Here is an 822,909-nt window from a genome sequence, read left to right as displayed (position 1 = left end):
CAAACTTCTAAAACTAAGCAGAGGGACGGAGAAACTGATGATTCACACAAGGAAGGGAAGGTTAACAATTTTGCCCTTTGTTTCTAGAACTTTCTACTGTAGCCATTCTGCAGCAACCCACAGAGGTGTGTGATCTCTAGGGTTGTGCTACTTACTCCAGGGGATATGGAGAAATTCCCCCCCCAAAACAGCTCGATTGCAATCCTACTTCCTAGCATGGTGCCTCACACAAAGTGAGTGATCAAGAAATGTTTAAGTCAATGGAAGCCAAGTTCAACTTGATTTCTTTCATATAAGTACTATAAATATTTCACACAAAATATTTTCATGTAAACACTAAATGTTAGTACTAAAAATACTTTCACGTTATTACTATATTTGTTAAATATTAGGGTTGTGGGGATTCACTCTCCTCAAACTCCTCATCTACTCAGAAACGTGAGACTCACATTTCTGTGACTCATATGGCATGAGTCCAAGGCTGTCCCACAAATGACCAAGCAGCGACAGACCCACTGGCCCAACTCTCAGTCCAGGGCTGGGGACCCTGGCTCTTTGAAGAGAAGGTAGGTAGCCACAAATCCCCAAAGGAAACCAATACCGAATGTCAACTCCAGAAAAATCTGGGGTCACTGTCCTCATCAAACCAGCAGCCAGCCCACATCCTTTCCTGCCACTTGAGTGTGTGGACACTCCTCTCCTACCCTTCCACCCAGAAATCCCCCTGGTGAAACTTCATCCTCCCAACCTGGCCAATGCCTTGAATAAAGCAGCAGGTGCCTTCGGACAGGACCATTGGGAAGCTGGTACGATGCCTATTTTTTCACCCCCTTTAAAAATAACCCCGCAGATTTTAAACTTCCTGCTTGGTAGGAAAAAATAGAATTTGTACTCAGCAATCACGTTGCACATTAGTTCCCATTACTGATGAGGCAGTGGGATAACAAGTGCCCTATGAAAGGACGTGCCTCCAAGTTTAGCTCCGAATATGAAAAGACAATCTGTCTGCGTGAATAGGCAATTAAAAGAGATGCCCTGATGCCGTTGATGCGGTCTTTGGATGTTGCTGTTCAGAGTTAACCTCAGATGAGTTCTGAATTTTAATGCCACCTCGAACCTCTGGGATGAAGAATTGCCGGGGGAGAGGGGGGTGGTGGTATGAAGGGGCTCTGCACTGGGCAGCGGATACTGCCCTTGGTCCTGTTGCTGCCGTTGGCTACTTGGTGACCTCGGACAGACCTCTTCTCCACTCTGCACCTGTCTCTTCAACTCTAAATGAAAGTCTTTCTGAGCTGATGTTCTGTGAGCCTAGACTGGACATGTCACACTTTTCTTGCTACGCTCACGTATCAGAACCTTGTGGTAACACCATTTAGGGTGATAAAACATTCCAGATGGCATCCAGGAGGACTTAGGAAAAGGGAGCTAGTGTACAATGTCTTTGGGGAAAAAAAAAAAAAAAAGCAAGAAACCCAGTAAAAGCCTTACGACAAGGCTCCAAGGATGTTTTATTACGAGGATGCATCTCACCAAATCATAGCCCCATGACCACCGTCTCCTTTTTGTTTTGTTCTTTTCACTTTTTGTTTTTAAATAATGACAGATTCACAGGAAGTTGCAAAGATAGTACAGAGAAGTCCTTGTACCCTTCACCCACTCCCTGTCAATGATTGTATCTTAAGGATCTCTAGTACAATATCAAAACCAGGAGCTTGACATTGGCAGCAATGCATGTGTCCAGTTCGATGCCATTCTATCACATGTATAAATCCATTTTACCACCACCACAATCACTCTTCTACCACAAAGGTGTCCCTGTGCTACCCCTTCCTAGTCACACCCACCCCCTTCCTGCTCTCATACAACCCAGCCCCTGGCAGCCACACAGATCTGAGCTCCACCTCTATAGTTCTGTCAATTTGAGAATGTCCTATAAATGGAACTGTAGAGTAAGTGGCTTTCTTCACTCAGCACAATGCCCTTGAGATCCGTGCAAGGATGCTGGTGCGTGTATCACGGGTCTGTTCCTTTTTATTGCTGAGTAGTATTCCCCAGTGTCTCCTCTCCTTTTAATGAAATGCATGTGCATGTCAGGAAGTATGGCAGTGAGACAGCTTGGCTCTGGCAGCTGATTCTCCATCCATAGCTCCCAGAAAACAGTGACGTCTCCTGAGAGCTGGACAGGACTTTCTCATCCTGCAGCATCCGGGTGCGACCGTTCTGTGCTGTTAGTCCAGCACTTCGGTGTCAGTGATAGATCATGGAGGACCACTGCTCTCACTTGGTCTAAATGGTCTTTCAGCTGTGCAGTGAGGTCCTTCTACCATTGACTGACTTTTCCAAACATCTCATGGATGGTGTAGGGAAGTGCTTCTCAGACTCACTCTATATGCGCATCATTGGGGATCTGGTTGAAATGCAGGTTCTGATTAAGTAGGGCTGGGTCAGGCTTGTGCTTCCACATTCCCAATAAGCATCTAGGCAGTGCTAATGATGCCCATCCAGGGACCACCCTTCCCACAGCAAAGGTGTCAAGGATGGAAGTCACAGATTCATCTCCAATCCTTTCTGCTGCCAGAATTCACCTGTGGCTCTCATCTTGTCACTTGCCTCTTTGGAATCTCAACCTTGTGGGTTGTTATGAGCCTTTCCTTTCATCCCAGACCATGAAGACATTTTAGGAATACATCTGGGGGGAGGGCACCTGGGTGACTCAGTCAGTTGAGCATCCGACTTCAGCTCAGGTCATGATCTCACAGTTCATGGATTCGAGCCCCCCATCAGGCTCTGTACTGACTGACGGCTTGGAGCCTGGAGCCTGCTTCGGATTCTGTCTCCCTCTCTGCCCCTCCCCTGCTCATGCTTGCTCTCTCTCGCTCTCTTTCTCAAAAATAAACATGAAAAAACTTTTAAAATAAATAAGGAATACATCTAGGGAAATCATTTCAAGTTATATTTTCCTAGGTGGAGTGTTTATTATTCACACAAGCCTAAGGAATTATTCACACACTCCACCTTCACTTTTCCTGGTCTGCTTTTAGTCCAGATCAAATGTATTTATTTCACGGGTGTTTACTGATGGCCTAGCATACATGTGGACCCGCCTCCCTGCTATGACTTAAAGCACCCAACCTCTCCCGCTTTGGTTTTCATTTTCCCTACTGTGTTGGCCAGAGAAGCAAAGAAGAAAACTCTTGTTTATTGTAAGACTGTTTTTACAAGACTTCTTTCTGCATTCCCAAAGGCCTCCTGAGAGTGGCAGGGACACACAGGAGGATCAAGAAGGGACAATCAAAGACAGCTGTCTCTTCCACCTTCACGAAAATTACCTTGATGGTGGAATGGGCTGAGTGAAGCATCTGGTTCGAAATGGCTGCTGGGTGACCTTGAGACTTGTCTGTCGTTTGCTGTGGGGAATGAGTGGGTGGCAAGAAGAAAGAGGGGCAGATTTTATCCATAATTACTCTTTCCTTGTCAAGGGAATGACTGCATTTCCAGTACTTCAAAGGAGTCACCCTCACACATTAAATATTGTTGGGGGACGTTCAGACATTGTTTTCTGTTGAACAAATAATAAGAAAATAATAAGAAAGTACATAAAGTCTTTTTTTTCTAGAAATTCCTTAGACCAGGGAATGAATCTGTCTGTACTCCTGACATGTGAGGGTTTCAACTGACCAGGGAGTTTAATGAAAATCGGCTATGTGATATCATTGCTTACAAGAGCTCATTTAGCTATAGACTACATTAATAGGAGCATGATCACTAGAATAAGGAGGTGATGGTGCTCCTCTCTGCACTGCAGAGATCCCTCCTGGAGTGGTACATTCAGTTTAGGGCCTGTATGAGTCAGGGTTCCCAGCAGCAAGCAACTCTGGCTAATTTAAGAAGAAAGGGGATTTATTCAAAGATATTAGACAACTCATACAATTGTTGACGGGCTAGAGAAATCATGTTAAAGGCAGAGCTTTAGCTGGTTAAGCATCTGACTCTTGATTTCTGCTCAGGTCATGATCTCATGGTTCGTGAGATGGGGTCCTGATCAGGCTCCACGCTAACAGTGTGGAGCTTGCCTGGGATTCTCTCTCTCCCTCTCTTTCTGCCCCTCCCCCGCTCACGATCTCTTGATCTCTCTCTCTCAAAATAAAGAAACTTAGAAGAAAAAAAAAAAACTCAAATAAAGGCAGGGCTTTTAGGAGTAACTTACAAGCCATGACACAGGAAAGGCCTGATAAAGTCACTGCTGCCACCAAATGCTACGAAAGCAGAAATCCATGATGGCAGCTCCACAGTGACCAGGAACTTGATTCCCGTGACTGCTCCTGCCACAAGCACCAACACCATTCCTGCCTCAGGAATTCAACCTGCCACAAAGAGCGATGCCTCCACCTCCACTTGCACCACGAAGTGGAAGCTTCCATTCCTTCACCGTGCCCGCTTCTCAGTCAGAGTTTCTTCATTCCAGTACATCCGATTGGCAGAACCTCAGTCACGTGACTGTGCTTAGCTATGGGCGTGGCTGGGGGCTTCGGTTCTTATTGTTGCATTAGGGAGACAGGACAAATACCACAGCATTCCTATGGAGAAAGAGGAGGGGTAGCCATGAACTTGATAGATGTCCCCTACACTTGATGAAGGTCACTGACTCATCAGAAGAAAATAACCAGAGAGGTTTTGTAGATAAGAATTAGCCTCACTCAGTATGGCTGCAGGGATTAGAGCTGTTCTAATGATGCACTCTTCAACGATTCAGATTTCATCAAAGCATAAATAAGAATGTTTAAAAGTCAGAGCAAAGCCTTCCAAAGATGAAATGAGATGACACAGGGGTAGTGAGTTCTCCACCACAGGAAGCATTCAATAAAAACACTGGCCAACCACTTCAAGCAATAAATGCGGGGGTGGGGGGTAGAATTTAAAGGTCCTTACAACTCAGATATTGTCATTATCAGTTCTCTCCCTCTGATATTAATCCATCTATTTGGCCTCAGGAAACCAATCAATCTTGATATAGAATTTGTGATGACCTCCTTACGTAGAATTTGTGATGACCTCCCTGCCTTCATTTTTTGCCAGTGCTGCATTTTATTAAAGCCTGCCACCCCATTTATCCTCATCATGTTAGTGAGGCAGCTGATCAATTCACTACTCTTACTTATCGAATACAGGAGGAAGAGAAATGGTCTACAAAACCTCACCAGCTGGGGGAGAGAAAAAGTAGCTAGGAGCAATTCAGTTACTGAAAAATGGGACTTCTTTTTATAAAGGCAAAAAAAAAATGGATTTCAGTAAAGCAATCAAGTTAGGGAAGGGCCATTTCTGACAGTAGAATGAAACCCAGGTATGTGAAATTGCACATGTCAACCCTGCATCCGTTGTGCATTTTTTAAACCAGACTCGACAGAGAAAAACCATGAGTCGTGCACTAGTTTGGCCACAGGTGCCTGGTGAGTGAGCCCCTCCCTTCCAGCCTCCGTCTTCCCTCCTATAGAATGGGGATGTCACTGCGTTGCCACAGCAGGTGGGAGAGAGGAGGCGTGGTTGAAGCCATGTGAGAGGGAGGGCTGTGTCAAAACGCAGCTCACCTTGTTCACCAGGCAGGGAAAAGCAGGAGGGAAGCTGGGTTTGCTCCTGCCCTGGGGCGACTGCCACCAGTCTCAAGGCTGATTGGCTTACCCCACCTCAGCCTTACCGGCAGCCTCAGGTCCCCGGAGGCCAGCAGAGGTTCTGTCAGCATCCTGCCCAAGGCAGCCTAACAGCTCCCCTTCTACCACACTAGGGTCCAGTTTAATTCATGACACTCCCTTGACAGCCTCACTCCCTGAAGCCCCCAGGGACCCCAGCCCCTTTGTTCATCTCCTGCTCTGAGCTCTCCAGTAGGGAATTCTACTAGGCGACTGTCAGCCGGCTGCCACATCTCATCCCAGAGGCCATGGAAACAGTGCCGAGCATCACACCTCTGTGTGCTGCTTCGAGATGCTTCTCTGACTGAAATGTCATTTCCAGTCCCTCTTTTACATCGATGAGTGCAGAAATTGGCAGGGAAGGACAGGGTCGGCTTTAGAGAATGATATCTTGACAGATGAAGGCCCGCCACAGCTCAATCCTGTACATTCCTGCTGTGGAAAGACACCCTGCAGTGTATACAAATAGGAAAACAAGTAAAATCCAACATTGCTCTGACTCGGACATCACAGTGAGAACTAACGTTTATTGAGCATCTATCATGTGGTAGCCACTGTACCCAGCGCTTTGTATGCATTATTATCTCCATCCTCTTCTATGATAGGGATTTGTATTCCCATTTTACAGATAGGGAAGCTGAGGTGCAGACAGCAAGGCAAAAAGTAAATGCAGTGCTGGGATTGAGTGCAGACTGTGTTAGCTTGACTAATGAGCAAGCTCTAATCCTTCACCATCCTCTTTGTTTAAAATGTCTCCTTTTGGACTCCTGGTTTCGTCCAAGGAGCATGTGAATCCTGATCTCGGGGTTGTGGGTTCGAATCCCACATTGGGTGTAGAGATTGCTTAAAAATAAAATCTGAAAAAGGAAGACAAGAATTTTAATTAAAAAAACAAATAAGATGCTTCCTTTCCAGGGAGGTGGGGGAATGAAATGCTTTTCTCCTCTCTGCTGCTTTAAAAAAAAAAAAATGACCATTCAGACACATATTCAGAAGAGGAAGAAAAAGCTTTCCGGGCTCGGGGGAAGGTTAATCGTGCGCATCCGTGGTGAGCTGTTATGCCAAGGTCAGCTTCCTCCACATGCAGTTTTGTGTGTGCGTGAGTTTTGTTTGGGCGAGACAGGGGTGTTGAGTGGTATAAAAGTTCAGTTCAGATGGGCCAATATGTAATGGGTCTTGACTGTCACTGGGGACAGAGGTAACTGGGTCCCTCAAGGTGCTCCCTGACACACAGACACAGCCTGGGGACAGACTTGCTGCCAGGCCGACTCCTGGTGTGAAGTGACCACCACCCCTACCACCACCCCCACACCTCTTTGGCATATGGGCCCTGATTGTCAAGGTCATGCTCAGTGAGGCCATGAGTCAGACAGGAGACACGTTTGGTCCATCGCGCCTCTAAGTCCACATGTTTCCTGTCTCAGGCTTTTCGCTTTTATGGGGCCAAGTTCCCACCAGCCTGGGTCCCTCAGTTTTGCTGATAAGTAGAGACAGCATCAGGGGGAAGTTTCCTAATGGCTGAGTTCGCCCGCAAACAGCAGCTCAGTGATGGGCATCACTGAACCAGGGACACACACACCTAGGGGGCATCTCCTGGCCTCCCAGATCTGTGCTCTGTTAACCCGGGATGCAGGGAGCAGCATTAACACAACCACAGGGAATAATCTGAATGTGGGAGGTTTGGGTTTTAGTCCCTTGTTAGAGCTGAGAAGGACCTCAAACACTCAACTACTTCATAGAGCATTTTTTTAAATTTATTTATTTTGAGAGAGCACGCACATGCTCACATGCATGTGAGCAGGGGAGGGGCAGAGAGAGGGAGAGAGAATCCCAAGCAAGCTCTGCCCTATCAGCACAGAGCCCTGCGCGGGGCTCGAACTCATGGACCATGAGATCATGACCTGAGCTGAAACCAAGAGTCGGATGTTTAACCAACTGAGCCACCCAGGCGCCCCCATCTAGCTTTTTAAATTTTTTTTTTTCAACGTTTATTTATTTTTGGGACAGAGAGAGACAGAGCATGAACGGGGGAGGGGCAGAGAGAGAGGGAGACACAGAATCGGAAACAGGCTCCAGGCTCTGAGCCATCAGCCCAGAGCCTGACGCGGGGCTCGAACTCGGGGACCGCGAGATCGTGACCTGGCTGAAGTCGGACGCTTAACCAACTGCGCCACCCAGGCGCCCTCCCATCTAGCTTTTTAAAAGAGGAAAGGCCCCCAGAGCCTGCAAAGCGAGGCCTCCCTCGTTCGCTCCTGAGGGGGAAGAAGGTGAACCCCGTGGCCTCTGCCTGCAGCGCATGGACCCGGCTTCTTCTAGCGGCCTCCCCACAGAGGACAAGATGTTCGTTTGCTTTCTCCTGCCACGGTGCTAGAGAAACAAATTTCACTTTCAGCTGCAACCTTCCAGAAGCACAAAAATAAGCCACCAGAAAGTCCTCAAGCTCAGGACCCTCAGTTTTTCCAGGGTTGTTGGGTTGTGTTTTCTTTAATGAGCCAGTTTGAGCTGCAACCCGGTTCTGTTTGCTCCCGTCTCAGACTATACACACAGCATCTTCACCTTCCGTGGGTATGTTCAAGGGAGCAGAGCATAGGAGCGGACTGAGAAAGCCCGGGACAGACCTGGGTTGTGTTTTGTTTTGTGTTCGTAAAACCAGGAGATAGGTAGCTAGCTCTGGTGTCGTCGAGGCAGCGGGAAGTCGGGACATTGAACAACATACGGTCTGGGCCGTGGATTTGGAGGGTCGGCCGTGTGGCTTTCGGGAGCGCCAGACTTGAGGAAGACTGTCTGGCCTTGTTTAGAATCTGTCGTGTGGGGGTCACTTCCCTGCACCGATGTCACATACGCACGTGTTAAAGCCGAGTAGTAGGCAGCCGGTAGGTCAGATGGGACACGAACTGAGTTCTCCGATTGGGTAAAGTCCTTTAAACTGTCCAGCGAAGAGGCTACAGCCCAGCTGCTGCTCCTTCTGGGGCCTCTTCTATTTCAAAGAAGAGAAACAGCCCAGCAGAGACTTGAACCCTGGCTCAGGAACCAAGCGCCAGCCCCACGTCTCAGGGGCCCTCGCTGTTGTTGGCACCTGGGGGCAAGGCAGGCACTTTCTCTGCTCCACCGCCACTCCTCCATCCATGTAACATCCGTGGCCTTTCGTAAGAGACGTGCTCTGCTCCCTTGCTCCTCAAAGTGGGGATCACAGACAGCAGCATCGACCTCCTTGGGAGTTTGTTGGAAAGGGAGAATCTCATCCCCTCCCCCAGACCTCCTGCCCTGGAATCTGCATTTTAACCGGAGGCCCAGACGACTGCTGAGCACACGGAGGGTCTGAGAAAGGCTGTGACTGCCATAGGCCCTTCTGTCTCCTAAGGACACTGAAAACATGACTGAAAAGAGGATCGGGACCCGGGGAGAAGCGGGGTGGGCTGTGGGGGAAGATCCTTAGGCTGTTTTGTGCATTAGGCCATAATGAGTCATTTGAAGACTGCCATGTTCTCTGAGAGTTTCAGAGACTCAATTGTGCATTCTTCTCCAGAATGCAATTTCTCCCCTGACTAGACGTGGGAGGTGTTTCTCCAGCTGCCGGTGAATGTCTGGTGAATTACCTTACCCTCTGCCGCTTCTTTCCTGCTGTCTCTCACCAGGGGGGACGTTGTGTCAAAAGCTTTGGAACAGTGTGCAGGCAATCACTATTTCCAGCCACCTGTTTCTGCTGACAACTTTAGGAATTAGCTTCTTTATCAAGCACTAGATAAAAATCATTCCACTCTTTGTCAAGCATTAAAGTCATTCCACTCTGGGGGAAAATGTTAACAGAAAGTTAACAGAAAGTTAAGGGCTGTTTGTAAAACCACATACACTCGGGTCCGGTGTGCCAAAAGCAGCTTGCGTCCCAAGTGGGACAGACAGGCCACGATGGGCAGGAATAGAGAAGAGGGTAGACAGCAAGAATTGTGAAGGCTTGAAAAACGATGTTTGAATGGTACACGGAGGGGACATGTGGCAATCTGAAATGGCTTTCTCAGAAATGTCTTTGAGAGCATGAAGGTTATAAGAAAAAACTGTGATTTTTACAGAGTGCCCCAAACTCCTAGGACTGCTGGCCTTAGGTTCTGTCTCTACATCCCTATTAATGAAACGTGACCTTTTCATCCCAAGGAGACCAAGGCTTTGCCTACAATGCAGCATAGAGGAGGAGAATTGATCAATTATCTAGATAATTCAAGGCCAACCTCCCACCTCAGCTACCTCTCTGTACACAAACCATCATCATGGCCTTCACCAAAAATATCTGACCAGGGGCACTAACCACATGACTGGGACTTGGTTTAGCAAGCCACCCGCCTTGTGCAGGGGGAGGGGGAAGGATTTTGCCCCCAGAGCCATTTAGCAGCGTCTGGAGACATTTGTAGTTGTCACAACCGAGGGAGAGAGATGCTACTGGCATCTAGTGGGCAGAGGCCGGGAAGCTGTTCAACATCCTACAATGCATAGGAGAAGCTCTGGCTCACAGAGTTACCCTGTCCCGAGTGTCAGCAGGGCCAGGGCTGAGAAGCTCTGTTCTGGGGAGATGGGTTTGGGTCTCCAGTCACTGCTCAGCACGGTGGTTTGGAAGGAATTTGGGTCAGCATTTCTTCCCCGTAGTTTCCTGGATCACAGGAAAGTCAACACAGTCTCTAGCGATGAGCTCAGATTCTCCTCCTCCCGGAGCCAAGTCCAGCCGCATCCAGCTGGGTCATCATGGGCCTCCTCAGACAGCAGAGCCCGCTTTATATTTTCATCTTCCAGGGGATTTCCGAGATTTACTCTTTTGCCAGCCTTCCTACTTTGGCATAGAGCACGGCCTCTGGGAGGTCAAGAGAAACCCACCAAGGTCACATCTATTTTGGAAGCTCCAGGTATAAAAATGAAGAAAGGCAAGAATAAGATTATAAAAATTTCAATTTGTTTTAAATATTTGCAAATGAGAAATTAATACTTCCACCCCCAAATAATGGAATCAATATATTTCTACAATACAACTGCAGTACCTATAAATTTCATATATTAATTCATAGTGCCCTACAGGCAGGGTGGTCCTGTAATGGGATTCAACCCGGAAAGGGCACAGTGAAAGCTTTCCTTTTTTCAGTCCCACCAGTGTGTCCCTGTGACTATGAACAGGGCTTACTTGGAATAATATTAAAGACCTAAACGTACAGCTATCTGAGCCTATGTCAGAAGGAGCAGCGAAAGTCCAAAGGCAAGGCATAGTAGTTAAAACACAGAAATACTTATATATTTTTATATATGTGTAACTATGTACTTATAGTTAAAACATACAAATACTTATTAGATGTTCTTGTCCTGGGTAGTATTCTGAGCGTGTGTGTGTGTGTGTGTGTGTGTGTGTATGATATAATATATATAATCTAAATATACATATACAGGGCACCTGGGTGGCTCAGTCAGTTGAGCGTCCGACTTTGGCTCAGGTCATGATCTCACAGTTCATGGGTTCGAGCCCTGCATCGGGCTCTGTGCTGACAGCTAGGAGCCTGGAGCCTGCTTCGGATTCTGTGTCTCCCTCTCTCTCTCTGCTCCTCCCCCACTCATGCTCTGTCTCTCTCTCAAAAAAAATAAATAAATAAACATTAAAAAAAAATTTTTAATATACATATACATACACACACGTATACGTGATCTCAATACTTTGTTGTTGTTAATCCCATGGGACAGATGGGAAAACCCAAATGGAGAGAAATGAAGCCATGCCCAAGGTCACATATCTTATAACTAGATATGTGAGTGGAATCGGTCATGTAAGTAAACTTAGGCAGTTGGACTCCAGAGACCACACCTGTAACTCTGTGGATATACAGCCTCTCAAAAAGAGAGACACAGGTTCAAGAAGATGTGTACGTAGCACCATAAAAGGGCTTTAGAAAGCATCTAGAGGAGATGCAGTGCCAACAGGACAGGTGTTAGAGTCATATGGCTCTGAATTCAAATTCTGGTTTGGACCCTTCACTGTGAGTCCTGGGCTCCTTAATTTAAAGCCACTTTCCTCAGCTGCAGTGTGGTGTCCCCATATGTCCAATGAGACTGTGGTGGGATCTGTGCATTATCCCAGGAGCACAAGAGGCACACAGTGGTGTGATGATAAAACCGAAGCTCAGAGAGAGCAAGTGTGTTGCCCAAGGCCACACAGCAAAGTACTGACGGGCCTCTGAATACCTGGCCTAGTGTTCCTTACACATCAGCTGCTCTAAGCGACTTCATCTATCTGGCCCCCTCCATCCCCTAAGTGTCTTTCTCAAATCGCCCATTTCAGAGCTCCAGATAGGCTCCTCTCACCTGCAGGGCTATGCTGTCATACTTGGTGATCTGTGCCAAACTGGATGAATGGGAGTAAGTAATCATAGAAGCTACACAGTTCAAAAAACGTGGGGAAAGGGTCGCCTGGGTGGTTCAGTTGGTTAAGCTCCCGACTATCGATTTCGGCTCAAGTCATGATCACCTGTTTTGTGAGATCAAGCCCCAAGTCAAGCTCTATGCTGACAGCATGGAGCCTGCTTGGGATGCTCTCTCTCCCTGTCTCTCTGCCCACGCGCCCCCCCCCCCCCACACACACACCGTGATTGCTCTCTCTCTCTCTCTCTCAAAATAAATAAATAAGCATTAAAAAAAAAAAGTGGGGAAAAATGTTTAAATTCCAAACATAATCCACTAGGTGGAGCCACACTGCTGCATTCAAGGAGGCCCAAACTTCTAGATAAGCGTGAATTTGGCACTTAAGTGAGGGACTGAGGTTTCACTCATTCACTCAGTCATTCATTCAGTAAATATCTACTAAGCACCAACTCTGTGTTACACACGATGATACAACAGAAACACTGTAGCTATGGACAGTGTAATTAGAACCTGACAATTTCTCTGCTTCTGTAATGAATCTCATAGCCAGGCAACAACTTGATCCTTCCATTCACTCCATTGTGATCAGGGGACCAGTGATGTCATTCTCCCACTTCTTCCTAAAGTATTTATTTGGCATGGATTCTCCACCAGGCTCTGGGAACCGTAAGGGAGATCAGACACAGTCTAATGGAAGAGGCAGGCATGTGGCTACTGTGTGGTCAGCATGGCCTGTAGGATGACTGATACTTGCAAAGGCTGGCTGGAGGAGCCCAGAACTCATCTTCAACGTCCTTTAAAATAAACTCATGTCCTTTCTCCTTGGGCATCCTGAAGGGGGAGATCAAAACCTTTGATCCTTTCTCTGCTTCTTGTCAATAATTGGCTCCAATTTGCTGTCCCCCTCCCTTCAGAAATCTCTGTTAGTGCCACCCAAGTGAGGCTTGAAATGGCAAGAATGAAACTGATTTCGTTACAGGTGGATTACACGAAAGCGTGCACTCTTCCCTGGGCACACATTTCTGCCTCCCCTTCCAAGAGAGTCTGCATGGGTGTAGATGGAACCACATAGACCAATATTGAGAGGCCCGGGCTCTGAGCCCAACATGACGTGTGGTCATGAATCAGTCACATCCTTTTTCTGGCCTCAGTCTTCTCATCTGTGGTAGCCTAAATATGGGCACCAGTTAATTACAGACCTTCCCAGCAGGAGATGGTGTCTTTCCCCACTTGCCTCGATCCCAGAGTCAGCCATCCTCCAATCCACACCACATCATCTCCCCTGGATTAGCCATAAGGAGCCTGCCAGTGGTTCTGCCGCAGTCACTCTGCCCCCAATATATGTGCATTTCACGCAGGAGATCAAATGACACGAAAACATAAGTCCTTCATCTGCCACATACCCCTAATCAGCTTCCTTCCCACGAACTGCAAGATTGGGCACCGTCTGGCTCCCCGCCACCTCTCTGCTTGTCTTACCCTTGTTCACACTGTGCCAGCCTCAAGTCTGGGACTGTGACCCGAGGACCACACAGCTCGTCATCTCTAGAGAAACTGGAGCTGAAAATCAAGACAGAACCTGAGCCAGAAATCTTAGGAAGTTTCACTTCAAGATGAACACTGAAGTGGTACCCAGGAGCTAGGAGAGACAGGAAACTACTCTTGGAACCTGGCGGAGAAAAGTTTTTCTAAGAGGAGGAGATGGGGGTGGCATGAAGGAGCAGAGAACTGCAGAAACGCTGTTTCTGGTGGAAGCTAAATGGTCAGAAACCTCAGCTGTTGCCCCGTAGCTAGATGGTGAACAGGTGAGTGAGTCCCCAGTCAGGTTGGTGTGACCACATTTGCTTGCACATCTTATTTGGTTTTCCCTGAACTTTCAGGTCTGATCCTCTGTGAGAGTCTAAACTCCCATGACACGTTCTCCTTCGTAGCTCCCTGTCTTCCTGAACAGAACTCTGCACAAAGATGGCAGGGACAACGTTTGCTGAGTGTTGTGAGCCACAATCCTTCTCGCCAGCCACGCCTGGTAGCAGCACCCCAATTTTCTCCTAGGGCGTGCTCCCTTCCCCACCTTCACCCCTGTGCTCCACATAAGGGCTGATTCCCTCTCTGGCTCCAGAGCTGGACACATGGCTCAGAGCTAGCCAGGCTAGCCAGGCTAGCTAGCCAGGCTTCTCCTGACCACACTTACTGGTTCAGGAATGGGCAAGTGACCATTCCAGAACCGAGGAGACAAAGGAGACAGAGGTGGGGATAAAGACAAGTGCTCTTCTGCTAAGGCTGCAAGACATAAGGACGCTGCAGGTTTTAAGGTGCTGAAGGCCTAGAATCAGCCAACACAGTGGAAGACGGAGACAGAAGATGAGAGAGATCAAGTCCTGCTGACATGGTTTAAGCCCCTGGATCCAGCTGAGTCAGAAGCCATTTGTGTCACTGGATTCTTGAATTATATGAGCATATAATTTCCATTTCTTGCCTAAGACAATTAGAATTACTTGTCACTTGCATCCAAAACAGTCCTTACGAATGAATGAATGAATGAATGAGTGAATGAATCTACCAGAAAACTTTGGCACAGAGGAAAGATTCTGCGCTGGGAGCCAAGACAGTGTCTTGCCATTTACTGTGTGATGCTGGGAAAGTTGCCTGATGACCCTGGACTTCAGCTTAGAACTCTGAAACCATTAATTTATCCAACAAATATTCACTGGCATTAATTGTGCCAGACACCATGCTAGGTGTTGACTCTTCTGTGGTAAGTTTCCTGTTCTCATGAAAATGGAAATGAAGTTCACTCCTAGAAAAGAAAATTTACTTTTGCATACCTGACTTTGTAAAAATCTGTTTGTGGCACAAGTCTCTAGCACTTGGTAACTGGCAAGGGTTATTATTCTTTCCACTCCTCATCAGCTACTATCGTGGGGTGAGCTGGAGGAGGGGCGAGAAACAGGGCCTAGTACAATGGGGAGGAGGGTACCCAGACTTAACTTCCCTCCCAGAACTCACAGCCAATCGGATATAATGTTTATGAGCCTAATTACACATGACACCGAGCTAGAGAGTGTACAAGAGCCTCGGTTGGGCCTGGGTCCGATCCTTTGGGACTTTTAGTTCTAAGAATAGTCAACATGCATTTTTTCTAGCCTCTGGCAAAGAGACTTTTTTGAGTCAAATATGCTCATCAGTGTTCCCAAGAATCAGGCTTAGAAACAGAGCTACTTAAGCTCCATTGCTTTCATTTCTTGTTACAAAGAATTAATGACAGGGCGCCTAGGTGGCTCAGTTGGTTAAGCATCCAACTCTTGATTTTGGCTCAGGTCACGAACATGAGATCAAGCCCCAAGATGGGCTCTGTGCTGACAGTATGGAGCCTGCTTGGGACTCTCTCTCTCTCTCTCTCTCTCTCTGCCCCTCCCCGACTTGCTCACACACAAGTGCGTTCCCTCTCTCTCTCTCTCTCTCTCTCAAAATAAATAAATAAACTTAAAAAAAACCCCAAAGAATTAATAATGCCAACCACAGTTGGATTATTTTTGAAGGGAATTCACAACTTGGGTTGAAGTGGCAGAATGTCAGGCTTAAATAAGCCCAGTATATGAGTGTAAGCTTAGCAGGCCAAAAATAACCCGAGACCTAGTCCACCTTCTGTGACTTAATTTGCTCATTCGCTTAACAAATATTTACCAAGTGCCCACTCGGCACCAAACACCATCATACAGCAGCAGCTGGCTCCTAAGAGGGCAGCCCCCAGAGGGAATAGATCCAGAAGCAAATATTCAAACATAAACCCATTCCTTGTATTCCCATGCACACACCTGACTGAGCCCAACCAAGTGTTAATAAATCAGCCTCTACTAATAAATCAGTGCAAGTGCCCTATCCTAAATATAGCACAGGTTCTTGCCTGTTCGTTATTATTGCTGCATTTAAAAAACCTCAAAATTTAGTGGTTTGGTACTTGATGCCATGGAATAGTACACTTAAAAAAGGTTAAAATGGTATTTTACCATAATAAAAAACCTAGGGAAGGATAAAAAAAAAAACACAACACTTTGAAACAACTATTTAAGCTCATGGATTCTGGGGGTCAGAACTTTGGGTGGAGCCCAGTGGGGCCAGCTGATTTCTGCTCCGTGGTGTCTGGGTCTCAGCTAGGAAAACTTGAAGGCTGTGGGTGAATCAGTGGCTGGGTGCTGGCATCATCTGAAGGCTCTCACATTTACATGTCTGGGTTGACTCAAAAACTAGGGACTGTCTATTGGAGCACCCAAATATGGCCTCTTCATCTGTGGCTTTCTCACAGCATAGTGGCCTCAGGGTACTGAAACTTTTTATAGGATAGCTCAGAGCACCTAACATGAGTATTTCCAAAAAAGGGAGGAAGGAAAGGCAAAACCTGTATCCCATTTATGGCCTAACCTTGGACATGTCACTACCGTCATACTCTATTGCTCAAAGCAACCATAAAACTACCCAGATTCAAGGTTAGGAGGTGGGTAAGAATTAGACTCCGTGTTTTGTTGGGGGACTATCCAAATTACGTTGTAGGAAAACACGTGTGAAGGAAGATATTGTTGCATCCATTTCTGGAAAAATACAATCTGCCAAATCACCTTTTTAAATGGGTCAAAAGCAAAGAAATCACAGAAGAATCAGTTTAGAGAAATAGCAGTGGAAGAGGCCTTAATGAATACATAGTCTGAGAAATGAAGTCCTGAGAGGATCTCTCCTCAGGCTGATAGAGCACCCAGGGCATTAGGCTGAGTGGAGAGAGATGGTCCTGTCTAGTTGCAATTCTATCAATTCTATCAATTGCCAACTGTGTGTAATCTCAGGCTAGTAAGGCTTTTCACCCCCGAGAACTCTAACTTCCTCATCTTTAAAATGGAGGTAATTCTTGATCATGTTTCATCAGTGTTGTTGTGAGAACTGAGTAAAATATTTTATGTGAAGACAAGTAGGTTGCAAAAATGCCCACAAATTGACCCCCAGGTGGACAGCCCACTTTAGCAATGCAACAGGTGAAGGCCATGTATTTCCCGTTTATCTTTGCCACCTCTCTCTCCAATTGCAGCCCCTCTCCTGGTTTTGCTTGCCCATCTCAGAGATAGGAGCTGTAGATGGAAGCTCACAGAGGGCAAATGACCTAAACAGAGTCACACAGCCCACAAAAGTCAAAACCCAGATTGTTCTGGGATGCGAAGACTTGCCATCCTACAGTGCCCCAGCCCCTGACATTTTCTACAACAGGTGACTCTGACTTTAGCTGAGAAACATGACACAGATTACAGCAAGTTTCTAGAGTCACACAGTTACAGGAGGGTGGGACAAAATGCTGGTCCTCGTCTCATGGAGCCGAAGAATGAATCTCCCGGACAACAGAGTGAGCAAAGCGATGAGTTTATTGAGGGAAAGTATGAAGCTCTAGAGTGAGAGCCCAAGTAGGGTCCCAAGTAGGTAGCCACAGAGGATTTCTGTTCCTGACTCTATGGGGACCTTATCAGAAAGTTTGTGAGACTCCATGCATGATGGGTCTGGAATACTTTTACCCTTTTTTTTCCCCCCAAACCCCGCTTCTTCTTCAGCCTCCTGCTTGCAGCTGCAGCCTGCCTCCCTGAAGATCCCTGATATCGCCCAGCCTAGTGTTAACCCTTTCCCCACTCAACACTGCCTGGGTTTATACTCTAACTACATCAGCTATGTGACCTTAGGAAAGATCATTAATTCTCCCCCAGGGGTAAAGTGGGAATAAGACTTCCCACATGGGGCTAAGTAAGCAAATTAACAGAAGGCTTTTAAAAAGTGCCTTGCACATAACAAGCGTTTTATGTTTGCCGTTGCTACAACCACTACTGTGTACTTCAGTATATAATAAGTGCTAAATGTTTTAAGCTGAGGAAGTAACACCCAAGAATGTGGTGAGATGTAATGGCGGAAGTATCTCCTTGAAATGACAAATCCGTTTTGGAGAAAGATTTAAAAGAAAACCACAAACTACTACCATTTGTCAGCTTTAAGACTATGGAACTTCAGGCAAAATAAAGAGCTATGAAAATCCGCCTCTGACCCCTACAGTTCCAGTTTTATTTATTGCCTCCATGAAGCCTGCAGAGACCGTCCCACGCGGAACAGTCCTAAAATGCCCATTCAGGTCACACAGCGCGACCCACCCACATGGAGTCCCCTCCCGGCTGCTTCCGCTTCCACCCCTTTCCCCGCCCCTTTCCCATTCGGCGCCCTGGAATGACGTCAGAAGTGGGCGCGGACTCGCGGAAACCAGAGCCCGCGCGTGCGCCGTGCGCAGGCAGCGCACCCAGGCTTGGGCGCTGAGCGTGCGGGCTGGGAGTCGGCGGGAGGCCCAGTGCTGCTGGGGGCGAGTCTGTAGCGTGAGGTGCCCTTGAGCTGAAGACCATGAACCGCAGCCGCCAGGTGACGTGCGTGGCCTGGGTCCGCTGCGGCGTGGCCAAAGAGACTCCGGACAAGGTGAGGCCTGGTCGCTGGAAGGTAGGGGGAGCGGCCTCTTCGCAGCATCCTCGGTCAGCCCCGCCTGGAGAACCGGGACCCTCTGCATGCGGACTTGGCGTGGCTGCTGTGACTGGACGGGGTGAGGCCGGCTTTGGCCTGATTGTCGTGAGGAGGCCTGAGGCTCCCCAGGCCTGGGAGTTGGGGGCCGCGCCCCCTCACGGTCCCCTCCCCCGAGTCCAGCCCCACCCCCGAATTGGTCGGCACGTGGACCTCCTCGGTGGGAGGAGGGCGGGTGTTCCTCAGAGTGGGAAATCTCCCCAAAGCCTTCTTGACAGCACCCTGGCTTCGCGCACACCCCAGTGCGTTTTCAGGCATAACGGGAAGAGGGAGCACGTGTGTGAAACCACTTTCCACTCCTGCGTTCGGAGGAGTGAGCGGGGATGAGAGGTGTAGGTTAGGAAAACTGGTGTGGAGACCATGATGCCGTGAGGCCCGGAGTTGAATGAGGAATTTTCTGCAGCGATCCAAGTGAGATGTTGATGGCGGCAGTGGGGGATGAGAGGTAAACGTGACACATTATGAAGGAAAGACCTACAGAAGTTACAGAATGAGTCTGTAGTGGAGGTATGACGTAAGTTGTTCAACTGATACTGACAAGTGCTTTCTGCGTTTTGGGCATTGTTCAGGGTCTGGAGATAGGCATAACAAAACAGAAAGATTCCCGTCCTTTATGGAGTTGACAAGTGCATGTATGTCAGTGGGAGTAAAGGAAGGGGCGGGGCGTTGGATTGAATGTAATTGGGCCGGTGATGACCAGAGATGAGAAGTGAAAGGAATGTAAGTGGCTGGGACGTCCAATTAACAGGAATGAGGGATTGGAATAGTCCCCGGGAGGTGTAAATTCCACTAAGGCACAGACTTGCTTTTTTATTCATCAGTGTTTGGCTCCAGTGCATATTTATAACGGGGCCAGAAAATGATCTCATTAGAAGTTATTGAAGGAGGTAATAGTTGTTAGTAAAAAGGGATATATAGGCTTTTAAAGGCTATACGAGTTCCAAACATGTCAACATACTGGAACCACTTGGGGGCGCTTCAAAAAATACTGATGCCTAAGATGTCTGGCTGGCTCAATTGGTGGAGCATGCGACTCTTGATCTCAGGGTCATGAGTTCAAGCGCCCCCCACCGCCTATTGGGCATAGAGCTTACTTAAAAAATACCGATGCCTGTGCCCCACTCCCAAATACGTGATGTAATTGGTTTGGAGTGTTCAAAGATTTCCCCCATGTGATTCTAATTGCCAACATGTTTGGGAACTGCTTGAAGAGGTTATAGGTAGAAGAGGTGAGTTTATGCTACAAAATCCCAGAGAAACCCAGATCAATGAGAATAATTAGAAAAATAAGTATCTTAAAAGGGGGGGGGGGGCGGTGCCTGGCTGTCTCAGTCCGTTAAGAGTCCGACTTCAGCTCAGGTCATGCTTTCGCAGTCCATGAGTTTTTGAGCCCCTCGTCGGACTCTGTGCTGACAGCTCAGAGCCTGGAGCCTGCTTCAGATTCTGCGTCTCCTCTCTCTCTGCCTCTCCCCCACTAACACTCTGTCTCTCAAAAATAAATAATCGTTAAAAAAAAAAGAAAGAAAGAAAAAGAATTATCTTTTAGTTAAACTTAAAAACCCTTGGTTTCTGGAACAATGGAATGTCACCCCTCAAGGATTTCCATATTACTAGAGGTGGTTTAGTGCAAACTGAGTGAGTGACTGATTCATACAAGGATCCCTACCATAAGCTGAGCATTGAACTATATGCATAAACACACAATGACAAGTTGGTTTCTGTCTTCAGGGAGTTTACAGTTTAGCACTGATGGGGTATTTTAAAAGGTACTGAAGCACTGATTAGGCGAAAAACTGCAGTTTTGAAGAGAATGATTCCAATTTTGTACAGGATCTCCCAAGTGGAGAGGGTCTTAAAGGCAGCTAGAAAGATGGAACTGGAGTGTGGGGCTAGAGGGGAGAGTTTGGGGTAATCAGTTTGTAAGTGGTAGTTTTAGTATTCAGAATGAATGAGCTTCACAAGAAAGCAACAGCATGATGAGTGAATCGTTGGCAGTGAGAACCAGAAAATGAGCAGGAGAGCAAGGCAAGGATGGTTTGTTTAGGAATACCCACAGGGAAAATGAGAAGTAACCAAGAAGAAAACAGAATAATTAAAAGAAATGAGATGGGCTATCATAGAAGTCAGTTTATGCAAGTCAGTCTTTTTTGGAAAGTCTGGGAAGAGGTAGACTGAGCATAATTTTTTTTAACAGTTTGAGGTAGGAAAGGATTTAATTAAAGACATGTGAAAACTCCCATTTACAGTGAATTTAGAGAGTCTAGATTGAAGTTTAATTCTTGATGTCTTTTGAAGTTATATTTTACATTAGTTTGTAAACTTCTTTGTAATTCAGAGATTTAGAATGATTTCCTTCGCCATGTCTCAATGAAATGTTTGCTCTCTTACAGGTAGAGCTTAGTAAAGAAGAAGTAAAACGTCTCATTGCTGAAGCAAAGGAAAAATTACAGTAAGTTTAAATTGTTGATAATCTGGGGCGCCTGGGTGGCTCAGTCGGTTAAGCGTCTGACTTCGGCTCAGGTCATGATCTCACAGTTTGTGAGTTCAAGCCCCGCATTGCGCTCTGTGCTGACAGCTCGGAGCCTGGAGCCTGCTTCGGATTCTGTGTCTCCTTCTCTCTCTGCCCCTCCTCAACTTGTGCTCTGTCTCTCTATGTCTCTCAAAAAATAAAAAAATAAAAAGATTGTTGATAATCTACTTTAGGTAGACTTTAAAGTCTAGGTGAAGTGGAAGTCTTAAACAGTGATGACAGGTGGTCTTGTTATTAAATGGTACCATTTGGGTGATTTCTTTATCTTTTTGTTCCCTTGGCATAGAGAAGAAGGTGGCAGTGATGAAGAGGAGACAGGCGATCCTTCGGAAGATGGCATGCAGAGTGCACGTACCCAGGCACGACCAAGGGAACCCCTGGAAGATGGTGACCCAGAGGACGACAGGACGTTGGATGATGATGAACTGGCCGAGTATGACCTAGATAAATATGATGAGGAAGGTGACCCAGGTTAGAATTCACTCACTTCTTCTGGTTTTTAATCACAAGCTTCGTGTATTAGATCATGCTTCTAGTGTTGCAGACTTTCACTGTGAGATTTCGTTGTCCTTTATGCCAGTTAAATAATCTGGCTCAAGGCTCGGGAAGATCGTGTCTTTCCTAAACTAGTTTAGAAAATAAGTTAACCCACTAATTTAAAGTGTAAAAAAAAACACAGTATCATATATTTTATTGTAAGTAGTGAATATAACCCGTAACTTGGGTTGGGGGATGGGCAAAATGGGTGAAGGGGAGTGGGAGATACAGGCTTCTAGTTATGGAATGAATAAGTCATGGGGAGGGGGATGAAAGTTACAGCATAGGGAATATAGTCGCAGGTACTATAATAGCATTGTATGCTGACCGTCAGTAGCTACACTTGTGAGCATGGCATGATGTATAAGAGATGGGAAATCCCTGTGTTGTACACCTGAACCTAATGTAATACTGTGTTTCCACTATACCTGAATGAGTCTCTTTGTGTTAATGAGAGAGGAGTTATTACCCCCATTTTACAGAGAAAACTGAGGCTTACACAGATGAAGTAACATTACCAATGTGACACAGCTGCTGAATAGTGGAGCTGAGGGTTGAACATTCTCTTGCTCTAAAGCCTTTATTCTCTCCGTGTACTTCATTAGATGCAGAGAATAGTGTTTTCCTTCGGACTCGGGGTTGTGGGCCCCTAACCTTGCTCCCATCCTGCTAGGACAGAGTGCCATGGGAATACAAAGAAAGGAAGAGCTAACCCAACCTGCAGAAATGGCATTCAGAAACTGCTTCCTCATTATCCCCACACTATGTGGACTGTTGGCTCTTTCTCATCCAGTTGAAATTCCCATGTCTGTTGCCGGTCAAATGTTCAAGACTGAATCGTCCTCTTCCTTAAAGTAGCTTCCCCCAGCAATTAGAGTATCTTTCTTCTCCTGAGTTTTCCATTATTTGGGGTGTACTCTGTGTCACCCTTGCAGATAATGCCATAAGAGAATGCCAGTTGGAAGTACGTTTAGTGGAAAAGGCACAGTAGTGGTTCTTTCAGAGTCATATGGCAAATTAGCATATCAGCAGTTCTCAGAAATCTTGCAATAAAGAAGCCCATTTAACTTTGTGAAACTCATCATTTTTAAAATTTGATTTGGCCAGGCCACCCTTATTTGTATCAATTCTAGTGTTTTAGGGTAATTTTATCTCCACATTTTCAAGGCCACCTCTCTGTAGCACTTTTTAATAATGACTACAAGGAGCAAGTTAGAGAATCTGAGCAGAGTTGTAATATTTTCTAAGAGAGAGCTTCACAGTTTAATTCTTTTATTGGAACATTGTGAATACCAAGACTATCAGATACGCAGTCCAAGATCACATATAAATGGCTTTTAAATTCCTGTTGATTACTCAGTATTTCCTCTCCTGACTAGGGATGATCCAGTTATGAAATAGACAGTTGGAGTTTAGTCTAAATATTGGATACTGTAGGAGAATGCTTTCGTCAAAATGACTTACTGGTTTCAATTTATGAATTTTTACAGATACTGAAACTCTTGGTGAGTCTCTTTTGGGTCTTACAGTCTATGGAAGTAATGATCAAGATCCTTATGTTACTCTGAAGGATACGGTAAATACTTACATGGCTTTTCTAATTATGCTTCTTAGTAAGTCTTTGGGAACCTTACCAAATATATGCTTCTAGTTAATGACTTTTTCTTCCCACTTAGGAACAATATGAACGTGAAGATTTCTTGATCAAGCCCAGTGACAATCTCATAGTCTGTGGCAGAGCTGAACAAGACCAGTGCAATTTAGAGGTGCATGGTAAGTGGGGGACATCGCTTGCAGAAAGGTCCTCTAAGATTAAAATAATCACTATAATAGTTACTATTATGAGTTTTTAGGTGCCAGGTCCTGCTAGATTTCGTTTCAGTTACGTGGTTAATTACATATAGTCTACAGAAATTCTGGTCATTGTGCCTGGGCGTGTGTGGTCTGGTCTGTCACTTTGGTATCTGGCTTTATTTATGGAAATAGGTCTCCTGGAAGGTGCTAATGGGGTTTTTAAATCTTTTATCTTAACATTTTTGCCAGTTTTTCACTCCCCTCCTCCCATCCTCCCCCCACCCCCCACTAGAGAAAACCTAGAAGTAAAACAGAATGAAAATGCAGGAAACAATTATAGTCTCATTACCCTATGGTAACTTGTTGCCCTGGTTTTTTACTGCATTCTCTTTTTTGGGTATTTTCTCTCTATGTGGTAAAGATTACCTTCAAAAGACAGGTTTTTATCCTACTTTCCACAGTCAATTCAAATATTTCCCTTTTTGCAAAACATTTTATTTCTTCACAATAATTCAGTGCTAAGGTCTCCATTCCTCTGGTCACCTTTCCCAGTTCAAGGAATGTTTGTACCACTGCCAGAGGTGAATGCTTTGAATCTGAAGTAGGCACTGACTTGAATTTTTCATTTTCATTTGGATTTTTGTATCAGATGTATTTAATGTTGATATTTATTCAACAAACATTAAATAACTGTTTTCTAAAAAAAAGACCTTCAGGATGTCTACAATATTCTGCCTTTAGATTTTCCCTTTTGCTTTTCTTGCCCCTTTTCCCGTGCACACATCCTCAGACATGTCTGTCCTTCTCCAACAGTCTTCTATTCATCTGTCTTTAAAATTCGAAGCTCTACAGATACTGTTAGGCGAAGGCCTTTTATTATAGGAAACATAGCTGCATAGCTCAAAAATTAAAATCTTTAGGGCACCTGGGTGGCTCAGTTGGTTAAGCATCCAACTCTTGGTTTCAGCTCAGGTCATGATCTCATGGTTCCTGAGTTCAAGGCCCACCTCAGGGTCTGCACTGACAGTACAGAGCTGGCTTGGAATTCTCTCTCTCTCTCTCTCTGCCCTTCCATCTCTCTCTCTCTCTCTCAATAAATAAATACACACACACACACACACACACACACAAACTAACTTAAAAAAAAATTAGGGGGTTGCCTGAGTGGCTCAGTCAGTTATGTATCTGACTTGGTTTCGGCTCGGGCCATGGTCTTACAGTTTGTGAGTCCAAGCCCCACATTGGGTTCTGTGCTGATGGCGCAGAGCCTGCTTGGGATTCTCTCTCCTCTCTCTTTGACCCTCCCCCACTTGAACGCACATGCTCTCCCTCACTCTCTCTGTCTCTCAAAAGTAAACATTTTAAAATATATGTATTTTTTAAAAATTAAGATCTTTATGTTTAATGTTTTTTGGCATCTTCTAGGTTACTTTGTCACTTATTCGATTTCGTAGCTTGGATTTCTGGAACTCTTTAAGGCTGCCTGCAGGAAGCCTGTAGATTAAGCCATTTTAATCCCATAGCCCATTGTGGATCTATTTATAAAATGAAAAGGCTTTAAATAGCAGGTACCTCAGTGTGAAGTTATTCTTCTAATGATCTTTGATCTTTATGTATTTCAAATGAAAACCATGTTGGTGAAATTTTTAAAAGACCATTTTTTTTTTTTAAATGTTGGCTCTGTGCAGCTATATCTCGCCATCTCTCTCTCTCTCTTTTTAAGACCAATTCTAATTTCAGAAAATTGAAACTGTTCGCATTTGCCATCGATTTTTATACATTCTGTGTGAGCTTACTGGAGTCATTCCTTTGAATTTAGTATCAGGAGTTAAGTTAAATAAAGCAGTTGCATTCCCTCTTCCTTCTAAGCTAGGTCAATAAGGATATATTTTATTTGGATTTGGTTGGATCTCCAAATTATTCAGCATATCTCTAATCAAGAATGAGTTCAAGGGGTGCCTGAGTGGCTCAGTCGGTTAAGTGTCCAGCTTTGGCTTAGGTCAAGATCTCGTGGTTCGTGAGTTGGAGCCCCACAGTGGGCTCTCTGCCATCAGTGCAGAGCCTGCTTCAGATCCTCTCTGTCCCCTTCTCTCTCCGCACCTCCCCTGCTCATGCACATGTGCTCTCTTTCTCTCAAAAATAAACATTAAAAAAAAAAAAATTCAAAATTGCACTCTAAAGCTGATCTGAATGTTGATTTGACATGGTTAAAAGAAGATTGTTTTGAAGCAGCCTTATCCTTTTTATCTAAAATGTAAGCTGAGGGGCGCCTGGGTGGCGCAGTCGGTTAAGCGTCCGACTTCAGCCAGGTCACGATCTCGCGGTCCGTGAGTTCGAGCCCCGTGTCGGGCTCTGGGCTGATGGCTCAGAGCCTGGAGCCTGTTTCTGATTCTGTGTCTCCCTCTCTCTCTGCCCCTCCCCCGTTCATGCTCTGTCTCTCTCTGTCCCAAAAAAATAAATAAACATTAAAAAAAAAAAAAATTTTTAAAAAATGTAAGCTGAGTACATTGACCATAGTTGAGATTCTTGCAGGATCACAAGCTTATCATTTTGAACATATATCTCAATGTGAAGTCATATGGAAGTCACATGACATGGAATCTGCCAATCCCAGGATCTATCCCAGATGCAGAAGTTTGAGGACTTTTTTCTTTTTTAATTTAAATTCCAGTTAATATATGTATAATATTAGTTTCAGGTATACAATATAGTGATTCAACGCTTCCATATAATACCTGGTGCTCATCACCACAAGTGAACTCTTTAATCCCCATCACCTATTTTACCCTTTCTCCCCACCCCCCCTCCCCTCTGCTAACCATCACTTTGTTCTCTGTAGTTAAGAGTCTTGGTTTGTCTCTCTTTTTTCTCTGTTGCTCATTTATTTTCTTTCTTAAATTCCATGTATGGGTGAAGTCATACAGTATTTGTCTTTCTCCATCTGACATATTTCATTTAGCATGATGCTGTCTAGCTCCATCCATGTCACTGCAAATGGCAAGATTTCATTCTTTTTTGTGGTGGGGTAATGTTCTATTGTGTGTCACACTCTACATCTTTTGGGTTTTTTAAGTTTATTTTGAGCGAGGGAGGGGCAGAGAGAGGGAGAGAGAGAATCCCAAGCAGGCTCCGCGCTATCGACACAGAGCCCTCTGTGGGGACTCATTCTCACAAAACGTGAGATCATGAGTTGAAATCAAGAGTCAGACTCTCAACCGACTGAGCCACTCAGGTGCTCCTATACCATATCTTTTTTATCCATTCATCAGTCAGTGGACACTTGAGCCGTTTACATAATTTGGCTATCGTAGATAATGCTGCTATAAACAAGAGGTGTTATAAATAATAAGAATTCACCATAGCTGCACTTTCAGTTTCATGGAGGAAGACTTTATTAATTATAAGGAAAAGGAAGTATAAGTAAACAAGAGGGAGAGAATTACAGTAAACAAAGAGGGAGAGGTATAGAGAACAGAGAAGGCTTAATACATCAAGTCGGGTACTTATAATAGCCAACCTTCCGGCTGGGGAAGCCCAGCGGTGAACAGCCTGGTTGGAGTCCCAATTGAGGTTCCTGGGCAGAGTGTCCCCCAGGTGAGATTTCCAACTAGCTGCTCCCTAGGGGCAATATATACACACACACACACACACACACACACACACACACACACATATACATACATACACCACTCAGGTGTGATTTATGTTTAGTCATTAAGTTTGCCTAAGTGCAGTCCCAAGTAAGCTGTTTCTTCCTGTTTCTCTTATGGTATCAACAATCTTAGGAGCCCGGGTGTCTGCATATTCCTCTTCCCTCCCTGATCCACTCCAGGGGGACAGGCTGGTCTGGCTCAGGGAAGAATGTGAGGCACGTTAATCCCTCTCAGTGTCAGGAACAGAAGGGCCAGTTTTGATCCTGAGGCCAGATACAGAGTGTAAGCCAACTAAGCCCCCATGACTGTGTATGTGCGGCTCCAGGCGGAAATGCATAAGTCACACAACATCTGTACAGAACACCAGGGTGCATGTATGTATCACTTTGTATTAGTATTTTTGTTTTCTTTGGGTAAATACCTAGTAGTGCGATTGCTGGATCATAGTAGGGTAACTCTATTTTTAACTTTTTGAGGAACCTCCACACTGTTTTCCAGAGTGGCTGCACCAGTTTGCATTCCCACCAACAGTGCAAGAGGTTCTCCTTTCTCCACATCCTCGCCAGTACCTGTTGTTTCTTACATCATTGTTTAGCCATTCTTACAGGTGTGAGGTGATATCTCATTGTAGTTTTGATTTGCATTTCCCTGATGATCAGTGATGTTGAGCATCGTTCCATGGGTCTGTTGGTCATCTGGATGTCTTTGGAAAAACATGTGTTCATCTCTTCTCCCCATTTTTAATTCGGATTATTTGCTTTTTGGTGTTGAGTTTTATAAGTTCTTTATATATTTTGGATACTAACCCTTTATCTGATACGTCATTTGCAAATACCTTCTCTCATTCTGTAGGTTGCTTTGTAGTTTGTTTTTTTTGTTGTTTGTTTTTTAGAGAGGGCAAGAGCGGGGAGAGGGTAAGAGAGAGAGAATCTTAAGCAGCCTCCACTCTTAGTGCAGAGTCCAACACGGGGCTCAATCCCACAATCCTGGGATTATGACCTGAGCCAGAATCAAGAGTTGGACGCTCAACCAACTGAGCCACCCAGGTGCCCCTGCTTTTTAGTTTTGTTGATTATTTCCTTTGTTGTGCAGAAGCTTTTTATTTTGATGTAGTCCCAGTAGTTTATTTTTGGTTTTGTTTCCCTTGCCTCTGGAGACATACCTAGAAAGTGGTCTGAGGAATCTTTTTAAAAAATCCTTGGCCTCTCTCAATAATGCTTCTTTCTAATAAAAAGCATATTTGGAGGAATTTCTGATTGGGTTCTATTTTATCAGTGTTTCATTATATAATTTTTGAAAGACTTTTTAGTCACTGATTTTAACAGTATTTTTTGCTCCTTAACAGTATAACTGCGAATGATAAGGAGCTGATTCTTTTAGTTGTCCGATTCCAATAGTAGTCTCAAGAGCTTTATTTACATTGTTGGTCTCTAAATATTAAAGAAGCAATTTAAAAAATAGAAGTAAGTAATTTTCGACAAGCTTTGAGATTTCTAAGTACGAGTTCTTTCTCTCCAGTATTATTTTCTGTTTCTTCTTATAAGCAGATAGACCTCTAAAAGATCGTAATGAAGTACTCCCTACGGAGCCCTTATGAGTGTTTTCTGTAGCGGGCAGACCGGAAGGTAGGACCGTGTGAACAGTGCGCATGCAGAGTGCTCAGGCAGATGTCCATTCTCTGTCCTTGCTCCTGGCTCCTTGGAGCGCACCAGATGACAGGAATATATGAGATTTGCACAAGTTTTGCTGAGCAGTAACAATTTTGGAGGCTCCTTTTAATGCCATCAAATGTGTCTCACTTTAAGCCCATGGCTCCGGTAGGTTTAATAGGGAGAGTCTGTTCTTTTCAGTGGGATGTGATTTCTTATTGTCATGCAATAAAGTCTTATCCCAGTATTTTCAGTTTATAATCAGGAAGAAGATTCTTTTTATGTGCATCATGATATACTGCTGTCTGCATACCCTCTAAGCGTGGAATGGCTGAATTTTGATCCTAGCCCAGATGATTCTACAGGTAACTAGAACAACTCAGATGGCTCAGTGTTTCCTGGTCCTGTATGTGATTCCATAGCATAAGTCATGTGTCCTGTGTGAATGTTTTCACAGTTGATGATTTCTTATGAAGTTAATGTTACTTTATGAAGTTACATAGTTCTTAAAACACAATCACTTAGTTGTTTTGAGTCTGCATGTGTCTGGACATCAGATAAAAAAGAGGTGGCTGCTCCACTGAGGGCAGAAGAACAGGGCCTGACAGCATTAGCCTCTGTAGAACTGGGTGAAGTTTAAAAAAAAAAAAAGCCCAGCATAAAATAGCATGAAGTGTCCAGGAGTTTAATGGCGTGACTGTTTTCAGAAAACATCAAGTAAAACCAAAATGAAGAGAGAATTAGGTTCTCATGTTGGTGTTTTTGGCCACAGCTGCACATTACTAGTTGCACCCCCTTCTCCCTAAGAAAGGTGAAATCTGGTAATACTCCTGCCTTACATCTTGTTGGCCAAGCTTATTCACATTCGTGATCTGATTAGATCTTCCTCCTCACAACACGGGTGGAGGTGGCAGAGGGTTTTTGTTCTACTGACTTAAGTGAGGACCCTGGGCCAAGAGACTGAGCCCTCGTTATTCAAATTATTGTCTAAGGACCAGCAGCACAGTATTGACATCACCTGGGAACTGGTCAGAAATGCAGACCTAGGGCCCCCCGCTCAAGAATTTCTGAAACAGAATATGGATTTTAACAATATTCAGGTGGTAACACATGCATATGGAAGTCTGAGAGAAACCACTCTGAGCCGTTAGTCTGCAGTACAGTATTTTTAATTATTTAAATCAAACACCTCGTTTCCTCCTGTAGGAAATTACATTGCTGTGGGAAATATGACTCCTGTTATTGAAGTGTGGGACCTTGATATAGTGGACTCTTTAGAGCCAGTCTTCACACTTGGAAGTAAACTGTCAAAAAAGAAGAAAAAGAAAGGAAAGAAGGTAAACAAGTTAATTACTTAAAACTCCAATGACAGAGATAAATTTACTGGTTGGGGGGACAAAGAGAGCATACACTTTTTCAGTTAGACACTTTGGTGGAACAGGACAGATAGTTATGTAGTTACTGTAGTTTCTGGTTTCAAAAAGCCCGTCCAAGGAAAAACTGATCTCTGATTCCACAAAACTTCCATTGGTACATTATACATCCTTACACAAAACAGTTTACTTACTCTTTGGTTACGATCCTTTTTGATAGGTGGTAACTATTCGTGCCAATATGCTGGTTTTGAACTTTTGAAAAATTTCTATTTAGCCTTTAGTATATTGAATTCCAAATACCCATGGTATTAATTCCTGTAGCTTTGAAAACTTGACTTTGGGGGTGGGGGGTGATATTTATAGAACTGTACCACCTAGATTAAGAACGACTACAGTTTCTCTTCTGTAAGGAGTATTTATCATGGGTCTCTAATAAGAAGACAAGGTATTTCTTTATCTAGGTCTTCAAGCAAGTTTGCTTAAGATGGAACAATAACCTTAAGATTGAAAGAATCTTTCAAATTAACCCATCAATTACAGGGGGCACTTTAATACAAAAAGTAACTAAACAATTATTACAGAGTTCCTCAGCAGAGGGGCATACCGATGCTGTCCTGGACCTTTCTTGGAATAAGCTGATCAGGTAAAAAGCAATAACATTTGGAGGATTGTTAGAGACTGTAACCACTGTCCTCTCACCTCATGCCTACACCTGTCTCTGTGTTGTGTGTTGGGGGTCTCTGTGTCCATGTCTTCTTTCCCTTTCCTGCAGTATGTCCACTTGAAGGCAAGAGCTCTGTTGTCTGTATCCTTGCGGCCCCCACACCACCTGCCAGCTCTACGCTTGGTGGGCATTCGGTTTCGCTACATACGTGGCGAGCAGGTGCCCTCTCCAACACCACTGGAAAAATTGTGTGTGTTGCGGCACCCACGGTGCCAAACTGTATCTCTTCCTGGGAGACGTTGCCCTCACTTCATTTAGTTTTCACAAAATCTCACCCACATTTGTTAAAATTTATGTAATTGTGGTAAAATATACATAATATTTACCATTTTTAACTATGTTTTAAGTGTATGGTTTATTGTTATGCAGCCATCATCACCATCCAACTCCAGAACTTTTTTCGTCTTCCGAAACAGAAGCTATGTGCCCTTGAAACCAGCTCTCCATTCTGGCCACCCCCAAGCCCTACGACCCATCACTCTACTGTGTGTCTCTGAATTGACTCCTCCAATTACCTCATACGGGTGGAATCCCGGTACCTGCCCTTTTGTGACTGGCTTCTTTCACTTAGCGTGAGGTCATCCATGTTGTAGCATGTGGCCAGCTTTCCCTCCTCTTTAAGGCTGAATGATACTCCATTGTACATATAGCCCACATTTTGTTTGTCCATAAATCTGTCCATGGACACTTGGGTTGCTTCTACCTCCTGGCTGTTGTGAATAATGCTGCTGTTTTGCACATTGGTGTAAATAACATGGGTGTACCAATATGTGTTTTCAGTCCCAGATTTCAATTCTTTTGAGTATATACCCAAAAGTGAAATTGCTGGATCATGTGGCAATTCTGTTTACCTTTTTGAGGACCACTCTTCAAGTGCTTATTGGCCACTTGTATATCTTTGGAGAGATGCTGACTCAAGTCCTTTGCCCCATTTTTGAATTGAGTTGTTAGGGTTTTTTTTTTATTGAGTTGTAATTCTTTATTCTGGATAGAATCCCTCATCAGATTTACGATTTGCAAATATTTCCCCCATCTGGTGGATTGCCTTTAACTCCTTTGATAGTGTTCTTTGATGCACAGAAGTTTTTAATTTTGATGTAGTCCATTTATTTTTACTTTTGTTGCCTGTGCATTTAGTGTTCTATCCAAGAAGTCTTTGCCAAATCCTTGTCATGAAGCTTTTCCCTTAAAAGTTTTACAGTCTTGGGCACCTGGGTGGCTCAGTCCATTAAGCATCTGACTTCGGCTCAGGTCATGATCTCACAGTTCACGAGTTCGAGCCCTGGGTCAGGCCCTTTGCTGACAGCTCAGAGCCTGGAGCCTGTTTTGGATTCTGTGTCTCCCTCTCTTTCTGCCCCTCCCCCACTCATTCATTTCTCTCTCTCTCTCTCTCTCTCAAAAATAAATAAAAACGTTAAAAATTTAAAAAAAAGGTTTTACAGTCTTAGCTCTTGGGTTTAGGTGTCTGACCCATTTTGAGTTAATTGTTACATATGGTTTAAGGTAAGAGTTCCACTTCTTTTGCATGTTTCATCTGCATATCCTTTATATTCATCCTTAACAGTTACCCCAAAAGACCATTTTCCTAATAGCATAGTCGGCTTGAGGGGCTACTAAGGCAAAGAAGGTAAGCATTAGGTTGAGAGGTAAAAACAAACTGGGTTGTCTGAGGCACATTTTCTTAGCATTTCTATTACACAGGATACTTTGGAATTGTGAGCATTCTGGGGAGGATCCCAGCGTGCTAGCTTACCAAGGGACATCTGCATCTCGTTTGTGTTCGGACCTCTTTAGAGTTAGAACCTTTTGGTGAAATGGACCCAAGAAAGTTATGTAGGTTAGTATCTCCCAAACTTAACCTGCCAGTCAGAATCTTCTGGGTGACCCTTTAAGGTACCGGTTTCTAGGCTCTCATCCTCTCAAGATTGAGTCAGATCTGGAGCAAGGGACCAAAAATCTGTTGTGCTTTGTTTTATTTTGTTTCTGAAAGCTTCTCCAGGCTTTGTCTAAATTGGGCCTGTTCCTGATAAATGGGCAGGTAAATAAGAGATCGAATATGAGTGTACCGTGCTTTGAGGAACCTGCTCATTTACAGATCTGAGCTGTCACAGTAATTACAAAAACTAAATTTTTATTATATAGCAGCTGTTACTTTGGGTAACTGGAAGTTTGTTCTGATGGAACAGCCCCTCATCATCAAGCTGATTCCACAGTCCCTGTCCCCAGCCACGGTGGCTCCCTCTTCCCGCTCACATTCTGCCAGCCCCCCTGCTCCTGTCCCGCCCCGTCTGCGCTCACGTCTCCCTCACTGCAGTGCCTCATGTGTCTTCATCCCGAAACTCTTCTGCTTTCTCCATCTTATTTTAGACCTGGGTCTTCCTTTACCCTTTCTTTACCAAAAAGGTGCAGAATGCTTTTAAATACTTTCCATCTCCTGGTGCATAGGGTTTGGGATCATGGTGAAGAACAACATGCTGATGTTGTCTTTGCTGGGGACCTTGGTTTCTCCTAAAATGCTCCCAGTGACCAAATGCATGTTCTCTGCTCGTACTCTTATTGAAGAGTGCTCTTCTTGGGAATGGGTAGCAATTGGGAGTTTTGTGGGGGTGTTTATTTTTAAGCCTCATACAAGAAGAATTTTAATGTGGAAGGAATCTCAGATGTTTGAGAAAGGACTGGGATGAGAAACAAATGTACCGTAAAATTCTTAACTTTCTGCTGTTGGCAGTCATTGAATATAAATAAAATATTGGGAATTTAACATTTAGTCTGTGACATGCCAAGGACTTAAAACATTAATGGCTTGTTTATGGGACTTAATGTTAGAAGGTTTGAAATTCATTGAGCAGGGGAAAAAGCTAACATGATCTGAATACACATGATCATCTTAAAGAGAACCCTACCCGTGTCACTTAAATGGGAGTAATAAAACTGAAAGCAGTTTGTATAATGGAAATACTTCTTGAGGAAATAATATCCAAAAATGAACCCATTGACATTTTAACAGCATACTAGTTTTCTGAACAAATACTACTATCACTAATGACTTGATTCTGTATCAAGCCATGTCAAACTAGATATTGAAGAATGAGCTTTCAATTTCAGGAATATCTATATTTTTACAAGGAGAAAAGGCAGGCAACTAACATCAGGGGCCTACTGTATTCTGGTCATTCAGCCATGTGCTTGAATAGTAATAACTTTAAATTGATTGTAGCATTCTCATTGGTAGGCAAGGGGGTGTGACTGACTTTTAAGTCTTTAGCTAAGTCTTATAGCTAATAAATGGCAGCACCAGAAATCCGTCTCAGGTTTCCTGGGCTCCAAGCTTGTGTTCACTTGTAGAACTACATTATTAGTGCTTGATCCCTAAGAGATAGGCAAATTGGTTTTTCTATTAATAGCATTTAATGCTTTTTTTGTAAAAAAAAAAAAAAAAGTTGAGGTATAAATTTACATGTCCTAAAATTCACTCTTTAAAGTGTGCAATTCAGTGATTTGGAGTATATTCCCAAAGTTGTACAATGATCACCACTGTCTAATTCCCTAACATTTTTATCCAAAAAGCAATCCAAACCATTAACAGTCATTCCTCATTCTCTTGTCCTTCCAGCCCCTGGCAACCACTGATCTTTCTGTCTCTATGGATTTGACTGTTCTGGACATTCCTAGAAATGGAATCATACCATATGTGGCCTTCTGGGTCTGGATTCTGTTACTTTGTATAATCTGTTCAAGGTCCATCCTATTGTAGCATTTATCAGTACATCATTCCTTTTTATTGCTGAATAATATTCTCTTGTGTGGATATACCATATTTTGTGTATCCATTCACCAGTTAATAGACATTGGTTTGTATTTGCCCTTTGCCTATTATGAATAATGCTACTGTAAACATTCATGAACAGATTTTTGCACAGACCTGTGTTTTCATTTTCTAGGATATATACCTAATTGCTAGGACATATGGTAATGTGTGTACCGTTTACATTCCCACCAGCAAGGTAGCGAATTTTTCTGTTTTGCTGGCACTTTTTGTTTGTCTTTCTCGTTATAGTCATCCTGTGAGTATGATGGTATCCCATGTTTTCATTTCCCTAGTGAACAACTTTTCACATGCTCACCGGCTATATAGATCTTTCGAGAAATGTCTGTTCATATTCTTTGCCCATATTCTAATTGTGTTATTTGTCTTCTGTTTAGTTGAGATTCTTTATATTTTCTAGAATCGAGTCCTTTATTATCAGATATATGATTTACAAATATTTTCTCCCATTCTGTGGATTGTCTTTTCAATTTCTTGATGGTATCATTTGCAATACAAAAGTTTTTCATGTTGATGTTTCATTTATTTATACCTTTTGTTGCTTAGGCTTTTTGTGTCATATCTGAGAAACCATTGCCTAACCCAGGGTGCAAAGATTTATACCTCTTTTCTTCTGAGAGTTCTATAGTTTTAGCTCTTACATTGGCAGGTCCATGATCTCTTCTGAGTACAGTGTGAGATAGGGGTCTAACTTCATTCTTTTGTGTGGGGATATCCAGTTGTCCCTGAACTATTTGTTGAAAATACTGTTCTTTTCCCCACTGACCAGTGAATGATACGAACCTTCTTGTCAGAAACAAATGACCATAAGTTTGAGGGTTCATTCTTCATTCTATTCTGTTCACCTGTGTGTCTGTCCTTAAGCCAGTAGCACATTGTTAGGATTATTGTGGCTTTTCAGTCTATTTTGAAATCCAAACTGTGAGCTTATCAATTTTGCTCTTCTTTTCCAAGATCATTTTGGCTATTCTGAGTCCCTTGCATTTTCATATGAATTGAAAAACCAGCTTGTTCATTTTCTGCCAAAAAAAAAAAAAAAAAAGTTTGCAGGGATTTTGAAAGGGATTAATTGAACCTAGATCAGTGTGTAGATGGCAGAATTTCTGTCTTAGCAACATTGTCTCCCAATCCATGAACATGGGATATCTTTCCATTCATCTAGATACTCTTTCTTTCAGTAATCTTTTTTAAATTTGAATTCTTTTTAAAATGTATTCTTAAGTGTTTCATTCCCTTTGTCGTTATTGAAAATGGGATTCTTACATTTAGTGCTCTTGACTTTAAAAAAAGATTACCTGATTTTTCTCCTCCCTTTCTCAGAAACGTGTTGGCAAGTGCATCAGCTGACAACACTGTAATTCTGTGGGATATGTCCTTGGGGAAACCAGCAGCTAGCCTTGCCGTACACACAGACAAGGTATGGTGATTGAGTGGATAAAATGGATTCTAAAAAAATCTGGGACACATATTGGCTACAAATAATCCCAAACATTTATGTATGGCTTTTTGTGAATTACAGAATGCTTTGACATACTGTCTTAGTGGATCCTCACAGAGCCCCGTATGATATAATTAATTACCCACCTTAGAGATGCAGACATGAAGACAAAAAGATGAAGTGACTGGAAACACTAGTACATTATAGCATGTTTACCGAGACCCTAAAAAGAGACGGGGGTGTCAGTCACCAGATGAGGTTAAAGAATGTGACAGATGTGTTACTGCAGAACTCGGGGATCTAATGTGCTGGTGTACATTGTGGGGCTTCCGGAGTGTGTGGAGTTGTCCAGGTAAGCTTGGCCACTCCCTGTTTTGTTCTGCACATATTTAGCATTTGAGGGACATGTGCATTCTGTGAAACACAACTTGAGAAATGCTGCATTATGTCTTTTAAGTGACTGCTTTTATTTGAAAATATGTTTTGTCCTTTTGACTATGTAGTACGTTTGTTTCTTTAAATAGTACTACGTTTCAAAGGAAAAATTTATGGAAACATTGCCAAATTGATTTCTTGAGTATTAAGCAGTTTTACCAAAACCAAACAAACATAGATCTGTTTTTATGTTTCCTTCTTTTAGGTCCAGACTCTGCAGTTTCATCCATTTGAAGCACAGACTCTGATTTCTGGATCCTATGATAAGTAAGAAAACACTGCAGGAGTTATCCCTGTTGTTTATATCCTCTTGATATGATTTAAAAAGTATCACTTGATGCTCAGAATATATTACTGAGTGTTTAAACTTTTATTAATACTTAGTTTTCCCTTTCAACTTTGGTTCTTTCAGTCTGCATGGGAATGTGTTTTTGTCATAATAATGTAGTTCCTAACTAGCAGCTACTTTGATTTTTAGAGGGTGTATGAGTTAGCCATTGCTATGAAACAAGCTATCCCAAAATTCAGTGACTTAAAATAATAAACATTTATTTCCTATACCACTGCAACATTGAGCTAATCTAGGCTAGATTCAATCGGAGGTCTGCTAATCTTGGCTTGTTTTGGTAGGGCCATGAAGATTCATCTCTCCTTGTGTTTCACATCCTCGTGGGACCAGTGGGCTAGCCCACACATGTTCTCAGGCTGAGGTCAGAAGCTTAAGCAGGGATACCAGGCCTCTCGAGACCTAGGCTCAGAACTAGTATACTTCTGTCTTGCTTTCTTGGCCGAATGAGATCACATGGAGCAGGAAATGAACTCTGCCTTTATGGAAGGATTCCAACATTATTGACCGAGGGCATGGATTTAGGGAGAGGTGAAGAGTTAGACCCATTACAGTCCATCACAGAGGGTTTCTAATCATGTGTCTGCATCTTTTTATGGATTGGGTCTGAAGGTAGAGATAGCTAATAGAAGCAAAAACCAATTAGCAGTCTTTGATTCCTCCTTCTTTTTTTTTTTTTTAATCTGTTTTGAGAGAGAGCGAGTGAGCCCAAGCAAGTGTACTTGGGGAAGGAGCAGAGAGAGAGGCAGAGAGATAATCCCAAGCAGGTTCCACACTATCAGCGTGAAGCCCGACGTGGGGCTCATACCCACAAACCAAGAGATCATGACCTGAGTCAAAGTCAGATGCTTAACTGACTAAGCCACCCAGGAGCCCCAGGGTCCTTATTTTTTTGAAAAGTGATAGGTTTATATTTTTTGGTTGGGATTCATTCAGAATCACAAAGGTGTATCCATTAGCTTCCCCCAGCACAGAAACCTACTTGTAGAGAGTAAATGTAGCTCAAACATGGGTTATCTGGCTCTGAGCACTGCTGGGAAAGGGGAAATTAAGAAGTTGTCCTGTCTTTTGCAGATAGGATTCATCTTGTAAGTGGAGGGTTTAGCCTGGAGACAGTTAAGGCTACTGTGATATCCAGAGCCACCAATGCCTTCAAGTGATAGAACCAGAGTCTGCCAGTTAGTGAAAATCAGTTCTTTTCTGCTTTTAGAACCTTAAAACTGTCTGTAAATAATTGGATCTCGAGTTCGCAGGGTTGTTTTATTACCATTTCATTATAAATAAACATACAACATATAGAAGAATTGAACTCTTAAAACCCTGACTTTGCTTGTCTGTGTTCAGGTCAGTGGCTTTGTATGACTGCCGAAGTCCAGATGAAAGCCATCGGATGTGGCGTTTCAGTGGGCAGATTGAGAGAGTGACTTGGAATCACTTTTCACCTTGTCATTTTTTGGTAAGACTACATACTACTGTTTTGCTTATCTAGGTTGCTAATGGCTTATTTTTTTAAGTTTATTAGAGAGAGAGAGACTATGGGGGGAGGGGCAGAAAGAGAGAGAGGGAGGGAGGGAGAATCCCAAGCAGGCTCCACACTGCCAGCACAGAGCCTAATGCATTGCAGGGCTTGAACTCAAGAACCTTGAGATTATGACCTAAGTGGAAACCAAGAGTCGGACGCTCAACTGACTGAGCCATGTAGGCTAGGCGCCCTAGTAACGACTCATTTTAATTCCACTGTAGAGAGAATTTCTGAAAAGCTTTTTCTGTTGTTTTGTTTTCTTGAGTAGGCTCCATGTCCAACATGGGGCTTGACCTCATAACCCTGAGATCAAGAGTTGGCATGCTCTGCCCGCTCAGCCTGCCCTGTTTTTCTGTATTAATCTTGTGAAGTATTTAGATCTAAAGATAAAAATAATATTCCACTGACATTTCAATCCATGGAGAAATAACATCCCAGCTTTCATCCAGAAGATTAAAGAAAGTGTGGCACATCCATATAGTTCCTAACTTTCGTAAAGTACATATCTAGTGCTTTATAAATGAGAGAAAAACCACTTTCTTAAACATGTGGACAGTTTTAATAAGGTTCCTGAAACAGTGATTCTGAGAACATTTAATCTCAAAGGTGCTCAGAGGTGCAGTGTCGCTCCCAGCTGTTACCTGAAGCCAGACTCCACTTAACTGTGATCGGGAGTGAGGTCCCAGTTGTATTTGAATGCCGTATTGTACATTGGCTCTCGACACTCCAGCACACATTTCCTGAGGTTATTTGCTGACAAGTTGTCATTGGTACTAAAATCACAAATATTTAGGAAGATGGGAAGGGATTACAATAAAATGGTGTAACCACCTTCCCACGCCTCCCAAGGATGAGACTTCTGTCCTCTTCTGTTTTTGTCCCCTTCCGCAGCCCTGGCTTCAAGACTGAGTCACTTGTCCTTTTTTTCTCCTTTTCCTCTAATGGCTCTTTTGCCCTCAGCCCATATATAGGCTCAAGTCTCTCCCATCCTTGACTAGGTCTGTCTCTACCTAGTCTGTCCCTTTCTTGGAAGTGTAACAACCCCCTGCTGTCTTCCAGTCCTTAGCAGATTAAACCTTTCCACCAAAATGTTGACACCATTCATCACTTTTCTTCAGAAACACAATTTCCTTGGCTCCTCTGACCTTTGTTATGCCCTCCTCCCTCTGATTCTTCTGTGAGTTCCTCCTCAACATGTACCTTAAATGACTGTGCCCCCCACCCCACCCCAGGCCTCTGTTCTCTTGGATCTCACCTCTACTTCCACATCTCTAACTGTAGTCCATACCATGACCAGCACTTTGTCCTCATACCCAACTGCAGAGTTGTCTAAGAGGTGGATTAATTCACGTAGGAACAAATTCAGCTTGTCCACAAGTAAATTTTGTAATAAGCTCCTCAGGTAATAGCTGGGTTTCATTGTAACTTACATTGTTTACCCATTGCTAAGTTTTATTGCCATGTGTCATGATCTTGCCCATCTTCTACTCTTTCCAGGCCAGCACAGATGACGGCTTTGTGTATAATTTGGATGCACGTTCAGATAAGCCAGTTTTTACACTCAATGCACACAATGATGAAATCTCCGGTAAGCAAGAATAGTGTTTCATTTCTTGTAACTTAATGGTAAAGTAAATCTTTATGTCAGAGTCTGAACTGATCTTTTATCTTCCTTCAGGTCTTGATCTAAGTAGTCAAATCAAGGGCTGTCTTGTGACAGCATCAGCAGACAAATATGTGAAAATCTGGGACATATTAGGAGACAGGCCAAGTCTGGTTCACTCTAGAGACATGAAAATGGTAAGACTCTCTCTGGGCATTTTTTCTGCTTTTGACCTGTATTGTCATCTTTCCCTAGGAATCACTGCATTAAAGAATGTGGATTTGTTGGGAAGTTAATTTTGAGCTTAGTTCAATTTGGTGCCAGGTTTATGACTTAATCTTTGATTTCCCCTATCTGGCTCCTGTCCCACCTGACATGATTAACAGTTGCTTGGTAAGAAGAGTGGAAAGAGGCTTGTCTGGGACTCAAGTGGAATGGCCACGGTTTTTTTTTTTAATTCTAAATTGAGGACCATCCCAGGAAAGCTTGGACTGTTAGGGCATTGCAGCTATTAGGGTCAGCTTATTTAAGCACTGCCTCTTTGCATAACTAGTTTTGACTACACTGAAATTGATTAGCATGTAGTAGGAAAAATTCAGAAATAACCGAATTCATTTAGCAAATATTTAAATGCCAGGCACTGAGTTATATAATTGCATATGTAGATGTTTACAAACATGAGAAGGTAGGTTACAGACACAATTACATGGTACTATCCTATGCTTATATTTGAATGCTTAAGTCCTTACGAGACCTTGTCCCAAAACATGATGGTGATTATCTTAGTGATTTTTATACTTTTTCGTGTTTGTATTTTCCATAATGTATATGCATTACCTAGTAATAAAGGTAAAAAAATTAGAAGTTTAAAAAATGATTCAGTGGTGACCCATAGTAACATCGTTGCTTAAAAGGGAAAATAAAGTTTCTGGGAATACTGAGCAGATTAGAGACCTGAGTGCACATATCCTCACAGAACAGCCGTATCATGCCCAACTTGTCTGGCTTCATTTTGTAATATTCCTTCCACCTTGACTCTGAACTACTTCATAGGCTTAAAAGAGATACCGGTGAATTGGTTCTCTGTTACCATTCAGATAGGTTCATATAGATAGGAACAGGGCTTTACATTGGGGTTTTTTGGAAAGACTGAAATCATTAACCTTCTGTTTTCTTCTTCCCAGGGAGTTCTCTTCTGTTCTTCCTGTTGCCCCGATTTGCCATTTATTTATGCTTTTGGAGGTCAGAAGGAAGGACTTCGGGTCTGGGATATAAGCACAGTCTCATCAGGTAAGAATCTTAATTTCCTTTTTCTGAACGAGTTCTCTGTGGGCTAACACAGAGTGTGTGGCTCGAGTATATTCGGTAGATCCAGTGTTCATCCTGTAATATAGTCTGCTTGGGAAATAGACGAGATCACATTTAATTTGGAGATGTTCATATTCACAAATCTGTCTTCATAATTTAAATGTAAACTGCTTTAAAAATATTTTATGACAAAATTTGAATTTCTAGAAAAGCTGGAAGGAAATGTAACATGGTCTCAAAGAACAGCCCTCCCCTTCCCAGTGTGAATCATCTGCCTTTTCTCAACTACTTTGTACAAAGTCCTGCCTTCCTCAAGAGACCATTCACCTCCCTTCAGGGGAACCTGGCCGCTTATTTATTATTTGGAGTTAATCTGCATAGAAGACATAGCTCCACTGATTCCTGAATCTTCCATGTAGAGAAAAGGTCCTAAATCCATAAAAAGTTCTCTGCTGGTTATGATACAGAGAAAGATGAAAGAAGAGACACTTTATCAAGGTGGATTACATAATCCAGGACAAGACAAAACACAGAATAAATGGTAGACCAATCTAAAACACTATTAACATCATTCAGAATGTTACCTTGGACTTCTTGGTAATTTCATTTCCCATTTATAAAGCATTAAATATATTTTCATAAACTAATTTCCACACTAGGGCAGAGAATCATACTGTTCATCTCTACATCTCTATTTTATATTATAGGTTCTTAATTTTCTGATCTGGTAATTTCTTAACTATTTGTGTTTTAGTAAATGAAGCATTTGGAAGACGAGAGAGGCTTGTTCTCGGCAATACAAGAAGTTCATCTATTAGTGGCCCTTTTGGGAGCAGGAGTTCAGACACACCAATGGAGTCTTAATGAGGATCGTAAACTTTTTACTACTTTAACTCCGTTTTTTAAAAAGCTAGCCTAAAAACATCCATGTATGGCTACGGCCATGTAGTGACTGAAACAAATTTCATCTCCTACTGCCAGACATTCTCCTGCAGCTATGGGGGCAGCACAAACAGGGTTGATCTTTGTGCTTGCCTTTTAAATGTGGTGTTTAGGGCTCCCACTGCATTTCTTAAAGAGGGTAATAAAAACAAAAAAAGTCTTTAAAAAATAATTCCTTAAATATGCCATCTGTCATAGGTAACCTAGGTTTGTAAAATAGTCATTTATGGAATTTTAGAAGAACAGTGATTTGGCCAAGATTTCACACTAGCCATGAACACCCAGGAATTATTCTTCCTGAGTTGATTGTTCTCCAGTTGATGTTCATGATTTTAGAAGTGTTCTCTATGCTACTTGTAAAGTTTAATCACTAAATTAAAAGTGGCCTGCCTTCCCCCCCCCCCCCCACCCCCAGCATGGTATTCATTGTTATCAAAGACAGGGGGCACAACATTATGATGGTATCAGTCCAACAAGAGGCTAGAACATCCCTAAATATCACAACCTAAATATATAAAGCAAATATTAACAGACCTAAAGGGAGAAATAGTAATACAACAATAGTAGGGGACTTTGGCCTTAACAGACATGTACAGAACATTCCCTCCAGAAGTAACAGAATATACATTCTTCCCAGGCACACATATCACATGTACCACAGAAAGCTTTAATAAAAAATAATTTCCACACTAGGGCAGAGAATAAATTGCAGAAAATTGAAATACCAAGTATCTTTTCTGACAATAGTATGAAACTAGAAAATTACATGAAGCAAACTGGAAATTTTTCAAATATGTGGAAATTAGATAACAGGCTACTGAACAGCCAATAGATCAAAGAAGAAATTAAAACATACCTTGGGACAAATGGAAATATAATATACCCAAACTTCAGGGATACAGCAAGAGCAGCTCTAAGAGAAGTTCACAGCAATAAATGCCTATATCAAAAAAACAAGCTCTCAACCTAATTTTACAACTCCAGGAACTACCAAAAAAAAAAAAAAAAAAAACGAAGCCCAAAGTTAGTAGAAAGGAAGGGAATAAAGATCAGGGAGGAAACATGTGAAACAAAAACAGGAAAAGATCAATGAAACCATGAGCTGGTTTTTTGAAAAGATTGACAAACCTTTAGCTGGACTAAGGTAAGGAAAAAGGATGCAAACTCAGACACGAGAAGGAAGTTAACTGATACGCCACCAAAATGCAAAGGGTCATAAGCGACTTCTGTGAATATAGTACAACAAATCAGACAACCTAGAGGAAATGGAAAATTTCTCAAAATATACTACCTACCAAGTCTGAATCATTAAGAAACAAAATCTAAAGGGACCAAATTACTAGTTAGATCAACTCAGTCATCAAAAACCTCCCAGTAAACAAAAATCAAGGACCAGACAGCACCACCACGCGTGAATTCCACCAAACATTTGAATAAGCATACTTAATCTTCTCAGACTCTTCCAGAAAATTGAAGGGGAGGGAATACTTCAAACTCATTTGATAAAACCAGCATTACCCTGGGACTAGACTAGAAAAGGATATCACAAGAAAATTATAGGCCAATATCATGAACATAGGTACAAAAGTCCTCAAAACACTAACAAAATTCAACATTAGACGGATCAGACATCATAATCAAGTGGGATTTACTCCAGGAATGCAAGGGTGCAATACCTACAAATTAATCATACACCTCATTACGAAGGATAAAAACAGGGTCATCTTAATAGATGCAGAAATGATATCTGACAAAATTGAATAGCCATTATAAAAATTCAGCAAAGTGGGTTAGCAGGAATATACCTCAACTAATAAAGGCCATATATCACAAGTGTGATATGTTCAGTGAAAAGCTCAAAGATTTTCCTCTAAGATCAGAAACCAGACAAAGATGCCCACTCTCCTCACTTTTATTCAACATAGTATTGAAAGCCCTTACCAGAGCAATTAGACTGGAAAAAGTAAAACAACCAGGTCAGACCACCAAAAAACCTGAAACTAATAAAGTTCAGTAAGGTTCCAGTGTACAATAATCAATACACAGAATAGAATATAGTTGTATTTCTATACACTAACAATGAGCTAGCAGAGAAGTTTCTTCATCCCATTTACATTTGCATCAAAAAGAACAAAATAGGAATTTAACCAAACGGGAAGACCTATACACCGAAAACTATAACAACGTCCACACTACCCAAGGTAACCTACAGCAGTACAATCCCTTTCTAAATTTCGGTGGCATTTTTCACAGAATCCTAAAATCTGTGTGGAACCACAAAAGACCCCAAATAGCCCAAGCAATCTTTTTAAGATTTTATTTTCAAGTAATCTCTACACCCCACATGGGGTTCAAACCCACAACCCCAAGATCAAGAGTAGCACACTCCACTGACTGAGCCATCTAGGAGCCACCAACCAAAGCAATCTTGAGAACAAGAGCTGGAGGCATCATGCTTTCTGATTTCAAACTATATTACAAAGCTACAGTAATCAAAATATGGTATGAGCACAAAAGCAGGTATACAGATCAGTGAAACAGAATAGAAAAATTAGAAACAGAAAAGAACATACAATGGGGAAAAGAGTCTCTTCAATAATTGGTGTTGGTTAAACTGGGTATCTACATGCAAAAAAAGAAAAACTGGGCCACTATCTTCTACCACATATAAAAACCAACTCAGTGGATTGAGACTTGACCATAAGCCCTAAAGCTATAAAACTAGAACATAGGTGGTAATCTTGGCATTGGTCTTGGCAATGATTTTCTAGATCTGACACCAAAAACAAAGGCAACAACAATAAAATAGGATAACATCAAATTCAGCTTCTGCACAGTAAAGGAAACCAACAAAATGAAGACACAACCTACACAATGGGAAAAAAATACTTGCAAATCATCTGGTAAGGCATTAATGTCCAAAATACATAAAGAATTCACACAACTCAATAGCAAGAAAACTTTAAAAATGGGTAGAGGGGCGACTGAGTGGCTCCGTCAGTTGAGCGTCCGACTTCAGCTCAGGTCATGATCTCACGGTTCGTGAGTTCGAGCCCCGCATCAGGCTCTGTGCTGACAGCTTGGAGCCTGGAGCCTGTTTTGGATTCTGTGTCTCCCTCTCTCTCTCTGACCCTCCCCCACTCCTGCTCTCTCTCTGTCTCTCAAAAATAAATAAATGTTGAAAAGAACTTTTTAAAAATGGGTAGAGCACTTGAACACTTTTCAAAAAGATACACAGGTGGCCACAAGTACATGAAAAGGTACTCACCATCACTAATCAAGGAAATGTAAATCAAAACCACAGTGAGACAGTATCTTACATTCATTAGAATGGCTGTTGTCAAAAAGAAATAAGGGTTACAAGAGTGGGGAAAAGGGAATCTTTCTTTGTGCACTGTAGATGAGAATGTAACTTGGTGCAGCCACTATAGAAAACAGTACATTAGAGGATCCTCAAAAAATAAAAAATAGGACTACCACATGATCCAGCAGTTTTGCTTCTGAGTATTTATGCAAAGGAAACAAAAACACTAACTCAAGAGGATATCTACACTACCATGTTCATAACAGCTTTATAACATACACACACACTGGAATATTATTCAGCCATAAAAAAAAAAAAAAGAAAATCTTGACATTTGCAACAACATGGATGGACCTTGAGGGCATAAATTATGCTAAGTGAAGTAAGTCAGAGAAAGACAATACCATACGATTTCTCTTGTATGTGGCATCTAATTTTTCTTTTAAATCTGAGCTCAGATACGGAGACCAGATTGGTGGTTGTTACAGGTGGGGGTTGGGTGAAATGAGTGAAGGCGGTCAAAAGGTACAAACTTCCAGTTATAAAGTATGGAGATGTAATGTGCAGCATGGTAACTATAGTTAATAATACTGTATTGTATATTTGAAAGTTGCTAAGAGTAGATTGTGAAAGTTCTCATCACAAGAACATTTGTAAGTATGTATGTGAATTGATATTCGCTAGAATTGTGAACATTGCACACAATATGTACAAAAATCTAATCTCAATGTCCTATAACTGAAACCAGTATAATGTTATATGTCAATTATATCTCAGTTTTAAAAAGTGAATGTGAAACGAAGTAAAGATTGCTCTCTGAAGCAAAAGACAGTATATCTTAACTGCTTCTGTCAAGGTCAAACTATATTACTTCTCTCAAATGAACTACTTCTTCCAACACTAACTTCCTCTCCCCCCAAATGAGTTAAATATAACCAAAAAAGAAATTGTATATGATGACTATATTAAAAGCAAATGAAACAGACGGGAACTCTACAGTAGATTGGGAAGTATTCTAAAACAAAACCTGTAAGGAAGTAAGAAAAGCAGAACTGGGCAGAGGGAAGAGCTGAACCATTATGAAGTTTCAACAGATGTCCCTTGCAGATCTCTAGTTCCAAAGCTGAAATGACCCTTCACAGAAGTCCTAATTGAGTCACTGTGGCTGAGACATACTCCCATCTCAACTAATCGTTTAGTTCAGGCTATCTTCCCAGGCGAGGCAGCTGCCATAAGCTGAGCCATTTCCAGAGAAAAACTCAGCTGCGAGCAGTCACCAGCCAGTGTATGTGGTACCTCTGGAAAGAGCTCATTCATGAAAGGATTCTAGGTGGTACATCCCAGCATCCATTACACAGTTCAACATCTATTTCCGCAGATGCTGGATGGAAATACAGGTCATAGAAAGCCCAGAGGTACTGAGGAAAGAAGTCATTGAGAAAATAATGCACCAATAGTCAGGAGAAAACATAAAACCCAGAAAAGAACCTGGCATTGGGGACAATTTATTCCTTAAGAATATTGTGGATTCCAGAAAGTGGCGAAGGGCCTGAGAAATATAGATTTTTTTTTTTTTTTTTAACCATGCAGTGCTAGCGGGAAACAAAACCGGTATTGAGAAGGATCAAGTAGGTGGTGCTTGAATACCCACCCCCCACAAGGCTTTGAGTTGGCTTAGAGCTAATGACTAACTAGAAACTGTTCCTCCGACAAACAGAAGTCCAGCTTTAAATCTTCTGAATTATAATTCATTACTGTAATCCAGGATTACTATTACCTTTAGCTGCCTACCAAAAATGTAAATCTTCTCTGGAGGAAGAAAATGTCATATTGGGCCACACACTTTTATTATAATTTTTGATATGTACTAATCAGGGCATGAAAATAACCATGTACATAAGGAAATAAAACACAACTGTAAACTGAAAAATATAGACACTAGGAACATACAAGAGATCTAAATAAAGGCCCTACCAGAAACATATTTTGCAATATGGTCAAGCAAATTTAAAAATTGAGAATTTTGACCAAAAACTAGAAATTGAATTTTAAAATGGAAAATCTGGAACTGAAAGGTATAATATGAGAAATGGAAAACTCAGTAAGTGGCATTAACAACAAATTAGGTAAAACTGAAAAGAAAAGCAAAAGGCCATGTAATTTCTCTGAGAAGGAAAAGCTAATAGTACAGAAGAGATATGTGTAAAAATACTGGCTAAAAAGTTTCCAGAACTAATGACATCAAACCAGATTTGGAAGAACCACTAACCCCAAACAGAACAGACCAAAGAAAACCACATCTAGACGTACTGTGGTAAACTAAAAGCTAAAGCAAAGGTAAGGCACAGCCATGTGAGGCATGAAGGAATGTATTATCTTGAAAGGAGCAACAATTCAACTCCTGGATGACTTCTTAACAAAACTATGGAAGTTGGGAGATAATGTATAGATTCAAAGTGCTATAAAAAATAGCAGCCAGGGAGAGAGAGGGAAGATGGCGGCGTAGGAGGACGCTGGGCTCACCGCGCGTCCTGCCGATCACTTAGATTCCACCTACACCTGCCTAAATAACCCAGAAAACCACCAGAGGATTAGCAGAACGGAGTCGCCGGAGCCAAGCGCAGACGAGAGGCCCACGGAAGAGGGTAGGAAGGGCGGCGAGGCGGTGCGCGCTCCACGGACTGGCGGGAGGGAGCCGGGGCGGAGGGGCGGCTCGCCGGCCAAGCAGAGCCCCCGAGTCTGGCTTGCAAAAAGCGGAGGGGCCTGACGGACTGTGTTCCGACAGCAAGCGCGACTTAGCGTCTGGGAGGTCATAAGTTAACAGCTCTGCTCAGAAAGCGGGAAGGCTGGAGGACAAAGGGAAGGAGAGCTGCTGAGCCCCCGGACGACAGAGCTCAGTTTGGTGGGGAACAAAGGCGCTCGCCAGCGCCATCTCCCCCGCCCATCCCCCAGCCAAAATCCCAAAGAGAACCAGTTCCTGCCAGGGAACTTGCTCGCTCCGTGCGAAAACACCCAACTCTGCGCTTCTGCGGAGCCAAACCTCCGGCAGCGGATCTGACTCCCTCCTGCTGCCACAGGGCCCCTCCTGAAGAGGATCACCTAAGGAGAAGCAAGCTAAGCCTGCCCCTCTTGCCCCTGTGCACCTTGCCTACCCACCCCAGCTAAGACGCCAGATCCCCAGCATCACAAGCCTGGCAGTCTGCAAGTAGCCCAGACAGGCCACCCCACCCCACAGTGAATCCCGCCCATAGGAGAGGGGAAGAGAAGGCACGCACCAGTCTGACTGTGGACACAGCGGTGGGCTGGGGGCAGACATCAGGTCTGACTGCGGCTCCGCCCACGAACTCCAGTTATACACCACAGCACAAGGGAAGTGCCCTGCAGGTCCTCACCACGCCAGGGACTATCCAAAATGACCAAGCGGAAGAATTCCCCTCAGAAGAATCTCCAGGAAATAACAACAGCTAATGAGCTGATCAAAAAGGATTTAAATAATATAACAGAAAGTGAATTTAGAATAATAGTCATAAAATTAATCGCTGGGCTTGAAAACAGTATAGCGGACAGCAGAGAATCTCTTGCTACAGAGATCAAGGGACTAAGGAACAGTCACGAGGAGCTGAAAAACGCTTTAAACGAAATGCATAACAAAATGGAAACCACCACAGCTCGGATTGAAGAGGCAGAGGAGAGAATAGGTGAACTAGAAGATAAAGTTATGGAAAAAGAGGAAGCTGAGAAAAAGAGAGATAAAAAAATCCAGGAGTATGAGGGGAAAATTAGAGAACTAAGTGATACACTAAAAAGAAATAATATACGCATTATTGGTATCCCAGAGGAGGAAGAGAGAGGGAAAGGTGCTGAAGGGGTACTTGAAGAAATCATAGCTGAGAACTTCCCTGAACTGGGGAAGGAAAAAGGCATTGAAATCCAAGAGGCACAGAGAACTCCCTTCAGACGTAACTTGAATCGATCTTCTGCACGACATATCATAGTGAAACTGGCAAAATACAAGGATAAAGAGAAAATTCTGAAAGCAGCAAGGGGTAAACGTGCCCTCACATATAAAGGGAGACCTATAAGACTCGTGACTGATCTCTCTTTTGAAACTTGGCAGGCCAGAAAGAATTGGCACGAGATTTTCAGGGTGCTAGACAGAAAAAATATGCAGCCGAGAATCCTTTATCCAGCAAGTCTGTCATTTAGAATCGAAGGAGAGATAAAGGTCTTCCCAAACAAACAAAAACTGAAGGAATTTGTCACCACTAAACCAGCCCTCCAAGAGATCCTAAGGGGGACCCTGTGAGACAAAGTACCAGAGACTTCACTACAAGCATAAAACATACAGACATCACAATGACTCTAAACCCATACCTTTCTATAATAACACTGAATGTAAATGGATTAAATGCGCCAACCAAAAGACTTAGGGTATCAGAATGGATAAAAAAACAAGACCCATCTATTTGCTGTCTACAAGAGACTCATTTTAGACCTGAGGACACCTTTAGATTGAGAGTGAGGGGATGGAGATCTATTTATCATGCTACTGGAAGCCAAAAGAAAGCTGGAGTAGCCATCCTTATATCAGACAAACTAGACTTTAAATTAAAGGCTGTAACAAGAGATGAAGAAGGACATTATATAATAGTGACAGGGTCTATCCATCAGGAAGAGCTAACAATTATAAATGTCTATGCACCGAATACCGGAGCGCCCAAATATATAAAACAATTACTCATAAACATAAGCAACCTTATTGATAAGAATGTGGTAATTGCAGGGGACTTTAACACCCCACTTACAGAAATGGATAGATCAACTAGACACACGGTCAATAAAGAAACAAGGGCCCTGAATGAGACATTGGATCAGATGGACTTGACAGATATATTTAGAACTCTGCATCCCAAAGCAACAGAATATACTTTCTTCTCGAGTGCACATGGAACATTCTCCAAGATAGATCATATACTGGGTCACAAAACAGCCCTTCATAAGTTTACAAGAATTGAAATCATACCATGCATACTTTCAGACCACAATGCTATGAAGCTTGAAATCAACCACAGAAAAAAGTCTGGAAAACCTCCAAAAGCATGGAGGTTAAAGAACACCCTACTAACGAATGAGTGGGTCAACCAGGCAATTAGAGAAGAAATTAAAAAATATATGGAAACAAACGAAAATGAAAATACAACAATCCAAACGCTTTGGGACGCAGCGAAGGCAGTCCTGAGAGGAAAATACATTGCAATCCAGGCCTATCTCAAGAAACAAGAAAAATCCCAAATACAAAATCTAACAGCACACCTAAAGGAACTAGAAGCAGAACAGCAAAGGCAGCCTAAACCCAGCAGAAGAAGAGAAATAATAAAGATCAGAGCAGAAATAAACAATATAGAATCTAAAAAAACTGTAGAGCAGATCAATGAAACCAAGAGTTGGTTTTTTGAAAAAATAAACAAAATTGACAAACCTCTAGCCAGGCTTCTCAAAAAGAAAAGGGAGATGACCCAAATAAATAAAATCATGAATGAAAATGGAATTATTACAACCAATCCCTCAGAGATACAAACAATTATCAGGGAATACTATGAAAAATTATATGCCAACAAATTGGACAACCTGGAAGAAATGGACAAATTCCTGAACACCCACACTCTTCCAAAACTCAACCAGGAGGAAATAGAAAGCTTGAACAGACCCATCACCAGCGAAGAAATTGAATCGGTTATCAAAAATCTCCCAACAAATAAGAGTCCAGGACCAGATGGCTTCCCAGGGGAGTTCTACCAGACGTTTAAAGCAGAGATAATACCTATCCTTCTCAAGCTATTCCAAGAAATAGAAAGGGAAGGAAAACTTCCAGACTCATTCTATGAAGCCAGTATTACTTTGATTCCTAAACCAGACAGAGACCCAGTAAAAAAAGAGAACTACAGGCCAATATCCCTGATGAATATGGATGCAAAAATTCTCAATAAGATACTAGCAAATCGAATTCAACGGCATATAAAAAGAATTATTCACCATGATCAAGTGGGATTCATTCCTGGGATGCAGGGCTGGTTCAACATTCGCAAATCAATCAACGTGATACATCACATTAACAAAAAAAAGGAGAAAAACCATATGATCCTGTCAATCGATGCAGAAAAGGCCTTCGACAAAATCCAGCACCCTTTCTTAATAAAAACTCTTGAGAAAGTCGGGATAGAAGGAACATACTTAAAGATCATAAAAGCCATTTATGAAAAGCCCACAGCTAACATCATCCTCAACGGGGAAAAACTGAGAGCTTTTTCCCTGAGATCAGGAACACGACAGGGATGCCCACTCTCACCGCTGTTATTTAACATAGTGCTGGAAGTTCTAGCAACAGCAATCAGACAACAAAAGGAAATCAAAGGCGTCAAAATTGGCAAAGATGAAGTCAAGCTTTCGCTCTTTGCAGATGACATGATATTATACATGGAAAATCCGATAGACTCCACCAAAAGTCTGCTAGAACTGATACATGAATTCAGCAAAGTTGCAGGATACAAAATCAATGTACAGAAATCAGTTGCATTCTTATACACTAACAATGAAGCAACAGAAAGACAAATAAAGAAACTGATCCCATTCACAATTGCACCAAGAAGCATAAAATACCTAGGAATAAATCTAACCAAAGATGTAAAGGATCTGTATGCTGAAAACTATAGAAAGCTTATGAAGGTAATTGAAGAAGATTTAAAGAAATGGAAAGACATTCCCTGCTCATGGATTGGAAGAATAAATATTGTCAAAATGTCAATACTACCCAAAGCTATCTACACATTCAATGCAATCCCAATCAAAATTGCACCAGCATTCTTCTCGAAACTAGAACAAGCAATCCTAAAATTCATATGGAACCACAAAAGGCCCCGAATAGCCAAAGTAATTTTGAAGAAGAAGACCAAAGCAGGAGGCATCACAATCCCAGACTTTAGCCTCTACTACAAAGCTGTCATCATCAAGACAGCATGGTATTGGCACAAAAACAGACACATAGACCAATGGAATAGAATAGAAACCCCAGAACTAGACCCACAAACGTATGGCCAACTCATCTTTGACAAAGCAGGAAAGAACATCCAATGGAAAAAAGACAGTCTCTTTAACAAATGGTGCTGGGAGAACTGGACAGCAACATGCAGAAGGTTGAAACTAGACCACTTTCTCACACCATTCACAAAAATAAACTCAAAATGGATAAAGGACCTGAATGTGAGACAGGAAACCATCAAAACCTTAGAGGAGAAAGCAGGAAAAGACCTCTCTGACCTCAGCCGTAGCAATCTCTTACTCGACACATCCCCAAAGGCAAGGGAATTAAAAGCAAAAGTGAATTGCTGGGACCTTATGAAGATAAAAAGCTTCTGCACAGCAAAGGAAACAACCAACAAAACTAAAAGGCAACCAACGGAATGGGAAAAGATATTTGCAAATGACATATCGGACAAAGGGCTAGTATCCAAAATCTATAAAGAGCTCACCAAACTCCACACCCGAAAAGCAAATAACCCAGTGAAGAAATGGGCAGAAAACATGAATAGACACTTCTCTAAAGAAGACATCCGGATGGCCAACAGGCACATGAAAAGATGTTCAGCGTCACTCCTTATCAGGGAAATACAAATCAAAACCACACTCAGATATCACCTCACGCCAGTCAGAGTGGCCAAAATGAACAAATCAGGAGACTATAGATGCTGGAGAGGATGTGGAGAAACGGGAACCCTCTTGCACTGTTGGTGGGAATGCAAATTGGTGCAGCCGCTCTGGAAAGCAGTGTGGAGGTTCCTCAGAAAATTAAAAATAGACCTACCCTATGACCCAGCAATAGCACTGCTAGGAATTTATCCAAGGGACACAGGAGTACTGATGCATAGGGGCACTTGTACCCCAATGTTCATAGCAGCACTCTCAACAATAGCCAAATTATGGAAAGAGCCTAAATGTCCATCAACTGATGAATGGATAAAGAAATTGTGGTTTATATACACAATGGAGTACTACGTGGCAATGAGAAAAAATGAAATATGGCCTTTTGTAGCAACGTGGATGGAACTGGAGAGTGTGATGCTAAGTGAAATAAGCCATACAGAGAAAGACAGATACCATATGGTTTCACTCTTATGTGGATCCTGAGAAACTTAAGAGAAACCCATGGGGGAGGGGAACAAAAAAAAAAAAAAAAGAGGTTAGAGTGGGAGAGAGCCAAAGCATAAGAGACTGTTGAGAACTGAGAACAAACTAAGGGTTGATGGGGGGTGGGAGGGAGGAGAGGGTGGGTGATGGGTACTGAGGAGGGCACCTTTTGGGATGAGCACTGGGTGTTGTATGGAAACCAATTTGACAATAAATTTCATAAAAAAAAAAAAAAAAAAAAAAAAAAAAAAAATAGCAGCCAAATTTTAATACTAAGTGAAAGTATGCTTTATGAAAACAAGTGAAAGTTTTTTCAGATAAATAAAATGAGAGTACTTCCTATCAGAAGACCCACATCAGAGTAAGTGGAACAGGCAAATATTAAAATATACGAAAGAAAAATAATTCTACAATAAAGAGAAACGTTAAACCAAAGAATGAAAATGCCCAGAAGTATACTTAGCCATAAGGTGTTTCCTGATTACTCTGACCTAAAACAAGGGTTGGCAAAGTTCCAAAAATTTTCCAAAAAGTAGACATTCCTTTTAGCTGTCTAGTTGCATCTGTCACTACACTTAACTCTGCTGTGGCACAAAAATCGCCACAAACAATCCGTAAATGGAAACCTTAAAAAACAGACTGTACATTCATTCTCAAACACCGAATGCCTATCCTGTGCCTAGTGCCATACAGAGCATGGGAGATTCAGTGTGAATAAGAAAAGTCTTTGCTCTCTAGCTAAGGGACAAAAGTTCTCTTAGGGGACCCGATCCTAACTTAGTCGGATAAAAGAGCTATCAGTCCATGAACCATTAATATTTCCTGTGTGATTCAGGAATATGACATCAAGCAACACCCCGTCTCCTGACCCAGGCCTTTTGCATGGCCTCAGTGATGGCAGCAGTGGTGGCAGCAAGTTGTATTTCACAAGCAGGCCAATATACTCCTTTAAAACAGGCCCGACGCAGCCAGCGACCAAACACTGCCCACAACAGGCAAAGAGAGCCACAGAAGACAACTGGGCTGAAAGAAAAAGAGGCAGGACTCAACAGCAGGGCACACGCAACACACACGGGAGACACTCCCTGAACTGCCGGGTACTGGGGAACAGGAGACACTGCATGGCAAGGCACTACCGGACCTCGTCTTCATAAGGCCACTACTTTCAAGAGCAAAAGATCTCCATCTTTTGATTTCCTAACACACAGAAGCGGAGAAGTAGACAACATGAGGTGACAGAGGAGTATGTCCCAAATGAAAGAACAGGACCAAATCACACAAAAGACCTAAGCAAAACAGATATAAGTAACGTGCCTGATGGAGAATTTAAAGTAATAATCGTAAAGATACTCACTGGACTTGGGAAAAGAGTAGAGAACATGAGTGATATCCTTAAAGAGATAAAAAAGAACCAATCAGAGATGAACACCATAAATGAAATTAAAAATACACTTGATGGAATAAATAGCAGGCTACAGGAAGCAGAGGAATAAATTAAAGACCTGGGAGACAATAATGGAAAGTAAACTGAGCAAATGAGAGAGAGAAAGAAAATTATGCAAACTGAGAACGGTCTTAAGGAGCTCAGTGACTCCATTAAACGTAATAGCATTCGCATTATAGGAAGGAGAGAGAGAAAAGGAGGCAGAAAATTTATTTGAAGAAATAATAGCTGAAAACTTCCCTAATCTGGAATGATATTCATATCCAGGTGGCACAGAGATTACCCTAAAAACCCAAGGAGGTCCACAATAAGACACATAGTAATTAAAATGGCAAAAAGCAGTAACAAAGAAAAAAATTTAAGTAGCAGGAGACCGTTACATACAAGGGAAATCCCATATGGCTCTCAGTGGATTTTTTTCAGCAGAAAATTTGCAGGCCAGAAGGCAATGATAGAATATGTTCACAGTGCTGAAAGGGAAAAATCTGCAGCCAAGAATACCCTATCCAGCAAGGCTATCATTCAGATTAGAAGGAGAGATAGTTTCTCAAACAAAAATTAAATAAGTTCATGACCACTAAACCAGCTCTACAAGAAATATTAAAGGTGACTCTTTGAATGGAAAGACCATAAGTGAGAGTATGAAAAGTAAAAAAACACAAAAGCAGTAATAATAAACATTTCTGTAAAAATCAGTCAAGAGATTCATAAAATAAAAGGATGTAAAATATGATGCCATCTACCTAAAATGTGGGCATAGGGGAGAGGAGTAAAGAATGGGTTCAAACTTAAGCAACCATCAACTTCATATAGACTGCTATATGCAGATGTATGCAAATCTAATACTAACTACAAATCAAAAAGCAGTAATAGATATGCAAAGAATAAAGAGAAAGCAGTCCAAATATATCACTAAAGAATGCCCATAAACCATGAAAGAGAGCAAGGATCAGGAAAAAAAAAAAAAAAAAAAAAAAAAAAACTACAAAAACCACCACAAACAAGTAACAAAATGGCAATAAATACACATCTATCAATTTCTTTGAGGTGCCTGGCTGGCTCAGTTGGTAGAACGTGAGACTACTAATCTCAGGGTCAGAGTTCGAGCCCCATGTTGGGTGTGTAGCTTACTTTTTAAAAAAATTAAATAGTGGAAAAAAATACTTTGAATGTAAATGGACTGAACACTCCAAAGGACATAAGGTGACAAAATATATTTAAAAAAAAAAAAAAGACCAACTATATGCTGTCTACAAGATACTCATTTCAGACCTAAAGACACCTGCAGATTGACAGTAAGGAAATGAAGGAACATTTATCATGCAAATGGATGTCAAAAGAAAACCAGGGTAGCAATGCTTCTTTCAGACAAAATACTTATTTTAAGGTTTTATTTTTAAGTAATCTCTACACCCAGTGTGTGTGGGGCTTGAACTCACAACCCTGAAATCAAGAGTCCCATGTTCTACCAATTGAGCCAGACAGGCACCCCCAAACAAAATAGACTTTAAGGGGCAACTGGGTGGTTCACTCAGTTAAGCATCCGACTTCAGCTCAGGTCATGATCTCGCGGTTTGTGAGTTCGAGCCCCACATCAGGCTCTGTGCTGACAGCTCAGAGCCTGGAGCCTGCCTCAGATTCTGTGTCTCCCTCTGTCTCTCTGCCCCTCCCCTGCTCTCTCTCTCTCTCTCAAAAATAAATAAATGTAAAAAAAAATTTTTTAAAGAAAACAGTCCCATTTACAATTATGCCAAAAACAATAAAATATATAGGAATAAACTTAAGCAATTAGAAGTGAAAGACTTGTACTCGGAAAACTATAAAACACTGATGAAAGAAATTGAAGATGGGGTACCTGGGTGGCTCGGTCAGTTAAGTATCTTACTTTGGCTTAGGTCATGCTCTCACAGTTTGTGGGTTTGAGCCCCACATCAGACTCTGCTGACAGCATAGAGCCTGCTTCAGATCCTCTGTCTCCTTCTCTCTCTTCCCCTCCCTCGCTCGTACTCTCTCTCAAAAATAAACAAACATAAAAAAAAGAAAGAAATTGAAGACAACGTACACACAAAAAAGTGGAAAGACATTCCATGCTCATGGATTGAAAGAATATTGTTAAACTGACATACTACCCAAAGCGATCTACAGGTTTAATGCAATCCCTATCAAAATACCAACAGCATTTTTCACAGAATTAGAATAAACAATCCTAAAATTTGTATGGAACCACCAAAGACCCAAAATATCCAAAGAAATCTTGAAAAAGAAAAAAGAAGCCAGATATTACAAAGCTGTAGTAATCAAAACTGTGGTACTGGCATAAAAATAAACACATAGATCAACAGAACAGACAAGAAAACACAGAATTATATGGTCAATTAATCTTTGACAAAGGAGGAAAGAATATACAATGAGAAAAGGACAGCCTCTTCAACAAATGGGGGTGGAAAACTGGACAGCTACATGCAAAAGAATGAAAATGGACCACTTTTTTACACCATACACAAAAATAAAACTCTAAATGGATTAAAGACTTAAATGTGAGACCTGAAGCCATAAAAATCCTAGAAAAGGGCATTGGCAATAATTTCTCTGACATTGGCTATAGCAACATTTTTCTAGGTATGTCTCTGAGGCAACGGAAGTAAAAGCAAAAATAAACTATTGGGACTACATCAAAATAAAAAGCTTCTGCACAGCAAAGGAAACAATCAATGAAACAAAAAAGACAACCTACTAAATGGAAGAAGATATTGGCAAATGACACATCTGATAAGGGGTTAGTATTCAAAATATATAACCAACTTATACAACTTAACACCCAAAAAACACATAATCCAATTTGAAAATGAGTAGAAAACATGAACAGACATTTCTCCAAAGGTGGCATCCAGATGGCCAAGAAACACATGAAAAGATGCTCAATGTCACTCATCATCACAGAAATGCAAATCAAAGCTACAATGAGATACCACCTCAGACCTGTCAGAATGGCTAAAATCAAAATCGTAAGAAACAGTAAGTGTTGGCAAGACTGTGGAGAACAAGGAACCCTTATGTACTGTAGGGAATGCCACTGTGGAAAACAGTGGAGGTTCCTCAAAAAGTTAACAATTACCCTGCAACTCAGTAATCACACTACTGGGCATTTATCAAAACACAAAACAAAACAACAACAAAAATCACTAACTCAAAAGGATATATGGGGGTTTCTGGGTGGCTCAGTCGGTTGAGCATCTGACTTTGGCTCAGGCAGGTCATGATCTCATGGTTCATGGGTTCGAGCCCCACGTCGGGCTCTGTGCTGACAGCTCAGAGCCTAGAGCCTGCTTGGGATACTGTCTCCCTTTCTCTCTGCTCCTCCCCTGCTCACCTCTGTCTCTGTCTCTCAAAAATGAATAAATATTTTAAAAAGAATTTTTAAAGGATATATGCACTCTTGTTTATTGCAGCATTATTTACAATAGCCAGATTATGGAAGCAGCCCAAGTGTCTGTTGATAGATGAATGGATAAGGAAGATATGGTATACATATATACAATGGAATATTCTACCACACAATGGAATAAAATCTTTGCTTTTGCAACAACATGGATGGTGCTAGAGAGTATAATGCTAGGCAAATAAGTCAGAGAAAGACAAATACCATACAATTTCACTCATATGTAGAATTTCAGAAACAAAAACAAAATAAAAACATGATAACTCAAAAAACACACTCTTAACTATAGAGAACTGATGGTTACCAGAGGGGAGATGGGTGGGGGGATGGGTGAAATAGGTAATGAGTATTAAAGACTACACTTATCATTATGAGCACCGAGTAATTGTATAAATGTTGAATCACTATATTGTACATCTGAAACTAACACAACACTGTATATTAACTATACTGGAATTAAAATTAAAAACTTAAGAAAGAGTAGAGGAATATATATTATGCAAGTACCAAAATTAATGTGGTATGGCTATTTTGCTATCAAAATAGACTTTAAGGAAAGACACATCATAAAGACAGCATCCTTTTTATTTTTTTATGTTTATTTATTTTGAGAGAGACAGAGTGAGAGTGGGGGAGGGACAGAGAGAGAGAATCCAAAGCAGGCTCCAGGCTCTGAGCTGTCAGCACAGAACCCAACACGGGGCTCAAACTCATGAGCTGTGAGATCATGACCCGAGCCAAAGTCAGACACTCAACCAACTGAGCCACCCTGGCACCCCAAGACAGCATCCTTCTTATAACAATAAAAAGATTGGTCCCACAAGATACATTTCTAGATTTTTAAACATTCAGGAACACAGTTTTAAAGTATGTAAAGCAAAAATGACAGAACTAAAAGGAGAAATAGACAAATGTACAATCAGAGTGGGAGAACTTAATATATACCTTTCTTGGTAACTGATTTAACAAGGAAACAAAAAAGTAAGTTGATTATCAAGTTAACTATCAAGTTGACTTAACAGCTATTCATAGAACAATGTACCCCAAAATAACAGAACACACATTCTTTTCAAGTATGAAAGGAACATTTCCCAAAATAGTCCCAATACAGGGCCATTAAGCAAATATAAACAAATTTTAAAGAACTGAAATTATTCAGAGTATGTTTTCTGATCATGGCATTAACCTAGAAATCAATTTGAAAAGAAACTATAAAACTCCTGAAAATTTGGAAATTCAGGAATTCATGTATAAATAATCTAAGTAGACTGTCTAAGGAGAAAGCACAGCAGAAATTAGAAAACATTTTTAACTGAATGACAATGAACGTAAGGCTCGTAACATCTTGTAGAATGTAACTACAACTGTATCAAAGAGATGACTTTCAGCCTCAAATGCCTATTAGAAAAGTCAGTTTTCAGTAGTCCTCATAAGATGAAAAAGAACAGCAATTTAAATCCAAAAATGTAGAGAGAAGGAAATAATAAAGAGAAGAAAATCATGTCATAGAAAACAAACATACACTACAGAAAATCACCAAAGCAAAAAATAGATACTTTAGAATGCTAAGAAAATTGATAAACCTATGAGCTGTAGTGATCATAAAAAAACACACGTTATCAACATCAGGAGCAAAAAAAAAGGGACCTTACAGGTCCTATAGACATTGATAAGATATAGAACAACTGCATGTAACTAAATCTGAACATGTTTAGAAAATGGGCAAGTTCCTAGAAAAGCATAGTTTACTAGAACTGATACAAGAAAAAATGGAAAACCTTAATATTGAGGCAAACTTCATATTCCTATCCAACTGCCTAATAGACATATACGCTAGGTCAGAGAACCAGGAATTATCCATGACTGTCCCGATTAGCATCTTCCCTCTGGTAGCCATAAGGCTGATATGGTGATAAACCAGAAGCAGAGTCTGAGCCAGTTACTGATTTACAGCACAGGTTGGACTCACAGTTTCAACAGATTTCTTAAATGAAAATTATTATATTTCAGTGGGAAAAGTACAATCCTGAAACAGGGAATGGTGATACTTGAGAGAATTCCAATACTGTAACTCCAAGTACCCCCAACAGAAGCTCCTCCTCCTCCCCTATCTAATGAGAATGGTTGACTTTCTTGAATACCCTCTAATGACCACACCAAAATAAAATTCCAATTCTCGTTTACCATTCATACACCTCTTACTGCCTCTGACCTCTGACTAAGCCAAACCCTGGAAAAGAAGGCTGACATATTAAAAGAGTTGCAACAACTTTCTAGCTCTTGAGGAATACATGTCAAAAAAATTCTGAGGATACTAAGCCAGGGGAAGAAAAACATAGTTTAGATCAAGCTGAATTGATTGAGTACATTTCATAGCAAGTGATCAAAGGTGAAGGTCTAACACCATTCCAGCACAATTCTGTGTCCCATCTTCTAACAGTAGCTGGGTTCTCGCTGCCTTGAAACGCACCCAGGTCATATAACTAAAACTAAGATCACATTTCCTTGAGGATACGTTTCCTGCAATATTTCTGATACCAATTACTTAATCAATATTTGTATTTTCAAACAACAGAATCTCCTCAATCTAGTTTAAGCAGTATCGTAAACTCACAGTATCATTGAAAACGTTTGATAGGATTCTAGGCTGAATTCTAGGAATGACTCCCAATCCCATAACTGTAGAAGTAAACTCACCAGGCGCAACAGCTGCTTTTATAACCAAGGAGCTACCTGCCACGTCAGAAAACCTCCATCCATCACAGCCACTAGCTCCCAGATCACATCACCCTTGGTAAGAGCCAAGCCTGCATAATAAACAGATGCCTCAGGCCTTGCTTCTCTCCCCACATAACTCAGTTCTGAATCAAAATCTCATACAAGTCATCTGATCAGAGGAACTTTGGTTTTGTTTGGCATCTTAGCTCTGGAGGAGTCTGGGAAGCAGGTTTTAGCTTTAGCATAGCACAGGAAAGTATAAAACAGGACTGACAATCTATAGTATATTCTTTATACAATTCAGGGTTTTTTAAGTATTGGATAGATAGATAGATAGATAGATAGATAGATAGATAGATAATAGAAGGTTAGACAGCATACTTTTTCACTTAATCTATTTTGGAGATAATTCTATGTTAACATATGGATTACCTCATCCTTTTAGATAGCAGCACTGTATTGCTTCATATGGATGTGCCATAACTTACTCAACATCACCTTTCTGGAGGATACTTAGGTTTCTTCCATCTTTACTGTTTAAAACAATGATGTAGTTCTTCATCCTAACCACACACCTGTAACAAAGGCCTAGGGTGCTTTCCATATGTTTTTTTTGTTTTGTTTTTCCTTCCTTTTTAGAAGCTTGAAATTGGGTTTCCTGGTCAGAGCCGTTGTTTTTACTTACACATGCACCTCTCCCCTTGCCACCCTTAAGGTCTAACATGTTCCTTTCCCAAAGAGTATATATGCTGACACGCTTACTTGCATTTGGGGAATTTCAGATACAAAATAGCCTGGTTTACTTTCTTTTTGCTGCAGCATATCTGAGTCAGTCATCTTGAAAAAGTCCCTAATAGAGCACTGTGTCCTCTCCCACGCTTTTGAATAATTCATCTTTCGCAGAGTGCCAGTTCTCTAAGCCAATTAAGAACAGTGGCTCACAAAGGCATTCTCTGTTCATAAAAATGCATTTCACAACCCCAGGGTAAACATACAACTACTACAGGGAGAGTGTGATGCCCGCTGAAATGAGCAGTCACATCATCAGATTAACATGAAAAGCTAGAAGAGAAATAGACACATTTTAAGAAGTGCTCCCAGGTAGCAAATCATTGAATATGAAATGCAGAAAATCGTAATTTTTCTGAACTTCATTTTCACCATTTATAAAATGGGGTAAAACCCACTTTCATAATGCTTCTTAAGGACTACACAAACATTAAACTAAAATAGCCTACTACTACCGGGGTGCCCGGGTGGCTCAGTCGGTTAAGCATCTGACTTCAGCTCAGGTCATGAGCTCACAGTTCGTGAGTTTGAGCCCCGTGTCGGGCTCTGTGCTGATAGCTTGGAGCTCAGAGCCTGGAGCTTGGAGCCTGAAGCCTGCTTCAGATTCTGTGTCTCCCTCTCTCTCTGCCCTTCCCCACTTGCTCGCTCTCTCTCTCTCCCTCTCCCTATCAGAAATAAACATTGAAGAAAAACCTAATAAAATACACTAGTACTATTACATACTAGATGTACAAGTAAATGTATCAAAATGCCCTAGGACCATGTTAGCTAAGAAGGGCTGTAAGTTGTCTATTGACCAACTTTTCCTAACATTAGTGCCTTTCTCCTTAAGTGATTTTCTCTTATTCTGGCTATAAACTGATTATATGTTTGTCCTACCCCAAAGCCCATCTCCAGCCTGTGCCTCAGCAGGTGCGCAGCCAGGACAAAAGGGCAGGGGGAGGTGCTCCAGCAGAGACCAGAGACCAAAGCATGCTTTTCATGAGCTCCCTAATTCGTGTATACACATATGCTTTGTGTAGTGGAATAGTTTAGATTTTGTGATTTCCTTGCAAGACTTGTAACCTGGATATATGCCATGGTGAGATCCCAACTTTCACCGAGCCACTGCTGAAGCACCAACAAGGCACACACTACCGCTTACTAGCCGTGGAACCGTGTGCCACATAATTCTGCACCTCAGCCTCTTACGTAAAAATAATCACAGGTCACCGTGCAGAGTAAATGTTATTTCTAACGCATTTAGAACAATGCCTGCCACAAGGAAACAGTATCACTGTAATCAAAAATAAAATAATCAAAAAGCAGCTATTGATTTGGTAAGCTAGGTATTCTCTAAGATTTTTAGTCCTGGATCTCAAATGCATTGCCCCATCTTCATTTATTACACCTAGACCCAGTTCTCCCCCATTTTACTAGGCTTCTCTTACGACTTTTTCACTCTTGCTCTTAGATTTTAATAATACTTATACCTGTAACACTCACCATGGTATGGCTTGCATCAGGTACAGACGTCTACAACTGTATCTTCTGTGGTCTCCAATAGAAGACTCCTGCGGACGGGTTCAGGATCACCTGGGGAGTCCAGGAAACTCATCAGTAGGTCTGGGGCTGACCCAGACATTCAACATTGTTTAGCTCCTTAGGTGAGCCAACTGTGCAATCAGGTCTCTAAGATTTTGAGTTCCAGGGGGCAAGGGCAGAGTCCTGGCTGTTCTGTTGTCCTCTACAAAGCCTTACACTGTGCTGGCGCTTAATAAATGTTTTGTTTTAAAAGATTTTTTATTTTTTTACTTTTGTAAAGTTTGAGAGAGAGAGAGAGGGCAAGCATGAGCAGGGCAAGGGCAGAGAGAGGGAGAGAGGGAATCCCAAGCGGGCTCCATGCCGTCAGCACAGAGCCCCATATGTGGGCTCAATCTCATGAACCGTGGGATCATGACCTGAGCCGAAATCAAGAGTCGGATGCTTAACCAGCTGAGCCGCCCAGGCGCCCCAATAAATGGTTTTGGAAAAGTTGTCCTTGTGTGAGGACTACACAGGCCTGGGGGCCTCCAGGACTCTCAAGTGTGTATATGCGAGAAAAATGAAGGAACAAAAACATAGCTGAGAAGTGATGCTATCCCTTTCAGAAGTACAGAAACCTGCCAGCGGCAATACATTCCACTACAAACTGTCGAACTGTCGCTGCCATTCACGTTGCGAGTGATAAACTGTAAAGCTAAGGTTACAGTTACAATCACTATACTGAAAGCTGTTCATTCAGCATCCATCATAAAGGTGATACCTTCAGGTGGACAGTGTCTAGCTCGCCAGGGCTGCCACAATAAGTACCACAGACTGGAGGACCGAAACAACAGAAATTAATTTTCTCACAATTCTGGAGGCCAAAGGTCCGAGATCAAAGGATCAGCATTGTTTCCTCTAAGGCCTCTTTTCTTGTCTTACAGACGAGTGGTTTCCTTCCCGTGTCTTCACACGGTCTCCCTGTATCCAGATTTCCTCAATTGGATCAGTCATACCAGATGAAGGAACTCACTTTTAACTGAATCACTTCTTTGAAGACTTTATTGCCGAATATGCTCATGTTCTGAGGTATTACAGGTTAGAATTTCAATATATGAAATTTTGGAGTAACACAATTCAACCCATAATAGTAATCACTTGTATACCTGAAGACTCATTGAGTATTTGACTCTACGGGGTAGCATTGGTGATCAGATACCGTAAGTTTACAAACCTGACGAGAGGCTGACCACTTCTGGTACGCTGAAGACACAAAGGAGGGTTTACTAGGAAGCGTGTATGGGGCACCTGGGTGGCTCAGTCGGTGGAGCATAGGACTCTTGATTTCGGCTCAGGTCACGATGTCACAGTGAGTTTGAGCCCCGTTATCAGGCTCCACATGGACAATGTAGAGCCTGCTTGGGATTCTCTCTCCCCCTCTCTGCCCGTCCCCCTGCTGTCTCTCTCTCTCTCTCTCTCTCAAAAACAAACTTCAAAAACAAAACAAAAAAAGAGGAAGTGTATATATAGGCCAACAAGCTGAAGAGGTTGAAGGAAACAAATTCTTGTCACCTCTTTGCCCTTTGATGTGCTAAGGACCTGAGTTCACACACACAAGGTTATAAGCAGCTCACCTTTTAAAGAAGGAAACACCAAGTACTATATACACTCACGTACAAGAAAACTAAACCAGCTTCTAGGCTTGGCCTTGAAGACTCCAATCATGCCAGTTTTACTTGTTTCACTAAAACCTGGAGCATCTTGAGTCAACGACAGACTTTAAGGCTAGAAATCTATGTGTGGCTAATTTAAAACTGAAAGATTATTAGCTAACACTGCTTTCTGTATGTGGGGCACGATAATAGCCCTTTACATTAAATAACTAGTAATTAGTATCAAATAACTTTAACATCGAACAGTATTATAAAATGGGAACTCTTATTATTCTCTATTTACAGTTAAGTAAACAGACATAAAGTGGTTGCAAAACTAGGCTAAGGATACGAACCATCATGCAGCAAGGCCCACGCTGCAGACATTCAGCAGGGCTCCAGAGCCCACACTCCTATCCTGTCTCTCACTGTGACTATCTTCCAACAACAGACTGACCCCAGCAGCAGCAACAGATGAGGCCACCTTTAATAGGTAGAGAAGGCAGAGTAAACTCTTGTCAAAAGGGCAGTTACCAGGCGGTTCATTTTCTGGGAACAACTTAGAACGTGCCATTGAGGTCGAAGAGGTAAAAAAGGAGAGGCGGAGCGCCTGGGTGGCTCAGTTGGTTAAGCATCTTGATTTCCGCTCAGGTCAAGATCTCACGGTTCATGGGTTCGAGCCCCCACACTGGGCTCTACGCTCACATGGCAGAGCCTGCTTGGGATTCTCTCCTCCTCCCTCTCTCTCCGCCCTTCTCCCACTCATGCTCTCTCTCAAAAGAAACTGAAAAGATTAAAAAAAAAAATAAGGTAAAAAATGGAAGAGACAGTTGTAAATAAGCAACAGCTACATTCTCAAACTATTTTCCAGGCTTCCTGTTTTCATACCAGGCTTAACTATCTGTGATGGCATTTCAACCAGTGCTGGGAAATGAAGGAATTTAACCCAGCCTGAGCTCCGGAGACAGAAGGAGCAAGGGGGCCTGTAGTTCCAGCACCAGCAGTTTCCTGAGAACAGAGGTGGCCGGCCACCAGGATGCCTTCAGCAAAAGGCTGAGTTTGGAGCTGCCCCAGTCCCACCAGTGCTGCCTGCCAGAGGCTTCATGAGCCAGTATCAGCAGCCAGCCCTCACCCCATCCCTCAACCGTAGACCTGCCACAGTTCTCCAAGGAGGCAGCATAGTAAGGGACCCTCAGGGAGGAAAGAAGCAGGAGAGGAGAGTGGGAAACACAGGAAAAAGAGTTTGATCAAGCCCTGTTATGCACAAATACATTATCTCAAAGTTACACTACTTAGGAAATACTTTCTCCACTTCTAACCTTAGGGGGAAAAATTATACCTGATTTTTCCCTAAATGACTCATTCTTCTTCCTCCACAAAATGAGATTACAAGCAGAATCCTGTATTTTAAAAAAGGCTTTTATTTTAATCCTTCCTAGAGGAATACAGATTTGAATGAAATACATTCATTCCATAAATACATTAGCAGCAAAACCTTCCTACCACAGTCCTCTCTGCTCCAGCCCCAAGGCTGCACCTTAGAGCAGGCGCACGTTCTAGCAACCGTCAGCTCAGGGATGTGTCTGCCTCTTGCTGTGTAAACAGGGTACGCATGTGAGACCAAGTGAAGGACCGGAGGGATGAACTAACTAAGCTGGGACCCTGAAACACACCATGTGGTGACCATTAAGCCTTCCACACCTTCAAAATCCTTTGGCACCTGCCATGCTTAACAGAGGAGATCCTTCACCACGGACAGCTGAGGTCTAACCTTGCAAATGCCCCAATGTGTTTGGAATCATTTGTCATTCCGTGCTGGCAACATTTTCATGGTGTCTTGTTCTTTTTCATAGGATAAATCAGATATAAAGGATCTTTCCCTCATTCCTTCCACGGTCCAAGATACCACTTTGCCAGCTGAGTCCACATGTGCTTGTTGTCAGGAGATTATCCAGCAGGCATTACTTGGCTCACTACACCTCCGGGTCCCCTTTGTCTAGAGGCTGGAGGCTTTACTGGAGACAGACACATGTCTGAACCTACAAGGATCTCTAAGCAATAATAACCAGGTGGCTCAACCTGGCTTCCGCCAAAGCTAGTTTTCTGGACAGTGGCCCAAGTGTCTCTCCTTTTCTTTTCTCCACCATTGCCTGCTGCCTGGCTAGTCCTTTTTAATCTGCCCTCTCTAGGCATCTGCTGAAATTTTGGGAAGCAAGGTCTACCCTAAATTCCCAAGAAGCCAAGAGAGATTAAGGCAGGTGTTGCTTTAACGTTGTCAGCTGCAAAGTAACAAGCTTACACTGCCGTGTTCCAATCCACTCTGGGATGACTTAAGTCACGATAGTCTACATAAAACGAAACACCGGAACCACAATCAGCAATCAGGACGGCTGTGAGGCAGGGACCAAGTCATGGGGCTGGGAGGAAAATGAACAATGGAAGAATCTAAAATAAATCTGATTGGTCTGGGCAGAGGACAGCTCTGACTCAGGTATAAATGCACCACCTAGTTTCCCATGTAAATAAAGAACAGACTTCAAAAGCTGACGCTTTCCTCCCCACACATCACTTAAAAATAGGTTACCTGCTCTCTTTTCCCAATCTGTTCTAAAGTGTTTTCATTAGGATACTCTTCTCTAAGTGCTTTATCCTTTCCCAGTCTGCTTTGACTGTCGGCTGGAAAAAAAATCAGAAACCATTTTATACAAAAACCACTGTAGTGGATAGCTAGTTGTACGTTTTTCCCTTTTGCATTTTCCATCCAAAAGAGTTGGCTTTTATTTATGTGCCGAGAGAGACTCATCTGCTGAATACACAGCACTGTTAATTCGACAGTCTTCTGTCCCCACAGAGTCTGCTAGCTCTTCCTCCTCGGAGTCATCCTCTTCTTCCTCCTCTTGTGCTGATGAACTGGAGGTGGGACCTTTGCAGGTTTTCAGGTGGCGGGTGAGATGATATTTGGTAAGATAAGCCTTTGTACACTTTTCACAGACATAATCGCGTTTTCCTTCGTGAGAATTGAGATGTTTCTTTAAATGATTTGTTCTCAAGAACAGCTTATCGCACTTAGGACACTTGATCTGGCGCTCTCTAAGAGGAACACAAGGAAAAACCTTTGACTTGGGGTTACACACGACAACCGAGGCACACAATTATTCTGCACAACCTCACGTCTTTGTTAGAGAAGCTCTACTCTTCTGGAAATCAGGCTTTTTTTCATAGCAAACAGCAGAGTCATAAAACATTTGTATAGTTTAAACAGCAGAGATGGATTCTGCCTACCTGTATGTATCTCCTTTGTGTTTAATGTTCATGAAATGCATGCAAGTTGCTGTGAGAACGAGTACTTTGCTCCCTTCCACTGCTGTGCGCTGCTTACAAATATACCACAACTTCTCTGTGGTACTGGATTTGTCTACTGTTTATGGATGTTTGGGTGCTTTCCAATTATTATCACAGGCAGCAGTACTATGAATATTTTTATACTTGCATGTTGTTCTGCATATGCACGAGTTTCTCTAGGGCATGTACTCAGGGCGCTAGAGTTAGATGAAGGGATATGTACATCCTTAGCTTTACTGAATAATGCTAAACTCTTCTCCATTGTGATGGGTTGTTTTTTTTTTTTTAAGATTTTATTTTTAGGGGCATCTGGATGGCTCAGTTGGTTAAGCATCCAACTCTTCATTTCAGCTCAGATCATGATCTCACGATGCTCATGAGATCAAGCCCCACATCGCACTAGGCACTGGGAGAGGAGCCTGTTTAAGGTTCTCTGTCTCCCCCCTGCCTATTCCCTGTTCAAGTGTGTGTGCGCAAACTCTCACAAGCTCTCCCTCAAAAAAAGAAAAAAAAAAGTAATAATTTATTTTTAAATAATCTCTACACCCAACATGGGGCTTGAACTTACAACTCTTGCTGTTGTAGAGCAAGAGTTGCATGCTCTACCGACGGAGCCAGCCTGGTGCCCCTCCAATGTGGTAGTACGAATATACATGTCCATCAACAGCCACTTTAGAGCTCCTGTTGCCCCACATTCTCAACAGCTGGAAGATTCAAATTTGAACATTTGTGCCACCTGGCCAATAGATAATGGGATCTCACTGTGGTGTTAATTGTATCCCATACAACAAAAATTACCCAGCTCAAACTGTCAGGTGTATCAAGGTTTGAATAATCCTGGCTTAGACATTTGAGAGAGAAAAAACAGAGATCATGAAAACCTGGAATTTTTAAAATCTAGTTGAACAAGCCTTAACAAAGGCTCAGTATACAAAACAGGTAAAAGAAGGTTAAGATCCTCGAAGAGGTAGGGTGCAGTGAGAAGTTCTGAAGCCTGAGCCCGTTAGCATTTCTACCACCTTCTCCCAGCAGGAGAGGGCACAGAGGGATTCTGTGTAGCTACAGGATATGGAAAACGAAGTCCCTGCCTTCAAGGAGTTTATGTTCTTTTTTTTCTTTTCTTTAAAAATTTTTGAAGTTTATTTATTTATTTTGAGAGACAGAGAGAACTAGTGGAGGACGGGCAGAGAGACAGGGGGACAGAGGACCCAAAGCAGTCTCTGTGCTGACAGCAGAGAGCTCAATGTGGGGCTCAAATTCACGAACCATGAGCTCATGACCTGAGCTGAATACTAACACTTAACTGATTGAGCCAGGCACCCCTCAAGGAGTTTATGTTCTAATAGAGGAGTTATACCATAAACAAAAATAAGAAACATGATACCAAACAGTAAAAAGTACTATGAAAAATGTACTATGAAATGTACTATGAAAAAATGAAACCAGGTAAGAGCAATGGAGTTCTATTTTAGATAAGATAGTCAAGAAAGGCTATTCTGAGATGACAACATTTTTGAGCAAAACCTGAAATGAGACAGAAAGACAGGGAGATGTCTAGGGTGGGGGGATGTCTAGGCACAAACAGTTCAGTGCAAAGGCCCCGAGACTGAAGTGTGTTTAGTATGCTGAAGTATCTTCAAAGGGAAGGCAATGTGGCTACTGCAGAATATGAGGAGAAAAGTAATGAAGATGAAGTGGAAGACACGGCACTACCACACCATGAAGGACTTCCAGACTATGGTAAAAACCTTCTAAACCAAGTATGATGGGAATGACGGAGAATTATGAGCAAAGAACGTTAACAGTCTGACTTGTGTTTTAAATGGATCATTCCAAGGGTGCCTGGGGGGCTCAGTCTTGGTTAAGCATCCGACTTCAAACTAACTTTGTGGGTTTGAAACCCGCATCAGGCTCTGTGCTGGCAACGAGGAGTCTGCTTGGGATAGTCTCTACCCTCCCCCCACCCCCCCCCCCCCGCCAACTCACACTTTCTCTCTCTCAAAATAAATAAACTTAAAAAAAATAAAAATAAGCTAAATAAATGGATCACTGTGGCTGCTATGACAGAATACAGTGTTTTTATGTGTGTGTGTGCCTGGGTAACTGTGTTAGGGAATGCATGAGGAGAGAGCAGGAGCAGAAAGGGTGGCTGGAAGACTACTGAAATGGTCCATACAAAAGAGGCTGGTGGTCTGGACTGGGTAAAGCTGAATGAAGAATGGAAGACTGAGTTAAAGATGGCTCCAAGGTGTCGGACTTGAGCCACTAGGATGAATGGTGGTACCATGTACCGAGCTGGTGAACACTGGGGGAAAATCAAGTTTGTGGAGGTAGTATTAAGAGCTGAGTTTTGAACACACCAGCTTTGAGTTGCTTTGGTGGACATCCAAAATTCAGAGATGGTGACTGGTTAGATACAGAAGGTTGGAGATATAAATCTTAAAGCTGATATCTAAAAAACAATGGGACTAAGAAGATGGCCTAGGGAGTAAGTGTCCCTGCTCCTGTTCTCAAGTTCCTCTTTCTGAAAGGACAGGCAAAGTCAGTCTCTGCTATGTGCCTCACACTCTCCTCACACTGTGGGAGGGAACTCCTCCTGCATTTGGCTTTAGGGCTGTAGCTGGGTTTTTTTCTAAGAAGATAAAATGCATTCTAATAGTACTATATCCATTTTGAAATGTCTAAAGGTAAAAATACAAACATCTGAAAATTTTACCAATGACCTCCATAGGAAAGGAGCTGTGCTGACAGCTCAGAACCTGCAGTCCGCTTTGGAATCTGTGACTCCCTCTCTTTCTGCCCCTTCCCCACTCATACTCTGTCTCTGAAAAAATAAATGTTTAAAAAAAATTATAAATAAACATAAAAAAATACTTTACATATTGCATTATGCTGTGAAATGGCTACAGAAAAAGCAAGTGCAAATTCAGACATCACGTGAAAGAAGAGAAGGTCAAGGTCAATGAAGAAAATAACTCCACTTGATTAATGTTCATTTCTGTGTACCAAATTTGAAACCAGGTGATGAGGGAAAGTTGCAGAAATTAGAGGCATGAAGGCTGATGAAAAGAGGGCTTAAAGGGAACATGACAGCAATCCCAAGTATGAAAGTCTGTGAATTAAAAGACGTATTAAATTTACGGGTATCATTCCAGAAGACAGATGTAGCATGAATGGAGGCTGACATAAGTTGATTCAAGCAAAACTTTCCCTCAAAGTATATCAGTTGTATGGTATTCAAGAAGAAACTATTTAACCACTTGTCAGAAACACTGTGGAAACAAGTGGAGCATTTGGATGAACTCAGTAGCTCTCAACCCTGGCTGGACATCAGAGTCACTTGGGGAGCTTTTAAAAAATAAAGTCCAGGGGCGCCTGGGTGGCGCAGTCGGTTAAGCGTCCGACTTCAGCCAGGTCACGATCTCGCGGTCCGGGAGTTCGAGCCCCGCGTCAGGCCCTGGGCTGATGGCTCAGAGCCTGGAGCCTGTTTCTGATTCTGTGTTTCCCTCTCTCTCTGCCCCTCCCCCGTTCATGCTCTGTCTCTCTCTGTCCTAAAAATAAATAAACGTTGGAAAAAAAAATTTAAAAAAAAAAATAAATAAATAAAGTCCAGGCCTCTCCCCCTAACCAACTAAATTAGAATGCCTGGAGGTAGGGTCCTGGCACCAACTGGTTTTCACATTTTCTAAGTGATTATTATGAACAGTGTTACAGGTTGAATGTCTGTGTGCCCCACCCCCCAAGAAATTCATGTTATAGACATAAACCACAATGTTATGGTATTTGGAGATGAGGCTTATGAGAGGCAATTAGATTTAGATGAGGTCACGAGGATGGGACCCCCATGATGGATAAGTGTCACATGAAAAGGCAAACAGACCAGAGCTCGCTTGCTCTCTCCCCAATGTGAGGACAGAGCAGGAAGTTAGCTATCTGCAAGCTAGGAAAAAGGCTCTCATCAGAACCCAACCATGCTGGCACCCTGATCTTGGGTTTCCAGTCTCCAGAAGGTATTCTGTTATGGCAGCTCAAGCTGACTAACATAAGCAGCTGGATTAAATGACGCCAGAGATCTCTTTCAGTGCTAATATGTATATTCTATACAGTATTTGATAATTAGTGTGTCTAATTTCCAAAATTCACACTAATAATGAAACTATTTCATGAAGACTTTGTTTTAAAAAGTCATTTTGAGCATTATAAATGTAGACATAGACTCCTTGTTTTAGTGTGTCAGGCTGCATTTGATTAGGAATCAGACAAAAGAGCTAATATCTTTACTGAGCCTTATCAGAATATCAAGTTTCCATTGAACATAACTTTCTAAATAGTACCTCCCATAATATAAGCTAATATCTTCTCCTTCTTCTGACACTTACTAAAAGCTCAGGACCACAAAATCTGTTCTCTTCTCTTTACCAATACTGTAACTAACAAAGCCCAGACATTTAATTACACTTGGATTCATGTAATTTAAAAAAAAAATTTTTAAGTTTATTTATTTTGAGAGAGCAAGTGAGTGGGAGCAAGGGAGGGGCAGAGGGAGAGAGAGAATCCCAAGCAGGCTCCATGCTATCAGCACAGAGCCTGATATGGGGCTCAATCTCACAACTGTGAGATCATGACCTGAGCTGAAACCAAGACTTGGACGATTAACCAACTGAGCCACCCAGGAGCCTCTCATACAATAAATTCTTTTTGTTTGTTTGTTTGTTTGTTTTTTTTTCTATTTTTTTCTTTTTTTTTTTTTTAATTTTTTTTTTTTTTCCAACGTTTATTTATTTTTGGGACAGAGAGAGACAGAGCATGAACGGGGGAGGGGCAGAGAGAGAGGGAGACACAGAATCGGAAACAGGCTCCAGGCTCCGAGCCATCAGCCCAGAGCCTGACGCGGGGCTCGAACTCACGGACCGCGAGATCGTGACCTGGCTGAAGTCGGACGCTTAACCGACTGCGCCACCCAGGCGCCCCTGTTTGTTTATTTTTGAGAGAGAGAGAGACACAGCGCATGCGTGCGCACATAAGGAGTGGAGGGGCAGTGAGGGGGGTGGCTGGGGAGACACACACAGAATCTGAAGCAGGCTCCAGGCTCTGCACTGTCAGCACAGAGCCAGACATGGGGCTTGAACCCATGAACCGTGAGATCATGACCTGAGCCAAGGTTGGATGCTTAACCAACTGAGCCACCAAGGTGCCCCTCATGCAATAAATTCTTAATGAGTCTCCTAACATTTGACCTTCTCCTTCAATCCTTTATAAAATGGAATATCTCACCTTGACATTTTTCCTCAAAGTCCTTCAACACTTGTATAAGAGTGTGAATACACTTAACATTACTGAACTGTACACTTAAAAGTGGTTAAGACAGTAAATTTTATGTGTTTTTACCATAATTAAAACACACACATGGCACAGAACGGTGCCTGCGACATGGGGAGGTAAAATCCTTCAGTGGCTCCCCATTACCTCCAGAATGAAATTTAATTTTCCTAGTTGGATAAAAGGCTCCTGACTTTACTGCCGCCTCTCTCTCCATTGTTCTCACATGCACACTGTGCTCTAACTGTAAAGAACCACTTGCATTCCACAGTCCTTCTCGTACATGCATTTCTAAATATGCCTTTCCTCTGTCTAGAATACTATTCCCATCCTTTATCCTTCTCTGCCTCCCTAAATAATTCTAGCTTAATCTTCTTTAATACTTAGCTCAGACTACCAGGAGGCTCTCCCAGACACCCTGGCCGGGTTGGTGACCCTCTTCCACAGCCTCTCAGGATCTGATGCTTACTCTGACTGCAGCATGGTATGGTAGTGCTGTACTGTTCTGCTTCTCTTACCGGACTTCGAGCTCTTTAAAGACAAGCTCTGTGTCTTTTATCTCTGTATATTCACCAGTTGGCATAATGCTGGACATCAAGGAGATACTTAAATATTTGTTAAATCAAATCAGACTATGTGTTGGAAAAAAGCAAATACAGAGAAGAGAAAAATAAGAAAAATAAAGCAAACAAGTAAAACCTTCCAGGATAAAACCAAAAACATAGGTTTCCAACCTTTGCTTGGCTGTGTGGACACAAGCAGTGGCTACCAGGGTGCCAAGCCAGGAGGCACACAACGGGTCAGTGCGAGCGAGCACTCGAGTTCACCACCCCAGGGGCGTGTTGGCTGTTGGAGGACTTACTGTGTGTGGATGAGTACGTGTTGCTTGAGGTCCTGCCTCCGCATGAACAACTTGTCGCAGTAATCACACTTGAGATTCTTCTCGCCCGTGTGGATAACCATGTGGGACTCAAGGTGAGCCTTTTGGGTGAAAGACTTGTCACACAAAGTACATCTGTAGTTCTTCTGACCTGCACATGAACCCAAATTGCCACACTGTGACTAACACAATCATTAGCACTCCCAAGATGAACAGGCACATGTATGGGCATGTGGCAGAGGCAGAAATGAAAGAACTGACTGGTAACTGGAACATCACTTTCTAGGGCTGTCTACCAAGAACCAGTCAGAGAATATGAACTTATATTCTGTGACTAAAGCCAGGGAAGCTAATAAATCTGACCTTCTAGGACCACTTACCTGGATGTATATAAATAATTTTTTACTGTTTATAGCTGACATGGGATATAAAATCTGAAAAAAAAAAACTACTTATAAGCCTAGAGACCAACCTAACTCAACTATGTTTAAAAAACCTCATGGGGGGGCGCCTGGGTGGCGCAGTCGGTAAAGCGTCCGACTTCAGCCAGGTCACGATCTCACGGTCCGTGAGTTCGAGCCCTGCATCAGGCTCTGGGCTGATGGCTCAGGGCCTGGAGCCTGTTTCCGATTCTGTGTCTCCCTCTCTCTCTGCCCCTCCCCCGTTCATGCTCTGTCTCTCTCTGTCCGAAAAATAAATTAAAAAAAACAAAAAACAAAACAAAAAAAAAACCTCATAGGGGCGCCTGGGTGGCGCAGTCGGTTAAGCGTCTGACTTCAGCCAGGTCACGATCTCGCGGTCCGTGAGTTCGAGCCCTGCGTCAGGCTCTGGGCTGATGGCTCAGAGCCTGGAGCCTGTTTCCGATTCTGTGTCTCCCTCTCTCTCTGCCCCTCCCCCGTTCATGCTCTGTCTCTCTCTGTCCCAAAAATAAATAAACGTTGAAAAAAAAAAAAAAAGAAAGAATTTTACTTTCAAAGATTTGGAGAACCAATGACTCAGACAAGAAAACTAAAACTTCACCAGATATTTTGTAGTATGTATTTTAAAAAGTGTTAAAACAAAGGGGTTGGTTTACATGGAATTTAGAAAACAGAACCTCAAAAAATAGAATTTGGCAGTGTTTACTGAGCAATATTCACAGGAGAGAAACTGGTTCTGGCTGGTGTCTAGGAGTGAGCTCTCATGAAGGCTCAGAGTGTTTCCTTAGAATTCCCTTTGCTTTAACGTCCAAACGCAGGGGCACCTGGGTGACTCAGTCGGTTAAGTGACTTCGGCTTAGGTCATGATCTCATAGTTGGTGAGTTTGAGCCCTGCGTTGAGCTCTGTGCTAACAGCTTGGAGCCTGGAGCCTGCTTTGGATTCTGGGTCTCCCCTCTCTCTCTGTGCTTCCCTGCTTGTGCACGGGTATGCTCTTTCTCTCTCAAAAATAAATAAACTTAAAAAAAAGTCCAGGGGCGCCTGGGTGGCTCAGTCGGTTAAGTGTCCGACTTCGGCTCAGGACATGATCTCACACTCCGTGAGTTCGAGCCCCGCGTCGGGCTCTGTGCTGACAGCTCAGAACCTGGAGCCTGCTTCAGATTCTGTGTCTCCCCCTCTCTCTGACCCTCCCCCGTTCATGCTCTGTCTCTCTCTGTCTCAAAAATAAACAAACATTAAAAAAAAATTAAAAAAAAAAAAAAAGATAGCAAAAAAAAAAAAAAAAAAGTCCAAACATGGATCACCTTTCTAATTCAGTACATTTTCCCAGTCACCTTCACACTATGGGGTGGGGAGGGGGGACCTGGAATGGGGAACCCTGTAATAACTGGAGGTAACACTCTCTGAGGAAGCACAATTATTCCACCCAGATTTATCACCCAATGAAGTCCTGCTGACAGCCAGCTGGATTCATTCTCTAATATCTCAATTCTATATCCGCAAGACTATCTTGTTGCAATTTCTTTACTACCGCAATTTCTAATTGTCGTGAAATTCCATTTTGATGGTCCAATATAACGTACCTGTATGTATCTTGAGGTGGGTCCGCAGGTTGCTAGGGTCACTAAAAGCCTTGCTACAGAAATCACACTTGTGGGGCTTCATACCCATGTGACCCATAAAGTGGACGTGAAGTTTGGAAGGAGAGATAAAAGCCTGGGGGCACATGGAGCACTTCCACTTCCTCTCCTTGCTGTGGCTTGGTCCATGGCTGCTGCTGTGGCCCTGGCTATGAAGATGGTTATGGATGTGGCTGGTAAGGTGAGCTTTGAACTCTGTATAGGAATTGCACTCCTTGCCACAGTTACAGAGGTGCACATCTGGGTGTTCAGGAACACCTTCAAAAAAAAAAAAAAATTACTCAATGTCTTCTCGTAGTTAAATCTTAAAACTCGTTCTGGGTATTAATAATGTTGCTTGCATTCTCCGTTCTACCAAAACTTCCACCTTGCCCATTACCTGTAAAACTAAAATGTCTTGTTCAATACTCCCAGCATCTCACAGAGCATGCCAGACACAAAGGAAGCACTTGGTAACACTGGATTATAATACATCTTTCCCAGGCAAAAAATTTTTTTTTGTTAAAAAAATTTTTTTAGTGGGGCGTCTGGGTGGCTCAGTGTGTTAAGCATCTGACTTCGGCTCAGGTCATGATCTCGCAGCTCGTGAGTTCAAGCCCCATGTCGTGCTCTGTGCTGACAGCTCAGAGCCTGGAGCCTTCAGATTCTGTGTCTCCCTCTCTCTTGTCCTCTCCCCCAATCGTACTCTGTCTCTCTCAAAAATAAACAAACATTAAAAAAATTTTTTTGGTAGTACAAACTTTTAAAGTTGTCATCATGACACAGGGCAAAGGAAAAGACTGTGAAGATTAAATCCATTAAAGGAGATTGTCTGTTTTTTATGAATTTAAATTACAATGATACCGGCTCAAAAAGCAGCCTCAGGAACTTCAAATACCCCAAATCAAAATCCTAACGCAAAAGTTCCTTTCATATGAATACTGCTTAATCAATAACATTCAGTTTATGAAGAACCTCACAGATTTTAACACTTCTAACATAGGGTAATATCCTACTTTTGTATATACAAACGTATGTAATTTGGTTCACCTAACATGTAAACCATTACCAAAACTACTTCTGGTCCTTGGTGTTTTTACCATGCTAGATTCAGGAGAAATAAGTCTTATCGTAACTTACCAATCTGCTGAGCATAATCCCGGCTGTAATAAAAAAGCAGTTCATTTTCAGGAGGGATATCTTGTGAAGTGCAGAAATAGATTTTTCCATCATGGGGATAAGCCACCAAATTCTGTTCTTCCCGGTTCCTAAGTTATCACATTTAATAGACCAAGCATATCAATTTTGAAATATATGCTAAACACATCACATCCCTAGAACAAAACTCTACATGAATACTTAGACATAACTATTTTCTTTAGGTTATTTTTCCAATTCCCTACCCTAGTGATTAGGAGGGACTCATATAGAAGTTCATATAGAAGTACACAAAATTCATACTTGTGTACATCAGCTGATTGCCCTTTATAGTCAGAAACACTAGAGAGTCTTTCACCAGAAGAAAAGTTAATAAAATGAAATATTAAGAGCATATGACAAAGACACAGAGATAGAGAACTGAACAAGAACTACAACAGCCTGAGGGTTGATTAATAGTGGATATAAAGAGAAGGTACCCACTTGCAAATTCAATGATAACTGTATCATTCCTTATTGTTTAAATAAACTAGTTTAAAAAAGGATAGTTTCTTGTGTTTTGACTTACAATTGCCATTAATCAGCAACTACTGGAGGAAAGAAGGTAAAAAGCCTTAGGTCTTAACATATGTTCAGACAGCAGTATAATCTGGACTGACTCTTCCCTATTTTATGCAAAGCTTCCTACTGAAAAACATTCAAATCGTAACTATTTCTTCATCCAGACTACTCTTACCTGGCTTTGCGCACAAACATCATCCAATTACATTCATTTTCATCAGTTGTAATGATGCAGAATTCTAGGACACCATTGTGGTATATCTGTCAACAGAAGGTAAACATACATATCAAATGAACTAACAGACAATACAAAGCGCTATTAAACTTAGGCTAGCAACAATCGCATTTACTCTGCAGATCTCAGCTTTCATAGTCAGTGTGGAAATCCATGGTTGCCTTCTCACACGTTTGTCATTCCACTAGTCCCCCGTTTGCAGCAACGTCATAAATACCATCAGAGACTGACAGTGCTCAAGGTACAGAATGACCTTGCTCTTGATTATTCACATTTTGGCTTGACTGGAAAACACAGAAACAGTCTACTTGTCTTCATCACCTACCATATGGTGGAGGTGGATCACTGAATGGACAAAAAGGTCAGAGAACCATCTCTTCTCATTCTTTTTCCACTGGACCTAGCGTTCTTCTGTGTTCTTTCTGGAAACCAAAATTCAAGTCCCCAGTGCCAGCAACACCATACCTTTCCACTGATCACACTTCCTCTCACTCCAATTCTACAGGCATCATTCCCAATCTATTGACTACAAGTGAATCTCTACAAACATGTTACAGGAATAGCTATTTATGTCAAAACCCTGCATTTCCAGCCCCTCCCATTAGAAAACTAGAGAAACGGTCTCAGCTTCCAATCCCAGAACTGTTTCTCAAGCTATTTGAGAAATGTTTTCGTTGATTACAAAATAAGACTTTCATCATATAAACAAAGTCCATGGCCTCAGCTGCCACAAGTAATTAGAATGAAGAATTACTGGATTATCTAACAAAAGAAAGACTAAAAACAGTTTATCTTCTAAACTCAATAGCTGGTATTTTGCTAAATATTATAATTTGGTTATAAAGAACAAAAAGGACATAATATTAAACAAATGACTGACAGGTGAATGGCACCGTATGAGTTTTGCCCAATTTTGACTTTTACTACGTCACTTCTACTGCTTTTACACTTTTAACTACATCACTGTAATAAAAACATCCAAAAGTCACAGAAGAACTTCATGAACGCTGACCTTCCATATATGGTTAACCGCCTTGTCTGTCCATTCTGCTACTTCCATGGAGTGACTCTGCTGGCCAATGAGAGGCCCAAAGCAAGTCCGCACAGGAATGGTTTCTCCAGTCCATACACCTAGCAGGGGAAAGACACCAACTACCCAGTCAATGATTTAAACATCTAATAGGATATACAAGAGAAAGTAGCTTAGCTCATGTAAAGAATCTTATCCTCAGTGAACCAGAACTAACTGATACTCCAGCACTCCTGTGAGGTAGCTAAGTTTTATGGGTTCTATCCTATAAATATGGAAAATGTAATCAACAGATTAAAGGGAACTCAGAAGAAATATGCAGAGTAAGAACCACTATCAGAAATTCCTAAACCCAGTTTTATACACAAGGAACCAAAACAAGTCCTTCCCAAATGACTAGAGAACATTACTTGATGATAAAAACATAGACCAATTACTGTAAGTCAAACTTATGAAATCATCTGTGCTTAAAGCACTGCTCTATATTATCTAAGCTTTTTAATGCTTTCAACTGACTCATACCCAAACTACAGCTGAAAAATAATGAACCTAGTTCGGTATTTTCAAACAAAAGGCACAGTAATTTAGAAACCATTTAAAATTTTTTTTTTTCAACGTTTTTATTTATTTTTGGGACAGAGAGAGACAGAGCATGAAGGGGGGAGGGGCAGAGAGAGAGGGAGACACAGAATCGGAAACAGGCTCCAGGCTCTGAGCCATCAGCCCAGAGCCTGACGCGGGGCTCGAACTCATGGACCGCGAGATCGTGACCTGGCTGAAGTCGGACACTTAACCGACTGCGCCACCCAGGCGCCCCAAAACCATTTTAAATTCAAATATGGGTAACCAAACTCTGGCAGTCTACACTTCTTATTCCTTTCTCCTAAGGAGTATTAGGAAATTTAAAAACACTGGATCTTTTTTTTGTGACAAAAGGTTATCAGTGGTGAATTTTCCATGTCTTAGAGAAGAAACTTAAGTTTTGAGGAGTGTTTTGTCATAATTGTTAGAGGATGATACAGTCAAGAATCAAAGTCTTCAGACTCAGGCCAAGACTTTCTCCTTTATTCAATTTTGATTCTAAGAAAGGGGAATTTTCTCAATAAAGTTTCAACTTGATTTATTGCTATTACTACACAAATGTTCCTAAAAGAATAATGCTTAAGCCATAAATTAACTTTTGATCAACCAAATAATGATGAAATTACACCTATCCACTTTTACAACTCTACACTACAGAGAAAGAAGAGAACTGATGGGCTTTGAGAGTTCCAAGGTTCTTACCAACTTCTGCTCCCACAACTGACTGGCGAAGAACAAGCTGCTTTGGGAGAGAAAGCCTCGCCCTGCTCTCTATTGGAGTGTCAGGAACAAAAGTCACTGGTCCGTGATCAGGGCAGTCTGAGGGATAAGCTCGGTCACAGAGCGTGCACCCTATGGATGGAAAATTTGAGAGACACAAACGGGGTTAGTTCAAGCAGCCTAAATTGCCATCTGCTTTTTAATTTAAATGCTAATTACTAAAACATAACCAATAAGAAGCAAAGTTCTAATAAAAATATTCTGATCAATCACTTTCTTACACTAAAATACATATCCCAGTCTTAGATCTCTCTCTGACAGGATCTGAATTTTTTTTTTTAATCCCACAGGACAATTTTACTATTCAGTCCATAAGAGACTGATTGAAAAGTAGATTACTTTTTACACTAGTAAAAGTAGATTACACTAGATTACTTCAAAAATGAATTACATTATTCCTTACATTAGGTAGATACCTTTACATATGATATCTAAAGTCCCAAGATTCCAACTCTACCCAACTATATGAGGACAGTGAGTTGAAATGCTGTCATGCAAGGCCAAAACAGAGAGGACAATACAGGTCAACAGAGTCAGAGACAGCGGCACCACTGTTCACTTTTCTTTCACTATCAACAAATTGGTCAACCAGATTTTTATAACAGATTCTTTTTTAAAAAAGGCGGGGGGCAAAAAATGCTCTTTGGGACGATAGGTAGAATCAGATTCTTGCAGACATGTTTGCTTAAAATTCTTAATTTCTTACTGTTCATACTGTCTTTCTTTTTGCATTGTCAGAAAGGGTGCTGCCTTTATATACTGATCTCTATGCTTACTGTAACTTCACTTCTACAAGTGTCATTCTCTGTAAATCTTCTTTTTTATTTCTGTTAAGGAAGAGCATACATGACCCCTTTTTGTCAATGATTATGTTCAAACTTTCCGTATTCATCCACAAATAGTTGGAATACATAAACCTTAGAACCATAGCCATCAAAGTGTCTTTCTCCTAAGCAATCATTACACATTTCCACTTATATGACATAAAATATCAAAGTTTTCATATTTAGGCAAAGCAGAGATAATATCTTACTTCAACTTGACTAAAAATTCCTTGAATATTAAAGATCCCCCACAGTTGGTGAGAACTGATTCTCCAATGCACTGAAGAATCCATGTTAAATCTCCAAATGAGATCAGATTTCATACCAGAAAAATGCTTAAAGGCTTCTCCGAAAATACACAAATGGCAAATAAGAACAGACAGAGGTTCAACATTGTTGTCACTGGGGAAATGCAAATCTAATCCACAATGACATGCCACCTCATAGCCACTAAGATGGCTATAACAGAAAGTGTTTAAAAGATGTGGAGAAATTAGAACACTCATACACTGATGTTGAGAACTGAAAATGGTGCAACTACTTCAGAAAACAGTCTGGCAATTTCTCAGAAAGTTAAACATAAAGCAATTCTACTCTTTTTTTTTTTTAATGTTTATTTATTTTTGAGAGACAGAGAGAGACAGAGTGTTGGGGGGGGAGGGGCCGAAAGAGAGAAAGACACAGAATCTGAAGAGGCTCCAGGCTCTGAGCTGTCAGCACAGAGCCTGATGAGGGGCTCGAACTCACAAGCCATGAGATCATGACCTGAGCCAAAGTCGGACGCTTAACTGACTGAGCCACCCAGGCATCCCAAAGCAATTCTACTCTTAAACATATATCTAAGAGACTTAAAAACATGTTCTTACAAAAACTTGCATATGAATATTCATAGCAGCATTATTCTTAATAGTCAAAAGTAGAAACTAAATGTTCGAGAATGAAAGGTAGATAAACAAAATGTGGTTATCACCACACAGTGGAGTAGTACTCAACCATAAAGAGGAATGGGGTACTGATCCATGCTACATGGACGAGCCAGGACATTATGCTAAGGGAAAGAAGCAAGACAAGGAAAGCCACAGGTTGTATGCTACCACTATATGAAGTGTCCAGAATAGGTGAATCTATAGAAAGATTAATGGATGCCTGAGAATGATGGCAGGGAAAGGAGGAGGGGTTAGAAGGGAAGGAATGATGAGTGACTGCTAGTGGGGTATCTGGGGTGATAAAATTGTTTTGGAATAAGATAGTGGTGCTGGTTCCACAACCTTGTCAATATACTAAAAGCCACTAAATTGTACAATTTAAAATGTATATGTGAATTAAAAAAAAACACATAGGAGCAAGAGGTTCTGCATACCCATATAAAAAAGGATCAATAGGCTTATTTAGGCTACCTCTTAACTTCTGCTAAGTTAATGAGCCTACATTCCTAAATTATTTCAAAATTATAAATTTCAGACTTTAAAAGGTTAACATAAAAGTCCTCCTCACTGCTTGGCTTCTGAGGCACCAGAAGCTCTGTCCTACTTTTCTGACCCTCCTGTTCAATCTACTTTGGAAGCTCTTCCTCTGCCATCGCATCTTAAAATCCCTAACCCTCTTATATGCCATACTCGCACTAGGAGCTAATTTCACTCCACTTCCATGGCTGTGATTAATGTCCTAATGCTGAGGATCCCTAAATATCTGCAGACAGATCTCTGTGTTCCAGATTAAAATTCTCACTAAACACCTCTACTGGGTATCTTATAGACACTAAAATCAACAGGTCTGAAACCAGACTCACCATCACTCCTCAAAAAAACAAACAAAAAATAGAAAACTACAATAAAAAACAACAGTCCTCCTCTGCCATTCATTATCCTAAGGAGTGGTACCACTACCCCCTAGTCTCCTGCCAGAAACCAGGGGTATCTCCTTAACCCTTCTCTCCCAACTTCTGTAAATATACCCCACTTTTCCTCACCATCATTCCTTCTATTTTAGGTTAGAAAATCACCTTTCACTTAAATTATGGCATCATCTCCTTTACCTGCTACTTGCCTCTAACAAACTAGCCCTCACCTTGCAGCAGAACCCCCATCCCAAACCTCACTCCTTCAGATCCTTGACTGGTCTTAGAAAACCCTTTGTGTTCTGGCTCCTACTTCTTTCTCATCACCCCCATTTTATGCTTCAGCAATTCTGAACCATGTAACATTCTCTTAGTTCTAGGCACTTATGGGTGGCAACTCCTGTCTGGGATGCTGTTCTTCCTGATCCTCTGCTGCCAACACCTTTGATGTCCTTTGAGTCTGTGCTAACACATACACAGTGTCCCCTGATAAGTCTTCCCTATTGCTTCCATGGCGTTGTTAGATGCCCACCTCAGGCTCCTTTAGACCTGGCACTTAACCCCACCTTCCCACTTATCATACCATATCTCGACAGCCCCTTTACTTGCCCACGCTTCCCATCAGATTATAAGCTCGTTAAAGGCAGCTGTCCTCTGCTGCAGACTGCTTTCTACCCCGTGTCTGGCACAGAGGCCGGCATATACTAAGCACTCAACATGTTTCCTGCATGAATGACGCATGTAATGACACCAACAAACCAACAGTTTTTCTATTGCTTTTTGTTATTCTTGACCCATAAAAAGAACTTTTACATGCCCAACTACAGTAATTTATACGCAATCTGAGCAAAAATAAAATTTGCATTTGTATCTACCTACTATTTCCATAGGGATAAAGAAGTACATGTGATCTAATAAATCTTATGTTGAAAAAGCACACAACCTGACACACAGAATACCTCAGAGAACACCTCACTACAGTTCTATAATTAACTCTATTTTTGAAACACAGGGATAGATCTTGATTACGGGGCTGAGTATCTGTAAAATACAGAAGGAAATGACTATGGTTTCATTACTTCAGGATACTGTAAGAACCAACAAAATGACTGTATGTCATCTGACTTACTTAAGAAAAAACCATTAACATAACGGACAATGCACAAAGAAAAATTCCAAAGTCTATTACTTTCTATACTCCCTTAATCAACACCTGACTTTGTGATTAAATCTGTTAGAGATGATAGCCCTTTCTACCAATATTTCCAAAAGAAAAAGGCTAAGCACACTCACAAATTGTAAACAAGGTTGCCATATTTTCCTTGTTTGAATTGGAGTCTTCCATTTGCAGTGAAGGTGGTACAAAAGAAAGACTGTCTGAAGATACATCTACATGACCTGTCCCCATAGCAACCTCCTGGGTGATGGAGGAGACAGCCACAGGTTCTAGGCTTAGGCCAACTTCATGGAGGGAAACAGATTCTAAGGAGGCGAGGTTGTGTGAGGTAGAGAGTGCCACGCTTACAGAGTTGGTGCTCATGGCCACGGTGTGGATGGAGTCACTGAGGGCACTGTCAGACATCCCGTTGACCCGACTTGCAATGTGGTCTGTCTCCATGACCACAGGGAGCTCCAGGCCATTCCCATGAATGGGTATCACACCACCATGTCCTACAGTGTCTGCTGCAAGGTTGTTGCTCACAGAATCTACAGACAGAGGTTCATGACTTCTGGAGCCATTTGGGATTTGGGCATGCTCGCCTGCAACTCCGTCCATTGTAAGTTCTTCTGCCATTCCATCTGTAGAGATTGGGCTGGTAACCCTAGAGACGTTCTCCATAGTGATTGTTGTGTCCAAGGCCACCTCATGGCCATCACTGGGATGAAGACTTTGGGCACCATGTGTGTTCACAGAGCGAGAGTCTATTGAAACAATGCCTGGTTCTAATCCAACATTTCCATTGGACTGATAGGGATCTAGAGCTGAAGCGTTATTGGCGATAGATAATGCTGTATTACCATCAACATTTATAGAGTTAGGGTGGATATACTGAGGTGGTGGTCTGTCAGCTAAATAAGATAAAATGCCTGAAAAAAGAAGAAGATGAGATTTTAGAGACTTTTTAGTACATTGTTAAATATAAGGAATTCCAAATCTTAGAAGCTACTTTCCTTAAAAATGTAACTAGGGGCGCCTGGGTGGCGCAGTCGGTTAAGCGTCCGGCTTCAGCCAGGTCACGATCTCGCGGTCCGTGAGTTCGAGCCCCGCGTCAGGCTCTGGGCTGATGGCTCAGAGCCTGGAGCCTGTTTCCAATTCTGTGTCTCCCTCTCTCTCTGCCCCTCCCCCGTTCATGCTCTGTCTCTCTCTATCCCAAAAATAAAATAAACGTTGAAAAAAAAAAATTTTAAAAAAAAAATGTAACTAAATCAATCTCTTATCTACTTCTTTGGTTTAATTAACATATATGCTTTATAAAAATAGCAACATAGGAGTGCCTGAATGGCTTAGTTGGTTAAGCATCTGACTCCTGATTTCAGCTCAGGTCATGATCTCATGGTTCATGAGTTCCAGCCCTGTGTTGGGGCTCTACACTGAAGAGCAGGGCCTGCTTGGGATTCTCTCTGTCTCCCTCTTTCTCTCTGCCCCTCCCCAACTCATGCTTGCTCTGGCTCTCAAAATAAATAAAAACTTAAAAAAAAAAAAAACAAAAAACTTTAAAAATAGCAACATAAATAGGCCATAAAATAATCTCCTACCTATTTGGTTTAACTGATAAATACCTTATAAATAGCAACATTCATATACCATAATTCAGTTTTCCCTGTGAAACTCAGAAATCGTAAAAAAAAAAAAAAAAAAAAATTAACTATGTTCCTTTGAAGTCACTGGAAATTGAGCATTTAAATGACACCTTTAGGGGCGCCTGGGTGGCGCAGTCGGTTAAGTGTCCGACTTCAGCCAGGTCACGATCTCGCGGTCCGTGAGTTCGAGCCCCGCGTCGGGCTCTGGGCTGATGGCTCAGAGCCTGGAGCCTGCTTCCGATTCTGTGTCTCCCTCTCTCTCTGCCCCTCCCCCGTTCATGCTCTGTCTCTCTCTGTCCCAAAAATAAATAAACGTTGAAAAAAAAAAAAAAAAAAAAAAAAAAAAAAAAAAAAAAATAAATGACACCTTTAATATATATATATATAGTTGGAATTCCTGAAATTTAAGATACTGAAATTTCCTCTATTATAGTTAAAAGGTAAAAGGATTTAAAAGCAGATCTTCCACATGAAAATGTTAATTAATTTAATAAAATTTAATTAAATACAACTAAGTTTTAAGTTATTAAACTATCATAACACATTACGGTCTATTCAAAATAAGTCACAATTGTATCTGCTTTATTAAAACCGAAAGAAACATTTAAACACTCATGCTTGTAAGGATGTGGTCAAATGGTACTTGCTGCACTGCCAGTGGGAATGTAAATTACTAAAACCTCTTTGGAAAGTATATTTATCTTAATATATAAAAGTATACATATACTTTTAGATATATACATAAAATTAAATATATACAAGTACATACATACTTAATACATCTACTCATGTGCAAGAGCATATGAACTCCAAAAACACTTTCATAGGCTCTTGCACAAGAAATTCCACTTAATGGTAATCTTCACTAAATTCATTTCATAAATATTGTACACAAAGACATTCCTATAATAGTAATAAGAACCTGGAAAAAAACCAAACTGTCCAACAATAAAGATTAATATAATAACAAACGATGGAATATCCATTCAGTAGATTGTAATGCAGCATTAAAAAGAATAATTACAAAAACCATGCAGAAGTTAGGAAAAATAACTATGTAAAAACACAGGAAAATATTAAGTGGAAAAAAGGACACACAACCATATAGAAAGTACAGTCTTAGTTATGAAAAACAGTAAAAATCTATACACCAAAATAAAAGACAGGAAGAAAGTACACCAAGAAGATGGATGATAGGACTATTGGTGGTTCTTCTCCCCATTTGCTAAATTTTCTGAAACAAACACTGAGAATAAGAAGTCAATAAACTTAAAACCAATAAACCTTAATTTATAATAGATAGTGACACTAGCAGGACGTGTGGTTGACAGGAATTACAACTGCAAAATTATGAAAATTAAATCAAGGAAACACTGGAGGAGAAAGGAAAAAAACTGTTCATCTGTCATTAAGAAATTATGCTTAGTCTGGGGCGCCTGGGTGGTTCAGTTGGCTAAGCGTCCAACTCCGGCTCAGGTCATGATTTTGCGGCTTATGGATTCGAGCCCCGCGTCGGGCTCTGTGCCAACAGCTCGGAGCCTGGAGGCTGTTTCGGATTCTGTGTCTCCCTCTCTCTCTGACCCTCCCCCATTCATACTCTTCCTCTGTCTCAAAAAATAAATAAACGTTAAGAAAAAAATTAAAAAAAAAAAGAAATTATGCTTAGTCAAACTGCCATATTAATAATGTGTGATCTGTATACGCTAAAAGGAAAAGTACAAAAACATATAAAGATTTTTTTTCCCCACCTAGAGATTAATATCTAATACTGACAAACAGAAAATCGGGTTATTCAAGTCTTCAAGAAGTGAAGTTAATAGGAGGCTCTATTCTTTCTTCAAATTTCCCAAATAACTATAATACTTACCAGGTAGAATGGTTCTGAAGTAACTGCTCTCCAGGTGGGGGTAAGGTGGTGGAGGTAGGGTGTAGTTTCTTTCGGGTAACCCACACATCACCCCTCGATCCCCAATACCCATTGGGAGCATCAGAGACAAAGCAGAAGGCAGAGAGCTCAGGGAGGGACCCAGGTTTGGAATTGCCACTGGCAGGCCTACAAAAAAGTTTTTTTTCTCAATTAAAAGAAAGTTAAGTACTTAAAAATTCTCTCAATAATCACTAGCTAAACTCAAGAAAGTTTCTGCAAATGGGGAAAAATCTCACCTAAAAGCCCTTTATATCCCCAGACAGGAAGTATTGTGCAAATATCCACAAACAGGCCCTAAAGTTAGTTCTCAAGTTAGTTTTAAAATGGCCAAGTTGATCCTCCAGTTGTCTGTATTGCTTTTAAGTACTAAAACATTTAATTACAATTAAAAACCTAGTTTAAATAAAATTTAAAAGAACAAATCATAGAGATAAAAATGGGAAAAAATACCAAAGCTCACAGGAGTAGTCTTTGAGTAATGATATTACAGATTTTTAATTTTTAATGTTTTTATTTATTTTTGAGAGAGAGACAGAGCATGAGCAGGGGAGGGGCAGCGAGAGAGGGAGACACAGAATGCAAAGCAGGCTCCAGGCTCTGAGCTGTCAGCACAGAGCCCAACATGGGGCTCAAACTCACGGAGTGTGAAATCATGACCTGAGCTGAAGCCGGACACTTAACCAACTGAGCCACCCAGGCACCCCTACAGATTTTTTTTAACCTCATTATTTATATTTACCATTTTATATGATGAGAATGTTTTACTGTTTAAAAATTCTTAGCCGGGGCGCCTGGGTGGCTCAGTTCGTTAAGCGTCTGACTAGGCTCAGATCATGATCTCACAGTTCATGAGTTCGAGCCCCAAGTCAGGCTCTGTGCTGATAGCTAAGAGCCTGGAACCTACTTCGGATTCTGTGTCTCCCTCTCTACCCCTTGCCTGCTCACATTATGTCTCTCTCTCTCTCAAAAATAAATACACATTAAAAAAATTAAAAAGGAAATTCTTAGAGGGGTGCCTGGGTGGCTCAGTCAGTTAAGCATCCAACTCTTAATTTTGGCTCAGGTCATGATCTCACAGGTTGTGAGATCGAGCCCCACATCAGGCTCTGCACTGACAGCATGGAGCCTGCTTGGCATTCTCTCTCTCCCTCTCTCTCTCTCTCTCTGTCCCTCCCCCACTTGTGTGTGCATACGTGCTCTCTTTCAAAATAAATAGACTTAAAAAAAACTTTAAATAAAATTTCTTAGATATGCTTCTACTTGGAAGTGCAAAACTGTACAAATATAGTCTTTTGTATATATGCTGTATTTCATGATTAAAAAAAATTCAAACTTTAGATTGTATCTACCTTGGATTATATCTGCAAGGTGTGGAAACGACTCTTACTGTACCTAAGTATAATAATGAATACTGACCAACTTGAGCAGTGATTTATGTTTGCCCATGGCAATATTTTTTAATAGGCTTTTCCTCCTTAACGAGAGTGTTCACTAAAAGGAATGCCTAAGAGATAATCAAATGAACTCACTAATAAATTGTTTAATTTCTTTTGTGGACACTGAAAGGAATGGTGGAGACCCTAGTTCAGATGAATTTATTTAACTGCTGCACAGTAGTAATTAAGCAGGTAATTCCCTACAGAGAACTATTTAAACAACTTATAGATTTAAAATATCCTTAGGGGTGCCTGGGTGGATCAATGGATTAAGCATCCATCTTCAGCTCAGGTCATGATCTCACGGTTTGTGAGTTCGAGCCCCATGTCAGGCTCTGTGCTAATAGCTCAGAGCCTGAAACCTGCTTCCGATTCTGTGTCTTCTTCTCTGTCTCTGCCCCTTCCCCACTTGCATTGTTTCTCTCTAAAATAAATTTTAAAAACATTAAATAAATTCTAGGGAAAAAAATACCCTAAACATTAATTCTTATTTCGGTAAAGTCCATTATGATGTCACAAATCTCTAACGACCACTAGCTTACCACTGTAAGAACGAACAGCTTATCTCTTTTCTATTTCAGTAGAAAAAAGAAAATAAAGCAGATAAAAAGGTTTTAAGTGTACAGTGATAGAGAAAATGGGAGCTTTTTCTGTACAACTCCTCTCTGGATACTGAGGCTCCCGGGGAGCCCTACCTGGGAGCTCCGTCTCTGACATCTCCTCTTATAATTCTCAGCCTCATGCATTTGCGGTTGTTCCCGGTTTTGGATGTAATAGAAAATAAAGCTCAATTCCTCCTCTTTACTGAGAATACTTAATAGAGTAACTTTCATCCTCTTCTATTGACCCAGGGACAGAGCGCCAAGGGAGTGAACCAGATGAATGGGTAATCCTAGAAAAAATGCCAAGCAAATTACAGCTCTAGGTAACAGGCCACCCACCCCACAAGGGGACTAATCAGAAAAAGCTGCCACTCCTGTCCACTAGAACTCCAGGACTCCACAAAAACATTCCTTCCATTATGCCGCCACTCGTGGAACTGCTGTTCACACCTGCCTGGCTTCCCCTTCACACTCATAAAGGGGCTTTGACCCCCTGCAGGCTCCATTTAGAACTGATAATACAATTAAGTGTTCAAATCCAGTCGCTCTCCCTTCCCACTCACCTGGGGCAGGGATGGCATTGTGAGTGGGTGAGGCAGCCAACCCAAGGTGACTCCCTGAGCCTGGCAAGGCATTGCTCACAGAGGATGAAGTCAGCTGCTCCATCCCCACTGGGCTCAGGTTCATTTCATTCATCCTAGGAAAGAGCACACACGAGTTAGGCAAAATCTTACCTCAGTGATTCCGTTTTAAGGTACTGCACAACCTGAGGCAATCAGGATAGGGAAATGAGAGCGGACCAACTACTAATTCATTTTTATGCTCACAGCTCTCAGACAGCGAATGTCATATTCTTTCTAATCGTAAAAACTCTGGGATTCAGAGACGCTAACTCAGTCAACGTCACAAAGCAAAAATATGATTTAACTCAGGTGTGCTTTGTTTCAAACCCTACGCCCACTACCTGAAGCAAAGCACAATCCTTATCGAGCACATGGCAGTAAGAGTTTGTTTTTGTTTTTTTAAATACCCAAGCTTTTTCTTTCACAGTATTTTCTCCAAATGGCCTATTACTTCAAACCAGACTTTTGTAGATGGTTTGGTTTAATTCACTCAAGAGAATTTTTACTAATTCTTTTTACAGGAGTTATAGTGATACTGGGTCTAAATTAAATTATTAATAATGAGGGGCACCTGGGTGGCTCAGTCGGTTAAGCGTCCGACTTCAGCTCAGGTCATGATCTCGTGGTTTGAGAGTGCGAGCCCCGCATCAGGCTCTGTGCTGACAGCTCAGAGCCTGGAGCCTGCTTCAGATTCCGGGTCTCTTCCTCTGTGTGTCCCTCCCTTGCTCATGCTCTGTCTCTGTCTCTCAATAATAAATAAATGTAAAAAAAAAAAAATTTTTTTGAAATATGTGATCTGGATGAAGCAATGCATCTTCATCCTTACTGGAAAGGCAACTAGAAGCATAGGATAAATGAGGTGCATGAAGGACAACACATCAATAACAGTACAAGTATTTAATTATGCTATAAAAGAATGCAAAAAAAATCCTATAGCCTAAAGAAACAACAGCTACCTATAATTCTGAAAGTTTCTAGGTGAGTTTGTTTAAAATGGACTTTTCCTGTAATTTCTTACAGCTATAAATGTAATTAAAACTCTACAACCACCAGAGCAATAACCTATAACAAATGGCTACAATATTTTTTTTAAGTAAGCTAAAAGTCTATAGCTTCAAATCTCAGTCTAAAAATTCCTGAATTTAATCTGTGTACCTAATCTCCAGATAAAAATCAAAATGGTGTTTCTGGGTTGACTCCTAGGCCTTCTTCTCAAACCAGTTCAAACCAGAGTTTAGCGTGAGGCTCAGCAGATTTCTGCTTTGTCGTGAGTCACTGAAATGTGATGACCTCAGCAGCCATAAACCAAAGGTAACAAATATCCCACGGAAAGCAAGCAGATGAAGGGAATTTACAATAAGATCCAAAGACTCTCATTCTAAAGTGCAATTCTATTCTACCTACCTTTCTCATACGGGTTTCTAGGAAGCAAGCTTGGAAGAAGAGCTAAAAATCAAGATACCAAGCTCCCTCTTCTTCCCTACTCACTCCTGGTAAAATCATTTCCTTCACACTTCTGCAGTTTGTATGTGTGTGTTTCTGACTTACAGAACAAACCACATTTGCCACTTGCTAATCTTACAACTTTTTCTTAGAATGACATATAAAAAGCTAACTGAAATGCACCCACTTTGCAAAAGGCATGGACAGGTTCAGCAGCTTCAGTGAATTCGTCTTCCTCATCCTAAACATACAGCCTATGAAAAGGTCCCAAAACAACAGCCAAATGTAACTCTATCTGGCACCGATCTGTACTGCCATGGTATCATCAAGTACCTGAAATATTTGCATGAAACCTGCAAAACTAAGAACTTAATTCCCCCACATTACCATCTGAGCCACAGGGTAACCAGCAAAATTCAAGGTGAAGCATGGTGTTAAGCTAAAAATACGCTCTGGAATCCAGATCAAGATATTAAACGCTCAAATAACTCAAAGGCACAGGGAAAAGGGGTGAATGAGCGAAAAATCAACGTGTGGCTATCTAGAACGATTCGCATTTGGAGTAAATTTGGTTGCATGAGGCTGGATTCAACCCAACTCTGGTTTCTGGATTTCTGGTCTCCTTTGGGACATAAATCCATTTGCAAATCGCACCTGTAACCTCCCTCGTGGCACCAAAACCAAAGAAAGGCACTCTGAACTCTGATTTGCCAAACGCTTCCCAAAGATGTCACCAGCACAGGGCCCATCACTCACCTGTGATGCATCTGCTTGGGGCCAAGTGTCAGAGAAAAGAACACACGCGCGGCGGGGAACCGGCATCAGGGTTTGCGTTCCAGGGTCACGTGCTACCGCATCTTGCTTACAACCGCTGCACAAACGCGGCCCCTCGGCCCCGCGGCCGTCCGGGGCCGCCCAACTTCTCCCGAGGGCCGGCGGCCGCGCACCCCGCCGCGAGATGGGGCATGCCGGGGGACACCCGGGGCTTTTCCTCCAGAAGCTTCGGGAGGGGGGCTGCCCAACCTGGGGGGTGGGAGGGAGGAGAGGACAAGGGCGGTCACCAAAACGGAGTGGATGCAGTCCCCGTCCCCTCGCCACCGGCGCGCCCGGGCGCTTCGGACACCGCCTCCCAGGGGCGGCCGACTGACTCGCCCGCCCGCCGGCTTGAGGCCCGCAGGCCTAGCCGCCCTCGCCCATGCCCGGCCGGGCCCGCGCGCAGCCCACCTGCCGGCCGCGCGGGGGGCGCGCGCGCCTGCCCCACCGCTTTGTTCCTCATCCGGGCAGAGCTTGCCTCGGGCCCTCCCCGCCCGCTCGACCCCCGCGCCCCGGGGGCCGCTGGCCTAACGTTTCCCGCCCGGCCCGGCCCAGCCCGCCGACTCCTCAGGGCCGCACCCTCCGAGGCGCGTTTCCGGCTCCTCAGCCACTCGGGGCGCCTGCCGCTCCGCCCCTCGTGCGTGCGCCCCTCCCCGCCGTGGCCCGCTAGCGGCGACTGCGTTCCGGCGCCCCTCCCCCAGCCGAGCCCCTTCCGCGCGTGCGCACCGAGAGGACCCAGGCCCGAGGGGTGCGGGGCCCGGAGAGGCTCCGGAGGGAGCGTCGCGTCTCAGGCCGGCTGGATTGCGTCGAGCGCCGAGCTATCGACCCACATTCGCTAGGCATCCAGCGCTGCAGAGCATGTGTTGAGCGGGTTCTGAGTCCCCTAAATCCTCAGACTCGGTTTCAGTGTTCGTAGCGTTCTCCTGCTAGGGAAGCGTGGGTCCACGCAAGCCCAAAAGATTCGAAGTAAGGGACTTAGCCCAAAGATGTTGGCGCTGTTGCCCAGGAGGAACTGGGACTCTATCCTGAACAGTTTTCACCTTATGTTACACCTGAAGGTTGCCCAGTTTCCCTGCTTTAAGTCATAAATAGGGGTGTGTGGGATTTTGTACAAATTTTCTTCCCCTTGTCTCTTTGCCCTTCTTCTCTCCTGCATGCCAAGCATTGTGCTAAGCTCCGGGAATACTGAGGCGGGACAGTTTTTCTCTAAAGCCAAGTTCATGAGCACTGACATTAGAACTACAAACAAGCGGCCTGGTAGCTTCCACACCAGCAGAGCAGCAGAGACCCAGGAATTCCTCCTTTCATTCAGGAAACATTTACTGAATGTTTCATCTCAAACATAGTAATACAAAATAAGACCTAGGTCTTAACCTTGAACAGCTTGTAGTCTAGTGGAGACTGGTGGGTTTTGAAAATATAATCCCAGGTAAAGGGCAAAGGCATGCACAATGTTTTGGATGAGAGGTGGGAGTGGTCTCAACTCAATATAATGTTTCCTTTACCTTCTCATAAAAAGAAAACACATTCCAAATGAGGAAACTAAGCACTTAACATTGACAGGTCATACTGGTTTTGCTCTCTTGGTAACAACAAATAGAAGTCTAAATCAGGAAAGTTATCATATCACAAGTGTATGAGACACAGTATCCCGTAAAATGCCATTTCAAACCTGGGACCTAGAGAATGATGGTGTGTCTTATAAAAGGCTGAATAATTTCACTCTGGTTTTCCATGCCTATTCTTTTATTTTTTTTTAAGTTTATTTATTTATTTTTGAGGGAGGGAGGGGCAGAGAGAGAGGGAGAGAGAGAATCCCAAGCAGCTCCTCACTGACAGTGTGATGCCCAATGCAGGGCTCAAATTCACAAACCAGGAGATCATGACCTGAGCCAAAATTGAGACTAAGACACTTAACCGACTGAGCCACCCAGGCACCCCTTGAACAGTTTTATTAATTTCAGAGATGTAAAATTCATGTAAAAAGTCATGATTACATATAATACATGATCACATATAACCTAAAACTATAATAGTTACAGAAGGAAATATACAAGAAAATCTTTGTAACTTTGATAAGACACCAAAATCAAGAACCACTAAAAAATTGACAAATTGAACTTCATCAAAATTAAAGCTTTTTGTCTTGAAAAGATGTGATTAACAAAATAAAAAGTCACACCAGAAATGTGTATAAAATATTTGCAAAACAAATATCTGACAACTGACTCTTATCTGGAATATATAAAGAGCCCTTTAAAGTCAATAATAAGAAGGCAAGCAACCCAAATTTTTTAGGTGGGCAAAACATTTGAATAGCCACTTTGCCAAAGAAGATATGTGGATGGCAATTAGGCACACAAAAGGATGACCAACATAATTAGTTATTAGGGAAATGCAAATCAAAACACAATAAGGTAAAATGGGCAAAGTTTAAAAGTCTATAACAACTGTTGGTGAAGATACAGTATAATTGGAATTCTCAAACTTTGCTAGCAAAATGCTACAGCCATATCAGAAAACAACTTAGCAATTCTGTATACCATATGATTCAGTAATCACATACGTAGGTATTTACCCAAGAGAAAATAAAAGCAGATTCACAAAGACTTGTACACAAATGCTTGTAGAAACTTTGATAGTATAATAGTCCCAAACTGTAGACAGCCAAAATGTCTATTAACTGGTGAATGAATAAACAAATTGGAGTATATCTCCATAGTGGAACACTACTTGGCAATAAAAAGGGGCACGCTATTGATATGTGGATGAATTTCATCCTTCATACACAAAAGACTACCTATTCTGTGTTTCCATTTATGTAAAATTCTAGAAAAAGAAAAACTATTGTAATAGAAAACACGTAAGTGATTGTCAGGATTTGGGGATGAGTGGGAAGGATGAGACTGCCTATAAAGAGGCATGAGGAAAATTTTAGGGGCGATGGAAATTATCTTGATTGTGGAAGTGGTTACACAACTGTGTCCACTCATAACAATTTGTCAAACCGCACACTTAAAATTGGTGAGTTTCACTGTATGTAAAAATACCTCAAAAAGTCAACTTTTAAAAAATGATGTCATGGGGCGCCTGGGGGGCTCAGTTGGTTAAGTGTCCAACATCGTCTCAGGTCATGAAATCATGGCTCATGGGCTCAAGCTCCGTGGAGGGCTCGGTGCTGACAGCTCAGAGCCTGGAGCCCACTTCGGATTCTGTGTGTCTCTCTCTGCCCCTCCCCCACTTGCACTGTGCCTCTCTCTCTCTCTCTCTCTCAAAAATAAATAAACATACATACATACATACATAAAGTAAGTAAGTAAGTAAGTAAGTAAGTAGGTAAGTAAGTAAGTCATGGTCACCAAAAATTGAAGGATCCTAACCCTATTCCCTAGACTAGATTAGGTCCACTGTGTGCTCTCTCATCATTCTTATCTTGATTGTAATTACTTGTTTCATTTTCTGTCTTGCCAAGTAGATTTTAAGTTTTGGGAACAAGATCCATATCTATCTGATTTAATGCTATATGAGATAATACAATACCTGACATATACTAGGTGCTCAGTAAATATTTGATTAATAAATGAAAGTCAAACTGGCACAATCCTAAACTATGCTTATTAACTTGCATATCGCCTTCCTTGGGACGATGCCCAAGGCAATGAATGCCCAAAGGTTGCCTAAAGAGATGATTTAGGGTGACTTGTCACTTTAAGGAGATAGCAAGGACCCAGTAAAGCAATAAAAACAATGAGAGAATTACTGACCTATCAGATCAATAGAAATGAAGAGTGTAGCTGTGGAACAAAAAATGTAGGTTTGCAACCACAGAGTGAACCCTAGAGATAAGTGTATATAAGACAAACAAGATGGGGCCCCTGGGTGGCTCGGTCGATTAAGCGTCTGACCGGCTCAGGTTGTGATCTTGCAGTTTGTGGGTTCAGGTCCCACATGGAGCTCTATGCTAACAGCTCAGAGCCTGCTTTGGATTCTGTGTCTCCCTCTCTTTCTACTCCTCTCACACTCATGCTCTTTCTCTCATTCTCTCTAAATAAAGAAATAAGCATTAAAATTTTAAAAAGAAGGGACAAGATAACAACCATTCACATTTCTGCTGGATGGAAAAGGCAGAGGCAGAAAGCAAATTAACTTCAAACATTATCTTCTGTCACTAAAGATATGGACAAGAATGGGTAAATTGGGGCCTGGATTGGGCTGCTCAGAATATCTCTTTTTTCACTTAACTCTAATTAAGGTATAAAGCCCTGCTACTGACCTCCCATGTTAGGGAGAGTCTGGAAATATGACTTTTTATGTGGATACACCTGTTCTTTGGCATTTTTTGAGATTCTCCCTATATGCCTGAAACAATTATAATTTATTGTATTGGATTCTAACTGACTCATTTCCTTATTTAATATTTGCAGAAAGGCATGGGAAAGCTAGAATTTATTCAAAAAACATTTGCTGAGTACCTACTATATGCGAGGTATTACTCTAGGCACTGGGGATACAGCAGTGAATTAAACAGGGAAAAAAATGCCTCTCTCTAAAGAGCTAACCAACAAGTAACTAATTAAAACATGTAACATTCTAGATGGCAATAAATACCGTGACAAAAGTATGGTAGGGAAGAAAGTGCTTGCAGATAGGGGCTGCAATTTAAAATAACATAGAGAGAGAAATCATCATTGAAAAGGTCAAATTTGAACCAAAGGAGGTGAGAGAATGATCCATATGCACATCTAGAAGAAGAGAGTTTCAGTCAGAGGTAAGGGAAAATGCAAAGACCCTGAGGCAAGAGAATGTCCGGCAGGTTTGAGGAATTGCAAGAATGCCAATGACACTAGAATTGTACCTCCTACATGGCAGCCATTAGCCACATGTGGTTATTAAGCCCCTAAAATGTACCTAGTTCAAATTGTGTAATTATTTTAGGGCAAGAGAGTAAAATAGAGTCACTGTGTTAATGGCTCCAGTTTTGTACTCCTCCTTGAGACCACGCCCTTTGCAAGGTGACTTTACAGCTCATCTCAGTATCAAGTAGAATCCTTTGTTTCTGCCCCTTGATTCTGATTGGCCATACTAGACATTTACTAGAACTCAGCCTAAATCATTGCCCTTCAGGCTCAAGAACTAAATAAATACTCCTTGTCTTAAGCTACTGAGCCTTGGGATAGTAAACTTGGTGGCCACTCTGAAGGAGGCTGGCTTCCTTTCCTTGGATGCCACTGATTTTCTGCCACGATCTTTGGAAACTGTTACACGGGTATGAAAGATTCAGCTCTAGTATTTGGAACATTATTTCTCTTGGGTTAATGTCCAAGCACAGGCATACTTCATTTTATTGCACTTTGCTGATACCGTGTTTCTTACAAATTGAAGGTTTGTGGCAACCCTGTATCAGTCAGTCAATTGGTGCCATTTTTCTGACAGTATTTGCTCACTTTGTGTCTCTGTCACACTTTGGTAATACTCCCAATATTGCAAAAGTTTTCATTATGGTTATATTTGTTATGGTGCTCTGTGATCAGTGATGTTTGATGCTCCTATTGTAGTTGTTTTGGGGGCCAAAACCTCACCCATATAAGATGGTAAACTTAATTGATAAATGTTATATGTTCTGACTGCTCCTCCAACCAGCTCTTCCCCCTCCTCTCCCCCTCTCCTTGGGCCTCCTATTCCGAAACATAACAATATTGAAGTTAGGCCAATAAATCATCCTACAAAGGCCTCTAAGTTTTCAAGTGAAAAGAAGAATTGCACGTCTCTGCCTTTAAGTCAAAAGCTAGGATTGATTAAGCTTCGTGGAGAAGGGATGCTGAAAGCTGAGACAGGCCAAAAGCTAGGGCCCTCGAACCACTTAGCCAAGTTGTGAATGCAAAGGAAAAGATTTTGAAGGAAATTAAAAAACGCTATTCCAGTGAACATACAAATGGTAAGAAAGTGGATGTGGAGAAAGTTTTCACTGATATGGAGAAAGTACGAGTGGTCTGGACTGAAGATCAAACCAGCCACAACATTCCCTTAAGCTAAAGCCTAACCCAGAGCAGGGCCCTAAGTCTCCAATTCTGTGAAGGCTGAGAGAGATGAGGAAGCTCTGGAAGAAAATTTTGAAGCTATCAGAGGTTGGTTCACGAAGTTTAAGGAAATAAGCTGTCTCTATAACATAAAGGTACAAGGTGAGGAGGCAAGTGCTGATGTAGAAGCTACAGCAAGTTCTCCGGAAGATCTAGCCAAGATCATTAATGAAGGTGACGCCAGTAAACAACAGATTTCAATGTAGACAAAACAGCCTTATGTTGGAAGGAAGAAGATGCCATTTAAGACTTTCATAGCCAGAGAGGAGAAGTCAAAGCCTGCTTTCAAAGCCTCAAAGGACAGGCTGATTCTCTTGTCAGGAGATAATGCAGCTGGTGACTTTAAGTTGAAGCCAATGCTCATTTGCCATTCCAAAAATCCCGGGGCCCTGAAGAATTGTTCCAGATCTACTCTGCTTGGGCTCAATAAGTGGAGAAACAAAGCCCGATGACAGCACATCTGTTTACAGCATGGTTTACTGAATATGTTGAGCCGCTATTGAAAACTGCTCAGAAGAAAATATTCCTTTCAAAATATTCCTGCTCATTGACAATGCTCCTGGTCACCCAAGCGCTCCAATGGAGATGGGCAACCAGGTTAATTTTATTTTCATGCCTGTTTAATGCAACATCCCTTCTGCAGCCCATGGGCCAAGTTTTGATTTCAACTTTCAATTCTTATTATTTAGGAAATACATTCTGTAAGGTGATAGCTACTATAAACAATCATTCCTCTGATGGACCAGGGAAAAGTCCATTGAGAACCTTCTGGAAAGGATTCACCATTCTAGACGCCATTAAGAGAACATTCATGATTAACTGGAAGAGGTCAAAACATCAATATGAACAGGAGTTTGAAGAAGTTGATTCCAGCTCTCATGGAGGACTGTGAGCTTCAAGACATCAGGGAGGGGAGTAACCCCAGATGTGGTGGAAATAGCAAGAGAGCCAGGATTAGAAGTGGAGCCTGGACATGTGACTTCATTGCTGCCATCTCATGATAAAACTTGAATGGAGGAGGAGTTGTTTCTTATGGATTAGCAAAGAAAGTGGTTTACTGAGACGAATCTACTCCTGATGAAGATGCCATGTAGATTGCTGACATGACAACAAAGGATTTAGAATATTCCATCAAATGAGTCGACAAAGCAGCAGCAGGGTTTGAGAGGACTCATTCCAATCTTTTTTTTTATTAAAACAATTTTTTAAATGTTTTTTAAATTTATTTTTGAGAGAGACAGAGCGTGAGTGGGGGAGGGGCAGAGAGAGGAGATACAGAATCCCAAGCAGGCTCCAGACTCTGAGCTGTCAGTGCAGAGCCCGACATGGGGCTCAGACTTGTGAATCACGAGATCCAGATCGTGACCTGAACTGAAGTCGGCCGCTTAACCGACTGAGCCACCCAGCTGCCCCACAACTGATTCCAATCTTGAAAGAAGTTCTACAATCCTATCAAACAGCATCACATGCTACAGAGAAACCTGTTCATGAAAAGAAGAGTCAGTCAACATGGCAAATCTCACGGTTGTCTTATTTTTTTTTTTTTTTTCAACGTTTATTTATTTTTGGGACAGAGAGAGACAGAGCCTGAACGGGGGAGGGGCAGAGAGAGAGGGAGACACAGAATGTGAAACAGGCTCCAGGCTCTGAGCCATCAGCCCAGAGCCCGACGCGGGGCTCGAACTCACGGACCGCGAGATCGTGACCTGGCTGAAGTCGGACGCTTAACCGACTGCGCCACCCAGGCGCCCCACAGTTGTCTTATTTTAAGAAATTGCCACAGGGGCGCCTGGGTGGCGCAGTCGGTTAAGCGTCCGACTTCAGCCAGGTCACGATCTCGCGGTCCGTGAGTTCGAGCCCCGCGTCGGGCTCTGGGCTGATGGCTCAGAGCCTGGAGCCTGTTTCACATTCTGTGTCTCCCTCTCTCTCTGCCCCTCCCCCGTTCAGGCTCTGTCTCTCTCTGTCCCAAAAATAAATAAACGTTGAAAAAAAAATTTAAAAAAAAAAAAAAAAAAAAAAAAAAAAGAAATTGCCACAGCCACCCCAGCCTTCAGCGACCATTGCCCCAACCAGTCAGCAGCCATCAACATTGAGGCGAGACCCTCCACCAGCAAAAAGACTGTAACTCACTAAAAGCTCAGATGACGGTTAGCATTTTTTAGCAATAACATATTTTTTAACTAAGGTATGTACATTGGTTTTTTTAGACACAATACTGTTTATTGCAAACTTACTAGCCTGCAGTGTAAACATAACGTTTATAAGCACTGGGAAAAATTCATCTGCCTTGTTTTATTGTGATGTTCATTTTGTTGCGGTGGTCTGGAACTGAACCCGCAGGATCTTGGAGGTACTCTATAATGTGCAGAATGGCTTATTTTCCAAAGGTAGCAGATGCAGGACTGGAGCTGACATAATCCTATGTGTTCTGTTAACTCCTGAGACCTCAGAAGCAGAACACATGTGGCACTGAACGAATTCAATTTCTCAGATCTGAAAGAACTCTACTAGTTTCAGTGCAGGAACATCTAGGCTGTGCCTGATGAAGGAACCCTGACTCTGCCCAGGCTTTGGTGGAAGACCCTTCTAGGTGAGCCTGAGAAGAAGAAGAAACTGGGGGGAATGATCTGTGGAGTTTAACCTAAGAAATTTTGATGTTACCTTCAAATTTTAACCTATAAGCGTAAGGCTAAGGTTATTTAAACTTTGGGTTTTCATTTATCCCTAGCAATTTGATAATGGGAGATGTCTTTTTAAATTTGCAGTATTCTCTCTTACTGATGATTTATTTGATTATATAACCTCCAGCAAGCTATAGTGGAATGGTCTCCATTAGAGAAAGGAAAAGATTCAGGAATGAGTTAACCCTAGCACACCAGGCTTTGGGGTTCATTTAACTAATGTATTGTTCTGATCTATTTTAGAGATTTTTTTTTTAAGTTTATCTGTTTATTTTGAGAGACAGAGAGAGGGCAGGGGAGGGGCAGAGATTGAAGGAGAGAGAATCCCAAGCAGGCCCCGCACTGTCAACGCAGACTCCTACACAGGGCTCGAACACATGAACCATGAGACATGACCTGAGCCAAAATCAAGAGTCAGAAGCCCAACTCACTGAGCCACCCAGGTACCCCTATTTCATGGATTTTTAAGGGGCAAAAACTAGACTGTGATTCTAGGGTGATACACAAAAGAGTCATAGTTGCCATTGAAGGAGGGTGGAAACTGGGGAGGAATAGATAAGAACATTACTAATGACCTCCCAAAATTCCAACAGTAATGATAAAATAAAATTTTAAAGTACCTGAAAATTTAGCTCTAAAGAAGTTCCGTGCGTTTTTTGTTTGTTTGTTTTTTGGCTTGGGGGGGGTTGTTTTGTTTTGTTTTAGAGAGAGAGAGTGTGAGAGCAGGGGAGAAGGAAAGAGGGAGAGAGAGAGAGAGAGAGAGAGAGAGAGAGAGAGAGAATCTTTAGCAAGGGCTCAATCTCATGACCCTGGGATCATGACCTGAGCTGAAACAAAGAGTTGGATGCTCAACTGACTGAGCCACCCAGGCTTAATTCCACCATGTGGTTTTTTAATATGGGTTTTACCAAATCTTCAAGGAATAATTTCCAACATTTACCAATGGTTCCAGAGCCTAGAAATAGATGGACAGCTACTCAACTTATTAAGAGTTTGATGGGGCGCGTGGGTGCCTCAGTCGGTTAATCATCTGACTTCAGCTTAGGTCATGATCTCACAGTTTGTGGTCGAGCCCCGTGTCAGCCTCTGTGTGGACAGCTCAGAACCTGGAGCCTGCTTCAGATTCTGTGTCTCCCTCTCTCTCTCTGCCCCTTCCCCCCTCATTCTCTCTCTCTCTCTCTCTCTCTCTCTCTCTCTCAAAAATAAATAAACATTCAAAAAAAATTTTTAAGAGTTTGAAATAATCCTGGAAAATCCTAAAAAATCCCAGAAAAGGAGAACATAAGAAGATAAAACTGTGAGCCAATATGACTTGGGACTGTAGAAAAAATTTTTCTAGTGAAATATTAACAAATTGAATCCAGCAGTATACTAAAAGAATTATGACCCCATAAGGTTTAATCCTAGGAATGCAAGACAGCTCAACCATAGCAAATCTGTTGTCATAATTCATGGCAACAATAAAGAAGAAAATATACATGATTATCTTTGTAGATGCATGTGATGAAATTTAATAGGCATTAAATACTGATAATACTCTTAGCAAATTAAGAATAGAAGAAAATGTCCTTAATTTGATAAAGAGTATCTCCTATACAGTGGAACATTAGAAGCTTTCCCATAAAAAATACAAGGATGTTAACTATTACTACTATGATTAGCATTGGACTGGGTCTCTCAGGAGGTGAAATTTAATAAGAAAAATAAATGGTGGGGTGGGTGGGTGCCCGGATGGCTCAGTCAGTTAAGCATCTGACTTCAACTCAGGTCATGATGTCATGGATCATGAGTTCGAGCCCTGCATCGGGCTTCTCACCGACAGTGCAGAGCCTGCTTGGGATTCTCTCTCTATCCCTGCCCTCACCTCCCAATAAATAAAATAAACTTAAAAGAAAAAAGAAAAGGAAAATAAGTGAATTACATTAAAAAGAGGAAACAAAACTATCATTGTTAGTAGACAATATGATTATAGTTTAAGAAATCCTAGAAAATCATTTTTTAAAATTAACCATTAGAATTATCTTAAGTGGGATGTTATTTCACAAGTGAACACATTTATCAACACTCATTGAATTATATATTTAATATATGTACATTTAACTGTATTTAGATTTTGTCTCAACCGAAAACCAGTAGAAATAATAAGAGGTCAGTGAACTGACTGGATTAAAGATGAACATTCAGGGGCGCCTGGGTGGTTCAGACAGTTAAGTGTAGGACTCTTGATTTCCATTCAGGTCGTGATCTCATAGCTCGTGGGTTCCAGCCCTGCCAGGTTCCATGCACTGGTGACATGAAGCCTGCTTGAGATTGTCTGTCCCTTCTTCTCTCTCTGCCCCTCCCTGTCCCCCACTCACACATGCTCTCTCTCTCTCTCTCAAAATAGGTAAATAAACTAAAAAAAAAAAAAAAAAAAAGATTAACATGCAATAAATCAATAGCTTTGAAAACCAGAAAAGAAAGTTCTATTCACAATAGCAACCAGACCTATCAAATGTCTTGAGATAAATGTAATAAGAAACACATAAGATCTGCACTAAGGGGCTGCCTGGGTGGCTCAGTTGGTTAAGTCGCCAGCTCTTGATTTTGGCTCAGGTCATGATCTCCAGGTTTATGGGATCAAGCCCTTCCTCAGGCTCTGCACTGACAGCACAGAGCCTGCTTGGGATTCTCTGTCTCCCTCTCTCTGCCCCTCCACCTGGTCTCTCTCTCACACACAAAATAAATAAATAAACATTAAAAAATACATAGAAAAAGAGATCTACACTAAGAAATCTGTGGAACTTTATTAAAGGACAAAAAAAGAAGACCTGAATGAATGGAATTGTACTATGTTCATACAGAGGTCAATGTTTCAGAAAGTCAGTTCTCTCCAAAATTATTCATATATTTAACACAATCCCAATTAGAATCCCAAATTTTATTTCTGTGTCTCCTTACAGATGTCAAAATTGCATGTTACCTTCTCTGTTCTTCTTTCCAGATTTAGACCTCCTGTTCAACAATTGTTCCTCCAAACGAATTGGGCGGTCAGCCATCTATTCACCAAGTCTTGTGCTTGTCCCCTTTCTCTAATTCACACCAAGCTGCCAGACGTAGACAAGGAAAAGGCTTTGCAAAACTTGGGGCAGGAGAAGGTAGCCTTAAAGAAGAGAAAAAAGATAAAAGCCATAAGGAAAGGATGAATGTATTTGACTACAGCAAAATATTACATTGTTGCATGACCAAAGAGTGCATAGACAAGGTTAACATGCAAATAGTATTTGAGAAGGACAGAAAAGCTGGGAATAAATTGTACCTAAATATTTGCATTTCTTTAAATCTTGCTGTAAGTTATCTTTTTTTAAATGTTTATTTTTTGACACACACACACACACACACACACACACACACACACACACACAGAGTGCAAGTGGAGGAGGGGCAGAGAGTGAGGGAGACACAGAATCCGGAGCAGGCTCCAGACTCTGAGCTGTCAGCACAGAGCCCAACGCAGGGCTCTAACCCACGAACCATGAGATCATGACCTGAGCCGAATGTGGAGGCTTAACCGACTAAACCACCCAGGTGCTCCTCTTGCTATAAATTATCTTTAAAATAGAATGGAATGGTGTGGGTAAAGGATACATGAAAATTTTACCCTTTTGGACGACAATTTGACCTTCAGTTATCTTTGTTTTCTGGCCCTATGAAACATGATAACGAGAGAATGTCAGCTATGTCATTAAGCAACCTTAACTTACATTAAAGCAATCACCTGATTGGTAGATTGCATCTGGACTGGCACAACTATAAATACCGGATGGGGGAGTATAGCTCTGGGCTTCGGAATGTGAAGCCTCTTCCACTGGCCCCTATGAGAGGTCCCTGGAAGCTACACCTGTGGGGTCGTTACAAGAAATACTGGCTCCTGAGGGGTGTGCGACTTCTAAGTCAGGACAGCTGGCCACATGGGTCTGATGTGAGTCTTCTTTCCTTGCATCTGAGCTGTTACTTGGCTCCAGGGGGTTTGGGAGGAGCACCTGTGTGGATTGCTGCACAGATTATCGCGAGGACTCCTGGGGAGGTAGAATGCCTAATTCTGCTCTGCTCCAAGCGCTGTTCCTGATCTATATCCTTCCAAGAAAATCTGATGTCAAATGTGGCCCCCGTAGTCTTAATGAGTCTCAGTGTTTAGTTGTATCTAAGAATACCCCTCGAGGATGTTGCACATGAGAATACAGATAGCTTATACCTGAGCTATGTAGAACAGGACCGACGGAATAGAATCGGATTCCGTGATCAGTTTGATCATGGTTATCTGCACCTGTTTCTATCATGAGGTCATAACATATGTTTCTCTGTGTCCCCTTATGGTAGCTGATGCAGACTGCAGGTATGGGGACAGACAGGTATGTAATACCTCTGTGCCACCAGCCTAGGAAAACAGAATCTATAATGTGATATCAAACATTTCAGAAGAAGAGCCGATCTAAGTCTTCATCTCACGTGTTTCAAGCAGGTGGCGAGAGCCCGCCTAAATTTTAGGGGTGGAAGTCTACCTTGGCCTTAGAGATACCTTTGTATCTGCTGAGCCTGATCTTCAGTGAATCTCCATTTCCCCTTTTACAGGCAGATCCGAGTAGGACAACCAAACATAGTTTCAATTGTCCTTGGAGGTTTAGTGTTTAGTCCCTTGATCTAGACATAACTATAACATACCTAGACTTGATCTAGATGGGAGACATCTTTAAAGTTGGAGAGAACAGGGGCGCCTGGGTGGCTCAGTCGGTTGAGCGTCTGACTTCGGCTCAGGTCATGATCTCACGGTCCGTGAGTTCGAGCCCCGCGTCGGGCTCTGTGCTGACAGCTCAGAGCCTGGAGCCTGCTTCAGATTCTGTGTCTCCCTCTCTCTCTCTGACCCTTCCCCGTTCATGCTCTGTCTCTCTGTCTCAAAAATAAACATTAAAAAAATTTAAAATAAAATAAAGTTGGAGAGAACATTTGTCTGGGTCAAAACTGACCAGAGAGATGGGGAGTCAGAACCTCCTCTTTTGATCTCTTATGTAACAAGAATGCAGCCCCTCCCCACTTCACATTGTGAAACAAAACAACGTTTTTCTCACTGAAGAAGCTACCTATTTCAAATGCACTTGCACCTTCAAAAAGCCTAAGGAAGACTGAGCATTCTTCATGACCACGTCCATACCTCATAACAGTATTCGGACCCTATTAAGGATGAGCAGAGAACCAGGATTTGACTTTTTCTGATGACATTTCAGTAAGAAAAGAAAAAAAAAAAAAGTCTTGTAAGTATTTATTCCTCAGAGACAGGATTTATAAGGAGCCAGAAAACCTGGCCCAAGACCGTTACATTATAATGATAAATACAAAAGTAATATGTGCTTTTGGTAACGAATTAAACAGTAGAAAGATTCATAAAGAAATATGCATAACACCCCTTCTCCCCAAAGCCACCTTTCTTTGGCAACGGACGACAGAAATTTACTGTGAATCTTTCCACTTCTGTGTGCATATAAACACATATAAAGACATACATATCATGTAGAACAGTTTGTTTTAAATTCACACCGCATATATTATCCTTAATTTGCTTTTTTTTCACTTAACACATTATGTATAGCTCTGCAAGTTCTTATATATAGCTCTAGCTCATTATTTTTAATAATAGCATAATATTCTTAAATTATTAGCCCTGTATTTTTTTTTGTTTTTAAATTTTTTAAATGTTTACTTATTTTTGACAGAGAGAGAGAGACACACACACACACATAAAGTGTGAGTGGGGGAGGGGCAGAGAGAGGGGGAGACACAGAACCTGAAGCAGGCTCCAGGCTCTGAACTGTCAGCACAGAGCCCAATGCGGGGCTCGAATGTGTGAACCATGAGATCATGACCTTTTGCTGAAGTCGGAGGCTTAACCGACTGAGCCACCCAGGTGCCTTGTCCTCCCACTATTTTTAAAAAATGTTTATTTATTTTGAGAGACAGGTCAGGGAGGGGGGTGCAGAGAGAGAGGAGAGAATCCCAAGCAGGCTCCACAATATTAGTGCAGAGCCTGGCATGGGGTTTGATCTGTGAGATCTGAGCCAAAATCAAGAGTCAGACGCTCAACCAACTGAGCCACCCAGGCACACCCAGCCCTCTCTCTATTGGTGGGCATTCAGGCTATTCCTTTTTTTTTTCCTTTTAAGAATCACTACAAACAATGCTGCAATAGATATTATTGTGCAGGTAAATTCACACCAGTGCATTTATTTCTGTAGTATCTTTTGGTCAAAGGACATGTGATGTATGCTATTAATTTTAATAGTTATTTTCCCAAAAGCTTGTAGCAATTACGCTTCTGCCCCTTCCCCAAATTCTTGCCTGCCCTGGATGTTAACAATCTTTTTACATTTTCCAATCTGAGGATGAAAAATGGTATTGCTTACCTGTTTTCTCTTGTCCTCATTTCTAGTCTATTCTCCATTTTGCAAATAGAGTAATTAACACATTTTTAAAAAATGTTTATTTATTTTTGAGAGAGAGCGAGAGAGAGCAGGGTAGGGGCAGAGAGAGGGAGACACAGAATCTGAAGCAGGCTCCAGGCTCTGAGCTGTCAGCACAGAGCCCAATGTGGAGATTGAACTCACAAGTGATGAGATCACCACCTGAGTTGAAGTTGGATGCTCAACTTACCGGGCCACCCAGACACCCCTAGAGTAATGTTTTTTTAAATCAAAATCTTACCATGTCACCTTTCTGCTTAAAATACATCATTTATGTCCCTTCACTCTTTTTTTTAATTTTTTTTTTAACGTTTATTTATTTTTGAGACAGAGAGAGACAGAGCATGAACGGGGAAGGGTCAGAGAGAGAGAGGGAGACACAGAATCTGAAACAGGCTCCAGGCTCTGAGCTGTCAGCACAGAGCCCGACGTGGGACTTGAACTCACGAACTGCGAGATCATGACCTGAACCGAAGTCGGACGCTTAACCGACTGAGCCACCCAGGCGCCCCTATGTCCCTTCACTCTTAGAACAAAGGGCAAAATCCTTAACATGGCCCAAAGCATCTTGTGGTCTAATAGTCTTTCTGTCTCTATGGTGGGCTTGTCTCCCAACAGGAAGGACTTTTCTATGGATTGTTCTCAACTCTACTGAGAAATCAAGGTGACACATTAGGTTGTTTCCTGGTACAAGCCTCCCAGGGAGTTTTTAAAATGTGACTAACTAATGCCTAAAAGGAATCATTATTTCTATTTTATTTGCCTTGATGGAGGTGTTTTTGCAGTTGCTTGGGGCAGATCATTTAGGGTAAACAGGTAAGCACAGCACTTGTCAAAAAAACATGTTAGGGCGACACCCCGGCTCCTGAAGAACAGGCAGAAAGTCTGATCGTAAACGTAGGGGGTTTTTGCTTCTCTTGTTTTTAAGTTGGACTTTTAAAAGTAGAGGCTGCCTTTAATGTGTTGGTTTGCGGAACAAGAGATCTGATTTTCAGCGTGATAACGCATTTTTTGACATTAACCACTGTTGGATTTTTAATGACACTTTTATCTTCAAAGCCCTTCACCAACACGGATGGATTAATTATTCTCTCTCTCTTTTTTTTTTTTTTTTGGTTGTGTGTTAAAAAGACAAGTCTTCAAAGCCATCATCCTTGATCCTTGGAGTTGGGGATCTCCACCTTTCAAATGTTGCTTTCCTGCCCCCAAGGGAGAAAATAAATTGCATCTTTGTTTCTTAAGACAAAAAGAAGAACACAATAGAAATACATTCTTTGCACTATGGAAAAATGTTCTTCTATCCTGGGTGGGATTAGAAGAGGTCGGGAAGCAGTGTTTAACCTGTGTTTACAGTAAGCACTGTGAGAAATAACTGGCTGAAAGTGTTTGTTACTGTTCAACCTTTTGATGTGCTCTTAAAAAGTAGCACAAATCCATAAAACGCCTCGCGATCAACATAAGCGGGAACACAACATTGGAATCCATCTACTCGTTGCTAAGGTATAGTCCTTTCCTCTTCTCTTCAAAACATGTCTAACTGGGCTTTTAAAAGATTTGGTTTTGGAGAAGAAAACCCTCAAGCCTGCCCGGAGGTCCTCCTTTGCTGGACACATCTTACAACCACAAGGGAGCAGTCTTTCCTTTGATGAGGTCTTCCCTCCACCTCCACAGAAATGGCAGAACAAGCGTAAGTTTGCACACCGTCTGAAAGAGATTTCCATTAGCCCTGGACGCCGGAAACCGCAAAGGACAGTCAAGTTTTGATTTTCAAGGGGAAAGCCTTCGCTAAACTTTCGCTCAGCCGCCAGACCTGTTGGTTCCTGGGAGGGGCTCTTTGGAAACCTCGAAGATTCCTACACTCTCGAAGACCCAGAGCGGTGGATTACGGTAATTGAAAAGCTTGGGTGGTTTTGAAAGATTACTCTGTGTGGTGTGCGCTCACATTTCCAGGCTAAGGGGACCGAGCAGAGGAACCCCTTTTGTCACCTTTTGAAATAAGATCAGAGGGGAAGACAGGATCTGAAGTATGGATTAGGAGGTCCTAAATCTTTGCTTATCCCCTCCGCCTGGATCATTATAAATGATCGAGTAGTGCAACGAATTTAGGAAATCATGCAAAGTTTCCTTGCAGTCTGTCCTGGAACCAGAAATTAAAAGCCCGGCTGTGCCAGGCTGTCTGAATGGACCAGCACCTACGCTTTGAAGATCTGAAGTCTCGTCTTGCAAGAGATCGGTCTCTGGGGTGATTTGTTTGCTTCCCGGCGAGGGATGGAGAAACGTAAGCCGGCCGGACTGCTGCCCCTGCGGTCGTGCCACCTCCGCGGCGAGCCCCTGGACCTGCCGGGGTCCCTGCCCCGCCTCCCCCTCGGGGACCCCTTCAGGGTCTCGTGGCGTCTCGACGCCGCGTGCTGGGAGCGGGCGCCCCGGGACTGCGCCGCGAGGCGGTCGTGCCCGCCGCTGCCGCTGGACCGCGCCTTCGAGCCCGCCTTCCTCCGCAGGCGCAACGAGCGCGAGCGGCAGCGGGTACGCTGCGTGAACGAGGGGTACGCGCGCCTGCGAGACCACCTGCCCCGCGAGCTGGCCGACCGGCGGCTCAGCAAGGTGGAGACGCTCCGCGCCGCCATCGGCTACATCAAGCACCTCCAGGAGCTGCTGGAGCGCCACGCCCGGGGGCAGGAGGGCCCCGCCGGCACCCGTCCCCCGCGCGCCGCCGAGTGCAACAGCGACGGCGAGTCCAAGGCCTCGTCGGCGCCCTCGCCCTGCAGCGAGCCCGAGGAGGCGGGCAGCTAGCGCGCGCCCGGGCCCTCCGCGCCCGCTGCAGCCTTGGAGCCCCTGCAAGGGTGGTTTGCATTTTTTGAGCTGGTTTTTTAATCCAGGGCTAAATTTTAGGAAAAAGAAATGCGAGTCTTCCGGCGGGGAACGTGTCTTCTGACCTTTCTGGCTGCCCCCCCCCCCCCCCCCGACCCAGGCCCCAACTGGGTATGTGCCTGCAGACTTAAAGGTGCTTATTAAGGAAACTCTCCAACGGTACTTCTCAAATGCACACTGTACCGGATCCTGAGCACCTCACTCTAAAAACTCAGGAGGGCGATTGGAATTTCCCAGTCAGCGCCGTGGGTACGTTATGCACATAAATATTGACTTCAAGCCAACCTTCACCGAAGAACTTCCCAAAAATGAATAAATAAAAGACAGCCCTTAAGACGAAAGGAACGTTTTTCCTGCATTCCTTCCTTGGGGAGTTGTATTTGAGATTTAATTGACACGGTCACTTTGGGTGAAGGGGACGCCAAGCCGGCACTTGAGCACCCACACAGAGCCCGCTGCTAGCCCAGCGCAGGCTGCGGAGCGAGTTCTTGCCTGGCGGTGGTGCGGTCCACGTGCTGAATTTGATACTTCCGGTTTTATCAGAAAGTGGCCATCTGGGGGGCGCCTGGATGGCTCGGTCGGTTGAGCGTCCGACTTCCGCTCGGGTCATGATCTCACGGTTCGTGGGTTCGAGCCCAGCGTCCCGCTCTGTGCTGACAGCTCAGAGCCTGGAGCCTGTTTCTGATTCTGTGTCTCCCTCTCTCTCTGTCCCTACCCTGCTTGTGCTCTGTCTCTCTCTGTCTCAAAAGTAAATAAACATTAAAAAAAAAGTTTCTTTTTAAAGTGGCCGTTTGGAAACTTCGTAGTATTTAGGCAATAGTAACATATGTTAGTGCGCTAGAACTCAGATTTGTATAAAAACTTATTTTCCTCTCCGTTGTTTTTGTCCACTGGTTTTTCATTTTCCTTTTTCCCCTCCCCACTTCTCACTCCACCTAACCTTTGGTTAAATTAAAGTGACATCCCTGGCTTTATTAAAGAAAAAAAAGAAATGCATAGGTGGTGGAACAGGATGGACTGAAGTTGGTATGTTCTCAGACTTTCATCCCCATGAGGGCTTCTAGATGTACTGGAATTACCCAGCGACTTTGGCTTTGTTCTCAAAAGTCTTTGAAGAACATTTAATTCTGGTCATTTTTGTCTTAGAAACTATTATGATTTAAGTAGATATGTCAAGTGCTTGTTCACCTACGAAGATAAACTTCCTCTCTCTAAAGCTGTTTTTTTTTAAGTTTATTTATTTATTTTGAGAGAGAGAGAGAGAGAGAGAACGAGCAGGGGAGGGGCAGAGACAGAGAGAGAGGCGGACAGAGGATTGGAAGCGGGCTCTGTGCTGACAGCTCATAAACTGATGCAAGACTCGAACTCATAAACTGATGCAAGGCTCGAATTCACGAACTGGTAGATCATGACCTGCCCTGAAACCAAGAGTTGGACGCTTAACCAACTGAGCCACCTAGGTGCCCCTCTAAAGCTCTTTTCTAATAACTTGGATTGACCTTTCCACAGAGGCAGTCCTGTATGGTGGTGGGGAGTGGCGCCAGGACACAGGAAGGAGAGAAAACTCTCCTATGATTTCATCCCCCACACTGGCTCATGAGGTAGGCCAGATGTATCAACTTTTTACAGATGTATCAACTGAGAGAAGTTAATGTTCAATGAGTATCTTTTATGTGCCAGGAATTTTTGTGTGTGTGCTTTTTACATGTTGTTCTTTTAAATTCTTATAAATCTGGGGGTGGATGTTACACATATTTTGTGGTTAAAAATAATGAGGGGCGCCTGGGTAGCTCAGTCTGTTAAGCGTCGGACTCTTGATTTTGCCTCAAGGGCATGATCTCACAGGTCCTGAGATTTGAGTCCCAGGTTGAGCTCTGTGCTGACAGCATGGAGCCTGCCTGGGATTCTCTCTCTTCCTCTCTCTCTTTCCTTCTCTGCCCCTTCTCTCTCTCAAAATATATAATAAAGGTTTTTGTTGTTGTTTGTTTGTTTGTTTTTAATGAGGCCTTGTCCAGGTTTGTGTTGCCATGGTTAGTTGAGCTGTGACTCAATGCTGAGTTTGTCTGACCCTAAAGCCCAGGCTTGCTGTGTCCCTTTCTATACCCTCCCTTGCTCCCTCCTTTGCTAGCTGAGTGACAGAGCAAACATTTCTTAACCTGTGAGCAACTCAGTTTCCTCTTCTGTATTGTTTCACAGGAGAAGGTATAGAATACCTTGGTAGTCTGCAAGGTACTAATCAATGGTAAGTTAGTAGTGTATCATCTTTTGGAGAAAACACTATTACTCAGTTCTATGGAGAGTAAAGCCTGACCAAAAATGATCTCTAGGTGGGGGCTCCCGGGTGGCTCAGTTAAGTGTCCAACTTCGGCTCAGGTCATGATCTCACGGTTCATGAGTTCAAGCCCTGTGTCTGGCTGTGTGCTGACAGCTCAGAGCCTGGAGCCTGCTTCAGATTCTGTGTCTCCTTCTCTCTCTGCTCATGCTCTGTCCATCTGTCTGTCTGTCTGTCTCTCTCTCTTAAAAATTAACATTTAAAAAATTAAAAAAAAATTTTTTTTAACGTTTATTCATTTCTGAGAGACAGAGACAGAGCATGAGCAGGGAAGGGAGAGGGAGACACAGAATCTAAAGCAGGCTCCAGGCTCGGAGCTGTCAGCACAGAGCCCGACGCGGGGCTCAAACTCATGAACTGCGAGATCATGACCCAAGGTGAAGTTGGACGCTCAACCAACTGAGCCACCCAGGCGCCCCTAAAAAAATTTTTTTTTCAATGATCTCTAGGTGGAATTAGTGTGGTTTCTTCAGTGTGTCAGAAAGAGGACAGAGTAACCACATTGTATTAGGATTTTACCTTCTATTGCAAGGTTCCAGGGGACAAGACTTGACCTGTGGAAACTGAATCCATGTTAAAACATGTAATTACTAGTATTTGTAACAATGGGTTATAGTGGTGTCTGTGTTTCTGGCTGCACAGATAAATGCTATGCAGTGATTCACAACAAATCTTTACTTTTTCTTTAAAAAATTTTTTTCAATGTTTATCTTCGAGAGATAGAGAGAGAGACAAAGTACAAGTGGGGGAGGGAGAGAGAGGGAGGGAGACACAGAATCTGAAGCAGGCTCCAGGCTCCGAGCTGTCAGCACAGAGCCCGATGTGGGGCTCAAACTCATGAACTGTGAGATCATGACCCGAGCTGAAGTCGGATGCTCAATGGACTGAGCCATCCAGGTGCCCCACTTTACTTTTTCTTAAGAACCACATGGAGTCTTTTAGTTTGAAGGATCAAGATGTAACCCTGCTCTTACCCATTACTTAGTTACAGCCTCTCAACACCTGTAATATATCCATTTTGGTCTCCAGGCAGGTTCTTATTCTATATAAAGGTTTCAGTGAAGCAAGACCAAATGAGATATATTTACTACTGGGAGGGGGGAGGGAGTTGGAAAACTTCCTGGCTTAATTGGGGGAACAGCTATTTAACCAAGTTGTTCATAACCTTGAGAAACTTCTTAGGGGTCTTCGATGAGCAGTAATAACACTCTCCATTCCTTTATTCTGCTCTAGCCACGATCAGCATCTTGACATTCTCTTTTCTACAGTAGGAATAATAACAATAAAAGAGTATGTTTTGTTTAATCTGGATACTGTGGTTGCTTTTAAATGTGGGAAAATGAAATAAAGATTTTTCTTCATTCACATCTCTAAAATAAATGTGTAAAATGTGTGAATAAATATAATATACCTTGCTGAGATGAGCGGTTTATAAAGAAAAGGACAAAGGCAGTTTTAAAGGAGAACTTTATTGTGGATAAAAATGCCTCGAGAGATTTTTAATGTGGTTTTGTTCAAAGCCCTACTGAGAATAAGGCAATGACTTTGAGAAGCCTTTTGGGGGGAAAAAAAAAGCAATAAAATTCCATCAAAATCATAAAACTTTTTTTAGAGCAAAAAAATCAGGCCATTTTTCTGGAACCTTCCTGATGACTTATAGGAGGAGCACTAATACAGGAATGAGACCTTTAATTTTTTTTGAATGTTTATTTATTTTTGAATGTTTATTTATTTTGAAGGCTCCAGCTTGGAGCCTGGAGCCTGCTTCTGATTCTGTGTCTCTCTCTCTCTCTTTGCCCCTGCTCCCCCCCCCCCCCCCCCCGCCCCTGCTCTGTGTCTCTCTCTCTCTCTAAAAGAAAAACCAGGGGTGCCTGGGTGGCTCAGCCAGTTAAGTGTCTTCAGGTCATGATCTCACAGTTTGTGGGTTCGAGCCCCATGTCAGGCTCTGTGCTGACAGCTCAGAGCCTGGAGCCTGCTTCAGATTCTGTGTCTCCCTCTCTCTCTGCCTCTCCCCTGCTCGCACTCTGTCTCTCTCAAAAGTAAATAAAACGTTAAAAAAAAATTGAAGGAGAGAGAGAGAGAGCATGAGCAGGGAGGAGCAGAGAGAAAGGGAGGCACAGAATCCAAAGTGGGCTCCAGGCTCTGAGCTGTCAGCACAGAACCCGATGTGGGGCTTGAACTCACAAACCGTGAGATCATAACCTGAGCCAAAGTCAACGCTTAACTGACTGAGCCACCCAGGTGCCCCAGGAATGAGACCTTTAATATGTTCGATCTTCCCTTTTCCTGTGGATGAATGCTTAATTAACCATTAGACAATTTGAGTCTTAACAAGGACAAAATAGATTACAAAAAAGTTAAGTAGAAACAATGTGGTAAGCAGAGTTTTATGGAAACAGTGCATCCACAAAAGAAGAAACATTTACATGTCCTTTAAGATCTTTCCTGTTTTTTTGTTTTTTTTTTTTTTTGCCACTCAGCCCAGACATACCCATTGATTATACTGTATTTCTTCTAGAATATTCCCTGTGGTTTGTAACTCTGACTAGTCGAATCTCTGCGACACCCCACAGCATACCACCCTGAGGGTGCAAAGGAGGAGGCTGCGGGTTGTGGCACAGTGTGCCTGGCCTGTGGCGTGGTTCAGCACTGCCATCACCAGCCCGGTGACCTCGGGCAAGCCCCTGACTTCCGTGGTCTCAGTTCTCTATGCTAGGACACGTGAAGTTTAGATTGCATGATCTTTTAGGCTCTTCCAGCTCCAGGATGCCATTCAGCTAACATGTGCCGGGTCTGGACTTGAGGAAACAAGTGTCGGCAAGACATGCCTGCTTCCTGCTGCATAGTGCGGGGACAGTTTCTGTATCATCTTTTCCCGCTAGAAAAATCCAGGTCCAGAGCAGCAGTGACTCTTTTCTGAGTCCTTGTGGCTGTTACAATGCCCCAAAACAAAACAAAACAAAACAAAACTAAAACTACATAATTTTTTGTTGAACGGAATTTGAAGAACCTTGCAATCTGGAGGGAAAAGTGGTATGAAAAAAGGTATACATGGTACATCTGATGTCCAAAATGAGAAATGGCATCTGGGTGCAAGAGTGCCTGGGTGGCTCTGTCAGTTACATGTACGATTCTTTTTACTCTTAAAAAAATTTTTTTTTTTTACATTTTATTTATTTTTGAGAGACAGAGAACAATGGGGGAGGGGCAGAGAGAGAGGGAGACACAGAATCTGAAACAGGCTCCGGGCTCTGAGCCGTCAGCACAAGAGCCCGATGCAGGACTTGAACTCATGAACCAAGAGATCATGATCTGAGCCAAAGTCGGACACTCAACCAACTGAGCCACCCAGGTGCCCCAAGCATCTGACTCTTGATCTCAGTTTAGGTCTTGATCTCAGGATCATGAGTTCAAGATTTGCACTGGGCCCTGTGCTGGGCATGGAGACTACTTGGAAAAAAAAAAAAAATGTTATCAGGATACAGAGAAGAGAGGGAGTTATTTCAGCTTCAAGTGAGTAGAAAACTAGGAGGAAATGCTTTTGGGGGTGCAGCACTTGATAGGTGAAACGGAATGAGGATTATAGGCAGAAGATCCAAGGGTGAGGAAACAGGTGCCTTGGAGGCAGGAACTATGTTTGGAGAATAGAAGCTGAGTAACAGGAGACTAGGAAGATTCTAGGAGGCATTGAAATCCAGGCTGAACTTTAATTTTTAGACAATGGGGAACTATTGAATTTTTTTTTTCTTGGAGAGAGGGTGAACTGTTCAGTACTGTGGCTGGGGATCAGTCTGGTGGCAGGAATCAGCAGACCAACAGGATATTACAGTAATGAAAAGAGAGGGAGGGAGGGTCTCTGCCAACACAGTGGCCCTGGAAATGGGGAGGAGGGATGGGCTGGGAGGGGATGTGGTGTGGCCCCTTGGAGGCTGGGGGTGGGGGAAGGGAAGAGGGAGAAGTTAGAGATAACTCCTGTGAGCTGCCATCAACTGAAACAAGGAACACAGAAAGAGGAGCAGATTTATTCTTTTTTTTTTTTTTACATTTTTTTAACGTTTATTTATTTTTGAGACAGAGAGAGACAGAGCATGAATGGGGGAGGGGCAGAGAGAGAGGGAGACCCAGAATCCGAAGCAGGCTCCAGGCTCCGAGCTGTCAGCACAGAGCCCTAAGTTGGGCTCAAACTCACGGACCGTGAGATCATGACTTGAGCCAAAGTCGGATGCTTAACCACCAACTGAGCCACCCAGGCGCCCCAAGAGGAGCAGATTTAAAAGGTAAAAGTTGTCTGTTGGAGATGTTGGATTACAAACACCGACAGGCTACTTCTGTCCACAAGCAGCTGGAAATGCCAGTGGCGAGGTCGGGAGGGAAGACCAAGACAGCTGTGGATTTGGGAGTCGTTCACCTTTGGGCAGTAAGAGGAGTGGCTTCGAGCTCCCAGGCTGAGACTGAGGGGAACATTAGGGGAAAGCTGAGGCAGGTCTCACCGAAGGACGGGCAGAAGAAGAAATGGCTTTGAAGAGGACTAAGAGGTTGGACGGAGAACCAAGCTAGTGTGAGATCACGGCAATTACAAGCAGGTGTCATTTTTGTTTTTTTTTTTTTTTACAAGCAGGCATCATTTTATAAGAAGGAAGAAGTGGCTGACAGCATCTTATAAATCAGAGGAGTCAGGGAGTTTAGGTGTGAGGGGCACTGATTGGATTCGGCCACTAGAAGATGGCTAGAAACCTTTGTAAGGGCATAACAGGGGCTGGAAGAGAAAGCAGAGGTGAGGTTGAAGCCCGCCCTTTCAAGATGCTTCTCACTGCATGAAAAAGACAGCTGGAATGATGTAAAGGGGAAGCCAAGGGAGGAAAAGATGGTGTATCAAAGGCAGCTCTGAGCCTGGGGTCTGACAGGTGAAAGAGTTCTAGTCGATTCAGAGGCTCATAGGTGACAAGGCTTCAAGGAGTCTCAAGTAAGGGGAGGGTCCTAGGAATTGGAAGAAGATTGACGAACTGGAAGGGCAGGGGGTTGGAAGGTAACAAGTTAAGACTAAGGTAGGTGTTTACGTCTCTCAAAAGATGGAATAGGTGTAGGCAATGGCAAATAAAATGAAAAAAAGGTTGTGTGGAAGTAGGACACTGGGTTTAGTATTGATCCTTAGGTACTGCCTGGCTTTAAAAGCATTGAGATAATGGTGTTTAACGACTTGGTTAAAAAGTTGCACAAAACCCTCTGTGATGACATAACACTTTAAATGATATTTGTGGGACGCCTGGGTGGCTCCGTTGGTTAAGCATCCAACTTCAGCTCAGGTCATGATCTCACAGTTTGTGAATTAGAGCCTGGCGTCGGGCTCTGTGCTGACAGCTCAGAGCCTGGAGCCTGCTTCAGATTCTGGGTCTCCCTCTCTCTGCTCCTCCCCTGCTTATGCTCTCTCTCTCTCTCTCTCTCTCTCTCTCTCTCAAAAATAAACAAACATTAAAAAAAAAAAAAGTCAGCGATGGTGCTCCTGGGTGGCTCGCTTGGTTAAGTGTCCAACTTGGGCTCAGGTCATGATCTCGCAGTTTGTGAGTTCAAGCCCCATGTCAGGCTCTGTGCTGACAGCTCAGGGCCCAGAATCTGCTTCAGATTCTGTGTCTCCCTTGCTCTCTGCCCCTCCCCCACTCATGCTTTCTGTCTCTCTCTCTCTCTCTTAAAAATAAAATAAAACATTTAAAAACATTAAAAAAGAAAAAATAGCCTAGGGAAAAAGAACAGAGTCTGGAGAGTAGAATTGGGATGCCGTTCAGTTACCCAGATGCGTAGAGATAGTGTCTGCTCTTTTGGCCAACAGTCTTTGATCTGTGGGGAATATAAAGTCAACCTTGGCGACCTGAACCTACCTCTCATTGTCTTGACTCCAGGGGTTATTCCGCTCTTAGTGGAATTTGAGAGCAAAGTCCCACGAGGCCAAGGACAGCATTTCATGGGATGAGTCAGCGTTACCCAGCTACAACCAAGCCAAACAAGGTTTCAGATGGTGCCTTTCAAAAGCTTTTGAGCTGTTTCTGTCTAGACAAAGGTTTTCTTCAGAGCTTCCAAAGTTATCATTGTCATCTCCAAAACTGGGTGGCAATGAGACTTCTGATGGAGATGTGGACTGGTGGAGTCCTTCTCTGCAGAGCGATCGCTAGAAAGGCAGACTCTTTCCCTAGGCGAGCTCTCTGGACCCTTCTCTGTCAGCCACTGCCAACCCCGCCATCTGCTCGTCAGGCACACAGGCTGCTGGGAGACAGCAGAGGTGCCTAAAAGGGCTTTGTGTTTTCCTTATTGGCCCGTGAAACCATAGAACCATTTCTAGCTCTGTGATTATTATCGCTGTGTTGTGTATGAGCTTCACTGGCAGGCTCCCTGGGTGGTGAGATGGGTTTTTAATCCTTCCGTAGTTATTTAGCTGTGTCCTCTGGTGAAAGCCTGTCAGCAGCCTTTTCATGTTGGGTTACTCATTGTCATTAACCATGGCCAAAGTGAAACCACAGCTGCTGCAGAAGGAAGTGCGTCCAGACGATAAAAACTCTCCAAACTGGTTTTTGCCTCCAGAGCAAGCCTTGAGGGGGGCCACTCCTGAAGACATTTCTCATTTCCCTGACAGTGGGGGAAAAACCTCTCTGAAGGAGGAATCCTATCTCCCGGGTCATGGGACTAGAAAGAGCCTTGGAAAATGTCCTGATGCAGCTCCGGGGGTTTTAGTGAAATGAAGGATTAAACAGTGCAGGGTCAAAACGTATCTCTTCTCTCCTAAAAGACCTCTAATTGACAGAAATTCTCCACCAGCTAACATTTCCTGGGGGCCTTCCTAGATGGCAGGCTAGCCCTTTATATGTAGTATTCTCACCTGATCACAATCATCCTACGAGGTATGTATTGTATATCACTCCCATTTTATTTTATGTTTTTAAAGTTTATTTACTTATTTTGGTGGAGGGGGGGCAGGGGCAGAGAGAGAGAGAGGGAGAAAGAGAATCCCAAGCAGTTTCCATGCTGTCACCTCGGAGCCCAACACGGGGCTTGAACTCACAAACCATGAGATCCTGACTTGAGCCCAAGTTTGATGCTTACCCAACTGAGCCACCCAGGGGCCCCAGTTCCTCATCTTTAAAATGGAAGTGACATGGGGCGCCTGGGTGGCTCAGTCGGTTAAACATCCGACTTCTGCTCAGGTCATGATCTTGCAGTTTGTGAGTTCGAGCCCCACATCGGGCTCTGTGCTGATCGCTGGGAGCCTGGAGCCTGCTTTGGATTCTGTGTCTCCCTCTCTCTCTCTGCCCTTCCCCCACTTTCGTTCTGTCTCCCTCAAAAATAAACATTTTTTTAAAAAAAGGCAAGGAACTGAAGCTCAGAGGTTAAATAACGTACACAAAAAGTGGTAGCAAAGTGAAATAAGTCATACAGAGAAAGACAGATACCATATGTTTTCACTCTTATGTGGATCCTGAGAAACTTAACAGAAGACCATGGGGGAGGGGAAGGGGAAAAAAGAGGTTAATAAGAGACTCTTAAAAACTGAGAACAAACTGAGGGTTGATGGGGGGTGGGAGGGAGGGGAGGGTGGGTGATGGGTATTGAGGAGGGCACCTGTTGGGATGAGCACTGGGTGTTGTATGGAAACCAATTTGACAATAAATTTCATATATAAATAAAAAAAAAAAGTGGTAGCAAACCATCTTCATCCATCCATTCATCAATTAGCAAACATCAATTATCTACATGAAGGAAGAGAGTCAACAAACAAACATGAATATATGTTTCAGGTGGTGATAATGACTAAGAAAAATAGAGCAAAGATTTTTGTAATTCAATTACTTTCCATCCTTATGTTCAGGAAACACATCTTCACAGTCCTGAAGCAGGGCCGTGCAGACGTAAACGACTGGATAACTTTGAATCATAACAGCAAATCTGAAGACTGACATTAAGTAAACTCTTCTTGTTTAAGACCCATGGTTACCATACAGCTGAATATCTATGTAAAAAAAAAGAATAATAATGAGGGGCAAGAGAGTAAAGTGTATTTGGGATCCTGCCTGACCAGGGGATCCCAATCAGCCGCCATTCACATTCCCAGCCACTAAGCTTGATGCGGGGCTGTAGAACATTTCCCTATATTTTCGTTTGAGCTCTGAAGGGAGAGCAAAATGTTCTCTACAGAAGGCCCATGACTTCACCTTGACAGAGTAGAAAGAACATGGATTCCAGTCCTAACTTCAGTGCTTACTGACTGTGTTTCCTTGGGCAAGAGACGTTACCTCTCTGGACTTCTTTCCTCATCTGTAAAATTAAGGATGAGAACCTATTCCATCTCATAGGGCTGTGGTAAAGGGGAAATGAGTCTACATAAGTGAAAGGTTCCTATAAACTAGAAAGTGCTGTCATCACTAGCCATATGCAAGTCCGTTCTCTGGACGATAGGGATAGCTTCGCAGAGAAGTACAGCTACTCTATCCACTCTGAGGAAAATTCTTTTCAACATAAAGTCGGTTGATGAGATTCTGAAGTAGAATGATGGAAATGGTGACATACTAGGTTTTCTAACATTGTATAACGAGCTATTCTTAGACTTAACGATGGCAGCAACTTGCTATATCTCACCATTGAGGCTGTGGGATTGACTGGGAGGTTCATCTGCTGGTCTCCCTGAGGCTCACGGTTGCTGTCAGAATGCAGCCCGACTTGCCGATGGCCCCGCACAGCCTCTCTCCGTGTGGTCCTTCATTCTCGAGGAAGTCTGGGCTTCTTTCTATGATCATCTCAGAGCAGCAACAGGAGAATGGAGGCTGTCAGGCATTGGAGGCCAAGGCTCAGGAGTCACACAGTGTCTGCATTCTTTTGGCCAAAGCCGGTCAGAAAGCCAGTGCAGATTGGAGAGACTGCAGAGAGGTGTCCAGGGTAGGAGAAATTTTCATGGCCATGTTGGTAATTGACCTACCACACATACCTTTTAAAAAAATGTTTATTATTTATGTATTTTTTTGGAGGCAGGGGGAGAGAGTGTGCACGAGCGGGGTCGGGGCAGAGAGAGAGGGAGTGAGAAAATCCCAAGCAAGATCTGAGCTGACAGCACAGAGCCTGATGCAGGGCTCTATCTCACCAACCATGAGATCATGACCTGAGCTGAAATCAAGAGTCAGACGCTCAACCAACTGAGCCCCCCAGACATCCCTACCACCAATACTTTTATATGTCATTACAGTCTATTTTTAAATTATTTCAGACTTACATTAATACTGCCAGAACAGTACAGAGAACTCCCATACCTCCATTCACCCACATTCCCCAATTGTTCATATTTTACTGCATTTGTTCTTTCGCCCACTCTGATTATGTGCTAATAATCTTTAGTCATTTTTGGAATCTTCAAACATGATGTCCCAGCACCCTTCAGCACTCCAGTACATATTTTTCCCAAATGAGATCTCACGTGTGTTTTCTCCAACACCACCAAGCAATTCTCCAATTCTCAATGGACAGTAGCGTGTGTCCTACAATTTAACTCAATTCTGATACTAACTACTTGGAGATAGCCTCAGTCCCACAAGACTGCCCTCAATTCAGATATCAACTGTGAGTCCAGGTTGTTGCCTGTGATTCTGACTCACTGGCTGTATATCAGAGGTTCCTCTGACTCCTCTCTTCAGAGGGGGACCCTCCTCTTCTCATCAATCAATTTGCTAGAGTGGCTCACGGAACTTGGGAAACCAGTTTACTGACTAGATCACTGATTTATTACAAAGAATATTAAAGGATATGAATGAACAGCCACATGAAAACATCCATAGAGAGGTCTGGAAGGGTCCTAAACAGAGAAGCTTCTGTTGCTTTGGAGTTTGGGATGGTCCGCCCTCCTGACATATGGCTGCATTCTGGCTCACCAACCTGGAAGCTCTCTGAACTCTGTCCTTTTGGGTTTTTATGGAGGCTTCATAACATAGACATGATTAATTAAATCATCAGTCATTAGTGATTGAAGTCAATCTCTAGCCGTTCTCCCCTCCCTAAGATCAGAGGTGGGGCTGAAAGTTACAACCCTCTGATCATCTGGATGGTTCCTCTGGCAACCACCCCTGTCCTTTGGGGCTTTCCAAAGTCCCCTCATAAACCTAGGTGTGATTGAAAGGGGCTTGTTATGAATAACAGACCCCTTTATCACAATTGTCTTAGGAAATTCCAAAGGTTTTAGGAGCTCTGTGCCAGAAACCAGGATGGAGACCAAATATGTATTTCTTATTATAAATCACAACCCCACACAAGGATACTAACATGCATAAACACCAGATCAAGAAGTCAATATTTATATATCACTACTGACCAATTTATAGATTCTGCTCAAATTTCATCACTGTCTCAAGGATGTCAGTTTTTCCTTTTTGGTCCAGGATCCTATCCAGGAATATATATTGTCATGTTGTTCAGACTTCTTCGGTCTGAAGAACAGCCTCTCCCTGTCTTTCATTTCCTTGACAGTTTTGAGGGTACATACCTTCATTCTGTAGGAGGACCCTCAGCCTGGGTCCATCTAATATTTGCTCACGACCAGACTCGGGCCATGCGCTGCAGAGAACATCTCAGAGACGTTACTGTGCCCTTCCCAGTGCCTCATGCCAGGAGATATGACTAGTCCTATCGTTGGCCATGTTAACCATGACCACCTATTTATGTTGGTGTCTGCTCTGGTTTCTCTACCTCAAATTCACCTTCTTCTTCTTTGTAGTTGAATAGTATTTGGGTAGAGCGAGGTAGCCCAATATTATGCCAATATCTTGTTCCTCACCAGACTCCCATCAATTAATTAGCCTTGGTGTTCATTGATAACTCCCATTTGCCCCAGTCATCCCCACAGTGGCTGCCAAATGATGATTCTCCATTTCCATTAGTCCTTCCATACTTATTAGCTGACATTTTTCTATAAAGAAGGGCTTTCCCTACTCTGTTATTAATTTACTCATTTATTTTTATCAGTTTGGACCCATTCCAGAGGGCTGTAACATATTAATCTTATTATTTTTGACAAATATTGTTTCTAGTTATTGAACTTGTTTCTAATTTGACTGGGGAAGGAGGAGCCCCTTTCAAACTGGTTCCTTTTGACATGTCCTGTCATTAATTGAGCATTTGATTATTTTCTGGTACAAGATGACTCTCATCTCTCTCTCTCTCACACACACGTGCGTGTGAGCATGCACGTGCACACACACACACACACACACACACACACAAACCTAACAAGGATTAAAACCCACAAATGACATGCAAACGTTTGTGTGAGTGTACATTTTTCTGGGGAGAGAGTCGAGCCTGGCTTTCATCAGATTCTCAGAGAAGGTCCCCAACCTCTGAAAATTTAAAAACCATCACTAATACCTCAAGGAATTCCTAGCGATGTTTTCAGATCAGCCATTTTTCAGGTTTCTTATCATCAGGTAGCTTGGAGGGGCTTTAGCCCTCTTGCTACCTTAATTACTTCCATCCGAAAACAGTCTCCAGCTTATGGGAAATGCTCAGTGAATGTTAGTTGTTAAGACTGTGAGGATCTTCTGCTGGCAGTGGGGGGCTAGACCATTCAGAGTCTGAGTCCTGAGTATCTTAGTGGAATTTCCAGTCCAACTGGTTGTAGAACTTAGTGAAGTAAAGATAATGGAAAAAAAAAAATGTTGCCACTTGGACCTCGAGGAGGCGAGTGTTACTTCCCACTGTGCCCCAAATAGAAGTTTCTCCAGTCTTATGAACTCAGCAACACAGCACCGGGATAGCCCTGGCATGCGAAGATGTCCCGTGGAATTATCCAGATGGTCCTGACTGCTTCAGTGTCCTCCCTCCCAGTCCCCTAGGCTGTCAGTGGTTAGTTTCTTTCAGTTAAGATGGGAAAATACGTGTTCTTCCACACATCCCACACCCGAGACGATTTTGCTCTCTCTTTCCTGAAAGGCCAGAGCATGTGAGGTTTTATCTTCAATGAGTTGTGAATTGTTTGGTGGGGTTCGTTTCACTTTATCACACTTCACAGAATATTTACTGGAAGCTTCCTACAGGCAGGATTAGGCATTCTGTTGCTGTCAAATGTAAGACAATGTGAGGTGTAGGAAAAGCTCTCAACCAAAAACGAGAGCCCTTCACTCTGGCCCCAGCCCCTCAGCAACTTGCTGTGCGAAGCTGGACAAATTAGTTGAGGTCTCTGAGCTTGTTTCCTCATGTGTCACAGGCAGCTGGATTATGGGCTGTCACAGTCAGTATTATGTAACTCTACCTTATTTAGTTCCTGCAATAGTTGACTTTGCAAATGTTTATCTTGTTCCCATGTGTAAATGAAGAACACCATTTAAACTTGTTTCCTCTTTGAGAGAAGGGACCTCGTCTGCCTTTGTCTTCCGCTGGGTCCCCAGGACCCAGGACAGTACTCATACAGCGCAGACACAGTGAACCAGGGGGGCACCATCCTGCTTACATGGTGTTCACATTCTTCTGGGGAAGACAAAACAGAAGTACAAACTTCCAGTTATAAAATAAATAAGTCATGGGAGTAAGTACAGCATGGGGAATATAGTCAATAATACCGTAAGAACTTTTATGGTAACAGATGGTGACTACACTTACCGTGGTGAGCACTGCATGATGTATATGATTGTCAAACCAGCCACTATGTTGTATACCTGAAACATACTGTATGGTAAAAATACATATTAATAATTTTGTAAGGTGACAGATGCCAACTAGACTTATCAGGATCATTTTGTAACGTATAAAAATTTGAATCATTGATGTACACCTGATACTAACAGTTTCGTTCTTTCTTTTCCTTCCTTCCTTCCTTCCTTCCTTCCTTCCTTCCTTCCTTCCTTCCTTCCTTCCTTCTTTAAATTTACATCCAAGTTAGTTAGCACATAGTGCAATAATGATTTCAGGAGTAGAATCCAGTGATTCATTCTCTACATATAACACCCAGTGCTCATCCGAACACGTCCTTAATGCCCCTTGCCCATTTAGCCCATCCCCCCACCCCAACCCCTCCAGCAGCCCTGTTTTCTCTCTATATTTTTATACTGTTTTTGCTTCCCTGCCCTTACGTTCATCTGTTTAGTATCTTAAATTCCACATATGAGAGAAGTCATGATATTTTTGTCTTTCCCTAATTTTGTTTAGCCTAATACACTCTAGTCCCACCCATGTTGTTGCAAATGGCCAGATTTCATTCTTTTGGATTGCCTAGTAATACTCCATTGTGTGTATATATGTATACACACACACACACACACATATATATATATATATATATACATATATACACACACACATACACACACACACACACATATGCTGTATATATGCCACATCTTCTTTATCCATTTATCTGTCAATGGACATTTGGGCTCTTTCCATACTTAGACTACTGTCAATAATGCTGCTATAAACATTGGGGTGCATGTGCCCCTTCAAAATAGCACACCTGTATCCTTTGGATAAATTCCTAGTAGTGCTATTGCTGGGTCGTAGGGTAGTTCTATTTTTAATTTTTTGAGGAAACTCCATACTGTTTTCCAGAGTGGCTATGCCAGTTTGCATTCCCACCAACAGTGCAAGAGGGTTCCTCTTTCTCCACATCTTCACCAACATCTGTCGTTGTCTGAGTTGTTAATTTTAGCCATTCTGACAGGTGTGAGGTGGTATCTCATTGTAGTTTTGATTTGTACTAATAGGTTTTGTATGTCAATTATACCTCAATTAAAGAAATAGAGGCATAAAGTAGTCAAAGAACATTCTTTATGTTTATTTATTTTGAGAGACAGAATGTGATCAGGGGAGGGAGACAGAAAGAGAGAGAGGGAGAGAGAGAATTCCAGGCAGGCCCCATGCTGTCAGCACAGAGCCTGATGTGGGGTTTGATCTCACAAACCATGAGATCATGACCTGAGTGGAAATCAAGAGTTGGGTACTTAACTGACTGAGGCACCCATGAGTCACCAAAAAGTATTCTTTAGTTGAACCTACATTGAGCAAGTTAAGCTTCCTGGGGATTTTCAGTAGGTTTGTACTGACATGAAATCTTTGTTAAGGGCATAAGTCATGTGAGAATCACATAAGCATTACTTTGAGGATCTTTACAGCACACACTCTTCCAAGTTTGGTAGGAGAATATTTACTTTCTTAGGGCAAATGGGAATAAAATGAGAATAGTATGAAAAATGGGAATAATAGTATCTATTTCATAGAGTTGTTCTCAGGTGAAAGGGAGTAACTACATGTAAAAGTCTGTCACCAGTGCCTGGGACACAGCAAATGTTATGAAATGGTAGCTGTTGTTTTGCTATCAAAATAGTCACTTGCCCAAATATCCTATTGAAACTTGTTAGTGATTTGCTGGTCACTAAGTCCAACGACTCTCAGATTTTCGTTTCTCTGCAGCACCAAACAAGGTTAATTGAGAAACTTGCTCCCATTTCTGTGGCCACGCTGTTTTATAATAGTCTATAGATCTGTTCCTGCTCAGTCCCTGCAGACTGAGCCTTGAGGGTAAGAACCAGGTCACCAGCCCCAGCAATCAGGACAGAGGCTGGCTCATTGTGGTTCTCAGGAATTGCCGAAGGACTGAGAGCACCACCAAGGCAGAGACAGTTCTGCTAGTCTTGTGTCCTGGCCTTGACTTCTCGTTCTCCTCTCCTCAGTAAGCAGAGCTGTACCCTAAGACTCACCTGCAGCCCTCTCATCTCCAACCTGGTTCTCCTGCAAACCTCGTTTTCTCTGAAATCCAATGATCTGTTTAGAGTCTCTCTTCTGAGCTCCTGTAATACAACTTCAGCTGTCGCCTTGATGTCCTGTAGCATCTTAAATTCAACAGGTCTAACTCCAAACTCACAGCCCTTAGGAAATCAATTTTTCCCAGCACTTCCTGGTTTCTGAGAGGGGGACCACCTGTGTTCAGTACCCCGGGCACAAAATCCTGGATTCACTGTCAACTTGTCTTTCTACACTTCCGTCGTCTTATTGCTGTATGAGCTAGGAATCTTTTGGTTGCAAGAAATTTCAACTCAAACTGGCTTAGGCTCTTACATAACTGGGAAATCCAAGGATATCCTGCTTCCAGACACAGATGAGTCCAGGAGTTCCAGTCCAAAGTTACAGGGGCTCCTGCTTTTCTACCTCTCAGCTCTGCTTTCCTTTATGTGGGTCCCATTCTCAGGCAAATTTGCTCCATGTGGCACGATGGCTGTCAGCAAGTCTGGGCTTCCATCACATCCTCCTAGCAACACCAGGGGAAAGAGAGCACCCTGTTGTCAGGTAATACAGAAACCCCACCCCGGATTAGCTTTTATTCTAACTGGATCATGTGCAAATTCCTCAGTTTCTGGGGCTGGGGGCTTGAGGTGGAGGAAGCGATGCTGAGTATCCAGGTCCGGGCCTAGCGGTGGAGTCGATTCATCCAAACCACATGAACAGAGACTGGGGGTGGAGTAGTTGTCTAAGAAACATATGGGTCTGTCACCAGGAACAAAGAGGACTTACGTGGGGGAGGATACCAGCTAAGGAGACACCTGCCACAGTCTGAGAGATGGCAGATGAGGATGAACAGGTAAGTGATGTGGGCACAGAAAACGAAGAGAAGCATCTTAAAGATATCCAGGAGTTAGAACTGACAAACTTGTATGAGGGTGAGAGAGGGGCAGGAATCCAAGATGACACTAATTTCTGGCTTAGGTGATCAGTAGGTGGTAACGTCTTTCCCCAGACCTGGAACATATTTTAAAGGAGGAAAAGTGATGACTGAGTTTACATGTTCAGTTTGAGGTTTATGAATCCTTAGGTAGAGATGTCCAGCAGATGTGGGCTGGAGATGAACGTGGGGTCACCAGCCATAGGTGATGGTAAGTCATGGAAATGGGTGAAAATGAGCCATGATGAATGTAATGTCCACAGTGACAAGATGGCAAAGACCTAGCCCAGTGAAAACATTTTAAGGAGTGTGCCAAGAGTGGTAAACAGCCTCGAATACTACAGAAGGTATATAAAAACTAAATTGGTCCATCTAATTAGCAACTACAAAATAACTGGTGACTTTGGTGAGTAGTTGCATTGGAATGGTAATGGCACAAGCCAGGATTAAGCAGAATCAAGGATGGGATGGGAGCCGAGGAAGCACAGGCTTAGGGCAAAGGTATTTCTCTGAAGGAGCTTGGCTGTGATGGAAGATGGGCCAGAATATAATGTCTTTCCCCTAAAGCACGCGTTCTTTGTGGTTATCAATCAACACTTAAATTGCTTTTAGTTTTTATTTTAAGCATATGCACATCTGTTCTACATTCTCAACTAGACCAAGTTCTTTTTCTTTTTTTTTCTTCCTTCCTTCCTCCCTCCCACTTTCTTTATCTTTCTTTCTTTCTTTCTCTTTCTTTCCCTTCCTTCCTTCCTTTTCCTTCCTTCCTTCCTCTTTCTTTCCTCTCCGAGAGCAAGCACACATGCAAGTGGGGGGACAGAGGGAGAGAGAGAAAATCTTAAGCAGGCTCCATTCTCAGTGCGGAGCCCAACATGGGGCTTGATCTTGTGATGACTGTGAGATCATGACCTGAGCCAAAATCAAGAGTCAAATGCTCAACCCACTGAACCACCCAGGCTCCTCTAGACTGTATGAACTTCATTAGGACCAAGAATGGTACTCTGCACAGTAAAAATACAATGCTTGTCAATTTATAAAACACGAATTTTGAACAACCTGTCTTGGTGCCAGACTACCCGTTTTTTCTTCCACTCTGGGAAAGAAACGTGCAGCAATTGAGGTGAGGCAAGTCCAGAAGACCTTCTAAAGCTGACACTCTAAAAGTGGGAACATGGTTCCACGGTGCTGGAGTCCCTGGAGGTGCTTGGTATTTTGAGGCTCCCTGTATTTTACGGACATGTGGACTATAAAACAAGGCAAAAGGAGAGGCCTGTTTCACACATTCATCCAGCAGAATAAAGCCTTTATAGTTCATCACAGAATCCTTAATGGTGGTCAGAATCTCTGACCTGCCTCAGCAAGGCCGAGCAATCCCATTTAAGAGATGTTTGTGAGTACTCCACATTAAAAGTTCCAGACTGGACTTGGCTGGTTCCAGGATTGAATAGGAAAAGCAGCACAAAATGGTTCCAGGAGCTAGTGTGACGTCAGGAAAACAGCATAAACGTGATAGTCACAAGACCTTGTTCTCTATGCCTCTGTCATTAGTTGGGTGCCCTTGGGCTAGCTGCTAGACCTTTCTGAGGCCATATTCTAATTTGTTATTAGGGGATAATACCTACATTGCCAACCTCATTAAACTCCAGTGAATGGCTCACATAATCATCCTTTCTTTCCTCAGTAAGAACTAAACTTTATATAAAAGCATTGGGTTAACTACAGAGCAGGAATGGTGATTTTTAACCTGTTAAGTACCTACTATATGCTTGGCACTTGGCTTATGCACTGTGTCTCTGTGAGGTACAACTGAAATCACCACTCACTTCTCTGGACATGACCCTCTCCCATAACATTCTCCTCTCCTTGGATCACTGGTGTTTCACATAGCAGATACCAGTTTTAGAACAACAGCTTTTAAAGATCCAGATCTATTAAAACCACTTGGTAGTATTCCCGATGTGCCTGATTGGTGATTAACAGCATCTTCATAATCAGCAAATCCAGATGGCCACGGATCATGTTCTCTGGATCTAAAAATCCCACATAGTCGAGCACTGGAGCAGATGCAAAAAGAATGATGGAAGTTAAGACGTAAGTACAGATGTGTGAGTTGTGTGCTGGAGTTATAGGCACAGGGAGCGGCATGTGTCTCAGCAACACAGGTGAGGTCTGCGAGGAGCTTTCAGAAATAGGAGAGAGGAAAACTTTATCATGAACATGGGGAAAAAATACGCAGTCTCAAGCAGGAAAAACAGGAAAAGCTAAAAGAAAAAAAACCCACTGTGCTTCGGTGCTTTTTGAAGGTTATATGAAGTATAATTTGGAGATCAAAGTGGGATTTGCAAGATGAATTCAGTATTTAAACCTTCGTCTCTTTGCTGCCCCAGGAAAGTTGTAACATTAGAAAATTACGATTGTTCCTATTTTGCTAACATCCATGGTTTTCCCAACCATATACTGACGACAGGGATGTACCAATATACATCACAACCAATGTGAGGTTTTGAGAATATTAGTTATAAACAGACTGACTTTCAGAGGTCCTCAGTGAGGGACCAAGATGTGCAGTGCTAATGACTCCTCTCCATGCCTGAAGGAGCCACACGGTGCCTTATCAAAGGGTGTTCTGGCTGTGCGTGAGCACGGGACAGGCCTAGGGTATTTTTACTCAGGGTGAAACAGCTGGTAATGTCCGCTTCATTTGAACATTTATTTTTAAGTGGCTTTCTGCCTCAAATGGGAAAAACATCTTTAGAACAAGGAAAACAGTATCTGTGTCTTTCTTTATGAACTCAAAATATTAACCGTTACCCCCTATGGCCATTAACAGAGCTAAGCTCACTGCAAATATGGCAGACAAGAAAAGCTTATACAGCAGAAATGCCACCGCATAAAGGATTCTCTGTAGTTCTCCTACCTGTTCCTCCTCTTACTTCTCTGAAGAGTAACTTTCAAAGCATCTAATAAAACTCAACATCTGTATTTAAGATGATGCACAGCATTTCTTGCAATGACATCAGTTTTGGGAGGTGATCTTGCTTTGAATTAGTTTCAAATGACATGTCACCAAGCAAGGCCTGGTTAGAGGGAGGGAGTCTACACTCCAACACTGTCTCACCTCTAGAGTCTAGCGCCTGCCGGAGGCCTGTTCCTCACGTTGAAGTGCCCTCCAGTGCTCACCAGTAACCCACATCCTTGTCATCTGTGCACAACAGTGGCTAGGCCAGACTGAAGGCGTTAGTAACCTAGAATTACTGCATTAAGATTCCTAACTGCTTTATTTTCAAACTCTACCATCAAAATATTTAGATTACTGAGTGCTCAGAGTAAAGACATGCCGTGCTATTTCAGAACATCCATTTTTCAGAGGATGTCTACCTTCTCCAGCCTTCCAAATGGCAGCATGTACAAGATACTCTAGTGAGGGTTTTTTATTACAAGTTGAAGGATAAGTTTTAGGATACGATATTTTGGAGTGAGTTGCTGAAAGTAACCTGTGAGAAAAATGAGGGAACAGCAACGCTAACCCAAGTGAATCAAGCAAAAATACTACTTGTCCTAGGCTATAAACTACTAAGCACAAAATATAAACAACATATTGTAACTTTATTAGATTTTTCTATTTTACTGGCTGTTTGGACTCAACAAAGAAAGGCCTTAGTAACCTGTAACTTTAACACCTCAGGTGTCACAGTACAGAACACAAAATCTGATTGGGTGGCACAAGACCAGTCAACCTGTCACACGGCACCCACTGACATCGCAGCTGTGGTCATGTCATGTTTTTATAATAATTCAATCACAAACGTAAGACATTCGGTATTATGTGAGGGTTCTCTGCTGCTGCTGTGCAAGGCATCACCCAACAACAGTTTACTAGACAGGCCTAATTAATGACAGATACCAGCAGGTGCCACTGTGCAGGGAAGTCAAAACTCTGCCTCATATTTAGAATGAGAAAAGTAGCAAGTCTATGAAAAACTATGACCTCTTTTGGGCTCCTATTCCTACACCTCCATACACACTCCCTGCTCAATGTGTCCCATTATCCATTCATCTAATATCCAGGTAGGACTCCGTGGGTACTTTCCAAGTGAGAGCGGTGTTCAGGGTTTTGCTGGGTTCAGGGGAAGGGGGCAGATGTGTGGATAAATGGACAAACTGACAACAGGAGGAGGGCAAGGAAAACATTTCAAAACTCTTAGTTAATAGGATGCTCTTCACAACACCTCTCAGAATGTAAACAGAACTTGGTGTAAACAGGTTCATTCTGATGAATAAAGACTTACAGGATTGAGTCAGGCAGTATCTTGGCCTATCTGCACCCCTCAAAAGATTTTCCTAAAACCTGGGGGACAATCAGGGAGGAAGTACATCCACCCTTTCCAAAGGAGGGCAGTGGGACTCCTCCCAGAAGGTAATGTTACAACACTGGCTCCTGAAAGCAGCAGCCGCCCGCCAGCTACTTTGCAACAGGCAGTTATAGCTGCACAATTTGGAACCCGTCAGGTCTCGAGTCTGGCGTCTGAGGAGCATTTCAGTCCACCTCCATTACGTGAGAGGCAGTGGCGTTCGGCAGCTTCGGTCAGTGCTCTATCCTTTGATCACAGCAATTGGTCTCAGTTTAATGGCCTTCTTGCTGATCCCAGCATCATGGCAGGTGTTCACCACGTCAGTCACATTCTTGTAGGACTCAGGAGCCTGCAAGGGAGGAGTTACACATCATCAAAGTCTATTAAAATGGAATCATTGAAAGCATTAAACTTCATGTGGGATTAAAGAAATGCACATTAAAGTAATACTGAGTATTCTTTTGTCTGTCAAATAAGGATTAAAATGATGAACGAGCTCAGTGTTGGTAAGGGTGATGGTAAGATAAACACTTCCATCCTGTTTTATATTTTTTCTGTAGTTCTCATAATTTCCCCATAGAACATATATTACTTGTATTACTAGGAAAAGCAGTAGTTGAATAAAACATATACACCAATACCCGACAGAGAAGACACACACCAAACAATCCTGTTAGTGGTAATTATCTATGGATGGTAGTTACTGGCCATTTTGATTTTCTTTCTTTATATATTTCTGCAGTTGTCAAAATTTCTGGAACGCACATATACTACCTTCACAATAAGGGAAAGTTCTGTTCAATGCATGTATATTACTGTCAGTGTATGTGCACACATTCATGGGTACACATGTACACACACACTGTTATCTCTGACTTTCCAGCAAAACCACCACCCACCCCTCCCACCTGGTCACTGTCCTGCCACCATGAGAACCAGTTTCCTTACACATACCCTTTCTTCCTGGTCATGTCAGCACAGACGCTCAGGCCTCCTGCTGACTCCCACAGGGCTCTGCACATAGCCCTTTCTAGCTCATGTCCCATTCCCTGCCAACTTCTAACTTCCCCACCACAACCTCTGGAACTCCCTCCAGGGAGTCATGTGCAGAATCCTTTCCCTCTTCCCCTCTTCTCTGAACATTCCCTTTACCTTCCCATTCTTGCTGAAACACAGATCTCCCCTAGGGATATTACTTCCACCTCCAACTTTCTGAAGTAGTAGCTGTTTTCCCTCCTAAATGGGGTCCTATCATTAGGCTGAGACTTGTTGTTCTTGATTCTTTCCAGACCATTCGTGCTCCTTCCTCCCTAAGTACTCTCAGCTTTGAGTCTCACAGTCATAACATTTTTCTACCCTTTCTGGATGTAGTTCCCAGCTAGACTCTGAATCACTCCCTAGCATTACCTGAAGATTTCTTGATCCTGGCTCAGTGTCCCTCTCTCCTGCTAATAATTCCAAAGGATTTCAGTATCTAGGAAGAGGATCCTTTCAGTATCTTGGCCTCTTAGTTCCCTGAGCTTTGCTCCTTCAAGTTTATTTTTAGAGAGAGAAAGAGAGAGAGCGAGCGAGCACGCACAAGCAGGGAAGAGGCAGAGAGAGAGGGGGAGAGACAATCCTGCACTGTTAGCACGGAGCCCAACGTGGGGACTCAATCTCAGGAACCGTGAGATCATGACCTGAGCCAAAATCAAGAGTCAGATGCTTAACCAACTGAGCAACCCAGGCGCTCCGAGTTTTGCTCCCTCAGTGCTTACCTTGGCCATTCACTCCCACCCAGGGCCATACCCCAGAACTTATCATTACCAGTGATCACAACTCCTCCATAATCTCAATTTCAAGCATGTCATGCTGGTGACGACAGCTAGGTTTCCAGCTCACTCCCCTCCTGTGCTTCATCTCCAACAAGACCTATAATCCTTTTGCAACACCTGTAATAACCTTGCTTCTCTCCCACTGCACCGTACTTGCAAACCTGGTTAAAGTTAGTTCAACATCTATTTCATGCCTGCACCTGCACGGCTGAATGTAGTTGAAAAACGCCCCATCACTGAATTTAGCTCAAGTAGGCGCCTGCTGCTGTCCTGGCAACCACCCAAAATTTCCCCAGGCTGATTACTATTTCTCTTAAATGGTCATCTCCTACCTTCTCCTGCAGTCTTACTCCTAGTTGCTGGTACTACTTTCTATACACTGAAAACAAGAGAAGCAGCCAGAATAGAATCTCCACAAACTCTCACCATATCCTCCCTGACTACCTGCATCCTACCTTCTGTCCTTCCATTAATAATTCATTATCTGAGCTCTTAACCAAACCAAGCCCAACCACCTGCACATCCGATTCCATCTCCTCTCTTCTACCCAAGGACACTGCTCCAGTAATTCCCCGCTTTCCTGCATTATCAATTTCTCTTCTAGAATATTCTCATCAGGGTGCCAGATCCTGTTACTCTTCTGCTCAAAATTCTCCCATGTCTTCCCATCATCTCACTCAGATTAAGAAGGGCAAAAGTCCTTCTGTAAAGGAAAAGGCAAGGACCCACATGATCTGGTGCCCCTGCCTCTCTGACCTCATTTCCCTCGCGGTGGCCTCCTTGCTATGTCTCGAACACCCAAGCATAACCTCGCCTTAGGGTTTCTGCACATGGCTGTTCTCTGTGCCTGGAAAGCTTGCCCCTAGATCCCCACATATACCCACACGGCCCACCCCCTCAATGCCTTCAGGTCTTCACTCAAGTATCACCCTCTACACCCTACTTAAAACTGCACCCACTTCTGATTTTTCCCTATCCCCATCCCATTTGTACTTTATAGCACTTACTGTCATCCAACACACTACATCTTTTACTGTGTGCTGAGTTTCACAAGAAAGGGATTTGTTGGTTTTGTTCTCTGCAGCACCTAGAGAAGCACCTAACTATAACAGATGTTTAATTAAGTGTTTCCCGAGTCAATGAAAAAATCATATGCAAAACATGCAACTAAGGAAAATACCAACTGTTAATAGAGGTTATCTCTGGCTGGTGGAATTTTACATGGCTTGTTTTCTTCTTTGCATTTTCCAAAATCTCTTAATTAAACAGGTGTTCTTCTTAAAATCAGAAAAAATTAATAGTTGTTAAAAAATAAGGCTTTGTAATACTCTGTGACTCAGCCTACTTTTAGGACTTCATTCTAATTATTAAAACAGCTGGAAAAAAACTTCATGCATGAAAACACACATTACAACTTAATTTATAATAGCAAAATCTGGAAGTCAGTTAAATGTCAAATATGGGCAGAAACTCATGGTACTTAACTGGGAGACTATTTGGCAACCATTAATTAAATTATTTTAACGATTAAATTATTAATTTGATCATTAAAATAATTTAATTAATGATTTGGCAATCATTAATAATTGTTTTATCTTTACAAGCAATACTACAGTAATGTGCTAAATTTAAAAAAGGACTACAAAATGTTTGTAAACTATGATTATAATTAGTTTTTAAAAAAGCATTTAGGGAAAAAAATGGCAGTCAGCATCCTAAAAAAAGGAGGTTAACAGTTGTGTTAGGGCACTGAGTTTCTGGATGACTACCTTTCTTTTAAACTTCAAAAAAAAAAGTTATGGGGTGCCTGGGTGGCTCAGTCAGTTGAGCATCTGACTTCAGCTCAGGTCATGATCTCGCAGTTTGTGAGTTCGAGCCCCATGTTGGGCTCTGTACTGACAGCTCAGAGCCTGGAGCCTGCTTCAGATTCTGTGTCTCCCCCTTTCTCTGCCCCTCCCATGTTCATGCTCTGTCTCTCAATAATAAATAAAAAAAGTTGGGGCGCCTGGGTGGCTCAGATGGTTGAGCGTCCGGCCTTGGCTCAGATCATGATCTCACAGTCTGTGAGTTCAAGCCCCGTGTTGGACTCTGTGCTGACAGCTCAGGGCCCGGAGCCTGCTTCGGATTCTGTGTCTCCCTCTCTCTCTGCCCCTCCCCTGCTCATGCTTTGTCTCTCTCTGTCTCAAAAATAAATAAGAACATTAAAAAAATAAAAAATAAAGTTAAAAAATGTGAATGTTTAAAAAAAGTTATGTTGTTTCTATTTCCAATATGTGCATATCTGTACATAACATACATATAACTTAAACAAAATCTTGGCTCCCTTTTGAATCAAAACTATTTCCCTAAACATCTTACCCTTCCCTTTCCAAATGTGCTTTCAAATTTATTTTATTTATGTATTGTATGTATTTAGAGAGTGTGCACAAACATGGGAAGGGGGGAGGGAGGGAGGGAGAGAGACGGGGGGGGGGGGAGAGAGGGAGAGGGAGAGGGGGAGAGAGAGAGAGAACATTTTAAACAGGAGCCACGCCCAGCGCGGAGCCCAATGTGGGGCTTGATCTCATGACTGTGAGATCATGACCTGAGCCAAAGTCAAGAGTTGTATGCTTAACCGACTGAGCCACACAGGTGCCCAGCTTTCAAATTTAAGTATACAGCTGTGCAAAAGAAAAGTTAAAATGAGTCAGCTCAAACAATTTTTAAAGTTTAATATGTAGAAAGGTAAGAATCATTCTTATGTATTTGGCTTATAATTAATCTCCACACAAAAGACAAAGATACACTTTAACTGAGGTTATTTAATAACAAACGTAATACAGCAATACTAAAAATTGTTCTGTGTAGTGGCATAAATCAGAGACAGTTTTATGCTGAATATTTATCAAAATTCACTTACCTCTTCCATAACCAGTTTGGGCGAGGCAACGCGGATTGCGATTCCCATATCTGCCAGTTTGTCCAAGACATCCTGGAAATCTAAATTACGTCGAGATTTTGCTCGGGATAATGCACGGCCCTGGATTGGGGACAGAATGAACTTCACTTTATAAATTCTGAGCTACAATTTATGTTCAATTCCAGCAATTATTTAAGCCCTTGGGATTATATGCCTTTTCCTTGACTTCTTTTTAAATTAAAAAAAAAAAAAAAAGTAAAAAAACAATCTTTTTCTGTATTCTCAACCTTATTAGGTGTCTTTTGTTACAAGTCTCATCATATCCTTCTGGAAAACAAATTTCCACCTATACAAAACATTCAGTATTTAAAGATTCAGTTTTGTGTTTCTAACTACTATTATCAATTCAATATAAATACATTGATTTTAATATAAACAGTATGTCTATTATCACAAAAACTTTATGCTTTGTGATTTAAAACAGTTTCTCAACATCAGCACTACTGACATTTTATTAAATGTTTATTTATTTTTGAGAAAGAGACTGAACATGAGCAGGGGGAGGGGCAGAGAGAGAGGGAGGCACAGAATCTGAAGCAGGCTCCATCTAGGCTCTAAGCTGTCAGCACAGAGCCCAAAGCAGGGCTTGAACCATGAGATCATGACCTGAGCTGAAGGTGAATGGTTAACCGACGGAGCCACCGAGGTACCCCAACACTACTGACATTTTGGACCAGATACTTCTTTGTGTAGAATGTTCAGCAGCATCCTTGGCCTGTACTAGAACGCCAGCAGCAAAGCTACTCTCCCTCACTGTGACAATTAAAAAAGTGCTTCCAGGTGCTGCTAATGTATGGTGTGAGATGTGCTGGTTTTGATCACTGGGTTAAAATTAGGAATTGGGAGGCAGCTGGACGTGAGAAAGGATCAGAGAAAAAGGAGGATTTAAATATTATTTGTGAAGGTCTGTCCTACAAAAGATACTTTAGTTTCCATTTTCTACTCCATCACGAGCTAAGCATTCTCATGGCTTAGAACAGGGGCTGGCAAACTGGTTTGTGGGCCAAATCTGGTCTACCACCCGTTTTTGTAAATAAAGTTTTATTGGAACACAGCAATTCCCATTTGTTTATGTATTGTCTACAGCTGCTTTTTCATTACAATGGCACAAGGGAATAGTTACTACAGAGACCCCATGGCCCAAAAGTCTAAAATACTTACCACCTGATGCTTTACAAAGTTTACCGACACCTGACTTAGAATGAAAGAGGCGATATGGTAAATAGGTGTGTATGCAGTCTATGCCTGGGCTGTGATTTGCAAATCCCCCAAATCTTGAGTGGACCTACCTAGTAAGGAGCAAATTATGCAAATGACTAGGTCCAGTGAATCACTGAGATAAGCTTTGATGTAAACTTGCATCAGTTAAAGTTATATCCGTTGTGCTGGTCTGACAATTTCTCAGTCTGGATTTTATAGCCCTGCAGAGATGAGGAACAGTCCCTGGCGCTACAACGACTTCACTAAAGTAGAGACACTAGGTGACTTTAGTCAGTTCATTAGACAGTGTATACTGTGGGAATAAATTCAGGTAGAAAACAAGACAGACCCAAACTTCAACTTTGTTAATGCTCAAATACATTTACCTATCGAAATGCAAAAAGACGATTAAATGGAAGAGAGCATTTCTACCTAAGTTTCTGTTTTCCTTACCGCTCCGTGACAAGTTGTTCCGAAGGTCTCAGTCATGCCCTGTTCAGTGCCAGTAAGAACGTAACTACAGGTGCCCATGGTGCCACCAATGAGCACTGGTTGTCCAGTGAGCTGAGGATACACAAATCAAATATAATTTAGAAAAGCATGAGCTTTTTATGCCTGAGATTTACACTTCCTCTCACATTGTAGGACTGTGGGAAAAACCTGGGCCTCTAAATACATTGTTTTCACAACTGTATTATGAAATTATTTTAACTCTTTGATAATCAAGAGAAGTGGAAGGGAGTGAAAATGTGAGGGCCAGGAAGGCAGCAGAAGACACACAATGTAAGAGCAAAGCCAAATCCAAACATTTGGGGAAGTGTTATTAGGAAGAACCATCCCAGGGAATGCACTTGCCCTTTTCAAGCTCTGGTTTTCTCATCTGTACAATGGGAGCAGACTAAGGGCCCTTCTACCTCTATCACAGCCAGACAGCAAGAGAAGAAGAAAAAAAAAGTTTTTTTTCTTTTAATTTTAATCTTGCTTTCCAATCATTCAAAGGCCTTGAAAAGATCACCTTTATGGAGTAAAATAATGTCCATGCAGGACGTTTTAGACAGTCCACTGCAAGCAGATGATAGGGGGAGTCACTGCTTCAGAGAAGACTGAAAATCACTGTTCTCATGGATGACAGATTTTCTTTTCACAACTGCTGCCTTTCTCCTTATTATTTTTTTTAAGTTTATTTATTTATTTAGAGAGAGAGAGGGAGGGGGAGAGAGAGAGAGAGAGAGAGAGAGAGAGAGAGAGAGAGAGAGAGAGAATCCCAAGCAGGCTCCACACTGTCAGCACAGAGCCCGATGTAGGACTTGATCTCACAAACTGTGAGATTATGACCTGAGCCGAAGTTGGATGCCCAACTGACTGAGCACCCAGGCACCCCAGCCTTTCTGTTTAAATTCACTCATGTTTAAAGCTACCTAAATCATGCCCCCATGGCTTGAAACCACAAATGGCTTAGTACATACTTGGTAATCAACAGCAATAAGGGGATGGTGAGGAGGAAAAGCTCGGGTGGATCCCTTCCTGTGCACCAACAGTGTCCGTTCCTTTCCATCCACCACGTGCTGTTCGACTTTGGCAATATTGTGAGAAACATCATAGATCACATGTAGGTCCAAGTCATCAGGAGTTGTGTTGAAGACCTTGGCAAAAGCCTAAGGGGAAAAGCTTGAGTTAAAAGCAGCCAGAACCAGCTTTTTAGAACTCACCTGATTTCAGCTCATCTGTTTCTGAAGGGAGTGAGGGGTTTAAGAGCTCAAATACAGCAGTATTATTAATCTTCACATAAAAGACAAAAACCATGTTTTACACCACATCGCAAATTCCACTCTGTAAATTCCAATGCTGGTTGAAAAGCTGCTGGGCTACTCTTGATCCCACCCTCAGAACTTCTTCCTCAGCCTTCTAGTCTTCGTGGATGGCACTTCTATCCTCTCTGCTGCTCAAGGCAAACTCTAGGAACGATTCTGGCTCTCTTCTTCCCTCATTCCCCATGCCTGATTCCCTGCTGATTTGGTTTCAGGAGACACCAAGAGCCTGGACATTCCCAATATTTCCAATATTTGTTACGTTTTGAAAACCAAATTCTGTAAGCTCTGTTTTACACTCACCGTGAGTAACAGAAGAGCAACATCAACTGTACCTGACGGGTTAAGAAGGTCATGGAAGAGCGGTTGACCCAGGCATAGTTCCCAGCAGCTGCCATTCCCTTCAGGTAGTCCTGACCCTCTGGGGAAGCGATCCGAGCACAAGCCAATTGCCGGTCGTTGACTATGATCTTGTCTCTCTTCATGGCTTTTTCCATAGCAACCAGTGCATCTGGACAAGAGAGAAGCAAGTCTGAACCAGCCAGTTTTCCCTTTGTAATTCAGATTGCAGAAAAGCAGGCTATACTCAAGCCCATTCTTTGAAAAGCAAAATGCAACTTTCCCTTTGAAGTGTTTCTAACTTCATCTTGGTCAAGACATACTTATTAGGCATCTTCTGTCAGAGCTGTGTGACAGAAGCTACGTGGGCTGCGAAGACAACACCTTCCCTCCAGGAACTTTTTAAGGGGAATGAGATGTGCACTCAAACAGCAACAATATGATCTTAGTTTTTCCTTTCTTGGCATGAGAATGTATGAATAGAAGCAGTAAAGTGCACTTTATTACCATAATGGTTTTTAAAAATAATCTTTCAATGACTTAAGAGAAAAGAGTTGGAGACAGGTTGCTAGAACTGCAGAAAAACCAAATTCATGACGAAGTGCTCAGAATACTCAGTAGAAAGTTCAGTATTACTAGTCAATGCTCCATATATTTGCTAGATTAAAGATTCTAATGGGTCAGTCTGGCCCAAATTATTAAATTCCCATAGGATGAAATGTGCATAGAAGGATGAACTATATAACATGCAACTTAAGGTTAGTTATAATTTCCATGTGTCTACATACCTTTCCACATATTCATAAATCCTTTCACACACACTATCATCAGAGACTTTGCTGCTATTCCCCTGCCTCCTCTTTTGTCCGTGTTGTCTTTTGGCCATGAATGTCCTTTGTGCGTGATTGTCCAAACTGCAATAGTATGTGTTCACGCCACTCCCAAAATCTTTTTCCTACAGACTCTAGATCGACTCTTCTATAGCATTTTATCAACTACTATCTTTTCATTTTAATCAACGTGACATCTCTTTCTTGAGATAATTTGAGGGCAGGTCCTTGCCCATTTCCTCAGTGAATCCACCGTGATACTTAATCTTGCACTATAGGTATGTTAAGACATATTTGTATATGTCATAAATGTATAAACACTTTACATATACTATTGCATTTAATCTTCAACATGACGTGAAATAGTAAAACCTACACAGTATGGTTTGAGAGCTTTCTCTCTTAAATCTCTATTTCCATAAACACATGTTTGAGCACTAAGTCAAAACTCAGGTCCAGAATATACCTGTGGCTACTTGGTGGCCCAAGCCTCTGCTTCCGCTGTGGATCATCACACACACCTGTCCCTTATGGTCAATGCCCATTTTCTTAGCAGCGTACTCATTGAAAATCTCATCCACAACCTGGATTTCTGCATAGTGGTTTCCTGCTCCCAGGGTCCCCAACTGCAAAAGTAAGAATGATAAAAATAGCTTCAATTCTGCTTTAAAAAAAAAATCCATTTAAAAAGCAAATAGGTAAAAACAACCAGTAACAAAAAATAATCACAATGTTTTATATAACAAAGACATTTCTGAGCCTTAGAAATGCTTCATGCATTTAAAGCAATACACAGTAAAAAATATGGTACAGTAGTTCTTGGAAGTTTACTGTATCATTATCTGCTTGAGGTATGCACATATAAAAAGCTTCATAAACCAAAACTCACACCATTAAAGGGCTTATAGGACACTTTAAACATCGTGGAGAGAAAGGTCAAATTTTGGGATGAACTCTGGTGAATGTGGACTCCTACACAAGGTCCAAATTCAAATGTTTTTTTGAAACATCAGTGAGTTCACTGACACCTACCACTATCCACCAATGAAAGAATATGTTCCATAACTGGAATTAATAGATGTAGGGACCATGGAATAGAAGTGCTGGAAGGGTCTTTAGAGGGTGTCTAGTTTTAACTATTCCAATTTTCAGATAAGAAAACAGACCCAGAGAAGCAAAAGAGACTTGCCCACAGTCACAGCGAATTAGTGGCAAGCCATCCCAATTAGCTGTAGATTTCAAACATGTGGTATATTCTGATCTCATGAACACCATAAATTGACAACGTATGTCTTCTCACTTTAGGCTCCAGAAAATTCAGCCAAATCTGCAGATTGTCAAAGTATGTTCATACGCAATTTGGGCATACATTTTAAGCCTTATAATCATATCCCACTTTTCTCACATTCATTTCTAATTCAGCATACTTTGTTTTATCTTATGAACATCTGCGAGATCCTAATACCTTTCCAAAAGAGTAACAACAAAACATAAACAAGTTTGTGTTCTTTTTGATATACTGTAAAAAAACCCCTGGGGATTATATTTGCCACATAGAAGACAACTTTTGCCCTCAACAAAAATATATGGTAAAAATGAGCATGTTGCTCTTCCGAAGTGTTACCTGAGGAAGGCCTCTTTTCTTAGCCCTTGCGGAGACCTTATTGGGATCGGCCTGCAACATCCTTCCGTACTCCTCACAGTGCTCCTTGTCTTCAGCCCAGGCGTAGCCTTCCCTCAGGGACCAGTCCACACCCATCTCCAAGGCCTCCTCCAAGTCTCTGAGCGAGTAATAAGGTCTGGTCATTTCACAGCCAAGGCAGAGCAAAAGCTACGATGACCACATCTCAACAGGGTAGAGGGAAGCAGTCCCATTCACTATCTGTCACCTGCGTACCAGACACTGTGCTGGATGCAAAGTTTATGCTCTCAGCAATTCCAGTATTTTGAGGAAAGCACTTACATGAATAATTGCAACATAAAATGTAAGTGTCGGGGCGCCTGGGTGGCTCAGTTGGTTGAGCATCCCACTTGGCTCAGGTCATGATCTCACAGTTTGTGAGTTTGAGCCCCGTGTCGGGCTCTGTGCTGACAGCTCAGAGCCTGGGGCCTGCTTCTACTTCTGTGTCTCCCTCTCTCTCTGCCCCTAACCCACCTGCATTCTGTCTCTCTCTCAAAAATAAATAAACATTAAAAAAAAAAAAAATAGTAAATGCCATACAAGAGATATTATAGTTTTATTATTTTTTAAAATTTTTAAGTTATTTCTTGTTTGCTTGTTTTGCTTTTTGTTTAGAGAGTGAGAGTGTGTGCCAGCAGGATAGAGAGCTTGGGATTCTCTCTCTCCCTTTCTCTCTCAAGATAAATACACTCTAAAAAAATTATTTATTTAAGAATGCTCACCCAACATGGGGCTCAAACTCATGACCCTGACTAAGCCAGCCAGGCACCCTTACTATGATCTCTTTAAACCTCAGTTTCCTTTCGTGTAAATTGGGAACAATACCAGGTTTACTATCTAGATGAAACGACAGGATATACATACACTACAGCACAGCGCCTTCCATGTGGGAAGTGCTCAATAACTGTCAGTTGGTATTATTCTATTATAAATTCTGTACGTCAAAAGCTGTTCTAATGAACATCTGTTGACTAATGTCTCTAATATATGGGCAGGACCTCATGCTTAAAAGAACAATGCATTACCACTTCCTAAAAAGTGACTGAATAATCCCCATTTCCTCAGCATCCTACATTAGATATGAATTCGAGGGTCATTGTGGTTATTTTCTTTCTCACTCTATTTATTGGAAAGTTGTCTTCTTACTTGGCATTCATGGGGATGACACCTTTTGATCCCACCCCAACAGGAATGTGGTCAAACATAGCCTGGGCAAGCTGCTCCTTCACTGGCTGGACATCGCTTTCATCTAAATTGGTTCTGAGCAAGCGGACACCGCAGTTGATGTCAAATCCGACACCGCCTATAAAATAGAGAAAAGTTAGTCAAAGATCAGCAAAACCAGGTAGTTGAACAATGTTACCTGTGGTTTCTCACCATTAATACAGGGTGTGAAAGACAGCTATTCTTTCAAAGGTTAACTTAAAACATTTTTTTTTTTAGTCTTTATTTTTGAGAGAGACAGAGTGCGAACAGAGGACCAGAGAGAGAGGGAGACACAGAATCCAAAGCAGGATCCAGGCTCTGAGCGGTCAGCACAGAGCCTGACGCGGGGCTCAAACTCACAAACGCGAGATCATGACCTGAGCTGAAGTCAGATGCTTAATTCACTGAGTCATCCAGGCGCCCCAAGGTTAACTATTTTTTTAAGGAACCCACAAAGTAGGTAAAGTCTGATGGCATCAAGATGTTTAAAATGATGTACATACTACAGGTACTTGGTGGGCCAGGAAAGTGGTAATGAACAATGAGCGTCATCTAGGCTAGAGATTAAAATGGGAATTATGTGCTTCTCTTTTTCTGTGCATCATTCTTGTTGGGGGTTTATGAATTCTATTAGCTTTTTCAAAGGGCCAATATTTGGCCTTGTTCATCCTTTCTACTATATATCATTTCATTAATTTTGTTAATTATTGCCATCTTTCTATCTTTTCTGGGTTTGTTTTTCTTTAGTTTTTTGAGATGGATGCTTAGATTACTGATATTTCAGCCTTTCTTCTAATTTGTACATTTAGGACCATGTGTTTCTATCTACATTTGGCATTAATAATAACCCAGTTTTTAGACAGTATTTTTTATTAACATCGGTTACAATTATTTTGTAGTTCCCATTACGATCTTTTTTTGAACACATGGGTTATTTATTTATATTTTATTATATATTTTAGAAGTTTATTTATTTTGAGAGAGAGTGGAGGAGGAGCAGAGAGAAAGGGAGAGAACCCTAGGCAGGCTCTGTGCTGTCAGCACGGAGCCCGACGTAGGGTTCGAACTCACGAACTGTGAGATCATGACCTGAGCCAATACCAAGAGTTGGGCGCTTAACTGACTGAGCCGCCCAAGGTCCCCTATTTATTTATATTTTAGAGAGAGAGAGAGAGAGAGACAGACAGACAATGCATGCCCATGAGGGGTGGGCAAAGGAGAGAATCTTAAACAGGTTCCACACTCAGCTCAGAGCCTGACACCCGGGCTTGATCCCACAACTCTGGGATCACGACCTGAGCCAAAATCAAGAGTCAGACACTCAACCAACTGAGCCAGCCAGGCGCCCCTGACCTGTGGGTTATTTAAACACACATGCTTACTTCGTAAATATATGAGATTTCCCCCTAGTTTTTGTTGTTAATGACTTCTAACTTAATTCCACTGTAATAGGTAATACCTTCGGTACCAGGAGTACTTAAGCCACTTCTGTGGTCCAGGAAAGCTTTAAGGTCTGTAAGAGTAACTATAATAATGCTGGGGCATCTAGGCGGCTCAGTTGGTTAAGCATCCAATTCATGATCTCAGCTCAGGTCTTGATCTCGCGTTCATGAGTTCAAGCCCCATACTGGGCTCCATGCTGGGCATAAAGCCTACCTACTTAAAAAAAATTAATGCTATGGGGCCCCTGGGTGGCTTGGTCAGTTAAGCGTCCGACTCTTGATTTAGGCTCAGGTCAGGATCTCATGGTTCGTGAGTTTGAGCCTTTCATCAGGCTCCATGCTGACAGTACGGAGCCTGCTTGGGATCCTCTCTCCCTCTCTCTCTGCCCCTCCCCCACTCGCGCTGTCTCTCTCAAAATAAACTTAAAAAAATAATGCTAACATATTATTTACATTTTAAACTTTTCTCTTCTGTGCAGTTTTCCAAAGGCTACGTGACAGATGATGGATAATGAAACACATACTTGTGTGTTACTGTTTTAAACATTTCTCAGTTTTAATTTCTGGTAAGGTAAATACTGATAAAAGCCTTTGAGAACAGCCCTCAATCATTTTTCAGAGGATAAAGGGGTCGAGTCCAAAAAGTTTGAGAACTGTTTGTTGTTAATTTCAATGCTTTAAAATTTGAGACCCGATTACGGCTCAGCAGTGTGGGCAATTTTGTGAACATTCTGTGTGCACTTGGAAAAATGTGTATTCCACAGTTCTTGGATGCACTGTGACATGTGTGCACACACACCACACGTACATATTAGAGGTCAAGGCGTCAAGTTTGCTAACTGGACTGTTCAAATCTATATCTTTACTGACTGAAATCTGCCATTACCTCAGGAGAAAAAGAGAGCTAAATGCAGCGCTCATGTATCTGCACTTTTTCTCTGGCCTTTGCCTCACAAATTCCTATTGTTTCAAAAGCTTTCCTACGCTTCCAATCAGATGTGTTTTTCTCTCTTATTTTGTTTTAAAAATTTTATTCAGCCTTTCTTGTTATTCTTGGCAGAGGATTGCTCTGAAACAAGCTTATCCACCATCGCAAAAGGCAGAACTCTCCAGATATAATTTAAACTTTCATTTCTTTTTCAGACTCTGAAAGCAAAGACATTATCTGGTGTGAAATATTTTCAGTGAAAGCACCCCACACCAGAAAAGATATATACAACTAGACATCAATCATAATGATGACGATGAGGGCAAACACGTCCCAAACACTTCCTACGTACTTGGTACTGTGCTAAGTATCTTACACAGCTTAACTCATTCAATCCTCACGGTGACGCTACGTGGAAGTAACACTGGCTCCAATTTTCCCAAGAGTTAACTGGGACACAAAGAAGACACATAATTTGCCAGTGAAGTGTTTCAGTTCGTTCTGTAGCCAATGTCTAAAAAGTGCCTGGCACAGAGGAGGAGCCCAAATAATTTTCAATAAATGTACGCTTTACTTGATGTTTTAATAGCTTCTGAGTGCTCACAATTAATTCCCTCAGTAAATGAGAAAACAAGAAAGGACAGAACATGATGAGACTGAGAGATGTCCATACTGTTCCAGAAGGGCTACGCTTCACACCTGATGGCAGACGTGCAGTGTGGCCTTACCTGGGGATACCACTGCTTCAGGGTCATTCATATCGAAGGCTGCCATGTTCCCAATAGCAAACCCATAACCTGAGTGGACATCAGGAAGCCCGATAGATCGCTGAAAGAGAATTAGAAAATGAAATCCAGCTTTCTCAACCTGGCTCTCTGGTTGCCTGACAAGTCATATTAATTCTCAAATAGTATGTATAGGCCAAAGTCTTCCCAAATCAAGATTTTGTTTTCAGGAAATCTTCTCTATTGGTGGAAAGAAGTGTAAAGTCTCCTAATCATAAAGCTAGCTATAGCAAAAAAACTCTTTTTAATAAACTCTGACCATTAACTGAGGTAACAGAAAGCAGAAAAGCCTCAATGTAACATGATATAGGATGGCCACATACTAACTTTAAGGTAGTATTATGTTTTTTTTTTTTTTAAAGTTTATTTTGAAAGAGTGCGCAGGAGGGGCGGGGTAGGGGATGGAAAGAGAATCCCAAGCAGGCTGTGCACCATCAGCACAGAGCCTGATGTAGGGCTTGAACTCATGAAGCGTGAGATCATGACCTGAACTGAAATCAAGAGTTGGACACTCAACCGACTGAGCCACCCAGGTGCCCCTAAGGTAGTGTTACATTTTAAAGATAATCTTTAGACATGGACAAATTGTGGTCATGTCAGGCTAAATGAAGGGACATAATCTGATTTATACAGATCCTTAGTGCTTAAGCAATCACAGGAAAATATAACCCATCTGATGGTAGGCATACTGTATACTGTCTATATCTGGGGCCTGGAAATGGCCCTGATCCAGGAAGAATGCAGGTCAAACATGGTCAGGACATATGGAGACACCTAGACACTTAAAAAACGCACAAGCCAAGTGCCAGCACAGTAAATGGTATAAAGACCTCAAAAAAAGTCTGTTGTAAGGATTTAATATCTTCTTCTGATAGTAGAACCTGAATGTCACACTGTGGAGGGGGCCCCACTTGGAGCTCCACCGGGCCTCCCTGTTACCACCACCACCCTCCTTTTCCAGTCATGTCTACAACAGCTACATTGTCCTTTTTTCTGCTCCACAGTCCTAACCCTTAAACTTCCGTCCATTCTTTCTCCAGTCATCCTCTCGGATGGGGCCAGAGTGAAACTTTCAATGTTGGTACACTGATCCAGGAATAATGATGGACTGTGACAAAGAAACAAGAAAACAACACTACTTCAAAGGTTTTTGAATGCTTACAGATTCTAGCAAAAGGGAACCGAAACTGAGATGTTACCCAGACTCAATTACTTAAGTCCCATGGTTATTTCTACGTGTTTGAAAGTCACTGTCTAAATGACACCACTATCAGTTATATGTGGCCAGTCATCCACTCAGCAAGTTTTTAGACAAAGAGAAATATAAATGATTAAAACTCTGAACATGGACTCACATGAACAATCCCAGGCAGGGCTGCCACATTGCCAATTTGTTTCATGGCTGGCAGGAAGCCACCAACACCTGAAGACAAAAATTCAATATTAGAAAAGGAGACACGGTTGATTTTTAGCATTCAGGATATTCATGTTTCTAGCTTGCATGAAATGAAGGGTAGTGGTTAGGACTACCAGAACAACACAACATGAAAGGATGTTTGAGATGAAGGGGGAAGGCAGCACACACGAAGGAAGGTAGTGAGGTCAATCACAGGGATTAGAAACATGGCGTCAGTGTTCTGTGCATACCACGAGAAGGGTACTTGCAAACACTGTACTGGGAAATGTAAAACAACTATTAAATTTTATGTTGCCCATGTAAAAAAAATGTATTCTTTCAACAGTTTATATTATTTACCAAAAAAAAAAAAAAATCAACACTGGATTTACTGTAAGAGACAAAGAAGGGCAATGTGGACAAGCTGGGAAAACACTGGATTGAGAGGCAGGGGATAGGGGGCTCTAGGCCCAGCTCTGTCACTTGGTTGCTGTGTCACTATAGGCAAGTCAGGATGTCCTGGTGGGGAGAGGAGTGGGATTTAGTTTGTCGAGCTGAAAATAAAAGGGTTAAAACTAGGTTCCATTTTTGTATCATCACCATTAGAGCGTTATATTAGAGCTTTATACATTTATCTGTAAAGATGACTGCAGTTCTGCAAGATAAATGTAATAAAATTCTCTTTTATAGATGAGATTAGCTGAAGTTCAGTGAGGCTACTCAGTGTACTTGGTTAAGAATATGGACTTTGGAATCAGATACTCCTGGCTTTGAGTTCTGGCTCTGTTACCAAGAAGCTCTGCAATCCTGGACAAATTGAAACTACTTAATGTCACTGAGCCTTGACTTACGCATGTGTAAAATGGAGATAACATCTTCCTCTTAAAGTGACTCTAAGAATTACATGAGATCATCTATGTACACTGCCTGGCACACAGTAAGTGCACAATAAATGGTAGCTTTTATTGCCCAAGGTTAGCTGCGAAACCAACCAGGTCCACCCAGCTCCAAATAGTTTCTAGAAAGCCAGGTGGCTAACAATGTAATGTGATCACAAATAAGTAACAGGTTTTGGTCTCATTTAAGTCTTGATCATCAGCTACAATACTTTTGTATTTTAAATTATCACTGAGTTACTATTTTCAGACCACAGAGAAGACACTGTTTATGTGGCCACACGTAAAACTCTAATGTACTTACCACCACCTCGACAGGCATTTCTTAATTCCTCAAACATTAATTTTTCCAGAGCATCATTCACATAGAAAACTCCTTCAACCTGGTACCAAAGAAAAGGAAAAACTATGTCTGAGCACATGCCCAGTGTCTAGGCAATGGATAGAATATAAATACTGTATATAATACTTACTTTGCTTTATTCTTTATAAAACACTTCCTCATTACCTTAAGCAAGCAGAAAACTTCCAAAGATTACAAGATGTTCCTATCTTTAAATATATTTTAATGTTGCAATGTTCACAAATTATTTTTTCTCCTACTCTCAAAGCCATATTTTAGAATTCAACAGGTAGGGGCACCTGGGTGGTTGAGTTGGCTGAATTCCTCTCAGGTCATGATTTCATAGTTCGTGAGGGGCACAGGGTACGTGAGTTTGAGCCCTGCATCGGGCTCTCTGCTGTCAGCACAGAGCACGTTTCAGATCCTCCCTCTCTCGCTGCCCCTCTCCTGCTCACTCTCTCTCAAAAATAAATGTTAAAAAAAAATTCAACAGGTAAAATATTTTTTGCATGTGTGATAAAGCACAGTCTTCCAACTATGCTCTAAGGTCAAAAGTCCTACTGCTCTTGTGCTTCTAAAAATCAGTGGGTCTTGATAAATAGATGAATAATAAAAAAAAAAAAACAACCAAAAGGTTCTAAACATAAAAATGCAGTTATCTGACCTTAGTGTACTTTGCTCGTGCTTAAGACAATAGCACATTACACTTTATTGTGTCCTATGCTGATCTACAGATCTATACTTAGGTAAACAGCAAAAATTTAACATGTAGCTATGCATCTGTGTGTTTAGTTCTATAATCTATATAGTTAGTTTTAATAGGATAAAAAAGCTTGATAATAGAACATAAAAAGGCAATGGGGGACATAATTATGTAATACCAAAGGCCAGAACATTTTTATCAAAGATCAAATATTATGAAGGAACTGCCCACTAATGGATAATGGATAAAGACTTAACACTTAATCATCTGGACAAATCTCTTTCTTTTATAAGAGGATTTCTCCATGAATAACACTACTAGTTGAAGGAAATGTCTCCAGTACAGTTTTCTAAGTGCCACATTTATTTTTATACACATATATCTTAATGGCTATTTATTTTTGAGAGACAGAGTGTGTGTGTGCATGTGCATAAGCCGGAGAGGGTCAGAGAGATCACAATCCTCTGCTGTCAGCGCAGAGCCCGATGTAGGGCTCGAACTCATGAACTGTGAGCTCATGACCTGTGATGAAATTAAGAGTCAGACTCTTGGGGCGCCTGGGTGGCTCAGTCGGTTGAGCGTCCGACTTCGGCTCAGGTCATGATCTCACTGTCTGTGAGTTCGAGCCCCATCGGGCTCTGTGCTGACCGCTCAGAGCCTGGAGCCTGTTTCAGATTCTGTGTCTCCCTCTCTCTCTGCCCCTCCCCCGTTCATGTTCTGTCTCTCTCTGTCTCAAAAATAAATAAATGGTAAAAAAAAAAAAAAAAAAAAAAGAGTCGGACTCTTAACTGACTGAGCCACCCAGGTGCCCCAAAAGGGCCACATTTATTAATTCACCAAACATTTACCGAGGACTCATGCTTCAGGCACTGTACTGGGCCACTAGGGGAGAAACAAAGAATATGAAAGATCCCATTTTTGAGGAATTTCCAGTCCAGGATGCAGCCCAGACTAGAAAATTAAGAGTACCACGAGGCAACTGCCATGACAGGTGCGTCCCATGGGAGAAACTGATGCAGAAGTGGTTCAGCAGCCTAGCGAGCCCGTGGAGGTTTCACGGGTGTTCACTGTTTGAACTAGCGTTCAAAGAACAGGGACATGACCTGAGCTTAGGAGACACTTAGGAGACAAAGGAGGCACAAAGATGACAAAGGTGGGAGGGGGGTGTTTTAGGGAAGAGGAATTTTCAGTGCAGCCCAGGGGTCTTAAGGGAGGAACGGAGATTAAGTAGGATGGGGCAATCTCTGTGAAGTCACTAATCTCAATGAGAATGGGAATACAATTCAGGGTTAGCAGAATCTGTATCTTCTTAGGAGCAGTATATGGAGATTTCAACTCACTTAGGCGGGAAGTGGTGGTGAAGTGTTTGTTGTACAAACAGTTAAACCACAAGTGCCTAGCAAAATGAGACTTGCTCCTGGGCAGAATCAGCAGCCGCGTGTGTATCACAGGTCAAGCCGGAATCACTACCAGACACGGACAGTGGGTTACCATGATCATGCCATGGTTAGTTCCTATTCCCTCTTTCAGGGAACCAGATTCCATCAACAGGAACTGGCTAAATGGAAAACAGCCAAAAAGAATCTTAGGCCCGGAGCTTTTTCTCTCTCCTCTCCGCGTCTAGCTAGGTGCTTTGCTCAATGGAGGACACTCAGGAAGTTTTGATGTTGAGTAAAAGAGTGAAATGGCTGTCAGGAACTTTTACCAAATCACAAACCTTCAATACACTTACAAGGCACCTTAAGTGATTTCAGAAGCTATTTAATAACATATGCACCAAAACCTTACAAATGCCTCTTTTCCTTCACTTTAATGGAAGATAATAGACACAAATGGCAATGAAGCCCGAGAAATACAGTTGAGCCCGGGCTTTCAAACTCCCTGGGACTGGGTCCCCAAGTCTCCATCGGGAATACATCACTCCGCCAGAGGAAAGCGAAGTAAAATGGGTATCGAGTCCTGGCTGGGCTTCTTGCTGGGGGGTGGGGTGGGGGTGGGTAGAGGAAGCCGTGTCACCACCCGATCCTTAGCGAGGTGATTATTAAAAACAGGCTACCCTGACCTGTGAACTTAAACTGTTGTGAGACACAAAAACGTCTCATTAAAAACCCACACAGAACAGTGAAGGCTAACAACTTGCTTCAGCGTTCTGTAAACGTCACCCAGATGACCAGCATGACTCAGGAACGGAGTTCGTGTCCCAGCAACTCCACCCCGGACCGGCTGTGCCACCGGGTAAAAAAAAAAACAAAAAAAAAAACCTACTAACATCTCTGAAGCTCGGGAGTGTAACATCTTACGGGGCGTTTTTGAGACTTCTGTGTCAAAGCGCTTCGCAAGCGCCGATTTCGTGTTCACGTACATTTCCCAGACACGCTCCGCTCTGCTGGTCCTCGTGGCCTAGGGACCGTTCCGGCCGGGACGTGGGGCTGGCCGGAGGGTGGGGGTGGGGGCGGTCGGAACACTGCCGGGGGGCAGGGGCGGCCCGGGCGCTAACTAGGGGTAGGGAGAGCGACGGGGAGGCCGGGCCGGGTGGGCAGGGAGGCGCCGCGGGCCCCCAGGCGAGAAGGCCCCGCCACCCCACCGGCTCCTGCTTCTCCGCCTCACCTGCATGTTGGGCACGAAGCCCTTCTTGATTCTCCAGCAGTTTTTATTGATCTTTTCCAAGAACTGCAGCTCATCATTATAGCTGCGACTCATGGCGGCGGCAACGGTGGCGAAAACTCCCGGCTCCGCTTTGAAGAGCTACTGCCGCGCTGTCCCGCAGCCTCAAGTACCACCTTCGCGCAGTCAACGCGCAGGCGCGGCCGGCTCCGCCGCAGGACCGGCAACGGCAAGCGCCGAGGCTCGAAACTCGTGGGAACAATCGCTTTCCTCGCGTAAAATTAGACTGCCCTCTAGTGCTTACCTTTTCGGATATTTACTTGTCCTTCTCTTCCAGGTTTAAAGCTCATGTAAATGAAGTCGTTTTAAGTGAGATCTAGTCATCCTTCGTTTTGGAAGTGCTTGTCTGGATCGGGCCCACCTGCTGTAGTGAATATCTGCCTGGGGTTTACATTCCCAGCAGAGAGGGGAAGAAGATATCTAGACATGAGAAACATGTCTTGGGGCTCCTGGGTGGCTCAGTTGGTTAAGTGTCCGACTTCAGCTCAAGTCATGATCTCACGGTTCGTGAGTTTGAGCCCCGCGTCGGGCTCTGTGCTGACAGCTCAGAGCCTGGAGCCTGCTTCAGATTCTGTGTCTCCCCTCTCTCTGCTCCTCCCCTGCTCACACTCTGTCTCTCTCTCACATACATAAATGAACATTTAAAAAAATTAAAAAAAAAAAGAAACATGTTTCTCTATATCTAGAGACTTGTAATGTTTCAATGAATTTATGGATGCAAATGAAGTAACTTTTCTGTCGGAAACGCACATTCCAAAGAAAGAAAGTGACAGTTTATCATTTATTCCACCAAACACTGATGAGGGTGGTAACTGTGGCCGATGTGCTCGACAAAGATGAGTAAATCCAAGCCCCTGTGGACAGCCAGGCTTCCCTTCTGGGACCACTAGGGACCCTATGCTCATGCTCTTTTATACGCGTGTCACTTGCAGTAGTAAGTGATCTTTACAAGATTATGGCTTCTAGTCCTACCTCACGTAAATAGCAGTGGCTTTGGAATCAGTAAGACTTGGATTCAATTTCTACCTCTGCCACTTACCAGCCTTGTGTGATTCATTTCTCTTCACCTTTGTTTCCTCATCTGTAAAATGGGACCACAATTCTTGAGAGTGTCTGTGAAATGAGTGACACTCGTGGAGTAACCAGCACGGGGCGTGGTAGGCATTCCAGGAAAGGGCTCTCTTCCACACCTCGGCTGGACTGTCAGAGCCACAAAGGCGAAGTTTGCGGCTTCTGTTCATTTCTTAAGTTATCCATATGGGTTTTCCTTTCCTCCTTTTCTGCCTCAGTTTCACCCGATGATTAGGTCTCTAACAATTTAATATCATCAACTACCAACGATCTAAGTTTGGTACTCTGCACTGTCATTTCATTCAATGTGGCAGGAAAAACAGCCTAAAACTTAAACTTCCAGAGTCTCCTATGACCACTGTTTCTCACCAGAAACATCTAAGAGGCAAAGTATTCCCTTTTATTTATTTTTATTAAATTTTTTTTAGGTTTATTAATTTTGAGAGAGAGAAAAAAAGCAAGTGTGCGCGGGCAGAGAGAGAGGGAGAGAAAATCCTGAGCAGGCTCTGCATAATCAGCACAGAGCCTGACAAGGGGCTTGAACTCACAAACTGTAAGATCATGACCTGAGCTGAAATTGAGTCAGATGCTTAGTGGACTGAACCCCCCAGGCCCCCTAAAGTATTCCCTTTTCAAACCTTGAAATCTGCACAATCTCACTTTTCATCAACTTAAGGATGCTAATTCTCTCATCTTTGTCTTATTTTATTTAAAAAAAAAAAATCCAAGGCAGGGAATTTTTCCAAAAAAAAGACAAGGTTGACATTGATAGAAAACAAGTTTAATTAAAAACAGAGGACAGTAGCAGTAAATATAAAACATAAAATCCAATATGCGGGGAAGTGTGGGAAACCCTGGGTTGCTGAAAGAGCTCAAGGGAGCTGTCATGCAAATCAGAGTTTCTCAGGCACCTCCTCAGAAGCACAGGCCTAGCTCTTGGCCCCAGCACCTTATTAACACAGGAGCACACAAATGTGCATTCAAACACGAGCACACATCCAAATACCCACCCCTGCATACACGTGGAGACACACACCCTGATTTAGCTCTTTAACCCAGTTTGCCTCCCTCTTCCCTGAGGGTTTGAGAAAGAAAACTGTCAGCCTAAGCATTTCACTAGGGCTTACAACCCAGTGTGTACTGTCTGCCCCTTCCGGGTTTACAGTAGCTGTGGGATTAAGGGCCATCTACTTCCTGGAGTGGACTCCCAACAGACAATCAAGCAGCTGGCTTCCCCCTCCACTGTCCATTTATGAAGTTCAGACCTTCCCAACCATGGAAACTTGGCTGCTGCTTTAAGGACGTTTCATACTTCAGGTCGGTGGAAATCAAAAGGAAACCCTGAAAAGGATGCAAGGGTGAAGACAACGTCACACTCTGTGGACCCGCAGCCATGGGCTATCTGAGTTTGCTGAGGAGTGAGGGAGAGATGGTTTCTTTATTGGGTTCTTCTGGGTCAAACCCACCCTGCCCCCATCCCCTTGTGAGTGCCTCAGACATAGGAGCAGGCCACTTGGGATAACTGTCACCTTATGAGACTTAAGCGACTATAGAAGGAGAGGTGGGGAGGGAAGGGGGTGGGCAATAGTGTACAGGATTGGAAAATTCCATCAGAATCTTACTTCCACCCCCGTCCCCCCCACCAGAAGTGTCAAAATGGAAGAAAAAAGTGTTCTGAAGCTTGTTTATCACGATTAATGAAGAAATAGCTCACAACAGATCCTGAACCTAGAGGAGGGTCTTTGGTTCAGGCAAAAGTTCAATGAGAGAATAAATGAAACAGACACACCACAGTGTAGCGTCTCGTACTGTGGTGTGAATAGGTCTGGCTGTGAAAGGAAATCAGACTTGGGTTGATTTTTCAACTCAAGTTTAAATGCTTTTCATAGTTGACTGCAAACTTTAAGAGCTAAATGTTTTGTCTGTAAAATGTGGGCTGGAAACACACGAAGCAGAACAAAATAGCGTAAAACAGAGGAAGCAAATTAGGAAGAGGCTTATTCTAGTATGGAAGAAATTGGGCAGTTAGGAGAATATTCACATTCTTACCTCAAAAACTTCAATATCTGAATTGACAAAGGAGATCTTGTGTGGGTTGGGCAGGGGAAATCCTTGCTGCAATTTTGCTAAAATATAGAACAAGGTGTAAGATAACTAGGCACAGACACAGCAGTTTTAGCAAACTTTTTAGTAAAGGACAAATAAGCAGCTTTTAAATAATATATCTTTTGCTTCTTCCTGATTTCTGTGTTTTCATTCTTTGTCCCTAGCATTTTCCTAGATGAATGCTTACTTAATTAACAAAGTGCTTAATAAAAATGCACATGCAATTATGTACATTTGGATGGCAGAAAAATGCTGGCAACTTGTCCAGTTTATATTTTGAAAATTCCATAATTTGTAGGTCTGAGAACATTTTGGTCTCTGATACAAAGTGTATTTTATTTAAAAAAAATTTTTTTTTAACATTTATTTATTTTTGAGACAGAGACAGATCATGAACGGGGGAGGGTCACAGAGAGAGGGAGACACAGAATCTGAAACAGGCTCCAGGCTCTGAGCAGTCAGCACAGAGCCCGACGCAGGGCTTGAACCCACGGACCGTGAGATCATGACCTGAGCCGAAGTCAGACGCTTAACCAACCGAGCCACCCAGGCGCCCCTACAAAGTGTATTTTAACCAAGACAAACTCAAGATGTTGCAGTTTGTGAATGGTTGCATACAGGGAGAGGGACTAGGATTGTCCTTCATTAAAACTGTCTATCCAGATGGTGGCCTGTGTATAAAACCACAGAGATGCCCTCTAGGGAGAATAGTCTCATTTCTGCCTGACCTGAAGGAGATTCTTTACTGCCTCAGGAGGGCAGTTTCAATCTCTTTAACTCAACCAGAGTTTGACTGTTCTTGCTGAGTTCTGCAGGTAGTGTTGTTAACAAGGCTTGGACTGGAATAACTAATTTTGCAATCACATCATTGATGGTACAAACTGTAAATTCTGGCATTGGCCTGGATTTACAAAATAACGTGCTACAAGTACAGGCCTTGGGGTGGAAAGTCCCAAACAATCCCCAATGTTTGATTACCTCAAAGTCACATGTTCCCCAGAATGTCTTACCGTTGGCCAGTGGGAGGATACCAAAGTGGAGAATGGAGGAGAGAATATTCTCAAACCTCAAGACCTAAAATGAAAGGGGATACTAAATCAGTTGCCAAATCCTGGCATTTTGAAAGTACCATGCCTGGTCTGGATGTGCACTTCCCCAGACCTTATCACGACAGAGGGCGATAGTTACAATCTCCCCATAGAGACAGTCTCGCTTTCCAGACACTGAACACTATTTTGCAGGAAAGCATATTAAACAGTTTCCCAATCTTTTTTCCTCCTTGAGGATGGACATTTCTGCTCTTTGGGTATGCTAGATCATGGTGACAACAAATGTAGAGGTACCACACGGTGGCAGCGAACATGGCAATTAAGATATTTACCAAGTAAAACCATCTAAACAATTGATAAATATCCCAATTAGTAAGTAGTCTGCCCTAATTGAGTTGCATTATGTTATGTTCTATATTTAACAGTCTCACCAGAACATCCAGTTTATCTTGAGTAAACTATGGTAGTAAATCTTAGCAGAGTGTCAGCTCCTGGGAAGGTTCAGGTATTAAAAATAAATGGACATGATGAACATCGATTCACTCAATGAATATATTTTGAACATCCTACATGCTTAAGCAAGCTATGCAGCCTAGCAAGGAGGGCTCTGAGGCTGCCTTCCTAGGTTTACCTCTTGTTTTTGCCACTTAGGTCATGTTGGGAAAGTCTTTAACCTCTTTATGTCTTGGTTTCCTCAAGTGTAAAATAAAGATAAACAGCATGAATGTCACAGGGTTGGTCTCATGTTTAAACAAGTTAATATTATGTAAAATGTCCCGTATTAACCACTGTCATTTGTTTCAGAAATGTCATTGTTAGCATTCTCTGTTGTTGATCCTAAGCAGTTTTTTGGGGGGTCTTCCTAGAAGACTTGGGACTCATTTGCCTTCTCTAGGCTCAGAAAATATTTATGAGAAAGTCAGCTATACTTTCTCACGGACTATAGTTTGTCTTCTACCAAAGAGCTATGCTACGGAGGTGCTAACCCACAGTGCGTGAGACAATCTTGGTATTTTAAATTTCAGTGTCTGGCATGAAAGATGTTATTTCCAGCACTGTTGCCACTGGCTCCTATGTTCCCAACCTGAAAATCAGGATGCTCCTATAAAATTAAACAAACAAACAAACAAACAAACAAACATCTTGTTTGGTCTCCTGGATAAATTCTCTGGTTTCTTCGCTATTTTCCGCAGTTCTATTTCTCTCTTAGTGGCTGCTTCTGGTGAACATGGTAATAAATTCAGTACTTACTGTGTCCCAGGACTGCCCTGTGGGGGCTTAAGTGACCTGGCCAAGGCCACAGAGCCAATAAGTGGGAGTTCACTCTAGCAGTTTGGTCTCAGAGTCTGTATGGGTAACCGTTATGCTATACTGCCCCTTGACACAGAGGTGGTAATAGCTGAAATGAATTTTTGTAAAAACAATGGCCATCATTTATTTAATGCCTGCCATGTGTTCAACGTGCTAACTAAATTTCGTATATAATCCCAGCTAATTGTCCCAACAACCCCAAAGCTGTAATCACCACCTCCATGTTTCCTTGCACTACTGATTCTCTTGCCCTGACTTGTCTTTCTCTATAACATTTTTCAGCACATACAATATAAATTTGCTTGTCGTCTCACCCTACCCCTGTCTCACTTACACATACACACGCATACTCACGCACTCACTCACTCACTCACACACGTACATTCTAGAATAGGACTGCCCATCATTGGCAGTATTGACACTTTGGGAAGGATTATTCTCTGCTGTGGCGGTTGTCCTGTGCACTGTGGGATGTTAAGCAGCATCCTTGGCCTCTACTCACTAAGTGCTTATAACAACCCCCAGATTGTGACAACCAAAAAATGGCTTCAGACATTGCCAAATGTCCCCAGGGCGGGGGAGGCGAAACTGGACTTAGGTGAGAACCACTGCTCTGGATTATGTGTACCATGAGCACAGGGACATCAATTAGTGATTTGGATGATCTCCCGTTAGTTTGGGGAGGGGCTTGTTTCCATGAGATAATACTCTTCCAATCAGGAGGTCACCAGGCTGGGGCCCCCAAAAAGGTATCTGCACGACCAGCCTTGATACGATTTTGGGAGATGGCTAGTAAGGCTTCAAAGAGCAAACTTAATCATGGCCTAAGAATTTACAGATAGCCTCATCTTTGGGAGTTTGGATCTTATATTTAATTCTTAAAGATTCTTTATCCAAACAATGAAATACCCCTGAAAATGCCTGTTTCTTTTTCTCCCAACATTACATAGGTCTTACTTTTAAAAAAGTTATTTTAAGTCTTTCTGAATTGATAAAAGTGAATTGGAGAGTTCCTGTCCTGTTTAAAAGTTAATGGGGTTGGTAGACAAGTAGCTACACGAGGAATTTTAAAGTTAAAATCTATGTTCAAGGGGAAACTAAGGACTCAGGGGCTTAGAAAACAGTCATCCAGCTACAATATAGGAAAATTCTCAGTTTTCCCTTGACAGAGAACCCTGAGAGCTTTGACTCCTACCTCAATGTTGCTGCGATTGGACTCTGGTAAAGAGAGGCGGAATCTGAAACAAAACAAAACAAACAGGAAAATTTTAAAGGATGGAAGATTTAAAAATGACCATCTCAGTAGAAAGGCACAAAAAGGAAAGGGCATTCTTTTTTAAGGTCCCTAAGCCACTACTTAAAAAAAAAAATGCACAGACTTGTAAGGATATAATGTTCTATTACATCTTTATCCCTGTATTTGCTACTTAGGAAGCAGAGCAGGAGTAGCAGAAGGCTTAGGTTTGTAACCAGGATGGATTTCTCAAGTGCATTTGCTATGTGGGACTTACTGATGGCAACTCTAATGCAGCACAATCTTAAGAAACAGTTTTCAGTCTCCAGCCATACCACCCTGAATGTGCCCGGTGTCATCTGATCTCTGAAGCTAAGCAAGGTGGGGCTTGGTCAGTACTTGGTGGGGAGAAATAGTGTGCACAATTTCTTGGTCTGAACTCCCAGAGTACACATTTGATTTTTCTGTGCATAGTAATAGTAATATGAAGCAGTAGTCAACAGGGAGGATCCCATCATTTCAAAGATGGGGAAACTGAGGCCCACAGAGGGGAAATATTAATGGCAGATTTAGGACCAGAACTCAGATCTCTGGATGGTCATCCCAAACCTCCCTTCCATTGTAGGATATTGTCTTACATTGCTTTTCCCCTTAGCTTTCCATGGCTCACTTTTGCCCAGGTATAGAGCTTTACTTCTGCATCAGCCTTCTAATGCCTCTCCCTGTCTCCAGTCTGATCTCCAATCTGTCTTCCACACCATGCCCAGAGTCAGCTATATGAGAGGGATGTCTGATGAGGACACGCTCCTGTTCAAAATTCTTTAATGGCTTGTGATAGGGTTCAACTCACTTATATGGCACACAAGCTTTTCTGTTTTCTGGTGTCCAGTTACCTCTCTGCTCTCACTTCTGTTCATTCTCCACCTTGAACTTTATATTCAAGAACTCTGAACTGCTTAGTGCTATGCTGTTTTATTAATCAGGCACCATATATCCGAGGTTAAAAAAATATATTGGCTTTAGAACACATAACAAAAAATCGTGAATAACTAAAATTAACACACGCCCACAACCAGTAACATTATGGCCACTCAGCACTTTAACTCAACTCCACTCATGGGTAAATTTAGATGACATTAAATGTGGAATAATGCACTTGAATATATGCAACATATTTTGGGCTGGATTCTCCAAAATTAGAGTAGATAAGGTCATAAATATCTTAAAACAACTGTAAAGTATTTCCTTGCATATTCCATGTTTCTGGCCTCCATGCTTTTCGCTCATGCTGTTCCCTCTTTCTGAAGTTGGCCCTCCCCTTTTCTTTGACTGGTTAACTCCTTTTAATTGCTTAAGATTTAACTCCAGTGTTACTTTTTCCAGGCATCTTTATGTTATTACATTTAAGGAGCGGATAGATATTAATAGAAGAGGTAAGCTTGCTTGTTATCGGCCAATATCCTGTTATTACGAATTAAGTTTTGAGATTGCTGCAAAGTGACAGGCAAGAGTAAAAACCAAAAAAGACGGTTAGATCTGACAGGGATCAGAGATGGCATCAGTGGCACCGTGGCTCAAGTGGATCTCAGTGGGAAGTCAAGACCAGAATCCTTAGGGCATCTTTAGTAAAAGGCCAAAGATTTATGTGATCTGAAGAGAAACCAGAGTACAGGGCATCTTTAAAGGAGGAAGGTGAGCAGTTGAACAAACACTTGAAGGCATTGCCGGAGAAATGTGAGGGGGGAGTGTCTCCTCTTGGCCAAACTGCCATTTATGATGGGCAACCTAGGCCAGGTTTTAGAAAGTCATCTGACTGAGAGGTGGAACACTGTAAATTTCTTTCTTTCTTTTCTTTCTTTCTTTCTTTCTTTCTTTCTTTCTTTCTTTCTTTCTTTCTTTCTTTCTTTCTTTCTTTTCTTAAATACTTTATTTTTGAGTAATCTCTTAAGTTATCTCTATACCCAACACGGGACTTGAACTTACAACCCTGAGATCAAGAGTTGCATGATCTGACTGAGCCAGCCAGGAGCCCCACGCTTGGAATTTCTGTCATCACAACTTCAAGCCACGACTGGCTGTCTCAGGATCACCTGCTGTGAGTAGAGCTTGTCTGGAGTTTCCCATGAACTGATTACCCTTTCCTCCTAAGGCCATCTTTCTTCTATCTGCTTCCTAGTTCTCTAGGCATACTTACCAGGTTAGTTTGCTAATGGACACGTCTTACTAGCTGCAGAGAAACAGGTGGAGGAGCAAAGAACAAAAACGCTGGGCCCTCGTTCTGAAAAACACGCAAGCGCAACTACGGCCACTAGGTGGCGACCGAGTTCAGAGTTTTGACCTTTCATTCTGTAGGGAGCCCCTAACCTGTTGCTTAAAGCACAACTACTAGCAACTAATTTTTTTTTTTAATTTTTAAAATGTTTATTTATTTTTGAGAGAGAGGCAGAGACAGAGCGTGAGCGGGGGAGGGGCAGAGAGAGAGGCAGACACAGAATCCGAAGCAGGCTCCAGGCTCTGAGCTGTCAGCACAGAGCCCAACGCCTGGCTCCAACTCACAAACCGTGAGATCATGACCTGAGAGGAAGTCAGTCACTTAACTGAATGAGCCACCCAGGTGCCCCTACTAGAAACTCGTTCGATTACAGAACCACAGAATTGGGGAGAAAGGGAGCTCAAATAGCCCTACCTTGCAGACATATAAGAGTAGAGCCTATTTAAAAAGTTTTGGAGAAGGTTTACTGCCCTGATTGAAAACCAGAGCAAAAGTGCAAACTCTTAAGCATGTCAGATGATGGTGGGGTCGTGATCTGGGTCGATATAGCAAATAGGACAGAATGAAGTTCAAGTGGACCAAAGTACGGGCACTCACAATGCCAGTCCTCCAACGCTGTGGCCACAGCCGACATTGAAAATCGATCTTTGCGTTCAAAATCTTATAACAATGGTTAACTGAGTTACCCAGGCACCCCCCCACCCCCATTTTTTTCCTTTTAATCTGAGTGTTTCTCTTACCAGGCTATGGACATGGAAGGTAGAAACAATTGCCTTTTTCTCTACTCCCTGTATCAAGAACAGTGTAGAGCACATAATAGGTGCTCAATAAATTCTTATTGACTTGACTAGATAAATGAGCAGATAAAGGATGGGTGGGAATTGTTTGTTGGAATTGGGGTCACTCTGAGGATGAGCCAGTCTAAAGCAGAATGTTCATTTTAAGGAGCTGTGAGAGGTAAGATTGGCTGGCTTAGAAGGTAGTTGAAGAGCTTGACAACCCCAGGCTGTGGATTTAACCCAACAATGAAAGATTTTAAGGTGAGGAATGTATTGAGCCCATTCCAGTATTGTAGAATGCTCTTGATGAGGAAGAGTTCCCTGATGTTTTATCTTTATTGCCTTCTGCAGACTGGAAATTGCCCCAACAAGTCTGGGAGAAGGGGAAGGAGTCGTTTGGGGTTTCCTCTTCTGATAGGGCATCCCCCTATGGCGCTCTTGTGCCCAGGCTTCCCCACGATCTCAGAGGAAGGGTGGAGATGGCGGTCAGTCCAGGTGCCAAGCCCCAGCTCTGATGGACTGTTGAAAGCACTGTTCCAACAGAAACTGAATCCATCCTTCCAGATCTGTTTTCTTTTCTGGGTTTCTCTCCAGAGAGCTCACATTGGGAAATGTTTATCTGCCCCAGATGTGAGGGGTAGGACTGGGTGGTGACTCTATCTGCTTGTGGCCAGCTATATTTGCATTCTCTGATGGTGTTGGCTGGGAGGGGTTGTGGGGTGTGTGTGTGTGTGTGTGTGTGTGTGTGTGTGTTTTGATATTACTGGTGTGAGGTGCAGTTTGGGAGAGTCCGATGCCTCAGTCGTGTCAATGTCAAAATTTTTCCAACGTTCTAAATGGTTCAACAATAATGTATACCTGATTGCCTTGAGCTTTGCATGTGATTAAGAAAAAGGGTTAGAATTAAGTCACCTGTATGGGGACCAAAAAAAAAAAAAAAGTGTTGAAATAGAACTGTGTTTGGAATAAAAGCCTCAGTTGTAGATGGACCAGTACAAATCTGGTTTATGATTGTGAAGGCCAATTCTATAGCTTTTAAGGCTCTCCTGACTTGTCATGTCTCTTGGGATCAATTTCTCCCTCTTCTTTGGTCAAAATGTGATCTTAGAAGGTGGAAAGAGAATAGAATACCACCACTAGTAGTAACGAATATTTCTTGAGTCCCAATTATGTGCAGAACATCGTGTTTTTCCCATTGAATGGGTTCTCATCTACCCATACAATAGCTCTGTGGATAGGTGCTCTGTTTTGCTGATGAGGAAACTGAAACAGAGAGGTTAATTAACTTGCTCAGGGTCACACAGCTAGCAAATGAGTGAGGTGGAATTCACAATCAGATATGCCTGACCACGGGGCTGTGCTCTTAATTAGACATACCCATAGAGGTCAAGTTGATTACTTAGTACTCCCTGCTTTCTTTATTTTTTCCTTCACTCCATTTCTCAATGCAGTGAGAAAAGGGCGGTGTGCTTTTTCCATCACAGGTCACCCACTGCCAGCGGCTTCTCTGTTATCAATTCTTAACTTTGAGAAAGGACACACTGCCTGCTTCAATTTTGTGTGACTCCACATGCATGGGTTCCTTTTCTGGACAAGGGTATTTGCTGTCTAAATCTTCTAAGTCTTGGCTATGCACCACATCAAAGGCAGTATAATGTCTTAAGTTGAACACTCATGGGTGTGAAAACCGCTCACCCAGGTTCAAGTTCTGGCTCTGCTCTTTAATAGCTCTGTGACCTGTGAAACTCTACAAACTGTAAAACAGGGTGATAAGCTACCTCCAGGTCTATTCATTCAGTCTCAGACATGAATTGAACACTGTGCCAGCTCCTAGAGATACAGGGTTGTGAGGTTTAAATGAAGTAATACAGGTGAAGTTGTTGGCCTGGGACCAGTAGATGGCAAAGCCTCAATAATAAAGTAGCCATAGGGGCGCCAAGGTGGCTCAGTCAGTTGAGCATCTGACTTCAGCTCAGGTCATGATCTCACAGTTTGTGGGTTCAAGCCCCATGTCAGGCTCTGTGCTGACAGCTTGGAGCCTGGACCTGCTTTGGATTCTGTGTCTCCTTTGTCTCTGCCCCTTCCCCACTTGTGCTCTGTGTGTGTCTCTCTCTCAAAAAGAAATAAAAATTAAAAAAAAAAAATAAAAAAAGTAGCCATGAATAGTAAAATAAAAGACAATTTCTCCAATTGCCATCAGTGGTCAGGAGACAGGGCAATGAGGTCTTTCCTGACTCTTAAATGATTTTTCATAATTGAGCACCTCCTTCCCCTGGCTGAGGCCAGCCCCAAATTTTAAATAATAGCCATAGCCAACCTTCTTGAACACTTCACACGCACTTTACATGTATTAACTCATGTATTCCTTACAATAACTCCCTGAAGTGGTTTGCATTATATCCTAATTTTATAGAGAAGAAAATGGAGGCCCAGAGAGGTTAAGTAACTTGCCTGAGATCCCACAGCTAATGAATGGCAGGGTGGGGATCTGAACTAGCTAGTCTGACTCCAAAGCCCGTGATCTCACTGCCTATTTTATTTTATTTTATTTTTTAAAATTTAATGCATATTTATCTTTGAGAGAGAGAGAGAGAGAGACAGAGACACAGACACAGACAGAGACACAGACAGAGACAGAGAGTGAGCAGGGGAGGAGCAGAGAGAGAGAGGGAGACACAGAATCCGAAGCAGGCTCCAGGCTCCGAGCTGTCAGCACAGACCCTGATGCGGGGCTCAAACCCACGAACTGTGAGATCATGACCTGAGCCCAAGATGGATGCTCACCCTACTGAGCCACACAGGCACCCCTCTCACTGCCTCTTTAAACTCACCACACTGGATTCGCCTCAATTTCTGTGTCTCCTGTCTACATAGCCAGCAGTGAGCAGCTCTAGAAGGAGACACATTCAGGCAGGGGATGTTTAGAAAGATGTTTTGGGGGTTGGTGTTCTGGGAGCCTGTTTTGGAGACCCTGTTTCTCAGGTTCTTATCAGGGATGCTTCACTGATCTCTACCTCCTTTATACCTCTTGGTGCTGTGTCTCTCTGAAATCACCTAAGACCAAATCAGGCCTTCCATCTGGAAAAGCAGTGCTTGTGGAACCAGGAGAGGAGGCGCTGGCTGGGGCAGTCATGGGGGAGGTCGGGCTGCCATTCTCGTAGCCAAAGGCCAGGGCACTCCTTCAGCACAGACTCTGCTCCTCTGCAAAGCTTTGTATCAGCTGCCTTGGGACTGAGTGATGCCTGGCCCATCTGCCTTGCCCACTGTCTTCTGACCACCCCAGGTTTGCCATGGCACCCCCTGCAGGAGCCACCTGCAGACTCAATGCTGGTGACCTGTGCAGTGGGACAGTGCCTCACTCAGAAGGACCCACACTTGGTTTAATGCCTTGCTGTCTCCATCTGGACATTCTTCATAAGTTTTTGGAAGGGGGCTCCACATTTTCATTTTGTGTGGGGCTTTGCGAATTATGTATCCAGTCCTGCTCAGACCCCACTAAGGCCTCAGGAAGCCTAAGGTGCAAGAAGCCTCCCCAGCAGGAAAATCTAATAGGGATAGCAGGGGAATGGGGTGGTCGTCGGGGGTGGGGGGTAGGTGGGGAGGAAGGTGAGACTCCAGGAAGGCAGGAGTCTTGATTTCAGCTGTGCTTGCCAGGTCAAAGCTCGCTTGTGGGCTGTAGGAAGCTGGAGAATGGATCCACATGTTTCTTTGGATGATGTGAACTTAGCAGTTTGTAATCCATTTTTGCAGTTATTCCCCATAAATAAACCTAATGTCCTCCGAACGTGCAGTTTCTTACCAGTAGGAACACTGGAGATGAGAGTCAGCACGATTTAAGCAGAGAAGTGAACCTAGTCTCTCTGCTCCTTAAGGTCTGTCCTACCTCTTGCCACAAGCCTGAGGCCCCATCCTTACTAAACCCTTCCTCCAAATCCTGTCAGTAAACCAAAGTCCTGCTCAAGTGCAAACGGGGTTTCTCCCTTCTCAAGAGCTTGCTGCCTCAATTAGTGGCCTTGCCCCCATTCTTCCCCATTCCCCCAGATTTCCAGGCCCCCTTTCCTAGCAGCCCTGTCCTCAGGCTGCAGACGGAGGGCTCCCCAGTACTTGTGGCAGTGCTGCACAGGCAAACTGAAGTGCGAATTCTCTGCTTTTTCTCCTGGCCTAGCTCCTACCCCTCAGCTGCCACCCTCCCCCTCCTCCTCTCCTGCTCTCTGGCTTCCAGCCCCTCAGCTATTAAAAGATGCCATTTCAAAGATGACCCATCAAGGTTTAGAGTTTCATCAGCCTTGACCTTGTGGAGACAGGACCAAGTTATGACTTCGGGGCCCTCAGGCACTTTTGCCTCCAGGAGCCCTTCCTCCATAAAAAATTTTTAAAAATCATATTTGAAGACCATGTTGTTATAAAGTATAATCCAACCTGGACTGTATTCATTTTCTAATTCTTTCAAAATATATCAAAACATTTTCATGGGTCTCTAAGGCATCCATGGGCTCTAGGATCTGTGCCTTTTGAGACTAATGCAGAAAATCAGTCCTGCATTGCAGAGCTAGGTAAAACGTAATAAAGCCTTTTTGAACTCTTTTCTCTCTGGGAAACCATACTACCTTTTTTGTTGTTGTTCCTTTTATTGCAAAAACAATATAGTTACAGAGAAAATTTTAAGGAGAAAAACCCACTCAATCTCATATCCTAACATAACTCTATATCTGTGATTCACTTTCTTGTCCGGATGGAAAGTTATTTTACACAGCTGACTGCTGTGTTTATGCAGTTTTGTATTCTGTTTGTTCCATTTAGTGTCATTTTATTGAAAGCATCTACTATGTTTCTGCAATAGTCTTCATAACCATCCAGTTGACTGATGGTGATTGACTTACTTTTCCCCTCTGCCGGTTTCCTGTTCTTCCCAGACTCTGCTTTCTCTGGCCTTTTTATAGCTTTTCTTCTTCCTTCCATGGATTTAGTCTGGGCCCTCCGATCATTCCGAATATCATGTCCCCTCCCCCCAGGAAGTTTGATTCATGGCTTCAACTATCTGCCTCACAGGGCAGAGGAAAATGGGCTTTGCAGACGGTTCTTCCAAATGGGAATTACTGTCCAATGGTCTATGTATATGACCTGCCGAATCCCTTTCACACTGCATGGCATTCACTTGAGAGCCAGCTAGGCTACGGGGCATGGTTTTGTTAAACTCTACATTCTAGTAATGGCGTTGGAGTTTCAGAGACTGAAACTACCTCGGCAATGCCCCAGTCCAACGTCAGTATTTTACAGACAAGGAGACTGAGTCTCAAAGCAGTTAACAGACTTGATCATGGTGACGGAACAAATGACCAGATATTTGACACTTTGTTCCTTGACCTCAAAGTTTCATGCTCTTTCCTCAACAGCATACTTTCTGAAATGGTTGAAGAGGAACATTAATTTATACTGGTGTACCATTAGAATGTGAATTTATATTATGGATTTATATTTACAATTATATGGCCCCCTATTTTATCTGAATATTATCTAATGGGAAGGAAAAAGAAAAAATCCACAGCAGTTTTTAGTGAAGCCCATACTTTGAAATTATCTGGGTCATTACAGGAGAAGTGCCTGTGTGATTCATGTTCTAGCCAATGGTAACTTCACTTGCTCTGTTAATGTTCACTTTGTCTCTATGGTCTGCTGACTCACTTATTACTAAGGTTTTCAACACTCAAATCAATTAAACTTACCTGTTCAGAGACAATGAGCAGACCAGTCTTTGTCCCAAAATAACCAGGCCAACACTGGTACTGGCAACCTGGAGATAACAAAAGCATTCATCACTAAGAGAACTGAGTCTGTTTTGGCCACAAATATAATTTCTTATTTGGAAACAAGAAACGGAAATATTGTAAGCTCTACTTTCCCTTTCATTCCTAGAGGTACTAGAAAAAAAATAGCTCTGAAAATGCTGTCTTGCAGGTAGGGAAACTAATTATAAAGACTTTTTAGGGACCTCTCTTAAATTATTTTTCTATTTTCCCCCAATCTCTCTTCTCCATGTACTGTGTGTTTGTGTGTGCATGCGTGTGTTTGTGTGTATATGTGTGTGTGTGTGTGTGTGTGTGTGTGTGTGTGACATTTCACTTGGATTCAGTGTATTAGTCCCTTTCCATTGGGTTGCATTTGGCCTTCATCTACTTAAATAACCTTCATTTCCACCCTTACTTATTTTGGGGAAAAAAGAAAGTCAGCTATCAATGTAGCTGAAGTGAGAGAATGGCACACAGGAAGCTGAGGAAGGGAAGAGGTATTTTACCACATAGGGGGTATGAGCACTGGCCTCCCACACTTCCCCCACCCCAGTCTCACTCCTGTCCTCACCACTAACTGACGCATCAGATCTCATGCCCCCAAACAATGAGTATAACACTGCTGGTCAGTGGCCCACTGTAGGAACATGATTTGTGTCCACAGTCTGCCCTCCTGCCCCCACAGGCTTACAAAGTCCATGGAAACGATGGCTTCAGCAGTTGAGTTCTTGGACTGGGTGAGGATCATGATGGAGGCAGGGATGTCCAGGGTGAAATTACCCGGTAGTAAACTGATCACAGGAGGCTCCGTTGCCATGACTCGTACCAAGAAGGGCTGGGACAAGATGTAGATCTCTGCGATCTGCCCATGTCCAGGGAAAGAAGTGGAGAAGGGGGTTGAGTTGATGAGGGAAAATCACCAGTTCAGGGTGGCATGGGGGTGATTAAATCTTACATCATGCAGTTAGGAACAAATCTCTTCAATAATTATAACAATACCACACAAAAAAACAAAGAATACCAGCAGCTGACACTCACTGAACATATCGGAATTATCTGGTTTAATCTTCACAAAGTCCCTGTGGGCAGGTTCTATCAGAATCCCTGTTTCATAGCTGAAGACAGTGAGTCTTCTTTGGTTAAATAATTTCCTTAACTTCCAAGTGAAGAACTGGGATTCAAGTCTAGGACTGTCTGACTCAAGATCCTTGCCCTAAAGCCAGGATGCTTTATGAACATCTCTCTGTCCTCAGAGAAAACCTGAACCTCTCAGTACACTATGTCCAAATGCAGGTGCTACAAAGGCATGAGATTAATAGTTGCTTCACTAAAGGTACAAACATGGGCACTATTCCCTCATTTCCCATTTAAGCCAATTATTTCAGATGTGTGGTGGAACCTTATGGAAGGGAGAGTTGATTTATTTTGTAAACTTATAATGCCTTTAATATTAACTTGTTTCATAAATATTTGTGGATATTTTATTAAAAGAAAAGAAAACTTCTTCAGAATGGAAAGATGGATTCAGGTTTGGACCAGAAAGGAATAGAAAGAACCCACGAACCTTCCAGTACTATCTAGGAGTTGAACCCTCAGCACTCACCCTGGAGAGCACATTGCCAACACCTTGAGAGTTTTGAACCAAATGGTTGGAAATCTGGAAAATCAAGACCATCATGTCACTGTAAGATTTTTACCTGGGTTCTCTTTTCAGGGAAAACCTAGATTTCCTTATATTTTTAGGAATCATGAAGTTGTTATACCAACAAATGATTAGTGTTTAAAGGTAGCTTATCATTTTATAGCCCAACCACAGGAAACCTGAGGCCCAGAGAAATAAAGTAACTTGTCCAAGGTCACACAAGAAGTACGTTCCTTTGGAGTAATTACTTTCCTTTTGAGTAAGTGCCTTTTAACTTTGGCAACACTGTGTATGTCATACATGTATGATCCATGTGTAAACATTCTACAGTGGTTAACAATAAGTCTTGTATTATTGCCCACCTTTTCAGAGATTACCGAGACAAAGGATGCTTAAGTAATTTATCTTCACAGATGAATGGTTTTCAAATCTGAAGCTAAACCTTTCTAATTCTTGGCACTCTATGGTAGCTGGTGTGGCCACACCTACTGTTTTGAACACAAGTTTTATAACCACTTGTATAATTAGGACCCATGGAATAAAAAGATTAGTAAGGGATGCTTGATAAAAGTTGTTGGTTGACTAGAGAGAGTATTCTCATCATAAAAGGGAGGGACACGGCAAAGAGAATTCATGAGTATGTGTACTATTACCGGTCATTATAGACAAATTGGTTGCAATTACCAACAATTTCTCCTCTTTGTGTAGGCATACACAAGCCATAATAACAATAAAGATAATAAGCAGCACTTATAGAACACTTACTCTGTGCTAGGCATTGCTCTGAATGCTTTACGTATATTTAAACCTCCCTAATGTCCACAGTAACTTTAGGAGAATGGAATTATTATTATCCCCATTTTCCAAATGATGACACTCTGGCACAGAGAAGTTAAATAAATTGAAAGTGCCCGAAGTCACAGGTCATAAGTGGTGAGGAGACTCCTGGCCTTATTTAAGATCATTCTAGAACAGTGGCCTGGTATCACACAAAACTGAAAATAGCAGAACTGGAAACCCAACAACTTCCAGTTAATAAAAACATTAAATTAACAATTACTTCATTCATGTGCTGGTAGGATTGAGGGTCTAAAAAGGCCCAGGAAATAGAAATTATGACTTAAAATTCCTGTAATGGGCTACTTATAATAAGACTAAATGCTGGCGCTGATTGTCACCATCCATTAACTCTCCTCACCTCTTTCGTGGAGAGAGTGACGTTGAAGGCTCCAGCTGTAAAGTAAGCAAAGGATGCAGATTTAAAGAAAAACTCAGAGATTCCAACATACAACATAGAGTCACCGCGTTCCGGCAGCACAAAAGGAACTGGCGAGAAGGGAGGGTCAGTGAGGTCTTCCAGTGGGTAGACGACGCCCTGTGGGAAAACAGAGAGAAAGATCAGTGTATCAGGTGAAGACTCAGACATACAGCACTAAAGAAAGTGGGTCCACTCATGTCAGAATCAGGAAAATACCAGAAACTCTCTGGGGATTAAAAGACGACAAGGCCTTCTGACTCCCTGACCAGCGACTTCGGTTTCGCAGCTCTGCTAACTTCTTGAGCAGATATGGACATGTCTGTCCACCCTGGGATGTGACCTTCTCCCAGAGAAAGGAAGGCAGGTGCATTTAACTGGATATACAGCTCTGCATAGTTCCTGAGGTGCCACGTAGAGATACCAAACCCTCCACCTTCAAACTCTATGACTAGCAAGCATCTGGGGTGTCACAGAGAGACTCAGAAGGACCCAGGACTCTCAATGGGTTAAAGCATCTTTGTGGCATTCCTAATGCTGCCCTCATTAGCTATGTGGTGTTATCACAAAATGTGCCTTGAGTAACATTTAACTGATTTGAACGACTCTCAGTAATTGAAATAAAAGTCAATATGCGCTTAAGAAAACAATGATATTAACTTTGGGGCAAAACTAAACATAAAGACAATTAATCTCTTTTCCAGAATCAGCAAACACCATTTTCATCTGTGAATGGGCCTGACCAAGGTCAACATCCCTCAGTTAAATCGACTAACTGGTCAGGAATAGGAGTATCGATACATATGATCTACTGATGTATTAAGTTCTGATACACATAGAACCACTCTACCTCCTGCCCCTTAGCATCGGACCTGTTCTCAGAGACAAAGGCATCATGATACTTTCCATGATACCCAACACTAGACGCGTGTTGGGTAATACAATCAAGAAAATGTTGAATAGTCTTTTGAAAGAGCATAAGCATGAGGGAATTGCTTGAAGGGAAATTAAATTATATGAAAGATACGTAGTTATATTTCCTTTTGCACATAATATTTGTTCTTTGAATATTGGCAGTTGAGAGCCAGGATGAGAATTCTGACGATGATAAAGTTACCTTCAAATTCAGGTCGATGTAATTCTCAGTAATTTCTGGAGAACTGATTAGGGAATAATCCAGGAGAGTATAGTTGTCTATCTTGGTTAAAACTAAATAACAAACAAATACAAAAGAAAATTTATATTAAAAGCATAGCATAGCAAATGATTATTATCCATCCAGAACAACATAATTTAAATTCTCTGTTATTCAAAATAATGATTATCCTTATTTATAAGTGATACATGCTCACTTTTCAAAACACAGGATAAGTAGGTGAGTCAAAAGAAGAAAGTAAAAACCTTTCTTTTTTTTTTTTTTTTCAACGTTTATTTATTTTTGGGACAGAGAGAGACAGAGCATGAATGGGGGAGGGGCAGAGAGAGAGGGAGACACAGAATTGGAAACAGGCTCCAGGCTCTGAGCCATCAGCCCAGAGCCCGATGCGGGGCTCGAACTCCCGGACCGCGAGATCGTGACCTGGCTGAAGTCGGACGCTTAACCGACTGCGCCACCCAGGCGCCCCAGTAAAAACCTTTCTTAATCACATTACACTGAAGGAAACATTAGTAAAATGTTGTTGGATAGCCTTTTTTTTTTTAAGTTTATTTATTTATTTTGAGAGACAGAGAGTGAGCAGTAGCAGGGGAGGGGCAGAGAGAGAGAGAGAGGGAAAGAGAATCCCAAGCAGGTTCTGCACTGTCAGTGCAGAGCCCCGACATGGTGAGGTCATGACCTGAGCCAATGTCAAGAGTTAGACACTCAACCGACTGAGCCACCCAGGCACCCCAAGTATAGCCTTTTATATACACACATACACACACACACGAACACAATGCATATATACTTCTTTAAAAAAAATTTTTTTTTCAACGTTTTTTATTTATTTTTGGGACACAGAGAGACAGAGCATGAACGGGGGAGGGGCAGAGAGAGAGGGAGACACAGAATCAGAAACAGGCTCCAGGCTCTGAGCCATCAGCCCAGAGCCTGACGCGGGGCTTGAACTCACGGACCGCGAGATGGTGACCTGGCTGAAGTCGGACGCTTAACCGACTGCGCCACCCAGGCGCCCCTGTACTTCTTTTTAAAAGAGAAAATTAGACAGGGGTGCCTGGGCAGCTCAGTTGGTTAAGTGTCTGACTCCTGATTTCGGCTCAGGTCATGATCTCGTGGTTTGTGAGTTCAAGCCCTGCATCAGGCTCTGCACTGACAGAGTGGAGCCTGCTTGGGATTCTCTCTCTCCCCCTTTCTCTGCCTCTCCCCTGCTCGCTCACTCTCTCTCTCTCAAAATAAATAAAATTAAAAAAAACATTAAAAAAAGAAAATGAGACAAATAAAATTCACTTATTAATATTAAACTGCATATATTAGGCTGGTATAAAGAGAGGCTTTCAAGTTCTATATTATAGCCTTCTATATAGTTAGAACTTTAAGTTTTTACAATGAATATGTATTATTATTATAATTAGAAATAATCTTTTTTTTTTGTTTTTGTTTTTTTTTTTTAATTTATTTTTGGGACAGAGAGAGACAGAGCATGAACGCGGGAGGGGCAGAGAGAGAGGGAGACACAGAATCGGAAACAGGCTCCAGGCTCCGAGCCATCAGCCCAGAGCCTGACGCGGGGCTCGAACTCACGGACCACGAGATCGTGACCTGGCTGAAGTCGGACGCTTAACCGACTGCGCCACCCAGGCGCCCCAGAAATAATCTTTAGAAAGAAATATTGAGAGAGACAGATAGACAGAGAGAGACAGATAGACAGGAATAAAATTCCCTAAGTTAAAGAGGCCAAGAAAATTTTCATGCAGAATCTATTAATTCAATTCATGTTTTGTATTATAATTTTCAGAGCACAGCAGAAGGCCAGGGGACCAGGGGACAGTAGGTGGGGTTCGCAGGAAGCATGATCTCAGAGTCTGAGGCAGGTTGTACACACAGGGGTGTGGCGTTCGGGGTTCCGGCCTGGCCTGGGAGAGCTGCTCTCCTGACCACCACCTTGTGTTCTGTGATACAAAGACCCCCTCCCTGTTCCAGAGGAAGGCATCTGAGAACCACATCTTCTCCTCTTGCATGCCATGCTTGGTTTATTCCATGGGTGGTGATAAGAAACAAGCAGAGATGAAGGGACTTGCAAGGTGAGGGCCTAATGCTGCCCTATGTCACTACAGTTTCTAAAATGCTTTTAAATTCACAGTCTGAACAGATCCCATCACCATGCTAGGAGGGGAGCAGGACCATGCCCATTTTACAGGTGAGACAGTGAGGTTCCCACGAATAGAGAAACTTGCCCATGGGAAGCTAGAACATGAGTCCTTGACCACTTCTTTCCTTACTACATCTTTCTCTTTTCTGACCTCCCCAATCTTCATCCATCTGCACCCACTCTGATCCACTTGTTCAACCACCATGCATCCTTTCATGGGCCTCATATTCATTCACCGAGTGCAGGTTAGGCACTCTTCCTAGTGCTGGGGACATCGTCAGAGAGTGCCTGTGCTTGTGGACCTCATCGTCTGAGGGAAGAGTCACACATATGAACAGGAAATTACAATACAGTGAGAGCAGGTCTAAAACCGAGCTCCTCTACAGACTTATGCTTACAGTCTACCCCACCTTGGTAAATGGCCATTCCACTCTTCCAATTTTCTAGTTGCTCAGGTGAAAACCTGGGGTTGTCCTTGACTCCCTTCATGATGCACATTCAGGGTGTCAGCAAATACCACTGTCCCTACCTTCAAAGAACATCCAGAACCTGAATGTGTCCTATATCTTCATTACTCCATCCAGGCCAACTGCCATCATTACTCACATAGGTCGTTGCAGGAGCCTCTTAAGTGGTCTCCCTGCTTCCACCCTTGCCCCCTTTCTGTCTGTTGTTAATAGATGGAAGCCAGAGTGAGCTTCTTACAATATAAGTCGGATCATGCAAGCCTTGCTCCGAACTCTCCCAAAGATCTTCATCTCAGACTAAGAGCCAGCCTTTATACTGACCTGCAGAGCTTGGAAGATCTGACCATTGCCTTCTCCCTTTCTGACCTCATCTCTGGCTGCCTTCCCCCCCCCACACCCTCTACTCCCAGTATGGCCTCCTCGTAGTTCCCCCGACATACTTGGCATGGTCCCACATGGGCCTCTGTGCTTGCGGTTTCCTCTACCTGGAGTGTTCTCCGTCCAGATCTGGGAGTGGCACGCTCCCTACTCCATTCAAATTCTTACTGTGATGTCGCATGCTCAGTGATGTCTTTCCTGGCCATGCTCTTTTAACAGAAATGCCTTTGCAGCTCCTTCTCTGCTTTATCTTTCTTCTTATCACTTATTGTATCAGTATCATAGATTTTACTTGTTATCTTGCTTGCTGTCTGTCTCCTCTGACTAGTCCCCATCTTGCTGTCTGTCTCCGCTGACTAGTCCAAAGAGGGCAGGGATTTCTGTCTCCTGGGCTTACTGCTGCATTCCCAGCACCAAGAACAGCATCCGGCCTGTAACAGGTTCTCAGGACACCTTTGGTGAATGAACAAATAGAGTGCAAAGAGAGAGATACACCCAAAGTATCATGTGAGCATAGAGGAGGCAAAACCTTGGGGTACAGGCTATCAGGTAAGACCTGCTGAAGGAGACTATGTCTGAGCTGAGCCTTAAAAGATAACAAGGAGTGGACAGGATAAGGGATGGCTCAGGAGCAGCAAGTAGAAGGGACCGGACCCCTCAGGGCTTAGCTCAGTGCTAGCAAAGAAATGGGTGTTCAATAAATATCTATTAAATGAATAAATGGGTGGAGGGGAGGGGAAGGCGGAGGGGGGTAGTGTGAGCCAAGCAAGGGCCTCAGGGACAGTAGAAGCAGTTTGATTGCTGGAGCAGAGAAAGGTGCAAGATGAGGCTGAGACAGGTAACTTTAGCCAGAGCATGGTGGGCAGGTCTTGTAGACCATGTTAGAGCATTTGGACTTGATCTGGAGGCAGAAAGGAGCCACTGAAGGGGTTAGAACGGGGTCAGGGGTGTATTACTCAGTCGAGATTGGCATTAATCATCCTGAAGAGGATGGATTTAATGCCAGAGCTGGGATTGAAGCCTGAGACAGTTTAATTCTCTGACCCACACCTAGTCGCCAGCAGCCCCCTGCCTCCTGCTCTGAAGTTGGTTAGCAGCAGAAAAGAGCAGGCCTGGGGCACCTGGGTGGCTCAGTTGGTTGAGCGTCAGACTTTGGCTCAGGATATGATCTCATGGTTCATGAATTTGAGCCCTGCGTCGGGCTCTGTGCGGATAGCTCAGAGCCTGGAGCCTGCTTCAGATTCTGTGTCTCCCCTCTCTCTGCCCTTCCCCTGCTCACACTCTGTCTCTATGTCTCAAAAATAAATAAAACTTTTTAAAAACTACATATAAAAAAAGAAAAGAGCAGGCCCTATACACAGGCTTCCCGTGGTTCAAATTTGTAGAGCGTAAAGCGGGCAGGAGAGCTGGGGGATCTCACATTGAAATGCAAACCTGGAGAGCATCAGAGTGTGAAGGTGGGAAGAGACCCATCCCAAAGAGGCAGTTCTAGGACTCACCCTCTATCGTGCTGAGGTTGGCATTCAGGGCTTCCACCTCATTCATGATAATGGGACACAGCTGGCCACAATAGGAATAAAAAAATTGCAGGTTATCATATTGCACTTGAAACCTCTCTTTATGGCTTAGGCCCTGCAAACAAAGGCCTTCTGGTTAGGAGACATTCTCCCTTTGGTCACCAGGACTTTTCCTGAAATTAGTCGATGCCCCTGGGCCTCACGTTACGTACGTATGGCTGGCATGTCAGTGAATGCTGGCTAAACTTCAGAGCAGCCAGGACGACACCCAGTTAGCCCCATAAAAGAATGAGGCCTTGGCTTTTCTCTCTGAGGCATGATGGGACATGTGCCTGGTACCTGCTAGTGCGGTCACACCTGAGAAACCTGCTGCTGGAACAGCTGCCTTCCTGCTGTGCCGTGCTCTGCTGGGAGAGGCTACAGCCAGGGCCTCCACTTTCCTACTTGGCTGGCTTGAGATCCCTCTGGTTGGCAAATCAATCCTGAATCAGACTCAAGCTCATCTTTACGAAGCCACCGTGTGCCAGGCGTGTGCCAAGCTCTCAGCATGGTGGTTACGAGCAGAGGCTCAGGAGCCTGACCATCTGGGGTTGGCACCCTTGGCAAAGTTGTTTGTACTCTGTCCACAGTTTCCCCATCTGAAAGATGGGGATGATAATTGTATCCACTCAATAATGTTGCTGTGAGTAGAAATTGAGGTGATCCATGTAAAATTGCCCAGCACATGGCAAGTATTCAGTAAATGTCAGCTGTTGTGTTTCAACCCCATTGCCTCACAATGGTGCAGAGAGATGGGTGCCACTGTTGCCTATTCACAGATGGGAAAGCCAAAGCTTAGAGAGCCTCCGGGAGTTGCCAGGAGTTACATTACTAGGATTGGAAATCTAGATAGTTGTGGCATGAGCATTCTTTTCTATATTCCCATGGCACAGAGGGAATACTAGAAGCAAAGCATCCGTGGTCTCTAAATCATACATAAACTCCAGGCCAGCTTAACTAGTGGCTTCCGTCAGAGGCCAAAGAACCATGTCTTGTTTCGAATGGAGGAACCATGGGGAGTGTGGGGCCTGTGAACGGGACAGCACTTTCCCAGTCACTCTCTAACACACATGTGCGCTGGCACTCAGCACCAGTCAAGTGAGGATGGAGAAAGACCGTGACACTTCGGAGTCCCTCGACCAGCTGGGTAATTCCCTTGGACGAGCTGCTGAATGTGTTTGCATGTTGATTTCCTCACTGACATTCATTAAGCACCTCCTTGCCACTTATACTGTTTCTGGAAATAACCATTCTTCTCCCCCACTCCTTACCTATCGAAATCATACGTGTACCTCAAGGCCCAGTTCAAGTCCTCAGTCCTCTAAAGAATACCCCTGCCCCCCCAACCCCCCAGGAAACTTTCAGGTCCTTTTGATGTAATCTTTCCATTTCTCTGAGCCTCTTCAGTTCAATCTACTGATCATGTAATTATGTATTAAATTCAAATACTCATTCAGTTATTTTTCCACAAGACTGAGTTGGGTTTTCCTAAAAACCTTTCTTACATTCCCAACAGCCTGTAGCCTAGTGCTGGGCATGCAGTAGGTACACAGTAAATAAACTCTTGCTGATTGTTGCCCCATCCTGTGGTGAGCGCTTGAAGGCAGGAATGCTGTTTTATTTATCTCTGCATCCCCAGCACTTACCACAGCGCATGGTAGGCATTTGCGAAACTTAAATCGCAGAGGATGTGTGTGAAAGTGCCTTGGATGATGCCTAGCATACAGTAGGTGCTCAATAAAGGTTTATTGAGTAAGAAGTAAGTAAAGAATGGCAGAACTGCTGCTGAGCATTTTACTGTGGCCATGTCACCTCTAAAGACTTACCATTTCATTCAAGTTCTTTAAAATGGGTTTCTCCATGGGCTCAGCGAAGGAGTTGTACAGGACACTGGGGAAGAAAGAAAATATGGGCTTATTCAGGAACTTTATCTGCCGGTTATAAACCTCTTCCTGCGCTGCTGGAGAATCCAGCCCCAGACTAGTGACCGCCTACCACGGTGCTATCACTCACCTGAGTTCTCCGGAAAATGAGACGTGGGCATGGTTCACTTGGGCATAGCAGTCTTGGAGCTTCAGGATTGGGTGACCAAAGTCATTTCGGGCAAGAACAATGATACCGGTGAAGTAGACCCCAGAGAGAAACAGATCAGCTCCTCCTGTGTCTTGGCTGTTGAGAGAAAAAGTGCAAGGTTACCCAGGCCTTGGCAGGGGAGAGAGGGATCATTTCTCTGACTACTCACAGCCTCTAAGCTCCTGGAGGGCTTTGTCACCTCTGGATTCCTGGCACCAATAATGGGTCAGAGCAGAGTAGGTGCTGAATGGATTTACTAAACAAATGAAGCAATGAATATGTCAGTGGTGACAGTGTTAGTTTAGCTTTTTTATTCTGAGTGCTTTCTGGTGCCCACAGTGGCTGAGCACCTATCAAGCACTATGTGTATACAATGCTTGGAGAGAGAGAACACTGAATAGCCTTATTTAGGACAGGCACTGATGGGGATGTGACAGACGTAGTCTATGAACTCTCTGAGGGACTGGAGTGTGTATTATTCATTCCCTTGTCTCCAGGATAAGCACACAGAATAAGCACTTAATAGGTGGCTGATGAGTCAGTGAAGAAATGAATGAACCCTGAATCTATATTACTTATGGCAGAATATATCATTCCTCTACAGTCTACAGGACTGGAGTTCTTGAGATGGGGATAAATGGTACTTGGTAGGCACTCAATAAATGGTTGTTGAATGACCAAGTGGATGAGTGAATGTGCCATTCTGGGGTGCCAACCAAGGCAGACCTAAGCATTACACCCAAGACATGTAGTAGGTGGTCTGCAAGCGTACCTTGAATGTGATACCTGCTTTCTCTAGGAGGGTGCAATTGGGCTCCAGCTGACTATTATCCTCTTACCTCCTTGTGAGGTAGGAAGGTCTCATCTCTTAATCAGTTGCCCCTGTGGATGGGGAAGTATGTGGAATCACCTGAGATCCTACAGACTCACTGAAGGTCTGAAATCTTGAGTACGTGTTCATTCCTTCTAGCTCTTAGGAAATCTTAAATGACATTTTGCTCTGCCTTCAGGGGATGGATGCTTTTCAGTCCTCCCACAACCTCCCCCCCCCCACCGCCAGCCCCCAACAGAGATATTCTGATTTAAATCTCTCTTGGAAAAAAAAAAATGCTCTTGAGAAAGACTGCTAATGGCTAAGGGAAATAAGCCTAATGTCAAAAACATCACCAAATTTATGTCCTTCCAGTTTTTGTTCCATTTCTTCCCAGAATAGCGGCAGACTTTTTTCAGTGGGACACTCACAAGAGTGAAGACTTGATCTCCCAGTCGGTGCTGATGTTGGCGGTGCCGTGGTTAGTCAGTGCCTTGATTCCCACCCCAGGCACAAAGGCTAATGAAGTATTTGGAAATGAAAAGGCATTGATTTTTATGCTGTAGAACAAGAAACAGAGAGGTCAGTGCATATCTTCTAACACTTCTCTAAGTGAGGCAAAAATCAGAAAGGAGGTTTGTGGAACCCCTAATTCCTGTAGAGGAAGGAACCTCAGGTCTGCGGTGCCTCTGGGCATTGCCTTCTAATTCCCCTTTGGTCCTTGCCAGGAAGCCCCTTGTTTCTAATTGAGGGGGAAGTGAGTAAGTTTAGAAACAAATGTGAAAATAATACATTTCTTTAGTTTCATTAAAGACAATACAATACGAGTACAACATTGCCATCATTATTTTTTTCTTTCAGCTGTTCCAGTGCTTCTCAACAGGGTGGGGAAATTAGTATTTTGGGTGGGACAATTAGTTTTGGAGAGGACTTTATATACATTTTAGGGTACCTGGCATATGTACCAACTACACGCCAGTAGTGCCCTTCCCCCATCACTGGACAATCGCAAGGGTGCCTTTCTCCTATTCCCAGATGCCCTCTATATGGACAGAATTTTCCCTAGTTGAGAAAGTTAGAGTCTTCCCTAGTTAGAGCAGAATCTTCCCTAGAGTATTAACTTCCCCTAGGATTCTCTGAGCATAAGAGGCAATGGGCTACAAGTAATCTACATAGGTAGATAGCTCATGTGTTGAGTGATTACTCCATGCCAGGCACCATGGTAAGCACTTTACGTGCATTAGCTCATTTTAGTCCTCATGATAATCCCATGAAGCTGTTGCTGGTTTTGCAATTTGCAATTCAGAGATGAGAGGATAAGGAAGTCATGAGCACTTGGTTGAAGTCATATGTAAGTGGTAGAACCAGACCTGGAGCCCTCCTCAATCTGTTTTCAGACTGTGTGCTTAACACCGGGCTATGCCACTTCATGTATTCCGCAAGGGGCACTCAACTTGGAGATGAGTTTTGTGCTAGCCATGCAAACTTAGGTAAAGCACTTAACCTCTTTCAGGCAATCACTCAGAGGAAGGTTTACTCATGGGTAGGCTGAGAAGACAAAATGAGATCATCTATGCATAACTGTGGCACAGGAGAAAGACATTGTTCTGAACCAAGGTTAGGAAAAATGTAAAAGGTAAATGTGATAGCTGATAACAAATGCCTATCTACTGTTTCTTGTATTTTGCATCCTTTCCTACCTGTTCTTTGTCACACACCCTGAGTCCCACTGTGGGAAGAGGATGGCAGAGATTCATTTAACAGATCTTAGAAATATTTTCAGTTTGGTACCTATAGGCCTAGCCCATTCTTTATATTCAAGCTATGGATGTATCATGGAAGAGATAATTTCTTTGTTGGTGGACACCTACGTTATTTCCAGTATTTCTGTGTTATAAACAATGACACACAGAACATTCTTACATGCTGTTTACATGTGTGTCTTTCTAGTGATGATGCTGAGAAGTGGGATTAGTAGGTCAAAGGGCATGCATTAAAAAAAAGGTCCTTGTAAATTACCTTTTAAAATAGCACTGCCCAACAGAAATAGAATGTGAGCCACATATGTAATTTAAAAATTTCTAGTAGTCACATTTTAAAAAGGGAAAAGAAATGGGTAAGAGTGATTTTATTAGTATTTTTTTTTTTTTTTACTTAACCCAACATAATCTAAAATGGTATCATTTCAACACATAGGCAATATAAAAATGATTAATGGGATATTTTGTTTTCCTTTTTTCAAAATAACTTCAAAATATGGTCTGTATTTTCACACTCATAATATGACTCAAGGTGGACACTGAATTATCGGTGTTATCAGAAACACTTGTTATCAGAATTATCAAGTGTTATCAGAAACACTTGACCTATATATGATTGGATAAAATATTCAACTGATAAACTTACATACGCAAATTGTCCCACACATACTTAAAAGCTTTTCAATAACTGAACTGAGTTCCGAGTTTTAAATTAAAATTGATTGAAATTAAATACGTAAAATTTCAGTGCCTTCATTGCACTAGTCATATTTCTTTTTTTTTTAATTAATTTATTTTTTTTTTCAACGTTTTATTTATTTTTGGGACAGAGAGAGACAGAGCATGAACGGGGGAGGGGCAGAGAGAGAGGGAGACACAGCATCGGAAACAGGCCCCAGGCTCTGAGCCATCAGCCCAGAGCCTGACGCGGGGCTCGAACTCACGGACCGCGAGATCGTGACCTGGCTGAAGTCGGACGCTTAACCGACTGCGCCACCCAGGCGCCCCACACTAGTCATATTTCAAGTGCTCAGTAGCCACACGTGGCTAGTGGCTCCTGTGTGGGGAGCACAGATCTGAAAGTACTGTACCAGTTCACCTGCTCCCACTAGCAACGCATGAGGATACCTGTTTTTCCTCATCTTCACCACACTTCATAATATATGATTCACCCTGGATTTTTCTGCTGTGGGATTATCATCACTGTAATTAAATCATTCATTCTGTAAATATATCATGTCCATCTCTCTTACTGGACATTAAGGGCAGGAGATATATCTGTGTCATTCACTGTAATATCCCCAATCAGTAAAACAAAGCCTTGGTATCTAGCAGTAGGTCCTCAATAAACACTTGTTGAATGGCTTCCTTTATTAACAACTAGAGCATTTGCCAGGAGCTTTACCTAGATTACCATCCTTTTCCCTACCCCATGCCCCAAAAAACTCATGATTTTATAGAATATTATCCTTGATAGCAGGGAAATTATTACTCCAAAGGGTTGGAGCCAGCAGGGAATTATCAGTGGATTGATAAAGCCTTGGGGCAAATTGTGAATCACAGATAATTCCTTATAAAATCTTGACTCTCTGCTTTATCTTTAAGATTGACCTCCAGATGGACAAAGACATCTTCTCTGTACACCGTCTTTGGGGCTTTTGTTGGCAACTGCGGCAGAGGTTGCCGGTTGTTGTCTGAACAGCCATTTCCCCTTCTTTCCTAACCGTCCCTGAATTTGTTCAGGATGTCAAAGGTGTCTGGTTAGAAAATGAATATTCCAGTCCCTCTTGCTAATAAGTATGGCCATAAGACTAAGTTCTATTATTGTATAGGCAGAGTATTATTAGAGCAGGGCTTCAGAAAAAAACTCAGTGAAGAGACTAACCCAGCTTACAAGAACCCTTTCACCCTTGCCTGTTGTTCCCTCTCAGGCTTGACAAACGGATTTGATGGCTGAGCTGCAGTGGCCATACTGGACCATGAGACAACTTTGAGGACAGAAGCCAGAAGTAAGGATGGTGGGGCAGAGAAATACAAAAAGCCTGGGTTCTGATGAAATCATGGGACTTCCAAAGGATTTCTCTAGTCTTACTTTTGAGCTTCTTATGTGTGGCCTATTTCTACGACCTCTGAAACCTTAACCAAACTTTACTAAAGTAAGGAAAGCCTTGATGAGAGTAGATTTGTTTTTGAGACTGTGGTTGAATCCTACATCTAGGTTTAGGGTGTGGGGTCAGCAATAGGATGGACAAGAATTTCACTTAGAAATTCAAGGGGCAAAGAGTTCTCATTTTAGGAAAGAGGCAAGGACATGGGACTCTGACCATATTCATCAGACACAACACACAAAACTAGTGTGCAGCAGGGATATGACTTAGACCCAGGTGTTCTGACCCAAATGCCACAATCTTTGTCAGCTTCATGACCCCTCTTTCTTGGGTCATTCATCTGATAAGCCTCTTACCAAATTTGGTTTACCTTCTACTGTGCAGGTCCTGCTGTCACACCAGAAGACGTGGTGGCATATCCACAACCCTAAGGTTTTAAAGATTAATTTCATGGTTAAAAATGTTCTTTTTTACTTACTTTGAAAAATTGTAGTTCACATAATCAACCTTCAGAAATTCCAGAGATTCAGAACCCTTTAAGTCTGGGATGTTTTTTTCCTTAAGCATTTGCTCAATCATCTCCATCCCAGCTTGAACACCTATGAAGGAACCAAAGAAAGCATTTATTGATCATGCCAGAGATGATAATGGCATAGCGCCATTAAACATACGCATGAAATTTACAGAGTACGTGCTCTTAGAAACTTAGAAAACAGCGACCCTACAAAGTGGATGTTATTGTCCCTGTTTTACAGGTGAAAGCACTGGTCCTCAGAGAGGCTAGTGAAGACCCCAGGACCCCAGAACTAACTGTATGAGAAATTCTCATTATGTAATCAAGACTAAAGGCCTGTTACTACAGGCAGTGTGAGGGGGAAAGTACAAAATTATTATCATTATTATCCCCATTTTAAAGATGAACAAACTGAACCTAAAAGGCGTGAATTCGCACCTAATTCACACAGCCAAGAACTGGGAGCCCAAGAGTGAAATCTGGGTGGTTTGGTTCCAGACTCCATGCCTTATTAGGTAGTTATTCCACATTCTCCCTTTTCCCCTAGATTCTTTAAGCTCAGCAACAGCATGGGCTGTTGGGAGCTCGTAACCCTCCTGAAATTCCAGTAAAATACCATGAATAGGTTGTGTGTGTATGTGTCCATTTGTATCTCATATTTCAGGGGAGAGGGTCCATGTTTGCTTCAGACTCTCAAAAGATCCCGGGACCCCAAAAATGTCCTCAGTAAGCCCTGCTTTTGTGCAATTCAGGGATAAACCTGTCCCAGGTTTACATGGTAGTATCCCAGGACACATTTTTCTGAGTTCACGGAGAGAAAGAGCCCTTTTCTACATAAAGAGCTTGAGGAAAGTAACTTACATAGTAAATGAAGAACAGGATTTTCATTTTAACCTTCTTTTTAAAATTTTATTTTTATTAAAAAAATTTTTTTTTAACGTTTATTTATTATTGAGAGACAGAGAGAGACAGAGCATGAGCATGGGAGGGGCAGAGAGAGGAGGAGACACAGAATCTGAAGGAGGCTCCAGGCTCTCAGCTGTCAGCACAGAGCCTGACGCGGGGCTCAAACTCAGGAACAGTGAGATCATGGCTTGAGCCAAAGTCAGACCCTTAACTGACTGAGCCACCCAAGTACCCCTTCATTTTAACCTTCTTAAGGAGGAAGCTTTGCCCTTATGCCTTATTTTGCAGCTTAAGCTCATTTCCACTTAGGCTGTCCTTGTGGAGACGGAGAAGAGCAGATTTTATCTTCTGTAATACCATGAATAATACTGTAATATAGGGATGTAGGGGTAGAGTGTAAAGGATACAAAGATGGAACCAAAGGCACTATCAGACAGCTTAGTTTAGAATCCTAACATTGTAACTAGCATTGCAGGACTCTGCAATTTACAAAATCTTGCTGCCCCTTGCTTTCCTCATCTGTAACATGGGAACATTACTAACTGTGGAAGCTTCTGTTCACACATGTGAAAATAACAGTAATTGATATTTGTTGGGCATTTGCTATTGCCAGACCCTCTTCCAAAATTTATGTCAATTCATGTGTTTTCCACAATAGCCCCATGCGTAGGAACTATTATTATCACCACCATTTTAAGAAATACCTTGAAGGTACTACTGATAATAGGGACATAACATTTTTCTGGAAAAATGTGGCAACATAAATATTTGATGAATTTTAATAAGAATAGCTAGTTTGTGTGCTTATATGTGCCAGGACTGTCCATACTCTACACATATTCTCTCCTTTGATCCTTATGGCAACCCAGTGACATAGGTATCATTATCCCTATTTCACATAGGAGGCAGTTGAGGCTCAGAGAGGTTCACCAGCTTGCCCAAGAGCTCACAGGTACTTAGTGTCATTATTGACAGTTTGGAGGAATAGGGAGCAGAGAACAAAGTGTAGGTTTTGAAATCGGCAGAGCAAACCTGAGATCTGATCTTGCCTTGCCCCCTTACTGGTGTGTGACTTGGGGAATTTAATTCAGCCCCTCTGAGGCTCAGATTCCTCCTCTGTAAAATGACTATCCCTTCTTTGTAGGGTCGTTGTTGGGATTAAATCAACCCAGAGCCCATAACACACATATCGAAGAGCCTAGCTATGATAGAGGCTCAAGAAATGGTTCTGATAGAAATCATAGCCAAGAAATGGTTCTGACTTTAAAGACTGTCCTTCTTGATTCTATGCCATATTTCCACAGATGACCCCACATGATCCTCATGTTATTACACAGGGGCACCATTGTTGTCATCCCCCCATCCTGTTTTCCAGAGGAGAAAACCCACTGGCCCAACACTATGTATTGAGGAAAGGGGCAGAACTGAATGAGATTCATACCCATGTGGACTGACTAGTTCTGTTCTTTTAATTGCTCTGATCTTGAGGGTGGAATAAGCTGTTTTCACAATTTTAATACAGTTTCAAGATATCTATTTCTGTGCATATTAGTATATTAATAGAGTAACAAGATACACATATATGTACATATATACATGTGGATACACACGGGAATACCTGGTATGTAATTCTCATTATAGCCAGCTCCTATAACAATCATACAAGATGGATAATTTAAGATTCCCTGTGCCACATGAGGTACTGGGGGAAGGAAGGACAAGGATTTGCCACAAACTCAGTCTTTCCTTCCTTCATCACTCCCTTCCTTTCTTCCATCATTTGTATTTTTTTTTTTTTTAAAGTGTGCTCCATGCCCAGCATGGAGCCCAGTGTGGGCCTTGAACTCACAACTCTGAGAACAAGACCTAAGCTAAGATCAGTAGTCAGACGCTCAACCAACTGAGCCACCCAGGCACCCACATCCTTCTTGTACTTCTTTTCTGGTGTAGCAGGTGAGGAGTTTCCTGGTTACACTTTGCTATTTCTGAGTGAGACTAGCAGTGCTTTAGTTAAGAAGGGATGGAGTTTTCTGTTGCCCCTATTCGGCTAACCTCAGGCCAAAATTTATAGGAGAAAACTCGGCCTACACATTTTGATTTTGCAGTCCCTCTGCTGTACACAATCTGCCTTCGCCCCCGCTCTGCCCAACATTTATAAACACCTCTGAAGGGGTTTTTCTTCATCTTTCAGCATCTCAGGCCCCTTTTTGCATCTAATGAATGCAAGGAGCTTCTCTCAAGAAAAATACATGATCATCATCCACATTAAATTTGGCACAGTTTTAGGGGACTCTAAGTTCTTTTTGGGATCAAGACCTTTCTGAAGCTCTAAGCTACTTCTTTCACTCTCACATCTCCTCCCCTCTGTCCTATGATGTATCCTCCTTTAGAGCAGAGATGTTCATTGTATGTGCATGGGGGGTAGACGTGGGGGAGGGGAGAGAATGAATATCTGTGGCTGTGTTTGGATAGGTCTACCATCAAGGTGATTGTTTTCTGTCTTATTTTATTTTTTTTAATGTGTATTTATTTTTTAAGAGAGAGAGAGAGAGAGAGAGAGAGAGTGTGCACAAAGTGGGGAGGGGCAAGAGAGGGGGACAGAGGATCCAAAGTGGCTCCTTGCTGATAGCAGAAAGCCCAATGCGGGAGGGACCTGAACTCACAAACTGCGAGATCATAACCTGAGCCGAAGTTGAATGCTTTACCAACTGAGCCACCCAGGTGTCCTTTTATTTTATTTTTATAAAATGTTTATTTATTTATTTTGAGAGAGAGAGAGAGCAAGCATGCATACACGTGAGCAGGGGAGAGGCAGGGAGAGAGGGAGAGAGAGAATCCCAAGTAGGCTCTGCCCTGTCAGTGCAAAGACTGAGGTGGGACTCGAATGCACGATCCATGAGATCCATGAGCTGAGATGAAGAGTCGGATGCTTTAACCGATTGAGCCATTCGGGCCCCCCAATATGACTGTTTTTTAGACACCACTTCCTTCCCAGCCATCTTAGCAGCCTCTGTATTAGGGGCTGGATCACCTGCAGTAAAGCTTGCCTTAGTCATGAGACAGTCTAGTATGAGCTTTCAGGTTTGGAGGGCTGAGAGCACCCCACTCACCATAGTCCAGAGCCCGCTGAGTAGCCCTAGCCTTGATGCCAGGGTAAATGGTCTGGGCGGATGAAGTGTAGAGATTCCACAGGAAGAAACATCCCCAGAGGACTCCGACTATCTTTGTATGCATCTGCAATCAACCAACATTTATGGTTCCTTTATTATTCTTGACTTTTTTGTTAGTTCCATCCAACTTTTCTATGATTTCTTGTTTCATTGCTTACTTCCAAAACTCACTCTACCCACCCATCTGTCCATATATCCATCCATCCATCCATCCATCCACCCATCCACCCATCCAGTAGTCATTTATTGAACACACCAGAACATGTGCTAGGTGCTGAGGATGCAGAGATGACCTATGTGTGCTCTCAACCTCTGCTTCCCACAGACTAGTGGGTGAGTCACACACATACACACAGATGATTATAACTCAACACAACATAATGCAATGCAACACAAGAGCCTTGCCGTAAATGTAACAACTGTGATATGCCTTGGAAAGGATAATGGGGTGGAGATTCGGGACTCTTGACAGTTTTAGAACAAGAGTCAGTAGTTTAGAAAGGTGGCTTCAGTGGGTGTGAAACAATCACTCATCTGCTTGAAGACCCTTAATGACTCCCCGTTGCCCACAGGACGGGGTTTAAGCTCGCAGGCCAGCCGCAAGGCCCTGCCCTTCTCTACACCTCTACTTCCTCATTGACTTCCTTTCTTAACACACATGCTTGGCTTACCCCAGAGTCTAGTACAATGCTTGGCACATAGAAAATACACACAAAAAAATCTTAAATCAACATCTCCAAGGAGAGGGACCACATGTTTTCACTGCTATATTGCTATTGCTTGGCATATATTAAATATACAATGTATACTTATTTAATTAATGGACTCAATTAATTAATGCCAGCCCATTTTCCTGATGAATGAAGCACAGGTTACCAACAGCAACAGTGACATGGGTTATTTTAATGACAGCGGAGTGAGTAATACATTCATAAGTTTTGTTTCTAGTTCTGGGAGTTTACAATCTGGCTGAGCGACTATTGCTGCATTCATATGTGCCAAAGACCCACAGGTGACAGATACCCACTGAGTTAGCATACAAATGTGAAACAAACCAGGGAAGCATTTGTGGGGGTGTCAAGGAAGAGGAAGGTGTGGGAGTCATGCAAAAGGAGGGGTCAGGACAGGTGAGCAGGGAAGGATTTAAAGAAGGGCTAGAATTCAGGAGCAATCTGCATGAAGGAAAAGATCATTGAGAGGGGTGTGTGGGAGGTGCTTGGCCAAGACAAGCAAGAGGTTTGATAAAGGGGATTGTGTGGGCCTTATGGAGAAGGCCATAGAGGTGGGAATAGAATGATGTAGACAAAGGGGGTATTCCAGAGAATTTACTTGAGAGGAACAGAGCAGTCTGACCAGGGAAAGGAGTGTCCAAGCAAGGCTGTTGCTAGCCTTCCTTGGTCTTTTGTTTGGAATGGGAAAAGGTGCCCTTTGGAGATATACCAGCCTTCTGGCACAAAGGGGCCAGCAGAAAATGTTTTAGGAAAATCCCACACCAGTGTGCCCAGCTTGGTGGGGAGAGCAGGAGCTGCCCCCCCTCCCGTCCCTTAGGCTGGCATTTTGTCTAGTGCACAAGCTGCCCAACCTACACAGAGGACCTATGTTCAGATTAGTGAATGGTCATGTGGGTATTTTGCTGGAGGGCCATGAGGTTGAGAACTGGGATCTTGACCTCTCTGTTCTGTGGTGCGTAAGTCCACCTTTAGGTGTGAGAAGAGCCTGGCTCAGTCAACATGTTTACATTTCTCACCCAATCTCCCAGGAGCCCTCTCCATGTACCCCACTGTCCAGACAAACTGGACTCCTGGTTCCTAAACACCCACCATGCTTCATGCCTAATGCCCACGCTTATACTGTTCTTCACTTAGGCCGGCAGAGACCCTGTGCATCCTTAAGGTCCATTTTATATTTTTTTATTTTTAAAAAAATTTTTAATGTTTATTCATTTTTGAGAGAGAGAGAGAGAGAGACAGAGAGAGAGAGAGAGAGACAGAGAGTGAGTGGGGGAGGGACAGAGAAAGAGAGGGAAACACAGAATCCAAAGCAGGCTCCAGGCTCTGAGCTGTCAACACAGAACCCGATGTGGGGCACAAACTCACAAACTGCGAGATCATGACCCAAGCCACCTGAGCCGAAGTCGGACCGACTGAGCCACCCAGGCGCCCTTCCTTAAGGTCCATTTTAAACACAGCCTTCTTCCTGAAGCATTTCTGACTTCCCTAAATTAATTAATCTCATTTCCTTCTGAATGAGAAGGAATCTTTGGTCAATATATATATTTATTCATGTGTGTACATTTATTTTCTCACATATTGTCTGTCTCTCCTACCAAAATGTAAGTGCCATGAGGGCAGAGACCTCATCTGGTTTGGAGGTCCTAGAGCCAGCTTAATGTCTCAGATACAGAGTGATTGGTAAACATTGGTAGAATGAATCAATGAATTCTAAATGAAGGAAGAGTCCTTACCTCGCTCTGAATTATAATACAGTTCTTTGCAGAGGCGATTAACAAAGCATTTGTACACTAGTGAAGCATATGCACCCATTAAAACAGATGTTGGCCAGAGTCTGGGGGCAGGGTTGGGAGGGTAGGTACTGGATCATGGGGACAGGAGAAGTCTTGGATGGACTGGCCAGTGTGGTTGGGGTACTGGGGATAGGGTGAGGGACTCACAGTGACTATTTACTATTAGAAACTGAGGCATTTCAATATCTTAACACTGCTATGGCCTTATGCACTCCGTGTGATGTTTCGGCCCTATAGAGTTGATTTGGTTGTACAGGACAATGTACAGAAAGGGGCAGCAGTGCTGGGGGCAGGGCTACAGAGGGGTGGCTTGGGGATAGTCAGGGTGCAGAAGACACCAAGGGAAGCACAGAGCAATGACAGTAAGAGCCAAGAGGGAGGGACTCGAGTAGGGGGCTGATCTCTGGTCAGAGAGTTGGAGGAAATGTGGGGAGTAGGACAAGCAAGTGGGAGCATGGTGATATCAGCATCTTATACTCAGTTAGAATGGACTCAGGGGTTAGGTCCTATTGCTATCTGTACTAGGCCCTCTTTGATCCTTGTTGTCCAGGGGTCTCAGAGAGCGGGACAGGCAGAGATGGATGAAGCTATGGGGGTGAGGGGAACACTCCTGGGGCTGAGGTTAATGACTATTCACCAACTAGTATGAAAGTATTTCCACATTTTAACAAATGGTGAAGCCATGCTGATGTGCAGGCACACTGACATGGCTGTGGGCAAATAATTGTAAATGGATATGCCATATACCTAGGAAGGCACGAGAGGGATTTTTTAAAAAGAGGGAAACATTTTCAAAGCAGTGGAAAGCAAAAGGAAAAAAAAAAATGTTAGACCAAAAATTCTATACACACTCCACTGTATCCAGATTAAGGTTGAAATGATCTCTCTGCCTGGCACATAATAGGACCTCAATAAATATTTTCTAACTGACCAACTGACTGGCTTACAAGATTTTGGTTAACTAAGAAAGGTTCTAGAAAAGTGTGAAAAAAAATGAGAAAACCAAACCATCATCTAAATAGTTCTTCATTACTACAGTAAAAAAGCACAATAAGCCAAAGCAGAGTTGTTACTTATTAATGGAGTAACAACTAAAATAATAAATTTGTATTTTTTTTTTTTTACCATTTACAAAACTCACAACAATTCTTGGAGGTAGATGTTACTATTATCCTACCTCCATCTTAGGCATATGGACACAGAGACTTAGACAGTCTGGTGACCTATCTGAGACCATGTAGTAAATCAGGCACCTGGCAATCACAACTTGCTCTTCTGGCTCCAGATGTTAGTGTTTATGAATTTAATTACTTGATAAGTGCTAGATTTTTCATTTTTATCTGAGAACTTAATTTTTTTTGACATCTATTTATTTTTGAGAGAGAGAGAGAGACATACACAGAGTGTGAGTTGGGGAGGGGCAGAGAGAGAGAGAGAGAGGGAGATACAGAATCCAAAGCAGGGTCCAGGCTCTGAGCTGTCAGAACAGAGCCCAACATGAGGCTTGAACCCACGGACTGCGAGATCATGACCTGAGCCAAAGTTGGTTGCTTAACTGACTGAGCCACCCAGGTGACCCTTCATCTGGGAACTTTAAATATGAGTTATGTGATGCCATTTTCTATGTAGAAAAAAAATCATTAAGCATCTGGAAATTTTCAAGCACCAAAGTGCAAATGCTTTTGTATTTTCTCGGGCACAAATGGAATTTTAAATTCCCTTCCAGCAGCAAAAATCTATTTATCTTCTTGGTTAAAGGACGTTTCTGAAATGGTCTACTTCGATGGAGATCCAGGAACTCAAAACTGCACATAGAAAAACATTTTTCCTCTAGAAATTTTATGAGTGAATGAAATTACTGGGCTATAAAAGGATAGACTGTATGTAACTTTCAGTTGAATTGTTTGTTAGGATGATAATTTATGGACAGGGGAGGGAAGGAACCTTGTCAAGCAAGGAGATGAGTCCTAAAAGGTTAAGTAATTTGGCTGACAAGTAAGGGCAGGCTAAATTGCCCTAAAAGAAGGAATCCAAGATGACTTATATACCCTGCCAACAAGTTACCTATTTTTTTGGTTCTAAGGATTTGTTTCTTTCCAAGATTCAAAACCTCATTAAATTTCTATACCAATGAACAGACAGAATAACACTTCTAAATTAGATGGCCCTACCATAGCAACATTTTTCTAGATATGTCCCCTGAGGCAGGGAAATAAAAGCAAAAATAAACTATTGGGACTACTACAAAATAAAAAGGTTTTACACTGTTGAGGAAACAATCAACAAAACTAAAGGCAACTTATAGAATAGGAGAAGGTATTTGCAAGTGATATATGTGATAAAGGGTTAATATCCAAAATACATAGAGAACATATACAACTCAACACCCCAAAACCTTACAAGAATCTAATTAAAAAATGGGCAGAAGACATGAATAGACATTTCTCCAAAGAAGACATCCAGATGCCCAACCAGACACATGAAAAGATGCTCATTACTGATCATCAGGGAAATGCAAATCAAAACCACAATGAGGGGCGCCTGGGTGGCTCAGCCAGTTGAATGACTGACTTCGGCTCAGGTCATGATCTCACTGTTTGTGAGTTCGAGCCCCACGTCGGGCTCTGTGCTGACAGCTCAGAGCCCGGAGCCTGCTTTGAATTCTGTGTTCTCCCTCTCTCTCTGCCCCTCCCCCACTCATGCTCTGTCTCTTTCTGTCTCAGAAATAAATAAACATTAAAAAAATTAAAAAAAACCCACCACAGTGAGATATCACCCCACACCTGTCAGTATGGCTAAAATCAACAACACAAGAAACAACAAGTGTTGGCAAAGGATATGGAGAAAAAGGATCACTTGTGCACTGCTGGTAGGGATGCAAACTGGTACAGCCACTGTGGAAAAACAGTATGGAAGATCCTCAGAAAGTTAAAAATAGAATTACCATATGATCTAGTAATTGCACTACTAGATATTTACCCAAAAAATACAAAAACACTAATGCAAAGAGATACACGCACTCCTATGTTTATAACAGCATTACTTATAACAGCTAAATTATGGAACCAGCCAAGTATCCACTGATAGATGAATGGATAAAGAAGGTGTGGTGTATACACACACACACACACACACACACACACACACACACACACTCTTACAATGGAATATCATTCAGCCATAAAAAAGAATGAAATCTTGCCAGTTACAACAACATGAATGGAGCTAGAGAGTATAATGCTAAGGGAAATAAGTCAGTCAGAGAAAGATGAATACCAGATGATTTCAGTCATATGTGGAATTTAAGAAACAAAACAAATGAGCAAAGGAAAAAAGATTATATATATTATATAATATATATGTCATATGTACATGACAAACTAAGAAAAAGACTCTTGGCTAAAGAGAACAGATTGTTACCAGAAGGGAAGTGGGTGGGGGGATGGGTGAAATAGGTGATAGGGATTAAGGAGTACACTTGTTGTGATGAGCACTGGGTGACGTGTAGAATTGTTGAATCACTACTTATACACCTCAAACTAATATAACACTGTATGCCAACTAACTGGAATTACAGTTAAAACTTAATAAATAAAAACACAAATATATTAGATGACCTTTGCCTAAGCCATTCTGATGACCAGAAATAAGAAAACTCCAGGACAACTTAGAAAATTCCTGAGACAGGTTGACTTACCATAAGTATTCACAGAGGGGACCTTTGACAGACTTTGGAAAAATCAGTTAAATGAATGATAAATGAATTAAATGTAGCCTTTAAAACAAGGGAAAGGTTGAAAACAAGCCAATTGGTTTAAAGAAGCCTAGGCTGTCAGAATATTCCAACTTAATGGTTAAGACAAAATGAATGTAAGGAGTCTAAACCAACAGGTATTGAATATGGGCAGAACTGGGGACTAATTTCAAGGGATTCAGTCAACACATCTGATTTTACCAAGATCTCTAATGACAAGGCCTTGAAAATTTACTTAGTCTTCCCCAAACTCTATACTTAACACAAACAGGTTAAACAATTCGGGCAAGTGGGAGTGTCCTTTGCTCTGGCAAGATGTAGGTCACTGATGTGGTTTAAGACCTGGCCCCAAAGCACAGAGATCACAGCAATTCCTTACTCCTACATCCGCGCTAGTTCAGAGATAAGCTAGAATTTTCTGCCACTGAGCTGGGTTCCTCACTGAAATGAAGGCATAAGTAAGTCCAGACGATTGAGCGACCGTCTTAATACAACATTGCTGAATGATGCAAAACTAAGTTTATCCTCCAAACAAGCTCTCTTTTCTTTCTTAGGCCTATTCATAATCTTCTGGGGGAGGCATGAGTGACAGAAAAAACAAACACAAAACAGAAAAACCTAGGCAGACAGTAAGGACTCAGGCTATGTGACAGCTGACTGTCCAAGGTGTTCTACCAGATCCGGGGCATCTCAGTAAGAGGGTAATCCCTGTTGGGAGATGTTGTGCTGGCAGAGAAGTTTGTTCATGATTCTTACCTCAAGTGGAGGAAGCGTCCAACGCTGGGGAGCACCTTCGATTCCTTCTGCCTTTGAAGCTATGTGTTCTCCACTTGAGCCTTGAACTCAGCTGCTGAAAAGACAAGATAATTAAGTCTGAATCATCTAGTGGTGGATTTTTTTAAATGCCTCTTTCAAAATGTAATGTATAATTGCTACACTTCAATTGCCCAATAACATGAATGAACACTACAGCCTCTACCTAGATGAGTAGACAATGCCACCCATGCAATGATTACCCCCTGCCAACACACACACACACACACACACACACACACACACACACACACACACGAAATTATTACGACTACATTACCAGAATGATTAAGTTGAGACTTCCAGGATACTGGAAAAGGTGTCAAATTGTTTTGAATTGGAAAAGGAAGAATTTTCCTCTCTGGGAAAATAAGCCAGTTTTTCCTGGTCAGGGTCCCTGTAGTGGGTGGCCCCCCACTGCTCACAATACCTTTTGGACTTTTGGTGGATCAGATTCAGTCTGAGAGCATGAGGCTTGGTAACCGGGCTGATCTAGTTACCACCTTTATCTTGCAGGGTAGGAGCACAGATGATATCTCTAAGTGTCTGTTCCTTTTCAGGTTGTTAGTGCCTTCCGCTCCCAGCATTCCTTTGAGGTACGTTGGGTGGGTGCAGCCACTACCATGTGACTTCACATCTGTAGGTTCTAAACCTCGTCTGTACTCCCATCCCCCACATTTTACTCATTACATTTTACATGGCCAGGGAATCTGCTTGTATAAAGTGTCTAACATCTTACTTACAGTTTTCAGGGTAAGATACAGTGACCAAACTGCTGTGGTTCCCCAGGATGCAGGGTTTTCCATACTAAAACCAGGGCAGTCCTGGGAAAACCGAGGAGATTGGGAACCCTAATAGGAACAGGCACGTTTCCAGGTTTCTCATCTAGTGTGCCTCCAGTTACATTTGCCTTTTTAACTTGCGTTTCCTTAGGGACAAAATGGGAGTAAGAATAGTATCTACCTTGATAGGTTCTGGTGAAAAAAAGTGCTGTCAACCATCAGTTTGGGCTGCTACAGTGTATGAACAGAAATGTATTGCTCACAGTTCTGGAGGCTGGGAAGTCCAAGATTAAGGAGCCAGCACGATCACATCTTCCTGGTTCACAGCCAGCACCTTCTGCCAATGTCCTCACGCAGTGGAAGGAGGTGGGGATCTCTCTGGAGCCTCTTTTATGAGGCATTAATCCCATTCATCAGGGTTCCACCTTCATGACTTGAGCACCTCACAAAATCTCCACCTACAGATACTATCACCTTCGGGGAGTAGCATTTCAACATATGAACTTTGGAGGGACACAAACCCTAGCAATAAGCCATAGCAATAAGCCGTAAGAATTTGCTCTTAAAATGGTAAAGTGCTGTAAAATTTTATTTATTAGTATGTGGCCTTATCAATGGTGATACAAGCCTGAAGACATTTTCCTCATAGAATCTTTTATTGTCTGTCATCACAGATTCCATGCATTAAATTCACAAATATTGGGCACCTATGGTGTGCAAAGACCTCTTCAGTAAAAAAGACAGAATCTCTGTCCATGTGGAGTTTATTAGATGAAGACACAAAATAAATAAGTAAACAAAATAAATAAAAATGTATACATTGTGACATGTGCTATGAAGGAAATAGGGAATGTGGTTGTCTTGTAACTGGTAGGGTGATGTCACTGGTGGAGGCATGTTTACTTTGCAAGATGGTCCAGGAGGGCTTCTCTGAGGAGGTATATTTGAGCTGAGATCTAAGCACAAGAAGCCAGGTGGGCAAAGCACAGAAGGGAATGGGTGGAGGGAACAGCAAAGGTGGGCTGTGCGTCTGTGATGTAGGAAGGGCAGAAATACTGGACATCTGAACAGCGGTGTCACGTGGGGAGTTGGAGTTCGGGGAAAGGTCTGCTGGAAATAATGAATTTCTAAGTCATCATCCTAGAGGCGAAGTGAAAGCCACAGAAGTGGACAGGTGCATGTGAGAGGCGGTTTCCCATGGTGCACGTGCTACTGGAGGGATGTGGGATCATCTCAGGAGCTGGAAACTTAAACACTTGAAATTTTATTGTGATTGTTTTTAGCACATGAGGAAAAAGAATGCAAAAGTAGACATGGGAGAAGAGGAGTGACATCACACATCACATGGAAAACGATTCCTATTTCTTTCCTTTCCTCAGAATCTTCCCTGGGTGTCAGTGCCTGTTTCTCCTCTTTCTCTCTCTCTTCCCTCACGGTCCCAGGTTTCCTCCCATCTCTCCTGCCCAGAGCGGCTGCCTGCCTTCACCTTCATCCCCTGCTGCCCCATTCTTTTTCTGTCACAAAGATCCCCAATCCACTCAGCCTCCTATGTGCCTCTCCTGTCCATTAACCAGCTGCACAGGATCTGCTAGACTTACAGGAAAGCTGAACGTTGTAAAACGGCAGTACTTTTCCTGATGCAAGTATTAATTTTTCCTTTTGTCCTAGAAGATCTGAAAGTCTTGGTGGAAACCTGAGTCACTGTTGTGTATTCTGGGGCATCTGGTGCAGGATTTGAGGAGAGTTTTCTGGAAGGGTGGCCTGGAGAAGGTGAACCAGGGGTCTCTGTCCTGCAGTGCTCCAGGGCTCTCGCCTCACAGGGACCTGCCCTGCCCACCCCACCCGGCACCCCGGACAATTTACTCCACTTGTCTGGGTCTCCACCATCCTCTGTACAAGTGGAGACCATGCTTACTTTTAGAGTCGCTGAGGCAATTAAGCTGAACGAGCTAGCACATAGTTTTTCATACAGTGTTAATAAGATGCGTTACTACTATATTTTCTCTTTTTATTTTAAGTTAATAATTTAAAAGATATTTTAAACACATTTTGAGAAACATATAAAGTTGGGGTGCCTAGCTGCCTCAGTCAATAGAACGTGAGACTCTTGATCTTGGGGTTGTGAGTTCAAACCTCACATTAGGTGTGGAGCCTACTTTAAAAAAAAATACAAAGTTTAGTTTCTATGGTATTTATTTTTTACATTTACTCTCTATTTGGAAATGAGTATGTTTTCCCTTTATATAGCTTCCCCTTTTAAACAAATGTACATATAGTTTAAGAAGTGGGTTGATTTATAGGGGAAATGAAATAATGGTGCAACTCAGGTGGGACATGGAATAATGCTAGAAAAGGAGGCTCTAATAATTCGAGTTTAGGAAACAAAGATGGAAGAAGAGAGTGCAGCTAGTGTGTTTTATTTCATTTGGAAGGGACCTGGGAAGTCAGCTCAGTTAACCTCCTTTCTGCTAAAGGAGTTGCTTTAGGGCAAATTTGCTGAATTTGTCATCATGACAAAGCCAGTAGCACTGTGCCCAGTTTCATTATTTATTTTAGTTTTCCAGATTTAACTGAAAATTTGCTGGGAAATCCTGATTATCCAGCCTACCCACGATGGCAATCTAGAAGGCAAGATTAATTATTTCACTTACTAATGGCTGACTGCGTCTTAGTCTCTACAGATCAAGGGACGCTTTTAATTAAAACTCCAAAGAAACATCATAATTAACTAGGTAGAATAATTGTTCATTAAAGAAAGATGTCAAGATGTTAGTGTTCCTTAACAGTGTTAAGGAACTGAGCATCCTGCTTCTTAGAATGTCCAGGCTATTCCCATATAGAAAAAAGCTGTCTGAATACCAGACTTCATTTGAGCTTGGAAGACAAATCGTATTATTCTTTGCAGGAGAGAAAAGTGAGAGGGATAGGGATCATCTGTATATGGGGCTGGGGGGGGGGGGGGAATGTGCCAACATTTTGTATTGGTGAAATCTGGTTAAAAGGACACCCTGAAGAAGGAATAGAAGGTAGGAAAAAATAAGAGCTAACATCTATTTTTTGTTATGCTCTGGGCACCAACCATATATTACCTCATTAAATCCCCACCAAGACTGCATGAGGTACTAATATTATCTAAATTTTATAGATGAGGAAACTAAGAGGTTAAGTATATGCCTAAGCTTAGGTGTCACAGTTAAGGCTGTAGAGCCAGGACTCAGGACCCAGGTGTCCTACCTCCCGGAGTCTGTTCTCTTAACCACTATGCCAAACTGCTTCTTCAGGAAGTGGTTAAAGGGCAGCCCACAGCCCAGGGGATGTGGAAGGTGAGGAGAGAGAAGGATGCTGTTGCTAGGTAATACATCTGCTTTTCCAAGTTGCTAACTGAATCTGTGACAGTGACACAGATACATGTGTTTGTTTGAAGTTGCTAGCCTATTCCTGACCAGAGGAAGGAATTTGTGTGGCTCTCAAGAGAGATCAGTGACCCTACAGTTCACCCTGGAAGGGCTGAGGAGACATCTGGCAGAATCATCTTATCACTTGGAAACATCTCCCCCTCTCTTCCCAGATCTGTCCCAGGCCACCCTCTCCTGATGCCTGTGGTGACTGATCTAGACTATGGCCCTCCCACCAGTCACATCCTGGAATGGTTTATGGCACTATCTCCCTCCTGGTTTTGAAAAATAAACAAATCCACTTACCCACTTACCTCTACTTATTATCAGTTGTGTGAAAGGGAACTACATTTTATTATTTGCAGTTCAAAGTGAATTTAAATTCATGTTAAATTTGAAATGTACATACATGACCCTTGTAAGACATGAGGGATATTGTGCAACCAAGCACTCATGATAGTGTAATACAACTTTGAAATGTCTGAGAACCATCAGTGTGAGCCCACATCACACAGACAAGGGTTTCTCCACCTTAGTGCTATTGACATTTTGGGCCATACAATTCTTTCATGTGGGGGCTGTCCTGTGCGCTGTGGGACATATAACAGCATCCCTGGCCTCTGCCCTGATGTTAGTAGCACCATTTTCTCCTACCCTAGTTGTGACCAAAATATCTCCAGTCTATATCTGTCTAATGTCCTTGGACAGCCTTGGTTGAGAATCAAGAAAATAAAGTATATTCAAGTATTCTATCTAGCCCTTGCTATAGAACATGGCTCCTCTTGAGGGCCAGATTCTAATATTCCTAATAATATTTTTCTTAATTATACAATACATATTTGAAAACATTCTCTTGGTGACAGAGGTGACAGATTCAAACAAGACTGAAGTTTACATAGCAAATGGTGAAAATCCTTGGTGCTCCTCCCATCCCTTATCCCTGTCTTCTGTATGCTTCCTTCTAGTTTGCTTTCCAAGAATATTTTTATATTTTTATCTTGTTTCTTTCAACAGATTCCATATATCTTAATTTGGTCCTTGGATAGGGTTTTAATCATTTTAACAGCTTCTGAAGATGCTTTTTCTAGCTTGCATGGTCCGAATTTCATCTCACAACACTTATTTAAGGTCCATTTCAATTTCTTACCAAGCACACCTACCTCAAAGTGCTTTGTACTATTAAGACAACCAAAAACAACCACAGCAAGATCACATGGTCCAGACCAGTGGTTCCCAAAGTGTAGTTTCACAGCAGCACCACCTGGAAATCATTAGAAATGCAAACTCTCAAGCCCTTCTCCAGACCTTCTAAATTAGAAACTGTGCAAATTAAAGCTCAAGATTCTGGAAAATGTATTGGATTTGTAAGTAAACACTCAAACTAAGCCCAATCTGGCATTCTCAGGTAGAGACAGAATGAAGATCATACTTTCCAAACAGATATATCAAGAACTCAGAGATAAGCATGAATATCTTTATACCATTTTAAATTTTGCTTAACTGGGCCTAACAGTGGAGGTGGGGACTGGATGTTGTTGAAGATGGATAAAACCTGCCTTGTCCCCTTAAGAAACTCATAACCCAAGACTAGAGAAAGTCTGATATGCAAATAATTGCACTGTGATATGATGGATAACATTCAAAAGTATGTTCCAAGTGCTCTTGGAGCAAAAGGAAGGAGCAACACACTTTTCTTTGAAGAAGGTATTCCAGGTAGAAGGATCAGCATGTGCAAAATCACAGAGGCACACAAAGTTACTTGTGGGAGAGGATGTAAATGGGGGGCCAGGGGGGATGTATTTTGGATTAGTGCAGTGTGAATCGGGGTCATTGGGAAGATTGAAGAAAGTGGTTTCCAGCTGGAATATGAAGGGTTTTTAACATGCAAAGAAATTTGATTTATATTTGGGAAACTAAAGGAAACTCAACAATAAGAAAAATATAATTAAAAATTGGACAAGACATATACGAAAAGCCCACAGCTGATACCATGCTAAATGGGGAAAAACTGAGAGCTTTCCCCCTGAAATCAGGAATATGACAGGGATGTCCACTCTCACCAGTGTTGTTTAACATAGTGTTGGAAGTCCTAGCCTCAGCAATCGGACAACAAAATGAAATAAAAGGCATCCAGATTGGCAAAGAAGTCAAACTTTAACTTTTTGCAGATGACAAGATACTCTACACAGAAAACCTTAAAGACTTTACCAAAAAGCTGCTAGAACTGACACATAAATTCAGCAAAGTTGCAGGATACAAAATCAATGTACAGAAATTGGTTGCATTTCTATACATCAATAATGAAGCAACAGAAAGAGAAATCAAGGAATCGATCCCATTTACAATTGCACCAAGAACCATAAAATACCTAGGAATAAACCTAACCAAAGATGTAAAAGATCTATATGCTGAAAACTATAGAAAACTTGTGAAAATAAATTGAAGAAGACACAAAGAAATAGAAAAACATTCCATGCTCATGGATTAGAAGAACAAATATTGTTAAAATGTCAATACTACCCAAAACAATCTACATATTCAATGCAATCCCAATCAAAATTGCACCAGCATTCTTCTCAAAGCTAGAACAAACAATCCTAAAATTTGTATGGAACCACAAAAGACCCTGAACAGCCAAAGTAATATTGAAAAAGAAAACCAAAGTGGGAGGCATCACAATCCCGGACTTTAGCCTCTACTACAAAGCTGTAATCATCAAGACGGTATGGTATTAGCACAAAAAGAAACACAGACTAATGGAATAAAATAGAGAACCCATAAGTGGACCCACGAATGTATGGCTAACTAATATTTGACAAAGCAGGGAAGCATATCCAATGGAAAAAAGACAGTCTCTTTAGCAAATGGTGTTGGGAGAACTGGACAGCAACTTGCAGAAAAATGAACCTGGACCACTTTCTTACACCATACACAAAAATAAACTCAAAATGGATGAAAGACCTAAATGTGAGACAGGAAACCATCAAAATCCTAGAGGAGAAAGCAGGCAAAAACTTCTTTGATCTCGGCCACAGCAATTTCTTGCTTAACATATCTCCAAAGGCAAGAGAAATAAAAGCAAAAATGAACTATTGAAACCTTGTCAAGATAGAAAGCTTCTGCACTGCAAAGGAAACAATCAACAAAACTAAAAGGCAACCGATGGAATGGGAGAAGATATTTGCAAATGACATATTGGGTAAAGGGTTAGTATCCAAAATCTATAAAGAACTTACCAAACTTAACACCTGAAAAACAAATAATCCAGTGAAGAAATGGGCAGAAGACATGAATAGACACTTTTCCAAAGAAGACATCCAGACAGCCAACAGACACATGAAAAGATGTTCAGTATCACTTATCATAAGGGAAATACAAATCAAAACCACATTGAGATACCACCTCACACCAGTCAGAGTGGCTAAAGTTAACAACTCAGAAAACAACAAATGCTGGTGAGGATGTGGAGAAATGGGAACACTCTTGCACTGCTAGTGGGAGTGCAAACTCGTGCACCTGCTCTAGAAAATAGTGTGGGGGTTCCTCAAAAAATTAAAAATAGAACTACCCTATGATCCAGCAATAGCACTACTAGGAATTTATCCAAAGGATACAGGAGTGCTGATTCATAGGGGCACATGTACCCCAATGTTTATAGCAGTGCTTTCAACAATAGCCAAATTATGGAAAGAGTCCAGATGTCCATCAACTAATGAATGGATAAAGAAGATGTGGTTTATATATACAATGGAATGAGAAAGAATGAGAAAGAATGAAATCCTACTATTTGCAACAATGTGGATGGAACTGGAGGGTATTATGCTAAGTGAAATAAGTCAGAGAAAGACAGGTATCATATGTTTTCACTCATATGTGGAAATTGAGAAACTTAACAGAAGACCATGGGGGAAGGCAAGGGGAAAAAACAGTTTCAAACAGAGGGAGGCAAACCATAAGAGACTCTTAAATACAGAGAACAAACTGAGGGTTGATGGAGGGGGGCAGGGGAGAGGGGAAAATGGGTGATGGGCATTGATGAGGGCACTTGTTGGGATGAGCACTGGGTATTGTATGTAAGAGATGAATCATGGGAATCTACCCCCAAAACCAAGAGCACACTGTATACACTGTATGTTAGCCAACTTGACAATAAATTACATTAAAAAAAGTGGGCAAGAGAGCTGAAAACACCTCACTGAAGATGTATTGATGGCAAATAAACATACAGAAAGATGCTCAGCATTATCAGGAATTGCAAATTCAAGCAACAAGATACCATCTGTTAAAATGGCTAAAATGAAAAACAACCTGACAATACAAATTAACGCAAGTCTCATTCACTGCTGATGGGAATACAAAGTGGTACAGCCACTTTGGAAAACAGTTTGGCACTTTCCTGCAAAATTAAACCTAGTCTTGCCATATGATCCAGCAGTGGTGTTCCTGGGTGTTTATCCAACTGATTTGAAAATTTAGGTCCACATAAAAGCCTGCACAAACACAAATATTTATAGCAGTTTTGTTCACAATTGCTCCAAACTAGAAGCAACCATTTTATCAATAGGTGAATGGATAAAGTATAATACAACCATACAGTGGAATGTTATTCAGCATGAAAAAGAAATAAGCTATGAAGCCAAAAAAGACATGGATTAATCTTAAACACATATTGTTAAGTAAAAGAAGCCAGTCATGAAGCCAGAAAATTCTACCCACATTCCGATTCCAATTACATGTCATTCTGGAAAAGGCAAAAGTAAAGTGATGGTAAAGAGACCCGTAATTGCCAGAGGTTTGGTGGCGGGGGGGAGGGGCACGTAAGAGTGGTGGTGAAGTAAGTTGAAGCACAGGGGATGTTTCAGGTTGGTGAAACAAGACATTACGCATTTGTCAAAACTGATAGAAGTTTATGGGTCAAAGAGTAAATCTTAATGTATGTAAACTTAAAAAAAAAATCACGTAGGAGATTGAGAGGTCCATGACAGAATGCAGAATGTGAGAAAAGAATCTAAATGTATTATAAATGTATGAAACAACCTTGCTGAAGGGGATTGGGGAACAAGATGGTGACCTGGGTCACTTTGGGAAAGAATGGAGTCTGTAAGACGAAGGGCTACAGGCACTGTTGTTGAAGCACTGTACTGCAGTTGACAAGGTTGTTTTTGACAAGGGTATGGGTTAAGAACTGTGAAACTGCTAGATACTGGAAATGAATGATTACATAAATGGATGGTGGATGGGGTGGAGCTAGATTTGTCACAGTTGGATTGGGAATTTACAGACAAAGCAAAGAAGGTGACCAGAATGATCATGTGGCAATGGATTAGAGTTGGCAACATGAGAATGAACTCATGCTCAGCTTCATATATAGATATAGATGGTTACGTATGGAAAATGTACATATACATATCTCTCAGATGTGTCAGCTGAGAAGGCTTAGAAGCAATAATACCCCAACAGCAATGAGCACACCTAGCACCCAGATATTGGTTTCTTTTTTTTTTTAATTTAATTTTTTAATGTTTATTTATTTTTTTAAAATTTTTTTTTCAACGTTTATTTATTTTTGGGACAGAGAGAGACAGAGCATGAACGGGGGAGGGGCAGAGAGAGAGGGAGACACAGAATCGGAAACAGGCTCCAGGCTCTGAGCCATCAGCCCAGAGCCTGATGCGGGGCTCGAACTCATGGACCGCGAGATCGTGACCTGGCTGAAGTCAGACGCTTAACCGACTGCGCCACCCAGGCGCCCCTTAATGTTTATTTTTGACAGAGAGCGAGAGAGAGAGAGAGAGAGAGAGAGAGAGAGAGAGAGAGAGAGCGCGCGCGCGCGCATGAGTGGGGGAGGGGCAAAGAGAGAGAGAGACACATACACACAAAACCTGAAACAGGCTCCAGGCTCCCAGCTGTCAGCACAGAGCCTGATGTGGGGCTTGAACTCACAGACAGTGAGATCGTGACCTGAGCTGAAGTCAGACACTCAACTGACTGAGCCACCCAGGCGCCCCCCAGATATTGGTTTCTAATACCACTCTTCAGTAAAAGGAACTGGGGCACCGTGGAAAAATGGCTGATTCTAAGGTTGGGGCAGGATGGATACAAAATTGTCCTAAAGCATCTTATAGTAACAGAAAATAAAAAAGTGCTCAAAACCAGAAAAAAAAGAAAACACAGAACAAGTGAACAAAAATCCACAGTGATATCAAATGGATACAGTAGCCAACTGAAAGATGTCCCAGTGGTCAAAGCCGGAACAATTTGAGCAAAAAAAATAAATGAAGTAGTATTAGATTATAAGCCAAAGAAAAAAAGAAATGTAACTCCACGCTGATATAAATAAAGGACTGAATAAATAGAAAACAGAACAAATCTCCTGTATAGAGGAAATTCAAATAATTTATGTACACACTCCACCCCTAAGGAGGTAGGGCATAACTCCCACTCTAAGTGTGGGCTGCACATAGTGACTTTCTTCCAAAGGATACAATATAAAAAGGAGAAAAAACTAGTAACTTTACAGTGGAGAAGCCGAGTGATCTGGGTTAACATCAACAGTGAGAAGTCATATTGACAGTATGCACTGTTGACATGAGAATGGAACCTGGACTTCTGCGGTCTACCTCCCAGGAGCACGTTACCTCAGTCTAATCATGAGAAAATATCAGACAAATTGAAGGATGTTCTACAAAATACCTGACCAGTAATTCTTAAAACGGTTAAGGTCATTTAAAAAGAAAAGAAAAAAAGGAAGTCTAAGAAACTGTCACAGCCAAGAGAAGCCCAAGGAGACATGATGACTAGGTGTAATGTGGTCTCCTAGGTGGGATCCTGGAACAGAAAAAGGAGATTAGGAAAAAACAGAGAGAATCTGAATAAAGTATAGACTTTGGTTAATACAAATGCATCAACCGGGCATCTGGGTGGCTCAGTTGGTTAAGGTCATGATCTCATGGTTCGTTCATGAGTTTGAGTCCCACATCAAGCTCTCTGCTGTCAGCACAGAGCCTGCTTTGGATCCCCTGTCTCTCTTTTCTCTTTGCCCCTCCCCTGCACACTGTGCTCTCTCTCTCAAAAATAAATAAACATTAAGAGGTTACTAATAGGGAAAATTGAGTATGTGGTATATAAGTCTTCAGAATCATTCCACAAACCTAAAACCATTTTAAATATAACATTAAAAAAAAAAAAAAGGAAGCCTTGTGAGCCAGTGTATTCCCACAGAAGACTGACATTATCCCTTTGTAGTATTCTATGGAATGGCTCATTAAAAAAAAAAGAAATTTACATTTCTGAACTCTTTGAAAGTTGCAGTAACTGTTGCTTGCAGACATTAAAGTGGGATCTGTAAGAGAAAAAAAAAAATTCTCAAGGAGAGAAATAGTTGAGAGATCATTGTCATGGATCTTTGAGGTTTTGGATGATCATCCTCTAGAGTACCTTAGATCTTGGCAGTGCCTTGGAGATGCTCTGGTTCTCTTCCAGGACCCTGCTAAATCCCTGTGATTGGATTACTTCTGCCATGCCGGTGGTTGCACCCTACTGGGCAAAGGATTGAGACAAGGATTCCAGGTAGATTAGTTTTCCGTTGTTTTAACAAATGGTCGCAAATGTAGTGGCTTAAAACAAGACAGAACCAAAGGTATTCTCTCACTTAACCTTTACAACATGGCTGTCTGATACACTCTTGTTACTATTTTCATTTTTATAGGTAGTAACTTATCCAGGGTTACACAGTACTGAGAGGTGGACTGTGGTAGATGGTCTTTAAAGATGGCCACCATATTAGCCTTGCACTGTTTTCTCCAAGAATGGTATCTCAGAGAGAAACAGACTTCTATCTTTTTTAGGTTACTATTCAGATCTCTGTTAGGGTAGCTGAAGCTGTATCCTAACCAATAAGGCCTCCAAATATGTCTATCTCTGTAACATCATCCCTGCTCACCCATCGTCTACATTCTTACTGTCATCCCACTAATTGCTTTCTTCTTTCAGTTACTAAAAGAGTCTCCTAACTGAGCTGATCCCTAAATTCAAGACAATTTTGCCTTCTGGGGAACATGGGGCAAAGTTTGAGGACATCTTTTGCTCTACAACTGAGAGAGAGGTTTCTAGTAGCATTTGTGGATAGACCAGGGATGCTGCTGAACATCTTACAAGGCACAGAATGGTCCTCCACAACTACGACTTACGAGGCCCCAAATGTCAACAGTGCCAAGATTGAGGAACTCTGATCTAATATATATCCCCTGTACTTGACCAGTGATAGATTCACATTTCAGATCTGACCTATGCCCCTTGTGGTGTATCCCCTGTACTTGACCAGTGATAGATTCACATTTCAGATCTGACCTATGCCCCTTGTGGTGTACACCTGTCAGACTCATGGCTTCCTATCATCTTTTGAACGGCCTGTCTACACCTGGCAGAAATTCCAATTATTTTAAGTCTTGCCTTCCCAAGGAAGGAGTTCAGACTCCCAATCTCATTCTCCTTTGTAGCCAGGACTCAGACATGGGACTCGATCTCCCTCAAGCAGATGCATCCCTATGAGCCTTTGATTTAGACGTGAGCAAAGTGAGGAAACAGGTTCTTTTGGAAGCCTGGCATTTTGTTGGTGCAGGAGGCTGCAAAAACATGTGGCATATGAAGGTGGCAGCCATTCCACAGTGGTTCCTGTCAGGGTGACAGTTTCCTCCGGGGCCGGGTGGGGCAGCAGCAGCAATCCCAATCATGACAGTTTCCTCATCAGGGCAGTTCTGCAGCGTGGTTGAGTTCCATTTCTGGAATTATCCAGGAACCACTTCTTTAGTCCTCCCCGAAATTCCCTGAGCTATCCAGAATCCTTTTAAACATGTTCCTTTTCTTCTTAGCCAAAGCTAGTCTCTATTGCTCAGAAGTAAGCAACGTCTGATAAAGAATCCTCTGCTTAAAACTCTTCATTGACTTCCCAAACATTCTAGAATGTGTCCCAAATCCTTTGCTCAGTTCAAGGCTCTTCTTTATCTGAGATGTACACACTGTCTTTCTCTCTGACCATATCTTCTGTCTTTCTCTCAGGACCTGAGCCACCCTGGTCCTGCCACAGGACCTTCCTCAATCTCATATTCCTTGCCAATCAAGAACCCTACTGGCACAACCCTTCTCTAGGTACCCCTGTGCCCAGCACTGTTCTGATCTCTATCATAAACAAAACACTTATTATGCTCTACTACAAGAATTGACTCACTCAGCTGTTAACTCTGCACCGGTAGGAACATGCCTTTTCCGTTCTCTGAGACCCCAGCACCTGGAATAGTATCTGTCAGAAAGTCGGGTGTCCAACACGTGCTTATTTCATGAAGGTCAGGATGTGGACAAGTACTGCCACCTAGTGGAAGAAACTTCATTTGACTCTTTTATTATAGTTTGGACAACCGGCTATCATACAAAGATAAGATTTTAAGATTCTCCAAGGTATCATCATCATCATCACTGTCAGACCCTCAAGGGTAGCGGGCCTCCCACGTGGGTCCCGATGATCCCTGTCTATTGGTATTCATGCCTTTGGATTGATCCTCCCACACTGACGGGTTGGTTAGAATGACAGAAGTGATGTGTGACTTCCGAGGCTGCATCACAAAAGACATTGTAGCTTCTGATTTGGTCTCTCTGGGATCACGTGTTCTGAGGGAAGCCAGATGCCATATCCTGGGGACACTCAAGAGGTCCGTGCCATGAAAAACAGGCCTCCTGCCAACGGAACTGTGAGTGAGCTTATCCTGCAAGCAGGTTTTCCAGCCTGAGTCAAGACTTCAGACAAATGCAGCCTTGGCCTGCATCTTGACTGCAATGTCACGAGAGACCGAGACAGAACCACCCAGCCACTCCATGCCCAAACTCCTGATGTACAGAATCTACAGGACAATAACTGTTCGTTGTTTTAAGCTGCTAAGCTTTGGGGTGACTGCTATGCAGCAGATTACTACTATACCCTCTGATATAGGTGACGGACTAAAAGCTGTTTCATATTGTGCAGTAACACGAGGAAACTACCAGAGCCTGGGCTCAACCTAAGGCTTCTCGGAACAGATGCCTGCCGCTGGAGCTGGGCGCCACGGAGGAAGTGGGGTAAGAACCATGCACGCCTGGGCCTTGCGGAGGGGCGAGTCACATACTGTGCAGCCTCTCTCTCGGCGCTAACATTCTCCACGCACGCCCGGAAGGGGTCGGCACCGCCCGGCCGCAGAATAGCGGCTACCATCGCCTAGCTCGCTCGCCCCGGCAGTCTCGGCGCCTGCGCATTGTGGTCCTCCCGCTCCCAGGCGGCGCCGTTGCGCGCCGAGTCATCGATCGCATGAAGCCCAGCGGCCTGGGTTGGCGCAGGCCGCCAGCCGCCCGCTCGCCGGGTGGGCTCCAGGGGGCGCCCTCAAGAGAGGGGCGGGGCGCTCAAGTTCCAGAGACCGGCCGGCAGGGGCCGTGGCGGGGCCTTCACTCCGCTGCTCCTAGGCACCCCTACGGCTCCGGTGGTTGCCGCTCCGGGCCCGCCGCCGCGCCGTCGTCACCGTCGCCGCCACCGCCTCCGGGCCTCCGGGCCCTACCGCCGCCGCCATGAAGCTACGGGTCCGGCTGCAGAAGAGGACCTGGCCGGTGGAGATGCCAGACGCGGAGCCGACGCTGGGGCAGCTGCGCGCGCACCTCAGCCAGGCCCTGCTGCCGTCGTGGGGCTTCAGGTAGGCGGGGGGTGGGGGGGCGCGCCCGCCCCGGGCTGTCACGTGAGGCCGGGCGACAGCGGGGCGTAGCGGGTCCGGGACTGTGACGCGCGCAGGCCGGGCGCGGCGCGGGCGCTGGGGCTGCAGCTCGCCGGCTCCCGGCTCGCGGAGGACATGGCCCGGCGTCCCGGGGGCTCCGTTCCCCTGCAGGGTGAGCCCTCGCTTCGCTTCTGCTGCAGAAGAAACCGGGGACGTGCCGGGGCGCACACTTCTCGCGCCCTTTTAAAGTGTGAAATTGGAAGTGAGGGGTTTGGTGTGGGGTAGATCTCTCCAGGCTCTCTGGGATTTAAGTTCACCGTCCCCAGCTGTCGCAGTATTCCAAGGGAAGAGTCTGGAAAGTTCTAGAAGTTAGAAACCGGCCCTCCGTCGAGGCCACCTGTGAGCGGGCCGCTGCTGGGGCCGCGGTAACCTCGAGGCCGCTTTGAGTGCTCACGTGCTGGGCCGCGGCGAGCACTTTGGCTTGCCCTCCTCAGAGTTTTAACAGACTGCGGGCGGTCGGCATTTGTCATCTCCTTTTACTTCCCTGGGCGAGATGTTGTGTTTTTGCCAAAACTAAGATAAACGTTGGCCTTGGGGTGTCCCTGGAGAGCTTGCAGTTTGGGGACAGTGACATTGAGAAATTAAGGATCAGATTTTGCTATTATGAGGTTGCGAATGAGATGGCTTTGCTTCCAAGGGAGAATTTTCTGGGGACAGTAAACTGGGAGTAGAGGGACAGAAATAAGGGTAGTCCTTTTCCCTTGCTGAGCTAGCAGATTTGGAATTTGAGTGTGCTAAGAAAAAATAAACGTGTTCGCTGGGGCTTTTTAGGTGAATTGTTCATAAGAAGACCTTTCTCTTAATTAAGTGGATCCTTTTTATAAGACTTAGATACTTTCATTTGGGGGCAATTCAGTAAAATGAGGCCATATTATGAACTTCTCACCCTTTCATTTTTCAGGGTAAAAACACCATATTAAAAGTAAGGCTGTTTTTCTCCAAATTAAAAATGAGGGTGTTGACATAATAACTTTTGAACATTATGTTAAGTGACATGCCTGTTGTTATTTATTGGTGTTAAAACCTAAGCGTTTTGTATGCTGGTATCATTAGCCCACCAGACAATTTCAAAAGTAACTTCTTTCTAAAATATTTTTCATATATATGTGTATATTTATTATTATTATTTTAATTAGGAGAGACCGTCTTGAAAGGACTATTTATCTAAGAGCCCAAGTTAGTTTCTCCTTTGGGTTTGTTTTTACAGTTGAGGCTGGTTAACTGGAAGGAATGTAAGCTTCAGCTTGTGAAAGTAAATTTGTTCTTCCGAAAGTATTCATTTTGTAATAAATAGGCAGTTTTAAAATACGTCCCTGTGACATTATTATTTTTAAAATGTCTTCTCTGAACAAGTGGATCTGGGATTGCCATAAAATATCTTTAAAAGGCTTGGTGTTTCTAGGATGGCTTTTCCTGATGGATTTAAATATTTCTTCAGTTTTAGAACACCAGTTTTTAATTCCTCCCCTGGAAAGCTCTATGTTACTTTAGAAATAGCTCTTCCCTTTTTCTAAAGGTTGGGGTGGGGGGAAGGCCAGCATTTTTATTAATGACACAGTTCTTTAGTTTTTCTACAGGGAGATGTTTGAATGAACATTGTATTAGATACTATTTAAAAAAAAAAAAACACTTTTGCTGTGACAGAAGATCCGTAAGAACATAGTTCATTTGAAGTGTGTTTCTTTTTTTCTGCTGAAGTCGGGATGGTGTTTTTTGAGGCATCTGGCAGATGTTCAACATTCTTTGAAAACAGAAACACAGCTACTTATTTTCTGATAAGCAGGAGTAGGTTCTAGAACTTCAGTAATTTCTCTACCAAAGGTACTTTAATTGGTAAGAAAAAAATGTACTTGTGAAAGAAAAATGAATTGTGAACATTTGTGAAAATGCAGCATTGTAAGAATAAATAGAACATGATTTTCAAAGAACTTCATCCTTGGTTAACCTCTCAAAAAGTTAATGAAGTCAGCATTGCTGAGTATAAATGTCTTGTAAAAAGTTCTGCAGTGGTTTGTTAATTACCCCTCACCACTTTGTGGTGAAATGATGGTTATTCTTTCAAATCAGGTAGTCTGTGATGTGAAGGGATGAGAGTTCATTGCTTCGGGCTAATTTGAGCTCTTAGCTTGTTTAGCAGTGAGTTTTTGGATGTGCTATTCTTACTATAAAAGGTTATCAGTAAGAAAGGTGACCTTGTATTTATCAGCAGGAGGGATGTATTTTGTACTCATCTTTTTGTGATTGTGAATATTCATTTAAGACGTGGGTCTAGTATTTTGGAGCAGATATAAGCTGATTGTCCTGTAAGAACACTGACTAGGAAACCCTGATTTCAGTTTCATTTTCCCAACTACTCTTTATTGGTTGCGTTTATTCCATTAATACTTTTATTTGTCAAGAGCTGGAGATACAGTTTTGAACTAGATAGATGAGATACCTGATGTTATGAAGCTTAAATTCTGGTGGTGGGGGTGGAGGAGAGATGGTCAATAAATATGGAATTTTCACATAGTGATGTTACAATAAAAATAAAACATAAAATGGAATAGAGTGGTGGAGGTTAGGCAGAAGGCATCTCTGTAAAGATGGCATTTGAATTGAGACAGAATGATGAGAGTCAGTCCTTTGAAGATCTGGAAGAGTAAATGCAGAGGCCCAGAGGTTGCAATGAGGTTGATCTGTTTTGAGAAACGGGATGGAAAGCTTATGTTAATAGGGAACAGTAAAGAGAGGCTGGAGGAGATAGGAGAAGTGGGTAGGGGGTCACATGTTGGGCTTTGGAGGCCATGTTAAAGATTCCATTCCAAGTTCAGATACAAGTCACTGGAGGAGGATTTTGAGCAGAGGAATCATGTGACATAGTTTGTATTTTATTTTTAAATTTTTTTATTTTTAAAATGTTTAGTTTTGAGAGAGTGCAAGCAGAGGAGGTGCAGAGAGAGAGGGGAATAGAGGATTTGAAGCGGGCTCTGTGCCGACAGCAGAGAGCCCGTTGCAGGACTTGAGCCCACAAACTACGAGATCATGATCTGAGCCAAAGTTGGATGCTTGACTGACTGAGCCACTCAGGCACCCCTCATAATTTTCAAAAGAGTGTATTTCCTTGACTCTCAGATACTGTCATTCTTAAGATGCGTATTGTTTTATGTAACACTAAAGGAAAAAAAATGTCAGTTAAGCTGTGATGTGTTATGAGTTTTAAGAAGCATCCCTGTTTCAAAGATATCCAAGTTACAAAGGATGTAAAGTGTGTTATCTTAGAATTGATGAAAACATGGATTAATGATAGAGAGTTACTGTATCCTATCACTCAGGCTAGAATTGTAGCCATTAGAAATCTATAACTTAGGCACTTGGTGATAACAAATAATTTTGATATTTTTTGTAAAACTTTGGCTTCCTTTTTATTTTTGGTTTGTTTTTGTTACTTATTTCTTCTAGGACTATACCATGTATCTTATATATGTTACTAGTGTATTGAAGGTAATGGTAGCTATGGGTAATGGTAGGTAGCTCTTACTATCCTTATCCATCTTTCTTGGCAGTTCTGATACCCGGTTTGCAATCACATTGAACAACAAGGATGCCCTCACTGGAGATGAAGAGACCTTGGCTTCATATGGGATTGTTTCTGGGGACTTGATATGTTTGATTCTTGAAGATGCCATTCCAGCACCTAACTTACCTTCATCCACAGATTCAGAGCATTCCTCACTCCAGAATAATGACCAACCCTCTTTGGCCGCCAGCTCCAATCAGTCCATCGTACAGGATGAACAACCAAGTGATTCATTCCAAGGACAGGCAGCCCAAACTGATGTCAGGAATGATGAAAATATGGTAGGTATTAACATCAAGAAGAGAAAAGGGGTAATTGATAAAGGATACTGAACACCTCGATTGAATTCTGTATCAGGGTAATTATTGTTAGTAGATTGCGGATCGTGTTCTCGTAGAAATTTTTAAACTGCTAAATGGTTGGACCATCCGAAGAGCCCAGTGTTTACCTATTTATTTTGTTCAGACACTCACTCCTTCAGATGGTTTGTCCTTTGGCTCCTGTTGTTGCCTCTGAGCTCATGATTCCCAGCCTAGCTTCTCTGGTCTGCTCCACCCATTAAGGCTATATAGAGTGCAGTTATTTCCAAATTGTTTGCAGGACATTTATACCTGGATTTTAAACGTTGTTACTTCAGACTCTGTGCCAACATAAATTTGGAAATAGGAACTAATGTTCTCTTCCCAAACCAGCTGCCCTTTCTCTCAGTGGCACCACTGTTTTCCTGAGCTTAAAACCCTGGAATGATTTTTGTCTACTTCTATCCAGCCCCTTAACAAGCCCTGTCAGTGTTTCCTTTCCATTCCAGGCTTCCAGTGTCTGTCCTTCGGTCTATTTTCTGCGTTCATCTTTTCCCAACACGGTTTTGACTTTGTTGTTCCCTTGTTCTGTAGTAGCTGTGTGTCCTTGATACACCAGTGCTTATAATTTTTGAGCTGAAAAAGTCCAAATATTTCTAACCCTGTCATGCTACAGAGGAAGAAAATGCTGTCCCTAGTCTTTAAGGCTTTTCAGGGCCAGTTTCTGTTCTTCCCTCAGTAAACTGTCACTTGCAGTCAGATCAGAGTCCTTATCATTTTCCCTGTGCCAGCCAGCACATTCATGTGTTTGCGCACGTACACACACACACACACACACACACACACAGACAGACAGACTGGTGACTGCTTCATGTCTTTGCTCTTGCCATTCACCCAGCCTGGAATGCACGGCCTTTCCTACCTCTCCTGTCTCTGCCCATCTTCCAAGGCCCTGCCAGCCGCAGCCCCAATGATCATCTTTAATTTCTTTATCGATCATCTGTATTGCCTTGTAAACACCCCCTTAGTGATTACCCTGCCTTTTGATTTCTTGTGTGGCACAAATGATGAAATTTATTACTGAATTTTTTAATACTAATACATATGTAATCATGTTAATTGTTTTTTGTGTGTATACTTACTACTTAAGCTTAGTTGTTATTTTGGTTTTTTTTCAGGCTTTAAACACTTATGAATATAAGTATTCATTGTGCCTGTAACCTCAATAAGTATAGACAGTTACTAAGAAGAAATGCTTTTTAATAGATTGGTAATATGTTGAGATTTTTAGTAATAGTATATAGAGAAATTAAGCAATTTTAACAAGGCTTTATAAAGCTCAGAGTATTTTTATGATTTTTTTTAGGAAGTATTATGTATCTCTGTGTTTCTGTCTCATGGAGGTAATTTAGGGAATAAGTAAGAATACTTAGCTACATATTTAAATTATATTTCTGAATCATCTTTGCTGTTAGACACATTCAGAGATTCTGGTGGAAGGGTCCATTCCTTTTATTTCTGTATACTTATAAAATTGTCCAGTAAGATGGAACTTTTCATAATATATGTGATATTTACTTTACTAGTTTCCTTTTGAAAAATTTTGAGAAATTAATATTGCTTCAAGTTAGTAATTCTAGTTCTAAACGCGTGTTGTTTTGTATTCTCAGACTTGTATAGGGTGACTAAGCTTGTAATCTTGAAGTAAGTAAGCTTGAAATCTCCTAAGTGTGCTTCAAGTACTTGAAACAGTATGATCTGCTCATTAAATGTAGAATGATGTATTAGAAAAGGAAGATAGACAGGTGCCTGGGTGGCTCAGTCGGTTAAGCCTCAACTTCAGCTCAGGTCATGATCTCACAGCTTGTGAGTTCGAGCCCTGCATTGGGCTCTGTGCTGACAGCTCAGAGCCTGGATCCTGCTTTGGATTCTGTGTCTCCCTCTCTCTCTGCCCCACCCCTGCTCATACTCTGTCTCTCTCTCCTTCAAAAATAAATAAACATTAAAAAAATAAAGAGGTGGTGCTGAGCATTTTCCTCCTGATTTCCACATGTATGAAGAATATCATAGATATTTCATATCCTATCAGAATGGCTCAGAATGTTAATGGTTGTTATGGAGTGGGAGTTGGGTTTGATAAGCTCACCAGGGAGTTCTGATACCTTCCTCCCATGGCTTTATCAGTTTAGAGTAACTCTTTTTAAAAATATTTTCTCCACATAGATTCTCTCCCACACAACCGTCAATAGTAGCAAATGGCCCAAAGTTAGGTATAGTAGATAAGTAAGATGCAAAGCGCTTATAGGCTTCATAATTTTGGTGATAAGTGGTTTTAATAAGTAGTTTCTGTTTGCCTAGAAGTATTATGGAGCCTCCTTTTTTTGGTAGTATGAATTGTCATTGGCCTCTAGGTTTTAACACGTGAATTTGGATCTTTTTCATAAGCCAATAAGGGCTATGTCCTCAGGGATTCTAGAGGAACTGCCTCTTGCTTTCTTATATTTTTCCATCCTTTCATTTATCCTATGTAATTTTAATTTCCTCTGTCCTTTCTTTAATGGAACGATGATCTTGAAGAAACATGTGTTTTGCATTAAGAGTTGAGCACATGCTTAGGAGACAAACTTTCTGAGCAAAATTAATACAAGTAACATAGTCTTATTGAAGCAGTGTATTGTGTCTGAAAGCCTGAACTGTGAGTCTGGAGATCTTGGTTCATTTCAGGTTTTTATTAGCTGGTAACCTTGATTGTGTTACTTAATCTGAGTCAGTTACAGCATGTATGAAAAGGCAACATCATCTGACTTTACTGTTTTGTAGACTTTTTTATGGTACAAATGAGAAGACACTAAAAACAAAACCAAATTATGAAATTTTAAGATACTGTTCTTAAGCATTGTTTCAACAAGCATTTGTTGAGCACCTGCTGTGTGCCAGGTACTGTATTGGGATTAGAAAAGTGTGTGACATGTAGTCTGTTCCTTTTTTTTTTTTTTTTTTTTAATAATTTATTTTTGAGAAAGAGACAGAGTGTGAGCGGGGGGGGGGGGGGGGGGCAGAGAGAGGGAGACCCAGAATCTGAGTGCCTGAAGCAGACTCCAGGCTCCGAGCTGTCAGCACAGAGCACAATACGGGGCTCGAACCCACGGACTGTGAGATCATGACCTGAGCTGAAGTTGGACGCTTAACCGACTGAGCCACCCAGGCATCCCTACTCTGTTCCTTTCTAAGCTTGCAGTCGTGGTAGGATATAGGTGTGAAATCAGGAAAGTGCAGTAGTCAAGGCCTTTGCAAGTCAGGGTGGTAGTCTGTCTGTACTGCCTCTTTTGCAGAGGTGGGGAACACTGGCGTGGAGAGGAAGGGGCTGGCAGGAAGTGGGCTTGAGAGTCAGGGATCTGATGAAGTGATGAAGGACCTTGTATGCTAAAGCGTTTAGGAGTTGGGACTTCATTTTCTAGGCCTGCATCTCACAGCATGTCCTCTATGAAACACTTCTTCCCTTAGATTATAAGTAAGTGTTCTGAGGATGCTGGGTACTAAGGAAGGAGAGTAGTGTTTCTTGGCTAAATATTACACACACATTATTATTGTTGGACTTCTCAGAGCTCTGTAATGCCACGATGTATTTTGTGAATGTGGAGGGTGAGGTTCGGTGGCTATAGCATGTAGTATTTTCCAAACTGAATTGATTGTAGACCTCTTTTTTCCTGAGGACATCTAGGGTCACATCCCAAGGCACAATTTAGGGGAATGCTGCGATCTGCACTGGGGAAATACTGGCAAGTTTTAAGCTTGGTTATGGGACATACTTGGATTTTTAAAAAAGATTATGTATGTATGTGTTTTGAGAGGGAGCCCATGTAAGCAGGGTTTGGGGGTGCAGAGAGATTGGGAGGGAGAAAATCCCAAGCAGGCTCTCTGCTCACAGCACAGAGCCCAACACGGGGCTTGATCTCACAAACTGTGAGATCATATATAACCTGAGCTGAAACCAAGAGTCAGATGGTTAACCGACTGAGCCACCCAGGCCCTCCCATAAGTGGATTCTTAATTGTCGGAAACTCTCGCAGCAGTGGGTGTGTTGGAAGACAAAACGGAGTCAGGGATCCTTGGGGAAGCTATTGCTGGATGTCAAGAGGTAAATGAGTCTAAAGTACCACTGGAGTAGTAGGGGCAGATTTTAGAGGTATTTTGGACATAGATTCAGTGGAACTTTGATCACGACGAAAGTAGAGTTTAGTGAGGTAGAGGGAGGAGGCTAGGTTGATTTCCGGTTTTTGGCATACTGGCCAGGATGAACGGAGATAAGGAATTCAGGATGGGGGAATAGATTGCCAGCTCATTTATTTAGGAGGGCTCACTTAAAATGTGTTCCATTTCTGAAGCTAATAACATGCTTTGGCTTTGGGCACTAATCTGAGTTCACTTCAGGATACACAATAAACTGTAAAAATAAAAGTCTATTTAATGAATTCATTGATTTGTTATCTTTTTCAGCCTAGCCAGACTTTTGAAACTGAGTCAGTTCAAGATGTTGTGGCTATGGAAGAGGGCACAGGTGTCTGTCCCTCAGAACCGATGCTCTGCAGTGAGTCGGTGGAGGGGCAAGTGCCACATTCATTAGAGGTCCTGTATCACTCAGCCGACTGTTCCAGTCCCAGTGATGCCCTGATAGTGTCAATACATCTGCTCATGCTGGAGTCAGGTTACATACCTCAGGTGAGGCTACGAACAGAATACATCGTGTTGGGGTTTCAGCCTCCCATTGGGGATGGGGGTGTACTAACAAACATCACTAGGGTGTTGTGGAACTCTAGATCTCTATATTAAATGCAGTTGAGTGTTAAATGTAAAGTGCTGAATGCAGTGATGGGTATACAGTAGGTGGTCAATAAACGTTCCCTCTCTTTTTCCCTTCATTTCTGTTGTCAGTTTTGTCAGTTTGTATTATAGAAGTGGTGGCAATTATGGTAAAAAGATTATGATAATATGAAATGAACTGTGGTCAAGAGTGTGGGGCAGGCATGTCTAGAGGGATGGCTCACTGGATTATTTTTTATGTTAATGGCTTTGAATTGTCAGTAATCTAGTAAAGATTCAGTTAGGAAGAGGGACATTATTCCCTTCATTCATTCATTCTCTGTTTGGTAAGTATCTACCACTGACAGGTATGGTGCTTTGTCCCTGCTCTCAGGTTGCTTCTAGTCCAGGAGTGGGGGAGAGAGACAGTCTATGAACCATCAGTATATTGGTTAAATTCTAGGAGAGACGTATATGTATACGGGATGCCAGAGAGTCCTGGAGAGGAACAATTAGAGTTTCTCAAACCTTTGCCTAAGAATGCCTGCGGATCTTCCTAAAATGCAGATTCTGATTTAGTAAGTCTAGGGTAAAGCCTGAGATTCTGGATACTCCTACACAATAGTAATGGTGCTGGTCTGTGGGCCACTTATAATGTGGAGTGATAAAGATGTAGAGTAATGCAGTGATCATTGAATACCCGCAGCATGCCATGATCTGAGCCAGGAATTAGGATATAAAGATATTGGGACAAGTCCTTGTCCCTAAGGAGTCCATAAGTGGGGGAGAGAAGTAGATAAAAAGAAAATTATAATGTATTACAATAGAAGTGTGTAACAATAGAAATAAGAACAGAATGTTAGGGGATAAAAGGGAATGACAAACGGGAGTTTTTTTTTAAAGGCTTCACAAATGCACTGCTATTTGAGGTATGGTCTTCAATAATGATACTGCTTTGCTAGGCAGAGAAGTAAGTCTTTGAGGAGAGAAACAATCCCTGTCTCTGATGTGACTTTATCCATTTGAACATTTTGATGGAGGAGAATACATTTAAACGTTTTTCTATCAAAATTTTATTACTAGCTGTAGTAATGATGTGACAGATTTTATTAAGGGGACTGTACGGAATGCTTATTTCCAGACAAGTTAGGGGCCTGTTGGATTTTTAATCCTTTTTGACAGTAGCACTTCTCTTCATTATTTGTTTCTCTTTCCTTTCATTCCCCAGGGGCCTGAGGCCAAAGCCATGTCCATGCCAGAGAACTGGAGGTCGGGCGGTGTGTACAAGCTGCAGTATACACACCCTCTCTGCGAGGGCGGCTCTGCTGCTCTCACCTGTGTGCCTTTGGGAAACCTAATTGTCATAAATGGTAATGGAGGGCTGTTGGTTTACCAACACTGACATGTTTCCAGACTATAGCTGCTTCAGTGATTGGCTCTCGTGATACAGTTGCATCTTTCTCAACTTTGTTGAGTCTCTAGGCCGCTGATACCCCGAGCCTGAATGGTTGTAGAATGTGTGGGTAGATGTTTAGGCTGGCAGCCTTCTCTCTCCGGGCAGCTGTAGCCTTCAGCTGTCTTAACCTGGCGATATTATTGCTGCGGGGAGTGTTGTGATCTTTGAAGTGAGATGATCTATTATATTCGAGCACTTTGTGCCTGTGGGTGACTTTTTTATGTTTATTTTTTTTAACAGAGATCTCGAACTGAGAGATGGTAAGAGGTGAGATTGAGCTGGGGTCACTTTTTATCCCATTTGGCGTCTCTGAACAGTAATGCATAGAAACACTGCTAAGCACTGCTTTAGTATGTGTGTGCTTGATCCCTCGACCTGCAGGAAAGTCACTCTTTCATATTGGCAGTTTCACAGGGATAGCAGTGCCTGTATTTGTTTGTATTTCATTTTAGCTCAGAGGCCACCCAGAGGTCCGTACATCTACCAGTGGTCTATGGAATAGTCTCATAATCACGTGTTCTAGAGAGCCATTTGAGTGACTAGAATCTTTCATTTCCGTTCTGTTCTGATTTTTGATTTCTTTATCCTTCAGCTAGCTAAGACAGCATGGTGGGGTTGCAATGGCTGCATTTTTGGTTTTTCAGTGCAGCTCACCTTTTGTGTAGCAAAGGCAGTTGCTTTGATGCCTCGTGGTTTCCTGTGCTCTGTGGCACTGGTTCCGCCAGGATGGATGAGTGAGGAGGCTTCACGGAACGTGTATTGCCGCGTGCACCTTGAGCGGCACCATGTTCTTCTGTTGCGTTATCAAGGTCCCTTCTGAGAGTTTGTTTGAAACATGTTCTGCAGAAATTTACTTTGAAAACCACTGGCATACATGGTCATGATCTTTGAAGTGAAAGGTGGTTCCATGTCCCCTGTGATGTAATTTGTGGTATTTCCTTTTAGTCACTAGATTTCCTTGCAATGTTCCGTAAAAGTCTCAAATCTCAGCTTTACCAGTATTGGTGGTATTCTGTGCTGGTCAGAATGTGTCTGATGGCAGGTGGACTAGCCACGTGTCTTCAGCGACTCATCACAGTTAGCAAGCACGCCTTTCAGTTGGGTGTTCTTACACAGAGAGCCAGCAGTTTCTGCCTCCTTGCAGGCGTCCTGCCCCGTCACATCCTAATGTGCGAGGTTGAAGCTACCAACTTCATTTTTGCCTCCTTTTCTTACAAAAGCACTTTAACAATGCGTGTGATAATCTCTATTTACTAGTTTCAAGATACATAACATAAAGAGAATGGCTGTTAAATGTCTCAAAAATATCAGAGTTTCTGGTATTTTGTTCTTTTATTGCTCCTGGCAGATCAGTTACTTGCAGACTTGTGTGGCAGCCAGCCATTCCAGGCTTGGTTCTTTGAAAAGGAGCAGTGTGTCTTTAAGTCTTTTCCTTCGCCCAAGACCTCCTGCTCAGCACACATGTGCATGAGCACGTCACTGGCTCTTTCATGGCATGAGATGAAGTGAGCCTTTGTATATATGATTAAAATGGAACCTTCTGGTGATGTCAAGAATATTGGTCCTTTGGGTCTAGAAAGAGATGATGTTGTGAAAACTAGCAGGATTCTTTTAGTAAACAAGGCAAAACTCATTGCCAAGGATTAAATAAAAAAAATAAATGGAGTTTTTGGTGACCTTGTTGGAAATAATGGTTTTATTATGTTTAACTGTCTCCTATTAACCTTGCTGCATATCTTTCAATGAGTAATAAGCTGTTGTTGGTAATACCTACTGGATTTTATATAGAAGTGCATACTCTAGTTTTTAGAGGTGTTTGTTTTAGAGTGATTTTACTTGATGTGATGGCAGGTTTCCACTTTGGACTTTGTTGTGAGGGAAGGAAATGAGTGTAGAGCAGTTTGTACAGTGTGTCCTTCGTATGTTGGGACAGGGAAGTGCAAGCCCATGCTAGATAATGAAGGCAATTGAGGAACTGACAAAAATGATTTGTCTCTCTTTTGCTTATTTACAGCTACACTAAAGATTAACAGTGAGCTCAGAAGTGTGAACAGATTGCAGCTGCTGCCAGAGTCATTTATTTGCAAAACAGAACCAGGTAACATAAGTATGGTTGAACTTTTGGGATGAAGCTTTGAGAGGTTTGCTTTAACAAAACTAAATGGTAATGTTTGAGTGACTGAAAATTTCTGAATGAGATTAAAGCAAATTTAAGACAGTGTTGCAGAGTATCTGTTTCTTTCCTGCTTTCCTCTTGGAATGCTGAATTATATTTATGCTGCCATTATGGAACGACACTAGTATGTAATTCATTACTTGTGATGTTGATGCTTCATAATTTATGAATTAATCTTTGGATTTTTCTCGTATTTAATCAGTATGGAGAGGATCTGCATTTTGTGGAAACCATACAGTGCAACTTCATTATTGAAGATTATTGGAGGAAAAAGTACTCAGAATGTTAGTTTAAACCAACATAGATTTGGTTGCTGTTTGATCAGATTTACCAAAAGTTTACATTCTAGGCATGGTTTTGCTTGTATTCTGTAAGATTACTAATAGATGCAAAGACAAGTTATCCTTTTTATTTTGTTAGTTAAATTCAAAGTATGAGAAGCAGGTAGGTGGTTGAAGGAGAGGAGATGGGTGGAGAGAGAACTCACATCTCTAAGCGCTTGTTTTGTGCTGGACACATGCCTTGACAGATGCTATTCCATTTCATCTTTCTAGTAACTTAGGAGGGTTTTAAAATCTAAATGTGGTGTCATGGGTGGTGGCATTGGCAGTGGTGTCTTTAAGGGAAGGCTACCTAGAGCTAGGTCTTTGCTTTGAAGGCCTAGAGACTGACTCTTGTTAGTTTCCCGGGCAGATCAGGCTGAGTTCTGTGAACGTCCGTGAACCAAAACTGATGGGAAATGGGGACATCTGGATACATATTCATAATGATCTCTGGACATTTAACATCATACTACACCAGTGTTTCTTAACCTTCGTTTTCTTATCCCTTGAGGAACCTTTGTAGAAAATCTGTCCCCCTTCCATTCTCTTCCATGAAATTTTAATACCATAGGTATATAGTGTATTTTCATTTGTGTACTGTGGCCCTTTGGAGGGTCACAAACCAATGGTGTAGCTAGGGTTTGTTTTGTTTCTGCCTTCCGAGAACCAGTTTTTGTTCCATTGTGGGTGGCACTGCCCCTGTTGAGGAGCATGAACTAGACTGATAAATGTGTAAAGATGTCTCACCATTGGGAACAGGAAAACTTGAAATTCTTGGCCACAACACTGTTTCTCTCCACACTAGGGAGTACTTTGCTATGGGGGCTAGAAATACACTCCACTCCACAGTAGTGGAGGTTATTTATGCCCATTTTACAGATTAGGAGACAAGTCTAGAGGAGGTTAAAGTGCTTCAAAGTCACAGAGCTAATAAATGGTGGAATCTAGAATTGGAATAGATTTGACTCCTCAGACTATTTTTTAAAAATAACTTATAGGAATGTAGTTTAGATTCGTATTCTTTTTTATTTTTTTTTAACCTTTATTTATTTTTGAGTGACAGAGCATGAGTGAGGGAGGGGCAGAGAGAGGGAGGGAGACACAGAATATGAAGCAGGCCCCAGGCTCCAAGTTGTCAGCACAGAGCCCAGTGAGGGGCATGAACCCACGAACTGTGAGACCATGACCTGAGCTGAAGTCGGACGCTTAACCGACTGAGCCACTCAGGCGCCCCCAGATTCGTATTCTTTATGTGGTTTTTGTTAAATAAAGAGAAGGGAAGTGAAAGGAAGAAGAAAGTTCATAATGTTCTATTACAGTAAGTTTATGGGCTGTATTAAATATTTTTAATACAGTATTTTTATGTTGGGTAGGGTTATGCTGCCCATTTGACAAGTAATTTTAGTTACTTTATACAGTGGCTTTTATAGTAGAGTACCTAGTATATACTTATTTAAATGCATATTTGTTTTTATTTGTCTTTATACTTGTAAGTTTCTGATTACTTTTGTAATAGATAACCGAAAGAAAAAACTTGTTAAAAAAAATCATTTTTCACACTGAAAAGCCTTATCCAAATTGACTTTTAAGATATCTTGACATTTGACTTCAAGTCAAGATTGTCGTTCATGTGACAAGGATTTAAAGTTTAGCTGCATATCTTTTCTTGTTTGTTATCAGTCAGGTGATAGTGTTTTGTTTCTCAGCCGAGTACCTAGTTACAGAATGGGGCATAGGCACTGTGTGTGGTGCTTTACGTTAACCATTCTTTGGTGCAGGGTGGTATGTATCCCCTTGATATAGGTGAGCAAACAGGTGCGGATCCGAGGGTTCAAGGTCATACACCTGGTCACAGTACGGCGGAATTGCAGTGGGAACTTGAGGTCGTATTTGGCAGTGCTTCCCATGCTGCACTGTGCAAGTGAATCATCAGGGGATCTTATGAAATTGCAGGTTCTGATTAAGTAGGTCTGTGGTAGGGCCTGAGATTCAGTATTTCCGAGCAGTTCCCAAATGATGTCAGTTCTGGTGATCTGTGAGCCACACTCTGAGCAGCAGTTTAGTGGCTAAAGTGAGTGCGTTGGAGCCAGACTTAGGTTTGTACCCTGCCCTGCCACTTACTGTGAAGCTTTGGATGGGCTTCCATTATCTTGTCCTGTTTTTAAAATGGGGGTCAGAGTATGTCTCTCTTAGGGAGAACCATTGATGTGAAAGAAAGCTTTGAAGAATGTTTAATACACTTGGTGACACTTGGTCGTCATGTGACAAATACTGTTCTACTTCCGCTGGGATCCGGAGAGTGGTTCCCCACTGTACCCCCAGTGCTGGACACTTTGGGCAGGTGCTCAGTAAATCATGCTGTGTGTACAGCTCTCTCACCAGTTTTTCCTACTATAACTGTAGTCTGTGAATTATATAGGTTGGGTACAGCTCTATTAATTTGAAATCATGAGATTTTTATCTTTACATCTAAGATTGAGTTTTCAGAGCCACACAGCATATAGTACTTCTACTAGAGACTTTGGTTCACATCTGTCTATATAAGAATTACTTATGAAAATTTACAACTTTGATTTGTTTGGCAGAAGTAAAGGTTACCATTTCAAGTTTTGCCACTTGATTTTGTTCTGATTTTTCATTAAAAAAAAATACTCTAGGGGAAAATGTGGCCAAGATCTACAAAGATCTTCAGAAGCTCTCTCGTCTCTTCAAAGACCAGCTGGTGTATCCTCTTCTGGCTTTTACCCGACAAGGTGAGAGACGATAAATGATCACAGGTCAGATGGCTGGAAAGAATAGTAAAAGTTTATGTCTTATGCTTGTGACCCTGACATATGACTCTTGCCTCTTTTCCCCTAGTGAAGTTATGTTCTTTTAAAACTAAGCTTTAATGTTAATTCCTCAAGTGTTATTTACTTCTTGTGTGTATTTCGACAACATTTTGGGCACGTCTTTGTTGTAACTCTTCTTCCAGTGTATCATAAGTGTTGATATGCATTCTTTCCACCTCCTAAGGTTTTAGATACCTTGGAAGCAGGGACTATGTCTTAGCCACTTTTGTATTCTCATGGCCTAACATAGGGTCTGGTCCATAATAGGTGTTTGACAAATATATAAGTAACGTATAGTCTGTAAATTAGGTCTCAGTTTGTTTTTTTTTTAACATTATTTCTTGGGGTTCTATGCTAACTCCTTTGGATATTTACATGGATTTTTATTTAGTGCTAACAACTTTAAAGGGATTTCATCCTCATTTTATAGATGATGAAACTAATTCAGTGAGGTGTATATTTCATTCAGAATTGTTATGTTGGCTCTTATTTGTGGTGTAATAAATATGTTAAAATCTCAATGACTTAAAGCACTTATTTCTCATTCATATGCATGCTGTGTGTGTGGGGGAGTGAGTTTTGGCTGAAGGAATAGTCCTTCTTCAGGACATGCTCTCCTTGGAGCAGAGGGAAAAGAAGGCCCAGTGACCGAGCCACACGGTGGTTCTTACAGCTTTTTTGCTCAGAAATGATACGCTACATCCACTCACATTTTATTGGACGCAACAAAATGGCCAAGCCTGATGGCAGTGTGGCCGTCAGGGGAAGCGTAATTATAAGCTAGAAAATGAGAATCCTCATCTACCACAATCCCTTAGCTGGAGAAGAACTTCAGGTTTATACATATAGATATGTGGCTTTTATTTGCCATTTTTATGTAGGGATCTTGTATTTTAAGTGTCCAATTGCATGTGCCTAGGCTGCTGTCACCATAGTTTTCTTCTTCATGTGCCGGTGATGGAAGGGAAATATGTGAATTTTAAAATGCTTTATTGGATTTTGATGGTCTTAGCTAGTGGAGATTAGTATCACAGATATTTAAAGGAGCTAATAAATCTCATTTGATTATATGTTATTATTTTTCCTTCTTGGCTTGCCTCTGATATTTATCTACCTCCCTTTTTTTTCAGCCTGCTAGACCTCAGAGAATAGTAATTGTGAACACTTGAGTGCTTGTTATGTGCCAGGCATTGTTCTAAGCACTCTGTATATATTCACACACTTAATTTTCAACTGCATGAATTAGGTAGTACTCCTAACCCATTTTACAGGTAAGGAAATTGAATGGTAGTTAAGTAATCCAAGTGTCCAAAGGCACACAGCTAATAAGTAGCAGTATTGGGAACCAGTTTTAAAAGCCAACAAAGCATCCATTTTCTGTAATTGAATACAGAAGTTTTTGTTGCATTCATCGAATACTGCTCGAAACAAAGGCCATTGGCTAATATTTGGAAGTTGTCATAGCGATTCATTGGTTTGTATGAAAAAGTATTTGTCTTTCCCCTAAAACATAGAGGGAATAAGGGACTTAGTAGTAGAGCAATATAGCCAACCTGGGGTTAAAATTTTGTTGTAGGTGATGCATACTTGGGTAATTGAAACTACCATCTAATTTGTCACTTAGGAACAAGTTGGTAACTTCCGTTAAATATGTGGGGAAAGCCAGATGTTCTTTACTCACTGCCTGTTCTCTTTTTCTTTATAGCGCTGAACCTACCGGATGTATTCGGGTTGGTGGTCCTGCCGTTGGAGCTGAAACTGCGGATCTTCCGACTTTTGGATGTTCGTTCTGTTCTGTCTTTGTCTGCAGTTTGTCGTGATCTCTTTATTGCTTCAAATGACCAACTGCTGTGGAGGTGTTTATATCTGCGGGATTTTCGAGGTAATTGCCACAGTGACACGTTAACAGGAAAAGGACTCGTTCTTACTGAGGTCTGAATTACTCAGCTTGCCAAAAGTTTTTAGTTGTAGGCTCTTTGTCTGTTTAAGAGTTTCAAGTAATCATAACTTATAGCCTTTTTGGAAGGAGATGCTAAGCCTCATATACTTGTGCCTATATCCCGAAAACTTCGCGTTCATTTCTGTGTGTTGTATAATGCAAATATCCCAGTAGACTGAGAATAGTTCAGGATAGAAAAACTTCAGGTTTATTCGCTCTCTTAGACCATCCTCCATATCTGACTCTGCAGTCTGGTGTATTTCTAAACAACGTCCATGGCTGTGACCAGTGTACCAGTTAGGAGCGCCCTGCTTGCTACCCTGTGGTAAATTGCTGGGGAAGCTTTATTTCTGTATAGTCACATTTATGATGACCTGGTGATTGTTGCAGCAGTGATGGCAGTGGGACTTGGGGATGGAGAGAAGTTACCCCAAATGTACAAGCACTTTGCCTTTTGTATCAAGATTTCCGGATAGAAGCCTAGTGCCCGACTGTAGAATTTCTTTTCTGTGTATCAGTGTTTTGTTTTGTTTTTTAAACTGGTTTGACCCTAGAGTGGGTCATGAAATCAATATATTGGGTCATTAAAAAAAAAAATCAGTATTTTTTTACAAAATAGGAGTAAACTTCTATTTCGGTATATGTATATATAAGTATATACTGCATTGCATTGTGAAAAAACACTGTGGTTCACATCAATGTGTTCACATTGATGTGCTATGTATAACATCTTGGGAACTGTAAAAATCTTGGTAGATCCCCTTCGTTGTTGTTTTTTTTTTTTTTATAAGAATATTAAGTAGAGTCATTAGGATTGTTAAAGACTTTTTTCCTTTAAAACCTCAGATAGAAGCAGTGAATGATCTGGTCTTTCATATTCCTCCTTGATTCCTCTATGCCTCTGCAGAGTTCAAATGTTATTTTGTTCTAGGAGGCAGCAAGTGTCATCTCAAATTAAAAAAAAAAATTATAGTCGAAATGAAAAGACAAAATGACCAAAGTATATAGAAGAACGAACCAAAAAACAGGCTATGATAAAAATAGGCATAAAAACCTTTTTACTTACATACTCAAATTTGGATTTAAAATACAGTCAGTCTCTCTCTCATTTCCAGATTATGGTCCACAAGCTCATCTGTAAGCTTTTCAGATCTTATAACGAATCTCTCTATGGATGTAACGTCATAGGCCCGGAGCTTTTATAAAGTCTTCCTTCCATGCCCATATAATAGCTTCTAGGGAAGATATCTCTTTTATCTCAACTCTTCTTAGGTTTTAAAAAAAATTTTTTTTTAACGTTTTTATTTATTTTTGAGACAGAGAGAGACAGAGCATGAATGGGGGAGGGTCAGAGAGAGAGGGAGACACAGAATCCGAAACAGGCTCCAGGCTCTGAGCAGTCAGCACAGAGCCCGACGCGGGGCTCGAACTCACATACCGTGAGATCGTGACCTGAGCCGAAGTCGGACGCTTAACCGACTGAGCCACCCAGGCGCCCCTTCTTTAGATTTAAGTTGAAGAGGTTTCTCTTTCCTCATTTCATGTATTTCAAGTAAATGAGTATATTAAAAAATACTTAGTTGTTGCAGTCATACTGATGAAAGTTGGGAGAAAACAACCCAAATAAGAGAACTTCAAGTCAGCTTTACCTCCAGTAACAATGGGCTGCGATACAAAGAGATGGTCACCCAGTGTCGCAGAGATTTGAGGTTAGAAGGAGCTGTCACTCTCAGCTGAGACTGGCGGAGGAGGCGCAGTGCAGCGTGGGGCAGTTGAGGAAGAGATAGCGGCCACCTGGTCCTCCATATTCCTGAGGGCGTCACCAATTGGTGTCCCCACGAGCACAGAACGGCAGCAGCTGCCTTCTGCCAGCAAGAGAGGTCTACGTCGGTGCAGGAGGGTTACAAGGGATGCAGCGTGTTGTGAACAAAGGATTCCTGTTCCTGCGTGTGCGTCATGTGTAAGCTTCAGTTTCCTTAGGTCAGAAGCAAGATTGCTGTTTAACCTGGATGAATGAAGCATTTTAAATTCTTATTTTTTGTTTTTTCTTTGTAGATGGTACTGCGAGAGTTCGAGACACAGATTGGAAAGAAGTAGGTATTTTTAAATATCAAGGCTAATGTTAGTATTAGCGCCGAAGCAACTAGTGAATTAATACATTAAGGCCATATTATCATTTTTGTTATGATGTAATGAAATTTGCTTTTATTAAATTTATTGCTAATTTTCAGTAAGTGAAAATATTTTTAACTTTCATCTTAGACTCAGTCCTTATTTTCTTGTGTAATTACACAGGAAAAGAAGTCTTATTAACACAGCGATTGTTTTTTGACTTTACTTAATATAAAACATTCTTTCTTCCTCTGTTGCAAAACAATTTTTAAGCTGAGTTTTTGTGAGAGAGTGGTCTTCAGCTGTCCAGCTAGTTGGAACAGTGCATGCTCGTTTTACGTACAGCCGCCTACTCTGAAAGACATTGACAGGACTGAGAAACGGGGTGGACTAGAGAAGGGTCCTCAAATGTGTCCTGAGTGAACAGCATTGTTCCTTAGGAAGATGTTCTGTCCTCTGAAATGGGCTTCTATTTTTTGTTGCTGTTTAGATTGAGATCCTTTAGGAACATGATTCAGGTGAAGAAGTGAATTTAAATGCTGCTCCCCTTCCCCCCAGTACCTTAACTTTATATTATGTGGCCTGATTTTCTCAACAGATATTTAAATTTTCCACTTTCAAAAAAGGTGGGCCTAAAATTGCATATTAGCTCAAGAGCTGTCGATTGCAGCCTTGAAAGCACATTCCACTCAGTTATCCTTCCTTTGGATTGAGTATTTCCCTGAATTGGCACAGTTGTTCAGTTGCACTGTGGTTAAAGAGTACAGTTCATTCGGCATTGTGTTCAGAGCTACTGCCTTAGTCGTGCAGATGGAAACTGGTAAAATTTCTGTTGTGTGCACTGGTGTCTTTGCTCCATAGTGTGGGAAGAGGAAAGTGTAGATAAAGCAGTGGAAGCAAATTGGAACTTTGGGGAAACATCCAGATCGCTTACCATATCTTGTTCTTGTGTTTCTACAGCTGTACAGGAAGAGGTACAAACAAAGAAAAGAAGCTCAGAGAGGGCGGCATGTGATGTTCATTCCATCGTCGCCCCACCCCCTCCCATTCTACCCCAACCCCTTGCACCCCAGGCCTTTTCCTCCCAGCTCGCTCCTTCCTCCGGGAATTATTGGTGGTGAATATGATGAAAGACTAACCCTTCCTTATGTCGGGGACCCGATCAACTCACTCATCCCTGGGCCTGGGGAGACACCCGGCCAGTTCCCTCCACTCAGACCACGTTTTGATCCAGTTGGCCCGCTGCCAGGACCTAATCCCATCTTGCCAGGGCGAGGTGGCCCCGGTGACAGATTTCCCTTAAGACCCAGTAGGGGCTGGCCCACCGACAGCCGGCTGCCATTCATGTGATTGATTTGTAATCTCACTTCTGGGGCTTGTTTGGTTTTTGTTTTTTAAAACTGCAGATGTCATCTTGTTGGGGGTGCTGATCTCTAGTGTGTTCTGAGTGCCATGGTGAGGAACGCACACGGTGGCCTTTCGGTAGATATATCTAAAGCTCCAGGGGTGGTAGGGCCCAGAGGTCACTGTATGACCAGGTTGGCTTTGGAAATAGTTGACTACTGACCTCACCCCCCCTCTGAATTTCCCTCTAGGATGAAGGTTGTTCACTGATAATGTTCTGCACCAGATTAAAAAAAATTAAGTATAAATTATATGGCAATCTTGACTTTTATTACAGAAAGATAATGGGATAAAATATTCAGAACAGCTTCACAACATTACTTGGCAATTTCAGAATGATAGAGAACCTATTCAGGGTCATCAGATTGTTGCACTTTTTTTTTTTTTTTAATTATTTTTTAGTTACACCCTTTCTTCAAACAAAACTGTTTGCGGAAGCATGATTTATAAAATGAAGCCAAGCTAGGGTGGGTGCTTAGACACCCACCTGCTCAACCCACCTCCTTTCTCTGCAGCTCTTTCCTGGGCTCTGTGATGAAACTTCTGGGCTCTGAAGCAGCATTTTTGGACAACTGTGGGGTTATGGGGACTCTTGTTTCTGGCTGCTTCTGGAGTGGAGTTACGATTTTTTTCCTTGTGTTTGCAACGCTTGGTACCTAATTTGTAATCTAAATAGATGACCTCTTTCAACAAAGTTTTCCTGCTTTGAGTGCTGGTCAAGTACTTGTTCTTCAAAGTCGCCTCTTAACTACTCTATTGGAAGAACATTTTGCTTTTAAGGTTTAAAATACACAAAATTCAAGATTTATTCTTCATACAAGAAAAAGGCCAAACACAAATGTCTTACCATACAGTATAGAAACATGCTATCGTGACAAATAAAAATCTGAATCGCAACCCAGGAATAAAACACTATTATATCTGCAGACAATATTTAGGAATATTGCCGATGTCTTCCTCCTTTTTAAAAAATCTGTTTTGCATATAAGGAAATGGCTTGGAATGTTATATGCTGCAAGAATATTTTGAGTCCTACATACACGCGAAGGTATTTTTTTGCTACACATATAGCCTTTATTTCCATCACAGTGAAGAAAATTCAGTCAGTACCAGGATTTTCTAGAGGCCATGTCACCCTTAGTAGCTTACTGTGTATAGGCAAAGGATTGGGGCTTTGACATTTCTTTCTGTGGTATTTTGTAATGTCTGAGCTGTAGGACAGCTTTTTAAACAGTGTCCACTAGATGCTGTGTGGCTTTAACTGGGTCTGGGCTGAAGGAATCACCTGAAGCTTCGGTGGGCCCAAGTCCACCCTTCTCTACTTCTACATCCCTCTGTGGCCATCTGTGCTGTTAGGTTTGCACTGTGTGGGTATGTGTGCGGTGGGAGGATGTAGTGATGACCAGAAGCACCAAATCCTGTAAAACAATGAGTCTGCCAAGTGTCCTTTTTGAATGGTTCTCGAGAGGTCTGGGAACTGCTGGTGTCCCATGGATGTGGGTGCTCCTTTCTGACACCTCACCTGGGACTTCCTGGCCAGTGTGACACATCTCTTAATTGAGAGTGTGTGCCACACGCCTAAATCCTCCAGCAGTTTGTTCTAAATTCTTAAAACAGCCTCAAAGCTTTTCCTCTTGGACACCTAAAGTGATGGTTAGAAGCTTGTAAAACCCTACATCCTCTTCATTAGGCTGAGACTGGAGCTTTATATATTGCTGGTGTGTCACGAGCATGAAGTCATGGTTTGGCAGCAGCACGTCCCCTGCGCGACTCTGTGACCATCGCTGAGAATGTTGTGGAGGCAAGCTCGTTGAGAGCGCTGCGGTAAGCGTTTTGGGAAGATGCGGTTCTCCATTGGCTTGTAGCCTTAATGGCTTTCTGTGGCCCCGTGTTTTTCCCTTTAGTTATTTTTATTAATGGGAGCTTGCCCTTTTTCTCCCCCTTCTCTTTATAAGTGAAAGCTATGGTTTGGCAAGGCTGGACATCAAATCATGGGAGGTATCCTCTCCTTCCAGTGTAAGGTTTTGGGATTCCTCATGTAAAGGCAGTTGCATTCTGTCCTCTCTCTGTCTGGCTTGGTGCTCCAATTCCTGCGATCACTGCTTAGCCCCGTATCTCTGTAATTCTTATTCTGATGGAGCTGGACACTCCTCCCTCTGCTCCCTGTGCTGGGGGCCCGGGGCCAAGGTCGGCTTTCCTCCTTCCCTGGGCAGTAGCTGCCAAGAGCCAACTTGCTTCTGCCCTAGACTCCATAAAGACCGTAGACAACAAATACTTCAACCATAGGAGTTTGGAAACGGAAATTACAAGCAGGAGGACCAATCAAAACACAAATGATGGGAAACAAAAGGGATTTTAAAAGATTCACGCACACGCACTGTAGGAGCATTCAGTTTTTGATTGGTCTTCCCTTCGAGGGACACCCCCCTGACTTCAAGAACCATGTCCCAGCCATTTTCATCTTTCTCTCAGCCGGGGCCAGTCGAGAAAGAGAGAGAGCTCTGAACCCAGCATCTAAGAGTCCCAGTCTCATCTAGCTGGGCTGCATATTCTGTCTGCGGAAACACAAGGGAGGCTCTGTGCCCTTTATGCATTGTGTTTGGTTAATGGACCGATCTGACTTGCTTGTTGCCCAAACTTCCAATTTGTCTCCAACCAAACCCCAAGTGGCTGCCTTCTCTTAGAGTCTTAATACTAGACTCAAAGTCTGAATTTTATCAGTGACTGTGTGGGAGTCGGGGATAGCTTTTGACATCTGTCAGTACAGTTAGTAACCAGCCGGCATGCTCTCCAGGATAAAGAAAAACATGCGATATGAGAAAAGTGCTCTTAGGCCCTGAGCTACTCCTCCATATAATTCAGCCACTGCTTGGATCTGCCAGGCTGACTTAACCGGCCTAAACCCTGACTCTGACCTTTCACCAGCGCTAAGCACTGAAAGCAGAATGAACCACTGACCTGCTTTATGTAGCTGAATAAAACACCAGCTGTCTGCTCCCCAGACCTGGGAGGGGCCGGGTTCCGAAAGGAGGCGGTGTATCTGTGGGCCAGGGCTGTTTGTGAAGCTCTGGTGTGTGCTGTGTGCCGTGTCTGGAAGGGGCTCCTCGGCCCTGGGTCTTTGCTGTACAAGCCTTGGCATCGTCCTGGCCTGCAGGCCACAGCCTCTTCTGACTGAGGCTGATGTTTGGCTCCCAGCCGTAGTGGCCCTGAGGCTCCCCACCTCCATGGTCAAGTGCACTACAGGGGATGCCTCATTGGCCCCCCTGATTCTGCTCACCTCCGTTCCTTTTCACACTCAGTTTAGAATCCGAGACCTCTTTCTGAGGCTTAAAAAAACAAAACAAAACAAAAAAACGCCGTAGATTTTCTTCAGTTTATCTCATTTTACTATTATATGGGTTCACTTCTGTTCCTGGGCAAGTGACTTCCTCACACTGACACTCTTGTAGACAGCCCTTTTCTCCAGCCTGAACACTTTGTGTACATTTCATTAGTTTCCTAGTTTTCTAGGAAGGCCAAGCTAAAACATGTCCTGAACACCTGTGTGCCGAGGAATGTGCCCTGTGCTTGACTCACGTAGCAAATTCACGAGGTACCCACGCCGGCTTGCCTTCCCCATGAACTCCTTCCACTGCAGACTCCGATGAAAACTTCAGAGGGTAGCTGGTGTTTAGGCTCCTGGGCTGTGCCACTGTATTTGTTACCATGTGAGTGAAGGCCCTTCCTCCCTGCCCCACCAGCAGGGACTGAACGTCAGGAGGGAGTGCGGTAACGATGGAGAGAACACAGAGAGGCCATGGAAGAGCGAGGATATGCATATTCAGTGTCCCTGGAAAGCTGACTTCACACCTAATTAAACTACAGCACCATCTTGCCATGGTGAGAGGGGAAGACCTGGACCGAGTTATTTTCTCTGGCTGGTGGCAGTGTCCCCTGAAGCTGCATCCTTAAATCCCCGTTCGTTGTGCTACACCCTTGGCACCCATGGTTCAGCCTCACCAAGTCAGCCTGGAGGGAAAATGCCAGCCTTTCTTTGGGTCAAAGTTGTGCAACAAAGCAAAAACCAAACCACCTGTCAGAATCTCTATAGAGTGACTACTCCCTTCTTTTTGCCCTTTCCCATTCAAAAATGTCACAGCTATTAAAGGTTAAGTGTTTGGAAGGAACACATGTTAGCCTATGTGTGGCAACAGTCCATTTTGGGGGTCTATGGTCTCTGTAAGACCATTCCTGTTCTCTACATTCATACTCAGACCAGTGGGGAAATTGACTCAAATGTGCCAGTTATAAACTAGTGTTATGTCATGGATCACATGTGTGCACGGTTATAAATATCAGGATGCCTGGTCTGATTAAAAAAAAAAAAAAATCTTGTGCTACTGTAGTGGGAGCATCTGGGAGTTACAGCTTGAATGTTGAGAAGTTTTTAGGGACAAGGGACAGAATATAAGAAAGTGGGAAAATGTAAGCCGCGCAGTCACTGTTGGCAGAGCCACGAATTTTTGCTCAGCGAAGGAGTGGGTGCCTGGCTGTAAAGAGCCCATACCAATACTGACCTCATGCAGGGGGCCTTCCCACTGAGCTCAGCTCAGGGCTGCTGGTCTAACTTCAATTTGCATGCAAAATGCTTGGGGAGACTGACAAAGACAAGGGTCTGGGCCTTATGACCAGAATTCTGCCTCCTTTGCTCTGAATTGAAGCTAGCTGTGCCCACGCTTTGAGAAACTTTGTCCAGCCTATGACCACTCTGTTGTGTGTTTCCAGTTGTGTTTTATTACTATGTGAGAATCAGGTGACCTTGACTTTTTCCGACCTTAATCTCCAATGTACAAGAGCAGTGGCTGCCTTAGGTGTTTTCTATGCTCTTGATCTCCCCAAACATGCCTCCATGACGTCACACCTTGCCCTATAAGTTGTCCCTGCTCCTTTATTCAGAATGCAGCTCCACGCCATGGACACGTTCATTGTTACCTCCCTCTCTCCTTCTCTGTGACCAGGGAGGGAGAGACATGTCTCAAGTCGCAATGTAGGCTGTAAGGGGAGAGTGTGGTGGCTACGTTCAAATGTCCTGGGCTCTTTTTGGGACCAGGAGGCTGGTTCTGGCACCTACAATGTTTCTAGCACCGGGCATGTGGTGATTTGGGGGCAGCCCTGCACCCCATCTGGTCATGGGAAGCAGTCCGATGTAGGGAAAAAGCTTTGGAAAGGGAGTCACGGCATTGCCCAGCCCTGTAGCCCACTTGTTCTGTGAAGTAAGCTTGGCTTAAGCAAGGTTCAATCTTGTTTCTTCACTGCAGGAATTCCAAGAGCCTTTGACACGTAATGTTGTACTACCCATCTCAAAACAAGAAATACAAAGTATTTCCTAAACATGTTTGACCATGGGACCCTTTTGTACCTGAGTCACCTACCAAAGCCTTGCTGTAAACCGTTGGTGAAATGCCAACCTGGAAGTTACCACCACTTCGCTTTCTCAGCCTGTGTTATTGATCTCCTGATTCTCTCCGGTTCCTCATATGTCCTTGAGGAGGGAACATTTCTGGCGGGAATTCGGGGAGTTCTTGGTGGTGTAACGCAGAATGGGTGGAGGAACCCTGACCTGACTCCTTCCTTGGGAAGTTGAGGGCATCTTCTTTTGGGAACTAGGGATGATTTGTAGAACTGTCGTCTGCTCTTGGCTGTCCAATCTGGGGGTGAGCAGCACTTCAGGATTTCTTCTCCATTTCTGTTGAGTTCTGAAAGGCCCCACTTGTTACACAGGATCTGATTTCATTCCACTGTTCTTAAGATCCCACCGGGAGCCACATGTGATGGACCTTTGCCTTTCTGGTCTGAGGGGTGATTGAGCCTGGATGGAGCTAGCATGGGTAGGTAGTATGTTCCCCTGGCTGGGCTTTTCTCCTTTTGTTTGCAAAACATGGTCAAAAGATTATTGCCTCCTATGTTGCTGAGGTCCGACTATAGTGTCTGCATTTGATGGAGGTGAGGCAAGGCCTGGAGGGGACCTTCACCTGAAGGCGAGCAAAACACTAACAAGAAATGTGAAAACTAGCCACACACAGACATTTCACTTGGTTATCTGAGGCAGGGGAGCAAGCATCTGGGTGGGCAGGGTGATGTGATGCCGTTAGGGCCTGATTTGATGAACCCGGAGGCTCTCAAAGGCCCACCACTCAGACGATGATGCTGGAATGTCATGGTCAAGGGAGGTGGGAACACATATAGATACTCAGTTCCTGGATCAAAGGCATTTAGAGAGTATATTCTCAGGCCCTCCATTCTGTTCCCATCGGGAACCAAGGCCGAGAAGGAAGAGAGGCAGGAAAAGGGGGAGTGTAACAGCACTCCCCTGTCCCAGCGTGGACAAGGTTAGTCAGAGAACAGGCTGGCAAAGGACTTCCTCAGGTTGCGGATGGTTTCGGCCTTGGCCTCGTCTTCACTTGGGGTCCCGCGCTGAGAGGTGTCAGATGTACTGAGGCTGGTAGTCAGGGACTGGGATTTGCTGAAACAGAAAGGCAAAGGGGGTTGGGGGTGACAAGGCCTGGGAAATGAGTCACAGGGCTTGCTGGGAAGCCAAGCTGGGTGAGCCCAGTCATCACGATGATAGGATGACCGGAAACCTGGCATCCCAACGCTTACATGATGCTGAGTGCATCACACACGTTCTTTAACCTGCAAGGTGGTTATCAGTATCCTCCAATTTTAGGTACAGAAATTGGGGCTCTCAGTGAGTAGCAGGGGAGTGCCTGAGGATCACATTCGTTCCAGCAAGCCGGGCTGCTCGCCAGCAGGTGTTACTAGATAGCAGCTTGAGCACTCTCGTGCCTCCGCGCACAAACCTGTGGGGCCGACCATAAAGTGCTGTATCAGCATCGGGTGGTGGCTGCTCCTCCTGTACTTTCTGGCACGAGTTTGGGAATCAGGAGGCCCGTGTTCTGGACCCCGCCCTGCCATCTGACCTCTCTGGCCTTGGCAGGTGGCGTACTGCTCAGGGCCTCTTTCACCTCATCGGTAAAAAGGAGGGCTGGTCTTGGGGCGCCTGGGTGGCTCAGTCGGTTGAGCGTCCGACTTCGGCTCAGGTCATGATCTCATGGTCCATGAGTTCAAGTCCCACATCAGGCTCTGTGCTGACAGCTCAGAGCCTGGAGCCTGTTTCAGATTCTGTGTCTCCCTCTCTCTGACCCTCCCCCATTCATCCTCTGTCTCTCTCTGTCTCAAAAATAAATAAACGTTAAAAAAAAATTATTAAAAAAAAATTTTTATTAAAAAGGGAGGGCTGGTCTAGCCCACCCTCAGGCCTCTTCTCTGTCACTCTGGGCTTCACTTCCTGCCTTTCCCATCAAGCCTTTGCTGCAGCCTCTGGCCTGCTTCGGGATTCTCAAGGTGTCCACTGTTTGAACCTTTGTGCCAACCTAGTGCTAGGTGACAGGGCTGTGGAGAGGGCTGTGATTCGGGCCTTGCCCTCAGGAGGCTCACATTCTAGTGGAGGTGACAGACACAGGAAGAGGTGATACACATAGGCCCCAAGCTTAAGAGATCCACACATGGTCTTGCCATCACCATACAGGTAGAAGCACAGAGAAGTTGCGTAATGCTTTTGAGGTCATGCAGCTTTTAAGTGGTAGAGCTGGGACTGGAACCCAGGCAGTCTGACTCGAGTCTGTGCTGTCAACCACGATGCCATATTGCCTGGAGGGACACTTGCTAATATCTATCAAATGGAAAATGCATTCATCCTTTGATCCTACAATATCATCGCTGGTACTTTCTCCACAGCTGAGCCTATACACATGACAAACAGTGTGTGTTCAGGGTTGTTTGCTGCCGGCTTCTCTGTAAGAGCAAACCAAATTTCTCTTTGTGGTGGGTTCGATCAGAGTACAACTATACAGTGGCATACGATACAGCTGTGAAAAGGGGAAAATGTCAATGGACGCAGTGGATGAGCTTTAGGATTTACTGTTAAATGTAAAAAGCAAGGAGAATGGTGTGGATAGTAAGTACTGCCGTTTGTAAAAAGTGGGGGAGGGAAGCAACATACATTTTTGTACTTGCATGAGGAATACACAAGGAACTAACAAATGTGGTCACCCCTGGGGAGCAGGGGGCCGGAAAGCACTGGCCGGGAATGAGATGGGAGGAAGGTTTTTCAGTGTGTACCTCTGATGTCGTGTAGATCTTTGAACCGTGTGAATGCATCACCCATTCAGACGCATCCTGGTTAGCCCGATCCATGGGCTGAGTGCCCTGTGTTCAATTCCAGCTCTTCTACTCACCAACAGTGGAGCTTGGGCAATTCATCTCCTCCTCGTTTGTAAAATGCGGATAGTAGTAGTTACTAACCCCTATACTTGTGAGAATTAAAAAACCCCAACCAAGTGAAGTCCTTGGCAGGTGGTAAGCGGACAGTGGGTGCTAGGAGTGAGGCTCTGTTTCTGCACGTTAGTGCTTAGCAGTGAAGGAAGGGAGGGGCTTTCCCAAGAAAACACAGCTGGGACTCTCTGACCTCAAAGCGAGAGATGGGCTTCAGAGGGAAGGGGACGGGTGTGTGTCGTGATGTGTCGTTTACAGACAGTGACGTGACGGCAGTGGTTCCTCCTGGGGTCTAGCCTTTTGCAATGTGCTTTGGAGGCCCTCTTACCAAGAGTCTATATGGCCACATAGGTTGCTTTGACCCAAAACACATGATGGGATAAATGACATTGTGTGGCTTCAAAGCTGGGCCCAGGCCTTTGAGGCTTCTACTTTTGCTCTTCTGGGATGGGATTCTACCATGTGAGGAAGTTGGGTCCAGTCTGCCGGAGCTGGTGGCCTGTGGAGAGACAGGCCCCGCTGACAGCAGATGTGTGGTAAGGAAGGCCATCTTGGACCATCCAGCCCCAGTTAAGATGCCAGATAACTGCAGCCACTTGAATGATCCCAGGAGGGTAGTGTTGCTGGATTTAGTAAATAAAAGTCCAGGATACCTAGTTAAATCTGAATTTCAGTTGAAAAACAAATCCTTTTTCCAGTATAAGCATCTCCCATGCTATATTTGAGGGTATACTTATACTCAAAATTATTCATTGCTTATCTGAAATGCAAATCTCACCGTGCCTCCTGTATTTTACCTGGCAACTCCACAGGAGAGACCAGCAGGAGAATCTCCCAGCTGATCCAGACTCAGAATAAATTGCTGGACCAAAAATTATGAGCGAAGAAAATGGTCGTTTGCTTAAGCTGCGGTTTTGGGGGAGGTTTGTTATGTGGCAAGAGATAACTGATGAGTATGTATCTGGAGGGTCGTGGTGGGAGCCAAGCTGTACTCTGACCTCCTGGGCCCTGCCTGCCATCCAAGTTCCATCCTCCGACCCACTGAGAGTCTGGGTGAGGCCTCAGTGGGTCTTCCTTGGTCTCTGAGCCCCTGAGTCAGCCCAGCTCTGCCCGCACCCCTACCCCACCCTCTACCCTGCCGGATCCCAGAGCACCTACTTGAGATGAGGGTGGGGTGGTGCTGGCTTCTTGGAGTCTTCCCCCTGTTGGGAGGCACTGCGGCCTTGAACGGGGGGCCGGGGCTGTGAGGCGAGGGGGGCGCCTGGCTTGGCGGCCTGGTTTGGAGAACTCCCGCCGGATGCCCGGGACAGCTGTGGTGAGCCTGGCGATCTCTGCTGCTGTGGAGACCCCGACGGGGAGCTGAGGGGCTGCTGGCCTTGCGGGGAGAGCCTCTGTTGGGAGGGGCTCCCGGTTCGCGGGGGCTGAGGAGACTGAGTTTGGCGAGGGCCCCCTACAGGGAGAAAAATGATTATGTTCAAGTTTTTCTTAAGATAAATATGGCTGTGCACAAATATTGCTTCGAGGATGTTCACTGCAGTTTTTTTTATAACAGCGAAAAGCTGAAAACAGTGTAAGTGCCCAATTGGAGAACTGATCAGGAACATTAAGATACATCCATGTAATGGAATACCCTGTGGCTATCATATATTAAATGATATAGAACAGTGTTGATAATATATGCTAAATACATACTGCTAAACAGAAAAGGCAGTTTACAAAACAACATATGGTTTTATTCCATTTTAGCACATATGTATATAGCTATGTAAAAAATAAAGACTGGAGGGGCGCCTGGGTGGCTCAGTTGGTTAAGCATCTGACTTCGGCTCAGGCCATGATCTCATGATTCGTGGGTTCGAGCCCTGAATCAGGCTGTCTGCTGTCAGCTCAGAGCCTGGAGCCTGCTTCAGATTCTGTGTCTCCCTCTCTCTCTGCCCCTCCCCTGCTAGCACTCTGTCTCTCAAAAATGAATAAAAACGTTAAAAAATTAATAAAAAAATAAAGACTGGAAAGTTGTCCACTCAAACCGTGTGTCTCTAACTTTAACATGCACATGAATCACTGGGGGGATCTTGTTAAAATAAAGATTAGGATCCAGTAGGTCTGGGAGAGTGTTGTGGACTGCATTGTGTACCCCCACATCCCCCCCCATTCATATTTTGAAGTCCTCATCCTCAACGTGACAGTATTTGGAGACAGGGCCCTACAGAAACTAACTATTGTTAAATGAGGTCATAAGGGTGGACCTGTGTCCTTAGAAGAAGAGACAGAGACCCCAGCGGCCACACAGAGGAAAGGCCATGGGAAAACAGTGAGAAAGCACTGTCTGCAAGCTATGGAGAGAACTTTCAACCCTGCTGGTACCTTGATCTTAGACCTCTAGCCTCCAGAACTGCGAGAAGATAAATGTCTTTTGTTGAAGCCACTCTGTGGCATTTTGTTATGGCGACCCAGGCAGACTGCTCCAGGTGGGGTCTGGGATTCTGCATTTCTAGCAAGTTCCCAGGTGATGCTTCTGCTCACCACGCTTTGAGTAATGAGTCAGTGCTGAATGATTACAAAAGTGGTGGGGTTAATTCTCTTTCTTTTGCTCACGGATGTTTTCCACACTGAAGATGCATTACTCTTGAAACAATAGATTACCCCTTCCCTTTTCATAGCTCTTTAAACTTTTCTAAGAACTTTCAAAGGCAATATGTCATTTGATCTAGAGAGAGGCTGGTAGGGAAGATACCATCCTTCTTGTCACATAGAGCTGGAAACTGAGCCTCCTCAAGTTCTCCTAACAAGAAAAGAGTAGCTGCAAAGAGCTCACAGGGGTCTTGGCTTTTCCCTCTCACCGTGCAGAGCATGGAGACTTCCACCTACAAGCAAAGGGGCATCACAGGCTTGGGGACATTTTAGCCGCCCAGAAATGACTTCAAGCAGGGTTCCAAGGCTCCAAGCAAGCAAGGCGCTCTCTCCTCATCTGTGAAGCCTGAGCGTCAGGGCTGCTGTGAATTGCATTTTGCCAAAACAGACTGGGACCTGTTCCTGGGAGAACAGGGTACCCTGTGGCTCTTCCTGCTGTGCTTGTTGAGATCACTGTGGACAGGTTAGGAGACTGGGAGTTCAGAGGGGCTGGAGCCTGTGTCTGTGGCCCTTTGCTCATGCTGATTTCTACAAGTCTTACTGAGCACACCTGAGTCCCCGGCCTTGGGCTCGGCCTCCTCACAGTAGTGCTGTGGGTTAGGCATTATCATCATCCCCACTTGAGTCCCAGATACGCTGTGACTTGCTCAAGGTGTCACTTCCAGTAAGGGGACGAGCCAAGATTCAAACCTACATCTCTCTGACTCAAACGCTCTGTTTCGTTTTCTCTTTTTTCCTTAAACAAAAAAACCCCAAACAAAAATCACAAAACCGTGCCATGCAGGGTGGCCCTGAATCCTCACATCTTTGTGCAAGTGAAAAAAAGGCACTCTCCTCCAGGGGAGGACATCTCTGAGCCAGGTGCAGGAGGAAGGGGGGACTTGATTCCCGCTGACCTCTGCCCTCAATCATCGCAGCTGGCACATTACACCATACTGGCTCGCGGAGCCCCAGTTCTTAACTCCTGTCTTGCGTTAACTTGACTGAGTTTTCTCTGGCTTCCTGGGCCCTGGCTTGTAAAATGAGGCCCTCGGACCAGCCACCGAACATCCGGCCCCATGTGAACATTCTTGCGAGGCTGATGCGGCACTTTCTCTGTTGGATTGAACTGAAGTATCGATTTAGCAACTGATTGCACGTGGCCTTGATCTGCTGTTCGCCGCTTTTGTCACTGTATGTCCCAGTGGGTTGGAGAACCCATTGATCTCAAACACCTATAGGGCCAGGCAGGTACATAAATAAATGAAGCAGGCAGGTGTCCAAAAAACCATATGGCTTTAACATGTTTTCCTTGAGATAAAAACACAGTTCAGGGAACTCTAAAGAGGCGCAAGCTGAAGAAAATTGCACTTGATGCTACAGCCCTGTGAAAGAGACAACAGGGAGGAGCAGGGCCGGAGGCAAATGGCGGAGTCCTGTCGTTCACGGGGGCCCAGTGACTGCAAGTCAGCAGGCAGCTGCTGAGGAGGGACACAGGCACGTTGTTTCTAGAGCTTCTGCTCTATCTAGAGAACCTGGGAATGGAAATATTTGTGCAAAACCTCCTGGTTCCTAAACGCTGGCTTACTCTTTTTATGTTTGAAACCTGTGTCAGGTTAGGAGTGCCTGGGTGGCTCAGTCGGTTGGGTGTCCGGCTTTGGCTCAGGTCATGATCTCACAGTCTGTAAGTTTGAGCCCCACATCAGGCTCTGTGCTGACAGCTCAGCCTGGGGCCTGCTTCAGATCCTGTGTACTGACCCCCCCCCTCCGCTGCCCCTCCCCGACTCACCCTCTGTCTCTCTCTCAAAAATAAATGAACATTAAAAAAAAAATTGGGGGGGGGGATGCCTGGGTGGCTCAGTCGGTTAAGTGTCTGACTTCGGCTCAGGTCATGATCTCACGGTTTGTGGGTTCAGGCCCCTGGTCGGGCTCTGTGCTGACAGCTCAGAACCTGGAGCCTGCTTCAGATTCTGTGTCTCCCTCTCTCTCTCTCTCTGCCCCTTCCTCCTTCTCTCTCTCTCTCAAAAATAAATAAACATAAAAATAACCCCACTGCAGGTCAAAGAAAACATCTGTTTTCTACTTTTATCTCAATTCTCCCCGTCCTCTCTCCTACCCCAGGGCCAGTAATATCTTGGAAAATCTGGATCCTCGTTCATTCATTTATTAACTCTTTGTTGAGTCCCTATTATCCACCTGGGATTCCTCAAGAGACACTCTACTTATTTCTTTCAGCTTCTTGGCAAAGCAAACAATTTTGTATTTTTCATTTCAGCACATACAGAAAACCACTGACTTATACAGAGAAAGTATTTGCTGAAGCACAGGATTGGTGCTAAAAAATTATGAGGTTCACTAAAAGAAAAGTTCACTTTTTACGGTGAGTTCAAAAACACGTTAATTAACTAGCCTTGTTATTTTTAATCTGAGTGTTAATCCAATGAGCGTTTGCTTTAATTATCTTAATTGGCTTTAAATGGATTGTTTTTCAACTCACTAATAGTGTGTTTAGCCTCATGTCCCTTAAAATAATATCTCTTTATCAAGCATGTCTGTACTCTGGGCCGGAGAGGAAACCAGAATACAGTAGCTCTCTGTTTTAAAAGTGCTCTGTTCAAATGTGTTTTAAAAAGTAAGTCCTGGGGCAGAGCAGGAAAGGAGAGGGCAGGGCAGAGGCACAGCCAGGAGCCGGGCAGGGGGATGAATAAATCATTTTTGAACACTTATAATGATAGAATTATCGCCAGGCAGGAGGGCATTGGGGCTGCTTATAAGGATTGTTAATGGTAATGATCATTAAGAGCAGCATGTATATTTTAATTGTTACTAAGACACGTTTTTGAGAGTAAGTTTTTAACAGTAAAAGTCACATAGTTATTAATAGTAAACTATTAGTAGTAAGAACTAACACCTACTAAGCATTCCCTTGTGCCAGACACCTTGCTAAGTGCTTCACCTACATTATCTCTTGGACAGCTGCCCACAACTAAACTAGGGAGCTGTTATATCACTGGGGAAACCAAGGCTCAGAGCATGTAACTTGCCTAAGACTGCAAAGGTACTGAGACGTAGAGGTGGATTCAAAACCACATTTGTTGGGGCGCCTGGGTGGTTCAGTTGGTTAAGTGTCTGACTTCGGCTCAGGTCATGGTCTCGCAGTTTGTGAGTTCAAGCCCAGCGTCGGGCTCTGTGCTGACAGCTCCGAGCCTGAATCCTGCTTCTGATTCTGTGTCTACCCCCCCACCCCCCGCCTGTCTCTCTCTGCCCATCCCCTGCTCACACTCTGTCTCAAAAATAAATAAACATTAAAAACAAAAACACATTTATCTGCCTAGAGAAGAAACCCCATGTCCATTTACACGGTTATGTAAGTTACACAATTTCCCTTTTCTTAAATACCTTCTGCTTTTCTGGGAAGAGAAGCAGACACACGAAGGATGGATGGGGTGCTTTAAGACCTGTGGAAGAGGAAGCCATTTAATGCCCAAGGCCGATTTTTCTAAGAAACAATGAATATGTTACTTTAGTTACAGCGACTGGAAAGGCCACAAAATGTGAGAGTAAAGCTTTTTCTTCTGGTAGGTTCCTAGCAGATTCTTAAAGAGATTGCCGTGAAACTGCCTGTCGGGCTTCTTGCTGTAGAGCTGCCCCGGAGATCCAAGCTGGCGCTAGAGCAGTGAACGCGTTTGGCGTCTGGAAGGTTCTGACTGCAAGAGAGGCAGCGGGCGGTCTTCTCTCCGGGCCCCGCTTGGTGAGAACGCCCAGGTCACGACATTTTGTGACACAGTTATTGCCACGGATTCCTCTCATAAACTCATCAATAGTTCACCCATTCTCTAATAAATGGCAACATTTAGACAGTAATGCTGGTATATTTTTTGAGGAAGAATAATTTCAATAAACAGTTACATATAATATTCCATTTTTCTTTCTCACTCTGGCTGGTTGCTCATAAATCTACAACCAGGTACCACTGATGGCTAAGAAACAGAAACCTGCAGGGCGCCTGGGTGGTTCAGTCAGTTGAGCGTCCAACTTTGACTCAGGCCATGATTTCACGGTTTGTGGGTTCGAGTCCTGCGTTGGGCTCTGTGCTGACAGCTCAGCGCCTGGAGCCTGCTTCCGATTCTGTGTCTCTCTCTCTCTCTCTCTCTGCCCCTCCCTTGCTCACACTCTCTCTCTTTCTCTCAAAAAATAAACATTAAAACTTTTTTTTTTTATAAAAAAGAAACAGATGCTTGTTCAAAGATCTGAAAGGCCATATTTGTAAACCTGCATTTTCTTGTTGTGCTTCCTTGGGCAAAGCCTCAATGTCCACCTCTGCAAAAAGGAAATACTGATGGTTTTCACTGGGGAGTGATTGGGAGATAAAAAAGAAAACAAAAGAAAAAAAGAAAATAGAGGGGAAAGTCCCTTGCACAGTGCCTGGCACCTATGAGGCACTCAGTGACTTCACCTGTCTTTCCCTTCTTCATTCCTGACTTATTGGGGTGACAGACCTCACATTCTCACTCATTCTGCACAGAGTGAGCACACATACTCTGTGGATAAAGTGTTAGGATGCATTTTCCCAGAGTACCTTCTGGAAACCACACATGGATCCCTCAGTGCATTTGGACATCCTCACTACATAATTTCTCTTGCTGACTTGTCATGGGGCTTACCTTGTGTGGGTGGGCGTGGCTGGGGCTGTCCAAGTGGAGGTCCCAGCTGGGCTGGCCCCGGTGATTTTGCTGGTTTCATCTGTGGAGCCTAGAGCAGGAGAGAAGAGAGGCCTGTTGGGATTGCCGCAGCCATTTGCTTCCTGGGTGGGAGGGCAGGATTTATAAAGATCTTTTTATTATTGGAGTAAAACTTACATAAAGTGCACAATTCTTAAGTGCACAGCATAGCGGATTTTTACATGTGTATACATCTGTGTAACCACCACCCGAGTCAGGACAGAACCTCCAGTGGAGACGGCTACCCCATGCCCCTTCCCAGCCAGCAACCCCCTCCGGTAGAACCATCCTTCCCACAGCTATTATCATGGATTTGTTTTCGTGGGGGAGGGGTGGGGGTGGGGGAAAGCAGGTTTTGAGATTTGCTTTTCCAGAAAGCTGAGAGCTAGCAAATTCTTTGGAGAATGAGTTAGGGAGCTTGTCGAGGTTGGGGCACGGAGAAACAGAAGACACAATAGTCTCTATTGACCGGGGCCCTGGAAACACACAAAGGGCACGTGTGTATACACACCCGTGCGTGCACGCACACACCCACACGCGCCCGCTGCTCCCTGCGCAGGCCCAGGAATGAGGGCACAGAAGGGACAACTGGCTTCTTATGTCCATAATCTCTGCCCACCAGTGCCGTTGTGACAAGGCTTTCCTCCCTCTGATGGTGGATGGGGGAAAGTCTCCTCGGAGCCCCCCCCAAACTCCCCTGTCCGCGGCAGGGTGCAAGCTGTCCAAGCCCAGCCTCCATCCACACCCCATTCCTTTCTCCCCAGAGTGCTTCCATTCTAGGTGATCTCCTTTGGATCCAGGGGCTCCCCATTCCCAGAGAGCCCAGCATTTCTCATGGCCATGATATCTCCTGCGCTCCCGGAAACCTCACCCAAGGCCTCAGGGAAGAGGGCACTGTGCCCCCTGGTATCAGGAGTTGGCTCATTTTGGAGACCACGAGGTCGGCCATCAGCTGTTTGTCCTCTTCCACGTGCTCTCCAATCAAGGGCATTGAGCTGTCCATCACCTGCAGAGAGAAAGGAGGCTTGGGCACTGCGTCCCAGAAGGACTGGCACGGCTCAGGACAGAAGTGACCACTAGATGGTGATGTTGTCCATGCAAACACCCAGCCCAGTGCCTCCAGCTGGGAATGATTCCTGTGGAGACACCCAGATCCCTGCAGTTCAGTCTAAATCAACTCTCTGGATCCAGTTTAATTCAGCCTACATTTGTTGGGCTACAGAAATGTGACCAAGGGCCAGGAAGGCTTTGCTGACCTTTTCTGCTCTTTTCTTTGGGGAGCCAGTCTCCACCCCCTCTTTTCCCACCTTGGCTCCTGCCCAGGCTTGGGGCCAACCTCCTGAACTTTGGCCCAAGGTCAAGGCTTTCACAAGGCCGGAAGCAGTGAAGGTGGGGGCTCAATTATGACCAAAAAATGACATGGGCTGGAGTTGACCCAGGGTTCAGAGAGAAGAGGAATGAGGAAAGGCCTGTTTTCAGAGGCTCTGGGAGGACATATGCCTGGAGGGAATGGCCTTCTTCTCAAAGGAAGCAAAGTGCTTATATTGAGAGAGGTCCTGAGAGATCCTATTTGCTCATCCTGCTTTTTTTTGCAGATGGGGAAACTGAGGCCTAGCAATGGGAAGGGACTTGGCCAAAGTCACACAGGCCAACCATCCAGGTGATTCCCTGGGCACGGGCAGCTGTAGAAGGTCTAGAAGGGGAGTGAGGCCTAGGTGGGCTCTCTCTCCCTTCCTCCACTGTAGGAATCTAGCCTGTTCACTCATCCCACGCCCACCAAATGCTCAGCATTTGTTTCCCCTCTTCCCAAGCTCTGGACTCACCAGGTTCTCTCTTCTGACCAGGTCCTTGTGTATACCATTCTCTTCTCTCACTCTTTACTTAAGTCCTTCTCATTCTTCAGGGAACACCCGCTAAGCCCTTCCTCTCTCTGAGTAACTTCTGAACGGCTGCTCATCTGTCCTCCCGCTGTCCTCACTTTGGCTGCCCCAGTGGGGAGCTCACCCACAGTGCTGACATCTCCTGGTTACTTGTGTCTCTCCAACTGGACTGTGAGTCCCTGAGGTCAGGGATGGGCCCTGTGTCCTGTTCCACAGATATGCCCTCAATAAAGACTACAGTGGAGGGATGAAAGATCCTTGCAGTAAGTCCTGCTCATCACGATAAGTATACTAATAAGTACTATGTTTTATTAAACACTTACTATGTGTCAGGCACTGTTCCAAGCACCGGGTGTGGAGGATCTCATACAAATCTCAGAGTAGCTCTTGGAAGCAAGTACTATTAGTATCTGCATCACAATGATGAGGAAACTGAGGGTCAAAGAAGTACTAAGTTCAAGGACACAGGACCAACAAGCCACAGTCCTTCCCTTTGTCACTGAGCACTGAAATAGCTCTCTGGGGTGAAAATCGGGATGGGAACCTGGAATCCGAGCCTATGTTCTACTACCGACTTACTGTGTGATCTTAGGCAGGTCACTTTTCCTCGGTGGGCCCATGTTTTCCTCAACTGTAAACTGAGGGGTCTGTGAAGATGCTTCCGGCTGGGACGTTTAGGGCTCTGTGTGTAAAGTACCCACTGTGGTTGGGAAGCTGAAAAGCAAACTCAAGGATGCGTATGTTGATTCTAGCACAGTCCTGAAAACTGTCCTCAAATTGAGCTCCTTGTGGGTTGGGGCCTGAGTTCTTGGCACCCCAGATCTCAGTGCCCGGCACACAGACAGCCTCTCGGTCTATGTGGGCTGAACTGAGTTCTAACTGTGGAGTCTGTCTAAATGTACACAGGCCTGTCCTTTCTCCCCCTGACCCCACCCACCCTTTTCTGTTCTGGTTTCTGTTTCCTACATTCCCTGCAGTGGAAAACAGCCGCCACAAGGAACCTGAGGTCAGAGCATTTTGGAATCCCCATGGTGGACAAAGCCAAAGGAAGTGGACACTCTGGTCTCCCCAGGGAAACATTTTTCCAGCGAGCAATATCATTCCCTGGACAGGCCATGGAGGACAAGTTCAAGGGTCTTTCCCCCGAGTGTTTCACTGTGAGGATCTTCATAAAACATGAAGTACAAACTTCGCCTTCTCACCACAGAGGTGGCTGAAGCAAACAGTAGTTTGCGTCTCTTCTACCTTTTTTTTCTCGACTGGGGAAAAATACCTTTTGTCTCCGTGGTAGCAAAGTTCCTCGTCTCCCTTGACCCCACCGTAAACCCAAAAGCAAGGGAAACAACTCTGCAATGTTTCTGAGAGAAAAAACAATCTGAAAAGTCATCTTTTTTTTTTTTCCTCCTGGAACATTGTGAGAAGTTGTTTTCTTGTTTTTTAAAGTCCAAACCCACTAATTTTGCTTTAAAAAAAAAAAATGTAAGAGGGCTTTCATCCCTGACCCTCTGAATGTCTGGAGGCAGGGAGCCTGGGCCCACGAGTACAGACTTTTGTTTCCTAAGAACAAAAGTTGAGGAAACTCAAGATAGGCAAGAGCTCTTGGGGCAGAGAGAATGCAGGAGAAAAGGGACTACGCTCACAGGAGAGAGGGGAGGGGAGTCAAGGAGTCCTTCCTCCACGATTGCTGTCGCCTCTCTGGATGGAAGCTCTAGGAGGAAGGGTCCCTGCTACCATGTTCACTGCTCTATCCCCACCGCCTGGCTTGGGGTCTCACGCCCCGCACAGAGGCTCCATAGCGGAGGATGGATGAATGACCGAGTGCCACTGTGAGTTCACGGCTGGTGGTCCCTGTGAGTTGATGCAGAGGCAGGAGCGACAGGAAGGGTCTCAACAGATGCAAATTCTCAGGCTGCGGGTGGGGGGGCGCTTCGTCCACCCCTGGTCCAAAGATCCCCGGGCACCCTCAGGAAGGCAGGGCACTCGTTCCTCCCGGATGCAGCCTGGCTCAGAAGCAAGTCTGCTCCTGGCTCCTCCAAGGCCTCCTCTGGGAAGGGGCTACTGGAGGAGTTTCAGCTATGGAGGGAAAGCAGTTCCTGGACTTGAGAAGAGCTGTTTTCCGGAGCAGGATGGAACCTGCAAATAGAGACGCAACTCATCCTGGGAGCTTCCTGGCCTCTCTGGGGAAGGTGGAGGGACTGAGTCCATCCTGGACTCCCTCCCCTTCACCTCCAAGGGTGGCCACTCCCTGGGCACGGTGCGGATGCCCTCCTGGCACGGCCGGCAGTAAACAGTGGGACTCCCACCCATGGGGTCACCTGGGCCTGCCGCGCTGCGGGTCCGGGGGAGTGGCAGGCACGTGGGCCCGGAGGACTGGCTGGCTCCTGTGGTCACCCCAGCCATGTGCTTCCCATTAGCCGCCCACAACCCGGGGAGGGGGTGGCCTCAGGGCTCTCCCTCACGTGTCTTGGCCTTGTGTCAGCACCGCCCATCCGCTGTGGTTTGAAGAGAAGGCCATGGAAAGGGAGCCTCGGAAGGGGCCGTGGGGAGTGTGAATGTGGAGATGTTGGGGAGCAGTTGGGGAGAGAAGGGAGAACTCTGAGGCCAGAGGGGCATTTTCAGGGAAAAGCAGTGGAGAGCCACAGCTATGTGGGGGGGAGGCATGACAGGGGAGGGAGGTGGGGTGAAGGGGGAGGCTGTGGGACCCGGAGGGATGGGGCAGGGAGGGTCCTGCATGAGAGAGGGGATTGTGGATTGGGGGAGGCATGGACAGGAAGTCGGAGGTGAAGGAGAGTATGGGGTCATAGGTATGTGGGTAGGTGACAGTCCTGGAGGGCGGCAGGGGTTGTGGGACAGATTCTGGAACCCGCAGCCGGTCTCCAGCCTCTCTCTGACAATGACATTTCCCTACGTCTTTCCTTCACTCACAGCCCCGCAGGGCTGAGTTCCCTTTCCTAACTTCCAACGTCCTCTACTGCTTGTGTCTCATCCTTCTTCCCCACCAGCCTGGACACCGCATGTCGGTCTGGTTCACAGCTCTGTCCCCAGAACCAGGCCCATGCCTAGCCCTGGGGAGCCCCTAAGGACACGTTTGTTGAGCAAACAGACGATGGACTCTCTGCATGGTGATGAGGGGAGTGTGTCCTTCTTATATGCTTGGACATAGAGAGTTTAAGAGACCCAATGGGACACAGTCTTGCTGACTCTTGGTAATGCTCTTTCCCTACCCTGAGGCCCATGGGTTGTCAAACTTCATGTCCGGAGCACAGAGACTCTAAATGCTATTGCAGGTGGAGATGGGGAGGGGTGTGAGGCTGGTGGGGGAGAAGCCTCTGGAGCCACATGTGCCCAGGCCAGGAGCTGGGACACAGCCAACCATGCTGGAGACCACACTTGGATTTCTTCCCTCTGGCACTCTGGCCCAGGAGCTGGACCAGGCCAGGAGGACATCCCTCACCTCAATGATGTAATCTCTGCCGTCCTTGCTGTGGACGGCCTTGACAGCACAGATGTCCAGGCCGCCAAACATTTCTGAGCAGCTGTCCACCCACAGCCTGTACCTGCAGGGATGGACAGACAGACAGTGAGTGTGGGGGGAGAGGGCAGGAAGAGGGAGCAGAGAGAGAGAGGCGGGGACAGATAGAGAGACACATGGACCAACAGGTCCCAGTACAGACAGCGACACATATGTATCCATTCAGAGATGGAGAGAGATGGTCAGAAATAACAAGAGACAGTGATGCAGTAAGAGAGACAAAGGCAGAGACACAGAGGGAGACAGAGAGGCAGTGGGAGAGACAGAATGGGTATACAAAAAAAGCAGAGACATAGATGGACAGAGAAAGGGACAGAGAAAGGGAGAGAGAATACAAAGGGAGACAGGAAGCAAGAGAGAGGAAGAATGAGGGTAAGAAGGAATGAGGGGTGGGGGAGATCTCAGAGACCTGCTCCTTGCCCCCACCCCAGGACCTTGCTGGCTCCCCAGTAGTGGAGAGCTTACCCGGTCTCCATCCGGAGCCATCCTGGACACCCAGCTACTCCTGCAGCCCTTTTCCCTTGGGAACACTGCTTGAAGGGCTCAGCAATCCCTCCCAGGCCGCCCTCCAAGCCCCGGCTACCATGCTAGATGAGAGCCTAGGGGGGACAAAGGGTGCATTCTCCCCGGATCCTGGGGCGGGCAGACAGGGGAGCCTGGCAGGCTGCTCTCGCGGCTGGGGCCTGGCCCTCCGGACCCAGTGCTTTTGTTCCCTTTCCAGCCACTTGATGGCTGCAAGGCCAGTTTGCTTTGCAGGGGAAAGATCTCAACGCTGGACTTTGACCCTGCAACAAGGGGATGGTTGTATCTGGAGAAGTCTTCCCCGGGCTTGCACTTGGCTTCCCTTGTGGTGGCTGGATTTGGGAGTCACAGGGGACTTTGTATCAATGTTCTTGCTTCTCTCCTCACCCTCCAGGGTCACACGGGGCACTCCTGCTCTGAGATCTATTTGTGTCTCTGAGCCAAAAGGCCTGGAATGAGGAGAGATCATGGCTGAAGCGCTCTTAGAACCAACTCTCTCATCTTAACCGCCAATGCCCATGGAGGCCCAGAGAGGGAGAGTGGCTTGGCCAGGCCACACAGCAAGACAGTAATAGAGCCAGGATTGCACGGATCTCCCGGCTCCTAGCTCTCAGTTTTTGCATCCAGCTGTAGCAAGGAGCATGTGAGATCACAGAAAGAAAAGGAAGGATGGAAACTCATGGCTATTGAGCCCCTACAGGCCTTCTGCGGGGGTTGACCCTTCTTTCTCCCTCTAACCCCAAACACAACTGTGTCAGGAAGCTTTAGCCCATTCTTACTGATAAGGAAACTGAGGCTCAGAGAGGTTAATCAGCCACTGTACTGGCTTCCAAACCTAGAGTCTGTCTGATTTCACAGTCCAAGCAAGCCACCCTTCCTCTCCCTTGGGACACATTGCAGCCTGTTCTCCCTCAGCATGGGATACCAGTGACCTGGGGTCTTGCTATTAATTTCCTCAATAGTTTTGGGTCAGCCTCTTCCTCTTGAAACCTCAGTTTCCCTATCTGAAAAATGGGAAGGTCTAGGTATGATTCTAGTTGTGCATCAGTCGCCAGGAGAGTTGAGCACACAAACACAGAGTAAACATTCGGATTTGGGGGCCCTGCCCTACGTTAGCATAATCTCTGTACGTTTTTAAAATTTCTCCTGTGATTCTCATGTGCAGCCCCAATTTGAGAATAACCTTTGGTCCTCAGAGCTCTAAGAGCTCCCCGGGCTCTCTGACCAGGGTTCCTGTATCTGGCACCAATGGCTAACTCCAGTTTAGGAAGACCTGTGCCCTAAGACACACTCCTAAATCAGGTGTCTTCTCAAAGGAAGATGGAAGTCTGGACCAAGACCCGTCTGTAGAAGACTGGTTTCTAGAGGCTGTTTTCAAATGATGAATTTCTGGAATAGCTACTGGCTGCATCCCATGGGGCACAGCTCTCCCCACTCTCCACCTTCCCAGGTTCAAGGAAGGGACTTCAAGGGTGGAGCAGTGTGGGACAGCCTGGAGAACATGGCTCCATAGTCCCCTCCAGCCAGGTGGGACTAGCACCAACCAAGCCATATTATTGGTTTTGCCAAGGAGTCAGGCTACCTGGCAAATAGGCCAGGTGGAAAGAGGGCCAGGGGAAATTTATGGGCCCCCAGAGATTTTCCCCTGTGGAGGTGGGATTGGGGAGTTCTGTCCCAGGTTCTGGGAGTACTGCCCATGGCTTTACAGAAGGTAAAGTGAATTCAGGCTTAAGTGGACTCATGCCTATTGTAGGCTCTTGAAGGAATAGCTCAAGTGGCTTGGAACTGTGCAGTTAGGGATATGGTGGCCTTCTGGGGTGATCTGTGAGCAGCTCATGAGGCATGGCGAAAGGCTGGGCTCACGATCTGGAAAGGTCACGGAGAAAAGGACCATGATGCCCCATGAATGCTCATTGGGGGAAGGAAATGATTGCCTCAGACCAGATGATTCAGTTGTGCAAGGTAATGAGCGCACTCTCCCCTTCCCTGAGACTAGTTGGTACAGGTGGGTTCCAAGATTGAAGGCCGCAACTGCCACCTGGGGCTGCCATGGGCCACTTCTGTGTTAGGCACAGAACAACCCCCTCCCATTCAGCACTCTGGCTTATTACCTCCACTGAACAGTTGCAGAAGTTCACAGAGGTTAGTTAACTTACCCTAGGGAACATAAGTTGGCAGGGACAGGACCACTCACTTTTGTTCACATCCTGCTGCTTCTTAGAGCTCCAGAACCATAAGTTCCACGAGGGCAGGGACCATGTCCATCTGTCTGCCACCATTTTCCCAGGGCCTAGCTCAATAATGCTCCCAGTTGGTGCTCAATGGATAACTGACAGAGAAGTGAAGGAAAGCCTCCTAATTCCTACTCATTCTTTACAGGGGATTGTGGTTCCACCTCTTTCAGGAAGCCTTCCCTGATCTCACCCCTTCTTGCATTGGGTGCCCCTTCTCTGTGCTCCCTCTGCAAGCACCTAAAGCTCGCTTCCACCCTGACATACCACACTCTGTCTCTACCTTGATTGGGGAGCCGGCACTGTTGTTTTAGTCTGCATAACATTCATTTTCTCTCCTATCCTTCCTGATGTTCCTTGGCATCATACCCCTTCCTGTCTCCCTCAGTCATTCCTGCTATAGCCACCTGATCCCACCCTAATCTCCAGGGGGCAGAGAGGAGACAGAGGCCTATTGAATCACAGTGGTGTTGTTTTCTGGGCCATAGGGATTGGTTCAGGGATGGTCATGTGACTCAAGGCAGGCCAATCAGTGAATAAAGCTCAATTTCAGTTTTTGGTTGAAATGTCTGAGAAAGAGGAGTTTTGTCCTGTGGGACTTGACACTCAGGATGGGAGCCTGGAGCCACTATGGGCCACCAAATGAGTGTACTGTCCAGAATGAAGCCAACATAGAACAAAGCTGAACTGAGGTGTGTAGAATGAGCTTTAAAGTCTTACCTAGTGCTGCACCTCTGGAATTTTCATTGCCACAAGTCAACAAATCCCCCTTTGTCTCTGACAAATGATGTTTGTGTTCTGACACTTGCCAAGGTCACACAGTCTCTAAAGGGAAGGGCTGGAACTTTTCATCTTGGCCTCCTCAGTGCTTGGCACAACATGGCATGCAGTAGGCACTCAATAAGTGTTCATTCAATGGATCTTTCTGACCCCAAAGCTGACTCTATCCACTCTCATTGCATGCCTACACACAGGTCAGCTGGCTTGCAGGAAAGAACGTGTGTGTGCTGCTGGCCCTGGTCGTAGGGGACTGGCCCCTCCTCAGCTGAAGGGAGCTCCCAGCAGTGTTTACAGGCAGAAAGACCTGAGGGACCTTCAGCCGGAGTGCACATACCACATTCATGATTCACTGGAAATACCCTCTCCCTCCTGACACTGAGATGGAGATAAGTCAGAGAGAAGAGTGGACATTCCAGTAGCTCTGGTGTCCTAATAAGGATGCTTTCATGTACCTGTGAGAGCACGGAGGGAACTGGTGAGGACTCCCTGCTATCTCTGCAGTAGCTGGGCAGGGCTGGAAAGACCCTTGGACTTGGGGTTAAGACATCTCAGCTCTGTCATTGATGAGTTCTGTGACTCTGGACAAGTCACTTTCCCTCTCTGAACTGTCTTCTTCCATCTGTAAAGTGGGATTATAAAACATCTACCCTGCAGCTTGTTGTGCAATAAAGGGCTGTTGTGCCCAGGAAAGTGCTCTGTGCATGGCAAGGCACTGGCCAGAGGGTGAGGTGGCATTCCTTACAGACTTCCTGTTGTATCCCTCACCCACCTCCTGCTGTGGCTGGTGCGTCGCCTTATTATACCTCCTTCGTCTCTTACCTCTCTGTCATGGCCACCTGCTCCAGCATGGCAGAACCTGTGTTGGCCTTCCAGTTTCCAGAGATGGAGGTTCTCCTGTAGCAGAAAAATAACACTGAGGGCATTAGGACACCTGTCACTGCTCTGCTTTCCATCTTTGTTTTGGCTGTTAGGAGGCACCGATTCATATATGTGGCTCACATGATGGCATGTATTATTAGGTACACATCTTGTCCCCAGCTTTATTTGCCTTTTTAAAATTTTCCTTTATGCTGTTGTTTTCTTTACTTGTTGGACTTTATTTGTCTTCTTCTAAGCCACTTCTGATATCTAAGAGTTAAGTTTCAAAAATGCCTACACCATCAAATGAAATCTCCCAAACCTTGGCCTCTTGGTTTTGTAAAGGAGAACTAGGGTAGTAGAGCCATTAGTGATCCTGGAATTTCTTGAGGGCTCCAAAATGTAGGAAAAATGATCCATGGAGAAAAGTGATCACTTTTTCATAGTGAAGGGCAGGAAGGCTTCCTGGCCTCAACACCGTCTCTATTTGTTTGCCTTTTCTTCTTCTTCTTCTTCTTCTTCTTTTAACTTTATTTATTTATTTTGACAAAGAAAGAGAGAGATAGTGTGCATATGTGCGTGTGAGTTGGGAAGAGACAGAGAGGGAGAGAGAGAATCCCAAGCAGGCTCTGTGCTGGCAGCGTGGAGCCTGATGAGACATGGGGCTCAAACCCAGGAACCATGAGATCATGACCCGAGCCAAAATCAAGAGTTGGATGCCCAAACAACTGAGCCACCCAAGCGCCCCTCGTTTGCCTTTTCTGCTCTAGCAACAGCTGACCTCCCTTGCAGTGCTCCAATGCCACAGATTTCTCCTGTCAAGGCTTTTACTCATATTCTTCCCTTTGCCTGATCCAGTCTTTGTCTCCATTTTTGCCTCCCTAAAACCTACTCATCCTTCACGTTTCGTGGTATGTGGCTTCCCAACTATCCACCTCCCTGACAAGAGTAGACATGCCTATACCAATGTTTAGTAATACTTATCTCACTTGGAATGACTGCTTTCATGTCCAATCTTCCCTGAGGGCAGGGACATATTTGACTCATCTCCTTTCCCCCCAGTGTCCAGCGGGACCCGGCATGTAGTAGGTACCCAGTAACTAACTGCTGGGCGAGGAACTGTGTATATTGGGGAAGAATCGAGACAAATGATCTCCAGGGGCTGATCTGGACTCAGTAAAGCCTAAATGGGTGCAAGCAAGGTAGCAGAGGTGAAGTTTTCTGTTTTGTGGCCAAGGGAAGGCATGTGGTTAAAGTGAAAGGGTGAACTGGGAGGAGGAATTGCTACACAAATATACCCTTCTAAAAGAGAAAATAAAATGCATCTGAAGACAACAGATGCTGAGAATTTATAATGGCCAACAGGAGCTAGAATTGCTAAGGGGTGCAGTGACATCGATAAGCTTTATGCCAGTTCAGTTCAGCCCATCTTGATTCAATTCAATTTGGCAAACACTCATTGGGCCACCCTATGTCCTGGATACTGGACTAGGCTCAGTGTGCAGAGATGACCCCATCCTAAGGCTGGTCTCTACCTGGAAGGGTGGACTAGTTTGAAACCAGAGTGGAGGTGTGGTAAGGTTAGCAGCGTACCTGAGGAGTGAACGGGGAGCCCTGGGAAAGCAAAGGAGAAACCAGACCCCAATGTGACCCCAGAAGGTAACCACGGAATGTGCCTTGGAGGATGGTAGGGTTGGTATAGTGGGATCTGTATGGTGGTAAGAGAAGGTAAGAACTGACGTGGGTCAGACAGATGCAAGTTTGAATCTTGGTTCCAGAATTTTCTAGCTGCATAACCATGCATATCTCTGAGTCTTTAAATGAGAGTGATCTCCATCCCAATATATTGTGTGGGCTAAAGGAAATATTCCCATAAATATCTTAGTACAGTGGGTGCTACTATTGTTTTTTAGTAAGCAGAGACACAAGAAGAAGGCACTGCAATGCCAGAAGGAGCAGAAACACAAGCCAGATTGCTCTCCTTCCAAGAAAATAATGATAGGGAGAGTTGCTATTCAATGAGTGCTTTCTATGTTTGAGACATGGGTCTAAGGTCTCTATAAGCACTAACTTATTTCAGGCTTACAAAACCTCATGAGGAAGACTTACTATTATTATCATTCCCACTTAGTGACAGAAGCCACCAAACCATATATGAGAAACTCCGTGCTCTGCACCATGACTCTCCATGTGTGGAACCCATCACAGGCTAGGGGAAAAGAGTCAGTTGGTCCAAATGTGATGCACCTGCTGGAATGTAGGACAGAATGTAGACTTCGACAGGAGAATCTACCTATATTCCAAATGTATGATGTTGACTCCCTTGCTGAAGAGAGTGGGGGTGGGTGGTAAGGTGCGGCTCCAAGTAACCTTGGTTGTGAGTGGAGGCTGTATGACTAGATATAAAAGGAGCCATACATGAACACTGTACTGCACTGGATGAAGCTCTTTCCCACGGGGCTCCAAGTTAATGGTTCTGCAATTGTATTGGGATCAAACAAATAAGTAAATAGACGGCAGATGGTAGGAGCCAGGTATTTCCCTGTTTGGTTGGGAAGTTCTAGATAAGCAATCTGGAAAGGCTGAGATGATTCATGTGGTACTAGATGAGAGTCAGACACATCGATATGAACTCTCTCTAGCTTTAGATAGAGCTGGTTATATATAGAAATAATTACAGATACGTGAGCATACAGGGGTTAAGGGACACATGTATATTTCCTAGCTCTGTCTGCTGAGAGGCCTTGGAAACAATGACAGCCCAGTAGCAACAAGGCAAAGGCCTGTGTGCAGGGCAGGAAGTGGGCCAGAAAGGAGGTTGGGAGCGGAGAGGATGCTGTATGCTGAGGTCTGACATGAACCCCCTCCCTCGGACTGGGGCCAACCCAGGGTCCAGGAAAAGCCATAACTAATGACAAATTGGAGCTGCCAGGGCAGAAAGGCTCAGCATAAAGAATGCGGCAATGAGCTAATCTTCAAGAAGAGAAACTGGGACAAGGTGTCGTCAATGTCAAGTGGAAATGCGAACAATGAGGAGAGGAGGGAAGTGATATCATGACGGATTGGTTGCAGGCCTCAGGAATGCCCTGGACTGCTGCACTGGAACGTTCCCCAACTCAGAGGGGGCAGGGAAGAGCCGATCTTATCACCCCGAGGGATCTGAGAGCAGTGACGGGTCTGGCCTGGCTCATGGGTGGAAGAAAGAGCAAAAGAATTCCTGGAGAACGGGCTCCATCCCTTCTCTGGGAATCTTTCTTTACCAGGTCAACTGCCAGCATCTTGTGCAGCCCACAAAACCTAAAATTAACATCCGGCCCCTTCACACAGAAAGTTTGCTGACCCCTAGTCTAGGCAACCCAGGTAGTGCCAGAGCAACCCTTGGTAATACATAAATGGATGTGTCTGGCTGTGGTCAATAAAACTTTATTTACAGAAACAGGTGGCAGCTGGATTTAGCCTGTGGGCTGTGGTTTGCTGACCCTGGCCTAGAGCACAAGCTCCACTGTATAGCAGCATACAGAGAGATTTCCAACTGTCCATGGCTAGCCATTGCCGTCCTCACATATGGAGCCATGCACACAGTCAGCGCTCCATTAATGCTTGGCAACCCGGCACTGGTTGGCTCTCTGGGGTCTTGTCATTTTAAGCAGAACCAACAACCACATTCCAAAGTGAGACCCAGAAAGGCCTTGGAGCAGATAAGACCTCCCACCTATTCAAGGACTCATGACCACAGCAGCTCCAGTGTGAGTCATCCTTTGCCAGCACTACCCCTGGGGCGAACGTGTGCTGGATTTTCTGGCATCCATTCCTCCTTCCTTTGTCATGGCACCTCAGTTTCCCCTGGGGGAATGACCCCACCCAAATGGCATTCATCTTGGTGGGACTCTCCATACTGGTTTTCTGCCTTTCTCTAATCAGTAAGCATGTGACCTAAGTTGGATTAATCAGCACTGTTTCCATGGAATCACAACCTTGAGTTAAGCACTGAAAATGATTCGGGCAGATTCATGTCCCAGTGGGGGTGCCATGAAGATTGCCTGTTGCTTCTGGACACCCAGATTCCTGGAGCTGCCCTGGATCCTTATCTTTCTGAAATTGATAGTTTCGTGGTTTTCTTTTTAGAGTTTCTGATCATTCATGGTTTTCTAATAAAATCCCTTTGAAAAACTCCCTCAGGTTAGTCAGATGTGGTTATTGTTGCCTGCAGCTGGAGAGATCTGGTGTAATCTCCTAATTAGTCTTATTAGTTCCAGAGAACCCCTTTGCGGCCCATGGCTCCAGAACCATCTTTTTATAAATACAGGTCAGATGATGCCACTTCTCTGCTCAGAAGAGAATAGAACAAAAGCCCCAAGCCCTCAGCACGGCATTCAAGACCCTCCTTGATTTGTCCCCAGGTTTCTCTTTCAGCTTGGTCTCCTATGGCTTACATCCCATACATACTCAAAGTTCCCTCAAACACGCCACATGTCTGACTTGCTCTGGGAGAAACAGCTCTTTTTGGGTAGACAGATGTCTACCCTGGGATGCTTAGCTGTACTGACCAGAGAGGAAGGCAGTAAGGAGACATAAAGGGAGAATAACGATGTGCTGAAGGGTCTCTGCCCTGGGATGGAGGAGACTGGCCTGAACATGTATCTCTAATCACTGTTCCTCCTACACTCTCCTCCCACCCTTCCTCCCAGCCCCCTAGCCCCCACCCAGGAACTCACATGTAAGCCTTGTAGTTGGATCCAATTTTCTGGATGCGGATGTCGTACTTCGAGTCAATGAAGGCCTCAGTGGTGGCATAGGTTTTGGCCATTGCCACCATGCTGGTGATGTCCTGGTAGTCATGCTGGTTTTCTACTTTGATCTGTGTGGGAAGATGAGGGGGTGAGTGCCACCTGCCCAGCGTTCATGGAGCACCTACCCAACGCCAAGACCCAGGGTTCCGTATATAGTGACCTTGAGAAAGCCACCTGCCTAGCAGAAGAGACAGACATGGGAAACTAGTCATTCCACTAGAATGTAGAGGAGGAAGGGGACATTCCATCTGGCTGGTCAGGAGATTCTTTATAGAACAGGTGAGCTCTGAACAGAGTTTGAAAGAATAAATACATGTTTCAGGAGGGGCATTTCTCTGGAGGATAGAGAGGGCGGGCAAAGCAGAGGCAGGGGAGCCACTGGGGAGCAGGAATGGGCAAGTGGTTCAGACTGGCCGACAGGGCAGGATGGTGAGGGATGGCTGAAGTGGGTTGTCAGGAAGCAGGGCTTGGGGGACTTCAGCCACTTTGGTAAGAGGCTGAAGGGTCTGGAAAACCACTGGAAGAATTGGAGGAGTTGAAACAAGAAAGTAGCCTCACTGTATTTTAGAAAAATCCCTCAAGTAGTTATATAGTGGGTTAAATGGAGGGTTGAATGTGACATGGGATAGAGACCAGTTAGGAAAAAGGGACTGTATGTATATGTGCACATGGTATGTATGTGCTGGGTGTGTGCATGTGGGTTGTATGTATGTGTAGTTTGTGGGAGACATGCATGTAGCGTGTGGGGGACATGTGTGTGGCACACAGGTGCAGTGTTTGTGGTGTATTTGGTGTGTTTGCATGTGTAAGATGTGTGTTGTATGTGGTGCTCGTGTGTGCAAGCAGTGTGTGTGCATGTGTGCATGCGTGTGTATACACTGGACAAGGTTAGTTGTGCTTGGCCTAAGGCCTGGGAGAGAAACTCGCACTGTTTACTTAGCTGAGGCCAGGAACACGAATTTGGGCCCTGGGGTCAAGGAGAGATCCCAGGAGAACTTCCAAGGCCAAATGCAGGGGACCAAGCCAAGGCTCTTTGTGCTCTCAAGACAGAACAGAGGCTGACTGCAACTGGCTATGAACAGCTGGGAGGGCTGCCCCCTCCCATGTCACTTCCGCCTGGACAGCAGAGGGTTCTGATGTTGGGCCAGAGGCAGGGGGAGCCCAAATTCCCTGGTGGGGGTTGGCCAAGTGCTAGGAAGCTTGTGGGGGTGCTGTTCTGTCCCTACGGTCTCTCCTTAAGGCTCAACCCGTGCCCTGACAACTCCATCCCTCCAGGACAATGCCCACCTACAGCCCACAACTTACAAAACAGCTTCACAGTTCTCTCCTGGGACACAGAATAGGGTTGCGAGGTGGGCAGCATGGGCATTAGTATGGTCATTTAACAGATACAGAAACATATCTCTTGCCTTGTCTAAGGCCATATGGCAGCTAAGCACAGAGCTGGGAAGGAAGCTCGGGACTCCAAGAGCACAACTGTTCTTCAAACCATCTTCAGGGTATCTGCAGGTGCATACCTCCTGTTGCACCCCCACAGATGGGAAATAATGACGGGGAGTGAGGCTTGGTGCACCTTCCCTTTTTTTGGCTCTCAGAGGGTCCCAGCCTCGCAGCCATGACTCTGAGTCCCACTTTGCAGAGAAGATAAAAGTGGCCAAGCAAGAGTTCCCTATTTTCTATTCCTTTCCAAGCTCACCAGCTTTCTGCTTCTTCCTCCAGGTGGCCGTGTGCCGCCTCCCAACCCTGGCTGAACCTGTCCTTTGTTCTAGGTCTTCCTAGACTGACTGCTCACTGGCCCCTCCTCCTGCAGCAGGAGGACCCTTAAGCTCATCTGGGTATCTAGTCTCTCAGCTAAAGACAGCTTTGTTCCAGTCTCCCTCACAGGTAGATATGGCCAAGTCTCAGAGTCTGGTCAATGAACACGCTAGTGGTAGTTGCTGTGAGCAACCTCTGAGTGCTGCCTTTATGACAAAGGGAATCTCCCCTTTCTCTTTTCCTTCTTCTACCTGGCATCTCAGACCCCAGGATGGAAGCTGCATGTTGAAGATGGCTGAGTAATAAGGTGGATGGAACCTGGATTCCCAACACCATGGAGTCCCCAAATCTGCCCTTGACTGAGCATGCTCAGACTCTTACATGAAAAAGTAGATTTTAATCTTGTTTAAGTCGCTGCTATGTTGGTGTTTGCTGAGGCAGTCACACTACATTCCTGCCTTATCTTCTTTATCTTTGGCTCTCTGTTGATGCTTTATCCTTTGGGTCAACATGATCATGGGAATCATAGATTCTCTTCGAATTGTTCCTGCTTTTCAATACCCTGGGGCCTCACTGTCCTCGGTGTGTCCCTCCACGTTTCCCACTCACCCCTAAACCCACCGTCTTCAGATTTCATTCCCTACCATTCCGCTGAAACTGATTTGGCAAAGGTCACCTGTCACCTCCTCACTGGCAAATCCAATAGCGTTCTTTTGACTGGCATCCCGTTGGGCATTCCATGACATTCGAAATTGCTGAGCTTTTTGAAACTCAGTTTCTACCCCACTACTCTCTTCTGGTTCTCTTTTTTCCCACCAACTTCTTCACTTTATTGCCTCCTCTTCCTCCAACTTCCCCTTTAAGGATCAGAGTGTTTCCTCTTCAGACAACATTTGTGATCCGGTAGAAAGAATTAAAGTTACCAACATAAAACAATGGGTGGGAGACAGCTTGTTTAATTCAGTTCTATCAATGGGTGGCTCTGGAAAGGACCAGAACTTCTTCTGCTCCTCGGTTTCCTAGACAGCACAGCATACACTGCAGAGTGTCTCGTAGACTTCTAGCTGTCCACAATGTCCCTTCTTTTCTACAGTCATGAAGCACCCAACCTGGGGGCATATGACCTCTCACAGAATAAATATCACACTTCCCCATCTCCCTGGCGCCTGTGTGTGCCCATGTGATCATGTTTTCTGCTTCTGTGAGCAGAAGTGGGGTCCGAACTTCCAGGCCTATCATTAAAGGGAAGGGCAGGGCTTTTCCTCTTCCTGCTGGCTGGAGTGTGGACCATCTATGACCTTGTGGCTGAAAAGCAACAGCTCAGGAGCGAATGATCAACAAGATGGAAGGAGCCTGGGTCCTTAAAACCAGGGAAGCTCCACAGGAACCCTGGGCTGCTCTTGCCCAGACCACTGTGTGAGAAAGTCCTGGATTATTGAGGCCACCTTAGGTCTTTGTTACACAGCTGAACTTTGTCCCAATTATTACAGGAGCCCTAAGTACATATTTGCTGAATGCTTCAAGCATGCATTCATTTATTCACAGGATAGACAAAAGAGCACAAAGAGAGACAGTGTAGACATAAGGGTTTAATTAATTAATTAATTAATTAGCTAATTAATTAGTGGTCAGCCCAACCTCTTTTTGTGCTCCTTTTTGAGTGTTTCGGGGTGGGGGATGCCCATCCTCCCCTCTCCAGGAGTGAGGATATAACTCAGGTTTCTTGTATATGGGCTCTTCTAACACCCAAGGACAAGCCCCGACCTGATGTGCCTCGCCATTTTATGGTCTTTTCCTAACAGAGGGCCTCCGAATTGTGTGATGTCTGGGCCCCAAAAAAGCTCAGCTCTACCCCTGGCTCCACCCATGTCTGCCTCCCATCACACTGTCGGCTTCTGAAGGACAGACGATGTGTCTCCCTCCCAGTCATAACACAGGTGCCTGGCACGTTACAGATGTGCCAAACATGTTTGTGGGATCACATTTAAGAAGGCTGGATAAAGATCCACTTGTAACTTGGGAGAGGGCAGGAGAATGGAAGGAAGGATGTGGGAGTTTGGGAAAAGGCCAAGAAAATGTGTCTCAGGAACACGTGTCTTTTTCAAGGTGAATTTTTCTGTAAATGCTCGGCCTGGATCCTGCACTCTCTGAGGTTTGTCCTTCTGTCATGAGAACCTGACTGAGTCAGAACCTCAGGAGAAGTGGGCAGGGGGCCTGGAGCCGGGTGGGTGGGTGCTGGAGGGGACTCTGGCATGGTCCTCAGGCAAGAGGCTAGGCGGGGTCAGAGGGAATTGAGGACGGGCAGCCACAGGGATGGTGAAATGGTTGTTGGCCTGGGGAGGGAGTCTTGGCACTCTGCTTTATTTACTAGCTGGAAACCCCTCCAAATATTCACAGAGACAAGCTGAAAACAGGAAGTCCTAAATGAGCTGTGATTCAAGATTACCCATTTGCTGCTCTGGGAACCTGCAGTGGGGTCACCATGGACTCCCTGACTCTGAAGCCTCACACCCACGTCCCCACCTCCCACTCCCCTCCTCTCCCTTCCCTGTCTTTTCTCTTCTTTCCCTTTTTCTCTGCCTTCCTGGTCTTTGCTCTCTCTCTCCTACACTGCTCTACCTGCTGTTGTGTGTTTGTGTGTATGCATTTGCTTCATCCTGAGGGTGAGCAAAGTGGGAGCATGGAAACAGAGAGGGTGGAAAGGGAGGGAAACTGGAGAGAGGGGTCAAGGAGTTCTGAATCTCCTTGACAGGCTTAACCTCAGAGGTCTCCTATTCCAGCCTAAGATGGGCCAGTCATTTTCTCCATCTTTGGTAGATTGTCTGCATTTGCTTGAACACCTCCAATAACAGGGAGCTCATTACTGAGCAAGGGGGAACTTGTTCTACGGTATATTACAGCCAGAGTGAATGAATGGTCCCAGTTATTGATTACACAGGGTAATTCTCAGCCCTCAGCCTTGTGTCTGCTCTTCATGCACTTGAGGAGAGCCAGTCAGGTATGCCGAAGTCACTCTTCTTTAACTCACCTTCATGTGAGCAGGTTCCAGAGCCTTTTACTACCTTGAAATGCTCTCATTTGACAATGTCTTAAACTACGTGGTGCCCAGAATCACCAGCCGAGACTGGTTAAGACTGTACCTCCCTCTGTGTGGAATAGATCTGGCATAGTCCTGCCTCAGTGCCTTTGCACCTGCTGTGCCTTGTTTGCATGGCTCACACCCTCACATTCAGGTCTCTGCTGCACATTACCTGTGCAGAGCTATCTTCCCTGACCACCAGATGTGGGGTGACTCCTCCCACCCAGTACTTGTCATCCATCATACCCTGCTTAATTTTTGTCCATGGTGCTTCCACCACACTTCACACCATTATCTATTTATTTGTTTGTTGTCTCTCTTCCCTACTGTTCTACTAGGATGTAAGCCTTGCAAGAGCACTGCTGGATTTCAAGCACCTATAACAGCACTTAGGGAACAATAAGCACCCGATAGATTCAGTTAATGATTGAATAAATACATCTAAGTGTTTACAGATATGTGTGGAATGCCCATTATATCCAGATCATTACTGACTGTTTTTCCAGATACTATGCTGGAGGCTGGGGGTACAATAGGGAAAAAGAGATTTATGATTTTTATCCAAATGGAGCTTTGAACCTATTCATTACTTGCTCCTATTAATGTACCTTCATACAATGTTAGTTTTTCTAAGATCCATATGGGGCTTGCTCTAAGCTAATGTCTTCAGGTCATTTTAAAACACAAGATCCTGATCATTCACATCTCTCTGAGCGTGTACTTGAGTGGATTTAGTCCCAGAGCAGGACTTTATATTTTCCGCTGTAAATGTAAGGCTCTCATGTTTTCATCGATCCCGTCACCTTCTAATATTTACTCTGTCATCGAACCTGCTAACTATCCCTCTCAGCTCCATTCATGTTTTTGGTGCACCCTTCCCACACCTAGATCCAGCTGTTTGATCTTATTTAAGTCACTTCTCTGAGCTTTCGTTTCCTTATCTGTTAAATGTGATAACAACTACCTTGCAGGATTATTATGATTTATTATTATTTTTAAAAAATAATTATTTAAGTGTTCATTTATTTTTTGAGAGAGAGACACAGAGTGCAAGCAGGGAGGGACAGAGAGAGGGGGAGACACAGAATCCAAAGCAGGCTCCAGGTTCTGAGCTGTCAGCACAGAACCTGACACGGGGCTCGAACTGATGAACCGTGAGATCATGAACTGAGCTGAGGTTGGATGCTTAGCTGACTGAGTTGCCCAGGTGCCTCGGATTATGATTTTTCAATGAAAGTATGAATGTCAAAGGACCTACGAAGCATAGTGTCCGGCACCTAGTAGGTACTCAATAAAAGATCATTCTCTTTAATTAAATAATCATTGTGATTCTTTGTTGACATTGAACCATCAATAAATACTTTTTTATATAGTTATTTACATAATTATTCATCCAGCTACAAGATCTATCTCCTGTATAATCACCCAAATTGATGAGGAAAAGTCTTTTTCAGATCAATTCTAGCTAATTAATGCAGAACTAGGACATCATCCTTCTGCAATGATCTCCCTAATGCAATAATGGATCTAGGCAACATTGATCAAGGCAAGACCTTTGGGAAAGGCTGATGGGGAACTTCCTAATGTGTGGATCAGGCAGACAATACCTGAACTCACAGATCAGTCTTAAATCTCAAAAGACAGACATGACTGTGTCTACAGATAGGGAAGAGACACACCCACTACCAGCTATATTCTTGTCAAAACCCAGACCCTGAATCAGATCAAGTCTCTATATTCAACCACCAGTTTATAGGACACACAGACAATAAGAGAACACCATGGATCTATAATTGGCCAAATTCAGACTGTAGAAAATTCTACAGAGAAAAGAGCTCCCCCCTCCTCCTTATAAATAAGTGACAAACCAACCACAGGAAAAGGAACTGTTACAGATCAAAAGAGACTTCTGTCATACCAACCACATCACGTATGAAGGCCTTGTTTGGATACAATGAGAATAAATCAGTTAACAGGGAACTGTTGAACACTGACTATGTATTAGATGATATTAAAGAATTATTACTAATTTTTTTGTATCCTAGTGGTATTTGTCTTTGTTAAAGGGGAAAAAAAAAGGAGTCCTTATGTGTTGGAAACACATACTAAAATATTTATAGGTGAAGTTATGTGATATCTGAGATTTGCTTTAAAATAATCTGGTGAAAAGCATAAGAGACTCTTAAAAACTGAGAACAAACTGAGGGTTGATGGGGGTGGGAGAGAGGGGAGGGTGGGTGATGGGTATTGAGGAGGGCACCTTTTGGGATGAGCACTGGGTGTTGTATGGAAACAAATTTGACAATAAATTTCATATATTGAAAAAAAAATAAAGCTGACTGGGAAAAAAAATAAAATAAAATAAAACTTGAATTCGGATGGAAAAAAAAAAAAATCGGGTGATCCATAGAGACAGAAAGTAGATGTGTGGTTGCCAGGAGCTGAGAAGGGAGAATGAGGAATGACTTCTGCTGGATATGGGCTGATAAACACTTCTTAGAACTATGATGGTGATGGTTCCACCTTGTGAATATACTTCAACACCACTGAATCGTACACTTTAGAAGGATGAATTTTATAGAATGAGAATTATATCTCATTTTAAAATAATGAAAAGGTATCGAGTGGCATTTGCGAGGATGTGTGGAGAGGTATGTAAAACCTAACTGACCATTAGTGAATAATGGTTGAAGTTGGGTGATTGGTACAGGGGGGATACAGTCTACCATTTTCTCTTCTGTTATGTGTATTTGAAAATTTCTGCAATGAAGTGTTTTAAAAAAAAAAAGCAGGACTAAAAGAGAAAGACAAAAAGTGAGAACATAAAATTGTGCTTCAAATGAGGTTACAAGCCATATGGTAATACCTGGCTAGGGGTGTGTGACCCCCTTTGGTTGTGTTCATTGTAGGAAACTTTGGTCAGTTACTCAATTCAGTCTCCCTAAGAGGAAACCAGGTGCCTGAGAGAATTACAGCCATTCTTGGAATTAAAGTCCAGGTGAAATCTCCTGGGGCCCTCCTATAGGGGGCGCTGTGATGTGTAACAAACGTCAACAGCGCTCTCTTGATATTTGCTGTTTCTTATGATCCCCCTTAGTGGAGGCTCATGTGCTTATGTCATCTTAAAGTGTGGTTTGAAGAAAGCAGTTGTGTAGATGGCCAATAAGTGCAATCCAATGATCAGTTTGATCCCTTTTTTATAGTTTATTTTTATTTGAAAAACTAGTACATATATACACACACAGCAAAATAAATAAATAAATAAATAAATTAAATAAATAAATAAAAGTCAAAGATGTAAAAATGAAATCTGGGAAAAAATAAGTATGTCTTTTACTCTAAATCCCAAGCCCCCTGGTGAAAAGATCTCTTTGTACTCTTCTGGAAATATTCTACGCATAGAATAGTGTACGAGGCTGTAAGATGAGTCTCTTCTTGTCTGTGATGGTTAATTTTATGTGTCAAGTTGGCTGGGCCATGGTGCTCAGATATTTGGTCAAATATTATTCCGGATGTTTCTGCGAGGGGCTTTTGGTTGAGATTTACATTTATTTATTTATCTATTTATCTATCTATCTATCTATCTATTTATTTATTTATTTATTTATTTTTAATATGAAATTTATTGTCAAATCGGTTTCCATACAACACCCAGTGCTCATCCCAACAGGTGCACTCCTCAATACCCATCACCCACCCTCCCCTCTCTCCCACCCCCATCAACCCTCAGTTTGTTCTCAATTTTTAAGAGTCTCTTATGTTTTGGCTGCCTCCCTCTCTAACCTTTTTTTTTTTTTCCCTTTCCCTCCCCCATGGTCTTCTGTTAAGTTTCTCAGGATCCACATAAGAGTGAAAACATATGGTTGATATACACAATGGAATACTATGTGGAGATTTACATTTAAATCGCTGGGCTTTTGAGGTAAGCAGATTGCCCTCCATAATCTGAGTGGGCTTCATCCGATCAGCTGAAGGCCTGAATAGATCAAAACTCAGCGTCTTCAGCCTACCAGTTTACTCTGCAGAGTTTGGACTTACCTGATCCCCCACAATCGTGTGAGCAAATTCCTTAAAATAAACCTCTTTGTCTACCTATATACACTTATTGCTTCTGTCTCTCTGGACAAATGCACTGTTTCAGTTACAGCTGAAGCAAGAAGAGACAAAGGTGCCACCTTCCAAAGTAAGCTGGGACAGAGACCTCTGTGGCCAACAATAGGGTAGACTTACACACACTGATATAACAAGGTTGGGTGGGTAGAGAGTCAAGATTGTGAGGTGATGATTTCCTTGGAGAAAGCTGTGTCAGCCTACTACTCCCCCTGATATGTCTGGTAAGAGCAGCAGTGGGACGCTCAGCAAGCCTGTATGTGTCTTAGCAGCAAGACAGGGCTGGTGCGCTGGAGCTGATGCCCTCCCAGGCCACCTGTGGCTGAGCATCCCAGACGATGCTGTATCCAGGCTAGGAAAATGAGTGCTTCCTGTTAACCACAGGTGAGCTGTGTGGGAGAGAGGCCAGCCCTGAGCCATTTAAAATCCTGCATGGAGGGAGCACTGGCTAGAGAGGAGATACTGCCACCTCCAATGTCACCACCCTGGTCCAAGCCACCATCATATCTCATTGGGCCACTGTAATCATCTTCTTTTAAAATTCCTCTTGCCCAAGCCAAACCTCAGATCGATTGCTTTAGCATCTCTGGGTGTAGGCCAAGGCATCAGTATTTCTGGAAGCTCCCCAGGCAGTTGTGTGCAGACCAGGTTGCAAAGCATGACACTATATGATCTGGGTCCTGCTTATTTCTCTTTTGCACCCAGCCAAACTTGTCCCTGCCTCACTGCCTCTGTCCTTGCTGTTCCCTCCTCTTGGAACACTTTTCCTGAATACCTTCTAATGGCCTGCCTCTTCAGGTCTCAGTCCAGATGACCCCTTAGTGGAGGCTTTTCCAACTCTCTGACATAAAGCGGCCCCCTTCCTTGCCCACTCTAGGAAGTCTCTACCAAATTACCCGGGTTTATTACTATTACTTCTTTTCTTACCATCTTTGACTATCTGAAATTACTTATCTGCTAATGTGCTTATTGTTTCTCCCCTCTGCAAAAGATGTAAACTAACAAGACCAGGGACCTTCTGTGTCTGGCTAGAGAGACAATATAACAGTGTTCAAGAATGCAAACTCTGGGATGCCTGGGTGGCTGAGTCGGTTGAACAACCAACTCTTGATTTCAGCTTAGGTCATGATCTCATGGTTGTGGGATCGAGCCCTGCGTCGGGCTCTACGCTGGGCGTGAAGCCTGCTTAAGCTTCTCTCTCTCTCAAAAAATCAAAAAAATAAAAATAAAAAAAAATAAAACAAATTTCCTTATATATATATATAAAAAATGCAAGCTCAAATCCCAGCTTCATCATCTATTATCTGTGTGACTTTGGGGAAGTAACTTAGCCCGTCTGTGTCTCACTTTCCTTATCAGCAAAATGTTGGATAACTTGTTGGTGTAAAGTAGTCACTCCACCTCAAATGTGGATCACTCGCCAGATTGCTATTGAACATGATTGGATTGTTGTTGTGCATTAAGTAAGATACCCCATGTAAATGATTTGGAAGAATGCTTGGTCCCTCACAAGCATTCAATACATGTTAAGCTCTTATGATTATTATCATTCCCTCTTGTACCCTTGACAACCAGTATAGTGCTTGGCACACAGTAGGAACTCAACAAATGTTTGCTGAAAGAGCAAAGGAAGGGCCTGTCATGGTAACAGCTGAGTGAAGGGAGTCTAGGCAGCAGGAAAAAGCAAGTGCAATAGCCCTGAGGCTGATGGTACTTATTGAAAAGAGACTCACAAACAACAGATAATTGGGCCTTAACATCTTCTTGTGGAAGCTGAGAGCTAATAGGGTTTCATGCTTTGAACAGGGGCAATTCCATCTCCCTATACAGATGAACACAAACAATGGGGTCATGACCCTTCCCAGAAAATGGTCTGGAATCGACCCGAGACACATGAGCGACTGAAGTCTACTGCCCTATTTCAATAGCCTAGAAAACATTTCAGGCAAATGTGACCAGGGGCTCACCCCGGCCAGATCCATCTCCATTGAGTTCCCATAGGAGGCCCGGTGTGGAATATGCTTCTTCCTGGTATGATGGCCCAGACCAGCTTGTTTTCTTCAAACAAAGATAAATAACTACATGAGGCAATCTACAGAACCAGGTCATTTATGAATAAGCTAAAAGTTGGAAGGAAAGCTACCAGAAGTAATAACTGTAGCTTCAGAACACTTGCTCTGTGGTCTCTCTTTTTGGCGATGATCAGCTAGCAGGGCCAGCTGGACATTCAGACCACTCCTAGCTTAAGATAATAAACTATAACCTGGCGCACAAATGGATGCTTGTTTTTCTGTGTTTATAACAGGAAGGCATACATCCAGCTCATTCCAGACTGGCGTTCACTCATTAAGAAACTAGTTAGATGGGGTGAAGAGGGACGGGCTGAATCTCTGTTTTCCCTCCCAGTAAATTTTTACCAGTCTTGCAGCTCCTGGACTCTCAAGGCAGGATTAAGTATAGGTTCTGTGCGTGTATCGCTAATGTCAGGCCATGCTTACAGGTTAGCTCAGAATTAATTCCCGAGGTAGGCACTGAAAGCTCAAAAGAGGTAGGTAAGAGTTGCTATAACCTAATGGAGAAGTTCCCAGACTTTCTGGGTTCATGGCTTCCATCTTAGGAACTATTTCACGACCTTCCTAGGCCAAAAGAAATACCAAGCACTTTTAATTATTAAGTACTTAGAGATAAATAGCTTACTAAGTACTTATTTCCTAACAACTTGGTAATGGTTCGAAAAAAACACACATAATGTTTTTACTTCCTTTAAAATAACTACAATTACTTATTAATACGACATGTGTGCTTGTTGGGCACACATGTCGTATGCCCAAATCCTCAAACCTTGGAATTGGATCGGACACCATTACCGTCATTTCCTGTTCCACACTGATGTTCACATGGTACTTGCTTTTTTAGCACAACCACCACCAAAAACCCAGCTTTGCAAAGACGTGATGTCACTGAACAGAACATGTTGTAATCTGATGTTGAAATTGCGAACTACCTCGGCTAGTAATTTGCATGATGTCTGACAAATGTCGAGAATTGCTGTTCCCTTGAAAATTCAAAATATACCGTGCTGCCCCAGGGCGTCTGAATGCAGGGTTTGGGATCTGTGGACCTATGTTACTACTTTTGGCATTCTCCCCAGCAGTAAATAACACAAATCTCTGGTGCAATATCCCTGGCGAAAGCGTGCCTGTTTCTCATGGAAAATGGAGGTCTGAGAAACCAATGGGGGTGGAAATATCCAATGAACCAATCTATACTTCAACCCAGTCCACGCTTTAGGAAAATTAAAAGGGTACTACACTTTTTAAGATGGTATGTTGGCTCAAAAGGCCCATGTTCTTAGTGCAAAGGTGGTTTAGAGTAAGCTTGTTATTTAGAATAGTCCTTAAACATACCTGATATAAAATAAAATGTCATCCAAGGGCCATATTAAACAGATAATTAAGGCCTAGTCCCTGTCATTGAGGAACTCATTGTCCGTGGAAGAGACAGATACACGGACAGTTCAACAGAGGGCTGCCCTGGGCGTGTAGCTGAGGGACCCGGGTACCTTCTGGGGTGAGGGGGGCAGGAAAGGTTTCCCAGATGAGGGGCTGGATACCCACCCAACTTTCTTTGTAATGATCATGGGGAGAAGGATGAGTTTAAGTTCAAAGTTTTATCTTCTTTTGGGTTTAAATTAGAAGTTTTGTCTCCTTTATTTTATGTATGTATGCATGTATGTATAGAGAGGGGGAGAGAGAAAGAGAGAGAGAGAGAGAGAGCAAGCTGGGGAGAGGGCAGAGGGAGAGAGAGAGAAAATCCCAAGCAGGCTCCATGCTCAGCACAGAGCCCCACACAGGACTTGATCCCACGACCCTGGGGTCAGGACATGAGCCCAAATCAAGATTCAGATGTTCAACTGACTGAGCCACCCCGGTGCCTCTTGTCTTCTTTTTTAAATGGCAAAATAACAGTTCACAGTGATATTGTTATCGGGCTTTATTTATCTCCATATTGTATCGCTCAGTCTTTCGAGAAACCTTACCTATTTTTTAATGAGCACTAACTATGTGCCAGGAACGGTACTACACAGCTTACATATATTATGTCATTTGCTCTGGAAAAACAACCCTAAGGGCTTCTGGCCATGATGTAGCCACACAAGCCCTGTCTCTGTAAAAACATATAAAGCTAGAAAAAATGTACGAGGCGACTGTTTTGAGACAGTGGAAATAGGCACTAATGAGGTGCAGTCCCTGAGAGAAGGGAAAGTCAGAGGGGGCACCCATGTTCTCCTGGCCCCTTTTCTAGCCTCATCTGTTACTCTCACTGGCCCGTGACGCTCCAACACAGGGTCTCCTGGCACCTCCTAAACACGACCTGCCTTTGGGCTTTTGCATATGCTGTTCTCCCTCCCGGGAAGGTTCTTTCCGTGTGTTCCTCTCGCAAGGCTGGCTTGCTGCCATTCCTCAAGCCCCTGTTTAAATGGTGCCACCTCCATCTTCTCTGAGAGCTCCACCATGCTGGTTTCCTTTTTAACAGCCTGTTCTCCTGCCTTGTACTGAATACAGTTTATAATCAGCTATCATCTGCTCATTTATATACTGTCTGCCTCTTGTTCTAGCTCATGACTTCTATACCTGGCACAGCACCTGGCATGCAGCAGGTGTTCAATAAAGGGAAGAAGGAAGGGAAGGAGGAAGGACACATTAGATCGTCCCCTCCCCTTCCTGGGGGGACATGGGGGATCAGGGAGTTAGGAGGAAGATGATGGAGACACAAGGAACTCCTCCTCTCCTTTTACAAAAGTTCCTGAAAAGTTCGTGAAGGATTTAGAACTTGAAGACTGCATGTGTCCACTGTATACCACCCCCGCCCCCGCCCCCCAGTAACCTTGAGAGGGAGATGTTGTCCTCCCCCTCTTACAGATGAGGCTCAGAGAAGTGAACGACTTGTCCAGGACCCCCCAGCTTGTAAGTGGAAGGATGGACACTCACATCCAGGCCTGCTGAGTTCAGAACCCCATGATCTGTTCATGACACTGCCCTGCCCTGCTTAATGGCAAAGGATTGAAGCGACTTTTCTCTTTTCCTACCTTTTCCTTTCCCCACTTATCGTTGTCTGGCTCTTTTTCAAGTTGTACTGACAGATGGACTTGGGCTGGCAAAGTACAGTTCCTGAGAGCACAGTGGGGCAGATGGCCAGTCTCTTCCTGGAAGGACCCAGGGAGGGCAAGCTCTACCAGCCAAACTCCACAGCCAAGGTATCCCCCAGCTGGAACCATGGTCCTGATGATTCAACCCAAGAGCCCTCTGGCCAAGGCAGCCTATGCCAGGGGACCCCGGTGTGGCTGAGGCTCAGGGCTGAGTCACAGGGCAGTCTGCCACCACCTGAATCACCCGCTCCACCTCTGGCTGGAAAGAAGAGTCTGGGGGGCTGGGGTGGGGCCCTGGGCTGGGACTGTGTGTCTCATCCTATGAATAAATAATAATGATGATTGTAGTAACAACAATAATGCACAATGACAGCTACCTTTAGTGAGTGCTTTACGTGCCAGGTGCTATTTTAACAACTATGTATTAACTCACTCAGTCTTTATTACAATCCTATGCAGTAAGTACAATGATTTCCCCATTTCACACATGATAAAACCGTGGCCCAGCAAGGATATGTAATTGGCTGCAGGACCCAGGGCTGGCACGTGGAAGAGCTGAGATACTAACCAAGGTCTCTCGGACTCCGAAGCCCAGCCATTCATTTGACAAATGTTTTTCAAGCCCTTACTACAAGCCAGGCAATGTTACAATGGTGAGGTTGGGTGAGAAATCAATAGACAAATACATGACATGTTAGGCGGATACAAGTGTTACGGGGAAAAGAAATGAAGCTAAGGTGGGTAGGGCTTACTGGAGGTTAGGGTGGGGATGTTATTTCACACAGAGGTTTTTTGAGCCCTCCTTAAGAAGGTGGCATTGAGCAGAGGCCTGAAGGGAATGAAGGAACGAGTCACAGGCCTACCCTGGGCACAGAAGAGCAAGGGTTGAGACTGTGCGTACTTGACGAGTCATGAGGAGGCAGGTGTGCTTGTAGCCAACTGGCTGAGGCCAGAGGGGTGGATGTAGGTCAGGGCAGTGGGGAAGGGATACAAGTCACATAGGGTCTCAGAGCCAACGTGAGGACTTCAGTTTTTACTCTGAATGCCATGGGGCCCCAGGGAAGGTTTTGGGTAGGGACATGACATGATCCGACTTATGGTTTCAAAGGATCACTTTGCTATGAGGAGACCAACGCAAGGGCTAAAAAGGCAGGAGATCTGTTGAAAAGCTAGTTTAATAATACAGTGATGACAGGGCTTAAACCAGGGTGGTAGTTTCTAGAACGGTTTTGAAGGCAGAGAGGAAAGGATTTGCTGCTGGGTAGGATGTGGGGTGCCAGAGGAATGCAGGACTGAAGAATGGCTTCAAGGGTTTCGGTTAGAGCAGTTGGAAGGATGGGTCCCCCTGCCCCCACTCTCCCTTTGCTCCCTCCTCAGATGGGAAAGGCTGTGGAAAACCTGAGGGCCTAGTTGCGTCCACTGTCAGATGTCCTGGTGGACACTTCTACATACAAATCTGGAGTTCACAAGGGAAGACTCAGGAGTCATGGATGTGCAGGTGGTACAGAAAGCTGTGGAACTGAACGAAATAGTCTATGGAGAGGGATGAGATCTGGAGGGGGATCCAGAAGTTAGAGGTTGGGGACATCAGAGGGAACTAGCAGAGGCATGGCAAAGGGGTTAGGAGGAGAACCTTAGGAGCCCTAGTGCTCTCTGCAGCACCATCCTGTTTGGAAAGCCAAGCAGGGCTTAGGGACCCCAGAGCCATTAACTTCTGTCCAGGAGAACGGGTCTGGGTGGCCGTTCAGGGGCCATGCGATCGTTCATCTGCCCCCTTCTCACCCTTTCCTTCCATTCTCTCCCTGCCCCTCACCTTGCTTTACCCTTCATCATCCCCTGCCTTGCTTCACCAAACACAGGGTTACACCTTCTCTTATGCCCCCTCATGCCTCCTCTGTGATAGGCACCGTGTTAGGAATGGGGGTGAATGTAGTTGAGGAAAGGGGCAGACCAGAAACAATGAACTGAAATCAGTTAGGATAAGAATCCTAACAAAAAGTGGTCCAGAAGCTTAGAATTTCTTGTGCTCGTGTGGTTTACAAAGCGCCTTCCTGTTCAATTCTCTCCTGAGGTTGCTGAGGACAAGCCAGAGGTGCTCAGAGCAGGACATCAGGGAAGGGCTGCCATGTCATCCCCAGACTCCCATCTTGGGTTCCCTCCCGGCAGGGACAGAAGCAAGGCCAAGACAGGTCCTCCACGGTGGTGGCTGCCTTCTGCGCTGGGTGCCATGGTGTGCTACTGGGACCCCCCCTCCAGGATGGAAGTGCTCATTCCCCCAGCTGTCTGGTGTGGCTCGTGGCTGAGTGACTCTCCAGGAAGGGGCAAGGTCTTGCCCAAGATTATACCACATTCCCAGGGTAGCCCAGGTGCAGTGACTGACTGATGCAGGAGTTCAAAGGCCTGGCTTTCTTGCCACGATTTGTGACCATTCTGAAAACTCTCTGTGGGATTAGCTGAGGTCCCTCTTGTCACCGCCTTGAAGTTCACCCTCCCCTCCCCATCCTACTTCCCTCACTTCTCAAGTTGGGGTTCCCAGGTGCAGACTAATCCCGGAACAGACCCCAATAAACAACCCGTATTCAATTCCCACATCAGATTCTACCCACCATCCATTTCCCCACTTCCTCCATCCTAAGAGAACTCCAGTTCTGTTTAGGTTTCTACTCTCTCCAGCCAGCCATGGGCTTCAGCAGAACTGACCCTCCTCTCGACACAAAAGGCAGATACTGATTATCCTAAGTCAATCAGAAAACACAGTCCTCCTCTCTCAGTGGCCCAGGGATAGACACGTGAATAACCTGGCCCAATCCGACACAAGAGAACATCCTACTCCATGATGGATGTGAGCAGGGAAGCAGGAAATATATAACTCAGAAGGCCGCAGGCGCCTGCATGGGACTCGGGAAATGTCCAACAAGGAAGTTGAAGCTGAGGCCAGCCGGCACAGACAGAAGGAGCCTAGGACCTTGATGCCTTCACCGAGATGCTAACCCCAGGCCTTCAGAGTGTTTAAGTCAGATCGAGGTAGAATTTTTTGCTATTTGCTGCCAAAATAATCCTGATACTGGGTGGATGCATTTACTGGCTACTGGCTGCCCAAACCTGCTTTGCTGGCCCGTGGGTGTGTCTGAGGGAAGGTATTCTTACTGAAGCTCCTGTCTGAGGGAGAATTTTTCACTCTGAAGGGACTTGGGCCCCTGAGTTCTTTTCTTTAGCAGCAGAGTATACTTCTGGTGGGGGAAAGCAGTCGGTGTGTGTGTAAATCTCTTATTTCCAAGCTGCGGCTTCCTTCCGTGTGTGGGGAGCAACACCTGTGGCCCCTCCGCCCTGGGTCATTCACCCCTCCTCAGAGGGAGTGACTTACTCTGATCAGAGAGTTTGGAGGAGAAATGGGGCAAACAAAATAGCCCAGCCCATTGTCCTTTCCTTTCTCTTTGGGAGCTTTCCTACAAACAGCATATTTGCTGCATGTTTCCCAGATCATGTTTTTCAGGCAAGGTCCCTGAAAAACTTCCCCTGTGGGGAAGCCACATTGTGTTTGACAGGTAAGCCCAATTCGGGGGTTCACTAATGAGAAACCCATTTGTCTGCATACCTAAAGCCACATTCTTTGATATCTTTATTTCTCCTAAGGTGTTACATTTTATTTTTCAAATTCCTTACTATACCCCAATGCCTCACACAGAGCCTGCAACATGGCTGACTGGTTGTAGGAGCAAGGTCAAGCATGAGGTGGGCAGATGACCTTTAACGTCTCTTCCAGTCTGACACCCGAAGATTCTGTTATGTGACAAAGGGAAGTGCCCAGTCCTGTGGAAGAGACAACTTTTTTTGTCCCCTAACACTTGATTCCGAAAGGCATTTATTTAGTGGTTCCTCAGAAGAGAGCTTGCACAATGAATAACAAATAGAGCTATTACCAGTGGTTTTATAAAAGTCTCCAAAAGTTCCCCTGGCCCAACTGGAACCTCCTGCCCTTTCCTATCTTCCTTGTTTGCCCTGCTTTTTGGGCTAAGGAGAAGGCAGCGGGGCCCTCTCTCTCAGAACTCTTTAAGGTTTGATTTTTTTTTCTTGCCCAACGTGATGCTTAGTAAATCTCCCTTTTGGGGCCTGAGGACTCGACCTTCAGGCAAGGCATCATCTCAGCTGGCTTGGAGGGGCATTACTCACCGTGAAATGATCAGCCCCCTGAGTGACAGGCCCTGACAGGGAGCCTGTCTGCCAGGGTTCTCTACCCAGCCCCTGCTCTGTCTGGGCTTCCACAGGGAGGGCCCCGACCCTGGACTTGACCCATTCTACCTCCCTGTCAGCACTTCTTAGCTAAGCTGCCCCACCCTACTCTCTTTTCTGCCCGACAGGAGAATAAAGGAAGCCTCTGTGCCTCCCAGGCGGGATCAGATTCCAGACTGTTTGTAATGAAAACACACCAAGCCAAGCAAGCAAAGAAGATGCCCCCTCTGCTGTGCTTACTATTCAGTCTCACTGTGGACACTGAATTGTTTCAGGCCACGTCTGCAGGCAAGCACCCAGGGTCCTTCCTCCTCGTTGTTGGGGTGCATCAGCCTGGGCTTTCCTGGCAAGGACACGTGGCCAATCAAAAAATGAGAATAAGAACACTCAGAACCGCGACACTCAGACCCCACTTCTGACTGGGAGGGGATCTCCCTGGTGGTCTTGGACAAGTAACCTTCCCTCTCTGGACTCCTGGCTTCAAGAATTAACCATGCTAGCTAAGCTTAGAAAAGCAAGGCGAGGACAGCATTATTTGCAATAGCCAAGTTACAGAAGCAATCTAAGTGTCTGTCCTTGGAGGAAGGGATAAAGATGTTTTGTGCACGTGTGCGTGCACACACACACACACATACACCACACAGCACACACACACACACACATGCACCACTCACACACATACCCTCCCCCCCACACACTGGAGAATTATTCAGCTAGGAAAAAGAAGGACATGTTTGCCCTTTGTGACATGGATGGACCTTGAGGGCATTACATTAAGTGACATAAGTCAGACACAGAAAGACAAATACCATATGATCTCACTTATATGTAGGATTTAAAAAAGCCAAACTCATGGAAATAGAGTGTACAATGGTGGTTATTCGGGCCTGGGGGTGGTATGGGGAACTGGAGAGATGTTCAAGGGTAACGATATGCAACTAGAAGATGAATAATTTCTGGAGATCTAATGCACAGCATAGCGATTATAGACACAGTACTATATCAAGTAGTTCAAAGTTGTTAAGAAAAAAATCTTAAATGTTCTCACCACAAAAAAGAAATGATAATTATGTGATGTGATGGAGGTTTTGGCTACCTCGTGGTGGCAGTTATACTGCAATACAAAATATACCAAATCAACACATCATACACCTTAAACTTACACAATGTCAATTATATGTCAATTATATCTCAATTAAAAAAAGTACACTGAGGTTAAGAGTGTGGTCTCTGCAGTATGGTACTGGCACAAAACCAGATACATAGACCAAAGGAATAGAACAGAGAACCCAGAATTGGACCCACAAATGTATGGCCAACTAATCTTTGACAAAGCAGGAAAGAGTATCCAATGGAAAAAAGACAGTCTCTGTAGCAAATGGTGCTGGGAGAACTAGACAGCAACATGCAGAAGAATGAAAATAGACCACTTTCTTACACCATACACAAAAATAAAATGGATGAAAGACCTAAACGTGAGACAGGAAACCATCAAAGCCCTAGAGAAGAAAACAGGCAACAACCTCTTTGACCTCAGCCACAGAAATTTCTTACTCAACGCATCTCCAAAGGCAAAAGAATTAAAAGCAAAAATGAACTATTGGGACCTCACCAAGATAAAAAGCTTCTGCACTACAAAGGAAACAATCAACAGAACTAAAAGGCAACTGACGGAATGGGAAAAGATTTTTGCAAATGACAAAGCGGATAAAGGGTTAGTATCCAAAATCTATAAAGAACTTACCAAACTCAACACCCGAAAAACAAATAATCCGGTGAGGAAATGGGCAGAAGACATGAATAGACACTTTTCCAAAGAAGACATCCAGATGGCCAACAGACACATGAAAAGATGCTCAACGTCACGCCTCATCAGGGAAATATAAATCAAAACCACACTGACATACCACCTCACATTGGTCTGCGTGGCTAAAAGGAACAAATCAGGAGACTGTAGGTGCTGGCGAAGATGTGGAGAAACAGGAACCCTCTTGCACTGTTGGTGGGAATGCAAACTGGTGCAGCCACTGTGGAAAACAGTGTGGAGTTTCCTCACAAAGTTAAAAAGAGAACTACCCTATGACCCAGCAATAGAACTATTAGGAATTTATCCAAAGGATACAGGAGTGCTGATTCATAGGGGCACATGTACCCCAATGTTTATAGCAGCACTTTCAACAGTAGCCGAATTATGGAAAGAGCCTAAATGTCCATCAACTGATGAATGGATAAAGAAGATGTGGCATGTGTGTGTATATATATATATATATATATATATATATATATATATATGTAGTGGAATACTACTTGGCAATGGGAAAGAATGAAATCCTGCCATTTGCAGCAACATGGATGGAACTGGAGGGTATTATGCTAAGTGAAACAAGTCAGTCAGAGAAAGACAGATATCATATGTTTTCACTCATATGTGGAACTTGAGAAACTTAACAGAAGACCATAGGGAAAGGCAAGGGGAAAAAATATTTACAAACAGAGAGGGTGGGAGGGAAAATGGGTGATGGGCATTGAGGAGGGCATTTGTTGGGATGAGCACTGGGTGTTGTATATAAGCGATGAACCACGGGAATCTACCCCCAAAACCAAGATCACACTGTACACACTGTATGTTAGCCAATTTGATGATAAATTATGTTAAAAAAAAAAAAGAGTGTGGTCTCTGAAGTGAGGTCACCTGACTTTGAACTCTGACTCACCTAATACTCAGGGGCTTACTCCATCTCTTTGTCTTCCCGTTCCCTGAACTGTAAGGTGGTAATTAGTACCCAACTGAGAGGTGCTATAGGTAAGAGAAGTAAGTTAACCATGTCTGGTCCTCAGGCAGAGTGCTGGCACAGAGCATATTGTCAATAAGTTCATGATCATAACCAGTGTTCCTAAGACTCTTACCGTCTGTCTATATGGGAAGTCAGGAATGCCAACTGAAAGTGCATTGGTGGGTTGCAGACGGGGCGGGGCAGAATTCTGCATGAACACGGCATGGGCACAAAGTTGGGGGAGGGCATGTGACATCCACTGAGGGGCTTTGGGAGTTCAGGAAACTCTTGAACTTGAGCTGAGTCTGGTATTGATGGGGCTGACACATGTGAGTGTGAGGCACTCATGGAAGATACAGGAAGAAGGGAAAAGAAGAGAGGCCTGGAACAGCCTGGAATGTTTGGGGATTAGAGAGGGGCTATGTGTGGCCAGAACCCTGGGTGTGAAGGGGTATATGCTGAGAGAGGGCCTGGAGGATCTGGTGGACTCTGGTGGATCTTGCAGGCTTTACCTGTGGACAACATGGAGCCACTGTTGGGTTTTAAGCAGAGGAGTGAGGTAGCCAGTTCTAGGATTTAGGACCTGCGCTTTAGCAGCTACAGTGGAAATGGTTGGAAGGGGCCAACCAGGAGGCTGGAGATCATTTAGACAGTGACTGTTGCAGATTAGACAGAAGAGAGGCAGTGGGAAGAGACAGGAGGCGGGGAAATGCAGGAGATGCATTCGGTGGATGTAGGGGCCACGGGGGAGTCAGACCACAGAACCGATTGCTGAATGCTGACCACATGGCAGCTGAGGCTGGGAGTCATTCACACTGGGACTCTTGCCATGTTGCAGATGGGGAACCTGAGGCCCAGGGAGGGTTGAGTAACTTCAAGTTTGCACCGCTGGTAAGCAAGGAAGGATGCCCATCTAGCAGTCTGGTTTTAGAGCTCCCGGCTATAAGTACTGCACAGGGCTGTCTCTCTGTAAGAATAAATAACTTTTATCGAGTGCTTTCCATATGCAGGCATAGCTCCAAGTAACTTGCCCAAGGTTATTAGGTTAGTACGTGGTAGATCTGTGATTCAAACCTAACGGTGGAGCTCTTGGACCACACTTCTTTTTTTTTTTTTTTTTTCAACGTTTATTTATTTTTGGGACAGAGAGAGACAGAGCATGAACGGGGGAGGGGCAGAGAGAGAGGGAGACACAGAGTTGGAAACAGGCTCCAGGCTCTGAGCCATCAGCCCAGAGCCCGACGCGGGGCTCGAACTCACGGACTGCGAGATCGTGACCTGGCTGAAGTCGGACGCTTAACCGACTGCGCCACCCAGGCGCCCCGGACCACACTTCTTATCACTATGCTGAAATGCCTTGGGCGTCCCTGTGATATAGGTGGGCCCATGGGCATGGACATGATTGTCTAAGGCATCGCTATCCCTACAGCCATGTGTGCAATTCTGTTTTCTAGCCACATTATAAAGGACAAAATAAAAGCAGATGAAATTAATTTTAAGAACATACTGTATTTAATCTCATATGTAATTTTTTTTGATCATTTCCAGGTGTAACCTTTATTAAAAATTAGTAATGAGATTCATTATGCTCTCATTTTCTGCACGTAAGTCTTTGAAGTTAGAGGTGTGTGATGGGAATAGTTCTCTCCACACTCTCAGTTGGTTTTTCCCACGGAAGGGAAAGAGAAGTGTTAGGTGTTGGGTCTCAGTGTGATTGACGTAAGACTGGGATGTACTGAAGTTGAACAGTTCACATGTGGAGTTGATGTGGCCCACTGTGTGACCGGGGGAGCAGGTGGCTGCTCTGGACAGCAGGTCCTGATCCTGAAGTCATGGAGGCAGGGATTGCCATTGCCAGATCCCCAGATGGGACTGACAAGATACAGAGAGGGCAGGTGACCAGCTTGAGGTCACATAGTCAGTAAGTGGGAAGACTGGGCCCAGAGCCTGCTGCTTTTACTTTTCCATATTCCCAAATTGACAAAGCCCCAGGAAGAACAGGTTTGTTGAGTCCCTTGCTGACATGGGTTCCCTGTTCCCTCTTCCCTCCCTTGTTAATCCTGGTTTGGGCCAGAGCCATGCCATTTTATACACAGATGGAGGTCAGGTAGGGGGGAAGCTTGCTAATGAGGATGATCCCCAGTTCCAGAGGGGACTAGACAGTCAGAGGTGAAGAAACCTTCTGAATGATTCAAGCTTCTCATGGTAAGGGCCAGGTTGTTAGGGTCTTCCTGGGGCTACCAAGGCAGAAGCATGGTCAGACTTTGTTTCTAGCTTCTTGGAGGCACTTCTGTCTCAGGGTCCTGGATGATGCCAGTCTGCTCTCTCTGTGCCTTTGCTCTGGTCTCCTTCCTTCCTGGAATGCTCTCCTTGATCCTCTACCTAATACCTATTCACCCATCAAAGCCCTAAAACCTATTGCCTCCTCCAGGAAGCCTTTCTAGTTCATTCCAATTCATAGGGGTTTCTTCTTCCTCTGAATTCTCACAGGGCTCTATACCATTTGGGGGGTAATGTGCTCATTCACTTAGTCCCCAAATATTTATTGAGGGTCCTGTGCTCGGAGCTGGAAAGATGGTTGTAAATAAGACAGATACAAGGGAATATTTTAGTTGGGGAAGTAGAGAATAAATAAGCAGACAGATAAAGAGATATTAGATAGATGTATAGACAGGTAAGAAGCAGTTAGTGTGCAGGTGTTTTGAAAGACACAAGCCAGAAGGTGATAGAAGATGGGTATTGATTGAATTTTTAGGGACCCTCTGAAGCTGATCAATCAGGCTATGTTTATAGAATTCCATTTAATAGGATCTGGGCTTTACTAAACCACACTTTTATTTTCCTTACATAAGTTACAACGTTGTTAAAAAAAATCAGATGAAATTCTGCAGGTGGTATAGCCAAAGCACAAACTATGGGGTCAGGCTGATCTAGGTTCAGATCCTGGCTTAAGCACTTATAAATGCCATGACCTGGAACGAGTTTTTCAATCTTTCTGGGGCTCAATTTCCTCATGTGTAAAACGAAGCTGATAATGTCTATCTATATCCTTCCTTGCAGGATCGGGAGGATCAGAAATTATATCTCTCTATATATCTGTCTTAATCTATTAATCTAAAATCCATCAATTTCTCTAAGTGATGGTTACTATTACATGCATAGAGATCTAAAAAAGTACAAAATGACTCACAAATGGAAGGAATTGCTTCAAGCATGGGTCTGGGAGTCAGGCTTTACCATTTACTCGCTATGTGTAATCTTGGAAAATTTCTTACATTCCCTACACTTCGATTTTCATGTCTGTAAAATGGGTTTATTACAGTACATGCTACACAGAGTTGCTACAAAAATTTAGTGAAATAAACTTTGTAAACAATTTCAGCAGAGCCTGGCACAAAGCAATGCGTATAGGCTGCTCGTCATTTGACTATAAGGACTTTCATGGATAATAACGTATCTGGAGATTTCGTAAAATCCGATAAACACTAATAGAATTCAAGCTATTTCCTTATACTTTTCTGGACCTGGTGGCTCACATTTTCTGGGCGTGGAGGCCTCTCTCCCAGCTGTCTGTAAAGAGGTTTTAACAGGGGCTATGCTGAGGGCGTGTTAGGTATAGTGATGCCATACCTAATCTTGCTCATGTGCAGATTCTGTGGTCGATTAAACATGGTATTTAATCCCCTTCCCTCCACACACTGCCCTTTTCGGGAGGCTTTGAAATATGCTGGCTTTTCTGAAGGACTTGGGGGTGTGTCTGTCTACAGCCAGACAGTGGAGGAGGATGCTGAGTGTAGGGGTCCTGGCTGGGAATGGTTAGACTCCTCGTCTGTCTGGCTCTCTTGTGAAATATTGAGATATTAAAGGTCATTGTAAACATTTTCCAAAAACAATAAGAGGTTTCTTTTGTGTGTGTTGGGATGTGCCTCCCTGGCAAAGGGTGTCATTCACTTCACCAAATTTAAAGGGGTAAGAGGGCTGTGCTGAGGTTTGGAAAATCTGGAGTGTTTTTCTTCTAATTTAACAACTTACTTTTAATTTTGGGGGCTGGATCTGTGCAGGCTTGTCTCCCATGCAGATCTGCCTTGTAGTAGGGAAAGGGGGTATGATAGGGTGGTGGTGGGAACCCGAAGAGGGAGGGGGGAGGGCAAGGCATGCCACCTTCAGTGACTCTACCCTTATAGAGTGAACCACTCAGAGCCTCAGTGAAGGGACCTGAGATGGCATCTGGCCAACTCTTTAATTTTATAGATGAAACAGTGGACACACAAGGGGGAACAGGTGACTTTCCCATGGTTTGCTCATAAATCAAAGACCAAGACTGGCTCCAAGTCTGCAGAGCACCAGGGATGCTGACTTCTTTCTACTAGCTGTGCCACAGGGCACTGTGCATGACACTGGTGGTCCACAGGATGCCTTAGAGGGCACACAGATGAACATTTAAATTTTAACAGGTATTTGTTTCAATATATATTAGGCAAAATTATCTGGCCCATAAAACTCATAATATATGTTACTCATATAAAATGTCATTCAATATTTTAATTCTTTTTATTTTTAAGTTTATATATTTATTTTGAGCTAGCTAGATACAGAGAGAGAGAGAGAGAGAGAGAGAGAGACAGAGAGAGAAGGAGAGAGAGAGAGGCAAGGAGAGGCAGAGAAAGAGAGAGGAAGAGAGCGAGAATCCCAAGCAGGCTCCACACTGTCAGCATAGAGCCCGATGTGGGGCTTTAACTCATGAACCTTGAGATCGTGACCTGAGCCAAAATCAAGATTTGGACGCTAAGCTGACTGAGCCACCCAGGTGTCCCCATATAAAATGTCATTTAAAAATACATTTATTTGAGTAAAGAGAGTATGTGTGTGTTTGGGGGGGGGGGTTGTTTTTAAAAGGTTGGATAAGGAACAGAACAGGAGGTAACCAGTAGCGTTGTTATATATCATGACTATAGTCCACCCTCTCTTTAGAGCTTATGGTATAATAGGGAAAAGACTGGGAGATCCTTTTAGGTTCTCCTAGAATTTGGCAATTTTAGTCTGTGTAGGAGCAAATCCTTGCTCCTGCCCCCACCCCCTATATTCCCTTCTCCACCACCTACCATCCTATCATTATACTTTCACCTTCCTTACTTTGTCTTCTTCCTTCTGATCCCCAATGCCCAGAATTACCAGTGAGCAGTGAGAATGGCTAATCCTGGGCTAATATGTGAGCTTTCCCCATTCCAGGAGCTGGGATTCATACAGGGTCCTGGCTGCTGGGGAGCAGAGCCTGGGGCCTTTTTCTTGTCCTGTCTGCAGGAGTTTCAAGGTCACCCCATCTGCTTTCTTGCCAGAGCTGCCTAACCTGTGAAGCAACCCAGCGTAAGATATTAAGGGGTTACAGTGGGTAAATATGTAATCAGCAGCTTCCTCCTACAAACCCTGGTCTATGACAATCGTACATTAATAGCCTTCAGATATCCCAAAGTCATAATAAAAAATAAAATCAAAAGACTACAAAGCTAAAATGACATATCATTACCACCCAGAGTCCATAGTTTTTACATTAGAGCTCACTGTTGGTTCACTCTATGGGTTTTGGCAAATGGATAATGACATGTATCCATCCTTATAGCATCATACAGAAAACTTCACTGTCCTAAAAAATCCTCTGTGCTCTGCCTTTTCATGCCTTCCTCCCCCTGGCCCCTGACACCACTGATCTTTTTATTGTCTCTATAGCTCTGCCTTTTACAGAATGTCATTGGGTTGGAATCATTTAATATGTAGCCTTTCCAGATTGGTTTCATTCTCTTAGTAATATGCATTTATGTTTCCTCCATGTCTTTTTGTGGCTTGATAGCTCATTTCTTTTTAGCACTGAATAAAATTCACCAATTGTGACAAATGTACCACTCCCGTGGGGGATGTTTATTGTGGAGGGAGAGTATACATGTGTGGGGGGAGAGGGTATGTGGGCAATGTACCTTCTGCTCACTTTTGCTGTGAATTTAAAACTGTTGTAAAAAAATCAAGTCTATTTAAAAAAAAGACTGTGATGGGTGGCCCTAATTTATGTGCCAGTTCTCTGCTGGGGTTAAGATAAAATAAACGAAATCCCTCCTCTCCTAGTCTTCCTAAGAGCAGTGATCATAGATGGCTATGAGAAAATAATTTAATGTGTATTGAGTGTCTTCTAGAATCAAAACCCTCATGAAGGCAGGGACTTTTCATTTGTTCTCCACTGAGAGAACACTGAGAGTGGCCAGAACACTGCTTGGCACATAGAAGGGGCTCAATCAATATTTATTCAGTAAATTAACAAAAAGTCAGGCCCCAGTCATGGTTTCTGCTCCAAGGTCTAGTCTAGAACATTTACTGTAGGACTGCAAGATGGCACAATGACAGAGAGCTGTGTTAGGTCTAGATCTGGCTCAAACGAGGGCAAGAGGGCAGGAGGGCAGGAGGGCAGGAGGGCAGAAGTCATCATGCTTGAGCAAGACAGAGAAGGCTTTAAAGAGGAGAGGTTGCTTTAGCCAAGCCTAGAAGCATGAGTCCCAAGGGGGAGAGATCTTAATGTATGATTTCAAATGCATGAAGTGCAAGTGGGCTTGGGAGGACTTGACTTAAGGAAGTGTCCCTCTGCCTGTCCCTGGGGTCATACTTGAGTCATTTCGGACAAAAAACTAGCCTCCTGGGCTTCCCATTCTTTTCTTTCCACCCTATTCTAGCTGCCCCTCCTGGGCTCCAGCCCAAGGCCTCAGGGTCTTGTGTGCCTGCCACTGTAGTGTTATTTTGGGGTGATGGCATTCAAGGGGGCTCTACTCTACTCACAAACACCAACTATGTACGAGGGCTGGGAGTGGTGGTGTCCTGGAGCTGACTCATACTGGCTTACGAGAGGCAATTGTTAAATACAAATATTGTGAGCCAGTGATTAAACCATTGCTAGCTTGAAATTGTCCACAGTGTTAGTGTTTACACCCCAGAAATTGGCAGACACTACAAATTAGGGACCTCCCACCCGACCCCCTGAGACAATCAGTTTGCCAGCATGCTGGAAGACAGCTTATGCGGACCATCGTTCAGCGTCCCATGGAAGGATATGAAGTGTTGCAATCAACACTGGATTACTGTTTGGTTAAAGTAAAATATTCAAAAGTATGGTTTTAAAGCATGCAAAAAGCACACTCGGATGCTTCGTATACATTTACTTGGGCTGTCTGGGCAGTTGTTTTTTGTGGAGCCCTCAGAGTAAGACTTCTCTTTCCGTCTTGGTGTATTTGGAACGTAACCTGCGATTGCAGAGCAAGCAGGTATGAGGCCGGTGATTTTCTCAAAACTGTGCTCTGTGAGGACACAAAGTATAAAGGTACTTTGGGTGCCGAGGCTGATACAGACTAAGTTCATCGAAAGACCTTCAGTGTTCTCCTGATGGATGTGGTGATAAATGTTTTAAATTAAAAGTTATAGAATAAAATTATAGCTAATACAACACTACTTTTGTGTCTGTTATAATTTCAAGCTCTCCATAGGATTTCACTGGAAAGGAGAGTTCTGGTGTCACCCAGTCAACTCATGTTACAGAAAAGGAAACTGAAGCCCCCAGAGGGACAGGTTCACTTCTGGTGGTGCAGCTCCCGGAAAGAAAAAGGAAGAGAGGAAAACCTGGAAGGGAGGGAAGGGATTTTCTGAGTTAGGGCTCTTGGATCCCCCATCCAGCATCTTTGCTTTGTGACAAGGGAATGTGTCCCAATCTCATTATCTCGGCAGGGGACAACATCACCATCATGGTGGGTCCCAAAAACATCTGAAGTAAACCCATGTCTGCACCTACAAGGGCCAACATGCCTTGACCCTGCTGACTTCTCTGACCTCATCTCCTGACACCTGCCTCCTGCCTCTTTCAGTTCCTAGAACTTGCTGAACTCAATGCTGCCCCAGGATCTTTGCACTTGTTAGTCCCTCTGTCAGCAAAGCCCTTTCTGCAGTCATATCACTGGCACCTTCTCATTGTATCTATTCTGTTGTCACTTACTTGGAGAGGCCTCTTTTGATCATCTGACCAAAAGCAGCTCTTTCACTCCCTGGTCATACTCTATTACATCACCTTGGCTTGTGTTCTCCTTGCACTTATGGTCTCAAATGATCTTGTAGTTGTCTATAACACCTACAAAAATATGAAGCTCCAAGAGAGCAGGGACTTGTCTCTTAGATTCACTACCATATATCCCTTGCTCCTTGCACATAGTAGGTGTTTGGGAACTATTATCTGAATGAATACGTGAACGAATGGATGGTCTCTGAACACTCTTTTGACCTAAGGGAGTGGTTTTCAAATTGGACACCACAGAGAAGTTTTGGGGGCCCCTTCTTTGGGGATGGGACCATACAAGGAGACTAGTTGGGTAGGACTCTAGATCTCATCCCTTCATCCTCATGGCTCCACATGGAAATAGTTTATATACTGAGTGTTTTCGTCATTCATTGGACAGAAGGCTCAGAGGCCAAAGAGCAAGGCCAGGTCATCTGGGTAGAAGCTTGGGCTCCAGACCTTCAAACCTGATACTTAGGGGTTCATGAACAAGACACGGGGGCGGGGGTGATATTGAGGGGTGCTAGCAGGAAGAGCAGGGCATGGCAGACATATCATCTGGGGGATCCCAGGTATGAGGACGGGGGTCTTTGGGAGAGTGGTGACCCGATTCTAAGTTAATTCTTCCAGCTGTCTCAGATCTTTGCCCCTGAGTCACAAACTAGTGATAGGCTTTTTGCTGAGGCCACAGCATTTTCCAACCACGACTTTAAACATAATGTTGGCTCCTGCCCTTCCCCAGAAAGCAACAGTCCTGCTCTCGGTGGCCTCATTAAGTGGGATTCTATTTTCACAGCACTCATTTCGAGAACATTCTTATTTGCTGTTCCAGGCTCTCAGAGAGATGCCCAAGGGGCTCTGCTGATAGAATGGCTCTGGGCATGACAGAGATGGGGAGATGCTGAAATGAATAGCAGCTTTGTTTATTTGGCGCTGGAGCAGGCGAGAGGAGCTATATTAAAAAAGTAAATAAAGTTCCCCTTCTCTCCACAAGAAGAAAACAGAGTCCGGCTGCATGGCCAGCCACACAATTTCCCTCACAGAACAGAACAAATGTGAGTAGACGGAGTTTAACTTTGGGAGAAGAAATTTAAAAAAAAAATAAAATAATTATGGGGTGGGCGTGGGATAGAGCTTGAAAATGAGTAAGATCAAGAAGCATCTGAGATGCCTAATTAAAGAGCCAAAAATAAAAAGCAGCAACAGACTGGGTATGGGTCTAGTGATATATATACACCCACTAAGGCATACACACACACACACACACACACACACACACACACACACACACAGAGGGTTCTAAAATACGACTGGCTCCCCTCTCTGCAGACTTGACCTGCGTTTCCTTCCCATGGGGGAGAGGAGATAGTAATAATTGGTAAGAGTGACGTTTTCTGAGCACTCAGCATGTGCTCAGCTCAGTGTGGAGTGGAATGTGCGTACAATCACAGACGGCATCACCTTCCCACTGACTTAGCTTTTCTGGGCTTCGGTCTTCCCTCCTGCAAAATGAAGATAATCAGACTGCCCACCTCATGGAGCTGTCGTGATAATCACACAAGACATGCAAATAAAACACAGGGCCTGGCACTCGTGAGGGCTCAATGAATGGTGTGAGGCCATTCTTACCCTTATTCTTTTCCATAGGTACCTCCAACTCAAAATGTTGAAAACTGAGCTCATCCTTCCCGAATTTGCATTTCAGTGGATGGAATCATCATATTCTCCATTATCCTCTCCGGCCCAGCATCCAGTCTCTCAGGACATTCTTCCAAATCTGCTTTCCCATTTCTCTTGCCTACATCCGTATTTCATGCCTCACTGCCTCGGTTCCCGCCTGGGTTCAGCCCCTAATTTCTTCTCTGCACCTGCTACAGTTTATTCCTAATGGATCCCAGGGGCACTGATCTCCCCCTCTTCACCCCCACTCCTCTCTGTTCTCACACTGCTGCCTTACAAATCCAAACATGCCCATTGTCTGCTTACAGCCCACCAGTGGTGCACGCTTTCAGCTGGAAGATAAAGTGCAAATTCTAGAGTGCAGCAGAAAGTACATCTAGGGTCTGGCCCTATCTCCTCCCCAGCCTCACCTACTCTTCCAGCCCAGAGCTCTGGAATACTGGCCTTTGCATTAGCATCACCTGGGATCAAAAATTGCCAGTGCCTGGGCCCTATGCCAGCCAATCATGGCAGAGTCTCTGGGAGTGGGCCCCAAGCAAGGGTATAATTTCAGAGCTTCCTGGGTGCTTCCAAGGCACTGTTAAGCCTGGCGACCACCGTCCCCACCATACCTGGCAGCTTGTGATGCTTTCCTGGGCATCACACCTTTGTGTGTGTGGGTCCTGCTGCCTGGAATGTGTGCGTTTCTCAGCCTTATCCACCTGCTGTATGTGTCCTTATTGTTTGAGACACAACATAGCTCCTGCCTCATGGAAGTTTTCCTGGTACCCCATGCAGGTGCTCCCACTCCCACTGACATTTCCCTCAATCACAACTTAATTATTCATCAGCTGGCTGTCATCTCTATTAGAAAGGGAGCTTCCTGAAAGGGGTCCATGTTTATTTGTTGCCTCAGCACAGTGCCTACACATGCCTGGTTTTTAGGACAAATGAGTAGATCAATGAAATTTCCCCCTACATCATTGTTCAGTTTTATCTGGACTCCCTCCTTAGCACTTGGCTGGTATTTCTGCTGTAGGGTTTACTTCATTCAGCTTGGATTGTAGTCAGCTGTCTACATGACCTTCCACCACCTCTCCCCAACTCTCTGGACTTATTTCCTGTCACTTGTCACCTCAAGCACTCACTCCAGCCCCATTAGCCCTCTGCCCATTCTTGGACTCACAGAGGCCCTGCCTCAGGGCCTTTGTACGTGCTCTTCTCTTGCCGTTATGCTCTTCTTCCATACATCCACATAGCTCATTCTTTCCTTCCTCTACATGTCAACTCACAGAAAGGCTTCCCTAATAATACCACCATCATGCTCATCTTGTTTCTTTTGTCTTCAGAGTCCTTCTCATCACCTGATGTGTCCTAGTTTTGTTTCTTCTTTTATTGTCTGCCTCCCACCATAGGATGTAAGCTTCATGAGGACAGGGACTTTGGGATGTTCATTACTGCATCTCCAGTGTCCAGAATAGTCCTAGGCATGTAGAAAGCACTCAATAAATGTTTCTTGAATAAATGAATGAATAAACATGCTGAGCTTTCCAGTGACTGAGGGCTTGTCAAACTGTGGGTTGAAATGGGTTATGAATTTAATGGGTCACAAACAACATTTTAAAAAATGAAATGGGGCGCACCTGGGAGTCTCAATCAGTTGAGTGTCCAACGTCGGCTCAGGTCATGATCTCACAGTGTGTGAGTTTGAGCCCCACATTGGGCTCACTGCTGTCAGCACAGAGCCTGCTTTGGATCCTCTGTCCCCTCTCTCTCTGCCCCTTCCCTGCTCACACTCTCTCAAAAAAATTAAAAAATGAAATAGACTGGAACAATATGTATCAGAATGCCTTGCACATAGAGCAAGTTTTATTCTTTCAAATTTATTGCAATATATGTTTAATATCTGGGAATCAGTAGGCAAGACAAAATCTACTACTTATTATGTTTTGCTATACACATTTTTGGAAAAGCATTGCATTAGACCAGGAATTGGCAAACATTTTCTATGAAGAGTACAATGGGAAATATTTTAGGCTTTGCAGACCATAAAAACTATTCAACTCTGATGTTGTAGTATGAAAGCAGCCATAGACAATATGTACACAAGTAGGCAGGGCTATGTTCCAATAAAACTTTATTGAAAAGACCAGGTCAGGGGTTGGGTTTGGCTTGTGGGTGGTAGTTTGCCAAGCCCTGCATTAGACTGTAGTCTAGTGTGAGCCTATGTGTTTTGTGTATAAATTCCCTACATTCAGAAGCCAAGTCTTTTTCATCTTGGGTCTTTTTTTTTTTTTTTTAAGTTTATTCATTTCATTTTGAGAAAGAAAGAGAGAGAGCAGGGGAGGAGCAGAGAGAGGGAGAGAGAGAGAATCCCAAGCAGGCTCTGCACCATCAGCATGAAGTCCGATGTAGGGCTTGAACTCACAAACCGTGAGTTCATGACCTAAGCCAAAACCAAGAGTCAGACGCTTAACCGACTGAGCTAACCAAGTGCCCCACACCCCAGGGTCTTTTTAAAAAATTTATTTGTTTTAAGATTTTTATTTATTTTATTAAAAAAAATTTAATCCCAGTGTAGTTAACATACAAGGTTATTTTAGTTTCATCTCTGGATCTTAACCAAGAGTCGTCCATCCCAGAATCTAGCCCACTCTTTGCACATAACACACGTTCGTAAATATTTGCCAGAATATTCAATAAACATTTATGGAGTCCCCAACTCAGAAAGGCTGAGTACCAAATCCATTAGCATTTGTTGAATGAATACAAGAGCCCTTGGCCTCAAGTTTTCGAAAGCCTCTGCCCCTCCTCCAATCCTTCTGAAGGCTGAGACCCAGGGCCCAAAGGATGTGCTCGCCCCAGCTGGCTTGGGTCATGTGTTGCCAGGGGTCAGAAGGAGTGGTGGGAAGTGATGAGAACAAGTGATGGGCTGTTTAGGCAACTGCCTAATTATTCTGCTTATCAGTTGGCTGGTCCCTTTCCTTTACTCTTCCCCGTAATAAATCAAAACTCCTTCTGTTGTTCTCGAGTTCCCAGGTCACTGATTCTTTGGCCTGCATGTTTATAAAGTAACAGTGTGACCGTGAGATTGAGTGGAAGGGAAGGGAGGCAACTGACAAGTGTCAGCTCTGAAGGGCACACCTCAGCTTCCCAGGCTCTCGTGCATTGCACAGGGTGAAGGCAGGGACTTGCCGCTGTCCAGGGCTTCGGCCTCGGCCAGGAGGGGAGGTGGAGTCCGTGGGTGCAGCGGGTGCACCTGGCAAGTTTATAATCCAGCAGGGGAAGCTGATTTGGTTCAGATTTTAAGAGGACCCGGAACAGGAGCCTGCAAACCACAGCCTGAGGGCTACTGCCAATTTTTTGTGCGGCCCCCGAATATAGGACAGTTTTTAAGTGGTTGGGGAAAAAAATCAAGAGAAGAATGATATTCTATGACACGTGAAAATGACACAAAACTGAAATTTCAGTGTCCATAAATAAAGTTGGATTGGAGCACGGCCATGCTCATTCATTTCCGTATTGTTTAGGGACGGTTTCGTACTACAAGCGCAGAGGGGAGTAGTCACAACGGACCATATGGCCTGAAAGCCTAAAATATTTACCATCTGGCTCTGTATGGAAAAAGTTTGCTGAGCCCTGACTAGCTTGACTAGTTGACACAGACTAGCAGCACTGGTATCACCTGGGAGCTTGTTAGACTCCCGGACAGGCCCCACCCAGGCCTAGTGAATCAGAATCTGCATTTTAGTAAGGTCCCTAAGTGATCTGTAAGCAGCTGGAAATGTAGGAAGCATTTAGGTGCTAGTGGAAGTGAATCGATATCTTAAGTATCTATGCATATTTTTTTTTCTTGAGAGAGAGAGAAAGAGAGAGAGAAAGTGCAAGTGAGGGAGAGGGGGAGAGAGAATATTAAGTGGGCTCTCTGCCCAGCACAGAGCCTGATGCAGAGCCTGACTCAGAGCCCGACATAGGACTTGATCTCACAACTGTGAGATCATCACCTGAGCTGAAATCAAGAGTCAGATGCTTAACAGACTGAGCCACCCAGGCGCCCCAAGTATCTACAAATTTTTACAAGTGCTTTATCTCAAGCAGTCAGCAGGGGAATCCCTCACCCACTGGGGAGATATATATTAAGTTCATTTTACAGAAAAGAAATCAAAGACTCCAAGTGGAGTGTTCAACCAAAGTTATATACCTAGGCTGAACTGGGATGAACTTCTGGGTCCACTGCATAACCTGTGGCCTTAACTATTAGGCTCCATGGCCCCCAGTGAAGAGAGGGCAAGAGCCCACTCACCATCGGAAGTTGGAGGCACCCAACTGGTGCCCCACGGTGTTCAGTGGCCAACTGATAAGTTTTATTTGGCCTACATGGTGTTTCAAATATTTGAAAATTACTTGCCAATATTTTAAAATCAAGGGAATTCATATCAGAGACCCAGAGAATTAGAATCAGATGATCAGGTTGCCCTGGCTGCATGGTATCTCAGGGCTTTCCCACTGGGGCTGAACTGTGATTGCTCATGCAGGTTGGCCTGGCCTTTCTGGGTCATTACAGTCCCCAGCCGGGCTCTTGACTCATTCTGGTGACTGCCAGTGGGCATCTGAGTTTGCATCCTCTGGGTATACAGAGCTGCACTGACCACTGAGCATCTTGTTAAAATGCTGCATCTGATTCAGCAGGTCTGAGGACAGGCCTGTGTTCTGTTTTTAAGGGGCTCCCAAGTGATGCTGAAGCTGCCAGTCCTTCCAGAGAGTCCACTGTGAGTAGCTGGGCTGTTGAGGAACTCAGGCCTGACTTCAGGGCTACACTCACTTGGCCTATCAGCCAGAGCATCTGGACAGGTGCTCTCACTTCTGCTCCCTTGTCCCTTAGGGTGGCAGGAACCCCTCGGCCCTTTTCCTCAGTTGCCAGCAGCCTCTGCTCTTGACTCCACTGATTCCTCTAACGACAATCATTTCCTACAAGTATCATGACATGAAAAGGTATGAAGAGCATTCACAGTCCCACCACGCTGCCTCCTTAGTAGCATCTTCTGGCCTTGATCCTGGAATACGGGGTGTTGGTGTGAAGGTTTCTTGGAACTGGAGGCCAGGAGTTGAGGTAAGAGGATACGGTCTGCCAATAGCATCTCATTTGTCTGCAGGCTGTCAGAGACTGCTGAAAATTGTGTTTAAGATGCCTGCTCACTCTGCCCCAAACACACACACACACACACACACACACACACACACACACACACACACACACGCACACACACACACAGGTGCACACTCCAAAATGTAATAAGCTTACTGTTTACACCCTTCGCTTGCTTTCCCCCACAAACAGCCCTGCTGTTGCCACCTGTCGCAGCAATGCTGGCTGCCCCTAAACGGACCTACTTCCAAGAAGGCAGAGGTGTGGCTGGTTTCACCTCCAGGAAGCTGGGTGGGAGACTGCCCTGTGCCACAGCTTCAGGGAGGCAGGCAGCCTCCGCTTGCCTCAAGACATTGCTTGTCTTGCCTGCGATAGTAAGAATAGGTTGCACCTGCACATTTTGGCTGAGGGAGGCCTCAGTGGATGCGTAGGCTGTTCTCCCAGCGGAACTGTCTGGAGGCAGTGTCCTCTTGGCCTGGGTGCCAGGAACAGTGGAAAGAATATGCAGCCTTCGCAGCATGCTGGGTGCGACCTTGTGCAAACAATTTTGCCTCCTCGATCTCTACTTGTCTCATCTGAAAAATGGGTATCATGGTAGCATTATCCACCTCAAAGGACTGCTGGAGCCTGAACAGGCCTCCATTGTGGATGTATTTTATAAATTGTATGTGACCGTCTGATGCTGGGGGAAAAGTAAGGAGCAAGTAATCAGACTGTGGTAAATTATACAGAGCATTCCCCACCTCAACAGGCAGCATGTGCGCCCTCCTCTTTCTGAGGGGCTCCTCAGGTGATGACTTCTCTGATCTTTGTTACATACAATATCAAGATGGGTCAATGGACAATGGTCAATGGACCAGGAAAACAGAGAAGAGAAAAAAAAAAGAAATCTTACTGCTTCTCAATGTTTGCCAGTCCAAAAATATTCTGCTTTTTCATGGAGGAGTTGTATGGTGAGTGCATACGAGAACAGATAATTGATTCTTTCCAGATGAATCTGTTCCTGGGCCTTTGGACCTCTTGACAAAATGGGTCTTGTAGGTGGTAGGGGTGCACGCTGTCTTTAAAACACAGTCCTGGTAATAGTAATAGTTTTCTTTTTCTCCTTCTCATTGTCTTGCATCAGTGTCCTTGGTCTTGGCTTTGGGCCTGGGGTGAGATCAGTCCACAGACAAGAGCAATTCATATGAAAAGGTCAGTGCTGGTCTCCAAGGTACTGACATGTTTTTTGGGTGGAGCCCTGTGAAATTCTTTATAAATCAACTCTCCAATTAAGTTGGCGGGTTGCCTTATCAAAGGGAAGAGATGATTCCACCAGCATGTTCCCAACTGTCCCAGGCAGCCTGGAGGAAAGGGCTGAAGGGCCTGCTGACCTTGATTCGAATCCTGCTTTCACCACTTAACAGTGACCTTGGGCAAAACAACTCTTGGAAACTCTGCAAAGCTGGGATCAGAAATACTTCTCAGGGTGCCTCTGGGGATCAGAGGAGATGTTAAAGGCACAAACTTGGCTCAGGGGCACTTGGAATTGTTAATACCCCCTCTCTCGTCCTTGTCCATCCTCACGCCTAGTCAGTTATGAGTGATCCCAGAGAAATCGCATAATCTGATCAAGGTCACAATGCTGGCAAATGGCAGAGTCAAGATGAGAACCCAAGGGAGTCCAAGTTCAAAGCCCATACTCTCCCTTGCGTACCTTCCCATCTCATGTTTATATGAGGCTTCTTACTTTTTAATGCTTTTACTCACTAGCTCTTCCAAGTGGTGGGGTGAGGAAAATCAGGACTATCTCACGTATTTGACACATAGCACTTATGTGTTTCAACGACTTGCCCAGGTGGATGCTGCTGGCCTCAGAAATGCGGGCTGACTGGAGGACCCAGGCCAACCAAGAGCAATTCAGGGATGTGGGAATTGGCAGGGGAAATGCCACCAGTAGAGATCTAAGCCTTAAGCCCTCATGAGAAAAATGAGTTGATAACCCAGGTGACTTTGCCTTCAACATGACAAACGTCAAGGTAGACAGAGTCATAAAATGGCTGTTTTAGTTTGCTTCTGTTTGTGCTTCAGAATCTTGGCATTTTGGCATCCAAAAGAAGAAAGAGACTTTAGGACTCTCCAGAATATATATGTATGTGTGTGTGATAACACATGTATGTACAAATACTACACACACACACACACACACACACACACACACACACACACACGGGCACACTGAGTTGAACCTCATTATTTGTGGTAGTTATGTTCTATAACATTGCAGCAAATACTGATTTAGTGAATACTGAACTATCGCTCCTAGGGGACATACAGGGTTCCTGAAAGCCTCTGGTCACAAGCCTTTTCATCAACTGATCAATACATAGCCTTATTTTATGTGTGTTTCTGTTTAAGACCATCTTATTTAACATATATTGTGGATTTATTAACACTGAGCTAGTAGCCAACAGCATTATAACTTGTGCCTGAACAAAACTTACCTAACACATACTTTTTCTTTTCCCCCAATAAGAAACATCATAGCTTTCTTGAACTTAGGACTTCTTGCACTAGACAGCACTTCAGCCCTACACTTGTGTGTGTGTGTGTGTGTGTGTGGGGGGGGGGGTATTTTAAACAATGAAATCACTACGAAAAAGTGTAAGAATGTGTAAGTGTGGCTCCAAATAGATGGAGAAGAGGACATTTGTATACAGTACCAGAACTGAAATAAGGCAGAGTGTTGCCTTGTTTGAGCTCATTATTTGCTGCTCTGCACATGTCTGTGAATGACCATGAAAGTGCCATGATAACTGATTTTGGGATTACAAATAAATTTTAGTGAGTGGGTGAATTTGTACACATGGAATGCATGAATAATGAGAATGGCGGTATATATTGTGCTTGTCGAGAGGACAACCTCATGCCAGAGGCAGTGAGAAGGAGCTCAGTGCTTGAGATTTTTATTCACGTGTAAAGGACTGACAGAACCTCTGCTAAGGGCCCATTTTGCTCAAGAGAAGCAGAGATTAAATGAAGCCAGTGGCTTCTCAAGGGAGTGGCAGGGTAGGTAAGAGAGGACATGGGGGAGGTGGGAGTTGACAGGGAGGGCAGTGGAGTGGGTGAGGGTCCCTCCCTGTCCCCCTTCACAGTCGGGCAGGGACCTTGAACACTCCTTCCCTGGAACACCTTGCTGGCTGGCTCCCTTCCCCTGCTCACACCCACTTTGGCTTCTCCTGAGCTCTCTGGCAGTCTCCCAGGTGCTGGGGAACCTTCTGGTTTCTTAACTGTTCCCCTGGGTTCCATTTGTCCATTTGCTCATTTTCTAGCCTCCTTCTCCGGACAGTGTTATTGGCCCACTACTCCTACTTGAAAAGTGGATGGTACTGGGGGAAGCTTACTGAGTGAGTCAGCCCAAGAGATGATACCAGAGTCCTGGTTGTTCAGAACTGCAGACAGTAGCAGCCGTAGCCAAGAGGGGTGTGCAAGCCACCTGGCTGCTGGGAGCCTCAAGTTTAGGAGCTGCCACCTCGATCCTCCAGACCAGATAGATGCAGGGACACCTCAACCCTGTCACTCCCCACTCCAGAATTAGAAGGACAGCAAACTCTGTATACACTGGGGGAAGTGTTAGAATATCTGGGCTTATTAGCCTATGACCTTGTCAATGTCCTTCACCTCTGTGAACTCAGGTGCTAGAACCAGACTGGGGTTGTACCCCAACTCCACCACTTACTTCCCATGCCTCAGTTTCCTCATCTGTAAAGTGGGGATACCAACTGTGCCTACCTCATAGGGTAGTTTTAAAGACTACAGTCAATAAGTGAATATATAAGAAGCACTTAGAACAGTGCCTGCACAGAGTAAACTCTATAAAGCATTAGCTTTTATCATTACTATGGTTATTAGGTTACTATTGTTATTACTGTTCTTATCTCTAAAGATAAGGAACAGGCTCAAAGAATCTCAAAGGTCTTTCTTTCCCCTTCCTGTTCTGTTCTTGGGGATGCTCTCTCACTGTGTGGCCTTGAGCAAGAGGCTTCTCCTCTTTGGGGCCCCACATTCGTATCTTCTGGATGAGGTGTCAGGACTCAAGCCGTGGGAGTCTGTGACTTTATGAAATGAGGGTAAGGCAAGTCCCAGGGTGGAGTTAGCTTGTCAGTTTGGCCTCTCCAGGGGATGTTGCCGAGATAAGCAGTTAAGTAATCAGAATAACAGTTTATATTTGTAGTGGGTTTTAAAAGTTCCTATCGCCTGAGTGTTTATCAGGAACCCTCCCAAGGCTTGATTGGTTTATTTTATCCTCATTATAACTCCAGGAGGGCGATATTGTCCCCATACTGGAGATGGGAAAATTGAGGTACAGAGATATTGAACACATCCCCAAGGACACACAGTTAGGAAACGGTAAATCTCGACCCAAACCCAAAACCCTGATTCCAGATTCTATAAACTTTACCCCCACATTATACTGGCAGTTGGCCTTGAAGTTGACTTCTAATCCTCTGACAGTAACCACCGAGTCTCATCATTGGAAGGTATGTAGGAATCATCTCAAGGTGTTTTAACCTTTGGAAGGGTGAGAAGCTGAAAGAAACTATGGACCCCTTCCCACCCAGAAAGTTCGTACCATATCTGCACACAAACATATACACAGAACTGACTCAATTTCAGGGGTTTCAAACATCTCACATGATGTTTAAATTCTCTTGGAACCTCCCAGTAAGTATTCATCCTTGCTCCGACTCTGCATTGATGGGAACATCTTACCTAAAGGACCGTCCATTTCATTAATGTTCACAAAGCTGTGTCATCGACACGGTTGACATTTGTTTCCTCCTAACTTTGATCCCAGTTTCGAATTGTTCCCATCCATCTTCCCATGACAATTCTCCACATTTCTGAAGATGCTGGCGACACTGTCTCTAGTGCTTCCAGGCTAGATGCCCCTTGCCTTCACCGCTGAGTGCATTTCCCCCCAGGACACACTCATTCGTCAGCGGCTCTCTCAAACATCCAGAATGGATGTACAGCCCAGAACCCAATACAATCTTCTGGCCATGGACTGACCAGGGCAGTGCAGGACTCTCCCTTTGTTCTGGGTATCGGGTCTCCATTAATAGGTCCAAAGAGTGGATTACAATGTTTAAACCTTACTTTACTTTGAAATACACCACATATACACAGAACTGCATAGTACAAAAGCAACAGTTCAGCGAGCTTTCACAAAGCACACATCCACAGAACCATCACTCAAGTCAAGGCCCTGAACTTTGCCCACTCTTGCCTCATCCCCAATACCACTCAATCGTCCTCCACAAAGGTAACTTCTACTCTTTTACGGTAATAATTTTCTTAAAAAATTTAAAATCTAAATATGTGCCCCATTTAACACTACAGTTTAGTTTCCCTGGTTTTTGAATTTTATATAAATGGAAGGATGTAAATAGGCATTCTTTTGTATCTGACTTATTTCACTCAATGAAATAAGCATGTGAGATTTATGCGTGCTGTTATATATAGTTGTAGTGCATTCATTCTCATTGCTGGTAGCTTTCTATTTGTCTGAATATACTTTAATTTATTTATCTAATCTATTATGAATGGATGCATGGGCTGTGCCCGGGTTTTGGCAATTATGAACAAGCTGTTGTAAACACTGGTGTATACATGCATGCATTTAAGCTGGCTATCCCTAAAAGAACTTTTACGTAACTTCTCAGTGAGTGATATCAACCCGTACTCCAAAGCAGTTGTACAGATTCACCCTTTCAGTAGCTGTGTGTGTATGCTCCAATTCTCCCATGTCCTTGCCAACACTTAGCATTATTAATCTTTTTAACTTTAGCTATTCTGGTGGTCATTCAATGGCATCTTACTGCGGTTTTAGTTTGCATTTCCCTAATGACTAATGAGGGTGAGCCCGTTTTCATCTATTTATTGTCCATTTATGGATTAGAGGCTTTGGCAACTCCTTACTGATCTGACTCATACCGAAATTACAGCCAAATGAAATAGAGTCCCTGACAGATGATGCTGGTTACTCTTATCTCCTTTATTGACTTCATTTGGATTTTGGGTCCCCAGAGCAGGTCTGAACATTCTTTTTTTTTTTTTTTTTTTTGATTTTTAATCTTTAAGTAATCTCTACACCCAACATGGGGCTCGAACTCATGATCCTGAGATGAAGAGTTATATGCTTTACTGACTGAACCAGCCAGACACCCCTAAACATTCTTAATACTCATGACAGCTACAATTTATTGAGTCCCACTGTGTTCCAAGGCACTGAGCTGTGTGCTTGACATGCATAACATCTCCTAATCCTCACAACCAGTTTATAAGGTTGCTACTGTTATTATCTTCATTATACATATGAAGAAACTAAGGTGGGGGAGGCTAAGTAACCTACCTAAGGTCTCATAACAAGGTGTGTAACCTAGATTCACATCAATACCCTTAGCCACTATAACACGTGGCCTCCCAAACATGGAAACGTTTGGCTACATTAAAAAATAACTTAAAAAAAATGCTGAAAAACTGAATAATAAAACGGGCATGGAACTGTCAAATGGAGAAGAATAATTGCAAAGTATGAGAAAGATTAAGGTACTGAGTAAGTAAAGAGTTCTTACAAATTAACAAAAGGACACAATACAAAAAATGGTCAAAGGTTTCTGGGGTCAAGTATGTCTGGGAAATTCAGCACGCCTTTCACGTTCTTTTACCACAACAATGTATATAAGCAAATTTATGACTCTTAAGTTCCACACTAAAAACTTACTTTAACACAGCATTTTCCAAGCCTATTTGACCAAAATAGGCTTTAACATCTGAATAATTATAATTCTTTGGAACAGACTTTGAAGCATGTTGAACTCTGTAATAACCACTGCTTCCTCTGGTTTCTGGACTGGTAAAGCTTTCAACAAAGGAAATGAAATTAGTTTTGTCCAGGGTTTCTCAACCTTGACACTATTGACATTTTGGGTTGTGTAATTCTTTGTTGTGGGCTTGTCTTAGGCGTTGTGGGATGTTCAGCAGCATCCTTGGTCTCTACTCAGTAGATGCCAGATGACAGTAGTACCATTCCCCCCCACCCCGCCCCCGCTCCCAGTTGTGACAACCAAAAGTGCCCCTTGGGAGCCAGGATTCCCCTCCCCCATAAGAACCACTGGTCTGGCCTGATTTCTAAAGAACTCAGGGTGCTCCCCATGACTACCTCCTACCTGAGTGCTCCCCAGACTGCATAGCATTTCACTACCTGTTGATTTCTGTGCCTTGTGACAGCCTCTATTCTTTGTAAGAGAGTACCAGTCCATCTCTTGTCTTGTTTGTTAGAACCCCCTTTACTTCCATGCACAGCAAACCACGTACAGTTCCCCAGGCAGGGGACTTCTTTCCACCTTTCCATCCTCTAGGTGGAATTAAGCTCTCTTCTTCAATCTCCATACTCACTGCACACCCTTCTATCAGACTCGCAACACACATTTTACCTATTGAGGTGCCTGTCTCCCCAGTTCCTTGACAGCAGAAACTAGGTCCTGTCCATCTTCTGACTCTCAGCACTGAGGAGGTGCTAATCAATATATATGATCAAAGGAGCAAAATATAATTGAAGATGGGTCAGTGGGGACCTAGGTGGATTTCCAACAACACTGAGTCCATTGGTAACCTCTTTACCAGTTTCCTCTTAGGAAAGTTCTCCTTGCTGGTCTCCAGGAAGACAATCTTCTTCCTTGAGAGAAGTCAAACTACCACAGAAGGTACCAATTTTGTGTTTCTCCCTCTCAGACATGAATATGACATCATCTGCTCAGTCGGCATGTCCAGGCCTTTCCCGATAGTTTTCTCATTCCAAACTGAAGGAGAAAAGCCCTTTTCCCTTGATGTCAGCACTTCTGCAAACTCTGGTTTATTCTAGCCGGTGGCACTTTTTATCCTTGGATATGTATGCATCTTCCTTTCCATGTTTTGGGAATCCCTTTGGGCCTGAGTTTCTCAGAGCACCCCTTTCCCCCAAGCATTGAATCAGTGTCTTTAAGTATTTCCTGTCTGGGATTATTTGAAGTCTTAGAAACAAAATTTAATTCTTGGGAAGTCTCTAACTCTACCAGAATTGTCCAAGATGGTGGCAGTGGGCAGAAAGAAAGGGACGGGTTTGAGAAACTTTAACAATGGCAAATGACAAGACTTCACAACCGTTTGGAAATGGAGGAGGGAGATGACTCCAAGATTTCTGTTCTGAGACAACAGAGGGGCTGGCAATTCCTGCTGCAGAGACGGCCCCAGGAGGAAGAGGACGAGGAGGAAGAGGGGAAAGACCAGGACAGGGAGCACACTGCCGGGACAGTTAGAGCCTGAGGTTTCCACGGGAGACAAGGTGGGGATGGAGTGGAGGGAACTGGATATAAGAGCTTGGGCTCTGGCTGGGAAATGGGACGGAGGACTTGGCATGCAGGTGGCCACAGAAGCTGAGAGAGCAGACGAGCGTTTAGATTGCATGTGCTGCGGGCACAGACACATTAAAGATGGTGCAGCAAGAAAACGACATGAAGGAGACTGTGAGGGGTAGTTGGAGATAGAGGGGCATTGGTCAGTTGGTCAGTTGGTCAGAGGCCACTGGAGAAGGAGTTTTGGGACAGAAGGGGTGGCCAGCAGCTTTAAGTGATACAGGGAGGTCAGCTCTTATATGGACAGAACAGTGCCCGCTGACTTAGCAGCAGAGGGTCACTGAGCACTATGGTGAGGGCAGTCTCAATGGAGTGGAGGGGCTCTAGCCAGTGGCAGGGGTACAGGAGGGATCGGGAGGAGGGCAGGTATCTAAAGAGGGAGTCACTCCTCTATCCACTTGCCCAAAAAGCTGAGGGGCCACTGGGCACCAGGGGCCATGTTGGGCCCTGGGAGATGGTAGTGGACATATAGGCAATATCCCTGCGCTCATGGTGTGTATTTTCAGGAAGATGTAGTATTTTATTTTATTTAAAAATATGTAAAAAATTGTTTTTTACATTTTATTAATTTTTGAGAGAGAGAGAGAGAGAGAGAGAGAGAGAGACAGAGCACAAGTAGGGGAGGGGCAGAGAGAGAGGGAGACACAGAATCCGAAGCAGGCTCCAGGCTCCGAGCTGTCAGCACAGAGCCCGACGCGGGGCCCGAACCCACGAACTGTGAGATCATGACCTGAGCCGAAGTCAGCTGCTTAACCGACTGAGCCACCCAGGCGCCCTGGAAGATGTAGTATTTTAGAAGGAGGACTCATTTTAAGGATGGTTGTTAGGATCATTGCCATTTGACAGAGAAGGGCCAAGAGAGGTCAGATGGCAACTGGTACAAGTTCACACCAATGTCAGAGCCGTGGGTCAGGCCCTGACCCATCTGGCCCTTCGCACTCTTTGCTGCCTGAAGGAGGTGGACTTTAGGTGGGAACAGATGGCACAGAAGACATAATAGGGTGGAAAAGAATAAAGGTACCAGGTGCAGGATTATTATTATTATTTTTTTTTTAATTTTTTTTTTCAATGTTTATTTATTTTTGGGACAGAGAGAGACAGAGCATGAACGGGGGAGGAGCAGAGAGAGAGGGAGACACAGAATCGGAAACAGGCTCCAGGCTCTGAGCCATCAGCCCAGAGTCTGACGCGGGGCTCGAACTCACGGACCGCAAGATCGTGACCTGGCTGAAGTCGGACGCTTAACCGACTGCGCCACCCAGGTGCCCCCAGGTGCAGGATTATTGATGGCTGGGCCGGGCCCACCCAGATCAAGATTTGTATTTATTTGAGCCAGAGGCTTGAGAGGTGGCCTGTGGTAGCCCCCACACTTCCCCACATTCCCACCCCTCTTATTTAGGAGAACATCTCCCTTTCCTGTGGGAACCCTGATCCACACAGTTCAAGTGGGGCTGCAAACATCTCCGCATGCACTTGTTAGGCTCAGGAACCCAGGCAAAGCTGACCAGTGTCCCTCCATGGGATTTATACAGAGACGCTGGAAAGAGACAAGGTCCTTTTTCCTCTGGGACAGTGAGCTTGGGGACCAGGGTAGGCCACCCACAGCCACCTTCACTACCTGAAGTAAATACTAGGCAGAGATAAAAGGGTCAAGAAATACAGGAGACTGAGCTCTGATGGTATCCTTTGGGCTCCTGGATCCAGCTCTGCCTGAACCTATCCAGAACTATCCCAGACTTCCTGGTGGCTTGAACCAATGAATTATCCTTTGCCTCTTGATTTTGAGTTTCTATACTTGCAGCTGAAAGAATCTGACCAATATAGTTTGTCATGCTATGTCAGCTGTGACTGTGTCCAATATATGATTTACTGTTGCAGAAGCTAAGTGATTCCAGGGGTTTCCTCCACGGAGCCATACATATTCGCCTCCTTCTAGGTACTAGCCCTGTAAGTGGCAGGGAGATGACTAAGACATGAGCTTAGAGAGTAGCTGTGGAGATGATGACAGAACAAAGGCATCATCGTCTATAATATGCTTCACATCCATTTCCCCAAATGCACCATCACAGGAAACAATTAAGCTGGCAAATCCAGGTAGGGTTCAGCAGGTACAGGCCGAGCTGGAGAGAGGCTCCAAGCTCAGAGAAAGGTGGGGTGGGGAGGAGGGGGTGCATCCTGCATCCTGGGCTCCTCTAACACTGTTCTGGGTGGCTGAGCTAAGGTGGGGCTGGAGGGGGACAGAGGAAGAGGGTAAAAAGTAGTCTGGGGAGGCTGTGTGAATATTAGCGTGAGTATTAAGAGCTGCTTCTCATACCTTTCCCATTCCGGCGTGGGCGTGTCCCAGCTTGACCACCACAGGGAAGTGTGGGGCTGTGAGCTGTAAGAGACCAGAGGAAATCGCTCATTAGCATCCCAAAGCAAGACTCTGGGCACCACCTGTTCTAGAGAAAGATTCAGTCATCTGCTATTACCAGGAATCCCCACAAGAATGCTCTGACAGATGGTCATTCTGCTGCTGCTCAAACACCCTGCATGCCAGCGAACTGGGCTTCCAAAGGAAGCTCTGAGTATTTAAAGCCAGCCTGCCTGGGGCACCCACCATTCTGGAGAGACGGTAGGAAGCTTTCAGATCCTGGCTTTACCACTTGTGCAACCACAGACAAGCTCTGCAAGGATCTGTGGCTCAGTTTCCTCATCTGTAAAATGGGGATGATGAGTATCCATCCCACAGGGTTACTGTGAGAATCAAACAAGCTATTACATGGAAATCTTTACATTGTAAGTACTCAGCGAATGAAAGCTTCATTACTCCATCACGGTTCTGCCTTACGTTATCCTTGAAAAAAACCTTCAAGTATCTGGAAACTCATTCCCTCCCCCAGTCCCTATCCAGACCACCCTAGCGGGTGTCTTAATAATAGTGGTCATGCCCACATGGGCACACACATTTACTGGCCGCACAGTGCTGGGCGCTGTTCTGAGTGACTGTCCTGTATCATCTCCTTTAGAGAGCCACATTACTTGTCTAGTTGGCTCCCTATAGAATCCTCAGTTCCAAGAACACTGCCTGACCCAGGGAAGGTGCCCAGTCTTCTCAGCAAGACCTATTAGAGGCATACATGCTTCTCCTCATGACACAGAGGAAGACAGGGCACTCCAAACATTAGGTGCTCACCTATCCATACCCGTGGTCACTCTACTGGGAAGTGAGGGCACTAGGTTCAAATCCAGGCTAGGCATCTCCTCCTTCATTCTGTTCCTATGTTGCTTGAGATGTGTTTGTTTGGTGTCGGGAAGTCTGTTTGGAGGTATTTGAGGGCAAAGGTCATCCCTTTTAGTTATTTAGTAATAATATCACTCCCCCTACTTGGATCAACCCAGACAGGGGTGATCATGTTACTCTCTGTGCTGTCTGTTCTGGTGCTGGTCATTCTATCCTGGCTTGTCTCCTGACAGTGCTGTCCATCCTGACCCTCTGGGTGCCTTGAGAGGAGGAACCTGGCTCTTCTCTCTTGGTGCCCAGAGTCTAGTCTGACCTGGAGGTGAGGCTGTAGGTGCCATGGAAGGGTCCACTGTGGGTCCCAGAGCCATTCGATGGGCCTTGTCTTATTTTACGCACGCAGGGGCTCCATCAGGCAAGCAGGGGAGGTATGTTTTTTTGAATCACCATTTCACAGGTAGGGCACTGAGACTCAAGGTAGGTGCTGGGAAAGGGTGGAATTAGGACCTGAACTTGGGCCTGTCAGACCTCTAAGCCTGATGTGAACTGTTTCCCCTAAGATCTGGCTCAGGGCTTCCTGCAGTAGATGTTGAATAAAAAAATTTCCCTCTTAATTTTGGCTACCATTGATCATATCTTGGTGCCTAGAAAGAACAAATGCATGTTTTTTTTTTTTTTTTAAAGAGCAATATTTGATTTTGAGTCCAAAAGCAATATGTACTCACTATAAAAAGTTTGGAAAATATAATAAAGTGTTATGTTGTTATTACACAGAAGATAATAAAAATCACCCTCAGACGTGTATTATCTGCTGATCTTCTTTTTTATAAATCCATATTTTTTTTCATTTGCTCTACATTGTGAGTATAGTGAATACCCAATTTCGCTTCCTGTTCCTTCCACTTACTGTTCTGTGATAACCATCTTCCCCGTGGTGATTACTTGATAGTTTAATAGTTACTATAAAATATTTCACAGATGAAAAAAGACTTAGGGAGCAATACCATGGACACCCCCTCACTTAAGAAATAAACCACTGCCCACACAGATGAAGCCCCTGATATGCCTTCTTATCACACTCCCTCCCTCCTGCCCAGAGGTTATAATCATTATACAAATTCTATGTTTATGACTGCCTTGCATTTACTCATATTTTAATTACTACATATGATTCTCAAACAACACACACTCCACAATTTTAAACTTTATGTGTAAGTGGCATCAAAAGAATGTATTCTTGACAACCCTTTTTGCACATTATGTTTGTGAGATTCACGTGTGCCCATCTATCTAGTGTGGATTCATTTTTATTGCTATTTTATGAACACGTTACCATTTGTTCACTTCCTGCTGATGAACGTTTAGGCGATTTCTATTTTTCCAATGATAAATAATAATAGTATAAACATTTGTTTTTTAATGTTTATTTATTTTTGAGAGAGAGAGAGAGAGAAAGCAGAGACAGAGGGAGAGAGAGAGAGAATCCCAAGCAGGCTCCATGCTGTCAGCACAGAGCCCGATGCGGGGCTTGAACCCACGAACTGTGAGATCATGACCGAGAGCCGAAACCAAGAGTCAGAAGCTTAACCGACTGAATCACCTATGTGCCCCTCAACTAGTACAAACATTCTTGAACTCGATCCCCTCTGCACCTGCAGGGGAGTCTCTCTGGGGCAGGGGTAACAGGACTGGAATTGCTGGGGCCGGGCAATGCTCCTCTCGTTTTTGCCAAATATTGCCAAATTTGGTCGCCAAAGTGGCTGTACTGACTATGCTCTCACAGGCAGGGAAAGAGCTCCCAACACTTGAGGTTGGAAAGACCTGCATTTTACCAACCCGAGGGATGTGAAGTAAAATGAATCGATGCATTTTCACCAAGTGGCTTTTGTTCCCCAGTAGAGCTGTCACACCCAGCCATCCACTCACAGACCCTGGAGACCTCCAGCAGTCCAAGAACTGCCCAGGTCACTACTGGGGCTTCATCTCCATGTCATTGTAAGGTGGAGCGGGAGGTGAGGGGGAACGGGTGTGCTCTGTCTCCCCCTCCTCCTCTCCCGGCCTGGTTATCTCCCCACACACTGACGGGTACTGGAAAGAATGTGGATGTTGCAGTTAAACTTACTCTCTCATCTGGGGCTAGATATTTAACCTCTTCAGAACTTAGCTCTCTGATCTGCAAAGTGGGAATGATGATGCCTAACTCATGTGTGTGTGGGGGGAAGAAGAAATGAAATGAGGGGTGTAAAACTGCTTAGCACCAAGGGGAGGTTCAAACTCAAAGTGTAGAGCAGGACTGAGCAGAGGAAGGAGCTAACACCTGCTCTGTGGGGTAAGGAGATGAAGGAAGGCTTGATGGAAGAGGAAGGAGAGCTAGAGGCTGCTGCTTGGTAGTATGTGATAGTATGGCAGAGGGGGAAATGAAATCCAACAAAGGAAAATCGGGGGGGCTATGCCAGAGGGAATAATCAGAGGTAATTAAAGGCTGTGGCACTTTTAATCTGGAAGAACCTAGCAATCATCTTGTATACCCCCATGTGGCCATGGGGGTAGGTAGAATTTCTAGGAATTCTCCCCGAGATGTCCCCCTCTAACCTCTGGAGGCTGATGAGATCATCATATGAAGTCTTACAATGATCGTTTTACATCATATGGCACACATGACCCTAAAGTATAGAGATTATCTGGGAGGACCTAATCAGATCACATGAGCCCTTAAGAGCGAGAACCATCGCAGGCCGGTGGAAGAGGGAGGCAGACAGATTCAAAGCATGAGAAAGTCTCAGCACACTATTCCTGCTTTGAGATGGAGGTGGTCACTTAAGAAGGAATGTGGGCAGCCTGCCGGAGCTGAAGGTAGCCCCTGGCTGATAGGCAGCCAGGAAGTGGGGACCAGAGGCACACTGTGGCAAAGAACTGGATTCTGCCCTAACAGGAATGAGCTTGGAAGGGAATCTTGAGCTCCTGAAGAAAATGCAGGATGCTGGCACTTTGATTTTGGCTTTATGAGACCCTAAGCAGAGAACCTTGACATGCCATCCCGAACTTCTGATCTACGGATCTGTGAGGTAATACAGAGGTGTTCTTTTCAGGTGCTTGATTTGTTAGCGTGGCAATAGGAAACTAACACATGTGTGTGTCCTCCCAGAAACTGAAGCCCAAAGAGTAAAAAGTGATTGTTTTCGTGCCATACAACAGAACGAGAAGTCAAGGCCATGAGTTTTGGCTCTCAGTCAAGCACCCTCTCTATCAAGGCACACTTCTCTGGGGACCACATGCATATCTAGAGTGCAATAAATTCTTTCTCTTAATTATAACGACCAATAAAATAATATCAAATCAATTCATGAATTGAGTGAGGACGAAGTGGTGACACTATGCGTTATGCTGTGCAGGACACAAGATTGAGACAAGATCTCTTGTTTTAGAGGGTGGGCTGTGCAATGAATGAGCAGAACAGGGTGGCATGGTGGGCAAGTCTGGAGTGGGTGGAGTCATGAGCAAGTCTCCGTAAGAAAGGAAGACTCTCTGGGTGCCTGGATGGCTCAGTGGGCTAAGCATTGGACTCTTAACTCCAGCTCAGGTCATGATTTCCCTGTTTGTGGGTTTGAGGCCCCTGCACTGACAGCATGGAGCCTGCTTGGGATTCTGTCTCTCTGTGTCTCTGCCCCTCCCCTGCTCACACACTCTCTCAAAATAAATAAAAATTAGAATTAAAAATAAATAAAGTGATGCTTTAAAAATTTGAAATAATAGCCTTCAAATGACCATAGAAATTCAAGATGAGGATGGTCCACAACCTCATCATCTAACCAAGTCAATGTTTGTATCGGTCCGTATTCCTTTATAAAGTTCATTTAGAATTCCAATTAAAAAATGGGATATTCTTGAATTTAAATAAATTAAAAAAACAAAAAAATGGGATATTCTGCAATCATCTTAGAGATAGAATTTTGCATCTGTCTTCTCTAAGTTTTTTCCTACTTTGCCATAATCTTTTTTATTTTTCCCATATCCCTCCCCCACTCCCCAGCCCAGGTAACTGATCTCACCTGCCTGGTGTATCTAATGTGTTCTCCTGCTCACTGCTTGTCATGCTCAGGTTTGTAAACACATATGGACATACATGGTTGAGGCTGACGTTTGTTTTTTCAAAAATGGCTCTCCTCGCTGAATATCGTGCCATGCACACTCCCTCTCCCAGGATGGCAGGTACACCCTTAACCCAATGGTTTGAAGCTTCACAATATTCTACAAGACACAGTGCCACAATCAGCCACTTTCCTGTTAGTAGACATTTGTGTAACATTCTCTCTCCGTGTGTCTGTTTCTGTCTCTGTCTCTGTGCTATTGCAGGCAAGACCACCAAATATCTTTGTACAGGTGTCCTTACAAACCAGTGTCTTCATTCCTAGAGGCCAGGCCAAGAACTTTTCACGGGGGACAATCAGCAGAATATGGAGACATTCTGATAGGTTTCTCCAGTGGTTTCCAAGAGCTCAGGAAATGAAGGTTGTGCCATGGTATTGCACCCTGGGTGAGACCGCCCACCATATAATCTCCCAGGCTAATGACGACTGCATGTATGGAGTGTCTTGTAACAACAAGGGATGGTGCTGGGCACTTTATGTATGGCAGCATCTTTCCCTCCCCACAAGACAGAGAAGAGATGAGAGGCAAGCCATTTGTCCAGGGTCAGACAGGTAAGGACTGGTGGGGCTTCTCCACCGCCTCCCATGTTCCCTCCCCTTTCCATCTTTCCCTTCCCAAGCTGTTCAAATGGGCTTCAGAGGCCATTCCCATTTCCACTCATCTGCAACATGCCAGCCCCTCCCCTGAACACAGACAGGTCACAGAGGACAAAAAACATCTTGTCGGCTATTTTCTCTCTTCCCTTCCCAACAATAGCTTTATTTAGTCCCCTTGGGGATGGGAGGCCGCACCAGCCTCTCACAGGCTCCTTGTCCCGCTCACATGCCCCGGGTGCTCCAGAGTTCAGCACTGTCCAATGGCATGAGAGGCCCGACATCCTGTTAGAAGGGGCAGATCAATTTTTGAAACCACAGATCCCCACCCTGATAAGGGCCCTATTCAAAAGTCTCCCAAGAAGCCAGAATAAGTGGGGGTGGCCTAGGGCTCATGCTGGCCGTTCTCTTGGGGGGTTGGAGTCAGGGCAGAGTGAGTCCAGATCAGCGCTGTATCAACCTCACTTTCAAGCCACGGGGTTGGAGAGCTGGGGCCTGAGTGGTCTGGTTCAGCTTCCCCCTGAAGGAGGAAATCCCCTCTATATTCATGATGCTCTGGAGATTTCAATGCGTTCAGTGTCTGTTCCTGGTTAAGAGTGGAGACAACGAGTCCTGGAAGAGTCTGGGGGAGGAAATCAAGGGCTAAAGAAATCTGGGAAGATTTCAGTGAGGAGATGGACCTCCATCCCACGCCTGCAAGGCTCTGCCTGATCTAGCTCGTGCTTACTTCTTCTGTTTCATCTTGTGTTTCTCCCTCCTCCCCACCTCAACCCCTGCCTACCAGTTATGTACCACCCCACAGGTCTTTCAGTTCTTTACTGAATGGGCCATACTCCCTCCAACCACAGGGCCTTTACACATGCTGATCTCCGTCTCTAAAAGACTCTACCTAATGATCAATAAAATAATATTAATTCTAATCAATTCAGTGGGCACTAATTGAGTGAGAACTATGAGGCTGGCACTGTGTTTTGTGCTGTGAAGGACACACATAAGATTAAGACAAGGCCAATCCCTTCTCATACTTGGGGTCTCAATTGAAATTCTCTGTCCCCAGAGTGTTCCCCTGGACACTGGTCTAGAGTAGGTGCTTCCTGTTGTCTTTTCTATCACACCCTAAACTTTCCCTTCATAGTGGTAGGCAGCAACTGTGATTATATGTTTATTTCCTTTGTGTCCCTCTCTCTGCTGCCCTGTAGGTGCTCTGATGAAACAAGGTGCTTAGCTTGTTTTGTTTACCACTGTATCTCCAGGCTCCACACAAGGACTGGCATATAGTAGGTGCTGGGTATGCAGTATATTGTCAGATGGGTGTTAGACAAAGCCTCCCATGACAGGGAGAGATGTCATGTGCAGAAGGGCTGAGTCAGAAAGATTTTGGGCACAAGTTGCTGATGAAGTTGGTTTGAGCAGAGCCTTGTTGGGAAAGCAGTGGGAAAGAGGGTGGAAATATGGGGAGTGGCAAGGTTGGGGGTCCTTACACCAGAGGGAGGAGGTTGGGATGCATTCTGAGGGCACTGGGCAGCCATTGAGGGTTTGTGTGCAGACGGTAGACATATACACATTTAGGACGACTCTTCTGGAGGCTATGGTTACAGCAGCTCTCACTTTTGCAGCACTTAGAATGTAGCCAGCATGGTGCTAAGTACTTTGCATATATCACCTCATTTAAGTATCTTGACGCTTCTTTGAGATAGCTCCTATTTTTAGCCCCATTTTACATACCAGGAAATGAGGGCCAACAGAAGTGAAGTTTCTTGACTAGGATTACTCAACAAGAAAGCAGGTGAGCTAGGATTTGGTCAGAACCCATCACCCTGCTTCCACATGGTGCTGCTTCTGGATAATCATTCTATGCACCATCGAGCGCTTGCTTCCCATGTGCCCAGAACTGTGTCCGCTCATTTGATTTGACCGGGTGGGTGGGCAGGGGCCAGCAGCCTGCTACTGCAGTAAGCAAGCAGTACAGAGCATGCAGGGATAGCATGAGCTTTGGCACCAGAGGACCCTAGAGTTCATATCTAGCTCCAGCACCTATGGTCGTGAGACTTTGGGCAAGTCACTGACCACTCTGTGACTCAGTCTGCTCATCCGCCAAACCGGAAGATCCTCGAGGAACTGACATTATAACAGATGTCAGTCATTAAACAGTCGCTGCCAGTGAAGAGGCTTTCACTGAGTTAGGAGATGTCCAAGCTGGAACATAGGACAGCAAACCACACAAGCTCCTATTCCCTTCACATCTGGGACCTTGGGGGGTCCTTGGGCAGGGGGATGTCAAAGGCTGATCGATAGGACTCAGTCAGTCCTCGGATACAGGAAGGGGAGAAAACAGGGCAGGGAAGCCTGATGCCCAGGTTGTGAGTAGGGGGCATGATGAAGACTTTGACAGAAATGGGGTTTGTTCTGGGCATTAAAAAAAAAAAAAAGATTCATTCAAGTGAGAGAGTAGCAATATCCCAACAGCTGCTTGATAATCTTAACCTTGGTATGTAGTATCTGATGGAATCTCCTCGGAGTTTAAGCACTGCACACAAAGACACTCCTGTCTGGAGAGAGGAGAATGGATAAGATGACCTTTGACAGTCCTTTCCAATTTTATAATGTTGTGACAAACCCATAAATTACCACCCAGATGACTGAAACAAGCGGGGACAACAGCTTACAGGGCTCTGAGGATTCTGGTCCCTGTCTTCTTCCCCATCCCCATCTCACCCATGTTCCCCTATCAGCCTCCCTGTCCCAGCCTTGCTGGATTTCTTTCTGACCCTGATACTGGCTTTGCTCCTTCCAGCCACAGGGTCTTTGCACATGCTGTTCTCATTGCCTGGAACACTGTCGCTGCTCCTCCGAGCCATGCTTCAGATCTCATCTCTAATGTCACTTACCCAAAAAGTTGGCTCCCACCTCCCTGCTTCAGTCATGGCCTGCTCACATCTTTCTCTTTCTTAGCACTTCTGCCATTTTTAACTTATCTGTGTAATTGTTGGACAAATGTGTAACTCCTTCGCTGGACTATAAGCTCCGTAAGGAGCTGTGGGTCTGTGTCTGTTGTTGCTTATCATTGAACCCTCAGGCCTCTCCTGAATTATAAACCTGCTTCCTGAACCCAGCCCTGGGATGGTCTCACAGGCATCTCCAACTCAACATTTCCAAGCAACCTCATAAACTTCCCCTCCAAAATACTCTCTTCTCCTAACCTCAGTCAGTGGCCCCACCACCCACCCAGGTGCCCCGCCTGCCTTCTTCATTCTCACAACTGCCCTAGACCCAGGTCTGGCACACAGGAGGGGCCCTGGAAATGTTTGCTGAGTGAGGTCTGTGGTTTCACCGCCCTTGCTTAACGCTCTCTGCCCTTGGAATCCCACCTCTGAACCCTCTGCATCATGTCCTCCTACAGTTAGCGTGTCTTGGAAAAATACTGGTGGCATATTTAGAAGAATTTAACTAAACCTGCCCTACCAAAATACAAACATTCCTTTCTCTTACATTTCCTGTTTCCCTGAGAAACGGAATCGTCAAAAATAAACAAAGCGATAGGATGGCAATATTTGTCCGCAGATAGGCTTTTCTTGTTCTTGTCCCTGTGATGTTTATGGCACAGAACAGTCTCCGGCCGCCAGCCTGTCTCCCGTGAGGATTCTCCTGGGCGCTGCTCACCACTCACACAGTGTCCCCAGGGAGACTCTGGGATGGTCTGAACGGCTCAAAGTGTCTAAGACCACTCTGAATCCCGTGGACACATGCTGCCACAGCAGCTCCAACCCCCTGGCCTCTCTGTGTAATTTTCTTCCATTCGAGGCTGTTCCAGGTTCCATTTCTAGGTGGGACCGTTACAAGTCTGACGATCCTGAATATTGTTCCTCTTCTTAGTCACTTCAGAAAATAGCTAAATATCATATTTGCACAGCTCTAGTACCTGCATTTCTTTGTTTCAGTTTATGCTCACAATGCAATGTCTTAAGATTAAAGACAAACCTAAAGTTTTGGCTAAAGGTACACTGCTGGTACCCAGAATAAGTACTGCTTACTTGGGGCTATAAGCAAAGGGAGATACTCTCTTCTTCGGTTCAGGGAAGCTGTATTTGGGGAATGCCATGCACAGCGTAAGGAAGAAGAGCGAACTCAGGCTTTGAAGCCAGACAGACTAGGGTTTAAATACTGTTGGTGTCACTTCCTACAGGTGCACCCTCGAGCAAGTTTCCTAGCCCCTCGGGTCTTGGCTGCTTTGTCTGTAAATGGGAAGAGGCACACCAGCAATTAAATAATTGTGAAGATTTGAGTTTGTATGTCAAATACATGCTACCAATAGCTGGATCCCAGCCAGAAATTCTCCAGGGATCATTTGAACTAGCATTCATTTAAAATCAATTGAAGAAAACAATCCCTAATTACCACTGGATGCAATTATGAAGTTTTTTTTTTTAATTTTTCATTTCTGTACTATTTATTGTAAAAAATTGCCTTGAAATTACTTACAAATTATCATGAAATTGATTAATGGGTCACTCTGATATTCCTTATATAAAGAATGACTCTACATACTTATTTTCTTGTGCGGAAATAAATTCAACCTCTCATGATTGCACGCTGCCTGGTTTTTATCCTATAAATCTTACATAGTTTTCTGTTTAATACAGTGAGATCTGCGGGCACATGGGCGGCTCAGTCGGTTAAGCATCTGACTTCGGCTCAGGTCATGGTCTCATGGTTCGTGGGTTTGAGCCCCGTGTCAGGCTCTGGACTGACAGTTCAGAGCCTGGAGCCTGTTTTAGATTCTGTGTCTCCCTCTCTCTCTGCCCCTCTGCCCCTCCCCTGCTTGTGCTCTGTCTCTCTCTCTCTCAAAAACAAACGAACAAACAAACAAACAAACAGTGAGATCTGACCCATCACAGCTGCAGTGATAGTGCCTGGCTTTTTTTTTTTTTTTTTTCTTAATAACAGCTTTATTGAGGTACAATTGACAGACCATAAAATTCACATTTCATAGTATACAATTCAGTGTAGGATATTCATAGAGCTGTGCAATCATTATCACTATTATCTAATTCCAGAACATTCTTGTCACTCAAAGAGAAACCCCATGCCCATTAGCAGTCACTCCCCAGGCATCCTTCCCTTTAGTCCCTGGCAGCCAATGCTTTGTGTCTATAGATCTGCATGATCTGGAAATGTCATATGAATGGAATCATTCAGTATGTGACCTTTTGTGACTGGCTTCTTTCACTTAGCATCATAGTTTTCAGGTTCATCCATCAGGTGTCAGTGCCTGATTTTTATTTATTTATTTTTATTTTTTGAAAGAGAGAGAGAGAGAGAGAGAGAGAGAGAGCAAGCAGGGGAGGGGCAGAGATTGAGGCAGAGAGAATCCGAAGCAGGCTTCACGCTCAGCGCCAAGCCCCATGTGGGACTCGATCTCATGATCATGAGATCATGACCTGAATGGAAATTGAGAGTCAGATGCTTAACCGACTGAGCCACCCAGGTGCCCCCATACATCTTGGAATGGCCTGGATGTGTATTTCCAGGGACTGCAAACCACTAGGGCAAATGAATGTCTTAGCAAGTTTCAATGAACAAGGATAATACTTTGGATCAGAATGAATTATCCAGCTGGGCATCTCATGAATTTATAATTATTTGCAAGGGAAGAGGATTTTTTACTGGCAAACCAACACCAACTTGCAGGCATCTGCCTCCTGGGTGGATCAAACCTTGTCTGCTTCACCCCCACTCTTTCTTCAGCCCTTGCAAGCACAGGGCCTGAGCCAGATCATTGGAGACAGCAAGACCTCAGCTTGTAGAACATTTTTACTGACTTTGTCGTCCCACAGACAAGTTGATAAAGACAAGGGCTGAGATAGAGGAATGTTTGGGAGTCAAAGAAAAAAGTTTCAAGAAATGCCGGTATTGGGTATCCTTGAGCAGAATAAGAGAGATTAACCCTGGTTCTCCTTCCCCTTTACCAGACCATTATCACTTCCCTTCTGAAAATGACCTTCTTTTTCCAAATGCTCATGACTAACTTTGAAGCCATTCAGAGAGGAAGCCTTGACGTGTGGATTTTAAAATCCTATCAACAAAGCTAAAACTGTGATTGCCCTTATATGTTTATTTTCATGTTTATTTGTTGAGCTCCATGAGGGCAAGGCCAGTATTCATTTTGTTCATTGTTGGCCCAGCACACAGCAGGTATCCAGCAGCTGTTGATAGAATTCACTGAATGAATGTAGAAACAGAGTGCTGAGAGCTGTGTCAATGATAGGTGCTATCAGTATGACCCACGATCATCGTTATCATCATGTACTGATTGAGCCACTTGTAGAGGTGCCCTCTCCCCTGTACTGAACCTCCGTCATTCCGTGCCTAGTATTCTCTTGGTATCTCTGTCCTTGTACAGACCCCACCAGGGCACCCTCCTTTTCACCCCCCTTTTCTCTACCCTGCTTGCTTCCATCTGTGGAGGAGGCTGCATTAGTACAGTTGCCTGGGCTGAGAACTGGGCTCTACCATCACCGAGCTGTGTCCTTGGGCAAGTTGCTTTACTTTTCTGTGCCTCAATTTCTGCATTGGTATATACAGCTAAAAAGATTATGTTCCACATAGATTGCCTCAGAGTTTAAAGTGAGTTAATATATGTAAAGCACTTAGCTGTGAATGTGGGGAGGGGCCAGAACCATGCTGGCTGTCGGTGTTATTATTAACCTCTTGCTGTTCTCCAAGAGCCATTATGTCTTCCTCTCTCACTGCTCCAGGCTTTCCAAGGTGACACCTGCCAAGAGGAATCTAGGTTTCCATGGTAAAGGCTGGCAAGGGTTTCATGAGTTACCCACAATGCCCAAACTCTGCAGTCCATGGATGTATGTTGGCAATGGGGAAGGATGTCCTGAGGTGATGACTCAGCCTGAATACAGAGATGGACAAGTGTCATTCTAGCCCTTTCCTTGCCTAGAGTCAGGAGCTCTGCCCTTGAGGGTCACCCCAGCCACCAAGATGCCCACTCTTCTTCATCATCCTATACCACATCTCCTGCCTGATCTGACAGGAACCTTGTCCTACCCAAGGGGGTCAGACGTGGGAAGGGACCAATTCAGCACAACAGAGCTCCTTCATTGTATGAGGAAATAGGTCAGAGAGGCAGAGACCCTGCGCAGAGTCACGTCTCCAGCTAACACCCTTCAACCCCCACTTTGCTCTGACCTCCATGGTTATTAACGGGATGTAAAAGGTGGAGGCAATTGCCTCTGCTTTACAAATAAGGAAGCTGAGGTTTAGAGACAGGGTGCTTACCCAAGGCTACAAAACCAAGCCTTGAACTCTGGGCTGAGGCCTCTAGCCAATTCAGAGGTATTTCTGCCCCAGCCCCTGTCTTCTCCACTTAAAAAAAAAAAAGTTTCTTCTATGGAACACATGCCGTGCCTGCCGCAGGGAAGCAGCTCCTTGCCTCCAAGGAGCCTTTCATTCTGCAAGTTTCAGACAAATGTTGAAAAAAAAATACTGTTCCACGAGGAAGAATGGTGGGAAGCTTTAAAACTGTGTCTGCATTTTATTGAGGGTTGCCAGAGACAGATACTCCGTGCTGATGTGCATTTCCCACTGGAGCCAAACAAAAACCTTTAAGACGTGCAGCCAGACAGGGAAGGGGGTGAGACAACAGAGTCCGTCACAGCCACAGCGATCACAGGGCCACGGTTCCATCCAGCTCTGCCTGCTCCAGAGGAAGTGAGAACAGCCACCAGGTGGAAATGCTGCTCTGTGTGAGGAGTGTTGGAAGGGGACTCACTCGGATAAAGGAATGATCTTGGTCTCAAACACTGGCCTTTAGGCAGTTTTAAACCCAGATAATGTCACCCCAGTGTTCAGAGAAGATATAAGGTGGACTTTCCACGTCCATTTGCCTGCAGGAGTGGAGATTTGGGGAGGGGAGGGCCCTTCTGGGGCTTGTTCTCACCCTCCCTTTCACACCTCTCAGGGGTGCCGGGAGAAGGGGTGGGTGCCCAGGCAGGACTGGGACAGCATCTCAACGATTTTCGGGAGAGTGCAATAGGGCCTGGAAGTCTCCATAAGTCCCTCTGTTGAAGGTGTACAAGAGGATGCAGCTGAAGGCAAAGCTGTGAGAGCCATCCAGGGTCACGACTGGCCTGCAAGATGGCAATTCTTGGGACCTGAGGTTTCCAGGGAATGCTGGATGATGAGAGTCCTGGGCGAGCGGGAGAAGGAGGGAGCACTGGTTTGCACCCAGCTGGGAGGCGGAGGGGACCCTGCGGGAAGGGGCAGAGTTCCCAGGACTTGTTCTTCTGCATGGAGAGACAGAACGTGAGGGGTGAGCAGGAGCTTAGGGCGGCACTGCAGGGAGCTGTTACGAAGCCCTTCACTGCAGGGACCGTAGGTCAGGATGAGCGGGGAAATTTCCACCCTCTCTCCCGGAGGGGACCACCATCAGGACCTGAGCCAAAGGACAAAACATGTCTCTGGATGTAGGGGCCCCTTTAAGGAAGGAGTCATGCTGGCCACCTGTGATAGAGGCCAACAATTATTCAGTGTCTACACGAGACAGGCTCCACAGCAGCTGAATAGACACATCTCATTTAATCCTTATGAGAGCCCTGTCATGGTGCGACTATTATCTCTGATTTCCAATGAGAAAACCAAGACTGCTGTAAACATCTGGTTGAGGCCAGAGTTCATGATTTGGACCACACTGTCTTTCCCATCAGTTCTGGGTACACAGAGAGAACCCAGGCCCTAGCGGGGTGGGGGTGGGGGGCTCACATGGATCTATAAACAAGTGATTTCAATCCAACAGTGTAAACATTCAAGAAAATTATGAGGAAAATTCTGTAGAAGCAAGGAAGAGTGAGTGTCATCTGTGAGGGAGAAGGATTTTTGGAAGAAGTCGGACAATGGGCCATTTGCACTGGGCTTCGCCGGTCAAGCAGAAGTTTTCCAGGTGGAGGAAATGACTTTGTAGGCAGAAGTGTCCACAAGGAAAAAGGCATAAGAGGGCTGGCCAGGGCTTCACATTTAAGATGGACCTCAAATTTGGGATCTCTAATGCTTTCTCCAAATGAGGATATACACAGTCATTGTTGTGTGTGTGTATCTGTGTGTGTGTATGCACGTGTGTTAAAAACAATGGTTTTTAATTTTTTATTTTAAAAAATTTCTTTAATGTTTTATTTTTGAGAGAGAGAGCGAGAGCAAGAGAGAGAGAGAGAGACAGCATAAAGTGGGGGAGGGGCAAAGAGAGAGGGAGACACAGAATCTGAAGCAGGCTCCAGGCTCTGAGCTGTCAGCATGGAGCCCCATACGGGGCTCAAACCCATGAACTGTGAGATCATGACTTGAGCTGAAATTGAACACTTAACTGACTGAGCCACTCAAGCACCCCAAAACAATGTTTTTTTAATGTATACATTAAAACTACACCACAAATTTGGTTACCCTGTTCTGGAATTAAAAGAAAAAACCTGGTGTCTCAAAAAAAAAAAAAAAAAAAAAAAGGACTATCTTTGTCTTTCAGAAATACACACTGAAGTATTTTCAGATAAAAGGACACCATATCTTGGCTTTGCTTTAAAATAATCCAATGTGGGAGTCATGGGCATTGAGGAAGACACTTATTGGGATGAGCATTGGGTGATATATGTAAGTTATGAATCATGGGAATCTACCCCCAAAACCAAGAGCACATTGTATACACCATTATGTTAGCTAACTTGACAATAAATTAAAAAATAAAATAAAATAAAATAAAATAAAATAAAATAAAATAAAATAATCCAACATGGGATGGGGATGTAGAGGTGACAAGATTGGGTGTGTACTAAAGTAGGGTGATGGGTACATGGATGTTCATCATATTTCTCTACTTTGTGTATGCTTGAACATTTCCATAATAAAACCAACATATTTCAGAGAGGCCCCCCCTCCCTTACTCTGAGTGGTCTTGGGGACTCCTTGGATGTCCTTTGTCGTGAGAGAGGATGAATGAAGGGGAAGGGCTGAGAAGTAGATTGGAGCCAAATTGTTTAAAGCCTTATAAACTGTTCTGAGAGGTTTGGACTTAATCCTGCAAATGACAGGGAGCCCAGGAAGACATTTGTAACAGGAGACTGACGCCATTAGATTTGCATTTGGGAAAGCTGGTGTCTGGAAGATGGAGAGGTATGAGGTGTTTGGGGAGAAGAGATGGGGGCAGGTGGAGGCCCTAGCCCAAGGTCTATACACAGCAGGTCAGCTTCCCCTTCACACTGTCCCCAGGCCGTGCCACCAGGAAGGACCCAAGCTAAGTCAGTGGCCACGGGACAGAAAGGAGAGATAGATGTGAGCAAGACCTCTTTTAACTTTGTTTCCCCAGCATCGGGCTCTCTTGTGGCTCCTTGTCACAACAAGTAATTACTTATTGCAATCGGCCAATAAGAATTACTTACTGTCTCCCTGGCTAGACTAGGTACAGCCAGACCAAGCCATCTTCCTCCTTATCCCAGAGCTGGCACGATGCCTGGCAATCACCAACTGCTGAGTGAATGGACGACTGTACAGCACGGGCCGGTCTCTGATCACTAAATCTCTGAGGAATGAACGAATAAATCCAGCACAGCACCTGACATACGCACCCCTCAGTAAATGTCTGTGGGTTGGTCTGAACTGATGTGAAATTGCAGGACACCGGTGCCCAAGGTGGGTGAGGACAGTTCAGATCTCCCCTTAGGAGAAAGCAATTTCCTCCCAGCACAAGAGCTTCCAAAAAGGCCGTGGTTTCTAAGCTGAAAGGGGATGGGAAAAAACAAGCCGGGCACAGGGTTTGCCCATTAATATGTCAGCCCTTGAAACTTATGTCTCCATCTCTCTCTTGGCTCCTTGATGGGTTGCTTCCTCCATTTCAGATGGATGGTGTTTTTCCCCCTTCTAAAAAAAACTTCTTAATGCTTTTAAATTAGGCAAATGAGCAAGGGCAATGTTCATTTTTTCCTCCTTTCATTTAGAAAATGCGTGGCGTGCCAAAGGGCCGTTGGACGGAATGTTCACAGGCCACATAATAGAACAACAGAGGCTGCCAAGCTCCTAAATCACTAACCAGACAGGACAATCTCAGCTCTTGGGACTTAGAGATCCCAGGGCCAGCACCATGAGTCCCCAACAAGTGAAAAGATGGCCCACAGCCCGAGGTCTCAGCCGGGAAGAACACCCACCCCTACCTCGAGGAACTGGAAATTCAAAGTGGGCCACACCTCCTTGAGCTCACCTCTCTGACAGCTGCTTACAGATGGAGGAAAGTGGGTCCTCTTCTGCAAAGTGTCAGGGAGTTGGTCCAATGCCGATACCTCCTTTCTGAACTTCAGTTTACCCATTGGTAAAATGGGTCTAAGTGAAGGAATGCAAAAGAGTAAAGAGGATCTAAATGCAGGTGTCTACCTATCTCTTTGTGGCTTGCCTCTCTCTGGAATCTGTGATGTGTTGAGCTTTGATGCTCAAGGTGTGGGTCTGGCACCAGTGGCCTTGGAATCATCTGGGCCCTTGTGAGAAATGCTGAACCCCAGCCTCGTCCCAGACCTACCGCTCAGAATCTGCATTTTAACAAGATGCTCAGGTGATTTCTCTACATGTTAAGGTTTGGCTCAGGTGATTTGTCTACATGTTAAGGTTTGAGGAACACTGGTTTCTCTGACCATGTGATCTCGGCTAAGTCACTTTACCTCTTGACTTTATTCATTTATAAAATAAAAGGTATTAATCTAAATGGCTTCTAGATCTGAAGTCCTATAAAGTCCAAGTCCTGCTAACAAATACCAGTCTTTGACCCCCCAAAGTTCCATCCCTGTTCTAAAATACCAGGTTTTGAACTGGCCAGGTAACCAGTGAGCATGTTGTTAGGGGAGATTACAGGGCCAGGCTGTGTTTGGGTGATGTGGAGGTGTACGCATGACCATGCCTCCCAGACAGCCCCCTCTGAACTACTGTGTCACATTATCAACCCTTAAATCTCAGATTCAGGTTTAGAAAAGACAGGCTCCAGCAGCATCAGACACAGTCCCAACTCGATGGCAGATCAATTGCATTGATGTTCCCAATTAATGGCTTCCCTGCATCCACATCCTTTACAATGTGACTTTACAGGTCCTTCCAGCAAGAGATGGACTCTTTTTCCACACCCCTTGCATCTGGGATGGCCTTGTGACTTTCTTTGGCCAAGACAGGGCCATAAAATGACGTTGGGTCCTGAGCCGTGTGTGCTCGGGCTCAGCATGTGAGAAGCGGGAGGCTTTCCCTTGGGATGCCCCTGGTGTTCAAGGACAGGTGCTGTCCCTTCAGGATAGTGAGATAGGCAGCTCTGTCTTGAAGGCCAGGTAAGGCTGGGTTCTGGCTACCTTTGTCTTTTTCTGCCTCCTTCTTAGGGCAGGAAGGAACCAAGAACTCATTCATACCAAGGTGAAAATGCCTTTCTCCATTTTTAACCCTTGCCAGGAATTTTAAAAGGGGATCAGTGACTTAGCTAAAGGCCTGGAGCTCTAATAGAAAAACAATATCTCAGCCCAAGTGCCGCAGGACAGCTGGATTTTGTGGGTGCTGTTCACACACAGCTGTGTGAGTGGTGGTCTGTGGGGGGCTGCGAGGGGCAAGAATGGGGACTCAGTCCAGCCCATGTTCCATTTGCTAAGCCATGTATGCACATGGGGGTGGGGACTGCTTTTCAGCTTGAAGGAATGCAACCTTTTCCAAGTCACCCCCCCCCCCCCACCCTGCATAGGGGGTGCCTCTTTCCTAATTCACTCAAGGTCTCCACATATGTTAATCTCTACTCCAGAGAGAAGGATATAGGGGCTATGGGGGTGGTCAAGAGAGGCTTGCAACATCTCCTGGGAACCAACTCTGGGTTGAGCATTTTCACTTTTATTTCCTCATTTATCCTGTCCTGTAACTCTACAAGGTTGGTAATACTATCGCCATTTTGCAGACGGGAAGACTGAGGCTCGGGAAGATTAAGAAGCACATCTAAGTTTACCCAGCTAATGGGTAGGGAGCAGGCATCTTGACTCAAATCTGTGTGACCATCCTTGCCCAGGTGAGACCTGCCAGGTTTGAGAGTGGTGACGGATAGGGATGAGTCCTGGACTCAGATTCAACTTTACCTGCGTGACCTTGACACCTCATTGTCTTCCCTGCAGAAAGGATGGAGTGAGCTCTGTAAGTACAAGAAGGGGTGTTCTGAACCTCCACAAAAGGCCTTGTTTACTTATCATCTCACAGCTGGGCTGGATTAGTCCAGCTTCGGAAATAGCTTTCAGAAATCAGTGGGCTGGAAAAGTCCAATTTGTCCTGGAGAATGTGCTGAGGCCCCACCCATTCTCGTCAGTGTCCCCTGCCCTGTATCCCCATGACTGACCTCTCTATTTTGTGGCCCATCTCCACCTCCTTCTCAGGGCCTCAATCAAAAAAAAAATCTCAGCATTTTTCCCTCCCCCATCCCCATCTCTGTCAAACTCTTGAAAGTCCACATCGGAAGGAGAAGCAGAGAGGAGGAAATTCCTTTTAGGCTGAGGTGCCTGGATTTACTTTTGCTTCCTGCCTCATTTCTTTGAGGCCTACCTTTATTGATTTGAGGCCTGGGTGTTGAGGAAGTAGAGGTTGTTTTGGGGGCCACTAGCGAAGCCCAAGCTTCTTTGTTCCTGAGGGGCAGCTCAGAGGGAGACTCGAGGTGACCTGGGAGAAGGGCAGCTGGAATGTGTTTTCCCACAGCCACACTTGGGTTAACATTCCAGGAAGTCAGAGCCAGGAGGGACTTACAGCTCAGCAAGTCCAAAAGGCTCTGACCCTGGGCTCCTTCACCAGCTGCAAGGGGGCTGTGGACCTCCAGAAACTAGGTGCAAAAATGTCCCTCTCTAAGTGTGAGAACTGCATTTTTTCAAGGAGAGGCTCCATGGGCTTCTTCTGTTTCTAAAAGGCGGCTGAGACACTGCCCCTCTTTAAGTTAAGTACATTGAACACTTCTGCTTTATCTGTATTTCTTGTAGAAGGGGAAACTGAGGCCCAGAAAGAGGAAATGTCATGTTCAAGGTCATTGAAGTGATTGAGCTCAGATTACAGGCCAGAAGAAGTATAATTTGGGACTGGTGGTAGGGGAGACTTGTTCTTCCTGAACATACTTGCCCAAAGTGGGACCTTTTTCACAGTGTTTAACCACAGAGAGTCGACCAGATAGCTATAGAGTGAGCTTAAAGACTCTAGCAGAAGTGCAAAGACAAGATTTATGATCCAGGGGTAAAGGGAGCCAAAGGTTGTCAAAGAATAAATACTTTAAAATATATAACACATACCTGCACTGATCAATGGCAAAACCCCTCCTCCTCAACCTGCCCGCATAAGCCCAGCTGGTGAACCTGGATATGCCCCCGGATGCCTGGAATCCAGAAATGCTACTTCCCAATTCATTGCTCTTTCCTCCTCGCCCTTCATTCAGACACTACGAATTGATTTCTCAACCCCATACCAGATGCCAGGATATGGTAGTGAACAAGGTCTCTGCCTTCATGGAACTTGTTCAAGTTGAGAAAACCAGTGACATCTTTGTAATAATAAGAGGGGACTCCAGCCCAGGGTACGGTGGCACAGCTCTGTGGAAAGAGGCTCTTCCTTGAGCTTTGAGGTGCCCCCTCCCTCCCCAAGAGAGGGTTCTGACGGGAAGAGATGACACTAATGGTCATTTGTTTAAGATTCAACATCCTCCATCTCAAAAGGGTCCCCGAGGTTTTCCTGACTCCAAGGACACTGCAGATTCCCAGCTCATAATAAATGATGCTCATGAGCATGCCAGCCCTTTCTTTCTATGAGGCAATCCTTGGAGGCCTCTGCCAAGATAAACTGTTTGGCCTTCTGCCTTGAAAGTTGATCCTCTTCCGAGTCTGATTATTGCTTTTCTGAAACACAGGGACAATGACATCATTGCTCCCTCCCTGGCTTGGGGATTTGATGGTCAGCATGAAGTCAGGGTTTGGAATGGTGCCTGCTCTTTGCCAATGCCCAGGGAGGCCTGGGGTGGGGGCCCTGGAGTGAAGCAAGCTTGTGAGGGAGGAGTGGACTCCGTGAGGTCCCCAGAGGCTGGGAGGAGGATTCACTTTCCAATCTGTTGCCGGCATCTGGGTCTGCCTTGCTGTGCAGAGGAAGGGCAGCATTCTGATGAGGGCTGAGTACGTATCAGTAGATACGCACCTGTATGGCTACACCAGTTGTTAAAATATTGGGAAACTTTCATTCCTGTTGGTAATCATTTGCTGGGGTGTCTCCCTGCCACCCTGATGCCTTGGCTTCTCCCCTGGGCCAACTCCTCACAATTCCTGCCACCGAGCCCCTCCAGGCCCTGGCCAACAGCCCTCTGATGGCTGATGCCAGTGCCACACTACAGATAAAGTATGGCTACTACTCCTTGCAAAGGGAGGTGAGGACTTTGGCTGGTTTGTTGGTGGCCAGACACCTGTAGGCACACATGACCACGTGAGTTTGGGGCAGGGCCTGGGCACCACTAACAGGAATTTGCTCTACCACTGTGGGGCCTGGTCCTCGTGAAATCAAGGGGGAACACTTCCTCTGCCTGAGGCTGGGAGGCACCTTAGAGATGCTCTAGTCCAGTCCATTCTATGTGCAGAAGTCATCTATCTGCAGCTTAGAAGGGGGGGAAGTCATTTGTTCAAGTCATAGCAAGTTGGTGACTGATCCAAGCCTTCTGTCTGTCCTTCAGGTTATGATACCCAAGGTAACCCAAAGGGCCTGAATTTGGGGAGAAAGATCACAGGTAGTGAGGTGGTCTATATATTCCATTTAGAGCACAACTTTCTCCCAAACAAAAAGAAAGATGGTGCCATGTTGGAGAAAACTCTGGGGCAGGGACAGCAAACCTGAATGCTCAGAGGAGCCCATCAGAGACTGATGCCAGTGGAAAGGAGGAGGTATCATCGTCCTGACACCCGAGGCGAGCAAATATCTTGGCTTCAAAGAGCCTGAAGACATTCCAAGCATTCTTCTACCCATCATTGGCTCCCTTTCTGCACCCATGGTCAGTTTAGCAGAACAGTAGACATTTTCTCTAGCTTGAGTGGGTGTGAGACTTCGCCTCGGCAGAGAGTCAGTCATAATCACGTTACTCAGCGACTTGGCATGGGCCTCGGCAGTGGTCTCGATTTGGCAGCGCATGGGCTGAATGTGGCCTGCAGATCTATTTCATTGGGCCCACTCGGTGTTGTTGATTTTTAAAAATTAAATAAGTTGCCAAAGTGGGAGATTTTGTATAAAAACTTGGATACAAGGCTTTTCTTGAATAATGTTAGGGATTTGGCCATGTATGTGCCCATGTTTCTGCAGGAAGGGCCAGCCCCTTTTAGATAGGGCATGTGTTTCTGTTTGCCACTACCCACTCCCATCTCTCCAGCTGGCTTCCGTTATCTGCTGGCCCAGAGGTGCTCAGGGTTGCCACCCTTGGCCCACCATTCTCGGCTCACCACCCCTGGCCCAGAGTCTTCTTGCCACATGACACTCAGTTGCTTTTTGTTCCTTGGAAAAGTTGTGATCTGGATAGAATAATCAGGCCACTTTAGCATTCATGATCTTTCTGTCCAAGTTCAGGCTGTTTTGGGTATGGGAGATGTTCAAGGTCTCAGGCCCGTCACAGAGACAGTCTTTGGTTGACTGTCAGGCTAGGATTTCTGAGGCTCCTATCCTTCCTCTCTGCCCACTCCCTTCCCTAGCAATGCCCTTCTTTCCGTCCAGGATACCCAGCTCCTGATGTTCTGTGGCCAAGTGCCACATCCAGACCACTGCACTGTGTAGACATTTGCTCAACACCTGTGATAAGTACTGTGTGGGGATTCAAGCATGAGACACATGTTCTGACTTTTTGTTTCAAGGATCTGGGTCATGTTGTGAGCAATAGACAGTGACATGGATGACCAAAAGTGAAGGCCAAAAATGCTACATCATAGGAAAGATTTCAAAAAGGACAGCTCCCATCTGCTGGGGAAGGGACAGGAGGGATCAGGAGCTGCCTGATAAAGGATAAAGTGTTTGAGATGGGACTTGAAGGATCACTAGAATCTCAAAAGATGGGAATTGGTTGGAGTGGGGAAGGAGTGTTCTGGGCAAGCAAAGGGACTGGATTGAGAAGAGGTTGGTGGGAGGCGACGTGTGACCTAAGACCGGAAAGATGGCTGGAGCCAGGCCAGAGAAGGCCTTGACTGCCCTGGCAGGAGCTTGATTAGAGGAAGGTTGGGAGCCCCACGAAAGCGTAGACAAGGGAGAGGCGTCCCAGTAGTTCATACCTCCAAGTGAAGGACTGACAGCTTGTTTTGGAGAGAGAAAAGGAAGGAAGGGAGGGAGGAAAGCAGATGGGCACCTGGGCAGAGGTGGGAGGGAAGGGGACCAGGGAACGGTGAAGGGAGAAGCAGCATGGGAGCATGGAGTCATCAAGCTGCCATACTAAGAATCATGGCATTTCCCATCTGGAAGAGGCTTTGGAGGTGTCTGGCTCAACCTCCTCATTACATTGTCCTCATTACATCAATGTCCTCATTACATTGGAGGACGCCGAGGGCCCCGGGGAGGGGGAGTGGGGGACCCAAATCCTGAAAGTGCAAAACTGAGTAGTCTTCTCTTTCACAGTTTCTGACACATAGTAGGTATTTGTTAAATGTCTGTTGGAATGATGAAAATGTTGATTTCGGCCTAGAACTGACCTGGTGAATGGGAAAGTTAGGCCCCTGGACACCTGCTTGGTAAAAATTTCCATGTGTCTCCGCTCCCACCATTCCCAGGGAGCCCTTCTCTTTGGATGAAGACCCCATAGATACTTATGCCTCGACGTGGGCTGTCAGTTCCCATGTGCACCCTAGTGCTGGCTCAGGAGTTGGGGTACAGGGGAGGTGTGCCCCCTCCCTCCTGCCCACTCTCCTCCCAGGAGGGTTATGTAAGTGGGTGGTGGCAGCCCAGCAGGCTGGTGACTTCCTGCAGCAGCGGCAGGGCTGGGCATCCGAGCTGGCACCGTTTGAGCTCACCGCAGCATTCTGAACATTTGGGAACACAGGAAGGGCTGCGTTTTTTAAGCTCCCTTTGTTTTCAAGTGGGGTCTGGAGCCCACGGGGAGGAGAAAAACAAAACCAGGAAAACAGATGGCTTGCTTTGCAAAGACAGCGTGTACAGTTGCCGTGGCTTCTGTAAGTCCTAATGCACTCCTGTCCTTGTTCACATGTGCGTATCTGCACATCCAGACACACACACATCCCTTGACCTACACCTGCCTCAGGCATACAGAGACACAGACTTCCCAGAAGCTGAGGCTTCTGCACATGTAGACACCACCCAAACCTAACAATGGAGGGACAGCTACACATGCAGACAGCAAACGAAAGCATACACACATCTACCTAGAAACGTGGAGATCCCTATGCACTGAGACACACACCAGATACCCAAGACATCCAGACACACGGACACACAGAGACTCACTGGGAAACTCTGAGCTAGCCATTTTCACAGAGAGATTCACAGACTGAACACACACACACACACACACACACACACACACACACACACACTCATCTCTTTTTACTCCCTAGGAACCCCTTGTACAAACACGGAGGAATATTTTACTGAGGGGCAGGGGAGCCTGCTGGCCCCCTGCCCCTGTAAAGACAGGAGATCAGCAGCTCCTGCCCCAGCACCCCTGCTGCTCACTCAGCCTTGGGCCTCAGCCCTCTGGAGACAGTGGGCAGGCAAGACAGTTTCCAAAGGCTCCATGGTGCAGAGAGCAAGTCCTTTTGCCTTTCCCCCTTTCCCTGTAGCATTTGTGTTTCTTAGAATGTCCTACTTAGTGTCCTCATTTAATTTATGATTCTTTCACAAAGTGAACTCTTTATGATTAAGGAGAGGTGAGAGGAGATAGGCAGGGAGAGGCCTTGCGAGGAGGAGTTTCGGGGGCTGGTTGGAGCAGCCAGCTCATGCACATTTCTCATTGCGCTGATCAAGTGTAGCCCCAAAGGGGCTGGAGAAAAGAAGCTTGAAGAGAAGACCTGAGGGGTGGGCTTCACAACCTCTCTGAAGACAAAAGGAGAAAAGAAAATGAAAAGTCACTCGAATCTTTAACTACCAGCTGAGAGATGCCTGACTCTCCCTTCTAAAACCTGTGCTATCACTAGGAATGTTGGCTTTGGTGTGCCCTCCATTTCTCTAATTGAAATGGAAAAGAGGGGGCCTTTCTCTGGAGAAAGAGGCTCCTTTCTCCCTGAAGAGAGGCCCAGGGGAGCTATGGGGCCCTCTAGGGAGGGGATGAGACCCAGATGAGTCATGGCTCTGCCTGTTAGGGAATCTGGAGCTCTCCAGGAAATCTGGGAAGCCTGGGAGGGTGGGGCCTGGGAGATGGAAGATGAAGGCCCCAGGTGTGAGCCTTTCCAGGGTGCCCCTCAAATCTTTGGTGACGGCCAGTATACTCAGGCATCGCTTAGGGTTCCAGTGAGGGCCCTGCCTCAGTGTCAGCAGAGTAGCACCCCTGGTCCTCCAGGGTGTAAATCTCCTGGGAGGTTGTGAAGCAGATGGAGGTTCAAGAAAATTACATCTAGATCTCAGAGAGGCAAGGGAAGAGGCCCCACCAACATCTGGGCAACAAGTGTCAAAGCATCTACACACTCTAAAGCACTGTGTAATGCAAAGAAGCATTTTCTATACTGTTTAACACACACAAAAATCATCCTCAAAATGTTTGTGTTGAGTGGTTGACAATAATGAACATTAACTAGGAAAGAGGCTGAACTCTTTGGGTCAGAAAGGCAGACTCTCTGGGTCAGATTCCTGGGACAGCCAGCTCTAGCTGGCTTTCCTTCCTTCCTTCCTCCCTCCCTCCCTTCCTTCCTTCCTCCCTCCCTCCCTCCCTCCCTCCATTCCTTCCTTCTCTCCTTCCTTCCTTCCTCCCTTCCTCCCTCCCCCTTTCTCTTCTCTTCCCTTCCTTTTCCCCTTCCTTCCTTCCTTCCTTCCTTCCTTCCTTCCTCCCTCCCTCCCTCCCTCCCTCCCTCCCTCCCTCCCTCCCTCCTTGCTTTGCTTCCCTTCCTCTTACCCCTCCTTCCTTCCCTTCCCTTCCCTTTCTTTTTTTTTTTTTTTTAAGTTTATCTATTTATTTTGAAAGAGAGAGAGAGCACATGGAAGGGGCAGAAAGAGAGAAAGAGAGAATCCCAAGCAGGTTCTGAGCTATTAGCACAGAGCCCAATGCGGGCCTTGAACTCACAAACCATGAGGTCATGACCTGAGCCAAAATCAAGAGTCAGACGCTTAACCGACTGAGCCACCCAGGTGCCCCCAGCTTGGGTTTTGTTGAGCATGATGTGGGGGTTGGTGGGGGGGGGGGCGCGGGAGGTACTGGCCAGTGGAAGTTCACTTGTTCCCTGAGCAGCTAACCTTCCCCTACCAGCCTGGCTCTAAACAGCTCCTCTGCCTCTCACTTTCTTTTCTGTCATCCACAGGTTTATTTAGATACTTTCTAAATGTTTTTCTGAATATTTCGCTCTGTTGCAATCTTCCTTCTTGACCAGCTCCTCAGTCTAAGTGTCTCTTGGCATGTTCTTCTTCAAAGTTCCTCCAACCATGATAGTGAGGCTGACCAGGCAAGGGAGGCCACCCGTGGGGTGGCTAAGAACATGCACTCTGGAGAGGGCCAGAGCTGGACCATCAGGGCCTGGACTAGTGTAAGGAGAGTGAGGCACTTGCTTCAGATACAAAGTGTAAGGGGGTGCTCCAAACTCAGCAACCAAAATAAAAATGTAGTGTAATATTTTTAAAAATAAAATTCAATGCAAGTAACTCCTTGACAAACAAAACACTGACATTTTAAATAAAGGCAGAATCTGACCCTGTATTTGTATGACCCTGCCTCACTTGCCTCACCCTGATCCTGGCCCTTTGTGGATTTGAGTCTTGGCTCTGCCTCTTACTAGCTGGGCACTTTTCTTTCTTAAAAAGTTGATGTATAGTTTGCATTCAGTAAAAGGAATATATCTAAAGAGTGCACATAACATTTACATAGGTGCACAGCTGTGTGACTACCACTTGATCAAGATATGGGGCATTTCTAGCACTCCAGAAAGTTCCCTCTTAGAACCCCCCTTTCTTGCTTAAAACCCTTCAATAGGTTTTTACTGCTTCCAGGATAAAGATCAGACCTCTTTGTCCTGGCTCCTTCCTGGGCTGCGGGTATATCCCTTACCTTTCTGTCTGAAGCCAGATACAGGTATGTTTTGCCTAAAAACTCCACTCTGTCTAGCATATCCCACTGCTGAGACTCTTAAGGCAGAACTTGACCTTGAATTCAACAGCAACACTGATCCCAATCCTACCTCTAACCCTAGCTGGAGAGCAATTTCAAATGCCCTCAAAGGCCAGATGATCTTTGTACACCTATTTTGAAATCCCTAGCTTTCTGGGCCCTTAAGTCATCTGAACACATCTTCTGCATAGCTCTGCTTCAGGCTTAAGACTGGAGATCCTGAAGTTCTTCCAGAGGCAAGGAGAAGAGATTTAAAATCTACCTGGAGTCAAGTAAGTCACAGATCCTTAGAGCAGGAAGGACCATTGGAAACCACCTGACACAACCCTAGGCTTTCAAAGATGGGCAATCTTGGGGCGCCTGGGTGGCGCAGTCGGTTAAGCGTCCGACTTCAGCCAGATCACGATCTCGCGGTCCGTGAGTTCGAGCCCTGCGTCAGGCTCTGGGCTGATGGCTCAGAGCCTGGAGCCTGTTTCCGATTCTGTGCCTCCCTCTCTCTCTGCCCCTCCCCCGTTCATGCTCTGTCTCTCTCTGTCCCAAAAATAAATAAAAACGTTGAAAAAAAAAATTAAAAAAAAAAAAGATGGGCAATCTTATAGGTACTGAGTCTTTGCTAAGATTCAGTAGTCATTACATTTCTTATTGAACAGCTACTATGTGCCAGGCATCAACATGCTTTATATTCATAATCTCATTTAATCTTCCTGCCATGCTATGAGGTAGGCACTGTTAAGATTTTTGTTTTATGGAGGAAGACACTGAGGCCCAGAAAGGGTCAGTGACTTGCCTGAGGTCACACAGCAACAAAAGGTGATGTAATATTTGAACCCGGAGTAATCAGACTCCAGCATCTCCACTCTAAACCCTTCTTTGCCCAAGTCAGAGCCCTTTTTATACCACCAAAGGCAGCGAATTAATAGTCTAGGAAGTGAGGCATTTGCTTTTGGCTCTTGCTTTTACTTCTTACAAAAACAAGTCAGATAGCGAAGGGCCAGGATCATGTCACCCCTTCTGTTGGTTCACCAGGCACCAGAGAGATGTTGCAGATTGGCAGATGGGGGCTGCCCTGGACAGATAAAGGTATTACAGCATCACTTGGATGGATGGGATCATTGCACAGTGTGGGAGCATTGGGGTATGTGAGTGGGAGTGCTCCCATATCATGAGGCACATCATGGGGCTGTGGGTGTTCCAGCGCTGGCTTCTGTGACTTGGGAGGAATAGGGAGTGGTGGCTCTCTCAGGACACTGGAGGCGGCAGTTTGGCATTAAGAGACTTGAAATGGCAACTTGGACGTGCGGTTCTGCTCTGAGTAGTGTGTTAAGGTGGCTGGATCATTTGGATTCCCAGATCTGACATTTCGCAGCTATGTGACCTCAGGCACATTACTTCCTCTTTCAGAGTCTCAGGGTCTCATCTGTAAATGCGACTATATTTATGTGTGTGCAATATTTGGTTAGTCCTAAATTAGTAGGAAACAGCACTGTGACCTTGAGCAAGATACCTTCTCTTTGAGGCCTTAGGTTTTTTTAATCTGTGATCAGGGAAGGGCCAGATGATCTCCAAAGTTCCTTCCTGCGCTAAGATTTTATGACTGTGAATCTGCAGTCCTGTGCTTAGGGGTTTGGGGCAGGAAGCTCAGTGCTGGGGCAAAAGTCTTCTGAAGCCATTCAACAGCTGTCTGGCAAAACAAAACAAAACAAAACAAAACAAAACAAAACAAAACAAAACAACAAAACAACCTTCCTTAACCTTCTTCCTATTTCTCAGTTTGGCTCAAGGGTTGATTATATTACTGATAGAGAAATAAACCAAGAGGCCAGGGCAATCACTGCTTCACTATGTTTTCTTAATCTCATTTTCTATTTATGTAATGCACGCAGGACTTGCAAGAGTAAGGGACTGCCGTGGATGACTTTGGCACTCACTTCCATTTGTTCGCTGAGTAGTTATGGATAATAATATGAAGCCCGTCCCCCGGCCAGCACTTGACAGTTTATACAGTGGTCAAGAGTGCTGGCTGTGAAGTTACAACCCTCTGGTTCTATCCCAGGTCCTCCACAGAGAGGTGTATGACTTCAGGCCAATTATCTCTTCTGCTCTGTACCTCCATTTCTTTATCTGTGAAATGGGAGCAATCATAGCATATAAGCCTGCTGTGAGGCTTAATTGATAGGATATCATGTGAAGCATTTAGCATCAGGCCCATGGTAGTATCTAATGTATTGGATATTATTTATACAAAACACTTCCTATTCATTTCCTTTCTCTCTCTTTTTTAAAGATTTTATTATTTTTTAAGTAAACTCTACACCCAACGTGGGGCTTGAACTTACAACCCTGAGATCAGGAGTCGCATGCTCTACCTACTCAATCAGCCAGGTGCCCTTTAATACTCATTTTTTGATTTCACACACCTATCGACTCTGCCAAGCTGGCAGGGTTTTTATTACCCTTGTTTTTGGCTCAGATGGTTAGTAACTGGCAGAGCCCCTTGGTTTCAATCCCCCAGTTTCTGAAACCAAGGCCATTTTCACTGTCCTCCAAGGCCCTGACCTCTCTGTGGAATAATAAGGCAGTATTGGATGAAGTGTCCCCAAGAACAAGTGCTTAGGCATTAAGAAAAGCAGGTAGATCCTGGTGACTGGGGAAGGCCCTGGGTGGGACTCTGAAGACAGCAGGTTTGGACACCCATGGCGTTAAGAGAGGAAAGAGCATCATGGGAGGGAGCTGACAATACTGAAGGCCTGACTTCAAGAACGACTTAGCCTATTTAGACAGCATGCAAGGTGCTGCTACTTGGGGCAGAGCATTCTTGGAAGAAAGTTGCAGGAGACAAGAATGGAAGCAACACTTGCTAATGTTTACTTAATGTTTATAAGGCGCTGTTCTGAGCAGCCTATAGATAATTACTTATTAAATTCTGACAATCACTTTATCAAATAGGGATCGATATTATCCCTGTTTCACAGATAAGGAAAAAGTAACTTGCCTGAGGCCACATAGCTGATGAATAGAGAGGAGCCGGAGATTTAAACCTGGATGGGTAGTCTAGCACCAGAATCTATGTTCTTAATCACTATGCTATACAGCCCAACTCAATAGCAGCATGATTATCCAGATAAATTCATGATTCTCAGCATCTGCTACATGCTATGGAATTGAGTAAAAATACTGTGAATCTCTGTTCACAGAGGTGACACAGAAATCCCTGACAGGGATTTTTAGCTAGACTCTTGAAATACAAACCAGACCACTTCACTCCCTTGTTAAATTCACCAGGCAGCATCCAACAACAGAAGCGATGGTGGTTTCCTCTTTACCCCAAGGGGTTTCATGGCTTTTGCTTTTGCTCATCTGTTCTCCTTTTTCCCTTTCCCTCATCTAACTACTACTCATCTTTCAGGACTGCCCCCAGGCATTGCCTTCTCCCCAGGAAGCCCTCCATGGTTTCCCCATGCTGGGTTCCGTGGCTCCTCTTTGATGCCATTGAACTATCTGCCCACCTCTACCCCACACCTTGGGCAGAAATGATGTTTATCAGGAGTGCTCACATATTCTCAACTCTGTGCTCCATATTTATCAATCATCCAATCCATCCATCCATCCATCCATCCATCCATCCATCCATCCATCTTCTATCCACCTATCTATTTTCTATCTTCCATCTTTTTCTTCATCCTCAGAATCTGGTACTGTATTTGGCACACATTGGGGGATCAATAGATACTGGCTGAAATAAATGGACCAGAATTCCCAGTGACTCTGATAGAGATATTTAATCATAGGTGATATTGCTCCACCCCACTGACTTTCATCTTCTCAACCCAAATCAGGGCATATCTGTAGACAGTGAAGCCAAATACAGTAAAACCTTGGATTGCGAGTAACTTGTTCTGTGAGTGTTCTGTAAGACAAGAAAACATTTCTAATAACTTGAATTTTAACTTGATGAACGAGCAATGTCTTGCAATACAAATAGTATGTGATGCCGAATGTCACATGATCACAACTAAGCCAATGGTTCTTTCTCTCTTTCTCTCTCTCTCTCTGCAGGATTGTGGGTGATCATCTCCCATGCTTGGGTCTCGGGCCATGGTGTTTGGCAGAAATTTAATCAATGATTTTTCAGAACATTGGAAGGTGCCCACAACTGGCACTAGTGTATATGTTGTCTCTTCAAAGCACCTATGGACAGTCTTTTGCTTTTCCATCCAAGAATAAGCTTAGGAATGCTTTGCTTCATTCTAGGTCAGGCTTTAGACCCTTTCCTCTGCTGCCATATTGCCAGTTGCATTAAGTACAGTGTATGAGAAGAGTTTATTTATACTGTACTGTAGTCAACATCCGCATGAGCATATACAATGGCCCCCAAGTAGAAAAAGATTCCATCAAGCTAATAGATAGCAGTGATTCTGTTAGTGATAGTGAAAGTCGTCCTACACAATCATCCTCCTCTTTTGTCTCCCTCATACCAGCCACGAAGGTTTTCAAAGGTTAAGCACAGGTTAATTTGTTTCATTTTCTTAATATTTTGTATTTTCTTTATTATTTTATATTATATTACAGTATTGTAATCATTTTTATATGAATATTTTTGGGTTGTGGAACAAATCATCTGAGTTTCCATTATTTCTTACAGGGAAATTTGCTTTGATATACAAGTGCTTTGGATTACAAGCATATTTCCAGAACGAATTATGCTTGCAAACCAAGGTTTTGCTGTACTTGAAATAAAGACATCCAGGAAATCAGAGCACTCTTCTGCATGGTGAAGGACCATTCTGTCTTTGAGTCTCAGTTCAGGCCTCACCTCCTCCAGGAAGCCTTCCCTCTCATCCCCAGGCCACGTTAGCTGCCTCCTCTGCCCATACTCCCAGGTATGAACTTCTGGTATCACAAATTTATCACTTATATTGTTACTTGACCCCCTGCTAGCCCCCTTTATCACTTATATTGTTACTTGACCCCCTGCTAGCCCCTTGGGAACTTTTTTTTTTTTTAATGTGCCCAGAATCTACTACATACAGTGCTTGGCACAAGGCAGCTGTTTAAAAATGTTTAGTAAATTAATAAAATGGTTATCTCATTTAGATTAAAACTTCCTTGAAGGATGACTTAGAATTCCTAGACCAGTGGTTTTCAAACTGTGTTCCTCAGAGCACTAGGGGTTCCATTAAGAGGCTGCAGGGGCCACTGATGGGATAGGGAAGGGGTTGAGCAGGTAGGACTTCTAGCCCCTCACAGTCTCCATAAATATACTCATACCCGTCAGAGCACATGTGTTCATCCTTGGTTTAGAAAACAGAGCCAGAAGAGGTATTATGGACAAGCACGGGACTTCAAGTCAGGAAGCGCTGGTTTGCCACTGTGGCTTTTATAGTTAGCTGTGCCTGGGCATTGGCTCATCTGTCTCTTTACAGCAATCTGGGGGCAATCATACTAGTCTCTCAGACCAGTTGGTTTCATGGCATCATCACATATAAGAAAAGCATAAATAAATTGTGCACAAACATCGGTGAGTGGTGATTCAATTACAGAACGGCAGGCAGGGCAAGCCTCCTTCTGACTTGTGATTCCGAAAGTTATTTTGTTTTATTTTATTTTAAGTTTATTTATTTATTTTGAGAGAGAGAGAGAGAGAGAGCAAGAAAGAGCAGGTGAGGGGCAGAGAGTTTAATGGTTATGAGGTTTCTTTTCAGGGTGAGGAAAATGTTCTAAAGTGAAGGTGGTGATGGTTGCACAGATCTGTGAATGTCCTAAAAATCACTGAATGGCATACATTAGATGGATGACTTATCTGGTATGTGAATTACATCCCCATAGAGTTGTTAGAAGAAGAGCCATACAAACACCCTCTGAGGGAGTGTGGGGGGGCCCCCACTGTTTGAGAAACCCTTTTCTGGTTTCCCAAATTAAGCAGCGCTGGATTCAAGGGGTATGGACTGCTCCTCCTTGGTTTCCAAAGATGGGAACCCTTATTTGCAGTGCATTTCCTCTGGAAAGCTTCTCCCTGTGCTTCTAGTTAAGGATTTCCTCCATCTTCTAGAAGGGTAATCTGAGGCACAAAACTGTGAGGTGCCTGGAACCATGGTCAGTGTTCCATCCCAAGCTGTTTTGATCAGATGCCCAATGAAAACAATTTGCACATATATCCAATGTATGACATTATTTGTGTTCATGTATTTAAAAATTGTACTTGTATTACTATGCAGATCCATTATGAGCATGATCAAATATGCATGCAATTTACATTTTAAAAGGTGCGTTTGAAAAGGAACAGGGAAATCTTTGAGTCAGCTGCATGAAGTTTATGCTCACACTTTCTTCTTGCCACCTAATCTCGTCCTGGCGATTGGAGGTCCAGAGTGTCTTTGAAACCAACAATCAAGGTGTGTAAGAATACTGAGGAGGGGAATTAAAGATATATGTGTGGGTAGTCAGGTCAGGCTCATAAAGGGAGGACAACTGGAGGGGTGCCTGGGTGGCTCAGTCAGTTGGGTATCCGACTTTGGCTTAGGTTGCGATCTCACAGTTCACGGGTTCAAGCCCCGCGTCAGGCTCTGTGCTGACAGCTCAGAGCCTGGAGCCTGCTTCAGATTCTGTGTATCCTTCTCTCTCTGCCCCTCCCGTGCTTGCTCTCTCTTTCTCTCTCTCTCAAAGATAAATAAACGTTAAAAAAATGTGGGGGTAGGACAACTGGAGATCAGAGGAGGGCCTAAGGGGGAAAGCTCTAGCTGAAGAAATCAGAAGGACTCATGTCCACATCCCAATGTCTCAAAGCTCCAATAGTTCACTAGCTGGGAGAAGTCGACCTTGAGCTTAGCCTTTTCATTTGTGAAATGGGGATAACAGTACCTCACAGGATTGTGCAGAGCATTAACTGGGAGAATGCGATTGAAGAAACAAACAAAAGGAGGCAGGTAGGAAACCAAGTTCAGTTCCTCAAACATATATTGAGTACCCACTGTGTGCCAGAACCTACTGAGTGCCCAGAGTGAGATACGGAGGGGAATTCGACTGAATTACCACCCTTCAGGGAGCCTACAGTTTACAGGGGAGATAAGAGACATAAAGAGAGGGTCAGCATCCAGGTGCTGACAGTGGAGGGAAGGAGGCGGGGAGAATGGAGGAGGGGGAGAGAGGTGCCTCCTCCACTCCCAGAAGCTATCCATCTCCTGGGTGCCAGGAGGAGCTGTCCTCCAGGTGAGTGTCAGGTACCTGGGGGTTGCCTTTTCAGCAGACCCTGGCTCCATTTAATGCTCCCAAATGAATCCTTCCTGGCCCAAACAAGCAGGGAGTTTGCCAGGCATGCAAACAGATAGACAGACACATGCACAGGAAGTAGAGCGAACTGCTGGGCAGATTATTTTTGTTTTCCCCTCATCACCATCACGGGGCAATCAATGACATTCCTTTCTCGCCTAAACAAACACGTTTGTGTCCTGGAGCCTGCCAGGAAGTGAAGAAATCCGCTCAGGAATAGCCTCTCTCCACCCCTGGCCTCCTCTCTCCTTCCTTTCTTGGGGAGGCTGCCTGGGGGCCTCCCAGTGACGAAGACTAAGGGAGAACTTGATTCGGGTCTCCAGAATCACTGAGCCTCTGTACCTCTGAGCCTCACAACTTGAGCCCAGCTCGATTCTTGAGAATGATTTCCAATGTCAGGGTGTGAAACCATTAGGGGATAGGAAGATGGCAAAGTGGGGTGGGGAGAAGAGGTTTCCAGTTCTAAGAAAATACAGATGGAGCAGAACCGGGAAAGGGCTCAGGGGTAAAAAGGGGTATTTTGACAGTGACATTCCTTCCTCTAGAACATTTTTATTAGAAATCAAGGAGTCAAGAGGTGCCTCAGTGGGTTAAGTGTCTGACTCTTGGTTCAGTTCAGGTAATAATCTCATGGTTCAAGAGTTCGAGTCCCGCATCAGGCTCTACGCTGACACAGCAGAGCCTGTTTAAGATTCTCTCTCCCCCTCTCTCTGCACCTTCCTCTCTCTCTCTAAAATAAATTAAAAAAAATAATAAAGACCATTAAAAAAAATTAAGAGTCAAATACAAGGGACTCAGGATTCTTCCTAAAACCAAAGAAGAGTCAAAAGAGAGCAAAGTGTCTAGGAATAGCAGAAAAATACCTCCTTGTATCTTAAACTTGGCTGCTTTAAACTATTTGCTGTAAAAGTAATATGCACTTTCATGTTTGTTTAATGTTTGTGAGGCTGGATGATAGTTCTGAAAAACTAACTGTTTTTTTTTCTTTGCTCTGGGTTTTCCTTTTGCTCTTGAGATCCTCCCTGATTTGAGACATTTGGCTGTTCTGTGGTCACTGCCTCAGGAAAGGGATGTGACCATAAAAAACAGAGGAAAGGAAGTGTCTTCTGGCCTTCAAGTTTCAAAAGCTTAAGTCCTCAGGAAAACCCAAACCACTCTTGGCATAGTAGGCCATAGATCTGGGAGAAATAGGGCGAGTGAGAGCAAAGCATCTCACCCCTAAGATGAGAAAAAGAATCCCCCTGTCTGGGGGAAAGGTGAGACGAAGAGGTAAAACCATAAATGTGGATTTTTGTGGGGAGAGAAAAAGGAGCCGTATCCTGTTTCCAGAGCATGGGCCCTGGAGTAGGTGGCAACTCCCAAGGAAGTTTTGTGGGATTCAGGTGCAGAGGGACCTGTATACTCTTTTCTGGCAGAACAATATCACTGGGGAGGCAGCAAGGCTCTAGAGAGGAAATGGTTGCATGAAATGTCTAGGTAGATGGAGCCTCCAGCAGAATTTCTTGTGCCTAATGAGAGGTCTTAGAAGAGCAGAAAGATTCCTGTGCATCCAAAAGGGACACAGAAGCAGCAGAGAGACCTGAAAAAGGACCATAGGGATGGAATTGATTTGGTTCAGCCTGTGGGGACTGTTAACTCAGGAACACAAGGTGATAGACATCTCAGTGGATGCCAGTTGGACCAATGACACTGACACTGACTGTTCCCTCCCAATACTTGGAACTAATTGAAGCTCCAAACTTTGGCACAACTCTAGGAGAATGAGAGGGAACCACAAATTGACTGGGTTTTGTCCATGGCAGGGCTTGAAAGAGAAAATAGAAAATAAGTTGAACCCTAGAAAAATCCAGTTCCCTTTCTTTACATCTGAGTCATCCTGGGATGGTGCAGAAAAGATTCATACTCACATGCTTGCTTAGTGTTGGCAGTTTTAATAAAGGTTTACATCTGAGTTTTAAACATTTCTTGAGTATTTCTCTGTGCTAGATGTTTTTGGGATAATAGATGAATAAAGACAGAGAAGAATGTATTATAAGAGGTGCTTCAGGAGGGTTGCAAATGCAGTGCTACAGAAGCAGGAAGACCTTGAGAAGGTCTCCCCCAGGCTCTGCAAACTCTGGGTAAGGTTTTCCCAGGTTTGAGTGAAAGGCACTCTGATGGGACTGCACTTTGTGAGCAAAGTCTGAGAATCAAAGAATGGAGGTGGATACTGGAGGAAAACAGGGACAGCACATACCTCTGCCCCTTTCCCTTTGTGGTTCCATTTCAGAGATGTGCTAATGGTGGGTATTTCAGCTGGAGTAGGTGGTGCGAGTGGAGACCCTCTGGGCTTTTGGGAGGGATTTTCGGTGAGCAGTTCTGCATGGACAGCAAGAAGCCCTCAGGGTGGAAGACAAGGGCTAACTTCCCTGAAGTCCTTGCCCTGTGTGGCTGGGCAACCAAATGGACCCCTCTTGGACTTGAATCAGCTCAGGTATGCATAGCCCTGGGACTGCTACAGGCTTGCAGCTGGTCTGGTCACCTGTTTCGTCTGTCTGGGCTTTGTCTCTTCCATTTATTCTCAATGTAATGAGGAAACTGGCCTTTGCCTTTGGAAGACCCCATCAAGAATGCCCCTTCTCCAGGTCTATGGAGACCAAACCCAATGTCAGCAGGAAAGGGATCAAAGGACCTGTAAGAAGGTTGCTTGGTGGTCTTTTTCTGAACCTGCCGAGGGCTCTTCCTGGAAGGCTGCCGGCATATGAAGCTGAGCTGGGGTTCCTGGTGGCCCCTGCAAGGATATCAGTGATGCTTGGATATAGTAGCTAATAGACTGGAACACATCATGAGAGGGTTGCTCCCTTTCAAAGTAACTGTCCAGCTTTCAGATTCCATCAAAGACAGTCTCAGCTTGGTGCCCTTTATTACCTTCCCACACCTGCCAAATTCTAACTTGCTCTTGGAGCTCATAGCAGACAAAGGTCTCTAGCATGAATTTCCTAATGTTGCTTTGTTTTTGTAAACATTTTTGTGGTTACCTTCTTTTGTTTATGGCATTGGTTTTCCATGTATGGTAGTCATATAGAGTTTCTTTTAAAATACATTTAAGTTAAAATGGATGAGATTTAAAGAAGAACCAATAATTATGTGAATTATAGTTATAGAAAGTTAATAAATATAGTAAAAATTGTACTGGTTGTAACTGATGATTGAAGTCTGGGGACATCCAGAAGTTGTCCCTAGTAAGAACTCTGCCCTCAAGGGTATATTGGAAGCATTGGTGCAACGTATCTGCACTTGAGACTTGACTCTTTGAGTCATGCCTCTTTGGGGCATGACCTTGGGGAAGTCTGATTAACTTCCCAAGGCTTGGTTGTTTTTAGCTATAAACTCAGAATGTACTATCTCATAGGGTCGCTGCAAGGATCAAATGATATAATACACACAAAGCAGAGGCTGAACACAGAGCCGGCTGCACTAAATACTAAGGTGAGCAATTATGATTTTTGTTGTTGTTAGAAAAGCACCTTTAGGGGGCGCTTTGGTGTCTTAGTTGGTTAAATATCTGACTCTTGGTTTCGGCTCATGTCATGCGCTCATGATTTCATGGGTTTGAGCCCCATTTCGGGCTCTGGGCTGGCAGCTCAGCGTCTGCTTGGGATTCTCTCTCTCACTGTCTCTCTGCCCCTCCCCTATTTGTGCTGTCTCTTTCAAAATAACTAACTAACTAAAAACCAAAAAAAAAAAAAAAAAAAAAAGGAAAGGTTGCTTATGTGATGAGCACAAATTTTGCATTCTTTCCTCAAAGTGAATTTTTTAAACCTTTTTTTTAATGTTTATTTATTTTTGAGAGAGAGAGAGAGAGAGAGAGAGAGAGAGAGAGAGAGACAGCAGCGTGAGTGGAGGAGGGGCAGAGAGAGAGGGAGACATAGAATCTGACGCAGGCTCCAGGCTCTGAGCTGTCAGCACAGAGCCCGACGTAGGACTTGAACTCATGAACTGTGAGATCATCACCTGAGCCAAAGTCAGATGCTTAACCGACTGAGCCACCAAGGTGCCCCTAAAACCTTTTTTAAAATTGAAGTATAGTTGACATACAGTGTTATATTAGTTTTGGGTGTGCAACATAGTGATTGGACAATTCTATACATTACACAATAGTTAGTACAATAAGTGTAGTCACCATACAACATGATTACAATACTATTGCCTATATTGCCTATGCTATACTTTTCATCCCTGTGACTTATTTATTTTATAACTAGATGTTTGTACGGCTCAGTCCCTTTGACCTATTTTGCTCCCCACTGCCTCTCCCTCCCCTGTCCCCCCAGTGAGTTTTGATGAACATGAAATGAAACCAAGAGGCTTTGGGTGTGGAGGAGAGTCGGAAATAAGGAAACAAACATTTCCTGGCCATATATTGTCAGTGAGGTGATGGCACTGTTGTTAGGAATTCTTCACCCCTCTCTGTATCAATACCTTTTGCCAGGTGCCTTTGTAGTTCCCTCCACTACAGAAGGATGTACACATCCCCTGCCCTTAATTTTGGGCGTGGCCATGTGACTTGCTTTGGCCAATGGAATACTAGCTGGCATGAGGCAAATGGTGGGGTAATATATGCTTGTGCGCTTAGGTGGGGGCTCTTCTGTCGAGGAGACAGGACAGTGGAGGACTGCCTGGCTAGCTCGCTAGTCTCTGTGGAGCCAAACCCTGTTAGGCCCAGTCTGCATCAGCTAACCACAATGGTTGTTTTTTAAGCCACTGAGTTTTGGGGTGGCTTTTTAAAATTTTTTATTTATTTTTATTTTTTGAGAGAGAGTAAGTGAGCGCCAGTGAGCACGTGCTAGTGGGGGAGGGGTAGAGGGAGAGGGAGAAAGAATCTTAAGCAGGCTGCACACCCTTTGCTGAGCCAGATGCAGGGCTTGATCTCATAACCTTGAGATCGTGACCTGAGCTGAAATTAAGAGTCAGACACTTAACTGACTGAGCCACTCATGCACCCATAGGCTGGCTTTTAATGCACGATAACTGTGTTGGTGTTGGTGACCCCCTACTAAGCACCTGTACGGGAGCTTTTTCTTAGTTGTTTAATTTGATCCTCAAACATCCCCATTTACTAAGGCTTGGAGAAAGCTGAGAAAACTGAGGCTTGGAGAAAACCCTCCTGGTCCACGGCTGCACAGAGAAAAGAGCAGAACTTGGAGGCAACCATGACTTCAAGAATGTGCTCTTTTCACTACTTCATGGAAGACTGGGATGGTGAGAGGTAGAACACAATGTGACTGGTATCACAGCCTGGTCGAAGGCTGGTCCCATCTATAGTCATCCCTGAGACCATGTTGGCCAACATCATAAATCTAGGACTGTGACATCACAGGATGATTCAGACAGGAGGTGGCAGGACAGGGAAGCCCTGCTGAAGGGCTGGGCGGTTATAAAACCTCAGTCTAAATAGGGACAGGGTGGTAACATTAGTAGACAGGGCTGGGTCGCAAAGTGGGGTGGTTTGGGTCAAATAATGACTGAAATTTATTTTGGAAAATATTTTCCCAAGTGTCTCACGGAGCCTTGTGGGAATGAGAAATTGATGGGGAAAGCCGAGAGGGAAAGCTGACCAGGTTGAGAAGGCATGGCCAGCAGGGCTTGATTTCATAAAATTCAGGCATCACATGTTCCTGGGAGCAAACTCTTGCTCATCCTTTAGAACTCTTCCCTAGTTCCCCTGCCATGAGATCTGTCCCTATCATAGGCCAACTCAATCCCAAATCCCTCTCTCATTCTTCAGTGATTAAATCACAACCATTTACAGAACACATATTAAGTGCCAGACACTGTTCACTGTTCTCAGCACTTTATACCTTTGTTTACTCTCTCAGTCTCCCCTACAACCCTGATAGGAATAGGAGATATTCCTATTATCCTCATTTTACAAATGAAGAAGAAAAAGGCACAGTGAAGTGAAAAACCCAAGCTCGTACAGCTATTGAGAGGCTGAGAGTTTAATGCTGGAGGGTAGGGTCTGAATTACTATGCCGCATGTTTACTGCATAGCCTTGTAATGATCTGATTCTATTATTAAATGAGATAATGCATGTCAAGCACTTAGCTCATGGTCCAACATTAGGGAGAGATCCCCAAATATTCTTATTAATACCAAGTCCTATATTGATATGAATTTACTTACTACCTTCTAATAGCTGCTTCCATAGTTCTCCTTGGGGGGGGGGGAATTTTTTGTGGGGAAAATACTTCAGTGAGTGGTTGGGATGGAAGATGAACCACCTCAGGAGCTGGCATCAGCTGGAACCAAGGCCTCATGGCAGGAAATGCCCTACACAGGAAGATGAGAAGAAATCAGGGATTTGGTGAACTGGAGCGAGTTGAGGATGAAGATAGGAGGGCAAGAAAGAGCAACAAGATAGAGGAAGATTCTGTCATGAGATGAGACCCCTTCCTGGGACCTGATTAAGGTCATCAGTGCACTTGTTAAATTTTTTTTTAACATTTATTTTATTTTTGAGACAGGGAGAGACAGCATGAACGGGGGAGGGTCAGAGAGAGAGGGAGACACAGAATCTGAAACAGGCTCCAGGCTCTGAGCTGTCAGCACAGAGCCTGACGTGGGGCTCGAACTCACGGACTGAGAGATCATGACCTGAGCCGAAGTCGGATGCTTAACCGACTGAGCCACCCAGGCGCCCTGTCAGTGCACTTGTTAAACAGACCATGCCCAGCAGGAGAGATTGTTGTTTGTGGTGGGAGCAGGAGAAGCAGCTGAACTTGATGTTACAGTTGATGTGCTGTGGGATGATGGCCCTGGAGATGCCAGTTTCGCAAAGACTGTGGGTATTAGAGAAGATGAGCCCACGAGGGATTAGCAAAAATCCCAGGGAGGCCAAGGAATTTTCCTTAGATCCTAAAGGATCAGGAGATCTCCATCTGACATCTGGGTGAGGTTGTTATTACCAATGCCATTATTAACATTCCTTTCCCTCTCTATGGAATGCAGGCTTCTGGAAGGCACTGTTCATTTATCTTGGCTTCCCAAGGCCAGTTCAGTGTATGCAACTGAGCAGGCCTTTGACACATGGTTCTTGAATGAATGAATGAAAGGGCTTTGAACAAGGGTCAACAGTGCCTGTGCAGATGTATGCCAACTCAGCCATTCTTTGTGTGTGTGTGTATGTGTGTGTTTTAAGGAGGCCCTGTGCCCAATGTGGGACTTGAACTCATGACCCCATGATCAAGAGCTGCATGCTGAGCCAGACAGGTGCTCCATCAACTCAGCCGTTCTTAATATCTTATCACAAGGAGGTGCTCTGGATATCTCAGTTTGTTCATATCTGAATTTGTGGACCTGCCTGCCCTGTTTTTGACCTGCTTCATGCTTTCTTAACTGCTACTGATGCCACACCCAGCTGTAACTCTGGACTCATTCCTTAGACTTGAATTTGAGCACAGTGCTGTATGGGCCTCATGGCTGCCATTTTCTCCTCCTACCATGGGCTGACATTACAACAGTGGTTCTCACCTTGAGACAGTTTTCCTGTTCAGCAGACATTTAGCAACATCCAGATATATTTTTGGTTGTCACTTACTAGGGAGATTGATAACGGCATTTAATGGGTGGAGGCCAAGGATGCTTCTAAACATTCTACAATGCACAGGACAGCCCCCTGTCTTGGTCAGCGGGGGCTACTATAACAAATACCGTAGACTGGGTGGTTTAAGCGACAGGCCATTATTTCTCATAGTTCTGCAGTATGGGAACTCCAAGATCAAGGTGCTGGCAGATTCAGTTCCTGGTGAGAGCCTTCTTCCTGCTTGGTAGATAGCTGCTTTCTTGCTGTGTGCTCCTGTGGCCTTTCCCAGGTGTGAGTGTGAACAGAGAGAGAAATCTCTCTTTTTCTCTTCTTATAAGGGCACTAATCCTATCATGAAGGTACCAGCCTCTTGACCTAATTAAACCTAATTATCTCATAGGGTATCTCAAATACCATGTCCAAATACATGTCTAAATACCATCATATTGGAGGTTAGGGCTTCAACATATGAATTTTGGGGAAACACGAACATCGAGCCCATAACACACCACAACAAAGAGTTATTTAGTCTAAAATATACATGATGCTGAGGTTGAGAGACCCGGCATAAGAGTGTTATGGTTAAGAGTATATTTATTGGAATGTAGGAGAACGGTTTGGGTCCAGCCTCTGCCAGTTACTTTAAGACAGAGATGAAAATTTTATCTACCTTCAAGGTCAAGGGGATCAAACTGGGTCTGGCCAACAACTAGCTCCTACCCTCTCTTCCCTGTAGTCCCCAACACACACATTTAAAGTAGTGTGGACAGCCAGATTTCTCCATGGCCCCGGGACAGACCTCGTGTGGGTTCAGATGCCTCCAGGGCCATGTGTTACTAGTTCAGAGGCCAAGGCTGGAGAAACTAGCTCTTTGTCCCATGAGCCATGACATGCTTCAGCCCTTCTATGCACCCAAGTCTGGGATGTGAGCCCCTTTGCTGGAAGTAACTAATTGTTTTGCTTTAATCATCTTATACCCTGGGGAGTTAGTTTTGGGGCATAACATAATTGTGAATGTAAATGGGTACATTCAACTAGGCAAATGAGATTTACATAAAAATCTGGTTTTACTAAACGAAACACATTTTTGGGTGGGTGGGGGGACAGGCAGCTCTATTCTAAGAAGCGGTAGCTCAATCTCAGAATTTATGCTACAAAAATTTATTGCACAGTGACAGAATGTCAGAGCAAGAAGTGATGTCAGAGACCATCTTGTCAAACTCCCTCACTTTATATTTGAGAAATGGAGACCCAAACAGGAAGATAAATTTCCTCAGCATCACATCTTAGTGACAGAAAAGTCACAACTGAGGGCTCCTCACACCCTGTCCAGGCTGGTTCTACCCCACCATGACGCCTCTTGTGAAAGGGAGTCCCTATCAGATTAGATGCCAAGGCATAGATGATTTCCGCCTAACTTTTAAGTTCAAGCTTCACACTGAACAAGAATTTGATTTTCAGAATCATCTCCTGCAATGGGGCTTTAATTGAATTTCTTTTTTCTTCTCTTGGCCTGGAGAGAGCATTGAAGCCACTCCCTCTGTGGGTGCCTCGCTCCATACGTAAACACATGTCTACCATATATACACAGGCACACACATTTGTCATTCCTTCCCAGAATGACTTAATGATTTCCATGTAACCAATATGTTGCAGCTGTTGGTTTCCTTCAGGCTGAAGCACTCAGAAAATCATCAGTTATCAAGTTGCCTTCCCGCCACTGTCTTTTTTCCAAGCCCCATACATGTTCTCCCTCTCTCCTTTAAAAAACAAGGTAAGAAAAAAGTAAGAAGAAGGTAAGAAAACAAGTTATGACACAAATATTGGGACCCTAATTCTAGCCAAATCCTGGCACAGGGTCTGTAGGGAGCAGCTGTGTTTTTATGGGGGTATTCCAGTAGGCGACAATTTTAGTTTGCTCTTACACGGCAGACAGCTTCCAATCAGGAGACACAGGAGAGAAAGGTTAGGGGTCAGGAGGTGGGAAAGTGTGCTTTAGAGAAGACAGTACACTCTGTGGATTTGGTCAGAAAGACTTGGGTGCACACTCTTACACTGCCATTTGCTAGCTTTGTGACCTTGAGAAAATTGCTCAACATCTCTGAGCCTCAATTTTTTTAGTCTTCAAATAGTACCCGAAGATTAGAGGGAGTGCTCAATAAACATATGTCTCCACCTCCCTGCTTCCTTTCCCACCCTTTGATGTTTGTTTGTTTGTTTTTGGGAGAGAGACAGACAGAGAGAATCCCAGGCAGGTTGCACGACCCAGTGTGGAGCTCAACTCGGAGCTTGATCCCACCACCATGAGATCATGACCTGAGCCCAAATTAAGAGTCAGATGCTCAACCGACTGAGCCACCCAGGTGCCCCACCCCCACCTTTGATCTCTGGCCCATGGAATATAAGACATAGGTATTTTCTTTTTTTTTTTCTTCTTTTTTTTTTTTTTTTTCAACGTTTATTTATTTTTGGGACAGAGAGAGACAGAGCATGAACGGGGGAGGGGCAGAGAGAGAGGGAGACACAGAATCGGAAACAGGCTCCAGGCTCTGAGCCATCAGCCCAGAGCCCGACGCAGGGCTCGAACTCACGGACCGCGAGATCGCGACCTGGCCGAAGTCGGACGCTTAACCGACTGCGCCACCCAGGCGCCCCTAGACATAGGTATTTTCTGTGAACGAGTGACATTGAACCTTCAGTACCTGCCCGACCTTGCCCATGACTTCTTCTAGAAACTGCTTGCCTAGACTGTGCAGAGGACCTTTCTGTCCTGGCTTTAATGCCAGCTCCTTGGACCCATACTGGGGGCTACACTGCCCAGATGGCTGCTGCTAGGCCCAGGCCTGAGAGATAAGACTGGTCACAGCAATGAGGTAAGTCTGTGAGGAGCAGCCTGGACCCACCTGGTTGCCTAGAGCTCTTATTGTCTGTTTCATATTCTTCATCCCTCCTTACCATCTATCTATTCCCCTCACCCTATGTTTGGTCTGGACTGTGCTATTAGTCTCAGCTCCATCCTGCTCACTCTGCTGCCTTCTCACCTTCTCAAAGCCTGGCTCCAGTCATACCTGATTTAGAAAATGTATCTGTCAATGGTGACCTCCTCAAGGGACCCCCAGGGGCGCCTGGGTGGCTCAGTCGGTTAAGCGTCTGACTTCAGCTCAGGTCATGATCTCACAGTTCGTCAGTTCAAGCCCCGTGTCAGGCTCTGTGCTTACAGCTTGGGGCCTGGAGCCTGCTTTGGATTCTGTGTCTCCCTCTCTCTCTGCCCCTCCCCCACTCCTTGTCTGTCTCTCAAAAATAAATAAATGTTAAAAAAAAGGGACCCCCAATCAAGTTCCTGGACTCCACATTCAAAACCTCCTGTGATCTGGTCCCCATCATGTCCTCCACATGCCATCCAAAAGGAAAACTTGCCTCATGCTTTTCTATGAGCTTTTGCCCTGCTGTGTCGCTCTCAGAAGGGCCTCTGATCATAGGTCAATATCCAGTAAAGCATGCTTCTCCCAAGACCCCGGGCCTAGTTCTCTCCTACTTGTTCGTCTGTTTACTTCTCTGTGCTGGGGTTGGGGTCCACCCCTTGGAACTTCCCAGTGCCTGTCCCTTGTCCTCTCTTGACTTTTATACTTTCTACCTCATATTGTAGTTACTTGTGTATAGGTTGCTTTTGGGGCTGAACCACAAGGGCAAATGCCTGCGGGAGGACGACATGATGTGTTAATTCCAGAGAGGAGGAAGAATAAACTTGGCTTTCTGCACTTCAAGGGTCTGTGAGTGGAGGACAGGGAGAGAGAAAAGCGGAGGGAGGGGCTGGTGAGAAGCTAGGTGCCAACATCCCCTCTGAGCTCAAATGCCATCTCACAGGCCCTCTCTGGGTTGAGGAGAAAGCTGATGAGGAAGGTAGGGGGCTTCTGCCTGATTCTCGTTTGGACTTCTGGGAAGAGACACCCTCATGGGCGTCCTCCCCACCCCCACTCACTCCCTCTCTGTCAGCCTCAGCTTGAGAGAGCCTGAGTCTGCATTCTGGAGATACCGTCAGTTCTCCTGTGACGTGGAAAGGAACCAGGGGCTTCCATAAGCACCTGAGGGGCATTTAGAACTTAGTGGAGGCTCTGGCTGGGGCTCTTGCTGAGGAAGATTGCCTCAGTTGCCAACCAAACATGGCCCAAGTTCAGATCCACAGCCCTCCCCCACCCCCCAGTACAGACTAGCCAAAGACCATTATGAGGTCAGAAGACCCCCACCTTCTCTCTCCCTGCTCCTTCCTTGCCCCAAAGACACAGTAAGCCCCAATATACCCAGACATGTCTTGGGAACGAGGTGGGAATTTGCAAGATTGAGTATTTATCCAAAGGGATCTAGTCATCCCAAAGACACCACTTAGCCCAGCTCTGTTGGAGTTATACCTGTGATAGACTGAACCCATAAACTGAAAGGAGACTATCCAAACCACAATAGGCCGAGATATTACTAATTGACAAGTCTAAGTTTCTCTACCCACTATCCGTGGGGTGAGGATGCCTATGAAATTCTAGAAAATAAGGAATGAACAATTCCTTTGTACATCTGAGTGTAGCTAAAGCCTGTCAGCCTGATATATAATTGTTAGAAAAGGTGTTTATAGCACCTTGTGTTATAGAAGCAATAAAAAGTCCTTGTGAATGAACGGATGCAAACATGAGTACATGAAAGAATGTAGGATTCGTTGTAAGACTGTTTCTCAGTTCCTACTAAATACCTGTTTTAATTCTTTCTTCAGGGTCTCAGGAACAAACAGAATACATCCCAGCAGAATATACATGAGGTGTGTTAGAAAACAACATGCTTTAGAGCATTAGCCAATATATAACATTGCACAGTAGACTAATGGTAATATTAAATATGGATTAAACTGCATATTCAGTATAGATAGGCACTATATTTGGGGATAGTCTCTGATAACTCCCTCATATGACATCTAATTTTTTTTTTTTTTTAAATTTTTTTTTTTTTCAACGTTTATTTATTTTTGGGACAGAGAGAGACAGAGCATGAACGGGCGAGGGGCAGAGAGAGAGGGAGACACAGAATCGGAAACAGGCTCCAGGCTCTGAGCCATCAGCCCAGAGCCCGACGCGGGGCTCGAACTCACGGACCGCGAGATCGTGACCTGGCTGAAGTCGGACGCTTAACCGACTGCGCCACCCAGGCGCCCCAATGACATCTAATTTTTAAGCTCATTACTAAACTTTAGACTCCACCAGCAGTCCTCTGTGATCCTAAGCAACACAATTCAATGCAGAAATAGAAAAAAAGTGTCACAGACTCCTCAGAATTTAGCCACATCTCTTTGCTAGGCACAAAGGAGGATGGTGAAACTAAGGGTATGTGCAGAGGTGAGATAATTAACTTCCCAGGGCTATGCAAGGCAGCGAAGGGTGACATTGAGCTGGACCTTGAAGAATGAGCCATTGTCCATCTGAGAGAGAAGGTAGGGATGGGCATTCCAGGTATAGGGAACAGCATGTGCAAAGAGATGGAAGCATGAGGAAGCAGGGCATACTTAGTGGTAACACTTGGTGATACCTGGGAGGAGAGAGTCTTAACTATTAGTGACAGTTATTTTACAATGAGTGTTTAGATTACATGTTTTACATTAACCCATTCTACACTGGACCCTGTGAGGTAGATACTATTGTTCCCACTCTATAGATGAAGAAACTGGGGCACAGAGAAGTAACATGCTCAAGGTCACAGAGCTGGAAATTGATGGAATCAGGAATCAAACCTAAGCAGTATGTCACACTAAGGTAACCCATTTCTCCATATTATCTCATTTAATCATTCCCAGAGTGATGCTCTGAGGTATAGATGCTGACATTATAGAGACACAGAGATGTTTGTTAACATGCCCAAGATCACACAGCTGGGAAGTGGAGGAACAGAGATTCTAACTTGGACAGAATTTAGAGCCCACTCCTAACCTTGCACCCCTTGGCATCCAGGACACTGGCAGAACTGTATTGAAGTTGCCAGTTTTATAGCGACCTGGTTCCCTCCTCAGAAGTTGGGCTACTTTAGGGCATGGAGCATGCAAAATTCTTTGCCACTGTATCCCCCGCATCTAGCATGGTGTCCAGCACACAGCAAGTGCCCTGCCCAGAGGGTATTTGCATTTTAAATCATTGAGAGGCAGTACAGTAAAGTCACTAAGATCCCAAACTCCAAAGCCAGCCTCTGTGGGCTCAAGTCCCAGCTCAGCCACCTCTAGCTGTGTAATCTTAGGCAAGTTCCTTCACTCTCTGTGCCTGTGTCTTTATCACTGAAATGATGATAACAACAGTACTAACTTTATCAGGTTGTGGCACTGAGTTAGTGCACATAAAGATGAAACTCTCACGTGTAACACATTCTTTGTAAGTTTTTGCTATAGCATTCCTTGTGCCACCCAGTCCCCTGGTATCTGGTTTAGGGAACAGGGAGACATCATACAACTCAAATGACAGATTTGTAGTTTACCCCAGCAAGTCTGGGGCTAAAGAACACGGGAGACATTCAGCAATCTTGGGCATGTGTGATGACAGTTGACAAAGATCGTATCTGCCCTGACACTACCTTCAGAATGCTTATCACTGGGCTCTGTATCCCACTTACCAGTGTATTGCATGTGCTGTCTGCTGTATGAGAGCATGGTTTAGGGAAATGAGGCAGGTTTTCAATTTTATCTCTGCCAGTGAGTAGGCAGAGATAAAATTTACTAACTTTAGGTAAATTCCCTAATCTCAGCTGTGTCCACAGTGAAGTGGGGATTATGTAATAGAACCTACCCCGAGCGGTGCAAATTCAGGGGAATAACCTAAGTATCTGACATTGTGCTGGTAAGGAGCAGACTCTCAACACATGTTTGCCATCCCCTTCTGTCCCCCAGCCTGGTGTTTACATCTATTCATTGCTAAATCTCCCACAATTCCTTGCAGAGAGTAAGTGCCTCACACAATGCTTGATGAGTGCACGGAGGAAGGCTTGCTAAAGGCCCTGAGATGGATTTGAGGACATTAAAGCAAGCTGTGGGGGAGGAGGGAGGAACAAGGGAGAGCTAGTGGGGACCCAGGAGGGGGCCTTTACATTATTATGGTAAACACAGTAGAATTTACTTTTTAAAGTTAAGGCAGAGCCTTACTGGAGAGAGGAGGGCAGTCAGGGTGGCTCCCAGAGTCGGGGAGAAACCAGAGGGGGTAGGTGGGTGAGGAGCATGTTGGGTCCCCAGGGCTCCCCGGCCTATGCCTTCCTTGGAAGGGTGGGCAGGAGCTGCGAGCACCTGGGAAGCAAGCGTGGGTGAGCAGGAGTGCAGAGGGAGCTGCAGAGGGAGGGGGCACTGCTGGAGGTTGGGGCTTGGGTCACTACAGTGAGGGACTGGTTGGTCCTGCCATGGCAGGTCAGAAGCAGGGCAGCTGACATCCCTTCTGAAATTACAAAAACATACATCTCTCATGCTTGTCAAGGGCTCTGTAATTTGCACAGCCTGTAGGATGACTACGGAGTCACCCATCTGATCCACGAGGCATCATGATCCACAGGTGCCATTACCCCATGTGACTGATGGGGAGTTTCAAGGTGTCAATGGAATTTCTGATGAACATGTAATAGAGTGTATACAATGATGAGGGTGAAGTTAACTTCATCTGTGGCTAACAAAGGGGCCATTAAGCTGGCTCTTGAAGGATGAGCTGTTGTCTATCTGAGGGACAGGGTAGGGAAGGACCTTTCAGGCACAGGGAATAGAATGTGCAAAGGGATGGGAGCATGAGGAAGCATGGTGGATTTAGGGATAATAATAGTAACTATTCCTAACATATACTGACAACACACATGTGCTAAGCACTGGTTAGAGGCTTCACAAGCTGAACTCAATTGATCCTCACAATGACCCAGTCTGGTAGATGCTATTGGGATCTCCATTTTACAGATGAGGAAATGGAGGCACAGAGAGTTAAGTGATTTCCTTAAGGCAACAGTGATAATGAGTGGTGAGGCTAGGACTCCACTTAATCCACTCAAGACAGGCAGACAGTGTGATCAAGGTGTCAAGGGCTAGGCAGTTAGGGAGGAAACATATGGCTAGGGGGGTGGAGTGAGGCCAAATGATAAAGCAAGGCAAAGGGATTCGGATTCTATCCTACTGGCAATGGGGGGGGGGGCACCAATGGTCTAAGCAGGGAATTGTCAGAAAAATCAGTGTGGCACCAGGTAGAGGGTGAATTTGAGAGAATGAGGTCACTGGGGGTGTGTTGGGGAGACAGCCAGACTCTTTGTTCTTATATGTGGACCAGGCTGCTCTTTCCATCTGGATGACCACCACCTACCCTGAAGTTCAAGTTCACACACCATCAGCACATGGGTTATGTTATTTCACAAGCTCTCCTGGGAGGCAAGGGACCCATGTGACCCTAAGATATGGCTGTGGCACCTTCTGCATCACATTCTCTTGTGTCCAGTGACTGTGTTTTAGCTGTTTCTATATTCCTTGGATTGCCAGACATCTTGTATCTCTATATTCAGCACACTATCTAGGATTCCTTATTTCCCCAGAAGCATGGGCCAGTATGAGAGTCCTTGAAAAGGTATTTCAAGAATTCTCCCTGGAAAGCTCTTCCACCAGGTATAACTCTAGACAAGTGCCTGGTCTAGACAAATGGGTTGCTTTGCTTTCTTCCTCATGTAAGTGTGGGCTGAGCCTACCAGACAACCATAGTGGCAAGTCAGTTGACATGCCCACCAGTCCCAGCTCTGAGACTAGCTGTGTGACCTTGGTCAAGGCATTGCACCTTTCTGTGATGCACCCAAGAAAAAGGGGGTTCTATCAGACAATGTAGACAGTATCTCCATTCTCCAGCAAACAATGTTTGCTGTTTCTGGAACTTTACTTTCACGTGTCTGATTTCGCTCATTTGTTCAACATATTTTTGTAGGGCCAGGCACTGTGCTAGATGCTAGGGACACAGTGGTACAAGACAGACACAGCCCTTGCTATCATTCAGGATGATTGTTTACAGCAATTGCTTCCATTTAACATCTATGTGTTCAGCACCTATTAGTTTCCTGGTCTTTTTGTAGAAGCTATGAGAGACATAGAGAAGGTTAAGATACAGTGCCTGTTCTAAAGAAGCTTTTTATCCAAAAGCACCTCCTTAAGGGGAGACCAGCCAGCTAAATACGGACAGAAGGACTACTTAAAAGAACTTGTTTACAATTAGATAAGTAGCCATACCAGACCCTGTTTCGTTTGGGTATTGCTTCCAGGGTCAACCCATCTCTAAGTGCCCCAGGAGCAGTAGAGCTGTAAAATGAATATGGCTCAGTGTGCCCACAAGATGGCGGCATTCTAGTAAATTCCCAAACAGCTAAGGCCATTGGGGAACAGTGCCCTCTGTTGACGTGGAGGAGAGAGGTCACTTCATCTCTTAGAAGGATTGAGAGTAGGTCTCATCTCCAGTGTTCAGTCAAAGTACTGACCTTCTGGAAAGTCCTGGGGGGGACGGGAAGCAATGGTGGCTGACAAAGGAAAATGACACTAAATGTCACTTTATTCAATCCAGAAGATCTTTCTGGATGCCTTCCCTGGGCTCCCCCATCCCTAAATTTGTGTTTGATGATCTCCTCTGGGCCCTTCCACCAGAGCACCTGCCATATTGAATTTGCATTGTTGATTTATCAGTCTTTATCTTCTGTACAGCTAGGACCATATCCATTTCCTATCAGAACACCTGATGCCTACACAGAATCTGGCTCAGAATGAAGACAAACCTCTGTTGAATGAATGGAGTTTATCCTAAGCAAGAATTAAAACAGACTCTCACTTGACTACCATGACCCTTAGTGAGGGCATTCTGGGCCATTAATATCCTTGTCCTCAAAAATGGAAATTAAAAAGATGGGAGACCAAGAGATACAGTCCAAAATATCCTAATGTGAGTTGTTGGGGGAATGGCCAGGATCAACTTTACATCTACCTCTGCCCAAAAGAGATCAGCCTTGTCCACATAGCCAGAAAGTCAAGGTAGAGAAGATGGAAAATCCAGATCTGGTTGACTCTGGTGCCTGTTGGAGAAAAGTGTGGCCTTTAAACTGGGTTTCTGCCTCACTTACATCTCTACCCAGGGAGGGAGGCATGAGTTTTAGCACTGCAAGAGGGTCCACCAACTGGAACAAGCAGGTTCAACCTGCTTCTCTGCCACCTTCCGTGGAGGCTCTGACCCCTGCTTCCTGGCACCTCTGCCTCTGCTGCTGGAGCTCCAGCAAAGAGGAAAGCAGTCAGAGGCACTCCCAAGGGCCCAGTGCATTCCCGCCCTGGCCAACGCCAGCCCGGGAACAAGTGGAGAGCCCCTCTTGGAGGAAGTGATTCAGAAACCGCGATGGCCTGGCGGCCCGCCGTGACTCACAGCACATCAATGGAGGAATTGTCTGTGGAGGCTGTGAATACCAAAGCTCTTTTCTTTCCTTCCTCTTTTTTTTTCCTTTCTTTTTTGCCCTCCCCATGGCGGCACTGTGCAACACGAGGGCTGCCCAGAAACATGTGTTTCTCATCACTGGCTCCAATAGCTGCCTTGGAAGACTGGGGAGAAAATAAGACCGAGAGGGAACAAGTCCCACGAGGGGGCTGCAGCGGTTAAGGGGGGGGGGGGCTTCTCTTTTCCTGTGCCTGAGTCCTATTTCACCTTCCCTATCAACACCAGCATCCCCAAAGGCCATCTGGAATGGAGGAGAATCAAATTTTGGACCCGGGAGAAAATCTTAGCGTATGTCTCTTCCAATACCTTTGTCTACAGATGAGGAAACTGAGGCCCCAAGAAGGGAAGTGGCTTGCCAAAGATCCCACAGCCAAGTTATATCTGACGTCTTGCTTCAGTGACTGCATTTTCCTGTACCCCAAATCAGGAAATGTAGTTTGACAAAGGATGGATTTTTTTTTCATGAGTAGTGAAAAATGAGAAGTCATACTAAGTTTCATTATAAATCTATCAATTGTCCCTTTGCCCTTATCTACCAGTCTCAGGAAACTGGCCTGCATAGGGTCACTTCTGAGGTCATTTGCAAAATCTACAGACCGTTTTGCAGTCCTTGACTGACTGGCTGTCTCTGCAGTATGTGACGCTGGTGCCCACTGGCTTCCAGTCAGCACCCCTCTGGTTTTGCCTTCCTACCTTTCTAGCTTCTCCTTTTCAGCACCCTTTGCTCCCTATCTGGCTCTCAAACGTCCAAGTTGCAGAAGGTTCTGTCCTAGGCCCATAAACATGTTCATGGTTTCAGTGCCTAAAAATTAGCTGATGACTCCCAGATCTGAGCTACAAACGTATGTACAGCTGCCTTCTCAGCATCTTCGCTGGATGCCCCAAACTGAACTCACCATTTTCCTCCAAAGTTCTTTGATCGCTTTGACTTTATTGCCAAGCAAGATGGGAAGACTATAGCTAATGCTTTGAAGCATGTGCCTTGGAATCTCACAGACCTGGGCTCAACTCCCAGATATGCCACTTAACTAGCTATGGGGCCTTGATCAAGTTACCTAACCTTCCAATTTCCCCATCTGTAAAATGGGGATAATAAAAATACCTACTTCATAAGACTACCATTAAGAGGAAATGAGTTAATTTAATTGCATTAGCACGATGCCTGGCACATAGTAAATGCTCAATAAATGTGAGCTGTTATTTTTATTATGCATCTCAGCACCCTCCCCACTTGAGCCACACTGAATCCTTACCATTTCCTAAAGACAAAAGGCCCTTTTGTTATTACTCCAGGCCATTCTCCTCATTTAGGATACTATTCATACTCTTTCTCTCAGGCAAATTCCTACTCACCCATCAGACTGAGTCCAACTGTCATTGCCCTTATGAGAAATTAGCAGCTCATTCTTTTGTTCTTATAGAGCACTTTGTTCCACTGGTACTGCATACACTGAGTCCTAATTAGCTCCCTCTCTACCCTCATCTCGCACTGCCTCTACCATCACACTCGGCTCCAACAGTATACAAGTGCCCAAGAAAGCCACATTCTTACATATCTTGAGGTCTTCCCATGTGCTGCTTGCTCTGCTTGCAAGGCCTTTCTTTTCAGGGCACATTATCCTGTAAGAAGATGCCTCTTCTGAGAACCCTTCTTGGAAGTTGAAGGCTGAGTTAGTTGTCTTTTCCTTGTGTCTCCATGGTGCCTTCAATAAGTTTCTGTAACATAACTCACTGGACTCCATTTTCAATGCTGAATTATCTCCCTTCTCCATTAGACTTTACTGTGTCTTACTCATAACAAGTACTCATTGAACATGTTCTGTCTGCCAGGCACTGTGCTTGGTACTGAATTGCATTAAGGGATGAATGAATTTTCTATTTCAATATCTATTCTTGCTCCAGACTGTGAGCTTCTGAAGATGATGAATGAATAACATGAGAGGAGATGGGAACTGTCAAGGAAAAGATCCACTAGTGGTTGTGGGCTAGGGCATTAGAGAATGACTTGTAGTAATATTCATCCCACAAACATTTGATGAGTACCTACTATGTATCATGCACTGTGCTAGATACTGGCACTATAACTGAGCCAAATGCCTTACAGTCTAATGGGGAAGATGGACACAAAAAACAAAAACAAAAACAAAAAACAAGCCTCATGGACAATGTGATCAGTGCCATGATGGTGTTTGCAGAGGGAGACTGACAGTAGGGTGAGCTTCCTGGATGCATGACCTAGGCAGGTGCACAGAGCCTCACACTCAAAAGGGCCCCCTGCTTGGTTTAATTCTATGCTATTGCCACCTTGAAGTACTTAATAATCTCACCTTTGAGATTGTGAGATTGTGTATAGTAAGTGGTGATAATGGAGCATGTACATTAGGAAAGGAGATATGTGCAATGTGTGTGTCCTCTGCTGTTCCTTGCCATCCCATTCACAGACAGCCTCCTACATAGCCCACGAGAATGGAATCCCAGTGGGCCTGTGACACATGAGAGTTCATTGACACTCATAGCAAGCACAAGTTAAATCTGTAACATCTACAGCTGAATAAGTAGGAAGTGCTATACTTGCTGTTCGAACCAGCACTTGCCTCAAATGCAGAAAGAAGGCACTGGTGTCCTAAGAAAAACAACCAAGAAGTCCTCTCCTTGTCTTTCCTATTGGCCAAAAACTTATGCTGAAGGAAAGAGAAAGATAAGACAACCCACAGTTCCTCCTTCCAGTCTTTCCCTACCCATCAATAAGCCAAAAGTAGAGAATGTTGGTAGACTGCACACATATTGAGAAGTGGAATAAAATGTCTGGTTTTGTGATGCCTTTCTAATATTCTGGTAAAAAGGAAATACACATGTGTGGGCTATGCAATATGAATTTTATTGATTCTGTATCTGAGTTAAATGCTCTTACATTTTCCTATCAATTTGGCATTGCACAATCTAAAAGCAAGTGGTAAAGTCTATGCTTATGATTTAAAAATTTGTTTATTAACTTTTTGTAGTTAGAATGCTATTAAATAGCAAAATTAAAAAAAATACAAGTTGGGAGAGAGAGAGAGAGAGACCATGGGAAAAAGGAAAACCTTTATATTTTAGAACCTTTGATGGTACATCTCCCCTGCGTTTTGAACAAGGGACCTTGCAAATTATGTAGTTAGCCTGGATTGAGAGAGAGAGAAGTGTCTTTGAGTTTTGGCTTTGAGTAGTGGATATGAAAAGCATCTCAGTGGTCCCCTGGTCAGGCCTTCTCTGTTCATCACCCACCATATTGCATTTGAAGAAGCTGAGAGCCAGAAGTGGTCTCAAGGTCACTCGAGATGCAAATGGGTAAGCTAGGGCTAGAACTCAGGTCACATGACCCCATTCTTTTCTTTTCTTTTCTTTTTTTAATGTTTATTTATTTTTGAGACAGAGAGAGACAGAGCCTGAATGGGGGAGGGTCAGAGAGAGAGGGAGACACAGAATCTGAAGCAGGCTCCAGGCTATGAGCTGTCAGCACAGAGCCTGATGTGGGGCTCGAACTCACGGACCATGAGATCATGACCTGAGCCGAAGTCAGACGCTTAACTGACTGGAGCCACCCAGGCGTCCCAACCCCATTCTTTTCTTAAGTCTAGTGTTCTGCACATGATATGTGCTCTTCCGTCTGTGAGGAATCCTACCTTAGGAGTTGGAAATAAGATACCCCTATGGAGGTCAAACCATCTGCTCAGTACATGGGGATTGATATGCAAACTAATATCGTTTTGATCCAAGGCCAGGGAGGCTGGACCAGCACTTGGTTAAAAGTAAGATGTTGTGTTCTAGGGAAGATCAAGTGGGCAGTGTTTGAGTCCTCATGTTTTTTGACTTAGCAGACACTATTCAATCAAACACGTGCTTTGCTTGGCCTCCCACATTCCACCTCCCTTAGTCTCCACCTTCCTGACTTTGTAACATTAAAGTGTCTCAGGGGTCAGTTCTCTGACCTTTTCTCTTTTTATGTCCATGCTCATTCCTTTAGTGATCTCATCTAGTCTAATGAGCCTTAAAACAATCTACATGCTAATGACTCATCTATTTATATTTCTAGCCCTGACCTCTCCCTGAATTCCTTCCAACATATCTGATGGCCTACTGGACATCTCCACTCCAATGTCTAACAGGAATCACACATTTAAGAAAAAAAAATCAACCCTTGGATACCTCTTTGCACAAAAAGTGCTCCCCACCTCTGTTAATGGCAGGTTAATCATTCCAGTTGCTCAGGTCAAAACCTTTTATATCTCATGTCCAATCCATGGGCAAATCCTAAAGGCTCTGCCTTCAAAATATACTCAGAATTTTACCCTTTCCTACCACCCCACTGCCTTGCTTTGAGGTCCAAGTCACTATCATCACTCACCTGGATTATTCCTATAACTTCTGGACTGGTCTCCCCATTTTGGCCCTCATCTTTCTTTTAGCCAGAATGATCTCCTTAAACCATATGCCAGAATGTGTCACCCCTTTGCTCAAAACCTCCCGATGGTTTCTCATCTAATGCTGAAAAGCAGCCCAACCCTTATAATGGCTGCAGAACCTGCCAGCATCCAGTCCTGGGGCCTCTTGGACCTTAGCCCTCACTTATCCCCCTCAGTCGCTGGCTCTGCTCCAGTCATGTGGCCTCCTTGCTCTTCCTCCAATTCACCTGAGATTCTCCCACCTTTGGGCCTTTCTCCTTTTGTACCCTTTCTGTGGAATGCTCTTTCCCCAGAAATCTGCAAGGTTCACTCCTTCACTCCCTACACGTTGTTATTAAATGCCACCTTCTCGCAAGGCCTTCCCTGATCACCTACTGAAGCCTGTAGGCACATTTCTCTGTCCCTTTCTCTGGTCTTTATTCCCTGTAGCACTTATCACCATCTATCATGCCATGTAGTTGGCTTTATATGCTATGGAATTTCTGTTTTCTCTCGTTAGAATGTAGCTGCTTATTTGTCTGTTTTTGTGCATTTTACTCAAGTGTCTGAACCTGCCATGAGAGTTAAGTCATAGGTGACCAACGGCCAATGATTTACCCAGATATAATGGAGCACTCAGCCATGCCCCATGAGCCTCTCTGACCTTATATTCTCGCCTCCACTTGGAGTGTCCTTTGCCAATTTATCTTGGTTGAAAAATCAGGCCATCTTTCAAGGTTTGGTTTAACAGTCATATCCTCTTAGAAGCCCTCCCTGACCTTCACCTTCCTTCACCTTGATTTAACTACACTCTAACAGAAAAGTAAGCAAAATAAGAAACAGGTGAATAGCCTTTATATGATTGTTTATGGGGAAGAAAGTGAATACACACTGAAGTATACACTGATGTATATCTGGAAGGCAACTGGCCATTTAACAAATTAAAATGTGCATAGCCTTTGATCCAGCAATGCACTTCAAAGAACTATCCTACAAAAATCCTCATCAAGTATACAAAGATACGTGTGCAAAGACTTTGTAGCACTTTTGTATGTCAGCAGGGGCTGGTTTAATAAATTTTACTTCTATAGACTACTCCATGCTGATGGAAAAATATGTCAAGATATTTGTGAGGTGAAAACTGCCCAACACTATGCATGACATTATCCCATTGGTATTAAAGAAAGCATGATGGAAGAAAGGAAAGAAGAAAGGAAGGGAGGGCATGAGGATGGATGGATGGAAGGAAGGAAGGAAGGAAGGAAGGAAGGAAGGAAGGAGGAAGGGAAGGAGGGAGGGAGGAAGGAAAGAAGGAAGAAAGGACGGATAGGCAGATGGAAGGGAGGAAGGGATTGTTTGTTGGTTCTGTTGTATGTTGTAGAATTTGATTCTAAAGTATAAGACAAAAATGATACATATAGTGAAAATTACCCTAGAAAACCCCTAATGTGACCTATAAGAGACCGTATAAAAGTTCTGTCATCTTTCAATGCTTTCCTCCAATACTGGAACAGAGTCCTTGTTTTTCCACTGACCACAGATAAAGTAATTATTAGACTGTATTTTGGGTCTATGCTACATGAGAACTACCCACTGTGTTGCAAAATGCTAAATGCCCTTCAGTCGGTATCAGTTTCTGTGGGAACAAGAGGGATGCATCTCTCTTCCTGGGCCTCCTCTGGAGTGTATGCTCATTGAGGGGAAATGGGGAAGGAACTTCCTGCACTATGTAAAGTGCTTGTCTCTGTCACTCTCCATTTCTGTCTCTTTTCTCTGAGCACATTAAATATGTGTTTGGTGTGACTACTGTATGTATGTGTGTGTCATTTGCTTTACTTTTATTCCTTTTCAGTGTTTGAATTCTATATGAGCACATATTACTTTTATAATTAGTAATGAGATAAATGTTTGAAAAATCACCTTGTAGGTGCAGAAAATAAAGTATATGTCAAGATTCTAAATTAGCTTTTTAAAAAAAGTAATCAATTGTTTACCATGGGGGTAAAAGGGACACTGTTAATTGTTATTGGCTTTTCTTTTTTTTCTTTTTTTTTAAATTTTTTTTTTTCAACGTTTATTTATTTTTGGGACAGAGAGAGACAGAGCATGAACGGGGGAGGGGCAGAGAGAGAGGGAGACACAGAATCGGAAACAGGCTCCAGGCTCCGAGCCATCAGCCCAGAGCCTGACGCGGGGCTCGAACTCACGGACCGCGAGATCGTGACCTGGCTGAAGTCGGACGCTTAACCGACTGCGCCACCCAGGCGCCCCTGTTATTGGCTTTTCAATGAAAATGACAATTAGCTTTGTCTCTTCTCCCTCTCTTGTTCCTTCTTTCCTTTCCGTGGCTTTTGTTGTTGCTGGAAGCTGCTAGTATTTCAAGGAGGCAGCAAGACCCTTGCAGAACTGATGTAAAGGAACTTCCTGGGCATGGAATTAAGACCATCCCAACACAACACACAATGCACAAAAATGCTTTAGGTGATCTATTTTGGGAGGAGGGCAGGGAAAAGAAAAAGGAAGTAGGGGTTTTGCTTCCTTTGCTTTCCCTCTGCCCTCCAGGATCTTGCTCTCTGCTCTGTTAAAGGTCTCAGTGCTCAGACGCTGCTACCAATTGCTCCCATGGGATCCAGTGGGTCCAAGCTCATGGTACCTGTGTTTCCAGGAACCACATAACTGCAAGGACTCACTCTTGTATTTCCCATACTCTTAACACAGTCCTGGCACATAGTAGGCACTTAATAAAATAGCCAACATTTATTGAGCTCTTACTGTTACATGCCTGACCTGGGTTACCTGTTGTAATTTCTCAAAAATCCTATGAAACAGGTACATAAATCTGTATTTTTAAGGTAAGGGTACCCAGTTATAGAAACATTAAGTAATTTCTCTGAGCCTGTAGATCTGGGATTTGAAGCCAGGTAGATAGACTGTAGGGACAGTCCTTTTAACCACCATCCTGCCTCTGAAAACTATGTGTTGAATAAATAAATGAATGATGAGTGGATCAGACTTGCCCTTACAAAAAGTCTTGTCAGAAGATATTTCTCTAATAAAATGGGGGGTGGGAGTAGCATGTGTAGGAACTGAGTCATTCACACTTTCTAGCTTGTCATCTCTTGTGAGCTGGCAGGCTGGCTAGGGTTAGGGCCAAAATTCTTTGGGAAAGAGACAAACTGAACCATAGGTTCTGTTCCAGAATTCTTTAACAGATCCATTTGGCCCCAAACTCCAAGTGAGGTTCACTCTACTTTCCCCATTTCTGCAAACCACTTGGAGTCATAAAGATGAAATATGTGTAAAGAGGACAGTGGGGAGAGAACAGGTTCTGAGAGAACCACGCTTTCCACTTGGCAACAGTTGAAGTAACCTCTAGAAAAATGGCAGAACTGTTAAACGTAAGAATTATAACAATAATGGTGGGCACATTGTTTTCTAATATCCAGTCTCTTCTTCCATGGTTAAAGAACTATTAATTTGTCGTTGTATATATGGCTGCCCAGACTCAAGGATATATTTCCCAGGCTCCTTTCAAATGGGATGTGGCCATATGACTATGTTCTGGCAACTGCAATTTAAGTGAAAGAATCATATGGCAGCCTCTGAGAAACTTCCTTAAGGGGGAGATGACACAAATATTTTTTCCCTCTTCTTCAACCTTTTCTCCTTCCTGTTGGCTCAAATGCAGATGTGATGGTAGAGACAGAAGCAGCCATCTTGGGCCAAAATATATCAATATCTACATTTTGCAGATAAGGAAACTTAAGAGTGGAATGAAGGCAGTAAGCTAGAAGGAGATGGGTCCTCAGGTCTTCATGGAGCAGAGCCATCCAGATGTGGACTGCCTACTTTGGGACCTCAATGCACAAGAAAATTAAACCTTCATCATATTTAAGGCATAATGTTTTGGCTCTCTGTTGCTCATACCAATTAATAGACATCATCACGGTTTCTTTGAAAGAGTCCACATTGGTAGTCAGAAGACTTGCTTTATTTCCACTTTTCCCTCTGTTTTCTTATATGCTTCTAAGTTCTCCTGTTCCTAACCTGGAAGTTAGAACTAAATATAGCTCTTTCACATGCATTGATTTTTATGGTAAAATATATCTGATTAAAAGAAGAATGGAGATTTGAGAAGTGAATGCCAAAAAGGTTGAGGGGATATGGTTATACTGTTGTTCTTTGGCTTTGGGTAACAAGGGGTAAGAGACCTCCCTTCAATCAATTAATTTAAATGCAAAGGAGAGTGTACTGGTTCACAAAATCCAAGGGAAGGTTAAACATTCAAGCTACAGGATGCCCAGAGATGAAACTGGACCTCAGAAAAGCTGGAAACAGGGTTTGTTCGTGTCTTTTAACCCGACTTCTCTGTATTTCAGATTTAGTCTCTTGCTGCAGACCGACTCTTAACACAAGACAAGTTTCACAAGAAAGGGACGACCCTCTGCATTCTCTTGTCAGTACTATCAGGGAGGAACCCTGATTGGCCCATCTTGGTTCAGCTGCTCTCCCTGGAGACTCATTGTCAGAAAGCATGCTATGCAAGAGAACCACACCTGCAGAATGTGTATATGTGGATTTCATACAACGTGGAGACTGAATTTTACACAATTGAGTATGTGTTACTCTCATAATGAACGATGAGGCAAATTTTTGGAGCAGTGAGATAAGTGTAGGGAGTGGGGAGTAGGAAGGCATAAATGAGTGGGCACACTTTCTAAAAAGATGAAGCTGGACAGCACACACCTTGGGTGACCACTGCAGATGTTCAAGAATGGGGAGAGTAATTCTGCTGCTAACGGAGCAAAGCATGGTAGACCAACTGGAAGTCAGGAGACCTGATTCGTAGCCCTGACAATGTAAAGCATTTTGGCACATCTCTTTCTTCAGTGGGTTGCAGTTTCCACATTTATACAGTGATGAGGTTAAATTAGCTTCAATTTGCTCCCTTGTTTTCAAAGTTTTTTTTTTTTTTTAATTTATAGAGGTTCTTGGGGGTACTGGTTAGGGTTTTTGGGATCCTCACTAGGCCTTCTTTCCATTCCCTGCAAAAACAAAATCCTCGTACCCACACACACATTAACACATTCACTCATGTGTACTTACTCTTGCACACCTTACACCCCCAACCCCACACATACACTCACACATACACATATGGTGAACCATGAATCATGTTTGTCCTTCAGAGTTTGCTGGATTGGATGACCTCAAGTGTCCCTTACAGGTTCTAAATGTTCATGAGTCTATAAAAGTGGGAACTGTCTGAGGCTTTGAACCTAAAATTCTAGAGAACAGCAGTTGATACAGAGAAAAGTAATAATTATGAAGGTTCAAACACATGTGTAGGACTTTCTACTCTCCTTTGCTTTTGCTTTCCTATTTGCCATAGCCTGTGTCTTCTCACTACAGGCAGAAGGCAAAGTGTAATCTGTAGATCCCTAAGGAGCTGCACTCACCAAAAAAAAAAAAAAAAGGTCTGCATAAGCCCTATTTATACACAGTATCTTGCTCATCTATGGGTATCTCTATCCTTATTTCTACCTTTAAGTATATATAGATTAGGAACAAAATTAAGATGCATGGTATTTTTTAGTTTGAGGCTATTTTCTGAGTGAACAGTAACTAAAGTAGAGAAACTCTGGTGTGTGGGGTTTTGATTGTCTTGGAGAAGGTTGGGAACAGCTTTTCTCAGAGTTAGGTTTTGGGTCAGGAGTCTTCTTCCCTTAAGCAGGTATGTTTCCAGTTTGTCTGTCGCTTGGGGCAGGGGTGGCCCTGCCATCCTTCACTGATCCTTCTGATCCCTCCACAGGACATGATTCCCCTCTGCCTGGTAAGAAGACAGATTCTCTCAAGCACAAAGCCATGCTGTCTCGAGCTGGCACCTTCCTGCGTGGGAACTCAAAGCCACTCTCAAGGGCCCTTTCTTTCTCTCTGCAGCTTGTGAGCCAGGGAGGCAGCCAGCTGGGTGGTTCCCACATTGAGAAACTGGGTGGGGCCTGGGGAGCCCTTTGGCCTTGGTTGAAGAGCCAGACCTAGGCCCCTCCCTGGGAATTCTATATAATGCAGAAATGGCCAGAGAAAGAGAGCTTTGTGGAGAGAGCCCCCTCCCATCAGGCCAAGACTCATTGGCCCCTGACACTGATGGGGGCAGAGAAAAGTGGCTGGCTGTTTTATCACTTGGCTAGACTGGGGCACAATCCCCTTTTGAGGGCCTTGGGTAGTGTGTAAGTTGGGGCACGAAATGGACCTCCATGGAGATTCTGATGTGGCTCCCTGGGTGATGTAAAACAACCAAAAAATGCTCCTTTTTCCTCCGGGGATGTAGAGGAAGTTTAGCAAAACAAACAAAATCTCTTGGGATTGGGGGTGGGTGGGATGTTCTTTGGCAAAGTGGGGATCATGTTTTGGAAAGGGGGTTGCTCTATGGAGAGTTGGTGAGGGCAAGAGAAGACAGGAGATCTCCATATATAGGACACTGTGTCAGAAATGGAGAGAGAGGAGCCAGGTTGTTTTTCCTTCATCATTGTCCCCTCCTCCTGAAAGGGACCCAGTAACATGAGTCAAGGGTTGTTTGCCAAATTAAGACCTTCACCATCATGGATGGGCCTTGATGCAAAGCACTGGCTGTTTTGTCACTGCAAATGGATGAAATGACTGGGTCTGCCTTCCATGTTCCAGACACAATACATGAGAGAGAGATTTCCTCTGAATTAAGGAGTTCCCCATCCAGCAGGGAAAGCAGATGAGCCAACAGGCAAACATGATATAGCACCATGATAGAGGAGTACAGGGTGCTGTGCAGGTCCTAGCAGGTGAGCCTCCTCAAGACTTGGGGAACCAGGGCGTTTGGGAGGAATCTGAGAGTTCAAGGATGAGGTGGGATTAGTCAAATGAACAAGGGGTGGGTGTGTTCTAGAAAGAAGGAATTGCATATGCAAAAGCTTGGTGGTGAGAGAAAGAAGTTGAGCTCCAGGAGTTCAATATGGCTGAAGATTTCACTCTAGGTGAGTCAAGGAAAGATGGTATGATGTTAGAGAAACGAACCTGGGCCTGACCAGGCAGATGTCTTACCGTGCCACTTGAGCTCAGGACTCATCCCAGCATTACATAAACTGTCAGTGGCAGTGGGATTTGGACCCTGGGTAAGGAAGAGTCTGGCTCTGGAGGGTGATGGGGAGGGAGAAAGGGGAGGCAAAGGTGATGCCAGGTTTCTGGCTCAGTAGAGATTGGGATTTCCAGGCTGTGAATTGTACTTTTATAGCTCTGATGAAGCCAAGTCTGCAGCTCATGAGTCCCTGAGGAATGGTTCTGCAGCTGGGGTTGGGGTTGGGAGCAGGGGAAGGGATGTTCCCATAAAGACAGTGGCCCTGACATAAAGACTAGACTATGGTTTACATATTTATCATCTGTCTTCCCCACTAAAATGTTCTCACCATGACTGTAGATTTTGTATTGTTCTCTGTTGTATCCCAGTTGCTGGAATAATGCCTGGCACACAGGAGACTTACAAAAAATATTTGTTCAGTGGAAAAATGGTGGAGGCTACAGACACAGCGTCAGGAGATTTGCCATTCCAATTAGTGGGATGAAATTACTGGACTCCTTTGAGATGTCACAGAGATGTCATAAAATGACTCTGGTTTCATCATTCTCTTTAATCAAAGGGTGGCCAGGATGGGGGAAATGAACAAGAGGAGGACAAGGATGGTGGCATTTCTATGTACAAATGAGCATATGCCGTACATAGCCCAGGTATTCAATAAGTAAATATGCACACAGTGATAGCTGAGTAAGAGCATCATTGCCATCAACAACAACCACACCATCCCCAGCTTTGACCGAGACCTCCATGTGCACCAGGAACCAAACTCATAGGCACTTTATATACATGACCTCAATTATTAGAGTAGCTCAAGAGAGTAGATCCTGCTATGAACACAGGTCTCTCTGATTCTAAGGCCACCTTTCCCCTAATCCAAGCTCCCATCTCAGGTAAGAAATAAAAATATACATATGGTTGCAGCAGAGACTACGGGCAGAGAAAAAGCCCTGAAATGTCCCAAGAGAACTCTAGGTTTACTAAAGTCCAACTAGACTGGAGAAATCTGCTTGGGCCCTGGCCCATCTGAGCAGTTAGCGGAAAGTAGCACCTTGTTGGTTGGTTTCTTTATCAAGAAATTACATGCAGGCCTTGTCATACAGTTTTCAAACCTGACAAAACACCAGGAAACACTCACCTAACACAACATTTAGTTTCTCTATAAAACCACTCTAACTCTGAGTACCCCACTGAGGAGGGCCAGGAGCAGGTGCCTGGGATATTCTCTGCAGGGGTCACAGGGTGACCACTTGGAATTCTTGTCCAGCAGCTGAGGCTGGGGCGACTCTGGAGATGTTATAAACAGTGTGCTTCACATAATTCTCCACCCTCACTCTGGCCCCAGAACACTGAACTTCTTCTCTCACACCCAAGGACACCTTTTGCAGAGATGAGTCACATCTTTGGGGGAAGAGGGTTATTATGGAACCCGAGACTGAAGGTGCCACATTTATGAGTATTAAGCTAAAAGATGGCTAAGTTAAGTGAAGGCTGACACATTCACTTGCCTGCTTGTGTTCTTTTTGTTCTTACTGCAGACTTGATGAAAACTTACTGCAGACTTGATGAGGCTAAGTGACACAGCTAGTGCATGACAGTGATGAGGACAGAAGTGAGACCACAGACAGGGAGGGAGGCAGACTGGCACCTCTACCCTGGAAGCCCCATGAGGGGTCAGAAGCTGAATCAGTGTTCAGGTAACCTTATCTTGCTGTCCCATGAGGACCCAGGTGCATTGTCCAGCAGAAGGAGACATTTGTCCCCAAGACATTGTTCAGCTCTGATCCAAATTGCCATTGTGTGATCAATCCCTATTCAATGGTCCAGGATACTCTTAAGCCCCCAGAATAGACTCTAAGGAAAATGTGGAGTGAAACAGGAAAAAAACCGGAAAGCCTCATCCGAATCAATACCTGACAGTTATCTTAGATTGCACCAGCCTAAGATCTCCCCTGAGGACCCCTCCCCAGCTCCTGCCCCAGTTACGCCTATACCAAAAACAATACTGATTGCCTCCTCTTCACAGCTCAGTGTGTTGGCCTGGAGAGAAGTTTTGGGTCATGTCCACAATGTTTGCCCATCAAGGTGTGCCACGGGGATTGGAAGCCAGTCATCTCCACCTAGGTATTTATTGCTTCAGTATTTAGAAGAACGGGTAGAGGCAACAGGTTCCAGACAGCTTGGCACCTGCAAGATTTATCTGGACATTTGTCAGGGAAATGTCAACGTGTTCTAGGGAGGTTCCCTATCTGCAAACCCTGGAGGTTCATGGAAAGGACCCAGTGCCAACTCAATCTCAATCTGGCTTCCTTCTCAAGGACAATCATAACATCCTTTTTGAAAAAGGTTTATTATTTATTTTGAGAGAGAGAGAGAGAACGTGAGCAAGTGAGTAGCAGAGAGAAAGAGGCAGAAAGGATCCCAAGGATCAGTGCAGAGCCTGATGTGGGGCTCGATCTCCCAAACCAAATCGTGAGATCATGACCTGAGCTGAAACCAAGAGTTGGACACCAGACCGACTGAGCCACACAGGTGCTCCCCACCCACAAGCACCCATTTTTTAACACCATCCATATGCCAGGCCGAGTGCTACGTGATCTCATTTTATCCTTCCAGCAACTGTACACATTTGGAGATTATTTTTCCCCTTTACACACAGATGATAAAACTAAGCTCAGAGGCTAAGTGACACAGCTAGTGCATGACAGAACCACGGTGATTCAACCTCCAGCCAGTCTGGTTTCAAAAACCCAAATTCTTTGCAATTTAATTCAACAGATACTTATCAGACACGCATCTTGTGCCAGCCTCAGGGGATTCAGAGATAAATAGCACTGTCCTGGCACTCATTTGCTTCCTGTCACATAGACTTTTACTAGAAATGTCAACACACCCCTGAAAACACGATAGAGATGTAAGCATACAGGACTAGGAGCAGAGGAGTGGGGATTCACTCTTTCCAGGTAATCAGTGATGCTTTTTTCAGAAGCAGAGATTCTTGGAGTGACTTTTGAACAATGAGTAGAAATGTGCCAGGAGAAGTACCTTCCAAATATACCAGTGTGTGAAACATACATTCTAGGATGTGTACTGCACCCTTGTTCACAGAAGATTTGGGAGGCTCATTGGTAGCAGAATGGCTAAATGAACTGTGGTCCAATCACACCAAGGAGTATTTTGAAACCATTAAAAAGAGAGGGTTAGAGTTACATCACAATGACGTAAGATTTGTTGGGTGAACAGCAAGTTGCAGAACTGTTTTGAATGTGTGTGTGTGCACACACATATCCATACACATTCCTTGCAGAAGACAGAGTATGGTCAAAGTCAAGGAGATGTAAACCACTGTTAGGGGAACTACCAAGAGCTCAGTTCTGCTCAAGTGTCATGAGGAAGGCGAGCCCTCAGTGGGAAGCAGGAGGTTCCCAGGAGTTGAAAAGCGGGTGTGGCTGGAGTTTAGGGTTTACTTTGGCAATTGGACAGACATCTTCTGGCATTGGCCTGAGCTGGGGAGACTCAAGGTTCCAACAAGGATTTGGTGTTGCAATGGTCAGTGGTAGAGAGAGGGTTGACACTTAATTTGGACCTAGAATGAGAGAGCGGGTGGTGAAGTAGGGGAAATGTCCAGGAGTCTGGGCATTTGTGGCTCTAGCACAGACTCACTGAGGACTCCCAGAGTTTCTTCTCCTCCCTAGACTTTTCCTATTCCCAAATCTCTCAAAATGTGGGGTGTCAGATCCCACATGATACTCATGCCATACCCAGGAAAGATCCTCTAACAATTAGCCCAGGCAAGACAATGAGCTACAACCACATCTCCGTCCCTACTGCTCTATTGAAAGAGCTCTTGCTAACATCATCGATGTCAGCCAAAGACTTTCTCTTTCTTCTTCCTTCTTCCCTCAGAAGTGTTTGATTCAGGGGTCATGCCCTCCTTCATGAAAATGCTTTTCACTCTTGACTTACATAATAGGATATTCTCCCGAATTTTCTTCTCTCACACTGGCCTTGATCTTATTTGCTGGCTTCTCTTTCCTTATCTGAAATCTTAATACTGGCGGCTTTAGATATGATCATGAGCCCTCTACACTCTCCCCAGGCAATCTTATCTAGTCTTTTGTGAGAAAGGCCAAAGAATGTTTCTTCTTTATTCCTGTTGACATAAGGAGGGACATTTCTGAAATATTATGAGCTTCTTGCCCCACTCCTAATTCTGTCCTACAGAAATGCTACTTGGAGAGCTTGGGAGAAGAGTTCAGCCTCCACAGTAGTATTCTTGATGCATACTGCTCTCCAAAATTATCTTGTTCATTTGTCCACATCTTTATTTTCTCTCTCCTCTACTAGAATATAAGCTCCATGAGGGCAGAGCCCCAGTCTGTTTTATTTGCCACTTTATCCTCAGTACTTCAGTGCTTACACATAAGAGGGATTTGGTAAATATTGTATAACCGAATAAATGAAAACATGACCCTTGAGCTCTATCTATGTCTGAAGGGAGATGTTAGGATTACCTACTTCTAAACCATAGCTCCCTGTGGTTCCTTGGACAAATCTCTCATCCCAGCCAAGTCCTCAAATATTTCTCCTGCTTTTCTGTGGCTCTAGCTCAAGTGCAACCTTCTCTGTGCAGTCTTATTTAATTCTTTCTGGAAGAATTTTTCATTCCCTTCTCCATGTTCCTGAAAACTTTGCCTCAGCCTGAATTATTGCACTTTTTTAATTCTATGTAACAGTAGAATATGTTACTTCCTTCTTTGTCTCCACTACCAGATGGCAAATGTCTTGACGACAGAGGCCATGTTCTACTTCTCTCTGTATCCTCCAAGCACTGAGCTCATTGTGTATTTCAATTCAATGTACCTTGTTGAATGGGATGGAATATGGTTGACAGCACCCTCACAGCACTGCTTGTGTAGACTGGCCAACTCCTTTACCTACCTTGCCCAACAAAGCCTCCTTTGGTCAAAGTTGACTCCCTGTTCCAGAAGGCAATACTTTCTACTCAACTTGCTAGATGGTTTTCATCCTTTTGGATTTAGATTTTCTTATTTATTCAGAGTTGTAAACTTCAATGTCCAAACCACAAATCCAACTCCATTCATTGCTTTCTCTTGGCTCATGTTACATTTCAAAATCAACATCTAAAGTCAAGAACTGAAGGGTTTCCAAACTTAATTTTCCTCTTTTCAGGTTCCTTCCACATATCTAGGCTATCAGTAACATCAAATATCCCAGTTCCAGACATAGAGGCTGGGCAAAATAACTCCTTCCCTTTCTAGAAGAAAGTTGTGAAGCTCAGCTAAATATGGTTCCTCTGCTTTTCCATACATCTTCACTCATTAAATTCTACTTATCCTTTAGGGCTCCACACAATGTAGTCTTTTCCATGTTTCACTTATCACTTTTGTCATAATAATCTTTGCAATAATTGAGCACCTACTATGTGCCTGACCTTGTTGTAAATGCTTTCACCTATACAATCTCTGATCGTCCCAACAGCCATGGAACTTACATAGCATCCCATTTGCTGTATGAGAAAACCAAGACTCACAGAAGCAGAAGTGCTTGACCACAGTTACCCAACTAGGAGGCAACCAGGGAAAGATTGAAGTTCATCTCTGCCTGACTGGGAAGACTGTGCTACTCCTACTGTATTAAGCTGTCACAGCTGCTGACTCAATTCACTGTTCTCTGTGGCACATCACTTTATTCAACAAATATTTATCGAATACCTCAATATGTGACAGGAACTGTTCTAAGGAGTCAATATACAAGTGAATGTAGCAAAAGGCTCTGCCTTCATGGAAGTTATATTCTAGTGGAGGGAGATACACAAAAATGATGAACAGAATAAAAAAGGTGTAAAATAATAGAAAGTAAAAAGTGGTATGGAAAAAAATACCAGGGGGAGGGAGCTAAAGAGTCCCGAGAGCATGTGGTAGTAAATCCAGTTTCAAAATACAGTTGTTGAGGAGAAATTACATTGAGACGATGTTTAAGCAAAGACCTGAAAGATGTAAGAGAGTTAGTCATGGGGGGCTGGTGAAAGAGTCTGAGGAACTCAGGCTGGGGAAAGAGCATTCCAAACAGGCAGATGATACGAAGGTTCTGGGCTGAGAGCCCGCCTGATGGCTCAAGGAATGGCAAGAAGGCCAATGTAGTGTGGTGGAATGAGGAAAAAGTATAGGAGATGAGGCCACAAAGGTTGCAGTTGTGTAGAATGGTGGTTTTCAACCAGGGGTGATACTGACCCTGGAGGGTATTTGGCAATGTCTGGAAACATTTTTGGTTGTCACAACTTTGGAAGGGTAGATGCTACTGGTATTTAGTGAACAAAGGCCAAAGATGCTGTTAAACATCCTACAATGCATGGGAAAGCCCTTTCACCACCCTACAAAAAAGAATTATCCCACCCCAAATATCAATAGGGTTGAGACTGAGAAACTCTGGGGCAGAGCCTTATAGGACTTTGGCTTTTGCTATGAGTCAGATGAAGCATCTGTTGAGGATCTTGAATAGAGGAGTGACATCTGATTCATACTTTGAAAGGAGCTGATGTATTGAGAATAAATAGGCTATGGGTAAGAGGCAAGGGAGGAAGCAGAGACCAACCTGGAGGTGACCACCATAACCCTGGTGACTACTAGGGAGACCAACCTGGAGGTGACACCATACCAGTATGGTGACAGGGTACCATACTACCACATCCCTGGGGTGACCCATCCCCCTCTAGGGTATCAGGTCTTGGAAGCCAGGTAAAAAAGAAGTAACACTACTGAGCACCTAGAGGGTGCCAACCTTTCATGTTCATTATCACTTTACACTGTATCTGATCTTTCTTAGCCCCAACACTTAGATGGGAGTTAATTAGTTTCACATCCCTGAATGCAAGCAAGGGTTTGAACAGAAAGAAGAGAATGTTTTTATTTCACACTTTCTGACCATTCAGAAGATTTGTTCTGGATGATGTTATTTCTCTACCAAGAGAGTAGAGGCCTGGCTGTAGGTTAGGCACATGCCCTTCCAGAGGCACATGAAAAAACCTCTTGGAGACACCCAGGTGGAACTCTCCTGTGGTCCCCTTATGTTGTCATTCAGCAAACATGCCCTTGGGAGGTGTCTTGATGAGGCTATTACACATTCTGCTAAGAATAGACACTGGCACCAGGCACCTCAAAGAGTTGATGCCATTCTTCCTAGCAGAGCCAAGTACTTGAAAATGTCTATATTAGGGTCTTTCCTCCAAAGACTGGAAGGTCATACATACAAGATCAGACAAGCAGATATAAGCAGGGCGGGGGGGCGGGGGCAGAGCATTGCAGGAGAGCAAGAAGCCGAGCCAATAAAATTCCAGAACAGTGATTCATACTAAGTGGTGATGACAAGTGAACTTGTCTTAGTCATGCCAATGGCATAATCCATGGTCACATCAATACTATGGTCCTGGTCTGCCTCTGCTGGTGAGAGGACTGGTGCTAATGTACCTTTTCCCCATCTTTATCACCTTCCACATCCTAGGGTAGATGATCCGGCTGACTGAGCCCCTACTTCTTGGAGCACTCTCTTCTCAAGGCTTCTATGGCCATACTTTTTATCCCCTCAACCATTACTTAAGTCATTTCTTCTGCTTAGAATGACTGTAATATTCTCCTAGTGCTGCTGTAAAGATTAGGTGGCTTAAAAGAGCAGAAATTTATGATCTCACGGTTTTGGGAACTGGAAGTCTGAAATCAAGGTGTTGGCAGGGTCACATTCTCTCTGAAATCTGAGAATCCTTTTTTGCCTCTTCCTAGCTTCCCTGGTTTGTCAGCCATCTTGGGTGTTCTCGGCTTGCAGCTCCATCACTCCAAGCTCTCTGCCTCTGCCACCACGTGGTGTTCTTCCTGTGTCTCTGTTTTCCCGTGGCCATCTTTTCTTTAAATTAAAGTAATTAACATGTTTTCAAGTTTAATAGCATTTAGGTCCAAACAACTAATCCATCACACTGATTTCTCTTTTTGTAAAGTTTATGTATTTATTTTGAGAGAGACAGAGACAGTGCAAGTGGGGGAGGGGCAGAGAGACAGGGATACAGAGAATCCCAAGCAGGCTCTGCACTGTCAGCATGAAGCCTGATGCGGGGCTCGAACCCACAAAACTGTAAGATCATGATCTGAGCCAAAATCAAGAGTCGGTGGCTTAACCAACTCAGCCACCCAGGTGCCTCTTGCACAATAACTTCTGTACATATCTGTGTCCCCAACGAATTGTGAACTTATTTTTTTATTTAAATCCAAGTTAGTTAACATATAGTGTAATAATGATTCCAGGAATAGAACTCAGTGATTCATCACTTACATATAACACCCACTGATCATCCCAACAAGTGCCCTCCTTAATGCCCATCACCCATTTAGCCCATCCCCCCACCCAACACCCCACCAGCAACCTTCAGTTTGTTTTCTGTATTTAAGAGTCCCTTATGGTTTATCTCCCTGTTTTAATATTATTTTTGCTTCACTTCCCTTATGTTCATCTGTTTTGTATCTTAAATTCCACATGAGTGAAGTCATATGATATTTGTCTTTCTCTAACTTATTGCACTTAGCATAATACACTCTAGTTCCATTCATATTGTTGCAAATGGCAAGATTTCATTATTTAAAAAAATTTTTTTAATGTTTATTTTTGAAGGAGAGAGAGAGACAGAGTGAGTGGGGGAAGGACAGAGAGAGAGGGAGATATGGAATCGGAAGCAGGCTGTCAGCACAGAGCCTGACGTGGAGCTCGAACTCACAAACTGCGAGATCATGACCTGAGCCGAAGTCAGATGCTTAACCGACTGAGCCACCCAGGCACCCCTGGATTTCATTCTTTTTGATTGCTGATTGCTGAGTAATATTCCATGGTGTATGGTATATATATATATATATATATATATATATATATATATATATATACACACACACACACACACCACATCTTCTTTATCCACTCATCAGTCGATAGACATTCGGGCTCTTTCCATACTTTGGCCATTGTCAATAGTGCTGTGATAAACATTGGGGTGCATCACATGACCATCATATAATAATGCCAGTCATAGTGCATTAGGGGCTCCCCCTACTCCAGTATGACCTCATCTTAATTAGTTACATCTGCAATGACTCTATTTCCAAATAAAGTCACATTCTGAAGTACTGGGAATTAGGACTTTAACATATCTTTTTGGGAGGACACAATTCAATTCATAATAATGTCCTTCTCTATAGTGGTCTTTTGGTAGCTATTATTCATTCCCAAGGAGAACAAGCCCTTTCCTACCCCATATGATCCTAATGGAGCATCAAGCATGATGGAAGATTTCCTGACAATAGTGGTCAATCAGAGTGTTGTATATCCCTGGGCACAATAATTGATCCAGTGGTGGGCACACGACCCAATAAGGGACAATCAGAGTCCTTCTGTAAAATTTTGAAATAGGGTATCAAAAGGGTATCTCCCTTTTAAAAAAATGTTTTATTTATTTTCGAGAGAGAGCATGAGAAGGGGAGGGGCAGAGAGAGGGGGACAGAGGACCTGAAGTGGGCTCTACGCTGACAGCAGCAAGCCTGATGCCAGGCTCGAACTCACTAACTGAGAGATCGTGACCTGAGCTGAAGTCAGATGCTCAACTGACTAAACCACCCAGGTGCCCCATAAGGGTGTCTCCCTTTTGTTTGAACTCAATTGGGCCTGGCAGAGGACTTTTTGGTCTGCCACATAAAGACTGATGGAAGGACAAGCAGAGTAGAGAGAAGGGAAAGTGACAGCACCCTCGTGACATCGTTTCAGGCCCTAGATCCAGCTGTGCCTGATGCCATTACCCTCTGAGCCTCTGAGATACAGGAACAAGTGAACTTCCTTTTACTCTCAACTACTTGGAGGTGAATATTCTGTTACTTTCTATTGAAAGTGTTTATGAATTCTGCTGCCTTTCATAATCATCAAGCTTTTTTCAAAAAGAAGAAGCATATCATCTTTAAATATTGCCGTTAAGACTCTTATAGCACAAGGCACTTTACAAAGAACTTCCCTGCACTTTAATGCACTGAATTATGATCCCTGAACTCTGAGTCCTGAAGCAGCCTATGCATTTGAGTGAGTGGGACAGGACCTTTGGGCACTGGGTGAGAGGCAGAGCCTAGGCACTCCAAAGTGGTAGCTGCCATTCAACTCTGGCTCACTGTCACCACATGGGGATTCAGACTCAGTGAAGGGGATCTTCTTTCTTTTTCAAGAAAAGCCAGAAATCTGGATTGTGATGGGAATTTACCAGTGATTAAACTATCTGTGGGCCCAATAAAACACTCCTGTGGCCTGACCCCAGCCTCCAAGCTACCCATTTGAAATGCCTGCTGAAAAACCATGAGACATTAGAACTGGAAAAGACAGTGGCAGGTAATCTAGACCAATTGCTACATATGACTTCAATATTGTGAAATGACTAACCCCAGGCCACCCAGCTAAATCTCGCAGAGCCAGAACCAGAGCAAAGGAGTTCTGATTCTCAGACCATGCTGTTACAGAATGGGATTCTTGCTACCATCCCAGGCCTCCTCTCACTTTTCCCAACTCAGGGAACTGGCGCTAGCATCCCATTGGGTACCAAGGCCAGAAGGCTGGGTGTTATCCTTGGCATGGATTAAGCATGAAGACCCTAAATTAAGTCTTCCCCTGGAGTACATCTTGTATCCATCCTATTTCTCTCCCTTTCCACTGCTACCATCAGTCTGAGCCCTTCTTATCTCTTGCAGAGCCCACTGCAGTAGTTTCCTAACTATTCTCTAATCTCATCTCTCCTCTGCCTTCCAAGTTTTGTAAGACCCAGCATGGCCCCACCTCCCTCTCTGACCCTAATCTGGATCTCTCTCCTTCAGCCTTTCAGCCCCTCTAACCTGCCATTTTCCTCTCCTCTGAGGGCTTCTGTCCACGCCATTCCATATGTCTGGAATTCTTTCTCCATGTTCCTTCTTGGTGTTAATCCCAACTAATCTTCCAGGTCTCTGAACAGTGCTGGCCCACCCTAAGTACTATATAAGTAACAGCTATTATGATTTTCACTATTATCATCTCAGCCAAATGCCACCTTTTCGAGGACTCCTTCCCTGGTCAGCTTGTCCTGTGACTTACCTTCATAGTACAATCATAGTTCTGTAACAAACTGCTTTTGCTTGTTTCTTATCTAACCCCTCCATAAGACTTCAGGCACCCCCACAACAAAGAATGTGTCTGTCTTGTTCACCTCCTTATTGCAGTGACTGTCAGAGTGCATATAGCATTCAATAAATATTTACTCACTGATGCTGAGTAAATACTTGCTTATATTTGTACACCTGTATCCAGCAGAACATCCAGTGGAGCCTTCAATACCACTTCCATGTTGCCCATTTTACAGATGAAGAAACTGAGGATCAATGGGGCCAATAAATGACTCCATGGTCTGTGGCACATGAGAACATAATCCCCCCCTACCCCTAAGTCCTTAGCCTAGTGTCTTTTCCTGTGCTTCTGGCTCTGATGGCTAGATAGATTTTTGACTTCTGCTATGTCCTGATTCAGAATTGGTACATACGTACATACACATTTTTGTTTTCAGTGGCAGGAAGTCTTGCCCTGGGGAAATGCTACTTGGTTAGCATCTGGGGAAAGAGAAATATTTTCCCCTTTGTTAGTTGGCTCTGGGCAGCCTGAAAACTCTTGATCCCCACTGTCTGCTGCTTTGAATGTAATGACCTGTTTTCAATCCTGTTTAATTATGGGATTTCTGATAGGAATTTGGAAAACAACTCCTAAATCCCGAGGCTTGGATGGTAGCCCATGTTTTATCCCCAAATCTCTATACCCAGTTTTTCAGAAAGACTTTTTATACCTGGTCCTCAGGCAGAGGCCTGTCCCCCGTTGCCCCCATTCCTTCTCAATTCCCCACCTGGGGACTGTCTAACCATGCTTGCTTCCCAATTTACTCACTGAGTGGAAGCCTCCCTTTGTTTCCATGCTGGGCTTTGCTTCTGTATTTTCAGTCCTGTGTGTATCCTGAGGCAGTCCTCAGCAGGCAAAGTACCTGGGCTGGTGTCCCAGGAGAGGCAGACTCAGATAATGGCCTGGGAGTGAGCAAAGCCAGCTTTGAGTCTTTGCTCTTCCTGTGTTAATGCTGAGGCCTTGGGCAACTGACCTAAGGCCCTAGGCCTCAATTTCCTTAACTGTAAAGTGGGAATAATAATATCTCCTTTAGGGTTAGTGGTAGAAAAACCCAGCAAATAATAGGCACTAAAAAATGATTTTCTTTCCTCCTCTAGCGTTTGGTAGGGCTGGGGGTGGGGATGGGTGGGTGGTGGAGATAAAAGATAGAGACATGGGTTAGGGAAGGGAGGGTCTCTGCTAAGTTCAGGCAGCTGAGACGTCGAGTCTAGAGAAGTAGGGAAGGCACCCTTTTTGGGTGTTGAGTGCCAGTGGGTGGCAGAAAGTTAATGGCCTCTGGGCATTAGAGCTAGACAGACCTGGTTCAATGCCCAGCTCTGCTACCTAATAGCTGAGTGACTGCATGTCAGATGGTCTGAGTCTCAGTTGATGAATCTGTAAAATAGGAACAATGATCCCCATGTCACAGGGCATCATGAGGACTGGAGCAAACATACAGCTAATATACAGGAAGCCATTCACCCTGCCCAGTGACCCTTGCTCTGGTGTCTTCTCCCGCCCTAAAGGCCTGGGGGCCACCCGGTTCTGAACCTGTTTCAGGGCATCTCCCTGGCAAGGCACAGATAGGAATTGGGATCCATACCTACCTGCATTCCCTGTTTCCTAAAGAACAAACATTACAGCAACTACCTTTTATTGAGTTCCAAGTCTTCTTAGTTCTTTTTTATAGGGGAGAAAACTCAGACTTGGAGACTGTCACTTGCCCAAGGTCACCAAGCAGGTTGATGAGGGAGTGGACTGTCTGGCTTTCCCCCACACCAACCTCCTGTCTGACCCCATTCTCACTGGTCTGGACTTCCTGGATTCCTGGGGCTCAGATGGGCTCACGCCAGCTGCTATGACCTTATTTGGATTCTGGCCACTCACAAAGGGAGCATTAGTCTCACTATGGTCCTGCACTTGGGAGCCCCTTCCAGCTCTCAGTGTCCTAGATTCACTCTCTGCACTATCCCCAGCATGTCAAGCAGGGATTTGGAGGAGGGGATTCTCTACCTTCCATGCATTCCTCCACCAGGTGGGAGCTCTGGCAAGCAGAGGAAGATCAGGCACTCCCAGGAAGGCAGGGAGTTAGAAGTCATAGATTATCATCGAAGGGCACCTGGGAAGGGTCTGATTTCAGGACAGAGGCTATGTACCTCCATTTCCTCTGCCCATGTGGGAGGGCTCATGTGGCTGCTCCCTCCAAAGGAGACAGAGACGCCCACATGTGCAACTGTACAGAGACAGAAGGCTGGACTTCCAGCAAAGGCGACGTGGTACTAAATCTGAGCCCCACCAAATGGGGAAGATGTGTGCTCAGACTGCAGGGAAAGCCAAAATGGTGATGGAGAGGGAGGCTGGGGTTGATGCACCAGTGGAATGAGCCCCTCCTTAACATTTGGCTTCTCAGCCCATGGCTGTGCCCTCTTCTGTCTCCTCCAGAATTACCCCCCAACTTCCTGCAGTCTCAATGAGTCTGACAAGGGGTGCCTTGCTGGGGGCTCCAGCTCCTTAACCCATATTCTGGACTCTGTGGAACATCAACATGGCTTGATTCAAAATCAGGAAGAAAACTCTTTCCAGGACAGCATTGTGCTTGTCAGACTGGTCAGGAGGAGGCCACTGTGAAGGCAGCACTAGAGGCAGCTAGTGACCCTCTTGAATTACTAGTTAGAAGTGGATGCATCCCAAAATGAGTGGCCATGGGCTGTTCTTTTCTGGGAGACTTTAAAAGGAAGCCAGGTGTTCACATGTCTGGTAAGATATAGGTAAGGTCATGTGTAACACAAGAGAAATAGATTTTTGCATTTTGGAAAAGTGTGAATATGTCTATATCCACCCTCTCATAATCTTAGGATATCTCAGTGATACCAATGATGGCAGAGCCAGGAACAGGGAGACTTTGCAGGAACATTTGAAACCCTAGGACAAAGAGAGTAGGAGGTAATTATGGGGGAAGAACGCTTGGCTTAAGCTGCCTCCAGAATGCTGTGAGCCAGGCGTGAGTCTGAGAGAGTAAAGGGGTATCTAAACATAAGTGCAGCCAGGGTCAGAGAGCCAGTCCAAATAGGAAGGGATGTAGCCACCTGTGAACATGCCCATCAATAGGGACAGAGTTAGAAGACAGATTTAGGCCCTCACTCCAAAAACCATTCCTCAGTTTCATGCATAAAGAGCCGGTTCCTGGGGCCATATTTCTATTCCCTAGGCTTTAGGCCCCTGGCTATAGCCAACTGAACCAGATTGGATCCTTGACTCCTACTGGTCCATCAGATAGTCCCTCTTGAGAAGTTGGAACAAAACCAGCAAAACTAGTGGGTAAGAGTGGCCATTTTTTGCCCTTGGTACAGAGAAGCAAAAATAAAATAAAATGAAAATTTAAAAATTAAAATAATAATGAAAAATAGACAAAAATAAGAAAAAGCTGTTGCTGAGAGAAAAGAATGAAGCAGACCTGCAACCAAGAGTTTGACCAAATACACAAATTAGTGGGTCCTCCCCTTCAGAAACTGCTGCACAGCTCGCCTGCTCCTGAGGGTGGCAGGGCGGTGCAGCCAAGGGCACAGGGAGGCCCTCAGAATCCACCTCCACATGCCTGCCCTCCTGCCAGAGCTCAGAGGATGGCTGGCCTCCACCTCCCTGGGTAGCTGCCCCTTCTTTCCGTTGCTCTCTTTTGAGACTTCTACACGGCTTGTCAGTTAGCATGCATTCAGACCCCTGGAGGAGCAGACCCTAGCTCTGACCCACACGCAGTGAGCTCCCACCACCCCAGGAAAATCCCTCATTTGTGAAAAATATGTGCACTTCTCTGACTCGGTAACCTCTGCCTTGTCTGCTTGATCTGTACTCAAAAAATGATGGCCATTCTTTAAGGCCCAGCTCACAGGTCATCCACTTTCTGAAGCCTTTTCCAACACTCCAGGCGTAACTGGTTCCTCCCTCCTGTCACCTCCCAAAGCCCTCTGTACATTCTGCCATGATGGCATTTCTACTTGCATTCTACTTGCTTGACTTTAAGTTACATTTTAAAACACAGATCTCACACATATTTTCTGTATAAAGTGAAGACCCCCTCCCCCCCCATCCTTCCAGTACCTTCCCCCAAAGCTAATCCCTATTAGCAATTTCTTTGGAAGGCTTCCAGAAATTTCTAGAAGTAAGCATATATGAGGATGTGGGGATGTATAGTTAGTTATTTGATCCAAAATGGGTCATACATAGTTATTGCTTTGCAACTTGCACCTTTCCCTTATTGGACATCTTTATTTTTGTGGAAAAAACACTATTTACATTAATGGTTTATCAGATATATTTGACCTAAAATCTGTCATCTTATTTTATTTATTTTAATACAATGTTTACTTTGTTTATTTTCTTGCTATGTAATCTCTTCCTTTTTCTTCTTTCCTCCTGTCCTTCTTCCTCTCTCTTTTCTCCTCCTCCCCCTGTTCCCCACTCCTGTTTTTTTTAGTTGTGAGGTTTTTATCCCCTCTATTCTTCTAATGGCTCGGGAAGTTTATAGTCTGTTTTTAATCCTTGAAGTCATCACCCTTATAACTTTAACCAGTATACATAAACATCTGGATTTATCAGTCTTGTTCCATATCCAATCAACACACTCTCCACCACAAAAAGATATAGAAATTGGGACATGTATACATCCCCGCATCCTTTCTCTGCCATTGTTGTTGGCTTAACCTTTCCTTGTGTACTGCTGTGGTTTGGAACATTTACATTCTGTGCTGTCGCCATAATCTCCACAGCTGTTCAGCCTTAGTTCCATATTTAAACGAATATAATATTCATCACCATCTCATGCATTTCATCTTCTTCATTCCTAACTTGGTGATTTTGATATATTTTGAGGAGGGACTAGGTTTCATTATCAAGTCCCCTACTTCCTGACCTTCCCCATAAAGTTGAGTGCTTTGTGCCATTTTCTGAGTCTATGTGTTGGTGAATGTCTTTCAGGTACTTTTATACATGAAAGACAACCAGACTGGCTACCAAATTTGAGAACATAACTCATTACCTTCAGAATTTTGTACCCATTGCTACCCCGTCTTTTGGGGCTAAAGGATAAAGTCACAGGCCAGCCTGACTTTTCCTTTGGAATATATCCTAATTTTTACTATTTTTTCCATCAAAATTCCATTGACATATTAATAGCCTTAATTATTCTATAGATTGAGGCATTTCTTTAGTTCAGAAGTTTTCTTTGAATATGTTTGTAGCCCATTGTTCTGTTCTTTGCTTCAAGAATGCCTGGTATGCATATTTGAATATCCTTTGGATTTTGTAGGTATCACCTTCTATTTTATTTTATTGTCTTTATTATTTCCCCCTTTCTTCCATTTTCTTTTATCCCTACCTTCTGTATTATTGGCTCTTCTCTCAATAAATTCCACATCCTACTGATACTAGTTTTTTCCCTTATTTAACACTTTTTTTTTTACATTGGGTCCTATCTGCTTATTTGTAGTTTTTCTTTGGAAATGTTTTAGTGTGGTCTGTTATTTTCTCAGGGATATAATGTGGTGTGATGGGGGAGTGAGCTGGGGCTGCCAGCAGATTACCTTTGAGTTTCTTATCTTAGAATCTGTTACCCAAGTATGCTCTGTCCTGGGAATGCATCTGTCCTGGGGTTTCAAGCATCCCTCCATGGATAAGGTCAGTGTGGGTCATGAGGAAGAACCAAAGTTCACTGATCCTCTGGTCATTTTATGTTTATGTATCTCTTCTGGTGATTAGCTGCAAAGTTAATTGTTGCTTCTCTCTCTCTCTTCTATTTCACCTCTAAGACATCTAAGGAATGAGAGTCAGGGATGAAAGAATAATACTAGTTACCTACATAGAGCCTCTTTTGGCCCTATGAATAGAAGTGCTCTATGTCTCCCTTCTGGGCCAAGGTGTTTAAGATCCTTTCTCTTCTCTTTTCTTCTCTCCCTCAATCTCTCTCTCCACCTCCCTCTCTCTCCCCTTCCTCTTCCCTCCCACCTGTGGACCTGAGTCACTATATGGGACCTCACTCTTCCCTGGACCACCCTCACCTCTGTTCTTTTGCTATCCAGCAAATGATCCTCTTTCTTACTTTCAAGGAAATCTGGCAACATATGTGACTCCTTTTATTGTCTTCCTTTGGTGAAGTCCAAGCTTCACTGAATGTGGGTTTTAGCTTGTTTTATTTAGAATAACATTAGCTTCTGTAACAACAACCTTACCCCCCATTTTTAATGGTTTAACATAAGTTCATTTCTTTTTAAAATTTTTTTAATTTTTTTTATTTTGAGGGGGGCAGAGGGAGAGAGAGAATCTCAAGCAGGTTCCATGCTCAGCATGGAGCCTGATGCAGGGCTTGATCCCATGACCTTGGGATTATGAACCAAGCTGAAATCAAGAGTTGGATGCTCAACCGACTGAGCCTCCCAGATATCCCAATTCATTTCTTATTTGTGTAAGAGTCCACTACAGATGTTCCTGGTCAGTGGGCAGCCTGCCACATGGTGATTCAGGGGCATGGGCTCCTTCTATTCAGTGGGATCTTAGAGGACACTCTATCCAGCGAGAGGAAGGGGAGAGAGAGGGAGATGGAGAGAGAGATTGAGGGAGAGGAGAAAAGAGAAGAGAAGGGATCTTAACCACCTTGGCCCAGAAGGGAGACACAGATCACTTCTATTCATATTCTAACTATGAGAACTAGTCACATGGCTCAATGAAACGCAATGGAAAGGATGGGAAATGTGGTCTCTGCCTAGGAAGCCGTTCCCCACCGGCTCTTCTCTATTATGGAAAGACAAGAATGAACTCTGGCAAGCAGATAATCATCTCAGCCCCACAGTGATTTCCTAATTGAAGATGGAATTTTCTTTACTATTTCCATTCTTTGTGTTGTATTCAGTGGGTTTCAGAGAAGGGAGTACAGTAAACATCTTGTAACTTGTTTATACATCCATCTCTCCTACTAATCTGTGGTCTTCTCTAAATAAGGGCCATGACTTAGACTTTTGATATTTTCCAGCACCCAGCATGATGGCTGATACAGAGTAGATGCTCAATAAATGCTTCTTGGATGAAAAATGAATTCCTGTCTGGGTGAAAACTGCTCTTTTTATCTTCCTTATTCTCAACTTAATCTTCCTACACCCTCTCTGTTCTCAGGGCTGCTCCACTCTCTCTTCTCCACTTTCCCTTCCCCTCATGGTTTGGCTCAAGGCTTGTGTCTCCTGTCTCCCTGCACTGATTCAACCTTCCCCTGGGTGAGGTCTAGTTAGAGCCTGGCCTGTGGCTCAGCAGGCTTCTTTCTGCCAAGGCAATGTTTAACAATGTGTTTCCTTGCAACTTGGCTGTAAGATTTGACGCCGGGGAAAGAAAAGCTCCCTGTCTGGGGAAACATAACTCTCTGGTGAGGACACCAGGTGTGCTACCACTCCAGCTGGTGTTAAAAGTCATGCACATTAAGTGGGGCTAGGGTGTGGATCAAACATATGTGAGGAGAAAAAGACTAACCGCAGAAATGACTCTTCCCTGCTTTAAATGCCCTGACCTAAGTGGTCCAATATATTCAAATCCACTTCCTCATAGCAAGTTCTTGTTTTTTTTTAAAAATTTTTTTTTTCAACGTTTATTTATTTTTGGGACAGAGAGAGACAGAGCATGAACGGGGGAGGGGCAGAGAGAGAGGGAGACACAGAATCGGAAACAGGCTCCAGGCTCTGAGCCATCAGCCCAGAGCCCGACGCGGGGCTCGAACTCCCGAACCACGAGATCGTGACCTGGCTGAAGTCGGACGCTTAACCGACTGCGCCACCCAGGCGCCCCACAAGTTCTTGTTTTTTAAAGTGGACAGTCCCCAGAAAGGGGCATTAACAGAAAAATAGTAGAATAGAGTAGCAGAGCTTGATCATTATAATCCAACACACCTCTATTTAAATCCTGCTCTGCCATTTACAGGCTGTATGTATGAACTTGGACAAATTATTTAAGCAATTTTGAGCTTCAGTTTCTTCATCTATAACATTAATAAAATAATATCTATCTTGCTGGGTTGTTATGAAGATGAATTGAGTTCAATATTAGACAGGAAAGAGAAATTCAATATTTGTTGAATGAATAAATACCAAATGCACCTAAACTTCTTAACATAGTACCTGGCACATTATAAGCAATCAATATAAGATGATTATATCAGTAATGATAGGCTAGATTTGGTAGGTTTACTGCAGTAACAAAACCTCAACGTCTCACATGTTTAAAAAAACAAGGCTTATTTCTTGCTCATGCTACATGTTCACAGAGGGTCAGGTGGGGATTCTGCTCCAAGTAATCCTCAGGCCAGTGGAACAGGCACCACCTGGAATGTTGTCAGTCACTATCCATTAATAGGCAAAGTATATTTTCCACTCCTTTATTCTGAGCGTGGTCATCTGACTTACTTTGGCCAATGGGATGTTAAGAACCTTGAAACAAGTAGAGACTTGAACAAGCACTTGTATATTTCTTCTTGAGCTCTTATAACTCTGTCATCAACATGAGAACATGCCTAAACTAGCCTGCTGGAGCAAGAGAGATATGTGAGGCAGAGCCAAGATGCTCTGGTCACTTAATCAAGGCTACTCTAAATCAGCCCACACCTAGTTGACCCAGACATGTGAGCAAGAACAATCAAGATCAAAAGGGCCTCAAAAGCCTAGCTGATGACAGATTGCTAAGCAATAAGCGATTGCTATTGTATATTGAGGTTTGGGGGGGGGTGGTTTGTTACACACTATTATTGTAGCAATGGATAATTGATATACCTTGTCTTGGCCTCAAGCTGTACCTCTTCACATCTCTCAGACAAAAAAAAATCATATGGTAGATTTAACTGAGGATTTCAAGGGAAAGTCTAAAGAGAGTTTGACATCACATCACCTCACCTCACCTCACATCACATCACATCACATCACATCACATCACATCACATCACATCATGAATTTCCACTTAATATGGTTTCTTTCCTGTTTCTTTGGCTGAAATGTTAACCAAAGTTTCTCCTTTACTTTCACACAGGACACTATTCTGCCAGGTAATAGCTACTCTTTTCCCCATCTGTTCATCCTTTCCCTAAAATCTCCCACCCTTCCATGGAATAATTTGGATTTGTTCCACGTATTCCAGACCTAAGTACCTGGCACAGTTCTTCTGTCTGTGGGAACTATCCTCCTTAGATGCCAGTGGTCTGTAAATAATAATATTCTTTGGAGTGCCTAGGGGCCTCAGTTGGTTAAGCATCCAGCTTTGGCTCAGGTCATGATCTAGCAGTTCATGAGTTCGAGCCCAGTGTCAGGCTCTGTAGTGACAGCTCAGAGCCTGGAGCCTGATTCAGATTCCGTGTCTCCCTCTTTCTCTGCCCATCCACTGCTCATGATCTGTCTCTGTCTCTTAAAAATAAATAAACATTAAAAGAAATAAAAAAATAATAATATTCTTTGATTTTCTTCATTATTAGGAAGCCCCTCAAGGGCAGTGATGGTGCATTATTAATTTTGTTATCCTTAGTGGAAGCTAAGCTAAGGTTAGCTAGGCAAGGTTCCTGGATCATTTTAGGCACTTAGTAAATGGGTTTGGAAATACTCAATGTTATTGTTAAAAATTTAGAGCATATCCTCAATACTACTCTTTAATGGGTAACTGAGAGCTAACTATGAAGTGTAAACATTATTTATCTTCTGTGCATATGAGGAAGATATAGGACATTACACTTACGTAAATACTCTGTGACATAAGATGGAGTAATATGGATAATGTGCTCTAAGATTGCAAGGTGACATTGTATCCATTTTATCCACACATGGTCATGAGGCCCCAACAGGTCATTGAGGTCCAAGGTCAGAAAGCCAATAAGAGGTCAACTGGAGACAAGTATCTGGACCTCTTACTTTCTCCGCTGAACCAGACATTGAGCCTCGGCGCTGGACACTCTGAAACTTGGCCTGCCTTCACACAAAGCTTGGCCCGGGGTCTCCAATGGCTCCAATGAGCTTGGCGGGGCACCCTGACAGAGTTGGCCCAGAAAGGCTCCAGGACAACACCCAAACTCAGCAGTGCCCCCACCACAGAACACTTGTTTTGGGGGCTTTACCTGACAGAGGGCAGTGCATGGACAGCCTCTGGCATGTGGACTGAAGTTGGTTCTGACAACCCAGGGCTGCACATGGGCTGGTGGCTTCCCCTGAGCCAAGGCCCGCTGGGCTCAGTTCAGGAGAGAAGCTATTGCCAATGGGCAGGGAGATTTAGCATTCCACCCCTGCTCTTTTAATCCCCTATGTGCAGGAATGTTCCACTGCAGAGACAGCAGAGCTTGAAGAGACAGGAGGTGGTGCCAAAAGGGAGGGGGTGGTGGAGAAACAGCTTTGTGGGATTTAGGGGAGGGGAAGGGATGCTGGGTTAGGTTCAATCACAGACTCACTGTGTGACCTTGGACATGTCATATTTCTTCATCTTCAAAAGATGAGTATAGATTATGCGTATATATATATATATATGTGTGTGTGTGTGTGTGTATATATATACACACATACATATACATATATGCACACACATATATGAATGATATATGAATCATATATATATGTATATGTGCATATACATGCATATAGATGCGTATACATATGCATATACATATAGATGCATATACATATGCATATATATATACATATATACATACACACAGATATATATATACACACACACACATATATATATATATATATATATATATATATATATATATGATTCATTTCAGGATAAAGTTCTAAGATTCTAAGAGCTATTTTGGTTGTGAAGTTTAAGATGAGATTTTTGTTTTTAATGTACAAGTCCTCTCCAGATTTCTATATAAGCATATTTGTAGGAGATAGGATATCTTATTCAGATATCTGACGGACAGTCCACCTCTCAATTCAATTTTAGGAGTTTAAGCATCTTGAAGCAAGGCCTATGATTCATACTGCCCAGCACACAGGATTCTTCTGAATGTCAGAAATGGAGGGTTAGTTAGATGTCATCAAGTCCAATCTTTTCAGTTTTTCCTCTTAGATGAGGAAACTGGAGTTTAGAGACAGGAAGTTATTTTCTCAATATCATACAACAAATCGCAGGCCCAGAATTCAGAATCTCTCATCCCCAAATAAAACTGTTTTTAATAGTTGAGGTTTTCTGCAATTCCAAGGCTGAATTCCAAAGCTTTCAGATATTTTAAAATGAAGTTAGCTCTTTCCTCCGTTGGGCAACTTTCAGGGTTAACTCAGATTGACCAAAGAGACTGACAGTCTTAGGCTCATGTGAAATCTGTGAAACCCAAAGCATAAGTGTCCCTTGGGGCTCCAGAAGATTTCCCCCAAGCAGCCCAAACCTTGGACAGCAGCCACCCTGGAAGGAATGTGGCCTTCTGCATAACTGGTCCCAACTTCAGTTCCAAGATAGGACATGAGACCCAAGTTGACATGACACAATCCTTATTATGAACAAGAGAGTCACGACCCTCTACTGATGACTAACATGCTAATTTGAAAAATCTGCCTGCAACCAGAAAAACAAACAGGGAAAATGAAACTTCAGGCAACCTTTTAGACAACAAGGAGGCAATGGGAAGCTCAAAGCATGAAAGAAGGAGTCCCTGATTGTCACTGTCCCCTTCACAAACACCAACTAAGCTTCTACCATGTGCAACCAATTTACCAGGGACTTTGGGGGATACAAAGTAGAAAATAAACCAAGCCTGCCCCCTGAAACCTCACAGTTTAAATGGACTGGATAAACACTCATATGGCTAATGTTTCCAGGCACTAAGTGAAAAACGTCTCTGCCATCCTCCAGCAGCTCCTAGATCCCTCTTTTGAACTCCAGACTCTAATAGCATCAACTGCTTGAATGTCTCACAGACAACATAACTTTTTCAAACAGAATTCCTGGTCTTTCACCCCAAAATTTTTATTGTTCTATCAGAGTACATGACACTATAATTTACTGAGTTGCTTTTTCCAGAAATGGGAGTCATTCTTGATAATTGCTTCTCCCTCATCAGCCCCTTGCATTTAACTAATCACTGAGTCCTATCAATTCAAAACATTTTAAATATGCACCTATTGCCCCATCTCAATTGCTGCTTCCCTGAGTATAAGTCAACAGAATCTCTTGCCTCAACAGACTCAGAATTGGCCATCTACAATCCACTATTTCTTCCAATTCACTCTCCACAGAGCAGTAAGACTGATTTTTTTTTTTTTCAAAACACACATTTGATTTGGTCACACTCCTGCTTAATAAGTCTCAGTGGAGACTTGTGATTCCACCCATGAAAGATTTAAATCAATATAGGAGTTGCTCTAGCAACTCCACGAACAAGTGGAAAATTGGGCAAAACATATAAAACGATGGTTTTCGGACATTGGACAATAGGCAGCACAGGGCCATGATCCCTGAGAAAAAAGAAGCAAATAGGGTGAGCCATATGATTGTCCCTGTTTACTGCTTGGAGCCAGTTCCTGGGCTGCAGCACAGGGTTTGGGGGACTGGAACAGAACCTGACAGTCTCAGTGAATTAAGGAGACAGAGAGTGAAGTTAGGGGATGCTGAGGCTAGAATTTATGGACAGAATACTTGAAGAAGAGGACACTGTACACACACACACACACACACACACACACACACACACACACACACACACAGAGGGAGGGAGGGACAGAGGGAGAGAGAGAGAGAGAAACACAGAAAATCCCCAGATCTTCAGAGGAATCTCCTTGAGTCTTTAAATGAATACTGACTTGAGCACACATGAGAGGAAGCTACCAGATACTAGGGGAAAAGACACAGGAAAGCAGTAGGCCAAACAATTCTTAGAGCTCACACACGGATGGGAATATTTTGTGTTCCTGGCAGCCAGAACAGAGAAACCTTGTAATTCAGAGGCATGAATAGAGTCCTCAAAAGTGTAACACCTTAATAATGAGAACTAAATTAGTCCCCAAATAAAGGTTGATCTGGATATGTCATAGCAAAGCTTAAACCCCCTAAAAGACAAAACTGACCCTAAGTTATTTAACTGCTCACCAGCACAAAATCCACTGCTCTTGAAATACATACAACAAAATCCAAGCACCCAATAAAAAAAATTTGCAATATCAATTATCCAGTAAAAAAATTACCAGATAAGTAAAGAAGCAGGAAAACATGAACTGTGCCCAGGATAAAAACCAATCAATATAATCAGATAAAGAAATGATAGAGATGTATGAATTAGTAAACAAGGACTACTAAAAAGCTGCTATAAGTCTTCTATATATGTCCAAGGATATTAAAAAGAACCATGAATGTGATGAAGACATAAGGGGAAGATGTAAAAAGGATGTACTTGGAACTTCTAGAGTAAAAAATAAAATATCTGAAATGAAAAAAAAATTAAAAAGGATTAAGAGAAGATTGTCACTGCAGAAGAAAAGGTTAGTGAACTTGAAGATGTAGCAACAGAGTGTATCCTGTTTAAAGCACCGAGAGAAAAAGAAAACTGCCCCAGCAAGCCACGGAACGGTATCATGCAGTCTAACATATGTGCAATTGGAATCCCAGAAGAAGGGATGAGTACAGGAAAAATTTTGGAAATAAGTAGACAAATTTTCCAAATTTGATGTTAATTTTAAACACAAGAAACTCAATGAACTTCAAATAGAAGGGGAAAAAAAGCAAACAAAATAAAACAGTGACACCTGGGTGGCTCAGTCGGTTTAGCGTCTGACTCTTGGTTTCAGCTCAGGTCATGATCTCACGGTTTGTGGGACTGAGCCCTGCATGTCAGGTTCTGTGCTGAGTGTGGAACCTGCTTGAGATTCTCTCTCTCCCTCTCTCCCTGCCCCTCCCCCCTCAAAATAAAGAAATAAACTTAAAAAAAAGAAAAAAAACCCATAAAGACTACCATACTGAGGAACTTCTAATCAAAGTGCAGAAAAACCAGTGAAGAAGAGGACATTTAAGAAGCAGAGCGAAAAGACACCTTCAGTACAGAGGGATGAAGAGCTAAATGGGAGCAGAAACCATGTGGGCCAGAAGAATGGAACAATGTCTTTAAAGTGCTGAAACAGAAAATGGTCAAATTAGGATTCAGTGCCTAACAAAAATATATAAAAATTAAAGCAAAACGAAGACTTTTACACATCAACAAAAGCCGAGGTAATTCATTAATAAGCAGATCTGTATGAAAAGAAATGTTGAAGGAAGTTCTTCTGGCAGAAGAGGGAGACCAAGAGATAAAAAAGAGACTGAACGGAAGACTGAAGGATCTGAGCAGGGAGACTGAGAAGGAGTTAATTTGCAGCAAATTGATGTTCATTTATTTCATGGACTTAGAGCCCTTGGTGCTGAGGCTTTCTCTGGCTTCTGATCAGTCATTCTTATCACACCCCCACTGTTTGCTTTTGCCCCTTCTCCAGGAGAGTCCTGCATCTGGTCCCAAACCTGCTCCCTCTTCTCCTCTCCCCTCCAAAATCACTCACTTCATAGCTCTACTGACCCTTGACCTTTTTCCCTGGACTCTGTCATTCCCTGGAGGTCTGCACCCTTCTCCCAACCTCCCTGCCTCACTGCTCCAAGAGACCATCTTCCTCCTTCTGCTTCCTCTGCCATCCACCCATATTGGAATGCTCACTCTCCCTTCAAGACGATCTCCTTCTGTGACTTGCTTTTTGCTGTCCTTCCTTCAGTATCTTTTGAATTAAAAAATTTTTTTTAATGTTTATTCATTTCTTTTTTGAGAGAGAGAGAAAGAGACAGAGTGTGAGTGGGGGAGGGACAAAGAGAGAGGAAGACACACAATCCAAAGCAGGCTCCAGGCTTTGAGCTGTCAGCACAGAGCGAATGTGGGGCTCGAACCCACAAACTGTGAGATAATAACCTAAGCCGAAGTTGGACACATAACTGACGGAGGCACCCAGGCGCCCCAGGTATCTTTTGAACTTTTAACATGAACATGTATTACTTTAATAATAATAATAGTAACAATAATAATATTGTTGATAAAAACCCATGACGGGTAATGAACTAATGGACAAATGAATGAAGATTCTCAGTCTCAGACTCTCTCAAATGATACAAGTTTAGAATTTGTGTCAGGTCATGATCTCACAGTTTGTGAGTTGAAGTCCTCTGTTGGCTCAGCACAGACGGCATGGAGGCTGCTTGGGATCCTCTCCCTCTGTCTCTGCTCCTCCTCCCACTTGCATGCTCTGTCTGTCTGTCTCTCTCAAAATAAATAAACATCAGAGAAAAAAGAATCTGTGAGTGGATGCGGACATGAACATCCGCCTCCCTGGGAGCTAGGGGCACTTGCATGCAACTGATCTGGGACCTGTGGTAGTGTAAGGCAGGAAAAACCCAGGCCACATGGAGAAAACCTGAGTCATCCCTTTTGCCCCTAGCCCTCATCTCGGAACTACTGATTCTGAGAAGCATGGGACTCAGCATTCCTTTTCCCAGATACTCCTTGCTCAGAAGCTCAGAATCCTCACCTCTTTTCCGGTCAGCCATGCTGTCAGGCCCTTCCTTTGCTCAGCCCCTCCCCCCCTCCCCCGCCCCGGGGAGGGGGGGGGGAATAAGAGGGAGGGGGAAGGCGTTAGTTTCACATTGACCAGGGTTCACTTTTGGGCTCTGACTTTTATTTGTCTGCGCAACTCCAGGGAAGTAAACTTTATCTTCCAGAGATGTGGTATCCTTTCTTGTGAACTGGGGAGACCGGACCTGCCCCTGAGGTTTCTGTGATGCCTAAATGAGATGAATGGGAAAACCCTGTAGGAAACAGCAGTGCTTTCCCTTTCTCTTACCAGTTAGCTCCTAGTGCTATGGTTGTTCTGTTCTCTCCCTACTGATCATCTCTGGGGACAGTGCTTTAAGCCCTGGGCCCCACAGAGGGCTGGTGGGGAAGGGGCTTGGAGGCACTGTGTCTAATTTCCATAAATGCCCTTGGGCTGGTCTCACCTGTAAAATGGGCACAATTGCACCTACCTCAAAGGGCCATGTGAGCATTAGGAGGGGTTTTGCCTTTGAAAACACTCTGTATGTGGCCAGTGCTCCGCAACGCAGAGAAACTAACATTTAGGACTATTAGATGATCTTCTCAGGATCTCTTCCATCTATCATACTCTGGCTCAGTACTCATAGCTGAAAAAAGGATTATTCTTGCATATGAATGAGAGCCCATTATGTACAGTTGCTCCTAACATCTAATAATACAAGTGTGCCATTCATGGAGTGCGCCCCCTGTGGCAGGCAATGGTGTGCCCGGTTTGGGGGTGACTGAAACAGTCAACATGCAGAGTATTTCTCATTGGCGTTGTTTAGAAATGTTGATGTGTGGGGATACAAGGCAGACCAGATCTTAGCCAGATTTATAATGGCTTGTGAGTTATCTACAGGCACTGCCAGCCCCTTTTAGCCTGCACCCCAGGTGGACCATTCACCCTGCTCTTTGGGCTCGACGGGTGGCAGGCTGTGGAGCAGGTAATTCCAGGAAGATGATTTCATATAACATTCATGCCAACCGGGAGAGACGTATGCTTCTCTGCTCGTTCACAACTACGGAAACTGAGGTACAGCTGAAGATCCTTTGCCCAAGTCACCTACCTAGTGGCTGCAGGGAATACGGCTCTAAAACCATTCCAGGTGAGGCTTTGATGGTTTCTAGGAAAGCACAAAGGAGCGGGGTCCTACCAGAGCCCTTTGGGGATGCTTGTCTGGTGGCTGGGTGAGTGTGCTGCCCCAGCCCACTTCATGGAAGTAGTTTGTCATCACCACATTTGTCTCCCTCTGCTTATTCTAAGAGTCCTCCACAGAGCCAGGGTGCCCACCTTTAAAAAAGCATTAAAAAGGAGCAGGACGGAGGTTTTGTTGGTGAGGAGCTCTGGTCACCACTGACACTGTCCTTGAGGAAGCCATGTCCTGGTCTGAGCAGCTCTGGCTGAAGGATGGCTTCATGCTGCAGGAATGTCACCACAGGCTGCACAGCCCAGATCAAGTTGCTCTGGGTGACCGTGCAAGGGCCTGGCCTGGAAGAGGGAAGTCCCTAGGCACTGTTGGGCAGTGGGGCCAGTTCCTGCCTGTTCATGCCAGTTCCTGCCTCATGGGAGTAAGCAGAGGGTAAGAGCTGCAGTGACACCAAAGTCCTGGGGCAGCACAGCTCTGGCCACATAGTGGTCAGGGCTAACAGACCTCCTGGAAATGTCCCAGCTGTGGCTTTGCTCTGTGCCCTTGGGAAATGGCTGCTTGCAGGCCCTTCCAGGCTGAGAGACACAGCAATTTTCTGGATAATTCGGGCTTCCAAACCTCTCTCTGCCTTCATTCCAATTATTCAAGGTTCTTGTGGGGATTCTGAGGAGTGACTTGAACTACATATACTATAAACCAAGAATAGCAACCAACTACTCGACAGGCTGAATCCTAAACCAAACCCCAATATTAATTTTCTATAAATGCAATTCAGATGGAATCAACATTGTTTTTGTTTTTAAATAAAACCAAACCCAACTGGATCAGTTGTAACCTGAATCAAACAAACCTCTGTGTTCTAAAATTAATGGACCAGAACAAAATTGGAAAATAAAAACATCTTTGAATGAAAACACCATTTCATCAGATTTTGTTGGACCAGGATGTTTTATGTTTTTTAAAAAATGGGAAAAAATCCAAATACGGAAATAATAATTACACATTGAAAGACATTCAGAAAAAGTGAAACAGCTTAAAGATGAATATCATGTGCAATCTCACCACTGGAATATCTCCACATTTTTCAATGTGCTTCCCCCCCACCTTGTTTTACATACATGTGATTATTTATGGAATGATAAATCTCCTTTTTGTTAAGAATAACTCATAGAAAAATTCCACATCAATATTTAGAAAGCCACATCATTATTTTTAATGGTCACAAAGTATTCACTGGACATATCCTGGTTTATTTCACTTAATTGTCTATTTGTAGTTACTTAGGGTACATCCATTATTTTACTTTTACAAATAACACTTTGGTGAATGGCTTTGCTCATGAATCTTTGCACTCTGGTCTGATTACCTTGGAGAAATCATCAAAATGTTTCTAAGTCAACGAATATACTTATTTTTTACTTTTCATAAATATTTCTAGATTTTCCCCCAGAAAGGTCATAACAATTTTCACTCCTACCGTCAGTGGGTAAGAAATACTGATTTTCTCATACCCTGTCTACCACTGACATGCTGAAGATGTCTGTTACTCTATCTGCCCTTCCAGGAACTCCAAAGGGAACCATCCCACCCACAACCATAGGGTGACTGACTGTCCCAGTTTGTTCAGAACTGAGGAGGGTCCTGAGACATAACTCAGTTTTGAAGCCTGGAAAGTCCTGAGAACACTAGGATGAGTAGGTCACCGCACACTGGATAGCTGTGCAGTCAGGATTTTTCTGAGAGCCCACATGGCTCCAGTCATGAGGTTAGCGACAGCTGATTGGGCCAGGAGTGGACACCTGGACCAAGGGCATCTAATCGCTTGGCACAAAGAGATGATCTGAGGCCAATCAGACTTCTTTTGGGAATTTGCTTTGGGAATAGAGAAAGAATGTATCAGTGAGCAGTGGGAAATAGGTCTGAAAGTTCACTAACTAAAGAGTAGACAAAAAGGGTGAGTTAGCCAAGCACCAGCCAAAGTAATGTGGGAGGAAAAAGTAGGAGTAAGAAACTAATGGTTGTAGGAGGCAGAGAAGGGAGCAGAGTCATTGTGGGTGTTAATAAAGAAACAAGATTCTTCAATGTTTTTGTACTTCCCAGGGCTTTCTGGTTCTCCTCTCAGTTCCTGTGCAAATATCCTCACAATAATAGCTTATGCCCTCTTGGAAACTCACTTGAAGGGATCTCAGTTCTTTGCAAGTCAAAGAGAGGCTGTTCAATACTCCTGGATACTACCCATCATTCTCATCTTCGATCAACCTGACTGACCAAAATGGACTTCTCATTTAATTATGTTAAAACTTGCATATCTTGAATAAGACCAAGTTTGAACACCTTCTTGGAAATTCATGCTTCTAGAAATTAGTTTGTGGGCCAGGGGCAGGTGAAGAATAAGGTATGGGACAAGAATTTCTGGATCCTCTGATGGGTGTTCAATACCGGCTCTTCAGTTTGGCAACCTGCCTCCCCTTTCCAGCACGGACTCTGGCCTGGTGACTTGACTGTGGTCATGTGGGCTCCTGTCCTATCTCCTGGTCCTTCTGGCTTTTTAACCCCAGTCTGATAACCTCATTCAGAGTAGCTGAGCAGGAAGGACCTCAGCCTGACCCTCCAGTCAGGGCTGTCTTTGCTCTTCCCTCTGCCGGGAGCACTCTCTACTTACCCCATGGCCAGGGGCTTCTTTTCATTCTGATTTCAACTCAGATATCAGCTCCTCAGAGAAGCCTACCCTGACCAGCTCACTTGATGTGTCTTCCTCCTCCCCCTACCTCCCCATATACCCTTCATAATATTACTGTTTTATTTTCCCTGTAGAATTTACTACAATTTCATATTATAGGATTAATTTTTATTGTTTGTCTCCCCCACTAGATATAGGCTCCTTGGGATTTCTCTGGTATGGTTTGCTCACCGTATTCTCATTGTTGAGGACAATGCCTCCCAGGTGAGCAGGTACTGATGGACTGAGTGAATTAATTAATTAATGATGGGAAGAAAAGTCACTGCAGCAAAGGTGGGTTGGTCTTACCATGGTCAGTTTGAGGCGGCCAGGTGTGAGCTCCTTTGCTTATAAGGCTGTGATCTGGGGTTCTGATGTATTTCCTCAGGACATCTGGTGTGGTTTGCCAGCTTGAAACCTTTCCATGGCTTCCCACTGCCCTTGGAACATCCTTAGCTGATAAGGTTAGCTTTTCCTTGGTGGCAAAGTAACCAACCCTCAGTTATCAAAAGTAAGTTTGGGTTTCAGTTGACATATCTCTTTTAGGCAATGAGTTCTGAAGACCTTTGTGCTTAGTGGAAAAGGAATCACCCAGGGGCCAAGAAGCTCAGGCTCTGGTCTAATGTTCTGCAATTGACTGCTGTGTGACTCTGGACAGGCTACTTCCCCTTTGTGGGCTTCAGTTCCCCCATATATAAGATGAGAGTTAATCTGGCTGGTCTCTAAGGGCCTTTCCATATTAATTTCAGTGTTCTCAATCCTGACTGCAGGTTACAACTCCCTTGAGAGGGTGGAGCTCAGGTACTGGAATTTTTCCTTAAATTCCTTGGAGATTCTGAAATCTGGGATACTCTGCAGTGTCAGCCCATGGCAGATGACAAGTAGGAAGAAGAAAAGATGTGGGCCAGCTGAGACTTTGAGTAACTTTTCTCTTATTTTCTAGAAGTGTCTCTGGCAATTCTAGATGACTACATTCTAAGTATAGCTCATGACCTGTCTACTAATCACTTAATAAACCCTTCTAAAATTACTTAAGTCTTGTTGCAAATACTTCCCCATTAGACATTGTGATCCCTGATTGAGATGGGCTTTGTGCTGCCGATTCCTGGCTGTGTGAAGTTGGGAAAATTCTTTGATTTTTCGTTTTCTCATTTTAAAAATGTGGGTCATATTTATAGCTTTCCCAGCGTTGTTGTAAGAATTAAATGAGATAATGTACAAAAAGCACCAACATCTTGCTGAGCACACAGCAGAGGCTTAATTAATATAAGTCCCTCTGAATCATCTCCCTTGGCATTTGGTTAAAGTACTTTTGCATAAGACAACTTCCCCCACAAAATGTTCTGTGGAACATTACTTCCCCCAAGATGTTTCCCACCGGAGGACAAAGGAATGTTATGGTCAAATACATTAGGAAAACCTGCATGAAATAGTCTCTTCCTGAAGTGGTATTTAGTAACGTGCGGGTACGCCAGCTTTCTGAAACAAAAACAAAACCCCAAACTTGTAGTGTTTGCTGATTTCTGTGGTGCAAATAGTCCCACCATGGCAGATTCAAGTTACCAATGTTACATCATTGATTGTGAAATTGGGAAGAGATGTACAGAACTGGCTCTCTTGAGCTGGTAAGAGCCAGTCCCAAGACACTACTAAAATAATTATTAGCATGTTATAGTCTCTGATATGCCCTATAATAAATAAACCTGTTTAACTTAGGTCATTGTTTCCCAAATATATTAGACTATGGAATGCTCTTTTCTCATAATACCTCTTGATAGCCCACAGAACTGGTATTCCTTTGGGAACTACTGATGTGTGTGTGTGTGTGTGTGTGTGTGTGTGTGTGTGTGTGCGTGCGCACGTGCACACGTGCTTGTGTATTTTCGAAAACAAATTCATCAATATGCCATCAGTTAAAAAAAGTATGAGTGAAGTCTGCACAATTAGGTATAGTGTGAAAGCAGAGGAGTGCAGAGAAGAAAAGCCACAGCTCCCATCTTTAAGGAAGACATATACACAAAGTAATTGGTGAACAACAGCTGAGCCAGAGCTGAGAAGTACATTGAGGCTTTGATGCTCAGCACAGAGAATGGGCCCTTAGGAGGGTAGAGAAGTGGGGAGGTGGGGGGGGGGCTCTGCTGGAGGTAGCCATTGGCCAAGGCTGAGAGCATGGGAGGGCTTGGAAGAGTCTGAAGAGGATCAGAGTGGCTGCTCCAAGCAGGCAGAGTCTGAACCAAGGCCTGGGCAACGTAATGACCATGTGGTTGGTTTCCCCACCTGCACCTCATCCAGTTTCCTTCAGGGTCTTACCTGGAGGACCCATCTCCAGAGACCAAAGTCCTTTCTTAGATTACCTCATCTCTTCGCAGCCCTTCCTGTCTGCCTCCTTGGGCGTGTTTCTATGTGTCCATCTCTTTGATATGTCTGTGTGTATGCGTGTCTAACTGTCTGCAATTCAGAGGGCTTCTTAGGTAACCAAGTTCCTTGGTGGAACCCCTGGAGGACTTGAGAGTTTAATTCTGTTCAGTGGGAGAAGGTGCTGGAGCCCAACGAGGAACCTAAACTCCATACTGGAGGAGAACGCTGTTCTTCCTTCCTGGGGGCAAAAATACCATGTTTACCTTAGGTCTGTCTCCATGAGGAGCTGAAGGTAGCCCCATCAAGGAATAATAACAGATGTTACTTTTTAAAAAAATTATGGTAACACACACATATATAAAGTGTACCATCTTAGCTATTTTTAAGTGTATTTATAGTTCAGTGGCATTAAGTACATTCACCTTGTGTGACCATAACCACCATCCATCTTCAGGGGTTTTCATCTCCCCAAATTGAAACTCTGTCCCTGTTAACTACCGACTCCCCCTTTGCCTCTCCTGACATTACTTACTGACGACTCCTTAGATCCTAGGCGCGGTTCTAAGAGATTTACATGTATCAACTCCTTTCATCATAATGGAGCCTTACAAGGTAACTATTGGCACTTTACATAATGAATGAAAAGATGAAGAAATGGTTACACAATTTGCCCAAAGCCATAGAGCTAGGAACAGCAAAACCAGTATATGAAGTCAGCAAGACCTGACCTCTGAACCCACGATGTGATACCTCCTAATTTCCCTCAGGGTTAAGACTGCACTCACCCCAGACTCAGCAAGAGAAAAGATCCCCGTAAGGCCCCTTGAGGCTCCTGGGTGCATGAGGGCTAGAACCCCTCAGCCTGTGGGGGACCAGCACCTGACACCATCCCTCCCTCCCATATCAAATGATCAAGCCCCCAGCAGAGTAGATTTGGAGTATTCAGACCACCCTGATCAGTGAGAGCTGTGCATATGGCTGGGAGGGATCCTGTCTCTCTGAGATTTGTCGGCTAGAAATGTCTGGGGCAGATTGGGACTGTGTCTGGCAGTCACAGCCTCTGAGGTGGCTCTTTATTCTGGGGGTGGTGGTGGGGGTTAAGGGTGATGTCAGACTTGGACAAGCCGAGGGCCCAGGCCAAGGAAGTGATTGGCAAGACAAGCTCTTGGCAGAGATGGCTCGCTCCGTACTTGAAAACAGCCACCTCTGAGCCGCCTGCAACGCACAAGAATAGTCAAGATGGAGAGTGGGGACAGAGATGAAGGATTCTTGGCTGTGGAGACGGATTTTTGGAATCTGAGTGACAAGGCCTGTCAAACACCCTCCACTGGGGATCTGATTTGAAATTGAAGCCTTGGTCTCAGTTCCTGTGCAGAGGCCTCTATGGCCTTACCCCCCTGGTGGCCTCATTTTAAACCTTCCTGTTTGTGCATGCAAACGTGTGTGTGTCGTTGTGGATTCAAAACGTTTAATAAGGAGGCTCTCTGTAGCTATTTCAGACCCAATCACGTCAAGCCCAGACAGAGATCTAAGACGACTAGCTTGTGTTGTTTCCTGTCAAATTCCTTGGCCTTCTTGGAATTAGACTCATAAGGTTAGTTTACACAGCCAGGATGTCTTTCCCAGCTGGAGCAGGGTGGAGGGTAAAGTGATTGATGCTGTACTACTCCAGTCTGGCTGGTAGGCAATTACTATGGAGGGGGCCCAGGCTGGAGAGTCCACACCCTTGTCACCCACATACTTCCACATCCCCTTTATGGAACCCTCCTTGCTGTCCTACCCTCCCCATAAGAATCTCCCCAGATTCTGCCCCACCAAATATGTCAATCGTGGTATCTGCTATGTCCACCATGCCCTTTGGAGGAATGCTACTCTGCCCTCAAAGGTCTGCCAATGTAAAGACTTTAGGCTGCTTCTTTGAGCAAGAGGTGATCACTGATGGACACCTGACCCGAAGGCAGCCAAGCATTCTAAGAGACAAGACCAAACGACTGAAAAAACAAAGGTAGGCAATATAAACAGATCTATAGGTGATCCATATATTGGTGTTATCAGCCACAGACTGGGAAATAACTGATGAATATATTAAGAAAATAGAGGAAAAGATGAAAACTTTCTACTGAGAAATGAAACTGACAAAAAATCAACAGGAAATTCTAGAACTGAAAGATGAAATAACCCATTTGAAGCACCCAAAAGATATGCTTAGCATTAGTTTAGACATAGCTGAAGAAAGGATTAGTGATCATGAAGACAGGTAAGTAAATCACGTGTGAGATAGAGAATCCCCTATGACTCTTCACTGTTTACCTGCTGGTACCCCAAATTCCTATAATTGTCTCCAGTTTCATTTCTCCCCTGCATTCACCCTCTGCTCTACCTACATAGGAATGTATATTCTGCATTCCCAAACATGCTGTGCATATTTTTGCTTCTATGACTGTCCTTATTCCAGGAAGTATTTCCCTACATTTCTATCTGGTGAATTCATCCTTGTCTTTCAAGGACAAGCTCAGAGGTTATCTTCTCTGTGAAGCCTTCCTCAGGCTTCTCCTGTTTCTTTCCTCATCTCTTTTGAAACACTGGGGGAAATTTCTCTAAGACAGTTCTTAGCACCATGGATTGCAATTGTTTAATACTTCAATTTCTCGTTCTAGAATAGACCTTCATCAAAGGCAAGGTACATGTGTTATTCGTCTTTTTTTTTAAATCTCTGTTCCTAGCATAATGCCTGGAACATAGTCTCTATTAAATATTGTAGTGAATAATGCAAGACCCAAATTATTTCAGGACCCCACAGATGAGTACCTTACTAATCTTTAGTAAACTCATGCCAGTGAAACTGTGACTTAATGTTTAAAATTTTTATTTGTTCATTTGTTCTTTTTATACTCCACCACCTCTCCAGAATATAAGGTCCATGAAGACAGGGATTTTCTTTTTTTGTTCTGTTTGCTGTTGTGGCTCAAATGCCCAGCATATAACAAGTGTTCAGAGAATTTTTGTTAAAGGAGGGAAACACTCCTTCTAATACCCTGGAGAGGAAGGTGGGCAAAAGAGACCAGCTAGCAATCTGGATTGGGAACTTTGTGCCCACTGAAAACTGGACACAGGTTGGGCCCTCAGAGGCAGGCAGGCACCCAGAGAAGAGGGGAGAAGGCTACAAGGAAGAAACTTTGAAGAAGAGTGTGTGACTTGGCATATATTCTAAAGTCCAACCAACCTTCCTCCTTTCTTTTCTTTCTCTTCCTTCCTTCCTTCCTTCCTTCCTTCCTTCCTTCCTTCCTTCCTTCCTTCCTTCCTTCCTTCTCTCCCTCTCTTCTTTCTTTTTTTCTTTCTTTTTTTCTTTCTTTTTTTCTTTCTTTCTTTCTTTCTTTCTTTCTATTTTTTGGGGGGGGAGGGGCAGAGGGAGAGGGAAAGGGAGAATCTTATGCCAGCTCCGTACTCAGCATGGAGCCCATCACATGGGGCTTGAACTCACAACTGTGAGATCATGACCTGAGCTGAAATCAAGAGTTGGACGCTTAACCAACTGAGCCACCCAGGCACCCCCAACCTTCTTTCTTTAAGTCCTGGTTCTAGTTCTTTGGGGAAAACAGTAGTACTTGCCCCACATGTTGTTTTGGAGAGACTTAAGATTCTGAGAACAGAGCATGGGACATTGAAATCATTCTACTATTGTTACTTTTTGTATTGTTTGGCCATGAGTCCAGCCCGGATTTGTCTTCTGATTTAGTCACTGATTTCCCTGTTCCTCCTAAGGTCTTTGGGCAAATAAGTTTCCACCCTTATCCTTAAGCACCTATTTAGTGCTAGTAGTTTGTGTCTCTTCTCTTTTAATCTTCACCCCATGCCCATGTGGTTGATATTATTGGTACTGGTTACAGATGAGAAGACAGGTTCAGAGATGCCAAGTGACTTGCCCAGGCACTACTGGAAAAGTGAAAGGAAGAACCAGAATTTGAACTTAGGCCTTCTTTTTTTTTTAATCACCCAAGACTTACTGTCCCAGCCTGCATTGCCCAAAGTCCACACCCAGCAGAACCAAGGCTAGAACCCAGGTCTTCTGGGCCTCAACGTAGTGCTATTTTCACTGTATAATAGATAGCAATGTTGGGATTCTCACTGACCATCAGTGTGCTCATTGCACAGCTGAGAAGACTAAGGCCCAGAGTCCACAAACCAGGTCTTGTGGCCTCCAACCCAATGGCCTTCCTACTGGGCTACCCTGCAGTTGGCACCTTGGTAGCCCCCAGAACAAGAAAGCTATTGTTCTTATTAGGTGTTGCCCAACTTGGCTTCCAGACCTAGAAAGAAAAGAATGATTAGAAGGCCCACAGTTCAAAAGCCCTTCTCCTGAGGGCCCCTCTCAACCACCTATATGTGAATTCTGCTCTTGCCCCAACCCCCACTTATCAACAGCCCCTTTCCTCTGTTGCTGAGACAGCTCCATGGCCCCAGAGAGAGAGAGAGGAAAAAGGCCCTTCAGTACAGACGTTCATAGCCAGGTTCTTGGGGGCTTTCCTTTGCCTCCTGGGTTCTTAGGGCTGTGGCCAGAGCCAGAAAAATCTGTTTCTCATTAGCTGTACTTTTGCTGTGAAATGAAGTGCTCTTTGAACCTGTGGGAGCAGGAAAGCCATTTACACCCCTGAGAGGACAGGGACGCCAGCCTTGCCAGCACATTCCTCTGGTTCCTTTTATCTCCTGGGTGGAGCTCTGGGCAGGCGGCTGCTGCCACTGCCATCTTCCCAGGGCAGCCATGAGCAAAGGTGGTCTGTAGGGTGAGCAAGAAAGGAAGGAGGGGATCACGCCCCTCTCTCAATTGGCATAAAAGAAGCAAAGTCCCATTGGACCCTCCCTCTTTTCCTGTCCCCATCTTCTTCCTGATACTTTCTTTGTCCTGGGTGGCTTTAATAAAACCCCAGAAATCATCCATCTGTCTGTCCATCTGCCTATTCATTGATCCATCCATCCATCCATCCACTTACCACTCATCATCCATACATCCCAATGGGAACTTGAGAGTCCAGAGTCAGAACCAGGAGAGTCCTTTGAAATGATCTGTCTCAGGGCACCTGGGTGGCTCAGTCAGTTAACTGTCTGGCTTTTGATTTCAGCTCAGGTCATGATCTCACAGTTCATGGGAAGGAGCCCCATGTCAGGCTCTGCACTGACAGTGTGCAGCTTGCTTGGAATCCTCTCTCTCCTTTCTCTCTGCCCCTCCTGCACACACGCTCTCTTTCACTCTCAAAATAAATAAATAATCTTTTAAGAAAATGAAATGGGGGCACTTGGGTGGCTCAGTCAGTTAAGTGTCTGACCCTTGGCTTTGGCTCAGGTCATGAACCTGCAGTTTGTGAGTTCAAGCCCAATATCAGGCTCTGTGCTAACAGTGCGGAGCCTGCTTGGGATTCTCTCTCTCTCTCTCTCTCTCTCTCTCTCCCTAAACTGCTTTCTTTCCCTGTCTCTCTCTCTCAAAATAAATAAACTTAAAAACAATTAAAAAAATTTTTTTATTTATTTTTGAAGGAGAGACAGAGCATGAGCAGGGGAGGAGCAGAGACAGAGGGAGACACAGAATTTGAAGCAGGCTCCAGGCTCTGTGCTGTCAGCACAGAGCCCAACGTGAGGCTTGAACCCATGAACTGTGAGATCAGGACCTGAGCCGAAGTCAGATGCTCAACCGACTGAGCCACCCAGGCGCCCTAACTTAAAAACAGTTTTTTTTAAGACTGTCTCCTTCTCCTTTATTTTACTGATGAGGAAACTGAAGTGGAAAAGTTAACTTGTTCCAGGTCATACAGCAAACTCCTGGATTCATTCAACAAACAGTTTTTGAGTCCTTTTCACATGCCAGATCCCCATTCCCACTCCTACTAGAGGTTCATTCTGGATACAACTGCAAAAAAATGCACACGCCTCAGCCTTCATGATCATTCTAGTGATGGGGCAGATGGTAAATGATGAATAAATAAATAAACACAATAATGTCAGATGATGGTAAATGCTCTAACAAAACCAACAGAGGCACCTCTCTCAGAGGAGTAGTTGTGGAGCAGGAAACACATTTAAACAAGGTAGTTGGGGAAGTCTCTCTGAGAAGGTAGCATTTGAATTGAAATCTAGGCAAAAGGTCAGTCACAGAAACATGTGAGGGCAGAGCATTGTATGCAGAGGAACTGCCTGTGCAAATGTCCTGAGGTGGGAACGGGTTTGGCTTGTTCGAGAAACAGAAGGAAGGAGAGTATGGCAGGAGTGAATGAATAAGAAGCGGGAGAGTGGTACAAGATGAGGCCAGATAGTTAAGTACCTCCCAAAGTGCCTAGAAATCATGTCAGAACTTTCATTTTTGACTATGCAAGCCATGGAGGAGGAAGGTTCTAAGCTAAGGCTGACAGAAAGTGTTTTGTGTTCTCAGAAAGATCCCTCTGGCTATGTCAAGAACAGATTCAAAAGAGGCAGGGGCAAGGTGCACACAGGGAAGCCTGTTGGAGGCTATTGGGTAGACAAAACACAAGATGGAGAGAGGCCACCATGCCTTCACTGGCCCACGGTGGTGATATCATGATGGACAGGATAGGGCAGAGTCAGGGCACACTGGGGGACACAGTCAAAGAGTCAACATAATTTGCTTGTGGACTGGATATGGGCTATGAAAGAAGAAAGGGCTGGAAGGTGTTAATTGGCTTGAGCAGTCTGCGTAGACGGTTGGAGCACTTCCTAAGACGGAGACTGGGAGGAGCAATTTCAAGAGGGAAATCAAGAGTTCTGTTTGGGTGGATTAAATTGGAGATGCCTGTTAGACAGAAGGCAGACGGACAGATGTCTGGAGTCAGTGGCCAAGGCTGGTCATACAGGCACCCACACACACAGACGCCTGTACATAAACTCAGAGGGTTGGGGAAGACGCCCGGCCCTCACAGGGCTGTAGACTCTGACTCAAGGCTGCTGAGAAGACACTGTTCCCCTCCCACCTCCAGGCTGGGGAGGGGGCTTTGGAACGGTCAGGATGTCAACCGGGCCTTCCTCCTGGAGATCCCCCCACCCCCCCGCCCTCCCAAGTAGAGGCAGTCCTACGTGAGGGTGGGGGTGGAGGCACAGGTGGGTAGAGACTTCTATGGGAATAATAACAATGGTAATAACCTCTGCTAGGAGACTGCTTATCTTGTTCTTGAGCTTCTTGATGAATAATCATCATCTCAAATTCCTCACAGACTCTGGGAGATTAGCAGTGTGGGGCCAATGGCCCCATTTTACAGATGAGGAAACTGAGGCTTCAAAGAATTCAGCAACACCTCCAAGGCCACCCACATGATGGGTCCAGGACTCAAACCTGGGCCCTCTGAGACTGATGTGACTGCATTCTTCCCAATGTTAAGCTGTCTGCCTCCAGAAAGGTCTTATTTTCAGAGAACTAGCAGGATGGGCTTTGGAGCTAAACTGCCAGGGTTCAAATCCTGACTAGTCAACCTTATTTCTATTTCCCATATAAAAAATAAGGATAGTAAAAGTGCCCACTTTGGAGGGTTATTATGAGTGCTAAGAGAAATGATACTTATAAAGTGCTTAGAACAGCACAGAAAATTCCATAGAAGTGCTGACTACTATTGTTAAAATTACATTAATCTATACTGAACAGTCTAACCGAGAGACCTGGGGGTGCTTAGAACCTAGAGGGAGAACCCAAGCCCCTCATGTAACAGGGAAACTGAGGACCAGAGAAGGGAAGAGGGTAGCCACCTAAGCAAACTGGGCCCATGAACCTGGCTGGTGGAAAAACTCTTTTTACTCTCTGAAAGTCACCACCCACTAGGCTATTTTTTTTTCTTAAGGAGTCAGACTTCCAAGCTTTCTATACCCTTAATTCATGTGGAATTTCTGCTCTGGGCTTGGCTCCCAGGAGGAGCCCCTCCACCCCTTTATGAAAATAGAGTGGAGTCATTCGGCAAAACCTCAGCCTAATGCTTTTAAGGAACTGGCAGGTTGAAATAGGAAACTGTTCTAAGTAGAAACCACAGCAACAGCACATGCTTGTGGCTGCCGGCTGCTGCCTGCATCCTTGCCCGAGGCCCCGGGGATAGGGAAGATGTTGGCCACGCCACGTGAAGGGGCCTCAGGAGCTTGGCCCTGGTGCTGCTGATCGTATGTGGCCATGTGACAGCAAACGCCATGTCTTGTGGGCATGATATTTTCAGGTCAAATCAAGGTGAGATGGTCAGATGGGCTACCAGCATTAGAAACATGGAAGGCTAGTGTTTGAGCAAAATTGCCCTTTTCTTTGCACACCCCTCGTGTTGTTATCTGTTGAAACAGAGGCCCAGAGAGGGGAAGCAGCTTTCCTAAGTCGCCCAGCAAAGAGTGATGAAGCAGGAAAAGAGCTTACATCTTCTAGTACCTAATTCTCTGCTCTTGTGCAATACTCATTCACCCTGTGGGTCAGAAGACCAGTGTTCAACCTCAGCTCTGCCTTTTCTTACCTTGGTGATCTTAAGCAAGTTACTTAACCTCTGTGTGCCTCGGTGTTTTTTGCTGTTGTAAATAAAATTGGGTATAATAAGACTACTTATCTAATAGGATTGCTGGAAGGATTCAATGTGATAATCCAAGTGAAACTCTTGGTATGGTGCCTGACAAATGGTAAGAGCTTAATAAAGTTTTTATTTTTAATGTATTAAATACCTAGCAGTAGCCACTTTCCCCCCAAAATGCTCAGTCAAGTGGGAGAAACAGGAAAGTAAATTTTGATATATTACTAAAAATGTGTTGATAGTAGAAAGCAGGATGCCATGACCCAGGTGAAGGTCCTGACCCCACAGAGCAGGCAGACCCCGAGAAGAGAGTGGGCCAATATTTGCCAAACATGTGTTACGTGTATAGATCAGAACCCAGGTCCAGGGGCTTCTTTCCACTGCTATATGTTTTGTTGTTGTTGTTGTTGTTGCTTTTGAATATGATGTCTTCGTTTCCCAGGAGAGGGGACATGTTGCACAGACCTATTCTTTTTGCCTGCTACCTTGACTGTCTGGCTAGTGCTGGGATGCCATCTGAGGCCAAAACCAGAATCTATTTCTTATGAAGCACAGCACAAAATTTAGGTTCCAGTTCTACACCTAAAAACACACTTAGTGTGGTGGTAGTCGGAACAATGCCCCTTCCTCCCCACACCAAGATGTCCACATACTAATCCCCAGAGCCTGTGAATACATTCTTCCACCGCTAAATGGATTTCACAGGTGTGATAAAGTTAAGGATTTTGAGATGGAGAGATTATTGTGGATTATGGGCCCAATGTAATGATATGGGTCCTCAGATACGGGGAGGATCAGAGTCAGAAGCAGAGACTGATAGATGACAGAAGCAGAGGTTGGAGTAATGTGAGGAAGGGGCCATAAGCCAAGAAATCTAGGTAGCCTCCAGGAGCTGGAAAAGATAAGGAAAGGGATTTTCCCTTAAAGTCTTCAGAAGAAACCAGCCCTGTAGACCTATTTTAGAATTCTGACCACCCAAACTGCAAGACAATAACTTGTGTTGGCTTAAGCCACTAAGTTGGTGGTAATTTGTTATAGCAGCCACAAGAAACTCATACATGTAGTCAACGTTTGCCCTGATTCTGCTTTAATGTGACCTTGGCCACCTCAGCCTTGTCCTTTGTTATATGTGGTTTGGGTCTTATTTTTAGCATAACTCCCCAAAACACAAGTGCTCCTGAGCATGACATAAAAGGCCCTGCATGATCTGGCTCCTCCCTGGCACCTGTCTCCTTTTCACCTCTCTCTTATCCTAGGACAGGGTCTTGGGGGGAAACAGGAATACACAGGTGTGCAATGTGAGCTTTCTTTTCCACCTTTCCCATGAGATATTCAATGAAGTCTAGATTTCTCACTAATAAGCCCATGTGGATTCTTTTGAGATATCCAGAGGGGCTCTGAAGTCTGTATCCATGTTGACCTTAGTGTCATGTGTCATTTGCCATCACGGGGCCATGTATGGCAGCCATGATAGCAGACTGTGTGACACAGGACTTGGAAGAAAGGTAGGTGACACCCAGGTTAACAATACACGAGACATTGTGGTTTGGCTGTTGTTGATAACAGCTCACATTTCCCTCCTCCACCATATACACCTATGTCAGTCTGCATTCTCGTAGATGGGAGCTTATGTCTTGCAAGGTGGAGGGTACTGGGTGGGGGAAGGGCATGGTTAGGAAAACAAAAGATCTAAAGATCCAAGGGGTTGTCTGGTCTCTGTCTGGATTGCATCCTCAAAGGAGAGGGGGTGTTATAGGCAAACCCCAATGGAACCATTTAAGAGTGATTCTGAAACTCTAGTCACAGCAGAACCAGCCTCTTAAGCAGCTGTGGCTTCCTCTCCTACTATCCTACAACCTCTTCTCAACAACACACCAGGAGGAATCTTCCAAAAATGCAAATCAGGTGGGGTTCCTTCCCTGTTTACTACTCTCCAATGCTTCGATTAAACTTGGAGTGAAATCCAAGCTCCGTGTCATGGCCTGCCCTTACCTACCTCTCTGACTTCATCTCCTACCAGTTCTTATCTGTCCCTGTGCTCAGGCTACACTAGCCTTCTCTGTTCCCTGAGTTTTCCAGCTCCTTCATGTCTTAGGGCTTTGGTTCCTGCTCCTCCCTTTCCCTGGAAAATTCTCTCCTCCAGATCTTGACATCTTGGTTATTTCACATAATTTGGGTCTCAGCTCAAACATCACTTTCTCAGTGAGGCTGTCCTTGAATGTATAGCTCAGGCTGGGTTCCCTACAACCAGACACGAAGACAGACTTGGTGACTTATTTGCAAGGTGATCTTAAGTGAGGGAGTCACGACAGAGATGGGAATGTTGGCAGGGTGTGTTACTGAGTTGGTTACTTCTTCAGGAAACTGAGGATCGGTCCCACTGGAGACCTCTGAGATATCATGGAGAACATGCCTCAGAATTGTCCTGCAAAGAGATGGATAAGTTGGCGTATTTATCCACTGGCTATTGCCCTCCTTGGTTAAAGGTTGGCCTGGGGACAGTCAATCTCTATGTGTGGCTGGGGCACACTCCTACGGCACCAGAAAACGCCCTCAGAAGGAGAGATGGAGAGAGGCATGTGGGACAATGTTTGTGTGCCTGGTAGTTGACCATTGCAGTTGCTAGTGAAGTCAAAGGTGGGCCAAGAAGATGTGGGGTGGGGCTTCAACAGTGTCTTCTATGCCATCCTATCTAGTGCTTCTCTACCCTGGCAGTCTTATTTTCATTATATTTCTTATATTTATCTAAAATTTTCTTATTTATTCAGCTACCCATTTGTTAATTGTTTATTCTTCATACCCCAAACTAGAACATCAGCTACACAAGAGCAGGGACCTATTAGTCTTATTCACCATTCTTTCCCCAGGTCTGAGAACAGTGCCTGGCACAAAGTAGAGCATCAGTAAATATTAGTTGAATGGATGAATGAATGAATGAATGAATGAATAAATGAAAGTGCTGATACATGACCTTGGTACAAAAGCATGGTCCTGGTTCAGTAGGAAATTGACTCCAGGTCGCCATGTGGATGATGGACATAAACAAGTAGAAGGCAGAGACAGAGAGAAAAAGGTAACTGATACCCACATATGATAACAGTTAATATGCTGTTTTATGGGTAGATGTGAGGTATCTTTGAGGGACACTCTAGAATTATTGGGGACTACACCTATTGGGACTACCAGGTGTTTGGGAACTTTTAAGCCAGCAGTCATCATATTAGTAAGATTACCAATGTTTGTACAAACACTTCCTCTTTTAATAAATTAAAGTAGGTTCAAGGTTACCCCTATAGTGACATCATTCTCACAGACTTTCAATACAATCTACTTTCTTGAATGGGAGGGAAGAGGCTGAATTTACAGCATGCATTTATTTGCTCAGCAGGCATGCAAAGCATGATCCACTTTATCTGTGTGGCAGAACAGCAGTGTGCTGAATGCAGTTGGAATTCCTTCTCTTCCATTTGCTTGGTGACTTTGCGCAAACAACAATACCTATTTGAACCTCAGTTTCTTCTTTATTCATCTGAATGTTGAGAGTGAGAACAACTACCCGGTAGGGTTATTGTGAGGATTCAATAGGATAACATCAGTAGCACTTAGTAGTGTGTCCTAAATGTAGGCATCAGTCCCTAGATAATGATCATTCTCCATACTACTACTGATAATGATGATGATGATGATGGTAAAGGCTTATATTGTTCAGGAGGGCAATGTGCTCAGGCTCTGGACTATATCCAGGATAAGTAATAGTTGCCTTTGGAATCACAGCACATTAGCACCATAAGGGAACTTAATGTCCTTAGACAGTGATATTAAGACAAAGAATAGTCATTGTCCTAGTGGCTGGCATTTACTGAGGGTATACCTCCAAAACGTTCCATCCCATTGGCCCAATTAAATCTACTGCAAAGTGGCTGCAACAGGATGTCTTAGTCTGGTTCTATCGAACTAATTCCCTTCACTCATATACTTCTAAGACACTTGGCTAAACAGCCACCTGAGTATGCTATGGCTTCTCATGTGTTTCTGGTTTCAGAGGATGGGCTAGACATGAAGATTCCAGGATTTTTATCATTTCAGTGGATTTTCTCATTATGAATTAATAGATTGGAGTTCTTTTATTTTTAATTTTTTAATGTTTATTTTTGAGACAGAGAGAGAGAGAGAGAGAGAGAGAGAGAGAGAGAGAGAGAGCGATCATGATTAGGGGAGGGTCAGAGAGAGAGAGAGGGAAACACAAAATCCGAAGCAGGCTCCAGGGTCTGAGCTGTCAGCATAGAGCCCGACACAGGGCTTGAACTCATGAACCGTGAGATGGTGACCTGAGCTGAAGCTGGATGCTAAAGCGACTGAGCCACCCAGGTGCCCCAATAGATTGGCATTATGACTGCAATTAAATTTCCTACATATTTTGATGGAAGAAGATGAACTGATGATGTCTTCAAGGGTGTTCCGATCTAAGTGTTAACTATATGGTTCTCATTTCAGTTTTATACAATAATGCTGTGAGTCTGGTTAACATGTTAACCCACACCTAAATAGTGTATTTGTTTAGGGTTTGCTGATAAGTTCTGCAGAACCTGGTTCTGAGAATCAGGAGGTTCTGGTACCTCCTGACCCACATAAACTGTGATGTAATAAGGTGTTGTGTTAAGCTGATAAATGTGTGGTAATTTGTTAGGCAGCACAGAAACTAATACAGACCTCAAAGCCTTCCTCATCTTGCCTATACCTCCACACCAGTCACATTTCTCGCCACTTTTATTATGTTTCAGTTTCTTCCATGAATCTCTCTCAAGATGCATATTCAAGTACCTGGAGTTCTCTCTCCTCTTCACCTGAAACAATCACCCTCATCCTATGTGTCACCACAAACACCACTTTCGACGATGGTCTCTTCTGATGTCCTGCACAAGGTATGTCACCTAATGTGTGGTCCCAGAGCCCTCTGTGCTGTTCTCTTCATAATATTCATCACAGTTGTAATTACTCGTTAACCAGGTCTATTCCTTGCTGGCCTTTTGAGTTCTGTAAGAGCAGGAATTGCATCGGCCTTATCCACCTTGCTATCCCTAGTGCCTACCGAGGCACATAGTAGGTGATCAATAAATATCTGTGCAGTAGAAGAATGAATGCAACATCATGCAGGGTGAGGGTCTTGGATTAAGAGGCTTCCACAGACTTCCTGTCTGACCTCTGCTGCCCCTAGTGGTGTGATCTGAGGTCTCTGGCCATTAATGCTGTGGATGACATTTGGGGGATTAAGAGTCACATCCCTGTACCCACCTGTACGAGGACACCTTGAAAAGGTCACTTCCTGTTTCTGGAGCCTACTGCTCCACAATCTATAAATCTAGGATGAGGCTGCCAGCCACAGTTTCTGGGGAAGTTGATAGAGGACAAGTGAGGTAATGCCCAGGAAGTTCTCAGCAAGATACAGCTTCATAAAAGCCTATGGTCAGGCTTTTAGATTCAGGACACAACCCAGGCACTTGGCTTGGCCAGCAGTGATGTAAAGGCCAGTGGTGAGGTAACTGCCAAGGCTGGGAGATCTCGCCAGTGAATGCCATGGCGCTCTGCTCCCCAGCCCTTCAGCTGAGCATCTGTCTTTATGTCTAAAGTAGGTGCAGGATCAAGGCCAGGCTTGACTAGACGATGGAGGCTTGTGGGCTAAATTCCCCATACTTAACGATAAAGCCCTTTACAAGACTTCCAGATGTTTCTAAATATATTCCTGAGATACAAATAACCAGAAGCAGCAGTAACATGAAGTGGAAGCCACAGGATGTGATATTTAGGACTAGAGGCTCTGAAGGCAGACCACCTATGTTTGAAAACCAGCTCCAGTGCTTAACTGGCTGTTAATTAATAACCTCTCCAGGCCTCAGTTTTTTCCTGTGTAAAATGGGAACCAATTATGATGGCTTCGTGTGATATTTTGAGGGGACTGCTGTAGAAGAACCACACAAAGAGCTTAACATAGTGCCTGGTGCAGAGAAAATGCTTCATACATTGTACCTGTTAGGGTTATTGTTGTTTTAATCAGAAGAGCTGCAAGCACTTTCCACTTGCTTAACACTAACGACAAACTTGTGTTTAGGACGCACTTCCAAGCACATGATCTTATTCTCTCATTAGACAGCAGGGCAGGGACCTGATCTGAGACCAGCTCCTGTCTCTTGCTCAAGCTTCATCCCCAGCACCTAGGACAGTGTCTGACACACTGCAGGCTTCTGACAACCATGTGTTGAACCAATGGGTCTAATGAGATCTATATAGGAACTCTCAGGCATAAGTTGTTATTCGTGTCATTTGCTAATAAGGAAATGGAGAGATCTGCCCACAGCCACCATCATTGTGAAGTCAGATTCCAACCTTCCTGACTGCAAATCCAACTCTTCTTTCCACCACCTTCTGCTTCCTGGTGACTCCTCCCATTCACTTAGCTCAGTAAGATGATGCAGGTAGCAGAAAGGAGTGGCAGGAACATGGGCTCTGGAGCCAGAGAGCAGGTTCAAATCCTAGCTCTACTGCTTCCCAGCTCCATGATCACAGATGAGTCACTAAGTCTTTCTGTGCTTCATCATCTTATTGGTAAAGTGGGGGTTAACAGTGTCTATACATCATATGAGGTAGATCTTATTGCCCAATTTACAGATGGGGATGTTTCACACAGGTGGGCCTAATCACTCATATTTATGATAAGGAACCACCTATCTTTATGATAAAGACCCTAAGTTTCTTTTTTTTAATTTAATTTTTTATTTTTTTTAAATTTACATCCAGATTAGTTAGCATATAGTACAACAATGATTTCAGGAGTAGATTCCTTAGCACCCCTTACCCATTTAGCCCAATCAAAAAGAATGAAACCTTGCCATTTGCAACTACATGGATGGAACTGGAGGGTATTATGCTAAGTGAAATTAGTCAGAGAAAGACAAAAATCATATGACTTCACTCATATGAGGACTTTAAGAGACAAAACAGATGAACATAAGGGAAGGGAAACAAAAATAATATAAACACAGGGAGGGGGACAAAACAGAAGAGAGTCATAAATATGGAGAAAAGACCCTAAGTTTCTCAAAGGTGGGGACCACATCTCTCTCTCTCTCTCTCTCTCTCTCTCTCTCTTTCTTTCTTTCTCTCTCTTTTTTTTTAAGTTTTATTTTTATTTATTTTGATAGAGATATAGAGGGCAAGTGGGGGAGGGGCAGAATACCAAGGGAGGGAGACAGAATATCAAGCAGGCTCCATGTTGTCAGCACAGAGCCCAACGTGGGGCTCGATATGTCCATTTATTTCACCAAACCTTCCTAGAACCGATAAATGGCAACTATATTTATCGGGCATCGGCTAGGTGTCAGTAAAGTGCTGGGGATTTTACCTATGCTGTTCCATTTAATCTGGATATCAACTCTATGAAGCTGTTCCATAAGTCTTATTTTCCACATTGGACAAAAACAAGACAAAACAAAATCCTGAGGTTCTGAGGTTAAGAAAATTGTCCAAGCCTTCATGGCTGGTAAGTGATTCAGACTCAGGGCAGTTAAACTTCTGAGGTTGTGCCTTGTCCTCACGTCACAATGCCTTTAAATGGAATCAATCCCTTTACATGGTGGCAGAAAATAGGGGGTGAGATCGATGGAAGAAAGTGGTCCCCAGATTTCCAGCTCTTTGGAAGGCCATATCAAAGACCACTGAAGAAAGTGTGATTGATGGTGGCCACAACAGTTAGCGCATCAACAGAACTTTAACTTGCCTGACCAGGATATGTCAAGGGGTGGGGCGGAAAGAGGGCAGCCATATTACACAATTATGATGACGCACAGACCTTTCTTGGGCCTAAAAGACTTCCCAAGTCCCGAGGGGAATAGCATGAATACCTCATTGTACCCATGAAGGAGGAACTAACAAAGACTTCTTATCTTCCAGCTTCTTATGCCAGAATCAGAATTATCTCTGACATTCTGGGCCTTCGTGAGTTCTCCTTTGGCTGTCTGGGCATAGGGGAACAGTTCCTTGTAGATGGCTTTTGGTTGCTATTCACTGCTAAACATGGTCAGTGCCTGCTGGAGCTCCACCTTTGCCATATCTGTGATCTTCTTGAAGGCAACAGCCTTATATTCTTCATCTCTGTGTTCCTTCATCTGGCACAGGGTTTGGTGTAGATTTCAAACTCACAGAATGCTGAACCAAAGCCCAAGAGTTTGGCTAAATACAAATGGCCAAAGCCCATGGATGTTCTTACGGTCTTCAACCTGGGCATCTCAGACTGGTCCAGCCAGGCTGCTGGACAACAAGAGCTGGAGGTTAGTTTTAAGGTAGTGGGCTATGGCTTTCCTGGAGACACTCTGGACATGGAGGGACACTATAGGAGCACATGGCCAAGCCTAGTCAAAGCCTGGTTGAGAGAACAGAAATGTACAGTGTGGAGACCAAAAACTGACAATTAGTCTAAAGGGCCAGAAGCCAGGATTGAGTTGACCAAGCGCCAAGACTCCAGAGATGTCATTTGAATGAGAAAAGGTCCAAAAGTAAACGTAGATTCTCTAGGGTTATTGCTGCCATGGTCTGTGGGTGTATACAGAGTGGCTGAATCTGCTGCCTTAAAGGGCCTGAGCTAGGTGAATAGATATAATCCCTTGTCTGGTGTCTCAATGTCAACAACTTGGGGGCATCTTTTCACATAGGAGCAATCTAAAAAATCCCTGAGCCTTGATTAGGCCAGTGAATGGTGTATAGTGGATATATATATGTAAGATATATTTTGGGGAGTGTTTGTAGCCTATGGACCAAAAACTTCTCCCTCCCCACCATCTTGACTGCCCACCTTTATCTCCAGAAGCAGGAAATAGGTGGGGAGAGGGGAAGGGCAGCTGCTGTTATACACAATATATTCCCAGCTATTCCAGCTTTCATACATATGACCAGGGGCAGGCACTGACCCAAGCTCAACCAAATCAATACTCTAGGCACTTGGAATTGGTAGAGGGAGGGAGGGAGGAAGGGAGGGAGAGAGAGAGAGAGAGAGAGAGAGAGAGAGAGAGAGAGACTGACAGACAAACAGACAATTACTGTATGAGGCTGGCCTTGCAAGGGCAGGCATGCTTCATGCTGCATGGATCTGAGAAGCAGAGGAAGCCCATCTTCAAGGTAGAAGAACGATAAAGCAAATGCACAGAGGAGGGATGAGACCAGAGGTGAGAATGTTGCCTGATTCTAGACCATTTCTGAACTTATTGTTGTCTCTGGATTCCATGAGATATTCCCTATGCGTCTTAGCCTAAATCTCTGACTAAGCATGCTTCCTTACATTGGTTTCTGTGTTTTCTTATCCAAGAGTCCCACCTAATACTCCATGCATCCCCTCCGTGGTCTTTGACTCAAAGTTGCACTCAAAGTTGACTCTCAGGCTAGATAGGGTCTTTCGTATTTATTCCACGTTCATTCTAATGTGTTTGCTTGTTCTGAAAGAATCAGGAAAAGCTAAAACTATATCCATAGACATCTTTTTGAGCTAGAGTCTAAGTGTGGTTTAGGTCTCCCTGATTATGTGCACCTGTACAAGATTTGCGAGGCAGAAGCAGGGGAAGGCCACATTCCTGTATCTTTCTGTGGAAGCATTCACAGAGGACTCTGGTTCTGGTTACCTGTTTTGTATGTGCTGAAGGATAGGACATCAAGGCATCTGCGTTCTTCAGGCTCTGGCATCAGATGAAGTAGGTTCAAGTCCCAACTCTGCCACTTAAAAGCTGTGAGATGGGCAAGTGCCCTCTCTCTGTGCCCTGACCCAAAACCTGACCCAATTTTTTAACCAGAAAAATGAGGATAACGATGGTATCTATGCCATATAATTGTTATATAAGTTAGCTTGAGATAATGAATATAAAGTCCTTTAAGGAAGGGACTGGCACAAAGTAAATCCTCAATTAATGCTAGCTGTTATTATGATTACTACAATTAGTAGTTCAAACCCATAATGTCACAGTGGGAAGCAAAATAATTTGTGTAAATCGCCTAGCACAGGCTGGTACCTTCCCATCTCCTTTTTAGCTTCTCTCCATATCTAGCCCTGGAAGTTCTGATTAGCTAAATGGGGCCCTGTCTTATTCCCAACATAGTTGCTAATGATCAGAAAAAGGCCAGATCCTGAAGTGTCACCATCAGCTGACTCCTCTGCTGCCTCCCACGCTGGCTCGTGAATCATGGTCAGCAGACTCTAGCAGCCAGAAGGGTCACTGGGTCCCCCAGCCCACTGGTGAGTAGGGGCTGCAAACATTTTCATCGCCATTATGAGCTAATAGCTGGGTCTCCGACTCATGTCTAAGGCCTCATACTGCTCCAGCCTGCATCCTTATCTTGGTTTACTGAAACAGCCGAGAGCTGCAGTTGGCTGACCTGAGGGCAGGGAATGGGACCAAGATGTGCAGAGGTGGCCCAGAGGAAGGGAGGATGGAGAAAAAGGGCTCCTGGCCTGCAAGTCCTATTTGGAGGATGGAACAGGGGCCATACCTGTCAGGATCTCCGAGAATTGGACTTAGAACTCATCTAGCCCAACTGTTTAAAGTTTTTTGTTATTTTAGTTTTAAAATCTACTTTGCTGAAGTACAATTTACATGTGAAAGAAGCATTGATTTTAAGTATTCAGGTCTGGGAGTGTCCACAAATGGATCCATCCATGTGACTATTCTCACAATCAGAATATAGAACACTTCCATGGTCCCCAAATTCCATTGTGCCCCTTTTACAGTGAGACCCCATATTAGTCAGGATTCTCCAGGGAAACAGAACCAGTAGGATATATACAGATAGACATAAAAGGAAATTCATCATAGGAACTGACTCATGCAGTTATGGAGGCAATAACTCTCATAACCTTCCATCTGTAAACTGGAGACCTAGGACAGCCAGTGGTGTAATTTAACCCAAGTCCAAGGGCTTGAGAACATGGGGAGCTGATGGTATAAGTCCCCATCCGATTCTGGATGTCCAAGAGCCAGGAGCGCCAAAGGAGGAGGGCAGGAGAAGAAGGATATCCCAGCTCAGGTAAAGAGAACAAATTCCCCCTTCCTCTGCCTTTTTGTGGGATCTTGCTCACTTAGTCTACCAATTCGAATGCTAATGTCTTCTGGAAAGATCCTCACAGACACACTCTGAAGGAGTGTTTTATCAGCTATCTGGGCATCCCTTGGCCCAGTCAAGTTGACACAAAGCATTAATCATCACAGACCGCATACTCCAGGCCTTAAGCACTTACCTGGTTTTTCTGCCACTGTAGATTAGGCTAGTCTTTTCTAGAGTTTCATAAAAATAGAATTAGTTTGTACTTTTGCATCTGACTTCTTTTGCTCAGGCTAGTTTTAGAAATTCATTTATATTGTTGCTTGTATCAATAGTTAATTCTCTTTTGTTGCTGAATAGTATTCTGTAGTATAGAATACCTCCCCCCCCATTCTAATAATATTTCCCAACATTATTGGATACTTATAAAACAATACATGCTAATAATTTGTACAGAATGCTAATAATTTGTACAGATTTTCTTCCCAAATTCCCACAACAATCTTATAAGTACTATTAGTATGCTCTTTTCATGGATAGGAAAACTGAGGCTCAAGAGAGATCATGTAATTGCCTCCAAACACAGTGTAAAAGTTGGAACAAATATTTGAATCAGGGCAGTCTGATTCTAGAATCTATGTCTTGAGAATCATGCTCTACTATCTCCCATTTTACAGACAGAGAAACAGAGGCAGGAATGGAAGCAATTTGGTCAGCATTATGCTGCAAGTCAGAAGCAGAGTATTTAATATTTTGGGAACCCAAGGGCCCAGATTTCCAGCATACCATGTAGCCTCCTTTGAAAGAGGCTCAAAGACCCAAGTAGCCTCCTTTGAAAGAGGCTCAAAGACCCAGCCAGTCCCTTTCTTACTTGCTTGAAGCCTGTGCATTCTTTAATGCCAAACTCAAACATGTACTGATGACCAGATTAGGGCCAGGCAATGTGCTAGGCCCTGGTCACATCATTACGCAAGCAGACATAGCTCTCTGGAAATAAATCAATGGATCCAAAAAAACAGCTAAAGAAGCATAGGAAGAGAATTGCAAACAACAGTTCAGGGTTTATGTGTATGCTAAATTTAACACATTCAATGATGTTACAGACCCAAAAAGAGCTCCAGACCCAACTGATATTTTTATAGAGCAATCATTATAGGTCAGCCCCACCCTATATATTGTTATATTCATCACCCAGAACAATCTCTTGAGGTAGGTACTCTTAGTATTTTCCATTTTGCCAAAGAGGAAACTAAGGAATAGTGGGGCTAAGTACCGCGACTGAGTAAAGCCCTTTGAATCTTTTCTATACATGGTCTCATTGTTCCCAAATCGTCCTTGAAATGGGGTGAGGAAACAACCTATTCTAACCCACCTAAATAATATGGCAGAGATGCTATTAACCATCAAATACCCCAGTGCTTCCCCACATTTCCCATCCTCTCCTGAAGCCAGGCTTGGGCCCTTGGACCAGTTCTGGCCAATAGACTATGCGCAGAGGGTTTGGGACATCACTTCCGGGTGGAAACAGTTAAGAGCTGAGGTACCTCCTCCATCTCTCCCTTCTTTCCTATTGTGGTGACTGTAGAGACTACCTGTTCTACATGGTGTAGTTACCAGATGGGGAGAACTGCCTGACCCACATCAGAGGTCACATGAGCCAGAAATTAGTCTTTATTGTGGTAAGCCACTGAGATTTCAAGAGTTAGTCTGTTGTAGCATTTGAGCATCAATTGTCCTAATACAGTAATGATAACCACAACTAATGCCATTTAATGTTTACTCTGCTCCAGGCACTGTGCACTAAGCACTCTACATCTGACAGTTCCTCAAATTTCTTACCTTTCTAGTTTATCTACATACTTAAGAGATACGCAGGCTCCAGTGGGCTCTGGATTTGTTAATGACCTATGAGCCAAAAAGACTTTCCCTTGGAGGCAGAATTCTCAGGCCTAAGCAATTCTTTTACCAGAGATAATACAAACATTTGAACAAGTCTGAAGAAAGTAGAATCCACACTTATTTCATCAAGGGGCAAGAAACACAGGGCTCACATGGGAAATAGAAATCGAAAGGCCTTTAAATGTACTGGATGGGAAAGAAAAGGGGCCCCAAGGAGACTTCTTCTCTCCCTCCCCATTAGTAAATGCAGGGTGCCAAAAGGAAGCTCTTGCTGCATGACAATGAATATGAAGAAAGTTCTTCCTGGAATCTGATCTCCTGTAAAAAACGAATCCCATCAGGTTATTCCGAATAGCTTGCTCCCAATTGCACTCAGGATGAAGTGTGATGTCCAGAGCCCCCAATTTAAGTTTATAGGTAGGCTTAGGCTTTGGAAGAGGGAACATGTAAGCTAGTATTAATAAGTGAATAAGAGGTTGTTAGCCAGAGACATGAAGGACAGAACGTTCCATAAAGAACAGTAGGCAAGGCATGGGGTTATTTAGAGGGCTTGGCATGTTTAGAGACTGTCAGAAAGCTCAGTGTGGCTGGAGCATAAGGTATGACAGAGGCAGAGCTGGAGTCTTAGGTGGTGGCTGCACTGTTGGGGGAGGCTGAACCTGGTCTGGTGCAGCCTGTAACCTTGAAGGTGAATGGGTCTAATCCTAGGGTCAGTTAGGAGCCTGCTCACCTGCACATACAAGCCCAACCTTCTAGCCATTCTCAGAGTAGTAAAGGTGATATTTTCATTGCTATCTGCTCATTCTTTTTCCTTATTCCTTCATTACTTCTGAATTTTGTCAGAAAAGAGGGGTGTTACTTTTTGTGTCCCTTCAGAGACCCCAAAATAGGTACCGCTTCCCACTCCATATCACAGATGAAGAAACCAAGGCTCAGAGCATTGAAGTCATTTGAATCTGGTGACAGCTAGGACTCACAGCCACCTGGTACACGCAGGTATGGCTGTACTAACTGTTACATTATTTAGGTATTTCTGTAGTTATTAATTAGCTACCACTCTGACTACCTCCTCTTCACTCCCATCCTGTGGTTCAAAAGCTAAAACGATACCATTAGGCACAGCAGGGGCTTTCTGCCTTCTCTATAAAGCTATAGTTGACTGGTGAATTCCTGGGCCATGCCAGCTGTTGAATATTTTGAGTTACATCAGCCTGGTTACATGGCTGATGGACACCAATGGCAGAGTCTGAACCCACATCCAACTGTTTCTAATGCCTGTACTCTTTCCCACTATAAGCTGCTTCATACCCAGACATGGGAAAACAGTCCTGCCACCCCTGCACATGCCAGGTCACCACAGGGACTAGGGTTCAGCTTTGGAAGACAGACTTGCGAAGGACAGGAAAGACCTGGAATTTGTCCAGAAGAGAGTGACAGGGTTGAAGGGAGACTTGAAACGACATCATATAAAGAAAGGAATGCAGAACTGGGGATGTCAACTTGGAGAAGAGAAGATTTACAGGAACCTGGAGGACTATCTTCATATATTTGAAGGGCAGCTGTGTGAAGAGAGATGGAATTTGCACCAATCGGTGGACTTAACAACCAATTCAGCCCTCATGTGATCACTGGGTAAATAGTTTCCAGGTACCTCTTCTTTGCAGGTGTTAAATTAGGTCTGGGGACTGGGGGGTACGATGTTGAAAATACATTTAATTTAATTTAATTTTTTAATGTTCATTTGTATTAGAGAGAAACAGTGTGTGAGCAGGGGAGGGGCAGACAAAGACAGAGACAGGATCTGAAGCAGGCTCCAGGCTCTGAGCTGTCAGCACAGAGCCCGACGCAGGGCTCGAACTCACAAGCCGTGAAATCATGACCTGAGCCGAAGTTGGACATCCAACTGACTGAGCCACCCAGGCGCCCCAACGATGTTGAAAGTAATTAAGAGGTTGCCACTAATGGAGGAGACAGACAAGTAAACAGAAGTGTTGGAGAAATTTGGAGAATGGAGCTCGGAAACCCTGAAGCCCATTGGGAGACCTGGCAAGGCTCTTGGAGGAGACAGGTTTTGATCAGAGTCAGGGAATGTGTAGGAGGCTGTCAGTCAGAGAATGGAAGAGAGAGGGAATAGCACATTCAAAGTAATGGAGCCAGAAAACAGCGCAACATTTACAATGAGACCAGGACTGTGGCTGGAATATAAGGCTTGTGGGATAGAGGTGCAGCTGGAGACAATGTGAGGGGGTCTGAGGAGTAAGGACACAGTCCCAAGGGGAATGAGGAAAGGGCAGGTTGTGACAAATTATTGTCATTGAAAGCACTCAAGGGCCAATGGGAGGGTGGCTTTGAAGGGAGGTTAGCAAACACAACCCGGTAACCAAAGTGGTCAGATGTGATGGCCTTGATAATCCACTACAACCTTGGGCTTTTCTGAGAACTAAAGATAACAGTCCTGGGAGGGGCAGCAAAGGATGGAAGGAGAAGGTTTGGACCCACTATGGTGGTTCTGTAGATAAATGTTCCCATTCTGGCTTCCGCTAATTTTATTTCCATGTGGCTGAGAACAAGGGAGAGTCTAGTCTTTATTCTGGGAATCAAGAATAGGTTCCAAATGTCTTTCACTGGGGAGGAGGGGCATGGAGAAGAGGTGACAATGACAGGCTGGTACATACATGGTAACTGTTCTCAGCATTTTATGTTGGTTAGCTCATTCAGCCCCCACACTGAAACTGTGCCTATTTTACAGATGAGGAAACTGAGGCAGAGGGAGGTTATGCAACTTGCAGAAAGTGCCAGAGCTTGGATTCAAACCCAAGGGTTCTAACTCTAGAGCTCAGTTCTTAAGTACTGTACCACAATAGTGTGAGTTCTGCCCTTGTGGGACAGGCTTCTATTTTTTATTATTAAACAGAACTCTCAGCATTAGTACCGACCTTTATTTGCCCACAGATAAATTAGCAGGAGATGGAATTCACTTTATGGGTGGATTTCTCACAGGGTCTCTTTAGGGAACATCCTCTCTAAGGTATGTTATTTTTATTTTATTTATTTAATTACAATTTTTTTATTAAGTTTATTTATTTTTGGGGAGAGAGAAAGAGGGAGAGAGAGAGAGAGAACACATGTGGGGGAGGGGCAGAGAGAGAGGGAGAGAGGGAGGGAGGGAGGGAGGGAGGGAGAGACAGAGAGAGAGAGAGAGAGAATACCACACTGTCAGCACAGAGCCGATGCGGGGTTTGAATTCACAAACCGTGAGATCATGACCTGAGCTGAAACCAAGAGTCAGAAACTTAACCGACTGAGCTATCCAGGTGTCCCCTCCAAGGTTTTTGTAATAACCAGATGATAGCAGTGACCCAAGCCAAGAGTTCCAAACTCTTACTTGATAAATATGATAAAGCAAATATGAAATTAGTTTTTTAAGCCACATAATTATCTTGCTAGTTTAAAACTTCCCATTTTACCAGATAGGAAGTTAAAGCTCTAGGCACCTGACCACACAGCCCACAATGGCTCCTATGCCTCAGCTTGCACTCTCATGGGATCTTCCAGAAACTTTCAGAAAAGCAGTGCATAGAAAGGGCAAAAGACCTGGTCAAAGCAAACTGTCTAGCTAGCTCAGCAGTGAAGGAAAGGGAGAAAGGTCAGGGGGAATGGGAAGTGATGTGATAATCATCACCATGGAAGCTGTTTGAAGGTGTCTGAATGCTACTCTTGGACCAAGCAGACATGTTCTATGCCACTTTACAGATAAGGACACAGAGGCTCGGAGAAGAAAAGCAAGCCACTGAAGGTTGCCCAGTGAGGAAACAGGTGAGCTGGGATTAGAATGTAGCTCTACCTGATTTCAAAGCCCATTTCATCTCTTTGGGTTGATTTTCTCATCTGCAAACTGAGCAGTCTACATTATTGACAACTCTCCCACAATGCATAGTGTGCTTTAAGATACTCCATCTACTCATGACATTAACAGCAACACTAACCACAAAAACAGCTAGCAATGAAAAGTTACCAGGTGTCTGGAATTGATCTAAGCATTTTACAAGTATTAGCTCCATTAATCCCCACAAAGGCCCTGTGAAGTATGATAACTTCCATTTATAGAGGAGGAATCAGAGACATTAAGTAACTTACCTAAAGTAACATCGAACTGCCTATTACATAATAATGAGTAACTGCAAGTCAATAAAACCTTTTGGGTTAATCAAAGACTTCTACAATCATCTATCAGTTGATCAATATGAGATAATCAGTATTTTTTTTTTTTTTTGAGAGAGAGAAAGACACAGGGAAGGGGCACAAGTGAGCAAGGGGCAGAGAGACAGAGAATCCCAGAAGGGACAGAGAGAGGAGGAGAGAGAGAAGCATGGCTCACCCAGAGTGGAGCTCGTGTTCGCCTGAAGCAGGGCTCATGTTCACCTGAAGTGGGGCTCGTGCTCACCCAGAGTGGGGCTCGTGCTCACCTGATGTGGGGTTCGAACTCATGAACAATGAGATCGTGACCTGAGCTGAAGTCAGATGCTTAAAGACTGAGCCACCCAGGCCCCTGAGATGATCAGTATTTTTAAGGCTATTTCAGTGACCCCCTGCATGAGTATAAAGGTATGACTCACATGTGGCTTTGGAAAATATAGGAAATTGCTGATGGATTCCTATGGGCTGATGGAGGGTGTTGGGTGGGTGGGGCCCATGTTAGAAGTCACAGGGTCTAATGCTTAATATGCCAGCTCTGTTTTGGAAAAATCTCATTAGCAGTACAATCGTTGGCTGGCCTCTGCAGACAACACTGAGCTATCCTGGTGCCCCAAGCCAGCTAGTAGCCTGGATCCCCTTCTCACTGGGGGCAGAACACACAGGGAAGCATGACTGAAGGCAGAGGAGAGGGAGGGAGTGTTAGGGAAAGAGAGGGACGGAACAGAGAAGCTGATGGCTAAGCCAGCTGTTGTTGGTTGTTGCCAACCTGTTTGGAAAGATGTAAACCTCATGCATTCCACGAATTTCACCAACGTCTTCATGTGTTTGAAAATAAGAGCTGCGCAGATCAACCACTATCCCGCCTCAGGCAGACAGAGGGCTTTCAGCATCCCTGGGTCGCAGGTGACAAGTCTTCAGCTACCTCCTCACCACAGATACCAATTGACACAGGTGAACTTGAATGCCCAGCTGGACTGTCAACCTTTCCCACCTCTGCCCTGCTCCTTCCCTCTTGGACTCCAAGCTACCTGAGGCACCCCTGGGTGTGTGTGTGAGGCAGTGAGTTGGTCTTCCTGGGGTCCAAGCCTCTCCTTTGGGGCCCATTTCCTACTAGGTGGTATCCAGGGGCAGCAGGTATCATAAAAAAACCAGTTCTGAGGTCCGACATACCCAGATTGGAATCCTGACTCACCAGCTGGAATCTTGAATTGTGTGGTTGTGAGCACCCCCAGTTGTGTGATCTTGAGCAAATGAAGACTAGGATATACTTTGCCAGTGTGGCGAAGGGATTATTAATGAGGTGACCCACTTGGGGTCCTCCCAGGCCACTCCCTCTCTTCTGTACAAACCAGCTGTCAGAGAGTGGCTTGTCCATCACTCCCCTACCCTCAAAAGTTAGGGACCAGCGAAGTCCAGATGCTATGTCCTTTCATTGTAATAGAGAACAAGCAAGTCTATGAACATGTTTATCAGAAGTTTAAGCAAATCTCTCCCTCTTTGGGGTCTCATCTTTTCCTTCTAAATGTGGAAATGGGTAGCTGCTTCCTGAAATCCTTCTGAGTTTGAGACTACGAGCACTCCCAGCAGTGCCCCCCCACCAAACTAAACTGTAATAGCAAAGTCACCAATGGAAGTCATTGCTCTTTGACAGCTGTTCCATTCTTTCCATGTCTACTTAGTAAATGCCTAGCACTTTGTACTCAGGACTGTGCTAGGTACCGAGGGAGCTAAAATGCCATGTAATAACAGCTCAAACAGACCCCTGATTCATAGAGGGCTTACTGGGTGCCTGCTGTGCTAAGCTCTTCATCTATTTAATCTTCAGAATCCAATCCTGCTGTCACTATGCCCATTTTATAGGTTCCGTCATTGCCCAGGCACATGACTAAGAAGTAGAGAAGGTCAAATCCCAGCCTGGATCTAGCTGACCCTAAAGTCCACGGTTTCACCCAATACTCTGTGGTGAGTGCCTCCCTTTCAACACCGTCACCAAGAAGTGATGGCTCCCTGTGTCAGCGAGGAAACAAGGTGTCAGCAGACAACAGTCTGAGGACTAACGATAGCAATGGGAATAGCAGTGACAATGATGGTGTGGCTGTTGCCTGTGCTGCAGCAAGGAGGTCTGGCGGGAGACTGCTGGGCCATACAGATCAACAAAGGGCTGGAGGGAGCAGACAGCGGGATTGCAGTGGGACTTGGGCTTGTCCAGGAAGACTTTCTGGAAGGTGGAGGAAGGGACTGGTGTGCTCCCAGTGCCCAGTCCCTGCCACACTCTGTGCTAAGTATTTTAGAGAAGTGACTGCTATGGTCGCTCTATGAGGGAAGAAACTTGGTTCCCATCAGATGGGTAAGGAATTAAGAGCCAGAAAAGGACAGTGTGAGGACCCAGGATTGGAACCAGTTAAGTGGGGATAAGAGCGAGACAGAGAAGTACTTCCTCTAAACCCTGAGCTCCCAGCACCCAGCTTCTCATCCAGAGCAGATAGACAGCATGGACTTTGCTTTTTCACTAATCCTGACTCCAGTTTCCCCATCCACACCCTCCGTTCCCCTTGCTTAGGCTGGCTGTGAAGTCACTGCCTATTCCTGCAAACTGCTGCACATCTGGAGGGGTGGACTCCACCCTTCCTCAAACCACAAGTTCGAGGGAGGGACTGTCACTGACTGATGCCTCCTGTTTGTCTCTTCTCTGAAACTTCTTCTTCCTTTCTTGCCAAGAGAATGTGCAGCTTTGGGCAGGGGCTTTGTCAGATTTCTCAGCAGCATCTCCTCCCACTGGCCCAGGAACTGGAGGCTGGGAACCCAGAGAGGTCTGCAAGAGTCAGCTGCTGTGCAGCCCTGGGCTAGTCAGAGCAAAGCTACGTGGTACCTCTGAGTACCTGCATAGCCTTCTTGCACAGGGGAAGGGGCAAGGAGGGGAGAAAGGAGAGACAGAGACAGAGACAGAGACAGACAGACAGACACAGACAGACATACACGCATCGGAGAGACAGAGCAGAGAGAGAGGGAAAGAAAGAGAGAGAAACAGACACCACAGAGAGAAAACAGAGACAGAGTAGGGATGGAGAGAGTAGGGGAGAAAGGCAGAGAGGAAGACAGAGATAGAGACAGGGCAGACAGGGGGAAAGAGAGAAACAGAGAAGGGAAGGAGAAGAGAATAGGGGAGAAAGAGACAGAGACAGAGAGCGAGACAGAGAAGTACTGGAGAGAAAGACTCCGAGAGACATAGAGAGAAGGACAGTGAGCCAGGATGACAGAGAGAGACCAGGATGACAGAGCCAGGGCCAAAAGGCAGAAAGGATAGAACCTGTCCAGAGACGACACTCAGCTGCATGCCAACCAGTAATTTCTGCTTCTAGAAGGCAATGTCATAAAAGAAGAAGAGAAAAGAGAAGAGGGCAAGGAAATAGTTACATACTTTTAGTAATAAAATGGACTTAGAAGTCAAATCATGATGTTGACTAAGGGCTCCCTAACTTCTGAAATCAATTTCCCAGCCCCAGAATCACATTTTAGGGATTGTCGTCTAGCCTCAGTTTCCTTATCTGTAAAATATGTTAAACGATAGTGGCTTCACATGGAAGGTTGAGAGGCATATGGTAGGCTGTGTAAACTGTAAAGTGCTGTGGAAAGACAATGGGCAGAAGAAAAGGAAGCTCTAAGAATCCCCCTCTGGGTTTTTTTTTCAAAACCAGCTGGTGTCCTTTTCTAGGGAGCTGATCTGATTGGAAATGGGTGCTCAAGAGACACTGATCTTCACATAAAAGCTGCCTAATGTGTCCCATAGACCTACCTGGGTGACCTGAGAAAGCCACTCAGCTCTCTGGGCCTCTTAAGAATGACAGCTGAATGAAAGAATATTTTAAAGCTTCTTCTGGCTTAGAGTGTTGACAAATCTGTGACCACCAAGGTGAGGAGGCACTGGTGACGTGAAGGCTTCACTTGTGACCTGGTGGGGGTTGAGCTCCTGTTGGATGCTCCCCCTCCCTCCAGGAAGCCTTCTCTGGTTCTCCCATATCATGCGCAGTGCCTTCCTCTGGGCTTCTGGACACAGTGCTACCCTATCCTATTGTCTTCATCTGTGATGTGACTGTTTCCCCCCTAGACTATGAGCTTCTGAGGGCAGAGACCATCTTGCTCTACCACCGGGTCCTCAGTGCACAGGGCCTGGCACAGAGCAGACACTCCATGGATGCTTGTGGATATGAATGAGACTCAACTGCCAGCCCACATTCCTTCCCATTAGGCCAGACATTTTCAAGGAGGAAGGGCTGGGGCCAGGCTTAGCTGCCGGAGGCTTTGGAAGCAACCTTTGGACAATTTGTGCTGTGCTCTGAATCCTTTCTGGGAGCCAACTGAGATTCCAGGGTAGCTGAGAGCCAGAAAGGGTGGGAGGTAAACTTCCTGGCTGGGGAGAGCCTGGGTGCGGTGGGGGACAAGAAAGAAAAGCCGTCTTAACACAATAGCTAACATTTCTCCAGCATTTTACGCTTTACATAATATTTCCACATCCACTATTTTGTTTAAACCTCACGGGAATCCTAAGGCTAAGTAGGGCAGGTTCTAATACCACTGTTTCTCTTTTTTGGATGAGTAGAACAAGGATGAGAGGTGAGGTGGCTTGCCGGAGGCCACAGAGCCAGATCTGAAGTTGAATCTTTGGACTTTGAATCCAGTCTTCTTCTAAGACCAAGATAAAGGTGGGGGGTGATATCTGAGAGAAGTCTAGATTACTGCTCTGGTTCATTGTGGCTTAATGAATTGTTCAGTTTTTCTTAACCCACGTGTACTAAAAAGTGGTTGTAAGTGGGACTGTCATTGATGGAACCTTGTTAAAGTGCTTTGTTCAAAGTATATTATTCATGTTATCTCATTTAACCCGACTGTGACCCTATGAGATAGGTCCTACTTCTAACCTCATTCTACAGATGATGGAAGTGAAGCTCAGAATGAATGAAGAACCAAATGAAGACCAGACAGCCATTGAGTAGCCTATATTTGAACCCAAGAACTTAGATTCTAGAGCCTGAGCTCTTAATCACCCACCATACTGCTAAGATCTAATCCTCAGCACCTAACGAGGAATCATGCAGTAAGTAGCTTCCTGCAGGAGCCATTGTCAGAGGAGAGGCATGGTGCTGGCTCTGTTTCCCCAGACGTGGAAACTGACAGTCCTGGACCTGCCCTGACTACTGATCCTTGTGATTCTTCCTGGGGCCTGGCCAGGGTGAGGGTATAGCGGCCACAGTTTGCAGAGCTCGGACAGCCCCAAGCTAACAGGCACAAGGAAGAAGCAAACTGAAGCCTTTCTCTCAACAACTTGTGCCCATCACTAGGAGTCAACCAGCCTGGACACTGCCTTGCATGCTGTGCGTTGTGGCATAGGGGAAAGAGCTTAATGTTGAAGTCAAATCTGGGTTCCAATCCATCTCTTAAACTTAGCAGCTGGATGAGCTTGGGCAAGGTGGGTAAACTTATGGACCCTTGGTTTCCCATTCGTAAAAATGATAATATGAGTCTCATAATATGGAGACCAAACACAGCAAACCACCTGAGGTGTGTTAAGGCGGTAGCCTGCACACAGTGGACACTCAATAATTCTTTATTCAAGAGAGGGTGGCCCAGGAGAAAGAGCATGGGGCTTGGGGTTAGACAGCTCTGGTTTCAAATGCTCGTTCTTCCAGTGATAAGCTGTGTAACCTTGGGCAGATGACATCTTCTCTGAGCTTCAGTTTTCTCATCAATAAAAGAAGGATGACAGCAACTACCTTCAGAGGGATTGCTGTGAAACAGTAACTGGGGTACAATCAGAGTTCAATGAAGAGCATCTAACACCAACAGTAATAAGGTTGATTCTCCCTTTTCCATTCTTTGGAGTGGGAAATGAGTGTATCTCTTCATTCACTCACTGATTCATGCATCCAACATTTAGGAATCTACACTACAGCTCCTGGGCTTATTCCCGGGGATACCAAAATGAGCTCTGAGGGTTTCCCTACTTTGAGGAGAAGACTGACTGCCATGTAGATATAATCATGATACAACTTGGAAGGTGCTTAGACTGAACTATGTGCCAAGTGCCCTTGCCAAGCAAGGAACAGAACAGCTGTAGGCAAGCAGACCCATGCCTTATTCTCCACCAGCACAGAGGCTTAGATGTCATGGGGCCACCTCAGATTGAACATCAGCAGCCCCTGCTCTTTGGCTCAGATGCTCCCCAGGAATACTCATAGCCCCTGTCTCCCTTGACCTCCCTGAGCCATTCCATGGGATTGTTCTGGCTTAGTGGATGACCAGAATTCTATTAGGATGACACTCTTGGGTTCCCTTTCCTGAGCTTCCATGCACTGTGGTTTATTGAAACCTCTGGAACATTTTGTACCCTCCCCCTAATTCCCTCTCCAAATAGCTATCCCTGCTTATCTGTCTTGGACTGTGTCACTTTGGCATTACGTAAAGATCCTTGCTTTGCAATACTATAGGCCTAACCACCATCCTAGCCTCTCTCTGGAAAATGATAAACATTAATTTGGTAGGGTTTCAAATTTGGCTGGAGACAGACAAAAAGTGACTGGTCCCAGGTCAAACTTGGGATGTTGAGCTTTTCTTGAGGGTAGCTAGTCAGGGCCAAATAGGCATCTATTTGTTTTTGTTTTTGAGAGAGGGGGAGAGAGAGAGAGAGAGAGAGAGAGGCAGAGGAAGGGGTAGAGAGAATCCTAAGCAGGCTCTACATCCAGCACAGAGCCCGAAGCACTGGGGGTTTGGAGCAGTGGAAGGGTGAACCCACATATTTTAAATTTACATCCAGGTTGGTTAGCACGTAGTGCAATAATGATTTCAGGGGTAGATTCCTTAATGCCCCTTACCCATTTAGCCCATCCCCCCTCCCACAAACCCTCCAGTAACCCCCTTTTGTCCTCCAAAATTTAGAGTCTCTTATGTTTTGTCCCCCTCCCTGTTTGTATATTATTTTTGCTTCCCTTCCTTTGTGTTCATCTGAGGGTGAACCCACATTTTGTAGTGTCATTCTGCTCTGCTGAGAATACACTGAAAGTTGGCAAGGGCAGAAGCAGGAAAACCAGTTAGAAGGGGACTGCAATAGCCAAGTGAGAGATGGTAGGATTCTGGATTCCGGATAGATTTTGACAGTAAGGATTATAGATTTCCTGATGGATTGATTAGGAGGGAGAAGGGGTAGTGAAGGAGGGAATACTCAAGGAAGACCCTAAGGTTTGAGGTTGAAAACAGAGCTTCCCAAGTTAAATGGGAGAAGGCTGAGGGGAGGCAAATTTGGGGGAAAGACCAGAGTTCAGTTTTGACATGTGAAATTGAATCACGGTTGGATGTCCTGAGGAGATGTCTAATGCATAGCAGTCTTGGATACATGAGTCTGGAACTCATTTAGAATCATGATACTGAGTGAGGTTGACAAAGGAATAGATGCGTGGGTTCAGGTAGAGAAAAGAGGTCAGCACTGAGTCCTGACAGACCCCAGACCCCAGACAGCGTGAATGAAAGAGTAGAGGAGACTGAGAAGGAAGAGCCAGGGAGGCAAGTGTCCAAAAGACACATCTGATGAAGGACTGCTATCCCAAACACAGAACTCTTAAAACTCAATAGTAAGAAGAGAGACAACCTGATTAAAAAATGGACCAAAGACCTGAACAGACACTTTTCCAAAAAAGATAGACAGATGGCAAATTAACATGTAAAAAGATGCTCAACACTATATGTCATCAAGGAAATGCAAATTAAAACAACAATGAAATACCATTACACACTTCTTAGAATGGTTGAAATCTGGAATGCTGACACCACCAAATGCTGACAAGGATGTGGAGCTACAGGAACTCTCACAAATTGCTAGCAGGAATGCAGAATGGTACAGCCACTTTGGAAGACACTTTGGTGACTACTTACAAAAGTAAACATAGTCTTACCATATGATCCAGCAACCATGCTCCTTGGTATTAACCCAAAGGAGTTGAAAACTTAGGTTTACTCCAAAACCTGCACAGATTGCAGCTTTATCTATAACTGCCAAAACTTAGAAGCAATCAAGATCTCCCTCAGGAGGTGAACGGATAAATAAATTGTGATACATACAGACAATGGAATATTATTCAGTGCTAAAAAGAAATGAACTATCAAGCCATGAAAAGATGAGGAACCTTAAATGCATATTACTAAGTGAAAGAAGCCAGTCTGAAAAAGCGACATACAGAATGATTCTGACTATATGATATTCTGGGAAAGGCAAAACTATGGAGCTACTACTACCACCACCACCGTCACTGTTACTACTACTACTACCACCACCACTACTGCTACTACTACTACCACCAAAATCACCTCTACTACTACTACTACTACCACCACCGTCACTGCTACTACTACCACCACCAACATCACTGCTGCTGCTACTACTTACTACTACTACTACTACCACCACCACCACCACCACTACTGCTACTACTACTACCACCACCATCACTGCTACTACTACTACTACCACCACCACCACCACCACCACCACCATTACTGCTGTGGCTGCCTCTTCTACTATTTCAAATACTACTACTACTATTACTACTACCTGTCTTTTTACTGAGTGCTTGCCATGTGTTAGCTCTCCACTATCTCTTCCCAGTATTTCATTGTCTCACTTAATCCTCACGGCAACCTTCAGAAGTGCTCTATTATTCCTAGCTTACAGACAGCCAAGCAGTCAGTACCGTTGCCTAATAATTTATATTCCTTCTGGAGTCCTGATTCCATTGTCAATCTCTTCTGCATCTAGAACAGGGTCTGAGACAGAGATGACACGGGCATGGCTGATGTGCCAGGGGCAGTGGATGCTGTAGGAAGTGCACGAGCTGGCTTTGCTGACAGAGGGGTAGAGGGGGGAGCAGAGATATGAAGGGAGGTGAGCCAAAGCCCCAGGACTCAAGGGAGAAGTTGCGAACTCTGGGGAAAGTCATGGCCTTCCCCGGAATTAGGGCTGTTTAAGCCCTGAACAACACGGATTTCCTTATGGTGGTGGTGAGCCTAGTCCCAGAACCTCCAGCTGAGGCCAACAGGAGCCTCTGGACCCCTGAGTAAGACATGCTATAGGGGGCAGCACTGCCCTGCTCCATCTCAGCCTAAGCCCTCCCTTCTGCAAAGCAAACCAAACATTAGAGCCAGGCAGGGTCAATAGGTCAGAGTGCATGGAAGGGTCAAAGGTTATGGGTCCTGCCGGTGTGTGACATTCAAGTCAGGCAGCAGGACCAACCCCAGGGGTTAGTATTTGATCACATCCAGAAATTCCCAATCCCTGAGTCAGGCTGTCTCCAGAGGAGCTTCTGGAAGACCCTGACCACCCTGTGACAATGAATCATGGAGAGCTTCCCAGGGGAAGGGTCTTGGGAAGGGTTGGCTCCACTTCAGGGAGGGCCTCAGGCACAATCAGACTCCCCAACAGGGGCTTATGACTAGTGACCCTGGGGCCCATCAGATCCTCCATTGCCCCTACTGCTTACCAAAAAAGTCTGGATCACTGGCATCCAAGGTCCTCACCACCTTACCATTCTTATCTACAACCTTATGCTCTATGACCCCAACTTCAAAGACATCGTTATTCTTGAACATCTATTTTATGCCAGACACTTCACAGGCATTATGTTCTTCATCCATTCAGCAAACACAGACTGAGGGATCATCCTGGTCCAGGCATTGTTCTAGGCCTTGGGCAAACAAGAGCGACACGGAGCCTGTCTTCATGGACACTCTGATAAGGAATCATCCCCGTTTTACAGGTGAGAAACTGAGGCTCACAGAGGTGTTGGGCTGCAGAGCAGTGACTTGAACACAGACACGCCTAACTCCAACACAGTTCTTTCCATCCCTATACTTTTCTGTAGCCACCTGAAGCCCCTAGACCGTGGTGGTGAGCCATACCTCCAGGGCTTTGCGTGAGCAGCTCCCTCTGCCTGGAATGGCCTCCTCACCTCTTCTCTAACCAGCTGATCCCCTTTTGTTCCTCCAGGCTTTTCTCAACTTCACCTCCTTCTCTTCCTCACCACCTCAACACCCCCACCTCCCTGGGCTGGCAGAAGTGCCCCTCCTACTCCCAGACACCTCAGGTCCATATCCTTGCCTGGAGTTGCTCATGGCCTTCTTTGATTGTTGGTCTCTGCTGAAAGGTGGGCCCCTGTGAGCACCATTGTCTCCTCAGGTCTGAGTCACCAATGTCCAATGTGATTTGGGTCAGAGGATCAGGGCCTGTCGGTTCAACCTCCCCTTTGTCCTGAGATGCTTCCCCAGGGCATGGCATAGTTGGAAAACCAGTCCCCTGGAAGAAAGTTTTGGTGCCTGTTGAAATAAAGTGGCTTCTGGAGGAGCTGGCTCGAATCACTCATACCTCCACGGGAACAAGTCTTCCAGAGCTGGCTTGGGTAAGGAGGAGCTCCTGTCTGAAGGTCTTGCTGCCAAGGATGCCCTCTAGGGAGCACTGTGGGAGAGGGGCTGTCTGGGGAAGGTGGCTGTGTTTCTTTCCCCTTCCATACAGTTTAGTTTCCCCCCAGTTCCAGATGGCCAACTGAGCCATCCTCTGCTGCCACACACCTCCTGCCATGTGAAGATTCCAGCTCTGACCAAACAAGGTTCTTCTATATCTGGCCTGTCTCAGCTCTTCCACCTGAATCTCCCTTCCCCCTTTGCATCTACATTATACATTCCAGCAAGTTCTCAAACATTCTCTGAGCATACAATACAGTTTTACACCTCGATGCCTTGCACCTTGAACATTGGCTAAAAGGGAGGTGAGAGTCTCCATTTCTTATCGGCCAACCCCTTGTCCAGAATCTCCAGGCTGAGAAACTACTTTCCTCTGCTTTTCCCAGTGGGTGAGGTCTTGAATCAGGGCCAGAGGGACTCCAGAAATTCTCCCTATCTTAGTCACTTTTCTCCCCATTGACCCCACAGCTGGCCAGAGAGGGAAGTGGAAACTCCCTAGTGTGGGGGGACTTCTAACCTTTGCTCTCTGTGCAGGGACAAGATGGAGACTCAGCACAATTCCACTCCCTTCCCTTCCCAGCCCTATCCTGGGATGGGAGGGACAGAAGAACAGTGCAGGGGGCAGAGGTTGGGAACTGGTCTGGGGAGGCTGAGGAAGGTGTGGAGGTTGGAGGAAGGGAACTGACATCTAACATTTACAGAGAACTACTGAGCTCCAGCACCCATTGCAGATTTTATTTGTTACCACCCCAACTGTCATCTTAACCCCCAAAAGGTAAGACCATTCTAATTCCCATTTTACTGAGACTAAAGCTAAGAGAGAAATAAAATACCACAGGTCATTTTGGCATTTCCCAAAGGTGGCATATCCAGGTTCAAACCTGGTAGATGTCTTATCACTTCCACCCCACCTCTGCCCCCAGACCCACTGTACTGATGCATTCTTCCAGAAGCATAAGGAACCTTGAGAGCCCTCAAAGACTGATCCTGGAGCCCTGGAATGTTATACCACAAGATACCTTCATCCTGGTTCAAAGTACTCCCTCTATCATGTAGGAACAAAGGCCAGGGAGGTTTTGGTTGGTTTCATTTTCAGGAACTAGCAGAACCAAGATTCAGGTTCATGTCTTTTGACAGCAATCTCTGCCCTTTCCATTCAGTTATATACATTAACAACAGACAGCTTTCAAGGCCAGGTAATCATGCCCAAGTCTACTCCAAGTTCTGGAAGCACAGCTGCCATTCTGTCCTTGATGGAATGATGGAGTGACAGAGTGGCAAGGAAGGGCTCATGGCCCTTCTGTTGCAGGTAGTAACCCTTCTCTCACTGTAGCATGCCACCCCCACCTTCTCAGACCCATGCTGTTTCTTTAACAAATGTTGTGTAATGCCCTTTTACTATGTGGAAATGAAATTCCTGGTTAACCTACATGCACAATAAAAAAAAAAAAATTAATAGGGTGCCCTAAATATAATATGAGAAATAAAGGAGAAATGATTCCTAATAAAAATTAAATAAAAATAATTTATAATAAAATAACATGTTTCCATTTATAAACACTCTCCTGTGACTACACTGGAAGACATAATGAAATAGTCTGATGCTTGCATTTATGCATAAAATAGCCATGATCTTAACATCTACAAATGTGGACTGATTTGGATGTTTCATTAGCAACTCAAAGGCCAGGAGTGGGGTTGCCATTGGTGATATGATTTGTTGAAACAACTCTTGGTAAGATTCCAACAACACAAAGTGAAGTCTGCCCTGAATTTACATGGTGGTTGCATTTGCAGGGGAGCATATATTAAAACTGCTCCCTGTTGAAATGCTTTGTGTGCAAAATAATGTGGAGTTCAGTCCTAGGCTTAGATTATTATAAATGGGTTTTCATCTGTGTGGTGTCTGGTGGGATAGTCAATGGCCCTGTGGGGTACAGGACTGTCCCAGGCACATCCCTGCACCCTCCCAGTAAGGGCCAACCCAAAGTTTCCAAACTGCATCCTGAGGGACAGTACTGCCCCCGTGGAGAACCAATGATCATATTTTTAAGGTTTACTCAAAGATTATATCCCAACCTCTTAATATCTTTCTAAGGTATTCAAGCCCTGGAGTTAGCTGTGGCATCTGGATGGAAAAGGCTGCAAGCAAAAGAAGGCAGAAAGATCCAGAATCAGTTAGGAATCCAGGTTACACTGCTTGCTGCTGTGTTTCCAGGTCTATCTGGTACATACTGGCTGATCAACAAATATCTGTGCAATGAAATTATTAGCTGTGTGACTTTGGGAACATTTTTTAACTTTCCTCAATGCCCTCACAGTGAAATGCTGGTCATACTGTGGGGCTTCAATTTGAGAAGATTAAATGAACAAAGAGGGGAAAGCCTGGAGATGTGTAGAATGAGCTCAACAACAATTAGTTGACAATAAAAATCAAAGTCCTGCTATGATCTGGCTGGGATGAAATTCTGGATCATGGAAAAGGTAACAGATGACTGTTTTCAAATCAGCATCTGACTAGACTACTTGACCTTTTGGATAGGTGGTTCCTTTCAACCTTGAGACTCAGCAATTCTGAGGCTCTTGTCTAGACAGAGGTGGTGGTGAGGAGCCACGTTGCCACCCACACATGCCCACCACAGGCCAGTGCCTTGCACATCCCCGAGGCCCTCCAAACATTCCAGGAGAGTGAGCTCCCTCCATTCTACTCCTCCACCCTGTTGTTCAGGTGAAGGAGAGAAGCAAACATTTACTGAGCACATCCTACATACCAGAAGTTGTATTTTCCCCTAAGTTATGCCATTAGATCTTAAGTTGGGATGAGGTGGGGAGCAATGTCCCACACACGAGGGACCGGGGCTCAGAGATGGTGAGTGACTTGCCCCGGGTCTTAGAGTGAGTGTGGGGTGGTGCCTCCTTGAGCTGGCTTTCCTTCTATCACAGTGGGGCAGCTTGACAGAGGCTCATGTAGAGCTCCGTGGATATGTCCACCCAGCCTGCCCACTTCCCACTACCCAGCTCCTGGGATTTACCAGGCACAGAGTGGGGTTCCTCTGCTCCCCACCACTGGTTCAGAGGCACAGAGTTAAGATGGACTGGGAGAGAAGATGGGGAACATGTCAGAAGGCCTTGAATGCCAGGGATATTGGGGATGGACTGGGACTAAGGCAATGAAAGATCTCAAGCAGGGCAAAAGATTCTCAGTGAGATGCTCTAATTAGACTCTATCCACCAGTGATGAACCAGGAGACTTCAAAACTGGTCAGGTGGCTGCGAGGGTTCTCCTTGAGTGATTCTCTCAATCTCTCACCTCCCTACTCTTTCATTCCAGCAGGAACTCTGGGAGCTCCCAGGGGACAGGGAGGCCCAGCCAGTTCTCCCATCAAGAGTATGGCGGCTCTGCCAGCCTCTAGATGGTGGGGTCCACTGACTCTCTGTCTTCAATTCCTACTTTGACTTTGCAGACAAGGTGCTATGTGTCCCAGGGTCAGCTGCTGCTCTCCTGGCCCTGGTCTCCATGGCAGCAAGATGATGCGCTTAGACTAATGGATTATCAAGAGCTCTCCTTTTATCTTTATGGGGGTGAGGCGTCCAGAGAAGTAACAAAACATGAGCTAGAGTCTAGGGGTGGATGGTGGAAGCCACATGCACCAGAAGAGGTGGTGACCCCCAAAGGAAAGGCAGCACATTCACAGAATATCAGGCCCTAGGGGCAGTTCACTCCTGGTTCTTCTCCTACGTTGGTGGGGGACAGAGGACAAGAGCAAGGTCAGGCCATCCAGAGGCCTTGGGATGTAGCCAGTTTGCCCTTGAGGGTTGGCATCATTTTTGAGCACTGCTGAGAGGGGCTGGACAAGTTCTTCTCTGGTGGGGGTGCCTCAGAACCCCTAGGATGAAGTCTAGTCCCAGAGAGGCTAGGTCCTACAGATTCCTTTGATGATGACAGATGCTTTGTTTTTTTGGAGAACCAACAGAATTCCTTTTGAGCAAGATTTCCTTCCTCCATTTATTTATTTACTCTTTGCCTAGTGATTCAGCAAAACAACCTCAAAACCAGTCTCCATTGGGAGGCAGGAAGAACCAAACCTTCAAATATCAGTGATCCTGTGAGGTTTTTGCCTTGTGGAATTTTTCTTAAAATAACTGCATCAGGAGATTGTCCAGGGAGGGGTGGTGGAGGAAGGAGACCTGAAGGCAGAGTCCTGGGGGCTCCTGAAGGACTCAGGTAACTGGAGTGAGGACTCTCAACAGCTGCCCGTCCCTTTTCTCCACAGCAAGGGCTTATCATTGGTTTCTCCCACCTTGCAGATTCTAGAGGGGGCCATCTTCCTGAAGATGGAATGGGTTGGGGTCTGAACTCTACAGTGTAAGATAAGTGACTTGAGTGATAGGCACTACGGTTATAGCAGTGGAATATGAATTGGAACCTTCTTGCCTGTGTCTGTATGTTCTTCACCCATGCTATAATATCCTAATTCTTGATGCAATGCTTTGGTTCCCTTAATTCAGTGGGAAAAACAAAAAAGTCTTTAATGCATCTAAATTGGAATCGGGCCAACAAGATAAAAGGTTGTGGAGGAAATAGTGCCAGACTGGAAATTCAGAAGATGTGGGTTCTATTTCAGCTTTGGTTTATTAAGCCATGGGACCTTGTGTAGGTCACTTCCCGAAGGACACAGAAATGCCCGAAGTCAGGGAAACCTGGTGTTTGTAAGCAGGAAGTCTGGGTAGATCTGAGAACAGAGGTGCTGATGGGCAGAGCAAGGTGGGGTGGAAGTCCTTGCCGAAGAGTCACTCAGACTTGAGTCTCATCTCTCCACTACTGGCTGCATGATCTAGGGCAAGTCAACTCTGTGCCTCTGAGCCTCAGCTTTCCCATCTTTAAAATGGGGGAAAATAGGGGCACATGGGTGGCTTAGTCGGTTAAGCGTCCGGCTTGGGCTCAGGTCATGATCAAGTCCCACATTGGGCTCTGTGCTGACAGCTTGGAGCCTGGAGCTTGCTTCAGATTCTGTGTCTCCTTCTCTCTCGGCTCCTCCCCCACTCATGCTCTGTCTCTCTCGCTCTTTCAAAAATAAATAAACATTAGAAGAAATAAAACAAAATGGGGGGAAATAGCCGTCTCAAAGGCTGTTGTGATAACCGAAGTGAGAGAATGCACAAGGAAGTGCTTCATAAATGGGAAAGCATGGGAAAAATATGAGGTATCATTACTCTAAGTACTTAGGAGGAAGATGGGGTGCCTGGGTGGCTCAGGCGGTTGAGCGTCTGACTTCAGCTCACGTCATGATCTTGCGGTCTGTGAATTCGAGCCCCATGTCGGGCTCTGTGCTGACAGCTCAGAGCCTGGAGCCTGCTTTGGATTCTGTGTCTCCCTCTGTCTCTCTGCTCCTCCCCTGCTCATGCTCTCTCTCTCTCTCTCTCTCTCTCTCTCTCTCTCTGTGTCAAAAATAAACATTAAAAAATTTTTTAATACTTAGGAGGAAGAAATATTAGTCCTCAGAGAGCCCAAATTTAAATAATAGCAGCTACTATAACAAGTATTATTATGGAGGGTTTACTCTCTGCCACCCTGAGTGCAAATGTATAAACTAATTTAAGTATATAAACTCAATCTTTTTTTTTAAGTATATCACATACACAGCAAATTGATAAAGTGCTCTCATCTTAAGAGTACTGCTTAATGAATTTGTACATTTGTATATATCATGTGAACTCACTGAATCCTCACTAAGAGCCTTACACTGCTTATTCCCATTTTACAGATATGGAAACTGGGGCACACTGAGATGCAAACACTGCATGCTGATAGCCACATGGTACTGCCTCAGGGATCTAGTCCATCAAGAGAGTGGCTGGAGAGTGGCTGGGAGACTGAGAGGTTCCCAAGAGGCCAGTGGAAGATTCTGGCTCAGGGGGAATTTAGTATTCACCTGCCCAGGTGAGGAGAGCCCAGGGTCTGAAACAGAGGGCAAGGAAATGAATGCAGCTGAAAGTGGGAGGCAGAACAAGTCTTAGGAAAGCAAGTTCAAGCAGTAGGAGCAGTTCAAGCAGTAGAAGCAATGATTTGAAGCAAGGGGATAGTGGCTGCTGATGGCCAGGGAGGGTTTTGGATGACTGATAGCTCTAAAATTTGATGTAGAAAATCCAGTTCTTGGGGCACCTGGGAGGCTCAGTCGGTTGAGTGTCCGACTTCAGCTCAGGTCGTGATTTCATGGTTTGTGAATTTGAGCCCCACGTTGGGCTCTGTGCTGACAGCTCGGAGCCTGGAGTCTGTTTCAGATTCTGTGTCTCCCTCTCTCTCTGCCCCTCCCCTGCTCACTCTGTCTCTCTCTCTCTTAAAAATAAATAAATATTAAAAAATTAAAAAAAAAAAAAAGAAAATCCAGTTCTTGATCAACTGTTCTGGTGAAGTGGCAGAGACATAGATCAAGTTCAGAAATGGAATTTGTCCCTTTCTAAGTGGGCATGGTCCCCCCAGCTGGGACCCTGAGCAGGTGGCACTCATTTTCCTGGGGACAGCACTGCTTCCCAGAGCTTCCATTACACCCTCAGTAAAGAGGCAGGCCAAGGCTGGGGTGAGAAAGAAAGTCTGGGAGGCACCCAATTGCCCCACCGCTGATGGTGATGGAGGAATTGGCGACCTGCCCCCAAGTGATAGGAAGTGAACAGAACCACAGCAGAAGGCAGCTTGGTGCCCGAAAGAGCTCTGAGCTGGAGGGCAGGAGGCCCTGGTTCAAGTCCTGCTCCCACCTCTGGCTTCACAGAACATGGTACTCATGCCCAATCCTGGGGAAGTGGCATCTCCTCTCTGGGCTGTGGATCCCCCCACTGTGGAATTAGAGCCATGAAGAAGATAACATCTGTGGCTTACACTTTAAAATTCCATGAATGTCTATGTCATGAGTGGAGAACCTGGTGAGACTCTGAACATGGTGACTCCAGGAGGCCCAGGTTCACCTGCTGCATGAATACTGAATGGGCACTGGTGGTGGACGGAGCAATGGCAGGCATCCATCTGTCTGGCCTCATTCGCATTCCTGCTCCTTGGTCCTCTCTCTTAAAGGCTCTCTCTTAGAGGCTCTATAGAAGTCCTGAGCTCATGACTTCGATGAACATCATCTCCTTATTTGGGAGGCAGGAAGCTGCTCCCCACCCCCACCCTCTTCTGTCCACTCCCAGGACTCCCACTCCACACCCCCCTATTCAGTTTCCTGCTTCCTGAGGGTCTTTCAGCTGGTGGGGGACCAGGACTACAATTGCTCTTCACTGATTCCAGAGCCAGCAAGAGAGCGTGGCTTGTGTGAGCCAGAGGTCCGGAATGAATATGCCGAGCAAAGGGGAAAGGCGGGGGCCAGGGTCACTTAGAACAAGCCAGTCCCAAGAACCTAAAATTAGCTCTGGGAACTGGAATGTTAGGGCTCCAAGGAACTGCAGCTGTGAAAAGAAAGCACGAGACAAGGAAGGAAAATGCACCCTGCCCACACCCACTGCACACTGCTCGCCCACGCCATCTGCCTTGGGGTCTCTAGAGCTTTTAACCCACCCCCAAAATATCTCCAGCCTGGCTCACCAGGCCAATCAGTGGGAATCCCTCCCACTCTCCTCCCATGCTGTCATTCTCCTCTCTGGAGACCGCAGAACAACGTGGCCTAGGATCCCTGATAGGACAAGGTTTAATTGGAAACAGGAAAGAGGAGGACAAGTTCGGGTCTGGGGTGGTGACCATAATGAGAAAATGACAGGCCCACTGAAGTGGGGGGGGGTGACAGTGCAGGAAGGTCACATGGCAAGGAGGGCCCGCGGGAAGGCCCCCTGGGAGAGTTGGGCACGTGTGTGACAGCAGGCACACTGACCAGGGGCAGCAGACTGGAGAAGAGCTTGAGGAAGGGGGGGGGGGAAACTGGGGGCTGTGCTGTGTGCACCCCTTTGCATACATACAATTGGGTGGTTTTCTTTGTTGTTTGTTTTTTGTTTTGGAAAAGACCATACACTAGTGAGTGTGTGATCCTGTATTTTTAAGTGACTAGAGCTCATGTACCAATCGCAGGCCATGGGGAAGAATGTCCAGGAGAGGCAACCGGTAGAGTGATCCTTTACAAGCTAGGCTTGAGACTTGGGACCTGGAGTTCCAGGGGATCCAAGCACTAGGCTTCTTCCTCCAGCTCCTTGTCCAAATGGGTGAGCTTGGTTTCCAAGGATTTTTGCTCAAACCCAGGGAATCTTGCATCTTTGTGGTATGGAGACTGGGGGAGGTATTCAGAGCCATGGGGAGAAGGGCTAGGGGTGTGGGTGAGCAATGGAGCCTTTCTGAAAGCCTCTATGGGAAGGGACAGGGTGGAAGTGAGATCTATTGAGCACCTTTTGCCCTTTTCATGCCAAAGGCAGCTTTTCTTGCTCTCCTCCTCACAATCACCTAGAATGGAAACTCTGAGGAGAAATACAGAATGTCTACTTTACTAAAGTATCCCCAGCCTTGGGAATAATGCCTGGCACATGGTTCCAAAGCAAACTGTTGAGTGGATGTGATCTTCCAAAAGCTCTGCAAGGCCTGTATTATCCTCTTTATATATATATATCTCAAGCTCCCACAGCGAGTAAGAGCCAAGGTTTGAATCCCTGCGGCTCGTAAGGTCATGCCCAGCGCATCACGTAGCCAGCCTCATCCTTATGCTATACTGTTTATAAAGTTAAGCGATTTTGTCCTGGGTTCGCATCTCAGCCTCCATGGGGCTCCCACACTTTTGCCATACCACTGAGAACCAAATGTCTTGATGCTTTTCCTCAGGTACCCAACCTAGTCCATGACTTCCAGATATGCTTTAATTAATCCTTCTACAAACAAACAAACAAACAAACAAACAAACAAACAAACAAACAAACACTGATCAGTCCTTTGTACTCTTCATTCAGAGGTCACTCTAGCTATGTGGCTATGGGTAATAATCCCAGCTGGATGATGCATTAACTGGTCTACACTCCTAGACTGCAGAATTAAATACATGTATACTAAAATACAGTAAAACCTTGGTTCATGAGCATAATTCATTCTGGAAGCATGCTTGCAATTCAAAGCACTTGTGTATCAAAGCGAATTTCAAGAACCATTGGCTCAGTTGTGATCATGTAACATTCAGCATCACATACTATTCATAAAGTAAGACATCGCTTATTTATCAAGTTAAAATTTGTTAGAAATGTTTGCTTGTCTTGCAGAACACTCACAGAACAAGTTACTTGCAATCTAAGGTTTTATGTACATGCTTTGTGCATGCAGTTCTGATAGATCTTTGGGTATTTGTAGAAAATGGTTTCTGTCTCCTCTCTCCCCTTTCTTCCTTTTTTCCTTCTTCTGGCCATTCCAGTATCTCTCCCTCCTTCTCAAATGCAAGCTAGTGGAAGGCATGTGCCATCCATAATAGAAGGGATCTTATTTTCAAATCATCAGCAATGACTTAGTCCCTACTATATTTCAGGACTGTCCCACATTTGTGCACTTTCCACCTCTGCCTGCTCACGACTCCTTTTCCTCTGCCTACAAACATACTTGAGCTTTGCTTTTATAAACAAAGTATTCTTTTTATCCCTTAAGTAATCTTCCCTTCTTGTTTTATCTCCATATTTCTTCAATGAGTATTCTCTCACTATTGCTTTTACAACCCCCTGCAACCCAGCTTCTGATCCAACTGCTTTTCTAGGTTTGTGCTGTCAAAGAATTGCTGGTGACTTTTTAAAACACACACACACACGCACGCACGCACGCATGCATGCACGCATACACATTTATTTGCATGTTTGTTCTTTCCTCATTTTGAGATCTTTGTTCTGGTTAAATTTTCATTTCACCAGAGTACCTCCCTAAGTTATTCCCTTTGAAAGAGTATACGGATGGTATGCCTTGAGTCCTTGCATGTTAGAGCCCCTCTAATAGGAATGACATTGTGACCGGGCAAGGGAATCCTGTATAATGCACATTTCTTTCAGTCTGAGAAAACTGTTCCACTGTTTTTGAGATGCCAGCGCTGCAGACGAGTGGTCTATTGTCAGTCTCCTTCCCTTTCCTTCGTAAGTAGCCTGTAATCTCTCTTTCTCTGAATACTTTTCAGGTTTTTCTCTTTACTCTGCAGCTCAGACTTATCATCAGATTTTGTCTTTATTTATTTTGTCAATCTTTCGAGGACTCAGAGAACCCCTTTGATCAGATGACTCAGGGCTTTCTTTAGTTCAGGAACATTTTCTTCTATTTTATCTTTAAAGTATCCCTTCTCTTCCAGGAACTACTTTTTTCTCTTTCCAAAGCTCCTATTATTTGTACATAATTCTCTTGGGTCTTTTCTTTCATGCCCCTTATATTTTGCTCACAAGTTCCTTTTCTTTGCATTTCTACTAAGTGCTCTGAGGTAATCCAGTACTGGCCTCCTTTTGGGCATACCCAGAAGTATTTCTCCTTCTCCCTCACCTCCCTGAATGATTTTTCCTCCTTTTCACTGAACTGTCTCATTTATAGGCTTTAGGAAGAATATGCTTCATTTAATTTTTCAGCACCTTTCTCTGCCTTTTTTGATGAATACTTTCTTCTTTCCACTCCCTAAAATGGGAGTGTTTCCCAAGTTTATACTTTTCTCTTTATACTTCTTTTCTTGGACTTTATACCTACTTTCTCAGTTTCAATGACTCTCTCTTTGCTGATGACTCTACCTTTATCCCATACCTTCTCCTAAGCTCCAGATCACACATATAATCTGTTTCGTGGCCATTTAAACCCATAGGCACTCAAACGTGTTCAAAACTGATCTTGCCTTCCTACTACACATGTCATTCTGTTTCATCTGATTTTGGTCTCAGCTGCAAAGGTGATTTGAATATACCACGTCTGAACATGTCTGGAGAGGAATAAGACCATTAGTTTGAGGACTCAGGACTGCTGTCATCCTAGTATACTCCCTAGAACATTCACTGTCCCATTCTTTTAGGCAACTGTTTAACATTGTACCCTTTCTTCTCACACCTTTAACATCTTCTCATTCTAGATTCTCAGTAATGAAGACCTTGCTTTGCACGAGAAGCAACCAGAGGAGATCTGCTGAAGTTCTCACCACCACATCTACTCACCTTACACTGTCCTTACACCTGTCACCATACACTGTGCCTTCCCTTAGGTTCCTCTGGATGAACTCTGTGCTCCTACCAACAGGAACTCTTCATTGTGCCCCAGATATCACTTCCTTTCACCAATCTTAGGACACTGCTCCACCAGTTTCTCCTTTCTCTCCTGTTATCTACCTTTCTTTTATGGTTGAAACATTCCGGTTGTCATTCAAACATGCTACTGTAGTATCTCCCTTAAACAGAAAACCCTCTTCTTGACCCTATATTCTCCTCCAATTACCAGCCTATTTTTCTATTCGCCTCTATAGCAAAATCTCTACTTCCGCTTCCCCTCTTCTATTTTCTCCTGAACTCTCTCTCATCCCTCCACAGATCAAGGTCTTCAATGACCTCCACATTGCTAAATGTGATGACCAAATTGCAACTCTCATTTTACTTTACAAACAGTTGCATCTGACACAGTCGATCACTCCAGCTCCCTGGAACACTTTCCTCACTTGGCTTCTGGTACATCACTCCTGATTCTCACCCACTGCTTGATCTCCTTTGTTGATTCCTCCTTATCTTCCTGATCTCTAAGTTTGGAAGTCCTCTTGTCTATGCTCTTTTCACTCCACACTCCTTCCCATAGTGATCTCATTCAGTCTTGTGACTTTAACTATCACCTACATACTGAAGACTCCCCCAAATTTGTATCCCCACACAATCCTCTTTCTCTACCCCAGGTTCAACGTCTTCAACATCTCCACTCAGATGCCCAAAAGGCATTGCTAGTGAAATATGGTAGCAGCCAACCTCTCTAACTGCTTGACATGTAGACTTTCCCATCTCAGTGAATGGCAACTCCTTTTATTTGATCAGCCCCAAAGCCTTGGTGTCACCCTTAGCTTTTCTCTTTCTCTTATACCCCACATCAAATTCATTGGCAAACTCCATAAGCCACACCTTCAAAGTAAGATCAGAATTGACCACAGTCTACCATATCTGTTGCAAACCCCTGCTGGACCAAGTCACCACCACTTCTCCTGCATCACTGCAATCACCTCTGTCCACTCTCTCTGTTTCTGCCCTTATCCCACTATTTCTTCTCCTCAGGGCAGACAGAGTGTTGCTTTCAAACATAAGTTGGATGTCATTCTTCTGCTGAAAGCCCTGCAATGACTTCCCATCTCACTCTGAACAAAAGTGAAATTCTTTATCATGAGCTACAGGGTCCCATACAACCTGCCACTCCTCACGCCCATCCTATCTCTGATCTCACCTCCCGACTCTCCCTCTCACTCCCTTTGCTCACTTGCTGCTCCTTGAACACACTAAGAACACCCTCATCTCGGGGCCTTTCCACCTGATAGTCCCTTAGTCTACAAATTCTTCTAGATATTCACACAGCTCTCTCCTGCTTTTATTCATGTGCCCACCTCATCAGAGAGACCTTCCCTCACCTTCCTATATAATACAGCAACTTCCTTATTCCTGACATTTCATATTCCCCAATTATTATGTGTGTGGCCTGAATCAAGGTTCTTAAGTAAGTGTTCTGCATCTCAGTTTTCTCCCCTGGCTATAATAAGGGCATTCATAAGGATGCTGTGAGGATTAGAGCTAATCCATGTAAAGCATTAGAACAGTGCCTGGCACATAATGAGGGCTCAATTCAATGATGGCTATTATTATTATTGTTATTATTATTATTATTATTACTGTTATTATTATTATTTTATACAACTAGTCTGGCCTCCTGAAGTTGTTCCCCACATGGATGTTAAAATTCTGAAAACTGAGTACCAGAGAGAAAAAGTACGCCCACAGAATTAGTGATGGACAAGACACCAGAAGCAGCCTTCTAACTCCCAAGCCAGGCCACCCTCCTGGGACACCCTCCATTCTGCCTGTTATACCATGGACCCTGCCCAGGCCAGCAGAAACCATACTAAGTGGGGAATGGGCTCCAGGACCAATGCCTGCCACCTACTGATGTTAGGCCAGTTACTCGACCTTTCTGAGCTTCAGTTTCCCTTCTGTAAAATGAAGATATCATCTGTCTGCCCTCCTTGCAGGGGAGGATCACATGACATACTGATCTCCAGAACTGATGCCCCTACTCAGGGTACATGATTAGCCATTTCAAATACCCCATGGAAAGATGAACAATGTCCTCTGTTTATTTTCAAACTTGTGGAGTGTGCAAAAAGGATGCCCAGTCTACATGAAGCAGAACCCGTGGGCTTGTGAGGTATTCATTTATTCCCACAGCAAACATTCACTGATCACCATGCTTGTGCTAGTTTTACCAGCCAAGGAGGTCACTGGAAACTAACATCTGTTTCCATGACCAGACAACGAAAGGGGAAGTAGAGTACATTTCTTAGCAAGCTGCTGCTTGAGAAAGTTCACCTTGGGAAGGGTAGTTGTTTGCTGGGAAGAATGGACTAGGATGTCTAGAGAGAACTTTCAGCCCAGAGAGGATGGGCAAAATCCTCCTAGGACATCTGGAAAGGCCATCAGGCCTGCAAAATAAGGTAAAGAAAGGGTCCTATACTAGAAAACAGAACTTGTTTGCTAAAGACCTTTCTCATTCTTTCTGTGCCCGAAGACAGTGTAGGGCCATAGAAGAGATAAAAGTAGGACCCGAAGATCAAAAAATGTTGCAGATGTTGGTGTTGTTTTGTTATTATTTTTTTGCAAAGGGTGGGGGCAGGGGTGAGGAAGACACAGGCAGTCCTTGGAAGTGTTTACAAAATGGCGAACCCTGATGTAGGATGAGATGTGGGGCCTTAGAAGGCAGATCAGGGGGTGGGAGCTGACGAGTCTGGGAGTGGCTTCCCTATCCTTCTAGAACAGGGTCAGCAAACTTTGTAAAGGGCCATGTGATAGGCTGAAAAATGGTCTCCCAAAGATAACCACATCATAATCCCCAAAACTTTTAGTTTCTTATTTGAAAAAAAGGGTTTTTGCAGATGTGATTAAGTTATAAGGGTCTTGGGACAGGGAGATTATCCTGGACTCGCTGGGTGAGCCCTAAATGTCATCACATGGATCCTTATTAGTGGAAGGCAGAGGGAGGATTAACACTCACACACGAGCACGTGTGTGCCTGTGTGCAACCTCCCCCGGGGGCCACGTGAAGACAGAAACAGAGGTTGGGCAGATGCGGCCACAAGCCAAGGAATGTTGGCGACAACCAGAAACTGGAAGAGGTGAGGAAAGGATTCTCCCCTAGAGTCTCCAGAGGGAGTTCAACCCTGCAGACACCTTGGTTCCCATCCAATGACACTGATTTTGGATTTCTGGCCTTCACAAATGTGAGAGAACAAACTTTTGTTGTTTGAAGCCACCAGTTTGTGGCATTTTGTTATGGGAGTTCTAGGAAATGAACATACCCATTATCTTAATAAATCTTAATAAATAATAAATAAATCTTAATAAATCCTCAAAGTAACCAGGAGGTAATAAAATCTGATCACTTATTATGTGCCAGAGAATTTTTACTCAGTATTCACAACAGCCTTGGGAGGCAGATACTGTTATCTTCCCATTTTATAGATGAGAAACCTGTAGCCCAGAGAAGAGATCTAACTCTTCTAAGGTCACACAGCCGGCACCTGGTTGAGCTGGCCTTTGAACACAGAGGTCTGGCCCCAAGTTCCACGTCCTGGGCCACCTTGTGGTGAGCTCCCTGCCCCCAATGGTGCTCTTTCTACTGAACCACATGGCCTTGAGCATTTGATTCCCACTTTCCTAAGTCGCAGTAAACTAAGTGGCCTCCTCTGGGGTCCTGTGGGGATCAGATGGGACAGCGGACAGGAAAAGTGTTTGGTAAACTACAAAATGCAGTCATGGGGGAAGCATAAGAATTCAAAGGAGAAGCAAATCTGCTTACCAGCTGGGCTTGGCGAGGCTGCCCTGGACACTGCTCTGAGGTAGGTGGGGCCCCCAGAAGTGGAAGCCACCCCCTGCCCCCTGGAACATACACAGGGAAGTTTCTAGACCCATGGGCAGAAGTGCCCATGAGTGACCTCACAGATGTCACCCCCAAAGCCCCCATGATGCCGACCCCGCAGGTGATCACTGGACTTCAAGGTATCAGTTTTTCAAGCCTGAGCCCTGCCTTAAGCTTATCAGTATCTCCTCTGACTTGCCTTCTCTGAATTTTTCAAATTGAGACCAACCCCTCCCAGAATCGTACAGTTTCATTCATTGTAATGACTCCTTTAGTCCACAGAGAAGTAGACATTCAGTGACCTATCCAAGGCCACACAGCAAGTGTGTTCTGTCCAAAGTGCCTGTGGATTTTGATGTTCTTGGCTCCTCCTTCATTCCAGGAAGCTGGGAATTCTGTCTGGTGGGGAGAATCCAAGAAGGGGGTAAGCTGGCATTTGGGCACGTTAGCTTTCATTTCATGGCCTGGAGCCAGCCCAACACTCTTCTACCGATCATTATCACACACAAATACTATTTGCCCCGGGAAGACCCCAACCTCAGTGAATTTGTCACTCGGCCCAAGATGCCGAGCTTGTCCTACCATTCAGTCAGCCATGCATCCCACATTCACTGAATTTGTTGAGCTCCAATGTGTCAGGGACTGTGCTAGTGCTTGAGATGTAAAGCGCAAAAGACAGTCTCTTCCCCCAAAGAAATTCATAAATTAACAGGAAGAGAGGCAAATAAATAAATAAATAACTGCAGCAATCCTGAAACTCATACATTAGCTTTTCACATTTATTTCTGCCATTTCCTTATAACAGTTTACTATTAATATTTACTTAGCATTTTCTTTGAACCCACTCATTTTTTTTTTTTCTCATTATGTGCCAGCTCTGGGTTTATTTAAGCAATACCATGGATTTGTGGATTTAATTTGCTAGTTAAATTTTTTATGCCACATAATGTGCTGAAAAGTTAACTGTAAGATAACAAGTTCGTGGGGACACTGCCTAAAACGTGGGAAACAGTAAATTATTGCAAAGGAGGGTGATACGTGCTACATTAGAGGTCTGCAGGCTGCCAGATCAAGAGGAAAATGCTTTTCTCCTATCAGGTCACGGTGAGTCAAGACACATTAGGGTTAACGGTTTGATAAGCAGCATCTCAAGGCAGGAAGTTTTATGGCAGGAAGCAGATAATTCTATGCTTTCACCCCTGGATCTCAGAAGCATTAACTTCTCAATGTTCCCGCCATCTGAGGGAGAGAGAGGCCATTCTTGTCTCCAATTTTCTAGACCAGTTTTCTAGAGACTACAAGTGGAGGGGATCTGTGATGTAAGACCACATTTTTCAACCTTCTGCTTCCATCAGACCCAATGACAAATGACATTCCCGTGGGAGACATTCTCATGGGTTTACGCCGGGTGGAATGTAATCCCCAGGGCTTGCATTTAACTGCAGCCCCACCCGAGAGAAAAACAGGTCAAAAAAAAAAAAATGCAAAAGAGGATGACACCATTATACAGATAATCTTGAGTATGCTTTAATTATTTCTTAAAAAGGAAATAAGCAGCAAACTGTGGGACTTTCATTATTAACAAAAACTTATTTGTAACATTCCCTTGCAAACAAATGGAACACACCAGTCTATTGGGATACTAATAGTATTAATCTACTCTGCAAATATTTACTGAGCACTTATTATGTGCCAAGCCTGTGTTAGACAGTGGGGTTATGGTGAGGGCCTAAGACAGATAGATACAGTCTCTGCCTCCATGTGGCTAATGAAGGAGGCTGATGTTAAATAATCATCCAAATAAATGCACAGTGTGATGCATACTACAAAGAACTGATATATGGTGCTGGCTTGTAACAGTGGATTGTGATTTGGTGCTGGAGGTAAGAGAAGGCTGCCCTAAGAGGAGGACAATGGTAGGGATGTGAGGCAAGGAACTACTAGTTACTCTTCATTAAGTTTCTTCCATGAGCTGAGTGCTGTCTTAGCCAATCTTCACAGTGACTCTTTGAAGTGGGTATTATTATTCCCACTTGGCAAGAGAGGAAACCCTGGCACAGAGACGCATAATGACTTACCCAAGGGCACAGAGCTGGCTACTGACAGAGCTGGGAATCAAACCCAGGTCTGTGTGACCTTCACGTTGTGCTTCCCCCCTCAAGGCACACTGCCTCTCCAGGAAATGCATTAAATAGGAAAAAAGGCTATTAGCTGTATTACCAGCCATTATTTTGCAGCTTAGAGCTGTGGTGTCATCTCTGTCCACCCCTTCAATCCTCAGCACTGGCAATGATCAGGTTGGGCAAGTACTGGTGGCTCCATTTTGCAATGGGAGAACCAGGGCAGAGGAATGAAACGTGGCAGAGGGAGTCGGAACACAGAGCTCCCTCTTCAGGTAAGGCTGCGCATGCCTCAGTGTTCAGCTTCTAACATTGCCGAGTCCAACATGGGAAGGAAATGGCGTGCCATGACTGAACTCCTAAAGCTTTCTGCCCTGAATTCTGTTTTCCTCTGCCTACCTGCCTGGGTGCAAATTAAGCAGCTGCCCGCTCACTAGTGTGGAACACTGCAACTGGTTTGTGCTTTGCTGAACTGGGCTGAAATTGCTTGGGCTGCAGCTGGTCCTGGGGGGATGAGGAAGCAAATGAGATGGGATCTCAAGAGTGTGTCCTGAAGGGTAAAAACTACAGATGACCAGAGTATTGCTGTGCAAGACGGGCCGGTGCCTGAGTGGACAAGGCCACTAGTGGGCCTCTGAGCAGTGCGCCATCGGCTGCTCTGGTTTCTGTTTCACATCTCTGCAAGCCTTGGCATTTTGCACCTGAATGTTAGCTACGAATTGCTGGCTGAGTCTCGCCAGAAGTTGCCGGAAATTTCTGTTCATATCTCCACCCTTGGAAACCTCGCCACAAGAGTTTTGTAATCCACCAAGTACCCTGCAAGTGGGAGGAATGACACCTTGACCTCAAATATTTACTGTTTTCATTACCGGCTAGGAGTCCGGGCACTACAATTACACTGCCTGGTCAGAATCCTGGCTCTCCAACTTACCAGCTGCATGACCTTGGACAAGCTACTGAGCTTTCCATGCCTCAGTCTCTTTATCCTTCAAATGGAAGTAATAATATTAACCATAGGAGCGTTATTATGAGAATACAATGATACAATGTGGGTAAAAGCACTTAGCAGTATCTGGCCTAATAAACACTTGATAAGACCTGGCTGCTATTGTTGGTTATTGCTTCTATTTCTTTTCTTTCTCCCTCCCCGCCCCTCCTTTTTCCTCTCTCTTACTCCCTCCTTCCATAAACTGTTTTTTAATTGTATAAGGCACTGAAACTACTAAGACCTGCAAAACCCAGTTGCTCACCCAGTCTTGCCTGGGTCCCATAGCCAGAAAGTGGACTGCCTCAGAAGACTCAACCAGGGTCTTGCTCTTTCCTCGTGTCTCCCTCCTCCTCCTTCTCACCCCACTGGTACCTAGCATGATGCCTTTCCCATGCACCTGCTCAATCAGTGCTTGAAGGTCCAACCAGGTTGTGGTTAAGAGCGTAAATCTTACAGCAAGACTACAAGGATTGGAATCCTGGCTCTGCCACGGATGGGCTGTGTGGCTTTGGGCAAATTACCTAACCTCTCTGAGTTTCAATTTCCCTACTTATCAAATGGGATTATGATAATGTGTTTGCCCCACAGAGCTGGGCTGAGCTCTGAAGAATCAATAATAAAGTCCTTCTGTTAGTACCTGGCACATAGTAAGGGCTACTTAAGTGTCAGCTATCTTTATTGTTATTGCTGGGTTAAGGTGGACCCAAGGCACAATTGCTATTTAAGGGTTTCCCAGCTCCTTTTCTCATGCATTTTCCTTTCTCCAGGGGCTGCCTTAGGATTCTTGGGCAGAGATTTAAAGTTCTGAATAGATCTGCAGCAGAGAATGCTTCTCTCCCTCCTTTCCCTTTTCATTCTCTTGAAGAATAGCTTTCTTTTTTTTTAAACAGAACAAAAAAGCATCAGCAAAGAACTCCTTACCTCACAGTGAAGTTTTCTCTCTAGGAGTCCTCCCCTTCCTATTTTCTCAAAGGTTGGGTTTTTTTCCCCCCTTTGTAACTATTTCTGAAGGAAATTTCCAGAATAAGAAGGAAAACAAATGGGTTTTCAGGTCTTGTCGTTCTAACACACAAAAACTCTGGCTTTCCTTAGGCTATGGATCTGGGCCCCAAAGGCTGTTTTAGGAGTTAGTCCTATTCTCCAGGATCTCACTGGATCTTCCCAAGGACCTGTGGGACCAGAACTGTCTCCCATTATACAGGAAAGGAAGCTAAGGACCCAGTGAAGTGAGGAGCTTAGTCTCAGTTCCCAGCAGAGGCTGAGCCCCTGATACTTTTGTATGTTAGCTGAGCTTCTCATAGTCACTAAGGCCTACCTCCTCCTTTGCTTCCTCCTGTGACCACGGTTTAGATTGCCTGAATGCCTGGCCTGGGAGTTTACGGTGCCATCTGGGGTCCTGAAACAGGCCAGGATGAGAAATAACAGATCTGTAGCCTCAGCTGAAGATACAGCAGGGAGCGGTGGGGATTGTGGTGTGCTCATTTGCCTAGTTTAACCTGGATAGGTGCTCCTCAGCACCTGCTACTTATGCCCTGGAAATGTGGATCCAGAGCTTCCGGTTTTTCAGGAGAAGCTGAAAATCTGAATTTTTCTGAACATTTGTGGATTACATTAAAAAGAAGAAGAAGAAGAAAACAAAAGTGTTGAACTCATAGCTTTACTTGCTCTTTATCATCATAAGTCCCTAATCTACCACCTAATAGCTATTAGCCTTTGGTCCTAGAGTCTTTTTGGGGAAACTCAACCTCATCTTCTAAGGACTGACAGTCCTTGCTAGACATGAACTCTAGAGGCAGGCTGCTTGGGTTCAACTCCCAGCAATACTATTCAGTAGCTGTGTCACCGTGAGGTGTTGCTTGAACTACCTGTGCCTCAGTTTTTTAATCTTTAAAATGGGGATGATAATAGTATCTACCTTATAGGGTTGTATGAGGGCTGAGAGAACCAATATGTGAAAAATCCTCAGTGTTTGTTAATATTATTTTCCTCTTTCTTAGGTTAAACATTTCAAGTGCCTCAACTGTTCTCCATACTCCATGATTTCTAGGGCTTTCAACATTCTGATCACTCTGTTTGGAGGGTGAGCCAATGTGGCTCCCATGATCCCCTCCTCCTGGTATTCCCATTCTAGCATAATCCCTCCCCACTCCCGAGTGTGGGCAGGGCCTATGAAAAGCTTTCTGCCAACAGAATATGGCAAAGGTGACAGGATGTACGTGATTATGTCCATGTGGTCACATTGTATAAGACTGCAATGCCCATCTTGGGAGGAGATGCTTTACTGCTGGCTTTGAAGAAGCAAGTTGCCATACAGTAAGCTGCCTGTAGAGTCACATGGCAGGGACCTGAGGGTGAATTCCAGCCCACAGCCTGAAAGAAACTGCGAACTGAATTCTTCCTCAGTGGAGTCCCAGATGAAACTGCAGCCCCAGCTAACATCTTGATTGCCGCCTTGCAGAGGACCCGGCAAAGCCAGGCCTGGACTCCTGAATCCATGAGTGTCATTTTAAACAAGCCACTAAATGTGGGATAATGTTGTACAGCAACAGACAACTAAAACAGTCAACTAGTCACAACAGTAGTTCTTCCACATTCACCCTACGTTGGAAACCTCTAATATGTCAGTGGCCTACTTGAAATAGGGTCCTGAAATAGAACAGCATATCACAGGGGGCATCATTTGCATGCTGCATGAGGTGTGGCCATGAAATAACTTCACGGCTTTTCTAACTGCATAAGAGAACAAAGGTACCTGTTCATACAAGAGCAGGCCTTGAGCCTATACTGTGAAGATACTGGGCTGGATGTCATGAGGTAGAGGAGTCACGTCACCCTCCAAGGCAAAACCCGCCTTCTGGCTCCAGGAGTGATTACCTGGGGCAGGTGATACCTGCAGCTCATCTGTTTTCCTCCTAATTCTCCTCCCTCTTTGTGTAACTTTTCTCCTTTAAAGAGGAGTCAGAGGAACTAAAACAAAACAAAACAAAAAAACAGAAAACAAAACAAAAGAACAAAAGGTGGACTCCCCTGTGACAGCTGGAGGGGACATGAGGGACCAGACAGTGCCTCTTTGTGTTATGGAGGCTTATACCAAGACTCTACTGCTCATAAATAAATAAAAGCCAGGGTTGAATCATGCCTTCCAACATTAGTGCAGCACTCTTTTCTCAAATTAAAACCTTTCATTTTCTCACTTGAGAGTAGTAAGAGGTTGACACTGTGGAGTTTTGGAGCTATGTGCTGTCAGAGGGCCCCTCCTTACTTTCTCTTTGCTTTTGGGCAGATGAACTTGATTCTCTAAACCTCAGTTTCCTCATCTATTAAATGAGGCTAAGAACACCTGCTTCACCAGGAGTTCAGGAAGGCTGAGGGGATAATATATGGAAAGTGCATGGCTCCAAACAAGTGGTAGAGAAGGGCATGCTCCTATTATTATGTTCTTATGGGAATATTTAACTCTCATGCATCCCACCATGAACTTGATCATGAGGAAAACATCTATTGAGCAATTGAATTGTGTCTGACATCTTCCCAGAAGGCACTTTCTTAGATGAAAAGTATCTAGTAGAAGTTTTACCTCATCTGAGAAGTCTTCTCTGGTTATCCTGACCAAAGGAGTTCCCTGGATGCTCCCTGCTCCCACTCGGTTTTTCTCTTCATTGCACTTACAACTGAAATGGTTCATCTATTTGTTTCTATGTCTACTCTCTGTCTCTGCCATAGAGACAAGCTCTAAGGACAGGGACTACATCTGTCTTGTTTCCTGCCCTATCTTAGCACCCAGAACAGGGGCACACCCAGCATGGGTGCTTAGTAAATAAGGGGTGAATGAAATGATAGAACCTGTCTTGCTTTTTCCTATGAGAATTGGCCTGAAGGAGAAGAAGTACAAGAAGAATCCAAACCACTTGAAAGAAGAAAAAAAAAAAAGAAAGAAAGAAAGAAAGCATTCTAGCAAAACACAGTCCCATTTACTTACTGTGCACTTTTCATGTTCCAAGTACAGTGCTGAGCCCTCAAAATGGGGTATTTCATTTCATTCTCACATTGGCCTTATGAGTTAGTCGCTCTTAGTGTCCCCAATTTATAGATGAGAAAGCTGAGGTCAAGAGAAGTGAAATCTTCTGCGTAAATGCATACAGTTAGTAACAGGCAGAGTTGGGGTTTGGAATGCAAGCCCTAGGGACTGAGCTGCTCTGCATTTCCAAAGCCGATGGTGGCCTTGCCTTTATGGAATGAAAGCTGAAATATTCAGCGGTAAAAAGGCATCAAGTCTGCAGCTTACTCTTAAGTTATGTGTGTGTGTGTGTGTGTGTGTGTGTGTGTGTGAGAGAGAGAGAGAGAGGGAGAAAGAGGAGGGAGAAATGAAGTAGGGAAAGTGGAAATGCAGTATATGTTAATGAATGAGGAATCTGGGTGAAAGGTATCTGGTAATTCTTTGAAGTATTCTTGCAACTTTTCCGTAAATTGGAATTACATCAAAATAAAATGCCTTTTAAAATGCCAATGGTGGGCTGGGGTGCCTGGGTGGCTCAGTTGGTTAGTCATCCAAATTCGGCTAAGGTCATGATCTCATGGTTCATGAATTCGAGCCCCATGTTGGGTTCTGTTCAGACAGCTCAGAGCCTGGAGCCTGCTTCGGATTCTGTGTCTCCCTCTCTCTCTGCCTTCTTCTGTTTGCATTCTCTCTCTCTCTCTCTCATTCTCTCTCTCTCTTCCAAAAATAAATAAGGATTAAAAAAAATTTAAAAAAAAAATTTTTTTTTTCAACGTTTATTTATTTTGGGGACAGAGAGAGACAGAGCATGAACGGGGGAGGGGCAGAGAGAGAGGGAGACACAGAATCGGAAACAGGCTCCAGGCTCTGAGCCATCAGCCCAGAGCCCGACGCGGGGCTCGAACTCACAGAGCGCGAGATCGTGACCTGGCTGAAGTCGGACACTTAACCGACTGCGCCACCCAGGCGCCCCAAGGATTAAAAAAATTTTTTAGAGCCAATAGTAGGGGTCCCTGGGTGGTTCAGTCAGTTAAGCGCCTGACTCTTGATTTCAGCTCAGGTCATGATCTCACGGTTCATGAGATTAGTCCCCACATCTGGCTCTGTGCTGAGTATGGAGCCTGCTAGGGATTCTCTCTCTCTCTCCCTGAAAATAAATAAACTTTTAAAAAAGCCAATGGTGGGAAGAAGATGCAATTTGTATCATGATGAGGAAGGTACAGATCCTGCTTAGTGAGAACAAAGTCAGGGTGGGGGTTATGTTGGGGCAGACTTTGGGACCTAAAAGGCCAGGCTGGGCAGTCAGGCTTTCTCAGGGAGACGATGCTTGAACAGTGATAGGAGTGGTGATGACATCGTCATTTAACCCTGCCTGCCCATCCTCTAATACTCCCCAAGGCTTTAAAAGCCAACTTCTCAATCCAGCTGCTTACTCCTGAAGTTACCCCTAGGCCAGCTCATGCCCATGGTCAGGGAAAGCGTCCCTCCCCCAAGGTATGGCTTCTGCTCTAGTGATCCATACAACACACCAGCCTCTCCATCCCAGGACAGGAGAGGGACATTTGAGTGCTGGGGCTTCACACACTGTCATGTAATTGTCCCCTGGGGAAGCAGAAGAACAAATTCTCTGCACATTCCAAAAAAGCACCCAGAGAGGGTAATTAACTCATCTAAGGTAACACAGGTGGCAGAACTGAGATTAGAAGAACACCAGTGTTGTGGGTTTCCATCAAGTGCTTACATTCTTATTTCTTGGTGCCACCTTCATTATACTACTAAAGGGCTAATAGTTAGCCTTGAGTCTTGGTTCCTTCTCTTGAAATACACCATCTTTCCACTATTTTCTAAAGTAGATGTCCATGGGGGAAGGTTGTGCATACTTACCCTAAAACAGGGATTTCAGAGTTAGACCTTAGTGACATCGATTCCTATGGGATAACCTTGGGCAAGTGACTTAACCTCCTGAGCTTCAGTTTTTGCATCTGGAAGATGAGGACAATGACGTCTGGCTTTCTGGGTTGTTGTAAAGATCTACTATCTCGACAGATATTTATTAGACACTGATCTAGGTGTTATAGATACAGAACTGGACAAAACAGATGAGGGCTCTGCCCTCAAGGACCTTCCATTCTAGTTGAAAATGCAGTGAAAACACATAAAAACAAACAAGGGTTTTCCAGATAGTGATAAGTACTGAAAAAAAAATCTGAAAAATTTTCACGATGGGAGCCAGGAGTGACTGGGGATGGGTGTGCTACTGAAGCTATGGCAGAAGTCTCTGAGAAGCTGACAAACATTTAAGCTGGAAGCTGAATAAGAAGAAAGCAGTGTTGGCAAGACATGAGGAAGGTCTAGGGAAGGGTCTAGGGCAGCCCTGGAGAAGGGAGTGAGATCAGCTTGGTGAAAGCATGTTCCCAGCGTGATGGGAACACGGTAAGCTTGAGGGAGAGCGGGGGATATAAGGGCCGTGACGGCAGGGACTGTAGCACACTGAGCGTGCAAGGGTGAGGCATTTAGAATTCATTTTAAATGCACTAGGGATCTTTTAAGCAGAAGAGTGACATGATCTGATTTTGTGTGTGTGTGAAGGCAGATAATGTATGCAATGTTGTTAGTGCAGGACCTGGCACAGTGTAGACATTTAAGAAAGGAAAGCTTTATCATTGTTTATCATTCCTAGGCAGCACCACTAATCATTATGGACTTCTAGAAGGTGGGTGGCCAGTGAATATCTTCATTCTAGAGGCAGTGCACCTGGATGCACCTGCCAAGGGGAGGGGGAGAGTAGTGGGAGCTACTCCTAAGTGCTTGACTTCCTCCCTCCTCCCTGCCACCTTCTCCACCCCAAGGCAGATGCCAGCCACCTCTGCCAAGCCAAGGGGCAGCCAGGGTAGGATCACTGGGCCCCCCTCCATCTGGCTCTAGCTGCAGGCTTCCGAGCCGCCTTCACGTTGCTGTAAAAATGCAAAGCATTCCAGCCATTTTAATTACTGGGCGTTGCATAAGCCAGCAACCGGTTCACACAAAGGAACAACAGACAAAAAATGATTTTTCAACATGCCTTCAGCCTCTCCCCTCCTTTCCCCCTGAAATTGCCTCCAATCACTGGCTCCCAGGCCTTGAAAAGCACTCCAGGTATGTGCAATCTCTTTCAGAGTTTGTTGATGTGACATCAAGATCTTTTTTTTTCTCCTAAATACTTGAGGCAGAAGCAGTTCCAGCTACCTTCAAGTGCTTTGCAAAGTTACTGGTCATATCCCTACTGACACACTGAGACTGTCATAGGGGCTCCATATCACACACACTGAGAACTTCATTGTAAAACACAGTTCAGTGTGCGGTGGGTCTGTCTGGGCACCAAGTAGGGGGCTTTTAGTTTTGGAAATTCCAAAATGGTCTCATTATAAGGTACTCCAAGGCATGAACCCCAAACAGAATACTCCACTGATGCTTGGATATGGAGAACTTCTTAAAAGTTTGTAATGTGATTAGAGAAGCTTCCAAGTTTCCTAATGCTGACTTCAATTTTTTATTATTTATTGTGTTTCAAATTTTTTTTAATGTTTATTCACTTTGACAGAGACAGAGAGACAGAGCATGAATGGGGGAGGGGTACAGCAAGGGAGACACAGAATCTGAAGCAGGCTCCAGGCTATGACCTATCAGCAGCACAGAGCCTGACGCGGGTCTCAAGCTCACAAACCGTGAGCTCACAACCTGAGTGAAAGTTGGGTGCTTAACCACCCAGGTGCCTCCCTAATTTTGACTTTTAGTGATCTTTTTTGGCACTACTGAACTCTTTCTTTCCTCAAAATTTAATCTAACAGTTTACTGAGGACCTACTGAGTGTCAGGCATTGTGGTAAGTGCTCAGAAAACTCAATTAGCCTCTGTCATTCGCTCACTTTCTGAAGAGGGAAAATGCTACAGAAACAGACAACCTAATGTAGTGTGGTAACTATCAAGTCAGAGCTCACCCAGCTTGGGTGGAAGGAAAAGCTACGTGTAGGAGATGATACCTCCTAATAACGTTGTCTTAATATTAATACTGACAGTGGCCATGCATTGATGGCTGACTCTATGCCAGGCATTCTGCTAAATCCTTTTCGTGTATCGTGTTGTTTGCGCCTCACAACTTTGTGAGATACGCTAATGTACTAATGCTGTCATTACTTTATTAGATAAGAAAATTGAGGCTTGGGAAGATCACTTGTCCAAGATCTCAGTCGAGAAATGGCAGTGGCATGTGGGTGAGTATTTACCACCTAGCTGTCCAGGAGAAGAAGCCTGATTGGTGCCATCTCCTGAATGCTGTGGTATAAATACTCCCATTATGGCCAGCGTTAAGTTACCAGTGTGACGTCACTGAGTGCAGAGTTGGGAAGAACGAGTAGCAGCACACCATGAAACAACCCCCCCCCACACAGACGCAAGACCACAGGTGAGAATATGATGTCATGAGGTCACTAGGAAGTGATGAGTTCCACGTATTCATTACCACGTTATTAATACAATCTGATTATATGTTAAAATAATTAAATTCTTAATAATGGCTGTGTTTAATAATGGACTCAAAAGTTCCTAGAAAACCTAACACCCAGGCGCTCATGGGCCAGTGTGAGCCAGCTCCAGCAGGCCGGCATCAGAAGCCCTCTCTTTACCCCTCTGTACAAGTAAGAGGCAGCCAGGTGAGAGGAAGAAAGGCACTCCAGGGCAAGGAAACAGCACGGACAAAGACCTAAGACACAGACATGAGAATTGAGCAACAATACCATTTAGTGTTTACAAAATGTTTCTGACCGTCCATCAGAGTCCAGAAAGGTGGTGAGAAGCACAGAGTCTAACACTGAACTTCGGATTCTGGTTCCACCACTTACTAATTGTGTGGTCTTGGCCAAGTTACTGAACCTCTCTGTGCCTCAGCTTTCCTTTCTGTAAAATGGGCATGATAATAACAGCCCCTGTGTTGTACAGTTGGCACAATTAAATAGATTTATATCCCTAAAGTACATAGAACAGGGCCTGGCACGTAAGAAGTGCTCAATGTTAGTTATTGCTTAATCCTTGAAAATACCTCTGCAAATTAGATGTTTGTCTTCCCTTTTTAGAGAATAACTATAAGCTAGAGAGCTAGAGCTAGAGTTAGAGCTAGCTTCTAACTAGAAGCTAGAGTAGATGGACAAGATGGGACTTGAACAAGGGGTCTGATTCACTAGCTTCAGTGCTCTTCCTGAGGGCTGGAAATCACACTGAACCTATTGAGTATTACACTCCAGGAGGGCCCGCAAGGTGCTCGCTGCCCTCACTGAGTCTTTCCTCCGATAGGGGCCACATCTGATTCATGTTCTCACATTCCTTGATCTGAGGGCACAAGGTGTTCTGGGAAAGAAGACCCACTGGTGACAGGCATGGGCATCTGCCTTTTGCATCCTTGTTACTTTCTGCGAGCTCCCCTTCTCCGGGACGAGGGAGGCTAGCAGGGTGGTTGAGAGCATGGGCTCTGGCATCGAACCCAGCACTGCAGCATCTTGACCATGTCATCCTGGGCAAGGATAAGCTCTCTGTATCTTTGTTTCCAAATCCGAAGAAAACACGGATGGTGAGGATAATTCCATCTACCTCACAGTTTTTGTATGAATTAATATATGCAACCTGCTTAAGATAACATCTGGCACCTAGTAGCTATAAGAATTAACAATTATTATCAATGTTTTGTTTTGTTTTCCTCTTCCTTTTACCCCATCCCTTCTTTGGGTATTACTTACATGGTCAAAGGGGATAAGGGATTATGTTCATCCTTAATCAACACAGATCATTAGACTATAGGCTGCTGGAAGGTAGAGGCCTCATTCACCTCTATACCTATAGGGCCACACCCTGGTACATACAGGTTCTCAGTGAGAATTTATTATGTGCCAGGCACTGAGCCAAGTGCCTCACTCACCATACCTTTGATCCTTAAGAAAATCTAATAAGGTATGAACCTCTCCTCCATTTTACCACTAGACATCTGAGGCTCAGAGAAGATAAGAAACTTGTTCAAGGTCATAGTGAAAAAGTGAAGGATTAAAACCCAGTTTTACTGACGTCACAGGCCTTGGTCCTTGACCCCTTTGTCAGTCTCCTTCCAAAATACTCCACTGGGAAGTTTTGAGAGATCATAAAGTCCAACCCCTTGGTTTTACATTTGAAGAAAAGGGGTCCATTGGTTTACTCATAGTCACCCAGATATTTTGTGTTGCAGAACTAGAAGAAAAACCTGGTACACTGACTCAATCTCATGCTTGAAATTTCAAGAGGAAATGAAGCCATATTCAATAGCTGTTAAAAATGTACTGATCAGTATTCTATCAGCTTGCTTCTGGATTGTGGTCCCTTTCTTTGTAATATAAATGTAATGCCCCTGTGGCATCCATCCAAATCCTGAGTAAGGAAAGGCACACCTATGCTCCCAGAAATTGCCTGCTCTCTGATAGCTCTTGCCTTCTCTCCACTGCTAACCAGGAAAAACAAGGGATGCATCTCACCTGCCTGCTGATAAAACTCCCTCTCTGGTCCTTGGTGGGAGGTCCTGTGACTCCCTCTGTTTGGTTCCAACAATGATCAAGAGCTCTGAGCCCTCAAAGAGAACCCAAGAGACAAAGAGGAAATCACTAGCACTTCCAATATCCTGATGACCCTAAGGGTATAGTGACTTTCAATCTCCAGAAATACTAATGGTTTTGAAAGAGATATCTGGGTCTGAATCACATCTCTGCTTCTTCCTTGCTTGAAAGAAATTAGACGTGCAATTTAACTTCTCTGAGTCTCAGATTTCTTTCCTTTTACCTTTTGATCCCTCTTACCCATTTTCCCATCCCCCAATATCTATGTGCCATTACCTGTATCTATGAGCTGTTTTGTTTCGTTTTGTTTGTTTGTTTTTAGCTTCCACATATAAGAGAGATCATATGGTTAGGTGTCTTTCTCTGACTTGTTTCACTCAGCATAATACCCTCAAGGTCCATTCGTGTTGTCGCAAATGGCAAGGTTTCTTTCTTGTTTACAGCTGAATAATATTCCATCATATATATACACCACAATTAATTTATCCATTCATCCCTCATTGGATACTTAGGTTGTTTACACATCTTGACTATTGTAAATAATGTGGCAATGAACATAGGTGTGCATATTTTTTTTAGTTAATGTTTTTGCCTTAGTTTTCTTAACTATAAAACAGACATAAAATAAAATAGTACCTATTATTAAGGGTTGTGAAGATTGAAGACAATACTTGATTGGAAATTAATTGTACATGGTTGGTACACAACTAATGTGAGTCCCTTTCCCTTTTTCTTATCTTAGAAATCTTTCTCAGCTTACCAACTCAAGGTTGATGTGTGTTACAGGGCAGGGAAATAATTGTTTACATTAAATTAGAGAAGCCTAGATTGATGAGAGGATGATGAAGTACTAAAGAGTCTGATTTCTTGTCTCGCCTTTGCCAATAATCCCATGTGATCATATAAAAGCCCACCTCTTTGGGCCTTTTTCTATATCTGTAAAACGAGAGGGTTGGATTTGGTGACCTACAGTTCTCTCCTAGCTCTTACCATGATATGGGTTCTCAGACATCCTTCCCACTCCCTCGTTGGGTTACCCAGTGCTATGACCTCCTGGCACCCTTGATCCTCCTGTTGTAGTTTGTACAAGCCACTATTGTTTTCATGTCTTTCTCTCCCACTAGACTGGGAACTCCTTGAGGGCACTCCTTGCTCACTGTCAGATCTCTAGTGCCTACCATGTAGCAGTGGACGCTTAGTCAATATCTGGGGGAATATCTGAAGGAAGCAGGGATGGAAGGGGACAATCTTGTTCCTTTCTTCCAAAGAATTGATAATCACACTGGGACAAACAAGTTGTGAGGCAAATAGAGGCTGTTGGTGGAGCAATGATAATGAAGAGTCCGCCCACAACTTGGAAAGAAGGCTATCTGTCTACTGAGCTCTGAAGCCATAAATTCACACACCACACAAGTGCTTGGACATCTGTGGTGGCAAATTAACACACAGTAAAGGAAGCATTCAAAATCTAGAACCCAAACTAGTTGACCTGAAGGTAATCATTGGTGGTGACTGTAATCTAAAACACAGAAACTAAATGGATTATAATATTCCCAGTGAAGAAAAAAGTCTGGGTGAAAGAAGAGAAGAGTGGCCTGTTTGGAGCAGAGAAATGGGAAGACCGAAGAGTCCAAAGTTGGCAGTGTGTATCCGGCATTGCTATTAGAGGGGCTCTTGCTAGTGACTGTGAGCAACATTACTCTTTTAGAAAAGCCTTTGCCTCGGTCAGGAGAGTTCTACGGCATTTCAACTGAAAGACTTTACTTATGACGACCTCAGTGCCTGTGTTCTGACTCCATATACACCAAAGCAACATTCTGATGAGAAACTAGCCTCACACAAAGCTCTGTATGGTTCTAAGGAGGAAAACATGGGGGGCACATTGATATAAATGTACTAACCTATGTCACAATTAAATATTTCATTGGAAGCAAAGACAATGGAATTGTGACCGGCTTACTGGTCTCTTATGAATCATAGTATCCCTGGGACTGATCAAGTCTGGGAACTGAATCTAATTGAGTTTCTGTATTTAAGAAGCTACATTCCAGAACCTCTGTAATGGTAAGTTTGTAAAGGAAATATTCTGATCACCTCCCTCTTTGTTTCCCTGCCATTCAATGGTTAGTTTATTCTTTCAATATTTAGTAAGTGCTTATGCAGATTCTGTGCTAGGTTTTTGAGAGAAAGACATATTAACCACTAGGGGCAACAGAGTGTGGGAATCATTGGGTAAATCTGGGAAAGGAATGAGGGAGGAGAGGCCAAGGAGGGGTGGTCAATTCTGTTCAGGAAGAGAGACTCAGAAAAACATCCATGCGGTGGTGACTCTAGTTGAATCCTGAAAGATAAGAGAATCCTTACAGAAGAGATGGAGAAGGGTGGAGGAAAACATTAGTGGAAGGTGGATTCCAGGCAAAGAGTATAGTGTGAATAAGCTCAGAGGCAGGAAATGGATAGCTGAACTTCATGTTGGGTTGGAAGATGGGAATGAGGGCATAGGTTTGGAGAGATAAGCTAGCAGGGTCTGCTGTTGCAATCACACTGTGTTCTACAGGAATGGTTTTCCACTCTGGGGCCCTGGGAAGAGCCAAGATCACAGCAGAGGGCCTTGTATGCCTTTCTTTTGGAGTTTAAGCCATGGAAACAAATAATCATTTTAAGCAAAGGACATCATGATTTCATATTTATATTAGAAAAACTTTACACAAGCAGCAGGGCATAAGTTGCATTTGACAGAGAAAGACTCTAGAGAGGGTGACCAATTATGCAACTATTGAAATTGTCAGGAAAGAATCTATATAGGCCTGATCCAAGGCAGAAATGGTGGGCATGGGGAGAAAGAGAGTGTAAGAAGAGATATGTGGAGTGAGAATTTATAGGACTTGGTTAAAGGTGGTGCCCTTAGCAGGGATGGGTAACATAGCAGGGGAAAGACAGTGGAGTCTGAGGAGGTGACGGGACCTCCAAATGAAATTATCCAAGGGGGAAGCTGGATATAGACTGGAACTCAGAGGGATATTGCTGCTTGCAGTGTCCACTCCTGTGCACACAGCAGAGTGGTAGCTAAAACCAGGGGGGAGAGTTAGCCAGGGAGAGCGTGGAGGCTAAAAGGGAAGGGAAGGCAGCCAGGGACAGAAAATTGGGAAACACCTACATTTTAGTGACAAGAAGAGTCCAAAGGGTCTGCCAAGAAGACTGAGAAAGGTACAGTTGGAGAGGTGGAAATCGAAAACCCAGAGAGACTGGAGTCTCAGCAGCCAAGTTTGAAGAAGGATGTGGTCAATGGCGTCAAATGCTCTTTGGATCCTCCCCGCCACACAGGATGGGTCGTTTTCAGTTCTAGCAGGTTCTGCTGAGGAGAGCTCAAGTGCCTTTCCAGAAATTGAATCTCCAGCCCCGTCGGACAGAAGACTGGCCATACGTCCACCCCATTCCCTCCAAGCCGTGAGAGAACCCGGCAGAGACACTCACATGCGTCTTCTCTGTGAAGCTGCACATGCAACCTTCAAAGAAACCACAAAGGAGCTACTCATTTTTAAAGGAAAAACACATGAACTCCACTGGCATAAGGAAGACATTAAGACAGGGTCGAGGAGAAGAAGGTCTCCCTCCACTTAATATTACCTTTCACAGAAATAATTGACCGAGTAAGCACATAGTCATTTCAAAAAAATAAAAAATAATTTTTAAAAGCAAGAGCTAGAATATTAACTCTGTTCCCCAGCTCTCACCACCAGAAAACATGGGGCACAAAATGTCTCTATAGCACACATGTGTTTTCTGGCTTAAAAATCCCTGGAGTAGCTGGGGGTGGAAAGAAATGTGAAAAGCTGAGGATTCAGGTGAATGCAGTCAGAGACTCTTACTGAGGGGGTCTTCGCTCCATGACAGGACTAGTGGGGAGCGGGGGTAAGAGGCGCTGTGCAACTTTACTGCCATGAAATTGGCTCCAGATGGAAATAAGAAAAGGTGTTTACTCCCGGCCGGTGCCAGACACAGAGAACCAGAAGTGCTTACCATCTCAGGTTCATAATTCCCAGTGCTGGGCAGCAACCCCACTGAGGGTCTGGCCAGGGCTCATGGTGATGGGTGGACCGGGCTGTCTGTTGCTTGGAAAAGGCTATTTTGAATGTAATGACTTTCAGATGAGGTCTGTGGGTTTGGAGGAAGGCACTGTGGCTAGGGTCTAGAGGGGAAAGGGAAGGGAAGAAAAGAGGTGTTTCCCTATGAGGCAACAGAAACGACACATGTCTTGTCAGCACCTTCTCCAGGTTTAATTTTCAGAGGCTAGCTTTGCCCCGAAAGAGTGGGATCGTGGCATTGTCTGCTGTGTTCCCAGATCTTCCCGATCTCTCCAAACCCATGATTCACAAGTATGTAGCTCTCTGAGAGCACATCTCCCTTGGGTTGACATGTGGTCAGCTCGGGGGTGGAGGAGCAGGGCAGCTGCGGACCCAGACGGTATGCTGACTGACAGCTTTGTGGCCCTTGCAGACGGGAGGGGTTAGCTTCACCCACTCAAAGTGGGTGACTAGTGTGGAACTGCCTCTCCCGCCTTCTCAGAGACTGGCAGAGACTGCACGGTTATGGAATGGGTGTTCTCTGGCCTACAGCGCCCCCTAGCACTGGCCGGAGGGATAGGGCTCTGTGAACTCTCCAAGGAGCTACCACCTGCCTATCTGAAAAGTGGGAAGGCGTTGGTGGGGCCAAGCATTTTGACTCATTCAACCAATACTTGCTGACATCTTGGTTACTAACACTGTCTTCAAGGGGCTTCCTCTATCCTGGAAGGGAAACAGATGGTAAACAATCACACTGTAGTCAGCTAAGTGGTGTGAAAGAAAGCACAGGGTGCTGTGGGGATACACTGCACTTGATTGATGAAGACTGGGGAGAGGAGATTACAGAAGGCTTTCTGGAGGAGGTGACATTTCAACTGCAACAGTGGTTCAATGAATTTTGAAAATAAGGTATAGAGACAATAAGAGACATATTTCCTGACCTTTTCATGCTTAACATCTAAGAGGTAAACAGACAGATAAACAAGTAGTTTACACGGGGCCCTGTCAGAAACAAGAGCGTCGGTCTCTCCTATGACTTCACCATCACCATCTTTGTTTTCAGCCTGAGTCTTGAAGGAGAGCACAGAATAGGAACTCAATAAGTGTTGACTGAGAGATTGATGGTTGTGCTTCAGTCTTGGGCACATTTGATTTGTCTCAAACCTGTTTAAATGGCAAGATCTATCTTCCCTTCCTTGTCCTTGAGAGTTTCCCAAGAGATCTTAGACTTTTTGAGCCAAGGGGGACCTTGGGGACCATTAAGTTACAGCTCTCATCCAATAAACACACAAACTGAGGTCTGGACAGGTGACGTGACTTGTCCACACACACACCTGTCCTTCTGTAGTGACTTTTGGAACCAATCTCACATCATTTGCTTTTTTTTTTTCTTCCACCCAGCCTCTCTTTGTCCCCCAGAAATAAAGTTTCATGCATTTCTTTGCAGTAATATGTTTGGAATGTTTTCAAAAAGTATTAAATAATAATACAGAAAGGGGAAAAAATAAACACACAAGACATAAACCTCTGGGGAGAACAGAGCGGTATGCATTCTGATTGGCTCAGAGATGATTATTATCATAATAGAGAACCATTTAGCCAGTGCACGTGGCAGGAGGAATTCTCCACATGTTACAGACTGTGCAAAGAGTCTCTAAGACTCTGAAAGAAACTCACCTACAGATCTGAAATGCAGATTCAGGACCACGAGTGGTTGGAGTTTCGAATGACTAGGGTGTAAGCATTAGGTCATGTGCTGCAGATTGGGGGAACTGAGACCCATGAGTGTGTGGGAGAGAGCCAGGTAAGGAATTAGGCAGCTGCAACCCAATTCTGGCTGTGCCACTAGCTGACCGTGATAGGTTGGGCAGTTTTTTCACCTGTCTGAATCACCTTACCTTCCCCACCTATAAAATTAGGATGGATAGTCTCTTGGGTCCTTTTATAGGACCTCTAAATGTCTGTGAGAGACTTCTCATAGATTCCAGCATCCTGTAACTTGATACAAAGGGGGTGGACGTGGACCCACGTTCCCTGGAAAAGTTCCAGGAAAGGGGATATCAGGTAAGCTTGGTAAGTTTGAGGATAGGCCAGAGAGATTTCGAGACTTCTGCAGTTCTTTCAAGGTTTACAAATCTATCACTGTTCTTTGCTGTCAAGAGAAAGTAGGTGAGCCGGTATGGTCATTGTTACCACCAGCCGCAGGTCCACTCCATCTAGCTTATAAAACAGTCTTGAAAAAGTAATTCTTACATATTATTATGTAGGTCTATGGACACCATGATATCCAGATTGATGCCTGTGAGGTCTGCTTGCTGACGGGGCTGACCCTAGCAGTAAGGCACCTCTTCCTCGGGGAGAGGACTGAGCTGAATTCTCATGGGTGGGCTGAGGGGAGTCCCCCGGAGTTCAACATTATGGGCAACTTCCTGACTGAAAGGGAAGTTGAACTCCAAAGGCTGTGTGAACCAGCTTAGGATAGGGAGCAGGAGGAAATAAACCAAAAGGCAATTTCATTACCTTTCAGCTGGAAAAACAATCAGATTACTCCTGGTGCTTACATAATTAAGTAGCTGCCATAATCAAATGCTTCAGATTCTTCCTATAAGGAACCTACTGCTTGAAGTTCAACCAAAGTTACCTGCCTGATACTCGTGTTTGAGGGAAGCCTTCCCTTGGAGAAAATATTGGCATTTTGGACAAAACCGTAAAGTGACAAGAAAAAAAAAGAGAAGAGAGGGCCTTTATCACATAAGATGCTTATCCAAAGTGGACTTGGTCTGGAAAGGCTTCTAAAACCTTCCACATGACTGGCATCATGCAAGGTTAAGTAAAACTCTCAAATCCCACCAAGTATGCCCTTATTCAACCTGGATCCTTGGAGTGGACTCTGGAGTATCCATTGCTCCAGATTCAATGGGCTGCTGGCCATACCCCCACCCAAGTCTCCTGGGACCCTATTGTGTTCAGAGGGCTAAAAAACAGTGTGGCCAAATATCTCAGGTCTCAAAATATTTTAGTGTGCTTGGGGGAAATGATACAATTATATTCCATGAAACTGTAAGCCAAGTGCTGAGGTAAACATTGAAAGAGGGGAAAGATCTATCTGGGTCAGACCATGGCTAGAGTTAAGGTGGGAAGGGGCTTAAAAGCTGGGGAGGGGATAAGGCAGAAAAATGTAGAAAACTTAATTCCTTCTTTATAGCTACAATTCTTAAGGGGGAGGGGATGAAGGAGTTTAAAAAATGTTCTTGGAAATACCATTTTCAATGAAATTTTCTGCTTCTGTCATCCCAATATCTCTTCTCTGAGATGTAATAGGGTTTCTGAGAAAGAAGTTGAACTTGCATTTCTGAGGAGTATTCCCGGTCCTTATTTTGTTCCAAATTTTCAACATTTCTATAGCCAAAACATTCAAGTGTCTTTCTAAACAGAATGAGTTAGCAGAGAAAGGGAGAGAGGGAGCACAAAGAGAAAGATAGAAGACTCCAGCTGCAAAAGGGCATCTGCGTGGTGACAGCTAGTTACTGCTGAAGTCCAGGGAAATCAAGCCTTTCTTTCGGTGCAAATGAATGAACTGAGTTCCTGGCTGGTTGCCAAGTCATGCCACTGTTCTGTGCCAGTTTCCTCATCTGGAAAGTGTCAATAATACTTTGTGCTTTTCCTATCTAAAAGAAATTTTGTGAGATATAATGAGGTGTGGCATGGAAAATATAAGGCAGAATCAAGATGTTACTCAATAATCAGGATAGTTATAGTATTAGTTATCGGCAATCATCCATTACAGCTAGTAGTCTAGGATCCTGGATAGCTCTCCAGAATCTGGTGTTACTGCAGGGTGGGATCAGTCCACCCCCAAATTCCTTTCTGAAGGGTGGAGACTTGTCTGGCCTTGGTGGGGTTACCATTCCTCCTGCCCTTTCTACTCACTGCTTTTCAAATAAACTCAGGGCCTTTGCACTTGCTGTTCTCCCTGACTGGTGTTCTCTCCTCCCAGATTTCCACAGGAGTTCCTCCCACTCCTTTTTCCCTGCTCACATCTCAGCTAGAACGTCACCTCCTTAGAGATACCTTCTCTTACTGGCACATAGAAAGCGGTGCCCTCCCCAGTGATTTCTAACCCATTACTAAGTTTTGTTTCTTCATGGTACTATCACCATAGAACATTACCCAATGCATTCGTGAATTCACTGATGCATTGCCTGCAACTTTCATGCAAGCAAGGAATCTGTTTTGTTCATTACAACATCCAGAACAGTGTTTGTTGAATGCCTTCACGGTTTACTCTGGGTGAGCCTGGAGAAACCACAGTCCATTATAGCCAGCTCCAAAGGGCAGATGGCTTCCTCACATCCAGGAAAGTCGGGGGTGGGGGCGTAGGTCGTCAGCTGGCTCTTTCCCCTCTGACCCTGCTCTCTCCAGAGAAGGCGGAGAATTTGGCCTTTTTCCTTAGCCTTTCCACCAGGCGCAGTCAGGGTCTCCAAGGCCAGGACCGCCTCTGACCCGAGGACGGGTTGGTGGCAGTCGACCGTGGTTTGGATCAGAAGTGCGCAGAGAGAAGGGTGGGTGTGTGGTCAGGGTACCAGAGAGATGGGACACGCGAGCGCCACTCCGGGGGCCCCTCCGCGAAGCGTAGGTCCCGAGCGCGTTCCGGTTCACCCACTCCTGTGCCCACAGCCGCATTATTCCCTATAAGGATCTGAACGGTCCGGGGCGGCCCCGCCCCGTCGGCCCGCGCCCCCGGCCCCGCCCCCTTCGGAGGGCCGATGAGGTAATGCGGCTCTGCCATTGGTCGGTGGGGGCGGGCCCCGCGTGCCCGAGAGGGGGTGCCCGGGGGACCCGCGCTATATCACTCGGCCGCCCGGCAGCGGCGCAGAGCGGGCAGCGGGCGGGCGCTCAGACGGCTTCTCCTCCTTCTGCTCCGCCCCAGCTCCTGCTCCTTCGCGGAGAGACCGCCGGCCCGCAGAGTCGTGCGCCAGCTCCGAGGCAGCCTCGCTGCACCCCATCCCGTGCGGTGGGCACTCCGAGGGCAGCGCGCCCGAGGTCAAAGTTGCCCCGCACGGCCGGGCAGGCGAGCTCGGGCTGCAGCGGCCCCTCCAGCGGCGCGCGCTTCAACTTTGGAGAGGCGAGCAGCAGCCTCAGCAGCGGCAGCGGCGATGACTCCCTGGCTCGGGCTAGTCGTGCTCCTGGGCAGCTGGAGCCTGGGGCACTGGGGCGCCGAGGCGTGCACATGCTCGCCCAGCCACCCCCAGGACGCCTTCTGCAACTCTGACATCGGTAAGCGCTCCGGGTGTCCCCGCCAGAGCCCCCGCGGTGCCGGCTCTCGCGCTGCAGTCCTGACCCCGGCGCAGCTCCGGGTGGCATGGCGAGCTCGGCTCCTTTTCTCTGCCTCAGCTTGGGGTGGGGTGGCAAAACCCAGTTTCTTCGGTCGGAGGACCTGGCACGGCTGAAGGCGCAGATGCCCTGCAGAGAAAACCCGCGGTGGCTGAGGGAACCCCTTGCAGCCTTTGCTCTCCTGTTGGTCCTTTTGACATCTGGAACATTTCCCTTTTCACTATCACGAGAGGCAGTGCTGGGGGAGAAGGGTGGGAAAGGATTCCTAAAACTTGGAATGCCAACCAACTAAAGTATTGGGATGTTCAATAGTTTGAAAAAAAGTTGCCAGCCATGTGCACAAAGTTGCAGGAGAATCTTGAAGTTTTCTGAGTTTGCATTTTCTCCTGCACCCATGAAGTTCATTCCTTTCACTGAGACCCAACGCAGTCTCCCACTTCCCAAGCAACTGCTAACCGAGCTTCTTGGACTGCCAAGTTTGAGTGGATTTAAGGGGGGAAAATGAGAAGAAAGCTGTGGGGTTGACCCTTCCCTGGAGGAACTGTATTTGAGAGTGTTGATAGCAAGCAGGAGGCGGCGTGTGTGAGGGATCACTTATCACATAGCTGTGAGAATTCACAGGAAGGCTATTTTTTTTCCCCCTTGACTGTGTGTGGGGAGGGGGAGAAGGAGCAGTGGGAAACAGATTTGTCACCAAAAGAACAAAGATGCCAAGGGTCACATCATGGTGATGATTCCAAACTGGAGTTAGTGTCTTGGTTAGAGACTCAGTAAGAAGTAGAACCAGTTTCTATCCAGGGCCTTTCGAGTGTCCTGGGAGAACTTGTTTGGGAGTGTTTTGGGACACTTGTGTTTGGATGGCCAGAGGTGGAGTAGCAGCTGGAAAACATCTCTCCTCTCCTTTCCAGCTCATAAAGCATGCAAGTCCAGTGGCCCCTGCTGTGTGTGTGTGTGTGTGTGTGTGTGTGTGTGTGTGTATTTGGGCTGGGATGGGGTGGGGCACAGTCTAGCTGCCCTCTGCCTGTGTCGATTCAGAGGTGAAGAATGGAGCGTGTGTGTTTTAAGTCATAAAGAAGAAGGAAAATTTTCCACTGGGTCCTGGGTGAGGGCCTCCACAAGTGTGCTGCAGGGGCGGAGGGGGAGGAGACAGGAGCCTGGCAAGGGAGGCAGCTAGAGTTGGGAGGGGCACTGCTGGTGGGCCCCGCTGAGCCTAGGAGAAGTCAGGGAGGTGGCTGTGGTGACCAGAAGGTCAGTCCAGTTGGCAGGCGTGGGTGTTTATGTGACCTGGGGTCACCCTTGTTAGAGTTTCCTGGGGCCCATGCTGTGCACCCTTCCCATTCCCCGGGGAATCTGGCTGGCCCCTTGGTTTGTGGATTGCCTGAAGGATTCTTTCGGGCTGCCTGAGACCTGGAAGGTTTTCCTCTTTCTCCTCTGACCGCCCCCACCCAAATTCCACTTGGCCTGTCCCTCCTCCATCCTCACCCCTTTGGTGACATTCCCACCTGGGTAGTGTTGGAAGCCACTCTTGCTGCCGCTGGTGGGGTCTGGTTTGGGTTAGTGAGGAGTCCAGGAGGCTGACAGGTGGAGTCAGGGCGTCCTCTTCTGCTTGACAATGGTTTGGGTGTGTTCACTTGGATTTTTTGGTGTGCAGGGAGAGGGGAACCTCATGCCTCCCCCTTGCCCTTGGCTTTTGGGTTTTCACCCTGCAAGTTCACCAGAAAACAGTGGAAAGAGCAGCAAGGAGACCCTGCTTTTAATGGCTGCGCTGATGGACTCTGTTTATTGTTTAGATTTCCTGCTGTGGGTCCGGGCTGATGCAGAAAGTTTCTTGTGATTCCTCTGGATTTCTTCAAGAAATCTCCTCCCTCAAAAAACTGCCCAGAGAAAAGGCTAAGTTGCCAGGAAGTACCCACATACCAGAACATTGTGGTAGCAAAAATAAAAAAGAAACAAAAAATCTTCGATATGCTGGCACCACTCCAAATCGTCCTGCCTAGCTTTGGTGCACTGCACTAGTGGTGGGGATGAGATAATGCTTTTAAAAATGGGAGGTGTGGATGTGGGCTGCTTGCTTGTTGACCTCCACTGCCTTACACTACTCTGCCGGTGTCCAGTAGGTGGCTCCCAGTTTTTTCTTGCTTGTGGCCTTTCTGGTTTCCAGTCTGGGTTGCAGCTCTGCCTGTCCTCTCAGTGAAGGAGATGTGTAGAAGCTCCCCATCCTTCTTGACCCTTACGACCCCACTAATCAACGCTGTAGCCCATTAAAGACGCTCAAGCCAGACCACCAGCTTCCTCTTCCAGAACCTTCCTGGCTGTTTTCTCTTTGTGGCCGGCTGCCATGTTGCCGGGCAAAGGGCGCCGCATGCCTGACTTGGCCCTGTCTAAAGAACCCCCCATGGTCTTCCCTCTCTTTTCTCCTCATCCACAGGTGTCTCTTTTTGCCTTTCTCCCCCCAAACCCTGGGGACTGGCACTGCTTTCTGGGTGGGGAGGAGTTAAAAGGTGTTTCTATGGCAACTCCAGGCCCTGCACCCTAGTGAAGTGTTTAGGAGAAGAATAAACTACATGCTGGCTTATAAAACATACTGTGGGGGAAAGAAAAGGACTTGGCAGCAGCCAGGATGTCTGTGGCCCCCTCCCCACCAGTCATTGCCCCTGAAACTCCTGACAAAACCTTGACTCTGGAGGAGGGAGAGGAGGGGGCTGGGAATGAAGAAGGCAGCCTTGGCTGGCTAGATCCTGCTCCAGCAGCTCGGTCCAGCTCAGGAAGGGGCAGGCAGTGCCAAGAGCCTTCTGAAAATTGGTGTGTGTGTGTGTGTGTGTGTGTGTGTGTGTGTGTGTGTGTGTGGTTTCTGCAGGAGGCGGGCAATAGAGAGAGAGAATTTTGCTTCAGAATGCCAAGCCCTTCTCTCCAGCCTCCTTTGCATAGAGGAATGGGGCTGTGCCATAGAGTGTTGGGGGCCTGCCTCCTGAGACTGTTGGGAATTCAAGAGTGAGGCTCAGCTTGGGGGCCCGCTGCCAGCCCTGGAGGACAGTCTCTGGATATCTCCAAATTGTTTTGACAGGGACCAATGCCAGCAGATTCTTTTGGTATCAGATCTGAGGTTGTGGTTTTAGCAAAGAAGCCATTTTCAAAGAAGCCAGATCTATTCTCTCTCTCTCTCTCTCTCTCATACACACACACACACACACACACACACACACACACACACACACACACAATTACACTCCTCACTGGGCTTTGTGACCTAAGGAAAATAAAAAGGTTCAGACTTCAGAGAGGAGCCAGCCACTTGGGGAGAGGACCCAGGCTTTCTGAATCTCGGGAACTCTAGAAAGAGGAGAACTGCACTACATAGGAAGGAAGAGACATCTCCCAGACCCCTACTAGGTGCAAGCACTTCACAGATCCTGTGTCTTTCATCCACCCAGCAACCTTAAGAGTAGGTATCACACCCATTTTTTCAGATGGAAAACATCAAGTCTGGGAAAGGTTGTGCTTGTCCAAGGTCACCCAGTTACTAAATGCTAAGGCTAATTCCTTCTTAGTCATGCAGTTCTTCAAAACCTTTTCAAATTTCATTTACTCTTGATATGCTAAGGCAAAAGACCCTTCCTTGGACTGAAGTGGAATGAAGGGTTAATATTTGAAGAATGCTTTACTTATTAATTTGGGGAAGTTGTCATTAAAAGTATGTCATATAATTTCACTCATATATGGAATTTAAGAAACAAAACAGATGAACATAAGGGAATGGAAGGAAAAATAAGATAAAAACAGAGAGGGAGGCAAACCATAAGAGACTCTTAAAGACAGAGAATAAACTGAGGGTTGCTGCAGGGGAGGTGGGTGGGGGATGGGCTAAATGGGTGATGGGTACTAAGAAGGGCACTTGTTGGGATGAGCACTGGGTGTCATATGTAAGTGATGAATCACTGGGTTCTACTCCTGAAACCAGTACAATACCGTGTTTTAACTAACTTGAATTTAAATAATTTTTTAAAAAAGAGAGAAAAGTTAAAAAAAAAAGTATGAAGAGAGCCAGAATGACCTGAGGTTTTAAGTAAACATCATCTTCTAGGAGGGAGAAATTATTATTATTACTGTTATTATTGTTATTATTGTTATCATTTTAGGGCATAAATAGAGAAAAATAAAGAAAAATTTCTAATGTTCTTTGGCTATGAAAGAGACCCTCAAAACCACAAGTCAAAGTAAAGTAATGACTCAGTTTATCGCCCTGAGACCCAGGAGAAGTAAAGCTAATGGAGACCAGACATCTTGGGCTTTACGACCCTTCCTCTTCTAGATGGGGATGAGTTGGGGCTGCCCAGGATGAGGTGCCCACTCTATGTAGATGGCTGGTGTGGTGGCAGGAACACCAGAGACTGGGTCCTGGCTGGCTGGAGAAGGTGCCTCTCCCACGGTTCTGTGTCCCTTTCACAGTCCCTGGATAGATAAGGCTAGAAAAGTGGCCACAGAAGTGGCTTGGGTGGAGGGACTTTTGTTTGTTTTGCAGGAACAGCAGGAACTATTCAGCTCCACTGCTGAATGGCACATTCCAACAGGTTCATTAATTAAAAACAAAAACAACAACACAATTCTCCATTGCATTTGGCTTTTACCATTCCAGCCAGTATGGACAAGGAGGCCCCTTCTTCTAGCCTTTGTCATCGTCACCTCCTGGGTGGCCTTGAGAGGCAGCCTGGGGTGGTGGAAAGGCCTTGCGGTGGGCAGAGCTGGGTTTAAATCCTTCCTCTGGGGCTTGTTGGTGGTGTGCACTTAGGCATGTTATTGGACGTCTTTAAGCTTTGGTTTCCTCATTTATAAAAGGGGAATAATAATTTGCAACACCTTGGCCTTTTAATTTTTTTCTCCACATTTTAAAAGTCACAAGTATTATGTAAATACATTCTACACCCATGTATGTATGTATCTGTGTGTACATGTGTATCCCTCCATCTATCCATCGTCCATTCATCGCCAGTCACCCATCCATATCTATCTATCTATCTATCTATCTATCTATCTATCTATCTAATCATCTATCATCTGTCTAAAATTATATAAGGGTAACGTCCTTTTTGAGCACTTTCTCTCATTCTAGCTTCTCTGGATCTTTTCCTCCTGATGCATTTACATATGTAGGTACCCAAGGAAAATGTATAGTAGTTTTTCCCTTAGACACAGGAACAGTAGAATACCATAAATAGTGGAATATTGCATATAGCATTCTGCTTGTTGTAACCGAACAATATGTATTAGGTCTTGTTCTCAGCAAATATACCTATAGATCTGCTTCATTCTATGTATAGTATTCCAAGGGATTGCAATTAATTATAATTAAAAAGCTAACAAGCATAGAGTGGTTACTGTATGCTGGGCACCATTCTAAGGAGGTAACGTGCATTAACTCATTTAATACTCTCGATAATCCTATGAGGCAGGTGTGCTATTCTGTCATCTCCATTTTATGGATGAGGAAACTGAGGCTTAGAAAAATTAGGTAACTTGTTCAAGATAGTAGCAAAGCCTGTATTTAAAATCCAGCAGCCTGGCTCTAAAGTATAATCAACTACTATACTATATGCTAATTGCCTTATATTATATCATTTGTCATACTATATGTTATATATTACTATATACTATTATATTACTATAATATATATCCCTGTAGGATGTATTTGTTTGGCCATTTCCCTATTGACAGATGTCTAGGTTTCTAACAATGTTTAAAAAAATTTTTTTTAATTATTTTTGAGAGAATGAGACACAGCATGAGTGGGAAAGGGACAGCGAGAGAGGGAGACAGAATCAGAAGTGGGCTCCAGGCTTTGACCTCTCGGCACAGAGCCTGACGTGGAGCTCAAACTCATGAGCGGGGAGATCATGACCTGAGCTGAAAGTCGGACGCTTAACCAACTGAGCCACCCAGGTGCCCCTCTAACAACTTTTCATGTTTACAAAAAGCACTGCAATAGATAGTTGTCTCATTCTCTTGTTCACGTGTGCAAATATTTCTTCATGGCAGATGTGCAACTGGAATTCTTGGACATAGGTAGGTGCATTTTACATTTTAACAGCACCTGCCAGTTTGCCCTCCAGAGTGGCTTTGTTCACATGGTTCTTTTCAGATGTGCAACACGAAGGGATAGAAGAACTATTACAGCCTTGTGCTGGAGAGACTTCATGCTTCTCTCAAATGGCAACACAGTTTATCATTTTTAGTGATTGTCTGAGGTTTTCCTTTTTGCTTATCCTTTTGTCCCTCTGAAAGGGAGCGAAACTAGGGCCACTTGGACCAAATTGATGGGAGCATTTTTATAGGGAGAGAAGGGCTTAAGTGCCCCCAAAAGCCATGGCTCTTGACTTGTTGCAGCTTGGGAGTCATTCAGTTGAAGATGGTTTTATTTTTTTGGTTTCACAGTAAGCAAGGGGCCTTTCATCACATTAAGTTGCTTGGCTTTGGGGTTTGTCATGAGCTCAGGTCTAGACACATGTGGCTGTATGTTGAAGACACGTGCTGCCTCAAAGATGTCCCCTCGTTGCCTGGCCCTGGCCAGACTCATGGTGACAGTGAGAGAACTCCTCCCTTTGTGTCGCCCTACTGCCCTTGCTGGTGCATTTGGATGGTGCGTGGCTGGGAATGGATGGACTGCGGAGAGGCAAGCATGGTGGGTTCTAGTCAAGAAACATGTTGGGGTCAGTATGGGAGCTTGAAGTGCTGATTTAAGAGACAGTTTCACTGTCTTGCTTAAAACCCTTCATTGAACTCTTGGGATGAAGTGTCATAAATGTTTCCAAAGAGGGCCAGTCTTACCCCTGCCTCCCTCTTCGTCACCCTCTCACCACGCCCTTCTAGCTCCTGCTGTTCAGATTCTGTCTGGGTCTTGCCCCATGCTGTCCCCTCAGCTTTGAACACCCTCAATAACTTCCCGTTCTTGAGGTCTCATTTGGTCCCATTTCCCTGCCCACTCCCTAGCACTGGTGCAAAATAGTCACACCTTGCCCAAATTGTGAACATGCTGAAAACACCATCTTTAGTAAAAATCAAATTCTCCAAAGCTGCATGGGAAATTCCCAGAGTGAGTCATTCTTGAGCTGGGAGAGACCTAAGGGCTGTGTACCACCCAGAGGGACACATCTAACCCCTCTGAGAGGGGAAGGACCTGTTGGGCTGTCTGCACTACTTGCTAAATAAGTCCAGTCCCATCTTCTGACCATGGTGCTCCATCATGCTTCCAGAGGAAAAAAAGCTTGGAGACTCTAAATGTCACTTCAGAAGAGGATCACCAAAAATGACAACCACCTTTCCCTGAGAGGTATGTATTATGCTCCAGGCACTGCACCAAAATCCTCGCGTGTGTATCAGTCACCCTGTGAGGTGGATACCACCCATCCCAGCTGCCTGGGGAGCGATCTGATGCTAGAGGCATGAAATTGCTTGTCCAAGATCATACCTCTAAGAAATGGAGTCTATGCAAAAGTTGTATTCTGAATCGGTGTAGACCAAGGGCTAGGACTCCTTAGCCTTGGAGCTTCTCCTTTTGCAGCTTCCTCCACATGGGTTTTTGGACTCCCTGCTGCCAGGGTTCCCCTCGGGATGCTTCTCTTTGGTTTTCTTCCATAGCCAGCCTCGCCAGCTCTGTCCTCCCCTGCTGCCCCCGATTTTATTGCCGTATGGTCCTAACAAAACCAAGCCTCAGACCCTATGTCTGATCCCTTTGCCAGTGCTCCTTCCACTGAACCGGCGATTCCAGCCTTGTCAATGCCAAGGACTATTTTTATTACCTTTCCCTCCATGGATTCCATGTTTGGATAAATTAACCATCCCATTTTTGTGTGTCAATTATTTTTCCACAAAAACCAGTTAAAAGATATTTATAATGGCCGATGCTAGCCAGTCATTTTTCTGACATAATTAGCTAACACACAAACTAATTGCAGCCCAAAGCAAAGAAACCTGGTATCTTCTTAAGCCTGAGAAGCTTTCTTATTGGATCATTTATTGTATGATTTGGGTTGGCTTACTGAAGTGCTAAAAATAGCTCATGGACCATAGCAGATCACTATTCTTCACTCTTCTGAGAGTGGTTCTTTAACTTTACACCACTTTACCATCCCTTCTCCACGTGGGCAGGCCCATGCATTCACTACCCTTACCATCTTCCTGGTTACCCACAGTGCTAGGAGTGGGCTGGAAGAGCTGGCAGGTCACTAGCACGTCCTGGGTGAGTTGTATACCCTCTCAGAGGTTACATGGGTTCAGGGATCTGTTTTCCTATGTTAATCTCTGACAGGCTGGAGTAGACCGGTATGTATTGATTCTAGCTAAAGGGACTCATTAAATAGTGTTTGACAGGAGGTTACAAGGTGTCCATCTCAGCCGTGGTGGAACTAAGAGGATGTTTTGCTCGGTGGCTGAAATATTAATGTCTGGAGGAGGGAAGGGGACCTAAAGAACCTCTCCTGATGCACTTATAGCCATCTGTGAGCCCCGGATGGTTTGGCTGCCACAGAAAGAATGGTCCATGTGGCCCAACACCCAGTTCTGATTTATGTGCATGTAAACCTTATCCCCTAACAGTGGCATTCACGGCACAGAGAGGAGAGACGCTAAGTATTCCCAGGCCTGTGGCCACCTGGCTTTTTGTGGGGGTGGGGAAGCGAAGGAAAGCTGTGAGATTTGTCCTCAGAAAGCCCAAGGTAAAGTTCAGCCAGTGGAAAAACAGAACCCTTGAATGACAGGGGGTGGATGGGCAGCGGGGCAGGGGATGGAGGGAGAGGAAATCCTGAGCAGACCAGAACCATTCTGGAACCAGAGACCTTAAATAGTGCATGACAATTATTCCCTCCCCTCTTCCTCTCCTCTCATCTTTGATCTGTGTCAGAATGGGGGTGTTAGGCATCAGATAGCCCAGTTGCTTGCAGAGAAGGATGGTTTCATTCAGAAATTCAGGGCTTCTGTAATCCCCCAGATTAAAGCGTGGGAAGGTGAGCCTGGCAACCCAAGTCAGACTTCATGAGGACATGGTTTTGTGACTTGAAGGATCACCAGTGTTTGGCTGATCCTTGTGGTTCAGAAGTTAGGAGGGATTCCCTTTTGACCTAGGCTTGATCACCGTGAATAGACTCATAGCCTTTAAGATTTGGAAACATAGTAGCTCTTGTGAGCTCTGCTGTTCCTGAGCTTGGGTAAATTCTCTGGCCTCAATTTCCTCACGAGGGGGAATAATAGTACCACACTGAGTTGGTAAATAAGTGAAATAATTCAAGGAGAATGTTTAGCAGACTAAAATCTCAATAAATATTGGCTTTTAGTTATAGTGTTGTTATATTATATGGCAAAATGGATGTTCTCACTTAATTTTGGTATGGAAAATGGGGCTTGGAGAGATGAGATGTTTTTTGGGGTCACATACAGAGAGCTGAGTTTCAAAACCATGGTTGTTTGGCCCCTATTCCTCAGTCTAATGTTTTCCCACTCAACCATACTGACTCCCACAAAACAGAGGAACAACCAAGTTCCCTACTTTAGAGTCTTAAGTCCACCTGATCTTATTTGATGATCACAACACCCCACCCAGGAAAACAGGATGGTGAGGGTCACTGTTCCAATTAAACAGATGTGGATAGTCAGAACTGGTGTGGTTCCAGAACCTGGCCACACAGCCTGCATGTGAAATTGGGAGGCCAAGTCCTATACTCCTAGACTCTGACAGGCACAGGTAGAAGATGCTGGGGTGGCCAATGGGAGGGCCTGGGAAATGGATCAGTGACACTGAAGTTGGATGTAGAGTGCATATCCTGTGCCCCCATCTACCCCCGTCTATCCTGGGGCTGGGAGATGTGCAGTGTACAGGAGTGAGCACTGGAATCAGGACACCTGAGGTCTAGATCTGGGTCACCACCTGATTTTGGAAACACCTTGGTGATGTCAGCATCTCTGGATTTTAGGCTTCTCTCTGTAAAATAGCAGGATTGGCTCTCTGTGGGATGTATGCACCTCTTCCACAAATACACAAATAATGGTATTTTCCTGAATGCTTACTACGTGTCAAGTTCCCTTCGAGGGGGCTCTCTAGTCTGGCTGAATGATTGGGCACCTAAATCCATCAACAACACCTTTCAGGAGGTAACTTCTTTAGAAATATGGTCTATTAAGATAAGAGCCAGGATCTCTGTGGTTGTAAAAGCGGATGAGGGCTGCAACTGAACAAAACCGCTAATGAGCTGACATGCTTTATCGGATGACATATTTGGCCATTAAACTTCCTGTTGGAGAAGAGTTGATGTGCCAAACAGATAGCAACCTTGCAGACCTAGTCAGTGGCTGGAATTTAAAATCAAGGTCACTTTGGTGTCTGTCATTGATGGTTGGAAAGCTTGGTAAAAATTCTTTTGATCCCCACTAACACCACCACTGGAGCTGACAGAAAAGAGGTGGGATTTAGATTCAATATACATCAAAATAAGGTCTTCCTGATCCACAGTCTACCTGAGCTCCAGGAAATGTGGCTAATGGCTCAGCTCAAACCTCTGTAGCTGAGAAGAGTTCTCTTGGGAAAGCCTGGCTCAGATGAAGACTTGAGATTGAAATGTGTGCGATCTGATGGAACTTGGTTTACATGAAAGACGAAGGGGTTTAGAAGACCCAGATCAAGGGGCGCCTGGGTGGCTCAGTTGGTTAAGTGTCCAACTTTGGCTCAGGTCATGATCTCACAGTTCATGGGCTCGAGCCCCGCATCAGGCCCTCTGCTGCCAAAACAGACCCCACTTCGGATCCTCTGTCTCCCTCTCTCTCTCCCCTTCCCCCTTTTACACACTCTCTCTCAAAATATATAAATAAACATAAAAAAATAAAGAAGACCCAGATCAAACATGTGCCCTATTGGGCAATCATAGTCCACTCCCCTCCCCAACAATAGGACAGAGACCCCAGGTTCCCATAACTGTAGCTTCTTGCTACAAATGTTTACCAGAAGTACTGAGAGATGCAAGAGAGCCCCAATATCCATATTGCTCTTGGGGTACATTTCTAAGCAAATGAGTACAATGGCAAAAGGCTACCCCCGAAACAGGCAAGTGTAGGTGTGAGTTCCAGTTCGTTCGTTCATTCTCTCTTGGCCTAGGTCTTCCTACCTCTCATCTAGGTCAGATCACAAACCCTAATGCCTAAAGACACCCATCACAGAAGCTTGATGTCTGCCTGGGAAACATATGAAAACATGCCTCATTTGTACCAAAAAAATGTACATGGGGTTACCTGGTCTCTTGTTTTCCCACTTTGGTACTAAAAATATTTCTTTATTATAAGCCACAGCAAAAACAGTGGGCAGATGTGATGTTAAGTAGCAGTTCATCATTGGTACTGGAGTTGGGAAGGCAATAGAGCACAGTGGCAACTGTGGTGAGCTGAAGTGTCCATGTGCCTTCTCTAAGGGACAGCTGGTGCTCCAGTCTCTCAGAATGTTGAGCCTAGTATCACCAGATTGCCAGTCTTCTAGGAGAGAAGCTAGATACCCCAAATTAAAAAAAATTTTTTAATGTTTATTTATTTTTGACAGAGGGAGAGACAGAGCATGAACAGGGGAGGGGCAGAGAGAGAGGGAGACACAGAATCCGGAGCAGGCTCCAGGCTCCGAGCTGTCAGCACAGAGCTTGATGCGGGGCTCGAACTCACAGACTGCGAGATCATGACCTGAGCCGAAGTCAGACGCTCAACTGACTGAGCCACCCAGGCGCCCCTAGATACCCCAAATTTTAATGTGAAATCTTCTGATTTTTAAATGTTGGCACAATTAAAGAGAAACACACACATGTGTGTGAGGCAAACAAAACGTCCTTGGGCCAGGTTCAGCCCTGTGAGTTACCAGTTGGTGACACTGAGTCTAGATAATCTGAACTGTAGGATCTCTAGGTGAGTAAGACCAACTGATTTGTTTTCAGGCAAAATGATGTACCCTGTTCTCTTGTTTTACAGAGAACACTGCTTATATGTTTGTTATCACACTTTCTGCAGCTTCTGAGGAGGTTCAAAGCACAGGTTTGGAGCTGGAATGCCTGGTTCAAACCTTGGCTCCACTGATTGCTCGCTGTGTGTCTGGGGCAAGTCAGTCATCCTCAGCCTCATTGGTCTTAGCTGTAAAATGGACCACACTGTAACAGTACTCAACCTCATAGGGTTATGGGAGGATTCATTGAGATAATGTGAGTCACAGGCTTGGCTCATTGCCTGGCATGTAGTGAGGGTTTGATAAATGTCAACCATCAGATTATTACTACTTGGTGCCTCCCTCCTAGATGGTGAGCCAGCTGGAGTACAGAGAGTCATGTCTTACCAGCTCATTGCCTGATGCGTAGTAGGCATGAGATAAGACTATCTTGAATGAATGAGGACATCTGAAGAAGATATCATTCCAGCCTTCCCAGGCAATAGTGCACCCAGCTCTGTGGGTGTATCACAGAGAGACAGAGATAAGAGAAATCGGTTTTACATGTTAAGCGCTGACCGGCTCCGTAAGAAAAAGCCGTCCTACACCGCTAAGCGTGTTCAACAGTGGTGACTGTCTTTTAAAAGGAAACCAAAGCTGTTGCCCATCCCTTTCCAACAGAGAAGACAAGAGATGGGTTGGGCAGCCAGAGTCCAGATGTCAGACCTCAGGTGCTCATAAGTCTGCTAACATCTTGGGATGCTTTGGCGGCTTGGCGGATTTAATATTTATTCAGGGCCCCTTTAAGCGAGGAGATTCCTGGAGGCTCTTAAAATTTAATGCCCCACCTGGATAGTCAACATCTGTGTTTTATTTTGTTTTAAAAAAGTTAACCCCAAATAGTTCAAATTCCTTCTGCGTCCCTTGGAGAAGAATTTCTTATTAGGCGACTCATAAGTAGGGAGACAGAGAAGCTAAGGCTAGACCAGTACCAACCAGGAGAGATAATATCGAGGGCCACAAACACAGGACATGTATGTAATCTTAAATTTTCTCATTAAAATGCCACATTAAAAAAAGTAAAAAAATAGGTGAAATTAATTTTAATGCCATCTTAACACAATATACCAAAAGTATTATCATTTCAACAGGTAGTCAGTTAAAAAAGTATAGTAAGGTTTTAAAATCTTTAAGTTTTTGAGATTCGGTATGTAGTTTACACCCATAGCTCATCTAAGTTTGGCCTAGTCACATTTCGAGTGCTGAACCTGTGGTTAAGGGCCACTGTGTTAATAGGATGGTGCAGGTCAAGATAATACGTGCAAAGGCAAGGCATCTTTTTTTCTCCTTCCAGTTGTTCAATGAGCTATGCACAGAAATGTGGGGGAACTGGAGGTACACTGGGCCAATCAAGGCTCTGAGGCTACTGACTCTGCTTAGCTGCAAGTGACTTTTGTGCTTTGCTGCAAGTGACTTTCAGGCCACATGGGTCCCCAGTTCAGGGGACCCCTGAACCCCCAGTTCAGTGGGCCCCTATGCTCTGATACTGGAGAAGCCATGTGATTTAGTGCTCTCTCTCACTTGACAAAATGGGAAACTGAGGTCCAGAGAGGTGGAGTAGTTTGGCCTAAGAGAGCTGGAAAGACAATAAAAATAATAGTATCTGATAAAATCTCTAACACTTATCGAATCACTTTTGTATTACGTGAGCTTTTTCATGTATTATCTCCTTAAACTCTCATAACCACCCAATGAGAAGGCACTCTTATTTCTATTTTGTACATAAAGAGATCTGGGCTCAGAGGAATTAAATATTAAAGCAGCTAATATTTACTGACAGCTATTCTAAGGACTTCATATGCATATACATTAATTCTATTATTTACTATAAACCTACACATTAGGAATTATCATCATTATGGTCACTGTCATTCCACATTACAGATGGGGAAAGAGGCTGAGAGGGGCTATGTAACGTGCCTAAAATGCAGCCAGTACATGATGGAGGCAGGATTTGAGCCCAGAGTCTAAGCTCTCAATTACAAATTGTGCCCAAAGTCGGCCAGCTGTGCAATGGCAAAGCTGATATTTGAGCAGAGAGATCTGTTCCCTGGTCGAGTCTTTCTATCTCACCCTGCTTTACTGCCTGCATCATACTCCTCTTGATTCCTGGCACTTTCCGCCTCATTGTGCTGCCAGTGAGAACCAGAACAGGGAGGCTCTGGACTCCAGCACCGATTGAGGGTCCAGCCAAAGCAGGCAAATGTTTCCTCTGGCTTGGCTGATTCCCAGCCTGCCTGAGCCCCTAAAGGCCGAATTCCTGGCCCAGGGCATGAGGGTGGGAAGAGGGTGCATGAGGCCACTTGTCCATTCTGCCTTCCCAGTTGGGCGAGGTCAGCGTACCAGGTTGGAAAGTGGTATGCGTCTAATTGCAGGGGGGGAGGCAGAGAGGATTAGCGCTCTTTAAATAGACACCAGAAAACTAAGAATAGCCTTGCTGCCGGGAAATTGATGGGTATTCCTGACCACAGGCCATCCCACCTAGTAGGTGCTCAATAAACGCGGGTGAACTACAGGAATAAACAAATACTGAAAACGGGTCATGGTGGGGGGGCCTTGGCCAGTGAGGCTGTGCTCTATATAAAAAGAACTTCAGACTTAGGTTATTCGGGTCTCCCTGCAGGCTGGAGACCTATGTTACTTTTACTTGTCTACTTTTGCTGTCTTGAGGCCAATGTCTTTTATTTTGGGCCAGAAAAACAACAGACAATGAGAATGTCAGAGAAAGACAAATTCACTTTGCTGGTTGCCTGCTGTCCCACCAGGCTAGAAAGATGTGAATTCCTTCCTTTTGTTCTATCATCATGACTTTAGTGTTCTCTGGAACACTTTGCAGATTCTAGTTCCTTGGAGCCTCAAGACATGAACCTCCAAATTTGTCATCAGACTGTTATCCATTCTCTGATACCGAGTTCCTAGGTCCTTCCTGAAGGCTGGCTACCTCTTTGTCTGGCTCAGAAGAATTGAGGTTGCCTTCCTGGCAGAAATTCAGCAACGCCACCTCTGGTAATTTATCAGATGAGCTCTGAGGTTAGGGGCAAGGAAGGTTTCCATGTACTGTGGGAAAGCCTACAGCAGTGTTTCCCAGGGTGTGATCTTCTGAACACCAGCCCTAAGAGATGTTCTTTCAGCCAACACATTTAGGAAAGCTGTTTATTGTATCTCCCTTTTGGAGATGCACAATGACCATTAGCATAGTAAAGGCTCCACGAAGTCCTGCTGTGCGGCAACCTGTTTAGTTCTGTTTCATCCAGTGCTTCCCTGATCAAGGGACCAATTTTTGCCAGAAACATCTCTAAGCCCCACTGGTGAGACCCTGCCCAGGTGAGGACTACTTTTGCCCACTTGAAACTACTTTTGCCCACTGAAAACTACTTTTGCCCACTTGCCTGGACTGTGATTGCTGAGGGGGGGGGAAGTCTCCAGAAAGTGAGACTGTTTGCATTGCACAGGGAAGTGGCTCATCTGGGGATGCCAAACAGAATGGCTGCATCAGTGAGTGGGCCCTTTACAGGTGCTGGAAGAAGGAGGAGGAAGGGAGGAGTGACCTTCAAGGCCAAACATTGGCCAGATTTAAGGATCGATCTTCAGTCCGTGACTTGTGTTACAATCTTACTTGGCTCAGTTCTGGGCATGCTACAGATTTTTAAATCCTGATATCTTGTTTATACCATTAGGGGTTTTATGGAAGGTAACTGTAGCTGGTGTGAATGTGAGGTATTTATGACTTGAAAGTCCAGGGGAAAAGTACTGTGGAGAGAAGGTAATGGGCAGCTGAGGGGCTATACAATGTGTCCCTATCCTTGGTTCCCGCCCCCCTGGTCTTAGCCTGAGTTCTCACTTCCTTGGCCTATGCTTCTCTTAGATGGACATTTTAATTTTTTTTTAATGTTTATTCATTTTTGAGAGACAGAGAGAGACAGAGTGTGGATGGGGGAGGGGCAGAGAGAGAGGGAGACATAGAATCCAAAGCAGGCTACAGGCTCTGAGCTGATGTGAGGCTCGAACCCACGAACCGTGAGATCATGACCTGAGCTGAAGTTGGATGCTTAACTAACTGAGCCACCCAGGCACCCCTCTTAGATGGGCATTTTAATCAGTTTATGGATGGGAGCATCTCTGAGAATCTGATTAAAGCTATACATACAAATTTCTAGGGTTTCTGACACCTTCCTGAAGGCCATCTATAATCATCTCCCATCCACCCAGTTCAGAACACTTGTCTTCGAAAATCACTAAGTCGATGATGATGTGTTAAAACAAAGTAACAAAGTAAGAAACAAAACAAAACAAGAATAACCTAACTTAATCCAAAATTGTCTGAAAGTTAGTGGCACCGCAAATTCAACAGTTGCTTGGAATGTTTTGGTGCATGAACTCATTATTGAATATTTTGCCTCAGTCCACACAGGATCTGAGTCCCCCAACTGGGATTCCATCTCCTAGTTCATGGCTCTGGGCTAAGCAAGTATGGACACTCCCAGCCTATGCAGCACATTGAGTATGTTCACATTTGTGCCAGAAGAGTCTTGGCTAGGGGTCCTGGGGGCTAGCATAGGGATACAGAAAAAGGGGTTGGTGTCCCCAAGGAATAGGGCCCCAGGCCTGGCTCTGCTCCCTCTGGCTGTGTGATTCTGGGTGAGTCACCTCCACTTTGAGGCCCCTTGATGCAGTTAATGAGAAGTCTTGGGTCCTGAGCCTTGACCATTCATTCAGACTCTAGCTTTCAAGGTATTTAAACAAGAGAGGGAAGGAAAGAGCAGGGTGGGGCTGGAGGAGGCAAAAGGCTGGGTGTTTGCCTAACCCACGCCCAGCTCTGGGTCTCCTGACTGACCCCCCGGCCCCTGCATCCTTAACTCTAGTTGGAAAAGCCCATGGGGCTGTGGCCAGACAGAGAAGCCTCAGGACGAAACTGCTTCCACCTGGGCCTGGAGAGAGGGAAGTGTCTGGCCAGAGAGAAGCAGGTAGGGCCAGGGGAGTGTGGGGAAAATCCCTGTCATGGGGCCATGACGCCACAGGCCAGGCGGGTAGAGGATCCAAGCCAGCGGGGTCACTTGGCCCCTGCCACTCCTCCTCGCCCCCTCCTTCATAATTTCCTATTTCCTGCCTCCTTCTCCTCTGACACAGTTATAAATAACCTCCAAGGCTGGCCTCTGGGCTTAAGCATAGGTGTGCCAGAGGAAAGTGGAGGGGACGAAGGTGGAGCCGGGTCCTGCCACTTAGCCAGAGGGTCACAAGGTTTCAGGTTGCTCCGGGGAATTTTGTTTTCTTGTTTTTTCCACTCATGAGTGAGGTAGTGAAAGAGGAAATAATCTGTGTTGGCTTGAGGAGGCTTGACCTCCCTTGGGCCGGTGCTGGGTTACGCCTGCAAGGAGCTGTCTGTCTGTAGGCTGTAGATGCCGGGGCCACAGGGCTTGGAGAGGCTTAAAGAGAAGGCATCTCAGGATACTCAGAGGGCTGGGTGCCATGTTGGCAGGACCTGTAGCCTCCTTCCCAAGCCCAGCCTGGCCCCATGTGGGAGGCCAAACACGCAGAAATCTGTGTCCCAATTTCTACTTTCTTCCTCAACCATCAGCCACGTCATTCATTATGAACACCAGGCACGGGGCCTCCATCACCATCATCTTCCAATCTGGCTGCCTCCTGCCCTGCTGGGCACATGGTTTCCCTGACTGTGTAAAGGTCCCATGAAAACATTTGCTCTGGGCACATCCATTCCTTGAGCAAAGATTTATTGAGTATCTACTATATACCAGGCAAAGGGAGAGGTACTAGGGTCACACAGGTGAATAGGCCCATGACCCATCCCAAGGCTGCAGCTTGGCCTGTTTCCTCTTTGCTGTGGCTCTGCCCTCCCTTCCCCGCAGCTCCAGGTTGGACAACTGAAGACATGCAGGACGCATGCTCAAGGGCCCCCATTTCCCACCACATCTTTTGTTTTCAGAAAACAAACAAAAAAAGGGGTTTCTGGAGCAGCCAGTGTATCAACTCTCTTGTAGCCCACTCATTGCCCAACTTTCTCTTCTGCCCACGGGCCCATGGAGAGTTCTTGCAACCACGCCACAGTGGTTTTCTGTGGTACCCATCTGACCATGTGGCTTCCTTAGAAACCATAAACTTATTTTTTTTTTCTGGATCCCAAGAGCACTGGACCTTAGAGGTATTTTTTTGGGGTGGTGTGGGGTGCAGGCTGCTCACACCTAGAGGGGTGCCTTTTCTTCACTCACATGAGGTACAGGGTATGTGTTGCTCCTGGCTTAACAAGGGCAATGAATCAGACCTCTTTCCTGGCCAGGCCCTCTCTGAGGCTGGCTCTATGCCCAAGGCCATCCTCATTCCTTCTGAGCATGACCACATGTCATTCCCCAGTCTTCCTTTCTTTCTCCACTGTGTGTGTGTGTGTGTGTGTGTGTGTGTGTGTGTGTGTGTATGTGTGCGCGCGCACACACACACACACACACACACACACACGTGTCTGCTCTGCCTGTAAGTCCCATCCACTGCGGACCCTGGCACTACCTGGTGGCCGGAGAAAGCTGAGCCCGGGGACAAGTCCTGGCATAAGGGACCAATGGGCATCTAGCTTGTTGACTTTTTTTTAATCTACCCCATTTACTTTTAGGATAAGAGATGGTCTTCAGAGTCAGCCTGAGATTTCCTGACTCTTATTTCATTGGAACAGGCTTGCTTAGAGATGAAAACAGTCCCCAGAGAGTTCAAGTCCTGGCATCACCAGGACCTGGCTACCTCCAGGTGTCAGGAGGCACCTGGGACCAGGGTAGGAATGGATTTTGGGGTTTGGGTTCTGTTCTGGGGTAGAAATCACAGAAGCTTGCTCACACCTATTTGTAATCCAGGGCTGTAACACCTATTTGTAATCCAGGGCTGTAGATGCTGGTTCTTGGAAGGAGGAAAGGAGGCTTCCTGCTTACTTGCTGGATGAGAAGTACTACATGAAGGTTTAAGAGGCTGAACAGGTTTTGCCAGACACTGCTAATTAATTCTCTCACTGCTCATTTTATGGATGATAAAAGGAAAGGAGAGACACGTTAATTGGCTTGGAGGTCCTGAGCCAAGCATGACCAATCTGAGAAATCCAGGTGACTTCACACTTTTCCAGCTTTCAGCCCTACACTAGAGAATTTCATATTTCTGAACATGAAGAAACCTTCCGTAGGGCTGGTTGGACAGACAGTGGAAGGCGTTAGAAAGAGATGGAAGTTGAAGTCAAATAGACTTGAGGTTGAATCTTAGCTCTGCCTTTTACTCATGGGATAAGTTTAATCACAATGTAAATTCCGAGTCTTGGTTTTCCCAACTGCAAAGGGGAAGAACCCCATTTACAATGCAGGGCCGATGGGAAGATGGGTGAGCCCCGTCAGCGGTACCTGGGCTCTCAGCAAATGCTGAGCTAAAGCTGAATTTGAAAAGCATGTTCTTTACTTTTCAATGAAGAGCTGCTCTCTCTCTCCTGCAAACCACTGAGATGTCATCAGTGCTATGCTAATAAAAACTGAAGCCAAAAAACGTTGGTGTGGCTCTTCATGGAGGTAGTTTATATAAATGGGTATAATGAAGAGATCAAAGAAAGGCAAATGACTTGGTGAATGGAGAGAAAATGGGGTGGAGACCTCTGCTCTAGTCTTAAAGCTAGTTCTGAGATCCAAGAGTTAAGAATGTCAGATCAGATGGAGAAACAGAGGCCCAGAGAGGTGAGGCCCTTCCCAGGGGTCACAGGGCTGATTGAGGAGTGGGAGGCAGCTTCCGGTGATCACATTTCTGAGCCAGGTATCTCACTGCCCCATGGAGTCCCTCCTGTCACTCTATGCCCCACCCAATGGAGGGACACTTTGGGGAGAAAATTGGAGCCTCATGTGGCCCCCCCAGCACTTTGGAGCCCCTCCTGCCTGTCCTTTCCTTGACTGCCAGCATCTAGTTTGTTTCGTGTGCTGATGTCTTTAGGGATTTCTGGATAGGGTCCCCGGACTGGGCACAGTGGTGTGGGGAATCCAGGCACTTGTACTGTCTACCCTCATAGAGTTTGGTCTCTCACCTTCATGCTACTGATGAGAAAAGCAACTGGTGTAGCCTCTTTGGTGGAAAATGTGGCCTTGAGAATCAAGAATCTCAGAATTGTGCATACCCTTTAACCTGCAGTCTCATTTCTAGAGATTAAGTCCAAAGGACTAATAAAGCAATGGGGTCCATGGCTGCATTGTTCATCCTGCACACACACAAAGGATTAATCTCAATGTCTATCACAAACGGATTGCTTAAATTATGGTGCCTTCATACAGTGGACAACTGGGTAGCCATAAAATAGCTTGAAGTAGTCCCTAAATATTTATGTGGGAATATTTCTATGCTGCTGGGTAATAGAAGACAGTTTTGGGTAACAGAAGACAGTTAAAAAAAAGGTATGAATATGAGTACAGATGTATACAAGAAAGTCTGAATGTCTATATACCAAATATCAGCCCTCATTACCTCTCAGTTGTGGGATCTGGGGTGGTTTTAATTCTGACCAGTATTTTCAGGAAAATGAAATTTCACAATGGTGACACATTATTTTTATAATGAGATAAAAAAAACCAAAACAATGGTGGGAAAGTAAGGACTCAGCTGATCCCCTCGACTGGGTCTAGAGTACTGCTGTGGGAAGCCAGTAGCAGCCTGCCCCTTTCCTGGGTGCTCACCTTTGGCTCCTGGGGGTGGGGGCCACTCTGTCCTCATGGGTTCCCTGGGAGCCCCTACCGCTCATCTGCCCTGCTTTCGGGGACCTGTGCTGGATTTCCCCATGTCTTTGGGTGACCTGCAGTGGTGGTGGGAGCAGGGCTGCTGGCACTCGCCAAAGGGGATGTGGGAAGGGGGTGTTCCCATTGTGGGCTGTGGGCAGGGTGGGTTTCCTCTACTTCTCTTCTAAATAGATGCGCCAGATCTGCATCTGGGGGTTTGCCAGAGTGTCAACCTCTGAGAAACCAGGATGCAGTGGACCCTTCCTGTCCCAGTCCAGAAACAGCAAGGGTGCCATGGGCTGGCACAGAGCTGGCCAAGCGTGGCAGGGTGGGGTCTGGGACTGGCTGAGCGACCACCAGCAGGAGGAAGAGTTGGAGGGAAGGAGAAGCATCACCAAGAGAAACTTGGGCCATAAGGGCTGGGCTCTGGACATGCAGCCTGGTGACCGGCTGAGGCCAGAAGAGACTTGCTAGGCTTTCAGGGGCAGGGAGTGAATGGTCCACTCAGAGGGAAAAGAAATAATGAAATCCTCCATTGTCCGTGGGATCTTAGGCAAGTCACTTTACCTCAGAGATCCCATCTCCATACCTAGGAAACTGGTGTCCCTACAGTCCTGTGTGCAAGGTGATGGTAGGGGAAAGTCTTCCGGCACCTATGGATGTAGAGGTAATGGAGAGATGCCTTAGGAAGTCACCACATAGGCAAAAAGCTACATTTAGGAAGTCTGAGAGCCCTTCAATCCCTCTAAAATACAGTGCTATCTTTCAATAATTCCATCTAGCCAGCTCTTCCTTCAGCATTTGCACGAATCACCATTCAGCCTCGGATAGAGGGGCTGGGTTGTTTCTGGAGGGATGGGAGGGAAGGGCACAACCTAAGATAATCACTTGTTGTGTCTCTGAATTCCTTGGCCATACAGGGTCTGCCACCACTGAGGCAGAGGATCCCTGGCAGAGCTCACTTAGAAATCAGGGGTGGGAGGAACTGGCCAGACCTTTTAAAACTGAGAATAGGTATTATATATATATATATTTTTCCAATAAAATATATTTAAGTTATGCCAAACAGAATCACTGAGTTCAGACTGGTTAAAGGTGTGCATGTATGGTGTAAATTCCCTGTACACATATAGAAGTTACTTTTATTAGTTGAATGTGTTATTCTCATAGCTTTTTTTTTTTTTTTTTTTTTTTTTTTACAAAAAACATTCTGATCTGTTTCCTCTCCTTTCGATGTCATTCTTTTGCTTCAGGACCAGTGTCTGAGGCAAATGCTTTTGATACTAAACACAGAGAAGGGAAGGCAGTTTGCATTCACTCTTTGACAAAAAGGGATGCCCCCTACCCGTACAGCATACTAAAACTGCCCATTACAAGCGAGACCTTTTATAAGTAGAAAGGGGCACATAGAGGCAGGAAGAGACCTTGTTTGGGGAGGAGGCTTTGACTAGTGACTTTATGACATAAAAGATCAGACTCCTCTTGGTCCTGCCTGTCCTGGGATGTTTACTCAGACCTTGTAAAAACTGAAATAGCAGCCTGGGTCCAGTAAGGCAGAAAAGGGATGGAACTCAGGCAAACAGAATTTCTTTCAGGCTTGATCACCAGCTGGCCTAGGTGGGGTAGGAACAGGGGCTGTGAGTGGGAGGATGCTGGGGGTGGGGGGCGGGTAGGTAGGAGTAAGTTGTAGGAAACTGCCCAATGCTTCATCAGTTATGCTTAGTGCAAAACTTAGGTGTTTCTAGAGTAGCTACCTGGCTCATGAGTGGAAGGGTCTGCTGACTTGGATTCAATTAATATTAAAATGACAGGTTTAAAAAGTGTTGAAAATTCTAGATCCATAGGAAATGATCAGGAAAGTATGCTAAGATGTATGATGGATATGATAATGTGTTTTTGGATGTATGTGTATACGAACATTTATATATGTGTATGCTGTAGGTAAACAAACACACAAGGATGTTTATCACAGAGTTATTTATGAAAAAGTCAAACAAACTGCTGTGTACCTATGCAATTGAAAATAATACAGCTATTCAAGGGAATGAGGCAGAACTATATGAACTAACAAATTAGGAGTGAAAAAACCCAGGATCGCCAACAAGTATGTTCTATACGAATGTGACCCTATTGTATATTACAGGGATATGCAAGCACAGAAAAAGGTCTTGAAGGTGACATATGAGTACGAAGCATAGTTATAAGTGGGTAGTAGGAATTTAGGTAATTTAGACAATTTTTTTAAAAATGTAGTTTTCTTTTTTTAAGCACTTTTTTCTCCCAACTTACTTTTCTTTTATATATACATTCTTATATGTATGTATTTCTTATATTTACATATATATGTATATATATATATGCAAATGTTTATTTATTTTTGAAAGACAGTGAGAGAGAGAGCATGTAAGCAGGGGAGGGGCAGAGAGAGAGGGAGACAGAGGATCAGAGCCTGATGCGGGGCTTGAACTCAGAAACGGTGAGATCATGACCTGAGCTGAAGTCGTACACTTAACCTACTGAGCCACCCAGGTGCCCCTCCCAACTTACTTTCCTTAAGTAAAGTTGGATTACTTGTGTAAAAAAGAAATAACACACGAAAATAAAAATCATAGAGAAAGTCCCAGAAAGCAAAAAGGTAGAGTGTGGACCAGGAAGTGCAGTAAAAAAAGACACTTTGATCTCATTTTGTCAAATTCCAGCTGTGAGGCCTTAGATTTCCACATCGCTCCTCTAGAGAGGACAGAGAATTGAGGTTCTGAGAAGTTAACCATTTTTTTTTTTAACTTGACACTTGGTACATGTCACCCTGTTAATTATTCTCTTCTGTGAGCTTCCTGGCACTTTAGATAGTATTACGTTTTAGCTGGAATGCAATTTCCTGTGCATCTTCAGATGCCCCAAACATTTACTAAGCACTGTTCAGTCCCAAACCTGTCACTGGGAAGAAGCCCACGAGTGAATGGAGCCAGGCACTCAGCCAGGCTTTCTCACGTTTGCTGTCCCTACGACAGCCTTCAGAGGCTGCTGCTGCTGCTGCTGGACTTCATGTCTTAATGACGACTGAGGAAACCTAGAGGCAGAGATGGGATCTGGATCCACACCTCCAGCTTCCAAGCTGGTGCTCCAAACCCCAGCAGAAGGAAGTGGGCTGGAACCCATCCCGCTTTCAAGCCTGTTGCTGTGAGCACTGGGATGCGTTCTCTCGGGTGCCAGGGCTTGGCTGACCATGGTCCTTGCAAGGGGCCGCTCTGAAATAAAAAGTCCCTCAGTGAACGAATCTCCCTTTCTTTTGCTCTTTCCTTCCCGGTCTTGACAAGTGGGGCCAGGAGAGATGAGCTTTTGCCAGGAATTCAGTGAGTGAGTTTGCGTGGAGTGTCAGCTTCTCCACATTGCTGGGTATTAGCTTACCGCCGTCCGGCACCAGCAGCAAGAGCGGAGCCAGGCGTGGCTCCGGGTTTAAATATGTGAATTCATCTGGGCCTGGACAGCTGCATAGCTCAGGCAGGGAAGAATCTGCCGCCCTACCCTGTTTCCTTGAAATCCATACAGGAACACAGTTCCAAATAGCTGGTGCCAGGCTCTGCAAGCTTCTACTTGTAGAAGTGGATTTAAAAACATGTGAGGATACGTACCTCCTCCCGTGCCTCTGGACTTCTCTAGGTGCCAGCATGAATCTCATGGGAACCTTACAGTAACCCTGGGTGGTGGGCAGGGAAGGGGTGATTGTGACTAGTATGAATTCCCTTGGTTTCACTCCAGCCACCCCCCTCCAGTCCATTCCCAAAAAGCAATCAGAGTGACCTTTTCAAAATGTCATTCAGATCTCAGCAATGCTCTTCTCAATGCCTTTCTCAAAGCTTCCCAGCTCCTTACATGAGTTCTAGAAGGCTCTATGGGATCTGGCCTCTGTCTCCTCTTGCCCTGCTCTGGCTACATTGGCCTTCTACCTGTTCTTGAATGCTCCAGTCTCCAAGTCTGTCCCTATCTCACAGCCCTTGAACCTGCTGTCCCCCTCTCCCTGGAACACACTGTCCCCAGATTTTCACTGGCTGGCTCCTTGTCATCATGATGGTGTCACCTTGACTGTCCCCTTCCCAGAGAGGCTTTCCCTGGCAACCCTATCTTAAATATCACCACCCACTAACACCAATCCTATCATCTTTTTTCTCCTAGCACCTGACATCAAATTGGGTATTTGTTTATTGTTTTGATGCCTTGTACATCATTACTTAAGCACCAAGAGAGTAGAGACATCACTTGTCTTACTGCTTAGAATATGTTTGCAACTCTAATATTTGTTAAATGTATGAATGAATCCCTTTGCTAGACAAGGAAGTTGAGGCTCAGACTGCTGAAGGGTCTTGTCCCAGTTTACCCAGCTAGTGACTAGCAATGCTGGACTCCAACTTAGCTCCTATGTTCCAGCCTACAGTGGGTGAAACCCAAGAAGGAAAGTTCTTCCAGGGCCACTTAGGAGCAGACAGCCTCTCAGGGCAACATTCTTTTATGTTGATGTGAAGCAGCAGATCTTTCAGGGCTACAAGCCTCTGGGAGATTCTGCCATCTGTCGGTTGATGTGTTAGAGAGCCTCAGAAGGAGGTCAGCAGTCCAGCCACTTGCCAAATGGTGCCCATCCAAGGAAGGACCAGAATTTAAAGAAACTTTTCCTGCCCATCTAGATAAGTTTTCTTGACCACAGAGAGGGGCATATGGACTCACAGATTTTTTAAGGACCTTTATTCAATCTCTTTGCTTCCCAGTGACAGGGAAGTAACTTGCCCAAAAGGCTACCCCATGACTTAGTGGTCCAGGTGGCCAGAACCAAGGTGTCCTGACTTAGCCAGACTTCTTGTCTACCCGCTTCAGACTTGCTGGGGCTGGCCCTGGGACAGAATACATCACCCTTCTGTACACATTGCTTCCATGTGTTTGGCTCATCAGCACACTGGATTGAGCCTTCCCAGATTGAACACTGGGGCCAACAAAGGGGAGTGCTGTTGGGGCCAAAGTGTCCATTGGCCAAGTTGGAGGGAGATAGTCACATAAGGAAATTCACACTCTTCCTATCTTATTAGGGGTCCCCATGATGGGAAAGTGGAGGAAAAAAATAAGGCTCTCTGAGGCAAATCAGTCCTTACTGGCCCACTGCCCCAGAGGTAGCCTTGGGGATAGGAGGAGACCACTGACTTGCTCCCTATAGTGGACTTGAACTGGCGTAAGGGACCAACTGAAACTGGCACCATTTCCACCTGCCAGAGTGTACTGCTGAAGAAGAGGGGGCAGGGATAAAAAAGGAACTGCTAAATACAGCTTGGCACTGCTTAGCAGCCCCTACCACCAATACTGACTCCAGTCCCAACCCAGAGAGGCACAAGTTATGTTGAACATTAAAACCGGTACCCTCTTTGATCTGAACCTTCCTTTCTTGATCATCCCTGGTGGTTCAAAGAATTCCCCCAGCTTACTGTTCCTGGTAGTGCTGAAAGAATACCCATAATCGTTACCAAACAGCGGACAGAGCAAGGAAACATGCCCCCTTTGCCCCACTGGCTCCCAATTGGCACTTCATTATAACAGGATAGAAGAGTGTCCCTGGCACTTCATTTATACGCACACGTAGGTTTGCTGCTTGACCTGGGGTTTGATGGGTGCTAACGAGATGCTCCCTCTAGCCAGCATGCTCACCATGGCAGGGCCGCCTGCCTCCTGTTTCATGAAAAACAGCCCTGGTTTCCATCATATCCTAATTGCACTGCATCTGGCCTTCACTCTACCATCCCCTCCCCCCCCCCCCCCCCCGAATGCTGGCTTCTGGCTGTTCCCTCCTCCGGCCAGAACAATGCCGGGCTCTGGCCGCTGACCCAGACCCGGGCAGGCCTGCCAACTCCATGGCTCTCAATCCTCACTTTGCACATCAGGGCCGGCTTCCCATACCCATGGCCTCTCTGCAAGGAAGGTTAGGGAGGGTTACCCACACGCTCTGACAGACCACTTTGGGCCCATCCAAACTCTCCTTGTCCCTGGGTAGAACGGGACCAAGATGTGATCCTGAAAGGCTTAATTATTTATTAGCATTTCTAGCAATGTCTCCTCTCCCTGTCTCTTGCACTGCTCTGGGGTGTTCATTCCACTTGGACTGATACCAGTTAATGTCCTTCGCTTCAACCTGACCTGAAATTGCAATGCCCTGAACAAGAGTAAGTGGGGCAGCCGACACTTCACGAGGGGAGAAGGTTGGCAGCCAGGCCGGGAGCTTGCAACGCCCCATATGGGTCCCAGCTAGTACTTTGCATTTTCTTTTCTCTCCTCTTGGAACTGCTTTGTTCTCCTACTGCCCTCTAGCTTCTTCACTGCCTTGGGAAAGGGGTGGGGGCTGTCATGAAATAATAATCATCACCACTGTTTATTGAGAGATTACTGTGGGTGTCTCACGTTTGAGGCAGGGATGATCACATCTCCAGTCTCAAGCCTAATAGGGGTTAAATGATTTGCCTGAGAATCTACAGCTTGGACAAGTCAGAGCTGAGATTCAACCCCAGCTTCTTTGGTGCCCAAGTCCTCATGTTCTTGGCCACTGCATTGTGCATCCCTCTTTCACAGAGAACGTGGCTTGGCTCAACCCTGGAACCCTTGAGAAGCTGCCTTTGACCTTTCTTATTCGGTCCCCTCAGCACCAATCATGCACACTCAGATGGGAGTTGAAGGAACTCCCAGTGGAAAACACCAGAGGGACCTGCAAGGCCCCCACAGCTGTGTGTTTGCCCTCCCAAGGCCTGGAATCCCACAGCCACTTCCTGTACCCCGGCCTGGAAAGCCAGTCACACGGACCAAGAGTATATCTGCCTTGCACTTCTTGGTGGCCTCTGCTTTCCCCGATGGATTCTGCAAGGTGTTTCCTGTAGATCTTGCTGACAGTCTTTGTTGGCACGTAGCAAAATCCGTCCAGAACATCACGATCTGCTGGCTTCAGCCTGGACCAAGTTTTGTTTTTGTTTGGCCTTAAAAAAATCCTTCCCCCCCTCCTGCCCCCCCAACCAGGAGCATGGGGGTAGGAGGGAGGAGAAGGCAAATGAAGGTAAAAATATTGACAGAGTGAAAAATATTGACTATCACTTCTGTTTCAAAGATGGAAACCTCTGGGACTGGGATGCGTTTTGGCAAGTTCAGGTTGGGCTGTGGTTGAAGTTTGGGATCAAGGTGGCAGCCTTGCCTTTATGCTTCAAAGTATACCCTTCAGGAGGTAATGGGAGCCAAGCCTGGGAAGAAAAGAGGGATCCCTCCTGTTTTAAAACTCAGCTTTTTCTGAGGAGCTCAAGGAGCATTTGAGATAAGCCATCCAGGGATGACAGGCGCAGAGGGTGCCCTGTCCCAGAGAAGTGGAGGTGACTGGTTTCGAGTTACACAGAGCACTGGAGTGGGCTGGAGAATCAACGTAGCTCTTCCATCACTGTCTTAACTGCTGTTAAACTAACTCATCAGGGCAAGGGTGGCTGGATTTTATCTTCAAGCATATGGCATATCCCCACTTGGTATGTGTCAGGTTATTAGAGCATAGTCCCTATGGAGATGCCATTTTTATTACCTCGGATTAATATACAATCGGGGGATTACAGACAGAAGCCCTCTGCTTGGCATTCTTTAGAACTCTCCTGTAGGTAGATACGGGGACATGCTGAGCAGGAGACCCTACCTGGCCAGTAACGTCCAGTGCTCCCATACACTGTGCTGTAACCACTGAGATTATCCCAGGTTTGTTTAAATGTGGGAAATGAACTCTTAGCTGGACTGCCAGCCTCAAAAATAGGCTGCTGCTGCGGCTGCTGCTGCTGCAGGAACAACAGCAACAACAGACAGTGGCTGATCAAGAAAACAGATGGCTTGCTCAAGCCGTCCAGCTGATGGACCAGGTGGGGTGACTGAGGAGCCAACTGTGTACTTGCTGCTGTTGCCAGTTTGGGCAACTGCAAATCAGACAGACAGACATCAGGAAGGCGCTTATGACGGAAGACCCTTAAGACAGGGCCAGAGGAGGTACCTGAAGCACCTTAATCACTTATTTAAGTTTGATTAACTTTTCAGAGATGTGATTGGAGACCCAGAACACAGGGAGAACATGACCTCCTGGATCATTGCTGATGAAGAGAAAGTAGAACTTGGGGGAAATATATGAAGGAGAAGGGCACATAACCTGAGACCTTTAGGTTGTAAGGAACCCTAGAACACATCCAGTCCAACTTCTCCATTTTGCAGCATAAAAAACTAGGGCTTGAAGAGGGAAGTGATTTGTCAAACTCCTAAAATGGATAGAAAGGAAAACCAGAAAGAAAACCCAGCTCCCACCTCCTGGCCCAGAATAACCTCCTACTACTCAATACTTTCTATATAACAAGACTCTTTTTCCTAAGAAACCTCTTTTACTTCCAAACCCAAATAAGTACCATTATTTAGTGGAGTAGGTAATTTACTAAACCATGTCAAAGCTGAAAGACAGAATCTGTTTTGAAAATACTAGGGGTTCTCATGGATGGTGGAAGTGTCTTAGACTGCACTGCCAGCAGTAAAAGGATCCAGAGGGAGGACGGTGAATCTCTCTCAACTTTGTACGCTGGGCAGCACCCCCAGGAAACTTGCATTCATCCCCACCAACAGATTAGAGCGCTAAGGGTCCCCAGTGAAACGAAGATGGAAGGAGGCTTGGGACCGTGTGTCACAGTGGGGAAGGGACCATCAACATTGATGAAAATATTTATTCTGCAGATGGTTTAGGGAACATGACCATACTGTTCAAATACCTCATCTTGTGTAAGCCTAAGATGTCAACCGGTTGGGGGAAGGCCACAGAGAGGAAGTATGAAGAATTTTGGTATAGTCAAAATATGGCTCAACATGGAACAAGCTGACCTGGCTCATAGATGTTTGCATAGTTGCCAGATTAATCCTGGGCTGGGACTGTAGAAGAAATTCAGGGGAGGTTATACTGAGTGGCTGTGAAGATCCCACTGCACCTAGATCCTCAAGCCTACAAACTGAGCCTGTCCCACCGCACTGAAGTCAAATGTGTGCTCCGGAAAGGAGATAGGACCCACTGGGGAAAAGAAGCAGCTCCAGAGTCAGGCTCCCTGGACCGGCATGCTGGGCCCAACACTTCCTAGTTACATGATCTTGGAAAGTCACTTACTCTCTACATGCCTCAGTTTCTACGAGATGGGGCTAATGACAGCGTTTACTTTATAAGGTTTTAATGAGGCTCAAATGGAATAATCCATGTAAAGCATTTGGCACTGAATGTGCATAGTAAGTGCTTGCTAGATGATGGCATCTACTATAATTAATGACATCCTTAGAATCAGCATTATAGTCAATGACAGCAGTATTTTTATCAATAGGGAAAGGTGGGCACTGCCCCCAGTGACCACTCCGCTTTTTGTGGCAATGTCTGGCCAAATGTGTTAATCTCTGATATTCTCATTACTTATTCTCTGAGAGCATGGATAACATGTCCCTGTTGGCTCTGTGTTATTCCAGTTGGGAACATCTATGGGCGCTGGTTGAGGCTGTGCTTCAGAGACTATCTCAGCCCACCTTTCAGTATGAGCTTTCCGTGGACAGACTAAGAAGCTCGGGGTCACAAGCGGTCACTCTGCAAAGCCCTGCCAGCCCTCAGATGTACGGCAGAAGTGGTCAGGGGTGGTCGTTTGTGCTGGGAATGCTCTGCAGATGCTCTGTGGCATGGAAACTGGCCTTGCGGGCCCCCCAGCATGCAGCAACAGGGCTAGCTATTGCCAGGCACAAGCACTGTTTATCTGGCCAGACATCTTCAGAGGAGGAGAGCTGTGGAGTGCAGCCGGACCCCTACTCTGTCGGGAGAGGCGCACTCTGGGTGGTTCTAGAACCAGAAAACATGACTCGAGTCTGGTCTGGTGCAGGGTGCCATCCCAGCAGCTGGATACGGGTCCCCACAAGATGTGGAAACTGCCTTTGGGGTCATCTATGTTCCTAACAGTGTTAGGAGCATTGGGCTCACAGGCAACTCTGTTAGGAGGGAAGGAGCCTGCACATTGGGGAGTAACTGGGAGGATAAGGGAAATCGGGGCTTGGGTTTATTTTGGAAAACTTGTGCTAGGTTGTTTCCATTTTCATTATTTTTCATCTTCATAAATATAATAATCACCTTTTTTCAGAATGAGGGAAATGAGGCTTGAAGAGTTGAACCATCTTGCCCAGCTGGGATGAGTCAGTGGGCTGGGTTCAGAAGTCCATTCTCTAAGACCCCCATGAGCCTGTGTATGGCCAGTGTAAGGTTATCAGAACTGGACCAAGCAGGGTATTGGGGGGCTGAGGATCCCGGGTACAGAGAAGCAGCATCTTTATCTACAGACCCAGATCATGAGACAGTCATGAAAAGTCCCCCCATTGAAGCTCCTATCACCCAGGAAACTTGACATTTGCTTGGGTTAGGATGAGCTAATGGGCCTCTCTGCTCTTGCCAGTTGGGGTCTCCATGGTCCATTAGCTATATGACCTCTCACACTCCAGACTCAGTTTGACTGTTATGGCCTTGCTTAGCTTCTTTCCACTGCTTAGAATATCCCCCTTCTTTTCTTTCCATGTTCAAACCTCAACACATTTCTTCTTGGTCAGATCATGGTAATAGAATTGGCCTTGGACAGCTGCAGCTAGATACAGTGGGTGCAGCAGTTGTGCAGGAAAGGAAGATGGAGTTGGAGGCTCTTGAGAGGCAGTCAGTGGGTGCCAGGGTGGAAAAGACCTCTTTCTTCACCCAACACCTATTTACTGAGCACCTACTACATTGTAGGCACTGTGTGAGACAAAACAAGTCATGATCCCAGTCTAGTGTGTAATGCTGGGAAATGAGATTCACAAACAAACTTACAAACTGGGGAATATGAGACTATCTGGCAGCAGTCCTGTTCTAGTCTGATGTTGAGGGAAGGGCAGGGAAGGCTTCCTCTGAGAAAGTGTCCTTTGACTTGAAATGTAAAGGTTGAATAGGAGTTGCTAGGTAAAGAGGGGCAGAAGAAGCTCTTATGCAGAGGGAATGACATGTTCAAAGGCCCTGAGGCTTTGCACTTGAGCAGAGTTAAACCAGAGCTGCCAATCAGGTGTCCAGTAAAGTCCTCTTGTTTCCTCTTTGTCACTCTCCTTGGTTCTAAGGCCTGTGCTCTCTACCCCTAAACCATGGGGCTTTAGGCTGATTGCTGGACTTCTCAGTTTTGGGGAGTTAACCTCACCTCAAGGTTCTCACCATCTATGGCTTATGTGAGTCTTCAATAATTAAGCCTTGAGAATTTTCCTTTACTCTGCATTTCTGATGCATTGGACTTGGCTAATTGTTTCAGATTTACAAAATGTCAAGTAGTGGGCAGGCTGGCAGGGCATATGTGGATTTAATTTCTGGCTGTGTGACCTGTGACACGTTTCTTACCTATATCCAGAGTCTTGTTTTCTTGGTCAACCCAATGGAAACAGTGCTTTTGTAAGTTAGTTTTAAGCATTGGCTATAATATTTGGATGGTGTGTCTGTTTTGCTTACTGTGTGTTTCCACCACCCTGACATAGTGCCTGGCACATAACAGTCACTCAAGAAACATTTACTGAATGTGTGAGAGGCTCAGGCACCATGGACTACGTTAAGAAGGTGTTCCATGGGCAGGCAGTCTTTTCCTTTTTACCACTGACACCATTTCCTATGACACTGTCAGGTCAGGGCAGGCCTTTCGAAAATACCAGACATAAGCTTTGTAATTCTGCTGTTACCCACTTTGACCAAAGAGGGCAGCCGTCAGCATTCTTCACTTTATTTTCTTAAAACAAAGGTTGGCTTCCTTAAAAGGCACTTGTATCTAATCTCCAGCCATCCCTCCACACTCTCAACATTAGCTACCTTTGATAAGTGCCTCGGGGCTTGAAGATCTATAGTCTGGCCTTGTTCTTCTTCATATCTGTTTTTGCTTGAGTGCCCACTGGAAGGTCCTGAGCTGACTGGAAGGTTCTGAGTAAGTGGAGCAGAGGAGAAGCAGCAGAGACTGCTTTCGAAAAGAGCCTCTGAGCTGTGTCCACCTGGTGTCCACAGTCTTCCTGGCTGAAGTTAGGGAAGTTAAAGAGAGAAAGGGGGAGTCTTGACTGTTTTAAAAGCTACCCAAAGGGTAAGTTACAAATGTACCACGTTCCTTTTGGCATCTGTGCTATATAATCCCCGGAGACAGAGAGTGGACATTACTTCTTATTCAAACCACAACAAAGTCCCCCACCCATCCTCGCTGCATTTTGAGAACAGATTTGCTGTCTGTCTGCAAAGACACATCTGCAGGTCTGCTGTACAAACGAGTGAAGAAGTCCTTTTGCTGAACAGTTCCTTGGGTTTCCTACTCTTGGACCTATCCTGGAGTCCCTCGGCTCTCCTAGCAAACAAAATCCCAATTAGTAGAAAAATAAAATACTACAGACAGCTCCTGAGATGTTGCCAGCTGTTCTGGTCTCACAAAAATGACCTGACCTGAAAGCTCTAAGTTCTGAGAACCATTCGTCGGCACGGTATTTTTCTGGGCACTGCTTCAAAGGGGCCATGGTTGAAGACCAGGCTGCTATTCTGGTGGCCTCTTGTGTGGGATAAAGTTTCCCATGGGCCCCTGGGGAGGGCTGGAGAGCTCAGCAGGGGGTGTTCTGAGCACCCCTGACCTGTGTGTGCCTGCATGACAGTGAGCAGGTCAGTGCCTCTGAACCAAGTGGAGTAGAGCTTTCTAGAGGTCATCATGCCTCCTAGGCTCTGGCACATGCTGAGCTGAGCCAGTCAAAACACCCAAGGTAAGACCTCTGGGAGAAGTTAAGGGGCTTGGAGGGGGATGTTGGAGGAGACAGGGATTCCTTAAATCTTAACTCTGAAGATCAGAAACAGGATGTGAACTGGAATTGGACCATTGGTGGGTCTCAGGCAAAGTGGGGCAAACAAGGCCTGGACTTGTTTCTAGGGGTTTCTTGTGGCTTTGGCACCCTCCAATCAGCTGACCAGTCGGGCACCCATTTGGGCAGATATCATCCTAAGGGCTGTTGGCAGGGACAAAGTGATGAGTTTATCACTGCCCACCTGAGAAATGTCATGTGTTGGGGCAAGACCCAGCCTATATAAAGTTGGGTATCCCTGCCTACTCTTGGCTTCCACTGTTCCCCTGCCCCTTGTCACACACTCTGTTTTCTGTTTCTCTGATGGGCTAGGCTGTCCAGCCCCCAGGCCTTTGCCTCTGCTCCCTCCCCCATCTGAAGACCTTTTCACTCTCTTTCTCTCAGCTGACTTGTGATTTCTCAGATCCCAGCTTAGGCAGGATGTCTCTCTACAACACGCATCTATATAGCACCACCAGGGTCTTACCTAGGGAGTAAGCACCAGCTTAGAAGGGAGAGGGTGTTTCTGTGGTCTGGGCTTCTAAATGGCTAGTAAGGCAACTTCTGCTACCAAAGTGCTCACCAAGCGTGATTAAAATGGCTGAGGCTTTGCTCCACAGGGGGTGATCAGGAAGGGAATGTCAGCACCCCAATGCACAGAAAGTGCCTAGCTTGGTTGGGTGTGTCTGATACATGCTCCGGTGGCTCCCTGGGCTATAACCATTTATCTTCTTAAGATAGAAATAAGCTTCTTGAGGGTAGGGCCTTGTCCACCTGCTGACTACTGGATCCCCAAGACATAGCACAGGATCTGAGGCATGTAGTCAAACACTTGTGAAATAATGGTGAATGAGTGAATTAATTCTAAGTACTCATGTTAGAAGGAGGAAAAGGAGGGGGAAGGAGGAGGAGGAAGGAGGAGGGTCAGGGAAGAGAAAGGAGGAGGAGAAGGAGGAAGGAGGAGGAGGAAGGTCAGGGAAGACAGAGGAGGGAGAAGGAGAAAGGAGGAGGAAGAGGAGAGGGAGGAGGGGAGAAGAGAAAGGAGGAGGGTCAGGGAGAAAGAGAAAGGAAGAGAGTCAGGGAGGAGGATAGAGGAGGTACAAGGATAGAGGAGGAGGGTGGAGGAAGGAGGAGGAAGAACAGGAGGAGGGGGAGGAGAATAAGGAGGTGGCACCACTGACCTCCTTTTTGATGCTGAGCCTTGGGTTTGTCATCTGTTGGTGGAGTATGGGTGCTGTCACTCCACAGGCATTTATGAACTGAGGCCTCTTGTAACAAGACCCCATGACTCACCTTTTTAGACATGAATTTTCAGCATATGGAGATCAGGGTTGGATTTTAGCATCTCAGATCACATTTTACCTGCCTCCCTCTTCTTCTCTGGATGACCTTTAGGAACTCAGACTCCTGACCTGCACTACAAGAGCTAAACAGGAAACCATCTCTGTCTCCCTTTATTGTATTACCTTCGATTCCCTCCTGTAGCTTCATCCTTCATTCAAGAAACATTTTGAGAACCCTTGGCACATTCTAGGCACCGGCCAGGCGCTAGGGGTCACAGATGCAGTCCTATTGTCTTGTAAGTAAGGCTGATGAGTGCCAAGGAACTGACCATTAAGGTAGAATGTGTTTGGGAAGAAAGGAAGCCAAGAAGACAGGAAAGATTTAGTGAGGCCTGGGATGGGCAGAAGGCTTCCTGAAGGAGGTGGCATTTTAGCTGGGTGGGTCTTACAGGGAAACAGACACGTAGGCAGATGGCTGAGGGGAAAGTCATTCTTACTGAGACAAGGGGCATCACAGGACAGGTCAGTGTAGTGGGAGGGGGGGAAGTGATAGTGTAGTGAGTGGGGGGGCTTTGCAGTTGTAGGACTTGAGATGAGGCCTGAACCCCAGAGAGCCCTGTATACGTCAATGAGCTATTCAAAATAATCTTCTTATGCTGCAAAACCAAGGGAGGCTTGAGGAGGAGCTGCTGTGGGTAGGGTTGCTATTTCCATCTCTTCCTGGGAGAATGAGGGGGATATGGGGAAAGGATCTCCCCTCCTACTTCCTGTGCTTTGGGGTGCTGACATTCCCCTTCTGGCCACCCTTTGCAGAACAAAAGCCTCAGCAATTCTAATCATGCTTGGTGAACACTTTGGGGCAGTTGCCTTACCAGCCTTTTAGAAACCTGGACCACAGGAACACCACCTCCCTTCTCAGAAGGTCCTCACTCCCCAAGTTAAGTCAGTCCTGAATCCAGGAACCAGCCAGTCCTACGACTTTTGCCCTGTCCTGGGTCAAATGATCCACACCTCTATCCCAAGCTGGCTGTGACTACAGGAAGAAATTGAGGGTAGCTGACTCTAAAAGTGGTTATGCTGAGAATGAAATGTAATAATACCAAGTCCAGATGTATGCCTAGGTGGTGACTCTTAAATTTTGTCTTTTAATAGTTTAAAAAATTGAGATCACCACTTAAAACGGGAAAGCGGGAGTGAGAGGTCGGTTTTGCTTGTGTTCCTTTTGAATAATCTCAAAGTTCCAGGCAACTTGACCTTTCTGGGCCTGTGTTCCCTTTGCTCATCTCTCTGGGCCCCTTCATTTCATACACAACCGACGTCAGCTGGGGCCCCAGCATGTTTCCTAGACTGCTCCAACAGAAAGCCACACTTGCTTCCAAGGTGAGGGGACCTAGGAGCTGGCACATGCCCTTCCTCCCCCTTGGCCAGGAGGTCCAGGACAGGGCATCCCCGGCTGGCCTTGTCTGAGGACCCTAGGGCACAAGGCGGGCACTGAGAAAAGAGGCTCTGTGCAGAGAGAGGTTTTAATATCCTCCTGCCTTTAATAGCTTTCCCTGAGATGGAAACTTGGGTTGAAATGATTTGCAGCTCTCCAGATTTTTCTGAGTGTGTGTGTGTATTTGGGTTTATTTTTAGCCGCAGGGGTTCGTTCCTTGCCAAAAAAACCTGCTTAAATAAAACCAAGATTAATATTTTTACTTAACGGAAAGAGTTAGTCAGGACAGGCTTTGAACTGGAGACTCCCTATCTTGATTGGGAGTGCATCTTAACTGTCTGGCCATGGCTTCCACAGCAAGGAAAAAGCCCTTTGAAACTGACCTAGAGAAGTGCCCTCAGAGTAGGATGCAGGAAGGGCCTATTGTGAGACCTCGCCAAGGGGCATTCTTCCTCGAACAGGCTGCCCCTCCCTGCCCCCCTCATGTTCTCCAGGGCCCTCTTCCTGGAAAGGCGAGGTCCTGGCTCCCATCAGAGCCCCAGGACTCTGCCTCACTTCCAGCTCCTTCCGTAGACCCTCCCCACCAGATCTGGTCCAGGCTTCTGCTTCCTCTGGATTCAGATAAAGCAAACGGAGTCTCTCCTCCGGGATGGGCTGAGGCCGAGATCCGCTTCGGCCTCTAGGGGAGTTCCAGATGCCTCTCCCCATGGACAGACCTCCCCCCTCTTGTGCCATGCCAGCAATTTGTTCTTGCTCATACTGCTGTGTTTGCTATACTTGAATATCATTTACCTGTCTCCTTGCCTGCCTTTTTAAACTTGGCCCCTGAATTCCTCAGGGCCTCATTTATCTCCGCGTCCCTGTGAGCCTAGCACAGTACTCCATAAATGATTGTTGAACAGATGTTTATCTGGCCCTATGAACTGAGAACTGCTATTATCCCCTTCTGATGGAATAAAGCTCAGAAAGACTTGGTCATAGGCCAGAGCTTACCCAGAGGAGTTATTTATCTAATCTTTTTTTTTTTTAATTAATTTATTTATTTATTTTTAATTTTTTTTTTTTCCAACGTTTATTTATTTTTGGGACAGAGAGAGACAGAGCATGAACGGGCGAGGGGCAGAGAGAGAGGGAGACACAGAATCGGAAACAGGCTCCAGGCTCTGAGCCATCAGCCCAGAGCCCGACGCGGGGCTCGAACTCACGGACCGTGAGATCGTGACCTGGCTGAAGTCGGACGCTTAACCGACTGCGCCACCCAGGCGCCCCATTTTTTTTTTTTTTTTTTTAAATCACCCTCCACGTATGTGGCACTTCCCGCTTCATGTATTTAGCATCTACATATTAGGGACTTGTTTTGTGCCTGGCTCTCTGGTTGCTCAGGCTATAGCTGTTAGTAAAACAAAGAACCTGCCCTCTGGTGAGGCTTGCATTCTAGTGAAAAGCACAGGGACATAGGCTATGTCAGATGACGGCCAGTGCTGTGGAGCACAGTAAGGCTGGCCGGGGGCTATAGGGAATGGATGAGGATGGGATATGGGGGATTGTGGAGGCCTCCTGACCAGGTGATATTCGAAAGAGGTGAGGGAGGGAGCCCTGTGGCCACTGAAGGGTGTTTCAGCGGGGGAACTTTAAGGGCAAAGGGGAGGTGAACAAGGGGTAGGGGGCTGGGGCCCAGAGCAGAGCAAGTTGCCGTTTCCAAAGGGCAGGAGGGTTAATAGGACTGGAGTGAGTGAGGGGCATTTTTAGGAGCTCAGTTTTGGATGGCTTGAGTTGGAAATGTCTTATTAGACCTCCAAGCATAAACGTATACTACGTATAGACTTGTGTCGTGGATGTTCTGGGATGGAGGTTGCAAAAAGGGGAGCTGCCAGTTGTACAGATGGTATAAAGCCACAAGCTGGGTATAAGTGAGAGGAGGACGAGGAACCACCACTGCCTGGATTGAGCACCGTGGAGGTCATGGGTGGCATTGACGAAAGCTGCTTTGGTGGAGTGGAAGAGGGAGTTGAGGTCATGGCAAGAAGCTTTCAAGGTTGGCAATTATCACCCCAATTTGTAAGCCGGGATGGGAAGTGACTTGCCCAGTGTTACACAGTGACAGGACAGTGACTGCATCCAGGTCTCACGTGCTCCATGCTTGTTCATTCCAGTGTATCATGGCCACTTCTCCAGGGGTTTGCTTGATCTGCCCTTTCAGCCTCGGAGTTTTTGTAGAGGGGCTTTTGGGGCTTGAGGTTGTGGTGACAAATGGGGTGGAAACCAGACAGATCCAGTTAGAGCCTTTAGGTCTCTGCCCTCCACCCTTAATCCCTAAGGCCCTTTCCTCAAACGTGGACATCATCAAAGCGTCCCCAAAGAGGCAGCAGGTAATTGAAAAGAACTCGGAAACGGGTCACCGGAGGTAGATATGAAAGATTCCCGAGGGGGGATGCTGAGTCGGGTCTCTTGCTGCCTTCCTCTGATTAGCACATTTAAGAGCCTACAAGTAATCACCGTCAGCAACGTAACAGTATAGCATCTGTTTAGCTTCAGGGTTACAGCGTGCCTGTTTATATATACATTGTCTCATCTAATTAATCAGCCTAATTAACCTCAGACTCATGGTGTTGTGAGAAACCTCAGGGATCATCAGGTTTTGTGGTTTCTAAATTATTTTATTTTCTTCCTTAAAAGCTTGCTGAGGAGCATAGTATGCTAAACAGATGATATTCTGTTATATTGCTGACGGTGATTACTTACAGGTTCTTGTTACTAATCAGAGGGCATGTGTGTGACAGTGATTGGGACAGAGTAGTGGTGTGGTCCAAAGGATAGGGGGTCACTGGGGGCTTAGCAGGGGGCCTTCCTCCTAGGGACCAATCCTCCTCTCTGATCCTTAGCAGACCTGACAGGGTGTGGGGAGGTGGAGGAAATTACGAACTGGTTTTCAATCAGTACAAATCCCATGAAAAGGTTTTCAGGCAGTCTGTTTTCCTGGGAGACCCACCAACTTTTGTTCCACTAGGAAGCAAAACCAGCCTCAGGGGACTTGACTTCCTTTTCATAGTTGGAAACGGGGGACAACAATAGCCACTGCATAGAGTTATCATGAGAACAGAGCAGGATTGCAGGCATGCACTGCTTGGCACACAGGAGGGGCTTAAAAAATGATGGTTGTTGTTATCAATGTGTTCTAGACCCTCCCTCTCCTCTACACTTACTGGTGTGATGCAACGAAATGCAGGGAGTTAATGAGTGGGTGGGCAGCTGGAGAAGCAAGAGAGCCTGACCCTGCCCTATTTGGACAGGCTAAAATGCAGCATCTCCATGGGGCACAGGACCAGGGAATTGCTTAGTGGGCTGAGCCAGATGGTCTGTGGGCCTGCCTTGCGGTGGGTCCCTTGCTTGTCTTTGTTAGGAGCTCTTGGCCTCAGAAAGGCCCTGTGGATGGCAACGAGGAAATAACCATCAAATGAGTATCAGAGACGTCCTGACCCCTCTTTCCCTGGAAGGAAAGTCCAAGTCTGGGAAGGCAAGTGAGCCCACAGTGCAGGCCTTTCTGCTTACCTAGACCTTGCCTGCTAGGGTCCTGTCAGAAGAATGTTCCCCTCCCTGGGGTTGACACTAACAGTGACTTCTGCTTTTGGAGAAATTCATTCTAGCTGCTGGCCAGGTGGGCCTTCCTTAGCCCTGCTATCCTCCTAAAAATCATACCTTAAGCCAGCAAAATCATTCTATAGGGCCTTCAGAGAGACAGGAATGGGAGTGTGTGTGTGTGTGGGGGGGTGTGCATGTGTGTGGCACTGGAAGTATCATACTCACTAGATGGCTGAATCACCTCCTCTACCGTGGGGAAGATTTGTAGTGTTCTCAACAGGATCCTAACATGGGTAGAATCCATAGTCTTAAGTTGGTATACATTAATTCAGTTAAGGGATCCTTGATCCAAAATCCAGCCAAACTTTCAGTTTTCCAACCTACTAGTAGGAAACTTCAACTCTCAGATCAGGGTAGAAATGTCTGGATTTGATTGAAGATGGTTGGATGGGGGGTAGTAGGAAGGGGTGAGGCAGGGGGTTTCTCATGGGTGTCTTGTCCCCCTCTGACTATGCTGATGAATAGCGGATGTGCAGTTTCTGGACACAGCAAGCAGTAAGCTGCAATAGAAGCCGAATCTTGTTTGCCACTGGAATTGTTTTTTTGCTCAAAACTTGTGCCACTTGTGGTCTACATTACTATGGATGGAGGTGGGGGCAGAGAGCACACAATTATATTTCTGGAAGGGAGATGCCTTGTTTCTTTTGTTTTTGCAAGCTCTTACTAGCCCTCCCCACAAAAAAAAATATTTAAAGAAAGAATATGATATAGAGATATTACCTTTACCCCTGGATCCTTAGGTGTATGATATATTTAAAAGGGCCCTACATACGTTTACAGATCTATGTACCAATTACATAAGCACACATAACCTGGTCAGTTTCTTGTTATAGACATTAAGTGAAAATACTGTTTACTCTGTTTTCCTTTGACCTCTATACCTCTGGAAGCCCAGGTTCCTTTCACAAGGGGAAATAAGAGGTTCTAAGACTGAGAGTCAGGCTGTTCGTCATTCCCCCCTTCTCTGACTGATGCCTTCATACCTTGGAGATTAGCCCTCTAGCCATGAACTTTTAAACTTTGTCTTCCCACTAGGTGTGCTCTGTGGAGGTACGAAATGGGACTTCTATTTCTCGTCATCACCCCGCCAGCACACCAACCCAGCTCACGCCCATGTTGGTTTGGCTGCTGGGGGACGCTGGGTAGACGGTGTGGGGCCATGTTCTAGCCTGAAGGAGCATAAAGAAAACCTGTGTCTAGCTCAGCCCCTCTATAAATCTGGCTTCCAGCCACTACACCAAGGTGGCAGGAACGGCCCACATGCTGCCAGCTCTAAGTTTGGAAACTGTCTTCTGTTGTTGTTGGAGAACCGTGACCTCCCACACCTCCCCTGTCCACTGTGGCCCCCAGGCCAGCGAATGCCTTGGAAGCACCCTTAATGCCAAACAAGAAAGTACAAAATAGCACACATTTGCATTGCAGAGAGAGAAACCGAAGCAAATAAAGACATGTTAATTCATAGACCTAATAGGCAGATTTGAGGTTGGCTGGTGTTTTTACTGTGGAAGAACTTTGTGGATCTCTTTGGGAGAGCAGAAAGTTACTTAATTTTAGTCCAGTTGGGTGCAGTTTTGTTTTTATAAAGAAAACACTGGTGTGGTCTCTGTGCTGGGCCTTTTTTGCTTGTCTTTCTGGACCATAACCATGTGATCTCATTTGGTCCTGGTTGGCTGCTGTTGGATTACATGTGGGTGATGAGATAGGATAGGTACCTGCGATGAGGTGGGTACTCCAGACTTAAAAACACCTTGTACGTTTGTTCTGACCAGTTTATGTGTGTCCACCCACATCTCCATGAAGTTCTGCATGATATCTTGAGGGGCTTGCCTTTCTTCCCATCCCAGAGAGAACCCCTAGGCCTTTGCTTACAGGGTATGTTAGAAGCTGAAGATGCTTAGATAGACAAAGAACAGAAGTCACTGGTGGTGGTGGTGGTACTATAACAGCAGTGACAGCAGACACACTGTTCTCAGTGTTTGTACTTAACCCTCACAGCATGAGGGTTAGGAGGAAGTGTTATAGATTAAGAAATGAAGGCCTGGAAGGGTTTAATGACTTCCCTAAGGCCATGCAGCACCAGTGCTGGGATTTGAACTCAGGGGAGTCAGGCTCCAGAGCCCTGGCTGTTCAGTGCTTTGCCATATTGCTGCTCCACTAGAATTAAGTATATCACTTGTAAGCCACCTAATGGGCATTGGGCCAAGACAATCAGAAATATTTAGGCGAAAAGAGGTGGGGAGGGCAGTCCACAGGGGTTTGCCTGAGGCCACACGGTAATGGTGGAATTGAAATGTGGCTTCCTGACTGCAAAAACTTACTCCCTTTTCAAAGAACTATTCTCAGATGAAAATGTTCCAAGCTCAGGCCATTTCAGGGTAAGGAAGGAACTGGCTCACTGTGTGTGCAGAAGCTTCCAGAAGTACCTACCTTTATGGGACAGGTCTGCTTATGACGTGTTATGTCTAAATGAAGTCAAGCCATTTTTGAGCCAGGAAAGGGTAGACGTTACTATTTAAAGGAGCCCCTTTTGCTATTTCTCCTCCCCTAAGGCAAAGACTCACTTGCTAGTTTACCTTCTGTGTTAATGAAGCAGGAGAAGGTGGAGCCAAATCAATTCAGGAAGAATCAATAGTAAAGTCCTGGCAGATATGCTTTCTGCCCAACAGTTAAGCTGTTACAACCTGACTGTGGGAGTTACTGTAGAGGAAATAGTCCCTGGGCCTCTGGGAGGCTGGCTCCCTGCCGAGGATGCTGCAACAAAGTTAGACACAGAGGTGGAAGCAGAATCTTGAGGGAGCTTGGCCTGGGATCTTGCCAACCTCTTATTTTACAGCAGACTTGGAAACAGACACTCGCCTCCTCCCACTGCCTCAGCTAAATTGCTAACTTTGCCAATGGGCTCTGTGTTTTACCCTCCCTGGCAAGAAGGTCTAGAGGGTCTGTTGGTTCATCTGGGTCCTGACATCACATCTGACTGGGAGAGAAGGATCCAAATTCGTTTGGGGAGGAACAGGACAGAATCCAGTTGAGATGGGGGAGACTGGTCCCTAATAAAGGTGTTTTGTTTTATTTTGTTTTAATTTAAGAGATTAGAGTCCAATGAATTGAGAAACACTGTGGGACATCCAAAATGGAGGATAATGGAACTACCAGAATGGGCAGGGCTGTGTGTGTGTCTGTGAAAGGTATTCTGCTTAACAGACATTTATTGAGTGCTTATTTTTTGGGGGGCTAAGTACAACTGGAGACAAGAAAGAGTGACAGGATCTTAGGGCTGAAAGGGTTCAATTTGTGGCTCAACGCATGGCTGCTAATGTGTGCAAAATCCATTCCATCCTGGGCAAGGTCCTAGCATGAGAGCATGCAGACTCCCTTGATGGAGACACTCTCTGTCCTTATGGAACCTTCCCCATCTCTTGTTGCCAGTTTTGTTACTAGAGAACATTTTTGGTTGAGTCAATGAATACAACTTCTCTGCAATTTCTGCAGTGTCTTTACGATCTCTCCATTTATTCCTCCATGTGCCCATTCTATAAATACTTTAAGACAGCTTTTGGGTACTTCTTCACTTAAAATATAAAGAGCACACACAGCCTCTTATAATCTCAAAGTAAATCCCTTCCCTCTCTGTGTTCTCAGGGCATGTAGTAAATGCCTCTCTTCCAGCCTTCCTCACACTGGGTCTGTCTAATTGTTTTCTTGTTCATAGTCAATTAATATTTACTGAGCAACTCCTTTCTGCCAGACATTGTACTAAGAAATTTCAGAAGATCTTTTGTTGAATCCTTATTCCAATTCTTCAATGTAGGGTAGAGTCACACCCTCTTTACAGAGGAGAAAATTGGGGTTCAGTAAAAGAGGTGGCTTCCCTTCCCTGTCTTCTTGTCTGTGTAATGTGGATGCTAATACTGTCCCTGTAAGGCAGTCATGAAGAGTAAATAAATGACTACTGCACATAGTCGGTGTGTGACAAATGGGAGTGACTTCTAATGGCAGCAATCCTTCCATGGTCAGCCCATTCCGCTTTTGGTGATGATGATGATGATGATATTAATCATGTTTATGTAGCATACACCAAGTCTGAGACACAGTGCTGAGTTTCATGTGCATCATCTTACCTAATCCTTTCAATTAAAGAGATTGGTACCATTATCATCCTAGCTTTACAGAAGAGGAAATTGGAGGCCAGAAACAAAGTTACTTATCCACAGTCCTAATAGCCATAAAAGCAGAGCTGGGGTTAGAACAGTTCGGTCAGCTCCTGGGCACCCCCTTTTCCCATATGCTCCATCCCTCACCACATCCTAACTGTGCCATGCCATCTAAGTGCTGGGTACCCAGGGCCCGCTCAGAATGCTGACTGGGCATGGAAGGAAGCTGGGTGCACATGCATTGCAACCCTGCAGGCATGTCAGGACATGCAGAGGAAGAGCCCCAAAGGAGACAGCACTCAGAAAGATGCGTTGGTAGGAGAGAATAGGTCTGGGAGACCATGGAATGCTTAGATGGACAGTGGATGAAAGGCAAGAGACTTTAACAAAAGAAGTAGATTTTCGATTATGGTGAAACCACAGAGTCAAGAAACTCCTCCAGGAGTGAGTGCAGCCTAGGAATTTCCAGGGTCGGCAATTGTGAACATTTGGGATAATTAACTTGAATGATGACTGCCTGCCTTCTTTCCTCCATTCCTCTCCCACCCCCCAGTGTCTCTCATCTGAATTCTTGCTTTTATAAACACAGTCATCTATTCAACTTGGCCCAGAGGTAAGAAAGCAATTCCAGGCACCCTGGGGGTTGGATGGCCCAACCTGAGACATGGTCCCTGATGTGGTTCAAGCCTCCCTAACCTCATTCCTGTCTGCGTCTTGCCTTTTTCTGCAGTGATCCGGGCCAAGGTGGTAGGGAAGAAGTTGGTGAAGGAGGGGCCCTTTGGCACGCTGGTCTACACCATCAAACAGATGAAGGTGAGTGACGGAAGCCCGTACCAGGAGAGTTCCTGGGTTGTTGTGTGGTTCTTTTTGCCAGAAGAGTCCTGGTCAGGGGAGGCAGGGTGGGTGTATGTAGCCCCTCCCCACTGCTGGAGAGGGTGTTGCTAAGGCAGAAGAAAGCAATGGGTAGGAGGTGAGGGCGGGGATGGGGGGTGGCTGCTTCACCCTAGGGCCAGCACAGGTGGAGTCCCTCAGAGGCCATTGTTAAGAGGCTCCACTCTGGAACCACACGGCAGAAAGCCTTGTTCCCTGGCAACTGTGAGACCTTGGCCAAGTCACTGCCCCTCTCTGGGCATTGGTCTTTCCATCTGTAAAATGAGGGGATGTGACTAGCTTGTCTTATGGGTTCTTCTGAGCTCTGACTTTTGAGTTTCAAAAGTTCCTACCAGTCTTATGCAGTTGCTGAGGTTACAACTTATGTTTAAGTCCTCGAATCTTTACACTGAACTTCTGCTGATCACAGGAACCTTATCCTGGTGTAGGAACTGCCCCTGCTTTCCCTATTTTCCCAGATCGTGCCTCCCAGCTGGTTAGCACTGTTTATTAAGCATCCTCCTATAACTGAACATATTCCTGAGCATATTTGCACCATGAAGCACACTAAGGAGGTCCATCTTAACAAAAAGAACATCAGATTTGAAACCTACAGAACTTACTTCCTTGTCTCAGCTCCACTCCTGACTAGCCTGCTTCCCTTAGAACCACCCTTTCCTGGGCTTCAGTTTTGCCATCTGTTAACAGTGTGGGGTTGGGCTAGGTTCCCCTAAGAGCTCTTCCAACTCAGGCGTTTCAGGATTCTAAGTGCCCTGGGACACTGGTGGTATTACATCTAAGGAGGAGCTGCTTTGGGTGCCAGAAGGGGGTACTTATGTCTGCCTTCGCAGAGAGGGCTGGTGGCACTTACTCACCCTGAAGAGCACAGCTGGTCCACCACCCCACCTTTGTAAGCACCTCCCTATGTGCAGCACTCTGTGTCAGGAGCCTTGGAAGCCACGAGAAAGATGGGGTTCCCATGTTTAGGAAGTATAGTCAGGCTGGGAGAGAAGACACATGTGCGTGACTAAGCAGAAGTTCAAGGTGGGGTGTGCTCAGGTCCAAGGGGACTGCCAGCCCTTTTACTCACTGCCCATATTTGTGTCCTCAAAAACTAGAGCAGGACCAGACTCGCATCAGGGACTTGGTGGATGTTTATCCATCTAATGGAGAAATGAGGGTGGGACTCTACTGGCCTGAAAACTCCCCAGAGGAGACAAGCCTTTGAGCCCCAGGGTAGAACTGAATGAGAGTAGTGATAGCCTGTGGGTGGTACCCAACCGTTCTGGAGGCAGACCTCCAGGCCTCGTTATTCCTGCGTCCTGAGGCCTCAGGTTTGATGTACTAAGTTTGTGGAACCTGTTGCTTTCGATTCAACTTTGGAAACATCCACAGCCTTCTGGTTATGTAATGTCCAGAGTCAGCCCTGGCTAGGTGCCCTTGGCTGCCCAAGCCTGGTCATGGGACCAGCTTATGTCTTCAGATGGCCATGGGGAGAGAAGAGTGTGGAGGGGGGGAAACCAACGAGATCAACAACAACCAAAGAAACCCCCACTGTACAGCCCCCGGCAGCCAGTGAGCAAACGCCGAAGCATGTTAGGCAAAGCAGAGGTTCAGGAAACACCCCCCTCCTGCTCTGGAACAATCCATCACATTGTGGACGCTCTGTGGCCAGCAGATCTGAGGGAAAAGCTGGGAGGCAGTGGTTCCTAAGCTTGCCCAGCTTCCCCACTTCCTTCAGGGCCCGGATGCCAGGGTGATGAGAGGCCCTTCCTGTGGGCAAAATGTCCCACTTCCCCCTGGCTGGTGCCAGGCCGGCCTCTGCAGGGTGTTCAGAGGCCAAGTTACATTTGTTCACCCATCAGCTTCAGAGCATACACTCACTCCCGGGCTGGTGGCGTCACACTGTCCGTTCACTATCCTTCACCCAGGTTCATGGAACCAGGGTGCTAGACATGGGAAAGTAAAATTCCTTGTTTTACTTCTGACACAGGCTCAGAGGGGAAATGACTTGCCCAGTCATGCATTTAATTAAAGACAGATCTGGTTCCCAAGCTAAGGTGTTGGGATTCCTTCCCAATCCTGTGTGTTCTTTACATGACTCCTCAAATCTCCCTGCCATGTCGCTTTGATCATTGATCACTGTCTAATGCCTTTTCATTAACTCTGCCCCTCCTACAAGCCCAATATTAGATTACTCCTGGAAGGGTCATTGCCCTTCTATCCTGAGAGGCCACTGAATTCTGCTGGTCTCCAGGTAGCAGTTGGCTAATCAGGTGTGGGATGTAGGAACTGGAGTAGTTCATCCAATTGTCCCTCCCCACTCCCCTTGTCTTCTCACCTCTCTCTGTGCTGAACACTATGCTTCAGGCCTGGGATAGAAAGATAATGTTTGTTATAACGAAAATAAGACTCTATTCAAATAACATGTTTTGAGCATTTACTATGTACCCGGCATTCTGCTAAGCCTTTGCATGGATCAGTCCTCACAACAGCCCTGTGAAGCAGACACACATTATTCTCTATTTTACAGGTGAGATAACTGAGACTTAGAAAGGTCATGTAATAGCCAAGTTCATACCACTAGAAAGTGGCAGACTGGAGGGAAGCTATAGAGCCTTTGCCAACAAGGAGATTATAGAACAGCCGAGCTGCATTCATCACTCCTGCCCACCCCCACCCCAGTTGTATGTAGTTCCCCCAGGGAACAAAGAGACGTTAGCTTGGCTTTGTCGTTTATCTTCCAGCAGTGTAGCTCTTGACTTGCAACATCCTGCAAAGGGTGTACTGAAAACTCTTTGTAGGAGGGAAGGAGGAGAGGCCAGGGAGGCGAGCCTGCATGAGTTTTGGCACTGGTCCCTGGGTGGCTTTGTTCTAGTGGATTAGAGAGTCTACCCCAGAGAGTCAGACGGGGTGAGCCAGGGCTCCCTTAGAGCAGGACTGAAGGAACTCTGAGAACGTGAGAATTTGAGCCATCCTGTCTAACCTCTCTCTTCTGTCTCAGAGTTCCCACCCCCTCCCCTGGAACTTCTTACACAGATGAAAGGCAGATAGACCCTCTCTCATATGCTAATTCCAGAACCTCTGGTCCCACTTTGCAGGCCCCTCTTGAGTGTGCAGAGACCCACAGGTGTGTGTGTGGGGGAGCATTTGAATGTTAAGGGGGCTTACTGCAAGCCTAAGGCTGGAGATTAGCTGGAGCAGAGGCACTGGGCTGCAGTGCAAAGGTGGAAGTTTCCAGAATTGGTCGCTCTAATCTATAGGGACCTTATCTCCCATCAGGACCATGAGAAAGCAGTCTGCTTTGCCAGGAGCTGCAGTCTGTACAGTGGAGACATGCTCCCAGGCTGGCGCAGCGGGGGACAACACGTGGGGAACATTATGTCCCAGCTGGTCCCGGGAGGGTCCCATGGGGAGGCCCACTGGTCATGTGCTTTGCAAGTCCTGACTCTGGGCAGAACAGATTTGCTGGGCAATTGGAATGCTTGGCCCCTGGGGACTTCCTTCCTTCAGTGGTCTGTCTAATCAAATGAGCACTATAGCAAGGTCTCGCCTTTGAAGCTCCAGCTGCAAGCCTCTCTGACCCTCCAGCCCACAGGGAACTGTTCTCTTCTCAATGCCTGTAACTCTTTCTGGTCTGGGTCTCTCGTCCAGCCCTCAGCAGAGACTGCCTGCATTGTCATGTGCTCTGCCCCCCACCCCTTGCTAGACAGCCTGTTCTGTAAGAGAAAGGCTGTACACTTGGTATCTCAGTCAAGCATCTAATGTCTCTGAAACTCAGGTTCTTGGTCTGCAAAGGAGAATAAGTTGTGGGTTGAAAGGAGTTCATGATGTAAGACAGCACCCAGCACAGTTCTCATCTCTGGCAGCCAAGCCAGAATTATTTGACATAGTGATGACATTTCATGCTGTCAATGTAGGGTGAAGAGCAGGCATTCCATAAGAAATACTCAAAGCCCCCCAGATCCAGAAACTTCTTTCTTACATTATTTGTCTCTTTACCCCAAGGGAAGCTAACTTCTTAGAACTTTTGTGTACATACTACCAAGAGGGGAGGCCCAGAGGCTCATAGAGTCCAATGTGGTGTGTGTCTACACACAATAGAACATTATTCAGCCTTAAAAAAGGACATCTTTTCATTTTGACAACATGGATGAACCTGGAGGACATTACGCTAAGTGAAATAAGCCAGACACAGAAAGACAAATAGAGCATAATCTCACTTTTATGTGGAATCTAAAAAAGCTGAACTCACAGTTGAACCTCTCACAGAAGCAGAGTAGAATGCTGGTCACTAGGGGCTGGGGGTTGGTGGAGATGAGGAAAAATGTTGGTTAAAGGGTACAGACTTTCCGTTCTGTAGGATGAATAAATTCTGGAGATCTGATGTACAGCATGGTGACTGTAGTTAATAACACCAGATTGAGGGGCACCTGGGTGGCTCAGTCGGTTAAGTGACTGACTCTTAGTTTCAGCTCAGGTCATGATCTCATGCTTTCGTGGGTTCAAGCCCCACATCGGGCTCTGTGTTGGCAGTGTGGAGACTGCTTGGGATTTTCTCTCTCCCCCTTTCTCTCTCACCATCGCTGCCTCTGTCTCTCCCAAAGTAAATAAATGTTAAAAATAATAATAGCAATACCAGATTGAATACTAGAAATTTGCTAAGAAAACAGATCTTAAGTGTTCTCACACACACACAAAAGGTAACTATGGGAGGTGAGGGATGTGTTAATTATCCTGATTGTGGTAACTATTTCACAATGTATACATATATCAAAACACCCTGTTGTATAACTTAAATATATGCATTTTTATTTGTTGATCATACCTCACTAAAGCTGGAGAGAGAGAGAGAGAAAGAGAGAGAGAGAGAGAGAGAGAGAGAGAAAACAACCTGCCTAGTCTGAAGTTCAATCCAGCTTTAAATCTCTGCTTTAAAAGATAAGGTTGGGCAAAGAGCCATGGAAAGAAGAGGAACAAACCTTTCCCTCTGCTGATAGAAATTTCAGTAGAACTAGTTTTAAGCTAACTTTTAGTGAATAATGTGCTCCAAGCACTATTCTAAGTCATTTAATTCTCAAAAACATTTTATGGAGTAATACGTTACCCCATTTTACAGGTGAAGAAACTGAGACCCAAAGAGGTAAAGTAGCTTTCCAAGTGGCTAATAAGTGGCAGAGACAAGAATCAGACTGGCTGTCTGTCTCCAGAACCAGAGTTTACCATTAATCCTCCAGTGCTTTGACTGGATTTGATTACCTTTAACATCTTTTCCAATTCTGAGATTCTCTGATTCTCTGATTGCAGGACACTACAAATGTATTACAGTCTTCCTAAATTTGTCAAACCAATTCTCAGTCTCTATGCATATAGACCTAATGATACTTTTGGGATCAATATTTAGGTCAAGATGGGATCATTATAAAGAAAAGATAACGAAATGAGTACCATCTGCCTTTACCATATTGTCACACTCAAAAGTGACGCGAAGTGGCAGTGCTGTGTCTGTCATACCCAATCACTTACGATGTATTAAAGTTCTGATACTGCATGCAAGTGCTACAAGCCCTGTTAAAATCAAGATTCCTTCAAATTCCAAAGTAGTGAGAACTGAGCAGCTGAAGTCACTGGACCCTAGACAGGGACTGATCCTCACTCATAAAGCAGAAAGGAGATGAAGGGGAAATACCAACAAGGATGTACTGAGGCTCTGATAGCCTTGGGTCTGCAATATTTCAGAGCGAGGACTAAGTTGAAACATTTGCCAGGAACTCAAGGAACATCCACACCAGAGGAGAAGCTGATGGGCACAGAGGGAGTGCAGGGAATGTTCTTGGAAGGCCACACTGGATGGCATGCACACAGCAGTGCTCTTAAGCATGGTTCCTGTTAAAGCCAGAGAGGCACCATCCATCACTGAGGAAGTGGGGGGTAAGATCTGACCCGCCCCTGCTCCCCCGCGGCATAATTGAAAACTGAGTGTGGACAGCACTTCTCACAGTGCTTGGCTGCGTTTCCTAGTTCAGCTGGTGAGCCTCTCGGGAGAAGAGGGCTAAAAGAGAGGCCAGGTAAATTAAAACCATCTGCACTGATGGTTGCACACAATTAGGGCAGCGTTCCCCTTAAAAAGGCAGAGGCTCCCAAACTCTGTGGGTCCAACAGACACTCTATGACGGTGGAGGTCCTCGTGGACCACCTACCCCCACCATCCAGTCCCCACTTAATAGAAAGTAAGGAGAAAACCTGGCCCATTAGTACAAATGGGAGGCACTTAGAAGAGACACCAATGAGGCGATGTCTAGCTTTTTATTAATTACCATAAGTAAATCAATAACGCATGCCAGGAGCTAAAGGAGAGATGTTGTCCTGTTGTAAACCCCTGGAGACCACCAGCCATCCAGGGCCTGTGTGCTCTGAGAGCTGGGAGGATAATGGGATTGGGCAACACCTCGCTGCCCCCTTCTACCTTCACCCACTCACACAGTTAACAGAGATTCCTTGACAGATCTGAACCCATGTAAGACTCGTGGCCATGACCTGGAATCACCAAGTGGGTCCAGCCTCGTTATGGTCATACCAGTGGCTCTGAGCACATGCACATAAAGGAGGTGCAACAGCCATAAATAGCATTTGCCTGTATCAGAGGCCCTTGGGCATGACTCTGTGAGGCCACAGGAAGAGAGACCATAGGATAATGGTTAAGGGCATGGGCTCTGGAGCAGATGTGCCCATCTGGAGTCCTGCTTCTGCCATTTGCCAACCATAAGGCCTTAGATTAGCCACTTAACCTGCCTGGGGCCCAGGATCCTCACCTATAATAGTTCCTGTCTCATGGGGATGTTATGGGGGTTAATATTAGAGTGGGATTTCTCAACTTTGGTACCACTGATATTTGGGGACAGATAACTCTGCTGCAGGGGCTATCCCATGCATTACAGGATATTTAAGAGCATTCCGGGCCTCTCCCCACAGACGCCGGTAGCAGCCACACCCCCTCCCGTTTGTGACAATCAAAAATGTCTCCAGACACTGTCAGATGTCTCCTGAGGTGGGGATAAAACTGCCTCCAGTTGAGAACCACCGTCTTAGAGGATGTTGTAGATAAAAATGGCCAAATATCACCATTTTCATACAGTTCAACTTAACAATTATAAAGTGTTTAGTTTAAAAATCTAGAAATTTTGTATACATGTTTATAGGCTTTGCCTGGGGTAAAGGAAACCAGTGCTTTCAACAGATGCTCAGAAAGATAAAAGCATGGAGAACCCTGGGCCTGAGTTCAACTTCCACCAACCAAACACAATTTCTGAGTCCTTGTCTGTAAAATGGGTACAAGAATGCCTACCTCTTTGGGTTCTTAGGAGGAGACAGTGAGGGGAATGTAAATGGAATGCTTTTATACACTGAAAAATGTCATGGAGATGTCATCAGAATGCTGGCCATCTGCCTTTTCGGCACGTGGGGGTCAAGGTTGGTGAGGTGGGCAAGGACCCCTTTCACAGCAAATTGTATGGATTTCTAGAAAGGTTTGGGATCTGAGAAGAGCATATGTCTGGTGCCGGGCTGTGGGTGTGTTAAAACGGAAGGTGTGACTGGCTGTATGGGAAGGTTTCTCCAGGATGGCACCACCGTGGCTCAGACAAGAGGAGGAGAAATGGCTGGGGAGGTCAGTGGCCACACGATGGTGGATTAAGGGAGTCAGATTCCCATAGAACAAATGACAGCAGGCTCTCTGAGCCCTGGTCCTGCTCTCATGACGTTCCTTCTGCCCACAGATGTACCGAGGCTTCACCAAGATGCCCCACGTGCAGTACATCCACACAGAAGCTTCTGAAAGTCTCTGTGGCCTCAAGCTAGAAGTCAACAAGTACCAGTACCTGCTGACAGGTAACAGCCAACTCTAGCATTTAGGTCAGGGTTTGGCCAAGGTCCAGCAGTCCTTCACTTCAGAAGGCTAGAGAAGGAGTGATTGACCCAGAGGTGTCCTTAGGACTTTGGCTTTTCACCCAATGAATTATAAGGACTGTCTGGTGTTGAGTGCACTTGGCTTGGCCTATGGTAGGAGCTCAAGGCTCTACACTGAGCTGGGTTTTAGTGTGGATGCCACCACTGGCCCTGTGACGGAAACGGAGTTTTGTCTAGTTTGACACATTCTCAGCTTTACTATATAAATCAAAAGGGATTGCTAGGACCTGTTCCTCTATACCCCCACAGTCAACCTATTTATTAGGTCTGTTTGTGAAAGTTACCCACCTACAGGCAGTCAGTGTAGGAAAGGAAAAAACAAGAACAAAACCAAGAAACCACTGATGGGGACAGGAAGGGTTGATCTCCGTCCCAACTCTAGGGCTTCATGGGTTTAAGAAGCAAGTCATTTAACCTCTCTGAGCTTTGTTTTCCCCACCTGGGAAATGGGGACACAGTTTTCCCTAAAACGTATCAGGAAGGATGAAGTAAAATCACAGGATTGGAAAGTATTTAGCCCAGTACCTGGTCTAAGGTGGGTTCTCCGTAGGTGAGAATTCTTTCTCACCAACCCTGTGGTTGGGCTCTGGACACAACAACTCTCCTCTTGTCCTCTTTCCTCCTCTAGGCCGCGTCTACGATGGTAAGATGTACACAGGACTGTGCAACTTCGTGGAGAGGTGGGACCAGCTCACCCTCTCCCAGCGCAAGGGGCTCAACTACCGGTATCACCTGGGTTGTAACTGCAAGGTAATCCCTGGAGAGGGCAGGCAGGGGAGGTGCTGGCTCACGGCCCCCAGAAGCATCAGTTCCTGCTGTACTGGGCACTGGGCCCTTCTGCATGTCGGGCCAGAGCGGAAGGTCGGGTGTGAACAGGGGTGGTGAGGAATGTTGCCCCCTGGCTGAGTGGTGATGAAGGTGGGGGAAGAACGCCTTTCTGCTATAATCTGCCCACCCGAGGCTGCCCACTTGGCAGCAGCTGGGGCATGAGGACTCTTCAGTGTCCCTGGCCTCTCCTGTGGCTCAAGGTTGTGGCAGATACCAGATCCTTATAGTGGCAGGTCCTGCAAGCAGTCCCAAGTGAGTTCACCAGGGCAGCTGCCTCACTGATGGGCAAGCTGGCACAGGACTACTGATACCAAATGCTGCGGAAGGTCTAACCAGGGCCAATTCCTTGACTCAAGCGCAGAGGTCATGGCACACAGCCTGCCTGCTGTGGGAGGGAGCTGGGCAGTTCTCTCACTGAATTCTCACAACTTTGTGTAGTGTTTATTACTACTATGCTCATTTTGCAGATAAGAAAATAGAGGCTCAGGGAGCTTAAGTAACAAGCCCTAGGTCACACAGCTCCCCGATTTCACACAGCTCATGTGATTTCTAGTCGATGGCAGCTAGATGCCCAAAGTTTATGCTTTAATCTTTCTAATTCCTCAATTTCCACAACAGCTGAGATCTCTCATCCTTGCTTGTTACCACTTGAGAAAGAAGAGTTTTCTCAAATGTGTAGTTCCACCACTTTCTGGCTGCGTAAATCAGAGCAAGTTCCTTAACCTCTCTGAGCCTCTGGTTCCTTATCTGTAAAGGGAGATAGATCTGTTATAAGAACTAAAGAGAATAGCATAGAAGCACTTAGCAGGATATCTGCTACACAGTGGCACTCGGTAGGTGTTAGTGGGTGTTACTTACATTATTTTCACCAAGGGACTGATATGGCTGGGCTCCACCTTCAGTGCTCTGAATCCAGACTGGAGCAAGCATCAGGACTGGGGCCACCATGGCAGAGCCCACCAACCTTTGGCTGTTATCTAATTGCAGATCAAATCCTGCTACTACCTGCCTTGCTTTGTGACCTCCAAGAACGAGTGCCTCTGGACCGATATGCTCTCCAATTTCGGCTACCCTGGCTACCAGTCCAAACACTATGCCTGCATCCGGCAGAAGGGTGGTTACTGCAGCTGGTACCGAGGATGGGCGCCCCCGGACAAAAGCATCATCAATGCCACAGACCCCTGAGCACCAGACCCTTCCCCACCCTTCCCTCCCTTCCCGCTGAGCTTCCCTCGGACACTAACTCTTCCCAGATGATGACAATGACATTAGTGCCTGTTTTCTTGCAAATTTAGCACTTCGAACACTTAAGGAAAAGTCTATGCTGTCATATGGAGTTTATTTGGAACCATCCTCCTGGCCCCACCCTGCCCCTTCTTTTTGGTTTTGACATCACCCATTTCCACGCGGGAATTTTTGGTGCCATGCCAGAAAGAATGAGGAATGCACACTCCTCTTCTTCGTGATGATATAATCTATTTTTTTAGGAAAACAGAAACCGAAAAACTACCCCATTTGGGCATTGTAACACCTACCCCTCTCTCTTCTCCCCCACCTCACCATCTCCCAGACCCGCTTCCCTCGACCCTTGTCCTCCATCCCAGTACATAAAAGACACAGACAAGGAAGTTGCTGAAAGGTCAACTGTTTCAGGATGAGTCCAGGGCAGCAAGCAGATAGACTCAAGGTACGCAGAAGACCATATACACTGAGGAGATGCTACTGCATTGTCCAACCAGACTATGTCTGTCTGTGTCTGCACGTAAGAGTGAGGGAGGGAAGGAAGAAACTGCAGGAGAGGGTCTGAGAGGGTGCAGCACACTCAATTCCCCCCAGCCCAGTGATGCTGGGGTTGACCAGATGTTTCTGAGTCCGGCAAGCAGCCAGGACAGAATAACAGAACTTTCTTAGTTGATGAAGACTTAAACATCTGCCTGAGGTCAGGAGGCAATTTGCCTGCCTTGTACAAAAGCTCAGGTGAAAGACTGAGATGAATGTCTTTCCTCTCTCTATCTCCCACAAGACTTCCTCCTGGAAAACTCTGGTAGATTTGGCCGGGAGCTTGCCTTTATGTAAATCGGAGGAATACACACATCACACACTATCCACAGATATAGTCAAGTAGAGCTGGGTAGAGAATACTATTTCCAAAGTAGGGTTTAGCTCACCTAGGGGGATGTGTTTGTATACACATTTGCATATACCCACACGGGGACATAAGCTAATTTTTTACAGGACACAGAATTCTGTTCAATGCTGTTAAATATGCCAGTAGTATAATCTCTTCTATTTTGTTGTCGTTGCTTGTTTGAAGAAAATCATGACATTCCAAGTTGACTTTTTTTTTCATTTTAATTAAAATTTGAAATTCTGAACACCCTCGACATCCCTTTAACTGGGGTCATCTGACCTCTGTCCCTCTCCTTTTCTCCTGCTTCATGTTTGGGGCCTTCATTTAACTGCCTTACTGGCTTGGCTCAGATAAGAAAGTTAGTATGGGTCAGGGGCCTGGGCACAGGAGGGAAAGCTGCCTTGGCTAGACAGCCACTTTCCTGGATTTTGGGACAGCCTGCTCTTCTCCCAGCTCACTGGTGGGCGAACACCATCTCCTGAGGTCCTCACCTCATGGGATTAAAATCGGTGGTCACTAGGGAAGCCTGACTCTGCAATCAGCTGTAGGGTTTTTGTTGTGTTTTTTTTTTTTTTTTTGAAATAAAACTATAATATAAGTTCTCTGATTAAATAAAATTATTTTCAGTTTAAGTGTTGAAAGTGAGATGCCAAGAGTAGGTGATAATGCATATTTCACAGAGTTGGGGGTGGTAGGATGGTGACATTTAACATGATCACTCTGTCTCTTCTTTCAGATTATGGCTATTTTCCTCTTAGTATTTGTATCTTCAGTTCATTCCACTTTAGGAAACAGAGCTGCCAATTGAAACAGGATTTAAAAAAAGAAGCAGACAACACATTGTGATGTCTTGCACACACACAGACACACACACACACAGACACACACACATGCAAATACCCAGGCAAGGTATTTGGCAGAACTCCTGAGTGGGAAGGCAGTGCAGGCATCCAGTTTCCATGGTATTCATTGGATTATCTTGTACCTTTCACCCTATGGTCATGCCATTTGGCAGGTGGGAAACGGGAGGCTTTGCCCTCTCAACACAGCTGTGTAAGCAAAAGGAGCTGAGGTCACGGACCAGTGGTCTTTAAAGGGTAAGCCCAAGTCCTTGGTGTTCTGAGATTTTCTTGATTTCAACCTCCAAGTCTTACAAGATGGAACCCCTGACCCAACCACACAAGTGCCCTCTCACAATTGGACATCAACATCCCCTCTATGAAGCATTGGCCATTCTTGGTCCTTCATGGGGTCACCTCCACTCACACAAGGAGGGACCTGGGGTGAGGCCTGAGCATGAATCATCTGAAGTTTCCCTGTAGAAATGTTGGTGGAACCACAGTCCCATCTGTCAGGCCCTGTCAAAGAGAATAGCAGGTCCTGGGCAAAGAAGGGTCCTTTGCAAAGCGATGTTGGCAGAGGGCGGTTTTTGAGCTTTCTATAAGCTATAGCTTTGTTTATTTCACCTGTTCACTTACTGTATAATTTAAAGTCATTTATGTAGCTGAGACACTTCCGTATTTCAATCATATCGTGAACGTTTTATTTTGCTAAATCTTGTGTCATGTGTAGGCTTTAATATGTGTACATTGTGTTTAAGAGAAAAAAAAAAATGAAACCCACATGCCGCCATTTTCCTGAATCAAATTCTAAAGTGGAATGGAGGGTAAAATACTTCTACTGTGCAGGCAGCTAGACTGGCGAACTGGAGAAATGAGAAGGAACTACCACTTGACACTAATCCCTCCTCCTCCCTATCAGCATCCCAGTGTTTTCTGGAGTAGGAAGGAGGAGGGAAAACAGAAAGTACATCCATGTCCTTGCTCTGTATCAACTGGCACTGGGCAGTCTGCTGGTCATTCCCATTCTTTTTCCCCCCTTATTTTTGACCACTCAATTGGGAAGCCATGATTTCTTCTAAAAACCCAGGGCCATGGGAGCTGTGATTCCAAGACCTCTTGGCCTCATCTGGTCATCTCTTCTGCCTCCCTATCCAGAAAGCATTATACCTGGGGCTCTCTCCTCTCAGACCTGTGCTCCATCTGTCTGGGTAGATAATACCAGAGACTCCCATCCTTTACCATCACCCAGCTCCATACCTACATCATGGCAGTCATGGTACAGCCCATGAATATCATTTTTCATATGATGGTTCTTGAACAGTTAAAGAAACAAATGACTTATTGGAACAGCTCTGTCTCAGAAACACTGTGGCCCCTAGGAGAAAAGTACCCTCCCCTGCCCAGCCTTTCATCTTGTGTTTGATGATCATCAATATGGATTACCCCAAGATGGCACCCAAGGGTTTGGCTCCTGGCTACCAAAAGTAAAAATATCACTACAGTAGTTTTACACAAGGAAAACACTTTAAAAATCTGACGATAGAAGCAAAACAAAGTGTGAGAATGTAGGGGAGGTGGATATCAACAGCCTCCAAAAATTAGCATTTGGAAGACATGAGGAGGGAAAGAATTTAAGACCGGTTCGTGCTCTCGGGGGAAGGGCTTCACAGATCCTCCCATGCCCTCACCTTTCCCCTTAGCCAGTCTGCTGTCCTGAGACCCAGAAGTGATGGAGAGAAACCAACCAGAGAAAACCCTGTCTGGAAGGAATGTATTTGTTGCTAAATTTTGTAGCACTGTTTACAGTTTTCCTCCATGTTATTTATGAATTTTATATTCCGTGAATGTATATTGTCTGTAATGTTGCATAATGTTCACTTTTTATAGTGTGTCCTTTATTCTAAACAGTAAAATGGTTTTATTTCTATCACACACCTGTAGTCCCTTGCCTCCTTATATCCTGACTGCCACTGGGGGTAATATAGACAGCAGAGGGCCTTGGAAGCTGGTCCCACCGGTCCTGGCTGCAGGCAAATGAACATTCCCCTCCCTTCATTCACTTCTAGGGCTTGAGCCCACCCTGCCCCAGTCCTTTCCCAAGGTAGGAGCAGGCATTCTAGATTTCCCCCCAACTGCTAATCCAGCACTGACCTTGCTCCCTGTTTCTATGGCCAGGGTTCTCCATAGCTATACAGAATCTGGATTCCTATCGAATTAACTATTAGTAGTTCAAGTATTCCCAGACTGGAGCCCTGACTTGGCTTTCCGTTTTCATCTAAGAATCTCACACCATGAAACTGAGAGGGGAAGGTTGCAAACATCAGTGCCTGATGCCAAACACCTGCCTGAAATTCCAAGTATGGCTTGGCCTAGTTGGAAATGCTAGGAACTCAAGAGGTCCCACTATAGCCGTGAGCCCCTCCTAGAGCTTACAGCTGGACCTGTCATCCTCAATGAGTTGGATTGGCTGCAGACCCCTCACCCAACTTTCATCCCATTGTTGACAATGTTCCAGGTATAGCTTTTGCCCCTATTTCAAGCTAATCTACTTTGATCACCTATCATATATCAGGCACAGCACTCTACACACATGATTGCATTAAATTTCCACAACCCAATGAGGTTGTCCCACTATCATCCATAGTTTTTAGCTGAGGAAGCCAAGACTCAGGTTAACTCATTGCTCAAGACCTAGTATGTTGGCAGACTAGGATTTAAATTCATTCTGGTTTGATGATAATCCCTGAATTTTCTCTATACTGTTCATACTTTGTTGGAATATGCCAGGTTCCACTTACCTTTCTTGTTTTTTAAATTTTATTGATTTATTTTGAAAGAGAGAGAGAGGGGGGCAGAGAAAGAAGGAGAGAGAGAATCCCAAGCAGGCTCCACACTGTCAGCGCGAGCCTAACTCAGGGCTTGGACCCACAAACTGCAAGATGATGACCTGAGCCAAAGTTGAACACTTAACTGACTGAGCCACCCAGGCGTCCCTCCACTTACCCTTCTTATTCCAACCAGCATATCTTGGATTCTATGACTCTCATTGGATCAGATATAAGGGAAAGATAATCAATGGAAAAACCTCTCTGCCTGTTTAGACTGCCCCCACCTGGGGCCTGCAGTCCTACCACTCGTGTGGTAGAATTTCCAGGTCAGCAGCCTGAGCGTGGGATTCTACGAACAGGCCAGTCCCCAGCTGGGACATTCGGATACCTTTTTAACCACACTGTTGCCCAAGATTCACATTCCTTACATGGCAAGCATGGGGACATGGCCCTGCATTCCTTTGACCAGTTTAAGAAGACCACCAAACACACAAGCAGATATATCACAGGCTATTTCCAGCTGCCCAGAACTCTTTCCACCCAACTTCTTTTGGTTGTGGGATAAAGAGCTCTCCACCTTTTCAGAAGATGTCACCCCTCCCACCCAGCTGTCCTATGAATGGGCTCGACCATGTGCTCCAAGCTAAGCTCCAACCACTTCCCAGAGACAACCTCAGGTACATCCATAAGTCAGAAAGCAAAGGGAACACACAAGGAAAGTGCCCTTCGATGATCAATGCAAACAGAATACAACAGCTTTTATCAAAATAAAAGTTGGAACCAGGTTCTGCCCAGGGCTCAAGGGAAACAACATCCAACCTTTGAAACATCTTTTATCTTTATTATCAGCGTTTGGCTCCAAAATGCCAGCTCAAGTTGTCCCTGAATTTGCTGAAAATTCCCAATATCCCAAGGGATGCCATCCACCTTTGTCATTTGTCCTGCTACCTAAAATTTCACCTGAAGACTTTATTCTTTTCCTAAGAAAGCCAGGTATTCTCACAGGACATCACAACTCTTCCTTAGAGCCCAGGCAATCGGGGAGTGGCCCTCAGCCCACTCCTCATCCAACAGGACTGAAAACATGGACATCTGTTTTCATTCCATATCATTAAGATAATCAGAGTCAAAAAGGACACTCACCATTGGCTTATGGTTGGGGAAAAACGTTTGCTCCACAAGTGGGAACTTCTCAGGACCCAGAGAATGGAAGATCTTAATGAGTTGAGAGAACTAGGAGAGAAGAGGAAAGAACATTGGTCAATCATTGTTATCCAGTATGGTGGAACTTCCCACTTGATCCCAGACCTCCAGTATCAGACTATTCTGAGCTGAGCGGCAGTAGCTGTTCCCTGTTTGCAGGATGAAGACCAGATTCCTTGGCTGGACTCTCATCCTCTCGATTATCTGGTTGCATAAGCCCTTCATTCCTGCCAGGCCGCTGAGTTCAGCTCGCTTACATTTGACGAGCATTTACTACCCCCTCAACATTTCACACAAGCACAACGTGCTGACACTCATGCCATGTCTCCAGCCTGCAAAGTCTTTCTTTCTAGAGAGGTAGTACTACCTAACAGTTTAGGGTGTAGACTCTGGATTCAAATTCTCCACCACTTAACTAGCCCCATAAGCCTGGAAAGTTGCTCCAGGCTTCTGAGCTTCAGTTTCCTCATTTGTAAGTGGAGAAAGCAAGAGATCCAATATTGTAAGGATTAAATATGCAACGTATTAAAAGCTGTATCTGGTCCCTAGGGGCACTTGAATGTTAGATATTATTATTTATCATAAATACAGCTGACCCTTGGACAACATGGGTTCGAACTGTGCAGGTCTACTTACATGCAAATTTTTTTTTTTTTTTTGATAAATACAGTACAGTACTGTAAATGTATTTTCTCTTCCTTATGATTTTCTTAATAACACTTTCTTTTCCCTCACCTACTTTATTGTAAGAATACAACATATAATACATATAATATATGAAGTATGTGTTAATTGACCATGTATATTATTGGTAAAGCTTCCAGTCAACAGTAGGCTATCAGTAGTTAAGTTTGGGGAGGGGAGTCAAAAGTTATACAGATTTTCAGAGTTGGCATTCCAACTCCTGCATTGTTCTAGGGTCATCTCTGATTTCTCTGTTTTTATAACCACGCTCTTCTCCAGCAGCTCGAGCAGCATCCCTTCCACACCTGGCTCCTTTTGCTTTAGCACTTTCTGGTTTCACCGTAGAGGTTGCTAACATCTCCAGAGCTGGGTGGTAAGCTTCTGAAAGGCAGGCCTTGAACTTAAATTTTTCTCCATCAGCCCACACCACCCAGCACCCTTGGGAGCTCATTTTGTTCTTGGCACTGTGCTTTGATATTGGGATAACAAGCTAAGCATGGAAGACCAGGCCTTGAGGGGAGACAACGTGGGCAGATGGCTGAGATAACAATGCCTTTCTGGAGGAAAGCAAGGGGATTGAGAAGCCTAGAAGAGGAACAGAGAAGGGGTCAGGATGACTCCCTGGAGCAGATGACACAGAGAAGATGGAAGGGCACTTCAGGTATGCACTGGAGACCCTCAGTGGCTGTCATAGCTGTGGCCCTGGATCCAGGGGACAGTGAGAGAGGAGGACGAAGGGTGATCCATGACAGATCCCTGGGAGCCTTGGAATTTATCCAGAAAGCAAAAGGGAACTCCTGGTGGACATAAGTGGGAAGAGCATGGAAAATTCTGATCAGGATTAAGAATGCTACAATTTGTGGCCTATGGTGGGTGTCCAATGGCTAGAAGGCATGCCAAGTCTTGTACCAGACTTGACTTGGGAGTAAGTCAACACTAATGGCTCAGAGAGAATGGGTAACTTAAGAACTTTCTACAACTAGACTTGGTCTGCAAACTCCTGGGGTATAGTCTGCAGGTGTGATGCAACATGGAGTCCAGTTAGAGGGTTTGAGGGATCTCAGAAATATGAGAAATGATGGAGGATCTCTCAGTTTACAGATAAGGATGCTGAAGTCTAGAGAGAATATGTAACTCTATGATCAAGCACACGAATTTTGGAGATGTCCAGCTCCAGTTTCCTTATCTGTACAATAGAGACATTAGCAAAATCTACTCATCAGGGTGGTTCTAAAGATCAAATATAATATGTATGTTAAGAGTTCAGCATAGCACACAGTGCTACTGAATGGTAGCTGCTACCATCACAATGTCTATGTGGAAAAACAAGGTAGGGGGTGTGGGCTAATGCTATCTAGGTCCTTTTCCAGAATCTGGGATGCCATAGGCCAAAAATCTCAGGGTAGAATAAAGAGACCAGAGCTATGATAGCAGTGGTTAAAAACTATCTACATCTACTAAATTAATGTATATATCCATTCAATAAATATTGAGCGCCAACTCTGCAGAGACCTTGATGGCATTCACTATTTACTGAATGAATATAATAATTGTCACCATGTATTGAGTGTGTACTTTGTGGCAGCCACTTGTATTAACTCACAACCTTACCAGGATGACCCTATTATTATCATCATTTTACAAATATGGAAAATAAACTCAGAGAGATTAAACAAGTTGTTCAAGATGATACAGCTCATAAATTGAGGCTCCTGGAACTAAGGCAATCCGGCTCCAGAGCCCATGTTCTCGACCACTGCCCTCCCACCAGGAGGCCAAGCAGAGGGAAATAAAGCAAGAGACAAGATGGCTTAGAGCTTCACAGAGCACACTACAGTACGTACCCCCAGCCTCCACATTTCCTGTCTCCCTACCCTGCTTTATTTTCCCTTTTGAAAATTTTTCAAATTTTCAAAATTTCAAAAATTTTCCCTTATGAACCACTTCTATGACATATTACATATTGGGCATATTTATTAATAGACTGCATGTGCCCCTGGTCACTAGAATATAAGATCCATGGGGCAGGGATTTGGGTCTGATCTGCCCACTGCCATGTTCCTAGGACTTAGAACAGTGCCTGGAACATAGCAGGCATTGAATAAATATTTGTTGCATGAATGAATTACTTTGGTAGGGAAAACAGATAATACACAAAAGAATGGATAAATATATCATCCTAGATGGAGATAAGTATTGGGGGGAAATAAAGCAGGCTAAGGGAATTGAGAGTATTTGGGGGAGTGGTATCCTTGGAGAAGCCTCTTTTACAGGTAACATTTGAATGAAGACTGATAAATCAAGGGACGAATGAAATTAATGAATACAAAGCAGGGAAAATCAGTCTTGGGGGTTGAAGAGACGTGGCTTTAAGTTCTGGTTTCACCCCTCCCAGGCTACATGACCCTGGGTGAGTTCCTTAGCTGCTCAGAAACTGAGATTCTTTTTCTGTAAAATGAAGTAATGTCTACTTCACATGATAGCCATAGTTTGAGCACCAGGCAGCACGATTTTCAGATTAATACACAGTAAGTGCTCAACAATGCCTACTGTTAATAAAAGTGAAATGATTTAATATAAGTAAGAACAGTAAGGTACCTTAATGTTACCACTAATGTTATTTATAAGATAACACTGTATCGTACCATGTTGTTATATCGTATTCCTTAGGCAACAATTACAAGAAGAGGCCTGCTTATTGAGTTGCTTAAAAAAGACTCATTACTGAGGCCTCCATGCTGAAGGATGGGACGGGCCCGTTTCAGGGCTGGGACGCCACCCACTGCCGCCCACCTCACTCCAGGTCAGCCTGGCCCATCACCTACCACCCAGGGCTTGCTGCAGAAGTTGTAGACAGAGTAGAGGGAGTTGACAGCAGGCAGCCCTCCGTACTGGAGGCCGATGACCAGGCTTCGGTAGTCTTCGCCCAGCGCCATGCTGTAGGCATGCTGGCGGACCAGGATGAAGTCTGGCTTGAAGGATCTGCAAAGAGAGGGGCTGGCAGTAGTGTCACCACATTGGGTATTGACGGAAGGCCAGGGCATCGGGCCACAGCCTGCTGGGGATAGCACTGACCTGGCCTGGTTGCTGCCAGCAGGGAGCTCTCAGGTCAGAATGGGGAGGGGGTGGGGGAGTGTGGAGGGGGACAGTTGGATGCAAACACACAGCAGCTACAGAATCAAAGGGCTGAAAACAACTCACATCTTATCCATTTTCTTTTTTAGGTGGTTTTCTAGATTTTCTACGTTGAACAAACGTTCATTTACAATCAGAGGAAAATGGATCAAATAACTCAGTGAATACACTGCCGTTTTTACTAGGCAGCACGTATTGCCTCACTGAATCCTCATAGCTTCCCAAGGACGCGGGCATTGCTGCCAGCAACTGCATTTTACAGATGAGCACCGATAAAGGGAATTTTCACCTTTACGTTTGTGTGTTCCAGGCTCCCAGGGAAGCTATACTTTAACATTTACCAAGGTCAAAACGACTCAGCAAAACCTCAACGCATGGGATCTGTTTCTTCCCTGAGTGCGCATTGTGTATATCTGCTTTGTTAAAGAAAATAACCAAAAAAAGGAGCATTCTAAACACAAAAGATATGAAAAAGTAAGAAAATTCCCTGGTTTCTGTAAGATTAAAGTCATACAGCCCTGCAATTATTAGAAACTTAAGATAAAGCCTGCAACTTTCTGAAATGTTCTTTGTCTAATAATTTGTAAATTTTATGTAAAAAAAATGCATATAGCTCTCCATCAAATGTTTCCTTACTGGAGCACTCTCCTGTTTCTAAAAACCGTGTGTCCCTGGCAGCTGTCGTAACTGGGGCTCGAACAAAACTCTCTCTTTCTCTCTCTCTCTCTTTTTTTTTTTAAAGAAATTTCCAAAACGTTTGTTCATTTTATGTGCATAGCACCGAGGCTCACAAAGATTAAGTCACTTGCTCAAAAAGACATACTGCAGGTACATAGCAGGGTCAGATATGTGTAACCTCATGGCCCTAGTTCTCAACTACCATGCAGCATGGTATGTATGTATATATACCTATATATACGTAATATGTATATATTTATATATACCCTGTATATTTCAAACATGTCCCTTTTAAGTAGCAACCTCTGGAAAGCAGCAAGAGTATTAATATGATGGCCAAGAACATGCCAGGCTCTTTGCTGGGCCCCTTTGGAGACATGATCCTGATTAGCACTTACAAGCAGATCTGGGTAAGGTTGGGACTATTTCTCCACTTTATAGATGGGAACACACAGCTCAGAGAAGTCATAAACTTCCCCAAGTCACAAAGCTGGGAAGCAGGGGAGCCATGTGTGAACTCAGGTGATCTCGCTCCAAGTCCATATACTCTTCTTCCCTCCATCACATGGCTCCAGGTGGATTCACACACTGTTTTGCTCACACTGCCAAGGTCCCATCTATTTCTAGATTCCTCACTTCTAGCTCACATGAGATAATCAGCTTCCCAATGGGTGGGTGGTTTACACTCAAAATGGTATGATATGTTTGTCTCACCCAGAGTTAAGACACTTAGCTTCAAATAAACTGTTTCTCTTTAAAATAATTCAAATGTAAGTTAAAATAACTGTCAAATGGGAAGGACTTGTCCCAGTGGAGACAGAAGGAAAGAATGTGCAGCAGGTGCAGACATTTCCCAAATTGTTCTGAGCTTGGGTCTCGTTGTACACCCCAGGGCCTGGCACCATGGAGCATACATGGGGTGTAGTAAGTATGTGTTGGAGGAATCAATGATGTACATGAATATTACTTCCTCGTCCCTAAAGGAAATGGCAAGGGTCTCGCCCATGAAGTTGTAACTCATCCCAGAGGAGACATGTGGATGCTGACATCTTGGGTATGGCTGACACTGGGCTCATGGAAATGGTCAATCACATCACTCTGTAGTTGGGTTAGAGGCTTGGAATTATTACGCCTATATCCTTATTGCATTCTTAGAGCTGAACCAGTCCAACTAATGGATTTTACAGATGGGGAAACTGAGGCCCATAGCAAGGCAGTGATGTGTCCCAGGACACCAGGCAAAACCATTGCAGAGCAGGAGGTCGCACCCAGGTCCCTCCTCTGGCCTTCCTGCTCTTTGTGCTCCACTTCATTGGCTCTTACAGCAACAGAGGGAAGGAAAGAAGGGGCGAGTGGCGGGTCTCTAACAGGGATCTGATGACAATACAGAGCACTGACAAAATATAGCCATATTCTGCTTTCATTTGATTGTAAAAGTAACACATGTTCATTGTGTGTAACAAACAAAAAAAAAAACCCTTGAAAACACAAAAATGTCAACAGAATTACTTGTAATTCTCAACTCAGAGAAAATCCCTAATAACCTTGTATGTACTTCCTTATATGTACATTACAATCCAATGATCTATTTTTAATGTATATAATATGCATTCATACTCATAATTGACTTCATGCTTTCTATTAATTATTACTTTCCTATTTTCCACATATTATAGTGTAGGCATTTCTCCTACTAACAAAATATCTTCAAAAATATCCTTTCTTGGGGCGCCTGGGTGGCGCAGTCGGTTAAGCGTCCGACTTCAGCCAGGTCACGATCTCACGGTCCGTGAGTTCGAGCCCCGCGTCGGGCTCTGGGCTGATGGCTCGGAGCCTGGAGCCTGTTTCCGATTCTGTGTCTCCTTCTCTCTCTGCCCCTCCCCCGTTCATGCTCTGTCTCTCTCTGTCCCAAAAATAAATAAACGTTGAAAAAAAAAAATTAAAAAAAAAATTCTTTCTAATGGCCACCTAACCGTCTACTGAATGGATATACCATAATTAAGTCAAGTTATCATCCACTATTATCAAGTAGGCTACTTCCAATACTTCACACACGTATATCTTTGCACACAAATCAATGCCTTCCTTTTTAACGATTTCCTTAAGATAGATTTTAAGAAGTGGGATTACGGGCTCAAAGGGTATGAATTATTTCTTTAAAGTACCCAAACGTACCCAAATCTTTTAAAGGTGTATACCACCTATTGTATATGACAGTGTCTGTATCACGGCAGCCCCACCAGCACAGCAGTTTTTTTAAAATACATTCAAAAAAATACATGTTTTAAATTTGATAAGCAACTTTCCCCAAGATACTCTGTATCCCCACAGCTGTCTTACCTTGCATATCTCTGACTTAGGTGAGTTTGAGTACTTCCATTAACCATTTGCATTTTCTTTTCTGTAAAATTCTGCCCACATCTCTTTACTGACGTGATTTCTGTGTATAGGATGCTGCCCTTTATCACACTGTCCTGTGTGGCAAAATTTTTACTAGCTGTTTGCTTGCCTTTTTTTTTTTTAATGGCTGTGCACCTTCAAAAAACCATATAAATTCATTTTCTATTTCCTTTTAGTCAAAACTATGAGTCTCTCCATTTTTTACTTCTCTGCTTTGATGATCAGAGGGTCTTCTAGGGCCCTGGTTCTCACAATGAGACACCTCTTACACCCAGCAGCGTGACTTTCCCCAGAGAAAACAGTGGCAGCAAACTTGGTGTCTTACTAGGGGTAACTCCACTCTGCCCAGGAGGAAATAATTAAAGGTCTCATGCTGGCTAGCCTGCCAGTTTTTCACTGTTTGTGGAGAACTCATAAGAGAGACATAGCCTGGTGGGGCGGAGCTGGGGTTGGGAAGCAGATCTGGCTCTCTAGAAAAAGAGGGTGCCCTTCCAAGATCATCTTCCAGGAGGAGTATCTGAGGGCCTATCTTGGGAGACTCCAATTCCAGTCCCAGATATTATGATGCACTTTCTCTCGAGGACTTCTAGAACTCACCTCTAAATTGGAATCTTTCTGATTCTTTGAAATAAAAGTAGCGGTCACTTCCTCTTTGTCTTTAAGGATTTGGAAACCTACCTCAAGATGCACTCAAAGTGCTCTTTCAAATTATACAGCCGTTCCTTGCTGAAAGCCCTCTGAAGGCTCCCTCTATCTGACAACAGATCCTAGACTCTTTACCATGGCAACAAGGCCCCTGTCCACCTCTCCATCCTCACTTTCTACCTTTCTCCCTCCCTCACCTCCCCTGAGCCACACTGACACCTTCTCTTCCTCTAACTCTCTCCCTGTATGCTCCTCCCCAAGTGGTGCCCAGGGGGCCTCGATCTCCTCACTTACTCATCAGCTTGGATGCATTTCCTCAAAGACACCTGTCCTGCTCACTCTATTGAAGTTTGCCCCAAATGCCATATTGCCCTATTTTCCTTTCTTTACAGCTCTTGTGGCAATTTTATTTCTCCTGTTTTATCTGTTTAGTCTTTTATTGCTGTCTCTTCCGTCTAAAGATGACAGCTCAATGAGAACAGAGGACGTGCTTGTCTTGAACAAAATAGACCATACCAATGTTTTTAAATGAATGACTGAATTAATGAACGTATGTATAAATGAGTGAACAAATGAATGAGAATGAGGTGAACTGACCACTGGAAAAGGGCGGGACCTCTTTATTTGTGGTCCTAGTGAAGAGAACTGGGACTGACAGCCAGAATTTCCAGGAGATGGCATGTGGCCCCTAACAACTAGGGACTGCCTTACAAGGTAACATGTTCTATACTTCTGGAGATATGTTAGCATCATCAAGAAAGTTTTAACCCCAGGGAATTCAAGATGGACCCCATGACCTCTTAACATTCTCAGGTAATAATATGTGGAAAAACAAACACTTAATATGAGTGATATATCTGGGCAAACCAGGCACATGTTATGGTTTGAATACTGCCAATCATTGCTACATAGAATGCACAGGGTCCTTCCTGACAGCTTGTGGTATGAGGGATTTGCAAGGAATGCAGAGAAATTAGTGAGTTGAGTCAGGCGACCTGTGGCATGAAGTTCTGCCCTCCATACCTAGCACCTCAGCCTCTCTATCCAGTCAAGGAATGGCCATGCCCTGATGTCACCCAACATCCAAGAATGTGGCCACCAGCAGTTCTCAGGCCCTGACAGTGGGCTGAAGTCCTGGTAGAGGCCGGAGACCCTGAGATGACAGGGACATGATCCCTGCTTTCAGGAAACCCACAGTCCAAGAGGAGTTGAGTGCAATTCTAAAGGACTAGGACTCACGAAATGCACCAATGAGTAAGTGAAATAGAGGCATGTACAAGGTATGAAGGTGGACCAAAGGTGTATTCAACTCTGTCTTGGGGTGGGTGTGGATAAGTGTGTACCGGGAGGCTTGGGTCTTAACAGGAAAGTAGGGGTTTGCCATGTGGGCAGGGGTTTGCAGGTATTCCAGGTAGAGGGAACGGCACCTGTAACCATCTTTTTCTTCTGAGTTATATGAACCATTAAGTTCCCTTTGATGCCTACACTGGCTTGACTTGGGTCTGTTGCCTGCCATCACTCTTGCTCTGACTAATATTGGGAGGAAGTGGCAAAGTTTGCAATTGGTTACATGGCTGGAATATAAGGTCTGAGGAGGTGGTGGCAAGAGATGAGGCTGGGTAAAAAGTCTCAATGGCTCTCATGAGCCCCTTCCTGCCCCCTTGTCTCTACGGTCCCACTGGGTCCAAGCCCTGCATCTTTCATGCCTGGGCAAGGCGGCCTCCTTCAATACCATACAAATCAGCACACCCCAGCTGGAGCCTATGCCTGGGTTTTCTCGTTATTTCAGCTTTAGACTTAATATGAGCTGTATCACTTGGGTCCCTGGTTCCAGAGCTTTCTCAGAAGTGGTTGTCAGTATTGGAGAGGAAAACCAAGGACAACATATAATTAAATGGTAGAGACGGGACAGGTGATGCACTGCTGGGATATTACTGGGTGCTTCGGGCAATATCAGGAGGCAGGGGGCAAAGCCTGAGTGACTTTTAACCATCAAAGAAGTGTAATGATTTCCTTGAATATGCAGAAGCTGTGGTGGCAAGAACAGATCTTGGCTAGGCTGTGCCTGGGACCTAAGTTAATAAGCAGAAGCCTCATTAATCTCAGCCACTTGACTGCAATTTTGTAACGGTCCCTCATTCCCTGAGGGTCAGGGTGACAAAGGGTGATGATGATGCTGATTTCGGCCATGCTGACCCATCACGCCCAGATCTGACCTCAACTGTGCCTGGGAAGGCTCTAGACTTTCTGACATAGGTGTTCACCAGCAGAGAGAGGCTTCAGGTTCCCTCTGAAGTGTCTCCACACTCCTTAATCCTTCTCTATCTGAAAACTCAACCTTGGGTACCAAATCTGGAAAAGTGAGACCAACAGAACTGATAAAAACCAGCAGAAACAGGTGTCCAGAGAAAAAGGACAGGGGGAGTTCAAAACACTGAAATGGTCTCCATACCCCTGAGTGTCTATGGACCACCGTGTTGTGACAAGGATAGAACAGAGAGGATGTGCACACTTTGCAGACGGAGAGCCATATGGAAGGACTTTGGGAGTTAGGGATGCTTCCCACCAGCCTGAGGACTGCAAGAAATTAGTCCAGGCTGAAAAGAAATTAGGTGGCAGCCAACCAACAGTCTGGCAAGGAGAGGACAACAGGATGCTGCAGCGAGGCTGTGGGGCCCGCACGGCAGCTGCCAGCGGCGCAGCATAACGATGGTGGGGAAGGGGCCCAGTGGGGCTTTTGGACGGCCGGGCTCTCTGATGAATCCCGTGGCCCCCTTTGTGAACCATTAGGAGGTTAATAAAACACAGACGTGAGTTGCTGGAGGAAGTGGGCTTCCTCATCTCCCTTCTCAGACTCAGAATCTCCATCTCTCTGTCCTGGCCTCTCATTTCATTTCAGAGAAGGAGTCCTTGCTGCTCTCTCCTTGCTCCACCCTCCTCTTCTGTCACTCTGGGGAACCCCACATGTTATGCGTTAAACTGTGTCCCCCCGAAAGGTACACTGAAGTCTTAATCCCTGTTACTGGTGAACGTGACCTTATTTGGAAATAGGTTTTTGCAGATTTAATCAAGCTAAGATGAGGTCATACTGGAGTAGACTGGGCCCTCATCCAATGACTGGTGTCTTTAGAAGAAGAGGGAAATTTGGATACAGACACACAGAGAGGAAGAGTAGAATGCCATGTGATGAAGGAATCAAAGACTGGAACGACAGGTCTACACTCCAAGGAGTACCAAGAATTGGTGGTAACCACGAGAAGCTGGGAAGAGGCCAGGAAGAACCCTCCCTACATCCTTGAGAAGGGAACATGGTGCTGCTGACACCTTGATCACACACTTCCAGCCTCCATCACCATATTGAGGATTCATTTCTCCTGCTGAAGTCACCCAGCCTGCGGTGCTTGGCCACAGCAGCCTCAGGAAATGGGTACACTGCCCATCGCCAGTATTTCCTCCTCCTCGCCACTTTCAGAACTTCCTGGCCTCCTTCGCTCTTGGGTGTGCTTATCCCCTGCTGCCTCCCCACTTCCCAAGACAATAACCCCAACCCCAACCCAACAATAAGAAACTACCACTTAAAAATTTTTTTTAAATGTTTATCATTTTTTTGGGGGGGGGGCGCAGAGAGAGAGAGGGAGACACAGATTCCAAAGCAGGCTCCAGGCTCTGAGCTGTCAGCACACAGCACAATGAGGGGCTTGAACTCATGAACTGTGAGATCATGACCGGAGCCTAAGTCAGACGCTTAACTGACTGAGCCACCCAGGTGTCCATTATTATTTTTTAAAATAATTTATTGTCACATTAATTAACACACAGTGTATACACTGTAGTCTTGGCTTAGGGAGTAGATTCCCGGGATTCATCGTTTACATACAACAACCCAGTGCTCATCCCAACAAGTGCCCTCCTCAATGCCCATCACCCATTTTCCCTTCTCCCCCAACCCCCCCACCCCACTATCAACCTTCAGTTTGTTCTCTGTATTTGAGTCTCTCATGGTTTGCCTCCCTCTCTGTTTGTAACTTATTTTTCCTTCCCTTCCCCTATGGTCTTGTTAAGTTTCTCAAATCCCACATATGAGTGAAAACATATGATATCTGTCTTTTTCTGACTGGCTTATTCATAATACCCTGCAGTTCCATCCACATTGTTGCAAATGGCAAGATTTTATTACAGGAGTGCTGATTCATAGGGTCACATGGACCCCAATGTTTATAGCAGCGCTATCAACAATAGCCAAATTATGTAGAGTCTAAATGTCCATCAACTGATGAATGGATAAAGAAGATGTGGTATATATATATATATATATATATATATATATATATATATATATGTATATGTATATATATATATAATACACACACACACACACACACAATGAAATACTACTCAGCAACAAAAAAGAAACTTCCACTTTAAGGCTAAAGATGGACTGACAAGTAATGTTCGTATTTACATAAAAGAATGAACAAATCAACACATCAATAAATGCATGGAGATTTGCTTGGAAGGATGTTTATCAAAATGTTACCCTGGTTATCTCTGAAGAGTGGGATGTAAAACAGGGGTTATCATATTCTTCTTCAGACTTTTTGGTACTCTTGGCATTAAAAAAGACAAAAGGCACAGAGTATTTTTACAACCAGGAAAAAACAATGAGGCTATCTTCATCTTGGGAAAAAATGATAAATATAACAATGATGTAACATCATGGAAAATGCTTATAAGACAATTTCATGTGACATAAAACAACAGAAAAGGGAATCTGTGTTATGACCATCATAACACAGTAAAAATTATGGTCCTGGAAGAGGAGATGGAAAATTCCTAATTTGATAAGGTGGTGAGGCTGCAGGTGATTTCTTTTGTTTTGAAATTTTCCACTTTTGTTATACAGTTGACCCTTGAACAACATGGGTTTGAACTGCTCAGGTCCACTTATAAACAGGTTTTTTTTTCAGTAACTACAGTACAGCACTGTAAATGTATCTTCTCTTCCTTTCCTAATAACATTTTCTTTTCTCTAGCTTACTGTGTTGTAAGAATACAACATAGAATACGTATAACATACATAATAGGTGTTAATTGACTGTATATTATTTTGGTAAGGCTTCCAGTCAACAGAAGGCTACTGGTACTTAAGTTTGGGGGAGTCAACCATTATATACAGATTTTGGACTGTGCAGGGGATCAGCACCTGTAACACCCTCTATGTTCAGGAGTTGACTATAAAACGGTTTGGGCATTAATCAAAACTTTAGGTTGGCATCAACAAATAAATGGATGTGAACCACACTGGCCTGGCAGTCATAATTAGCCCCTTCTTCCTTCCATTGCTACAACTGCTAGACAGGGAAGTCTATACCTGCTAGCCCCAATTCCCATATACCATCTCCAAAACCCTCTGCATCTGGCCCAGCCTCTTTCCACCTCGTGAAACTTCACTGAGGTCACTCCAAAATGCCAAAGTGAGATGAAGCTGCTATGCCCTCCCTTTTCCTGATTTCTAATAATTGCTAATGTACTATGAGTCTCTATTCCAAGCCCTGTGGATATCTTCATTCATGTAAGTCCGACAGCAGTCCCACAAGGTATGTATTATCATCACCCCCATTTTCCAGATAAGGACACTGAGGCACAGAGCAGTTAAAAAACTTGCCAGGATCACAAATCTGTTAGTGGTGTACCCATGAGTCAAATCCGATAGCCTCCTGGCTCTAGAGCAGGGTTTCCCGATCTCGGCATTATTGATATTTAGAGCTGGATAATTCTTTGTTGTGGGGGGTTGTCCTGTACAGTGTAGGGTGTTTGGAAATTCCTGGCCACTACCCACTAGATCCAATAGCATCCCCAAGCCCAGTTGTGACAACCACAGACGTCTGGAGACATGTCAAGAGCCCTCAGGGGAGCAAATTTCCTCCAGTGGTGAACCCCTGCTATAAGGCTCCTCCGTGGCCTCTGTAGCATGATCTCGCTCCTCCCTCCCAAACCTTTTCCTCCCTCTCTCCTTTCTCCCAGCTGCTTCTTCCTGGCCCCTCACTTCACCATCTTCTCCCTTCCTGTGCCTCTTCTCCAAGGCTCCACGTTGCTTCTTTGCCCGTGGAATCATCTCCGTTCAGTGGGTTGGCCATCTTGTCCTCACAGGCAAGAGTGAAAATGACTTGGATTTACCTAGAACTTCCTCTGAGCCAGGAGGAAGCTTTTGATTTTTTTGTTTTAAGCTTTTAATTGTGCTGTCTTTAATCCCCACCAGGATCCTGCTTGGAGGAGAGTATTTTCAAGAAACTAAGGCACAGAGAGATGAAGCACAGCAAGAACAAGGTCCACATGAGACTTGAGTGATTCAAAGTCAACGTGCATAAGCACTCCGTAACCAGCACCAATCCACTCACCTGAATACTCAGCTCCTCAAGTTATCAGCCTCCCTCAAAATGGGATCTCTCTCTCCCTCTCTCTCTTACCCACCATGCTCCCAGAAGCCCAGGATCTGTCACCCTAAAGTCATCTGCAACTCTTCTCTCTGACACCAGCCGTGCAAAGAGCCACTAGTGTTGCTGATTCTCCCCTCCAGAAGAGTTTCCCTCTCCCTCTGGTGTTCCTCTCATTGCCTCATTCCCAGGACATCTCAATAGACCCTCAGTTCCTAGTCCCTGGGGTCACAGTCCCTTACCTTATACCTCTCTGTAGCACAGGTCCCGGCTCAGAGTCCAAACTGTTGAGTGTTACTCATTTTCCCTGCCTCTAACCCAGGGACTTCCAGGTTAAATGCCACAGGGCCCAAGTGGGTGACCTCAGGGCTGGATGAAGTGGGCTAGCCTGTTCTAGTACGACCTTCGGTGGCATCTAACACTCTCTGTTTCCGTAGTAAACACATAGGATTATTATTAATTTCCACAATGTTGTCTCTGGACTGTTTTGCACACAACTTACTCCATCTTTCATTTTCCCACTTTTCATAATGACTTGAGTTCAAGAAACATTTCATTCTTCTGTAGGCAAAGACAACCCCTTAGATAAATGGCAGCTAACACAGGTCTCTGTAGAGAACCAGGGGGAATGGAGAGGGCTGGTGAATGGTAGAACAGCCTGAGCTCTAGTTGTTATGGCCACGTAGGAATGAGGTCCCAGATGGCCCTAATGACTTTTTTTTAAAAGCCCAAATCTGGATATTTAAATGAAATTCTCAAAAACTAAAATTTTGATGACTCATTCAAGAGAAGTTTTAAAAATCACCATGCAGACTGGCACCAAAAATAAATGAAGCATGATTTCTATGGGAAAATTCTCATGGAACTCAAAGCAGTACCTAAAGGGGCCATGGTGACCCAACTCTAGCAGGTGGTGGCCCTGTAGAAATACTTGGTCCAGTCTTACCAAATCCTGTTTTTCAAATGAAGCTAGAAACCTGCCTTTCGTGTGAAATCTTTCACATGAAATCTCCCTTTTTAAAAGTACTTGACCACCTTGAGTAGGCAAACCCAACTTGTCTGGACAGAGCATGTGGCTTGTAAGTGGTCAGTGCATGACCTCCAACTTGGGGAGGTAGCTCTCCTGCCAGCAATCTCTTCTGCATGCCTCTTCTGGACTGATCTTCAAATCCTGCTTTCCTCGTACTACTCTGCTGCTCAAGACCCTCCAGTGGCTTCTACTGCGTACCGGTGGGAGTTCCTACTTCTTCACCTGGCATTCAGGGCTCCCCCAGAACGTCGCCTGGGCCTCCTCTTAGCTCCATCTCCTCTGCACGAGTCCACTGGCTCGGCTGCCTCCCACACTCATCTTCCATCCATTCATGGTACACTCTGTCCATGCCACTCCCCATGCTCAGGAACTGCCTCCCCAAATTCCTCAGTGATTTCTCCTTACCCTCCATTCCTAGCACCCCCAGGGGGTCTTACTCATGTGGAAATTACCCACATGGTGTCTCCTGGCAGCTCACAAGTTGTGGCCTCCTACCAAACTCTTCACCTGTTTGAGGGTGTCTCCTTCTGGGGACAGAGGTCTCACCTTGCCTCTCAAGTCTCCTCTTCACAGTGCCCAGAGAGATCTTTGTAGGACCCACATCCAAGTGTGTCACTGTCCTCGACAAAGGGTTGTGGAGGCTGCCCGCTATTTGTAGACTGAAGCCCAAATACTTTTGAATGACACAGAAAGTCCTGCATCTGCTGTGGTTTTGGTCTACTTCTTGAGTTCCACTAGGGCCATCCCCTGGGGTACTATATACTCCAATCACATGGGACCACAGTTGCCCCTGAGAAGACACGATCTGTTTCATGTTTGTAACTCTGTAGACTTGGGGAAAAGGAAGGGGATGTCAAAGTGGCATTCAGAGAGAGCACTGTGGAAATTAAGAATATTCCTAAGTGTTTAAAATGGAAACAAAGCAAGTCCAGAAATACCCTTGCCTACCTGCCTGCTCTTACTATCTTGCAAAGCTTGTTCTTTTAATAATACCTCCCCTGTAGAATGGGCTGGCATTATTCATTTCTTGGGAAAGTTAGAGTTAACCACTACCCACCCCCCAAATACACATGTGAAAACAGGTGAGCTCTCTGCCACAACCAGCGGTTGGTGTATACATTTGTGGATCCTTCCCTGAGTGCCTGAGGCACATAGTAGGTGCTAAAGAGATCCACAAAAATTGGTGTTCTCTGACTTCACTTCTCAGGGTTCTGGACCATCTAAAGTCAACAACACTTCAGCAACTAGTAGGGGAAAAGGATGTGAAGACGCCAAAATGGCAGGCAGAATGAGGGGAGAAAGCAAGACGTCACCTAGTCCGGCTCTGCCCCTGACTTGCTGTGGGTCTCTGAACCTGCTGCTTCTCTCTGGGCCTCAGCATCCTCACTGGAACAAAGGAAGTTGGGCTAAGCGACCTCTGAGGGCCCTTCCTGGGGTGGCTGCCTCCAATTCCAGACTCAGAACCAAGGCTTTCAACACCCACCCCTCTGTTGTGTCTGTCCGAGTTCTCTTGGGACATTCTGTCACATAGCAGTAGTTGGTAAGAATCGAGATTACCAGCTACTGAGTACTTGCTGAGTGCCGGGCACCTCCAAGGGGCTTTTCAAGCCTTATCTCATCAAATCCTCACATAAAGCCCCTGTGAAGTAGGTACTTATCTAGGGCTGGGTCCCCTAGAAGCCAAGCCCAAAACAAGCTTCCAAAAATCTATGATTCACGGAGGGAGGGTGTGCTCTTGAGGCAAAGCCGTAAGGGAGTGAGGGAAGCAGGAGAGGAAGGGGAAGGGGCCCAGGAGAGGTGTAGTTGTGGGTAAAGTCCAGTCTTGGCCTAATCTCCAGGGCTCTGAAGTTGTCCCACCTTAAGGAGAGAGGCCTGGGTTTTTACGTCCTCAGTATCACTCAGTTACCAAGTCCCCTGACAAAAGGGGGAAGGGTAACAGAGGGAGTCAGCCTTTGGGCTCTCTCAGAGATACAGCTGCCCTCAGCCAAAGGCTCTGAAGAAGCTGGTGGCACAGTTGTTACCATGGCACTCACAGTGCTGGGGGATGGGAGCACTGGCTGGCAAAGCGGGTCGGAGAACCACAGCATCCACACATCACTGTGATTAACCCATTCTGCAGATGCGGGAAACTGAGACCTGCAGTGACTAAACATGCTCTCAGGGTCACAGAACTATGCAGTGTAGAGGTTTGTACTGCTAGGTACAAATTGCACCTCCCATAAACAGTCCCCACCCCTGAGGGGCAGGATGCAGGTGCCTGTGTTTTCGGTGACTGGGGGCTGAGATGTGCTTGGAATGGCAGAGTCTGGGAGCTGCGGCTCGCTGGCGCTGGGGGGCCCCGGGGCGGCATGTGTCTGTGAGGTGGGGGCTTGGCCCTCACCCCATGCAGGGGCCAGGGGGCTGCCCTGCTCTCCCACAGCTGCCTGGGCTCCTACGGCTGTCAGCGGCCTGCTCCATGCGGGGTGGGCCTCCTGCCAGGCTGCTGCTCAGGGAAGGGGAACATTATTCATCAGGGAGATAAGGCAGCTGATGAGAGACGGACCTCAGAGCAGCTGTTCCTCTGCAGCGGCCGGACCGGATGCTGGAGAAGCGGAGGGGAGGGGAAGGTGGGGGCAGCCCATTTTGAGATAAAAAATGATGGTACTTCGGGGAGGTGACGGGAGAACGCATTTGCAACCCGGGCTGGGCGGTAGTGAGTACTTGTACCCGAGGCTTCTCCACAAATATCCATGCCTGACAAGCCACATATGTGCTTCTGTCAGGTTAATGATCCAACAAGTCGGGGGCCCTCTTACCAGCTCGCTCGGCACGAAATATCCACCTGGTGGGGCACACGGTTCCCAGGAAGCCTCTTTCCCCAAGCTAATTGCTCAGGGCAAGCGTCTTGGGGCCCAGGGAAGCTAGATGCTCCTGGCTGGGCTACAGCCTTAAATCACTCTTTCCTGCCACTGGGGCACTCAGGTGGCAATGGCTTCAGGAAGGCTAAGTCCCCTTCCTGCTGCTCCCCTGGATCTCCCCTCTTTCCTCAAAGCTAGACCATACATGGCGGAACTTCCCAGATTGGAGAGCAAGAGTGGTGGCTGAGGTTTCTTTATCTTTTGTCTTTTGTTGATGTTTTGAAGGGAGCCATTAAAAGGGACCCTGAGGATTTCCCAGCAGGGGAGAGTTGGACGTGAGGTCTGTGAAGGGAAATGGGCTCCCAGGTAGGGTTCATGGACAACACCTGGGCTCTTCATGGTCCTCCGAGCCCCGGCCATCTCTCCGGTCTCCTCCCCTGCCCATAGCCCACCTTCCTTTCTGACCCGACTGGAGGTGGTCCTCAGAAGCCAGGGTCTCCCCTGCCCCGTGCCCTGCCATGGACTTGCCCATGCTGACCTCCCAGCTAACATTTATTCTACTTTAGCAGTCAGAGCAGGGAGGGGTGTACAGAAGGTTCTTTAAAAGTATCTATGATACTTCTGTTTATATAAAAAAAAATCTAGAACAAATGCAGCAGAATGTTAAGATTCCAACAAGCAGGGTCAAGAACACACAGGTAACTGTGTTTATTAAGCACACAGTGTGTGTGAGGACCTTTTGTCTTTTTAAAAAATTGACCTTAATGCTGACAATTACCTTTTGAGGTAGATGTTTTTAAAAACAAGACAGCAGCACAGAGATATTAAGTAACTTCTCCAATGTCACACTGCAGAGGCAGGTAGCCTGGCTCCAAAATGGGTGTACCTCAGTATATGGGTGTTTGTTATATTATTCTCTGTACTTTTTTAATGCTTGAAATACTTTAGAATTGTTTGTTTTAAATGTTTATTTTTGAGAAAGAAAGAGAGAGAGAGACAGAGTGCAAGCAGGGGAGGGGCAGAAAGACAGGGAGACACAGAATCCGAAGCAGGCTCCAGGCTCTGAGCTGTTGGCCCAGAACCCAACTCAGGGCTTGAACCCACGAACCGTGAGATCATGACCTGAGCTGAAGTCGCACACTTAACCGACTGAGCCATCCGGGCACCCCTAGAATTGTTTTTTTAAAGGATCTGAAGTAGGCATGGCAAAATGTTAATATTTGTTAGATTGAGGTGTTCAATTATCCATGTTTAAAGTTATTCCAAACTTTAAAAAATATATATGAATATTTCAAAAGAAAAAGAAAAAAACCCCTCAGTGTCGTTACTACTTCTCAGAAGCCTTCGGGAGCCTTCTCCAGCCCCCTCCTAACCCGCCTCCTCTAATCTCTCTTCTCTGTACTATCCCCCCTCATGGCTCTTATCATACCATATCTGAACTGTAGATTTATTTCCCGTTTCTCCCTCTAGGCTGTGAACTCCACCAGGGAAGGGGTGATGTTGGATTTATATCTGTATTTCCAGGGCCTGGCCTATTGCGGGCAATCTAGATGCTCCATAAAATTGTTAAACTGAATGGAGCTTCTCCAGGGGCCCCCTTGGGTGAGGACTGAGCAGTGGATGAAGGCAACGCTGTGGAGGGTGGAGGGAACAAACGTGGGCCCTGCCCTCCCTGCTGGAGACATATGGCAATGATTTTTAGGACTATCACCCAGTCAGGGTTTCCAGCATAAATGCTTCCAGCTGCACCTTTCTCTGTGCACAGAAACTTCCTAAGACAGGATCTTGGCTGCTTCCAGCCCAGCTCACACGCCCATCAAAGACGTAGAGGGTAGAAGCAGCTTTCGAGGAAGCCATCTGGGCTTTACCCATTGCATCTCAAACTGTGACTCTGATGGTTTGGCAGCTGCCGGAGGCTTCTTCCTTCTGGCGTAGGGGCCCTCGATCCAGACTGCACATTGGAATCACCTGGGGGAGCTCTCAAAACCATTCACACCTCTTCTTCCCTCTTTTCAGCCCCCCTCCCCCCACCTGCAGAGATTCTGGTGTGTTTGGCTTGGGGCTGGAGGGTTTTAGAAGCTCTCCAGGTTGATATCATGGGCAGCCAGGGCTGAGAACTGTTAGGTGCTCTTTGCAAAAAAGACAGCTGCCACTAGGTGAGCTGTGAAGGCACCTTCATTCAGTGCACCTTAACTCAGCATCTATTATGTGACAGGCATGGAGGAAGGAAGGAGTTTGAGATTTCTGTCCCATGGAGTGGCTAAAAAAAGCAGAAGAATTATTCAGCCAGTTTTGGTGTGCACAGATCACAAAGCCAGACTAGGAATGGTTGGGTCTGAGTACCTCCTGAGACCACATCAGCTACCACTGATTGACCATAGGATAATTCCCTGCTGAGTCCATAGTGATGGTCAGTAAGTGGCAGTGGAACAAGAAAGCAAGGTGGTAACTATATATACAATCCTTAGGTATGTTTCCTCAAGGTTCAGCGGGGCATGGATTTATTCTTTTCCCGGCTTCTGGGGGGCGGGGGGCACTTCATGTACTCAGTGTTGTTCAGGAGACATGTCGGCATGCAGTGATCACATAAAGCCAAGTCTGGCTGACCTGGGCAATGTATCTAAGTATTTAAATATACTTCCAACAAAATTTTAACACTGCTGTTGCATGGACTACTCTTTGAGAATGTCTGGTTAAGGCAAATGCTGGCTAAGCACACATGAGCTCATTTAATCCCTCCAATAACCCTAGAGGTCAATAAGTGGAATGTTATGGGCATGGACTTTGGGCTTAATTCCTGCTTTTACCACTTAACAACTGTGTGATCCTGAAACAGTAGTTACCATTTTGATGCCTCAGTTTACCCAGCTGTAAAAAAATAGGATATAATAATAGCATGCACCTCACAGTGTTGCTACAAAGATCAAAGAAGCCAATTCAGATAGAGTTGAGGCTGACAGTCCAGCACGTAGAGAGCCCTTGATTAATGTTACATCAGCCGGGAGTGCCTGAGTGGCCCAGTCAGGTAAGCGTCTCACACTTGGTTTGAATTCAAGTCAGGATTTCACGGTTCCATGAGTTCGAGCCTGGCATTAGCTTGGGATGGTCTCTCTTCCTCTCTCTCAAAATAAAGAAAGAAACTTCAAAAAAAATTTTAAAAATGTTATCTTAGCTAAACATTGATGCTGATAGGTAGGTAGCATTTGTGACATTTGGCAGAGTTTCTATGAGTATGACTTGTTAAAAAATTTCTTGAATACCTTAAACATAGAAAATTCATGTACATGAGACACATACAACAGTGCTATGTGCCCGCCCAGTCCCTGAGGCTTGCCTTCCAGAAGCTGATCTTGCCAGCTGTTTCCATGTTATAGCTCCACCCGTGGGTTTCACAGATTTCCTGCTGTTGTTAGCAACATGCTTCTCACAGTGCCATTATCACTTAACACCTCAGGGACCTCGGGGACCTCAGGGTCCCATCCCTGGTGAAAATTCTGCTTAGGGTCGTGTCTACCTTCCAAGTTCCTTGCCTGTACCACCAGTCCTGGCAATGAACTTCAGATGCTTTTCCATGACCAGAGACTTCAGAGTCTTCTCTATACTGCTCTGACTCATTTTTCTACATAGCAGCACACCTTAGAAATCATTTCATATCGGTACAAGTGGAAATACTTCTTTAGTTTTAATTGTATCTCATTACATGGCTTTTTGCTAATTTGTTTATCCAATCCACATGGACAGGTTGTTTCTAATCTTTAGCTATCAAAAAACACTTCTGAGAATGAAACTAATTCACACAATGTATGCCATACAACCATACAACTTTTAAGTTTATTTATTTATTTTGAGAGAGAGAGAGAGAGAGCCTGAGTGGGGGAGGGACAGAGAGAGAGGGAGAGAGAATCCCAAACAGGCTCCCTGCTGTCAGTGCAGAGTCCAATGCGGGCCTCGAACTCACAAACCATGAGATCATGACCTGAGCCAAAATCAAGTCAGACGCTTAGCCGACTGAGCCACCCAGATGTCCCTCCTGCCATACAACTTTGAATGTAATGTAGTGCCAATCAGTGCTTATAAGAATTTTATGTGCCATGGAGTTGGGTGCAAGAAAAAGATGTTTGACAGTATCTGCTTATATCTTGTGTATGCAAGATGATTTGGGCTACAAATAAGAACGATGACAAAGTCAATAAAGAAAGTGTATTACTTATATCACTGGAATGAGGGAGTCACAGAAGTGAGTAAATCAGGGGCTCAACACCATCCTCAAGGACCTAAATGCTTTGTCCTTTTATTCTCAGGGATGGGCTTTAGTCCTCGTACTGCCCTTTCACGTTGTCAGTGAGCACCCAAGCGCTCTGTGCTTGCAGGAAAGGGCCCCTTTCTTGTATTGCTTTTAAAAAGTTTGACAGACTTTCCAGAATCCCCTGGCAGATGCCTCTCAGACCTCACTGGTTGGAACTGCATCTTGGGCTCTTACCTAAACACATCTCTCTCAGTGGGAACAGAATGACCACAACTGGCTTAAAGAAATCAAGATTCATCCCCTGGCACCAGAGAGGGGCCTATGTTTCCTTGAAACATATGGCCACCAAACATCTGAACAGACTCAGGATTTGACAGGGAAGAAAGAAGGTAAGAAACCAATAGCATACAGCATATCTTTTGAAAACTTTATTTTCATGGACGACCATATGTTGTTCTCTCAAGGAATTGGCTCATAGGATTATGTGTTTTCAGAGAACAATATTATTAAGTGTATTTACAATGACACATATGGATAAATTTAAAAATGCATTAATAACCCTTAAAATCTGCTACAAGGCTTTAATGAAGTCTGGCAGACCTAGTGGTACAAAGAACTCTTGACTTGGAATCAGAAAACACAAGTTTGAGACTCTCTGCCACTCTAGGCAAGACCTAGCAAATGTTTCCTCGGCCCCCCAAGCCTCTGCTTTTCTCCTTTGTGAAACTGGCAGCTTGGAGGAAAATAAGATGTTATGGACAGAGGAAAGAGGAATGGATTTTGCAGCTGGACCTGGCTCAGAATTCTAGCTTCATTAGCTGTGTGACTATGGGAAAGTTCTGGATCTCACTTTCCTCATAGGTTAATGGTGATAAAAATGTGAGATTCATAAGGCCATTAAAAACAAGATAGAGGTGGGACTCCTGGGTGGCTCAGTCAGTTAAGCATCTGACTTCAGCTCAGGTCATGATCTCACAGCTCACTAGTTCAAGTTCACAAGCTCGAGGTCCGCATTGGGCTCTGTGCTGACAGCTCAGAGCCTGGAGCCTGCTTCAGATTCTGCGCCTTCCTCACTCTCTGCCCCTCCCCCAGTCATGCTCGCTCTCTCTCTCTCTCTGTCTCAAAAATAAATAAAAACATTTTAAAAATTACTTAAAAAAACAAGACAGAGGTATGAGTCGCATAAAATAAAATGTATCTATTTAAAAGGTATAGTTTGATGAGCTTCGACAAATGTATATGCCCATATAACCATCACGCCAGTCAAGATAAATACTTTTATCACTAGAAAACTTGCCTTGTGCCCTCAGTAGTCAACCTCCTCCATTCCCTTGTTCCCTAGGCAAACATTGATCTTTCAGTGACTATAGATTACTTAGACTTGTTCTAGAATTTCATACAGATGGAATTATAAAGTATTTACTTTTTTGTGTCTAGCTTCTGTTGCTCAACATAATATCTTTGAGATTCTGTGTTACGTGTTATGGAAGATGGACCGGAAGATAGCCCAACATGACTCCTGCTTCCTGTGTTCATGCACCTATATGATCCCCTTCTCTAAATATGGGCAGGACCTGGGACTTGTTCCTAGAATACAGCAAAGGTGATGGGCTTTCACTTTCGAGACAGCATTACATTATATAAGTCTCTGTCTTGCCAGCAGACTCACTCTCTTTTTCCCTTGCTTTGAAGGAGCAAGCTGCCATATTGTTCAAGGGCTTATGGAAAGGGCCATGTGACAAGAAATTGTGGGCAGCCTCCAGGAGCTGAGGGTGGCCTCAGCTGGTTACCAGCAAAAAGCCTTGGTTTTAAAGCCACGAGGAAAAGAATTCTGCCAACAACCTGCATGAACTTGGAAGTGGTTCCATTGCCAGTCAAACCACCAGATAAGAACCAAGCCCTGGATATCTTGATTTCAGTCTTACAGAAGGCATGGCTACACTGTGCCCAGACTTCTGACCTACAGAAACTGTGAGATGATAAATAGGTGTTATCTTAAGTCAACATATTTGTGGGGATTTGCTACTCAGCGTAGAAAACTAGTATGTATCTCTCAGTGGTTTGTTCCTTTTTGTCACGGAGAAGCATTCCATTATGTGAATGTATCACATTTTGTTTATCTATCCATCGGTTGATGGACATTTGGATATTTTCCAATTTGGGGTTATTATGAATACAGTTGCTATGAAAATTCTCGTATGAGTCATTTAGTAGACATGTTTTATTTCTCTTTGGGAAAAAGTCTAGCAGGGGAATGGATGGATTATATGAGACATATAGTTAACTTTACAAGAAACTGGCAAACTGTTCTGCAGAGAGGCAGCACCATTTCACACTCCTACTAGCCATGTACGAGAGTTCTAGTTGTTCTGCATCCTTGACAAAAGTTTTTGCATTGTCAGTCTTTTAAATTTGATATCTCGTTATAGTTTTTATCTGCATTTTCCTGACAGTAAATGTCTGGCCTCATTGCATGGGCTTATTAGCCATTTTTTAATGTATCTTCTTTTGCCAAGTACCTGATTAAATTTTTTTTAATGTTTACTCATTTTTGAGACAGAGAAAGAGAGATGGACAGTGTGAGTAGGGGCAGGGCAGAAAGAGAGGGAGACACGGAATCTGACGCAGGCTCTAGGCTCTGAGCTGTCAGCACAGCACCCGATGCAGGGCTCAAACCCACGAACTGTGAGATCACGACCTGAGTCAACGTCGGAAGCTCAACCGACTGAGCCACTCAGGTGCCCCATGCCAAGTACCTGTTTAAATCTTACGATACTGCCATCCCAACATCTTGTTTTAAGAAAGCAATACATGTATAATGTGATTGGCATTTAATAGACACCAAATAAAAGAAAGCTATTATGACTTATGCTATCTTTAACATCACTTAAGAAATAAAGCTCTATGATTCTATAAAGAGCCCACAAAGTATACTTTTAATAATATATTCTAAATCCTTGTCCTGAAGAAGGGTAAGAGGAGAAAGAGTGAAAGAGGTTACGTAACAGTGGGGGAGGAGCAGAAATGCCAGAGCCCTTAGGATTTGAGCTGGATGACTTTATGGGCAGGAGGTATTGTCCAGTTTAGGGATGGTGGGGGAGCTTTGTCTTAAAGATGTCGGGGATGAAGGGAAAGCTGGCATCGGAGGGGCTTCATTGCAGAGCCTCAAACTGGGGTGAGTGCTGAGGGCCCCCTTGACCTGTCATCCAAAGGGTTCCAAATACCTCTATTTAAGGCAGCAGAGATTTTGATCATTTTGTTGCAAGCTAAAGTGTATTACTTTGTGTGTTGGCCCTGCAGTCACTGGGAAGGGGGCTGGAGGACAGAGCTAAGCATGTGCGAGGGGACATCACAGGAATCCTGGAACAACTCTCTATCAGAGATGCTAAAATTAGCACATCTCCTTCCTCACTGCTCCTCCTGCCCCAGCTCTAATTAATCCCATGGCCCCAAGCTCCAGGCCTCAGATCTAAACATCCTTGCTTCAAGGGGCCTCAGAAGGTTGATTTTCTAAAGCATCTAGAGAAGGCAATAAAGGCAATGACTGTGCCAAATAAGCTTCTCAAAGCCCAAATTTTCTCTCAAAGGGGAGAAAAAAAGTTTTATAGGGATTTTTCTGCTAATAAATGTGACATGTGCTTAAAGAAAAGAAAAAAAAAACAAAAAAAAACAAACCACAGCCCAGCAACATACAAGGAACAGGGTAAGAGAATATAGTAGCCCCAAGATCCAGAGACAATGTTGACATTCCAAAGTATTTCCTCCCATATTTCCAATATGTAAACATGCCTATAAATGCACATATTTCTAAGATGGAAGTATACAAACATGCTATCTTGCAATCTTTCTTTACACTTGCTATTGCACAGAGATCTTTGCATGCCAAAATGTAAACATCTAAACCTTTTTGTTGACTACACAGTATACTTGCTGCCCATTTAGATTATTAAAAATTATTACAAAAAAATATCCTGGGAAGAATGCCTCTATTACTCTATCTCTTTGGACTTTTAACTTTTTCCTTACCAAAGGTCTTTAGTAGGGAACTTACAGGTCAAAGATCATTTAAATGTATACTGTCCTCCAGAAAACTCATATTAATCTTCACTTACATGAACGGTTAGTTGGAAGGCCAGTTTCCTCTACCCTCAGTAACATGAAATCAATCTTCTTAATCTTTTTAAATCTGAAAAACACGTCTCTTAGTTTCCTTCATGTTTCCTTTGATAATTATCGAGATTTAGCATCTTTTTACCTATTTGTTCATAGGCCATTCTTTTTAACGAATTAGGTTTTTTTTTTTTTTTTAATTTTTTTTTTCAACGTTTATTTATTTTTTTTGGGACAGAGAGAGACAGAGCATGAACGGGGAAGGGCCAGAGAGAGAGGGAGACACAGAACTGGAAACAGGCTCCAGGCTCTGAGCCATCAGCCCAGAGCCCGACGCGGGGCTCGAACTGATGGACCGCGAGATCGTGACCTGGCTGAAGTCGGACGCTTAACCGACTGCGCCACCCAGGCGCCCCGAATTAGGTTTATATCCACTGTTTATTTTTATATTCGGATATTCATCTTTAGTAAGTTATAAGAACTATTTAAATATGGGAGTAGTCATCCTTTCTCATAGTTTGCAGTATTTTTTCCGCATCTATCATTTTCTCTGAACAGGAGGTTTTATCCCGAGGGAGCTATGGGGTTGAGGGTACAGAGAGGTCCATGGTAGCAGCCAGGAGGCACGTTAGCTTTACTGGCCCTTACTGTCCCTCTGGTGTGAGATGTATCAAAGCTTCTCTGTGCCACCGGGGGTGGATGCTCACACAACTTGCAGTCCACCCTCTTGCTAGAGTGTCTTCTTGTCCTGCAGAGGATGAAATGCTGGGAACTCTGTTCTCAGACTCTCTTGTGGCTAAGATTCTGAATACAAATCAGATTTGGCCAACTGGAAGCACTTGCTGAAATTTGGAGAGTAGAAGTGAGGTGGTGATCATCTCCCTGCCCCCTCTGTCTGTTTTCTGCTGGCAGACAAGTTTCTGGAGGCATAAATGTGGTTTCTCCAGGGCCCTTCTCCAGCTTCTTGGGTGCTGAGAGGCCACTGAGATGGCAGAAGCTTCCAGATTCTGGCTTTCTGAATCCCAGTGACGTCAGAGTGCTCTTGAATGGAAACATCTGGTGGGTCACTTCTGCGGTACTCCAGAAGCTTCTCAGAGGCCCAGCCTGGAGCCTACTTCTCCATTCCTATCAATGGTAGTCTACATACCTAAATTCCTATAGCCAGCTCCTTTCTGGTTAAAAATTCCTACAATATTTTCTGTTGCCAGCACTGAATTCCAATAGATTTTTCCAGTATCTCCCATGGCTTCTAAACCTACCACTTCTTTGTACTTGCTCAGGATTTTTCTCACCCCTCCTCTCTGCAGGTGTTTACTACAGTGTCTCTAGCATCCTCTAAGGCTTTATGTAATTCTTTATATGCAGATTTCCTTGCAAGTGATATAACGGAAAAGGATGAGTTTGCTATCCTGCTTGGGTTCACATCCTGGCTCAGCCATTCCTGCTTGAGCAAGTTGCTTACACTCTAGATGCCTCAGTTGGCTTATCTGTAAAAATCATACCATAGGGATGACAACACCTGATGCAGGGGACTGTTCTCAGAGCCATGCATGCTCAGATAAGCAGCAGGTACCCAGTACTTTCCTCCATATAATGCATTGAGCTGTCTTTCCTTGTATTAGCATGACTCTGGGCAGGTTACTAAGCTCTCTGAACCTCACTTTTCTTCCATGCAAACTAGGGACTCTAATAACTACCTCTCAGAATTGCTGTGACCATCAGAGGAGACAGTACAATTGGAAGTAAATTCTAGGCCTAAGACCAGGCATTGCTTGAAAACTACTTCTTAGCTAAGAACGAAAGCCACACAATACACAGTCATTTCTTATTCAACAAGGATTTGCTGTATACCTATTATGTGCCAGGTACTGTGCTGGGAGCTGAGGTTATGGAGGCGAACAGGATAGATGTGCTCCCTGCTCTTATGGGAGAGGGGGTGGGCACACCAACCCAGGTGAACACACACATACAATGATAAATAGTGCTGAGTGCTATGAAGGAAATAGTTGGGAGTCTGTAAGAAGTGAAAACCAGATGCTCGCATAGGGGTGGGAAAACTTCCTATTACAAGACAATTAAGTTCTGGGGATGCCATGGACCCCGTGGTGACCATAGCTAACAATATTGTACTATATACTTGAGAGTTACTGAGAGAGTAGATCTTAAGTGTTCTCACCATACACACACACACACACACACACACACACACACACACACACACACACAATAGTAACCATGTAGGGTGATGGAGGTATTAACTGACCTTACTGTGGTAATCATTTCACAATATACATGCATATCAAATAATTACAATATACACCTTAAACTTGCACGATGCTGTCAATTATATCTCAACAAACCCATCAGGAATGAAAAAAAAAAGAAGTGGTCTAGGAATTCATTTCTGATAACTGGACATTTAGGATCATTTGTCCCAGCCACCCTAAGCCCTCAGAATCATCTCCCACCCCATCTCCCATGCCCATCCATATCTATCCTTCTGATGAGAAAGTCAGATCCTCAGAAAGTGGAAATGCAGGTCTTGGCCAGGACAATGATGAGGAGCTCTCTGCCCTCGGGTTGTGGGTGCTTCAGGAATGCCAATTTGTCAGGGACTGGAGACTACCTGGGAAGAGCTGGAGTGGAGTTGGGGTTGGGGGATGACTGGGTGGCAACAACTCAGAGAGGTGAGTTTAAGGAAAAAGGAGAGGAGAAGCTTAGAGAAGTGGAGAAATTGGAATTTAGAGAAACATGTGGGAGAAGGTGCATGTGCTTGGGATACTGGGAAATGGCCAGGAATTCTGATAACCTGGAATCAATTCCTGGTCTTCACAAAATGAAAACTGGGCCCTACTTCCTTCAGGAAGCAGCATGGTGAAATAGAACAAACCTGGATCAGCTGAGCTAGGTTCTGGTCCCACTGTGTCACTTACCACCTCTGAGGCCACAGGCCTAATGCTCTGAAGCTCAGCTCCTTCCCCTCTTTGTGGGCATAAGCGTGTCTGCTATGCCCACCTCTAGGGCTGCCCATTCTCTTCATTCCTCAGCTACTTATTGGCTCATCTGGTACGAGACGCAGCACCGGGCACTGGGCTACTGAGATGAACGAGGCACAGTCTTTGCTCTCAAGGAGCTCAGGGAGCATTGGAAGAGACCCCCATATACACCGATACTGCTAAAATGATAAAGAAATGGCAGAGAGAACACAGAAGCCCAGAGAAGGGAGCCCTACATCAGCCAGGAACAGTTTCCTGAAGGAGTCAACCCTTGAGCAGAGTCTTAAAAATTGGGTGTGTTGGGTGCTTAAGTGCAGGAGACTGGAAATTAAGGCACTGCGGGGAGAGACTGCAAGTGTAAGCATTTTGTAGCTTCCTGATTATACATGTGTGGGGAGGGGACATTTTCACTCCAGAGTCAGGGGAACCTGACAGGTTCACCCCCTACTACATATGCTGTTGCCTCGGCCTCCTCTGCCTGGCCTGATGGACAAATACCTACTCATCCTTTCAGATTTGGCTCAAATACTACCTTCCTGGTAATGAAAGCCTTCCCTGAGCCCTGCAGGGGAGCTGGCCTCTCTCTGCTGTGCTCCGCTGTTATCTCATACACTTCTCCCTCATGGCCCTCAGCCCCCCAGTGGCGCACATTTATTTCACAACTTGGTTTCCCACCAGTTGGGAACACGTCCAGAGTACATACAGTACCTTCTCTTTTGCAACATTATCACAGCCCATTATTGTGACAGTCAGATAGTAGGTGCTCAGTAAGTGTTTGTTCAACTGGACGAGTCTTATTCTGGAGTGAGACTAGATCCTGGGCCCCTGTTACTGGCCTGCTTGTGTGTATTTACCCTCTGAAAGTTTCATCTTGTAACACTTACAGGCTGGGAGGTAGGGGCTGGCGAATCACTGCTGAGAAACAGAAATTGAAACAAGTGTGGAGTGAGGGCTTCAGATGCAAAACTGTAGTCTAGAGAATAGAATGTTACTCTCCTTTACATATTATATAGAAAGGGGGAAATGGTCCAAGGTCCTACTTTGAACTTTTCTGTTATTGATCCTGTGCCCCTGGCACAGGTTGCCATGATAGATGGCCAGTGGATGGCCAGTCGTTACCTCAACAACTCAACCTTCTCTTTTGGCCTTCTACTTGAGGCTGAAAAGTCAGATCCTCAATTTTCCCAACCTCCCTTATAGCTAGTTCTAGCCATGTGACCCAATTCTAGCCAACAAGGCAAAAGTGGAAATCTGGGAGGGGCTTCTGGGGTGTTTCTACTTCCCTTAAACAGAAGAGGCATGAGAGGAGAAGGGCCACCTGGGACCTCTTCTTCCTGACCCAAACATTGACACGATTCCTCCAACTACAGGCAGCCAAGTTGGGACAAATTGTGACAGTTACTTTTATGTGTCAACTTGACTGGGCCATGGGTGTCCAGATGTCTGGTTCAATAGTATTTTGGGGGGGGGGGGGCGTCTGTGTGGGTGTGTGTTTCTGGATGAGATGAACTTTTCAATCTGTAAACTAAGTAAAACAAACTGCCCTCCCCAGTGTGGGGTGGGCCTCATCCAATCTGTTGAAGGCCTGAGTAGAAGAAAAGGCTGAATAAGAAAGAATGCTTTCTCTCTGCTGGACTTTGAGCTGGGACACCAGTCTCCCCCTGGCTTTGGACTTGAACTTGAACTAGAATTTTTACCATCAGCTCTCCTGCTGCTCAAGCTTTTGGACCTGGGTTAGAACTACCTCATCAGCTCTCTTGGGTCCAGCTTGATGACTGCAGATCTTAGACTTCTTGGACTCCAAAATCATGTGAGTCAACCCTTGTAATCTATATGTATTTGTACATAATATTTAATATATGCATTATACATATTTACATATTGCTCCTATTGGTTCTGTTTCTCCAGAGAACCAGGACTAATGCAGACACTGAGGTGTTCCCCCATGAGAATAAAAAGCCAACATGCTAAGTACGGCAGGGTAGAAAAACAAGAAGCACCTGGATCCTTGACAGCAAAATCTCTCGCTGCACCCAATCTGGAAACACCTCTATCTAGACTCTGATTATGTGAGGGGAAAAAAAATGTCTTTACTGCCTACACTGCTACATGTCAAGTTTTCTCTTACATGCAGTGAAAGCATTCCTGACCCACCCAATTATCTCACATCTCTGAGCCTCATTTCCTCAGCTACACAGAGTAAGACAAGGGGAAGGGAATGGCCTTAAATGAAACCTACAGCATTTTCCAGTGCCCTCGAATGCAGGGTTCTGAGCAAGGGGCCTCAGGGAGGCAAAGGCATTAGTGTCAAAGAGTGGGGACTCTGGGGCCAGATCTCCTGGCTTGGAAGCCTAGCTCCACCACCCATTTAAACACATTACTTAGTCTCTATGTGTATCAGTTTCTTCGGGAGTAAAGTAGGGATCATAACAGAACTGTTTAATGGGGTTCTTGGGAGGATTCATTGAATTCATGGAAGGCACCTCAAACAATGCTTGGCACGTAGCTAAGAATTAGACATGGGTCAGACCCTTGGGGGTTTGGAGTTTAGTTTGGAAGTCAAGAAACACACACACATACAAACACGACACAGAAACTTTAAAGATGAACATTCACAATTGAAAAAAAAAAAAAGGGAGAATCCCTTTTCTTCTTCCACTCTAAAGTAAACCTAGCAGCTCATTATCCTGAGACAGAAGAGGCTAAAACCTTAATGGGCTTCAAGGAAGATTCAGATAAGTTGGTGGATGACAAAACCATAACCATGTGCTAACAAAGAAGCAAGGCATTTGGGGATAACCTCAGGATTTGACATTAACTGTGACAATATTAAATAGCAAAAGCTAATACTTTATAGCATTTTTTAAACAGTTTTTAAAGCACTGTCATGAATTTGAACAATTGTGTTTGGAAAGGGCAATTACTATGTCAAATTCTTTCCAAACCTGGTCTCAAATTTTGATCCTCACTGCATTACATAATGAACATAATTCTGGTTTTACAGATGAGAGACCACAGGGGTACTGTGATGCTCACGTGCGATGTAGCAAGTGAATACACTCTAACTTTTTATTTTTTTTTTATTTTTATTTTTTTTTTATTTTTTTTTTCAACGTTTATTTATTTTTGGGACAGAGAGAGACAGAGCATGAACGGGGGAGGGGCAGAGAGAGAGGGAGACACAGAATCGGAAACAGGCTCCAGGCTCCGAGCCATCAGCCCAGAGCCCGACGCGGGGCTCGAACTCACGGACCGTGAGATCGTGACCTGGCTGAAGTTGGACGCTTAACCGACTGCGCCACCCAGGCGCCCCCACTCTAACTTTTTAAAAACAGGTGTTTAAAAATGTGTGAGGTTATCACACGTGGTAGCTCAGAAATCATACATTCTCCAGTGATGTTTGGGAACCTATACTCCTACCCCCCTCCAAGACCCCTGCAAGGGGCCCACAACCCTCCTGAGGGCCCTGTTTGACACACTTCTCTCGCAGAGAACTCTCTCCTGCTCTCTCTGGGTCTCTAGACTCTCTCAGGCAGGTTGTGAAGGAGCTGATCTGACCCCGCCTCAGCCAAGCCGCCTGCCCCACCTCTGAGCACCGTGTCCTTCAGGAATGTGAGTGCCTGGGCCTGGCGCCTGCCAGTGTGAGGTAAAAAGGTGCCCTGACGGCATTGCTTTCCTTTCCTCTAAAGTCTCAGATTCCTGAAGCATGAATCTGCCTCGAAACACCTGTGATCTGAGGCCCACCCTTGGGGAGCACCACTTGTTCAAGGAGGTGCTTCACCCCAAGGAGGGCCAGGCTGCACTGGAGGATGCTGTTTTGGAGCTGTCTCACCCAGGAAAGGGCATCCTTATTTTCCAGGAGCAGAGCTCTCAGTCATGACAATTACACGGTGACACTTGGACGCCCACAAGGGTGGGGACTCTGAAACTACTTCTAGCTCCCTCCTCCTGCAGAAACGGCGGCAGTAGAGTCCATCAGACCTGGATTTCAAGTAGGCTCTGAAGCCAGACTGCCTGGGTTCAAATTCCCACTTAGCCACTTCCGAGCCCTACGATTTTAGGCAAGTAACTTTCATGCTCTGTGACTCAGAAGAGAGTAACAGTACTTCATAGAGTTGTTAAGAGTGCTTAAGTGAGTTCATGAAAACTTCCTGGCATGTAGTTAGCACATGATGAATTTCAGCAATTTTTGTCCTGTGATTTTGAGCAGGTCTTGAAGCCTCAGTTTCCTCATCTGTATAATGGGGAGTAATAACACGACGCTGAATTCACTCTCTTTTCTCCCTTTGGTAATACTCATCACACTTGTAATTATTCATCTGATGTCTGTCCCCATTCATGCTGCATATGCCCGCAGCAGGGCTGACTAGAGTGCCCAGCACATAGTAGGTGCTCCACATTCATTTGACAGAGGAATGGTATTGCTGTCAGGACTGAATGAAATGATGAGATGCAGTCTGGTCTGACAAGGAATCCTAATTTCACTCTGTGTGTGTGTGTGTGTGTGTGTGTGTTTAGGTCTCTCTGTGTGTCTTAAAGAGGGATTTGGAATCTCAAGAAACATGGGCTGGTTTCCTAGCCTAGTCCTTACTACCTGTGTGACCACAAGTGAGTACCTGACCTGTCTGAACTTCAGTGCCCTCCACTGTAAAATGTTGATGGTGGAACTGACCTGCTTAGGAAGATCAACCAAGACAGGAATGGTAAGTATCCAGTCCTGCACCCACTTCCTAGCTGGTGGCCCACACACAGCAGCTCCCTTCTCCACTCCTCTGATTTGTATGGATTGAGCCAAATGCACAATAAAAATTATAATAATGAACACTTATTGAGCACTTACTCTGTGCCAGGCACTGCAGTAAGAGCTTTCTCATTAAAACAAGGCACTGGTTTTGAAGTGAGACTTAGGAGAAGGAGTCTTTTTGTAAGCAGGGACGGGGTTAGGGCACCGAGACAGCATTTACATATACCCTCAGAAGACAGAGAAAATGCTGACTGTCTCTTGTGCTTGTAGAAAGGGAAAAGCTGGTCTGTGATGGAGGTTATGGGTCCACCACGGGCCCTCCGTGAGGCTTTGTCCAGGGCAGCTCTGCATTTACCCACATGAGCTTCTACTTAGGAAAAAAAAAAGTTCTGTTGCTTAAAATAAAAATAAATAAATAAAATTAAAAGGCCTGGAAATCCTTCACATAATGGAAAGAACACAGGCCTGGAGTTAAAAACCTGGCTTCTGGTCCTGGCCCTGTCACTAACCAGCCCAAGACCTTGAACAAGTCAGTTCCCCTTTTGAGCCTTAGTCCCTTTATAGGTGAAATGAGGAAGTTAGATATGTAACAGTTTCTGAGGCCTTTTTTAGCTAAAATATTCTGAAAGGGTGTGACCTTCTGTCTCTGGCTCTGTCTCTGATGGAACTTCCCAATCAAAACCCGGACCAGTACACAACGATGCACTTGAATCAAGAGAGGGTTGAAATGGAATAGATCTTAAGCAGCCACTCAGCCCAGGGCCATCTTCATAGATCCTTGTTCTGAGAAGATCCTCTTCCATCTTTCAGCCCTGATGGAATCCCTTACATCTTGGTCTTTGCCAAGTTCTAGGCAAATTTCCTCACAAACTTCTATTTATCCTTCAAACCCCAGTGTAGATATCACAGACATTTAGTCATTCAGTGCCTATTTATTGAATACCTACTATGTGCCAGGCACTCTTTTAAACGCTATACAGTGAACAAAACACAATCTACGCCCTGTTATTTTAATGTGGAAGGTGTTTTCTATCCAGCCCTTTGCACAGATGTCTGTATTTACACAATTAGGCTTTAAATTACACGTCAGCCTTCCTATTAGACTGTCCACTCTACAAGGACAATGGCTATATATACTCCTTCCTTCATCCCTAGTTCTCCATTGGAATGTCTGGCAGATGGTGTACACTTGATACATTTTTTCCCCTGATGATATAAAGAACCAGGAGCACATAATGCCGTCATTAGTACTCCATCCCAAACAACAAACTGGCATTTATTAAGAATTGAGTATCTTTTCTGGACAAGACTCAGTACCTAATACTTTTCTACTTAGATTTTAAGATGGCATGTTTGATTATTTGATTAATATCTTCCCCTTGCTCATTACACTATGAGCTACATGAGAGCAAGAGATAGGTCTGTCTAGTTTACTGATGTAGCAACACCATCTGATAAAGGTATTAAGCACACAGCACTCAAACATGTTGAATGAATGAGTACTGGGGAACGGAGAGGCAAACTCGGGAGATGCAAAATCATGCGAGTTGCAGTCTTCAGTGCGAATCAGTCTAGGCGGGTCCTAGAAGCACAATAGATACCATGTGCTTATTAGAAGGCACTTATGAATGGAAGCTGGTCTTCCAGTAGAGTAACAAGCACCTGACAGTCAGCTAAAACTGCGGTGAACGACAAAGGGCTGCATTCTCGCTACAAACAGATTAAACATTAGACAATGGGCTTTGGAGCCAATAAGATCTCAGTTCAAATCTCATTTCTGCTACTTACTAGCTGAGTTGAGTCTTCGGGTGATACTTAACCCACCTGAACATCTGTTTCCTCATTGGAAACATGAGCCCTGAATGAGCAAATGCATGTTATGCACATAGTATAGTGTCTGGCTTTTAGTTGAAGGTGCACAAGTGTTAGCTCTTACTGTTTCCTGCCATTAAAGCAGACCCACAACATCCTCCAGCCCTGAGTCAAGTTCCTTTGTCTCAGCGAAGCTTTTTTTTTTTTCTTTTTATCATCACACAGCTCCCATTTAACTGTCCCTACCTTTTGTTTCTCTCACAGGGACTGATCATATACCCTACTTTTCCTATTTAGATTTTTATTTAACAAGTATTTTTATTATATTCATTATGTACCATATTCTATTCTAAATGCTTGAGATTTTTTTCCAGTTTTATTGAGATATAATTGACATCCAGCACTGTATAAGTTTAAGATGTACAGCATAATGACCTGACTCACATATGCCATGAAATGGTAACTACAATAAATTCATCTCATATAAATGCAAATTTTTTTCCCTTTGATGAGAACTCTTAGGATTTACTCTCTCAACTTTCATATATAGTGCAAAGCAGTGGTGAATAGTCATCAGGTTGTACACTACCTCCCTAGTCCTTATTTATCTTGTAACTGGAAGTTTGCAGATTTTAATTCCTTAGTTCCTAGGACAACCCTCTGCAGTCAGTTACCATTTTACAGATGAGGAAATTGAGGCCAGGAGATTTCAGTAACTTGCTGAGGGCACACAGCTGGGAAGTGGTCCTGCCAGGATTCAAACCCAGGCAGTCTGACTGAATGCTGCATTCTGGAACCCGAGGGCCACACTGACTTTCTGCCTCACAAGGTCCACTAATCATTCTCTGAGCCAGGCGCAGCCCTGCCAGCTTGAGCTGAAACTGCTTATGGGAGGGACAAGTGGGCTCCTGCCTCCCAGCATCTCTGTTCTTCTGAAGTGAGCAGAGCCATGTAATAGTGCAGCCCAGCTGTTAGGAGAGGCCCGTAGACCCCTATAAGAACTGGAAGGTTGTATGGCTTAGTCAAAGAGGGTATCCCAGCTCTGCTCTGAATTCCCCAGAATTCCCCACCAATGGGAAGGGAAAGAAGGCACATCCCACGCCACCCTCTGGGTTGTTGCTGTTCCCAACACACATTTCTTTTGCATGAGCATAGGGTGTGGTGCTAGAGATAAATTCTTGAGCAAGACATCTGCTGCCCTTGAGTACAGGATGGTGTTGGGAGACAAGCAAGGACACGGGCCATTCAAAACAGTGCTGTGAGGGTAGCCCATGCAGCTCCCAAGTCCCAGGCTGAGCTGACTGAAGGAGAACGTACAGTGAGGCTTCTAAACGCAAGCATTAGAAGGGAATGAGCGAGAAGGGTGGGAGTTGGCCATGCCAAGGATATTCTCTGAAGGTGGCAAAACAGGTTTTTCAGGCAAGACACCACAGCCTTATTATGGAAAATAGTTTTTATTAGCCCATTTTTCAGATAAGAAAATGAAGGCTCAGGAAGCACCTTGCTTCAAGTCATTCTGCAAGTAAGTAATTGTTCCAAAGCATCCACACCTGAGAATAGAAGCTTTTATGAAACAGGTGCATCAAAGGGTGAGGGCGCTAGTGGGCAGATTTAGAGACCCTTATAGACCCAGCTTCTAACGGAAGATCTGGTACTGTCACTGACCGTGGTTGGGAAAGGCTACTTGAACTTTCTGAGCTCCAATTTCCACATGTGTTGGCATCTGCCTCAGGGTCAGTTTCACTTCTATTGGCAAACAGAGCAGATCTGACTATGCCTCAAGTCAGAAGTTGCACATCAGTGGCCTGAATTAAATACAGCCCCTGGAGGCAAAAAGAACCAGTGATTTAAAATTTGTTTTAATGTTTATTTATTTTTGAGAGAGAAAGAGAGAGCATGAGCAGAAGAGGGGCAGAGAGAGAGGGAGACATGGAATCCGAAGCAGGGTCCAGACTCTGAGCTGTCAGCAACAGAGCCTGACACGGAGCTTGAACTCACAAACTGCGAGATCATGACATGAGCCAAGGTCGGACGCTTAACCGACTGAGCCACCCAGGCATCCCAAGAACCAGTGATTTTAGACAAACTCTACAGATGAGGTTTAGAGTGGTTCATTACTTTCCCAAGTTTGCATTGCTAAAATGTGGCAGAGCCAGAATTTAAGCAATGCTGGTCTGGACTCAACGTCCATGGTCTTAAAGCAGCACATTCTCTACTGTTTTTGTACAGAGCAATGGCAACTGACACTCAGCCTCTAGGTCTGGGAGACATTAGGGAGTAGTGGGGACTATGGTGAACTACAGAGTCCATGCCTTAACTAAAGGAATGCTTCTGTGATTGATCCTGGGTAAGGCCGGCAAATGTTATGTGCCTCATTTTTATCTTCTGTATAGTGGGCATAATAATTAAGCCTACTTCATAGGATTATCTTGGAAACTAACATGCCTACCACACAGTAAACATTATATAAGTGTAAGCTGTTACTATTGTTACTATTTGACCAATGACTTTGTCTTAATGCGCACTTAAATATGGTATGGTGAGCTAGGAACACCCTGATGCACAGCATCTCTGCAGCCTCTTCTTCCTCCTTTTGAGTAAAAACAGGGTCCATGAAGGGATCGGGGAAAAGAACCAACATCTCCAGGCCACAAGCCACGAGCTTCATGCATCAGCAGCAGCCTTCACAGCTGGCTGCAAAAGCCCCTCAGTGAGCTCATGGTTACCACTGGCCGCTAGGCTGAAAAGAATGTGAGGTGCCACGGGCAGTCTTCCAGGGACCCAGGAAGGGAGGCCTCATCCTTTCAGGATGTCTCAAGCTTCAGATAAAACCCTTCCTGTGTTCCAGCTCATAGCTGGCAGAGGCAATCGGCAATGACTGATTGCAATGGGTGAGTTGTCGAAAAGATGTGTGTGTGAATCACATGCCAGCTAGCGGAGGCAAAGCGTGCATTCAGGAGGCTGGTGGGAAGACCATCAATTGCACAATAGTTTGTTTTGCACCTACTATATATTCGGCTCTGGGCCAGGCATTTAGGAGGTAATGAAGTTCACCTGTCTGTACTGCTTCTGCACACTATAACAACAATTATCTCTCTTGATCCTTGGCACAACCCTATGGTGCAAGCAGGCCTTATTTCCTGGGTAAAGACAGGTAACAGCAGAAATTACCAAGCACAGCAGAAACTAGATACCTGTTGGCCAAACTTGTTTCCTTTGCCACCTGGGTACCCAGCTGGACTACATTTCCCAGCAGCCTTTGTGGTTGGGGCTGGCAGGTGACTGAGTTCTGGCCGCTGGAACACATGCCATACTGGTGAGAATGATGAAGAAGCCTGGCCCATAAAAATCTTTCCAAGTAATCCTCTTTCCTCTCTTTCTTATCGGCTAGCAGATGCAGACAGCCTTTAGAGGATTCTGAGGACCTAGGGATGATGGAGCCACAAGACGCAAGGGGCCCACCTGGGCTTCTGAGTAACTCATGAAGTTCTGCCACATGGAACTTTAAGTGAGTGAGAAATGGGCTTCTTCTGTATTAGGCCACCAAGGCTGTTTTCCCACAATTAACCTACCCTAACATACACAGTAAAACCAGGACATGGATTTTAGAGGCATTTGGCCTCTACACCTGGTGTTTTTCCACCCTCTTTCCAAACAAACAGACAAAGCCCCTTATGTTTGTAGGGTCTCTGGATTTTACAAAGCATTTGGACAAGTAATGGGCCGGGCTCTTCCTCTACACCACTAACCACCGGGATGTAACTATCATCCACTGTGGGAAGTTTTCAAATGGGGTAAGGTGTGGGGGCTAGCCACAGGTCTGGCACCCATTACCCAAGAGCAGGTACCCTTCTCAACTAGTTCTGGGACAAAATTAAGCCCCCAAATCCAAAGGCATCCCTTATATGTAATGAACTAACTTCTCTCTTGTCCATCTATAATGGTACAAGTTATGTACCAGCCCTGGAAGAACTGTGAAAGCATACATTCACAGAGTTTTCTGTGTGGTGTGGTTCAGAGAAGGATTCCTCCAACTGCAAGGCACTTCCCTTCTCTGAGTCTTGGTTTTCTCATCTGTTAACACCGCAGGGTGGAATCCGATGAACTTGAGAATTTCTGGCCAGCTGTAACTTTCTATAATCTCATTTAAAAAAAAAAAAAGGCAATATTTTGGTTCTAGGATGGGTCAGACAGGTTTTCCACATTATTTCATTCAGTTGTGAAACCAAGAGGAGTAAGATTTGGGGTGGGGGGGGAATAAAAGAGCAGCTGGAACTCCTCACTGCCAGCTGCCTTCCACGAAGTTGGTATTCAGTAAGGTCCAGGTGGGTGGCAAACTGACATAGAGTATTATGTGAGCTTGTGACTTCACTGCGCTTACAACCTGGCTGGGAAGACAAGAACCACACATGCAAAACCCAGAAACATGGTAGAGAGTAGGGAGCAGAGTGTAGATGGTCAGGTAGCAGGGGGGGAAAGCTTTACCCTACCTCGCCCCGCCCACCTCCAATCACTGATTCTCTACAGACACAACTGCACCCAGCACTTGCTGCAGGCCAGACGCTGCTTGGGTGCTTTGTCTTCATGTTTCATTTCACGCTCCCAGGAGCTCTGCCAGGAGGGCATGACTGTCCGTGTTCAAAGAGGAGGGACACAGGAGGCACATGCATATTAAGTACAGGCCCAGGGCCCCCACACAGGTCATCTGAACAGGTGTGTGTGGCTGCAGGGCCTGTGTCTCTGCCCTCCTCTGTCCCAACCTTCCAGTTGTTCTGGCTTCTCCAGCTCTTGAAGAAGAGACGCTGGCATCCTGCCCTTTGATGGTCAAGAGTGACAAAGCCAGATCCCTGGGGAGACCTCAGCTTGCAGGGCACCCCTGGCAGAGAGGTCCCATTCTCAGCTGAGGGGTGCAGCAGGGTAGGCATCCTCAGCATAACCCCCAACACATGCTGAGAAGTCCCTGAGACAAGAGAGCCAGAGGTTTGCACAGCTGGAGGCCTTGGGGAAAGGCCTGGGAGCAGCTGAAATGAACTGACCCCATCTGGAAGCAGAGCCCCCTCCAGGGACAAGGAGGGAGGGAAGGAGACAGGAAGTGGCTGATCTGCTTGTTCTCAGGAAGCCACAAGGCCTGAGAGAAGCCATTCCCTGGAAACCAAAGATCTGGCATTTCTCAATCTGTGCTCCTGGGACCCCCTGCATCATGTGCACCTGGCATTTTGGAAAAAGGGGATTCTCAGGTCACAAACATAATGAATCCAAATCCCTGGGAAGGGGGAACAGGAATCTGCATGTTAGAATAACTCATCAGATGGTTCTGAAGCTCACCAACGTTTAACAACTGAAATCCTCACTTCTCTGAACCAATTACACCCAGTTCTTCCTTAGATGCACTACCCATTTCTGCCAATTTGTCCATCAGTGATCCTTAACCCCAGGAGAAAAGTAATAAAAAAGTTAATTTTTACTGAGTGTTCATCATCTGCCCCATATTCTTCTAAGCACTAGATGGATCAACTCATTTAAAATCTTCACAGCCTCCTTATAAGATTAGTACTATCATTAGCTTCATATTGCATATAAAGAAAATGAGGCACAGAAAGGGTAAGAAACTCTAAGAAGTCACACAGTTAAGTGGCTGGTCCAAATATGGACCCAGGATCTGACTCTCAAACTTGAGCTCTTAACCCCTATGACACACAAGCATTATGGGAGATTCCATTTATGGAAGACCCACTTGGTGCCAGACGCCTTGCCCAGGCACTTGGGGCATTAAACAGACATTCACTGAATGTCTTCTATGTGCCAGGAACTGTTGTTCAAAGCAAGGTCTGGCCTGGCCGGGACCAGGATGAAGTAAGTGAAGTATTCAACTTGGGCACAAAATTTGAGGGAGAGGTGACCCAAAATTCAGTAACCAAGGTAAATAATATTTAAATTCAATATTTAAAGAACCAAAATCAAGAAACTGTCTATGGGCTGGCCACCTGTCTTTGTAAATAAAGTTTTATTAGAGAGGGATAATATAAAAAAAAACCACTCAAACGCTCATACCCTAATGGAGCTCACATGAATGATATCACCCCATCTTTACCACAATGGCCCCAGAGGGCAGGTATTAATATCATTACTGTTTCACCTACACTAACCTCCCCATGGGTGGCTAATGATTATAAAAGTTAATGATTATAAAGGCTGACAACATGCCAGATGCTGTTTTATAAGTACCTTGCAAATATTATTTTATTCCTTACAACCTCCTTGTAAAGAAAGGGTCATCATCATCCCCATTTTACATATGGTAAAAGTAAAGCACAAATAAGTTTTATAATTTGTCCAAGGTCAATACAACCAGTAAAAGGCAGGGCTAAAATGTGAACCCAGGCAGCCATACTCCAAAGGCTATACTCTTAACCAGAAGAACAAGTATATATGTGAAACTACAACCCACAGGCCAAATCTGGCCAAATCCAGCCCACCATCTGTTTTTATAAATAAAGTTTCATTGGCACACAGCTATACTCACTCATTTATGTACTGTGTAGGTCTACTTTCATGCCACAACAACAAAGTAGAGTAGTGGTGACGGAGACCATGTGGGCTGCAAAGCTCAAAATATTTGCTATTTTTACCCTTAACAGAAAAAGTCTGATAACCGCTGCCCTTACCTACTATGGAATAACCTGTGATCAGCACAGAAGCTCAGAGAGTAAAGTTATGTGCACAGTTAGAAGGGAACAGAGATGGGATAGGAACCCAGTTGTGTCTCTGAGGACCATTACTTTTCAATCTGTGCCTGGCTATGTACTCCCCCATGAATGCCAATGCCTCCTTGTTTCCCAGAGCTTACCATGGTGCCTGGCCCAGGAAAGGTGCTCCACAAATGTTCACTGAATGAATGAATGGTCGAGTCTTAGGATATCATATTGTGATCAAGCCTAGAGAAACAATTAGACGGATCCTACCCAGGAATATCCAGTCTTCCTATTATCTCCATTAGGAGCCAAGACTCTTGAGGTCTTGTTGCTATGGTAATCTGTCCCAATAGCCTAAATGGATTGGTAGGCTTAAAGTGTTCTGAGGATGTCTTCATTATCTGTACCTAGCATGCTGTCCATCCCAGATTAGAGAATCTCAATGGTCTCCAATGAAATATAATCATTAGTCTAAATACTCAACTTACATTGCTGTGCCCTTGGCACTAGAGTTCAGGGTCCTAGTCTTAGGACCTTGTCTCAATCAAGAGTGGGATCCGGGAGCTGGAAAAACCTGGCTAAATCCTGGCTCCTTCTCACCCATCAGCGGTGTGACCTTGAGTGCGTTCCTTCACCTCTGTGAACTTCAGCCTCCCAACCTGTGCCACACAATTCATTGCAGGGAAAGAATCTATGCATAGCTAGCAAGCACAGGCCACTGAGTAGGCCTCAGAGGACGGCTGCAATTCTTTGTTGTGATGGAGACAGTTTGGGAGAGCTGTCTGCTAAAAGACCCCAAATCCATTATGCATGTTTTATCTTTGTGCTCCCAAGGTCTTGAATAAACAATGTCTTCATCCAGTTTTTTAAAAGACACTAATTCTGCCTCAGAAAAACTACCCCCTCCCACCCCAACTGAAATTTGGCCGGCTCTGTGCCTGGCTGTTGGCCTGGATTTCCAAACACTGTCGGTTTAGCATTTCTCAAATGTATCCCATTAACACTATGAACCTGTCAGCCCTCCCTCCTCTCTGAGCTCAGGTCTGACCTGCACAGCGAGAGATGGGGCCAGCAGTGTGAAGTCAGCCTCCTGGACTTGTCTTTGAGAAGCAGGGTGGTGCCAGGGTCAGTCTGCTTGGGACTGGGGGGCACCTGTCAGCATTTGCGTGAGGGGGTGCGCCCAGGTCAGACACAGACATGGGAGGTGTACTCAGAGATAGTGAGGAAGCGTATTGGAATGAGGGGCTCTGGGAAATGGGAGCAAAATGCATTCTCCAGGTTGCCACTTGAGGGAAAAAAAACAAGACCCGAAAGAGGCTCAGCAAAAGGCCACTGCTCTGGGAATCAAGAAACAGCTCTGCGCTGGCACGGTCTTCAACTCACTCACTGTGTATCTTTGAGCAAGATACTTGCCCTCCCTATGGCATATTTACTTAAAAACAAACGGGTTAAGGTGGGCCGTGTGTTTTTAAACTCTTGCTTGGCAGCAGAGCTTTTTTTCAAACAAAGTGTCACTTGGAATTTTGATATATAAATAGATAAAAGTGGAACTGATTCTCTGGGTGAAGACGGTGGCTGTGGGAAGGGGGGAGATGGGATCGTGTCCACTCAGCCCCCACCCCGGACAATCTGAAAAAGACCAGGAGGTACCTGTGTGGAACAGGGTTCAAAAAATAAGAATAAAAAACACACATGACATGATAGCAGATCTACAGAATCTCATGTCCTGGCAGCCTCTGACCCTGGTAGCTACAGCTGCCACTGCTGATAAAAGTAATGGCTTTTATTTATTGAGAACTTTCTTTGTGCCAGGGGCTGGATGTGCTTTACTTTGAGAGTTCAAAGACAGCCATGACTTAAATCCCAGCTTCAGCAATTTAGGAGCTTCGTGACCTTGGGCAAGTTAGTTCATCTCTCTATGCCTCGGATTCTTCATCTGGAAAACAGGTTGTTCAGAGGATTAAAGAAACTAATCTCTGTAAGAATACCTAGAACAGCAGCAGGTACATAGTAAGCAATTGATGTTTGCCATTTTATCATTACTACATAAATTATTAAATGTAATCTTTATAAGCACGACTTTGTTTCACTGATGAGGGAACTGAGGCATGGAGAGGTGAAGGGAGTGCTCCTAAGTCACACGGCTAAGAAATGATGGAAGGAGGACCTGAATCCAAGTTTGTTCAACTGAACAGCCTGTGGTCTTAACATAGATGAAACTGCTTTGCTCTTGACCCTAGAGGTCAGGGTCTTGGTTGTAGTAATTTACTTAAGGAGTTCTAAGTCTAAGTGGAAGGGAAGTTAATGATGACTATGGTAATTTATGCTTAGGAGTTTTGGTATCACAGCGTCTGGAGTCTGGGCATCTTAGTGAATGCGAGTCCCAAGCAGAGACTGGGAAGTGTGTGGTTGCCAGAGCCCAAGTCTACTGACAGTCCTTTCTCCAAGTCACATTCTCCAGCCTTTCCTACTGACACATAAGACATCTTCATGTAAATTAGGAAAAGGGAAGAGGCAGCCCCAAGGTAGACTACAAGTGAACAGAGAATACCAGACTCTCGGCTCCCACTTGGAGGGTACCATCTGCCTTTGAAGCAGTACACAAACTGCACACCCTTACACAACGACCCTCACTCTTAAGTAAATTTGGCTGGGTGAGAAATAAAGAATGGTCTCTTGCCTTGCTCTGATGCATGTGGTAGTCCCGGATGAGAGGAGGGAGCATGGAGGCTGTGTAGTCAGGAATCTCTGTTTGATCGCCCAAAGCAAAGGCAAGCCACACAGTCACTTTATCTCTTTATGTTTCTTTCTCTCAGCATGGAGGGCAGTAATAAAAGATGGCTGTATGGCTCTCTCTGGGGAGCTGAATGGGAGCCAAAGCGTCATATGGTGAACAAATGCTCCAATTGCCCAACTGCAGAGCTGCTGTTGCGTGTTATTAAAATGGCAACAACCTCTCCCCTGACCCCTGACCCATGGAAATGGGTAGTCACCAGCCCACCCACCCAGAGAGCCCCTGTGCCCTGCCACCAACAGAGGGCCAAGCACTGGCTCCAGCATTAAGGAAAAGCAGGGGGTGTGGGATAGTTGTCAGAGCATAGTCTACATTCAGCCAGAGCTGGATTCAAACACCAACTCCACCCCCTGCGAGTTGTTGGACATTGGGTTAGATACTGAACCTCTTCTGAGTCTCAATTTCCCGACTACTAAAATATAGCTTGTCATACTGACCAGGCAGGAAGGATGTAAGAATTGGAAATAACAAATGCAGAGGCACCTGGGCAGTTCAGTCAATTGAGCATCTGACTTTGGCTCAGATCATGATCTCACGGTTTGTGAGTTTGAGCCCTGCATTGGGCTCTGTGCTGACAGCTCGGAGCCTGGAGCCTGCTTCCGATTTTGTGTCTCCCTCTCTGCCCCTCCCCAGCTAGTGCTCTGTCTCTCTCACTCAGAAATAAATGAACGTTAAAAAAAAGAAAAAAGAAATAACAAATGCAAAGTGCCCAGCATAGTGCCTGAGGCATAGTAAGTGCTTAAAATAGCTACACAAATCAGTTCTTTCACATAATTAATGGAGACTGCAAGCCCCTGAGGACCAGGCAGAATGAATATCCTACAGGAGGGTTTAGCTGGTTTCTCTAGGGGAATGGCACATGAGCAGAGATCTGAAAGATAGGCAGGAATTTTCTAGGTGAAAGAGGGAGGAAACAACTTTACAGGGAGAGAGCACAGAATATGTGGGGACCTGTGGTAGGAAAGAGCGGATTGAAGACCTAAGGAAAAGTGGATGTGGCGGACTCAGAGCAAGGTGGAGGCCAGGGAGGTGGGCAAGGACTGGCACATGCAAGCCACAGGAAGTGTTGAACTGATGGAGTGACATGATCAAATCAGAGTATTAAAATCTCATTCTAAAAAGAGTACACATTGCATGAGTCTAACTATACAATATTCTGCAAAAGGCAAAACTATATAGAGACCGTAAAAAGATCAGTGGCTGGCTGGCTGGCAAGGGTGGAGAGGGGAAGGAAGGAATGGATGGGCCGAGCACAGGGGATTTTTAGGGCAGTGAAACTGTTCTGTAGGATACTGGTAGATACACACCATGATACATTTGTCAAAATCCATTGAATGGGCAGCACCGAGAGTAAACTCTAATGTCAACTACGGACTTTGGATGATAATGACATGTCAGTATAGGTTCATCAGTTGTGACAAATATACCACTCTGGGGGGATGGGGGATGTTGATAGTGGCAGAGGCTGTGTATGTGTGGGGACAGTGGGTATTTGGGACATCTCTGTACTTTCTACTAAATTCTGCTGTGAGCCTAAAACCTCTCTAAAAAAGTAAAGTCTATTAATTACAAAAAAAAAAAAGAAAGAAGCAAAGGAAGGAAGGGAGGAAGGAAGGAAGGAAGAAGGGAGGGAGGGATGGAGGAAAGAAAGAGAGAGAGAAAGAAAGAAAGGAGGGAGGGAGGAAGGAAGGAAGAAAGAAAAAGAAAAAACTGGCTGCTGTGTGGAGAATGGATTGGAGGTGGGCAGGGAGAATGGGGCGGACAAGTTAGGTTTTTCTGTTTTCTTGCTGAGTTCCTTGGGGCAAGTTACATAAGCTCTGAGAACTTCAGGTTTTCATCTGTGATATGGCAACAAACATATAAAGTGACACAGTGTATAGGAAACACCTGACAGAAAACCTGGCACAAGGTGGGCACTCAGTTCACACTGGCTAAATGTGGAAGAATGAGGGTGGCCATGGAAAGAATGCAAAATGTGTAAGGACACAAAAAGTCTCGGTGGGGGCTAGCAGACATCCTGTGACGGTAAAACACAGGTAGCTGCATAGCAGGTAAAAAAATCTCACTGTTTGTTAGCAGAGGCAAAAGTATTTATCAGAATGCATGCCCCAGGGCTGACGCTGTGTTCCTGTGCTTTGGGGGCAATCAATAATAGTAACTGCTAAGTTTTATTGAGTGCTAATTATGTGGCAGGTATCATTGTAACTGCTTTATGTGATTAAGCCCATTTTGTTTTCTCAACCAGGCCTTGTGTTAGGTACTGCTGCTATCTGTTTTGTATCTGGGGAAACTGAGTCATGGGAAAGTTCATCAGTCTGCCCAATGTTAGTGACAGCTGGCTTAAAAGAGGATCAAAAGATGCAAACCTGAGTGAACCAGGGAAATAATAGGCTGTGCCAGCAGAAACCAGCTTTAAAATGGCACAAAACAGACTAGCTATGATTAAAGATTAAATCACATGGGAAACAGTACGGTATAGCTATTAAGAGCATGGCACTAGAATTAGCCTGCCTGGGTTTAAATCCTGGCTCGTGCACTTTCTGTGTGACCTTGGGCAAGCTATTTAGCTATGCTTTGACTCAGTTTTCACATCTGTAATAGGGGGATAGTAACGGGCCACATCATGTGGAATTGTTTTGATGATTAAACAATAAAATGCATGTAACTCACAACTTATCACATTATATGGAAAATAGTTAAGAGCTCAATAAATGTTTCAGAGCAAAGGAGGACAATAGGAATTTCTGAAAGAGAAAAGCCTAGGGCTTCAAACAAGGGGTGAGGCTCCAATCCAACCAACACCCAGTTAACGCTTATCAAGTACCATGCTAGGTGCTGCTGGCTGCAAGGATGAAAAAAAAAACATGATGTCTGCCCTTCAGGACCTCTCAGTGTGGTGGGAGGGAGGTAGGCTCAAATGCAGAAAATAAACAAAAGGCAGGATGTAAGAGTCAGTCACTCATTCAACCAAAATAGTGCCAGCCACCATTCTTTAGGGATATAGTGATTGGGAAAGCAGATGAGATCCCTGTACCCAAAGAACTTAAATATTCATGCTGCAGATGGGCAAGGAACACTTCCCATAGGGGCCTTGCAGACATGGTTAGGACTGTGAATTTCACTCTAAGAGGGATGGGAAGTTCTTGGAGGAGTTTTAACATGGGCTTGGTATCTGATTTAATTTTAGAAGAATCACTCTGGTTGCCGTTCAGAGAATGGATTGAAGGGGGCCATGGTGGATTAACGTGTCCTCAAACTCTCTGCTGCTCCTTTAATTGAGAGGTGTGGTCTCCTTAAATCTAATTTTCCCCTATGTCTGTCTCTGGCCATTAGAACGTGGCAGAAGTAATGCTGTGTACCTTCTAACTCTGGCCTTAACACACTGACACCTTCCACCCCTCTTGTAACCTGCCCTCTTGAAAACCAGCTGCCATCTGACTCTCTCGAGACCACACTGCTATAAGGAAGTGCAACAGCCACATGAAGAAAGAGGGATCACGTGGAGGGACACTGAGACACCAGGCATGAGCGTGAAGCCTACCTTCCAGCCCAGCTAAGCCACGAGCTGCACATAGCAGGAAAACTGCCCATCCCGGCCCTGCCCAGATTCCTGACCCACAGACGGGAAGCAGATAAAACAGTTGTGGTTTTAAGCCACTAACTTTTGGGGAAGTTTGTTACATGGCAATGGAGACGTGAGTAATGGCAGAAGCAAGGAGACCACTGAGGAGGGGACTGCAGAAATCCAGGAGAGAGAGACAGGTGACTTGGCCTATGGAAGGAACGGCAGGGAAGAATCAGAAAATGCAGGCAAGAGAAAGTTACACACACATCATCATCATCGCCAGTGGGAGAAACTCTGGGCTGTGGAGACCCTACACCCCCCATGGTGTTGGCACTGGTTCCCTGTCTGAGGCTACTTCTTTCGAGGAAGGACCGATTGTCTGAGGGCTGACTTAGTTGTCAGACACGTCACTTCCATCAGGATAAACACCACAGAAGACACATTCCAGACTGCCAGAAAATAGGGTTACGGGACAGAAATATTATTTATTAGCAAAATGGAAAAATGCCCCGGAAAAACAAAAAAACTGTTGATCTTAATATAACATCTACTGTTTATACACGACTTCGTAATTTATCAGGTATGTGCATACGTATTGCCTCTTTTGATTCTACCAATTGTCCATCCTCATGTATAAATGAGGAAACAAACTCACAGAGGAAACAACGTTCTAAAGCCCCACTGGCAGGAAATGGTAGAGCTACACTTTGAACCTGTAACTTCTCTCAGCAAATTTAAATTTTTTTTAGTATATGTCACTAAAATTTCTACATTTATTTTAAAACTACATACTGTGTTTCTACTAGGTATTTATCCAAGGGATACAGGTATGCTGTTCTGAAGGGGCACATGCACCCCCATGTTTATAGCAGCGCTATCAACAATAGCCAAAGTATGGAAAGAGCCCAAAAGTCCATCGATGGATGAATGGATAAAGAAGAAGTGGTATATATACAATGGAGTATTACTCCGCAATCAAAAAGAATGAAATCTTGCCGTTTGCAACTATATGGATGGAACTAGAGGGTATTATGCTAAGCGAAATTAGTCAGTTGGAGAAAGACAAATATCATAGGACTTCACTCATATGAGGACTTTAAGACACAGAACAGATGAACACAAGGGAAGCAAAAATTATATAAAAACAGGGGGACAAAACATAAGAGACTCTTAAATATGGAGAACAAACAGGGTTACTGGAGGGGTTATGGGAGGGGGAGATGGGCTAAATGGGTAAGGGGCATTAAGGAATCTACCCCTGAAATCATTGTTGCACTATATGCTAACTAAACAAAAAAAAAACCACTACATACTGTGTTTTAGTTGCCTGCCTCCTGCTCCTCTCCATAGGCTAGCTGTGCACTGGGTTGTTTTTTTTTTTTTTTTTTTTTTTGGTTTTTTAATGTTTATTTATTTTTGGGAGAGAGAGAGACAGACTTAGTGAAAGCAGGGGAGGGGCACAGAGAGAGGGAGACACAGAATCCGAAGCAGACTCCAGGCTCCGAGCCGTCAGCATAGCCCCGATGTGGGACTCAAACCCATGAACTGTGAGATCGTGACCTGAGCCGAAGTTGGATGCTCAACCGATTGAGCCACCCAGGCGCCCCTAGTTGTGCAATGGTTTTTAAAGTGGGGTCCAAGAAATTGGAATCAGAATCTTGAAGATAGCGATCAACAAAATGCAGATTCCTGGGCTCCACCCAGAGATTAGGCTTTCTGGTAATGGGGCCTCTATTTTAGTAAGTAGGACAGAAGTTCCTAAATTGTTTGCCTTCATGGAAAAGTTTGAAAGTCACTGAATTGGTGGATCAACACACCCTCAGGAAGCAGATGGACTCGTTTAAATGAAGGGAGGGTCTGAAAACAGTTTAACTGCGAAGTAAATGAATCACTGCATCCCTGCTCTGGGGCTCTTGCTCTACCGTGTTGCGTGGGGTGGGGAAGCGGTCCTAGAGTCTCCTCCTCCCCCTCCCCGTCCCCCTCCCAGGCTTGTCCTGGAGGCCAGGAAGGGAAGACGTGTGCAAGATGAGTGGTGGGGTGGCAGGGTGAGGAAGGGGTAGAGTGGACTTTTGGAGAGCAGACACTGCTCCAGGCACTGGCGGGCTTTCCCTGTTTTTGTCCTGCAAGAAGGCATTATTTCCATTTTACAGTTGAAAGGCCTGGGAATCAGGAGGTGGGGTTACTTGTGTAGTCGCACAAAGGGCAAGTGGGGAGTGAAGATTGGAACCCAGGACTGTGTGACTCCAGCCCTAGAGTTTCTCCCAGTATAGATGTGCCAATCAGGTGGTAGGATAGTGTGATATGAAATCACGGGGAGTTTGCACCCCACTCCTCTACTTGTTAGCTGTGTGGCCTCAGACTAGGCATTCCCCTTCTTGGAAAGTGTCCATGTCTTTCAAAAGGGGATGGAATTACCTACCACTGAGAAGTACTGGGTACCCAGTAGCCTTTTAGTAAAGTGTAATTGGTTAGGAATGAAAAAAGGCCAGGACGCCACAGTCAAAAGGGTGAAGTGACCATCGGGGCAATTTCTTCCACAGTGGACTGTGTTAGTTCGGGAATGAGTCCCCCGAGGGAATGGGAAATGGAACCCAGCGCTGGAGCTGTTCCCAGGAGTGGTTACAGCACGTGGGAAGGAGCAGAGGGCTGCAGGGCTGGCTGGTGGTCTCACAGGTTTCTCCCAACCCCAATTTCTATGATTCTGGGAATCAGGAGCCACACTGTTTTTCTCTGTCAGAGTGCCGCTCTTTCTCCTGGGGGAGCTGGCAGACCTGTCGCTGGCCCGCTGGCTGGAGACGCATGGGCAGCAGAGCCTGGCATTTCTTTACAGACTCTCACTGTCTCTTTTTTGTACAGCTTTCTTCCCGTTCCCACGCCCCACCTCTGCAAGTCTCCAGGGATCCTGTTTTTTCCTGCAGTGGTGAGGGCAGAGGCCCTGGGCGAAGAGATAGACTGGGGCCTCCCCGCTCCAAGGCTGCTCTGCTGGGACCCTCAATGATTCATTGTCCCTGGCCTCCCAGACCCCATCCCCTCCCAGGGAGAGGAGGCAGTGGGTGGTGTGCCGGTCAGCAAGTCCGCGCCCGGTGCAAGCTACGGCTGGAGTCTTCTCAGTCCTGAGCTTTTTACTTTGCAAAGTTGTGGGGTTCTTATTCATTCGAAGAGTCGGCTGGTCCTGAATGCTTTCAGCAAAGATTTAGGCACTGTGCCAGGCACTAGGGGTACGATTCAGAAAAACAGTCCTTAACCTGATCCTCAAGGAAGGTCCAGTCCAGTGGGGGACATGAGAAGTAAACAATGATGATGGGTTAAGGGCTGGTTCGTTCCCTCACTCACTGAACAAATAGACATTGAGAACCTGATATATGACAGGCACTGTTCTAGGGCCTGAGAATACAGTGGTAACAAAACAAAGTCCCTGCCTACATAGTCTTCTGTTGTAGAAAATAATACAATAAAATAAACTGCATCATATTTATATTAGTTACCTATTATCTAGCTACCTAGATAGCTAGGTACCTATCATCCATCCATAATTTCAAGCAGTGATAAATGCTTAAAGAACAAAAAATGCACAGCTGAGCCTCAGGGGCAAAGATAGTATGTTCTGGCAAGTCCCCCTGAGGAGGCAGGATTTGATCAGAAATTTGAAAGGAAGTCAGAGGGTTAAGGCGTGGTAATAACTGCAGAAGCGTTTTAGGACAAAGAAAGCCAGTACAAAGACAGTACGTCAGACACTATACAAATCACTCTTCTTCCCTCTTTACAGATGGGGAAACCAAGAGCTACAAAGGTAGACAGACTTGTCAAGGGACTTGAGGCTTGTGGAAGATGGGCCTGGGACGCACCCCAGGTAGTCTGCTCTGATTCTTATAGGGATAGGTGGGCTCTCCACCAGAAAGCCATGCCATCTACCCAGGCAAGTCCTAGACGCTGTGAGCACAGAGGGCGTTGAATTCAACTGCAGGGCAGAAGGCAGAGAAGAGGATGTGGGAGCATGGCTCTGATGGACATGGGAAGCACACCAAGCCAAGGGAGGCTTCAGCATTTCTTCTCTGCCTCTTCCGGCCCCAAGGCTGTCCCTTACCTGTGCACCTGCCTGCAGTCACGAGAAAAGAGAGGGACGCTCTTCCCCCAAATCCACAGGGCTCACTCTGTTTGTTTGGATTTCTATTTAAGTCACCTTCCCTGCTCACCCTTCCTCAGATACCAGTCCCTCTGTCTTCTTTTGCTTCCACCATTTCTCATAACCTGCCATTAGAATGCACGTTTGTTTGTTTGTTTTCCATTTTCTGCAATTTAGACCTCAGTTCCACAAGGGCTATTGTCTGTTTTGTTCACTGCTGCATCCTCTGTGCCTGGCACATCTTTAGTGAAGAGATGAAAAGAGAGCAGGCAGAGCTCGATGGGTATGTAACCATTCGGGAGGTTAGCACTTTTCCGAACAGACACAGGCACTGGGGTGAGAGCAGAAACTGCATTTCCTAACACATGCTGGAGTGTGCCTGGCACTATGAATTTGCTCAATAAATGTTTGTTGAATGAGTGAATATCTGGAATTTTAAATTCCAGGTTCATGAAGTTCAGAAGACTCTAAGAAACTATGTGTAAAATAAAGAGTAAAGGAACATTATTTTAGAATGTGCTCTGATGGGATGTTTGAGAGTTCCCAGGACAGAGACAGGGAAGTTGACAGCTGATTGTGACTCAGGAGCTAATGTGCTAGGAGGTTTGAAAAAGTCACCCTCTTCCCTGCCTCCCTGGCCACCATTTTCCCATCTGTAAAATGGGGACACACAGAAAAGGGAAGAAGGACTCTTCTAACTCTGAACCTCTAAGATTTTATAAAATATCCTCTCCTCTGGGACAGGTCCACACATCTCCAACTTGCCCCAAACATCTTCCCTGGAAACGGTAAGACTGGGGCGGGTACCAGGGGGAATATCTGAGCCTTTGATGCTTTCCTCAAGGTCTTGTGTTACTTATGCTTTCTGGCTCCCTCTCTTCAACCCACTCTGAGGTCTGACCTTCTAATGAGCGGATGCATATTATCAGCCTCTGTGGTTTGAACGGGTGCCTGTAATTTAGTGTTGCCTAATGCTGGAAACTGAGAGTAGGGCTTGTGTAATTAGGCTGGGGCCTCATTAACGTCTGCCTCCTTGGGTATTTTTCATTCCTGATTTCTCCTGTCCTGTATTTCTAATCCCATCTATCTGTATAGGCACGACTGCTTTTTTTTTTTTTTTTTTTTTTTTTTTTTATCACTCCATTGTGGAGCCAATCTTGAATTTGGGCCCAGAATGGCCACGGCCATCACAAAGCATGAATCTTAACATGCCCTGGATGGCCCCTGCTCTGCTTTCTAAATAGAATTTTGCAACTTTACTGAGAACCTGGATGTCTGGGTTGCTCTTAAGCACCTCGAGCTGCCTGGCAGTGCACCCTTAGTTTGGGTGTGTGACAGAAACCAGAGTAAGGGACTCTATCATTTTAATTGCTGCAATTACTGATGATTTAACCAACTTGTGTGCAATACTTTGCTATTTATAAAACACTGCTAGAATCTGACCTTGAGCAGAGACTTGATCTGCTTTGTTCACTGGTAATTTCCTAAGACAGTTAATCTCTTTTTGTGCCTCCTGCCCCCATTCTGTGGGGTATCTGTAGATGGCATCAACTCGGCTCTCTTTCTCCCTGATCTCTACTTGGCTTTGGCCAAAATGAGGCCCCAACAGAAGCCTGGAGGGCAGGGGAGGGAAAGGTAGTGATGTTTCTCGATAGTGCCCACCCTGCTTCAGTACTATGACTCTGGAGGTAGCTGTGTTCCTCCACCACTGCTGGTTCAAGCAGGTAACTGTCCTGCTCAAGTCTAGGTGAACCCTACTAGATTAAATCTACTAATTCTATTTCCTCTCCCACCCCTTCATCCCTGGGGATGATAATGGCTTCCTGCTGTTGTTAGACGCTGGATGCATCATGTTCCCTTAGCCCCACACACTCCTCTGTTAAGTGGTTCCTTCACAAAAATGTTTATATAAACCATTTGGGGATGAATTCTGTTTTCTGCCTAGCTCCTGTCTGATACAATGCTCCATATCTGGAAAACAGCCTGCAACCTAGCAGGCCCTTAATAAATATTTGTGAAATGAATGAGCAAACTTTTCGCAAAAACAGTGTAAAATAATATGATCACCTTTTACAGATAAACAAGTAAAGGCACAGAGAGGTAAGTTCTCAGATCTGAGCAATGATTTTCTAAGGGAGAGCAAAACACACTCATCTTATACCCTGGATGAGCCTGTACCACACTCAGCGCCCTGGAGAAATCTCTGACGCCTGCTGCCCGCTGTACAGACTCTGAGTCCACGCATGCCAGCCTGGGGTGGACTCAAGAGGGACAAATGCCATGGAGTGGCCAGGGGTAAAGTGAGGAAGAGATTAACAAAATCTCAGGATTTAAAGACATTTGGAAACTCATTTGGCATAGAACCAGAAACCCGGGTTCAAATCCCCAAATGCTGCCTGCCACTTCCTTTTTTCTCACTCTATTGAGATGTGACTGACCAATAAAAATTGCATATATTTAAGGTGTAAACATGTTTTCATATATGTATACTTTACGGAATCCTTGCCACAATCAAGTTAATTAACATATCCTTCACCTAACAAACATAGTTAACCAGTTTTCTTCCTGCTAAAAGCACTTGAGATCAACGTGCTCAGCAAATTTCAAATACACAATACGTTATTATCAACCATGGTCACTATGCTGTACATTGTCCCCAGAACATACTCATCTTATAACTGAAAGCATGTACCTTTGTCCAAAGTCTACCCATTCCCCCAAATCTGCCAGCCCCTAATAACCACCATTTCATTCCTTATTGCTATAGGTTCAGCTATTTCAGATTCCACATAGAAGTGAAATCATGTGGTATGTGTCTTTGTGTGTCTGGCTTACTTCACTTAGCATAATGTCCTCTAGGTTCATCCATGTTGTTACAGATGGCAGGTTTCCTTCTTTTTTTTAAGGCTGCGTAATATTCCATTGTATATATACCACATTTTCTTTACCCATTCACCCACTGACAATTATGTAGGTTGTTTCCACATCTTGGCTACTGTGAATAAGGCTGCAATAAACACGGGAGTGTACATATCTCTTCAAAATAGTGATTTTATTTCCTTTGAATATACACCCAGAAGTGGGATTGCTGAATCATATGATAGCTCTATTTTAATTTTTTTTAATTAAAATTTTGACCTCCATACAGTCTTCCATAGTGGCTGCACCAATGTGCCTTCCCACCAATAGTGCATGAGGGTTCCCTTTTGTTCACATCCTTGCCAACGCTCTCTATCCTTTGCCATCCAAACAGGTGTGAGATGATATCTCACTGTAGTTTTGATTTGAATTTCCCTGATTAGTGATGTTGAACATCTTTTCATATGCTGGTTGGCCATTTGTATGTTTTCTTTAGAAAAATGTCCATTCAGGTCCTTTGGCCATTTAAAAAGATTGGATATTTGGTCTCTTGCTCTGGAGTTGTATGACTTCCTTATATATTTTGGATATTAACCCATTATCAGACAGGTGGTTTGCAAATAGTTTCCCATTCTGTATGTTGTCTTCTGTTTGTTGATTGTTTCCTTTGCTGTGCAAGAGTTTCTCAGTGTTAGTTTAATTTTCCTTCTGTTATATTTTTTTTCTAGTTTCATATAATTGTGGTCTGCAAAGACACTTGATATTATTATTTCAATCTTCTTAAATTTGCTAAGACTCATTTTGTAATTTATAATCTATCCTGAAGAATGTTCCTTGTGTACTTGAGAAGAATGTATATTTTGTTGCAATTGGATGCAATGTTCTGTGTATGTCTGTTAGGTCCATGTGATCTAAAGTGTAATTCACGTCCAATGTTATCTTACTGATTTTCTGTCTCAATGTAACCAATGTTGAAGGTAGGGTACTGAAGTTCTCTACTATTATTGTATTGCTTTTTTCTTCCTTTAGACTTGTTAATATTTGCTTTATATCTTTAGGTACTCTGATGTTGGGTGCACAGACATAGTTACAATTGCTATATCCTCCTGATGAACTGATCCCTTTATCATTATTTAATGTCCTTTGTTGTCTCTTGTTACAGTTTTTGACTTAAAGTCTATTTTGTCTGGTAGAAGTATAGTGACCCTGTTCCCTGTTGATTTCTATTGGCATGGAATATCCTTTTCAAACCCTTTACTTTCAGCCTATGCATGTCTTTAAAGTAAGTGTTTTTAAAGTCTCCTGTAGGTAGCATATTGCTGGATCTTGGGTTTTTTTTTCTTTCTTGTTTTGTTTTTTAATTCATTGAGCCACTCTGTGCCTTTTGGAGAATTTAATCCATTGACTTTGTTTTTTTTTAATTTGAGAGAGAGAGAGAGAGAGAGAGAGAGAGAGAGAGAGAGAGAGAGAGAGAACGAGACTGACACAGGGCTCTATCCTCTGACCCTGGGATCACAACTTTGAGGAGAAATCAAGAGTTGGACACTCAACTGACTGAGCCACCCAGGTGCCCCTAATCCATTTACCTTTAAAGTAGTTATTAATATATAAGGACTAACTATTGCCATTTGTTAATTGTTTTCTGGCTGGTCTGTAGTTCTTTTGTTTGTTTCTTCTCTTGCTGTGTTCCTTAGTGATCTGATGATTTTCTGTAGTGGTATGCTTTGAATCCTTTTTCTGTTTTGTGTATCTACTATAGGTTTTTGCTTTACGCTTACCATGAGGCTTACATAAAACAAAGTTATAACAGTTCATTTTAAGCTAATACTTATTTAACTTCAATCACATACAGATTCCTTTACTTCCCCCACTACATTTTATGTTTTTGATGTCGCAATTTACATCTTTTTGTATTCATTAGCAAATCATTACAGCCATAGTTATTTCATAGTTCTATAGTTATTTAAAAGATAAAAGTATTTTGTCTTTATACTAGAGTTAAAAGTGATTTACACACCACCATTACACAATTACAGTATTCTACATCTGACCAGATACTTAACCTTTATCAATGAATTTTTATACTTTCGTATGTTTTCAAGTTACTAATTAGTATCCTTCCATTTGCTAAATTCCCACGACTAAAAGTCAGGTGCTTGGATCCCCTCAATATTTTCTACCAAATGGCTGTCGAACTTTTGCACACCACTCCTAATGAGGAACTTACTGCCTCCTTTTAAGCAGCTCCTACTATGAGACAGTCTCTCCTTTGTTAAAGAGGTGGTCCAGGGCAGTGGTGCCCCACACAGGCTCTGGGGCTAGATTGCCTAGGTTTGAACACTAGCTTTGCCACTTACCGGCTGGAGGCCTTGATTCCATCACCCAACTCATTGGTGCTTCAGCCTTCCTATCTAGAAACTGTGGATTACAATAGTACATACCTTATAGAGTTGTTGAAAGGATGAAATGAGTCAATACATGTTAAGTGCTTGGAGCAGTGCCTAGCACGTAGGAAATGCTATAAAGTGTTTGTTAAATAAATAAAAATTCATGAATTTTGTATGTGCAATTCAAGCTGGCTTAATCAAAAAGGGATTTTTTTTGGCTAAGGTTTGGAGATGAATCTGGATCCAGGGCCTTGGATAACATCATCAGGTCATTCATTCACTGTCTCTCTCTTGGCCATGTTTCCCTTTGCCTCGGCTTCAATCTCAGCAAAGCCTTCCCTCAAGGGGAAAAAGAGATGGCAACCAGCAGCTCCAGGTATGCATCCCACCAGCTCAGCAGCCCCAGCAGAATACACATGTTTCTGCCAGCCAAGGGTTCCAGTAAAAAACTCACAATGGATTCTCCCTGGCTTGGCTTACATCCCACTGCAGTGTTCTGATTCAGTCTGACACCAGCTGGCATCAGCTCCAGACACCACACAGACCGTAAGTTGGGGAGGGGTCACCCAAGTGGAGAATCTAGGTCCCGTTCCCCAAAGTAGAAAAAACGAATGCTGGGGAAGACCAGCAGTGGTCTGCTCTACCACGCATCCTGGTCAACTTTTACGAAGGAACTTCCTATGAACATGACTTCAGAAGACGTAGGCCTTGCTCGTTCTGCAAACTTGGAAATAAATGATCAAGGGCATTGTCAGTGCAACACCTGAGTCTCTTTGAAAGCATATACTGCAAGTCACGCGCACTGCTCAACATTCCTACTTTGGGAGACCAACAGCTAGGGCTCGAAACAGCACTACCTGCCTGGGGAAGATTCTTACTGACACCCTGTCTGTAGGACACACTGTGAGTTGGGCTGGAACTACGTGGTTTGTGTGCACATTCTCCCAGGTCTGTAACTTGTGGCTTGCCAGAACAAGCTATCTAGTGAGGCGGTAAGCACCAGTCTGGGCGTGGATACAACAAATCTCAACAGCCTCATGGACCCCTGATGCCAGGTCTCTGGCTAAACTGGCACTGCTCTCATGGCTGTCGCTACTCAAGGTAAGGTCTTCCACCACCACCAGCAGCATCTAGGAGCTCATAGGAAATTCAAAATCTCAGGTCCTACCTGAAGACCTGATGAATGAGAATCTGCAGTGGAACAAGATCTTCAGGGGGTTTATATGCACATTATAATTTGAAAAGCACTACGTATTAGTTTTCTAGGGCCGCCTAAACAAAGTAGCACAAACTGGATGGCTTAAAACAACAGAAAAGTATTCTCTCACCATTCTAGAGGACAGAAATCTGAAAGCAAGGTGTTGGCAGGACTGGTTTCTTCTGAGGGCTGAGAGAGAATTTGTTCCATGCCTATCTCCTAGCTTATTGATAGCAATTACTGGCATTCCTTGGCTTGTACACTTATCACTTGAATCTGCTTTCACCATCACTCGGCGCTTTCCCTGTGTCTCTGTGTCCAAATCTCTCTCTTCTTTTTTTAATGTTTATTTATCTTTGAGAGAAAGGGAGAGAAAAGGGAGGGAGAGAGAGAGGAAGAGAGACAGCCCAAGTGAGGAAGGGGCAGAGAGAGAGGGAGGCACAGAATCTGAAGCAGGCTCCAGGCACTGTGCTATCAGCACAGAGCCTGACACGGGGCTTGAACCAATGGATCGCAGGAGATCATGACCTGAGCTGAAGTCGGACGCTTAGCCAACTGAGCCACCCAGGCGTCCCAAATCTCCCTCTTTTTTTTTTTTTTTTTTTTACACGTTTATTTATTTTTGGGACAGAGAGAGACAGAGCATGAACGGGGGAGGGGCAGAGAGAGAGGAAGACACAGAATTGGAAGCAGGCTCCAGGCTCTGAGCCATCAGCCCAGAGCCTGACGCGGGGCTCCAACTCACGGACAGCGAGATCGTGACCTGAGCCGAAGTCGGACGCTTAAACGACTGAGCCACCCAGGCACCCCCCAAATCTCCCTCTTTTTATAAGTACACCAGTCATAGTAGATTAAGGGCCCACACTACTCCAGTGTGACCTCATCTTAACTAATTACAACAACTCTATTTCCAAATAAGATCACATTCTAACAAACTAGGGGTTTAAGACTTTTTAATACATCTTCTGAGGAGGGACACAATTCAACCCAAAACAACTGTCTTCAAAGTCTGCCATTCCTAAACGCTGGGAGACTAGCTGATTAACAAACACCTGGAACATGTTTGAAAATTTATTTTTGCAAACAATTTTGCAAATTCAGGAAGAAGATGGCATGTCTGGAATGAGGCTTGGGGATATCTATTTTGCAAGGGGATTCTTGCTCAGGCAGCACACCCAGCGGGGTCCTCAGCTTTAGAGCTGATCCAGCCCCAGTGCAGGGATGATGTGATAGCTATCTCGGGAGGTTCTCCATCAGGCTGCCCATTGGAGAATTAAAACTAGAGATGCCCAAATCCTACCTTCAGAGAGTCTAATGAAATTGGTCATGCATATTTCCTCACCATCAGGATTTTAAAACGTTTCCCAGGTGATTCTCATCTGTAGCCAAATTTGAAGACCATTGGGATGGATGTTCTCATTTCTATACATTACAAAATAAGACAGTTTGGTTCCTTTTCCAGATAAAGAAGCAGGACAGAAGCACAGCACAAATAAATTTGATAATTTTTGAAGTATAGTTTGAGGCAGTTTTGTTTGGTGCTTATAAATTTAGAATCTTTATCTTTTCCTTATATTTATCATAATGAATTATCTTCTTTTCCCTAGTAATGCTTTTTACCTGGAAGTCTATTTTCCCCCTGATATTAGTAAGCTACATAAGCTAGCTTTCTTTTGACCAGTAGCCATATATATATGTATACACATATATACATATGTGTGTATATGTATACATATGGCTTTCAAACTTTCTATATTGTTATGTTTTGGATGAGTATCTTGAATGGAATATAGCTGGATTTTTAAAAATCTACTCTGAAAAATTCAATGTAGATGCTCTGTAAAGTAGAGCGTTCAGTCTTTTTACACTTAATGCAAGTAATGATATATATTGGTGATGATAAATACTTAACAACTCATAGCTCTACTTTGTGGAGGTTGTAGTTCTCACAAGTGACCATGAGAGGGCGACTCCAGTGGACTCATAAGCATTTACAGCTTTGAAGGGACAGAAGAAACCAGGCACATTCTCTCTGGGGTTCCACCATTGCTTCCCAAGGTGTGCATCCCTTACAGTGTTTGGGCACTCTCTGACTACGGGAAGAACAAAGGATATGGGCTGGGGGACAGAAGTCTGGTGAACTGGGGGACAAAAGAGCAATCCAATGGTCATGCCTATCCATGGGTTATGAGTAGCTGAGGGCATTCATTTGCCTCAGGGCAGAAGCTATTTACCAACTTGTATAGAAAATTTTCAACATTTTAATAACCAGTACTACTGTACAAGTCATTTAGAATGATTATCAGTCTTCTTATACATTTGGATGTAAATCTACCACCTTATTTTATTTGTGATATCCATTTGATGTTGGTTTTTCTCTCCTTTCATGTCTTTTACTATTTTTTTCCCTTTCTTGTAGCTTTTAAGTTTTACTACATTCTTTTTTTTTTTTTTTTTTGGAATTACCCTAGAAATTACCTCATGCATCTCTGACTTTTTAAAGCTTGTTATTAATCAATACATTTACTTACCTCCCTGACAATACAAAAACTTCAGGACACCCTAATTCCATTTCTTCCCAACCACTACTATCTTACTATCATGCATTTTAATTCTTCATGTATTTTTTAAATCTATAAGGTGTTATTATTATTATTTGGAGACAGTGTTTATTAACATTTACCACCTTCTTTGTCTTACATATCTTCTTGCAGCTCTATGTTATTCTGGAATCATTGTCTTTTTGCCTAAAGCATGTTCTTTACAATCTTCCTTAGTAAGGGTATTCTCCTCACTAAATGTTTTTATTTTATGTAATTTTATGTAAATGTTTTAAGTAAAAAAAAATTTGTAAAAAAAAATTTTATGTAAAAACATTTTATGTAAATGTTTTTATTTTGCCCTTATTCATAAAAAAAATTTTCCCTGAAGATGGAATTAGAGCTTGGCAATTAGTTTCTTCTGGCACCTTGAAGATGTCATTCTACTACTGTGGCCTGTGATCCGTCAGTCTGTTACTCCAATAAAATTAATCAGCCTTTTTCTCTCACTATTTTAAGGATGTTTTTCTTCATCTTTTTGTACTGACACTATTGCGTGTTGGTGTATAATTCTCTTTATCGATCCTGCTTGAAATCTGTTAAGCTTCTGGTTTTGGTGGTTTGGTATCTTTCTGAAAGATTCACAACCATTGTTTCTTAAAATGCTGCCTCTGCTCCATTCTCTTTTCAAGAGTCTGTTTAAATGTTACTTTCTCACAAAATCTAATCAACTGTTCTGCACTTCTAAGCTTTTTCTCTTTGTGCTTTATTTAGGATAATTTCTTCAGCTCTACCTTTCACTTCATTAGCACCTTTTCAGTTGTGTGTAATATGCTGCTAAATAGAACACACCCAATAATTTTAGTGATTGTAGTTTTCATTTCTAGAAGTTCTATTTGGTTTCTTAAAAAAATGGTTGTGTTGGGGCGCCTGGGTGGCTCAGTCGGTTAAGCGTCTGACTTCAGCTCAGGTCACGATCTCGCAGTCCGTGAGTTCGAGCCCCGCGTCGGGCTCTGGGCTGATGGCTCAGAGCCTGGAGCCTGCTTCCGATTCTGTGTCTCCCTCTCTCTCTGCCCCTCCCCTGTTCATGCTCTGTCTCTCTCTGTCTCAAAAATAAATAAACATTAAAAAAAAAATGGTTGTGTCACTTTTTATTGTTTTCTATTTCTGGAAGATACCTTCAAACCTGATTTTTTTCTACTTAATAAGTATCTTTTTTTTTAAGAATTGGTGTCTGATAAGTCCAATATCTGATATCTTTCTGGGTTTTCTCTACTGTCTATTGTTTCTGTTTCTTCTCATTCATGGTGTCTGTGCCTGGTTATCTTTGACTATGTGCTAGCTATTGTAAAAAAAAAAAATTATTTGAAGCCTAGGATGAAAGTACCTCCCTCTATATATGATTTTCTTTCACTTCTAGCATGTTTGGGATCACCATAAACCAATTTTAATGCTTGAGGCTCCCAGAAGATGAAACTGCAATTCAAGCTGCAAATACTTGTGAGGGCTCATCTACTTATAAAACACATTCACCTTGAAGATGTGGTCCTTTTGGGTCTCAGCTTATTGTGGAGAGAGCCTATCATTACGTTCCCCACCTTGAGTGTCCCTGAACATTCATATCTTTCTCCTTTGCTCCTGCTAGGCTATCAAAACATTTTTAAATTTGCCAGACTTAGCAAATACTCTTAGGAAAAAGGTAACTTTTGTACTCATTCATCTCTCTGGGTTTCCATTTCTGCATCATTCTCTTCTTCGTAATTCCTTACTGTCATGCCAACTCTTTGAAGGCTTTCAAGATGATCATTATTTAAAACCAGTTTTTAAGTTGTTTTCAGTGGAAAAGATGGTCTAAATCATCTAGGCCATCATTATTAGAAACAGAAAGCTACATATGTCTTGGCACATGGTAGGTACTCAGTAAATAATGGCTGAATAAGGGGTGCTGGGGCAGCTCAGTCAGTTGAGCTTCTGACTCTTCATTTCAACTCAGGTCATGATCCTAGGATTGTGGGATCAAGCCCCACATCAGGCTTCATGCTGAGTGTGGATCCTGTTTAGGATTCTCTCTTTCTGCCTCTGCCCCTCCTCTGCTGTCTCTCTCTTCCTTTCTCTCTCTAAAATTTAAAAAAAAAAATTTTTTTTTATAAGGCTGGGGTGCCTGGGTGGCTCAGTCAGTTGAGCATCTGACTTCAGTTCAGGTCATGATCTCACAGTTTGTGAGTTTGAGCCCCACATCAGGCTCTCTGCTGTCAGCATGGAGTCAGCTTCATATCCCGTCTCCCTCTCTCTCTGCCTCTCCCCTGCTCATACATGTGTGCTCTCTCTCAAAAATAAACATTTTTCAAAAAAAGACAAAAATGGCTCAATAAATTGAATTAACATAATTTCCCAAACATGCTTTTTTTTTGCCTGTCTGCATTTACAAAGACTGCTTCCTACTCTTACGATGCACAGAATGCCCATATTCCACTGCTGACAAGGCTTAGAACCAAGGCCACCTCTTCCTCAAAATTCTTCCTGTTTTCTCTACTTCCCCAAATCTGAATCCTATTTCTTCCCCAGCTAAACCCTCACAAGACCTGATCTGTGTTACTCTGGTTGCTTAACTAGATAGAAATATATTAATACAACACTTTATCTCTTCTGTGGATTTGCACTTTCTTGACTTTTCTCAGCTAATGAAGAATTCCCTCACTCCCCCTCAAGCTCAGCATACATTCTAAACAGATTCTTTGGAAAGTGTTATATCCAGCACTTTTAGGTTTGATGTCCTGAGAGGGGAGGCTTTGAACATTTAGGCTGCCATATGCTGGAAGCAAGCAGTAGCTCATTCTAATAAACCCTTACATTTTATGGTGCTTTAGAAGAAATAGGGCACTCACTCTCACATACATGACTCTTACTTGAGGGCTGCAATCATCCCGCTGCAGATGAGAAACAGAGGGTAAGAAGGACTAAATAATACACCCAAATAGAGTCACAAAGACAGAAATGGAACCTGGCCTTTTCTCTGCAAACCCAGGGCTCGTATTGCAACGATACCTAAAACCCTTTGGAAGTAACCCTGGGTATGTGAAAGTGCATGGAGTGCAGGAGTTGGGTCAGAGGCAACAGACAGAGGGTAGCTCTGTGAGATATCCCACACACGCCTCTCAAATGACGGTTTTCTGTATCTCAGTGCTCCTTACCTCACAACCTTGGTCCCATTTCTCAGGACTTGCATGTCCACCATACAGCCCCCAGTAACATAGGCAGCTAGGTTCAACTCTGAGAATTCAGCCTGAAGGAGAAAGGAAAACAAAAAAGGATTTATCAAAAACTAACGATGCTAAAAACTGCTAACATTTATTGGGTACTTCTATGTGCCAAGTACACATTTATACTTTGCCCAAAACTTAGGAAGTTGGTGATATTATTTACTTCCTTTTCTGAAACGTGAGTAATCTGAGGTGTAGAGGCATGGTGCCACGTCTCATAATTAATAAAAGGCCAAGTTGCATTGAAACCTACATGTCTCTGATTCAAGCACCTATGCTTTTAACCATTTCTAATTTCTACTTCCTTGAAAGTAGAAGTAACTCTAGCTTCAGCACTGTACAAGGCCAGAGGCTGTTCAGTATGACATTTTCCCTAGATTTCTCCAGCTTCAGGTGTGTGATCACTTATCACTGTTAATGGAGGCTTCCTCGTCTTCTGCCCACTCTTACCTCTTTTGGTCATGGCCCTTCCCCTCACCCCCCTACATGGTTACAGTAGAAGCACCATGTCTGTGCACTGAAATAATGCTCCCTCAGTCACAGCTGATGGGGTTGGCATCTGACCCAGGGTGGAGGAATAAGGTCCCCTTGTATTAGAATTTGGAACTGCTGAGTGATTCATGCAGTTTCCTTCTAGGGGCTGTATTTAATACATAGAACCTGAGTACAACTGAAGACCATGTTTTCTGCCATCTAGATTGGGAAAGTATAGAACACAAGGGGACTGGTGGGGGTGGGTGGATGTCACAGTCACTAAGAGAGGGGCAGAGAGGCAAGAGGTGGGGAGCACTCTTGATGTTTATGTGCCAGCTACAATCCTGTCCTTGGGTGTTATGCAATACCTCCATATCTTTATAAACTCATCTTCTTTTTTTTCTTATTTGCTTAAGCAAGATCTGCTACATTTCTTTTGCTTGTGACCAGAGTACTATGGAAGATATCCCTCCTGCCAGATTATATACTCCCTGGGGATAGTGATTCCATGGTACTATAACCATCTGTATTAGTTTCCTCAGGTGGCCATAACAAAGTACCAGCACTCGGTGGATTAGACAGCAGAAATTTCCTTTCTCACAGTTCTGGAGGCTAGAAGACCAAACTCAAGGTGTTGGTAGGGTTGGTTCCTTTGAAGGCTATGAGGTAAAATCTGTTTCAGGTTTCTATCCTTGGCTTGCAGATGGCCACCTTCTCCCTATGTCTTATCACACTGTCTTCCTTCTACACGTGTCTCTGTATCCAAAGACCCCCTTTTTATAAGAAAACCAGTCGTACTGCACCAGAGCCCACCCTAATGACCTCACTGTAACTCTCTAAAGACCCTCTCTCTAAATAAGTCACATTCGAGGGACTGGAGCTTAACGCTTCAACGTGTGAATCTTGGGGAGGCACCGTTCAACTTGTAACCCCATGTTAGAAAATGCATAGTAACAAACTGTGCCATACACACAGTAAATGCCAAAAACCATTTCTCTGGATTAAATGAATGAAAATAACTTCTCATACATATGAAAAACTCAACTACGTGCCAGATACTGTCCTAAGCTTTTTACATGTATGAATTAATTTAATCCTCACACTTGTCCAGATTAAAAAAAAAAAAAAAACAAGGCAGAGAGAGACTGAATAACTTGCACAATATCACACAGTAAGTAGCAGAGCCAGGATTTAAACCCAGGCAGTCCGGTTCCAGCCTATGCTTTTGACTGCTACACCCCACTCCTCCCACTGTTTAGCTGAATAAGGCACTGGGTGGATTACAACTGGGAATTTTGGGGACCTAAAAATAGCCCATTTGAAGAGAAAACCAAGTTTATATGGAAAGGAAATATCATTTCATAGTGATTTAAATGTATCCCCTTGGAAACATTTAACAGAATTATGACCAAAGACCTAGTCATCTCCCTAGATGGCATTAAAGGAAACCCAGAGTGCTTATGTCTCTTGCTTTAATTAATAGCCTCATTATGTTGTGGCAAGGTGAAAAGCAAAGAGCTCTGTTAATGAGTCCAGGTTAGTAAATAGTGGTAATGACCTGTTTATTAAGTCTAATGTCTTAAAAATTCAGCCCCATCATGTTTAAGATACTCCACTGGCGAGATTACAAAGAAGAATTAGCAATAAAAGTTGTTGCTTGAGTGTGAGGAGAAAAAGATGTTAGAAGAAAGTTGCAACACAGAACAGTTGGGCACCAAAAACTTGAAGAAAGGGAGCAAATAAGAATCTTGAATCATAGAATCTCCAACTTAGAGGTGGCCAAGCCCCAGGGGCTGTCTTGCTGCCCAAATGGAAAGAGATAATCTGGATAAAAGACACACTCAGCCTTGGATATACAAGTTAGAAGTTCATGGTGTTCAGAGCAAGGTGTCTAGAATTATTTCCTAGTTATGTTTATGAGTAATTATAGGAGGCAAATACCTGGGTTGTTAGGGTAGCCAGCATCTGTTGGATCAAGTACAGAGAGGGTAGTGAAGAAAGGGCTCTCTTCTGTATTTTACTTTTTAAAAACTTCAATAAACAAAACTTGGAAATGAACTCAGAGGTATCCAAGCACTTCTCCTTCAAGGTAGTGATTCTACTGAGAGGAGAATCTCAAAGAGCAGCTGTTTTTGAAGAGCCTCAGAACTCTCACAGAAACTGTAGTAGGTTGAATTATCTCCCCCCAAAGATATGGCCACATCCTAAGCCCTGATACCCACAAATGTGGGTTTGTTGGAAATTGGGTCTTTGCACATTTACATCCATAATCCATCTAGAATTTTAGTTTTTTGTGTAAGATCGGAGGTAAGACCCAAGGTTCAGTTTTTTCATATGGTTATTCAAATACTTTGGCACTATTTATTAAAAGACTCTTCTTTCCCAATAGAGTTGCGCTGGTGTCTTTGTCAAACATCAAGTCACCTCACATGTGATCTATTTGTCTATCCTTGAGTCTGTTCCAAGTTGTCTCAGTTACTGCAGCTTTACAGTGAGTTTTGGTATCAAGTAGTATAATATTCTAAGACGGAAGCAGCCCAACTAGGTTCCAGTGATAACAGGTTCAAAGACAAGACCACACCTCTTGTCTCCTCAACCTGCTGAAGCAGATCGAAAGTTTTCCTACTAACCCACTCCAAAATACAGTCACTGGGCAAAGAGGTGACCTCAAAGGCTCTATCCTGAATAAACCTAATGAATGTTTCCCTAGTGATGTGATTGGTTGAACAGAATGTGTTCTATCCTCTGATTCACACTGCAATCCACCATCGTGGCCAGACCTCTCAAAGAGCTCCTCAGGGGATTCCCACCTCTCTTAAAGGTTTAAAAAAAAATCAAGATCTCAGCCCCTTCAGCTTTGTCAGTGTGGCAGGCCAGCTGAGAGGCTAATAAATGGAGAAGCAAGCACTTCCATGACTTTGAGTCTTACCTGTACTGAGAAATGGCGCCTGTGGCATTCTATTGCCATATTCACCTGCTCCCATAAATTTCTCTTGGCTTTATAAATGAACTTTAGGGTTTCAGGACAGGTCTAAACATCATCTTTTATTTGAGCTTCTGTACACCCTATTGAAAGCTCAAGCCTGCTGTCTCATCTGCATTACTTTTTTCCTGTCTGCTGCTATGAGGGGGAATTTTAAAGAATTTCTTTCCCTTCTTTTTAACAGAAAAAAATAACACCATAATGAAGAAAGTCTGTGTGTAATTTTGATTGTGAAGATTCTGTTTTGAAAGGGAAAACTGTCATATTACACATTTGTGGGAGATTTTCTCTAGACATCATTAAAGACAGGTAGGTTTTTGTAATATAAGGCACATATAGGGACTTTGGATTTTGTTACTCGTTACTTTTGGTACCTGGTATGGGAGGTTTTTGTCACTGACCTCAATGATACCTGAAAGTGCTGGATTATCTGAGTTTTCCTATTTGTGACTTTTTAAAACATGTACATGGAGGAATCAAAGAATAGTGGAAAAGGAATTGGTCTTTAAGTCTGGGGACCAGGGACCTAAACCTTGGATTTGACCTAAACCTTGGATTTGACCCAATAACAACGACTGCAGGCAGACCCCTCACTCTCCACTTGTATTCTCTTTGACTTTAAAATGAAAGAGTTATAAGGGGAGCCTTAGGTGGCTCAGTAGATTGAGCATCTGACTTAGGCTCAGGTCATGATCTTACAGTTCATGGGTTTGAGCCTTGCAGCAGGCTGACATTGCAGAGCCTGCTTGGGATTCTCTCTCTTCCTCTCTCTCTGCCCCTTGCCTACTCACTACCTCTCTCTCTTTCAAGGAAAAAAAATGAATAAACTTTAAAAAAAAAAAGAAAAAAAGAAAATGAAAGTGTTATAATCAATAGAGTCAATATCTTTCTTTCTCAACTAGTGTCCCCCAGTTATCACTGAAGGCAAAATCTATCATCACATCTTATGAAAAATGAATCCTATGCATTAATATTTTTATCAGAAAGCTGTTCATTGCTTTATACTCAGCTTCAGGCACATAGTAGGTATCCAAAAAATTTTGTTAAATAAAGTGTTACTTTTATTTTCGGGGTGCCTGGGTGGCTCAGTCTGTTAAGTGTCTGACTCTTGGTTTGGGCTCAGGTCATGATCTCATAGTTGTGAGTTTGAGCCCTGCATTGGGCTCTGTGCTGACAGTGCAGATTCTGCTTGGGAATCTCTCTCTCCCTCTCTCCCTGCCCTTCCCTTCCTCCCTCCCTCCCTCCCTCCCTCCCTCCCTCCCTCTCTCTCTCTCTCAAAATAAATTAATTTTAAAAAAAGGAATGCCATGCACTAATATTTTTATTATAAAGCTGGGCACTGCTTTATACACAGTTCTAGGTACACAGTAGGTATCCAAAAATATTTGTTGAATAAAGTGTTATTTTTATTTTTGATGAGCAGATACCTATGCATGCTATGCAGCATGCCTTATGAAACTCTGTCCATTGCCAGATTCACTAGACCACAAAACTGAGGAGAATGTTTCCAGGCACAGAGGAGGGGAAAGGCCCAATCTAAGTTGCTAGTAACAAAAGCACAGGTAAAAAATACAGGGCTATCGGGTCAATGGAATGGTGAGATGTCTTTAGTAGCTGGGGCATGGAGTTAATGGAGGAACAGAATAGGAAAAAGAGCTAGAAAGGGAGGTCACAGACCAGTCCAGGAGGATCCTGAACTTTCTGTGAAGAAACATGAATTTCACTGTATAGTGCATTTTATCTTCTGTTACTCATAGTTCTGTTACTTCATTACAGATTACCACACGGTAAATAACTTCAAACAACACAAGTGTATTATCTCACTGCTCTGTAGGTCAGAAGTCCACGTGAGTTCGGCTGGTTTCTCTGTTCTGGGTTTCACAAGGCCCAAATCAAGGTTGTTAAGCATCTAAGCTTTTACTGGAAGACTCTGGGAAGAAACTGTTTCCAAGCTCATACAGGTGGCTGGCAGACTTCAACTCTTTGTGGTTGTAGGACTGAGGTCCTGTCTTTTCTGGTGTCCCCTGGAAGCCTCCCCCAGCCAGCTACGGGCACCTGCATTCAGCATCACATAGGACTCTCCATCTCCAAACTAGTAATGGCACATTAAATCCTTCTTATTCTTTAAACATTTTTAACTTCCTCTCCTGCCACATTTCTGTCTCCAGCCAGAGTAAATTCAGTTTTTAAGGGCTTGTGTGGGCTCACCTGGATAACCAGGGTCACTCTCCCTATCTTAAGGTACATAACTACAGTCGCATCTACAGAGTCCCTTTTGAGTATCACTTTCACAGGCTCTAGGCATTAATGTTTCTGGAGGGCTACTGGGAAACAGGAAAGGCTGCAGATGAGGGGAGTGGTTACATATTTAACAACAAATATTTCTGCAGAATTTTCTAATTTCCAAGCTGTTATAGGTACTAGATATGGCTGGAATCATATCCACTAACAAAATGTCCTCTACAGCCCCCTAGATCAGAAGGCAATAGAAGCACCTTTTTACAATTAAACTCACATCCAGTTCCAAAACACAAATGCACACAGGTGCGTGCATGCATACACACACACACACACACACACACACACACACACACACACACAGGATGGAATGCATTCAGTTTCCTGTAGGGTCTTTGGCTGCATTGTCACTGGAACTGGCACCTGGCGAGCATGTGATGCCAAGTAGATAATATTACTGAAAGCATGGGGTATTCATGTTTAGTTACTAGTAATTGCATTTGTGATGATAATGACATCTGATGACAGAATGGAAATGGTGATTGTAATCATAATTACGATAAGCTGAAGAATGCTATTAGGTCAACAGATCAATGGGAAAGAAACTGAAAATGGGGCTTGGATTTGGATGACTGACAAGAATGTACCCAAGAAACCAAGAATGTGTGGGAATGTGAAGGTAGCAGCTATCTGCCTTGACCATGAAGCCTGACTAAAGGAGGATTTCGACACAAAAAGATGTTGTCCGGAGTCCTAAGAAAGGCAAGATGCTGGCAGACAGACTGTTCTGGAATCCGAGGGTGGCTGATAAGATACTAGAAATTCCTGTCAGTTTGTGAAATCTATCTGGCCCAGACTGTACTCTTAAACCCTGACAGTGTGCCCCCTTGTACAGCCTTAGGTATTCCATAGATTTTTCAGGAGAAGAGAGAGAGAGAGAAAGAGACAGAAAGACAGATACTGAGTGTATAGGAGAAGGTGGGCAGTCTCCATCCAGTACCTTTTCTAATGCTAGGTCAACTTCTGACACTCAGCCTTGTTCTCCAACCTTTCGCATTACACCCCATAAAGAGGAACTGTTAACCTATGGGTCAGGACATCACAATGCTACAGTTGACAGCAGGCAGGGTCACTGCTAGGCTGAAAAGGCAGGCAAAGGCATGGGATTCTGGCTTCTCTGTAGCTGAGTGCCTGCTGGTCTGCATGGTCATCATGTCAACTTCCTCCCTTGCCTGTAGCTCCTCAAAGGGGTTCATCTCAGCACCCATCTTTCCCTCTGCTGCTCTCTCTTCCATGAGTTGGCAACCATCAATTCGGATTCCCAGAAGCCCCAGATGTCCTGCTCTCTCTTTTCATAATCGTGTTTGTTGTACCTTGGAACTGTTTAGTGATAACAGCCACATATTTAGTAAGTAACATCCACAAATCTACAGGACTCACGCCAGCTCTGGCAGAGAGCCCTGCCCTCGGGCTGGGGGACCTAGGCCGGCTAACGCTCAGTGGTGTTTCTACTCTTATTTGCTATTCCTCCCTGTGTATTTGGCTACCTTAGGAACCTAGAACAGGGGTGCTGGTAGTGATTTTTTAAGGTAGGATTAGGGCATTCCTGCATCCTCCAGCAAGTTATCATCAAAATTCCACTCTAATCCCTAACAGACTGTTATGTTTACTCTTGGGAACAAAACTGTGTCATTAACAAATTCTTTAAAAAAAAATCAACATTCTGCAAGTGCTGTGATCTTCACGTCTTAAGTTCTTTCACAGAGTCTCTCAGGGTCTAAGAGGCTCATTAGAAGGACAAACAACAACAACAATACTAATAAAGTAGCACTAAATACAGAAAACCTAAGTCCTGCCTGGCCTCTAACGTCCTGTATGATTTAGACACTGATGAAGTGATGACCTCTTTGACACCATCCCCTGTGCCCCACACTGGCCTCCTTTCCATTGTCAAACACACTGAGCAAGCTCTGGGCTTGCTCCAGTCCCCAAACCTCTAGAGCTTCCGGGAGATGGCAGCAAGGTCACCTTCCTCACTCCACTCATAGCTTTGCTCAGTGGAGCCCCCAGTAGCACCTCCTTACAGAGCACCTGCTGTACTCCCTGCCCTGTTTCCTTGCTTGAACTCATCCCCACTGACAAAACTGTACATTTGTCCGCATATGACATGATTTACATCCATCCCAATTTAATATTTAATGGTCCAGCTCTCTCACCAGAATAGAAGTTCCAGGGGGCAGGGATGTCTGTTTCGTTCCTGGCTCTATCTCAGCATCCAACCAGTACCTTGCATTACAGCACAATGCTCAAATACGTGAATGCCTATTGTAGGTGTCCAAGGTGAGCCCAGGGAGGCAAATGACCTTTCCCAAAGTGACAACCTGGTAATTACGTCAGCTGGGACCCAAACCCAGGCCGATACCTTCCACATGGCACCAAGTGGCTCGCTGGAGATGACGCGTGTTATAATTCACAGAGCTGGGTCAATTAAAGGGCGACTTCGCCAGCCTTGGGCTTTCCTTGTGCTGCAACCGCCCTTGTTTTCATACCTTCCCACATCAGTGTGCGGCGTCCATCAGCAAAGCCCACGGGCCCCTACCCCTCCTTCACCACTCTGCCTCTTCCAAATACCCCGCTGCTGCAAACACTTGGCAGGTGGCCCAAGGCCTGCTGTCGGCAAGAACTGCTTCCTGTAGATTTCCCGGCACAGGCTGTGTTTTTAGTTCTGAGGGCCCCGTGGGCTCAGTGACTTCCTTGGCTGGCATCTGAAGTCTTTTCCACCGGTTCAGATTCACCTTGCAGACAAAAGAGGCTTTGAGAGTCTGCAGACTCTCTGAGTGGCCCCTTCCAGACAAGGAAATCTCACTCAGGAGCAGTGCTCAGTGAAGGCCCGGGCCACTGGGTCAGGCTGTACCGAGCACCCAGCTATGACAGGTAGACGCAAAGACATATTCTGCTCATCAAAACATCATAATACTCGTGTGTGTGTGTGTGTGTGTGTGTGCACACGCATGCATGCGTGAAGGCAGGGCAGGGAGCGATAAATACAGAAAAACATGTCAAAACAAATATAAAAATATAGAAAAAGATTGCAATGACAAACCTACATTCTTAAATGTTCAAGTAATGGAAAATCCAAAATTAGATGGAGTTAGCCACATTTTAAAAACAAAACAAAACAAATCATCAACAGTGATTTGCAGTTTACAAAGAGTTTGGTATAGAGTGGTTTTCAGAACCAGACTACAAGTTTGAATCTGAGCTCTACGTCTCACTTGCTGTACAACTCTAGGCAGGTTAGCCTTTCTATGCCTTAGTTCACATCTGTAAAATGAGGCTAAGAATGGTGCCTTCCGAGGGTGGATGTGAGCATAAAATGAATTAATCAGTTTAAAAGCCTGTACTTAATGGGGTGCCTAGGTGGCTCAGTCAGTTAAGTGTGTGACTTGGGCTCAAGTCATGATCTCACAGTTTGTGGGTTCAAGCCCAGTATTGGGCTCTCTGCTGTCAGCACAGAGACCAATTCAGATCCTCTGTCCCCCTTTCTCTCTGCACCTCCCAAACTGGTTCTCTCTCTCTCTCTCTCTCTCTCTCTCACACACACACACAATAAATAATAAACAAATTTTGTAAAAAGGCCTTACTCAAAAATAAATAAATAAAATAAAAGCCCTTAGCAAGGCATGTAAGTGAAAATAAGTACATAATGAATGTTACCTATCACGGTATTTAATTGGATCATTACAACAACCTCTTGATAAGAGGGTTAAGTATTAGCATCTTCATCAGCCGACAAGAAAACTGAAGAGCAGAGAGAACAAATGACTCAGCCAATATCACAAAATTACTGAGCAAGAGAGCTATGACCCTGACTCTATTCACCCATTCATTCATTCACTTAACAACTACTATGTCAAGGACAGGGACTGATGACATAGCAGCAAATGGAGCAAAATTCCCTGTTCTTATGGGACTTGTATTTAGTAGGGAGACAGACCATTAACAATAAACAATATGTCAGGGGAGGAAACATAGCTTCTGGTAAGAGGACAAAGTGCTGGGAGGTGTTATGTCAAATAAGGGGGTGGGGGGTCAGGGGAAGGTGGCACTTATCAGTGTTATAAGCAAAGTGAGGGAGCAAATCATATAGTAAGAGAGAGAAAGGCTTTGCAGGCAGAGGGAACAGCAAGGAAGAAGGCCCTGAGGCTGGAGTATATGTGCAGAGCTCAAAGAACAGCAAAGAAGGCAGTGTGGCTGTAAAAGAGCTGGTGAGGAGTGAGTGGAAGGATATGAGGTCAGAGAGGGGACAGTGGATCCATCATGATAAGGATTTTATTCTGGATGAGAGGGTTAAGATGTTAGTACCATCACCATCCTCCTCAGCAACATCATCATCTTCACATTGCCAATGAAGATCATGATGAAGATCCAACATCACCACCACCACCATCACATTTGGCAATGAGAGAACTCAAGAAGCCAAGTTTGCAAAAAATCACCAATAAATGTGGCACTCTCATTTTTAAGGAATTTTTTTAACAGCCAGGTTTTGTTCTCCAGAGCCTAGATGTACATTTGGTAGAGAGTAAGCCAGAGCACGGAGGCATGCCCTAGTTCTGTCCTGACAGTCACCCCTTCCTGCTCAGATTCCCAAGGAAGCTGTACCCACAAGAAACAACAGCAACTGAGAATCAAAGAAAAACATCCTTTGCATCCATTGTCCTTTTCCCTCTGTCAGGTCAGCTTCAAGGGTGAGGAGAGCTTTTGATAACGCCTTGGAGGAAGAAAGGAAATGAGGAAGGAGAGGAGGGAAGGGAAAGGGAAAGGGAAAGAGAAAGGGAAAGGGAAAGGGAAAGGGAAAGGGAAAGGGAAAGGGAAGGGAAAGGCGGAGAAGGGAAGGAGAGGCAGGGGAAGCCTTTAGGGGGACAAAATGGTGGGACCACCATAGCCTCCAAAGCTTTTAAGGTTGAGAGACCTAGGAAAGAATTTTGCCACCTGCAACAAACTTTTCCTACCTACAACAGATCGGGGCAAACATTCAGAAATTTTAAGACCACACCTTAACTACACAGAAAAAAAATGATGGTTAATGTCCGCTTGACATCTACTTCTCTTCCTGGCCGAGCTGGCTCCACACGTTTGAACACTATTTGGCTGAATGTTCAGAAAAGTGTGTTTATAGGATTAAGCAAACCAGGGGTGAAAGTCTCCCCACATTTCTCCAGAGGGACGATGGACAGTTTGGGGACTTGGAGATTGGGATGTGGAAACAAAGGCCACTGCTGGGCAGCTGCTGTGTCCAGTTGTATCACAGGCACGTGTGAAACTGGATGGCTGGAGCTCCGGGAGGGGCTGTCTGGGGTCAGAAGAGCTGACATGTCATAGCACACATGACCCTGAACAACCCAGGGGAGACACTGAAAGAACTTAAGTAGGCTGATGGCATTTAATTTCTATAGTTTCTTTCTCCAAATTGAAACTTGTAATGTGATGGCAGGAACGTCTTATCCATCAAAGCTCTGAAAAATCCAAATGCTCTTATCCTGCCTTCATGCACTTGTTTTTTTTTTTTCATTTGGAAGGTACAAAACCATTTTCAGGGTTATAGAAATTAAAAGAGCATTCAGAGGCGCATGGGTGACTCAGTCAGTTAAGTGTCCAACTTCAGCTCAGGTCATGATTTCACGGTTCATGAGTTCAAGCCCCGCATTGGGCTCTGTGCTGACAGCTCGGAGCCTGGAGCCTACTTTGGGTTCTGTTTCTTCCTCTCTCTCTGCCCCTACTCCACTTGTGCGCACACACACTCTCTCTCTCTCTCAGAAATAATACATGAATAAACTTTATTAAAAGAAAAAAGCATTCAACCTTCTTTTCCTACCCATTTCTCCCTTTCTCTCCCCAGAGTTGCCTCCCAGCTGTCTCCCTGTGTCTCACCTTCTCTCAATTAATCCAGTCTGCACCCAGAGATGAGGACCTGCCACTTCCTCCTACGGGGGCCCCCGGACACACAGTGACATTTGAAGCCTGGACACAGAGGCTCTGCTGTTCTAAGGCACCTCCAGCTTGGTGCCAGACACTTTGGGGAGATCAGCATTTTAGGACTCAGGGTGCTAAATGCTGTGAAGGAGAATGAAGCCGGTGAAGAGCTACAGAGTGACTGAGAAGTGTGCATGGAGGCGGCGGTAGTGTCACTTTAGGGAGAGTGGCCAAGCATTGCTGAGGAGGTGACACTGGCACAAAGAACCTCAGTGAGGAATACAGTGAGGACACCTTGGGGAAGGGGGTTCCAGGCCAAGAGAACAGCAAGGGCAAAGGCCATGAGGCAGAGTGTGCTCACTTGTTTTTTAAAGTTTGCTTTCATCGTGGTAAAACGTACCCAAACATAAAATTTACCATTTTAACTGTTTTTTAAGTGGATAGCTCAGACGCATTAAGCATATTCACATTGTTATACAACCATCACCACCATCCATCCCCAGGACTTTTTCATCAATCCCAACAAAAGCTGTGTACCCATGAAACAAGAACTCCCCAGTCCCCTCTCCCCTGGTAGCTACCATCCTACTTCCTGTGTCTTTGAATCTGACTACTCTAGGGACCTCATATAAGTGGAATCATACAGTATTTGTCTTTTTATGTCTGGCTTAATTCACTGAGCATGGTTTCAGGGTTTGTCCATGTTGTAGCATTTGTCAGAATTTCCTTCCATTTTAAGGCTGATAGACCACATTCTGTCTACACATTTGTCTGTCAATGAACATTAGGTTACTTCTATCTGTTGACTGTTGGGAATAATGCCACTGTGAGCATGGATTTAAAAACATCTGTTTGAGTCCCTGCTTTCAGTTCTTTGGGGCATATACCTAGAAGTGGGACTGCTTGGTCATAAGGTAATTCTGTGTTTAACTTGAGGAACTGCCACACTGGTTTCCACAGCGGCTGTGCCATTTTACATTCCACCAGCAAGGCATGCAGGGTTCCAATCTCTCCCCAACCTCCCCAACACTTGTTTTCTGTCACTGGATTTTAGAGAACGGTGAGAAGGTCAGCATGCCTAGCTCAGCGTAAGCAAGGAAGACAAGGCAGGAAAGGGCAGGAAGAATGCCAGAGAAGTCTAACCACGAAGGGCCTATAGCTGTGGGAAGGCCTCTAATACTTGGAGTGAGCCTGGGAGCCTTCAGAGAGATGTGAACCATGAAAGGTCATCATCCCATTTATAGTAAGGAAGGTAAACCCAAAGCTCCCAGCTCCAGAGGCATGGGGCCTCCAAGGGTAGCCCCATCCTCCTTTCTCCCAAGCTGCCAAAGGGTTAAGTAAATGCAAACACGGGTAAATGCAGTGAAAGGAGAGATTTCCTTCCCCTGGCTGACAGACCTGACGCAGGAAGCAGATTCATTTTCCCTGTGCAGGAGAGGCCTGGCGGACTTGTGCTTCAAGAAGAAGATGAACGTCGCCTGGACACGAGATGGCTTAGCACTTCCCATGTTCGTTTCTGAGAGCTACTGAACAGCCTGAGGCCCCATCTGTTTTCAATCTTGTTAAAAGGGCCTCGTGTGCTGGCGCCTATTTAAAATAATGCACACATGGAGTTTCTAAAATGAAGAAGAAAAAAGGCCTAAGCTTTCCCTGCCGGCACAGCTTATGTGTTTATTTTGGAGCAGGCTTTGGGAGTTCTGAGACAAGACATAGCTAATTTCTCTTCCCGGGGTTGATTTGCAAGTCCCCATAGGCTTCTGCTCCAAGCATTTAAGGCAGCTTGGTATGAACCAGTCACCCCTTCAAAACTCCACTGTGAAATATCTCCAAATTAAGGCAGGGCTCAGGAAAGGGGGAGCCCAAGGGCCACTTTCTCCTTGCAAAGGAGCTGTTCCTTGATTCCTTTTCCTCAATAGGGACTCTTGTTTCTAGAGGCCAAGTTCATCTTCTCAGATGATCATTGTCTTCCCAAGAGGCCACAGTAGTTCCAAGACAGCATGATCCAGATAAGGCTCAGAGCCAATCTGAACCGAATCCCCAAATGGGGAGTGCAAGGGACAGTGTCAGGGAAAAGAGCCACCTGCAGTCAAGGCATTTCCATGTCAAGAAGCCAAGGCAAGGAGGGTTCTCTGCCCACTTCCAGGGAGCAGAGTGGCCCTCTGAGCTGCTGACTCACAATGGCACTCAAACACATGTCAGGCACTACCAAGAATTTTAATGGGTCATTTCTGACTTTGCAGGCTCAGGGAAAACACCTCATAAGCTTAGAATCACACATACAACCTCATCGGTGGCCCACATGACTTCATAAATAACTCCCCCTAAACCAACAGCAAGGAGAAAACAGACAAAGGTAGAAGGGAAACAGGATGAGTGTGTCCGTGGTGGCCCAGCAGTGATGGCTCATGTCTTTTTCTACACCTTCACACCTGCTTTAACTCTAAGAACCTGGCTGACATTACTTTCACTTGGCGGTAGTAATGTCCAATGGTTTATGAAAATGGTTTATCCCAGTAGGAACAAAAGTAGGAGAAGCAGCAGCAACAAAGGCTAAAGTAGAAGAATCAGTGATTGTAGTCTTTGGAGAAGCACCAACAAAAGTAACTGTAATAGGACTAGATGAGGTAGCTGTATGAATACAATTGGTATTTCCGGTGGCAATATAATAATGATATTTATGATTTCATATCATTAATTATACTTATATTAGGATTAAAATGTATCATAGTTTTTAAGCACTTCCTATGTGCCAGGCACTGTTCGAAGGGCAGTAACCACTTAAGGGAGGTCGTCTAATTATTATGCCCACTTTATACCTGGGAGCATAGTGGTGCAATGAGATTACATGTAGTTCCCAAGGTCACACAGCTGGGAGGTTGCAGACCAGGTGAACACAAGTAGTCTGGCTCCAGGGTCCCTGCTCTTAGCTACTTCACTAGGCTTCTTGCAACCCATAGCAGTACCTGAGACAAGGGGAACAGCAGGCCTGGAGGTCATGGTAGGATGACAGCAGGAGAATTACCTCCAAAGAGGCAGTCTAAGGAGGGGCCTTAGTCACCTTCTGGAGGTTCAAAGGATTCAAGGTTTTCCAGCTATGAATCAAACAGAGCAGTAATTTTTATGTTTTAATTTGCTTAAATTTGGGGGTTTTATATAAGATTTAATTGGAAATAAAAGAGTTTGTTTTTAAAAGACTATTAAAAAGGGGCGCCTGGGTGGCTCAGTCAGTTAAGCGTCCGACTTTGGCTCAGGTCATGATCTCATGGTTTGTGAGTTCGAGCCCCGAGTTGGGCTCTGTGCTGATAGCTCAGGGCCTGGAGACTACTTTGGATTCTGTGTCTCCGCCTCTCTCTGCCCCTCTCCTGCTCATGCTCTGTCTCTCTCTCAATAATAAATAAACGTTAAAAATAATTCAAATAAAATAAATACTATGAAAAAAACTACAGCGCAATGAGGCTTGGGACTTAGGTATATTAGCCATGTCTTATTTTCTATATTCTGATGTTTTCACATCTTGAGGACTTGCTGACCCTGGAAAGACTGCCTCTCCCAGTTAGCCAATTCCTAGAGATGGTAAACAACTCTCCATAGACAGTGTCTTTCAAATGCAAGCAGAAACCAATCCAGAGCCCGTGGGTTAACTACCTGCTCTACCAGGTTCTCACACTCCAGGCCACTATCCCCCTGCTCTAAGACCAACAAAGGCTAGGTTCCAGACAATCAGGGACAGCCCCCTACACCCTAGAGCCTGCTGAAATTATTCCAACTAGTCAGTCCTAAGGCTGCTTGCCCTGCTAGCCCTTTCCGTCCTGCAAATCCATAATAAAGGCTCTTGCCCACATTTTCGCCTAGCTCCCTCTGCCTCCTGATTGGCCATGGTGCTTCCTCATGTGGTCCCCAAATGTGGCAAGCTATGCCTCCTGCTTTTAGGGGACTATGAACACAATGAACTTCATCTTTCATGTAGGTTATTTCTGTCATCTTTCCATACTTAACTAAAACAAATCCTGAGTACTTTTACAATAGGCTTGGTCCAGCCCTTCAGGATTTCAACAGACTCTAGGCCTCTGCTGGGTTACTGGTACAAGCCAGGGGACACATTTATTATGTGGGGTTGTGTTGCAAAATCACGCAGCATGGGCTAAGAGAGACCCAGGTCCAATTCCATTCTTGGAACATTCAGCTGTGCGATTTTGGGGAAATCACAGGAATTTCGGCCTCAGTGTCTTTGTCAGGTAAGAATGGGGGAGAAGGTCCCTGCCATGTCCTTGTCCCAATGCTACTGTGCTGACTGAAAGGGAGTGTGAAGGTGAAGCTTCTTTGGAGAGGTCTGGTCTGGGAAACCCACACCATCATACACTACACTGCTATCACCTGTCTTTAGGGAACCATGGGGCTCCCTGCACAAAAGGTCATCTTTGAGTTGTTTCTGTCTAAAACAGGGTTTCTCCACCTTGGCACCTTGACATTTTGAGCTGGATAATTCTTTGTTGCAGGTGGCTGTCTTGTGTATTGTAAGATGTCCCTGGCCTTTACCCATACACGTCAGCAGCATTTCCATCTTGTGACAACCAAAAATGTCTCCAGGCATTGCTAAATGTCCCTCGGAGGGCAAAATCGCCCTTGGTTGGGAATTATTGAGAAGAAGGAATGACTTAAGCTCTCTTCCCTCCCTGCTTGCCTGCCTGCCTCCTTTCCTTCCTTCCTTCCTTCCTTCCTTCCTTCCTTCCTTCCTTCCTTCCTTCCTTCCCTCCCTCCCTCCCTCCCTCCCTCCCTCCCCTGCCTTTCCAAAGATGCTCAGTAGTTTGCGCCCCCAGGTATTCCTACATTATGGGTCTAAGGGGTATAACCAGAAAACAGTTGTTCCTGTAGACAACTCCAGGTTACAGATCGCCAGAAGAAAATTCAGAGGTCTGTTGTTCAGTATTCTTGGTTTCATTCCCATCGTATATTTATTAACTGAGCTCATCTTTCCAGGATCCAACCATCTTATCCCTAATTTACAATCTGTTTTAAGTAGGCTTGTATCAAACCCACAGAATGTGAGAACTGAAAGTTCCTTTGGGGTCACCCAATGGGTTTCATTTTACTGCCAGCTCTGGTTGCTGTGTGGAGAATAATGAGGCTGCCCTAAGCTCGGCTGGGAAGCATGCCTTCATTGAGCAGTGGTATCTGTTGGGGCTGGGGAGAGCTGGCAGGTAGAAAGTGCTCCAAACATTGGCCAGTTTCTCCTTTTACAAATAATCAACCTAGATCCAGGGTCCCCTCTGATTTAATGAAAATGGACCACATTTTTACAGTGTGCTGGACACAGTAGTAGTGCTATGATCTCTCCATTTGGTGGATAAAGAAACTGAAGTTGAGAACCTTGAGTCACATCCCCCAAGTCCCACAGGTATTAAGAGGCACTGTCAGGACTTGATCCCTTGCTCTTCTGATCTGAGGTATAGCTTCATCCATCACACCAAATTGCCTCAAAATATCTCTTCTTTATTTTTAAAAACATTTTTAAAAATTTATTTATTTTTGAGAGACAGAGAGAGTGTGTGCATGTGCAGGAGTGGGGGAGGGGCAGAGAGAGAATGAGACCCAGAATCTAAAGCAGGTTCGAGACTCTGAGCTGTCAGCACAGAGCCAGGCATGGGGCTCGAACTCATGAGCCATGAGATCATGACCTGAGCCGAAGTCGGATGCTTAACTGACTGAACCACCCATGCACCCCAAAATATTTCTTCTTTCTTCTAAGGCAACAAAAAATTTTCCTCCACATGAGTAAAATACAGAATAGTAATAAGAGTGAAAATGAGCCTGTTTACTTCAGAATCTTAATGTCATTTCCCAATAAATATATAGCGAAGGACAATTAAAGTGAGGGTTAGAAGAAACCAGAAGGGACAGTAGTAGATTCATATCCCCCAAAATGAGGGGTGAGGTTGCAGTGGGAGTTAGGAGAATAGGGTATGGGCTGCTTGGGAACCAGGGGTCAAATCATGACTCTGCCAACTGAAAGCTGCTCTGCTGGGCCTCTCTGAATCCTCATTTCTTCCCCTGTGATAGTAATAGATAACTTACAAGGCCACTGTGAGGATGAAGGGAGGGTATGTATAGCAAATCTTGGTGGAGTGTCAGGCATGCGTGTGTGTATGTGTGTGTATGCAGCAAATGCTTAATATATGGGAGTCCTTATATTATCACTATTATTGGTACTATGAAATACTAAATTTCATGAAGGTGTTTAGGGGAAAGAAGGCTAGTTCTAAACTATTAGAGACCACAAAAAAAGGAGTGGAGCATGACCTAGGTTTTAGAGAGAAGGTGAACACATAAATAAAAAGGTATAGGAATGGAAGAAGAGACAGATGGATAGATATTCATAGAAATCACATTTTTGGAAAGCGAGATGTGGAACCTAAGAGAAAAGCTGCTGTAAACAAGAGACCATCGAAATTAAATATTGGCTCCTCCAAGGACTCTCGGGGGCACCACTGAGCAGAAAGAGGAAAAGAGAGGTGGTGAGAAAGGCAGGCCGGTGCCTGATTGGGAAGAGCCATGGGGCTGCTTAAGGACTCTGGCCTTCATCCCACAGACATGGAGGAGTCTGGACCGAGGAGGGCAAAGGGAGCCAGACAGACCAACGCAGCTGCACGAGAATAAGCAAATTAAGACAAATGATCAAAACCTGGTTCTGTCCAATGAATGCAAAGTTAGGGTTCCTGGTGTGTGGCTGGCCCCGCCAGGGGAGACTCACCCGTCTGTTTCCCTTGCTTTTCCTGGCAGCCAGAGGGGTGGGCTGCCGGTCTCCTCCCTGTCTGGACAGAATGTAGGCCCTGAGGTGGGGTGGGTGGGGAGGTCACCTGGTTCAATTCCATCTTAAACAGGCTAAGAACCCACCCAGAAGCCCATGAGGGGAACTTCAGGGTTGTTGCTCAGGGAGCAAAGAAAGGTACCAGCAACACAGATACAGGGAGCTCAGAAAACCCACATGGGCTATCCATGGTCTCCAAGAAAACCAATCTGAAAAACTGCATTAGGCCAGACGTAGCAAGCCTTTTTTTTTTTTTTTTTTTTTTTTCCAGGGCCGGCTGGGCAATGGGTGAGTTAAGGGGAAAATTATGGGCTTTTGGAACAGGCAGATAGAGGTTCCAGTAGCAATTCTACCACTAACTACACAAATACCTACTTCACCTCTCTTGGCCTCAGTTTCCTCATCAGGACAATAATGAGACTCACACCACGGGCACTGCTGAAGGGCTGAATACAGCAGCATGCAGGAAGCATGAGGCTGACGAGGAGCACACAGCTGACCTGCAGTAACTAATCTTCCTTCTTTCCTTGAATTCGCACTCAGAACCTCCAAAGCGCAACCCTTGATGCCCCCAGATGAGGCTCAGTTCCGCTTCCTCTCTGGTGCTGCCTTCTTATCACTGCCAAGTTCTTCCCCTGGGAACTCCATTCTTTTTTTATTTTTTAAGTTTATTTATTTATTTTCAGAGAGAGAGGCAGAGAGACAGAGAGAGAGAGAGACAGAGAGAGAGAGACAGAGAGGGAGAATTTCAAGCAGGCTCCATGCTGTCAGCACAGAGCCCAACATGGGGCTCAATCTCACGAACCGTGAGATCATGACCTAAGTCAAAATCATGCGTCGGATGCTTAACTGACTGAGCCACCCGGGCGCCCATTCCTCTAGAAACTCCAAAGCCAGACTTGGAAAAGAAGAGACAGGGTGGGCATAGTATGGCTCTCTATCACCAGCACCACGACCTTGGGTGAGGAAGTGTGCCTGATGAGCCCCAGTTCTACAGAAGGGTGAGAGGCAGTGAGATGTAGGGTCAGCAGTGTGGGCTCCAGGGCATCTTTGGAGCCTCCATATCTCAGCTCTCCTGCCTACCAGCTGTGGGGCCATCAGCAGGATACTTACCCTGTGGGGTCTTATTTCCATCAGTATTTCCTTGGTGGGGTTGTGGGGAGATTACATGAATTCTCAGACAGTGGCTGGCACGTCGTGCTCACTCAAGCACGTTTTACCTGTATTGTAATGTATCATTGCTTTACATGTATCATTCATGTCAGACTAGTGCTTTACCTGTGTCATTTACCAGACAATAGGGTATTTTGGTAAGTCTATCTCCGGGGAAGTTCTTATGGTGGATCCAATATTTTCCCTGTCACTGTTTGATTTTTCCTTACCACAGAGAAGTTAGAGAGATATGAAATCATGACAGATTATGTATCTGGGTACTTGGAGCACCTACTAAGTACCTGAATAAGTACCCAGTGGTAGCCTACCCACCACATGCTACTGTAACACTGTGTATCTTTCTTTCACAGCTCCTAATCAATTTGTAATTATGGTGTGTGTGTGTGTGTGTGTGTGTGTGTGTGAGAGAGAGAGAGAGAAAGAGAGAGAGAGAGAGTGATTATGCGATTCGTATCTGTCTCCTCCATTAGATTTTAAGCTCTATCCAGTAGAGACCACATCTGTGTTTTTTGTTTTAATTTTTTTAATGTTTATTTATTTTTGAGCAAGATAGAGAGAGTGTGAGAAGGGGAGGGGCAGAGAGAGAGAGGGAGACACAGAATCTGAAGCAGGCACTAGGCTCTGAGCTGTCAGCACAGAGTCCAATGTGGGGCTCGAACTCATGAACCAAGATATCATGACCTGAGCTGAATTCGGAGGCTTAACTGACTGAGCCAGCCAGGTTCCTCAAGACCACATCTGTTTTCAATCACCACTGTAGCCATAGCACATAGTAGGCACTCAATACATATTTATAGAATGAATAAACATACTGTCCATGTTCTCTAAAGGGAGTGACAGGCCAGTGGACTAGTAACCTCAAAGCAATCTGGTAAGTGTAATGGTAGAAAATGGTAAAAATGCTTGTGTGAGAGCATGGATAAGGGGCAACTGGTCCTGCCTCCCATGGGTGGTCAGGGGAAGCAGAACAGAAACAAGGCCAAGGCTAAATCTTGAAGACGTTGCAGCAAAATTTGGGAAAGGATGCCCTAGGAGGACAGATTTCATAAGCACAGGCATGGATGGGGATGTAGACAGAAGACGGTAGTGTTAGGATGGGTGGGGAGCTACCAGGGGTTTGCTGGGACTACAGCCTAAGTTAGATAATGAAGGGGATGAAGAAAGAAAGGTAGGCAGCGACTAGCTCACAGAGGACCTTGGAGGCCAAGCTTGAGTCCCATGGAACAAGTCTCAGACACAAGCCAGCCCTTTACACATGAGAAGAAATTCACCACGTTTTGCCCAGACTTTACTTCTCTGTAATACACCTTGCCCCCTAAAATAGCATCTGGATAACTGTGAATTCCACCTCTGCCACTTGTAAGCTGTGCCCCCTTATAACCTCTCTTAGCCTTAGTTTCCTCAGCTAGAGAATGGGGAAACATGTTAATACCTACCTTCACAGGAAGTGATGGGGATTAAATGAACTAATCCATATGAAGTGCTTAGTGTACACATGCCATGTAAGCATGGGATCAGACAGTGGCTATTCCCATCGATCCCTTTCAAGCCCAGAACAGCACCATCCATGGAAATTCGTTCATGTCACTCTCTAAACTTCCTGAGAGAAGTGGTACCAGATAGGTTCAGCCTGGGCTGAATTCTAAAGTAAGCAGCTCCTTAGAACAGCTCCTATGTGATCTTAAAGGTAGACATGGTAGGACATATGAACTCATTCTCAGGTATCAGCATCCCCTCTTTTACTCAAGGATTGGAAAATGTAGCCAGTCTGGGTAGGATCCAAAAGAATCCATTTCAAAGCAGAAGTCCTGTTTATGTGCGGGCCTGGCTTCTCTCCTCAGGAGATTCTGGTCAGGGCGGGTTGGGAGATTCCTTAGACAATCTAATAGATTAGTTTCCAGTTTAGCATAACAGCTAGACAGATTTTTGTGGTGAAGTCATCCCAGTCAATTAAAAGGCATTTTTCCCTGCTGCGAGTTCAGAAGTCCCTTTGGTCTGTTCCAGCTTTCTGGGATGTTTCATAATAGGCTCCACCCTGGGTTAATTAATAACCCTGGATTCTACTAAAATGCAAGGCTGAAATCCTGTGTGTAAGCACATCCGGGCAGGGGCTGTTGGCAGAGTCAGGGTGAAAAGCCAGGGGGAGGTCCTCTCATCAGGGAGTGGGCCAGACCCCAAATAGTAGACAGGACAGCAGAGCCGGCTCAGTAAATGTAAAGAGTGGCCGAGCAAAAGCTGAAGGTCAAAGCTGGAGAGGGTATGAGGAGGGGCAGAAGTCGGGAGGAGGGGGCAGAGGAGGGAGATCATAAGCAGTCAAAGGCATCACAAGGCCAGAGATTAGGCAGACTGAGAGCAAACTGGAATGTGGGGGTGAAATGGGTCAGGGCAAGTGGCTGACAAAGGTGGTGAATAAGAAGCGGTTGACAGCGCTTGCTTTTATGGGATGCCAGTGCAAACACATCATGTGGTTCTGGTTCCATCCTCTCTGCTTTAAAGAAAAAATAGGTCATCTCTTCCCCTTTCAAATGCAAGTTGCAGGTACAGAATGAAGCTAAAGACCATGTGGCAGGGACTGACATGCATTCACTGGATAGTTACCAAGTCCTTTCCCTGAACCTCAGCCCCAAGCACAATATTCAAGGATAAGATGCCTTTTTCACCCAACCCAGAGCTGAGTTTCTCTGCTTCCAGTCTCAGGCCACCACCCCTACCCAGCTAATCTTCCAAACTACTATCAGCATGTTCATCCTGAAACAAAGACTTGATCACATCACTCCATGACTTAAAAATCTAACAAGTATGTCCTCACTGACTCTAGGACCTGATTTCCAGCGGTAGGCCATGCCACACAAAGCCCATCCTGATGAAACTATTCTCTGTCTTCTTTTCTAGCTTTATTTCCCATTCCCCCTTCTCATGCACCCTATAGTCTGGTCATTTTCCCCATCTGTGACAAACTAAGATTTAAAACATGCCTATTATTATTATTATTATTATTATTATTATTATCATTTTATTTTAGAGAGAGAGTGTATAAGTGGGGGAGAGGGATGGGGGGAGGGAGAGAGAGAGAGAGAGAGAGAGAGAGAGAGAGAGAGAGAGAGAGAGATTGAGAGAGAGAATCTTAAGCAGGCTCTGTGCTCGGGGTGGAGCCTCGAAGTAGAGCTTGATCCTATGACCCTGGGATCATGACCTGAGCTGAAATCAAGAGTCAGATGCTCAATTGACTGAGCCTCCCAGGTGCCCCTAAAATGCAGTCTTTAGCTGGCAGGCCTGATATGCACATCTCCCTCCTTTGCAGCCTGATACAAAGCTAATTATTTTCCCCAACCCCCCACAGAGTATTAGCTTCTCTGTGAAACCTTTCCTAAGAATGTTCCAAGGCAAGGGTGGTGATCCCTCTTCTGTGCTCACTAGGCTTTGCAAAGGTCTCTGACACATTACAGTCACTGCCCCCCACTGTCTATCCTTCCACTATGAGAGTGGAAAACTCTGTCATTAAGGCCAAGGACAGAACAAGTGCTCAGTATGTGTTTCTTGAATTAAGGAGAGGGTTGAGATAAGTCAAGTTGTGTGTATTTGTTTTAATACACAGCCCTCAAGAAATTAAAGGGTTTATTTAGTTCTCCTTCAAAACTGCTCCTTAATTTCCACTGGAGTCTCATTCATCCATGATACTAACAAGGGGCAGAGGAGATAATGATGGAGGGAGGTGGCAGTGAGGAAGGGTAAGTGACCACACATAGTAGGTAGAGGCTACAGAACTATGAGCTGGATTGCTCAGCATGAGAAGATCGACTTGCTTCCATTCTCATGGCTCCTGCCTTCTCATTGTTGATTAAGGAACTGAGTAGTACAGCTAAACCAGGGAGGTGGGCCACGAAGTGATAAAGCAGTCTGTGTTGTATTTAGAATCAGCAGGGCTCATGCAGCCACAGTCTCAATATCCACCCAGCCCCTCAATATCCACTCGCCCCGGCCCTCATTTGGGGCTCGCCTTTGGCCATCCCCTGTGGCTCAGCATCCAACCTAGACATGGCTGCCCCCACAGGAAGGCCTTTTGCAGGTAAATGTGGTAAATGTGGAAAATACAGACTTCACAACTAGAGAATGAGATTAACTTGTTTGCTACCAAAACCATCAGAAGGGCCTAATGGCTTCTTAAATTTTTTTTTTTCAACGTTTATTTATTTTTGGGACAGAGAGAGACAGAGCATGAACGGGGGAGGGTCAGAGAGAGAGGGAGACACAGAATCGGAAACAGGCTCCAGGCTCTGAGCCATCAGCCCAGAGCCTGACGCGGGGCTCGAACTCACGGACCGCGAGATCGTGACCTGGCTGAAGTCGGACGCTTAACCGACTGCGCCACCCAGGCGCCCCCTAATGGCTTCTTAAAAGCGGAAGACAAAAATAACACTGGCAGGTGGAGATGTAATAGGAAAGATGGTGACATGGGAGACGGGAGCCTGGTGTCTCTACACTGGACTCCAGCCATAATGTGATGTGTGTGCTGTGTACAGTTACTTCCCTGCTCTGAAACTCAGATGTCAAACAAGCAGGTTGGATTAGATGATCCCCAAGGTCTCTTTCTAGCCCCACCGTACTATGATTGTACCACACCACCCATTCACTCACACATCTACTCAACATTTATTGAACACCTCTACCAGGATATTTGCTATCAAGGAAAAGTTAGAAGTTTGCACCAGATGCCAGTTGAATGCCATTATGTTTTGGGGAAATATGATTGGACATATACGAAAATAATAAAAAAAAACACACACATACACATGGACATTTTATATTTCTTATCCCACCCCTCCAACTACACAGCAAACTTCTTTAAGCATGGATTATATACTCTGCATTTCTGAATAATCCCAGAGACTGACACCTAGAAATTATTCTGTTGATGTGTTTAACAATGTAAAGATGATTGTAAGACTAGCTACTAACACTTAGCACTTTCTATGTGCCAGGCTCTGCTTTGAGTGCCCTACATGTGGTAATTTACTTTGATCGTATAACTCTGTAGGTACATCTTGTGATTGCTATTATTACTACTATTACTTTCATCTTACATATGAGGACATTGAAGCACAGAGAAGTTAAGTTACTTGCTCAAGGTTGCTCAGGGAGTGGCAGAGTTGGGATTCAAACCCAGGTGGTCTGGCTCCAGTTGGAGCTAATATGCACTTCATGTAGTCCAAAGTGTACAGCTACACTTAGAGACAAATAGTAAACATTTACTCTTGGGGCGGGGGGAACAACGAACAAACAGAACTATTAACAGGGGAACTATCCAGCAATAAGCCAGAAACATCAAATGATAAGTAAGAGCCATCCAGGTTAGTAAGGAAAGGAAGAGTGTGGCTGGAAGGACATCTCTTAATTTGTAATTTACCCAGCAGATCAAAAGAGTAGGGTGAAATGGGAAAGGACGGTGGGATTACATGCTCGAGGAACCTGGGTTAGAGAGGAAATACAAAAAAACCCGTTGAAGACAAATTCAAGACCCAACATATACTCTGATAGATCTACTTTGGTTAAGAAGCAGGACCCTGGAGTCAGCTGGACCCAGGTTCAGATCCCAGCTGCAGGACATTCATACAAGCTATGTGACCTGGCTGGGCAATTTATTTAAGCTCCCTGAGCCTCAGCTTCCTCACCAACAGGCACACTGTGTGGAATAAGTTAAGGCACAGGAAGCATTTAACATGACACCCAGCATACGGAAAATGTTCAAAGTTAACTACCATCACCATTCCTATTGTTTCTCCATTTCTCTACGGCCTTCTTAAATTGGTGAGTCTAAATGTAGAGCCAGGATGGTGATAAACTCACCCATGTTAATCAATGCCATGGTTAAAAAGAGAGACACTTGCTCCTCTAATGAGTTATGTTTCAGCTAATACTCCCTAGTGTCCCACCTGCTTTTTTCATTCCCCCAGCTGGTTCTTAGATTTGAAAAGAAAAAGGCCTCCATGGAGACCTGCACGCTTTTAACAATAATACAAAACAGAACGTCTGAGGTCAGGGTAAGCCAAGCCAAACAAATAAATCTTGCAGGATTGTGTTAACAAAACAAGGCTTAGTGGATCAGAGCGGGTAGGGTTCTGCCGGACTCAGGCCCTGCAGAGAAATGCCAAGCTCTGGTGAATTTCAAACACAAGGAGGTCAAATAGGAAGAGCAAAATATGGAGCACTTCAGAGTTCAGCATCAATGCTTGGCTGAAACCAGGAGAGCATTCTGTGCATGAAGGACCCCAGAAGCCATGGATCAATCACACTCCTAGAACTCCACACCAGAAGGGTCTTACAGATCATCTATACAGCTTCTATGGAGGGCAACTTGGCAATAGCTATCATAATGGTAAGTGTATACTTATACTGGGAGGTACACTCTGAGACAGACACTAGCCTATGGGAGGTCCATCAGGGAACACTCCGAAGATCACCATCACTGGATGGGCAATAAGAGGAAGAAAGCAGCACTGGGGGGAAGGAGAAGGCAGGCTGCACTGCCATCTCACCAAAGAGCTCTGAAGCTGGGAGCTTCAACTCCTTCAGAGTTGTCCCAAACTGAGGTAAATGGGCAAGGTCTTCATACTGTCCAGTCACTGAATGTGGCTGCCACCAGGAAAGAGATGTGAGCTTGGACAAGTCAGCTCTCCTCACCTGAGGCACTTCCAAAAGAGGGCTGACTGCTGAGAGCTGGCTTCTGGTAGCAATGCCAGCAGCTGGGGAAAGTCCTTTATTCCTCAAGGTGCATTACAGCACCCACAGCATACAATACTCCTGGGGCTCGTTCTATTTCCAGGAAGGAATCCTATGGATATGCTACCAAATGTTTGAAATGACATAAGTTCGGCATTATTTGTATTAGTAAAATTATGAAATATAAATTATTGGATATCCATATAACAGCAATCATTGGCAATCATTAACAAGAATGAGGCAGCTCTGCACATACTCTTGCGGAATCATAACCGGATACATTAAGTGAGAAAGGGTATGGAACAGTACAGATAAGTATGTGTGGACTTTGAACAGCTAAAGGGATAGACTGTATTGCTCACTGTCTATTGCCACCCAGTCCCACACCCATCCTTGTCTCCTGCACTATGGGGGCTGAAAGCCTAAATCTATACTTCCCAGATTCTTTTGCCACATGGTTCCAGTTAATTTCTACCAATGGGAGCCATTTATGCAAGAGTTGAAGTTAGGAAGGAGGTAGCGATCATTCTGCTTCTGGTGGTAGTTATGAAAGCTTCCCCAACAGCCTCAGCAGATACAGCAGGTTGGTGGCAATTCCTACAGCATCAGTGGGAGAACAGGCTCTGGGTTCTCCACTGGCCATAGTGGTAGTGACAACAGCAGCAGTGAATGTAGGGCTGTTGTGGCTCTGGATATGATTTTCCCTTTTGAACCATTTGGAATCAATCCTCCCATTAAATTTTCTTCTGAAATATCTATAGTGGTTAATGTTTTTTGAACAAACTGCTATTTATGAAAAACAAAGGAAAATACACATATATGTATATTTGATCATTGCATTTAAAATCTCATCTGACTTTGGCTCAGGTTATGATCTCATGGTTTGTGGGTTTAAGCCCCGCATTGGAGGCTATGCTGACAACACGGAGCCTGCTTGGGATTCTCTCTCTCTCCCTCTCTCTCTCTCTGTCCCTCCCTAACTCATGCTTTTTCTCTCTCTCAAAATAAAAAAAAATAAACTTTGGAAAAAAACAGATAGTTGCCCAAGAAACTAGTGGCTAAATGAACTGGTTAATAATGGTTAAAGAAAACAGATTAGTAGGGGCAAGGTTGGAGGTAGACTTTTTATCAGATACCATTTTTTACCTTTTCAATTTTTGGCTATATGTATATATTACCTTTACCCAAAATAAAAATAAAAGAGAAAAATAATAAAGGTTCATCTCCTATTAGGTACATAAATTTCTTGTGAAATATTCCCAACAATAACCACCCAGTTTCTGCTGGAACTCCCCACCTACCCAAGGGGCATGGCCCAGTCATCATTACTCTACTGATTAATAGTTTCTGTTTAGAGCAAGTTGAAATCCATGTTCTTGTAGAATTGTACTATTAGACTGAACTCTAATCCTAGTGACAGAATCGAGGGTGGTTTTTCAGCACACCTGCACATGAAGCCTGGGTTCAAATTCCTCCTTTATCACTCATTTCATACAGGGTATTTAACCTTTCTGAGCCTCACTTTCCTCATCTGCCAAATGGGGGAGTCATTCATAGCAGCCATCTCAAAGGGTGGTGGTGAGAATGAAATAAGGTTATGCATGTGAAGTGACTTAACCAACACATCTGGTTATTGCCCTTGACATCTGCACACTGGCAGAAAAATGCAATAGACAGTAGGAGGGCTCCGAAGTCAGGCTGCCTGGGTTCCAAGACAGGATCCTGCCAATTAAAAGTCGGGCAACCTTGGGAAAGCTACTTATTCCCTTTGAGCCTCAGTTTCTGTAAGATGGAGGCAATGACAGTGTCATCCCAACAATGAGAAGCATTCAGCCTTACCTTGCAAGTGTTCAACATACAGTAACTTACTATCTCACCTACTCCTTCAGATGACAGATACTCTGCACAGAGCAAATGGGATCCTACCAAAGCCTGTTCTGCCTCCGCACTAAACGTCTCCAGTTCCTTATGCTGGTCCACTGTGCTCAGGGATGTCAGACTCCACTTACACCAATCACTCTCCTCAGAAGGTATTCCATGGAATACCTCCTTATGGTGTGACACCAAAATGGGATCTGTCACTAGAGTCTGACTAGCATAGTATCTGCGTGTGTGTATGTGTGTGCATGCACGTGTGAGTGTGTCACAGAGTGTATTGTGACAGAGACAGGGTGTGCATGTGCCGTGTGTGAAAGAGCGTGTGCTTACGTGCGCATGTGTGCTTATGTACCATCGCCTTCCTGGGTTCTAAATGCTGTACTTTGATAATGTAGCCTGAAGTAGCATTAGGTTTTGGGGGAGCAGCAACCATTAGCTGGTTTATCGAGAACCTAATATATGTGCCAGAAACCACGCTAAGTTTGTAATTTACACGGACTCATTTAATCACACAAAAACTCTAGGGGGCAGATATTATTATCCTCATTTTTCAGATGAGGAAACATGCATAGAGATGTTATAAATAGAAGGTCAACAACTAAAATACTGTAGAGCTGAGATTCATCTCCAGACAGCTGAGATCCACCCTGAAGCCAGTCTTAACCTCCACTCTATACTTCTTCCACAAATATTAAGAATTTGTTCAAATCTTAGGTCTTTCCTTTCCTCATGTGATTTTAGTAAGCTAAGTCTTTCTAGTCTTGCTCTTCTTCCGCTGAGTCTTTCCATAGGGAAAACTCCATGTTTTCAATATGAAATTTGATTGTATCTAATTTAATATAGCATATTCTCTCTCTCATTCAGCTTCAAGCCATCAGCAAATGTAATTTGATAAGTCTCTATTAAGGAACAGAACAGAGCCAAGGGCACAGCCCTTAAGCAAGCCATTACATGTATTTCTCTCAAGGTGTATCTCTACCAAGTAATCATTTCCTAGTCCGGGTACTGTTCAACCTGTTCCCAACTCACCAATCTGAATTAACATTCAACCTTCATTTCTGTATCTTGTTGATAATTATTACTTGAAATGTCACATGGTCTTTACAGTTAATGTCTACAGCAAAGGTCCATTCGAAGAAAGGTTGTCCCATAAAGAACTGTGGATGGAAGGCTGACGTGGGTATGCAAAATATATACACGATGCTGTTGAGTGTTTAAACTATTTTAAGAGAAAAATCCCACCTTTGCTTCCATAAGACATTTGAGTTGAGGAAATATATGAAGAGCAGAAGATGAACAGGACTTGAATCAAGAGCCTTTTCTGGGATCCACACACATCCACCTAACCCCATCCCAACTCCTACATCACACAAAGGCAGGACTCAAAGGGAGCCACTGGCATTCGTATGTAAATGTGTGGCTTTGTCCAGCTTCCATCACTAGAGTCAAGGGCAGATTCTTTACCTTCTCTTGCCTTTCTTTCCATCTGCTAGAGCAGACATTGGCATTCCTTATGCCTTGGTACCTCTATTATCATGGAGGAAAGTCTCACCATTGTAACTGCAGCCTTTTTTTATTAGAAAGGAATGAAACCCACGGCTCTGTCCCACCAAGTCCTAGTCTGCTAATTTCTCAGAACTGAGTCTGTTTGATATTAATCCATTCATCAACCTCATTGCTTAGTCCCACAGAAGGGTAACTTGTACCTGTGGAGAAAAAGACCCTTTGCCTCAAATATAAATAGAGGAGAATTTGACATGCTGGCACCCTGGCTGGAACGTCTCAGACCTTCTGAGGACACTGCTGTGAGGCCCCACAGAGTCAATAGGGCATTCTGGGTAATAGAATGCAACATGATGCAGTCCCCCCTTTGGCCTCCCCAGAGTTTCTTGATTCGTGGCTCTGCAAGAGCTGAGGCAAGCAGTTTTTGAACTGGGGGGAAGAGGGTGGAGAGAAGGGGCGGAGGCTTCCTCTAGGCCAACCACAACTAACTCATTCGCTCTGTCCAGCAAAACCCAGACAGTGCAATTATCTGGTTAATTTGGCCCTTCGTTGGGAGACAGACTTCCAAAATGTGAGGCCAGCTCAGACTAAACAGTGCCTTCCATCCTAAGACTTTTCCCAAGTGCGAGAGGATACATGTGAGATTCCTGGGGGGTTGCTTATGTGTCCCACCTATTCATCCAGATGGAAAAGGCAAACAATTCGGACTCTAAGATGGGTTTAGGAAGGCATGTCTTTCAGGGAAAAATGCCCAAATAACCTGCTATTTGGTCGCCTGGCTAATTTCCCTTCCGGCTTCTATGGAGGGAGATGGCTGGAAATCCGGATGACTCTAAATTAGCCAACATTTTCCAGAATGATTGTAGCCTTCATTGATTGGCTGAGTGTCCCCAGAGCCCCTGAGTGAGTTATTCTTAGGGCAATTCTCAATGATGCTCCTGATGACTCCTACTCATAGATTTTGTGCCCATAAGTGGGTCTAGGGGCATCACTGAGATAAGTGGGTAAAATTAAAACATGCCTCTGGGGTTTTCACAAATGGGAGGAGACAGGGCTAGCTGAATTGGCAACTGAGCGTTTACCAGATGGTTTATGGAAAACCCAGATTTTTGAGAGAAGATTAAGAAACAGTGATTTATCTCCCTTGGAAACTGACAAGCAGCCTGGAATCTGTGGAATCTATCAGTTATTCATCCTGCAAATATTTCTTCAGTTCTAGAATGTGCCAGGCCCTGTGCTACTTAACAAAGAGAGTCCCAAACAGTCATTGTCCCTACACTCATGCAAATAATCCCACACCTAAATATATGGATAAGGGCTAGGAAGGCCAAGTTGGACGTTATGATAGGGAATAACCAGGTTAGCCGATCTAGATCCAGGTGTGAGGGCTCAGAGAAGGAGTCTTTGAGGAAGAGATTTAAAAGTGAACACTTTAAAGAATCTATTTGCTTGTTTAGAAAGATCACCCTGGCTTTAGTACTAAAAATAAATGGGAAGTGGGTGAAAAGATAGAATTAGAAGGCTATTGATTAGGTAGACTGGATGAGAGTTGATGATGGTTCAGCCAAGGATCTAGATAGTAAGGATGGAAAGAAGTAGATGGACTGGAGACAGGGTTGTGGAGTCAACAGGTTCTGGTCCCTGAATAGGTGTAGTGGCAGGGGGAGGGGAGGCACCTAGGAGAATGTACAGGCTTCTGGCTAATGTGGAAGGTTAGAGGGTGCCACTCTTTTTTTTTTTTTTTTTTTTTAATTTTTTTTTTCAACGTTTATTTATTTTTGGGACAGAGAGAGACAGAGCATGAACGGGCGAGGGGCAGAGAGAGAGGGAGACACAGAATCGGAAACAGGCTCCAGGCTCCGAGCCATCAGCCCAGAGCCCGACGCGGGGCTCGAACTCACGGACCGCGAGATCGTGACCTGGCTGAAGTCGGACGCTTAACCGACTGCGCCACCCAGGCGCCCCTAGAGGGTGCCACTCTTTATTGAGAGACGGAACTTGGGAGGACAAGTAGGTTGGGGCTAGGGGAAGATGATGTGTCCTATTTTGAAGTCAACCAAACTAGACTCCTACCATCCCATACCTGTACTTCCAGCCTCCTTAAAATTGCTCACACTGCTTCCTTCTCATGTACTCTTCATGTTGCCATCTCCACTTGTGGAAATCCTACCCACCCTTTAAGATGCCCTCCAAATACCACCCTCTCCTCAGAGCCATCCTGACTCCCTCAATTAGTTGTGGCCTCTGCTGCCCATAGTGCCAAATTTGGACCTCTCTTTCTTGGATTTTACTTGTAATGAGGTTCTGTGAAGACTTATCTTGCCTCCCATCCTAGACCACAAAATTTTGGGGACAGAGCCTCTGTCTCTATATCCTCATTCCCCATGTTAGCTAGCTAGCATAGTAGACAGACGCTTGACAAACATTTGTTAAGTGAACAAAAATAACCTGCTCTTTGCCACGGAAGGAAAACCAGTAGACATTGGACTGACTTGAAAGCCACAGGATCAAATTGAAATTCAAGTTTAAGGTGTTTTAATACTAAGCCAACTCAAATTGGATGCTCAGAAAGGCTTTCTGTTCCTCCAACACACCAAACTCAAAGAATGCTGAAAATGTCACACCCCTCTATTTTCTTATTGCACTTTTCTGAGTTCATCTTATAGTAGAGACCTTGTCTATCTTATTAACAATTTGTCTTTGATGATGATGATGCTATGACGATGATAAATGAATAACATTTACTAAGTACCCAGTATGTGCCAGGCGCTGTTCCAAGTACTTTTCATAGACTAACTCATTTGATCCTCATAGTCACCCTATGAAATTCATGCTATTACACCAATGAGTTACACCAATGAAATTGGTGCTGTACAACAATCAGTTGTACAGATAAACAGAGTTGCAAAGAGCTTAAGTACTGCTCAGCCAAGGGGTGGCACCAGGATTCAAACCTCGACTCTGGCTCCAGAGCCCATGCTCTGATGTGCTCTCCTAAGGCTGAGCACCATGCATGGCATTTAGTAGGCCCCCAACAAGTGTTCACTGAATGAACGGAAGGAGCCCTAGATCTGGAGATCACAAGTTCTAGTCCTAATTCTGCCACTGACTTCCTATATAGCCTTCAACAAGTCTGTATTTCTTTCCCCATAAAATGAGGTGCCTGGATGCTGATATTAACAGTAACAACAAGAGTCAGTATTCATAATTCTAGCCTCTTTTGAGGTTTTAAATCATCTAATCCCAACAACAATGATACAAGAAAATTGAGGCACAGAGCGAGTAAGTCACCTGCCCATTATCTATTAAATGAGAGAGCTGGGATTCAAACCCACTATGTTCCCTAGTCCAACTGGTTCCAAGGAGATGCCTTGGGGGCCATGGGGAGAATAGGGAAGGTGGAGCAGGTTGGAGCAGACAGACTTTTGGGTTCCCCATGCCCATCTAGTCAGAGAACATCTACTTGTCTCTAGTTTGTAGAATGGGCTCCTACTTGAGATTTCCTCTGAAGAAAGGTTATGATGCTAAAACAAACAAACAAAAAAACACATTAAACTAAAGAAATGTAATAAAATTCCCAGGTATAAGCCTGGATTTTCTAGTAATCTTGGCTCATGGTAGCCACATAAGATGAGGATCAAGGCTGCTCCTGGGAATGGCTCCTGCTGTGGAAAACATCAGGGCGACAGCACGAAAGACCCAGCTCCAACCTACCTGCTCCACTCGGATTTCAATCTCTCCATTCACCTTCTTTCCATGAAAGTATTTGGCCCTGTTTAAAGAGAGGAAGAAAACTACTGAGTAAGGATGCAGACTGCTTTATTATTTTCTCCCTTGTCTCAAAATCCTTACCCCCAGGGGCACATGTCAGACACATTTGTAACTTCATGCTCTTTCCTCCCACCTTGACTACTTTTCTAATTATTTTTCTAATTATTTTCTAATTATTTGTATTTTCTAATTATTTGTATATACTATGATTTTCTAATTATTTGTATATACTATGTGGAAGAGGAGAAAAATACTGGATGGGAAGATTGGAGACTCAGGTTCTGTTTCTACTTGGCAACCCTGTTTCAATTTTATAATCTGTAGAAGGAAGATAATATCTGTGTGACTTATTTCTAAGGGCTATTTTAAAGACCAAATGAGATAAAGAATCCTACAAAAGTAAATAATGCAGAATTATTTTATTATTGTATTGAGTTATACTCTACATACTCCATAAATTATCTATCCATCCACCCATTCCTCCATTTGTCCATCTGTCCAATGAAGCAGCCCTCATCTGTCCTTTTATCCATCCATCCATCCATCCATCCATCCATCCATCCATCCATCCATCCATCATCTTTCCTCTATATCCCTACTTCTATCTTCTCATTATCAGTAAATAGCATCCCATCTACCCATTGCTCAAGGCAGAAACATAGACATCATTCTTGTTACCCCTTTCTCTCTCCCTATCTCCATTGATTCTACATTCTAGTTATTTCCCAAATCTATCCAAATGCCCATTTTTCTCAGTAAGCACCATAATCTTGGTCCCCTTCCTCTCTCTTCTCATATAGACTTTCTTTTCATACTCTTCTTTCATAGTACTTATTACAATTATAGTTAGTTATAATTGGTAACTGTGTTTAATGCCTGTGTCTCACTAAACTATAACACAACTACTTAGAGTAAGGCACAAATACTCCCAATACCTACCAGAGTGCTTAACACAGAGTAGGAGCTCAATTAATATTTGCTGGATGAATAAATGAGTGGAGATAGATGGGGAAAAAAAACCTACTTGTTGAGTATTTACTCTGTGCCAGAAACTGTGCTGTAGGCTTGAGACTATATAGCCTTTCTCATTTAATGCTTACCACCACCATGAAGAAGGCATTATTATTTCCATCCTATAAAAAAGAAAACTGAAACCCAGAGAAACGAAATATTTTGCCTGAGGGACTAGAGTCCTGGACTTCTAATTCCACATCTATGTTTTTGCTCAACCCTGAAAAAAAGCAGCAAATGTTGGGGTACTCTGGGTTTAGATGTCCTCCCACACACAAGGCAAAAGTAATAAAAGTTTCCATTTGCTCTTTTGGATTTTTGGTATGGAGAAACTAATAGTTCTTAGTCACTTGCTGTAAACCGAGCACTGTGTTAAGCATTTCCATAAACCATTCTGGGGCAGAGACAGCTTTTTGTTCCAATACCCATTCTCCTCTTCCCCACAATAAGAGAGTTTACAGATTGAGACACACACACACACAAGAATGAATATCCCAACTCTCCATTCAGCTAGGGGTGGCCATGTGACTGAGTTCTAATCAATAATTTGTAAGTAGTACATCCAAGAATCTTCTTAGTTTCCTCTATTCTTTTTCCTGGAACATCCATGTTACCATCTATTTTTTCAGCCTTCCATTTGTGAAAAAAAGAATCCTTCCTACAGATTCTCTGACCAAGCTTCAGTCTGTTTGCTTCCAAAGAGTCTCTATCTACACTTAGGCAATGCCAGTGGAGTTCACCTCTTTGCAAGACTGCCCAAATCGCTGACTGATAGCTCTAATATTAAGATAATTTTTTCTTACTAGATTGACAGGCTTAGACATGCAAAACTTTAGTGGTATAGGAGCTGTTGTTGTGACTTGAAAGGATGGTTTTGTTATCTCTCCCAGACATGGTGTTTGACAAAATGTGCAGTGAGGCTCATACAAAGGGAACCTTTCCATATAGTTTGTGAATTTTATCACGAATCCTTAAAGGTAGTGTCTGCAAACTTCAGACACTGGGATAAGTCCACCTCTCATATCTGTGGGGGCCTGGGGCAAGAGAACAAATGGACACCTGTGCATCATATGTCTAATATTTACAATTGATAAACAAAGCTAGCAAACATTTAAATAAAACATGCCTCTCTTCCTTCCTTGACAAAGACAACTTCATCATGATCTGGAGGGGTCAGAACTTCAACTTCTTGGAATTCTTAGAGTTCTCCCCAGAGCCAGGCGGCATGGGGACTGCCTTCTCTTGGTTCCTACAGTCTTCCCTGATTCTCCTCCCACCCTCCTCTCAATCCTGAATCACCTGGGCTTCTTGTGCAGGCTCATGGATAGCTCAGCCCACAGGCCACACTCCATCTCCTCACTCATTCCCCCATCCACCATTCTTCCTTGGCCATGCCTTCTAAGGATGGACCAGGGAACTGGCCTACACAGGGCATGGAATTGGGCCAGGGTCCCTTTGGGCAAAGAATTCTAGGGTTCTTTGTATCCACTGCATGGTATAAGGGTGCAATTTGTGGGGTCCTGGCACAGGGCCCTCCTTTGCTGTCAGAAGGGGTACAGCTAGTCAAGGCTGTGTGGCTCAAGGCAAAGTTCCCCCTAGCTTAGGTTTAAAAGATGTACTAGGTGGGCCTGGGACCTCATAATAGTAACTAATGAGAACAATCACTGGTACACTGGAAAAAGCATGGTTTGGGCAAAGTCTGAGCCATACAACTCACTCACCACATGTTCTAAGCCAAGGTACTTAACCCCTCTAGGACATGGTCTTCTCATTTGTCAAGCGGTGATAACATCTACAGCCAAGCCTGTAGTGATCAATTCACCTCATCCTCTATGCAACAAGTAGAGTAGTAGACTCAGGGCAACCACATGGATGGACTCTCAGCTCTACCACTCACTCACTGTGAAACCTTGGGTAAGTCTACTCAACCTCCATGTGCCTGAGTTTCCACATTTGGGAAGTAGGGTTAGTAACTATCTCACAGTGTTGTTGTAAAGATTAACTGAGACAAGATGTATAAAGCACTGAGAACAGTTCCTGCACATAGTAAGCTCCAATGTATACAGCCCAGGGCCTAAAATAGAATCAACAACAACAAAGAAATATTGAGTGTTTTCTCTGTACCCTCATGGAGGTTACAAAACAGAAATGTGATTCACCTCCTTTTGATCTGTTCCATCAGTGCAATGAGCGATGGGTGATGATAATAATAATAAATAGACACTGTTGGTATATAAGGCCTACTAGTACCTTCATATCCCTCCTCCTATTAGACCCTACTAGGTAGGGCAGGGATCAGTCCCCACACATTCCAGATGGAGAAGTCCCTGTTCAAAGATACATAAAAACTTTAAGTGGCACCAGTGAGTTAGATCTTGTGCTTCAAGATTTTCGGGATTCAGCAGGACCCTGCTGACATTGGCCATTTCTCCTCCAGTTTTCCATCCATCTCACGGACACACTCAACTTCCTGCAACTCCCTAGCCATGTCCCACAATTTACACCACTGAGCCTTTGCACCCACTGTTCTCTCTGCTTAGGATGGCTTCTTGCTCTTCTCTGCCTGGCTGCCTCCAAGATCCTCACTCACCTCCTTTATCAAGTTTTCCTTGAAAGTGCCCCCCTAATGAGGCTGGGTTAGGTGTTCCTCCTTGGGGTTCCCACAGCATCCTGTACTTTACAGGATGTATCAGTCCATGTTGTAATGGCACAGTGTTTGTCTGTACCCTGCCCCAATACACCTAGTCTATGAGCTCCTGGAAACCTGATACTGTGTCAGTGCTCAATGAATTCGGTGTCTGGCACAGAGTGCCAGGGCACAAGGCACATGTGTAACGAATGTTTGCTAACTGGGTAAATGAACAGTCTTCCAAGGATAAGCCATAACGTATCCTGTCCTCAAGACACTTTACTGTCATCTACTGGCACACTGTTGTAATACACTTACAAATCTGCACTGATTACAGTGTGGGGTCGTTGTACAGTGTCCAACCTGAATGACTGGAAGCCCTCAACTCGATTCTAACCAGAACCCAGAGCACTTTATACCATATGAATACCACCCAAGCAGCTCTAGCCTTCACAAGGCCTCACCTTCCCAGGAAAAACACTTGTTTTGCCCATCTCTGGAATGTTTACTGCAGAGCCTGGCAGACAGACTTGGGCTGAAGCTGAGGGTCAGGCAGTCCATCCCCCTGCCTGGCTGGGAGTCAGAAGTCTGTCTCCTGACAGGCCACACAGACTGCTGCCTCCTTGCCGGGGGCTCATTCAGGCTTGAGCTGCCTCTGAACAGTTCTGTCTGGCAGAGGGAAGGGTAGGGATGGTCTGGAATTCTAGATGCCTTGGGGGCTGGGATTGCTGCCTTTGTAACTGCGTGGCTGTTTGACCTCAGGCAAAACGGACGCCTCACTGTGCCCGAAGGCTGTCTCCCTAATGCAGACTTCTTCCTAATGCCCCAATATGTTTATTCTTATAATGAGCTCCTGAATATCCCAGCCAATCACTCAAGGCCTTGGCCTTGGGAAGAGGGTGGGGGAAACTCTTGATTCCAGGAAGCTTCCTTCTCTGTGGGTGGTCTCATATTTTACTGCCACATCAGAGGCACCAGGAAGGAGAATATTATAAAACCAGCGCTGCCTGGGGTGGGAAATCCCAAGTTTGGGGAGGCGGGATGTGGTGTGTGAATGAGATTTATGAGGAGCGGGTACTCAGTTCTTTCATGGCGACAGCAGGGGCAGAAGGAAGAGGAGAATTAGCACAAACAGGATCCACCTGTGTCCAAGCGACACCCTCCTAATAAATGTGTCTGGGATGTAGAGTCAATGTGGCTGGGCCTTGGCTATGTCCTTCCCAGGAAGGAGGGGTCAGGAATGTTCTGTCTCAGGCACAGCCCTCTTCCCACAGGTCCCCCCTGTAGGGGGAGGGAGGGAGGGCAGGGATGCAGGGATCTGGCCCAGGAGAGTCTCATGTTTCTGATGCAACATATTGGTTGCTTATTTGTGGCCTGGACTTAAGCAGGGGGAGATGGGCTATGGATCATGCAGGAAATCATTGAAGGTAGACAGGCTCAGGGCTTTCCCAGTCAGCAAGATGAGAATCACATGGCATGCCGGTTGGATGGAGGTGTGGCAAAAGCAGGACCTTTGAATACAGAGGTCCAATTCAGAGATCCATTCTGGCTCCATTACTTACTTGAAAAAAATAACTAACCTGCCTGGCCCCTTCCCACGGCCAGCGGGAACCCTCCAATGGTGGGGCAGCCTCTCCATACCACCTTGCAATTAGGGAACTCCAGTGAGTTAGGGAGGGGAGGGATCCTCTGAGGATGACAAGGCCCCTTGCACCCATACAGGGATCTCTAGAGGTAAGAAACTAGAGCCCCAAGTCACTGGATATGACAAATGGCCCCTCATTGGCTTCTGACAGCAATAGAAAAGGAGATTTTCATGAGTAGGTCTGGTCACTATTCACTCCCTTATTTAACCACCATTTGCTGGGCCTCATATAGACCAGGCACCCTATTAGGCATAAGGGGAAAGGTTGCTCCACAAGTGCCAGCTCTTGTGGAGCTCACATGCTCCCAGAAAAGTCAGAAAACTAACTAGGTGAAAAAGTAGTGGTAAGAATAAAATGCACAAATGCACAAATGGTATGAATAAAATGCACAATGGATGATAAGATGTGAAGAGCAGGGGAGATCTGACTCAGGTTGGTCAGGAAAGCCTTCTTCAAAAGACACTTAACACATATTTATTGATCAACTACTATGGGCCAGAGCCTATAGGCTCCAAGGAAGTAAGTATGAAGAAAACATAGTCCTTGGCCTCAGGGAGCTTACTACCTAACAGGAGGGAGAGACTCATAAATGGACAATGACCACACAGGGCACCAGCCCAAAGATCCAGGTCAGCCCACAGAAGGGACACCCAACCTAGTCTAAGGGTCAGGAGCCACTTCCTTGGTAAAGTGGCCCAGGTCATCCATTAACCAATCCAGTATTTGGAGCCTATTCTTTGCCAAGGCCAAAGGCTACAAAGATGACTGTGAGAGGCTCTGGATGTGTGTGTATGTGTGAAAGGCACAGACAAGAGCAAATGAGTTGGGCAGATGCTGGGGGTACTCAGGGAGGGGACAAATCTTCCTGGGGCATGTCCTAAATGTGCAGGAAAAATGAGTAGCAGGCATGGTACAGAAGACCTAGATTTGAGTTGGCAGCTGGGGTACCTGCTACACGATTTTGGACAAGCCGTTACCTTCTCATCTGTAGAACAGGGATAGGAAGATCTACCCACAGGTTAGCATAAGGATGCAGATTTGAAGGACTCTGGGAACCTGCCAAAAACGTGCTAGCAAGTGTGCTACTCCCTGGTGGGCTGCGAGGGTGGAACTTCACCTCTCCAGGTAAAGAGGTAGATGGGCACTGCTAGCACTGGAGACAGATCCAGGTCCTGTCTAGCTCTATTTATTTCCTTGTACTGCCTCAGACAGACATCGACCTTCCCAAGCCCCAGTTTCATTTGTAAGTGCCCATGAATGATATCCTGACACATGGCAGATGTTTAATGTCCCTCTCTTTCTCTCCTGACCTTCACCAGGATGGGAAGAGGGCTGAAGTCAGTTGGGTGTGTCCCTGGGGAAGTGACATGTCATTTTCTCTCTCCAAGAGGAGGAGGAAGATGGCAGTATCTTCCTTGCTCTAAATGAAACTCCTGCTTCATGTCTAGCCTAATGGAAACCTGCCTGGACTTCTCCCTGGAATCTCCTCTTCCTCCCCAGTATAGGCCTTTAGGGTACACAAAGTCATCAGCCACCCACTTACCATGACTGCAGAAATCGGGCTAGAATGTCATCTCAGTCCTTACCCCTCTCCTTGCCAAAGACCCTACACTGTGTCACCTTCATTCCTACAGATATTTGAAAGTCCACAATCTTTATTACACAAAGAGAATTAGTTAACATTTAGAAGGCTAAGCCATTCCCCACCCCCATCCCCTGCAAACATTTAATGAGCATCTGCTAAGAGCCCAAGCTGGGGAAATGCCCATGGAAAGGTAATACACTGAAAAATAATTCATACCAAGGTACAAGTGACTAATATCTGATCATTCCAGAAAAGGGTATAAGAAAAGATGGTATAAGGAGGATGAGAAGGGGACCATGAGAATATTGAGTGTTTGATTTAGAAAGGGGGAGCTGGGGGCTAGGGGGCAGCGGTGCCTGGGTGGTTCAGTTGGTTAAGAGTCCAACTCTTGGGGCGCCTGGGTGGCGCAGTCGGTTAAGCATCCGACTTCAGCCAGGTCACAATCTCGCGGTCCGTGAGTTCGAGCCCCGCGTTGGGCTCTGGGCTGATGGCTCAGAGCCTGGAGCCTGTTTCCGATTCTGTGTCTCCCTCTCTCTGACCCTCCCCCATTCATGCTCTGTCTCTCTCTGTCTCAAAAATAAATAAAGGTTAAAAAAAAAAAAAAAAAAAAAAAAAAAAGAGTCCAACTCTTGATTTCAGCTCAGGTCATGATCCCATGATCCTGGAGCCCCACATGGGATGGAGCCCCAGGTTGTGGGATGGAGAGATTCTCTCTCTCCCTCTGCCTCTCTCCCCCATATGCACACTCTCTTCCTCTCTAAAACAAATAGAAAAATTTAAGTCCAAAAATAAGACTGTGGACTTCATGAAGTTTACCAGTTGGCAACTTCTGATAAAGAAGATAGGAATCAGGATAAATATGTATTCTAGCTCTTCTGGGTCTGTTTCCCAGCTAGACTGTATGTACCATAATGGCAGGAGGGCTGTTTTGTTTAGTGCAATACTATGGTCTAGCGCAGTGCTGGGCACATAGGGGACCTTGGATAGATGGGTGGATGGATAGAAGCATGCATGCTCATACAAGATATGAGGCCTTTCAAGGTGTGAAGGGCAGGGCACAGAAGGAAAAGGCTGAGAGAAGTTATTTTTCATCCATTCTTCCCTCCTTCACTCCCATCCATCCATTTATTTACCCTTCCTTCCTTCCTTCCTTCCTTCCTTCCTTCCTTCCTTCCTTCCTTCCTTCCCATCCATCCACCCATCCACCCACCCATCCACCCATCCATCCATCCATCCATCCATCCATCCATCCATCCATCCAATCACTTACTCATGCATGCATGCTTCTATCCATCCACCCATCTACCCAAGGTCCCCTATGTGCCCAGCACTGCGCTAGACCCGAAGTATTGCACTAAACAAAACAGCCCTCCTGCCATTGTAGTATATACAGTCTATCTGGGAAACAGACCCAGAAGAGGAACTAGAATACATATTTATCCTGACTCCTGTCTTCTTTATCAGAAGTTGCCAACTGGTAAACTTCATGAGGTCCACAGTCTTATTTTTGGACTTAAATTGACTACTTACAATAGAAAATTCATATAAAAAATTCAGATTTCTGGCTGTCCTTGGAAAATCAATGACTTAGCAACACCAGGCCCTTATTCCTGCATGGTGACAACTAGGTGAGTGAACTGAAGCTGCTGCCTTCAGAGGGGACATCAGTTCTTACACCCAACACAGTCCCCATGGTTCTGTCATTTTGTTGAAGCTGAAACCAAGTGGCAGACACCATTTGTCATAAATCATGTGCTGTTGTTTTCCTTACAGCAGGGAAATATTTCTCTATGCCTGTGCCTTTTCCTGCCACCTGCCCCTTCACTCACAGACCATCTTGTCTCCTGTGAGCAGCTGCACAGGCAACCCCTAATTTAACTAATTCCATTCTGAAGATGGCAATCAACTCAGTGCAAATTTTCAGGAAACCCACACCCTTACCCTTCCTGAAGATCCAGGATGAGTGGTCAGGAAAATGGACACAAAGCACCATCTGCTCTCTTGCCATCACAGATAGCCTCCCTCCTGCCAAGGAAACATGTCCTAGGCAGGCTTCCACAGGCCCCAGGAGAAGAGACGTTCTGTAATGAGGCTGGCATCTGCCCAGTGACCTGCCTCCCCCAGGGCAAGGCTGTAACCAGGTGGGGTGAAGTCTGTAGACTCAAGCACTGGAACAGCTATTGCTAAGAAAGTCATGGCATCTCAGGGACTCCATGAAAGGTCATTCAGAGGACCTGGGTGAGAAAACCACGTTTTGGAGGAAGAGGAGAAACTCACAAGGTAAACAGTTGAATTCTTCAGAGAAAAGCAAGGCAAAGTCAGAGAAGTGACTGAGACATAAAGTCATAGAGTAAAAAACAAAAAGCTTTAAGCTCAAGACTCCTTCGAGGGCTTATAAGCCAACCTCTTTATAGTTGGAGCCTCTTCTGCCTCCTTCCTTCCAAGTGGCCAGCCCAGTTGTGCTCGAACACCTGCAAGTGATGGGGAGATCATTCCCTCACTAGGAAGCCCATTTGATCTTTGGATGACTTTCCATTCTATATATTGAGCTGAAATACCTCTCCTGCTTAGTTGGCCCCACTGTTCCCAGGTCTTGTCTTGTAATGAAAGAAGTCTTGTAACTCAATGGTTTCTAAGTTTGGCTCATCATCATTAAAAACAAAAACAAACAAACAAACAAACAAAAACAATTTCCCAAGCTCTACTTTGGATATTCTGAGTCAGTAGTTCTAAGGGCACTCTGCAGTGTGGCCTGTCCTGCACCTATCTGAATTTCCAGTAATAGCACCTCCATTTGCATCTGCACTGATGGAACCAAGCAGCTCTCTTGCACGTGGTCTTGGTGGAACTGTCCCAGGACATGCTGTGGAACCAGCCAGGTTTGTGTTTCCCCAAGGTTTGGATTTGTTGGCAAAGAGGCACATGGCTGGGAGGGAACACGAGCTGGCTTCTCTAGAGAAGGCTGCCTACACAAGTCCCAGCCTCCTAGATCCCAGGGGAGCCCTGGGCCCCAGCCTCTCCGAGACTTGAGTCTTCATATTCTCTTTTGATTCTGTGAGCCTCCACATCCAAAACATCCCCATTTTGCCTAAGTCTGCCAAAGTCTACTCCTTTTTCTTGCAAACAAAGAACTCTATCTAACACAGAAGGTGTAGGGTGGTTCCTGGGAATCTGAATGTTGTTCTGATAGAAACGGTCTTTGGGGGAACATGATCTTAATCCATCATCATTTGACTTATGAGAAAAACGAGGCCCAAAGAGAAAAGTGGCTCCACTATGATCCCATAGCATCAACAGAGAAGGAAGGAATCTGGAAGAAACGGCATCTATCAGATTTCTCCCCACATTCCCTTCTGCTCAAAGACATTTCCCCCAGATTTTCTAGCCAGTTTCAGAGGGTGAAGACTCTACCAGGGCGAGAGACAGCTCTTCACTGTTTTCCCCCTCCCTCTCTCTCTCCCTGAAAGAGCTGGGTAGGAAGCAGCAGGGGCACCAGGCCTCAGGATTGGACAGCAGGAAGACCTCACGGAAAGAGGTCAGCACTTGAAAAATTCCTCAAGTCAAAGGGCTTGGGGCTTGGGTGCCACACAAGGCCCTCACTGTGTGCGTACATTGTCTCCCTGATAAAAGGGGCCGGGCCTGGGAAAACGGAGCCTGTCTCCAGGAGACTAGGCAGGCTGCTGGGGAATGCCCAAGGCCCCTCCCCTCCCCCAGGCACCAGGGCCAGGGAAGCAAGGGGGAGGGGCAGGAGTGCAGGGCAGGTGCCCAGAATGGGAGGGGTGAGTCCAGACATCCAGAGCCACTCTAGGTGCTATTGGGTGGCCTGTGTGAATTGGTGAATGAAGTGAGGAGGAAGGTGACATTAGGCCTTTCCTTTCTTCCTCTCCCTTCCATCCCTGTGTTTCCCCATAGGAAACAGCCAAGGCTTGCCTTGTTCAAGGAGAGGTTTGGGGGTAGAGGAAGTGGTGGGGCCAGATGTGAAGATTTTGTTTCCCAGAGCCAAGTCTCTCCAACAGAAAGGTGTGTGTCTCAGTTGTGAGACCCCCGAGCAACTCTAGGAGGAGGGGACCAGTTCAGGCCTCCATCTTGTCATCTTCACAGTAGAGTTCTGCCAGCTTACCAGCATCCAGACACCCCTCCTCCAGGCCTTCTGGAAGACAGCCCTCAAGCATATCCAGCTGAACTGAGAAGCATGCCAAGTGGCTTCCTTCCCCTGGCTTCCAGCACTATTATATTCATCAGCAATTAGTAATTGCAATTAATTGTTAATACAGTTACCATTTCAGTGCCTGTTATGACAAGCTAAGCCCTGTCCCAGCCCCACCCGTGCCATCATCTCTAATCTTGGCAAGGACCCTTCACAAAAGATATACCATGATTCTGCCTCACAGGCTGGAATGTGAGGTTCAGAGGTCAGACCTCCCAAGGTCATGTAAGTGAGAGGGAGAAGAGACCTGGGCAGTCTGCCTTGAGACTGTCTACTAGTTTTATTTCCTCTCTGCTGGTGACTGACAACTCTCAGTCCTTGTCACAGGCAGGGAAAGCTGAGAATGGGGTCAACTGAGGGGCCTATTTTGGTTCTCTGACCAGGAAGCAAGAGTGCAAAGACCAGCCTCTCACTTGGGCCCATGTTAGCAGGCTCAGATGGTGGCAACTATCTCTCGTTGCCATCCTCCATAAGTAGGGTATCTAGATAAAGACGGGTCACCCAGTTCAATTCGAATTTGGGATAAACAACCAACAATTTGATAGTATAAATCTATACCAAATATTGTAGGAGATAAATTGATTGCTTATCCAAGTATTAACTGAGTGGAATCCAGCAACCCTACCCCAAAGCCACTGCTGGTGGGGGCAGCTCAGCGTTCAAATACCCCCTGTAGGTGACAAAGTAGGAAGCAGAATGTCCTGGTCACCATGGGGCCAATTAGGCCCACTGCAAGGCTTTGAGGGGCCTGCCAACATGCCCTGAAGTCCTCATGCCTTCAGTCAAAGCAGCCGGAAGCAGTTCAGCTCCTCAAGTGGAGGCTGGAGCCTCAGAGTTACCAGCTGAACAATGAGGGGTGGGGGGTGGGGAGGGAGCTTGGGCAAAGCATGGGCGTCAGGTACTCTTCCTGAATTCCAGGGCAATTGACTATTTTCTGAGAAAGACTCTCCCCGAGGGCATCCTCGATCCTGAACTCTCCCTTAATAATAAGATCAGCCTTTAGCAAGAGCATCTATTTGTTTGTTAATTAAATCATTCGTGTTTCCTATCTTACCTTGTGCCAGGTGCTGTGCTGGCCTCTGAGGATACGGTGTTCAAGCAAAGGAGGCCTAAACTCCACCCTCCTGGAGCCTATGCTCTAGCACAGGACCACAGCACAGGCAAAGAAACCATACACATGGAAAAACGCCTGTAAGGGAGAGGAACAGCGTGTTCTCACTGAAGCCTTGGAACATTCCTGTGAGCTCACTGGTATGGTGACAGTGGTGGCATTATGGTCCCTACTTTACAGATGAGGACACTGAGGCTCAGAAAGGTAAGGTGGCTTGGCCAAGAGCTGGTAAGCAGCAGAGCTGGGACTTCAACCCCAACCTGCCACCAGCCAGCCCTGAGTTCTCTGCATTTTACTTTCCTTCCCATTTTAACTCTCTTAGGAAACATGTCTGACATGTGTTAGGAAATCACATATTTAATATCAAAACACAGGGGGAAAGAGCAGAAAACATCCTGTTGGAGCCTGAAACTGAGGAAAATAGCCCAAAGGCAATTTCTGTGAAGGATCCAATTCCCAAACCTGAGACCAGGAGTGTCTGGATGGCTACAGGAACCCCCTTTCCTCCTGGCATCTTCTCGTTCCAGCTGCCCACAGGGCTCCAGCAGGGTGGGGCCGCCTGGCTTGAGGTGGGGCACTTTCCTCTGAGGGTGAGGTCACCGGGATCCTGTGCTTGGCTGCAGTGCTGTTACATGGAGTCCTGCCACCCTGTCTCCTCCCACTGCTCTCAGACACAGGGTGTGTGCGGGTGTGTGTGCATGTGTGACCCTCTCTTGAGCAGGCTCTGCCGGCCAATGCCCTCACACACAGCACGGGAGGGCTTGTACTCAGGTGGGAAAAATGATGAGAGAACAGGGTGTCCAGAATGGTCTGAGCTGGATTCCCAGATGCCACTGACATCTGTTTCGATTTTGGGCTCGGGGCCTCCGTTTTCCTTACATATAAAATGAGAACAGTGAAAGTACTCCATCCAGTTGTTGGGAGGACTGACTTAGAGCATCTATGGAAACCTTTTTGGTGGTACAAAGTACATAAGTGTTTGCCACATGACAATGATGAAGATATGACCCCAACCCCAAAGAGCTCATGGTTTATTCATCTGTGTGTTCATTCGTTTTTTGACCAAGACTTTTCAGCATCTATCTCTTGCCAAACACTGAAGTCCTGTGCAGGGGTCAGCAGGAGCTGTGGCTCCGTCAGAAATGCCTAGGGTACCAACCTAGCCACCCACCTGTTTTTGGTTCCCTGAGCAGGGGCCTGTGTTCTGTGTTCTGCTTCCTCACCTGTACAATTGCCCTCCAGGCCAGTCAAGAAGTGCCTACGACCAGAGCTATGTTGGCAAGTGATTAGACCAGAGCTGTGTTGGCAAATGATTAATAACCAGCTCTCTGGGGAGAACTGAAAGCCCTATTTTGTAGCATTTGCCAATTTCCATGGTGTAAATGCTCTCATGTGGCCACTGTGACTTTCTGTTGGATTGAGTATGAAAGGGGAAAAAGAGGATTTCAGAATGTCACTCAAGTCCCTCCTTAAGTGTCACTGTCACCATCCTCATCCGTCATTACCAATAACTCATCACCTCCAAAGTTACTCATTCAATCAACAGACATTTCCTAACAAACTACCTGCCCCGTTGTAGGTGTTGGGATACAAAGACACCACCTGGGAGTGGGACAGATGGGGTGGTCGTAGGAGGGACACAAATTATTATACAACATTTCTTGGTGAATCTAGAAATGCACAAGGTGCTTGGATGGGTACCACTGACCATTATTGAGTAGGACAGCGTAGCCTGATACACTCCAGGCTGGAAGGATAGTAGCAGAGGGGTGTTTCAAATCAAGAATACCTTTTCATTTCCTCCCCAACAAATAAAAGAAGAAAGAAACGCAGGGAAGGGTGGAGAATATAAGGGAAGGTAACAATAGATCATTGTTGAAATGGAATAGCAGACATTCTGGGAACAAGGCCATGGGTGAGGTAAGAGGGGAGGAGAGCCAGAGTTCCACAGGCCATTGGAGGGAGGGATTGGGGGCAAAGGCTTAGCCGCTTCTATCCCCCTCACCCCAACACCCTGCTCCTCAACCCCATCCAGCCTCTGGAGATTTTGTAGGTAAAACCATGAGCAGGGAGGTACACTCAATCCAAGCATGATTATGAGCAATCTTTTTTTGGTCACACTCAATGTTTTGATTTTGAAATCAAACCTGGAATTCTGGTATATTCTGTGGGCAATAATAAAACTTTGTGCCAACTTTTTTTTAGACAATCTCAAATAGCAGCCTTACAGTTATCCTCACATACTGGAAAATAAAGAGCCAAGATTTTACACATAGGTGAGTAAAAACAGACACCCCTCGACTGCATGTATTATACTGCTGAGTCCTAAGGTAAGGTGACTTTCAGGCCCCGTTATGCTCATTAAAAGTTATCCTCATTGGACTGGAGTGGGGGCAATGGTATGCTAATTGAACATTTACTGTGTGTTAAGCACCAAGGATATAAGGAAGAACAAGACACAGGCCTTGTTCTGGCACAAGAGACAGCCACCTGCTAGCCAATGATCATACAGTGTGAAATTACTATAGCACCATGAAATACACTTTACATTATATAAAGGAGGTGGTTGTTAGCAACGTTGGCAGGGTCAAGGGTGTCAGGGAAGACTTCACAAAAGAGGTGACACCTGAGCAGGCTTTTAAGGATGAATGGAAATTGGACAAGTGAATGAGATAGGGAAGGGCATTCCAGGTAGCAGGAAGCAGAATGTGCTAAGGCAAATGTGTTTGAGAACCATAGGTTGTTTTTTTGTAAAGCAGGAAGTGGAGCTGGAGACAGAACTAGAGGGAGGCAGGCAAGCTGACGAATGAATCTGAACTTGAGGACAATGATGCAGCAACAGAGGGTTATAATAGGGGATGAACGGTGGGAGCAAACCGATCAGGTCTGTGTTTCACAAAATGACCCTTTGATGGTAACATGGAAGGTAACCAGGGGGTCAAGACTAGAGGTCTGGGACCAGTGAGGCTGCTGGAAAATTCTAGGCAAGAGAAAGAGTGGGCAGGCAATAAGGCTGAAGAATACTGAGCCTGAGATTCATTTATTTTATTTCTCCTTTCCCTTGGTTCTTGTGGTTCTTCAAGATTGATTGGTCTCCCCTCATCCCAGAGGATAGCACCAACTTGAGTTCAGACCTGTTACTGAACTGGGCTTTATGGAGGCTGGCCCAAAGTTCCCCAAACACCACTGCTGTAGCTGGGCTCACCTCCATGGCCAATCCCAAAAGGTGGTAGGATCTTACAAAGTTCAGCCATGAGTTGTTTTTCCCAGCAAAGGTGGCTTTGGGGCCCTCTATTTCTCCTCAGAGGATGAGAAGTCCTTCTCCCTGGGTCACTCAGCAGGTAACAGATAGTCCTCGGGGGACCCAGGCTGGTTCAGAGAGTCTGCAAGCTGGCCTCTGCCAGGAGGGGGAGCGTGGGGGCTTCCTGCAAACTCCCTCAGCACAAGGAAACTTGATTCTGCAGGAAGGCCCAAGACCCAGAATGGGAAGACAGAGGATGTGGGACTGAGAACAGAGAAAAGGGAGCAGCATTGTTCCTGGTGGGTTCACTCTCAGTCCAGACAGTGGCTATCTCCCCCTTCATTATCATCTCAAAGGGGGGTAAAAAAGGGGCCCTGTGAGCTGGCTTCTCCCCTTTAACAACTTCTTCCTCTCAGGAGACAGTTTGCACAATGGAGGAGGGGCCGGGTGGGGGCTGACCCAGGCAGCCCACACTCTGCCAAAGCTGCCCGGGACAGTGGGGCTGGCCCGCCACCTGCTGGCCACTCCTGGTGGCGGGGAACAAACATCTTTCGGAACTCTGCAGGGGCAGACTGGGATTTCCCAGGCAGCCAGCATCAATCTGGAGAAAGCTGGGAATGTATTAAGATTCAGAGAGGTTAGGAAGCTGAAGAAGAATCTAGGATGGAGTTCTGCAGAAGCTGATGTGTCCGCAGGCAGGAAGTCCCCAACACAAACTTCCAGTGGATGCAGAACCAGTTTCCAGGAAAATTAATGTGCCTCAGTTTCTCCATTCTCCCTTTTACTCACTGAAGGGCAAGAGAAATACTGCTGTTTGGAGACCTAATTAAAGTGTGGGTATAAGAGGCATGATTGACACAGACTGGGAGACACTCCTCTGGCCAAAATCATGCCCCCCATCAGCATACACAGCCTAAAATTCACACATTCACACATGGTCTTCAGATTAGAGAGATGGAAACCAAGTCAAATTTAAATGTTACTTGGATGGGTGAAATAGGTGATGGGGATTAAGGAATGCACTTGTCATGATGCACAGGATGATGTACAGAATTGGTGAATCACTATGTTGTACACCTGAAACTAACATAACACGGTATGTTAACTAACTGGAATTAAAATAAAGACTTAAAATAATAAACGTTACTTGGGTGAGGCCATTGCATTTTGGCCTCGTTCGCTGTGCCCACACACCATACTGCTACATACCGCATGGGCACCGGGAGGACAGAGATTAATTAATAAGACCCAACCTTATTACTCAGGAGCTAACAGGCACAAGTGACCAATAGAAAACTGCACAACAGGATAAATCCTAATCCACTCTGCCCATTATTGGGGATGAAGAGATTAAATAAACATGATTATGAGGGGCTGCCATCAAGATGATTAATGTTGCATAGGTCACAAAAGTCTGCAATAGCAACACACACGTAAGTAGCATCTACTGTCTACCAGACACATACTAAGCACTTTTATATTAACTCAGATTTTAACCCAATTGCATGCATTAACTCTACTAGGTAGGTACTATTTTATTCCCATTTAGGTACAGTAACTTGCAAAGGTCATTTGGCTACTATGGGGTACAAATGGGATGTGAACCTAGACAACTTAGCTCTGAAGTCTGTGTTCCTCACCATTGTACGGTGCTGTCATTTATCAGCTCACCCTCCAAACAGAAAGTAACTTTCTTGATAAATAGGTTTTTAAATAACCCCTGACCATTGCCATATCATGGCAAACCCTGGCTGAGGCCGAGGAAACATGGTCAGCACGGTACGGTCAAAACCAAGGTCAAGTATGGGGCTGAAAAGAAACAAGAAGACTGCAAAGGCCATGCAGGCATTTTGATTAGTGGGCAGACAAGCAGCAGGGTTGCACAGGCAGCAGTGCCTGGAAGCAAAATCTCTGCAGAAATCAACCACTAAATTCAGAACCTAAAGATGCTGCTTTACATAAGCGCATAAACAAATAAACAAGGCTTCATGAGGAGAGGCTCCAAGCAAGCAGCAACACTGAAGATAATGCAGACTGGATCAAAACAGAGGCCATGCCCATGATCTCACCTTGCTTAAGATGAACTAACTTTTTAGCAGGAAAGTAAAGACTGCTGTCTACACCTGCTGAACATGCTTCCATGTTGACTGTACTGAATATCATACACTATAAATATCTCCCATTCCAAAGTACAGGGTCAGTCATTCCCAACCTGAGTTAACTTCTCAAGTGAATGTGAGTGTGCACATGCATGTTAGAATAACAGAGCCTGTGACATGCTCGGTGAACTGAATGCATTAACTTATTCACCTAAGACCTATTTACCAGGTGCCTATGATGTGCCTACTACGTGGCAGCCTTTGAAGACACACGCATGCAACCTTGCTCTCCAGCCCCATGACCATTTATGAGTCCACTGTCAGAACCGCCCTGGATGGAGTGCTTCCAGGTCTCCACACTTGGCATTATTTTCTAGACTGCAAGTTCCATGTCCCCAACTAGGACTGATAATATTTAGCATGCTCTCCACCAAATATTTGGTGTAGAGACCTATCCTCCAACTTCAGATCCATGTGAGCAAGGTCTGCTCACCACTTACCTGAGCACCTAAGGCTGTGACTTGCACTCCACTGGTGCTCAGTAACTATTTGTAGAACAGTTTCAATGACCTTGACATGTCCACTCTCTGACTCTGGAGAGCTTACCATGGATCAGCATGCCTAACAAGAAACTGGAAGGCATATCATTTCTGCCCATGTTTGATGTTAAGAGAACAGGTTCTGGACAAACTCAGGCACTCTGGTCTCAAGGGTGTTAGATAAGGACTGTGGGTCTCTGTTCATTTCTTTTACCCTCATAACAACCTTACTGAATGGATGGAGGATGGCTGAGGCTGAAAGGCTAAGCAACTTGCCTGAGTTATTTCGGGTTTTTAAAGTTTTCCATTCTTAGGAAGGTAATATGGGATGTATACCATATATTATATAACACTTCTAGTGAGCTCTGAGCAGTACCCCATTGCAAATGTATTAACATGTAAATCAAGGGGGCGCCTGGGTGGCTCAGTTGGTTAAGCATCCAACTTTGGCTCAGGTCATGATCTTCCAGTTCCTGGGGTCAATCCCCGCATCGGGCTCTGTGCTGACTGCTCAAAGACTTGAGACTGCTTCAGATCCTATGTCTCCCTCTCTCCTTGCCCCTCTCCTGCTCACACTGTCTCTGTCTCTCAAAAACAAATAAACATTTAAAATTTTTTTTTTAAAAAAAGATGTAAATCAAGATTGCCATAAATCATTTACGGTCACACACAGTGAATGGTATAACGAAGACTGTTAGAGTCTCACTTTCCCTCAGATCAGGCTTTGCTGCCACATGGATTATAAAATATTTTCCAGTTTTCAGAGCTTTTTGGATTTTTGGATTTGCTGGCAAGGGATTGGGATTGTAAACGTAAAGCACGAAACAGGTGCCATGGTGCCTGGCACGCAGTAGCCACATAGTAAATGTAGTTTCCTGCCCTCTGGCCAGTCTCTGATACTCTGATCAAACCTCTCAGCTTTCCCCTCTCTTCCCTCCCCCAGGAGTGAGATAAGCCCCCATCACCTCTCTTGCCCCTAGGCAGATTCTGGCTTACCAATCTGTGTGGGCATCATCAATCACCAATAAGATCCTGGGCCTTTGAACAACGGGAGCAGAGGGACCCGGAGGCTCCATCAGCCCTGAGGGGGCTGCTGAGGTCTGCTTCATGGCACTCGAGAAGGAGCTGAAGAGGCTGGATCCTGGAGAGGAGAAGGAGGCTGCCAGGGGCTGGGGGTGCCTCCTCTCCATGGCTGGGGATGCAGGGGAGCTGGTAGAGCTGTCTGGGCGCTGCAGGTCTGTCATGTAGCCATTAGGCAGGTTGGCCACGAAGCTGCTGTCAGAGAGGCGCCGCCGGAGGAAATTCATGGCTACAGATGGAAGAGGTGGCTTGTTCCCACACAGACTTGTCTAGGTGAGGCCCAGAACACAGGCGGCCAGGGATAGGAGATGGTAGGGTCTTAAGCCGGAAGAGCCAGGGGAATCCTGCCCAAGTAGGCTTCAGCTGTCTTTGCTAACCTGTGGAAACAGGCCAACACACACATTAGTGGAAATGACCTCTGCCCTGTAAGAGCAAACAGATATGGCACCTTCCTGCCCCACTGCTGGGGGCAGTATAAAGTGGGACATCTTTTTGGAAAAGAATTTGGCAACATGTAATCAGAGCATAACCTTTTAACCTACAATTTCCATTTTCTGGAATTCTCCCCCAAGAAAGGAATCTCAGTTACAGAAAAAGCCTTCTGCACAAACATATTTTTCATAGCATTATTTACACTAGCAAAATATTGGAAGGAACTTTAATCTTCAGTCACAAAATAATGAATAAATAAGCTACAGCACACTCAGTGAAAATTTTTGTGGCTATTAAAAGAGGGAACATAAAAAGAGCTTTTAGTACCACAGAAAAAATTTCATGTTGTACTTTGAAAGATCATGCTACAAGTTTATAGGAACAGAATGACTACAACCACATAAAAGATGAAATGACATAACTGTGAATAGAAAATACATTGGAATGTTAACCACAATTATATTGGGGTAATGTAATTACATGGCTTTTTTATTCTTTTCCACTTACCTATCTTTTCAAGACTTTCTAGAATATATATTGCTGTGGACTGAACTGCGTCCCCCAGTTTTCATATGTTGAAGCCCTAACCCCCAATGTGCTGTTAATTGAAGATGGTGAACTTAAGGAGGTAAAGTTGGATGAGGGGGCGCCTGGGTGGTCCAGTAGGTTGAGTGTCTGATGTTGGTTCAGGTCATGGTCTCACAGTTCTTGGCTTTGAGCCCTGTGTTAGGCTCTGTGCTGACACCCCAGAGCCTGGAGCCTGCTTCTGATTCTGTGTCTCACTCTCTCTGCCCTTCCCTGGTCACACTCTATCTCCCTCTCTCTCTGCCCCTCCCCTGCTTGCACTTTGTCTCTCTTAAAAATAAATAAACATTAAAAAAAATTAACATTAGATGAGGTCATGGGGGTGGGGCCCTCATGATGAGATTAGTGGCTTTATAAGACAACACACTAGAGAGCTTGCTCTCACTCCGCCAGGCGAGGACACAGAGAGAAGGAAGCTGTCTGCAGGCCAGGAAGACGCCCTCACCAGAAACCAGCCATGGTAGCACCATGATCTCAGACTTTCAGCCTCCAGAATTGTGAGAAAATAAATTTGTTGTTTAAGTCACACAGTCTGTGGTATTTTATTATGGTAACCCAAGCAGACTAATACACATATGTACAGCTTTTCTGAACAGAAGAAAATAAGTTTAAAAAAAAACAACAGCAGAATATTCATTGGAGATTGAAATATCCCACTGAGAAAAATGATCATTCAAATGATGCAGTTAGACCCCTCATATTTTTCTGAGATTTTATATTTTTATTGAAGTAAAATGTACTTCAACTGAGATGCACAGTCCTCAAGTGTACAATTCTTTGAGTTATGATAAATGAATACACTGGTACAAGATTTATTATACTTATGTCATCTCAGAAAGTTGTCTTGTGCCCCTTTCCAGTTAATCCACACATCCCCATAGGCAAATGCACTGCTGATGTCTGTCACCATATATTAATCTTGAACTTCATATAAATCATATGTATGATTCTTTTGTGAACGGCTTCCTGCCCTCAACACAGTGGTTTTGAGACTTATCTAGACTGTATGTATCAAGAGTCATTCTGTTTTTCATTCCACTGGATGAATAAATGACAAATTTTTATACCCTCTCCTTTTGATAGACATTTGAAATGTTTCCAATTTGGGGGTATTATGAAAAGAATTGTTGTAAGGATTTTTTATTTAAGTGTCTTTGTGGAAAAAGAAAGAGTGAGAGGGAAAGAGAGTGAGAGGGAGATTTTTCTTCGGGAAAATATCTAGAAGTGAATTTGTTGGATCATAGCGTAGAAACATGTTTCCCTTTACAAGAAACTGTCATAAAGTTTCTCACAGTGGTTATGCTGTTTTCACATTTTATTTGAAAGTTCCAATTGCTTTACACCCTTATCAACATTTCATTGTCAGTCTTTAATCTTAGCCATTCTGATCGTTCTTGAGCAAATGGCTAAAAAAGAATCCTTGAGACGTCTTTGTTGCAAAAGATGATTTTATTAAAGCACGGGGACAGGACCCATGGGCAGAAAGAGCTGCACTGGGCTTGTAAGGAGTGACTGATTATATACTTTTAAGTTAGTGGGGGGTGAGGGATATCTTAAGTTTCTAAGGAATTTCAAAGCAAGGCTTGCAGGATTTTGAGGGGCTAGCTGCTATTAAGATACACTTGCTTTTAGTCTTTAATAAAACAAAAATATTAAGGAAGTAAGGCAGCCATGAATCACTTGAGGAATGTCACATTCTGCATGTTTCAGGTGTCTGTCAGTGGGTTGCCAGCTGTGAGATTTAATTTGAGCTACATTTCTCTTGCCTTTGTTTCCCTCATCAATTCCAGAGGGTGTAAAATAGTGTCTAATTGTGTTTTTAATTTATTTTCTCTGATACCTGATGAGGTTGAGCAACTTCCATGGGTTTACTTATCATCAATATATCTTCTTTCATGAAGCATCTGTTCAGGTCTTTGGCCCATTTTTTAAAAAAATTTTATTTAATTTATTTTTTTAACTTACATCCAAGTTAGCATATAGTGCAGCAATGATTTCAGGAGATTTCTTAATGCCCGTTACCCATTTAGCCCATCCCACCTCCCAAAACCCCTCCAGTACCCCTCTGTTTGTTCTCCATATTTAAGAGGCTCTTCTATTTTTGTCCCCCTGTTTTTATATTATTTTTGCTTCCCTTCCCCTATGTTCATCTGTTTTGTATCTTAAAGTCCTCAAATGAGTGAAGTCATATGATATTTGTCTTTTGCTAATTTTACTTGGCATAATACACTCTAGTTCCATCCATGTAGTTGCAAATGGCAAGATTTTATTCTTTTTGATTACTGAGTAATACTCCATTGTGTGTGTGTGTGTGTGTGTGTGTGTGTGTGTGTGTGTGTATATATATATACACACCACATCTTCTTTATCCATTCATCCATCAATGGACATTTGGGCTCTTTCCATACTTTGGCTATTGTTGACAGTGCTGCTATAAACATTGGGGTGCATGCGCCCCTTCGAAACAGCATACCTGTATCCCTTGGATAAATACCTAGTAGTGCAATTACTGGGTTGTTGGGTAGTCCTATTTTTATTTTTGGAAGAACCTCCATACTGTTTTCCAGAGTGGCTGCACCAGTTTGCATTCCCACCAGCAGTGCCAAAGAGATCCTCTTTTTCCACATCCTCGCCAACCTCTGTCATTGCCTGAGCTGTTAATTTTAGCCATGCTAACTGGTGGGAGGTGGTATCTCATTGAGGTTTTGACTTGTATTTCCCTGATGATGAGTGATGTGAGCATTTTTTCATGTGTCGGTTGGCCATCTGGATGTCTTCTTTGGAGAAGTGTCTATTCGTGTCTTTTACCCATTTCTTCACTGGATTTTTTGGGTGTTGAGTTTAAGTTCTTTATAGATTTTGGATACTAACCCTTTATCTGACATGTCGTTTGCAAATATCTTCTCCCATTCTGTTGGTTGCCTTTTAGTTTTGCTGATTGTATCCTTTGCTGTCAGAAGCTTTTTATTTTGATGAGGTCCCAATAGATCATTTTTGCTTTTGTTTCCCTTGCCTCCGGAGATGTGTTGAGTAAGAGGTTGCTGTGGCTGAGGTCAAAGAGGTTTTTGCCTGCTTTCTCCTCAAGGATTTTGATGGCTTCCTGTCTTACATTTAGGTCTTTCATTCATTTTGAGTTTATTTTTGTGTATGGTGTAAGAAAGTGGTCCAGTTCATTTTTCTACATGTCGCAGTCCAGTTTTCCCAGCACCACTTGCTGAAAAGACTATCTTTCTTCCATTGAATATTCTTTCCTTCTTTGTCAAAGATTAGTTGGCCATATGTTTGTGGGTCCATTTCTGGGTTCTCTATTTTGTTCCACTGATCTGAATGTCTGTTCTTGTGCCAGTACCATACTGTCTTGATGATCACAGCTTTGTAATACAGCTTGAAGTACAGGATTGTGATGTCTTAGGCCCATTTTTAAAATGGGAGTTGTTTATATTTTTATTATTGATTTGGATTATCTGACTAGGAGTTCTTCATACATTCTGGATATAAGTCCTTTGTCAGATATGCATACTATGAACATTTTCTCTCAGTGTTTGGTTTGCCATTTCATTTCCTTCATGAACAGAAGTTTGACAGAATAAATAACTCTTACAAAAAGTGTTTGTTGTTTACTTGAAATAATAACATCCTAATGAGAAAAAAAATTGTATCATAGGATAAGACTATACTTCCATAGCTTGGTTATTAAGAATATTTTCATATACATACAAAAATGTATATATACGCATATAAGTATACATATTTATATGTACATATATGAAATCTGTTATATATATCTGCAGATGTTTTGATAAACAAAAATTTAAAATTTTCATGAGGTCCAAGTACCATATTTTTCTTATGATTAGACCTTTCTGTATCTGCTTTTAAAAATTTTGCCCACCCCAAGATCATGAAGATATTGTCTTTTAATTTCTTAAAGAAACTTTATAGTTTTAGTTTTTCTGTTTAGGTCTATAATCCTTCCAAACTTGATTTTTTTAAATTAATTTATTTTGAGAGAGAGAGAGAGTGAGAGATAAAGAGTATGCATGCATGCACACGTGAGTGGGGGAGGGGCAGAGAGAGGGAGAGAAAGAATTTCAAGCAGGCTCCACGCTGTCAGCCTGGAGCCTGATGCCAGGCTGGAACTCATGAACTGTGAGATCATGACCTGCACGGAAACCAAGAGTCAGATGCTTAACCAACTGAGCTACCCAGGTGCCCCCAAACTTGATTTTTTTGAGTGGTGTGAGGTAAAGTTCATTTATCCAGTTTTCCAGCACTATTTATGAAAAGATGTTCCCTAATGAATTGCTTTGGTGGCTTTATTGGCACCAATGAACTGTATCTGTATGGGTCTATCTCTGGACTCTTTATTATGCTCCATTGATCTGTTTGTATGTACACAGTCTTCATAACTGTGGCTTTATAGAAAGACCTAAAATCATGGAAAATGAGTCCTCCAACTTAGATTTTCTTTCTCAAGATTGTGTAGGCTAATCTAGGTCCTAAGTTCATATGCATTTTTAAAATCAACTTGTATGAAAAAGTCTGTTTTGGGATATGATTTGGGATTGTATAGAATCTACAGCTCAGTTTGGGTAGAAGTGACATCTTAACACTTGAATTTTCCATTTCATGAACATGGTAGAGCACTCTACTTATTAAATCTTTAGTTTCTCGGTTTAGAAACTAAAGCCACCTGGGTGGCTCAGTTGGTTAAGCATCTGACTTTGGCTCAGGTCATGATCTTGCCGTTCATGAGTTCGAGCCCCGCGTTGGGCTCTGTGCTGATAGCTCATAGCCTGGAGGCTGCTTTGGATTCTGTGTCTTCCTCTCTCTCTGCCCGGCTTGTTCTCTGTCTCTGTCTCTCTCAAAAATAAGCAAACATTAAAAAAAAGTTTTAAAAATAAGTAAATAAATAAAATAAATCTTCAGTTTCTCTCAGAAATATTTTGTATTTTCCAACTTAGGAGTGTTGTACATATTTTATTTAACTGATTCCTAATAATTTCTTTTGTATTTTTCTTATTGTATTTTAAAAGACACCATTTTCTAAGTTTCACATTCTATTTGTTTGCTGCTAGTATCATGTATTTGCCAATTATTGTCAATATGCTGATGCAATTAATTCAATTTTTGTTTCTAGTGGTTGTTTATAGATATCCTAAGATTTTCTTTTTAAGTAATCATGTCATCTACAAATAGAGACATCTTTCCAACCTTAGTGCCTTTCTTTCTTTCACCTCTTCTATTACAGTGCCTAAAACCTCCACCACTGAATAGAAATGAATAGAAAGTGGACACCTTTCTTTTCCCAATCTTAGGGAGAAAATGTTTACCATCTCACATTACTAAGATGATAGCTATAGGTTTCTGTAAATGCACTGTATCAGACTGAGACCGCTCCCTGGTAGTCTTAGTTGGTTGAGAGTTTTTATCATGAATGGATGTTGAATTTGCCCAGCGATTTTCTAAATCAATTGAGAAGACTATAGTTTTTGTTTAGTGTGGTGATTTTCCAATGTTAAACCAAACTTGCATTCCTGAGATAAATCCCAGTTGGTTATAGTGAATTACCAGTTTCATGTATTGCTGTATTTAATCTGATAATAGTTTGTTGAGGATTTTTGCATCCATGTTCATGAAAAACATTGGTCTGAAATTTTCTTTTCTGGTACCGTCTTTGCTAGATTTTGGTATCAGTGTAATACTGAACTCACAAAATATATTGAAAAGTGTTCCTGCCTTTTCTATTTTCTGAAAGAGTTTATGTAATATTTGGTGTTGTCTTTTTTACTTAAATTATTTGAAGAATTCAACAGTGAGGCCATCTGGGGCTGATGTTTTCTTTGTGGAAAAGTTTTTAATAATGAACTCAATCTATTTTATATATCTATTCACAGTCTCTGTTTCTAATTCAGTACTGGCAATATGTGACTTCAAGCAATTTGTCCATTTCATCTTAGTTATGAAATACACTGGCATAAAATTATTCATAATATTTTTTATTATCCTATCAGTTTAGGATATGCAGTGATTTTCTCTGATATTCTTTTTTTTCATGTTTATTTACTTAGTTTTGAGAGAGTGAGAGTGAGAGAGACAGAGAGAGAGAGAGAGAGAGAGCACAAGCAAGGGAGGGGCAGAGAGAAAGGGAGACACAGAATCTCAAGCAGGCTCCAGACTGAGCTGTCAGCACACAGCCTGACATGGGACTCGAACCCACGATCCACAAGATCATGACCCGAGCTGAAGTCAGATGCTTAACTGACTGAGGCATCCAGGAGCTCCTCCCTGATATTCTTGACACTGAAAATTTGCTATGTCTGTCTTTTGGATTAATCTGTGTTACTAAGAATTTATAAATTTTGTTAATCTTGTGAAGACCCAACTTGCAGACTTTTCAATTTTCTCCATTGTTTGTTTTCTATTTCATTTTTATTGGGGTCTTTCCTACTCTCTCTCTTCTTACTTTGGGTTTAAGAATTCAATTGTTCTACTTTCTAGATTCTTAAAAATGTAAATCATTAACTTTAAACCATTTTTCTTTTCTAATATAATCATTTAAAGCAATGTATTTCCCTCTGTGCACTGCTTTGGCTGCATCTCAGAAATTTGACATTTCATTATTTTCATTATTGTTCAATTCAAATTATTCTTAATTTCTTTGTGATTTATTTTTGATTCATGTATTATTTAAACATATGTTTAGTTTTCAAATTCCAGTACTCCTTCCGATAATTTATTATTGTTGCTTTTAATATGATTCATTTGTGAATAATAAACATAGTCGATAAGGTTTTACTCCTTTGACATCTCTGACATTCATTGAGATTAATGTTATGGCTCAGTATATATATGGCTCAGCTCCCTCTGCACTTGAAAAGAATGGACATTCTGTAGTTGTTGAGTGTAATGTTCTATAAATATCAATTAGATTGCTGTAAGTCAGGTTCCTCAGCCAGGAAGCTGACTCCCGCTATGGTGATTTGCAAGCAGGAAGTTTATTGGAGAATGCTCCCAAGATTAACAATTCTGGGCAAGTATGAAAAGCAGAAATGAGTTGAGCTGCAATACAGTTTTAACAGAAGTGTCAGTCAATCTCACTGGGAGCAGGGAGCTGGGCATCTCTTTGGATTCCTTCATTTTCTGGCCACTTTGTTAGTCTATACTCTGTCTGCTGACTTGTCAAACCAATACAACTGCAGCTTTCTGCTTTGGTTTAGCTGCTCCAAGTCATGTGGATTGGGGATTGCTCTCAGAAAGAGTCACATAAATGTAGATCTCACCTAGTGCTTCTTTCAAGTGTCAAATCCCCTCTAGAGTCTACCTACTTTTTGCTTCTCTCTGGGAACCTAGAGAAATCTAGTTTCTTTTAAATATTTTATCGCAAGTTTGTAATTATCATCTATGAGAGCTCAGTCTAACACAAGCTACCAAATCATTACTAAGTCTGAACTCTTCCATTTTTAAAATACTGGATAGAAAGGTTAATAAAATACTAGAGGTGACAGGACTTCAGAGATCATTTAACAACCCTGTCTTAGGAGCTCTGGTCAATCTTTATGCTGGTGGGAATTCCACACCTGCTGGAGAATCACCTCAGTATCCTTTGACCAACTCCAATGTTAGTCAAAGGCTCTTCCTGTAACTTCTCCCCACTGCAGGCCCCAGTGGGAGCTTACAGTCTGGCAGAGGGAGGCATATCATAAACAAGTGAACACATATTCACTTGTTGGGGCAAGTGCTAGTACGGAATACACAGAGTGCGGTTGCAAAGATTAACGTGGCAGTGGGGCAGGGAAGGCAACCTTTAAGCTGAGACGTGAAGGATAAGGGGAAACAGAAGTATGTATGCAAAGGCCCTGAAGTAGGAAAGAGCTAGGTGCATTTGGAGAACAGAAGGAAGGCCAGCGCAACTAGGAAACAAGAAGGATATTTTTGTAAGAAAATGTTTAGAAAAGTAGAGGGACAAGATCAGGAAGGACCATGCTGAGAATAATTTTGATTTTAATCCCAGTGTGAAAGTGAGGGAGAGAGAGACACGATCCAGTCTACCTGGCCACTGAGTGGAAAACAGACTGCAGATGTGGACAGAAGCAGCCAGCCCAGTTAGGAGGCTGTTGCAGTCATTTCGGGTCCTTGGTTATAAAAGAAGAGAGATGGATTATGTGATTTGCAAGGTGGTTTCCTATTCTGTAAGTCACTCACTTGTGCTATTAGACAGTGGATATCACTTCAGTGCCCAAAGTAATGTGATAGAGAGACAAAGTGGGGATGAGAGGGATTCAAGGAAGAAACGAAGAGTGAGCAGGAAGTCTCTCTGGGACAATGCAGTAGGCCAGCTTAGTGGGCCATGCTGCCCCAATAGTCACCACTAGAGGGCAGGAGTGGCCACACAAGAAAGGAAAAATACAACAAAAACATTTTAAAGAAAGCAACTTTGCAAGCTTGCTTCTTGGAGGCTGTGGCAAGACTTTACTGGGAAGGGTAAAAAAAAAAAAAAATTAAATAGTTCTCAGAATTGTTGGTTGAGCCACAAGACAGAAGTAAAGTGTAAATCATAGGGACACAAGTTTTGCATCAAAACAGGAAAGACTCCATAAGAATGAGAGCCACTCCACAGTAGTTAGTACCAGCTAGCTACTTTGGGAAGAGATGAGCAATTGATGAGCCTGGACAGCAGAGTGAACATCTCTGCTCAGATGTCTCACAGACACCCCAGATTCACTTCCTTGCTCATTCTCAAGAGTTTATGCACTTGCCTGCTCCCCCACCCACTTCCTCCCAGAAGTACCACTATCCATCCACTCACTTAGACCAGAAACTGGAGTCTCCTACTTCGCTCCCTTTTGAACCTCACCATGTCAGCCACCCAGGCACCAGACCCTGTCAACGCTGTCTCTCCCAACATCTTTAATATCATCCTCTCTTCTCCACTATTCTTACCATAGTGTTGGTTCACATGCTGCTATATTTAAAAATGGGCCAAAGACCTTAAGAGACACCTCACCAAAGAAGATAAGACGGATGGCAAATATGTATATGAAAAGATGTTCCACAGTGAATATCGTCAGGGAAATGCAAATTAAAATAAGATGCTCGTATACATCTATTAGAATGGAACACTGACAACACCAAATGCTGGTAAGGATGTGGAGCAAGAGAAACTCATGCATGTCTGAGGGGAATGCAAAATGGTAAAGCCACTTTGGAAGGCAGTTTGGTGGTTTCTTATAAAACTAAACACCCTTACTGTACTATCCAGCAGTCATGCTCTTTGGTATTTACCCAGTGGAGTTTAAAACTTAATGTCCATGCAAAAACCTGCCAGGGGCATTTATATTAGGATGTTCACTCATAATTGCCTAAACTTAGAAGCAACCAAGATGTCCTTCAGTAGTGAATGGATAAAACTGTGGTAATCCAGACAATGGAGTACTATCCAGTGCTAAGAAGAAATGAGCTATCAAGCCATGCAAAGACATGGAGAACCTGACATGCACGTTACTAAGTGAAAGAAGCAAGCTGGAATGCTTCATACAGTATAATTATAATTTCAACTATATCACATTCTAGAAAAGGCAAAATTATGGTCAGTGGTTGCCTGGAGTTGCTGGGGCAAGGGGGTGGGTATTGAATAGGCAGAGCACAGAGGATTTTTAGGGCAGCAGAAATATTCTGTATACCATACTGATGGATACATATTACTATACATTGGCCAAAACCATAGAATATAAAACACCAAGAGTGAACCATAAAGTAAACTACCGACTTTGGGTGATTATCATGTGTCATGTAGATTCATCATTTGTGACAAATGTACCACTCAGGTGGGGAAGTTGATAGTGGGGAAGGTTATGCATGTGTGTGAGTAGGGGATATATGGGAAATCTCTGTACCTTCCCCTTAATTTGTTGAGAAACTTAAACTAAAAAAAAAAAAAAAAAATGTCTTTCTGAAAAAAAGGGGGGGGGGTCCTTAAGTGCAAGACTGCTACCAAACCCAGGCTAAGAACCATGATGGCCTCAGCATTCTGGTGCTGGACACAGCAGGACAGAGGGAGTAAAGCCTGAAGGTTAAGCTCACAGACCCTGGAGCCAAATGGCCTGTGTTCTAATCTCAGCTCTGCTACCTACTACCTATCTAGCCTCAGTTTTCTCACCTGTAAAGTGGGGATTGTAACAGTATCTACCTCATAGGGTTCTTGTGGGTGTTAAGTAATTTTATATTTATATTTAGAACAGTGCCGGCTCTTGATGAGCAATCTGTGTTAGCGGCTGTTACTATTCTGATTGCTTTTTAGACAGTGGATGTGTCCCGTTGCCTGAAGGTCTGAGCAGCGTGGTCAGTGTTAGTTTGGGAGGCAATGTGGGAGGGACTGCAGTATTTATATGAGAACTGGCTTTGGAAAGGATCTGACTCTGAGACCCTTGCAGCTGAGTAACATCCAGGCCACGGTTTTTTGATCTGAAAAGCAGGAGTACACTAATCCCTGCCCTTCCTACTCCACAGGTCTTTGAGCAGATCAAAATAATATGCATTAAGACACTTTTCAAAATATTTACTTTGTAAGTTAACATAGAGTAAAACAGACTTTTGGGCATAGAGTTCTATGAATTTTAACGCATTTATGTAACCATCACCACAACCAGGGTACAGAACAGTTCCATCACCCCCATGGAATTGCTTTTTAATCTTTAAAGTACTCTGCAAATGTCAATGGCATAATGTTTCATGGGCTAACACGTGGATCTCCTATAGGGGGGAGATCGGCTAAGGAACATTCAAGGCCCAGCACATTTCTTAGAAAATAAATGAAGATGAATTTTAACAACTGAACTTCCTGCTCACCAGCTGCCTTTGCCCTGGCTGTTCCTTCACCTGGAACACTCTTTCTACACAACCTGCAGGGCTCACACCCTCATGTCTTTCAGATCTTTGCTCAAATGTCACCTTCCCAGCAAGGCCTCCCCTGACCACCCAATGTTAAACCGTCTGGCACTTTGGATCTCTCCTTCCGCCCTTTACTTGTTCTTTTTTCCATAGCATGCACTACCTTCTATAAAACTGTATACTTATCTACCTGGCTTGTTGATTCTCTGCTCCTTCTGATAGAAAGTCCCCTAAGAACAGAGAGCATTTTCTGACTTGTTTGCTGATGTATCCCAAGCACTTAGAAAAGTGCCTAGCATGTAGGAGGGGCTCAATAAATATTTGTTGAGTGACTCTATTTAAAATAACATGAATGAGTGGGGTGCCTGGGTGGCTCAGTTCATTAAGCATCTGACTTCAGCTCAGGTCATGATCTCATGGCTCGTGAGTTCCAGCCCCACGTCAGGCTCTGTGCTGACAGCTCAGAGCCTGGAGCCTGCTTCGGATTCTGTGTCTCCTCTCTCTCTGCCCCTCCCCTGCTTGTGCTCTGTCTCTCTCTGTCTCTGTCTCTCAAAAATAAATAAACATTGGGGCGCCTGGGTGGCGCAGTCGGTTAAGCATCCGACTTCAGCCAGGTCACGATCTCGCGGTCCGTGAGTTCGAGCCCCGCGTCAGGCTCTGGGCTGATGGCTCGGAGCCTGGAGCCTATTTCCGATTCTGTGTCTCCCTCTCTCTCTGCCCTTCCCCCGTTCATGCTCTGTCTCTCTCTGTCCCAAAAATAAATAAAAACGTTGGAAAAAAAAATTAAAAAAAAATAAATAAACATTAAAATAACATAAAATAAAATAAAATAAAATAAAATAAAATAAAATGAAATGAAATAACATGAAATAGGGATGCTTTGGTGGCTCAGTTGGTTCAGTGACCGACTCTTGATATTGGCTTAGGCCATGATCTCTCAGTGTGCGAGTTTCAGCCCTGCATCAGCCTCCAGGCTGTCAGTATGGAGCCTGCTTGGGATTCTCTCTCTCCCTCTCTCTATCTCTGCCCCCTCCCTGCTTGCTCTCTCTCTCTCTCTCTCTCTCTCAAAATAAACATTAAAAAAAATATAATAACATGAATGAAATTAAACCACACTTACCTTTTGCTTGTGAAGACTAAATGTGTGATTATATACAAGAAGGCAGCTATCACAGCATCTGACACATAAGCCTAAGCTGAATCATAGCTGGAATAATGCAAAGGGATTTCTGACTTAATTTCTAGTGAGCTCCTCCCTCACGGAAACACACCAAGCCTCATAAATTCTCTCTCCATCTTCTGCTCAGTGTGTGTTGAAAGATTTTCCTTTTCCTTACCCGTTAGGAACGAGCATTTGAGTAGTTAACAGCTGCTAAAACCCCTTCTGCATGAGCAGAAAGTTTAAAAATTCATGCAGGCAACATGGGCTGGGCCTCATCAATGTACTGATAAGCACAGGCAGTGTGGGAGTCAAGGGTGAGCTGAGAAGCGAGAGGCTGTGCCACTCAAGTTGCATAGCTAAGAGACACTTAACCTCCTGAAAAAAAGGTCAAACCCACATCTGCCGAGGGAGCAGCTCTGTCTCCACATACAGACAGACCCGTCAGGCCTTTCATCTGCAGAGCTCTGCTCCAGCCACACCTACATGAAAGTGTGTGCTGTCTTTGATGAGTTCAAATCCACTCACACAGGCCTTGATCTCCTGTGAGTGGCAACGTTCTTGTTCCCACAGGTGGGACACTGTGGGTCCCCAGCCAAGGAGGATTCAGGCTTCAGAGGTAGGATTTGTGGGTGAGACAGGCTTCACCAACAACCCCCTCCCCCTGTTGGAGAGCACCTTGGGGTGTCAGGATATTTTAAGGGAGAGAGTCTCCCAGGGCTCAAGACAAGTGAGTATCTTCCATTTATTGGAGACCGACCACCCACCCCAATCCAAAATATATTCAAACAGAGAAATGCCAAGATAGGGTCATAAAAAATATGCATGTACATGAACACTTACATCAAACAAGTTCGTTTTTTTACATTTTTTATGTTTATTTATTTTTTGAGAGAGAGAGAGCACAAGTGAGGGAGGGTCAGAGAAAGAGGGAGACACAGAATCTGAAGCAGGCTCCAGGCTCTGAGCTATCAGCACAGAGCCCGATGCGGGGCTCCAACTCACCGCAAGATCATGACCTGAGCTGAAGTTTGACACTTAACTTACTGAGCCACCCAGGCGCCACAAATAAGTTCAAGTTTTTAACCTAAAATTATAAAGCAACTATAACTGCTATCCAGAAAATAACCACAGGGTTTATTTACAATTTATAGAGCTCTCCAGGCAGCACCAGGTAGGATTGGGACATAAGCTTAGTGTTATCTGACAATCACACTGGCTTGTCTCTGATTGATCTAGACCTTCATCTGAAGGTCATGTCAAAAATCTAAACAGAAGCCCTTGATCACCTGAGGTCTGGAGCTAAATGGCCATCTTGGGCTCCTCTGTGATGGCTGCCCATGATAGGCCCTTAAGTAAGTAAAGGTGATTTTTAGCAATGTTACCTTACTGTAAAACAAACCACATATGGTTTGGGAGGTATGTTTCACAACATTACTTCCAGGGAGTTTCATTCTAAACTGGGGCCAGAAAGGTGCCCACTTTGGTGACCATCTAGAGTACAGGCCCCTCTGGGCAAGCCCCACTGCTGAGGGTGAATAGCTCTGCCTCCCTCCCCACTTCCTATTCACACCAGTCAGGCTCAACCCCCGAAGATACCTCCCCAGTTTTGCTTCTGCTGCTTCTCCAGTGCTCCATGGGTTCGGTCTCTAAATGGCCGTGGCATCCAATTTCATCTCCCAGCAATGCCAGGCCACCCTCCTCTCTCTCGGGTGCAAGAGTGACATGCTACACACCTGCTTCCACCTCTAGTTCCTTGCCCACGTGGCACCAACCGACCTCTTGGGCACTCAGACTAGACGTGATCATGTCACTTCCTGCAGAAAATTTTCCTGTGGTCGCCCATGGTCTCCAAGTTAAGGTCCCTCACATTCAGGCTGGAAACTGCAGCCCTCTCCCCTCCAGCTTGGAATAGACCACTCCTGTCCCCACCCCCATGCTCCTTTCCTTTCTCTGGCTCCATCCTATTTGTCTGTTAACTCACTCTTCAGGATGCCTTCCCTGGTCCTCTGCTCCACATGTACTACATGGGGGGACCCCTGAACATGGCAAGTCCTCTCTCAAGGACAGCTCTTCGATATGCAGTGACCTCTGGTGGGCACAGCCTTCTCCACACATCATGGTTAAGTGTCTCCTTCCTTCAGCACTCACCTCCGACACCCCTCATTCAGGACGGCCTTCCTAACCACCCCCAGCACACTCCAGGCTGGGCAAGGGGGGTGGTTCCAGTATTCTCGGAAACCCCTTTTGGGTTTCTTTCCATCAGAGGCTGAGTGCTCTGTTGGTTTACAAGTCTCAAACTCCAATATGCACCCACCTCCCCTGGAGCTCCTAACAATACAAATTCCCAGACTTCACTCTTAGAGGCTCTGATTTTGTAGGCAGGAAAAGTAGCCCAGAATATGCATTTAACAAGCTCTCCAAATGATCCAAATGATTTGCTCCAGTTGATCTCTGTGTCACATTTTGAGAAATACTTTTCCAGACCAGAGTCTCCAAAGTAGGAAGCACATCCCCGAGGGCTTTTCAAAATGATGCACTGGAGCGTAGGGAAAAAATTGTTTGAACTTTTATTTCCCTATTTTCAATCTCACCCTTAAATTTCTTTTTTGCGTGTGCATTTTATGGTTACAGTATATTGGTAAAGTATTCATAGTTTATACATAGATGAACACACCTATGTTGGGGTGAGCAGTTCTATAGTTTCAATTCTGTACTCCTCCCAGGATCTACACAGTTCAAAATCAAGTGACTCTGGAGTTCTTTCTTTCCACTAGTAGCTGAGTGACTCCCCTGCCCACTGACTTTGGGCCTGGCCATGTGACCAGTTTGGGCTGATGTGACAGCTCACCAGTTCTGAGCCACAGACCTAAGAGACACCATGTTTCCACTTGTCCTCTTGTACCTCTGCCAGTGCCATGAGAACATGTCCCATGGATCCGAGAAGGATATTTTTGGAGAAGACCTAGACTCAAGCAGTACCTTAGAGCCACCCGGATGAGCCCAGCTAAGATCAGTCAGTTCCCAGTCAACTCGAAGATGCATGAGCCAAACAAATGCTTATCATCTATACCAATGAGTTTGTGATTGTTTGTAACAGTAGTGGCTCCTACTTATAGTGATGAAGGGTTAGATCTGACTCACTGAGGGCAGGGGCTGTATTTCAGCTCTGCATCCATAGCACTTATGCAAACTCAGTAAATAATAGAATTAATTAATTAATTAATAGATTCTCTATTTCCTCAGAAAAATTCTAATAAATACTCTCTGTGGCCCCTTTTGAAAGGATTTAGGATTAACTCACTTCTCTAAAGCCAACTTCAAGGGCTGGGGTTCCTGGGGTCCCCAGATCACCTTTTCTGCCAGTCATATGCAGAGCTTGTCCAAGGGTACCCCAGGCTTCTGTATGAATCCTGAGGTCAAAATACCACTTCCTATTACCCCTAACATTAAATACCTGAGTGGCCCAAGGGCTGACCTTGGTTTAGGCTATTTTCTTTTCTATGACCAGTTGGACTCTCTGGTTCACCAGCCCCCAGAAATCCAACAAGACTCCAGTATCCAGTCTGCCTTGAATGCATGAGTAGAGTTCTGGAGCCCTCCTTCAAAAATTGGCCTTGCTGGGGTCCTGTTACCTCTGGTGGGGAGAGAGGGGAATCCACTTCCCATCTCCTGGGAGAGCATCTCCAACTCCTAGAACTATGGCTGTTATGCCCATCTACCTGGCTGGAAAGCCAAGTCCTAGCCACTTCCAGGATCAGAGCTGAGAATGCTCTGCTCCCTTGATCCCTGCCAGTGAAAACCCAGAAAGCCCTTATGTCCTGATTTTGTTGAGAAAACCAGGTTGTTGTATACATCAGAAAAAATTAGTATCCAAGGGAACATCTGAGTGTCCGAACACATCACTGTGTGTCTGTGTTCCCTGGTGATGATGCCCTTGAAGAGGCATCTGCCTGAAGGTCCTCCTGCCCACACCTCACTGTGCAGCAACAGGCCAAGAAACAGAACATTTGGATCATCTCTCTATGAAGTCAGGAAATTCTGAGGTTTGGGTATGCAAGTGGGGAACAGAGTGTGGCTGGGAGCAGGGGGATGCAGTGGGGGATCCTTGCTGATTCCTCCAGCAGAGTTCCTGGTGCCTCATCTTGCATGTGGACCTGCTCTGAGATTGCTCTGATTTGGGCTGCATCAACTCCAACCTTCTTGTCTTTGTCCCACTTACCAAAGAGCACTTCCACGGAGGCTCCTTCTTAGAATCTGAGCTGTCTTTCCTTCCCTCTTCCCTCCATCTCTTCTTCCTTCCCTTCCTTCTTTCCCTTCCTAATTCTTTATTTTCCATTTCTCCATTAAATCAGAGCTGCTTTTTCAGAAACTAATTTAGAATATGAAAGGGACTTGGAAGTTGATACTATTTCTTACTCCATACAGAACTTCCTTCTAAGGAGTCTGCAATGTAAAACTAACTGCTATCATTTATTGAGCACCTGTGAAGTGCCAAACACTGTGCAATCGTCTGCAGGATATACCCTGCTCAGAAAGTGCCAACACCCGTAATTTACAGAGGGAAAAAACTGAGGACCAGAGATGACAAGTAATTTTCGTGATCACTCAACTTGTAAATAATCATTACAGCTTCTGTCAGGCATTGTTTTGTTTTGTTTTAAGTTTATTTTATTTTGAGAAAGAGAGAGAGAGAGAGAGAGAGAGAGAGAGAATCCCAAGCAGGCTCCACAATGTCAGCATGGAGCCCAACCTGGGGCTCGATCTCACAAATCGTGAGATCATGACCTGAGCTGAATCAAGAGTCAGACATGTAACCAACTGAGTCACCCAGGCATTGTTCTAAGCACCGGACACATATTTACTCATGCCATCCTTCCTCTAGCCTTATGAGGTAGGTGTGCTATTATCATCCACACTTTATAGACATGGACACCGAGGCCCAAAGTTAAACTGCTGATTAGTGGGAGAGCTTCAATTCAAACCCAGGCAACCTGGCTCCTATGGGCATGGTCCTAATCACTAGGGAGCACTGCCCCTTCATGGTATTAGGATTCAAACCCAGGTCTTTCTGGGGCCAGGGCCTATTGATTTTCTATCACATCATGGTACCTTGAGCCTCCAAGAGCCTGGAATCTGGCTTCTTGGGTGCTGACAATATAGCTTAGCTATACAGAGCTGCTTAGAGTTCCTGGTCACATACGCCCTGGCCCCCATGCAATGGTTTCACGTCTCTGTTCCCTCTGCCTGGCATGACATTCCCTTTGCTCTCCTATGTTCTTTAGCTGGCTACTTCTGACACAGCTCATTTCCTTCTCCCCTACGGAGGCTTCCCTGACTACTTTCACCAACCAACTGGGATTAGAGAGCTGCTCTGTGTCCCTGCAAAGCCCTGTGCACACCTGTCCCTATGGTTTTGGGGGAGGGACCATGTCTGGCGATGGGCTCATTGAGTTGAAACAGTAGCAGACACAGCTGGGAACCCAGTCAAGAAAGATGCCAGCATTGCCAAGGTCCAGGCACCAGACATGGTGTTTTCTTATGCCAGATCAGAAAACACACAGAGCCCAATAAGTAACCTTCTTCCTAGAGACACAGGAGACTTTTGGGAGGCTCCCTCAGGCAAAGGAAGAAGGACTGAAATGAGGGACTACCTGGAACATCTGAATGAAGCTATTGACAGGTGAGAGAGGAAGAGATAGAGAGACAGGGAGAGATAGAGAGACAAAGAGGCACACAGAGGGACAGGGAGACATGGAGATCAAGAAGGACACAGAGACAGACACACAGAGAGAAAGAGACAGAGAGAGACACACAGAGACATAGAGAGACAAGGAGAGATGAGAGACACAGGGAATGACAGAGATGCACAGAAAGACAGACAGGGAGACATGGAGACAGAGAAGGACACACAGAAAGAGATGCACAGAGACAGGGAGACAGAGAGAGACACACAGGAAGAGAGCACACCAATGAGCAGGCTGAGCGCTGCACAGTCACTCTTATCCCCTTCAGTTGCCCGCAGCCCCCTGCCTGAGCTCAGTGGGCAGACAGCCAGCCTGGCGGTGCTTCTGACGGGCAGGTGCCGCCCTAATGAGGAATTTAGCAAGTGCACTCTGCAGAGCAGCAAAGGCATGCTATTAGGCATCTTAAATGTATCCTGTCCAAAACAGAACTCCATTTCCTGTCCTCCCCCACCCCAAACTGCCCCTTTTCATCTTCCCATCTCAGTAAATACTGCACTTTGTTGTTCTTCCCTCTCTAGCAGCACCACCCCCGGGCCGTCAACCCTCCTCCCCAACCCAGCCTCCCAGTGCATCTACTTCTTCCGACTCCATAGCCACTACCAGGGTCCGAGCCACTGATATCCTGACCTGGACCAAGGAGGAAGCTCCTCTCTGGCCTCCCTGCCTCTGCACCCCCTCCCCTCCCACAACTCACACCCCTCTGCTCTGGATGGCATTTAAGCTTCCTTCATGGCCTGTGGGGGGACATCACCTGGACTCCCTTTCCCTCACTCGTTTTCTACACCCAAACTGGCCCTTCTGTTTCTCACACAAGCTGACCTCACTCTCCAGTATCCCTGCCCCACCCACCATGGGCCTCAGCCCTTGCTGTTCCCACTGCCCAGAATGTTCTGCCCTCTCTCTTCCCCTTGCCACCTCCTTGTCATTCAGGCCCCACCTCCGATGCTACTTCCTCAGAGATCTTCCTGGCCACTCCATTTAATGTTGACCCTAGTGGCCCCCACCAACTACAGCAGTTCCCCCCTTATCCATGAGGGGTCTGTTCCCAGATATCCCGTGGGTGCCTGAAACCGCAGACGGTACCAAACCCTCTCTACACTAAGTATTTTCCTATGATAAAGTTTGATTTATAAATTAGGTGCTATAAGAGATTAACAACAACAGCTAATAATAAAATAGAATTATTACAGTACACTGTAATAAAAGTTTGTGACATGGTCCCTCCCTCTCTCTCTCAAAATATCTTATTGTCCTGTACTCACCCTTCTTGTGATGACGGGAGAGGATACAATGGCTATGTGATGAGATGAAGGGAGGGGGATGACACGGGTATTGTGACACAGTGTAAAGGCTGCGGTGGCCTTCTGACGATTCCTCAGAAGGAGGACCATCTGCTTCCAGATGGAGGTTGACCACAGGTTACTGAAACTGCGGAAAGTAAAACCGCGGGAAGGGGGGCCCAGTGCGCACCTTTTTCCATTATCCTGCAGCAGTTTCTTTATATTGAGAATGGGTTCACTTCCTGCCAGACTCCCCGGTGACCCTGCCCACCCAGGCCTCATCCTGGCACCGTGTATAGGACATGGATGCAAGACTGGCACGCTGGGCACTCACTAATGATCCAGTGAAGAACTCTGGGATTCTGGGGGGTGTGGGCTGTGCCCTGGCAGAGACAGTCACCTGGTGGGGCTGGACCTGGAGGGGACTCCTGGAAACACACGGAACTGTGCACTGTGGCTGCTCTGCTCCCACGACTTTGTTGCCTGATGGGGAGACCAGGCACAGCCCAGGAAGTGGCTTGTCCAAGGTCACTCCGTGAAGTAGAGCCAGGCCAGGCCCAGAACGCAGGTCTCCTGAGTCTGCAGGTAGTGTGTGTTTGTTTTGTCTTGTTTTGTTTCCTGACTCCAAAATTACCACAATTAAAATACAGGATTCTCTGGAAATCAGTGCATACTTGCCAGTTGCTCACTTCACCCTGTCCAAATGGGGAGCACTTTTCTTCTAAATAGCAGAAAGTAATAGCCCTCATGCAGCCCACTGCTTACTAGCACTGAGCTCATTACAAGCATTGTCTCATTAATCCTTACAGAATCCTACGAAGCAAGTACTACCATTAACTCCACTTTACAGATGAGAAAACTGAGGCTGAAAGGGGTGAAGCAACCTGAGGAGCATCATGTACCAGGTAAGTGGCAGAATTAAAACCTGCCTCTGTATCCGTCTAGTCCATCCCCAGATGCAGCCCTTCAACCACTGTGACGCCCTGGCTTGCTGGCCCACCCTCCCCTCAGCTCTCCTGGTGCTCAACGTCAGTGGGATACTGCTTGTAACCCGGCACCTACTGGGCAGCACTGTGATGGACTCTGCAGTGCCCTTCGCCTCGGAGAGCCTGAGCCCAGGCACTGGCTCCGAAGGTTCTGGGAACTGCTCAATTATGCGGTCTCAGCTGCAATTATACGGACACGGTTCCCTCTCCTCGGCTAGGAAAGCTGTCAGCCTCACCACTTGCGTAAAGGGGCAGATGTGGGCAAGACTAGCATGCATTCCCACTAAAGGCGGTTGGTGGCTACCACCACTGGCCCACTGTGTGACCCTAACACCAGTGGTTGTGACAGTGACAGCAATACTAATTACGGTGTTAAAAGCACCTAGTATTTATACAATGTTTCCTATGATCTAGGCACGTTTTAAGCTCTGTTCATATATTAAACCAATTAGTCCTAACAGTAATCGTTTGTTATCTTTCACTTGACACACAGAGGAAACTGAGGCCTGGAAAGGGAGAGGAACTTGCACAGTCGCCACCGTGATTCTGTGTGGGATGAGGACTCAACCCAGATGGTTTGGACTCCACACTATCAGCGCCCCCTAGGCTGAGTCACCTCTCTATCCACGGGCTTCTTCACTTACCTATAAGACGAGGGGCTCAGATGGGAGGGACTCCATTGCACATCTCCGATTCTCACTTCGAAGAGTAAGAATCAAACACAGAAAAGTGGTTTCTTTCTCTTCCTTCCTTTGTACTGATGTCTTTTTTTTTCTTTTTTCTTTTTCTTTTTTTTTTTTTTTTCTGGTGCAAAAAAGGTGATTTTATTAAAGCACAGGGACAGAACCCTGGGCAGGAAGAGCACCCTGGGGATTGTGAGGAGAAACTAGTTATACACTTGCGAGCTGGGAGAGAGAAAGTCAAAGGGAAGTTTCCGCATCAATTTTCATATGCTAAAGAAGACTCACAAGATACTGAAGGCCTAGCTATTGTCAAGCTAATGTTGTTTTTCCTTCTAACAAAGCATTAACATTAAGACAGTAGGAAGTTCCTGGAGGAATGTCATACTCTGCCTGCCTCAAGTATTTGTCAATGGGCTGCAGGTTATAAGGAAATTTAATTTTACCAGATGTCTAATAATATGTGTCAGACTATATATTTTTTTAAGTTTATTTATTTTGAGAGAGACAGAGCGCACGAGCAGGGGAGGGGCAGAGAGAAAGGGAGACAGAATCCCAAGCAGCCTCCTCACTGCCAGTGCAGAGCCTGATGTGGGGCTCGGTCCCACAAAATGAACTGTGAGATCACAAACCTGAGCCAAAATCAAGAGTCGGACGCTTAACTGACTGGGCCACCCAGGCGCCCCTTAGACTGTATTCATAACAACATTGCCTGAATTCTTGCTACATGCCAGGCTAAGTATGTTACCTATACTGCCTCCTATACTCCTAGTGATGAGGGAGCATGAGGCAGGCAGAGGGGCAAAGCACAAGCTAGCACCCAACCCCCACCCCAGGTGGGATCTGTATGATATTCCTTGGACTCTCCCAGCTACCCAAGAACAAAGAAAGGGGGTTTAAGTGCTTGCCATGGTGATGTGGGAAACTAAGACAAATGAAAAATTAAATTCCTTTACTGCCTACAGCCCATTGACAAGTCCTTGAAACCAGCAGAGTGACCTCCCTCTAAGAGCTCAGCTCCCTTGATGATGACACTTTGCTGGGGGCAAAGGAGAACATTGGCTTAACATTGTTCCAACCTCAAGGATCCTAGAAGTCTACTTCCTTTATGTCAACTGCCCCAGGATATATGCTGGCAATCATGCTCCAAGCTTATGCCCCCCCATATGCATCTGAGGGGGGGTCTCATGACTGAGGTTTTATTAAATGGTGATAAATGGTGTTTCCCTAGCAACAGCTAGCCCCTCAAGGTCCTGGAAAACTTGCTTACAAAATTCCTTAGAAACATACTCTATCCCTGTCCCCCTCCCAACCTGAGGGTATATAATTAGGTACCCATCAGGACTCCAGCACAGCTCTTCCTGCCCACGGATCCTGTCCCTATGCTTTAATAAAATCACCTTTTTGCACCAAACACATCTACCAGAATTCTTTTTTGGCCATCATCTCTGGACACCACGAACCCCACATCACCCCAAAACTTCATCACTAGCAATCCTAGGAAGAAGGTTCTAGTACTCTGATTGAAAGCTGAAGGAAGCATCTGAGGCTCACTTGAAAGGTTCAGTAACTTGCCCAAGGTAACACATTGAGGATGTGGCCAAACTCTAACCAGGTTTGTCTGACTCCAGAGATTAGACCACTTACTACAGACTTTGCCTGTGTATTTCTCCTCTTCCGGCAGCAACTAAGCTTCTGAGTGCAGGGAAGGTGTTATCTGTGCCCTGGGCTAAGTGCTGCACAGAGAACATGCTTGATGGATGGATGATGAATTAACAAATGAGTGAGTAGATGAAAAGAAGGAAAGAAGGGAGAAGAAAAAGAAAGATCTAAGAAAAAAATGAGGATAGATGGAAGAAGAAAAAAAAGAATGGGGGTGGATGAATTAAATAATGAAACTGAATACACACACACACACACACACACACACACACACACAAGAAAACAGAAGACTCAGACAAGGGAAAAAGGGAAAAGGAACGTCTTATAGGAATCCCAATCAATGCTGTGCTCTCACTCACTCCCCTGCTGGGCAGCGGCTTGCTGCCCCCAGACCCTCCCCCAAAAGCAGCCTTGGGAAGTGGTTGGCCTTAGCCAGGCGGCAGTAATGCCCCCTCGGGCAGGCACCATGACACCAATGGCTGATGACACATGACAGGAAAGAGAAGCACCACGGGCAGCAGAGCTGTGTTCCACCCAGGGAGCCCCAGCAGCTGCTGCTGACTCCTTCCAGAGAGCAGCCCTCTCCTCTGTCACTTGCAGGCATGGAAGGGCTTTTTCACAGCCAGGACTGGAATGGCAGCCTTGGCAGCTGCCTCCTCCAGCCCCTGCAGAAAAGAGCCATTTCTGTTGGGCTCACAGGTAAAACTGCTCAAGAGAAGCCAGACTCACCTTCACACCCACCAATTTTCACCTCCATTATTTCTTTAAATCACAAAAAGCTTTTTCTCACACCCTTTCCCAGGGGGTTGAGACCTGCCTAGGGACAGAATTCTTCCCAAGATGCATGGAGACTTTCAAGGATCACAGCATGAGGCATGACACTGGGTCCCATGGCTCTCCTGTCCTCTTTATCAAAGAGGCTGTTTGGGGACTTTTGCCTCTCTGCCCCTAAGGCCCCCTGACTTGGTTCTGCAGGGCCTGCAAAGGCACAGTAGAGATTCCTGGTCAGGAAATCTGTTTCAAACCCCCCTGCTGTACCTCCCAGGGCCCCTTTTCTGTAAAGCCCTGGTGATGCCCTGCCAGAATCATCCCCACCATTATGAATATGTACCATATAGTGAGCATTTTCAGCGTGCCAGGCCTGTATCCCATTTTAGAGATCAGAAAAGCCATGTTCAAGGAGGCGAGGTAAAATGATGTGTCTAAGGTCACCCAGCCAGTATGGCATGGAACCAGGATTCAGATTTAAGTCTGCCTTTCCCCAAAGGTCATGTTCAAAGTTGCTATACTGTGAGGCCTCCATGTAGGTAGCTTTGCCTCTATATTTGTATACTTAGGATAATGTTCCTTTTTCCCCCTTTAGCTCTTTATTCAAAAGTTGCCTTTTAAAAACTGGCAGCCCCTCCTCCAACACCCCTCTCCTCCTTCCCTCCTTTGTCTGTAATGCCCACTACCATCTAACACATTATCTATCTTACCTTTGCAGTGTCTCCCCTCTGTGCTCCCTCCAACTTGAATGGGAACCCCACGAGGACAAGAATTTTGTTGATTTTTTTCACTCTCGTATCTTGAGCACCGACCAGAAAGGGCTGGCACACAGCAAGCATTCAAAAGATATTTGTGAATCAAAGAAACTTGATGAACCCATCTCTCATACTGCCAATGGTTTCTGAGATGTCTCTATATTACAAACTTTTTGAGGACAGGGATCATATCAAATTCACCTTCACAGGGAAAAGGGGGTTATTCTGGGTGTGGGACTCAATAAAGGGACGCTTTGACACTCGCTTCACCTCTCTCAGCCTGTAGCTCAGAAAAGCATAATGTCTTGAATGGACCACTGCAGAACCTTCCCTCCTGGCCTCCCTGCATCCAGCTAGGTGTCCTCCAAATCCACTTCCACAGCATAGGCTGTCAGAGACATTTTTTAAAAAAAAAAAATCTGACCATGTCACTACCTTACTTAAACGAGGCAGCTGCTCCTTAATGTAAGCCCAAGCCCTTCCATGCAGCAGGGGGGCCCTTTCTGATCGGTGCCAGCTTGGGCTGCAGCCTCATCGGCACCATTACACTCACTGACACGTATCTGCTTCCCTGCCATGTGGTCATATGCCTTTGCACATGCTCTTCCTGCTTCTTGGAATGGCATCCTGTTTTATCCTTCTCTAAGCACCTCCCCACCCCCGCCGGATTAGTGAACTCCATCTTTCAAAACTGAGCTCTAGGCTCCGAAAACCTCCTTAGAGCTCCCTCTCTACCTCTGCCAAAAGAAACTTCAAAACTCTTCTAGATCACATTGTATTCGTTCTGCGCTGTCTGGAGGTCTCTTGCATAGCACACTCAGCTACCCACATGCTATGGGCTGAGGGTTTGTGCATCTCCCCACCCCCACCCCACCAATTCCTATATTGAAGCCCTAATCCCCAGCCTTTGGAGATGAGGCCTTTGGGAGATAATCCGGTCATGAGGGAGGAGCCCTCCTCACGGGGATGGGATTAGTGCCCTTCTAAGAAGAGACATTCAGAGAGCTTACTTCCTCTCTCCCTGTTCTCCAGATGCTGGGACACAGCAAAAAGATGGCCATCTGCGTACCAGGAAGAAGGCCCTCACCACAACCCAGTACACTGACACCCTGATTATGGACTTTCCCGCCTCCGGAACTGTGAGAAGTAAATGCCTGTTGTTTAAGCACCCAGTCTACAGTAATTGGTTACAGCAGCCTGAAGTTACAAATGCCAGCACAGTTGAGAACCTTGAAATAAGGGGAAGAGGCCTCCAGACCCATCAGTCTGCAACACCTCTCTCTGAACTTTACAGAAAAGGAGAAAAGCCCTTTAGTCAGAGCCTGTTGACTCTTCCTTAGGAAGCAATCCACATATATTTGGTCATTTGCTTTCTTTGACTTCAGCCAACTAGATGTGGTAAATCAGAAAGAATTCTGCTAGAGGAAAGTACACTACCTGCTTGAAGCAGGGGAAGTTAAGGAGAAAGACAGAATTAGAAGAGCTCCAAAAACATAATACCCTAGGGCCATTTCAGCATAAGGTCGAAAAGTTCCACACATAACAACAACTTTTAGGGGCATCATGATACCACAACACCTTATGTTGCTATTTCATACCTCACAAAAGATATACCGTATTGTTATGAACCTGGCAAGAAAGAATAAAAATAGTAAGTTTTAACCCAAAAGCTAAAATCAAAAAAGAAAAATCTTTCAACATAAAAGTGTATTATTGACATAGTCCCCAGAGGCATCTGGGCATCTCAGTCAGTTAAGCATCCAACTTCGGCTCAGGTCATGATCTTGAGGCTTGTGAGTTCGGCCCCATGTAGGGCTCTGTACTGACAGCACAGAGCCTAGAGCCTGCCTCGGATTCTGTGTCTCCCTCTCTCTCCTGGTTGCACCCTGTCTGTCTGTCTGCCTGTCTGTCTCTCTCTCCCTCTCTCAAAAATAAATAAACATTAAAAAATATATAAGAAAAAAAAAAAGGAATAGTCTCTACAGGGAATAACCCCAGGAAGGCCACAAAACAGTGACGGGGCTGCAGTAAGTTCAGTGCTTGTGTTATTGCAGCCACACATCCTCTAAAGATGCCCCTAGAGGGCAGATGCAGCGTAACAATTCAAAGCGTGGGCTCAAGTCAAAACCACCTGGGTTAATATGCCAGCTCTTCTATTTTGTAGCACTGAGCCCTTGAGCCAGTCTGTGACTCGGCTGCTCATCGTAACACAGAAATAACTGTTCTATCTCATCCATAGGCTGTTGGGAGAATTAAATGGGTTAATCCATGTAAAGTGCTTTGAACTATGCGTGGCACACAGTGAGTAATTATGCCACAGGAAGATGTGGCTCAGCATCCTTGGGAAGTAGGCATGATGAGGTATGAAAAGGAGAGGCAGAGTCTGTGAACTTCAAGGAAGGCCCAAAGTGGTCCTGGGGACAGGGCATCCTTCTGCAAACCTCTGCACACAGCATCCCCAACCAGCTTGTTCCCCAGGCAGTGGCTCTCCTCAAAGGCACGTGGTCACATGCGACTTCGAAAGCCAGCCACTCTGCACACCCAGCATTGGGATGCCTGGTCCATTTCACCACGGCAGACTCCTTGATAGTACTGGGGAGCTGCTAGGTTGTGGTAATCACATTAGATTCATTGAGCACAGGAAGTCACATGACTCCCACTCATCACCTATGCTACTCTAGGATCCAGCCAGTCTCCATCATTCTCCCAACCCTTTGCTTTCGCTCTTCCCTCACGAAACTGTACCGTGCCTGGCTGCCCTTCCCACAGCCTTCTCCAAGTCAGAATTCCCACTAAACGCTGAAAGTCGACCGCAGACGTCACCTCTTCTCTGAAGTCCTCTCAGTTCCTCCAAGGGTTTCTCACATTGGTCAACCAATCACCTGCACAGAATGATCTGTGGTGTTGCTAACCACAGGCCTCTTACTCTTGGGGCAGGAGCCTAGCCAGCTGCATTTTTAATAACCTCCTCACCTAATTCTTACACACATGAAAGTTTGAGAGTGGCTGCCAAGAGCACAGGCCTTGCAAACCTTACACTCAGTCATTTTTCCATCAGCTGAGCTCCCCCAGTTCTTTCTACAAGACCTCTGAGAGCACACCCGGATGTATTCCAGGTGAACTGCTTATAGTAAATCTCACTAGATGGTGAGCTTCTTGAGGGCAGATGCCATGCCTAAATTACATTTAAATTCTCAGCCCCTCCAGCACTACAGCACTATGGCTATCTTATCTGTGACTCTTCTTTTCCCCCATATTCCAATTCCACCCATCACCAAGTTCAAATGGCTCTACTTTTAAATTTTTCATTGATTTTGACCACTTCTCACTGCTTTCACCCAAATGAATTCCATTCAAACTGCCATCATCTCTCCCCATGGACTACTGCAATGGTCTACTCACTGACCCTTCTGCTTCCACCCCTCCACACTAGAGCTTCCCTCCCACACAGCAAAACACAAAAGCAATTTTAAAAATGGGTAATAGACTTGAACAAACACCTCTCTAAAGAGGATATAAGGATGGCAAAGAAACATGTGAAAAGATATTCAATATCACTGGCCACTAGGTAAATGCAAATTAAAACCATGGCAAGATATAATTAAACGATTAGAGTGGCTAAAATAAAAAGTACTGAAAATGACAAGTGTTGACAAGAATGCAGAGTAACTGGAACTTTCATACCCTGCTGGTGGGAATGCAAAATGGTACAGTCACGTGGGAAATCATTTGGCAGTTTCTTATAAAGTTGAGTGTAAATCTGTTGTATGTCCCAGCAATCCAACGGTTGGGTATTTACCCTAGAGGTCCAAAAATGTGTGTTCATACAAAAACCTGAACACAAATGTTTATATCAGCTCTTTTCATAACTGCCCAATCCTGGAAACAACCCAAGTGTCTTTCAAGGGTGAGGGAATGGACACACGGTGGTATGTTCACACAGTGGGATGCTAGCCAGCAATAAAAACGAACAAACTATTGATACAACATGGACAAATCTCAAAGGCATCATGCTCAGGGAAAGAAGCTAGCCTCAGAAAGCTACATACTGTATGATTCTACTGGTATCATGTCCTCAGAAAGATAAAATGGTAGCAATGGAAAGTAGAGTTGTGGTTGCCAAACGTTACAAGTGGGGAGTCTGTGACTACACAGGGACATTAGGAAGGAGGTTTCTGGGTGATGAAACTGTTCTGTGCCCCCATTGTTATGTTGGTACTTCCATGAGTCTATACGTGTGCTGAGTCATAGAACTGAACACCAAAACAAAGTCAACTTTACCACATGGCAGTTTAAAAAATAAAACCAATTAAAAGAATAAGCCAAACCATGTAAACTCTTTGCTCAAAACCTCCAGCTAAGAGTAGAGTCCAAACCTCACTCCACCGTCCATGAATCCCAACCAGACCTGGTTTTGGGTACCTCTCTAGTTTTACCTTCTCAAACTCCCCTCCTCCTCCCCACTCTGCTGAAATAGCAACTCCTTAGAGCCCTTTGATGGACTTTTCTATAATGGCATCTTCTTATGCCCTTATACTGTTTTTCTTATGGCCCTCACCACTGACATCTCACAATGTAATTGTTCTGTGGTTATTTTCTATTTCCCGAGAATACAAGATCCACGAGGGTAGGGATCTTGTCCACACTGTTCATTGATATATCCCCAGCACCTAGGATGGTGCCTATCACAGCATAAGCACTCCATAAATATTTATTAAATGGATGAATAAATAAACCCAAGGGATGAAAATTTAATGATGAAATTTCTAATGCTTTGAATGCAGAGCCATACTTTGGCTTCTGAAGCACGCTTCAAATTACCTGTCCACTTGACCCCTGAGTAAAACATATTTAAATCAGCTACTGGGGTTTTAAAAATGGGGGCACCTGGGTGGCTCAGTCGGTTAAGTGTCTGACTCCTGATCTCAGCTTAGGTCGTGATCTCCTGGTTCCGTGGGCTTGAGCCCTGCATTGGACTCTGTGCTGATAGTGTAGAGTCTGCTTGGGATTCTCTCTCTCCCTCTCTCTCTGCCCCTCCACCACTCATGCACTCTCCCTCTCTCTTTCTCAAAATAAATAAATAAACTTAAAAAATGGATTAAGCACAACATCTCCCTTCTGAGTGCAGCTTTCTGGTGTTTGGTTAGGTGACTGCCGTGAACATGAGCTAGAAGGGGACAAGGCTGCAAGACAATGCATTCTTAGAGCAATGTCAAGAGGTTTCCTGAAGGTTTGTACAAAATTCTCTAGAAACAGAGGTGCCTGGGTGGCTCAGTTGGTTAAATGTTCAAATTTGGTCCTGGTCATGATCTCGTGGTTTGTGGGTTCGAGCCCTGCGCTGACAGCTCAGAGCCTAGAGCCTGCTTTGGATTCTGTGTCTCCCTGACTCTCTGCCTCTCCCCTGCTTGGGCTCTCTCTCTCTCTCTCAAAAATAAATAAACATTTAGAAAAAAGTATCTAGAAATACTACTAATGTGGGCAAATAAGTTTGAGGTGAGAGTGAAAGAGGAAAAAAAAACACCTTTCTGTAACACCTTTCGGTGGAGAACAAAGAAAGTAGCCATTTATAGAACACCTACTCTATGTATGTTCCAGTCCCTTTCTAAAGGTTCTAAATTAAACCCCCATCCACCCTTCAGGGTGAGCCTACCGATCCAATTTTCAGAAGTGAAAAAAACAAAAACAGAGATGTTAAGTAACATGGCCAATGTCACAGAATGATAGGTAAGGGCTGGTGTCTTGAATTCAGGTCTGTGAAGTTTCCGATCTCATTACTCAGGGACAAGAGGGCGAGCACTGTGTAGAGGAGTCAAACTGGACATGCCAATCTCAAATAGGAAATGCCAGCCTGGACACAGGTGGCCAGGTTCTTCTCCAAAACTTTTCAAAGACCAGCAGAGACAAGTATGCTAAAGCAAGATGCTGATTTCCTTCCGGTACAAATGTACTAAGCATCTACTCTGTCTGTAACAGTTCCTGGGTTCGGGGTTTCCACATACATTATCTCATTTAATTTTTAATATCACTTAAAAAACCTGTTAATGGTATTATTATAAACAATACCATATTTAATGGTATTAGAGATTGTTTATCAAACAGAGTAGCATAATACAAGGAAGCAAGGACACTTGAGAATTCTCCATCCCCTACCCCATGCAAGTGAGAAATTTTAGTTACCTTAAAGATAGAACAGTAGGAAGACCCAAATAACAGCATATAGGCTTTATGTTGCTACTTCTCTTAGCCTAAATCAGTGTTTTACACACTAATTAGCATACGAATTACTGTTCAGGATTGCATACACAAAAAAACATATGTAATGTTAATTTTTTGGCAATTAAAATATTTTAAACGGTTGTTTGGACTGTGAATGATTTCCACCCCATACTAAGACTAAGAGGCAGCTCTGTTATACTCTAGGCCTCCTCTCATTTACTCCTGCTTGGTAGATAGATTATCAACAAATCTTATGTCTAGAAGGGGCATTAGAGGCTACCAAGTGCTACTCTTGGCCAGGGCAGTAATCCCCAAGGGTTACCACCCTCTTCTGAAGACAAGAGTGTGGAAGGTGGACTTACTCATTGCAAAGCCCCCATCATCAGTACACTCTACCTCTATTTATCTATCTGCTCCCCTCCAATTTCCACCCATTGCTGCTAGCTTTGCTCTTCAGTCCTGCAGAATAATGATAACTCCTCTTTCCTATAACCGTTAGGATATTTGAAGCCTGGTATTAAGATGATTCCTTTTTAATGTTACAGTGATCAAGGAGGGAGTCAAGTATCTGCATTGTGCTTTTTAATCATTATTTGATGGAGTTTATTTCTGAGTGTACATCTCTGCACATCCAAGATACTGACACCCACCTCCCCATTAAGCAGCTCCACCGATTAAGTTCCACATTTTGGGAAACATGCAGCTTAGTGGGAAAGAAAAAGAACAGAGACCACATGCTGTGTAGCAAGTATTCCTATAGTGGCATAAATTAGGTGCCAGTCACACACAGAGAAAAAGGGTCAGAATCCCAGCTCATCCACTAAGAAAGACTGCTGACCTGTGAGTTAGATTCTCAGGAAATACAATTTTCATCCTGAGTCTCCTGAAGGAGACTGACCATGTCTCACATCTCATACTCAGCTTGCCTGCCACCCCCACCCTCCTTTCATGTTTCAGACACCTGCCACAACACCAAGCATGGGTTAAGTGTCCAATGATTCTTACTTCAACCCTTTGGCATTTCAAAGGGGCCTGGTGAGAACAGACAAAGGTTATGTTCAGAACAGTTAAATTCAAATGATCCCAAATTTCTCAGATGAAGGTATTTTTTTTTAAACTCATTAATAATAATACACCTTCAAACACCTAAATCAGAGTCTTGGACTCCATCCCCTGCCATCTATTGACTCACTGAGTGACAGAAAACAAGTCACCTAACTTCTCTGGACCTCCATTTTCTCAGCTATAAATTGAGGGGCCTGGTCCACAGGACTGTAAGGTCCCTTTTAGATCCAGAGTCCCCCAATCTTCTGCTGTCTCAGATATTAATGTGGAGAGTTCACATCAATCTGGCTGAACTAGTCAATTTTAAAATCAGTGCTTGATTTATAGTAGAAAGAAGAGCATGCATGGAAGCAAGGGTAGGTAAGGACCCCAGCTCCAGCCATTCCATTCTCCTGACACATACCGCTATCCCAGTATGATCACCTGCACAAATACCAGTATCAACATTTACTGTATGATGATTTGGGGTAATTTCCTATCTGGAGAGTGGGGTAAACACCACCTACTTCCAGAGCTATTGAGGGGGCAAAATGTTAAAATGTTTACAGCCTCACACCTAGTGGGCACATGCAGCATATTCCTTTATTCAAAGATTCTTTATCCAGCCCACTTAATCAACAACCTCAGATTCCAAAGACTTTTTACAATCCAAAGTACAGAGAGCCAGAGCTAGGAGAGCTCTAAAAGTCAGCTAAGTCCAACTCCCTCCAGCCCTGTGATTGACAAATGAAGAAAACAAGCTCAGAGAGACTCAGTAACTTGCCCAAGGACCTACACATATATTCTTCATCAGCAAAGCCTGACCCAGAACACAGGGCAGCAGGCACCAAGGGTCATACAAGACACAGAGAGAACACTGCAGGCTCCACTCTACCTAAAGAAATTGGTAACTCCCCATACATCACTAAATACTGAAAAATAAAAGAACTTTTTAGTTATATATTTTTTGGAGTGTTGCAAGAGAGAAGTAGCATCATAGCTTGTCTGTGAAACGCAGGCTTTCAAACTGAATTACCTATGAATTGAAGGTGAGACTTCTTTGCTTTCAGCCTTTCCCAGTTATTCTGCTCCAATCTCCCTCAACCCACCCCATTTGTCCTTTTTTCAGTTTACACCTGGAGGCTAATACACTTGCATTAGGACCCTCTTTGGACAAGGTGAGATGTTTCAGGCTGGGGCAATAATGCATGCCCCACTAAACACACACAAGAAAACTGTCACAGCTAAGTTTCTCGATAAAGCAAAAATAATTCTCCTCTGCTTAGAAGCTCCAGCATGGGACAACTAGGAATTAATCACTGATAACTCAAGGGTCGGGGGCCCTAAGGTCCTCCCAAAGGGCATGATCAAAATCCCTGAGACCGTTCAGGTGTTTCTGGAGAAACCTCAGCCCAGAGTCTACCAAGGGCTTCTTGGCCACGTGGGAGCACTGAAGAGGGAGTCCAGACAATATAAGGAGGAGCCTGGGTTACAGCTAGCTCCAAGGAGACCGCCCTCACCTGACACTCCCCTGCTGCCCAAGATTCCCAGAGCAAAGCATGTATCTACACAGATCATTTGACAGAAAGCTACACCAACAGTATGCTTGTTTACAGCTTCAGGTCAGCACACTCCCCAGTCAGTGTCTCCCAGAATTCAGAGGGCCCTAATCTAAGCCTCATATTGTGCACCTGAGCAAATAGACCCAAAGAGGGAAACTGTCCTGCCCGAGCTCATACCACGTGCCAGGGCTATGGGATGGAGCCTATGCTTGACCTTCAGTCTAGAGCTGTTCCCTCCCTTTAGACCTCCAGTCTAGAGCTCCTCTCTGCTAGGCCCACTCCCTCTTCCAAAACCCTGGGCTCACCTCCTGGTTCTGAGGATCCTGCCAGGTTGAACAATGCTCAGAAGCAGGTGGCAATTTAGCAATGCATCCAGTGGGACATTTGTAGGCCAGAGCAGCGGGGGGCTGTGTCCGTCCCCAGTGGCAAGGAGAGACTGCAGCGTGGAACTTTGAAAGGGCTCTCTCTTCCCTAAACGATCCTGATCCTCCTCCTCCTCCTCCTCCTCCTCCTCCACCTCCTCCTCCTCCTCCCCCACTCCCTCTCCCCCTTCCTCCTCCTCTGTAGTACTACGGAGACATGTGCTCTGCTTGGGAGGAGGTAAGGAGGAAGATGCAGCTGTTTATTGGAAGAAGGGCAGCAATCTGCTGAGCTGGGCTATATACTCACACCTAGCAGAAGAGGAATGGGGAAAAAAAAGAGATCTGTTGCCACAGAATTATTAACCCTTGGGCTCCAGCTTTGCTCCTCACACAGCTGAAGCAGCGAGAGAAACAATACACTTAACCAATGGAGTGCCAGCCAAAGACATTACATCATCGGTCAGCACTGTCATTGGCTAATAATTCCTAGAAGGCAAAATTCTGCTTCTAGGTGCTTAACCCTTTCATGTTCACCATAGCAATGACTCAAATATTTGGTCAAACCAATGGTTCCTGGACTTCCTTTTATCAGGATCATGTGGGCTGCTTTCTAAACATACAGATCTCTGTGCTTCATCCAGAACCATGAAAGCCTTCAGAGGGAAGACGAATATCTGTATTTTTTTTTAATTTTTTTTAACGTTTTTTTATTTATTTTTGGGACAGAGAGAGACAGAGCATGAACGAGGGAGGTGCAGAAAGAGAGGGAGACACAGAATCGGAAACAGGCTCCAGGCTCCGAGCCATCAGCCCAGAGCCTGACGCGGGGCTCGAACTCACGGACCGCGAGATCGTGACCTGGCTGAAGTCGGACGCTTAACCGACTGCGCCACCCAGGCGCCCCGAATATCTGTATTTTAAATAGTGTACAGAATGTGAGGACTACTGGTCTATTCAGAAACTCTTCCTCTCCAAAAGATAAAAGAGATAATCGGTTGTCTGAGCATTTATTATGTACCTAATATTTACTGCATCATTTAATTTATTTACTATACTAAGCAATGAACACTACTGGATCCATTTCATAGGTATAAAAAGTAAGGTTCAGAGAGAATAAGTCACTTGCTCAAGAAATGGGACCTGGCTTTAAAAACCAGGCTGTTTGGGGCACCTGGGTGGCTCAGTCAGTCGAGCATCCAACTTTCGCTCAGGTCATGATCTTGCAATTCTTGAGTTCGAGCCCCACATCAGGCTCGCCGCTATCAGCACGGAGCCTGCTTCAGATCCTCTGTCCCCCTCTCACTGCCTTTCCCCCACTTGCACTCTCTCAAAAATAAATCAAATATTAAAAAAAAATTAAGAGCTCGGCTGTTTGCACCCTACCTCATTCCCCCTCTGAAGCTCCCACTTGAAATCAAACTAAGCCATTTGCCTGCTTATTGCCTCCAGGGTTATAGAAAATGTAGAAAACCCTCTCAATGAGTTGGAAAATGCCAGTAACCTATGAAGAATGGTGGAATGAAGAGAATGGTGAATTCCCATAGTAGGTGTTCGGGGATCATGAACCCTCCAGAGAATCCTCTTTTTCTCAGGCTCCATTCTTCTGCTTCTGCTGCAAATCTCAGCTTCGCTGTCACTTTCTCTAGGAAGCCTCCTCCCACTCCCAAATCTGGGGCAGATTCTCCTGCTCCAGGCTCCTAAGGTCCCCTGTATCAGTGGACTGCAGCTGCTTGCTTAGTGGGTAAACTCCATAAAATTAGAGCCATTTCCACTTTCTCCACCAACACACGCCCAGCACTGTGCTTGCCACATATGAGTACTCCATCAGGACGAGGAGGGATGGGGAGGGAAGGCCCTTGCTGAAGGTCTAAATGGCATCATGCTGAGATGGGAATGGCAAAGCACTGGAGGCCAAGGGATACACATGAACAAAGTGTCTGACCTTGGGCAAGTTCATGTCCTGGGGGTCGAGGGGGTGGGGAGGGCTTGGTTTCCTCATCTGAAAATGAAGACAACAGCACCTCCCTCATAGGTAGATATGAGGATCAAATTAAAGAATGATCCAGGCTGTGATGTGCTCCTTTACACTGTCTCTCCCTAGATCTCATCCATTTTGTTGGCTGACATCTAAGTGCTGACAACTCCCATATTTATAGCTCTAGCCCAGACTTCCTCCCCACCCCAGGCTCCACGTGGATATCTCACAGGCATCTCTAACACAGCACGTGAATTTCCTCTCCGAACCACAACCTGCTCCCCACCTAGTCTCCTCCACTCTGTTATTGGTGCTCCCATCCAGCCAAGCTTTTATCTATTTTTGTTTTTGTAATTGAAATGAAACTTGTATCACATAAAATGAACCATTTTGAAGTGTCCAACTAAGTGGCATTTACTACATTCATAATGTTGTGCAACCACCACCTCGATCTAGTTCCAAAACATTTTCATCAACCCAAAAAGGAAACTATTTACCCTTTAAGCAGTTATGCTTCATTTAATCTTCTTCCCCAAGTCACTGGCAAACACCGGTATGCTTTATGTCTCTATGGATTGATCTACTCTGGACATTTTATGTAAATGAAATCAGACACCATGTGAACTTTTGTGTCTGTCTATTTTCACTTAGCATGTTTTTAAGGTTCATTCACATTGCAGCATGTATCAGTACTTCATTTCTTTTTTTTTTTTTTTTTTCAACGTTTATTTATTTTTTGGGGACAGAGAGAGACAGAGCATGAACGGGGGAGGGGCAGAGAGAGAGGGAGACACAGAATCGGAAACAGGCTCCAGGCTCTGAGCCATCAGCCCAGAGCCCGACGCGGGGCTCGAACTCATGGACCGCGAGATCGTGACCTGGCTGAAGTCGGACGCTTAACCGACTGCGCCACCCAGGCGCCCCAGTACTTCATTTCTTTTTATGGCTGAGTAATATTCTATTGTAAGTATATACCACATTTTTTTATCCATTCACCTGTTGATGGACATTTGGCTCCACCTAATCTTAAACCATAAACCCATGGGTCATCTTTGGTTCTTCCATTTACTGTATTCCCAACATCTAATCTATCAGCAAGTCCTTGTCCATTTTGTAACCAAATATAACTCTAATCCTTCTACTTTCCTCCTTGCTATTCTGCAGCCAAGACACCAACATCCCTCTCACCTAACTCTTAATTGGTGACAAAATCCCATTGCTCTCCCTCCTCCATTTTTCACCAGGTAGCTACATAAACCAGATCATTCATCAACTCTAGCAATATTTACTGAACACTTGGCATCATGGAGCTTGCATCCTAGAGGCATGAGAGACAACAAACAAATATATAGTATAACCTCAAGTCATTACTAGGCTTAAAATCCCTCAATGACCTTTCAATGCACTTCAAATAAAATCCAAGCTCAGCATGGCCTTCCAAGGACCCATCTACTTCTCCAAACTCATCTCAGGCTGTTCCCCAATCACACTGGGCTCCATTCCTCCACCTCCTGGTCCTTGAACAAGCTGTTCTTTCTGCCTCTTGATCCTGGCATTGTTTAGCATTGCTGGATCCTTCTTATCCCTCAGATCTCAGGATAAATATCACTCCTCAACATGACCTTCCCTGGCCACTCTTGTTAAGCAGATCCACACCTCATTCATTTCACTCATTCAAGAAGTATGTGCTAATCACTGTGCTGGGCTCTTGGGATAAAGCAATATGTGACCTCCTGGAGCCATCAGTCTAATGGGGGGTGGGGGGCAAACAACAAGGAAATAAATAAAATGAACGAACAAGTGCTATGAAGGGAGAGTAAAAGGGAGGGGACCTGCCTTACACAAGATGGTCCAAAAGGCCTTGCTGTGGAGATTATACTAAAAGATTCAATTGGGAAAAGGGCCTATTACTCTCTATCACTTCCTGGCTAGGCAATGGGATGTTCTTTTTTTTTTTTTTTTTTTTTTTAATATATGAAATTTATTGTCAAATTGGTTTCCATAAAACACCCAGTGCTCATCCCAAAAGGTGCCCTCCTCAATACCCATCACCCACCCTCCCCTCCCTCCCACCCCCCATCAACCCTCAGTTTGTTCTCAGTTTTTAACAGTCTCTTATGCTTTGGCTCTCTCCCACTCTAACCTCTTTTTTTTTTTTTTTTCCTTCCCCTCCCCCATGGGTTTCTGTTAAGTTTCTCAGGATCCACATAAGAGTGAAAACATATGGTATCTGTCTTTCTCTGTATGGCTTATTTCACTTAGCATCACACTCTCCAGTTCCATCCACGTTGCTACAAAGGGCCATATTTCATTCTTTCTCATTGCCAAGTAGTATTCCATTGTGTATATAAACCACAATTTCTTTATCCATTCATCAGTTGATGGACATTTAGGCTCTTTTCCACAATTTGGCTATTGTTGAGAGTGCTGCTATAAACATTGGGGTACAAGTGCCCCTAGGCATCAGTACTCCTGTATCCCTTGGGTAAATTCCTAGCAGTGCTATTGCTGGGTCATAGGGTAGGTCTATTTTTAATTTTCTGAGGAACCTCCACACTGCTTTCCAGAGTGGCTGCACCAATTTGCATTCCCACCAACAGTGCAAGAGGGTTTGGCAATGGGATGTTCTATCATTCAATGTTTGCTCTTGAAGAATCAAAGCATTTAATGTCTGTCTCTCTCTCTCCCCTAACAGACTGCACTGTATCCCCAGCACCTAGGACAGTGCCCTATCATTTAGGAAGCACTCAATGCACATTGTTGAATTAATAATTGGTAAATAAATTAATTAATTAATCAGACCACCAAAGAAATCACCTCATAGACTATAAAAAATCATATCATTTTGATTGCTGCTTTTGTTGTTATTGCTATTATTTTATGGCAAAAGGACACACACTCTGTTGGGTTTTAGAAAAAAGACTGGGTTGACTGTAAAACAAGAGTTAAAGTACTTGACTCAGAATACCACTAGACAACTAGGAGAGAATGCATATAGATAACAGGCACTCAATAACAGGAAGTGGTAGTCATTGTAGCTATTATTATTAAAGATCCTTTCCTCTAAAGCCTATTTACCCAACTCTAACTCCCAAATCTACTTTCAGATGCAGTCAAGAAGGTTAAAGGCAAAAGAAATGAACACTTTTTAAATACCTGCTCTGCACCAGATTCAGTGCAAACCAGTTTCTGTCAAGTTATCACATTTACTTCCCAAACCCATCCTGCAGAGGTAGCTGCTGTGGGACAGCTCTCAATCCCTCTCCAAGACAGAGGCACCCCTTCCTCCCCTGGGCCCTACTGCCAGTTCCGTTGGCTGAGTCCCTCTTCAGGAACTGTCTTGCTGAAGGGACAACCAAAGTTATGCCCTTCCCTGCATCCACTGGCTGGCCAACATGGGGCTTCCAAGGCCTGGCCCCCAGGCCTCAGGGGATCAACTAAGGCCTCTTTTGCATTGCATCACAGATCTACCTTCCCTCTGCCCAATCCTGTTTTCCTCACCTGTCACCCCCTTGGAAAGTGAGACGACTCCCCCCAAGTCCCCCTACACACAAACCTCAGAATCTCTGAGTCTTTTACCAGGGAATTTGATCTTCTAAAGGTAGTTACGATATTTCCTTTTAAATCAGAAAAGTGACATTCAGAAACATTGATTAATGTCCCCAAAGCACACAGCTAAAGTGACTTTCTCGCCTGACTCCCCAGTGACACCTTGCTTTTTATTACAGCCTCTAACAGCCAGGACTGTGCCTCTGCAAGGCAGAAAGAGGAGGAGAGAGGTACCATTCCCAATCCTCCAGGGTCCATGCCTGATGACAAGGTTGAGGTCAAAGCCTCCTGAAACAATACAAAAATGACCTGCAGGTTGCAGAAGCAAGTATCACAGAGGCAACATTTCCTGGCCCAAATCTTTGTCCAGAGGCCAGGGAGCAGGGCTCCTGGGCAGTTGGGGCTGCTTTCCGGGCCCAGAGCATTTGCAGCCAAGTCCGAATAGCAACTACAACTTACCGGCTCTCTGATGCTCCAGTCTCCATCCATTTTCCAGAGAGCTGCCAGAGTTACCTGGTCACTGATCAGAATTCCTCCACTGCACTCCACCCCAGGACAAAATTCAAGACGGTCAAAGGCTGCATTTTAAGGTCTGCGCATGGTTTAGCCCCCCGCCATGCCGACAGCTCATTTCCTACCCACAGTAAGCCCTGGTCCTTCGTGATTATCTAAGGGGATACTAGACATTTTCAGCTTCCTTACCTCTCTCTGGAATTCCCGCTATCCCAGCAGCCCTCCCCCTTGGCCCCCTCCCCCCAGCTCTCAGCGGGGCAAACCCTCCGCCTCCTCCAGTCCCCACTCAAAGGTCGCCTCCGCTCCAAAGCCGTCCTGGCTGCCTCACGCCTCCTCTACACCTCGTGTCCCCTGTACTACGGTGCTCGGAAACTGTTCCTCCTACTGTCCTTCTTGGCCCCAGGAGCCCCTCCAAGGCCCGTCTTCGTGCCACCAGGGCTCAGCACAGTGCCTGGCACACGGCGGGGGAGCCGATAAATGCTGAATAAACACGGGGCGCGGCATCAAGGCTAGTCCCCGCTGCGAGCTCGGCCAGGGAGCCGCTCGGAGGTTTCTTCCTGCGCCTCAGAAAGACTGGAAAAAGGCAATGGCGTGACAAATCTGACCCCTAGCCCCAGGCCAACAGGTCCTGAGGGGTCTGAAGACCTGGGTCGAGCGCATGTCCGGCCGGGGGCTCCCGGGCCCCCGGCATTTCCCGCGCGCCGACCTGTCCGTCGCAGGGTCGGGCCGGGGCCGGGCTGCGGCAGCCTGTGGAGGGAGAGTGGCGCGGCGGCTCGTCGCCTCCCTCCCGGGCCCTCCGCGCGCCCGCACCCCACGGGCACAGGGCCGGCGCGCCGGGGACGAGGACGCCACCGGCAGCCCCGTCTGAGGGGCCGCGGGCGGGGACGGGGGGGGCTCCCAGCTTCCGGAAACCCCACAAAGTCTACTTCGCGGCGGCGCTCCCCTTACCGTGCGAGCCGCCAGGAAACCCGCGCCAGGGGAGTGCCTCGGCCGCGGCGCCCGCCTGCGGATACGCTCCGGGTCCGCGAGCTCAGCCTCCGCACCCGGCCGCGCTCCAGCGTCTCCCCTCCGCCGCCCGGCCTCCCCGCCGCGCCGCACCACCCCATTGGCTCGGACGGCCAGGCCCCGCCCCCTGGGGCCCCGCCCCGCGCCTCCCACCACTGCGCCCCTCACGTCTCCACGCGGGAAAGTTGCTTCCTGACTCTGAGCTCTCCCCCGGCTCGGGCAGCCGAGTGCAGTGATCATTCCCGATCCCTAAAGCGTCTCTACGCCCCTTGGGGAGTGCGAAGAGTGCAGCGTCCTTGGAAGCCAGCTTTGAGCAAGGCACCTGACCTTCCAGGACTTCAGGAGGCGCCTCAGAGAAACCCTGCCTCACTGTCTGCTCGCGTCTCAGGTACTGTGCCGGTCACTCGGCGCGGGGGGTGCAACAGGAACCAGACAAAGTCTGTCGCCCTCCTGTAGTTTGCGTGGAGTCGGGATGGGAGCAGGTTTAATGAAGGTACACGAAGAAGGTATGTCAGATTGTTATGGGAGGGAGAGGTGATTTTAAATAAGAAAGGGGCCTTGCGACGTTGTAAATAGGAGGGTTTCTTGCGGCCACTTGGGGAGGTGATAGTTGAACAGAGTTGAAAGAGAAAAGGGATTCCAGGACTGGAAGGAGAGCATCGCCGGCAGGGGGCAGTAGATGCACCGTGATTCTGAGGCCACAAGTGGAGACTAGGATAGCCCAGAGTGCTGAGCAAGGAAGAGGTGCGCTAGGCTGGAGAGAGTGCGTGGGGCCGATTTCACCAGAACCCGGAGGGGGGGTGGGGTGGGGGGCAGCCTGAATAGCTTCGGTTCGTTATAAGGACAAAACAAAAATAAGCCATCGAAGGGAGGCTACGACATGTTTAAAAGACCACTGTTGCTTGTGTGGAGAATAGATTTTGGAAGAGAGAATGAAATAGCAGCGAGACCAGTTAGGAGGTGTCTTGTCGGCTCACGCTGCCATAACCAAATACCATAGACTGGTTGGCTTAAACAATAGACATTTATTTTCTCATAATTCTGGACGTGAAGGTCAAGGTGCCAGCGTGGCCTGCTTCTGGTGGGAGCTCTCTTCCTGGCTTGTAGATGACTGCCTTCTCCCCGTGTCCTCATAAGGCAGGGAGAAAGAGAGCAAGTTCTCTCCTGTCTCTTCTTAGAAGGACACGAGCCCCATCATGAGGTCCCCACCTGCAGGACTTCACCTAAATCACCAAAGGCTCTGTCTCCAAATACCATCTTGTCCTGGGTTAGGGCTTCAACATATGGGGGCGGGGGGGGGGGGGGGGGGAATGCATAGTTCAGTGTGTAACTTGAGTCTACTGCAGGAGTCCAGGCAAGAGATGATGGTGACTTAGACCAAGGTGGTGACAGTGGAGATAGGGAGAGTGGACCAACTGAAATACATTTTTAGAATATCATGGAAAGCCTTGGTGATGAGTTGGTTTTAAGAAATGTGGAAAACAGATGAGTAAAGAATGACTCCCAGGTGCTCACCTTGAGCCATCCTTGAGATAATGGTGCCCTTACCAACATGGGGAAAGACTAGGAAGGGACAGGTTGGAAGCAGAATGGAAATAAAGGCTCCACCATGGACATTTGAGAAACCCATTAGGCAAGCTACAACAACTGTACCAGGTTCTCTTCAAATTGTTTTACATATATTAACCAATTGTATACATAATTCTTATAGTAACTGTGTGGTGGAAAAGGACTCTCATTGTCCCTGTATCACAGTGGAGGAAATGAAGGCACTAAAAGATTGAGCAACTTGCCCAAAGTGAGGGCTGGTTACCCAAGTAGAAAGCACAGATGTGAGCCTGGGGCTGGAGATATGCACTGGGGAGTGTTCTGACCTGGGACCATATGAGACCACCTAATGTGAGAAGAAAGCGGAGCCAAGGACTGAGAGCCCTTGGAAGTTTGTCTTCCAACTGCTCTGCTTACTGCATGGCCCTTAGTAAGTGACTTCGGTCAATAAGAGGGAGTAACCCGACTTCAGTAACCAAGGGAGGAAAAATGGCTCAGGAGTCACAAACTTTAATACTGTTGGAGACGGGCAATAATGTAATAAGTGAAGTTGGCAGGGTGTGATAGAACAGGGCGGGGTAGAGACTGTGGTGCACTGAGGTGTGTGTAGACCTGCCTAAGGGGGCAGGCTGTTACTTAACAACTCATGTTTGCCGTATAGCAGTAGGGACCCTGAGTTGCCAGATGATCTGATTTTCATTAAATTTTCATTAAGAAAAATTCAGATTATGTTACATCTCCAAGTGTTTAAATGTTGGCGATTAATTAAAAAAAAAATGTAAAGGACTGTGTGAACCAAGATTGTTGAGCAAAATCAAACCCATGCATAGACAGGATTTGCCCCTTTGGCTACTACTTTCCACCTCTGGATCAGGCAGTACCTCAGATCCTTCCTGAGTTTCTATTCAGACATGGATAATGACAGTAGTGGACATAAGAAGATAAAGAAGATCAAGGAAATCTCAGCTCATAAACCCTGCATGGATTTTTGCCCCATCGCTGCCTCTACCCACCCTGGAATATCCTTTCTAAGCTTCCGTCTCCCCTACCTGTGAAATGAGGTCAGAGAACAGCTCTGACTTCTCTCAACTCTAAGATTTGGACTTATATGTAGTTTTTTTTTGTTGTTGTTTTTTTAAGAATATTGGCCTTCAAATGTGCACAGGAGAGTTGCTTGGAGAAAAATGGAAAGGATGTTCTTGTCTAGGCCTATAAATTCAAAAACCTTCACTAGTACCAGTTTTAAACAAAGAAAGAAAAGAGGAAATGGTTAGTGGGATAAAAGTGTAGATGAGAAACCAGGCAAATTATGGCATGGAAAATTATTTTTTATTGCACTGTGAATAAGGGGGATAAAAGGCAGTTAGATGCAGAAGTGCTTAGTGGTTTCTATTGAAAATTCAATGTATCATAACCAGTTCTCTTATTTATCATCAAGGGTTTAGCAGTAATGAGATTCTCCCGTCATGTATTGGAGGTCAGCTGCATTCCAGAATTATTTATTCTTATGTGCTGAGCTTATGCAATGAAAAGAGCCTGGAAACAGATAATGACTCTCCATAGTCAGTCCCTTTTGTCCCCGCCCTGAGATAGTGTTTAAAGCTGGAGAAACAGCTCACGACTTTATAAATTTCTGACTTTTATGTGAGAGTGAATGTGGGGTTGGAAGTCAGAAGACTTGACACCTGGTCATGGGATAACCTCTCTGAACCTTCTTCATCAATGAAATGAGAGCTGGACCAAAGATGGCTTCCTAGAAGATATTTGTATTTATGCCTCCGCATTTCTTTGGGGGGAGTTTTTCACGGTGGGGAGACCTGGAAATTCCCAGGGCCAGATCCTTCAACAACTTGCTAACTCCTAGTCCCCAAAAATACTTGAGGGAGGGATGTGACCTGAGTTGGGCCAGTTAGATCTTCACTCCTGGGACTTTGTCTCTCCAGAAAGTGATAAGGATGGAGAGAGATTGACCATGAGATTGATCAGACTAATGATGACAGCAGTAGCAGCAGCAGCAGCAGCAGCAGCAGCAGCAGCAGCAGCAGCCTAAGGAGGCTGGACCAGTGATTCCTGTTTAGTCCTGAATCTTGTTGGCACACCTCTAGATTCCTTTGATTTCTGCCCATTTCGCAAACTTGATCCTTCATGCCATCCCTGTCCCCCATCTAATTTTATTTTGTGAATCGTCCATCTCTGCTAAATTCCCTTCTTGTGTTAAATAACCTACATTATTTCTCTTGCTTTTAACCAAGAATCCTCCCAATGGGTCCAGGAAGGAAAGAAATATATTGTCATAGGATCTTTTCCCTGGGGAACAATTCAGCTCAGGAATTTGCGTGCATATGGATGCACCCACAGTGACAGGTGTACACATTGTCTTACAACTCAGTAAGAAATCCAAACCCACAGAGTGGTGGTGGTGGAGGCTAAAAAATATATTTATTTTTGATAAGAAGAACTCAGATCTGCTATTCTTATCTAAAAAAAGATGAGCAAGTTCTTATAATAACAAAACAACTGTAGCAATAAGTCCTTTTTATGTAAATTCTATAGTTTGCAAAGTCCCTCATTTCATATACCCTCCTGTGAGGTAGGCAGATTAGATAGTATTCATGGATTAGAGTAACAGTAGCTATCATTTATTGAATACTTTTTGTGACCAGGCACTGTGCTAAATGCTTTTCATACCCATGGGCCTACACTGTTAAAGAGATGTTATTCCCGGGGCGCCTGGGTGGCTCAGTTGGTTAAGCCACTAACTTCAGCTCAGGTCATGATCTTGCACTCTCTGAGTTCAAGCCCCACATCCGGCTCTGTGCTGACAGCTTGGAGCCTGGAGCCTGCTTCAGATTCTGTGTCTCCTCCTCTCTCTGCCCCTCTGCCTCTCGTGCTGTCTCTCTGTCTCTCAAAAATAAATAAATATTTAAAAAAAATTTTTTTTTAAAAGAGATGTTATTCCCATTTCATAGGGAAAGAAACAGACTTGTACAAAGTCACTTAGATGATACATAGTTGAGGTGGGAACTCAAAATTCTGTCTGACAACGAAAGCCATATTTGCTTTTAACACGCACAGCTTCGTGTCACATAACACAGCTGGTGAATGACAGAGCTGCCGTGGGAACCTAGGTCCTGAGTCAGGAAAGTTTCACAGTTGCCAACAAGGGCAAAGTTAATTTTGTTATCCATCCATGGCAAGAGTTTTAAGCTCACAAGAAAGATCTTGCAATATTTCCTCCTCTCTACCTATCAGGGAGCCTAAAATCTGCACAAAGATGAATTGCTATAATTAAAGATTGATTAGGGGGTACAAGGGCAAATTAGCCTGCGAGGGTTAAGACACAAAGTCTTAACATGTGCAAGAATAAAAGGTCTCTGGAATCTATCCAAAAAGGGTTGATGTAGTAATCATTTCACTATGTATATGCAAATAATCGTGTTCTATGCCTTAAATAGATACAATTTTTATTTTTAAATAAATTAATTAAAAAGCATTAAAAAATAAATTTGACTTATAAGAAATTTTAAAAAAGTAAAAGTGAGAGAACTTTTTTGTTTCATAAATTTCATCTTTGGATTAAAAAACATCTTAGAAAGATGAGGAGGTGGGGTATAGAATAAAAGAAAAGCTGAAAATATTAATCTACTTCCTGACATGAGGCAATTCAGTTCATCTCTGAGCCCTACCTAGTAAAATGAGGGGAGTGCTTAGAATGCTGTAACATCTACAGTTCTTTTCTAGAATCCGTAGGTAAATGCTCAGAAGGGGCATGGCATGATCTGGAGCTGAGGTGGATTCTGAGCTAAAGATTTTGAGTGGTTTTATGGTTGCTTGTTTGTAGCACAGAACATTTTTGCTGACGTTGCAAAAAATTGTCATGGTAACCAGAAAAATAAGTTTCCAAATCTTTGGAGTACCCCTTAAGGGGAGGCAGATGTCAGTGGGTGTTCCTTTGCAATTAAGGGTGCTTGAAGGTTTTAGTTGATCAAGTCACTTTCAAGGTAGTGTTCTAATACATTTGCCCTCACCACAACTTACTGGGAAGCAGCTGTAGTAGGGCAGAAAGAGTGCCAGGTCCACTGGAGTGGGCAATGAAAACACCGAGGCAGTAGTTCTCACTGCTGGTATATATTTTGGCATATATTCTCACTAGTAGGTATATATTTTGTCAGCATCCCAGGTGACATCATTGTGTAGTCAAGGTTGAGCACTGGTGAGCTGATTTTGAGTCCTACATCCACAGCTTCCTGTCTGGCTGTGAGGTCTTGGACTGGCCTCTTCACTTCTCCAAGCTTTGGGTGCTTCCGCTATAAAATAAGGTAATAGAACTATCTTTGCAGGACAGTTGTGAGGCTTAAACATGAAAGTGCCTGACCATCACCATAACTTCAATATTAGTTGCATTTGACTTAGAACCAGCATGGAATTCGGAAACCCACTTTTTATTTTTTCTTATTTTTTTATTTTTTAGATTAAAATCGCCCTTGCTCTCCATTTCTACCACTTTGAGGGTCTGGATTCTGTCTGCACAGGAACACAACAAAGAACCTATCCCTTCCAGGTCATTTTCCTTCCATCTTAAATCCCACATAATAATGACGCTGCATCGGTTGGCCTCTAAACAGACCCTGGTCATTTCAGCCGAGCTCAATCACCAGAGGAATAGCCAGGCCACACTGAGAATGGATTTTTTTTCCCCTTTAACTACATGGGAAGGCAATAACTGTAGCTGTTGAGAACATGAAAGCTGTAACTATACCGTGTTTGAATCCTTGTTCTGCTACTTCTTAGTTTTTGACTTTGGGCAAGCTGTTTGCCTAGGTTCCTTATCTACCCAAGGAGGGTAATAATAATAATTACTTTCGGGAGTTGCATGAGGATGAAATCTATTCAAACATATAAATTAGGGCAGTACCTGGTATATAATAAGTGTTCTTCAAGTGTTCCCCATTTTATTTGCATTGAAATGATCAACTCTTAGATTTCCCGAAAAAGAAACACATAAATCTTACCACTTAGAGCTCAGACAATGAGCAGACCCCTTGATCCCCGGGTTATGAGGGAGTGTGCCCTGGAGGTGTGGAGCCCAGCCTTAAGCACTACTGGTCTCTATCTTATTTGTTCCAGACTACAGCTGCTTTATTGGACCATGGGTTTTACAACAGCATCCACCGTGTGTGGCATCCACCTCTGTCCCTGTCTTCTCAAAGTCAGCTATAAAGACAGTAAAGTGTGGTCCTTTTCTCCTCCCTCTTTCACTTTCTTCTCTTTCCTCTGACCCTTAGAGATTAGGAGCTGGCTGTGGCATTCCACCTAGGCCCATCTTCCCCAGCAGGTACCCATAGTACAGGCAGGCCTCTGGATGGCATAGTGATCGCCATCATCATTGTGGCAGCTGCCATGGGGAGCACTGGGCTGAGCATTCTGCAGTCATCCGCTTACTGAATTATCCCAACAACTCTGAGAAGTAAGCATAATAAACACATTCCCATTTTACAGATTATTAAAACTGAGGCCTACAGTGGTACATGAACCTGCTAAGATCCCATATCTCATACATACGGGATCAGGGACCTAAGCTGGTAACTCATTGCCCTTTGCCAGCATGCCCTTGGGCTGGCTCCACTGCCCTGGGGGATGGGGCTCCCCCTCCTGGCTTTCGAGCTCCTGAGAAAAGAGTAGAGTTTAACTTCTACCATTGACAGACCATTGCCTTCTCCAAAACGATCTCCATCCAGACATCAGGGAAATGACCATCATATTAAGTGAGAGGATCCATGCAAAAACACAGCTTGATCTAAAAACTGCTGTGTAAGAGTTAGGTATCATTTTCAGCACCATCACATAGGGGCTCATAAGTATTTGCTGAAAGAATTCATGCTTATGGCTTTTCCTTTCAGGGAAGGAATGAAGTAATAATAACAAAAGTTGGCCTTGGCATTACCAGAGACCTGTATTCAAACCCCAGCTTTATCATTTAAGTGGTGTGTGACCCTAAACAGTAACAATAATAATGGTAAAAATTGTGTGCACATGTACCAGCATCTGGTTTGGTGCTTCAACCTCTAATATCTTACTTAGTTCTGTCAATGACACTTTGCGATAGGTATTAATATCCCCAATTTACAGATGGAGAAACTAAGTCTCAGAGGAGCTAAGAAACTAGCTCAAAGTTGCACAGTTTATAGTAGCAAAACCAGGAATTAAACCCAGATCTACATTATTTCAGAAGCATTGCTCTTAAGTTTTTTGAAGGATTCCCTATTTGCTGAACTTCAGTTCTGTTTTTCAGAGTGATCATGGGGATCAGTTCTACTGTATACAACCTGTCCAGTAATCCAGAACCTAGATGTACATTTAAAGGCAGGTGGAGCACAGGAAACAGTAGTTTTTTACATGGAAGAGAGCAGAGGGAGATCTTTTATTAGTGATACTAAAATACACTTCTGTGCTTATGATTTATGTGATAGGGTCACGTCCTTATGGGCAGATAGGACCATGCATAAGGATTTTTGCCACCTCCAGATTCCCCATGAGGCTGCTGTATCAGCATTATATGAAAAGCACATTCCAGACAGGTGGAGTTATGAAATCTACAATGTGCTTCTCTGGCTGTGGCCACTGCTCCTGGTGTGAATATCTCTAATCATTCATTCATTTCTCCTCTGGGAACTGGCAATCTCCATCATCATGTTACCAGGCAACCAAAACAGCACCTGCATCAGGAGGTGAGCAAACCAATCAGGACGGTCAGGGGAGGAGTTTTACCTGGTTGGCCTCGGTGATGGAAAGAGGGCTCTCTGGGTTCACTCAGGACTATGGCTGCTGGAATCAGCATCAGAGCTGAAGGGAACTCTGGAAATTTGACACCTCCCATTTTAGGTAGCTAAGTGGGGGCCTGGTTGTGTAGGAGTCAAGTCTTCAAGGTCGCACAGCAACTCCAAGGCAGAATCAGGACAAGTCAGATCTGATCCCTAACCAAGTGTTCCATCCCTTATACTTTACTGTCCTCATTTAAAAATCATTAATGGGGCACCATCTATATATTAGGCTCTCTGTGTAGTGGTGTGGGGGATGCAGAAGGCATGTAGACCATTCCTCAGTCATCTAACAGTTATGCTTATTATGCTTCCATATTTAGGGCAGTATAGCATAGTGGTTAAGGGCACAGGTCCCACAGTCAGAGCATAAAAGTCAGCTCAGGCACTTACCACTTATGGGAGAATTCAGGTTACTTAACCTTTCTGTGCTTCAAGTTTTCTCAAATAACATGGTGCTAAGGATGAGATAAAAGAAATAACTCGATTGTGTTGTTGTTAAGCCTGTCCAAAGGAAGTTTCCATCAGTATTGGTCATCCTTGGTAAAAACATGTGGGGCACTTGAGCTTGGACTCTGGAACCAGGCACCTTGCCAGAGTTCAAGCCTTGACCCTGCCTTGCACTCATTACATGATCATTGCCAAGTGATTTAAAATGTCTATGCTTTAGTTTGCTTATCTATAAATGAGTATAGTAATAGACCCTCATAGGCTCATTATGGAGCTAAAATAATTTAATATACATAAAATGTTTAGAACAGTTTCTGGCACATAGTAAGTGCTCTGTAAATTTTAGGTAATAGGATTCAGCAACAAATATTTATTTGAGCTCTCAGGATGTACTAGGTACTGTCCTAGGAGCTGGGAGGTATAAAAATGAACAAAATAGACAAGTCTTTCTCAGCCATCATAGAACTATGTTTATTATTACAATTGTAATCATGTCCGTTTACTTCTCGACTCCTGCAGCTTAAAGGTGGGGCAAGTGTTTTGTTCACAGTTGTATTATTACCTGTGTCTGGAAAAGGCCTGACAGGGGGTACATGTTCAGTAAATATTTGTTTCATGAGTGCCAGGCACTGCACTAGATATAGAACAGTCGTTCTCAGCTAGGGATGGTTTTGTTCTTCCAGGAAATATCGACAATGTCTGGAGACATCTTTGATTCTTGTGACTTGGGGGAAGAGGGTAAAGTGACAGCGAGGCTACTGGCATCTAATGGATAGAGGCAAAGGATGCCACTAAACATCCTACAGTGTCCAGGACAGCCTCTCACAACAAAGAATTACCCAGCTCCAATGTCCAATGTGCCAAGGTTGAGAAATTCTGGTATAGGAGAGAAACAAAACCTTATAAAGACTCCTTCCCTTCAGAAACTCATGGTCTAGCAGGACCATGATCACATAGCACACTGAGTGCTGTCTGGGAATCATGAGAGAGGACTCTGAGGACATACAGAAGAAGCAGCTGAACAGCAGAAACTTCTGGTGGAACTGATGTCTGAGCTGACTCTTCAAGGACATGTATTGTCTTCAGGCAAATTCTGTGTGCCCTGAAGGATGTTCCAGGGCTTGAAGAATGTGTGTGTGTGTGTGTGTGTGTGTGTGTGTGTGTGTGTGTGTGTGTGTGTTGGGGGGCAGGCAACATGCATAAAGTCTTAGAAGTAAGAGGGAGTTTGGTTTTAGTAAAGTGCAGGAACCAGACCAGGAAGCAGAGGCTTGTGCAGGAGGTCATGGGGAACCCTATGACACATAATGCGAATGTTGGGCATGATGTGGCCAGCTGGAATTTCCCAAAGTCTGTTCTCTAAGCACCAGTTATTTAAGATGTGCCCAAAAAGGGCCACAGTCAACTAAGAATGATAATGTGCTGAATATTACTTCCCCCCCCTTTTTTTACTTATCCCCTCTTTTAGAGATTTAGAAGACTCATTAGTATCATAATCCTTTATTTAAAAAATTTGATTCAGGGACACCAGGGTGGCTTAGTCAGTTGAACGTCAGACTCTTGGTTTAGGCTCAGGTCATGATCTCATGGTTCATGGGTTCAAGCCCTGCATTGGGCTCTATGCTGTCAGTGTGGAGCCTGCTTGGGATTCCCTCTCTCTCTGCCCCTCCCCACTTATGCGAGCGAGCTCGCTCTCTCTCTCTCTCTCAAAATAAATAAATAAACTTAAAAAAATAAACTTGATTCATTTAACTTAATTTATCCCAGACTCTTCCACAGTTATTTGACCATGAAAACTTTGTAGACATCTGTCTACATGGAGTCTACAGACCTTCTTTGGGAAGAGGAATCGTAGGAGAACTATTGACTTTCTTCAAGCAGTATCATGGCTGGATTTGTGTTTTAGGATAATCTCCTTGGCTCCTGTGTGGGGTAGATTCAGAAGGTAAGAAATATCGATGTGTATTGTTCAAGCACTTGTCAAGTTGATGTGACTTATTGACCGCTGGGCTGTCTCCCCCACTGGACCTGGTATAGCGAGCATACTTATTAATCATTGTGGCCCAGTGCCTAGCTCAGCTTGGCAGATAGTAAGCACTTCCATGCATTTTTTTGAATGAACGGATGTTGTTTTTAGTTAGGCACTGTACTAGCCATGGAGGCTGAGCAAATCAGATGCATTTCCTGTTGTCATGCAGTTAGCAGACTAGTGAGCATGTAGTAGGCACTTTATACATGTTTATGGACTGAGCAGATGATTACCATAAATAAGACAGAAAGTGGCAAGGATCATAATGGGGTGAGGCCTGGGAATCTGTATTTAAGCTAGTTCCTTGGCTACTTCTGATGTCCAGGGGCTGGTATTTGGGAAGCACTATGCTGTCAATCAGAGATGATGTGTCTTTGATTGGCCAGCTGACATCAAGGCCCCAATCTTCGGACACTGGCTGTTCCTGACTCTTGCCACTTGGGTCCTCGAAGCCCCTGGTCTCATTGCCCCTGAGCCACCACCATGCCTTTCCTGATCCTGCTAGAATCCTCTGAATTGAGCTTGGAGTGCTATGGGTCCTTTATAGCCCAAATCCTAATGGGAACCATCTCTAAACACTGAGTGAGATGTTTGCTTCTTGTTTCCGCCTCTCAGTACTCTTTCTGAAGCACTCATGACTCCCTCATGCATTCCTGAGTCTACATGATTGTCTCTCAAAAGCTGCTTGAAGACAGCTATGTGGCAAAACCTATTTATGTTTTGATGTAGGTTGTGTACACGTTATAGCTCTATTTTGTTTTTGGTGTGAAATTAAAAAGAAGGAGGAGGAGGATGGGAGGCAGCAGAAGGAGGAGGAGGAAGAAGAAGGGAGGAGGAAGAGAAGATTGCATGGTCTTTTAGGAGAGATTGTGAGACTTTTCTTCATTTTGTCCTGAAAAGAGTTTACTATGGAAATGAAAACAAAAAAAAAGTCCCTGATTGACTAGTTTGTGACAAGTGGAATCATTGCTTTAATGGTCTGGTTAGAAAGGGAATAGTTGTGATTGCCTTAACTGGCAGTTCTGAAATTTTGGCATATGAGTAAGTTTCACCAGAATTATGTGAAAATGAAAAATCATGCCCAGGCCTCATCTGAGATCTTCTTAATCAGGGTCTCCACAGGTAAGGTGCAGGAATGTGCATTTCTAAAGATAGTCCCTAGAGATTCTGATATGTAATCTGACTAGCAGGTGCTGGGCTAAGGTTTTCTGGGTGATGGACTGCTTCCTAGCCAAGCACAGCCTTCTCCTCTCAGGAAGTCAGCTCTGATTCTCTCTGCCCAGCTCTAAGTCCACCATCCCAGACCACAATTTGTAACCCCAGATCCTTTTTCATTCTTTTGGGCCCTGCTTGTGCCAGTGAAGGCTGTTCACTATCCTGGCTGTCACACACTAGTCTAGGAAACTCCGGGTCTGGTTTCTGTTCCAGCTGCACTCCCATGAGTCCCCAGCACAGACATTTCTGAGCAATTTTTCTTGCAACTGTCTCAAGGGATATGCGTTTCCTATTCTTCGAGTTGTTAATTTCCCTGATGATGTAAGCATCATGTCAACTCTCATCCAATTTAAACAGGTCATCTATTGACTGGCTTTTCTTCCCCTTAGGAGTTAAAGGTGGTAGCAAAATGCCTCCTCCTTCTGCTCAAGAAAAGACTGAGGATTTGTTTTATTCCCTTTAAGCGTTATTCCCAAAGTTTAAATAAAACTTGCTGATATTTTCTCACTTGCCTTCACCAACAATTTTTTTTTTCAAAATTTTGAATGTATATTTATTTTTGAGAGGGAGAGAGACAGAGTGCAAGCAGGGGAGGGGCAGAGAGAGAGGGAAACATAGAATCTGAAGCAGGCTCCAGGCTCTGAGCTGTCAGCACAGAGCCTGACATGGGGCTCGAACCCATGAACCCTGAGTTCATGACCTGAGCCGAAGTCGGACACTCAACTGACTGAGCCACCCTGGTGCCCCCACCAACAAGTCTTTCTTTAGAAGAGCAAAGTGGTTTGCCTTTAATGGAATAAAGGGGCTTGTGTGTCCCAACCCACGTCTTTAGTGAGTGGGAGTGAAGTTCTAGACTGAAGTTTGCCCGTAAATAACCCTGATTACTGGACCGTGGGTTAATCTTTAAATAAAGTCATATTTTTGAAATCAGAAGGAGTTTTAAAGGAATTTTAAATGATACTTGGCCCTCTTGAGGACCAATAAAAGGAGTCCATTTTACAACCTAGAGCAACTCTCTAAGATCCCCTTCAATCCTCCTCTCCATTCTGTCTCACCCCCATGGGTGCTCCAGAATCCATTCTCATGAAATGCCTCAGACCCTAACACCCAGCCCCTATAGCTTTTATAGTTTTTTTTTCTCTTTTCCTTCCTTTTGGATCTCTAGACCTGTCTCTCCATTCACATTCTTTCAATTCTTCTGAACTTGTGTCATAAAACCCTAATAACAGGAATAGTAGGCCAAAACTCAACTAATTGCTGAAGAGTAAAAAAAAAAAAAAAACAAAAGGGTTTGAATGGGGGTGATGTAGAGCATATAGAGGCTGGGAACCTAGACATGCTGATAAATCTTGTGTCTTTCACATGTGTGTTTGGGGGTATCATCTGTACTACAGATCATAGTCCCATAGACAGCCACTGTAATGATATTCCTATGGTATTCCTATAATTGTCCCACAGAGCTTGAGGACGTTTGGACCTCCTGTCTCTCCTAACTAGAGGCTTCCTTACTGTGTCTCTCTCCCCTTCTCATCATAAACAAGCTCATTCAAGCTATCCCTATTATGTTTCTGTGCTGTGAACTCATGTCAACAAGAAGGCATGGTAAGCTGGCTGAATCAACCAAGGTTGAGGTTAGCATTTGTAAATATTAGGAGGAGAGGACAAAGCTTTGTTTCAAGCCTTCTTCCTCACTTTTCTTTAATGCCTGGGCCTCTTGCTCCTTCACTCGGACTGCCTCCCACCTTTCCTTTCCTTTCCTTCCATAGAATTCACTCCTTCACACATCCTTGTGATGTAGAATAAAATATCTCTGATGAGATCTCCCCCATACTGATGATCACAGTTATCAACTGCACGAAATGGCCTTAAGAAAAATATGTAAATGAAAAATAAGATATGGTTTCATAATAAGCAGATCTACAGAAGAGAAAAAAAATCCTGTCTTTAGTCTTCTGTCTGGGAAGTTAGTAAAGGGGGTACCTACTCGAAGGGCCTAGCTACTTTATGTCTGGTTGGCATGTTCTCTATCTTGTGACATTTATTGAGCCCCTATTATGTGTCAGATACTGTTCTAAATGCTTTATACCTGTTAAAATTTTCAATGTCATAACATCCTCATAAGATGGTTGTTGATATTATCCACATTTTACTGATGTGTAAATCCAGGATCAGAGAGATTTAGATACTTGCCCAAAGTCGCTCAGCTTGTGACTGGTAGAGTCAGAATTTAAGCCAAACCACTGCTAGACCCTGAATTATTATCCATCTTTTAATCCAGGTAACTAGATTGATTCTTTTTGCTTTAATTTTTTTAAAAGATTTTATTTTTAAATAATCTCTACACCCAACATGAGACTTGAACTCACAACCCCAATTTCAAGAGTTGTATGCTCTACCGGCCTAGCTGGCTCAGCTAGCTATATTCCAGCAAAATAATTATGTTTTTGTAGCCTGAGGAAGTAAAAGTTGGGAAAGAAGGGAGGAATAGTAGCTAATCTATGCTAGATACGAGGTTTGAGGCCAATTCTGACTTCAGATCTCATGGCTTTTTAACATTTGGGCGGTTGAAGAAATTCATTGGCAGTGACAAGGAAAATCTTTATGCCAGTGTTTATGGAGATTTCCTTCATGCTTTTTCTATAAAAAAATGTATTTCAGCCCCCTTAGGGGAGCAAGTCACCTGTGCCCCATTTCCTCTGCTTCTGCCTGCCACTGTTTTATACCATGTGGTGGCAAATTATCTCATTATTCCTAACAGTGCCCCAGTGAGGAATCACAAGTCAGACAGTCCTCATTATACAAAAGAGGTGACCGAGACTCAGAGGACTTGAGTAACTTTCCATGATTACAAAGCTAGTACTTGAATAATTGTTGGAAGCATCTTGGAGGAGAAAGATTTAGGGTGATCCTTATTTATATCAATAGAGACTCCTTGAAGACCTTTACACTGACTATTATAATAAATGTAGTCTTCAGTGATTAAATCTATAATTCTGTATTCCCTCACAGAGGCACATTCTTTTCCCTTTCAGCCTCTCATAGCTGCTTTAATGGAATGGGATTAGTGAAGCACGCAAATGGAAAGTTTTCCTTTCATGAGCTCTGAGAACTATCTACCTAAAATGTATCTTCCAGACAAGATGATGTCATCCAGATTAGACATGTCCTTAGAGACTGATAACATGCTTACTGGGAGTGAGTCACCTTCCTCTGGGACGTCAGAATTAGGCAGCATCAAATCTAATAAACACTGATAGGCCGGAAAGAATTCTAATGTACTCAATGATGTCAAAGAAATGCAGTGTCTGAATCAGGGTCGGTAGTAACTTGGATCTGTTTCTCCTCTAATGAATCTTGAAACTTGTTTCCACCCATGCTTTCAAATTCAAGTATATTAGGAAGGATATAGGGGATAGGAGATAGTAAATAACAATATTAGGAAATGAATCTTCCTAACTGACTAAATAAGGATTCTTTTGGAGCTAAAACCAGAGTACCTGACTTCTTTCTTGATTCCTGTTTAAGGAATTGTCACTGCATGCCATACGCATGTCACTAAATATATACACAATTCTTCTGCTTGGTGATACCAATACACTTGAGATAAATTATAACTAGATTAGTTCTAGGAACTTAGTTCTTGGCTTCAGATGTGTGGCCTCGTGGATGCAAATTTCCCTCTCTGTTCCAGGGACTTGTATTTGGTAATTTCTAGGATTCTTCCTAAGATCTTTCTGGATATTTAATTTGTGTGTGTGTGTGTGTGTGTGTTCTGAAATATCAAATCTTTATGAATTCTGAGAGGAAGGATGTTCCTAATTCTAATAGGTTTTGTCTGCTGTCCCTGGTGCTGAATTGTACAAGACATTAGGGTTCCAAATGTGTATATTTTCAGCTGGTAGGGGAAAGGTAAAAGAAATAAAACCAAATGTTTAGACTTCATAAAGACTTATAGACCTGGAAATAGTATTATCCATATGAACAAAATGAACATGTACAAACTTAAAAGAAACAAATATATATTAAGTATATTAAATATTTGTGAGGGAAAGATTCTGTGTCTCTATTTTTTAGTAATATATCTCAAAGTGGGTTGGTACTTAGCCCAGAGTATATTCTCAGTGAATATATTTTGAGTGAATAGTGAATAAATTCAGGCATAGTGCTCAAAAGAAGTGAAGATAGAGTTAATGCTCAAAAATGGGAGCTCTACTCCCAAATATATAAAACAATTAATCACAAACATAAGCAAACTTATTGATAAGAATGTGGTAATTTTAGGGGACATTAATACCCCACTGACAGCAATGGATTGATCGTCTAGACACAGAATCAATAAAGAAACAAGGGCCCCGAATGACACATTGGATCAGATGGGCTTGACAGATATATTTAGAACTCTGCATCCCAAAGGAACAGAATATACTTTCTTCTTGAGTGCACATGGAACATTCTCCAAGATAGATCACATACTGGGTCACAAAACAGCCCTTCATAAGTATCAAAGAATTGAGATCGTACCATGCACACTTTCAGAACACAATGCTATGAAACTTGAAATCAAACACAGGAAAAAGTCTGGAAAACCTCCAAAAGCAAGGAAGTTAAAGAACACCCTACTAAAGAATGAATGGGTCAACCAGGCAATTAGAGAAGAAATTTAAAAATATATGGAAACAAATAAAAATGAAAATACAACAATCTAAAAGCTTTGGGATGCAGCGAAGGCAGTCCTGAGAGGAAAATACATTGCAATCCAGGCCTATCTCAAGAAACAGGAAAAATCCCAAATACAAAATCTAATAGCACTCCTAAAGGAAGTAGAAGCAGAACAACAAAGATACCATAAGCCCAGCAGAAGAAGAGAAATAATAAAGATCAGAGCAGAAATAAACAATATAGAATCTAAAAAGACTGTAGAGCAGATCAATGAAACCAAGAGTTGGTTTTTTGAAAAAATAGACAAAATTGATAAACCTCTAGCCAGACTTCTCAAAAAAAAGGGGGAGAGGACCCAAATAGATAAAATCATGAATGAAAATGGAATTATTACAACCAATCCCTCAGAAATATAAGCAATTATCAGGGAATACTATGAAACATTATATGCCAACAAACTGGACAACCTGGAAGAAATGGATAAATTGCTAAGTACCCACACACTTCCAAAACTCAAACAGGAAGAAATAGAAAATTTGAACAGACCCATAACCAGAGAAGAAATTGAATCAGTTATCAAAAATCTCCCAACAAGAGTCCAGGACCAGATGGCTTCCCTGGGGAATTCTACCAGACATTTAAAGCAGAGATAATACCTATCCTTCTCAAGCTGTTCCAAAAAATAGAAAGGGAAGGAAAACTTCCAGACTCATTCTATGAAGCCAGCATTACTTTGATTCCCAAACCAGACAGAGACCCAGCAAAAAAAGAGAACTACAGGCCAATATCCCTGATGAATATGGATGCAACAATTTTCAGCAAGATACTAGCAAATCCAATTCAACAGCATATAAAAAGAATTATTCACCATGATCAAGCGGGGTTCATTCCTGGGCTGCAGGGCTGGTTCAATGTTCACATATCAACCAGTGTGATACATCACATTAATAAAAGAGAAGATAAGACCCATATGATCCTGTCAATCGATGCAGAAAAAGCATTTGACAAAATTCAGCATCCTTTCTTGATAAAAACCCTCGAGAAAGTCGGGATAGAAGGAACATACTTAAACATCATAAAAGCCATTTATGAAAAGCCCACAGCTAATATCATCCTCAATGGGGGAAAACTGAGAGCTTTCCCCCTGAGATCAGGAACACGACAGGGATGTCCACTCTCACCGCTGTTGTTTAACGTAGTGTTGGAAGTTCTAGCATCACAGACAACAAAAGGAAATCAAAGGCATCAAAATTGGCTATGATGAAGTCAAGCTTTCACTTTTTGCAGATGACATGATACTATACATGGAAAACCCAAGAGACTCCACCAAAAGTCTGCTGGAACTGATACATGAATTCAGCAAAGTCGCAGGATACAAAATTAATGTACAGAAATCAGTTGCATTCTTCTACACTAATAACGAAGCAACAGAAAGACAAATAAAGAAACTGATCCCATTCACAATTGCACCAAGAATCATAAAACACCTAGGAATACACCTAACCAAAGATGTAAAAGATCTGTATGCTGAAAACTATAGAAAGCTTATGAAGGAAATTGAAGAAGATGCAAAGAAATGGAAAAACATTCCATGCTCATGGATTGGAAGAATAAATATTGTTAAAATGTCGATCCTACTCAAAGCAATCTACACTTTCAATGCAATCCCAATCAAAATTGCACCAGCATTCTTCTCGAAGCTAGAACAAGCAATCCTAAAATTTGTGTGGAACCACACAAGACCCCAAGGAGCCAAAGTAATATTGAAGAAGACCAAAGCTGGAGGCATCACAATCCCAGACTTTCGCCTCTACTACAAAGCTGTAATCATTAAGACAGCATGGTATTGGCACAAAAACAGACACATAGACCAATGGAATAGAATAGAGACTGCAGAAGTGGACCCACAAAAGTATGGCCAACTAGTCTTTGACAAAGCAGGAAAGAATATCCGATGGAAAAAAGACAGTCTCTTTAACAAATGGTGCTGGAAGAGCTGGACAGCAACATGCAGAAGAATGAAACTAGACCACTTTCTTACACCATTCACAAAAATAAACTCAAAATGGATGAAGGACCTGAATGTCAGACAGGAAACCATCAAAACCCTAGAGGAGAAAGCAGGAAAAAACCTCTCTGACCTCAGCCGCAGCAATTCCTTACTTGACACATCTCCAAAGGCAAGGGAAGTAAAAGCAAAAATGAACTATTGGGACCTCATGAAGATAAAAAGCTTCTGCACTGCAAAGGAAACAATCCACAAAACTAAAAGGCAACCGACAGAATGGGAAAAGATATTTGCAAATGACATATCAGACAAAGGGCTAGTATCCAAAATCTATAAAGAACTCACCAAACTCCACACCCGAAAAAGAAATAATCCAGTGAAGAAATGGGCAGAAGACATGAATAGACACTTCTCTAAAGAAGACATCCAGATGGCCAACAGGCACATGAAAAGATGCTCAACGTCACTCCTCATCAGGGAAACACAAATCAAAACCACACTGAGATATCACCTCATGCTGGTCAGGGTGGCCAAAATGAACAAATCAGGAGACTATAGATGCTGGAGAGGATGTGGAGAAACGGGAACCCTCTTGCACTGTTGGTGGGAATGCAAACTGGTGCAGCTGCTCTGGAAATCAGTGTGGAGGTTCCTCAAAAAATTAAAACTAGATCTACCCTATGACCCAGCAATAGCACTGCTAGGGATTTACCCAAGGGATACAGGAGTGCTGATGCATAGGGGCCCTTGTACCCCAATGTTTAAATTTTTTTTTTCAACGTTTATTTATTTTTGGGACAGAGAGAGACAGAGCATGAACCGGGGAGGGGCAGAGAGAGAGGGAGACACAGAATCGGAAACAGGCTCCAGGCTCCGAGCCATCAGCCCAGAGCCCGACGCGGGGCTTGAACTCACGGACCGCGAGATCGTGACCTGGCTGAAGTCGGACGCTTAACCGACTGCGCCACCCAGGCGCCCCTGTACCCCAATGTTTATAGCAGCACTTTCAACAATAGCCAAATGATGGAAAGAGCCTACGTGTCCATCAACTGATGAATGGATAAAGAAGTTGTGGTTTATATACACAATGGAATACTACTTGGCAATGAGAAAGAATGAAATATGGCCTTTGGTAGCAACGTGGATGGAACTGGAGAGTGTTATGCTAAGTGAAATAAGTCATACAGAGAAAGACAGATACCATATGTTTTCACTCTTACGTGCATCGTGAGAAACTTAACAGAAGACCACAGGGGAGGGAAGAGGGAAAAAAAAGTTACAGAGAGGGAAGGAGGCAAACCATAAGAAACTCTTGGGAACTGAGAATAGACTGAGGGTTGATGGGTGGGAGGGAGGGGAAAGTGGGTGATGGGCATTGAGGAGGGCACCTGTTGGGATGAGCACTGGGTGTTGTATGGAAACCAATTTGACAATAAATTTCATATTAAAAAGTAAAAATAAAAAAATAAAACTCCTTGATAGAAGTGACGAAAATAATGGGAGCTCTATAGTGAGACTGTCAGAGTTCACATCCTGGTATGCTACTCACTAGCTGTGTGACCCTGGACAAGTTGCTTCACCACTACCTGATAATACTACCTCAAAGGCTATTAGGAGGACAAAAGAGTTAATATACAGGGGTGCCTGGGTTGTTCAGCCGGTTGAGCATCCAACTCTTGATTTCGGCTAAGGTCATGATCCCAGAGTAGTGGGATCAAGCCCTGTGTCAGGCTCCATGTTTAGCATGGAGCCTGCTTAAGATTTTCTCTCTCTCCCTCTGCCCCTCTTCTTCTCTGCTTGTATGCTTTCTCTCTCTTTCTCAAATTAAAAAAAAAAAAAGAGTTAATATACAAAAGCTGTTCAAAACTGAAACTGTAACATTGAAAGTGCTCTGCATTATTATTTTTTTAATTTTTTAATGTTTATTTATGTTTGAGAGAGAGAGAGACAGAGACAGAGAGACAGAGTACAAGCAGGGGAGGGGCAGAGAGAGGGAGATACAGAATCTGAAACAGACTCCAGGCTCTGAGCTGTCAGCACAGAGCCCAACGTGGGGCTCAAACTCAGGAACCTTGAGATCATGACCTGAGCCGAAGTCGGATGCTTAACCGACTGAGCCACCCAGGCTCTCCTTTATTTTTTGTAAATTTTTAAAAAATGTTTGTTTATTTGAAAGTGCTATGCGTTATTATTATTATACTTCTTTTCATTCCTTTTGCCGAGGATATTTATGAATAATATATTCTAGACACATAATAATAATTAAAATTTATTGTGAGATTATTATGCAAGAAACATTTTAATTTACTAATTCCTTACGACAGTTCCATGATGTAAGCACTATTATTATCTCCATTATAAGGTGAGGAACCTAAGTAACTTTCCCATGGCCCCATAGCAATTTTAAAACTAAGATTTGAACCTAGGCTATCTAGACCCAAAATCTGAACCCTTAAACACAACACTTTATTGCTTCTCAATATTTTTGATATCCCAAGTTGGTGATATGGAGGGCAGTCTGTGTCTGGAAGCAGCATTTTCTGTAGATGAGAAGGTAATGGCTCAAAGAGAGTTCGCAGGCTCAAAGATTTTTTTAAGCTAAAAATCTTCCTTCAGTATTGAGCCATACTACTAACCTCACAGAAAACATGATGAATTTCCAACATTTCTGTCTTTTTTCCTTGAGGAGATAGGAAGGGAAGGGGTATTTTTTCCATTCCTTTTCCAATGAACACAATTAGCATGTCGATCCTAAACATATGCTGTGTATATCTTATCAGCTAATCTTGACACAGAGATTAGAACATGTTATGCTTTTTGGCTGACTGTCTTCACCTCTAGTCCAGTTATTAAAATAATTTCAATGACCCATTTTTAGTTTATTGGGTCAATATTGTAAACTTGAATACTGAATATTCTTCACCTGAAATTCTGCTTGCATGCTGAGTATAATAAATTGTAGTTCACGTCCAATGAGGATGGAAGTGCTTTTACACCATTGTTTTGTTTCCATTTCTTTTCAAAACGAGGTTCTTTTTCAGAGATATCTGAATTGCATGTACTATTTTCAATTTGCAGTAGGAGACTGGCATATAAAAGAAATAATGAAAGCTACATTATTATGGTCCCAGAAGATAACTGGTAATGGTGTAATCAATTTTCTCAGGGTTATTTCTTTTTTCCCCATTTTTGACTGCTCAACCTCCATCCATCTGAATGGAAAATGTTAAGCATGTGCTGATTGCTGTTGGGCATGTACTAAATTACTAGAGTATAGCAGCTTTACAGATAGATTGGTTTATACCCCTTAGTCTGCCAAGTTGTCATCATTTAGCCTTGTTCATCTGAGCTATTTTCTTTTTAGTCAGTGATAGGCATGGCTATAATGCACCTTCACTGTGGCATGTACCAGGATGCTCAGGCAGAAGGAGCTAACATTTATTAAGCATACACTCATTAACTTATTACGTTCCAGGACCCAGGTTAAGTTCTTTGCTACATCATTTCATTTAATCCATGCAGTGACCCATTAAGGTTTATATTGTTATTGTTCCCATTGTATAGACACACAAACTGAGGCACAAAAAAAAAACCCCACAAACATTCCCATGGTCATACCTGTGAGTTATGAAAATTGATGGCTGGTGTTTGAGGCTAAGTGGTCTGACTCCAGAGTCTATACTCTCCATTGGTATGTTCTACTGTCTTCTATGTGCTCATGGTTTTCAAATCCTTGCACGTCAACTCGTTAACAATAAATTAGCTTTTATTTTGTGCCAGGGACTGTGCCAGATACCAAAGATGCTAAGATTATTAAGATGTAGTCTCTAAGGCACTCATGGCTTAATGTGAAATTTATTGTAATCAAGGCATAGAGTTCACAGAAGAGAAAGTAAAGAAAGAAAACCTCCCTCAAATGGGAGGATGGGATTAGAACTCAGAGCCAGCTCCACAGTGAGATGGTCCCGGATGTAAGTTTTAAAAATTCACAGGAAACAGCACATGCAAAGGCATGGAAGTATGAGACAGGTGAGAGTAACTCATAGTGATTGGAAGCACGGACCCTGGAGCCCAACTGCTTGGATTTGAATCCTGGCTCTACCTCGTGACTGGTGGCAAACTCCTTAGCTTCTCTGTGCCTCAGTTTCTCATCTATACAAGAAGGATGACAAAACTAGTAACTCCTTAATAGTGCAGTGGGATTAAATGGGTTAAGGTCCACAAATCACTCAGAGAAGGGCCTGGCATATTTATTTAAAAAGCACACCATAGTAGTTAGTTATCACTCTTATTACCCACAACCTTTATTATTTTTGGTGCCTGTTCCTCCTTGTTATATGAAAGATCATACCAACTAGACTGGACCACACACTGTCATCTCCTTTCAAGCCTGTTCCAGCTTTCCAGAGGCATCAACTGTTACCAAACCAAGTTTCCTCACAAAACAGATTGGCAAGAAGTGGCCTTACTCTCCTTTCAAACCTTGAACTGTCTGTTCTGCTGAGGATATCCCAGGCAATTAGTGCTTCTTGGAAATTTCCATTCAAGGCACAGTTTCACTCTGGGCCACAAGGAAAGAAGGAGAGGAAAGGATGGATGCTCTGCTGGAGGAAAAATCCATCGAAACGAGTCACTGCCCTTCTCCCCAAACTGAAATCATTGGCCAGAGTGACCCACTCTGGCCAATGCTCAGGAACTTGTCTTCAGGAGAAGCCATCCTCCTAGTACTAGGTTTCTTAGGACCAGAGGCAGCTGGCAGGTAGGGATAAAACTTCTGCTTATCTCTTCTCCTTCTCAAATGTTCTTTTGTAGATCGTAGAGTAACATTTTCATAGGTGAAAATCCTGTCATAATCCTACTCAGAAAACCTGAGTTCTAGTCCTAGGTTTAATCTTAACTAAGTAATAATAATTATAAGCACTTATGTCGTGCTTACCATGTGCCAGACAGCGTTCTACACACGATACTTTCATCAACTCATTTTTTGAAGGTTTTTTTTATGTAAAAAAAATTTTTTTAATGTTTATTTATTTTTGGAAGACAGAGAGACAGAGTAAGGGAGGGTCAGAAAGAGGGAGACACAGAATCTGAAGCAGGCTTCAGGCTCTGATCCTTTAGCACAGAGCCCGACGCAGGGCTTGAACCCATGAAGCACAGGATCATGACCTGGGCTGAAGTCGGACGCTCAACTGACTGAGCCATCCAGGCACCCCAAAGATATCTTTTTTTTAAGTTTATGTTTCAGAGAGAGAGAGAGAGAGAGAGAGAGAGAGAATGAGCTGAGAGGGACAGAGAGAGGGAAGCACAATCCAAAGCAGGCTCCAGGTTCTAAGCTGTCAGCATGGAGCCCGATGTGGAGCTTGAACTCACAAACTGTGAGATCATGACCTGAACCAAAGTCAGATGCTCAACAGGCTGAGCCACCCAGGTGCCCATCATCAACTCATTTAATCCTCACAAGAGCTTAGAGATTTGGTATATATATTGGTCAGGGTAAACTAGTTATGCTGTGATAACAAACAAATCTCAGTGGTTTGTTTCTAACTCATGTATGTTCGTTATAGGTCCATGGGAATTTTGTTCCACACTATGTTTACCCCAGGATTCATGCTAATAGAGAAATCTCCATCTGGAATGTTTCACATTTCATGTCAGGGAGAAGAAAAGGACAGATTACGCACTGGCTCTTAAAAACTCTCATATGGAAATGACACAGTTACTCAATTCACAATTCATGGCCATACCTAACTTCAACTGGGTATGGAAGAGATATCTTACCATGTGTCTGAAAGAAGAGAACCAGAATGTTGATGAACAGTTCTAAGGTTACCATAATATAGTGTTTTTATCAGCATTTTATAGGTGAGAAAACTGAAAAACAGAGAGGTTAAGTAGGTTGCCTCAAATTACCTAGTTTTTAAGTGGTAAAGCTGGGATTTCAACTCTAGTGGTCAGGTCCAGAGACTGCTCTTAATAACTGTGCATAGACCTTTTCTAAGGCACTGAATCTGTCTAAATTTGTTTCTTCATCTGCAAAAATGGGGAGAAAAATGCTTTCTTCCGTATCTCACAAGGGTACACTCAGAAGTCATCCATCCAGGCATCTATCCAAGCATCCATCCATCCATTCTTGCAGTAATTGACATGCCAATTATTGCTCTAATTGATGTAAATCAGTAGTGAATAAGACTAAGTTCCTATGCTTGTGGAGGGTACATTCCTCTATATTGTATGAAACATTGGGTAAAAATAAAATAAGGGAATGGATCAATGAACAAGGCAAGGACAAATGCTCTGAGGTAAATAAAACACAATGATATTGTATGGTCTGGATTTTGTCCCCCTAAAACTCATATATTGAAGCCTTAGCCCACAATGTGATAATATTTGCAGATGGGGCCTTTGGGAAATAATTAGGTTTGATGAGGTCATGAGGATGAATCCTTCATGATGGAATTAGTAGCTTTATAACAAGAGGAAAAGAGGGATCACTCTTTCTTCATCATGTGAGGACACAGTGAGAAGGCAGCCATCAGCAAACCATGGGTTCTCACCAGAAACTGAATCAGCCAGCACCTTGATCTTCGACTTACCCAGCTCCAGAACTGTGAGAAATAAATGGCTGTTGTTTAAGCCACCCAGTCTATGCAGCAGTCTATATCCTGCATAGACTGATTATATATATGATAGAAAGGCACAGGGTGGGAGAGGTGCTCTTTAGAGTGGGAGATCAGGGAAGGACCATCTCAAGAAGTAATATTTGAGCTGAGTTTATCATGTGCACATCTAGGGAGCAGAGAGAATAATAAGCAAAAGGCTCTGAGGCAGGAACGAGCATGGCATGTGTGAAGAACAGAGAGCGGGTTAGAGTAGTTTGAGTATAATGAATGAGGAGGAAAATGGCAGGTAGTGAAGGTGCAGAGGGAGGCAGGAATGAGACCATAAAAGATAGATATGGACCAGCGAGTTTCAAACCTTGTTTTTGGGTTAAAAACCCCTTTGATAATCTGCTGAAAACCACAGACATGCTCACCGGAAAAGACAACACTCACACGACATTTTACATATAGTATCAGGAGTTTCACAGTCCCCAACTCTCCTGTCCATCTAGACCACAGTTTGGAAACGTGTGGAAGATGTAAAGATGTTTTGAATAGTACATAGGGAAAGAGAAGGGAGAAAGAAACTGACATTGTTTGCAAGCTTTCTCTGTGCCAGAAGCTTTGCCAGTTGTGATAAATTATTTATCATATTTTTCAAAATCTTATTTGATAAATGATGAAGCCAGGTATCAGGTAGGCTAAGCAATAGGCTTTAGGCTAGCCAGGTAGTAAAGGACAGACAAAGGATTTGAATTGAGGTTGGCTTCACAACAGAGATACTATTATTAGATGTAGGGTCCAGTGTCATTCTGCCAAGGGTATTTTTATTATTAGGTGAAGGGTCTGTATTTTCAACCAGCGGAGGCAGTATCCATTTCCTTTTCAGCTCGCTCTAGTTGAATAGCAGAGCAGCTCAGATTCTGTTTCTATTTCTTTACAGCCACACTGATTATAACGTCAGTCTTTATTACTCCCAGCAGAGCAGTGAAATATAATCCCTACACCACTACCAATTAAGGCAGCACCAACTCTATCCACATATGTTCTCTCTGTGTGAATGCCAGAAGACCTGCTCCAAGAGTTTTCCAGTGGTTTAGTATTCTGCTCAAAAAGCTCATTTGCCAAGCATCATCTTTCTTAATTAGGAACCTAATGTATTACAGCCAATCCTTTAAACAAGAGGAGGATGGTGACCTGAAAAGGAAGCATGACCATTCATTTCAAGATAATCAGCTTTGAAGCTGCTTGACAATAGATATTGATTTCTAGTGCCTGAAAAACCTCCTGAGAGAGGTTTCTGGTCTCAGCAGCCTGAGCAATCTGTTTGTCTCCTTATTCACTTACCATATGAGGCCAGGAAATGACCTATAATGTGATGAGCAAAGAAACTACCTTCTCTGAAAAACCACATGCATGAGAATGAGTGGAAGGATCCTCCTAGACTAACGTGAAGGAGGATAAGCAAACCATTCATTTCATTTTCTTACCTCTTACAGCCTTCTATTAAAGCTAATATTAGCTATCCTTTAAAGAACACACTCTATATTATTTACAATGTCAAAATGCTATTGGTTTTATCACCCAGTTTTCAGGATGAAGAAACTGAGCGCAGAGATGTGAGTTTCTTTTCACAGTGTCACACAGCAAGTGAAAGCCTGAGCTGAGAGATGAAATCTGTCAGAGTCTAAAGTTATTTTTCTTCCACAACACTAGGCTGCCTCAGTTTTCTAGATATGCATTTTCCTCCTTTGACTTTCTACTTGCTGAAATTAATTTTTTGAGCCAGTAAAGTCATCATCGTTCAGAAATAATGACACCATATTGGTGGAATTTGGCTTCTTTAGTGTCTTACACAAGTATCTACATACGGCAATAGAGCTAGGTTGCAATACTACATGTTGCCAGTAGGTGCCACTATCTTATCTAATGCACTACATATTAAAAAATATTTACTGAATACCTAGTATATGAAAGGCTCTGTTATAGGTGCTAGGGATATAGTCATGAGCAAGACAGAGTCTCTGCTTCATGACATTTCCATTCCATTGGGGAAATCTGAGCCACAAGCAAATATATAATATATCAGACAGTGATCAGTGGAATAAGTAAATGCTGAAATTTGAGGCTTCAGGCTCTGAAATACATCAGCTGTTTGAGTTTGAAATATGTTATATTCTAGTGACATGAAACCAGCTGCTCTGTAAGAGTTCATCTCTCAGGAAATGTCCCTGCAACTAACTCTGTTCGGTGAACCAGTAAAAATGATCAGCGTTCCCATGTCCCCATTGAAACAGATTAGGAAAGAAAAACCTCCTGGGACTAGAGTCTACATAGTTTACTGGCTGAGTGTACCATCACCTACAAAATAAGTCCCAATCCAAGCATACTCTATTAGGCCCGTTATGATCCAACTGACCTCTCTAGTCTGATCTCTGACCACACCCTTTTCACATTTTACACCCTTATAAGCCATATTGCTTTTCATTCCCCACATGAGTATACTGTTTTACCCCTTCAGGCTTTTGCTAATAATAACTACTACATTGGGAAGCCATTTTAATTTTTTCTCACTTATATAATCCCTAATCCTCTGGTTAGGGACCAGCTAGACCTGGTGTGGTCATATCCAGCTATCACCACCTCTAAGAAGTCTTCCTTGTTTTCCTCAATCTAAGTTAGATTCCTGTTAGATTCCTAAGTAATCCCTGTTACTTCTTCCACATCTTCTGGATCCTATCACTTGACTTCTATACTGTTTTACCATGAGATATCTTTGTGCTTCATTTTCTTTTTGAGGCAAGGAACTAGATCATATTCATCTCTATATCCTCTTTGCCTAATTCAGCACTGTCCAATAGAAATATAATGCAAGCCATATATGTAATTTAAAATTTAATAGTAGCCACATTAAAAAGTAAAAAGAAACAGATGAGATTCATTTTCATAATGTGTTTTACTTTACCCAATATATTCAAAACATTACCATTTCAACACATAATTGATGTAGAAAATAATCAACGAGATGTTTCAGAATCTTTTTATCACATTAAGTCTTCAAAATCTGGCGAGTATTTTGTGCTTACAGCCATGTCAACGCAGAAACTAAATTTCCATCAGAAATACTTGGTCTATGTTTAGATTTTACAAAATTTATTCTCAAAGTATAACCACATGCTCAAACTGTTCCAAACATACTTAAAAGTTTTCTAAAAACTGAAATAAATACAAAAAATATCATCTTCCTTTAATATTCAAGTCCACATTGACAAAACTGGCTCATCACTTTTAGAACAATTAGACTTTCAAGCTGAAGCATATCCATTTCAAAACTATGTCCACAATAGATTCACCAACTCTTCTGTCAATTCAATGTTAGCAGTGGGTTCAAAGGGTATTGCATAAATTGAAAAGCAGTTCTAAATTTACCAGTAACAGAAAAATTCTTCAAATTTTTCTTGCCATTTTAATAGCCAATGTACATAATTTTGTTAATTGCAATGACAATCTTCTGCATATTGACTCCCATTAGAAAAATACATAAAATTATTATTGATCTGTGTATTGGAATTTTTAATTCCAGCAAATTCTCATACTAGTCATGCCGGGTCAGAAATAAGCTTTTCCTTTTCACTAAACTTCAAATTTAGCCTGTTCTTTTGTAGTGTCATATTGGCTAGGAAAGTTAAGTCAGACTGACATTTTTGTCTTTGACTTACTGAATTTTGTTTCAAAAAAATCTTGAATTAGAGTTAACAATAGAGTCGATTTTTACAAAACAACTCAACTGATAAGTATTGGCAAACCCCCCCACCAGATAATTGACTTCATTGTCTTCTGTTTTGTTCAACAGATGTATAAACTGGCAATGATTCACAACATTTACATACATGCACTAAAGAATTTTAACAACTGTAAACAATAACACTTTTCATAGAGTATGCTTTAGAAGCTTAATTTTTTAATGTATGTTTTTAATGTATATCATACAGTGAAAAATGTGTATCATTTTTTGTATGTTTTTTATGTATGTTTTTAATGTATATCATACAGTGAAAAAAAATAAAGTATCAGGACACCTGGATGGCTCAGTCTGTTGAGCGTCTGACTCTTGGTTTTGGCTCAGGTCACAATCCCAGGATCATGGGATGGAGCCTGCTTAAGGTTCTCTCTCTCTCCCTCCCTGCCCCTCTACCCCACTCATGCTCTCTCTCTAAAAACTTAAAAGTTAAAAAAATAAAGTGTTTTAAATTAAAAAACACTTTAAAGCTAGAGCATCATCCATCATAATAGGAACTTTTATTACATCTAAGTAAAATTCTTCTTTGACAGATACAAAAGATTTAAAATGATCTATGCCATAAGTTCCGTATTTTCAGTTCTGTATTAACAACATTTATTGTAAATCTGAGACAACATGTACCCAAAGTATTAATTAGGCGGTATCTCATATTTACCAACTCATTGAAAGATGAAAACAATACTTTAAATTTTACAAATTTTGGATTAAATGATTTTGATACCGTTAGAATGATCTTATAGTCCTTAGGCAATTGTTTGTTGGCTTAATTGAAGATCTTCCACTTTTTGTGAAGTATCATTTTTAGTATTTTCCTCATAATTTTCTGAAAAAATTTTCATAAGTATAATAATAGTTCATTTTACTATCTATCAAAAAACAGTTCTGTGTATGTATGTGTAAGAATTTGTCTTATGGCCAGAATTACAAGCTCAGATTCTGTTAAAAATCTTTAAAAATTTTTGATTAGTGCTTAATTCTGATATTAGGTGACTAATTTAGTCAGTTATTTTTTGACTGTTGAGAAGAAACATCAAATTCATCATATTGCTGTAAATTTTCCTAATATTGTCTATTATTTTTATTAATTAAATAGAGATCTTTTTTTATTCTACTGCAATAAACTGCAATTGCCATTCATTGTAAACTTTTCTTCCAATCTTTTCTTTTCTTTTCTTTTCTATTCTGATCATAGTGTTAGCTTTTGCATTTCCACTTAATTCTGCATCAGTAGTCTGCTTTTGTTTTAAAATTTTTAAATTTGTCCATACCTATTTTTTTATATTGAAAAATCTAATTGTATTACAATTAAAATAATAGCAAGATTTCAATTTAATTATCGATGAAATTTACTGTGGCTGGAGCTGTCAGCATAAAATATTCTAAGAAACACATTACCATATTGCATGTATAGAAAAAGAATCATTCAAGCTGAATCAACCCATCAACTTTAACTAGACCAGTGATACGTTTATATATATTAGTGGAAACAATCCATGTACCCAATAAATACATTACTATACAACAGTACTGTCTTATGCAATACAAAAGCTAAAGTGAAGTGTTCTTTTACTGAAACAAAGCTGTGTTTAATAGAAAGTATTTTACAGTATTTCCATTTTAAAATTAAAATTTTAATACAAATTAAACAATATTAAAAATTCAGTACCTCAGTACTGACATTAGTCCCGTATCAACTGCTCAAAAATCACATGTGGCCAAGAGCTACTGCCCTGGACAGCACAGACCTAACACATTGTATCCAGTCAACAACTATCTTTTGAATTAATGGACCCAGGTGTATAACTTTCCCCAACTTTACATTTGAACCTTGGCAATGAAGACCTACACAGAGTTGCATCAGACTCAACTTCTCTCTAATCTAAGATCAATAGCACGGAGACACTGTTCAAGTTTTAACGGACCAGTGGAGATTCTAGAGGTTGGAGTAGTATAGACAACCATGTGTAGTTGAAGGCAGCATGGTGCAATGGAGAAAATCATCAGACTTAAGGCCAAATGACTGGGATTGTAGTTTCCACTCCCTAGCTCATTAGTTGGGTGTGTTAGATTTCTTCCTTCCTGCCCTGCCCAATGCGGGGCTTGAACTCATGACCCTGAGATCAAGAATTGGTTGCTTAACTGACTGAGCCACCCAGGCACCCCTAGATTACTCCTCTTTAAAAGAGACTGCTTTCAATACTTCACATATTTGCTGTGAGGATCAAATAAAAATATTTCTATTTATAAATGTTAAAACACTGTCCAAATGTTAGTGTTTTTGTCTTGTCTGTGCCAATGGGAAATCTGTCTCAGGCTGAATGCCACACCAATCAGAAAGTATCTGTGTCAATAGAAAGCTCTGTTAAGCAGCTAGGGAAACCCATTCTGCTGGCAGAATATGTGTAGGCACAGTGGATACCACAGAGGTGTCTTACTATTAGCCAAGCACAGGGACACATACAATTCAGAGACTAATGCTTAAATTGTTAATTTTTTTTTTCCAAGCAGTGGAAAATAGTTAAGAGTCCAGGCTCCTGCTAGCTCCTAGCAGACTACCCGGCTGCTAGGGGATTTAAAGATTTAGGATTTAGGATTTGGCAGCTATATGACTTTGGGCACATAAATTAACTTGCCATGCCTCAGTTTTGTCACCTATAAAATGGGGGTAATATTAGGGCCTATCTCCTAGAGTTGATTACAGCATGAGATAACCCATATAAATTGTTTTAAAGAATGACTGACGTATATTAAGTTCTCAGTAAATAGTTAATGATAGTTATTATGCATGCCAAGTGTACTGTGAATGAACACGTAGGAATTTTCTTCTTATTCTTTTTTATTGAAGTAATATTAGTTTCAGGTGTACAACATATTGATTCAACAATTCCATATAAGGGGCGCCTGGGTGGCTCAGTCGGTTAAGCGGCCGACTTCGGCTCAGGTCACGATCTCGCGGTCCGTGAGTTCGAGCCCCGCATCAGGCTCTGTGCTGACAGCTCAGAGCCTGGAGCCTGTTTCAGATTCTGTGTCTCCCTCTCTCTGACCGTCCCCTGTTCATGCTCTGTCTCTCTGTCTCAAAAATAAATAAAAACATTAAAAAAAATTAAAAAAAACCCAATTCCATATAATACTCAGTGTTCCCAGGGTAATTATAGTCACCATGTGCAACTATAGAACATTATTACAATATTAATGGCGTATACCCTATGCTGTACTTTTCGTGTCCATGACTTCTTTATTTGATAGCTGGAAGTTTGTACCTTTTTTTTTTTAATTAAAAAAAATTTTTTTTTCAACGTTTTTATTTATTTTTTGGGACAGAGAGAGACAGAGCATGAATGGGGGAGGGGCAGAGAGAGAGGGAGACACAGAATCGGAAACAGGCTCCAGGCTCTGAGCCATCAGCCCAGAGCCCGATGCGGGGCTCGAACTCACGGACCGCGACATCGTGACCTGGCTGACCGACTGCGCCACCCAGGCGCCCCCGGAAGTTTGTACCTTTTATTCTCCTTTAACTATTTCACCCATCTCCCCCGTCACCTTCCCTCTGGTGACCACCAGTTTGTTCTCTGTGTTCAAGAGTCCATTTTTTGGTTGGTTTGTTTATTCATTTGTTTTGTTTTTTAGGTTCCATATATAAGTGAAAACATAGGGTGTTTGTCTTTCTCTAACTTATTTCACTTCGCCTAATTAATGCCCTCTAGATCTATCCATGTTGTTGCCAGTGACAATATCTCATTGTTTTTTATGGCTGAGTAATAATCCACTGTGCACATACCACATCTTCTTTATTCATTCATCTATTGACGGACTCTTGGGCTGCTTCCAGACTTACCTATTATAAATAATGCTGCTCTAAACACAGGGGTGCATATATCTTTTCAAATTAGTATTTTTTCTTTTGTGTAAATACCCAGTAGTGGGATTACTGAATCATAGGGTAGTTCTATTTTTATTTTGTTGAGGAACCTCCATACTGTTTTCCACACTGGTTTCACCAATTTTACATTCGCACCAACAGTGCACAAGTTTCCTTTTTCTCCACATCCTCACCAACACTTGATATTTCTTGTCCTTTTGATTCTAGCCATTGTGACAGGTGAGACGTGATGTCTCATTGTGGTTTTGATTTGCATTTCCCTGATTAGTGATGTGAGCACCTTTTCATGTGTCTGTTGGCCATCTGAATGTCTGCTTTAGAAAAATGTTCAGGTCCTCTGCCCATTTTTAATCAGATTATTTGTTTTTTTTGGTGTTGAGTTATATAACTTCTTTATATATTTTAGATATTAACCCCATATTGGATATGTCATTTGCAAATACCTTCTTCCATTTGGTAGGTTTTCTTGATAGTTTCCTTTGCTGTGCAAAAGCTTTTTTTTTTTTTTTTTTGGTGTAGTGCCAGTCGTTTAATTTTGCTTTTGTTTCCCTTTCCCTGGGAGACATATCTAGAAAATTGTTGCTAAGGCCAATGTCAAAGAGATTACTGCCTTTGTTTTCTTCTAGAAGTTTTATGGTTTCTGGACTCACATTTAAGTCTTTAATCCATTTTGAGTTTATTTTTGCATATGGTGTAAGAAAGTGGGCCAGTTTCATTCTTTTCCATGTAGCTGACCAGCTTTCCCAATATTGAAGAGACTGTCTTTTCCAGGAATTTCCTTCTTTTTCTGATTTCTCTCTCTCTACCTCCTCCCTAATCTCTCTGTCCTTCACACAGTGTCCTGGTTCTAACTTAAGAAATCGCAAGTCCTGGGACACCTGGGTGGCTCAGTTGGTTGAGAGTCCTACTCTTGATTTCAGTTCAGGTGAAATGATCTCACAGTTCATGGGTTTGAGCCCCTCATCGGGGTCTGTGCTGACAGCATGGAGCCTGCTTGGGATTCTCTCTCTGTCCCTACCCACCTCCTCCTTAAAAATAAAGTAAACATTAAAAAAAAAAAAAAAAAAGAGGGGGCACCTGAGTGGCTCAGTTAAGCATCCATCAGACTTTGGTTCAGGTTATGATCTCACTGTCTGTGACTTTGAGCCCCGTGTCGGGCTCTGTGCTGACAGCTCAGAGCCTGGTGCCTGCTTCAGATTCTATGTCTCCCTCTCTGCCCCTCCCTCATTCATACTCTGTCTCTGTCTCTGTCTCTGTCTCTCTCTCTCTCTCTCTCTCTCTCTCAAAAATAAATAAACGTTAAAAAATAAAAGATTTAAAAAAAAATCACAAGTCCTTAAGATCCAGCTCATCATTAGAGGAGACAATAAGTCTTCCATTTTCTGCAGAATGAAATATCTGTTAAGTCTTCCTGCTGACGTTGACTATATTTTATAGCTGAATTTAGCTGTGTTATCTCATTAGGCAGTTTCTACCTCTTTACTAAGGCTTACCAAAGAATCTCTTCCAAAGAAGGACAAAATAAGAATGAAAGGAAAATCTCATTCATTTATTCATTCCAAAAATATTTATTGAGTACTTACTTTGTGTACAGACATTTAAATGTGCTTGGGAGTCAACTGTAAACAAAATGATTTTTTAAAAAATCCTGCCCCCCTGGAGCTTGCATCCTAGTGAAAGGAGACTGGCAATAAATACTAACATAATAAATAAGCAAAATATTCAGTATGTTAGAAAATTATGAACACTATGAAAAAAAATTGAACAGTCTAGGGAGGATTGGAACTGTAGGATATAGAGGTGAAAAATAACTTTAAGAAGAATTCTCAGGTTGAACCTCATTGAGAATAGAGTTTGGGGGCAAATAACTTGACGGAGGTCAGGGAAAGAAGCACAGAGTTATTTGGGGGAAGAGAATGCTAGGAAATGGAGCAGCCACTAGAACGGACCTAAGGAGTGCACTTGGCCTGTTCAAAGCACACTAAGGAGGCCAATGTGTCTGGAATGGACTGACAGAGGTGGGACCATAACACATGGCCTTGTAGGACATTGTGAAGAGTGTGGCCTGGCCTTGCTAATTGCATAGTGATTTCAAGTCAGTTTGGGCACTGAGAGTATAAATAGACTGCAGATTCTTTGAGCTATTAGAGACCTTTAAGGGAATTGAGTTTTCTTGCTCATCAATCTATGAATTCCTTCCACAGTATTGCCACCATAGAGTCATCTTGCCTTTTCATGGGGACCCTGGTGACAGAGAGCTCCCATCTTCCCAAGGCAATCCATCTTTCTAGTTTTGCCTGGTGGAAGATTTTCTCTTTGATCGAGCTGACATCTGACTGTCTGTCACTGCCATCCATAACCTTTATTTCTACCCTCTGTAGGCCTTTCAGAATATAAGTCTAATTTTTCTTCCTCATGACAGCCCTTCAAATATTTGAAGACAGCTGCCACATCCTTAGAGTTTTCTCTTCCCCATGCCAATACCCAGTTCCTCCTGTCATTTCTCATATGACAAATGTATGCAATTTCTGCTCTTTCTCCTCTGATTCTGCTCTGGCTCTATTTATTCAATGGCCAGAAGGGAGCCCAGATGTGCCTGGCTGGAGAATAACAGTCCAGAGCCATCCCATCCTTGGCTTAGGGCTTGGCCTTGCATCCTGGCAGTCATGTAGTGAAGGAGAAAGACTTTGAAATCAATAGACAGGGGTTCAGATCCCAGCACTGCCCCTTCATTGTTGTGTGGCTCTGGAGAGGGTTTCGTCTCTCTGAACTTTGTTTCCATATATGTAAGGTGAAGATAGTAATTCCAACCTTGGAGATGTGTTGCAAGAATTAGTAGTTTGATGAGTTTATGGTTGCCTGGCACCTTGTAAGGGTGTGAAGTTGATTTTTTTGAAAATCTCTTCTGTGCCTTTGACAACGTTTTTCTCTCCACATCCGTTGTAGCATTTTATTCCCAGAGCCAGATCTTATACAATACGGCCTCCTAAGTCCCTAGTAGAAATACTCTTGATGCTCTTTTTCTAGTTCTTTAATAAGAGATATGTAGAGTCTTTAAGGTTTTTTCCCCTTCTTTCCTTCCAAAATTAATAAATACAACAGTTTCATTGGCCCAAAGCCCAGCTCCTCAGAGGCTGTAGAGGTGGTTTGGGGAGTTATTCAAGGGGGTCATGGGCAAGTACTATAAGAAAGAGTAGATGGAGTGATCACCTACATTCTGGCTGCCTAACCTTGTAACAAATAAAATGTGCTTTTATTCTAAATCCAGGAGAGCAGGCTCTTTCTTTGTAATATGATATAAAGAATGTAACTAGAACTCTCTCTCTCTCATCACCACGAACACAGCTCTGCAATGAATATGACTTTCACTGCCCATCTGAGGCTGAGGGATAAGGACAGACACTGCCCCTGAAGGGTTGTAGCCATTCTGGTGTGGGAGGTGGGGCATTGGGGAAAAGGCTGCAGCATGTCTGGGCCAACATGAGGACTGGTATTTAGCCAAACTGAGCCTTTCTCTCTGCCATCCTGGTTGAGAGGCTCCTCATCACTTGCTTGGACTATTGTACTTAGCAATCTCCTAACCAGGGCCCTGCCTCCATTCTCCACTTCAGTTGTCTCTGTGATCTGATTATGACGTCACTCTCAACAGCTCCCCTGGTGATCAGGAGGCTCCTGTGCACTTAACTGTGTGGTTTCAGGGGAACTTCCCAACCTCATATCCAGCCCACTCTTAGCTGTGGTCTTTCAAAATTATTTGCCATTCCCTAAAAATACTGTTTAAGTCCCAGCCAACCCTCTGTATGTGCTATTCTGCCTGAAATAAACTTCTCCACTTTTTTTTTTTTTCTTACTGAATTCTCATCCATTTTTCGAGATCCTACTCAAATATCACTTTATTTAGGAGGACTTCCTGGTTCCTTCAGGAAGAGTTTATTACTCCCTCCCCCATGCTCTTAAAACACTTTTCACATAGCTGCATTGCATTATAATTGGTGTATTGTATTACAATGATGTGTTCACCTTCTCCTCCACTAGAGTGTGAATAGAAAGACTGAGATTATGGGGCGCCTGGGTGGCTCAGTCGGTTGAACGTCTGACTTCAGCTCAGGTCATGATCTCGCAGTTTGTGAGTTCGAGCCCCGTGTCGGGCTCTGTGCTGACAGCCCAGAGCCTGGAGCCTGTTTCAGATTCTGTGTCTCCCTCTCTCTCTGCCCCTCCCCTGCTCACGCTCTGTCTCTCTCTGTCTCAAAAATGAATAAAAAACATTTAAAAAATTAAAAAAAAAAAAAAAGAAAGACTGAGATTACTTTCCTAGGGCTACCGTAACACAGTACCACATACTGGCTTAAAACAACAGATATTTATTCTGTCACAGTTCTGGAGGCTCCAAGTCTGAATGTCTGCAGGGCTGTACTCCCTCTGAAGGCTCTGGAGAAGGATCCTTCCTTGTCTCTTCCTAGCTCCTGGCAATTGCTGGCAATCGTTAGCCATTCCTTGGTTTACAGGTGCATCTCTCCAGTCTCTGCCTCTGTTGTCATATAACCTTCTTCCCTGTGCCTCTGTCCAAATCTCCTTCTCCTTTCTCTTATAACGATGGCAGTCACAGGATTAGGGCCCACTGTATGCAATATGGCCTCATTTTAACTTCACTACATCTGCAAAGACCCTATTTCCAAATAAGGTCACATTTGCAGGTTGAGGACAGTTTGGACTTAAAAATATCTTGTTTGAGGGATACAATTCAACCGACGATGCTAGGTTTTATGTATTTGTGTATTGTCACTGCCTGGCATATAAGAGATACATAAAAATGTTCATTAAATGATGAGGGCAGGGGCGCCTGGGTGGCGCAGTCGGTTAAGCGTCCGGCTTCAGCCAGGTCACGATCTCGCGGTCCGTGAGTTCGAGCCCCGCGTCAGGCTCTGGGCTGATGGCTCAGAGCCTGGAGCCTGTTTCCGATTCTGTGTCTCCCTCTCTCTCTGCCCCTCCCCCATTCATGCTCTGTCTCTCTCTGTCCCAAAAATAAATAAAAACGTTGAAAAAAAATTTTTTTTTAAAAAAAAAATGATGAGGGCATAAATGATAAAGGAAAAATAAGCCATCTCAATACACACTCATTCCCTGTGTGCCTTCATCCAGGCTAGGTCCTATGCTAAGTGCTGAGGTTACAGAGGAGAGTAAGATGTGGCCCCTGCCATCACTTTCTCCCCGTGAAGTGCCTGAGCTCCCCGGCCATGTCTTTTACAGTCCTCAGCTCACCCCAAGTAAGGACTTTAAATAGATCTACCAGTGTTTCTGATGCCAGAGTGCTCATGACTAATTGAGGACCTTCCTGGCAGTAAGTTCAGGGGTGTGGGCATCCAGCTGGGACCCCCATTACCCGAGGATCACTGGGTCCTGCTCCCATTCAGCAGCAGTGAGGGTTTTACTCTCTGCATCTATACAGAGAATAAACCTGTAGACTCTTTTGAAGCAAGTCCCCAATTCTCACCCCTATTTTGTTCTGAGTTTTATTCCTTCACTTATGAAGTGGAGGTAATACCCAATCTTGAGGTAGCTGAGATAGTGGATGTGGAAGTAATTTGTTAGTTATTTAGTTTTCAAAATGTATTTTGACACATATTCTTCCTATCCCTGTGTCCTCACTTCTTTGCACAGTGATCCCATCAAGAGGCAGAGACCATTTGCTCCTTAAACATCACCTTGACCATGTGATTCACATTGACCAATAAGGCAGTAGCAAATATGATGCCAGCACTTGGTTGAAAAGCATTTGAATATTGGTGCTTGTTCTTGTGGCTCTACCAAGAGTAGGCTTTAAAATATTCCCTTAGGACTCTGAAAGAATGGCAGACCCCACTTTCCTTCTAGACAGGCCCCAGAGTTTAGACATACTGGAGTCCAGTAACTTCAGATATCCTAGACCTCATCATTAGTACCATACTCACTTATTAATGAGTCTCTTTCTTCAGACTATGCTACTGAGCAAATAAAACACTGGCCTTGGCTTCTGGGAACTCTCTAAGACACTTTGCAGAATCTGTAGAGAGAGCCTGAAGCAGTGCTGAATATGTATATTAATTAAATATATCAAAATAGGGGCATCTGGGTGGCTCAGTTGATTAAGTGTCCGACTTTGGCTCAGGTCATGATCTCATGGTTCATGGGTTCGAGCCCCTCATTGTGCTTTGTGCTGACAGCTCAGAGCCTGGAGCTTGCTTCAGATTGTGTCTCCCCCTCTCTCTGCCCCTCCCCACTCGTACTCTGTCTCTCTCTCAAAAATAAACTATTAAACAAATAAATAAAATATATCAAAATAATTGCTAGCCTTATAAATTGATCCTAACTTGGAAAGGGATTTTAAAATCATATGTCAGCTGACCCTCACAGCAGTCCTGTGAGCCAGGATAGTGATGCTGTGCCCTTTTATTTATAAAGAATCTTGGGTTTGGAGAGTAACATGACTTCCTCAAGTCACATGGCTAGTTTATCAGTTAGTGTTTACTGTATAACAGCCCTTGCAACAGTTAGTGGTTTAGGACAACACTCATTTATTAGCTGATGTTCCTGCAGGTTGACAGTCTAACTTAAGATCCTTTGGGCAGTTCTTCTGCTGGTCTTGCTTTGGCTCATTCATGGAGTTGAGAACTGGTTGTTTTAGGGTAGTCTCATTCAGATGCCTGGTTGTTAACTGGGGTTGGTGCTGGTTGTTGGCTGGAGTGATAATGATTGGGCCATGTCTCCAGTAGATCAACCTGGGCTTATTCATATAGCAGCTCTCACAGAATTTTCAAGAGCCACAAGGGAAGGGCTAATGTTCAAGTGTTTTACAACCTGTGCTTGCATTGATTGTATTTACTACTATTTCATTGGTCAATGCAAATCATAAGGTCAAAGTTAGATTCAAGGAGTTGGGAAACTGCATCCACCTTTTGATGGGAGGAGCTTTAAGGTCACTTTACAACGGGGCAAGAATATAGTGATAGGAAGATTGGTGTTTATCTTTATAATCTACTACAGCTAGTAAATGGCAGATATGGTACAGGAACTAAATATTATTTAGTATTCCTTCTGCTCTGGCAGGGCCTGAGAGTGTGATCAAACACTCAGCTGATCAATGTTCTTTTTTTGTTTTGCTTAATAAGTTATAATTATGATTCTGCCCTAAATGTATAGCACATTACAATTTTTCAAATAGGTATATGTCCTAATACAAAGACAGGCAAATAAATGAGGGCTGGTTGTGAATAGGGAACAGGAGAAGCTAAGAGCAGATGTCAGTGGCACCCTCAATTTCAATTTAAGTCAGTATTTTTCATTGAGCATCTATTATGTCTGACACTGTGTTAAGTTCATGAATACAAAAGTGGTTAAGTCCTGGTCCAGTTGCTCAAGGAACTCCCAGAAGTCTAGTGAAAGAGATAAACATAGGACAGAAATTAATTATAATCCAGTGGGGAAAGTTCCATTAAAGAAGTTTCACATATAGTTCTTTGGGGAGCACAAAAGGAACAATTAATTCTGTCTCAGAGATTTAGAGATGTAGTCAGAGATGCCTGCAGAGAGAAGGTACTGGTGACAGGTGCAATTTTACCTGTGCAAAGGCACAGAGGTGCCAACTTGCATGGAATATTCTGGGAACAGCGAGACCACAATGCATGGAGGGGATGGGTGGGTGCAGTAGCCAGAGATGGAGACTGGAAAGGTTATAAGTGACTTTGAATGCCATGCTAAAGGGTTTTAAATTCATCCTGAGAGTTACAGGGTGACATGGAACACTTCTAAAGTTGTGGGGTGAGGTCAGAGAAACACAGTTTAATATCTGCAGAGTAAGATAATTGCAGGCTACACTTAGGAAGGAAAAACCATGGGGCGCTTGGGTGGCTCAGTCGGTTAAGTGGCCGACTTTGGCTCAGGTCATGATCTCGTGGTCCGTGAGTTCAAGCCCTGCATCGGGCTCTGTGCTGACAGCTCAGAGCCTGGAGCCTGTTTCGGATTCTGTGTCTCCCTCTCTCTGACCCTCCCCTGTTCATGCTCTGTCTCTCCCTGTCTCAAAAATAAATAAAACGTTAAAAAAAATAAAAAAAAATTAAAAAAAGGAAGGAAAAACCGGAGAGTGCAGACCAACTCAGAAGCTTTTGCCAAGTAAGAGGTGATGATAGACTGACTCACGGAACTATGAGTAGGATTGAAGAGGACAGGATGAATTCTAAAACCAATGAATGGTTGTGTGTGGGAGATGAAAATGGGCAACGAAATGAGCAGCAGCTGGGGCAATTAAATGACACAGAAGCAGGTGATGGGGAGTGAGGGACTGAAAGACAAAAGGACAGGGGAGAAGGGATGGCAGATCCAACTGGTGCCATGTACAGCTGAGAGACCTGTAAGGATCTCCAGAGAAGTATCCAGATAAGTAGGTCACTGAATACCAAGTCTGGGGCTCCAGAAAGAGACATAGGTAGATGTCCATTTGGAGATCATCTACATACAGATGAAAAATTTGTTGCAATTCATTTGATGGTAATGGATAGAAAGTTCAATCCAAAGCACCTTAAAACAAAACAGTAAAAACAAAAAGATGGAGTTTTGAATTTTACTAACAATATCACTAGAAAGTCCTGGGAAAGTCTTTTTCAAGCATGGCTAGATCAAGGGTCCCAGTGATGCTGTTATTGCGACTCTCCTTGCTCTGCTTCCTTCTGTATGTTGGCTTTATTCCAAGCACGTTTTTTTCTTTCTAGATGGTGGCAGCATGCTGTCCATCCATCACTTATTCATGATATTTTATCAGTTCATCCAGACTCAGAGGACAAAGTTTTAGAACCTATGCTGGGCAAGGCCAGGGCATCCCCAAGAACTGTCCGGATTTCAGACTCATTTGGTTTGTAGCCTTCTGGAAGTTCTGCAGGGTTTTGAAAGTATCTGAGTCCATTCAGTGGGATGACTGGCCATATTCAGATCGCAGTTCTTTTTCTGGAGTCAAGTGATTCTAGTTCTGTTTTGGGCAAGGCTGGGGCACCCCCAAAGAACTCTCTTAAGGTTAATAATTTTGGAATTCCTGGATTTCCTACATGAAAGATAAGGGGAGGGGAGGGGAGGGGAGAGGAGGGGAAGGGAGGGGAGGGGAGGGGGAGGGGATGGGAGGGGAGGAAGGGAAGGGAAGGGAAAGGAAGGGAAGGGAAGGGAAGGAAAGGGTGGAGGAGAGGAGCAGGGAAAGGGAGGGGAGGGGAGGGGAAGGAAGGGGAAACGAACAGAAGAGGAAGGGAAGGGAAGGGAAGGGAAGGGAAGGGAAGGAAAGGAAAGGAAAGGAAAGGAAAGGAAAGGAAAGGAAAGGAAAGGAAAGGAAAGGAAAGGAAAGGAAAGGAAAGGAAAGGAAAGGAAAGGAAAGGAAAGGAAAGGAAAGGAAAGGAAAGGGAGAGAAGGGGAGGGAAGTGTGTCTTTAAACGCCACCCCAGGTGTCTCGGGTTCTTTATGCTCTTTACCTGAGCCTCCTAACCTTGCCTCCTGAGACACTGGGTAGATGAGAAGGCCCATGGAGAGAACGCAGCACTGGAAGAAGGGGTGTCTGGACATAAACCTTGGGAACATCCACATTTAAGAGGTCAACAAAGAAAGAGATAATAGTGAAAGAAAATGAAAGAGGTCAGTGAGTTTGGAGGAGAACCAGGAGAAAGCTACTTCATTTATCCTCGTAACAGGACACCAGCATTATCAGACATCCTGTCTTTCTGTCTCTTGCTCTTCTGTCTCTGGAGTCCTCTTCACCAGACAGTTAATTTCTTTAGAATGTTAAGTACTTCACCAGTTGCTGTAAACAGCCCCCTGGTGCACATCCAACACTTATCATGCAGATTAAACTACTAATATAGAGGAAGGGGGCAGCAAAAGAGATAATCAAATTTAACTTGATTCTTTTTCCCAAAAAAAGCATAAGTCAGGACAGAGTACTGTATCTTAATGACCTCTAAAGACTCCTCTATCCAAGAGAATTAACTCATTTTCTTTGAATCTTAGCATAAGGAGCTTCAGTGCCTCCTACAGGAAGATATTTTGGTATCTTTTGCATAGCTAACTCAAGAATTAAAGAGGTGGGGCACCTGGGTAGCTCAGTTGGTTGAGCCTCTTTGGCTCAGGTTGTGATCTCTCGATGTGTGAGTTCGAGCCCTGCGTCGGGCTCTGTGCTGACAGCTCAGAGCCTGGAGCCTGCTTTGGATTCTGTGTCTCCCTGTCTCTCTGCCCCTCCCCCACTCATGCTCTGTCTCTCTCTCAGAAATAAATAAACATTAAAAAAAATTTTTTTTAAAAGAATTAAAGAGGTTAGGTCAAAGAAGAGGAAGGTGGGTGCACTTACTCTGATTGTCCGTTTCTTCATCTAAAATAATACCACTGCTCTTGGGGCGCCTGGGTGGCTCAGTCGGTTAAGCGGCCGACTTCGGCTCGGGTCATGATCTCACGGTCCGTGAGTTCGAGCCCCGCGTCATGCTCTGTGCTGACAGCTCAGAGCCTGGAGCCTGTTTCGGATTCTGTGTCTCCCTCTCTCTGACCCTCCCCCGTTCATGCTCTGTTTCTCTGTCTCAAAAATAAATAAACGTTAAAAAAATAAAATAAAATAATACCACTGCTCTCTCAGAGTTACTATAAAATTATCACATGACATCATGTTTGTCAAGTACTTCAAATGGTCATGGGATATAGTGGCAAACTTAATTATATGATAGCTATTAATAGATAACTAGGTACAAGAAATCCATGGAATGTATGTTTTGTTTTTCTATGCCTAGCACTTAGTATTTGCCTTCATGAAGCTTTTTTGAAGTGAGACCATACAAATTAGCAAGTAAAATATAAAGCATGTGTAGGGGATCAAAATATGCCACCCCCAAATATGCCACTTTGGCATAAGGATTATTTTTTAAAGTTCATTTATTTGTTTTTGAGAGCGAGAGAGTATGAGCAGGGAAGGGACATATTGAGAGAGAGAGAGAGAGAGAATCAGAGAATCCCAAGCAGGCTTGGTGCTGTTAGCATGGGGCCTGATGTGGGGCTTGAACTCACTAACCATGAGATCATGACTGGAGCTGAAACCAAGAGTCAGATGCTTAACCAAATGAGCCACTCAGGCGCCCCAACACAAAGCTCTTTTAAAGAGACTTCACAAAGGGTTATGAGATCACAGGGAAATAAACTTAGGGGAACAACAAGTCTAGAATCTGTGCTGCTCAAAAAGGTAACCACTAGCCACGTGTGGCTATTTAAATGTAAATGTATCAAACTTACATAAAAATAAAAATTCATGGGGTGCCTGGGTGGCTCAGTCCTTTAAGCATCCCACTCTTGATTTTAGCTCAGGTCGTGATCTCTTGGTTCCTGAGATCGAGCCCCACATCTGGCTCTGCACTTGACAGTGTGGAACCTGCTTGGGATTCTCTCTCTGCTCCTCCCCTGCTCTCCTCTCTCTCTCTCTCTCTCTCTCTCTCTCTCAAAATAAATAAACATTTTTTTAAAGCAGTAAAAAAATTCACTTCTTTGTTCATACTAGCCACATGTAGCCAGTTCTTATTACATTGGAGAGTGCAGATATAGGACTTTCCCATCATTGCAGAAAATATGCTCTGACTGCACTGGCCTAGGTAATGTGGCTCAAATGCTACTCAAACTTGAATGTGCATATAAATTGCCTAGGGATCTTATTAAAAAGCAGATTTTGATTTATTAGGTCTGGCGGTGGCACCTAAGAATGTGCATTTCTTTCTATTAAGCTCCCTAGTGATGCTGAGGCTGTTGGTTCACCAGCCACCTTTAGCAGCAGGGACTTAGAACTCAGGGAATGTTCTCCAGTACTCATAAGAAAGAGAGGTGCCCAGGGAGCTTCTACAGTAACTCCTCACACACCCATCCTGGGTCTTATTTCTCCCTCCAACGTAAAAGATGTAGAGGCATATTAGTCCCACTGTCCCTTACTAGAAATTCATGTCTTATGGACAAGTGCATGGGTTAAAGAATCAGAATGCCTATGTTAAACTCCTGGCTTTAGAATCTACTAGCTGTGTGAACCTAAGCAAGTTACTTAACCTCTCTGTGCCTCAGTTTCTGACTATCATCAAAATAGAATAATATCTTACAATGTCTGAAACTCTGGAAGTGTCTTATAAGTGTTAGTGATTATATTTATAAATCAAATAGGTTTTTCTGCAAGCATATTTCCCCATGTATTTATGCTAGGGACTAGGAGATACAGTAGTGATCCTTATCTTGAAGGGTTCCCAGGTAAAACTGCAGATGTCTGGCATTTGTATAGGTCTTTGGGAATGAGATATTATGTCCTTTGTCTAATAAGAAAAAGATGTCTCATGATGTTAGATGGCACATTTCTATGAAGATCTATGCTTCTCTTTTATTCCGCTGCTTGGTATTTTCATTGACATTGTAGGGCAACCTTGCTTGTAGCTTAACCAGTAAGATAAGGTACCTACATATGTAATTGGAAGATATGTCACCAGGCCCAGTCTCTGCACAGAGTCCTAGTCAAGGAAAGACAGTCCAGTACTAACAATATTAAAAACAAATGCATGTTTTTATTGGCTCCTCTTATTTTTTTTTAAAATTTTTTTTAACGTTTATTTATTTTTGAGACAGAGAGAGACAGAGCATGAACGGGGGAGGGTCAGAGAGAGGGAGACACAGAATCTGAAACAGGCTCCAGGCTCTGAGCTGTCAGCACAGAGCCCGACGCGGGGCTCGAACTCACGGACCGCGAGATCATGACCTGAGCCGAAGTCGGAGGCTTAACCGACTGAGCCACCCAGGTGCCCCAACTGGCTCCTCTTAAAGAGTGTCTCAGAGGAGGTAATTTATAACAGTGCTTCTTAGGATCTTTTTTCCCCTGTTCCTCCCAATGCCCTTTCTCATTCTCATCTCCCACCAAATCTTTACCTGAAATCAAGTCCATGTTTCTTTCTTGCCTCCTTCTCACTGTTCCCCCCTCACACAGAGGACCCAAACCTTGCCTCTCTCACCTGCCCATCCCTCACTCATCAGTGGTTTCCTATGACTTCCTCCTCCTCCTGTCTTGATGTCCACAGGCCCACTTCCTTCCAGAAAGCCTGCACTCCTGGCCATCTCCACATCTTGCTGGGAGACGAAGTGTGGCTGTAGCTCTCACTGCTTCTGGGTGGACATCTGTCCAGTTATCGGGTTACAGAGGAGAGCTTAGAAACTGACCCTGAAGGCAAAACTCCTTCCTCCATAGAAAAGAGAGCATGGAATATATGGGGACAGAATTCTGAGGTGTTCCCAAAGATCCTCACCTCCTGGGGTACACACCCTCCATTATGTCCAGGACTATAATATGTTAGATTCAAACTCTTGTGGTGAGTGTTACATGCTTACTGATTTCAAGAAAGGGAGATCACTCAGGGGTAGCTTGATATAATCAAGTGAGTGCTTTAAAAGCAGAGGGTTTTCAGGGTGCCTGGGTGGCTCAGTAGGTTGAGTGGCTGACTCTTGATTTTGGTTCAGGTCATGATCCCAGAGTCATGGGATTGAACTCCACATCAGGCTCTACACTGGGCGTGGAACCTGCTTGGGATTCCCTCTCTTTCTCTCTCTCTCTCTCCCTTGGCCCATTTAGCTTGCTCTCTTTCTCTCTCTCTCTCTCTCTCTCTCTCAAATAAACTTTTAAAAATTAAAAATAAAAATAAAAGCAGAGGGTTTTCACATATATGACATTGATGGACTAACTTATCAGTCCATAGAACAGAATTTAGAATCCTGAAGCAGATCCTCACATATATGATCATTTAATATTTGACTAAAGTTGTGATTTTACAAAATCAAAAAGTGTGGGTAATTTAATACATGGTCCTAACAACTAGCTATCCAAATGGAAGAAAATAAAATTGGACCCTGCCCTCAAACCATTAAAAGAAACCTTCTAGATATATCACATACATAAATGTAGTAATAATAAAATTGTTTCACAGTATAATCTAAGAGACTATGTGTATAATCTCATGCAGGGGAGATATTAACCAAGATTGGAAACCCAGAAGTTATTAAAAACATGTAGATATGTTTGATGCCAACAAAACCAAAGATAAGTTGAAAAAAATGATCACATAATGAGACTTCAGTGATTAATATCTACAGTTAAAAAATGAGCTCTAGCAAGTGGACAAGAAAAGATAAATAACCCGAAAGAAAAATGAGTAAAAAAGATGAATGGGCAATTTAAATAAGTGCAAATAACCAAGAAACATGTGAAAATGATAAATTTCACAGTAAAATGAAAATATGTAATAAAATAATAATACAGTCACTTTTCTCCAAACAAAACATTTAAAACCCTTGCCTTCAGTAGTTAGTGTGGGTGTGGGGAGACACATGTTCTCAAACACTGCAGGGACGCCTGGGTGGCTCAATCACTTAAGTGGTTGACTTCGGCTCAGGTCATGATCTCACAGTTCATGAGTTCGAGCCCTACATCGGGCTCTGTGCCGACAGCTCAGAGCCTGGAGCCTGCTTCAGATTCTGTGTTTCCCTCTCTCTCTCTGCTCCTCCCCTGTCTGCACTCTGTCTATCTCTCCCATTCAAAAATAAATATTTTAAAAATTAAAAAAAAAATTGCAAATGGTAATAGGGATTGGTATAACCTTCTTAGACACAAATCACTGAATAAAGATTAAAATTAATATATATGTATATATATATCATTTTTAATTTTCAAATTATAATCTATATAGTGTACAATGTGTATTTGTATACAATTATACAATGTGTATAATTATAATGTGCTTTACTAAAAAAAATAATAAACTATATGGCAAAGCAAACAAAAGCAGAGAGTTTTCTCTGCTTCGTCACTAAGAAAGAAGTGAGAGAGATGTGCTCCTTCTGGCCCTAAGGAAGAAACAATAGCCATCTTGTAAACCAAACAATGTTGGAGGCCAAATGGCGAGGAATGTGGGGGACCTCTAGGAGCTCAGAGAAGCCCTTGATGAGGAAAACCTCAGGCTTACAACCGCAAGGACCAACAACTCCAATGAGTTTGGAAGTGAATTCTTGCCCCAGAGCATCCAAAAAGGAACACAGCCTGGCTGACCCCTTGATTTTGGCCACGTGAGACCATAAGAAGAGACCCAACCGTGCCATGGATGGTAGGATGTGGCGGTTGGAGAGATCAGAGAAAGCGTCCAGGTGAAGGGGTTGACTGAAGGAAACATGTAAGAGCATGTTGACGAGAAGGAGAAGGGTCCGGATGGTTCCCTGCACAGGTCAAGTACTTTCATACCTCTGGGAATTTTCCATGTGCCCTTCCGCCTGCTGTGCCTCCCTCTCCTCCTTCACTATACTTGTCTTTCAAGACCAGCCCAAGGCTCCTCCCTGCGCACCACCACCTTCCCAGTCTCAGAAAGGCTAATCCCCAGCCCGGAAGCAGAAACTCCAGCAGCCTTGCTCATTCTACTGTTCCATGTTCAGTGAAGAAAGAAAAGAAACTCTTTGCTAGGTCAATGATCAACCTCACATTCATCCCTTTTGCCTAATTCTCATTTCCAGATGGCAGATTTTCTTAAAGCAGGGACACTGTGACCTGGCCAGGCTGGCAGCCCTAATTCTATAGGAGCCTCTGGCTGTTGGATTTCTAATGAAGCTGGAGCTGCCAAGTTGCTGCTGGAGGCTCCCAATAAGAACTGGAGGGCCCCGGGCTCTTCCCACAGGATCCTTGATCATGTTCTCATTTCCTCCTCCAGAAAGTGGGGCTAAAATAAGCCCAGGGGCTGAGGAAGGGGTGAGTCAGAGCTTTCAGAGTGGCACAATCACTGCATTGCAGCTCCTTGTAAGAAACGTCCCCCGTGGGCCCAGGGTTGTTTATGCCAAGAGCTGTAAGGCTGAGAAATGAGCTCTCCTAAGACAGGGTGGCAGCAAGCTCCCCTTCCTGGAGATAGCAGGGTGCTTCATAGCATGGAAACTTTCTGTGCTAGTATAAAGGAGGGGCGGGCATCCATCTGAGCTGGGGAAGCCTGGTGACAAGGGAGGAGGAGCCTGGGCTGGAAGCCAGGTGACATGAGGATTAGTCCCAGCTTCACTGCTGAGGAGCTATGTCAAATCAGGTAATATACCCTTCACCCCTCCGGGTCTCCTTTTAGTCAGATGCAGGATAAAAATGTAAGTCCAGATGATTTTCAAGTTTCCCTCTGACTCGAATTCTTTCAGTTTATCTGAGCAGCTTCCCAAGTGTCAGATCTCCTGGACTGGCGTGAGATGTTAAATGTGGAGAAAGGAACGAACGCCCACATGGCCAATGGCTGACGTTGTTCGTGTGAAGCAGGCTCAATCAGCATGCACTGATTGGGCACCTCCACTGTGCCAGGCATCTGGGAGACGGCTGGGGATGAGAGGTGAAAGAGAAAGTCTCCCTGATGAGCTACCCATCTGGCAGATAAGGGTGTGCACAGAGATATGGACAAGAAGGTTGTCAGCAGCACACAGCTTTGCTAAGCCCTGATTGTATGATATATACAAAGTGCTCAGAATGAGGAACAGTCCATGGTAGTCCAAGTGGAAGGGGGCTTTAATCTGTTACTAGATTTTCCCCACCTCAACCAAAGGTTTTAATGAGAGACAGGTCAGTATGAAATGACCAGAGAGGTCAAAATTCATTTTCTTCAGATTATCTAACATTTTAATATCCATATAGTGTTCTCCAGACAGGAAAAATAGTTCAGGATGGTTTCCATCCCAAAGAGATAATTCTCCAAAATTGAGAGAAAAATCATTCCCATGCAGTGATGGGGGCCCCTCAGCTGAGAAAACTTTTAAGCCCAAGAGTAGGAGACTTCATAATGCCTAGGAGTTAAGATTCTAGTCCTACTGTGCTCATCATCCAATACACTTACCACAACCAGGACTTCCAATATGCCTTTCAGTCATCTTAAAACATTTATTTAAGACATTGCATCTTAAACCACGTTTAAAACATGTATTAAAATTTAATTACATATTTTAATATTCCAAATATTGCGAGGCTTCTTTTAATTTTGTGGTTTTCTCATTAGATTATTTTTGCTTTCAAGTTTTTGTTTTGATGCTTTAAAAATTAAATAAGAAAAATTTGATATATACTTATGGACAATGAATAAAATATCAGGCATACAGAAGATTGAATAAAACATGTATGTATCCATATATAATATATATAACCATATATATGTGTGTGTATGTATATATATAAACATATATGTGTATATGTGTATGTATACTTATAAAACCACGAGTCAGGTTATATCATCCTATAGATTCCCCTCCTTTTCCTGAGCTTCTCTGAATCACATGTTTCTTGTCTGTAACCACAGCTGTAATGCAGCTCGTGAAGCACCTAGGGCGGTACCTCATACACAGTCAGAGCTCAGTAGGTATTCATCCTAATTGTGATTAGCGATTCATTCAACAAACATCCACGAGTTTGTGTCATGTGCCAGCTCTGTATCAAGCACTGAAGAAGGAAGCTGGCTGGCACATGGTGTCCCTTTCCAGGACTAAGAGGGAGACAGACATGAAAATAGATGAAACAAATACATTACAGTCTCTGCTAAAGGACAGCTCTTTGCCCTGGTTCCAGGACCTAGGGGAAGGAGCGATTCATCTGAAGAAGCAGACAGAGTTCATCAGTCAGCATGGGGGAGGGGAGCTGATCGTTCCACCACAGGGAACACCAGGAGTGGAGTGTGGAGGCCCTGGTGAGCAGGCTTGTGGTGCACTGTGGTAAGGGCAGAATCCAAGAAGGAGTGGGACATTTTCCTTGAGGGACAGGAGAATCATCAGAGTCCTATAAGCTCATCAAATTTAGAGGGATGATTGTGACAGTGGAGTGGAAGTTTTGGGCTTACATAGAGGTATATTTCATCACTGGATGTGACAAATAATAATAGTTCATGATATTTATAGAGCCTTCTGAGCACTGTATGTGCACTGTATCATTTAACCACCCCAAAAGTCTGCTAAGATACATACTATTATTACTGAGAAGCCATAGAATTTCATTATCATGAAGCCATGCTTTGAAGCTAAACCATTTGGGTTAAAATCTTGACTCCACACTTAATTAAATGTGTACTTTTAGGCAGGTAACTTTCCATAATGCAGTTTTCTTCCTTTTATAATGGGGTAATAAAAGTGCCAGGATGATGGGGTTGTAGAAAGGATTAAATGAGATTCTACCTGTATATTGTTTAGAACAATGCCTGTCCAAACCATGATGTTTAATGGGTGTTGACCCACTATTGACCCATTTCACCTAGAAGGAAACTGAGGCTTCAGGTGAGAGAGTCACGTTTCCAAGGTCACACTATGAATAAGTTGCAAATTTTAGTTTCAAATGGGAATGTGAATCTACTTTGCCATTGTCATCTTCAAGACCCTGGTTAATTAATTAATGGATTGATCAAACATTTATTCACTTATTAAGCCCCTAGTAAGGGCCAAGCATGGTGAATTATCTCAGGTGCTCTCTACCATACAATGTGCATGACTCTTCCAGTTCTGTAAGTGACAGTGTCCATGTTCAGAGGAGTTGAGTAACTTGTCCAAGACCACAGAATTGCTGTTGACTTCCCAACATCCAATCCACACCATCTGCAGGGGCAGCACTTGATTCATCTCTGCTAATCATGGAAATCATATCCCAGTTTCCAGAGGGAGAACCCGGTCCTAAGCCAATTAGTGCAGAGCATTCTCTTGGCCACAGGATTAGCTTAGAAATGAGTGTAATTTGGATCAAAAAGGAGTGAGGGAAAATTTTCTGCAGCTTCTGCAAATGTTGTCTCCACTCTTTCGAGAAATCCTCAGCAGGAGACAATCTCGTCCTCTGACGTTGTGTGTGGGTCTGAGGTCTGGGGGTCGTGTAGCCTTCTCACCGTCAGCCTGAGGATGACCATGGCAGGGGGTGGGCATGGCCAAGAGAATCACAGAGACCACCAGATGAAGCTAACCCTGAAACTACCATCTATGTGGGCCAATGGATGTCCTTATTGTTCCAACCAGTCCAACTAAGAATTTCTGCACAGCCAGCAAAACAGAGAGGTGGGCTCCAAGTGCAAGTCCAAACCAGGGCGACTCCCCGATCCATGCCTTCCTACAGTGCTTGGCTGCAGGCATGGCTCTTCTACCCAAGTTGTTTACCATCTGGCAGAAGGCTTTTGGCATTCTGCTGTAGTGGCAGATTTGATCATCAGTCACAATGCCAAAGTAATGGTGGTTTGAGTCATTGTTTATCTGTTGGTCTAATTCTCCCATAATAAATATGCATTGCTTAGATAATAAAAAACAACAAAGGGGAAAATTCCATGTGAGGCAGAGATAAAAAAGCTCGGCTAAAAAAGAAGGCTTATATAAAGATAAAGCTGTATGATGTGCGTCTGGCATGTTTTAAAAAATGCTAAACTGAATTGGGCCAAAGACAGAGCAAGGCGCTGAGCCTTTTATCACGCACTAGTGTGTGATAGGTTCCCTTGGAGACCTGATTATTAATTAGGAGGAGCTTGTTGTAGCTATTATCAAACTTCCCTGATTTCCCCCTGTCAATAGAGGACCTTACACAGAAATGTCCTAATCAAGACAGCTTCTGAAGACAATGGGTCCAACTAAGAGAGATTCTAGACCTACTTTTTTAAAAATGTTTATTTATTTTTGAGAGAGAGAGCATGCGCAAGCTGGGGAGGGGCAGAGAGATAGGGGGACAGAGGATCTGAAGCAGGCTCCATGCTAAGAACAGAGAGTGGGGCTTGCACTCACGAATGGTGAGATCATGACCTGAGCCAAAGTCAGAGGCTTAGCTGACTGAGCCACCCAGGCACTTCAATTTTAGAACTTTAATGAGAGGTCCTAAAAGTTCATGTAATTTTCAGACTGAGAAAGCCTGAGAGGATACATGCCATCCATTAGAAGTTTGGTTTAATGCTGTGTTTTTGTGTGGATTTGTCTACTTCCTTCACCCATCAGTGAGATCTTCAGGGATAGAGAAGCTCTGCATGAGGAAAGAGAGCCCCTAACACCCAGGGGTAGGCTCAGTGTTTGTGAGGTTGTACCATATTGGCAGAGTGATGGAGGGGTGTTGAAGCCAAGAGAGGTCAGCCTTCTGAGGAGGGGAGGAGGGCACTGGCCTTGCCCAGTGTCAATCAGCACTAACTGCAAAGTGGGGAGCAGTCATTTCTGGAAAGAAAAACCAAATGAGCGAAGGCTTATCAGGAAATGGAGTTGTTTGTCCACTGTGGGATCCTAATGCAACTGTTCTAAGCCTTCTTTAACTTTAGGCCTTCTGACTTTGGTTCCTTACCTCAAACATATTAAATTGCCCCCACACCCCACATTAGATGGAATTTATATATGATAAATTATAAAACTATAAAAATTTATATAATGCATTTCAGACACACTAATCAAAACATGTATTAATTTAAATTATACCGCTTTCATATTTCAGATCCATTAATTTTTCTTTCTAGTTTTTAAAACATTTTTTAATATGAAATTTATTGTCAAATTAGTTTCCATACAACACCCAGTGCTCATCCCAACAGGTGCCCTCCTCAATGCCCATCACCCACTTTCCCCTCCCTCCCACCCCCCATCAACCCTCAGTCTATTCTCAGTTTTTAAGAGTCTCTTATGGTTTACCTTCTTCCCTCTCTGTAGCTTTTTTTTCCCTCTTCCCCTCCCCCATAGTCTTCTGTTAAGTTTCTCAGGATGCACGTAAGAGTGAAAACATATGGTATCTGTCTTTCTCTGTATGACTTATTTCACTTTGCATAACACTCTCCAGTTCCATCCACGTTGCTACCAAAGGCCATATTTCATTCTTTCTCATTGCCAAGTAGTATTCCATTGTGTATATAAACCACAACTTCTTTATCCATTCATCAGTTGATGGACACTTAGGCTCTTTCCATCATTTGGCTATTGTTGAAAGTGCTGCTATAAACATTGGGGTACAAGGGCCCCTATGCATCAGCACTCCTGTATCCCTTGGGTAAATTCCTAGCAGTGCTATTGCTGGGTCATAGGGTAGATTTAGTTTTAATTTTTTGAGGAACCCCACACTGATTTCCAGAGCAGCTGCACCAATTTGCATTCCCACCAACAGTGCAAGAGGGTTCCCGTTTCTCCACATCCTCTCCAGCATCTATAGTCTCCTGATTTGTTCATTTTAGCACCCTGACCACCATGAGGTGATATCTCAGTGTGGTTTTGATTTGTGTTTCCCTGATGAGGAGTGACGTTGAGCATCTTTTCATGTGCCTGTTGGCCATCTGGATGTCTTCTTTAGAGAAGTGTCTATTCATGTCTTCTGCCCATTTCTTCACTGGATTATTTGTTTTTTGGGTGTGGAGTTTGGTGAGTTCTTTATAGATTTTGGATACTAGCCCTTTGTCTGATATGTCATTTGCAAATATCTTTTCCCATTCCGTCGGTTGCCTTTTAGTTTTGTGGATTGTTTCCTTTGCAGTGCAGAAGCTTTTTATCTTCATGAGGTCCCAATAGTTCACTTTTGCTTTTACTTCCCTTGCCTTTGGAGATGTGTCAAGTAAGGAATTGCTGCGGCTGAGGTCAGAGAGGTTTTTTCCTGCTTTCTCCTCTAGGGCTTTGATGGTTTCCTGTCTCACATTCAGGTCCTTCATCCATTTTGAGTTTATTTTTGTGAATGGTGTAAGAAAGTGGTCTAGTTTCATTCTTCTGCATGTTGCTGTCCAGCTCTCCCAGCACTATTTGTTAAAGAGACTGTCTTTTTTCCATCGGATATTCTTTCCTGCTTTGTCAAAGATTAGTTGGCCATACTTTTGTGGGTCCAGTTCTGGAGTCTCTATTCTATTCCATTGGTCTATGTGTCTGTTTTTGTGCCAATACCATGCTGTCTTGATGATTACAGCTTTGTAGTAGAGGCGAAAGTCTGGGATTGTGATGCCTCCAGCTTTGGTCTTCTTCAATATTACTTTGGCTCCTTGGGGTCTTATGTGGTTCCATACAAGTGTTAGGATTGCTTGTTCTAGCTTCGAGAAGAGTGCTGGTGCAATTTTGATTGGGATTGCATTGAATGTGTAGATTGCTTTGAGTAGGATCGACATTTTAACAATATTTATTCTTCCAATCCATGAGCACGGAATGTTTTTCCATTTCTTTGCATCTTCTTCAATTTCCTTCATAAGCTTTCTATAGTTTTCAGCATACAGATCTTTTACATCTTTGGTTAGGTGTATTCCTAGGTGTTTTATGATTCTTGGTGCAATTGTGAATGGGATCAGTTTCTTTATTTGTCTTTCTGTTGCTTCGTTATTAGTGTAGAAGAATGCAACTGATTTCTGTACATTAATTTTGTATCCTGCGACTTTGCTGAATTCATGTATCAGTTCCAGCAGACTTTTGGTGGAGTCTCTTGGGTTTTCCATGTATAGTATCATGTCATCTGCAAAAAGTGAAAGCTTGACTTCATCATAGCCAATTTTGATGCCTTTGATTTCCTTTTGTTGTCTGTGATGCTAGAACTTCCAACACTACGTTAAACAACAGCGGTGAGAGTGGACATCCCTGTCGTGTTCCTGATCTCAGGGGGAAAGCTCTCAGTTTTCCCCCATTGAGGATGATATTAGCTGTGGGCTTTTCATAAATGGCTTTTATGATGTTTAAGTATGTTCCTTCTATCCTGACTTTCTCGAGGGTTTTTTTAAGAAATGATGCTGAATTTTGTCAAATGCTTTTTCTGCATCGATTGACAGGATCATATGGGTCTTATCTTCTCTTTTATTAATGTGATGTATCACATTGGTTGATTTGCGAACATTGAACCAGCCCTGCAGCCCAGGAATGAATTCTACTTGATCATGGTGAATAATTCTTTTTATATGCTGTTGAATTGGATTTGCTAGTATCTTGTTGAATATTGTTGCATCCATATTCATCAGGGATATTGGCCTGTAGTTCTCTTTTTTTGCTGGGTCTCTGTCTGGTTTGGGAATCAAAGTAATGCTGGCTTCATAGAATGAGTCTGGAAGTTTTCCTTCCCTTTCTTTTTTGGAACAGCTTGAGAAGGATAGGTATTATCTCTGCTTTAAATGTCTGGTAGAGGGGCGCCTGGGTGGCGCAGTCGGTTAAGCGTCCGACTTCAGCCAGGTCACGATCTTGCCGTCCGCGAGTTCGAGCCCCGCGTCGGGCTCTGGGCTGATGGCTCAGAGCCTGGAGCCTGTTTCCGATTCTGTGTCTCCCTCTCTCTCTCTGCCCCTCCCCCGTTCATGCTCTGTCTCTCTCTGTCCCCAAAATAAATAAATGTTGAAAAAAAAATTAAAAAAAAAAAATGTCTGGTAGAATTCCCCAGGGAAGCCATCTGGTCCTGGACTCTTACTTGCTGGGAGATTTTTGATAACTGATTCAATTTCTTCTCTGGTTATGGGTCTGTTCAAATTTTCTATTTCTTCCTGTTCAAGTTTTGGAAGTGTGTGGGTGCTTAGCAATTTGTCCATTTCTTCCAGGTTGTCCAGTTTGTTGGCATATAATGTTTCATAGTATTCCCTGATAATTGCTTGTATTTCTGAGGGATTGGTTGCAATAATTCCATTTTCATTCATGATATTATCTATTTGGGTCCTCTGCCTTTCTTTTCTTTTTTTTTTTTATGAGAAGTCTGGCTAGAGGTTTATCAATTTTGTCTATTTTTTCAAAAAACCAACTCTTGGTTCCATTGATCTGCTCTACAGTCTTTTTAGATTCTATATTGTTTATTTCTGCTCTGATCTTTATTATTTCTCTTCTTCTGCTGGGTTTGGGGTGTCTTTGCTGTTCTGCTTCTATTTCCCTTAAGTGTGCTGTTAGATTTTGTATTTGGGATTTTTCTTTTTTCTTGAGATAGGCCTGGATTGCAATGTATTTTCCTCTCAGGACTGCCTTTGCTGCATCCCAAAGCATTTATATTGTTGTATTTTCATTTTCATTTGTTTCCGTATATTTTTAAATTTCTTCTCTAATTGCCTGGTTGACCCATTCATTCTTTAGTAAGGTGTTCTTTAACCTCCATGCTTTTGGAGGTTTTCCAGACTTTTTCCTGTGGTTGATTGCAAGTTTCACAGCATTGTGTTCTGAAAGTGTGCATGGTACGATCTCAATTCTTTGATACTTATGAAGGGCTGTTTTGTGACCCAGTAGGTGATCTATCTTGGAAAATGTTCCATGTGCACTCGAGAAGAAAGTATATTCTGTTGCTTTGGAATGCAGAGTTCTAAATATATCTGTCAAGTCCATCTGATCCAATGTATCATTCAGGGCCCTTGTTTCTTTATTGATTCTGTGTCTAGATGATCTATCCATTGTTATAAGTGGAGTATTAAAGTCCCCTGCAATCACCACATTCTTATCAATAAGGTTGCTTATGTTTGTGATTAATTGTTTTATATATTTGGGGGCTCCTGTATTCACTGTATAGACATTTATAATTGTTAGCTCTTCTTGATGGGTAGACCCTGTAATTGTTATATAATGCCCTTCTTCATCTCTTGTTACATACTTTAATTTAAAGTCTAGTTTGTCTGATATAAGTATGGCTACTCCAGCTTTCTTTTGACTTCCAGTAGCATGATAGATAGTTCTCCATCCCCTCACTCTCAATCTGAAAGTGTCCTCAGGTCTAAAATGAGTCTCTTGTAGACAGCAAATAGATGGGTCTTGTTTTTTTATCCATTCTGATACCCTGTGTCTTTTGGTTGGAGCATTTAGTCCATTTACATTCAGTGTTATCACTGAAAGATACGGGTTTAGAGTCACTGTGATTCTAGGTTTCATGCTTGTAGTGATGTCTCTGGTACTTTGTGGTCCTTGCAACATTTCACTTACAGAGTCCCCCTTAGGATCTCTTGTAGGGCTGGTTTAGTGGTGATGAATTCCTTCAGTTTTTATGTGTTTGGGAAAACCTTTATGTCTCCTATTGTGAATGACAGACTTGCTGGGTAAAGGATTCTTGACTGCATATTTTTTCATTCATCACATTGAATATTTCTTGTCATTCCTTTCTGGCCTGCCAAGTTTCAGTAGACAGGTCTGCTACTACCCTTATGTGTCTACCTTTGTATGTTAGGGCCTGTTTATCCCTAGCTGCTTTCAGAATTCTCTTTATCCTTGTATTTTGCCAGTTTCATTATGATATGTCGTGCAGAAGATGGATTCAAGTTACGTCTGGAGGGAGTTCTCTGTGCCTCTTGGATTTCAATGCCTGTTTCCTTCCCCAGACCAGGGAAGTTCTCAGCTATGATTAGTTCAAGTACACCTTCAGCCCCTTTCTCTCTCTTCTTCTTCTTCTGGAATTCCTATGATGTGGATATTGTTCTGTTTGATTGCATCACTTAGTTGTCTAATTCTCCCCTCATACTCCTGGATTTTTATCTCTCTTTTTCTCAGCTTCCTCTTTTTCCATTATTTTATCTTCTAATTCACCTATTATCTTCTCTGACTCTTCAATCCGTGCTATGGCTGCCTCCATTTTATTTTGCACCTCATTTATAGCATTTTTTAATTCCTCATGACTATTTTTGAGTCCCTTGATCTCTGTAGCAATAGATTCTCTGCTGTCCTCTATGCTTTTTTCAAGACCAACGATTAATTTTATGACTATATCCTAAATTCTTGTTCTGTTATATTGCTTAAATTGGTTTTGATCAATTTGTTAGCTGTTGCTACTTCCTGGAGTTTCTTTTGAGGAGAATGCTTCCGTTTCATCATTTTAGGTAATCCCTGTGGTAGCTCCAAACTATAGGGCACTTCCCTGGTGTTGTCAGGAGAAACTTGTGTTGGTGGGTGGGGCCACAGTCAGGCTCGATGTCTGCCTCCAGCCCACAGTCAGACTGGTGCCACAGTCAGACTGGTGTGTACCTTCCCCTCTCCCAGGGGCAGGACTCATTGTGGAGTGGTGTGGCCCCTGTCTGGGCTGCTTGCACACTGCCAGGCTTGTGGTGCTGCTTCAATGGGATCTGTCTGGCCAAGGGAGTATTCGAAGGGGTAGATCCGCAAGGTGCACAGGGGTGGGAGGGGCAAGCTTAGCTAGCTTTGCCTTCGGTGGTCCCCTGCAGGAGGGGCCCTGCAGCACCGGGAGGGAGGCAGGCCTGTCAGAGGGTTAGATCCACAGAAGCACAGCATTGGGCGTTTGCATGGTGCAAGCAAGTTCGGTGACGGGAACTGGTTTCCTTTGGAATTTTGACTGGGGGATGGGAGAGGGAGATGGCGCTGGCCAGCGCTTTTGTTCCCCCGCTGAGCTCTGTCCCTCCGGGACTTAACAACTCTCCCTCCTGGCATCCTCTCGCCCTCGCTGCTCTCCGAGAGCAGAGCTGTTGACTTTTAACATTACAAATGTTAGGTCCCGCTGGCTGTCAGAACTCTCCACTTTTGCAAGCCAGACTTCGGGGGCTCTGCCTTGTGGGGCAGGCTGCCCCTCCACCGCCCGGCTCCCTCCCGCCAGTCCGTGTAGCACCCACCACCTCTCCACCCTTCCTACCCTCTTCTGTGGGCCTCTTGTCTATGCTTGGCTCCGGAGAGTCCATTCTGCTCTTTTTAAAAGTATTTTTAATGTTTATTTATTTTTGAAAGAGAGAGAGAGAGACCATGCGAGCAAGGGAGGGGCAGAGAGAGAGAGGGAGACACAGAATCTGAAGCAGGCTCCAGGCTCTGATTTGTCAGCACAGAGTGCAATGTGGGGCTCGAACTCACAGACTGCAATATCATGACCTGAGTGGAAGTCAGACATTTAACTGACTGAGCCACCCAGGCGCCCTACATATATATATATATATATATATATATATATATATATATATATACACACACACACATACACACACACACACATACACACACACACACACATACACACACACACACATATATATGTATGTGTATATATATGTATGTATATCTATACATATATATTATAAAATTTTTTTGAGACAGAGAGAGAGCACACGTGAGGAAGAGGGACAGAGGGAGAGGGAGAGAGAGAGAGTCCCAAACAGTCTCTGCGCTGTCAGCACAGAGCCTGACACAAGGCTCAATCTCAGGACCGTGAAATCATGACCTGATCTGAAACCGAGTGGGACACGTAACCGACTGAGGTTATTGGTGCCCCTAGAGCCAATAATTTTGTATTTGAGATCTCAAGGATTTCCCTAGACATTTGGGAAGCTCGTCCCCCCCCCCTCCCCCCCGCTCCTGTTCCCATGGAACCTAATAGATTCAAGAGCCCTAGCAGATGAGAAGGACAGTTGTCCATCTGCTGGGCTAGTAGGCAATGAGCAGTTACATGCATCTCTGTTTTTCTCAGTGCATGGCAAATAGTGGACACTCAGTGGTTGTGAGCAAACTGACATTTGGATAGGAGAGGAGGGAGCTCAGATCAGCGCTGGTCTTTCAGGCAAGTTAGATGGAGGTTTAGGCCCAAAGCTCTGGGCATCCCATCCTACACAGGAATCTCATGCATTTTCTTAATTCCATTTCTGTAGGTGTAGGACAGTGGCAACATATAGATGAGTTAAAGAAAAAAAAACAAAAGCCTGTCCATGTTTCAGCACTGTGATAGTCCCTTTTAATATAATGATTTCAAGGAAATCACAAGAACCCTCTACAGTAGTAGCACTTTTATTAATATTTTACAGATGAGGAAACTGAAGCTGGCGGGATGGGGCATGAGAAAGCCCCATAGCATAGCAAGAACTCAGAAGAGTTTTGTGACATACTGAGGACCCACCCTTCTTAGAGGGTTTTCAAGTGAGTAAGTGAGTGCAGAGTGAAAGAGTGGTGAAGGAGAGGTGATAAGAACTCTTTGGAGCCGATTTCTGGAACCCTGGCTTCTCGGGATCCCTGCCTCCCTGGCAAATTTCCTTTCTGCTCTCTCGCAAGTGCCCTGCTGAGCCTCTGACTCCCTAGAACTGACCTCAGTTACCCCTTCGTTGCTAAGGACAGATAATCTTGCTGGGCTTTGCCAACGGCATTAATAAATCAGCTCCTGTCATTGTAGCCACACAAAGGTAGACAAGGAAATTACTCTCAGTCAAAAAGCAGAACCCCACTCTCCAGCTGCGGCTCAATTCCTGACCTTCCCACCCCTAAGGGCATAGGTTAAGATGCCTTTTCTCTCCATTTATTAGATTAGTTCCAGCCTCACAGACAATCCCTCCCTCCAGTTGTGTTTACCTGCCCTTGTTTCTAACCTCCACAAACGTCATGGCAACAAAGCTCAGAGGAAAGATCAGTGTCTGGAGACAGACCGACGTGAGCTGGCACACTTACCCTACTGCTTGCTCCCATTTTGATTTTGAGCAGGTCACTTGAGGTCAGTTTCCTCATCTGTAGAGGGTTGAGGATGAATTAAATGATGCAATAGAAATCTGGCAAATGCATTAAGTTACCTGGGAATTCATGTGCTTTTGGAGGAAGTTTGAAGCAGAGAAGCAAATGAGATGCCTTTATCTTCTCCCAGAGATGAGGGCAGAAGGCAAGGGACACTTTTTGAGCTGAGGGCACAGACCGTGCAAAGCCTAGGAACAAACAAAGTCTGGTAGAGCTGGATCATAGACTAAGAATGAGGGCAGGTAAATTAAGTCTGGAGAGCTCAAGGGAATCCAGATAGTTCAAAGCCATATAAGGATTTAGCACATTATCATAAAAATGCGGAGCCACTGAAGGATTTGAAACTAGGGAGCAACATGGCTTATGTATGTTTGTATAGCTTCACCTTGCTGAGGTAGAGAATAGACTGTAGAGTGTCAAGGCTGGAGACAGACAGCCCAGTTAGGAGGCTGAGGAACCAGTCAAGTGATGGAGTGGTAGGCTTGACTGGGGAGGTGCAGGTGGGTCTAGAGAAAAGTGGACAACTCAGTGCTGCTTGCTCGATCTGTGACTTTGGGCAGGCTACTGAACCTCTCTAAGCCTTCATTTTTCTTATGCTTTGATTTTCAACCATTATGGAGGATAGTAAAAGTAGCCTTGTCCCAGAGCTATTAGGGGATGAAATGAGATCATGCATGCAGAGGACACAACACAGTGTCTGCCACATAGTGAGTGGAAGGGGTAATTGTCATCGTTAGCAGTGGCAGCTCTGGTCACAGGATGCACTCAGAGAATGTAACTGATGAAACCAATGAATGAGTACAAGAAGAAGCCCTTTAGAAAATGAAATCCTGGTTAAAAGGTACAAATGGTTCTGGTGTGAAGGAAGTCGAGAGGTGGAGAGAGCTGTTGTCTAAGGAGGTCAACGTACCTGGGTGGTGAGCTTTCCTGAGAAGTAGGACACAGATAGGAGGTGTCCAAAAGGTGGCAAGTGGGGTGGGCAGGCTCGAGCCCCTTTGAAGAGGGTCTGGAAAAAGAAACACCCAGGTTGGTAGGAAGGCTATTCTTAGTTTGTCACAAGAAGTCCACAGAAGAGGGGCGCCTGGATGGCTCAGTTGGTTAACCATCTGACTCTTGGTTTTAGCTCAGGTCATGATCTCACAGTTTCATGAGTTCAAGCACTGCATCAGGCTTTGTGCCAACAGAGTGGAGCCTGCTTGGGATTCTCTCTCTTCCTCTCTCTGCCCCTCCCCTACTCTTGCTGTGTCTGTCTCTCTCAAAATAAATAAATTAAGAAAAAAAAAGTCCACAGAAAAAGCATAACTGTTACCAGAGCCCTCTTTGCCCCTGTCCTCCCCGTCAGGAAAATTAATCATTGAGTCAGGTGAGTGGGAGCTAAAATTGTTTGGAGGAAATAGAAAATGTTGAGAGAGGGTCTTGTTCTGTTAAATGCATACAAGCCTTATTGTTTAGACATTCATTTCAACATGGGATTGTTTTTATTGTTTCTGCTAATTCTGAAGGAATGTGTGTTCATTATAAAACTCTCAAAATATCCATAGGGACTATTTTGAGCACTAATTTTGTGGCAGGAAGTTGGCATAGAGCTTTATATGTATTTGTGTCATTTCATTATCACCCCAAACTTATCATACAGGTAGTGTTTACCCATTTTACAGCTAATGAAGGTGAGGCCAAGAGAGGATAAGCAACTTGCCCACAGGCACTCAGCTATGTCCATGACTTGCTAGTTGAGGAAAGTTATTTCACCTCCTCCCTAAGCCTTGGTTGTTTCCACTTGTTGAGGAAGGGTAACAACCAATCTGTGCATTCAAACAATGGGACCATGCTCTGGTTTGATACCTGATTCTCCAATAACATTACATCTTTGGGACAGTCCCATAACCATGTGCCCTACTGACTCCTCTGTAAAATGGTAATACCATTTTAGTACTCACAGTTGCCATGAGGATCCAATTAGCTAATACACATTAAGGGCTTAGAACAGTACCTGGTACATAGTGACTGTTAACTGATATTAATATTACTGGTTGTAGCAGTGTTCCTAGGCTATTTTGCTAGGAGAATGTCAGTTATCCAGGCAAGGTTCATTAGAGGGAAAAGAATGGGATTTTAAGGGCAGGCAGATCTATTTTGAAGGATGAAAGAGCTAACACCTGTAAAACACTCAGCTGTGAAAAATAGTTAAGTGCTGATGTCCATTATTTATTATCTATAAATTCCAGAGCATATGCTGTCTTTTAAAACAATATTTTTTTTTACATTTATTTGTTTTTGAGAGGGCACGAGCAGGGGAGGGGCAGAGAGAGAAGGAGATGTAGAATCTGAAACAGGCTCCAGGTTCTGAGCAAGCATTCAGCACGGAGCCCAGTGCAGGGCTGGAACCCAGGAACGGTGAGACCATGACCTGAGCCGAAGCTGGACACTTAACCGAGCCACCCAGGTGCCCCAGAACATGTGCTTTTAACTGCTGTTTATAGCTTCTTCACACTACATTATGGTGGCTAACACAGAGGTAGAAATTGTTAACAGCTTCTCTTGCATTCTTCTGTACTTTTTTTTTATTATTTTATGTTTATTTATTTTTGAGAGAGAGAGAGAGTGCATGAGCGTGGGGAGGCCACAGAGAGAGAAGAGTGAGAATCCAAAGCAGTCTCCATGCTATCAGCGCAAAACCCGACATGGGGCTGTAACTCATGGACCATGAGATTAAGACCTGAGCCAAAGTTGGGCGCTCAACCAACTGAGCCACCCATGTGCCCCATTCGGTATTTTTGAAACAAGCATATAAACTTGTTTCTGTGTGATTTTCACTTTTAACTATGGGTAAATGTAGTGGGTGTGATTTCTGGTTGTAGTATATAGACTACATGACGTTAGGTAGGCTATTTGCCTCCATCTTAGTTTCTTCATCTGCAAAAATGAAGCTAATAACATCCATCTCATAGAGTAGTAATAAGGACAAAATACAATAATTTAAGAGACATAACTGAGCTTTGTCACATAGGTTTAAAAAAGACTTAGTGGTTTAAAATAGATATTCCACACAATAGCCAGAGTAATCCTTATAAATCAGATTGTGTTGTTTTCCTGCTGAAACTCTGAAGTGTTCCACTGCATGCAATGTTCCTGTTCTTATGCCTTACCTTGGTCTGTGTGAGGGTTTTTGGTGGTCTGGAAAATGTTATTTTCATTCTCCACTTGAATTCAGATGATGAAGCTATAGGTAAATGTTTTTCGTACATTTGTTTGGAGTATATGGCATTAGTATGTGGAAAAATAAGTTGAAATCTGAGGGAATTATAGACTGAGTTGTGTTCCCCAAATTCATATGTTGAAGCCCTGACTCTCAGTGGGACTGTATTTGGAGACAGGGTTGTTAAAGGCTAAATCAGATTAAGTGAATTCATAAGGGCAGGACCCTTCCTTATAAAGAATAAAAAGAGACCGGGACATGAACATACACAGAGGAAAGACTGTAAACACACTCAAACAGATGGCTATCTGCAAACCAAGGGTTTACCAGAATGTGACCATACTGATCTAGAATTTCCAGCTTCCAGAACTGTGAGAAAATACATTTCTGTTGTTTAAGCCATCCAATATGTGATATTTTGTTATGGTGGCACTAATACAGGAGGCTTACTAAGACAGCACCCAAGAAATAGTCTGATTATAGGCTCATGGGCAGATGTAGACAACCTCAGGCTTCCTCCCTAAGGGTTTAACTGTATAAGATCTATGGCAAGGAGGAACCGAGAATAGCTCTCCCCTGGAGATACTTTAGATGCTAAAGAGGAGAGAGGAAAGGCTGGAGTTCATTTCCTAAATCTGGGGTTCATTGGATAAATCACTCCTCCTGCTAAGGAAGAGTGGGGGAAGGACGAAGAGCCCAGAACTATTACTCCAGGTGCATCCTGTGGAGACACAGGGGTGGAAGATGGAATGTTCCTACTGAGAACCTACAAGGCCTGCCATAATTGGCCTCTTGACTCTTTCTCTTATTTGGCCTCCCCTCCTTCTTGCTCCCCATACTCCCTCCAGGCATGTGAATCTCCTTTCTGTCCCTCCTGAGTCCTTCCCAGTGCTTTGCCCACTCCAGGGACTTTTCATTTACTATTCCCTTTGCCTGAAACATCTCCCTCATTCTCATGCTTCATGTCTCAGTCCATACGTCACCTTCCCAATGAGTCTTTCCCTAACCATCTTACTTAAAGTGGCCACTGGAAGTTACTTGCTAATTGAAGGTCCTGCTATTTAGTTCCTTCCTGTATAGAACCTAACCAAATCTGTAATTACCCATTACATTTTAATTGTGTACATATTATATGTCTCTCTCAGAGAATGTCGATATCCAGGAGTATCTGTAATATAGTTGGCGTTCAGTAAACATCATGTGTTACTGGAGTGCATGTTGAGAAAAAGAAAAGCAATCCTGATGTCTATGAGTTGGCCAGGTGCTGGCAGAGAGGTCTTGATGTTCTAGGAGCCAACTTGAAACTCACAGCTAGGCCTGTTGAACTCATTCAATTTCATAGAAATGCCAATAGTAGGTGAAGTCACTCTGTAACTATCATGGAACAAGATAAAAGCATCACTACAAAAATAACCAAACATCCTGAGTAATGTGAGTAACTTCTGCGTCTTTTCCAATTACCCCTTAAATCTTCCTCCTGTCTTCCCTTCCTATAGAGAAGATTTATTAAGATATCCAAGCAGAAAGTAACCCCTGCTTCTTGACATTCTCTAATTCAGAGCAAAACCTACTTCCTTATAACCCTCCCAAATCACCCAACCAAAGCCAAATCTTTTAAGTCCTTTATAAGTCCTTTTACTGAAAAGGTCCACTGTTCCTCCTGTCCCTGAATTTCTACCACAATCATCAGTAACCCCAACTTGTTCAATTACAGGTATGTCACTGGGGATCTTTGGCTGGAGAGCATTGACAATATAAACTGGAAGTCCCAGGACACATCTGCTTCCGAATCATCTGGATTTAGGGGCTTCCACGATGTCAGGACACTTTTCTTCCTATATTTTAGATCCACCTTCCTCTTGTGTTGGCTTCATCTTCTGGTGGGATCTTTCTGTAAAGCAGGTCAGATACCCACGGGCACGCCCAGCCCTACATCCATACAGTCCATTATGCAGATGAGGGGAAATCTGTTTTCCAATAACCTAACAGCAAAACTTAAAATACTCTTTTTTTTTTTTCTCAACGTTTTTATTTATTTTTGGGACAGAGAGAGACAGAGCATGAACGGGGGAGGGGCAGAGAGAGAGGGAGACACAGAATCGGAAACAGGCTCCAGGCTCCGAGCCACCAGCCCAGAGCCCGACGCGGGGCTCGAACTCACGGACCGCGAGATCGTGACCTGGCTGAAGTCAGACGCTTAACCGACTGCGCCACCCAGGCGCCCAAAATACTCTTGATTTTCTCTGCTTGGTTTAGATACTTCTCTCTAGATCAATCATTGTACTAGAGGATGGGGTACATTGGCAAGTCTGAGGCACATACCTGTTCTTGGGGTAGAAAAAAAAAAAAGATTCCTTGCTTGTCAATTCCATGAGTGTCACATAGAGTGGAGGTGGATTGCTTCCTATATCAGAATTTGGTTAGAAGAACAGGAAACACTCCCTATTTTGTGGGCAGTAAGGGGTTTTAAATGTTTATTTACTTTTGGGGGCGGGCAGAGGGAGAGTAGACAGAGGATCCGAAGTGGGCTCTGCATTAACAGCATAGAGCCCAACGTGGGGCTCAAACTCAAGAAATGTGAGATTATGACCTGAGCCTAAGTCTGACGCTTAACCTACTGAGTCACCCAGGCGCTCCAGCAGTAAGGGATTTTATATAGAAAATTAGATGCTTATAAAACTACAGTAAGAGCCAGAGGGGAAGAAAGCCAAGGAAGATGGCAGCTAGTTTTCAGTTAAGCTGCTAGTTTTCAAGCAATCAGGAAGGCGCAGGACCTCAGCAGGAAGCTGCTGGCGGTGACTACAAACATCTTCAGTGCAGTGGTGGGTGAGTGGCAAGAAAATGCCTGGAGGCTACTCAAAATCTCACATCTGCTGCAACCCACAGATCTTCTGTTTCCAAAGGAGCAGTGACTATCTATGATCTATCTATCTATCTATCTATCTATCTATCTATCTATCATCTATCTTTCTATTCATTCCAGTCTTCCAAATTTTGTGAAAATTCCTCACATTGGCAAACTAGTTGTCAGGGACTCTGGGATATGTGGTCTGCCTTCACATCTTCTGGCCCCTGTGACACAGAGCACAGAGGGGAAATGGCAGGTGATGGCACTGAGTTGCCAGCAGATAGTCTGATGCAGATTATCAAAGGAGAGGATGTTGGACAAATGATACAAACAATGCCCTCAGTCATGGATATTATAAATACTTTTCTCAGGTTATACCCCTCCCCTCCTTTTTTATTGACATGTAAAGGTTCAAAGGAAGCTTAATTTGGTTGAACAGCTTTAGGAATCATGGGGGTATTGAGACTGGATTCCCGGAGATACAGGAAAATGTCTCCATTTTCAAATACAGGAGGAAAATGGATGTCATAAACTACCATTGATGAGCTTGATGGAAATTTTAGGAGAGTTTCTAGGTAAGAATACCAAGAAGATAGTACACAAGGACTCAGAAAATAAAACTGTGATTACAAAGAAACATCGGAGGTTTACTAAGAACAAATCATACCAAACTTGCCTTATTTGTTTGTTTGCTCCTAAGTGAATTACTGAGGGGGATTACTAGAGTCACAGGGCATGTGGGTTTTAGTGTGGCATTTACTAAAATCTCATTATGCCTCTGTGAACAAATGACCAAATATTGATGGCATCATCGTTGAGTGGAATGAAAGCTGAATGGCTGTGTCCTGACAATGCTCACTAATGGATCAATGTCAACGTAGAAAAATGATCTCTGTGAAGGAGCTCCAGGTTTGTCTGGTCTTGTCCCATTCAAGATTTTTATCAGTGTCTCATATGACAGCATTGATGGCCCTCTAATCAAATCTGAGGATGCACCAAGGCTGAGGGAAAAACAAATGGATTGTATAATAGAATTGGGATTGACAAAACTATCAATAGCCTGGCATGAAGGGAAGAAAAGAGCAAGTTGAATTGTGCTGGAAATAAATTTAAAACATTGCCTCTAGACCTCCACACACTGTTGTGAAGGTAAGTGAGAGGGATGGCTTAACCGAGGACTCTTGGGAAAAAAAAAAAAAAAAAAAGACTAACACCTTGTCTTTATTGTAAACAACATAGACTGTTGAACATATTGAACAGTGAAAATAATGGAATGCCATGTTAGGTTGCATTTATAGAATTATTTTGAATTGAATAATGCTACACATATAGTATATGCTCAGCAGATATCACTTAAATAATTTATGATTTAATGTTTTTTTTTTTTTCTTTCTGGAACACTATGTTGAGTTATCCACACAGTCATTCAGCAAATATTTTTTGAGAACCAGAGCCAGGCTCTGGTTAGGTGCTGAGAACACATCAGTGAACAAAATAGACAAAATCTCTGCCATAAGACAGCTGAAACATTCACTGAGCACCCAATATGTTCCAGATACAGTGTTAAGGCTGTAAAGATGAATAGAGTTCCTGCCTTCAAATTCTTGTTAAGGAAACAGATGTGAAATTATAATTACAACCCAGACGTGCTACAATGCCATTTTAGCTCTAGAAAGAGGAGTTGTTCTGAGAAAGGCACAAGGAACTCATAGAGGGGTGTCTGGGAAGGGGTTGCAATGAGTGGGACACAGAAGAGTTGTTTTATGTGTGTATTTAATAGATATTTGCCCATTCTTGGTGCCACCTTTATGAATGTGTTTTGAGTAAGACAACTAGAATAGTGGGAAAACCTCAAACCTGAACCATAAAGGGCAATAGAAAAGGAACTTGGATTTTGTTTTTTAACCTAGAGATGAGAAATTCCAGGAGTAGGGCCAGCTTCATAGGCATGCAGCCTGTGAAATGTTGCTCTAGAAAATGAAGATTGGGGGTGCCTGGGTGACTCAGTTAAGCATCTAACTCTTTATTTTGGCTCAGGCCATGATCTCACGGTTTGCTAGATCAAGCCCTGCATCAGGCTCTGAGCAGACAGTGCAGAGCCTACTTGGAGTTCTCTCTCTCTCTCTCTCTCTCTCTCTCTCTCTCTCTCTCTCTCTCTTCTCTCTGCCCCTTCTCCACTCATGCTCATGAGCACGCTGTCTCTAAACAAACAAACAAACAAACAAACATGTTTTTAAAATGAAGAATAGTGTCGTACTGTGTGGCTACAAAGGATGGCTTTAGGATATTGCTGGGTGTTTCAGAGCAGCAGATTTGGGTTCACAGGAGGCAGATTTTTCTGGCAGAGTAGTTCATCAGTGGAAGGATAATATTTGTGAAGTAGTGGATTCCTTCTCATTAGAGTCATTCAAACAGAAGCTGGGGAGGCCCCTCACAATATGCGATGAAAATCGACTCCTTGATTTGTGTTGTGGACTGAATGGCCTCTGAGGTCAGGTAGCCCTGAAATTCTCTTACTTTTAGATCTTCCATATGCTGCATTTAAATATTTGTATCATGTATTGCTATTTTGCATCATGTCTGTAAATCATTACCTACTTCACTCAATTATGGACTTCCTGAGACCTTGAGAAAAGGGCTGAGTGGTGTATTGGAGAGGCTGTAGATTTGAAGTTTGTTCCGGTACCAAAACACTGTGTTCCTTTGGGGCAGGCTGTTCACCTTCTCTGCAACTGAATTTCCATGTCTCTAAAAATGAATGTAATAAAACTCATCCCGCCTTGTTGCTGTGAGGATAAGAAATAGTGTGTGGGTAAAGCATCTTGAAGAGAGTAACACACAAAATGGATATACATTTAATGGTAGTTATATTTATTCCATTCTTACATACTGCTGTCCCGCTGGCGTCTGGCACTGAAGAATGTAGAGATCCTTTCTGTCTACAAAGCTCCTTACTGGGTGAAGGCCAAGTGCTCACTGAAATACTGTGGACCAACAAACCAGAGAACCAATGGTCATGGATTCTTTCCTCAGAAGGAGGAGGATTTTGCTCTATATTCTGGTTTTTGGTCTTTTTTTATTTTTTGAGGGTTTTTTTGTTGGTGGTGGTGTGAGTTTTTTTTGGGCGGGGGGAGGGGCTCCCTCAGCTTCTTCTTTGTGTTATTCCTGCTCTGGCTCTTCAGTGTTCTTTACGTCATGTTCTGAAGCTGCTTGAGTCTAGATCAGTGGATTCTGAGCACCCTCTAGAGACAGAAGAGGGATTTGTCTCTTCTTGAAAGAAGATAGATTTTCCTCATTATGCAGCTGCCGGGGCAAAGTGAATGTGCCAGGAGCAAGTGAGATGTGGAGGGAGGGAACACACAAGGGAGAATCCAGCTTTTCTCAACCCACCCTTCCCTAGTAATGCGCTTTTCTGATTGCGTTCTCTTATATGTCCAAATCCCCAGGTGTATCTGAAGATAGGGAGCCACGCAGGATGCACAAAAAGATTCACTTCTATTCTTGAGTACAGGTAGTCAGTTGACAGTGTTCCAGTGGGGCCATCAATGAATCTCTAGTGAATTCCAGACATTCCAGTGACTCAGATCTAGGACTAAGTATGTGCCTGAATTCCCTCCTCTGACTGTCCAGGCAATATGTCCTGCTCAATCATCAGAAGGGAGGGAAAAACTCATTCAAGCGCAGTGGACCACAGAGTGCAATTTTAATTCTAAAATCTATCTCCAAGTATTTAATCTTCAGGTTTTTTTCGTACCCAACTCTTAAATTTCCACAGCACTCCTGTCCCTCAGTAGACTTAAAGAACAACCACTTTCCTGCCACTAATGTAGAGGGGACTAGGGTGATCATAAGGGGGAGGGTATGATAAGACCCACTTCAAGATTGTTACATCTTGGATAATTAGCAAAAGTTATCAACTAACTGAAAACTCAGAACACTTATACAGGCCTCCCTTGGAGATATTGCAGGTTCTGTTCCAGACAATTGCAATAAAACGGATATTGCAATAAGTGAATGTTGCAATGAAACATGTTGATGAATTTTTTGGTTTCCGAGTACATACAAAAGTTATGTTTACACTATACTATAGTCTTTTAAGTGCAAGATAGCATTATGTTTAAAAATGCAATATACATACCTTAACTGAAACATGCTTTATTGCTTAAAAAAAATGCTAACCATCATCTGAGCTTTCAATGAGTTGTCATCTTTTTGCTGGTGGGAGACCTTGCCTTGATGTTGATGGATGCTGACCAATCAGAGTGGTGGTTGCTAAAGGCTAAGGTGGCTGTGGAAGTTCCTTAAAATAAGACAACAGTGAAGTTCATTGCATCAACTGACTCTCCCTTTCATGAATGATTTCTCTGTAGCATGTGATGATGTTTGATAGGATTGTAGAACTTCTTTCAAAGTTGGAGTCAATCCTCTCAAACCCTGCTACTGTTTTATCAACTTAGTCTACATAATATTTTATATATTTTTTTATTTTTTATTTAAAAAAAATTTTTTAATGTTTTTTTATTTTTAGTTTTGAGACAGAGAGAGACAGAGCATGAACAGGGGAGGGGAAGAGAGAGAGGGAGGCACAGAATCTGAAGCAGGCTCCAGGCTCTGAGCTGTCAGCACAGAGCCCGATGCAGGGCTCGAACTCACAGACTGCGAGATCATGACCTGAGCTGAAGTCAAACACTTAACCGACTGAGCCACCCAGGTGCCCCAGTATTTTATATTTTTAAATGTTCTTTATATGTTTTTGGAGAAAGAGGGAGTACAAGCCGGGGAGGGGCAGAGAGAGAGGGAAGGAGAGAGAGAATCCCAAGCAGGCTCTACACTCAGTGCAGAGCCCGACACAGGGCTTAATCTCACGACTGTGAAATCATGAACTGAGCTGAAATCAAGAGTTGGACACTCAACTGACTGAGCTACCCAGGTGCCCCTATGTCATATTTTAAATTCTTTGTTGTCATTTCAACAATCTTCGTAGCATCTTCACCAGGAATAGAATCTGTCTCAAGAAACCACTTTCTTTGCTCATTCGTAAGAAACAACTTTCCATCCATTAAAGTTTTATCAAGAAATGGCAGCAATGAAGTCGTATCTTCAGGCTCCACTTCTAATCTTAGTTCTCTTGCTGTTCCCACCACATCTGCAGTTACTTCCTCCACTGAAGTCTTGAACTCCTCGAAATCATCCGTGAGGTCTGGAATCAACTTCTTTCAAACTCCTGTTTACGTCGGTCACATGTATCATAAGTGTTTTTAATGACATCTAGAACGGTGAAAACTTTCCAGAAGGTTTTCAGTTTTCTTTGCTTAGATCCATCAGAAGAATCACTATCTATGGCAGCTACAACCTTGCAAAATGTATTTCTTAAATACTAAGACTTAAAAGTCAAAATTACTCCATGAACCATGAGTTGTAGGATGGGTGTTGTGTTAGCAGTCATGAAAACAACATTAATCCCATTGTATATCTCCATTAGGGCTGTTGAATGACTAGGTCCAATGTCAACAAGTGGTACTAATTTGAAAGGAATCTTTCTTTCTGAACAGTAAGTCTCAACAGTGAGTTTAAAATACTTAGGAAACATGTTGTAAACATATGTGCTGCCATCCAGGCTTTGTTGTTCCATTTCTAGAGCACAGGCAGAGCAGATTTAGTGTCATTCTGAAGGCTCTAGAATGTTCAGAATGGTAGATGAGCATTGGCTTCAACCTGAAGTCACCAGTTGCTGTAGCTCCGAATGAGATTCAGCCTGTCCTTTGAAACATCAAAGCCGGGCATTGACTTCTCCTCTCTAACTATGAATGTCCTAGATGGGATATTCTTCCAATATAAGGCTGTTTTATCTACACTAAAATCTATAGTTTAGTGTGGCCACCTTAATGATCTTAGCTAGACCTTCTAGATAACTTGCTGCAACTTCTATATCAGACTTGCTCTTCACCCTGCACTTTTATATCATGGAGACAGCTTCTTTCCTTAAGAAGCTTCTTTCCAACCCTTCTAGCTTCAGAGTTTTCTTCTGCAACTTCCTTACCTCTTTCCATCTTCACAGGATTGAAGAAAATTAGGGCCTTTCTCTGGGTTAGGCTTTGGCTTAAGGGAATGTTGTGGCTGGTTTGATCTTAAACCCAGACCACTCAAACTTTCTCCATATCAGCAATACACTCTTCCATTTTCTTATCATTTGTGAGTTCACTGGGATAACATTTTTAATTTCCTTCAAAATATTTTCCTTTGCATTCACATCTTGGCTAACTGTTTGGCTCAAGAGGCCTAGCTTTCAGTCTGTCCCAGCTTTCAACATGTCTTCCTCACTAAGCATAACCATTTCAAGCTTTTGATTTAAAGCCAGAGACATGCAACTCCTCCTTTCCCTCGAACACTTAGAGGCCTTTGTGGGGTTATTTATTGGCATAAATTATATTGACATAAACATAAATAAAGTAAGTTATTAATTTCAATGCTGTTATGTCTCAGAGAACAAGGAGGCCCAAGGGGAGGCAGACAGAAGGGGGAACAGACACTTGGAGTAGTCAAAACATAACATTTATTAAAGTCACTGTTGTATATTTGCACACTTCATGGTGGTGCCCCTAAACAATTACAATAATAAAATGAAAGATTATTGATCACAGATCACCATAACAAATATAATAATGATGATGAAAAAAAGTTTAAAGTAAAAGTTTGAAATTTTGGGAGAATTATCAAAACGTGACTGAGAGACACAAAAGTAAGCAAATGTTATTGGAAAAATGGTACCAGTAGACTTGCTTGATGCAGGGTTGTCACAAACCTTCAATTTACAAAAAAAAAAAAAAAAAAAAAAAAAAAAAAAAAAAAAAAAAAAAAAAAAAAAAAAAAAAAAAAATGCAGTATCTGTGAAGCACAATACAATGAGATATGCCTGTGCTTGGTGGGGTACAAGAGAAAATTTTTTTATTATCTTTTGCCCATCAGTCTTCAAACAAGTGCTGTTGGCTCTTCCTTTCCTGCTCCTTTGTGGCATACTGGGCAGATGTCACAGCTTTCCAGACACTTGCCCATGTTAAAATGTCCAGGCCAGCTAGGCCAGTCTAAAATCTTATTCTTATATCCAACTCAAAGTATCTCCTCTCTCCATCAGCCAAGACCTGCCTTGCTCATTGGGAACTGGACCCTTTTGTTTTTGCTCTCCTTCATGCCTCTTCTCTCTTCCTTCTGATGCTTCAGACCTCTCCAAGATCAGGATCTGAAAGGAGGGATTCGAGGAAAGTGGTAAAATCATTTTTTCTTCACAGGTCTGGTTGATGGTTCTTCCCTAGCTATGGTGGACTTCCATATGAGGTGCAAATTTCAGAGCTTCTGGAAGTCCATGGGGCTCCTCACTGCATGGTTTCTTGATATGGGAGAACCTTGTGACTTGACCTTCTCCAAACAACCACTTCCTTCCTGCCCCAGGGGATACATACTCCAGAGTACCTTATTACTATGGTAGCCTCACCTGTTGGCCAGGATCCATGCAGATGCGAAGGAGGGTTGCTGGCAAGACAGTCTCACCTGTGGCCAACTCTTGATTTCCAAGAGACCCACACCAGGTAGTGAGGATGCAGGCTGCTCTGCTACCAGCTCCTCTCTTCCCCCTGCCACCAGTCCATTTCTTCCTTTTTCCCTTACTCAAATATACACAGAGGAGGGAAACAGGGAGATGCTGGTCAAGAGGACAGAGTTTCACTTCTGTAGGGTGAATAACTTCTGGAGATCTAATGCATAGCATGGTGACAATAGTTAACAATTCTGTGTTATGCACTCATTTGCTAAGAGGGTAGATCTTAAGCGTTCTCACCACACACACACAAACAAAAGGAAGGAAGGAAGGAAGGAAGGAAGGAAGGAAGGAAGGAAGGAAGGAAGGAAGGAAATGATAACTATGTACAGTGATGGATGTGTTAATTACCTTGGTTGTGGTCATCATTTCACAATGTATACATATATCAAAATATCAAGTTATATACCTTAAATGTATATAATTCCTACTTGTCAATTAAAGCTCAATAAAGATGGGAGGAAAAACAGATGTGGAGGGAAGATGGCAAAGCCACTACTCCAACAGATGTCCACAGGGCAAAGGGATGCTGGGCTTTCATCTTTCAGGTACACACAGGCTTTACAAGTGGTCCTTTCAGAGCACCCCCCCACCCCAGTTTGACTTGGGTGGGAGTGAATACCATAAAGAGTAGAGGGGAGAAGGAAAAAAACAGCTTTTCTCCCCCTGAAAGCGATGACTCCATATTCTAACAAATTCCATTTAGTTGAGGCAATCATTGTCAAATTTTTAGTCTTTTCTCTCTATAGACAGGAGAGAGCATGGATGGGTGTTGATCATAGTACTGGAGGGGCCTCATCATAATAAGCCTGAAGAGGAGTGTGGTGCTCACAATGCAGGATGCTCAGGGCTGATTCCACTCAGTTTCAGGGCATCAGCTTGTGGTTTCTGTTATACCTGTATAGATGCAGATGGTATAGAAAAAAAGAAATTAAATGTGAGGATCTTAGAAATGGAAGACCAAGAAAATGAGATCTAAGGAAATTTTGCAAACCATGTAGAACAGGCTGGAAGATGTCTCTTGATATTTAGCTCCAGGAAAATAAGGATGTGTCTGTCCCTTCCCCCTGCGTGTGTGTCTTAAGTATCAAGCAATCCAGCATTTTGAAGCTGTGTGGGCTCCTTAGTTAGCAGGTAACAGGAGGAGTACATGGTGACTACATCATTATTCTTCCTTGTTATTCTTTGTAGTAGTTCTTTGTAACCTTTACTCTTTGTAGTCACTGCATTCCAAACTTTCCTAGTGTGATGGCCATTGGAAGCCTACGAGTGTCCTTCTGGAAAAATAATGGCAAGAGAACATATGCCCAAAAAAGACCACTGTGTATCTAGTCACCTCTTTTCTTTACAGTTCCCAGTTTGAAATGCCTTTCTATGGTTCTTGTCCACAACCCCAGCTTTCCAGAGCTGACGACTACACAGGTAGCAGATGGAAATCTATAGTAATTTGCCTCCTCCACTGGTACTCTTCAGAGCCATAGTGTGTTGTGTAACCCATACACAATGTGACCTAAAACAAGCACTTACTAGATATCTTTCAAGTGGAATTCAAACATAGGAAGATGTGATAGTGTGAAGGTCAGTTCTACTGACTTTCCTCTATTCTGTTTTGCTCATGAAAGCAAGTTCCTAGAGTGCATTTCAGCGATGATTCAATTGATGGATATTTGCTTTACATACAATATCTGGATTCACAATAATAGCCTGCAGCTGTGATTCCCCATCTTAATCTTGGTTGTACATTAAAAATGCCTAGGGTGAGGCGCCTGGGTGGCTCAGTCGGTTAAGTGACCGACTTCAGCTCAGGTCATGATCTCACAGCTGGTGAGTTCACCCAGCATCGGGCTCTAGGCTGACAACTCAGAGCCTGGAACCTGCTTCAGATTCCGTGTCTCCATCTCTCTCTGTCCCTCCCCCACTCATGCTCTGTCTCTCTTTTCTTCAAAAATAAACAGTTAAAAATATTTTTTGAAAAATGCCTAGGGAGCTTTCAAAGCTCCCCATGCCCACACACCCAACCCATTTACAGAGAGGATCTTGAGAGTGGGACTCAGACCTCAGATTTTGTTTTGTTTTGTTTTAAGGCTTTCCAGAAGTTTCTGGTATGCAGCCAAAGTTGAGAAACACTGCTGTAAAGTAATCCAGAACTGTGTGCTCCAAATCCAGGAGTCTGTCTTTTTGCCATTAACTCCTTCTCATCCTTGGTCCTTGACCCTGCCCCCACCCCACCCCACCCCACCCCAAGCCTCCGTAGGCCTCTGGGACCCTGATCTTTGCCCCTCTGTTTAACACAGCCATAGTGAAGACGGAAGCCTGGGTGGCACAAGGGTGACATCTAGTGGTGAAAATAAATTTGTCAATTGTCCCATTTCCTGGAAAATTACAAGAGAAAGTCACCAGTGGAACCTGATCTGTGTGCATCCTTGCATTGGCTAACCCGTGCTTTTCTGTCCCATGTAACTGATGACATTCTGGGAAGATCACCAGGCTGAACTGCATTTTTGGAAACCACAGAGGAGAGGTTTTGGTCTCTGCTGAACTCAGTCTTCATTTTCAGGGGGCTTTGCCCACCCTGCCAAGAGGTCTACTGTTCATGGCCCTTCTATCACTCACAGGCACAGCCTGACAGCCCCTTGCCTCAAGCCTGGCAAGCATGCCAAGCTTTCCCTGTTTCACTCCCATTGGCACTAAGTGCTTGTGTGCACATGGGCTCATCTGGCCAGGCCCCTCAGGTGGCAGGCAGACAGGGGGTGTGGGTGGGGGTGGTCTCTGATTTTCAAGTGCTCAAAGTCCCCCCTCATGCTCTGTGTCTCCCTCCATGGATACCTCTGCTGCTCCCAGCAAATGTAGGGGAGTTGATGCCTGTGGGCATTATATTGGATTACTAGGGCCGCCATAGCAAGGGACCACAGACTGTGTGGCTGAAACAACATAAATTTACTTTCTCACAGTTCTGGAGGCTGGAAGTCTTGATCATAGTGTTGTCCAGTTGATTCTTTTGAGTCTTCTCTTCTTGGCTTATAGATGGTTGACTTCTTCCCGTGTCTTTTTTTTTTTTTTTTTTAATTTTTTTTTTTCAACATTTATTTATTTTTGGGAGAGAGAGAGACAGAGCATGAACGGGGGAGGGGCAGAGAGAGAGGGAGACACAGAATCGGAAACAGGCTCCAGGCTCTGAGCCATCAGCCCAGAGCCTGACGCGGGGCTCGAACTCACGGACCGCGAGATCGTGACCTGGCTGAAGTCGGACGCTCAACCGACTGCGCCACCCAGGCGCCCCTTCCCGTGTCTTTATATGGTCTTCACTCTGTGTGTGTCTGTGTCCCCATCGCTTCTTATAAGGACACCAGTCATATTGGATGAAGGCCCACCCTAATGACCTCATCTTAACTTGATCACCTTTTAAAGGCCTCATCTCCAAATACAGTCATTTTGAGGTACTTGGGGTCAGGGCTACACCAGATGAATTTAAGGAGGCAGGGACACAATTCAGCCAGTGACCAGCATGTTTAGCTAATATGCGAGATGGAATCCAGTAAATAAATTCTTCTCCCTTTTTCCCTGTTGACTATTTGGAGACACAGTAATTTTAGGCAGCCTCTCTGAGCTTGACCTTGGAGACCAAGTAACCTTTTGGCCCCTTAAAAAGCTGTGGCCAGCTCAGTAATGCATTCTGTTCTTCTTTGTCACACAACCCCGTTTCCTTCCTACTTCCTTCAGATAGTGCTCCCTACTGAAGTGTTTGCGTGTAAGATTTTCTTTCTAGAGTCTAGTGGTGCCCATCTTTCATATGAATTTCTCTGGTTTCACCAAGCTTAGGCACAATGAGAAGTTGCTGGACATTGATTTGGCTTCCTTGTGTTGTGTCAGATCAGTTCCACATAGCCAACCCTAAGTACTTAGTATATACAAGAGGATATAGAAGTATAAAACCGAGTGAGGCCTGGTACTTAATATAGATAATACAGGGCTTTTATAAGAGGCATAATCAAAAATGGCTTTAACACAATGGGAAATTATTGTTAAATTTTTAATAGTTTCTTAAAAACTCAAAATGGTAAGAGTTGTGAAAGGGATAACGTCTGAGGTGTCTGTAACAGGTGTAAGCTCAGGACCTCACCCAAGTTTCTCTGAATTAAAGTCTCTAGTATTTGTGACAAGGAACCTGCATCATTAATAATCTCCCTCCCACCCAGGAGGGGCACCTGGGTGGTTCAGTCGATTAAGTGTCCGACTCTTGATTTACGGTTCGTGGGTTCAAGCCCCATGTTGGGCTCTATACTGACAGTGTGGAGCCTGCTTGGGAGTCTCTCTCCCTCTCTCTCTGCCACTCCCCCCACCTCTCCCTCTCTCTCAAAAATAAACATTAAAAAAATAACCTTGGGGTGCCTAGGTGGCTCAGTTGGTTAAGCGTTCGACTTTGACTCAGGTCACGATCTTACAGCCTGTGGGTTGGAGCCCCACATTAGGCTCTGTGCTGACAGCTTAGAGCCTGGAGCTCGCTTCAGATTCTGTGTCTCCATCTCTTTCTGCCCTCCCCACCCCCCTCCCAGCTCATGCTCTGTCTCTCTCAAAGATCAATAAACATTTAAAAAAAAAAAAAAAGCAAGTCTCCTCAGGAGAATTTGGTATGTGATAAATATTGAGAGCTTTTTTTTTAAAGTTATGCTGTCCAAATAGTTAGAATAGTGCTTTGCACAGAATGGGGATCCAAAAGCATTGACTACGTCGGTGAACAAAAGTATGAGCCAATAAGGCATTTATTTGGAAAGGGACCCCACATCTTCCATATCTTCTAGATTCCAAATCCAGTGCTGTTTCCCTAAACCCCCTTGGAGAGCACCATTTGGGATTCCTTAAGTTAGGAAGGCATTAAGCCGTTGTTGGAAATGGGCTTCTGCTGTTCTCAGTTCTGGAGGCTTTTCTGCAAGCTGCCAGAACTCAGACGCCACGCCGGCTGGACTCATTGCCCAGCCTGTCCACGGAGCAGGTGGTTGGCCTGAAGCTTCGAGAGGCAGTTAAGGTCAAACTCCCCACTGTCACCAGGGACAGTTGTTCTCAAGAACAGCTTTCATAAAAGAGTGAAATCCTCCTACTCAAATAGCCTTTGTCCTGAGAAGAGAGACAACTTTATGATTACTTTCTAATAAAAGTCTGTGCTAAGCTTGATTTCTGTGGAGCGTTCTGCAAGGGCTGATAACCCCTGGGATCATCCAGCTGATGGTGGATTGAATTCAATCCTGAATTCTACTACCGTGGGCTCTTGGGGGGTAACTTCTAACCTCTCTTAATGGAAAGGGACAAAGAAAGGCCAGTTCTGGATTTGTGAGGTCAGGCACAGCTCAGGCAGCATGGAATTTACAGAGTTTGCTGCCAGCTCAAGCTGTTTTCTCAAAATGACTGTCTCTCAAGGGAGAGATATTATGCTAATATTGTTAGAAGCTCAGAGGTTAGGTTATAAAACAATATTTATCTGCTCTTTTGTCAGCTTTATTTTTCGTTTTGGTTTAATGGTTGTTGAAAATGTGGGGAAATCAAGGGAGATGAAAAATTGCACCAAATAAAAAAGACTAAAGAAAGAAAAGGAGGGGAGTAGAGAGTCAGCAAAGAGCAAGTGAGCAGAGTATATTCACACATGAGAGAATGTGGTAGAGTGAAAGGGGAAGAGAATTTAGTTCCTGCCTCCCTCCTTTTTCCTTTGAAGAGAGTACGGTGTAAGCTTCGCACTGTCCTGACCCCGCCCCAAATTGTCAGTGACCCTGTTTTTTCTTTCCTCTAAGCCTGAAACAGGTATTGAGGGATAATCTTAGAAAGTTGTAAATTGCCTGAGCACAACACTGAGACCCCCCAGAGACTACTGTAAGTCTAATGCTGTCTAGCAGAGGGTGCAGCCACAGAAGAATAAATCTCTGGACTTGTGCCTTTGTCCGGCCCATGCCCGCTGCCCTCCTCTGTGTCTCACCATCTCCTGGAAAAGCTTTCAGCTGAATCCTTCATGCTCACTCTCTCAGAAATACAGCCTCATGGGGCTCCTGGGTGGTTCAGTCGGTTAAGTGTCCGACTTCGGCTCAGGTCATGATCTCACGGTTTGTGAGTTTGAGCCCTCGAGCCCAGCATTGGGCTCTCTGCTGTCAGCACAGAGCCTGCTTTGGATCCTCTGTACCCTGCCTCTCTCTGCACCTCCCCCGCTAGTGCTTTCTCCCTCTCTCAAAAATAAATAAACATTAAAAAGGAAAAAAAGGAAACACCGCTGCATGTAATCCCTTTGCTATTTAGGGGCAGAGGTACCCAGGCTTGTGAGGGAAGAACAAGGATTCTGGACTCTGATCTGCCCCATTCTCCTTTCTCTCTCTCCCATACAAGGGTGAGACACTGAAAAATTGGAAGGTCAGGGAGGACGTTGTCCCATGGGACCTCTGGGTTTCCACTCCCCACCACAAACCCCTAGAAGTAGAAGTATGGGACATCCTCCCACTGTTAGGAAACGTATTACAACGTATTCTCTTCTGCTCAGTGCTTTGCCCTTGTTGAAAAGAGAGAGGGGAGAGCAAGAAGGAATTAAGTGAAAAGGTTATTTCAACATATGATTCTGGTTGCGAATATTATGTTGCTCACATCGTTAGGAGGGTCAATTATGAATGTCCAGGGGAAATGACTGTGCCCTCTCTTCTTCTCTTATGTTCTCTCTTTCTCTCCCCTGCCAGTCTTGATACTTTCCTGCAAGGAGCTACCTGCCGAGTGGAGGTCAGGACATAATTTTGAGGTAAAAATGTTGCTTCTTCTCTGTATGAAAAAAGATGTTAATTATAAAAGAGGAGTATCATTCATTGTTTATTTTTGCTTTTGTTGCCCTTACTTTTGATGTCAAATTCAAAAAATCATTGCCCACAGCAACATCAAGGAGCTGACCCCCTCTGTGTTCTTCTAGGAGTTTTATGGTTTCAGGTCTTAACATTCAGGACTTTAATCCATTTTGAGCTGATTTTTATGTATGGTGTAACATTGGAGTCCTGTTTCATTCTTTTCCACATGGACATCTGGTTTCCCCAACACCATTTATTGAAGAGACTATCTTTTCTCCACTGTATGTTCTTGGTGCCTTTGTCATAAATTAATTCACCATATGTATATGCATGGGTTTGTTTCTGTGCTCTCTATTCTGTTCCATTGATCTATGTGTCTCTTTTTATGCCAATAAGATACTGTTTTGATTACCATAGCTTTCTAGTATAGTTTGAAATCCGGCAGTGTGTTGACTCCAGCTTTGTTCTTCTTTCTCAAGATGCTTTGGGTGTTTAGGGTCTTCTGTGGTTTCATACACATTGTGGGACTGTCTTCTCTATTTCTGTGAAAAATGCAATTGGAATTTTGGTAGGGATGACATTGAATCTGCACATCACTGTGTATAGTAGGGACATTGGAACAACATTCCCGGCCTTTTTCCCCACAGAAGGCAAAATGACTTGTGACGGAGGTTTCAAACCCCCCCTATCTCTGCTACTTGGGATCTGTCCACCTGTGTCTTCTCATCTGCTCTCTGCTGCCCCTCTCAGGGGACGCATGTGACTATGAACAATTTGTGCCAGTGTCAGGATAAATAAGCACGTCTGACTCAGGGTTAATTAGCAAGACCACGTTACATCAGGCCTGGTCCGTTTTTCTCCAGCTTCATCGGTAATAAAGGTGATAGTTTTATCTCCATCTACCTGACTTTTTTGCCCATCTTTCAGGGGGAGAAAGCAGACTGTTGCTTAATCACTTCTTAAAAGTTCGAAACAATCAATGCTAAAAGGGCAAGGCAGAGCCATGAGCAGAAAATGGGCCAAGAATTTTGATGGTAGACCAAATCCAGGTCTACCTGGAAAAGGAACACAATGCCTGGTGTGAAACTGCTTGGGCATTTGCCAAAGGTGCCTCTTCCTTAAGACACTGTACTTCCATCTACCAGAAAATGGTCATAAGATACTGATTTGCATAGAATGAGACAGTTTGCTATCATTCTTCTGGAAATTGCCACATTTTGGGTGCAGATGGATGTCTAAGATGAGACTGGTGCCCTCCAGAGTTGTGCAGTGCCCTACCTGTCCTGCAGGCAGCACCAGTAAATGCTGGTGTCCTACACCGTATTGGGAAAATGGGGACACCCATACACCAAGTTCCTTCTTTCCTCACTCAGTGCAAGAAGCCCTCGAGTAAATAGGGCCCTCAGAAGCTCCTTACTGGATTGGTCTTGCCCTGTCTGTGACTCAGTTTGGGCTCAAGGAACCATACTTTTATATCTATCTGAAGATATCTGAGTTCTCTAGGAACCAGCCTCTAACATTATCTTATTTTAGGTCTCGGATACCAGATCTTTTTTAGAAGCACCTGACCCTACAGCTTGTTATTGTTAAATACCAGTCACCCAATCCCCAAACAATTCACTAATGCTTATGCAGGCCAGCCACGGGCCAGGATTCCTGTGCAATCACCACTCAGTCTTCCCCATCTCCACAACAGCCTAGCATAGTGGGTACTCAAAAAGCTGGTGAATGAATAAATGAATGGATAAATTCCTCATTTGTATACATAGTACAGCATCCTCTCTGAGTCATGTTTGTCTAGAACGTATTCATTCGTATATCGCCTTTGTGCCTTTTCCCAGAACTATTATATTGTTAGTGTTCTTTAAATTGGCTCACTTTTTCCCTTAAATCTTTTGAGTAAAAATCCTCATTGAGTGAAGAACAGTATTTCGGTATCTTTGTGCTATGGTAAAATGTTCAAACCTCACACCACTGAGAAACATGTTACGTAGTGACTATTGTGCAAATATCACAACTCAGGAAGCATTGCCCTAGGTCCTGGGGTCCACCAGGAGCTGAATCAAGATCCAACAAACTCCCAGATGCCAGCTGAATATTGCAACCTGCAGGCCTTGTCAAAGGCAGTACACATTGTGACACTTGTTAGCAATAGGATAGGGAGAGCTGGTAGAACCAGGAGAGGTTGGCCATAGGCTCACAGGCTCGCAAGCTGTCAACCCTGTCAAAAAACAAAACAAAACAAAACAAAACAAAAAACCCAGAGCCACGCCTGCCAGCCAGAGGAAATGAATCAGAACAATTATTCAGAGTCATTTGTCTGGAAGGGGGAAGAGACTTTTTTCTTAGTTTGCAGGAAATGCTTAGGTAAGCACGAACCCTGCTGGGCAGGCTAGCACCTGCCAAGTCACTGTCTGGAAACCCAGATAATTCCAGACTCTGCACTTCCCGATGAAGTCCCCTTGGCATCAGTTGTCAGGGCTGTCCGATGGCTCAGTGAGAAAGCTTCTGCTCAGCATCCTGACAGAAGACACTGCGTTCCTACATCTGCTTGCTTGTCAGGGAACAGGTGTCTCTGGGTGGTACTGCCCTGGGTGTGATAAACACCAGTCAGGAGAGGCAGGTGAGGCTGACTTGCCTAGCAAAGCTATGGAGGCCACTCTGGGCCCAGGAACAGGGCTAGAGGAGACACCACCCTCTTGGTTCTAACTGTGGGGTGCCTTGGACATACCTTAATCCACCAAAAATATCAGAAAAATAAGGGGAAGAAAATGCGCTAGGCACTGTGCTGGCTGCTGTAAGGATAGACATTGTATATCCATCTTTTACAAAATGTTAGAGCAAGCCTTTATTTGTAAATAACCAAATAATAAAGCACTCATCCTGAACTTACTGGAAGGCCAGGGAATTTCCCAGGCATTTCTGAGAGTTCCCAAAGACAGCTTTATGTTCCCAAAACCCATTTGCTTTCCTCTGGGGTGCCTTCTGAATTTAAGTTCATTCATGTTGGCTGTGTCGAAATCATGTTTCCACAGTCCAGTCTCTCAGACCACTTTGCACATTGCCACACACACACCTCACCACCAGAGTAGATGCAGGGTCCTCCTTGAAGCCCCAAAGCACAGCAAACACAAGGTTGCCATGCCAGATGTGTTTGATCAGAGTGTAAGAATGACATGAGGACACTACACTGTAGCTGGACATCTGTTGTCACTGCTTCTAGGACACATCAGCCCTGCCCCTTCCCAGGTACCCACTCCTGTCACTGTCACCCATAGCTGCTGGCCTCAGGGCATGACATAGGGGCTCACTTATCTACCCAGACAAAAATCCTCCTTCAAAATTCCTATATTTATAATTCCAGCCCCCTTCTGTTTTTCCCCATCCTCAGGACCCCACAAGAGGAAGTAGAAAAAATTTTTAAAAGGTAAAAACAACTCTCTAGAGACAGATCACCTGTGATGAAGACAGCCCTGTAATTATTAAACAGGAAATTTGACCATCCTGTCTAAAGTATATGCATTTGAATCTTGCCATTTGCCTTTACCTCTGAATGACTAAATTATTTCTGTATTTATGTATGTATTCATTTATTTAGTAGACCTGCATCACGCCTGCTGAGTGCCAGGCACTGTACTGTGCAAAGATTAGCTCCTTTAATCTGTGTAACAGTCATACGAGATAGTGTGTACTTTCACTCCTATTTGACAGATGAGGGCTCTGAGGCACAGAGAGACTGAATAACTTGTTTGACATCACACGGCCAGCAAGGAGCAGAGCAGGATTTAACCAGGTCAGTTGATTCTGTAGTTGGTTCTTAACTACTTGGCCATACTTCTCTGCAGTGGTCCCCATCCGCACTGAGGGAGACCTAGTCCCAAAGACAAGCCCAAGCTTATACAGTGGGGCATAAGAAAAGAATTGCTGTCCGGTGTGTCCCCTCTTCCCACCATCAAGGGTTCAGAAATATTGTTGTCTTAAAGCCCCCAGTTACATTATCCAAATTGGTTTTCATAACAACCCTATTCATTGTATGTTCTCTTGATTTTACAATTGGGAAAACTGAGGCACAGTAGGCAGTGGAGGTTGGATTTGACCCCAAACCTGGCTGATTTTAAAAAATGTATGTTCTCAGGGTGCCTGAGTGGCTCAGTTGGTTAGGCATCTGACTTCAGCTCAGGTCATGATCTTGTGATTGGTGAGTTCATGCCCCACGTTGGGCTCTGTGCTGACAGCTCAGAGCCTGGAGCCTGCTTTGGATTTTGTGTCTCCCTCTCTCTCTGCCCCCCTCCCGCTCACATTCTGTCTCTCTCTCTCAAAAATAAATAAACATTAAAAAAAAATTTAAAGGGGAACCTGGCTGGCTCAGTCAGTTAAGCCTCTGACTTCTGCTCAGGTCATGATCTCACGCTTTGAGGGTTCAAGCCCCACATCAGGCTCTGTGCTGACAGTTCAGAGCCTGGAGTCTGCTTCAGATTCTGTGTCTCCCTCTCTCTCTGCCCCTCCCCTACTCACGCTCTGTCTCTCTCCCTCAAAGATGAATACACATTAAAAATTTTTTTAATTTAAAAATTAAATAAAAAATAAAAATAAATAAAAAAATATGTTCTCTCCACCATACAGAGCACTGTATCTATATGATGCTACTAAAGATAGTATTTTTTTTAACTTGCCTCATTTTAAATCTTTTACGTACAATGCTAAGTAAGGCTTGAAGAGTTCAGAAGGAGAAAAACTAGATTTCAAAGAAAAGCTTACGCAATGATCAACTGCATAAGTAATGTGTTTGAGTTCTGTGTGAAGGAAAAAAGAAACTTGCCATAGTTCTAGTTAGAGTGTAAGTCTTTGGGCCAGGCACATTCCTACACAGCTTCCTTAACATGCTTTCTGCCTCCAGGTTCTCTTGCCCATCAACCTCCCATTCACTCACAGCCAGTGAGGATCTCTCTCAAAGGCATTCATCTCCTCCAAATATGGTGATGACAATAGTAATAATAATACCTTCAACAGCCCTGTTCATCCAGTGGATATTTATTTAGGTGCTCATTGGAAGTGCTCATCTATCAGGATGCCTGGATTTGAATACTGAGCCCACCATTTCTTAGCTATGTGACCATCGGCAAGCTATTTAACCTCTTTGTGCCTCAATTCTTTGTTGTAAAGATAAAACGGAATTACATATGTAAAGTGTTAATAGCAGTGCCTGGCATATAGGTAGGAGCTCAATAAATGTTAGTTGTTACAGGTAGAATTTGCCAACCATAACAGTAGGTACTGGTGACACAAATAAAAAATAAATGTAGTGTGACCGCAACTCAAGTTAAATCATAACTGAGATGAATGTGCATCCTTAACTATGACTGCTACTTGGTTAAGCAAACGTTATGTGGGAGTAAAACTTTACCCAGCACTGTCTCTTCACCAGTGCCTCAAAATCAGAGGGATCCTATGGAAGCAATGCTGAAGTTATCTGCATATTTTTTCAATCTTGGCTCTAGGTGAAAATTAAGAGTCCATGATGTTGGGAGAGGGCAACTTCTGACAATATGTCAGACTGAGCTCATGTTGCAGGACTTCCTTAGTGCGACAAATCCTAGCTAAATTAAAACTAGAAAAAAACTAATACATAGTCTTTTAAATATATACACTTTCTCACATCAGCCATGTGCTTGGCTTTATGTTGAGTGCTAACAGTATAAAAAGAAATACCTTGGTGCTAGAAACAAAATAAGAAATTGAGGCAAAAGCATTAAGAGATAATGCTGTACTCATCCGCAGGGTTACTGGTCTTATATATAGGTCACATGAGCTAGTGATTGAGATTTTTACAACCACACAAGGCCAAGAGACTTGGCTTTGGAGAGAGAGAGAGAGAGAGAGAGAGAGAGAGAGAGAGAGAGAGGTTGAGCTGTAACTAAGCCCCATGCATAAGGCTGGGAACTTTGGATGCTATTCTATAAAAAGGAACATAAAAAGAATCCACAAAAAGGAGATAAAACTTCATTCTCCATTTCATGGAAGTTTCTATATAACTGTGAGAAAACAAAGTCACCATAAGAAATAGAAAAATGTTAAGCTTGAAGCACGTGTAGTAGATGACCAGAATTCACATTATTATTGTAATTCAGAAAAACCCCAAATAGGAAATAGAGGCAAAATTTGTTTTGGAATTAGTGTGACGACAAGGATCTTAGTAGCTAAAAATCCAAAACCACTCTGCAAGGATACTTCCAGGACACATGGGTCTCCCACAGGGGAAAAATATATATATATCTCTGAACATAAGTTCCCAATTAAATTATAAATTAAAAAACAAAGTTATCACAGAGAAATCCAGCAGGTAATAAAAAGAAGAATTAATACACAACATGGAAAAAAAAAAAAGAAAACAAGCTTAAAAAAAGATAATATGTAAAATAGAGACAAAATGATGAATCAGAAATCATATTAAAAATAAGGAGTATGAACAAAATAATATGCATATTTGAAAAAAAAGCAAATAAAACTTTGAAGAATAAAAGATATAGTCATTAACATTGAAAACAGCAAGCTGAATTTAAATAGAAGATTAGATACAGTTGCAAAGAGAATCAATAAACCAGAAGAGAAACCTCAGGAAATAAAGTAGATTATGTCATAGAGAAATAAAATTATAAGCCATTTTTAAATGAAGACATAAGAAGAAAGTTTAAGTGTACATGTAATAGAAATTTCAGAAAGAGTGAATATAAAGATTTCAGAAGGAAAGAATAGAAAGGATGAGAAGAAAGCAATATATAAAGAGATAATGGCTGAGAATTTTTCAAAGATGATTTGAAAGGCACACTGAGTCCTGAGAAGAGAAAATAAAAACCATCCTATACCTTTACATGCCATGGTAAAACTTCTGAACCTTAAAAGCAATGGGAGAGAAGAAAAAGACCCTATGACCCTACAAAAGAATTAGAATTAGATTGACTGCAGAGTTCCTATAAACAGCAAAAGAGACCAAAGAACTGTAAAATGATGTCTTCAAAGTTCTTAGTAAAATAACTGCCATCCTGAAATTCAGTGCCAGCTCTCATATTCAAGAGCAGTGGTGAAACACTACATTGGTGAGCATTCTAGAATGATTAAGTCCAAGCCTTGGTGTCATGGAGCAGCAGATTAAAAGGATGCTGGGAATCCCTGTAAACCAATATTCGTGGACTTAGAATTTCCCAAAAGAAAACAGAATCATCTTTTTCTTTCTAGAAAAAGAAGGGAAATCCATTAGGACTGATTTTAGGTTCTTAACCTACTCCAGCCTCTGAACACAAATCTCCAAGACAAGCTGGGTTCATATTACAGGCAGGTGATTGAACTGGCCTGAGAATTCCTGATGGAAAACACACATAGTTGTCTGCATTGGTCAGGAAAACTCTGAAATTGTCACAGTTTCCAAGAGCTTACTGGATACTGAATGAAATAGGTAAGTTTATAATTGTTATAAAAAGTGGGTGTGCTCTAAAGGTGGGAAGTGGGGTGCCATGGCCACTCAGAGAGAAGACGCCTACTCCTCATTGTCTGTAGTTCAGACTTAGCTTGACAGTCTATGTCTTTCACCATAATGTCCTGTCATAACTTCTCCAAAATAATCTTTCGCTACTCCCCAAGCTAACACTCCCCTCCAAATGATTGGACTCTTCACTAACCCTTGAAAACAAGTCCCATTTTAATTAAAGTCCCATGTTAAATAAATATGGGCTGTTTGTTGGTTGATTAGTTGACTGGTTGAGTAACAAAAGCAATTCAGATCTCCTTATGTCTTGACATTTCAGTTGTGCTAAACCGCTGTGGACAGATTATAAATCAGGTTGTACATAGAAAGAGAAATCTCTGTTATAAAGCCATGTGACCTAACCTCCAGGTTGCAACAACTTTTCGTTAAAGCATGTAGTATAGTACAGAAGTTTAGATGCCAGCTTTGGAGACCGATTTCCTGAGGTCTAATTCTCATTCTACGATTAGCTCTGTGACCTTGGGTAAGATATTTAATTTCTTTGCGTCTTGATAGCAAACCATAGGAATAAAATTAAGGCGTTACTCATAAAGTACTTGCAATAATTTAATGAAGCAATATATGTAAAATTAAAATGTGCCTGATAACTGGCACATACTTAATATAAGTTAGCATGCATTGCCATTATTTTTATTAATGCTTAAATGCAGAACAAGGAAGAAACATCTGCTATTTGATTTATGTATTATTGCAGGTAAGAGAAGGGCATCTAAATGAAGATTTGGAGAGGACCATGCAATCTTCCAACTTCCTATAATTCTACACCAATTCTCAAAATATAGAGTAACTACTGAGACTAGATACCAGGTCCTCAATCTACCATTCATTCTATCAACTCTATCACTGGTATAATACAGGTCTCCTGGCTTATAACCAGCACTTTCATCATTTCATTATTATTTTTACAACTCCACTGATAATACTTACCTGACAACCGTTGCTATTATCACAACCATAACTAATGCCACTGTTGTGTTATCATTGCTTCCTCCCCACTAGAAATCATTTATGATGCACCAGCCTTGTGCCAAACACTCTAAAAAAAGTATTTTCTCAAAAAAAAAAAAAAAGGATTGTCTCTAGTCATTATAACAACTCTGCAAGAATTATATTTCTCTCCCCATTTTACAGATGAGGAAATTGCTAAATAGCTTGTTCAACATTCACAGCCAGTGGGCAGAAGGGTCAGGATTCAAACCTAGATCCTGCTAGCTCTCAAGGCCATACCTTTTCCACTTTGCCAACCTGCCTCTCTACCTAAAATGTACTGGAGCACAATAGAACAGATTTTTACCAGTTTTACAGCTGTTTCTCTCAGCCTGCAAAACAGATTGCTCCCAGTTGCTGAGCCTGATGATTGGTGCCAATTTGTCAAAATGCCAGTGGAGTTTTAATGATTTAGAAAAAAGCACAGGCTGATGGCTTTTTCTACACCCAGCAGATGCCTCTGTTCCAAGAACTCTAACAGCATCAAAGTGGAGCGCACCCCCTGACTTGCAATGTTTCCTGCAAATGACAAGTCTGTGGACGTCATCTGGGGACCAAGGGCAAGGATGAGCTCTGTCAGGCTCATCTGCCGGGAAAAGGGGAGCAAAAAAAACAACCAAGATAAAACCACCATGGGGCTGGAAATCTGGCAGAGGATGGCCTGAAGATTAGTTTTAGATTAGATAAGTCCTGTCTTTCTCTTGGTATTTGGAAAGCCTTGAAACTTCAGCTTTCTTACTTTGGCTCTTCTGTTCCAGCTCTTGGCATAATTATTTTGATGAAGTGCATCCCAAGATGAGAGCCTCACTGAAGTCTATTTGACAAGAACGCAGAGCAGTAAAGGGGAGACGAAAGCTGTGTGTGCAGCTCAGAAGCCACAGATAAATGGGGTCTATTCACAAGGCAGTGTGAAAAACGGGAGAGTGATGGTAGCCATTTTGCAAGGTGCGGGACTTATGGACTCATAAGTCTTTTAGAACTTGGCAATTGTGCTTCAAAATGATGGAGAAAAATGAGCAAGTGACTGCACACCAAATATAACCCACCTTTCTGAGAGCAGGAAGCAGGAGCCCACACTCATGCCTCATGTGGCATTTCTGTGCACGATCCATCATCTGGGCTGGGGAATTCACAGGCCTTGGAAACCTCTGCAGAGCTTCAAAGGTAGGATATGCTTTGAATTCTGAGTTATTACAACTCATTCAAATTCTCATTTTCCACAGGGTTGCTAAATCTTATCGGGAGCTGCTTTTCTAAGGTAGGTCCAGCATCTTAGCAGACAAAGGGGACAAGGAGGAATTCTGAGAGGCTCTAGGGAGAGAGAGCATAATGAGGGTGTAGGAGTGGTAAACTTCCAGGTAAAGGGAGTTGCCTACGGCAGGCTGTTAGAAGCCTACGTGGTGGTGGTGGTGGTGATGATGGTGATGACGATGACAACGATGACAGTAATAGCCCCTCCTACTTGCAGAGCATTTACTCTATGCCAAGTCCATGCCAAGAGCCTTCATAGGCAACAGGTGTCATATGTTTTCTCCTCCCTCTGGCATCTTACGTACTTTGTTTTCAGTCCCCTACCTGTTTTTTATTTTAGGCTTCAGGATTGAAAAGTCTGGTTTGTGGGAGGGTCAGATCATGGAGAATACGTGATCAGGTTTTCTGAGATAGAGGTATGGTTGCAGATGAAAACAGAGTTCTCAGACTAGGGTGGAGGGAGAGTTTCAGAAGGGACACAAAGCTTTGGTATTGATGAGGGTCTCTAAGAAAAGAGTCTTCTAGCTGGACACCCTGAGAGCTGGCTATCTTAGTTTTTTCACTAAGTTTTTGGCTGTCATAATGAAATACCAGTGGGGGACTTAAGCAACAGAAATTTATTTTCTCATGACTCTAGAGGCTAGAAGTCCAAGATGAGGTGTTGGTAGGGTTGGTTTCTTCTGAGGCCTCCCAGAAGAGAGGTTAGTTTCTTCTTGGCTTATAGATGGCTGTCTTCTTCCTGTGTCTTCTTCCTCTTGTGTGTGTCTGTGTCCTAATTTCCTCTTCTAGTAAGGATACCAGTCATTTTGGATTAGTGTCTACCCTAATGACCTCATTTGAACTTAAGTTCCTCTTTAAAAACTCTATCTCCGGGGCGCCTGGGTGGCGCAGTCGGTTAAGCGTCCGACTTCAGCCAGGTCACGATCTCGCGGTCCGTGAGTTCGAGCCCCGCGTCGGGCTCTGGGCTGATGGCTCGGAGCCTGGAGCCTGTTTCCGATTCTGTGTCTCCCTCTCTCTCTGCCCCTCCCCCGTTCATGCTCTGTCTCTCTCTGTCCCAAAAATAAATAAAAAACGTTGAAAAAAAAATTTAAAAAAATTAAAAAAAAAAAAAAAAAAACTCTATCTCCCAATGCAGTCACAATCTAATATACTGGGGGTTAGTGCTTTTACATACGAACTTTGGGGGGGGGGCAATCATTCAGCCCATAACAACGGTCTCAGGGACAAGGAGCACAACAAAACCATAGGTAGTTTGGGGAAAGAGGGGAAAGTACAGAGGATTCGCTAGATTCTCTTCCCAAATAGTATAGCAAAGCAATAAGACCCAATAGTAGAAATGGCTGTGTGTTGTATTTATGCAGGAAAGCATGAGTTCACCTCACAAAGTTTGTCAAATCCAGAGTGGCCAAGCCCTTTGTCCCGAAGAGCAGGTCAGACAAAGCACAGATAGGTGGAGGCTCTAAAAAACTCTGGCATCAGAAAAAAGGGAAAATGAAACAATAGCATTCTACCTAAGATACGAACAAGGACATCTCAGAGAATATCAGCATGTATAGATGTTGATAGCCAATCTTGCCATTTGTGTAACACTTACTATATGCCAGGTTCTGTTATAGGTTATAGCTTCATTTGAATCAGATCATTTCATTCTATCATCAATCCTACAAAATAGCTATTATTATTACTCACACTTTACAGATGAGAAAATTGAGTCATAGAGAGAACTTGCCCTAGGTTACAGACAAGAAAGTGAAGAACCAGAATTCAAGCCATAGGCCAAGCTCTTGACCAGAACAAAGATTAATCACTACCCAACAATATATCCACACTGATTATAAAAATATCAAATGCTTCTATATATGTTGGCATACAACTGGTAGTCCAATACTCCTTAATGCTTTCTTGCTGCCCTGTCCACCAAGACCCCTCCCCTGGGACCCCAAGAACAGAATCCCTACATTAACAATTAATTCCAGGGTCTGCCAGGCTCCTGTTCCAGCTCTGCATGTCCCATTCAGACTGATGAGACCCAGTGCCATAGTGGTGTTTCTTTTTTTTATATATAATTTATTTTGTCAAATTGGCTAACATACAGTGTGTAAAGTGTGCTCTTGGTTTTGGGGATAGATTCCCATGGTTCATCACTTACATACAACACCCAGTGCTCATCCCAACAAGTTCCCCTCCTCAATGCCCAACACGCATTTTCCCCTCTCTCCCACCTCCCCCATCCACCTTCAGTTTGTTCTCTGTATTTAAGTATTTGTCTTAATTTGTCTTAAATAACTCTGTATTTGTCTCTTGTGGTTTGCCTCCCTCCCTCTCCATAACTATTTTTTTCCCTTCCCTTCCCCCATGGTCTTATATTAAGTTTCTCAAGATCCACATATGAGTGAAAACATATGATATCTGTCCTTCTCTGACTTATTTCTCTCAGCATAATGCCTTCCAGTTCCATCCACATTGCTGCAAATGGCATGATTTCATTCTTTCTCATTGCCAAGTAGTACTCCATTGTATATACAAACCACATAGTGGTTTTTAAATATCTTGAACATTAGTCCTGCCTTATACTCCTGTATCATATTGCCTCTTGTGGGCCAGAATGTCCCCACCAATACTTTGGAAACATTACATCATTCAGGATCAGCTGTAGCCACAGCCCCCACAGCCAGTGGGTTCATCTAAAAAGTCTTGCTCATGCTACATGTCCAGCATGTGTCAGCAAAGAGTCTCTGCTCATCATAGTCACTCAGGGGTCCAGCTGATGAAGCTTCCACCCTAAGGTGTGCTTACACAGATACCAAGGGAGAACCAGACTGTGGCATATCAAATGCTGACTCTTAATTCTCCTACCAGGGAGTGACATATGTCATGTCCACATACATTTCAGTGGACAATGTGAATCACGGGGTCATGCCTATCTTCAAAGGGGCCAATCCTACATGTGTCTAAAAGAAAGAAAGTAGAAATGTTTGGCACAGAGCATTGGTGAGCAACCCACATGGCCAGCACTTAGTGACAACACATGAAAGCTGAGAATCCTACATGTTCTAAAATGATGCTCCCTTTTTTTTTCTATTTTTTAATGTTTATTTTCGAGAGAGAGAAAGAGAGAGAGAGAGAACACAAGCAGGGGAGGGGCAGAGAGGGAGAGGCAGACACAGCATCTGAAGCAGGCTCCAGGCTCTGAGCTGTCAGCACAGAGCCCAACATGGGGCTCAAACCCACAAACCATGAGATCATGACTTGAGGTGAAGTCGGACACTTAACTGACCCTGAGACACCCAGGCACCCTCTGAGATGATGCTTCTGACATGGGGGACTTATAATAAAAAAATCAAGTTCTAATAACATTAAGTAATTGTATTTAAAAAATACCTAGGTTCCTCAAATGATATTTATATATACAACACTTAAATTATTTCATCAAATAATTATATAAAACACTTTACGATGATATTTTATTCCTGTTTTATAGACAAGGACACTGAGCTACGGTAAGTAACTTGCGTGAGGACATTACCAAATACTACAGCTAAGATTTGAACCCTTGTCTGCCTGGCTCCAACACCTTTCCAGTTTTAAAACACATGCTGTCATTTATTCATTCATTTTACAGTTACCTACTGAGAGCCAACTATGTGTTAGGCACTATAATGAAGTTGAGAATACAGCAAGGTCTCTCCTGCATGGAGCTTAAATTAGGATAAGGGAAGAAGACCCAGAATAAAAAGCAAGGAAACAACTATGTAAACAAGAAGATATTGAGTAATAATAATATGATGATGAAAAGAAAATGGAGAGTCACATGATAAAGGGGCTACTTTAAGGAGGTGATGTTTGAGCTCAGACACAAATGACAAGAAGGAGCCACTGATGTGAATGTTTGAAGGAAAAGGCATTTGGCCCAAAAGAACAGTTAGTGCCAAGGCCTCAAGGTCAAGATAAGCTTGGAAATGAAAGGACCTCTTATGTAGTTACAGTCAGATGTCAGCTGAGGCTACAGTCCAATGAAGGATCCACTGGACTGGATGTGCAAGATGGTTCACTCAATATATATGGCTGGCAGCTGAACTGGGGCGTCACCTATGCCCTCTCCATATCACACATGGCCTCTCCGAGTAGCATGAACTTCTCACAGTGTGACAGTGGGGTTTCAAAAGGGAATGTCCCAGACCAAACATTCCAAGAGGCAGAAAACAGAAACTAGCTTGGAGTTAGCACAGAATCACATCCACAATATTCTAATAGTCAAAGCATTGGCAAGGCCTGGCCCATCTCAAGAGGGTTAAACTGGGTTAAACAGTGTTCCCCCAAATTCAGGTCCATGCAGAATCTCAGGAGTGTAACCATATCTTGTAGGGTCTTTGCTGATGTGCTTAGGTAAGTTCAAATGAGGTCATACCAGATTGGGTGGGTCCTAAATCCAGTGACTGTGGGATGAGTCCTAAATCCAGTGACTGGCATCCATATTAGAGGAGAGACACAGAGACAGAGATGCAGAGATGGAAGCAATGCACTGGGAGCCAAGGAACAGCAAGGATTGCCAGCAGCCTCCAGAAGCTGGGAGAGGCAGGGAACATCCTCCCTGAGTTCTCTGAAGGAACCCACCCTACAGACACCCTGATTTAGGAATTCTGACCTCCAGCACTGTGAGAAAATAAACTTCTGTTGTTTTAAGACTTTCAATTTGTGGTAATTTGTTACAGCAGCCTTAGAAAACTAAGAAACAGGCGGAGAAATAACTCCTCCTTCTGAGGAATGTGACGGTCACATTGCAGAAGAGAAAAACAATGATGGCGGATATTATCAGGGCCATCCTGGGAAAAGTACCACCTGCTACTAGTGTTCATATCCCAAACAGGGTAATAGTCTCAGGAGCTATCAGGTTGGTTTCTTCTTCCTTTAATAATTTGTATGTTCTATGTTTATGTGAGTGAGTGTGTGTGTGTGTGTGTGTGTGTGTGTGTGTGTGTGTGTGTCTTGCTGTAGGGCTCCAGTATCTTCTTTGGAAAGTGTTGGGGTGTGAACAAACCAACAACAGTCTTTTCCCTGGGTTAGGGCTACAGCTTACACCTCAACCTGTGAGTGTCACTGTTCTTTTTGCCGGACTGAATTTCAAACTTTTTCTCAGCAGGATGTAAAGATTGAGCTACAGCTTTGACAATTTCTGAGCTCTTGCTGTGGCTGAGATCAAGGAACCATAGTTAATCACCAAGGGGTTGGTGGATGCTGCTGCCACTTCTCCACACAAAGCACCAAGGCCAACTCAGCCCAAAGCTAGAAGACCACAGGACCTGGGCATATTGACAGCTACTCATGGGTCTGAAAAGAAGGAGTGTGTCCCAAGCACTGAAGAGGCTTCTGCAAGTCTCCTGTGCCTTCTGAACATGCCTCAGGAAGCTGTTCTCCAGCTGTTACCTAGGAATTTGAGATTTAAGGCTTGAAGCTTAAAGACCATAGAATCACTGGCATCTCATTGGGAACTGAGACAGTGGATATGGACACGCTTTGAAAGATGTAACAAATAAAAGCAGAGATTATTACGGATGCTTAGTGTCAAATCCTTCTACCATATGCCTCCACTAACAGGAAACTCACTACGATATAAACATGTTACAGGCCCAGCCCTCAGTGGTGAGGAAGTTTGCTCTCTGTCCAGATAATTTGGTGGTAGGCAGAGGAGGTGGGGAGAAAGTCACCTGTGAGATAGCAAAGTTCCATTACTATGCATGGATGTAAGAATTAAAGCTGCGTGACGAGAGGCCCAAGTTGAGAATCCAAAAATAAAATTAGCCCAAGATGATTGAAACCATAGGACAGGTTTCAAGCAGGATTAAATGTAAAACTACCCCGAGGGAACATTTTCATAATACAAGGTAATAATTTGCTCTTCCCATTCCCAAACAAAAAGGAAATGTAAAAAACATTCTGCCAAAACTTGAGTTTACTAGGGAAAAAGATTATAAAATACATGAGCAAATGAATCTTCATGGAAACATGTGATAATAGGAAAATTATCTGCCCCCCACTCCATTAAACTGGAACTAATATGGTAAATCTAAAAAAGGTATAAGTGAGCCTGGGTGGCTCAGTTGGTTAAGCATCCAACTTTGGCTCAGGTCATGATATCATGGTTCAGGGGGTCAAGCCCCACATCTGGCTCTGTACCGACAGCTCGGAGCCTGGAACCTGCTTTGGATTCTGTGTGTGGGTCTCTCTCTGCCCCTCTCCTGCTCACGCTCTGTCTCTCAAAAACAAATAAACATTAAAAAAATATTCTAAAAGCTGTAAGTATATTTGAAATGAATAAAGTAATGAATAAGTATATTTAAAATGAATAAATAAAAATACTGATAGATGGGGGACTGAAAAAAAGCTATTTAGTATTTTTAAAAATAACAGGTAAAACTTCAAGAAGTGAAAACCGAACTATTGAAATGAAAAAACCCAGTGGTTAGCTTAAAATTAAATTAGATACAGCTAAAGACAGAACAAGTAAACTGGGAAAATTATCTAGAATGCAACAAAAGGATATGGAGAAAAAATGTGAAATAAGAGTTAGACATTGAAGATAGAATGAGAGGGTCCAAAATATATCTTCAACCTATTAGTGGCTAACCAAAGAACTTCAAAACATAAGGCAAAAATTGACATAATTACAAAGAAAATATGACAAATCCATAGTCACAAAAAAATGTTTTAAGACATCTCTCTTAGAAACTGATATATTGAAAGACCAAATATGAGTAGTATTTAGAACATTTGAAAAAATTTAATAAGCAACCTTGAGCTAATGGACAAATAGAGAAATCCACCACCACAGAGAATACATTTGTTTTCTGGCTCATGTAAAACCAGTGCAAAATCTGACCACAAAATAGCCCTTAAGTAAAATCTTGGAAAATACCAAAGAATAAACATTTTGTAGTGCCATAAAATTAGAAATCAATAACAAAAATACAGTCTGCTAAAGCCACACTTGGTAACTGAAAATACATATCTTCATAATTAATGGTTCAAAGACAAAATTATAATGGGAATTAGAAAATATTTAGAACTTTGTATGGAAACCAATTTGACAATAAATTATATTTAATATAAAGAAAGAAAATATTTAGAACTGTGTAACAAAATCAGCATATTCAGAAGACTTTGTGACATTGCTAATATAGTACTTTGTGGGAAATTTATAACTAAATTTGTATATTGAAAAACAAGGAATTCTGAAAATATTTAGCTAGCTGTTACAATAAAGATAGAAACAACAGAATAATCACAAAAGGAAAAAGGATGGAATAAATAGTAAGAATGAGAGTACAAGTTAATGAAATGGGAAACAATAAGACCAACCAAATCAAAATTATCTTCAAAAGACTAATACATTATACAAAAGATTGATAAAAAAGACAAGAAAAAATTAACAAAAGATTAACAAAAAATTAACAAGACAAAAATTAATTCTAATAGAAATGAAAAACAGTGGACAGATCTGCATATATTTTAAACCGTAAGAGAACACCATGCTGTACTGAACATTCTTGGTAGTTTATTCATATCAGAATTTGGGGGAAGGGGTATATACCTAGTAAAATTTGTGGGTTGAAGAATGTATATACCTTCTACTTAAATACATTGCCACCTGGCTTTCCAAAAGGGGGTTGTAGTACTCACTTATTTATAGGCTTGCCAACATGTAGTATCAACAGGTTGTTATTTATTGTTTTGGGGGTTTTTTTGCAGCTGAATAAGCATGAGATGGTCTATCAGTGGTTTCAATTTGCATTTTCCTGGCTATTAGTAAGTTGGCAATATTTCCATATATTCTTTTCTGTGAATTGCCCTTTCATATCTTTTGCACATTTTACTAGAATATTGTTTACATTTCTCTTTTAGATTTGTCGGAGCTCATTGTAAACTCTAGACACCAATCTTATGGCAATTAAATGCAAAGCAAATTTTTCCTGATATGGGAGAAAATATATTTGCAAACCATTTTGTGAACATATGTTTTCATTTCTAAAAAATAGATGCCCAGGAGTGAAAAGGCTGTATCACAATTCAGAAATGCATTCAACATTACGAGAAACTGCCAAACCATTCTCCAAAATGGTAGTATCATTTTACACTCCGCCAGCAATGTATGAGAGTTCCTATTGCTCCACATTCTCATCAACATTTGATTCTGTCTGTCCTTTCTTTTTTCAAGTTTACTTATTTTGAGAGAGAGAGCATGCACGTGTGAGAGAGTGAGTGGGGGAGGGGCAGAGAGAGGAAGAGAGAATCCCAAGCAGTCTCCACGCTGACAGCATGGAGCTCAACATGGGGCTTGATGTGGGGCTTGAGCTGGGGCTGGATCCAATGAACCACAAGGTCATGACCTAAGCTGAAACCAAGAGTCAGATACCCAACAGACTGAGCCACCCAGGCGCCCCTGATTTTTGTCTGTCATTTTTAATTTAGTCATTATAGAGAGCGTGAAATATCTCTTGTGGTTTTAATTTAAATTTTCCTGAAGACTAGGTATTTGCATACTGCCATTCATAAATCATTAAAAAAATTTTTTATGTTTATTTATTTTTGAGAGGGGGGGAGGGGCAGAGAGCGAGAAAGGGAGACAGAATCCAAAGCAGGCTCCAGGCTCTGAGCTGTCAGCACAGAGCTTGATGAGGGACTGGAACCCACGAACCGCAAGGTCATGACCTGAGCCGAAGTCAGATGCTTACACAACTGATCCATCTAAGCCCCCCTCATAAATCACTTTTTAAATGTCACTTCAAGTCTTTGCCCATTTTTATTGGGTGTTTGCCTTCTTATTATTGATTTGAAGGACTTCTTTACATGCTTATATTTTGGGTATGAATCCTTTGCCATTTTTTCTTTCCAAAAGAATATTCAGTTTGTACCATTTGTTAAAAAGACCTCCCATCCTTGTTTGATTGACTTTGCCTTGGCCAGTAGTCAGTTGACCTTATGTGAGTGAGTATATCTCTGGACTATTTTCTTCCAATGATCTGCTTGTCTCTCCTGTCAATAACACTGTCTCAATCATGTAAGTCTTGAAATCAGGTCATGTAAGCCCTCCAACTTTTTCCTTAGATTTCAACATTGTTTTCAAAATTCCTCGTATTTCCAAATAAATTTTAGAATGAGCTTTGTCAATGGGGTATTGATTGGTATTGCATTGAACTTATGAATCAATTTGAGGAAAATGGACATTCTTATATATTGGTCATAAAGCCATCAACTTTGATGAACTGTCTTGTCCATTGCTAGCCCTAGGTCTAGGTGACACTACTTATTTCCTTCTTCTGTGTTTGAACCTCCAGTTAAACTCAGTTTGTATTAGTACTATCTCTTCCTTTGATGCCTATATTCTCCTCTAATTACCAACCCATAACTTATCCAAGTTCATGGCTTGTCTCCTTCTTCCTGGGTGAGTGCTGCTCAGATTATGTGCTCAAGGCATTCTCATTTCCAGATTCCATGGGATGCCTTGTACTCCTGAGAATGGACACCAAGTCTCTGAATAGCTTAACGTGGCATACAAGCCCTCACATGGTCAAGCTCTTTCATAACTCTCTAGCCTTATCACTTAAATTACTATCTTGTGCTCTTCCTTCAGCCATAATAAACCACTAGGTGTTCCTTGAACACACACACTCTCTCTCATCTGGACCTTTGCATATCCTATTACTACCTCCTGAAGCATGTTTCCCTCCCCAGACACACCCATCCCCATCCTGTTAGCTTAGAAACCTTCCCTGATTCTTCAAGGCTGGTTTAGATGCCCTTCTCTGAGTTCTCATAACAACAGCCTGCAATTCATCATAACAGCCCTATTACGCTGTGCCCTTTGAAGGCAGGGACTGGGTCTTTCTCACTGTTGAATTTCCAACATCTATTTTTTTTTTTTAATTTTTTTAAATGTTTATTTATTTGAGAGAGAGAGTGTGAGCTGGGGAGAGGCAGAGAGAGAGGGAGACAGAGGATCTGAAGCAGCCTCCATGCTGACAGCAGAGAGCCCACTGCTGGGTTCGAACTCACAAACCCTGAGATCATGACTTGAGCCGAAGTTGGACACTTAACTCACTGAGCCATCCAGGCGCCCCTCCAACATTTACCACGTTGCCTGGCACATAGCTCTCCATCAATATGTGTTAAATGTATGAATAAATGGAAGAATTAATAATAAGTAGACGCTGTCAGTATATCCATTATATACTCCTAGGGGATGGGAACCCTGACTCACTAAAGACATCATGGCAGTTATGTACCTGTGGTAGAGACAGATGACTGATTCTGCTCCCAGCACTTGTTAAAAATATCCCTTATCCATATTCAATTTTTATGCACCGATCAGTCTTCTAATCTTAATGCACTTTCCAAGTAGACTTCTTAAACTAGGGCGGAAATGTATTTGCTGGTGGATACATTCTTAGCCTATCGGTAGATAGAGTGCACATTGTAAATGAGTTTTTGTTTTTCTGTTTTTTAAAGCAATCTTATGTTATTTTGGTTGACATGGATACAATCTTAGAACTCCTGCTGGGAACTGAAAGAACTGTTTTTCTTTCCCTTTTTTTTTTTTTTTCCCCATATATACGTTCCCCATGGAGGGCTGTTCTTACTTGTGTTTTCCCCACAGGGCCTACCTAACATAGTGCAGAAACACCTTGATGGCATTCAATAAACATAAGTTGGATTTAACAATTAGCAAGGCTGAAAACTAAACTCTAGGGACATGTATTAGTTTGCTAGGGCTGTCCTAACAAAGTACCAGAAACTGGGCATCATATCAACAAAAATATATTGTTTCCCATTTCTGGAGGCTAGAAGTCTGAGATATTGGCAGAGTTGGTTAGTTCTGAGGGCTGTGAGGAAGAATCTGTTTCATGCCTTTGTTTTAGCCTATGGTGGTTTGCTGGCAATCTTTGGCGTTCCTTGGCTTATACAAGCATCACGCTGATCTCGTTGCCTCCACCTTTACACGGCGTTCTCCTGTGCATACCTCTGTGTCCAGATTACCCCTTTTTATAAGACACCAGTGCTATTGGATGAGGGGACTGGCCTATTCCAGTATGACCTCATCTAAACTTACCTAATTAAACCTACAATGACCCTACTTCCAAATCACCACATTCCTAGGTATCAGAAGTTAGGGCTTCAAGATATGAATTTGGGAGTGGGGGTGGGACATACAATTCACCTCAACAAGACAATTAACCCTAGCCATTGAAAACCTCAGAAAGGCTTTATATCAAAATATAACCTTAAATAGACTTCACTTAGGTATAATATACATTTAAGTATACAGTTCAGTGAGTTTTGATAAATGTATAAATCTATGTAACTACTACCACTATCAAGATATAAGACAATTACATCACCCCAGAAATTTCTCTTGGTCCTCTTTTTAGTCAATATCCCCCACCCCAACTATTGCTCTGGCAACAACTGATTTCATTTCTGTCACCAATGATTAGTTTTGCCTATTCTAGAACTTCATATAAATGGAATATAATAGTGTGTAGTCTTTAAACAATTTTTTAATGTTTATTTTTGAGAGAGAGAGAGAAAGGAGGGGAGGAGGGGCAGAGAGAGAGAGGGAGAGAGAGTGAGAGAGGCAGAAACCGAAGCAGGGTCCAGGCTCTGAGCTGTTAGCACAGAGCCTGACATGGGGCTTGAACTCATGAGCCGTGAGATCAAACCTGAGCCAAAGTTGGACACTTAACCAACTGAGCCACCCAGGTGCCCCATAATAGTGTGTAGTCTTTAGTGTTGGCTTTTTTTCTCCCAGCATACTATCTGTGAGATTCATCTGTTTTAACATTTGTAATATCTGTGTTCATCAGCAGTTTGTTCCTTTTATGTTGGTTTGTAACCCTCCCAGGGGCTCCCCTGATATAATCTGAAACTGGCCCCTGCATTCAGAGGGCAGGGAGAGACTGAAGAAAGAGGCAGGCCACTGACGTTGACCAGAACTCCATCTCTCAGAGCTGTGGTCTCTCGTGACTTTCCTTAACCTCCCAAAGCTTTAGTTTACCTGTATCTAAAATATATAATTATGCTGTATTAGTTTCCTATTGCTACCAATTTTGTGACTTAAAACAACACAGATTTATTACTGTTGAAGGAGGTCATCTAGAGGATGTGACCCTTGGTTGACCTGCAACCCCAACAGAGTCTTCTCAGTCCTTCCCCTGTCCTTGGACTGTACGTTCTGCCCACCTCCCCACAATAGGAGCCATTTTCAAAGACATAGTCTGGAGAGAGTAAGGTGTTATTGAGATCATCTGGACTGAATACATTACTGAGCCTAATTAAGGCCTGTATATAAACTTTTAAGATTCTGGCAGGTGGTTACATATATGACCCCTCTTGCAGCTGCCCAGGACAAGCCTTGTGTGTAAATTTCCTTGCTTATTAGAATAGCCACCTGTCAATCTAGAGTGGTCTGCCTCTATTTGGTCACCCCTTGCCCTCTGTATGGGGGCCAGTTTTCAAACCAACAATTAATTTTCAGTTTTGGAGGTCAGAAGTCCAAAATGGATCTCACTGGACTAAAATCAGCAAAGTGGCCTTCCTTTCTGGAAGTTCTAGAAGTTACACCATTTTCTTACCTTGCCCAGTGTTTAGAGGCTGCCTGCATTTTTTGACTTGCAGCCTTTCCATCTTCAAAGCTAGTAATGGTCCAGCTAGCCTTTCTCACATCCTATCACTCTGAAACTCTCTCTTCTGCCTCCCTGTTTCACTTATAAGGATGCTTGTGTTTGTATTGGGTCCACTCAGATATTCCAGGGTAATCCGTCATCTCAAACTCAGCTGATTAGCAATCTTCATTCCTTCTGCAGTCTCAATCTCCCTTTGCCGTGTAACATTACATAATCACAGGTCCCAGGGATTGGGTTGTGGATGTCTTTAGGGAGCCATTCTGCCTATCACAAATATCTTGCCTCTTAACTAGGTTCTAAGGATTAAATAAGTTAACATGAGTTAGGGAGTTTGGCACAGTACCTAGCCTATGGTAAACTCTCTGATCTGTTGGTTCATCTCAAGAAAATTCTTGGGGCGCCTGGGTGGCGCAGTCGGTTAAGCGTCCGACTTCAGCCAGGTCACGATCTCGCGGTCCGTGAGTTCGAGCCCCACGTCGGGCTCTGGGCTGATGGCTCAGAGCCTGGAGCCTGTTTCTGATTCTGTGTCTCCCTCTCTCTCTGCCCCTCCCCCGTTCATGCTCTGTCTCTCTCTGTCCAAAAAAAAAAAAAAAAAAAAAAAAAAAAATTCTTGACTGACATCAACTAGTCTGGAACTATGTTTTATTCATCTTTGTTTTCCTAGGGCTTTCCTATGATCTGCCATACTAGGGTCGGTACATTTTTTCCATGCGTAAGTGAAGAAACGAATGAACAAATAAATGAAAACTCCCTATTCTTGATAGTGACTTACAAATTCAACCCTCACTTCCTATTATATTTATGCACTTGAAATTCAATTAGAGAAAGTTTGGGTACCCCTAACATATAACATGGGTATCAAAGAATCCGCTATCATAGACTTAGAGTTGGAAAGGACAATAAAAGTAACTGGATTCCCCTCAACCTCGGTAGAGAAGTGCAAATCAAAACTATAATGAAGTATCATCCCATACCCATTATGATGGCTATTATCAAAGAAAAAAATAACAAGTGTTGATATGGTTGTAGGGAAATTGGAACACTTGTGCACTGCTGGTGGGAAGGTAAAATGGTAAAGCTGCCATGGAAATAACTCAAAATAGAATTACCATATGATCCAGTAATTCCACTTCTGGGGATATACTCAAAAGAATTGAAAACAGGGCCTCAAAGAGATATTTACCCACCTATACTCACAGCAACATTGTTTACAATAGCCAAAAGGTAGAAGCAACCCAACTCTCCATTTGTGGGTGAGTGGATGTACAGAATGTGGTACATACATACCTTGGAATATCATTCAGCCTTAAAAAGGAGGGGAATTCTGACACACACACTACAACATTGATGAACCTTGAGGACAGTATGCTACATGAAATAAACCAGCCACAAAAAAGACAAATACTGTGTGATTCCATTTATATGAGGCCCCTAGAGTAGCCAGACTCCTAGAAACGAGAAGTAGAGTGGTGGTTACCAGTGGCTGGGTGGGGGGAAATGGGGAGTTGTTTAATGAATATAGAGTTTCAGTTGTGCAAGATGAGAAAGTTCTGGAGATCTGTTGCATTGCTATGTGAGTATACATAACACTACTGCACTATACAGTTAAAATGGTTAAGATGCTAAACTTTATGTTATGTGTATTTTACCACAATTTAAAAAAATGTTTTTAAGTGATTGGATCCCTACTCCCACCAACATCAATTCTTTTCTAATGTCTCTGATAGGTGATTATTCTCTTATACTCTAAAATATCCAGCGACAAGAAATGCCAGAGTTACTAAATGCCATTATTGGATGATTCTACTTGATTAAAAAAAGTTTTCCTATTTGGAGCTGAAATTACCTGCCCTATAGGTTACTAGATACAGATTTGTCCACTGATGTAACAGAATAACTTGACTCCTTGTATATAACACACTTTCAAGGATTTGAAAAAATTTAGATCTTCCCTAAAGTAAATACATAGGACATAGTGCCCAAACCATTTGGAGGAAGATAATTTGGGTACCCACCACCTGTAAACTATGAGATTTTTAGCATCTCAAACACTCTGAACCTCAATTTTATTCATTCATTCATTCATTCATTCATTCATTCAACCAGTCTTTATTAAGCTCTGTTTTTTTTTTTTTAACCAAGCACTGTCCAAGATACCAGGAATATAACGTTGAATGACACAGACATAATCACTACATTCATAAAGCAGGTAATCCAGTGAGGAGTGAAGATAATTAAGCAAGTGTTAACAAGAAATTGAGACAGGTGCCAGGAGGTGGAAATTACAGAATTAAATGTGAGCATGGAACGGAATCATCAAAACTTGTTTGGGGACTGGGGTAGACTTCCCCTGAGAAATAACATTTAATGTAAGCCCTTAAGAATATATAACAGTTTGCCGGGTGAGTAGCACCTAGAACCTTAGGGGTTATCAGGAAGATTAAACTGGATAAAATAATTTAGAAAAATTTTATCCTTGTGCTCTCATTTACCCCTATGGATTCAAATCTTTTAGACTCTATTATCATTTATGGAGCTGCTGTATGCCAGGCTCTGTGCTAGCTTCCCATATCCTATCTAATTTATTTATGACAACCTCATGAAGACAACTCAGAGTGCTGTCATCTTTTTTAAAAAGTGACAAGAACTATTCCATTTTGGATGAAATTATGCAGAGTGCAGTGGGAAAACACAAAGAGAATGAAATGCTTTTGCTAATAGTATATTATGAAATGATAAGCCATTATTATTACCATTACTTTCTTACATATTTATGTCTGGACACAATGATTAGCGTAGCCTGTAGTTTCATTAATATTCTGATGCTGAATTGGTTTACTTGCATATGTGGTCCTACAAATATGTTCTCTTTTGTTCTTATAAGAATTCTGTCCATTTAGGTCTCCTTCCAGTCTGCACTTATGCAGCTGAATTTTGGAAATTAAATGGACACATTTCGTGTTACCCTACACATTTTTTACTTAATTGATTTGGATGCTTCATTCTAGTCTGTCAAGATAACCTTGAGTTCTGCTTTTGTCATTCGCGTTAGCTCTTTTTCATTAGATTTGATAAGCATCTCTTCTGAGATCTGAGATTCAGCGACCAAGGTAATAGCCTTACTTTGTTTCCTTTGATTCTGCTGGCTCCAGGTGGAGAAAACTGAGCCAATGCCAGCTTTAACCTGTCTCAAGCTCCTAAGAAGATAGAGGCTGGAGCAAGATTCAGTAGGCTTCTCCCATCACGTCTCATTGGTGGGGTTGGTTACTAAATCTTGCTCTCACGTTCTGGGATTTCACGGCCTAGTCATGCCTTTTGCGTCCTTCTTTCTTCCCCTGTTTATGAAGGTGTCCTTAAGATGACATGTGGACATGCCCCTTTCGTGGCACATCACATTCCATATCCTGACTTGACTATTCCCTTACCCTATCACATCCCTATCTGTGTGCTAAGAGTACACCCCCCACCCCAAATAGTCAGTGCTTTGCAAGTGGTTTGGTAGTGGTAGATAAAAGCAAGGAAATAATTTTGTTCATATGTTTTATATGAATTATAATTACTTCTGCTTTTTATAGAAATCTCAGTTTCTTAAAATCATTGCATTCACTAAAAGTTTTATGCATGCCACACATGGCCGTGGTATAATACTGTACATCATTTACATTATCAATGTGCTTGTTTTCATTTATAAAATTTTCACTTTTCAATGTTACTCTACGGTGTTACCTTATGTTCCAAAATGTTCTTTAAAAAATGCGTCATGGGGCGCCTGGGTGGCGCAGTCGGTTAAGCGTCCGACTTCAGCCAGGTCACGATCTCGCGGTCCGTGGGTTCGAGCCCCGCGTCGGGCTCTGGGCTGATGGCTCAGAGCCTGGAGCCTGTTTCCGATTCTGTGTCTCCCTCTCTCTCTGACCCTCCCCCGTTCATGCTGTGTCTCTCTCTGTCCCAAAAATAAATAAACGTTGAAAAAAAAAAAATTAAAAAAAAAAAAAAAGCGTCATTGCCTCCAAGGAGTTTTTTTTTGAAACATAAAAGTGATAAAAATAGTAATAATATTATAAATGTAAACTGTGGAAAGATCTCCATACAATACAGGGTGAAAGAGAAATGTAAAGTAATATTACAAATTATGGAAAGGTCTTCATATACCATAGAGTAAGGAAAAAATCTCCAGCCAAAAAAATATAAATATAAAATTTAATAATAAGTATCTAAAAATGTATTTTATTGGGCTTGTAATCCATTTGCTTCTGCTGCCCCAGGAACTGTCAGTTTTAAATCTTTGCAAATACTGACAGGTAGCCAAAGAAGTGCTATGCATTTTCAAATAAAGTAGGAACTTCTTTGTTAATCCAGTCACTTTTTCCCCCAGTCCTTGCACCAAATAGTATTTGCTAGTATGATTTAAGTGAATTGTATAGCCAGATGTAGAAGACGGTCCAACACTCCAGAGGTGTCCATTGCTGCAAAACCTGATAAACTAGCCGAAAAGTTAGTGAAAATTTTGCAAAATTCTTTAATCCAATTAATGCTTTTGGGTATTACATACTATTAATCCTAAAAAAAAAAAATGTGAAGAGAAATTGCTAGATGAGAATTTCTGGCACATATTTTGCTTTACATGTAGATCAAACCACTCATATGCAGAGTGTAAATCAACCCCTTGAATGTGTGTAGGGCATATATGACAGAGATATGTTCAACAGCTCATTATCACTGAAAGCCTGTGCCATCAGCAGACTTTTTTCATTTAAGTTAAAACGATTTTGTGAGCCAAGAGGAGGACAGTACAAATACACTGGGACCCATACCAATAGTGCACACATATTTTCTTGAATATTTTATTCACAGAGACTCATTAGTAGCCAACAATATGCCTCTCGATTTTGATCCAAGGTTGAAAAACCTGTGGAAATTTTTACTGTGACTGAATCATAGCCAGTATATGTGCATCTTTTCACTGCGACGTGTTGAGAAATAGACTGACACATAGTGGTTGATAAAAAACAAAAATGGATGTTTTAAAGTTAGGAATAAAAAGAAAACATTTCTTTGTGACTTGATCACTTCAATTACTTAGAATGTACTAATATATATTTCAAAGTTGGAGTCAGTATCTTGAATAAAGGGAATCTGTCATTTCAGAGCTAAACGATTATAATTTCTAGTGTTCAGGACACAATATTAGGATTTCTTAAGAAGATCAGACTGTGAAGAAATCCTTCAATCATTATGGCTAATAATTTTCTTCCAGTGTCAGAGAGAGAAACTGATGATATATTATTGATAATGTCTGAAAAATCACACCCAATGCTGCCACAAAGCATTTAGAAATATATTCCAAAGACACATTCATCCAAAGAATGAATTGGTATTTTCATCTTTCAAGTTGAAGGATTCTCTGAAAGTTAAAACTTTGCCTATGATGTATTTATGTCTAATGAAACATGGAAAGCAATCTGCAGTGATAAATCTATTCTTTCTGAGGCAATGCTTTATTTGAATATCCAGGATTATCTAACTATCTTTATAATTGTAAATTGGTATCTTTCAATTTAGAAGGAATAAAGATTGTAGCACCTGGACATGTCTTGAGCTACTCATTGTCAAGCTGGATATAAACTAAAATTGGTGGTCAGCTTGCAACACGTGAAGTGGTCTGCAAATGCTCAGGCATTGAAAGACTGTGCCAGAAATTCTGACCAGGTTCAGAAAGCCCCTACCCCCAGAGCAGGGAATTACCCTGAATCGCAGAGTGTTGACTAAGCTAACATCAGTCCTCCTTTTTGCCATTTCTTTTTTCCCAAGATTGGAACCTCGTCATTGATTGTTGACCCATGACTCTATCTGACTGTATCTTTTGCTCACTACCTGGACCCTTGATTCCCTACGTGCCCTACTATGTTGAATATCCTAGAGCCAATTGCTCGAGCTTTGGTAGTAAGATAGACTACTGTGTTCCTTTGAATAGAATTCACCTGTGTGCTCCCTCTGTAGCTCATTAAAAAAGACACGCTTCTTTTCTCTTTTACTCCTGATGAGTCCCTCCATGTGGCAGTGTCTCAGCTAGTGAAATGCCCCTGGCCTTAACGATCCTCGCTTATCAGATTTATGAGTTTTGAAGGAGAAATAGCTTTGGTAACCCAGCGCCTTCCTCCTGTTTCCCCTTGGGACTGTGCCAAACATGGAACAGGGGTTGCTGCCACTTGGCAATCTGGCCAATGATGGATGATGACAGGATATAAAACCTGTGACAGGATGGATGAATCTGTCTATTCTAGGGTTCAGTATCAGTATCAGCAGCTGGCCTGCAGATGTGTGACATTTACAAATATCAGCTTCTTCTCTTGGTACTACAAGTGGCACTTTGGCTCTCTTTGCCTATTATTTTCACATGTCTCCCCCAACTCAAAGGGTTAGAAAAGGAGGTGCTATTACTTAGCTTTGTTCAAATTCTAATACCAGCCTCTATTGCTGGATCAATTTTCTCCACTGCTGTCCTGCCTTGGGGACAGAAAGAAGGTGCACACTGTTTCAGCTCACTTCTCCTCCCCACCTGCTGGGAAACAGCATGCCTGGGCCTCAGAGAAGCTCAAACTATGGTTAAGACCGACAGGTAGTCAACAGTCTCTGGTGATTTAACCAGTGATGGAAATATTTAGCCAGTACCAGCCAGTCCAAATCTCCCCATCTTGTCTGTAAGCTATTGGAGTCCATTTCAGAGAGCTTGCTGAAATCTGAATGCATCGTCCTGTTCCCCCAGACTGGCAGGTAGTTTCAAGAAAGAAAGCGAAGCTAGTTCTGAATTTTTGTTAGTAAATGCTACTAGCTTGGTGGTAAAGCTAAGCCTTCTATATTTTTATAATCTCTGTGTCTCACATGTACTGCATACTCAATAAATGTTTTGACAAATGAATAAATTAATCAGTCCCATAAACTACTGCTAACTCCTAATAATTATCTTTTTAAGTTGTGAGTGTTCACAGACCATCTTTTTAATGATCATTCTTTCAGTGCTTTCTTGTTCTAATTTCAAACTGCATATATAAAAGGAGGGGGTCTCCTTTTTACCTCGTGGTAACACAGAACAGTATTTACCTTCCCCCGGTCTTCCAGCCTAGCTCTCTTTCTGGATCATTTCTTAAAGAGCAGAAATGTCGATCCATCAACAGAGACACGTTTTATTAATACATCCTGTGCCCTGAGGTAGAATTATTCTGGTTGTGAGAATTTGAATTCATTTAAAGCATATTAAATCCTCTCTTTATTATCTTTTATCTTCTGGGAAGTATCTGGTTGGAGATAGCGTTTCTAGCATTTATTAATTATTCCCCTTGGTGGTAAAGGCAAGTATGAACTGAGTCATTTGCTTTTCTCTCTCTCATGCGTTAACATCCTAATATCGGCCCTAAGAACTGAGTCTATACCCTTGTCTCCTTTGTAGTATTATTTACAACTTTGCCAGTCTCTGCTTTTCTGGCAATATTCTTATGGATGGGTTCCATAATTTGTTGTTGTTTGGCTATGGTTCCCTTCTTCTGTATTTTTTTTAAATTAAAAAAATTGAGTGTGTTTAAGAGGGACAGCATGAGTAGGGGAGAGGCAGAGAGAGAGAGAGAGAGAGAGAGAGAGAGAGAGAAGAGAATCCCAAGCAGGCTCTGTGCTGCCAGCTCAGAGCCCGACGCGGGGCTTAAACTCACGAACCATGAGATCATGACCTGAGCCGAAACCAAGGGTCGGATGCTTGACTGAGCCACACAGGTGTTCCTTTTCTTCTGTATTTTGTACACATGCTTTCATTTAAAAGACAGTCTAGAGGACCCTTCTTGAGGTCACTGTCTTTCTCTGAGAGCCCACTGCCAGACTTAAGTTTCATGCAAAGCCATCATCTTCCTTGACCACAGTTGATTAGGCAAAGAATGAACATTTGGGAAACCAGACTCTCTCTCCCAGGAATTCAGAGCTAAGATGGGATTGCTATTTGAGTCTAGGTTGGCCACTTGAGTGGAGAGATTAGGACCTCAGAAGTTATGAAATGGAGCATAGGCAGACTGTACACAATGAATTGGTAAGAGGAGAATGGACAGATGTGTAGAATGAACTGGAGGCAGTGAGCCAAGGAGATGAGCTCCTGATGACTTCCCAGGTCCTAGCAAATCATGGCAGGATAATCTCTGGAGATTTCAATTTGTATTCCTGCTCCTTCCTGCTCCCATTACGAGGCAGGAACTAGACCACTGCTATTTCCTTGACTGTCCACATGACAGGGCAGAAAGCAAACACTGCTTAAAGGCAACACAGAGAAGCAGTGTAGAGCTGCAGGGGTGAGAGCAAGAGTCTCGGGCCAGGCCATCTGGTTTTGAAGAGTCTTGTGTCACTTCCTGGCTGTGAGAACCTAGGCAAGTGGCTTAATCACCCTTCTGTCCCATCTGTAAAATAAGGGTAATGCTGCATCCCTTGTAGGGTTATCATGACAATTAACTAAACATGTAACATTCTTAGAACAATTACCATCATGTCACAAAGAAACTAATAAGTGCAAGGTATTTTTATTATCTTAGTTTTGTTTTTGTTTTTGTTTTTTTCCCTCCAAAGCCCGAAACTAGTTGAAGGGCAGTGCTCTGTGTCCCAGAGGGTAAAACAGAGAGAGGAGCACCTCTGAGGACACGGAGTGTGTCGGGGGGAAGCCGGCCAGGTAGGGTAGAGATTAGAATGGCCTGGAAGAGCAGTGGTTCCTACGACATTCTGACACAGTGTCTGGGGAGGATGCACTGGACCTCAGACAGGAGGGCTGCCTCGTGAGTCTGAGAAAGCAGAACCCTGCTCCCAGGACCCAGAAGCTGGCATCGATGACAGACTGCTAGCTGCTTCCCAAATGCTATTCTTTCCTTCTCCCTGCTAAATTTTAGCTGGCCTCCCGGGTCAAAGTGGCTAGATTTTTTATGAATGAGAGGCAAAGAGACTTCCATCTTAATCAAGCCTTGCTATTTTGTTTTTCATTTTCGTATGCAGCCAAAGCTAATCCTGTCTGCTTCTACACAAAAGTGAGCTTCCTGACCTGAACTACCAATTAGGAGAATGGGTGTAAGTAAGCCCAGGACTGCTGTCCAAAACCTGGAGAGGCTCTTCTGTTCTTTGGAGCCCCCTTGGACAAAGTGGGCAAGGAGGTCCCCCAGTTAACCAAGATTTTATATCCCTCCAACATGGCAAGATGGGAGAATCCAAACCAGGTGGAAGTTGATGTAGTATTCCTCACGTTATCTGAGTTTATTGTTTGAGATTAAAGAGGTTTAACAGCCACCCTGGGATTTTGTGCTTTACCCTAGGACCCTTTAAATAGATTCCTCTTTGACTTCTTAAACTTAATTCAAAGTGATTTTTTCCTCGCACCCAAAAGGACCCTACCTAAGACACAGGACCTACCTGTGCAAATGCATTAATTTCTTAAGGTGTTTCTTTCATCTCTGGCTAGGGATACTTTAAATTATACTGTCAGATTTCATTTTTAGGCTCCTTCTAAAGCGGTTTGCTTTGGTGAAGTGTCAGTTCCTGGCATCATGTTCGTTTTTTGCCTCACATTTGACATCTGCATTGTCAAAGTTTCGGGCCTGGGGAGGGGGGAAGCTCCCTCCCTTCACCCCGTGCCAACCTGGTTCTCTTCCTGGTCATGTCCAGACAGTCAGCTGTTCCTTATTGATCTAAATCAAGTCCGGGATGGCAGTTCTTGCCGTTCCTCTACCAGCTGGGCAGGGAGCTGTCAGCGAGGCAAGGCAAGAATTTATCAGCTTATCAGCGGTAATTCTTCCAGAGGAATTAACCTACCTAAGGATGGCAGGCTCCTTGAATCTTTCAAATGTGGTTTTTACAAGTGCAGAGGACTACAGAAGAGATTCTTAGGCAGAGCTTGGATAACACCTCTGAGGAAGGCCTTTGTTATTTAAGCCATTCACAGATGCCCCACATTCTTTGATGCTGGTTGGCTGTTGAAACAAACTGAAGCCAAACACTGGAGAGAAGCAACTGGAAAGAGCACACAGGGGAAATGGGCAAGAGCAGAACTCCTGCATGAAATGCAAAGCCCCTCAGCTTTGCCACTGATTCACTCTGTGATCCAGTACAAGCCACTCGAACTCACTGGGGCATACTCTTTCCATCTATAAAATGGGGATAATTATCTCTCTTCTCGATACCTCACAAAATTGGTACAGGGTTTGGAAACATGAGCAGTTCTGTTTAAATGTGTGGTATTGTTATGATCTGACTATGCTCTCAATCCCAGCTTCCATCCCCATATTAATTACATGTGCATTTTATTTTCTTCTTTTATTTTTTCAAACATGTATTCATTTTTGAGACAGAGAGAAAGAGAGCAGGGGAGGGCCAGAGAGAGAGGAAAACACAGAATTTGAAGCAGGCTCCAGGCTCTGAGCTGTCAGCACAGAGCCTGATGTGGGGCTCGAGGTCATGAACCCACAAGATCATGACCTGAGCCGAAGTTGGAAGCTTAATCCACCGAGCCACCCAAGCGCCCCATTTTTTTAATGTTTATTTATTTTTGAGAGAGAGGGGTGGGGGAAGGGTCAGAGTGCGAGACAGAATCCCAAGCAAGCTCCGCAGAGCCTGATGCGGGGCTCGATCTCACAAACTGTGAGATCATGACCTGAGCTGAAACCAAGAATCGGACACTTAACTGACTGAGCTACCCATGCACTCCAATTACATGTGCATTTTAATTTAACTTTCCCACCAGCCCATGAGGCGTATATGAACATGCATTTTTGTGTTCACTTTGCAGACTTCCCTCCCAGGTTCTGGGAATTGAAGCGATTACTTACTCAGAGTCTCATAGTTGGTAACTTTTAGAGACAAAATTCAAGTTCTAGGTTTACTCCAAAGCCAGTGTGTGTTTGTATATACTGTACACAAAGAGGAAAGGGAGTAGGGAAGGAGAGGTTGGAACTCTAAGGCTATCTTTTTCTAAGGCATTTATTTGTGTTTGTTTTCTTCAGCAATGGAAGTATCTTTATGACCTGACACAGATTTATGGAAATAGAACTCCAGGGAATTTATACCTTTTGAGCATCTGAGGTGCATTTGTGATAGCCAATCTGTTCACTGTCATCCAGGAACCCAGTCAGGTCCTAAATTCACGTCACTTTTCTGGTCAAAGCCCGCCAATGGTTTCTCATCTCACTACGAGTAAAAGCCAGAGTCTTACAATGGCCCACCATTGATCTGTGTGTTCTATGCTTCCTGTCCTTCCTTCTGGATTCCTCACTGTTCCTCATTCTTCCCCAACTCACTCTGCTTCAGCCATCTTTGCCTTCTTACTAATCATCTAGCCTGCCAAGAATTCTCCTGCCTCAGGGCGTTTGCACTGGCTGTTTTGTTCTATCTGATTACTCTTTCCCAGATTTCCACATGTCTCACTCTTCTTCTAAGTCTCTGATCTTATCAGTGAGGCTTTCCCTGGCCACCCATTGACATTGTAAGCCCCTCTTCCCCCACAGCCTTCCCATATCTTAAAGAAGTTCTTTTCTCCTTGCAATGAGGAGGAAATAGACCTCGCTAGGAAGTAACAACCGCCCCCCCCCCCCCCCGCAGGACACAGAAAGCCTTTGAACAGCCCATTACAACATAGAAACAGGAGAGGCCTTAGAAATCCTTGCAATCAGTTCTTCCATTTCACAGATGGAGACAAGAAGGCTCAGAGAGGGAAAGTGAGAATAAGAAGCTGTGTAGAGATGGGTCTGGGAAGAGAAGCCAAGTTCAACTATGCATTCATTCATTTACCAAACATCTACTACAGGGTAGGGTCTTGAGCTACCCTGGTGAATAAAACCAGTTTCAGTTCTTCCCTACCTCTCTCTAGAGCCTCCAGCCTCATCAGAGTCACTGAACAAATCACTACATACACAACTGTGAAATTCAGCAGTGGCAGGTGTTTTGAAGAAGTCCTCGGTGCTATGACAGCACAGTTTGAGGTATTGACTTGGACGGAGAGATCAATGCACGCTTCTTAGCGCTGGCGATGGACGAATGACTGACAGGTGGCTGGATGAGAGCAAAGGGCATTTCAGGCAGCCGGGCAGAGTGCGGTGTGAGATGAAGACAGAAATGGAGGTGGAGGTTAGAGTCTGCGGCTCCCTATAAGCCATGATAAGAAATTTTATCCTCATCCTAAGAAACACTGAAAGGTTTATCTGATTCCTATTTCCATTCCTTACCTTTAAGCACACTGACAAATAATGTTAAAGATAAGTAATAGAGGAGGCAGATTCAATTTCTATTTATATCCATGAACCATCCAGAGAGTGAAAAATACACTTGGAAAAATATTCCTTCCATCCCTTGCCACATCATACTTTCCTGGCCACCTGGACAGTCAGATGCCTTCTGTTTCTCTGCAAGCCTGATTTGTGTGTGCACTGCACTCACACACACATGAGCACACACACACACACACACACACCCGCTTTACATATACCTCTTCATTTTAGCAAACAATGTCTTGACATTCCCGATACAGGAATAACAGGGCTTATTCTGATTAATCTCATTTAATTCCAATTAGTTTATCCACTTGGGTCATTTGATCTGCAATTACTTGCTGTCAGGGCGCTGAGAATAATGCCCATCCTGACTTCTCCAAATGATGGTAATTCAATTGAGAGGTCTCTCCTGTTGTTAGGGAGTCCCACTCTCTGGTTCCAGAACACAGAGAAGCAGCCAGGAGCATCATTATTAGCCACTTTGAAAGGTTTGTGATGTCTGCCTGGTTGAATGTTGCTTTTCTGCAAGAACCATGAGTTTCTGACATCTGGGACCTTGCTGGCCCTGGAGAGGCTTGTCCCTCCCAGGGCCCGCCTTCCGTATGCAAATCAACCAATGCAAAGGTCTTACCCCCCACCACCTTCTGTATCTGGCTGTTACGCTGTGGGCCACTCCCCTGCTCCAGTCACCAGAGGGCTGGGTACCAGACAACTCTGGGCCCTAACCCCAGAGCCCACTGTAGTTATTCAAACTAGCAGCTTACCCTGCCTCACGAGTCCCTTCCCTGGAAACCGTAATAAAGGCTCTTACCAGTGTTTTTCTCCATCACGTTCCTCCGACTGACCCTGGTATCTCCCCATGTGGCCCTGCATGATGTGCCCCGCCCCTTCTCTTGGTAACTGTGAGTAACAAACTGTCTTTTCAATAACAGTCCTCTCCTGAGGTGCCTGGCGGGCTCAGTCAGAGGGGCGGAGGGGTGTGCTCTCCTCTCCCCCTTCCTTTCTCCTCTCATAACTCTTGGTTATGAGTTCGAGCCCCATGTTGGGCATAGAGATCACTTAAAATAAAAAAATAAAATTAAAAAAAAATCCCCTGATCTGTTGGCCTCATCATGTCTGAATACAAATAAAACCTACATTTTCAAGCATCTTCCTCAGACTCTTTTTCATTCCCTTCTGAGGAATCCCATGGGAGATCCCTCTGCCTCCCTGGGGTATGTGTTAGTGGAAAGACACAGATTTCAGAGCCTGGCAGACCAGAGTCAATAGCCCTGGGGAGCCAGGGACCAGCTGCTTCACCCCCTTGACCCTCCCCCCGCCCTGCCCACCCCCTACAGAAACCAGGATCACACAGTCATCTCAAGAGGTTGCTTGAGGCTTGGATGAGATAATACAGACCATGCATCTAGCACAGAATCCAGTACCTGGTGTCTGCCTAATGTGATAGACCCCCCCCTCCCCTTCAGCCTCCTTTGCTGTCTGTTTTCTGCCTGCCGGTTTTATTGTTCAGTCAACCGGGAACCTTGAAGAAAATCCGTGGATGATTTATTGTAAGCTTTTCAACCTTTGCTTCCTTTATTTGCTAACCTCCAGCCAACCAGAGCCTTTTATTTCCCCCTCCCTAAGCCCCCTGCAGACTGACAGGTTCTGGGAGGGTGTTTTTCATGAACTGCTTGGGCCCCGCACTCACTCTAGCTGCTCTCTTGCCAAGCCTGTCAAAAGAGGGCTCCCAGGGACACAGGCCTGGGTTCCAGCTCTGACTCTACTTCTCAGGCATGCGTGGGGGCACAATAGTTCACCCCTCGGAGACTTCACTTCCTCCTTTGTAAAGTCAGGATAAAAATGCTTGTGTTGCCTCTTAGTACTGTTTCGTGAAGCCCTATGAAATGATAGGACACTAGCAAAAACCATCATGAACAACACGAGAGGCAGTCAGGGTTGACCCTCTGTTTTTCCTCTTCTGTGTCTCTTGAGCTCCTTCTTGGTATTGGAGGTATATCCTGTCCCCTACCATCCAGGCCTCCTACCGCCCAGCCCTTCCCTTCCCCCTCCCATTCCTGCCCTGTGGCTCTGAGTCCAGCCTGAAAGACCTTCCTTTCTCCCTTATCTCGAGGATTCATAGAGGGAACCTCTGTGAAGGGGGCAGAGAAAACCACAGGGAAGAAAAAGGGAGAAGGATCAACTGTGTGTGTGCAGGTGTGGGCACATGTGCAGACTCACTACGTCCTAGGTGCTGTCCCATGCAAACCTCTTAGGCCTGGAAAATGGGGATCCTAGTGACATCACCTTACAAGTGAGGACAGGAGGCACAGATGTGCAATAACTAGCTGGGAAGTGAGGACTTTTTTGAGCCTGAACTCTCAACTCCTATGACGTCTTGCTCCGCAATCACATCATAAAAATGCTCCCACGCAGCCAATCCCAGGAGGGAAACTGCCCCCCCCCCCCCCCCCCGCCTTGGGGTCGCTGCTGTTCCTGATTCACCTGTGTTCTCCTACTTGACTGATGGTTTTTGTGTGCTCATCTCCTGCACTAAGCAGTGAGCCTCATCTTTCTCTTTCAGAGCCTGTGGGGCTGAAGCCAGCACACACACATTCTCACTGAATGCTGCATTTAATTTAATTAAAAGAATATCCCTGTCCCACCCTGGAAAGAGAATGCACACATGAGAACGAGAGAAAAACGATCATGAAGCAGCGAACGGGGAGTGAAGATACCTGTCATGGAACGGAGGGGTTTCTCCCTTCGGATGCCTGTGTTTTCAAAATGAAAGGCTAGTGCCTGGTGCATGTTGTTACCATGCCTGGCATTGCCCAAGCCTGGCATCAACAGAGTATGAGCAGGACGGTCTCTGTGGCATCGGGTGATTTACACTGAACAAGGACTGAGTGCCGCTATGGGGACAAAGTACCAGTCATGGGACCCAGTGGCAGCCCTCTCTCTCAAGGAGTGTGCGGTCGGGCCCGGATAGAGGTGGGTCACGTGACTCCTTGCTTGTGCCAACAAGAGGTTTCTCCACACGACATTGTAATTGATACTCAGACTTTTTCTTTGGATTTATCTTCTCTCACAAGTTTTGCAATGTTTAAACAGCCAGAGAGCGATGAGAATTGGGATTCTGCGGTTCTGTCTCAGGCTCTTGGCTCTAATTTACCTCTTCTCACTCGTTAGACGGCCTTAGGGGCTACTGTTGACTAACGGCACTAGGACGTTTTTCTGGGTCCCAAATTCAAATTGTGATTCAAAAGTGGCTCTCTGAAGGAGAATGTGTGAAAAGGTTGGTTATTTTATAAAAAGTGTGAAAAAGGAAAAAAATGAACCAAGGCTAAGATGCAATACAAGACAGAACAAAACCAACAAACCCTGAGCCAAAATCAAACCCAAACACTCAAACCTGTTGTTGATTCTAAAATTTCGGCGACATGCTTCTACACCCAGCGTCCTGTCAGTGTGTTGAAGTGTGAAGGAAATGAATCCTGAATAAAGGACTGTGTCTTCTCTGTCACGGGTTTGAGAATTCATTGTGTTTTTGCTTCTGTCTTCTCATCCCTGAAATGATTTATTTGCCCTCTAGAGCAGAGACTCAAACTGTGTGGCCACCAACCTCCACCATGGCTATGGCAGCTCCTCCCAGCTCTTCAGACAAATAGAGATTCAGAAGAATCTCTATTTCAGGGATATTCATGATAACTAACCTCTTGGCTCCCTTTTCCCACTCAAAAAAGCACAGATACTGAACAGGAAAAAAAAATGCGTGAAGAGTTTTCTCGCAAACAATACTTTGTATGGATGGAGTGCTTTGAGGGTAAAACATATCCACTCACGCTGATGCCTTCAATCTTGACAAAAATCTTAAGAGACAGGCAGGATTTTTCACAGTGTTTTCTTCACAGCTGAGTGAACCCAGGGCAGAGATGCTAACTGGCTTCACCACCACCTGGCTGTGAAGCGGTCTGGGAGACACAGGAGCTCATGCGGGTCTGATCTCAAGTACAGAGCTCTTATGACCAGGCCATTCTAAAAGAACTTCTGGAAAATTCTCCCTCCTCCTTTGATTTTGGCCAAACCCCTTCTGGGGCACAGCGGGTAGACAGGAGAGTCACATTCTTCTCTATTAAAGGCCTACAGTCCATCCTTGCTGGTGTCACCTCTGGTTCTTCTGCAGTGGGGAGACACAGGCCATCCCATCTCTCCCACAGCCTGGTTCTTCTGCATGAAGGCCTAGGGTCCTACCCACCTCTCAGTGTGAAGCTCACAAGTAACCTCCTTAGGAAGCCAGAACTGACGCTCAGCCTGGGGTGGGTGCCCCTCCATGCTCCCACAGAATGTTGTGCCTTTCAGCTGGGCTAACTGATTAATTCCTTTTCCCTCAAGGGCAGTGGACTTGCTCCGCAGAAATCCTTCTGACCACAAATTCACATCGGAATCCCCCACTCCCTCCCATTCTGTGACAGCAGGATTCTAAGGAAGCCCTGAAGTTTTTAATACCCTTGTGCGCTCGCCCTGTAGAACTCTACCCTGCCCCGGGTGTGGGCAGAGCTTGGGGATGCGATGAGGTATCACTCCCATGATTATATTACCTTATAATAGACTCTGTCTTAGCAAGCTGGAGGGAGAGGTTACCTCTCAAGGGCTTCAAAGAAGGAAACAGGCATGTTGTGCAGGGGACCACTTGGCAGGGAATGACGGGTGTCCTCTAGTTGCTGAGAGTGGCCGTGGCCAACAGCCAGCAAGAAAGCTGGGATCTTGCAGCATCATTTATAATAGTCAAGATATGGAAGCAACCCAAGTGTCCATCGATGGATGACTAAAGAAGATGTGGTCTATATACACAATGGAATATTAGTCATAGGAAAGAACGAGATCTTGCCATTTGCAACGACATGGATGG

The 822,909-nt window shown here is 44.2% G+C and overlaps 8 protein-coding genes and 5 long non-coding RNA genes across 25 annotated transcripts; 8 read left to right on the top strand and 5 right to left on the bottom strand.

The window, feature by feature from the left end:
* The first annotated feature begins 18,347 nt into the window (after positions 1-18,347).
* Positions 18,348-42,737, top strand: PWP1 (PWP1 homolog, endonuclein). The gene is made up of 15 exons (XM_025926725.2): positions 18,348-18,551; positions 21,041-21,099; positions 21,467-21,651; positions 23,208-23,293; positions 23,394-23,490; positions 29,068-29,178; positions 30,020-30,150; positions 30,771-30,832; positions 36,060-36,156; positions 36,818-36,879; positions 38,303-38,414; positions 39,978-40,068; positions 40,159-40,280; positions 41,268-41,373; positions 42,146-42,737. Exons 1-15 carry the CDS (start codon positions 18,480-18,482, stop codon positions 42,253-42,255), a joined length of 1,503 nt encoding a protein of 500 aa, XP_025782510.1. The 5' UTR covers positions 18,348-18,479; the 3' UTR covers positions 42,256-42,737.
* A 24,027-nt stretch (positions 42,738-66,764) lies between these two features.
* PRDM4 (PR/SET domain 4) lies at positions 66,765-94,275 on the bottom strand. Of its 5 annotated transcripts, XM_086712436.1 has the most exons (13): positions 94,005-94,166; positions 93,537-93,803; positions 91,278-91,411; positions 88,617-88,802; positions 85,241-86,035; positions 81,209-81,358; positions 79,907-80,025; positions 78,835-78,920; positions 78,081-78,208; positions 76,905-77,219; positions 74,887-75,055; positions 74,494-74,611; positions 68,316-68,453 (listed from the first exon to the last, which is right to left on the bottom strand). In XM_086712436.1, the coding sequence occupies exons 2-12, from the start codon at positions 93,545-93,547 to the stop codon at positions 74,539-74,541; spliced, it is 2,166 nt and encodes a 721-aa protein (XP_086568562.1). In that variant the 5' UTR covers positions 93,548-93,803; positions 94,005-94,166; the 3' UTR covers positions 68,316-68,453; positions 74,494-74,538. The 5 variants fall into 5 exon arrangements, with proteins under 5 accessions (XP_086568561.1, XP_086568560.1, XP_086568563.1 ...); XM_086712435.1 differs by lacking the exons at positions 74,494-74,611; positions 94,005-94,166 and adding an exon at positions 94,173-94,275 and having other exon boundaries at positions 66,765-68,453; XM_086712434.1 differs by lacking the exon at positions 74,494-74,611 and having other exon boundaries at positions 66,765-68,453; positions 94,005-94,164.
* Positions 94,276-110,194: 15,919 nt separating this feature from the next.
* On the top strand, positions 110,195-111,748 carry ASCL4 (achaete-scute family bHLH transcription factor 4). The gene has a single exon (XM_086712433.1). It carries the CDS (start codon positions 111,111-111,113, stop codon positions 111,630-111,632), a length of 522 nt encoding a protein of 173 aa, XP_086568559.1. The 5' UTR covers positions 110,195-111,110; the 3' UTR covers positions 111,633-111,748.
* A 21,551-nt stretch (positions 111,749-133,299) lies between these two features.
* On the bottom strand, positions 133,300-155,185 carry RTCB (RNA 2',3'-cyclic phosphate and 5'-OH ligase). Its single transcript, XM_086712431.1, has 12 exons — positions 155,002-155,185; positions 151,653-151,731; positions 150,412-150,479; positions 149,000-149,099; positions 145,842-145,998; positions 144,639-144,795; positions 143,481-143,640; positions 142,181-142,356; positions 141,504-141,692; positions 140,491-140,601; positions 138,778-138,897; positions 133,300-134,413 (listed from the first exon to the last, which is right to left on the bottom strand). Exons 1-12 carry the CDS (start codon positions 155,092-155,094, stop codon positions 134,306-134,308), a joined length of 1,518 nt encoding a protein of 505 aa, XP_086568557.1. The 5' UTR covers positions 155,095-155,185; the 3' UTR covers positions 133,300-134,305.
* A 1,703-nt stretch (positions 155,186-156,888) lies between these two features.
* Positions 156,889-212,323, bottom strand: BPIFC (BPI fold containing family C). Of its 6 annotated transcripts, none has more exons than XM_086712427.1 (21): positions 212,037-212,323; positions 211,109-211,249; positions 209,168-209,421; positions 203,043-203,143; positions 198,751-198,961; positions 197,649-197,742; positions 190,555-190,678; positions 186,503-186,623; positions 182,588-182,716; positions 181,286-181,441; positions 181,099-181,162; positions 179,216-179,276; positions 174,681-174,772; positions 173,507-173,683; positions 172,270-172,323; positions 171,358-171,528; positions 170,604-170,671; positions 161,791-161,833; positions 159,246-159,309; positions 158,179-158,255; positions 156,889-157,470 (listed from the first exon to the last, which is right to left on the bottom strand). In XM_086712427.1, exons 7-21 carry the CDS (start codon positions 190,676-190,678, stop codon positions 157,348-157,350), a joined length of 1,524 nt encoding a protein of 507 aa, XP_086568553.1. In that variant the 5' UTR covers positions 197,649-197,742; positions 198,751-198,961; positions 203,043-203,143; positions 209,168-209,421; positions 211,109-211,249; positions 212,037-212,323; the 3' UTR covers positions 156,889-157,347. The 6 variants fall into 6 exon arrangements, with proteins under 6 accessions (XP_086568553.1, XP_086568550.1, XP_086568552.1 ...); XM_086712424.1 differs by lacking the exon at positions 212,037-212,323 and having other exon boundaries at positions 209,168-209,224; positions 209,320-209,421; positions 211,109-211,504; XM_086712426.1 differs by lacking the exon at positions 212,037-212,323 and having other exon boundaries at positions 209,168-209,224; positions 209,320-209,418; positions 211,109-211,504.
* LOC147578930 (uncharacterized) lies at positions 180,085-186,086 on the top strand. Its single transcript, XR_015253353.1, has 2 exons — positions 180,085-180,419; positions 185,848-186,086. It is a non-coding gene; the product is annotated as an uncharacterized LOC147578930 (long non-coding RNA).
* Position 212,324: 1 nt separating the features above from the next.
* On the top strand, positions 212,325-233,819 carry FBXO7 (F-box protein 7). Of its 2 annotated transcripts, none has more exons than XM_086712429.1 (10): positions 212,325-212,591; positions 216,215-216,513; positions 219,782-219,783; positions 221,025-221,246; positions 222,556-222,697; positions 224,798-224,881; positions 227,940-228,035; positions 229,819-229,995; positions 232,108-232,145; positions 233,125-233,819. In XM_086712429.1, the coding sequence occupies exons 1-10, from the start codon at positions 212,470-212,472 to the stop codon at positions 233,512-233,514; spliced, it is 1,572 nt and encodes a 523-aa protein (XP_086568555.1). In that variant the 5' UTR covers positions 212,325-212,469; the 3' UTR covers positions 233,515-233,819. The 2 variants fall into 2 exon arrangements, with proteins under 2 accessions (XP_086568555.1, XP_086568556.1); XM_086712430.1 differs by lacking the exon at positions 212,325-212,591 and adding an exon at positions 212,628-212,781 and having other exon boundaries at positions 216,367-216,513.
* Positions 233,820-234,349: 530 nt separating this feature from the next.
* Positions 234,350-701,537, bottom strand: SYN3 (synapsin III). 2 transcript variants are annotated; one of them, XM_025926829.2, is made up of 14 exons: positions 701,427-701,537; positions 660,230-660,690; positions 641,109-641,166; positions 607,579-607,670; positions 545,988-546,144; positions 542,419-542,508; positions 310,534-310,596; positions 263,731-263,873; positions 258,977-259,051; positions 254,547-254,649; positions 250,084-250,218; positions 249,156-249,243; positions 243,040-243,331; positions 234,350-240,070 (listed from the first exon to the last, which is right to left on the bottom strand). In XM_025926829.2, the coding sequence occupies exons 2-14, from the start codon at positions 660,538-660,540 to the stop codon at positions 239,938-239,940; spliced, it is 1,740 nt and encodes a 579-aa protein (XP_025782614.1). In that variant the 5' UTR covers positions 660,541-660,690; positions 701,427-701,537; the 3' UTR covers positions 234,350-239,937. The 2 variants fall into 2 exon arrangements, with proteins under 2 accessions (XP_025782614.1, XP_086568548.1); XM_086712422.1 differs by lacking the exon at positions 701,427-701,537 and adding an exon at positions 694,385-694,523.
* On the bottom strand, positions 418,114-427,073 carry LOC147578929 (uncharacterized). Its single transcript, XR_015253352.1, has 3 exons — positions 425,516-427,073; positions 425,214-425,332; positions 418,114-418,278 (listed from the first exon to the last, which is right to left on the bottom strand). It is a non-coding gene; the product is annotated as an uncharacterized LOC147578929 (long non-coding RNA).
* On the top strand, positions 426,238-439,164 carry LOC147578928 (uncharacterized). The gene is made up of 4 exons (XR_015253351.1): positions 426,238-426,911; positions 432,579-432,641; positions 434,883-434,984; positions 437,951-439,164. It is a non-coding gene; the product is annotated as an uncharacterized LOC147578928 (long non-coding RNA).
* On the top strand, positions 445,434-445,969 carry LOC147578927 (uncharacterized). The gene is made up of 2 exons (XR_015253350.1): positions 445,434-445,746; positions 445,841-445,969. It is a non-coding gene; the product is annotated as an uncharacterized LOC147578927 (long non-coding RNA).
* Positions 481,205-540,379, top strand: TIMP3 (TIMP metallopeptidase inhibitor 3). The gene is made up of 5 exons (XM_025926830.2): positions 481,205-481,618; positions 526,542-526,624; positions 534,457-534,568; positions 535,275-535,396; positions 536,462-540,379. Exons 1-5 carry the CDS (start codon positions 481,498-481,500, stop codon positions 536,657-536,659), a joined length of 636 nt encoding a protein of 211 aa, XP_025782615.1. The 5' UTR covers positions 481,205-481,497; the 3' UTR covers positions 536,660-540,379.
* A 109-nt stretch (positions 701,538-701,646) lies between the features above and the next one.
* LOC147578926 (uncharacterized) lies at positions 701,647-798,622 on the top strand. Of its 2 annotated transcripts, none has more exons than XR_015253348.1 (5): positions 701,647-701,871; positions 712,101-712,241; positions 783,193-783,251; positions 792,577-792,982; positions 798,210-798,622. It is a non-coding gene; the product is annotated as an uncharacterized LOC147578926 (long non-coding RNA). The 2 variants fall into 2 exon arrangements; XR_015253349.1 differs by having other exon boundaries at positions 798,207-798,622.
* Positions 798,623-822,909: the final 24,287 nt, after the last annotated feature.

This window comes from Puma concolor, chromosome B4 (assembly GCF_028749965.1).
Source record: "Puma concolor isolate L17-30 chromosome B4, mPumCon1.1.hap2, whole genome shotgun sequence".
NCBI classification, from domain to species: domain Eukaryota; kingdom Metazoa; phylum Chordata; class Mammalia; order Carnivora; family Felidae; genus Puma; species Puma concolor.
The sequence above is the reverse complement of the archived record's forward strand: the minus strand, read 5'-3'. Positions and strand labels throughout refer to the sequence as shown.

Excerpts from the sequence above, each read along its gene's own strand:
- PWP1 (XM_025926725.2), top strand. The coding sequence starts at position 18,480 with ATGAACCGCAGCCGCCAGGTGACGTGCGTGGCCTGGGTCCGCTGCGGC. Across the intron at positions 23,294-23,393 it reads ATGTTACTCTGAAGGATACG|GAACAATATGAACGTGAAGA; the intron begins GTAAATACTTAC and ends CTTCCCACTTAG. Across the intron at positions 23,491-29,067 it reads GTGCAATTTAGAGGTGCATG|TTTATAATCAGGAAGAAGAT; the intron begins GTAAGTGGGGGA and ends CAGTATTTTCAG.
- BPIFC (XM_086712427.1), bottom strand. The coding sequence starts at position 190,678 with ATGCATACAAAGATAGTCGGAGTCCTCTGGGGATGTTTCTTCCTGTGG. Across the intron at positions 186,624-190,554 it reads TCAGCGGGCTCTGGACTATG|GTGTTCAAGCTGGGATGGAG; the intron begins GTGAGTGGGGTG and ends GTTCCTTCATAG. Across the intron at positions 174,773-179,215 it reads CAACCTCAGCACGATAGAGG|TTTTAACCAAGATAGACAAC; the intron begins GTGAGTCCTAGA and ends TTTGTTATTTAG.
- PRDM4 (XM_086712435.1), bottom strand. Across the intron at positions 86,036-88,616 it reads CTTCAGAACCATTCTACCTG|GCATTTTATCTTATTTAGCT; the intron begins GTAAGTATTATA and ends TTCTTTTTTCAG. Across the intron at positions 68,454-74,886 it reads CACGTACTCATCCACACACA|AGAGCGCCAGATCAAGTGTC; the intron begins GTAAGTCCTCCA and ends TGTTCCTCTTAG.
- RTCB (XM_086712431.1), bottom strand. The coding sequence starts at position 155,094 with ATGAGTCGCAGCTATAATGATGAGCTGCAGTTCTTGGAAAAGATCAAT. Across the intron at positions 150,480-151,652 it reads AAATGCCTGTCGAGGTGGTG|GTGTTGGTGGCTTCCTGCCA; the intron begins GTAAGTACATTA and ends TTTTGTCTTCAG. Across the intron at positions 141,693-142,180 it reads TGACCTTCTTAACCCGTCAG|GCTTTTGCCAAGGTCTTCAA; the intron begins GTACAGTTGATG and ends TTTTCCCCTTAG.
- FBXO7 (XM_086712429.1), top strand. The coding sequence starts at position 212,470 with ATGAAGCTACGGGTCCGGCTGCAGAAGAGGACCTGGCCGGTGGAGATG. Across the intron at positions 212,592-216,214 it reads CTGCCGTCGTGGGGCTTCAG|TTCTGATACCCGGTTTGCAA; the intron begins GTAGGCGGGGGG and ends CTTTCTTGGCAG. Across the intron at positions 224,882-227,939 it reads TATTTGCAAAACAGAACCAG|GGGAAAATGTGGCCAAGATC; the intron begins GTAACATAAGTA and ends AAAATACTCTAG.
- ASCL4 (XM_086712433.1), top strand. The coding sequence starts at position 111,111 with ATGGAGAAACGTAAGCCGGCCGGACTGCTGCCCCTGCGGTCGTGCCAC.
- SYN3 (XM_025926829.2), bottom strand. The coding sequence starts at position 660,540 with ATGAATTTCCTCCGGCGGCGCCTCTCTGACAGCAGCTTCGTGGCCAAC. Across the intron at positions 546,145-607,578 it reads AATGGGACCAAGGTTGTGAG|ATCCTTCAAGCCAGACTTCA; the intron begins GTAAGGAGCACT and ends CTCTCTTTGCAG. Across the intron at positions 263,874-310,533 it reads CCCACGCCGGAATGGGAAAG|ATCAAAGTAGAAAACCAGCA; the intron begins GTATGAGAAGCA and ends CTTCCCACACAG.
- TIMP3 (XM_025926830.2), top strand. The coding sequence starts at position 481,498 with ATGACTCCCTGGCTCGGGCTAGTCGTGCTCCTGGGCAGCTGGAGCCTG. Across the intron at positions 526,625-534,456 it reads ACACCATCAAACAGATGAAG|ATGTACCGAGGCTTCACCAA; the intron begins GTGAGTGACGGA and ends TTCTGCCCACAG. Across the intron at positions 535,397-536,461 it reads ACCTGGGTTGTAACTGCAAG|ATCAAATCCTGCTACTACCT; the intron begins GTAATCCCTGGA and ends ATCTAATTGCAG.